Source organism: Bombus bifarius, unplaced genomic scaffold (genome assembly GCF_011952205.1).
Source record: "Bombus bifarius isolate JDL3187 unplaced genomic scaffold, Bbif_JDL3187 scf7180000007970, whole genome shotgun sequence".
Classification (NCBI taxonomy): domain Eukaryota; kingdom Metazoa; phylum Arthropoda; class Insecta; order Hymenoptera; family Apidae; genus Bombus; species Bombus bifarius.
In genome coordinates, this window is record NW_022884356.1 from 1,847,323 (window position 1) to 2,853,313 (window position 1,005,991).

The 1,005,991-nt window shown below is 37.2% G+C and overlaps 42 protein-coding genes, 2 long non-coding RNA genes and 1 pseudogene across 98 annotated transcripts; 21 read left to right on the forward strand and 24 right to left on the reverse strand.

Annotated features, from left to right (window-relative positions):
• Positions 1–4,416: 4,416 nt before the first annotated feature.
• LOC117214680 (tetratricopeptide repeat protein 39C-like) lies at positions 4,417–13,671 on the reverse strand. Its single transcript, XM_033460899.1, has 16 exons — positions 12,538–13,671; positions 12,057–12,194; positions 11,634–11,835; positions 11,002–11,209; positions 10,277–10,477; positions 9,504–9,672; positions 9,010–9,208; positions 8,683–8,934; positions 6,559–6,735; positions 5,890–5,993; positions 5,696–5,816; positions 5,481–5,612; positions 5,277–5,392; positions 4,970–5,137; positions 4,803–4,895; positions 4,417–4,741 (listed from the first exon to the last, which is right to left on the reverse strand). The coding sequence occupies exons 1-16, from the start codon at positions 12,691–12,693 to the stop codon at positions 4,619–4,621; spliced, it is 2,559 nt and encodes an 852-aa protein (XP_033316790.1). The 5' UTR covers positions 12,694–13,671; the 3' UTR covers positions 4,417–4,618.
• A 129-nt stretch (positions 13,672–13,800) lies between these two features.
• On the reverse strand, positions 13,801–15,781 carry LOC117214671 (soluble calcium-activated nucleotidase 1). Its single transcript, XM_033460887.1, has 4 exons — positions 15,025–15,781; positions 14,748–14,951; positions 14,511–14,668; positions 13,801–14,433 (listed from the first exon to the last, which is right to left on the reverse strand). Exons 1-4 carry the CDS (start codon positions 15,647–15,649, stop codon positions 14,221–14,223), a joined length of 1,200 nt encoding a protein of 399 aa, XP_033316778.1. The 5' UTR covers positions 15,650–15,781; the 3' UTR covers positions 13,801–14,220.
• Positions 15,782–15,841: 60 nt separating this feature from the next.
• LOC117214655 (protein rhomboid) lies at positions 15,842–517,115 on the forward strand. Of its 3 annotated transcripts, none has more exons than XM_033460869.1 (10): positions 15,842–15,904; positions 20,263–20,504; positions 20,898–20,921; positions 20,994–21,158; positions 352,655–352,767; positions 404,656–404,773; positions 480,403–480,545; positions 497,603–497,715; positions 511,994–512,149; positions 514,198–517,115. In XM_033460869.1, exons 2-10 carry the CDS (start codon positions 20,325–20,327, stop codon positions 514,437–514,439), a joined length of 1,254 nt encoding a protein of 417 aa, XP_033316760.1. In that variant the 5' UTR covers positions 15,842–15,904; positions 20,263–20,324; the 3' UTR covers positions 514,440–517,115. The 3 variants fall into 3 exon arrangements, with proteins under 3 accessions (XP_033316760.1, XP_033316752.1, XP_033316770.1); XM_033460861.1 differs by lacking the exon at positions 15,842–15,904 and adding an exon at positions 17,571–17,738; XM_033460879.1 differs by lacking the exons at positions 15,842–15,904; positions 20,263–20,504; positions 20,898–20,921; positions 20,994–21,158 and adding an exon at positions 249,203–249,246.
• Positions 517,116–522,694: 5,579 nt separating this feature from the next.
• LOC117212395 (vacuolar protein sorting-associated protein 52 homolog) lies at positions 522,695–525,545 on the forward strand. Its single transcript, XM_033457209.1, has 9 exons — positions 522,695–523,072; positions 523,208–523,383; positions 523,465–523,849; positions 523,920–524,102; positions 524,181–524,306; positions 524,398–524,582; positions 524,664–524,748; positions 524,824–525,027; positions 525,110–525,545. The coding sequence occupies exons 1-9, from the start codon at positions 522,839–522,841 to the stop codon at positions 525,533–525,535; spliced, it is 2,004 nt and encodes a 667-aa protein (XP_033313100.1). The 5' UTR covers positions 522,695–522,838; the 3' UTR covers positions 525,536–525,545.
• Positions 525,546–525,834: 289 nt separating this feature from the next.
• Positions 525,835–554,199, reverse strand: LOC117211422 (mucin-3A). 7 transcript variants are annotated; one of them, XM_033455265.1, is made up of 13 exons: positions 552,708–554,199; positions 552,528–552,612; positions 551,303–551,392; positions 550,727–550,833; positions 549,800–549,941; positions 547,356–548,228; positions 532,694–534,387; positions 531,847–532,406; positions 529,527–529,642; positions 528,929–529,066; positions 528,286–528,490; positions 527,226–527,447; positions 525,835–526,623 (listed from the first exon to the last, which is right to left on the reverse strand). In XM_033455265.1, the coding sequence occupies exons 6-13, from the start codon at positions 547,476–547,478 to the stop codon at positions 526,535–526,537; spliced, it is 3,147 nt and encodes a 1,048-aa protein (XP_033311156.1). In that variant the 5' UTR covers positions 547,479–548,228; positions 549,800–549,941; positions 550,727–550,833; positions 551,303–551,392; positions 552,528–552,612; positions 552,708–554,199; the 3' UTR covers positions 525,835–526,534. The 7 variants fall into 7 exon arrangements, with proteins under 7 accessions (XP_033311156.1, XP_033311191.1, XP_033311173.1 ...); XM_033455300.1 differs by lacking the exon at positions 549,800–549,941; XM_033455282.1 differs by lacking the exons at positions 551,303–551,392; positions 552,528–552,612; positions 552,708–554,199 and having other exon boundaries at positions 547,356–547,724; positions 547,978–548,228; positions 550,727–550,958.
• Positions 554,200–555,122: 923 nt separating this feature from the next.
• LOC117211451 (signal transducing adapter molecule 1) lies at positions 555,123–561,811 on the forward strand. The gene is made up of 10 exons (XM_033455333.1): positions 555,123–555,559; positions 556,298–556,458; positions 556,527–556,772; positions 557,050–557,125; positions 557,205–557,414; positions 557,538–557,657; positions 557,728–557,916; positions 558,280–558,506; positions 558,590–558,828; positions 559,131–561,811. The coding sequence occupies exons 1-10, from the start codon at positions 555,517–555,519 to the stop codon at positions 559,243–559,245; spliced, it is 1,626 nt and encodes a 541-aa protein (XP_033311224.1). The 5' UTR covers positions 555,123–555,516; the 3' UTR covers positions 559,246–561,811.
• Positions 561,812–572,794: 10,983 nt separating this feature from the next.
• Positions 572,795–591,594, forward strand: LOC117212284. Its single transcript, XM_033456966.1, has 4 exons — positions 572,795–572,931; positions 575,071–575,206; positions 586,168–586,347; positions 591,026–591,594. The coding sequence occupies exons 2-4, from the start codon at positions 575,071–575,073 to the stop codon at positions 591,406–591,408; spliced, it is 699 nt and encodes a 232-aa protein (XP_033312857.1). The 5' UTR covers positions 572,795–572,931; the 3' UTR covers positions 591,409–591,594.
• A 389-nt stretch (positions 591,595–591,983) lies between these two features.
• LOC117212278 (general transcription factor 3C polypeptide 5) lies at positions 591,984–594,575 on the reverse strand. The gene is made up of 7 exons (XM_033456953.1): positions 594,405–594,575; positions 594,139–594,312; positions 593,479–594,043; positions 592,815–593,390; positions 592,541–592,749; positions 592,288–592,471; positions 591,984–592,230 (listed from the first exon to the last, which is right to left on the reverse strand). Exons 1-7 carry the CDS (start codon positions 594,546–594,548, stop codon positions 592,064–592,066), a joined length of 2,019 nt encoding a protein of 672 aa, XP_033312844.1. The 5' UTR covers positions 594,549–594,575; the 3' UTR covers positions 591,984–592,063.
• Positions 594,576–595,470: 895 nt separating this feature from the next.
• Positions 595,471–599,243, forward strand: LOC117213548 (E3 ubiquitin-protein ligase MARCH3-like). Its single transcript, XM_033458970.1, has 4 exons — positions 595,471–595,795; positions 597,823–597,986; positions 598,141–598,367; positions 598,758–599,243. The coding sequence occupies exons 1-4, from the start codon at positions 595,645–595,647 to the stop codon at positions 598,882–598,884; spliced, it is 669 nt and encodes a 222-aa protein (XP_033314861.1). The 5' UTR covers positions 595,471–595,644; the 3' UTR covers positions 598,885–599,243.
• Positions 599,244–604,311: 5,068 nt separating this feature from the next.
• On the forward strand, positions 604,312–617,553 carry LOC117212385 (adenylate kinase isoenzyme 5). 2 transcript variants are annotated; one of them, XM_033457188.1, is made up of 12 exons: positions 604,312–604,573; positions 605,960–606,554; positions 612,252–612,419; positions 612,754–612,864; positions 613,138–613,280; positions 613,658–613,840; positions 613,952–614,074; positions 614,209–614,368; positions 614,704–614,972; positions 615,110–615,274; positions 615,462–615,747; positions 616,027–616,286. In XM_033457188.1, exons 2-12 carry the CDS (start codon positions 606,533–606,535, stop codon positions 616,284–616,286), a joined length of 1,890 nt encoding a protein of 629 aa, XP_033313079.1. In that variant the 5' UTR covers positions 604,312–604,573; positions 605,960–606,532. The 2 variants fall into 2 exon arrangements, with proteins under 2 accessions (XP_033313079.1, XP_033313088.1); XM_033457197.1 differs by lacking the exon at positions 604,312–604,573 and having other exon boundaries at positions 606,533–606,554; positions 616,027–617,553.
• A 4,406-nt stretch (positions 617,554–621,959) lies between these two features.
• Positions 621,960–625,954, reverse strand: LOC117212111 (calcium channel flower). Of its 2 annotated transcripts, XM_033456633.1 has the most exons (6): positions 625,717–625,952; positions 625,511–625,631; positions 624,981–625,188; positions 624,636–624,743; positions 623,949–624,108; positions 622,982–623,115 (listed from the first exon to the last, which is right to left on the reverse strand). In XM_033456633.1, exons 1-5 carry the CDS (start codon positions 625,717–625,719, stop codon positions 623,985–623,987), a joined length of 564 nt encoding a protein of 187 aa, XP_033312524.1. In that variant the 5' UTR covers positions 625,720–625,952; the 3' UTR covers positions 622,982–623,115; positions 623,949–623,984. The 2 variants fall into 2 exon arrangements, with proteins under 2 accessions (XP_033312515.1, XP_033312524.1); XM_033456624.1 differs by lacking the exon at positions 623,949–624,108 and having other exon boundaries at positions 621,960–623,115; positions 625,717–625,954.
• A 722-nt stretch (positions 625,955–626,676) lies between these two features.
• Positions 626,677–635,892, reverse strand: LOC117212939 (tuberin). The gene is made up of 29 exons (XM_033458098.1): positions 635,814–635,892; positions 635,439–635,575; positions 635,131–635,324; positions 634,851–635,054; positions 634,592–634,766; positions 634,293–634,493; positions 634,075–634,216; positions 633,858–634,006; positions 633,608–633,780; positions 633,377–633,545; positions 633,076–633,297; positions 632,677–632,938; positions 632,472–632,590; positions 632,245–632,409; positions 631,991–632,156; positions 631,718–631,914; positions 631,515–631,631; positions 631,256–631,437; positions 629,872–630,085; positions 629,347–629,778; positions 629,108–629,279; positions 628,822–629,023; positions 628,537–628,717; positions 628,237–628,419; positions 627,985–628,163; positions 627,549–627,897; positions 627,338–627,478; positions 627,101–627,271; positions 626,677–626,919 (listed from the first exon to the last, which is right to left on the reverse strand). Exons 1-29 carry the CDS (start codon positions 635,890–635,892, stop codon positions 626,713–626,715), a joined length of 5,484 nt encoding a protein of 1,827 aa, XP_033313989.1. The 3' UTR covers positions 626,677–626,712.
• Positions 635,893–635,998: 106 nt separating this feature from the next.
• On the forward strand, positions 635,999–638,021 carry LOC117212625. Its single transcript, XM_033457566.1, has 6 exons — positions 635,999–636,050; positions 636,702–636,707; positions 636,816–636,895; positions 637,002–637,118; positions 637,206–637,456; positions 637,533–638,021. The coding sequence occupies exons 1-6, from the start codon at positions 635,999–636,001 to the stop codon at positions 637,972–637,974; spliced, it is 948 nt and encodes a 315-aa protein (XP_033313457.1). The 3' UTR covers positions 637,975–638,021.
• Positions 638,022–639,514: 1,493 nt separating this feature from the next.
• LOC117212993 (mediator of RNA polymerase II transcription subunit 8) lies at positions 639,515–641,974 on the forward strand. 2 transcript variants are annotated; one of them, XM_033458196.1, is made up of 7 exons: positions 639,515–639,716; positions 639,852–640,023; positions 640,108–640,353; positions 640,589–640,597; positions 641,103–641,273; positions 641,434–641,551; positions 641,637–641,974. In XM_033458196.1, exons 2-7 carry the CDS (start codon positions 639,859–639,861, stop codon positions 641,711–641,713), a joined length of 786 nt encoding a protein of 261 aa, XP_033314087.1. In that variant the 5' UTR covers positions 639,515–639,716; positions 639,852–639,858; the 3' UTR covers positions 641,714–641,974. The 2 variants fall into 2 exon arrangements, with proteins under 2 accessions (XP_033314087.1, XP_033314095.1); XM_033458204.1 differs by lacking the exon at positions 640,589–640,597.
• LOC117212991 (protein RRNAD1-like) lies at positions 641,909–643,645 on the reverse strand. The gene is made up of 5 exons (XM_033458180.1): positions 643,512–643,645; positions 643,195–643,409; positions 642,521–643,103; positions 642,319–642,453; positions 641,909–642,185 (listed from the first exon to the last, which is right to left on the reverse strand). The coding sequence occupies exons 2-5, from the start codon at positions 643,270–643,272 to the stop codon at positions 641,938–641,940; spliced, it is 1,044 nt and encodes a 347-aa protein (XP_033314071.1). The 5' UTR covers positions 643,273–643,409; positions 643,512–643,645; the 3' UTR covers positions 641,909–641,937.
• Positions 643,646–643,849: 204 nt separating this feature from the next.
• On the reverse strand, positions 643,850–647,782 carry LOC117212953 (presequence protease, mitochondrial). 2 transcript variants are annotated; one of them, XM_033458124.1, is made up of 2 exons: positions 647,672–647,782; positions 643,850–647,203 (listed from the first exon to the last, which is right to left on the reverse strand). In XM_033458124.1, the coding sequence occupies exons 1-2, from the start codon at positions 647,692–647,694 to the stop codon at positions 644,074–644,076; spliced, it is 3,153 nt and encodes a 1,050-aa protein (XP_033314015.1). In that variant the 5' UTR covers positions 647,695–647,782; the 3' UTR covers positions 643,850–644,073. The 2 variants fall into 2 exon arrangements, with proteins under 2 accessions (XP_033314015.1, XP_033314021.1); XM_033458130.1 differs by lacking the exon at positions 647,672–647,782 and adding an exon at positions 647,298–647,442.
• Positions 647,783–648,323: 541 nt separating this feature from the next.
• LOC117212945 (DNA-binding protein RFX7) lies at positions 648,324–659,203 on the forward strand. Of its 2 annotated transcripts, XR_004488564.1 has the most exons (7): positions 648,324–649,079; positions 650,570–650,824; positions 650,947–651,139; positions 651,246–651,459; positions 651,531–651,673; positions 651,749–657,528; positions 658,033–659,203. XR_004488564.1 is itself a non-coding variant. In XM_033458110.1 (6 exons), the coding sequence occupies exons 1-6, from the start codon at positions 648,739–648,741 to the stop codon at positions 654,320–654,322; spliced, it is 3,720 nt and encodes a 1,239-aa protein (XP_033314001.1). In that variant the 5' UTR covers positions 648,324–648,738; the 3' UTR covers positions 654,323–659,203. The 2 variants fall into 2 exon arrangements, 1 of the variants encoding a protein (XP_033314001.1); XM_033458110.1 differs by having other exon boundaries at positions 651,749–659,203.
• Positions 659,204–661,108: 1,905 nt separating this feature from the next.
• LOC117212969 (ATP-dependent zinc metalloprotease YME1L) lies at positions 661,109–666,070 on the reverse strand. Of its 4 annotated transcripts, none has more exons than XM_033458160.1 (12): positions 665,835–666,070; positions 665,367–665,481; positions 664,862–665,281; positions 664,570–664,789; positions 664,131–664,222; positions 663,764–664,007; positions 663,078–663,210; positions 662,335–662,572; positions 662,022–662,264; positions 661,812–661,955; positions 661,464–661,619; positions 661,109–661,375 (listed from the first exon to the last, which is right to left on the reverse strand). In XM_033458160.1, the coding sequence occupies exons 2-12, from the start codon at positions 665,379–665,381 to the stop codon at positions 661,184–661,186; spliced, it is 2,097 nt and encodes a 698-aa protein (XP_033314051.1). In that variant the 5' UTR covers positions 665,382–665,481; positions 665,835–666,070; the 3' UTR covers positions 661,109–661,183. The 4 variants fall into 4 exon arrangements, with proteins under 4 accessions (XP_033314051.1, XP_033314043.1, XP_033314034.1 ...); XM_033458152.1 differs by having other exon boundaries at positions 664,131–664,210; positions 665,353–665,481; positions 665,835–666,067; XM_033458143.1 differs by having other exon boundaries at positions 665,353–665,481; positions 665,835–666,067.
• Positions 666,071–667,180: 1,110 nt separating this feature from the next.
• On the reverse strand, positions 667,181–668,936 carry LOC117211929 (coiled-coil domain-containing protein 28A). Of its 5 annotated transcripts, none has more exons than XM_033456284.1 (5): positions 668,534–668,936; positions 668,209–668,365; positions 667,868–668,078; positions 667,489–667,605; positions 667,181–667,418 (listed from the first exon to the last, which is right to left on the reverse strand). In XM_033456284.1, exons 2-5 carry the CDS (start codon positions 668,362–668,364, stop codon positions 667,219–667,221), a joined length of 684 nt encoding a protein of 227 aa, XP_033312175.1. In that variant the 5' UTR covers position 668,365; positions 668,534–668,936; the 3' UTR covers positions 667,181–667,218. The 5 variants fall into 5 exon arrangements, with proteins under 5 accessions (XP_033312175.1, XP_033312184.1, XP_033312197.1 ...); XM_033456293.1 differs by having other exon boundaries at positions 668,209–668,455; XM_033456306.1 differs by having other exon boundaries at positions 667,489–667,569; positions 668,534–668,935.
• Positions 668,937–668,951: 15 nt separating this feature from the next.
• LOC117212634 (ubiquitin-associated domain-containing protein 1-like) lies at positions 668,952–673,261 on the forward strand. Its single transcript, XM_033457575.1, has 15 exons — positions 668,952–669,219; positions 669,360–669,523; positions 669,592–669,785; positions 669,862–670,022; positions 670,099–670,310; positions 670,398–670,495; positions 670,555–670,563; positions 671,044–671,234; positions 671,292–671,430; positions 671,522–671,664; positions 672,138–672,171; positions 672,297–672,344; positions 672,412–672,503; positions 672,585–672,967; positions 673,052–673,261. The coding sequence occupies exons 2-15, from the start codon at positions 669,489–669,491 to the stop codon at positions 673,131–673,133; spliced, it is 1,821 nt and encodes a 606-aa protein (XP_033313466.1). The 5' UTR covers positions 668,952–669,219; positions 669,360–669,488; the 3' UTR covers positions 673,134–673,261.
• Positions 673,262–673,586: 325 nt separating this feature from the next.
• Positions 673,587–676,111, reverse strand: LOC117211923 (queuine tRNA-ribosyltransferase catalytic subunit). Its single transcript, XM_033456262.1, has 7 exons — positions 675,406–676,111; positions 675,132–675,221; positions 674,847–675,000; positions 674,633–674,765; positions 674,359–674,520; positions 674,119–674,287; positions 673,587–674,017 (listed from the first exon to the last, which is right to left on the reverse strand). Exons 1-7 carry the CDS (start codon positions 675,538–675,540, stop codon positions 673,673–673,675), a joined length of 1,188 nt encoding a protein of 395 aa, XP_033312153.1. The 5' UTR covers positions 675,541–676,111; the 3' UTR covers positions 673,587–673,672.
• Positions 676,112–676,448: 337 nt separating this feature from the next.
• LOC117211950 (ragulator complex protein LAMTOR2) lies at positions 676,449–677,685 on the forward strand. Its single transcript, XM_033456319.1, has 3 exons — positions 676,449–676,710; positions 676,927–677,089; positions 677,400–677,685. The coding sequence occupies exons 1-3, from the start codon at positions 676,643–676,645 to the stop codon at positions 677,547–677,549; spliced, it is 381 nt and encodes a 126-aa protein (XP_033312210.1). The 5' UTR covers positions 676,449–676,642; the 3' UTR covers positions 677,550–677,685.
• A 1,013-nt stretch (positions 677,686–678,698) lies between these two features.
• Positions 678,699–682,301, reverse strand: LOC117211961 (BTB/POZ domain-containing protein KCTD5). Of its 2 annotated transcripts, XM_033456355.1 has the most exons (4): positions 682,042–682,301; positions 681,380–681,676; positions 681,120–681,248; positions 678,699–680,009 (listed from the first exon to the last, which is right to left on the reverse strand). In XM_033456355.1, the coding sequence occupies exons 1-4, from the start codon at positions 682,231–682,233 to the stop codon at positions 679,980–679,982; spliced, it is 648 nt and encodes a 215-aa protein (XP_033312246.1). In that variant the 5' UTR covers positions 682,234–682,301; the 3' UTR covers positions 678,699–679,979. The 2 variants fall into 2 exon arrangements, with proteins under 2 accessions (XP_033312246.1, XP_033312236.1); XM_033456345.1 differs by lacking the exon at positions 678,699–680,009 and having other exon boundaries at positions 681,021–681,248.
• A 537-nt stretch (positions 682,302–682,838) lies between these two features.
• LOC117211968 (glucose-induced degradation protein 4 homolog) lies at positions 682,839–685,617 on the forward strand. Its single transcript, XM_033456368.1, has 4 exons — positions 682,839–683,129; positions 683,676–683,843; positions 683,907–684,139; positions 684,359–685,617. Exons 1-4 carry the CDS (start codon positions 682,983–682,985, stop codon positions 684,420–684,422), a joined length of 612 nt encoding a protein of 203 aa, XP_033312259.1. The 5' UTR covers positions 682,839–682,982; the 3' UTR covers positions 684,423–685,617.
• Positions 685,618–686,363: 746 nt separating this feature from the next.
• On the reverse strand, positions 686,364–688,044 carry LOC117211954 (annotated as a pseudogene).
• Positions 688,045–690,429: 2,385 nt separating this feature from the next.
• Positions 690,430–692,444, reverse strand: LOC117210852 (ras-related protein Rab-40C). The gene is made up of 4 exons (XM_033454255.1): positions 691,908–692,444; positions 691,215–691,408; positions 690,920–691,142; positions 690,430–690,850 (listed from the first exon to the last, which is right to left on the reverse strand). Exons 1-4 carry the CDS (start codon positions 692,065–692,067, stop codon positions 690,543–690,545), a joined length of 885 nt encoding a protein of 294 aa, XP_033310146.1. The 5' UTR covers positions 692,068–692,444; the 3' UTR covers positions 690,430–690,542.
• A 754-nt stretch (positions 692,445–693,198) lies between these two features.
• LOC117210841 (developmentally-regulated GTP-binding protein 2) lies at positions 693,199–695,670 on the reverse strand. The gene is made up of 5 exons (XM_033454245.1): positions 695,481–695,670; positions 694,701–695,008; positions 694,174–694,604; positions 693,803–694,004; positions 693,199–693,537 (listed from the first exon to the last, which is right to left on the reverse strand). Exons 1-5 carry the CDS (start codon positions 695,542–695,544, stop codon positions 693,451–693,453), a joined length of 1,092 nt encoding a protein of 363 aa, XP_033310136.1. The 5' UTR covers positions 695,545–695,670; the 3' UTR covers positions 693,199–693,450.
• Positions 695,671–695,904: 234 nt separating this feature from the next.
• Positions 695,905–697,892, forward strand: LOC117210835 (eukaryotic translation initiation factor 3 subunit L). The gene is made up of 3 exons (XM_033454232.1): positions 695,905–696,082; positions 696,154–697,614; positions 697,700–697,892. Exons 1-3 carry the CDS (start codon positions 696,062–696,064, stop codon positions 697,832–697,834), a joined length of 1,617 nt encoding a protein of 538 aa, XP_033310123.1. The 5' UTR covers positions 695,905–696,061; the 3' UTR covers positions 697,835–697,892.
• Positions 697,882–703,144, reverse strand: LOC117210824 (ATPase family AAA domain-containing protein 5). 3 transcript variants are annotated; one of them, XM_033454220.1, is made up of 6 exons: positions 702,997–703,144; positions 701,509–702,420; positions 701,106–701,416; positions 699,685–700,864; positions 699,175–699,592; positions 697,882–699,076 (listed from the first exon to the last, which is right to left on the reverse strand). In XM_033454220.1, exons 2-6 carry the CDS (start codon positions 702,405–702,407, stop codon positions 698,315–698,317), a joined length of 3,570 nt encoding a protein of 1,189 aa, XP_033310111.1. In that variant the 5' UTR covers positions 702,408–702,420; positions 702,997–703,144; the 3' UTR covers positions 697,882–698,314. The 3 variants fall into 3 exon arrangements, with proteins under 3 accessions (XP_033310111.1, XP_033310100.1, XP_033310090.1); XM_033454209.1 differs by lacking the exon at positions 702,997–703,144 and adding an exon at positions 702,566–702,740; XM_033454199.1 differs by lacking the exon at positions 702,997–703,144 and adding an exon at positions 702,566–702,740 and having other exon boundaries at positions 701,509–702,430.
• An 86-nt stretch (positions 703,145–703,230) lies between these two features.
• LOC117210862 lies at positions 703,231–704,626 on the forward strand. Its single transcript, XR_004488165.1, has 2 exons — positions 703,231–703,450; positions 703,539–704,626. It is a non-coding gene; the product is annotated as an uncharacterized LOC117210862 (long non-coding RNA).
• Positions 704,627–705,171: 545 nt separating this feature from the next.
• LOC117214370 (chitobiosyldiphosphodolichol beta-mannosyltransferase) lies at positions 705,172–707,228 on the forward strand. 2 transcript variants are annotated; one of them, XM_033460462.1, is made up of 6 exons: positions 705,172–705,484; positions 705,675–706,017; positions 706,087–706,334; positions 706,434–706,607; positions 706,685–706,799; positions 706,942–707,228. In XM_033460462.1, the coding sequence occupies exons 1-6, from the start codon at positions 705,208–705,210 to the stop codon at positions 707,153–707,155; spliced, it is 1,371 nt and encodes a 456-aa protein (XP_033316353.1). In that variant the 5' UTR covers positions 705,172–705,207; the 3' UTR covers positions 707,156–707,228. The 2 variants fall into 2 exon arrangements, with proteins under 2 accessions (XP_033316353.1, XP_033316344.1); XM_033460453.1 differs by lacking the exon at positions 705,172–705,484 and adding an exon at positions 705,489–705,507.
• Positions 707,229–707,623: 395 nt separating this feature from the next.
• On the reverse strand, positions 707,624–708,640 carry LOC117214386 (NHP2-like protein 1). The gene is made up of 2 exons (XM_033460486.1): positions 708,471–708,640; positions 707,624–708,247 (listed from the first exon to the last, which is right to left on the reverse strand). The coding sequence occupies exons 1-2, from the start codon at positions 708,471–708,473 to the stop codon at positions 707,867–707,869; spliced, it is 384 nt and encodes a 127-aa protein (XP_033316377.1). The 5' UTR covers positions 708,474–708,640; the 3' UTR covers positions 707,624–707,866.
• Positions 708,641–708,782: 142 nt separating this feature from the next.
• On the reverse strand, positions 708,783–711,806 carry LOC117214393. Its single transcript, XM_033460499.1, has 5 exons — positions 711,536–711,806; positions 711,200–711,422; positions 709,859–710,270; positions 709,275–709,449; positions 708,783–709,127 (listed from the first exon to the last, which is right to left on the reverse strand). Exons 2-5 carry the CDS (start codon positions 711,377–711,379, stop codon positions 708,986–708,988), a joined length of 909 nt encoding a protein of 302 aa, XP_033316390.1. The 5' UTR covers positions 711,380–711,422; positions 711,536–711,806; the 3' UTR covers positions 708,783–708,985.
• A 1,545-nt stretch (positions 711,807–713,351) lies between these two features.
• LOC117214380 (gamma-glutamyl hydrolase-like) lies at positions 713,352–715,793 on the forward strand. Its single transcript, XM_033460474.1, has 8 exons — positions 713,352–713,553; positions 714,116–714,218; positions 714,305–714,355; positions 714,426–714,503; positions 714,612–714,766; positions 714,839–714,945; positions 715,016–715,244; positions 715,320–715,793. Exons 1-8 carry the CDS (start codon positions 713,433–713,435, stop codon positions 715,457–715,459), a joined length of 984 nt encoding a protein of 327 aa, XP_033316365.1. The 5' UTR covers positions 713,352–713,432; the 3' UTR covers positions 715,460–715,793.
• Positions 715,698–730,789, reverse strand: LOC117214333 (zinc finger protein 271-like). 11 transcript variants are annotated; one of them, XM_033460385.1, is made up of 12 exons: positions 730,652–730,789; positions 729,792–729,897; positions 728,882–728,989; positions 728,594–728,800; positions 726,858–727,369; positions 726,637–726,778; positions 726,213–726,545; positions 725,894–726,138; positions 725,396–725,661; positions 722,638–722,859; positions 719,799–720,184; positions 715,698–719,281 (listed from the first exon to the last, which is right to left on the reverse strand). In XM_033460385.1, the coding sequence occupies exons 2-12, from the start codon at positions 729,840–729,842 to the stop codon at positions 718,808–718,810; spliced, it is 2,946 nt and encodes a 981-aa protein (XP_033316276.1). In that variant the 5' UTR covers positions 729,843–729,897; positions 730,652–730,789; the 3' UTR covers positions 715,698–718,807. The 11 variants fall into 11 exon arrangements, with proteins under 11 accessions (XP_033316276.1, XP_033316287.1, XP_033316268.1 ...); XM_033460396.1 differs by having other exon boundaries at positions 719,799–720,016; positions 720,101–720,184; positions 728,594–728,989; XM_033460377.1 differs by having other exon boundaries at positions 726,858–727,366; positions 728,594–728,989.
• LOC117214400 lies at positions 722,142–722,736 on the forward strand. The gene is made up of 2 exons (XR_004488856.1): positions 722,142–722,511; positions 722,583–722,736. It is a non-coding gene; the product is annotated as an uncharacterized LOC117214400 (long non-coding RNA).
• An 806-nt stretch (positions 730,790–731,595) lies between the features above and the next one.
• Positions 731,596–753,532, reverse strand: LOC117212264. Of its 2 annotated transcripts, XM_033456911.1 has the most exons (6): positions 753,333–753,527; positions 751,530–751,664; positions 734,170–734,488; positions 733,934–734,086; positions 733,720–733,864; positions 731,596–733,476 (listed from the first exon to the last, which is right to left on the reverse strand). In XM_033456911.1, the coding sequence occupies exons 2-6, from the start codon at positions 751,540–751,542 to the stop codon at positions 732,862–732,864; spliced, it is 1,245 nt and encodes a 414-aa protein (XP_033312802.1). In that variant the 5' UTR covers positions 751,543–751,664; positions 753,333–753,527; the 3' UTR covers positions 731,596–732,861. The 2 variants fall into 2 exon arrangements, with proteins under 2 accessions (XP_033312802.1, XP_033312791.1); XM_033456900.1 differs by lacking the exon at positions 751,530–751,664 and having other exon boundaries at positions 753,333–753,532.
• A 1,163-nt stretch (positions 753,533–754,695) lies between these two features.
• Positions 754,696–765,452, reverse strand: LOC117214541. Of its 4 annotated transcripts, XM_033460727.1 has the most exons (7): positions 763,559–763,783; positions 761,095–762,303; positions 758,884–760,992; positions 758,608–758,789; positions 758,186–758,504; positions 757,890–758,099; positions 754,696–757,587 (listed from the first exon to the last, which is right to left on the reverse strand). In XM_033460727.1, exons 1-6 carry the CDS (start codon positions 763,689–763,691, stop codon positions 757,897–757,899), a joined length of 4,155 nt encoding a protein of 1,384 aa, XP_033316618.1. In that variant the 5' UTR covers positions 763,692–763,783; the 3' UTR covers positions 754,696–757,587; positions 757,890–757,896. The 4 variants fall into 4 exon arrangements, with proteins under 4 accessions (XP_033316618.1, XP_033316634.1, XP_033316642.1 ...); XM_033460743.1 differs by lacking the exons at positions 754,696–757,587; positions 763,559–763,783 and adding an exon at positions 765,425–765,452 and having other exon boundaries at positions 757,897–758,099; XM_033460751.1 differs by lacking the exons at positions 754,696–757,587; positions 763,559–763,783 and adding an exon at positions 764,298–764,452 and having other exon boundaries at positions 757,897–758,099.
• Positions 765,453–766,066: 614 nt separating this feature from the next.
• Positions 766,067–771,995, forward strand: LOC117214564 (inositol polyphosphate 5-phosphatase E). 4 transcript variants are annotated; one of them, XM_033460767.1, is made up of 7 exons: positions 766,067–766,164; positions 766,303–767,841; positions 769,019–769,240; positions 769,928–770,237; positions 770,314–770,873; positions 770,974–771,442; positions 771,514–771,995. In XM_033460767.1, exons 2-7 carry the CDS (start codon positions 767,373–767,375, stop codon positions 771,626–771,628), a joined length of 2,145 nt encoding a protein of 714 aa, XP_033316658.1. In that variant the 5' UTR covers positions 766,067–766,164; positions 766,303–767,372; the 3' UTR covers positions 771,629–771,995. The 4 variants fall into 4 exon arrangements, with proteins under 4 accessions (XP_033316658.1, XP_033316668.1, XP_033316651.1 ...); XM_033460777.1 differs by lacking the exon at positions 769,019–769,240 and having other exon boundaries at positions 766,081–767,841; XM_033460760.1 differs by lacking the exons at positions 766,067–766,164; positions 766,303–767,841 and having other exon boundaries at positions 768,063–769,240; positions 770,332–770,873.
• Positions 771,996–774,703: 2,708 nt separating this feature from the next.
• LOC117214508 (ubiquitin carboxyl-terminal hydrolase 7) lies at positions 774,704–787,757 on the forward strand. Of its 4 annotated transcripts, none has more exons than XM_033460675.1 (18): positions 774,704–775,611; positions 776,688–776,786; positions 777,121–777,393; positions 777,499–777,617; positions 777,899–778,033; positions 778,308–778,502; positions 778,615–778,786; positions 778,884–779,076; positions 779,172–779,325; positions 779,490–779,684; positions 782,263–782,484; positions 782,766–783,060; positions 783,215–783,434; positions 783,509–783,676; positions 783,767–784,271; positions 784,369–784,440; positions 784,502–784,601; positions 784,770–787,757. In XM_033460675.1, the coding sequence occupies exons 1-18, from the start codon at positions 775,518–775,520 to the stop codon at positions 784,892–784,894; spliced, it is 3,336 nt and encodes a 1,111-aa protein (XP_033316566.1). In that variant the 5' UTR covers positions 774,704–775,517; the 3' UTR covers positions 784,895–787,757. The 4 variants fall into 4 exon arrangements, with proteins under 4 accessions (XP_033316566.1, XP_033316576.1, XP_033316574.1 ...); XM_033460685.1 differs by having other exon boundaries at positions 784,791–787,757; XM_033460683.1 differs by having other exon boundaries at positions 784,508–784,601.
• A 1,110-nt stretch (positions 787,758–788,867) lies between these two features.
• On the forward strand, positions 788,868–792,529 carry LOC117214531 (serine hydroxymethyltransferase, cytosolic). 2 transcript variants are annotated; one of them, XM_033460716.1, is made up of 7 exons: positions 788,868–788,989; positions 789,791–789,973; positions 790,690–790,883; positions 790,970–791,181; positions 791,262–791,586; positions 791,669–792,168; positions 792,257–792,529. In XM_033460716.1, exons 2-7 carry the CDS (start codon positions 789,809–789,811, stop codon positions 792,421–792,423), a joined length of 1,563 nt encoding a protein of 520 aa, XP_033316607.1. In that variant the 5' UTR covers positions 788,868–788,989; positions 789,791–789,808; the 3' UTR covers positions 792,424–792,529. The 2 variants fall into 2 exon arrangements, with proteins under 2 accessions (XP_033316607.1, XP_033316598.1); XM_033460707.1 differs by lacking the exon at positions 788,868–788,989 and adding an exon at positions 789,040–789,204.
• A 742-nt stretch (positions 792,530–793,271) lies between these two features.
• LOC117210707 (Golgi to ER traffic protein 4 homolog) lies at positions 793,272–796,644 on the reverse strand. Its single transcript, XM_033454002.1, has 6 exons — positions 796,482–796,644; positions 796,318–796,396; positions 795,710–795,944; positions 795,484–795,622; positions 795,255–795,395; positions 793,272–795,164 (listed from the first exon to the last, which is right to left on the reverse strand). Exons 1-6 carry the CDS (start codon positions 796,640–796,642, stop codon positions 794,915–794,917), a joined length of 1,005 nt encoding a protein of 334 aa, XP_033309893.1. The 5' UTR covers positions 796,643–796,644; the 3' UTR covers positions 793,272–794,914.
• Positions 796,645–797,595: 951 nt separating this feature from the next.
• LOC117210680 lies at positions 797,596–801,398 on the forward strand. 4 transcript variants are annotated; one of them, XM_033453943.1, is made up of 8 exons: positions 797,601–797,794; positions 797,876–798,009; positions 798,317–798,559; positions 798,715–799,099; positions 799,201–799,588; positions 799,746–799,868; positions 800,091–800,223; positions 800,310–800,366. In XM_033453943.1, exons 3-8 carry the CDS (start codon positions 798,318–798,320, stop codon positions 800,356–800,358), a joined length of 1,320 nt encoding a protein of 439 aa, XP_033309834.1. In that variant the 5' UTR covers positions 797,601–797,794; positions 797,876–798,009; position 798,317; the 3' UTR covers positions 800,359–800,366. The 4 variants fall into 4 exon arrangements, with proteins under 4 accessions (XP_033309815.1, XP_033309844.1, XP_033309834.1 ...); XM_033453924.1 differs by lacking the exon at positions 797,876–798,009 and having other exon boundaries at positions 797,596–797,794; XM_033453953.1 differs by lacking the exon at positions 797,876–798,009 and having other exon boundaries at positions 797,596–797,794; positions 800,091–800,452.
• LOC117210692 (methyltransferase-like protein 9) lies at positions 799,212–843,509 on the reverse strand. 4 transcript variants are annotated; one of them, XR_004488139.1, is made up of 7 exons: positions 843,133–843,509; positions 826,610–826,821; positions 806,880–807,092; positions 803,945–804,332; positions 803,767–803,875; positions 802,829–803,020; positions 799,891–800,163 (listed from the first exon to the last, which is right to left on the reverse strand). XR_004488139.1 is itself a non-coding variant. In XM_033453980.1 (6 exons), the coding sequence occupies exons 1-6, from the start codon at positions 843,322–843,324 to the stop codon at positions 799,293–799,295; spliced, it is 1,158 nt and encodes a 385-aa protein (XP_033309871.1). In that variant the 5' UTR covers positions 843,325–843,509; the 3' UTR covers positions 799,212–799,292. The 4 variants fall into 4 exon arrangements, 3 of the variants coding, with proteins under 3 accessions (XP_033309871.1, XP_033309879.1, XP_033309859.1); XM_033453980.1 differs by lacking the exons at positions 799,891–800,163; positions 802,829–803,020 and adding an exon at positions 799,212–799,336; XM_033453988.1 differs by lacking the exon at positions 802,829–803,020.
• A 41,777-nt stretch (positions 843,510–885,286) lies between these two features.
• On the reverse strand, positions 885,287–932,709 carry LOC117212121. Of its 4 annotated transcripts, none has more exons than XM_033456654.1 (3): positions 932,579–932,709; positions 925,648–925,718; positions 885,287–891,119 (listed from the first exon to the last, which is right to left on the reverse strand). In XM_033456654.1, exon 3 carries the CDS (start codon positions 891,094–891,096, stop codon positions 890,404–890,406), a length of 693 nt encoding a protein of 230 aa, XP_033312545.1. In that variant the 5' UTR covers positions 891,097–891,119; positions 925,648–925,718; positions 932,579–932,709; the 3' UTR covers positions 885,287–890,403. The 4 variants fall into 4 exon arrangements, with proteins under 4 accessions (XP_033312545.1, XP_033312537.1, XP_033312539.1 ...); XM_033456646.1 differs by having other exon boundaries at positions 885,287–891,122; XM_033456648.1 differs by lacking the exon at positions 925,648–925,718 and having other exon boundaries at positions 885,287–891,122; positions 932,579–932,696.
• Between the last annotated feature and the right edge of the window lie 73,282 nt (positions 932,710–1,005,991).

Here is a 1,005,991-nt window from a genome sequence, read left to right on the forward strand (position 1 = left end):
ATTCTACTTGATCATGGGCCTGCGTAAAGAAATAGTTGTTTCGTAGCCTAACTGCGAAACACATATCTCCAACGCAGCGCTTACATGAATCTTAACAAACGTAAACCAAAGCTCACACAACGCAATATCTATCTCCCACGCAACGCAACATTCATCTCCCATACACCGATTACATCGATCAGTACAAACATCGTACAATAATTCGCAACCCTATCCGCAACATTCTGTATCAAAGACACATTTGTCTAACTTGGAACGAAAGAAAAAAAATGGGGCTAGTATAGAAAAGGAGTCCCGACAATCAGAAGGTGAAAGAAAAACCGCGGCGCGCCCGGAACGAACGAAATCACGATCTCTCGAAAGAACTAACAAACCTACGTGACGTACTCCCGTGTACCGGATAACCCTAAGGTTCAGCGGAAAGCCCAAGCATTGACCTTCGCCCGATTCCTGTCACGTCGTCTGGATCTTATCACGGTCGATGGCACCTACCGATGATACTAGCGATCTAGCAAATAGGCCTGCAATTTAACACACTCCAACTGAGCAAGTGAGGGCCCGGGGAGGGACCGCTGAACAGGATTACAAAGGCAAGGCCCCAACTGAACAGTGGGGTCCACCCCCGCGGGTTCGCCACTTGAACAGAATTACGGAGGACGTGAAAAGCAGGTCTCTGCCCGAGTACCGAAGTACCAATCGGACAGTATTGCGAATCGCAGGTATCACCAGTGCGATGACAACAGCCGTGATTCGAGGCAAACGACGAGCAGTCGTCGAGTAGTCACGAAGACAGAGGTGTGCTTGGGGCGACTTACGAATCCAAAGAGTTGGCCAGTGCACGTTGACCCGCACGTACCCGGAATACGCGCGAGCGAGTACGTCACGCTACGGTTTGAAAGAACTGAGCGACCGTGAACCGATAAATCGTGGGAACAATTTTTCCAATGTGGTAAGCGAGGGCATCACGAGAGACGAGATTTTTATTTTTCGTTCCAAGATAGATAAGTATCTTTGTACAGAATGAGCTTACAATGCACATAACATAGGTATCTATCTTAAGATTAATTAAGGCTAAAACGCTCGCATCCCACGGTGTCCCGCGATGTCCCACGGTGTCCCGCGATGTCCCACGATGTCCCACGGCGCCCCCGCGGGGGGGTCTTAGTCCGGTCTAGATCACCAAAACCATTTTGGATGATCAAGACCAGACTATATTGAAGTAGTTTTTAGCTTGATATCGTTTCTCAAATAATAATACTAATATTCGAAATAGTACTTGGTGTATTATTATTTGGGAAACGATACCAATTACCGGGACCCACCACGAGGAGGTAACTACGCTCGGGTCCCATTTACATAAACAGTTTTTAAGCATTGGAAGCAGAGATGTAAAATTATTTTATAATAAAGCGATACTGTAGCGGCGATATTGTTTTGCCCGGAGTTTATTTGTTCTTACATTACTTATAATCTAACGGTCTTGATACTCCGAAGCAAAGCAACAACATGATTTGAAATGTCCTCTGACTCGTGTGCAGCTACAGATAAGATGTGGTTGCCTTTAAATTGCACTTGCGGTTAAATTGCACTTGCTTCCTTGATTCCATGAATATGGTGTTGTTTCCTTGGTTTTGAGCAGACATGGAAAATTACATCTTAAAATTACACTCTGTGTTACCACTGGTTTTATACGAAATAGTAAAATGAGAAATTAAATACTGTATTTAAAATTAAAAAATAATGCTATATAGAAATAAAACAGTACTTTAGAGACTTGAAAGGTTTCGTTAATAAAATAAAACAAAATAAATCATTAATTCACTCACTACGAATTGATGGTATTGATTTAAATCACTGAATGTAGAGTTGCTTCCGATTAATGGCACAACTGCTATAAATTAAGAGCATAACTACTTTGAATTAATGGGAGATTGTGGTTACAAATTATTGGTATAACTGTTAAGAATTAATGGAGTAATTGTTTTATATTAATGGCTCAAATGTTTTAAATTAATGGCTCAGATGATATAAATTAATGGCCTAAATGTTATAAATTAATAGTTTAAATGTTAGAAATTAATGGCTTAAATGTATAAAATAACAGTTCAAATGTTGTAAATTAATGACTTAGATGTTGTAAATTAATGGCTTAGATGTTGTAAATTAATGGCTTAAATGTTGTAAATTAATGGCTTAAATGTTGTAAATTAATGGCTTAGATGTTGTAAATTAATAGCATAAATGTTATAAATTAATAGTTTTGACGTTATAAATTAATAGCTTAAATGCTATAAATTAATAGCTTAAATGTATAAAATAACAGTTCAAATGTTGTAAATTAATGGCTTAGATGCTGTAAATTAATAGCTTAAATGTTGTAAATTAATAGCTTAAATGTTATAAATTAATAGCATAAATGTTATAAATTAATAGTTTAGACGTTATAAATTAATTGCTTAAGTGTTATAAATTAATGGCTTAAATGTTGTAAATTAATAGCTTAAATGTTGTAAATTAATAGCTTAAATGTTATAAATTAATAGCATAAATGTTATAAATTAATAGTTTAGACGTTATAAATTAATTGCTTAAGTGTTATAAATTAATGGCTTAAATGTTGTAAATTAATAGCTTAAATGTTGTAAATTAATAGCTTAAATGTTATAAATTAATAGCATAAATGTTATAAATTAATAGTTTAGACGTTATAAATTAATTGCTTAAGTGTTATAAATTAATGGCTTAAATGTTATAAATTAATAGCTTAAGTGTTGTAAAATAATGGTTTAGACGTTATAAATTACTGGTTGCAATGTTGTTATTTGATATTTTTTTTATTTACCTTATATTTAAATTCTTCTTCGATGTTCACTCTCCGGAATTTCAGGCACAAAAGAGCTCGCGCGCGACTTCCGTGTTTCTTATATACTTTGACAAGGTATAGAGATGTCAATCGAACGGCAACGACCTCTTGACATAGCAAAGGACGGTTTTTCCATTACAACAAAATCAAATTGAACAATTTCTTAATTTTTATCAGAAATTGGCGACTTCAACGATTTAATACAATATCCATTTTTATCATTTTAATAGTTTCTGCACACTAAGACTAAATTCACACTTCTTTAATACTAGTTTTCGACTATCAATTAGTTTGAACAAAAAGGGGGAAACAGCTTAACGGCAGTCGATGTCGTTACTGTGAAATAAGTTAAGATATTAAACAATCAGACAGATAAAATTCATATTAAGCATTATATTATATTATCGATATTCGTTCATTTACTCGTGTTAATTATAATATAAAATGTTCTTTTTTCTTGAATAACATCTACATCACTGCGATATTTCAAATTTTTATTTAATACTTACTTAAAAATCAGGTTCTTTTTTAATTCCTTTCAAATTAAACGAGCAAATTTACTCGTTATAGTTGTAACATTAAATGGCTTTTTTCTTCAATACCTCCTACATCGCTGTACGTGATACAGATTAATTATGTAGCGAATAATATGAACTAATTGGCTGCAATCGCGGTTAGATATTTCTTCGTTAGATCTATCAAAGGATCTATTAGGCTATTAGCGAGAGACTTATTGATTCCTTGAAGAACGGTTTTATTGTTATAAATTAATGTTTTAAATGTTGTTAATTTATGTTTCAATTGTTATGAATTAATAGCTTAATTGTTATTAATTAGTTGCTTAAATGTTGCTAATTATTGGTTGGATTGTTATAAATTAATAGTATAATTGTTATTAAGTAATGGCTTAAATATTATAAATTAATGCTTTAATTGTTCTTAAGTAACGGTTTAAACGTTGCTAATTAATGGTTTGATTGTTAATTAATGTTTTAAATGTTATTTATTAATTGGTTAAATGTTATACCCCGTCGGAGATCTGGACGTTGGTACTGAAGCGAAGATACTCCCGCATAAGAGCGCTGGACCCCGGGGAGAACGTGGCCGAGCAGACGGCCCCAGACGATATGGCAACCGTTAAGGAGGATGCGTGAGACTGGTAGCGGTCTCAGCTGATCAACGAGGGAGGCAAACATCGAGGCATCGAGGCCGTCCTCCCAAGTTGGGAGACATGGAGGAGCTGCCGCGGTCTCCCGCTGTCCTTCAGGATGACCCAGGTGCTCACGGGACACCCACAATTTATTACAGTAATCATTTCTATAATTTTAATATTTCTTACAAGGTAAAACTAAATTCACGCTTCATACTCCTGTGGTATTAGTTTTCGATTTAAAATTGTTTTTATTTACATATATCGCATGACAGTTTATGATCAAAACAGTATTTGTACGTTATATTTATCTCACAATTATTAACTCTTATTAATTAATTAAATTATTAGAATTACGCTCTATTTCGTTAAAAATGAGAAAAAGAAGAAGGATAACAATATGAAAATTATATATGTCTTTATTTACTATATAATAAAGTATATATAATACCTTACATACGAAAATCTTATCCAAATCGATATTATATTAACAATTACACTACGTCGATGATCTCTTGGAATTCTCATCTAGCCAAGTCCCTTTGGTCGCAAATACCATCCCAAAATTTCTTCTTTCGATCATTAAATAATTATTTAAGGGAAAATTACCTACTCTTTTTACTTAGGGTACCGTGAACCCTTATTCTGTAGATGCAGGTGTATTCATTGTTACCACTATTGGAATGAACCTTTAATTCGATTATTTCGTATGCTTTCTTTGGTTTGTTCTGTAAATTACAAGTGATAATATATGTTTTATAAAATGTATATCGGTAATCTTTACTTTACCTGAACTTCGAAATATTGTACAGGAGGACCAGTATTATCGTACGTGAATTCACCAAAAAAGAAAGAATTTGTATCATCTACGCTGGTTAAACCCTGCAAATATGCAACGTATATCTGTCTCGTTTACGATATTCTAAATTACGGTAGATTAAATTTCCGAAATTTACCAGAATAGAAAATTGTTTTGGAGCGGTGCTCGTTTCCCCTGTAGGAGATATCGACTGTGGAATATGTTCCAGACTTACTCCAGACACATGTACAAAACCGAGTAACTGTATAACAACGCTTCCACTGCTGCCTTTAAATGCCCAACACTCACCCGGAAGAACACTAGTCTATATAATGAAAATTGATCGATGTATTTCAAACGAAATATTAATTTCATTTTTTATCCTTTTCAGGAATAGCGATTTATTTATAATTGTTATTCGTATTTCACGATAAATGAATTATTAAAAAGTAATATTCAGTAACCTGAATTATAGCGTGAGGTGTGTTTTGTTGCTGACAAATTGGTATCCCAAAAAGTTTCAGTACCGGTGCACCAGCCGAGTACGTTTCTGTCTTTCTCGTCGAGAGGATTGCTCCGCCTATGACAATTTCCATAATATCTTCAGCGAAACAGACAGATAATGAAATAATTTAAAATAAAGAAAATATATTTTTTCCATTTAAAACCTGAAGTTCCGAGCGCGTAATCTGTCCTTCCGGTTTTGTCAGCGTCGTACGTTTGCAGTTCGCTCTTTACCAATTCTCGGACAGTTTCTGGGGACATAACCTTCAACAATGTTTTCGTATGCTGTTCCATTCCTATTTCAAATAAACCAATGTCTATAACTATCCCGGAAAAGAATAACGTGTATGCTGTAATCGATACATCATATCTTTTTTACCCTCGGACACTTCGTTTCTTAAATAGAGAATGGCCTCAGACATTTTTGGTATCACGTATCCAACCTCTTTCAACTTACTCTTTAAATCGTCTCGCGTTTCCATTACGTTCTTTACTTCCATCTAAGCGAACGACGTTTAAAATCGTGATTTAATATCGTTTAATTGTCGAACAAGACAACGGTACAGTAATTACCGAAAGGGTATTCAAATGCGTTCGCAGATTCACCAAGTCGGATCTGATTATCTTGAACGTCGTACTGGCTGAGTATTTGTCGCACAAATGAGACACGGACATAGCTGAAACGTTCAACACGAAGCATTTTATCCGAAATTATTTCATTTTTCGTTTATTCTAAAATTTTGCTAAGCATAAAATCGTTAATACGTTCCGCTGTATGAGAAATAAAAAATTTTCGAGAATTATCTAACATCAAATCTTGAAAATGTTCTCTACATCGTTAAACTAGAAAAAAGATTGAAAATATCATAAATTTTATTTCAGTTTCGTGTCTGCTATATTTCGACGTTAGAGTACAAAATATAATAAAATTTTAAGTTGTTACTAATTTATATGGACAATGTGGTACGAAACGTATTAACATTTCAAATTCGTAACTGGAATTTACATTCTAATTTAGATCTATATAGTAATTGTACATTTTTCAGAAATGGAAAACATTACAGTAAATATCCCTCAACACAGAAATCGTTTAATATTCGTCCAATTGATCTCGAAACATGAAGTATTTTTAAGGAATTGGATACGAAGCTTTCTACGTAGAACGTTTTTCTTTTCCAAATCGTCCAGTTACGAATTACTTAAAAATTTTGAAATTTGCAAGTTAACCATAGATCGACGTACCTAATAACGACGTAATAATGCAAAATACAAATGGTTTGATGAATTTACAGTACCAAGGAGATTGGCGAGAGGAATTCAATATAGCGGCTGGACAGGTTCCTCCATTTGCACAGCAGTACGTGTTTCGAACGTTCATCGGATCGTACTCATAATCACAGGTTTGATCTTTTGAAGGGCCTGAACAAACCTCTTGTAATTTTGTCAAAGTTCCTTCAACTTGTCTAATTGCTAAATTCCGTTTAGTAGATTTCAAAACAAACTTCAGAACGATTAAAACGACGAGCGAGATCTCAGATGTTTGGAACAGTTATTTGAAGAATATTTGCTAATATTGTTTCCTAATATAAAGAATTAATATAATATAATATGATATAATATAAAAAATTAATTACGATAATTCTATCCTAGATTGATCTTATTATCTTTTTAGCTAAATTGAAGTCTGCTTTTCTATACATTTTATGTAGGTAAGCACACTCTATAAAGATATAGAGTATCTTCGCAATAAATATTTAACGGAGATATGTTTTCAAACGAAATAATTTTATTCGTAATATAGCATACGTCGGATCTCGATAAATTTTATCAATTAGTTTTCTGACTGTACACATCTACGTTTTTCAAGTATGCTCGTACATTGTACAAGTCGACAAATGGACATTGCTTATGCAAGTTTCATTACAAAATTTTAAAATATTCAGATAGAAAACATACCATATGTTGTAATTCGATCAACAATTTTATACATGTTATTCTAGCAACTGTAACATCGATAAAATAATAAAACATATACATATATAATACAACGTATTGTCTAATATTAACGTATTTCTGTAAATACATAATAATTTTCTGATAAGATACGTAAGTAACGGAATAAATACAGTAGAAACTTCGTAAAGCAACAATAATATTATAATATTTATTCTTAACATTAATTTATGGAGGTATGTCTTTGCAGCGTATTTGTATAAGTATATAAAGAATAAGGGAGAAAAATATGGAATGTCCATTTTTAATGTAACAACTTGGACTGTTAAACTGTTCGTTATTATTACCTTCTATATTTAATTAGAAACAATAAAGGTATTCTATAACTTGGCATTCCTTGTTTCTTCCTTCTTCGCACATGTCATGTAGTTCTAATATACATACATGTATATACACGTAATAACAGCATGGATAAATTTATCTATATACATCGTATTCAACAATGGGATATTTTCTGCATTCGTACGGTTAAATTTTATTACGATTTCTACGTATTACAGAGAGTAATGAACGATCACCTTTGTAACGATTTTATTGTACTCTAGAACAACTATTTTACAGGAACGAGTTTCTTCAGTTCCGATCGTCGATGTACATAGATAAACTTTCCGATTTAAATCGATATAGACGGAATTTTTATAGGATAAGACGATGCCTGATCGTTATCGCGCTTTAGATTCCATAGGTAAATTCTGTAGCAGATGAAGACGTAACCGTTCGATTTTCACTTTTCGTCAGTTAAAATTGTGTAAGCTTGTGTGTATTCGTACATTGAGGCGGCTCTCGAAATCGTAGTCCTTGTACTGGTTTTGCGCCCTCGAAAGGAACATCTTTCCTTCTTCGACATTCTGAAATAAAATATACATGAAATAGCGTTAATACCTAGGGAACAAAATTTTAAACGAAATTAATTTTAGAATCTATTTGAGCGTTTATTCAAATGTTTATCATTTACATTGATACTGCACAGCGCAGTGCCAAGCTCGTAGAGTGCAAATGCGCTAACATGTTGATCATACGCATCGTTGATCGGATAACGACGCTTTAGACAATTTCTGTAACTTTCAATCGCTGCTTGAGTATCACCGAGACAGAAATAGGCTGCTCCTTCAATCAAGTTGGCCAATCCAACCATCGGTTCGTCCGAAAGATTGTCTTTGCATTCTAACAATTTAATTGTCAAAAGAATAATTATTAATAAATTATCAAACGATTAGTAGGTTTAAAAGCTTACAAAGAAATATGTATTAAAACGTTATTCAACCATGTAATAATGTCAAATATTATGCTATCATATCATTAATAATATATTATTTCTAAATTAATTTTTCAAAAGAATGCATTTCTTGTTACCTAAAAGTATTCCTTGCAACGAGTCCACAGAACATGATGGCATCGCGTTCCACAAATACAATAATTCATACACGAGCAGTCTGTAGTACAAAACGGTATAAGGCTGGCCAGTTTTCAGATCCACAAGTTTAGGAGTTCGACGCAAAACGAACAAACCCAATTGAGTCTCTTTACTCATTCGATTGTCACAATGGTGGACCTTTCGATAAGACGAGGCCACGATATCGAATTTACCAATCGCCCCGCAACAGACTGAGAAGAAATATTTAAAGATGTAACCGAAATGAAAGATGGCAAAGGTAATAAGGAGAAAAAAATATCTTATACCGGTTGCTAAATAATCGTAGAAGCTCACCGACCACCTGGATTGTTGATGCAATTGTGTCAAAGATCGGTAAGCTTCTTCGTAACTTAAACGAATCAGATGACACCAGGCCACCTCGTGTAGGCACAATAATTTGATCTCTCTTTGACTCGAAGCTTCGACGGCCTTCGCGTATGCTTGCAGAGCACCATTTACGTTTGACTGTGAAACGAAATTAATTCTACGTAAGTTATAAATCATAAATAGCAAAAACGTTGATTACATTAATGTAATTTTAAGAAATAGTAATACTTATCGAAAGTAATAATAAAATATTAAGAAAGTAGGAAAGATTGTAAGACAGAATTAATTCAATATTAAATTATATCATAAATAATAAATAGCGAAGAAGATAAGTTATATCAAAGTAATTTTTAAAAATATTTATTCATGGTACATAACGTCGGCATATTGAGAAGACGGAAAAGTGTTGAGATGATCATAAATGCATCCTTACCTCGAGCCTCTCTATTCGACCAGCGAAAAATAGAAAGAGCGCCGAATTGCTAAATTCTGAATGACACTCCGCGATTAATTGTTTCGCGGCATTTACACCAGCCCGTAGATTGCTTCCATCAAGGGCAAAAAATGGACGTGCAATTGTGTGGTACCAGAGTAGGGATAAGCTAAGACGGACGGAAAATTGATAAATTAATATCTCATCGTATAAACGAAATATATATACATATGAATATATATATATATACAGAGTTAAAGAACGTTTCACGTAACGCGGCCCACTATCTTTCTGCCATTTAACAATGTAACAAAAAATGTTTTGAACCGTGCATAGATGATGTCAAGTGTGCTACAAATGACCGTAAAAAAAGTTCGAAAATACTTTGCTTTTATAATGAAATTAAGGTCATCTGGACCATATTATGTTGCTTTTTCATATAAAAGCATACTGCATGATATTTTTATAGATACTATTGGGAATAATATCTTGCTCGTTGATACATTTCAGAAAGATAGAATTATTTAGATTTACAAAATTTATTTTACTCATTTAGACTTTTACAGAAGAGCAGAATGTTGCATTGCGAAGGACGGTGTGCAGTTTGAACAACTTGCACAGTGTAGCGTAAACTTAGTATTGATTTTTGATAAAAATATCATGTAATACACTTTTTGAATTTATCGTAAAGCCCTATACAATCTCATAAAAAATATCACGTCGAGTTACACAAGTCACCCTGTACATAATATGTATATTATCTCTAAACTCACGTGGCAAGAGGAGCACGCATATCTTCGCTAAGCCGTGCATACATGAGCGCAGTGATTCCTGCTTCTCTGTCGCCCTCGAAGCCCAAAAAGTGAATCACTTTTAGAAGAGAAGGCGGCAATAAACTGACACAGAGTTGATAAATCCCATAACCAAAACTAACCGCTGACATCAACCGGGAGACCTCAGATGGTTCAACGAAGCTGCAAAACACGTCACTTTTCCACTTCTGTCAATTTTAAAGGGGAAAGCGTCAATTCGTTACAAAAAGACACAATATTCTCAAAAAAAATTGAGTCACCAATGCGCACACATCGTTTAGCTTTTCGTTCAGTGTATCGATAATCGGATCTTAACTCTTTCAACGGTAAACATTTCTTAGAATTGTAAGTATTTAATTAAGTAAGGTTTGTTTAGTAAGTCGTGGAAAATTTCTTTTCTTGATATTTCATATTCTCTGATAAGTTTCAATTGACAATGATATTCTCTGAAACCTAGATAAATGATAGTACCACTGAAAGGGTTAAACAACGATTCAAGTATAAGAATGTGCTGTCATTCACAAAATTTGTTTGTTGTTTGAAAGAGTAACCCTAATGTATATGCTTAACAAAAGCAAAAAAGAAAAAAAATTCACTGTTATTTTACTTCGTGTACAGGTAAAAGAGAAAGGCAAGGGTTCCACGACGAGGATCGAGAAATGTTTGTAAGAAGAAACAACAATTACGGTGTCTGTTGTTCGGACGTGATGCCAGTGAGCGAGAAGAACATTGATAGAGAGCTTCGCAGACCTGAGGGGGATGAGATCGGTGTCGGGTTGTTTGTTGAACCGTTGCAAGATGGTATAGACCATTCCGAGGAACCTGGACTATGTGGACTTTGCAGTGAGTAAGAGGAGCCATTACACGAAGGAGTGCTGCATCTTGTGTCGAATCCTATTCAAACCAAAATTACGAAAAATTTCCCTTTTTATATTAGTCTTATTCATTCTGATATCAAACGAAAAATATTCTTGATTTAATCATTTCGGATCTTTCCTCTCGCAAACGGAAGATCAGAATAAATATTCTGATGAGAAAAAGGTTTTTAGAGGACTTCAACAAGTATTTACTTATTTCTAAAATAATATTTGCTAGTATTTGCTATCTATATATTCCTATCAAAATGATCTGAATCCTGTGTCTTTTGCCTTAATTCAGCCACCTTTTCTTCGGAATGAAATTACAATACAATTGCATATTAAACAGTGTCATTCTTATTTTTATTTAACTTAAATAACATTATAATCGGCTTGAGCACGTGCTATTGATCACAGCATAGATTGACAACATTCCTCAATAGTTCGATACAATTACATACCCGATGGATTAGAACCAAATGTGCGCTGATATAACTGCAAGATTTGTGAGTGTGCATGCTGATAAACTCGCCAAGCTTTACGTAACATCCAACCACCACGTACGTAACCAGTGAGTTCTTGTTGTAGTAACGTTAATATCGCCGAACAAACTTGCGAGTCTGCGAGAACTATTTGCCTCTCCAATTTATTCACGTAGTCCTTCTAAAACATTTATTTCCCTATTAACATCTCCTCGCTAGCTGTATTTATGAATCTTTTTACATTGTTTCATCACGTTCACTGCTAACCCGACTTTCATTATGTATATGTTAACAAATAACTCTTATACAATATAAAAATCTAGTCTTGCGTTAAAGAATACAACGAACGTGTTAATACAAATGAAATTTATTAAAAAACTTTAATTAGAAGATAATAATTACGCCTGTTTCTTCTGCTTTGAAGACTTTACTCTTCATAGACTTTAACCATCCTATGTCACTCGCGCATTCCCTTTCCATATCCTTCAGCAGTAGCATAGCCTGCTGAAGCTTATCGTTCTCAAAGGTCATCAGTGCATTCTAAAAATTTATTCGACGATTATTCCTTCCTGTTCCTATATCGAGAGCGTACATCATGGGCTCTTATTAAGATTGTTCGAAATAGGATTGCGGTCAATAAAAACATGCAAGCTAGCACGCGATACGTTATCCAGACTATTTTTACGTTACTAGCAATAAGTCTTCGTAACAATAACGTAACAAACTTTATTTTAAAAAGATTCTCCCTTACACTTAATATCTTAAGAGAATTATTCCCTAATTCCTTTGTTCTTCAATAAAAGCTTAACTGAAATCAATCTCGAACAATTTTTTATTAATTTCTACAGTGAAGTAAAACAGTTGCGATGTATTATTTACATACCATGAATAAGACAAAACAGCGACCTGCTTTCATGTGAAAACTATGCGGGTGTCCGGTAAATAGGGCTTCCGCTTCCTCCGTTTTGTTATTCAACAGCAGAGAAATACCCATTCTAGCGGTATTCCACTCCTTCGTGCCGTTTGATTTTGTAGCCATAATTCTTTTTTCAGGTGAACGAAATTTGTTTGTTCTGAGTCAACTATATTTTCGTAAATCGGACCGATAAGGAATATGCTCGTCGCGAATGTCGCGTGTGCGTCAAATAAGAAACATTTCTGCGGCCGTTAAAACGAATGTTTCCGCTTTTCTTGGGCAAACAGCTCGATAGCGGTACTCCTTTAATGCTCTTCTCAATATTAGTACAATTCAGTAATTCGAAACAACACTAATATGTACAGTTGTCGACGAATTTGCGTCACGGCACTGTTAGGCGCGGTACTACTATATTACCGTGTATAAGTATACAAAATATTCTTCCTTCCTGCATGCTTACTTTCCTCGTTGAAATGCATCGCGCGTGGGAAATGTTAAAACTGGAAATCTTCATCATAATCGCATCTTGAATGCTTCTTCGAAAAACTGGAACTGGATGACATTACACGGTCGCATCGTAAATGTTTTATGTGTTTGGGAGATTCACGCTGATTGCAGATGTTATGCAAGGAAATTGCCCCATATGAAGAACATATGGAGAAAAAATAAACTCGTGCAGTAGTTAGTCGTGAATATTTCGAGTGTTTACTTGCAAAGTCAATTTAAATATTCGCTCGGCACTTCGAAATCTTTAGTTTGAATTTCTAGTCCTTAAGATTTACTTTACGCGCTTTTTTACCATTCTTTCTATTAATGAATTTACATTCCTTTTTACTGTATAAATAATGTTAATAGAAGTGCAATGCGTGCAAGATTTTGTTCGGTGTTTCCTCAGGTTTCACAGATAGTTATACGAGACTGCACATTATCACCAATATTCTAAGCAAAAAGGATTGAAAAAATAATTTATGTCTTTAAGAAAATAATTGAAACGTGACGTTTATTAAACAGAGCTTTCTACCTACGGTGCCACAAGTTGACTAAAGTATCTGTCAGTATAGCGCAATGGTGCTGCCACCACCTTGCATTTTCATATATAGATATTGATTTTAGACTATGTATATTACGACCCTGAAGGCACATTACAGTATTAAACAAAAGTTTTATCATAATAACTTTAAGAGGCAGAAGAGGTACGGGAACAGAAATGAAATAAAATAGATTGGAACGTTCTATTCTATTGCACTTGTAATGGTCAATGTATAAAACAAAGCATTAAATTCCTAATTCTATTTCATAATCTCTATATCTCGTCGAGTTCAATTATACGTAACATTCCGTTTCATTTTATAATAAGTATTGTTATAATAAGTATTGTACATTCGTATGTACATTATATTTACAATTGACGCATTTAGTAGTATACAGTAAACGTGTTGCCATTATTATGAAAATAAAAGTATATTTTGAAAAAGAACAATACTGGTGATAGAGTAAAACTGTGTAAAATAAAAGGTTCAACTGAACAGGAATTGTGTAAAATAGTTTACACAGTCATTACATGTTGTATAACGGTAATATGGAACTATAAAATCTCTGTACATTTATTTACATCATTTAAATTTAGTATGAATATTCTTAAGTGGAATGTCATATGAATTCAAGACCTTCGAATTTTTTATCTATCACTTTAGTCTCAGGCATCATGATGTTTCCATCAATTGTAAATGCCATAATATACGTAGCTGTCTGTCCTTGATATTCTTCAGTTTTAAGGGCAATGATAATCGTATCTTGAGAGCCTGGTAAAAATTTGAAACTTGAGAAACCTCTGATTGGTACTAAATTACCAACTTTGGTAACCTGAAAATAAAATATTATTAACGTTTTTATATTCCTTAATTTAAACATTAACTCTATAACCAAGAATAGAAAAATACCTTGACATCTACAAAATTTTCATCTGCAGTTAGTAAGATATTGCAACTCATTGTTTCATCTTTAGTTTCGTTATAGCGCTGGTGACAACATCTCCTTGGCAAAAAAAACCAGCTTTTGTGTATATCGCTCCAAGCTCCTGATTCATGAATCATATAGCCTATATAGAAATATTACACAACATTTTTTAATGAAAATTAAAATTCTTTAAATTGTGTATAAAATATATAGTTTTATACCTGGATATTCAATATTTATTGCTTGTCTTAATCGTTTATAGTTTGAAATCCAATTCACAGATTGAACTTCACCACGTGGAGTTATTACTTTTATCCAAAGGGGATTATTATGTTCAAATACTCCTGAAGGATTGGTCCATTCTTTACCCATACTACCAACATACAAATGCTCATCCTTAATAGTTGCCCATTCAGATTTAAATCCTAAAATTATCATAGAAATTGAAATGCAACATAGAATTTTATTGATCCTAATGATATCAAACGTGCGATTTACCTTTAGAATTTTTACCATTACCATCCATCAAAATAACCCAGGGATAAACTTCTTCTCCTTCAATAAAATATATAATTCCTGTACGATCATCAAAAGACAATAAATGTCCATCAAACGTAACCAGTTCAGACAATTCCATGCCACGTCCTTTTAAAGTTAAAGATGATGTTAACATGTGGTTTCTATCATCCCAAACAACGGAAAGAAAATTTGTGCTAGGATTCCAAAAGAGACTTCCAGTTTTCATAATACTGTGCCACACATCTTTTTTATCTAAACTTTTGGAATTGTGGTCAAGATCACTTACTATTGCTATACGATAAGTGATACCCTTGGATGTCTTGATCGGAGCTGACAGAGGGTATGTCTTATTGTACTTGTAATATCTACACTGTGACAAAAATTGATTCGATGACGACGAATGTACAACTCCGCGCAGCAGAGGTAATCCAAGTAGGAACAGAGGAATAGATAGTAATAGGAAAATTAAAGCCAAATATTGGCTCTGAATGCGAAATGTACTGTTAGCAACTCTGTAGACATGAGGAACACGCAATGCTTGCCTCCAGTCACGTAGATATGACATCGTTTCTGTGTTTCCGTTCTTCATTCGCATTCGTTTCATACCACATTACATTGAAAAATTAATAATTTATAATACGTGTCAACTAAAATCTAACCTAACATAACCTAACTTTTTGTTCCACCTTAATAGGTAGTGGTGAAAGGGGAATGCAGACAGCGACATACATCAGCGCCACCTGAACGGATTAAGGGATTTAAATAGCATTAAAAATAAGACCATAAAATGTTATAAGTTTCGTAACTATCTATATAATATCATATAATCTAAATATTAAGTGGAACATTTCACAATCTGGTAAGTAACATATCCATGAAGAATATTCTTTACCTGGTATAATTATTTAATATTTAGAATAGAAATAATACAGTTATATTTTATAAACTAAGCGACATAAAGAATGCAGGAAATAATTTTATACTTAGTGGATTAAATATATATTTTATTCAGGGCTATAAATATTTGAACATCTCTATGATACAAATTTTTATTTCAAAACGATCAATTTATATGTGAAATAACATTAGATATAATGACACGTATGCAATAATTAAATACAAAATACAGATTTTACTATTATCTGCTATTGCAATTTCTAAAGTAGTCGTCTGTTTCGTTCATTTTAACTTGGTTTTCATGATGAAGTAGTTTTAGATTCTACACCTAAGTACACAGTATATCTGTATAGTATATCCGTCACAGATATCGAATATTTGTTTGCTCTTTTCAATAACTTTACTCGATATTATAATCAACACTTCGATTAAGTAAGATAGTTCAAAAATATTGCATGATTTTCAAAAACACCTGATAACTATTTATACATATCAATAAAAATATTCTTATATATAAATATATTGAACGATTAAGGAAGTGCCTTATACATATTACCAATCTTACATAACGCCATCGTAAAGTACAAATAATTGAAGAAACACAATTTACGATGATGTATTGACATTGACGTTACAAAGAGAAAGGACATATGGAGGTTGAGAAGTTTCTTCTGTTGAAAAGGTATCAATTTGTATCGTGCCAATAACGATGCAAGCATCCGCAGCATATTCTTAAACGTTGGGGTTGAACGAACGAGTCTGGGGTGAAACGAATCGAGGGGGTGGAAAAAGGGGGCGGTGGAAAGGGGAGTCCATGAGGGTGGTAAAGTACTCGTCAGTCGTGTGACGCGTTTCCCGCGGACAGCATCGGTTATATTGGCGATACGTTAAACCACAACCGTATTTCCACTTTCCACGTGTTCCTCGCGTGTGTCTTATGTGATCTGATTTCTATTGGCTATCGCAGGTCCGCGGCAACCTGTATTATCGATCGAACGCGCTTTGCGCACGTTGCCGCAGTTACTCGTGGCACCGCCACCACTATCACACGTACTGCACTATCGTCTTCGTGTTAACGTGACAACGCGTGTGCCGATTCGGCTCGATTTCCGATTTCTTTTCCGCACTGCGGTTACATCTGTATTTCCTACATTGTAACGACGTTCTCTGTCAACATCGTTTCTCTCTATATACACCTTACGTGAAAATTTCTGTCCAACCGCCATGTTCCATTTCAAATTGTACGTTTCGCGCATTGTTGAAAACATTAACCATTTGTTTGTGCCAATTGTTGACATAACGAAGTGAATATACGAATACGGGAACAGTAGAGTATTGTTTTTCATAGATTCATGTTTCGATGAAATCATGATTTAAAAATACTTTGAAATCTCTTTGGATTTTTAGTGATCTCCAATCGATTTTGAAACTGTTTTATCGATGTTACATACTCTCGATTACATCTCGATTGACTACCAATGTGGCGCCAAAACAGTGAACAAAGCGTTACTTTTGCTACCACGCTGTAAATATTCGAACATTTCAAAGTCATTATTGTTTATAGTAATTCGACTCAGTGCTTATAACGACGAAATAGTTAGAATGAATTTTTGAAAAATATAGAACATCTTCTATGTGATGTAAGTGATTTTGTTAAAACGTGAATGTTGTGAATGAATGTTCCGCGAGATTATGGTGTTATGGCTAACAGTATTTCTACTTAACGTCTTCTTCTCGTTTGTGAATACTCACTCATGGAATACTACTCCAGTATCATCGTATTCATGTTGTAAAAGGTAAACAATATGTCTTACTAATATCGCACTTTTACTGTTTTAATTATTGGAAGTAAGGATATATAAATAAAACACAATGTTCGCCAATGAAATAACTGCAATGCGATTGATTTCCCATATAGTGGTTATGACTATGTATATACATTTATACAAGTAACCATACGAATATATTTTTATTATTATTGCTCATTTATTATATAAACATTGATTCCTGTATTAGGAGAATGTATTCTATTCTTTATAACAGCAATGTTATTAGCACTCATGCGTATTACGTATTATCAAGTGTGAAACCATTCCCTGGACAAAACAGTGAAAGTAAGCCTGTGCTATATATCTGAGATAGCCGCAGAAGTCGTGTGAAAGGTTAACAGCCAAAGAAATAGTCTACACATTCACATCCTGAAACAGAGTACATATTGGCTCATGCTATTACCAACCTGTTCTCGATAAGACGGTTTCAAAACTTCCCGCGATAAAGATGTCAAAATATTGCCAACTGCTCGAACCTTCATGCATATAGACGTATACATAGAAACGATAATTAGTTAACACATGTTATTACGATATTAGTTAGTATCGTTAGCGCAAAATAATAGCATATAATATAGAAACTATACATAAGGTAAACGAAGTAAGGTGTAAACCTGGTGTTTCGTGCATCACGAAAGGGTTCGAGGTAATCTAACGCCAGGTAGGGCTGGTCGTAAGAAGATACCGAGGTATACGTAAGAAGCATCGTCCATGACGATGTGTCGTCGGATATTCTTCAAGGTCGTCGACCTTAACAGCGTCTCGTGGAAACGGATCTGCTTGGGCGAGACGTAATTGCGCTTAGAAGATGGCGTAGAAGGGGGGTAGAAAGAGATGGAGCAAGTGGAATAGAGGATGACTTTGTGGGGTTGGTACGACGACATTGGAGGGTGGAGGGAGGGGTGGATGTGGGTGAGTTTCAGTGACGCCGTGCCAAAACGGAGGGTAACGAATGAACGTGGATGTAAAGGACTTGGGGGTGAGGGACGAGGTTAAGCGGGAGAGGGGGCGGAAAGGGAAAGTGACTAGAGGGGTGGCACGAGCGGACGCGTGGACGCTTCGGTTGCATCGCGGTTATAGGTTTACGTATCGTATTAGATCTTAGATCGAAAACTCGTCGAACCGTTGTAACTTTATTAAGTAGGCAATTATTTCCATAATTGCGAATATATTTCGTTTAAAAGAATGGTAATTTGCATTGATAATTTTAACGATTAATTATCGCCTCTCGCTGTTTGGTAATGATACGCTGAATTTGTTCAAAGAGTATATATATATAAGTGACAATATTAAATTCAATCAGATTAATCGTTATGAATTTCAACGTGAGATGATATGTGAATTAAATAAGTATAGTCGAATAAAAATAGTTCATATTTGGAAAAGAGATTTAAGATGTGTGTGAAATTTATTTATGAATTATCAGGATATATAATTCTGCTCTCTTTTTCTAAATAAATTATATGTTCGTCTACTTTGAGTAAATTGACGGACACTTCTTTATACAGAGGATTTTTTTCTATTTATTGCATGTTTCTATAAAGTTGATTACCTAGGAAGGGACGTTAATAGAATTATGGAAGCTTTATAGCCTGACCTATTTCTGTGGTAAAATATAATAATAAATATAATACCTTCACGCTTCTCGTTTTACTTAAGAACTCGTTAATTTATAATAAAAGAATAATTATATTACATTTCGTTGGACATAATACACGGACATGTATAATATTTTTAGAATTTTATAACACACATGCGACAATAGAATTATAAAGTCTCTTTTTAATATCTTCTAACCATTTATATTATATTTACATATAATATATAATATTAAATATATTACATTGTTCAATTTTAATGAAACAGTATTTTTTCGCAAGAGAAGAAAATCTCTTTCTGATAGAAAGATATTTAAAACATGGAACTTTTCACTTTTTTAAATGCGAAATTCAGCTTTTCTCGTAGTATGAGGCGAGATAAGAAAGCTTCATTTAATTAGAAACGATAACCTTGAATGCACTTGGTGGACAATAGCAAGATACAGTAGATAGGTAGTGTGTAGCCAGACCTATCGACGATGCATTGCCATGGAAACGGTACCGTCGCGCGAGCTGAATTATAGTGCATAGTTCGTTGCGTATCTGTACAGATAATTCCAAGGACAACATTTTAAGCATGTGTAGAATAGTATAAGAACAATCAATACTCATCGTATAATTATCTCTACAAGTTGATACTACAACCTAATTAATTCAAATAATTATTAATAATTATAAGATATATCAAACACTCGTATCAAGTATTACGACATGGCTTATTTAAGTTGTAATTCGTCTAAAATGTTGAAAAAGTAGCGGCTATTGATCATCGTTTTTTAATTTCATATTATTTCAATGTTACTGTTAAGGATACCATCATAGAAATTGGTAAAAATTTATGTGTAGGAATGCACTTGTACCGATAGAAATGCAATAATATGGTTGGGTTTCAGGAAACGGACGAAAGAGGGTGGAATGAGGAGATTTATCCGGTGACCTCGTGCCACGCGTGGTAATGCTACTGGCAAGCGGTGCTTCGATACCGACTATCGCCGGTACCGTCGAGGAGGAGGAAGAATATGCACGTAGCGAGGCGAATAGCGCGCACTACGATGGCTATGTTACCGATCATACCGATCTTGCTTCCGAAATCGATATCGACGAATCCGAATATAGACGGGAACTTCTTAACGACGTACGGCAATTTATACGTTTATTGTTACTATTATTATTGGACTGTGTATGTTTACGCATTTATGCGAAACTTGTTGGAAAAAGCGTACAAACGTGTATAATATGCAAAAATAGATATACAAAATATCGGAAATAAAATACCGATTAAAAATCTTCATGTAGATAGAATCTCTATATAGATTTTATTTCCTTAGCAACAACGTCCATAGAAATATGAAATTGCGTAACAATCCACAGTCTAATTATTATATATGTATACTGTATTTTATAGTGGTATAAAAAATGATATTTTAGAAGAGACACTCGATCATATTTAATGTAATTATATTAACCAATGCATGTTAGTTAGTTATCTTAGTATCGTATTCTGATATTATTTTCTTTTTGGTTACAGAAATGGCGAATACTGTTCGATAAGGTACGTTCAAGTATCTATCAGCAAAAAATCAGCTTAATTCACGTCTCAACGTAATTAAATCTTTTCCCTTAGTTTGATCCCGAGGGTTTTGGTGAGATACCGGTGGAGGATTTTTTAGCGGCTTTAAAAAGTCCCGAATGGGAGGCTGAGATACCACCGAATAAACGACATATTCTCCTTATCAGAGCAAAGGAATCACGTGTTCAAGCGGTGACGTTCCAGGACTTCGTGAATGTGGTGAGTGAATGCATGCAGATTTCAATAAAACATTACATAGTTAGAAAATATTTGTGCTTGTTTAAAATTAAAACACGTTTTCCGAAGAAGGAGCAGAATTGCCTTGTTATTTTTTGAAATTCATATTAAACTATCGCAATCATGTGAACAACCGCGTGAGACAAATGAAGAGGCTGAAACAATAAGAAGACATTTTATCACTTTTCAGTAATTTGAGTAAACTAACAGGAAACTAGCCCAAAATCAAATCACATTTTGAAGCTTTTATTTTTGTTATAAATGAATCACAGCCGACTAGTAGTCGTGGTAACAAACTCTTGCATTTTTGAATATCAAATTTTCCTGTATCTTACTTTTTCCACCAATGAATACAATTTGAATATCGGAGTTGTCTTCTTATTGTTTCAAATCTTCCAAATCCCTCAAAGTCCATACAAAGCACATCTTTTCCGTTTTTTTCCAAGTACGTACGTTATAACCGTGCAGCTAATTCATCAAGATATCCCGTACGGTTGAAATCTGTTTAAGAGAGCGAATCGAAGACGACATTCAAATACACGCGTCAGATTTTTATCGGTTTTTCTGAAAAGAGGGCGAATCTAAAGCTTCTTGGAAGCTCGACTCGCACGAACAGGAGGGAAACGAAACGAAATGAAACGAAACGAAAAGCGGGGAAGGTTTACGGCAGTTAAATAGACTTATTCTGCTCGACGAACAAACCTCGGAACTTTTCATTGTCCGTTTTATTTGTCAATCCGAAAAATGCGGCTACAGCCTAGAATTTCGTTCTCCGTGGGACTAGAACGAGAGCAAAGAGGTGGTTTGAGGAAAAAGGGAAAATCTTATGGTGGGAGAAGAAGGAAGAATGCGACGAAAAACTGCTAGATAAATATCGAAAGAATGGTAATCTTGCCGTTTAAAGGCACCGGTATACAACGGCAGCCAGCTCTTTGTTCGCGTTCGAGTTTGCTCACAACTTTTTGGCGGTTTTCCCCTACTCGCCTTTTTCTCGGTGATCTCCATCGGAGGTAAGCAGATCTGACGTTGAGTGGCAGAAAATTGTCCGTGCACAAACCGAAGTGATTCAAATCATAGGTTAAACGACACGTAAAGGGATCCTAAACCGCGTACACTGATGCTGGTATTGACATTCCGCAAAGATCGTACCTATATACTGTGCTCTCCAAAATTATCTCAACCCTCGTTGTGTATTTTCCTCGATAAAATTGATAAAAATCGACAAACCCCGGTATGTTTAATATTTCTTTATTTTGCTTTCTTTTTTTGCTCGATTTTCCTTTGAATTTGCCATTTATCAAAGTAACTCAGCTACGTGCATGTTTGCTATGTTTTTTTCTTTTTACTGTGCTTTAACATGAAAATATTCCATCGATAATATAAATACCGACTAAAGCCATGAAAATTATTTTTACATGAAAAAGTGTTGAAATCATATAGTTCTTTACTTTAATAATAATCATATGCACTAAACAATATTATTGCAAATGCATTCGCTATCGATGATACATTTTATCAGCTATTTTACCTTGTTGCTGTTGAAACGAATTAAATCTCCCTTGTCGGAAACTAATCCATCCGTCTGAATTTTTTGGTTTACTTGGGTTACTGCTGTATTATGTATCGGATTGAAGATTATCGATAAATCTGGGCTTTGCAAATACCTTCAGCAAAGGGGAGGAAGCCTTTGAAATTTTTCTACTCTTCGGTGTACAAACGTTTTTCTTCTGTAAAAAGATTTCGTTTTCGAGGAAAATCCCTTTGAGATAGTCGAATTTGTTGTTCAATCTCAGAATCCCTTTCAAGTCCAACGTGCTCTGTAGTTATTTCCTTTGTCAAAAACGATAGTCTCGATACTTAATTTCAATACTGAAAGAATAGTTCCGAATAACAAATATCTATGCATTACAAATAGATGGATATCGACGCTTTAAATTATTTCCTCCTTCCGTAAATAATCGTACCATAGCAATTTTGGTGCAAACAGATATATTCTCTAAACTTTGCTATCACACCACCTGTAATAAAATCGGTAAGAGAAAAATGACGCAATTTACCTTCCCAGTAATCTACCAATCATCGACAAGCTATTCAGTCATTTTTATTCGACAAAATACCGCATCATGCCTTCATTTCGTTTACCATACAACTTAATAAGTTCCACATAATGGCTAGATTTATTTGCATGGTAGTTACGACGCTTTTCACGATAAATGCAGTGGCAAGCGTATGGTTATACCTTTTTGGTTTCTTCGCGTTTGTTATCCATAGTTGAATACCAGGAATTCCATTCTTTTACCTCGATGAGACGACACAGTATGATAGGATTGAACCCGCAGGTGGTTAAAGGTAGACGCAATTATTCAAGAGCACGGAATCGCAAGCATTCTCCACACGGTAGTATGATTTATGGTCGCCGGGGATCGAACGACGGTAACCAGGATTTCCGTGCATGCGCCTCTCTCCCTCTTGTTGCACTATATAACGCTTGCATACTTATTATTTCACACGACCACGAACGAACATGATAATCTTGTTTGTCGTGCGACTGACGGTGCACATATTTTACGCCACGTAAGTCTCTGACAATAAGAATAGAAGAATAGGGACAGTATTTCCTGAAAATTTCGCCCGGTACTTTTTCAATTACCGCGCAATCTGTTATCGTTTCTCGTTGTCCGTTCTTGTTTCGCCATTTGCTGTTGCGTTCTTTGTTTCCGCGTTTTTCGTTAATATCAACGTTCGTAAGCGGCAAAGGGGTTTCGTATTGTTCGAGTTATTGCGACATTTCGAGTTTTCAAGGTATCCACCGCGTGATTTACACAGTCTCTACCGTAACGTTTGGATCGTCCAATTTGTTTGACGTTCTTATCTCGTTAATTAATCGACACGGAAAAGTTCTTCGAGAAGGTTTCATGATGAAAGGGAGGGATGGATAAAGAGGATGTGTTCTACGAATTAATAAGGGGGAATGCATAAACGGTATATAATGAAATTTTAACATTCAATTAATTTTATGTTAACGCTATGTTATAACGTAATTTGTCCGGATTTAGAGTGCTTCCGAGTTGGAGAATTTCTATACAATTTTTGCGAAACTTGGAAACGACATCTATTTGAAATTTGAATTATCAAAATGAGGCTACTGTCTGGCACATTTAGTAACATTTAACAAATGCGTTCCTTCTATTATATCATATTATACGTTTTCAGATAAATTCCAAATATCAATACAATCATTACAATCGTGTTTTATTAATGAACTTAATAATGAACATTCAAAATGTTTTAAATAATATGCAAGTTTCCGACAAGTGTCCGGGACATGGGTGCGTCTATTCGACTATCGTATTTTATCGAAATAACGCATGAATGTTCGTGCACGGTCGGAGAAGACGTAAGAACGTGCGAGACAAAGGGACCCGGAGGAGGATCGCTGGCTGACCTGCGATTAGCAATTAGCTCGGACGAAGGTGGTCACTCGATGTTTGCGTAGTGCTGAACCGGCCATTAAAGAAAAGGATCGAAAATCGGTGTGGAAAGAGAAATAAAAGGAGAAAGGCATACGTGGTCGGCGCTTAGGTGGCCTTTGCCAGAGTTTCGGCAAGTCGGCGATTCTGGACACGATCTCGGTGGTCCTCCGTCCTTCTTCGTTTCGTGTCGGTCGCCTCTTCGTAAGGTAATTTTTTCCTCTTGCTCTCCGCCACGTTCCAGCCATCTCCAGGTTCGGTTCTTCTGCTCCTTTGCTCTTCCCAGATATCAATTATGTCCCTGTGGGCCTTGTGCATTGCTACGAAAGACCTACCGGTGTGTGTCTCACCTCCACGTGGAGGAGGACCCCGAGCTCGCCTCGTTATCCCTCGCCGTGGGCGTCGAAATCCCTGTGTAAGGTCTCTCAGGAGCTACAAAGTGCAATTTAAGAAAATTTTCTCCTCTCCTTTCGCCTCCACTTTTGCCTCTTTCGTCTCGTTATAGCCTTCACTCTGTTACCCCCCTCTTGTTCCTAAATCTTCGCGATAAATCATTCTACTGTCGGTCTTCCACACGGGGAAACTTATTTACCAAAGCTACCCGACTTCTTCTCTTACTTTTTCATTGAGTTATTCGCTGTTTTTGAGACAGTCTCGCCTCCATGTACGTTAACGCGGCAGCTGTTTCGTATCGTTGATGTTTTATGGACGAAAGATGGCTTTAGGTTTGATCGATTTCGTTTGTGTATTGGCAGTTTCGCTTTGCGTGTGATTGTACAGACAGAAAGTTAGAAAATGGATTGTCTTTAGAATTTGATCGAGTATCATACTTGGTACGGGTATCGTTCTTGTGGAATCGAGCTTCTGATCTACGCTTGGTCGCCTTAGAATTCATCGTTTTTCAGCGTACTGTGCATCGTTCGATATTTTGCTGTCGTATAACAATTATAAATTTCCACCAACCTTATCTTCCACTATATTCGTAACGAGTAATTTCTCTCCTTCTACCTCGATGTTCTCCTCACTTATCGCTATTTCGTATTCGATTCTACAGCTTGATCGAGAATTTGTAATCCGACTAAATAGAAGATTATATCGTAACTCGTTAATCGAAGGAGAGAGAAGGACACAGATGGACGTGTAATATTTGTGAAAAGTATATTACGTGCATGCGATACTTGTTCCTTCCTTGGGAGAATGTTAACGCAAGTCGGAAAGGAAGCTCGTGCTTCCACGTGAAAAAATATATCTACGTTGGCAATTAGCAACGCCACGTATTTAACAGTTCAAAAGTGTCTCCGCTTCTGGATTTTCTCTCGTGACCTCCGAGACCGAAAGAATTGCACGGTGTATCCGTTGCATGTGCGGTTACGCGAGATCGTCGGCATTCCGCGGCGAATTTCCCGTCGCCGGGCTCGAAACGTCCGGTCCGCGACGTTATTAAGTGTAACTAAGCAACAGTGTTATTATCCATTATGAAAATTCATCCGCTTGAAAAGGGTCTGGAACCCTTTGTTCCATTGCTGTTCCTCCGAAGAGAACAACAGAGCGTAGAAGAATTCCGCGCGAGGCGGTGCCGACCTACGACCCCATTATGCACGGCTCGGACAGGGCGCGTGATTCATAATATTAGATTCGAGTCGGGGCCGAATAATGTAAATGCCACGTAGAAGGGCCGTATATACGCGAGGGGGGCCCCGTTCGAACAAGCGCAGGGGCGTCACGTTGGCGGCGAATGTAACGATGCGGCGACAACGATGAGGACGACGCCATCGGCAGAAACCCTGCAGCCACCCACACCCATGTCGGACCCTTAAATCTCCATTCTCAGGCGCGCCCCGATCCCTTTCAGCCTCCGCTATTCTCCTCTTTCTTCTTCTCGTCTCTTCTTTTCCCTTTTCTTCTCTTCTTCTCTCATCTCTTCTGTTGCAGCCTTGTATATCTCGATTCCTCGTATACACATCCGACTTGACTCGTGCTCGCGCGAGGCCCTACATCGCCCAATGCCGTGCTCTATCCACCGCTGATTTAAACTGTGAATACTTTTGCCTCATTTATGAGCCTTTGTCTGTTGCCCGGGCATGACACAGCCGGGGCTATTATTAACGAGCCGTTGATTTTCGTAACGCGTCGTCGGCCGCCGCGCCGTCACGTCTAGAACACGGCTGCACACAGCTCCATGAAAATTTCAACGTCGCTCCGTCCACGTGTTTGCTTGGTGTTTGCGCGGCTACGGATTGACTGGTCGATTCGTGCCACGCTCCTCCGTTATTTAACCATGATACTGTTTATGCTGTTTAGATGTTAGGTTTCGAGCGCGGTTTCGGTTCCGTGTTTGCCTTTAGGTTTTGTCGCTTTTCGGATACGAGTATTTAAGCGTCGTTGGATATTTAACGCACGCTAGAAGCAGATTTACAGTGGCTGCGCAAAAAACATTGGCACAGGATTCTAGCGTTTGCATAAATGTATACGCGCTGGTTAATTAGTATCATTAGTGTCCAGGTATATTAAACCACGTATCGTTTCGTACGACTACGAAAATTTCATACTGTTGAAATGGAACGCCCCATTGAAAAACAAGGGTGGATGTTAATTAACGATGAATCTGTCCGATTAAATTTTGCCATTTCAGTTCGCTTATCCGGATGTGAGTTTCTGTTACGTAAATAGGTAATAGAGTTTCGATTACGTACAGTGGCGGACAAAATAAAGTTTATAAAATACGAAGCGTAAATGGACAATATAATTTTACAATATGAATTTATGTTTGATAAGATCAACGAATAAAAATAATATAAAACACAGAGTAGACGACTGTCGCCGATATGATCAAGAACTTATAGCACACGATTTACCGAGATTCATAGTGTATCAATTTGAAACTTTCTTCTATCCGCCACTGTATATAGACTTTCTGTCTCCCAAGTTCGAATAAATGGAGTTCTACTTCTGCTACTTTGTCTGAAATTATGTATTTTAGTGGCGAGAAAAATAGCTAGAAGTCCATTTTTAAGGAATATTTACTAATCTACTCTGTAGCGTTGTGGTCAACTCCATTTCGAAGTTTCATACATTCCGTGATATTTCTAAATGATTTATTAATCTATTCTTATTCTCCTATGTAAGACACGTTTGCCTGTTACGCTTGTAACACAAAAAATCATCGACCAATGGCATGTTATACAAAACGAGAGGAACAGATTACGTGCATTGCAGTTTCGAGAGATTTGCTCGTTTCATAATTGCGCGGGAAAATCTACTTTTCTGCCGAGAATGGAAATTTAAAGTCGGCCATAGCCGGGTAGAACTAGTTAACGAATTCTTAAAGAAATTTGCAAGTGAAAATCCTCTGTTGTACGCAATTTCCGTGTTCTCGCGAACGAATATCAAAGCGGCCCACTAAATACGTCGTCGCAAGTTATTTACTGGGGCGAGGCAAAGTTGCAGCGATATTTCGTTGGCCCGCGAGTCGAGCGAAAGTCTTGAAACTTTACGATTTCCAGCCCGTAGATTTGTCACGATCGGCTAACTAATTGTCCGGTTAGTTTCGTATATAGCCGGTTAGCGAACGTGAACCACGCCAAGCGGAGGCAAGGACAAGGTTCCCCTATTAGGGACAATCGGCTGACGGAGTTCTGTTAAAAGCATTTTTAAATACACGATGCTATCTATGTGGATCGAAAATTTCATGGTCATTGACTCGTCGCCTCGTCTCTGTTTTTCACGAGGATCCGGTGGTCGCACCACCCAGACTTTCAGGCGACTCCAGCGCGTGTACAGGTTCTTCCAGAAACTCAATGCCAAAGGAGCATGTAGCACCTGTGAAACCAAGCGAAAATGTCACTAATTTTCGAGTTGTTAGACTTTTTATCAGCACGTTTAAATATTACAACACCTTCTGATTTTACGACTATGACTGAGAAGATAACCGGTCGAATCGATATTCAAGCGAGCGATTGATCGATTGGAATTTTCTGTTTATATACCTGAGACTATGATGCAGAAATTTTTGAGAATGATTTTTACGAAATTGTAAGAGCCACTATAGGATAACAGACACGCGCGATGAATCAACGATCGTGCGCCGGTTTCCAGAATTCTCTGATCTCGTTGAAGAAAGAAATGATTTAGATGCAGAAGCCGGAAAAGATCGTTTAAAATCCGAGGTAAAATTCGGAACCAAATGACGAATACGACGGAAGAGTTAATAGCACGTACGATAGAATCGAAAGGAATAACAGAGGAGCGTAGCGAAACTGAAGAGAATGTTATTTTAATCGTTCCACCACCATCGTGTCCATCAACTAGAATCAACGCAATCAAATAGAATTATTCGTGTTTGTTTGAACGAATGCTGGCAAAGTTTGGCACGAACATTCTGAAGCAACCTGTAAAAAGGATGGAAGAAGGCGTTCTTCGACTCTCGCGTGTATTCTCTAGCGGTCGAATGGACCGTGAAATTAAGAAAAAGGTATCTTGGTCATCGTTACGTTTCCTTCGTTTTCATCCTATCGTACCTCACGATCGGCCTCGCTCGAACTTCATTTGGCCTGACTTAAAAGTCCAGACGACTTCTAATTAGGGGACAGTCGAAACAAAATATGCCCAATCGTAGAAACGTTTAAGATAGAGAACATCGATCTGCCGAGTCGCATACCAGTTCTCGGGACGAGAGCCACTCGATAAGATAACGTTCTTCGTTCTCGCCGTTCCTCCTTGTTCTTGTACTCCTTTTTCCTTCCCACCCCTCCCCCACCTCTCCGTTTTTTCTTGTTTATAGGAATGGTCATCAATTTTGTTTCGTTAGGATTAGCCGTCCTACGGTTAAATGGTTTTATCTGTTAGCGGTGTCTTTGATGGTTACCGTGTCATACAAGATAAATTGCGAAAAAGTACGATAAAGTGTTAGATTGAAATATAATCTGCAAATTGTTTGGAAGTTCGAAACGGTGGAGATAAGAAGGAAATTTTACAAGGATGAGTTTAAGGTAAAATAATTTTAAGCAGAGATTTTATTACGGTGTAGGATTTCTTGCGTTATCTTCCAATTATTAGCCGGCGGTATTTATCGCGGTATTTCTTTAAAATTAATTTGACGACCAATCTCGCGTAGTAAATCGTTGGTTGCAATTTATATGCATAAATTACAGGCGCTAGGACTCGTTGCGATTACGTATTCGTATAATAAATTCAAGTAGCGAAGCTTTGAAATATTCGGTGCCTTTAAACTATTACTATAATATCAAGTTACTTGCAAATTCTCAGCAAAAAGTTAATGAAACTACGTTACTGGATATTATACTTTACATACGTAATATCACGAACATCGATTAATATTTTTCACGTTTTACCATAGTTTTCATCTTGTCGGATGAAAATTAATAAAATCCCGTGAAATCGTGTTTCGTCTTTATTTTATCGTTTCAGTTCTCGCTTCGGGCGATAATTACGTTCTTTTTTTTTCTACAATTTACACGCGTCATATGCGCATCGCCGAGTTATTTGTGAGGCAACTAAATAACGTGGAAGAGCCGGCAGGACGAGACGTCGTTGGAATATTATCTCGGTCTCACGATCCTGTGACACAGTCCTCGTCAAGGTAGATTGTACAAGGTAGACAGGACGCTTGCTTAATTACGGTTGGGTGTATCGTTCAATAATTCTTGTTGCTCCACCTTTTCCAAGATCGATACCCGTCGTTCGTCGACTCCTTTTCACCTATTTCGCTCCTGGAACTTGCTGTCAGAGGCTAGACACGTTATATCGAATAACACATTGAAGTAATTTAACCTGTCGAACGCTCTTCTCATTTCCTATAAGGATATCGAGAGATATTGAATCTCTTTTTTTTTTTATAATTGTACAAAATAAAATTAATATCTTCACACGTACAAAGAGAAATCCGCTTTATATAGCGTTAATCGTTACAAATTATATGTCGAATAAAAAATTGTACACGAAGGTTGTCTAACGTACGTATTTCTTTCATAGACATGTGATTTGGGAGATTCGAAAGCTAATTTCATTCTTTTTCAATAAAATCTATCTTCTCCTGATAAAATTCGAAGGAATGTATAGCCTCGAGTAAGGATATTTAATTAGTTTATCCAAAAATTTGTTTCATCTTCTTGATACGAAATTTCGACTAATGTCTATTTTTTAACTTGCAACTAATATTGGTACTTAATATGTAATTGGTTGAACTTAAATTTACTAGCAGAAACAATTTTGATTTTAAGTGCACTATGATGGATAAATTAATTGGGAGCATTGTGTCTTGTACTGAAAATGATTTATATGGAGCATAACTTGATGAAATCGATTTTTATCTCTGGTATTTTGTATATCTCTTTCGTACGTCGCTAATTCCAAAAATGTGTAATATAAAAATGAGTTTGTCAGTTTTTAATCAATCGGGTCGAGCGGATCGACAGGTGCTGCCACCTGATGGGTGGTTGCTACAAACTTCGAGGGCTGTACAGTGTCGCCCACTGGCGAAGGCCACGAGAGACCCTCCAGCGATTTTCATTTTTTTCCACGTTATATTTACACCTGACCTTAGAATCGCTTCTGTTTCGCAATTCCACAGGTGTTCGATTACCATTGCATTGTGTATAATGTACATAATACATAGTTCAATTTGACTCGTATAAAATTTCCTCTTTCGTCAATTGCTTAAAAATTGAAATTTATTGTTGTCTTCGCCATTCAATGATCCGCACATCCTCTCGACTACGTACGTCACGCGTTAACATTCGTCAGACCATCGTACTCGTGCAAACTGAATTCATGCGCCTTTAGCAACTTAATATGCAACCAATTTTTAGCAACAGAATATGCAAACAAACCGGCAACTAACGCCACTACGTAGCTATCTTCACGTACCATATCTAAATATATCTAAAATTAGATCGCTACGAGCAGACAAATTGATATTTTTATCAATAGAACCGATATTTTACATAATTTGATATATTATATGCATCTTCTGTGCATTCTTACACCTTTCGAGTTTTCCATAAATCCATTAACAGCGGCGATCTGATTACCAGCTATCGAATACCAACACGCCAGATATTATCAGCTGTTGAACGAATCACGAAAAGCGTGAGAAGTTGTCGTAAGATAATCTGTAAACTCTATTGAGATACGTGTAATTTTGCGTGCTAGGCTAGTTTGGCCGCGGAGTAGTGACACACGTATGTGAATGTGAGTGTGCGGAAGTATGTGTGTGCGCGGCGTCTCGATAAACAGATGAATGTAACTGTCCCGTTGGTAGTGTGGTATGGAAGATTTTTTTTTATTTATTTATTTACATTTTACAATTTGTCCAGTAGGACATTTGGTAAAATATTATAGCTTAGTGGTATGATAATATAACATGGCTACCCCCAGTGGGATACCATCTTCGAAGGTATGGAAGATGGCGAGACAAAGAGAGTGCCGAGACGCGTACAAATGTATATCGACGAAGATCCTGGGAATCCTTTATTAAATAAATCTAAAACTATTTTAATATGAATTCTAAGAGTAACCTTAGTGTTCCTTTACTTTTATTTCGGCAATTAAGATCCACAATTCTCAACAAACTCTATCTAACATGAGAAATACCTAAAGTATATCGACGTGTAAAACTCTAGAAATCCCAATCGCAAATTCGTCTTTCGCTCGTGTTCCGCTCTTATTTCAGGGGATCGCGAAATGCGTTGGCGTGTAACGCGGCTCCTTGGCTCGCAATGTACTTGGATATCACGGTGAAATCGATTTTGACCGGTGAACCGTTAATAGGAAATCGTAATAAGGGCTGTGAAGCAAGACCGAACAGGGCCATCTGTTGTCGGCGCGGTCTGTGACAAAACAAACAGCTTGCCAATTATGGGGTGATTTTGGGCCCGCTCGACATAATTTGGTCCGGCGTGGAGGACAAAGGCGGCTCGTTTCTACCACGCCTACCGTCGTTAAACTTCACGATGAGGAGGGCACGGCCCATAGCTACCACTTTCCTATTCTCCCCTCGTTTGGTGTCTCTATTTACGCCCTCTTACCGACTACTCGTTGGCCTCCTTTATAACCTCGAGATGGAAGCCCAGCATCCTCGACGGCTAGTCGATAATTCTTCCACTCAAGTGACACGCTCTATTTGTAGTCTTTTAATCTTTCTTGCGTTTCCCTCCTTTTATATACGATCTACACGATTCCTCGATTGAATTTCGTTCACGTGTAACGCTTTTATATCGAATTAAACGATAACCTCGCGTTATCGAGAATGAAACACTGGCCTGAAAATTTACAGACCAAATGTTGGTAATATAATATGCTTATAATTTTGTTAAACATCTTCTTATTCTATTAATAATACGGATAGTATCCTATGATTTTCTTAAACATTTTATTAATAATACGAGTCACGTTTTATAATTTTCTGAAATTTTCTCCAACGATACAAGTCGTATTTTTCGTTATCGTTTGCCTAAATTATTCAGCGGAAGTAACGCCTGCATTTCGTCAAACGATACGACGAAAACGTCGTTTAACACTAACGTTAACTGTGTCGTACTGGGAAATGTATAATCCGTGGTAAGATCGAGAGTTCTTTAGACAAAATGAATATGGAACGTGATTTTTTAATGACATCGAAAATTGACAAATTTAGTTGGTTATATACAATGTGTACCTATAATAGATACATTGTATTACAAAATTTGCTCTTATTTACTATCATTTATTATAATTTATTTAAAAGAGAAAAAGAACATTAAATTACAAGCATTAAAAATATCTTATATATCACGCTATGCTCTTTTCTACGTGTTTTGTGTAATTCTCTTTTCTATAACCTTCTACGTATAAGAAGAAAAGGTACAAAACAATTGTAGAATCTCAAAAAGCGTCTCGTTAATTTCGACGTTAAAAATCTGTTCGTTTAATACCCTACGTTTTTAGGGGAAAAAAGGAAATAAGAAAAAGGGAAAAAGAATCTACTGTGTCACGCGAACCGGTGTCAACGTTTCAAATAAATTCCGTTTTTTAATATCTTGGAGGGAAAACGCGTCGAAATGCACGCTCACGTACACCGCGTTTTATCGAATTGTATTTTCGACGAGACCATTACGATTCTTGCATTTTCTTCGTTCGCAGAAAAATGTCCAATTCTGTAACAGACGTCATTTGTACCGCGTTTGATGCGTTTCATTAGGTTTTCGTTACCTGTTGTCATCATTTATGGTATATCGGCATCTGTTCGGCTCGTAAAATTGTCAACGATGTTTAAATCGACTGAAACTTCGTTTACAGGTATTTACAGCTTCGAATTTGTATTTTGGAATTATTTCATTGCACGTGTGCACGTATTCGTGTTGTAAACTAAATTGGTTCGCGCGGCAGTAACGATGTAACAATCGAACGATCGAAGCGCATAACTGTTAGCACATCTCGTTGAAAGTACTAACGAGTATCGCTCGTTCGGTTAATACTTATACCTACGAAACGTACATGCTTCTGTTTAATATATTTAATATTTATCATCTGTGAAGATTATTTACACGGTTTACGTAATAACACGCAACACACTGCTCGAAGCAATTACAGGATCGTTGTATACTATGAACGGTTCTATCTCACAAACCGATGTTCCTACAGATATATATTTGCGTGGAGGTAAAGAAACGAAGTTTCAATAGAAATTTACGTCGTCTACCAAAAACGTAAAAATCGGAGCGACGCGAAAGCACAAAGAGAACAAATACGTGAAAATTCCGTACAATCGAACGTAGAAGACTTTCTCTCAAACCCACCGAAAGAAACTTTCTTACACACGAACGCTATTGCGTACCCAAAGTTCCAAGATGATGGAATTTGAATGTCGTTACAGGTAAGATTTAGGGGCGGTGATCGAGGGACAGTAAAGGCACCAGCAGCGGGCATTGTGCCTGACCATGAGGTGGGCTGGTTTGTCGCCTTGTTAAAGTAGCTGTATAGCAACTTGGGGTCTCTTCTTTAGACTGGCAAATCAGTTTAACTTATTCCGAATCACGAATCGACCATTATAGGTTTATAGGTGTGTCGGACGAAACCCGGTGTGGCGGTAGGACAATCGCATTTGCGGAGGTTAGTTTGTAAATTTATGTTTATAACGGTTCGTTGAATGGAGCAGCGTAGGGAGAGAAAAGACAGAACCAAGTCGAGGTCAGAAATTGCTCGACCATTCACGGAGTTGCGTGGCAGGGACACGAAGGATCTCTACCTACAGTCGTTTTTGGTCGTTTGTGGGCTCCTTACGGCCGCTCTGGATAAAGCTGCCGCTAGCAGAAACACGTAGAACCATGAAGGGAGAAAGGGTGAGAGAGGGAGGCAGAGAGAGAGAGAGAGAGAATAGTGCACCTGAGCTATAGAGCGCCGAGGGTTAGGACTACGTGAACGTGGACACGATCGAGGGTGGAACCGATGGATGTGTATAAGCACGAGGGCTTCGGTTGACCTAAGGGTGACGAGGAAATCGTGAGAATTGCCAGAATGCCGTGCGTGCTCGTCGCACGCTTTTCAGGATTAGCCAGGATTCGACGCTGCAGGGAATCTGCAATCCATATACACGCGCGCACCATCGTCCCCGTCCTTCTCTTTCTCGTTTTCTTCGTCCCTCCGTGTGTATTGAGACGTACGGAGGCGCGAGAGTACCTGTACCTGTCAGGTATCTTGCGGGATTTACGGCTACTGGAGCTGTTTATTTCGCATCTTTCCAGGCTCTTTGGATGCTACGCTCGATAAGTTGGTTTACGTGATAGTTGATAGATTAGTTGATAGATGTTCGTCATTGTTGAGTGTTGTACGAGTAATATCGTAATCTGGCGATACAGTTAGCCGAACACGTAACATCTGCTGGACTCTTTGTTGGAATTTATTTATAACATCGGAGTGTTCGGTATTAACGTTAGAGAACGTATGGAGCGTTTATTCGTAAACAGGCTGTTATTCGTTCGACGCTCTTTACGTGTTATAATTTAACGAATGAATTGCGTTTCACCGGCGAATTTTACAAAACACAAATTGGATTGTTTATTCGAATTTATTTATAACTCCATGCCCGGCACTAACGTTAGGGAACATATGGAGCTTTTATCCGTAAACAGGCTGTTATTTGCTTGGTAATCCTTACGTGTTATAATTCAACGAATAAATGGACTTCTACCAGCGAATTTTGCAAAGTACAGATTAGCTGACCGTCGTTTAAGACGAGACTTTATATGAAATTGCACGATGTTTCGAAACTGTTCCAGCAATACCAATCCATAATCTACAACTTGAAACTTGTCAATCCACTGATATACCGTCAGATAGTAAGTTATCGTGAAGAGGATCATGTAAACGATTTATTAAAGAAAAGAAAAAAAAAAAAAGGAACAAAAATCGGAACAAGTTTGATCGAATTTTCGCTGAAGATGAGTTTTAAAATTTTTGCTCACGTAACTGGTAGTCGAGAAAATGGACAGAAAATCGAATGGCAACGATCGTCGTCGCTTCTCCGAAGCGATTTATCGAGACAAAAGATTGGCGCAAGTGTTCGAAACTGTTACGCACCATTTTATTTCGCTTTCTTTTTTTCTTTTTGTCCGCCAGTATGTGCCTTCTATCCATGCGAATGTTACGAGGGAAACAGACGAAGCAGATTTCGCATTTGCAACCGAACTGGCTACGGGTTGTTTCGCGGCACGAATCGATCACCGACCAATTATCGTTCGAACGAGTGGGTACTTGCTGCCGCCTCGTTAACCCGTAATTATCGACGGAACGGTAAAAGTTTCATTGCCTTCAAAATCCTCCTATTTCTCTCTCTCTCTCTTTCTCTCTTTTTGTTCTTCTGTCTACGTTCTATCGTTTCGCTTCTACATCATCGTTCCTTCGATGGATGATTCTCCCTGTCCGTATCTTTCTCTGGCATTTCGCTTTCGCTTGGATTATCCACGCGTTTAATTGGATGTGTAAAAAATGTAGCTTCGAATGTAGATGGTAGAAAAAAGAATTTGGAGTAACGACAAGACGCGTTAGAAGATGTTAATTAGTTTCGAAGTGATTGACGATAATGACCATATTTTTTACTAAATAAGCAAAGGAATGAGATTTTTGAATCGTTACGTTTAAGAGCTGACAGTGTTGAATTCTGCAGGTAAATTCCTCCTTTTAGACTTATTCTGTGTGTGTACGACAGAATGAAAAGCAGGTAGTGGGCATGTTATACGACAGCGATTCTTTCGTCTTTCTAATACAGTTCAAAAACATTTTAAGGATATAAAAGGACTATTGGCTGAAAAATCGCACGATGGAGATTTAGATATCCTTCAAAGTTATCCGCAACCACTGAGAATCTTCGATCCACGCAAGTTTCAAATTATTTCGACGGTTCGTTGCTAGTCTCGCACGAGACTAAGTGTCTCGCTTTAACCGTCCGATCCCAACAAGTATCATCATCTTCCATTTTCCATAGTCGAGTCTCGTGCGAAGGTGTTTGTTCTGCGGACAAAGTTGCGCACGAAGACAGCTGGTCTCGAAAATAGCTCATCGCGCACGGTATGTCGTGTAGCAACCTTCGCTTCTCTTTTTCTTCCGGTATTTCGCTTTTGAGGAAATTGTCAGCCAGCGCGACAACCCTTTTGTCAACGGGAAACTGCATGCACGACAGAGTAAACAGCTGCGAATGCCATTTCAATAACAACTAGGCAGCCAGATAGAATTTTGGCGGTGTGGTTGGCTGGCTTTCGAGCACTCGCTTTCCTTTGATCAAGCCCACGAAACCGCTCGAAGAATAAATTTTCCACTCCCTCGTGTTCCATATTTTCTCTTTTTTCCTCCAGCAAGCCGTTTGTCCCGAGATTCGCTAGCTTGTACAGCTGTTTCGCGAACTTGCGTCTTTAAGCCTCGTGACAGCCAGATTTTGTGCACCTTCTGAACGGTTAATCCGAACATTTCGTCTCACGCGTCGTCCAAATCCTCCGAACGGTTACATTTTTGCGAGAATCGTACGAGTTTAACGTCTCGTTTCGTTTGTACCATTTTTTTTTTTTTTTTATAAATGACCGTTTACCGATTGTTACCAATTTTAGTTTATCGGTAAATTTTCACCTTATTGAAAATTAACGTTGTATCTGTTAACCGCTTGGTTAACTGCTGTGCTATTCTGTTTGTTATTTGCGTTTCTTCGATCAGCTTCAACGAGATTTTAGTATTTGTCGAACGGACCATTATACGATAGCTACGATCGAATAATGGAGATTTCACTGTCCGGTACCTGGTGTTTATAACGCTTGTTTTATGTGATAAATCCATTACATATTTATAATGAATTTTTCTTCGTTATTTACGCCTATTATGGAAGTTTATCGAGAAGAGCAAGATTCTTGCGGGTCCGTTAAAATTGCGCCACTTGTACGGTTGATATTCTGTGGCGGAAAACAGCGACAATCATTTCGTTCCTGTCATTGAACATGCATATACGGTACACCGATACTTGTTGGTTCGTTGCACTTAGCGGTATTCATACATTTTAACGTTTATTTTGCATAGTCATAACTCTGAATTTTAAAAAAACCTTCGATATACATATTCGAATATTCCTTTGTCGCTTTATTTTCCTGCTAGATATTGAAATATTTGAGGTTACTCTTGTTTTTTATTTTCGAGCGATGCTGTATTACAGATGCTGTTGTCGAATAACAGCTAAATATTTCAAACTGAGCGAAAAAGAACAAAGATGCCGTAAAAACTTCAATTTCTAAATATTTTTCAGCTGGCGACAAAAAGTCGTGTAAACATTTCGTTTTGAATAATTAAATCAAAGTCGAACAAAGACAGAAACGTACGTAATGTATACGCTCTGAAGGATGTTAATGAATATCTGATCGTGATAAATAAAATATAGAGGGCGTATGATACAGATAAACAAACGGACCACTGAAACGAGACAGAGTAAAACCAAAAGAAGAAAAATATCGCATACATGCTGATTCGATATGCGTTATAGCATTTTTATGCTTTGAATTCAGAGGAACGATGTCTATATTAGAGGCAGGGGGGAGGAGCATATTGCGTTGTTCTCCGGGTACAATTGAAGAGGATGCACGCCCGGTGTATCGGGAAACTAACGAAAAACGATGAAATTCCATGAAAGAGAACATTGTGGGTGGTTTTGTAGGAGTCTCATATGTACTCGAGAGGATTCCGAGTAAGGGGGTAGGTAGAGGGGGGGGGGGAGGAGGGGGCATAGATAAAAAGAAGAAAGAGAGAAGAATCCCATCTGTCGGCACTTTTGCACCGACATTGTACCCCTGTTTATATCGAGAGAGGAAGAAAGAAAGAGGCCGCTTTATTGCCATATTGGCATATTGCCGCAAACCAGCCGTCGTGCTTTTTTCCTCTCTTTGCTTACGAAATCGATTCTATCGAACTTTTCTATGCATTCAACGCATCCATCGTCCATCCTCTTTTCCGCTTCATTTGCTCCGCTACATGACTTTCTTTTTTTCTTTTCTTTTTCCTTTAATAAGAGAAGAATTCTAGTCATTTGTAAGTTATTACGGCATTGACGATTTTCTTCTCTTTATATATCATACAGCGGGAGAATTTTAGTCATTTACAATCGATTTGTCATTTATCGATTGTTCTTTTCTTCGTAAAAGAATTCTACTCGCTCGTACACGAAACTTCGACGCATAAATTTACGATATTTTATCGCCATTTTTTTTTCTTCCTCTTTTGAAGAATACAGTTTTCATAATTTTATTTCAACGAATAGAAAGTTCTATTTGTTGGTAAAATATATTGATATGTTTTTGCTTGGTAAATTTCGCGGTAGTCTATTTCATGGGTCGTTAAAAAGTAACTATCCATTGTTTGATAACTCGTTCGAAAATGACAACGAAAATGACAGAAAACTCGTAATAACTGTTACGGGGAATGTCACGTTCGATGAAAATACATTTCACCTCGTTAAATAATATTCGAAAGGGTAACAAGTATCGTAGACCAATTATTACTTTTATCTTTTCTTGTTTCGCAGAGTAATAAAAATTCGTGAACTCTCTCGGTCGTTTCCAAAAGTTCTACATTTTTATTCATTTATCCACCTAAATACTCGTTCACAGTGTTCAAAAATAATTGGAGAAATTGGCAGAAGTTATTTCGTTTGTCGGTCGGTCAGTTACTTCCCAACTACGTTTTTTCCACTTCTACAATTGCGCGTTTACGATGAATTATTCGCTACACGTACGTATTCTCGATTCCTCAAATTCCAACACATCTTCGCGGTAATCCGCAAAATTATATTTCGCTATTTCTCAGAGAATCATCGTTAACCATCTTCTACTGTTTACGACAAACGTTATCAACCCTTAAAGACTGAAAGTCTTCTTTTACAACCTTTGTGCGCGTTGTAGCACGCAAAGGCCCTTAAAGCATCGGTTCCTTTGCCATCTTTGAAATTCTTCGCTTCATAAAAACTTTGCATCGCATACTCCGCGTACATTTCCCATCGCTTGCTCGAAATCTTCTCTTCGCACGAGAGAACATTTATCTCGCGAATGAACAGCACGCATCCGAGCAACGCAGAAATTCTTGGCCGTCATCCTGACGAGAAACTGGCAGAAAGAGCATCGCAAAGGGCTACTGCTGGTACGCGTAACCCTTTGCAGTCCAGGTGGTTTCGCTGCTGTTGGTAACGAGATATCGAGGATGGATCGAAAAAAGGCTCGGAGAAAAAAGTAAGCCGAGGCGAAAAAAGGCAAAACGACGTACGATGGCTGACGAAATTGTTTCTACGCTTGGAAATATTCGACGCCCGGGGGAGAAATATTTTTTATCGTGTATGTTATACGATACGAATTTGAGAATCGGTTATCGTGATAAAAATCATATCGAAGAGTGATCGATGAGTATGAGAAAGCAATTTTCTATCTTACAGTATCCGATGGATAAAACATGTCAAAGGATTAATCTGTATTTTAGTTCACTTGCGCGAAGTTACTTTTATTCGGGGCACAATTTACCAGACGGTTTATTAATTTCATCGAATTTTTACACGCGCTAAATAATCTAATTAAAAACTGGCTGAAACTGTGGAACGGAATAACCGATCGACTTAACGAAAGCCATTGCATTAACGCGGCCTGGCTGCTTGTTTAATCGGCTGATTTCCATTCACGGTGTGGCTAGTACGCGTGACTTCGCAAGCAGGCCGTAAACTAATTAAAAAAGGAAACTTCCGCGAACGGCTCGGGAAAGTCGATAATCGCTTCTCTAAAGTATCTTTCATTTATTCTACGGGGAGGAGAGGCCCGCGCCCCCAGCCAATTCACCCGGTGAAACATTCGAAAACCGTGGAGAAGATGCTAATGTAAATGTAGACCAATTCGTTCTTGCCTCCTGTAGCCAAAATCGAGAGGAACATCTGGCACGAGTAGCAAAGGCATGTTCCGTACACTCGTCCCATGATGTGGTTCATGAATGTATTTCAACGTTTACCATAGCAAACTTTAACGCATATATTTCATGTCTTTTTTTCTTTTTTTTTTTATTTAGTTGTTTACATTCACAATTTGTTCGACTTGGACATTTGATAGAATTTTTTGGCTGTTTGATTATCACGTGGGTGGCTACCCCCAGCGGGGTACCATCTTCGTGTTTGTTAGGTTACATCCTTTATGAGATCTGTTGGGTGTTTCCTTTTTAGATATATTTCACGTGTCGTACAAAAGATTTTGCAATTTTATTGCCACCATAACGAGACACGACCGTCGCAAAATTTGGAACTAATCCGAAAATGTACATTGAATTATTTTGTAAATGTATGTTTAGTCAAAAATTGGTATATACGAGCGGTGAATAGATTTCATTGTATATCGAATATCGAATGACGATATAATCAATCGGATATTATTAAGTTGCAATATCGCGTATTGGGATATCGGTAAAATTTTGAGATATTTTTCATAATATTTTCCATAATATTCTGTAGCGAACGTTCAGACGGATAACCTGTAGCTAGTTAAAAAGATGTTATTTTTAATTACGTAATATCCGCAGTGAGAATAGCAGTACTTAAATTATAAATCCAGTCAGTCTGATAGCCATAACTCATATGAAATTAGTTTCTGCAAAACAGTGGAATATTGAATGGTGGATGACGTATAATTCGAACGTGTGCTGAAATAAAATATACCTGTTTGCATATCAATAGGTACCTACTACGGTCTGCATTCGTTTTTATTTTCACCGCGGTAATATAAAAAAAAAAAAAAATTAATCGATATTGTTATCCTACGAACGAAAAGTACATTTGTTTAAACAAAGGTAAATGTTTTATAACGAATGGCTGAAAAAGATGATCCGTAATATAATAAATTTGCTTTCCAACCGGGGAAACTTGAACGATTTTTCAATCTTCTGTGGAATAATGCTGTTTCTGCGATACGTTTCTCGATAACACTGGATGAATCGAATTTGTATACATTGTATACAACGCTGGCTGGTTACAGATCCTCAGACAGACTAGGTGGGCGGTGAACGGAGCAAAGAAATCGTGACGAGGGTTCGATCGAATGTTTTGAACTCCATTAGGGTTGCCAGGTGAGAAGGGTTGAAAAGATGTTCTCCAGCTCTTAAATTTCGAAAGCACCAGCACCTTTTCGCTTCTCTCTTTTTGCCAAACAGAGTGACGCGTTTGCTGAATTGAATCGTGTACGATTTTCCCGAGATCGATGCGTCTTTTTCCACAATCGTGTTATCGAGTAATAGATGTATTAATTCGTATAATTTATTTGAAAATTTTAGATCGAAGCAAAGACCAGACGAATTAACAAACGTTTGGGTAACTTTACATCGACGTAATGTCGCGATAGTTCGACGTTCTTATTGTTTCCTGGCGATTTAGTCGAGCTTATACGTACGAAGAGAAATGAAAATCGCGTTTTTGCACGTTGAAAGAAACAGGACGCACAGTTTGTGTACTTTCGGAGAAATAGAACGTACTTGCTTTGAGAATACTCATCGGCAAAGCAATGAAGATTTAATAGATGCGATGTATGAAAACCTCCGAGCGAGATGATACACGAACGGAAACAATCGTCGAATATTTTATGATTCTTGAAATAACTGACAAGACCTCGTCGGAGAACGATGTTCTTTATGCAATAACTTGACTGTCCAAGGAAGTGACGTGGAAGACGGCTTTAAAATACCAGCTACGTCGATTGCAGAGTCGCGTTCCAATTTGCAGAACGGTACTAATCAGGGTAAATCGTACAGCGAATATTCTTCTATTTCACGGAGAGGCAATCGAGCTAACGAACGTCGGACAAAGAACGGTTCACGCAGCTTTGTCTCGGAGGCAACGGGACGAGGTGAAAGGTATTGCGTCGCTGAGATTCGAGATTGCGTTCGTTTAGCTCGAGTCACCCCGTAGACGGGTGAAACTTGGAATAGTGCGGGGCGGCTCGACCGAATAAAGCACTCGAACAAACAATACGGCTTCCCCACAGATGCTTCCGGTCTCTTATTTCACCGGATAGCCACACGAACACGTGCCCCGTTTCCTCCTCTTCCTTTTTCTTCCGTCTACAGGCCGAGTACTTTTCCTTTTTCCTCCCTGTTCCATCCTCGACCCACTCGATAATTCGATAGCGAAACGACCACGCCGACCAAGATTTTCGTTCTCTCGTCTACTTCCACTTCTGTGTTCCTAAAAGCCACTTTTATTACGTAATTGGACTCGCGGCACGATTAAGTGTTGGGGTTATCCGATAGAGGAACGCGTGGATGAATGTGTAATAGAAATATATTAAAGCAAGTATAAGTACAAGTATAGTAGGCACAGGTATAAGAACAGCGTATGCTGATCCGGATCCTCACACTGGCAGTGTTACGTTACAATTGAAGGTGACAGGGAGCACGTTGATACATTTACAGCAAAGGACATTACCAAAAAAGTTAACCTCGGTGTGTGACTATAACTGAAAGTTACAAGAGACGGCAATAAAAATCTACTTATAGCTCTTTGTAACTCAAACAACGTTCATATTCAAGGTCACGATAATATGGACCTGCCTTTTTTTTTTCTTCTTTTTTACTTCACTAAATTCTATTTCCTTCGTAGCGGCGGTGTGCAGGTAACGGATATACGAAAGAAATACGTAGAGTTTTCCTAGAAATAATTACTTCAGCGTTAAGAAATCACGATCCGATAGGTATCCTTTGATTTGTTTGTTCTATTTGTTAGGAACGATACGTCGATCGTCACGCTGATCCAAGATTTTCGTTCGATCGTTCTTGTAACTGTATTTTCATAAAAGCCATCTTTATTAACCGAGCAATCCATCAAGGACCAAGCAATAGTGTATCGTATACTTGGATTTTTCCAAACAAGATTGTAGACTCTACGTGAGAAAATAGCGACAGTGGAACAATATGAAACGAATCCTTTTCGTTTTACTTTCGCATGTATTTGTAGAAATAGCACACAGGATATAGAAAATACGTAGAATACGCGAAATGGTTAAAAATTTTCCAAACGGGTAAATGTCTATTCAGGTTTTAATTTATTACCAATTTCCCACACAAATATGTATTTGCATAATGGTCCAATGGAACGAAATTTAAACGAAAACAGACAAGGATTTAATGAAATGGCACTAATTGCTACAATACAGTAGGACCTTGATTATCTGCACATCCGAATGTTCGATTATTATGCGAATATTTGATTGTACGAATAATGTTACGTGGAAAACAAAGTACGCCGAATCTACATATAGATATTTGCATGAACATATCCACAATTTTCTAACAACTTGCGATAATCATATACATAATGATTAGAATTATATAATAATATTTCCCAAGTATTTCTTTATCAACGAAACTTCTCGATAAGATCCAAGCTTCTCATTTCTATTTTTATCATAATGGCAACGTATTATTTACCTGTTCTCTAATCAGAAAGAGCTCCAAAAAGTGACTTTAAATTTTCCTTTAAAAAGAGAAAAGGCCAAAGATGATTCGTCCAGCATCAGAAAATAATAGCGATCTTCTATTCTACTTTAGAATAAGCTTGGCGCGGAGAGCAAATCCTTCTCTAATTTTTACCTTTTAGAGAGACAATTTAGAGATCATTCGAACAATAGGAAGACAACGATAACTCAGAAACGAATCAAGTAAGTAAATTTTCTTGAAAACCATGCAATTTCCACGAATGCCCGTTTACTTATCGAATTCGATCTTAAAATCTCGCCTTTTGCTCCGGCGACGTTATACGCGTCCTTTGTTTGCTGGCGCACGCCGTCTTACCACGCGTTGCAGCTATGTACACGGTGGAGACGTTGGACCACCTGGAGGATGTCGTCGCGTGCCATTACGAGTCCCGTTGGTAAACGTTTAACGAAGATATCCTCGGAGCACGTGTCAGGACGTGGCTCTATATAGCAATAAAGGCCCCTTCAGACTTTAGCCCTCTTCGGAGCCACTCGATCCTCCCCCGCCTATGCTCGAGGGTAAAGCAACGGTATACTCTTCCTTGGTAGGTTCGATCCGCGTTTCCTGCTAGGCACGCGACTCGACGACCAGCTGCTTCCTGTCTGATCTTTCTCCTTCTTCCCCTTCCTGTTTCGCAGACTCACGCGACACTATCCTCCTCGTGTTTCCAGCTTCGCTCTTTCCTTCCTTCCTTCGATCAAGTTTTTCAAATAAATATCGAATTTCGCAATTTTTCTTTTTTTTCTGCCTTCAAACTGTTTGGATTGTCAGGTCGTCAGTGGCTAATCAAGTGGGCGTTAAGAACGATCGTATTCGCGCAATGGTAATGGGGAAAGATCTTGGGAAACTGGCTGTGATATGAAACGACGAATTGGATCAATCTTTTGGAGAACGTTTTAATCTGAATTTTTGTACAAAACTCTGCTCTTGTAGAGATAATGCCAGAAATATTTCTAGTGAAAAGTACAATATTGCAAGCAAATGTGATAATTCGACTATTGGGCTTAAAGATACAGTCGGCGCCTATGCAACGTTTATCGTTCGTCGAGCTTTTAAAGTTTCACGATTACACACCACGTTGTACATTAAGTTTCGCGTTAACCGGTTTTCTTCTTCGATAGCTACGTGAATTTCGTCCCCTGAACAATTACTATTTACCGTAGAAAATAACTAGACTGTAAAGAACATATTAGGTTTTTCGAGCTGTGTTTTCGAAGGGAAACGAACGATATCGAGCATGAAAATTTTACTTCCATTTAAATTTTTAAGCGAAAGCCAAACTTCTTCGGAGTCCTCTTCCTTCGTCATGGGCAGTCGTCAGAAGTTTCTTTACGGTTTAACGATACTTATGAGCAAAACGTTTGCCCGTTTCCGCTTGCAAATACTCGTTCGCGTGTCCCTGGGTCGGAAGAATCCGTTAAAAGCGAGTAAATTATTTAAATCCGACCAAAACGTGGAAGTATCGTAGAGTGGTGTTGTTTTATGGCATTTCGAGGTACGTTTTAAAAACAGGAAGACGGTTTGTCTAAATGGAGATGAAAGAGGTAAAAAGTCATGAGATTGTGGGATTCGGCGAGAGGTTAGGTAGAATTGTGAGAGATAAATGGAGGGAAGAGAGAGAGAGAGAGAGAGAGAAAGAAGGAGAGAGACTACAACGTAGACCGTGCAACGATAGAGTTGACAATGTTCCTGCTGGAATATTCGTGTTGTTGCTGTTGTCGTTGGTGGGGGATAATGTAACAATTGGTCTGATGCCGGCAGGTGGCGACACCGGTACGCTTGGCACGCGCCGCCACACTTGATTATACGCTTGTTCATGACATTTGCCAGTGGCGTAATAACTGTTGCTCTTCGAAATAATCGTTACGACGTTATTACTATATTTGTTCTTCTTTTACATGCTATTAAACGAGCAAGGAAAAGTTTTGTCCTTTGTGGAGAAACGACTTTACAATTTGATACACTGTCGCACCTAGTCTCATGCCAAAAATTGTCTTTTCATTACCGAGTGTATTTGTCCTTTTTTCTTTTTTTGCTTGCTATTAAACGAGAGAAGAGAAATACTGTCTTTCGTAGGAAACCAATCTTGCAATTTAATACACTGTCATACTTAGTCTCGTGTGAAACCTTGTCTTCTCATTTGGGCATATTCGCCCTTTTCTTGCTCGCTGTTAAAGGAGGAGGAAATATTCTTTTATAGAGAAACTAATCGTCTAATCTCGTGCTACCAAAAACGTCTTTCGATTTGATCTTCGAATTGATTAAAAATAAAATTGATTGTTCTATAGACAAACCGTTTTTATGGGAATTATATACTCCGAATTGTATGTGAGTTATTACACGATGCTGTACGTATACGCTTCGTGTAAATGAACATACTCCTTTCATAAAGCGCACGAACACCTTTATTGGCAATTCTATAGAGAATCTATTACTCTTCATAAGCTTCTCGCGTACGTACGCTCATAATTATTCGAATCACACGAAACGCCACTAAATATCGTTCGACCAATTAAAATTGAACAACACGTGCAAGTTCTCACCAATAATATTGCCAAAGATCGTTCGTCGCCTCGATAAACGAGTCGCGTATGTGTTAATAACAGCAGGGGACCCCTATCCAGCCATTATGCGCAAGTATAGTATTGGCTTGGCAACTAAGTGATTGCGGATTTTGTCATTAGGTGGTCGTTACCACCTTAGTTGCCAACCCAATAGAAACAGCGAGTAACAGAGGGTAGAAGACAAAAGTACAGTGGAAGAAAAATGTGTACTAGCGGCACTAATTTTTCAAATTTACGCCACTGTAGCTATCCACCACACTACGTATCGAAGAACGATGCGACCGACAGTAGTTGGATTCCTTCCTTCGCCAGTTTTCCTTCTGTTTCGTACTCGGCGTGCTCTTACATCGGCCCCGCGAAATGGCACGCAGGCGCAACCTGCAATTTAAACGATATCGATTGTTGTAATTAACCGGGCACGACAGGCACGGTATGATATCGCGTGCATGGATGCGTGCATGCTCGTTCATCGCGTGCGCTCATGGCCTGGCGACTACAGTGAAAACGCATTTCGCGATGCACACCGACTATTTTCATCGTTACCGAACGGGAAAGTTTCGAGTGTCATTCATTTCCGGCGCTACGCGTACGAATTAGCATAGAGTGGTTACGCCACGATTCCATTGAAATAAACCGAATTCGTTGACTTCTGCTCTAAACGGCTCAGCTGTTTGCAGAGAACATCAACGTGAACGTAAACGTCTTTCGATGGTAAAATTTTATTCCGATCACGCCGTGGACGCGGACCGCGACGCGACGCTGTCTCGAAACTTCCGGAACCCTCTGGGAGGCGAGTTTCTCGCGCACCTCTGCTAAGAATGACGTGAACTTTACTTGGAACAAGCAACGAAAATGGTAACAGGCGATAGCTCGATCAACGATTGTTTTCTCATCCTCTTGCCACTGTGTCCAATCACATCGTTTTTAACGTCGTATTTTTCCGATAGGACGCGGTTATAGAGATCATAGTCGGTTTGAGAATTTGATTTTTCGTATCGTTCCAATTAATAAAAATAGATAATAAAGATCGTATTAGTATGTCGGAGATGTAGGGACAACGGGCCTTTCTTTTGGAATTTTGGGAAGATTCCCAATGCTTTGGTCTAAACTATTTATTATAGCTGTACTTAAATAATAGAACTTGGAAGTAGTAGTTGTGATACGATTTGATCACGTTTGTCCCAGATTTGTGACAGTGGGCTTGGGTTCGAGGTGACACGACTGGTCGCCGAACGTAGCCACGGTCACGGGACGAACGTTTTTACTTAACAGTAGAAGTACCAATATCGAGGGTCACACGCTGCGTTAACAAACAAGCCCCGAGGCAGGAGCTGTGACGGTTCTACGCGGGTCTGCCTAGTAACGGCGCCTGGAACTTTGTTGATAACCCTGATCAATACGCAATTGACAAGTGTGATCGTGTCAGTCTTTTATTCTTATGGTCTTCTTGGTGAGTTTACTCACAACGTCAGGTCAATCAGTCAGAAAGATACCGTGGCATATTCAATTGTACAAAGAGTTATCCCGTTGACCGTGGATTCGTTTGAACCTAAGAACATTGTCTTTACTTTAAAAGTGACTAATAAACACGTTAAATTGTTAAACCTCGTTAAATCAACACTTGTACGCATAATTGTAAATATAAAGCTCATTGAACAACTACGATGGCTTGTCCCAGAGTTTGCTTAGTTTAAATTCAATTAATTGTCCATGAAAATTTGTATTTCCACTTTTTTATTCGATAGTATAGAATTCTCTGTATATTCTATTTATTCTATCGTATAGAATTTAAAGATACGTCGAAGTACTTTGAGGTAGTAGGAGCATAGAATGGTTTCAAATTTATATTGAAAATAAATGAACGATAATTACTTACCTGCATACATGTTCGCCAATCAGAGCATTTCCTTAGCTATAAAAACCTAGATTCAGTTGTTACGAGGAGTAGAATCAAACCATGACATTCTAGTATCCTTTTTATTCTGCTCCTAAAATGGTATAACTATTTTATTCCTCGTAGGTTAAGGAAGAGAAATAAAAGATGCTCTTTGAAGAAAATCTCTAAACTTTATGTTTCCACAGTATTTTCTAAATGTTGACACTAAAAGAGTTAGAAAAGGGAGACATAAAACATTTTTACGATAGTTTCGAACGAAACTAAGAGAATCACCTTACAGTGTAACAAAGATTAAAATATTCTTTTACTGTCCCTTGTACAGAAAGCGTACAATAAAATCTAATTTTTCCGATGAAAATTTTACGTCAAAATATGCGAAACGAAATTGTAGAATTTTATCGTATTGTATTTAATTGACACGATAACGAAATACAGGTATTTTTTTTTATACCTGTAAAAGCTTTCAAACGGCTGTTTTGTCGACTAAGATTTATTTTTATTTTACACACACGAGTGTTGCGTATTCGTGCAACAGTCAATTCCCATCGATGGCTTCGAACGATTCGATTACTTAATGCACAAGCCGAGCCGAGTTGTTCGTTTCCCTTGAGAGTGGAAATTCAAACGAGTCTGTTTTCGCGGTCAACGATCCATCTCTCGAGGAATCAGCGAGTTAACGCGTTCTTTCTTTTTTGGAACGTGCAACTATGAGGTATTCTTCCGAAGCGTTGCAAACGAGATCGCTAAAGTACTCGCCACGAGGTTCGTGGTTGGAAGGTTTTATCGAGAAACGAAATAATTCGATTCGGTTCAACTAAAAAGAAACCAGCTGCTGAAGTAAGGGAACGCTTGAGAGCCAATTGCGAAAAAATTGAATAGAAACGTAGTAGCAACTTGAAGGAAATTGCAGCTTCCTTTTACAAATATTGCTATTACATAAATTACGCTCTTTTGGATTACCGAAAGAAAGTTTATTTGCCGAGTTTTTATTAAACACTCGACTGTACTTAGTTATACTTTTACATTTTTTACAGATAATTATCGTTTATCGCTATTTATCAATTTTCTTTTGCTAGTTTCATACGATGGAATACGACGAATATGCAATGAAGAATCCGCTTGAGCGAAGAATTTCGCGCACAATCGTGTTTCTACGTTTTTAGAAGATAACTATTAGTCGGTTACAACCATTATAGTCTTGAAACGTATTTCAATCACTATTACATCGAAACACCCATTATTCCCTACTTTTCTATAACAGATTTTTACCTGAAATATCTCTCTTATCTTACACTGAATTATCTACAATCCTCTTGATTTCTATCGCGGCAATCTTTTGTTTTCCTTTCCAATAACCTTCCATCATTACAACGACAGCAGCTAAGAAATCTTGCAGATATAGCTTCAGCATTGTATACTAAAAAAATTCGCTTGGACGAAAAACTTTTGGGCGCTCCTATCCTATAAACAGACACAAAAGTGGAACGGGTCCAAGGAAAAGTCCAGTGTTTCCAGACGAGGTCTCCCGTGACGAATCGCCGGGTGCCAGGGTTAGCTCGTGGCCCTTCGGTCCGAACGGAAGATCAATCAGCAGAAAACGGAGAACACAGACGAAGGTAGGTGGAGGGAGGAGGGAAAAACAATTTGTCGGCCACGGGTCTCACCCTGGTAAGATCAAGCGTCGGTCAAACGGTTGGGATCGTTTGTGTAGGTATATGGCGTTGGGTACGACGGTCATGCACCACGTTTCTGCGGTGTTTTTTCACGCGGGGAGGTCTCTGGTTACGTGGCTCGAGCCACAGAGGTAAAGCGCGTGCCAGCAGGGTGCGGGAAAACGATTAGTTTTTAATTTGCTTCGGCCCGATTCGATCGCGTGAAATTGCGGCTGGGAGGCTTGCTCGTTCTCGCCGGATTCGCTTTGGATTTTTGGCAGCCAGTTGCCTCTTTTTTTTATTTTTCTATCCTCCCTTCTGTTTTCTCGATCCTCTGTCTCCTCTCTACCCTTCTTTCCCCCCATCCTCTTTCCATCTATCTGTCTATCTGTCGGTCTGTTTTTTTCTTTTTTTTTTTTTTATATAGTTCCTTTTTCGTTTTCGAACGTTCACGTCCGACATTTACCTGGTCGCGCAGGGATCCGCCAGCCGATTGAAATTGCTTTCGACTTTGCGCTTTTACCTCGCCGGTTTTTATTCCTTCGCGAGACCAAATGGCCGCATCTTTTGCCCCAGCCGCGTTATTTTCACCCGTGCACCTGAAAGGATTGATTAGCCGCCAGGTTTTGCACCGGCTACATTGTACCACGCCCCGATTAAAATCGCCCCCTCCCCCTCGCCGGGTTTTCGCGCCAACGATTATTTACACGTATTTTTGTCCGGCGAGGATTCAATGAAGGATCCTCTGTCAGCGTCTTTAGTATGCCGCTGGAAGAAGCTTGGCTTTGAATTAAACGGTGAATTAATCCTGTGTTCAAACGCGGACTGTGATCTCCCTTTTTGCTTTGGATAGATAGAGAGGATAGAGAGGAACGTGTAGGACGATGACGGTACTTTTAGTTTCTCGTTTAGATTCTTCGTTTAGATTATTTCGTACGTTTATCCAATTTGGAACCGTAGGCAATTGAGTACGTGGTAAGGGAAAGCTAATGTTCGATGTTTCGATAAATTCGATTGCGAGATAAAGTAAACTGCGAGTTTGAAGCGCGAATTATGTCTCTTCGTTCAAATATCTTTCTCTCTTGCGATGATTTGAAAGAAACTCTGTGTCAGTGACTTTGCTCGTCATCTTTCGACGTTACAAATTATATGCATAAATAATGAATTTGAATTATACTGTATCGATATTGACTTGGAAAAGATTACACGAAGATACAGAAAGAAACTATGACTTCAAAGCAATTTTTTGTTACCAGACGAAAATCAATTTGCGCGAAGCATCGACCATCTTCGATGTAAGATTTCTTTCAAGATTTCATTCGTTCCCTTCTCATTTAAATCGACAAAAAGGCTTGCATCATTAAACACGTTTCTCGGAACACGTGAAAGAAAAGTTTTTAAAAAAAGTCAGCAGCACCGGGCGGGCTCATCATCATAAAATTCAATTCTTCCGCGAGGGCAAGATCGATCAAATTGAATTACGCGTACGAATCGGCAGAGACGCTGTTGATTGGCTTTCGCTACAGTCAAAGATCCAATCAAAGCTGAATAATTGCATTCCAGCATTTCGTGTCGATTTTCTACGTAGAAATCCTCGTATCCTTGATCTTCTGATCCTGTGACTTCACCGTATCTACTCGTGTCGTATACAAAGGCCTTTCAGGTAAAAGTTAAAAGCGAAACATTCGAGAAGCTAAACTGGCACACGGTGTGTCAAAAGTACAAAAGAACGATTTCTTTTTACGAGCAACTATATAAATTTTTAGCTTATGTCTGTTGCGAAAAAAGTACGTCCAAAATTATCTTTCGAATGCCTTGTCACCTTCTAACGAATTCGACGATGAGCGTCCTTTTTGTTCTTACTTTATTCGATACCGAATTTCATTTCGTATTCTTTTTCATCGATATGATCCTACAAAGGAAAGGAAATTTCGATTTCAAATATCCAAAAGGTTCAAGATTTACGCTGTATATATCCGAAATTCAAAATTCCGTCTCTGAATATTTCAAAGTCTAAAAATCTCAACTTCGAATATCCCTGAAACACATTGCGCATCCTTTGTCCTTTTCAACGAACAATTACGATACGTTTTCAATTTTTAAAAAAATTCGCTGAAACTTCAAAATCAACCTGCAAAATCGCAAATAAGCTAACCCTACTCCGGCCTCTTAAGGATCAGCTAGTTCCACCGTTTGACTCCGGTTGACCGGCTTCACGGCGTGCAACATGTCGCGTGCAGGCACGTGCTTCGTAATGTATAATCTAAACCGTAGCCGAAGGCAGTCTGCGTGCTCAATACGAGCCGCCAGACGGTCAGGAACGGGAAAAGTTGTTGCAAAGGGGAGAGGGAACGAAGGGATCAACGCGAGTCTCGCGGCCATACGATTTACTTCCTCGATAGTTATAATACGCGAATACGGTTTAATCGCGGAAAGCCGATTTTCAGCGCTTTCGCTGCCTGGAAAAGATAGGTCATTCCTTTGACGAGTCTCCAGGCCATTTCATCATCGTACAGTTGCTGGGACTGCTATAACGCTTTCGCAATTTGTTAAAACCTAAAATTTTCGTTTTCACGTTTCGTGCGACACCACGTTGCAAAAGATAAACAACAAATTTAATTTTGTTGATCTTTTCGCCGTTATGTCGCTCGATGCCTAAAAAGAAGCGCTGTAACGCGTGAAATAACCGAACTCGAAGATACAAAAGGTTTTAAAAATAAGTGAAAAATCTACGATATTTCGTTAGGAATTTCTGGATCAAATGGCGTATAAATGATGCTTGTCACTTGGAAAAATGTGCATCTTAATTTGGAACGACTGCGTCTGTTGGTGCTCTTGGCTACAATTACCGCTGAACAAATTCTAGGTTCGTCGGGAAGGATCCACAAAGATACTCGAATTAGGCTAGTCCTCCTTCGACTCTTGCCAGATTTACCGACTTTGGATGATCAAACCTCTGAGCCAGTGATAAAGTTGTTCTAACTTCCTCCGATAGTCACTTCGTGCTCCGAGATGCAGTCCTCTGTGTAAACGGTCAAAATTAGTGCTCGCTTGTCTTGATCCATTAAGAGGCAAGATCGTTCTCTTTCGGCTAAATTAGAACTACAGAGAAGCCGAACTAATCAAGCTGACGTTTTTATTAATTTCTTAATTCTTCTTTACGCGAGCACGCGATTCATATTCTATTCTTACGAGACGAATTTCGATATTTCGACAAAGACATTTATCTCGACAGATGTTACAAGTGAAATGATAAACTGTAAGACGAATTTAGAAAATATCGTCGCTTTTGTCTGTACTTTTCAGTTTATGGGATCGATCAATGTCGCTTATCAGTACGAAACAATTCGTTTTCCGTATAATAACTTTGTTTCACGAAGAAGAAAACGATTACCATTTTATAATTATGAGATGCGATAGATCACAGGGATTATTTAAAAGGTTAATTTTACATTAAATTGCTTTCCTTTAATTACCAACGTGTTGGAACGCGCAACAACGTAAATCATCCACAAATTACCATTTATATCCAAACAATCGTCAATAATGCATCAACAGTGAAGATTGGAAAAGAACGCGCAGCCTATCCAACGTACTCGGCTGTAGATACATACTTCATAAAACTACGAGGCAGAATCGCGACATTAATCACACGGAACACGGAACAATACATACAGCGACGGGAGACTCGTGTCGTTGAAAGAACGTAACAGAGAGCAGACAGAAAGTAACATGTAAATCGAGCGGTTAAGCGTACACAGAGAGCGGAGAATAATTTATACCGGTGTCAAAGCGAACAGATTGCTTTCCGAGATTGAGAAGAGGAACAATACGACGTTTCGGCGGAGAAAACAATACGCAATTTTCGCGCTTCCAGTTACGGTTACACGACGGGCCGATGTATCTGTGAAGCGCATCGTTGTGCAATGATCGGTAGAAAACAGCGATAAGATCGCGGGCCAACGCGGATAAGGATCGAGAGAAGCGGAAGACGCGTGAATAGTTGCCGGATGCCGAGCAGGGACCGCGATGTCCTCCTTCTAAAGGCGCGTACTCACCGGCCAACTGTTCACGAACATTGTAACAGTTCACTGTTGGCGTATAGCGCTCGTAAAATTTTATGGATCGCTTCCTACGTGATGCCACTCTATGCGTCTCACGGACGTGTTTGCGCAAACGGTACGCCAGCAAACGACAAATAGACGACGAACTGTCGAAGAATTTCGTTCAGCGGTGAAAATGAACCTTAAGAAGAAGGAGAAGCGGACGCTCGTGAATATCGCGCGCGATGAAAGAGCACGTTGATGGTTTCTTCATCCAGAATCTCGGGACCAGCACGTGACAACGCGCTCCTTTTCTTCTGTTTTTTTGAAATTCCGTGCAAACCTTGCCGCTACGTGACCGCTGCGTAGCCGAGCCAACCTGACCCATAAAGCAAGGCATTAGCACCGATCCGTATCTCAAGCCAGCGACGCCGCCGCGTCGAGGATGAGAACGAGGACGTCGCGTCGAGTGTCGTTAGTTCGACCTGTCTCGTGAATCTCGTTTCGTCTCATTGCGCCCGCAGCTTGGCATCTTCCATGAATAATTTCTTCCATGCATTTACATGTCGCGCTACGTCTTCTCCTCTTTTCCCACCACTCCTTTTTCCCTATTCTTCTCACATTTCCCTCCCTTTCTTTCAGTAGCCTCGCTGCTGCTAGCTTTCTTCTATCCTTTTTTTTCCTGCTTTTACTAACCCTCGCCCGTTTCCCTGTGTACGGGCCGTAGGCCACGACAAATCTTTTTTCTACGCGTTCTCCTAAAACTTTGCCTTAGCTCAAGCGACAACCAGAAAGATTTTATCGATGTTCCTTAAAAAAGTTGCCGGATCGGCCAACAATGTTCTTCGTGTTTCTTCGTCCTTCTGTAGCTTGTATTAAAAGACGTTACTTGTTGCCTATTTACGTTCGTAGGAATCGAAGGGAAATAAGAAACACGCGACAACGCGTCGCGACAGAGAAAGATCGTCGAGGTTGTCGAGGACGGAAAAAGATTGTTGAGAAAAATACACGCACTTTGGTGTGCACAGATTATTCACTGTTTCATAGTACATTTGCGCGTTCCTAGGAAATCCCAATGTTCTTCCGATTAGATTTGTTTTAACCTGGACAAAATGTTTCTACCAGTTGACGTTTGTTGGATATCGTTTGGAACGTGCAGCAACGAAAGGTAGCCAAGATATACGGAACAAGATATATGTAGAACATAATTACACGATATATAAATATTACAAATTCATCGTTAACCGTCAATAAACCAACGATTTGCTACCTTGCGTATTTTGCATCGAAAAAAAAAAAGAAGGAAATGAAAAAATTCGCAGGCGAGGAGAAAGCGCTCGAGCTTCTCCCCTTTCTTTTTTCCACTGTGCAATGACGATGCTGGATCTCGCTGCCTGGATCGTTTAATTCGATTTTCGTCGATATTTCGTCGCGTCCTTCGAGATTCAGTTTCCCTACATTCGATTCCATTTTCTCGTCCCAATATTATCCCAAATATAGACGCTTCTCTGGAAATGCATTACTTTGATTTTTGTCAGAATTCTGCGTGCGCTTCGGTGCTGTTCATCCGTGCCAAATGCAGCGGTTAAACTCGCAGTCGCGACTCGTCCGAAGATCAAAGCCGTTGCGAAGATCAAAGATAAATTTGTAGTTTGGTATCGTTTGGTTTCGAGAGAAAGGGACTCGTGTGAATGTTAATGGAACGGATCGCTGTTGGTATTCTCTGAAACGGGAAATGACGCACCGCTTGTAGTTGGATTGTGTTTCTTGATTTGGAAAATAGTTGTTCCTGGCGTTTGAGAGTTTGCGCGAAGCTCGTTGTTGGTGGAAGTCTAGCGGAAACAGAGTTTTAAAGTATTTAGGTAGCTGGTACGGATTATGCAGGTTATACGGTCGATATTATAAATCATTCATTTGCTTATCGATAGGTTCATTCGGAATCAGAATGCTGAAAGAAACCAAGAAACAGATCTTCGATATATCGTGATTCAGTGGTGCTTCAATGACGAAAAACACGTTAATAATTGCTAGAATTATTTAACATCACTACGATGTACGTAGAATCCATCGTAGAATCCATTATCCGTAATGAAGCAATAGATTATTTATTTATCGTAATTGTAAATTTATTCAAATCCTAATTGGAAGTAAAATAAGGGCCGGTAAAATAGGAATGGGAAAGTGACTTGCGAAAATTGAAGAAGTAAATTTAGCTGACATTCTAAACGTAATTTCCGCTATGTGGAATTATTGTTTGTAGCAATTGCGTTGGTACGATCGAGCTGATAGCACCCCAACTGGAATATGGTAGTTCTGCAATTCTATGCTTTACACTTTCCAGACATCCTGAAACGAATTTCATTCTGACAATCATCCAAGAAATTGCTACGTTTCGAACAGCAGTTGTGCCATAGTTTGGTCCTTGGGGAACATATCACGATACCTTCGGACTCCTCGCAAACAAGATTATACGCAAAAGATCGATTCCGATCGAATTCCAATCGAATCGACGATTTTTTAAAATATCTCGCTCTGCTGACAAATTCTTAGAAATAGAAGATACAAAACTCGGCGTTCTTCCACTCGCCGCTATTTCGGACAACAAACTCAAAAGCAACCAATAGACTTTGATCAAATCCAGATCGAATTGACGACGCCTGAGATGTCTCATTCTTCTAGCAAATCCCTCTTCTAGTAAATAGATGCGTTCATAGAAGATACGAGCGGCTATTTGATCGCCATTTTAATCTTCCATGCGCTATCACTCGAGGCTAACGTTACGATAGCTTCGAACTCTTGGCAAATACTCTTGAACCAAGTCTACAGGGTAATGGTACCGTTGATGAAGACACGTAAGGATTCTCAGAGGGCGCCACGAGAGACGGTTCGTTGGTCGCGAGCGTGCGGATAATGGTGGACCACCATATGGACGCGTTGCATCGCGTTCGGCTGTAATTTGCATGCGCACAGCTGATGTGTCTGCTGAACGGCGGCCCGGTTCGTTTGTTTGCTTCTCTCTTCTAGTCGGCGCGTTGAATTTTAGACGAACAGCGGATAGCGGCGCGAACCCACCACGCTTTCGACAACGAGAGAAGAAGAAGAAGAAGAAGAAGAAGAAGAAGAAGAAGGAGGAGGAGGAGAAGAAGGAGAATGAGGAGGAGGATTAAAGGAAAATGGCCGGTAGTTCGAATCGGCAGCTCGTTGGAACATGTGCAAGACGAGCGCACGCGAGCATCTCTCGATTCTTCGATTACTGGTATTAATGCCGGTGCTCGCCTCGGGCTACGAGTTGTGAGTTTAAAATCGCCCGATTCGAAGGTCGCGAGACCTCGAAACATCTCTTTGACGCATCCTCTGTATCTCACCTTGCGCTCTCCCCCTTTGTTCCTTCCACTCCAGAGGAACATCTTCTTGATTATAATATTCGTGTCTAGCCTTCACTTTCGCCTGTCAGACCTTTGCACCGGGATGATCACTGTTTATTCAACGACCACGGGGGATGCGGTTTAGCTCGCGTCATTGTGGCTCGAGAAATGTATTGTTTGAGGCGGCCTGTTGATCGTGTTGCACCTCCAGTGGTTCCACCATTATTTCATCGATTGTTTGGTTCATTAGGGTCTGAGATTTTCGAAGTAATCGTTCGAATTAACCCCCTCGGCTCTGGAAAAATTTATTCGCTCGTTCCGCAGACGCATACACAGGCTGTACAAAAGGAGGCCATGACAGCTATTTGCACGTACCATTATTTTTCAAACGAAGCATTTTTTTATCAGATTCTATGAATTTCGTTTAAGTAGCAGCAAATTTTGGTAGTTACGCGAAAGTACTACTAAACGATAAGAATATACTGGAACCTAGCTGACATTAATTCGAACACTAATCGTACTTGGAAAAATCCCTTGTCTCGTCGAAAGTACGTTCATTCGATGTGTCAATGTTTAATAAATATCCGCAGATAAAGCGAATAAATTGTTGAAGCTGTCTCGAGTATCCTTATGATATCCGAGTAACGTCTACGAGTAAATTTCTGCAGATAAAATGAACAGATATTTGAGGTTGTCTTGAACATGTTTGCCATATCTGCTTACACGTTTGCAATGTCGTTTACTGGACTTGTCTTGTCCAGGGAATCTTTTGTTGGACATAAAAGTACGAGTCTCTTACCATGCGTTTGAAAGTAGAAAGTGTCTTCGTACTTTTAATCGCGTGTGCATCTTCACGAAACAACGTCTACAATTTCCTAAAAAAATAGTCAGATTTGTCACGAGAACTTTTCCACGAAACTTCCGAAGCAAAGATCCAACCACGATGGTTGCAATCGTGTCGGGTGAGTTACGTCGCGTGTTCTCGCTTAATGCCGACTTCTCAAGACATTATTCGAGAGCAGACACGGTGTACGCGAGTAGTGTACCTTAGCACACCACGTTTCGGAATAAGGTTCTCGTACGCTCTCCGTTGTTTTGCTCTCTACCCATCGTTCCCCGAGCATTCCACGAAATTTAATATCCGAGAAAGCTTTGCGAAAACCTGGTGCCATCGTGCTATCGTGTTCCTGCAGCATCATCGCCGAGGATTTTCCACTCGACGTTTCTTCTCCGACCTATTAAATATACTTAGTACGACATCGCTGCATTCTTAATCGATCGGTCGAAATTCATCATAGAAAAGTTTTACGAATGTGTCAAGTATGCCATTGATTCGCAAAATTTCAAATCGATCTGACAATTTATGCAGAAGTTACAAGACGTTCGCTGCCACCATACTCCTTCGAATTCCAGTGTTTTTCATTTTTCGAAGGATACTCGCGAGAATTACTCTACTTGCTCTAACAAAATAACACGCTTTGACAAAATAATTCAATGTCAAAATTGGTCGAACGATATACGTATCGCGCGAAGGGAGATGATGATAGTCGCTCTTCGTTCCCAACTCGCGTATGTAAACAAGAAGCGAGCGTAGCCGGTGGTCACTGGGCCATTCTAATCCAGCAGCGGAGCAAATAAGGTAGATCGTATAGTATAGGCTAGAGGGAACCACTTAGTTCTGACAATGAGTCAAATAAAGACGGGCCCACGCCCACGTGTATCCTACCAAATGCCAGCGGGTTCCATCAACGAGGATTTCGAGAAGAACGCGAGAAGAGAAGGCGACGTTCCGACGTCGATTTCAACGATTCTCATGCACCACGGGGTGCAACTGCTCGATCCTGAATAAGACGGGCCACAAAGATAGTTATCGGAGTTTACGTAAAGGTAGGAAGAGTATCGTGGCTTTCGATAGAAATCGACGAATTTTCGGCGGGCTGGTTTCTCGCGTGACTCACATCCAAATCTGTCGATCTTCCGTACGATTCTTCTACTCTTTTATACTCTTTGATGAGAAGCAACTTTCACACAGTTCGATTTCGTTCTATTTTCTATTAAATTTTTCTCTTCTCTTTCTTTCGATTTTGTATTGGTTCGGTGATGTTTGAACGTAACGAATACAAATACGAATGGAATTTATACGTAAAATGAGATTTTTGGAGGCTAGCGAGTTCGTTGACGTTAGAATATTCTGTTAATAACGTGGTTTTTATCGCGAAGAACGAGGGAAATACATCGGTGATTAATTAACAGTAAATAGTTATTGCTCAACGATAAATAGACCTAATGATAAATTAATTAGCAGCGACAATACGCTATTGTTATTCACAGTATCGCACGATTCTTGTATTATTTCATATGTGTATTCATAATGTTGCATTTAGGGGATACAAAATAAATAATGGAATGATTAGACGCAAATTATGTAGTCGCAATTAAATTACCGTGGGGTATGCTTCTATGCATATGGAAACTCTGTAGGATCGGGATTGATCGTTGTTCATCAATCTAAAACAATTGTCGAACGATATTAATCAGCATTGTCAAAGAAAGGATTTGTATTCGCGATAGAACGCAATTTCGAAGAAAAATCTAGCTATAAAATGATAGTAGAGTAAATGTATGTCTTTTCTCCGTATTTCACATATTTGTTATTACCTTTGATATAATTTGTTATTACGTCAACCAATTTCTCCTACGATAGACTTGTACCGCGCACAAAATTGATTACTCGAATGGAAATTTTAAAAAAACGTAGAAGGAGAATAAAATATATATTTCTACCCTACAAAAATCCTAAGGAATTAATAAACCGTGACCAACATCACGATACTTCCGACTTCTCCGACCATAACAACAGCTATAACGCAACCTTCCGTCAATGGATCGAGCCTTTAAAAATCTACCCTAAAGCCATGAACCTTTTCTGCGTTTCAACGTAATAGCAACTAAAGCTCGGAAGCGGCGCAAAATGCATTCATAAAATTCCAGCAGAAAACTAGCAGCGCATATTATCGCGGCGCATATTGTTGCGGCGCGAAAACCGCGTAACCACAACGACGAAGCTCTCGTTGCGTTATTCAGCGATCCATTGCACCGACCCATTTTATCGCCGGGCTAAGAGCATTGTTAATATAACTCGCGAACTTTATATTCGGCAAGGTGAGCGTGTAGACCGGTCACAAGCCGTGGCAAAAGCCTTTTGGAAGGATGATCCTCGATCAGATGGTTTTTGTGTATCTTGCGCCAGGCTTTTGCTAGCTAACCTCCAAATTGCCACTGTGCCTCATTATATTCGCGTCAGCGCCAACTGACCGCATCACGCGTGATCGCGCGAGAACAACCCTAGCTATATACCTAGGCCTTCTTTTCTCCCTCTTTCGTTTTCTTCTTTTTCTTTTTCTTTTCTTTTCTTTCTTTTTTTTTTTTTCTTTATTTCGTTGTCTGGCCCGGGAGAGACTTGGTTCCGCGGCCGCTTGGTTTTCTGCGACCGGTTCCCTCTGGCCCGGAATAAATTGATTTTGAAACTCTCCGGGGGCTTTCGTAGATTATCTTATTACCCGTTTATCCGGAATTAGATCGTACGATTACGGATTAAGGCTGGGAGGAGTCGCCGTTGTATTTAAATAGCCCGTGAATGAAGAAGATGTTTGCTTTCGGGGATTATTTTGCTCTCGGTGTCCGCTTGTTGAACGCTGAGTAGCGGTGAAGATGTATTTTGACTTTGATTTTATTGGATCGTAGTTTGAAAATTCTGGTTTCGTTCGGATTGTCTTGAGAAACGTGGAACATGGTATTTTTATGACGTGCTTTTTATCCTTTGCGAGAATATTTATTTTCTGGTTTTTTTTTTTTTGAAACATTTTATATAACATTTTCGAGGAAGATTCAATTATCGAGACGTATCGTTTGATATTAAAAAAGAACTTCGGCATTGTTATGTTTGGTCTTGTGTTTTGGACTCGAAGATAAGCGTAGACGCGATAATGTGCGTCTTCGAATTGGTAGTTACATTTGCTCGAATAACTATTTCTAAGGGGATCTAATTAAAGCATAATTGCTTTAATACGAAGCGGACGAGCTTTCTACATAATCTGTTTAAATTATGTTAAAAGCCTTCTATATTACCATAAAGTCTTTAGTAACATAAATATAGTGAGAGCGATAGGTTGAATCGGATATTATTACACTACTCTATTCATAAACTTATAGCACGATTGAAAACCTTGGATGCCGGGGACAATTAGCTTAGAGCTGGAGAAATAATTCGTTCAAAATCTAACTTGAAAAACTTAACAAAGATGTCTATTCTGAAATTTACCAATACTCCTACAAAATTACCTACAAATTTTTACAAATAATCCATTCGTTTTCAAATGATTTAGACAAAATATTATTGGCCAAATGTTACAAATTGCAAGTCACAAGCCAACAGGATCGATAAACGCTCTTGCACGAGATCAACAAATTTCTAGATGAAACAAACGAAATTGTGCAAGTAAATCCTCCGATTCGCAAGTCATCCGACGAACCTATCTAACGAAAGACGACAAAATCCTTAAAAAAAAAAAAAAAAAGAAAAGGAAGAAAAGAAACGTATAACTAATGCACCTTAAAACTCGTTAATTCTCCAATAAATAATTAGTCGGTAAACTGTCATAGAAGAAGGCTCGGCAATGAAATATCCAAGACAAATCGACCACGCAAAAATACCATTCGAAAGTCCAAGAACCCACACTCGTGGCATCCGATAAAAAATTCTGCCCGCGATGCTTGCTTAGGCCAAACGAAACAGCATTCCGGTATCAAGAATATTACCCCTGTCTCGTCTAATTAATTAAGACATTAACCGTCGACACGTGAACGCGATTCTCGGCCCGCGTAATTAAAAAGCACGCGACGGGGAGGAAAAAAGCGATAGCGTGGCTCGGCTGGAAGAAACGAAGAGAAAGAAAAACGCGATCCATCCGTAAAGCAGATTTGGTCGTTTGTCGCAACGGTGGTCCTCCGGTGACTTCTGGTGGCATAGGTGTGGTCGGGCGGCGATCCTCCGGCTCGCCACCCTCGGCCCAGACACCCTCGTTCCCGTCGGAGAGCTCATTTATAACGCTCACCTGGGAAACACAAAGAGGCTTCTTTCATCCTCGCGCTTTAATGTTTTCTCTCTCCGAGACGAGTCGCGGCTGCTTCTCCTTTTTTCTCGTTATTTCGTCGTCGCTCGGCCTATCCCTCCCTTTTGCTAGCTTACTTTCTTCCCCCTTCTTCCCGGGATACGCGTTTCTTTCACTTCTCCGGGGCCCTTCTCGCACGATTCGACCGATATCTTCAGACAGATTTTGGAAAATTCGTTCACTCACAGGATCGTGATAGTATTCCGTACTTGCGTAGATGCGTTTTACGGATACACCGTGTAGGGATATTCGTTCTTCGGGTAATAATTTGATGGATATTTTATGAAATATTTTGAAGCTATTTATTGCTAGCCGATTATCGCGATTAACTCGATCGAGTTTCAAACAAATCTGAAGATATATTTAACAGTCGTTTATTCGTTACATCCGTAAATTTCGATATTCTGACGCTTATTATACACCGTATATTCGAATTGTCTTTTCATATCGTACACTAATCTCGCTGAATATACGTTTCCTGTAATATCCTACAATTTTTACGTACATACGCGTCTATATTTTCAGACTAGTGGAAAAATTTACCAATATACATAATCACGATGATCGTGTCCGATCGCAGCGCTCGATCCCAAGAAGGATAACATTGAACGAGGAAACTTCACGAAACGCGTCGACCAATTAGTCTATCGGACATAGAATTAGAAAAGAATTAGAAGTGTACGATGGAACAGAGAACTCGTCGCTCGTCGACTCACCGATATTACTAACTATTAAATTATTTCGCAACAGAACTACGTTCCATCTTTCCTTTCCTTCCTTTCCGTCTTTCTCCGCTCTCTTCGTTCATCTCCGATTGGTCGGAGGTTGCGTTTCTGACCTCGTGGCAGAGGCACACGCGTCCGACATAAATCCGTTCAACTCCTCCAAGCTGCGACGCAATCAAAGGTGGAATTTCTCACGGGGAATTTGCGTTCTCCACCACCGGTATCTCTCTCTCTCTCTTCTTCCACCGCTTCTCTTCGTCATCCGCTCACGGTGTTTCTCGTTCTCTCTGCCGCGTCCGCTGGCTCGACTTTCAAGGGAGTCGTGAAATTAAGAGGAACGCAAGGGAATGGAGATTTACTTTTGCTCGCGGAGTAAGCTGCCTGTGCATGATAAATAATGAGAGAGCCCTCCTGGAAAAAGAAATACCCGACCAGGGAGGGGCGGGGGAGCTGTAGTTAAGAGATATTCTCCCGGGGGATTTATTGGACGGGCCAGCCTCTCATTAAAACGCGTTTTCTAAAGCCCTCCGCCGGGGGAAATCGAGCTTTCGCGCGTTAATACGGCGACTCGATCGCCCTGTGAATACGTACGTACACGGTCGGCTAGAAGTGTTAGGTCACTTGCTGATATTTAATAGAAATTATATGCTTTTCGCTCCTTTCACTTTCTACGGTCCTTGATTAGCGCGAATTAAGGTCGATGACACGTACGCGACGTCGGTCAGGCTGTTCGACATTCTCGCGAAGAACATCTACTTCGTCGGATACGGAACGCATCGGGATTTGACGAAAAGCATCGGTGCCGACAGTGCGCATATGTTTCGACTCAGTTCGCACGTGACCGTGACAGCAAGAGGACATTAACGATGGATCCTGAGCGATTTATCGAACTTGTCGGAGATCAGATCTTTCTGTATGACCAGCCAGGTACAAAGTATAGTGATAATGAGGAATAAGAAGCAGCATGGGTTGAATTTGCAAAGAAATTAGCACAATCTGGTAAATATGATATATATTTATATGTATAATACGTCGTGCTTGAAGGGAGAAACATTTTTAGTCGATATTATATGCATTCGCGAATCGTTTTCTGTCGACTGGCTGATCGGATGCCACCGTTCGACGAACACATAATACGAATGTGTTAGGTCGTCCGAAAAGTTTCTTTCGTTTCATAAGATGCTAATAGATGACAATTTCTGTTTTATATTATTGTATTGAATCAGGTGTGATCCATTTCGTTCTATTTCTATTACTAATAAACTAATATAAAGCAAAAAACATTATGCGTCTATTATTTCCTTATAAAACGAAAGAATCTTTTCGGACGACCTATTAATACTACCGGAACGATGTCGATACCGAAACCGATTGATATAAATCGATGTGTGGAAGTTCTAGGGAAAATTCCACTTTTCCAATTATTGGATCGCGGATATTTCTGCAAATTCATATTTTTACGAATATAATTTATAAAACGAGAACACGATAGACAATTGTTTCACTTACTTTACAGCAAGTGCTATATTTTCAACATTTTATACGTTTCTGTACATTTATACGCATTCTGTGGTTTCTGGCACCCATCAATTTTCCATAAATGTTTAAAAATTCGCAGTTTATCTGGCGTACAATATGCTAGACAAATGGGAAAATTGCTCCTGGTTTTCAGGACTACTACGAAGAAGTATTAACAAGCATTGGTAAATACGACGATCGTGCGTAGGTATACAGCTGATCGTGTGCAGGTACTTGCCGATATCCAGCACGAATTGAACGATTTTCACTCGTTTTATTTTCTACAATCGTCTAATACTTATAACAGACAGTGTACTGATATTGTCCCGCATATGTGTACAGTATTATCGCGGCTTGCGAAACAATGGATAGAAACGATTGTCGCGGTTTTTATCGTTCGTTTGAAGCTTTTTACGAGCACACTTAAAAGTATTGTTCTTTCTTGCGTTCTGTTGGCAGTCCCGTGTCGCATCTGCGTAGGGTATTAAAACTTCACGCGTGTCTCTTGCTTGGGGGTATAGTACGTTTAAAATGAATTTTTAGAGGAATGAACAGGCCGAAGCGGCAGCTGTAGTTTTAACGGATTATTCTGATAAGAGCTTTGTCGTGTTTGTTTTAGAATTAAAAAGGATAATATCATTTTTGCTACGCCGGACTTCGAGATACATGTGCGTGAAAAATGAATGGCACGATTATAATTTATTAACAGTTATAAAATTTGAGGAGTTAAGATCGATTTAGCGGATTGTTTACGTAGAGATAATACCGACGAGGAAAATTAATTCACGGAAAAGAGGCATACGGTGGCGTTTGAAGTAATCGTATTTTGAAAGTACACCGGTATACTTCGAGGCCAAAAAATTCTCTTGGCATAGAAATACAGTCTGGAGTTTCCCTGTATATTTGTTTATCAGTATAGTTTCAAATTGATATTTGCATTGCCATCGAATGGTACGTTTATTTAAGCACTGTATATACAAAGATATCAAACATCTTCTCCCTCTTTTATAATTAGATTTCTCATAATGTCGTTTTGTACGTAACGATTTTGCACGGAAAATATAAAAATTGAGACGTCGATGTTTAATAAAAATTGTCGAGAAAGAAGCGCACGAAAATGTAAATGATAGCGTATCTGGCAGCTAATAGCTAATAGGATATTCGTCTGCCCCTTTCTTTCGCTTAAGTTTATTTTCGAACAGGGCTTGTACGTATTTGTGAACTCGACACGCAACGACTGCTAATTGCGTTGCTTACCACTTCAGGTACCTGTTTACCACGACTACTGTTCAAAGGGTTTACCGGTCTATTCCAAATAAAAGCTTGCGAAAGTTACTATTCTATTCCAGTTGGCTTTCTTACCCGATAACAACGATAACATACGATTTGAAAGTAAAGATGCTTGTTTAATTTGACAATTGTATATATAAATTAATATATCTCATATATCATACTGTATACGTAATTTTTAACCAACTGCATGTTTGCAATATACGTCTTGTACCTTCCATATACATTTCTGGGCTGGTTTCAAATTCTACTCGTATAATCGTGAAAATCATGTTGCTAAAAATGTACGCAATATAATATACACAATATACATATCCACTTCTACGACAAGCAGACCGCGGATATTTATGCTAATTCATATTTTTATGAATATAATTGGAAAAATGGGACGTTTCATGTATTAAGTATCACTTAAGTATTATTTATTTTTATTTATTAGTTATAAATAAAATAATAAAAGTGTGCAGTCTAACGTTAAGGGCTCGAATACCTTCTCGACTCGCTTCTCTATCTATCGGAATCTTTTACTTTCATTAACACGTCACGTTGTACGCCAACAGTATCCCCCGTTCCCCTAACTTCCCATTTGCACCTTCTACAGCGTAATAAATCAAGAGAATTAGCAATAAATTTACAAGAGCTACCGTAACTCATCCCTTCACCGTCTCGACCGTTATTTTTCGTACGGGCATGGAAACTTTGAATGCGTCGCGTTTGCCATCTTTCGATTAAGATGGATCCCTCGTACTCGTATGCAAAACGACGCTATAACTTCTCCGCGGCCACTGTCGTTTTCTCCATAGAAATTACGTAAATCGTTGCGTCCTGTTCTCTCCGCAGCGGCTCGATCTTCAGCCAGATAGAGCAAAAACCAGTGGCCAGGCGTCGGTCTCGGCGAAGGTCCTAGATCGTATCCGCACTTGGGAACCGTTCGAAGATGGTACTTACGCCCGACACTTTTTTTGCCTTCCGTTTACCCGGTCTGCATATTTACTCTTCAGAAACTGAACAGCATATTGAGTGGCGCTATCTCCGAACGGTTGAACGGTTTCAATAGACGCACGGGACGCCCCATGCATCTCTACGAGGGTACGAGCAAGGGTTTTAAAGGATTTCTATTAGAATCATGTATATGAAGCATTGTTATGAGCCCGCTTTGAAGAAAACGAAACTTGCAGCGCTAATGCGCGCATTGAATGTTAACCGGATCTATAATGGATCTGTTATCCTTTTGGGCGACATTTAAACGCAGAAACAGTGACGCGAAACGTAGGTTTACTAGAAAACGTAGCTAAGAGAGTATCGATTGTTCAGAGTGTCGAAACATAAATTTAGAATTTGGCAAAGGTGTTTTTTTCCTTTCTCTTTTTTCTTTATTTTTATCATAGAACGAACTAACAGCAATATCATTAAAAATAATCTACGAGAGATACGCAAAGATCGAGTAACGAGCAGGAAACGATGTTTCGAGTTAAGCAAGTTTGGTCAAGTAAGTTGGTTTCAGGCAGCTCGACCGATTCGAACAAGTTTTATAACTTAAGGGAATAATTTAAACAGCACCTGGAACGAGCGTATCGACGCTCGATTCAAATATTTAGGTAATTGCGAGTTGTATACGTGGTACGATATGCAGAAGTTGCAATTTGTAAAATTTTCCTGCTAATTGAACAAGAGAGGCCAGATAATAGAACACTGGAACGATGGAACATTTGTATCCGTATAAATACACGTCCTGCAATACAATATGGTAGCAGATACGCGAAAATCATGAGTCGAATTCAACGGAGCTAGCTCCATTTCCATAAACATAGACCGCAAGCTAGCAGCTGTAATTGCAGGACGCGCGAAAACAAAGTGAATTTAGATGTTGGAAAAATGATCGGGTCGTGGATACGGCGACGAATTTTTCAACGATTCGTATCGTGTGCACGGCCTCTGTCGCGGTTATTAATCGAACGTTCGTTATCGCGACTATCGCGATAAACGATAGATCGCGTGTACACGCACGCGCGCCTCCGCTCGCGGAAAGAATTACGCTCCGCGGAGATCTGCGCGCATTATGCTCGATTACGCTGATAAAATCGCGTTCGATGCGTTAGTTACAGGGTAGTTGCGTGTCCGTGTATGTGTTTCTATACGGTTGGCCGGTTAGGCTTCTGGAAACGCGACGTTCAAGCCTGATTCACGCGGCTGCCGTACGTTGCCCCTTCGTATTCTAAGAATATACGCTGCTTTTGATACGCAGAGATGGAATTACGATGGGATCGTAAGTATAAAGCGTTAGATCGAACGAAAAGTTTTGTCGTTTTTCTTCTTTGCAAGGAACGAGCGTTTCTTTCGCAGAAATTGCCCGTAATACCGGCTTTGGTTAGTTCGTGTATTTATCTGTTTTTGCTAAATACGTTTTCTTACGAAATTTGAAAAATATTTAAAAAATAGTTTCGTCGTAAGAGCGAGGAAATACTAGGTACGAGAACAGTAGGATCAGGAAGTTTCTTGTTTCTCGTTATACGTGAGAAAAGAAGCAAATTATTTGAACTGAAATTTCAAGTTGTTAATTAACATTAGTAATTGACATAACGTTCGTCATTGCTCGCGATCCTTTCTCATCTATCTGACGATCCATTTATCCCGTCGCTGTTAAATTTTTCATTTTTACCGTTGAAATATCTTTCTGTCTCTACAGTCTGATTCGCAGTATCGAACATTTTTCTGGTCTTTTGGAGCTTTTGAAACTTTTTTACCTTCACGAAGATCTAATCGAACTATAAACGAATCTGACAAAGGCTTTGAACTTGCCTCCGTTGAAAATTGTTTTATCTGTAAATTGTCTAAAATATACTCTGCTACGGAACAATTTATCGAACGAATCTACGATAACAGATAAGTTCCCCGGCGATATTGCACAAACCTTTTTATAGCCTGCATTTTCGTCCTTCATTTCATAGATACATTTCGACCGAGCCATTCGCGAACTTCACATAGTGTTATTTATAAATACACTCGTTGAATTTGATCCTCGAAATATAATATTGTATTGAAACGTACGTGCAAAATTTGATGGCAGAACTTTCCCATTAGTTTGATAGTAGTGGTGATGAATTATTAACGGCGCTAAATTAATGGTCATAAATGTGGTGATCGAATTCGGCTAACGAACATATCTCTGTAACAGCCATAATTCTTGAAACGACATGGTGGATCTTACGAGTTAGATCGCGTTCGAAATCAATGATAGAGATAACGAGGACCCTTGTGAAAGCATCGGGTCAGATACGAAGTACCCGCCTGTAGGTACAGCTTTATGACATCGACCGCAGTTTCTCGATCGTAATTCGCCTCTAAAGGCCGATAGAGCCCCTATGCTTCTGCCCATATTACGTCTATATTACTTTATATGCGTGCGTCTGATATCGTTTAGTACGTTGGAGGCACGTATTACTTTGTCGTATGTGTTCGACCGAACTTTGCCATTTTCATCCAACTTCGACTTCCTACTTTTATGATTTTCCTTCTTTTTTTCGGTTAATTGCTTTCTCAGCTTGGTAAACTGCTAAATTTGAAACGATCGGAATCGATATGCGACACGTTATTTGTCTATTTGACGACGTTCGATGGAAATTGGTTCACGTCTTCTTTTCAAACAAACATAAATAACGCGTACACGACGTTGCATTTTTCCATATAGCCAAGAAAACAGAGTACAAACATTTTTCTAATATTAATGTTAATATTATGTTTTCTATTATCTGAAAGTACGTATTGTAGGTGTATGACTGTAAGAAGTAAAAGTTAATTAAGAAACGTGGTAATGCAAAGTAGGTCCAATTTCTAAGAATTTGTTACCACAGGGTTATCAGGGTTTTTGTTTGAAAAATAACACGATATTACAAGAAAATCGTATCTTTCGTTGTTATATATATATTATAGCATATTACAGAATAATATTGTGGAATGATTTATACCGTATACACACGTATATATAGAATGCTATTATGCAAATTACTTACCACAAAGCTACTACACGAACGGATTATATCCATCTTTTACATTTTCATCACGAAATTGAGATTGAAATTTAGCCGGATTTAAGCTTGCATTCCGTTTCAATGGGCCAGGCATACATTTGTATTATGTTTATTTATTGTTATGCACGACAGAGTAAATTTAATTATAATATAAAATATAATGAATTGCATTAATGTTACGTTTATTACAATGCGTAATGAAATGACGGTAAAGGCTACTTTAATCTAGCATTATTTCATAAATACTAAATTTTACATACACGTTGGCGTTACAGGGATACCAAGTATGAAAATTAAAGTAAAGTTGCAGCAAAATGATCGAAACTTATTTGCCATTAAATTGCGGATGATCTTGCAGGTTCTTTCATAAATATAATTAATAGAATCGCGCTTAAAATCGTTTTATCCGCCAAGTATTGCAAGGAATACTGTATTCCGAATATGTTATGTATTTTTGCATATTATATGCATTCTGTGTCAGTCTTTGCATCTTCAAAATTCTCGTAAATGCATGATAAATCGGTATCTGCTTATCTGCGTCTGGATAAATAGCACAAAATGAAATAAAGACGACAAAGGAGGAAATTAACGGAGACAACAGTTGGGAGTCTGTTAACGAGCAAATAATCATGGAATCGATTAGTTGATTTGGGTAAAGAGATAATGGTTTTCTGAGAAGCGGTCACGTGTTGTTAAGAAACTGTATGGACCGGATGGAGGTTGAAGGAAGAGACGGTGTAGGAGAAACGATTATGCTATATAGAATAATTTGTTCGCCTCATTGGATAATGTCCGTCGTGGCGCCAGCCTCTGACCCGCTTATATGCTTCGTCGCTTCTCTATAAGCATCGTCAGCTCGAAATTTACATGTACCGCTTCATTCCAGATTCCAAACCTTTAACCTACGTATTATAAATTATAATCGTACGCTTTTTCGTGTAAAAATACGCGACAGATCACATAATTGATACTTTCTTTATGTTTTGCCTGAAAAATGAAAAAGCGTAAAACGTTGATAGAAATTCTCTCGTTACAATAGTTGAAAGATCTCGCGGTTAGTTTCATAGTATTTATCGGACGCGTATAGTTTTCTGTACTCAAAGTGGGAACGAGAATACAAATAAATCCTCTCTGTCAACTATTTACGAAACAAATATAAATAATACATGTATGTATACATATGAGATGTAATATCATCGCTTTCAATTTACAATCGAAATATTTATGTTTATCTACCGAGCCATGTTTATATGTCGTCAACGGGTACCCGTTGTCCAGAATCATATCATTGTAATGCAAAAGTATTGTAATTTACCTGTACACACATACACGCTGTCGTTACGATTACGTTTGATAATAATATTACACGAGATTCTATATCGTTGCTGGGAAATCTAATATTTACGTTTAATACTAAGACTTGTGAAATACGGTAAATAATTGTTAATAAAACACATAAACGCCTCGTTTATACGTTATCGAAGATTGGTTTAGTAAATATAAAAATGTCGGAATTTACGACGATGGACGAGTAATTCGTAGTTGATATAAATAGTCGTTTGTGTAAGACGCGACGACAGAGTGTTGGAGAATACGCGATAGAATAAATTAGATAGGCAGGAATCAATGGAGATTGGAATATGTAAGAAAGTGTGTCAACAGAATAATTGAATTCTGTCATATCGTAATTATTAGTCACGAGCGCAAATTTGAGATGTTGAGCACTGGAAAGAGAAAAGTGGCACTACCAAGACTGGGTCAAGAATTTAATCAGAAGAACTTAACGCCAAGTGTGAAGCATGCTGATGAGTCTCTCATAACACAGGGATGTAAGATACGTAAGTATGTCAGATAGAAAATTACGTTTTGTTCAAGGTGATAGTACGTCTATGTGCACGAATATCTTCAACTAAAATCCAACAATCAGAATTTGTCAACGAATCGCGTTTAATTTTGTTTATTTATTTTTCAACATAAAATTCTTCTTCCAAGCATTGAAAATATTTTTTTATATGTATCGCGTACTACTTTAAAGTCTGAATGCTTCTTTCGGTCAAATTTTTAATGATTTTTTTCAATTTCTTACTTCGCAACAATCCAGTTTCCATATTTATTGGTAAAACCAGAGACCATAATCGTTAGGAAATTTTTAAAGTTACGGTTTATGAATTAATAACATCTTTGCCTAAATGATTGAAATTTCTTTTTTCTTTTTTGTTACTAGCAACCATTATCGATGACCGAAACTGTTTTTGGAGAATGGTTATTCGTAACCAGAAACAATTTCCTGTATCAATAACTACTACCAGTAGCCAAGGAATATTTAAATCGTTTAAAATGTTTATTCGCAGTCAGAACAGTCGAGAATTAGTTTACTTCTGTCGATCTTTTATTTCTTGAAAAATTTCTTTAAGATCTAGCCACGATCGCCTTCCATTTAAACAGAAATTAATTCTCGCTCGATGATCTTTTGTCAAAAAATTTGTATAGTTTCTGTTATTTCGTGCGTCTGGCTGAAGCTATATAAAAGCAGATCGAAATCGAATAAAATCGTAGGCAACATTTGATCGCAGAATTCGTGAAGTGTGACGTTGAAAGTTCCTTCGACGACGTTTCACGCGGATGAAATTAATCTGATACGAAATAACGAGCAAAGTTTGAACTTCACGGTTGACAAAGTTGCTTGATAACCAGCGCGTAAAACTTCTCTTCAGGGCCTTTGGATGCAGACGGTGATCTTGGTCAATCTTCTGCGGATTGGCTCGATTATAGCGATAGGTATCCTCTTTCATCCTCCTCCACGTTCTACTTCTTCGCTGAGTCATCCGCTCGGAGAAAATATAATTATGATAATCAGAATCTTTAGCGGGCATGGTCGTAGTCGAGCGAACCGTAACAAGCGCAATTGAAGCGCAGTGAAATGGTGAATTATGGCTAGAGCTCGTTGTCCATGAAGTCGAATTGTTTTTTCAACGGTGGGAATCTTCGTCGATCGAAAGTTGTCTTTACTTTCAGCGTCGATGGTTTATGGTTTTAGTCGAAGATGATGAATAGGATACGAACGTTTGTGAAATTAAAACACACCGCGGAAGATAAATAAAGGAATTAATTAATTAACATCAGAACTACCACACCAGTCAAATCGACTGGTTTTACAATTTTATTTTAAAATTCCTACTTCGTGTTATATTTTTTTCCACAATGATGTAATAACTTTCGCAACGATAACCAAAAGAATAATATAATGAATTTTATTTTGTTTTTTATGTATTCAGACTGAAAATAATTTTGTATCAAGGCTACTTATACCAATAGGAGTGAAAGTGTGAAAGGGTCCTGCAATCTGTTTATCGAACCCCAATTAACCAGATTCCTCGTCTTGTACGACTTCCCACACGTTCTTCAAATTTTTACTGCCTATCATTCGATATGACGATATCTCAGTTATCAGGAAAATTCCGGATCGATCGCTAGATCGCTAAATGATAACACTAGAAATACCATACTAGCCAAAATGACTGGTTCTACAATTTTATAAATGTGTCAACCCTCGTTTAGTACTACCTCGATTAATAATACCAAAAATATACTACATAACATGGAATTCCTTCTGTAAGAAAGTAATTAATCAATAAATATAAAAATATTCCATCATTACATATTTTTCAAAGATCAGTCATTTAGACTGCTTCTGGTAGAAATGGCTTAACTTAACTATCGATAGTTCTAGTGTTAATCATCGTAGAGCGATTATTATTACGTCCGATAGATTGGAAACCCAAATGACCAGCCAGCTCATCGTCTTCGATGAACGGACTAAAATTGATACGTTGAGGAGAAAAAGAGAAGAAATTTCGGTCAAAATTTGATTCGGTATCGATTTTTGCAAAGCTGTTAGACAGAGATCAATTTTACCTCGTAGCATTGGAAACATAACGAGACGATAGAGGAATAGAAAAATCTTGTTAAACGAAATTTCGTTTAAAGTTGCATCGATCCTGATGATCGATTTAAGGATTAAAAATAAACGTTAAGACTGGCGGGAGAGGAAGTCTCACGTACTTTTTGCCGGGATCTCATTGGCAGTAACTGTTCGAAGTTCGGTATTTTTTCGCCAAAGGCGTGCGAATCGCCTTGAAGATTTATCGACATTCGTGCAAATGGAAAGTGACGCTACGTTAAATCTCGCGAAAGGAAATCACTGTGCAACACGCGAACACCGCGGCTGGTAACAAGTATTATAATGGACCGTGGCGTTTTCGTGTAGACCGAACGAAAAGTGATATCCAATCGTCCGTGAAACGTCGTAAAGACGTTGAAATCCTCGTAAAATTGTTGATCGAGCAATTTCTCCGCGAAACAATTCGGAACGATCCTATTTATTTGTTTTTCGATTACATTAACGTGGGATAAACGTACTTTAATGATAATCTCTTCCTACGATTCTAATTTGTTATCAATAATTTAAGAGTCGTTTTAGCAAATCGATGTAATGAAATAATATAATCTTCGCTTAAGCGTGTGGTCTATTTTATCGATTAATAGCGAGCGAGAGAGAGAGAGAGAGAGAGAGAGAGATAAGTCTAATCCAAAATTTCATTTACTCATTTTTCCAGACATTTGTAAAGATAACGTTAAGACTGCGTTATGTATTGTGATAATTTATATTGCGCTTGTGTTATGATAATTATCAGACTGCGGATATATTATACGTGTTCTTACTTTACCGAATACAACTAAAGAAATCAGATATAAATACAAATTTATTCTGCTTAATAAATATCATAGCGAGTACTTTGCACGTTTTATATCTTTTTTCTCATATCGTGCTGGTTCTGCAGATTTTTGCCTTTAAATTTCCCATAACCGCATAAGAATTCCTTTATGAACTAAAGCGTAGATAATGATCAAATTATTAAGAAATTGGTCTAACCTCGAAAGGCACGGGGGAATAGAAGCGCGTTCGTTAAGATTAGGTTAAATTAGAGCGATCGAGCAGACAGAATCCTCCGTGTGCGAGACGGGGCCGAGTTCACGTGCATCCGTTCGCCACCTGTCGATGAAGCCGCACGTGCCACCAGCTGGACCTATTCTGCCCGTTACACGTTTAGTGTAGTGGGTGATGCACCAGACAACGCTTCTTCCATGCCTTTTTCGTGTTCGCACGCATCTGTTGTATAATACTTCGATTTAAACGCTTGTGATCGTGCGACGCGTAATTCTGATTCGCTTCGTTTCGTTCGTCCTGCAGAGTCTCTGGAAATTTTTAAATAAATTTAGTTTCGAGCTAAGATAATACGAGGACAAACTCTGCACCCAATTTCTGCTCCGCAATTTCTCCGAGTACGAGTTTGTAGCGCGAATTTATTCCAGTAAGCTGCACTGGTGACACGCTAGCGTGGAGGAACTCGTTCTTTCCCGATCAAATTCGGACCACCTAACGAAATTAATTATTGCAGCGGATGCGTGCTCGGTTTTCGGATGTCAAGGGATTAGAATCAGAGTCACCGAGATACACAGACTGACCGAGTTCCGATTAATCTAACAAACTAATTATACATAAATGCTACGGAAACAAATCTTATAAATCTGTAGCGTGTTTCACAGTCAAACGGTTACAATATCATTAACAGTTACAAAATTTCACTTTGCAAATACAAAGAGAACAAAAAGAGCGATCATAGTCGTATAACAATCGATAGAAACCTAGCTCGTGTTAAGAAACTAGAACCAAACGTAATTACCGGACTCATCGTTTCCTTCTATGGTCTCTTCCTCAAAAAAAAAAAAAAAAAAAAAAACTCCTCCACAGAGAAGGACTCTTTTACATACCATTTACATACATATGTACATCGATCCGATCATTGACAGTTATCGATCGAAGAGCTAACACTGCGAACGTGCAACCGCGTCTAGCCGACGAGAAGAGTAGACAAAAAGACGAAGATCTGAGAATTTCGAAGCGGCACGAAGAAAAGTGTTAACGCGCGAAACCGAAACGTATCAGGTCGGGAGCGTATCGATCAAAGAGCGGTCGATCATCCAGAGACAAACTAATCCCATTGAAATTGCATTCGAAGAAACCAGAACGAAGGTTCTTCTTCTTCGATCGTTCGTGCTGGGCTGCGGTAACGGTAGCGGTCCGTGGCAGATGTTTTTAACGAGACCGCCTCCTCCCTTATATTTCGATCGGGCGGACGAACCTCCGGCACGAACGACCGGTGTTTAACCACACTGGCGGCGCAACTTTTATGCCACCTGCCGAGACGTAGACCCGGATTTTCGATCGTCGTTGATCCACGCCAGATTCGAAGAACAAAGAGATCAAGGTCAAGATCCGTTGACGCAGCGCGCCACCACGAGGACGATTTACGTAATTCGCCGACGTTCGTATCGCGGTCAATTCCGGGGTTTCGACGTTCTCACGGTGAACAATTGTACGCAAGATCCTGCTTACTGAAGCGAAGTGAAACAATTAGCGTTCCTCGTTGGCTTTCCAATGTAGTTCGTGGGACGTTGATTATATAGCGAATAAGAATGGCTCGAAGCAAGATGGATATATTTTGGATTAGCTGAACATCAACGTTCGACAATTCCAGCTTGAACTTTGCATAGATCGATAGAATTTCGTGTATGCTACGGGACGCTATTCTAATTTTTAACGCGTTGATTGTCGAGTGTACTTTATATATCTTGACCTGCAAACCGCGATAGGTTGGCATACAATTTTTCTAAAATATTATACCGTGTTCGTGTTATATTGTATTTGCATTTTTTCCTGGCAATGTTATCCGAGACGTTCACGCTGTTGCAGTCTATGAAATTTACCTCGTTTCGATCATTCTGGAAAATTTAGCACGTCGTGACAACCGGCGAATAACTAAAAAGGATGAATTAACTTAGGACTAATTAATTTAGATTCAGCAAGAAAGAATATCAAGATCCGTACCGTAAGATTATCCGAATCAACGAGAAGATAGCTTGCATCAAGAACTTCAAGCTTGAATAAAAGAAAAATATTCGGGCTATAATGAGTTGGAGAAAATGTTGGGTCGCAGGCAAAAAGATCGTACACGAGTACTGTCATTTATTTTTTTCGTTCTTCAGCGGTGAACAGTTTTCCCGAATAGTATGTACTTGAAGAGTGTCTGAAAGTATTGAATTAATTGCAGTCACCGAAAATTATTTAAGGCTACAAGTATACACATCTGTAATACGTGCGATCTCCGAACATAATTTTCGTACAGCATTGATTTTGAAAGATATTAGCGTGGATTTAACATCGGTATTATTAATTTTGTTGAGAATATAATACGACACGACAATAAAATGAATTACACGCTTATCGAAATCATATTTGTCGCTTGGTAATCGTATTTCGTGGCATAATTTAGTTTGATATCATTACAGAATAATTGATCATGCATAAACATTTGCAAATACATGTAACAAAATCGATATTTACACGTTAAATCAGAGATTATTCAAAGCACGTTTCGCGCGATATCGTTAGTCGATTGTTTCATATTCTTCTCCTTTTCATTTTTTTAAGAATGAAAAATCCTTCGCGCTTCATCCACGAAAAAAAAAAAATATATATATATATAACTCGTGGTTTCTTTTTGTCACATTCGCGTTTATAGTATTTATTTTCGCTAAAAGAGAAATTACGACGCACTTCCTGTGAAATACGTTCTCGTAGCCTAACTATTTTTGCACGTCTGTTTTTCTTGTTGCAAAGTGAAACGCGAAGCGCAAAGAGTAAAATTTATTGTAACGAACCATCATACTTTTTCACCGCGTTTTATTCGTTGCGTTTCGATGTTTCGAGTATACACGAGGTTTCAATTTTTTGTAATAGCTCTGCCGTACATTCTGTATCCATGAAACATTACTATTGATAGTTACGTAGGAAAATTCCATACATTCTCTCATAGCTTTCAATTATACGTTCACTGTATTAAACTTTGATCAACTTTAATCCCTTTACGTACTTCCAACGCTTCTCCGAACCATAACTCACCACGATATCGTACCTCATCTCAACATCTTGGAAATTAACTAACACTTGATCGATAAATTCTTCAATTCATCGACAACGTGTTGCGCAAATATTTATTACAGACCCGCATAAAAGAGTTGTAAAAAGCGACCTATTGCAATGTTCCGAAAATTTCCTTTACGCGTCATCCAATAAACATCCAATCCCTCCAACTTCTAAAAAAAAAAAAAAAAAAAAAAAAGAACAAAACGAAACCTCAAGTAGTTTGGTCGAATTTTAAACGAGTTATTCCGCTTTGAAGAGCGTGTTCAGTTTTGCTTGCTACCGTAGCTTAGCTCTGGTTTCCGGTGGATCCCCGGCTTTACGCGCCTTCTTGTTTCCGTCAATTCATTGTCACGCCTAGTCGTCCACCTCTGACTCATCCGTTTCGTCGGCCGACCGCAATTTCATCGTTCGTGGACGGTGTTCCCGCAACACGAGAGATCATTATGCGATTTCTTTTCCGGATTCCTGGAATGCCGGGGCAGAACGCCAGGATGGAAAAAGCGTGGCTATTAGCACGCTTCGAGCTGCTCGCTGTCGCGCATAACGAATGGCTGGCCGATTATGCATTCCAGAATGCAAAGAATAGAGCAAACGGTCCCATATCGGTTCGTTGCGAGTATATATCATTCCCGGCACGGCGCTAGCCTCGCGATGCTACGCGCTCGACTGAACCGTAGGAATTTCACGCGATTATTCTTCTTCCGTGGCCGAGTCCTCTTTCGAAACATAGAGGGATGAAGCAGGACGAGAAATTCTATATTTATCTTCTTCCAGCCCGATGTCGACCTCCCACGCCGTAACACCTCGATCGGCAGGTGCTCATTTCGGTCACTTCACGTAATATCCGCAGAACTCTCCCTCGTTCGCCTCCCTTCTGTCTCGAATACTTTTCTTTATCGATCATCCTCTTCGACTCTGCCTTATCCTCTGTTCGGAGATCACGCGTACGACGAACGGCTGTTCCACGAATTACGAGCCAAGTGCTTTTTTGCTGCGTGCTGTGGCTTTTACATCGCGTTCATTCCTAGATCGTTAGCGACAGACTAGTTCGGTTTTTGATACTCACGATGTCGCGGGATACCAGCGCAAAACCGTGCGCGACTGGAGGTTCTGGATTTACAACTGTTTAATTTACCTTCGAAGTTTCGTACTATGACGTACAAACTTCGTTTCAACGCCCCGCGACGATGCAATTATACCAAATACGTGGCATTTCGTTCGATAATTATTGTTCCATCCGTATAGAGTTTCTGCCGTTTTTGAGCAAAAACGTGACCTTAGGAAGGTTTAGGATTTATTCGACAGTTGCGCAATGAAAATTATATTTATCAAACGCTTTCGTAACGAACATAAAATAACAAAGATAGAGTTCAACAGTTTAAACACAGTGGCTAATAATAGTTTCCTTTTTATTGTTTATTATTCGAATTTGCCACTGACCTAATTAGGTCATTTAGCAAACGAGGCTTACGATAGTAAAAAGATATCGGCCTTTGACGATCCTTCGTTATGCAATGGAAATTATATTCGTTAAATGTCCTCGTAACGAGCGTAAAACGTTGGAAATAGAACTCAAAAGTTGAGATATGCTACTCGAATCATCGATGGAGCAAAATTTCTTCTTCTTAAGTTGTGGCTGGGTAAAACCGTATCCGCGATACGCAACGGTAATATCGAAAACCATCAAGGTTTCTTCGGATCCACAGCCAGTGCAATTATGTACTGTTCACAACCTTCGTTTGAGCGGCTTACATTAACCATTGCTCGTAGACTTGGGCGTTTTTCTTCGGCGTTCCTTGTTTTCTGAACCGAGTGCCATTAGCCGAAGATGCGACTGTTAGGTCACGATCCGTTCGGTCGAGAGGATAAATCGAAGGAGAATGGTTTTCCAAGCATTCTTCCATTTCGTCTTCGTCTCGTTCTCACCGGCGCGTACGTTCGCCACGAGATAAGTGGCTAATACAGTTTTTCGTTCGCCTATCTCTTCTGCTGTTCTCCTTCAAAATTCTATCTCCGACTCGTTGCGGGCAATTCGATTTCCAAGAGGACGCAGCAACGTCGGGAAATACAACGCGGAAAGTTTACTTTGTACCAGCTCGAACCGCGGCCGTGAAGAGACCGAAGGAAGAATAAAAAAAGGGGGGCAGGAGAAGAAAAGGAAGCAGAGAAAAGAAAAAAAAACGTCAAGCTGGAGAAGCGTGTAATCCGATGCTGCCCCGGTTAATGAACATCTCTGCGGCGGTTGTTCTTTATTTCAGAGAAATTCATTTTTAGTTCGAGCTTTCTACGCCGCCTTCTTTTTCGCCACACGCTATGTACGCACGCGTACTTTCGATGTCGATGTCCGAAAAGTGCTCGGAATTGTTTTACCGAAGGTGAAGAGAACACCTATTAACATTTGCTTCTGACCTGCCTTTTGGTTCATTGTAGTTGCCGTATGATAAATAATTTTCGCGCAAAATCTATTTCTACATTGTGAAAGTTTGTGTACGATTTTCAATAATAAATGAATTTATAAAAATCGCCGGTCTTCTGTTACACCACGGTTATTCCCCGCGACGAACTTGAAGAAAACGTTGTTTGCTTGGTTTTGCTGGAAGAAACGTTCAGAAACGTTGAATTATTTAGATGGTCGAAAAATATATAAAAAAAGAACGACATGGACGTTGTCGTTGAAGGGTTGGTATCTCATCGCCACTGCATTCGATGCTTTAAGTTGAAGATTCTTACGATCGCTATGTATTATATATTCTCTTAGCCAATAACGAATCTTACGAATCACGTATGAGTGTAAGTATGTACGCGCATGCCTATGCATTGTGCAATAACGAGTCGTAGAAATGATATTATCGGATCAGCGTTTACGAAGGATGGAAAGCTGCGAGTGGCCTTAGAACGCGAGCAGATCTTTCGCAGTCATCGAGGCGTTCAGTTTCGAAACAGATCACGGAAAGGGAGTTGAAAAAAGCGGCATTGTCCTTCCTGGTTCCCACGTCGCCGGCTCCTTTGCTCCCCTTTCTTAACCACGTCTCGTATCAATAGGACTTCACGGTTGATCAAGTTCCGACGTCGAGCCACGTTATCGCGTGAAAATTAAACGACATAATTAGACACTGATTCACAGCGAGCCTGAAAGCATGAAGAATCTTACGCGCGCTCTCAAAAGAACCAGCCTGATTATCCCTCCGAACCTTCGTTTTCTCGTTGTTCGTCAGAAGTAAGAGGCTCCTTGCACCTTGGAACCTTTAAAGTATCTATTTTTCTATTAAATTTTTTCTGTAAATTATTTTTTTTTTATCGATGAATTAAAGTTATGATTAATGTTTTCTTATTCACGAAGGTGTTGATTCTGCTTAAATTTAGAGAGTACGTACTTTGCAACGTGTATTTTATTACGATCCTTGCGACTTTTTAGTGTTTTTCAGGTTAACGATTTAATATAATTGACAATTTTCTAATGATCTTACAATCTTATTAAGTACACGTTTATCGTGTCAATTGTACTCGTACGATTGTTATAAAAAGACACGATCGCAAGTGTTTGCGGTCTATTACAAATTTTGCGTTGTCTTCGTTGCAGGAAATTTGACTCGTTTGGTTTGTTCAATGGTTTGTTGTATTAGTTTGATAAAAATATTTTATAAGATCGACAAGAGTTTGGATTTTACAAACCTGAAATATATTTCATTTTTTCGCTTGTGATTTATATTTTCACGCGTTCGTTATTTTATGAAATTCAGTAATTAACGCGATATTTTTGATGTCTTGGCAAACAATTAGATTACTTTAAAATAAGCATAATGGCATCGCTTTGATATTTGTGACATTAATTAAAAAACAGCATAATAGGTATTATTATGTAAATAATATTATTTTTCTCATTCAATGCATTTACAAATTATTCGTAACACATCCATGATAAATTGTACATTATTACTTTGCTTTACATAATAATATGTTATTCCTGTTGACAATTTCTCCTGTAATTTCTACATTTTCCAAATATAATTCTACAGATATTATTCATAAATAATGATAGATTTATCTTTACATGCATTTTGCGGAAGAATTTTAACTTAAATTCCTTCTTTCGTGATATTGTGTCCCAAATAGAAAGAAATTATGGCTTGAATACCCAAGAATTTAATATAAATAAGAATGCATCTACCTTCGAGCTATAAAATCCAATAATGAAATCCTTTAAATTTCCATGAAACGAAGATACTTCAAGCACCAGTAAAAATTACATTTTCATTGTACCAATTCATCCACATGATATTTAATTGATGTACGAACCTTTCTCGTTTTTAAACCGATACAATACGTTTATTCCATTATGCAAATTTAAATCGAACGTAGCTTAATAAATATGTTGTTCTTTTATCGCCGTTCAATTTAAATCGCCAATAAATGATTATTGCTGTTAGAAAACTATTCAATATTTTCAATACCCGTATACGTATCTTTTCCGAGCTGCGTATAACGAAATATAAATCTCCATTTAACGGGTTGCAGTCAGTGAATTCGCACTTTTAATATTTTTCACGTTGAGTTAGAGTTTCTAATATTATTCATGCGTAATGTAAATGTACATAGAGAATATTCGGAAAATAGTAGTTCTTTTCACTGTATACCAACAAAATTGTTTATCCGTTAAGAAAACTTATTCGTTCTAAAGAATTTGTTGCAATCTTTCAAGGAAAGCCATAATTTGTTATACTGACCATTGAATTTAACGAAAATATGAAATATCGTTTTTAGAGAATTTTCTTCTGCAAATTTTAAACAAATTTCGGCAATGATCCAATTTTAATTATAGATAGATCCGATTGATTCTCTTCGTACTTCAATTAATTAGTATTCTTACGGTAGTATTTTCTAGGATACTGTAACATCACAGTAGAAAGATTGGAAAGTTTTAGAAGAGAAAGAGAAAAAATGGACGCTGGTAGCTGAAGTTTCTCGGTACAAAGGCGTTCTTGATAATTCGTGTTTGAACGGCGTTAATTGGCAATTTGTAGGTGCGACCGCAACGCACACCGAAGCATACGGTTTGCCAGAGCCGATATCAGCTCCGACCACTATGATGATATTTCCAAGTGACCAGGATGGTTATACGACGCCTATTTAGGGGCCGTATGAATTTTCAAGCGGCCACACAGACGTGTTATTATAATATCGCGATGCATAGTTACGTGCGAGGATACACGAGAAATTTTACTTTCTAATCCACGCCTAGGTCGACACTCTTCACACGCGAGCATAATTTATTGGGTGGTGGTGAAAATTTTCACGACCTTTTTCTAAGTCTCTGTAATACGATGTATTGCAAGTGTCGCATAAATACGACTGGTCACAATCTTACAGTTTATAGCGAGTCTGCAGTGACTCAGGAGATATATCCAATACTTACAGTTTTTAGATATTCCTCGAGGCAAGAATATCTGAAAAGAAACTCGGCCAGAAGCTTCTTTCTTATTCATGCAGCTTGAATCTGTAGCGACAAATTATTCTGCGGTGCGTCGTACATTCTTCGTTGCAGGACAAAGTGCAAATTACAGATACGTCATTGTCTGAAATCGTTGGACAACGGTTCTTCGAAAATGATCAAACGAAGTTGCGAATCGTTGGTGAAAGGTTTTGCAGTAAAACGTTACGCGAAAGAAGCGCAGTCTGTGTGGATGTTTGATCGATTCAGCTGTCACGGTGCAGTCACAAAATATTTCTAATACATTTTGTACATAAACGTGAGCTAAGAGTTGGAAGAACAGTGGAGAAACGATATCGTCGGATTTTCCATTATAAAGAAGCGTACATTGTTTTCTGATAGAAGAACGAAAAATCGTGGAACTTCTTTCACCTAGAAACCTGGGGAATATTCTATCGATAGGTTGATAAGGTAAAGATACGAACTGCTGGATGGGAAAGCGCGAAACGAAGGGTAATCGTGCAATTTCATTTTGAGAATGGAGAAAACGGTCGAGCTCGTTCGATCTGTCGAGGCGAAAGTGACTCCTCGTTCCAACTTGAAGAGGATTCGTGACTGGAATCTTTCTTCTTTCCACCGTGTAGATATGCTTTTGGTGGCAAGGTGATCCAGGGACCTTCCAGTTCGCTGACAATATGCTCGACTATGCGACCTCGCACGAAACATGTTACAGCAACGTGCAAAGGTGTCTCGCTTCTTCAACGAATATCGAATCCGAAGAATCTTTTCGATAAGTCTGAGCAACTTCTCTATGCTTGTTGCTGGCAAGTCTTGCGAACGTGTATGCTGTTATAAAAAATTATTTAATACAACAACAGATTGTATAATAGACAATCATTTTGAACAGTAAGAAAAAATGTTTCGTGAATGTAAATTATATCGTTTGCAGGTGAAGTCACTTGTTTATGATCTATGAAGATACAAGATAATTTTTGTTTGAAAAATTGTCTACGACAAAGTATTCGTGGTAACAATGTTTGAACGATTCTCATAATGTTAGCTATTGCATCGATCGTCTTTCTTCTTTTTCGTATATTTATCACTTATAGCGTCTGTAACATGTAAATCCAAAGTATGTACAATACGCAGGGAAAGACCAAGCAAACGCTTATATTCGATTAGATGGTATTTGAAAAAATTCCTTCTTATAAACGTAGAATTATCGGTCTGTTGATAGCATAATTCTTCGCTAATGCAGTTGCATTTTTCCATTTCGGAGACCCTCAATTATTTCATGTTTGCATAGCAGCAATACGTGTTTCCGTACTGACGATATTACAATGGCATGTGAACGGTTACATTCATGCATATTAAATTATCTGTGCACGTACCGCAACAGGATGCTACATTATACTATATTTCTGATTCGCTATGATATTGTATTTTAAGTCTGTGTGAAGTTACACATGTTCGAAATTTCATATCCGTACGGGTTTATTTTTCGTCTTATTATATTCGTTTGTCATCGTCAAATTGCACCTTATTGCTACATCGTTACGTAATAGCAACAAACAACCTATTTATCTCTGGATGACTAACATCGCTCGACTAATTCAGATTTAAAGTCAAAGATAGAGTAAAGCACGGTGTTCCGTGCATCCGGTGTGCAAACAGCACACCGATACCGTGTACACTACGAGAAACAATTTTGTACGAAATAGGAAAAAAAAAAAGAAGAAATAAATTAGCTTCGTAAGTTTTTTCTAAAACTGAATGAGAATCCACTAAACTCGTGTTTTCGTTTTAATCCCCGTATCGTATTTCCGGGTTTATTTCTGTCGACTTATCCCCGTGATTACTTATTCACGCATTCACGCAGCTCGTTTCTCCGCTTATTATTCACAACGTATGCTCGTTCATTACAATGAAAACTCTGTAAACTCCCCAGTCGACGCTCTCCATTCGTATTGAACTCTGAGCAGACTCGTTCGTACACCGTATAACCATACGGTGGTTCACGTATAGCGATAGCAATCTGAAATACTTGGAAACGCTTCCGATCTGTATACGTATGTGTATTCGAAGCTCAAAGTTCTTGAAACTTTTGATGAGTTTCGAAAATCCTGATCGTTTTGAAATGCATATTTAGCGGATATTTAGCGAAAAGATGAGCCACAAGCATCGTAAGCGCGTGACAAATATTTACAATTGTTCCATTCAACAGTTTGATTTATTATCAGCATGTAGATCCACTCGATTGTTCCGATATTTCTGCGATCTCTGCGAAGTATGTCGACGACAAATATCTACTAACTTCCATGTTTATTCTTAGATTTGTTTCAAGCTTTACCATTTACCATAACGACGATCGTTACGATGCCAGTGAAATTTCAAAAGTTTCGAAAGTCCTGATCGTTGTGAAATGCATATTTAGTGGATATTTAGCGAAAAGATGAGCCACAAGCATCGTAAGCGCGTGACAAATATTTACAATTGTTCCATTCAACAGTTTGATTTATTATCAGCATGTAGATCCACTCGATTGTTCCGATATTTCTGCGATCTCTGCGAAGTATGTCGACGACAAATATCTACTAACTTCCATGTTTATTCTTAGATTTGTTTCAAGCTTTACCATTTACCATAACGACGATCGTTACGATGCCAGTGAAATTTCAAAAGTTTCGAAAGTCCTGATCGTTGTGAAATGCATATTTAGTGGATATTTAGCGAAAAGATGAGCCACAAGCATCGTAAGCGCGTGACAAATATTTACAATTGTTCCATTCAACAGTTTGATTTATTATCAGCATGTAGATCCACTCGATTGTTCCGATATTTCTGCGATCTCTGCGAAGTATGCCGACGACAAATATCTACTAACTTCCATGTTTATTCTCAGATTTGTTTCAAGCTTTATCATTTACTGTAACGACGATCGTTACGATGCCAGTGAAATTTTAAAATGTTCTATATAATTTCCTATGTTCCTAAAAGTATATTTCCACGTAGCCTTAAAAGTATCCTACGCCGACGCGTATAGCCGGAAACTGTCGCTATTTGCATATAGAGCAGCCGGCAATGATATCGACGCTATAACGCGATATTCTATTGTCGTCCCGTTGGTCTCGTTCCCATGAAGAATTCAAAGATCGTAGCGAGTATCTCTACTACGTTTACTTTTGCTTTCGAAGGAGTAGCTCGTAGGTAGATCCATGTAGGCACGACTCACAGCGGAATACGCGTTTCGAACACGCAAACGCACGGTCTACAATCGTACTTTTCTACCGAACAATAATAGCCATTGTACGACAGCTTGTTAACGCGATACGTGAGCCTACATATGAAAGAGGGTCGAAGGGGAAATCGACGATACGAAGGGAAGCCGATCGACGTCCGTGGCCTATTTAGTCGGCCTGGCCCGTTCCGAATCCGCAGATTTGCCCCGGAAATCAGTCAGCTTGTTTCCACGTTCGTTCAGGCCCATTGTTTTCGCATTAACTACCAAATGAACGACGATAAATCATTACCGGTGGATGAACCACCGAAAAATTATTCAGCTTGCACTGCTCGAAAGTTAAATAAAAGAGGGTGAAATGTCAATCCATCTTCCCTTTGTTCTAGCCATTTTCATTTCTTTTCTCGTGTCAATGTCGATGATTTATGGTACATTGGGAATTATATAATTTTCGGAACGGGTTAATTTTTCCAATCCTTTTCTTTTTTTTTTTTTGCTTCTTAGTGATACACGCATAACGCATAATCACATACATGTAGAGGGGTTGCCCGTAAGAATCGTTTGGTGGTACTTTTATAGGAGTTCAAAAATTTGATGCCTTGAAAATGAAATGCAGAGGCTGATTAAAAAATACGCGCGTAATTTGAAAATAAGATACGAAAATAATATTCCTGGCAGCCTTATGTTACTCCGCTCGTAATTATTTGAACCATATCGAAAGTCGATGAACGTTGCTTGAATAATTGAAATTTAAGATGATTATAATTTTGAAATAATAATACGATGGAAATAGTGCGCGTTGCTTCGATAAAGAATCACTTGGATCGACGATACCAAGGAACTCGTGCTCACCTTTTAGCATAGAATCGAAATAAAATATAAAGGCTATACGACTTATAATAATATGGTAACAGTAACTGGAAACTTCATAAAAGAGCTTGTATACGAATTCGATCTCACGCGATAAAATTTCTTATTAAAAATTTCCTATTAAATTACCGTTCCATATTAATCCAAAGATACCTAGCACTTGACGAATAATGTGCTCCCCGAACGAGAAAAAAAGCCGATCTCTCTACCATCCAAATCGATAAAAGATAATGAAAAGCAAACAGCGAAAGTCTGGAAAAATTAGCAGGTAACGGGACAGCATCGAGTACAGGCCGTTAACAGAGATGATTAATCTACCGAGCAAAGACAACCCTTAATTAAGCGTTCGTGTTCCATCGAACGTACCGTATCCGCTGACCATTTTACGGTGACGAAACTTCCAAACAGGCGTTTACCTCGCGGCAAGGCTAATAGGATGAGAAAAGAAAAGAAAAAGAGCATAACGATTCCTCGTTGGTTTGCACGTAGGAAGTATCTTCGTTTCTGATAAGCTGTTTTATCATCGCTGTTATTATTTGCGTGCGCTAGTTCGTGCCAATGGATTCTGCACGCGTAAACTGCACACGTGCCGATTCTGAACGTGTAGATCATGCATGCGCGGATCCTGTACGCGTGGATTCTGCACGCGCCAATTCTGTACACGTTGGTTCTGCGCGTGTTAATTTTGCACGTAGCGATTCTGTACGCGTAGATTCTGCGCGTGTTAATTTTTGCTCGTGCCGATGCTGTGCGCGTAGATTCTGCGCGTGTTAATTTTTGCACGTGCCGATTCTACGCGCGTAGATCCTTCGCGTGTTAATTTCGCACGAGCCGACTCTTCGCACGTAGAATTTACGCACACCTGGATTATGCACGCGTAGATTTTGCGCGTGTTAATTTTTACGCGCGTGGACATTGCACGCGCCGATTCTGTACGCGTAGATTCTGCGCGTGTTAATTTTGCACGGTTGGACTTTGCACGATGCCGACTTCACACGCGTAGATCTCACGCGTGTTAATTTTGCACGCGTAGATTTTCCACTCGCGGATTTTGCACGCTCGTACGTAAATATAATATATTTTCCGCTGCTTTTATTTCCCAATCGGCCGCCAATTTTGATAAATATCCTACGATGTGAAATCCTAAGCAAAACGAAACTTACGATATCAGAGTATCGTAATAAGCCTAAAATTTAATTAAACGCACTACAGAATATCGTCGTATTACGTCAACTACCAAAAGAGGAAGAGAGCAGGGAATCGAGGCGAGTAACGTGGGAGGCGAGAGAATTTCTTCGATGAATCATCCGCCGTGAACGAAGGAAACGCGTGGCGCGTAGGTGAAGGCGAAAGAGTTGTGAATGAAACGCGAAGCGGAAGTGAACAGACACGATCGTTGCTCGCCAGCTACGCCCGCCACATACCTGTTCGTTCGTACATACCTGTGTGCCCGTGAAAGCCTGCACGGTGCACTGGCTGGCTACCTTTCCTGATCGACGAGACGCGTTTTCCTGCACCGACACCGGACATCCGGCGTGTTCACCGGCATAGTAATACGCGGCGACTACCTGGCCAAACTACGTTCATTCGGGACTTCTCCATTCACGCGGTTCGTCTATCTCGTTTCAACATCGATCGAGGAAATCAAATGAAAATTCGACGAAACTTTCTGACCAGTGAAGGGCCGAGCGTGTGTGTAACAGGCGATATGGAGTGGTTATGAGTTTCGGATTGTTGGCGAATTTCATTAAAATGACGAGAGCTGGCTTTTGAAGTAGAACTTGGTTAGGTGTTGGTTTACGCGTTCGAGTGTCCGAGATACGGCTTGAATATTGATATGTACTCTCGTTCGTAAGTATTGGTGCACCTATTGGTCTCGTGTAAAACACGTCAAATAATCGAAAATATCAACGAATCAACGATTAACGATTAGTCGAGCAGAATATTCCTGAAATACGCGTGGACAACTTTCGTTACGTGTGTTAAAATATTTTGAAATTTCATCGGCATTGTAACGAGACACGATTGTTACGGCGATTCCTAACGATCTGTGCACGACTTGTGTAGAGGATTTTTGCTCGTTAGATTTATTAGACGAGATTGCTCGTTGTTGAAACCGTCGAATATATTTAGAAATAATTAAATAAATTATTATACAGACGATATTCGCTGAGACGCTCGTACAGTGTATAAGTCGTAAAATAAGATCGCTAATGACTCGTTAATTAGATCGCTGATAATTCGTTGATAACTGTTCGACAACTGAACTCCTTTCGGTTGCGTCCATTTATTTATACTGATCGGGGGAGAGTCGGAAAACTCAAATTCCTCTTCGTTCGACGATTGCACGTAGCGGCGACATTGTTTTGCGCGCAGTTTATTTATTATCACATTACGTGTATCCTAAAGATCTTGATACTCCGAGGTAAAACAACAACATGATTTGAATTGTCCTCTGACTCATGTGCCGCTACAGATTCGTCTTATCTACTCGAGTGGATTAAGTATGTGTGCTAATATTTATGAAGAGGGATGTACACCTAGGGTGACGTTCAAATCGTTATGGATCGTAGAACTAGGCAGAGGGTGAGAAATAAAAACAGTTAATCCTCTCATCTCTTTTATACTTTACGAACGTACATTTATTTAGTATCCAAAAATAAATAAATAAATAAATAAATATGTGTGTATGGAAAACCAAAAGCGAATGTGAAGTTGGTGGAACGTGAAATATAAAATTCCAGGAATCATTTATCGTTCTAAATAATTATTATTTAATATAATATAAGTAAGAAGTATTATTTCAATTCAGTATCGAAATAGACGATATTTCACGATTCTGAAGAGCTTTCCCGTTCTTAAATATTACAATCAGCTTCACACGTGACTTTCTATCCTTAGAAAACACTGATCACGCTATTATACGAATCCGGACAAACGCGCAGCGCTGATACCGATTGCTAATTCGTTTCAATAGAGGCATCAAGCGCGGAGCAAAACTCGCCAACTCTCTTCGCTCGCGTGCAGGTTAATTTTTTCAGAAAATTGTTTGCAGCTTACTCTGATCCGTCATTCATCGCGAACGTTATCACGCGGTATTCGCTGCATCGGTATTCACCGACGCATTTCCAGAAGCGCGGATTACTCGATGCATATTGATTCGACGTCAGCCATTTTATTCGCAGTGGACAAAACGAAAAGGCACCCGGGACGTTACGTTTTCTATGTCGTTACGCGTTATTGTTTCCCCGCGAAGTTTCGTTCGCGTGATTCGCGCGAAACCTCGACAATTCGCAGTTTCTTCGAAGTTTATCAAACTCGCTGAAAAATTTTCGTGTTTCGCTAACGAGGCGGCAACGGTAATTAAAAAAAAATATTTCCACTTTAACGAAGTTAATGAACGTTGGAAGGTTCGTTACGCATACGAATCTGTTTTTGGCTTCTCTACGTTATAATAATACAATATCGTATATGAGTGCGTTTAACATGGAGAAGCACTGGCCAACCACGCGAACGAAAGTATCTTTATTTGGTCAGGACAGAAACAAGGAAAATTTCTTCTTGGCTTATGCTTTGCACGAGTAACGAAGTTTTCTACGAAACGGCAAACCTTCGTTACAATCTGAGTTGCTCCAATTTTCGGTGTCTTTTTTATTTTAAATAAATGAACTTCGGTACAACTGAGCAAATCTTTGAAACAAGGTACATAGTCTAACCCGAAAAAATATACTCGAGTCGTTGAAGGTATTGAACAGTCTGTAGAATAAAGGATTAATTTAGCCAAAAAGATTGTAACAGCGCCACTTAAAGAATTTTTTAATTCTAGGGCTTAATAATTCTTCTAAATGAGAAATAATACGACGAAACCAATGAATCGTTGGACAAACGTATTAAATCACACAAAAGTTATTGTTCCTAATGAGACGAAAATTCTATAAAAAAAAAAAAAAAGGAAAAAACGTTGATCAAGAAGATTATGAAAGGAAACGCGCGTAAAAGAAGTTTCGCGATTCAGGTAAAACACCAGGCAGGTGTTGCAAACTTGTTGATACGAAGCTACGATCGCTAGATACAACAAAATTGTTTAATAACTGATGAAACTTCCGGAGGTCGCTCGGAGTGGACCGGATGACTCGCTGTGGAGTTTCCGCGCGAAGCTGGAGCGAGCCACGAACGTGGTCGATTCGCTCAACCGGGGACATTGTGTAAAATATCATTGTTTGACAGCGGCACCGGTGGGGCCGAGGGACGCCGTTGACCCGGCCGCTTCCGGCGGCGCTGCGAAACGTCGATAATCGAGCCGGTGAAAGGGCTGTCGCCCGGGAGAAACGGAAGTTCAAATTTCGCGGCGAGAGAAGCATTTTCAATCGCATTTTCAATCGCGTTTTCCATGCTTTGGTCGATAGTCGTTCGATGGAAATAAGTACAGTCCGTAGTTACGTAAAGGCGCGTTTAAATCGATCGAACGAATTTCCTATCTATAGTGAAATTAATTCTAGAACTGCCACGATGACGTAAATAAGTGTTTTATCCGCGAATAGAATGGCGATAAAATCGTTTGACGCTTTGACTGCCACGCAAAAATCACGTGTTTCGCTCAGGACACCACGGGAGTTTTTCTATTATTCGAAGCATATAATGGCAAAATAATAATAAATCGACGATGTGAGTCAACGTTCTTCCCCAATGGACCGTTTATCTTATTGGTGGTCACGGGTGACCACCGTGGCGCCTTGGTAACGGTCGATAGCGACGTATTATAACGAGGCTTCGTTTATTTCAACAAACCATTCGCATTCGTTATTTCGTCGTAAGCAAAACGTGCAGAATAAATCGTTGAAACGTGTAGAAGATATTAGTAAACGGTATTTGCTCGTTCTATATATAATAGTAAGGTATGTGCACACTTCTAACTTCAATTATACGATTATAAAGCAGCATTTACGATTATTTTCTAAGCTGTGTTTATAATAATATTCGTAGATTACCCTTCAAAGCTATGGATGCAAACACAGTACACCGTTAGACGCAAGATCTCTTCTCATTTTTTTTTTTATTGATGTTCTAATAAAAACGTTTAATCGTTCAATGGGCACTTTTTGTTTCAAAGTATCTTCTATTTATCGGTTATATTCGAAATGCCATAACTGTCAATTTTCATTTAATTTTTACAATTGTAAGAAATTGAAGCGCTCCGGTCACCGACGACCACCGTGGCCGGCGTCACAGGAGAAATCTGTAGAGCGACAATATCCCTATTGCGAAATCAAGCAATATCAGCAAAACACGCTGTCACTCGTGAATCATCTTCTTCGCGCACGTCTCAGATTCTCCCTCTAGGAACAAATTTCTCGACTGCCTGTACTTTCTATGAGCGCGTGTTAACAAACGATTCAGTTATGGATATAACATCGCGTTATAATATACTGCAGTTTGCACGCCGAAATTACGTGTTTCACGTTACTTGTATCGGAGAGCGGCGAGGCTAGGGCTAAATTTGTCTGTAAAAAAAGATACTTCTAAGCGTTTTACGTAACGTGGAAACGATTTTTCTATGGCTAATCAAAAAGTCCTTTGGCAGCAGCTCGCTATACGGGGTGCTTCAATTAAATGTTAACACGAAATGTTGAGCGTTAACTTACAGCTTCGAAGATGAATATCTGCGTTAAAACTAGGCTGTGTAAAAATTGGATCGCGTATAGGTAACGCACTAAATAACATGTCGTGAGAAAGTCGATCTACGCTACCAACACCCTAAGACTCGATAAATGTAGCTACTTTCTGGCCCCAAAAAGCTATAGGAAAGAAGAACTGTATAGAAAAGCTGTAGAAGAACTACAGAAAAGTTGCATCGAACGATCAAATATTTAACTTTATTTTTTCCGCAATTTTTATTCCAGACGTTTTTTTGTTTGGAATAAAATTAATCGGATAATTCGAAGCAATAAATATTTCCTGACATCCGTATTAGATTATTTTGTTAGGTACCGGTGAGTTTGATATAGGGATCCTGAGGGGTGTATGATGTCGGGTAAAGTGTTTAATTAAATTTAATTAATTATGGAGAAAGGTGTTTTGTCATTGTTGAGACTGGAATAGTGCGTTGCGTTTGTTGTTCGAGTAGGAGGTTGATTAATTGTGATGGGAATTATTCCGATCTCTCCTTCTCTCTCTCTGGGTTAGTTCGTCCTTCTACGTGGTACTCTGTTAGTTATTATGCGAAAGTTGTTATGTTCTAAACACACGGCGTTTCGCTTACAATAGAAAATTTTAGAAGAGACTATTCTCATTTCATCCTTACATTTTCTGTTATATGTATGCCGCAGCATTGAAAAGTAAATTTTCATAGAACACCAGCTTTCGCGAGGCTTCGTTCACAGACAAAACGTAATTGTATTAGGTTATCCGAAAAGTTTCTTTCGTTTGATAAGATGATAACAGACGAACAACAATTTCTGTTTTATATTATTTTATCGAATTAGATATGATCCATTTCCTTCTATTTCTATTATTATATTCGTGCATAATTCAATAAACTAATATGAAACAAAAAACATTGTGCGTCTATCGTTTCCTTATAAAACGAAAGAAACTTTTCGGACAAGCTAATACTTGCCAAATAATTAAAAAGGAAAAGCTTATCAAACTACTCGTGAATCAGAGACGTAATATTTAACAAGCGAAATAAATTTCTGTTTAACGTTCGTAAAAATGCTCATTTGCACGGACATTCGCGATCGAATTACTGCAAATCCTCCGATAATAATTATTCGCCGACAAATTTACCAATCGTTACATCAATTTCCCAAACAATAGCCATCTCAACAATCGTAGCAACAATTACCCCAAACCTGCTCTTTAACTTGCCTGAATATATCATCGAATATTAAAAAATCGATAATATTTATTCGAATTGGATACCAAAACCGTTCGCGTACCAATCTCGTTCATTGACGATCGATTTCACGGCAGTTAATTAATCGACTCTGGCGATATTTTGTTAAACGTCATTCGGAAAATTATTCCGTGCGGCTCATCCATTTCCGGTATGATCGTTACGCGCAGCATGCGTGCCTACGCAAAGTTAAAATACGTGCTGGCAACGTTATCCCGCGAATAGTAGGCGAGTCGCAGCCGGCCGAACGGCCCGTCATTATGCCTGTCCTATGAAATTATTTGTATTACTAATAGCAGTCGTTCTGATCGAATTAAAATCACGAAAATTATCTGTAAATTATTTGTACGCGGCCGGGATTCCGTATCGCGAGCCCGCTTTCGATAGCGAATCACGGCGCATGAATACGATATACGCGGGGATAAGTTACGTTATCTGTGACGGTCTTCAATTTACTCGTCACGCTTGATACCGGCTATTTATTGCCTCGGAATGAACGGTTTAATCAGCAGGATACGCGATTAAAAATGTTGTTGATCATGCGATATTAATAAATGCGTGGATTGTTCGAATTATTTAATAAGAGGATGTTCGGATAATCGGATACCAGGCTTCGTTTTAATTAAATCGGCCTCTGCTACGTTTCACCGGCGAGAATGAACAGTCGTGTGCTTGTGAAATTTTATTTCACTACGTTTCATATCGTACGTTAAATGTTTATAACTCGGTTGCCGGTGGGTATTAACTTTTGTATTATATTTAGTAGTCGAATGTTATTTACAAGTAGTCCTTTGTATCGAGTAATTCGCGTTATCCTCGTTATCGATAAGTCAGAGTCGGTTATTCTTTCGCCAATCGCGTTGCTTATCTTTGAATAGCGTTCCGTGATAAAAGAGAATCGATATTAGGAGAATTGCAATTTAGGAAGGAATTGCATTTTGAAAAGTAGCTATAACGCGGATTCGCAAGATACTTCGGTACAGCTGATCGGTTAATTAAAACGACGAGATTTGAAATTTGATCAACGCTGGGAACTTCACTTCTGTTTGATCAAACTCTGTATGTATTTCGTTTTTCCTATCGAACGCTTCGAAAAATACGAGTAAGTCGACGAGTGACTCGAGTTTGCTTTTAACCAGACTCAAAGTCACTTAGTCGTTAACGCGATCCGAAACCTCTGATTGTTATTTCTATCCAATCTCTCGACAAAGTCCAAAGGTCAGGGAAAAAGTGGACGATGAAAGGGAGGTAAAAAAGGAGAAGAGAGAAGGGACTGGTAATGAAACTCGATATAAGTTGGCGTACTAAAAATGGATATAGACGATTAACTGGCCGTGGCATGGAACACAGAACGGTCTAATTGTTCTCCCCTGTCGGAAGCTCCGAGGAGATTTCCCCAGAGCGATCGGCTTCTTCATCTCGGGCATAAAAGTTCTGCCGATAATTCCGGAACTTGGCCGACCGGAAATAGCGGGGAAAGGGTTTCGACGATGGTGCCGAGACTAAAAAGCTTGGATCCGAAGCCGGTATGACGTATTTATGAGACTCGAATCCTCTCTTCTTCCCAAAGTCCCATGAATAACCACGCGCGTACGCGGGGTAAACGAACTACCAATCCCATTTTTCCAGGAATTTTTCGGATGTAGATGTTGGAAGCGCGTGGCTGATTTAAGCGCAACTGGGACTTTTTTTTTGGGAAAGCCTTCTTTATGAATCGAACCTTTATCGTAAAGTAGTCGAAGGGAACGAAACAGAAAATTTATAGCCGGTGCAAGGTTTTTCTTAATATTTGGCAAGAATTTGAACAGCTGGGTTCAACGTGTGAAACCGAGGAAAAGTTACAAGCACAAGAATAGCTCCATATAGATTCTCTATTGCATAATATTGTCAATATTTTGAATATAACGTAGAGGAATTTATAGGAATTTTTGCCTAAGGATAAGAAAGCGTCTTAACTTAAAATTGGATAAAACTAGAATATTATAAATTATTGTACACAATGAGTTTCAATATAGCAAGAAATTACATCGCTTTGGATCATCGCAACGTAGCAATTTCATCGTCAGATCAACTTACACTCGCACGATTAACACATCCGTGCATATCGATTTCGAAATAATAATCCTGAATTATATTATTCCGTTCTCTATATCGATATACAGAAGTTTTATTTGCATTGCAACGTTAACTCGTTCTCTTTAAAATAATTGTATATGTTTAATTAATATCGTATTTACGTCATATACGATCGTACTATACGATATCTAACTTGGTGATTACGGGGAACGAGGGGCGCGTAATTAATTTATTTTGTTCTAGCATTATTACGCCATTATGGCAGTATTTTCATAATTATCGACGATTAAATGTATCGTTAGATGGATATGTAAATGTATGTTTGCAAGACACAAACCGCGTTTCAATCTTAACTGGAAAGATAATATAACGTGGAAAATATCGAAAGTATAGCAACAATCTTAATTTACAAGCTAATTTAACGCGTTTTATATATGTGCTATTTCTGTAATATTCATCTTTCTGCTTTTATACCTCGCGTCTTCTTATTTCGTTACTCGAGTACGGTCTTAGAGGAACGTTCGGTCATTTGTTAAAATAACGGGTAATTAGATCTGCGAAGTATAAAGTGAAGTATTTAGTATTCACGTTGCACGGAGATTGCCATTAACCTGTTTTGCGAAACATGGCTCGTATCGTTGTATATTAATCGTTAGTCGATGCGTAGAAAGAAGTAAACCACTTAAAAGAGATTATTTCGATGTTGAAGGAGAAGAAAGATGCGCCAATTTTAATCTAGCCATTTATTACGTTAAATGAACGTTGCCTATTTACCTACTACGAGTAACTTTAGAGAAGGGAACTTACAAGGAGGATATTAATCGTCGAGTATAACGCTGCAATACTTTATGACGAAATGTAATACAAACATTCCAATAGAAATATGTCTAGTCATTTTTAAAGATCAAACGATATTGTTCGGAATTTATGTTAACGAAAATTATTTTCTTCGGGTTAAAGCAGAAACGTCCTTTTTTCTAAAGTGAATTCTTTCTATCGTGCAAAATGCAAAATATAGATTAAAACTGAAAATAAACAAATAAATTTTGACGATCCTCTAAAGGTTCGATAATATCAGTTGAGAGTAAAACAGAAGTAAAATACAACTAAAAATTGCTACAAAGATCCTCTTACAAGACGATACTATTGAGATATGTATAATTTTATGTGCTAGACTAGGTTAGCTGCGTAGTAGTAATATTTGTATGTGAATATCAGTGTGTGGAAGTATGTGTGTGCACGGCGTCTCAAAAACAAAGGAATGTAAAATGTTCAGTCGGTTAACAGTCTGGTATGGAAGGAAGTGCCGAGACGCGTGCAAGTGTGTATCGATGAATATCTTTGAAATCGATTATCAAATAAATATATAACTAGTCTAATATAAATTCTAAGTGTAAATTTAGCGTTCCTATACCGTTATTTCGGCTATTAAGATCCAAAATTCTCAACAGATACATTCGCACCGTGCAACCTGTAACCCAGCACTCGTAAAACCTACTTAACGACATTATTTCAATCGTAGGAAATCGTAAATCGAACTACAGAAAAATCCGGAAGAAAAGAGATCGGTAGTAAAACAAACTGGCCACAATCTCCAGTGTTCACCACTGGATTCCCGCGCGCATATGAGAAAATTAAAGATGTAAAAATACCCGTAATACCTAGAAACGCATGAAGTATGCAAAACGTAGTAACCGTTACACGCTATCCGACAGAATTTTCCAGCCAGATCCGATTTTTCAAATCATGCTCCTAAAAACAGAAATTATCATAAACTACCCGCAGTCTGTTCCTAGACCGCGACGAGGAACTAGCATCCCTGCAACCTCCAATCCACCGATGCACCGCTTCAAAATGCACTGTTTCCCTCCACGCAAACGTAACGAGCCAGCCTCGTGCGCGATCGTTCGCGATCAAATCGTTCCGGTAAGCCATGGAACGAGGTTCACCGACGCTCAAGTTTCACGATGAATCCCTTTCTTCGCCCTCTGTACCCCGCCGCCCTGCAACAGGACGATACGCCGCATTACGGAACATCGGAGCAAGAACAAAATCCCGCGGAGCAAGACGGGAGCTCGGATCGTAATGAACGTAAGGGTCGGTCCGCGGCTAATTAACGGGGCTGTAATTAGAATTGAGGATCGAGATGCGTAGAATGCTTGCGGCCCGTTCGCTCTCTACAATAGCCTCGTGGCAAGGGTGAACGCCAGAGGGAGGATGATCTCTCTCGTAGGGAGAGCCGGGTTGGCTGGCACGAAATTGGGTTTCAAATGAAATGGACGGATACAGTATGCATGGCTCACTTTGTGTTTCGCTCTGCTCGACCGTGCGCCCGTTTACCCTCCCGTCTTTTTGATCACGGATGTCGCTATGCATTCCATTACTTTATGCGGCTCAAATGTTTCCTGTAATTTGCCTTCCCCGCCGCGTTTTGCTCCATGTCACTGATACGGTTATTGTTGTCTAGTTTCCCGTTACGCCAGCGTTCCCCAACCTTTAACAATTACACTCTACGGTTCTAGCTCTTAGCGTTAGCGTACCAATATGGCTTGATCGATGTTACTCGTCGAATAGCCACGAGGTTTTTCTATCGTTCTTCTTTTTTTTCTATCGTTATATTGGTTTTCGCGAAGATTAGACTGTAGATTCTTACGCATTTAAGGGGAATTTAAAAGGTGCGAGAATGCATAGAGCGTGTGTATTAGGTCGTCTGAGAAGTTTCTTTCGTTTTATGAGGAAATAATGGTTGCACAACATTTTCCGTTTTATATTGTTTTATCGAATTACGTATGATTCATCTTGGTCTATCAAAATGAAGATCACAACGTTGGACGGATTAGGTTTCACGTTTGTATAAAGATGCGTCGTTGTAAAAGACGGGTCTGTAAAAGAAAGACACTTTTTTACATATAGTAAGATAATTTTCTATCCAAATTTCATTTCTTCTTGTTACATTCGTAAAAATATGAATTTCGCGTAAATGTACGGAGATATTAGTTGTAACATTTTGGTTAGAGAATTGTTTCGGAATACGTTTGACGCTTATTTTTCATGAAAACCTTTCTAGCGAATAGAACAGAAATATCACTGAATTGTTACAGAGAGATAGAAAGATGTACGTATATTGATATTTTAACGAGATTCTGTGCTATCTGAATGAAAAATTCTAATCTTCGCTTGTAGCTTGTAATTACAAGGCTGTATCTAATCTACCGATGTTTTATAGCGAAATTACGAAAGTGCTCGTAACGTTTGAGATTTCCCTAGACCCCAATCTTGTCGCGGAAATATTTTTAAGCTTCACGGTTTTTATATTTTCCTTCTTTTTGTTTTGAAGTTGATTTAGCGATCGAAAACTACGTTACAAAAATATATACTGAGGTAGAGGCGAAACTAGAAAGTCTCTGGTGCAGCATTTGCATCCACCATCTTACGTTTTAATTAACTACGAACAAAATTAGCGTAGACTGTCTGACAAAGATGCGGTGTAATACAATTTTTTAGTAGAATAACGTTCTAACGAAAGTTCGGATAACAAAGTTTTTACCGTAAATATTTTGCACGTTGCCGACATTCTCTACTTTGTTTTCGTTGCACAGGCTCTGTTATGCCACTTTCGTTATTATATAACTCGAATATTCCACGCGTACGGCTAAAAATTAATTTATAAAATCAGACCGACTCCACATGCTAATGAGTTTATTTCCACGTTTCAGTGGCCCGCGTTCGTTAGAGTACTTTTACATTATGTAATGACAGTCGAAAAAGGTTACGGATAATTAGAGAATTCCGTTAAGTCTATTTTTTCTTTTGAGCTCGCTGTTTTTTCATTTTAATTCCATTAGCCACGAATATTCTGCCGAGTAACAAGTGTGTCAAGCGAATAACGCAATGATAATAATAGCAGGGAAGATAAGTAATTTTCCATTGTCGCTGTGTATTATGAAACGAATAATCATTTTTCATGATCCTTCGGTAGAATAGGTTATCTTAAAGCAGGCAATTTTAGCGAATGTTAATAATAACATCGCAGACGAGGATAGGCGTGACATTATTAATGCTTTTTCGTGGGCTACGTTTTGACAATCACCTGACTACTTTACCATTTTCGTGTCACACGCGACGTTATCGATTCACGATGGTACTGTTTTCAATTAAAGCAAATATCTTGTACGAAATTATGAATGAAATATAGAGTAGAATATTGTATAAGCGCAAGGAATTATAGAATGTTATGCTTCTATGGTTATACGTAGCTATTTCAGAAAGCGTTACGCGCTATGAAAATAATAATTTATTGTACAATAATAGTTAAACGATTCGTTTAATTAGTTTCAAATAAAAATGTAATTTCACGTTATCCGAAGCGTGAAAGTGCGAATTTTTTAATCTTTTCTATCTTCATCTTTATGTTCTCGAATCGATTAACTGAAATTAATTAAGTAACGAGATCTATCGATAAACGAAGCAGACGAACTACGTCCAACGAAAAGAGCAAAAGGATCACCAGGAGGTCACTTCTGTGGCTAAATGGGATATCAATCGAGTATATCGGTTTCCACGGTTATACTAAAACTAAAGTTTAAGACGAAGGCGCAAAAGTAAGGCTTGAGATTAAGGTTTAAGGCTAACGTTTAAAGCCGACTTGAAACAAAGGATGAGTCGCTCGTTGTCCCTCGCTGTCCAACAATGAGCCTCAAAATTAACTTAATCTAGATCTGCGAACAAAAACCTACTTAAAGAGCTAAGCTACTAAGTGAAAGTGTGCACAATAGTATTTAAAATGAATGCCAAGAAGACTGAAACAAAAAAGTGTGAAAGAGAAATAATATTTCGATTACATATACATTGCGAATATTCCGATTACATAAAACGAGATTGCCGGAATTGTGAACGGAAGTAAGTGCACAACAACTGCATATATGTAGCGTTCAAATACTTTTGTGAGTCACTTACAACGCGTGTTTCTAATAAATGCGTCATAACTCCTACCTACGTTGTTGAATCCTTTTCAAATTTTACTGACATGATCTTAAGACTTCCATCTTCCTATTGACATCTGCTCGTGTAAGCAAATTACTTTAACGTACATCGTTTCGGCCATTCACTTTCGCGAGCCACTGTGGATATCAAGTAAGTGCATCTAATATCCTCCATTACCATGTAATCGATCAAATATATAATATACAATAAAAATACTACCTAATTAAATAATAAATACTACGTAATTAAGGTGCATATCGAGATACGTATAAAAACAGGACGAATTTTAGTTACAACTTGATATATGTATAGCGAAAATATATAAAATATCTTCTGTACAATAATTTAATATTATATGCAACGCGATCGTCTCGATAGTTTTAATCAATCCAGAAGCGATCGCGGCTGATCTTTCGCCAGCCAACTAACGACGCAAGGAATTCATTCTCGAGGTACTTAGGGGAGATCAGAATCGAAGCCACGTTGAGCCGTCGATTATTGTTTTACGAGTGTTAAGGATTTCCGCGTGCTCAGCGTGCGGATAAAGCGTGTTTTCAGCTTTCCTCCTTTTTCGCAGTAACCGTAGGAAGAGAGCTTCTTTCTCAACGGCATCCTCGTGCCACGTTTATTTCGCCGGATTTCTGAATTATATCCCCTCGCGAGGTTCCCCTCGAGGATCACCGCTGGGTATTTACTTCTTTCGACGTCGAAATGCTTCTCCCGTTACCGCTATAAGAGGCTCTGTTACACAGCGTAATTTCCGCGTAAGCTGTATTTACAGAACTGATCGTTTCGATCACCCGCGAGCTTAGATATCCACGAATAAATTGATACTTAACCCCTTTTGACGACTGATAAAATGCTATTTCCATCGTTTCGGCCGCTGGTTTCAATTTTATACGCGTGTCCCAAATTTCTTCTCTTTTTACCTTTTGTCGAAGTCATTGAGCGATCAATTTTAAAATTAAAATGTATCCTTGCTAGGACGAAATCTATGCTTTTTTTTTTTCTTTAATAGAATGACTTCTTCGAAAGCATTTCTTCTTTTTTCTTTATTATCTCGTTATCATCCGATTATTTTCTTATTAAAAGAACGATGCGAGTACCTATGCAAATACGTGGCAGACGATTAGAAAGGAATCTAAGAAATAAGGCGATCGTAGAAGCGCTTCGCATAATGATTCTTCTAATCTGTCTGTTTATGACAGCAACTTGCACGCTATACGATTTTTCATCCACTTGCTCGCAACTCTACACAATACCCTTCAAAGAGAATACGTAGCGTATAATGTCTGCCGCAGACGGTGAAAAAATCACCGGGATATTTCTCCTATGAATATCTCATTTAGAGCTTAAACATATACTCGGACGCTTCATGAATATTCAACCTACGTTTAGTCGGACTTTTCACGTGCAGCAACCTAACGTTTTAATTCAATACACCCGCTAACGCGAATCGAGTCAAAAAATTCTCCCAATTAAATTTCCCTCGATCGAATGGAAAACAACCACTCGCGTTATCGTAAATTCGTGGTAAACGAGAACCGATGGCGCGCAAAGGGCAAGAGAGAACGCAAACGCGAATAATCTACCTGGAAAAATCTGGGAAAGTTTAGTGGACTCGTAACCTAAAGCTCGGCGGAATTTCTATTTGGCGCAGGTAGCATCCTCCGATCCTAATTTAGCGTAATATCCGGTCGTGGATGTCGATGAATTCCCAGTCAGTGTCTCCGGGTACGGCGATGCTGGTTGTTTCGATATCAACTGGCAGCCTGGCCATCGGCCAGCCAGCCGGTTCCATTACGACTCTGTTTCTCGCTATTGCTCGCGCGTCTCTCTTTCCCGTAAAACTCTTAAAGCGCGAGCCCGGTAAATTTCTCGTTCCGCGCGATATCACCGGCATGTCGTAATTAGCGAATCAGCCGCATGGAATCGGCCGATCGCCAAATCGCCAGTAAAATATCGACTGGCCGCGCGCCGCCGGTAATCGCGATTACGATAACGCGGTCCCACTGCCAACCATCGTCATCGTCGTCTCTCGTTTTCCAGATTATCCGCGCGATCGCACCCTGTGTTTTCCCCTCTCCTGAAACTTTCAGCTATATCGTGAACCGATATCGTGTCGAAGAGTGCCCGGGGACGTTTAATTCGTCGATCGGAATACGCGAGTACCAGCCGTATCATAGTTTCAACGATCAAACAGTGGCACGATAATGAACTTGGTTCGCGTAAAGGTCAATTTAAATTTTTCGTCGCCTCTGCTGCTACCCCAATTTTATACGTTTCGTCTTGGGCACCGAGATACATCGAAATATACCGTACATCGTAACATTTGGTTTTTCCAGTGTATTATATTTGCGTAGTTTTCTTGACAGAGTTGTCTGTGACAATGGTTTTTTAACATTCTTTTGCAACCGACCCTCTTCGAATGATCTTTTCTTGTCGCGGACCCCCCGCACATACCACGAAATTTAAATCTCTTGTGTGGCAAATATTTACGTTTGAAAGTAACTAAGGTATGTTCAGGTTTGAAGAGGAGAGACTTCTTGCAAAATAAGTAAATAAATACTCGTAGCAAATATTTTTCATTCCTGCGTGTGTGTGCACTTATGGTTCGCCGGGAGTTTGCGAGCCACAGGTTAGAAACCGCTGATATAATTCACATCGTTGAAAACTTGGAAGTCAGTGAAGTTTACGTCATTCTAGTCAGTGTAAAAAAGTTTATTAAAAGCTGGTTCATCGATTACCATTGTGGTGGACGACGCGTTAAATTGATTGTCAGAGACGAATAGATCGTCAAGGTGTTCCTGAGGAATAGAAACAATTCCTCTCGCCTTTCGTCCATAAATTTTCGTTTCCTTAAATATTTAACTGACGAACGTCGTATAATTTGTTTTGCTTCAACGAAACTGTGAAAGCAATGCTTGAAGAATTACAAAATTCCACGGTAGAACTAATGATAATTATGGATGTGGAAGAATAAAGTAAAGAATAAAGTAATCACGAAGAAAAATATATACAGGGTGGTTGGTAACTGGCGGTACAAGCGGAAAGGGGATGATTCTACGCGAAAAAAAAGTCGAAAATATAGAATAAAAATGTTTCGTTCGAGGCTTTGTTTTCGAGAAAATCGACTTTGAATTTTCGCTCGGTACGCGTGCACTTTATCGCGTCTCGTTATAACGGATCTCACTGTAGATCGTTGTCTCGATTGACGTTATTTTTTTAATTTTTAAAATTTTTAAATTTTTAAATTTTTATTCCATATTTGCGACTTCTTTTTTCGCGTAGAATCACCCCCTTTCCGCTTGTACCAGCAGTTACCAATCACCCTGTATACGGAAACACGTGAAAAATATAATCGGGCAATTAAATATGTTACAGGAAACGAAAGACACCGTATATTTACGATAAACAATTGTTCGTAATTAATCGCATCAATCTGAATTCATCTGTTTTGCAATGTATTATAAACCTGTACGTGTCAAAGTTAAATTACGTAGGTTTGATATTTAAATAACGAATGTAACGTTTCGATGTTAATTCGCGCTTCTTTTTAAAGAACGTGCGAGATAATAAATCGAAGCACTTAAGTAGCCATTAAATTTAATTGCAATATCATATAATATGTATCTCCATATGCAGCTGGCGTTAACGCGCAATAATGAAGATATTGCATACCATCGAACAATTCGAGCGGAAGAGAATCGATATTTCCTCGTGTTGGATTGTTCATAGTAATTTCGAGTTATTCCTAATAAAAATCCTAATAAAAATTACATTGAATATACTTGTAGAATTTACGTGATTTCGTATCCTTTGTCATATCGGTTGATTAAAAAGGAAGATTCCTTCGCAAGGAAATATTTTCACTAGTACGTAGCCCCTTTCTGTAGGAAGCAATTACATTACGATTGTAACTTTTGCTTTGAGCCGTAGGTATTAATCTTCGATTAATATGCAGAAAAAATTCCAAACTTTTTAACTAGTTGGCCATAAAGTGCTGTTTATTAAAACCAAGCAGACCGTGGAAACGTGAAAGATGAAATATCTTTTTCATAATTCGCGTGGCTCGCTTTTTAAAACGATATATTACATTTTCTATATAAACGAATTAAACACACAGTTAGAATAATAGCGATGAATCGCTTTTTAGTGTACGAAAGATACAATAAATTGCGGTAAATAAATTAAACGAGTCATAGAAATAATTAGTTTTTTACCAACATCCCCATCATTTTGTAATTCGATTGTATATCTTTCTGTATAAAGCGCTTTTTGTGAATCGCATGCTTGAAAAATTCAAAAATTATATGTTGAGGTTATTCGATGTGTAAACAGAGAAACTCGTGGATAAATTGTAAGGCAGAAAATATATTTAAATAGAAGTGTAATTACAAGTAAGGATACAATTTCAGCTGGTCCAGATCCGCACGCTAGCTGTGTTACCCAATAACTGAAAAACCCGAAGCCAACGTCGCCTGTCTATTGTTTATGGTCTGTCTTCGTCGCAGTCTTTCGTCTACACGCTGTCGATGGCTTCGGTGCTTGGGAAAACTAAAAAGACCAGATGTAGAGTTTTCTTAGAAGTGGTGACCACTTCAACGTTATATACTCACGCTCATATCGAGGATAGTCGAAACATTATTCGTACGATACGATTACTACATTTTTATCCAAAACACTTTCAAGCTCGCGATATCGCGATGGAATATTTAAAAAATATTTCCACACCCATCATTCCGCGTAATATCCTGAGTTGTCCGTAATTTCTATTTTCGACGAACGTCGCCTGTCAGCGTTAAGTATCTTCGTTCGAAGTCTGTCAGAGATGGTAACGAGGAAACGGTGAACGAAACCGACCAGGTGTCCCCCGAATTTTGCGCCATTTATCGTCCCCTCCCACCCAATTCTTTTTATCTCGCGCGCAGGAAAAAACGAAAGTCGAACGTTAATCCCAAACGAGAACGGGAGAAAAGGTCCGAGCTAATTTTTCAAAAACTCGTAGCGCGATAATTCGAAATGAAAAAGCGAGCAGTCAGGTCGGATCGGTATTATCCTTCTCGTTTCGGACGGTTGATTTCTTGTTAATTTTCTCGGTCGTAACCACCGGACACGTTTCGTCATCCATCATGGACCATTGGAAGATAACGCGAAGATAAAAATCGATGAGTTATCAAATTGAAAATAGAACGAACGTTTCGTCGCAACATTTTTTTCTCTTTCATTTCTCTCTCTTTTTCAGCGGTAATTTTCGAAATTCGGTAAAGGATTTTCGATTGGAACGTATGCAGGCCTCTTGTTTCTAATATCACGCGTTGCAAAGCGCTTAAGATCTTTTTGAAACGTTGTATCGTTCGAATTTTTGTATCGACCTGTTAGAGTTAGAATTTTACTTGTACTCAGAGTTTCGCATTTTTCGAACGAGAATGAAAAGTTTCGTTCGAACTTACTTTTATGGATACTTTGAAATTGTGAAACTAAACAGTTACGTAAACCAAATATCGCAATTTACATGGTAAATCGGGAATATTTCGTATTAAATTACAAGTTTCCGATGTATCGCGTTTCCAAAAAGATATTCGTGGTCCCGTTTTGTAATTGTTTCAACGTTAACGAGTATTTCGAAATTTCAAACGCTCAACAATTACCAGCAAATGTTCATTTCATATAATTCTCTTCTTCTCTGTCGTTTCTAATTTCTAAGCATTTCTCGAATTTCAGTCTAATCATCGAAACTGTCTATATAATTCGTTGGCAAACACGCTTTTCTACGGTGGCGTTTATTTAATTCGAGAAGAAGATTAAATTTATCCACTTCAATTTTCCTTCATCAACTCATTCGCTCGCCGGTTGAAACTTTCTGCTGAATTTTTCAATCCGTTTCGCTATATTGGTGCGCGCGACGTGCAAAAAGTTAGCTTACTGTCTAATTGAAAGTTAATCGAATTTTATTTTAAACCGTCACCGAAGAAGACTATCCGTTTAATTTTCTCGCTTTAACCTGTCTCTTTTGTGCAAATGTACGCAAACGCTTGCTTCTCTACTCGATAGAATGTTATTATTAGACTTGTCTGTGAAGAAGAAATTTGATTCTCTTCCTCCTCGAAACATAAAACGTAGCACAATTTGAAACGTAACCGGATCACGTACTTGTTCGTATAAAGATGCGAAAATTTCTCTCTACAAGTTGAACGTAATTGCGTACGTATACCATTTGGAAAATGACTTATTCAAATTTCCTTTCACACGCTAGAAAGCTACGAAAAAGTACGTTGCCCTCCTTCGTTAAAGTGTCCCTAAAGCGTAACCGAAGAAAGCCGATGTTCCATCAACTATGTTCCTCCTCGTTCAACTTGAAATATCCGATCGTTGTTTCGCAGCAACCTGTACAATACAAATCGAGTAAATAATTTTCGCGTAAGCTATCGAATAGCTGTTGGTTCTTCCTGAAAATCTCATTTGTACCGTCTCATTTGAAAATCTCATCGATCGACGAACAGAGAGATTCTGTATCCTCGTAGCAACGTCGTAGATCGTCGTAAGAAACATCTCTGAACACGTGTTCGAGAATTATAAACTTGGGAACGACGGGTATGAGTGACATTAAGAAAAGGAATAGGATGAAAAAAAGGACGCCGAGAAGCCGCGCGGCGAGCGTGGAACCCATAAATTCCACGGATTAAGCCTCTAAAGTATGAAAAATAGCGGAATAAACGCGGGGGTTGGCCGCGGTTGAATACGGAGGCCGTGGAAACTCAGCTTCATATCGATTCACGTGGAAAAGCTTGTCGCGAAAGCACATTCACCGCGAGAAGGATTCAATTTTCTCGTTTAACGGTTATTCTTCTTCCAACTTTCGTTTATCAGCCTCAATTATCGACCTACAGTCAGACGCTGGCCGTCGAATTAGGACTCGCTGCGAACTTCCCAAGATGGATACTGTCTTTCGTTCTTTCTTTCTTTTTTTTTTCAGAAAAATCGACACATCGAGTTAAATTAACAAAGTTTATTAATTGAACTTGCGAGAGAAGGCGAACCGATCAGTCCCAGCTTTTCTAAGTTTCTCAATTTCATTATCTGGATATCATAGCATTGAACTTCTCGAAGAAACAAATTATTTACTTCGGCAAGTTTATCTATCGGAGGAAAATGACGCGAGTAAGCGCAAATTCTTCGAGGGATTTCTTTAAAAAGCGCGACGCTCGATCTTCTCTTGTTTTTCAATTTACGGAGATAATGAACAGAGTGGCAAGATTTCTAATTCGATCGCCTGACATTGTAATTAATTTGAACGTACGGGAAACGAAGTCTTGCAACTTCTTCCATTTTCAAAGCCGCTCTTCTACGTCTCGAAATTTGATCCGTAGGAAGCAAATCTATATCTTTCCCTTCTTCCTCTTCCTTTCTTTCACACAATTCGCTGGTAAGTACTTGGGGAAATTTTCCAAAGAAAGGCCGCGAAGGTGGACATTATTACGCGAGAGTTTTCTCGTTGAATTTTCGAAATCACTTGGTCAACTCCCGATTGTAATATACAATTTCGCAATGCACTTTAAAAGTTTAGTCCACCTGGAAAATCGGCTTGGCCCGCTTTGCTGAGTGGCCACTCTCGCGACAGTTTATCGTTCTTAAATTACTTCCACAGTTTTGTGATACTTCGACTTTCCAAGCTACGGATATTCCGTCCAAGGACATCGGCTAATACCGAAGCTAGTTGCAGAAGTAGGAAGGTTCCATGCTCGAGGATTAAAAGGTTCGATAAAATTTTAGGTCGCTCTCCGCTAAAATTACCTTTCGAAGAAGATAGAAAATCCCACGCAGAAACGAATGATATCCCGGCCCTCTCGCACAATTCAACCAGCGTTACTAGTGAAATTTTACGAGTCACGGGTTACGAGTTATTAGCGCTAATAAATCCTGTCGCACGAGATAATACAACAAATTCGGTAGTAAAGCGAACGAAATTTCCGTAGCGAATTTTATAAATCACCAGTCGTCTGAACAGCCCGTTCCACTGTAAATTGTAACTATAAAGCTATAAACTTGAGGTGGAGATATAGTTGTGGGTGATAGTGCTACCACTGGTGTAGAGGCCGAGATAGATTCTGCTGCTGGTGCAGATGTCGCTGCTGGGGTATTGCTGCTTTTCTTCTTAATTAGATGCCGTGGAAAGAAAAATCGGACTACGGTCGTCGGGATTCGAAAACCCGGGTCCCGAACGTTCGTAACTTAAGGCGCTAACCACTGCGCTGTCGTCGTCAGACACTAGTTGGCGTCGAGTGCCGCCACGAACTTCTAACAATTTGTGACTTGTCGATTCGCTGATATCATTCGTCGTTAAGGCATCGTGCAAAAGAACCGCCGATACGTTTTAAAATCGATGAATTAACGAAATAAAAAGATCGCGATATCCCAAGAACGTAACGAAAGGGAAAGAAGAAGGAAACGCGAACTGTTGCGAAACTTCGCATCAACTTGCAAAGATACGGTGCACGGTAGAAACACAACGACGCAGGAAGCTCGCTGAGTAAAGTATTCATCCCATCGATGTATCAATCCAAGCAGGTATTCAGCGTGGCCGAATTCTCGACTCCGGTGCCAAACGAAAACACCGCGACGAAACGCTGGACTACCCGTAATAAGCGAATCCCTGTTCCTGTCCACTTCGTCTGCTACTTTTCTCGTTAATAGTTTGGGAAAGTAACGAAAAAAATTGGGGGGCGGGGAGGTTGGGAAAGGAGGAGAAAAAGCTCGATCGAAATCCATTCTGGACGGAAACAGACGAGGAATAGGCTATCGAGGGGCGAGCGCGGAAGGGCGGGATTTTTAAAAACACCTGTCGAACTGTCTCACACTCGACCGCGTCCGGATGCACTTTTCAAGTGCGTCCAGCTGGAAAATGCTCTCGTCCTCTGGCGAATTCGTCTTCCAGTCGGCTTGGAAGGGGACTTTACGGCTTTCGCGGGACTCGGATACTCTCATTCTTTCTGCCTCTTCTCGCCCCTTCCTCACGCGATATCTTCGGCGCCTGGAGAAAGGGGAAGCGCGAGATTCGCGGTGGTTGCCTCGCGAGGGAGAGAAACTTCCTTTTTTTTTTTTCAGAGGAACTCCGCACGATGCGCACGGTTTGATAGCGCTGCATGGAGTTACTCGTTCATACTTTCTGCCCTTTTACGCCGTATCACGAAGAGAAATGTTCGTTTCTTCGGTGGGACGACGCCAGCCGCGCGTCACCCCTTATCGGTGGTTCGGAGTATCTTCGCGAGCGTTGAGCTTCTCCCCGAAAGCGTCTCGCTATTCGTTTCAAGTCGCGCGTGCTTCGTGTAGGAATTCGCTTAAGGCCGCGTCCACTCTACCACCCTGGGTGACAAAAAGAGCGCTGCAAACTTTAGGGCTGGAAGGAGAGAAAAGTTTCTCAGATAACGTTATCACGATTGCAGTTTGCAGCGGAAAAATATGATTAATAGATGAGTTTGTTGGTCTTCTTTATGCTATATAGTGGTTAATATTAACAAACTGTGATTGCTAGAAGTATCACTAACATACTTGGACCTAGTTTATCAATACATGATAAATACTATAATGTGCCGGTACTTTTCGCAGCCATTGTAGTTGTACAAATGTTCTCGACGTTTACCCGTGAAGATTTCTGTTACAAATCATAAATTATTCGTAATTATGGTAGCCGAAAATCCCGCCCAGTTAATGATAATTTACGAGAAATCCAGCGTCTTGGGACGTGACGCAGCACGCATTAGAAATCTACAAGATGATCGTCGGTATCAGAGTACGGGAAGAGACAACGTCTCCCAACAGACGAAATCGCAGCCGTAATATTTCTTCCGTGTGGCTTCTTTTACGATTCTTGCGGGACACCGTAAGAAACGAACAGGGTGGCTGTGCTGGTATAATAAAGCGTCGCCCATCCTCCCTTACGGTTTCCGCCATTTCTTGCTTTCTTTCCAGCCCTGTTACGCTCCACTGAGAGATAGCCGGTGCACCCACCGGCCTGTCTGCTCTCAGCCGGTTACCAGCGTAGGATAGAAATTGATGGGTCTCATAATTTAACAAAAATCACGGTTTTTTTCCAACGACTCCACGCTATTCTCTACCACCTACTCTTTTCCTCTTGGATATCGTCACTGGTATTAAGGAAAAAATAGACCGAGTAGGGGGAAGGAGGATAGGATATCGATAAATTAGCTCTACGGCGCAAATCCGCGTTTTATATAGCAAAATCTCTATTTTTGTCGATTCAGAGATCTTCGTTCGATCGGAACCGGGCATATTACAGGTCGAGTTACAGACTTTCATCGTTTGAGATCGTTCGATCTATCGTTTTAGTTCGTCATTTCTCTCTATTGTTTTAACATATTTAACGCGTAAAATTCATATTACGAAACTATATATTACTTTATTATACATAAATTTCATATTACGGCTACCTGCCTTCGTCCAGTTGTTCTACCGTTTTTAATGCTTTTTCTTGCTGCTGAAACTAAACGATATTTCCCCTCACTTGCAGTATTACATTCAAAACTAATGGTACGTCGTAATTGGATTGCGGATATTTATGCAAATTCATATCTTTACGATCGTAACGAAAAAAAAAGAGAAACAAAATGGAAGCCGGGCAAAAAGTTGGTTTACGTATGACACGTTATAACGAGTACTATATCTCGGATTTTGTTTCTATATTTTTGCATATGACGTACATTTCATGCATTTTTACACCTTGTTCCTTGCAAATGCACAAAGACCCACGGTCTATTCGCAACGTGCAAGTTCGACTATTCGAGGCAAGCTTTGCCGCAAAGTTAAAAGTAGAATTTCAAGATATGGAAGCTTAGATGTCACGAATAACCTTACCACATTTAGACTCCTCACAATTCTGCGTTTCATTTCGATCGTATTTTCACCTCGATAAATTTTACGACAGAGAACGCTAGTTCGCGCAATCGTTGGATTATTAATCGCGCTGGAATTCCAATGGAGAAAATTACGCGCGTGCAATTACGATATTCCAAATGATTACGATTTCCCCGGTTTAGTGGAAAGGGGAAGGGCGGAATTAGAAAGTGTCACAAAGTGGATGCTCGTCGGGCCGTTAAAGAGGCTTCAGCACCGTTTCCGTTTCCTCTCGTCATCTTCCGCGCTCCGTAATCGTTTCTTCCGTAATTGCCGTTAATTAAAGGAGTCACCGGAGATCGTGTTCCGTTGCCATTTAATTACGGAAAGGATTCATTAACCAAAAGATAGGCGTTTAATGAGAACAAAACAGCGTCGACACGGCCCCAATGGAGAAACCTCGCCGGAAGACTCGTTTCGATCGTGGTTAATGCAGGATAACAGAAAGGAAAAGGATCACGGTTACACCCTTTGATACACCATCCTTCGCCGGTGTCAGGAAAATTACGATACTTCCGCCTTTCGTATTATCCTTCCTCCATTTCGCTGCTTCTGCCTCTTGGGTCCCTTTGGCAATTTTTGTCGCGTCTTTTAACAGAACAAGATACACCTTTCTCGGTCGTTAACGCCGCTTTCGTAGGTATCGTCAGAGTCTCTTCGATGTTTCTGTTCATTAACGAGGTCTTTTACTTGCACGCGATATTTGGTGACAGCAGAAAATTAGATACTTCTTGTATTTATACGTTGCGCAAAGCACTTAGAAGATGGTCTTCCGTATCGGTTTGACTTTCATACTCGTCGCTTGACAATTCCAACGATGGAGATTCACTAGCTATTCTTCTTATAGGTTACGGTTGCGACAGGTGTCGATGAATCAAACGAAATTCCCCAGCTAACGCCATAAGAATCCGTATATTTTACCATTGTGACGCTTTGTCAGCATACGTTACGCATCCACCGTAACCGTAGCCCTCGCCGGGGTTAGAGGAGCTGATGTACGAAAAACTGAAACTAAGCAGCTGTTCCTGAATCGTCGTTCCTTGTTTCTAACAGTGTGAATAACTCGATGCTCCACTGTGCTTCTCCCTGAAGTCAATTTTTATTATCTCATCATACGAACAACGTATCAGTCTATCAGACCTAAATCTTTTGCAGGCCTGTTTACTCGTCTGATCGTCTTCAGCAGCGTAGGTACTTGTTATTTCACATTTGTTAAACTCGTACGATTTTCCTATCAAACGCAACTATGCAGGAGGGTGCCGATACTAAACAACGTGATACGCTTGGTTTCCTTCCGCGTTTCGGCCGCAGAAGCATACTTCATCGCATAATGCACCACACGCAATCAGTTGAGTATATCCGAAATTGGCCCGCGTCCGTATTTCATTATTCAGACCCTTCTCTACGCATTCCCCTTGTTAAATGGCCCCTCCCTGTATTTTCCCGTGGCCCGTACCAGCGTCACAAATAATTCCGTCTCTGCATAAATCGTCTGGAGCGGCGTTTCACGCTGGGGTCGAATTTCGGGTTAGGCCAGTTCCGCTCTAAATACGTCCACGCCACGCCGAGCCTTTTGTGCCGCGGAAATTCCTCTCTCTCTCTTTCTCTTTTCTCTTCATCCCTCGGTGCTTTTCGATATTCAATTCCAATTGTGTTTATCGCCTCCCTGTCTTCCTCTTTCATCCCCTCCTTTCTTTTCCTCCTCTCTCGTTTTGATTTTCCTCCCTCCTCTCTCTCTCTCTCTTTCTCTCACTTTCGATCTCTACACGGGCGGTTGTCTCGTTTTTTCGGCATACAGTATACAACTGTGGCTGGTCGTCTATGCAAGTTCGAAGCCGCGCCGCGTCGTTCCTCTCGACGATGTTGCCCGTCCGGCCGGTCGAAGGTTTATTGCCCGCGCGAGCTAAAATCCCCGTGCGAAAATTCCGCTCGGCCGTCGCTTCCGCATCCGCCACGAAATTGAACATAAATTTACACCGTTCCACGCCCCGCTGTCCTCCGCCACCGCGTTACCCTTTCTCTCTTTCGGACGTCCCTTTTTTCTCACTTTTCTTCTCTCGCAGCCGTCGCTAATTCCACGCTGCTCGGCTTGATTCGCGCGTTAATTAACTGCATGTAAAGTACAGTAGGTAGTACCGATGCTACTGATGTCATTGCGTCAAACGTTTGTGTAACGAGGGACAGGATACGACGATCCCTTTTATGGGATGGAATCTAGACGAAGGTTATTGCGAGATGGAGTTTTGTGAATTCAACTGATTCGTGATCGTTGGAGGAAACGCCACGTTGTGGATGATACGGGAGTAATAGAGATGGAAACAGGAACCTTCATTAGCTGAACATGTTCTACATTTAGAACTGGTTCTTGGGACATAATCCACGTTCTCCTATTTACAACTCATTCTTCTAATTTGTAATAACTACTCGATATCTCTAATCGATATCAAGATATCCTTATACAATGGATATTAATATTAATACTGAATCGTAGAGAACAACCTTAGCTAGTTGAACGTGTCTTATATTTACGAGTCATTCTTATAATGCACCATGTTCTATCATTTAGAAGCTTCTATATACATGTCGATGAATGGAATGAACATGGAGATGAAAGGACATCGGGGCCTTTGTTTTGGAATTTTTACGAAGACCCCCAATACTTTAGTCTTGACTTTCCATTATAGCTGTACTTAAATAATAAAACCTAGAAGTAGCTGTTTATGATTTAATTCGATTATGTGTGCCCGAGATTTATGACAATAGGCTTGGGCTCGAAGTGACACAACGGGTCGCTAAACGTAGCCACGATCACGGGATGGACCGAATGACAATGATCTTAGGTTCAGTAGGTTTTCTTCCAAAGTCTAAGTCGAACTGAACTTACTTGTCCACAATTCAAGTGTAACTCAACTTACTTGTCCACAGTACAAGTAGAACTCAACTAGCTCTCACAGTCCAAGTGGACTGTACCCCTCTCTGTACCCCTCGGGTTAACTATATTTTTAAGAACTGTACAACTACGTCATACCTCTTTTTGGCAAAAAGGTCCATCCTGTGACCATGGCTACGTTCAGCGACCAGATGTGTCACTTCGAGTCAAAGCCTACTGTCATAAATCCCGTGCACACATAATCGGATTAAATCATAAACAATTACTTCTAAGTTTTACTATTGTTGAAGTGGTTACCACTTCTAAGAAAACTCTACATCTGGTCTTTTTTAGTTTTCTCAAGCACTGAAGCCATCGACAGCGCGTAGACAAAAGACTGCGACGAAGTCAGGCCATAAACAGTAGACAGGCGACGTTGGCTTCGGGGTTTTCAGTTATTAGGTAACACAGCTAGCGTGCGGATCTGGACCAGCTCAAATTGTATTTTACTTATTCACTTCTATTTAAATATATTTTTCTACCTTACAATTTATCCACGTGTTTTCTCTGTTTACACACCGAATAACCTCAACAACTATTTAAGTACAGCCATAATAAAAAGTCTAGACTAAAATATTGGGGACTTTCCCAAAATTCCAAAGGAAAGGCCCCGATGTTCTTCCACTTCCGACATATATATTTATTATCTCGCCCAATACCTAATCAATACTAACTCGTTCTTATAACTTCGTCGATGAAAAAGTGCGGCGAAAATTCGTCGAAACATATGAGATTTCAGAGCGGAAATTTTATTTTGAAAAATTGCATTCTATATTCAACGAGCCAATATTTCATTCCCGCTCCACTCTGCCATTGACCACGACATTCAGCTGGATTTTTTGCCAAAGGAAAAAAGTAGGATACGGTGTGGCGATAACACGGATCCGCGTGTCCCGTAAGCAGCCGTTGAACAATGATCGGCAGCCAACAAGCGTCGACCTAAAATATAGCCGACGGAACGCAACAAAACGCATGCCTTGGTCCCCGTCGCGTATCTGCGATCTGTTGGACACGCGTTGGTCGAGCTAATCCCGCTGAAAGGTGTAACGAGCGCGTACAGCTCGCCACGAGCGGACGATCCAACGATCTATCTACCGTTCTTAATCATAATTACGCAAGCTCGCGCGCGAGTGCGTGACAGGAGCAACGAGGCAACAGCGTTATCGTGGCTTCACGGTCTATCGCATTGTCGGTTGCTCGCGGGCTGTTCGTCTTCATCAGCGGTTTTTCGTGGAAAAAGAGGAGCGTACGATAGCACGCACACGCCTGCATACACCGTGATTCGAAATTCGCGCTATGAATTTGAAGTTAAGGGTTAATAGGCTGAAAATCAGACGAAATTCAAGGATAATCACATTATAATGAATCGCGTATGCGTGTAAATTCGTGCCACGAATTTCAAGTCGATCGGGGATATTGAATGGCTCAAAATAATACGAAAATCAAGAATAGTGAAATTACGCTGATTCTACAGAGTATTTGAATGTTTATCATGGGAAACTTTTACGTACATATCGTCTGCGTTGTATAAGACATTTTAAAATTCCGTTGGTATTGTAGGAAAATACGATCGTCGTGGCTGTATTGATAAAATTTCAAACCAATCTGAAAATGTACATATCCTATATACTTTACATAGGATCGTATATCGGTGTATTGAAATGTTTCATATATACAGGGTGGTTGGTAACTGGTGGTACAAGCGGAAAGGGAGTGGTTCTACGCGAAAAAAGAAGTCGAAAATATAGAATAAAAATTTAAAAATTTTAAAAATTAAAAAAATAACGTCAATCGAGACAACGATCTACAGTGAGATCCGTTATAACGAGACGCGATAAAGTGCACGCGTACCGAGCGAAAATTCAAAGTCGATTTTCTCGAAACCAAAGCCTCGAACGAAAAATTTTTATTGTATATTTTCGACTTCTTTTTTCGCGTAGTATCACCCCCTTTCCGCTTGTACCACCAGTTACTAACCACCCTGTATATAATGTGTATAGATATATTATATATTTTTCTATAACACGATCACCATAATCGTAAGGTCGTGATAAACGTAGATCAATGCAGTCACGACAGTGACTCATAATAGAGCTAACGATACTTCAAAATGTTTCGTATAAAACAAATATACATAACACGTTTCGGTACATCAATAAATAATACATTGTCCAAAACGAAGCCTTAAACAAAGTAACTTCACTCTATATATATTCTTTTCTACTATGTCCTCACGTAGAATAATTTCCTGTCGATTATCCCTACTGTGATTATATCTGCTTGCGATCGAGCAAATTCGCGCACAGCTGACGGAGTTTGCAAACATAATTTTCCTCCGAAAACGAAAGGTGCCACGTAATTTTGCTATTCTCGATATTTGCCTTATTTCGGGTCATACAATCTGCCTGGGTTCGATCGTGTCACGAATTTAGGATCACGGTGTATAGAGAAAGCACAGTGCGTTGTCGGAAAAGAACGCGAGCATGCGTGAAAAATAGCTGCCGCTTCGAGTCGAATCAACGAGCCGATTCGAAACCGAAAGGGCAGAATTAACGGCGCTGGACCAACGAAAGCTTCGCGTCTCTCGCCGATCGAGAAACGATAGCCTGTAATTAATAGAACGTTGAAAACTTTTAACGAGAAAATATCGGCTCTCTCGCTCCAATCCGCGCAAGGCAAACAGCGTCGCGCTTCTTTCTCATTTCGTTCCTCCGCTTTTCCGGTTCTGTTTCGGCGCTCTTCCCCGACAGCATTTCGCAATACCGTTACTTCGTAACCTGAGAATTGATCGCACTCTGCTACACCGTGTTGCTATGTAATCAAATGTTCCGCGAACGTTTACGATAACAATCCGATTGGTCTGCTGGAGATTTTAACGAAATCATGGTGAGTCGAGAAAAGATATAGCAGTGGGTCATTTTGGGGAGCGTAGAATGGCGTCTATCCGATACTTCGACAGCTTATCGATGGCTGATAATCGATTAAAAGCGACCTTTTCCGTGATATATATAGTGAAACTAGAGATGGCTATTTTAAACGCCTTTTCGACATTGAATTACCTGAGAATGTCAAGCTTGCGAAAATGTTCTTGCACTTATAGGAAGTTTCAAGGAGCGGGGTACACAGAATATACTGTGAAATGTTGAAACTACCGGTATTCGATACGACATTTAGCGAGTGAAATGAATCTGCTAGACTGCGGATACTCGCGTATTTGTAAGAGATTACAGGATGTAAAATATACAGAATGCGATTAACATGTATAATCTTAAACGTGTAAAATTTTCCAGCCATGGTGTACTCGTTGCATTATTTAGCGAGCGAAAAGTATCCGTCGTTAGCAGACTGCGGATGTTAATGCACGTACAGGAAATCGTAAGATAGGAAATACACCTGAGAATATATGAAATTTGCAAAATGTAGTATTCCTTGTGATATTTAATCAGCGAAACAAATCTGCCCCTTGTTTCTATCTCCATCTATATCCTTAGAGATATATATTTGCACGAACATCCATATTCTAGTCGTCACAAAATCCTTTCCTAATCGTTCGAATCTGATCAAAAGAAGAAAAAAGAAAGAGAAGAAAAGGAAAAGAAGAAAAAGAAGATGAAATATGGATGGAGGAAGAGGTTGATTCGCAGATCAGCTAGTGGGATGGGAGATAAAGCCGGTCCTTTCCGGTCGAGCACGATTCGGCCCGCTCACGGATGTGTCTGCCGCCTGTACACAGGGGTTGTAAGTTCACGTATCAGCCGGAACGGCTGAAAGTTTCATGCTACAGCAGCATTACGTGGCACAAAGTCCCGTTCTCGTGTTACGAGTCGTGTGAGGCTAAAAGGGGGCGTGCGGGCTTATAACAGGGTACGCGTGCCCCATCGAGCCACCCGTTGCACATTGTGCTTTCCTGTCAGCCACCTTAGACACGCGGTCACGTGGATGCTACGTTTCAGACTAGAGAACGCGGAATAGCCTCGCGTAAAAACGTAGCCAAGGGTGCCACGTTCGGCGAGTTTGCGTTTCGAGCTTCACCCCCTGCCCCTTACAAACGGAACCACGTGCCTCGTAATCAGATCGAATCTATGGTAATTTTACACCGGCCATTGCTTGTCCTCTTCTTTCACCTGTAGACGATTTTAAGGGAAATTAGATTCACCGATGGAATCGTGTTATTGTTCGTCGTGGTGGAACAGGGTTAGGTGGGAAAAGGTTAAGCCTTTGGTAATTATTGTGATAGCGAGCGAGGGTTGATGAAACATCGGAGAAGGAAGTTTCGTGCTGCTAGCTCTGTACTTTATTTTGCTCGTTCGAATTCCACGTGTTTTATCGCCCTTTCTTGATACGATATTCGGGTCGTATTACGAAGAACAATTTTTACCTCGTATCGTAGAGGACATCTTGTTCGCAACGTGATTCGACATCGCGTGATCTTGTTTTTCTGTAGAGCGATTTACCTATGTTATATAAAAACGTGGATCTTCTTCGAACAGTCAGCTCTGCAACGTTTTCTTTGCACTTGCTGGTACGACGAATAAGTACGAAGCTCGATTCTTTTAAGAATTTCAATTAATATTCGTTAGTCATACTGCGACCAAACTCGCGTGTAATAATATTTGGTGTCGCTTTCGAGAGCGTAAAGTAGCGAATATTTCCTTTCGAACTTCGCATCGAGAAGTTGCTCTGAACTTTAGCCTGAACGTAGTTTAATCGCGGCCCACGTGACTAGCGGGAATCAAGACGTTAGCTTGGATATGCGTGGCATAAAATAATCGAGCCGAAGGGTAGGCAGCCGCGCGATTGTTCTCTGATTACGGTCGAACCGGTCGTGCTCGACGATGGTCGCCACGCGAATCGTTCGACGTGACTCGAAGCTTCGTGCTCCTCTAGTACGACTGCATTTGAGTCTCTGCTTTCTCAAAACGCGACCGACCATTTTACGACGGTCGCTCGTTTTCAGCCAAGTGGCCGATTTCTTTCAATCGCAACCCGTTTGTACGTTTCACTGTCAACTTGGTCATAGCCGTGATTTGTTTTTGGCTTTGCTTTCGCGAGAAGAGACGGTATCGTGCGCGTGACAAATGTGAACGATACGGTGTGGCTGAAGAAAGTACTTGCACTTGGTTGTATTCGTCATAGCTAGATTCCAATTAACACCTTTATCGGCATAATTAAGGAGACGGATCCTACGTAAAGATTTATTCCATCCATTAAAGAATTTATGCACTTTGAAACGCATTTTGTACATTTTTGCGCTTTGAAATTTCTCACAAATACGCAGAAATCCGCAGTCAAATTATAGCACTTACGTACTAATTAATCCAAGTATATTAAATTTCCTATCATTTCGTAATACTCTCATACGACTACGAGTGCCATGATACTATGAAAATGTAATGTATAGAATTTGACAAGGAAACGCCTCATTGCAAAATATAGATGCGTGCCGATACTTTTTTTTACAGCCACTGTATATATCGACTTTCGTGAGAAACCGCTATGGAAAATTGTCGTTTTCGTGAACCAATGCTCGCGTGCGAAGGGTAAGTTTCACAACGGGAAAATGTGTCGTATAGCTGAAAATAATGCTTGTAGAAGGAAGTGAGTCTCGTAAGGCGAAATTGAATAGTATAATGTATATATATATATATATATATATAGATAGAGACGAAATTTTCAAAGAATCTTTTATTGTCATTAATTTTTTATTTGTCACTTAGTTGCCAACCCACTAAAATAAAATCAAATATTTAATCACTTGCACAGTTTCATCCTAAAACGTTTTATTACCGCCTCGATCTTTTTTCCTTCTATTAGTTTTCCTCTACACTGTGTCTAGAATATAGCGTCCTAAAATATTGCGTTCGTAATTGAAGGATACACGCATCATTCTCCCCCGCGTTGTACATCCGCGCAAATGACCGACGAGTAAAGATTAATCCGTTTCTCTGCTCGTCCCCTTTAAGCGCCAATAAAGGGAAGAGCAGTTTCATGAACTCTCTATATCCGAAATTGCTCCCCTTTGGACCGTGGATACAGCATAGAACAATTTCTTCCCTCCCACGGATGCGCATGTCGTGGATGATCTATTAGAGCAAGAAAGTGATTATAGTTCGTCTGGCGGAGGAAGTGCTTGTTCGGTGCGAATGGCCATGTCAAGTTCATCGGGCACGTGTTTGATCGTGTAATTAAATGTTGACTGTAAGAGTGCATCGAGAGAGCTGTACAAGCTGTTTGATTAGCGAAAGCTAGATTCTTCAAAACGATTTTTATTCGCCAACAGATTTTCAGCAGACGCGAAGAGTTGATTTTTATATTTGAAATTTCCTATTTTTTGAACAGATTTCTTAAACTTCATCGAACGCCCCGCGAAGGAAGGAAACGAAGTATAATTTATCAGAGGAGACGAACGAGCGCGTTGCTTCGAGATGTTTCACTTTCAAAAGTTGGTAATTGAATTATCGGAAGATTGCTGTGAATCCAGGCGCCAACTATGGCGATTCGATCTTCTGTATATTCAGATCCGAAGTTATTCTTCGTAGAGAACGGATAGGATACATCACGGAATTACCGTTAATTTCCTTATTTCGTTTTCATGAGTTTCGACTCCTCGGGCTCGAAGATTCGACGTTAAAGCTCCGAGACACTTTTTTCTCTTTTAGGCAACCAACTTTTAGAATAGAACTCTGAATTCTCGAGAACTTAAACTTCGTACGGCGTCAGTTTTAAAGACTCGGTTCTTAGAATTGAATTTTAAAGCTTCCTTAAAGAACTCGGACTTCACGGTATTAAAAATCGAGGCTTTGGAATCGAAGTCGATAGCTCGAAGGACACGGTCTTGACGCGTCGCTCGTACTTTGAACTTGAAGACCCAGTTTGCGATTGCGTGGCACGAGAATTTCGTACGGCTCGAAGAAAATAGCCATAAAAGAGCATTTCATAAATTCAGGCGTAATCGAGACGAGCCGAGACGGCAGGGATGCGTCGAGACGGAGGACGAGATCGAGGCGCGGGTGTTTCAGGGACACGTACGCGTGGGTCGGACCGGAACTGGCATGATTCACGTCGTGGAGAAGTCGTGAGACTCGCGGAATACCAGCCTCGCTCGTATGAGAATGTTCCTGTCGTTCCGTTTGCGCGTTTTCGAACAGCTATTCCGCGTGTTAACCGGACGCCACTTTCCACGCGGCGTCATATTGTTGCAGGATGGATCAGCTCTTGTTTTATCGAGCAGGAACTGCAACTTTTACGACCCACCGTGTCAGAAACATAAGAACTGGTCGTCATTTCGCAGGAAGGTAGTACAGTGTATTTTCAATGTTTTCACGCGAGAATTGCTTTACGAATTTTTCTGTCAGATTTAGGTTATATAGAATTTTTAGTCGTACGTATGATACAATTTCGATTATGACGCTTTGATCGACGTACGGTATGAATTTGTTTAGAGTATCGAAATATTAATAATCGTAACCATTGTCAAAGTATCTCGAGATTTCAAACGAAACAAATACATATAGAAATAATGCTCGAATTAATAGTAAATTAAAGACAACAAACTAACAAATTTGATTTGTAATACTCGTATCGATCGCGCGTCACTGTCCTATCGACTTTCTGCTATACGCGAAAATCTGCTTCCGCGAATTATTTCACCAAAATATATCTTTGTACAAGTATACGTATTTAAATAATATTCTACGATCTTGGAAATGAAACTGTAAAAATAGCTTCTTACCGTGTTAAAACTAAATTTTCTAGGAATTATTTTCCGCGATAAAAATACGCTTTGCTATTCTTTTACACTCTTTAACAACCTCGTAAAGCCTTTTCCCGCGACGTTACAGCGTCGTGATTAACGTATCCGGCATTAACAATTCAAACAACGCCGCCCGGTCCGTTAATTACAAACCTCTGACATCTTTGAAAAATCTGTTCCACGCCAGTCCTGCCATCGGATCTCGATATCCCGGCGTCGTCCTACGTATCTGCCTATCTGCCTATAATTCCAACCAGACTTTCTTTTTTCTCTCGCTGAAACGTATCCGCGAATACGTATCTCGTTCCCTCTTACATCAGGCAGCGTCGTCCGAAAGAGAAGACAATGGCGCGTGGGTCGAGGCAATGTGTCGAGGCGTAGCCGAGTATGTAGGTAGTCTTAGGGTGGTCGTAACTAGCGATGGGCACACGATGCGAGTTCCTCCAACATTCTCGATCAAATCGATCTTCCTTATAAACTATTCGCATGCGTGTTGTCACGCGAGATCAAATTCAAGATCTAAGCGTTTCTACGCTCTTCGCGCGTGATGAACGCGCAATTGGTTAAAATAATTGGCTCGTAGCTTTCCTTAGAAACGTTACCGAGATATTGAGATCTCGAGCGTTCGAGATATTGAAAAATCGAATCGAGTTCCTCGATTTTTTATTGATAATTAAAGCGACGATTAATGGCTGGAACGATCGACTGTTGTAGCTTTTCTTAGAAATAATAGTCAAATTTATGCCTACAATTTTTGTGCATTCATACGAAATTAAGTATGCAAAAATGCATAGAATGTATGATATATATGGCGTATCGAAGGTAAGGTACTCCTTAGAATTTTTTTAAGAATACAATGAATTTCTATTTACGAAGTTCTATTCTTTCAGTTACGTTCATGCGAGTCCGTAGTCTATTCGTAAGGATATTTTTATTGGGATTTTCGGTAGAGAATACGAGTAGATCGATAACTTCGTTTGGTCTGACAAAGACAGGTAAATTTCACTTATCCACGTCGGCACGGCAACTGTGCGTCACGTATGTACTTGTCTAGTGTCACCTTACAGCCGCGAGCGATTGGGTATATTTGTTATTGACTTTAGTCGACGAGTTGTATTCAGCGGCGGCTGGCAGCTCCACTTTAACGTAACACGTTCCATGTATTTATGTATCCCGTAATTATACCTTAATTATCCTTCTATTTTTATGTAATACCTAAAAGATCGATACTTATTCAATGATTATCTAAACAAAAAAAAAAAAAAAAATATCGAAATATTTCTTACTCTGTTTTGTTTCATAAAAATTCTACTTTCTAACTTGCGCGTTTACCTCATCCTGTATCAACCAACACGACACCAACATCGAAGAAAAAGCATCAAAATGTTTCATCGTACCTTCGGAAGAACTTCTAAACGTAAATAAACTACAGATATTTTTCTAATTTGTTTCCTACTTGACTCATAAAAATTTTATTTTCTGCTTTCCACGTGTACGCCATCTCGTATCAACCAACGACGCCAATATCTAAAAAAAGAAAAAGAAAAAAGGAGACACGAAAATATTCTACGGTGCCTTGGAAAGGACAATTGAGAGTAAAGTAAACGACTCGAGTCGCGTTGTTCCCATCGCTAGTTTCGCCGCGATCTGACCATGACGTAAGACGAGGCCCGCGGTACTTAACGATCGCTGCCATTGCACGTTAAAACGATTACTTCCGGCGCGCGTGGAGGTGGAGAAGATACATCGTGAGCCGTAGAACGCAACGCTCTGGCCTGCTGAGCTTTGTCCGCTATACGTGCTTACGAGCCGTCCACAAACGTCCGGTATTTTCCGGCTTGTCCCGTTTGTTGTGCCCGCACGACGGATATATTTCGGAAGCTCGGCTCGTAATGCAAAAGAATGGCCACCTGCAAGACCGATCTTACTCTCGACACCGCAAACTGGAGCCATTCACGCGACCTACTTCGCATTTAACCCTTTCCGTACGCCCATAGAACTCGCAGGCTCGTTAAACTTACCTCGCTTTTCGCAGCTTTAAACTTACAAGCTTAAGGTTACGTGAAACACGACGCTGCATGCTTCTCTGAGAGTATACGTAACCGTACAACACGGCTGTCACGTGCTTGGAATAATTGAGTCGTCCATGGCAAAAACCACCCTTATTAAAGTTAATGATTTTTTTTCCTCACCTGTTCCAGCGGTTAGAAGGGAAGCAACATGATACGAGGAATATTATTAAAAATGATTTATACCGGCGCTTATAAACTTTGAAACGAGCGAACGAACCCTTTCGTAAAACGGCGAACGATTGGTAATATTAGAATTCTACGTGAATTAACAAATAATTCGTCTCGTCTCTGGTGTCAGATGCGAAACATATGTATCTGGTCTGAAATTTTTGTAGAAAGTAAACGTTAATAATTACGTTACAGGCGACGATATTTATTTGGAATTTATGGTAGATTATGTTTGGAAGACTTAATGACGAAACGATGGTTGAAAGTTATATTTACTGTCTCAGTGATTTAGCGATTCGTCTCCCGTTTGATTTTAGAAACATTGGAGCAAAATCTATATCTCGTTTCGTTCAAGCAATTGTTCGAACGTTTCTCCTCGTTGCAATATTCGAATAATCGGCTTACGATGATATTACAAACTAAAGATTTTAGGAAAATATCCTTATGCATCGATTTATACACTCGCTTTAAGCGGGAACATATTAAGCTGAACATAAAATGAAATTGATTGTAGAAAGGTAGGTTATTAAATATAATTTTATAGCGCGTAATATTATAAACCGTTGAAGGACTTTCCATGGCGTGGATTTAAATTTACCACCCTAAATAATGAATTCGTAATTACGCGCTTCGACCAGTAATGTCGTACCAGAAAAATTAATCGCGAAAGGGAACGTCACGTAATTTACATTGGTAATGCTAAACGTAATTTCAATAGAAAGCATTTTACAAATCGCTTAAATGTCATTTACATTTTTCCACGTAATTTAAATGATTTCGTTATTTCAAATTCTTACTCTTTACTTTCATCGTCAATGAAATTTGTCCAAGCTTGTAAATTATTGATCAGCACAGACTATACGTATGAGCTATGGGACACAGACTGGATCTAAAAAGTCTTTATTAGTTTAGTTACACTATCACTGATCACACAATTATACAATCGACGTGGCACAAACGAGATTGTCGTAAACGGAAATTATACCGTATGTTGCTCAAACGAAGATAGACTTGCCGCATGGAGTAATGTCTCCTAATTTCGACTGATCCCCAAACGATCGTGGTTTGAGCCTTCGGTAAGGGATGAGATGCATGATGTACTGCATACGTGTGATCATCAGTACTCGATTGGGAATTGTTACACGTACCCCGTACGTCGATTACTCCTTGTGTGAGTAGTTAAAGCTAGAGATGCAGATAGGTTAGTCTGTATAATTTGTTCGATAATTCCATTCAATAACAATCTGATGTATTGCTTGCAAATAGCAAACTTGTTAATGAAACGATAAATTTGACAAGGTACGAATCGTCTGATTAATAATAATCGTCTGAATAAAATGACTAAATTGCAAACGTAGCTTGTAACTTATCGATCCATGAACGTTATTAATTGATAAATTGTCGAGGAATAGATCTCGGGTAGTAACGATGAGATCGAAAATATTTATGCAAATTCAAAGTTTAAACGAAGAGGACTGAAGAATTAGAATCTAAACAGAGATTCTTACGTTTACTAAATATCACAATAAACGCTATAGTTTGAGTACTTTATACAGTTCTGTGTATCGTATTCACTCTATGCGTTTTCGTATCTCTCACTTTTCCATAAACGTTTGAACATCCGTCTGCATCCGACACAGCCTGCTAATGACGAAGAGCCAGACGTTGAATATAATATCGTAGTGAAACGAGTCAGACACGCACAGACGCCAATAACTCACTACTACGCAGACGAAAACAATTCTTTCGATGAAATCGTGGTTGTGTCGGAAACAGACGACTACATCTCCATTTACAAGAAAATTTCCATCGACAATGAAACCGTTTTAATCGAGACTGATTTTCCAAAAACTCGCAGCATCCTTCGTTACATTTTTCTTGCGTAACCTTCGTAAAACGTTGTAGCGAGATGAGCGAGACGCTCGTCGACAGACAGTCGATCGTCAGTCTCCTCGGGCAATGAAAATAATTTTCCAAACCAATATATGTATACTTGTCTTCTTATATTGGAAAACAGATATCTGTAATATTAAGTTGTCTCGGAAGTTTCTTTCGTTTTATAAAGGAATAGTAAGATGCACAGCATTTCTTGTTTTATATTATTTTATTGAATCCATTTTGTCCAAAAATAACGAAAATATTGTCCATCTGTTATTTCCTTATAAAGCGAAAGAAACTGTCGAGACAGCCTGATATTTACATGCGCGTAAAAATCGTGAAAATAACGTTAATAGAATCTGATTTTCCAACACGTCCAAATTTCCTATCGCTATACTTCGATGCTATTACTCCAAACGTTCTAAAATTCTAAATCAAAAGAACGAAACATTCGCGCTCGCGCGACCTTTCGAATGCATTGAGCAGCGTTTCTCTCAAAATTCCAGCCACTTGTGGCAAGTTAATCACGTCAGCGGGGAAAATAACGGGGAGCGGCAGCGGGAGAAGCCGTGACGAGCGCGTAAACTTCCGCTCCGAGTCTCTCGTATTCCGCTTATCGTTCGGGACGTGAGATCTCTGTACGAGGTTACAGGTACACACACGAAAGTACATAGATAGCAACATCAACGAACTGCCGCGTTACCGGTCGTAACGTCTAACGACTTGGATGGTCGGAATATCGAACTGGTAGTCCGATCTCACAGCCGTGCTCATGCCAATTCGTGTCTATCCTTCTATCCAACCTACGTATACCTAAGTACGCTCGAAAGTATTTGGACGCGTGTTTATTATTCAAACGATGTACTTTAATTACAAGTTAGGAATAAGTCGAACTATAATGAAAATTATTCTTTATATTGTATGTATTGTATGGATAAAATTGTATATCTTATGGATAAAACATTAATTTACAACGTCGACTCATGTATAGGATATCAAAGGGCAAAACTGTGAGCATTGCGTCAGAATCTTATTTTTGACAATGTTCTGTACATTGTTAGCTTAGACGAAAATAAAGTGTTATATTTTATTTGCCAGATTCAATTGATAGTTATAGTAACTTGATCTTTATATAATAATCGAAATTATTAATTATTCCGATTATTCAGTTCAAGTTGGGACGTTTACACTTTCGCTCGTCGCTGTACGTCAGGACGGTTTCAAGCCAAATTGAGAAAATTATTACCGGACTGCGCACTTTTATGCATTCGTGATAAAAGAGATTTCGTTTCTCTTCGTAACAATACGTAGTTGCATAAAAATCCGCAGCTTGCTTATTACGAAGATCGATTTTCATTTTTCTTCGTTTCAATAAGCCAATCCATCTATCCGATACGTTTCTTTCTGTTTAAATCATCCATATACAAAGATGCGATGTATTGTACGAATATCTGTTTGTAATACAAGCATACTTTTATTGCGAAAACTATTTATCTCGTAAGAAGACACTTATGATTCACGTCTGTGCACGTGTGGCTCATTTCACTGCAATATTATACGAAGATCGCACAAGGAAGATGCAACGAAAGAATGTTTGGTAGTTCTTGGAGAATCAGTCTCGATCACAACGCTTTCCTGGCCAGCGGAGAAGATTAAACGTACCATCCACGAACGCACAGTATCCTTCTCTTCGTATTCTGTATTTTTATTACAATTTCCTAATCAAATTTCAAATGACCCATATATATATACAAGATTTTTTCGTTTAATAGTTAGAATATACAGACTACTAGCGTGGCTGTTAAACTTTCAAACTTGCATAATATTCGTCAGTGTCCTGATATTTCTGACCCCAAGCTGACCACAAGCTGACCTATATATATCCAACATTTTTTGTTCGATCGTTAGAATATACAGGCTACTAGCGTCGCTGTTAAACCTTCAAACAGGCTGCGCGCGTTAGTTAGCGTCCTGATATTTACGAAGGACGCAACCTATATGCGGATGGATCGATCGACTTCCGTGGATCCTGCGGATCGTAGCGATCGAATGCACGCCAGGGCCGGTCTCGCAGTTTCGTTGCACCGCGTAACGCTTACACGCGAAGAGGATAACTCGCGTATGCGGCCAGGCCGAAGCTATAGCGTGGGTGAGGGGTTGGCGCGTGTATCCGTTATGGTGTACACGTGTAGCCATTACCGAATGGTTGGACGATGAACACCGGCATTCCAGTTACATTCCGTGGCTTGCTGGATCCCTGCTTTCTCCGTCGTGAGCTCTTCTCTCTTCCGTGTTCCTCTTCTCGTCGTCCGTCTTCGGTTCTCTTGGTTATCTAACCGACTCCTGGTGGCACTGCTCTGTCGTTCGTTGCACGTTACTCCCTTCGTTGGCGAGATCCTCTTACCAGAGGTTTAGCTGCTCACCCCTCTTCGTATCACGGTTTAGCCTTCCTTATCCGATTCGTCTTTGATCCCCTGTATTTCACTCGGCCGATCTCTTCCCTTGGGACCTAGCATCGCGCTTCGTATTTCTCCTTCGTAATACATGATCTTCCTGCCTCCTTCTCTCTTCTTGGCTTCGGATCATCTTCGTTTTGGATCTTCTTGCGGCTGTGCTTCTGATGGCTGTCAGGCAAGCTGTTCGCCAGATAAGTTTGCAACGTTCTCCAGACGAAATTTGTATACTGCCTGAGTTTTCGCATTATAAAATTCTATAGTAAGTTCGTATAGTATCTTCATATATAATTTACGTGTTAAATTCGCGTGGCATATTCGTGTAATATTTTATGTGGGAAAGTCATAAGGTGTTAATAATAATTATAAAGTACAGCCTATTTTTAGATTTTTCATAATGTCAAAGCAGAAGTTGACAAAACCGTTTCACTTTACGATATAAAACAAAGATCGAAGATACAACGAACAAGAATTTTCTTCTTTCGAAGTTTATTGAAAATTATACTTTTTAAAATTGTGTTTTTGACTGTGAAGTAATATAAACTGGATGTTAATCTTGTCACGTCAGCATTCGACATTTAGCGGGTTTTCTTTATTTTCGATTACTTTTATTAATCTGCTGGGTATACTATTCCTTGATTCATTCGAAACTTCGTCTTAAATTTTATTCTCTTTTTAAGTTTAGCGATATCTTTCATAGGTGCCTTTTCCTGGTCGTAAATTTTTCTTGCTAAAATTCTCCGCAGGTTCTCGATCCGATTCGGATCAGAATTCAACGCTGGTATCTCGGTAACAATTCTATTTCGAAATCTTAGAAGCACCTATTTGTAGTGGCGTCTGTACGAATAGGAGCATCGTCTTATTGAAAAATCGTCTGTTTCTCTTCTATTTCAGTTGTGAAAGACAATAATTCGCCGTGTAACGTCTTCCGATATCCCGTAGCGTGCAATTCACCGTTTAAATATAAATAATCGAGAAAGCAAGGCAGAAAATGTTGTTTGAGTTTATAATTATTCGCAACACTGTATACAAAAGTTACAAGATACATACTGCGAGAATATATCGCGTAAAGTATCGATCACGGAGTATCAGTTACGAGCAGTCAATTGTTCGCTATATTACCGAACTAAAATACTTTCGTGAGTAACTTTCGCGAGTCACCGTATATCGCCACATAATACGATAACTTGTGAACTTGTTCAAGAAGTTTCGAATTTCAGAAGCGATAATTGCTCCTTGCACTTGCTCCTTGAGAAAATAATATCGAGTGACGTGCAAATTAAACACACGATGTTTCTTTGAAACGTACGAAGAACGAAAGAGGCAGTTGCGCGCGGTTAAACTTTTGTTCGAAGACTCTTGGTTTCGCTAACTTTATGTCCGCATCCCTCCAGCGCCATTTATCGCTTTATATGGTTTTAGGCTGCAACTTAACAGCATCCACGATCCTCGGCGTTAAACCAATTCGACCAGATTGGATCTTCTGCCCTTTTCATCCGAAAAAGTAAATCGACCGATCGTCGCTGAGAAAGAGCGATTTGTCCGTACGCGACAAAAGGCGGCCAATTACTTATCGAAATAAAAAGAATCGCCAGCTCGTACGTACGTTCGCGGCTGTCTAATCCCCTTTGAAATTATCGAACCGCCCCCGTGGTTTCCTCTTTCCGGCCGCATCGGCTGAATTACTGCAGTCTCATAACGCGACCACCCGACGACTTTCCTTTGTTCCGGCCTCTTTTTATCGCTCTCTTCGGTTTTCACGGCCTCGTGCGGATCGCGCGCCTCTCGGAATCTTTATTAAAATGCACAGACGCTGGAACAGTCGGCCCCCTCCGAACCGACCTCTTTCGCGGCCCCCCTAACCCCTCTGTTCAAGTCACCCTGAATTCCGGCGGCGCATCTCTCGCTCGCCCGCCCTCTCGCAACTCAAACTCATTATGCGATCTTTGATGTACCGCCGCACCGTGGTAACACGATTGTAATTGCGAATCGCGAACAGGCGCACGCTTCCTCGCAACCGGCCGCAACACTCGCAGCCTTTAAGAGCTCTCGTTTCGCCGAAACGCAGTCGTTTCTAGTTTTATGAGTTTCAAAGGAGAACGATAGTCGAATGATCTTTTAGGAAATTTCACGGTTTCCATCTTCTGCGGCTTCTTCCGCTCTCGCGATGCTGTCACGTGAGATAATAATGGTTCGCGCGATGATGTTTTTCCGATAGAATTGTACTTTTTTTTTTTTTTTGTAAGAATCAATTTGGACCTGAAAGTTTTTTTTTTATCGATCGTTAATAACAGTATTGGTTTCTACGTAAGTTGTTGGTAGATTAGGGACGTTTATGCGAGTGCAAATTTTTGCGGTCTACTTCTTAACGACTCGTTACGAGTTAAGATCATAGGTTCGATTTTCTCATACGACAGCACGGAGATTTTCGGACTCGAAATACGAAATTTTCCAACGACTTTCCTATTTCTCCGATTTTGCACCCGTTGGTTTCCATTTTTGTTCTTTTTTTTTCAAATATCCACTGTTTAGCGAATAAACTACGTACGCGTATGCGAATAAAGGAACTCTAAGAAACTTCAAGGTCCGAGACATTCTCAAATTGGAAACGGACAGTTTCTTACGAATCTAGAAGGATAAAATTTGAAGAAAGAAAAAAACGTATAAAATTACATATCGCGCTTTGAAATTACACCGATCAAATATATGACACTTTGGCGAAACTACGCGTGGCTAGAGTTTTATATTCCAGGGAACGACGTTTCATATGCACGAACACTTAGCCATAGTCGAAAGAGAATATAAGACATTGGTATCGATCGTTCGACGTTTCCAACTCGGTCCATTTCACATAAAAGAAACGCGCGAGCTCTTCGGTACGCCCCTGGGGTTCACTTTCCTCGATTCTCGCCAATTTCCCTTCGGACTTGACTGCCGCTGGACCTGCGGCGCTACGTTTCCGTGGTTATGCACTTTTCGTACAGGTACCGTGGTGATTTGCATAACTGTGTATTCTACTTTCCAGCGAGACGGGTCCTTCTCAATTTAACTTTACGCAACGAACGAACGAACGAACTGTCCCTGGCGAGTTCCGACCGGAAATGAATAACCTCGCTGTCAAAATTTTCTGACGAATTTTGACGAAACAAGCGAAGATTCGTTCTTTGCTCGTTTATTTATCAGTTACGGCGTCGTGGAAACCACTGAAACCTTCTTGCGATTCACGTGCTCGCTGTAGATCGAATGTTTATGCATAAATTATTTATAGAACCTACGATATCGCGTGTTAATAAATAATTTTCCTACGATAGCTGTGTTTATATAACGAAATTTTGGATACGCGTTCGACACGGATTACTAAGAATTGGTGCATTAGGAATGAAAAGCGTACAACGAATTATTTCATCGACTCGACAAGTATTAGATTATCCGAAAAGTTTCTTTCGTTTTGTGAGGAAATGATAAACGCACAACGTTCTTTGTTTTATATTATTTCGTCGAATTACGTACGATCCATTTTGTTCCGTTAAGACAAACACCGTGACATTTCACAGACTTGGTTTCACGTTCGTACGAAGCTGCGTCGTTGTGAAAAACACGTTTGCGAAAGAAAGATACTTTCCGGGCAGCCGTTGATATCGAGCGGAAATTAAAGAATCGAAACGATAAAAGATTCAAATACCAGAAGAAATTCGATAGAACGAGAAAATCTTATTTTCGCTAATTCTACCACTTACGTAACTCTTGTATCGAACGTTGTACGACTTCTATCGTTTAATAGGATTCTTCGAAGAACGATGAAAAATTAATAATTGAAACTGCACGGTTAACTTAGTCTTCGATTCGGCGCGATGCAGACGAGCGAACGAAACGCGTCGTTGCCCGTTTATTGACATTTTTAGTTTGCCTTTGTTATCTTGCTCACCGAGGCGTTCCTCTGCTTGCAGAGCTAGTGTTCTTTCTATCTTTTCTTACTTACGATCGTTTCATAAAGGCGAAAAGAAAAACTAGAGATCAGACGGCGATCGCAACGAACCGCTATTTAAGTTTCATGTTTCATTCATGTTTAAACAATTTAGAACGAATAGGGCAGAATACGTAGGATATTATCTAAAATAGAATAGATCGTTTAGAGATAAACGTAAGAACATTGTCGAACGGTAATCATTATACGGAGACAAAGGAATAGGTCTTGTAACCAAAATTGTGGGAAAAGACTGCGAGGAAATACGCAGAATCATCGCACCGGTAGTTAACAAATTCTACGCGATGTCTTTAAAACAAATGTAAAAACTCTTGTCTGTATTTTTACTCGACAGACAACGATAGATAGATGGTATCTGTTCCTTAGTTTCCTTCGTTCGAATTTTTCGCCTAATCTGCTTAGTCTACGAGTAGAAAGATCAGTTGTTGAACGATAAAAATGTTTTAAAGAAACTATATCGTTACGGTTCTATGTTTGAAGGAATGATACAAGCGAAGCATCGTAACGATCAGACGCGAACGATCGAGCCAATTAACGCTTGCTCTTCGACGTTAGTTATAAAACGTCGAACACATCCGAGAGAAGCGTCCGAAGAATTTCATTCGCAAAAAATCGACTGGCTGGGAAATAATTCGCCGTTTCTTACGGTGGTTCGCCGGCTCCGCCATCCTCCGATTCCCATCGTTCGAAATTCCAACGATACCAGAAGATGCTTCTTCTAGCAGCTCCCACGTAAAGATCAACCGACACGAATCTTCAAACAAACCTTTCTTCGATAAACCAGAACCAACCGATCCGGCGACGAGGAACAGTACGCAAACGGTTCTCGAATTTCCCGACAAAACAAACGACCGGAAGAGCCGAGAAACTTGCCGGCAACGGGGAATCGTATTGATCTTTGAATATCGAAAAAATGTCGAGCGTACAATTTTGATCGAAGTTTCAAGAACGGGAGGACCCGTCTTACGATCGTAGAGATTCCACGCACGAACCAATTCGACGAGAAGATTCTGCCGACGTCGGATCGCTTTATACGCTCGATCGTTCGTTCTCGAATCTCAGTTTCGTTCGAATACATACGATATACGTACGAGTTCATTGTCGATCATACGACGTTGCGACGCCTGATGATATTTGGTACAGCGCATTGGATTTAGTAGAATTCCTTTTACTTCTATTACTTTCTAATTACTTTAATGAAAATCTGTCATTTCATCCGCGACATATGTATATTATCTACGTATACATAGAGTATATAACGCACTGAGCGTGAAGGTACCTTTTTGAGATTGGTTTAAAGTTTGATCGATGTAAAAATGACGGTCGTGTCTCGTTATGGTGCTAATGAAATTTGAAAATGTTTAGTAACGCATATAATATATACGTAGTATGCAATATATTTTAATACGTCAATTTATAATACCTTTTATATGATATGTACGATATTAACGTATTCAGATCGGTTCCAAGTTTGATCAACAAAGGCGTGACAATCGTATTTCGCTACAGTGTTAGTGAAATTTGAAAATGTTTCAGCTAATACATTTTAACACTTCGATATATAATATCTTTTATATGATACGTACGATATAAACGTATTCAGATCGGTTCCAAGTTTGATCAACAAAGGCGTGACAATCGTATTTCGCTACAGTGTTAGTGAAATTTGAAAATGTTTCAGCTAATACATTTTAACACTTCGATATATAATCTTTTATATGATACGTACGATATACACGTATTCAGATCGGTTCCAAGTTTGATCAACATAGTCGTGACAATCGTGTCTCGTTATACCGCTGATGAAATTTGAAAATGTTTCACCTAATACATTTTAACACGTCGAGATATAACATCTCGTATGTAATACGTACGATATACACGTGTTCAGATTGGTTCTAACTCTGGCCAGCATAAAACAGTCGTGTCTCGTTATAACGCTGATGAAATTTGAAAATATTTCAGCCAATACATTTTAACACGTCGATATATAATATCTTTAATATAATACATCCGATATACACGTATTCAGATCGGTTCCAAGTTTGATCAACATAGTCGTGACAATCGTGTATCGTTATACCGCTGATGAAATTTGAAAATGTTTCACCTAATACATTTTAACACGTCGAGATATAACATCTCGTATGTAATACGTACGATATACACGTGTTCAGATTGGTTCTAACTCTGGCCAGCATAAAACAGTCGTGTCTCGTTATAACGCTGATGAAATTTGAAAATATTTCAGCCAATACATTTTAACACGTCGATATATAATATCTTTAATATAATACATCCGATATACACGTATTCAGATCGGTTCCAAGTTTGATCAACATAGTCGTGACAATCGTGTATCGTTATACCGCTGATGAAATTTGAAAATGTTTCACCTAATACATTTTAACACGTCGAGATATAACATCTCGTATGTAATACGTACGATATACACGTGTTCAGATTGGTTCTAACTCTGGCCAGCATAAAACAGTCGTGTCTCGTTATAACGCTGATGAAATTTGAAAATATTTCAGCCAATACATTTTAACACGTCGATATATAATATCTTTAATATAATACGTACGATATAAACGTATTCAGATCGGTTCCAAGTTTGATCAACATAGTCGTGACAATCGTGTATCGTTATATCGCTGATGAAATTTGAAAATGTTTCACCTAATACATTTTAACACGTCGATACATAACATCTTGTATGTAATACGTACGACATGCGCACATTCAGATTGGTTCTAACTCTGACCAGCATAAAACAATCGTGTTTCGTTACATTGCCAATGAAATTTCAAAATGTTTTACACGACACACGGTATAATACACATAACGTATAATACATTTTTTTTATCGAGAATTTTCTCTGCTAAACTATCATATACGTTCGCACAACGAACGACGTTAGAGAGGGTCGCGGAACGTGCTTCTTCTCCTTCGCAAAAGTTCATTTCTCGTATGAATTACGAGCGGACGTCGCCGTGGAACTCTCGTCCGGGTCTCGGGGTGAGATTCCTCGTAAACAAGGCCGATTGCAAATTGCGATATAGCCGGAAGAATGATCTCTGGCTGAAAGTTAACACGGTGGATCGTGGCGGTCGAGCGTGTAAGCAAGAAGCCGGGCCCGGCTGTATAATTACGCGTTTGCCGTCAACGAAACGTTTTCATTCGATATCGTCGATCTGTCCGGGGATCGTGTAACTCAAAATTGCCCCCATAAGATCGTTTCGCCTAAATGCGATGTAGGGTATAAAATTGCGCTTAACTTGGACGCTGGCTTCGCGTTTTTTAATATCGGTCCGTGGGAATTCCAAAACGATCGTTGGCCGACCGTGTAGCACGTATTCTTCGTTGTTTTCGCTGCCAGCCAGAATCGGGTTCGATACGTTTCAGATGCAAGGTCGGATAGATAATCGCGTGCCAGTGAAAAACACCGTTCATAATTGATTCGTCGTACGTTCACGTTGGAATTATTCAGCTATGAGCGCAGGGGCACGATGGTCTTGGATGGCTGATGTAGGTTTTTCAGTGGCACTCGTAACCACATACTAAATCGATTATACACAAAATACGGATAAAAAGAAGACAGATGTACCGAATAACTAGTCGAAACTCTAAACTCAGTATAGAGAATAAACTAAAAATCTGAAAAACGATGATAAAAGCAATTTGGACGTACGGAATGCCACTATGGGGGACAGCAGCAACGAATCACATAAATAAACTGGAGTTGCTACGATCGAAGATACTGAGAACAACAGTCAACGCCCCACGGTATGTCAGAAACGAGGATATACGCAAAGATTAAAAAATATCAACGGTCAAAGAAGAAATCGGCAGGTACGTAGAAAAATACAAGGAAAGAACGGCAACACATCCAAACCAGCTGGCTGCTGAAACGAGCAAAACTCTCATAGAAAGAAAACTAAAAAGAAAATACTACATTGACCTCGCTAAAGAAATGAAATAATCAAATTCGAAGATGGTATCCCGCTGGGGGTAGTCATCCACATGTTATTTAGCAATTGAGCTAGAAAAATTTACCGAATGTCCAGCTGGACAAATTGTAAAGTACAAATTAAATAATAAACAAAAAAAAAATACTCGTAACCGACCAAGTCGTAACGATGCGTCAAAATCTTGGATTTTACGCGCACGATGTTTCCATTTAGCGTGGCGTATCTGTATTTCGTAACGTAGCGGATAAACAGTAGATTATTGCAAAATAAGCGGGGCATACTCGTTTATCATATACAGGGTGTTTTTAGTATCCGATATGAGAAATATATATTTCTAACTTTTTATGAAAAATGCAATGAACGCGAGAAAATAGTTTAGAGATAGTTCAGAGATCTAGAATTATCGTAAGTTTTCGTTTCTTTTTTGCGGAATCGAATTTCTCTTTTATCATTTTCAGTATATGGTCCGAAAGTTCCATTAAAAGCTTCCTCGCCGGTAACCAGGTTTTTTTAGTTGGATCACTTTTGTACTAGAAGTAAAATGTAAACGTTTGCGTGTTTTCATTCATAACTGAAACTTCTTCTTTCTGTGTAACTTTTTACTTCCGTTTGTATTCGGTGTAGATAATACTTTCCATAATTTCCGAGTATTTTGCGTTTCTCCAAAAACAGAGCTAAATAAATGGAGACTGGAAATGAGAATTAATAGCGAGTCGTTGAATGAATGATTAGCTGGCGTTTCGCAGTTAATCGCAAGTCATAGCAGCGAAACAGCGTACAGCAGAGAAACTGGAAACACCGTAAACGAACGATTTAAGGAACACGAAAGCTCTAAATTAGCCTATTTACGGGCAGCTGCAGCGAAATACCGTGAATTTATACAACGGAGACAGTTTTTCGCCAACGCAAAGAAATTCTTCAAAATTACGTACGATGGAAGAATAACGAGAGTAATAATTTCATCAATTTGACGAAATTACACGATTTAATAACGTCGAGTTTCTCTTGTTACGTTCGATCGAAATTTTACGGATTAAAATTACCGAAGTAAAATTATTTCGCGCGAATAATTGTTCTAGTAAAAATGTCAAAAAACAATCGATTTAAATTATCGTGCAACGCGAGGCAGAATATTCATCGATTTGCACGATGTTTTAAACGATTCATTAACACTGACCCTCGAAATTACTCGAATTTGATTCGGTTGGAGTATCCGTCGCTTCGATAGCACTCGAATGTTTCCGATTCGGCGTTATGACTCATGAATCGTGCACGCCTCGCGTATCATGGTTTTCGCACAGAGCCGATCTGCATAATACAAAATACCCTCAACCATTTAAACGTCAGAGTAAACAGAGTAAATTTCGTAGTAAAACAAGTGCGTGCGAGCGGCGCGATACTCGCAAAACGGCCGCAATCGATGTCAAAAACAGCTTTCACGAAAAATGGACGGCTCAAATGTTTGTCGAAATAAATCTGCGACTCCAATAACAAACAAGCCAGATACACGTTGCGAGATTGTTTCGCGTCAGTGAACAGGTAACCAGAGGAAACATGTAAATTTCCCAGTTTCTATGGAATTTTAATAAATCCACGTATATCCTCCTTGTCTAGCGAAATAAATCGCTAGATCGAGCGTGATTATGCGCGATCACGAGCACAGTTTCTCTTTTCTATTTGTTTAGTGTTGTGGCGTGAGTCGCCCATTAGCGAGTATACATTTTGAGAATATGAAACTTGTTCCATGGCGATGCCATAGGGCGCGACAAACGAAACTTTCTCCAGAGACGTAGATTATCAATTTAAATTTGTTTGTAAAATAAAATTGTCCGAATTCAAATTCTGCTCGTGTCACATACGACACCGATCGAGGATTACGTTACTTTTACCAGTCGTTCGCCGATCATTCAGCGTGCAACGAATCTTTCTACAGCGTGCCAACGATTAAAAAAAAAAAAAGAATCGCCGTATATTACGAAATACGATCTACAGTCGGACTAGAAGAATAAATAAAATACTTTTTACAACACTCAAAATAAAATTATCCAAAGAATTGTCTAATAACTGGAACTATAGGAAAGCTTTGGAAACGTAAATATATGCTTACCCATTCGATACGCGAAACACGATTGCCTATTTTTCCATAACCCTCGTCGATGATCTCGAACGTTTTCTTTCATCCGCAGCGGGCCCTTCATTTCGCGAGTACGCGACATTTCTGACCGATTAATCGGTTCCCTAAGAATTTCGAATCAGCGGTCGAGCTTTATTCGAGACCAGCAGTAGTCTTAATATTTATGAACAGGTTGTACATATTCATAAGAAAAGACGATTCGCTGGAGGACTTCGATTTTGCATAAAACCGCCACTGGGTATAACGACGAAATATCCTTTGTTCGGAACTGTGGTACGTCTAAAAGGCGAAAGCGGGACTCATCCAGAAAGCGTTTTATCGGGCCACCGTTACAGCTACATAGTTTCTCTCGTTATCAAGCCAGTCGAACGAACATAGACACACTCCGGTGATTCCTATACGGACGATCCTAACCTTATCGAAACCGTCTCTCGCTTCCCCTTTTTCCATCCACTTTCCTCTCGATCCTTCGCTCTTTCTTCGGTTTCTTCCTCCTCGTTTCTTGCTCCTTTAGCAGCTTCCTTCTAACTTGTACCCGTTCATCTCGCAAATTATACGCGCGATCGACTGCGAGAGAACAATCGGGCAGGAAAAAATGGCACTCGTTTGCCACGCTTATCGAGACACCGATAATGAGAATCGCTATAGCTTCGCCGTGATTTCGTTCACCCCCATTGTGCCGCGTCCACGGGAAAATCAAACACTCCGATCGACCTTCTAAATTCGTTTTACCAGGCCAGGGGGATAATTTGTCGGCGAGCAGCGCAGCCAGAGAAACGAGGTCCCTCACGAAGGACTAAATTTTCCGGTTGCTCGTTGAAACGTCACGCGATAGTAGCACTCCGGTGGATAGCGTCCTGGATTTATCTTCAAGTTTTTCGACAGCCAGAGCGAATGCAAATTCGGTCAGCTGGAATATTCGATTATGCGGCATGGCGTTTGGAAACGTTGAAGTTCGTAGGAGCCTGAGATATTCGATAGCTGGGAGAATGGTAAATCCAATTTTTATTTTATATCGTTGTATCGTTGCGGTATAACGATGGAAGTAGAAGAAAATCGGAAGAAGAGTAATACGATTCTACGGATTAAACGACGCGTTGCGCCATTGTTTGCCTCGCGAATTAAACGAGCAGAAGCTGATTAAACGTTATCCCTGTTCTTTTAACCAAACGATCGTTAAACTTGTTGCTCGATTTTGGTCTCTGTCTCGTGGATCGAACGCCGATCGACTGCTGTTTGCTATTCTTTGAACTAAACGACCGCTGTATTAAGCGTTTCATTCTTATCTTGTAAGAACGTATCGCGAAATACGACTGTCGCGTTGTTGTACGCAACGTAATAGAAAATAGAACTAGAAGGAAATCGAAGGAAGAAGAATACGAACGAAACGACGCGCTAAGTTATTTCTGACTTTGTCTTCCGAATTCAACGATCGAGCACCGATCGATCTCTATTCCTATTTTTGGAACGAAACGATCGCTATATTTAGTATCTCGTTTTTACCACCGCTTCGCAAACCGAACGATAAGAACGAGCCAAGAAACCATATGAAAAATATCGTTAGAAGCTAGATGCATCAGGAATAACGAAGAAAGGGATTGAAATCCTTTAGAAAGCTGAACCCACGAGTTCCATCACCCACCCGACATCGCGTTCGATTCTTCGACTAGACGCGATCGCGACGCGGATGGATGCAAACCGATCATATCCCTACGGATGGAATCGTTCGATGTATCGAGAGTAGGGACGCGTTTGAAGGAGGAAAAATCAGTGTCGTCGCGTATCTCTTGAGAGAGGCATTCCAGGCGGGCAACATTGCGACACCGAAAGCACATTACGCGGCACCAGCCGGCTTTCCCACGCGAAGTATACAACCAGGTTAAATATTTGTCGAGCGGTTATTGCGAGTTGGTCGATGACGAACGTCTCTCTGCACGAGCCTCGTTTCTCTGTCGCTCTGTTCACAAGCATCCAGCTCCATCCGTGACGCGTATGTACACACACGTGTACAGTGTACACGTGACAGACGTCGTTGGTAACAGACGTCGCGCCGAGTTCGACGTTTCCACGCGCCTCTCGATTTTCTTCGCCCTATTTCAGCCTTGGATCAGCCCGCGTTTTCGCCCGCGTTTACGTCCTGCCCGTAAGCGGTTTACACCGAAAAGCGCGTTCAAGCCGGCGTGAAAACGACGCCAGACAGACTCAGCCACCGGACAAAGCGTTTCCGAGTTTACCATCCTGTTCATCCGCCTCTCGCTTCCACGCCGCTTACACTTTCCTCTGCTCTCTTCCAGGCCAATGTTACGATCGTGTTTCCAGCTCTGCCATCCGATTGCCCTCGCCTTCTCTCGCTGACACTTGGTCCACGATTTTCCTTCATACCTGTTCGTTTCCTCTTTTGTTTTTTGCGCCTTTTCTTGCTCGCTCTTTTTGCTCTTGATACTCCCTTTTCGTTGGTTTTAACACGTTGACTGGCACGCGTGTTTTCAAAGAAATCTCCGTCAGGCCTCGCGTACAGCAGTACCGAGCGTTTCTCTGCTAGGTGCTCCCATCGATATTTTAGTAATGCTAGTCGCTCATGCGGTGGTCTCAAGAATCATCTTTCGTTTCGTTTGTTCGCAACGTTGAAACCACTAGCTGTTGTTGAATATAACGAAGGAAAGTGTGGTATAGATTATTCCGACCAAATGGTTTCTTATGCCACCACGATTAGAAAAGGAATCAAATGGTACGGAAAACTTACCATTCGATTCTTTCTGGGAATTTCTGTTGTAAACGCTTTGACGGTTTACAAAATTGCGACAAGGAAGAATATAGATATTAGAATATTTAGACGATTATTAGTTGCAAAATTATTAAGGTTGTCTGAAAATACAAAAACTCCTTGTCTTCGACGGAGTCGGCATAATATCGTCGTTCGGAAAAACGATTTCGGAAGAAGCATTAGAAGCGCGTGCAAACTATGTTATGCAAATAAAAAACGTCGAATGGACCGAACAAAGGCACGAAAGAATTTGAAGAAAACAACTTATCGTCCAAATTGTCCCGACCAATCTCAGCTATGTATAGAATGCTTTAAAGTTTTACATTCTAAATAATTTTTTTAATAAACCATTTTCGTATTTTTACTTTATAACAATTCAACTATTGTTACAATTAATTATTAATTAACAATTTATTATTATGGAATATCTTTTCAAATACCTACGACGATCTTTCGCAAGTAGTCAAATAAGCGACACCCGAATACGTCAACGTGTTAAAAGAGACGGAAGAAATATAAGGATTTGTTTTTCTGGCATAACGTCGTGGACCCGTTTCAGCAGCATCCGCCGATCGTCTCGCGGTGAACGCCTTGCCTGTCGATGGCGTTCGTCGTCGATTTTTATTGGAATTTTATCGAGGTTTCGAAGAAGAAAGAAATTTCAAAGTAGCGGGATTCGACAAGAATAAAGAGAAGAATCTTCGATTCGTCGAGACATGTTGACGCTTTCACGGCCGGACATTTCGCACTGTATCTATGTTTCCTCGTCGAGGTACACGCGTAATTTCTCGCGTTAAAGTCTCCAATCGTTTCCGCGCAACTCTGTCTCGTTTTCCTCTAAATTTGTATTTCTCAACTTGTTGGCTGTTTTTCACGAGTATACTCGTCACGAAGGAACGGTAATATTTTGCGTTACGACGAGCCCTGACGGTAATAAAGTTAAAAAATAAAACAGTCGTTTCGTTACAGCTTAATTCTACGTTATAACAGCCACGGATACTCTGTGTTTGACGAGTACACACGTCGTCGCTTACTTTTCGCCACACATTTCAGCTACGCGCTTTTCCAAGAGGTCGCAACAGCTAACTGGTCAACCACTTTGTCACGCCTTCTCTTTAAACCTTCCTTTTATACTTCCCGCAAAAATCGCAGTGAAACGGACTATAGAGAATAAATAGTTGGTCGTGTTCAACTCACGTCGGGGTCACCAATTGTGGGTAGACTTGTGTAGAGGATAGTTGATCGTGGGATTTATAAGACGAGATTGCTCCTTTAAGTTAAGAAACCGTTAAGTATATTTAAAATGATTAAATAAATGTAGTATCGTGGAAACAAAGGTCTGTGGCGGCACTCGATAGCAAATACCACCACTCGACACTAACTAGTGTCGGACGACGGCAGCGCAAAGTTTTCAGGACAGAAAAAAATAAAAAAGAAAAATACATAAAAAAGCTCCGCTCCCCAGCGGTTTAAACCCAAAAATTGTATTATACACGAAAAATGCAAAGCGCCGACACATAATACAGCATGGCTACGTCGTACCGCCGCGTATCGGTACCTTTGTCTAACATACTGTTACAAAAATTCACCGTTTATTGTGAATATGTACCTAAAACTGTACTCTTGGACTCGATAAACTTTAAATCTCAAAAAAAAAAAAAAAAACAACGGCAGCGCAGTGGTTAGCGCCTTAGGTTACGAACGTTCGGAACCCGGAGTCCGATTTTTCTTCCACGATACAAAAATGAGAAGAAAAGCGGTCGTATCCAGCAGCGACATCTACAGATAAGCACCTACGATGCTACATAAATATAATAATTACAGATAACGTTCGAAAAGACGCTCGTACCAACGGATTCGCTAAGACAGTGTGTAAGTCGCAAAGTAAGATGGCTGATAAATATTCGTAGATACTGACAGATAACTGACTCGTTTGCGATCGCATCCGTTTATTTATACTGGTCGGGGGAGAGTAGGAAAATTCAAATTCGTCTTCGTTCGACGATTGCACGTAGCGCTGACATTGTTTCGCGCGGAGTTTATTTATTATCACATTACGTGTATCCTAACAAAATTGATACTCCGAGGCAAAACGACAATGATGATTTGGATTGTCCTCTAACTCGTGTGCCGCTACAGGACTATACTTTTGCGGAACATCGCGAGAAAATAGAACGACCATTCGCATTCGATAATCTCTGCAAAATAAAACGCGCAAGACTCGTCGTGCAGGTGTTAAGTATCAGAACCGTGGAATGCGAAACGTTGTGCTTGCTCCAGGCCGCACGGTCGTCCAACTGCCAATCGCGCCTACCATCATTCGCTGTATTTACGGATAACGATAAATCCTTCTTTTCGCGCGAAATACAGCGATCGACTTTAATCATTCCGTTCGCACCGAACGTATGAAAATCGTGGAGCAGCAGCGCCGATATCGCCATAACGCGGTGCGTTCGCCAGGGTGAAAGACCATGAAAGACAAAAGCGGAATTGCCGTGAAGAGAAAAAAGAGATCGTGGAACTCGGCGTTCCCGTGCAATCGACTCCGTTTTAATTTCAGGCTAAAGCAACGAAAGCCCGCAATGTCCGTGCCGCTCATCCTCTCTCCGCTTCGTTTCTCTCTTTGCTTCTCCTTCTCATTCGCGCGGATGCACACGCGATAATCGCGGCGTGGAACAAGATTCCAGCGGCACCCGACCCCATCCTGCCTTTTATACTCGTTCTACCGTATATGCCGAGAAATATTTACCGTTTCCCAATATCGTTCGCCGCTTTCTTCCTTCTTCTCCTTCGTGGGGTTGCAGGCGGTCCTGATACGTTCGGCAATAATCCGTTCAAAATTCATTCGACCGTTTTAAAGGTTGCCGATGCAGGATAGAATTTCGAGGACCACGCTGCCTTTTATCGCGAACCGATATTGCAAAGTATCGATGATACCGAGTCGACTAGAGGGCTCGAGATTTCCTCCTTTCGCGCGATTATCGCCTTTGGAATAGCTGTACAGTGGAATCCTGTATCTTTTAAGCTTCCATTATTGGCTGAGAATGAGGCTGAAAGTGTTTGAAAGCGTCAAGGCGCGACATTCGATCGTTTAATATTTTTTGTATAGTTCCGTTCATTTCTTTTTTTTTATTGTTTATTCGTAGTTGAGATTCTTGTCCACTTCGTGCTTTACCACATCCGAAAGTAATTCTACCGTTCTATTAAGGATTATTCTCGCTAGAGACAGGTTTCAATTTAGTTTAACCACGTTGTTAATTCTTAACGATAAGTAGAACGCGGATATTTGTGGAAATTCACGATGGAGATTTGCTTTATCTACTAGATATCGTAATAGATGCTAAACTTTGCGTATTTTCTATTTTATGCATTTCTCCGCTTTTTAATTTCTCGTAAATGCGACAACTTCTCGCGTTATAAGATTTTGAGAAATTGTTCTCCTCTACTTAGAAATTTAATTAAAATTCTTCTTATAGCGCATAACCCGATAACTGTTGATACAATTTTTAAAGAAGAGCAAATTTCATTTTCCGTTAAGTTTCATCATCGACGAAAAGTTTCGAGTCACTGTGTCGCTATATCGGAAGTCAAGAATTTCAAGAAAATTTTAAGAGTTAATTACTTTGCAGAACTTCTTATTCAGAAACCTCTGACGAATTAATAGAAAATTCAGTATACTCGTGCAGCATTGGGAAAGAAATTTTCGATCCGAAATTTTCGATCGATAAACGTACTTATTTAGAAATACAAGCAAATACGTTTTACTTGTTTCAATCATAAACATTTTCTGCAAACGTTCCTAGAATTTAATTCTATTTTCTTTTGTTTCAGGTAAGTCTTCAAAACACGTTATCGAACGACCACACGATACCTCGTGATATCACAGGTGAGTGAATGTGAAACGAACTTCGATCCACAGAACCTTTATCGATCGTTTAATAAAAATTTGCTTCTTCGCCTTTTCTAAATATACTATTTGATTTATCGTAACGATATATGAACCTATAAACATATGTCGAATTTATTGAAATAATACAGGTATTCGGGATTATAGGTGCAGCTTTGTTCGTAACAATGTAATCTGCTCTGCAACAGATCGTCCGTATCATAAAAATTTATTCGAGTTAATACATCAAATTTTTTCCAACGGGACATATTTCAGCCGGAGATATAAGTTTAATTGTAAATAAAATTTTAGATAAATGATTTAAGCACGGATGGGGTGTGTACAGATATCTGTAATATATGACTGTGCTCTTTAGAATGCATTTTCTGCTCTGAATACATCGACGCTGAATGCGTGGAATAAAAAGTCAACGATATTATACATCACGTTTTTACAATTCTTTCTGCGGTCGATATTCCATACAAGCATATTTCCATAGAAAATGTATATATTGAGAGGTGTCAGAGGAAAACAAAGATATGAATACAAAGCTAGGAACGATTACACAGCTAACAAAATTTCACGATCAACTGTTTCCCTGAAATTTCATTTGTTTCTTTTTCTAAATTACCTATCAAACTTTTAACAACAAATTTTTCGAAATTCGCATATATCGTAATTTAGAACACCCACATAATAATCAAACAGCTAACAAATTCTACCAAATGTCCAAATTGGACGAATTGTGAATGTGAAATATTAAATAAAAAAAAAGATATATTTTATCAAAAAATATATCGTAATTTTGCGATACTTTACCTTATATCGCTCGATATTACAATATACATACTATTGAATATTACTCTATTATCCATTAATATTTTGTTAATCATCTATTAATATTATTCCATTATTATTGTATAATATTAGGTTGGCAAGTAAGTGATTGCGGATTTTGTCAATACCAACCCAATATCTATATATATCGTACACAAATAGCAATTTAATATTTAAAACAGCGTCATACACTGTTTCATTCACATCTTTCAGATAGTTATCATCGAGAGTTATTCAGTTTTCTACGGAGTTTACACAGACATCTTTCACTTTTCTTCTCCCCTTATCCATTTTCCTCGTAACTTTCGACCTAGGATCCTTGCGATATTTTCTTGTTTCAGTTAAATTGAAGAGTTTGACAAGTGTCAGCCTGATTGGCAGTAACAAAGAAAATACGATCTTTCCGGATGAATTCGCTCGAGGGATGTGAACAAGAATGTCGGTACCATCTGCCCTTCGTTTTCAGAACGCGCATGCTGTCATCGTTCAGACTGAATTTTTTTTATGTTAATATAACGTCGCTACGGAAATTCCACGGAACTTCCGCTTCGTTGAAAATTACAGAGAGGGATGATTTCCATTACCAGCCGATGGAAGGGGAATATCGAAATTTCAACGTTACAGCGAAACAAAGTTTCTCTTTTCGTTGAGTGTCTATTATAAATTTGCTATCCGCGTTTCTATAGAATATTCTCTTTGAATCTAGCGATACTGTAATCTTGCAAGAGCACATCGAAATCAACAGTACGGAATACTTTTGCGAGTTTCGAAAACGTTTAAGAAAAAGCTTTCACACCGCCGCGAACTTGAAAATAAATTGCATTCCAAGGGGCAATGAGGTGGTATCTGAGGAATCAGAGGAAATGGAACTTTGGCGCCCTTCGCGTTTAAGTGGTAGATTTCCAGTTGAGTGGTCGTATCTATTCTTGTAACAGTTGCTCGATCTTTCGTACTCGAGTACTGTTCATTTCCGAATGCATTTTTTTAATCTAACACGGAATCGTCGATAATTTCTTAAACTAATGGTTTTCCGAGATTTTATCTTGTTATTCAGACGATTGAGAAACGTAGATGAGTATGTCGATTCACTGCTATTTTTCATAAAATAATGTTCTATAGCCAAATTAACAATAAGTTTAATCAACTGGAAAACCAAAGGGATCATCAACGGCTGCAAGAATCTCTTGGGAGCAAACAAATTATCAGAACCTCGACTTGCGATACTGTCATCTTTTAGCCCGCCATATAGTATAATACTTATACTTTAAAAATAATATCGGACGCACAAGCTCTTCGTAATAGAAAATGATGTCATTTTCTCTCGATGATGAAGTAACGATCGGAACACGAAATGCGAGAATAAGAGTAACGTCGATGAAGGAGTTGCAGCTTCGACAATTCAAGGAAGTTTGAATATTACCCGTGAAACCTCATGATCCGTGAGTACCGTAAAGCGTAGATTAGCAGCTGCTGGATTGCATGGTCCAGTTGCAGCACACAAAACCACTCTTCTCGAAGCCACAAAACAAAAAGGAAAGGCTATGGCCGGCTAGAGAGCATGAGAACTGGACCTCGGAAATGTGAAAGAATGTTTTATGCAGTGACGAATCGAAATTCCAGTTGTCTAGCAGAGATAAACGAATTTTCATATGCCAACCGAGAACGCCAATAATAAAGAGACGTTAAGATTCGAGTTCGAGGAAGCTTCCCTTTAAAATTAATCATATACAAAACAAGGAATAATACGATGAATAATATAACGTACGATATAAGAATATTAGTATATCATTAATATATTTTGTTCTCCTATAGCATTATCATATACGTATATATATGAGAAATAAAAAATATTTGGAATCGATTATCAATAATTCAAGCGAACAAGGAATTGCTCATTTTTTCCACCTCCGTGACATTCTACAACTCTCGTCTGAATCTTTTACCGCTATCTCTCACTGCTATCTGTTCTCTAGCTCTTTCGAGATATTTGTCCAAGGAGATTACACCGGGACATCCTGTATATAGGGTGCCTTAAGAAAACAGTACGATATTTATATGGCTTTTATTCTAGGCATTCAGATAATGAAGAAAGTTTAGAAAAATGTTCAGATAAGAAATACGAAGTGTTGCCAGAATGGAGAAAGACGTTTGCCAGTTGATTCATCGACACAGCAACTCCGATAAACACACTGTGGTCAAAGTTGAATTAACGTGGTTCTACAGACCCTGTGGGTAGTTTTAATACACACAGTTTGCAGATATTGCGTCGGTAGGCGTTCAACGCAAGACACGCTTCGCACGTTCGACGCGTACGAAACAGTGTAAACTTAAAAACCGTTCTTCCATCCCGAATATGTTAAATGTGATAATTTTCCCGCGTTTCGATCTCCCGTGTCACAGATCTAACCCAGACGATCGGTGCATCGCTTCTCCGCGGCTGGGTAAATGAACCGACAAACGGAAAAAATTGCCATCGCGAATCCCGACAAACGATGCGTCAAATTTGACGAGCCTCGAAGTAAACGAAATAGATCGCAGCACGCGCAATACGCTGGGTTTGTTTCTGCCGCTCGTTTCGGATCTCGGTGCTGCTGCTGCCGCAGACAATACTATCGATTATCCAGCCGGACATTAACGAGCGCGATCTCTCTTTCGTTAGCGCGAGAGCGCGCACCGCTCGTACTTCTCTTCACTTTCCTGGCGGCGTTGCGTAAATCTTACGGTCCCGACCTGTAGGACCCGGGTGTAACACCTCCCGCTCGTAGGTCGAAGCGCCGGCCATAAATTTTTGAGAGTTCGAACCGATCCTGCCCACCCGGGATGCGGTCCTGCCTTCTTTCTCCCGTGGTAGTCTCTCCGATGTCCCTTACGTTTTCTCTCTCCTCTCTATTCTCCGGTATACCTAACTCGTTTCAGCTTCTTTCTACCCACGGGGAATGTCCGGACACGCGCCCAGTCTGGACCCACGCCCACGTTCGCATACCGTACGCCCTTTAACTCTTTCTCCTCGTCTTCCATCTTCCATTGCCCTTTCTCGCCGATCCTTTTCCACCGCTCCTTTCGTCCACTTTCCCTTTTTTCGTTCAGATATGCCAGCGAATTTAGGATTTCCAGAGATATCCGGAGCGTTTGATTCCGTGCAAATTAATTTCATACATTCCACTCTTTCCCTTTCTTCCAATCGAATCTTTTGATGTGATTTTGCGAGTGTTCTTCTGTGGAAAGGCGAATCACTTGGAAATTGATTCGACGCGTTGGACGACGAGTAGAATAGCGCGAGGAGCTTGTTTCTTGCGGACTGTTTGCTATGTGAAAGTAAGAAATATATAGTGAAATTTGATATAGTAGAGGTACAGGAATGTCGCTATACGTAGAAGAAGAATATCGAAGTAAATATGCGTTGAAGATTTTCATCGTGAAATTTTCCAGAAGAGTCGTTACATTAGAGAATCCTGGCGATCCTGAACGAACACTTTGCAACCCTCTTGCTCTCCTGTCACTTTGACGTACTAAGTCAAGCAACAAATTTCTCTAGAAACTACAAGTGCAAAAATGTTACGAAAGATAAAGGTTATTTACGAAAGAACGGACAAATTTTTACAAAAGACGCGAGAGTCTTAAATATTCGCCAGCGGAACATTTGTAGAGCGTATCGGAGGCAAACAACGGTCTTGAGAGGGGAACGCGAGAAATGGAAAGTCCGCCGTGCGGAAAGGCGACGACCGTTACGGTTCGCGCGATGCAAATGAACTCGTAAATTAAATCTAGTCGCCTGCGACGATAGAAAAAGGCAGAGAGCCAGGTTAAAGCCAAGAGAAGAAATCTCTTCTTCCCACGGGACGCCGCGAAATTACAGTTGAAACTTCCGCGAGACGCCGTCGAACTTTCGGTCTTCTGTTTCTTTCTACTTCCTGTCGCTCGAAGCATTTCAATCGACCGCAAAACTAAACATCAAGCCGTCCGATGTAACAAACGAGATGATGTTACGAGTAACAATGCTCGTGGCAAGACCGGTGATGTAACGTTTGGCACATGTCCAACTGCCCGTATGCCTTCGTTAAAATATTAGTTTCTCTTATTCCCTTTCGACTTGCGAAACTATCCTCTTGGATGATGTTTGCATCTTTGCGTTTGATATAATTTACGTGTTTCCTCGTGGCCCGTAATTTCTTCGTCTTTCACAGTTCTTTCTTCTTCGAAAATACCAACTTGTTGGATAAACTTTATTTTCGTTAAATCGTCGGAATTTTTATTACATCGCAGAATTCCGTATATGACATCAGCGTTGGAGCGACGAACAATAGCTTAGAGGAGACATAATTAAATATTACACATGAATTTAGAGATACCAAATATCATTAACAAGATACGAATCAAAGGAATTATACGAACTATCTGAATGAATAATAACTATTAAATCAACATTTCGATTTGCACTACCTATAAAGTTGCAACAAATTTTATTCCATCGATAAACAATTCTTACTCGTTCAGCATCAAAAGAATTATACGAATCCGCTCATTTATCACGCAATCGGTCGAAATATTTTTCACGTTGTACGGTTTAGGGATAAAAGGATCGAACATCAACCTCTAATAACCGACTGCTATTTTGGTATTCTCCTCGAAATGAAAAAAGTTCTCTAAGGAACGAAACTACGACTAGGTACTGGATAAAGAGAGCCTCTAAAAAGTTCGCATTACGGAGCAATCGTCTTTGGAATTACCGTACGAGACAAAAGGAAAAAGAATTCCGCTTCGCCATACGTACAGCGATCATCCTCAGAATTACTTTACAAAGCGAAAGCGAAAGAGCTGCGGAGGAACGGCGAGCGGATCCCATGACATATCCACGGCTATCGACATTACGAATCCATTATCCGTACGTGTCGGAACGTAAAAACGAAACGAACGAAATAAAAGTGGCGACGGTGCATCTCGATGAAGCGATCTGGCGTACGCGTGGACAGTGCGCCGCGCTCGGGACAAACAGAAGAAGAGAAAAATCTGGCGAGTGGCCGAGTGCGTGGGCGTATTTCCCAGGGTCTCGCGATGATACGCCTGCCCCCTCTGTATCCGGCGCCTGGACCCAGCATCGCCAGGTAAGATATTCGGCCTGCTGGAACCGTCCAAATGAAGGCGTTACGTGCTCGTACTCCGGCGAGACACGCGGCGCTCTCTCGATCCGAGGAAGAAACGAACGCGGAGACGCGAGAGGAAGGCAGATAGATTAGAAGGGGAGAGAAAAGCAAACGACCGTCTGAACCGCGAGGCACGCAGACGGCGTAAAAAGACGACGGGAAAGTTGGGAATCAATGGACGCGATAGAGAGAAAGCAACCGAAGAGAAGAACAGGCTAGAGGTCGTGAAAAAGGGTGGACAGCGTTGAAGAGGGAGGTAGGATACGGTTAAAATCTCACGATCGAGGTTAACGTTCTTGGGCTGTTTATAGATTCATGATTTTCGTCCTTTATTCTGCTACTTCTTTCGCCGCTGATCAAGATACACGAGAGAAGGAGATCTACATGGTTGCTTTATCTGCGAATTGCTTCTACTCCAGAAATACTCTGGTACTTGTACGTTGGCTAGATCGTGGTTAAATTGTAGTTTTGTGTGCCGAGTTTGGCATGGAGTACATCTTGTGTATTGCCCGATATTCATACTTCGCATACACGATTAATTTTTAAATATTCCATTAGTTCTAGCGTGCTCTTCGTGAAAATATACCAACGAGGCGTCTCTTTTTCTCTTTCTCTTTCCGCATATCGTGTCAAACATTCTCAACATCGATCTCTCACGTTCTAAAGAACCTCCGAAAACGTTCCAATTTCTTTAGAATGTCTTGCACGATTCCAATCATCGTTGAACATTTGACTACCGGTCAAAAACCTTCGGCTACCTTCCATTTTAAAGCTTCAGTATTTTATGTAAATTATAAACTTTACGTTAGCTCGCGTTGCTCGTATTACCGTTTTACGTGTTAGTTACTTGTTTTGTTGTATACAATCTCGAGATAAACGACCATCGTTTTGTCATCACTTACATTTGCCCAATTTTGAAGTAGATGACTGACCTACAGGCTTCGTGCGTATTGGTACATGTATACCCATTAGTATTGACATAATTGATCTGTCCCCGACAATCGCGTTTGGTGAAGTTTCGCACAATGAAAGACGTGGTGTACTGCAGGTGACTGGATGAAAATGTGTGTCTCGAACAACAAGGAACAGGGAACTGTGAAATCCGTTTCCGTTTTTCAGCCAGCCCTCGCTTCGAGAACCTATTTACCTATCGTTTGGATCTTCGTTCTATAGCATAACGCGGAGGACACGAGGCAGTCATTGTGAGAAATCGATTTTGTGCAAACGACAGAACAAATGCACTTGTCTCTGACACTTCCATTACTTTGCATCCCGTGTATCTTCCATCCGCTTAACTTGGCCGCGCGACACCTGTCTTGCAGCTCGCTTTGTTCCCATTTCGTTCTCATTTGAACGATAAACTCGCCGCTCCGCGAACGTACCAATCGATATCCCATAATTTAATAAACGATCGGCTAGAACGTCTCTTGTCACGAACAAATTAAGTCGCTCTCGCATTAACCTCCACAAACGGACAATTAATTAATTTAGACGCGATAAAGATGGACACTGATGTAACATAAACTAAGTATCGTTAATTGGATTTGGTGGTGGACGTCGAATCCAGACAAGATTTGTTAATCGTTGTTTGAGCACGGAAAGTGGATTTTGATTACCGTGGTGATTAATGGCGCGATCGAGAATTTCACTTGAAACTATGTTTGGTTGATTGGCGAATGGCATACTGGATCGTCGAATTTTGACATGTTCGAATCTATTTTCTATAGGTTGGTTTAACAAACATTAAGTAACAGCATAAACGATGGTAGACGAATTTAGTCGAATTCACGATACGATACTCCGCGAGACGCGAATCTTAACATTGGAAATTGACGCAGAAAACGAGTCGGAACTAGCATTGAAAAGTTAACAAAGTCGAAGCCTGGACGTTTCGTATTTTCTAATTTCTAAATGTGATTTAGAACGTACGGATATAACGTACAGATGAAAGATATATAGGGACGTATATCATCAGCTTTATACTTCTTCGAGAAAAAGCAATTCGATTAAATTTGCATTTCGCAATACTGCGAAGTGTTGGTTAAAAGCACTGTCGCTCTAAATAAAAAAAGATATCTCTCATCGGCCTTTTCGGTAATGGAGGTGAAGAGCATATAGGACGCAGCTGTCATATTTTCCTTCCGGTATGCATAAAATATTTTTTCCATTTACTGCACTTACGCAGAGTAATTTCGTTTAGTGGCTATTATAAAAAATTGGACGTTCTAGCCAATATCGATAATAAAATAATAATACGATTCAAGGGTGAATGAGCGATACAACTGTACCAAATATAGAACTAAAATTCCTTCGTTTCTATTCGAACGAACAAAATTTAGAAACGATGCTTCCATTATTTGGTAAATCCGCTCTACATATATCTACATAACTATATCTATATATGATTTTGGTAGCTAATCTAGGACCTTTGCACGACACTCTATGTTAATTGCACAACAGATTACCGAGCTGGACAAAACAACCAGCGTGTTTAATACGACTGCAACCGCGTCGACCAGTGCCAACAATACAAAACCAACCGTTAATCGTTCCAAATGAAACCGTCGGTCGATTTTCTTCGTCGCTCGACGAGGCAACAAGAAAACGTTCAATGTTCGAGCTAAATACCTTTAGCTTGATTATCAATTCCGTAAGTCGTCGTCATTGCAAAACCGTAGTATCGAGTGTTAAACGATGCTTATCTTATATCATTCCACCAATCTTTTTATTTATGTAGTACCTAAATAGTCTGGAGAAAGGACAAGGAAGGATGTTCTATTTGAAGTGAAGTTTAGTTTTATTTTAACAAACAACACCCAATGCAAAAACTGATCGCAATATCTTCGTGCGTCTTATTCTAACACTCGGCTCGCAACTTCTGTCTTCCCAGGTCAAAAAATGCTGACCCTCAACTCTCGCACCCTTCTCCCTCTCCTATACTCATTTGGCTTTTTTTTTGATATTACATTTATTTATTTATTAGTTAACGGGTTACATCTTTGCACTTGGTGCAATGAAGTAAGTGGAAATAACGTACGTACAGGTATACGAAATAGGTATAAATCGAGCGTGGTGCGAACCTACTGTTGACCTAAATACGTGTAAAGCAGATTTCGCCGGAGTCTTGAACGATGGTAATGAGCCACCAAAGAAATCGAGTTTACGAGCGAAGGGATTAGCCTGTTTACAGATACGGTCAAGACAGTTGTTTAGGGCAGAGATCGTTGAATGCCGAGTTGAGTGGAATGGTGGGTGGGACCTGAAAGTTGTAGACGGAACATTAAACTCGATGAGACTGGGAATGTCAGAGCAATTTATGCGATTGTTCGTGATTTTGTAAATAAACGTTAGATCTGACATAAACTTACGCTGCTGCAGCGTGAGCAATCCGAGCGAGTTAACAAATGGTTGGTAGTTATGACAGATTTTTGGCGCAGGTTCATCTATCTCGTTTAAAGGACACAAAATGCAAGATTCTTTTTTTCTCCTGTTTTTTTGTTTCTGTCAAAATTGTTTTTTTATTGCTGTATTTTTTTCAACGAGTAGGTGGACGTTGTTTCGGTATTCCGTATAAGAGGATCCCGTGTAACTGAGCGGTTAGTCGATTTAGCAAATGAGCGGCTCGTTTGAGCGTTGATAAAATATAAAAACTAAGCAGCAAGTACACCGAGGTCTCGTTCAAAGGCAATTCCGTGTTGTCCGAGATGCTCTGAACTTTCGCCATAACTTCGTTTACTTCGAAATTTGAGCACGAAGAGTACAAAAGTGCAAATAGTCGATTATCGTGAAAACAATTAAACTCTCGACCGATTAAATAACGAATTAAATCCAGATAAATATACGCCGTTACGCTATCAGAAGATTTCTATGATCTCTTATTGTACGATTTATGAACGCTGATAGATCTTTCCGTATTATTCGAATTTTCGGATAATCGAGCTTTCACTGCACGTTACAAAATCACGTTTTACGATACACCTCGTACTCGTGTCGCGAGTACGAATGAAATCGATGGAAAGTTTTTCACTTTGCACGAGTAATCAGCCTTGAAATCGTGGCCAATGGAACGATCCGCTAGGACATAGGAACCTGGTCCTTCCGCGACCTGTTAGATATAGATAGGTACGTTTCCTTTTCCAGGTTACGTTTCTTACGTCCATTGACCGTGCACACCCGTCCGACGATAATAAAGAAAATAGAGGGCGAAAGGTGGCCTCTCTATACGTCCAGCCAACTGCTCCAGTTCGCTTTCGAATCGGCCGCGATATTGGATCCCATCATTTTTCAGGGAAGTCGCGTCCCCCTTCGCGGCCACCGCAACCCTTCCTTCTTTTCTTGTTGCGCGCACCGCCGATTCCAGATTTTCCCTTTCCACCGTCCACCATTATTTCTATCCGCTCAATGGAACATGAATCCTATGTTTTTATATAAGCCGCGCCTGAGAGATTGCACTGCAGAAATGGCATTTACTATCGTTGGATACACCGTCTTTTTGTCCACTTCTCTTTCTCGTTTCTTATCGTTGCTTCTTGGGATATTTTGAGGATTGGATTCTCACCATAACTAGTTGAAGCTGTTACGGTCCGTTAAAACGTCGCGTTAACCTTTCATTCGTAATTTCGTCGAATTTATTTGCACGATCGAATTTCGCTTTTTTCTTGTTTTTTTTTTTTTTTTTTTTTTTTGAAGGACAAAAATTCCTGTTAATTTCCGGACAGTTCGCTATTTAACTATTTAGCGTTCTATCAGCGTAGAGGAAACAACGATATAATATGCGTGTAACACAGTTTTAACGAATCTACTTTGTGGATCCTCTTTGTTCTCTGCTTTCATGTTAGAAATTAATGAATTAAATATTAATCGCTCGAGTAATCGGTGAGATTCTTTCGCGAAAAAATTTTCCATGTAATACAATCCTCCTTTAGATAAGAAATCGCCTGAAATTTGGCTACCTTTTGAATTTTAACGTTTTGATCCCTTTGAATAATTGTAACGTTATTCTTAATTGATTTAATGGAATTTAAACGAGAACACGTGTAAATAAAGAGACAGTACTTTGAATTGGATAATGTAAAAGTCCATTTTAATCGAACCAACCTGTTAATTATCGTTGTCGAACGCAATCAAACTGTGCGCCGCGAGGTAAAGTTTTAACTTTAAAAGTCAATTTGCTCGACGATGTTAAAGGCGTAATAGCGTTCAACGTAAACTTAAAACGACCATTTAGCCTTAATTATCTCGACCATTTTTTAACGTAACCTTTAACACAACGCAAAAAAATATAATCTGTTCGTAATAACAGATTATTGTATCAGCAATACGCAGAGTGTATAATTTGCCATTCTCTACGAGAAGAAATATTCCTAATGCATAAGGTTTCCTCCTAAGAAAATCTGAAAGTAAAATCATTCTCTAACGAGTTTTTAATATTCCCATGAAAATGTGTCAGATAGTGGGAACAACGCTTTAAAAACCGTGTATACGCCGCTAGAACTAAAACATTTCTTCAAGTTCGTTATTCATCGCGCTCTTCAAAATTTACAATGAATATATGTAGTTTGCATTTACAGGATTCAGCTTTTAAGGCTCGCTTTTCGATCCAACGCGTTACCACTGCTACCGTTTTATTTGCCATCGGAGAATAGTTTTATTTGCAACTGTTCTTTTTTAAACCGTTCCATTAGAGTAACTTTCACGATGCAACATGGTAGTTGCAGCGATCTTCCAACGAGAGCTGTAGACGAAACGAAAACATTTTACCAAAATGAATGTTACCAAGGCTGATTCAACTGGCCTATTAACGGGGTATCGGTAAGCTCGGTCGTTCCCTTCGCTGTTGGAACGCACGGTCGAGGTTCGAGCTGGCCGTGAGAAGAAGGCGAACGGAAGGAAGGTTGGCAGCGTGCTCGAACGTGAAGGGAAGGAAGCGAGCGAAGCGAGTGGAGGGAGAAGATGGCGCACGGCAGGCGCGTGGCTCCCACGGGTCGCCTCGAGCCTCCGCTGGACCTTGAGAGGGAGATAGTCGAGCACCGGTCTCGAATACGCATGCTGCGATCGAAATTCCCGTCTCAGACCGGTTGCTTCCGCGATCGTCTCTGAAAGCCATCGTACTCCACGAGGAAAATTGAATGTCCGCGTGAACAGAAAGAAATTAATCTGTCTGGTAATAGATTTTTAAAACGCTGCGATAGAAAACTTCGATCGATCGATAGAACTTTAAAAATATTTGTATATATCCGTAGGTTATTTTAATCATTTTATTCGATGGTATCTTTTCAGTTCAACCATATCACGATTATTCTCTTCTGTTTCTATTCTCTTCTATTCTCTTCTATTTTCCAAATTCGCTCGTTTCGAATATTTCTCGGAAAGCTTTAAATCGACGAGGTTTACAGACTTTCGCTCTATCATGGTTTATCATAAATGATTTATCCGATAATAATCTGAGTCAACGTGGAACTAATTCTTGGTTATTTCGTGGTATCCAATGTCGCTTGAATCCTGTGGTATTCGTGATCCTAATTCAGATACGATACGATACTTTCTACTTCGTTTATTTCAAATGCTTTTCAACGAGCTTTAAAGTAATGAAATTTGCAAACGTTTACTATGCGACTTTTTTAAATTGTTTCTCTGATAACGTAGATCAATGTAAAACCATTTCTTGGTCGTTCTATCGTATCTATCGTCGGTTGAATCCTGATTCGAATTCAGGTACTGGATAAGTTTCTTCGAATTTTCTATTTCGTTTATTCCCGATGTTTTACAACAACCATTAAATTCACGAACTATACAAACTTTCACCATGTAATTCTTTAAATAGTTTCTCCGATAATCTAAATCGATATAGAACCATTTCTTGGCTGTCTTATTGCATCTATTGTTACTCTCCTACGATACCATTGAAATTCAGGTATCAGGACCCGCTACTCTGATCGAACACTTCTCGTTAGAATAAAAGTCGATCCCTTAAAGATCGTTGAAATGATAGTCGATCGCTAAGAAGGCGAAGTGGATTTTAATGGCAGCAGATAAGAAATCAGTACGGTAGCAATGTTAGCGCGCAGCTAATTGCCAAATTGGGGAAGGAAGAGCGGGCAAAGAATGCGGCAAAGGAGCCGGGCCGAGGGAACCGCTGTAAAGGTCGAGGCTAATTACTTTATCCGGACGTGCAGGCTAATGGACGTACGAAAGGTTAATGATCGTCGACGCCGAAACGGATGGATCCCTTCGAGAGGTCGTTTAGTCGATTCTTTCTCGAACTCGCGTGAGCCCTCGTTATTAAATATCGCCGCTCCTCTCCGATTTCTAAACTTTTTCAAACTTGCTCCGCGAGAAAATTCCCCTTTCAATCCGATTTTATAGCTCGTCAACAGAAACCAACTGACGAAAGTTCCACTCGACGGATCTCCGGATTTATGAATTTTCACTTGATATTTTATGCATATCCGTGGAACAGAGTGGCTTAGGAAAGTTTTTATCGTTTGTTCGTGGACGTTTCATCGAAAACCGTGGCTTTTCTCCTGCCGGCACGGATTAATGGACAACGGTAAAGTACCAAGCGTTGAAATGATTAAAAATTCAAAGATGCCTTTCTGAAGCATTTTGTTCGACCGGCTTTTAACGAAACTACAGTCGGTTGGAACGGTTAATAATGAATTTCTGATGTTGTCTTTTGTCTCAGCGACAGATGTACAAAGTTATACAGAAATACGAAGATAATGGTGTAAAATGAATTTCTAGGTAAGATTTGTGGAATTTTAGATTCGAAGTACATCGTAACAGTTCTTCCGCACAGAATCGATCTAACGTTGCTACGAAAAATTTACGATTTCTATGTGCTGATGCATTTCATTCGTATAACAGCAACAAGTTGAATAATAAAACGAGCAAAGTTCTACGAGCGAGTGAGTTTTACAAATTACGAGCCAACTAATTGTCCTCGTAAAATAGTAAAATTATGAATTCTAACACGATGCGACGGAAGCCCACGATGTCCAACTTGTCCTTGTTGCGTGGATTCATTAGCGTTGATATTTAATGGACGATTCTACGACGGAACTTTTGCACAGGAATGTCTGAAACGTTGCAACGAAATTCGAAGTCACTTGCGATAGACAATAATAAATATACGCAGACGCTCGAATAACACGCGAGCAAAGAGGATCAAACGTCCTAACCGTTTCTTACAAAAATACTAAGAAATAAGCTGAGGTTTCTCCTGTTTATTGGCGGAGCTCGAGTCGAAGCCAGCGTCGAGATAAGATCGGAAAGAGGAACGAGAAAACTGAAGGATTCCCGAGGACATCCATTTATCCGTCTTTATGAAACGCGAGGATGGAAGAGGACAGAGAGGAAGAGACGCGGCGCCGCAAAGGGATCAAACAGCGTCGATTCGGGAAACTCAGTCCTTTGCCTTTTCTCTCGGCCTCTATTTCTTTCGTCAGCTTCGCCTTGTCTGGTCTTTCGAAGGCCACTTTTCATTGCTTTCTTCGTTGTACGATCATTGCAGCCGGCACTGTTGAAATAACGTGACAGGTTAATCGAAAGCTTGTTTTGCCGGCGAAATTTCATTTTAACGAATTCGGACACCTCGTAGAAATATATCGATTCATCGAACCGGCTTTCGTCCGTTCGAGAAGCGCGAACGAGGCATTAAACGACCGATCGTACGATCCGGCGAACTATGGTTAGCTATGTGGACCAATAACGCCTCTGCGAGAGGAGAGAGAGAGAGAGAGAGATATCACCAAGGGATCTTATGGAATTGGGAAAAATTACGATTCTGCAAATGAAATTCAAAACGGGACGTTTCGATGCGACCGCGATCCGAAATTGTTCGCCGGCTTGAAATACGAGTCGGTTATCTGGCGAGTAACCTGGCCGCGTTGAATACGAATAGAAATCCGCGATCTTCCACATTTTAATTCTTTACACAATTTATTTTAGAAGCGTCACCGACAGCAGACGCGTATCGGATTCCTGCTACCTAGCCGAAATTATCGTTCGACGTCAGCTGACAATTTATTCACGGTCAGTGGATTTAAGACGCTGCAGCTTTCACGATATTGCGCGAGAATTATTTTAAATTATTCAATTAGACGAGTATGGTTGAGAAAGACAAAATGATAGATTTTCAACGCAGCTCTGGAAATATTTACTTCCGAGAAAATGACTACGTTTGTGCGAAGTTGAGCAGCAGCATCGGAATGAAACAAAGAAAGCTTCGCCTCTTTAGTATTTTGAATAAGAGACAGCGAGCTACGTTTCGTGCTAGAAACTGAAAAAGTTGTAAATAGGAAGAGAGAAAGAGAAGTCGCGTGTTAAACGACACGAAGAAAACAGCGCAATGTATACGAAGTACAATGGAAGATCGTTCAAACATTTGTTCTACGAATAATACACTGTGACAATTTGACGAGTTTCGAAGAGTAATGGTCCTTTCAAACTAATACTTTCAAGCTACAAGTAGCTTCTCGGAACAACGTAGATTAATAATGATTAGCAGGGTCAAAGAGAAAACGAATTTCAAACGCGTATCGCGCGATCTACAGTAAAGTTAACTCGAATAAAATTATACAATCGTAAATATTGCACGACCAAAAGACCGAAACCTCCCAGACGATGTAACCAACGTTCCCGCAGTAACACAGACGTTATTACCTAACGTCCAAAAAGGATACGTCGAGCCGAAATGCTCAACAAAAGTCCCTTTAAATTACACGGGACAGCTAACTGAAAACTACACGTATATTAAAGCCAAAAGAAGAAATCTAAGCAAGAGGTGAATATTCCTGCTTTTCGCAAGAGCGATAGAGGTAGATGCGTGGAAGAGGGGGCTGGAAGGCCATGTGGGTGGTCAATGGGCGATCCACGGCCCTCTGTATGAGATCTTTATGGTTTACGGTCGTATCTACCTATATGGTCGTAGTACAGTCGTGCATACCTGCCTACATTCGTATAACTCGACGACAGAGTTGGACAGAGACGGAAACTAAAAGGGGTTAGGAGGTGGAGGAGGGTGAAATCAAGGTGGGCAGAGATCTTTGTTGGCTTCGAGCGGCCGTATCGTCGAGTATTCGAGATCACCTTTGACCCATCCCCGTGTCTCTTCCATTCTCATCTCTTTTCCTCTTTGCGCTCATCCTCTTTCGTTTCCTCGATCACGGTTTGCCTCTTCTTCCTCGTTGCGCTAGACGAATACATTTCGCCGATGATCGCGCTGCCGATATCAATAATTACAGTCTGCGAAATCCGCGTACGCTTCTTCCTCCTCCTCCTCCTCCTCTTCTTCTTCTTCTTCTTCTTCTTCGTCTTCTTCTTCGTCTTCTTGTTCCTCTTTGTCTTTCTAGTTTCTTTCTCTTGGCTCTCTTGGTTCTATCGATGTATTGTACCGGCAAGAGTCTTGCCCGGAGAAGGCGTTGGAAAGAATGGCCGGGCTCCGGGCCAACGATGTCGTTTCGCACGCTTTAGCATTCCTTCTTTGTCGACGTTGCCGCGTACTTGCTAAATTAGAGAGAAAACGTTTAGAGGTATTCAACTTGAATCCAACGACCAGCGGTGCATCGTGTTATTTCATTGCAAATTCATAGGAAACGTGTTTCGGTGGTCCGCCGTTCCCGGCCACCTCTCTCGAATTATCTTCCTTAGCACGGCGAGAGTTGGAATTCGCATCGTATAGAATAAATTGAGTCTGTGACGTTCAATTTGTTTCACGGCAGCGGCTGCGTTCGTTTTCTACCGATTTAGTTTGCCCCGATTGTTTTTGCACTCCACGTGCTTCGTGCTCTGTGTCAGAATGTTAATGTCGGAGCACGAGTTAATTCGTCACACGGGTGACCGCTTTCGACCTACCTAATTATTTAGTTCCTTGGAATTCTTTTGTTACTTCAAATAAATCGGGATAGAATAGGTAGATAGATAGATTTGTTAGAATTCTTTTTACGTCGTTTCATCGCTATGAATATCCGTATTAGTCGCGATGGTAATCGAGCAAACCAAAGGCGATCCTTTCGTCTACGTTTTAATTTCCTATTTGATCAATTTCTGTCGAGGTATTCAGCTTTTCTTTCTGTTAGTTTCTTCATTTCGTTAAATGTACGATTAAGGATGTAAATATACGATTAACGTTCGACTTCCTAAAAACCGAACGACTCTCATAAATTCACTTCTTATAAATTCGATTCAAGACAGTACAGGCTAAAAATTTGATTATTAAATAAATATATACAGTGGCTGGAAAAAAGTATCTGTACAACCATTGCATTTAATATATTTGTGTTTATATACTGATTAATTAAGTTCGAGTATGTTGAGTTTCACATGGTTTCGTAGTCACTATAAAAATCGAATATATACGATAAGAATAAAATGTGCGATAGAACTTGTGGAAGCTGCTAACAAAAAACACTTGGTTGAAAATAAAGGGCATGTACAAATAACTTCACCCGCTACACTTCTCTAGCTGTATTATCCAGAATTTCGCTCATTAATGAAAATTTCCCTCAACGAAATGAGAAACGAATAATAAAAACCTCATCGCGCAACTTGGTTGAAAGAACGAGGACAAAAGTTCTATCTGGTGTCTTAAAAATTTCGCGTTGCGAAATGAATAAATATTCGTCAAGCCGTATATTTTCATGTATCTCGCCGAGTTTTATCATTCCAGGCAGAAAGGTTTACCCGTCTGGTAATAGAAAGAGGCCTCACGCGTTGGACAAATTAAGCACCGGCGGCGCGGTTGCCTCTTTAATGAGACAGTCGCGCCGCGAATATTTTTTTTCCACGGCGGTGGAGTGTCAGTTGACGGCAGGTGTAATTATAGTGGCAAGAGGGAAAGGAATTGTCGTTTCGTTCCTAATCGTAAGCGCATCCATGGTCGTGTAATCGACAAAGACTTGGCTTGGTCTCGCGGCGCTGCCTTCGTTAATTGCGTTTCGTTTGTCGCGCTTAAGAAACACCTTTCTTCCTCCTTTTATTTTTTACCGAGCTAATTACGCTTGACGCGATCGCCTGTTTGGGAGGGTCACACCGCCGAATGACTAAGCAGAAGAAGCTTCGTTCGCTCTAATGTGGTTTCGCTTCAAGATGAATTTCCTCTGACTGTTCGATCGCGAATAAAATTTGTCTGGATATATACGCGACGACGATCTAGGCGGATAGCTTTCTATAATGCAAGAATCAATCCAGCTACGTGCGCTTGTGTCGTACGTTCCGGTATAAATAGCGTTCTTGTGTGGAACAATAAGGTTTAATGGAAGATTTTCTGCCTTTTCATTTATTCATACCGTCAGCTATTTTTAGACCTTGAATATTGATTATGATTTTTATAAGGGATAGTATAAATTCCGCGATATGTCGTAATATAAATGGCATTCTTGCGCGGAACGATAAAGTTCCATGAAAAATTGTCTTCCTTCTCATTTGTTCATTTTATGAGACGTGTACTTAGATTTTGAATATTGGCGATGATTTTTGCAATTAATATTGCAAGTTGAGCGATACGTCGTAGTATAAATGGCATCCTTGTACGGAACAATAAGGTTTAACGAAATTTCTTTTCCTCTTCGTTTCTCGATTTTGCGACGTGTACTTAGATTTTGAATATTGGCTATGATTTTTGCAATTAATATTACAAATTGGGCGATATGTCGTAGTATAAATGGCATTCTTGCGCGGGACGATAAGGTTTGATGAAAAATTCTCTTCCTTTCCATTTGTTCACTTTATGAAACGTGTTTAGACTTTGAACGTTGGTTATGATTTTTACAATGAATGTTACAAGTTGCGCGATACGTCGTAGTATAAATGGCATTCTTGCGCGGGGGGCGATAAGGTTTAACGAAATTTCTCTTCCTCTTCGTTTCTCGATTTTGCGACGTGTACTTAGATTTTGAATATTGGCTGTGATTTTTGTAACTTATAATCGCGAAACAAGGAGGTTTAAGGTTTAAAATTAAATTAAGGTTAAGGTGTAAAATTCTCTGTCTTTATATCTTTTCATCCTGTAGAATGTACATGAACTTTGAATGTCGTTTACGATTCTTCCGATAGAAACTATAAATTGTACGATAAGCTCCAGCGTTTAAGCGCTTTTTATATCGAGCAATAAGATTTAATGGAAAATCGCCATTCTCATATTGTTATCTTCTCATCTTGCGAGATGTACCTGGACCATGATCATTGTTTACGATTTTTTTGACAGATATTACAAATTGCTTGATACGATCGTAAGAAAAATCCAAGACGTAAACAAAGAACAATACTTCCGGAACAAATATGCCCTGATATTCGTGCGGTGTTCGGACTTCAGCATCTTACTTGAAATTTGTTGGGCAAAATGTCGCTAGTATACGTCGTAAGTTTGAAAATAGCGCCACCTTCGGAGAGCGTTAACGCTGTTAACCGGAGGCGTAAAGTTAGCCCCATAAAACGTGCGTTACCCTTTTTACGCGTGACGATATCGCGGGTGAAAAATAACACGAACGCGTAAAAAAAAGGCGAGAATAACCTAGGCAGGATTTACGCGAACGCAGGCTGCGAGTTCCAAAGTTACACAGGGGAGAAATTGCAATTGTTATTAGCCTCTTAACCATCCGCGAAAGGATAATGTATTTAGCCATGGCTGTCTGTTGAAGCCAGTCGAGGTTGCGCGCTTTTGTGACCGCGAAACAAAAACTGCAACCATTATTCGCCAACGTTGTAATAGTTTTATATGCAGAAACGATTATTCGGCGTAGAATTTATATGGCTTCTCCCTTTGTTTTTCGTCGAAAAACACGGTAATATAACGCTGAGCTAACAATGAAACGAAATTCGTTTGTTCGGTTGTCAATGTCGATTCTGAAACGATTGAAACTGTCATTTTTGCCGTGTTGTAAGTTATTTACTGTTTAATGTAAACTTTAGCTCGGAGAATAATTAAATCTTCGTGTTTTCACAGAGTGCGTACCAATACGATAACGATGAAAAGATTGGAAATATTATTTTTATCGCGATTCGTTATTAGCAATTTGATGTCAATTCTTGGCGATACTAAAGTACTGTTAAAAATGAATTCTTTATTCGCGTGAAGCGTACCGTTCTGAGTTAATTGACACGCTTTAGATCTGTTGACTCTTGCTGATTCAAATTAATTTTTTACGAGTAACTCGAGGCAGCTTCCAAGTAACTGTTGATGTGAACATAAAGTCACAGTTCTTAACACTCGTTGAATAAATAACGAAGCACCGGAAACTAATTTCAAACTTGAGATACTGTTCTACATTTTTAATTCAAGCTTCTTACATATTAATATCCTATACATATACGATGGGTGGATGCGTGCTTCTCAGGAAATTACTTATATTATTATTTATATAGACGAACGATTACAATATTAATATAAATGATTCAGGCATCAATTATCTTCTGTGAATTATTTGGAATAATTATCAAGGCAATATTTCTCTTATGTAAAAGATAACAATTATATTCCTCTCTTGTTACGGACTCTTACAAATGACTCACGTGGCAAAGAGAAAAGAAAAGAATGAAGAAAAAATCGCGAGATCGAAACTGATATCGTTTCTTCCCACAGAACAATTCTCCGGCTGCTGAACGGCGTGGTCAACGAAGGCCATTGTAACATGATTGTAACGTTAATCGAGTGATGGATGATTCTCGTAATTATGACTCCGCGTCATTAAACGAAGCACTTTTTTTTACGTAATAGGATCTTAAGGACGAGAAATCTTTCGTTGTACGAAATCTGTATATCTTCTACATAAAGTTAAAATATTTCTTGACATTGCCCATTACATTGCCTATTTATTTAACTTTGCGCGTTCACTTCTAAATATAATAAATCTCATAGGGATATTAACAAATTAGGAGAGTGTACAAATAAAATTCGTGAAATTTCGAAGACATTTCCTAATAACATTACCCACATTTGGTGAAGACATCTGTCAATTATAATTAGCTTCCACTTCTATGTCTTCATGAAAGATAATTTTCATGAGACGTTTAATTATAAGACCAATAATATCATTAAACAGATTATAAATAAATTACAGTATCCGGACTGATTTTAGCGCAGTCAATTCTAACGCTCCAAGCGATGACGGCTTAACTGACCGCAAAATAAAACATTAACCCAAACCTAATCCGGTATTTACGATTCAAATGCCATATGACTAAGCCATAAAATAGGTTAAGAGCACCAAATTAAAATTTAAGAAAGCTAAATTTTATCGACAAGGCCCACGAGGACGTCACGCATCAACAGGTAGAGCGAAATTTTTCACGCCTTATTTCCCTGAAAAACGACCCTCGTCTTGGACTTCAGTTGACCTCAAAAACCCGTGAAGAGTGCCATTCCAGCCGAATACTTTGCAATTCGGATAGTAAATTATTTTAGTTCTGGAAGATAGCAAACATTCTTATTACTTTAAACAATAACAATGTTAGAATGTCGTTGAAATTATTTCAACTCTTTATTCTCCATCCGCAAGTGCCTGTTATATCTTGTTAATCGGTAACATTATTTTGCACGTTAGTATGCAAATTTCGTTTAAATTACGTTGCATTTACCGTTCTTACATTTGCCCACAATTAAATTTACATTCCTACACCCGGCATACTCCGAGCGACTAATTTTGCAGCAATATAATCCTTGCTAATGGCAGTGTTTCACGATGAGGGAGGTACTCCTTCCTTAATTAAAAATTTAGAAAGCAACTAATTTAATTAAAAGACAATAGCACGGTGTTTTAGCGTTTTAATCGTTCCCAACTGCACTTTGAAATATAATCGCTGGATTTGTACCTTGATGAGTTGAATAAGTAAGACCATAAATTAAATTTAAACAGTATATACTATAACAGTGCCAGGCAGTCAAATAGACATGCGATCTTGAACTAAAGAATCTGTTTTATCTACCGTTTATTTTATTTAGAAAAAAAAAAAAAAAAGAAAATAGAAAACCTCATTCATACCAAGTACTTCTTTACGTTATTAGTAGACTGTGTGATGTTCAAGTATTTAAGTGCATATTTTTACAAACCTACCTAAAGAGATGAAACTGAAACAGAAGTTCACTTCACCCCCGAAATATCACAACAAGTCTATTATACTTTGGATGTTTAATTTTGGATTTTAAATTCCCTAGAAATATACGCGTTAACCGGCAGTTTGGTTAGTAATCGAATGAATCGTTTAATTGAAAATAACTGAGAATGCTTGAAGAGCTGCAAGGTAAACCTCGCTACGACGATTATTATTTTTTCTTTTTCTCTCCACACATTCTTCTTAATTATACTTCGCTTATCACTCGTGAAACGCTGCAACGCGATGAAAACAGGATTTACTTGTATCATCGATGCACGACCAAAGAAACCTCGAGTGGCCAATTATTTTCACACCTAAACTAACTCGAGTCACAACGAGTCCAAGCAAACGACTAATTACGGCACAATTTCGTCGATTGGTTCACTCAACCCTCCGTAAAAGCTTTCCATGCCATCCTACGATAACATCGAACCATAACACATCGACGGTCTACTGGACTCGCCTAATTGCGAGCGGCTCTTCTCCACGAGATTTCTGGTTTCTTTTCCTTTTTTTTTTTTTTTTTTTTTGGTAAAAGAGCATCCAAACAGCTGGACAGGCAATTCGTCGTCTCGTGGGCATCGATCCATCTGTCCAATGCATCGCGACATCCGACACTGCGACGTTTGAATAGAAGCCATTGTACCGCGACATTGTAACGACTCGATCGAACCAGTATCGTAACGGTCGAACGACTTCGCAATGCCGGCGACTACCGCGAGAAATTGTTTCTCAAAGTAGTTCGCACAGGTGGTGCCGGATGATTCGCTCTTGCTTCCAGACATTTCTATTCTCCTCCGTCTTTCCCCTCGGCCGCCCTTTCCTCTTCAACAGCCCTCCGGCTCCCTCGACACGTTCTACGATCCTTCCTTGTTCTCACCATTGTTTCGAGTTATACCAGTCGAACTTGAATCTTTCATGTCGAACGCTGAAAAGCGGATGGAATTTTTTATCACACCCCTTCGGGAACAAAAGCTTCCGAATTCGGTTCGGTTTAGGTGCAACACGTGTAGTTGGATTTCCGTTCGTTTCAGTTGGTTCGTTCGTTGATCCTTGTTCAGCGTTGTGTTTTAGTTCAGCCAGCGTAAATAAGCGTAATTAAACGGCGGATATTTATGCGAATTCATGGTTTTCAGCATTCATAATTAAGGAAATAGAATCTGCGTAGAAAAGTTGTTTTCTCTGTTATCAAGCACTACGAACGGCGCTGCGCTTTGCATATTTTATATATTTCTTCGTATCACGTGTATCCTGTACAATTCTTCATTTACAAATTTCCCATGAACGCGTAGAAACCCGCCGTCTAATTGTAATTAGTAGAGCGCGAATTTTCACGTATTTAAGTGTATTGCGTGTTTACGGATTAATCGAAGGGTGTAAAAATGCACAGAGAGCGCGTGATATACAAAAATATAGAAAGCCTGTGTAAAAAATGTATAAAAATCGGTAGATGAAACAAATCGAGGCGTTGCTCTTCTATTTGCGCCTCATAGGAATATGAATTTGCATAGGTGAGTTATCCGACGTTCAGTCTGATCGACTTCGCATCGAACGTGTTAAGGAAATAAGAGTAAAATTGTTATTTTTTTGACAGTAATTAATGTCGATATTATTACGTGTCTCTACTTTGGATATTTTTTATATTTTATGTAAATTTGGTAAATCTTTGTAAATTTAATACTATAAAAATGAAATGTAAATTGCAAGGCGCTTTCTTGGCAGGAAAGAACACGTGTAAATGCTTTTCGTACGTACTGTATAAAATATACTATATAAAATATGACTATCCATCCTTCAAGTTGCATTCTAAAAGCAAATTGACAGTGTCTTTCTTCCTTTCCAATTTTTTGCCATTTTTTTTTATCCTCCTCACGATCACACTTATTATAAGTTTGCAGTTGGTTGGGCAAGCTCGATGAAATTTTTCAAGTCGAAGTTTACGAGCAACTTGTCTCTATACCTCGTAGTAGTTTCAACCCGCAGTCCGCTATTCTCTCGTCCTTGATAGGAACGTCGAGCTTATCGTCCTCTAAGAAAAGTTATATCGATTCCTCTGTCTCTCTGTCTGTATTTTCTGATTGAAAATTTACGACACGTATGAAAAACGTTACTGGAGAAATAATTTGCTAACGGTTGCTTAATTTTCCCTGAATCTCGAGCAAATAATCCGAAATTACCTTTGATTTCATTTCAATTTGTGAAAAATAAAAAAAAGAAAAGAAACCTAAGAGAAAGAACCTAACTCGCGTTTTCGGCTAGGAAAATAAATCTCGCATATTTATCCTTTGCGATAAAATTATATTGCGTCGTTAAATATATTATATCCGCAAAAGCACCGAGTTATTGTAAACAATTAGCGATGAACATTTCGTTTCAACCCGCTATAACAAACGTATTAGTATAATTTTCGTACAATTTAAGTAACACGAAGATTATAGCGCTGAAACATTCGCGCGATTATTCCAGTTGTCTTTTAAAACATTTAAAAGAGTATTTACGTGTTCCACGTTGGGAAACTGTTCATTCGTGAAAAATGCGGGATGACACGAGCAACGTTTAATATTGTCCCGTAATGCGGGTACTTGCGATGGACATAGTATACCCTAAAAAAAGGAGGGGGGGAGGGGAGATAAAACTGGTACAGTTGCAAAGTCCGGGCGTACCTAAAAGCAGGCCATTTTTGTCGCAAGCTCTCTTCTCTGAAAAGAGACGAGTCATCCGTTTTATGTGGACGGTATGTGGCAGTCGCAGATTCGGACGCGAAAGTACAGGAGCGAAAAATTAGAGCGCATTACCCTGGAAAAATGTACAAAAGCGTCGAATAACTCCTGCCAACGAAATCCTCGTTAATCAGGCGTAAATTAAATCCTACAGAAACTATTGCGATATAGGTTCGAGTTAATTGTGAAATTATGTTGACGCGACGTAAGTACGTGTAGGGTGTTGCTATTTAAACTCGATTCTATAACGATCTCTGATAATTAATTCGTTGTACGTAGTTTTCGAAATTTTTAATTTGACAACCTGTTAGAATTTTATTAAATCTACTCTCACGGCGTTTATTTTAATTTACTAATTGGACAGGGAGACGCAGAAACGATCGTAACGCAAAAATATAACATATTTCAATCGTAATCCCTATATGTATACATTTATAAATTGATTTCAAGTGTGAATAATACAAACACGATACTCAAAGTTACAGTGTTAATAAATTTCGAAATATTTCATGTAGCACGTGGAACACGTACATAAAAGCTTCCATCGATAATGTCCAAATATTTTCATGACCCAGTGTATTTACACGAACATTATACCATCTATCCGACGCGTTTTCCAATAAAATTCACAATCACGAATAATTCCACAGCAATCGGAAGCAATCGATCTCTAACATACAGCAACATATCGCATCAGCGGCATATCAGTGAAATGAATTAGATTTTATCCGCTTCGGGAAAATTCCTACCAAACAAAACCGACCAAACTCTCCGTTAAACGTGTCAAAAATAAGCGTTCAGGTGTATGTAAATATATATTATACATAAATTCGTAAATCTCAATCCTGTACTGGCAAGTATCGAGCAAGTTGGCGCAACCAACGTAACACTCTGCCGTTCCAGTCGAACAAGTTACTCAAAATCAATTAAACATGGAATATAAAACACAAACGATAACGCTGAAATGAAGCTCTCGATACAGTGGCCATTAAAATCGCGAAGATTATATGGAATTGGAATTTAAAAGAGCAGATCCCCGCTGCTAATAAGCTAATGCAGGCCGCCCTTTTTGGTTTCGTTTGCTTTGCAGCTTCCTCAGCTAGTCGCAGCACGAGGCTTAATCGCGTACACAGCCGCGGTTTCTGCAGCTTTGCTACGTGTGTCGGCTGCGGTGTATACCTACTCATCGAAACTTGGCTGGCAAACGACTTTGCGGCTTGGCTAGATACCGCGCCCGGATAGATCGAGATATCTCTTTCCCGCTTTGCATGTGTATTCGATCGTTACCTTTACTGTTCAACGTGGAAACTTCGTTAACAGCCGTACGTGTAAGTCCCCGTTCGCTGTTCGTCGAATACGAAGCGCGTCTACGCGATCCTGGAAACCGCGATCGGCTGATGTTTTACGTTCTTACTTTTGAATCGGAGCTGCGTTAATTCAACAAGTTTCGCGCGACGCGGAGCAGCCTGACGGTTTTGCATAATTTAGCGCGGAGATCGAGATATCCTTCCTTCTTTTCCGTGGGAAATTTCTTCGGGGATATTGACACAAGTTTTCATAGAACAGCGGTTATTCTTCGGGACGTGTCGAGATGATTGTACTCGGTGCGCGAGTACAATTTGATGGATCGACGGAAGTTGTTTCGTAGGAATGATTAGTGGCAGAATTTTTTAGCTTTTGTGAAAAATTTGAAGCTGAAAAAAATGCGCTGGTGCAATTTAAGATGGATGGGAGATTGCATTGAGATAAAAGAAATTCGTAATATGGTATCGATAAAATGATCACAAAAAAATAAGACGAAAAATGATTAGTGGTGGAATTTGTATGCATTTATGGGAAATTTGAAGCTGTAAAAACGTATAGTACGTTCGTGCAATGTTGGATTAACAAGAAAAGATAATAAGATGGCTGAGTTCCGAACAAATTGATTTGTAATCAAGTAGCTAAGTTGTGTAGTTATTGTATTATATAGGAAATTTTATTATTTAATTTCTGATATTTAATATGATACTTCGCGTCATCTATCAAATAGTCTGACATTGGAATACGATCGTTTTATATTCACAGTTTAATATTAGACTGATACGTACGAAACAGAGTCTGACTTTGACGGTTTAATACTACTTATTGAATCATATACTATTGTCACTTATCAACCGCATTAACAATAGAACTACCGATAATTAACACGAAGCTATTTCTACCAAAACCAGAGAAAATGACTGGTCTTTAAAAAATACTAATAATAATAGAATATTTTTATATTCATCGATTTATTACTTTCTTACAGAAGGAATTCCATATTATGTAGTATATCTTTGGTATTATTAATCCATCTGGGAGCATGATCCCTAAACGAGGGTTGACACATTTATAAAATTGTAGAACCAGTCATTGTGACTGGTATGGTATTTTTAGTATTGGCATTTAGCGATCTAGCGATCGATCCGCAATTTTCCTGATAACTGACATCGTTATATCGAATGATACACAGTAGAAATTTTAAAAACGTGTGGCAAGTTGTACAAAACGAGGAAACTGGTTAATTGGGGTTCGATAAACAGATTGCAGGACCCTTTTACACTTTGACAAGTACCAGTTATTTTGACTGCTATTGGTATAAGTAGTCTTGATACAAAATTATTTTCAGTTCGAATACATAAAAAGACAAAATAAAATTCATTGTATTATTCTTTTAGTTATCGTCGCGAAAGTCATTACATCATTACGGGGGGAAAAAATATAACACGAAGTAGGAATTTTAAAATAAAATTGTAAAACCAGTCGATTTGACTGGTGTGGTAGTTCTAGTGTTAAAGAATCATGTCTTAAGCTGTTCCAAAGTTTCTTTCGTTTTACAAAGGAATAATATTTTCTATTGGAACAAAATGGACCATACATAATTCGATAAAATAATATAAAACAAGAAACGTTATGTGTTTGAGACAGCCTGATATATACAATATTTAGGAGCTTAATTTTATAAATGATTATTTTAGAATCTGGATTCATTAAGAATTCTGACTCGTATTTGTATATATAAATAACTATCTTCTCTTGGTAGTTATTTCGCAAAATATAACGCGCAGACAAAAATTTTAGTACGACAGTCATGTATACTATCTGTAGTATACTCTGTATACTACAGAGCGCAGTGGGTTTCTAGTGATCTGACAGTCGGTGTATTATGTATCGTATCTTTTGAATGACAGCAGAGCGAGAAATAAAAATCTGGAAAATACAAATTGACGAACGAGATTTGATTTCTATGAGAGCTATTGTTTGCGAACGGGAATCCTGCTGACAATAAATCATCGTAAAAATTGTCTTTCTTGTAAGTGCAAACGTCGTACAAATTTTTATTCTCATTCACACTAACGCAATATCTTGAAAAAGTTGTGATTTCAAATTCTGCGTCTACCTTTTCGCGCGTAATACTCCGAATAAATTAGATAAGCGAATATTTTCGTTACGATATTTTATCAACCGAGTTAGATCTCTCGGCGGTTTTTTAAAATAATTCCACTGCTCGAATCAAACAGGATCAATTTTATTGCAAGTTCTCTCATTTATTACGAGTACGTCAATATCCGGCTGAATGAAAACGATGAAACTATTCTGCGAACCTAACACAATAGAAAGCTTACCGGGTATTAAAGGGAAGAGGATCAGAAATGAAAGAGCTTTTTTAATGAACCTTTGGTTCGCGTGGTAGGATTTCCGCGTATCTGTACAGCTTAACGTTAAAGAAACAATATCGTTTTAATAAGTCAAAATTCATTTCGATCAACTTACTTCTGTCTACTGGCATTTTGAAATGATTAAACAAACTGCTCGCGTCTTGTATCATAGTATCCACAAATCTGCTATCTTTCGAAACCGCCTTTCTGTTAATTTTGTAATAAAACTGCAAACTGCTGATGTCTGTGCAATAATTTTTTCCATCTGTAAAACGTATTGGCAAAATTTAACGAGAAAAATCTACAATTCTAACTATCGGCGTAAATTTGTTTAATGGCTTATATTTATCTTAAAACTGATATCTGTTCAATTTGTTCAACGAATTTAAACGGTTAGAATCGGGAAGCATTTTATAATCGAAGTAATATAAGGAAAATAAATACGTAGATAGAATCGTATTTCCACTTGAATAAAAATCCGTATGAATTTTGCCAAAAGCAACCACGCAGCTGTAGCAATTGCAAAACTACAGAGTAGTTTGGTAGTTCTAGTCTGTCCTCGTCAATTAAAATGTCTTAATCGTTCGTTCTTCCAGACATATCGAAATAAGTTTCTCATTTTCTAAAGTAAAATTTTATTATACAGACCTTTACGAGACAACGACTGAATATTCTGAACCGAACGAAGAAAATTATTCACGGAAGAATAATAAGACTCTACTATTTCCTCGCGTGTCTTAAAACAGATAAGATACGTAAGTGTATTTTAATTAAACGAAAGAATAGCGTCAACGAACAGTTTCTTTCCTCGAGCAATCGAACTCGCAAACGTCTAACGATAATCACCGCTAAAAATTCTCGAAACCGTGACGGACGTAAGACTGTCGAATCGTTGACGCTGCCGATGCCCGGTTAATTGGTCGTTGGAGGGCAAACCTCGTGGCGTTGTCGATCGTCCGGCGACCGGCCCGGGATCGATGATATTTAAAGTAGCACGAAAAAGGAGGAAGCCGCGTAAAATATATACAAGAGGTTCGCTGCACGATTCTTATCGAGAAAGGGTTATGCCCCCGCGCGCGGTCGACGCGGTGCGGTCTCGGTCCCGTAGCCGAAGAAGAAAAACGCGATACGATCTCGTTCCGGCCAGCAGGTCGCTCCACAGAGCCCGTTCCTCTCTCGTAATTACGAAATTGCCTCTTTGAAAGATCCGCTCCGCGCTCCATTCTCTCTATTTTCTTTTCCATCGGCGTCGTTACCCACCGTTTCTCGCCATCCCTTCAGCCACCCTCTTCCCTCCGTTCGTTTCTTTCTTTTTCCTCGGCGTCATCGCGAAATCGGCAACGCATTATCCCATCCTCCCCCCCCCCCTCGATTACCTTCCGTCCCTCTCCACAGCTCTTCCCTTCTCTTCTCTTCTTTTCTGCGCTCTTTTCTCTTCTCTTCTCGTCCATTCTTTCCTCTGTTCACCATCACTACCCAACTTAATACCAAAGATTCCTTCTCTCTCTGTCTCTCTCTGTCAACGTCTCTCTCCCCCTTCTTTCGTCGTTCCTTCTCACGCGTTTTTTCTCGTCGGACCATCGCGATCTTCGTTCAACGAGCGTCGGTGCCGCGTTTTACAGGAGGCTCCATCGTTCCAGCTCTCTTTCTCTCTTTCTAGGGTTACCGCGATGGGTAATTTTAACGCCCGGCCAGCCTTGCCGAACGACTTCATCCAGCGGAACAGCAGGTCCGCGATCTGTGTCCGGAGACTCGATCCCCGTCAATTCACCATCGTTTATCCCCGTTGGCCGATTAAAGAAGCTGTCGACCGTTCGACGCGATTCCAATCGTCTGCTCTGCGCCAGGAATCGTGCCACCTCGGCGTCCGGGTACCAACCCCCTCGAGAGCTTCCGAATAAATGGACGCGCCGTGCGCCAACTTTCAACACCGACATTGCCTGAATCCGTGGAAATGATGGGAGACGGCGACCGGAATAGAAATTCGGCTCCTCCTTGGTTACTTGTGATTTTTAATAAAATATGCAGAGGATAAGGCTATTGGCCTTTTACGTGAATTATAATTCAAGTTTTTATTTTTATCTGAATTACGATTCGGGTACTTATTTTTATTATTATTTTTATGTGAATTGTCATTTAAGTTTGCATCTTTTTACGTTAATTATAATTCGCCGGACAGCGGATGTAATTTTGCAAATAACTCGAGCTATTCACTTGGCCCCTCTTCCATACATGTCGCGTTCTAACTTTAGATATCGACTACATGATCGTCAATTATCTATAATGGATAGAGTTTATTGATCGATTGTTGGGCATTTAATTTATTATTGATTATTACTGTAAGTTATATTTTTGTATAGATATTTTCATCCTTAAATCTCTGCCTTGCTCTAACTTCGAACGATATAATTGTATTTAACGCGGTCTATTATACTAAACTCGACTGATCCTAATTAATTCGATCTAAATAAATGTAGCCTCGAGTTCAATGAAATTCCACTTTAATTTTAACATTGCGATAAGAAAAAGAATCGTAAGACGACGGAGAGAAGAGGGAAATTACGATATACATATACCGTGGAAATTTATCTTCGCGTATCTATGTTCGTAACATGAAAACTACGAACAGAAAACAGGACAAGGAAGTTGTTCGATACGATCTTTATGAACGGAACCTAATTACCGGACGCATACATCAAATTAGGGAAGAGAGGAAAAGCATTAAACTAGAGAAATTACGAAAATGTTGGAACTTTGTTGTTATGCAAATACCTAATTATAGGGTGATAACGCAGATAAGGGGAAATTAGCAAAGGTATCTTTGCCACAGTAATTAGGTGTTTAAATTATTATTCAAAGAAGAAATTTACCTGTTTGAAACAAGTTTGGAGTAGGATGAATCTAAACAAGAAATAATCTTACAAATAATATGAAAATGTTTTAATGGATAACTGGTTATTTTGCAACAAAAAGGAAAGGAACATAATTTCAAAGTAATACCGCTAGTATAGTTCATCATCATTATACTAAGTAGTGCATTGAATATGATGTTATAATCGTGACACGTACGATCACTGGTCTTATAGGCTTCTTATAACGCATCTTGGAAATCAGGATGATGCGGTCTTCAAATTGAACTACTTATATTCTTTATCTCTGTCTCATTTCAAACTCTTACTTGTATCCATTTATTAATCAATTTTTCGTGAAAATAATTTTTGAAAATATTATCCAACTTATAGATTAATAGATATATACATCGATCAAACAATAATAATTTATTGACTAGATGAATCATATACATGAAATATACGTTTATAGCGTATAGATTAAAATGAAATGCAATATAAATTTCGAATATAATTGTTTTATTACGTTCTATCTTATGAGCACAGGAAATTATAAATCGTATTCTTGCGACAAACTATAATAGTAATCACATCGTACACATATGATATTAATTGATATTTTACAACACGAAATAAGGACAATTTAATATAGCAGAAATTTCAGACACGCGAATTGATGAATTTACAAGCAAAGATCGCTACTTACATATAGAAATAGCTGAATCCTCACATTAGCTTCTTCCACCTTCGGTAAAATAGCTGCAGAACAACGAGCATTTTACAAAAACCACTGGAATTCAGAACCCATTCACCACCCATCGTCTATTCAAATTCAATCAACAACACCATGATCTCCGTAGAATAAACCACTCGATTGGCGAGTAAGGATCTCACCAGCAGACGAGGCTTTCTTTCATCGCGAGCGCCAATTAAAATCCACGCATCTCGCGCATCCAGCATAGCAGATCGATCCGCGAGACTCGCCAGACTCACGATCGAACGAATTACTTTTTTCCCCGGTGATCGCCGAGAGATCTTGTCGGCGATTAAAGTTACGCTTTTAATTATCCGTTCCCCACGCGAAATCCAGGTACTTACGCGGTTCCTCCGGATCACGGAGGAAGCCCATAATCGGTCTACAACGCGAGACGAACCACTCGCAGCCGGATACACTGCACATTGGCGCAGCGAAACAGAAACAACCGGGGATGAGATGCTCCGAGTCTGAAAATCTCTCGAAAGTCACGATCTTTCCACTGTAATCGTTCGCATGGAGAAAAAACTAAGCGCAAGAGTTTTATTTTTCGCAAGTTGATTTTACTCTGCATCTCGAATTTTTCGAATCTGATTTTTGTTCCGAAAGTAAGAAAATTTTCGATTAATTTTATTTTATTCGATATTTGTCCGATATGTCATTTAATATTAATCACTTGATCGATCACTCGATGGTCTAATATTTTACCGGCGATATTTTCGAGAAATTTAAATTTCACGTTCCATCGAAATATTTAGGTCATTCTAAATTATCACGAGGGGAATATCGCCGTATTTTATGCGATTATTTTGACTGTCTCGGTCGAATGATCATACATCCTGTACATCATATGACATGCATCCACCGATTCTTTTAACAGACGCCTTACTTAAACATTTTACTAAACTGTACCTCGCTTCTTCGTCCATTCCCATCATTGATAGCTCGTTGATAGCTCACTGTGTAGCTGAACATGGTCGATAGTTTGCCACGTACCCGAAACGTTTCATTAAAGGATATCTCTCCGTAAATAAAAGAATGAAATTATTTGTACAGATTTTAATCCTTGATAGAACAGATAGTTCTCAAGTAAGAAGGGAAGAACCAAGTAGCACGAAGAGTTTCGTTAAAGTTTCGAATTTGAGTCTCGGCGAGTCTAAAAATCAGGTTCCAAGCCATCTCTAGAACGGAACGCAGGAACGAACGAGCCGGGTAACCGGTGCCTGTTAGTCGTAAAGGCGAATCATTAACCTCGCTGCAAGGAATTCCCCCTGGCGAACGACTCTACACCTGTTTCGAAGGTGGCTCTCTTCCTGCTGCCTACGTGGGTCACGCTGCCTGCGTTCCTCTTCCCCTCTTTCCACTTTTCACCAGACTCTCCTTCTTCTTTCATTTTTTTCTCCTCGCGTGTCCCCACGTTTGCCCCCGTTGGAGTTCGAGGTCGTCCCACGTCCGCGATAATCCGACTAATTTCACCGTGAGGTGGTTCCCAAGCCGGCGAACATCTGGAGGAACCAGCAAAGATGAACGAGATTCGGCCGATTCGTGACGTATCAGACCGGCCGGCAACGTTAATGTCTTTTACGGCTCGTTTTTTCTGCCCGACGAAAAGGGACGCCGAGAAACGATGCCCACCACCTCGTCGCGATGGCCTAACCGCCGTCTGGATCGCTGTGGCCAACGATGGTTCGTATTTTTTTCTTTTTTTTCCTTTTTTGTTTTAATCTTTTCGTTCTCTGTTTCTGCGAGAAATTACGTCATGAAGTACGGTGGAAAATCTTCGATCGAATCGGCCGCTTCGCTCGGATTTTCATTGATTCGTTTTCCGGAAAGGGGCGAATAGAAATTAGCGATGGAATGGACGTGCGAGGACTGGTTTTCTGGTTTTCAAGACTACCAGATATCAGGTCACTGGGTTTTTATTTGCGAACCGTTCGGATTTCGTGGAAATAACGTACAGATATGTAGGGAAAAATAACAAATACGTATAACATTGTTGCGCTCGTATAAACATCGCTTTATTTTATGTCAAGTGTAATTTACTTTTTATTTATTTTTTCACCAAAGTAAAATTCGAAATAAATGTAGTCGCATACAACAGGATGAACATAAATTTGAAAAATTTCCCAACCGCTGCACTACTGCGTTTTATTATAATAATATTTCATAAACTTCTCAAATTGGTGGAACGATTTCAGTTAAAATTAAACGTTAAAGAAATTATTGTGTTACTTCGAATCGCAATATGTTTGGAGAGTATAGTATACGTAGTGGTATAGTGTAGTATAGTACAGTACGGTATAGTATACGCATACAAATCGAAATGTTTAAAATTTATTTGAAATAATACATAGTATCTTGCAACGTTAAGCGATTGGCTAGATGCTTTTGCATAACTTTTTAGCGATATTTAATATATCACAAAATCTACGTTCGTTATTTCGTTTCGCGTATTCCACGTGTTACGAAATCTGTAAACGGTACTTTGAAACCGAAAGCGAAACTTTGAAGCGGAAAGAGGAAAGTATTGGTGATGTAATTAGTTGACGTAGTCTTAGTGCTAATTAGCCATTGAAGTGCGAATTTACTAGCCTCTTTAAACTTAGATTATTAAGAAAATATTATAACGCGCTGACTGTTAGAAGAAAGTGTGTTTAACCGCATTTTCTCTTGAAAAAGTTTTTCTCGTCATTTCGTTATTAATTGTACAAAATATTTGATTATCATTTGATTATATTTAAACGTTCAGTCGAAATACGTATTTTAGATTCGATATTCTATTTGCTAAATGCCACTGATACTTCACGTTTCGCTGTTGCCTGTATTTTAATCAATCTGCGAACCACTTTGAATGTCACTGTTGGTGCACTATCTGTTAATTAATTTCTGACAGAGAACTATATCGTGTACAGAGAATTGTCCGCGCAAAACTATACCAACTACATTCACATGATTGAAGCTGATGCGAGTGTAATTATTTTTCTTTCTCATCTGAAACAGCTAGTTCATAGTATAATAAGAAATGATTCCGAAGATCTTATACTAATGGAATTAAATCTCGTTAAGTTTAACTCAAAACCAGCAACCATTTAATTACCTGCAAACGACGCAACAATAAAACAGAACGTTTTGATTTATTCTATCGATTCAAAACGATACTTAAACTGCATCGTGATACCTAAAGAACGTATCGGACAAAGGCTAAGCCTCGAACAATCAGAAATAATAGAAAATTTTTTAGAATTCTAAGAAACCGGAGAGACGATGAGTTCATAATTCAATAAAAATAGAAAATTCGATAATAAGATGTTCTCTTAATTTCTTAAAGCTACAGCTAATTACTTTGGCAATCTGACTTACCCTCGCGTAAATCAGATCCTACTTTCAAATATAAATTTTATCGAAAACATTTCTTTTTACTATCAAGGACATAAGTTTCTTTTCCATGTTCACACTGACTACACTGACAGACATAGTCCGCATACATTGTCCGCCGACAGTCGCCTAAGTATATCCACTATATCATCTCTATATCATCGATGTCGATGAGTCGAGGATGTGTTAGAGATGGCACACACGGATTGTCGAAATCTATCTTTGCGGAAAACTTTGACGATCACCAAACGGATGGTCCCTCTCAAGTAAGAAGAATAGCGTGTACTTTAAACTTTTTAAACTCTGACTTTTAAACGATAAATACGTACGTCCAGTTGTGGAGTCGGATATCGTACAAATATAAATAATTAATATTGCAATGCCGAAAACATTTTCTATCGCGAAATATTACACGTATGTTTGATTGTTCGTATTTAATAGAAATCCAGAATTTAATGATTTTATTCGTGCTTTTCAATCCTTTCAAAAAATCTCGTTGATCGGTACTAATGGTTTTCCAACATAAATACACAGGTTGATAACTTTTTATAAGGAGTGTCATGATATATCGATCGACGAACAAAGAAGATGTACAGTTCCATTAAGAAAAATGAAGTTGACCTTTGTTCGATTATCGAACGATTCTTTGCGACACGTTCACGAAAAGACGGTACGTAACTGCAGTGATTTCAACGAACAGTACGTATCTTCGAATATTTCTACTTTCGCCTTTCCTTGCCTCGATAGCAAACACCGTGTGATAAATCTCAGCATCGCACATCCGTATCGGTTTGCTTCGCGAACGCATTCCATTTAAAGCGTCTTCCATTTGCCCGTACACGTTGTCTCTGTCGTTCCAATGGAAGACAAACTACTTGTCCACGGACGTGCATTTTACGAGGCATTTCCCCCGGACGACGCGTGTCTGCCGACAATCGTCTGTCAGCATGCACGTGTTTTTTTCATCCAACAACTGTCTCTGGACTTGAATTTTGTCCACGGATTTTCCACGAAAGGCGGACGCTGACTGGCTGCGACGCGTGTCTGCGGACAACTGTCTGTCAGTGTGAACTTAGCTTTATACCGCACAAAGGACGAATCCGTCTGCGAGAGAGAACGAACCGAAACGCATAAACCACCTTGTCAAGCCTATTATCGGATTATCGTCGTGTTCGCCATAGCCATGGTGTTTGCTAACTACGTGGACGCCTGGTTCAGTGCCGGAAGGATAGGAAGGAGGAGAACTAAAGGAAGTAGTCGCGTGGGCAGCCGGCGTGGAACCCGATACACCGCGATCGATACTTCCACCGACTGGTTAAAGCTGACGATGACGAAGGGCGTTCGAGGAACGATACCGACAGGAGACAGTCACACAGACATCGTAGCGTAACATGGCTTCTAGTGTCGAATATCTTGTGAGGGGTTCGCGCCAGCCAGTTCCAACGATCAGTCGTTTCACCCAGGGGAGAACTTTCACGACCAGTTCTGCCCTTGGACAACCCTGTCTACCTATCCACCGTCTATTTATGTGTCTACTCTGTTAGATATACGAGAGCTACTTATTTATGGCGGATGTCGCGCAGAATTTTGAGAGCTGTAGCGGAGATTTTTATTGCAGGGATAGAAGAATTAACATTGAGCCACGTACACACGGTGGCTCGTATACAGCCAAGTATATGGCAGAAAGTATTCGAACACGGTAGACGCCTTTTATCAATATATCACGCTTACGTATTATGCGAAACGTTTTGTAATTTCGTTGGCATAAGACGAACTGATTATCGTGATTATATACAGCCTATAACGGAACACGTGGGGCTCACTTCGGCAGCTGATCGTACATTAAAAAAAGCAAGGAATTACGTTCGTATATCTGTTTTCGTTTATGAGATACAGCGAATTTTGTAAATGGAACAAAAACTATTGAAATTGTCGGCGTTACGTTGCTCGTACTTTCTCACAGGAAAATTAATCTGATACCTCGTATCGTATTACAGTGTGTAAACACTGCTCGTTTCGTAACGTCGAAAAGACAAGTTATAACGAAGTTAGCATTATTATTACCGTGGTCGTTATCGACTGCCACTGGATATGGCTACTCTCGGACAGGACGAGCAGAGGAAGTCAAAAAGCAGTGTTTCATGCGCATTAAGGAAGTGGAAACGATGCAAATGCCGAATGTTACCAAATTAATAAGCACTTGGCGAGAGTAACACGCACCGTGTAATCGGTGTGAAATCGTTCGAAACAATCATTATCTTTAATTAAAAAGTAAAGCAGACCGTATTTGGTCTGGGTACACGTGTATAGCAGTTGTATCAACGGCCGAGCTCGCAGGCCTTTCTTTTATCTTTCCTGCTCCATACATCTGCTCGTTACCTTCGCTAATAATTTCAGGGCAATCGATTTTTATGGCTCGTTTATTCTTTTCGTCATGTCCGTCCGCATTTTAGGTATGCAACGCGTCTGCCGTGCAATAATGTGAGAGTATTGCGCCGTTTCTATCAACGCAAAGGGAAATTTCTATACAGGCTGGATTTTAATCTGCTTTTCTCATGGTGTTATTTACACGATATTACCTTGATGAAATATTAAGAATGCAGAAAGAACGAGATTTTTATCTCTCAGTCCAGGTTCGTTGATAATAACCCGTAGAACGCGTATATTTTTTCTTTTTTGTCTGTGAAATGAATGTTTTAATCTCGAATGATTTTTATTAATTAACATAATCGCCGTGTTAAAGACAATTCAGTTCGGAGGATGTATATTAGGTTTAAGAACTAATTACGTGACATGTGAGCTACAGCGTGCCACGCGGGTTATTGACTCGTCGAATTAATATTTAATGACATATTATTAAGTAACGTATATGTAGCAAAATTACTCGCATTATGCAATTATAAAGCTAAACGTGAAAACATACGCGGAGGGTACAACGATAAGATACAATTTGAAATTGAAATTGCGGGGATAGTTACGGTAGGAAAAAATGAAAAATTTGCATAATTAGGATGGATGTTAAGAATCGAGAATGTATGTATACGTGCATACGCGTGTACTCCTATCACGAACATTTATCCATCGAGGTTCTATTTCGACAATAATTTTCTCCAACTAATTGGAAAGTTTCGAAGAGAAGAACTTCTGTTAATTGATTTCCAGATATTCGAAGTGTCTTTGATCGCAAAATAGCTTACGTAACGGAATGGAAGAATGGAAGAAAAGCTTCCAGCACATCGTAAGGATCGTTTGGAAAAATCGTCAGAACGTTATTAATATCGTAACGATAACAAATTAACAGAAGAAACGTTATAACGGCAATAAAATATCAATGAAGGAATTATAAATTGTAAGAGTGGTCCGATTTGAACGCAGAGTTATTCTACGGGACGATTTATCAAGAAACGGTGCCACAGTTCGAGAAAAGGTCTCAAAGCAGAAACTAAAAAGTCTTAGAAAGAAGCCGCGCACGACATCCATCATTTTCATTCCGGTTCACGATTTCTTTCAAATGACACAGCTAAAAGCAGTCCAAATAGAGCAACGAGAAAGGGAAAAAAGGTGGTCTTCTAACAAAACAGTGAAGCAGGATTTCGAGCAGAGAAGGACATCCGAGCGAACGAGTGGAGTATCGAAGATGAAAAAGGAACGGCCGCCGCAGACGGCAGAATAATAAGAAGTTAGTAACTGAAAAAAAAAAATGAAGAAAGAAGGACAAGGTCAAGTGGCATCGATGCAGAAATCTGAAAAGGGGAATCAAATCGTGTAAAGGGGATTTCGCGAATTCCACGGCCAAAGTCGACCTAACTTCCAACGTGGTCATTAACGAAACAGAATGGAAAATGGATATTTATTCGTCGTATTGTAGACACCCGAGTATCTAGCTGAGTATTTTTAAACTGTAAGTAGGTAATTACCTAGAATGCTCGTTGAAGAGGATACACAGTGGCTCAAACAAGTATTCGAGCACTTATCACAGAAAACTTTCATACGTATATCGTGTACGTTTTGTATAAAACATTCTGAAATTTTATTAACGTTATTACGAGGCACGACTGACACGATTATATTGGCAAAAATTCGAACCGCATCTAAACCCTGACTCTTATGGCAAATTTGTATTCGTTGCTTCGTGTACAGTTTGAATAGCCATTTTAAGCAACCATATTCTTCGTATGGTTTAGTAAAATGTACTTTGGCGAGGCTACAAAAATCTCACGCTATAGAAACGAAGCATATAAAACGTAATAAGAAGAGGATGTTTTGTTTGGAAAGTGCGTACGCAAACATTTTTGGTAGCCACTACAGACAAAATATGCTTTAGTTATATTCGATGATCTAATTGATCCTTTTAACCGTCGATAACATTTCGATATTATGAACACTTGTCACTGATATTACCAACGCCAGTATCCCTGATAATAATAATAACCGAAACGTCGTCGCTATACATCCCTGTAACGTTAATTGTTCTCATGACAAGCATCGATCTAACGTGATCCGAAGGAAAGGAGGAGAAGGAAAAAATATTCCCATTCAATTATGGCAATAAATCGTAAGAGAAAACGACGTTCCGACGAACTGCTGAAACAAAAGAGTGTAGCGCGACAAGGACGACGAGGAATCTTCGGTATAACGGGGCGATGAGGAGGAAGGAAAACACTGACGGGAGATCGAGGACGAGGCGAAGAAACGAGCAAAAGAATTTGCGACCTTGCCGGAGCGCGACGGAGGCCGCGGATTCCAGCCGACGTTCTCCTCGTCTCGCGTGTGTCTGCGCTCCTTCTTCGCCATTCTGGCACCCTTTCTCTCTGTTTTCATGGTGGTAAGATCGCTCCCGGCGCGAGAGAGGATCGTAGGTGATTATGGGAAGCCCCCGAGCCTCTGGACCGGAGGCAGATCAGAGGTGCCGCCTTCTGCGATGACGGAGCGATCTTCGCAAAATAATCACCCGTCTGTCCCGTCGGTCCTGTTTTCTTCGCGCCGGTATATAAGTCGGCCCAAGTATAAGGTAGTCGGCCGTGTTGAGGCCGATTAATCACCTGCGAGCTATGGAAACGCGTCCTGACCAGCGACGATTATTTGCATCGAGTATATCCTGCGAGAGGAGAGAAGAAAAGAGACGACGCTCTCTTTTCAACGAATTATCAGTTTATCGTCTTTCCTATTTCGTATCGCTTTTATATTGTTTTTCTTCGGACGTCTCCGTTATTTTTTATTGCTTTCGAACGCCTCTCGTCGGTGTTTTAGCGCGTTTGTTGGTTACGTTAGCGTATCAACAGTATTGGGTTGTCGGAAAAGTTTCTTTCCTTTCACAAGGTAATAATAGATGAACAACAATTGCTGTTTTGTATTATTTTATTGAATCAGGTGTGATCCATTTCGTTCTATTTCTATTATTATGTTCCTGCATAGTTCAATAAACTGATATAAAACTAAAAACATTGTGCGTCTGTTATTTCCTTATAAAACGAAAGAAACATTTCGGACAATCTAGTAGATAGTTCTTGCGAGTTGCGATATATCGTCGCTTAACGAAATAGCAAAGCATACGAATAGTTAAAAAATCGCTGATTTTGGAGGAATTGCGTCAACGAATATACAGCGAGTCGAACATACACGGCGTACGCTTGAAGCGTTACATGAGATTTCATTCGAAGAAGATACAAATCTCTTGGATCCGCGAACACGTGAAATTCGAATCGATACACCTAACATTCGGAGACGTATACATCTGTTTACTACATGTAACAGCAATTACTACGTTTAATGAAATTAAAAAGGATTTTGCAAATCGCAGTATACTTGGCGGTTTGCACAAACAATTGAATAAATCAATGTTTTCTCCATATCATATAGCGAAATTATTTTTTGTACTCGCAATTCGCGATCAGGTAAACTCGAATATTTCGAAACTCTTCTCGCGCTTGCTTCTCTCCTGCTGCGCTGCACCTTCGTTTTGGTTTCGTTATGCACAGGATTATCGGCACAGTGTTTGTGGCCTGTTTATAGATACCATTTGGCAAACGAAAAATTCGTAATATCGCAAATACGAAACGGAAATTTCAGTCGCAAATCGCGATACGAAAGGTTACGACTATTTATGAGAATTGTGTGTCTAAATAATATTAAATCGAATTAAGAATCTCCGCTCTTTGGCTCCTTCGCAGTCGCTCCTTCCGGCAGTTTCGTAATCGAAGCATCGAACCGTGTCGCAAATGTAGAAAATCAAAAAAATGTATCGATCGACGTCGTAATACTTTCTTTCACAGACAAATTCGAAGAAACATCCGGCAGACGCGAGATCGGGCGGCAAAGTCAAGAATAAAAATCACACACGCGTCGCTTTCGTTTCATTTCGCGTTAACTGGTATTGCACGAAACGATGGGCGCGCGACGAAGCCTCGGGCCGTTCCGCGCAAAACACAGAACAGGGCAAAAACACGTTTCTTTCTTTTCGTTCATCGAGCAAACGATCGAACGTTGCCCGATACAAAGGATCGTTCCCGCGTCTCTGTATCTTTTCGTTCCTGTCAGGAGGGAAGAATAACGCGATGGATAGAGAGGGGCGAGGGGGAGAAGGGTATCGTTCGTCGTTGATGCAAGAAACGCCTGCGACCGAGTTTCCGGTCGAGGTGTTCCGACTTTCGCAACGTCGACGTCGTCGCCGCCGACGACGACGAGGAAAAAGCTGGCGAAGATGAAAGCTCCGTTGGAGTAAGGAAAGTGTACGGGTGGAATTGTCGAGCGTGTAGGAGTGGAGGTCGGTTAACGAGTCTGTCTCTGTCTCTCTCTCTCTCTCTCTCTCTCTCTCTCTCTCTCTTTCTCCGTCCTTCCTTTCTCTTGGAAATAGGAGCAAATGCACTCTCGGTTCGCGACTCACTCGGCTAGTCCTCCACTCTGGCAATACCAACTTTGATTGCCAATCATTTCTCACCGCGGCAAGAAGGTTATTACCTATCCACTTCGCCGGAAGCTCCTCTTCATCCTTCCTTTACTCTTCCGGCTTTTTCCGCCACCCTTTTCTGTTCTCTCTCTCTCTCTCTTTTTCTCTTTTTCTGTTACTCTGTCTGTGCGCCGCAAAAATATCGAGGCTCGTTGAGAAGTTTGTAAAAATATTAGTTTGGCACACCTATTTATCCCTTCCTTCTGCCAGTTACTTCAACACCTGCTGTTCGGCCGGCCGACTCTTTAAACCACCATCCCTCGAGTCTCTCTCATCGTGCGATTCCTCGATCGATGCACTTGGCCTGATTGGCCGACCGCCTCGATCGACGATTCAAAGAGCGTGCTGTTCGATCGCTGATTGATCGCGATAGGACACGATAACCGATCGCTCTTTCGACATTTGCTCGTTGCTGTTCCGCGCTGTTTACGGCGGAGGATGAAGCGGTAGAAAACGTTCTCGGACAAATGTGTACGTTTATTCAGCGGTCGAAAACGTGACGATTTTGCCGACGAAATTGCGACGCACCGTGTACGTCGCCGTGATTACACAACTGGAATGTGTCGTTACAATTGTCTTAGAGACGTTCCTGTAGGTGTTTAAATACGTACGAGTGTGCGTTACGATGTAACTTCGTTTTATTTATACAGCGTGAAGAAAAATATTTCAGAGCTTTACGGAGCTTATCGCCGTCTTGGGAATGATTTTTGAGAGGGTTCTTTTTCAGTAGAGTATTCTGTTCTTCCGTATTTATCTCGTTTCTGGCCATGTATGCAAATTCAGTTATCTGCGATGATATGATCGCAAGATACTCTTGAACGTGGTCGTCTATATTTAAACTAGGAGACTTTATGAATTCTTCGATGTTATTTTAGTACGTGGATCGTTAACTTCCATGAGATGCAACATTTTATGGTAATAACTAGCGTAAAAGTATGTAAGATAGGAACATACTTTTGTGGCCATAAATATGCAACAATCGTTTGCTTCAATTACGAACATCTTTACATTAAGAAGCATACTTAAACTAGCGCATAAAATATTAAAAACAATACTTTTTCGTTTTATACTTCTATCGTGGGAAACGTATATTCTTTATATTCGTTTTTCGGTCATCTTTTAATATTTACAATTATTTAAGTATATCCACTTAAAAATTGGACTCGTAAAAAAATGTTTAAGCAAAATGTTTAAGCAATTGTATATTTTTAGTTGTGACAGAAGCGTACCGGATTGGATGTTTGCCATAATCTGGGTAATCTTAAAAGTACATACGTAATGTCATGAATTTTATATGCAGAAATTTCATATTCGGCTATTTCATGGCAACACAGTGCATGTGTACTCGCTGATAATTGCCACTTGATCACAGCACCTTTGAGCTGGTAATTTAACGGCCAGTTTCCATGAAATTTTGATTCCTTTGCGTGCAGGGCATCGTTAGCGATGCTCGCATACATGCCCGTCGACAGTCTACTTTTTTCTTAATTATCAATGTTGATATAGCATTTTTAAATAAATTCCACAATTTCAATGTATCATCTTTCCTTCATCACTCTTATGTCTTGCCTCTTTGTTACAAAATTTCGTTTCATTTTTAACTACCAGTTATTAACAGGACGACAGGTGGCAAGAATCATTGAACAACGTTCGTACGTTAATCATTTTTATTTACAATTATACGTAACATTGGCACCGCTTTGATAATTCCACAGGTATCGCGATAAAAAGCGATTCTCTCAAATTTACGCACTTGAAAAGCTGATCGTACGATATATTCCTTATTATTCTTTCGTCATTTGTAATTTAAAATTGTCGTAATTATCGATTGTCCCGATATTTAATAAAAATTGCAGACAGAATAGAATTATCGTGCACTTCTCTCTATGAATCATACTTTAACATTAGTTCTTTTTTAATAGTCTAATGAATTTCGATGAAACATCATGAACGTTCAATTTTTAAAACGAACCGATTTTTTTTCTAAAAACTAAATCACGTAGAGACAACTTTTTAAGCAAAATATTCTCGAATTTGTAAATACGTTACTTCGTTCGATCTATATATAAGAGGCGTAGCGAAGATAGATTTTAAATAACTGTTTAATCCTGGCCAGATTAAAAAATGCAGAAGAAATATTCAGAACTTTTTTATTATCCTATTCTTTTCATTCGATACGAATACAATCTTCGACTCGTTTATAAGAAGGAATATAAATACTTCGTTTTGGTGCCTCGAGGGTAGTCCTATTAAAAGCTGAATGCCGCCCTTTTCACACCGAGGCAACAACTTTAATTAGGAACTTTGTCGCCGGTATTCTCAGAATTTGCAGAATGGCTAACATCGCTGTAGACGCCTCTAGAACGAGCCTATTGGACTTTGTATCTTTTCATAGAAAACGCAAAGGAAAAGAATTCTTATGAATGGATAACGTACATGCACGTGTACTTCGCGCTTCTCCTCTTTCGAACCACCTTGCAACTTGCAAACCCTGAACACGATCAATCGATTAGAATATGAGTTATAATACCGATAAAACTTTGAAAATCGATGTTACGATAAAATCGCTGTTTATCGCACAAGCTGCGTATCTTTTCTTTAATCTCATGACAAATGTATTTTTATCAAAACTATTTTTAGTTCAGCAAAGAATCTTTGTGTCAGTCTCGCTGCTTATTGTTTTGCTTACTTTTCTAAACCTCTCCTTTTTTTCCTTTTTAATTAAAAAATCATTTAAATCAACAACTGTGTCAGTGGCATAGCTATCGATAAACATCTAGTAACTAAGTTATGGATCGTTACGACGAGACAACGCAGGTATCAGTAAGTATATAATGGAGCTCTTCGATATTTGATATTTTCTGCGTAAACGTTTCTGCTATATAAATATACACGATCTTAGATATTTTCCAATTAAATATTACACTTTTTTGAATACTCATTGCACGAATGAATGTCGATTCTGGATCGGGTTATGAATTTTAAATATCGATAAACGTGTTGCACTTTCCATAGTGCCAGGCTATGTACATCGAACTTAATAATGCAAATGGCCATTAATGAACTCGAAATTTTGCAAGTATGTAATCTAATTTTGAAAATTTCATCGGACGCCGATACGGCATTAATTATTGGAAAATCGGCGGTTATCCGTCCTGAACAGTGATTTTACAGCGAAAATCGTTCACACCGTTTAATTCGCTAATTGTTTTCGCAACGTAGGATCGATTTGACATCGATAGGTGATATCTCGTTCCATAAAGCAATTCATTCGCATCAATATGTATCGCAATCAGAGCGCCGATACGGAAGATCCATAATATTTTTCAATCGTACCTACGTTCGATTTAGTGCTGTGACTAACGTAATTGTTTTTTTTTTCCTCAAAATAAATATAGACATTTTATCGCCATGATACGCGCAACACGTGAAATATCATTGTTTCAACGTATTAATTTATCGATCCCGTGATTTCCAACTCTATGCAAAAATATTGGAAGTTATGTTTACTCGCGCAGTGGTATTCCGCACGGAAATAACAGAAACGATTCATGCAGATATTTAGCTGACTCGTTTCGATTAAAAATAGCTCGGCGATAAAAGTAGAATTAATAGAATACGCAATACGAAGTATGGGATCCTGAGCACGGACAATGTTAAAAGAGGTGTTTTATTAAAATCGTTGAGATTTTTGGAGGAGTAGCTGTTCCAAAGAAGATCCATAAGATTACGATGCCCATTTTAATTAAAATGTCGCATTTACCATTTCGAGACTGAAGAAACCCGAAGTTTTATCATTTCCTCTCTGCCATCTTTGTTTCTCTTCGCTTGGCTTAAGATATTTGATCGTTATTTCGTAACAGTTCGTATGATATAATTTAACTGAAAAGTTACGAAATAGAGAATATTCCGACGTATCTTGAGAAACAAAGAAATGGAAAAAGTATCAGGAAAAGAAAGTTCCTTAAAGGCCGTTGTAATTATAAATTCAAATGCAACCAATTTGAGAAAGCAGAACTAAGACACGAAAGGCAATTTGTTTAACAATTCGTCGCTCTGTCTTATTGGCTTTTCTTCTAGGAAACTTCATAATTTATATTTCTTTTCCATTTAATACCTTACGTCCCAACAAACTATTCTAACCTACTGCTTCCTAACAAACCACTGTAACGAACACAGTAAACGTCTCTAGTCAGCCAGTCTCTAGTCGATCGTTTCATAAAGCTTCGTTTGTTAATAAAAAGAAGAAGAAAAAAAAAGACAAATCTATTGGAATACAACGATATTAATCGCATGCAGATGAGGTGATTGATCGGACGGATTCTTCCCTTCGTTGCCCAGCGATATCCCTACTAGCGTGCGTTCGTGAGATGTACCACGGCGGCTAGCGCGTGCATGCTCTTTCGAGAATTCGGCGGAAGAAGCGTAAGGACATGGACGGAACATTGGACACGTCGAGAAGCTACTAGAAGGTTCTGTGGCACATGTGACGCCACACGGACATCTACACAGGTCACACTCGTTACTGCATAGAGAGTGGGGTTCAAAACCTTTTCAAGGGCCATGGGTCACTAAGCCAATCAGTCTGAGAATAACTAGCCAACTGTCTACATTCCACGACACACTTACATTTCCTGTAATAATTGTTTAATAAATATCAAATAATATTATTTCAACACAAACATCGTGTCTTCCACAGATTATTAATCTTAATTCCGAGATTAAATTCTAACAATATCTATCTATGAAATTTTTCTCACATTCTATCGCGCACGACGGTTCTTCGAGAAGAACGTGTACGCGTACATCAAGGTAAAAAGACGTCTAAATTCGAAACACACTGTTTGAAGGGATCAGGCGACAGGGAAGGAACGTCGCGACGGAAACAGCGCTCTGTCGACTAGCAGCTTTTAACAGATTTCCGGGAGAATCGATACGAGGTGTCCATTAAAGACAGAGGGGGCTACAAAAAGACGCGCACGGTACATTGTGTGCGGGGTATCATCGGTGAAAAGGGAGTTAAAGCGCGATCGAACGAACGTGGAGAAAGAGGAGACGGCGAAAGAGGGAAAGGGCGAGGACGAGGGAACGCGGAAGTTTCACGCGAGCAAAGAGCGAAAGGTAAACGAACCTCGGCGACTTTTCGAATTGGATTGGACATTCCCGTTTTTCGTTGGCCGCCATTTCCTGCGTCGCCTCTACAAATTCCCGGACTTTTTACGGATGTTCGCTGGAATGAGATTTCCCTGGCGCGGCCGCTGCTATCTGGCCGACGGGACGCGATGCGACGCGACGCCCGGGTGACCGGTGTGATTTTTCATTCCGACACGGCTACCCGACCGGGCCAGTCTATGGCCCATAGCCTGTCGAGAACACCGACGGAACTAAGACATAGTGACAGCCGGAGAAAGATGTTGCATCCCGGGAATAGATTTCAGAAGCGAGCAGCCAGCTTTTAGCTGTTCTCGACGAACGATGTACGAAGATCGTAGATCGAGATTCTCGAGACGAAGAGCAATCTTTTGATCAAACAGAGAAGATACTTTGACGACGATTGGCTGATGTGTAGCGGAGTGTTCGGCTTCGTCGTGTCTCGTTACAGTGCTACTGAAATTTCATGACGTTTTGTAGAATATGTAGATACAAAGTTTCTAGGAGCGTTACTTTTACGAGTTGTTGCATTCGTCTGTGACGTCCACTGTAATTAAAATATCCCATCATTCCGAGATTAAAGAAAACTGTAACGAAAAAAAGGAAGAAAACGATAGGATCAGCATATATCGTTAAAACACACGCTGTTTTACATGGATTATTATTAGCTAAGTACATATACGAATTGATAAAAACTTGAATTTGAACGGTGAACAATTACGTCGATTTATTTCGGAATTATCGCGTCGTCTCATTAGATACGCAGAAAGGAACGCTTCAAAATTCGATAAAGAACTTAGAATCCTGCAAATTCCTCCATTTTCTCGACCAATTTTGTTTATATCTTATTTACGTATCTCTGAGATAAGAGAGAAATATCTCGAAGTATAATTTAAGTAACCACAAGTACGAGCAAATACTTCAAAGAAGCACAGGAGAATCCCCTAAAATAACAATCTTCCACCGGCTACTACTCCTTGATATCCCTTCATTTTCTCGATTCTTTCTCGTCAGAGGAGCCGAATCTTCGTGGCAATCCGTCTGTCCTAGAATTTCGATTTTCGCTTCGGGAACAATTACTCGATACTCGATCATCGGTGGACCCTCGCCAGAACCGTTTCTCGAAATTGGATCGGTGTGTGCCAAGGGAATGTCTCGATTCGGCAGTCAGCCGATTTCGTTTGGTCGCGAGCGAGTTGGCCGACTGAGAAACGGACCAGCCTGTGGAGGATCCTTCGAAGATCCTACCTGCCACCCGCACGCCGATCACCGTACAAAAAAGGAGCAACTATTAAGTCGAGCCAGGCGAAAAGCGACGTGGATGTGATCGTGGCTCGGGGATCGAGCCAAGATGGGAGGTCTCGGTTTTCGTACCTTCGACCTTTCCTCGGCGTGCCTTGAATCATCTTCTTTCGGTTTCGGGGAAGTAATTCGATTAAACGCTCTTGCCCGCTCCAGAAGCTCGTCTTCTGATTGTTTGCTCAAAGATGTCCACGATGCTTCTTGTTTTTTGCACCATGGACACGTCATGGACTTCCGAGTAGCTAAAATTGCGTTTTGATGATAGCAGTCAGAACGAGGAATTGCTATTAGCGATAGATACGAACTACGAAGTTACTTTCTCGACTGTACGATATATTTTTATGAACGGAAAGATGGAATCCATCCAGAAACTTATTTCACCCGTTAAAATAAAATTATTGCACTTTGAATGTTTCATATATCCTCGTGTAACGTATATTCTGTGTATTTTTAAGAATCTTTCAGAATTTCACGTAAATGCATAAACATCCGCAAAATTAATTTCACCACCTACGTTCGTTTATCAGTTATGAATTCTCGGTTATTCGCCTCCGCAGAATCAAAGGGGAACTGAATAAGAAACGAAGGTAGTTTTAATCGAATTTAGTTAGGTCAATGAATATTCTAGATTCGGTTACTTTTATACCGCGCTGCCATCTTTTTCAGTCACGAATCACCTTAGCGCTTATTCGTCTATCTCGAGAGCTGCGATAAATTATTGCAACAGTTGCACGCGTGCAATTCTTCGTGCTTTCTAATTAAGAAACTGATTTTCTTATTTTTCTTACATGGTCCGTTGTTTCATCTTCTCGTTCTTTTCCATTTTCACCAAATACCCCGAACAGAATCTGAATATCCATTGCGAAGAAGTACTAGCGACGTTCCAAATGATCCAATTCGGCGCAGAACGAATACACAGCATTCTTTGACGCCTAAACTCATCCTCCCACTTTCACCCAAACACTCGAACAATCTTCTCGAGACAATTTCCAAAGGAGGGTCGTATCGTCGTCCGTTCATGAGATCACACAGCTCGATCGAACGGTGCCATTTTTAGCGATCAGTAGAGATCAGTCGGCGGACGTGGATTTCTCAGGAGTTTCCCGGTCGTCTGTGAATATCTGTCGGTGTTCCTGGCGGCTCGTAGGAGGATCCGGTCGGGCACACCTCGTCCCGGCCCTCGTGAAGGAGAAAAGAAGCGGAGGAGGCGGTCAGTGAAATCTATCGCGGAGGTAGGTCGAGGTAATCGGAACGTATCGGCGCTCTTTTATGCGGCTTGTTATTTTATCTCGAGCGTCGCGGTCGTTAATTTGTGGTCATCGCCACAAACCAGCCGAGAGTCTGCGTCCTGCTACACCGCAATTTTACTGGGCTAGCCTCGTCTTCGTGTTTATTCTGCCCTCTGGTCGCTCCCCTTGCTGCGAGAGCCAACGAGAGGACGGGAAAGGGAAGTACGAGAGAAAATTAACCCTCGATTCGGTGGGGATCTTCATTCGGTTTGTACAAACTACCGTGGATGCTCGTATCGTACTGCGATCTGTTTGAGCAAACGTTCGAGTAAGCGGTTTTGTCATGTTGGATCTTGATTCTATATATAGCTCGATTACACGGCGAGTTTTTAATAAATTTCGTAGAAAAGACAATCTGTGGACAAACATACGTAGAGACGTGTTTATGACGTAATGCGATAAATAAACTGCCGATGCTTACGCAATTTCGTATCTTTACGAACGTAACCAAGGAAATGAAATTTAATTAGAAATTTTGTTCGTCTACCGAATGTCGTATCGATTACTCTACGTTACTTATTTCATACATTTTTACGCCTTTTTCCCCCGAAATATATAGACATCTAATCTAACAATAAATTTATCTAATTTTCTTTAAATTATAAAAATGTTTATGTAAATTATTGGAACCACGCTGCCGCGTTCTGGCAAAACTAATCTCTTAATGTCTTTCGTAGAAATAAAACAAGATTACATTATGCAAATCTGTTTAATTACAAACGATTTATATATAATCCCACATAGTTCAGCGACAGTCCTAGCGTTAACAAGACGAATCAGCATATAATCTCCCACGCGCTCTAACAACTGTTCCAATACCTTTTTCTAATATGAACAAGAAATATCAACGAGACAATACGTAATTGTATTATGACCGAACAACGCTCTTGTCGAGGCGTATACAAATTTACAGACATTGTCCGCTGCGTACATTGTTCGTGGATATTGTATGCAAACTGTTATATCATGTATCGCATACTATAATATATGTATTGTGCCCGTATCTTACTCATCTCTTACTCATCTCCTCTGACTCGTTGCACACATCCAAAAACGTCGTGAAAAAATTGTACACGCCTTAACACGCGTCTTCCAAACTCCTTCAACGTGCAATTTCTTATCGCGCAGTAAGAAAATATCTATAAAGTTAACTACAAAAATCCAAGGATAAACTGAAATCAATTTACAATCAAAATCCCCTTAAGGCAATATATGTTGAAAATGACAACGTGAGTTCGCGCTCGTCATCTATATGCAGATGCGCTAATTACAATAAATAATAGTAATAGTAATGGTTCTAGATATAATCGATAGGTTTAAGATATTCTTTTGTTAATATCTCTAGTCCATGTAAGGAAGTGCAATAAAGGTTTTTCAGCTCAGAACAGTGTGATAGATTTATTCGAAGAATAAACTAATAGCTATTGCGATCCTACCTCTAAATACAGAAATAGCAACGATATATAATAATTCTGAATATGACAGTCGTCAAACGATCGATCTTCTCGGCTTATTACGCAGCACCAAGAAGATTCTAATTTCCCCTCCTACGTCAGATAACCAATTCTCTTTGCACGTCGGAGAACCGACTCTCTTCCTACGTTAGAAAACCGATTCTCCTCCTACGTGGAAGATCGGAACAACCGTTCTCCGAATGTTCGAAGTCTCGCGTTTTCTTACGCACACCTGTATGAGATGCCACTTTGAACGAGCACGCGTTTGCCGCCACCGCAACACGCAGAACGAACGATACGTACGAACGTTTTACCGTTCGTTGCGATCCACCTCCTCGTTCTTAGCTCAAGACAAAGGAATTCGATAACGGTTTAGAGCGCGCGATTAAAAGCGGCCTGACACCGTACACCGGTTGTTCTGAAAGCAATAAAGGACCGCGATACAAAGTGTAAGAAGGTACGAAACACGCGCAGATGCATATCGAGCGGAAGAACGCGCGTTGTCCAACGAGGGAGGATACCGAGAGCGAAGAAGCCGGTTCGGTGGTGTTCAGCCTGGCATCCTGGGATCGCAGGATCCACGCTCGTAGCATAAGGTAGAGTTACTCGAGCCAGAAGGATATTTGAGCTGAGCTAAGTAATTTGCCTTGTAATTCGCCAAATTTGGTTACGTACAATTCTCAAGCGATATACGTTTGCAGATTGTTTAACTTGTTATATAGTAAACGGTAAAAATATATCGTGTACATACATGGACAGCTGGATGACAGTAGGTTTCTAAGAGCGCGCGTGATCTCCACTCATCGAAGAAAAGCTGATAGTACAACCAGTGTTAACATTTATTTTACTTCTGAAGATTATCCTGTCGTTTATCGTATTGGTATTCGAATTACTCTACCGTAGGCTTATTCCAATCGTTTTCTCGGTTTTCATAAGGTTTCCCTTGTTGGACCTAAAATAAAATCCTGCGGATTTTTACGCATTTATGATAAATTTTAAGTTGCAAAAATTCGCCGAATGTACCTATGCATGATATAGAGAAATATGAAATATCCCAAGTGAAATACTCTTAGGAATTTTTAGAGAACCAAACTAGGTTCTATTTCTGTACTTCCTTTGGTAAAAATACGAGACTACGTGAAAATCCGCAGCCCAGTTATCACATTAAAGGCTAATGGTGTCACGTAATATACAAGTTTGATTGTTCCGTGCGAAGTTCAAGATTGAATTTTAAGATGTTGCAGCAGGTGATCGAAGTTAGGTGGCTCGAATAACCACGATACTACGCCACGATGTTCGTAACACCGCGTCCTCGCACTGTTACAGTTATGGTCGCGTAAAAGCTCCTCGAATGGCGCGTCGTCCTTTCCACGCGAGCCGGAAAAAATACCGCATGCAACGATACTGCATGCTTTTCCACCAGACTTCAAGCTCGTAATCCACGATCTTTCGTTCCTTAACGGAGTCATCTCTCTTCCGCCGGTCTTTTGTTCCTCGACTCGAAACTGACGATACTTGCCGGAGATATATCCACGTTTTTATTCGCTTCAGCGGGATCCAAATGTGCTGCTGTGTTGTTACGTTGAAGCTGAACTAACGAGGAACGTTTATGGGGAAATATTTCGATGGTTGCGAGTCGTCGCGTGTTTTAGCGTTGACGAATCTTTGTTTGTTCGTTCGTATTTCCATTATACGTATTTCCAAGTATAAGCGCGTAGAAATTTTCCGGCCTGCAGTAAATCGATAATTATCCGAAGAGATCTGAAGGTTCAAAAATGAAATTTCGTGGTACGCGTACGTAATTCGTTTCTAACGCGTAGAAAAAAATGAGAAGGAATAATTAGTCGTTTTTTTTATCGTTCATTTCCTATGTGGACTTGGGACAAAAATATTTTACGGCGAAAGTAAAAATGATCTTTTAATATTTGTGCCTTGTAATTTATTTTAAGCTCCATTGGAAATTCGTCGTGATCGCGACAGTTGAATTTCATAATCTTATTCGATCAATTTTATATTAAAATTCGTCGAAAAATTCATAACGGAATGTCGTTACGCTAATGACGAAAATTAAGCGGAATGTTTGAAACGTTCCATAACGTCCTCGACCGTAAGAATTAATTGTATTTCGATTATTTTCTAAATGCGTGTAATTTCTCCTCCAAATGTATTATTGCGTGCATCTTCGATAATAAATTTCCAAATACAGAAACAAATTGAATTTGCACTTCGATCGATTTAATATCGAACTAAAGAATACGACTTTCGTTTGTCCCTTTGCTTCCTGGCTGTAAATAATCGGGTATTCGATCTCTACGTCAACTGGGTTATTGCCACGTGAACGTTAACTCTTCGGTACAATATATCCGAAAATAACTTTCAAAAAGTGTACCAGATTACTATAATTTCTCTCGTCCCACCGAAACCTACCGAAACATACAATTTCACGAATAACGAAGCTACTTGAAAATTATATCTGTAAATATTCTATAAACTTATCTTATTTTTTCCAATTCGAATAAACCATAGTCTACATCGATCGCATTGGCGTTATTATTCTTCCTAAAATTCATGTCAAAGGAATTAGTCGTCCTCTCGAATCTGTTCCCCCTTCTCTAACGCTGTTTCACGTTCCTTCGCTCACTCCGTCATCCAAAAAATCCTGTAGCAGGAAAACCTGTCCTACCTCCAACTTCGTATCAAATCCATCAGGATACTCGACGTACGGTTGTTTACGGAAGTACATTGGAAGCGGAAGTTCGGCGGCCACAGCTGTCTGGCACGGAGATCGATTGAAAATGTGGGAAGAAACGGCGGAAGAGGGCGGATGTAGGATGATATATACAATAGGAGAGGGTGAAGGTGGAAAAAATTGGCGTCGTGCATGGAGAAAGAATTAGGATGGAGATAAGGGAACGGGGACAGTCGAGCGGCTTTGTCGCTTGGAGAAGAAAGACAGGAAGAAATGGCGGCGATTCAAAGAATAAAGGAAGGAAGACGCGGCCTGTGCTCGATACTGTGGGAGGAAGAGAAAGGACACAGGAGGCAGACTAATTACGTTATTTATAAGCGACGTAGGCGCGGGCAACAACGCGTGGCTAGGAGCGGTCAGAAGCGACGAGCGAGAAACGTTCGCGCGAAACACGCCGCGAGCGGATAGCGCGAACAGGATGAAGCTTAAACCTGGCTGCACGCCGTTGAATACGTTGCTTAATGGTGGCTCGTGGATTATTCTCGAGACGCGACCGAGCTACACCTCCTACGCCCACTCTGGCTTCTTACTTACCTGTAACTTTCTTGCACGGCCTCCTGCCCCGTACACCTAAATGACGTCGGATCGGATAATTGTGTTTATTAAAATGTTACGCGTTCTAGTTCTTGCGTGTGCCTCCGTGTGGAGAGCGTGGCCACTGTACCATAAGACACCGTTAAGGCGCTATCAGGACCTCGTGCTCTCTGCTACCGCATTTTTCTCACGATATCGTATATCTGTTTGAGAAATTTTCCAGCATCATTCGCTTTTTGTAGCTTGTACATTTTATTCTCGAGTCGCGTGAGAAGAGATTTGGGGTAGAAGCGATCGGACGTTTGGAGGCGCGGTATTTACGCTTGTAAAAGTATAGTATGTAAGTATTAGGATAGTTACAGAATAGGGAATTATTTAAATATTTGTGAATTATTATTTAGATTTGATATTCGTGCAAGGACGATTTTCGTAGGCGAGGAATTTGCGAGAAAAATAAAAATGGCCAAAGCTTCGCCACCTTTTATCGTCATTGAGTCAATCGTCAGGGCAAACTTTATTTCTAACAGGTTGTCCTGTTAAGTGAGATTTCGTTAAAAGAATTGGAAACTTAATGCTGTTCGGGTAACACGAACTTTTATAGATACATAAATAAATAGAGGAACTTTTTCCATCGCCTATTATGGCAGGAGACTAACGAATAAAACAGCTATTCGTGAAATCGAATCAGGTCAACGCCGCCTTGTTTTATATTCTTCTAGTTTCACTTACGGTCGTAGAGGATAATCGGAATTAATGGAAGCGGACGAGACGAATTGCCGAGGAGGAACGAGAAGGAAACTCTTTTATTTCGCTTTTATTTCGCAATAAAACTCAAACGCTCGCTGCTTTTAGGTTCATCAATTATTAACATCTCTTAATTGACATCCCATGTGATGCTTTATCTAAGAAAGGGGGAGGGAGAGGGACGAAAGGTACTCCAAGCGATAAAAGTAAATCAGTCGGAAGCAAGTCGAACAATTTAAAACGTGCGTATTAAAACGAATAGACGTGCGCACGTTACATAAATTACTCTCTGACGTGTACGAATCGCAGGGACAAATGTAAAATTTTAAACGTGTCAGCCAGTTATAAACCTGACTTCACCGAGAAGAAAAATTGTTGAGAAACGAAGAGAAACGCGGGTGGTTTAAGTCACTGACTTTCGTGCCACGTGCTGCTTTTTGATAAATTTCGATTTTAACCTCTCGAACCGTTCATTCTTAAATTACGTAACTCGTCTAATCCGAATCGACTGAGAAAATGATTAAAAAAGAAACGAAAATATTTTTTCTCAACTATTGTACACAAATTGTATAAATTTTCGATTATTCGCTTTTTTTCTTTATCGCAATCCTAGAGCTCCGCGTTTCCCACATTCTTCCCATATTGCTGTACGATCGCGAAAGAAAATCCACTTGAAATTCTACTCATCTCTCTATGAGCACGCAGTCTCATCTTCATACCGTACGAATCCGGCGCAATAATCGGCGAGAAAGAAAAAAGGCCGATCGCGAGCCAAAGGTTTCCGATGAAAAGAGGGTGGTTGAAAAAACTTCTCGAGTGTGCCTCTTCGATGGGATTATTAAATATCGGATAATTGCACAGTTATAGAAGTGGCAGGCTATTTCAACGGATTGGCGCATCACCTTCCCGCGGGCTGCAACTCCTTTTAATTAAATCTCGGTCGACAGTCTCGACTTAATTAACATTAACTCGCGCGTGTCTTAAACTCTCTCTCTGTCTCTCTCTGTCTCTGTCTCTGTCTCTCTCTCTCAAAGATAGCCGGTTCGATCCTCCTTTCGCTCCTCCTACCTATTTCTCGTTCCTCTTCCTCTTCCTCCTCTTTCATCGCCCCTGCGACCCCTTTCAAGGACGAAGATCGCCTTGACGTTAATTAACGGCGTGCAAATTGAAAGCCACGAGACCTTTAAAGTGTCACTTGACATCGACATCGTCGTCCGCCGCGGGAATTTACATTTGTATGGTGCATCCGCCCGCTCGAATCGTGAACAAGCGAGATTTAGCCGGCGGTTTCGTCCAATTACGGGGCAAACAAAAATCGATACCGAACAATAGAGAGGGGCGGTGGCAGCAGGTTCGAACGAAAACTAGAACGGGGCCCGTACAGTGAAAGTATCCGACGCCGCTGAAAACCTCGCGCACTCTGCTATCTTGTTGCGGACTTTTCTATTTTCCTTTAATTAATAGAGAACGGATGATAAAGCATCGTGAACGGAAAGAAGGAGGGAAGGAAGAGTAAGAGGGGGAAAAGTGGACGAAGAGAAAAGGAAAAAAAGGCGAATCGAGGGGGCAACAATCGATAAAGAAGCGGGACAGTTCGATTCGGTGTAATTGAAACTGCGATCGCGGTCGACCGTTTCGAAGCGATATTTCGAAGTTGTTACGCCTATAGGACCGCGAAAGGGAGGGGGAAAAAAGACAGAAGAGAGCGGAGAAAGGAGACAGGAACGAAGGGAAAATCGTAGAGAGAAAAAAGGAGAAAGGTCCTATCAGCGACCATATTCTAGCCTTGTTGAGCGTGCCGGCTAAGCGTGTCGCAACTTTTTACATCATGTGGCTGCGTTCGCGTTATGCCGTTATGCTCCGTCGTTTCGCGGATATATGCATCCACACGCTGTCGAGAAGAGAAACGCACGGTGCTCTCTTCGAAGAATGCCTCGCCCGAGCGGTGCGCTGTTTTAGAAATGGCCATTTCTATCTACGGTCACGTAATCCCGCTTATTTTTTCGCGTGTGACTAGATTATTTTATCCCGAGTAGGGATGATGTCAGTTTCGGTACGCGCGAGCCTCAGCCGATACCGAAACGAACGTTTCACTTCGTGCGGTTCGGTTGTTAATTATTACTCGCGAGAGGCGAAGTTTCCTTTTCTGTTTGCATAAAGTACTCGGATTGCACGTTCTACGTAAAAAATGTCGATCTTCAAGAAGAGTGCCGATATAGGATTCGAGAATGTATTGAGATGCAACGCTTTAGCGTCTGAAAGAATCGAATTTTACGAGGAAAAAGATATTAGTAGTAGAATATGACAGATCAATTTTCTGATTAGGATGCTTATAAAAAGATCGAGTCTACTTGGTCAAAGTTTAGTTATGTTTAGAACTACCATTACGTCTGTTAAATATTTCAAATCTGTCTCGTGTATTGCGCATAATATCTGTCCAGTCTAGGCTGGGCTAATCTACTTAAAGTAGAATCCTAGTTTCAATTCTATTATACTTAAAACTACTATTACACGTGCTTGTAAATATTTCAAACCTGTCCCCTGTTAATATTGTACGATACCTGTCCAGTCGAGGTTGGATCAATCTACTTAAAAGTATAGTCTGTTCGTTGCAAGTGCTCGCAGCCTGTGCAAAGAATTCTGATCGGGTTCGAATTTATTTGTAACGTTATTCGTTACCATTGCGTCTTTAACCCTGACGATTTATCGAGGATAAAAGTTATGGCGCGTCACCATGGCAGCGATCGAATCGTCTAATATTTGTACACTTGGCGGACCGAACGTTCGGAGGATGGCTGTTTGCGGAGAAAACTTGACTAATTGCCTGATCAATTTAATTATCACGTGTCTATGTACGGGCTACAAATATCGAAACACTAAATTAATCGGTCTCGGTATTTGATTTTGCTCAAAGCGACGCGAAACAGGACACGTGCTTTGGCCGTAGCTATTTCGTGCATACATATGCAAACGATGACACACGTGAAGTGAAATTGACGATCGAGCGATCGAACAAATTGAATTGTACATTTTCCTTTATAAAAAGAAATCCTTCTACGTACATAATTTTTATATAAATGTACTCAATTCCTAATTTTTCATAGAAATTTTATACATTTACCACGATACGCCTTTAGACGTTTCAATGATCTTTCATTGGAAAATGTATGGATAAAATTATATAACTTCAATTTTCATTTCTTCGATTCAAGTTTCATAATTTATTGATATTATTATAATATTTAAATAATACAAGGAGCAATTACAGCCTGCGGTTCGCTGTAGTTCGAAACGAGTAACGCCGTAAGTTCGTTAGTAGCCTAAAATTAATTTCTCTTTCGTTATATTGTTCGCTACCTACAAATGAAGCTATCCTTCTGTTTCGCTACAACGTGCATAATTCCACGCCATGAATAAGACAATTTATCCGTAAGTAAGTTGTTCAGTGAAAACGTCAGGTTAATTCGAGTAATTTTGACGTTGTTTTACGTTGTTGCACACGATCCTGTCCTTTGCTTCTACGTAACTTCCGAGAGCGGCTTTGAGGTTCACCACTTAATTACATTCAGCGTCAGAAATGTCAGTTCTGTGATCATATGTAGCTCGGTAATATTTTACGTAGTATTACATCGCTTTATGTCGTTGAAATTGCTAGAAATGTTTGAATACTTCATTGTCCTGAGTTTATTCCATTTACGATTATATATCGCATCTGATCTTCCACGGCTTCTTTCCCTTTTAATTAATTTGCCAAATTATAGAAGCTACCGACATTGCTGTATAATAGATTTTCTTGCGCATCTTTTGGATTTTCAATAATTTTGTACATATTAAATTCGGTAATCAGCGTATGTATTTAATTAAACAATTTCGTTTCTTAGTCATTGAACGTTGCTCTGGAATCGTTATGACTATCGTAAGACAATATTATAAAAAACTCAGTTTGACATCTAAAGATGATCTTTCACGGATTGAACGAATCTAGTCCGCAATTCTACGATTATCTTCTAACGAGAGTAATATTCTACTACGTAGAAATTCGAAATATGTAGCCATGGGGAACAGTGGAAATAGGAGAATTAATTAGCTACGTATAGTTAGCAATATTACACGTTCCAACTTTCAGATTCCAGTAATTCCTCCATTCCTCTTTCACGTACATGCTGACCATAAGTATATTACGACGCGAATTGCTATTTACCACTTTAATGTTTTCGTATTCTACTTATTTGATTATAAACGTGTCACATCGTTCGCGTGTCGTAACATCAAATACTAAATACAGCAAAAATTGTTACAAGTTTTTTGTAAAATACATAACGAACTACATATTGTTAGAATTGTCCGATAAATATTAGCTATCCTAATACCTATATGTAATATTTTTCAGTTACAAAAATTCACCGCAAAAGATTCCACTACGTAATATAAATAATAAATATGCATAAATTTCCACTCCATAGATTAACGTAATAAACGTAAATTCAGTAGTATTTACAACTTGTATTCCTTTACAACAGCGATGTCGCTCGCTCTCTCGATAGATTCGCTTTCTCTTCTTCTCTCGCCTCCGGTTTGCATAATTCCCTCCGCGTGGAAGCAGCGATTTCTTTCGGAGCACAACGAAGCCGCGCGAAAAAAGGATCGCGACGAAATATACTAGAGGAACATTCGGACGAAGGGTTTAGACAAAGGTAGGAAAAAGGCAAAGAGGAATTAGAAGAGATTGGGCCGCGTGTCCCGACGGAATCCGTGACCATTATTTCGGTCCGAGTGCTGTGTACGTCCGCTAGAAATGAATATGCAAGAACCTAGTGCCGGCGAATATTTACGGGCGGGCTGGTGCGCGCCTACGTACAACGAGTTTCAAAAGATGAAGCCGACCAGAACCGTGGCACGGCTCGTTCTGCTCCGCTCCGCTCCGCCTGTTTCCGACGCTGCCCGCGACCTCAAATTCCGTTGTTTCGATCCGCGAAGGATCAACGAACGATTCACGTGTATACAAATAGGGTAAAAGGAACGCGTCGCTTCGTGTCTCCGTTCAAACGAGATTCCAACGAGCGAACGAGAATTTTCAATAATTTTGTCCTGTACGCACGGTGCTTTAAGTAACGCGTACACGCGAGTTTGAGGCGACTCCTTACGGAGGACACGAGGAGAAAATAAAATTTGAGATTTCGTAAGCACCGTATAGTAGCGGGACGCGATTATCGCGATTACGATGGTAAAATCTGCGAGGAATTTGAAAATGTACATAGAAGTTGCGAGACGCTTATTGCGAACATACGCTTAGTGAAAAATTAGTATACAGGACGAATGGTGTGCTCTTAAACGTACAATTAGTGCTGAGGATAATTTCACTGTATATTACTATGTTACTATGTTATTGGCACAAATACTTGGTGATCTTTGCGAGGTTTACGAATAAACATCTTGTACCTTTTCTATAGATTTTCAGATCCGCTTCAGATCGCGATAATCGTGTCACTGTCGTGCAGCTGTCGTTCACAGTGCTAATGAAATTTCTAAATGTTTTGTGCAACATGTACGTAAAAAGTTTCCAAGAGCGCTGGAATACTCGCGTGAGCCACTGTACGTGATCAGAACGAAACGGTAGACTGGCGAAAGACGAACAGAAAGAATACGTCCTCTTTAAGTGACGAAGCGGAGATTCGCAAACGAGTAAAATAAGAAACGGCTAATTAACGACTAGTTGAAGCGGTAGTCGAAGAAAGCTTAATAGCCAGTTGCTTATTAACAGTGCATTTTTTTCCGACGCGAAACCACTCGCCAGAAGAGGAGAGCAGCGTATGCATAAAACGTTTCTGTAGTTTCTTTCTCGACCAACGAGGATTCAGCGAGCTTCCTTGGAGCAGCAGTGTCCGGTTCGCTCGTTTTCAGTGTGTTTTCCCACACGGGGAATCCGCTCTAGGACCAGATCCCGCTATAATCGCGGCGAAACACCTAATACCGTCTTTACTCGCAAATCCACGTTCGCCATTTAAACTCAGCTTTCCCTCCCTTGTCCTCGAACCAGAATATATACAGTTGTCGTAGGTAATGCGCCAGTTAATGTATTTTCCCTTCCGACGCAGACCAGGCTAGACGTCTAAAGTTTGTTACGGTTCTGTTAGCGAATAAAATTTCAAAAACCACCAGAACGTTGTAGAAAGTGTATCTGTTTGAAAAATCTGAGACTACAGTTCGACAAAATATAGAGCGGAAAATAGAAACATTATATGAACAGGTGTAAAGTGTGATTGGTAGTGTTTTGAAGCGATGTATCGGTACACTAACCTGATTTGTCAGAACATACGCCGATGGCCGGAACGTAGGTAATAAAGAGACGCGATGAAAAGATAAAGTGGATAAGAACAGTGTCGAGATGCGGCGGAAGGCTCGTAAACCTATAAACGACTACGCTACTAGTCATTTACAATTCTTTATAGACGTTTTAATTTCTCACGTACCGAACAGTGCATCATCGGGGACCTTCGCTTTTCGTTTACGACCCCTGGCTGATCAAGCTTATGAGTTTATGTCGAATCGTAAAGTTTTACGGAAGCTCCATTACCGAGCTAGAAAAATATTCGTTTACACGTTTAAAAAGACCAGCGTCACGATATAAATCAGTATTTTTTAACAACGAGTAATATTCTTTTAAAGACTCGCGAGAAATGTTCTTAATTAAATCGAAAAGAAACGTGTTCTTTGTAGATGTTTGGATTATTTCGAACCGTTTTCCTCGAGGATTTTTAGTTGCACCGTCACGCGAACAATCTGACGATATAATTTACTTTAATAAGTATTACGTTGAAATTTGACAAGTATCCGAAAGAAAGGAGTTTTAAATTATTCGATTTTTCGTATCAATCTTCGTTTTAAATTAACCTACAGAATCAAAGAACGAGTCATCGGTGGTTCATCTGATTACTCGAGTACCAAGTTAAAAGACTAATATCGTTACTAAGAAAACCGTATTACCAAGAAGAGCGGACCGTGGAAAGGAAAACAGAGATTTTCCGGAAGTACGCTCGCGTACCGCGAAGAAGCTTCTATTTAAAAATGAAGGGTTTCGTCACATGTATGGACCGTGGTTGGTTTCAAGAGAGGTCTAGCGAAAAGGAGTACGAAGAAGCTTAAGAGGGAAAGCCGCGGCTGTCGACCGGAAGCACACTTATTTCTGTTCCTTACGAAACCGCTAGCCCGCGTGGAAAAAAAGAAGAAATAATTAGACCAAAGTCTACGACTTCTTTGCTGAAAGGGGAGCACATTTCTAAATATGTATAGCGCTTATTCTTAAGTCAACCACTTTCAATGAAAGAATCTTTGTAGCTAGTGAGTAAAGGAGGAGAGAAATGGCATTAACATACGTACTTGAATCTTTTTTATAAGCTGCTTTTACACGAACAGATTCGCATAAGATACGAAAACCTGTGCAAAATGAACGTAAACATACTTTTGCCTTGCAACGTGCATATATATACAAATATAATACGAACATAAATATTTCTATATCGATATTCGTATATTTTATTCAACGATGATGTCGTTATATCAAAATCTCAATCAATGAAATATCATAATACTGAATATTGAATCAATAAATACATGCTAATCAATGAAATCCAAATGGATAGGATTCTAATTCTTAAACATTGTAGAAAGAATCTCAATCTTCGGGCATGCTAATTTAAAAGCTAATTTAAAAATTATGATACTGAGAATGATGATAATATAATAAAACATACGTGATAATTATACGACAAAGTTCTACGTACGCATACAGTGCAACATGACGCAATTTTTTGACGAAACAAAGCAATGGCAAATTTCGGTATATTCGTTATATTTTTTAATCTGCCCTTGAAACGTAAATATCTTTTACGTTCTATAAAATGCTTGCTGTATCGTTATCAATGGAAGGATTACCATACATTTTTCTTCGATATGAGACGAACAGAAGCTCGTATACCGTTCGTGTGTTTAACAGCAGTTCCAACAGAATAGATAACCAGAGTATGGCTAGGAGCAAAGTGTCCAGTAACAAGAGAAGACGTCACATTTGCGCGGGCATTATATTCGCGTAGCCTGTAACAATGCACCATCAAGCCGAGGCGCTCTCACAGCTTCTCTGCAAAAATGTACTCGGTGACAGGTGTGCGGCGTGTTGCAGTCTGCGTCAGTGAATCGGTTCGGTTCGTACAGACGTTCCGACTGTGACAGACATTTCCACGTGATAGCGGACACTCGACAAGTATATAATTAACAAAGAGAGTTATAAATGTCTCTATTCGAAGGGGCTGTGATTTATTTCTGCATTTAAGCTCAGTGGTTCTCGGTTTCATCGAAGCCTACCTGTCAAACGGATAATCGATCCAATTTTTAGATCTTTGACGTGACGACAGAGACGATAGATTTGACAATTCGTTGTTTCACGCCAGATTCTTCTGCTAAATTTGTATGTTAATTCTCCTATGATCCTCGAGTTTTTATATTTCGACGTTGCTCGCATTTTAGCAGACGATAAGAATTTCGAACGTTGTCAGAAGACGTTTAACAAAAATTTGGAACGAGAAAAATGGCGCGTGACTTTTCCTATATTTTGTTCAAACCGTGAACAAATGTAATCGGACCGAAAGTGATCGAAAGAACGTAATTAGGTTAAGTATGATAGAACACCCAATTTATCTGAATTTATCGGAGTACTAACAGTTTGTATATAATTCGAGTTCGCGTAATACAAATCCGCCGATTGCTTTTACGACCTATGAATTTTACTTCATATAACGTTCGCGTTTCGGTGAGTAGATTCAACCGGCGGTAGTTTATTTAATCAGACAGAACGCAGGTAAAATTTCGTCCAAATAGATGCACTTCGTAGAAACGGAGTTCTAGCGTGTTACTAAAATAATTAATCTTGTCAAGTTCAGCATAAACATAAAATGTAGCATAAAATTATATACACTCGCGCCCTAAAGTAGCACATTCCCAATTTCTAATAAGAATTTCGTACTTGATGTTGATTACGAATTTTTAATTCCGCGCGTGTTTCAACAAGATCGTTGAGGTACTAGAAGCATCTAATTTCTTCGCCATACAAATTCTCGGTATCTTAATGATAATTCATTCTTCGCTATTTTGATGTTAACGTAACAGCTGCTCCAAGACTTCAGAGCGGAGAATATATAATACCACATCGTTTTCTCACAAAATATCTGCAACTTGTGCTAAAGCGATCACCAGGAATCGTAAAACCATGCTTTACGCCTAATTCTATTTTGATGCAGCGTATTCGAAATACGTCATAGACGCTTCCGTCAGATTTTCATACGATTAGCGAACAATTCGGAAAGAGGATGAGAAGCTTTCTTCGATGACGTGCGAGCTCTTTTCCCGCGCGACAATAGCATCCAGCGCGTGAATGCGAGCGGCGCAACGTTGAAATACTTTTCCACTTGGCGAAGTGGCGTCACGTCATAATTTCAATAGCACTTCCGCTCGAGAACTCTTACGAACGAGAGGGACACCTCCCTACAGTTAGGTATCTCATTAATTGCAAGCGCTATTACGCGAGATACTCCGGCTAAAGAGCTCTACCGTCGCTCATCGTGAATTTTTACGCAGCTTTTAACTCGTTTCGCTTTCGCGATAAAACACGCCGGAATAGAAACACAGTTTCGTCTCCTTTGTGCGCAGAACGAGAAAGAAAACGCTTTTAGTTGGCCGGAATTTTACGCGTATCCGTACATCCGATTGCCTTTTCCCACCGTTATGTATAGATAGCACTGGCTGGCTTCTCTTTTTCTGCACCTGTTACGTTACACTTCTCTCGGTATACACCATCCGCTGTCGCGTTCAAATTCGTAAATGCAAAGTGATTGCTTCTCAACGTCGATTCTACTTGTCATCCTCTATTTTCTCTTCTACATTCCGCTCGATTCTGTTGAAATTCTCGAAGTACACGTTGATTCGAAATCGCCCATCGCGGCTGATGCGTCTGGAACGTATCTTATCCGTCTCTTGAATACTTGAACAATTTCTATGTAGATCAATTCTACGATACTTGATATATTCTATATTCTGCATAAAATTCTGCGGTTAAAGGTAACAGCCTGACGGTGAAATATTTCTAGAAATTCGGTAATGTCGAAATTGATCAATCGAAGGAATTACTATTATATTATCTGCTATAATGATCAAGCTATCAGCTCTAATAAGGGCTGCACATGGCACTCGTGTTATCGATTATATTTGATTAATGTCTATCATATGTTAGATATTCGTAAATTATATTGACCGTACAAGCTATCGTTTGAGCTATAACGTTGTTTAAAACTATATTTGTTTATAGGCAAGTGCTTGATACATAATACGAATCCTCTTAACATCAAATAAAAGCAACCAATGATTTTTAATTACAAATTATTTTGACGCGAGAGAGTATTTTTTAGGTACATTTATAACTTATATTTTGTTATTATATTACTTGACATCGTATTAATTATTTGATAGTAAAATAAACTTTTTTTAACAAAACATTTTTTCTTGAATAAATCTTGAATTATATTAGATATGTAACATTTAGATAGATGAGTTATGTGTTATACATATAATACATTACATATGATATTCTCGTGAAAATTCTAGAATGGTGTAGCACGTGCGTTCAGCATATTATTACAGATAGTAGGCATTAACTATGTGCACAATTTAGGTCGAATTAGCGACCCGAATATCCTATGCTCTCCTCACAAGGGAGATATACATATATGTATATATATATACATATATATATACATTACAGATGGTTTAAGTTGTATCTGTAATACGTTATACAATCAAACGTGTGATACCTTGAACGAAAATCTTCCGTTAAATTTCATACGTATACCCTGAATGTTAATCTCGATGTCTCTATAATATATAAAATCAATAGATTGATATTGGATTTATATAAATATTTATGTCTAATAATTATAACGTTATCAACGTATATTTATATACACACATCAGATATGGCAGATCAATATTTAAACAGAAAGCATAAAGTTTTAATAACGTTACCGATACAGATACTGAAATTGTTAAAATTGTAATAATAAAATCCGTAATATTGAATCTCATTAGCGCGAACCAATACAGCCAAAAGTGTTTTTACGTATTTATCATCAAATATATGTTCAGTAGAAGTTAACCCTGTAAATATCTCTTCGCTCCTCAAATTTAAGAAGAGCTATCAGGAATGTACAGGGTACTAAAAAATTCATTCGTATTCCGAGAAAAATATCAGCCGAGAAATCCGAAAAATATTTCCAGAGAAATGGAATTTATACTAAAATAAAAACGTACCTGCCCTCTGCTAAAATATATCTCGATGGAAATAAATGTACGTATATAACAGAAAGTATGCAATAACTTTAAAAAATTATTCTAAACTCAAATCTTCGATGTTTCGTATAAATCTTGGAAATATTTTCGGCGTCGTAACGATAGTTCTTTTTCCTTCGATTCTAATGTATTCTTGACGCAATACTCGACCTTGAAGAACGATACAAATCTTCCATCCGCATTATAGCTGGTCGAGGACAGCGTTAAATTTTCTTCACTTTCGTCAAACACTTTCAGCGATTTCCTTCGATCTCGCTACGAACCTAGTGAATGATGGCACAGGCAAGACGACGAATTCCTAAAAGAGAGTCGAAGTAGCAAAATGTCGTCGCCCGATGCATCCCGATAATAGAGCTCGCGATTAATGACTGGTCTAGATATTAAATGTCGCGGCGATTCCTCGATAAAACGGAATCGTCGAAATCGTTGCATTTCTTTCGATAAATCGTTCCATCGAGAAATACATTAGTCTCGGCGCATTTGTTGCGGAAAGCATTTGTCTTATGCAATTGCAAATGGATCGTCGAAGAATGTATTAACAAGGTTCGAAGCGTTGGCGAGATGTGTCATGAAAACTCGAGGCAGCCGCCTTCTTTTCGCGTTTCGTTGAGTTTGTAGGTTTGTCGGACGACGCCATTGTAAAAGTAGTTTTGCGTATACGCATACTCATTCAAGTATCATGGAAAACGACTACGGGAAACTTGTACGCGTACATTATATGAAATTAGTTTATTATATGAAACACGATGAAGTTTCGTTACTACCGTAATGAGACGTTATATTGCACAATTTGAAACCAATTTAAGAGTGTATGTATCGTATGTACTACGTGAAACGTAATATTCGTCAACGTATTAAAATCTGCTCTATATTCTGAATATGTCGTACGTATTGTACAAAACGTATTACACATTGGCGTGTTAAAACCTATTCTTTATTTTGTACATATCGTAGCGTATCATATAAAATGTATGGAATGTAGCTTTTAGTAACTTGTATGGAACAATTGAGCGCGATTCTATACTCGATGGCAAATAGAGCGTAATATACAAATCATTGGCCTTGTATCCAATTCACAAGATTAATATATAACGAAAATTATTTATAAGTAAAACATTTTTATGGTAGAATGCCAACTATGCTATCTATATTCTACCAGAATTATTAAGTAAGGTTAGAAGATTGACTTTTAATTTACAACCATTGTTAACGACATCGGTACTTAATATTTGCGTATAGATTAAAACCTTAATGTCTCATATCTCTACCCTCGTGAGTTACATTACTCAACAAATAACGATTTACATCTCCAAATATGACTAAATCTCTTTCGTAATTCCGACGAATTGAATTTTACGAGAAACAATACGACGATATAATTTACTATTAAAATGTGATTTTTTTTTTTTTTTTTTAGAAAGGAACTAGAAAATAAGGGCAAAAACGAAAATGGTCGATCCTTAGTCCGACTCCTTTTACGCCGAAGGATAGAAACGATAAGCGAGGCGTTCCAGTCTCGCAGACAGGAGGCACGTCATATTTACGCGTTGTGTTTGCCTCTGTTGATTACTGTTTGACGTGCACGACTGCCCCCGCGTTTCCATACTACCGTCTTACGTCTTGTCGCTTGTCTTTTTTTTTTCCCTCCTACCTGAACGTTCCGTGTCTGCACGTCCTACTCGTTCTCCATTCCTGTTCTACTGCCCGTACATAGCTGCCTGCCTCTCCTTACCGAGGATTAAATGCACATAACCGACAGCGAATTTCTTGATGAGTCGGAAACACATTCAGTTTGTATACGTGTGTTTTCCCTCTATCACGGCCGGAAGTTTACTTAAGCGCAGTGACTCGAATTAATATTCGCATACATTATCCTTGTAAACGTTCGTTTCTAACTATGAACTAGTTTGTCTTTTTTTTCCAATATATCGGAACAAATATCGTAGTTCGTGGAAACGTATTTTTTATTCATTCACAATGCATGTACTTCTCCTAAATAAGAAACAACGAGGTAGCTAATTCTTAAATTTCACGAAACGTTCGAATATCAATACGTGTCACTGTGCATCTTTTGTGAGTGAAAAGATTAATCAGGCGAAGTGGAATTAAACGTTTCATTGTTACTCAGTGCTAGGACAAAGGTGGGAAAGTTATCATATACAACGGTTATAAATAATGTACAATGATGATATTATCGCAAGTTGATGAAACGAAAATAAAAACTCACGTGGGATGAAATTTCACCGTATGCAATAATCTTGAAGAGTTAAATATTCCGAAGATCGCAACACCTATCGTCGTCAATCGTTTCTCAATTACCTTCCTATCAATCTTAAAATTATCTTCATACTCTCAATTAGTTTGAAACTGTTACATGGAATGGAACGAATACCTCGTATATCTACCCTCTTCTTTACGTTTTACTCGCTGTAATATCCTATCAGAAATTTCTCAAACTTTTCCGCGCTCGTTTTAAGACGCCCCATAGAACAGAGACTTTACACATGAGCCAACGTCGGTGTGCAAACGATTAAAAGGAAATTATGCGTACGCTTGGAGGGCCGACTCTTAGCACGGTAGACTTGTATTTTGCGGGCAGCTTAATCCCAGTTTGCCACGCGTGCCATGGAATCCCAGTATATTTATTCGCGTCATAGAGCAGCGAAAGGGTTTTGCAAAGAGATACGAGGTCAAAAGCGATTCTAGTCGCAAGAAGCCGAGTTTACGAGGGCTCGTGTAAATCGACGATGCATTTCGACGTGCAAAAAACCTTGCCTGGTGGAATCTAGCCATCGACCGTGTATGTGTAACGCGGATTCGTGGATCCGGAAAGAATGTTATTGACGCTGAATGCTCGTGAAGATGGTTGAGCCAGGGCGGCGTGCATAGAGCCCTGAAAACACTCGAGATCTCAGTGGCCATTTTTACGAATTAAATTAGAATGTGCGCAAAGGGAAGGAAAAAGAAGAAGAAAGAGAAATAGGAAGAGAAAGAAGGCGGGAGTTTGACGTCATGGAAAAAAGTGCAGTCCATTGAATAAATGAAAATAACGTTGGCTGAATTCGTCGAGAGCTCTTTCGGGTCTTCAACGAGCCTTGAATATTCACGAAATTTTTAGCGTAATGCCCTATATAAAGTACCAGCGTAAACAAATAAACAAATGCCACGGCCTGCTTCTTCCGCGTACCTCTGAATTTTATTTGCGCCGCGTTTTTATCACGTCGTCGCTCGACTCGTCCCGAATATTACCTATATTTTGATTCCCGGCACACGAGCAGCCCAATTTCAAAATTCTTTCTTCGTTCTTTCGACATTCCAGAAGAATTGTAGCAAATTTGGATACGAACGATTTTATTTTCCCTTTCTATTCGTTTGTTCGTTCTTTAATTTCACTTCTATTACGATATGAGCCTAACATATTGGAATCTATTATACGTATATCGTTTCTCTTCTCGAAATATTCTCCTTTTTTTGTAAAAGATGAGTTTCAGTATTGCGCGAATCGTGAGAAGATTTATCGAATTATAAACAACGTAAAGAATTAAATAAAAGCCGAGAGGATATTAAAGGAAATATTAATATTAAAAAGAACAATGTTAAATTTTCACCAAAGTGAGTTTTTTTTAATAGAATTTTAGTTTAACGAATAATAATTATCTACGGAAGATTGTAAAAAGTTGTTCTTTAATAAATAACGATACAAAAATCGTATGTACTTTATCACGCTTTATTGGTGCGAAACTCGCCTCGTTAATCCGTCGATCGTTTAATGAATTTGTATAAATTGAAAAATGTATTCCTCGTTTATCGTATGTACAATGGTGGTTTTTATCTTCTCACAGCGCGTTGCCCACACAAATACACGTAGTTTCTTTGGACCGGTCATGAACTGTTTGCTTGGAAAGCAGGTCGTATATGCGGGTGCACATAAGTCTGTTTTATCCACACACGTTGCAGTGTACAGTTATCGGCGTTAACGCAGTCCAGCATGAGGGTGGTATGGCTTCTCTGACAATAAAACAGCTCCATTCTCGTCGTTCCATTTCTAAGTTTCGCAAACAGTTGTTAGTGGCTACCTTCGCGTATTTTCCTAGTTCCATAAGTAAACTATCGATATTTATGCAAAATATATACAAAATACATGCAACAAATATATCACGAATATGTTTATACATCAATGTGAATTTAATTGATCATCGATTGAAATATTAATCGTTGTATTACTTCATTTATCGTGATTTCAATTGCAACGTGTAGAAAGCAACTGTTTCTCTAATGTTAAAATTTTTTAACGATTCATAAAATTAATCTACACGCTGTAAAGTACGGTGAAAGTATATTAAAATTTGTAATTTTTATCATAATCCACAAATTATAGATGCAAATATGTTTCTTCGTGTGTGTATATGAGATAGAATATGTTCACGAACGTATTATACGTATCTAGAAGCATATTCTTCCCTTTTAAACGCACGATCGAACAAAAGTTCGTATTGGTATTCAGACGTTTGCATGCATTTGTCGCGAATTTATCTACGTTCGCGATACCACTTCTGCAAATCGTATTACATACAAGCTATGCATTCGGAATTCGTTCGAAAATTCGCCGGGTGTGTTATCGCGAAAGTCCGCTCTTGGCAACTTTAAAATCCAGCAACTACCTACTTCAATTTCAAAGTGGCTTAAATCTATGTACATTTAACCGTATCGACGTTTACGATATATTTCAAGCTTCCTTCTAATTATTACCTACTAAATAACCATGATACGCAATTAATGAGTTATTATGGTATTTGGATCGTGTTACGTATACGATTAAGCTGAATTATTATTCGAATTTGGAATATTTAAAAATCGAATTAATTAATACAGTTGCGATTAAATTAGCTTAAGTAATAAACAAACGACTGTGATCGTCGTTAGATCGCCAGTGTTTATGCATCCACGAGAAACTTCAAGTCACAAAAATGCATAAGCACATAAGATATTCGATAAACGTTACGATATTCAGCAAGTGAAACAAATCTCTGTTTTCAGTTTCTTTCATCGTGTGCATAGAAATAGAAATTTGTATGAATATCAACAATTTAATGATCACACATAAACATACTTGTTAAATAAATAAACGATTATCGATATATAATGACCTAACGCGTATAGTACATATATGATTTCAACTAAAGCAATATAAAAAACAAACGAATAACATAAACAAATAAATCTATATACAGCGTGGTTAGTAACTGGCGGAAAGGGGGTGATTCTACGCGAAAAAAGAAGTCGAAAATATAGAATAAGAATTCTTTTTATTTTTTATTTTTTTTTTAATTTTTCCATCGAGAAAACGACCTACAGTGAGATCCGTTATAACGAGACGCGATAAAGTGCACGCGTACCGAGCGAAAATTCAAAGTCGATTTTCTCGAAGACGAAGCCTCGAACGAAAAATTTTTATTCTGTATTTTCGACCTCTTTTTTCGCGTAGAATCACCCCCTTTCCGCTTGTACCACCAGTTACCAACCACCCTATATAATTATGCTTCCATTTCAATTTTGTCGAAAGCGTGTAAGAAATTTCGTCGAAAGGAACGTCAACTTTCATAGTTCTAGTGTTAATATTGTTCGAAAGATGAAACTTCCTGCGCGTTACAATCAACTCGCGTCAGTGATCGGAACAAACAGTAATTATCGTTGGCCGGCGTCTTTGATATCGCGACGTTGAAGAAAGATGGTTTCCACATTCTCGCTAGGGGCGATTACGTTCCCCTGGAAATGCGAGCTTTTTCATACGCAACGAAGAAGCAGAGAGGATAGGCCTTGAAAGGTCACGCGGAACAGGCACGGGTCTCGGCTGCGATGAAAAGCAAAGCGAAAGCTGGCTGCCGGGTCTCGAGCACAGCGGTCTTATTGCTAGATCTTCTAGGGAATCGACGCACGATTCACACGCGTCTCTTGTATACCACCCGAGGACTTGGTAAAAGCCTTCAGACGGATCGCAGCCCTCCTTCGTTTTTCTTCCTCTTCGTCTTTAACTTCTCTCGGTGATCCTTTAGCCACGGTAATCGCCAACTTCTTTCACATTCCCCTCTTTTCACAATCTTTTGAGAACGTGTCTGCATATCGTATTCGAATCTGTCTGAGCTAGTTGCGTGCGTTCCAACTTCCTGGTTGTACATTGGCTGGAAAAAAGCATCGGCACGCCGTTGTATTTGAATTGACCTGCTAATTAACCAGGTGTGAGTACATTAAATTTTGTGACATTCAGTATGTGGTACTCTCGTACGATTATAAACAGTCGATGATTATGAAAATGAAGCGTAGAACATGAAAATATGATTTAAAGAGACGCGTTGATGCTTGATTTGTCAATGTTTAAGGCAAAAATAGAGAACAAAGAAAATCAATAATGAATATTCGTTAAGATTAGTGTGTACGTACGTGCGTATTATATTTTTATTTCTTGAATGTACGCATAAATGGAACGGTAAATAGTTAAATAGCAGATGGAAGCGGAAATTAACAGGAAATTCTGTAGCTTTGTATTCATGAGATTTGTTACGTCACAGGATGTCAATTATATCTATGGGCTATTATCTTAAAACAATATCGAGCTTTGATTTGAAATTATAACGTACTCAAATACACACTATGTCGTCAAAAATAAAGGCACTTTGTGACAAATTAATGGAATTGTAAATGATACAAATGTAGACACGTGTGATCTTGGTGCATGCATACGCAGAAAGTTAGATCACTGTATCGCGAAACGGAGGAATCAGTTGTATTTTAAAATATTACTATCTGTTCGTTTATTCCTATATTTCTTCTTGGTGTTATTTCTGCGTCGAATTGCTCGAGCAATTTTGCTCGCAAGAAAAACAATTCGAAATTAAATAAATCATTGAAAATGCTCGCACATGGTAAAACTGGCATATTTTCCCGAATGAAATCTAATAGCTTATGACGTAGAGAACGGTAACGAAGACGGAAATGAGAATAAACCTATATTCCTACCTGTTATATGATTCTGATGTTAACCGTACTAATTAACATTTTTTTCTGTGAATACGCGAATAAAATTGTACGTTTGTTACATTTTTAATTAATATAAACTCCATGGAGGAATAATGAAAATTCAACAGAATAAAAACAAATAATTTATTAAATTCTCATAAAATAAAACTATTTCGTTCAAACAATCGTATTTAAGCCAGAGCGTAATGTCTTGTTAAAAATATTCGCGTCAACGTTATTCGAACAAAAATTCAAATTAATTTGTCGTACGAACATCAATAATATTTCATCGAACGATAAGAACTTCCCGAAGAATCGCTGATTACCTTGCTAAACTAATCACCTTATACCTTTCTGTTTCAGGTAAGTCGAAACGAAATTAATTTCCCAGTACTCGGATCGCATCGTCCACGGGGGTCAGTGTACACGCGATGAGGTAATAAATAAAGCATCGTGAACAATAAATATATGTGTCCGCTTTGCAACCTCCCTACAAAGTTTCAATTCGTTTTAAACGTCTGGCCTGTTCGCCATTCCCCTATTTCTTTCTCCATATATCTATGTATCACACGGGATTATTCTCTTTCTTAAATATCGCCCATTTATAAGTACTCTCGAAGATTGTCCTCTGAATAATACATGCTTTCGTCTATTTCTCTCTCCCTTAGCCCTATTCTAGCCCTCTCGCGGCAACCAGCCTCGTAAATATTTACGCACCAAGCACTCGATCGCATTTGCATGCGGAATTCACAGTGATTTCTAAACGCGACCTGCGCGGTTGCAACGTAGAAAATGTTCGGACGAACGAATTTTCGACCTCGTTTCGCCGCCATGATGGAAAAATCGTCGACGAAATGGCCATTTATAATGGAAACTTTTTTCAAGATTCAGAGCTTCCTCTTCGCTATATAAACGTATATACCGTACGCGCGATATAATTCTGGGGAACATACTGTGTCTGAATTTAATGGAGGGATACGGGCAGATTGGATAGGGGGATTTTCGAAGACTGGTACGTTTATTTTTTCTTATATCCATTATCTTACGATTTAGGAGGAATAATTTTTTGGTAATTATAGTAGAGGATGAAACATTCTAAATAGGTATTTTGGTAATTATTTGCGAATGCTTATGCAAATTCAATTCATATTTGTATTTACTCTGTACACATCGGAACTTGCATTTTACCTTCGATATTTTGTACGCTTTACCGTATTTCCCGATATTTCATTTCCCTATGAATGCATAAACATTCGTGATACAGCGATTACTCGCCACGGCGAAATTTTACTTTTATCCCATCGGATATAGATGTTCAAAAAATTGGTCGTAACGAAATTTCACGAATTACGAGGCAAATGGCTGGTATGTATAGTTCAATGCAAATATTCTATTAAATTGTGTAAGCCTATCTTAGCCTTCTCCAGTTCTTTTATGCTATTTCTGTCACAAGTTGCGCAAAATGGTACCTTTTCCGATAGCACAAATGTTTCGGAATGGAAATTTTATCGACTTCAAAATGTAGCATAAATGTAAGTAATTCTTATCAGTTTAATAACTTGTTAACTGGATCCCAAGTATGATATTCCGATTATTAGCTATTAAATATCAAACATGACATAATGGACGCAAATTATACCCGTTTGGAAAACGGTTAATGGCTTTATTGGAAGCACATGACACGAGAGTGATGCGTTTCCATTAAGTAATCTAATACGTATGTTAGTATAGGTACACAAATGCATTTAACCGTTTCTGACAATAGAAGGTGACGTACATATTCGAACGAGATAGCGTGTTAGTCGACTATCTATGAATCCATTTCTCTCAACATGATAATCGTTTCGTTTCATATTTAATGCTGTCATAACTTGGCGTTGTAATTTTCAAGAGCTAGTTACCTTCGATGACGTTTCATTAAAAAGGACCGTGTGTTTTCGCGTATGCTATATTCGCTAATGAGAATGTTATAATTTATCGAAGATGTGAAATTATTTGAATAAAGTCTAATTTAATCGCTCGGGATATAGAACGACGCGGATGTTAAACGATTATGGATAATGATAATTTTAAAATTAATTTCTTTTTCAATATATCGTTATTCAAGTAACGCGTTATACAAGCGCGAAACGAACAAGTTTGTTACTTAAGCGAATATTTTTCATATGACACGTTAGTTCCACGTATTCCACGTATACCGGTGATAAATGTTTCGCTAAGAATTTAATTATTGGCTTCGTAACTCTGTGTACGTTCGTTTGTATGCCAGCACACATCCATTAAACCTGATAATATAATATAAAAGACATTAATCAAACATCGCAACGATAGATACCAAAATTCAAAGAGCGACAGTATTCTATAAAAATAATAAAAGTTGGTCAATAATTTCGCACGAACGATTGACGTGACTGTGAACAATCGATTAAAATAGAGGAAGTGACTAATGTAGAAATTCTATCTGGCATCGCTCGAGTCTTTTTCACGAGGAATATCCTGAATATTATAAACGAAATTACCGAAGGACAATCTAATGGAAATAATTTAAGAAGAAAATATTCCAGGTGTTATAGCTATCAGATCAAAAACAATGCGTCCATAGGAATCTATATAAATTCGTAAGTTTTGAGGTGTTGAAATATATTCGTTGGAAACAACGTGAGAAATAAAGCGAAAGTGACGAGGAAATATAAATACAGGAGCGTGCTATCATAGCGCGAAATAATTTTTTATGGGAATCGTTAGTTAGCCGCGAAAAGCTGTACGATAGGTCGATCGAAAACGAGCTCGCTCGGAAAGCGAATATTCTCATAGAAACCTAAACATTCAATATCGTTTCGGGCGACGATAGAGTATTCGGCCAAACGAAATGGGCGGTTTCAATTGTGATGTTTCCCGTTTAGAAATCCCGGCGAGTTTGACATGCAAATGTGATCAGGTGCGTTGTAAATATTTACGAGCCTCTGCGGAGGCTTTGCCATTGAATTTCGGAGGTCTTCGTCGTTCGATCTCGCCCAGCACACGTCTTACCGCCCTGTCGTTTCTTATCCCATTGAACATGCACACCAACCAAGAAATTAAACGACACCTGTGACATCGATAATGTAAGTAGTAACACTTGCGATGTAAAGCATCGTTCGGATTAAGCAGTTTGCTTTGGTTGAATTCCGTTTCGAAACGTTTGAAGTTTCCACCGATCTTCCTATTTTATAGCAACGCTCCAAGTGAAATCGAAAGATGTCAATTTTGGAGGTAGAAATCTTCTGATTCGGAAATTAATTTTGGTTAAAGAACGACGTCCGAATTAATGTGCGGTTAATGAGTCTAAAAAAAGAGATACTTTTTCTTTATGAGGATAAAAAATATTGATAATTAAAATTAAAGGAGATTATTCGCGAATGTACTTTTCATACGCGAGGCGAGTTCGTAAGTTCGTGCACATCTTTATGCGCTTATTAAAAACACGCGAATATCATTTTATGGGAATAGAACGAAGAAGCTACGGTTAAAATAGCAAGGAGATACGTGAGATAATGATGAATGCATCGCAGGCCGAAATAGATTTTAATTTCATACCACTTTGTGGTTAGAAATACGAATATAATATGTGTAAATTGTCCTGAAATTTAATATCGATATCAATATGCCGTATCAGGTATTAATTGCATTCTTTATCACGATACAAAAATTAGAGTGCGCGACTTTTTTTTCATTTTCACGAAGTTCTTGTTGCACGAAAGCAACGTGTTCGAAAAAATTTTGTAAAAATGGCGAACAGAACTCGCATTGAATAACGTGTCTAACGAGTCGTGTTACATGACCGTCCATTCGAATTGCCAAATTTTCCCGTTAGAGCAGCCTCTTTAATTAATATGCGCGTGGCTTCCGTCCCGCGCAGGAAATTGATTTGTTAGAGCGTACGTTACCTAAACGATCATTCTCCTCGTTTACGTTTCCCAAACGTATACATGTGTAACTAAATTATTTATTCGATTCGAACGGATTCAATAAATTCCAAGATTTTTCTTCACACAGTAACGGGACAACATTGTAATTAATACGCGACAATGACGTTATATCGTATATTTCAACCAGATAAGTAATTTTGTAATGGAATATTGAAAAGAAATGTAAATTCTCTTAATGGCTAAAATCTGTCCTACGATTTATAGAATTATTACAAACTGGTAATTTATAAATTGATTTCTTTAAAAAGAATCCCTTTTTACATGGTTTATATAGGAACTGTATACATGTTTTTATGTTATTGCTAAATTCAGGATTTTCACATATTAATGAGAAATTTCCAGGTGCAAAAATGCATAGAACGTACAAAAATCTATAAAATACGAAAATTAGAGTATTCGTTGAAGTATCTAATAGGTTTAACAAATCTTTCTCGATAGATCGTCTACTTATCACTACTATTCGAGAAATCAAGATACAAAGATGCATAGAGTACGTATAATATGTAAAAATATATAAAATATCCAAGGTATAGTAGTTGTTATAATATCTAATAGGTAAACAAATTTCCTATTTGAATACAATTTTTTTTATTTATCCTCGTAAGGATATGAATTTGTAGAAATATCCGTGTAAATGAAATCGATATCGTCGATCGTCATCGTGTAAGTGATCGCGATATGGAAATAGAAAGAGAACGCCTCATATAGTCTGCATCTGTCCATATGTAATCGGCCACGCACACTAACGCTGCTCGCAGATCGATGTTGCACTTTCATACGTATTTACTGCTACGAACGTTCATTCGGTTTTGTTTCTTATCAGAAGCGTTTATCGCCAAAATACTTTTCCCATTCCTACATCGTATTTTTCCTTTAGTTCGTTCATCCTTATATCGATGAAATGAACTTTCTTACCTGATAAAGTGCCCAAAAAATCGCAATAAAATTGAAAACGAATGCAACTAAATGTAAAAGAAAGAAAAAGAAGAAAAATTCGCCAGGGAGGCGAACATCGATTCGCGAAGAAAGAAATACGGGGACGAAGGAAAGCGAAAGGCAGCAAGTAAGCGATCGCGTGGTCCCGGAATTTGATTAAACGTTTCTCAGTTTCGTGGGCGGAACAGGGGCGATATTTTCTCGACGAACACGGAACAAACGGCCGGGGCAAAGGTCGGTGGTTGGCGGTCGGTGGTCGGTGGTCAACGGACGGTATTCGAGGTTCCGCAAGGCAGAGAGTAACTCGCAGGAGTAGCTGCTAGTTGAAGAGTAGCCGCGACTAAGTAGGCGGCTGTATAGCACCACCTACCTGTTTCGCCAGTTTTGCCTTGCTGTGGTATTCAACAATGCGTTCATCTCTTCCTTCCTTCTCTTCATCTCTGATTCATCCCCTTTCAAATTACTGCCAGCTATTATAACTGTACTTGCGCCGTTGTCTGGTCTGCTCTCCAAAGCTTCATCTTCTCGCCGCGTGTCACGTCTAGAGTATCGCGTTTGTTGCTCGCGAAACACGCTAAACTGTGGAGTAACGAATTGTCGGAGTTAGGTCGCTGTGTGTTAACCTTTTACGTTCTGAACATTTCTGGAATGGAATTACTTAGCGACAACGGTGTATGTATAGATATGTTACAGAGTGAAATTTTCTTTAGTAGTGCGGCTTTTGTTTGGCAGAGAAAAAGGCTATGAATACGATAGCCTTTTCTATATATGGTCTCCTTTTCTACCTTTTGTTAGTGGAAGATTGTTCGTTAGTTATTAAACGTAGTAGTATACGTGTTTCTCTTAAAGCAAGATATTTTAGGAGTCGTCCTACCCGTCCAAACAAAGTTTCGTTATATAGATATCCTTATAAACATGAATCAATATAAATAAATATTTCCTTGATTAAATATATAAATCTCTTTTAATCACTATTTTTCAATTACTAAGTCAATTCCGAATTCAAATATTTTCATACTATTTTGAGATTCTATTCGCATCAATTGGTTTTCAATTAAAGGTAAGAGACTGCGATTTGTCCGAAAGCAAAACCGATAAACGGATAATGAAATGTAAAATGATGGCTAAAGTAAATTCCGTATCTAATATTAACTTAATTTGAAGAAGTTCGCGCAATTTAATTCAACTTTTTTATTTAATCTACACTCTTCTGATATTTTACCTTTCTCATCTCCACCTTCGCCGACATGTTTATCGTAGCTTGCCTTTACATCTTCCGTTTCTCTTGTTACAGATTATAATACACTTGTCTTATACACTTGCGTTTCGTTTCCTTTGATACGGCTTTGCTTTCCTCTTCCTTCCTTCCTTCCTTCTCGTATCCTTTTCTTTCGGCCGGCTTTATTTCTAGCTACACGGTCCACGGCCATATATTTTGGTAGGAGTTGCGCCCCTTTTTAAATGCAAATCCACCATGGTTACGACGCCTTTCTTCTGCCCGTCGTTTTTATTACTACAACGTCATTTTTATTGTTTCGATATTATTTATGCTTTACAGCCGAATGTAATCCCCTATCTTGATTTACTCGTCGGTCATTCGACGAGAACAACGGTTCCTTAATACGCTTCTTCTGACTTAAAGTCCAAATTTATACGTCCAACATGCTAATCTTCTATTATCTTGGTGCACGTGTCCTTTGTTCGTTATTTTCTTTCCCCCGTATTATGTGTATTCCATTAATTTATTTTGCTCTGTTAAACGTGAAAGATTTCTACGAGTATTACAACGCTGTTTCACTTAGCCAAAGCCGCTTATAGATTATTGCAATGAAATCTTAATGGCCGATCGAATAAATTTCTGGCGATAGAATCTAATTATTGTTTAAAGACGAATTAATATACAATTGTATATACAATTTATTCCGAAAATAAGTTCAAATAAATGGAGTTTCACTTCGAATGCAAAAGTGTTAAATAGAGTATAAGATTATTCGTAAAATTATAATCAAAATTATACTATATTAACTATGGATGAATTTCATGATACAGTACTTTAAATCATCAAAGGAAAGATCATCGAGGAAAATTGACATTCGATTATCTGTTTAATTTAATTACACAATTTGTAATTTAGTAACGAAAGTACATTAATAGTTGGTAACAATTTGTTAATAATTAGTTATTGATATAATTATCATGGGAGTATCGAAGTGTATATACATATACGTTAATAGTTTGTTATCTGATATTAGGTCGGTGTTCGATATTCAACAGCCCTCAAAGCAACGAAGTATTTTACAACGAGAGGACGAATTTAGGAACAATTATTAGTTGCTAATTTTCATTCCAGAAACTTAGTTAGCATTTTGAATTAATTTTATTAAAATACGTATGTATTGCCTTTAGAAGAGAAGAAAGTTGGGCAAATTTGCAAAATTAAATTAGTATCAAAAATTTCTTCATTTAATATCCCTTTGTTAATTTAAATTCCAATAAGAACGTGTGGGTACTTTACTTTTGATATTCACGCTTATCACTCACGCGTAAACACACATATAGCAGCTGTGAAAAGTATTTGCACGTGTCCTTATTTCCCAATCGTTATTCTCCAAGCATTCTTCGTATCAGGATGCACGTTTCATTTTCCACGGAATTCGTTCGAAACGATATGTAATTTAATGTACTTGCGCTTAATTAATGAAACGCGTATAATTGCCGTAATAATTACGATGGTTACGCAACTAACTGTACGATTGTCAAATTTTAACACGTATCGTATCCTATCGCGTTACATCTACCAGAATCCTAAAACTCTGGATATACCAAAACCAGCTAACCGTTAACATTAGGGAAAAGAAAAGAAATCTTCTAAACAATAGAACGATAAAATAGCCGCGAATTATACTTTTTACAACCACCGAGTATTACACTGTATACAACGCTACGCTACGCTAATAATACGCAATCAGCTATTCAGCAGTGAACAGAGTCAGCAACAATGACGGCAATCAAACCGAACAAAACTACCATTCGATTCTCTAAAATTTCCTAAAACAATCCGGTTTCATTAGTAACCAGGTCTCGTTCGCTCGATACGTGGCACGCTTCTGAGAACCCCTGGATGAGGCGACAGCGCGTAAAATACGTATCCGGCCACGCGTTAAAAGACAGAAGGAATCGGCGTTCGACGCGGGAAAAGGCGTACGTACGCGTGGCCCAGGGTTCCGTCACCTGCGCGCGGACCTCGCAGAATGCAGATCGAGCGCGTGCACGGTAAACACGAAGCGGCGAAAGAAAGGCTGGCCACCGTGGAGCCGCATCAATGGACGCTCAATGGGCGCCGGTCAACAGTTTCCCGAGCGCGGAATCGGCGCGCGCCAACCTACGTTCGCCGCAGACCGAGTAGATGAAGGTGCAACCGTATACATCGTACGTAAGTTCAACGTGGAGTACACGGGATAAGAACGGTCAGGGAATAGGCAGGCGGTTTGTGATTCATCGCCGAGAAACGCGTATAATACCGGTTGCTAGGCCCGTGCCACCCTTCCGTTCTACGCTCCATACTGCATACAACAGGGTGTTTTCCAAGTTGTATTAGAACGTGATACAACAGGGACGAATAATCGGGCCATTTGGACAATTCTTGAATATTCTTAATTTCGTAGCAGTGGTTAATTTTATTTGGTTTCGTTCATATGGTTCATTTTAGAAAGTGACAATGTACAGTGCGTAGGTAAAATGTATAATGTAAAAGGTATAGGGCATTTACCTGTGGAAAGTAACGTTTCGCTTGGCACATTACGAGAATGAAAGAGAATTCATTTAGGCGAAGATAAACCTTGTAACAAGAATGTATAAGATTATGCGATATTCGCGAGCATTGTGTGTTACGAAGGTAGGAAAGAGGGAAAGAAGGTACGAATGCGGAAAGGAAAGGGGGAAAGTAATTTCATAAAATGTAATGAAAAAATATAACGCTAGCACGTATATGTATATCTAATCTATGTGTACGGTACGTGTACATAGTTGAAGATTTTCATTTCAAAGGAAATCGGTATCTTGTCATTTATATAACAGGAATCGTCGTTGAATGTAATTACGATGGTATTAACATGGGACAAAGGCTTCTATTAAAAACATTCTAGCGAAATAATATTTTCGTTTCTCGAATGCCATTCTAAAGATCTTTAGAAATATTCGAGCGCTTCTTAGATCTCATTTGCGAAATTAAGTAAATATTTGCATTCGTTTCGACGTTCTCCGATCCACTAGTCAAAAAGGAAGATAAATATTGCCTATCTGAAAAACAAAATCTCGCTTTCGCTAAAAGGAACGCAATCTCGTTTATTCGTCCCGGCTAACGAACCTATGTAACGAATGACGAGTTCGTAAATTCTAGATAAAATGGCTCGCCGAAAATTTCCAGAAGAATTTTGCTCGCCACGTTTCGCGGTTTCCACAATCACCTTTAACAAACGATTACATCGCTCAAAAATCCTACAAACGCCCGTTACAGCCAGCGCGTCGCGCGCCCCCGCAACAGATAAATCCAATCTATTCTTTCACGTTTATTTATACCTCGTTTTGCGAAACGCTCCGTTTTTCTTTTTTCTCTTTTTTTTTCTCTCTCTCTGGAACACGGTGCACGCGTAAGTTCACATTGTTGCAGATACGTGGGTGCAATATGGGTGTTGGCACGGATTGTCGCATTGACATCCGCAAAAATCCCACGTGGCGGTAGGTCGATAACGTTGTTGTGCAATAAAGTGTTCCGATCACTTTGCGAGATTTCTGTCACGGTCGTTAGGTTTCATTGAAAAGTGTAAATCGGCGTTTCCGTTCGTACAGTTTCATTCGTCTCCAATTTACTTCGAAGCGAAACGTTTTTGAATTTCGTACGGTGGAAGAAGCAGAATGAACGCCGCTGTGTGCGTGGCATATTTTCTTTGAAACGGTGCCTTTGGTTTTTCTACAAACTCGAAAACCTCGAAATTTAAAAGCCGACTCCTACGACGTTTCGTTGGTTTCGCATTCGGTTCGAAGCAAAACGTGTGAATTTCGCATAACGGAAAATGTAGGAGGCAGCAGATTTCGATCGCCAGCCTCACATTTTGTTCTGCATATCGTCTTCGCAATGGTGTTTCAGTTCTCCCATTATCGGAAATGTCGCGAAATTTTTGAAACTTTCGTAACATGGTAATTTCGCGACGCCAGTAATTATAAAATCATATAGCAAAAAATGTAAGGTAGAAAAACTTTGATCTTTAAATTCATATTTGAATTCATATATCGCAGTGACTATTACCTTCCATCATTCCCACGCTTATTTTTCTTGTCTGTAAAAATGACGCTATCGCCTGAAATATTAGATTAATATTTCACCGAAAGTAATAAAATCTCGACGTATAATTTAAGCTCCTCAGAGATTCGCACCAGTGAACAGAGAATGATCTCACACATTCTACACACAGGCATTCTTTACCGTAAATAACTTAGACACTGAAAGCGATCCATACTCAAACCGAGATTACAAACTTCTTAATTTCTTCCATATCGCGTTATTGATACATATCGATCGATCTCGAGGTATACTGTAACGACGATAAACAACGTAACCACCGCTAAGTAAATTTACTAAACATTTTCAATTATTTAATTCTCTGTAACGTGTCATGATTGCAAATTTCGAATCGATGACGTAGCTACGTCGAAGGTAAAAATACGTATCTTACAATTACCTAGAATCTTATGTACTATATGATATCGATACTATTAATAGAGCATCGTACCAAGCCACGCAAACTTCGTCGTGACGGAGCGTTAGAAAATTCATTGGACGTAGAACCGATCGTTTCACACGCGTTGAAAAATACAATGGGACAGGAACAGGCCAGCAGGGATGCATAAGTATGCGCGCAACGACGCTGTTAGTTTCCGGCGGATCGAGTTCTTCCTTCCACGGTTTAGTCGCGTGGGTAAAAGGACACGGACGCGGAGGACGAGACGGACGCCTCGACGCCGACGCCACCTACTCCACCTTCTAGCTTCTTGCCTCTTGCTCCTCCGCCGGCAGTGACTCTCGCTGCCACGAATTATGGCTTCACGCTCGGTTGAACCGACGATTTATGAAGCGAAAGATCGAGCGAGGTGTCCGAGGAAGAGACGAAACGACGCGACGGTCAGAGAGTGCTGGAATCGGGCGCAGCAACTTTTCTCGAGATTCGTTCGACCCGCGTGTCCTTGCAGATAGCCAGAGGCCAGTCATTTTATAGCCGACCGAGGTTTAAAATTTAAAAATGAAAGATTCCATTTTCCATGGTTATTAATCGTCCTCACTCGCGTTGTCTGACCGCGTCCATACGCGTAATTCGGACGAATGTACGAGATTTATGTTTCCTACCTGAAGGTTCGCGCTGATTCATACAATACGATTCGTAGGTTCGTATTATACGTTTATTAATTACTGGCGATATCGTGAGAAGGTTGCGATCGAAAATATCGCAGTGGGAGCGCGAAATCCGCCACACTGCTTCGAATTAAACGGATCTATGGTTGGTTCGCTGTTGTGCCTCTTCTTGAAGTTATGTAGCGATAAGTCGAGAATAATACGAGGAAAGGAGGAAGATGGAACTTATTTGAGTCGAGCCAGGTAACTTTGCCTTGTAATTCGTCAAATTTCATTGTGGATATAATATTTACTGTTTTTAAACGATCTACGTTTGAAGATGGATTATTTAAAACGTTGGTAGTGGCCGGATAAACTGTACCGGATAATATAAATACCTTTTACGTAATACGTACGATACAGAGGTTTTCAAATTAATTTGAAATTCGACCAATATCATCAGTATCAGCCGTGCCTCGTGCTTACGAAGTTTGGAAATGTTTTGCGCAATACATACAGTAACATACATATAATACATGTTAACAAGTCTCGATATAATATATTCGTACAATACGTACAATATACATATTTTTAGATTGGTTTGAAACGTGACCGATGTAATCGCCAGGCAGTCGTGTCTCATTACGATGCCTATGAAATTTCAAAATGTTCTATATAATGCATACAATAACATACGCAATCTCGTATGATATATCTTCACACGTCACTATGCGTTTAATACGTCCAGTATACGCATTTTCAAATTGGTTTGAAATTTCACCAATACAATGATAGCAATCGTGTCTTGTTGCGATGCCTATGGAGTTTCAAAATGTTTTATACAATACGTCGAATAACATATGCGATCTCGTATGCGATAGACTTTCACGTGTCAATATCATATAGTACGCACAATATATTCACATTTTTAGATTGCTTCGAAATTTGACCAATATAATTGTTCGGGATTTGAAGTGGCCGTCTGTTTACGACTCGAACAACACATCTGCCTTTTTTTGGGAAGGTCTGAATTTTCCTCGTCCCAAGTTGTAAACCTTACGATGCGGACCACATTAAGGGGCTAATAAACACCCTAAGTGCCTAAGATCTAAAGTAAACATCTGATACTTTGCTGATTGCTGATTGCTGGTCAATATGCGCCTGCGAGAGTACACGACCACAATATTTCAAGTAATAGATTTCCATCCCACAAAACCCATGGTGAGAAGGAAAACTTGGGGACGGAAAGTTAGTATATGAGGACCAGGCGAAGCTTCTTGAAGCTTCTTCTCAGTATGAACAGAGTTTTAACGCAGTCTTCGTCAGAACGTGATACTCTTCGTGCTACATTAAGTCGTATTAACTCTTTAACCTACGATTTACGTTCGAGAATTTCGGGTCGAAAACGTAAACAAGCTATTATACAGGGTGGTTGGTAACTGGTGGTACAAGCGGAAAGGGGGTGATTCTACGCGAAAAAAGAAGTCGAAAATATAGAATAAACATTTTTCGTTCGAGGCTTTGTTTTCGAGAAAATCGACTTTGAATTTTCGCTCGGTACGCGTGCGGTACGTTATAACGGATCTCACTGGAGATTGTTGTCTCGATGGAAAAATTAAAAAAAAAAAAATGAAAAAAAAATTTTTATTCCTGTATATTATATACACGCTGTATATTATATTATATTATATCGTACTACAGGCTATGCCCGTAATATTTACGTTTGCCTCGATCATCGTACTACGAGCTATGCCCGTAGTTGTAGGTTAAGGGGTTAACGTGCTAGTAATTCTCTTTGTGTATACTATAGAGTACAAATGAATCACCTAAACATACTACTACTCGATATCTTTCATTTACCTTCACCTTGAGCGTCAATCTCGTTCAAGGTTCGCGATATCAAGCGATCAATTGCAACCTGACTGATCGCCACTTAGTTGAGAATTCGCAACAATAGTCGTAACACTTGTAGCTCGTTACAGTGATAATGAAGTTTCCAAATGTTTCGTACAACACACGCATACGATATACAAGTAGAAGTTTTCTACGATAAGTGTTTAAATACTTTCGTTAGCCCCACTGAATGTTTTATCAAGGAAAATATTATTTCAACCCAATTAGAAGTTCCCGCTGGCAGCGAGTTGATTGAAAGAACGACGACAATGTGGCCCGAAGCTACGCAGCACTCCGCGCCGTCATAAAAATTTTCAATTTCCTTTTGTTAATGGAATCGAGATTCGTCCTTTGTTCGCGAATCGTAACGAAAGTATTCGAGGAGTTTGTAGAAATCGCGGGAAGAAGAAGGTGGAAAACGTGGAAAGGGGAGCAGCAAGGGATTGACCTCTGTCTCCCGGTAATTGCTTGTTTTATCTTAATAAGAGTACATACCGTAGCGGTGGTTACAACGTCTAACGTATCCCTTTTAATTAAAGCAGCCGGCTAAATCGATCTTCCTTCGACTATTTTCTCTCGTTTCCTTTTTATGTTTGTTCTTGTCGAATTATTTATCCGCTTTCTGCATACCCTGATCTTGTCGTTTGTTCCGCTGTTCTTTTCTATTACCGAGTCATAAAGCGAGAGGAAAAAGAGAGAGAGAAGACAAGGCAGGAAAAGAATTCGGAGAAGAGAGAGAGAGAGAGAGAGAGAGGGAGATGCAGGGAAGTGGTCGTACATATTCATTTAGAGAATATTGGCTGGAAGCTTTTTCCACCCTTCCGGGAGAAATTCTGTAATTACACGTGAAATACGTCCTCCCCTACGCATATGTTTAACGTTCTGCTTCGATCCATTTTCATTGTTATCGTGCGAAAGGAATTACGCGAAAGCACCTGCATCGTGATTATGTGGAACACCGGAATTACTTGTTAAAGCTCCGTACATTTCCATGTTTCTATACAAGTCAAAATCAAATCTTTTTTTTACATAATAATTGCAACTACTGCGAATTTAATAAATCGTCGAAGACATCGTTGAAGTAGCCTCGAATAATATTTTCACACAACCTCGTTTCCCATTGAAATGTTTCTTCATCGGGTTCTATAACCACATGTATTTTCTATAGTTATACGTATGAAAGTACCACCAAGTGACAGAAAATTCACTCGAATCTAATTAATCAATATGCGAATACCTTTCGTTACCACTTTGCGAACGATCGTTCCCATTTACAGCTAAATTATTCTCATCGTTTAAATCGCAGCTTCGTTTAAAACTCTCCTCGTATCTTCTCTATCTCCGATTGCTTCGTGTTTGCAAATCATGACCTATTTTAATATCAATATCCATATATATAAATTTTAACGATACATCGTCGTCTACGCAACACTCGCGCGTTCCTTAATTGGTTAACACGCGACGCAGAAAGAACGCGAGCAACGGTGCATTTCTATGGAAAGTGGTCCGCGCAGGGCACAAAGTTCGACCGGAAGGTAACAAACTCGTTTGACTTACGAAACAAGGCGTGGAATAATGTTGCCGTGCGGCGTTAAAAGACAAACAACTCGGCATCTTCGGCAGACGGCCACCAATCTACCGGCAAACGAAGACACATCGAGTTTCGCTTTCCGTGTCGCTGGAAGGACCAATTTCGCCGTTCCTCGGTCGCCTGCTGCCACGTTAATCGTTATTTATGACCGTGGCTACTTTCCGTGTGCGCCGCGGATACACCTTCTATTTGCTTATCGATCTACGGCCCTTGCGAGATTGCGAACGGACCGAACGATACACCTCCGCAGAGTCCGCGGCTTCGCTTCGCTTCGTTCCGCCAGCCCACTGTCATCATTTTTCTCACGATCGGCCGCGACACGGATACACATCACCGACACGATGATTTATCGCTGATTCACCATCACCGTGAAAGCCGTTGTTACGCGAAACGCTTTTAAAACGCGTCGCGTATTTTCACGCTGATCCCTCTTCTGCCAGTTTCTACTATCTCCATACGACCGAAAGCAAGCCGCTATTTTATGCCTGTCCAGATCTCACCGAGAGCGTAACACTAGTGGCGGTATTATACTTGCTTTATAGTCGAAGTGGCTCACAGAAAGTATTCCAACATTCTGGTAGAATAAACCATTTACGAACGTATTCTGCGCGTTATGAGAAACATTTAGAACTTTCGTCAGCAGGTATTGTTACAAGATTCGATGGTTAGACCGCGGATTTTTACGCGTTCGTAGGTAATCGAAAAATACGGAGACGAACAAAAAGCTTGTAACGTGGGAGAATATATAAAATATTCAATGTGTAATAGCTTTTACGATTATATCGAGGAGGAAACAATTTTCTAGGTAAGATCCATCTTTTTTAAGTTATATTCGTAAATATATGAATTTACATGGAAATTCGTGGTCTAATGATTTTACTGATCAACTTTAAAACAACTGTGAAAATACAGCACGTAGAAGCTACAAGATATTCAGTGCAAGTAAATACGTATAGACTAGTTAGAAACGTATTTGCACATATTTTATCTTCCGATGAAGTATTCCTTTATCACGCTTTACATATTTTGCAATTTTCTCAAAATACTATTATGCGAATGTACGTATATTTTACGGACAGAAAAAAAATGCTTGAATAGTCAATCGTCGATGTATACACTAAACTTAACCAAGTTTTTTACAAAATGTTGTCTAACATCTATCGTTTCGAAATTCCAGCAATATAATCACGGCGATCATGTTTCATTATTAATCATTGCACTGTAAACGAGATCGATATATATGTATTTGTTGCTCGTATTTATTGTATATATATTATTGTATCGTATTTGTTTCTATATATATGAAAGCTTTAGGTCGATGAACATCGTCGATGGAATTTTTGCCCATTTAAGTTAGTCAGTGGGCGTTCCACCCGCAATGAGAACCGGAAGTGTGTAGGTGTCGCGCATCTCTAGAAACAACGAAGTCACGTTGCTGGATATATCCGTATTAAAACGATCCGCTGACACGTTTCCTGCGTTACTCATAGAATGCGTTAACGTTCACATTAACTTGATTAAATCAATTAGCAAAATTGTGATTAGACGTGGTGGTATTTTTGCCTACGCAAATTATAGTAGGTCTGCGACCGTTTGCGGTGCAAACTTTCTCCACAGTTATTTTCTAATATTATTTACCTACTAATTAACTGTTTCGCGTATACCTTTCAAATAACAAATTAAAAAATAAATAAAAAATAAATGACCCTTAAAATAAATCGCAAAAGGTAATAATTTCCATGATTCTACGAAAATAGAGAAGATTGTATCGCTTAAATTTGTATTATCTTTTTTCTTTTCTTTTTTTTTTTTTTTGAACTTGGTATTCCAATTAACGTAAAAATATTTTACGTGCGAATGTAACGTGTCACGCGAGAACACAAAATTCACGTTTAATTAAACCGATACAACGATAATTAATAGAGAATTGCGACGTTGATTGACCTACGAATAATACACTGTATGCTTCGAATCTGAATAGCGTTCAAACCACGTTTAAACTTCAATAACGTATTCCGTACGTTGTGTATCAAGTTCTTATTGAGCTCCAATAATTCTGTATATCAAAATGCGAACTTTGTTGGGACGTCTTCTCCTGTTTCTAAAGTTGTTAAACTTGCTGTAACTGAAAACACGAAAAGCCGTATGCATGTTCGTTTGAAGATCACGTTAATAACGTAAGAGCAGACGCTATGGCTGGGATAATCAGTACAATTACATCGGTATAATTTAACATTCTTTATTTATCTAAAATCACTTACATCGGATACATTTTCCTCGTCGTTGTTCGAATATATTACACATAAATTTTAAATGACACGTTAGAAGTTTGACGACCTTATCGTCGGCATTAAATTCGTTAATAACAATAATCGATTGATTCGTATGATGTAAAATATACGAAAGTTTCAACATGTCCATGTCTGCCATTTAGTCGTTGCATCGTATTTTGTCCATTAAAAAATTGAAATAATTTGAAACATTTCTTTCACCCAACAAAAGATTCTCATCAAACGTTCTTAATCCTCCAAACAGTGGCAAATGTTAACAAAAAGTTTTAAACGAACACATTGAACGCCCAAACTTTGCGTCCAAACACGACTGAACAACCGCATACGCTTCCGCATCCATGATAAAACGCGCAGTCTCTACATGCAAACGCAATTAAAAACGGAGTTTTGAAAAGTCCCCGAGCGCCTCTGCGACCGGTAGGACGCAGAAAAACGAAAAAGATAAAAAAGAACAAAATCAGGGAAAACTTGTCGACGTTCGTTGTACGATGCACGGCCAGTGTAGTCATCAAATTCATTTAAGCAAATATCAAGATCAACGTAGCAGAACATCCAAATGGTGATCGCGAACCGAGCATCGCCTCTGTCGCTTTCGACAACAGCGAGAAGCGATTTCTGCATCGTCGTTTCGCGTTCGCGCGTGTACGGCCGTGTATAAACGCGAAGGCGTAGCTTTTTCGTTTCATTCGCCAGCCATTCAGGCGTCCCGTGCACAGAGAATCGAGGCATCAAGAATGTAACGCGTCGCCGTGGCACACCATGACGCTCATTCATGGGAAGAGAGCACGTGCTCGATCGCTGACTCCTATGGCCCCGTGAACCGGAAGGGGATACGAGCTCGTCTCGAAGCTCGGTCAAAAATAGCGAGAAGGAACAAAGACGCGTCGCGCCACTGCTCCGCTCCTTTCTATCCCGCCATTCCGTCGCGAACTTCGCGTTTTCCGCAAATTTACTCTGCAATTTTTGCCACGTAGATTCCTAAAGCGCCAGCTTTCCAAGGGAAACAAAGCTTTTTCTTGCTTGAAAGGTTCGCTGGATTCCTCTTACTCGTCGGCTAGCGTGTTTTAAATGAGGTTTTTTACGGAAGAGGAAATTCGAGAAAGAGAAGCTTGGTCGTGAAAGGGCGTAGATTTTTGTAATTCTTTCGATATGTGAGAAAACGCGTGTACTGAGACGGGGCGTTTTAATGGAAGATCTGTTAAAAATGTGGCGTCTTCAATGGCTTACGATTATCTTATTCTTGCGTGGAAATGATAGTTAATATTATCGAGCGTACTTTACGGCTGTGTGCTAGTTTCCGCATAGATTTTTCTCTCTATAATCGGATGGCGGTATTTTAAAGAATTTTTATTAAAATTGTATAATCGTATAAGAAAATTTATTTATCGTATCGTTTTCTATTAGTTGCTATACCTTTGTACGAAATATTCGGTAGAATTCTGTTGGATATCATTCATGAAACGCGGAGCGGGAAATCTATCTAACTGGAAACTCTTGCATGCCGCTGTGTACTTTATACAAATATTCTCTTATAAAAGTGTTATTTGACGCTCTTTCATATTTTTTTATTAACTCGGTTAATAAAAAAAACAATTATTCCTGAAATATAGAATAAAAATATATAGCCAATATGGTCGACTACACACAGGGAGAAATTCCACTGTCTCGATTCTTACAAATTCGTTAATGAAATATTTATCGATTGAGGAAAAATATGACCCATTCAGAAGACACGTTGATGAACTCGATAAATTGAATAGCAGAAAAAAGCGGCTATGTTGCAAACATCATTTTTGAAATTTACCTTGGAATTTACTATTATTTGTATCATCTCCTTGTAACAAATGGATTCGTGGTAGCGTCATTTGTTTTGTGAAAATTGAACATCATTTCTGTATTTACGTAATGAAATTGGAAAACCGACAAAAACCAGAATTACTCATTGATATAGTCAGTATCATCGATTATCTGTACATACAGTGAATCGATAAGAATGACCAGTTGAAGTAACTCGTTACCTAATTTTTTTCTAAATTTATCAGAAAGGGTTTGAAATAAAATTTATCGCATTCGAGGGAGGATTGATCGGGTGAGCACAGTTTGATCTTTCAATACCTTGCATCTTTCCAGATATTAGGTGACCTTGACATTTTTTAAACGACGTCGTATATTTTCTATAACATTAGTCGACCCAGCAGGTGGACGTACTCTTGGACATTCTTTGCAGAAAAATTCGTCAAGTTCAGCGCATAAAAGACAAAAACACAAGAGAACCGCTTCGCGGTATACCTTGTCTTTCGTACGTCAGATTTGATTGGGTTGAGAAGACCAAATTGAAGTTAAAATATGTTCTGAACTAGTGGTTTCTCGGTATTAACGGGTTAATGAGGTCTTTGTGTAAAGAATATCCAGCTGTATCGACTAACGTCATAAAAAAAAATAAGGTGCCATTTAAAAAACACAAGTTCACCTGAACATGTCAAAGAATATAAGAAGTGAAAAGATCAAACTATATTCTACCGATGCTCACGATGTTTCCCGAATACGATGAACTTTATTTCAAGCGTTGCTTGGTAAAGTCAATGGGCAACGAGTTATTTCAGGTGGTCATTCTTACTGACTCACCCTGTATATCGGGCGAAGAAAAATTCGACTACCTTCGCATAAAAAATCGACCACTCCCAATCCTTCGAACGGCCGTGTAAACGGCCTTAATCGAATAATCAGAAACGGAGCGTCGACACGTGAATGCCAAGAAGGAGAGGAGAACATATTTCTCCCCCTGCGTATAAAACGCGCGCCACAAGAATGGCAGGCATACTGATCACCGATGCGAAGAACGACGCGGGCACAGAACGAGAGAATTCGATGCACAACCTCGGATAAAGGCCTATCTATCGGCTTGTATTCTCCGACGATCCTAAAACGTTCCTCGATTTTCGGTCGGATACCGCACACCCGGAGGCGATGCGCAACATAAACGAGCTACCTAGCTACACCACGATGGCCCCTGCAAAGTGATCTAAAGCAGCAACGGGAGATTATTTCGCTGCGTTGCATTGCCACGAAACACTGGCCACCGCTGTTAAACACGATACAGTATCATCGTGCGCTTCGATATTAAATTCTTTTCTCTTTATCCCAGCTGCGATTCGAATTCGATTTAAATCGCGAGACTGCGTCAAATACGCAGATATTACATCGGTATGGATTTGAACGCAAGTCTTCGTGTTCAGGGTGAAATTGGAATAAATTAATCGTGGGATTTTTTATCTTTCTTAATACTCTTTTTCAAATTCTGACAAGCGAACGTTTACGGATTCATGGTTATTTACTCTTGCTGTAAAATATCGCTTTATTTAACGTGTAGTGGAGATGGATAGCTTGGGAATTATAGAAATTGTTGCAAATTTATAGAACGTGTTTAAAGATGGTAAAGTACCAATGAGAATCTTCGATTAATTTCCTATACTATCTTTTTACCTCTTTCGCCGAGTATACTAACAATTGATAATTTTGGAACGAAAATTACATAAATACGAACGTAACAAGAATTTCGATGCAAACGATTCTCCTGCTATGTCACAGTTTAATGTTAGTTCGTTCTCTGCGAAACGTAGCTTGAAGAACTTCGATCGAACCTAACAACTACTACGACTTTTAAAACAAATTCGATATCGTAAAACACGATCTATAATTTCAACTAGATCGCCAATAATGTATTATAATGATATAAAGCAACTGTAAACTATCGATCGAAGAAAATACATTTATCCGGGTTCTTTGTTCGCAGTAAAATTCCATGTACGGGACACTTCCATCACACATAGATACTGCAAGCATAGAAAAGTCAAAATATCCAGTTTCTTGGATTTTGATCGTAGTTTGGCAAAAATGCCGGACGTTCGATAAAGAATTTCGCATGCGGGGACTAAAGTCGACCGATCACTCGACGACCGTAATAACAAAGAAGAGAAAGAAGATTCAGTGGATTGGGTGAATGGTTTTGCGGGTTCCTATTTATCGACCCAGTGGCCGGTAGTCTGGATGGAAACACGTCCCGCTCCCTGGGGTGCTTTCGTCTGCATATCGTGAAATTCATGCGACAAGGGTTATAAATAAATATCGTACGTCCCTGGCACGGCCGTTTGTCGCTCTTCAAGTGGTTCTCTATAAAAATACACCTTCCGAGGGGAATACATTCCCCTTGACCCGTTCCGCGGCCAAACGTTTATTATTCAATGCCGGTAGAGAGATCAAAAGTAGTCGGCTCTCGTCTTCGTGGTCTAGGTTGTTTGTAGGTCACAGAAGCCAACGGTTCTTTTTTTTCCTCTTGAAAAAACTATGTTAAGAGAACATTCATAAAGTTGATTGAAAATTCATATTTCGCGTTACGGAACGAAGGTACTATTTTAAATTTTCTAGATCGTTTGTGAATCGAGTTTAATGAACATTTCTGAAACGCGTCACAGACTGATTTTAATAAAAATTTCCCAGATATAATGGCAGCGAGATGGTATTCGTGTTAATCAAAATTTTTAATTAGGCTAGGAGACGAAAAAGGCATTTCTTTTTTTTTGGTAATAAAAATTAATAATAAATCGTATTGATAGAGGAACGCAAAAGTTTAATAATATTCAACCGTTGGAAAAAGGTAACATCATGGAAAGTTAAAAAAAAATTGCTTTTCCTAAACCGTGCACGCGTCAATGTCTACTTTTACTTAGAACGACGTGCGTTCATAAAATAAACCATCCGAAGGGCGATTAAAGGCCGGACGAATTACTCCAGCATCGTTTGACGATCGACGTTAATGGGAGTTCCGGCATGAGAAAAAATAAACCTATAAGAGTGCTCCTCCCTTGTCTCCTTTATATCCCCATGTTTTCGTCTTTATTGTTTTTTAATCTCTTGCTCTTACCTCGTATTTTTTTCAATTTACCGCGTCACATTAAATAATACCATTCGTTGCTGCTACTACGTCCTATAAACATTTATAAATAACGTCATAGGTGGATAATTTTGAAATTGATATTAATACACGGCAAAAGTAACGATTAAGCGTAATCGAGGAGAGAATGACGTTCAAAGATGCGAAAGCAATTTTTATTTCGTCGGATGTTATTTTTAAAAGGATCCGCAGCCTGTAAATGTCACGTAGATCTTCCTATTATAATATAACAGTTTCGAATTTCAAGCTGCCATCGTAGTAAATTTACAAATTTAATACAATATGAATATGAAAAGAATATAAAAGGGCCAGAGATATTTATATCCGATTCAGTTTTATGATAAATGGCGAATATGTGTCCCCCGAGCTTAAATACAAACATCGCATCGAAATAAACTTGCAAGCTCGCTATACGGGAACAGTAGAACTTTACGCTATTATAACTACATAGATAGTGGGAATAGAATGTACGTTCGTGTAATATTTTTCACTTAAAATAGCTTCCTAGATAAGTTCTCGAAGGCTTTCTCACTCGTTCTCGGACAGCCTTTACGATGTTTTATCATATTCACACGATACGATCTACGGGTTTCAGGAACGAGGTTGTAAAACATCAGAAGATGCGTTTAATAAATTTTGCCTGTTTATCACTGCGAAGTTTATCGCTTTGAAATCTACGTCTTTTAGCCACGTTTCCGTTCTTTAACAAATTTCTCAAGAAAATCCGCAGAAAATTTCCAACGTAGAAAATGAATCGGGGGAAGATTAAGCGAATAGATAATGAAGTATGGCAGTGTCTTCTTGCGTCAAAAATTTTTGCGTAATTAACGTACCATTGGGTATCCGTTGTCATAGCAGAAGAAAAACGATCTTTCATCCAACGCTCGAAAAGAAACGATTCATTAACTTTTTCGTAACATTTTACATTCATTGCAGAACCTATGAGCAGAATTTTCTACTAGTTACATCCTGGTTATGAAAAGTTCTTTCATTTTATTCGGGCTATTAATATCGACTCGATTTCAAGACTATTTCCGGAGCTCCACTTACTTTAAATTTTTTTTTTGATATGGTTTCACATATTTTTAATTCGACGAGTCGGTCGCTATACGTAAAGCTGCCGTCACGTTCAAGTATTGTTTTCAATATTAACTTCATCGCGATAAATTATTAATATTTTACTCTTAGTATCTTTTTCCAAAAATCCCGATGCGAAAAATTTCATTCCGCTTCCTTCGTTCGTTTAATACTAAAAATGGAAAAACCTTTCATGTTACACCTCGGATCAATCGTCTTATTTTTTTTCTTTTTCTTTTTTTTTTTTTTTTTTTTTTTTGACGCGAAAGAAGCGCGCACGCGATATCGATAACAATCGGTTATTTCACATACAATAAAATCAGCATCAAGAGTAAAACTTTCGACAGCGCGTAAAATGTATAAAATACAGCGGGAATCCGAATCGCTTCGATAATAAAAAGCTGTTTTATCTGCGAATCATCGTTGGATACGATTTCACCGCGGAAATACATTCTAAATACGAAATATCAGATACCGTGCGCGGATATGCCACTGAAAAGCTTGATTTCGTGAAACGTAGGAAATTTAAAAAATGCTCCTAGTAATTTGATCGTTAATGCACATCGATTCGCCGATGTAAAATACGCGCGTCGTGGAATTCGCATAATATTCGCGGCGTATTTGAGCGCTCGCGAGAATGAACTTCATCTCGCTGCGACTCGCATTAATCTAGAGGGACTAGACGCGTTTAATTTTGAAATACGACGGTTTAATTGCATTTTCGTGTAGGTGGAATACTTCACCTGCGATCGTTATACCGGCGAATACGACCCCGCGGTTTATTCATCGACATTTTACGCCCTATTTATTGAAATTTCGAATTATTATACCAGGCCGATGTAACATTTCCATCCGACACAATTTTTACGGAAAAATTATTTCACCAACTAATATTGACGTTGTGCGCTCAAACGTGGTCAGCGTGAGTCAACGCTCAAATATCCTGCGTTATTTCTTTATATTTAAGAACATGTATTTTACGAGAGATCTTCCTCAATATTATATTATATTATCTGTATATTATACAGGCTGGTTGGTAACTGGTGGTACAAGCGGAAAGGGGGTGATTCTACGCGAAAAAAGAAGTCGAAAATATAGAATAAAAATTTTTCTTCTTTTTTTACATTTTTCCATCGAGACAACGATCTACAGTGAGATCCGTTATAACGAGACGCGATAAAGTGCACGCGTACCGAGCGAAAATTCAAAGTCGATTTTCTCGAAAACAAAGCCTCGAACGAAAAATGTTTATTCTATATTTTCGACTTCTTTTTTCGCGTAGAATCACCCCCTTTCCGCTTGTACAACCAGTTACCAACCACCCTGTATATTAAAAGAATTGATAATACGAAATTGCCTGGTCTTGTTCGATATAACAATATAGTATCATTGATTGAACGTAGCACTCTCAGTCAGCAATTGTTAATTTCTTATTTTCAAGCTTCATTTTTACGAATAATTGCGAAGAGTGGTGATAAAAGTGGCACGCCGACGATACGATTTAAGCGACTCATAGCTACGAAGAAATTCTTGCTTAAGCAAGATACGCGGAACGAAAGTCTGTCGTGCAAATTTCGCTGGCCTGCATTTATAATTTAATTTTCTATTCGAAGACACGATGAAAACAAGTCAGACGATTTACATGAAAATGTGATTTTCCATCTCGTGACAGATATTCAGAGGGAAAAGAAAGGGGGAAAGGTAGAAGCAACAAGCTCGCCGAGAAGAAAAAAAAAGTAATGGTCTTCTAGAAACGGCAATTTAAGAGTCTCACGGATTCTTTTGATTTAATCGTCTAACCGGAGAGAATTTTCTGCCAACGGCAGCGGTGGCATAAAAAGAACGCGTGGAGGCGCGGGCGTAGCCTTTAAGACGTTGCAAAACGAATTATCCACGTGGCAATATGCCGGCGCTTGGCGTCGTTTACGCGCCACTTCGTTTTACGATCGCTGCCGACTGTTATATTGCTTTCGCCCGGTTGTGTTATCGCGATCTCGCAACTTTCTTTTCTCGTTGCAGTACTATTAAAAAAATATTATCGAGCAACGAACGATGATACGACAGGTGGCCCGATACCGAGCAAACGTAACGTCACATTTTTCTCTATGAATCGTTCGATGTTGACATAAAGCACTGGAAAAGATGATTCGCACGAGAATTCTATGACAACTTCGAATAAATGTCCGTAGCACGTTTTCGTCCGTGTTGATTTAACGATAATTAAAAATACCGTACGGTATCTACGGTATCCGTGGGTCGTTTTAGTACACACAGGTTGCCGATATAGCGATATGTTATTGAAAATGATGTGTGTTCTGACTTATGGTCGAATGAAAATTAAATAGTTTTATAAAATCCATCTTTATAACTTCACGATTTGAATCACTCGGAGGCCATGTTCATCAACTCCGGTTTAAACGCGTAGAAAAACGACGATTACAAATATTATTTCGTTTTTTAATTTATCTTGGAATTTGTGGTTATTCGTGCCTTGCGATAAGCAAATTTATGAAAATAAGATTTCTTTTTTCAACTGTTCGATGTTAATTATGTGCCTGGATAGCGTGAAACTGATAACTGCGTGAAAAGTGGACTAGGTCAGTCTGGCTCCCAAGAGACATACTTAATTAAACACAGTTCTTCCACGATGTAATGGCAGAAATATTTATAAAGATTCCGTAATATGAGGAATTTAAATATTTATTTAAAAAACGTCGAAATTAGAGACTCTATTAGAATATTCTTTTATTATCCTACATGAGGAGCAAACATAGACGATCTTATCACCTTGGATCGAAAGAATAAACTTTCGAGTTTTCGCGTATTAAGATACGTTGCATAATCTCTATTTATAATAACTAGAAATAAATTCCAGCATTGAGAAGAGTTCGACGATCGATCGTGAGAGATAAGCAATTAGTTGCGTGTAATTATACTTAACCTTCCGTCGATCAGATAAACGAGATGCAACATCCTTCGATATAAAAGTAGAAAGGCATATTGTACCAGCACGCAAAGTTCATATATCGCGCACTTTAGATGCTATCTTTTCTCTGGTTTGACATCTCCGCGTTTCGTGGCTGTCTGAAATCGACGTGAATCGGCGTCATCGCGAAAAAGAAAAGATTAAAGCCTGATTGGCTATTCGTTTATTTAACCGATGATTCTTCGCCGATCTTCAAACTTGCCTCGTTCATCGTAATTGCGCCACTCCACTTTGAGATGTAAAACAATAATATTACAATAACCGCAATAGGATGACGACTAAGAATTCTATATCCGACGAGTTATTTTACTGGGCGATACTTTGCATTTTTATTTAGCAAGTTATTTATCTAAAAGCATTTGTCCCTTTTCCTCAAATTACTTCAAAATTCAGATTTTTCTTTTTACAATATTATATATTTATTTATAGAGAATATTGCTGTGATATAACATATGATTATATACAGGGTGCGTTATTTTAATCGATCCATGCAAGTATCTCCTAAACTATAGATTATTCGAACAAGGGTTTCAAATAAAACTTGTCCTGTTTCAAGGGGAACGTCTTATGGTGACCGTCAGATTTGTTTCAGTTTAGGTCAGGTGTAGGCGATTTCGAGATCCTAACTTTGTCTTCTTTTGAGTGGAACTCTTTTTTATATTTTTTTGTACACCACTCGATGCAGTTGTTAATTCTCCACGAAAAGGTATTATAGTTGTATCTGAAAATACTTAGTTTAAAAGGTACTTCAATGTTAATTTCATCAAGCTGAGTATATAAAAGACAAGGAGAACGTAAACCTAAACGCATAAAGATTAAAGTTAAAATATCTTCTGTGCTGATAATTTCTCGATCCAAGTACCTTATCGCCTTTTTGCGAATTAAAAAATGCATCGGATGATTTATAAAAAGACGTGTAGTTCCATTTAAAAAAAAACCATGAAATTTCAAAGGAACGGCCACCTTAGAGATAAGATTTGCGAGCATCGCAAGATGTCCCACCTCGAAACAAAGTAAGTTCTATCCGAAACACTTTTCGAATATCGTACAGCGCAGGAGATATTTTCCTAGATCGATTAAACTCGGACAACCTGCATAATCCGTACGCGTCGCGTGATTACGATGTAAATACAGTGTACTATGCATATTATCGCGATGTAATAAAATTTTAAACAGTTTCGTACAACACGCATAATAAAATCTTTCTGCGGTTCGAACACCATAACGAGCTACTATATATTTTACCCCAGAGACTCCCCAAGGATTCTACCCCATACTAGAATTATTCTTCGTAGAAAAAAATTTATCCTCTCTTACCCTCTTGGTCGCGTCAAAGAGTATATGGCGATGCAAAGAAGAGGAAAGAAAATTGAAAAAGGGGGCTGTACACGCACGTGTTGACGCATTTCCTGAACTATACCCTTCCAGTGATGCCAACGAGAAAAAAAAAGATGAGGCTGGTTGGATGAAAAATGGTGGGTCGTTCGATCCGCGCAATATGAATATCCTTTTAAATGAATCAAGGAGGGTATCCGGCCAGTTTTTCACGGGCCACCCCCGGATTATTAGGCGAGCGAAAAATGCCCGGTGCCATTGCTTGAAAAACGAGCGATCGGACAGCCCTGCCGTATTGATCGTTACAAATAGCGCGAGCCGGAGAAGAGCCGCGTGGATTATCCCCTTTATATCGAGCTATTAATATTACTTTCTGCAGATCTTCTTCGACCCTCTGCCGACTCACCGGTGTCCATTCGAGGTTGGGACGTCGAACAGGTCGGGCTTTTGCTCTAACCGAGGTGACGACGCTGTCGTTTGATCATCCACCCTTTTCTCGTTCTCCTTCCCTTGTTGATGTTTTCCATTCCCCCGCTCGTTCAATTGTAGGTGGTTGAAAACGAAAAGCGCGCCGAAGCTTGGCGCAAACACTGAGAAATCCAAAGTACAAGTGCGCAAGTGGCAATTCCCTACTGACCGCGTACATGCTTACTATAATTCTATGGAGATAGCAGTTCTGTTGCACTTTTGTTATATATGTATATTTGATTTTGTATTTCCACTAGTTTCTGCCTATACTGTAGTATCGTGGACGAGGGGCCTGGGGGGTATCGTGTGAATTACAAACAAGCGGTTGCTGAGCACGTGCGTGGTGGGGCTAAGACAAAAGATACGAGGCTAAGACAAAAGACAAGGGGTTGCTAAGGGACGATAAACGAATTAACAGCAGTATGAGTCGAGAAGCCAGAGAGTGGGAATTGCGTTGTCGAGATAGCGTTGCTAGCGTTGCTGAGAGAGAACTGAATCCGTGGTGACGAGAGTTGCTAATTAATTATCTAGTTGTCTTAATTATAATACGTTGTTGTGATTAGTTCATGTTAAGTAACCATCGTTTCCCGTTTAATCCATTTATTATAGACAAACTAATCATAGTAGTACAAGATACTACAATACGTTTTTGTACTTTGTCGACGTTCTGTTTTTATCCTTTATGACTCATTTACTGTGATAATCGAGACTGTAATATTGGCGGTGTATGGCGACGGTGGAACGCTGAGATGGCTGGATGGTAAAAGAAAAAAGAATCGAACGCTGAATATATTTCTCATGGTAGAAAAATTCAGAAGGTAAGAGACACCGTATACGAGGAACCTTAAGTGCACCTTATGCAATCAGAAAATAATAGATTCCCCTGAAAAAGAAAAAAGAAATACGGTAAGGTATGTTGCAACGAATAATGGTACAATAAACGGAAGTTACAACGAACAGTCGCTAGGAATAAAGTCAAAATGTTACAACGAACGAACATGTGGTAAACAGGGAAAAAGGTGTTGTTAATCATCGCTGAATACATGGTACATTTAACTGAATTGATGCTGCAACAGATAATATCCTTAGTGCCACTTAATTAATTCGGTTTAGCATATCTCACTATACTTGACTGAAAATCCCACGAGCATGAGTAAAAACAGGTATTTAAAACTGTCGAAGTAACTACTTCAAAAAAGACTGTACATCTTTATTTACGTATATCCGTGACCCGGTGACTGCTATTACGCAGAAATATTCTAAATAAGGAAAGGTGCATATTATTGTACCCTTGAATATACGTTATGTTTTGGGTTGCAAGGTCTAGGAACAAAGAAAATAATAAACAGATTTCTATTTGTGTCCCCTATAGCCTCTAGCCAAAGCTATAAGCTTAACTTGTTTGGTCCTTTTGCTGTAAATATATGAACGTGCTCCCTATCGTTCCATTGTATAGTAACACTAAGAGAGTAAGGATCTGAATCAGCATAAACTTATACTTATACCTTTAATTATTTCAATATATCTTTCTATTACAAATTCATCCACTCGTTCTTCATTCAGTCAACCTCAACCTCGACAGAAACCACAGGATGTTTCGCTAAAATCGAACGTTTCTATTATTACTGCTACTATTTATTAACGATAAGAAAAGCCGACTGAGAAGCTTTTCGATGGTTTAAAGGCGAGCATCTACCGGCGGATGAAAGAAACGTACATCGAATCCGCGTCAAAGGAAAGCTTATTCTTTTTCAAGACAAGCTTCTTTCTTTCTTAATACAAACGAAATGCGCTATTTTACGTAACGCACGTCGAAGGGCGCACGAGCGGTACGTGTGATACATTCGTTTTTCAAAGTAACGTCTCGCGTGGCGAACTGTAATAACAGGTAGAAATATTTGCGCACAGGAATTATCGTGTGTATGTGTGTACGGTAACTTTAAGCGTCGCCGCGTTGAAACGAGTGTCGTTTGTCGCGTCTTTTGTTTTTCGATTTATCGTTGAACATTACATGCCGCAAAGGGCAGCGAAACACTAGGGGGTTGAGTATGCTTTGCTTGTAGGAGGAAGTGTTGCCTCTGGGCGTTTCGTGTTGATGATGCGGAATTGCATGGTTCCGAGTAAGTACATGGTTTTAGTAATGAAACGGTTACATTCGTGTTAATTCTGATTTGTTTGTGCTGGCTTCCTATCTCTCTCTCTCTCTCTCTCTCTTTCTCTCTTTCTCTCTCTATTTATTCTTTCTTTTTGATTAATACGTTTCTATTGTATATAATTTAGTTTAAATATCACGTAAAAAGTGGCGTTTTAATTAAAAGCTTGAAGCGCCGAACGATTAAATTTACATGAAATTGCAAAGTTCAGTTAGACTTCTTGCCGATTTGTTACAATTGTACAGCATACACTGCCGTGTAATTAACGTTCGTATATTATTCCCATACATTATTAAACGTAGAAATTGCGTACGAATATTCGAGTAATAATTCCTGTTTATAAATATATTTAACAGCGAAGTCGATTTGCATAGAGTTTTAATGTCGCCAAGATGGCAACGTTAACTATAACGACCGAACGCAAAATAATTAAGGAGTTCGCGACTAATAAAAATGTAACTTCATTAGAGATGAAAGTCGGTATGGACGAGCCAACAATTATTTACATATAAATACGCGAACGTGCTATTAAAAGCTACTTACATCAGACCGACTGTTACGTTTCCTTTCTATAAATCTTTATCTTACCTAGTATCGTACGTGCTTTGAATACTGAACCGACATATCGATGTATTACGAAATTTTTAAGCGCTTCAAGCTTTAACTAAATATTTTGAATCTGCATAAGACACGAAAAGGCTGGAAAACCCTTCGAACTTTATTCAACGATATATACTAAAAAACGATATAATTTAACTGAAAAGATATTTACAACATTTAATGCGAAATGAAACTAGATCTATGTATATTGGTTTATAAAGATGCGTCTGGAACTTAGCCTCTGGAAATAAAAATAATTTCAATAAAACACTACAAACGAGTTTTCGTATCGAGAATCAGGAAAATCGAACCATTTTTATCGAGGTTACTTTCTCGAAACACTTTTCAACAGTTCAACGTAAGTTTCAAACATCTTCCAAGTAAAACCAGGTATAACAAAATCGTTTTCAACGTTCGTCACGGATACCTTCTCGCGTTGAACGTGTTTCGAGTAAGAAAATTAATTATTCTCTTAATGTATAATAGCGAGACGATAAAAAGCATCGAAGCTAATGAATAAAACGAACCGGACGAAACAAGGGAACAAAAGAGGCGGATAAGATTATTTCGGCTATTTGTAAGCGGATCTTTTGTTCGAGCACTTTTGTGTCCGGGCTTCTATTTCGGCGTAGGGTGCATCAGAACGCGGAGCGTAGCTTTCGAGGTCATGCTTCTCCCTTTGGACGCGGCGTTTTCCCCCTGTACGAAAGGCCGCGAAACAGAAAGTTACCGAGAGTGACGAGTCCGCTGGGAAATTTCCAAGTTTCCTTTTAATGGAATTATAAAGAGGAGCAGGCGTGACCATGTGACAGCTGACGAACTCGTGAAAATCCCTCGCGGGCAACACACGACGCGTTCCGGACGCGTATCCGACCCGCCAATTTTTCACCGTAATTATGTCCGCCCATGTTTCACCCTTATTTGATCGTCCTCGTCGAATTACGCTCTGGATAATAAACAAACTTGAATCAGCAAACTCCAGTAGCATTTTTCAGCTCTCTAGTTGCTCGCGGTTCCGCGTAATTTGGCGGTAGGGGCGCGCAGACATTGTAGGAATGTTCGTTGATTTAATCGTTCGATTGCACGTTCGATATCAAAAGTTACAAGTGTGAATTCTGCTATAGTTCGTTACAAGAGACGCGCGACGAAATGGTTTAACAACCACGTCGAGTTGAAGCACGCAGAGACACTGTTGAAAGTAATGAAATATTGGTTTCAGCAGTGCACCTTCGTACAAACGTGAAACCAAGTGTGTGAAATGTCGCGGTGTTTATCTCAACGGAACAAAATGGATCGTACGCAATTCGACAAAATACTGATACTTGTGATAATTTTTCGAGATGTGTAAAATCGATATATTACTAAGGAGAGATTATTTGAAGCGAGGAAATGACATTTCAAAAATTATTTATTAACGATATCGTCAACTTGAACAGTTTTCTAATACCTGAGAATGTATTTGGAAAATCTTTTTTCTGTAGTTACGCGTAAGTAGTATAGTTATTAGGATCACAGTTATCCTTCGTCCGAACAGGTCGCACCTTTTCTACTTAAACAGATCAAGCGTATTCCGGAAGCAAGAGAAACCAATCGATAGAAACTATTCATGCGTACAAAGTTACTATGATTACGGTGTATTAAGGCACCAGTAGATTTAAATAATTTAAATAATATAGAACTTGCTACAATGCTTAGTAACAAGATCAATCATATTCGATTACGAAAATCGAATTTATAAACGCGTTAATACATAAACGTAGCGACTAATTAATACAAGCATTGTAAACCATACTCCATCTCGATTTAACTTCTTCCATCGATGAATTAACAACAATACCGCAAACCTGAAAAAAGAATTTACACTGTTGTTGCATTTACTATATAGCATTTACATATTTTATTAATCACTTAAATCCAAGTATATCGAATTTCGTATCGCTTAATAATAATTGTAATGTATGGCCGGAAAATACGAGTACAAACACTCGATCCCATCGAAACAAAATGCAAAGCCAGATAGAAAAACGTTCCATTGGGAAATACCGATACGTGCCGATACCTTTTGTAGCCGCTGTAAATACTTAAATCCTGTTAATTGGCGGTCACAGCGACCGTAGCGAAATTAGCCGCGAAATTAATCAACGTGATTTAACGTTCAAATTATAACGCGTCCATGTCGGTAGTCATTCGAAAGTGTTCCATGAGGGTAATTACAGATTGGGATCGCGCGTGCCAAGAGAAAAACGTATAAAACGTAAAGTGGATTTAACGCCCGAACAACTTTGCACTATAAATGCTAATGGCTCCGGCTCGCAGTTAGTTAACCACCTGGCCCCGTAGTTCCACGCGTCTTTACTCAAGCCTGAATCAAGAGAGGGAGTCTTGTTCTCGGCTTACGCTGGGTAAACTCGGAACTCGAACTGTCTGACGGAGTAAAAACAACTTCCTGCCTGGAGAAAAAATTGACGGGCTGTTCAACGTCTTTGCGTTTCCGCGTAATACGCCCGTTATTTAATTCGTCATGTTAATAAATTAATAAACTAAACACAAGAGTAATTAATGGTAGGACTACCGACCCGTAATACGTAAATACCAACCGTCTTCTATACGATGAGAGCGAAAAAGTGAGCATACACTTAACAAAACTGGGATTTGTATAACGTCGAATCACCTACAGATATACTTACAGGCAGACCTATGTTTTTCGCTCCTAATTTGTGGTCCTAAATGTTTCCATATTTTGTCCATCAACTTTCAATTCATGCAACGTATTATATGTAAGGAGTTTCTTTACACGATATCGGCAAAAAATAAGTAATCGTGTGTACACCACGTGCAAAGCCCTCACGAACCGTAATAACAATCGTAAAAGGAGCCAACCCATGTGAGTCTTAATACGACAGCGTTATCCGACGTCTCCTTACCTTCCAGAAGGTAATATCACCTAATATCACTTTGGGGATTAAGTTAATCGAAGAAACGAGATCAGTGGTTCGGGATAGGAGAGAAAAATAGTTTAGATTTCGCAAGTGGAGACTAAAAGCTCGACTCGATCATTCCGCGAGCAGCAATTTTCCGTCGATGCAAACGGACCAGAAATGAGACTGTAGATCATCGAGGATCGCGCGGCGTGTAATGGCATTACGTGGGCGCGTCGGGCGCGAAAGAATCGCGTGCCTTCTCCTACTGTAAGGTCGGGGCAGTCGGATGGCGAAGAAGATTGTCTCGAGGATAAGTCGAGGCCATTAAGGAGAGACGCCCCTCTGCTCTTTCATTAAGCTGCCCTTCTGACAGGTAGCCACGAAAGCTTCTCCTTAAACCGCGACGACGCTCGACTTTATTCCCGACCGCAATGCGGAAACGTGGCACGTCGACGGCCGTACAGCCGGACGTCCCGGAGAAAAGCACAGTGAAGAGGAAACAGCTGATCGATAACGGAGACGAATGTGCCGCTGGATACGCCGTTAATTGAAAATAATACGGAACGGTTTTCCTATCCGTATCACGATCGTGTTCTCTAATACACGTTCAGGCATACGGGATTAATAGCAGTCTAATCTAGTTTGGTTTTACCGTAACTGTGAAATTTGGTGTTGAACAGAGTAAGAAGAGCCAGATAAATTCTAGCTATTTTGTCCTAATACGTATTCTCTAATACACGTTCAGGCATACGGGATTGATAGGAGTCTAATGTAATTTGGTTTTATCGTAACTGTGAAGTTAGGTGTCGAACAGAGTAAGCAGAGCCACATAAATTCTAGTTATTTTGTCCTAATACGTGTTCTCTGATAGGCGTTGAGGCATACAGGATTAATAGGAATCTAATCAAGTTTGTCGTTAGTGTAATTATGAAGCCAAATGTTGAACAGAGTAAGAAGAACTAGATAAATTCTAGCTATTCTTTGTTAGGCATACAGGATTAATAGGAATTTAATTTATTTTGTTTATTGATATCGTAATTATGAAGTTAAACAAGAAACGTTAAAATTGAACAGAATAGGAAGAATGTTACTCGACTACGAGGAGATCGAGTATTGATTCGGTCGTGATTGTGTCACGCTACTATGTTTAAATATCTTTCACGTCTTCGCTCCCTGCACTAATCGAAGGTATAGTAGTAAGAAATATTCTTATTCACGTTCTTTGATCAATGGCATCTTTAACATCTGTCCACTACATTTCAGCTTTTAATAAAAAAAACATTTGCATAATACACGAATAAATAAATCGCACGATTACCTTGAACGAATTTACAATGATATCATACAACTATGATACATACAATAAATGATAAATTTGTAAAAGCATCGCAAGAATTCTATTTGTAGATCCGTTGAATTTCTCTTCGATACTGAATCAAGAGATAACTCACTCTATCGTTAATTTAATACCACTAGAATATTAGAAAGCTCGATATTAAAATTGAACAATTTGACGAGAATCGCTTCTGTTACGAGTTGCACGATTAATTCGTTTCATCGATCCATTCGTATCTTCGTATCGTATATAAAACGATCGCTTAATTCGTTTCACTCGGCCGCGCATCGTTTCATCGTTAATTTCCATCCTGGCTAGGATATTGAAACTCTCGCTTTAAAAAAAAAAACCAAATCAACAAATTCCACAAGAACCGTTTCTCCTGTAAATGCGTCGGTTAATTCAACAATAGAAAATTCTCGGCAGTTTCGTTGACTAAATCCACGAACGGTAGACAAAAGCGACAGCGATTGGAGGCCAGGGTCACGTGTGTCGGCTGAAAGGGTAGGGCAGAATCCGGTGGAACGCAGGTATCCGCATGTATATGCATTATGTAATCACCTTACGGGAGCGGTAAGGCTCGCTCGTTCGCTCGCGAGCGCGTGTAATCCTCGGCAGGTACGCACGGAGGACAATGGCGCATTAACCCAATGTTCGTAGTGTCGGTGGTGTGTAGTACGTCAAGACGGTCCAATGGGAGAGCACATCTCCACTCGTGCTCATTGTCAGTCGAGTGCCGTTGCCATTGTGCCATTCCTGGCGCACACTCACGCTCTGCCGCGTTTCACGTGTCTCCCTGTGGCGTATTCTGCCGCCTGTTGTGTATACTCTGTCACGTGACAATTTCAATATACTCCCGCATATATATCCTCGGCTATGACGCAGCCGTCGGATCGCTTCCCATTAACACCTTCCGCGTCTACCGCAGCGACCGGTTTACGCGCTAAATTACAGACACAACCACTTTTTAAACCACTCATTTCCGTCGCTAAACTTCTCCTCCCATTTTACAGAAAACACATTCTGCCTACAAGCTGACAAATTTGAATACACCAGAGCGTCGCTTATTCTCGAACTAATAGGAAGACAAGGATAATGGAACTGATCGATCTTACGATATGAAATCTTAATCGTTCGAGTATTAACGGATTAAAATTAGTCGACAGATTCTTCGAATATCTACGGACTTTGTATGTTTCTAGCTGCCAAGTGACATAAGTTTATCGACACAAGTAACTGCATAGCTTTACGTTCGTTTTGTACTTCGAAACATCGAAGCTGCTTTTCGAATGTTAACGAATGCTTTGGCATTAGAAGTCACCTTTTCATTGCCACTTTCGTTCGCTGCTTCCGCTTGTACAGAATCGTCGTCATTGTATCGTATCTTGAATTGAATTAACGCAATAGAAATTAGTATAAAAATTGGCCAACCTCCGTGTATTTACTTCGTAAAGAAAATTTAATTTGTTACATTGTTCTCCTCTTTTTTCTTTTTTTTTTGTTATTCGAGGGGTTTGAAAAATAACGGTCGAAATTGAGGCAGAAGAGCAATATGACCCGCAAAATTGACGCATCGTTCGAATATTTACTTAACTGAGTGCCATTCGATTAAGGGGTGGCAGAGTATCGAGAACCGATGTCCTAATTATCAGTTTCCTTCCCCAAACTCTATTAAGTTGACTTCGATTATAACTTGGTCCGAAGTTGGGGAAAGTTTCTCGCCCACCGAGGTCGCCGAGTCCTGATTACATTTGATTGTTCGAATAATGTACAGTCGGTCGCAATAAAGCCGTCAATGAGTTCCATTTTCGTCTCTTTATCACTTTCGTCGAACAAATTCGACAGCTTTCGCTATAAAACTTCGATCTATTTCGCCTATTCCCTTCGCGATACCTTTCTGTTCGCGATACTTCTGATTTTTCTACGTAAAATCTTCCTGATTTGCCACGAAAACTCTGCCTCTGTTACTTTACTATCGTTTTTCGCGCGGTAATCCTTCCTGCACGAAGGTAATAACGAAAATAAGCTTTAACGTGGACAATTCGTGACAGAATTAAATTTACATAAATACGGAGATTCGACGCTGAATATAAAATATAATAGCGAGAATTTATGCTGCTTTTAAAAACTAGTTTCAGTTAATTAAAGAAATTAGTTTGCCACGTCCATTTGCCGAGGAGCGTACCATTATTTTCTATAATTTCAACGATTTTGTAAAACGTTTCCTTTCCGCGTATCGCGTGATTAAGGTTCTTTATGTAAATTACTATACCCGATGAGTTTTACCTTTAACGTTATTGTTCTATTTAATGCAATTAACTCAGCTATGATATAAACCGCCGTTTCATTTTTAGGACAGGCAAATGATCGTTCTTTGTATAATGGTGAAATATAATGTTAATTTTTAACGAGATAATTTAACCGACGTAACGACGTGTGTGCTTCGACTGATAAATTCAGTCGCATGTAGAGCAGTTGCTCTTATAAAGTTGCTTTTCTTGAATAACTTGCTCCGCTGTGCTACTTTGATACTTTATAATTGAATGTAAACAGCGTGCATACACTTTCATGTTTGACTTGCGTGTTAATTTCCGCGGACGCAACTTCATATCCCATCCCTCGGTTTATCGTGATACCTGCCACTATATTAGGGAAAAAACCGTTGAAATACTTCACGCAACTCCAACTTTCCACGTAACAGGAAAGTCGTTTCGTTCATTTTTAACATCGCCATTTATTCTCGTCGAAATCGTTGATATATCGACATTTCAAAAAATCCCTAAAAACGTAACGTCCTCTTTGCTTTCGCGATCGCAGGCGAAGATACAACGACGGTGCGAGAAATGTTCGATTCTATGGTTCGCGGAACAGCGGTTAAAGTAGCTTCGTTTAATTTCATTTAATTCAGCCAGCGAATATTCTGGCGGCGGCGTAACTATTTGTTGCGCGAAGATTAGCGACGCTGTAGGCTCGCACCGCGAAGATAAAAGAAAGTCCTGTTAATGAAGGGGATAATGGATAGTAAGGTTGATGAGTTTTAACACTCTGCCGAGTATTGTGATTCATTTCGTGTCGTTTTCTCCATTCCCGCCCCGGGATGATCGATGAAAATTTCAGAATATCCCGAGAACGTTCCCGATTCTGGAAAATATCGCAAACGCGAGATTAACCTGGCGAATATTTCCGTTCCGTTTGAGCGTAATATTTTTTTTTTAAATATCATGAGACCGACGTCATCCCGTTTGGAAGTTAATTTATTCGTCCATCGATGGGAAAAAGCTCGCGTACCTATAGATATCCCGACTAATTTGATAAATTTTGTATTTTGTATTTAATATAAATATCTTCCTCTTTTTCCTTTTCTTCCTTTTGTTTTACCATATTAATGTCGAGTTAAATCTTACGCTTTTATTAATGTCAAAAATAATATTTTTAATAGAATTTTAATCTCATGAAGCTTTCCTTCGATTTCCTTATAGGTATCGTCTTAATATATAAAAATGATCAAATTACGCGTTCTATTGCATGCAGTTCGAGGATAATTATTCGACTTTAATTAACTAAAATCTTGTATAATACGAGATAGTTCGACTTACTCCAGTTCATACGGTGGTGTAGGGTTTCAATGCTTTGAAACTCAAGATATTAATCACATGTTCCTATGAATTTGCCTTTAGTTTCGTGGACGTGGTTATTACGTCGAATATTAAAGTCGAATTCTCTGGATCCGTGGATTAAAACGTATATTTCGTCCGGTAATAAATCTGATATTCGGATTCGATGTTTATTCGAGCAATTTCAACAACTTATCGTCGGGTGAAATGTACAGTTTGACCCAGTGATTCTGAGAATTCGACTTTAATGTTCGACATAGTAACTACGTATATATATACACGAAACTAATGGCAAATTCATATGTGCCCTGGTAAAAAGAGGTTCAAAGTGCAGAGAAATCAGTTCTGACTTTTTCGTGGCTTTCTTTCAGGCAAAAGTATACTCTTTGCAATGAGACCAATTCCAATTTCCTAGAGTAATTATTATCTTCGCAATTTACAATTGAAATCGTTTCAAGCTTCCACGATGCTGATATATTTTGATAATGGATTTTCGCGATAAGCGATCGTGTTTGAATTTTGCACTCGCAGCCTGAACATTTTCAGATTTTGCCCCGACGAAGTAAATTGCAGTGTCCGCGAAACGTCGTGGCAAAATGCAAACGCAAAGAGCGAGTTTGAAATCGAAACACGATGGCTTGCCTCGGCAAGCCAATATGGCAAATTATTTATTACACCTGATAAAAATGGTCGAACGTCTTTAATCGATTTATACGAAGCTCACGTCACGTATGATTACCGTCTCGAGTCGTCAGGTACATTTTGGTCTACGCACTTCGATTTACTTCTTCCCGGGACGATTCCGGAATTTTCTGCTGCTTTAGACTTCCCTCCTTGACTCGCTCTCTCGAGCAGAATGCGCCTCCTTTTCGATCGTACGTGCCATGGGATCCAAATATTTGAACGCTGCGTAGGATCATCGGCATTCATCGCGCGAGACCTTAAAACGCTTCTGGAAGGAAGGAAGGAAGGAAGGAAGGAAGGAACGAAAAAAGGAAAGAAGTAAGTTTGTCCATTTGAACGATTCCTACTCCTCGTGACTCATAATATGGCTCCAACAATGGCTGAAATGATCTTCTTACTCCCGTCCGAGTAATCAGAAAAAGTACTCTCTGTGTGTTTATCTCGTTAAACGAATTACGATAGCGCGTTGAAAATCTAAATTTCATTTGGTGATTGAATTAACAGGATCGTACGTTCAAAGGAAACTTCGTTTTTGGCGTATTTCTCGTTTTTCATCTGATCGAGGAATTTATATGTATTTATTTAATTTATTTATTATTATTGTATTTATGTTATTCATATAAATTTATGTATAAGAAATTATTGATTATTTAAAAAGAAATTGCGACAGCTCGTTAGTGATCGCGCTGCTTGCTACCTTCTTATTTCGTATGCTTTGAACATGACAAACACACGTCGTATTCGAATGAAGCATAGAATATCTAAAACCGGAGCAAACTCTGAGATAACGATCTCTACCAACAGTCGGTATAATGAAATCATTAAGAAATAACAGAACCAAGGGAAGGAATAAATAAAAGCAGAGTGTCGAGAGGAATGAAGATTACACGTTGAAAAGAGAACATAACATTTTCGAGATCCGCCTCTCGAAGGAAGACGCACGAACCGAACTGGCTGGAAGAAAACGAAATGAGGAAAAACTTTCCGAGAGATGAGAGAAATACACGTGCACATATTCATACCTTTAAAACGAGTCTCTTAATGGTGCATCGAAAAAATGAAGCGGCAAATGAGACCGAGAGGAGGCTTTGTCCTTCGAGAAATAATTTGAACGAGAAAGAAACGCGAACGAAACGTATGAGAACGATGGGCAACGTAAGTAATCGTACACCGACTTTCGTCCTGTGGCTCGCGATGAAGATACCAAAAATTAACGGAATTCCAGCGAACAAAATTAAACGATAACAAAACGTCGTGTGTCGCGTGCTCGCGGTAATTTTATGTAAATTTCATCGAGAACGAAGTGGAAAACGCGATGAACTTTCACGCGGTCGTGACTACGAAAGAAATAAGCTCTCGAAAAGATAGGAGGTCGCGTGAGTATCGGCATTCCATTTCGTTTAGCGTGGCCGCTTGAATATATTCGCCCTGGCGGCGATCTAAACGCTTAAAGGGGGATGCACGGTAATTTATAAAATACGACGACGTATCGATCACGCTTTTACACTGTGGCAATCGCCGTGAGCCAGCGGATTTCTCTTTTCTTTTCTTTTTTTTTCCTTTTTTTTAATACTTTCGCGATATTAATTGCAGATAATAATCGCGATGAAACGCCCACGAGGATTAATCGTCGGTAAGCTCATTCCTTGGCTGCTTTTTGTCACGTACCTCGATTACTGATCCGTGACGTTTTCTGGTTTGCACGCTACGTTTCTACGTACTTCGTATATTTCGTTGTATCGGTTCTGCGCTTTTATCGAGTTGTTTCCACCTATTAGAACCTATAACTATCGGCTAAGTTACAGTGATTGAACGAACTTTTCGATTATCAGAATATCTGCCTGGTTGCTGAAAAAGTGATGGATTTTGAGATTTAATTTTATTCCATGCCTTTGTATTTGAATATACAGTGGCCATCAAAGGTATTTGTGCGCTGTTGCTTTTATTAAAGCACTGATCAGTTAAGTTGAATAAATACTATACTTCATTCTCGCGTTTTCCTAGAAAGAAACTCTTCTTAGAAACAAGCGATTATTGTCTAAGAAGATAATTCGGATTGAAACAACAAACTAGAAAAATGATAGAGAGGCGCAATACCAGAGAGACACGATCTTGCTGGTGTCCCTTCCCAACGGATTATGTAACCATCGTCTGTCTGTCGTTCTAATCGATTTACAACCCTCTGTTACGTTTACACCCTTTGACATCACTGCGTCGGTTTGTCATGGAACCACAGACACCTGATATCGATATATTCTGGTAGTATCAATTGAATAAACCTACCTTCCGCAACATTCACATTTCATATTTTACGATATTTATGGTCGTTCGTTACTTTCAATTCATCGAAAAGTTACTAAATTACTAGATTATTTCTTCGTAATTATGCCGCTAGAAAGTTCATTTATTTCAATTATAAATTTCGAACTTTATTTCAATTAACACCTTGGAAGAGAAAATGAAACCTTGAAACATCGAATGTTAATCATAATTACTTCATATTACAGCAAGAAGCGAAATAAGAAAGTGGAACAACAAAAGCGAAAAAGTTTGATTATCCCATTTTCGTGAATGTTTCGCCGTATCGTCCTCCTTCTCGTTCGTCGTAATTTCAAAATCCTACTAGAAACGCGATATTTATGTGACAAGGGCACAAGGGACGCTATTAAAATTCGTAGTCGACGCCGATACGGTGGCAAATTTTGAGACGCAAATTTCTGGCCAACTATTTCGCAAACGTCTGCGGCGTTATCAACATTAACCGACCCGCAGGCGCTCTTACGTTATTAAATACGATACGAGTTTTATCCTGATAAAAGTACATTGTGGCCGATGCATTTTTATAGTCGTGTATCACGACCGGGACGTGCATCGTTTATTAACATTGTTGAATTATAAAACATTTCCACGGCGGCGGTGTTCGTTAATTCTTTTCCCACCTCTTTTTCTCCTTTTATCTTCCCTTTGTTTTTTAAAATTTTAACGCCCGACATGGTTTACCGACGAAGAAAAAGCGTTACGAAAAAAGGAAAGCACAAAGAAATATGGCCTGACGCCATTCAGCATAATGTCTGCTACACTGGTTCACCAAAGTGCTTTCTTGTCGTGGAAAACATTTATAGGTACATCGCGCGTATGTTATACAAAATACTTTGAAATTTCATTAACACTGTAACAGCTGCCAGGTATTGTACGATCGTATCGGTAGGGGCTTCAAACATAAAACGTACTATTATACTGACCTAATAAAATGTATTATGTATATATCGTATGTTTTGTATAAAACATTTCGAAATTTCACTAACTAACGGGACACGACTGTCTCGATCGATTGATCAAATTTGAAACCAACGTGAAGACGTATATATTGAACGTATTACATAAAGCGTACTACATATCGACGTATTAAAATGTATTATATATGGCATATGTTATCGGGTGTATTGTAGGAAACATTTTGAAATTTCATCATTTTTATCGTGAAATTTCATCTTGACGGGCTTGTCAAGTTTGTTTTGATAAAATTTCAAGCGAATCTGAAAACGCTTAAAAAAGAGTTACAAGATATTTACTGCGAGCAAACATAGTAGAAAATTATTACACCGCGCTAGTAGTCATCTTAAACGTATAATTAGTATTACAGACGGTACACCGTGTATAATATTTTATCCTATTAATATAACGAATAATTGATCGTTGGAATATTTTGATAAACTCTACCAAGCGTATAATCGTATTAAATATCTTATAACTTCTATGTACGTACATTTTCAGAGCGGTTTCAAATTTTTACCGATATAATAATGACGCTCGTGTCTCGTTATATTGGCAAGAAAATTTTAAAAGGTTTTCTGCCACACGCGTAATGTATTCATAAAATTTTACTACAAGTGTTCGAGTACCTCTACGAGCTACTGTATAATGTAAGCAACTCGAGCGAGAAACCATCAGGAGCTTAGATCGCTCGAATCGAGCAAGGACGCCTGTACAGGGATGGTTTAGCTTTTTTTCAAAGCGGAACTTTCGATCAACGGCTATTTATATATTCTTGAAATGTCAGCGCACGCAGCTATCGACGCACCTGTTTTTCCGTAAACCGTGATAACTGTAGACTTTTCTGTCACGAGTATGAATGATTTAACGTCACCGAAGCCGATAAATAGTCGAGATTTCACGTAGCCCGGAATCGATTCGCGTGCCGGTCTCGTTAAATTCTTAAAATGCCAATCAGTTTGACGTAATATCGAAAAACGCCGGGGAGATACGCGTTCGTTCGCGTTTATTTTCGCCTCGAGGAAGAAACTTGTTTTCGAAAATTGCCTTAATAAGGTGGAAGTTCATCATTCGCGTGTAACGTTTTCGAGCAAATAAAAATAATCCATTCATTGATGTTTACCGTTTTAACATATTACATTACCACATATAATTATTTGAGCGACTTGGAGCGTCGATGTAGCTGGAACAATTGGAATTTAAAACGGATACAATTTCAAATTAATGATACGATCGAAACAATGTTCATTTTCCCAATGAACTGACCTTCTTAATTGAAATACCCTAGCTGCCGTTTTATTCGAGAAAATTGACGCTTTATCATCGTTTTCTACGCTCTTTGTTTCTGCTCGTTCAATTAAAAATACGCGTTTATCATTTTAGAACAGCTTGTACACTGTAACTTCGTTTAAAGTGTAAGAGACACGCGAAACTTTAAATAATTCAACGCGCATCTTGAAAAATGAAAAAAACGCTAAAGAGAACATTTTAATTAAGAAAGACGGCAAAAAATCGTTTGTGTTGTAGTAGCAAAGAACCCTTAGATTTTATGCTAGAGGCGAAGCAAAGTGTAAAAGGTGCATTCTTGGAATAATTATAAGCTGTCCGCGGATTTTTATCCAATTATGAGAAATTTTAAGACACAAAAACGCATAAAATGATATGCAAAAACGTATAAAATAAGTATAATACTCTTTAATCTCTGCCTGGATTCTATTTGTATATTTAATTGTATTCGCGAAAATAGAAATTCGCGTAAAAATCTGCGGTCAAATTGCAAGTGGCAATGTGTATATCTTCTTGAACGCGGTAATATTCCTATTCAACTTGTAATCTTTAAAAATAAGCTACAAAAAGTATTCACACGTCCGAATGTATTTATTGTAACATTAATTAGATCCAAATACCCGTATCAAATTCCGCATCATCTAGCAGTACTGTCTTGTGAGTACAAAAATTGTATTCTCTAAAAATAAGCCGAGAAACGCTTCGTTGGAAAATAAGGTTGCGTGCCGATACCTTTTGCGGCCGCTATATCCATTCCGTACGTCATTAACAACACCGGATCCTCCGACAATCGGAGGAAAACGATAATTTCGTTCATCTACGCAAAAGCATAAGCCAATCTGTTTCGAACGACGCGAAAAAGATTGAACCGACCCCGATAACTCGCACGCGTCCTTCCAATTTACGTTAGCCACGGGGATAATTAAAGAAGAACGACGCACCTGCAAAGTGGCATTTCTCAAATTATCCGAGTTATCCAATTACTCTGCGAAAACAGCTCTTACATCGTGCGAACGTTTCGGAGGACAATTCCCAACAGCTGTCGTTCATCGTACACGATGGTAATTGTAATCAATATCAAATTGCAGCGAGCAACCACCCTCTGGCCAAGACAAACGATTCAGAGTCACGAAAACGAGGACCGATACGGTCCTCGACGTAAGAAAAAGCCATTCTTCCCTTATCCTTTTAACATCGTTGAATCCTTCGTAATGGAATAAATAATCGACTCCGCTATCTGGTCCTTTCCCTAAGAGATCCGCGGCAAATTGGCTGCGTGTCACACGAAATTTCGTTTCCAAGTAAAAATGTATAATTGGTATTAGGGACGGGGCCCTTGTGGCGGCCTTGAAAAGACAAACGAGAAACGGTCACGAAGTTCCGGCCGGAGGGTCTTTACACGGAAATGAGAAAACGTCTGTCTTGCCCGCTATCGGGAATATTGCTTTCGCGAGTAGAGTCCGTCTTTTCTTTTTGGTTTTCACTCGAGTTTCAGCCTACCGAATTTATTAGCGAACTGCCAGTTTTTCATCTTCTCTACCATTGTTTCTTTTTTTATTTTTTTTTTTTTTAAGTCTTTGAAAAAGCTTGACGAAATTATTTGATAGCGTGGAGTGACTTTCATCAGATACATTCTTTAGTTGCACGCTTCAGGTATGGCTTTTTCTGATTTTAATAAAAAAGTGTTCTTTCTATGTTTTTATGATATATTAAAATTCCACTTTGTGCTTATAATTTGCGATAGTCAGTGTGCCATTTTACCATTGCGTTCACGAATCACGGTTACTCAGTGAATACCGTATCATCACTCTGCTTGTGTAATATTTGATTTTGCGATGCAATTGAAAGCTCCATCGTCCTTTTATTACATTATCATACGCTCGTTCGAATCAAGTGAATTAAATTTTACTTGCAAAAATCACTCCATTTCATTACCCACGTATCATTGTTATATAATATATCGTACCTTGCTCTTGGCTCTCCTTATACGATAAGTTTCTAAACAAACAAGTATTATAACTTAAGCTTAACGTAAAATCTATGTTGCACTAAATCTATAAGTCCCTGTTTCTGACATGCAACGATATTCACGATACATCGACAGATTAAAGGATGATTTATTCAATCTACAAACAAGTAATTTTTTATTGTGCTCGTCCGCGCCAAACCTTAAACAAATATCGAAATTTGTATCTTCTTTAACCTGTTGCAAGTTACAACTCTATCCTTAAGAAAATACGACTGCCCGTGTAAAATAAAATGTAATTTAATTTACCGTGTCAGTCCAACAATGTTTCGGAACAACAAATATTAATATTGAAATCTTCTTTAACCTGTTGCAAGTTACAAACTCTATCCTTAAGAAAATACGACTGCTCATGTAAAATAGAATGTAATTTAATTTATCGTGTCAGCCGAACAATGTGCCGAAAGACAACACAGAGAAAATAAAAGGGACACGTGTATATCCATTTTTCAATTTGTTATGACGTGTCCCGATACGTACGTTTACGATAACGTAAAAATAGAAGGGGACGACGACGTTTCAGCAAACAATTTCACGTAGCGGTAAACGTATTATGCGGTAACCAGGAGGGTGAAGAGCGAGACGAAAGGGTCTAACGGAGAGGTAGCATTCGTGCTATGGAACCTTAAGAAAGGATTGCCGAGAGAAGCTGCCGTTTATCAGAAACGACCTCGGTGCGGCTGACAAGCTATTACTGCACGTGAGATCGCCTTTGCATCGAGATTGAATAGATCGAGACTGGCTGGAAAATAGGTAACGGAAGGCCAGTCCTGCAGTCGAGAGAAAAACGACCACAGAGCTGGCTTCATGTTAACCTTGTTGTTCACGGACTTGTTAACAATCGAAAGCATCGTAATACGCTTCCTTTTCCGACCAACTTGGTATCTCGATCCGTGGGATCTACTGGAAACGATAACGCGATACGTAAATAGAGTTATTACGAAAGATCCATTTGTAAAACTATTTTCCGCCATGTCAATTTGCTTGTTTTCTAAGGAGAGATTATCTTGGCCCGTATACAATGGCTGATAAAAGTTCCAGCCAAAATTGTAACTTCAACGTAGCTGTATATTTAAGACTGACTTCCTATTTCAACGAAATTTTACTTTTAACAAAGGCTGTATATTTTAGATTCGAAACTTTCACCATGAATGACAGATTTCTGATTCTTTGGATTTCGATCGTTTTATTTGTACGTTGCGCTGTGTTCCGACGTAAATTAGACGTTTTGAGATCTGGCTCGAGGAAGTGAATTGGTATATGACGAAACGTTGGTACAAAGCACAGTGTACTAATAACGTGATTCGAATCCGAAGAATCCCAAATGCTTCAGATCCCATATATACTTTTGATAGTGTTACTATATATTATACGAGAATAGACAATGACTCAGTGGTCAAATACTACAGTGTTCTCCGTGTAGCGCATGCTTGCAAATAAATATCGCCTAACTTCTATGTACAGGGTGGTTGGTAATTGGTGGTACAAGCGGAAAGGTGGTGATTCTACGCGAAAAAAGAAGTCAAAGATATAGAATAAAAATTTTTCGTTCGAGGCTTTGTTTTCGAGAAAATCGACTTTGAATTTTCGCTCGGTACGCGTGCACTTTACTCACTGTAGATCGTTGTCTCGATGGAAAAATTAAAAAAAAAAATTAAAAAAAATTTGTATTCTATATTTTCGACTTCTTTTATCGCGTAGAATCACCACCTTTCCGCTTGTACCAGCAGTTACCAACCACCCTGTATATTCTCAGATTGGTTTCAAGCTTGATCGATATAATCGTGACAATGGATTCTCATGGCGATGGCAATGAAGTTTCAAGATGTTTCGTGTGAAATATATTCATGTCAGGTGTGTTCGAGTATTCAGATGCTTTTGTAGGCCTGTGTAATTACGTAGGGTAAATTTGTTACCATGCAAAGCGAACGTAAGGAAGCACAGACAACGAGAAACTCGTCGTTCTTCGAATAGTTCGAGGTGGTTTGCGAGCATAGTCCGTCATCTTGCTCGTCAAGTTGGTTTCGAAACGCGTTACCACGTGGCCAAAAAGAGCAGAACACGTTCCGACATTTTACGAGCATGACGCTCGTACGTTGTTTCGTGCTTTTACGACGGTTAGTTACTCACGCTTCGTTACTTACCTACTCAGCCACCCTTGGCAAAACGTGGCGTCGTTTCCTGCAACGTGTATCATTTGCGCATCGGCCCTCGTCTACGTCGCCGTAGCGGCCCGCCACTTAAACACCAGCCCTTCGTGACGCTTGCATTAACGTTTCAGCCCTTAAGTAGTTCAATGAGAAAAATGCCTTTCCGCCAGATGCGCTTAATGGCGATTTAATTTTTTTTTTCACTCCGCCACTTTGCCGCTTCTCTCTCTTGATGAAGCTTCTTAAGCTGAAATTCATGCGGGGCGAAAATAATTTCCGACAGATGGAATTGAAGTATTTTATTATTCGTTCGTTTGTCGTGAAAATTTGTAATGGATTATCAGGCAGAAAAATCGAAATAATGAAATTAAGATAGGCGACATAATGTGGCTTAAATCGATGCGTTTTAATTCTAGAATTATTCCGTTCAAACAATTGCTTTCAATCCGAATGAATCGATTAAAATCGCATCGTTCCCCTATTGTTTTAAAACGAGATTTTCCATTTTCATACACGAGCGACGTAAAACTACGATAAATTCAATCGTCACGCTGTAATTCCACAATTATACGTTCAAATATTTTCAATAATTTATGAAATCAAATAAAGACAATCGTAACAATATGGACACGATGGAAATGTACAATACGACAGATTAATTGTATCAATTTTATGCCAAAGACTTTTTCCTGTAACGTTAAAAATCTTCTCGCTCGTCGAAACGTTCGTAGAATTCGGTCGAAGGATCTAGAACTATAGCAGAATTAATCCTATCAATCTGATTTTCAGAACCTAGCAATTTATCATAATACAAATACCCGAATCTTACAGAGATACTATAGCATTTCTTGAAATTTCATGAAATCATAGAATCGCCTGTATGGCAGAAAAAATAAAGAAAAAAATCTATCGAGCGAAACCTTGGAATTACCTTTCACAACCGCGATATTAAAAAAAAAAGAAGAAAAAAAAGAACAGAATTCGATAACGTCGAAAAATATCAATAACGCGTTGTTGGAACTTGGCGTTCTCTTCTAAAAAATTTCATAGAGGAAAATTTACCACGCGATGGAGAGGGACGATCATCGCACCGGGACGTCACAGAATTCGTCGAATATCATTCTACGTTATTTTATTTCAAGCTCGCTTCCGGTTAACCTATCGATCTCGCCATTGAAAATCTGTGCCAGTAGAAACGACAGGTTTTCGGATAACGGGGAATCACGACGCGGAAAACATCTAAGAGAAATCCTGGCCGATTTATCGTGCTCGCTCGTCTCTGAAAAGCGTATCGCGGCTTCGTGGTCGAGTTTTGTTCCTACCCCGTATGCATAGCCCGCATTCACTCGTCCTAGGGAAAAACAGGCTGGGCGCGGCGAGGCGTACACGCGAATGCTCTCGCTGGAACACGCTTCGTTCGTGCTTCCATGCACATCTCGCATATAGAGTGCACGGCCCGCGCGTACAGTGGCCCGCGTGAATGCATCACCAAAATAATGCACGAACTCCATTTTCCTCCATTGCCTCTCGTCACACGCGAACGACCGTTGGTTCGCTCTACTCTTCCAAGATTCATCTTCGATCCAATGGGACCGGGCTTTTAATGTCTAAATGCTCACCTATCAGAGGAGGAAGAGTATTTTCTTATTTGGTAATAAAGCTTGGTAGTTATACAGTGGTTAGAAAATGGTACGCATCCTTATTTTCCAACGAAACGTTTCTTTTTTTCTTTTCTTTTTTGATAGATTTTATATTTGATTTTGATGGTATGAAATTTTTGTAGTCGTAGAAAAATGTTATTTAAATAGTACGATACTTGATACGCTTGAATCTAATTAAGTACTGTGTAAGTATCAGAATACGTATGTACGTATTCTGGTTATGGCAATCATTTTTGTAGCCATTGTGCCTGCTAGAGGAAATTAATGTTATTTAATTGAAATGAATCTTTCGCTGTTTCTATCTCTCTTTCTTTCTTTATTTTAGTTTCGCTAATGTTGAACTACGGCTGAGCATGATTGTGCTCTTTGAATTGAAATATATCGAGTCTTTGTTTCTTCGTGAAAAATACTCTTTCCGTTGAAGAGCTTTTTCTTCGAACGCATTCCACGTTCAAGTGAGAGCAGTACTTGTCGGGATTCTTTTTAAAAGTGCATGATAAACGTACTGATGAAAAATACCACCAACTTTCCGTACAATTCAATAGCAAGCTATTGAATAACAAGCTAAATAGTCGAAGAAAATTCCTCCATACGTTAGGTAATAAAAACGCAATAAAAATTTCTGTTAGAGAGCGTAATCGATCGAATAAAAAAGTATTTTTCGAGACTGTTAGAAATAACAATTTCGATAGGATAGGAGAAATAGAGACCTTGGTACGGGGAATAAAGTTTGAAAATTCTATTATTGTAGAGCACTGCACGAACTGGCAGACAATGTCTCGTGTTCGACAACGTGTCTCCTACAGATTCCGCACGGTCGAACATTCGTTTTTCTCGTGTCGATGGCTTTGCATTTTTCACACCCTCTCTTTCTCGTTTCCCTTTACGTTTTCCCCAGTCTTCCAAATCTTTCCCATCGTTGTGGAATACTACGCGGCCGCCTGTTTCTCGCTTTCCATCCCGCTATTTCTGTTCCCTTCTCTCACGGCGAAGATCTGTAAATCGTGCGTAAGGTTGTCGTATCGATGCTCGTACGTGTCGAAACTGATTCTTTTCATCTCCCCCTTGTCTCACCGTGAAAAATTATTTCTCTCGCGTTCTTCCCAATTTGAAGCGTTCAGTTTGGCTAAGTTGAATCGACTCGCGTACAAAACTTAACACTTAAATAATCTACGTTTCTTTCTAATAATTGATCTATGTCGTTAATAACATAACACGCTCGATATACTCTGAAAATTTCAAATGAAAAATATGATAAATCACAGATTTCGATCCTCGTAGAGGAGCAATTTGAATATTTGTAATACCGTGAACCAATTCCACGTTAAAACTATCTTTGCGTTCGATTCTCGGATTATACGTGCGTTTTCGTCTAACGTTAGTTACGATTGTCTCTGAAACGTCAATTATATCGATTGAATTAATAAGTCACGTAACAACGATAGTAGAATTGTCGGCGTCTTATGGGACATTGCAGATTTATTGCGTATTTTCAAAAGGCTCGTCGTATTCGAATCGCGCGTTCTTTATATTCGATATCTCCATTAGTTGACCTATTTATGTTTTTCATAGAGCCTCGTACACGAAGGAGAAGATTCAATGGAGGAAAATATGTTTGGTGAAGCTATCAATGCTATTGCAGGAATCCTTGGAACTTGCATATCGAATGGAAACACAATTTTAATACGCGACTCCACCTTTCTTCGGACTTTTGTGTTTGAAATCTTACTTCTGGAATACACTCACGAAGTTCCTTTGAAGATTCTTTCAAAGAACAGCAACTTTCTCGACGGTACATAAATTCAAAGGCGCATCTGTCTGGTTGTTTGGTATTTCTTTTTTGAATCAAGTCGCCCTGCTCGATGGGTATTTGATATTCCACTCCATCCGTCGGTGCCAAATTTATTTGCACCCTTTCCTCCGCGTTACCGTTCAATCAGCCGTACGGAAGGAATTCCAAACCGGCCTGACCTTGCGAACAAAAGGATCAAACAATTTTTCAGTCGATAGTTTTTAAAACTGTTTTTCCTTTTTTCTAAATTCGCAACAGCTAGTTTAAAAAATTTGCGCATGGTTGAAACCGTCCAACAGAACCCTGCAACCACCGACGAAAAACAACGATACGGCCGATTGAATCAGGACGCTCTTCGCCAACACGCATCGAAGTTTGACGTACTAAATATCACTCGGTAACGCAAATACGGTACGTAATATAACCAAACGAGAAGAGTGCAAATATTCCATAGATTTATTATTTTTTTATTTAAATATATATAATTTGCACAGGAGATAGTACTTTGTTTCACGGTAGAACTCCGATCGCCTGAATTTTTCGAGCTACAAACAGTTTACACAATTGGAATTTTCACGTAATATCCTAATGTTCTCCGCTACCTACTATTCTTCGTTCGCATAATAGGAATTCGCGTTCAGATAAGCGAATTGAACTGGCAAAAGTTCAGTGAATCGGACGTCGACTAAAATTTCGTCCCGACGAGTGTAGTGCGAGTAGGTAGAATTCTAGCGCGTGCCGATGTGAAAAGGCGAAACTTAAGATGGTATCTTAAGATGTCGAAGCTGAGGTGCCTGGAATAACCCCACCTTGCGTCTATTTCTCTGCAAAATCTCTGGAAAGGTCGATTTCCTTTTCCAAACGAACTCGTTGCCATGCGAAACCATCGGCATGTACGTGTTTCACGGTGAATATCAGTGCGGTAATTCGCATATTCACTGTCAAAATGTGCGTCCGGGGCCCATGACGCATCGCTCCCCCGACATCTCTCGTCGTGTTCGCTATAATAACCGTAATTAACGAGCATTCGATAGGAAGGCCGGGAATCGAGACATGGCTGCGGGGCGAGATTTTCCGCTTTGGTACGTGCCCCGGAATCCTCGAGAGGAAGTCGTCGAACGAGCGGCAACGAGCGAGTAGAGCAAAGAGGGTGGACGAAGAAGGGGTTGCTAGCGGTTGAAGGAGGTTGAGTTGTAGAGCAACGAAGCATAGTGGCTCCGTGGCGGCCGGCACACCGCGAAATTGCGGTAATTTCGTTAGCCGCGCAAACCATGTAATGAAATAAAAGCGCCGACGAGGATACACTACTATGTATTCCATAATGGTACGGTTTTAATAGTCGCCATCCGGAAGGAAGCAGCTTTTTATCTCGCCCCACAAAGGCTTATCCGGATACTCTTCCCTTCTGAGTCTTCCATCTTCCCTTCTCTTTCTCCCGTGCTCGCTCTCTAGACATTTTCTTCCTCTATTTCCCATTTCCTTCCTCATTCAACCTGTATCCACGCTGCAAGACCACACTTGCCGCGGACCAATCTCGCGTCTTCTCTCGGTCGTGCCCTCTTCCTTCTTCCCAGACTTCGTTTATAGTCCGCTTTAAACTCTATTTTCGCGATCTGTAGCCTCGTCCTTTTCTTTTTCTTTTTTTTTTCTCCCCCGCGGTCTAACCGGCTATTTGAATTTTATAATGCGGTTTAACGATAATGGCAACGGTATATTATGATGGTGCGTTATTAACGTTTAAACAAGAGGCGTTTCACCGCTTCGTTCCTTTTTCTTTTTTTTCTTTTAATCTTCGCTCGCACTATTTTCCGCTCGTTATCGCAGTGTTTGCGCGACTCGACGTATTTTTTTCTTTTTTTTTGGAAGTATTTAGAGAGATCGTTCTCATCGTCGGTAAAAGGATTACGCTTAATCGAATTCGAAACGATTGCTTATCGGCGACGCTGTGATTGAAATCGCGCGGGATATTGAAATTGAAGTTTGCAGGATTCGTGTCTTTCGGGAGATTAAGCGGGGTATTTTAGAACGTAGATAATTTCCCGAAATTACTAATTATCGTTAATCTCTGATTTACTATTCGCGCAATTTACTTCTTTGTGTTCACTCTTCAAAAACCAGATACGTTTTTTAACGTCGTTCGTTCTTCCCATTCGCTCGTTGGAGATTATCAAATTATTAAAACTATTCGTAAACGTATTGGTGTATTTGCATAATACTTGTCTCTAAGACGACAGAATATTGGCTAAACCATAGCAATGATAAGTAAATAGAAACGAAACTAACATTCTTCCTATCTTCCTGTAGTGAAGTTTTTCATCTTCCATGGTACGTATAAGCGTGATGTTTCCTATTGTATGGCGACAAGTGCTACCCCCAACCCTCCCACAATCAAAGTTCAACACCAACTCGATCAACGATAATCTTTAAACAAAGGTATGAAAAAACACTACACCTATGGATTTAATATACAGGATGGTTGGTAACTGGTGGTACAAACGGAAAGGGGGTGATTCTACGCGAAAAAAGAAGTCGACAAAATAGAATAAAAATTTTTCGTTCGAGGCTTTGTTTTCGAGAAAATCGACTTTGAATTTTCGCTCGGTACGCGTGCGGTACGTTATAACGGATCTCACTGTAGATCGTTGTCTCGATGGAAAAATTAAAAAAACAAATTTTTATTTTTAATTTTCGACTTCTTTTCACCCCCTTTCCACTTGTACCGCCAGTTACCAACCACCCTGTATACTGTTGACAATCGTGGATCTTAATCGCCGAAATAAATACATAGGAACATTTAGATTACACTTGGAATTGACATGAAAATAGTTTCAGATTTATTTATTTATTATGTGATTTACAAGATACTCGTCGATACACATTTGCGCGTTTCAGCACTCCCTTTGTCTCACCATCTTCTTTACCACACTACCAACGGAATAGTTGCATTCTTCTGTTTTACGAGACTGTTTTACTCTCACACACTACTCATACTCATATATGCGTGTCACTACTACGCGGCTAATCTAATGTAGCACAGAAAATTACACGTATCTCAATATATAACGTATACGTTTAAAGATTCATCGTATCCAAGGTAATGCGTCGTAAACGATCATCGACCGGTATATCGCAATTTAAACTCGTTAATAATTCTCAAAGCAACGACCTCGTCTGCATACGGCGAGGGTGGGTCGACCAACGCGAACCTCAAGTTTCCAAACACAAGGCGACCAGCAACGGGGCTGGCGAGGGTGCAAGCGTAGAAAAGGAGGGTGGAGACCGTACGGTAGGGGTGATAAATAAGCCTGCAGATATTGTGTTTCTCTCGCGACCTTAAGGGTGCGCCTCGTATCTCTGGCAGGCCGTGTAATCCTACTCGGAGTTTCAATAACGCTCACGGCATAAACTAAGTTTAGCATAAAGTATTTCGGTTACCCTGGCCAATCCTCTCACCCTCTGCTTCTCGTCTATCGTTATAGTGGCTCGCGAAAGTATTCGAACACTCCTAGAAACTTTCTACGTATATATTGTATACAAAAACGTTTTGAAATTTCACTAGCGTCGTAACGAGACACGACTGTCCACGATTATATTGGTCAAATTTGAAACATGCCTGGAAATTTATACGGAAGTTAGAAAATATTTATTGGCAGGTATACGCTTGGTGAAATTCATCCAAGCGAACGTTCAATTATTCGCTGTATGAATTAATCACGGTACGTACCGTGAGACGACAATCTTTAACACCGATCGTGACTACTATTCTATGCTGTAGATTAATCTTTTAGCACACGTATGTTTGCCATAAATGTCTTCTATCTTCTATATATATTCCTAGAATCGTTGAAAATTTTACCAATGTAATAATGAAGATAGCTTACGGGAAAACGGGGAATGTGAAGTTTCTCAGAAAAGGAAAATTTATTTCTCCATGTCGATGTAGTACCGTAACTTCGTATCTTCTCTTAGATATTTTATGAGGGTAAAACATTTCATTCTGCGTCATTTTTATGCTTTTACTATAATATAGTTACACTTTTAGTATGAAACTTTAGGACGTTGTTAATATGATATATGAACTTAAAATTTACGTTATTAAATATTCAAAGTATTTACGTCTAGATATTTAAGTGGCTTCCTTCAGATGGCACATCCTGTATATTTATCGCAGTAAATATATCACTAGTAATAGTGATAATGAAATTTCCAAATGTTTCGTGTAATGCATACAATGTACGCATAATACAATATATAGTACGCTTTTATACCTCAACATATAATACATTTTACGCAATACGTACAATTCGTCATTCTCAGATTCGCTTCAAACTTTACCAACGCAATGAAAAGTGTACGTTGGCGGTAAATGTCTTGTAACTTTCGTATACGTTTTCGGATTGGTTAAAAATTTTCCTATTGTTATCACGGCAGCCGGGTCTCGTTACAATGCCAACGAAATTTCAGAAAGCTTCGTACGACGCGCATAATATATTCATTAAAAAATTCTGCGGTACGTATTCGAGTACTTTCGTGAGTCACTGTGTATCTTTCGTGGAAACGGGAAAATACACGGAAACGCCGCCGGTAAATAGACGCTTGTCATCGAAAATGCGCCAACTGCGCGATCGCACGTGTCATTCACAGGCACCGGCAACTTTCCCTTTGTACTTACTTTGCCCTGCGGCTGTTACCGCGCTCGCGAATACATTCGCAAATTCACTGGGAACCCGGCCCAAACGTTACGAGCTGTGTTGTTCATCGAACGATGAAACTCGCCGATAAGTTTCAACGCTACGCTTTCGCTGATAATTTCACGTAATCCCACCGGTTGAAATAACTTTCCAACAACGGAAGCTGTTGCCGTTCTTTGATTTCAAACTGGTCGGACTCTGTTTGACTCTCTCGGTGCAAGATTTTGTGAATTTGTTGGGAAACTGTTGCGAGAAACAAGCGTTTGACGCAAGTTCGCGAGCAACGTTTAGGAACGCTGTGACGAGTGTATTTCAAATTTTATCAAATACAGTGGCTTCCAAAATTGTCGCAACAACCTTTGCAACCGAATAAAATTACTTTTTAAATCGGTTGCTGCGGAAACGTCTGATATAACGTTTCGCGGATGAAAGAAATCGCCGTTTAGATTCTACTTATCTGATTGCGCTTGAGGGAATAAATGGACGAAAATCGAAATGTTCTATAAACACGATAAAATTACAGGCATTTGTTGGAAACTATCGATGGACGAAATTTCGAGTGGAATGTAGAAGCCCTACAAGTAGTAGCAGAAGTCGAGTAAGATCGTGCCGCGAACGGTAATGCGCTTATGTTTCGGAAACTATTCGGTTTGCGGCGCCATAAACTTTATACCGTGCTCAACTATCCCGTTGGTTTATGAACCGAATCAGAGTCGAAAGTAGCAAAGTGGCAAAATTTCCTTGGCCAGACGACGGATTTAATGCGAAAAGCACTGATTTATAGGAAACGCGGCACATTAAGGCGGATAAATTGTACTTTGAATTTAAATCCGTGGCTACTACGTTGCCCGCTATTACGAACACGAGGATATCGTCGTGAATATAAATAACGATACAAATAATAGAAATATTAGAATGATAATATGAAACTTTTCGGTAAAAAACGACCAACCAACGTGTAACAGATACAACGAAATAAACTGGATTGAACACATTATCGCATCTTGTCCGAAATACCAACGCGAAAGAAGGTCGTACCAAATCGAGGAAAATCCCAAAGAAGCGACTCGAGCTGTAAACCGATGCTCAAGCGTGTCCAACTTCTCGAAGCGTCTTAATATTTTTTCTTTCGTTCGATTCAATGTTCGATGTTTGTCTTTATCTTTACGTAAATTAACGTGGTTGCCAATGAATTCCATGAATTGACGCAACAGAAAAATTTGAAATAAAAGGCAGAAAAAGCCAAATGGAGATCGGGGAGGAAGGAAGAGGACGTTGATCGAATCGCGCGGTTTATAAATCACGAGAATCGTTCCCATTATCAAAATATTCCAGCAACAGGAATATCCGGCATGTTTATAGGTGGAATGTCCAAGCATGGGAAGAACCGTTGGTTGGCCGTAAACTCGCAAGGCCGGCTTGAATATGAAAGAATATAAATTATACGACGTTGGCTCCGGTCGCGGGTAGAGAACGAATCGCCGAAAAGGTTTTGCTGACTCGTACGGCCGAGAGAACCGCCGCTTTTGGCCCGCAGGGCTTTTAATACCGCGTTCTCCTACACCTACAGCTTCGCCGGGAAATTAGTTTTTCCCCAACGTTCATCCCGCCCCTGGCCTCTCTTCCTATCCCTCGCACTGACGTATTACCCTTCGACCTTTTGTCACGCGCGACCTCCTTCCTTTCTTCTCGCTGTTTTTTTTTTCACGGCCACACGACAATGAAATACCAAGAGTGACGCCATTCCTTGACACGCAACTCGTCAATGTGTCCTCCGCTTCCGTCACTTGGTCGCACCTTTTCACCGTTTCATTAGCGTCTTTCGGTGTCTCGTTTACCGCCGATTAGTTCGTCCGATTCCGTTCCGGTATCTTTGTTATCGCATCCGGCATCTCGTTGTTCTACTTTTTCATCCACGACCCCATTGTTCATTTTTCTTTCGGCTTCTGTCAGCCGCGCGCTAATGGCTTCGTTTCCTACGTGTGTCGTGCTGACGCCCAGACCGCTGGTCCACGGGCCATCCTTGCGATTGTCTTTGATGTCGGAGAATATCTCCGTTCGATGATAACGGTACTGACAGTCTGACGAAGGGAAGCTAAGGGAATAATATGAATAAAGAGTCGTGGAAGAGACCGTATATTTTTTATATTTGAAATATTATAACGAATATATGTTATTAATAAACATCGCAACGACCGACAGATAACGAAATTTGTCACGCGTTAACAAGGGCGATTGGTAAAGTACAAGATACAACTTAGTGGTACGTATTTAGATTTTTATGACTGACTGTACAATGCAACGTAATAAATAGAAGATGCGCCGAAGAAAAGTGAAAAAGAGATGCTACTCTTCGCACAGGATTATTGTGCTATTCTTTAACTGAACTTTTTACCAGCAATCGATCTATTCGTTCCAGACTCGCAATGATTGCGTTACACAGTCTGACATGAAAATGAGCTAGGTACCATACTACTGATACTACGATACGTAAAACATCCAAAGAACGATTCAAAAGAAACGAGACCACATTGTTGCAAATGGAAAAATCTACGCATAATAGAATATATTCGACTAATTTAACGTTCGTATAGTAGAGAGTGCACGTAACGAGCAAGTTGATTAGCGCTTACGTGCGAGCGGATATCTCGTTTTATTAACCCCATCCCGAGCTTAATCTCGACTGGCTTCATCCTCGTCTTACAACATTCTTATCTCATATTCGTCTAGTCGGTTCGTCGTTGTTTTTCTCCGGGCTCATATATCTTGTCTGTTTCATTCATTATCCTGATGCTGTCAACGCGTCCTCGTTATTCTGTCACTTGGTCCTCATCGTCCTGCCGATCCGACATCAATGGACGTCAATGGCGTCGTTTTAATCGCATCTCTGCGAACGAAAGCTCCCTTTCATCCCTTCGTCGTCGTGTAATCCCGGTCGCGTCGTTAATCACGAAAGACGCGAACACGAAGTCGTACACAAAGACCGATAGCCAGCGGAAAATAATGAAGGGTTTCGAGATAAATATTAGATGCAGCGGGGTAAAACGACGGATGGGAATCGAAGTAGGTTCGAAGAAAAGTTGAAAAGGACGGAGAAGCCCCGATACAACTGGCAACGAGTAAAGGATCGTCCCTGCTCCACATAAATTGACGGCGAGTGCATTGTTTTCCAGCAGATCTTTGCTTGGAAGTGACGTGGCATCTTTTTTAAGGAGTTTGGTATTTTAGTATGTAGAGAATAAGTAAATTGTATTTAACAGAAATATATAATTTATATGTAAGAAATAAATAATATTTAGCGGGTATGTATATAACTGGATATTTGGAAATTAATTTTTTTAGAAGATTAGTAATTTAATAGAAATTTTGTAAGTTTAACAGTTCGTCGACTGTTGCTCTTCTGTAATTTTCTTCTTTCTCGTAAGAAGTTCCTTTGTGACTACACTGCCACTTTCTTCTTCTCGCGTAAGTCTCGCATTGAGAAACGTATTCGACCAAATCTAACGGACAAAAACTGCATGGACTTTGGATTGGATTAACTTTCGGAATGACGCGCAATTTCGTAAAGTGCACTTCGCAGCACGCCAATGGAAGACACAGGCAGGGACGTTCTCACACGATGTAAATCATATATGGCAAACCATAAATCATTTAATCCACATCTCGCTATATTTTCTGATGGAAATCGCGAAAAGTAATCGTCGACGATAAATAAAGCGATAAAAGTTTATCGATTCCGTTGCAAATGGAATGAGAAAATGGAAGGTAAATGCAAGTTCGAAAGATTTTTCCAAATTCCTTTAAAAATACCAAATAATCAAAATGCTGGATATTACGTTTCGAACATAAATGCCATCGATTGATAGTCGCAAATTTTAAAGAGCTAGCAATTTATCGTAACGCGAAACATAACATACCCTGACAATTGCAAAATTATTGTTAAACTACCATCATTAAATATTCAATTGCACGAACAATTTAGAAGCTATATCGATGAACTGCGTAAATAATAAAATAGTTAAAGACGATTACAGACGTTATTTCTCATTTTTTATGCCGTCTCCTAACGCGCGTAATTCGTTGCTTCGGAAATTCATCGCCGATATCGATTCGTAGCTGCTCGTAAAATATAAATCCACTTTCTACAGTTACGGTGTCCCTTTCCATTTCTTACTTCATGAACCTGCTTTCGTCCGCCACTGTACACGCGGAAGCACCGATAGTCCTAGTGTCAACACGCGTAAACATCCACCGTCTGCTTGTAATCCTCTGCTCTCGTCTATTATAACATGAAGACCGAGCAGACGCAATAAAACTCTCGAGTCTTTCATTCAGCAGCTTGATATCTCCGAAAGAGATCCGATTATCGCTAAAAAGCATGTTTCGTTCTGCGACTACGAGTCTCGGCAAATATTAACCTTTCGAGGGGAACGATTGGACGTGACGCGTTCTACCGATGTGCAGTCTGAACGAGCGGCGGAGAGGTTCCTAAGAGGGTAAATCTTTCCTCGTGCCCGTGGATCATGCGAAATCGCGATCTTTTGGCCAATGTCAACCGGGAACAGAAGGCAAGGGAGGAGGAACGAGGGGAGAGTCGAATACGGTGTTAGCTAGACTATGTTCACCGATGAAAGCCGCTGACCCCAATTTCGATTCAGTTCGCTCGCAGCACTCGGCGCCACATTGTCCCAGGATCTCGAGTGCCCTTTGTACTCGTCGACTCTCCATCGGCGATATCCTCGTCGTTCTAGTCGCTGTAATCGTCCTCGTGGCTCCTACCGCTTAGTCGTTCCCTCTTGTAATAATAACATACGAGCTGCTGTTCTATGGCTTGGCGTTTCGACGTCGACTCTCTCTCTCTCCCTCTCTTAGCCCGTAATAATTGCCCTCCTGATTTGATCGTGTTTTAGGAGAATTTGAACGACTCTGTTCGATAGCAGTTTATGTCGAGTGTGTGCACGTATCAAAGACAGGGAGGGTTAAGTGGCTATTTGGATAATTCGCGCGTTGTAACGTTATAACGTGGATCAAGAATGCTAGGCATCAGTGACTGTCGACATTGTAATTTGCTTAGCTTTCAGTAGATGGTTCGTGGACTATGATGAATTTTCTAGAGCAATGTATTTCATTGGTAGACCGCGAATTCATATTCTTGTAAATGTAATTAAGAGAATGAGATTTAGGCGAGAACTTGTTTTTCTTGTTAAACGTTATATTATTTTATATATTTTTGCCGTAAATATATAAAAGTTCGCAATTTATTCGTTAGTTAGATCGGTAGGCGGCTTTTATTATTTTGTTATTTTTGCAAAATTGAGAGGAATGCTTAGATACAGTGTAAATTAATCGCGTATGAATGTGAATATTAATATGCAAATATAATAAGTATAAATATATAGGTACATGTAGTTGGATATAAAAATAGTCGATATTATTACGAGCGCATATTCGTATAATTTTTCATATCGATATGATGTATATTCACAAAAGTAACGAAGATACATACGTGTTATATTTTAGTTTCGTTGATCAACTTTAATTTCCTGAAATACTTCGTACTAAGATGATTTATATTATTTTGGTACTGAACAAACGACTAATCATATATATATAAAATAAGTACAACGATCCTGTGAACTTTTAAAAAAGTAGTGTTGATATCGTACGAAGCACAAAGGCGTCATCCCTTACAATAGCGACACGGCTAAAGTCGAACAAGTTAAGCTTGGAGAATCCTACCTGACTCCTTTCATTCACGAGACATTAAACTGACAGTTTTCCATTTGTTACGTTTGCTTTGAAATTCCCTTAATGACAAAACTTTCGAAGATTCTGTGGAAGTAAAAGGCATAAGTGACTTCTTCTCCTGCAACTGCGAAGAATTTTTTGGACGAAGAGACCTCAAATCTTTCTGATACGTAAAAAAACGTCGCTCCTGTGAAATATTATCATATCGATGTCTTGGTAATTTAAGAAATTCAGAAGAAAAGTCCACAAAATATAAGATTTACGAGATATATCGTGAGTCGTTAAATAATTTTATCGATAAAGCTAAAATATTAGATATATGAAAATAAAACAACAAATTTATTAATTTTACCATGGAAGGATTTTTGTTAAATGAAAATTTAATTACGTATTTCATATCGTAGTAAAAACAAAGAGGAAATATTCAACGTGTAATATAATTTTTTCTTTCCCTATTCTTCGTATATAAAATTCACTTGCTCGTTTTACGTTGTCTTAATATTTTTCAAGCTGTTGTTACGTTCCATTTACGTCGAATGTAAAAGCAAACTTACATTTATTATTCACGGTGCGTTTGATAGGAGTTTCATGCTTAGCTAACGTTTCGAATCCTTTGCTTTCGAACGGACGCCAAAATATGGTAATAACGCAGAAAGATTCATGCATGTTTATGAATACTAAATCTGAAGCACAATGCCCGTCTAAAACCTAATAATCCTAACCTGACCATTTTAATAATGTCGCTGAATTTAATGCGCATTTTCCCGATAACCGATATCTGTGTAATCTCTTGCGTTTGAAGACCCTGGCGTCAGACCGCATTAGCATCATAAGAATGTACATTTTAATAACATCCTCTGCACTGGAGTTCAGAGTAAATGGAATTTAATAACGCAGTTTTGACAAACGACAGCCACGCACTCTGATATTAAATTCTGTCCTCTATTTTTTATTAACCTTAGTAAACTCATTATTGATTTTAGAGAGACCGACTAAAGAGAGAATTGTATCGAATCGAACACGTCAATACATCGCGATACGCCAACCCTCATATCGATATTTTCGGTGTTCTCATAAATGAAACAAAATTCATGACCGAGGCAGAAATTAACAAATTTCACCACCACTAGAAACAGTGTATCTTGCACGTACGACTGTATTCGAATGATAGAATTTTTATAACGCGTACAGTGTGCTGCTCTGTACGTAATAACGCGCCACTTAGATTTCCCTTAATTTTGTATATACGAAGCATAATGAACATTGAGAAAAATTTAACGTAACAGTTCGCTGATCGAAACACGCCTTTGATCAACGTACATTTCGTGTTCGCGTAAAACTCGAGTTACACCATCTCGAGTCGATGAGAGCTCAAAGCAGACGAGATAATCGAAGGAAATCGGATTGGTTATCGTATGGTGGATTCGGCGCTTCCATGGGATTAGAGGTATCGGATCCAGGGAACGAGTGCTCGATTAGAAATAAACGAAACAGTCTGGTACCGTTGGAAAATTCGATTGGTGAAATAATCTGGCGATGTCGGGGCGGCCGGGCAATCCGCTGGAACGAGGACGTCGGCTACGGAAAAATCAAAAAATGAACGATCGTTGAAAGTTCGTTAATCTTTCGAGAGAGCGAAAATGTAACGGCACTCTCTCGAGTGCCGCCTCGTCATTAATCACCCCACCGCCGCTTCTTATCGAGCTCGCAGCTCTAGGATTCAATAACGCGGTGGCCGTAATTTCGCGGGGGTTATTAGGGACAGAGGGAGAGAGAGAAAGAGAGAGAGAGAGAGAGTGAGGAGAAGAGGGCGGTAAGAAGGGAAGAAGAGGATACCCCTTGAAAATCGTTAATCGAACGTACCGGAGATCCGGATACGTTTCACGAGTTTCTTTCCAACCTGGAGATCGCGCTTTTTTCGCGGTGATGCGGCTAAAAATCTGCCGAACCTCTCCTCGTCCATCCCCTTCCTTGCACCACGATCACACCCCGTTAACGATAACTCGAACGTGACTAAGAGGAAGTCGTTCGCCGTCATATTTCCCAATAGCCGTTATTTTTCTTCTCGATGTTGTAAATTTTGCAGCACTAGCTGTACAGTCGCTTAACGCTTTTTCACGGTCGCGACGAGAGATGGGGTAAGAGTAAACGAGTACTTTTCTGAAAAATTATGACAATTAATCGAATAACATGGAAGTAGACTATTGGCGAGTGTTTTTCGTTGATTTAGAAGATATAACGAATAAAAAGTGGAACAACCGTTGGTTTCGCGTAGCATTTATTTTGGAGAAAGAGGACCACTTTCTTGTAATTTTTAACTGTTTAAAATAACCATTTTCATCTGGTCTTCGTAACTTTCTACCTAAAGAAGTTATCCGCTACAGGCTTATCCGCTTTTTAGAAAAGTATGCTCTTACGTTTCATCTCGATTAAATATTAGCCTACTTTCGTTGTCCAATTACGTTACACGTTACGTTATAACAATTATTAATTAATTAGTCCTTCTGTTATATAATTTATAACTGGTGTATCCTAGTCTATCATAAAATTCATAACGACGTGTATTAACAATAAAAAGAGAGGTGGTATGAAAAGTCTGGCTACGAAGGGTACAGAAACGTAACGAGTGAGAGGGAAAAAACTTGAGTGTAAAGAAATAACTAGCTCGAAGCAAAATTATTTCGAGACGATTGTAAAAGACGAGCGTATCTTGCATCATTAAGTTACATAATTGGGTTGTTCTGCAAGTCACAGGTATTCCTACGGTGGTTTCATCCTTCTTTCCCCTCCGCTTTTCCCAGTTTACGTTTCGCGAACCTCTGCAATGAAACTTTACACTGCTTCGCCATCTTGTCCCCTATTACGCGTTTAAAATTCCATTCGAAACTCTTTCCAATTGTACCAAGTATTTTAATAAGATCAAAAAATTCATACTTTATTATTATTGTTATTCTTGCGTTACGCTCTCAAGCTCAAGTAACAAGCGGGTTACGAATATGACGAACAAAGACAGAAAATGTGTACGTATCGTGTGAGCAAGACGGATAATTATAAAACCTCAAACCGTGTAAAAGTATTAAGTGTTAATAATAAATGTTAGTAATCACGAGCCTAATATGTATGGACAATGTAAAAGATGAACATTCTTTTTAATGATACTTTTATGGAAATATAAGATATTTTTGTTATCGTTTAATTATACATCCATAGTATTAAAGTCTGTGATTTTGCAAATTAATTTCATTCCTTTAGACGTTAACAGTGGTGGTTACTATTAATAAACGAGGCTTTCTTATTCCACCAAATGCTATGCATCCACAAATCACCACGTGCTTGACAGTAGCTTGTGGATTCTGGTGGAGGTCAGTACTCGCCTTTCGTCACTCGAATCTTTTTCCATCCGATCTGAAAATGTTAAATCCGCTTTCATCAGGTTTCTTCGACCATATGGTTGCTTGGCTACGTCAATATCTTGCATGAGCGACAACGTAAACGTTACATTTCTCACAAATCGTAGTCTATAGAAGAAATAGAAATAGAAATGGCGACAAAAAGATTAATAAGATTAAGACTCTGGCAAGTCAATTTTTGAAATTTCTTCTCGCAAAATAACCGAAGAAAAAAAGAAAGGAAATTAGAAGAACGAAACGTTGCGTTAACGCTGTAGATAAGTTAATTATCACACTTATTATTACACATTTCCATAGGAATTATCCTGTGCCTATTCTACCAGCTTTAGTCGACTACTGTGCTTCATCAGCACGTTAGTTAACATAACTTTCGGACTATGAATTAAAGTAAAAAAAGCTGCATTCCTCACAGCCGAATAAAATCCTAAATTATACAAGTTTACACAACGCTCATCGTCCAACCTTTTTTCGCTGCAAAAACTTTTTTTCCTTCTCCGAATCATCTCGCATAAACAGCTCGTCTCATTTACAAATTTCGCGTTCAACTTCAAAGCACAACAGCTTTCCCAGCGACGAAACCGAAAAAAGGAACTGCAAGAAAGGCAAAATTCTGGGGGAAAAAGTTGTTCGACATCGAAGAAAGGCGAAGATAGTTTCGAACGGTTTTCAAGCGAACGTCGTGGAGAATAGCGAAAGCGGTCGTGAAGAAAGCGGCGGATAAGTGGTTGGTATCGGCCGTGCTTTTTGCCACGGGCCGACGGATCGCCAAGGCGAGGGTGATTTCCGGGCGCGAAGTTTAAAGCGGCCCCACGAGAAATGCGGTCGACGATCGCGCACGGTGTTCTATTCCCGTGGAAAATGCGACAGGAAATAGCCGAGACGAAACTGGCCTCGGTTAGCTATGCAAATCGACGAAAACGTGGTGTATCAAACGACGAACGAGGACGCAACTCGCGCGATAGAGGAAGACGGGAAGGTTCTTGCAAAAGCGGCGAGACGAGACGAGACGAGACGAGACGAAACGAAACGAAACGAAACGAAACGAAATGAAACGAAACGAAACGAAACGCAACGACCGGCCCAGACGAGGGCCAATGCCAAGTACTCGAGATACCGCGAAACGGTTGACAACGCCGCACCAGCTGAAACCTTGGCGAGGACGAGAATGTTTCTCCTTTCGAGTTACACCGTAGTTGCGCCTCTTGGAGGAAAAATACACAGGCTCGCGAAAAGTATTCCACGCTTGTAGACACGTTTCACGATTATATACAGGGTGTTACCGAACTGGTGGTACAAAGCGAAAGAAGATGGTGAGTCTACACGGAGAAACAAGTCGAAAGTGCAGAGTGACATTTTATTGTCCAAACTTTTGTTTTCCCCAGAGAATCGAGTTCGAAGATTTGCCAAATATATTTGAATTTGGCTAGTTATCGGCTAGGTACGAGTAAACGATCGGCAGAAGGCTATTCTAAATGCGAAAATTAACAAAATTAATTAATTTTGTTTAACGCTTCATCTTGCCGCGAGAAAATTGAGTACGAACACGTTCGGTTAAGTATCGGCCTACCACGCGCCTGTGACAAAGTTTCTCATTTATTTTCTCGGGAACAAAGCGTTTTGCGAACAAAATTTATTACGCATTTTCGACTTGTTTTCACGCGTAGAACGATCTCCTATCGATTATTTACCTCTGGCCAGTCCGGAATTAGCCATGTTCAAGTATACTTGACAGATTTCCAAACTGAATTTTCTCGAAAATAAAGCTTCGTAGGGAAATATGTCATTCTATATTTTCGACCTATTTTTCATGTAACTTCGCCGCTTTCGATTTGTGTCGTCAGTTCGGTAACACCCTGTATTATGTATTGCATTGTAACATAAATTCATCCCGTTTCTATAGACGTAATACAGATATTGCTACAAGTATCTGGACTGCTTCTATTTTTTCAATTGTTTCGTCGTTAATGCTCGATTCGTTGAAATCAAATTCATTCGCATCATACGTGGCTCGTAATATAAAATACTAAATAAAGTAAAATATGTTTGAGTTTTGCAATAATTGTAACGAGTAGATGTCGGTAATATTATGTGACCATAATATTTATGGTCCACAGCGTATATTGTAAATATACAAACGCGAAAACGGGACGAATTTATGTTAGAACCCAATATGTTATATGAAACATTTAGAAGTTTCATTAATATTGTTACGAGACTCTACTATCATGATCAATACGATCAAGTTTGCGGCAGATCTGAAAAGAAATTTCGCTTTTTGTTAATTACTGATGGAAATAGATTTCCTCTGAGCTTCTTGTAAGAAGGAGACATTAAAAAAACAGAAATCATGCGCGATAAAAACAATTATTTGACGAATTTATATATAGAATTTATACTTTTGAATTTTGTTGCTCTTTGTTATTTTCTGAACGAAAACATTTGAACATAGTTTCGTAATGAAAATCAACAAGCTTGATTTGGCTGTGACTTTTAATTGTTTCAACCTGTACCATCATTTGATCAAAAGTACACTCGATCCGTTATTTCGTTATTCTCGAAACATATTTCATTATTCCTTCGATTCGTTCGTTTCGTTTTATCGCGATGCATCGGGCGAAAGGTTATTTTTTACAACTGTTATTTTTCGAGTAGAGCGTTGTATAATCGAAAGACAGGCTGACGAACGGATATCTAATATCGAATTCGGAATCGAATATCGACAGACGAACGAATATCGAATATCGAATTCAAAATCGAAGATCGTAAAACAAATTCATCTCTGACAAAGCGAAATTAATGACTTTTGTCCCTAGCAAATATTATTGAATGCTATAAAAACAAAATTATTAAAATAAACATTGTCGACACGAGTAACATTGTCAAAACTCGAATTTACATTTCATTTGTCAAACAATGAACTCTATTAACATTCGCCGTTGTCACCGATAACGGCACAAACTTGCTGCTTCAACCTCATCGATCACAAGCGATTGCCATCGCGGTAAATGTGTCAAGATCGTACGATCTATAATTACTTGCATTTACGAAACTGTGGCTACGTTTAATAAAAAAACGTTTACGTCAATAAAAAAGAAATTTTTAAAGGTGCAAAAGAGAGAAAAAGAGAGGAAGAGAGAGAGAGAGAGAGGGAGGATGAAGCAGAGAGGAAAAAAGAAGAAAGTAGAAAAATTCGAGCGTGGAAGCCACGAGACAAGACGAAACGAGACTGGAGTATCCGAGGGCCAATGCCAAATCTCCGACACGGTTGACAACCCCGTCCAAACGAGACACGAGGACGAAGACGAAGAAAAGGAAAAGGAAAACGCGCAGAGGAAGCGCGCACGCGAAAAGTTTTAGGCTTCGTTCATACAAAATATGGAAAACGCGCATTATCATATGGGAAATTCATAATAAAATTATAATAAATTAAATTTCTACTAATATATTGTCACACGTACTCAACGTTTAACGACCGTGTACGCTCCATTACTGTCTCATTCTGCAATTCCCATGGAATTTCAATTTCCCACGTGCCCAAACTGCCCCACACTGCTTCACATACCAGACAGATATTCTCATTTCTGCCCGATTTTGTAATTTCTATGAAATTTCGATTTTCCACGTTGACAAACGGCAACACTCTGTTCGCACATCGAACGGATATCCGAAATTCTGTCACATTTTACGATTACTATGGAATTTCGATTTTTCACGTTCACGAACTGCCCCGCCGTGTTCACACGCTAAGCGGATATGCTCGTTTCTGTCCTATTTTGCAATTCCTATGAAATTTCAATTTTCCACGTTCACAAACTGTGCCATCCTGTTCGCACACCGAGCAAACGTCTTACGTCGCGTCGTCGTCGTTGCAAACTGCAAATGATTTCCAGAACGGACGAAACAGGAGAAAAAGCGCTGGCCACTAGGGGAACGACCTTCCGAAACTTTCCTGACGTTTTCTCGCGGCTCATTCAACGCGCACGCAGAAAAAAAGAGTCCGCGTTCCCGTGTCGCTCGCGTGAAACAGAACAGAGGGGTGGCGAACGGAAAAGAAAAAGACGAGAGAAAGAAGAGGAAAAGGTAGAGACAGTAGCTTCGACCATTTGGGAAATGAAATGCTACGGAATTGGAAAAGTTTAAATGCGCCGCGCGAGAACGGTTACGGAAATCGTCGTCGTGACTCTCTTTCCCGAAAGAAACGGATTTTCGAAGCGGAAGCGTGTTTTGACGATGCGCCGCTCGATTCGCCAACGATCATCGCCACGCTCGTTAAACGCTGAAACGGCGAAAAATATTCTTTGTTCCATCAGCTATCTGCTATTTCCGCTGCACGGCTCGCGATAGGAATAAGTTTATTCCATGAAGAATACATTACGGAGAAGGGAATAACATAATTAATGGTAAATGAAGGCTTGATTGGTTCGTTGTTTATTAAGCTGCTTACCAAAGCGCATTCGATTGCTTATTCTCTATTCTATCTGATTCGTACAAAACGAATATTTACGAGGCATAGTAGCGAGTTTAATGCAAACGCGGAACGATCTTAATGTATTTGCGGAATAATTGTATCGACGAAAGAGGTAGAGTCTTAATAGATGAAACTGAAACGCGGCACTTTAATTCTTAAGTAGAATTATTCGAAATGAATTTCCACTAAATTCAGAGAAACTTCATATTGAGATACGTTTTGTTACTTGCGAATAGATAGAACATTTAATTTTCATTTTCCTACGTAGATATTCCAAATGCTACTGAAACGTGAAATATTCTAACTTGAAATGGTGATAACAAAATAATGAAAATTATATGCGCAAAGGTAACGTACACAGCGTAACATAGAAATGGTACTAGCGGAACTTTCATTCGTCACGTAAAAAAATCTACTTAGAGGTTTTATTTTTTAACGGAGGAAGAGAGTTTAATACTACGAGTGGTTAATGCTGGAAATTAATAAGAAACGTCTCCAGAATCAGAAATATAAAGATCTCGCGAAACAGCACGAGGATTTCTGGTCTCGTCGTGAACGTAGCTTAATGTAAAGTCGTTTAAAAGCGATGACGAAGGTGGTGGTTGTAGGAAGATAGAAAGAAAGGGAGCAAGAGGCGCGAGCTTCAAGACGGAATCCTCATGGCTGACTCAGAGTCCGAGACTTAAGTCAGCAACTATAAGCACGGATTTCTATTCTTGGCGGTCTCAGTCAGTCGCGGACCCCCATGGACTCTCGCTCGGCGCTCTCATTGCACATCCCACAGTCTCTTTCCTCTCGCAGATCTTCCATTCTGATGTAATGAAAAGTTTCATCAGGCCTCTTCTCCTCGTTTTTCCTTCTTTTCCATTGCAAACAAAATACTTGCGTTACGAAGTACGGTGAAAAATTGCTGATCACATCGTGCGATGATAAATAATTTTTAGTTGGGAATTACGTCTAACTAACAGAATAAATTGATAATCACAGTACGTAATGACGAGCCATGAATATTTCATCGATAAGCTTCGAAAAAGCTTCATAAATAGAAAAGTAAGGTCGAAGATAGTTCATACTTTTGTATATGTCAATAGCCTTATCGCGATCCGTCTAGACTCTAGACGTTTAATTAGTCTTTGGAGTCTAAAATTGGCTCTTTTACACATTGCATTATTAATAAATATTTGACCTTGTTAAGATCTCTCGGTTAGTTTTGATAAAATCGTGCTTTTTTATCGTTAAACGATTCTTTCGGTTTCAGAGAAATATGTATGCTAATGCATATATATATATATATATTTGTTATTTATGTATGCGACCCCTTTTCATCTATTCTTACTCCTTTTTCGCGAATTGAAGATATTTCTCATTAGATAAATATAATTTCAAAGTAAACAAGCATATTTAGTCCGCGTGCGCTTACTTATGTATGCCATAGAAAAATATATTTTTGTATACTTGGTATAATTTTAAATTCGTTCAAGCTTTATCAAATATTTTGTACAAGTGCGGGACTAAAGCAAATATTTGTGGAAGTCACGAGGGCGGCCGAGTTTCTCTTTTCGTAATATTAAAATAGAAAGTAAATTTATAGATCTATAGAGTCGTGCCCTCGAAAAGATTTGAATTCGATTGGCAGTCGGTCGATTCGAGTTTGATCGATGGTGGCCACTTCAAGAAAAGTTACACCGTCGGGTTCTACGAATTTTGCCGATAAGAGCAAGTGACTCGAGTGTTTGGCAACCCTGAGAAAGGTACTTGAAATTTTGCCACTCCATCGAAACTCGGATAAATAAAAAGTCTGCTTTAATACTATTCCACTTTCTAGAAAAAATTAACCGTACAGCCTGTTAACTAACTAACGAACTAACAACTAATTTATTATCTCTAAACTCGATTTCCAACTCGCTTTTTTCCCCAATTATCGATCCCTTTACTTTTCCATTTTTATCGAAACACTTTATCTCATCTTTACGTACGTTGAACCTTCATCTTTAATTTACCAAGAATATTATTTAATATTCGATGCAACGTCCTATTGATTTCACATTTTATTTTCTCGATAACAATATCGTACGCGACTAAATCCAAATATTTGTAAACAATTCAGAATTTACGTAATATGTTTGAATGAAAATTCCGAGTGAAGTAATTCAACTACCTACGAAGAAAAATCTCGACTAAATCTTAACCGAAGCCTGCATATTTAACCCTGTCGCAGTCTCAGTCTCCGTGCCCTTTCTAGCGCGATAGCTATTTTTCTTTTGTCAAATAATTTTTCCAATCTCGTAGAATTACGATACAATAGTTATCGACGTACCCAATTTCTTTCCAATTTCACGTTAAGATATTTTCCAAAGCGTAAAAAATTTCTTCACGGAATTATCATTTATTTAAATTTGCTAAAACAAGGCTGAGATTAAAGTACATGTAACAATTTTAGAATCACAGGCTAAACGAAAGTTAACTGTAACATTTACTATCGACTGATCAATTTTCTTCGCGATAAAAGTTTAGTGAACGCGTGACGGAAATTCGTCAAAGTAAAAAGTATAAAAAATAAAATTCCTAAAGATCTACTTTATACTTGAGCCGATAGGTCTTAAGCTGCCTAAAAGCTTGTTCGCTTTATACCTTGAATTCTGACGCGCATTGACGTCCCAGTTGAGTCAAAGCTCGCGTACAGCTTAACCTCTTACCTCTGCCGTTTATTTTTAACAAGAAGAAGATTCTCTGCTCGTCGCTCGTAAGAGGCTTTTCCGGTTCTTCTCGCCGATATCGTGGCTATTCCGATTTCTGCTTATTCGTATCGACGCGACGCCACGGCGCGGCCTTAATTATATCGAACTCGATGCACGAACAAATTCGTTGCGGTGGCGGGCCGATATCGAAAACGCGCGCGACACGGTAATTAACTAAATTAACATTTAAAATTTAATTCACTGCGAGTATTTGCATTTTACAAATATTGGTAATCACCTATTAATTTTACCGTTAATCCGACAAGTAATAGAGTATTCGTTATAGGCTTTACACGATCCATCGGAGGAAGAGGCTACAGGTTTTCCAAAGTTTTTGTGGCTACAGTTTATATCTGACAAGATGTAATCCGATTATAAAATTACAGATAGGAGATCCTTATCCTGCGATGTTCCTATTTTCATTGCAGGATATTATACGTTAACGTAGGATAATTAATTGATCTGTAGAAGTTGATACGCGATGACAAGTTCGATATTCGTTGTTTGTTGTTGAAATTGTTTATCTTCAAATTATCGAATATTCGACGTCTATGTCTGATAAGGAAGATCCTCTTTAAGCTAATAGAGAAATTACATCGATTCTTGTAATTATATCTAAAATTATACATCGAATTATATATCGAATAAATACAAATAACGTATATTTCGTTTATAATATATGATTATATTCCTATGATATACGACCATTTCTAAGCTACAAGTGACATAAAGAAGACCGTTTCAAACTAAGGGAAAAACTGTACCGATTCAAGTAGCAATATTTTAGATCGAATAGCGTTTTCCATTGCGATATGCTGCTATCGAATTCTTCAACACAGAGATAATAAAACACGTAATTTATTGACGTCAAAAAGGCAGCAACTACTGCTTCAATTCGTCGACTTGCAGTTCGTTGGTACGTTTTACTAAAAGCTACTGTTACCGCAAGGTCTTGCTGTCAGTGGAAACGGACGGGAGTAATCAGACACTTGCAAACATTAGGGTAATGTAGATAGCACGAGGCTGAATATTCTGTAGCATAATCGATCGTGTTCTCAACGAGATTACCCGACGACGTTTCCGTTCGACGTTCGGGCAATTTCATCAACATCGTGGTAAAATAAATAGAGAAGGAGGAGGGAAAAGAATGGCTACGCGTCGGAGAGAACTCGCTGTTTGAAAGTGGTAACGAGAGGAAACGTAATTTTCGGAAGTGCACGCGGCGATATCGTATCTGTGTTTATCGAATTCTGTCGGGCTAAAAGAAGAAGCAATTCTAGATTAAACCCTACGAAGGACGCGTATAATGGCGGGAGTGTTCTGCGGCACAGTCACTGTTTGACTAACCCAGTTTCGGCACAAAAATAGCCTTGCTTCGTACGTTTTGTACGCGCGTCGTTACGATGTTTTTCTCTTTCCGATATTTCACGAAATTTTGTCAAATATTTCAACGACGATCGACGATGTAACGGCGGCCACGGGCCACCTGTATCGGAACGTAGCCGCCTTTTGCCGTTGATTTCCACCTGCGCGCACGGATTTTCATTTTTCTGTCGAACGAATCGTTACCCTGCCGTTGCGCTCTTGCGAGATCGATCGATCGTGGAAACTGTAAAAAAGGAAAATTCCATGCTCGCCGCGTGTGGACCGCGTTTTACCGATATTTCTTGGCATTTGTCGCACCAGCGACTCTCAAGCCACGCGATTTTTCAACCGTACGAAGTATCGAATCTGTTTGGAATTGTTTTACGATACAAAGCTAGTATTGAATAATTACTGCTAGAAATGCCATTGTTTATACAATTATGAGAAATTTAAAGATACTAAAACGCGTAGAAAGCGCGTGGTATGTCATATATGAAATATCCAAAGTATAGCACTCTTTATTATATTTCGATTAATCGAATTACCGCTGCGATTCTACTCTTTTCATTGCATTATGAATTTCCATGAAAGTCCCTGCTCTGATCGTTACAGTACTTTAAATAAAATTTAAATACGTGTAGCATATATAGCAATTTGTAGATAATAATAACTGGTGTAACTGGTGGTACAAGCGGAAAGGGGACGATTCTACGCGAAAAAAGAAGTCGAAAATATAGAAAAAAATTTTTCGTTCGAGGCTTTGTTTTCGAGAAAATCGACTTTTATCACGTCTCGTTATAACGGATCTCACTGTAGATCGTTGTCTCGATGGAAAAATTAAAAAAAAATAAAAAAATGTAAAAAAATAAAAAAAAATTTTATTCTATATTTTCGACTTCTTTTTTCGCGTAGAATCACCCCCTTTCCGCTTGTACCACCAGTTACCAGTCACCCTGTATATACATATTCAGAGTAAGTAATTATAGTTAGCTGAATAACTAGGTTAATACCAAATGGTCAAACAATAGCTAAACAATGAGAGTCAAATACATATAGTTAGATAGATAGGTGATAACTAGGTCAACATGTAACGAGATTAATAGTTGAATAGTTTGATAAAAGAAGTTTGTAAATATTTGTATCAGGTGGAAATAGGTAAGACTGCGAAGCAAATAAAAATAACAATTTTAAATCGAGTCTCTCTTCATGACCGGAAGACTAAAAAAGTAATGTATTAGGTTATCCGGAAAGTGTCTTTCTTTCGCAAACGTGATTTTACAGCAGCGCACCTTTGTACAAACGTGAAACCAAGTGTGTTGAATGTCGCGGTGTTTATCTGAACAGAAGAAATTGGATCGTACATAATTCGACAAAATAATATAAAACAGAAAACATTGTGCGTTTATTATTTGCTCATAAAACGAAAGAAACTTCGGACATATTATACCTATGTGCAATGCATACGATATGAAATTTTATTTAAATCGCTATACGCATGCGGATATCATTTTTAATGAAAAATGTTTAACTATTTAAGTCTGAACGAATCAGACGTTTATTGAAGTATTTTGTACAGTTTGTACAGAAACATTAGTGACTACATAAACAGTGCAATCGGAATTAGTGACATAGACGTACAGGAAGCTTCCAAGCGAATAAAGTTTTCATGTCGAGTAAAAACATCGTTAATGGGTTCCGTTTATATCAACGGATATAATATTTAGCTTCGAGCAATCTTTCATAGTGGAATGATTTTAGCAGAATTTCCGGATATATATTTATGCCCATTATCATAATCATACTATCTACTCAATTATTGTTTGATATTTTTAAAGATCGTCGCTGGTTGCTTAATTAAACGAATTTCATTTACGTCGTGTAATAATCTGCTCATATTTTAAACACACGTATTGCTGGATATATTATACAACTTTTAATTGCAAAGAATCACGCGTCACTTGTAATTACATCAAATATAAACGCATTGAAGATCCATGTAAATAACATTTCGATTGCCATCGATCTTATTTTTTCATTATCATTGATCTTACTTTTCCATTAATTTATACAGCTAATGAATTAATTAATTGATATTTATACATATTGCACTGTATGAAATATAACTGTAATCGATACTAAAATAAAGTATTTATTTCACTTAATTGATTGCATTTACGATCAGTATATGAGACAATTGTTACGTTATATCGTGACCTAAGCGAACTTAATTAGTTTTCGCACAATACAGAACGTACGTTCAACGCTCGAGAAATGCAATTCCCATAACGCGAAACAATGACCTAATGCGTTCTTTTATCTCACGTTTCAAAACTAATTTTTCGATATCGTTGAACAAAATGCTATCTAAACAGAGATTTGTTTCATTCTCTATATTGTATAATAAATATCTGACTTTGGATAATTCGAATACTCTTGCACGTTATATGCAAGTTTGTACATATTCGTACATTTATAACACAAAGAATCTGTAATCTGACAATTAGCGTTCAACTGCTCCAAAAGCAGGCAACTTACTTCCATAATTGTATTTACCGCAATAAGAAAGCGTCGAAAATCCTAAATTTCCTAATAAATTTTTACGACTAATTACAGAGTTCGCGAATGTATAGAATACAAATTGCAAAGTACGAGCGAAGCTTCGATTTATAGACTGCAATTACGATCAATATAAGAACGAGTACAGCTGTAGGAAATTTTCTAAGAACAAGGAAGATAGAAAAAAGGTAATTGGAAAACGATCGAGGCTCGTAGCAATGGATTTTGGATCGATCGGTTTGTTTGCAAATGAAACGACGCGACGGCCAATTCAACGAATCGATTTGACGAGCAATCGCCCGTATCGCCTACGGCAGTTTGGGCACAATTTAGACTACCTTGCTATCTATACGCCCGCTCATTCTCTCCTTCTCTCCTCGTTCCTCTGACATGATTCCCGTATACACGTTCTCATCAGCCTGAAGACCGGTTATGCGACTGCAGTTGCGCCGATGCACGCTGCACGAGATGAATACAATTCGACGTGTCGTCATGGCGTCGTTAATTTTGCACTATGAAACAGTCTGTCGATAGACGCGTTCCAACTGTTCGTCGAAATCTAACCGGGTACACGAATTAATCAGTTAAAACAGAAATGTTGTCATTTCGAAGAATAAACCTGCCGTTGTAGCATCCGCTTCAACGCACAGCATTTCGAAAATTTACTCGTAAACTACCATTTGCTTCTACAACGTCTTTCGAATTCAATTTTACGATATTTTAGAAAATTTCCAATAATTCCCTTTCTACGTAATATCTTGAAAATTGACTAGCATTTCGTTTTATAACGATTCGAATATTTTGAGATCTTATTGAGATCGGTTAATTTACTGAATAATAAGAGAAGACTTTGTTGATTCGCGGTATACAATAGAGAGAACTGCAAGTATTGTATGCAGCACTTTATGCCTCTACTATTTATCATATGTATTATTCATGATTATTTTCTCCACAGTCATAGTTGGTAATTTAAATGTTGTAGGAGCATCAGATAGGACTCGCGTATAAGCAAGTGCAATTAAAACGTTGCATCGACGCACCAGGTTATTATCAATTCGACGCCTTCCCTGGAATTCATCGTTCACTTATTCGCTCGATATTTTCTAAGTAAAAGATGCGAAATGTAAGTAAGATGCGAATATAAATTGATTGCAGTACTTAGCGACTGAAACGAATCTCTATTTACGTGCCATTTTTGTAATTACGATGGTGAAAATGTGAAATTGCGTAACGATCCGCATAACCATAACCGTAAGTCACGACTTACGCGCAACAACAACTACAAAGGTCAGCACGCGTTATAAACACATTACGTCGTCGAGTATCCTTGAAATTGTTGCCGGTGCAACGTTATACAGCAAAACACAAATCACCGAAGCATGGAGCTTTGACGACAATCGCATAAACTCGCTGCAACACCACGTCGCACGGATCGTGATCGTCTGTTTCGTAAGGACGATGATTGCACAGGGTAATATCTGGCGAATTATCAACGAAACCCGGATTCTGATTGGCACGGCCTGGTATCTGGCTACTCATCTTACCAGAGTGATCGTCGCTTTGTTTACAGACAGATGCGAAATCGCTGCTGTATCGCGGACTGCGGACCATTTGCAGCTCCGCAGATTGACGCGTCGTTGTCAACGAAATACACGTCAACGAGCATCGCCATCGCTGACCCCTTAGGGCTGTGTCGTCGCAACGCGACGCTAGCCGCAACGCGACGTCGACCGCATGAACGCTGGCAATTTTCTAAAAACTCGGCCGCCTTGCGCGTTTTAACGCGAAACCCACTCTGTTATTGTGCTTCTCGCCTTTACTTACCGTAATTGAAAAAGAAGATGACTTAACCAGGAGATCCGTGGTTCCGCGTAAAAAGCAGGGAAACGCGGCGGTACAGCGGCCTTCAAACGAGTCAAAGACGCCACATTTTTGAATAACTCTCTGATTAATCGCAGGAAAGTGGAGGTATGAGTTCGGTATTGTGGAAATTGTTGGTAGTGCGATTACTCTTTTAATTTATGCAGAGCGTTTCAAGTGTCTTTCAACGTGTTGTACATTTCTCTCTGTAGATAAGATTCTCGTTCCCACGCTTCTTTCAACAATTCTCTCATCGTCACCGGCGTTTTTCTTCGAACGAAACGACGAAGATTCTTGAAATTTTAACCTGGTAATTTTTATCCGGTTAGACCGAATATTAACAAAGAGGTTTGTTCTCCGGAATTCTCGTTCCTTGGATACTTTAACAACGTGCAGGAGTTTGCAACGTTGGATCTTCGATCTTATTCATACGCTCGTTGGATAGTCGTAAAATATTTCATAATCGAATCATTTTGTCACAGAACGACGAGGTCCAGGAAAGAGAAAATTGCAAACATAAAAAACTTTATTTTATTCAAACACTAGTTAAACTGTAACTAAACTAACGGATAAGTGCGTATTTTTCAAATTACATAAACCCCTAAATAGGAAAATATTAATATAAATCGATTTCCAATGGATTCTGTTCTAGCCTACACGATTTTATATCTTCGCTTCCATAAAAAAAATTCTTTACCGTCGCTAGATGTTAATTCTTTTTCAAAAAAAAAAAAAAAAAGTAAAAAAATACTGCCGCAACGTATCGATCGTGGTAAAAGGGTGACCGATCGCGTAAAAATAATAAACGCGTCAAAACTAATGGTCACGATCGACGGAGTTGAGTTAAATCGAGGTGAATCAACGCATTCCTGGCGGCGGGCTTGATTTACGACTCGCTATTAGCCGCGTGCTTTCCCTGCCTCTGCCCCACGGTTCTGTCGCGGTGACTGTATCGAAAAAACGGGGACATTTTTCTTCGAGTTCCCGTCCCTTCCGCGTTTTGGTACCGTTCCGGCAAAGGCCGCTCTCGCGAGTAAACTCGACAAGTCATCGTTTCAGCCCGATAAAACGAGCACGAATGGAGCGAAGGTTGCGCACACCATAGAAACCGAGCGAGGTACACCCCCGTTCAGAAGTATTACGACATTTGCAAGAAACTTTGGTACGTTTGAAGGATCTAGAAAATTATTCAAACGTTTAAGACGTCTGTTCCTCTTAGTTAACATTTAACCTACCTAATAGTTGCTCTATTTTTCAAACTATACGTCGAGATGTTCCAAGTCTCGTGTGCTTTTCTTTTTATATTTTGAGTAAACTTGTATCGTAGAGATTGACACGCACTAGCGATAAAACCGTCGCTTTGATAGTTGTTAGATATATATAGGTGTTATAAATTGTTATTTATAACTATTGTTTATCTTTATCATTGTTTGTAACTGTTATAACTATCGTAAATAATATGGCATTGTTCGAAGAAGAAGAAGAAGAAGAAGAAGAAGAAGTTGAACTTTCGATTGATGCGAGAGAGAGCGATAAATTGTCGCGCGCGTATCCTTTAATGCTTGAAAACGAGCAAAAACAAAAATGGCACAGAGAGAATGATAAAAGTTGAGGTTTCTTCAGGCTCGAAATGGTAGATAAGACGCTTTAACTAAAGGTGGAATTACCTCGTTTGAAACGCTAGACTTTAGACGCAAGAAATCGGCGCAATAATTTTCATAAGTTTAACCGTTTTACTTTGCACGCTTCTAGTCAGATTTTCTCCTATCAAATCGAATACGTAAGACTTTTATTCCACAAGAATTTGGATAACTCGCGGTGATTTTACGAGATACCCTTAAATTCGTCTAAAATTACAACAATGGAATTTTATGAAGATTATAAAAACTACACCTACTGTCTCGTCACAACCCTTGCAAAAATACTTCCAATAAATTTTTACGATTTCTATAAATACATCGTACACCGCACGAATAGGAAATTCCGATCGATTAATCGTTTGATAATTTGAATTCTCGCTCGACAGGTTATAACTTCCAAAGTGATTAAAAACTTATAACTTTTTTAATTGTCAAAGCGGTAACCAATGGACTCGTCGCTTGTAACATTTACGTATACAACTTCGTTTCGTAATTGTGTAATGTCAAGGCAGACAATCGATCGACTCGCCGCTTGTAACATCTGCATATACAATTTCATTTGTTTTATTACCAAGCTCGCTGTTATTACGTAAATGAATATATCACGCAACGCTAATAACTCGCGATCTCTGACTCGTGAGATTTCATTAACAATGTTAATTCGATTATGCGAGAGACCAGACGATCTAATACTTATGAACGCGAGTGTATATATTCATAGATGCCATTGCGTTGTAACGCGTTCGCGATTCGAGGGTGGAAGACTCGAGATAGTTGCCACTGCCACGTCCTATTCGCTGGTTCGACGCGTGCGAATCAACGGCTGAAAAAATGAACGAACCGATTTACCAGACTGAAGGCGGAGATTCCGCTTATTGTATTTGTAGAACGTTGCTCCTCGGGTGATTTATGTAACGCGCGCCGACACGCGATAAATCATTTCGCGATTATTTCCTCGCCTTTTGTTCGCCGCGCTTCGAATGTTAATTCGTGTACCTCTAAACGCTCACCTGGCAAAGAGCTTTCGTTTAAATTTATCTTCGCGATACGACGGAACGCGTATGTCGGCTCGACTTCTCGTTATACGTGTCGATAGTGTCGCTTACCGAATAGCGACTCTTCTCGGTGTATGTAATATGCTCGTTTATTAAATTTAACGTCAGAAAAACGTGGATTTTAATCTTCTTAAAAAGCGATGCGTCTTGACTCGAACGTTCGTCCTTTTATTGTTATTCCTCTTTAAAATTACTTTTTTAATTTCCAACTTTTTGCTGTCTTACGCAGTGCTAATCTTCTTCTAGTATCGTTAAATCGTTGATAGATATGTCGCGGAAATATACTTGGAGAAAGAAACACGCACTACACAAATCTATTTAGCTATCATCGCTGTTTTTACTTGGAAATTATTTCGTACGTACGTAAGTACGCTATTCGATCGTAAGATTCCCGCAATTGGATACATCGACAGATTAAATACTATAACTATGATGATGCAAATCAAATTTAATTACTTATAATTATCACCAGTTAATCCCCAATCGCTACTGTGACGTGCCATAGTATCCCAGACGTAATAAACATCGTCATAATTTCGCTCTCAAATAACACATGACGCTAAGTATCTTCGTAATCTCCAATTAGGCTCAGCCTTAATAATTATAACTTATGCCTGCAGAATCCACCATAGAATTACCGTATTTCCATTTCACAGCAGCTGTTGAGATTTAACTATGCAAATAAATTAATAACGAAACAGCAGCATATGATTATCCTATGTTATAGCGATATATAATATAACTATTTCTACGATATCGGACCAATTTCGTAATTTACAAGATTTCTGTCATTAAAGTACAATAGTTAGAAACGGTATTGGCGCGCTATTACATTTATTACAGCATTTACGCTCCGATTAAATAGATGCAAATATTGGGTTGGCAACTAAGTAATTGCGGATTTTGTAATTAGATGATATTAACAAAATCCGCAATCACTTAGTTACCAAGCCGATATATTGCATTTCGTATTATTTAGAACGCTATGAAAATAAAACTTATGTATTTACTTAATTTCATCCTCGCGGTCGTGAAATAGACTTGGTTTACACGCGTAATACGGAAAAATGAAATATAAAAGTTGGAAAACAAGGACGCGTACCAACGCTTGTTGTAATCTCTGTAAATGTTAAAAAAGATATCACAAGTATCGAGACGACGATGGAAAAGGAGTGAAACGATATGACGGTATAGGAAATTTGAAAACTCGCGTTCGATCGCAAATACACGAAGCTGATTATCGCAAGCGCTTTAAATGGTAATCACTGAAAACAAGGATTACGTTGTCGATCATCGACGTTCCGGATTAGCCCGGCAAACGTTAAATATAAGCGGTCGTTGGTATCGTTGTGAAAATTTAGCGATAAATCGACGCGCAATTTGCGATGTAACTAACGAAAAGAGATGGCGACTGAGCCGGTTTCAATTTACAGGAAACCATGCAGGCTCGAAGAACAGACAAAAATATCAAACACGTATATCTTTTTAGCTACGCGTTGAGCAAAGCATAATCCAACTTGGGGACGATTACAGATAGAAAAGATCTTGTTTAACTTCTTGATTAAACCGACTGACTTCTAACATATTAGAAGAAAGTGCTGCAGCGAATAATTTTCAGAAACGTTTAGATAATTCGCATCAGCCACGTTATTTGGGTTACCATGTTAGCTGGGTTATCTCTCAAGGGACCAAATTTTGGAGGGTGATTCCACACCTAAAATTTGAGTTGGCGTAACAAAAAAGAAAAAAAGTATACGTGTTTGATGTTTCCGATTGATCCTGAAGCCTACAATGTTTCGTCCAAGTCGTATCATTCGCGAGCTTTTCTCTCGAGCGTGTTGGAGGACAGGTCAAAGGATACGATGAGAGGTGAAAACAATTAACGGTCATTACACTGGCACGTTCCATTTCTTGGCTCATTAACAAGATCGTACCCTTATGCACTTAACGAAAACGTTCTGCGGGATGGAATAGAAAATGGCGCTCATGCCGTGCGGAAACAAAAGGAGAAGCTGAAGATTACGGTCCCGGGACACGGTTGCTTTGGCTGTAAACGACCTCGTTTATCGGCTGGCAAAAACATAAAGAGCGAAAGTAATTTATTTATACGAGCACTTTGACCCTCTATGAGGGTCGTAGCTAATGTCCCCCATTACGTTATCTCTTCACGATGACATCTTTTCGCTATCCTAATTGTTTCTCAGCCTACGCTTCTCTGTCTTATCTCATGGGCGTTCGACAGTGATCGAATGACTGACTTCGTACGTCGTTTCGAACTCAACGCAGGTTTTCCTTTCGAAGATGACAAACGAGTGTATACTTTGTGCAAATAGCTTCTATCTTTCATTTATGTAGAGATTTTTTAATATAACTCGCACGTGTGAAATATTGCACAGTGATCGAAAAGAGTACTTGCACGCCATCGTATTTGTCGTAACATTTACGTACTGTTCAATTAGGTTCAAATATACGTAATTTCGGATCATTTACTTGTATCTTTGTAATATGATTATAAAAAATATCCAACTTATACACCCCTTTAGGCACCTAAAATTCTAATAAGGCGTCATCTTATGGATAGCAAGATATCATAAAAGTATAACCAACATCTTACGACGAAACGTCATCCAAAGACGAAACAATTCTTGCAACGATTCATATTAGAATTTTTATCGGAATTTTAGGTGGCTGAAGGGAAGAGAAATTTGCCACTTTTTCATCGTCCTCCTTTCATGCTTTGAAAATGAAATGTAGAGTCCGATAAAAAAAAAGAAACTCTTCGTGAGAACGAATGTACGTGCAAATACTTTTCGTAACCACTGTTGAAGGACGAATATAGGGTTTACATTATGGTGACAAATAACAAAGTGTCTACTAAACATCTTGTAGATTTCTTAGAAATGTCGAACATTTGACAATATGAATAGCAGACACGGAACATTATTGCGATGGTTGATTGCTTGCGTTGTGTACGTAGTGGCAAGATTATGGCAAAACATATTTCTAGAAAATGCTTGTCGGTCCTTACTGTCGACGGCCCGTAACGATCACGATAAATATAGTATAAAATAGTTCTGCGACACGGTAAAGAGAGAAGAAGCTATGCCGTCATCATGCGCCGGTCTGTTTAAGCTCGTGTGACGGAGCGATACAAATTTTTTCTCCGGATACCAACGAGAACGTTTCGCGATAACGGGATGTAAGTCAAAAGGTGAAGTTCTAATGAAAAATGATGCGCGATATAAACTAAACTTCCAAGCTGAAACTTTAATATAAAGACGTAACAAAAGAATGTAAAGATTCTTATATGAAATTCCAAAATTTTAAGGAAACTTCGAATGAGAATCCCGGTGATCGTAGAGAAATATTAAAAGTACTTGTTCTTTTTCTGTGCAACAAAACTTAATCTTTCAAAGTAAATTCATCCTACGTCGACATCAGCGATATAAATTACCGCGATGCGTAAAGAATATTCGTATAATTCCAACTACGAGCTAAATACGATCTTTACAACGACAATGGAGCTATGAAATTATTTGACGATATACACAGACGATGCGTCGATAGACGTACGTTTAATTTTCCTTGTCGGATTTGACGCTCTCTCGCGCGGAATTCGAGCGCCTTTCGATAGAAATAAAATAAATTCGGCGGATCCAACGATTCCCTTTGAAAAAGACTTCGCGAATCTCGGTAAGGTAAATTCGACAACGAGCGGAAAACACATTCCGCCGCTTTTGTAAACAAGCTGCAAGGAGAATCGTCGGCTGTTTGTCAAACACAGTTTCCTTCGCTTATTTCACGATCGTTTGATCGTCGAAGGAAATTTTTCTCAAGAACGTAATTTAATTCCTCCCTTTCTTCCATCCTCTCTGCGTCCTTTTCTCCTTTGCCCTTGCTCGTCTTCTTCCATCCCCGCCGGTTTCCACCGAATTCACTCTCGAATTCCCCGATAACGTTGGAACGTGAGTACGTAAGTTCGATCGAAGGAAAATTTCAGGCTGCTCTTTAATAATGATCAAGATAAGGGGCGGAGCCGTTTAATCCGAATAAATCACATTGGAGAGTCTGTCGAGAAATGAGTTTACGTTAGCGAAGAGTTGGAACGCTCGAAGAGAACCCGAATATCACGGAGGGTACTCTGTTCGCCGAGCGTACCAAAAACAACTAATTACTTTGAAACCGAATTACGCGAAAGACTAACTAGAATCTTGTCGGTTATCGGGTTGATCGCGGCAGAAGTAACGTGTTTCGTTACAGCGGAACGCTAGCTACCGATCTAACGAAAACCGGAAGATCATCTTCGGTACTTTGATCGACAGCTTTATTCGACGTTGGAAGTTTTAATCGAATGCTTGTACGTCTCGTACGAATAATTAGGTATAATGGGTGGAAACTTTTGGTAGAAAACCCCGGCATCAGGTTTTGTTACGGAATATAAAACGGCAGAGAATTGAAGACGAAAATAAAAGGCCTATTACTCGAGATGATTCGTGGGTTTTCATAATGTGGTAATTTGTCAAAATACGAAATTAAATTAACGTGGACGTAAAATTATACAGAGCAATCGCCGGCTCAATTTTTCCCCCGGAATTCAACGTTACGACGGCCATAATTATCGCGAACACGGGTCCTAAAGCTATTACTGTAATAAAGTCATCCGAAATCCCTTCTTTTCCGCTTAACCGAAGAATTATCGATGCACCAAAGGACATTCTCGTTTAACTTCAATTTAAAAAGTAAACCCGCCAACTTTGCTAAAATAATTCCGCCAAGTATTATACTGCTATACGATGACTTCATTAACTACTTGTATACCTTAATTAACTGAAGCTAATGTAGTCTGATTACGCAATTTCAAGTTTTCCAGTAACTTCCGCGTATATCGTGCTAGGTAGAAAATGTTTCGAGTTAATAGGATTAATTGTTCACAGCCGAAAGTTTATTTTATGTACTTTTGATAATAAAGCAACTTGAAAAAACGGGGCTCGACGTTCTTGCATACGATAAATTCTTAAACAAACACCCGACAAGATATTATTACGCCGGAGCACGAGAATGTAAGGGTCGAACAGGGTCGATAAAAGCGTAGCGCCGTAGACTCGGTTCGATTCCTTCGTAATCGCGATAAATCACGGCATTAGATTTTTGAATCCTTGGTAAAGCCAACGAAATGTTCTCGTTCACGAACGAACATAGTCGGCAAGTAGTTTATGGATGCTCCGCGTTGACTTGCGGAGCATCACACGCGACCAGCAAGTCGACGAGCACTTCCGTATGTTTGTCAAAGGTTGGTCGTTTGAGGTGCCTGTTAATTAATTCCGCCGATGCTGTCGCTCTGGTTTGTGCCTGAATTTTAAGGAACGGAAACTTTCTCAGACCCCTAACAATAAATGGTAGCTCGTAATCAACGTGGTTTCTCGTTTAACGTGTCGACTGCTATCGGTGGCCATCGGCCACTCACCTTGCTTGCTAATATTAACGTTATCGATATTACATGGTATATAACATTAATGTTAATTCGAAGAGAAACATGATTCGTGGATCTTGCAAACTTTCTCGTAGTAATAGTAGCTTCGACAACGAGGAAGAAGACAGACAATGCGTATGGAATATGATACTAGAAATATCGTATATCTCGGTAATAAAAATAATAAAAATGCATCGATTCTTACAACCAGACATTTTATGTCGATGTTCCTCGGAACTTTTTCCTTTGATAACATATTTTGCATATTTCATAGGGGAAATTCACTTGATATAATATCGGTTCGAGTCTCTTGACTCTGTACATGTGTCTTACTAACACGATCGTCTTCCTTAAAAGGATCATTTTCCGAGACATTTTATGCAACAATAAGTTATATCTTACGTAAGTCTGACAGTATCTGTTTGACAGTTTCTCGAAACTTGAAACTCGCATGATATAAAGTTCGCTGAATTTAAATAGTTACAAAGAACGAGATACAACATGTATCATGTCATACGTATATTCCCTCTCTGCGTAGACTTCTCTCGCAAAAATTCTATGAATCGAACATATCGATTATACAACTTAGCCAAATTTCTACGTCTTCGAGATATTCTAAAATAACTGTACGTTAATATCTTCTAATGTAACCAGCCAAAATACCAGAGATCGCGCAGTACTATTAACGTTTCAAACGATTATTTCTATTAATATTAAAAAAAATTGAATTCTCTACCTAGCACTTTCCAGCGGCCTTCTTCTCCTACGAATCCCATTCGAATAAAGGAAATTTCCAAATATACAAAAATTCCACCAACGAACGAATTTCTTTTCTCGTTCTCGTAATATTCCATATAAAATTTCAATTCGATGCGAAATAAAGCTTTTTCAAAATTTTCGTTCGGCCTCTTTGTTTCGTTCGGAATTAATTCGATGACATCGCATTGCGGCGAGTCGACGAGCAATCGATGCTGGCCAGGTTTTCTCTAGAAAACACATTCTCCAACGAAGGTAGGAACGTGCCCGTATATAAGACATACTGTCACGGTTAAGAATGGAGGTGGACTTTCGTCCTTTATCGTGTCACGGCAGTCAGGGGTTGGTCGACCTTTCTGCTAACTCGAAAAGTGCCCTGCCACGTTCTTCCCTCTCGATTTGACGGCCTGCCTAAAGTCACCCACCCTGCAACCCCCTTGTCGTTCCATCAACGCCAACTCGTTCCGGCCGAAGATTCGCTTTCTTCATCCCACGAGGACTCGTCCGCGTCTCTTTTTCCCTCTACCGTGAAAATTCTAATTTCCGCCTTACTCCAGAAAACGGATTCGACTTTCTTCTTGTGCCCGCCGCCGACCAACATCCAGAAGATTTGTTCTCCGCGTCTCTATCGATTCGTGCTAGTTTATTTTCTGCCATGTCAAGCTGCGCCGCCATTGTCGAGAAATAAGTCCCTATTATCGCTATGGAAACGTGTATTTCTTGATGAAGATATTTAAAGAAGCGCATGGTCGTTCTAATGTAACAGATTGGTATATTTTGCTCGCGTAGTTGAAGAAATTTGCTGGTCGAATTATCGGTTACTTCATTTTTCTGTAGTTTTCGTAACTTCGTCGTCGTATCGAACGATACGCTATTTCCGTTGTGAAACTTTTCACACTCACGTTTTCTTTTTTTATTCATTTGCTTCGCAAATTTTCACTTTATTTGCAAATTATTTTTTACGTGTTATTTACATAAATACCCAATACTTTTGTTTCTCCTCTGTTGCTCTTGTTATATAGAAAAAGTATATAAAATCGATAAATATTGTAGAAATGTACAGATATAATGTGTGTTTAATACAGTGGAAATAACAGGGTTTTATCAATTTAGAAGTAACAGATATCGAATACGTTATTACCTTATTTTTACCTATTGAAGCATAAACGTTGGTATTCGTGGACTACTGTCGAGAAGCGGTAATCATTTTATTACCGTTATAAACAATAAGCAAAAATTAACTCCGCTAATTAACGAGAGAATTCTTTAATTAACTCACACCATTATTAATTAATAATTGCTGTGTCAATGAACACGGATGTCCGTGTTATTAAAACGTTTCCAGGGTTACGGTAGTTTAATAATTGAATAACATTAAAACATTAATTTTCAATCGCACTCGTTACAAGCATTTTCCAAGATCGTATTTATCGAATAAATGTGTTTCATCGTATTGTATTAAAACTCGATACTAAAGACACGCGTTTACGCGTGCACCAAGTACAGCATAAAACTTTGTATCATATCCTATATTGTAATTTCTATTTCGATAGAAATACTTCCAAACAAATTTTTGTACGAATATACGTTTGGAAATCCGTATTTGTATAAACGTTGCGAGAAGAAATTTCTCGAAATAGAAACGATAGGATCGAAAGATATATTTCCACGCTGCCAATGATTTTCACAAAAACGGCATCAAAATTTGTAGTTTACACAGTATCAACTACGACAAACGTTAAGTAAAAGCCACAAAAAAAAAAAAAAAGAAAAGAAGGAAAGAGTAAACATCTGCCTTAGGATTATACGGGCCATAATTTTCACGAGATACTCCCGTTCACGAATGGTTTCCAATCAAACGTTGAGCTTCGCAGTGGCCTATAAATCCCGGATAACACGTGCTCCTCAAAGAAAAAGAATCGATAAATGCGTTGTTCTGTCGCTGTAGCAACATAATAAACGTACTTGGTCTTCATCAATCTCGCAGAAACGAAATAGCGAGAAAAAGCAGAAGAGAGAGAGGAAGAAATATAGGATAGAACGTCAGGTATAAATTCGAGTTGAGATCAGTGTGGTCTTTGATGTTGTGATACGTGCGATAAATTCAAGCGCTGTGATACGCGCGACCAACGTATACGTATAACGTATGTTGTCCTTTACTTCTCTTTTTCTTTCTTTTTAAAACGTTCATCGCGAAAAACTTTTACAACATTCGCGTTACGACGGTAATATTTAATATCGTGAACGATGCCGCTGTAACGTCTTCGGTCTAATAGCTCGGTGACGAGCGGTCGTACGTACAGTGGCGGATAAAGAAGAGTTTAAAAATTGATATGTGGCGTCGAAGGGAAACGAGATTGCGCAGATGCAAGTATTACCTGAAAGAGGAAAGGAAGAACACAGCAACGACGTCCGTTTCGACGAAACCGTAGTTACGAGGAGAGCGTGGTTTCGCTAATTTTAACGACGCGGTGTCGTGGCGCGGCTTGCCCCACTGAATTATCTCGATCGGTATCGTTACAGGCGTCGAGACGCCTCTGCAGACAAGGAACTCGGGCGTCGTACATTTCACGACATCGCAGACACGTAGTCAGACGGTCCCGCGCTATTTATAGCGGCGGGGTTTCGCGGACTTGCTCTCGAGACCAGAGAGAACAGAAGAGGATGGAAAAAATGGACACGGATGAGGACAGAGGAGGAAAAAAAGAACAGTCGTCGCGTCGCTTGAATTAAGGCAAATTCACCTTCGTTGACGGGATCTTTGATCTTTGTTGCATTTAATTGAACATTAAATGCTCTTCAGCTTAAGCGGACCACGCGTGTAATACGCTTTGTTCTTTAATTTTAAGTAGCTTCGTCCCTTTCGCTACATTTTTCTTTTTGCCAATTATACAGCACGTAGTATCTTTCGTCCTCTTTAATTTCAATTGGACCTCTTGGGCTTAGCAACCGTGTATTCGCGTGTTTCCCAACGTGTCTATCGTACGTACTAGCACTTACGCGATGGATTGGACGTGATCTGGAAGTCGATGAAACGAAGTTCGTGGTTATTGTGGATTTAAAGAAAGAAGTGACTCCGTGTAGTCTATCGTCGGTTACACTTTCAGCTTTTCTATTACGTATCGTCGAACAACATGTTCTTGATGATCGAATATAAAATCTTTATACAACGCGTACATGTGGAAATATTAGAATTCTCTCGAAGATCATTGCGTCCTGCTTTCGGTGGCTGAGTCACTGTATCCAGCATTTGAACGTTCAAAGAATTATATACATTGGCAATGAACTGAAATATAACTAATAACGGCGTAGAATTACAGTAACGAGTACGAATACTACTCGTACGTAATTTGCGTGAAATAACAACGAATGGCTTGAAGAAAGAATAATAACGTAATAAGATATTTGTCTCGTTTCGAGCAAAAATCAACTGTAACAACTATAACAGAGTGCCTTAACGACACTACATAAATCTTGAACGCTCGACTATTCGTTTATCCTAATGCACGCAGTAGAATGTTGTAAACCCGAGATAACAGCGACCTATCTTTGAAACCATTCAAAGATCTGGATGGAAAAATCGGAGAGAAAAGGTTCGTCTAAAAGGGAAAGAAAGAATCAATTCGTTACGCAATTAAGAAATACGTACAATTGACAATAACAGGGTTGTTTGAAAGAAAATGGTGAAAACGAAAAGGCAGATGTGAATTGTCCTTTAAGGGGGCAGCCATAGCGTAGCAATTGCGGCGCCAAGTGACGGACCCTCGACGTCGGCCGGCGTCGTTGGCAACGACGCTGGCGCTAACCCAAATCGTATACCTACCTAATCTTCTTCTTCCTTCCCTTCTCTTTTCTCTTTTCTTTTTCTTCCTCCCTCCGTTTCCGTCGCTCTTTTCTGCGACCAGTCTTTCGTCTTCCAAAGGATTCCAAACTATCGCCGAAACGTAAATTGAGTTACTAATATCATTCTGCCTTTTTCTAGCCGACTTTTCCGCGTATTTTTAGCCAGGCTAGTTCCCGCTTTTGAGAAACAAGCGATAAACGAGGCTAAAATCTTTTTCGCCTCGACGATGAAAGCGTATCGCGCAAATTCGAAGAAACGTTTCATCTCGCCAACGACGCGAATTAATTAAAATTTAAAGTAATTGCGTTATGGAGACGTTGGCGCGACGGAATTAAATAGAGAATTTGGTTTTTCGCGTTGTAAGATGATTTTGGGATTACCGTAACGAGAAATTAACGTTGTAGAAACGAATAGACGACACAATGATATTATTTTCTTCGCTTCGTGTTGTGAGCGGTATCGCTAACCGGTTTTGATCAGAGCTGCAATATTAACGTGTAACGAAGATTCTTTTCTTGTAATTCGATAAAAATATTAAATACAAAACATCATGGAACAGTAATATTATTTTTCAATAAAAATAGGAACAAGCGTTCTTATATTTTACTATATCGAGAATCTCAAGACTAAAAATACGTAAGAGAGAATTAAACAATTTGCTTCGTCGAGAAGGCAATTCGTGCTGTTCGTTTCGTTAGCCGTGTGAAATGGTTTAATATATTTGCAATTTTAATTTAAAACGAATGTACAGATAGAAGGGTGGATATATCGTGATATTTCGACATACATAAAATTTAACATTGCGTTTCTCTGAAATATATCAAATATATAAAATCGTGTTCAATATTGCGGAGAATAAGCTTCGAATTTTCTCAAAGCAGAGACTTTCAAATCGGATTGTAGACGACAATGGTCGGACGATTGGTAGATTTGTCGTTATTTCTCTTGCAGTCAGAATCAGGAAGAATCGGTGGCGCCTGAGGGTCCGATAATTTACCTCGGCCTTCCAAAAATAGCGTTGTTATCTGTTTGCATTCTTCGGGTTTGAAACAAAGAACAGCTGAAAATTTCGTTCCTCTGGATATAGCGCGGGCAAGAATCGCGCGGTGCGATGATTGAAGCCCGAATTCCGACAGAATTCCCCGAATTGAGAGAAATAAAATCGCGTCGCGCTTGTTACGATCTATTCAAGCAACGGAGAAAATTCGCGTGGATATTATCATAAGAATGAAATAAAATATACGTTACGCTGTAAGCGACGCATTGCAAAAATACACGGGCCCTAGTGAACATTTCGACACGTTCTATCGTTCTATTATCGACGAAACCCGATTCACCAGGTTCTCTCGACTCTTGTGAAAGCACACAATGAGATTCAAATTGAAAAATTAACGTTTACGCCGGCAACGATAATGCTATTATTTCGAAAGAAGATGGACAAACGAAAAATCTGCGCGTAATTTATACAATTTTTATTTTAATATAATTAATTAATTTCATGGCGAAGGATAATCCACGACGGAATTCTAAAATTTTAGAACGAGATTAAAAGATCATGGTTTTACTGGTTATAATTAATTATAGTTATAATTAGCGGAATCTTTTACAAATCGTAACAGCGTAGACGTAAAGTATCGCCAGATAGAAGTATTTTAAAAATTACTCGATTAAAACCGATAAAAAGCAACTTCAATATTTTTCACGTCTTATTAACGTTCGAGCTGCGAAACATTATTTTTTAACGTCTCTTTCTTATCTCAACTTTTCTTATATTTCGATTATCCATTAAGAACGACTCATAGAAGTCGTGAAATAAGATAAACAGGAGAGATCTAACGGCAGAGCTTCCCCGATTCATCCAATCGAATCAATCGCGCGATATTTCCGATATCAGAAGCTAACAACCGTGTGATATTCAATCGCGAGATCGCATATTACCTGAAAAAGCGGCAAAAGCGTTCTAAGGTCGACAGGAGGCGCGACACGATCTCGAGAGAATGAGAGGAAAACACGTGGAGGTAGAGAAATCGGTGTCCATGATCGTGGATGGAAGGAAATTCCGGCTGGAAATTCCGCGATTCGTGATAAATAAAAACGACCGAGACTGGTCGGGGACATGGATTGAATGGGATAGTACGGACGCTGGAAACCGCGTACCTCATGATTTTTCAACCCTACCCCGGCGTCGTTTACCAAACAATTCCCAATTGCCTTGTCAAAAAGTTCCGGCCAAAAATGGCGGCTGATTTATAGGACGCGGATTTATCACTCGCGTCGCGTGAAAGCGCGGAAAACAGGGATGGAAAGGAACGCGCGTAAACGCGCGCGCGATACCGCGATTCCGCTCGTGGCGCTAGTTCGAATCAAAAACTTCACAAAAGAGCCGGAGAGGTAATGGGGCGAGAGGAAATTCACAGGTAAGAATCGAGGACAAAAAAGAGTCAGGTCGTCTGGCGAGACGAGAATCGTCGACGAGAGGCGTCTCGCGGAAGCGAATCGATGGATACCAGAACGAAACGAAGCATAGAGCGAAGAAGCGGAGGGGAGAAAAAGTTTGGAGTGTGTTGGTAATAGAACGGTTAAGGGAATAAGAGATTTGTGCTCGGGAGAAATAGGTGTGATGGATCGTGGATGGATGATTCGGATGATTTACTGCGTCGAGATAAATACGCAGAGAGGAATGAAAGTGATATACACTCGGGTCCGTAAGACATGAAAACGCTTGCTGACATTAGACGATAGTGTAGTATTTTCGGGAGAAAGCCCTGAGCAATTAAGGTCTACTTGACTATGGGACATGTGCGGGCCAGGTATACCGAAGCCAGGGTATAGAAGGTAGCGGTTAGTGAGTTAACGGGCTTTAGTGTTGCAAGCTAGAGCTTTAGTGTTGCCGGCGTTGTCGGGCTTTTAGCGTTACCAGCGAGAGCTTTAGTGTTGCCAGAGAGTTCTTTAGTGTTGCTGGCGTTATCGGGCTCAAGAGTGTGAGTTGAAAAGTCAGTGTGTGGTCCGCGTGAAAGAGAGCGTTGGAACCGTGGTGACGAGAGTTGTAAATTAACTATTTAGTTGTCTTAGTTATAGCACATTAGTTAGTTCACGTTAGATAACCATCGCCTCCTGTTTTATCCATTCTAAGTAAATAAAAAATCCTATAATAGCTTGAATGAAATCGGATTTGCAATAAAATCTTTGAAACACGGTATAGCTTAATTTTAAAATGAATTTGTCATAAAATTTTCAAAACATAGTATAGCTCGGTTTTCTGTGCGATATAACACGCGGTGAAGAATCATCAACATTATTTTGTAATTGTAACGTGCCGATTCGCTCGTGTCTATTGTAAATTTAAGATGATTTGTTGTTTATGGATGCCAGTGGATGTGATATGTTGTGGTAAAGATTGTAATTAAGTCAATATAAGTGTGAGTCCAATTTCATTTGGAATATATGTATATAAACACATGTATATAAATATAAATAAATAAATAAATAAATATATACATAAATGTATATGAATATACACATGTCAATATACAGATCATTAAATATCATGATACACGTGATTGTTTCAAGTCGTAGCTGTTTTCTAACGATGAGTTCAATTAGAAAAAATATTAGAGGTAAAAATAGAATAGTGAAAAGAATACTATATTTGTAGGTCTACATAATTTTTATAGGTGCAGCGACGTGCAGTTGCCAGTAATTGGTCTTCGAAACGGCATTGAGGGAACTTTTTTAATAAAATGAATTTTTTCATCTAAAAGAAATTCATTTTTTCCCCTGCAGCGCATCTTCTTTTTATTTTACAAATGCATATTCATTCCCCCACTAATTTGTTAACCTACTTCCGCAATATTCATTTCACTTCAGCCATTTCCATAAGAATAACACGTACCTATACTTTCTAACCATTTTCAGCTGCACATTAACGTCTTTTATTAATACTAATAGACCACCTTGCTTAATAATAACTTCATACTCTGTGAACACCATGCATAGTAATTACTACCACTTTTTAATAATACCAACGCTTTTTGTAATAAGTTCATATTATATCGGTTACCTGCTCACGTTACGATTTCTTTTTTGAAAATTAAAATGTAACCTGGTAATTTGCATCCACTAAAATTATTAGTACCTCTATAATATTTATAAATCAACTTCATTACTACTATTATTAGTACATTTGATTAGTTTAATATGAAATGTGAATTGTTCGTAGTCAGAATAGAATGTTAGTTCAAAAAATAGGTAGAATTTCTCGAAATTAAATATAAAGTAAACTATCTTTTGTTACAATTCGTTCAATCGATCGTTTAAAATCAATTATTTCCAGTTAGAGACCGATTTAAAAATATCTTTTGAAATAGAGAATTTCTCATAAGAATGTACATATATTTAACTTTAAATAATCGTTAAAGAAAAATCGAAATATTTTCCTACGATATTCACCTATATAGTATCTATCGAATAGATCGAAAATCATGAAAAATCTCAAATAAAGGTTCATATTTAACGGTGAAAAAAAAATTGAAATTCCGAAAATCCTATTATAAAACTAACCATTGAAAAAATGGAACGAAATCCTACTGAAAATTACCCACATTCTGTTTGGACAGGTACCATAACATGTAATCCGTGGAAATGAAAGAGCCAATAAAGCTGTTCAGCAGGCTGTAGAATTACTATCAAACTGTTCAAACATTCCATTCTATTATAGACAGCTGAAAAAATTACTTATCAAAATTTTCAATAAAAGAGTGGAATTTTTTTGGCAAAATTTTTAAGCAATTAAAATCCAAGTGACAGGGAGTCGTGTAAAAATTGATCGTGCCATTCACGTCCGCTCGTGTAGAAATGTTTAGTATGAAAAGAAAAAAATTTATTAAAATTCATTTAAATTAAATCAAAATATTACATATTTATACATTCACGAATATAAAACTAGAGGCATAGAAATTACCGTATTATTTAAATAAAAAGTGTTTTCTTCTTTTATTCCGTATAGAACTACCTGCATGAAAGAAAGAAGAGAACTATACACATCTAATCAATGAAAATCTGAAATAAATGGTTAGAAAGCAAAACTCGTATGTAACCATGGAAGTCTTTTTTCTATCGAAACAATTGGAACCTCCATATAACGATTATCTTGCAATGCATCAGAGATCTAAACTAATTAAACAATCCTCCAATGTAAAGTTCCAAATTAATCGAACAATTACAGAAACTGGCTTTTCCCTTCGCATCGTCATCGTTCAGCGTTTCATTCTACGGTCATATAAATTGACTTCACTTCTCTTTAATTGCAAACGTATCTAAATCTCCATCAATCAACTTCGAACAATTAATAATTCTTTCATACAGAAATAAGTGAATAGCTGACGGAAATAGATATCGATAAAGTTTCATTAAATTCCAATTATTTACACCAAAATGTAAGCACGAACTTCGATTATTTAGCCAATCATCTATATACTATAAGGCTACGTAATAAATAAAACTTAAATACATAACAGCGATAGTAATTCGATGAAAGTTCATTGAAACCTAATTCCGCTACGTATTCCTCTACTGTTCTTTCCAAACAATCTCCATATAAAACTAAAAATAATCCGAAGATAGAATAGAAAGAAATTCCTATAAAAATGCTTCGTACACCTTTACAAATATTCATCGCTGTTATTATTACATGGGACAGATGCAAGTTCGTTCGTTGAATTTTCTTTTCAGCCCGCCAACCATTTCGACGCGAGCCAGAAGATTCGCGAATGCTTCGTTTCCGACACGGAGTATTTTAAATTCTCGTCGGTCATTAATATACATTCATTGGGTCGCTGGGTTGCGAAGGTGGATCGGATGGCCAGTTCCAAGAGGTAGACAGAGTACGGTTTCGCGAATAAATTATTGCAAGGGCGCGTCGCAAAATCGTTTCGACCATCCCGTGCACGCGTACGTAGCTGCCTCGATATATTCGCATTTATGAATATATAAGCGAACAACGCCGACGAAAATGTAGCACTTATTCCATCCGCGTGGAAAATACCTGGAATGAATTATCACGGCGGTGCTCTTCGCCGTCCTACCACGTGATATCTCGCGTAATCCTTCGCCATTCCGCTTCTCCAAAGTTCAGCCTTAATTGCGAACCGATTCTCAACACGGAATTAGGGAGTTCAGAATGTGAGAATGCATAGATTTCACCTATGTAAGGTATTTATCCACGTTAAGATTTTAATTATGCGCTTAACTTTTAATTAGTATCGTTGGACTATAGACGATTCGTGCAAGACCATGGATCGAATGTTGCATATAATCGTAAATCTCAATATCGATCGTATTCGCTACGATCAGTATCCTTCGTTCTAATTTGTATCACGCGTCTCGTATGACGATGATAAGATTAAGTACATCTGTGGGAAATTTGGGGATGCAATAATTTTCACGCGTGTAATATCAAAGAGTGTATATGTAATAGTAACTTACTTAAAACCTGGAAGAATTGAAGTGATCGTAAAAAGATTGGCAACTTGATACGTTGTACGATCTAGAAATTACAATATGTTGACAATTTTACCAAAAAGGAAGGATGTGCGTAATTTAATATTCGTAGTTCGCACTACGCACTACCATTTTTATGAAAAATAAAAAGTTGGAATTAATTCCAAGACTTTTGAACTTCTGACACTCGTGATTCGTCTTCGAACGAAGACGACGGTGTGACTCGTCATCGATGAAACGTATTCACTTTGCGACAAAGCAATCGTGACAATCGGTTCATTACGATAACCGAAATGAGGGACGAAGCGTTTTCGTTAGGATCGAGGCAGGCCAATAAGGGTAATTGCGTAACGCGAAAGGAACGATTTGCCATGTACACTAATTCGCGTTAAGACTGACGGGCGAAAGCAGAAACTGCGGCACGTAATTAATTCCTGTGAATCGCGACGAGATTCGAAGTCAAACTTTCTCGATCGCCCGAGGCAGTTGCTGTTAATTTGCCTCGTCTTATTCGAAACCAGGGCTAAATTTCCACGGGCCATTGTGTCAAATAACGTTCGACCGGGACAATTCGCGATGCTTTTCGCGCTGAGTTTCTAATCCCGTTAACCCTTCGCCTCGTAATACCGCGTCGTTACAGGGAATTTGCTTCTCTCTCTCTGAATTAACGAAAATCTATGCGCTTTGACCATTTGATGCATCGATTTAAGTACTCCATTGCTTCAGAATCATATCTGACCGTTCGATTAATCTGGGTATTTGTAGAACTCGCGACGTATCATGTCGAGGAAATATTTGAATTTCCAGTGTTTGAATGTTGATGACGAAGATAATACGCGACACGCGTATACGTATCGTAGCTCGAATTTTAGCAAATCCTAACTGTTACTCTATCTTTGTATATCATAACAGCAAAGTGTGATACGAGAAACGCTAACAATTGCGAAAGTATTTCGGATGCTCGGTGTAATCCCTACGTGCGCACGTTCGCTCGCGTACCTCGTGAACAGACTCTTTTGATCCGAACGTGTTTACGAACAGATTGCACCACGATCGTTTGCACCGAACGAGCACAAACGAATGCTCTCGCTCTCTGTGTTCTTGTAAACGCATATAGATATTAAACAGAGCATCTTGCTATGTAAGACGCGAACGGCGGTCAGGCGTATTCGATAAGGCCGGAAATTCAGCTGGACGTTTAACCGGTGCGCCCCTTCTGGTTTTGCGTGGTGCTGGCGATAGCCAGATTCGACAAGAAAATCCAGTCGCGGGGAACCGTACCGTCACCACCATCCAGTGGGTGACGAGAACGAGCGTGAAATCAAGGGCCAGGTTAAGTGGCAGCGAACGAACGAACGGAACGTTTGGAGGATCGAAAGAGGAGTCGTGTCGGCTAGAGAAAGCAAGAAACGAGACGTTAGAGAAGGCGAAGAGATACAAGAGAGGAAAGAAGCAAGTCGGACATCTCCGTTGGAGTGGCTCGGAACGGACAATTTCGAGGGTGCGGATAATTTATGCGCGCAATTAGGCGGCTGCGGGAGCCTGTAAATTAATTGGGAAGATGGTAGTAAAAGTTAATTTGGTAGGTAGCCAGGGTACTGGCAGTCGTTTGGCTCAGGTGGCGCGACGAGTACCTTCGAGACCCGAATTCGCGGCGGGCAAGAACCTATATAAGCGGACCTACTCGTTCGAATAACCCGAGGGAAGTAGAGAACCCAAAACGAACAATTTTCGAAGGAACACGTAAGCTCCTAATCGGTGCGCATCGTTACCGATTGCTGCAACTGCGCCTCTCCACCCTCTCGCTTCTACTTACCCCAATAGCAATACCGTTCTTACCTTCGAAGGAAGAAAGGCAACGGTTAATACACGGACATTTGTATGTTACGAAGCTTCGATTCCGCTTTATTGAAGCGTCGTTATGAGATTTCGTGTTGCGAGACGCGTCTGTATAGTTGGAAGACGTTGCTTGTTCCAGCTTTCCACTTCTCCATTGCTTGGAGATTCTCGTTGGTTATGTGCAGCAGTCCGCGAAAGTACCGCGATGCTCTTAGAAGATTTTTACTTTTATGTATATATTATACGAAACATTTTGGAATTTCTTTAACGCTGCAACGAGATACGACTATGCTGGTTACGCAAGGAAAAGTTTGCAACGAATCTGAAAACGTATGTTGATTATTTATGTAATTAAAAAATACGTAGTGAAACCATCCGTAGCATTAATTGTTTAAGACTGTTATTCGTACCGTGTAGTAAGTTTTTACCAAACCTATGTCTGTCATAAATGTCTTGTAGCTTCCGTATACATTTTCAGAGTCGTTACAAATTTGACCAATATGATCGCAACAACACATCGTACGTTCAAGTGTCGACAAGTGTACGTGAGCCTCTGTCAATCGACAATTTTTATCTTGTACGAGAACTATCGGCGGAAGGATGATGTAAATTTAAAATGCTGTGTTCGTTAATGTGCGTGTTGTAATAAAAATAGAAAATCTGCTCCTTATTTGAAGAAAGAACTTTGAAAGATAATGTTGCGGAAATTTGTATATAACGAAAATTTGTTCCAAAGTCCACGCAATCGGATACACATTTTTGTCTTTATATTGCACGTGCCTTCGAGCGTTTATTTATTCGACTGTATTTCTCTTGGCATTCGATTTAAGGACAGCATATTTTCATTACCGTGACGTATATTGCTAAACTTCAAATTTCGCGCAACACTTGCTCTCCGGACATCACGGTTACACTCTACCCTGAAGAGTACGTTGTATGTTAGAGAAGTGTTGCTTTAATGCTAATCCCTATCAAACCTGTGCATTTACGCCGAGCGAGGAGAGAAGCTGTCACAGGCTTTTCAGACGAGGACGTTTATAATTGTGTTTGCACAGTAGTTAGTGCTTTTGAATTCGCGAAGGATTGGTTGCTCGACTCAGAAAACAGTTATTTACATATAAGTAACATTAACTAAAATACGATTATACTCTCGTGTACGAAACGCTAGTAATATCGCGTGCTAACGTGTAACTTCTGATCAATATTTTATAATTAAATGCAAGTGCGCGTTATATTACCGAAGATACTCGATTAATGTTTCGTGCATAATTAAGATAAATGTGAACGCTCGTTCTTGTTGCAAAATTAATTACTATATAGGATAAATTATTTCATTTTATTATATCGATTTACGTCAATGTTATTGTCTTCGTTTAGAAGGATATATATTGCAATTTTGCTATAAGAAAATGATATTTCTATTAAAAAAATCGAGCATTACCTACAAATTTCTACGTCTCCACCTAAAGTAATGTTGTTCCGTTGGTCTCGTGTCGAGGTGTAATCCGTTTTCCTCTGCCGACGACGACCGAGCGATTTATTCTCTAGCTATATCGGAAAGCCTCGCACAGTTAGCTACCAGTGACGCAGAAATAATTACTCTGGTAATTCATTTCTTGGTATTCTTAAATATGTCGGAGATGAAAGGACACCGGAGCCACCCCTCTGGAACTTCGGGAATATTCGTAAAATTGTAATTAAAGTCTATAGCTGTAATTAAACAATTTGCCGTCATTCTACCCAATTGTATTTATTCGAGATTTGTGACAATGAGCTTGGGCTCAAGGCGACAATCAGTCGCCGAACGTAGCCGCGGTCAACGGGACGAACGCTCCGTCTAACAAAGATATGGAGTAATGATATAGCCCTCGTTAAAAGAAATACCCGTAGAGGTACTCGACAGTAAACAAAGATTACCAGATGTCGATGCACCTACGCGGCACAAGTTCAGCTAGCCTGAGGACCCGCTATAAATCTTAGGATTTTGTTAATTAAGTTCTTCAAACGGACAAGCAGTCTTTGTCCCAAACTGACCAATTAACAGCAGCGTCGATTTTTCTCGCTTCCCGAATGAAGACATCCCTCCACGAATCCGAGGATTTCGTGCTCTTAGACACACCCCATCATAGTTTTCCTCGACAGCGTCACCGTGACGGAAAGTCACTTTTTCGTTGGTGTACGAGCTCTTGGACTAGTTAACTAACGTCTTGATATCAATTCCAACTTAGCACTTCGACGAAGAAATAAGCCTACTAACCCGTAGACCGCGGATTCGTTGTTGGACCTAGGATCATTGTCGTTAGCTTCTCGAGTGTCTGATTACCGCGGTTACTTGTCAAATTCTGTAGTAGTCGTATTTGCGCTAGTCAATGTCTTCTCCATTGCACAGCAACAACGTGTAGTCCAAATGAGGATTCGTTTCACGCTCCTAACCCTAATCATAGTGAGAACTCGACAAATATAAATTCCTTATATTGGACATCCGAACACAAAGGAAAACGAGCTAAGCTTCGAGCTACTTATTCTACGAGTAATACATTCGTTAATTAATACGCGCTTAGCAAAACTGGCGAGTCAACTTGCGGCAACACACAGACGCGCGCGCGTCGTCCATGACGTAGATAAAGGCGAAAAGCTGAGCAATTGTTAACGTCAAAGCTGAAGAAAGTGGCCGGAATAAAGGTGGACTCGTTCGTGTTGGTCCAACGCATTTATTACACGTTTTATTCTAATTAAGCTTCGCGGTGTGGAACAAAGGGACAAAAGACGAAGAAAAAGAAGTCAAAGCAGCAATTTTAAAGCACCGCAAGCCCGTGTGAAAAGCATACAATTTATTCTTCGTTTACCCGGTCGAGGTAACGGCATTGTCTTGCTTCTGCGATTCAGCGCCGGTCGTTTGGTTAGTTCCTAACTAGGGCGAAAGCAAAGGGCGACGAAAGTCAAAGCCACCCCTTTCTTCGTTTCCTCTCGTTCGCCGAGGTGGCATTCTCCTATAAAATTCGATTCGCCCGTAGATCTGCGGTTCGTTGTTTGGCCGGATGACGGTTACGATAATGAGAAACGATGATAACGAGCCGAAAGAGCAATCGTAAGACGCGGTAGAAGAAGAGCAGAGGCGAAACGTCAACGGCAGATGCTAGACAAAGGCAATTCGCTGCTAGACAAAGGCGATTCGCTGCGACCCGCCTCGGCTCCGCTTAATTACTCTCGTTTTCAAATACGAATATTTCTATCTTCGCTCGACTACCGTGTAATTCGATCTCTTAACTAAAGTGGAAATTAACGCGATGGAAAAGAACGAAAGAGTTCGATCGTGTCTTAAGATGTTCCGGAACCGAGCGGCGCCGCCCCTAAGAACCGCGCCGAATAAATTAAATTGATGTCCCGGTAAAGGGGCTTAAGGCTGTAGCCTTTTTCCTATCGTTAGAAATTTACGAGACTCGGCATAAATATGGTAAAATACTTAATTGAACGTTCCAATCGGCGCTCTTTTAATTACTACTTTTACGACGTTCAATTACTTCGAATTTTTCTGTCTTCGAACTGCTGCATAAGACGGGTAGTTCTTGAAAGCTGAAATTCATAATTCATAGAGCGACCGAAGAAGAAATTGATACGTAATTGGAACCATTACGAGCGAAGGAAAGCGCGTATCTATAAAATTTATTTACTCCGCGAGGAAAAGATCGAGCCGCATCTGCGAAAAGACGTGCTCGTACCAACGTACAGACCGTAAACATTAAGACATCTCTAGGAAAAAGCTTAGAAACCTTGGAAAAACTCTAACAAATACGTATTGCTTTATCTGATAGGTATTTTACGTTATACAGTGGCTAACGAAAAGTATCTGGAAGGTCCTAATTTTTACTCCAACGATATCAATTTCTTGCGGTCGTACGCGATTACTATCAAATGACACGAGATTTAATATACTCGAACATAATTCACCGATATATCAGTGCTGTAATATATACAGTTGTTTAATACCTTTTGCAGCCACTGTAACGCGCGTACGGCACGAACGAACGAAGAGATCTATAATAAAAAATAGTTGAAGTGTTCAGGTAAAATTAACATCGTAAAGCGTCGAAATATCTCTGACCAACGATCTACATCGTACAACGAGAATTCCCGATAAAAATTTCGAAAACTCGCCCGCACGCGTAGCGTACAGAGCAATTTTCAGCGGGACGATAAATTTCGAATTTTTCGAAAGTCCTTGCACGAAAGGATCCTCGAATAGAAACATCGATGCGCGAAGCAGACAGTATATATCGCGGAAACCGGAAGTGAACGGAATTGTCCGGTGCAAAAAGAGCAAGGGAACAATGGAAAAAAGGAAGGGGGGAAGCGGGGAGAAAGCAAAAGGAGGACACAGGTTGCACAGAGCCGCAGGACAAAGCGAACAGCGTATATAAATTCGCGGTGGAATTCGCATTTCCGTCTTTTAGTAATTTTCGGTCACGTCCGGCGTTTCTTTACGATCGCCGGATATCGAATCTCCGCGAGATTTCCGGCGCGACGTTATTTCAACGATTTCGCGGTTTTCCAGTCCCGGATTTCAATGGCGGAGCCGGCCGTGCCCGTAAATTTTTCTTCCCCTCCTCGTGCCGCGAACCCTCCGCCGTCTCTCCGCTTCCTTTTTACGGCCAGAATTTCGCGCTGAACTTTCTCCATTCGTTTTCGGTTCACAGCGACACAGAGGGAAGTGGTGCGTTTCACTACCTTCGAAAGCACGTCACTTCCGCACGAAGAATCTGCCGAGATTCCGCGTGCACACTGTTCCACGGACAGCGAGATCGCCGTGACTCGTACTTCTTCGCAAAAAAAAAAAAAAAAAGAAGAAAAGAAACACAAGAAAGTTTGCCGATCCGAAAGTCGAACGCCGACAGTGGATTCATTATGAAGTGACCGACGACTGCTCTAACGTACGTGGGAACCACGTATAGAGATTGTCGAATATCATCGCACGAATACAAAATCGCGAGAGGATAGCGTGACTAATTGCTGTATTTTTTGGCATTCGTTCGATCTAATCGCAATGAGTAACGAAGGAACGAATTCTATTCGACTGGATTCACGTATTCGGCACAGCCGTCCAAGTAAAAATATCATCCTGCTCTTTTGTGATTTTACGCCGTTGGCGGGGGAGTTCGTAGAATATGACGAACGTGACAATTGTTGCGCCGTAATCTTATAAATTAATGAAATGTTCGATGACACTCGGTATGCGATATATTCAGCTCGGCATACTGTTTGGCTTTAATCTCACTGTAAGGTGATAGGAACTCTGCCGAAAGTACGTGCGTTCGATGCTTTAGGTTGACAAGGAAACGACCCCGAAAGGATTAATAGAGAAATGATGTTCCGAATGCAGTAATTTTTTACGTTCTAAACGTTTTTATTAGAATCGTCATTCGCAAATTTGTTAGAATATGCGGCAGCACTATAGTAAGGAAAAATAATTAAAAATGTATGAAAACAGACAGCCACGCACTCGGATCCTTTCGGGCCTGTTTTAGCATCAATCTGAAGCATCGAACCGTTCGAAATTTCGAGGTTCTTTCCATCTTCTTGTCAGATAGACTGAAAGAGAAGCCAGTCAAATGGTTCGCACCGAAAAAAGGTAATTTCGAATTCAAAAATTGACCACAGCCTGCTGGTCCTCAGAAATTCGTCAACGAACAATTAGGTCGATTGTTGAACGAAAACCCGATGATATTCGCAAGCTATCAAAAAATGGAAAAACGTCGTCCACGACAATGGGAATTATTTCGATGATTTCAATTTTTTTAAATATAAGTTTGATCCAATTGTCGAAAAATCGAGAAGACTTCGTTTCTGCATGGATTATGTCGTTTCATTATGTAAGTTTTCACATCGAATAACATAGAATGAACGTCAACTTAGAATTAACAGGCTAATATCCCGTGAAATCGTTGGCATTTCACTTTACAGCCATTCTCGTCGCTCATTACTATCGTATTCGCTAGAGGGAAATACAAGAGACCACTTTAGCGGCTAATTCGGGAATTTCAGAGCAGACCGAGTCTTGGGCGGTGGCAAAAGTTAGGTAAACCAGTGTTGGGTGAGTGACGGTGCGCTTATACGTATACACGCGGAATTTATACGTCTACGTCCGTGTCTCGATATCGGTTGAAACTCGTCTAACTTGAGTATAGTCACGGGCATAAAGTTTCGCGGAGTCTCGATGAAGTTCGTCGAAGGGTTTACTTTGACCCTGCCTGAGCATTTGCCACCTTGCATGTTGTCCAAACGCAGCCTCAAAATGCCGCTAAACGAACTTCCGCTCAACTACTCGGCAACAGGAACTCGGTTTGCGTGTGTTGTTCCTGTATAACTGGAAACGTTTTGCCAGGCAAATTGATTTTCATTACAGCTTCCGTTTCTCTTCCCGCTATTTTTTTTTTTTTTCAACGGGCTATTTATTTCTCAGCGAACAGAATATAATCCGTATTATTTGCAATATATACTCTGCATTTATTAGAAGCGATATTTTTTCGAATCTGTTTTTCTATTTATCTTCGTTAGGAATTTTAATGGAATTAAATACGTGCGAGTGGTTGAAAAATTTATTCGATATTGTACAGACGCGTAGAAGTAAAACGTGTTAAAATATAATTAAAAGTACGAAGTAATATAATGTACTGTTGAAGACAAACGGCGATAAGATCGCGATACTTTCAAACAAAATTATACCGTTTGTGCTCGTTGATGCGTTTGTACGAAACATAAGATGGAGCTTCTCAGATAGCGCAGCATTTTCCTGTACAATTTTTCTTCGATTTAATTTAATTAATTTTCGTCTGCTCGAAGCGGAATTAATCGAATAAAATAATATTTATGAAATATAATCAAAGAAATTTAAACACAAACGAACAATAGGAATAAATCAGACTATCATTAGCCTGTAATCGTAATCGCGACGAGGAATTTAGTCCTGTTCACTTAATGAAATTTTCGCTTAACCTCGCATTAACGGAATTAGCTGCAGCTGTTTCGTTCGACTATTAGTTTCGCCAATTTCATACCCTCTCGAAATTTCCATTTGGTAATTCATTAGGTCAATTATCGCTATTTGTTCGAATGTATCGATTCCGGTCGGCAGGTGATCGCCAATTTTTCAATTTCCTCCTATCACACGGTTCGCGTTCTCGTTTTCTTTAATTACGCCTCTTAAACCTGCGCTGGCTCCTCCAACACGCTCGCCTCCCTCCATTTTCATAATTTGCCACGGTCCAATTACGAGCGATAAGCAATTTCCTATCGTGATACTTTCCCCCGATGTAGCGTAATTTTATTACCAAAACACGTATCTACGTTTCTGGCCTACCCGTTCGGTCCAATTTGCCGAGCTCGCCAATTTTATTTCTCTCTTCGACACAAAGATCCGCCGCGTCTCGGATCCTTCTTATCGAAATTACTAATATCCGGCTACGTACACGATAGGGATTATCCGATCGGCCAATCAATTTACCCCCGATACACTCGCTCTTCCTTTTATTCAGATTAGGATACCAAAGCGTGTTGTCTACTTGCTCCGCTTCGTACGCGTGAAATAAGCGGCCGTTTATTGCATTAAGTTTGACGAGTATATAAAGCAAAGTAACGTAACAACGAAGTACATGGGCGCGGGTAGAGATTTTCAACGACGTAAGAAATCGTCGAAGGATTTTGAAATTATTTTTGGAAATAATGTTTGATCATGTAACACGAGGAACAAGTTCATAGATTAAAGTAGTTTCGTGTTTGTACGACTCGTAATATTCGTGTAATATTAATATTACTAATTTCAAGAAATATATATATATATATATATACATATATATGCCGTGGCAATGAGTACGAAATGCTGTATTTTCTGACCAATGTTAATTTAACGTATGTATACTACATCGCGATTAAGTAAATTCATAATTTCAAATTTCTTTGACAATATGTTTACCGTCGCCTTGGGTATAATGTAAAACATTTGCGCGATGCTAAGAATAAAACAGGCGAACGCGAGGATATAAACGTGCGAGGGCGTGCGTTGTGCGTTGAAAGTGCGGCAAAGTAGTTAAATTTTAATTACAAGTATTTTCCTTAATTTCTCACTAGCAACTTTCCCTCTAAATTCCCCGTTTCTAAGAACTTTCTTCCTCCCGCGCAAACATTCGCAGTTACTACTTGTAAACTTTGCCACTTTATATATGTAACCTTGAACAATTTTAACTAACGCAGCTTATTCTTATTCCAGTTACTGATCAAATTCTAAAGTTACATAAAATAAAAGCTATTTAAGATATCGCGAAGGTAGTCGAATACCGAAAATATTATGCTTTCATCGCCAAACGATACGAACAAGTCAACAATGTTGTTTCACGAACAAACAATGAAGTTCCTGTTGGAAGGATTGGGAAATGAGCCTCCCGGAAATTAAACTCGCCAACTACGTCTTCTATTAGTTTCTTCGTGCCACTGCATAAATACACGATTAATGCTCGACTCTAAAAGAAATAACAAATACTTGCTTGTACTAGTTCTATTGTCTATTGTAAGAGTGTGGTATAAATAAAAACGAATCCCAGGGTAAATTTAAAAAATCGATCGGTATGGCTTCTGAACAACTCGTATAGCGACGTGCAATATGATGGAAAAAGCAAAATTTATCCATTCGATCGAATAACACGGAAGATTGAGAAGAAAGTAAGACGAATTACTAACTTCGTAAACGTCCTAGAAGTAGAATTGGATAAATCAATTTAAAGCAAGAAAACACGCAAATTCGACGAAATTTTACATAAAGTCAATGATTTTTACCTTATGTGTATTTACAGACGCATCAAACGCAAAATGAAAAAATTCAACTTATTATACACCTCGTGCCAAACGTTTCCAGTGCGGAAGCAGTGGAGTAGCAATGCTCGAAGCACTTGAACAATCGGCAAATAAAAAATTCCACCACGTTTTCGACGACTGCTTGAACGTGATTGCAGCAATACGAAATCCGCAGAATGAAAACGAAGTGATCTCAAGCAAATTAGAAAACAATACAGAGAACGATCGTTATCACCTGGATTTTCTGCCACCAAGATACAGCAGGAAACGAGGAAGCTAAACCATCTCACTACCATTTAAAGATGACGTCGGTACACCATGCCAAGGTATTGAGAAATCTATGGGACGCAGATTGCTCGAGAAATGGGAAGCTACCGTAAGCTCCGCAACATCGTTTCGATCTTTCGCCGAACCACCGTACGATGGAAGAGACGAGGTCGAGCCATTGAAACTGCTAATTGGACACACAAGACTCGACGCGCGAATTTCTATTTCAAAGGTACAAAGAGAAACTTGTCAGTGGTGTGAATCTTGTGACCTAGCACTCACGGTTACAGCTCGTAATTCTAAAACGCAGGAAATAAGACGAACCACGCGACAGATTCAAAATACCCAAGGAACTGGCCATTCGTGACGAAGTAGGGAAATCCTTTTGAAATTCTTCGAATCGACAGACGCGTGGGACGATTAACTTAGATGTAAGCAAAACCGTGGCTAACGGCCGTGTTGGCGGACGTGACGTTAAAAAATGAAAGACGAAGAGGAAGAATAAGAGGAAGGCAACGAACGACAAAACGATCGTTATTTTTCAGCAAAGTTATTTTCACGATAACGAAGAAGAAATGCAAAGCTGCGTTCTCTATCAATCTAGACACATTCTTACTCGACGCAGAGAACGCAAAAAGAAGAATAATACGTAGCGCTTTTTCTCGCTGTCGAGCGAACGATTCAACCGCGTTACGTAACTGGCGCAGCTCGCGTTTTTCTCTTTCCATTTCTTGCCATACTTTCACTTTCCGCGAGTTAAAGACGGAGGAGGGACAGACGCTTCTCGCTCGACGCGCGAAAGAGTTTCTTGCGGATGTGAATTAAGTTGTAACGAAGTACGGGGTAAAAGCACGGTGGCCAGCTCTTCTCTTCAGCGATTCCGCTCGTTCTCTGTGTAACTCGGGCTCGCTTCGGAGAACCGACGACACGAATGCTCGGCGATCCTTCTCGGATCGAGGGAGCAAAGAGAGAATCGTGCGAGGCAACGGCCGAGAAAACTTTGTTAAGTCGACGACGTTACTTCCTTCTGCAAATTTTCATCGTTCCTTCGCGGCGGTGAAGTTGAACACCGGGAATTAGAAAACTTAAACGGGTATGGTGAACGGGTGGGGGAGGGGAACGGGTATGAGGCGCGATAATAAACGGCAATTCCAACTAACGATGAATGGTAATTTAAATATCACGAAGTTTCTTCGCCTTTCTTTCTTCGGAGTGACGCGTGTGTCATTCGTGGAATATTGGAAGATCGAAAAGTAAGTAGACAGTGGAACGGCTCGGAATAGAGTTTTCAATTACGTCGATCGAAAATTTCAAAGTTCTGATTACAGAAATTTTCTGGTTCGACGTTTATTTGCCGTTCGCTATTGTTCCGTGGTAACGAATTTTTTACCACGATCGAGTTTCGGATTTTTTATATATTTAAATATGATTTCCTCAGTTTGCGAAGATCCTGAGGAAGAGTCGTTATTTGACGTTTGCGCGGAAAGAAACTTTCCTTCGTTAAATTCGCGATTTAGCTTTATTTAACCTTAAATTACATCTGCATGTGGTTAAATCCAAAGTACTACAAACTTTAATTGCCCATTATACTCAGATTACGCAATCATAATGGATTCAAATTATAGGAATCCCAATTTCATGGATCAATCAACAGGGAAAGGGTTTATGCATTAATTGCTTCGGCAAACAGAAGAACCAGCGGAGGATAGGAAACCAATCGAGAAAGAGCAAACTATGGCGGTATTCAGAATTTATGACGTTACTTAGCGATAATTATCGTTCTACCTAAAGGAATTGGACAAGATGAATGAACTGGAAAAAGAAATCAGACGTTGTTTCCCTCCTTATTTTATACCGTAATTCGTGTATGCGGTACGGCAAAGCTAGAAATATTTTTTATTAACAATCCACAATTAACGAACTGTTAATCGTTTCAAGTGACAGTCTGCGATTCATTTTATCGAGGAAAAGAGAAACAAACGAAATCGAAGGAAATATCGAGCCAGTCGTTAAAATTCCGAATGTCGTGCAATTAGTAACAAAAATAAAACGGAAAGAATTAATTAGGAAAAAAAATGAGGGAAATAGTAATGATAAACGTACGCTAAATTTCGTTTGCAGCGGGAAGTTGGAAGCGGTTGCAATTTGTATCGCAGTGAATTTAATTGAATTGATAATGGGATTACAATGTAACCGCATACAACAGCAGGTTCAGAGAAACTACCATAATCACGGAACTCGTAACTCACGTTGATTCATAGCTATATCAAGTTGAGGCAATCAAATTATAATTGTTGAATTTCACTGATGTCTGATTTATATCTTCGTCTTTTCCTTTTTCATTTTTCTTTCTTTCTTTCTTTCTGAATAATATCATTCTTATCATTCCGAATCGTTTTTCAGACGTTAAAAAAAAGTATGAAGATTTGTCGTTGGCACTGGAAAAGATTCAAAAAAATATCGCAAACTATAGTCGATATTTATTCGCTGTCGAAGACCAACGTTTTTTAACGCGATGCTAATAAGTAGAATGTACCGTCTCATTCTACTTACGCGTGTCTGAAGCTATCTCCCAATTAACTTTCTAGATTTTTATGTTGTTCACAAGTCTTTTATGCGTTTTTTTTTGTGATTCTTAATTACTCGCTCTCTTTGTAATATTTAATTATTGTCTTTTACAAATTAAAAAAGAAAGCAACTATATTTATAATTTTCTATAAAGAACATGCTAACATTTTGTAACATATTTAATATTCTGTAACGACTGCAGGTTAAATTTGATAAATATAAAATTCAATTATCAAATTGCTACGTTATATTCGTTTGAACCAATCTAGGTTAATAAAGGTTATCAAATTATTTTTCTCTTTTTCCTGCTTCATATTCTTTACTGTCCATTTTTTATTCCTATCTATCTGCCTATCTTTTCACCCTTGAATCATCGAAATTAAATTTTTATCCAACCTCCCCTCTTCTATTCTCTGTTATTTCGTTCCACATTTTTCTGCTATTACTTTGCTCCCACCGCTTTTTAGTTTTAACCACGAATTTCGTCGATAACCACGAATCGTATTAAATTCCTCTGGTCTTTTGGTTTCAAAGCCTTATCAGCCAAAGAGTCATGGAATTTGAAGATTACCGCTTTGATGAAGAATTTGTCAAACATTAGCCAATACCTTAGCCCGTCTGCCTCATCCGCGAGTTTCACAATCATCGTGTAAATCTCAATTTTCTGTTTAAGTTTCACCGAAATCGATAGAAAGGGAGAAAAACAATACCGGAAACGTGGAAATCCTTAACTTGGATATTTTTATGAGAAATTAGATTCGCTTTACGCTCGAGGAAGCAGACAGATCGAAATCAACGCGTAATCTTCGTGTAACGCTAATAAATTCTTGATTCTCCGGATAAATTTCACTGAAACTGATAAAAATGAAACAGAATACTAAAGACGTAAAAATCCTCAACTGCGATATTTTTATACGAAGTTAAACTCGCTTTACGTTTGAGCAAGCAGACTGATTAGAATCACTGTAACCTGTAATCTCCGTGTAATGCTAATAAATCTTGATTCGTCGAAATCGATAGGAAAGATAACGAACACGAAGATCTAGGAACACGAGCACTTCCATAAGAAATTCAATTTCAACGAAATTGGTAGGAAGGTAAAAAAAAAAAGCAGGTACTAAAAATATAAAAATCTTTAACTTAGGTATTTTTATAGAAGATGAAATTTCGCGAATTCCGGAAGACGGAATTTCCGAAACAAAAAAGAAGAGAACAGAAAGAAGAAATACTACGAATGTAAAAATCCTTAACTCGGGTATCTCGGGTATGTGAAATTGAATTCTTTTCGAAGAAACGGACAGATTATACAATAGTGGACACGAGTATCCTACCGGATAATATAGCGAAGAGAAAAAGATTACGCGTCCGATCTGCCGATGGAAACGAAATTGTAGAATGGCGAACAATAGCGGATCCGCGCCTATTGCAAAGAGAGAACGAAAGCAATCGTACGTTCTGTGGCGAAAGTGCCGTCACGAGTCCCCTCTTACTCCCCTATTTTCCCCCCTCTAATTACATCAGCAATTATGAAAGTAGCGTGTTATTATCAGGTCGGAGTTTGACTCGTCAAGTTCCGGTAACGAACGAACGGACGTTGCTCCATCGCGGCTCGTTTCTCTTCCTTCTTTTTATGTGGCACGCGCGTGAATCGATCAGGCTATCGAGAAACGGCGCGGAACACACATGTGTGCACACCGTTCGTCTTGATAGCACGGCAAACAAAAATGTTAGCTGGCGGGAACAACGGGAACCCATTAACAGAAAACATAATGACTTTGCGAAACCATTATGTTTCATTACGTCCCGACATGATATACTGGAATTACGTTCCGCACTGCAGCCGTTACTTTGATTTCTACTCCGTTGGAGTGATCGACAGCGGAATAACGAGAAACCAGATCCATAGATATTGACAAAGTATTTCGCGGCTATTTCTTATCGTTCTTCGGAACCTGCCTTTAATTGTTTAATCTAAACGTTACAGACTACGGATTTCTAGGAGAACTCGAATTATTACGAACTTAATTAACACGTTCGTCGCCCAACGTGATTCGCCTTCGATTCGTTGTTTATCGTCTTCGATTCATTATAAAGAAAAGATTATTTAGTTCCGAAGTGAAGAAAGCGATAAGCTTTCCAGCTAGAGTATTCCGAGGGATCTCATGGCAGATATCTCGGATCTTTCATTTAGTCGAGAAGCATACTTGTGAGACGTACATCAGTGATTTTTTCATCCTCAAAATATTCAATAAACAGTGTGAAAATATATTTGAAAGTGAGGAGAGTAGTGATGACGGAGTCCATTGTTCGAAATGCCCAAAATCACCCCAAATGTGTTTGGAACTTTTTAACAAATACCACGCGATATAGCATAATGTAATATATTATCCAGAATATAAATTAATAAAAAGTATGGTATAATATGTTTTTGACATTTTTATGTTGTATGTTCTATATATAATATCCTATATTTAATTAACTCGAACAAGAAGAGCGTCACCCATACTTTGTGACGGGGTTCCCACGGAAGTATACCCGTCACCTAGATATGTACGACGTGGCGACGAATGTGTTTAACTCATTTATTTTGTATAAATTTATTTTGTACAGCGAATATCGTAATATGCGATGTTTCGGATATTTTTACGTATTGTGCGTATTTTGCGATTTTACATTTCCTGTAGTTGGAATTATTCGCTCGATCGATATTAGAATTATGGAATAAGATCGAAGGAAAAGGGAAAGTAAACGACAATGGTATCATTCGAAACGCGATATTCATATGATTATAGAATCGTAAAATGATTATGGTTCGCGTTTAATGTTAGAATTAATCAACAGTCTGTATTTAATAATTTCAAAGTAAACTATTAACAGAATAGGAATAATTTGTACGCTGACCCGACATTTTCCAATTGCTTTATCTAACAGATATGTTCGCCTATTTTTACTAACTTTCGTTGTTCTCTTACGATGCACTTTTCGCGGCACGAGTTCGAGGAATTCGATTTCTCGATAAAATCGGCTAATCGAAAGTATTTCCGCGAAAACTCGTTGGAGAATTGTCAGGTATTTCGTTGGTCTTTCGCCTTTTTCGCTAAAATAGTTTCGGAATCGGCTGAAAATCGTCGCCGAGACGACGTCGAGAAAATGTGTTCGATCGTATTCTGCGGTTTCGAACGTAACGACGTTTCTTGGTAGCAGCGTCTTGCCTTTTCTATTTCTCGAATCTCATTCATGACAAATCTCTATCTCGTTTCTCAACCACCTGTGGAAAATGACGCTTTCGCCCCTCGGACCATGTCTACTTTCATCTCGATCATTCTTCCAAATATCGTTTCTACTCCTTTTGTTTCCTCCAAGCTGTATCGCGCGATAAATATTTTATGACCATTATATCGGACAACGCAAGATTCGAAGAACCGGTTTACGGTGAGAAACTTATTTATCTTCTTCCTCGCTTCTTCGCAATAAATTTTTCGATAAAGAAATTTTACACAAATCGTACGAGCTTTACGTACAATGACACGTAAGTAACGTAACAGCGAAGAAGATAGTAAAGCGAAAAAATATGGACATCAGAGAATAAAGGAAAAACATTGAAATAAAAATTAGCTGCCGTTTTAATTAGAATCTTATAGAACATAGAATGTTGAACACACTGTTTCTTCGAGAAGTAGAACTCTCGAGTAACGTTTGTTCAAGAAGCAAGCATGCGACAGAAGAGAAAATAAAACGGTTAAACGATAAACGACAAGCACATGGATAATTCTGTACCTCATTTTGGATTTATTTTCGATTAATTGGATTCCCGATTATCGACACAAAAGCATCCAAACGCATAAAATCTAAATTATCCAACGATGTAATAAATCCAGACATCGAATTGATATCGTTTAGACGTTCAGATTATTTCGCTCGGAATGTCAGATTATGAATTGAACATGAGCTAACTTTTGTTTTGTAAACGCATCGCAAATTTCTCAACAAGTACAATTATCCTAATTCCTTCGTTAACAGGGATTATAGCGACTGAAACGTCGGTAAGGTTAAGGTAGTTCTAGCGTCAAGCTGTTATCAAGATTCCGTATAATTGTCTCGATAAGTACGTTTAATTGGCGCGGTGTCCCGTTCGCTATAATCCGTTCGATGGCTTTGACGCGAATGCAACTAACATACTCTGCTAATACCATTCGAGCATACGGTATTGTTACCTTTGATGTTACTGCGTGTAACAAATTAAGTTACGTAAATCGTATCTATCAACCAGTTAGCTGTTGCGACCTGTTTAAAAAGCGTGTACCTAAAATGTGTTGCAAAAAGCAAGCGATGACGAGTATACTCGTGAAACACAGAGTACGTGTGGCTGTTATTAAGTTTACCGAAATGTTTCTTTCGTTTGATGAGGAAATGATAGATGCACGGCATTTTTCCTTCTATATTATTTTATTGAATTGTATATGACACACTTTCTTCTATTATACAACATGGATATAATATAAAACAAAATATGTTATACATCTACTAATTACGTAAGAAAAGAAAGAAACTTTTGGGACAATCTGATATAGTACAGAATTAAAGTTGCAACGAAATGACTGTTTTATTTTTTAATTTTATTACCGACAGCGCTTTTTCACACAAAATATTGGGGTTAGGTATTTCTTCGTGACGAGTATACTCGTCAAAAACAGTTTAACAGTGGTTAAAATGTTCCATTTACGAATCTTCGTGGTAGATTTATGAAAACTAAGTTACAATAAGTATAGGAATATAATCAATTCTACGAAACTATTGCTCGTTCTTGTAAAACGTATTGGATGATCATACAGAATGATCGCACCTTTTGTTCCTTACGAAAATTCAACTTGAGTTTTGGGGAAGCTGAACTCAATTGATATTAATCTTCGTGTTTCTTTCGTTTTATAAGGAAATTATACTTCACTATATTTTATCGAATTACGTATGATCCATTTTGTTCTATTAAAATAAAGATCACAACGTTCGACAGAATAGGTTTCATGTTTGTATAAAGACGTAAAAGACGTGTCTGTAAAAGAAAGACACTTTCCGGAAAACCTAATACTTCTTCAAACGTTCAAGCGGGTGATTATCCCAAAATCGAACGAGAATATTCGGTGTGAACATTGAACCATAACACCATTGAACTATAAAAAAATACGATGAATATAATTTGTCGTGTTTTTTAATACTGTGGCTTTCGAATATATCGACGAGACTATGTAGCTGGTTGGAAACGCGGAAAGGGATATACACACCCATAAACGAAATATAAAGAAATATAAAAGGAAGGAATATACAAGGTGATTGGTAACTGGTGGTACAAGCGGAAAGGGGGTGATTCTACGCGAAAAAAGAAGTCGCAAATATAGAATAAAAATTTAAAAATTTAAAAATTTTAAAAATTTTAAAAATTAAAAAATAACGTCAATCGAGACAACGATCTACAGTGAGATCCGTTGTAACGTACCGGACGCGTACCGAGCGAAAATTCAAAGTCGATTTCCTCAAAAACAAAGTCTCGAACGAAACATTTTTATTCTATATTTTCGACTTCCTTTTCGCGTAGAATCACCCCCTTTCCGCTTGTACCACCAGTTACCAACCATCCTGTATATAAATATAAATAACGTCTGGAAGACTAGTAATAAAAGGAAGAAAGTTATTTTACAAATACGCCCGACCCGGTCGCATGCCACATCCTCGATGCACGATTCATCGCTTCGTTGTTCACTGTTGTAAATTCACCATTGTAAACGATACGCGTCGATCGTCGAGCGAAGAAAAGGACGCGATCGAAGAAAGACGATAGATCGCCAGAGAAACAGAATGAAACAAAGTTGTTTCGCGCGTTTTACGCTTTTCCTATCACTCGTCGTGTTACGCTGACTGAAACGGTATTTCCTGGGAACTGGAAACGAAAAGCGGGACACCATAGAGGCTGACTGTGCCGAACGATCGAATCGATAAAGTTGAAATAATAAACGACTGGATTTGGCAGTCGTAGAGGATAGCATATTCAAGTATTGCCGGGGGAGTGTGTCATCCCCGAAACTTGCGACCAGGCGCCAGGCAAAAAGAAACGCGAGAGCTTAGTCGTCTCGGGAATGCTTTTAACCCCGACGAGTGCGCAGCTTATTTTCGCGGCGGTACGTGTTCTCCACGAGTGGGTGAGCACACGTAGGAACAGTTTCTAACGGTGCCATACTGACTCCGGTCACGCATCGCTACGAGAGAAGAGAGAAGGAGGAAAAGTAGAGAAAGATCGGATAGAAGAGAGGAATAGAAGAAGAGAGACGTCGTTAGAAGATAGAATCTCGAGACGGTCGTAAGGCGTAAACGAACCTTTACGCGGTCTCCAGAGCTTCGCTACTCCGTTTCTCGCTTCTTCCTTTTCAACGGGCTCACCTACCTAATTACTCGCGGCGTTCAAAGTACCAATTGCTTGCCTCAAATTAAACGAAACTAATCGGCGTCCATGAATTTCGCAGCTACGAGAAAAATAAGATGAAAATGTCTGAATGGCCGGCCTGCTCGTTTACAGGCCGTCTCTCGTTATTCCGTTTCTCTTTGATACACTTGTTGGCGCTGGCTTGCAACACGGAACTTCCTCTCGACAACTCAAGGAAGTGGTTTTACAAGTTTCACGCCGTTAGTCAGAGAGTTAGAGGAAACGCTGGAATATTTCCATCGTTAACGAGAGTAATCTTGATTTACGGTTTTTCGACTTTCCAGCTGATCGTAGATACTTTTCTCGGCTTTGTTAGCGGATGGCTGGACGCTCTAATATTGGGGTTGATTCTCCAACGTTTAATCGCCGATCCTTTCACTCTCGTTGCCTTTCGCTGGTTTCTGGGAAATATCGAAAGTAGAGACGTCGCTCTGTAAAATTCCGCGGACGAGCTATTACGTTCAAATTTAAGTTCGACGATCTGTCGACGAACGTTTCCTCTGATGCTATTACCGAGCAACCCTTACATAATAGTTTACCAGCCAATAACATCGATAAGAATCGTAAAGTTACGAGGAACAGATTATAAACTTCTTCCTTATAAATTTACAATGTTACATCGAAGAACTCTATTACCTGAGTGATCGACTACTTGCAGTTTGTAATTTACAAACTTGCACGTACAACCTCGTTTCTGTTGTCACGTCGAAAACACGGCGAGTGGTGAAATTAAAATGATCCTTCGAATGATCTCGCGTAAGTTTAAGCGTTTCACGACCAAGGTAAGAAAAATTCGGACTTTAGATATACTGGCAGAATTTATTATATGAATCCGACAGAGTGACAGTTAAGAATGTTAGAACTGAGTGTGTGGAGAGCTGATTTTCGGAAGGTTTATATACTATGAGTTTGCCTCTTATGGAGAGGGTGTCGCCGGGGCCAGGTCAGAGGTGGCCATGCTGTTACTGTTTTCTAATACTGGAACACTCTCTACGTTGTTGTTTCGATGGCCTGCGAGATGTTGGTTAGAGCTCCTTGCTTTTTCTTATGAATCTGTGACACTGTCATTGCCAAGCTCGTAGTTACTATACACGTCAATTCGTTCACGCTTTTAACTCGTAAGTTATAAAATTTCGCTAACAATCCTAGTCGAATCGCGCAATATACACGCGCACCCCGACGTACTACGACCCAAACGCTGCAACTTCTAATCCGCGGCACGAAATCGAAATAGCCATTGAAAACGACCGATTCCGTGTAACATGGAAAGGGCGAGACGAAAATTCCGGCAACCTGGAAATCTAATATACGTCTCTACGCGCGTATACTTGCACGTGTCTGAATTCAGGCAGCAGACAGGGTGCGTGAACGAGGAACCGAATGCGACCTCGCGTTGACGGGCGCGTGCTTCGAAAGGGGCGATCGTCGAAGGGCGACTCTCGCTCCAGAGGGGTAAGTCTAGCATAGATATGTAAACGAAGTGGTCCTTTCTCGTAATAGAAGAACGTGCAGGAGAAGGCGGAGCAAAAGGGGAGACGGTCTCGGCGACGCAAATTCGCAGAGGCGGGTATATCGTTGTTATCTGATTTCTATGATTTGCTCGTGCTAGCTGCAGATGTCGGCGAAATACACGGAGGAACCGGTAACGAGCCACGATGGCCACGTGGAAACACGGTTAACGATCCTTTGTAACGACCCAGACGACCAGAGAACAGACGGAACAGGGCGCACCGGATTTTGATTCGCGTTTCACCGTCGCAGCCTCTTTCTCATTGTCGTTCTGTGCGTGACCTCGGCTGTAACGAACTACGCGGGGCTCTCTGAGCGAAGCAAGCTCGCCATACGAGATGAAACACATCTTCCACGGAGAGGGAGAGAGAGGGCAAACTGGAGTTGCCAGTTTCGATTCGAATTACTCGGATCAGCCTTATCTCGATTGATCTGATTGGTATTACTAGATCGATTTACACGATCGCCTGCCCGCCGAAATCTCGGGTAATTAGTATCGATTCCTTTACGTGTATTGCGTCGTTTACCACGTCAGATCGTTCATTCGATCTGCTTGAGCTTCGGCGAAATGAAAGAAGATAACGTGCGTCGATAAGGTGGCTATTAGGTGGAGTAGAAAATTGATTAGAGAAACGTTGGATCCAAGTGAAATGTTATTCGTAGGAGCGTGTATATGACCAAGGGAAAACATTTTGTTTCTCGTTTCAATTGGCTGAAAATGTACCGTGTGGCGAGATTAATGAATCGTTCAATTTTTATGGAGATGTTCATCTACGATTTGTTACAAAATTCTGAGGAATAATCAACCTTGGCCCGTTTCCAGGAACGAAACGTCCGTGTCTACTTCGTTGCTTTAATTCTCCTCGAAGATACTCGTACGTTAAACGAGAACGAGATAAGAAAGCGAAGACGCGTTGTTCCTTGAAAATTCTACGATACAAAATCAAACCAACTTGTGAAGTTTAATGAACTTCTTCGACGGCTGAAATTACCGTGAATGTCAGCGTTCATGTTTCAGCGCTTTATTATACTTTTAATAAAAAACTCTATCGCTAACGTTGGTTTACTACGGGTACACCGAATTACATCTTTCACAATCGTCTCTATATCCAATTTCAAATGCAGTTAAACGTGTCTGTTTCCTTTCTACCGATGTAAAAAATGAACAAGATGTTATATGGTCAGAAATGGGTAATTAATGAGCATTAAGATGACCAATTTTGATGGAGGGCCGCAAATGCCATTTAATCGATTATGTAGCGCGTTGCGCGTCATTATCACGTGCGAGGCAACGTTTCTAGTCGACATTCAGTCGCGTCACTTCCGAAAATTGGAGAGCTTGCAATTAATATTCATTCGTAATTGTTAATTGAACAGCGGGTAACCAGTTGCGGGCAAGCTGTAACCTCGGAATTCTGTGTCGTGGTCGACGAAGCCGCATATAACGTCGTTCGACTGCACCGAGGGATTCGATCGCTTTAAAATTGCAATGAACGCCTCTCGATAGATCAAACTGCAGTCGATTCGCCCCTTTTATTCCCTGCATGGCCTGTCTACCTTGAAAATTATTTTCTCATTTTTCTAACGTTAAATATTTCAATGCTCGTGGCATTCTATTATTATTTAATATAATAAAAGAATCGATTCTATTCTCGTTAAATGTCAATTCGAGAAAATGAAAGAACATGGAAATAAAAGTTTCAGCTGTTATGAAACAGCGGTTAGTTAACGAGATTAGTATCGCGTTACGCTTCAGCGAAAAATAATTTGTGAAAAATTTTGTCCGTATTTCGGCTCGTCCGACTCTAAATTCTCGTGAATTATTTTCAGAATAACGAAACAGGTAATTGGCGCGTAGAAATTTTTATATCGAGTTTAAACTACTTTGCATCGATTCGTAGAGAGAACGCGATTCCCGTATAAAAACTCAGCAAACATTCTTTGGTGAAATCTTGTTCAGGAAAGGGATTTTCCACTGACACAACGTAATAAAATTGTTCGATATTTAAAGATTCGAAATAAAGAAATCACATACACGTACATCTGTCTTTTACTTTTTAAAAGCAAAAGAATTTTATATAGAAATATACGAAGTGAAATATTTCCATTAAATGTTTGCAAAATTCTAATAACTTTACAGCCCTACATACGCATTTCTGTCACCAAAGTATAACGTAACATATCGCATTTGAAACACGAGCATATTAAGAAAAATGCAGTCAACGTTTGAGCAATTGTTTGAGAATATAACTTTTGACGAATGGAAAATGAATATTTTGAACAATAACAGCCAGTCTAAATTTATTGAAAGAAATACAATTTAAACGTTTTATACGCCTTTAGAATAATATTACTCTTTGAAACAGTTCTTTCCTCCGCGACGAATTGTCGCAATTTCCGTTTCAATATTTCGTCGACTTTACCTCCACTCACTCTGCTCTTCTTTTGATGCAATCTTCCAAAGAAAAAATTCCCTTAACGGCGGACCACTTTTGTATATAATAGCAATAACCATTGAATGCGTTTACCAATTGAAATAAGGCAATTATTTGTCTCCTCTAACAATAAGACAATACGATTGCTCGAAACAACATTTTCTCTGTATGATAATACTTTCCTCTTTTTCTTCTCCTTCTTCTTCTTCTTCGTCTTTCTCCTGCTAATTCATTTTTCCACAATTTCCACGAAGAAGCGTAAGATAAATGGAAATAAGGTGAAGTAAAAAGTTCTGAGCGCTTTTTCGCTTTATTTCGACGATGAAATTAACATAGTCAAGATTATTCGATTTAGATTAAATATGCGCCGTTTTGTTCGATTACTTTTGTCCATTTTGAAGGCAATTTCATAATTCCGCGGTTGAAGAAGTCCTCGTCCCTATTGGTAAAAAACTTGACCAGCTCATTTTCACAAGCCTCTCTTGAGGCCAGTTTTGTACCATCAAGAAAATTTTGCAAAAACTTAAAAAGGTGATAATCGCTTGGTGCCAGGTCTGGACTGTACGGCGGATGCGATAGAACCTCCCAGCCAAGCTCTCGGAGCTTCTGACGCGTCGTTAAAGATGTGTGCGGCCTGGCGTTGTCTTGATGGAACACAACACCTTTCCTATTGGCCAATTCTGGCCGCTTCTGGTCGATCGCCTGCTTCAGTCTGGTCAGTTGTTGACAATAGAGGTCCGAATTAAGTGTTTGCCCCGATGGGAGCAGCTCATAATGGATGATTCCCTTCCAATCCCACCAAACACACAATAAAACCTTCTTGGCCGTTAATCCACGCTTGGCGATCGTTTGGGCCGGCCCACCGCGATTGGACCACGATCTTTTTCGGCTGTTGTTCTCGTATGTGACCCATTTTTCATCGCCAGTCACCATCCGCTTCAAAAATGGGTCGATTTCGTTACGTCTCAACAAAGAATCGCAGGCATCAATTCGGTCCAAAAGGTTCTTTTGCGTCAATTCATGTGGCACCCATACGTCGAGCTTCTTCTTGAGACCAGCCTTATGCAAATGGTTCCAAACGGTTTTCTGGCTAATCTTCAGTTCCTGGGCAATGGAATAAGTGCTCACATGCCGGTCCGACTCGACGATTTCCATGATTTTATCCACATTTTCGACGATTGGCCTACCAGAGCGTGCCTCATCTTCGACGTCCATATTACCAGAACGGAATCGTTGGAACCACCGCTTTGCTGTTGCATTCGATACTGTACTGGGTCCATAAACAGCACAAATTTTTTTGGCCGCCTGCTCCGCCTTTTCACCTTGGTCGTAGTGGTACTGAAGAATGTATCGAATTTTCTCTTTTTTTATCTCCATTTTCGAACGCTGTAACACACAACTGGCTTCACCGAACACAAAACTGACAAAGAACCTTTTTGATGCGTAATATCACCTTGAAATCGGTGTATACTATGACTCGATGCGATGTGCACATCGTGAGATATGGCTCACTAAAGACATCTAGCGAAAAACGCTCAGAACTTTTTACTTAACCTAATATTTAATTATTCGAGTTACGTGTAATTCGTTGGTAGTCGTTGTTTTTCTCTCATAATGTAATTCACTGCGATTTGTACGAAACATATTGTACGAAAAGGAACTAACGAGTTGTATCAATTCTTTTACTAATATTCTCAATGATTCTATAATTGTAGAACGACAAACGCTCTCGCGAGATGCATTGAAAATACCTTCAATCTGCAGTCGTACACTTTCGTTCCCGTCTAGTGAAACGCATATTCCGCGCGCAGAGAAAAATTGACAACCTCAGCAGTTGCGGAGAAAAGAGAAAAAAATAGAGTAAGACGCGTGAAAACGCTGATACAAAAATCACCGACGTACAAAAAGTGCAATTTACCTCTGTCAGATTTGCGCACCAAGTTCGATATACATATATATATATATATACGTATAAGGCGTAGCGTTAGCCGCATAAAAAGGTGGAAAACCCCGAGAATCTAATTATGCGATGGAGAAGGTTTTTTCACGAGCTTGCCATGCAAAAGAGCGTTTCGCCTAACGTGTAGAATTAATTTCGCCGAAGTGAATCCGTTTCCTTCTTCGGCCTTGCATACGATAAACTCGGGTTAATAAAATTACTTGATAAATGCTTCAATTTACTCTCCGATCCGCAATTTATCAAACAAGCTTATAACAGACTTAAGTTATACGGTGCTCTTAACGGGTTTGTTTCGTTATTTAACGCGCGTTTAACGTGCCCACGGAAAAGTTTCTTTCTGCAAAGAAGAAGAAGAGAGAGAGGGGGAGAGAGAAAAGGAACAAACACGTCGTCGGTCGCGGTTCTGTTAAAAATTGACGCTCGTTTGTTTCCAATGGTTTCGGATCGACTGTCTTCGTTAAGGATAGGAAACAGAAGAGAATGGGAGGAAAAATACGAAGAAATACGAAAGAGACGTGGCAACGAAATTTAATCATATTTATTAATTCCATGAAAGAGAAATGTTAATCAAATTTTATGGGCTAAATCTGTCGTGAGTTGTTTATGCCCGCATAAACCAGTCCAATTATCGTGAAAGCTTTAAGCGTACCGTCTAGTGGATTACGTTTGCACGTGAGCGTACTGAAAGAGAGGGATTCTCACGTCGATACGCTGGAATCTCGCCAAACTTAATTTCAAACCTAAAAATGATGTGTGCCTCCTTTGAGATCATAGCCATAAACGTGAGAGAGAAATGGAGGCAAAAAAGCCCCTATATCCTTCTCGTTGAAAAATCTCGCACGTTCTTCAACTTGTACGAGGCCCGCTCGATCTCCGATTTACCCTTTCGCCTGAGGAACTATTTTTCTTGCCGCTGTTCTCGTGTGATTATTGGCGGAGAAATAAAGGACGAGCAGACGTCGAAAATACAGAGTGTTTCACGCGATTGGATTAAAGTGTAACTACGGAATTATAGGAGCTTCGTTTCTACAGAATTACGCGATTACATTGACACGTTGGGAAATTTCCCGAAAACTTCGTTTTAACTAGAAAAACAATCCATCTACCAACGTTTTAATATTATTTCCAATAATTTCCTACATTTGTATTTCTTCCACTGTATCATCTACATACAACATTCCTGGGCTCAACGTTGAACAATTAAAATCCTTTCACGCGCCACTTTCAATCAGCAACTTTCACACGCCACCGTATATGAAATAATATCAAGCCATAATTTTTTCGACAATCTCAGACCTACGTACGAAACATTTCTACTTCTATAAAAAGAAAGAAAAAAAAGAAATTTGCCATTTTAACCTTCGTTCAGGACCCACGAATTACGCATTATAACCGTAACTGTACCCAAGTTTCTATCTCGAATAATTAAACGATTTGCTTTTTCATAAAAAAGGATCCTGTTCTCCCCAAAGCAACTATTTATACGACCTACGTTTACAAGAACAAGCTTCGTTAGGGGATGTAAAGTACAAAATTACAGCTGCAATTCTATTCCGTGCCCTGGTCTTAAATAATTGATCGATATCATCTCGGGAGTTTTCTAGGGAAAAGTGGAAGACAGCCGATACAGTGGACTCCTTTAACATTTCACGAGGCGAGGCTCTTCTCATGGGACCGTCAACACGATTAAACCATTCCACGGACCAATATTCTCTGGAAGCAAATTTGCGCAGGCAACAGTTTTGCATTCCAAATGGTCGGAGGGCCGACTTGCCACGTAATGTAGGCCCGGCCCCGTGTAAACCCGGCATAATGAAATCCGTGCCATTAGGCTGGCCAATGGGGTAAATTCTCCGGCTCGCGCAAACGTCGGTTTCCCGCTCGTCCGTTGCAAACCACCCCCTTCTCCAGGCTCATTCGATTCGATTCGATTCGAAATCGAATAGAGCCGTGCTTCTCGACAATGCTCCGGAAAATTCACTCTATGTAGCCGCGCGTATACGTGTTACCGTACCCTCCTAGGGGTTGGAACACGTGACTGGATCCACGGGAATTGCGTCTCTTATTCGCCCCTACGTGTACAGGCATATCTTCCTAAAACGATCGGGGGATATCTACCTTGATTGCGCCTTTCTCCCTTTTTATTCTCTTACTTCTTCCTATCCTTCTTTTTCCCGACTTTCTTCATTTCCCTCCTACCGCTGTTCCTTTGTTGGCGAATAATTGGACGCTTTTTCGACAAACGGATTACCTGGCTCGTAGTAAAAGATTATATTTGTGCTTGAAAAGGTTCGAACGTGATAAAATAATCGTAGAAAACGTCTTGTATTTATCTGACTTGTGCGATTCGGTGTAAAAAATGTAAATTTTGTAAAAGAATGTAGAGAAAGATTACATTTCAGACTTCGTTTACTAATTATAGACTTATAAATATCAACGAAAATATCTCTGTAGTCCAACAAACGTTCTTGTCCATTAATCACAAAACATACAAAAAATTCCACCTAGACACCCGATGTTATCCTCATCGACGCACATACGCACGATCTTCCTACATCGAGCGCGACGATGTAAATACCATGCAAGACTCGGTTTTATCTTTCCGAATACCGTTAAAAAGACAAATATCGTTAGCTATAAAACGTTTTAAAAACAGCAATTAGAAAACTCGGTTATCTTCTCGTCCACGTATAAACACAATTTTCATTTTCACCTGGCATTTCACATTCTAACTCGGCATTTTCGGTGTTCACTCGTGGACCGTACAATTTGAAGAATGCAACGCGTTTATCAACCCGTGCCGGTTGGCCGAGTATCGTTTATAGGACCGTCATTAGATTGCGGAACGCGCAAGAGCGCGAAGTTAGCAAGGGAATTCGCTGCCGGGCGATCGAGCAGTCCGATGATCGCGGCCTAATCGAATTAAACTGGCCGGTTGTACTCGTGTTTACGACGAGCTGACTCGTCGGTCTGCGTTTGCTATGTTCGCGCTATAATAGCCGTGCGCGTACCTCGCCCCTCATTGACCATCCCTCGGCGGAAGGCGTCGGACCACGCGTTTCCCATCGATCTCTGTTATCGTCCGATTGAAACCACAGCACCGCCGACATTCCACGAACTCATTTGCCTTGAGCAACGTTATCCAGACTTTGTCCAAACTCTGCGTATCGATCTTTCCTCGTATAGCCTTTTCAGCATCGTGGTTTTCCCACCTACGAGCAGTTTTCTATTATAGTTTTATTTTATGTATTATAGTTCTTCGTAGCTTTACTATAGTGTTAGTTTGGTGAGTAGGTTTAATTTAATAGGTAATTTTTAGGGAAAAGTGATGGTTCTGTACGATACAGAAAATATTGCTACGTACAATGGTATTTGTTAATTAGTATGAAGGATATGTTTCGGGAAAATATGACTAGAAAATTAGTTTAGCTGCATCGTATAGGAAACAAGTCGGTACGTTTGAAGCTGTACGTTTATTCGTTTATTCGTATTTCAATGGTAGAAAAAGATGCAAACTATGTTTGTTTAATTTCCACTTTGATATCATTGGCAATCAGGTAACTGCGTTTATTTCAGATTTTAAGCTTTCACGATGCTCGATGGCTGTCACGCTTTTGGTTTTTCAGATCAATCGTGTTACGCGTTGCACTTTCCCGATTGATCCGGCAGAACCAAAAGCACGACAAACTACATTTATACGTTTACGTTTTGTACACCCGTGGATTTTAAAATTGCGCGCCTCGCTGTAAGCACGTTTACTCCGCTTTTCTATCTCGGTTCCATGGTTTTATCTTACACGATGCTCGCAAGGTTCCCAGCCTCGCGATAAGCGACGAACAACAGATTAAATTTCATGCTAGAATCCACAAGTCGCCGGCAAAAAGCTTCTCTGGTGTTTCGAGCGTGGCCAAGCTCTTCTAAATATCCTGGATACATCGCTGCACGGCGATAAACTCCGAACAAACGATCGAGATTAATAGAACGAGCCCTTGGGCTCCTTCTGCGATACTATCGATCCCGGCCACGGCGACGAGACACACGAACCGACTCCCTCCGGGACCGTAAATTCACGTCGAAGATTTACTTACTTAGCCGGACACTGGCTGGCAACGAATCTCCGCTGCTTCATTGCGCGGTAAAACCTTCCTAGATGTAACACGTGACCAACGGATATTTAAAGGCAAACGACGATCTGCCACCTTTTCATTATCGTCCGAACTGTCCTACGATTACGCTATACCACTATACCCTATTCTTCGTCTTTGATCTTGGAAATTAGTGGAAATTACGAAAGTGAGTTAAAAAGTACGAGGTATGCCGGTTGATTAAAGGAGATTTGTAAATGCATTGGCCAGATTTCCTAAGTGTTTAATTTGTCTTTTTTTAGCGAGAAAAGGGATCAGCTTGATTAACGGCGGTAATTTTACAGCGGTAGGATTTTATCTGCGGTTTAATTACGAATGCAAGTTTGAAGATTAATTTTACGATGTTGATCGTTTTACCAGACTAAACTAAGATTACAGGGACTCTTGATTCTTTAACGTATAGATTTTTCTCTCGTTTACCGCTGACGATTATTAAACCTATTTTCATAATTATAATCACCTGACAACCATAAAGATATAACATATTTTTTTCTTAAGAAACTTATTAATATTAAAATAATCGACTAAATGAAATAAAATATTAAGGATACGAACATGAATGTGAATATTGAGCGATAATTTAAGTAAATAATTTAACAGATATCAATGTGTTACGCCGCTGGTGATCAACTAACGCGATCCAATTTTCATACGTACAGTATCTTACGAATGGACGTTTAAATCACGAGATCAACCATTATACGACGCCAATTTATTGGTCATTAAGAGGTAAAAAAATTTTTCTGAGGGATACAAAACGAAATGGTGAAAAAAGAAGCAGAAAGGACAAGGGATACGCTCCGAGGCGTGGCAAATAGGAATACCGATTCCACGGCAACGGCAAATTTAATTCTCTTGGCCGGCTAGACGTTCCACGAAGTTCATCGGCGTGCACCCTTGCCGCTGTTCTTCCTCCGCGACCGCTTCTTTTTGGCAATCAAACGAGCAAGAAACACTGCGGCTTCCGGCAGCTGGTTCTCCGCGCAGCCAGAACTCGCTCCATCGTGCTTTGTTTCGGCCCATCACCGCGCACTGTCGCCGCCTTGGAAAATTCTCCGAAATTTCGCACCGATTTAACGTGTACCAGCATCTACCTACATACACATAAGAACATGATTTACGTTCTATTTTAATAAGAAATCCACATTTATCGTAGCTACGTTTCAACGAGGAAGAGAAACACGTACGGTTGTATTTCGTTTCTACTATCGAGCGCAAATAAGTGACATTTCATCGACGACGATCTAACTGTTCCAGCCATTTCTCAAGCAGATAAAAGAACTTGTTTCGATTTTTTTCGTCGGAGAAGATAGCAACCCTAGAGATCCTCTCGCATCGAACGCGTCAGGCTGTCATCCGAACAATATCTGAAAATCGTACATCGTCTAAAGTACGAAATGATATAACAAAATGTACGAAAGGTTGTACAGAATGGATGTACAAAAAGTTAGGGAAAAAATTGACACGTAATACTGGTCGAGAAGCAGGGAAAACAAAGAGATGTTAATAAAGGTGAATCGAGAAACTATTAGTTTTGCAGTTTAACGTATAAATGTGTGGCGTATAGGAAAACAGCTGCTTCGCTAAATGAGTTGATACAACGAACGAAAAAGTACTGCCGAGTGATAAGAAGAAACGCCAGAGATCTTTCAAAGTATGCGCGCTTCTATGAGAAAACGTGTAGAAGTGTGCGTGGAAATGAACGGGAGACATATTGAACATATGTTGTAAAGGTAATGTCCTACTGGCAAAAACACCTCGTAACTCAGAAACTAGTGGTTTGCGAACCCATGTTTATTAAGACGTTTTTGCTTGTTTTGATGAGTACTGTATGCTCCTAAAGTTTTTCTTCAACTTTTTTCTACGCATACACAGGTTGTACATACACAGTATACATGTACAGTATGTCTCAGCGGAATGAGATCGCTTAAATATCTGCCTTGTGTACGATTGTCTGGGAAAAAACTTCTCAGGACAAAGTTAAACTACTTGAAGGGGCACACATAACGGTGGAAAGAATTTCTTCTCAAGGTCGTTTCTCCGCGAGATTCCAAGGCTACCGCTACGTTCTTAGACGTAGGGGTACTATACCTTTTTATCCATCAATTGATGCGTTTTCTTATTCTCCTGTACAAGAGTATTAAGCTGCTTGTGGCTGAAAATAGATCAAATGATATTTTAACCTTAATTTCGTGCAACTCGACGTACGAAAGAGAAGGAAATGCGCAAAGTGGTACTCTCACGTTTACGTTTCCTTTACGTTCCATGCACTACTGCATTTCATCAAGTTAAAATCGAAATATCTTTCAAGCTTATGTAACTGTTTATGTAGTTATTCTCTAAACTTCTCTACGTACTTAGATTATTTGTATAGAGAAAAGAAAATCACATCCACCGGTATAAAAAGATACATAAGATTCTATTTAAGGAAATACCAACGGCCTTCGAATATCCGAAATAAATAAACGCGAGAAAAGATTGTTTATTATTTAAAGAAACAGTTTAACTTTGTCCGCAGTAGTTTCTTCGTACAATCGTAAAAAAAAGGCAGATAGTCGGATCACTTCATCCTTCGTTCATATGCTTCTCCTTCGTATCCTTTTCTTCGACGAACGATTATCGTTCTACTTAAATTATTCGCGACATTGACGAGAAATTCATTGGCCCACAGGTCTCGTAGCCTAAAACAACTATCGTGCACCAGTAAATACGATAGCGAGCGGGTTCCATGGTCGATGGATAGTAATGTAGGAAGCTCTTACGCCACTGTGCACACACTCTCTTCCTTCTACATTGGTACAAACTGCACGCGTAAGACGGTACTCGTGTTTGTGGATGTTTGTTCGTGTCTTCGTGGTACAGGGCCGTTCTATGTACACGACTTAGCTGAAGGAGTTTGCTAGCGTTCCTGCTCGCATTTGCCTAACCGCGTTAACGGATCCTGATCCAAATATCAGACACCGCAGCTCGAGCAGCGTCGAGTCGAGCTTCCTTCCAAAGGATCGTGCCAAGAACTGCAGCCACCTTTTGTGTCGTTGACTTCCCGTCAAATCGATCGTTCCGTCGGATCTTGTCCTTTCGACATTTTTCTACGATAATGGCGCGTGTGCATCCTTGATGCCACGAGATTCTCTGAAACATCGACGTTCTCCCTTCTACTCCATAAAGTCGGTTATGTCGCTCTTATGGTTCTTACATACGGATACGTTTGTGGCTGGTAAATAAATTGAAATGAACATGCTGCCATTTTTGCTACCCTTGTTTTTCTCTATTCGATACAAAATATTTCATTATTATTTCGTAACGGTGCGATGTAACTTTACTCGAGAAGTAAAAATCATGGAAAGCTTCGAATATTTGAATATACCTTGGAAAATGGAAAACTTCTGGACAGGACATTTTTATCGAGGAAAACAGTACAGATTATGCAACGAGATATAATTTATTATGATACATTGACACGTTCTTCGACATTTGCACGTAGGATATCAGTTTTTGTACTTTTACGAATGACAAGGTAGCCGCATTTCTGGGTAATTTGAGTAAATAAACAAAAATTAAGAACATTTTTAAATGGGCTATAAATTTATAGTCGACTCGTCGCTCGTAGTAACAAACCTTCGTACTTTTGGATATGAATTTCTCTTTCTCTTCCAATAGATCTAAACGTTGCTGTAAATTTATCGATTATTAACCCGCAACAGACCTATGTTTTTTAAAATACTGACTTCGAGCAACGATCAATAATAATTAATTATCTCTGTTACAGATGAGTGGCAAACGAACTAGAAGCTTTAAATGCGCGGTTCACCATCGTGACCGTGAAGTCTGCTCCGAAAACGACTTTCATCTGCTCGTGCACGAACCTCCTCTCTTTCGCAGGTACGATTATCTAATTTTTTACCATCATAAAACGTCCTTCCATCTTTTGCCTCGTCAAAAGCCAATGTCCCAAACGCAGAAGAGTAGTAAATCGTTCGATGGACATTCTCCGTATTATTCTTCGCGTTCATCTCGACAAGCATAGACGCGTAATTTTCATCGAAAGCAAAATTGCACGCGCGATGCCAAACTTACGGAACGATATCATCGTTGCATAAACATCGTGCATATTATTGTTCGCGTTCATCTCGACGAGGTTAGAGATTTCGGACAAATTGAACCTGGAGAAAACATTCGGCGAGACAAAGCTCGACGATCGATGAAGGAAGGAGAAAGATAGGAAAAGAATAAAATTAAGTTATCCGTCGAGACAGGAAGAAAGTGGAGCGTGGTGGCGAAGAAAAGTGGATAGAACGATGGGAAAAAATGAGAGGAAAGGGAAGGTTGCGCGTTTTATTATTCCGTTGAAACATCCGACGACACCGTACGACGAGGACCTCCTTACAGTATTTCTGTGCTGCATTTTATGCTCCGCATCGTTACCCATGCGAGAGAACCTCGAGAAAACAGCAACGTACATCGTACGACCTGTGAAACATCAACGTCTTTCTACTTCCTACTGCTAGCTCGAAGGATGCTACTACTTCTTCGTCGTTCTCGCTGTTCCTCTGTATATATCGCCTTTCGTTTCGACCCGGCATACCGAGCACTGAACGCGTTTCCAGTCATTGCTTATAGATGTGATTTCCCAGTCGGTCGAAAATTTCTCCACGGTTAGTCGCAGCTGCGATTCTTTCGTTTAACATTCCACCTCCGAGGTTCGGAAGCGTTCGCGACGAGGCGCGCGCGCGATTTCCACAAAATGTAATCTTCAACGATGAATCGCGTGGAATACGCGAGCTGTCGTGGATTTCGAATTTTCGATACGATTCTGCGTAGATTATATCGACGTGTTTCGGTGCACGTCGAGAATTTTTGTACGAGACGCTCGTCACCTTCGTAGATAGAGCGCTAAACGAAACGTATCGTCGCGTCGCTGGTTAATAATCAAATCCTTCGGAAGCGAACCTAACGTTACCGCTTCGTTCCTAGGGTTTTTAATCTTTCGATCTACGCGCAGTTGACCGATTTTCGTTCCGTGCGTGAAAATTCAATTTATCGTAAATATACCGTAGAAAATACATTTTTCGAATGTGCAGCTTCGGGCCGCCTCCACGGAGTTGATCAATTTCGGTGGCGCGTATAAATTGAATTTGTCGTAAATTACGAAGGACCCATACAAATATCGAAAAATTCCATTTGCAAGTTAGTTTCGTAATTACACGCGCAGGAAAGAAATAAATACGGCTAAATAAATACAAACGAAACGAAGCTGTAAATACGAATAATCAGGTCCGCTAGAATTTATCAGCCGCGTGAAAGAGATATCTGTACGAAATTGCGGAATTAACATTGCTTTTAACAATATGCAAACGGGAATATCGTGAGGTAACACTTCGGCTATTTACATCTTCATCCCGTAGCTGTAATCTTTAAAGCGTTTGACAGAAAAGTTTGACCGGTTCTAATCAAAGACATTCCGATCACCAATATTCTCAGGGACATTGCAACGAAATTAATCACTTTTCCTTTCGTGAGTAACTCGATGAGATTAATAGTCACGGATATGTATCAAGGCGCCGGGTCCCTCGAGCGTGATCGATTCGACTTGTTTCTGGGTGCCATTCATAAATAATTCATTGTACCGTCGCGTCCGCTTGAGAGATCGGAGAGAGAGAGAAAGAAAGAGAGAGAAAGAGAGAGAAGCACAAACACATACACAAAGAAAAATGAAAGCGCGATGAGAACGAACGAGTGAATGGATCGAAGAATAAGTAAACGAGTAAGCGAGCGAGTTGAACAAGAACAAAAAGAAAGATCAGAGGGGAGAGTTAATGAGAAAGAAAGTAGATACGAAAAAGGGCCCACGCGCGTGCGCGCGATTAAAGAAAGGCAACGAAGACGGATGAAAAATGAGGAATAGAAAAAGAAGGAAATGAAAGGAACAACGCCGACAAAGAAACGGAAATGCGAAAAATAGCGTGTACACAGAGATCGAAGGATAAGAGAATATAAGAAAATTGCGTAAAGCAAGATAAATGATTAAACGTGCAAACCTATGTACGTATCTGGTAGAGGATATTACAAAAAAACGAAGATCTGTAGGTAAGATTGATACAGTAACTGTTTAAAAAAGCGAAACACGTCGGATGTAAAGACTTGTATTAATTTGTAACGTTAAAGATTGTTCGAACGTCAGATGGATCGGATTACGATAAAATGGATGAATGTATCGATGTTTTGTAGAAAATGTATATGAATTAATTATTGTGATTCTACGAATAGCAATAGAATCGTAGTTGCACTGTGATATGTTTTTATTTTTAATTTTCCAGGGATGGAAGATTCGTGGAATAGGAAATGAAGATGTAAAAATGAAAATAGATAGGAGGAACGAAAGATGGAAGGAACTTTTATGAGATAGAATTTTACCAATTAAAAGTTTCCATGTTTTATACATATTAATGTCGTCTGTAGTTAACGAAATTTTAATACTAATGAAATGTCAGAACACTTTCAACAGAATGTAACTCATATTAAGTGCTATTTAATATTCCGACAGTACTTCTTCTCGTCGTAATTTCCATTGAAATATCTTTAAAAGCAATTAATGTCGTAATTACGTAACAGAAATAATAATCGCTTGGTAAATGTTAAAGGTTTTAACGAGATGTTCGATTCGAATCGAATAGAACTTACATATCTATTAATATCGAACGAATCGCTGATTTTTCCATATTTTATAATCTTTTACTCCCTTTCTGAACCCATAATTTTCCTTGCTTCGATATGTTCTTTCGAACAAGCCAAGTACCGCATAAATAACCGCCCCGAAGAAAAGATTTCTTTCCAAGTTTACGAAGCACGTTTGAAAGGCCTACGACCTGAAAACAAACGGGAAATTTCGCGAGCAAGCTGCCTACCGAAAGCGATATAAAAAATTTCGAGCTATTAAACTGGCTGCCGTGTACGGAAAAGTCTAGGGACTTTCGGGCATTCTCTCCTTCGAGCCATGAAACTACCAAATTTCCCTTAAGACGCGAAGACCGCGGCGCGTTATAGAGGAGAGCTTGCATTCAAAATTCCATTAAAACTGTTTGAAGTTCTATTTTGCCTCGTTAAATGAGCGGCGAAGCACGCGCGTCTCTCCACCAAGAGAAAGAGGAAGAAAAAGGGAAGAAAAAGGGAAGAAAAAGGGAAGAAAAAGGGGAGCGGCGGCGGCGTAGGGAAACGGTCAAGGATACAAGGCGAGAGATAAAACCGTCGAAGAAGCGGACAAACGACACGAATCGAAAGTAAAAATCGAACAAAATGTATTTCACTTGATCGGTACCTCTCCTTCTCTTTATTCCTCTTTCTGGTGCTGTCATCGTTTGATAGCATGAAATCTTCAAGCTAGCAAGGAGACATTCCTGCGCGCATAAGATAAGAAGAAGCAGTGGCAACCTGCAGGCAGCCGCTTTGCAAATAAAATATCGCTCAGGCGTCAGGCGGACAGAGAGGAGAAAAGAGATGAGAAAAGATGAGAAGAGAAGAGAAGAGAAGAGGAGGGAAAAGAGAGAAACGGGGGGGTGGCCGGACGGAAATATGACGAGACTATATTCCAGGCAGGTAGCGCGAGCACGCTTGGAATTCGATGCGAGTAGAGCCCTTAAGTCTCGCGGTCTTCTCTCCCCTTCTCTTCCTCTATGTCGTCGTTGCTGTTGAACCCAACGCCTCGACGCGTCTCGACGCCCCCTTTCTCGTCGCGGTCCAACCACCACGACCAAGGGCCATGCAAATTTTCGTGGTGAATCGGCTGAAGGTGTAAAAGTGGCTGCACGACACCCCTGAGACGCGACGCCGTTATCCCTGCCGCTTCTCTCTATGAGCATCAAAAAACTAAGAATGCTTTATTGCCGGCGATTCCTCCTGCTGAGAGCGAACCAACGAATGCTCGTGCTAGCGGTGCGGTGAATCTGACGTGCCACCAGCTCCAACAGAGCACGATGACGAGCATTGATTTGTTATGCGGAGCAGCGCGGCTAAGGCAATCGATGAAACGTCGGGCCGTTGCTTTTTTGATTAAATCATTTTCGAATTATGAATTTCTCCTCGTATGGCTCTTTTCGAGATAGAAGATAAAGAAATAACGTGAATTTTAATTGGCAAATTAGCTAATAGATTGTATTACGTTGGCCTGTAATATCGGAAGCTCTTTCTTCTTTAATTCAAAATCGATAGACCTCTTCTTTGATTCGAAATCGTGCGTTTTAGAATTCTGGCAATCGTCAGTTTTACCTGATTATATCATTTGCACCGATCTAATGATTAATTCCTTCGCGAATATGATTACAAATTCTTATTTTACGCTATAAATTCCCTCAAACTCCCTGACAGAAGGATACCAACAAAACGAACAAACTAAACTTTCAGTTTAAAATCTCGCGATCATTCGTTCTCCAAGAATTACGCTCTTCTATAACGATAATTCCCGCGGTCATAAAAGCAGCAGTTCCTCCGGAAGCAACGAACTCTGGTAATTGGAAAGTCGCGCGAAGACCAGCGTCTCAACTCGACATCCGTAACTCCCATCTTCCATGTATATCCGGTTTACGCGCACGCGCGACCACGTAAGAAACGTTTTTTTAATCGCGGTTTCCCGGCGGAGAGCGCTGAGAGCGGAAAATTTCTTCGAGAAACACGGCTATTAAAGGCACAGTGGAAAGTAACAATTTTAACAATTGCCACGGAAAACGCATTACATTAAACGTTTCGAAATTTCATTAGCACTGTAACGAGACACGACTGTCGTGGTTATATTGGTAAAATTAAAAAAAAGAAAAACCAACCTGAAAAACTATATATTTTGTGCATCGTGCAAAACGTATTATACATTGACATTTAAAACGTCGTATTACGTACATGATCGTACACGTATTTTATAAAACATTCTGAAATATGCAATTTGAAAATTAATTTCAAATTTTTCCACCGTAATCGTGACAATCGTGACAATCGTGCCTCGTTCAGTGCTAAGGAGATTTCGAACGTTTTGTACGATACGTACAATATGTATTGGGTGGCAAATAAGTGATTACGGATTTTGTCATTAGGTTGTATTGACTTAGTTGCCAACCCAATAGTTTCTAACTTGATCAATATGATCGTGACAATCGTATCTCATTACAGTGCTAATGTTTCTAAACGCGTTATGCGATGCGTACGATATGTGCATTTCCAGTTAAATCTCAAACTTAACCAGTATGATCGTGATAGCGTGATTTCGTTACGGTTCTGCTCAAATTTCAAAATGCGTCGTACGACGCACGTGATGCATTCACGAAAGGTATATTCGCGAAGTATGCAAACGCCTCTAAGCAACTGGGGATTACTTTCCAACCCTCGCGTCGTTTCTCTCATTTTCCTCGTATCGTTGGCGCACAGAAGCGCTCGCTTTCTCTTTTACCCCCGTTGGAAAACGTAGCTGGAACGGTTGACTTTCAACATGGTGGATGCCCAGTCTTTCTCCGTAGCCAAGCTGCTGAATATAACACGCAAATCCGTCTCGGAGGCGCGAAACAAAGATCCAAAAACCTTGCTCTGCGCCCTTTAAATTTTCGTTAAACCTGACGCAGTTAATAGGTGTGATTTCATTTGCCGCGGGCGAAAACGGCGAGAAACGCCGAGCCAGATTTTTTTCCACCGTGAAAAAACCATCCCGTAGCGCGTAATAAGGGGCGATCTCGCCGCGTTCTTTTCTTCCGAGTTAATCCGGTCGGAGCTTAATGTTTCTCGATTAAAGTGCACCTCTTAAAGCGAGCTTCATCCTCGCGCAGTGAAAGTGATTTTAATTGCTACCGTGTTACGCTGCTTACGCCGCATATTTTGTATAGCCGGCCGTCCGTTTATTTTTCTCGCGAAAATTATCGTAAGCAGCGGTGCAATCTCTGGTGCATTGTTAATAACGACTAGTAAGTATACGAAATATTCGTTTTCGATGCTTGACTATAATATTACGCCGTTGATGCAAGGAAAATTCGTTAGCGTTACGAATTTTCTTCCACCGACGCTAGTCTTGAAAACGAGCAACAGCATGCAACCGCGAGAATTTGATAAAATTTGCAAGAAAGAATAGCTTTCAACGATGGTATCAGAACGATCGTACATGAATATATCGATAGGTGAAATCGTTAAAAACGAGGAAAGACGTAAGAGGAGGAAAAGGAACAGGTACTTTTATTTGAATGAAAGAAAACGGCCCTTTAATTTTACGTCAAACTCTAAATGTTTGAGTACATTTCGATTGTGCGAATATTAGCTACGATACTGAATATTATTACATATATTAGCGGAATATACAGTTACGATAGAACTCCATTTATCTGAATCCGTCGTGGGACAAACAGTTCGTATAACTGGAGTTCATGTAGCAGGAGTTTACCGATTCCCTCCACCTATGTGACTTCTCGTTCAAATATAATGGGAGTTCACGTTCGGATAAGTGGATTCAATCGGCAGGAGTTTAGTTAATCGAGCATCTACCAACTAAAATATCGTTTCCATAAATAGCGCTTTACCGCACGTTGAGAAATACCATAACTATGGCTATATACATACTATCAAATCATCGTTATTATTCCACATTTACTGCTAATTTTGATGCAACGACAGTTTCGCTTCGTTTTATATTGTTCGTTCTTATTAAGAGAAAAATGTCCGTCTTCTCTTTGTTGTAAGAGAAAAAGTGTAAAAATGTAAAAATACGTCGAAATAAAAATAGTTTACGTTGGTAAGTAAAATTACGCTCTTCTATATCGTTGCATCATTCTTTAACGTCATAAATAGAACGACAGAATTTTTTAAATTAACATTTTGAATTTTAGCTTAGCTCTGACGTTTACCTTTGGCACGATAAAAAACATATTGATCGTGCCAAGGTCAACGTCATGAAACGCAATTGACATAACCGATGGGATGTCTCTTGCTCGATTGACATAAATTGACATTATCGACATTTTCAGCTTAAGGAAGTCGTCGTCGATTCGAAGCTGTTTATTATCGCGCCGCGTACTCTGCAGATCTTTCAATCTTTCGATTCTCAGAATTCTCTTATATTTCTACGTTTTAAATAATATACGTGAAAATCAAAACTTTGATTCATTTCGCCATGTACAATTAAAAGAAACGAACGTGTTGCAGGATTTCTTATTTGAATATTCGCGTACGTATTTAAACTGATCATCGAATTCCGGAAATCATTAACTTTACACGTACTGCACTTCCTTCAGTAATTAAGCGTCAAAATACAAGCATCATTAAGCCGACGAATTGTTCTTGAACGTTGATCGTATCCTCGCCAACAATTTCGCCCGAAACGAAGGAAAAGCAATATGAGTTAATTAGGAACAAAGGCGAATTTCTAATAATTAGCTTCTCTTTCGCCGCGCTTCGCGGAGCTGAATTAATTTCACATCGCGGTAATTTCGATGTTATCATCCTGCATTTTTTCATTTAAATACCCCACTGGCGTGTTCTGCGTCATTTTTGCCATCAGATGCTTAGAATCATGTAGATTCAAACCTATGATGATAATTTTTATGAAAGAATAATTAAAACCTGGATTTTAATTAATTCTAGCGTGGAGGGAAGAGGAAAAGACGAAAAATTTATTTAACGCTGTCGTTTTATTTATATTATGTATTTCGAACGAAAAGATTTATGAAACGATATTAAAAAGTACTTGAAATTTGATGAATACCACTTGTTTCGTTATGAGACAAAAGGATTATAACGATATTCGTTTGCTTTCATCGCGTAATTAATGGTTCACAAAGATAAAATAATAAACGAAAATAATAACAGAGACAGATATAACCCTATAATACAATACGTAAAGACGATATATGTTGGAGGTGTTCTGTTAAATAAAATAAATATTCTAGTAACGATTGTAGAGTTTATTAATCTTTTAACATTGTATGTATACAATTAAAATATTAAATTATCCAGATTTCTTCGTATAACTATTTTTTCGCATTCTTTAATAACGAAACACACTTTTCAACCGCACCTTTCTTATCGAGACAAAAATTAATTCTAGAACTAGCTATCTAAATATTAAATACATTACACATAATTAATTTGAATTACAGCAATATGGTAAAAATAGACGAGTGTATGTAATCGTATTCCTATCTCAATAAAGGTAAACACTGACGTTTTCGGTAATTACAAATAGAAAACATTTAATACCAATCATTTTGTTGAGTTTGATAATCTCAGTGTCAATCACACACTCATACGTCATTCGTATCAAAATATTTTTCTTAATCGCTATAGAAAAAAAAAGGAAAAAAAAAGAGAAGAAAAGGAAATGATGGATACGGGTTTACTTTGCCATCGTCCCACATATCCCTGCTTACCCTCAAAGGGTCTCCGCTCTCGCATCCCGTCAAAGATCGTTTCGAACGACAAAACGAGAACAGCAAATTAGAGCTCGAAGACGATGGTGTACGGTTTCTGTCGCTTTGTGAACGTATGTCCTTCGTTTCCATTCGATTTCGCCACTGCGTTTAATCATAGCCCGCAGACGACGATCGTTTCGAAAATCGAACGTTTTCCTAAACTTCGCTCGCAATTTTGTTACGTCGATTTTAATCAGTCCGGTTTCAATGGGACGATTAAAATACACACGGACGTACCGCGAAAAATATTTCGCATTGTCCCGGCTATTTTACCACTTTTCTCACGTTAATGTATCGTACGCGGTGCGATATTGGACACCGTTAATTAGCTGCAATTTACGATCCATTGTTGAGCACAAAATACCAGAGCGATTTGTGAGCTCATTTTGAACAAAATATTGGGCTTGTCCCTGTTACTTCCGCGATTAGGGATACTTTTTTCGATGAAATATAGTTAGCAGGTAGAATGCGACTTTTGTGAAAATTTTTCGTTGAGTTAAAGAAGATATCCGATTTTGTTTCCGATATCGATAGAGATTCGATTATTTGAACTTGTTAACCGGCTTCCCCTTTAATCAGAAGCTTCCGCATTTGTGAAATTACATATCGATAAGAATAATTTTCAATTATATGGATTCTAATTCTTGTAAATGTAAATGCGATGAGATTTATTCTTATTAAAAATGTAGCAACGTTTAAATAGATAGAGCTCTTCCTCTGTTAGTGGATTATCAACTCGATATCATCAATTTCAGCCTGTAACTTCGTAATCATTCAAATTAATTCTCCAAGAACTTAAACGAAGAGCACTTTTTGATTTCGACTTTCGTTACTACAATTCTCGGCCCATCGTGTGTTAAAAAAATATACCACCCGGTACACAAATACATATATCGTGGAGAGTTCGTAATCCAATTGCAAATACTAAAATTGAATTGAAAACAGCGGATATCTCCATAAATACTTTCAAGCAGAACTATGCGCCAATATATAAATGTACCTTTCGTAAAAACAAGGATTTCGCTTTAAGCTACTTGAGGAATCAACATACGTTTCTCTGAAGATTTTCTTTACGCTGATCCACAAAGCTAAAGGAATCTTTCCTGGTTTCCGTTACGCAACGGTACGGTTATTTTTCAGTGGTGCAGCGGCAAGGAAACGAAATTCCGTTGGCCCCGTTACGATTCTCCTGCGACGCGACAATGTAAAATCTGTTAATTGAGTTTGCCGCTAACGCGACGACGGAATTATAAACCGCGTCGGCGTAAAAGTTTGCTTTTCCCCCGCGGATGCGGCCAGATTTTTCAGGCTTCTCTTTCACACCCTGCTAGGCCGCACTTTGTAGGGATAACGAGCCCGGGCCCGATGCAAAAGAAGAAAGGAAACTTCGGATGAAATTCCCGGAGCTCTTTGATACCGCGTTACCGGAACTCCGGGATTTCTCTTGAAAGAGCCTGGCAACGCCTTTGAAGCCGGTTTGTTTGATCACCATTTATTATACTGCTTATTACCAGCCGTGTAATTGTCTACCTATTCGATCAAACGCGCCAATTTGCCTCATCGGCCACTGTTGCTACGAGAAAACAAAGTCGATCGTCGTTTCTTACTGCGAACGCCAATGTTCCTTTTTTTCTTTCCAAACAGTGTACGTTGTACATTGTGCAGATTTTTAATACTTTCGCTAGGATGGATGGTTACTGTGAGAAGCTATCTTTAGATTCATATACTGAATAAGTAATGGATTATACAGGGTGGTTGGTAACTGGTGGTACAAGCGGAAAGGTGGCGATTCTACGCGAAAAAAGAAGTCGAAAATATAGAATAAAAATTTTTCGTTCGAGGCTTTGTTTTCGAGAAAATCGACTTTGAATTTTCGCTCGGTACGCGTGCACTTTATCGCGTCTCGTTATAACGGATCTCACTGTAGATCGTTGTCTCGATGGAAAAATTAAAAAAAAAAATTAAAAAAAGATTTTATTCTATATTTTCGACTTAGTTACGTCCCTGTATAATGAAGCATGTTTAATTAATAAGAAATATATATATCTAGCAGAATATGATTCGAAGAGAGCAACGCAGTGTACATATCGTTCGACCTTTCTCTGTCGTTTCAATATATTTGCAAGATTTTAATTTTTCAAATGCAAATCAAATAGCGGAGGTTCTGAGTAATATTGTAAATTCAACCTCGATATTATAAATTCTTTTCTCCGTCCATTTGAAACACCTTGTATTCACTCGTATTTATTACATAAATATATATATATATATATATATATATATATATATATATATTATGCTTAACACATTCAGCACATTATGCTTAGTGTTTTACAATTACAATTCGAAAAGAATTGTATGAACTAACAAATAGACGGTTTTTCCTTTCTTTTTTTACAAACCAGTAAGACTTATACTCGTAACTCTCGCGAGAAATCCTTGAATTTGTAAATTTTTATAAAAAAAAAAATTGTGGAAAGTGCAAAGCATGTTTCATAAAACTTTTCCCTGTACAAATATTTGTCCGTAGCAAACGTTGAGAAATATTGGCGGAGAAAAACTCGCGTCAATATCACTGAAACTAACATGAAACGAAATTCGCTTATAAAATATACTTACAGATTATTTTTCGTAAAATTTATGTCTTATCGCGTGAAAAAATATCTACCACGTTGAACATACATGTTCCACGTAAATCAAACGACGATTACATTACACAGGGAAACGAGTACTCGGTTCGATTTGAAAAAAAAAAAAAAAAAATAGAGAAACCAAAAGCATAAAAAAAAAAAAACGAGCGCCACACGTATTTGAATTTCAAATACGTGTACGTTTCAACTGGATCAGTTAGGCCTACGAATGTCACCCTCCCCCCGCCCCTTTGGGTTCGGCTACGATTTTCACGATGATCTCGTTAATTTCGTAGCCGTGGAAAAATCGATCGAATCTCGCCGTCCATTCAGTGTCCCGAAATACTAATCCGGCGAAACTCGAGTCGGTCACGTAGCGACGAATCCTCCAGTTAATAAAAGGTCATAAAAGGAGCCGTTGTAAACTGCTGGCTCGTGAAAAATACTTAGGTGTGCGTCAGTCGATGGCCATATTCAGGACCCTACACACCTGGTCGCCGTTCAAGAAGCCAGCCACACTCGAAACCGAGAAAATTTCCACGTTCACAGATACCATCATCGTTAGATTCGCTTTTCGGGATGCAACCCTGTATGTAAAGTACCTGCGACACTTCGAAAAATCGCATCGTTTCGCTTATTAACCTTCTCGATCGCTCTTACGACCTTGAAGTCAAACGACAGGCTACATAACGCGTGTAAAAAGATTTTGTTTCATATTACTGCTTGAAAGTGAAAAAATACTAGAATATTTCTTTTCCTTTTCTTTTCTTTTTTCTTCTCTCTTTTTTTTTTTTTTTTTTTTTTGACATGGTGGAATTTGATTGTAAAACCAGAAGCAAAAATATCGGCGATTATACAAGATTTTGATTTATGATCGTATCCGTAGTGATATTTGTGTTCCATTAAAAGCACGGTTCTTTTGCACAATAATTTACTACGTAACTAGTAACGCTAGGGAATTGATAAGTAACAAATTATAGGTTATAAACCGCTGCTTCATAAACAGCTTCATAGTTTTATAATTTGAAGCTGAACAGGGCAATTATGTAGCTTTATGGCTTGTGTGTAATTTATAAAACTCACTTGTAGAACTTAATGTGTTTTATTATCAAACCTGTTCGCTAATGCGCAAAAAAAGTTACCACCGCTGGTAACCTGTAAAACTATCTCTAATGGTACTACTTCAATAATTGTGCAAGACATATCCACCAATTTAAATAATCAGTATATTATGTACTTATGCGTGTACAATATATTACTCTGTTTCCTTTCTTTTGTTTCTTGTAATCTACTACGTGAAACTGAATAATAAGAGGAAGGGACGATTAGTAAGTTTGGAAGCGTAATTTATTAGACGGAGAAAAATAGTTTATCTCGCAAGAAAGTTTGTACTACAATTTAACGGAGAACGTAAGGTAACAGCAATGGTAAAGTTCGGTGGATTTCAAACGTTCGGCTTTTCGACGACGACGCGTGACAGACGTTCGTTAATTTCCACCAAGTGACACGCGACACGTAGGGCGAGTCGAATTGCATTTCTACCAAGTGTCTGCTTTTTTTGAAGTAGTCTGTCTCCTATATGGGCTTTTGTTTGGAAACTACGAGGAACGACGTTATTAAGAGGATACGAGTGATGTTTCTACGTAACACGATACGCAAGATGACAAAGCTGTTCAACGTAAATACGATAATAATCGCACAAAAAGGTTATTTCGGTGCCGTCAGAAAAGGCGTTGAAAACATCTGGAAAACCGTATCGCCATATAGCCAGGCGCTTTGAACTTCGAACGCCGAAAAAGAAAAAAAAAAATGTTTACACTTCTCCGCGCACATCACTTTTCCCGTAACGACGTTTCATCACAGATTTCCGTTCCCAAAGCACACCCCGCAGGATCCGATAGCACTTGGTCCACTTAAAGCCGCGCGACTAACAATTCCATTAAAACTTCCGTCACTTGCACACTTGAAAGAATCCACGGCGAAGCTACTCGAAACTTTTGCCTCTGACGACACCCGAGATTGTTCGTGGATGCGAGAAAAAACGAAGATCGAGAAATGAGTATGCGACGCGAGGAATAGAAGGACGTTTCGTAAGAAATTCTCGAAAGGCGACAGAGAGTTACAGAGACAGCGAGACAGCACGCACCGCGAAACGGCTCGCGATAGAGTGCTGGAAAATCGTCAAGCAGAGTTTGCTCGGTGGTACGGTGGTGACTCGCGCGCTCCCATTGGTCGACGCTCGCCCCCCACGGGGACCAGCCTCTGGAGCGGGCCAATCGGCGCGCTCGTTGCCTTTCCACGCAGTGAGACCGCGTGTGCACCCACGCAGGGTGGCTCGTGGCTCGAAGCTCGCGGCAGTCACTCAGTCAGTCAGTCACTCAGTAGGCCCGCGGTGCGCTATGAGGTGGGATCTGTGAACGAACGAGACGCGAGTTTTTATTTACACCCGTTGCTGCGGGGCTAATCTCGCGTGGAACAAACGAATCGTACGCCACCGCGCACAGTTCACTCTCACGTCGATAAGTCTCCATCTCGCGAAGGAATCGACGCGTTCGCCCCTCCACTAACCCCCTCGTCACGAGTCGATCCTCGCTATACATCGCACCAGTGCATACAAACGACCACGCGCTAGGCCTCGGATAAATTCACCCGTCGAAGATCTTCTCTTCGAAGTTTTCACGTATGCCCCGGCGGCGCGTCCTCTCTCCCTTTGTTTCGCGATCCACGTTCACGCGCGAGCTCGATTTCTCGCTGCTCAGCTATCATCACCGATCGTGACCGACGCTTGTTGTTTTTGTGCACGCGACGACGACCACGACGCTCCTTCAAAGTGCGTGCTACCAAGGTGATCGTGATACCGCGCAAGACAATGTGCGTGACAGCCACGCCGCTCAGCGCGAAAAAAATACTGAAGGATAGTGCCAGGCATCCGGCAAGGACTAGCATCGCGACCAACGTACAGGTGCAAGGATTAACGGGGGGCACGAACAATGCCGGTGACACCGACAGGCCGCAGCATACGTCGATCATGTAAATATTCTTCCTTTTCTTTTGTCCTTTTAATTACCGCTTCTGATTTACCATTACCATGGTAGAACATATAAGAAGCGTCGACGTTGTAACTCGCAAATTCTTGAAATACCATCGTGCCAAATTCGATTTCGTCGATCCTCTCCCTGTTGGCAATTTTTTATGTAGACCACGTGGTCGTTGGTTTTTTTCGACCACGTCCACAGCGAGTGTTATTTCGATGGCAAAAGCTCTCGCTTTGTGCTCGCCGCTGCTGACAAAAATATTATCTACGAGCTCTGTGGCGTGACTTCTTTCGACCGGCGAAAATATTGTTTCGAGTGGCCCGGATACGATGACATCGACAGCTTTAGTCGAACCGGCTAAACGCGCCTCGTTTCACGCGACAGTTCGTTTCTCTCTTGTCATTCTGCGGTCTATAAATGAACGAGAGAGCTCGCCACCGTTTTGTTTCGTTTAGACCCACCGCGTTCTTTTGATATCGTTTTCGTCGAACCGAAGAACCAAACGAATCGCTATTTGAAATCCGCCGACATCTTTTGACACTAGAAAGCGATCTCCAGCGATACGCATCGATGAAAACGCGTTCGAATCAGCTTCCAAAAATTCCCTTGGTTAGACACGTTTCGACGCGTTCGTTCTGTCAGCACCATCTGTCGAACGAGAAACGATCTTCTTTTTTTCCCTTGAAGACTAGGAAAATCGAGATGCCACGAAAAAGGCGTGCGTCGATTCGTCTTTTTTTTCTCTCGTCGCTTGCTCTCGTTCCTTCAACCGCGTGCACGCTTTTTTTCATTCGCTGCATCGTGTTGCTACATCGTGATCTATTAGGCGTTTTAACTTTTTAACTCTATTTTAGATAAGATCTATTCTCTTGGTCTGGATCTATAATTTACTGTCTGTAGGTATTATTTAGACATTTTGATGAATTTGTGGAGTTTTACTACAATGTATATAATTTAATATCAATTGAATAAGTAGAAGTAATACTAGTTACTTTCTCGTAGCTGAAACCAAGGCAATATAGATTGAAATTATGTTAATTAATTAAGTAAACTCCATTCTTTTGGCCTGAATGTATAAATTACTGTTTATAACTGTCAATACGTTTTCGTGAGTTTTACAGAAAGTTTGCAAGAATATTGTAAAGTAAGACAGTAAATTGTAGGTTGGAATTCCCTATTAAAACGTTATTTATAAACTAACCTCGAAACGCAAATGGTATTGGGTAATTTTTTAAAAACAGTCATAATTATGGCCTAAATATAACAAAGCCAGTTTATATTTGTAACCACACTTTATCCAACTACAATTGCAGTTCTTCAGGCAGAAAGTTATTAATCATAAATGTTATAAATCATTCGTCCATAGCTTGTAATTGACGTACTTGTAATAGAACGACTAAACTTAACCTAGGTACTGAGAAGATTCCGAGGTGAAAAGTTAAACGTTATCAATCTGACACAGAGTAGAAAATAAACGGTATTGGAAGGGTTAGTTCATTGTTAACAGAAATTCGTGATCCTGTGAATTGATATTGAATCGTGTGTCAGCGCCTCCAGTAACGATGTAAATCATCTTGGTATTGTTTACATACTCTGTTGTGGCGTTCGTTTTCAGCGCTAACAGCGCCACGAAACGCGACTTGACGTCGAAGGTACAGAGCTCTGACGAATCAGAAAATCAGATTTCTCAATAACAACCGATTAAATGGCCGTCGATACGTTTTTACTATCGCGTTTTTTCAGCGGTCACGAAATATCACGTCGCGACATTTTTCCCCTTGGTTTCGTAGTTTTTTAGAACGGAAATATAACCTGAATGCGTGCCTGTAACGCAGGGGGGATTAACGTTCTTGTTTGCGAAAAAGTCCCGAATGAAATTTTTGCGGGCAAACACGGCATTTTCACGAACGAGTGAATTTTTTTTGGAAAAAAAGGAAAGAAAGAAGATAAAGAGGGAAAGAAAAAAAATGAGAACAAAAGGGAACTAAATTGGCTCCTCGCGTCTTTATAACTTCGGCGATTTATTTTGCTACACGTTATTCGGATTAAAAACGCTATCGAGAATTTCATTCGCGTAATACTTTCGTTACGAGGTAGCGATCTCGCTGTTTCGTTCTGTTTGTATCTCATTATCCTCGTCGGTATTGAAAGCGGGAGTAGAATAGCATCTCGAGTACGTAAGTACGTACGTCGAGGAGATCGCTCGGAGAACTTGATTCCATCGAACAGCACGTGTTGCAGTAAAGTAGCATTTGTAGTGTTATTGTCCGATAGCGGTGCCAATTTAGCGAACGATTCTTTATCGTGTTCCATGGAACATGAACAAACTGAATTTCGACTGGCAGATTTTTCCTGGTATCATCGGTTGTACGTGCTATTTGCCTCTTGTCTGCTCAATACTCGTAAAAAAGTTCCGCTTCAGAGATAATTTGTCTAACGTTTATTTCGCATGTACCAATAATTTTCATGACTATTTGTAAGTAAATATAGTTATTTGGTGCATACATGGCCCTCGATATTAGTACATATTTTGTGCATGTCTGAAATATGCCTATCTATGTATTTAGAATTAATCGAATCAATAGAATCAAACTTAAAGAGATCAACTTTCTTTGTATTTTATCTATAAGATTAATAAATTGACAAACGAAGAGTACATAGAAAGCTCAAAGTAATGAGAAAATTGTTATGGTCACAGAGTTAGGACTGGTTAGCGGTCGGTTGACGTTAAGACATCGCATGAGAAGATACGGAGCCGGTATAACGAGCAACTTTTTTGCTTAGCGTGTGTTTTCGTTTCATTCGGGACAAATAAGCGAGTGTTTCGTGCAGGAACGGCCGGTCGTCCTACGACGGTCCCGACTCTATTTATTTTTCCATGAAACGACGACACGGTCTCGGGGACAATGGGATCTTACGAAAAGAAAACGAGATTACACGGCGCGGCGTGCTCATGAGAACCTTGCGACGACGATGCGTTCGCTAATGCGTAATGATGTTGTGCGCATCTAGGTAACGATTTCTAGTAACGATTTCATGTAAATTTGTTTGTTCGAACTGTCGTGAAATTCCCGTGTATATAAACGGGCGTTCGTTTGTGATGGATACATTTCCATAACAATAAAGATGTCGTAGTCTTCTGTGAATTTATCAAATATTACATATTGTTACGCCATAGTTAGGTTAAGTTAGAATATCATTTATAAGGACAAAGAGGTTTCGGGTAAGTGCACCGAGATGAAATATATCTACGATTCGGTTGCATCAAACTATGAAACACGATACTGATGTGTCGAGGAAATAAGCTACAGTTAAACAGAAATAACACGTATAATCTATATAGTAGTATGTTATTATTATAAAACAGGTAGCTATCAATTTAATTTATCTTAGAACGTCCAAGCTCGATACCATAGAAAGAATAGAAGAAAACAGTTTCTCTAAACTCAATACTAATAGATTCTACTCTATTATATACATTTTATATACATTTCATCAAAGACTAACACAACTATTTATATGTAATAAATATAATTTCGTGTCATTTAAAGAAATACTACGCGTACATTGTCCATATTTGACAGAGTTAAATATTCGAATTGATTAATTAAAATTTGAATAGGAATGAGATAGCGTCGTAAAATTCAGCCGCGAGTGTTCGGTATGCGAATGAATATAATAGTATTTTCGATGGGGGTAATATCGGTGATCTGGTTTTGGTATATTTACGATAATATTGGTGGCGAATGATAGAGTTGCTGACAATCGTTAGACACTAATAATCTATTACATTTATGCGCGTCGATTTGTCGTTTACCAACCGATCCATTTCGCATCGGACAATACGTTATTATCGGCACAACATGCGAAACATGTCAGAAATTATTGCGGTGACCTACATCTACCGGTAAACCATCGACATTTCAGTCGGTATAGAATCGTGCCACCCACGCATTGCGGCACTCGTAAATAATTACGTCGTATTTAGACAAAACGTTAGGGGATTCGTCGGAAAATTGTCGCGGCTTCCGCCACTGCTGAAAACTTCTTCGCTGATTCAACTTTTATAGGGTAGTTTAAGAAATTGCTCGAGATTTTCAACTATTCTATAATATATCAAATTGGATGATACATATCGTAACTTTTCTAAGAAGTTTCAATAACAAAAGTAATTAAATCGTGTGGAAAGTTCCTGACAATCGATATTGGGTTCCGTTGCGTGTTTCATTGGAATGGAAGAAAATTGCTTATTATAAATCTCTTTCGCGCGATGAAATTAATAAATTGAAACAAATACTGCTGAACATTAATTAGTTTCTTTTCTAAGGAAAATCATGTTAGATTCAAAATTTTCCATCCATCGCATTCGCTATATATATATATATATACATATACATTCACTGTCATAAATGGAAAAGAAAAGAGACGTCGTAAACTAAATTGCGATTATCCCAAACGAAAGATTCCGCTTATCGAATAATTTATGAATGGAAAATATCGAAGAAATATCGAAAGCTTACGCGTAGGTTTGACGTTATTTAACGATAGATCCTCTCACAACACTCTGCTTCCTTTAGTGCATATCGCAAAGAGACGTGAACCATTTTCGATGATTTTTCCTCGAATTAAGGCGCAGAAACAATTCGAATGACAAGTTGTAGGCAGAGGAGATTTACGATGTGCTCGGGAAGATTTTTCTTTCTGTAATAATTTGTTCATCGTCACTTGGAAAAGTCCATAGTGCGACAGGTATTCATGCATTTGCAAATTGAATATACGTCATTCGCGTATTTACTTGCCGGTAGTTTGCCGAGTATTCTATTTGGACGCGCAGCTCTGTTGTGGGTTGTAGTCTCGAAGAAAATGCGAAACTTTATTCCGAATGGGGAATGAGAGAGAATAGAAAGGGAAGAGTATCTCCAGCGTTGGAGGAGCTGCGAGACATAGAGATCGAGTTTTTCATGCTGTCCAAGTGAAGCTGATATTTCTGTGTGTACGTATGTATATGGCTCTTTTTCCGACAAATTTGAGACTCGTTGCTTGCCTGCGAATTTATTAGGGTGCTATGGATGCTGTTCGTCCTAAATGAAAATCCCTTAAGATGTTCCACTTTGTTGGAAATTCCGCTGTCTTCAGGTATTACATTATTGCTTTGTGTCGGGATAAAGTCAAGCGTCTAGAATGTTCGGAACTGAAAAATTGCCTTCTGCCTGCAGAAATCCATATTAGGTATTAAGTTGGAAATTAGGCTTTTGCTGCCTTCGATAACTTCGCGAGGTTTTTTTTGAAATATATTTTGTCTTTTTCGGTGATGGATTTCTTCGAATGGTTTTTACAGGGTTCTAGAGTATTTTATTTCTTGTTTGTGTCTTTCGAATAAGTTTTGTAAAGATCGTAAATAACGACGAAATTGTAGATGCCATATTCGGTGAACGAGGAACATACAGATGAACATCGCACCTGTAATATTCAAAATTTCGCTGCAAATTCAGCGAATACGGTAGAGAAACAAATTTCCACGCGCGAAATACCGCGTAGATACTCTGCAAGATGTCAATTACGCGAACGAATCGTCAACGATCGGCGAAGTTAAAAACACGTTGAAATAATTTCGAGTAAGAAGGCGAGAGTGTCGTAAATGTAGGGATCGTCAAATCTGCGCTACCGAAAGTCGGATAAATCCTTGAAAAATTCTCGAACGGTACGCTAGTAATAAATCGACCTATCGACAGTAGTCTGTCTCTTCTCAATCTTATCACATAAATTTTCTTTCTCTCCTCTCTATCTTCATCCGCCACTTTATCCATCTTTTTCATACTTCGCTTCGATCTTTCGTTTTAATCTCACAATTATTTATTTCGCTTCGCTCTCTCGTCCACTCTCTCGCTCCTTTTTATTCAACTGTACGCTCGTTTCCCTCTGCAACGTTTCTCTTTTCGCTCTGCCCTTTCATCCTTTCCAACTTTCGTCCGGCGGGAAATTCCATTTTTGTCTCTTTGACGTTGCGTTTCCGCATCCAACTGCGAATTTCAATGTTACGTGGCTGTGTGTTTACAGTTACGCTCTCGATCATCGAGCCGAGTTAATCGGCCTAATAATTTGCCTCGTTAAGCTACCACCTCGCTCTGCCCCTGTTCCTCCGTCTCTCGCAAACCCCTGTTCGCCGCCCTACGCGGAGTGTTAAGCCTCTCGTATTTAATTATCTATTCCAGCAGACCAGGCGCGAGCGCCAACGATAAAACAGCTAATGCTGCTCGTACGGTAAACAAGTATCGCTGGCATCGTTCGACACTTTTCATCCCCGATATCTACAATCCTCTTGCAAGCGTCGTTAACGTAATAACGATAAATTTAATGGCGCAGCTGCTGCGAGTTTTGGTCTTCTGAAATATCATCGGCTGTATTTCTAACGACGGACGAAAGAATACGTTTCTGATGGAATTTTTAGTCACGTAATATACAACGGGTCGAGCGACAGTAGATTAATTATCGATTAATGTCGTGATTGATTAATTTGAAAGAAGAAAATGCAGGGAATATTGTTTTATGGTGAATTAGGGTGTAACGTGTTAAATGACGTTTGTGATGACATTAATAGATATTTATTAATATTTCGTTGATGTTTCGACGTTGATAGCTGGTTACACCTCTTCGTTAATCGATGCTACTACGTTTATTAACGATCAGTCGATGTTTCATTTTAATGGGAATGGTAAAAAGTATGTAACGTTATACAGGGTGGTTGGTAACTGGTGGTACAAGCGAAAAGGGGGCGGAGGGGGGGGATTTTTTTTTTTTAATTTTTCCATCGAGACAACGATCTAGAGACAACGGATCAGTGAGATCCGTTGTAACGTACCGCACGCGTACCGAGCGAAAATTCAAAGTCGATTTTCTCGAAAACAAAGCCTCGAACGAAAAATTTTTATTCTGTATTTTCGACTTCTTTTTTCGCGTAGAATCACCCCCTTTCCGCTTGTACCACCAGTTACCAACTATCCTGTATACACATTCTTGTAACATGTTTTTTCCATAATGGTTATTCCGTTTCACGTTTAAATAATATACTTTTAAAATCAATTTTTTTTTTATCGAGAATCATGATTTTCGAGTTATAAAATACATACGAATATGTTTTCCTGCCAGATGAAATCCGACAAATTTGCCTCTGTTCTTTTCCTTTTTTAAATACGATCAGCGATAGAAGTTAAACAAAAATGATCCGCACTCAAACGGGGAAAGTTAAAATTAAAGATCACCGATATATTGGGTCATACAACAAAATTTTATTGAAACGCGTTTACCGTTCACAGTAAATCACGAAGGATTATATACAATTTACTTCGATTTCTATTTCTGTTTGGTTAAAAAAAATATATATATTTGGCCACGGTTACCGCTAAATATTATAAATAAATTTCGTTATTTTTCGTTATTTTATAAAACGTTGTTTATCTTCGCCATCGATTCCTGGCAATTAATGTAGAATCCGTTAAGTGGAAACAAATTTGCGGTAGGATAAATACTACTGTTTCTCGATCGAACAGTTTCACGGAACAGTTTCCAAATATATATACGTATTTCCTTCCCCTCTTTGAATTACCGGGCCATCGATAAGCGTACCGTTGAATTTTGCAAACATTTTCGGAACGTGCTGGTTCTTCGGTGACTTGTTATTTGGCTATTTTCCATTTGTTTCCGGGCAGTGGAAAACAAACGAAAGCGAAGAGAAGGCAATAATTCTAGTTTGGAAAATTTGGCCGCGCAGGATGGAGCAAACAAGCTATAAATTACGGTAGCGCGCAGTTCTTTTTTCAAATTCCTGTCATTGACTGACGGCCAGCGAGAGAGACGTATCGTTCGATTTAATTAAGTTAACGGACGAAACAACGAGTACTACGATGCCGTTTCATTGGCATCTAACTAAAGCCACGCCCATCGTTTTTCAACTTCGATTAGTTTCGTGCGGTTAGCTTAAATTGATACTTTAAAATTTAAATAAGACACAACAGACGCGACTCTATCGTTACGCTCCTATAAGATAAAAACCGTGGCTGGTTTATTCGTTTGTTCTGTTTCAGAAACACGCAAAATATTTCACTTTTACGCGAAATCGAGATTTATTTTTCCACACCCACGTTCGAACATTTCAAACTATGTAGCGTAGAAACGTCTGTGATAAGTAAAAGTAGGATTTACATATTTATTTGAATATCTCTTTCTTTACGCTGAAAGGATTAGATTTTTCTTGGTTGTTACTTTTGTAAATTTTTCCAAATATTCGTAGCGATGAAAGTTCATCGAGTTTAACGTAAATCGGAAAGTAAAGAAAAACCATGTTACGAATATTAATTTTGTAAATTCATCTTCGAATTTACTGTTATCTATGGCATTTCCGTGCGACGAGTGAACTTATGAAATCTAAATCGTCTGTTTGTTGAAAATTAAACATTTATTGTATTATCAATTGTACTAATTGTGTGAAAAAAATTAATGAAGTCGAGTAATGTATAAAGAGAGTCGATTAGCTTGTCTTCTGAAAGGCTCGTACCTTTTTCCCACATATTTACCGTCAATATGAAATTTCTCTCTCATTATGGCTACTTAATTAATTACAAATTAAAGATACTTATATAACGTTTCATTCGAAACGTTCTTCTCTTCGCCAATTAATTTGTTTCAGCTGTTGCATTGTGAAATTGATATTCCGATTCGTTATAGCAAGAAAATAAAAGTTTCCAACATCTCTGCAAACAAAGGAGAGACAGTATCAAACAATTTTTAATTGAAGGGCATCGATATCACCAGCCGCTTCTCTCTCTTTATAGCCGTGCAAAAAGTTTCAAACCTTTTATTTAGACAATTGATACCACGTTCACACGACCATGCACATTACTTCGTTATTTGCCTGGCCCCTAACTTTCCTATATAACTCTCGTGACAGGTTTCGTTTTAATTCGCGTATCACGCAATCTCACGTAAGCGTAAAATTTACCCTTTTCAAACTTTCCAATCGTCCGTCGTTTCTTCGAATACATTCGAACCGATATTCTTCTAAAAGTTTATCCACTTTTTCCATTTATACGCGCATAATACAACGACGAATTTTAAATGAGAGAAATTTAGACGCTTTGCGTGCTCGTTTGTTACGAATTATCGTAAAGCCTAAATTTTTACGATTGCAGATTGTCCCACGATCTGGCAAATAAAATAAATTAATAGAAGTTCCACGGATGATGGTCAAGTTTCACGAATAATAATAAATTATAGTCAAATTATACAAAGCGAATGTTCTTCTATTTACAAACGTAGAATGTACCGAAAAATGTTGGACGCAAGAAACGTAGACATCCTATATATTATATTTGCGTATATTTGTGTGAATTTAATTTTGCAAAATTTGGAAATTTTACTATTCGAAATTCTTCTACCAAATAAAATCAAATCTAATAACGCAAGTTCAAAAAAAAAAAAATGGATAACGATGTTTCAATAATGAACGATAAATCGAACGATGGCTGTAAAAACCTTTCAATTTCCCAAAATTACCAAACAACGAAGTACATACTGCGCGCATAAAACGAAAGAAAGAACACGGTATCCGTTATCCGATATTTCTCGCAACACAGCGGAAACGCGTAGGAATACGAATTTCTTTTGATCCCTTTCTTGGGCTCGGTTATAAAATGGATATATTTCAATGTGCGTAGGAATCGCGGCTGGTTTTACGGATTGTCATAAATGAGATATGGGTGACAATAAAATCTAGTTACGTCTTTATAGCTGTTCAATGATATTCCCTCGAAGGAGGAACATGAACACGGCCACACGACTTTCCCGCGGTTTTTCTTCAACGTCAGGCGCATACGAAATCTATTCCGTGTGCATGGGATGCGAGACTGCCTTGTAAGTAGCCTGATCGATCGATATTCACCTTTAAAAGAATTCTCCCTCTTCCAAGGACTCGTTACATTCGACCTTTTTTAAATTCTGTCGCGATTCTTCGTCCATTCCAAGACGATGATATTCTTTAACCACGATGGAAGTACATTTTACGCAAAGATTTTTTACCCTACGTACTTTTATCTGTTCTTGTGAAATTTAACAAAAGACTACGTAATACGTAAAGTTTCTTCCTCTTACGTTGAAAGTTTCCGCCACCGAGACGATCTATGGGTGGTGGTAAAATTTTGAAGATTATTAAAAATCGAAAGAATAGGATCGTCGTTAAATTTACCAATTTGCATATTACTATTCTGGATACATTTGGATCGAATTCCTTAAATTCGGTTAACGAACCATTTTCGTACGTTTCACTCGTTAGATAAAATAGAATGTTAGAGAATTAATAATTTTTTTTTTCTTTAATATTTCACATTCACAATTTGTCCAATTTGGACATTTGGTAGAATTTTTTAGCTGTTTGATTATCATGTGGGTGGCTACCATCTTCGTGTTTGTTAGGTTATATTCTTTATGAAAGAATTAATAATGTTCTGGAATTTAATCTACATGAGTTTTTCGCACTAGCGTATTTCAACAGTGAAATCAAATATTTTCGTCGACTGTAATTTCGTCTTGAGCTATACCGCTTGTAAAAGATAAGTAAGAAATTATTAAGAACGTGTGGATCGATCGTTGCACTATCGTGTAATCTATCATCCGCTAAAGGCAACAACTAGAGCATACGACGTAGAAAATTGGTTCCTCGGTCGTTGATCAGAAAAGAGGAGAACGTTACTTTGAATTGTACGTCGAGCAAAGGCTACTCGAAATATTTGAACGCAGTCTTGGAAAAAATTTGAAAGATCGAAACATATGCGATCATGTGGTCCTTTCTCGTATCTTTATTCCTTGTTCAATTATTTCATTCTGCACAGAAACTGTACATCTGTATAATTTCCTCTTCAATCGTTTCGCAGTATCAATAGAATTTGGCAAGTTTTATTAAAAAGCAAAAGTTTAGTTTCTTGTAATTTATTCCTCAATATTATATTATTAGCTATAATTTCTTCTTGCTTCACAAAACTACTTGTCAAATTAAACAAAATAATCGAACGAGTCTATCGTCTGCTAAAATCTTCGTGTAAATCTTTTCGTTCTATAGGTACGTACTTCGAGACACCGTCTAATCGAGATAAATGAAGAACAAAAAAGGTTAAGGAATCGTTTTGACGTCTGCGACGTTGTTAAATTATCCAGAAAATCGTCAAACGAAACATCGAGTTCGTTCGATCTAAGACCTCCGAGGTGCATCAAATGTTTTCGAACGAACATGAAAGAACTTAGATATTCTGCTCGCGAGTTTCAACCCCGTAATAATCGATCGATGATGCAAGCGTTCGACACCCTTTTGTCGGTAAAAATTGTTCGCCGCGCCACCCATTCGCGCGCCTCGATTTTATTTTTTCATCGAATCGAACAAAACGTTGTCGCACTTGACGATCTTCAGCGCGATGACGTGATTTTATCTGGCTACGGGAGATCGAAAGATGTCATTCACCGCTTATATTACGTTTATCAATATTTTTTACTGATCTGCTCCTCGCTGCTTTTTCCCATACAAATGTTTGTAGAAAAAGGAACAGAATTAAAGGAGCAAATAGCAGAGTGAACTCTTTCGAAAAATATTTATTTTTATTTATCATCCGATGATACATTAATTATGAAATGTAATATCTTTGATATTCAGCTAGAGGTATAGAGGTAATTTGATATAAAAATGTGAATGATAATAATGTATCGAGTATCAAGTTTTTATTTTATGAAATTCCTACGTTCTGAGTTGATATACGTTTCATTTTAGACATTTGACGTTTAAAATATAAAACACGATGAAAATCCACTAAATTTCTGTTATCAGAGATAATTAAAATCTACTTTCGGTCGACTGTTTGATAATTACTTGACTCGCGTCTCTGTCTCCTACGATAATCCCCTTTTAACGTATTTTTGTTAAGTATTTTTGATTAAAATTTCCATTAAAAAGATCCAGCTAAAAACGTTCTCTAATTTCATCGTTACAGGTAGCTTTTGTAATTATTCTTTACCATTGGTGTGCGTATAAAATACGATATTACAAAATACACATTTTATAAGCAATTTATTTAATCAACTTATAAATTGTCGGAACGGGTAGTATACGGCGAATGTTCAAACTCAATTTTCTCGGAAATAAAGCCAGACACAAAACAGCGTGTTGGTCTACATTTTCGATTTGTTTTCTCATGTAGAATTACTCCCTTGCTGGTTATACCATCAGTTATGTACTCTACTCGACACGTTTGCATTGTACGACCTTTATTCACAATTGAAAATTTAGATTTAGTAAGCCTGTACTCGTGTAATATTTCGTTTTCTTGCACCGTTCTGTTTCCGGACTCCTTCGATTCAAAGAGTTACAGGGAACACTGCGATCACACACGATCGGAATTATCGATTATCCACAAATATTTCTTAATTACCTACACTTCTGCTCGAAAATCTTAGGAAATTTATATCAGTTTCAAAATAAGAAAGAGCTAAGAATACCTGGCGGTAAACCTAACGAAGAAATCAAGAAATGTTACTTACCCGATAAACGAAGTACACACTGCAAATGTAAAATTCAAAATTTAAGATTCGAGTAGCGTGTCTACGTAATAAATACCAAAAACTTGACCAAAAATAGAAACTGTCCTAACACTTCCGAATGCAAATACATTGGCTCGTGGAAGCAGATTTAAATCTGTCTTAGCTCGTAGCCGCTCGTTTCGCACATAAACAGAACTGTTGTCTTATCGATGAAAATATATTACCGTGCAGAGCTAGGCATATTTGGTTAAATTATATCATCACAAAGCGTGGTAATTTAATTACAAACTTTATAATTCGTTCTAGGCAAGCTTTAAGACCGATCCGACGACCCAATATAACAAATACCAAATCCTCCATCGGTTTTCATCCGCAAAGTTTTCACGCGGATTTCCAAAGGCGTCCACCTCTTTTGCCCCAATTAACGATGCTTTCGTTCAGATCGGTTGCTCGCGCGATTTCAAGAGCTTTGTACTGGCCACGAGCACAGCTGGTGCGAGCGGGTGGCAAAAGCGGAGCCCCGAAATAGCAAAGAATAGGACACAGCTGTAGGTGAGATAGCGAGGGACGAAAGGAGTGGTCGATAGAAGAGGGTAAATAGAAGGACTTGTCGACAAGGGCCGGTCGAGCTTTCGGCGTTGAAGCGCTTTTGAAAAACCTCTCGGCCGCGTTCGAGGCGTTTCGAGTGGTGTGCCACCACGAGAAAGAGAGAGAGGGAGGGAGATTGACGCAAAACTGGAGGTTACCGGCCCGAGGACAAGCTGCCACCTAACAAGTGACAATTACCGGCGCTAACGAGCAGTCAGGTCGTTCGGCTTCAACCTGCTTCCTGGCTCGGTACGCGTCTCGACGTTCACGCTCGAAACTCGAACGTTCGCCGACTGATCAGTGTGCCACGGCTTGCCGCCGTTGACTTTCTGGATGGACGTGTACGTCTATAAGAGGATGTTCCGACTGCTGTACTGGCAGGTTACACCAGTCGAAGGTCCAAGCTGTCGACCGACCACGTCGAGCGAATGTAGGTACTCGACGTGGCCTGTTCTTCTTTCTTTTTCTCTGTTCCTTCAGCCCCTCTTCGGCGCTCTGTCCATCTTTTTCTTTTTCTTTCTTTTTTATGTTCTTTCTCTGTCCCTCTGTTGCATCATTGTATAGGTCCCCTCCCTTCGTAGAAGACGATTTTTGCTGATCGTAGGAGGAAAACTGCTTTGTAGCCGCCTCGTCCTTCGATCGTGCCCTGTATTGATAACACGAGGTCGGATTGTGTTTCTCGTACACGTAGCCTGTTTCGTGTATCGTTATCGCGAAATTACTGAATCAGCTCTCAGGCGCGTTGTATTTATGGATTTACCAGCTCCAGTCACGAGTAATTTCTGGATAAAGCGAGACCGGTCTTTCTTTGTACACTTTGTCGTTTACGAAGCAGGCAAAGTCAAGGGTGAATTTGAGACACGATAGAGCTTCCATAAAGTTTCCTTAGGGTTATCGGCTTCCTTTTTTCGTCTTAATTCGCCGCTCTATTTTGCCACGAATATTCTTAGCCTTATCTCTCGCGAATCTTTGTTCGTTGGTTTCTTCTTTTTAAAGAAATTTTAGGTATGAAAATTAGACGTCCTATTAATTTAAAAATTGTACGGTTAACTCTTTATCGTTATTATAAAGTTCTCAACTATCGGAGGTTGTAGATATCGTTATAATTTAGCTATCGAGAAACTTATAACGCTAATCCTCATTTAGGTCGAAGCTTGTAATTACAACTCATAAGTTCAGATCGAAATTTTTTATCCAGATATCCGACAACTCTGTCAAAAAGTTAATGTATTTTCAGCTTACCTCATGGGTTAATCTGGCGGAAATAATCACGCTTTTACATCTACGATAAACTTTTTAACGACCAAGCTGACTAATAAGCTTCTCCGTATGTCTTTTTTATATATTTTGTTTATAGATTTTGTTTCTCACTGTTCGTCGAAACGAAACTTCTAAAACCGATTTGGATACCGGCGTTCTGAAAAAGTTTGTTCAGAATACACCGCCAATCTAGATCGCTGCTGAATTGCATAGTCGCCTGACTAAAACTTTCAAAACGCGGTTTCAATGTATCTTTGAATACTATCAATTGTCAGTAAAAAAATATCAAACTTTCATAACCGTTCATATACATATTTAAATACGCGTAAATGGAAATTAAGTAATCGAATATAAGTTATTTGTTGAAGTTATAAAAGTGAAACGAACGTTGCTTTTTATTCCGATCGTTATTTAATCGAGAACAAGCGATTTTGATTCGTAAAAGACAATTCCTTTGATACTCTATTATTAGCTGAATAAGTAATTTCATACGTGTGAAGTCTAAAAGTAGTACGAGTACATCTATCGTCGAACGTCTGGCCAGTTGCGGGATATTCTACTGTGTGTCAGCACGCAAGAAACCAGTTCAGTAACTTGTATTTAATTCGATATAATTGCAAATACCTTTCATCGTTAAAGATCTGCTATCAGTTTTATAAATATTTAGACAATCGTTAACAAATTTAAAGAACTAATTTTTAGGAATTTGGAAGATTTAAACAATTTACAACGCGAAATATTACTCGGTAAAATCAATTCTGTTCCACGTGATGCGGATTAATGAACTTTCTTTTTATACGCTATTTCCTGTATGTTTTATTAAATGATCAAATTTATTTCGAACTTGACATTGCAATATTAGAAACTTTAGCCGGTTGCAAATTTTGCAAGAAATATTCCACCTTCCTTTTATCGTACATTTGATATGCAATTAGACGCCGACATGTTTCGATATCGCAGAAAAATAATCCAGGACTTTTGCCTGAAAACGAGATCGGCAAAACCGATGGCGATTACGGTACCTACCCTCTGTTGGTCCGCGTACGTTACTCGTACATATTGGTACACGCGAACAGTGATGCGAGTTTCGTCTGGTTATCGTGATTCATGCAAATTCGAACGTTTTGTCAATCGGTTCTCACGCTTTTTGCCTACCCAATATTGTTTTCCTTCACTCGTGGCCACATGACGCACAGCAATGCCAGATTTTTATTTCGCGCCGAAAAATATTCTCCCAAAATTCTATGAAACAAAAAAAAAAAAAAAAAAGGAAAAAAAGAGGAAAAAATGTGCGTTAGTTGGTCGAACATAAAAAAAGAAGGAGAAATTGTAATGCTTTGGTCGAAGCGAGAAACGGTTTGCATTTACGAAATTTTAGGACAACCGCTTTCTACGCTGGGGAAATCAACGTTACGCGTTGTATGAATATTTTTGAATAAATATTTATTTGAGATAATTATTCCGGCGTTATTCCGGTTAACATGCGTAATGTATGTGTAAAATCTGTGCTTATGTATTTAGAGAAAACGATATTTGCTCGATGACGAGTTTGTCAAGCAATAACGAAATCAAGGGAGTAAAGTTCTAAGTTTTGAAATTTTCACGATGATTGGATGACATACAATGGCTACAAGAAGTATTGTCACGTCGCTGCATTTATCCTATCAATACATCGATTGCGTTCAAATATATCAACTTTCGTATTATTTGCTAGTACCATGGTACGATTACGAAAATTTGGTACTATGAAAATGAAACGTAGAACGCTGGCTAAGAACGTTTCATTAGAAAATGAAGCTATGTGCCAATGTACTTACGATTCTTCGAGTTTCCATCGGTGCTGTTAGCACGTTTCGCTTTACTTCTTCGAGGCAGACGTAAATTTTCCCGATTCGGATCTAGCCTGAAGAAGCGACAAAACTCGACGTATAGATATACCAATAACACGATTCAGACGCGAAAAATCACAAACACGTCGAGCGTACAGCGTTCGGAAAAATTGCTTCGTCAATCTGTACAAAAATTCCTCTTTCGGTGACAAATGAAGAAGAAGTTTCCACCTAACTACCTACCATTTCTCTCGAGTTCTCCTCCATCACCCTTAACAAAAAAAAAAAAAAAAGAAAAAAAGAAAAAGAAGACGCACCCCTTGATCAACACCAATCTCGACAAACAATGTCGGTAGTCGTAAAACGGTGTATAACAACATGCAAACGGCAGTAAGTCCTATAGTCAATATGTACGTAGGTATATTTAGTAGGTGGTGTCTGTTTAGGGGATGGGGTGAGACGTAAATGATTCACCCATACATTTGATATCTATCGCTTCGTCTTCGTCTAGTTGGCACGGTTCCCTTTTTCACCGAGGCCTCTTGCACAGGGGAGAGCGTGCAGATTCGCCGGATTAATTAGCCACCTGGTACGTAATTACACGTTCACCCTCGTTGGGGATTGCACGCATGTATGAGCTTCTCGTGGCGAGGAGAACGAAGATCTCGGCGACTAAGGATGGGAACTACGGCCACGGGTAGGGATTTGAGTACGGTGTGATGAAAGGGAGAAGAGAGAGGGTTATGTGCAGGTCGGAGTCAGAGTGCGGCTGGCGAAGGTTGGGTGGTGGAAACACAGGGAGAGAGAAGCATACGGTCGGCCTGTACCAAGGATATTGGGCTATACGTCATACGTTGCATAGCTACGCGACCCCAAACGAGCTATTGTTCCTCGCGACGAAGTGTTTCTCCTCCTCCTCCTCCTCCTCCTCCTCCTCCTCGCTCCCTGCCTCGCCAACCCTTTGCTTCTCTCCTCTCGCTCCTCTCATCCACTCGACGCGAGCTATTTCGTGGCGTGTCATCCCGATAATTTTGGAAATTTCGACGGTCGACTCGTACCACACCGTCCTCGATTAATCGCGCTACAAGATCGAGCCATCGGCACCGATTTTCCCCCCTCTGTCATCCTCCGCAATTTTCGAATATCTTCCGCTCTTCGTTTTGTGCGCGTAATTGCTTTATGGGTTTATCTTTGTACCTTATATATACATATATATACACACGTAGTTGGATTTCGGTATCGAAGATTACTTCCTTTATCGCGTATTTTTTGTTTATATTTGTTTGATCGTTTGGAAGATTTCCGCTCGCGAAAAATAGTTATTACATGTACTTTCTGTGGAATACAATTGTACAATAGTTATCGGAACTGATTGGAATATTCGCAGAGATAAATCGAATCTTCCTTTACAAGATTTTGCGTTCGATCGAAGTGACTTAGATGCGTAATTTATTTTTCATAAAAATCATCAGATCTGCTTTCACCTTTGTTTTTTATTCCTAAGTAATTTGTCCCTCGGGAGTTTTTGTTTAGATGTTTCAGCAAGTAGAAATTTATATTGACGCAAAGTCAAGCGAAACAACGGGAATGTGTAAAGATTTCATGTACTTACGCTTGAAAGTTTCGTGTACTCATCTACGACGATTAAAACATCTCCATCGTTGTGCAACGGTACTCTCATTAATTTCCCTCGCACTTTATTCCTTTCTGCTATAATTCTAACACCAAATCACAACTCGTCAAAGGCGAGTAAGCGTCTGCATACGCCACTGTCCGACTAGTGCTACTCGTATTCTACTTACGGAACTAATCGATACGGGTATCCGTTTTTGAAAAAACTCCAGGTAGAAGATTTAGACGAGAAGATAGCTAAAGATCGAGAGCAACGATAATATACTTGCGAAGCGATTACCTATGGCCCCGTTAACGAAGATTACTAAATTAGGGTCGTGACAAGTCCCTCCGTTCCCGTGATCCAGCTTCTGTTGACCATCAAGACGCGCTGTCCGTTCGTAATATATGGTTTTGCACGGCGACTTGGTCATTTGATTGATTGCATTTGATTGCGCGTTATCCAATCGGCTGTATCTATCAAAGATCGCTTATCTGCGCAGTTATTGGTTATATCGTGGTCATGTATCATTATCAATTTACGAGCTGCGTAAATGACATTATACTCGAAGGGGGGTATTAATGCTTGGTCTTATTATTATGTTTGTCCAGTGTATCGAAAGATTGATTTAATTCGCAGATCGCTTGCGATTCAGTCAAATTGTCGTTTAGTGGAACTTGTATAGAATTTGCGTTGAAAATAAATTATCTTCTTGGCGGTTTCATAAAATAGTGACGGTTTTTTTTTATTATTTATTAGGTTGTCTGAAAAGTTTCTTTCGTTTCATAAGATGTTAATAAATGAACAACAATTTCTGTTTTATATTATTTTATTGAATTAGATATGATTCATTTCGTTCTATTTGTATTATTACGTTCGTGCATAAACTAATATAAAAGAAAAAACATTGTGCGTCTGTTATTTCCTGTATAAAACGAAAGAAACTTTTCGGACAACCTGATATATTAATATTGTTATATATATTTCAATAATTCGTAGGAACGTATAGTTGAAGAAAGGTTTGTTAGTTTGCAATGAGAAACAAGTTGCTGGATTCCATCGTAGATAAAAGATAAAAGAGAGAATTAAATTTTTTAATAGAATATTGGTATATTTTTATATGATATCGAAGTACAAGAATAAATATGGAAACGAAAAGTGAAGCTTCTGTTGACATTTAAAAAATATGTTTCGCGTATGTACAGACATCGTACAATATTAAATCTACGCCAACTTTCGATAGAAAATCGGTAGGTTTTTATACCAACGAAAACATTATTGCATAGTAAAAGGAGGAAAGAAAATCGCATCTCGATTTCCAAACCTAGTCTGATGCATTTTCATGTATTTAAATGTACCGAGAATTTAAAGCAGCTCTTACTTCTCTTACAAAGAAACCGCTTCTTCTGTTCGAAACGTTTCTCAGAAGGTCGAGACGTAATCCAAAAATACCAACACGCCCAAGTTGAGAAAGAAGTGCCATTAGGAGGGTAGACACAGGTTCGGTTAGTGCATGCGTGGTTTACCATAGAGCTGTACATCATCGGCTGGCCTGCGTCGGTTTAACCACCCTTACCGCCAGTTGTGCCGGTTATCCGAACATGGTGAGCAAGTCAGAATGATTCAAGCATCGTGGTCGCCGACCGCGCACTCGCTCCAGTAAACCTCTCCCATACGATGCTTAAAAATCGCGAATGATCCTCTTCTGCTAGCTAATCCGTTAAATCAGCCAGCCGTATTCGCTTCTATCCTTTTCTCGTCCTTTTCTTTATCCCTTGCGTGGGTATGGCTCGACTAAGTAGTAGCGATTAGCATTGGTCAGGCAACTTATATACGCTGTTCTCTATATTCGTATATATACGTGTTACGTCGCGTGAAATGGTCCGTGCGACGTCCTCCGTTGCTGTTGTTGTTGTTGCTGTTGTTGTTGTTGTTGTTGTTGTATCTTTCTATTCCTGTTTCTCTTTGCGTTCGTATGACTTGATTTAAGTAGTATCGACTAGCATCGGTCAGACAACTCGCACGGTGCATTGTTACTATTTGTAAGTGTACGACATTTTGGTCAGTTTCTATATTAATTGTTTTTTAGTCTCTTGATTATACCTATGAATATTGCGTAAATGTTCGAAAAAGATGTTTGAACAAGTTAATTTGTTCACAGCATCGATCGCAGGTACTATTGTTGAATCGCTTATATCCTTTCCACGTCTATCGCGTATATCGCATGGATAACTTAAACAGAAATATTTGAGGAGAACAGTAGCTTTCCTTCTTTCTATCGCGAGTCGTTAAACATACTCCGCTCTGAGTAAAATCCATTTTTACTAAATATTCACATTGAACGCAGAACGCGACGGATTAAAGTTCCGGAGATGCCTGAAATCAAATTCTCCAGTGAAAATACCGCATTCGCTCTGAAAGAAGTTGAAGAGAACTTCTTTATCCGGTTACCATTTCCTCAATTGTATATCGTTTCCTCCTGTTCCTTCATTCTATTTTCTTCCATCTGTCTATCGATCTCCGTGTACATTCCCTCCCACTTCCTCCTCCTATTTGTTCCGGTTCGATTTCTTTTTCCCTCATTTCCACGAGTGATAGGAGTAATCGCGAGATAGAGCAGTATTACTCCTCAGGATCGCGTATTTGCCTAGCATCGTATTCTTTCGAGGTACGATTCGTTTCCTCCGGAACACCGAGTGTAATCAGAAAAATCCTATCGACCGTTCTCTGTTCCGTTGTCGTTCTCTGTACCAGCCAGTCCCAATGATTCGATGTTTTTCCAGATAGTATATCGGTGCTGATCGAATGGCTGAAACTATCCTTTCTTAGCTTTCCTTCGAGATTTCGTGCTTCTCGTGAAATGAATCGTTTCCGCTTGACCGGGACGGTTGAAGACAGTTTAACACGTCGGTGGTCATCGGTGACTCGCGTCTTTTAATACATTTTCGAAAATGATCAAAGTAAGGTAAATTTTATCGATTATCAACGATGCGAATAACTTGGATAACGTGGTCGGAGAAAGGAGTACGTAACTAGAATGTACGATATTTTGCAAAAATTAAACGTTATGGTGCGATGTATTTCGATCTATGACGGTTCCCATTGCAACGTGCTAATTATCCTGCAAAGTATCGGAGTCTTCACGTGGTAATTGGAATTACGCTATTGGTTGTGTTTATTAATTGAATTTCGTAGCGAGTCTTACGATACTTCTTAATATATTTTATCTCTTCTTTTATTACGTTGATTAATTTTTTAACGTACTGTTTCTACTTTCATTTCGAGACTTTTGCAGCAAATCGAGACGGTCGATGAACAGCTTCGGAATACATTCTACTTCAAACTCTGTATTGGTTTACGAATGACATAAACGATGTACGTTACAAATAGGCCAATAAAATAAACAATTTATCGCGTAAACAGAGCGAAGAGCACGATACGTGTTTCGTACACGAATATGCATTTCGACGAACAAACATGCGCGTAATGACATTAACTCGTAGGAAACTTAGTACTGGATGCTATTATTGCTCATATTGACGATCATTCGTTCTATCGATCTTCTACATTAACTGTAATTTTCGATTATAAATTAGAATTATAAGACAAATTATAACAATTACAAATTCGATATTGGATTAAACGAATTACATATTGTAATAAATTCCATACATTTGCTTTAAATGCCTTGCAATTTCTACGTACGTTCTCCAGTTCGTTTCCAATTTCACCGACGTAATTATGACAGTCGTACCTCGTAAGAATGTCGATGAAATCTCAAAATGCTTTCTATAATAAACACGATATACTCGCGATCCAAGGTCTCTATAATAAATGTTCGAATACCTTTGTGAGCTACTGTACGTTCTACCAACAACGATACTATCCATCCGATAAGGTTAAACGGATTCTAAAGTCGAACATAAAACACACACGCGAACTCAAACAACTGGAACAACTAATGAAGCAACGTTATGGCGCTCATATACGTTTAAACGTAATCGAACAGGATAGATCATCCCCGTTCTGTTGTCGCTTCTTCCATATCTGCAGGGTGAAACTTTACGTCTCGCGTCGTATTTATCGACCTTCCCGTAAACCCTAGTCGCGCGAGCTTATCCTCCTTGCGACGCTATTTCCCGACCACTCCCCTAAGCACGTTAAGTAGACAGATAAGTAGTCGAATCACCATTCCTACAAACAGACGCGTGAGGCATCCATTTACCAGGCTCGTAACCTTCTATCTATTCGTTTTTCTCTCCTCGTAGAATCGAAACACACCGTTCTAACTGACGAAAAAGGAAGAGAGAGAGAGAGAGAAAAGAAAAACTAATTCGCTTCACGATGGAAATAACGTCAACCGAGATTAGGCACGCAGATACGGCGGAGTTGCCATGACCGCTAAACGTGTCGTTCTCAGGCCAAAGTGGTTAACTAGGCTGTTCGAAATTGTTGAAATTTTAATGCCAAAGCGGTTGATCGATGCTTATCTCGCGTAATTTCATCAATTTTCTCTATCGTTTTAGCGTTGCAGAGTCGAACGACTTGGCAAATGAGCGGCTGAAACCAGAAAATAGAGAATGCGTATGATGGCTGCGAGAATTGTTGCCATTGAACGTAACCACTGTATTTGGCATGTAGCATTTATATACCAATCGATTTGCTCAGTCGAAGGAAACGAGAGGGCAAGAAAAGCGAACGTAGGTAGCTCATTCTGCAAGGGATGAACGTGAGAAAGAAAGTTGAAGTAAGAGGGGACAGTAGCTTTTTCTTAGTAGATTAATATGTTGTTTATGTGATATGGAATTGTCAAATTGATAAGGAAAACTACTTACATTTGACAACTTGTAGTGATATTCCTTCATGTATCGTTAATGCTGGTGGACCAAAGTATCATCCTCGTACTTACGAACGAAGTATACATTTACGAGCTTATGGTGGTGCGTGCAAAGACACGCCTAGACTAAGAGCTTAGGCCAGTGGTTCTCAACCTGGCGTAAGCCACGGTCGTCTGGTTGATCGGTTATCGGAGTTTCTATAATTTTATAAGATTCAATGTTTCTCCTCGCTTTCCCCATTTATCTATATATGTAATCCAGGTGTACGAAACTTGATGCGTATACAAAACTGTTGACCGTAAATATCACGACGCTTACTCGTTTTGTATCTGTAGGAAAACCTCTAAGAAATGTCATTTCGTTTTACATTTTACGTTATAAGGCAGCTATAATACGAATGAAATAACCGATCTACAACGAAATGTTTAGAAAATAAAAGCGTAAAAGCAAGAAACGTACGATTTATCTGCAGGTGTTTTATTCTCTTTTCATTGTTATATATTATAATTATAGCTATATTTACTTCGACGAAGAATATGCCATTTTCAAACACGCAAAAGATCGAGAACCACTGGTCCAGACAGTGGCACGTAGTCCAAGCACGTGTCCTTACCTGCCAGAAGTCAATTTCCTTCTTCGGCAAACTCTTTTCTCCATTGGTTTCTCCTTGTTCATCCTTACCAATTGATCCTGTTCTTGTACCTGCGAGAATAATCCTGTCTCTCTTCTGCCACCCCCATAAAGTCCTTTTCTCCTTTTCCTATAACGTATTGCTTCTTCTTAAATGTCATCCTTGAAACAGTTGATACACACGGTGACCGTAACTTTCTCGATAGAGACCCTCAGACATGTTTATCGAGGATATTATTACTATCCGGCAAATCGAATTTTCGAATGGACACGAATCGTTTTGTCCTCGCCTCTTTTTCCCGGATCGCGTTTCTGGTTAATAACTTGTAATTGCTCCGAAGCAAGGAGCGAATTGATTTGACAGAGCTTGCTAATTAAGTCGTCGTTCTCAGGTAATTATACAGGGTCACGCAATCCAAGGCCGAAGTTAGGAGTATCTTTATAACGGCTGAAGATAGAGACACGTTCAGTGGGTAATTAAACGGTGAAATCTTCGATATATTAGTTATTCGTGTTTCACGATTCTTAAAAAAAAGTATTTGTTTATTCGGGTAGCCAATCAAGTTGGAATTTTATTGCCAGTTACGATAACGTTTTCTTAATGTCGAGAAATATATCGACTCCTTTCGTAACTGCAACAATCGTAGATAAGAAAAGCTTTCAGAGAGTCAAACCAAACGGAGTCGAGGGTCCAAAGTTCAATTAGTCGATTCCGCTTTTCGTAAATTTTTTAATTTCATTGCCTCGCTCTGATAAATAAATAAAAGAAGAAAGAAAAAAAATAGAAATTTATCTGTCGCAAACAAATGACATAAATCATCGTATGTGTGAAATTGCTTCTGAATATTTGTACGTATCAACAACGTGAACAATTTTTCGAAACGCAACAGCATTCGTAGATTCACCGAAGGCTGGTTCAATTGATCTTGACAAACACGATATAATCGTTCCGTAACGCAAAACCTACTCAAACACGGTAAACCGTAGGAGTTTTGCATCGATTGGTCAGAAATTGGTCGTTTAACAGATACCTAGCTACTGCTATTCTTTTGTAATAATTGGCTAAAGCTGACGCCTATGATCTTTTATCGTCACTGGCCTGTGGCAGACGCTGTTCGATCATGTTGAACGGAAATTGTCGTGAATTTTACGTGAACAGATGGCGGATCCGCGTGGCCGATCCTCCAAACACGGGGGTATTAAACGACTTTACGGTCGTTTCGACGAAAATCTTGTTTCCCCGACGGGCATAGTTGTGGCCTGGCTACGTTTGATTTATCGTGAAATTTCCCTTGTATTCCCGGGGGGAATACAGCAGGACGACGTCCGGATATGCGCGCGCGGAGTCCTAATAATCTAATATGCCGCGACCGAGCTGAGCGCAATTTCATGCTTTCTCGGGCATGCGGCGCACCCTCGACCCCTTTACGATCAAACGTCCTTCCGATCCTCTGTCCCTCTGTCTTTCACTCTGTATCGAGATCTTCGTCTTCTTCCCCTCGCCCCTTTGCTCCTTCCTTCCTTTCTCACCCAAACAGAATGTACATACGCCGGCACAGGAAAGCAGAAAGCTTTTACGTCCGTATTGTACGTGGTACACTTTGAAATTTCATTAGAGACACAATTTGGAAAGCAATCTAGATAATACGTAAAAATTACAAGATGTTTTATTTATCGATAGAAAATCGATGACCGAGAACTTGCCACGCTACCTGAAACATAGCAGCACATAGCGAAACATTGTACAACAAACTGTGTTTCTTCGACCATTGGCGGAGAGACGCGATCTCAAGGAAACGCGTCAACGGGAATCGTAAATTCCCGTTACGATATTACGATCGACGCTACGAAACTGGTCGATTCCCTATTTCGTTTAGGGTAACAGAGGTGATTGAATTTAATTATAACGCTGAGGTAACAGGTTATAATGTACTCTTTGTTCCAACAACAATTGTAGACAAGATGATTACGCTCGTTGCGTGTATATATATGTCAATTAGATGAGTTATCAAAAGTAGATATAGTTAATGGATATATGTTGGCTGAGATAAAGTAGTGAACCCAGTGCAGAGATGTTGACTGATCTGTAATCGTAGATCCAGTAACGTTCGGTGATGATGCTGTTGTAACGTCATTTCACATCAGAGACCAGGGCACACACCGCGGGCAGGATGGCGCCCAGATGTCTGCACATCCTTGGCGCGTACCCTCAATAATCTGAAGTACCCACCAGGGGTCTTGGAATTTTTATAGTTAAGGTCCTTCGGACCAAGCGAATACCTCTTGTCTTGTCTTTACGTTTATTGTTAATATGGGTTAACGTCTGGTATGTTCCGTTAACAACTTTCTCACGAGGGCGGGCAAAACCCTTCCTGGTCTACCAACCGTCTTATTATCCAATCGGAGACGGTGTCTACTGCCCTCACTTCCTTAACCAAAATTGTCATCAACTAATCCGATAGTCCCGTGTCCTTAGACACACCCATCCCTAGCTTTCCTCAGACACAGTATCGTCAGTAAAATTCATTTATTCTGTATCCTTAGAATAGTCAACATATCTTTACCGGTCTCTACCCTTCTAACAGTCGCGTACTTAACGTATCAGTGTAACTAAGTCTTACATAACGTGGTTGGGGTGAATTGTGATTTATGTTAATTCAGTGTGTATTCCGTTGTGATTGCTGAATCCATAATAAAGTTTAATTAAAACAAAATTAATAGTTGTGTTACGACTCAGCTATTTTATTTCGTCATCCAACCCTTAAGTTTACGTGACATTGTCGTAGAGGAAAACTCTTGTTGGGTGTTGGTCGCCTACCACCGGTCGCTTACGGGTGAAAATCCTGGGAAACATGGGAAACCCACGTTTGTCCACTTTTTACCTGATGGAGCAATAACTATAAGGAACATTTTGACTCGAAGGTGTTTTATACCACTTAATCGGTCAAATCGAAATGCTTAGTTTTACGACAGTTCGGACTTAGGATTATTACGATCCAACTAATTATATTGACGTAGCGAGTGGCCGCCTCGACCGAGGGATAGTTTCCAGGTTACGCAAAGAGTCACCGGACGAAACAAACCGTAAATCTCAGCCTTGAGTCGCTTGTAACAAGCGATGGATGCGATGTTGAATGATTGAAAGAAAAGACGAACAAAATTGATGAATTTCTTCGTCATTGGTGCATAATAATTTATGTAAAAATGTTATATTATAAATTAACAGGAAAAAAACAGTATGATAAACACAATATCGTTGCACTCTCACAAAATCGAATAAAACATCGCGTTTCACGAATTCGTTTCTCACTAATTCTACGTCACAACAACACAACGAACTTCATTCAACTCTGACAGCATTCACCACGCTCATTTTTCCCGTAACAAACCTTGGTAACGCTCACGACACTCCTTGGCAACATTAACATATCCTGACGACGTTTATAAACAATCACCCCTCACGCCACGTCCTTCCCTGACCCTTCACACCATCCCACATTTATTAAGTGATAATGTTTATCAATTGAAGAGCAAGTTACAGATTGAAGATTTCACATGATCTTGCAGAATAGTTTAGTAATTAATAGACGACACGAGATGTAGATTTTCCGCTCTTCCACGAGTTTGTCATTTCTCGTCGAACGGGATACAAAAATTAGGAACTTGAAGCTCGTAATTTTGAAGATTTTGCTGATAATTTGGATTCGATTGTACTAACTTCGAACATGAGCGTATTAGATGGAGAAATAAAAATTTCACATGAAATTGTAATGCCATTAACGTCCAGTAAATTGAATTATCAAAAATCATGTAGCTTCTTTAATCGTTGCGAACCGTCGCAACTTTCACATAGAACCTGTTCCCAAACATTTTATATACGGTAAAAATATCCGTCCTTTTATTTTTGTAAATATAAACGTATCGAGAAGCTTCTACTGTCGCGATTTCAATATCTACCGGAGGTTATCATAAGATCACGGTTCTATTTATTTCATTTTGAAACAGAGTTCGCAAATGAAACGTCATTGCAGCGATGAAAAAGATAATATTCCAGTTGTGTTCTTGTACATTTCCTGTGTGCGAACCATATTTTTCTTGCTTAAAACGTGTTTTTAGTTCGAGCAAGAAAAACGTTTTCCATCCTTCGCTACCAACTAATGCACGTGTGTATTCTGCTTCGAATCGGGTTTCCATATTGATCCTTTCAAATACGATCCTCTTCGTCGTGGACCATGCTACGCGTCGCGACACAAAATTCTACATTTTGGAATCTTTCAACACGATAAGACAGATAATCTTCCTCCAAGTCCTTCGATCGGACCATCACAAAGCAAAATGCTTATCGTTTGATTGTGTTTTACGAAATATCAAGTTGCTCGTAATCGCAGATTTTATGTTTCGATATACTTGCGTAGCTTCTTTCAATTATGGTTCTTGTATACTACTTTTGTATCTGACTCTAACCTACATCACCATTCGAAATGTTGAAATATTAATTGCAAAGCGCTTGCGATCGATGCTTATCTTATACAATTTCATCGATCGTCTCTGCTCTTTGTTTCGCCAAGTTAACACTTTGACTGCCACGTGGAAATCATATGTCTCGCTGAGGACGCCACGGGAGTATTTTTATTATTCAAAGCATATGATGGCAAAATAATAATAAACCGATGATGTGAGACAACGTTCTCCCTCAATGGACGATTTTAAGTGTCGATTTTCATACAACTTTTACAAATGTAAGAAGTTGAAGCGCTCCGGTCACCAATGACTACCGTTTTTTTTTTTTTTTTTTATTTATTTAATTCTTTACATTCACAATTTGTCCAGTTTGGGCATTTGGTAGAATTTTTTAACTGTTTGATGATTATCATGTGGGTGACCACCCCCAGCGGAATACCATCTTCGTGTTTGTTAGGTTGTGTCCTTTGTGAGGTCTGTTTCCTTTTCAGTCTTTTATCCATGTTTGAGGTGTTGATCGTTTCCACAGTTAGCCCGTTTGGGTGTGTTCCTATTCTTTCTTTATATTTTCCTACGTATCTGACCAATGACCACCGTGGCAGTCAAAGCGTTAACCTGTTTACCGAATAAGCGGCTCGATTAAACCTCGATGCTCCTCACCGTAAAAAGCGTATGAAAAGATGCGCGTAAAATTCCAGGCGCCGCTTCTATGTTGCACGGCGATACGTCTGAAGTTTATTTGGTAGTCTCGATTTACCATTTTTATTCTTTCTCCCCGCAGAAGTACGAAAACGACAGAACGATTCTGTCGGAGATGATTCTGTTCGCTCGTAAAACGTTCAAAAATCGATACGTTTAAGAAATCGTCTGAACGATCGACGTTTTCGTTGATCCGCTTTATGCACTCTCCACGCCTGTACGTATGCGGCCTTAGCTAAAACGGTATTGGTCGGCTTACATATTCTATTCCACCGATACGAAATCTGCACGCGAGCTAGACGATCATCGAGAGATTCGATTTCCCGATCGCTTTGATCGCGGACGAGTAAAATCGGGTTTAAGGGCTACTGATCTGCTTGGATTCTTATACGAACGTACATCTGCAAGGGGATAAGAACGAAGGCGACTCTTACGGATGCATTATTCCCTTTTTATGTTCGCATGTGTCTGTGCACTTGCGTGCACGTAACGACGAAGCTGTAAGAACACGTGACTCGCGATAAATCCAGCTTTTTCGTTGTACCGTTTAGCTTTATGTAAACGTTGCTCTGGATCAGCTATTTACGTGTACCAGCGAAGATACAAGTTGGAGAAATTAATATCCGTTTTAGAGTGTCCTTTCCTTTTAACTCGCAAATCCTTTAAGAGTTGCCTTCTTATTTTGCTTAATGCTGTTCTTGTAGATATCGTTGGAAGCTATGGTAAATAAATATTTACTGTCGACAGATAGATAGTATTCGATAAATGAGGTTACAGTATCGTCTCGACTGTCTGCGATAAATATAAGATGGTAATAAATGTAAGATATTGAAATGTTAGATTCCGGTGCACGGGGAACGTCGTTTCTGTAAACTTGATTTCTGTAAAATTGATTTCGAGACACTCGATTTGCTTCCACGAAGAGTGAATTGTCAACCGTACGAAATAAGAAGAATATGCGTAGAAATTACATCCATCGAATATATCGTGTTTCGAATTTTATTTCCATCTCCAAATCGCGCGTCGCGTGCACCAGCCTGATCAATTTTTACCCTACGTTTCTAATCTGCTGCGTACAATTGGTACAGAAAGGAACCGACGAAATTACAATAAGCTCGTCGAAAGGAACGTACGGGGACGATAATCGAAATATGCTTCGCAGACGTAGTGAACCATAAAGTCTGCGCTCGAGATCAATTTAATATTTCGCGAAATACAGTCAAGCTCCGAATAACTTTAAATAACGTAACTAACTCCGAACGCAATTATCGACAAATATTGGTTTGGTAACTAAGTGATTGCGAATTTTGTCAATACCATCTAATGATAAATTCCGCAATCACTTAGTTGCCAATCCAATATCACGTATACTTTTTAACGAATCCACCGAAACGGGTGTACGGTATTTCGATGATACTCGTTCCTTTCATTTATCCCGTTGTTTCCTACGAACACATGGGATCTGCTGTATCAGAAACCTGCGAAACACCGTCGCCGATGTAATAAACTCGTTTGTATGAATCAAGAATTCTTTTTTATTTTTTATTTTTAATGATGTTTATTTAATCCAAGATACAGTTTTAAATACATTTTGGTATTCACAATAAACGGTGAATTTTTGTAATGATGTGTTAGGCAAAGGTACCGATTCGCGGCGCTACGACGTACTATATTATGTGTCGGCGCTTTACATTTTTTTTGTTTAGTACAATTTTTGGGTTTAAGCCGCTGGGGAGCGGAGCTTTTATATGAATTTGTTTTTTTTTTTTTTATGAACCAAGAATCGCCGGTTCCAGGTGATTCGATTAATTCGTGGGCGGACGTGGTCGCGAAAAGAAAATAGAAAAACGCGTACGAGGCAAAAGTAAAGAATCGAATTATCACGGGGAACCTTTCGAAACCATCTCCGAAAGCCTTCCGCTTGCGCGAACTTCAGGAACAGCGAAACTTGGCGATCACGGGATCGTGACAGCAGCAACACTCTCTCCGAGTAATTAAAGGCGATACAGGTTGACATAGTAGTTAAGGTCGTTACTGTCCTTACTTAGCTGTACCGCTGCTGGGACAATTTCTTACTTTCCGGTTGGTTGTCGCGCGAACAACGGATCTCCGCGTTTTATGGAGAACTCGAGTAACTAATTTGATTACGAGACTCATCCTTTTAACCTCACCGTGTTTCTAACTTTCTACACGATGCAGAGGAATTCGTAGTTGTAAGAGAGTCGATGAAAGCGCAGGTATTTTGACATGTCGCGTGAATTGTTGGTGAAATCGACGTATCTACGATGGATCGATGTAACGACGTTTCGTATGCTGATAAGAGGCAAGGAAATACTTTTTATCTACGAGGGAAGTTTCAGTACATGGTGTTCGTACGCTTATCGGTGATTCAAAAGCGCGCAGGCGTGCGGAGCACGCGTAATGTACAAAGATATACAAGATGTTGAAGGCGTTAATTACCGTATCCATGGGACGAAACGAACTGCTATTTAGATTCCGTTCTCTTCATTGTGTCTAGAAGGATATAAATTTGCATGAACGCGTAAAGGATATAGTAGTCGAAGAAGAAGCGTCACGGGGTATATGATGGAAGATGCATTCGTACAATATCGTGGTCGTACAAAGAATCGATAAAAGCGAAGATATTTGGAGACGTAGTATATATGGTTCGCGAAATTTAAATATTTAGATAACTTTGTTGCGTTAGGTATCTATTTTGTGAATGATTGGCGAACTGCCGTCTCGGTGTATACTTCGATTTATCTTCTAAAGAAACTTATCTTCCAAAGAATCGTCTGGACAAATGGTAAATCGTCGAAAAGCATGCATCGACGAGTTCTCGTTCTCGCGGCGATTTTCCGCGTGCTCGATCAATTAGCCTGACTATTCGGCCATTGTGACGGTTAATAACGAAGGCTCGATATACCTAGCCGATGCAATTAATCAGTATCCTTGAAGCAGGTATTTCTCTCTCTCTCTCTCTCTCTCTCTCTCTCTCTCTCTCTCTCTCTCGGCTCGTTCTCCTCAGACTGTCTCATCTTGTAGCAGAGACCGTTGCAGAGAAGCGTGGCGGACGTCAAGCACGCCACCTGTGCTGTCGCGAACGGAGGAAGCGAGAGAAACAGAGTAGACGACCCCTTTCTCGTTTCCTTGAACCCAGGTATATCAGTCACATCGCTAATTGGAAATCGCTCGTGCGATCTACGGTGTCTCGAGGCGCGCTAGCAATTAGATGTGAGCCTACGGACCTGGCAGCCGCGCTCACAGACCCACTCTGCATTCGAGATCACCCGCTTTTTTCTCCCTTTCTTTCTTTCTTTCTTTCCTTCTTGCTTTCTTTCTTTCTTTCTTTTTTTTCAGACCGACCATATCTCGCGTATCTGACCGTCTCCGTTTTCGCTGATTCCTCACCGAGCTGCTTGCTTTGCTTTCCTATTTCACGGCTACTTGCAACTCCCACCGAGAAGGACACCCAACCCACCAGGACTAACAATTTCGTAGCTCCTCTTATTTCTGTTCTCGCCTTTCATAGCGTCTGTAGAAATTTAGAAACGTTCGCGACGATTTCTGCGACCGTTTCTTAATTCCAATTGGTAGAAAAGTGTTTTGCACGGATGCGCAGAGAAATGTTGCGAAAACCCTCTGATCAAGAACGGAGAGGATGTATAGCGAGTTGTTATCAGGATCGCGTTTGGTATTTTATTGGTGGAAATTGAACAAACGTGTTGTTGAAATTATAGGTAACAAATGAAAACAATATCAATATATATAGTGTAACTCGCTTTTTACAGATTAAAATTTACAATCTCGTTTGGTGACACTTTGTCTGGAAACGTAGCAAAAAGCGATCGCAAGATTAATTCCGAATATGGTTGCGACAACTTCTATTTTTATTTCGAATGATTAGAAAAAAATGAAGAATGTAATATTTTCATTCACTTATCAATGATCGGAATTTTATGATTTACCAAGGTCCCATAAATTTAACGCGTTTCTTCGGGATAACCGGCGGCAATCGTGGCTCGCGACGTATTTCATAGAAGAAAACGCTGGCAATTTTACGAAAGGATTTGCGACAACGAGAAAAAGATATTTGTTCTCCTGTTACGCGAGTAACTACACAACCCGGTAACTGACCGCACACTGCGGTTTGCAGCTACTACAACAAATAAAACGGTGTCACGATTCGCGTACTCCATGAACACTTAGGTGTTCATAAAACACTAACTCCCATCTCGCCCACACAGTTTTGTTTCCCTCTGTAAAATAGTTACTCGCTGTTATACGGTTTCGTTATTACCGTATACCTTTCTAATTGTTTTGTAATTTAAAGTCCATAAATGTTTCCATAAATTGCTACAATTTCTCTGTTTTGCGCACCCATTCTGTAACGTCTTAAATAACACTGTTTTATGAATCGCTTTAATCCACCAGTGTCAGTATTTTATAATTATCGTGGAAAAATCTAAAATACCGGGAAACGACTTTTTGAAAAAGAGTTGTGCTTTACGTGAAAAACGAAAATTACCCTGCGCCATGTCCTGCATTTTGCAAACACGTTGTTCGCCGCTCGATCATGTTTTAATATTTAATCTAAGCAGCGTTGCAGCTGCTAACATTTTTAAAACAGACCGATCGTCGTTGTAAATGATAAAATTCAGCTTATGATTTCAACTGAATCGTTAATAACCGGATTGCGTATTCCACGCGAATTTACATCGCGCAAATAGAAGCACAACGATAGAAATTTGTTTCACTCGTTAAACGTATCGTAGCTAGACAGCGGAGTTTTATGCAAATTCGTCTTTCTGTGAATTTAATTAAACTAAATAGAATCTAGATAGAAATTGTCGTTATTCCTATACTCTGAGGTTAGATCAGAATAGTTATTATTTTATCGAATGGATAAATCTATCACACCGTTCCGAGCCAAAAAAGACCTTTATTGCAAAAAACTTACAAAAAACTAGGGATAAAAACAAAAAGGCATCTTAAGCCTATCGATTAAATCTATCGATTGTAACTAGGATCATCCTTCAGTTACCATTTCTTATAACTAACGCATCTGCATATGGATGGCGAGCACGAACTCACGTTGTCATTTTCAACAGAAATTTACTTACTTACTTTGAATATTCTGCGTATTTTTGCGTATTATGTCTACTTTGTGCATTTTTGCAATTCTAAATCTCCTATAATCTCAATCCTAACGAACATACTACATTTTTAATAATCTGTATCTTACGTACGCGTACTCTGCGCATTCTTGTACCTTTAAATTTTCCGATAGTCCACGAATAATCTATCATAGTAATGGATACAGTCGTAAATAATCGATAAGAGAAACGTATTATACTTCCTGTAACTCGAAGTCGCGTCTCTTTAAAAGATAAACAAAGCAACCATACCGCGATAGCGTGCTTGAAAAATAATATTTCCCGGTTCTTGTCGGCCCCTCTTCATCCTGTAATTTGCTTCTCCCATTAGTATCACATTTTGACCCATTTCCATGATCTTTTTTGTCGCAGGCCACCCCGCCAGAACTTTTTCCATCGCTTTCTTGATCTCTGTATTATTCCGTAATTAGTCGTGGTTCTCATTTCTTTAATATCTCTGTCCTCCAACCTTTCCTCGCTACCAACTGTTTTATTCGTTCTGCTCTACTTTTTCTCCTTGCCACGTTTCTTTCATCTTTCCCGTTAATTCTTACCTCTCTACCTATTTTTTCCCCCTCCTTCTTCTTTCTTTCCTCTTTTTTTTCTCTCTCTCTTTCCTCTAACACGCTCCATATAGCCTAGCTTCTCTCTAATTGCTCTTTTCTCGTCCACCCTCGTACGAGCGTCCTCTACCCTCGCTTCGTCTCGCAGTCGATGGAAACACGAAGGAGATAGTTCATCTATGATACCATAAACGGTGTTATGGCTAGCGCGTTGAATTACGGGCCAATATTTCTTCGTAATTATTCCATGGAACAGAAGATCGCTATCGGGAACACCGGAGCATCTACGCGACCATAGCTGCTCACGCTTCGGCACGTTTCTAAAAGAAACTTGTGTCTCGTTTGGTCCATTTGTTGTTCTATCGTTCGTTAGAACATTATTCGTTGGAATACTATAGGAGATTGTAAGATAGGTACGGGGAAAAATATAGAATTTCTATCGTCTCAGTGATGGTATTTGGAATTTGTATCGTTCTTATAGTAGAATCGAAACGTCGTATTGTTTTAATAATATTACTCCTTTTTTCATAATAATAATATTAATATTCAAAGTTTCTACGATTGTCGTGAGTGAATTAAAAAATGTTTAACCTTAGAATTTAGATTTTGTATTAGTCTTCAACGATAGAGTATTCGGAATTTTTGTCATTATAATAATAAGAATTCGGATCTTTTGTTCTAGCGAGTAGAATTTAGATTTCGCGCTATTTCTTATCTGATAATATTATAGAATATTAGGAATTTCTACTATAACGTACGTATTGATTTAAGATGTAATTTAGATGATTTTAGATTTAATGTAACGAAGATTTGGAGTATAATTTGAGTATTTTGTAAACAACCATACGGTCAAACTACGTGGAATCGTAAATGATAGGGTTGTAGATTCGTAGAAATGAAATATCCGCGTGATTTAAAAAATATCGCGGAGAACATTAAGAAAAACGCAAAATGAAATATCAAATTCTTCCACTTCAGCATGGCCGATACTATTTTATCGGATTCAGGAAAATACGTTTGATAAATGTCTTTCAATAATCTCAAAAAACAAATGTTACTATATTTCTTCGGTGCCCAATAGATATAAGATTTCCCCTTTTTCGATGTTCAATCAAGCTAATTGCGAGGAAATCCACGAGAAATATTGGTTCACGGCGCACAGTCGGGAAATATGAAGAACGTTTATGAAATACCACTTGATCGACGATTTAATTCACAGTGACACAGACTTACAGTTGAACGATCGCCTCAGAATAACGAATGAATAGGAAATGTTTGCATTCGTCTTCTCTGGTAGAACGATAGGAAATAAATAGCGGTATTCGTATCTTTCTACCTTCGAATTTTCATTCGACGATCGATCAAGTTATTAATTACGCGTTTATCAGTAACCGTACGACGTTACTCGTTCCGTGCTTAACCCTGTTCTTAACGTTTTCGATATTTTACTGGATATTTTATCTCTTCAAATACCTCCCTTTTTTTCTTTTTTTTTTTTTTTTTTTTAAGAATATTTTATTCATAAAACCGCGTGGAATACACGAACGTAAAATCATATCGAATATCAAAGGACAGTTATTTCGTTGTTACGAGTATACGAGCAATGCTAAGTAAATAAATAATTTAAAAAATATTTTGTAATAATTATCTTGTCGCGTGAATTCGTTAAAAAGTCCAGAGATTCTCGAAATATATTCGAATTATTTTAGAATCAATTTAGAATTAATTTAGAATTAATTTAGAATCTCGTGGCTCGCGTTTCTGATTTTACTTTGTCAAAGTAAATTCATTGCGAGATATTCGAATACGTTGAATTTCATTAAAAACTATTCAATCGAGGTGAAAGAATGAAAAGGGAAGAAGGAAATTGGATGAAGGCTGAAAGCGTATCGAGAACACAGAGTCTTTGATTAAAATCCTATGCGTCAATGCAACAGTGTGCAATTAGTTAATCGTAATTATTATTAATAATCGTGGAAATTCTCTCACAATGTCAAGGGTGTATGACTTGGAACAACTGTCGGATATCGACTGGTCGAGATAATGAGAAATCCTAGACGGCACAAGTCAGCCGTAATTGCGCGAAAGTGTTTCTCCTTTTCTTCGTGGCGAAGTTGAAATCGGTAAAATTAATTTCTCGTTATTTCGCTACCCCTGGCGACGATTAACGAGCGTTCGTAACTATTTCTTCGCGTGAAAATTCCTCCAGACCGACGATTAGTTCGCAGAATATCCCCGGGCCATTGACAGATTAATTCTCAAATACTTGGGTGAAAAAAAAAAAAAACTCTTAATGATCTCGATAATTTTCATAATTCTGCCTCGATAAATCCGTTGTTTCGTTAGTGCCGGCTAAGAACTTGGTGGTGTGAGTCGCGAGCTGTGAATTCTCCAAGCTTTTCTTTATGTTATTTGTTACAAGCTCGCGTTCCTTTTGTATCGTTTCTCGTATGCGAGTCGATTGCACACGTTTACGATGCTTTCGTATTCTTACGAATACGAGTAGAAAAAGGCAGCTTAAATAGACGCTTGTTCCACTCATTGAATATTGCAATTTTTATTTTGGATATAACAATATTTTCTATATTTTTTACATTATTAGTTCAATATCGTTGAATTCTCGATAAAAGCGTACAAAAGCCACAGTTTATTTATAAGTATCTTATAACCTCTTTTAACGAGGATTTTATGCTTTTCATTGAAATTTCCGAATCTCTAATTGCAATGTTCCATGCAGCGTCTATTGTGTTTCATTCGTCAATATTTTTTTACGTAACGTTCATTGTTTATGGACATTGGTTATGGACATTTATTGTAATGTTTTAACGTTTATTTTATACATCGCAGGTTTTTAAATACGATTGAAAATACCGCATTCAAGCTGATATTGGTTGACGAGTTTATCGTTGGTCAATACATTTTTCGCGTTGGAATATCATCCGTGGCAAATGTATCGATTCATCGAGCCTATATTACCAATACGCGCGATATAGTATTTTCGAAATATGATTTGTTTATCATTCATATTACAGAATGAAAAATGCGAGCAACTTTTGCTTCTGGTTTTTCCATACATCTATGTATTTTACCGTTACAATGGATTGCAAATCAGTTAAAAAATTCTCTACGGATAATATAACAAACCAGAAATGCCTCGAACAATACCTCCAACTTGAACAATAAAATCTACAAATAATATTTCGAGCCAATAAAATACAGCATCGAGAGCAAAAATGGAGTATCTGAGCTACGTATTTTTCTTCCTTAATTTATTCCACTAAGCAAAATTCCAACGATTCGTTCGTCTCGAAGCAAGCACAGCTAACTAAACTGTGATCCGCGGAAGCAACGTTTCGATCGTTAAACGTGGAAAAATTAACGCGCCAATGTGTCGAAGAGAAAACGAGAAACAGAAATGCAACCAACGACAAAGAATAGAATCGGTGAAAGAAAATTTCTTAATTGCAGGATGGTCCGCATGATCGGCGATGAATTCCTTACGGAAGAAAGGGACCGGAAATACTACGCCGACCATTACAGGTGTTGTCCGCCGCCTCTTTTCATCATTCTCATCACCCTTGTGGAGGTTAGTATAGAACAAACTATTCTCTGTAATTTAACCCATCCGACAATTTAATATCGTCGTTATATTCCGCTGTACTTGCGTTTCGCGGTGATTAGCGCCGTCGTCGTTTAAAATGGAATAGAATGATAAAAAAAAAAAAAAGGATAAGTTTGCATCGTTGCTGTTATAACTGAACCTACGAAATTAGTCAAAATGAACGGTATGAAATTTTTTACGTCTTCGTCGAATTACTAAAAATATGCAAACGGTCCTAGTTACGCGAAGATTTACCTTTATCGGAACAGGAACGTAATTACATCTGTTCGTTTATTTCCTTCGTATCGCTTTAACTCTAATCGATTACGTGTAACGTATTTAACACATTGCTTACGGGTTACGGGATATCTCGTTTTTAGCGAGCAGGACGTTGTGGCCGGGTCACGAGATATCTCGGTTTTATGTCTTTTTCGACCGAATCGATGACTTAAGCAATGAGAGACAAACGTTTTTGTTATGTTACCAAGGTAATGAAGCCTTGCGCATTCTTGTAACAAATGATCAGCAAAACAACCGAACGTTGACGTTCCAAACAATAAAAACAATCAGTCGGTGTAGCCGGTACATCGATAGATCTCTGCGTCGATCAAAAATGGCTCTGGGAGCGCGTTTTGCGCGCTGAGCGCCGTACGCAATTTATAAGCGTAAAATATTAACACTTTGACTAAAATCGTTGTGTTTTAACACAGTGCATCGTTAGATGCAAGATTTGTTCTCATTTTTTTTTTTTATTGATGTTCTAATAAAAATGTTTAATCGTTCGATGGGGCACTTTGTATTTCAAAGTATCTTCTACTTATCGGTTATATTCAGAATGCCCTGACTGTCAACTTTCGTTCAATTTTGACAATTGTAAGAAGCTCAAGCGCTCCGGTCACCAATGACCCACCGTGTCGTCACAGGAGAAACCGTGACCGGTCATATATCACCAACGTGGCAGTCAAAGTGTTAAGATTCGTATCTACGTAAGATACATATCGAAACTCTGACATTGTTAGTTCAAGTATACGTTTCCAAATCTATTTATCGAGAAAAAAAGAAAAAAAGAAAGAAAAGAGAGAATGGAGATCCGTATTCGAAGAATTTGCGTCTCTCTACCGGACACAACCATAATGCTATGAGATTTGAAATTCGCGGACTTTGATCACGCCGCGTGATCCGTTGACTAATGAATTTTTAGTGAAAATTACACAGTGGAAGGATGCGCGGTGACAAGCGCGACCGGAACGAGGCCACTGGAACTGCTCGTGCCGCTGTTATTTATTAAAAATGCCTTTGATACGCGCGTCTCTTTTTCTCTATCGCGTTCGCTATCATCATACTCCCCTTCCTGGTTCATCTCGCCGGTTCGAACACCGGTGTCGTTACTTTTATATCGTTGCGCGATTAATATCGCGACGACGATGGCTGTTCGTCTTTTTTTTCACGCGACTGTGAAAGAGTGTGCCGCAGCTTTTTGCTTTTCACGCTGTCGCTCTAACCGCGTTATTAAATTTCACCCCTTGCGAATTTGTTTTCGCTCGCGTCCGAACGATGAGAAAGAGGTGGGGGGAGGGGGATGAAAGGGGCTGGGTGTGTAAAGCAAGGTCGTTAATTTTGGTTTACATTATGCGGCCAGATTCAGAGCGACCGCGAGAACCGGCCAACTTTACGGGGCAACCTGTAAAATACCGTAAAAGTTGGTATAAAATGGCAACAACGAACGTTATGCCGCGCCATGTTCTGTGACTTCATTCGAAATTGCTGCAACGATATACACTGTCGTTTCGAAACGCGATATTCGATCAAGATTAATCGATCAGAACTTTATACATATTCATGCAAAAGTTCCGATGCAAATATACACGCGGATAAAATGTAACAACTTGTTACACCTATTATACTCGAAAGTATCGTAATTAATTTCAATTGCAATAATCACGCGCTGGCGTCGATAGTTTTCTCGTCTAGATTCTATCGAGAAGATCGAAGGTAATTTCTATACTCGCTTCAACGTTTTCCAATTTCATCGGTATAATCGCGACAGTCGTGTCTCGTTACGGTGCCAATGAAATTTCAAAATGTTTCGCATAACGCGTACGATATGACACGTACAAGTTTTCTATCACAACTATTCAAATGCTTTCGTGACTGGGCCTGTTCATGGGCAAAAGGCCAATTGATTTCGTTATATCAAATTGACGAGATTATAAAGAGTCGTTTATAGTCTGTCGGTTCAAACGAGATAATCATTTTATATTATAAATATTTTTTATGCGTAAGCTATTATGTATCGTTACTTCGTGTAATGTGCCGGCTTGGTTATTGCCGCGGAACTACGTTGCAGCCCGATAACTACGTTATTTACATTGCACGATATTAAACATCCTCGTAAATGATACGAGTTTCTTTATTTTCGATCGAGTAAAAATCCGGAATAGGCTAACCAGTGAAATTCCATTTAAACGTTGTTCCTTTGACAAATGTTTGGAAATTCCCTCGATTTCCAATACGAACAGACGATAAAGAATATACAAAGGCAAGCATCGCGGTACGCGCCAGTGCATTAATAAGTAGAAAAATTGATTTATCTGGTACTTATTTGTTGAAAATGCTCGGCCCGGAGTTTGCTTAACCGAAATAAACGATTCCATAATTTCATACGTTTGCGAATATGTATCGGCCAGAAAGTTCTATTTCTTCTCGCTGTTTCGACTTCTCGTTTTAATTAGTCAGAGCTGTGCGTGTGTGTTTATGCTTTAATTCAATTTGTTCCGTGTTCTTTACCATAGATATCGTTTAAACGCCTGATATAATCATCGCCAAATTATCATTGCAAATATTTAGAATTTATTTAAGCTTTTCGATAGAAATACATTTTCGAGAGGCAAAGTAATTTTTCGGATTATGTCAAGTAGTTTTTTATGCTCGTTGCTACGTATTTTTCTACGTGTTTCTACGTATGGCGTATACAACTAAGAGAATCATACTTCTCAAAGTTGAAATTACCCTAAGCCTAAATACTTGAATCATTCACCTGTACGTGTCCTGACTTCAGTCTACCTATCTGCGATTCGATATTTATATTTCCTGAATTGTTATCGAAATAAGTCTTCTAAAATCTAGTCATCGAAAATATAAAAAGAAAAAAAAAAGGAAAAAGAAGAAAAAAAGGAGGAAGAGACTATCTCTTAAGTCGGTAGCGTCCTCCTATTATTCATGGGTTAGCCTTATTTGAAATGCCACAGTGACCGCGATAGACAAAGGGGGAGGGGATCGATTTCCTTGATTATTTTTCTTATTTTCGTGAAAATGATTAGCCGATATAATTAGCCTTTACAAGGGTATCTCGTTTGTATGATAATACGCGAACGTGTAATCACGTTCTTTTGACGCGTGGGCGTGATGCGTGATCGATCGACTTTTTACGCGAGCAATTCGCACGCGAAGAATTTCACTTGGATGTATCGCAAAAATAAATAATAAATGACCGGCCACGTCCCTTTCTCCGTTCGCGTCCACCAATTTTAGATAAATGCTCTTGATACAGGTATTTCAATGAATTTTTAACGAGAGTATTTTGCAACGATTTACATCGGTAGGAGCATCACCGTTTAATTGGAAACGAAATAATCGACATCGGTAATTTCAATTCGCCAGCGGTAATCGCATAACGTTTCGAATATTTCGCTTAAAAATTCTTAACTCGCTGAATTATTTACTGGTGTACCTCTGCGTACATTTGTAACGTTCTCCATATTAAGGTTTCGTTTCTTAAAAAAAAAAAAAAAAAAAAAGAGAGAGAGAGAAAAAAGAGAAGAAAATCCATCGTCAAAGGGGAAAAAATCTGCACCTGTAATGAGAAGAACAGACGAAAAACTGGGAAAGTTTCTATTTTCGATATTCGATATTCAGTTTGTATCGGAGGTTCCGCGCTGTTTTCAGAAACGTTCGGTTCTTCGAGTAAATATATCGAATTATCTGTTGATCGTTCGTTTCACCAAAAACTTCAAAGTATTTTACGGCAGGCGGATATTTGTCGAATTAATATTTGGACGATTCGAAGAAGCGCTCGCGAAATTACTTTTCATATTTGTCGGAAAACACGTGATCAAACATTGAAATAGTTTTCCTAACCGCATTCAAATCGTATAAATCGGGTACAACATTTGAGATTTTTGCAAATTTTCCCAGCTTCCTCGATGCTTTATATCTTTCATCACAGCGTATTACGAATGGCACGAATGTTGTTTCTGTCGCCTATAAAAAGCGAGAAAAGGAAAAAAGCTAGTGTGCAAGTGAATGTAGAAACATTGGAATTATTTCCTTTTGCAGACAAAATCCTCGGTTTCAAAAAGGTTTCGCTGTAAAAATGTGCTGAAGTTTGTTGGTCCATCGTATCGTAAAAATTGTTAAGAAGTTAAATTGACAGAATTTCTTAAATACGGGACGAAACACGGGTCTCAGGTGCGGTGTGGATATACAGCAATCCTTTCTGATCGAACCACCTCGTTAATTAAATCTTCAAGTATACCCCACGGCGTGAACTCGCAACTCCAGAAGCAACATGTGCGCCTACAGAACCTGGATCAGGTTCCTAATGCTTTATAATTAAAATATTACGACTAATTGAAAAAAAATCGACTTTAGTTTTAAACGCGATTACGTTTAATCCACAAAGTTTCTACTTAAGTATCATATAAATGTTTCTTTTTTTATCTTCTTTTTTATTTTTTTTTTTTTTTTAATGTTTTATGTGTATTTGATTTTGTTCTTCCGATTATTGGAAACCATTGTCGGAGAAGTACAGAGAATCGATAAATTAAATCGCAGTACTCTACTCGCTTCATTGATATTTAGCAACAAAAATGGATTACCGTGGATTTCGTCAGATTTGCCGATCAACCTGCTGATTAAATTTCAATGTACCTGTCACCGTTAAATACGATTATTCGTTAATGAATTATTTGTACACCTTTCCTATTACAATTTCCAAAATTATTCACCCGACAATTTGCACGACATTTGTCCTATGAATCGGGAAAATATTTAAATACCAAAAAAAAAGAGGAAAAATGTTAAAATGTTTTATCAAGTAAAATTCCTATTGAAAAGATTTCTAATTTGATTTTTTATTTTAAGTTCTCTCGGCATTATACAATTTTTTCTAATTATTTTAAATTTACTGCCAGAATTAGAATACGATTTTTCGCGTGTATCATTCTCAATTACGGTTCCATTAGCGTTCAATATCAAAACACGGTAAGAGAACGGTACCACGTAACTATCAAATTACTTGGAAAATTCACGATGAAACGTAAAATACATTTTGAAACAATCTATCTTCTAAAATGAGCGAACAAATATTCTAAAAGAGGCAGCTCGTCCATAGTTGCAAAAGGATTAAACGCTTATCGTATCATTAGCATCGCGCGTATAGATTAAAAATAAATATTCCTTTCCTTCTCCTTCTTTTTTCTTTTTTTTTTTTTTAATAAAAACGTAACAAGGTTTTTATCTCCACAACGTCAGTGCAGCGATGTTACTTTACTTTACTTTATTCGATATTTATTATTTGAAAATATTAATCGCGGCATTACTGTAAGAACTTGTTAGAGTTGCATCACACACGTCCTACCTATACACATACCTACACGCAATACCTATAGAGGAGCTATAATTTTAAACGGGATTCTGGTTAATACCCATTAGCGATTGGATTAATACATGATTCATGCACGCCAGACATTGTCAAATTCGCCCCGGATCTAATTACAATTTATCGCGTTCCGCATCTCTCTTTACCTTCGCTTTCCTATCGGAAATATCTCCACCTTTATTTGTCCATATATCATTTACAGCTTTGTGACGTATTCTTTCGTCTCACGTCCTCTACACGCGTCTCCTCTCTAATCCATCCGCATCCATCCCCGTTTTCATGTATTTTTCTTTCGCTAGTTCCGAGCACGCAAAATAATTAATTAAAAAAAAAATCTGTTATACAGAAGAAAATTCAATAACTCTGGACATTCGCAAAGTAACAAGATAAAAGCGCTAAATATTTAAAGAAACAGGTAAATATCTACATTGCCGACTACTAAATATTAAGGCACCTATCCGTACTTAATAACAAATTGCTCTTATTTACTAGTTATTTTATCGCAAACCTGTTACGCGTTGCTTCGCAACGTAAAATACCAAATACAGTAAAATTTACTAGAATTTTTGCCATAAATGTAACCGATAGATGTCCCGATACTTGTGATCAAAATAGCGGTATATCGCGTTTACTAATAGACAACGCTCACGTGGCCCTGGTATTATCATTTTGAGCAAAACGTTGTCATCGAGTTCCTCTCTATCGTTGCACAAAAAAGTAGACAAAAGAAAGAATTTGTGTCTTTCCTTTCCTATTATACTGTATGTCGCCGCTTTAATTGCACCGCTTCTGCTTTCGTTACTTTGCATTTCTCTCTTTTTTCTCCCTCCTTCCCTCGCTCTTTCTCTCTCTCTGTCTCTCTCCCTCACTCTCTCTCTTTGTGTCTCGCGGTTTCATTTTCTCATTCACCTATTTCTGTTTGCTTTTTTCCCCTGTGTTTCGCCGACGTGCCTGTTTTCTCGTTACTCCTATTTCTCGTTCTAATAACTCCCTTCTAATAGTACCCTTCTGCGTTCGTCTGTCTTCCTCGTATCCCGACGTTCCCATTCGCGCGTCCATCCTCGACTCTCTGTCGCATTTGTTATTGCGCGAGCGTTTGCGTCCGTGTTTGCGCCACGTATTAATAACGCGGATATTCACTGCTGATATTTTACGCGTGTGCTCACCGGCTCATCGATCACGAATGAGAGAGGAGAGGGTATACTAGTCGGTTATGGTCGTAATAATAATCGTAATTTGGAAATTTTCGCGTGTCTAATGTATTCTCGCGGTTTGTTCTATTTTTTTTCTTTTTTTTTTTTTTTTAAGGGGAGAATTGGACGTTCGTAATTACATCGCAGATTTTTACGAAGCCAGCTAAACCCTTTGCTTTACCATTTGTTCTGTTATCGCGTTAAAGATTTTTATTTATCTCCGAAAAATGTTGTGGCCGATATAAAAATTATTCAGATATTATACACGACTCGAGTCTAACGGTCTTCGATTTTATGAACTCTAACGAAGCGTGCGATTGAAACGACATTACAGATACATTTGCAGCAATTGTGTAAAACGATGAGAATATGTCGTTGAAGAGATAGTGAAGTTTATGGAAGAAAAATTAAAGATGCAGGAGTATGAGAACTATGTATTGTCGTGAATATTTCGTTTGAAGAATTGAAATCCATCGAACGTAAATCGAAGAGGTATTTTTGGAGCAAATATTAGAGTATTCTCTCATTTTTCTGGTAAAGAGACAAACATTTTATTACGGGCCTCTCAATTAATTATCCGAATCGGCATTCGTGAAAGCTCGGTAATGTTATCGTTCGATCCCTTGAAATTTTGCCAAAGTGTATTAATTTTACAGTTCTCTGAACAGAGTACAGAGTTCACGTTGCGCACAGAATCGTTTTTGTCCTAAATGAAATATTTCTTTTGCTATCGTTTCTTTCTTCTAACGTACAGATGCTTTTGCAATGTCAGTGTACATCGTTTTGAAACAAAGTTACATTGCCAGATTAGAGGAAATTAACATTGTATTTGGCAAGAATTTGAGAAATAAAGTTTCGACACCAGGATTATCAGGAAACCAGTAAAAGAGGCTGGTGTCGCATATTTCGTCTTTCCAATTGCTAAAAGCACGCAAATATTTTTACTTGTCATTTTTACAACGCTTACTTTTATTTCTTATCTGTTATCGGATAGAAACACGATTACATACGCTCGACTATTCTCGAGATATTGAATATTTGCCGGCGGAAAGTCAAGAACCTCGGCTCTAAATCCCGATGAAAATTATTTCGTTTCACTAGTAGTCTAAGGTAAATCTGTTCAATTGATCGTGCAATTTTCGCACACCAATCGCCATTATCGTTGATAGGAAAGTAAATTCTAGCAAGATGGCCTGATTCCGTGAGAGGTCCGAATTCCTTCGTTCTTTCGGCCATATCGAAGCGTGTAATTTTTTTCTAGTTAAGGCCGCCGCGCGGAAAATTAGAAATTTAATGACCTGTTATTAACGTTGATGCGATCAGTGCGTCGTCGAGTATCGTGACTTACGAGTTGCAAGTTATGGATTCGACGCCCGATTCGTGACGATCCCAATCCTAATGACTCGAATACAATTAGAGATAATACGTTGACATTGCGTGTACTCGTACAGCTTCGCATTAACCGACGGAAATGCATAGAAAATTACATTTTCGTTTACAACGCGGGTCGTATAACGACCCTCGAGTATACTCTACAGGCTGTCGCAAAATACACGAAGGATATTTGGATCTGGACAGAAGCCAAACTCACCGTCTGACTCTATCTTTTGTCGATCTTTTTCTACTTCGTCGCATAAGTTGGACGTTGACCGTGTTCCGTTCTTCAAACGCGAATTATTTATTTACGCGAGTTAATTATCCGTTGCAACCAGACGGCATAAATAATTGGAGATTCCAAGCTAAATTCTACAAAACGATATTCGCAACTTCGTTGTTTTTTCTCCCCCCTTGTTCTTTTTCGATTTACAGAGTCACTCAATGCGGTTTCCGAATGCCTCGTTTCTAGACAGTTGTGACACCCTGTAGAATGTTGACTGTGTCCGTAAACAGACCAAGGGAAGAGAAAAAGGAGCAAAGAGACAGAACAGAGAAATATTAGATGGATATCCACAATATCGTTTGAGTTTTACGCATCGCATAAGAACTTTACACCTGTTTGCAAGACACGCCGTTTACCAGCTCGTTAAATTCTTTTGTACTCTATTCTAAATAAAATACCGATACTTCCCGTTGTTAAAGTTAAAATCACTGGTTTTAACAGGCTCTCTGTTGGCAACCGACGTCGATTATGTCGATGTCCTTGCATTAAACAGTTTTAAAAGCGATTTAAGCTCGCGCGCCAAGCGTAATTGCGAGCAGAGCTTGCCCGAACGGAGAATTAAACTTTTAAATTTTCACTCGAGAAAATACACTGTTGTGTTTTCCGACTAAATTTACGATAATTACAATTAACTTCCATTAATTTGTTTAGCGCGAAAATTCGACGAAATCGATACGCCAGTCCCTGAGATACAGAGGATATTGGTTTGATGATATGAAAAACAGGATTCATTGAAATACGCCTACTTTGAACAGTTCAGGTTCTTCTTTCCGTAGAAGAAGATTATGTTGTCGAACATATACGTATTTACGCTTGTCGCGTATCTATTATTCGTCTAACTTTCGTTATAGAGCAGAATAGGATTATTCGATTCAGCGAAGCTTTGATATCTTAGAATTCAAGCTCCGACTTTACACGGAATAATCAAACTCACGTACATTCTCTTAACACGTAAAATACCGAAATTTCGAAAGTTTTCGTCAAAGATTTCTATAATCTGCTGTCACATTCTAAAAACTGTGAATATAGTTACTAATTTCGGAGTAACTTCGATGCTGCATGCACAGGCACGCGCAAATTATTTGACGTATAATAGCTTCTCAATCGTGTGTACTTATCTGTATACGACTCTGCAACAAATTTTTCACGAAACATCGACGTACGCGAAACAATCGAAACGACTGGGTATCGATCGACGTAGACAGATCGGTGGAAGAAAAATTTGAAAAATATCGTATTCAGGGAGTGAAAAAGTTCGGAGGAAATTCAAAGGTAAGGAAAGAAAAGGCAAGATGACTCTGATGTATAAAATGATAGGAATAAAATACGAGGAACGAAGGAAGAAGACGAATACAAATTTGTGAAAGAGAAAAGTACGGGAAAACATACATCGGAAGTAAAAACTGATTCTATATTTAACAATAACGGTGCTTGCTCCTATTGTACGCAATCGTACAAAGCAGAGATCTATCCCTCTCTTTTATACCAAACGCCCTTTGAAACAAAACAACAGTAAGAATTTTTCAAACAAAAATAAGAATGACGATTTTTTAAATGGAACAACAATTGAAAAAAAATTGCGTATGGTCGGAATCGCGAGGAAAATAGTAAATACTTCTTGTTACAGCTTTCTTGTCTGAGCCTCTAATGAGAATTTAAACGACGCGTTCTGTCCATTTGTTGAAAATTTCATCGAAATCGGTTGCTGTTTCTATGAGCTACAAACGGTTAAAATTAACGAAAGTCGTCATTTTTTTTACGACTGTCGGCCTGAAATCTAAATAGAAAAATTGTCCATTTTTCCAAATCTCTTTCTTTTTCACGCCGGCTAACACGAACTAATTCTTTCAACTTCTCAAAAATACTCGGGTCGTTTAATTGTCCTATTTTAAAAACGTTAGTCTGTTTTAACGAGCATGTGTTGATATGTGTATGATCTATTATGTATGTGCGATATGAGCGTATGTGTTGCGGGATGAATTATGCGAGTAACTGTAGTTACGTACTCACGGACTCGTCCTCTTACGAGTTTCTATGAATTTTAAATACCTATCTTGTTTTATATTTAGACTATGACTAAACACTGTGAATGTTTTATAAACACAAATGAAGAAATAAAACTTAAGCAAAGATTTGTTTCACTCGCTAAATATTATAACGAATGGCATACTTTCCATATTGTATACGTATTTCTTTATTATGCGTATTCTATGTACCTTCGCACTTTGAAATGTCTCATAGATGCATAATAATCAGTATCTTTCGACAGAGTCTCGAGAAATCGATAATTTTTTAGGAGAAATCCATAAAGAAATTTGATGAGAATCAAACTTTTGATGATATACGTGAAATCGGTTTTATACGAAAAAAAATGAAAATTATGATTCATCGTGTCTTCCTTCTGTATTCTTCGGTTAATAAAATCTCGTTTGTCGATAAATCCGATATTCAAAGTTGCTTTCATAGAAAATGAAATAAATAAGAATAATTTCTAGTAATGTCAGATTTAGAAAATTCAATGACTTTTCCTTTGCCCTGATACTTCTTCTATCTTGCTTATTTCGTTCGTTCGTAAAGCCTCGTAAGGTTTTCCACATTCCAGGCTGAACCAGAGCTCTAACTACTTCCTGGCCAAACTAACCTCGTTACATAGAAACGATATTAGAGAAACGAGCGTCACTCCATCGTTGCAATCTACCATTTGAAATACTGTTTGACCAGTGAACGAAGTATATTTAATTGGAAAATTAAGTTCGCTTGTAGCACTTCTCGGTCGTCTTGCGCAAAACAAAGAAACCAGATTTCTCGAATCCAGATGGGACACGGAAAAGGCTTGATTAAACATTTTCAATTTACAAAAATCGCCATCCCGTTAGAGACTGCACAAGAAACAAGAAGAAAACTGAACGTCATTTCTATATTTCATGAAATTAAAAGAAGTTACTGGCAGATGAATGATAATGATCGAAAATTAGGTTTTATTATTTTTTCACCTCTGTGGCTGTATGAACAGAGACATTCGATTTTTAATTTTAACGATATTGGAAATATATAATTTAAATATAATTTCGCACTCGGCCTTCTCTTCTCTCCGTATTTTTATTTTTACAGGAACGTTATCTTTGCGCAGACTGTGATACAGACGAAAGTATCCGAATGTCGCAGAACTTTTTTCCACATTTTTGTAACTTTAGAATATGAAAGATGGACCAAGATATAAACGAACTAGTTTGCCCAGGAAGCGTAGAAAAATATAATTTGCCAACGCCAAGTTAAACATCTCGCATACTTCTTATGTAACGTAGCTCCCATCGACTAGAGACATTTACCTTCGTACGTTTACATTTAGCCCCATGCAAGCACTTGCCAATAATTTAAGTTAAAATCGCAACGTCGCAAGTGCCATTGGAAACGCTATAAAGCGTCGTCTTTTAACGGAAAACAGATGAAACTTCTTTATTACCGTCGTAGCGACAGGGTTCTATTTGAAAAATGGAAAAGTAAGAGAAGAAAGAGAGAGAGAGAGAGAGAGAGAGAGAGAGAAAAGAAAATAATATCTGCATCAGTTTACGAAACGGGAAATTTAAACGGCAAGGGGCCAATATGAGGACGACGATCGAAGATCAAACAATTTCCTTGTCTGGTCTGGTCCTTCTCCGCTGCTGCATATGCAGGTTGAGTCAGACCATTGCTACGGGTTACTGCTTCTATACGGTTAACGATATTAAAAAGTGACGGAGAAAAAAATTGAATCAACTGACAATGTCGTGGAATTTTATCTCGTTTAATACGCGAAAAAGTACAGGCATTTTCTTTTTTAATATAGCCAGATGTTTTGTTTCCGTATAAGACGACGATTCTTCTGAATTGTTCCTGCTATATCGCGATATATTTAGATTCATGAATTATTCTTTAATCGATAAATTTGCATACGTATCGATATTTTCGTAGACTAATCGAGAGATAGGAACATGATGCGATATATTAAAAGCACATTTTAGCTGGTGGAATGGCTGTAATAACGAAGCTTATATCTGCAGTAAAAATCAAGTTTATTTGTTTTATTTACGCTACTAACGTATCAAAACATCTAAAATAACACGCGTAAACTCTTGCAAAGAAAATTCCATGTCTGATAAATTATTAATTTTATCGAACGTCTGTCTTCTTCGCTGTTGCACGAACAACAGCTAGAAGAATTTACTCGCGTAAAAAGAATGATACCGTGCACCTGATTGCATTAAAAAAGATGTAACTATATCTTCTCTTTTCTCAGTGCACCATCGTACGAGGAAAAATACTATTTTATAGAGATAAATATTCCGAAATCATTCGACTTTCTTTCCGTCGCTTTTTAATATCGATCGCGCAAACAAAAAAAGCATACAAATGCAATTCGTATGACTCCAGTGAGAACGGAGGCGAGCAATTCAAGAACGTTATATGGTGTCCCGATAGCTAAACAGAATTCGATATATGGAAAGGCTCGACCGGGAACATCGTTGTTTCGGCATTTTCATGAAAATATTCGATTCTAGGCGAAAGCGGATGCGACGTATATCGAGGTCCTCGGGAAGGTCTTCCATGGGTACAGGCCCTTCCAAAATTCAATTCCGCGACTTCAGTCGCTCTCCTCGGTCCCGAGATAACCTGCCTGCGGGAATTAAATTTCCATCTGGTTCGATCGCTGCGACGATTTTCATAGAATATTTTGCGTGCCGATGTGTGTATACTCGCGTGCCACGTCCTTTCCTTCAGACCTACCTACCTATATACACAGCCGACCATAAGTGTTAGCACGTCTATTGGTGTTTAATATTTAGCGTAAATTCAAATATACGTACAATAAAAAAAATATAAAAATATAGAAAAATGATATATGTATGTTACATTTATGTTGCTTTTATACTTTAGCTATTTTATTTTTGCCTTTGCAACCTGCCTTCTAAGGTAAAATATTAAATAAAGTAAGAATTTCCCAATAATTAAATGTAACCAACGAACGTCCTAATATTTGTGGCCTGCATTGTATATAATGTTTTTTAGAAATATTTTTACTTTGGTGGTCTATCGTCCATTGGCAATAACTGTGTTTTACCGATATACTATACGGGTGTGTTAATGTGTAACGCGTAGCCTCCAGATAGCGTAACTTTCTTTAATTTCCTCTAAACGTTCACCCACTTACTTAGCCGGGTAAACATCAGCCGTGGTATTCGTTCCACGTTATGCTCGATGACTGATGCAAATATGCGATTGCATTTATCCCATTCGATCTAAAAGAACGACATACCAGTGCACACGTCGACGCAGAACGCTACTATTTCAAAAACATTGGAACGCAATGTATCTTCATAGAATTATCGTTTAATGGAAATGTCGCTGGTTTCCTGTCGCGTGTCAAAACACGTATAAAATTATCGAAATCATGGAATTCGTGGTCAATTACGCGTTATAACTCTAATCTAAGAAGAGTCTTGTCTAGTAGAAAAAATATCATGAATTTCTTACGATAATACAAGTAGGCTGACTCGACGCTATCGGTATATGATATATTAGGTTGTCCGAAATGTTTCTTTCGTTTTATAAGGAAATAATAGAAATAATAAGGAATTATTGAATTATGCACGAACGTAATAATAGAAATAGAACGAAATGGATCATACCTAATTCAATGAAATAATACAAAACAGAGATTGTTGTTCGTCTATTATCATCACCTTATGAACCGAAAGAAACTTTCCGGTCAACCTAATACGTTACAAACGTCTATGATAGAAATAGAAGAAATCAAATTGTTAGGAATTCGGTTTGCAAAGTTACACTATCAAAGAGAAAATGTAAAAACGCTGGCAAGAGGATAGAAAATTTCCGTTGCTTCTTTTCCCTGGTAATTTAACAGCCACGTAGTAATAACAGTGGTAGGTAGACACAGAAGCAGCAGTTTCACTTATTACAATCCGGTGGTAGTCTTTTGTCTTTGTAGAAGCGACTCGAACGACGATTATTCTGCAGCCAACCTCCGGATCTGAATACGTAAGTGGGTATTTATCCGCGAATGCGTAACGGTGCTGTCAACGTGTGTGTATATGTATCTACGTACATCGGGTGTCCCAGGATTTAAGAGCTCAACTTACTCTCAGCATATCCTATTGGATATAGTAATTCAGCGATAAACGTTACTTGAACGTAGATGATTTAAAGAATTCGTTGAAAGTTACAACAAGCGTGCGAAATATAAAGAGAAGGATGCTTGGATCTTCAATTTTACACCATTGGGATTTTATGCGCGGATAACTGTAAACATACAAAGATACGTCAAGCGAGTATTAAATCTTCTCCATTGGGATGAAACAATAGGATAATAAATTCCATCTTTTATCGTTGTCACCTTCAGATTGACAGGAACGGTGAATATCTTAAAATGGAGTATTGACAGTTAACTATTACGCTGATATGCGAATCTTTTCTTGTCTTCCAATATAACGTTTCGCACTTTTGTACGTATTTAATTTTTTTTTTTTTTTTTTTTATAAAACATTTCGTATGTGATCGTACCCTTAAGTATTGAAAATTTTTCATTTCGTTAAATTTCCAGATACTCTGTGTCCATCGTTCGTCCATTAATTTTCGTATACGTTTTACGTAAATCCGTTTAGCCGCGCGTTTTGTTCATTCAGTCGTTGGATTTAATCGTTACTTGAACGATTCGCGTCTTGATAAAAGTGACATCTCACAGGCTTCAGAGATCGTACTGCAATAACCATAATTGGCATTCGCGCGTTAAATAGTTTGCATTCGTCGTTTCCCAACGAATTGTTTGTTCTCTCGTGGCCCGGAATAGCTCGCGCTGTTTTATTTCCGCGGTTCGGAATAGTATGATAACGAGCTCGAACGCTAGCTGTTTCCTCTGGATTTCATCCTAAATGGAATGGACTTTGACCAATGAAGTTTAACAGCTCGAAATGATATTGATTCACGAATAATGGGAATTGCACTCGATCCTTTTACATTTAATGCCTTTTTTTACAAGTTTCTCAGTTTCATTATACGAATACGCGATTAGTATGGAAGTTTTCGAAGGATTGACAAAAATTAGAGTAACGTGGAACGGAAGTTTTATCGTTGATTCTACTTTTGACGCGTAATCGACGATCAGGCTTCGTTGAACTTTGTTTTCCTCCTGGTACGCTAAAGTATTGAAATCGAATTTTCACTGTAAAAGCGTTTTGTAACATTCCTTGTTCCATACTTTTAAGAATGTTCCATCAAATAAGCGTTAAACGTTTGAATAAAGCTTTAAACCTTTCCTCGTTGCATCTTCCAATTTCCACTCGATCGTTTGACTTTTTATTTAAATCGCAGGCGTACGATATCGATTATATGCAAATGTAATTACATCAAATGTACGCAAGTAGTAGCTGCAGCATTCGTAAATTTACAGAAGTACGTATATATCTTCGAACAGATTTCCCATGATGTTAAAACACGTATGCCTTAGAATTAAAAAATTGAGAAATGTCAAGAAAAGGAGAAAAATGTCGTTTGTAGTACACTGAATCCAAGTGAATTATGATAAACGGGCGAGTTTAAATTTAGTTTTATACAGCTGTATCGCGGCCGAAGTAGCCTTTAAAATATGCTGTCTCGACTTCAGAATCGTAAGTGTTGAAGTTGCACGTTGTTTTTCAAAACTTCTTGTAATTTATGGCGCGCGGAAAATTTATAAAAACGCGCCAAGTTTGTGTCGCGTAATGCGTCTACTGGATTCATTCCAGCCCTCCGTATCGTAACAAGGGCTGCTCGCGAACGAATTAACGTACACGCCATTTCATTATCTCCGTGTTACATCGTATAAGATACAAAATCTTAATGTCTTCTAATTTTATCTTCTTAATATTTCTTACGTACAGTGATATGTACGTTTGCTCTGCGAGAAGTCAACTTGTCGCTGTAAAATCGTTATCGCTGTTAATTACGAATTGTTCGAAGTGTCAAGAAGTTCTCTCCGTTCGCGAATAAAAAGATCACATCGGAACAACTTTACAACCAAATAGGTATATTTATAAATTCGATTAAATTCACACGCGAAAAGAAAAATTTTGATACACAAGATATATTTTCTAATATTTCGACTGCGATAACGTTCCATAGCGATGTTCGATCGAATTTATTAAAACGTTGTAAAATATTACACGATCATTTACTATTTCCTGATCAAAGTATCTTCGATTTCTACATCGAACTGATCTCCAATGAAATTTTGTCTCCGCTGAAATCTTCGTCTGTCGATGCACGATCTAAGAGAATTCGAAGATAGTTCTCGATAGACGTTCCACGGCTGAAATCTCGCGAAATTAAGGCGTGACAATGACGGATAGAGCATGGACAAATAAAATAAAATAGAATAGTTGATCGATAAACGCGTAAATACTTAGTTGGTGCTGCATCGAAATGACCAGCATATGGCGTGTCGAGAGAAAGCGCGCAAGAGTGAAACAACTCGAACACGAACCGGCATTCTGATGCTGCGTATAGTACATGTCATACAGCCACTTGAATAAACATCAATTTGATATCGCTTGGATATTGTATCATCCGTACGACGCCTTTACCATGCCGCCATAACGCACGTAAACATCTGGCTGTACAGGCTTCTTACACCTGTGTACGCCCTCACCATTCTCCCCTTTCCATCGCATTACCTTTCTCTTTGCTCGTTTACCTGCTTCTTCCAGGGTAATCGCGTTCACGTATTGTTATTGCCCACTTCTTCCTGTCTTCATTTCTGTTTTGCTCCGATGTTCTTCGACAATTTCTTATTTCACCGACTTTTATCACATATTTTTCTTCTTCTTACGTTTTACGTGGATCGTAAGAAGAAGAAACACGGATGGCTCGAATAATACGCACGTATGTAGTTTCTAAACGTACTTCTCTCGGTGAATATTTTTTTCACAGCGTTTTCAAATTTGTGCCTTCTACTGGTTAGTTTCCATTATGTGCTTCGTTTTACAGTTTCTATCCAGAAACATGTTCACGTTCTTTCGCAAGGTTTCAGTCATTTCGTGCTGTAGCTTCCGTCGTCGTTCATTGCTCGACGCGTTCTTCGCTACCGACGTCGATTCAATTACTTTCTTTGGATTCGTAGATTCTTAGATCTTAGAATGTCGTTGAGGCGATAACAGCGAATGTATCAAAGTGGCAGAAATTAATCGAACGAAAGAATGTTTTTATCAATGATGGTTACTCTGCTAAAATTTCGTAAACGTATCTGTTAGAATTATTATCGAGAATAGTTTTGCTATTCTTATATCGTTTTATCGGTGTACTAATTTTGTTACTTTGAAAGATCGAACTGCTGATATGTGTGCATTTATCATAGAAATGTAAGGGGACAAAAATGCATAGAACGCAGGCGAGGAAGCTGTTCAAACAATGATTTGCACTAGACTCGGCAAATCTCATTATGGAAATCTGTTTATCATTAAACATCTATCAACTTGATGTCACCAGATACTAATACTGTAGCCAGCCTCTGTGGTATGCATGTGTACGCACGTGCACTTGCGTAATTTGCGTTAACGTCTTGGGACTGTGTACACTAAACAACGGCGATGTGTAAATAGATTTTGGTAACTCGCCTTCGGGTTTGGTTAATGGTATTAGGTTCAATGGGCTATGTTGACACTCGTATCTGGCAAGCTGATTTAAAGAACCAGAACCTAGTACCGTGTGTGTTCAAGTCGTTAACGTAAATGTATCACACTCGTCGACTAGCGAGTTTCAATTGAAAATGACGGTATTGTAACTTGAAAATTGCGTGCATAAGTTTCTAGCTACCAGAGATAACAAGATTAAATTACGCAAAATTTATTCGTCTTTAATACTATGACGATTGGCTAGTTTTAGTATACATTATGTTATATTCACACACATACAGACAATATTTAGTATATATAAAATATTATTATAACGTAATATATAGGATGTCACGCGTAAGGCGGCTCACTATTTTTGTTTTGTGCCATTTGCGGTCACGTAACAAAAAAGTGTTTTGAACCGTGTTTCAGTGGTGTTTAGTGTACTAAAAATGACGATAAAAAATTCTAAAAATACTTTGTTTTCTAAGCAAAACTAACGTCACCTTGGGTAACATAAATAGGATCACACGTTAGCTTTTTTATGACATTCTAGGAGACTTTACGGGAAATTCAAAAAGCATGTTGCACGATATTTTTATTGACTCGGTACTAGATTTACAGTAATGGAAATAATATTAACCATTTACACTCGGCGTATCTGTGTACATTTTCAACTTTTTTATTTATTCTTTCGTACAGTGCGAAACTGCAGCTTCGATGAAACATATATTTTTTTTTAATTTGTTCTATATAACCTGCGCGCTCCGTAAAGTGGATCAAAAGGGACAGCCGAGTGCGAAGGATTAATAATAGAAATAATAATACATAGATAGAAACGCGACACCCTGTATATAAGCTACAACCTAGCAAGATTACACGAGGTTAAGGTTACGACCATTGGTAAATTATGCTTCAAACAAACTAATCATAGTCGTCGTATTAAAGATGAATAAACTTTGTATAATTTAATGCGATATCAAATTATTCATAACCGACATTCTTCACGCGTCGATGTTGTCTATCAGGAATACTAAAATTTCTAACTGCGATTGTTTGTCCAAACTTCAAGCAGTCTATTCGAAAGGCAGAAACGGAAAATACGGTGAAAATATGACGGGACGATCATAGATCTTTTTGTATTACGCGTTCGGGAAGCGGTGGATGGAGAACGCGTAAAAACGCGTGCTGGCGCGCGAGACGGAAACATCGCAGGCCTTTTGGCATCTTTCCAATTTCGATAATCTCATCGGCGCTATCATTATTATGCCCATTATTGGCCTCGTTATTTAGTAGCCGGTAAATCCCAGGGAACCGCATCCGTTCGACCATTCACGGATATCGAACAGAACCGCTGCAACCAGTTTATTGTTCGAGAAGGGAAATATATTTTGCAAACGAGAAAAGTGCTAAAGTGTCTTTACCCTTCCGCTTTTGTACCTTTTTTTCACACAGCGATCACCGATGCGATTGTCCATAACGTTCGTGAATTGTCCTCGCTATGCAATATCTCGTATTTTGTTTATTCTCGATCAAATTTGCAGACAATCCGCTAGATTTGTTTGCTTTTATTTTTATAGATCTAGATTATGAAATACTCGATTATGAAATACAGCATGTCTCCGAAATCGTGGTACAAGCGGTTTGCTGGTGATTCTACGTGCAGAAATAAATCAAAAAGAAGAATAACATTTTTTCGGTGGAGGCTTCGTTTTCGAGAAAAGTTTGAAGATCCGTCAGTTGCCCTGGTACTGTTGGATTGGCAACTAAGTGATTGCGGATTTTTTCATTAGCTGGTATTGACAAAATCCGCTAACTTAGTTGCCAATCCAATAGTCTTGAAACTTACAATTAGTACACGGGCACCTGACGGATCTCCAAGCTCACTTTTCTCGAAAACGAACCCACCAACGAAAAAATATTATTCTTTCTTTTCGACGTATTTCTGCACGTAGAATCACCAGCAATTCGCTTGTACCACGATTTCGGAGACATTCTGCGTTTCATAATCGAATACTTACGAATGTGTAATATTTGTAAATGCAAGATCTACAGAAATAAAAGCAGACGAATCTAGCAGATTCTCTACTAATTGTAAGTTTCAAGAGTAATTAGTAACTGAACACCTGATGGATCTTCGAACTCACTTTTCTCGATGACAAACCCACCAACGAGAAAATATTATTCTTTCTTTTCGACTTATTTCTGCACGTAGAATCACCAGCAATTCGCTTGTACCACGATTTCGGAGACGCCTTGTACATCTTGCTTCGAGTTGACGGAGAGAAAATCATTTACATTTATGGGTGCTTAAGAAGCTTGGCAATGAATGAATGAAAAGCTTTGGAAATATTAGTTATCCAAGCAATATTTCTGTAAATTAAGTTTATAGAATGGGGATAGTAAATTATTTCCAATGTATATATACTTGGTAAGCGGTGTTCATCAGTGAAATTTCTCTTCTAAAGCAAAGTATCAATTGGAGCAGAAGTGGAAATGAATTGAATTCAAGAAAATTATTTATTACTTTTATATAGCTTAACAATCTGAATAATATAAATGAAAATTAATAATTTCGATACCTATTTAATAGCTAGCGTTTCTGTCTTCGAAGTTCCGTGCGATTAAAACACGAGAACAGATTTAGGTGATCGAACGGATTTGAATTTTACGAGAATTCCTGTTAATCCTCGAATAAGCCTTTTCGAGACGAAAGCTCTTCGAGCGATATCTCGAAGGAGACGAAGGTAGATGTAAAACGGAAGTCTTCGCGAAGTCGTAACTCTGTTAACGAGCGAGAGAGTAACACTTGACAGAAATGTGTAGGTACATACGTTACGATAGCTACGTCGTTTATAACTTTTCATCGACATTACGAACACACTCTTACACATATATGTAATTACGATGATCATTCCAGAATACAGTAACCGTTTTGAGCCCCGGGAGTCTTTGGAAAAACAGGGTCGAAAAATCCCGAACAGCGCGATGGCGCTTGTCTTAATCGATTGCTTAAGAGAAACCAGCGGCGCAGTAGCGCTCGTCATATTTGTTACTTTATGAAATACATCTATAATACTATACAGGGTGGTTGGTAAGTCGAAAATATAGAATATTAATTCTTTTTTTAATTTTTCCATCGAGACAACGATCTACAGTGAGATCCGTTATAACGAGACGCGATAAAGCGCACGCGTACCCAGCGAAAATTCAGAGTCGATTTTCTCGAAAACAAAGCCTCGAACGAAACATTTTTTTTCTATATTTGCGACTTCTTTTTTCGCGTAGAATCACCCCCTTTCCGCTTGTACCACCAGTTACCAACCACCCTGTATATGCGTACTATTAGTTGATAAATATTTCAAATTTTGTAAAAAAATTATTAAGAAGATAACAATGAAATATAAAGTACCGCCAGCCGTCCGTAGCGTTCAAATGTATTGGGATTTTCGATGCGAAATCTAACTGTTAAGAACAGTTATTTATTGAGTTAGCAACTAAGTGATTGCGGATTTTGTCATTAGGTGGTATTGACAAAATCCGCACTCACTTAGTTGTCAATAGAAGCGTACGTCTTGGGCCGCTAGAGAATTTTTGCAGATTGTAACAATAATATTTAGATACGGAATTTCACGACATAATACTAGAATTATTGGAAGAAAATAAAACATTTGTATCGAAAGAATCGAATTGAAAGACACGTAAAGAAACAGATAATATACAAAAAAAGAACAAGCTTTTATACTTTTTTAATAATAAGTATGCAATGGGTACTTTTATACTGATAAAATTTATGTATATTGTGTCTTAAATTATTGCCGTAACTTTGTTCTTAAGATAACTTTACTCTGATAATATTATACCAGCCTTTCAAAAGAAAACAAATCGACTGCACTTTTTGTAAGTTTCTCAGTTTCGTTATCCGGCTATACGATTCATATTCGTAACTTCATTTATCGCAAAAACGACGCAATATTAATTAAGAAGACAATGAATTATAATCGATTCGACAAATAATGGTCGATCAAATGGTAAGTTTCAAGGTAAAAGTGTTTATTCGTTCTTTAAGTTTGAAGTTAAATCTGACATCATTTGCATTTAAACCATGTTGTAAAATCATCTTATTTACACCTTTTAACTAATCATCTTACCAAAACGTTCTAGCATTTTTACGTTGTAATATATCGCGAGGTCAAATAAAAGTTCGAAAGCTGCAAGCTGTTAGGTTCGTTGAAGACAGAAAACATTCTAAATTCGACATGTTTCGTATGTAAGTTCGTAAAAGAGTTGGTACAAAGGATCGCGATGCTGTTTAATGATTAATCGCGAAAAATCTCGAGCAGCTAGCGAAAGACTCGCAGGCCGGATAACCGAGCGGTGTATTACGAGGAAATGCAGACGAGATTTTTCTGAGATGAGAGCTCGGCCCGATGCTCGTGAAAAATTCAACAGAAGCATTTCGTAGTCGCGTTTGCCGCTTTTCTTTTCTCCGCTCGGTCCGTTCTTTCTCTTCCGACACATTTTTGCAATCCGTCCTGCTAGAATGCTCAATCGATTTTCTCTGATATAACGAATAAGATTCTTCGTTTCGTGCTATATTCGCTTCATTTCGTATTATCAACAAAAGAACAATGTTAATATTTTTTTTTTTTAAATATTCGTATTCTTTCAAATATTTTCATTCTTCAATAATTGATGCATTTTATTCTTCTAAATAGAACCGTACGTTCCATGTTATGCTTACTCAAAGACAAAGAAAAGATTTAATTCCATTACGTGTGTTTAAAAATTAGGCACTTCCACGGAAGGTTTATTTTTTTTTTTTTTTAATTATTCAACGTCTTTTTTTAACTATTTCAAGCCTTGTGCAGACTTGTTCGCTATATATCGCGAATATACGCGTATATACGTTTCCTACTTTAATATTACGGTCCTTGAGAAACAACAAAACATAATTGCACGTAGGTACATTTGGTTTGGCGAGGCAGACAATTATACTCGGTTGCAGCTTCAGTTCCGCAGGTTGTTGAACTAATTTCATTCTCTGAGTATCAAACAAAGGGCATTGCCATGCAATATGGCCAATGTTTTGATAGCTACGTGCGCACGAGCATTCCAGATCGTTAGTTATGCGAACTTGAGCGAGAGACGCGGCAAGATTACAATGCTCAGCTGCAGCGATTGATCGTGACGATTGATTCACGAGAGAGCTTTTCGTTGAAAAACCAAATTCTTGGCTGATCGTATTGGCAGAAATTTCGAAACGAGTTTCGTCCTTTCTCTAAACCCATCTCGATTGCTCTGCTCTTAGGGTCGTTAATCATAATTTTCTTAAATATTTCGCGCAAATCTGAGAAAGAAATATCGACAAGACACGTCGCGTCAGATGCATCAGTTCAGCTCGCAGCTTCGTTCATCCATCAGGATCCATCAGAGTTTGATACATGTCGCTTCATCGATTAAATATTATAAACAGCAACACTGTTGCGTAGATATAGCGTTTTATACAGGGTAGGTCAGAACATACGAAAAGTATATGTATAAAGTAGCAGCCGTATTCAGCGCACTAAAATAAGAAGAAACGCTCGTATAGATATATGTCCGATATGACCCTGTTTTCGAGTAACAGCTGCTCCGAGTGACCAGGTTCAGCTTCAATAGAAGCGTGAATGTATCACATCATAGATTGTCGAACATGTTCGATCAGCTTATACGGGTTTATCGGTAACTTTGGTCGTCGCGTTCATCAGGAGCTTCGACATTGTCAACTGACGTTTTATACGCAAGAGATTTTAAATGCCTCCATAACCAATAATGGAACGGATTCAGGTCCGGAGAGCGAGCTGATCAGAAAATAAGGCCAGCACCATCCATTCACCTGCTAGACAATCGTTGATCTATGTAAGCAACGTGTAGCGTCATAAAATAAGCTGTAAATCGAAAACAAGGTCGTATCAGGCATGTGTTCATATTCTTATTTTCGTTTTATTTTAGCGTGCTGCATCAACCCCTGCCGTACTTTCCACATGATCTGACTCAACCTGCATATTTTAGATATTTTCGTGTATTATGTATATTCTATGCGTTCTTGCTCCTTTAAATTTTCCATAAATGCATAAAAATTCGCAGTCTAGTCACTAGAGGGAGGCGGAAGAAAGGAAAGGAGAGGAGGAGGAGAGAGAGAAAGAGAAAGAAAGCAGAGAGAATCAAACTGTGTTTGGATCGCAAATCATTCTTATCAGTTTCGAATAAGGTGGGTGAACAAGATACGCGCTTGAACCCTCGAGATAAAGCCGTAGGTGTTAAGGGCGCGTGGCTCGTCACGTGCCACCGATAGATTCCTTTTACGCCTCTGGGCCGCTTCTTCTTCCAGATAAAAAACTAGCCCCTTTGCTCTTTTAAATGGGAATGCCGATGTTCCCTTTCCTTCTGGCGCCTCTTTACGCTCGGATTCTCTCCGTTTTCTCTCCCTTTAACAGCCTATTTATGTCTCGTGTCACTCCGTTTTTCTCCTGCTCTTCTTTCTTCTTCGTGCGAACGCAGAAATTTTGGTTACGTACGATTTCTTTTGATAATTAATTTTAATGTCAAATTTTTTAATTAAATTCTACGTAGTAACGTTATTACATATAGAGCGCTGTTTGCGTTTAATACGTAAGAGATTGGTTTATAAATATAATCAAGAGGATGAAATTTAGAGAACAAATTGTTTTTTATCTACTGAATATTATACAGACTACTATATTTTGTACGTTCTCGCGTACTACACGCATTCTGTGCATATTCCGCATCTTTAAATTTCTCATAAACGTATACAATTTTGCAGTCTAATTGCGTAATTTAATACAAAAATGATTAGTAGCAATATTTCAATATCAAATTCTATTATTACAAGTGAATACTAAACGTTTCACAAATTTTACGAATTTATGTCACATATTATTCTCCATATTATCCATCCATTAATATATTCTTCGATTAAAGAACAGCGCAAAGAGTCTAAAAATGTAATTAGGCATTACACGTACCTGCTGAAAATGAAACACGTAACCATGGTTAATTGCTAATTTAACGGTGGCGTTGAATATTACGAGCGACGCTGTCAAAGGATTTTTGTCCTCTTGCACACAAGATCCTTCGATGCTGGCTGATATACCGTCCATTAAAATCAATAACAACGAGTTAGCGATTCACAATCGCGTAATTACCCACGGTATTCGCCGTGCGAAATTTCAACGACAATTTCTATTAAAGAAAATACACCGGTACCAATTTTTTAACGAGGAAATTTCATTTTTCTTCCACGTATGTTATCTTCACTCGAATTATCCTCTTATTATATTTTCGTCAAAATCATTTGGATATAATACATACCTGTCTGATTATTTGGAAAGAACGCATCGCGTCGGATCCGTTTTTAGAAACGTAGAATACCAATGGCAGGATCCAGATGGCCCGTAACTCCTCCAGGCCTCGAACAAACCGTTCGATCCCTCGTTTCTCTCCGCGCGATTTCTGAGTGGTTGCACGAGTGGCTCGTTAACGGGGCGGCCGTGCATGGTGCACGCGTGTGCACCAGAAGGGCTCTACACGCGCTTCCACGTCGGCAACACGATGGGACGATACGTTTGTGGCGAGTGACAGAAGCAGACGCGGTTGGCACGTGGACAACCGCCGAACTGGTTTACCATCTCCGCTTTTTCTCCTTACCTTTGCCCTCTCTCTCTCTCTCTCTCTCTCTCAATCTTCTCAGCCGCCCGGCTGTCTGCGTCTATGCCACTGCATTTTCTTCTTCTCTCTTCTTATTACGTACGACGTATGAAGACAAGTGTTAACAATTACAGTATAAGGCCCACTGTCCACGAACCGTCGCTTCGTAGAAGAAACTTCATAGAAGTTGGCGTAAGCCTATGTTTATTTGAAGCGACGATACGGCGTACACCGATGTTCGGTCTACGAAGCGTACGGTAAGATACGTTTCGTCTCGTTATTAAAATGTCGCTGGCGACGAGGAAGTCGCGTTCATCCTACGTCGCTACGTTCGTTTACAGCTGCAACGTACGTCTCGTTACCGACAACGTTAACGCCAGTCGTCATGACGAAAACGCGTAACGACGAAGACGCTTCGCTGCGAGTTTCGTGTACTGTCGCAGATTACTTCACAATGACCACACTGTATGAAAACGTACTTAAAGCTAGCATCTAATTCGCGTCTATGAAGCTTCGCGGACAGTGGACCTTATTTAGAATTCGCAAAACCGGTTATTATATCTTCGTACTTCGTAGTATTTGGTTGAATAGTAAATTCATTCGCGCTTTCCTAAAACAGCGCGTCGAATGTTATTATTTTCGTACGTGAAATGTATTCACGCGCGTGTCTATAACGGGGGATTATCCTGTTTCTCTAAGATACAAATTTTGTAATTTATAGCTTTTATGAGAAAATTCTAATACGTGTAATTTTACATTTTTTTTTTTTTTTTAACACTTTTTATATTCGTTGAAACGTAAACATCAACAGAGAGCACGAGGAATGCTCGCGACTCTTGCAATTCCAATTACGGACGTATGTAAATACATCATGCGGATTATTTAAAATTCAGAAAGCCGTGTCACCTACGAACCAACGTAGACTCATCGGTGCTTTTTAAACGTTTGTCGCTTAAGCGTATTAATTAAGCTAACAAGTGTAAGCACAGAAGTTGCAACCGAAGTTACTTCGTAAGAGATGCCTCGCTAGAGGGTTACGCGAAGCTCGAATTAATTCTTTGCTTTGCGTTACATTTTTTTTTCTTTTAATGACTGCACATGTTGGAGATGAAACGGCTAGTTGGTTGTTGGTTGCGCGTCTAGTTGAGCGAAAGATATTGCGACAAGAAATGATCGCGTTTGAATATTTTTAAACCGGAATATACGTATTGTGAGCTTACACGCGGTACGAACGCAGCGTGCATTAATTAACATATTTATAAGAAGAGACTGTCTTATTTTGAAAAGCAAAAGTTCGCAAGATTTTTAGACCGTCCGTTTACGGAGGAAAATTTCGTCGTAGGATTAAAAATTAACGACGTAAAAATACAACATACGAGAAGAACAAAAGTTAAATATTCTCCTCACAAAAGCAGAAGCAGAAATAGAAATAAAAACGAATGTACAAGCAGCGTAATGATCCTGCCTGTGCAACAGTGTACGTTTAATAGTCGACGAATTAATTTCAGATTAATTTTTCAAAAATAGATTCTTTAAATGCTATTCTCTGTACAAATGCTCCTCTAAATACTTGCACGCAGAGAGGAAACGCGCTCGAAGGAGGCAAGAAAAAAAAAAGGGAAGAAAAGAATAGAAAAAGAAACGAAGCATCGATAATAACAGACAAACAGCTTGATCCCACGAATTGGTAAACCCTCCACGTCGAACCATCTCATAAAAGTCAAAAATACGTTGCATCGAGCACGTGCGCCTTCTCTAACACTTGGAACACGCAATTGGACCATGAAAACGCGGAAGTTCCCAATCTTCTCTTCAGCCCCGTTTCCCCCGCACGTTGGAAGCCTCTGTCTTTCTCTCTTTCTCGCGACGTGTCTCCCATCTAGTTCTTCGGCATATTTTTTTCGTCGCTGCAAGCAGAGAAAATCGATGTCGTTTTTATGGAGCGACATTCCAGCCGATGTCGACGAAAGAAAAAAGGATAAAGGGAGTATAAGTCAGTTCCTAGGAGATCTTGGTCCTTTTTTCATCTCGTTGTCCTCTTCTTTTTTCTCCCTCTCTTTTGCTCGACGTCCGTCTAATTAAGGTGCCTGAGTTAGTACGCCACGAACCTTGCCCCTACGTTGTTCTCCCTTTCTCCCGGACGAATCGTTTCTTTCATCCCTCTTTCGGCTTCCTTCGTCGCTTCCTTCTCTATTTGTTCCTTCGCGTCTTCCTGGCAACTTAAAAACGGCATAAACAGGAAGAAGAGCGAACAAGAAAAGGTTCGAGCGATTAAAGAGTTTACTGCCGCGGAGGAGGAACGCGGACCATTAAATGGATAACACGGCGATTAGATTAGGAGAACAACGCGAAATCTGACGCGGAACGAAGCAGATTCTCGATGAAAATTGATCGACGTGCCAGAATCGTTTAACGTGTTTTATTTCTTACATCACAAATGAATATCGTATCGGTTATTCTCACGCAGACGAGCACATAATTTGCATTTGCTTTACATTTATCTTAACTTTACGACGCCTTAACTCGCGCATTATTGTCATCCGCTTTCTCGTTTCATCCCTTTTATTCCTTAGATAGCAACTTACTTCCTGGTATCTTTATCTTGCGGACGTGTTGCATATCCTTTCCCTTCTTCTCTACTTTTTCCTTTCAAATTCTTAAGAGACAACTATTATCCTTTCTCCTACTCAGCGCGTCCTCTGTATTTCACGCTATAGCGTACGTATCGTGTATCACGTTTAGAAAATACCGCAATTCGTACCAAGTGGAAAATGAAACTGTATCGATCGATGTGCCTTTAATAAATACAATACGCAAACCACATTCGCGACGATTATTTTGATCTTTCAACTACTTTGATCGATCTAAAACTTTCGATAATTTTTTTTATATTTTCTTCTGATCACGGGAAAAATGTTAAACGCAAAATAAAAGAAACCTACGTGGTAATGAATCGTAGGTGATTGATCTGGCTGATCGTCGAACACCAGCAGCTCCAATATCGTTGATAAATTTCAAAAATGAACCGCGAACTTCAATATACTTAGCATTTGCATGTACGTGACCTTGCACGATTTGATATTTCGCGAGGCATACCACGAGGAACACGAGACGCAGCGCCGTACAAGTACACTGTATGTTACGTTCATGCACAAGTATCTACAGAAATTCATCTCTCCGGAGAAACTGCGTTTGGACGTTATTAGACGCGACTTTCGAATGTACGTTTACACTCGTCTCGCTGGCAATTTATTTAAGGCGTTAATATTGAAAACTGTTGTTCGCGCCACTTAACAACAGTTTCCGGTTTACGAAAGCTCATTTATATTACGTAGCGCAGTAACTACGCGCCGGGAGCAAACCACCAGAGATAAGAAGAGAAATAGGAGGCTGCGTAAACCGAGTTTCTATCGCACAAGGTATCTTTTGATACGGACGTACGACGAATGTGCTTTTCTCATAGGTAATGTCATTGTTTTTTTTTTTTTTTTTATTTAGTTGTTTACATTCACGATTTGTCCAATTTGGACATTTGGTAGAATTTTTTGGCTGTTTGATTATCATGTGGGTGGCTACCCCCAGCGGGGTATCAATGTCATTGTAACATAAATCGTCTTCTGTAGCGGGCAAACTTTTGAGAACTGCGGTTAAAATTCGCCGTACAGCTGCTAAACGTTTTTTCGATAGAGTCGCGAGCTAAAATTTCACGAACGAACGATATAAAGTTCGGCGAGTATAAGTCGAGTAGATTCTTACCAAATATTTTCTACTTTCTTTTTCTTTTTAAGAATTGTACGTACGGATATGCGCAAAAAGTTAATCAACAAATATCGGGAAATATAAAATTTCGCTTTAATGCAATTATTTAAAAATGGTACTAAATATTTGAAATAAATAACCTTGATTACGTTACCTGTTCAGAATGACGATTTGGGCAAAGCGTTCGATCTATCAGCTTGCTCAAAAAATTTCTTTCGTTTTATGAGGAAATAATAAAAAAGTACGTTTGCGAAAAAAAGACACTTTTCCGACAACATAATATTTCGCTTGATAATGTCGTTCAGATCGATGGACAAATTTTAATAAATAACAGCGATGGAAGTTACGAAAGATCAAAGATATCAAATAATCAATACAGATTTAAGAAATTCACCGGTGAGTTCGCTCGAGTTAATGAATATTCTACTAGCTGGATAGCATTTATTACACGTCTACCACGATCTTATATCCATATTTATATCCGCGCTGCGAAATGTACCTTCTTATTCCACTTTCCCTCCTCCCCGCGTATTAACATTATACAAGTCGATTTCCTTAATCTCTGCTTGAACCAACGAAATTTAATAAATCAGGAAAATAATCGTTCCCACTATCCGTAGGCTCTGCGACGACAAGATAGACGCGAAAAATCGCGGTTTTACGAGAGCGTCGATACTCTTCGGACGCTAATGACGATAATAACAAGAATAATAATAGTTGGTAGGTAATATTAGATAAGCGTATGGATACACGTGCAACCATAATTCAAGAAGAGGTGGCCCCCGCTATTCGGAGCATCTGTGTAGAAGGAAACTGGTGGACGCGAAGCGGAGCTAGCTTCTCCCTCTTCGTATCTCCCTCTGTCGCTTCCTGCCTCCTACAGTGTAAACTACGTGGCTCCAATAAGCTTCCGGAAACCGGTGAGCGGCGAACCGTGGCTCGATATACCCTGGTGCACCTCGTTTGATCCTACGATACCCTCGTTCCGAGATCATGGACCAGCCACAGAGAGAATATCGGATAACGCCAGCCACGTTTTGCCACCCTTACCGTGATCGCCGCCACCGCAAGAATACCAACCGTCGGAGGGGTGAAAGCGTAGGAACCGACCGAGCTAGATCTTCCACAGGGAACCAGCAGGAAGAACGCGTAGATAGCGAACTTCTTGTCTCCCCCGGGGAAGAATATCTCTTGCGAAGTTTTCCCAATTAAGACGAGCCGCTATCGAAGAACGACGATAACATTTGCCAACAGCAAATTCATTTTTCTGTCAATTTCTTCAAACTTCCTTTCTCCTGTTTTCCTGATTTTCGAAGATTTCGTCGTATCGAGGGAAGAGTAAGATTACGATCGTCCGTAATTAAATAACAATGAACGAGAGATTTTCTGAATATTCGTTGTAATTAACATCGGTTAAAAAAAAACAGTGCAATTTATTATTCTTCTTTTCTTTTCAATGTACATTTTGTACAAACAGCAATTGGACGTTTCGTTTTTCTTGCGTCGAACATCGTAAGTTCGCAAGATCTTAGATCGTAATTTTCGTGGAAGTTGAGATATTTCGAGCAGAAGGGAATTTACGATTTCGTTGGTTTCGTCGTTGCACGTTTCTATTATGACGATCTAATAGCTGCTAGTTCGTAATTGTTAAAAATTCGTCGCCACCTTCGCCCAGACGAACATACTTCGTTCGCAGCTCGAATCGTACAAATAGCCTGTAAAGGACGAGATATGTTCGGATTTACTTTCCGAAATGATATTTCACGGAACAATTTTACTTTGTGTCAACTTTTCGCATCTTCCCTGCGATAAAAGGTCGAACGTGAACGATTCTCTATTTGGACGAAGGGAGAGTTCGATGGATATTCGGCGAAGTAAGATAAAGGGGGGAGTGAGAGTTTGGATTGCTCCCTTAGCTGCGTCAGCCAGAAACACAGTTTCTGTATAGGGGAGGTCACAGATAGTGGCACGTTCTTGCTTCGTAGGAAGAACGGATCCTTGAAAGTTTTGCCAATTAAGCACGGTCATTAAGTCGAAGTCCCGCTTCATTAGCGAGAACATCCGGACAATTATTGATACCGAGGGTGAAACGTGGTTTCTCGCTTCTTGTGTCATCCGAAAACTGATGGAACCATTGTACACTTACAACTGTTTGTCGGGCAAACGAGGTTAGACTGTTCTTTCGCTATTTCCGCCGGTACCACCGAATGACGTTAATTGGAAACTGTTTCTTGCGAAGTTTTCACGTCCACGCACCTTCTGTCTTGTTACCTCTAAAATCTTAGGATCTTCGTATGCTTCATATAGTACAATAATAAATATAAATGTCCGTTTCGATTTTCTTTAATTAGTTTATCAGTGAAAATGATTAAATTTTTTGTAATAAAAAAAAGCTATTTAAAATAAGAAAAGAGTATGTGGTTGTAGTGAAAAATATCGTACTTTTCATTCATATAGAGATCAATTGGCTACATTGAAAACGACCTAAAATAATTTTACAGCTAAATTGATGCTTTTGATTGCTCTTTGAAATTAAGTAATATCTTTTGTTTCATAGGCTAAACTTTTATCACGCTCCTAATATGATCTTGTTTGAACGAGAAATTCTTTATTCTGTATCTGTGTTTCGGATTATAAGTTCTGTAATTATTAAGATACAGTAAGCTGAACATATGATAGAAAAAGATATATAGAGATATAGGAATACGATAAATATAAAAGTATCCTATACAGAGAAATATTTATAATGAATTCACGAGTGAAACTCAAACATTCCAAGGTTAAATGTTCCGCCTCTCCTTTTTTTTTTTTTTTTTCTTACAAAGCCTTATTTCGTTTTAACGCACGTGGGAGCATTCGTTTCGTTTTAACGTAACATAAAGATGGAAGTAAAGATAAAAGTCGAAACAGAAACAACCGAAGGGAGAATAGATTACGCGAGATAAGAGAACCATCGTAAAAAATTACGCTGTAATCCGACTTGTAAGATTATCCTTATATGATAATTATCAGTATAAAGATAATACGAGCACAACTTTGCACAATGTGTTGGTACGTTCGTGTGTTATTTCGCGTTTCAACGAAGACAAACACCTGATAGTCTGAATATCATTTTTAGACGAGGGACATAAATATATTGTTGCCGAAAGATAACGGAGAAATGTTTTTACAATTTCAATTGAAAATATCACACAATGATTTCACCTTCTATTTTTGCGGTTATACGGTGAACCAATTTTTAGTATTACCGATGTTAACGTTAAAAATATCTTGTGACATTCAGTGTTCGTTTCAAAACGAAATATTTTACATAAAATTCATTTGTGCACTGAATTCACGACTTTTTCGTTACAACAATTTTATTGGCGGTATTGTATTTAAACAAAGAGAAAAGAAAAAAGAAAAAAAAACAAATATTTTACATGTGACAAATTTCATTATATTCTTTCAGTTAATATTTTTATTTCTCTAGTTTCAATTATATAGATACCCTGTAAGTATAATTGTAACAACTATGATTTTTATATCGTTGAGCGAATAAACTAAAAGACTCGATATATTAGGTGAAGTAAAAAGTTCTGAGCGCTTTTTCGCTTTATTTCGACGATGAAATTAACATAGTCAAGATTATTCGATTTAGATTAAATATGCGCCGTTTTGTTCGATTACTTTTGTCCATTTTGAAGGCAATTTCATAATTCCGCGGTTGAAGAAGTCCTCGTCCCTATTGGTAAAAAACTTGACCAGCTCATTTTCACAAGCCTCTCTTGAGGCCAGTTTTGTACCATCAAGAAAATTTTGCAAAAACTTAAAAAGGTGATAATCGCTTGGTGCCAGGTCTGGACTGTACGGCGGATGCGATAGAACCTCCCAGCCAAGCTCTCGGAGCTTCTGACGCGTCGTTAAAGATGTGTGCGGCCTGGCGTTGTCTTGATGGAACACAACACCTTTCCTATTGGCCAATTCTGGCCGCTTCTGGTCGATCGCCTGCTTCAGTCTGGTCAGTTGTTGACAATAGAGGTCCGAATTAAGTGTTTGCCCCGATGGGAGCAGCTCATAATGGATGATTCCCTTCCAATCCCACCAAACACACAATAAAACCTTCTTGGCCGTTAATCCACGCTTGGCGATCGTTTGGGCCGGCCCACCGCGATTGGACCACGATCTTTTTCGGCTGTTGTTCTCGTATGTGACCCATTTTTCATCGCCAGTCACCATCCGCTTCAAAAATGGGTCGATTTCGTTACGTCTCAACAAAGAATCGCAGGCATCAATTCGGTCCAAAAGGTTCTTTTGCGTCAATTCATGTGGCACCCATACGTCGAGCTTCTTCTTGAGACCAGCCTTATGCAAATGGTTCCAAACGGTTTTCTGGCTAATCTTCAGTTCCTGGGCAATGGAATAAGTGCTCACATGCCGGTCCGACTCGACGATTTCCATGATTTTATCCACATTTTCGACGATTGGCCTACCAGAGCGTGCCTCATCTTCGACGTCCATATTACCAGAACGGAATCGTTGGAACCACCGCTTTGCTGTTGCATTCGATACTGTACTGGGTCCATAAACAGCACAAATTTTTTTGGCCGCCTGCTCCGCCTTTTCACCTTGGTCGTAGTGGTACTGAAGAATGTATCGAATTTTCTCTTTTTTTATCTCCATTTTCGAACGCTGTAACACACAACTGGCTTCACCGAACACAAAACTGACAAAGAACCTTTTTGATGCGTAATATCACCTTGAAATCGGTGTATACTATGACTCGATGCGATGTGCACATCGTGAGATATGGCTCACTAAAGACATCTAGCGAAAAACGCTCAGAACTTTTTACTTAACCTAATATTCTCATGCGGATAACGTTCGATACATCGTTGTCTTATACAAGTCACCACCATCCGTAATTTCCAAAATTTTCCACTATGATTACCACCTCTGAACTTTACTCCATCGCGAAGACCACCTTTACCATTACCAAAATTAGCCACTACAGTTACATGATTCTCAAAATTGTCTATTCAAATTTCCGCTTCCAGCGATTGTAAAATTCGCTGCCACGTAATTATCGCTTTAGCCACCCTTGAATCGTGCGCTATAATCTTCGCGACGTAACCGTCCAATCACACTTCGAATCACTGTTCAAGAAAATAGGGAAACAGTGAAAAGGGAGCGGGGAAAGACAGTTAGAGTTGGAGAGGGCGAAAGTTCAGGATTAAAGGATATATAGAGGAAGGCATCGCGGTCGTAAGAAAATCAAGGAAACGAGGAATCCCTCGCTAGTGGCTGGCGAAAAGGTAGCAAGAAAACGAAGGTCCATGGCAATCTGGAGACCTTTTAGCCTCGATCAGCGACCTACCGGCCAACCCAGGTTAGAAGATAAAAAAATACCGAGAATAGCGAAACCCTCTGAGGAACTTCGATATCCTTTGGCTTAACGCGGTTCTTGAACGATATTTCCTGGTTTTGGTGGGAGAACACGAATCAGAAAATTTACGAAGCTCCAAGGGGATGAACAGTCCTAGATAAGGATTTCTTGGGGACGAAGGTGACTGCTGGCGGTGCAGGAAAAACGTCGATGCACGGGCAATAATGAAAGCTCTCTCTCTGAATCCTCGTTAGCAACTTTCCGTTATTTTCACCGCCGTCGCGACGGCTCGAATCGCCGATCAGTTCTACTTGTCGCCGCTCGTTTCTTTCTTTTTTTTCTTTTTTTTTTTTTACTCCGCGCTGCTCTCCGCTTTCCGAGTTTCTCTGTTTGATGTTTCAACCACGCAGAGATTTCACGATCTTTGTCGAATTTTGGAGAAAGTTGAACGACGCGAAGAGTCCTGCGGTTTTCATTTCTGAAACTGCTTTACGACAATCGCGTGACGTATCGTGTATCGGCTTGCTAATGTGGAAAGATCGTATTCGTGTTACGTAACTTAAAACTGTTGAAAATGACAACTTGAGTTCGCGCTCGCCATCCATATGCAGACGCGCTAGTTACAATAAATAATAAGTAGAAGGTAGTTCTAGATATAATCGATAGATTTAAGATATTCTTCTGTTTTTATGCCTAATCCGTGTAAGAAAGTGCATAAAGGTGAGAACGGTGTGATAGATTTATCCAAAGAATGAAATAATAGCTATTGTGATCCTACATCTAAATACAGAAACAACAACAAAAACGCTTTGTATAGATCTTTTTGTATATTTTTGTTTTGAAAGTAAAATCACGAAAGTTTGAGATGGAAGATTTGTTCAAGCAAATTCGTAGAGAAGAAAATGAGAACTACAGCAGAAATCTAAGTTATACGTTTGAAATTTTCTATATATAAGGGAACTATATTTTGATAGCTGCAATTCGATTGTGATTTGCACGGGAGAGTGGGATTCGCAGTTTCAATGTTACGAAGTTCAAAGTTCTAAAAGGTGCTTCAAAGTCCGGAAGAGTTCTTAAGACCAGAGAAAATTCTCGAAAGTCCGGCAACTAAATTCCTGTCGGATAAAAGTTCCTATCAACTCTAGAAAAAATTCCTCTTTTTTCCTCTCCAAAAAGATGTTTATCGAATATTTAAATAAACGAGAAAGCATACTATCCGATTCGTGGAATTTTATAACGATATGATCGTTAAATACTTTCCGCTGCCCATTCAAAGGAAAATATTCCAGGCGTTTCCAGCGACGACCCACGCAATACGTATGCTAATTGAACAAATGGTTCCATTTAAAAAATTACGTATCGTAAATTGAATTAAATTAAATTAAATAATTCAAAAGGGAAAAAATCTATATCCATTGAGTCTCCGCTGTAAAAAGCACGCGTTAATTGTAAGCTGGTCCCGCTCCAAAAAAATTACGTTTCGCTTCTTTTTAAAATCAAACACGCAACAGTTTGGAAAATTCAAAATTCCTATTCAACTACTTTCCTCGCGAGATCCTAATATATTAATGCATGCTCTATGGTTTAACCGCTGCTAGAAAAGGATTTAGGGTGCGATATAACGAGGTTTATCGATTAAACCTTTGCAACATGGAGCAAACGGCGTGGTCAGAATTTACGTTGGCCCCCATTGACGTTTTTGCGCTCGACAAGGACGCGCAGCTACCGTGAATCGGCGTAAATTTTCATCTGTGCCGCCGCTACAAATTTCACCGCTGCTAGAGTATAATCGATTGTCGAGGATCGCGCAAATCCTGTGTAGTTGAAGGGAACACTCGCGGCGCCGGTGGGCACGGCTTAACTACGCGCCATTCGAAGAAATATGCACCGGTTTGTGCGATGCCGCTACGATCGGGTATCACGCGCAAGAACTGGCCACGATAGATTGATTGGATTTCGATCGATCCGTTTTGACGAGTTTTACCGACAATTTCGATTATTCCCTCGCGTATCCATATACACAGAGTAGAGTTTCGTTCGTAATTCCTCTTACGATGCTCGAATTTGTAGGTTCGAATCCTCGGTCTTGGTTTACTCAGTAAAATGATGCGTAACGTTGTTGAAGGAGACGTTGATTTCGATGACTTTTACGAACGATTTCGACCAATCTATTCTTTCGTATTTTTTGGTTCTGTTTCGTTTTCAACGCTGAATTGTTACCGCTTCGATCGCGTCGTTAACTGTTGCGTTAACGAGGAAAATGATGTTTAACGTTTGGCAAAAGACTTTGACATTAAGCGGAAGAATTTCGACGAAGCTTACGGACAATTTCCACCAGTCATTCGTCCGTTTTTCTAACAGCGTCTCGTTCTTTTTACGCTGCGATCACAATTTCGTTTGCAAGTTTTCTGGAATTTTTAAGAAAATTTTCAACATTCTAAAAGAAGACTTCAACGTTGAACCGGAGAATTTTGATGGATTTTGTAGACGATTTCGAGCGATAATTCTTCTCTGTTTTTAGAAACAGTTGGTTCTGGTAAAGTCCTGGAATTTCTATCATGGTCAAATTTCCCTCTCGTTTTAACAAGCAACTAGATTTTTATTTTATGGTTTCGAACGGAAGGAGAAAAACCTCGAGATTAATTTTGCCAACAATCTCGATGAATTTGTTTTCTGTGTCGTAACATGTTTCCGAAGAACGACAAACTGTATGCCAATGTGAAATTGCTGTGCAACTGAAATCATACGGTTGCACCGCGAGAAACTTAAGAAGTTTCACACCTTACACGTACGTAAGAAAGCGAACGTATTAGATTATTTTCTGGAGAACGCAATCTCTCGCGAGTTAGACGCGCAATTGAACACCGAGCTTCTCATAAAGGAGATTCAAAGGCAATTGGAACGGCTCTTAAGGGAGCGTTTCTAGTGCAGTAGACGTTTCATTTTACGTGGAAAAAGAAAGTTTACCCAGAGAATTTTCACGAGAGAAAGAGAGAAAGAGAGAGAGGGAGATAAGTATAATGTTTGGAAAATGAGAATCTTAGATATGCGCACATACTTACGAGGATTAAATAATCCAACTCCAAGTACTTGAATGTACATGTACATACATACGCGTGCGAGTTGGTTCCCTTAAAAGTTAGCAGTGCATGGCTGCATAAAGGTAAAAGTAGCTCGGAAAAACTAGTTAGAATCTTTGTAGTTAGAATCTTACAAGTAGGCAGAATGAATTCGAAGTTAACGAACGTAACGTAACATATTTTGGAAGTAATTTGTTACAGTTAAAAATATTTATTTTGATCCGTTGTAGCTGGAATTGATTGAAACGAAACAATCACGAAATTATTAATTAGCGCTAGAGTTTGTATAGGGATTCGTGGAATACCTTGCCTGGTGTTGATCAAATATAACGATCTTCGTGCTTGAAACTGTTAAACACGTGGCTTTACGATCGAATGCATATTGCTTAGTTACAACTCTAACGCAATCGTTTCCATGAAACCAAGTAAATTCGATATTAATACGTTTAGATTATTTAGATTTAACCTAATCGTCAACTCGAATCGTTTAAGGTAACGTAAATCGACTAATTGAACTTTAATATTCGTTTTATGGCTATTGTTCGTCGAATATCGCTAATATTCAATCTTGTAATTAAAATTATACAGAGGTTGTTTGATTTTGCGTATACAGCAGATAATGAAACTCGTTTATTTTTTCAATTGCACGAATATTACGTTAAACGTTGGCGTCCTTCTGAAAGCTGTATTCGTATATGCAAATATTAGGTTGCCCGAAAAGTGTCTTTCTTTTGCAGACGCGTCTTTTACAAAGAGGCTTTTTTATATAATACAAACGTGAAATCTAATCTGTCAAACGTTGTGATTTTTATCTTGATAAAACAAAATGGATCGTACGTAATTCGATAAAATATAAAATAGAAAATGTTGTGCATCCACAATTTTCTTATAAAACGAAGGAAACTTTTCGGGCGACCTAATACATGCTAACGTTGTTATAACTACGCATTATTTTCAAGCAAGTGTCGTTCGATGCGACTATTTTATTCTATCGGAGATTTTATAAGACATTTCATTCCGCGAGAGTATCGTCCCAGTTTCCTCGCAACTTGTTGAATGTGACGTCGCGTCAATAGCTCTTTTTCTCTTCTTCTTTCGCACGAGCCCTCGAAATTCAGAGAGACGAAGAAAATGTTAAAACTTGGCGAGTTTAAAGGTTGCCCTGGAGTAAAATCGAGCGAGACGGTTCAACGAAAAATTTGGTGGCCGAAGACTTTTGTTTAAAGATAGACAAACTTTTCGAGTCCATTGAGAACCACACAGGTCGAGATTCTTTCCATTTCTTCTCTTTAAAATATCTTACTCGTAATGCGAAACAGTTTGAAATTTTATTATACGATACCTACATAGTATATATATATATATTAATTTTCATTTATATATTTTTCACAATATTAAATTAAATAATACAAATGGAACGAAGAAATGGATCTCGTCGAAGTAAAAATAATTACGATCGCGCTAAGCATTTGATTAATAAACATAAATATTAACAATTTGGAAGTGCCTTGATTAAGAGAATCTTCGTTAACGAAGCTGCGAGTCTTAAAAAGTTTTCTGTCGCCACAGAGAAAGATGAAATAAAATTTACATAACGGAAACCACGGGACATACGTAGAATACAAATTCGGTAAATCCGTATCCGATGATCGAAAATTAATTAAAAGTCCAATATAATGATAACTATCCGAATTCAAATTTCGATTTATATCGCGGTAGCCGGCGCACTGTTTTTTCCTCTTTTCCTTCTCCCTCGGCAAATTACCTTTGAAATATTGCCGCCATTTGTTCAGTTCTAGCCGCGAAAACGAGGCAGAAATAAATATAAATTTGATCCCACCTTTAGATAGCATCCCCTCCACGTTACACTTTTTTCCCTTCCAGTCTCGTATTCTCGCATCTGCAGGGGAAGAACTTTGCTTACAAATTTTTCCCTAGCATTTTCGTGTTCGCGCTTGCTTCGTTCGAAACAGACTCCGCCACTCTTCGTTCGAATTAACTTGTTGCAACAAAGTGACGACATGATCGAGAAACGTTGTATTATAAAATACGATTTTTGTTATTTCTGTACTCAGAGATAGGATCGCAATAGTTATTATTTTATCGAGTGGATAAATCTATCACACCGTTCTGAGCCAAAAAAACCTTTATTGCACGCGCTTACAAAAAGTAGGGATAAAAACAAAAAAGCATCTTAAGCCTATCGATTAAATCTATCGATCGTAACTAGGACTATTTCCTAGTTACTGTTTCTTGTAACTAACGCATTTGCATATGGATGGCGAGCACGAAGTCACGTTGTCATTTTCAACAACGATCAATTTTCTCTTCTTTTCTATTTTGAAACTTTTGTGCAAAATTTCACTTCGACCTTTACGAAGTAACTTGGAATAGCGATCTATCTGATAGTTATAGATAAATGATGGTTATTATACTATTAAAGAAACATAGATTTACAATAATAACGACGATTGCGAAATATTTCAGAGGAAAGAAGATTTTTGTTAGTAAAATAGTGGGAAATTTCTGTTCGAAGGATACAAAGTGAGATAACTCGGGACAGTAATCGATTTAAGAATACTATATTACGAAAGAACTTAAATTTCTAAAGGAAAATCGTATAAAATTTCTTTCAACGTGGTACAAAGCGAAATAACTTTGTGAAAGAGTAACTACGCGATCGAGAGACACTGCGCAACAAAAGAAAACAAATTTTCGATCGAAAACTGTTTGAAATTTCAGTTGGCGAGGTGAACAGTCAACTTGAAAACACAGCGTTGCAAAAGGAAATAAATTTCTAAACAAACGCCGTATAAAATCTCTTTCCACTCGATAGCCGGAGCTTCGAACAATAATCTTATGACGAACCATAGCGACAAGTATCGCGTACGACGGAAGCAAGTGCAGCCTTTAACGAAAATTCCTCGTCGCATAGCGAGATATAATCAATTCCAGGACACTGCTTGTTCTCGCGAAAGGAGGCAATTTTCTAAATTAGAAGTACGCGTTAAAGCGATATCTTCTTCGTCGAAATATCTTGCTCCATGGAACGATAATCTCGCAAGATACCGACTGAGAACCTCTGTACAGGAAGAAAAGGACGAAGCGGAAATAGCAAAAAGAAAGAAAAAAAGAAAAAGAAAAAAAAAGATTCGTGGAATAAACAACAAGAGTTAAAAGAAGCTTATAACGCCAGTCAGCGCGTTTCTCGCGCAATAGCTTCTTCTCGAGGCGAGGAATCAAAACGAAAAGGGCGAAGGGAAGCATAGCTGAAAAGGAGCGAGAAAAAGAAAAATCAGTGTAGCCTGATGTTGATCTACGATCGAGGAAGGAAGAATTCGCAGAAGAAGCGGAGGAGGTGGGGGCAAGCAAAGAGAGGTAAAAAGTTTCGACGCGAAAACTCGCCAGCTTAATTCCTCTCTTTAGAACAGCCGCTATTTTCCCCGGGTAATACGAAAGCTGCAGGGGTGCCAATCGTCTAAAATCTCGACGAAGTAGTCAATTTTCCCCACGGCTGTTCCGACTTTATTTTTTCCGCTGGCTGAAACTACGAGTCTCCGTTCTTCTTCTCTCTTTCTCCTCTCATTGTCTCTCTCATTCCTTCTTTCTTCCTTCGTGTCTTCGCCTTTCCTCGTCCTTCTCACAACCCGTTTGCGAGTTCCCGGTGCGTTCTTGCAGCCGAAAGTTTTTCCACGAAATCACGCAAGTTCGTCACGTAACGCACTAATGTAACCTCGACGAGATCAGCTTGCGCAATCACGAAATTTTTTTTAGTCCAACTCTTAACCGGACGTTCGGGATCGGTGGCGCGTATCGAGCCGCACTCCGACCGAAGTTCGGTGAATCGTTTTCGTCTGCTGGAAAAGCGTAGCCGTATTCGCTTGAAAGCTTTCCGCTATTGTAGGAATCGTATTATGCCTTTCGCTGTTCGATAATGTTACGAAATATGATAAAAGAGAACTGCCGGTTTTCAGTTACGTAAATTGAGCTTGCAGTTTGCAGCATATATTCGGTTGATTTCGGTGGATGAGCCACTCTGTTCCTGAGTTACATGTAAGTTAATCGACGAAAACGGGTTCGACGAATCACCTTGCTGTCCGAGTGCAGCAGAAAAATACAGACTTCACCCAAGCACGGCTTTGACATCCCAGAACCACGTTACGATATGTAATATAAATAACATAATTGAACGTAGTACAAAACGTAACACGTTAGAAGAAACAGAAGTATGCTACGAGATGTAACAGCGGCAAGCTGCGGAGAACAAATGTGCCATTACCCTAATGGGGTATCGATAACGACCTTATTATCGATGCGACGTTAAACCCAAAGGAAAAGAAATATTTCCTCTTCCTCCAACTTATTTCAACGTATCGTTGTATCGCGTTAAAAGTCTCCTAATGACAAACCCGTACGCGCTATAAATTTCGCCCGGGATTTTGCACAGAAGAATAGAAAAATCGTCAATGGCCGGATGATTGAAAGCTACTTTTTCCCAAAACGCGCTAATGCGTTTCAGACCCTTGCTTTTCGTTCGATTATCGAAGAAATTACACGCTTTGCGGCTTCCCGATTCGACGAAGCTTAGCAGCGACCGGAACACGCTCAAAGTTCGATAATTCGGCAGAATGGCGTCTCTAGTTTCCATTCTCGTAGGAAGACGATTTTTCACGCGAGAGGTTCGCATGGAACCAGAGTTTAGACTTTACGGTCTTCGAACCGGAAGCCTCGCGCAAATCTGATATCGTGAGATGAACGGAAGCCCGAAGACGGGATAAGATAAGGTTGGAATAACAGAGGGTAACCGCAAGGTCCTAGCTTGCCTCCTGAATTATGCAAAATCAACGAGTCAGACCCGTGTCAACGGGAAGCTGGAATCGCGCGCCGCAAGTTCCGTGCCACGTCGACTTCTCTCCTTAAATTTCTCTAAAATCCCAATCGCCTTGGACGTACTTTGCTCGCGCAAATTGCCGATGCAATTTTTTTAAACAGTCGCTTCGCGGGAATACTTTGAAACACCGTTTGGTTCGTAAACGTTGCGGATTGATGTTGACACAGTCGCGAGTTCTTCGACGACTGTTTGGCTTTCCTTCAAAGTTTCATTCGGTAGCAATTGGTGAAATTGATGCTCATGGCAGAGATATAAAAGTTGGTAAAATAAACTTGTTCGATAGTGGAGATAGGAGAACCTTCTTCCCCGATCTCTGGGTCGTAGAGGTTTCGTTATATACCTCCGTGATATTTAAGAGAACGTGATCGAATATTGTAGGATCTTTACTACAATTAGTTTGTGGCTGATCGGTATCAACAGGACGCTGACAGGACGAGGCATCAACGCGGCGCAACACCTCTCGAGCGATCCGCGGGTACCAACCGCCAACACTAGAGGGCTACGACGACAACGAGTCTGTCTGTCTAACTCGCTAGCGGTCGAATATACGAGCGATTGATATAAATACCGCACCTAGCGAGACTCCCTCTACGTCTAAGGCAGAGACTACCGGGCACAGCCTTACTGACGAGTCCACCGGTAGTCCCGGGACGAAACGCACAACTCTCTTTTCATCCGCCACAAGTTTATTTACGATAAATGGATCAAACAGACGATTAAAAAGGAAACGATGGTTGTTTAACGCGAACTAATCACAATAACGTGTTATAATCGATAAATTATATAATTCTCGATTATTTTATCAAACACGAACACTCGGAAACGAAGTAACGTAACTTGAATGCAGCCCAAACTATCGTAGTCTTCTGTAAGGGACGATACGAGTTAGAAGCGAGTAGCTTCGGAAGAAAAAGAGGGGGAGAAAAATATTGTACAGCTAAACGGTCGGAAAGATTACACGTTGTCCAAACGGGTGGCTGCTTTTTTCTTAAACAATGCAGCTCGTTGTTCAAACTGCTCTCTACTTTCTGAAAAGTTTACAAACTTATTATGTTCAGTACTCTCTGTCTCTCTCTTTTTCAGTATAAATTTACATAGAACGGGCAAAACTTTGGTTTATTGCACCGAGACAAAAGTTGTGCAATTTCGTAGAGAATTAAGAATTCTACAAACAGCGAGCTGCTACTACGAAGCATTAAGAACCGCTTACACTTTTCGATCTGTTCCAAACGAACGAGCACACGTATATACGCGTTTTCTCCACCGTATTTTTTCCCCCCTCCTTCCGTGTACATTCGCGAAACAAATGTAGCGAAAACAATCGTCCTCGTTTCTTTTCGTCTTCTTCTTTCCTCTATCTCTCTCTCTCTCTCCCTCTTTCTAGCTGGAAGTATCAGGAACCCCTGGACTTTCTGCTTTAAACTCGCATAAAACTCTGGCGATTCTGGGGTCCCCGTGGATACCTTCTACTGGATGCGATTTCGTAAATTCAAGTAAAACTAAGATCCGTGTAAACCTAATCTTCTTAAACGGAGGCCGGATCGTAAAGAGCCGGAGCGTCCTCTCTTCCTCTCGAATGCCGCATGACAAAAAGAAAAAGAAAAAAGAAAAGGGAGAAAAAGAAAATCGACAGAAGGACCAGCGCGACTTTCACTTTAATGCGTGAAAGATTGCGGTATAGAGTGATAAGAAAGAAGGGCTCGAGATGTTAAAAGTACTGTCACGTGCAAATAGAATTTTATTCTCTTTCGTTAGCTTATGTTCCAAAAGCAATATCTGAAAGAACTCTTTAATCGATATTGAGTCGGCTGTAGCTTTCAACGAAAGAAATTTGATCGTTTACGCCGGATGGTAAGAAAGAAGCGATTGAAATTTTACAGATGGATAGTATTCTTCGAATGGAGGAAAAAGTTCCAATGCAAATAAGTTGAAAAATTCGTATTTTCAAAGTTGCGAATAGTTTTTCGTCTTAGTCGTTCGCTTCGATCTTCTGATTCAAATCTGCCGCGCTTGCTTTATTCTTAAATACAATCGAGCGAGTATAATCTTTTGTGCAATCGTTTGTAATTTTTAAGTTTAGCAATTCGTCGTTCATCCTTCATTGGTTAGCATTTCCTTTTTCCTGTTCCCCTTTCTTTTCCCGATACTTTTTCTTCTTCAGATAACGCGAGAACAAACTTTTGCCGCTCGAAATCTTCTTTGCACCGTATCTCCTTTATTCCACTCAAAGTCTTCTCACTTTCGTTTTCCTCGACCTGCGGATAATGTATGTAAATCTCCTACTCTTTCCGCGCCTTACTTTTTCCTATTCATCTCGGCGCGTAATTTTTAACGTCCCAACCGTATCGTCAGTGCGATCCGACGCTTGCAGATCTTATTGTAAAAGACAGTTTACTAAAATCATCGTAATCTATTTGTAAAATATCACGATCTTGTTATAGATCTTCGCTCCGTTTACTCAAACAAGATGCTTAAAATTTGAGCAAACGATAGTGTAGCAATTAACACAGGATATTATGCTATCCATTTGCATCAAGAATATTTTAAGAAGTAATTGCTTTTCATTAGCTTTATGCATATTTAGACTTCCATGCAAACTCCCATATAAAATGCTATATTCAGGTGGATGTAAATTACGTGAAAAATATATTTCATTTAAATCGAACAATTATATTTCAATTACATTTAAAAACGACCAGCTTCGAGATTTATCTATCTATACGCCAAATTCGATTAATTAACAACGAATGTTAAATAAGCGACGTATATTTCAAGGTCGTTAAAAGGGTTTTCGTATCTACCCCATGTGTTACCATCGCGCGATTTGAACCCGAAAAAATCCTATTTTTCTTCTTTCCTACGAAATAATTGTCGAAGCCAGCGAATTAGCTAGAAAAATGAAATCCTGGCAAACCTAGCGACCAGAAGGGGTAAGTAATAGGTCGGAGTTTAAACGCAAGGGTGGTCGCGTTTGCCGCTGCAATTTACTGCGCGGTGAATTTTCGGCGAATTCGAAATCCACGCTTAACGGCCACTATCTGACCTATAAAATAAAACGGGGATGCAAGGCAGAGGGGCGAAAAAAGTAAGAAGGTCCAAGTAGTTTAATCCGCGCGGATCTACGGATCTAGTTCGGACGGTCACGATCACGCGGAGCATCTCGTTTAACCAGAGAGACGATAATAATTTCGTAAGTCCGTAGTAGGTATTAAGGTAGTTCCATTTTGTGCCCCTTTTTCTAGATAACAGAAATGCGGGTTTTCTCCTTTCCACCTTCGTTCTTTGCCTCTCACGAGATAACACAAATACGGGCTTTCCTTCCTCTTTCACCCTTTCCCCGTTACCTTTCGCCCCTTTCTCGCCCCCTTTTTTCGCTTCCCTCCAAAAACAAATGCCACCGGATAACCATCGTCTTTTCCCTTCTTCCTCTCCAACATCCCTCTCTTCTCGCTGTCTTTCTTTTCTCTCTTCTCGTCCTGCCTCTCCTACCCCTTTTCGCTAATTCCATCTTTAAAATCCTCCGAAGGTCGATGACCTTCTTAGAAGCCTGCATTCGAGTACATGCTTGCAAGCTCTTATTTGATCTTCGTTTCTAATTTTCTTTTCTTTTCCTTCCTCCTTTTTTCTTCTTTTCTTTTTCTCTGCAACGTTATTCCGTCTTCTTTTGGAAACCTTTTTGTCCGTTAGTAATGAGTTTGTAGTAATGGCCGGATTAGCGGTTCCTTTATATTTTTTTTTTTTTTTTTTTAAGTGTGTCTTTAGTTTTCGCATCGGTGAACAAGGTTACGCGAATGCAGAAGCCTTTAGATCATTATCGGGTTAATTCTCTTTTTGATCCTTTTGTTTTTCTTCTATCGTTCGATGTACGCGACATTGTACCGTGACAAGTTCTTCGAACGGTTCGGATATGCCCGTCGATTTTCCAAAAGGACGATCGCAGGATTATTTTATTATATTTTGGCGATTTTTTAGTACGCGGGATTTCCTCGGCAGGCATGTGGAGAGAAATGAATTTCTAATATCGATAATCGATGAGATATAAAATTTGTCCCATAGTCTAAAAAATATTCGATTCTGAAATCGTGTTTAGCATGTTGCTGTACATGGTTGCGCGAAACACGACGATGAAAATCTTCTTTTTTTTCTCTCTCTCTCTTTCTCTCTCTTTCGTTTCATACGTGTAACTTGTGCTTGAAATTTTTCACGTTATTTTTAGAGAGATTTTTGATAAGGGAACTGACGCTAGATTTTCCTGCGGGCGAAACGGAGAGCGGAAAGTTTTGCCCTGCTAATTTCTCGCATATTACTAATAAAACTCGTTTAACCAGAGTAATGAAAAAGTGAATTGGATTAGAAAACGCAGCTAATTAAACAAATAGAAGTTGATCCGGATTTATCCTTCCGCTGGATTTTTCCTATTACCTTTAGGCATATTAATCGCTTCGTTTATTACGATCTATAACAATTATAAACTAATTGAAAAAATATTGTATTTAATTATTGAATTATCCAAGAGGATATTGAAATATATATGAAAATATATTAGGTTAAGTAAAAAGTTCTGAGCGTTTTTCGCTAGATGTCTTTAGTGAGCCATATCTCACGATGTGCACATCGCATCGAGTCATAGTATACACCGATTTCAAGGTGATATTACGCATCAAAAAGGTTCTTTGTCAGTTTTGTGTTCGGTGAAGCCAGTTGTGTGTTACAGCGTTCGAAAATGGAGATAAAAAAAGAGAAAATTCGATACATTCTTCAGTACCACTACGACCAAGGTGAAAAGGCGGAGCAGGCGGCCAAAAAAATTTGTGCTGTTTATGGACCCAGTACAGTATCGAATGCAACAGCAAAGCGGTGGTTCCAACGATTCCGTTCTGGTAATATGGACGTCGAAGATGAGGCACGCTCTGGTAGGCCAATCGTCGAAAATGTGGATAAAATCATGGAAATCGTCGAGTCGGACCGGCATGTGAGCACTTATTCCATTGCCCAGGAACTGAAGATTAGCCAGAAAACCGTTTGGAACCATTTGCATAAGGCTGGTCTCAAGAAGAAGCTCGACGTATGGGTGCCACATGAATTGACGCAAAAGAACCTTTTGGACCGAATTGATGCCTGCGATTCTTTGTTGAGACGTAACGAAATCGACCCATTTTTGAAGCGGATGGTGACTGGCGATGAAAAATGGGTCACATACGAGAACAACAGCCGAAAAAGATCGTGGTCCAATCGCGGTGGGCCGGCCCAAACGATCGCCAAGCGTGGATTAACGGCCAAGAAGGTTTTATTGTGTGTTTGGTGGGATTGGAAGGGAATCATCCATTATGAGCTGCTCCCATCGGGGCAAACACTTAATTCGGACCTCTATTGTCAACAACTGACCAGACTGAAGCAGGCGATCGACCAGAAGCGGCCAGAATTGGCCAATAGGAAAGGTGTTGTGTTCCATCAAGACAACGCCAGGCCGCACACATCTTTAACGACGCGTCAGAAGCTCCGAGAGCTTGGCTGGGAGGTTCTATCGCATCCGCCGTACAGTCCAGACCTGGCACCAAGCGATTATCACCTTTTTAAGTTTTTGCAAAATTTTCTTGATGGTACAAAACTGGCCTCAAGAGAGGCTTGTGAAAATGAGCTGGTCAAGTTTTTTACCAATAGGGACGAGGACTTCTTCAACCGCGGAATTATGAAATTGCCTTCAAAATGGACAAAAGTAATCGAACAAAACGGCGCATATTTAATCTAAATCGAATAATCTTGACTATGTTAATTTCATCGTCGAAATAAAGCGAAAAAGCGCTCAGAACTTTTTACTTCACCTAATATATCTTTCAAGTTTCCCACATACAATTCCCTTAAACGTGATTTTTCGAGAACGACGTACATAGTCTGACATATTCGGTCTTATACTACTGAGAAAGTGGCTTAAAGAGTCTCCACCGAGAAGAATATAAAAAGAATATAAGAATACGAGTCTTGTGAAAAGTTTTTCGTATGAAGTTGCCTATAAGACCTTTTTCATAATATTCTTCTTGTTTGTCTGTGAACGTCTACATAGCAATAAATCTGGTGGCGTTCAATAACAATTTCTTAAACGATAATATATTATACCAAACGATTTCTCATTGACACGAAACTTGCAACTTTTAAATACGTTCTCGTCGTTTGGATATTTTAAACGAACAAACGAAATAAATAAATTGGAGCGACTGGCGAATGATCTGAATTTGCATATTAAAAGTAGAGTTTTAAAGTTGGAAGAAACTGAAAGAAACCGATGCGACGACTGGTTTTCCAAGGAAAAAGCCTAGCGACACAAATCATGCGAATAAATACGAAATAAGAAACGCGAAAAGGGAACTGCAGTCAGCCGTGAATCGTAAAAGAGTTCACGAGCAAGCGACGTTTCCTTCTTCATGCAAATGACTTTCGTTCCGAGTGCGTAAACGCGCACAAGCGTTTTATAATTTTATAAAGGCGAAACTGCATTCGAATGCCGAGAACTTGGCCCGTGAAGCTTCGTAAAAATAAATGAAAAGCTCGAACACGATACGCAACATGATATCGAAATCTCCGATTAATATAGCTCGATTATTATGAATTTAGAACGAATGTAAGATCGTACTGTTTTAAATAATTTTAATTTTTTAATCTTTAATAAATAAAATATTTTTTCATGAACTATAGATGTACAAAGTTACGATATTCCAATGTGTTAAATTTTCTAGTTGTCGAATTTTCACCTATTAATTATCCCGATTAAATGGTCATACAACCAAAAATTTTTATGATACGATTATGATATTATTTATTTATTGTATGTACGTGTACTGTAATATATTGCGTATTAGTATAATACGATATCATTTTTCCAAGTCTTCAAAATCCAATTTGAAAGTTTTTCGACACAATCGTTTCTTATATATTCTTCTATAAAGGAAAAATGTTTAGAACACTAAATTTTTCAGTATATTTATAAACGCAAAAACTAAAAAGAGAAGACACGCGTCATTGCGAGATCGTTATCGTTCCTCTTTTCATTCGTAATTTACATATTTACCTTTCCAATAGCTGTTTCTCGTTCGTTCTTTGTCCGCTTGCTTTCATACATTTTTTTCTACCTGCAATCTCATTTCATAAACATTTACTTTGCCTCGTTAAAAATCAACGATTATTCTTTGCAACGATGCACGTAAACGGGGGGAAAAAAGGTTTACCACTTTCTTTCTGTTTCTTTTTTATAGCGAACTAGTTTCTTGCGAATTTGTCGCATCGCAGCTTTGTTTTCAAAATATTTTCATCGAGGTCCCGGCAATATCACGCGCTTTCATTGAAAATGGCTGAGGCTATTTTCCAAAAAGGGAGTAGAAAGTTTGTTAGGAAGGAAAGGTCGCGGTGAAAGTTCCTTTCAACCGTGTCCACGTTTCTATCTCGATTCCTCTCTTGCTTTCCTTCGTCGATTTATTTCAGTCGTCACGTTCCAGCCTTCTTTTTTCTCTATTCTTCTTTCCTTCTTTCTCTTTCCCTCGCTTTGTTCCAATCGTTTATTTTTCCGTTCGCCCGGTGTTTCTTCTCTAGCTCCTCTCGTACACGTTCTCGTTGAAGATAGAACACGCGGTCTTCCAACGATATCCGATGAATCTCCAGGCTTTCAACGAAACCATTTATGTCAATACGTTCGTTAAAATATAACCAATTTTTAAATCACCTCGAAACCTTTTTTCTTTTTTTTTTTTTTTGTACATGGAGAAATCCTCATGGACACTCCGCTGTTCTAATAATCGCGTAACAGCAGAGTAGTGTCGGACTCCTACCGACTAAAACTCCACGATGACCATCCTACGCGTATGACAGGAGTACTCCAGGAACCTCTTATGGATTAACTTCTGTTGCACCCCCTTCCCGCGTCCTCTTGTTCCAGCCAGTCCTAATAATTTCTGAAAATCACCTCGAAACCTACTACGCTTCGAATACGCACGCAGAAGTTTACAAAAATACTTGCACGCTTGTGCAAGTCTTTCATGAATATATTTGTTATGCGTGTTATACGAAACATTTGAAATCTTATTAGCATTGTAACGAGACAAAGAAGTCAAGTAAATTGCAAGATTTACACGTTGTGATCTTTGGATCGCGCGAGTCTCGCATCGTGCGTGTCTCTAAAATATCCAATTGTATCTTCGAAATAGGATCGTTCGGATCTAATGCAATAATACCGTTTCATTATTCTAACACATAGACGCGGATAATACTTCCCTTTGAAACATCCATGCAATTTCGCTCGCATATTCGAAATGATTAATTCCACGTAAGTTACACGCGAGTCTCTCACTTTCCATTCTACCCTTTCCAATTACCATTTCGCTATTTCGAGGCGCGTTTCTGACAAAGATTACGTCGGATAAACGAGTGCTCGAGTAAATTTGACAGATACATCACGAGCAAAATCCACTTGTTTCGTCTTCCTAATCTTCGCGATCGCGTAGCCCCATTTTTCTCCGTAATTTCATAGTTCGAGATCGAATCTCGTTGCAAATAAACTTTATGAATTGCGTTGCTAATAATTATCGCCACGCTCGTAGTTCGAACGATCGTCAGTATCTTCCGAATAAACTAAATGGTCCCTGGCCTAATATCGGATTTCTGGAAACGCGCGAGCAGAGAGGATACCCGTACGGTGGACGGAAGCGAATTACTATAACCAGTGACATAATCCATTAACGCTATTGGCCATTGAGCGAGTCGAGCCGCGAATTATCAAATTACGTTGCATTCGATGGAATAACGTTGTTACTCTCTCTTCCTCTCTCTCTCAATGATCGTATAATATTTCCTGCGAACCATTGTAGTCGGATTTGGACAGATCGAATCGCAGCAACGATTAAATGATCGTTTCGATGCGTCGTACGCGTTAATGGTAATGATGTAATAATGGGACATAATCAACAAACGAGCCTATAAAGGGCACGTTCACCGCTGACTTTTTCATTTTCCTGCCGATGTTGAAAATGTTGATCCGTAGAGATTCGGAAATTCTAATAAATTTGTAGGGTTTCAATTTACGTGAAATTTTGTTTGGTAATCGGAATCGTCGTTGGAAATGCATTATCCACAGACAAATACGTGATTTTTGAAAGATTTGAAATTTATGCTGGATTTATTGTTTTTTTTTTTATTTTTTATTTATTTATCTTTATTTATTTTTGCAGTAAATAGCAAAGATAATAGTAAGTAACGGTTTAATAATTTTTAAAAAAGTTTAGTTTCCAAGTATACGATTCTCTCTCTCTCTCTTTCTCTTTTTTTTTTTTTTTGTTACAAAGCTTCTGCCTGAAGTATCATTGTACGTGGATATTTGATTAATTACTCGGTAACACGGCGAGTTGAAGTAAAAACTTGCTATAAATGGTTTTTCATGTTAAATTTTGGACAGCGTTAATGAAACACGAGCGATTAATGGCTTGTACATATCGGGCAATCTATTATCTCGTTAAAGCTATTCGACATTTCGATCTAATGCTCATTAGGGTTACACGAGTCAATGACCTTTCTACAATGTGAAATTCAAATTACCGTGAACGTTGATAAATTAAACGTTCAAATTGAAGTTTTCAATTTTTCGAAGCAATTTCAAAGATCTGGCTAACGATAGAAAATCGTTACGATCGAATCGAAAAAGGCTGAGGTGGTATGGTGATAAGTGCGTAAGGAACTACTCTTGGTGTTTTTACGAATAACAGTTTATTAGAAGTAATCAACAATCAGAGTCAACAATTAATAATCAACAATTACACTTAACAGACAACAGGTAACAACTAACAAATAACGATAGACACCGAGATGTCGTTCGACGCGTTGCTATCAAATAGGACCGAGGAGTTACACATTTAATGGCGCAAGACAGACTGACTCTGCTTTTGTTTCGGATCGCGCAGATCTTCCCTTCGTAGCCCATCGATATCCCCACTAGCGTGCATTCATTAGATGTGCCGCCTGTGCTGGCACGTGTATGCTCTTCCGAGAATTCGGCGGAAAGAGTGTGAAGATATCGATGGTACATTGGGCACGTCGGTGTTGCGCTTTGGCGGCGTCGCGCTTTGTATCCGGAGCCGTTGAAAAGTTCCGTGGCCCGTGCCGCCACAAGGCTTTAAAAAAAAAAAAAGAAAGAACAGCGTTAAAAACAATAATGTACCTATAATTCGTACTTTATCTTCTAACAAAGAGCGTTATCTCCTAACGCAAAGTAACTATCTGTTAGCAAAGATAAAAAATCCCTCGGTAAAAGCCACAAAATACCTTTCCACGTACCATACAGACACCCCATAATTTCCATTTCGATAGGCTATAGAAACAACGAGAAAACTTTTCAGAACGTACGAGGAGAATATCAGGTAGATTTAGATCGAGATCAGTGGCATCTTTATTGTCGCTGGAGAAATTCTTTCGAGTCACGCAGGCCGCTTGATAAGCGAGGCTACGTAAACCTATAGGCACAGAGAAAATTGAAAATTTGTTCAGACTCAGGTCGATGTTAATTTTACGATAACGCGTCTAGACTTGGCTGGATCGAGATTCGCTGGAGCAAGAAGGTATGCGATGGATATTGGTCGCAGCACAGTCCCGATCTTAGGTCCCTGGAGGCGAGAAAAGCCATTTCGATGTCCGACCGGGACGATGTACGACACACCTGAGACCGAATCTTCCCTTTCATGCAGATTCACCTCGTCATTCGAGTATCTTTACCTTCTTCTTGCGAAAGAACCGAAATAAAAGTAGCTATAATTCGTTGTTATATCGGCGATATTTCTTCGGCTTGAATTATGACTCCGATCTTTTATTTATCGCGTATCGCGTCATCCAGATGTTACGTTAGATTATTTTCACGTACAGTGAATTCGTATATCGCTGTATGAACCGCTGTATTTCATTTTTTAATATGCTATAACATATACTAAATCATATTCGAATGCTTACTATGGAAAACTTTGTTATTCAATTGCGTGCGTTGTATAAAACATTTTAAAATTCCATTCGGAACATCTGTTTTCGAAAATATAATAGGAAATATAATAAAATACCTATGATATCGTGTATATGCGAATTACGTACTATATTAGGTGAAAACAAAGTTGATTTTTTTATTTATTTATTTGTTTATGTTACCGTTGAATGTGAGAAGCAATCGTCTATCGATCGTAATAATTTTAACACGTATTCTTTTAATAAATCAATCCTTGCATTACAATTTCCTAAAATTTAGAACATTCTGACAGCTGGAAATTCTAGCAGCCATTTCATAAGTCACCTAAGTCACCGAACTTCCCTTATTACCGTTGGTCACACGCAATTGTAGCATTTCGGTGTATAGCGATTGACACGATATAAATCCACGACGTGGCACGTGCAGCCAATGGTTCTAGCCTAATCGCGAGCCATGCTTCCAATTCCGTCTCGTATAGCAAAACTTACGAATTCCTTCTGACGTTACGTTTTGACGAAATTGTTCGAAGGGAAACTCTAACTATTTTTTCCGCGCAACGTAATCCGAGAAACATAACTGAACATAGTACTGTGACAACGTGACGAATAGATATTCAACGAAATAATAGTCATTAATTAATATCATAGTATAGATATATCTTAAATGTCGTCTTTCTTTTTTCTAATATTTTTCAGGATTTTTATTTTTCAAACGTTCGACCAAAATTGTACCAAAAAGGAAAATTAAAATAAATCGTATACGCAAAGATACTCCTTGCAAGATTGTAAAATTACTACGAAAAATGATAAATTGTTTGACACAACCATCGTATTATTGTTAACAGAAATAGCTTACGATAAAAAAAACTACTCGACCTTTAACGGGTTAATAGGAGGTTTCGATATTGCGATGAGTACAGCAACGAAACCATTCTATAAAATTAATTGGTGAATGGTGCTCTTCGTTTCGGCGCGCTGCACGTCAAATCTATTCCACTACATCAAGCTGGCGGGATGCAAACGCATAAACACTTGCGAAAACACTTCGCTATGTGTATAAACAGCTGCAGATATGAACACACATGTATGAATATGTTTGGCCATCTGCGTTTCATTGCATTTTCAGTGATGTATGCCGACGTAAAATTATACGAGCTAAGGGTGAAAATGTGAAACACGCACATATCAATATTATAGAATCTTCCATTTAAGAAACTTATGAGTCGAATTAAATTCTACTGCAAAAATCTATATGCTTTCGAGCTTCAAACTGCGCTAAAAATCCATCGGAAACGTTTCCAGGTAAACAGGAACGAATTGTGTATTTCTTTCTTTCTATATGCGCTCGTACACCATTTTCCCTTTTGATTGCTAATTTATGGTGTTTATTGGTAATTTATTTTCACGGTATATTAACTGTTTGCGATCTTTTATCTAGTGTGACTCGACGTCGCCAACGTCGTCGACGTGTCTCCAAAACCATGGTATAAGCGGTCGGTTGATGGTTCTACGTGCAAAGATACGTGGAAAAGAATAAAGAACGACATTGTTTCGTTTAAGGCTTCGTTTTCGAGAACGATGAGTTTGGAAACGCGTCTGATTATTAATTGAGAGTTTCCAACTATAAAACTTCCATTTCTGCTCGTATCTTTTATTATTAAATTCAATTATTAAAGGCGAATAATTCCACAATTTGGTTCCTGTTATCGTTGTTATCTTACCTCCGCGAGGTCGATTACTACTTTTCTTCATTCCTGTTGTTTAATTTGAATCGTTTCATAAATAGGAATAAAATTAGTAGTGATTTTTAACAAACATTTTGTTAATCAAGAAGCAAGTCGCGGTACGATCAGAAACAGAGATTTCGTAAGGAGAAACTTCCATCGATTTTCCATCTCATTTTTCTCGAAAGCGAAACGTCACGCGAAAAGACGTTGTTCTTTTTTTCAATTAATTCTTGCATGCACAGTCGTCATCCGATCGCTTGTACCATGATTTCACGGACACCCTGTATTATATACCCACCTATATACAAATATGTCGTCGTATTAGTTTGCTTCTAAAATATCGAAGCAACGAAAAAACTAAGCGATATCGACTTGACGTCAGTGATTAACGACATGAGCGCGAACCAACCGGAACGAGACTTGGAAAATACCGCAGATGGTTAAAAGTCTTCGGTAGAAACCACAAACCTCGACCAATAACGCAGAAACGACGCATAGCTCTATACCAGAAGTAATCTCCACACGAGATCGCAAGTCACGTTTATCCGACATGGTCGCGCGCCAGATCTTGTACCTACATCATCTATATCCCACTATATCGCACAGGTAAACGCGTAGAGAAGACAAGTGAAACAAACACGCAAGTTGCATACACGCGTTCAAACACCTGTGACCGTACACGCTCGCCACCATAAGTTCACCTGTAAACCGTAGAATGCCGGGCTCGGTGATAACCATAGATAGAGGAAATTGACGATGCAAGAGAAGAAAGGACATCGTCGAGAGAGAGAGAGAGAAAGAGAGAGGAGGGAGAATGAAACTAACACCATCAGCTCTCCCGCACCATATAAACTTGACCGCATACAAATTTGCACGAGATCGCTTTTAAACTGTTTCAAGCTGCAGGACACGTAACTGCAACCTTTCGCTCGCAAACGTTAACTCTCACCGCGTCTATTTATCTTCCTTGTTTATGTTATTGTATTTAGTCGTAGTTACCGACGGACCATGTTTTTCTGCGGTTAAAGTCAGCGAAGTTGCCCGACCAAAGGGGTGACGACGCGAAGCGTCTTTTAATTCGCGCAAATTTCATCGCTCGTGTACCAATCTCGTTTGCAAGACGTCTGAAAGATGAACGGAAAATTGTTACTCTTTGTCGCGGTATCGGAATAAAATTCAAACGTCGATAGCGAGATGCGAAAGTGCAACGTAACGCGACACAACGAAACGCGACCGAGATTGTACGATCGAAGTGTTGTCATCTTTCGTACGATACATGTTAACATCCGTACATTCCCTGTTTCTTCGCTTTGCGATTTAATTAATCTGGTTTATCCGTTCTCTTCCTTTTGGATCGTTCCTTCGGGAAACTCGTTGTTCGACGGCGCTATGCTCGGAATGCTTTGCGCGAATTTCAGCTCACTCCGAAAGCTAATGAAAATCAAAATTTCCCTATTTGTATGTAGCATCGTTCGTGAAAAAATACGCCGGCAAAACTAATTTCGACCTGTTTCCCAAGCGTTTCGCTGTTGAGAATTTGGCGAATCTTTTTGTTGTTAGTTAATTCGATGTAGATTCTTTCATCGACGGTGTTCTTGTTGTATCCGTAGTCCAAGTGTTAGCGAGGCGAAGACTATAAAATTTATACTAAATCGTTGCATATGAAATTCTCTCGTTAAACTGGAAGTTTTATCAACCACGTGTTGATCGTGTTTTTCTGATTTCCGTTTACAATCGGACGAATATCGGCGCGTAAGGAATCGTAGCTGTATATGTAGAAAGAAATAAAGTCAAATAGGAAGCAACAACGAAGCATCGTTAAAATAACAATGAAACGAAACAATCGGACATCGAATTGGTTCTGTTTCCATTGAATTAGTAGCTCGTGTCAATGCTGCGGTTAGATACGGCAAATCGATTCGTAGTAGTCAGAGTATGGTCAATGGTCAGACATAACAGCTACACGCTGAATGCGAATAGTCGAAATGTTGTAGCAATGGCTGTAACCGATCGAATCAACGTTGATACAAGTTTTGTCAAGTTTGTCAATTAATGTTGGCTAATTTTACGAACGCTTGTTTCCTAGTTACCCCGGTCATTTATACGACCCGAATAATTTCCGATCAATTGCAGAATAGATCGAATAAAGTGGTTAGCTATTTTACTCTGTATATTTGGTTCGTTTGATATTCTAATAAAAATATAATAAACGACGTATTGTTAATAATAAGAACGACGAAACATTTCTATCTTTGCAGAAATTTTATAATTGACAAATGATTACACGAAATGCAATTACAAATCTCCTTTTAATACCATCTTGCGTTGATTCGTACGTTCGAGATAAGATAAATTTGTTAAAACATAGGTACAAAGGTATATGCTTACAATGGAAATTCTAAATTTCATGGCACGATAGAGTTAGTTAAACGCTCTTAAATATTCATGTATTCATAGAAATTTGTAACTCGTCTTCTCCTAAAATTTACCGAAATTCGTCTCTATCGGACGTTGTTCGACCAACACTGCAAGTACAGTGGTTTCTTTGCGCGTATTCTTCCGCTGAATCTTGCTGCGATATTTTATTTTTACCGCAACGTTCGACTCACCATCGCCGTTTCTGTTGCGTCAAACAGCTCCTTCGAATTATTATCACTGTCCAATAATTTAACCGCGATAATCGACACGTAATATCCGAGAGTATTCTCCACGTCCGAGTAACAATGAACGTTCCACTGTTCATTGAACCACGTCGTTCTCACGTAGGTTTATTTGCACAGCCAGAGCAGATGAGAGTAAAAATTATTTTTGACCCTCTCAGAAATCCTGTAAACCACAAACGTTTCTCTTTCACGATCGCGTAAAATATCTGAAAGCGTGGAAATTTAGTACGGCCGCAGTTTCCATCCCCTGCCAAGATCTCTACCAAGGAAAAAGAAAAAAAAGAAAAAAAAAGAAGCATAAAGTACTCGATATAACGTTATGCTCGACAGGATGGCTAATATCCAGCGGGAGTTTGTGGATGGATTATCTTAACTGTTGCAATAATTTCTGTCGACAACCGGGCTTAACTTCGAAACCGTCCATCGTCGTTTATCGCGAGTCGACGAATTTTCAGCTTTCGTTCGGCGATCGAGGCAGTGCCGTTACCTACGGTAAATTGCGATCGTCCTTGACAACTCGAAGCTTGGACGCGATTTAAAAATATCTTTGTCGTGGCCTGTCTAACTACTCCAACTGCAGAGCTTACTATCGATGCACAGAGGGATTAAGAATCACGTTCGTAGGATAATCCTCGACGATTATTTTCGATCAAATTTCAGCACATTCGACCGAGCTTTTCGTTCTGATTTTCAATTGTTTGCTCTTTCTACACTTTGTCTGTCTTTCCTTCTCTTTCTTCCTTTTTTCTTTTGCAAAGTTTCCATATTCCCGTGAATCACAATTTATATCTTTGCGTGGACAAATTTTCTATACATCGAGCAACTTTTCCTTTGAGATGATTGTGTTAGGAAACTCATTCGATGAATACGTATAAGATAAATTGTACAGGTTCGTTCAATATCGTCTAGCACGTAATTGATAGGATTTTAATATTCCGAGAAGGAAATTTCTTTATTATGCGTAGTTCGCAACGTTGTTTTCACCCGGTGTATGTACATTTTCAGTTTGAAAGGAAAGATCCTTTTTAAGTTGCTTTCAAAATCTTTGCATGTTCAAAGGGCAAGGGATATTCGCTCTTAGCCACATTTTTCCGTAGTCGGTTCTCGTATGAATCGTTAACGATTAAGCATACAAAGCACGCCCCTTCTAAGAGGAACTTTCTCTTCTTTGAGGTGGAAGAAACGAGCAAGGCGAGCACTTCCGGTAAAACGGTCCTCCTCATCAATATTAAAAGCGTTAAAGGATAAGAATCCATTAACACAGTAGTCCTCGGGTTTTTGTTAAGTCTAAAAACAGAGTCCTATATTTTTAATTCTATGCTTTGTTTCCTTCTACCAGCAAAGTACCTTAATTCTTTTAAATTGAAACGACCATTTCCAATTGACGTATTCACATACCATTGTATTATTTCTTTATTATATTTATTATTATATTACGCTGTTATACCATTATTCATGCTCTGTTACGCTCTTTACTGATACGAATCATTTCTTTTCTATTTGTCCGCCGTTTTAACCGAACAATTCTCGTTGCTCCTAAATGACTTATTTTACTTAAACTTGATATACTCGGGTCTAATTAACCAACATGCACACGAATGTTAGAATAAATACGACGGTGTGCCGATATTTTTTATCACGTGCGCCATTATCCTTCGAACTATACGAAATTATAAAACCTGTATACATTAGATTATATATATAAAATTTTAATCCGACGTAAGAAAATAAAATTTGAGATTAACAGCAGAAAATTTCTTTTAATTTAATACAATAATTAAATTTTCTCTACTATAGATACACGCGTACATTTAGAATCCATGGCAAGCGTTGGCGCTTGTCTAGTCGAAAGTCTCCTCGAATTCAGGTGTCGTTTGAAACCGGATGAAACTCTTTCTTTTTCGCCGTTTCTTCTTCCATCAACGCTTTAGCTCGTTTTTTTTAAGCTGGCCAGAACTCACGCAAGTTCATCAAAGCCTTTGAATGCTTTAATTTGCATTCCTAACAATATCGCCAGACGCGCTCCCCGATAGCTTTCGGGCTTCCTTTCTGCATTTCGCGGGGTTCGAGGTGAATTTTAAGGGCGGTAGGTTGCCAAGAAGAAAGGAGGCGCAACGTACGCGAATGTTTCCACTCTGTGAAAATAAGATACCTTTGGAAGAGACGTTCTTTCACCGTAATTCGAGCAAACAATTTTTCTTAAAGTGGGAATTATTTCAACAATAAAGCGAATTGTTTTACAAATAACAACACAGTGAAGCGTTTTGTTCTTGTTGTATTATCGTAAACGACGAATGGAAACGTTCGATTATGTGCTTCCATGCAACATTGTATTACGTTATTCTTGAAATTTGTACTGAAATCAGCGGAAATTTTATTTCCAAAGATTTATTCTTGAATGATGGTTTTATCGGCTTGTTGTAGCGTTTAAATTGGCTAAATCACGCGTTTTAGAATCGATCGAGCCTTTCGAAAGCCAACCCGACCAATACCATTTTTTAATGAAATTTCTCAATCTCGTTAGCTGAATCGATGTTCAACGTGCGGATCAAACGTTAATTTTATTTTCCTATTTCATTCGATCATTCAATTTGATTCAGTCTGATAAATATACGTAATTCCATTGGATTTCGACCATTCGATTTAACGTTAATCTTACGACCGACTTATGCGACGAATCCGACCTATTCGCTTCCACAAAATTATTTATCGCGAGGATACAACGCAAGCGCAAATTTCGAAGGGAATTTAAGGAAAAAAAATCTTGAAAATTTTGGGGGTTAACAGTAATTACGGAGAAAACAACACGTAAAATTTGATTCAGCTCACCTTGCGTTATAACTTTCGCTATCGCAAGCACATTACGTATACAGAGTGGTTGGTAACTGGTGGTACAAACGGAAAGGGGGGTGATTCTACGCGAAAAAAGAAGTGGAAAATATAGAATAAAAATTTTTCGATTGTTCGAGGCTTTGTTTTCGAGAAAATCGACTTTGAATTTTCGGTCGGTACGCGTGCACTTTATCGCGTCTCGTTATAACGGATCTCACTGTAGATCGTTGTCTCGATGGAAAAATTTAAAAAAAAATTTTTATTGTATATTTTCGACTTCTTTTTTCGCGTAGAATCACCCCCTTTCCGCTTGTACCAACAGTTACCAACCACCCTGTATATTATCCAAAAATTAACGTTCCCCTTTAGTAAAAGCTCTTTTCTAGTTTGTTCCGTTCTTCGACACTGGGAATCCGTATTTTAGTTTTCGACGCGTTTACACCAATCAGAAACTTTTCCACCGACCTTGTTTAGTTTCCTGAATTTTTAACTAAACGTATGGAAACTTTGAGATACACGCAAAAAGCTTCTGCGGTTGTTCTGTTAATTTTAAAGCGTGGATTAAGCCGGTAAAAATGTCGAAAGTAAAGTTACTTCTTCTTTTTGTTGTACAGTTATTGCACAGTTTCAGCGAGTTTCGCGCGATGCTTACTTTGAAGGTAAATTAAAAACCACTTTATTCGCGTATTTTTAATATTTCCATTATATTTATATTCTTATTACTGTAACTTGAATTACTGTAATTTTTCATGATTAAATGTTATGTTCGATTTATTGGATTGGCAACTAAGTGATTGCGGATTTTATCAATATCACCTAATGACAAAATCCGCAATCACTTAGTTACCAACCCGATATTTTCAATACGAACTGGCCACTTACGTTTGTGCGGTAGATAAACGCATACAAACGCGTACGCTGCGACTTTCTCTCTATCAGCATGCGTACGTGTTCTGCTTTTAGTCGAAAACTGTCGCTACGATATAAAACGCATAGATAAAGCAGGAAATGGGAATCGTGTCTTTGACGTGTTTTTCATTTGATTAACATGGAATCGATACGCCGTGGAGTTCTGTTACCAAACAATAACGTAGGCAGCGAAACCCGCAAGTGTCAATTTCATCGCGTCAATTTCCGAAACGAAATTTTACTTCCTGCCATTACAGCGAAACGAATCAAATATACGAACATAATAATTATAATGCAAATGCAGTAATATGGAAAAATAATAAAAAGGGGTTTTAATATTACAAATTGATCGTAGTTTTCTATTTCGAACGTAGTAAATTTAATGTAATTCCATTACGTACAGTACAGTATGTGGATAAACGCCGAGTATATCGAGAAATATTCGGTTTGCCACACGGAGGAGTTGTTAAATATTATAATCCATCGCTTTTATTCGTTTCAAATTTTATAAATTCCACTTCATGCCGGAGAATTTCCAATTTTCCGAATTAACTTCCGAAACGCGGTAGAATCAGAAATATTCGGTTTATCGCCGGTTTAATAGAAAAATCGCCAAATTGTTAAACATCATAATTCATCGCGCTTCTCCACGTCGAGTTCTGCAAATTTCATTTCATTTCAAAGGACTTTCAATCTTCGTACGTTCGCTGTACAAAAGCGCGTTGCGTGGGAAAAAAATATCCTGTTTCACACGCTACTAAAGTAACGGAAAAATGAAATACGATAATTTGTCGCTGTTCTTCCTCTCAAATTTTATAAACCCAATTCCATCCCAGAGAATTTCCAATTTTCATACATTTGCCTTCACGTTGGAAGCACAGTACATGGAGAAAAAGTTTCCTATCTATCACCTCGTTCCGCGATAAAAACAAATTGCCAGATATTAGAAATTTATCGCGTTTCTCCGTGTTAATTCGATCGCAAGAAACGTCCGAAACGATCGCACGTTCTTCGGATAAAATTCTGCGGTAGTCGGAAAATAATCGGTTTAGCAGCAGTTCGACATTTTAATTAGCTCGCGCTCGCAACGAAAGGTCGTTGTGGATTCGACAAAAGCGCGGCTGTTTTCTCAGGTTATTCGCAAGTAGTTCCAGGAGTTCCCGTATTATCGCACTCCATCCGTTTTTCCGAACGACTGGCTTGCAAAAAGCACCTAAGCCGAGAAAGATGGCTCGGAATCCCGGAGCGTGAAAGAGGCTTTTTGCCAGCGACACCGTCGGCGTCGACGACAACGGCGATGACGTTCACGCTCAACGAGATGAATTGGAGCTGGACCAACACGCTCCAATAACCGGCATGTACCGCGCCTGTATCTGAAATTTGCACGCGAGACCGGCCAACCTGTACACGCTTTCGCGCCTTTGATTTTACGTTAATTCCATGTTTCCTCGCCCTAATGATAATCACCAGGCACATTAATGGGATAATATACGTGTTTGAGCTTTTGTGCGATTCGACTTCGTTCGGAGTAGCGTTGATACGAGTTGTTGGAGAATAGCCATGATTCTCGGTTAACATTTTATACGTGGAATAATTTTACAAAAGGCCTTTCCCTTCTTGCGATTTTCCTTCGGTTCAAATTTTACGCTTAATTGGCGTTCGCTAATTCTTTCGCGCTACATGTTTCTTCGTGTAAATTATTTTTTCTCAAGCGAAACTACCATTGAATCGATCAGCGTGTTTTAGCTTAATCCATTTGCACTTTCGATCCGTTCTCGATCGATGCAAGAGCCTAAGAAATTCGTATAGCGCCAACATATTACCATATAGAGTCGAATGTTACACGAATTGACGAGACTAACGCGAGATACATCGTGTCGTTATTAAATTAGACGCTTGACAACCGGCTCGTTTTTCGCTCACGTGCAAAATTATCCTTTCTTCGATCCACCAAACGTGAAAATTCGTAATTCTGACAAAATGCAAAATGCCCATAAAATATCATCGTCCGTGACTCGTTTCTCTACGCGAACTTCCCTCGTCGTTTTCGCATATTCCGAATGTCCTTCGCGTATTTTCCGACACGCCGCAATGAAAATGGCTATCGAGCAAGTAGTACGACTCGGTCGTGTGTCCAAGTGGTTCGTTGGGAAGAATTTGGGAAACGGAAAAACACGGAAGAAGGAGGGGGCGTTGGTCGATAAAACGGCTCGTTAAATGTCACGTCACGGCGGAGGACGTTTGTGCCGGTTGAAAACGCGAGTTCTGTATGTTATTTCCACGGTGGAGGTCCGGCCGCATTAATCAGCGGCCGAAGGTAGACGCGTACGCTTGGCACTGACGTGACTGGTCATAAATCGTCGGTTCGAGTGCAAACGCGATTACACGGCGACGATTATCGAGAGATTCCCCTGGAATCGGCCTACTCCTCGGCTGCGTCCGCCGCTACTACGATATCCTGTACATGCATAAATCGTGCGCGCCATCCCGATCTACGCTGACGAAGGAGAAATCCCGGCGAATCCCTGTAAAATATATCGTGGAAATCGACGCGAACGAGAATATTATTCTCACGATGGGATTTTCGCCTGCATTCCTTCCACGTTTGCTTCTGCTCGCTTTAGCCTCGCGTGTGCCGCATTCGTTCCGACCATGCGTGTTTCCTTGCTGCGAGACGACGACGCTACATTTGAAATTCGAAATCGTCGAAACTTTTGTTTTCGTAACGCGGCGCGGTGAAATTCTCGCTTGCCCTGCGAGACTCGTAGCATTTTCTATGGCGCTGTTTTTAGAGCGAATCTTGCTGGCAAATAAAATAGACATACCACAGCCTGGCCTTTCGTACTTAAATATTGCAAGGAATTTTAACTAACGGACAGTGATAGGTCGAGAAGCGTAGGATCGTGTTGACAAATGAAATAGACATCCTTCGAATAGTTTGTCGTTCTTGGTTAAAATGTTGTAAGGTATTTTCTAACAGACAGTGATGGATCGACAAGATATAGAACCTTACTCGCGAATAAAATAGACATCCCTCAAATAGTCTGTCTTTCTTACTGTTAGTTAGAATGTGGTAAGAAATTGTCTAGCGGGCAGTAGTGGACCGAGAAGCATGGAATCTTGCGCACGAATAAAATAAACGTCCCTCGAATAGTCTATCGTTGGTGGTTAAAGAGCGAGGAATTTTCAAATAGACAGTCGTGCATTCGGAAATATAACAGGAACATTCGGTTCGTTGTTGTTGTACGTGAAACGGAGAAATTGCTGTAGTATGTTTTGTAGAGGATAACAGAGCGGCGATAAAATTATCCTATTAACGTAACGTCGTGTCGTGTGCATATACTCGATCGTAGATCAAGATGGAAATACATTGCGATAATTATAGGAGGTAAATACAAAATAATGAGAGAGCTCGGGACTAGTAAAAATGCAATTTCATTAGGCGAAACAAGATGATATCGACGAGTTAACAATTACGTACGTTAAAGAGCGCAAGCGTGCTATTAAAAGCTACTTACACTCGGTCTATTGATATCTTACGTGTTTTCAAATGGTAAAATGGAATGTGAAATGAACAACGATGCACGTTAGAGTTTTGACGTATTTCAGGCTTTAGAAACAACGTGGCATGTAAACTGTCAATTAAATTCCATTTAATATTGTTATACTTTCATCGTTGATATTCGAAGTCGTACTTCGTACGAAGATCGCCGTAGGGAAAAATGGTCTTCAAACTATAATATAATTGATTTTGCATATAACGCGAACAAACTTCCTATTAGAATAGATGCCACATACAATAGACCGCTAACTAACTTTCATGTCATTTTCATATCAATCCTACATCTAAAATCAGTGTTGCATAAGCTAAGCTCCGGAGCTTATAAAGTTAGTCCAACTTTGAGTTAATTATCATAGCGTGCGAATATTGGCTTATATTGGCTAGAAATGTATTTTAGTTAGTTCGATCGTTCCGCATAAAAATATAGGAAATTCAAGAGCGCAAGAATATTAACAAAAATATGTACATCAAAACTAAAATAATCGTTCTAACGTTCAAGAAGATAAAACAAATCTCTGCTCGATTCGCGCTTCTTCAACTGTACCCAAGAAAACGTCAATCTTGTTTGCATAATCATCCGCGATCTAGCAATTTCTGTATTAATAAAATGTATTAATAAAATTAATAAACTGTATTAATAAAATTCCAAAAATGTCCACATAAAAAACGCACATAATATGCAGCAATATATAAAATATCGAAAGCGTAATACCCATTATGACGTTTGATAAAAATATAAATTTCCATCGACATCCGCGCTCTATCCATTGACGTTGTTGATCGAAAGAACTTACTTACGTACCTAATAAACGATCGTTATTATCCTCGCGTAAAAACAAAGCATTTATGTCTCGTTCTCACTCGAATCCTCCAATAAGTTGGACGAAGTTCTGCGTTAAAGAACGCGCGCAAACACAGACTCTGTGCAACAAAGGTGGTAATGCGGAATGGGCTGTTGTTCGTTACAAAGTCGGTTCTCCACGCGATGTCTCTTTTCTGTTGCTCTAGTATTCATTCGGTTGTTCCCTCCTTCTGTGTTTTTTTAAGCCGCGCTTTCAGTCCCCGTCCAGCTCGCGTTGGCCGTTTCGTTGTATCTTTTTTTCTTTTTTTTCTTTTTTCATACTCTTTCTCGGCCGATTCAACGACCGACGTTTTCGCATGAATCTCGAAGCAACGTGCTCACCGTCGATGAAATTTTTCCCCTAAAACAGGAATGATAAAGGTCCCCGTAACAAAATTTCACGTTCGATGGATGGATCGATCGACATCCGGTGATTTTGCGACACACGATGCGCGAGGCAACGATCTTGTTCTCGACGCTTTCGTTGTTTTCAGGGATACGAGAGAATTTTGTTTGTAAAAATTGTATTCTATAGCACGGAGAGTACGTGACGGTAGTAATTTTTTTCCAAGCGATGTACACATTTTTTCAGAGGGCACCTAGGTCACTTCTACTTTTCTTAAATAGTTTCCTATACTTTATCCTTTTATCCTCGGCGTACGATGCTCTCTTCTGTGACGAACGTGTACAATCACTTCGACGTTTCGATACTTGATATTTTTCGGAATTTTGGCAAATCTCGCGCCTCGAGTTTCGTTAGATCCTGATCGTTAAAAAGATTCAATTTATCGACTAATTTCAGTGAGAACATCTCGGTTTGTGTACCACAGTCGTAAACGTCAATCGTCTTGCTAATTAAATGGTTTTACTCGAATGAAATTCTAAAGCTCAGATTCACCTGAATTAAAAACGACAATAATACGAAGTAAGAATAATACACGATACGTATAATTCATCAGTTCGTAAAAACTCGCAAGAAGCAGCAGCCAACGATACAAAGATCACAGCATCTCGCACGCGGCAATTTCACCACAGGACGTTGTAACGTTTCTTTTTAGCTAGATCCACCGCAACGTAATCAGTTTCACACTTTCGTACAAAAAAAAAAAGAAAGAGAAAAAAGAAAAAAAAAGACGACAGAGTGAGAGAGGAAGTGGAATTGTAGAAGCTTAATACACGTAGAGATACGAGAGAAAATAGGGGGACGAAGATAGAACTAATTATTAACAGTCCTGCGGGAGTTGGATGAAACAAAATGAGACAGAGCCGAGGTCATCCGTGGCAAAGGAAAGAAAGGAACATAAAAAAGAGCGGCAAGTGCAATAATGACGAAAGCTGGATTAAAAGGGGAGAGAATTAATTAATTACGAAGCTCACGTAGCCGGGTGATGGACCGGTAAAGAAGCAACGGCCTCGAGATTAACGTTGAAACTCGAAAATCAGAAAGAGGAAAGAAGTTTTCAAAGGTAGGCGACCGCTTGTCTCCGCTCTGATATTGCAATTTCACGAGCTGTAGCTCTTTCCAGCTGAAAGGGAAATTTAACTGAACGAGGTCTAAAAAGAATACAAGCTAATTACTGGCATTTCCAACTCAAAGTTTGCCAATGTACCTTTCCCTTTGTAAATAGTCCGCTGTATCATCGTAGTCGTTTCGATTGAAGTTTCGTGAGCGAAATACATTACGAAAGTATTCGAATACTTGCACAAACGTTGTACGAATATGTCGCGCGTGTTATTTTGTAAATTTTATTAGCGTTTTAATGGGAAAACGGACTTGTCGCGTTTGTCCCGTGTGATGTTCGATTTACTCGGTTGCGGTTGTCCAAGATAATTGCGAATTTTATGATTTCATGGTTTTACGAACTCGTTAACACGTCGTTGACGGTATAGTATGAAAAATAAATGTTATCCTAGTTCTCGCATATTTCTGGAAAATATGTCAAATTAAATTGAACGAGGATTTCATTTCCGCCTACTGTACACCGTCTACGCCATCGTTGTTCGCGATCAGAGGAAAACTGAACGATAGAATTTAATTATATATGGCCGCGTCGTTCGATTCTAGAATTTTAGAAAATTCCTAAGAGAAGGTAGCAGTGGCTCGCGTTGGAAAAAAGATGAGGCAATTAGAGGAAACACTGCTTAATGGACTTTAATAAGGGGTACTCGTCATACTCTAGTAGACTTTTTCTTTTTCCTTTGTGCCGGTGCTTCAAACCCTCCTTCTTTTTCTCATTTTCCTCATTTTCCTCCCACCAACGTCTCCCGCGAGAGACGAGATAAATTTACGATGTACATGCTTGTCTTACGAATTGCTTAAAACCTTCAGTCTTGCGATTCTCGTTCTTCGTTGAAGATATATTTATAATAATAATAATAATAATAACAATAATATATAAGACGTTGTATAATGTATCTTTACAAAACTTGGAGCGCTGTCGTGGCATGCTGTGCGTTATAGACCGTCATGGGAAATTACACGCGAGTTTCGTTTCGATATTGTTCCGTAACAGAACCATCAAACTATATATTTTCGTATCTGAAGAGATTAAATTATTTCGTGCCAATTCTTTGAAAGTTATTCGCAAGGGAGTTCTGCTAATCATGATATGTGCGTATGGTGGAAACAAACAATTTTCTGCAATATGCTGCTTCAGCTAAATTTGCACGTATATTATACTTTACATCGTAGCGTTGTTAAACGTTTCGGTAGCGTGGCACGCAGCCAAAATACTCGCGAGATCTATGTGTAACAAACCTAGTACCTATCTGTTACAAAGTTTTGATCGTAAAATTTATTTTACCTGTAAGACAATACGAATGATACACGATTTCGAAAATAAACGTAGCTGGCTGTTCTAATATATTTACATATTCGCGATTCGAACTTTCATCAAGAGGAAAGCTTGTAGAAAATTTGTAATTCGTTACGACCCTCTTATCGCAGGTATAAAACCGAACAACTTCGTTTTTTATAAATTTCTCAAGGTAAATCCTACCTAACCCCAAGGTAAATTTAAAAAAAAAAAAAACAGTATTTTTAACAACTATCGCTTCCCTGTACTTTTCGATTTATTGAGCTGATCCATATTACATGCGAGTAATAATCTGCAATTTAACCTTTATAATACGCTCTCGATATCGAAAAGTAACGTTGTTGAGAAAATTTCGCTGTCTGTTTTCCATAAAATGGACACGCTAATATACAGTAATATTTTTGACTTTTCATAGTCAACCGTATAAGTCTCCCTACTACTAGACTCTTTTCTTTATCACCCTATATATTTCAGCGAATACTTGTGCATTACCCTCTAATGCTCTTCAAAGTACGAGGCATCGACGTTAAACAGGCGTATACTCATAGCGTATGCTCACGGGAGTATACTTTTCTAGGAAGCTCGAACGATCGAGGATTCTTTTCTGTTATCCTCGTCGACTTTTCCTCTTACTTCTCTGTCTTTTTTTTTTTTTTTGTTTTCTTTTTTCTCCCTTTTTTTCACAATGTTTTTAGTTCGTGGCTTCTTTCCTTCTTTTGCATATCGAGTTGGCTGCGATCATTTGCATTCCTCTGTGCTTTGGACGACCAGAAACCCTCAACCACTGTCAACAGACTGCAACAACCTCTTCTATCTTTCGCTCGTTTTTTTTCCCCCTCTCTTCCTCATTACATTTCGTTTTCCTTCCACTTTATTGCTTGTTTTTCGCTGCTCTGCTTACGTTCTTCCCTCTTTTATTTCTTTCCCCTTTACGACAGTCCACTGTTCTACGTTGCACTCTCTCGTGTTTCATCGTTGCGTTACGAATTTTTCTTCCATTCTGTGTACTCTTTTAAGACTATCACGGACGAAATTTCGCTAGATATGCGCTATTCTTTCGTCTCAACGTATCTTGATAAATCACATTCCCCGCTTTTTACGAGGGGAAATTTTGTCAAGACTTATTATCAAGTAATTTCTTGTTATCAGAATCGTCTTGCTGTTTGATTCTCAGCTTACGAGCGGGTTTTTCCACTCTCCTCGTAATTTGAAAATTGTCGGCTGTCGTAGCATTAAAATAATCGTTTGCCAGTAGCTAATAAATTCTTTCCATCTTCGAATATATCGTATTAAAATATTTCTCGCTAGTCGTAAAGTGACATCAAAGAAAGAAATCGAATCATCCAGTATCGAATAGTAACGAAACGTTTAATTTCGCTCGTGTAACTTTATCGGTGTTCAAAGTTCGAAAAGATTGTGAGCGAAGATCACATCTTTCAAAAATGAAACTTTTTATTTGTTTATTGCTATTGTGCTATTCCAATTTTTATTCTGTACGTTTTCACGTTGTTTTTTTCTTTCTTTCTTTCTTTGTAACGCTCGTTTTTTTTCACGCTTTTTCATTGCCCATTTTTAAACCTTTAAACGTCTTAAAGAGAGAAGGCTCGGTCGTTGTTCCAGTCCTCAGCGTTCCAAGACTTTTCCACTCGCCCGACCAAGACACGGTTTCCATTCTTAGGTGTGTTCTCGCGAATTTCTCTGTTCCATTAGCACAAAGGAACGCGCCAGACGCGCGTCCTCGAACATTGGAATTAGGGGACTTTGTCTGGTTCAGGGACACGGTTATAATCAAAGAAGCTTAATTGAAAGCGGCCGATTTGCAGCTGTCGCGAAGATGCAACCGAAAATTGACGCACAATTTGAGATAATAATGAAACGGTGTTAACGAGTTAATGCACGCGTATTGCCTCGAGCAGCCAGGTTAATTATTCCATTGATCAATGTTTCCTCGATGATAATAGAGTTATGTAGAATAGATATATAAGTACTCTACGCACGATATGACGCTACGTATAATATCGCGATATCAGATTAAAAATAAAATGTTACGTAGCGCCACGTTAGACCTTAATAGGTTAATAAACGAAACTCTCACAGAGCAAATCGATCAACTTTGTATTTTCTATATTTTTCAATTTCATTGCCTAGACACGCGATTAGTCTTTTCGCGACAAATTACTTATTTCCAGTAAGTTTACTTAGCGAGTCGGAATATGTAAATAATCTTGAAGAGCAAGATGAATTTTGAAAAAAAAGAAGAAAAAGAAATATATATACAGGGTGGTTGGTAACTGGTGGTACACGCGGAAAGGGGGTGATTCTACGCGAAAAAAGAAGTCGAAAATATAGAATAAAAATTTTTCGTTCGAGGCTTTGTTTTCGAGAAAATCGACTTTGAATTTTCGCTCGGTACGCGTGCGGTACGTTATAACGGATCTCACTGTAGATCGTTGTTTCGATGGAAAAATTAAAAAAAAAAAAAATTTTATTCTATATTTTCGACTTCTTTTTTCGCGTAGAATCACCCCCTTTCCGCTTGTACCGCCAGTTACCAACCACCCTGTATATCATCACTTTTCTCCGTTTCTTCATTCGCAGAGCTGATCATCGAGACCTCTGGTTTAAATAAAGATGTGCCGTCTCGATTATGCGTTTATTTCGTTAAGAATCCTTAGGATGATGTGACATTACAGAAATTTGAAAAGCAAAATCTCTAGCCGTCTTGCTCTTTTGTTCCACCGTGAAACGATTAAAAAGAAGTTCGTAGAAGTTTCAATCGCATTGAATCTGGCGTAACGTCGAAGCTCAAAAAGTGGAAACTCTCCGAGCTATGAAACGAAACCATAATAATATATAATATGCGAAATTATAGAAATCTGAAAAGCAAAATCTCTAGCCGTCTTGCTCTCTTGTTCCACCGTGAAACGATTAAAAAGAAGTTCGTAGAAGTTTCAATCGCATTGAATCTCGCGTAACGTCGAAGCTCAAAAAGTGGAAACTCTCCGAGCTATGAAACGAAACCACGATAATATATAATATGCGAAATTATAGAAATCTGAAAAACAAAATCTCTAGCTGTCTTGCTCTCTTGTTCCACCGTGAAACGATTAAAAAGAAGTTCGTAGAAGTTTCAATCGCATTGAATCTCGCGTAACGTCGAAGCTCAAAAAGTGGAAACTCTCCGAGCTATGAAACGAAACCACAATAATATATAATATGCGAAATTATAGAAATCTGAAAAACAAAATCTCTAGCCGTCTTGCTCTCTTGTTCCACCGTGAAACGATTAAAAAGAAGTTCGTGGAAGTTTCGATCGCATTGAATCTCGCGTAACGTCGAAGCTCAAAAAGTGGAAACCCTCCGAGCTATGAAACGAAACCATAATAATATATAATATGCGAAATTATAGAAATCTGAAAAACAAAATCTCCAGCTGTCTTGCTCTCTTGTTCCACCGTGAAACGATTAAAAAGAAGTTCGTGGAAGTTTCAATCGCATTGAATCTCGCGTAACGTCGAAGCTCAAAAAGTGGAAACTCTCCGAGCTATGAAACGAAACCACGATAATATATAATATGCGAAATTATAGAAATCTGAAAAACAAAATCTCTAGCTGTCTTGCTCTCTTGTTCCACCGTGAAACGATTAAAAAGAAGTTCGTAGAAGTTTCAATCGCATTGAATCTCGCGTAACGTCGAAGCTCAAAAAGTGGAAACTCTCCGAGCTATGAAACGAAACCACAATAATATATAATATGCGAAATTATAGAAATCTGAAAAACAAAATCTCTAGCCGTCTTGCTCTCTTGTTCCACCGTGAAACGATTAAAAAGAAGTTCGTGGAAGTTTCGATCGCATTGAATCTCGCGTAACGTCGAAGCTCAAAAAGTGGAAACCCTCCGAGCTATGAAACGAAACCATAATAATATATAATATGCGAAATTATAGAAATCTGAAAAACAAAATCTCCAGCTGTCTTGCTCTCTTGTTCCACCGTGAAACGATTAAAAAGAAGTTCGTGGAAGTTTCAATCGCATTGAATCTCGCGTAACGTCGAAGCTCAAAAAGTGGAAACCCTCCGAGCTATGAAACGAAAATACAATAATTCATTAACGCGAAGGGAAAAGTTTGCCTAGGTTGCACGGCTGCGAGCCCACGCAGGGGCAATTTGTTGAAGACGCGACTCTCATTGTTGTTGAGCCGCCAGGGAAATGTTGTACATAGCCAGGCGCCGTTATATTTCTCTCGTTTACAGAAACAATATGCCTAAACGGCGTCTGCACACCGGCGTCGACGTGATATTACAAACCCTGATTTATATCGTTCATTCACGCTTGCAGCCGCTATGTCGTCGTAACGTTGCACGCACCACCACCAACGTCGTGTCGTATTCTCTCCTCTTTTAGCCGCTTACATTCACTCGGCAAGCCGGCAGTTCGGATCATTATGACGTAATAAACGTCCTTAGCACGCGGCATGTCACTCGTATCTCTCGCCAGTGCACGACCACGCCAACATCTCTTGATTTTAAAGTACTACACGATGACAGAGTGTTTTCAATTTTGTATTTCTATTTTTAACAGTTTCCCCTTTCTTCGTTCGATCGTTTTCTTAGCTACGAGTTTCTACAAGGAGACAAATTAATTCTTTTTTCTTTTGTTAATTTTTCAATTTCGTTGGACGAGTACAGGATTGGCGTTGAATTTAAAAAAGAAAAAAAATAATAATTACTTGCTTTCGCGGGTTTATTCGGTACAAGTAGGTAGCACAAACGACAAGAGACTCAAAGGTAAGCTTGAAAAGTAACTTAAAAAGCCCACGCAACATCGTTAGTTTAAATGAAGAAATTCGAAACCGTCGTAATGGAAGTAAAATAATCTCACGATTGAAATAGAATGTTTTTTTCACGAGCATTGAAATAATACGTGAAAGTCGCGTGACATTATTGAAAGAAAAAAGCATGAACGAACTAACGAAGCAAGATCCGATGTAAATATTTGGAATTCCTTTTGGTCGCCGGAATATTAAAAACCGGTGAATTTTTCGAATAAAAGTTCCAATTTCTCCTTATAGAAACAAGAATCGAATAGAAAGATTTTACTAATCGACCAACGTGCACACAAAAGCTGCATCAGTAGCATGCTAAAAATCGCGTGTTGCGTGGTACCGCCCTAGAAAATCCAACGATCGGGCCTTCGATCTAATATAAAACTTTTATTCTAAGTTACGACCTCTGTTAGATAGATTTATTATAAAAGATATTGGATCTATAGCTATCGTTTCCATCCGCTCTTCCTTTTCATATTCAATCTTCTTTCACCCTTGCCACAATATCTCCTGAAAACCGATAACATATCTGACTTTACAGTCGAATAAACTTATATTATAGACAGAAATGGAGATTTTAATTTCGATAAAGCTGGCGAAGCACGCAATAAACACCACTCGAGCAGTAAGGTGCGCGCCTGTTTATTTTGAATTAGACGTAGGGACAAGTCGAGTAGTGACCGATGTATTCAAATATTTCTGCGCAATATCGCCGATATATTATATATACAACGTTATGAACCGGGGCACAATGTGTATAATGCAACGGCAGATCACCAGAGATCTGTATCCGCAATATCCTTTTATGGAAAGATTCCCTTCTCTGTCGAGGACCAGAAATATACTTACGCGCCTTTGGCTTGGAAAACGGACAACGACGTTTTGCCTGAAAGCACGTCCAAGGGATGTCCAGTTTGATAAGCAACGTGTCGATAATGACTGTTATTGAGATATGTATAATTTTGTGTGTTAAACTAGATTGGCCGCGTAGTAGTGACACGCGTATGTGAATATGAGTGTGTGGAAGTACGTGTGTGCACGGCGTCTCGAGAAACAAACGAATGTAACTGTTCCGTTGGCAGTGTGGTATGGAAGATGCTGAGACAAAGAGAGTACAGAGACTCGTGCAAATGTATATCGACGAAGATCCTGGAAATCCTTTATTAAATAAATCTAAAACTATTTTAATATGAATTCTAAGTGTAACCTCAGTGTCCCTTTACTTTTATTTCGGCGATTAAGATCCACGATTAATTACGGAACGTTATATCACGGTACAATATATTTTTCAACTTAATTTTCCTATACGTGGCGATTCTAAATTCGCGGTACAAGCGAAGCGGAAGAGAGATTCTATGGCTGGATATAAAAGGAAAATCGGGAATAATAAAATTTGATTGGCATTTCCGCGCTAGTAAGAGACGAACGAATTTATTACTCGATAAGATAGTTAAATGACAAAACGATGAATTAATCTTTCGTGAATTTATGCTTGCAGCTGGGTTTCTTCACGTATTACACGGTGGCGATGGGAGAGGTGAATCCTTCGGGGCCAGTACCGATCGACAGCGTTTTCATTTACAGACCGGACAAACGTCTCGAGCTCTGGAGATTCGCGTTCTATATGTTCCTTCATGCTGGGTAAGTTAAATCAAAATTTCCAAAAACGAAGTAATTTGTTTTCCCTTTCGTGTAAAAGAGCATCCGTTGGTCGCAAAAATGTTAAGAAATAAAGTGTATTTTTAAGGAAACGACGATTACGAAACGTCTCATACTTTTGTAATTCTTTGTCATATTCTAGGAAACATATATGTAGTTTATTTGAAAAGGAAACACAGAACTTGGCTTCTTTTCCGACAAGTCGGAACATACCGTTGTTTTTTCCTTTTCCTTCTTTTTTTTTTTTAAGTAAAATTTTTATTTGAAACAAAAATTGGCCTTTACCCGGAACAAACACTTTTTTTTAACGATCTGTTCGACCTACTACTTTGAATGTCACGCTAGATACAACGACGAAAATTCCACGAATATCATACTGATATCGTTGATACTACGTTACACTGGGTCTTATCGAATATTTTTTAATAAAAACGAATCGAAATGTCAGCGAAATATGTGTTATCGTTCGTCGATCTTGACTCCTTTGACGTTAATCGGGATCCTTTGTAATATCGATTAAACAGCAGTATGTTAGCGCCGTTGTTTGCCGAACAACGAAATAAAATGATAAAATTATTGTCGTTGTAATATACCGTCGAGTTTCATTAGAGTCGGGCTTCGTCGTGACGATACTATTTTTAATATTAGGTAGATATTCGTTACGTTCGACTGCAGAATGAAATTTCACGACGATTATTGGAAAATGCGGAAATTGAAATTCACGACGCATTTGTCAAAAATGTCCGGGTAAATTTGTGTATCAGGAGGATCGTTTAAATCGCCGGCTATGTTTCTTTGACGTATGAAACCTTTGTGCTGAGTTAACTCGTTATTTATTTGCTAGTTATGTTGCGTTCAAAATGCAGCTTTCAGTATCGCGTTATTTTCATATGATGATAAACTTGTCATATTTTCGTCTTCATTTTTCTGATAAAGTAGAAATGTAAAAAATAGTGAAGACAAAAAAGGCAAAATGATATGCTATTTGTTTAAAAATAAAGCATTAGATATAGGATGTATTAATTGCTGTATTAATTCGTTCGTTCGACGTGAAATAAAAACTAATATGAAAATAAAGTAAAATCATCTTGTATTGTCGAAGAATAATGAAAGAAGGATAATGAAAGATTATGGTTCTCGATCCTAAACAACTAACGTTTTACTCGCATTTTTTAACGAATTTATTAGATTGTTCCAAAAGTTTCTTTCGTTTCAAAATAAATCCTAACTGCATTTTATTCTATTACTACAAAATAGATCGCGCGTAATTCGATAAAATATTATAAAACGAGGAATGTTACGCATCTAATATTTCCTTGTGAAACGACAGAAACTTTCGAGACAACCTAATATTTACGACCCTCTAGTTCTCATAAACCAAACAATAACTAACAGGGAACGAAATGTTTTCTATCATACTACGTTTTCATTTTGTTGCAAAATAGTAAAGCTATCGATTCTAACATCTGCCTAGTACGCGACTAAAATAAAATTGATTTATTGGAAAACGCTCACGCGGTATAAGACTACTTTTGCAAAAGTTTCACATCACTCAACATGACAACGGAATTATACTCTCTTCCTATCGCGTGTAACTAAATAATTTTCTATTCAATTTCCCAAACAAAATCCATACTAACTATTTCTACTCTCTTGTCATAATTTCCATAAACCAAGTAACATCGTGTATCGTCGACCGTTGGCGGAGATCTCAAGGAAGCGCGTCAACGGGAATCGTAAATTCCCGTTACGATATTACAATCGACGCCACGAAACTGATCGATCCTCTATTTCGTTTAAGATAATAGAGGTAGTTGAATTAATTATAACGCTGAGGTAACAGGTTATAACGTACTCTTTGTTCTTTCTTTCTTTTTTTCTTTTTTTTTTTATTTGGTAGACTATTTACGATCAATTCTCATTGCGAATTATAAGTAAATTCTTTTGGCATGGTACTGTAACTTGGATTGTAATAGTTTATAATATGTTTGATTCTAGTTGAATCTAATGCTTCGAATCTAAAGGTCTTTTTAGTCTGCGTGACCCGTCGTGTCAAATAGTTGGGTAACTAACTGGGCAAGATGCTTACGCTCCTTTCGTATATATATATATATGTTAATTAGATGAGTTATCAAAAGTAGATATAGTTAATGAACATATGTTGACTGAGGTAAAGTAGTGAACTCAGTTGAGAGCAGAGATGTTGACTGATCTGTAGAGTCCTACGACTCCAGTAAAGTTCGGTTGTCACACGCTCAAGAAGACCACCCGCTCAGAAACAGTAATAGGATTGGCTAGACATCCTGCACACCACAGTCGTCGAAACAATAACCAAATAGTAACGGAATAGGCGCTTCTGAGATACACCAGACGACAACCCCTCCAGAGGGACTAAAACCTCGGTATAAAAGCCCTCCAAAACAGACGCTTGCCCAGTCTGTTAAAATATTTTGGATCAGTCTCCTGCAACACTTTAATCATTCTGTTGTAACACTTTGACCAACCGTCACTCGGTTGGATTCGCATAATAAATTCTATTATCACGTACAAAGTTCAATTTCTTCACTTTATTCGCGAAACGTTCGGACTGCGACGCGAGGAGATCACCGGCGATCTATCGGTTTCGTGATTTCTTGCGTCTCTGACGTGACACTCACTGTCGCAGAGGAAAACTCTTGTTGATCGCCCCACCACCGGTCGCTTACGGGTGAAAATCCCTGGTACATCTTGACTCGAAGAGTCTGAGGCGGATGAAAAGAGAGTGAGAGTTGTGCGTTTCGTCCCGGGACTACCGGTGGACTCGTCAGTAAGGCTATGCCCGGTAGTCCCTGCCTTAGACGTATAGGGAGTCTCGCTAGGTGCGGTATTTATATCAATCGCTCGTATATTCGACCGCTAGCGAGTTAGACAGACAGACTCGTTGTCGTCGTAGCCCTCTAGTGTTGGCGGTTGGTACCCGCGGATCGCCCGGGAGGTGTTGCGCCGCGTTGATGCCTCGACCTGTCGGCGTCCTGTTGATACCGATCCGCCACAAGTCAATCGAGATGTAGATCGAAATGTTTAGTTTTTCGACAGTTCCCTATGATTATTACGGTCCAACTAATTATATTGACGTAGCGAGTGGCCGCCTGGACCGAGGGATGGATTCCGGGCTACGCAAAGAGTCAGCGGACGAAACGTATCGAACGAGAAAATAACAACGTTTTGTTACGAAACCGATCGTCCAATTAAATCGGCAACAATGCATAATCTGGCGTAATTATAACCGTATTATCATATTCTGCGATAATATTCGGACTACAGATTTGACGCACGCGAAGAAAAAAAGAAAAAAAGGGAGAGGGTGGACAGTTTGAAATTCAGATGGCGCGCAGAAGGAAAGTGTCACGCGTGACAAATTGGACATTTTGCTGGCCACTTTTCTCGATTGGCCGCCCTTCGCCGTGAATACGCCCGATGCAATTCTCGCGTTAATCCTTGACGCTAATTTCCATCCCCTTCCCAGCGGCGACAGCGAATCACGTTGCAATCTCCTCCGGTCGACGCGAATCGAATTCAACAATCGTCCCACGAGTCAAATGGAATTACGTAAATGTTCCGGCACGCGGCTGCTCCCACCATCGAAAATACGCTTTTCTCCACTTTTTCTCTCGCTATCTTTTCAGCAGAACATCGTTCAACTGTTTACTCGCCCCTATCGTCCTTTTCTACCTCCTTGCTTCCCATCATTTTCACGGTCCAAGCGAACACCTTTTGCGAACGTGTCCGAGCTTCCTATGTTGAGTGTATTTACACCGATACAATGAAGAATCGTAATTCGGATAGTAAATTAGAGATGAAAATTAGGCGAAATTAGGGAGGATGGATGTTGCGTTAACAATTGAATACGTGAAAATCACTGGAGAAAATGCCGAGCAAGTACGTTGTTGTTGATTTTAACTGATTTTAACATTCGTGTTTTAACGTTCAAGTTTAATTAATCAGTCAATTTCAATTGAATCGTCGGAGATGCCGAGGATGTAACCATTAGGGCAAGCAATATTTCGACAATTTTGAAGAGAATGAAAAAATACATTGATGGAAAGTAGAAAGAAAGACAATGTTGGTAACGTGGATCGATCGACAGTGCACTAAATTTTAAAATATGCTTCTCTGTTGAAAAAGAAAAAAAAAACCAAAAAGTACGAAGTCATGTCCTGTTCTGTTTTTTTCCGCTGTAGCAAAAATTGTACGGCGAAGGGGATTGTATTTTATTAATGGCAGCATAAAGAAGCGTTGAAAGACACGCACATAAGCGTCTCGACGCTTATATAATATTCTAGCTTCACCCTTCTCTGGCCAACCCTTACGAGGCTAAAACAGAAACGTCGATGATCGACAAAATTTATTCGACCAAATTATAAATTTACAACGCAACTTCGTACGGACACGCGCGCCACGTACTGGACGCTGTAAAATAACAGGGGAAACGCGAAACAGAAACTCATAACGTTTTAGATCGATTAAATCCTAAAAGTGTACACTGTACGACGTCGATTATTTTAAGGATGAAAATTATTTGAATACCCATTGTTACGTACGGTGTTTCGGTATATTGTTTTACGAAGAGAAATTTGATGTGCTTTTCAGATAATTTATAACAAAGGGATGTTAAATCCGTTTTCAATGTACAAAATAATATTCGTTTTATCAGTCATTTCCTTGACAATAATTCATTCGTTTCGAAAGTAGCTTTCAACCGACTCTCTTTGAATGTTTATCAGACGTATCGTGCGCGCTAATCAATACTTTCAGGGAATTAATGATACGAGTTTCGGTTTTTCATAATATTCCTCTTTCGATGTTTTACGCGGATATTGAAAACGTATGTTATAATAACGCTGTTACGCTATTTGTTGCGCGATAAAAGCACGAAATTAGATAAAATATAGAATCGCATAAAGCAAAATCGAATCACCAGTATCGATATAAACCTTTTCAAACAACTTTGTGGTATGATAGGTTCAAAAACTATATATCACGAGTGAAATAATCCTGAAACGTGCAATTGTATAATTCCTCTCTTGCAATTCTCAACACGCAAATGCATCGTGAAATAATTTCGAAACGATCTTTCAGCCAACTCATAGACAAAACGAATCATTTACATGTATTGGTCTAATCTGTTTTATCCTACTGATCTTTCGAAGAATATCAGAAATATATTTCAAGTTACTTTCTCGAAGAAACTCGCAGACTAACGTTTTAATTCTCCCTCGCCTACGAACCTTTAAATACTACCCGTTATTTTATGAAAGGTGTAAACGTCGCCCCCTATGATTCACATATACACTTTGCCGCGTAATAACCATTAAATATGCATAAGTTGAATGCAGGTTCACAGGCACAGTTACGCGAAACGTTCGTCCACCAGTCACTCGTACCATAATACGCAATACTCGTCCGTATGAATTTTTAAACTCATCCGCGTTAGAAATATAACTTCGCAGGTGCCTTCTCGATTCCTGTTCGTCGCGCTCCTTCCAAAACGATAGCATTCTTTTTTCCGTGTTCGCTTTTTCTCCACGACGATAGTTCTTTCTTGGGAGTGTAACGCACGCGAGAAACGTCCGAACGATAGAACGAGAGGAACTGGCGGCGAAGTTTTCAACAGCGAAGCTCTCTAAATTATTCATGGAAACGGCAGATAAGGCGACCATTTTCCCTACGTGCGTATGGAAACAGCGATAAGAGTGACCCGACGTTTTCCCATAGAACCCGCGTGCTTTCCTCGCTCCCTTTTCTTCCTTTCTCTTTGTTACTTCTCTCAGCCGCCATCGGTCTTCTCAAAAACCACCTCTCTCGTTGCCGAGAATATTGCGATATCCTAGTTATTAATGCGCGAAAATATATCTCTCCACCCCGATGAACCTCCTCCACGATCCATCTTCGTACCTGAACCCGACAACTTTCAGCGGATCATCGCGAATATGGATTGTTCGCGAGATACGATGAGTTCGTGTTGCCAGTCTGACTGCTTGTGGTGTGCGATTTCAACGATTCAATATGACGTTTGCTCTTTGAAATGGTTCACTTTCCTTAGATGTTAGTATATTAAGTAACAGCGAACGATTACCAAGGGATTAGTAGCATTTCTAAGAATTATCACGCAGTCGACACTCGTAGCTTTCGCCGATCTTCGTCCTCCATTGATAATTCAGGAGCTCGCAACAAATACGTTTTGACTTGTCGTCGAGTGAAAATTGACTGGTTTTTATAGAAACGTTCATCGTGCTTCTACAATTTCGTTATTCGAACGAACGTGGATGTTCTGTAGCGATATAATTATTAAGTAGGCAACTAAGTGTCATTACCACCTAACGACATGAGCCGCAATTACTTAGTTGCCAACTCTATATATATATATATATATATATATACAGATACATCTAGAACAGTTGTGCGATACGATGAAAATTGCGTGAAAAATGGTTGAAACTATTAAACAGAGATTAAACGTGTTTTGCCACGAGCCTGTCATTTTTATTTCTTGTCATAAATAAACTATCATGATTCCAATAACGTCAATAATAGCGATCATTTTTGTAAAATCAAACAACGTTAAAAAAGATAAAAAGAGAAAAGAGATCAGGGGATTACTCTCACCAGGTGGATGGAAAAAAGCCGAGCAAGGAAACCGTCGATCACCTTAACGGAAGAAAAGGGAACACGGTGTATTTATCAAAGTTCCAACAAGCTGCAATTGTAGGCACGTTTGAGAAAGCGTAAAATCATACTGGGTGAAGTAGGAATACGTATCGCGTTGGTCGAAAGTTCAGATAGAACACACGGACGAGAAGTTTTGAATAGAAACGAGCGTGGAAGTTTCGAAACGATTCTAACTCGCGATAATATCCGGAAAATAAAATGAAGTGCAATTAAGAAGCAGAAGGTGCATATGCTCGCGCGCGTATGTGTGTGTGTGTGTGTGTGAGTACGCGAGATCGACCAGAACTGTAACGAAGAAAACCTTGTAATTTCTTTACGATTCAACTTCCGCGATAGCTCTCGACCAATTATTGTACCAATTGCACGAAACATTCATGAACTTCGATAAGAAATTTTTCATAGCAAAGAAGATTTCGATAACGAACGAACTGCTGTTCGTATGGCCGCGCTTTACTTGATTTATATCAACGATACATAAATGTTGTTACAATGTATGAACTAACTAATAATGGCAAACTAATGGTCGAGATTAATATCTGCTATCTTTTCTTGAAATTGACACTCGGCCAAACCAAACGCGTTAATTTCGCTTCTTTCGGATGTAACAAAAATAAATTGACCAATTTCGATGAGAAAATTTGTACGATAAGTAATAAGATTGTTTTTAAATTTCGAGGTATCGATAAAAAGTGGAAAGTGTTTGCGGAAGATTAGAAGAAAGAAATTTCGTTAAGATCCGATGTAAATGTCCATCCGTTACGTGTAATTCGATGGTAAGGTAAAAAGATAGCCTGGTAAATTATCTAACGTTGCCTTATCTCTATCCCATGCTCGATTCTTCTCCTCTTCTCGACGTGTTATCAAACGCTTCTCGTTATTAATGCGAAAAGCGTCCCGCGATTTTCAAGACGTTTTTTATTACTGCGAACGATTTTATAGCGGTCTACGTCTCTGGAATATCTAATATACGTAATACTCCATTGAAGGATATTTTACGCACACGATCGGTTCTACGTTAAAGAAACGTGCTTTATTTCTGTTCTCTGTACGTTCCTTCTTATATTTATATATACCAAAAACATTTTTGCTATTACAGCGACAAAATATTTTACTTAAACGACAGGATATCTTATGATTCGATATTTTAGTGATATTGGATAAAATAACGCGTTAACATGTCCATATATCTTTGCATTCGTCGAAGAGCTGATACTTTGAAATTTTATCGTTTTAATTCTACTGTTCTTCTTCGATCTATATAACCCGAAATGGCTGTTGTATATTTATTAGAATACATATAGTTTTGAAATACTTGGAAATACCGAAACATCTCGATGTAACTCTATTTTTGTATATTCCACTGTTTTTACGAACAAAAAAGATATCTGAAAAATTATCGCAGAAAATGTCGCAAGTTTGAAGAACACAACTTGGAAGAATGTATTTTTTAACTATATGCACGTGTAACACACTCAGGTACAAGAACAAAATTGATTATTTTAAAGGACGAAGGTTATGAAACGATCGTGAGTGGAAAAGACGAAGCTCTGTTCGCCAAAAACGAACCTGCTCGCACATATTACGGAAGTAATCTCATCCATCCGCTGGAAAGTTTCAGTCTAAAGCAAGTTTCCATGGAATGGTAAAATCTTGAAACTTGCGCGACCTCCAACTCGAACAATGTCTTTTAAACTGTCGTCGAAATACGTTGAACATTTGGAGCAACGAAAGGAAACGTCCCAAACGGCAAGGAATCGAAAACCCCTGGTTTCAGAGGCGTCTTGCCGCCGAACACCGAGTTTAACCTGCTTGTTATCAATGTGAAAGGTGTCTCCTGTCTTTCAGAGGCGTATCTCTCAGGTAGTTTCGCGACCTGCGACGTACAGATACGAGGGGACGAGCCGTGAGAAACGTTGAAGCCGAGAAAAATCGAGACAATCGTGGTAATTGCAGGAAGTGAACACGGCACACCGTTGGAACAGACAATGGTATCGCGCAGTTCGCGAAAATACGAGAGAACAAGTATCGTCGAAAGGATGTTTCCGTGCCACGTTCGCGAATAGAAACCTTTCCGTGATCCTTACCTAAGAAATACCTGAAGGTTTTTCAACATTCTGTAAATCTATTCGCGGATAATAGAATCGAGACGGGGGCTGATACGTAAAATATCATTCTGATTCGACCAATGATATAAAAATATTCTTCGTACAACGTTTGTCGTCTCTTATGCTGCGCTTTAACCCGATTTCGATAATTCAGTTCGAATCTCTTTCCGAACGTTTCTTAATTCTCTGTAACATCGTGTAATATCTAATTGCTAATAATAATAATAATAATAAAAGTGTGTAATTATAATTCACTCCAGTTTCTACATTTTCTAAATCGTATCTTCTTCGTCTCGGTATCGGTATCGTTCTCGTTTGATCAAACGATTTGTTTACACCGACCAAAATATAGAAATGTACAAAATATACAAATAACGCGAAACGTTCGAACAGAAGAGAAGGAGAGGAAGCTGCGATAAAATTCTCATAGACGATAGAAAAAATCCATCTTGTCAAAACTGAGGTGTAAGTTCTCAGAGGTGTAGGTATACGTGTTCGTTCTACCCTTCGTTGATATTCCTCCTATAAAAATGCAACCGCCAGTTGAAAACCAAGGCAGACGCCGAGAAATGAATAAATTCCTTCGGAAAAATTCATTTCGGGGAAGAAGTGTCTGCCGGCTGGAGGAGATGCAGGACGCACCCTGCTGTTCTCGATGATCATCGCAGGACTTTTGCGAGGATGAAATTGAAAGAAGACAGTGTGGAGCGGCAGAGGATAACATCGACTCGATTTAAATAACGACGTCCATCTTGCTGGTCCGTCGAATCGTCCGCGAGGATCCTTCGTTCACCGACAACCCAATGGCGAGACATTATGCATGCCCGACGAGCAAAACCATTATGCGAAACTCGTTTAATGTCGTCTAAATGCAGAAAAGAAGGCCTCGTCCTTAATACCTTCGACCCTGTCGTTGTTCCTTGCGTCGAGACGCGTCACGTGGAAACGGAAACTTTTGCTTCACCCTTCCGACGTACGGCATTATCATACGGGGATTTTGAAGGAACAGATCGTGGATTAAAGGAACGGGTGCTACGGGTAATTAAGATTAGGCCACGTCTACCGCATACACTTGCCCGTCGTGGATTTCTTTGCTATCTTTGAAGTCAAGATTTTAAGACGCGATTTAATACGCAAAATTGTGTCGCTTTTTAACAATGCGTAGCTTTTGTTTTCCTCGAGAAATTTACTCGAAACCAATGTATCTTCACTGGTCCATGTACGTATAATCTGAAGAAGATGTTATAAATCGAATCTCTTCGTTAGACTATGGGATTTTGTGCATTTATATACAGGGTGGTTGGTAACTGGTAGTACAAGCGAAAAGGGGGTGATTCTACGCGAAAAAAGAAGGAAATATAGAATAAAAATTTTTTTTTTTTAATTTTTCCATCGAGACAACGATCTACAGTGAGATCCGTTATAACGTACCGCACGCGTACCGAGCGAAAATTCAAAGTCGATTTTCTCGAAAACAAAGCCTCGAACGAAAAATTTTTATTCTATATTTTCGACTTCTTTTTTCGCGTGGAATCACCCCCTTTCCGCTTGTACCACCAGTTACCAACCACCATGTATAAATTAAACGTATAAAGGATGCAAAGAATATACAAAAATACTTTGACATTATAAAATTTGCTATTCTAGAAGCATAGAAAGTTGGTTATAACGTTTTTCAAGAAACAAACCCCAGCGTAGGTTCACTCTCTTTCAATCGTATTCGCAAAAACTCGTTGCTTCTGAAACAAAGTAGGAATCGTCGGTGAAGCTTCTAGTTTTATAGGACGATTTTTCAATCAGTAATTTTTCAACGTCAAATCATCGTCGTCGTAATACGGTGTTTCAAGGAGAAATTATCCAATTCCAAGGAAGCTTAGAAACTTTATTCACGAAACGTGGAAGTTTCCAAGGTACGGAAGCTTTCCAATTCGTAATTGTCAGCGGTTGAACATCGAGTGGTCGTCAGAGCCATCGGTCGAACATCAGATTAGACGATAAAGCGATAGAATCGAAACGAAGATTGTTTGGAGCGGAAAGTTGACGATAACAGGCCGTGGAAAAGTAGGCGAGCTGCATCGGCTCGTTATTAGAAATCGTAGAATGCTGAGACATCGGCGTGGGCAAACTCGGCCACGATTCAACGATAAGTAAGAAGTTTTCGATACGTAATTAACTACTAGCAAGTAGTTAGACCGACTGACGACATTGCGACTCTGGAACGTTCGAGTCAACTTGCTGAAACTCCACCTTCCGCCTTTATCCCGTTGCTCAGCGGCGAGCTCGCATTCAAATCGGTTTCGCTCGATAATCCTTTTAATCGTCCCGACCATCTCCTTTTGTCGCTCGCCTTTTATACCGATTTCGGGTCGATTCGATCGCTCGAGCAATCGTCCCGTGCGAAGCAAATGCAAGAGGAAGAGTTCGAAGATATCGAAGCTTAACCGTGGCGAATTATAAGCTGGAAAAGAATTTTAATATACGATAAGGATGAAAAATTTTAATTATTTCTTATTCTTTGTTAAAATTACAGGAAACAGACACATTGTTTTATTCTATCGACTGAAAACGATACTCGAAGAATCGAAGTGGCGATAATTAAAAATCGTATCTGATTAAAACCATGGAATGCCACAGAGGATGTAAATCGTAGACGAGGAAATTATGATATTCGATTTCGGGTCGATTCGATCGTTCGAGCAATCGTCCCGTGCGAAGCAAATGCAAGAGGAAGAGTTCGAAGATATCGAAGCTTAGCCGTGGCGAATTATAAGCTCGAACAGAATTTTAATATACGATAAGGATGAAAAATTGTAATTATTTTCTATTCTTTGTTAAAATCACAAGAAACAGATACATTGTTTTATTCTATCGACTGATACTCGAACTTTTCTATCGAACGATACTCGAATAATCGAAGTGGCGATAATTAGAAATCGTATCTGATTGAAACCATGGAATGCCACAGAGGATGTAAATCTTAGACGAGGAAATTATGATATTCGATGTCGCAGACAAAGGAATCTGTACTTTGTAAGAAAAACCGTAGATTAAGTATCGTTTCTACTTGCAGAAATCCACAAGAGAATATCGAAGCGTACACTGTGAAATTTCCATAAAGAGAGGATTAATGTATCTCTTTCCGTCTACAGAGTCCAGGGAATTAAAAGAAGGAAGTAAAATACACGATATTACGTATTCCTCGAGAAATTCTAATCGTAAGAAGAAACTTGAAGATTTGCCGCGCGATCCAAGCGGTCGGAACGAATGAACAGTCACTTATAAGTTACTTTTCTAATTAATCACTGTGTTTCTGTAATTACCGTTGTTTCGAGTGCTTGGTAGTCGCGCGGAGGAAGACACAATTTCCTTAATGGTATACAGCGAGTGTTCGCTTTATCGTGGACAATTTAGACCACGATACCTTGATTACCAGCAACCACGTCGACGACTAGTTGGCCAAGAGAAAATGCAAGACGATTTATCCGCTGAATACTATCAAATAGTCGTTCTAGAGGAAATCCAAGGATTTGCGATAATTTATAGTCGCGAAATCGATGAATCGATGCGAGCAAGCAGAAATTGAAAGATTACCGAAATCTGATTATTCTGATATTACGAAGAAGATGCAACGTTCTGTGGGTACGGTGCTTAATGTACGAACAAATTTTAAAAGAACTTGTCGAAAGATAAAACGCGACATGAAGCAAAGTTTTCTTCGACTACGAAACGACCGATAATTCGCTATGAGAGCGAAATAAAGCTTTTGCGAACGAGAAGCAAGAATACGCGAACGTATGAAAAGAGAGAAACTGTTGATTACGTAAAAAGAAAATCAGACTACGGTTTGCTTGAAAATACGAGAACATGGCGGAAGCTGATCGCGACTGATCATAAGAATAACTAGATATTCGGATGCAATTTGATCGAGTTTGTCAGTCGCTATACGTACGTATATATCTTCAAACGGTTGTTCCTGAGGGAATTATAAACTTCACGGTTGCTTTCGTTCTCGTGATCCCGTTCATATTCCTGGAAAATCACGGCGATCGACTAGTACGTAAAATCCGTGCGTTTCAGCGTTAATAGCGTTTTAGCATTTAAACGACGATATTATTCGAGTCACGACACACGAAACGTTTCTAGACAGAAGAGGGAAGAATTCAGAGGAAGTTGAACGAGCGCAGAAGGGGGTAGCGGTTTCAGTTAATTGGATAGCAATTAGACGAATTCTCCGTCATTGTCTTAGTGGACGAATTACACCGGATTGTCGGCTCTCAGTTCGGCTGAAGGATGATCCTGCCTGATCGAAATTTCTATCTCGCGAATACGAATGACGGATGGCGGTCTTTCCTTCCATCGCAAAGCGAGGGTATCTATCCTCTTGTCTTATCGTTTCTACCCTCCTTCTATCCGAGCTGTCCTAGACAGCGAACAGCCTTCCAACTTCCTTTTTGCATGCTCCATTTCGTGGATTGCGTACTTTCGACGAATTGATGCCTACGTATCCTTCCGCTCACCCCCCCCCCTCTCTCTCTCTCTCTCTCTCTCTCTCTCTCTCTCTCTCTGTGTGTGCATTTGTGGAATTGTTCCATGCAGCTGGAAACGTCACATTTTTACCACGAACGTTCTTCAAATCGTCTTGAAACGCGGAAAAGTCAAGGTGTTAAAGGATGATGAAAAAGTAGGTCGTTTCCTTGATGTTTTATTCTGCTTGGCTATTTTGTTTGGTGGAATTTCGTTTGGAATTTCGTGCGGCTTTTAGGTTCGCGAAAATATTAGCCGTATGCAGAAATATCTGTGAATTTATGTTCTGTAAATGGCGTTTCGTTTATTTGCTATTATCCCAGCGTGCGATACTCGAGGATAGATTCATAAACGTTGCGATGAGTTCTGATTAAATTTGTTCAAAGTTTCCAAATTTTTAGTAAACGGTAATACGTATGAAACGTTCGCAGGAAGACAAGGTTTAAGCTACGATCAGACCAAACGACCAACAGAGCATTCGCTCGTGCTCGTTAAACGTAAACGCTTATCGTGCAATCTGTTCGTAAATTCATTTGTAACTTCACTACGGATTGTTATGCATTTGTAAGAAATTTATATAGATGCGAAATTACAAGAAATGTACATAAAATATCCAAATCCAAAGTATAGCGCCTGGTGTAATACTGAAGCAGAGAAAACGACTTTCTACCGAGGTTTTAATTTTACAAATATATTCTCGAAAATATAAATTTGCATAGAAATCCGCGGTCTATTCGCGACCATCGAACACGTACTTTTGTAGCAATTTAGAGCATTCGGATGTTCGATTCTCCATTCGGCGAGCAATTGCCAAACGGCGAAAGAACGCTCGTTTACGCTTTAATTCGAAGTAAAGTGGGCTAAGAACGAGCATCCGCTCGGTTGGTCTAAACGCGTCTTAACTACGACGAGAGAAACTGGAGAACAGAGTTCAGCTGGCTGATCCGTAAATCGAGTCGACCGACTAAAACGTGAGCCTATTAAGCGCGCTGTTTGCATCCTCGACGAGTCTGAAGCATCGTCGTCGCGCGTCTAGTTTCGCAACGCGGTCGACGCGCCGAAGAATGCGATCGAGACGCTCTCGAACAAGTTCACGGGCGCCGTTTTCTCGTCTCGCTTCGGAACGTGTGCCACGCAAATCGAGCCAGACAGCCTGTGATTAGGTCACCGCGAAACCGCCTGCTGGAATTCCAACGGTTCTTCGCGAACGCACTCGGCGAATAGGAAAGAAGCAAAGCCGAGCCGACAGGCTTTTAACGGAAAAACGGTCTGCTTGAAATACTAAAGCGGTGCCAGGAGAAAGTAGAGTCGTTCCAAGTTTCAGCAAAGAACGTATATAGAAGGAATATGCCGTGGTAAGAAGGCAAACGTTTCGTATCGTCGTAAAATCGACGAAATGTTTGACTGAAACTTCCCTACTTTCACATTTAACGTATTAGCTCGCTTTTGCGCTGTTTCGGACGACAATCGACGAGCTTCCCAGCGAAAGGTCCCATAAAACGGTGGATCGAGTCGATCGCGGTGGAGGTTTCAGTCGTCAGTTTTCAAATATCACAGCTACAGTCACTACGAAAAGCATTGGCGCGCTATTGTATCTATTACAGCATCTACGTACTAATTAATTAGGTCCAAGTACGTATAGCAAATTTCGTGTGAATCGTGGTAGAGCATATTCGTAGGAATATAAGAGTCTGATATTTTAAGAATGAAACGTAGATTCTGATAAGAAAATGCTTGCTTGTAAAATCACGTGACGATACTTTGCGTAGTCGCTGTAGGTTTGGATCGACGATCGAGACATCGATAGGAAACTCTAACATTTCATAGTGCGAGTTGTCCAAATCGCTGTTAACGTCACTGATTTTTATAAAACGATGAAAAACACCGCGAAAGAAGCAGGACAGACACGATTGTTTGTTCGACTTTCGAGAACTGCACTGTTGAGAATGCAACGAATATCAACTAGCATAACGCTTATTACGAATTATCTGTAATCGTAATTGTCAGAACGACGCGTTTCACAGCGCGATGAAGAAATTTGTAGAAATTCTGGTGCTCTTTCAACTTGCTATTGTATAAATACAAATAAACCGAAGAAAATCACACGAATAATTCACAGAGCGTAACAAACCAAGCTTGTATTTACTTCGTGCAGGCACGATATGATTTTCTTTTTACGAGCAATAGTTTCGTTCGTTATCGTCGACACAACGAGAATCTTTGAAACGGACGGTGTTGGCGAGGCACTCGGTGTAGCCGGCATCTTTCGTTCCAACGAGATTACGCGTTCGTCTTTTCGTTGTAATTAGTTGGCGAAAGCTACGGACGAGTTGAGAAAGAGATTGCAACATGGTCGAATTGGGAATTGAATATGAGAGACGAAGGGAAACTGGGTGAATCGCGTCAAACGAATGTTATCTCGTACAGCGTTCCCGCGCTGCCAACCGGAGCAGATAAGCTCGATCATCTTCTCTTCTCGCGGCGAAAGTTTCCAAGGCGTCGCCAAGATAAAATTCATAATTGCTTTAATTTCGTCGTCCGCCGTTGTCATTGCGATAGTCGTGGCACGGCGAGCCGAATTTTCCAGGAAGCATCGCCGATCCTATCGTTGCTTCGGCTCCACTTCCGCTTTTATCTTTCCCCTAAGTTGCGTACGCGCCTTCAGAAGAAGGGTAATTTTAATTCGCTGCTCTCGGATCTCGAGCGCCATTTCGTCGAGTAAAGTGTGAGCCAAGATAGTCGTTTGTCTCCCTTAATTTAAGAGGTACGAATTAATAATCACCTGCGAGTGTCTATTAACACTTGTAGCGAGTTAGGCTGGCGATAAAGCTATCAAGTATAGCCCTTACCGAGGTGTTGGAACCCTTGATTTACGATTAATCCGAATCTGCCGAATTTGAAGAATAATTTGGGGATTCCTTTATAGAATAAATAACGTTGTTTTTTTTTGTTAGTTCTTCTTTTACACTGCAAAAAAAAAGAAATTAAGGGTGTCCAAAGAAGAATATTACACGGTTCAAAAATGTAACGTTTCTTTTAATCCTAAGATTCGTGACTTACGAAGGAACTTACATGCTTTTGCACAAATTTTCCGAACGTTCGTTCAACCCTCCAATTCATAAATTAAATGTCTGCTAAATTTCAGTGGTATTGCGGGTTTTCGATTTGGAAGTAAGTTTGTTCTCCAAACAAAGTTCGCGTTATTAGAAAGATCGAGCATGGAAATAAATCTCTTAGCTACCTGTGTATCTCGCTAATGCAGGTTTGCGCCACGCCGATGATTACTCGCAATAAAGACTCGCCTGCTAAGTAGATTATAATTCCTCTTAGCCACCAGATTCCAGTATTTCGATAACACGATTGAGAATGAGGCATAATGAAAAACTTTCAAACACGCGAAAATACTAATGCTATGTGATTTTAAATATGAAACGTATTATCTCATTTATCAATATTTGATATATATTGTAATATCGTCTTATCTGAAAATTACGTAATAAATGACATAAAAATTGCACGTCTATAAACACACCGTGTATGCCATATTTTTAAACCTGCGCAAAATATGACAAAATTTAGAGTAAAAAATTTAACGTCTTTGAAACCAAGCAAATTCTTCCACTACGCTTTTTCTGTAATTAATCTCTCACTTTACTCGGAATGAAATTTACCGTCTCACGAGGATGTGCGCTTGAATTTCAGGTGGCTTCACCTACTATTTAACTTAGGAGTACAGGTGGTCGTGGGACTTCCCCTGGAAATGGTTCACGGAAGTCTGAGGATCGCGGCGGTTTACATGGCTGGAGTTCTTGCCGGTAAGTAATCGCTACGCGTTGCAAATCGCAAAATTTTATTTCTATGGCTAAGTGGAATTTCTCGTTTCGACATCTAGCGACAGTATTCCCAAAATTACACTTTTCTATGCGTTAGGTATGCATTAAAAACGTTCGTAAATACGACAATTATTACTGACAGTTCGTTTAATACGTTTAACAGATTACACAGTTGACGACTCTCGTTTAGTTTATTCAGAACTGTCAGACTCCGGATTAATTGATTATATAAACTCATGCGTTCGATAATACGGAAATTCGTCACATTCGTATTCGATTAATTCTCGGACATCGTTATAACAAAAGATTAAATACAAGTATCTTGTATTTAACTATTTGGATGTTTTTTTCAAAAATATTTCCAGTTCCAACGGAGATACTTCTGCGCGATAAAATCCTTCGAAAGAACGTTACATCTCGAGACCAGCCTCTTAATCGCTAAAAGTCGACTAACCCATTCTCAAAGAGTCCGAGCTTTATCAAACACGATATCTTAAACTAACTATTTAAATCGTATCGTGCACACCAATTCGGAAATAATCGTAATTACGCGTCTACAGGTAGAGAACAAGCATGTCGAACGGCACATCGTTCGAATCGAAGCAAACGAACGAAAAATAGATGTAAAGAGAGGCAGCGAATGCGTGGAGAGAATAAAAGGAAGGAAACGACGAGAGAACGTTATCCGTTGTCAACAAAATGCGATTAAACGAGAGCCTCGGTCCAAGTGCATTTAACGCGCCGAGCATTCGCCAAGCCGAGGCTTGTCGATAGCTGCACGCGCGATTATGCGCCGGCATGTAATGCAGTAATGCTACAGAATGCTGGCAACAATATTCCTGAATTTAAATCACTCGGCGATTCTCACCCATATAAATGCCGTTGCAAGCGCAGCTGCAACTGCCAGGCCGCGCGACTCTATTTCTTCTCTGTAACACAATTTGTCCCTCTTTCCATTTGCCGTGTTTCGGGATTTTCCAGCATGGAACGTGTTTTTACTCTCCCCTTCCCCTCCATCTCACCACCCTCCGATCATCCCTCGTTTCCCCTCTGTCGCCCTTTCCGAGCATGTTGCGTCGCCATTCTCGTTCGCTCACTCTCTTCTTCTTCCTCTCTCTTTCCATTATTTCGTCCCTGTCGCGTGTAAAGCACGTAGAGAGGGTTGAAGAAAGAGTGAGAGAGAGAGAGAGTGAGAGAGAAAAGGGAGGCACGCGCGTTTCTCGTGTATCCGTGTATATCCGTAGAAACGCGTGTACCGTTGGTACACGTATCAGGACGAGAAGCAAGGGCCGCACATTCGTGTAAACCTAATTGCCATTTGCATAAATTCGATTAGACTCGGATCCCGGGTTATTAGCAGTCATGAAAGTAAAACGTTGCAAAATAGGGCGCATGAATAATAAACTCCCGCTGGGAGGTCCGGGATACATCGGACAACGTAGATGCCGGGGGATCGTAACGTTCCGCTTTGCCCGGAAACTGGAAACGAAACCAACTGTGGTGACTCGGAATTACGAGAGAGAAATGAACAGAGGAACGGGTAACAGCGAACGAGGAAAGATTTTTTGGCGGCGGATTTTTGGAGTTGCGAAAAAGGACGCATGTAATTGGATGGACCATATGGACGCGATGGAATTAGACATTCGTACGTATTTCGTTTGTTTCGTCGCATCTTTCGCATAGTTAGTTTTGATGAAAATGCCAAGTTTGTTACGAACGATTAAAATCGACTGGTTGTTCGTGTCCTGTTTTCTGGAAATTGTTTAACCTTTCGAAAACAATACGACGGAAATACGAAAGTGATATAGAAACGCGCGCTTTTGTCACATACCAAACTTGTTTCTCTTATGTAAAAAGAAAAAAACGATCTACGCTAACGCTGTAAACCTATAATTTGAGAAAGTTGTCCGGAAAGCTGTATTTTACAGCTACGTTATAACGCATATCCAACCATACAAGAAACAAGAAGTCGAGATCCTGTATAGATCGTAAATTCAACGATAAATTCCAATCCCGCTTTAACAAAGAAAACTTCTTACGTGTTTACGTCTATTCGCGCTTCGAGGCTCGTCCAATTTTCCACGTCTCAATTTACATCGATCAAGAAAGGGGAAAAAAGGCTGGATTTATCAGACAGGACAGAGCTATCGAAATTTTCATTTTGCAGCTTCGCTTAATCATAGACCAGACGAGAAGGTTACCTCGGAATATTGAATCGCGTAATGAGAATAAAGCGGCACCGTTCCTCGTTCGTCTTTTCTCGGAAGGTCCCCTCTGAAGTAGTCGTCCCTACTGGCTTTCTCCGGAGCCTTCGTAGCTTTCCATGTGAACAGGAGGCGGCGACAGCTTGTCTGAGGCCACCGCGACAAGATTACTTCGTATGCATCGCGGTCGCGCCGATGTAATGCGATTGTAACTAAGCAAGTGCAACGGCATCTATCGCCTTTACCTCGCTTCTCTCTTCCCTTTTTTTTTTTCCTTTTTCACTTACTCTTTTTTACGATCGATCAATTTGCAGGTTTTTTGCACTTCGTGCATTCATAGATGAAATTTAATTATCGTCTAACGTACGATCGCTCACATAATTTAATTATTCTGAATAATTTCTAGAATGAAGATTATATATAGAGAGGTACTTTACATAGAAACTGTAAAATATAGCTTTCCGGGTAGCTTTCTTGAATTTTTCAAACGACTTAGCTACGTGCTTTCCTGTCATTGCTTTCAGAATTGAATGTTTTTTAGCCTGCGAGAACACCTCCTTTATTGAATTAATTATACTATATAAACCACTTTTTTCGATGATTTTAAAGCGCACTAGGATTTGAGATTTCGCCAGCAACAAACCGTTTATCATTTATCCACCGAGCGACTCGTTAAACTACAACTTCGTCATAGGTTACCAACTATAATTTTGCGCTCTTACCCCAAACGCGATAATCAAAGATTAGATATAAAGATAATAGCAAATACTCAAAGATGTTCGTTCGTCTCGTTACCCAAGAAAATTTATCGATATCGTATCGTAACATCTAACTTGCAAATTGTACAGTTTCGCTAATAACTAACACGGTATTAGATAATTGTGCAAGAAGCTCGAGGCGCCAGAAAGTTCCGGTCGATGGAAGAAAGAAATTCGAAATTCTTAGAAAGATGGAAAGAAAGCGATGCCGAGAGAATAATTTCGAGATAAACCGGCTTAATTTCCACGTAATTTCATTCGTTCCGTCAACGGCCCCGCTTTCGAATTGGCAGCGAGACTTCGTGTCGCAGAATCACCGGCGCCGTGCCGATTGCGTGACACGGACAATTATACGACGGTATCTGCATGTCGTCGCGGAACGTTCCCGTATGCGTGATGCATTTTGCATGCACAACGAGAGACCACGGTATCCCCGATGCTAGACGGCCGTCTGTCTAGCCTTTCCCTTCCTCGAAACCCTTCAGTGCCCGTTATTTGCCCTCCAGCTTACCTTTTCGCTAATTTTCACCCTCGTCTCCCTTTAGACGACTGTTCGATCACCCTTTTTTCTCATCGTGCAGCAGGTACCGTTTCGCTTTTGATGTAATAGACTTTTCCAAACTGAATTCAACGTCGATGGAATTATTAGATTTTTTTTTTATTTCTTTGTTTAAATTTTACAATTTGTCCAGTAGGACATTCGGTAAAATATTATAGCTTAGTGGTATAATAATATAACATGTGGGTGGCTACCCCCAGCGGGGTACCATCTTCGTGTTTGTTAGGTTATATCCTTTGTGGAATTATCAGACGATCCCAGTTTTTAGAAACGTATTTCGTTGTTTTCATTCTTTTTTATTATTGTTATTATTTTTAATGGTTATACGCGTTATATGGCTTGACCGTGATCGTGATGTTTCTATCGTTAACCAAGGTACGTTTCGACGTGTTCATTAAATTTTTCAACGTAATATTCTCGTGATATTAATTTGCGGTTCAAATGGAACGCGTCGATCAAATTTTTCTATCGTCGTTCGCTGGTTAAAAAAAAAAAGGCAGCCATTTATTTCAAAGAATATCGAGCCTGTTTTTAAAGCGAACCGTATTGGAAAAATTGCAAAATATGGTACGTGCCGATCTCAATCGTATAGTAAAGATATTTTAGCAATCTTAAAAGCTCCAAAGAAACTAACTTTGGAAATTAATATCGTAAAGATCTTTGTTTATGGCCTCTTTGTTCTCTGTTAGAAAAGCGAAATATAATTTGCTCGAAGTAGAGACCGCGAGAAAAATTCGAAAGATTCTAAATTTTGATTTAAAACGCGGAAAATCGACCGCTTTTTCGTTCTTCTACTTCCTCTCTCTCTCTCTCTCCCCCTCCCTCCCTCCCTATTTCTCTTTTGTTCATCTTTTTTTCTCAACGAATCGTTGTACTCTATTTCATCCTTTGTCTTTGTCTTTTCTTTCTTTTTTTTCTTTTTGCTTCTTTTCTCTTTTATTGGATTTTCAGGCATTCGTTCGACCTATGCCATTCTATTTGTTCCGTAGTATTCCTCCTCTTTTTCTTCTTTCGGTTTGCGTGCGCTATTGTTCTTTATTCTGGTCGATGCTCCCGTTGATTTGATCAATTTTTTTTTCTATCCCTGTCATCCTTACCGTTTCGTGTTAATTTTATCGAGCTTTTTAATCTCCTCCGCAGTTTCGTCGTTTCCATTCCCCCTCCCTCCTTCGTATTCGTTTTTACGGTCCCCTACGATGTGTGTAATACATGCTCATGAATTGCAAATATCGTCGGTAATATTTTAAAGCAGGGTCCGTTGGAATGTTACTTTGTTCCGTTTGTGCATACATAATTTTTTGTCATATTTATAATATTAACACGAGAGTAATGCGAAAAATAATTTCCATGCTTTTACCCGATGGCTTCATTATCCTTAAAGGGATACGCTCGAATAATGAATTTTTAATCGACCGATACTAATTATCGCTATCGGTGTTCATTATTATTTCAATTCGTTTATTTTCGTTTCACACTACCTGGCCGTATTACTCTGACAAATAGTAATGAATTTTGCAAAAATACAATTCATAATACGTACGTTCGTAATACGATTAAAAAATGTATTCGTGGAAGCAGAGAATAGGAAATTTTCGTTTAATAAGGATCTAGCATTTTACCGAGTAATTCGTCATCGATTCTACGTTCAGACGTAAATTCTCTCGGAACTTTTCCCCTGAACTTTCTACGATATTTATTTAAGTTGCTTAGACGAAATAAACGTTTAATAATGGAAAACGCGGTAAAACTTTACGACGTTGTGATAAAAAAGATAAGGTTGCAATCGTGTTCAGCGAATAATTGTCAAATTAGAAATATTTTATCGTAACAACGAATGATCAGCTTGGAATTTTAAATTTCGTAGATCGTAAAAAAATCCAGTTTCGAAGTAAGCTTGTTTGCTTGGAGGCTTCCGCAAAACGCGTTTCATACATAATACCGTGGCAGTTGTATAGTAGCTGGCGAATCTCTATGCTATTTTCTGCCAGGAGAACACCATCATCGATTTTCCATCGTACTTCGGATATTTGCTCATCAGGAAGCGTAAAATTGAAAATTCCAAGCAACGGCATAAACTTGCGCACAGGAAACTGGAGAAGAAAGTCCGACGTATCGAGTAGATTTTATTTTCTTTCTCCGGTGCAACCGCTGTTTTTCATCTTCTGTTGCGAGCTACCTTTTCTCTGTGCCGTGTTTGTTTAAAGATAGAGGAGGAGTCATTGTAACTCGCGCTTCATACTTCCATGTCAATACCGTATTCCTTTTTATTATACGCTCGTCTTATGTGTATCATTCGTCGAGCAGAGTAGAATTACAAATTTAAAAACAGATACTACGTAAAATACGTTATGTGTTACTGTTATGTAACATCGAATTAATTGCTAAAATGTAATAAAGAAGCTGCTGCGATAAGAAGCTAGAGCCAACGAATATCAACTCAAAATCAATCGAGTGGAGTCGCTTTTTTAAACGTTCTACAAGTTCATAGTCAAACGATATTCGTAGTAATAAATTTTTGCGTTTTTGGATGTGAAACGGTTATCTATTGCTTAAATGCGATTTAAACATCGAAGCTGTCTCCTTGTTGCTGCTCAAACGTTTACGATAAACTAATTACGATAATTAAATCTAAATAGTAACAACACATGTCCGTGGAAAGTGACACGAGCAACTAAAAAGGAAAGCTTCGAGACGAACTAACGAACCGAGAAAATCGAATGGCATGGGAGAAATAGCGAGGGATGAAGAGTTTATTTGGATAGAAAAACCGTAGATGAGAAAACTAACAAGAATATGTAGTTAAATTGGCGTACAGTTAGTAGAAAACAATATTCCATTATTATAGCAATGAAATGTAATATGCTGGAGTGAAGCGTAAAGAAAAAGAATGTCGGATAGAGCAAACGATATAAAAGTTTATTAAAAAGCACGAAAAGAAAATAGGATGGGCGAATGGTGGAGCCGATAAAATAATCCAAAAAACGTGGAAAAGTTTCGCGCGAAAGGGATGAGAATTAAGCGGGGTAAATGGAACAATGAAAAGACGAAAAAGAAACAACGACGTTGAAGGTGGAAGACTCGTGCAAGGTGGAAGAGAAACAGAGAAAAGGGGGCTTATAGAAGATGAACAATATTCGGTGTGTGTTGTTTCGATAACGACCTAACACCATCGAAAATTCCCTTCGTATTCAGCCTCCGTTTATTCCGCTCCTCTTTAATATCACTTTCGTAATCCTGGTCGCATCTGGCTTATACGCGTACAATACAGTTTAGAATTTTGACATTCGGTGCGGTAAAATGAGCGTATTGCAAGATAGATGGTGGGAGAATATGAATAGCTAGGTATATTATGCTATGTTATTTCAAACTGGTCTACCCGTTTTTAATGGAATAAAAATTTCTATTATTTTTACGTTTTTATATTTCTTTCTACCAGGTATCTCCGGTTTTTAGAAAGATTAAGCGATCATTTTTCTTGCTGCGGAATATTTTTAATTTCAATGCTTTCTGTTCTTTCCTGCTGTTTGCAATTTGCTTATTTACTTTTTTTTTTAATTCAAAATACATTAAAAATATATCCCTTCGTTCGCTAGCTACTTATTTAACAACGACAATGACAGATTTCGCGATGAAAGTGATTTGTACAAGCCTCGTACCAAAACGCGTTAACGTTCCCTCGACTCGCGTCCTTCTGTCCCCGTTTTTAATCTTTCTTTTATTGAATTCAAAAACCTAAACGCAGATACCGAGCTATTTTATTAATTTCTTAGTGCCTGCTACAAAAATCCTTCACGCCGAAACACAAATACTTCAATTTTTATTGAGACTAGAAAATTATTCGCCATATACTACCTCGACATCTCTAAAATACAGTTTCCCTCTATTGCTACTCTTTCTTATTACGAGCAGTTAGATCAGGAGTCCCGGACGGCAGCCAATACATTCTCCTTTCGTTTTCCCCAGAGCCATAGACTATAGACTGTTTACGTGCCACTGGTTTCACCCTTCTCCCGCAAACTTCGAAAACTACTTCGTTTCCTTGTCCCCGTCGATTCGCCACGAGCCCAGGAAACAACGATAAGAGGGAAATATGCTCACACTCTACACATTCTGACTTAGTCCGTAGAATCAGCAGGAAGAGGATAAGAGACTCGTTTGTAACTTCTTCCCACTCACTTTACGTTATTGAATTCCATTGAATTCACACGGCGAAAAGCAATTCGGAAAATTTCCTATAACTTTTTCCTTAGTATCTCCTCTTCCATCTACGTTCTATAATTTCACGAACTTCGAACAATTTGAAATATTCCATAGCACTGTGACTAAGTATCTCTTCTCAAATCGTGCAACTTCTTCTTCGTGCCACCGATCTACGATGTGTATCCATAACGTGTATGTATTGTTGTAATACACAATCATTTTTACACAATTACTGCGCTTAATTAATCAACCACTTGACTTAACTCGATCGTTGATGGATGAAGTATCGATAACGCCCACGAATAAGGTAAAAATGTCGCAGACCCAACTTAGAACCAACTGCATTAGCGTTTAGCGCTTTAATGGACAAAATCGATAATCCATCGTCGATCGAATCGATCACAATAAAATCAATTCCCATTCTATTAAATAAAAGTGGATTTAAATTTCCTTCCAGTTTAATCAGACGCATTCTCGTGGAATTTTCATTGAAGGTTAAAATATATCGTTCTTGCGGCGGAATCGGGCATGCAGGTTCCGGGTTGGTTCCCAGGTTTCCGGACCCCAGCTCTCGGCTTCCATTACCTCCGTGTCCCTCTTTACGAATGCATCGACGTGCTTGCACTCGCCTTCTAAATGCGCGCTCTATTTTCTCCTGCCGAGCAATACGAGACGCATCGGCTGTCTTTGCAACTCCTTCTCCTCTTTATTCCATCCCGCTTTTACCCAGCATTTTTCCTCTCGGTATCACAGTTCTCCGGCTGAATGCAGCCACGGATCCTTGAGACGGTGGAGTGGTACGCGTAAGAAAATTTTCAAACGTTTCCCTTTTACAGATTCGGTAATAGGATTCGTTGGGTGCCCTGGTGAAAACGAGCGAAGTGCAACGAGAAGAACTCGCTGTTTCTGCTACGTTCGTTTCTTCGTATCATTAGTTCGTGTTAGCACGGTGTTTCATACTACGGTTCATTTTTTTCTATCGTTTAGACGTATCTTCCGATTACGTGGTTTTAAACGGAACTAGTGCTCCAGCGAATTTCCTCTTTTTTCAATTTATGTGTATTTTTAATTTTGTCTGCTATAAACTTCTATAATCGTTAAATAGTTAAACTCGTATAATTATCGAGCTGATGGATAATAAAGACAAATTAATTACTCAAGTTAGATCAGTTTTAGTCTTTACACGTATAAGTATATAATTTACTTTGCAGATCCGTAAGTAAAAGAATGTCGTAAGTAAAAATTTCTCTTTCGTAAGATGTTGCGTTAAAAATCACCTTTTACTACCAAAAAGATTACTTAAATGATTTCAAACATCTGAATGTTACGATATATGTCTCGCGTATATTAACATGTCATTAGATTAATGTATCTCTATAGTCTGCTTAACAAACTGTTGGACTTATCAATTTTTCTATTGGACGGAAAACCGATAATACAATCGTGGACGTTGCACGTGTGTGCAGAGTCCCCATAGGACGATCCAAGTACCGACACTCTTCATACTTTTTTTTTGCTATTGGTTGCGGCGCTCGTAGTTGATACTTTGCACCTGTTGCACGTGTTTCAGGTCCAAGAACTATTATTGCGAAAAAAAAAAAATAAAAAATAGACGAAGAAGGCGAGGAAATATAAAAGTCGTTTAATAATATATAATACCTCGAGCGCGTAAAAATAAAATTGACGAGCATCGACGCCCATCGACTTCATTGATAGAATGAAACGTTACTTTCAAACGTCTTTTAATATCCCGCGGCTTCCTCGGATATGGTAACATTTCAGTACGTTTATATTCGAAGGTACGATATCCGGATCTATTCTAATTTAAGATTCTATAATCCACGAAACTCGACAATCTTGTCTTTAGTAATTAACGAGAGCAAAGTTTATCGACTTTCAGACTGTTAGAAGTACGAGTGTAAAAATGCCAAAATACAAATGATATTTTTCTTATTCGTCGACGTTAACGTCGAGTAACGTGGAATTTCGTACGAAGAAATTAATCTTACCATTATTAAGCTTGAAGATTCGTGGAGCCCAAAGGGTAGACGATTTTTATGGTGGCGTTCTCTCAGTAATAATCGCGATGTATAGTGGCTGGACAAACTGCAGTCATCTCATCTGACGGGATCCAACCACGGTACCTGTTACGGGAACTTAATTTTAATAGAGTTATCTATATTCAGATGTAGCATGATAACATACCGTAAATTATAACCAGCCGTTGTTACTACCATCGTATTTACTATTTTATCATTATTAGCAGCGTTAACAGTCTGTTGATTAATGGTAACGACCCTTTCTGAATTTTGATACCGTGATAAACAGCCAAGGATTAATATTCGTTTGTCTCTGTTCGTCTTAACGTGCAGCATTTCGCTTTGTCTTTGTTTTAAATAAGATTTCAAAGCGACACAGATCAGCTTGTTTAACGTTGCAATAATCGCATAATTGTCTTATTACAGCTTTTATTAATTCTAAGCAGAAGCAGACATAATTTTCGTCGACGTAAGATTTCGTTGTAATTTCTAATTTTCGATAATTTTAAGAAACTTCGACGATGGATTCGTAATTCTTAATATTTTCCTTCTCGCACATTATCTCTGTTATTTTATTTACATCGTAAAAAGTTATCTCAACGTTCATTTTATTATCTTTCTTCTCGTCTCTAAAGTTACGCTTTGAAACTAAATTCCTCGAACGATTTGCGCTTTCTCTTCCAACCTTCAACTCCATAAGGGATTATACGTAGCGATAGAAGCCGTACGATAATTCAATACGAACGTGCACTATCCTTCGAAGAATAAAGTTCCCCAACTCGAATTCCCCGATGAAACCCGATTCTTTCGCCGGACGTATGTAATACGTAAATTGTTAATTTCTATGGAACTCGGTTATAGTTAGTCGATTCATTAGAGATAAGTAATTTGCTTAATACGGATAGTAACCAGTCTGATGTGAAGCGAACGTTTCCTTGCCAAGGTAGAAACACATATCCGATTTCCAACCGGAGGAAACTCTATGCACAGGTAGTTTACGAGGTTTATGGTGGTGAGCAGAGCCACTACCCTATGGAGCTCCCAGAACGATACAGGTCACTCGCTAATTACTACCACTACTGCTACTGTTCTCTCTGTCTGTCCCTTTCTTTCTCTTTCCCTTTCTCTCCCTTTCTCTCTTTCTCTCTTTCTCTCTCTCTCTCTTTCTCTCCCTATATGCTTCACAATCGAACTAGACTAACACAGGAGCAGTGCAGGTGAAATTAATAGCTTAGTAAATAATTTTATAATTAAATTCTAAAGTTGTTCCGTAGAACGAAGTAGATTATTGTCGGATAGTACGTAAAGCCAAAAGTTTCGCGGATGAGATAATTGCACGTTTGTTAATCCCCGTGGTCGATCGAATATTCCGATATTTTAGCATCAGGAGAAAATTGATTTTATTTCAATTGCTCTTATTGTTGCATCGACGTTGCATTTGCCTTGGTTATCAACGACTCAACAACGAACTTTACAATTTGTTGTACAGTCTGGTATGTTTTAGGCAGCGCGGTAGATTTTGGGTCGGTTCATTGTCCTTTAAATCGTCTCTCAAGCTGGATCTTACGCTGAATCGTTGTCTATTCATGACGTGTCTTCTGCGATGAATGATAATGTGCTCTACTGTCGGATGAACTTCGCACAGTTCGCAGGTTGGACATTCTTCTTTGTTGAGAAGATATTGGCGAGCGAGTTTCGCGTGGCCCATTAGGATTCTTGAGATTACGACTTGGTCGTGTCTTGGTAGAATAAGAATCTTCTTGAAAAAGTCGCTTCGTATTGTTGTTGGTCGTGGTTTGCACGAAGATTTCTATTTTTTGTCCAATTTTCGTTTATTTTCGCTCTTAAGTTAAGAAGTATAATTTCTGCGGACAAACTGTTGCAGGCTGTAATGGTCTGGACCTGGAGAATTGTCTACTTCTTCGGCTACTACTTCGTCCGCTCTCTCGTTCCCACCGCCAGCAGACTTTCACCGACAGATTTTTTCCAACTGATTTTCTGATACAGATAAAGCGAAGAGTTTCTAGAAATGGTTTGTTTACGACGTGTTCGCGATGTCTGACTAGCGCGGTAGTATACTACTGATTTTAGAACGACGGTACACTTGACCTATAGGACGATCGAAAAAGATAATACACAAAATAATACATAAAAATAAATATTACAGAGATACGTGAGTTCTGTAAGGATAATGGGAAAGTATTTTAGTGTTGGAGATGACAAAGAAACTTTCGAACACGATAGAAATTTTTTTTTTTTTATTTGGTAGACTATTTACAATCAATTCTCGTTGAGAATTTTAAATAACTTCACTTGGCATGGTACAATAACTTGGTTTATAATAATTTATATTATGTTGATTCTAGTTGAATCTAATGCTTCGATCTAAAGGGTATTTTCATTTTAATCTGCGGATCTGGTCCGTCGTGTCAAGTAGTTGGGTGACTAATGGTTGTTGACTCTTGTGTTATATCTGCTTCTGAACTTGTATATTTTTTCTCTGACTGTGGGTATCTTGAGGTCGCGGTGGATTGTTTCGTTGGTGACATACCAAGGTGCATCTATTAAGGATCTTTGTGTTTTTTATTGAGATCGTTGAAGGATTTCTATGTTGGAGTTACTCGCTGTTCCCCATAGTTGGATCTCATATGTCCAAACAGGTTTTAATATGGCTTTTATATAGCATTATTTTGCTCTGAGTGCTTAAGTTGGAACGACGGCCAATGAACCAGTAAAATTTTGTAAGTTTAGCCTTGAGTTGCTTCGATTTGTCTGTGATGCGTTGTTTCCATGTCAATCTCCTATCCAGAGTCATGCCCGGACGATAGAAATGAAGCGAAGTGCTTCTATATGATCGTTCCGCCACGTCTGACTATCACCGTGTTATACTACTAATTTTAGAGCGATGGTATACTCGAGGTATAAAGCATCCACTGTTAGATTTTCCACGTGGATGATCCCTTTGATTCTTCAGTAAATGCGTCTATTTCTCGTCGACATTTAACGATTTCGTTTGTAAAATATCGTTTCTCGTCTAGAGGTTTTTAACATTAGTAAACGTAGAACGATATCTTCCACTGAAAATTTCCTTTTCCTGAATAATTTCGTCGTATTAGAAGAAATGACGCGAGAACATTCCGATATTAATCATCATTATGGTCCCGAGTAAACATCCTGAAACTATAAATTTTAGTGACGAAACTAGTCGTAAGTTGGCTGTCTACAGCACAGTTTTCCACTGTCGGCTCTTCCTTCGGCTTCCTACTCGGAAACATCTGTTGCTTCGCACGCATGCGAAACGACGACGTGCGGTCTTTTGTTACACCGTGTAACTTGCTACAATAGAATACACTTGTGCAGTAACGTGCACGCCAACTTGTTTCGCGAAAGTGTTAAATTTGTTATACACGAGACGAAACAGTTTGTAGAATCTTCAAGATTTTCAAGCATTTTAATTTTTAAGATTGATTTCAAGATGTTGAAGGAAAACAAGTTCGTGTCAGCAAATAGAAAAGAACAAATAATGGTAGTAGTCTTCCATTTGTTTGTTCTTTTTATGAAATTCCATCGATTCCTTATTTTATAAATATCATGGAAATTCACGTATCTAAGATTTCAAGAGAAAATATAATATTAACGTTACAAGGAGATGCAAATATCCGTTGTTACGTCGCGTAACACTCTACCTAGCCCAGGCCACACACCGCGGGCAAGATGGCAACCAGATGTCTTCGGATACTCATTGCGTACCCTCGACAGTCTCAAGTACCTTCCATAAATCTCATAGATTTCCTAGTAAAGGTCCTTCAAACCAAACAAACGTCTGTTTCCGAAGAATTTCCAAAGACTATTGTCTACCACGGTTTGACGAGGGAAAGTTAGTTTCTCTCACGTACGCTGCAACTTTCCTCCCACTAACCACTTTCTCTCGAGAGCGGTTAAGACCCTTCGTTTAACCAATTAACAACGAAGCCTATTTCCCTCACTCTCTTAACTAACATCGGCACCAACAAATCCGATGGTCCCGTGCGCTAGACACACCCATCCTTAGCTTTCCTCCGACACAGCATCGTCTCCCAAGACAGTACTGATTTTACATCCTTCGAACGGTCAACATCCTTCCACCGGGTATACACACCCGCAGATCAGTCACTCATTCATCTCGTACATACGCACCAGCGTAATTGCCTTCGTTATAAGTTGTTGGAATAAACGGTGAAATATAACTTACTCTACTGTGTCATATTCATTCAACCACCTCTGTTATCTTAACCGAAACAGGGGAACGACTACTTCGCGGCGTCGATTCACCGAATCGTAGCGAGAATTTACGCCTCTCGCTGACGCGTTTTCCTCGCGACCGCGTCTCTCCTAACTAATCTTTATCGGTGTTTGTTTCAAACAATGAGAGGCTAACAGTGATAGGTGTTTCGATATAACATTTTTACCGTAACATGCATAATTTGATACGAGAAATGAATTTTCTTTTTATGTTTGCAGGTTCTCTGGGTACTTCGGTGTTCGACACGGACGTGTACCTTGTTGGCGCAAGCGGTGGTGTTTACGCCCTCCTCGCGGCTCACTTAGCCAACGTCCTTCTCAATTATAATAACATGGAGTTCGGCATTGTTCGATTAATAGGGATCTTTGTAATCGGTAAGATTTCGAACAAAATCTACGTTTTCGACATTTTCTTTCCGTATCTTTTTCGATATTACACGGATAGAGAAATTCGTTTAAGCAAGAGAGAAGGATTTATTATATTTAAAAAAACAAAGATCGTAAAACTTCATACGATTCTTTAAAAAGTTATATAGAAAGTTTTCAAGCTATACGTATAAAGCTTTCGAAGAACGAAAAATGTGAAAAATCTTTCCAAACTTCGAACTTAGTATTTTCAACCGATTTAATGCCCTCCTGAACTTTTTCGTAACTTGAAGGTAAAAAATTAAAAATTCGTTAAATAGAAGCTTATGGAATAATACAAGATCCACTTTAAGCTCGTCAAATCTATATCGATCTAATTTAACGAACGATTAAAACGCGATCGAAGATAAAAAGCCTTGAGCATGTTTAAAAAAAGTTGAATTTAAAATCACCCTGACCACGTAAATCTTCAACGTTTATTCAACGATACACGGTTATTTTGTGACATACTTTCATACTGGTATATACAGGGTGATTGATAATTGGTGGTACAAGCGAAAAGGGGGTGATTCTACGCGAAAAAAGAAGTCGAAAATATAGAATAAAAATTTTTCGTTCGAGGCTTTGTTTTCGAGAAAATCGACTTTGAATTTTCGCTCGGTACGCGTGCGGTACGTTATAACGGATCTCACTGTAGATCGTTGTCTCGATGGAAAAATTAAAAAAAAAAATTTTATTCTATATTTTCGACTTCTTTTTCGCGTAGAATCATCCCCTTTTCGCTTGTACTACCAGTTACCAACCACCCTGTATACTTCAACAAAAATAGTGCTCTTTATCTAAGTCTGTGTTCTAATTCAGTGCCGTGTGAAACCTTTTACGCAGCTTTTGCATCCCTTTCACGCATCGTGGCTCCGCGATAAAGTTTGAATAAAGATCAACGGATTTAACACTGAAACTACCGATAGTTAACATTAAGCTCTTTCTACCAAATCAAGTCAAAATGACTGGTCTTTTAAAAAAATACGTAATAATAGAATATTTCTATATTTTTTGATTTATTACTTTCTTACAGAAGGAGTTCCATGTTATGTAGTACATTTTTCGTATTATTAATCCATCCGGGACCATGATCCCTAAACGAGGGTTGACACATTTATAAAATTGTGTTATATAAATATTTCTAGTGTTAGCATCTAGCGATCGATCCGGAATTTTCCTGATAACTGATATCGTCATATCGAATGATACGCGGTAAAAATTGTAAAAACGCGTGGGAAGTACAAAACGAGGAAACTGGTTAATTGGGGTTCGAAAACAAATTGCAAGACATTTTTACACTTTGACAAGTAGCAGTCATTTTCACTGGTATTGATATAAGTAACCTTGATACAAAATTATTTTCAGTTTGAATACATAAAAAACAAAATAAAATTCATTATATTATTCTTTTAGTTATCGTTGCGAAAGTCATTACGTTATTACGGGAAAAAATATAACATGAAGTAAGAATTTGAAAATAAAATTGTAAAACCAGTCAATTTGACTGGTGTGGTAGTTCCAGTGTTAATATAACTTGCCGGTTTCCCTTTGCTGGTGTTGTTAAAACAGAGGACAAAGTACGGAAAGTGTTTGTAGCATGGGAACGAAGACAGAAGCAGGAGGAAATGGTACACTCTACACGCGAGTAAAACGAGCTTTGCAGTTTTCACAGCATTGCTTTAACGTCGCTACGATTTTCCAAGTTTCTTGCCGACTCGATCCTGTTAATCTCAGACAAATTTTCTAATTCTCGACGTAACGCTGAAACACGGAATTCAAAATTACTCCAGTATTTTACTTGCCGAGATTCGATATCCAATTGCCTACTCTGTCCAATTAAAATTATTCTGAGTTTCAAAGGTAGGAAAGTCCTAACTAGAGAAATTAGCAGATAACGCCCAACAATCCACTTGATAATCCACTGACAACTCGACATGTCTTCCTCTTATGTAAGCAATCGGCTTGATAGACGTGCAAATGGAAGAAACGTAAAACGAAACGATTTTCATTTTCAGCGAGTGCAGACGTGGGGTTCGCGATCTACGACAGATACGCAGCCGAGCAAATAGGCCCGCCAGTTTCCTACGTGGCGCATCTGACGGGTGCATTGGCGGGTCTGACGATCGGTTTGTTGGTGCTGAAGAACTTCGAGCAGCGGCTGCACGAACAGCTTCTCTGGTGGGTGGCCCTCGGCGTATACGCGGCCTGCACGATCTTCGCGATCATGTACAATCTCATGCATCCGGACTATCCATGACGCGAGGTCAGCTTCGCGTACGGCCAACCGCGAAATTCGTAACGCGAAGCTGACTAACAAATTGTCGAACTAACAAAGGAGGACACAGACGAGAAATCGAGAAGAAACATGGAAGTTTGAGTTGATCGAGAGGACGGTCGAGAGAAACTGTTCTCTAACCTCGACGAAGATGAGCGAAGAAAAAAAGAAGATTTTTCCAAGCGTCTAGTGGATTTTTTGAAGACGAAGAGAAAGAAGAAACCTCTGTTTCCGATTCCACGGCGGTCGCGGTGCAGAGCAAAGAGACGATAAGAAGATATTTTTGAATAAAGGAAAGTTGAACATTGCACGGGACGGTTTTTTGAGTCGTGTATGGCGAACCGAAGTTTTTGGACGAACACGGCGAAGAAAAATTAGATGGGAAGGTTCGTTGTTTGCTAGACTGAAGAATGAAGAGGAGAATCGATGATAGCCCCTGTTGATAAATCGCACTTTCCAAGAGTTTGCTTCGAGGGGAGCTTGGAAAGTGATAGAGAGCGATGGCAGATATTTCGGAGAAACTGTAAGTAAATGGTTAGCAAAACAGGACTACGATTAGAAGGAAAAATTAATGATTACGTAACGCTAACAGGAAGAAAGAGAAATAATTTTCTAATCACTGGCATTCGCGTAAGAGGAGATTTTTAAAAGTATATTAAAATTCAAAGGAAGTGGAAGAATGAATATTTTAGCTACTTTGATCGAACTTAGTCATCAGTACAAATTGAAAGAACAAGCAAAATGAAGATATTCGAAGGAGCCGTGACACTTGACACTCGTTGAATATGCAAACTTGAACGAATAAAACGAGAAGCAAGAAATAAAGGGGAAAAATACAAATAAAAAGGAGAGAACAGAAACAAGAAAGACAAAGAACACAGACCGGAAAGAAAACACTGTGCGACAGCAAATCTCATTATTTTCGAATACAATTTTCGCGAGATAGCTCCCTTATTCGTCGAAATGTCGCGTAATTAAAACAATACAAATATAAAATTACTTTCGTGTCTCTCTCTCCCACGTCGGGACAAATTCAACTGTGCATAGGATAATTAATTAATTAATTCATTAAAATACCAGGAAGAAAATTCCTTTCCTACGCGCATACGCGTCATGGTTCGCATCGACTCTACGTATCTTCTCCAAGTCGAATATCGCAACTACGAAAGAACGAATCTATCACGGAGAAGATAATAAAAGAAATCGAAAAATTTGAATGATACAACCGATCCCTTCCCCTCGAGCGTCAGCGATTTCCTACTTTCCCGGTGAGAAACCAAAGATTCGAGATACCTCTGGGAATCCGTTTACGGGACCCAAATTGTCGTTCGAATTACGATAACCACGAAAACTCGCGATTCATCGAGCAGAGAGAGTGAGAGAGTGAGAGAAAGAGAGAGAGAGAGAGAGAGAGAGAAAAGAAATGGAAAGGAATGGTATAAGGAAAGAACAGAAGAACGATGAGAAGAAGAAGAAAAAAATCTTCGTTTAAAGGATTCGTTTCGGGGGGATGGGAGGGGGAGGAGGAGCGGACGACACGAGCGTAGAAGGAGACGCGATTCTTCTTTCCGGATTATTTTCTCGCTTATCGGCCGCTTTCGTGGCACGAAGAAAACCAAAGAATCCTAGCGAACAACCTCTTTTGCCCTTTTCAATTTCACTTCTCGAACGAAGACGGACGACAAGCGAAGAGCAACGGAGATAGAGGCGAAAAGATGTTCCGGAGGAAGCCTTCGCGATGTCGAGGGAAACAAGGTGTCCAGATACAAGAAACCGAGAAGAGAACCAAGGGAGAACGATCGATCGTCTCTCTGGTCACGAGGAAAACGAAAGAAGAATGGTGTTTTCGTCGCTATTCGAGGATCGATCCTGGCAGCAAACGCGGCAACGATCTTCCTCGGGAATCGAACGGAACGTCGTGCAAATGAAAAAACCAGCAGATTAAAGAATCGAACGTCTCCTACCGGCGTCTTCTCTTACGGCTGACGATCGCAAGGATTTGCCTTGGTCGTTGGAAAATTCGTTCCTTTACGAAGTTGAATCCGACAACCACGAAGCACGATGATCTTTGTTTATTAATACGAGAATTAAGAAAATCGATGATTAATCGAGGAAAAAGAACTTCGACGTTCTTCGGTTCAAATACGTCTCGAGGCGTGAAATTCAAACAGCGACCGCGCGCCGCTGAATTTAGTTATCTTCGGGGCATTTACGTAATTATCGCGAAACGCGATGCTCGTCGAGATGCGTTTTTAAGAAAGAGAGAGAGAAAGAAAAAAAAAAAGAAAAGAAAAACTGGTTCTGTTCTTCATCTTCTACCGACTGCCGAACATCCACGATCATCACCAAGGTGCGATCAAGATGTGATCAAAGCTGTCTCCTCCAGCGTGTTTGTGACCGAGCGATCGATTCGCGCTCTAATCTGTATACCATTGTAAATAATTCTGTACATAATCAAAACGGCGGACATCCCGCCATGTGTATGCACGAGTGTGTGTGTGTGCGTGTGCGCGAAAACGAATGCGAGAATATAATACAAGCGCGTTGGACCGAAGTAAATCTCGGTCGACCGCGCGGTCTAGTCTGATAATCGCGAGATTGCGTGGTTGCTCGTATAAAACAAGAGAACGATAAGAGAGAGAGAGAGAGAGAGAGAGAGAGAGGGAGAGAGACAAATAAGAAACGAATATCAAGTATTTTGAATTTGGTGTTTCGCGAAGTAACAAGATTTTCTTAGAAAAATTTGCTTAAGAAGATACGATGAAGATTCGCGAGTTTTGTGGGACAACTTTCTCAAGCTTTGTCCATATTCTATGTCCCTGTTGATATTATAATTTAGTAACATGATTTATCGTCGACCTAAAATTCAAGTTTCGTTCGAGGAGAATTTCGAAGAACGAGCTTAGGCCCATTCGAAGAAAGAAAATCATCGAACAGCGAAACGAAGAAGCTTGCGCGAATGATCGAAGAATATCGTTGCGATTTTCACGAGTTCTTCGCGAAACATATGTGTTCACTCTATAAAGGCCCATTTGTAATTAAATTGCGTATAACTATAAGGTGGTTGCGTTATGGTCGACTAGTTGTACCGCGGATCTTTGGAAGCGCGTGTCTTTCGCCTTTTTCTTAACTTATTTGCTTATTCTCGTTCTTCGTCGCGCGTATATTCCTAGTAAATACGAAAGCTTCTATTTATTGATACTTTCTCGTCGATAAAGGTGTGCCGGTGATTTCGTCGCGACTTGGATCTCCTCGAGTCCGCTCCATTCGTTAATCCACGTCCTCTTTTTCTCTTCTTTCTTATCCATCGGTCGACTCGCACACGAGGAAATATTCTCAATTTATTTTGCTTTCCCATTTATGGATCGATTCTTTTCGTTATAATTTCCCAACTATTTTCATTTCTTAAACGTAAATGATACCAGATTGGTTGAAAATTTAGGAAGAAAGATATTAACGAGTAAATCGAGAATTATTTCGTTGCGACGTTGAGTTTCCTTTGGTTCGCGAAAACTAATCGTCAGCGCGAGTTTCGCGAGATAAAAAGAGCGAGAGAAAGGAAAAGGAGGAAATTCGTACCAAAAAGTCGATGGCGAAAAGGCGAACGAGTTCAAACCGAGAGTGATTAACGATGCTAGTCAATTAGTAGCGGCAGCAGGCAGCTAAGGCATTAAGACATTGTCGGAGAACAATTTTCCTTCTTCTTTCTTTTTTTTTTTTTTTTTTTTTTTCGTTTTGAAACGGCGAGATACGGCTCGAAAATTTACTTTAGAACAACGTGGTGATTCGTCGTTCGGATTTCTGACGTGTTTCTTCCGATTGATTACGCTTACAAATAATCGTTAAATAGCATCGATAGTTGATAACTCGACAATTACGAAAATTGAACTTTCACCGTATATCGTGACAATCTGCATTAATGGAATTTTCTCATCTTTTCGTTTGAAACGTATCGTGTCAGAAATCATGGAAAAACATCGAATCACCAATTTCACCAGCGATTTGAAACACGTCGTCCTAACGACTTTGACTTCGAATCGGACAGCAGAATATTATTGTTGAATATTAATGCCAGTCCTCGAGTTCCACGTTTATTTATTTCGAAGAGCCGGCGAAAATGTTACCTGCGAGGCAAATAGAAAAGTTCCGCTCGCGACATAGTCTAACTCTATCAGCATAATTAAGGCGTGACGACGAGAGATTTATACAGTCACGAACGCGTTGTATCCGTTAAATTATTTCGCGTGTTAACGTTAGAAGCTAAAACACGTGTTCAAGTCGAATTCGTTTAAGTGTCGAATTCGTTTAAGTATCGTTCGATTCTGCTCGTTTCTCCCTTTCCTTTACAGCCTCGAAGAAAACGGAGGGAGATCATCGAACAACGTATATTATTTTCACGCGTTTTTATTTATTTATTTATTTATTTATTATTTCGTTTTATTAAGCGGCGCCCGAGCCAGCTATCGAACACCCGATACGACGAACTAATCCGAATATTCGATATCGATAGAGAATCCGTGGTTAGATACACGGATATCTATCGTAACGACAGCGTTTTCGTTTCGTTCTCGACACTTGAGCGGCTTCGAATTCGCGTACCTCGAAATTTGTAGCAGCGCTACACGCGCGCCGATACTAGTATTAGTTCTTGTTTAATTTCTATTACCGTTGCTGGGCATTGTTTGTTTCGAATTCTGCTTTTAATTGATGCAGTTTCGCCTCCTGGAACGCGCGCCTCTCGGATAACGGAAGCACAGACGTTTCGAGGAGGGATCATCCTGCTCGTTTGCGGAATAATTAACGAGCAGAATTGGATTCTTCTCTGCTTTTTCTTTTCTTCCCGGTCTCGAGAGGTTTAGGTTTTAAGTTGATATTTTTGATGAACTCGACGTTTCGATGGCCGAACCAAACAATTGTACCTACCGTGAACAACGTCCACTTTCTGTACCGCTGTTTTTAAAACGAAATTTTAATGGAACAATTGATGGAACACGCGTCTCGAACCGGCGTGCTGCGTCGAGTCCTCGAGGCTCGAAGATCGTCGGGATCATTGAAACGAGCCCTTTCTGTCGAACGTACGAATGATATACAGTAGAACTTCGTTTGTGCAAACTTGTCGGCAGGCAAGCAATTTACGTAATTGGAACAAATGTGATGAGATTTTTCAATTTGCTCGTTAATCTTCTATCATTAGCTATTTATTATTATAGTAAGAGTTTATTGGGTTCGTATTCAGGTAAATACATTCAGCTGGCAGAAATTCATTTAATCGCGTACCAACCGAAATGAGATTGGCCGACTGAAATTTCGTGTAAACAAAATAAAAGTTCGTGTAAACGAAGTTCTAGCGTAATTGGAACTCAACGAATGATCGTTAGAATGATTGCAAAATATGAAATGTCGAGCAGTGAGATTAAATTTCCGAGTATATTCAGCGTTTATTGTAATGCATGTGAAAAATTTGATATATTTCATTTCAAGACTGAGTTTGATCGAGAGTGATCTAGCTTGAGAAACGTAAGACGGCAAATCACGATCAAACTGTTAGTAATTAAAACAGTTCTGCGTAAATACGCTCTTTCCATGCGATTTGAAATATTCAATAGTATCTTTTTCATTGTATCGTAAGAAGCACAATTTTTGTGTAATTTCGTGATTCACAATTTTCAGATAATTCGTCTAGTCGAAGAAAATTGTTTATGTAATGCGCGCCGCTGCTCGTAATAATCGTCAGCGAAACCGAACGAGAAATCGAACGATCGCTTGTGATCTTCTGGCGATTATACTTTATTGCGCTAATTAGTTTTGTAATAATTGGACTGTGGATATTTGTGCAATTATGAGAGATTGAAATATCTAAGAAATTTACAGAATTCGCGCGATATACAAAAATATGCAAGAAATATCCAAAGTATTGGTGATAATATTTAAAGCATTAATTATTAGATTTCATTTATTTGGATGCTTTCGAAATACGAATTGAAAATATGAATTTGCATAAGCATTCGCAGTCTAATGTACGTCAACGCGTACAAGGGAAAGACGTCCTTTTCAGTTTCATACAATTAGCTTCGTATAATTAGTCGATTTTGTAGCCACGAATGTTCGCTTTCATCTAATCGAGTCAGGGCAGGTTCCTCGCGAGTTTAAAACAATTGTAACGCGATCATGATTTTAAATCAAAATAAGAAAAGAAGGAAAAAAAAACGAAAAAGAAATAATTCCAGAATAGAGTTTCTCTTGGAGCGGTAGAGGCAAGTGCGAGCTTGCCATCTATCAAGCCTCGTTTAGATTAGTCAAATTACTTGAATTCAAATGATTTCAAGTTAAACGAAGACTTTACTTTAATATGGAATATGAAAAGAAAATAATTTGATCGAAATCCGTGAAAAAAGAAAAAAAGGCAATAGTAGCTATTACAACTGTACTTAATTTTTAAACCAAACAAAGAGACAATTTTGAGATTGATTGACTGTATAACAGAATTTTGGAATTGTTTCTCCTATAAATAGCGGAAGTATGATTTATCGTAATTTCACTGTATAGTCTTCAATTGACTTGACCATGAGAAATTCTAGTAACTTGCCCAATCCGAACGATGCTTTGAACGAAATTAAACACATTTATCTTACACATCTCTCGGGTGAATCAGCCGAGGAAAACATTGTTCGTTTAGTGTATGGTCGATGGATATCTTCTCTTCGTTATTTATTTATTTATACCATTGATAATGTACGGTCAGTCATGAAACGTTCACAAGCCAAAGAGGCGGAGCTAGTAAAAGCGAAAATAGGCCTGAAAGGTTACTTTCCGTGCGACTATTGATATTATCGTTACTGTAGTCTTGTTACTTATTATTATTGTATTATTATTATTATTAATATTATTATTAATATTATTATTAATATTATTATTATCGACTTATATAATAAATTATTCTTATTACCGTCATCGTTTAAATAAACCTCGCCAGCGTCATCGTTAGTCAGCTCGTTTCGTCGCATTCGTTCGTTGATGTCTCCGTGTGCAAGATTTCGGATTTTTCCGGTGCGCGTGGGGAATGAAAATGAAAGACAGAGGATCTTTTGTAAATTGTATAAATGAAAAAACAAGAAGTAGCAAACGTTGTAAAAGGAACGCGAGAAATGTGCGAAAATAAAATTTTTGTGAAGAACGAACGTTCTATTTCCTTTACCTTCCCTAAATTCCAGATAAGAATGCAAGCTGCGTTTTAATATAGTTCGTACTATGTAATTCCTTTATTCTTATTACATTAAATTAACAAGGTTTTTAATAAGACAACTATCACACTTGTCTCGTACACTTTTTATACTTTTCTGTATACTAAATTCGGATGTTGATACAATTATAGGATATACAACTATAGAATGAATCAATTGAATCGAATGATAGCCTTACAATATAATAAAGTAACTAAAATAAGACGTTACAGTGTAAGTGACACAATGGTTCAAGTTGAACTACGGTATGGATGGTAGATCGATAATCGGTACAACAGGAAGCATACCAACTTAAATATGCACTGTGAGCTGATAAATACATTTAAACGTAAATGCAGACTAAACATGGCATTATTGAGACTTTGCGTTTCTCGTTCTGAAATATTATACAGAATACCGACCTCGAAACAAGTCTGATTTTTTTATATATAAATATAAGCTAAGATAATTGTTTAACTATTGTAATTAATTCACTCATAAATTATTTGTTGAAATTAGTACTCGGAAAAGGTCTTCGAATAAATATTTTTTATTCATTCATTAAGACTGTATTTTATTCGTAATTCCATACGAAACTTTACTTTTAATTCAAACCATTATATACTGAATCGGTAATGTCGCATGTGACAAAAATGGTAAGAATCGAATCGAATCGAATCGAAACTACAAATATAATAAATTTTGTCATATAATATCAATGATAATAAAATAATTATAGTGTCATTAAAAATATAATATTATTTCTATTATTAACATATTATTAGAATAAAATATTAGCAATAGAAATGATATTATACGTATATTATGAATGTCTCTTTTATATTATTAATGTCACGTTGTCCACGTCACCCCACATAAAATTTAAATTATTTAAAAAATTATTATTAGGAAAATTATATCCTAAATAAATAAACTTTTTTACGCATGCATACGTATTTATTTGTAATGATATGTTTGTTCTTTACTTTATCTATGGCCCAGTTCCGTGTAACGCGTGTGTGACCAATGAGAATGTGTGATCGTTGTGACAGTTCTACAAGCGAAAAAGGTTTGACAGCAGAGTAAGGAATGGCGTTTATTACTGTGCGATATAAATGAATTAAATTAATAAATTAATTAAAGAAAAGGAAGATTTGTAAAATGTCGGGTGAAATTGATATCTTTGAAGATAATGAGGTGCAATTACCTCAAGATCTTGGAGATGATGTTGTTCAAGAAGTTTTGAAGACTGGTACGGATTTGCGTCAATATTCCAGACAAATTGAAAAAGAATTAAAAGAAGTGGAGAATAAATCTATTCAAGACTATATAAAAGAAAGCGAAAATATTGCAAGTCTTCATAACCAAATTGCTGCGTGCGATAATATTTTGGAGGTTAGATTTTAATCTGCATGAATTACCAGTATCTGCAATTTATAATTTCTAAAATTTGATTACGACTTCAAAAATAAAATATATTAAAAGACACGATGTATGATTTAAAATGCATTTCAAAAATTTTGTTTATAGAAAATGGAATCAATGTTAATGAGTTTCCAATTAGATTTAGGAAGTATCAGTTCAGAAATACTGTATCTACAACGTAAGTCTGTAGCAATGAGTCAACAATTGTCTAATAGGCAAATTATTAGAGGACCTCTTAGTCAGTTTATCGAAGACATGACAGTGTCAGAAGCTCTTATCGCGTAAGAATTAAGAATAATACAAAGATAATACTCGTTTAAAAATTTAGAAATATTCTTAAATTTGTAATTATGATTTATTAGGGGAATAATGGATTGCCTGGTGACTGAAAAAGAGTTTTTGACCCAACTACAAACATTAAATCATAAAATAAATTTTGTAAAGGAGCAGAGTTTTAAAGAAGCAAAGTCTTGCTTAGATGTGAAAGATATATTAGAGAAACTGAAAGTGAAAGCACTAGCAAAGATCAGAACGTATCTTTTAGAACAGATTTACAAATTCAGGAAACCAATGACAAATTATCAAGTCCCTCAGAATAATATGTTGAAGTATAAATTTTTCTTCGAATTTATTTTAGCAAATGAAAGAAACGTAGCTGAAGAAATTTGTGGAGAATATATTAGCACAATGAGTAAAATATATTATTCGTATTTTAAGTCGTATTCTTCGAAACTAATGAAACTGCAGGTAAAATAATAATTTCAAATCTTAAATAGAATGATAATCAAAATCTCTTTCTAATTACTAAATTATATAGTTTGAAGAAAGAGCAACTAAAGATGATATGATGGGAGTTGAAGACACAGCAGGGAGAAGTATTTTTCATAAAACTATATTAAAGCATAAGGGTACAGTATTTTCTATAGGTAATAGAGGAGATGTATTAACTTCTCAGTTGGAAGCACTCATTATAGTACCTCATACTGCATCTAAAACAAGGGTGAATATGGAAATTATCGCTTTTAAGGTAAAATCACATATGGAAATATTAATACAACAATTTCTTTTGTGTTTATAGTATCATTACGAAGCTTTGTTCAGGAGTGAACAATATGCTCTTGTAGATAATGCTTGTAGAGAATATTTATTCTTAACTGAATTTTTTAAAGTACGTGGTGTGCAAGCGATGGATATCTTTAATCAGGTAAAATACTTTTCATTGTTTATGTCAATTCTAATAAAATGAACAAAAATGAATATATAAAGTTATGTACTACCATGTACTTAATAATTAGGTAATGGGAAAAACAATAAATCTAATGGTGAAAAATCTGCAATCTTTTGTGGAAAATTGCTATGATACCATCGCTTTATTCTTGTGTTTACATTTAGTAATGCGATATCGCTTAACTTGTCATAAAAGAGCGGTACCAGCTTTAGATAAGTATTGGGATAACATGACATCAATAATTTGGCCTAGGTATTTAAATCAACATAATAATATAATTTTTAATTCTTAAGTGGAAGTTTAAATATATACATTTTTTGTTTGAATCGTTAGATTCGAATACGTTTTTCAATTGAATATTCAAAGTATAAAAAGCTGCGATCCACTAAAACTCACCCAAGAAACAGGACCACATTATGTAAGTTTATAACATTAAAGTATATGTTAACGTAAGTTTTTAGAAATAGTAATAGTTCGAGAAATTTGTATGTAGATTACACGAAGATATGCTGAATTTAGTGCTGCAATGGTTGGCGTAGTTGAAGAATTTCCTTGTGAAGGGGCTACGCAATTATTAGCGGAATTGCGGGAAGCCGTGCAATGTTTCCTATTAAGAATGGCAGCTACATTTTGCACTAGAATTCAACAACTAGTTTTTCTCATCAATAATTATGATTTGGTTCTTGGTGTATTAATGGTAAAACAATTAATTTATTAATTAATAATGTAAATTAATATTGTAAAAAGAAATATGTTATAGACGTAACCATATTCTTTAGGAAAGAACACGAGACAATTCAAAAGAAGCAGAAAGTTTTCGCGATCAATTAAATGCACGTTCTTCGGAATATGTCGAGGAAATTTTAAGTCCACATTTTGGAGGTATAATACAGTTTGTCAAAGAATCTGAAGCCATGATCGAGAAGGGTCAACCCGATGAATCAAAAAGACAAGAGGGAAAAGCATTGGCTCTTGCACAATCTTTTACGAATAATTGGAAACGTGCGTTAGAAGAAATTAATCACGAAGTATTAAAATCTTTTCCTAGTTTGGTACTTGGTACAGCACTGGTACAACATGCAATGACACAGTTAGTGCAATATTACCACAGATTCCATAAAATCTTACCGCCAAATGCTCGTACACAATTAACGAACTTCCATCATATAATGGTGGAAATGAAAAAATATAAAACGAATTATTAAAAAGAATAAAAGAATTTTTATTAAAATCAGGCAGAATTATCGTAATAACGTATAACAGTATATCAATTTTATTATTAAATTTCGTCGATTTAGAACGTAATGTAATTGTAAATGTTATATATATTTATGAATGGAAATATTATATACTTTATTTATAAATTATCTTTACAAAAATAAAAAATAATTTTATTATCAATATGATTGTATAATTTTTATCTCTATTCTATTTATTGCATATAAGTGAGAAGACGAAAGATAGTAATTAGTCAAATATTGAAAATAACATTAGAAGACAATAATTATGAAAAAACATAGACTGTACATTTATTTATAAAATAATACATACTATAATAATACTAATCATGGTATTGCGTTACCATTCTATACAATTAGGCAATTAATTTTTCGCACTTAGTGGCTCGTATAGCTTGCGTAGCAACATGAGCGATTAACACGCATCTATGTTATATAAATTAGTCTTTCTATTTGTTTATGCCTTAAAAAAGACCCCATTACATTTATGCAATTTCACAACATCTATGGCAAATCCTGTCCATTTATCCTTATTGTTGAACTTAATGATAGTTCTAGAGATTTATCTTTTCTTCCTTTCCCGAGATACCTACGTTTTTGTCTCAATTACGATCTTTTTGAGACGAATACTTTAATTCTTTGCGATTTACTGCAATAATCCCTAAGCGTTAAAAATTCTTTTTCCTTTTACTAAAATTTTATTTTCCTCGTTATCACTACATATTTCTAAAAACAGAACGTTTATTAGGCTAGTATATTATTCATAAATTATTATTAGATTATCACGTAGTGCAAACCTAGTCTAAGATTATTATTATATTTTTCTTTAGCAAATCGCAAAGAAGTAATAAGTATAAGAATATAAATATTTTTCGTGTACTGTGACTGACATATGCATTTCCTCTTAAGACGCCTAACTTTTCAAACTGAATGTAACCGATCTACGTAACCGATGTTGTGTAGTGGCTATAGTATGCCGTCAATTGCGTGCAAAACTCCATTTGTTGCTGGTATATTATGTGTTACGACATGCGCCTCGTTCACTCGTACTCGACCTGGAACAACATAGGAAATAGTTTACAATCTTTCTTCATTACAAAATATTTTCTTTGAAAGGTTGTTTCATAACGGTAATTACTAAATGGAAAACAATTAATTTGAAAATAATTACAAGCAATTATAACATTGAAAGTGAAAGAACAATTTCAAAGGATAAAGATGGGTGGGGCAGCACGTATGCATCCATTAGAAAGAAATTCATTCCATATCATATTTTAATGAATACGTTATGGGGCGAAAGGGAGTGTTTAATCACAAGGTGGGGGAATCACTGCTTAACGAGCAAATAGGTTATTAGGACGCCTATTTTTTCACCGTTCGCGCGCCAGACTACAATTTTTACGGGAAGAAAATTCTTTGAATTTTTCTAGCTTAGAAGATTATTATTCAATACGTATGTTTCGTTCAATTAACATAACTTTGAACAGGAAATCGGGAATTCAGATTCGTTAGTCATAAGTAGTTAATATTTTCTCCAAGCAATTAAATTTGTTATTTAACAAAAATTATAACATATATATTTTGATAGAATATTTTTCTTGTAATATTAAATCTTACTTGATATTTTATATTTTATAACAGAATATCTTTCACTTACCACCATTTTTGTGAATATGAACAGGTGACTGAGGACGAAGGGTATCCTTTTGCAAATAATACCTCATACCAGCTGTGTATAGGGTAGATGGAATCACGTGTCTCGAAACAATCGTTTTCGCAGCTTCTGGTCCGTCTTCTTCCGTCCAAATCGGTGCTCCGTCCTTCGAAGATGATTCGAAAGCGGAGTCCGTTGGTGCGAAAACGGTGAAAGTTTTAGGTCCTGCAAAAGTTATTTCCGCATTACTGAACTGTTAATAATTCTAATTTTAACACCTAAATGTTATCATACATACAATCATAGACAATTACGACAGCTTCTGTTAAATTTGACTTAATAAATATCAATGGAAGCTCAGATTATTGAAAATTTGACGAACCTCCATTAAAGTAAGTATGAAAATTTCATTCAGTCGGCTTGAGATAATTTATTGATTATTATTATTAATGGATATTTCACGCTTTAAGTATAACTCGTTCCCTTCGAGCTTTGCTTAAAATGTATCCTTAAAATGTACAAAAATCAAGTTACATAATTGTTACACGACATGGTGATAATTAATGAATTACGAATTATTATATCCACGTATTTTTAAATAAAATCTTTTGAAAATCATAAAATATCTGGCTATATGTACGTCATTAAATAACTATTAGCCATCTATATCATTAATAGATACGATATTACGAGCACTGTTATTGGGTAAAGGCTCATTAACCCTTCAACGATGGAAAGAGTTTCGTCAGAAAGTAAACAAGTTGTACGAGTGATGAAGCATCGCAAACGATGATTTAGATAAGTTATCGAACGTGTACCGGTTATTTGAATCATCAATTTCTCATCAATTCCTCTTTATTACCGAATACAAGAAATCCATAAACTACATCTTATCTTGTGGCATTTCAAAGAATCAGGCATGATTGATATATAAGTTAGTTTTGTAGCTGATAGTAATTTAACAGTTCCCTGCAATTTTATGCGTTCATAAATGTGCGTTATTATTTATTTTTTATTATTTAGTTGTTATTATTATTATTATTATTTATTCGATCTGTCTTACCTGATAAAGTATCTTGAAGACCGGAGATGTAGAGCATTTTAAGGAAGTTGGTGAATCTTCTCTCGCGGTCAGCCTGCAACGTTTGCACCAAATCGCCAACCGGAAGAGGAAACATCACCCTATCGACGGCGTGGGCGACACCCTGTGGTATCTCGATGTCCCGTTTATTCGATGCCACTTTCGCGCCATTTATCGTTGTCACCTGCTTGTAAAAATGAACAAAAAAAAAAACACACAACGCTGTTAACGTCGCTTTCTGCTTAGATCAATGTCGATTTTACTCGTTTTAAGAATTTAAATAACATTACGCAAAGTTAGCGAAAAAGATACGCGACAGTAAGAAAGATCATTGGTTTCAATCTTCGCCAATTTTGAATTCCTAGAAAAGAAAAGATCGCACGATCGTTTATGTACGCACGATGTTATGCATTATTAACGAGCGAATGGAATGTTTTCCAGAAGGTCGACAAACTAGATCAACGTGAAACGATCGATCGAGCAATGCGGCGAATATGCAGCGCTGGTTATGACTCATTGATCCAAAAACGAGAATCGATGGAGATAAATCGCCGTTAAGGTCAGTGAGATTGTCAACGATAACGTAATCCGGAATTACCAGGTCTCTGTGAAATAAGGGATATACCTTGATGTCGTTCCATTCGTGGTCGTGCATTGCGTATTCGTTCACTCTTAATTGCGTTCCAGCTAAGCTAACACCAGTCATTTCATCTTGCAACGAATCGATCCTGAAGGCTCCTGGTATCACGTGGTGCAGCAGTAACTGCAAATTAACCATATAAACCATATAAATTCCAGCGATATAGTCTACTTAATCATCGTATAGTAGACCATAATTCCATTTAAGGCACAGCGGTAGTTGTAAATTAATCATACAAATTCCATCCATGTAAATTTTATTTAATCACGGTAAATTACTTTTACCCATAATTCTATTTAAGAGAGAATTAATGATCAACAGAATGTGGCATTTTACTGTGACGTTAACTCCTTAGAGATATAACTACATTCTGCAATCCAATCAAAAATTACTACTTATCAACGTATCGCGCAATTACTCCTCAATTACTCTTCAAATTACTCTTCAAATTACTCTTCGATTAATTACTCTTCGATTCGAGGATGGAATTTCGTTTGCTCGTGAGAAGCTAAGAAGATGATTCTCGCGGGATTAATATCGCAAGCAATCGTTGCCGCGTTATAAATCAACAAACGTGACGTACCCCGCTAAGAAGTCGTGGATTATCTCGGAACTTTTGCTCTGCCTTTTCTGGACCACCAAGTTGCACCAAAAGCGTCCTGAAAGCTTTGTCTGTCGGTACAAATATCGTGTACGGCCCTGTAATATCATAGAACAGTTTTTATAAGCGTAACATTAGTTACTTCTCTTGTAACATCGAATCATATTCATTAAATTCAAATGGTAGTCCAAATGATCGGTTCGAAAGTGTTTCGAAATAAAATAACAGAAGCGATCGTCGCGAAAGAAATTCGAGACAAACTTCGATTACATGCTACTTTTTCTAACTCGTAGATTATTTTTAAAACGTAGACGATCAATCTCAGATAGAATGACTCGCTGTTTTATAATCCTATTTCAAGTATTCGTCTACGTTTCGCACGATATTGTGTAACTCGCTGTAGCTTAGCGTCATTTTACGATTTACGACAGGGCGCGTTTGTTCTGGATCTGGCTCGAGAGACGTCACGAGAGTGACAAACGCATCTTTCTCAATCACGAGGATAATTATTATCCGGTCGTTTCTCGCCCAGCGTGAAGGGACACCGTTACGCTTCTTTGCTTTTTAATCGACGGAAATGCACTGTTTTTCCGTTTGTCTGACACGTCGATAATTGGATCTGGCTGTTGCACGATCTCCTCCGACGCGTTTCTCCACCGCTTATTTTCACAATCGTTTTTAATTGCCTCAGAAACGTCTGGACATTGTCCGACTGTCTAGATTATTACTTGCGTAACATATCCGTGTAAATTATAAATCATACATATTTAATAACGTATTTATAGTTGCATAATTATATAATAATTGTATTTATAACTTATACGTTTGATAGATAAGTATATTTATAAAATATTCGTGTTATTACGTTTTCACCGTCAATGTTAACGGAATGAAGAAATTGAAATCGTTGGATTTTGTAGGTACGTGGTTTATGTTTTACGATCGCTACAAGCGAATTTATTTTCGGTAATAAAAAATTTTAGAACGATCAATGAAGAGCGAGTGTACAAAACACTGTAAGTGTCAAAGTTGAAGAACTTTGATTTCTTATTGGACAATGTTCTACGTACTAACGCGAGCATAGAAGTAGCATAGAACTTAAGTGCAATTTTATGTTCTGAATGGTCGTTAACAATGCTCGGAGATGGTGTCATAACGTCGCCTCTATAGAGAAAAATGTAAGCGCCAGTAAACTTTAGTTAATCGTTTCTCGGCTCCTATCTGTGCTTTTATCTAAATGAATAGAGCATTGAGTTTTCTGTGCAATTAAAAGGCGGCGAGTACAGGGTTTCCAATAGATTCAACTTTTCTTTTTCGTGAATTTCGACTGCATCGATGCATAAAGTGTCTTTTCCTCCTGAAAAACCTGTATCGTGGTACCTACAGCGTTTTTCCTACAGACACTCTTCAATTATCGATCAACCATCTTAAGCGTATTAACAGTAAATGTGCTAGAAATTCAACCTTGTACCCATTTCACGAAACGCGACACAAAAGTATCATGAAATAAAAGATGAAAAACTAACGAGACTTGAAATAAATCAGACCTGCAGATCGTGGATTCTTCGGTATTGTATCGTTTTTGTCGGCGATCGATTCTTCGATAAACCTTAATTAGTCGTTCGTTGTTAAAGCCATAAAGGTAACGTAACGGTGGTAACACGGTGACTGAATTCATAAATTGAAGATACGAGATGTTACAAACGTTCGATCAAATCGATGGCTTATATAGGTCAATTAATGCAATACCGTACGACGCAATTAAGCTGACTTTTGTAATTTAAAGATTCGTATAACGAGGTAACGACCATTATTGTTGTTGCGACGAGGCAGGTTCTGTCGAAACGTTCAGACAATCCGTGTGAACATTTTTCTAATGAACATTGCTTGGCTAAGTTTGACGTCGAGAAGAAGCAAAACATTTGTACAGATTATAAATCTTCGTTCTTCGCCAGGTTAATGTATATGGAAGTTGAAGTTCGAATTCGAGTAGTTTAACGAAAAAGAATTTTGCCGTGTGATTTATCGAGATCCAAAAAATTTCATTCGTACTAAACGAAGACACTGCAAGTTTCCAAATTTTCATTAAAAAGGCACCATAGGCTAGATTACGGTTGCAATTTCGTTTTAATCTTATTCTAATAAGAAGAAAACTTCTGGTCATTGATCCATCAGTTACCTTACAACGTTCAACTTCTCAGTGATAGTTATTTCAAAATTTTTACTTGAAAAATTCCATATGTCTCTGTAACATTTTCACTTCGATTTTATTACGACAAAAGGAATCTAATCGATCACTCACCAGTTTCGTTCAACACGTTGTCCAAACCCGACTGTCTCAAATATTTAGCCATGGCGAACAATCCTTCCCTCCTAAACAACGTGTTCAAACTCTCGTGTATCTGACTCCTGGTCGAAGGTGATTCGATCGCCGATGATATGGTGGACCTTTCAAAGCTGTCCTGATAGATTATATTCTCGTTGTGTAAGGTGGACGACGGTCTCGTGGTGGTCGGGATCGTCTTGAGGGTCGGCGAAGTTTCACCGGTTGGCCTGGTGGTGAAGTGAATGTAGGAATTGGTCGACTGATGCGAGAAAGTGGTCGGCACCGATGGAAGTGTCGTTGTAATGATTTCATTGACCGGAGCCATGGTCGGGATGAAGTGACTCCTTGTTACACTTGGATATTTCGACGTCACTCGACTATCGTGATCCAAGGAGGTCAATTTAGGGGTTGTGTTTACGCTTCCAAGTGAATTGTACACGTGGCTGGTGACGCTCGATGCCGAGGACAGATACTTGTCCGTCGTGGGCACGGAATTTGGTGAAATTGTCACGTGAGGGAAGTATTCCGTCGGTTTGCTGCAAAAAGACGTTGTTTTGATTAATTAAACGCGAATGACGCGAATAGTTACGCGATAGATCGTACGCAAATACAGTGCACGATAAATTAGGATCATACACAGAAATTGCCTAATTACAATACGTAAGTAGTTACGATTACACCATGTAAATACTTTCATAGCCACTGTAGTTGGATTCTGAAGGATATTGTGAAAGAACGATATTTAGAAGATTAAGATTTGTAATTGGTGCGGTATGAGAAATGAAAAATTTATCGAATTAAATTAATTTGCTCTATCGCGTACCTCTCCGTGTACCTCGACGAAATAGAAGTAGACCTCGGAGTAGTCGATCTAGGGCTAGTAGACGCAATACTTTGACTCGAGGCTGTCGCACTCTGCCTCGTCGAAATAGAATTTGGATCCAAGCCGGATCCGAAATTCTGAAGCGAAGTCGCAGTCGTCGGATTCGAAGAACTCGGTGGCAACTTTAACTCTCCTTTCTTTATCTTCTCCACGATAGACTCGACCTCGCTTCCCTCTTTCTCCGCGTTCCCTTTCACCCCTTGCACTTTGTAACTGCCATCAGGTTGCTCTTCCAATACCACAAACGTCACCTTCTTCGCTGGTAGACTCTGAATCGGTGCTTTTCCAATTTCCTCCAGCTTTCCGTCGCTCTTCTGTCTAATAACCTCAAAATCAGCTCCAGGAGGAAGCACGCCCCTAGTCAGCTCTTCGAAAATAGCTTTCGGCGGCTTGATAGTCGTCGTCGAAGTAGTCAGCGCCAAAGTAGACATAGTTAAAGTGGATCCATCGGTAGGAAGATTAGACGTTAAGCTGCTTGAAGAATCAATTAATTGAATCTTCTTTCCGTTGGGAAGAACTATGTCCCTGGTACTGACGTTCCTCACGTCGTCGTCGATAGATTGAGCCAGAGCCAGCTTCAGTTGTTTCAACAAGACGTCTCTTTCCGATCCTAAGGAAGCAGACCTGGTCTTCGTCGTGACGGTCTTCGAGGTCACTGGCTTCTCAGTCTGATATATAACCTTGATCTGAGGCTTTGGCTTACCTTGTTGCACAAACTGATTCTGCTGCTCCTGTATCAAGCTCAATAAATTCTCTGGGATAGTGGGAGTGACCGTTATCTTTTCTTGGTACGTTCTGGGTGAGACTGCAGTGACGATGGTCGGTTTGATGGTCGTTGTGGTCCTCGCAGTTGTCGTTGTTGTTGGTGGAATTGGTGTGGTCGTAGAGAACTTCTTCTGGTGAGTAGCTATCGCTTTCAGGAACAGATCTGTTTCGGACGAAGTGATTTTTCTCGCTGTTGGTAGCGATACGAGAACAGGAGACGTTGCAGTGCTGACAGCAATCGTGCTGGCAGAAGTGACAGGAACTGGCAAAGGGGTAGTCGACGTGAGTTTCTGAAGCTGTTGGAGTCTCAGAAGCTCCTGCTGCCTTCGTAGCTCCTGTTGTTCCAATAATAATTGTTGCCTTTGCTTTTGCACCAATTCCAACTCACGTTGCTTCTCTAGATATTCTTGCAGCTGTAACGTCTGTCGATCGCTGAACAAAGGTTGCGACAAGTCCTGCTGAAGGTTCTGAAAGTGGCTATTGGTGTTCTGATACTGGCTGCTAAATTGCTGTGGAAATTGTTGCTTGGCTGGTTGAGATTGGAATTGAGTCTGAGCGTTCAAGTAGTTTGGATTGCTGAGTTGTTGAGCTATTTTTTGTTGCTGTTCTTGTATCAATTGCTGTACTTGTTGTTGCTGTTGGTACAGCTGTTGAAGTTGTTGCTGTTTTGCGCGATCTACTTTGTATTTGGCCAGGGATGGGTAAGACGCGCTAGTTTGCGGCTTGGAGGCAACTTGATCGAAGGATCCTCGAGAATTGGTCGCGTCTTGGGGTCGACGGAAACGTTGCTGGTGTTGCTGAACGTCGCTCAATATTTGAGCCTGTTGAGAGGCTGAGAGACGCGGCCGTGGATCATGCGATGGATGACTCTAAACAAAATTACATATATATTCGTTATATTTTTATTATATTATGTTTCTTTACATTTTCGCTGGTCATGTGAGCTTCCGAGAAATCAAATTGATCAATTTTATTTCTATTTTTCATAAAATTCTCAGTGTCACATTATCCAGGTGCACAATTGGTGTCCAATATTTCATTAAGAAATTTCACTTTCGTGAATTAGTTTCCAGAAGATAACAAACAGAATTAGATTTGAAGGAAAATTGCAAGAAATCACATTTTGTAATCGTCATTCTTCCATGCATTCGATCATCGTACCTCTTGGCCGATTCGTACATCTAAAAATAAGATAGAACACTGTTTACCATGTTAATAGGTACTTAACAAATTTGTGAACAAAGAAATGGCGTGTAATGAGCACAAGTATTTACATAAATCGCGGAATAGTCAATGATCTACCCTAGTCGCACGTTTAATCACCGGCGGTTATAGATTCTGCAATTATCTGCAAGGCAATCCAGCGCGTATTCGTGATGATTAATCATCAGCTTTGTTCGAGAAAGAAAGAAAGAGAGCCCGATGTAATTAAGATCGCGATAATTAGCCGAGGCATTGTTCTAGGCTCCCTTCTCCGTGTCGTTGTTGTACCAGGGGCTGTGAGACAATCTCCTCGACTCTTCGAGAAAGTATAACTCCGTCGCGGTTTTCATTTCGCAGCGTCCTCGCGTAATAACTCGTTCGACGATCTCGAATTTAAATTGAAATCTCTTCTACCACCTCGGTACGCGCGGCGACACTGTTCCAAGCTTTTGCCATCGTGTTCCTTTGTTACCTTTCTCTTTAAATTAAAATTAAAGCATAGCTACGTGCCAAGAGTTGCGCGCCGAAGAGAATCTCTTCAGTCCGTGCGATGAAAGGTACATTATCACGAGTGCGCACGAAGAAAAATATTATGTAAATGATATTTGTACAGGAAATTTCTTTCTATTTAGTCGTTAACTACGATCGGGGATTGATCAATCTGAAATTAAGTTTTTTAAACGATTACTTAGCAAATAGCAATTAGATCGGAAGGAAATTTGAAATTATAATACGATGAGCAATATGGATGAAAGTTACGCTGGTATCATTATCATAAATTACGAGTTAATGAATCTCTGGCCGTTTATCAACTAGCTTGCTTACTTGTATTTCATTTTGTTTTTAGCTGTCGTTTCATTCTCTTTCTAGTCGACCGTGTTATAAATCCCCGTGTGTAGTTAACTCTTTGCTGACTACTGATGACGCTACGTTGGCGTTATGACCTGGCTTGATCCCAGAGGTGGGTGACATTATAGCGGTGTCTGTGCAAATCGTCGAATTTTAAGAAAAGAATGCCACACACTGTGGAAGGCCACGTGGGTTCGGTCCAGCGATCAACGCGTTAAAGAGATATGTTCGATAATACGATCGAAAGTCAATGCCGTCTATAGAAACCACTGTCATTGTCATGTCGGCTGCTACTAATTGCCGTAGTACGTTCTAGTAGTCTCCTAAATCTCGTAATAACGCCGACGGTAAATGTGAGTCAAAGGCGATCAATCACGTGGTGTTTGAATAGACTAACTGGTAGCAAGATAAACAGGCTAAGACGAGTAACTGGAGCAGGTTTTTGCCTCTCGCCGAGGCCAGAAAAACGTGAGAATAAATGTAGAATGGAACGTGCTATTTGAGAATTAGATAGAGAATTTATCATAATTGTGCAGTAAGATGATTATGCAATTTAAATTTTTTGATTTTTTAATATGGTATTGCAGATAGATTTGCTTACGAAAAAGGATAGATCAAATATTCTTTTTATCGAAATGGATCTTAAAATTTGAGAAAATGATACAATACTTTTACATGTATAGCATTTGACTATCGATAAAAATAAATTTATGATTAATATTTATTTATGAGAATATAATATAATTAATGACTCTGTCACATTTGTATAGCCTATAGTTTCTCTAGTTTTTGCTAGTAATAAAATGGTTTAATGCGATTAATTTCATTCTGCAAGTTGATTAATTAAATAGACGCCGATGATCGATCGATCTTCATATAGGATTTGATTATTATACGTGGATAGAACATTGTGTTACATAACGATAATTTCAACACCAGTTAGTAAAGCAATAACAATGTTTACCTCGCTCGAAAAAAGTATACCGCGATGTTAGTTTTCCCCGCTTACTATTGCGAAAAGTCTCTGTCTCCGGTTAAGAGTAATCGAGGCTTAGAAAGTGGACGTTTTAGAGAAACTATATGGATCTATGATGTCAACAATAAAACATTCTTCGCTTCTTGCACCTATTTGCATGCAATCTTGAACCAGATGACTTCACGAAAGCATAACGAACTTCGTGCATTCTCCTTCTACCGCTATTCCTCTTTGAACCAAACTATGCGTGCGTTTCGTTCATGAACCAAGTGTTTATGAAATATAGTGTCTCAGCTGCTACCATAAATTCTATTCGTGTACTTATTCCTCTATACATATACGTACATAAGACTAACAATAATTAAAATTCGTATTCATAGTTTCGTATCATGAAAAATGATCGTTGTAATAATAGTTGCAATTATGAGATATAACGCAAAGTTATTTTCGCGATTAAACGTGCTAGAGTTTCGGTAATGGAATTTCATAAAACGCGTAAAAGTTCGCAGTCTACTGATCAAACGTAACGCAGGTAATCGGTCAAGCAACTCTGCTTTTACGAATTAAACTCTTCCTCAAAGATTTCATCGATCGCGATCACTGACGTAACGAGATCACGCGCAACGATCGCGGTGCTGCTGTCCGCGGATCGTTGGCCACGGTTTTCCCACAGCTGATGTGGAAAAAAATGTAATCTGGGTGCGGCTTCCTATCTCTCTCTTCTATTAACGATCCACGCGTCCGCGTGTTTCAACTATCTCCAGATATATCGACTGACCAGACAACCGTTCTATAGATCGGCACGATCGTGCATTTCCTTCTGATATCACAAGGAGAAGGCCTTATAAGCGATCGTGTTTCAACGTGCAGTCGGTAGTGAACGGATCGTTTAAAATCGAACGTGGAAACAGTAATGGTCGGTGAAGTTGCGTTCTGTCTATTCATGGGGTTGTGGAAGCGAAGAAGAACGAAGGAGAAAGGTGACGGATCGAGAGTCATAGTGGTGTAAGTTGGTTTGCTCGTATTTTGCATAGAATGGTTATCTGTGTTCGTTTAAAACGCAAGGATCTCGTTGAACGATGTTCGACGATCGCAGAAAAACACAGACACGACCCGTTCATTTTCGTCGAATTTTCGATTTTAACGTTATTTTACGACCGCGGGGGATATATTTTACTTTTAATATTATATTATATTATATACATATACATGGCTGGATAAAAAGAAAATTGAGAAACGAACGAACTACGAGCTGCAAATTACATCAAAGCATCGAATACTAGTTAATCTACGATCAACTGGTAAAAATATTTCGAATAGAGGGAAATGTGTTTCAGACACTTATACAATATCCCTTGTTACCTAAAACGCCACAGACTGCAACGATTCCATCCGATTAATTAAACCACCATCCTTCGCTATATTTCATTCGACGATCAACGCAGAAAAACCATTCACTGGTTCTTTTTCCTTTTTTACAACTCCAAGAAGACGTTCACTTTCCACATATATCCATGAGGAAATTCTTTGCTATTACATCTTCGAGCAGCTTAGCCAGGTACATCCACGCGGAATATGCGGCCAGCACACTACCCCTATTATGCCAGTGATTGCATAATCGGCCTGCATGCACGATCAAACGCGTGCATTCACTACAGGACACGGTATAGTCCCGTTATATAACGGGTGCTCCTTCACTTTTACGCCCCGTAGAATATGGCGTTTCTAGCGTTCAACAGGACAGAAGATTTCTGCCACCTTTCGCTTTCCTTCCGTTTCGCAGAATATTTCTGAACGCCCAGAAGTCATTATCTCTATATTCGGTAATAGCGTTCGGAATAGCCTTTTTTTCTTTTTTTCTTCAACGTTCCAAGCGAGATCCCTTTTACTTCGTCGGTGCTTTTTAGGTCGGCGATGCCCTACGATGGATCTTTCTGGATGGTTGAGAATCAGACGAACAGACCGAAGGACAGAGAAATTAAAATATTAAAACATCGAAATATCGTAACGTCGAAAGATTGAGAAATTAAAATGCTTGGAAAACTATAAGATCGGAAGATTAGAAGAATCGAAGATCAGAGAAGTCGAAATGTCAAGGTACACACAAGACACGTATGTATATCATAATCAGGGCATCTACTAGTAACATAATTAGTTTACATAATCCGCACGAAGTCACGACTCTTGCGGATTAAAGTACGTAATAATACGTAATAATATTCGCTTCGTACATTTATCACCGAGCGTTTACTACATGTCACGACTCCTACACAGATTAATCGCGTTTGAAACCCTTGAAGTGCTTCCTAATTTGTTTATGTAATCGGTGTAGTTCATCTTCCGTGTTAACTCGAAAACGTTGTTCTTTAAATACTTCAAGAAATACAAACTGCCAATTAATCACTCGAAATATCTTGATAATTAACATTTTTTCTTTTTTTTTTTTTTTAAACACCTTATATACGATATAGGCTCTGAAACCGCGTATCTAGAACGCCAATACATAATTCAAAGGAAACTTCTTTTAAGGAAAGAAGTTCGTTAAAGTCTTTTTCTCGTTTCTACGACCATTTTTATTTTCCAAACGGCAACATACGTGATCTTTATAAAATTTGTAATGCATAAATGGCAGGCGGACAAAGTGCTTTCAACGACACAAGGCAAATAACGAGGCGGTATTAAAGCGCAGAGAAAGTCTGTAATATTTTTAAACGGAACGATCTGTTCCTCTTCCCACGACTTTCGAAACCGACGTTACTTCCTGATTAATTTCGATATGTTCTCTCACGTTCGGATAGTCTTAGTTAAATGAAATTGTCACTTTGCTAACGAATATACTATAAATCGCACGTTCCGGTTGCTCGGCGGTGGAAAAGCGCGCGAGGAATTGGTACACTTTGCTTTTTCATAATTGAGACACTTGGAAGGAGGCTGCAGCATATTTGTGGCAGTAATTTTCTCGAAACTTCGACTAGTAGATTTTATTGTGTCCACGAAATATCTCGCTGTTGGAGAAAAATTACTTTTTCGTAATTGAGAGACTTTCAAGGAGACTGCAAGACGTTCGAATCGCCGATCCAGTGGAAACCTGCAACTGTCGTATTTCGTCATTGTGTTCGTGCAAATATTACACTGTTCGGATAATTTTCAACTACTTTACAAACACCGATATTAATCTATTTAGAGAGAAACGAAAGTTTTGAATAAAAATATAGTAATATCTTTCGATTTCTATTCTTGCCAATCCCTTTTAGGATCCTCGATTTTCTGTTAATCGATGTTTTGTTAAGCGATTTGACGAGCGATTAGCAACTGCGTGCTAATGACACAAGGATTTGCGATAAAATTATTTTCACGCAATCGCTTATAAACCGAAACCCTATAAGCGATATTTTAATGAATCCTATTAATTGGACTTTCTCGATCTGCATTCTAAAAGGTATAATTAAAAGGCGCGATTGTTATTTTAAACGACTGTACTTGCCATAAAGATGAATACGAAATCGCGAAAGTGTCCTTCTATCTTTTATCTTTTAACGTATGCTTTTATCCTTCGTTCTTCGTAGAAAGTATACCACCAGTTGATTGCTTTTACTTTCGATCGCACGCGGGATCGTTCGATTTTAGTGAAAGGACGACCTGTAACATAACCGTTTAACTGGATTCTTCTGCGCGAGTTTGTATACTTGTTCCGTGCCACGTATCCTATGTTTTTTATGCCAGCATTGCAAGAAACGCAAGCAATTACATGGAATAATTTAACGAATAATTTAATCTCTCCGATTTATCTGAGATCTTTCATACACGGGGTGTCCCAGATTGTAATAGTGGAACAACTACGTTTGTTCTTTCGCATAATGTCATTTAATAAGTTAGCGTATTTATTATCGTAAAGTATTAATGGGAGTCGCCAACACGTTTGCGGGCATGTCCCATTTTGTGCTATTGGACGGTACAAGTCGTACGACAAACATTGCTCAAGAAAATATTTACGTATATTATAAGAGAATCAATGTCAAACATGATCTAATATGTAATCAAATATTACGTGATAGCTGATCAATATTTGTACATTGTGCAATGTGCGTATAGTGCAACGCGTAATTTAGTGATCTCGGGGTGAAAGGTATATGTTAATGAGAAACATGCCAAGTTGTCAACTGTCACGAAGAGTGAACGACTGGAAAAAAGCTGTAGGAGCATGTACCCGGTCATTTGTTTTCTAAAATGGATCCAGTATAAATGATAGGTAATGATAGACATTTCTTTTCTTGTCCTGATATTCTACAGTGTTATAGTACAAAATAAAAGTATAAAGTAACGTAAAACGATCATACGTTTTTTCCATTTCTTCTTCTTCTTTTTCTTGTAGCTTGCTATAAAAAAGATATAGATTGTACATATACTACGAACAATAGCCAATAATAAAAGCATAACGCTGTATATTACGCATACAGTTAAATTCTAAATCTTATCTAGATTAAACTATCCGATAGATCAAAGTATAGAAACTGGATTTTCTCAATAAAATCGTCTCCAGAAATTTCTCATTGTTTCCTTACTATTCTTCGTATACTCTAATCACTCCATTATGGATATAAGTTAGTTGGTAAACACGAATGTAAATTAAATTACTAAAATAATTATTCAAGCATTGTGTTTGTTCTCGCCGGTCAACAAGACAGACATGGAAATTTCTCCGAGAATGATTAACATCCTCCGTCTTCTTATAGAAAGAGAGAAATTTCACCCCAGGGTCGTGCAGAAGTCGCACTTTCGATCTTACTGTCGTGAAACTACTTCTTCTCTTCCTGCACCTTAAGATATGAAGTTCGATAGCTGTGCACCGTTGCTGCAATTAACGTCACTAGACTTCCTATCAATTTAAAAGGAACCGTTCGCGAGAAAATAGGCCGGCCAACTTTGACAATTACGTAGGCTGGTTTTGTCAGTGGGCATAGAGTATGTCAGAAACCTGGCGTTCTTTAACCTTTTTTGCTTCGTGTCTTCCGACGAGAGAGATTGATTAATCGAACAATGAATCGAACAGACGAACTTTTACATTCCTGCCTGTGAAATTTTATAGATAGGTAAAATTTAATTGCGTGATGTATTCAAATTTTATTCGTGAAAGTTTAAGTACAGAGACAGCGTCACCACGATTTTATATGTAAATACGTGTGAAATGTGACTAATGTGTAGTAAATAGAATTGTGAGTGTAGTAAAAGAGGCGAAGAAGATGAAGATAAAATTCTTCTCAAAACAAAATTTAGGTCAAATTCTTGAATTTCTTTTGCTGAGTATATATATATATATATACAGGATATATCGAATGTATTAGTATTATATTTAATCTAATCTTTCAAAACATTTTTGTATTTAATTTCAAAATACAAAGTAGCAACCGGCAACCAATTTAAGAGAAATCCGTGCCACGGCGACACATATTAAGAAAATTTCTGTCGTTTAACGATGCCCAAATTTGGCCAAGCATTTCAAGAATGTCATAGTAACCTTAATTAACCGAAATCGCCTTCTTCGTGGATCAAAATATAGTTTAAATACTTTTGACAAAATTTCTTACTTTTATTTCAAGCATCCTAAAGCAAGGAATGCTACGATCGAACGAGTTTCTAAACGTATCATTTTCAGAGACGATTTACCTGTTCGATGTTCGTTTATTCTCATTCTGGAAAACTATTTCCTTCTAACTAGAAATTACATTGAGCATATTGCTGGTTAGAGCCTGCTAATCGGCAAAGTTTCTGGAGAAAGTGAGAGACTATGTGGCATCCTTCACCTTCACCTATTGTCCCGTATATTCGCCTTGATCTCACTTCGTGTCCTCGAGAAAGGTGAATCGAATCGTGCTATTTAGCACTACACTTTGATAAACTCTTCCAGGTCTCGGTGAATATTATTGAAATAACAGGAACTCCTCTATGTTGAGTACACGCATTATAGAAATAACGAAATGAACAAGAAACAAATTGGAAGAATTCTTCTTTCGTAAAATTAGACGAGAAACGAGCGGAAATAGAAATTACGTATTGTTCGTAATAGGAATTTAGAAACGAAAAAAGTTACGACATTAGGACGCGATAAAAAGAAATGGAGCAGCGTAATCCTTCGACGAAGGGAGCAAAAGCTGAAAGAACAGCAAGTGAAAACGAAAATGGCTATCGTAAATGGACTTCCTGCGACTGCTTGTTACCAATGTCGAGGGCAAGGTGAAAATTTTACAAAATTTTGAAGTCACGGTTCTATTTGAACTTCTCCTGGCACGTCTTTTTATTAATTTTATAGAAGAATAATAAAAAATCATATAGAACAACCATAGATCAGTGTGATATGGATCACATAGATGAAAATCGCGTAGTTATAAAAAAATATACGTTAGAAATTTAAATAAATGTTGGTGTTTCGATGCACAGAATAAGAACGATCCGCTTGCAATTTGTCTGAATTTTGTGGCAATGTTTTTCTCAAAACATTAAGAGACTTTGATTGTTCTGAGATCGCGATATAAAAATTGAAATTCCGCAACGGTACGCGCAGTGTTAAAATTATTTCAAGTACGATTGGAATTATCGGGTAAACCAGAATAAATCAACGGTAGACCCTTTCACCGTCGTTTGTCGGAAGGAAGAAACGATGAATTGCCGCGCTCGATGGAGCATTCCGTGCGTGGAAACGGAAGCGTCAAAGACAGCCTATTGGCGAAACTTCCGGTTCTTCTTCCTCTTGGTCTTACGTATCGCGGTCTGTCTAGCGGCAAAGAAGTGACTCTCGATTTTACGTATGCTCACGGTCAACCTACAAAAACTCTCCGTAAGAGAAACTATTGGGAAATATAATCGGCGTTTCTTGGATGTCACGCACAGGAGAAATGTCTGTAAACGCTATAACGTGCTAGACTTTATCGCCGAGCTCGTGAAAGTGTTGTTTGGCGGAATGACAGAAAAAGGCAGGGAACGTGTTTAACGAGATTTGTCGTTGACGATATTGAATAATTGACGATGTTACAACGTCGTTGTGCGCGAGAAATAATAGCGATAAAAAGATCCCATTTTCCTCTTTGTCGTTGGAAGATAAAAAAAACCAGTAATTTCAGCTTACTTCCCTGTGCCACTGAGAACCCGCTTCAACTTCTTTCCTTAAATTCCACATATAGTTTCTGTATCTCAGATAAAGCTTTTATATAACGCAATGATACGTTTCTAAAAAAAGGAAATTGAAAATTGCATGAAATTTATCTATTTGTCACGTTCCACCGATACTGTCGTAATATCTTTGGCCGCGTTAATAGAAATATTAACGTGGAACTTATCGATGATTAACCGAAGGATGTCTATTAAAGTTTTTATCCTTTAATGGATAAAAATTGAGTACGTTAGGAAGTTTACGACGCGACGTATTAAACGTTGGATAGCCGTGATGAACCATACTTTCGTTTATTAGATGCTAGCTTTCTGCCAGCTTCGCCTCTAATTTCATGTTGCTAATTCGATTAGAAATTCTATAAGCAATCTATTATATTACTGTTTCGTTTCTATTTCTTTTCCTTTCTTCTTTTCTTCTTCTTTCCTTTTTTTTCCTTTTTCCGCTTCCTACGGTTTCGTTTTATCCTTATCCGGCGTGAGATTTGAAACTTCCTAAGCGAGTATTATTTTAATTACTGTAATTAACATATTGATCTAAAATCTTTTAAACGTGATAATATATATGCAAAGATTTATAATACGTTTGGCTGCGGAAGAAGTAGGAAAATCGTGACACGAGAAGAGGAATTATAACAACGTACGAAAGTAGAACCAAGATGTTCACTATTCACCCACTAACAGAGTGACTTCTGGCCTCTGTTTCTACCTTCACTCGCAAACTCTTATCTGATGTCGGGTCTTCCTATCTTCGTCTTTTGCAATATCAATTTCCTGCGTCCTCATAGCGGCATCTTCCTCTAATTGGCGGATTTCTCTCGAGAATTGAAGAAACCTTGCACCGAGAACTCGCTAATCGACATGCTTTGTGTCGGTATCAATGGCCATCGGATATACTTCATGGAATTTATAACTTTCATTTAGATCGACGGTCCATAGAGAATTGCGAGACTTTGGAAAACCTTGGAATGCAGTGCGCTAGATAAAAATGTGATAAAAATTTGCTGAAAATCGAGTTCAACTGGACTATGAAGCGGAGAACTTTTTGTTGACTGATTATCTTTAGAAGCTGTCAGTTTGTTGAAACAAGCTTCCGGAGTAAGTTTTTGGAGATAAAGTACCGCATAAAGTTAGTATTAGGATTATGGAATAATCGTAGCGTAAAGATGACTGCGATATTATGAGAAGAACGAAGAAATAAGATTCTTTGTGTCCAGCAACGTCGTTGATACGTTGCACAGATGGAAGATGAGAGGAGACACGGCACAAAAACAGAGAAGGTAAACTCCACAGAGCGTTACTTATTACGCGGAAAACTGAATTTGATGATGAAGAGAAATCTTGGGGCTGGATCGTTTCAGAATGATTGCAGAAACGTAATTAACGCGACTGTGCGTAATTAAGTACAACGCTTACTTTGAATTTCAAGCCATTATCTTAATTATCATTGTAAAAAGAATTCCTGTTATTGAAACAATTAAAATTTTTAAATATCCTGTGTTATCAGGATATGTTAGTATTATTATTACATATTGTGCGAAAATTTAACGCCAAATTTAAGCTACCGAACAATGAGATTTCGTATGCATCGATCCAATACCTATGAACACACACTTGGTGTACATCATGAAAATCCGATCAAGTGAGAAAATCCAAGTGAATGTGTTAACCGTGTCGCGAAGGCGTTAAAATGGCATAAGTGAAATCGGAAACGTACAAGGAATCGCGATCGTATAAACAAATACGGAGAAAGAAGCGGCGTTTCAACGGCGAACGAACGCGATTCACAACGTGAACCGTAATATCTCTATATTTATTCGCCGATTTTACTGTCCAACCAGCGAAACTTGCTCGCGATTATCAAAGATTATAATAGGTTGTCCCAGAAGTTTCATTCGTCTTGTAAGAAATAATAGATGCACAATGTTTTTTGTTTTATATTATTTTTTATTGAATTACGTACGATCCATTTCGTTTTGTTGAAACGCCGATCTATTATTTCCTTATAGAACGAAAGAAACTTTTGGGACAACCTAATATAACGTGTAACAAAGGCAGTGGTAGAAATGTTTAACTGTGGCCTGATTACGTCAACCGCGAGAGCAACAGTACCAAGTAATTTCATCAAATCTGCATACCTATCGCAAATGGCTTCGTTTCACACCGTTCGTACGCGTGCACACAGGCTCTTTGTTCGTGTCGGAGAGATCTCGCATCAGATTTAATTACACGTTGAAACGCGCTACGTGGAAATTTCTTTGCTAAGCGATCCTCGATACGTGTTAGATTGTTCCACGTGAAACGATCGGCTTCGTAAACGTGCAAAGTCTTTTGAAACTTGCTAACTCGATGTGTTGTCGGTTATTACTTATCGCTGGATCTTCCAAATTCATACTTTTTGCGATCGTGCGTAAAAATATACAGAATGTAAATAGAAATTTCTTTCATTCTCCAGGATACCGTAACGAGAACATTATTTCGAATTATTCGTGTATTTTTGCATACTATGTACATGCTGTAAATTTTTGCATTGATTTAAGTTTCCCAGAAGCGTGCGTGAACATCGGAAGCCTGTTCACTACACAGGATGGGTGGATAAAAATCATCGACGATTGCACATTCCGAGAAAATATAGTTTGCGTGTTGCCAGAGATACACCGGCGATATCTCGATTCACGTTCGCACGGTAATTTCTGCTAGAATGATATTCAAATCGTTAAAAGGGTCATTCTTTTCCCGAACGATCTCCACGATTTCTGAATCGAGATACCACACGTATTTGGAAATCCCGATTCTCGAAAGTAATTCTCCCGTGCTTAGTATTGTATTCGATCGATAGAAGCGTTGCACTATCGTGGAAAAGGAACATCGATCTCGCCGGTATTACGGAAAACTTTGATCGACTACACGCGATCTTTTCACAGCCGAATGCTTTACGAAGTGTACTTTCCATCGGACGTCTGACATCGGAAGCGTATTTGATAAAATATCGTCCCACCCTTCCAAGCTAGAACAAGATATATATTTATTTACTAAAGATAGATTATTGCACGGCAAAACTTTATTTGTTTAAACGTAATTTTACTTAATGCCTGAATAGATAGAACCTTTGTCGATGAATCTGTGCTCAAATGCTTCTTACATGACAAAAAAGCGATAGATAGCGGAAAAGATCAAGGAACTTCGCTTACATGAATTGCATGAAACCTTCGACAGGTTCATCCTCTGGAAGGAGAGAAATCAATTGTTTTATCTGCAATTTCTTATTAATTAATCTTCACCATTAGTTGTTACTTGTAGCTGTCTTCCACCTGATAATTCGTTTTTGTTATTAAATCCAATGACTCTGGTCCCATATAGATTAGATAGAGTATATCGTGCATTTGTTTTGTCAAAATTTTCTTTATAAAAATCTCTCAAGCCTCTCTTAAAAGATACCAAGTAGGTGCCTAAATCTCTATCTACCTACACATCTAAGAAGGTCTATGAAAGATACCTCCTTTGTAGTTTCCAATTTAGCAACTGTATCTTACACTATATTAACATGAAATTTCTCAAGAGATCATGTATTATCCGATAAAAACATTTTTTTAAATAATACTTCACCATCAAGAAAAGAAGAAATTAATCAGGTAGCATTTTTCTTACCTGTTGGAACTGAGCCAAGTCGGTCCCTGAGAGAATCGCCGGGTCAGCCTCGGCAGCTACGAAACCTTGTATCCTCAGGATCGCGGTGATCCACAGGAAGCACAAAACATTCCTCCGCCTCATTACGTCAACGATCCTCCTTTCTCTTCGATTATCGAGCAGCGTTCACACACGGTTTACCTTTTTCTAAGAACTTCACCACCGGAACATCGACACCCCACTACGTCTCTTTCTTCTTTCTTCTCCAATATCCGTCGACTTTCAAATTTACTTACAAAGTTACAGCAGGCTTATTAAACCAAATAATTTTACACTGCTTCCTCGTTCTATAAACTTCCCTCAAACAAATATCGCGTATATCTTTCCTTTCTTCGTAAATACAACGAATCGGTTAATTTACAAATTGAACCATGATTTACAAATTAAACGAAAAAAAAAGAAAGATAGGTATATCTTGGAAATATATTCGGAGAACGAAATCGTTTCGTCGATCAAAACGAAAGCGTTGTTCTAAGGGAAAATAAGGTTCTCGGGTCGTTTTATCGAAAGAAAGAATAGTCGAGCTTTTCTCGTGTTAGCGGAGAAACGAAAACAAGAGGACAATAGCGAAGACGCGTCAGACCTGCTTAGCTGACACAAGTTCACACGTTGACGAGGACGAGTTCGGGACTGTTGGAGATCGGAAAACGTCTGAGAGTTTTACTTCTCCAGTCGGGGAAGAGTTCCTCAGGCATAGACCAGGTGGGAGACGTACAGGTAGGACGGTGAACGTCGGTTCCGAACCCACTTCTGTCTTCTCTTGACGCCTTCCTCAACTGGAACCTGCATTTGTTTTCCATTTTGTTGGGATTTTTGCCAACGATCGATAGAAATCTGTATCGAGTAGATGTCTGTTGGTTTAGGAATCGTTCAGATCCAATTCAGGGAATCGTTTCAGATGCAAATTAAAAAATGTGTTATTTTTAGTAGAAGAAAGGAGAAAGGATGTGCAATTACGGAACGTATTATTTTGTATCGGAATTAAAACAATCAGGAAACTTTCTATAAGTATTATGTAGAATTGTTAATAATAGTGATTAACGGGTCATGTATTCTTATCGAGAGAACATTAAAAATACGTAGAACGATAGAACCGGAAAGAGGAAGAAAACATATTTTTTTCAGTCCAAACGTTTATAGAATATACTAGTAGTTAATTTTAATATTTATACATTATCGACTGTTCCACACTATGCGATCTTCAAGATTAAAAATTTGTTTTTATAATTAAAATACGACGAATCACGTTGAGTTAGATTTGATTGATAAAAATACCAAGATACGAGGTGTATGATTAAACCAAAACAACATTCGATTCTAATAAAGAAATATGTTTTCTTAATTCTAGTTTCTTAATTCTAATGGACAAATTAATACTCCAAGAAATAGAGAGAAAACATTAAGGAGCAGAAAAAGAACATTATACAGAAAATAGCATAGATGTAATAAGATAACAAGCTGGTTTTTCAATCAAATCAATCGACATCTTTTGTCGAGAGAAATGCTTCGAAGAAAGATTACATGAACAGTTTTTGAACAGAAAGGCAAAAGAAGCGAATCGATACGTCGGAAAGTTACTTAACACCATTGAAACGAACGGAAACGCTCGAACGAGCATCAAGTTGTACCAGTTCCGCTCGAACGTTCCGGGGAACGCGCAAAAGCGCATCGTACCGTTTTACAAACAATTTCGGCACTTACTTCCGATAATAAATCGTTTTTAGTTGTCGTGTAGAATGCTCGCGGAAGTGCTATGAATGAAATGAACCGGCACGCCGCAATAGATTTCCTAATTTTTAAAACGCGCTACTGGAAAGAGAACAACTGTCGTATACTGAAAAAACATTGGAATCTAAGGAACTTTTTTGGAGAAGATTACAATATTAGGACTAGAAGATTTAACGAATAATAATTGAGAAACCTTTTGGGGAAAGGCTCATAAAATAAAATGCTGAAGTTTAGTAAATTGAGTTGAAAATTCTAGTTGTAATTTTTTTTAATATTAGCTACGTTCGAATTGTTAATTAGAACAGTCCTTAAGGTACGTTTTTTATATTTATAAAATATATTCAATTTTCCTACTAGTTCAACTATGAATATTCTTTTTTATCCTGGATCTCTAGACCATTTTTTTAGGAAGCTTCTCGTTTGATACATTGATGAAATAGAAGAGAAGAAGCTACTCAAATTTTATGAGAAAATCTCAAGAAATCTTTCTTCCAAATAAAACTATTTTTCTATTGTTTTATGTAAATTGGAAATTTCAAAATATCTATCTTATTATATCTGGAAGAAACATGTACCTAAATGTTGGAATACCGTTGTGGAGTGATTAACTTTGTTTCGAAACCAAGTAAAAGAACTGACAAATCAAATTTGCACATCGATCAAATGGAATCAGATACCTCTTTTCCGGTTAGTTTTTACTACGTAAGTAGTTAGCCGGTAAAATATTTTTCAAATGGCTCGAGGCAACGAAAACGCGATCACCATTCGTCCTTTCTCCGCTCACCATCGAAAACGAGTTTCAATCTGCTTATCTGTTTCCTGTAAGATTGTTGCAAAATTGTTACAAGAAGGATTCACTGAAAACAGTTAATCTAGCTTAGAAAATATTACATGCCAATCGCTAGTGGAAATAGAATTTGCAAATAATCTGTTTTATGTATTTTTACATGATCGTAGAATATTTTTAAAACATTAATAAAGAAGATAACCATCGGCAACGAAATGATAAACTGAATTAAAAGAATAATAAAAATTATAAATAAAATAAAAAAAGTACACGCTTTTATGACTAAAGATTGCTATAATACATGTTACCGATTGGTTATTATTGTAAGACTGATCACTGTCGTGACGTAAGATTCGAGAATTGAGCGAAAGTTTCGATCACTTTCTGTTAATCACCTCCGTAAACATCTGCCAAATTTCGTTATGGTTTTGCCAAAGATTACATAAGAACCTCGTTTAATAATTTACCAAAAACATTTTTGTATTTTTAAAAAATTTTTTTAAAATTCACTTTTTAAAATTCATACGATTAATATTTGATATACAAGAGAAGGAAGAAATTTAATCGAAAATAAATTATATCAATTTTACTGACAATAGTTTAAAGTGTTCTATACCGATTATGTAAGAAAAGGTATAGGTACCGCAAAATAAATGATGGATGTTTCATGCTACCTATGCACAAAAAATGTTTCCATATCCTTTCTCTAAATTTCATCACCATAAAACTTACGATTAGCTATTTTATAGAAATAAAACATTATTTGTTCAAGACTTTAATTAATCCTTGCGTCATCTATTTGCGATCCATTTCTTACCTTTTAAGGAACATGAGCGGATTCAGACTATCACAATGCTCGAGATGTATGCTCTTCCTTGTATGATGCCCGAGCCGAACTTTCTTCCTTCGTACGGCTATAGTACACTATCGTCCAGAAGTACAATGCTTCGTTTCATGCAAAATTGTTTAGTATGTATGACAAATGAATTTATAAAAAAGCTTTCTATGATTTAGTCATTTAAAGATAACTTTTAAGAAGCATCTATATCCTAAGTTTCTTCTTCTAGTTTCTTCATTTCAAAAAAGGAATTTTCATTCTTTTACGATATGACTTTTAAGAGTAAGTTAGCTTGAAATTAAAATTTTTTAATTTCAAGAGAAAATTTTTCTAGAGCTTCATTTTTTCTAAATTGTCAATTTGAAAAGACTTTGTTCAAGTACCTCTTTTGAGACGTAAAGTATTGAAATAGAAATATAAGAGAATTTTAAAAGAAACTAAAAAACACTGTTTCTCGCAAATTTAAGTGATATTATATCGTGCTAGTAAACTAGTAATATTGCTAGAATTGCAGGCGTGACCCTAAACTTATGGACGATAGTGTATAACCATTACTTTCTTCGTCATGCAGAACATCCAAGCAACCGTTTGTTCCCAATTCCATCGATGAAGTAAGGCACCTCTTACAATCTTCTAAAGCTGTTCCTATTAGGCAAAAATAATTACAATTGTCGAGTAATATAAAAAGAATCGATCATCGGTTCAAAGAATAAAAAATCAAACTCGCGCGATACTACATAGAACAAGTTACCTAGAATACTCTAAATTATAATCGCAATTTTTCATTCTTTCGCGTCTCTATACATACAATAATCTTCAAGAAAAAACAAACCTTTTTTTAATGTACTTCTAGCAAACGGAAGTAAATTTAACAATACTTACTTGGCAAACGTTTCTAATCATGAAATATCGGTATATTATTATGAAATTGCACCCAGAAAGCTGTGGTTTTTCTCCTCAAATATCAGAGTACACACTTTCGTCGATTAGCGTGTTTTATAGATTGTAATACTCTTTGAAAGATATATCTTCGTGATGAGATAAAAAGAAGACAGGTACACCTGTATATCGTGATTCGCTGTTGAAATTCCCCTATCGAAAAACAGCGATACAAAGATCAAGAGAACCGTATTACATAAGGGAACGCAATATTCGTACTGTTTATCAGACACGAGACATCTCGGAAGAGCGAGACGGTTCGTGGAAAAAAAGTATTGTGTGGACGGATATATCGCGGATGGGAAAAGACGCTTTCCTTTATGCCCGTGAATCTCATTAAAAAGCGTTTCACCTGTACGAAGGGGAGAGGAAGTGAATTTTAACGAAAATATTCTCGTAGTTTCGATTCTTCGCCGCAGGAGGAACCTTGTTACCCCTTTATACAGTTATTAGAGTAACGTCGTATTGTTTGCTCATACCGAATCTCAAGTACTATAGTTGGTTACATGATATAATTTTGTCTTTAGGATTACGTAAAACAATATTGAAATATTACAATTTTGTTTAGGATAATCATCTTCCCGTGTCAGTCAAATTCTTAATCAAGTTCCATGTTATTTCGGGTGACTCTGATAATATAATTTAAGAATTTGTCGTAGAACGTAAATTTCAGGTTATATTAAATTTGAATAATATTTTCTAATTACTTATTCAATTTTGTTGTCGGTTCCAAATACTCTAATATAGACTTCGCATATAATTATAAAAGTGCTTCACTAATAAAAAGAAAATGCTAAGTTTTAATAAATCGTACAGTTAAAATATTATTCATATTACTTACATTTCTGTCGAATCAGGTTTCGTTTGTCACAGACGTCTTATGAATTAAATCATTGCAAGAAACCGGAAAATGGAAGTCACAGCACCTTACATTTCGTAAGACCAAGCAATGTTAAATGTAGGTGGAAGATTTCCAACTGGACGTAGCTAGTTTGCAAGAAAACAGTGTAACATAATTTACCTTAAACAATACAATTTTGCCTGCCGTGTTGCCTGCTTAATTTTCCCCTTGTCTTACAGGGTAATTGTCCAGATAATTTTCTGTCCTCGTATTCGTAGTGTAATTGTAATATCTCGATGCACCATGAAATTTACATAAATTACAAGTTAGGAAAATTATAAATATACATAAAGAATGTATACGAAAAATACATAAGTATGCTTATCATAAATTTCTCCTTCTTGTAGATATTTCCTATACTACTACGATATTTCTACATAGAATTGTTACAAACTGTTATAAGACTATTACTAATATATGCATATAGTATAAGTACTATTATTAATTTTTATCTTTCCTTGCCTTTCAAACATAATTGTTATAATTATTTCACTCTACTGTATAATTTCTCGTCTACATCGTTTCTCACTTTTCTATAATACTTTACGTCTTATCTTCGACATCGGAAGCTGCTACTTCTCATCCGTAACTTAATAACCGCCATTACGGGACCGTCAAGACGCAACAATACTTTATTGATTATCCTCCTTCACCAATTGCTCCCCAGAATTGCTTTTTGTCCTACAATAATTAAACGTGTACACGTGTGCGCTTTCACCCGTTATTTATAACTAATAACGGAAGCATGTACGTAACGTAAGTTCATAGACTACTTCCTCTGGCATTCTTCTTCCTCTTGCGAATTCTAAGAACATCGCGAGATACCTAAAACAATCCCTCTTGACATAAAAATTATTTTTAGGGCATAATATACTGTAACTTGGCAATAAATAAAATAATAAATTGATGATACCAAATTTTTCAAACCACTGAGAATTTTAAACAAATAGAAACCGTTCTTATATTTTGTTTCTTTTAGAAAGTATCAAATGTTTCAAATAGATTCAACGTATCACTTCCGTTGAAGCTTCTATTACAGATTCCGTCAGAACTACAAAACATACAGATGCTAATCATTGCTTTGTTTTATTCAACGTAGATAAATCATTTGATCATATCGAACAGTGAAAGTGATATTTAAACATTTGAATGGAGATAGAAATCTTCGAGGCTTTCACGACCTGGATATACAATCGATACCAAAAGGACAAGGACTGCACCCGGAAGCTTCTATAAATAACAATGCAGAGTAGGAAAGTTATCGATATAATTAAAAGTTATATGATAATTTCATGATACTAGATATCAAAATACTAATAAAGACCATCAAAATTCATGGTTATTGCATAATGTCAAGGTGATTTTCAACAAGCACAATGACAGTACATTGTAATTTGACAAACATGATGACAGCCTGATTGTCAGTGTATTATGCAGAAATTATGTGATGCAGTTTATTCCCAAGGTTTGGAAGCCTGGGACAAATGCAAAAATTGTTCGTGAAACCACAATGAACTAGAGACTCTTTCGTTATGTCGTTTCGTAATAAACCGCGCATCTCTCTATTCTTTAAGTTTTCCATACTCAGCTTTTGACAGAATCTTCAATCTTCTTCGATCTTCTTTCGATGAAAAATCTGTGTGAAAAGGTTTTCAATTTACAACCACAATTTATAATATTCCAGGCTCATTGAAAATATAAATAATAAAGTCATTTAAGATTCAAATATGATGCAAGTGTCTTCTAGAATTTCATAATATACTTTACTTTACCTCATTCTTTTTAATAAACTATGAACATAAAAAATATAACTCTAGCGCTATAAATAGCGCTAACTTATTCTCGCAAGTTAAATTTTAAAATGGCGGTAATTACATCAATTTCACTTTATATCATCTTCGGTATCATTTACTTCGGTGCACTTCGGTTATCTTCGGTATATTTCGGTATATTTCTTACCGCCAAACATGATACCTATATCAAGAGAATATATTCAAAAAATATGCACAATACAAGACAAATAGTAGAATTGTAAAAGAAGAAGAGGAATCAAATGATGTTCATGAATTTAAGAGAGGAAGCAAGTGCGATGGAATCAAACGCAACTCATTATTTCATAGTCTAACCATGTGTTCTACGATCAGTGAATCATATTATTTGAAATTTTTGATAATACAATTGCATTCAATAATGTGTGTAATAAAATAATGTTTCTTTGTAATAATTTCTGTCATATTCGATCACCTTCTTCTATATAAGCACTGGCTACGTCTGCACCTCATCCCTGCCACTAGTCTACTACAGCGAATATCCAATGTCACGTCTATTATGTATCTTGTCTCTGAATTCATGTAGTATGAATGTACATACATTTTACACACAGAATGTTATATGTACTGAAATGATAAGGTCGCGTGTGACACGAAAATGGTAATGGGACTCGTATGGTAAATCATACTTTCATAAACTAATTTCACAAGTTCTTCGCCAGATGGCAGATAGTAGGACGCAATAGTTTACGATGTATCGATTGTCGATGTTCATTTCAATGTCTTTATCGAAAAGGAACGAATTGCGCAAATTATCAGTAATTTTAATCGCTATACATATTTAATCCTTCAAAGCATGAATCGTTTATCTGAATTCCCCGTGGCCGTACGGTGAACTCATCGATTAATCGTGTAATTCGTGACACGAAACCGCTCCCGTTTGACATTACGCTCGAGATGATTCGATAGTATCGAGGTTTTTTGGCAGGTCGAAAGAAAGATGTCCCTCGATGGTAGATTAGAATGTTATTAGTCATTCGGTGTCGTGTTTGTAAGTAAATATCAGCTGGATGCGTAGAGAAGAACGTAACGTAATTCCGTGACAGCGCGTAACGGACGTAACTGTCGAACATAGATCGATTAAAGGAACCACGTCGAAAATGGGTCTTTTCCAGAATTCCTCGCCTTTCGACGCTGACGTTGGTGAGTGGCAGACTTCTCCCTAGCCTTAATTCACTTATAACACGATTGTTCCTGCATCAGACTACTTTAACCCCAGGAAACAAATTTTAAATCCTATGACAGCTCATATCTATTGTTTCTCTGTGCATACGTTGGATCTAGTTTTTCATTTTTTTTTTTTTTTATGCAACGTCAAAATTCCACGTTTGATGGATGCATTAAGCGGTTGTTGACATTTGACCTCTAATTAAGACATCAGATTTTGCGAATTACTTCAACCTCGCTTTTGTATCGCCTTGAACGATTACTCCCGTCACGTCTACGAAAATGCTCGTTCATTCTGATAAAAGCATAAATCACGTAGAGAAATATTCGAGACGTTCAAATCGTAGGAATTTCCTGAATGCTAACTGTTCTTTTTGGAATTCATACACGGACAGAGCCAGATTTCTCTTTAATTTGCAACGCGAAACGAGCCTGATACGAGCTCACACCTTTTATTATTTATTCAATTTGTTAGGAAGTTGTGTACAAGTTGTGGTACAAACATGTATATGAGATTGATACTCCATGATGTTCATATGTTTGAGGAAATCATTGAAGAAAAAGAATAAAGTTATCATATATACATATTGCCTAATTTAAATATTCAGTAGTACTTTTTATTAGGAAATTTGCGATTGGAATGAAATAATGCAAATTGATACTTCTATTTTCCTTATCATATCTTATGCCTTTCTTATAATTTTTTTATAATAGAAAAGGCAACCAGTGAGAAGAATATGTCTATAGAATGGGGAAGTATGTTGGATATTTGTGATAAAGTGGGAACTTCTACCCAAAATGCAAAGGAATGTTTACGGTCGATTGTTAAAAGACTATATTCTCCAGATCCACACATCGTTATGCAAGCATTAACAGTCAGTATATCCTTCAAAATGTAACTTTAAACCATTGTGTAACCGATATTCATTGAATGTGGATTTAGTTGTTAGATGTGTGTGTCATCAATTGTGGAAAAACATTTCATCTGGAAATTGCATCAAGAGAATTTGAAAATGACCTGAGGAAGCTTGTTAATCATTCTGAACCAAAGATTGCTGAAAAAATGAAGGTACTTTTAAAGAAATGGGCTGAAAATGATTTCAAAACTGATCCTCAGTTAAATTTAATTCCAAGTTTGTACAATAAACTTAAAAATGAAGGACATGACTTTACTTCTACATCAGATACGGTAAGTTTCCTCCCATCTGAATTCACATATAAGATTCTTATTTATTGCGAAACATATATGGTTGAATGTAGTCTTTTATTTAAATACTAGTAAGATAAGACTATCATTTATTGACGTTCTGTGTTTTTCCTGCAATCATTCATCAAGAGAATAATTATTCCATTGAACCATATGGAATTATTTATATAGGTTGATAGATTATTTCGTATGCATCAAATAACTATAACCACAAATAATTGTTGTATTTAGTATATCCATTTTCTTTTTTTTTTTTTAGCCCAAACGTATAAGTGTATTAAGTAAAGATCCAAATGTAGTAACAAATTCACAAGAAGAGGAAGACATTGCAAAAGGTACCTTCAAATTGTTGAAGAATATTTAATAACATTTCCCCTAGAATTGCAAAATTAAATTAATTACTTTCCATTCTAGCCATAGAACTTTCTCTTAAGGAAAGTAAAGCTCATAGTCAAGCATCCTCTTCACATAACTCACCAGCATCTAATAAATACACCAGTTTATACCCTAATGTAAGTTCTGCACTTGGTGCCTCCAGCAACTCCGAAGGCAGGAAGGTCCGTGCTCTGTATGATTTTGAGGCAGCAGAAGATAATGAATTAACATTTTTTGCAGGCGAAATAAGTATGATTTGTGTTCTTTGAAAATTTAATCTCAAACAGTTATATTTTAATTACAGCTAAAAAGATGTGACTATAATAAATTTATTGCGTAATGATGAAATTATTGTTATTAACTGAATTTTAGTTAACATATTGGATGATTCTGATCCAAACTGGTGGAAAGGCAGTAACCAAAATGGAGAAGGACTATTTCCCTCTAACTTTGTTACTGCAGATTTGTCTATGGAGCCTGAACAGTTTACAAGTAAGATATGAAATATTAAATTATTCATGTGTTAGTTAAAAATAAGTACTATATATAAATTCACATATAGAATTAGAACACAGTAACAAAAAAATGGTTCAGTTTGCTGAAGAGGTAGAAGTAAAAACTGTAAAGAGAGAACCAGAAGTGGTTGAAGTTGAAATAGATGAAAGAAAGATGGACAGACTTTTACATTTATTACATGAAGCTGATCCTCAATGTGATAATTCGGATCCACAAGAAATGCTTGATTTGGAAGGTACTGTATTTATATCTTATATTGTACTATAGGATTTATTTATTTAGAAATATTAGAAATTGGGATTTCCAATGATTATCCTATATGATAAGTTTATTGATAGATGGATTTATTTACAATGGATTAAACAGAAAACAATGGTTATTTAACGTGAACTAAATATAGTAATGTGCTATAACTAAGATAACTAAATGGGCCGCTTGGCCCATTGAAGTTTCCCAATCCTTTCGGCCTGTCGGCACTTAGGATTTCTCGCAACATTTGTATTTCACCCGATATTTCTTGGGCAATCTGTCTACAATACCACAATACATTATTTTATATCATTACTTATATTAACTATTAATTTTATAACAATTTTAGAACAAGTTACTGCTATGGGACCGTTGATAGATGCAGCTTTAGAAAAAGTAGACAGGAGGCATGCACAGCTAACTCAGTTAAGTTCTGATCTGGTGGATGCTCTTAATTTGTATCATACATTGATGCGAGAACCACCACCTCCTACACCATCAAATTATACCCTACCTAAGATGCCACCTCACATAAACCCTTATCAGTTTCAAAATCAGGGACCACCACCTCCACATGTAAGAATTTAATATATATTTCAATTTCTTTTCAATAAATGATATTCTTATTTAAGTTAAAATGAAATGTTTGAATTTCTTAGATATTTAATGGAGTACCTCCACCTCATCAAACTTCCTTTCCTGTTGGAGGTGGTCCACCTGGGCCATATAATGCGACTATACCACCTAACGAATACATGGGTCCTGCAAGCATGCCAAACATGACATTACCACAACATTTCCACGTGCAACCAGCGGGTTCGCATCAGCACCCACCAGGAGGACATCCTCATGGACCACCTGTGCCAGAGCAAAGCAATGTACCTTACTCACATCAAGGGTATGTGTTGATATACACGTGATATAAGATATTTGAAAATTCCACTTATAATATATTTATTCAGAGATAATATGTATAGTACATGTAAATAGTTTAATAATATAGGTCTTAATAGCTTTATAAAGAAGAGATTAATACAATATTTAATCCCTTTTGTGACTAAAAATTACTTCTTTCTGTTAGTGTAATATGAGAAAGTCACATTAATTTATGATTGTTATAAATCGGTCATTTAAGGGATTAATGAAAATATACGTTAGAAAGAAAAAGTTTATAAAGAAGCATTTAATGATATACAACAGATATCCACCTCAAACTGGTACTATGCCAGGACCATATGGTCCACCAGGACCAACAGGACATCCGGTAAGCCAACAACCTCAATATGCTCCATCAAATGGGCAACACATGATGTAAAGGGATGCTACATGTTTCAAATTCACCCTGTACTGTAACTCAAGCTATACAATATCACTATATTATAATTATTTAAATAAACATACCCGAAGTAGCCAAAGATACTGGGTTTTTGATGAAAGTTTTGCATTCGAAACTTACCGTGTAAGCTTATTACAGACACATACACGACGAAATAACTAAAAAATGCATTAAGCGAAATGCGAATTATTTTATTAACGTTTGATTACCGTTATGGTATATATTCTTCTCAAAAAGCGTTTGTGTCAGTCATTGATTCAGTTTCAATTAACACATTCCTTTGATTCGTTAGCAACCGCTATTTCGTTTCGCATTTCAACTGTAACAACCTCGTTACATTCAAAGTGTTGAAGTGAAAAATAATGCACGGAAAAGTCAGAAAAAAAGAAAAAAATACTGAAATATAAAATCAATTTATAAATATTGATATATTGTTTTTAATCATACGTCGAAATTATATCGCGTAACAATTTTATTATACTTATTTATAATATGTTGTATAAAGTTTATCGTATGTTTGTAATAAGTTCTGAAGAAAACTGCACCGCCGTTTAACGTATAATTACGCTAGTACACAAAAACTGTACACAAAAAATGGTGGAGACTGTAATCGAAAGAACTACCGTATTTTATAGTTTTTTACTATCATTCATTATTAACAACTATGAAAGGTCCTTAATATACGATTGTTAAAATATGAAAATTCTTTCCTTAAATAAAAAAAAGAAATACAGAAAGAAAAAGAAAGAGTTAAAGATCATAGTAGCTTTGAAAGAAGCAGCTCGAATTAAATATTGTCGAGGTACATATAAATTTAAGAACAATTATCACGACAAGACGTTTGAACTTGGTCTAGTCTGTCCACTGTGTATAATAAAACATATTTCCTATTAATCGCTTATCGAGAAATCTGCGAGAAACTTTTTATGAATTGTTAATGCATAATACTCGCATATAGTTGCGTTCATACCGTCGTAAAAGCGGCCCTGTCTGTGTTAAAGAAAAAAACGAAAAATAAGAAAAACATAAGGAAAAAGACGACTGTATTCTTTTAAACTTACATTAAAATAGGATTTAAAGGTTTAAAATTAGAATAATGCGATTCTCAAAGATTTCTTTAATAGGCCTTTATTTTTAAGATATTTATAAGTGAAGTTTATATTTCGAAGTTAAAACATGATATTAGTACCAATTTATAGGCCAAGAGAAAGTTTTAGTAGGTCAGTGAGTGAATCACTGTTAGACTGTAATTTCAGATTTGTTGAAGTACAAAAATGAGCAAGGAAAGTAATAAACCCGATAGATTATGAAAATTACTTTTTGCATATATGAAACATACAATAAAAAAGATACTTCATTCGCATGAATTTCTCACATTACATTAAGTCTAATAGTAAAATGTATATAATCCCGTATTTGAAATCTGTATACTAATTATCACTCTTATTTGATTTGAAATAGTTTATATTTCTTATGAACTAATTAAAATAGTTAAATTGAAGTGTTTCTTTTTTTTATGTATATTATACTTTCAATTTAACTTCTCTTTATACAAGTTACTTTTTTCTAATTTCTTAGTAATTAATAAGCAATAAATATCTACATACACACGTCTAAAAATAGATTGTTAATAAGTTTGAAAGAATTTGATTCAAAGCTGGAAACAATCTCAAATTTAATATAACTTAAAGGGGTTGCTTCGTAACTCGAATTGAAAATTAAACGTATGTAAAGAATTTCTTCTAACGAAAATATTGTAAAGTACATCATTGTAAAGTATGACATCTTTCCATCTAATGAACATTGTAATAAGCATATATATAAACATTCTTATAAAATGTACAATCATTTAGACTCTTAGATTCTAAGTTTTCATTAGGTTCAAGTATGCATTTTTTTATCATTTTTCAAGTTTCATTCGAGACACTGAGTAACCCCCTTAATGTTTCTCAGAAAAGACAGGGCGCATTGATACGATAGTGCAATATATACTTGGGCGGCATAGGAATTTAAAAGAAACGGAATAAACTGCGTCGATAACGTGTAGAAAGAAAAAAAAAATGAAATAAGATCATGTAAAAATCTTGTAAAGCAATGTCAGTAAAAAGAAGCCACATATGTGTAAAAGTAAGTCACATACAGATGTATTGAGCGAAAAAAAGAAGACTAAGGAAGAGGAGAAAAACGTATACTGTACTTTGTATATGTACCTAGAGAAAAAAAGAGAGCGAGTGAGAGAGAAAAAAGAGACATAGAAAGTGATAGAGGAATAGGTCTTATTACAAAAAAAAAGAAAAATAGATGTAATTTACATTGTAAATGTTACGTTGCCATTAAACTCTCATTATTTACGTAAGTGATACTGAATTCCTTTGTTATATTTTTGTGAACCGTATCGTTCAAAGTCTGTAATATAACATTTAGTTTTTTAGTATTTCAAAAAAAAAAAAAATGATCTTGAATCATCTAGTTTGGACATCGTCTAATGTACAGAATAAGTCATACATAAGGAAAATAAATGATACGTTTGGATTTGAATAATTTACTCTAACACTAATATTTATATAATCTTAGATCCCTCTTCTTTTCTATCACCTTATATACACAATGTCCTAATAAAATCGATTCAAGATTGCTCATGACATTTACGTAAATAGAAAGATCACGTGTTTTACTTTTTACTCTGTGGGATTTGACAGGAAACGATCAAACGTTCGCAGTTAGATGTTTGAAGAAAACCTTGTTTGATAGAAACTGATAGACTCATAAATAATATCAAAATGGTTTTGAAAAAAGAAGTATAATATTTATTCAGTGTATATTGTTTTATATTGTACTATCATGTATTGCGTAGTGTGTCAACATTTTGCCTCTAATTGTATTTCTGCAAAGATTTCTTTAAGGATCGTTTACTCCTTTAATCTTTCTTCTCTTGTTCTATTTCTTTCATACCGTTTACTATCTTCCCTTCTTGGTGCGTCCATGCTCTATCGACCTTCTGAACGCTCTTACCACGATCGAATCTCACAATAATTGCGATTCCCAAGAATTGTTCGAAATCTCGTCATCTTCTCTGAACACAGTTATCCAGCACCGTGTTTTTCGCGCACGATCCACTCATTACTCAAGATTTATGGTCGACGTAGTGGTGGATTTATCGTAAAAAGGTATCATTTTACAGTGCCGTCATCGTCGTAAATCATCTTACATTTCTATGAAAAGCTGACAACATTTAAAAGACCGGAATCTACTGAAACGGCAACACCCTAATACAATTAAAAGAATAGCGATAAGAATGGTCATTTCCATTTATCATAGCAATTTGAGAATTATTTTCAAATACAGTCGATACAGAAAGTTATATCGAATATTAATTTTGTGCAATCATATTATTGTGAAAAATTTTCTATGTAATAAATATTTTTAAATGCAATGTTGGATTATATAGATTATAATTAACTTCCTATACGATATGCAACTTAAAAATTTTCTTTATGAGAAATAGATTATAGGATTCGTTATAGATCTTCTCAACTTAATTTGAAATTTAGAAATATGAAGAGATTTGGTTTTGGTATAACATACTAATAAAAGACAAATGAAACAAAGGTGAAGTGTATATCTTTCAAGTCATGTTGGGTAGACAGTTAAATACAATAATGATTATAATCTACTATTACATCCAAAAATAATTATTGTTTACAAAGCTTATGATAATTTGATTACACAAAATTAATCTTCCAGACAACTGTTTTTCTACCTTATCGCCATAATAATGATTTTCTGCAATGTAGCGAACCAGGATATTAATAAATGCATTAATAATTGATCGTGGAATCCTCATAACTGTTAATCTGGCCAAAGATCGATAGAATAATGAGTCGTCTTCCTTGACAATGGCAATCTTAGATCGACAATGAACAAAACAACCTTGACATTAACATTCTACTTCCTTCAGTTTTGTATTCTTTTAATTAAAAAACAAAAAAGAAGCAAAGCGATATATTTACAAAGGCTTCGTAACACGAAACTGATTATCTTTATTATATTCGATTTAACGAGTTTGTAGAAAATTATTAGATTATCATTTCTGACGTTATCGAAACCTATGAGACACCTTGTATATGACGTTCTCTAAAACCGAACATCTTTTGCATATGGTCACGAGTATGCGCGTGTTTTTCTTATTTTGTTCCATTAAGTTAAAATGTCAAGGGAAGGTATATTAGCATAAATATTAAGATTTTTGAATCCTATTTCTTCTTGAATAAATCTTCTGTTTATCCAGATTTTGCAAAATTCCATTTGATTTGATTTACAAACACAGTTTATTTATAAAAATGTCATACGAAAATTAATAGTTCTTATTTTCGTTTAATATTTTTAAACGCTTTAGCCTCGGATCGTAAAAGAACGTGCAACTAGTACTTATATAGAAAAGTATAAAAGTTTCAACTTTTACTTCTCCATATTTCACTATATGTGTATAATCGGCATCACTTTTAATTAAAATTCAAAATAAATATATAGAAATATACGTGATATCTTCGATAATTTCTAATTCGTTCAGAAAATTTCTGCATAAAATTGCAAAATGCTATCTTTAAACTAATAGTAAGTTTCAACGAAGAGATTAAACAACACGTACGATGAACTCATGACTCGTTTGAAGCAGGTTAAATTTAGGTCCATACTCATCCCTTTCACTATATACAGGTAATCCCATAATAATTAAGAAGAATTTTACGAATCAACAACTTTAACGAGCTCGTCCAAATTGCAGGTCTTCCCAAATGAATTAACAGAAATCTTTTTCCTACCTTTCGAGCAACAAGGTCAAAGATGTGGCGCGTCAAATAGGACAATCATTAAATAACGATCGTTGACCTCGTGTTACTTCTATCTTTCAGAGAAATCAGCTTTGCCTATTCTGGTAATCTCTTTACAAATATTTCATTTCTTTTTCTTTACTAACGATAAGTTACTTAATAGTAATCTTTAAGTTATTGAGAATAGTTATCTCGTTGAAGAAATGCAACGTATCATATATATGATTGATTACTTATCGATTGAATCAATCAGATTTAAGAATTTCTATTATTTACATTTTTTATAAAATTCAGATCGTGCCACGTTCTTTACAAAGACCTTTATCAACGATCGCGTGATACTGATCTTCGGAATAATTATCTCAACGTAATCATTTCTTGTCCTTGCAGGATAAATTTTTGCATCTTCTGTCCTGATATAGTATATTAACAAGTTTTGACCTAATTTTTCGAGGCCAACGATACGAATAAAGAACGAATGCTACAAGATGGAAATATCTAATATTCGCCCTGCTGTAGAGGAAAACGTATAAGAGACGATGTTTTCTCAAGAAAGGATAGGTCGTACTCACTGGAAGAAAGAACAACTATACGAGTTTATCTTTGTCTGAGAACTATGAAATCAGCATATTTACATACAGTATTTTTTTTTTTTTTTGCTATATAAAAATTGAATACAAGATAAAATAGAATTAAATTGTAACAGTAACTTAGCAATACATCTTCCCTTGTTTTCCATGAATTTAATTGTTCGATTTTGCGATATTTCTTCCTAATCAGATTTCATATTTTGTACCTTATACCGGCACAAGGATTGAAAATTTTAAGGTTTCAGGCTTTTATAATATAATTGTAAAACGCACTGTATATTCACGAAACTTCTCCATGGAATCGATATAACGATAAGAAAGGATGGACGTATCCCTTTGTGACTTTGTCGATCCTTCGAACATCGTTCAAGATCGATCTAGTAATCGTTCAATCTTCCCATCCGCACGTACAATGTTGCGACATTCGTGTTAAATGCTGTTTTGCAAGTCCATCCATCGTTGCAGTTTCGTCAGATGTCTGCAGTTAATCGTGAATCAAGGATGCTCTGCATTCCAGGATATTCTCCTTTTACGAATCTCCGCGGTCTACTGGATTATCGCGGATGTTCTATGCATCGTATAGTAATGCGTTATAATAGAATGCCACGATAGCCACTCCCACATCAAACTGAAGCTGCAATACGTTCGTCAAACCACAGATTATGCGGCAGATAAAAACCTGCTAATGAATCTGGACAATAATTTTAATAGCAATAACGAATATAATAATTTTACACGCGATGACCGAATCCAACTATAATTTCCCGTGACATTTAATAAATCATATTGCCCTTGAATCACTTGCGATCACTTGCTTCGTGGAAGTAGCATCGTCTCTCGTTAAAAACTCGATTTACAACAAGAAGCAATCCTCATTTCCCTTGAAAATTCTTTACGAGCATCCTTAATTTTGTATAAATAAAACATGCCGCGCTATTACAAGACTCGAAGAATAATTAAATGATCTTTGCGAAGATGTTCATCAATGTGTTTTATCTTTCTTGTCTTCTCTCGATATAAAAATCGTACGGAGGCGAATCGACAAACAGTTAGGGTGTCCGTTAAAGAAATATTTTTTTAAATCTTTACAAAAATAAGTCAAAGAGGTACGATTGAATATTTGTAACAGAGAAATTCTTTCTGCGAAACATCTTGTACGTATTTTATATGATTAACAAAGATTTTGACATTTATAGGATAGGCATTCTAAAATTTGTTATCGGTCAATACAATTTGGGGAAGAAATTTTTGAAGATAAATTATAATTTGATCGTTTGGAGATCCAGCGTCCTCGCGCGATAAAAATTTCGAGTAAGAGGCGGCTATTGAGAAATTTCGAGAATCTATCATCTCGTAGCTCCGCCAAAGCGGCTCTCTTGCAATTGCGTTTCCGTGAGAAATACATCCTCGAACGTGAAACGTTTGAAGCTTAGATAATTGGAGAACGGAAACGGAGAATAACCTAATAAGATCCGACATAATTAACGAAGTGCACAAGAGCAAAGTTTTTTTTTTTTTGATGCTACTGTGTTCGTCAATGATGCGCGTGAAATTGATAAAAACATTTTGTCAGTCTATCGAAGCAATTTTTTAACTCGAAGAATCTCTGATCTGAAATTATCCTTGGAACTTATTTTTAATTCCGTATTTCACTATTGGTAAATCAGAATTTTTTAAGTAGAGATACCGTGACATAAAGTGGCCAAAAGTTGTGTTAATCTCGAAATAAAGTAATAACTAAGGTAGAAACAAGCCATTATTGCAAAACGTGCACTATGTATTCGTTTGAATATTCGAAGATATAAAGCTCCTAATTTATTTTTCGAGCGTTATCGATTGTCAGAACAAAAAGAGAGAATCTATTCGAATATTTAAATTGGCCAAGCCTTTCGTGTATTATACCGAAGGATTCATTTGCGCAAGAAAATTAGATTTCGAATATCTTATAATCGCAAGATCAATGAAAGACGAGTCATTTTAGAGATCGCAGCGAAAAGGAAACGTACATCGTAGCGCTGACTTTCGTAACTGGTGTACCGAGGCGAAATCGTGCTATCGAGATGCATAATAATTCACACCATTGTCTCGAGACAATGTTTATTGTTTTAGATACGCAACTTCACTACATATTTCATCTAAAAAAAGAAAGAAGAGACAGACGAAAATGTATTTGACATCGAATGACAGACGAACGGTAACTTTAGCAATTATAAATCGGTATAATAAAATATGTTAAGTTATGTTTCTTTCGATATAAATTGAAAATAAATGATAATTTTCCTGTATACATGGCATATGCAAATTTTGCTCCTTTTACACAATTTGTTTCCTTTGCATCTTCTCACCAAAAAAATTTAGATACAAAATTTTACTTCTTTCTCCGAGTGTTTTTACTTTGTTATTTTTATTTGTAATCTCTTCATCAAGACAGAGGCTGACAACTATTGAAAACAGAGAAAATGATTAATCGAATTGGACGCTGTTACGAGCATTTTGAATTCACCTTTTAAATAGAGATTGCTCATAATGATGATGATGATGAAGTTTTAATTACTACCTTCGGCTGCTTCGTTCTTCGGTTGCTTTCCCCATTTATGTAATTTTTCTCCAGAAATTTAGTTTTATCCTAATGTGACAACATCTACGTTCTATTGAAAAAAACCAGTCACCGCCAGGTGCTTAACGATGATCTTAGGACAACTGTAATAGCATGACTCTTAAGCGACAATTGTTAAGAAGATTTCTAAACATACAAAGATTAATGCAACTCAAAATAATAGATAATACGAGCAGGAAATATAATAATCTACCTCTAGAACAAATATGCTCGAGCAACTTACTGGCGTCTTATTTCTACAATTATTAAAACTAACAATTATTCAAATTAAAAAATGCTTCTGACAGAATCGCACTACTGACTTTTAATTGCTATTTTTAATTGTCATTTTATTGAAAAATTAAATACAAGAGAATAGAGAAGGATCAAACATTGGTTTCAAAACCAGATACATTCAAAATACACTCAACTATTTCAACTTAACTATCAATCTGACAATCACTAAACCGAAGTTGTAAGTCAACGCTAATACATCAATTGCTAAACGACACTATAGAAGATTCCCTTAGAAGATAAATCACAGTCAATGTATTCGATAATTATCCGATGAAGGAGCGGACACATTTGAAAAATTTCAAGTTTATCGTGTTCGCGACGTTATTTAAGCTAGCGCGTCATGACTGTCCATTAAATGGCGTAAATCACAAGCATGCAAGGACATGAGGCGTAAAAGGATGTTCCCTGTCGGCTACGTACTTAATCTAAATGAAGTACAGGCGACCTTTAAGGGTCGGAAACAAATGCTTTCTGGAATTTCGTAATTTCATGCGACCTTAAGGCGGCCTTTCTCCCCGGCGACAATTGAGACGATCTCGTGATGCTGTTTACCCAAGTTTTAAACGTTACATCGCTCGTTTATCATTCGCCACGAACGCGAACAGAACCGGTCGTTCGAAGCAACTAAATTCAAGGATCGCCAACGATAATTAATTATTTATTATTCGACGACCCTTACCGTTAAGTCTCAAACCGCATATTTGGAATCTGGCATGTAGATGCTACGTTTGTCAAGTTGCACGGATTATTTTTAGTCGTTTTAAAATAAAAAAAATTAAAAAAAAAGATAATGAACGTTCGATGACCGTACTTGTTTTGTATTATTTTTGTTTAATTTGGGCTTTGAGCAAAATTTGGAAATAAAGAATTATCCCGATTTCACGGTGTTTAATTCATTCAGGAAAACGAGATTCGAATTCAAGAACAGCGATCGGCATTTTCCAGGACGGACCAAAGTGAATTTATGGATTTCAAACACGAAATTGAAAGTTTCCCTTTGCAGGTATTAAGAGCACGTATCGGTGAGTAACAAGTGTTCGAGGAATTACCTATTCTACGATGAAAACATTACATCAATCGGTGATCACAACATTTCCACGTATTCGTGAACAAAACGTTGTTATTGCAAATTCCAATAGAAAATTTGCCTTTCTCTTCCGTACACGTCGATTGTTTGTCATTAGGAAATTATCCAATTAAAAGTTTACTTCAATTTAATTCAATTAAAAATTTCAAATGATAACTGTATTGTCGTGTCACAAAATTAGTTTTCATTTGTTTACCAACAAACTCATTCTCTGTAGTAATTGCAGTAGTTCCAAGTTGTAGAAAATTGCAATCGATAAAATCCGTAGATGTTCATTCAATGCTAACTACGTGTTTGTTTTGACGAGGAACAGTGATTTTAATTTAATATGTGTCTTGCGTATGTATCTTTGTTAAATCATTCAATTCAGGAAGTTTTATCTTGTGACATAAGATTCACCGTTCGTTACAAGAGACGGTACCTTTTATAAATAGATCCCATTTATTTCTTCGAATGATTATACCCACTAAGTCTGAGCTCCTATAGATCGCTTAACTCACGTGAAACCCACGTATCTATTTCCTTTGCTTTTCCTATTTGAACCAAGAGACAAATAACGGTAGAACAACTTTCGTTTGAAATGACATTTCTCTTTCTATTTACCATATTTATTTTCATTAACGTCTCTTAAAACATCCTTCTCCTTTGTTCAAAAATGCACCTACATTTTGAAAAACAAAAGATTGTTTAGTCACTTAAAATTTTACGTATAACAAAAGAATAACGAGAAAAGAAATTATGGAAGCAGAAGCTTTTCCTCCTTGTCGCGATAATAGGCGTTCCAGCGTACCAATTCTAAGAATAGCCAGTTTTATCGTTTTACATTATTTAAGTATGGTTCATAAAGCATCTGACGTGATTGACACGTATCCTGGCGCGTTCAATGACTGCAAATGTGCGTTTAAACGTCTTTAAATACGCGTGCAGCATACTCCTGCGTAAATGACTAAATAAGCAAACTGTTGTTCGATAATAGCTTCATACGTATATGATATGGTATGGAGAATACCCTGATCTTCTTCTTAACGTGAGAACGAATAATTCAAATTACATAAATGGTTATTCTTTTTATCTGGGAAAACCCAATATGATCAATGGATAACTACCAACGTTATAGATAAAGATTACAAAGATGGCAAAATATGATAAATCCATTTCTGCTTATTGTTAATTGTATTATTCATCGTACGATTTCTTCAGCCTAAAGATATATGTAAATCTTGTAAAAATAGACGATACATCCACGAAGTATTATATAAAACCAATCGTACAATTAGCCTGAAGATCATTAATGTTTACATGAAATCCAAATTCAGAAACCAAATAAATATAGGTATACATATTAGTATCGCTAATACAAGATTAATTGGCGGTGTATCGAAATTAAAAAATTTTACAGTCGCAATTTTTAATTGTTACTCTATAATATCCTTTATAAAGATCATGTCATTCCCCTATGGTCATCAAATACTATGTTTATCCAAACTGTCTTCTCGATGAATGGTTCTCGATGAATGGTTCTCGATGAATAAACAAAACACAATAAATATACCGTACTATAATATAATGGAATCGCAGGTGACATTGACTACCATCCTGTTCTCGACGGTATCTTCGATTACTACAGTGAAAGTTAACGAGGCGGTGCATCCTCAAGGTCACCGGCAAAGAAGGCCGAAGAGAGCAGGGAACAAAACATGGAGACACAATGTCCAGTCTTTCTGAAATTCGCATACATTCGATCAAGATCAAAAGTGACCTTTTCCATTTTATTCTTCTCGAAGAGAAGATGATGAGATCCTCGCGGAATTACGAACATCTGGTTCGTTACGTTACGTAACAAATTACGTGCGTTTTGTACCTATCATCTCTTTCCCTTTCCTTTCTTCTGTCGTTTTTTCATTAATCGGCTTCCATTTATTCTGTGCAAGGATGACCATCGATACGAAGCGTGTCATTTGTTACATAATGGAAAAGCGTACAAAAATTGTACGGCTGATTTTGCATTGAATTTACTGTAACCAGCAAAGGAGGATGTTTATGGCATGTTATGTCATGAATTTATTGCAAATTTGATAACATGACGTTCTTAAAATATACGTAAATGTAGAAGTCAGTTGATGGCGCAAGATATATTTGTAACGTTTGGGATTTTGTAGAAATATTGAAAAAGAATTTCGAAATATTAAATGATATTACATATTGAAAATATATATATAAGAACATACGAACACAAATAGGAAAGTTTAATTTCATTTTTATTATATATATATATATATATATATAGGTATAATGCAAAATGTATTTTTTTATCTTACTTTGAAATCTTTAAATCTTCGATGCATAATGTAAACATTAATTCCTCTGATTTGCAAAAGCTTTAATTTGTGGAGGTGAAACGCTCTTGTATTTCACGAATGTCGCGATAAAATTCAAGTACAATGTCATAAAGTACTTCCCACGTGGAGAATCGAAGGCATAAATTTTGTGAATTTCAAAAAAAATATATACGGTATCGATTAAAATGGCCATGCGAATTTTTATGCAGCGTTATGTAACGATCACAGTCACGCAACAAACATTAATTTTAACGCATTTCTATAATTAAAGCGATCATTTCCATGTGAGTAATTTCATGGGAAAAGTACAAAGAAAACTACCGAAAGATGAGTAAAATTTAACGTAATCAGAATAAAATTTTATTATTATTGTATTAGAATAAATTTTCTTTGAGATTGATATCAACAAAAAAAATAATTAGATCCAATCAAGACTAATATGGTTCTATTTTATTATTCATCGCAGAGATGTTAAATAAAAGGAGAAACCTATATATAAATATATAGCTATATTAAAGTAATTTTAGAAATTTCAATTGTAAAGTAAAGAAAATTTGGGAAAATTTTCACAATGCTTTTTCCTGAATGGACGAAAAGGTATGCTATGTTACGTAAATATCCATAAATTGTCAAGTATCCAAATCATCTATTATTCATTGCCTCCTACATGTTTTTTCAACGTTTCAACTTTCTTCGAAGCAAATCAAATTCAACTCAGAAACAACTCAAATTCACACATGAAACGAAACAAAGAGCAATCTATCGCGTATTTTTCACGGATATGACAACTTAAGCGAAAAGGAAAGCTTGCAGGCGATGTTCGCATGTTACAAAGAATATTTACGCGAACAAGCGAAAATGCATTTACTTGTAAATGTGATGGAATGCAGGGAAAATACGTTTCTTCTGGGTCGAGAGTCAATTATCGACTCGCGCCTAACCAATGGCCAGGAAACCAGAGAAATATTAATCTTGTTGTTTGCCCTACTAAATTTTACAATTGTCTAAAATAACCCTAACAACGCATTAAACATTACAATATAAACAAATTTAGAGATATCGAATAAATATTATTTTAGTGACAACGTTGACTGCCTCGGCAATGTTAATAAAAAGACTATTAACCTTAACTTGTTCATTAAGAAGGTGAGACATAAAGAAATTGGATATTGTCACGTTTTATTCTACATAAATATTATTCTCAAAATTTTGAATTTTAGATAAATAGTATTTTTTGTCCATTTCAGTGATTTATGTGACTAACAAGGATATTAAAGAAAAAAGCATTTTGGAACATAAGATAAAAAGTAACATTTTTCATATACATTCTATTAAAATTAATTTCTTCGTGCAGTCTAGCTTTAAATTTATCTACCATTGAAACTACAAATATGATCATAACCAAAAATTTATCTCCAAAATTAATGTATTCTCTCTTACCTGTAACCTGTATCGACATATTCTCTTAACAAATACCATTCAAATAGCTCGTAGAAACTATGCCTTCAGGCTTCCGGGTTACACGAATACCAATTACCAATACCGATCCACTCCAACTTACTAACACCAGAAAAACAAAGAAAACATATATTAACATAAACGTATTTAAAAAGATATTTTTCGATTCTAACCTACCTTCTCGAACAATAAACGCGACAAAAGCACGTGAAAATCACGAAAAACCTAACCCTCGATTATTACGCCAATTATGACTAAGGTCGAGCTAAGAAGAGTCTCGATGGTTCCTTGTAGCCCAGGGTGGGATGAATCTACGAGATGGTGGGGACTATTTCTATATAATCGACGGTGAAGGTGCCTGTCTCTTCATAACCCTATCAGTGAGCACGTTTCTTTAATCGTCGATCTCGTCGTCCATCTCGTTTTAATCCGAGAAATAAACCGGAAAAAGAAAGACAAGTGAGACAAGGTGAGTGTTTCGAAATGATCAGAAAAGGAAAAGAAAAAAAAGTATACGTATACCTGTGCGTGAGCTCGTATCGTTTTATTTTCCTTTCATTTTTTGGAATTCCAGTTCTCACGATTTTTTTAAAGTCATCTACGGAATACCAATCGCAAAGTGCTAAACGAAAGCGGGGAAAAATAAAAATAGAAAAAGTGCAACAAACTGAATATGTAATATATGTATATATGTATGTATGTATATACCTACATCTCGTAGAGTATCGCAGGCTTGAATAATGCACGCTTCTGCGTGACGAATACTACCGATAAATTAATTCAATGAGGATGGTAATGGTTTCGTGTATAGGTTGTAAGTTCTTGTTCGATTGGGTTTTTATGGAAGTTGCTTGAAGTTTTGCATAAACAAAAATAAGGTCTTTTTGAATAATAACATTTTAAGTGTTCAATGTTTTTAAAGTAAAATTAAAGTGAAATAAAAATGCAAGATTTCTTGATGACATTTAAAAGGAGAAATTCTAAATTTATTGTAGTTGGTAAAGCATTGGTACATTTGAAAGTAACATTTAAGGAAATAAATTTTTATGAATGAATGAAGATTTTTCATTGTATCCAGACTATATAGTCTTCTGGAAAAATGTAATAACGATAAAAAGGAAAAAGGTAACAGATCTGATAATTAATATTATTTAGTTAGAAACGAGTATATGGTTGCTTTGTGGTTTACATCTTTGATACAAACAAGAAAGTTTCGTACTTTTTATTTTTTATCCAAAATTTATCAGTGAGTACTATAACATATAATTTATTTATTATTGTTCAATTTAATTTATTATTATATATTAATTTATTATTGTTCTGTTAAATGATAAAGATCACTGATCAAAATCATTCATAAATAATGATAAAAAGAAAATTTAGTCTCTCTTTAATATTTACTATTAATATTAACATTAATAGTATTAGTACAACAATGAAAAAAAATATAACAGAGTCTTATGATAAGCTAGATATATAAATTAATGAATTATATGCATTTAATTATGCGTCACTTTGTTAAAGCCAAAATAATAAACAGGAAGAACTGATATCTAAGAATATCTCTATAAAAATTTAATGTTTTCCTTTATTTAGTTTCTAAATGATCCATCGCAATATGAACTACAAGAATCGTATACAAAGTACAGTCTTCAATTCGCTTTTTGCGAATTTTACATCAATTGTGCAATTTCTTTTATCCTCTATTACATAAGAGGATTCTTGCTTCACGCGTTATCTCATTTTTCTTGGAGGAAGCGATGAAGCTACTCTCGACGCGTCGAAAATCATTACGTTCGACCGTACAAGGGAACGTTCGGTCGTTAGCCAGGCTTACAACGAAAAAGTCCCCGCCAATTACCGGATCACTACATGTAACAGTTGGCACGTAAGACAGTGGCGATACTACTATCTATCCGTAAAAAAGTCACGTGCAAAAATTGGCACTCCCCGAGTGAAACTCTCTTTGTTGACTTATAGAAACTAAACATAGGTATTAATAGGTATATACGGAATTACGACCTTATCTTCGTGTCACTTTTAACCAACAAAACTCTCACCTGTTTTTGGTCACGATGTGAACAATTGCATATGTCTATGACAAGGTGTTTTAAAATTATAATTAACTTTCCATCGCTTCGCTCCTTCGATCTTATAGGATCATATTGATGCTGGTTGGCTCGAATGCTGAATTGAAAGATGGTGCGATAGATCATCCTGTTGTCATTGATGTATACGAAGATGTTTCTGCCGAAGTAGCATGTAGTATGTGTTAAGAGATTCCGATTTCGATTTGCATAAGAAATTAAGGGGTTTGAATTACTTTATGAAATATGTAATTTTGGAACACTTCTCGTCATTTTGTAATAGATTTCTTTAATCTTTGTCTGTTATGTTATTTATTATTTATATAGATGATATCGTCCCCTTTGTTTCCAAAATTATATTCCAAATTATTTCGATTGTAGTTTTTTAATTAGCGTCTTCAATGAGTAAATTAAAATGAAAATACAAGTACAATTATATTTCTTAAAAGTAATTTTATAGACAGTGTATATTAATCTTTGTTTAATTTATTATTTTGTTCAATTTTTAATTTGTTTCTCAGATGATGTTGGCGCCGCTGGCCGTGTTATTCTTCGCGGCGTTAGTGTACGCCCAACCAGCAATAAACGAAATTCGGCCACAAAGCAACAGACCAGGAAGATTCCTGTCTCTTCCTGTACCGCAGAAATGTGCAAACCGTGAGTAAAATTTTCGTTTTGAACTTTCGGCTCTCTTTGTAGTTAAAACGCTAGGATCATATTTTTTCTTGATATTTCGTACGAATAAATCTCTTTGAAGCTTAGTTTCTAATTATAAGTCAAATTTTAAAATGAAACTACTAAAACATAACGTAAAAGTCAATCTATTCGTCAAACAAACTGTAAATGTACTAGAAAAGGAATGGAAATAAAGAAAAATTCTAAATTCCGAATGACAAGCTAAAAAAACTCTTTGGACATCATACAATTTCATTTTAATTGTATTGATCATTGTCTGAAAGTTTAACATTTCTCATCACGATTTCAAAACATATCCGCGACAATGTTAACGACGGACAAAACACAATCCTCTTCCGTGAATCCGGGGCATTTAGATGCCCCGGCACGTTCTCCGGCAACTAAAAGAAATTGAGGTTAAACCGGCCCGATACATGCCGACAAAACTCTCGCGCAATCTCACGATCGTATATTTTTCAACCTAAAACAGCATTCGTCTATTGTGCAAACACGTGTATATCAGATTATTCTCTTCTGATTATAATACCTGGATAATTAAATTTCTTTTTTTATTTTAACGCTATGTACATCCACCTAAAGGTTAACCTAACCATATTTGTCTACATGTAATTAATACTTGCTTTCATTTGAGATATGAATATAATACAAATACAAATTTACTGATATATTAGACGTATACACACAATACAATAACAAATACTTGTTATTTACATATTTTTATCTTAATTCATTAAAGACCAACGTTACGTTAACACAATATTTCATTTTCAAGCGTGAAAATTTGTGCACCTTCAGATTTTCAAATCCATTACTGTACATTAATATTACGTTTATATATTTTTTTATTCGCTATTTCACTACTTAATCCATAATGAGTTAACTTCGAATCGTCATTTTTAATGCAACTTTTAGGATATGTATGTACGTAGCAAATTTCATTCTCTTTATAAATAATCCTTCATAAAAGTATAGATATCCTAAAAATTCATAAGTTACTGGTCTGTAAAGATTTTCTCATAATTTAGGTACATTTTCCTTATTTGAAATTATTTAGAATCATTTGGACTTTATTCAGACAAGGTCTAGCGCAGGCGAGTCTGTAATTGGTTGGTAACTCGTTAACGGATCGTACAATGCGAGAGTAGCGTTTCGTCTCCTTTCGTTTGCGTTCGATGCACTTTCTCACGGTTAGGATACAAAATCAAGAAACCAGCAGACGTCTCGCAATCGCGCCGCGATAATTAGCGAGAGGACGTGTAACGAAACGAAGTTAAGGGAGAGACACCGATTCGGGGTCAACAAAGCCGACGCGACGGACTAGTTGCATAATCTTGAACAGGATGTTTCGTCGGCTTTGTTTTGACTAGTTTCCCGCAAATTATTTGTTCAATGCAAAACTGTGTAACATCAGCTACCGGTAATCCGTTTTTTACAATTTATACATTATCCTAAATCACTTGATGGGAAAAATTTTAGGAAACTTTTATAAATTGCGTGTTTTATATGCAATTATACAGGGTTGGTAACTGGTGGTACAAGCGGAAAGGAGGTGATTCTACGCGAAAAAAGAAGTCGAAAATATAGAATAAAAATTTAAAAATTAAAAAAATTAAAAAAATAACGTCAATCGAGACAACGATCTACAGTGAGATCCGTTATAACGAGACGCGATAAAGTGCACGCGTACCGACCGAAAATTCAAAGTCGATTTTCTCGAAAACAAAGCCTCGAACGAAAAATTTTTATTCTATATTTTCCACTTCTTTTTTCGCGTAGAATCACCCCCTTTCCGCTTGTACCACCAGTTACCAACCACCCTGTATATTTGTATATTTTTATGGTTGGAATTTGAGGCCTATCTGCTTTATGTGCTTCCTATTTATTGACAAAAATATAACAATAACAACGTAAGTTTTTTGATAGTTAATAACAACCGAATATTATTACTTATTGTCATTCACAGTTATTACTTAGCAAGAGAATATTAAATAATGATTTATAGAAAAAAAATATATGATTTATCACGCAGATTTTACTCATTGAAATGATCTTTCAATGTCATATAGAAATTTATGTTTTACTGTTCCTAGTAATCTGTTTCAAAGATAATCAGCAGGAACGAAAGTGGAATGTACATCTCGTTTTTTTATCTCGAATGAAAAATCTGTTTGGAGAATATACAATCCACTTTCTCCATCTCAATCTCCATTGCTTACTTATATATATATATATATACACACACATTTACAAGGAGGTCAGCTATATCTCACCAACTGACAATTTTTATGGGACATAAAATTTGCTACAACTTTTCATCTGTATGATCACTGACACTTACTCTTGATTGGATGTAACAGATAATGCAAATTATCGAGCCAAAGTATCCATGCATCTATGTATGTATCAACATTTAAATATTGTCAAAGTACGCATATCGGCACCGTGTATGTATTTATCGTTATTATGAAAAATTTTCATTCTTCGTTATATCTTTATTTCTATTCTGTACTAAATGCGAGTTTTTCATTTTTATTTAATTTCCATTTTATTACCATTTTAATACGCCTCGCGACAAGTACAATGTTAAAAACGTCGAGTTACCTTGGTTGATTAAATAACATTGCCAATACACGTTATTTAACATTAGAAATACTTTACTACAAACAGACTAATTTGACGAGTATTGGTTGTTATTATTCCCTTATGATCATATCGATCGAAATTTCGTAGTAATCCTATTTCCACGGTATTTAATCACGTGAAAGGTATCAGTGTCGTAATGTTGGATTATAATAATGTTCGACTGGAATGTTCGATTATCTACAGTTGCATCCACTTTCCAAGTTAGTAACAATAAGAAACTCGAGTCACGTGCTACATCGATGAAATCATCTCGAGCAATAAGGTCATTTAGCTGTGAGCATTTAATATTGATTAATAATTAACGAAACTTAACGTTACTTGCATTTTTTTAATAATTCCAAAAATATACAATCTTCAATCAGACATTTTGGCTGATTTGGTAGATTTGATAGTAAAAATTTATAAAGTATATAGCCAATATTACACGTATAATACATTTCTTTTTAAAGAAACAAAGCTATTCTCGCAATGGTTATTGATAACTTTGGATGCTGTATGCGACCATAAATTTTTAATTAAAACAAAAAGTAAAAACAATGTAAACGTATGAAATAATTTTGAAAAGAGAAAAAAAAAAGACATAACACACGTGACAATCGTGCCCCTATATTGAAATTGTCATTCTTACGGAATATAACAAATTTTTAATTTATAAGTCTCTGTACATTGCCCTTACAGTGTAAAATGCTCTTTAACCGGGCTGGGAATTAAAAGTTGAATCGTTAAACACAGCCGAGGAGTCTGATGATTAAAGTGGTTCTTAATCAAAATTATGAAACATTACTGGTCCGCAGCTAACAAATTGTCGTTAAATTATCTTATGACAGTGCGGCTGACCAATCAGGTGTCGTAATATCGTAGCTGGTAAGATTGTCCAACTGACAAGCTCACAAAAGGCCGATGCTCTGCCGCTATGAAAATGTCAAGAATTGTTGCGAAACGAAACAACAACATGCCACAGAGATAATTTCGCTGTTGCTCGTTATGCCCGCGTATAATGACCGCTCTTTAACGATAGTTCACGTCTTTCTTCACGCTGATCCTGGTTTCCAGTAAAATGTCCAATTCGGTGAATTCACATGGGATATTTCTATTTTTCCTGGTCGATGAAGCTGATTATTTTAAAAGTTGCTCGCAAAGATACAAAGTTTCTGTTATTTTACACTTTTCCAAGAAACGAATAACTTTTTTTTAATCGCTGTAAATCCTTTTATACAAAAATTTCAAAATTTTAGATATTTCACGAATAGAAATTTCTTTTCTAGAAAGTTTCCAAATTTTCGATATTTCATACGTACTTTTTCTCCTTGTACGAAAGTTTCGAAATTTTTAATATTCCATGCGTACGTTAATTTTTAAAGATACGTTAGATTTTTATATCGATGCGAATATAACGATTGTAAGATTATAAATTTAAAAGGAAGTACTATTTTTATAGAATTATTTTTTATTATGCAAAGTATAACAAAACAGTAACTCTATACATTTACGTAATATTTTCGAGGAGCACAAAAGTTTGACCTTTATTCGACCTTTATTCAACCCCAAATAACAGCGTATCCGATCGAATAAATAATATAGCAGCAAACCGTGATAAATTACAATGTCGTATTGCACGCATCGTTTATCAATTTATTTTCGAACAAAGTTACACGTCCGATTGGTTATAGCTGCAGAAGAAGCTGAAGAAAAAGGAAATCTGTTATTCTCTGTCGCTGGACGAATCGAATCTCAAATAATCTCCACCTATTAAGTCGAATTATCAAGAAAAAGTTTCACCTGCGGCTTGGCTTTCGTTTTCCTCGCACCTTCGATCAAAACGACTTTTATATCCAATGTTCGCCACTTATTTATGAGATTCGACTGCGCATAGATTATGAAAATGTTTAATTCATAGTTAACAGTGTGTTGAAATATTAAATCTAAAATATTAGAAATTTGAATGACAAGTTAATTTCCCACTTAGTGTGATACCTTCTCCATAAATAAATTAAAATTGAAAAATTGCATTTTTACAATTATACATTTTTTACAAGTACTGTTTTATACATCCTACATTTTAGTTGATTAACATTTCCAAAATTAATTTTTCTAATCTCCTAATTCTTCCTTCTTCGTTCGTATTTTCTTCACAAAGTCATTTACAAAGAATTGTTATAAGAATATTATACCTTTTTTTTTGTTTTTTTTTTTTTGGAAAAATTCAGTATGTCAATTTTCTTCTTCTAGAAAAATCGCAAAATTTATTCAACTGTTTCGTTAACAACTGTAAAATCATAAATATGAAATATTCGCTATACGTATAAAATCCTTCGTATCGAATTCATTAAGTACGTTTATTTGAAAACGACGCGTGTCCAACGTGCTTTCTTTTCTCCTTTTCAAGAAATGGCGCGTCATGCTCAAATACGATCCGTAAATATTAACCATTTCATTGGCATAAATTATACGTTTCTGGAAACGTTTAGGTGACTCTGCCGTGAAACACGTGCAGGTCGTGACACGTGAAAGTGAGAGCTTTCCATTCCATTGGAGTTCCTCGTGTGTCAAGAACCACTTTAAAAATCTTACAAGAAGCCTCTTGCTGTCATTCATATTATTCTTTCGTCATTTTTCTTCTTCTTTTTTTTTCTTTTTATAATCCCATGGATAAATATTCCGAAGGAGGCAAATAGCACAGTTAGTCGTGTATAGCCGTGTCATGAAATCGTAGATGTTACCGATCGTTTAAATGTTATTTTGAAATAGCTATGTTGAATCGTGTTTGATCTGATGCAATTATTGCGAATTCTAAACGTTACGCAAGATAAAATTCGATACAGACAAACCGTGTACAATGTCGTCTCCCTTATTTAAATTTATTGCGTTAAAACATATTTTTTAGTATTTTTGAAAATATTATCTTCTTCGTTGCTGTTATCTGATCAAAAAAAAAAAAAAATAAAAAATAAAAAAAAGAGAAATTAAATAGATACAAGTTTTGACATGGATAAAAGAAAAAAAAATACCTGTTTGAAGAGCAACGTAAATCGTACTGGCGTCGAACAAAAGACTTGGCATGCAAATATGATCGATAAGTCATGGCGGAAGTGGGCGTAAAAAATAACAGATTTCTACTGTCCCTCGATTAATAAATTCCGCTTTCTCCGCCCTAAATTGGCTATTTACTTGCGTATGATTGACAACCAAATGAGATAAATCTGTTTTCTATTATTAAACGGATAGTCGCATGTACTGCGATGACGATACATATTTTTTAATGTAATTCGTATATTTTGTAGTAGCTTACAAATTTTACCACTTTAAAGATTTATCAAAAAAAGATATAGAAATAGTGAAAAATTTGGGAACCAGATTTCCCTGCCACATCTTCTGCTTCTTTTAATTCGATTAATTTTTTTATTCAAACATTTGATCAACGTTCTCATGAAAACCTCACGATGGATATTTTCAATTCTAAACTCTTTAGAATAGTATTATTTATTTGTTATTTACTACACACACTTCTCGCCTTATTGCCTTAGAACGAAGTTCCGGCTTTACATTTTTCTCTTAATGTATGAACAGTATACTGCTGTAGTATTCTGATTAACTTCACTTGCTATGAAAGATTACGTTCATCAATCATTAGATCTTTCCCAATCTACCATTGCGATTCGCTATTATACGAACTAACATTGTGTTTCAGAGTTATTAACTTTGAACAACTAACGTCCAACTTTACTCAGCAACACCATTCATTCTCACATACATTTTTACCGTAGAAAGGTCATAATTAATTTCGCGAGTTACCATTCTACTGACGATGGTAATGACGAGGATGTTAATGCATTAAGGTGCTTAGCCTTAGACAATGAATGAAACGTTGTACGAACCGCTTCTTGCGTTTGACTAATGGTCTTTTTAGTACGTAACAAAGGAGACAGAATTCCAAAAATTACATCTTGAATAAGATGTTTGGAAAATAGGCTTATAATATTAAAAATGAGATCAGAACCAGAGATTTTTTAAGAATTCCATTTTGAAATAAATAATAAAACCATATATTTACATCTATCTGTATTCATATGCAATAATTGCATATATACGTTCGAAAGAACGAAGTAATTCGATATACAGGGTGGTTGGTAACTGGTGGTACAAGCGGAAAGGGGGTGATTCTACGCGAAAAAAGAAGTGGAAAATATAGAATAAAAATTTTTCGTTCGGGGCTTTGTCTTCGAGAAAATCGACTTTGAATTTTCGCTCGGTACGCGTGCACCTTATCGCGTCTCGTTATAACGGATCTCACTGTGGATCGTTGTCTCGACGAAAAAATTTAAAAAAATAAAAAATAAAAAAAAATTTTTATTCTATATTTTCGACTTCTTTTTCCGCTTGTACCACCAGTTACCGACCACCCTGTATAACTCTCCCAACGAAAAAGATCATAGAGCCTTTATTACATCAGTTTACGAAAAGCAATTATTAATAACACTGAATAATATTGAATATTATTGTCGATAGTAACGAACGAAGACGAAAAATTAAAATTACGAATTACGATATTTTATGTAATGTATGCGATTCGAAAAGCACATTTTTTACGATCTTATATTCTCAGGAATAGATTCTTTATATATAACTGATGCTGCAGAAACACCGTTAGTAGACTCGAAAACAACAGAATTGCACGGACGATTCAAACGATTATCGTCAGAAGTTCCTTGACACAATGGTGAAACGTGCGAGTGTTTCTAAAGGCGCATAAATGTTTAATGAACGGTGATATAACGATCGTTAATTGCGAGTATAGGAGAAAACTGAAGAAAGACGAAGAGGGAGACCAATTTTTTTTCTCGTAGACGTCTATCAGACGCAAACACGCGATCGTATAGAAACAAGGAAATACAACTTGTGAAATGCACTTTGTTTAATGTCACTTTTGTTTAACCTTTGTTTTATCATCTTTTCGCGGCTGTATACATATGTCGGTGTTAAATATTTATCATCGTATTTGTTGGTATTCTTTCGATCGCTTTAGGCTAAGTAATAAGTTCGTTATCAAAAATTCTGATAATTTAATTTATTTTATATAGAATGATTTTTAATTTTGTTAGATGACGTATCTACATGCATTCGATAATTATGATGCCAAGTACTTTTATCGGTCTTCTAAAGAAGTTAATCTCGATCAACAAATAATTATTGATAAAATTTGTTTATTCGATCGATATCGATCGATGCAATCGAAATAATTGGAATTTAAACGTGGACACAGGAAAACGTGTTGGTAGGCGGAACGCTCGTCAAGATGATAGAGACGATAATAAAATGTACAAAGGTGAACGTTTCTTTCGATTGTTCATAGATGAAACAAATTCATTGCCATTGGGAAACTAAAAGGAAGGAAAACTCGAGTTACAAATAGCGGAAATAATTTCTCGAATATTATGAAACGTACGATAGACTTGATCGTATACGATATCGTAATTGTTTTTACGTTCGTTGTTAGCAATATTCATCGCACAACGTAGCGCAGGAAAATCACGTGAAAAAAGGGAAACTCGAGGCAAGATAAAATTCGATATTTCCTTGCTGATTTGCAACTCTCGTTTGAAATTCTACATGTGGTTTTTTTAATCTTCTCGCAGAATAACATCGGCTGAATTAAGTTTTCTTTAGAATCGATTTAGATCCGTGCAATACGTTCAAATTATTAAATTATGCAAATTAATTCGGTGAAATTCAAAATTTATTAACGATACGCGTAATACAAGTTTCATCATCGAAATATTTCAATTAAGTTATACGAAATTCCCTGAAATTACGTAAATACAAATGATACATCTTTCGAACTGTCACGAGATGAGAAAATATATGAATTTAAAAATATGCTTATTACAGATAGGTGATTCTAAAGGCATCTAATTAACATACCAATTAGTCATACTCTGACGCTGGAAATAATTGTCTCCTTTCGTTCGATATACCGTAGAACGAATGCAGAGCTTCTTCTCTTCTTCTTTGTAGTAAATAATCCAATATACAGGGTGGTTGGTAACTGCTGGTACAAGCGGAAAGGGGATGATTCTAGGCGAAAAAAGAAGTCGAAAATATAGAATAAAAATTTCTTTTTTAATTTTTTTTTTTTAATTTTTCCACCGAGACAACGATCCACAGTGAGATCCGTTATAACGAGACGTGATAAATTTTTATTCTATATTTTCGACTATTTTCGCGTAGAATCATCCCCTTTCCGCTTGTGCCACCAGTTACCAACCACCCTGTATATAGTAAATATAGTACAGTAAATATAATATAAATATAGTATATAGTAAATAAAATAGTAGTAATTTCACCAAAAAGAAAAGAATGCACGAAACATAGAAAGAGCCATCCCTGAGACTAAACAAGAATTTTAAGAACCAAGAAATGCTAAATACTAAATGTTCAAGAATGCGTTCGTTTGTAATATAATAATTTTACAAAAACTGCACGATATAGATGAAACTATACATTGCCAGAATGAATACAAAATCTATATTTCTATGAAAAAGCTACACGTTTCGAAAGTTAATCGACAATTAAAAATCCATGTTCTCTACGGTCAAGCAAGAATCTCAGGAACCACGAATTGTTAAATGCCAAATGTTCAAGGATAGCTGCTACGTTTATTCGACTATCCGCGTCGGCGTCGCTGAGATCATGATCTTCTCGTAGAAACTTCTTGTCGAAACTCACGACAGCACTTCGACGTTAAGGCAATCGACGTTCTAACAGAGGTATTAGAATCATCGTTCGTTTCTGAAAGGGGAACGCGTCGTAGCCTCGACTCCCAATGTAACAACCGATTGATTCCTGCTTGGGAATCATTCAGAAGAAACCAGCCACATGACATTCACCGTGAGATTTTTCTTTTCCGTGATATGTCAGAAGGAACGTGCAATTTAGTTAATTCTTCTTTTTTTTTTTTTTTTTTTTCTTGTCTTTCCCTTTCGTTCTTCTCGTTCAACGGCTATTTTTGCAACAATGAGATTACACAGGATTACACGTCGGTGAAGAGGAGCCGTGTTCGCGCGCATCCATCATGCCTCTCCTTGCGGCATTACAGGCGATGAAACGCATAGTAAATACGTAATAATACATACGCACTGGTCTATGGTGTGTCTGCAACTTTTGAAATAACAGGTTCTGACATAATCGATTTTAATAGCTAGAATTTAGGATATTAGTCTTGGGAATAATTCGACGAGGTCTAGTGACTTTTTCAGCAACGCTCTTCCACTTTTATAGGTAAATTACAGGATTCTACGCGATATTCAAGATAAACGATGTACTTAAGCGAATATTTAAATTGCGGAAAAAAAAGAAAAAATTGTTTTCGAACAAGTTTCCCAGACCTCTCTTGCTCTATGCATGTAACACGATTAGCAAAACTTTACGAGTCGCGAATTATAAATAATCGATGATGATAAATTCCTTCGAAGAACGATGACAGACGTGGTAATAAAATTGATAAAGTTATACATCAAATTTTACAAATTATACGAATTAACTACAGTCGATTTGCTTGCCAATAGACGCGATAACTCGTAAATCTATGGGAAAGAAATCCTTGATTATTATTCGTAGAGATCACGGATTGGTTAATTTGAGAATATTAGAATATCGATGATACTCGAGAGAGAACATAGATAAAATAGGCAACAGCCTGTAATATTACCGTTGAATACGAGCAACCCTTTCGCAATCAGAACGTTAGGCTCTCATAATGAGACGCACGTCGTAAATCGTCGACGAGAGAGGCATTCCTGCATAATCAACGTGTAACGTGAAAAATTGTAAGACCATTGACATTTAACCGGACGATAATCACATTCCCCGATTACAGATCCACGCCGTTTATATACATTATACACGACAAACATAATTGAATATCGTGAACGATTTCCTTTTTTCTCTCTCTCTCTCTCTCTCTCTCTCTCTCTCTCTTTCTCTGTTTCTTCTGGAAGAAAAATCCGCAACTCTATGTAGTCAAATCTTGATATATCAAACACAACTGACAAAAAGTATGTAGAACATTCTTAGTATCAGTTCATATCTTTACTTTTTTTTTTTTTCTTGATAAAAGGATCGTAACGAAGCATCAAGATACCGTAAAGTGTTAGAATTTATCGTACGAGATTACCACGCTTATGTGTCGCGTGGAAAAATCTGCTAAGAATTAATAAAAGCCGATCTCTTCACAAACCTTTGTCTTTCGTTCGGGGGATTAATTTTCTATTTCCAATTCGCAGGACCGAGAGAATTCAACTACAGAGGGCACAATTATTTCTATAGCGGGCACGTTCCGGCTCACGCAAACCAGAGGGTGGATTGGTTAGACGCTAGGAACATCTGCAGAGAGTACTGCATGGACCTCGTGTCGATGGAAACTCAAGACGAGAACAACTTAATCTTCAGACTCATTCAACAAAGTAAGCGATTTTAATTCTTGAGATGCTTCGCGAGTAGAAGATAAATAAGACAAATTCTTGAAATATTTTATAAAATAGAAGACGCAAGGTAAAGCTTAGAATAAAAAGACGAAGTCAGGTGTTCTAAACTATTCTGAATCATGATCGTTCACGATTATTAAATTGCGGATATTCATGGAAATTCCTACTTTTATAAATAGAATTTAAGTAATGAAATCCGGTTGAAAAATCGTTTTACTTGCTAAATATCGCCTTCGAATATTATATTTCAAGTATTTTACGTGTTTATATGCATTTCTGCACCTTCGAATGAATCTGCAGTTCGATAATTATGTACATATATAGTATAGTTATTATATGTACGTTATTATACAGTATATACACGCCTATGTACGTACAATTGAAACGTCGTTAATATTCATACAGAGAAAAGAGAAGGAAGAAACGTTACAAATAAAATAAAAATTCATCTCGAAGCTAAGTTGGAATTTCTTCGTATTCGAGTCGACTTATCAAAAGATTTCTTTCGCTATGATACGAGCAAGATCGATTCGCAGAAGAAAAAATTTCTATCGACGTGTACTTGTTTATTCATGAGGAAAAACGAGGTGTTCCATTCGATCGGTTGAATAATCTCGAGGCAACGATTACAAGAATAAAAATGATTCATTAACGCATGAAGCACAGGCACGTTTCGCGAACGACTCACGCGTGAACACGAAACGCGTTTACCTTCGGTTTCGTACGGATTCAATATATATCCTAATTGCATCGCTATTAACTCTTCTCTTCTCTTCTCTTCTCTTCTCTTCGGCTTTTTTTCTTTGTTGTCACTCTTTCGCGTGATTTTCATTTCGTAACGTTTCTGATCCTTTCACGCGTATTCGCAGGAACGTAAGGAAGAAGAAACTGTGCAAAGTTCAAGTATATTACAGCAATTCTCGTACGTCACGTCTGAAACGAAGATAAAATCAAGTATATTACGAATAGGTTCGAACTCGATTGGAAAATTTTGAAACCCTCGCGAATACTTTGAAGATACGAAACGATATGTTTGGTCGTGCTAGCTCATCGGCTATTTTCAAAAGAGTCTGCATACGATAGATCGTTTTCCTTTTCAAATCTGTTATATTTAAACTCCTATTATCTAGTCACGGGGTAACACTAAAATCCGAAAATCAACAAATAGTACTTACGTTTTCTTTTCTACTACGATCTTCGAACTTTTGTTGCGTGTCAAATAAAATTCTTATATTTTATGTAAACAAAATTTTTAATACTTCGAGAGAAACTTTAGGATAAAGTTCAGACAAAAGATCACGTACAGCAACAAGGAATTTTTTATACTCTTCTTAAACCTAAGTAACTTGTACATTTTATTTTATTTTATTTTAGAGCTAAACGTGTACTTATGTTCTCTCTTGTGGCTTTCGTATAACGAACCTGCTAATTGATCTATTTTGTAGCAGACAATTTTACTTTTCCTTTTGTTTTAGCTACCATCGTTTTGACTTCGTTCATTTTCGCGTTCAGCTAAATCATTTTGACAAAAATGATTAACAATTGCTTGCACGAAATAAATTATAAGATCCAGTAACGAGTTTCAACATAGTTCGCCTTAAAACAGCATGGATGGATTCAAGAAACGAATACCACCGCCAATTACGTGAATTTGAGCAATAATCGGTAGTTAAGTTAAACGAGAGATATACCTAATAATAATCTCATACAACGGTATGTACATAGTTATTAAATTTTACGTGTCGGCAGAAACGCGTAGGAAGGTATAAATCCATTTCTTTAACGTCAGGCTTAGAAAGTTCTACAACCACGGAGATAAAATCGGTACCAAGGAACACAGAAGCAGTGAGGATCGTTTACAATTTATTACCCAGCGTAGCTTTCGTTCTTTAGCCAGCTGGATAGCATAGAAATTTCGAAACAAATGATCCATCGCCGTGAGACGATGCTTCTTCGACTTCGCGTTAAGTGGCTTGTAACATCGCGTCTTCGGCCATAGTATTTCCTCACGGCTGAAGAAAGTGAAAGACTAATCAGTTTTATGGTTACTTATTACAAGAACAATGTCGTGAAAATATTAGGTGAAGTAAAAAGTTCTGAGCGCTTTTTCGCTTTATTTCGACGATGAAATTAACATAGTCAAGATTATTCGATTTAGATTAAATATGCGCCGTTTTGTTCGATTACTTTTGTCCATTTTGAAGGCAATTTCATAATTCCGCGGTTGAAGAAGTCCTCGTCCCTATTGGTAAAAAACTTGACCAGCTCATTTTCACAAGCCTCTCTTGAGGCCAGTTTTGTACCATCAAGAAAATTTTGCAAAAACTTAAAAAGGTGATAATCGCTTGGTGCCAGGTCTGGACTGTACGGCGGATGCGATAGAACCTCCCAGCCAAGCTCTCGGAGCTTCTGACGCGTCGTTAAAGATGTGTGCGGCCTGGCGTTGTCTTGATGGAACACAACACCTTTCCTATTGGCCAATTCTGGCCGCTTCTGGTCGATCGCCTGCTTCAGTCTGGTCAGTTGTTGACAATAGAGGTCCGAATTAAGTGTTTGCCCCGATGGGAGCAGCTCATAATGGATGATTCCCTTCCAATCCCACCAAACACACAATAAAACCTTCTTGGCCGTTAATCCACGCTTGGCGATCGTTTGGGCCGGCCCACCGCGATTGGACCACGATCTTTTTCGGCTGTTGTTCTCGTATGTGACCCATTTTCATCGCCAGTCACCATCCGCTTCAAAAATGGGTCGATTTCGTTACGTCTCAACAAAGAATCGCAGGCATCAATTCGGTCCAAAAGGTTCTTTTGCGTCAATTCATGTGGCACCCATACGTCGAGCTTCTTCTTGAGACCAGCCTTATGCAAATGGTTCCAAACGGTTTTCTGGCTAATCTTCAGTTCCTGGGCAATGGAATAAGTGCTCACATGCCGGTCCGACTCGACGATTTCCATGATTTTATCCACATTTTCGACGATTGGCCTACCAGAGCGTGCCTCATCTTCGACGTCCATATTACCAGAACGGAATCGTTGGAACCACCGCTTTGCTGTTGCATTCGATACTGTACTGGGTCCATAAACAGCACAAATTTTTTTGGCCGCCTGCTCCGCCTTTTCACCTTGGTCGTAGTGGTACTGAAGAATGTATCGAATTTTCTCTTTTTTTATCTCCATTTTCGAACGCTGTAACACACAACTGGCTTCACCGAACACAAAACTGACAAAGAACCTTTTTGATGCGTAATATCACCTTGAAATCGGTGTATACTATGACTCGATGCGATGTGCACATCGTGAGATATGGCTCACTAAAGACATCTAGCGAAAAACGCTCAGAACTTTTTACTTAACCTAATACATATTTTGATCGAACGGATATTTCACGGAACGAGGACGAGAAGAGTTTATTGGTTATTCAACAAACCATAAAGGCGAATCTTACAATTACGCAATTAATTATTATATGGACTGAGTATGTTTATGTAAATTCGTGTCTCTTGTGGAGATAATTAAAGAAACAGAATTTAAATAAAGATTTGTATCGTCGACTAAATATTGTGGTAAATATTTTATTCTAGCTATTTTATATATCTTTGTATGTTATACGTATTCTGGATATTTGTTGTGCTTCAAAGTTTTCTATAAATGCACAAATTAACTTCACCGTAGTTAAAATTATTCTCCTTTTTTCTTTTTTTTTTTGAAACTCTTAAAAAACGAGAACAAAATATTTAAATTTTATAATAGACATGTCTGTAAAAAAGTATTACAACAATATCATAAAATAATTCCCCCTTTTTTTTTATTGAATCAAATATTTTGAGAAACAAGAAAGAAGGATCGAAAGAATTTAGTGTATCGATTATCCCATCACAGATGAAATATTTGAATCAATAAAAAGATTCATTTAATGCATACACACACACACGCGCGTGCGCGTTGAAATTTGTTTGTTGCTCATTTGCATACAACTAATTGCTTTCGCAAGTGCAGATACAATTTCCATTCGTTGTCGAGAAGTTAGAATCTCCGAGTTAACGAGTTAACAACAGAATCTTCAAGGCAAAACGAAGGATCTTTAAGTGGGTTGAGGCTGAGGAATCTCATCTTCTTATATACATACATAGTTGCATCACGGAACGCATCAATCATTTCGACCGCATATGTCTCTTGCCACGAAGTAGTATGATCTGAAACTCGTCTATGTTAACATTTCTACCGATATTAAAATGAGGTTATTTTTTCGAAGGTTGTCCTTTGGATAAGGAAAGCGGAAACCTTTTATAAATTATGTTGTTTTCTAACCTGTAGAAGATTTAAACAGAAATTTTGAAAGAAGTACTTTCTTACAAAAGTCGTAAATCTATGACTAAAATTATAAGATTCTAGAAAAATAATGCAAAATTTTCGATATTTCATTATACTTGGAATATACTTAAACTGAAAATAAAAAAAAGTTTCCAAAATATTATACCATAATTTTCAGTTTTCACGGTATAGATTTCACTTGAATATTAGTTTCCTTCGGGAAAGGATTACAGCTCTTTACCTATCAGAAAAAACATATACCAGAGAATTGCATAATCTGTATAATAAAGTTATGTATTAATCATTTCTTTCGTAAAAATTAATAAATTATTACTTTTTCATAGACGATGTTCCTTACATCTGGACATCTGGACGTCTCTGCGACTTCAAAGGCTGCGAGAATCGTCGTGATCTTGAACCCAAAGCCCTCTATGGTTGGTTCTGGTCAGCCAACAGAAAGAAGATGGCGCCAACAAATCAAATCCCCGAAGGTTGGTCCTTCAATCCATGGTCTCAAACTGGACACAAGAAGGTCAGACAACCGGACAACGCTGAATTCGACATAAATGGCACCAGTGAGTCTTGCATGTCCATCCTAAACAACGTTTACAAGGATGGAATCAGCTGGCACGATGTGGCTTGCTATCACCAGAAACCATTCGTCTGCGAGGACTCCGAAGAACTTTTGAGCTACGTGGCCAGTACCAATCCCAACATCCGCGTTTAAAGGCCTCGTGAATGAATAATTCGCGTCATCAGCACCTGTTTTATCCGTTTCTCTTGCAGCTTAGACGAAACACGAGTTAAAACAAAAAGGAAACAAATGAAAAATAATCGTTGAACATTTTATTCTATATTATTTATGTGAATTAGCTCCCTATCAGCATTAAAGCATTACCTTTCATTTGGACTGCAAAAAAATGGAATATTTTACATCGAATGTACAATTTATATAAATTTAATTCTTTGGATCACAAAGTTTCATATACATATAAATGCTTATATAAATTTAGATATTATCGAGGAACTGTGATCAGGATTTTTCAAAGGCACTTAATTATTTCTTGCAATGTAATACAAAAGTTGTTACACTAATTATATATACATGTTATACATGTATTAAAAATATTTATTAAGCGTTCATGAATATTATTAAAATGTGTCTCGTCGCTGCACTTTTCCTGCACTCATTTTTCAAAAGAAATCAATTATATTTTACGTTTTGTTTAATTTGTAATTACAGTATCAGTTAATTAATGATGTAAACATATTTATTAATAGACATTTGGCAGACAGACTCTGTACATTTATGAATAAACTTTATTTGTAGGTATTTATAAAATGCTATTTATTTACCAAATCTTACATATACATAACATAATTTACTCATTTTCTATTGCAATAACATTGGTTTCAGATTGATCATATTTTCCCTCACTTTCTTCTGCACTAGAGACAGAATCATTTTTTTTCTTTCTTTGTTTAGCTCTAAGTTTATTAAGCTTTAATTTAATTCCAGATTTACGTTTTCGAGGTAAAGATGTAGGATCTGTAAATAAAATATTGTAGTATAAAATTATATACACAAAGAAATATTAATACTTACGATCTTCGGGTATATTCATTTGTTTTCTTAAAACAGCTCGAACTTGTCTGTTAATAATTTCTCTACACTGTGCATCAAAACCTACTGGTAACCAGCCTCTTTTTTCGTGGCACCTAATTCCAGGTAAAGGATCTGGTAACTTTGCTAACATTTCTTGTATTTCATCTACTAGAACATCGCAATACTGAAAGAAATTTTGTACTTGAAGTATAGAACCATAAAAATTTGTAATAATCAGAAAATTGTAATAAACCTGATAAAACATTTGCTTCGAGGGAGGTACTATTCCTTCTCGATAGATATACACATCTTCGCTTAAATCTTGTTCCTTTTTAGGACTTTGCTCTCGACTAGAAATCACACTTTGTACAATTGTTTTCTGTTTTGCAGCTGATGTTGATTTGTATGGTAATGTATACTCTGAGTAATTTCTTTTACATTTTACAGTAGATCCTAAACCATCTGAATAAAACAAAGTAAGTAAGTGTGAATATTATATTAATAACAGCAATACTTAAGATACCTACGCATAGATTTTAATCTGTAATCTAAAGTTTGATATTTTCTAGCAGAAATATCTTTCCTTGGATCATACCCCAGTTTTACCCACATAATTTTCCATGGACCAGTTACAAAATAATATGCGACTGCTGGTAGTAAAATTTTCAATCGTTCAGAAGAAAATTTAGTTTTATATATTATTGCGTTCTTCGACCAAATTGGTCGTTCCTCAAAAATTTGACGGATTTGTTCAAAGTGTATACTCTGAATGAATTTAACTTTCATGGCAGTTTCTATGCCTGTTGGCGGTTTAGAAGGAACTTCTGATGTTGAAAAATAAATGAAATTCGAAAATCCTATCTTTCTCTTTCGACACTTTCCTATTATATTTTCCGGATATGAATTAATTTCTGTCTTTGGTACATATTGCTGTACCGTATCCATTCTGCTAAACGCAGCTGGTGGCAAGAAGTAAGGTACGTCATTCTTTAACCAAGAATAATGTGGTATATTACTGGGATAAATCTTGTGGTATATACATTCTAACTTTTTCGGATTTTCCTTACTTTGTGTCATAGGTAAATACTGAAAGTCACAAAGACCTGAAAAATATTGTATTCTTTAACTCTATTTCCAATATATGAAAAAAGTAACATAAATTTTATTTTATCCATTTTAAACCATACATACTTGTAAATCTAAATTCTGTGTCAACTCGACCTAAGATTTGTAATTTTGGCAATGTATAATCCTTATCTTCAGAAAGATCTTCATATTTATTTCGATCAAACGTTGGTGGTATATCCTTTTTGTTCTTTGATATATTTACTTCATTTGTATCTAGTGATTGATCCCGTAAATCCGCGTTATTTTCAGAATACACTCTATGAGAAGGACCAGGAACAGGATTATTGGGAGTATTAAAGCTGCAACTTTGTACTTGATCGATTAATTCAGTCATAAGTTGTTCTTGTTGATCTTTATTGTCTCTAGTCTGTGGTAAATTCACTTTATCCACATTATTTTCAGTATTTTCATTGTCACCGATCGAAGAATCACTTACAATCACAGTACTTCTTGATGATTTCCTTTGCTGTTTTGCTTCAGCTTCTTCTGCTTTCTTTACTCTAGATTTTTTAATTCTAATTCTAAGCAGGAAACCATTAGTATTATGTCTATCGCCACAAGTCGGTTTACAAAAAATATCATCAGGTCTGAATCTTAACTCCAACCGTCGATTTGGTGTATTTACTGCCTATTAACACACATACAATTAATTAGAGGGATTGTTAATTATTAGTTTTATAAATATTACTATCGTATAATCCTTATGAGAAAATAATATAATACCGTAGAAATGCTTTGAATGCCACCTAGTGTTTCTACAGCTTTATCTGGATTAATAACATTTCCAGGATATTTAACACAGATAAACTTTTTGTCAAACCTATGGCCTCCAGGAAGAACTGGTCCCACATATTCATTTTCTTGGCAATTATCTACATTGTTCTGATTATCTTCTGTCTATATAATTTAAATATATTTAAAAGTATATTAAATATTTATTAATATAAAAGTAGAACAAAAGTAAATATAAAATGTTAATTTAGTCTTACATTGTCATCGTTACTAGCTTCTGGAATGTCACTATAGGAATCATCACTATCAATTTCTTTTTGATAATCTTCAATCTTAGTATCTTCATCTTTCCCATCCTGTACTTCTAAGTTCTCATTACTAACATCACTTGATGTACTCATTGTTGCTTTTTTTGTATTATTATCCTCAAATCATAAAACTTACAAATAATATCATGTCAAAACATGTAATCACAATAATATTATAATAATATGTAATATAATATAGGTTAGATTTAATCAACGTATTGTTTTGAGGTTAAAAATCTTACTGAACACATGAATACTGAAAACAAGGTTACACAAGTTGTTTAATTACAGGTTCATAAACTTTGATATCTATAAAATACAAAAATATATATTTTATGTAACTTAAATTGAATAATAATATTTTTATATTTTAATTGTATATATACTCGTATAATATAAATTTGCAATTCATTTAATAAAATAAATATTCATAATAAAGTTAAATAAAATTAAAAAATATCGTATCTTATAATATACATATATTAAACATTTCATTCATTCCATTTATAAAATTAAACGTTTGAGCTTAAAATAAAATATTATTGCCTTGTATAAATTTATTTCAAGATTCGTTAAAAAAACAATAATATTATTAAGAAAAGTATATTAGAAAAATATGTAAAGAAAATAAATAAAAAAATTATTGTAGAACATCAACTACTAACATTCTATTTATTAATGCTCAACCTTGCCACACAGTTATAAATAATTTAATACAATTAAAAATTGTAAATACAAATACAAATAAAATGCTCATTTACATCCTTTCATTTATCCTTCCTAAACAACTTTAAAATATTGCGCAAACTACATATGTTTATGTATATTAACTACTATTATGTAGTAAATATTACACCAAAATTAAAATTAAAAAATAAATGATACACTCAATAAAATATACTCAAATAATTACAATTATATATATATTTTTACAATTTTTACAATTTTATAATTATTTAATTTCCACAAATCGAAACTTTTGAATATCAGTAGATATAGTTAATTTCCCTAAGAATCAAAACATTTTGATGACGACTACGTCAAGTTAAAGACACCGATTTGATTGATGATCGGAAAGTACCGATTCCTGTGACAAAACGGTTGATTTCATCCGGATGACATTGCGACGACATCCAACAACGAACGCATAGGCGGCGATAATTCCTCGATAATAGCTCGATAACGTCCCATGGAATTTCATCAGAGCAGTGCAGCGACGGCGGCGTTCGACGACGCTGCGACCATCAACACGCCAAAAATCGCTTCGCCTTTCTACCGACACAACATGACTTCCGATAAACAAAGTGCCGGCTCTAATTGCTGTCGAATATGTCACGAAGGTACAATATTGACAATTTTCTTTCTTTCCTATTTTTCCTCCCCTTCTTCATTCACTTTTAAGTATATTGATCCATCGATCCTGCACGATCTTTGTTTCCTCGATTTGTTTAGGATTCAGTGGTTTGAATTTGAAACTGAGATGCTAAGAAGAAAGTGTTGTGGTTTCATGATTTGGACAACGTGATTGAAGATTGCTTATGATATTTTTTTATGATTTCTTTTATATAAGTGTAATGTATCAGTATGTCCTAATATACTCCAGGCTTAAATGATAAATTTGTAATCCAGGGGAAGAGTTCATTGAAGATTTAGAAACGAAGTGTTAAGATCGTATAATTTAAACAGGGACTATTTTTGTGATTTAAATAGTAAGTTTGAAAGTGGATTACGTACGAAATGTTTTCAGAACCTAGTTAGTTTCAAGATGTAGTTTACGCAAGGTAATAACCCAAGGTATTCTTGGCAAGTGAACTAATATTTTTTGAGGTAATATAAATAAGGTATAGAAGTGTGTGTTGAAACTTGATAAGTTTTTGTTAGAAATAGCAAATGATTTCGATATGATTCTAAGTGTGATTTCATATTGTCTTTAAATATTAATTCTGCCAATATTTAAACTGGTAACCTTATAGGGACGGGTGATACATATCGATAAAAAATATGTATATTAAAATAAATATGTTAAAATGAAAAAAGTGGAATATGCCTATATTTGTGGAATGTGCCTATATTTGTGGAATGTGCCTAAAAAAAGAGAAACATACATATATATGTATGTATAGTAGTGATTCAGTTTCGTGATTAATGGGAGTATTTGAAAGCGTTAACGTATCCTCTATGACAATATTTCCGATTTTATCGTTATTTTTATTTTACATCTCTTACATCTAGTCCTATGAATTTTATTAATAATAATTGATTGTTTATATTTTGGTGATTATGTATGTTGCATACATTTTTGTTAATATTCCGAGTACCTGAAATCTTGATGTCGATCATAGATTCGATACTACCACAAAGAATTCAGTGACGTCTCGAAATGTTCTCTGAGTCACAGTCTGTGGCAGGTACTACGTTTTTTGATGAAACGATAAGCATAGATTACGTGTAAACTTTAACATGTAAGCCTTATAGTGCACGCAACATATAATACAAAACTATACATATATAAGTATGTATATACGTGCATATCTGTATACATACATGTATCTACTTACATATTTATATGCAGGGATAGATACATGTAAATATTTTGTTGTAATGTAAGACAATGCGCAATTTACGTGATAATGTGTATTACTTATTAATTTATTTACATGTTTGATTATTATTGATCATTGATTATTGACTGCTGATTATTAATTATTAAAAGTGGTCGAACATGGTTCGTGTCGGTGTGATGGCCAAACGAATATAAAATTTAAACAAAATTAAAAATCATAAAAAGCAATTATTAAAATATTCTTTCATTGATGGCAAATGTTAATTCATGTGCATGGTTAATTCTTATCTTATACGTAATTGTAATACCTATATAAATAGTATACGAGCAGAAGCCGCACGATAAGATTAACAAACATAGAATTACCTTGATATAAAGATTAATACATATTTTATAAATCGAATTTTTGAGCAGATTTTCCAATCAAACACTTTTCATAATACATAAGCATTAAGACGAAATCTCGAAACAGTATCGTCAAAATTACTTTTTGCAATACTCACTAAACGGTTTTCTACGGGTCAGAATAAATGATGTAGAAATGATGGGACTATGTTATATCTGATGACTGGAGCGGATGTGGTTAAATATCTCAGCTGAGAACCGCCATTTTTCGCTTTCTATTTATCGGCATACGAGATCTAAAAGTATCGTTGAGGAACGGCACCTTTTGTTTCGATTAGTTTCTTCTGTTTCTTTTTTTATTTCGGTGTCATTGCATCTAATACCGTCATAAATGCATTAATACTATTACAACGTTACAAAATGGGCTTCTCTATTAAATGAAACAAAATTGTTTCATAGATGAAAGTTCGGAAGAATTGATAGATCCTTGCAAATGTTCCGGTACATTGGGCCTAATCCATGCTTCTTGTTTGGAAAAATGGTTGTCCATGTCGAACACCGATCGTTGTGAGATTTGTAACCTGTCATTCGAGATACAGAGGAATTATAAACCGTTATTACAGGTGAGTTTTTAGACATTTCTCTTAAAATAATTTTCTTGTATATAAACTTGAATTACATACTCACGTTACTTTGATAAAGAATTAAAGAAAGATTTCAATTCGTTGGTTCGATTATAATTTGGCTAACTTTAATCGTTACTAAAAATTACTATAGTCTTTCAGACAATGGTGGAGAACTAGAAACAGATACGGACCACAAGGTATAACTGGCGATATAGTGTGTCTGATACTGTTAACTCCACTTTGTATCGCGGCAACATACTTCTGCGCAATTGGCGCATCCGCTTATACCAAGCTTGGTTTTTGGGAGGGAACAGGCTTAACTGCCCTTTGTAGCGTACTGGTAGCCACTTATTGCTTGTGGTTGATTGTCACTATGAGGTATGGCTTATGATCATCATACGAAAAATTTATTTGTTGCATTATTATTAAAATATAGCTACTAATTTATTTGATACGAAATAGTGTAGAAAATCTACCTCTTGCTTTATATCTCGAATCAAGGTTTTCAATACATTATTGATAAAATAAATCGTGTATCTTTTGTTTATAATATCATATCTTAGTCACTTTTCATAAAGACACGGCGATAAATATAGCAAATTAGCTGATTATACATTGTATAATTCATCATAGATAATCACTAAAAATGATCGATGATTCACGATTATCTATGTATATTTGTTATTCAACAAAAAATTAATTTCTATCAATTAATGTAAACTCTACTCTTCTTAAATCTTTCCGGATGTTCGAAATTTTTGCTTTTAGGTTTCATTATAGGTCGTGGCAACAATGGCGCACAAGAAATCAAGACGTTAAGTTAATAGTAAAGCACAAGCCCGAAACATGTACCATCGAATTCTCAAATCCTTTGGAAGATGAATTTAAGATTTAAAAGCATCCAATAATTTTGATAAACAATTTACAATTCATAAATTTCATTGAAATTGTTAAAACTGCCGAAATTACTATCTGTATATTGTCATATTCGCGTCTTAATTTGCCATTATAAGAATCTTATCTTCCTATACTTTTAAAGTGATTTGCTTTCCGATCATTTGAAATATGTACATTGATACGGTATGATGTGAGTACAGTCTGCTCAAATCTGTACAACAATACAAGTTTATGTAATATCGTGCTATTAAATAATTTAAAGCTCAGATGTATTTAACATTGCGAATGCGTCAATATTGTGAATCGATACTGTGTGATATTAATAAGCGTTCAAATAATGAAGTACCTGAGCCGAGAGATAAATTAGTTTAATCGATAACTCCGTTAATTTTATGAATAATTAGTTATACGTTTTTCAAAATTTAACAATTAAACGGTAATGTTCCCTCAAAATTTTTAAACGTTCATATATGATTAATATTATTTAATCATTGTTTTTATGTGATATTAATGTACTTACTTATCATCTCGTGTCTTCGAAGGAGAAAATACTGATCTGTGTTTTCAGTCTTTTTTACCTTGTATTGAGATTATTTAATTAATTTAATGCAATGCTATATACCATTTTTAATAAATTATTTGTATACGCCTCCAGTATTAAAACGAGTGATATTTAAATTAGAACGTACTTATTAAAGAAGTATGTGGGCGAATTTTGTATATTTATAAATGTATTTTCATAAAAATGAAACAGTGTATGAACTAATGCACAAGATTTTAGTACGTGCACTTTTTGTAACAAGATATTCGATGTATATAACGATATATTTAAAACGATAAGAGACTTTTGTACTGCGTTTGAAACAGTATTTCTTCTTACCATTTAATTGTAATAAGAACATCAGTAAACAGTAAAGATAAATTTGTCAAAAACATCGAAAAGGAATACGGCGTCAGTTGTAATTATTTTTTGTAATTTATTTACAATAATATCTGAATAATATGAAATTTGTAAATAATAAAATGTGTTTAACTATGTCAATTATGCGTTTGATATATGCAGTTGACCCTCATGGAAAAATATAAGTAAAACATTTAATGTTAAACAGAGTAGTTATGGATTTTTATTTGACATTGATATTATCATAATAAAACAATTATGACACTGGAACAATCTAGGAGAATCCTAGCGTTCTAATCAAATGTGATATTAGACTAATCACTGGACAAAGAATTTAGTGTATATAAATTGGTAAAAATAGAAATAGATCAGATAAACTGTTACAATAAATACAGATTTTTTAATTGAATTAGAGAAAAACTGTGATATGAATTATACTATTAAGATAAGAAATATATCTGTTTATATCATTTAATAATTTCATCAACTGTAATTAAATTATTCATGAAAATTGTTAGAACATTTCCGACAATTTAGTCAGTTAACAGGCAAACAATCGTTAAGAAACTATAGTAAGCTTTTCTGCGATCAACTTTTAAGCTTCTAAGAAGCTTGTATAAATCATAGACACAGTTTATGAACAAGTGTAATGACAAGCATAGCAGCGATATATAGGAAATATTTTTTGGAATATTTATAATGATGGCGTGTTAAAAATTCTTTTAAAAAACCGATAAACATGAAAGCGAAGATAACAATCAGATGCTTATAAAAATATTTGACAATATCTTTAAACTTTTTAAATTTAATTCACTGTTGTATCTCTTTTACTATAGATATAAATAAATGTATTATTGCATGTGTATAATATATCATAATTTTTAAATGTTGTTTCTCGAATATGAAATACTTGACATGAATTATGTTAGCAATTTTATATATTTAACATGCCTCCGCAATAGGACTTAATATTAAAACATTGCCAGTCCAATTTATGCCAATTTTAGAAGGACAGTATGAATATTTCTCTGACATTAAATGCAAGGCAATATTTTATGAATGTACTTCCTAAAATTTGCATACGAATATTCGTCTTCACGATCGAATATCAAGGTCAAGGAAACTACTAAATAATTTAAATAAATGTACTTGAATATTTGTAAAACGATCGTGCGATCTTCAAAGAAAAAGATCTGCAGAAATTTGTAAATAGCTATAGTATACATTTAAAAAAATATTACACAACTAAAAATGTATATCCTAAAAAATGTTTAGAATGATTTTTAAAAGCGAAACTATTATTTTCTTGTGGTAATAAAATATGCAAAAAATGAAATCTGAATTCTACTTTTATTTTTCCTGTTAGAGTCCAAATGATTCATTATTTCCACTTAATTTACCCAATATTTATCCAAATATTCAATTGTATTTTTTGAACCATCTAAAATTCTTCTAACTGCTTTCATGCAATATAATCGCAGTCAACTGTCTTGCTTCTTTTATCCTTTTAAAATCTCATTCATTAGTGCACTATTAACAGTCAAGTAACGAGACAATTCATCAGGCGACGTCATATGTCCTTGACTAAATGACGAAGGTTGCTCGTTACTTGTCAATGAGACGTCAATAATCAAGTTGTGCATTAAAGATAAATGAACTTATGTTATGTTTCATTTGAAAAGAAAGTTCTATGAGACATTTCCGCTCGTTAAACGTTAATCGAAACTTCTCATAGGATGACATTTTCATTGGTTCTTTCCTCGTCGATATTCGTCGAAGAAACAACTTATTTAATTGAATTGCTCCAATATCTATCGTTTGTCAATCGTACAAAAGTAAACTATACTAAAAACTAATATTGAGTCGTATTATAATACATATATTATAATTAAAATAATCTATATAATTTCAGGGCAATGTGACCGAAAAAAAGAAGGCGAACAAGAGTGAAAGAAGTGAAGGAAAGCGAACGACAGGCTAGTATTAAAACGTTTTTCAGGGGAGTGATTCGTTGTCACGGAGATGATGCATGTCATTGGAAAACGGGCGTGGTTACCTAAACGGCTTACCTTGTAAGAATTATACATGAATGTATGAGAGCTAAGCAGCTGTATGAGTGGGTATCTAAATAATTTAATCGATATCACAACTATCACTGACAGTTTTTAGTATATATGCTCGAATGCTTTTATTATTTTCGTCGAAGAAACAGGGGAAGAGTGGTTGATTATACCTTCGAGCTTATTTGAATAACGAATAATGCAGACACACGGGGGTAATCGCCCACTACGAATCAAGTAGTAATTTCTTGGTAATAGCTCTTGCTAGAGACGTTTACGAAACTAGGATTTATGATCGCTGTTTAAACTTTTCACGTTACGAGAAGAATTATTGGTTTACTATCAAGAGAAAAGAAACTAATTTTTTTGGATGTTTCTATCGGTCGATAGGATCACTTTCTCTTTAAAATAAAAACATATAATGTTATTGGTACGAATTATTGTCTTGAATATGAGCAATCTTTGTTAGTAAAGATAACAAAATTTTAATGAATAAAAGGATCGTAAATATATAGGTAATTCCATTCCATATTAATGAAAGTAAACTTTCTGCGAAAGCCGCAATGGGATTATTTTTGAAAAATTTTCAAGGATGATGCAACATCAGGTAATCAAGCAACATAATACAACAATTGAAAATGTGAATTGATTGACTTCTGGCTCTTAATTGATCCACCTATACATTGTTCCCAAGCAATTATTTTTGCAAGAACATAACCTCCATTCTTTTATCTTTTTATTTTTTTCACTTTTCTTCACTTTAATTTCTAAAGTATAATGATCATGTATACATACTTTTGATAATCTAAAGAATATCTCCTAACACTTGTCTTTCACACCTTTAAGAAATCAATTTATCATTAGTTGAAAATTGTTTTCTGTAGTGTGTGTGCCTGTTAATGTTACACGACTTTCGTTTAAAAGAATTTTTCATACAAACAGTTGACGAGTTATTTATGATGGCTAGGATAGGTGAATTACCCTGTACATTATCAGATAGGCATAGATGATGATAATAAAATAATATATCTGCAGTAGAGTATATTTTCACACGGTGACTAGTGATATTAATCGAATATAATGTATGTTCGTATATGTTGATATTGCGCACATCTAATAGTCATTCTAGAAACTTAATCGATTGCAAACGTACCGGAGAAATAAATTCTAATATATCTGTTTAAACAACTGTAGAATTTAAAGCGTTTTAAATATCATCTCTAAAGTACGAGAAAGTTTCCTTCATTTTTATAACACACTGTTTTGCACTTTTCACAGAATCAGTTTTACCATAATTTATAAAATGAACCTAACACGTGATCATTTATTTAATTTAGTAGTTTCCAAAAACAAGCTTTTCATTTTTGATACATATTGTAAGACACGAAGAAAGTGAATTATAGGTAACGAAGAAACACGGACGCCGACAGTAGTCATGCAGTAGAAATACACCGCATAAGGCAGACAACAAATAGTACGTATGTATACATGAAATACACATGTAATATGTGACTGTTGAAAGTTTTCAGTCGCAATGTACGTATGTTTATTAGTTTGAAAATAAGGACCTATTTGTACAAATATAGTATATAAACTTACATACGTAACGATGTTAAATCATTTAACAATAAGAAAAGTTTTGTACACATCACGTGTATCAAATTAATAACGTTTTATTTCTTTCAACAAACTTTTCTTCGATTCTTTGCAATTCATTTCCTCTAGAAACGAGAAATCAACAATGATTCTTTCATATTTTCCTTGGAATTAAGGAATTTTTTAATAATAGAAGACCACGATTGCATTTTAAAAATGCCACACAGAACATAGCGAGATTAAATCGAGATAATTACGTGATTAGGTTAGACGTTATCTTCGTTATATTTGAATTTTCATGTAACATACGGTAAATATTTTTAAATTAATCCTGCTGTAGCCTCCGAATTCTGTATACTTCAACTTTTACTTTCAACCGAGAGAAGGATTATTAATATTTAAAAAAAAATTATCGACATACGATTGAAATGAGAAATCATGCGTGGCAAATATCTTACAGGACACTTAGATTCAGTCTCATAGGTCATCGGTTAAGAAGAATCCTACTATATTTTAAAGACCCTTTAAAATCCTGTCACCCATGTCAAAAACAAACTTCGATTGGTTCACCAAACGGCAAGTGAGAGGAACAGTTAAATTACATAATTCGCTATATAGAAGATTAAAAACGCTGTAACAATATGGTGGGATTAATTAATTCGCCAATGGCTAATCCACTCGTTCGAGAACCATCTGCTCGGCAAGAACTTGACATTGAACCTGCAACTCACCGACGCACACTTTCGTACATTGTAACCAACGCAAAAAGCGGGGCCATTAACTCAGACGTATGCAAAACACATGTATGTATCGGACAGTGGTGGAAAAAGGATTAGGTGCGCATGGGCGTATCTATGGTGACGATTGACTCTTGCTACGACCTCTAGTCGTTTCTAACAATCCATTACAGTGTTATCACGCCGCGACTAGAAAACCTCTGCTCGTGAAAGTTCCGTTCCGAAAGTCTCGCGTGTCGGCTGTGTTTTTCGTCGCTGAGACCACGCTTCCTTTTTCTCGATTCACAACGATCGACAGAGTTCTCGAACGGTTCGACATCGTTATAAAACGTAAAAGGACAAGTTTTCTAGAAATCTAAGAAGAAACAGTTTTCCCGCAGAGACATTTACCATGTAAGTTTGTGCGGTTGTAATTAGTGGCTGGTACTTTGGTGATCTTACGTCGTATCCTCTTCGATAATTTTTTGAAGAGAATGGAAGAATCGAGGGAGATTCGTGAAAGGGTTAGAATTTATTCGAACAAAGAGTAGCATCGTGTGGCGGTGATCCGTTTTGTCGCGTGGCCTCACTTTCCTGGAAGATTACTCAATCGATGTTTCTTTGATGAAACACGGTCGTGGATGTTATATGTTTTAATCGAAAATACTTCGAAAAACCCACGATTCTCTGTGCATTGTCAGAGATTCGCTTGATCGTTCCTTCACGAGCACTTTATTTTTGTCTGATTGCTTGATAGTTTTGATAGAAGTTCAGAAAGAGGGGAGGAGTCATTCTTTAATGGAATAACAAATGGAAAATAAATTATAATTTTAAAGGTTACAGGGTTTATCCTACAGCGATGAAACTAAGTTTCATTTGTATTATATAGATGCTTACAAATTGACTAATCCCTATCATACGAATAATATACAGTATCGATATGGACTAAAATGAATATGAAATTATTTTATTTATTTAATACGTTTAATATTCTAGTTTAATTCTCTATAACGTGGAAATTTGAGGTTAAATTACGGCCATGTACGTATTTCAAATTTTATTTTATTTATCACTCTGTTACATCTTGCTAAATTGTAGACTCTTGTGCAAATGCTTATTTCCGTAGAAAATTAACAGTAAAGCGGAAACTTGCATAGAAATTTATGTTTAGAGAGCTCCGATCAGTTGCACTTCTCCTTGTTTTTAGTTCTTTCATTCCTATATTGTTTTCTGAACTCTCGAATAAAATTAAAAGTATGAATATATACGCATAAACACTATGCACATTATCAAGTAATTGCTATTAATCGATTCGACATTGAAATAATCTAGCGACTATAAGTGGAAATATTGGCAAATGAATTACGTTGAAATAAAATGCACTTTCAAAGAGAAATTCTAATTTCAAAGGTGGTATTGCGAATCGATGGAATTTTAAAAAGTAGGATTATTGAAAAATGAAAAGCAAAGGTTCAACGATATCGTTGGAATGAATTTAAATTTTCATAGTAACAGAATATATGAAATAAGTGGTACTTAATCGATACATATTAAATATTAAATTGATCTCTATTTAAACCACGCTTTATTGCCAATTTCTATTTTCCTCGCAATTTTATAAATTTCTATTATCTATAAATTTCTAAACAATTATATAAAAATCTATGGTCTATCTATGATCCGATAGTTAGCCCAAGTTGAAGTAAGAAATATAAATCGATTATAACTCCTAGAACTCTCTATAAGCAAACAAAATTCTTGCGAAGGGTTAACGAACGTTGCTGATTATTTGTATTACAGATTCTTGGATAGTTCGCTACTGAAAGTGGTTCTTGCTAAAGATGGACGTGCCCTCTGATAAACTCACGAAACAACGTGCATCGCATCTCATACGCTGAACGAAAAATTATCGACTCGATGTGGATGGTGTTACTACTGACCATCGTTCTGAAGATTTTCCTAAAGAAACTACGGGGATTTAATCGACCATCGAGGGAAACTTTACGAATCGAGCCTTCTCCTGCTTTTGGATACCGATCTATTGGACTGTGATCATAAATCTCATTTGATCGATCTTAGTCGTCTGTAAGGACATCTACTGGATACTTCTGAAAAGAAAGTATCATAGAAGTTTATTCGCAACCGTTTATGAAAAGTGAAAAAACTCGGTTAATAGTTCGAGTAGTTTGAATCGAAGAAAGAAGAAGTATCGACGAAAACGTTGTGAACAAAAGAATTCTTAATGTGAGAAGGAAATTGTTGCTTGTGGTACTTGGTTCTCGAAGGAACGTGTCAGAAAAAGTGAATTAGTTAGTTGGAAGCATGTGAGTAAATGGCCGTGGCAGGATCTTGGCATCCTTCGAACGACCTACTATGGGCATCTGCCTGGACACTGGTAAGTATTCGTTGAAAATATCATTGATACTATTGTGCTTTAGAACGTAGTGGTATATATTTTATCGACTAAACGTCATCATGCGTAACGCAATTGTAAATATTTATCTTTTATGAAAAGTATCTGTACGTGATACCGGAAAGCTGGAATGAGAAATGGGAAATAGGAAACCTCGAGGATGAGGAGATAACAATATCTTTGGAATCATTCGTTCTGAATGAATTTCGTTTTATTACACTGTGAAAGAGCTTCCGTTATCAGAGATACTGGAAAGTTGAAAATAAAAAATACATATTTGCATTTCGTAAATGGCAAATATGAAAACTATAACAAGAACGATAAATATCAACGCTATCAGGTTGAACTGCAAATAGGTTTTGATTAGATCATAAAATCTTCTGTACATGTGAATTGATATTTCATATCGATGGTTAATGTTGCAAAATATTATCGCATGCTAATGGTAAACAAATAATAACGAATGATAACATTATTTTTATTTAAAGAAAAGCTTTCGTTTAGCATAATACTACAGTGTATATACTATACATAACGTTATAGATTTATGAATTAAAAAAAGCAGTGACGACGATCGTCTTCGATATAATTTAAAGAATACACGTCACGCGTGAAATTCATTATAATAATTTCTTACTGAAATTTATATAAAATTAAGTGTTTTACGAGGTGTTTTACTTCCTAGTTTCTTTTCTTCTTTTTTTCGTGTTTGTCAGAAGACACGGCAAGCGTTAGGTGACGTTAAACGTTTGACTGTCGGATGTATGAACTCGTTAGAATCGATAGAAATGAAGCTTTCATATCTCTAAGTCCAACTAGTGTTTTAGTATCTCCTTCTTATTTTTAGCATCTCAAGGCATTGTAAAGTCAAATTTTCGCGTAAATATTGAAACGTCGAAATTGGCTGTAGACCGAGACTCGATTTATTTTTAATGACAGTATCAACCGAAACGATCGATCGAAGTTAAATCTTGAGATAATATCGTCGCGATTAATATCTCTGTGTGGTATACGCGAGCAATCGTTTGGATAATAAATATCGTTCACAGTCAGTAGCCAGCTGAAGGCACTTCAGGCGATCGGTCACAAGTAAATAAGTGTAAAGTGAAAATTCAGAAATAAATATACCTGAATAATAAAATACTGTTAGTTAGTGAACTTGGCACCGTCGGTGAAAGAACAAAGGTAAGTGAAATATCGAGCGCTAGTGATAGAATAGAGTCAACAGAGAAAAAAGTTGTGAAAGTGAATACACGAAAGCTAACAAACATTCAAACTGGACAGGGATGCAAACAAAAATCGAGAAACATTTAATAGACAGCACGATTTATTCGTGATAGCATCTGGAAGAAACAAAGAGGAAAATGAAGTACGAGGAGCAGTGTTACTAAGCAGTACAAACGACAGTGTTAACTTTTCGCTTACAATAAGAAACTATAGATAATCAATTAGAATTTCTTTTATTAGAATTAAAAGATTAAAAAGATTAAAAGACAATCGTGTTTGAAAATATGAAACAAAAAATGTTACTGAAATTTATTTGAAAACCTGAAACATGATATTAGAAAGCAGACGGAGAAGTGGAATGTCTAATGATATATTAGTTGCGATGATTCATATTTCTCTTATATTTATGCTGTTAATCATAAAGAAGATTATACTTTGTAGGATTTTTATAGAAAATCTTTCTTATATATATAGAACGTAAAACGGTATTTTCGAGAGGAAAAACTGTGAAATAACGATATATATTGAGAAAATGTTTCTTGTTTCGCTTTTAATATTAAGACACAAATGTGAACGAGACACACGCGTGACCCATATATACCTTGTACTTGACATTACACATGTTACTCGATCAATAAGTCTTCCAGCGATTTCCCAAAAGAAAAGCAGGAACTCGTTTTTATCACAAATTCGACGTATCTCTTAAATTATGCAAGACGATAAAATAGAAACACGTTTGGAAGTTTACAAAATGTATTAACAAGCGCGCAGAACATGTACACGAAAGATTCCATTATTTTCAGTTTACCGTTCCTCCAAGCTTTACGACACAAAGACATTTTTCACGGTTTTAATGTAAATGAAAATTTTGTGGAATTTTTAAACGAATAAACGAATCTATAATTCAAGAAATCTTAATAAGAATTGTAATGTATATAATTAACGTGCTACGGATGTTTGTACATTCATAGGAAATTTAAAGATGTAAAGAGTGAGTGTAGAAAAATATACAGGGTGGTTGGTAACTGGTGATACAAGCGGAAAGGGGGTGATTCTACGCGAAAAAAGAAGTCGAAAATATAGAATAAAATTTCTTTTTTTTTTTTTTAAATTTTTCCATCGAGACAACGATCCACAGTGAGATCCGTTATAACGAGACGTGATAAGGTGCACGCGTACCGAGCCAAAATTCAAAGTCGATTTTCTCGAAAACAAAGCCTCGAACGAAAAATTTTTATTCTATATTTTCGACTTCTTTTTTCGCGTAGAATCACCCCCTTTCCGCTTGTACCACCAGTTACCCACCACCCTACATAAAATATTCAAAGTATAGAAGCCGTTATAGTATTTAAAAGATGGAACGCACCTCTACTTAGATTTTGTTTAGTTATGTTTATAAAAATATGAAATGGCGTAAATTCTGTCTTAAGATTTCATTACTTTCTTGAGATTGAAACTCATCTTTAAGGAAAATATCAACTGCGATCTAATCTTCTTCCGAAATTAATCAACGCTTTCTTTGTATATATGGTCAGCGTGAAAAGGAGATACGCTTGTTTCGTTTACAATGGTTCCTTCGTATCATATTCTCTTCGAGGATTCGTTTACCGCAAAGTTAATAGTTTACGTAGAAATGAATAGCTCGATGGCAACAAAGAAATTTCTATAGGCATGAGTCACGTAACGAATCAATATTGCAAATAAGTTCATGACGTTTGTCGTTAGCTAGTCAGTGTTTATACCCCTTTCTTAGTAAAGGAAACAGTAAGATGAGAATCAAATCTTAAACATAATCTTTTATATCTTTCTTTCTTTTTTATATCTACGATTAAAACCACGATTGCGAAGTGCCGTGAAAGGACGTTGGCAGTTATTACGATTGGCCTTTTGTTAGCGATTCTTATCACAAAGATTATTAACGTTGAAGCAACAGTAAGATATCGTTCTTTTATCGCGTATATTATTTGATATAGTACCGGCTGCTACTAATTATCATTGAAAATAATAACAAAATTACCTGAATATAACATTACGATTACTATAAGATTAAACTCAACATAATTTATTGAAATACACATCCCCGTATACGAAAATTGATACGTTAAAACATACTTTAAAATATCATCATCAAATTACACTTACTGCAAAATGAATTAAAATGTTTACTGAAGACAACTATGTAATCGTGCGAATCCGCTTCATTAAAATCTTATAGTCTTGAACATAATTTTTAATGTATGATCTCCGATCATTACGTGTGGCCACCTTTTTCACAGAAACACATCGTTCCACGTGTACAGCAGTAACGTGTGTTTCTTTCCTTTATGGACACGTAGATGCTTCAACGTTAGACCTGTTTCTCTACAATCGAAAGGAGACCGCAAGAACACAGTTTATACACAGTTTACGTATACAGTTTAATCGATATCGTAGAAGTAACGTTACACTGTGACACGGTGTTCGGTCATGATAAATTTCACAGTTAACGTAAAGGCATTCAAATGATTTCGATTGCATACAAGAATGTGCAAATGTTTCCAGTTTCATAGATCTTATACGTATACATAGATATTATACGTATATACCAAAAGCTACGATGCCTACAGGCACGGTGGAGACGTGCGATTAGCCACAGCGTCACCGTCGCGCCAATTTGTCGTTACATTTTAGAATAGCGTGGATTTCTACGAAGCAGTTCACGCGGAACGCGATTCCCATTTTTAACTGGAGAAACGGCAAATTAGTGCAAAACGCTCGTGTAAATTACGCGAAAAATTAGTCGCGCAAACGTGACGGCAATCGCGGCGATGATTTTTTATTTTTCGGATTTTTTATTGACCGATCAAATTGAAGAATTAAAAAGATTAGAGATCGTTCCTCGATCTCATTCTGCTTTGACGGTTACTATCACATAGTTTCCTCTTTGAATGATTGAATAATTAATAACATTATATATTATTCCACGGTGGTGTATTTAATTTAACGATTAAAGATTGCAAAATTTGATTAAAATATTTAATTAAAAAAAAATAAAGCTACTCAATATTTATTTCCCATAATTTTGTTTAACGATGAAATATTTTTTGTTAAGTAAAATCATATCTATCGTTTGTCAAAATAAATCTCTGTCTGAACAATTCATTTCTTGTAGTTTTTATAATCATATACGTTTAATAACAAGTTTGAACTATGTATATATCTTTTCTGGAATTAAACTGGCAGTTCTTCGTCAAGCTATTGAAATTTCTATAGATGTACGTTAATAATTAATAGAAGTATAAACTCATATATGAATAATTCATTCTATATGTACAAGCATATATGTATATCGTGTATGATCTGTGCCTATGTGATCGAGTTAAAACATTTATGAATAAATTAAACACTGTACAATAGTAATGTAGTAACATACAAAATTTTAGCTAAGATCAGATATTATAAAATATTGGTATTTAAGAAAGGAAAAATTGTTTTCATATCACAATCGTTAATAACAATTTTCATACTTTCATCGTTCATTAAATAAAGTTTAGAAATTGCTAAAAAAATTATCGTATTTAACATTTTTCTATTAGAATCTCTCTTTAATATATTTCTGTTTAATTATTATACCTATATTTTTACTCGCTGATACATTTTTATTTCGTTTATCAACTAAGATCGTAGCAGTGTTTGCGTTTGAATGAAAAGAATCCCAATGGTGCCTGATAAATTACTAAAATTAGAAAAGATTTTCGAAAAATATAAAGAAAACAAGAGTGGTTAACATGTATACGATCATTATACTCGTTCGTTTTCTTCCGAAGCGGAAACCAAGAGATAAAGGAAATTTCATAAAAGGAAGAGACAAATAGGTGCTGGAGACCTTTTAACCTAATGAAGACATTGCTTTGTAATCGTTAATATTTAAATTAAATGTACATAAGCGCAGCTGCACGTGATGTTATAAATTGCCACGCAATATTACGTAGCACATGCAATGTAAAAATTGAACGTTACGACATCGTGTAGACAGATAATTTTTCTAAGAGCATGTTCTTCACAGTATGTCATCACTTGCTAAATATAATACATTTTGCAAAATAATATTACAGTTAACGTAAGGTTAACAGGTAATTAACAAAGAAAAGTGTAAAGAACAGAAGGAAGATTTAAATTGACATTAAAATTAATCGGAATCTATGAAAATTGCTTTTGCAATAAGCAATCGTTGTATTAGGTTGACAACTAAATGATTGCGGATTTTGTCATTACCACCTAATGATAAAATCCGCAATACTTAGTTGCCAACCCAATACAAAAGGTTACTAAAAAGTTTTAATTGAACATCAAAACGGCTAACGAATAAACCGATCATTCTCCAAACTTATAGTACTTAGTTTATAATTTCAACCGATAATAATCTAGTTTAACGATCGACTTCAAGTTATTTAACGAAAAATTTGGTCGCAGATCAACAAAATGGATCGCAGGTGTTCGAGGAAGCTGATGCTCGAAGCGCGGGGAAATGGCGAGGAGAGGCTGGCCTCTTGTCAACACCCCCAAGCGGATATTTTCCACAACAGAACGTTGGTGCAGTTAAATTCGAAGTTCCAAAAGTGCCTGTCATATTTGTGCTTGGTTCGTATCATATACGATTCAGTTGAAAAATAAGAGCAAAGTATTTGAATTGCTTTCTCGCGCCTTGCGTACATGATTCTCGGATGAAGTTAAAAATAAGAATCTGAATTAACTTTCGGATTAGGACGACTCTTTCTAATGCAAAGTTTAATGTAAAAAATTTTTTTTACGTTTCAACAAATTTTGACATAAGAAAGTTTCTGTTAATTTGATTATTATCGTAAAATGCTATCAGCGTTTTAGCTGTTATTCGAGCAAAGTACCATATTTGTCTATAGTGCGAAATGGTGTTTTATCATTCTTTCTATATCATGATACAACTTTCGATCTTCAGGTGGACCTGGTAGTGGAAAGGTGACACATTGTGATAATTTGATGCAAGAGAAAAAGGGTATAACGCATATCAACATGATGGATCTCCTTCAACAATACGCTCTTGGAAATGGTATGGAGACACGTTATTTGTAAAGTGGATCATTAAGTGAGAAATTACGGATAATTACTATACACGTAAATTAATAAATATTAGTGATGTAACAATTACTAAATAAAATTGATAATGAATATATTGTTATAATGATTTTATTGCTAATGAAAGCCCGTAAGATAGATGAATACAGAATTTTGCGAATATTAATATATTATTATATTAATATTTTTTATTTATTATATCCTATATATAAATATCCTATTTGTTGATATATTATTTTTACGATAGATATGCAAGATTTCGGACAACTTAGCAGTAAAACAGTTGCGGAGGTTCTTATGCTGGAAATCAAGATGTCTCCAGGTTCCAAAGTCTTTCTTGTTAGTGGTTATCCACGTAATATGCGCGACGTAGTAGAATATGCTGAAAAAGTAAGTATTTTTATATAGATATATTTTGATTCGAAAACGCCTCTTCTAACGACAGAGAAGAATAATCCGGATCAAATTCTTAAATGAGATATGTAAACAAAACATATATTGAAGCATGCACGAAGCAGATAAAGGACAAAAATCGATCACCAAATTAGGACATTCTCTTCGATTGATCCTTTCATAATATTTCTGAACTCCCGTTTGTAGAAAAGAAATCGATTTCCTTTGAGAATCATGTTTGAATGTTACAATTAATCGTGTCATAAGTTTTATAGAACAGCTTCTGCGACACTTCGTTAAAACTGTTACATTAAGAAAGGAAAAACGATCCTTTATGTTATAAAGAGGTCCAAAAATAATTGCTACATTTACAGATTAAAATTGTAAACGGCGTGATTCTCGTGTCCTGGAGACAGGAGATTCTCGAAAGACAAATCGATTTTGGTGCACAACTTGGACAAGTAGTGATCGAGCTAGCAAGAATGGAACTTTATAATTTTTATAGAAACGTTATGCCCGTCGCAGAATATTTCGATCAAAGTGGAATGTTGCTAGAGGTAAGCAAGCGAATATTTCTACATACTTTTTGAAACTTGATGCTGATCTCATTTCCTGAACGCGTGATAATCGTTAAAGCATTGTCTGATTATCGCTTATGGTAATTACAGATAAACGGAGAAAGAAATCCGAGCGAGGTTTACGTCGATTTTCGTGAAGCGGTTTTCAAAATTCTCGGCTTGTCAAACGATGAAATACAAGGAAAAAATGCTTCTCAACCGTTAAAAACAGAAGTAAGTTTCCATGTTTCGAACCGGTGATATATATTTATTCTTCGGCTTACGATCTCTTTTGCTAAACGCTTGATAAATTCGTCTGTGAAAATGTTAATATTCAAGCTGTCCAACGTAGAATATTGAAATTACAGGTAGAAGTCGAGAGGAGGAAAGAATCTATTCCAAAATCATCATCTCCTATGGAAGAAGTGTTGGCTCAGCTAACGCAAATACCTGTCGAGGTGAATGTGAAACCCGTAAAAACCGCGATCAAGTCTAGAAAAGGATTACCCGCGTTCATCTGGGTTATAGGTAAGAAAAAATACACCTTACAAAATTGTTCCTTGAATTATTCTAAATCCAATCGTAATATTTTTTTAGCCTTAACAAATTTCTTAAGTTTGCCAAATTGTTGTTAATTTAATCGGTAAAATGAAAGAATGGTTTTTTGGTATGCGTGATTTCTTTCTACTTGTTAGAACACGTAAGATTTGAGCATAAAGGTTCCAGGAGCATAGGCATATAGAGCTTGAAAATAAAAACTTACTAAAACTAATTATATCAGAGCTACGTTAACAAACGAATTAGATCGAAGAAATTTAATAAAACGTTACAAGCACTTAAGATTGGTATTTTTATTTTACTAGGTGGCCCAGGAAGCAACAAAGAAAATTTATGCACTCAGGCTGTTCGCAATATGCCAGGCTGGGTCCAAGTTAGCATCGGTGGTTTGCTTAGAGCGATGGCATCGTCAAATACTATTGTCAACGATGCTATCGTTTCTGGAGAAACGGTGCCACAAGACATCGTCATGCAAGTAGTAGAACAGCAGATTATGCTAAATCGCGACACGGATGGCATAGTAATAGATGGCTATCCGAGGGACTTGAATCAAGTGCAAGAATTTGAGAATAAGGTAATTTACAATGGCCCATATATACATACAGTTTGATAATAAATGTACAACGGTGTACACAATAGATCTTTTCTCATGTTTTTACAATGTTATCCAAGTTTAACGAACATATCCAATATTATTTCTCAACTTTTCAGTTTGGCCAGCAGCCACCGTTAGTATTATTAGACTGCTCGAAACTACAACTTGGCAGAGGAAGGATAGATGATAACGTATCTGCATTTAGAAAGAGGCTGGAACTCTTTCGCGAAGTATCTTTACCTATGTTAAAAACCCTGGACAACGAAAATCGCTTAACGATTGTAAGTGTAATCCGAAATTCTTCCTTTCTTGTGATTCAGACAATATAATACTACAATACCAATAATACAATAAAAATTTGGCATTAGATAGGTATAAAGAAATATAATTTTATATAAAATTAATATTAAATTAATCAAGATAGTACGAGTGTAGTAATACTAAAATGTGAAATCGTTTTCAATACAGATTGATGGCGACACGGACGTACCAAGCGTGCAACAAGAATTCGCGGCCGCACTTTATCAATTAATGACGCAAACGCGTCGTAAAGAAGAGAATGATCTGCATAATCCTGAACCACAGATGGTACAAGAAAATGGAAACAATGAGAAATTAAATACAGTTGTTCTTAATAATAAGGATCAATCGATCATATCAAACGGTGTTTCTAAGCAGATGACCGATGGTAAATTAAATGCCGAGCAAGCAGTTAATGCTACGAAAAATATGAATGGAATACGCAGCATACAGGGTAACCAATATTCTCTCTCTCTCTCTCTCTCTCTTTCTTATTTTACTTTACTTATACCTAAGTACATATGTATAATATATACACTGCAAATGTTTATACGTTTATATAATATTTAATGGTTGCTAACCCCTGCTTAAATTCCATTTTTAATTACGTTTACAAAAATATGAAGTTATAGAAACATTCGCAGTTTGATAATAAATAAGTTAAATTTTAATGGAACATAATTACTGAAAACAAAGGGCAAAAATAAGATTTAATCAAAATTTCCACTGACAGGTGCAGTACGAATCGCAAATGGATTAAAGAATAACGCCAGACAGGTTCAAAAAAACGGTGCTGCTCGTATGCAAAACGGTATTGCGAATGGTACCGCACACATGTTACAAAATGGTGTTGCACATCTGGCCAACGGAATTATATCAAGTAATAACAAAGTTGCACCGGCGGTACAAAATTATTTGCCGAACAACACCAAAGATGCAGTGAGGAAGATGTACAACGAGGTCGAAGGTTACCAACAGAATTTACACATGTAGTTAAAAACACGTGTAAGATCGTCGTTCGAACGAAAAATTAAAAAGGAGAAAAGAATATTTTTAATATTGTTCTATCTTTTTATAAATTTAATCGATCACGTTAATGATCACGAAATTAAACGAACATTCGAAGTTCCTCTCTGATAAAACATACATACATATATAAGCAGTATACTATACGTATTATAATAATACTATATGAAGATTTTTCGGCGTTACCTGATAAACTGGAAAAGTATAATTTACTAGAGAAAATAAGAAGAAGTTATTATATGAAGTTTTTGTTTATGAACGCTTTGCCATGATAGAAGAAAGATTTCAATGCCATAGATAAGTTTCAATAAATGTGTAAACATTACATTACAAGAGTCTTTAAACGAAATTCAGAACTCGCTAATTAAGAGTCCATTAAGCGGGATCGTTTTAAAACAGAAAAACATAATGTAAAATAGCAATGAAAAATCGTTGCTTGATTCATGTTGTGTTCAATATGAACTTATAATTTTCCAACAAAACAGTTTTAACTCAATTTCGTACTATATTTTTTACTTATTTTCAATAATCCCAGTTTGTCGGGAAAATCCGGGAACAGCCCACTTACGTAATAATACATTCGCATCGTGCCTTAAGACCATTACGACTTACATAGGATTAAACGATGAATTTAAGAGGAAAGCCAAACGCAAAATTAGATACGCAAATGTATACATATAGACTAAGATACTCGTATTCAAATATCGAGGTTTCGAGACTAAATAGTTGTATACGATACGTTTAAGTGTAATATGAAATACGTATGTTTTTCTTTCTTGTTTTTCTTATTCTTTTTTACCTGAACGTTACAGACAGTAAGTACTTACATCAAGCGAGACTGATAACGAAGTAAAGTATTTAATACCGTTCGTTTCTAATAAAACGCGATTATAAAAATAAGATTTTTTATGGAACTCTAGAAAACAGATATTTCAAGAGTGTAAATGAAAATTTAACTCTAATAAAAATTGAACCAAATTATGCAAATTTAATAACTACGGATCAGTAGCTGGTACGTTGAACTCTTATCAAAAGAAATTAAATGGCTCTTGATACAAGCACATATTACGTAGAAAAAGAATTTAGTTTCGGACTTTTGAATGGAATAATATTATCCGTGTTTCTATTACTCTAAACGGTACTCATAGTAAGCACGATAAGATATCAATAAGTTAAGTCTAATTAAAGAACATTTAATAATTGTATATTCTAATAAAATATTAAAATAATCGTTTTTTTCACCTAGTTTGAATAGCTTCTTTAATTATTTCTTGATAATTTATTTCCATGTCTAATATTTACAAATAAAATTTCTTTAACATTATTATTTACCATTATTTATTTACGCGAATTTCTGTTCTATATTAATTCATTTTCCTTCTATATACTTTCAGTCGTATTCCACATAAATGGAAAATGTCTCAATGAAAAATCAATCATTTTTTTCGTTTCATTTATACAGGGTGGTTGGTAACTGATGGTACACGCGAAAAGGGGGTGATTCTACGCGAAAAAAGAAGTCGAAAATATAGAATAAATTTCTTTTTTTTTTTTAATTTTTCCATCGAGACAACGATCTACAGTGAGATCCGTTATAACGAGACGTGATAAAGTGCACGCGTACCGAGCGAAAATTCAAAGTCGATTTTCTCGAAAACAAAGCCTCAAACGAAAAATTTTTATTCTATATTTTCGACTTCTTTTTTCACGTAGAATCACCCCCTTTCCGCTTGTACCATCAGTTACCAACCACCCTGTATAATATTGGACTGATTTATGTACGAGACTGGAATACGTACAAAAAAAATGAATGAAGCAATTTTAAATTGTTCTTCATTATTGAAATTATTTTCTTTCATAAAAGGATAAAACTAAAATCTTCAAATCACTCCTGATTATTAAATAAATAATTAAATAGTCTAGTTTTTACATTCTAATATTTCATATCACAGGGATTTATACATTACACGTAATAAAACAGATACCTCACTAAAAATGTGCTTATTGGCCTTATTAAAATAAAATCTTCTTTTATGCGTGCGTTTTAAAGCATTTGCGTTACGAATTATGATATAGAGATATTGGTCCAAATATTAAAAAATTATGCAGGTAGTAAATACGTAAGATAATGCAATTAAAAAATATGTATACAGAAATATGATATGACAAATCGTGACAAATTTTGATATGACAAATAACTGTAAATAAACAATGACTTTTTAAATGCATGCAGAAAGTAGATCTACTTAAATCAGGTGACAAACTGTTTTCTACACGAAGTACAAAAAACATTTCGAAAAGATTCATATGTATATTGAAACAGTTGTAGTTAACCACAACTCTTTAGGATAAATTTAGAAATACTTACATCGATGCTGGTGTCCCGTGAGGTATTCAACACACTTCTTTCACGAGTTTAACAGATCACTATAGATAAAAAATATCATGTAAAGTATATGTTTATTTCGTTTCATTAATTAATTGTATCACAGATAGTGATCATAAACGTACTTACAGGACACAACTCAAATGTATCCTTCTTCTTTTTCTCTTATTTTCACTGAAAATTTAGAATCCAAGACACCAGCAATGTTTGTACAAAAACTTGTGGAACATCCTGTAAAAAACAATATCATAAGAACAATAGTACGAAAAATAGAAATTACTTAATGTCTTGAACTTATAGCTTTATCAAATTTTATTTAAAAATTGTCGGATAAAATATCATTGCTGTGACATACCGTGCAATTAAATGCATTGTAAAAACCTTACAATTAAATAACATAATTTATAAATATACATATAAATCTAAGCAAAGTTTCATATAATATACAACTGAGTCCGCAGGCGGATTTATATAAATTGTATAAATCAATATAGATTAACGTTAAAATCATCTTCTATTCAGAATATTTAAATTATAATTTATATTATTTATTATATGAAACAGATTTTTATGTTTTGCCTTACCTTTACGATTTGATTTTATTGGAATTTTTTCGAGACAAAGCACATCGATTCGTACTACAAACACTCACATTCAGCATTCGTTTCTATACATATGAATTGTAATTTTTAATTGATATTAAATTAATATGATAATATTTTATAAATAACAATATCATTGTCTTTTTTTCAGCGATAAAGTATAAAAATATAAAAGTTGTATAATGTTCTATATTATTTAGATTATTTATATATATATATATATATATATATATATATATATCGATGTTTTTTTTAGACAAATATTAAGATAATAAACAAATGCACTGAAATTTTACACAATATCGTTATCGTATTATTTATTCCACGTACCATAACTAAATTAACTAAACTAAATTGAGTGCGAATTTTACTCTACATCATCATTTATCTATTTCATAAAGAAACACTGTATCAATTAAATCTCTTGAATAATAAAAAATTTATTTAATCGTACGTTTATAAAATAATATGAATTTCCGCACGTTTGAACAAAATGTATAAAGAACGAATAACACGAAATTTTTTGAATACTTTCATTGGTCATATCAAATCCTTCTTTATGATTGGTTGACAATTTACTTACAATTTACTTACTAAAATAAACAACGCGATTTTTAAAAAAAGAATCATGTAAAATATAATACATAAGTAGTACTGTCGAAAGAAAAGAATTATAAGAATGAAATTTAAAAGGTTTAGTTATAATAAATTTTACCACTTTAGTTAAAATTATTCAAATATAATACTTTTAATGTAATTTTAATATTTATTGACAATTTTACTATACATGTATGTAACGAAGCTTATTAATTTATTCATGTAATTATTAATGTAATACATACATAGCGGTGTATATCCGAACCTTTTATTTATAAATTTCTACTCCCAAAATTAAACATATTTATAACAGGATATTTTTAATTAAATAGACATATGTTTAAAATAAGTCTATTTTCTTCCGTGTATACATATCATATTGGCTTGAAATCGTGATAGTGCATTAAGCATTATAAATATTTCGTTTGGGTTTCTATTTAATGGAAGTTGAATATCTACATATGTATATTTTGGTATATTTCGAAGACAGTATGTATTCTTAAAATTTATTCATAATCCACTAACCTATATAGCAAATAATGTATGTTACTATAAATGTTTAATCCTTCTCAATAATAGTTGGTCAAATACGCATGCGACATATACTTTTGAACACATTTCCTTATGACAGAAAATTATTATAAATATATTCCTGTCCTACCAGTAACAACAATAAAATGCCTCGTGTAACTTATCGTATATTTTATACATTATTCATTTGAAAATTTATTTTAACATTTTTTTTCCTTTTTATATTATTTTCTTCATGTTGAATTTGCTCAAGTATCGTCTCTCATTGTGTAAACGCTAAATATTCTTCAAAATTTATGCAATGAAAGTAAAATAAAATTAGTTAGCGCCGAATATTTGCTTCTAATTTAATCTCTCACTAATATCATACATCCTTTATATCATTTTTTTCCTATTAAACATTACATAAAAATATTTGACACTAATGATGTTATCAAGGTAAGTATACCCTGATTTCATTATATTTTTTAAAATACGTAATTTAAATTTAAAAGAAGCATTTTGTAATCTTAAAATAAATCATAAATGATAAAATATGAAAATCGGAAATATTCGATTCAGATTGAGTACAGAAACTACATGTGATATAATCAAGTTACATAATATGCTCCTATTTCTTTTAATGCATGCTAATTAACATTGCGTATGATATAGTATATTATTTATCATATATGAACATAAATTACTAAAAGTGTACTTAATTATAAACAATCACAATAAAATGCTACACGAAAATCACAATAAACAATAACTTTATAATACGCACTATATAAATACAATAATTTACATATGTCTAGAAGTGGATTTAAACTGAATTTATTTGGCAAACGCAACACTAAAATCATCAAAGATTTAAAAAATCGGTACCTGGTTAAATATTTCTAGAGTCTTGTATACTTAATAAATAAATTAATTAAAAAATGGGAATGTAGGGAGAGATAATGGTCGAGTAATTTGACAGTTTCGATTAAGAAATAAATGCTTATTCGATTAAAAATACATGATATGGATTGAAGAGGGAAAGAAGTTCAAAATGTCTATAAAAATGAGGAAGTCATTGATACATCTGATTCTGATTAAAACAATTTTGAATAGAGTAAAATCTGATATAAACATTATCGAAATAATCAGAATATTATATATTTACAATTTTGTAATTTTGAACAAAAACTACATTATACACACTAAAATATACTAGTAGATCAGTAATAGTCTCTGCCATATATCATTCAGATTTAGCTACAAAAATATAGAAGGTACAAAAAATTATGTTTGGAAGTTTTGGAATCAAGAATATCATATGGGAGTAGATACCATATATATAAATATAAATATCGAATGAAACGATTACGAAGTAAATTCAAATGTATGTATGTATACATGTATATGTACAAGTAATTTCGCAGAAAAAATAAACGAAGTAATCCATATACTTATATTTCCATATATATTTTCTTTATTCAAGGTAGGATAAAATAATAAAAAGAAAAGTTACATAATCTATCTTTTTGTTTCCTCTTTTTCATGTTAAATGTAATAATACACCGAAGTCGAACAATGTCTCTCTTTTTAAATTACATATATATTTAATTTTTTATATAAATTAATTCTTGCATCCATCAAATATCAATTTTGAAGAAAAATCTATCCAAAATAATCTTTTTTGCAAAATATTGCAAATTTCATTCACAAAATAAAAGATTGACTCATATAAAATATATATATAATGCTGTTTTTCTAGAAAAAATGAAGTGCAATATTATTGGATTTAGATCAATTCATAATTTATAGATTAATTTTTTATCCTAAATAATAAACAAATGGAGGATTGTTCTAACTATATAACTTATCCCACATATATATGTATACAATACATGAATAAATGAAAATAAAGCTAGTTATGACTCGTCCACCTTCTATAACTTATGAATGATTCGTCTTAAAGTCTTAGGATATTTTGATTTTGGAAGTGTTATTTTAGTTCAAAATATTACACTTCATCAATTTAAAATGTAAAATTTAAATAGATAACTACATCCAAAATCAACTAACGTAAAATTATTTTTTCCTCACCAATTTCATTCTTTATGAACATTATGACACACAATAGACAAGTAGGAGCACAAGAAATCAAGCCTATGAATACTAACAGAATATAATTTCTATAGCAGTCTTTAACTTTGGCATTATTTCAAATAAAAAACTGAAATAATGTAACTTTTATATATATATAATAATGGTTTAGTAAATAATGTGTTAATATCACTAATGCTCTATTGATATCGAAGTCCACAACTGAAACTAAATTAAAAATTATGTATGAAAAGGAAAAAATGACCTAACTACTTCACCTATATGTCAGCACAAATAATATAAGCAATTTACAGTATCATAAATTGAAGATGATAAAATATTAGAATATTAGTAGGACTAAATAATAAGTGCTTCAAACAATGCATATTCATAGGCTCAATTATTGAATATTTTACCAAGTCAACATTCATCACCATTCATACCAGAAAATGAATTCTTTTGCCAATTAATGTTGTGAATTTAAACATTACTATCTGGTCTATTGGTAAAACTCATTGGTTGAGCATTTTCAACAAGTGTAGCTTGCATACTCGATGAAGGAACCTCGATATTCGTCGCTGCTGATCTCATTTCACGAAGTGGTGCCCTAAAAATTCATAAATTATTAATTTATTTATTTATTTAATTATTATTTATTACTGTCGTTATATGTATATACAAAATATAAATTTTGTATTATAGAACACATACCTATAAAGACGCTTTAATAATATAAAATGTTACGTTATAGCAAAAATTTCAATATTATTTTAAACATTTTATAACTATATCTAAAAAGAACCTATACTATTCATAAATAATAGTATTTAACAAACAAGTATTAAGGGATGGTATTTAAAATTGAAAATAATGTGCTGAAATCCAAATGTATATAAAATTATAGGTAAAAGAAGCTAGCAATATCATGCAACTCATTAATATAAGTGATACACTATATCTCAAAAATATAAGAACAAAGCAAACATGTGTTTCCAATGCAAGAAATCCAAAGCTAAATATGTATTTTCCAAAGCTATGTGTGTTATTTTCGTAGTATTAAAAGAACGTTTGTGTATAGGTAAATAATTGTTTAAAATTATGAACTAATATTCTTAAGCTTAAGCATACACACATATAAGCCTTTCATTGCAGCATAATTAATTTATGAGTTTTAACTTACATAGAATAAAAATAATATATGTATTATTAAATCAAATAATTCAATTTTTTCAAGTAAATTAGCGAAAAAACCATTGCACACAGAAATGACAATTTCATTGTAATGTATTAGATAAATTAAACTCATATTGTCAAATATATTAATCATAATTATAACATTAAAATCTAGCCATAAATCTAAAAATGTAATGTGGTATCTAAAAATGTGGTATCTAGAAAATTACAAGTGTAAAAATGACATTAAATTTTATTTATTATTGCCTGGTTAGAGAAGTGGTGCAATGAATGTTTGATGATTTATGTAGGCCTCCAGACATCAGGATCTTCCACGAGAGTTGTATGGTGATCTGTAGTAGGAGGTACAGTACCCTGTGGGGAACTCACACCCGACGTCATTCCTGCTGGGTCGGGCCTGGTTCCTCTGTTATGATTAGTGTATTAGTAACGAAAAATTAAGTATTACATACGACAAATATTATATACTTTACTATTATATTTTAATAGTACATAGCTTGTAACGTATGTTAAATAAAAGGAAAATGATACATTTTGTGTTGCTTTGTATGAATGATATATACTTTATGGAACTTCATAATATGAAATGGAAATTATGTTAGTTAATTTATGTATTATAAAAAGTACCCAAAAACCATAGCAACAAATTCAAACATAAATATAAACAAATATGAGATAATGTAACAAAATTAGTCTTCCACCCACAAGCAAATAACATGTGCACACATGATAACAACACACCATACAATTTATTTCCTTAACTGAATAAAATAATCGTATAAGAAATTATACTAATTTTTTAGAATTGAAACAAAGCAATATACTTATTAGTATAAATTGTTTATACCTATACAAGTATATCTGTATGATATATGTAATTTTAATATGAATGATATATCTCCTAAAATAATAAATTAAACAGATGTAACTTACTTTCGCCCAAGTGACATTAGTCCATATATTACACCTGTCGCAAATATTAGACCACTGCCAAATAAGCTACTCATTCCAAAACAAAGGAGGACTGAAGGAATTGCCATTCTAAAAGTAAAACAATACATTATGTCTAAACAGTAGCAATATAAATTAATATTAAAGGAAAGAAAAACAATATAACAATAACATAGTTAATTTTCTATCTCCCAGCCATAAAACAAACTCGGTTAAAAATTTTCTCTATTACGATGCATTCTCATTTAATTATCTATGCACATCACTATAGAAAAAAATATAGATTTATAACTTAAATATTTCATTAAAAATATAATTTAAACTTACATACAATATCCAGCTGCTCTATTCCAATATGGTCTCTTTTCCACCCAATCACTTAAGTTTTGTACATAATCAATAAATAGACAGCAACATGGTGCTTCTATTGTTGCAACTATAAAACCAGCCACCATTTGCCACATACCACTTATTAGGCAATCTACCGAACCCATCAGAATTGATAAACAATTCCATCCTCCAAGAATAATTGCAACTATAACAAATTCACAAAAATCATAAATAGCTATTGTGTCCATAATATAAAGATAAGTAATAAAAATGTTTATAGTGATAACAATAGATGATTTAAGATGTTTAAGTTCTATATAATTAGTTGTAAATATAGAAAAATCACAAACCATAAATGCATATTGTATGTTAATACTGTATATGTCTATATAAAACATGAATTATTATATACATTTTTATGTAAATTCTAAAAAATATAAGAAGTTTACTGTAAAAGAAAGTAATGACAGTAAGTTAATTCCATAATGATGTATATCTCACAATACATGTTATGTTACAAAACATACTTATACTACCCACGGTGCCGAGTCCTCGTCCAGCATACTTCATCCACCAAGGTACATCGTCCTTGGCAACAGGGTCCTGTCCTGGTCTTTGCATAATCGACGATATTTTCTCAGCGAACGACTAAAAAGTCAATAAACTATCAATATAAAAAAAACATAACATATGTCCAAATAATTGTAGTTTCAGTAATTGAAAATACATTTACCATTTTTATCGTTCTAGTCTCCCCTTCTTCACCAGCTGACAGGACCAAACGAGACTGACAGTACTATAAGGATGTTGATGTACGGAAAATCGACCCGTGAGTTTCTTAATTATGTGGGCAGAGGCGCTTATATCTGTCAACGATTTTGTACGTAGTTCTCACGTGAACTTCTTTATAGTTAAGCTGCGACGGTCATATAAACAGGTCTAGAGTCTGAACTACGATCGTATCTAGACACTCGCTAGGGAAAACCACCCCTCTTTTGAATTGTGAAAAGTCAACATGGAAGACAACAAAGTTCTCGTTCTGCGAGATAGACAGAGATGAGTAGAGTATCTCTGTCCCTATTTGAGACATTTATGGCACCTCACGCATGCATAGAACGAGAACCTTCCTGTCTTCCATGTTAATTTTTCATGATTCAATTTTAGAATATTCCCTAGGCTTGGGGTATAGTGTATGGATATCGAGAGATCTGTTTATATGATCGTGGTTTAAGCGCTGTTTGTATTACCAACTTACAAAATAAAATATAACCTCTACGGCAAATTTCTACCAATCAATATGAAATAAATATTCATAATATCAAGCGGATATTTTTATTATTTTTAAATATAAAATTCATTTTTACTAATATAAATGTATTTTCTAAAATTGTGAATTTTTCCTAACGATTTGTTTGAAACCGATTTTGTCGAATTTATTTATAATCTTGAAGAACGAAATACATTAAATAGATAATATCATTTTATATTGAATATTAAAATAACAATACATAATTATATTAGAATATTACATACTCGTTCTTTTATTTATCACAAAATTAAAAATTTATATTAATGAATTAACTGAAATTTGAATATAAAATATGAGAAATATTTGTACTTAGAATAATTATCTTCTTTGTAGTTTACAGAAAGAATACTTAATTATCGCATTAACAAACATGAATCATATTAATTACAATTATTAAATAACTTCTTTATTAAAATCAAATCATGTTGTATACTCAGTAAAATCATCCATATAAATACGTTTGTTCGATCTTGGTGATAAATCATCAGTTGTTCTATCTGGATTATTGTTTGTTTCTTGCAACACACGATTCCTAAGTCGTTTAATATGTCGTAAACGTTCTAACCAGTTAGAAGCATATGGATTGTGACTATTTTGTTCCAATGATGATGAAACCATTGAAGCAAGCTAGGACAGAGAAGAGAAACTATAAATTTCATTGTAATATAATTTAAGAGAAAGCTATAATAAAACAAATACGGTATTAAACTAATGTTGATTTAATTTTTTTTATATATCGGAAAGACATTGAATAGTATACGAATAGTACAATATAATTACAATTAGTATATTTTTTTATAAAACTTACATTGGCATGAAGAGCTAACTGTCGAGATAAAATAGCTAAATTTTGATCAGAAATAATTTTTGGTTCACTGTGTCGAATATGTTTAACTAATTCTTCTTTTACTTGAACTGTAACTTGATTAGTACCATGATCTAGGGGCTGAATTACAACACATGCATAATTGAACTGTCCCTAAGAAAGCAACACAAATATTAGTACATATCATACTTTACAATGAGATACTATAATAAAACATACCTTTACAGTTTGTATATTATATGGTTCTCCAGATTCATTATAAACAACAGTAACATAATTATTTCCAATATGTTGTTTTTTAGATGTACATTTCGGATCACTTAATTTTGTTGGCATCAACGTAGCAACATGAAATGCCACCTGATAAAATTATATAAAATTACATTATCAAAAATATAAAATAACAAAAATTATAGAAATTTATTTCAACCTGTGTAACATCGTCTTGCCAAATATATGCAAAGTTTCCGTTTTCACCATTACGATCTAAACCTCCCAAAAACACACTTTCATCAACGTCCTTCAATCGGACTAACGTTCCTAATCGTTGTAAAAATTCTGTATATCGAAGTGATCCATGTTGATTAGCTAAAATTTCAGTTTCATTAGAAGCTTGCCCTGGACCAACATAAAGAACCCCAATTTTATGGGTTTCATATGGTTGTATTCTATCTAAATTTGTTACTGCTCTTTGTACAGCCGTTGTCTGTGGAACCAATAAAGGTTTTTCTGAAGGCGAACCAAAATGTGCTGTATGATACAGTTGCAAAAACACAAAACTGTAATTTATAATTTAAATATAAATTTTACATTAGAACACAAAGATAATTACCGAATATTTGTATTTAAAAGTATTGTATCATTACCTCGGATTGATACTAGTTTTAGGTGTTTCTTTTACTCGTGGCGAGTTTCCTCTACGAATATTATCCCATTCTCCACGGGACTTTTTTACGGGGCTCATTACAGAAATTGTATGACCTCTATCACGAAAAGGTAATGGCAAAGGAGGTAACATAGAAGGATCAGGTTTCTCATCCTTTTGCTACAAACAGATGTGTGTATATGTATTTTCCTTTTAAAACAGAGTATTTAAGAATAAATATAATCAACAATACCTTATCAGCTAAATGATTGCGTCCAATAGGTGGTTTACTATCTGATCCTAATGGCATTTGTTTTTGACCAGAGTCAAGACTAGATAAACGAGGATAAATTTGTGTAGGTGATTGTGGGGGCTTTGCAACAGATGACTGAATTTGTGTTGTGCGTCCCTGTACTCCCAAAAAGTTTCCTTGAACCTGTAAAAATAGACGAAAGGTTTTTGTAATTAAGACATGTTGCAAACTTTATTTACTTGAATACATAAACTGGAAGTGGCTTTTCATGCCCGAGAGGCTAAAAAAATAATACTATACCTGTATGGTAGTAGGTGATGGAGGAACAGTATTGCTGGTAGTCGTAATAATTTGAGTGACTTGTGTTGCACCTGGATAAGAACGTTGAGATCGTAATGCAGTTGGATGATCTGATGCATTTTCTGATGGAGGTGTTGTACCCATGCCAAACATCTCTTCTGGTATAGCTTCACAACTAACTCTGCATAAATATATCTTTATTATTATATTTACAAAGCTAATGAAGTTATTATTAAAATCTATTAAAATAATAGAATACACTATTATTTGTTAAACAAATAATACCTCATATCTTTTGCATATGTAGTTTTTGCAGGTTTTTTTAGTTCTGCATCAAGTTTGACTTCTATATCTGTAGATAAAAGATCTCGGTCTACTTGTTGCAAATTGCTTAGTTTTTCTTTATTCAAGAATGGATTCTTCCAATTAGCACTCATTTCAGGACTAGAATTTGATCTGCGTACGGGATTTCGAGAACGACGTAAATCTACCAATAATTTTTACTTTTTAATATACCGATTTTATTATTTGTTTATTACGACAATTAAAGTATAATAAGGCTTAATCATACCATCTTCACCATCCTCTAAACTCTCTAAACTATCGCGTGAACTTTGCCTTGAAGGACTCGGTCGAGCTGGTGAACCAGGTATTGCGATTGGACCTGATGATACAGAAGATATCACAGATTTCATAATATTATGATCACATCGTATTTGATCCATACTTTTATCTGCAGTGTCCTATAGAAAGAGAGAAAGAATTGTACATCTTTTTACATAATTTTTAAATAATATATTTTGAAACTACCTCTGCTTCATCTCCAGAACACTCTGATGTAGATTCTTGCTGCTTTTGCAACAAATCTTGATTTGGCCTATATAAAGCCATTATATCATACACAGGAAAGTCTACATTTGTTTCAAATTGCATAGAGTTCTGAATCCTCATTATCCAAGACATATCACCTGTAGGTCTACGTACATATATCTCAGCCCAACCCTGACACCAACAAGCACAGAGCACATGTTCTTCTTGTTTCTCACTATTAAGTATTTGTTCTAATTTTGATGATTCTGCTTGATCTTTTTCCATTTTTTCTGAAGAATGGTCTTTTTTTGTTAAATCTAAATCTTCCGATGCTTTCTTTGATTCTTCTGTTGGGGAATTTGCAGCTGTGTTTGCAGTAGAGCTCCCATGACCTCCAGAGGACTGCCTAGACAATTTGTCCTCTTTTGCTGTCTATTATATATTATCATTTTATATTTTAGAACAATTTGTAACTAATAGCAAAATAATTATGTAAATAATATCAATAATGCATATTAACAATACCTCTGTACTCGATGCTCGTCTTAAAGTTGATTGAGATGTTTTCGAATGTTCAGGAGATTGAGGACCAGGTTTACATACAACCCAACAATTATCACAAAGTCCATTTCGCATTGCTTTATTGCTACAACCACTTGTTGTTACTGTAATAAGTTTGTTACCAAGTAGCCATGTCATTGATTGGCCCTCTTTAAGTAGAAAATCGGCAGCTGCTAGTCTAATAAAGATAAGTTATACTTATTTATATATATATATTAATTATGAAATATATATATATATATTTCATAATTATATTTCAATATATATTTCATAATATTAATATATAACATAATATATATATATATATGTCGGGTGTAACATTAGAATTAGGGTTAGGGGCGTGAAACGAATCTTCGTTTGGATTACACGTTGTCGTTATGCAACAGAGAAGACATTGACTAGTGCAAATATGATTGTCATAGAACTGGACAAGTAACCGTGGTAATTAGATACTCGAGAAACTAATGACAATGATCCTAGGTTCAATAACGAATCCGCAGTCGACGGGATGAGAGATGAACGTGCTCACAAAATCTAAATCGGACGCGTAATATTCACTGATCGTAAGGTGTTACTCTATTCGTCAATGGGACCGCAAGAAAGAATGACTTTCCGTTCCGACGATGCCACAGAGGAAAACTATGATGAGGTGTGTCTAAGGACACGAGATCATCGGATTCGTCGGGGATAGCCTTTGTTCGGAAAATAAGGGAAATTGACGTTGCTGCTAATTGGTCAATCTCCGTATCGGTAGTTAGAAAAAGATGCTAGCCGCTCTCGAGGGAAAGTTGCTAGTGGGAGACGTCGTTCGTTGAAAAAAATAGATCTCCCCTATCTTCCCGTAGTTGGGACAAAGACTGTTTGTCTGTTTGAAGGACTTCAGGTAACTAGATCTTAGTGTCTATAACGGCCCTCGGGCTAGCTGATCACGTACTGTGGAGACGCGTCGGCATCTGGTAACCATTATACCCGAAGAATAGGATCTGCGTGTGGCGAGCCATGGAACAGAAACCGTTGGAATGTTTACTGTCGCGTGCCGCTATACATATTTCTTTTAAGGAGAGCTATAGAATTACTCCGTACCTTTGTTAGACAAAGCGTTCATCCCGTGACCGCGGCTACGTTCGGCGACTGGCTGTCGCCTCGAGCCCAAGCTCATTATCACAAATCTCGAACAAATACAATCGGATCGAAAGACGACAATTGTTTAATTACGCCTATGATAGAATCTAGATTACGGTGTTAGGGGATTATCCCGAAGTTCCAAAGGGGAGGCTTCGATGTCCTTTCATCACCGACATATATATATATTTCATAATTAATAAAACATGAAAATTTATAAATTTACCTTTTAGGTCGAGCTGAATAAGTTGAAAATGTATACCGAGCCATAAGATCAATACAAGTTTCAGTAAGCTCCACATGAAAAGTCATTAAAGCCTCATCAATTGGAGGCTTTAAATCTGAAACCTTATTGTCTCCTATCATACGATTAGCCATTATAGGTCTCTCTCTCCTGCCCCTACTACCCTATAAATAAAAATATAACAGTAAATAATGGATTAAAAAACGATAATAAACGAATATAGTTTTATTAATTTTTATACCTGCTCTGTTAAGCTTGAACTACGTTTTCTATTTGAAGAATCTTCATTTATGAAGTTAAAATCCGATTTCATTAAATGTCCCTCTTCAAAGGGAACTATTACATTTGCCTTCAAACCCTGTATATTAAAAAAAAGTCATAGTTTCATTATTAAGAACAATAGCTAACAATAGACTAATAATATCATGTTAATAATGTACATACTGTAGTAATAAATCTAACAAAATCTCTACGAAATGGTAGTCGACATTTCAAAAACCATACAGCAATTACATGATGTGCTAAGGATACTGTATAATGATCATATTTGAAGGGATTTGTATATGGTAATAAAATTGCAAAGACAGACATGTATTGATCTCCAATAAAACTTGCAAAAACTTTTGGAAGCCTAGTAAGAGCTGCAAGGAAAAGATATATAAATACATATGTATCTCACGATTAAACTTATTGGTTGTTAAAGTTTTTAATACTTACTAGACAGAAATTCCAAAATTGGTATAGCTATATGTACTGTTGCTGAAATTTTTGATAAATTTAAAAGTACTTCAGATAGAAGTTTGTTCATTGCATCACGCATTTCTAAAATACAAGTTGTAAGACTAGTAACACACTGACTTGCACACTTTGCTGTTAATCCAACCTAAAAAGTGACAATATTTAAAAATTTTAGCTAGCTACAAACATTGCATCAGTGTATTAATTTTAAGAATTGAATTTTATTTTCTTACTTCTAAACACTTTATCAAACGCTGTTGCAAATTAGGTTCCAGATGTGCATGATATGAAGCTAATGATGCTAATACTGGAAAAACATGAACGCGAAACTCTGAAAGAGTAAATTTTGGAGGAACATTGTAGAGAGACTCTGGAAGTCTCAAACTTTTATCACTGACCTATAAAAATATATCAAAATAAATTTGTTGGAATGTTTAAGGAAGAAAATAAGATAATGTACCATGGAACAAAGTGCAGTTGCAAAGAAGTCAATATCGTTTGTATGTCGTGATAATATTAATGCTCTATTTTGCATTACTTGAGGCAATTCTTTTAGTACAAGTTGCAAAACCTTCCAATCTGTAAAGCCAATAAATTTTAAATTCAACTCCCAACTTTCATAAATAAATAATTATATAATAATTGAAAATATGTATAATATAAACCTTTTTCTGATTTAATACAGGAAATAACCGCTTTACATGCATGTGCCAATGACATATGAGTAATTTGACAAGATAAATGCTGTAATGGAGCTGGACTAACTGGTGGAGGACTACTGCCACCTCCTCCACTATTCATTCGTTCAGTTGTTGCATGTTCTAAAACTAGATATGGGCTGAACTTTATCACGGATGCATTTTGAGCATCCGGAAATCCAAGATGATAAAGCGTATTCGCTCTAATTTTTAAAAAACATTCAAAAATCTAAAATGCATAATAATTTTATAATAAGATACACTAAAATATAAGATACACTAAAATGTTAACGTATTACCACTAAAAAGTTAGAGATTAAAATATTTTGTATTTATTACATCATTTACATCATTTATGTTTATTACCAAGTATCGAATGGTAGAAATGTCATGGAAGACGGTTGGTTCTTTGTAATGTTGCTCCAGATGATTGACTAAAACTTTGTAAGCACGTATGGCATGACTTGATGGTAAATAATAAATTTTTGATGTTAATATTTTTATCACACCAACAATTGCAGTCTTTACATCTTTAATATCGACATCTTTCGTAACTGGAGTGTCAGAAGTGAATGGTTTGTTGATTACCTTAACATACATTTTTGATTTGAATATGTTATATTAAAAATAATGTTTTATGTAAATAAATATCTAAAAAATTATATACCTTCTCCAGTATATCTAAAAGTTCTAAACATCTTTTTGTATCACACTCAAGACAAAGGTCAACAAGTAAATGTGCAACACCATTACGAATTGTAATATCCGCATCCATATCGACATGTTGAAAATATGGCACAATTATTCGCTCAATTAATTCATCTTCATATCTAGATCTATTGAAAGAAACGACAATTACAAAATTTATTTAATTTTTACAAAATGTCATTTTATATACCTATTAACTTGAACGACGTTTGTTAAAACATCAAGAACTTTCATTCTAACATTAGTACGCGTTTCAATTTTATAATAACGCTCCATCAAATTTGCTAATCTGGATTGCCATAGATGATGTGTAGCTCCTATAGTACGTGCTCGATATTCGATTAATTTCAAAATGGAACCTTCCTAAAAAAAAATAATTTTATATTTTGGCACAGAAAAAATATTTAGTGTTATATTTACATTAAAAATATAATAATTACAGGTCTTGCATCACTACATCGTTCAACGAGATCATAAAATCGTTGAATACAACCATTATAATAGTTACTATCCAATAAATTTTCAATGCTATTTATTGTTTCATGTAAACTCACTGAAACTTGTCTGGTTGCAGGCTGATTACTAGTTTCTAAGAACAGAATACATTATTAATAAAAACCTAATATTTACATCGAATTTTACAGTTTTAAATTTTACCTGTATGAGAAATAACTTCTTCAATAATATCAAGAATAATACTCCATGTAGGGTCCCATAACTCAGCACCATATTTATTTACTAATCTTTGAATTGATAATGTGACTTCATACATAACAATTGGATGATTACATTTTAAAGCCTTATAAAATAACAAAGCAATAAACAGTGAATTACATGAAAACATATAAAGATTATACTAGATTTTTATTACTTACTTGATAAAATGAAGGTAAAACTGATGTAGGAGTACATTCTAGTTTTGGAATTCTATGAGTCCCCCAAAGACCCATATTTACATAAAATACTGCACCTCTAAGTAAACGAACATCTCTCTGAAAATTTGTATCTTGTAGCAAACGACACATCGTATATAGTGCAGAATGACCCATATGTGTACCTAATAAGTTACGCATTATCTACAAAAAGTCATACATATTTGAGATTGAAGTATTTCTAAATTATAATTTTAATTTAAATTAATATTATTTAGACTTCATAAAATATTGTGATGTACCTTCCAACTTATTTGACAGTATGTTTCAACATTAACACTTCCACATAATGCTATGATAAAAGTTTGTAATGAATCAGATTGTAAATTACTGTAACAAACAATCGCATCCAAAGCTTCTAAGCATCCAGAAACAACTTCACTGCTATTGCTATAATAACATAGATGGCAAATATACCTAAGAATATAAAATATGAAGTATTTATTTTATAATGTCTACCATAATTGTTGATTTACTTATATTAAATTATAAAATATTTACTGAACAAGGCCTGATATAATATCTTCATCAATATATGCTGAGTTAAATTTTATGACATTAACAAGAAGCGATAAAAACTCAGCCCCCCTTTTTCCATCTCCTGCTGTTACAACAGGCATCCAATCTAATAAGAAAGGTCCCATTCTCTCCTCTAGGTGCAATATATCTTTTCCATTTTCTGTTAAGCTTTGTAAAAGGTCCAATCTACATAATAATCCTCAACTTAGCTAAAATATTCATAAAATAAAACAATTTCTAATTATTGTATTTTAATAGTTACCTAGGTCCAATATCTTCAGGAATATTGTGTTCCTTAACAACCATAAAGAACTTCACTCTCATAAGAGAAGATAATTTAGAATATTGACCTTGAACAAGACATCGCAGAAAGTTTAATGTCACATGTCTGTGCTCACGAGGCACATCCTTTTCCAGAAGATCTTGTACCAAATACCATAATCTTTCAGCTGCTTTCTAATGAAAAAATAGAAATCAATAATATTTTTAAACATATTACTATGAAATATTATTTAATAGATAATGTTAGACATATTAGTATAAATTTATTATAATAAACAATCTACCTACATCTTCCCATTGTTGATTAAGAACTGCATCACACAAATCTTTAATTACTTTTGTACGATGATGCACAGGACTTTCAGGACTAATTTCTTTCTCAAGATCATGAGTTAATGTAACATCTTCACGACTTTTATAATTACCTAAAAATAAATTTATTATTGATTTGTTTACAAATAATATATACGAATGTCATTCTGTAAATAATATATAAACTGCAATCGTCAATTATAATTTATAAATTATAATTACAGAATTATTTTACTTAGGACAAGATAAAAGCTTATTATCATTAAAAGCGTGTCTCATTATTTGATATTAAAATATATCAATAATACAATGTAATCATTAATTATAAAAATTGAATCTTTATAAAATCACCTTTGTTAATGCGGAAGAATTGTTTCAATTTATCATGTAATGTTTTATTATCTTTATCTTTGGAGTTCATTTTCGACATTTTATTTTACGAACCAAAAGAAAACACTAGGATATATCCAGAAAGAGTTGTAATAAGTATTAGTAGGCATATCAAAAGCAAATCTGAGCAGAGAAATGTCAGTGAGATGCACCGTGTAAAGAGAGATGGGGTGCCAGAATGCCAAACACCAATCAGCTGTAATTTGCAACTATAAAAAAACACTAATGAAGACTATCAATATATAAAGTTTAAACGTATGTTTAAACCATATTTCTGATATTCGCCATTAGAGGGCTACAAGAAATAACTAATTCCCGCAAGTACTTATTCAATTAAAAATAAATTTCCAAATGAAAAATTGTAGATCTATTATTTTAATGATTTATGGTCAAATACAATTGTTTTGTACGAATTCAATTTATCTAAAACAGTAAACTGCAAGCAAAATATCATTTTTCCCTCTCTTTCTCTTCTTAAATATCTAAATCTATTCTACTATAGAGTACTATATATTATATATAAATAAAATTTTTAAGTTAAAATATATTTAGTATTATTTATATTAAATATAATAAATGTAGTAAGTGTATGAAATACTTTCTTTCTCTTTTATACAGAAATATAGTAATATACTTTTATGATTTATTACGATTTTAAAATTTTGATATAAAGTTATAGAATACAGAATGATAATTGATATATGTACATATATATATATATATATATATTATTATTTATTATATATCTTTTAATGTTCTAATATCGTATATTACATAGTTCTATAATTATCAACTATTATCAATTTCATTTCTTTTATTTACTCTAGGACAACATTTCAGATAGTTGAGATCAAGGTAGTAACACTGAAAAACAGTAGTAAAATATATAGCTATATGCAATTATACATTCTCATTTTACGGTTAGAAATTTCAATTATACAATGTCAAAAAATTCTACTGTAGATATTTTACAACCTTTACCATTTGAAAAATGGTCTCTTATTAAAAAAAAAGTAGAGCATAACTGGCCACATTTTGCATATGTAAGTTTCAGTTTAAACAATTTATAATCAATACATATCCTAATGTTGTTAATATAAATCTTATAGATAAATCACAGTAAATCATAATAAAATTTTCTATTTATAGTATTATTACTGGATTGAAAATGCTATTGTATGGAAAAAAAGGAATCCAAATATATCTATTCAAATGTATTGCCCATATGGAGATGATGAACAAGGAACTTTCCTTGGGATAAGCAATGTAAGTATTTTATATAAATGTGAATATATAAATGTAAAAAGAAATTATAAGAAATATTATTTCTTATATATATAGTTATATATATAGTTTTCAGAATATAATGTACTAATATTTACACTGCATCCAAACAGTGATATTATAAATAAAGTGTTAACAGAAACCAAAGTCATAGATTATAATCAACAAGTAAACTTTGTTACAGTTCATGAATGTTTTATATCTAGTGTACTGACTGCACTAGAGAATCTGAAACATTTGAGAAATGTAGAAACAAATCTAGTGTTGTCATTTAACTATTATTTTAAGCCTGCTGAAGAGTGTATAAAAACAAAGACTTGGTATTCATATTTGTTATTATATTATCAGTATACCACTATAATACCAATATACAATAATTTATTTGCTTTTCTTTAGGATACCAAATGAATGTTATATAAAACCTCTGGATAAATCAAACATTCCATTAATACATTCTGTATGGCCACACAGAGATGTGGAGAACCCACAGTTATCCCTAAAATACTTAAGTACACTGGTAGAAATGAATGGTGGAATAGGACTATATTTAAAAGAAGATGATTCTTTAGTTTCTTGGTGCATGCAAAATGATTGGCATGGATTATCAATAGTACAAACTGTAGAGGAACATAGAGGAAAAGGTTATGCAAAAATAGTAGTAAATATGCTTTCAAAGAAGTTTGCAGAACAAGGGATTTCTACAGTACTATTTATTGTTAAAGGAAACACAACATCTGAAAATATGTTTAAAAAACTTGGCTGGAAAGTAGTTGCACCATTGGTTTTTATAATGCTTAAAAGACAAGTAGCAAATCCTGACAGTGACACTCAAAATTGATTATTCAATAATTCACCAAAATGATAAAAATGTTGTAATGAAAGATTTAATATTTAAGATTTATATTAATTAAAGATTTAATATTTTCTACAAATAAATTTATTGCAGTCAAAAATAAGTAATGCTTTAATTATAGTATATTTAAAAAATATAAAAATTAAATATCAAAGATAATTATGTTTAAACTTAGAAACATGCCACAGTAATATCCTTAGGATAATGTGAAAAGTTATTTACCAAGTATCTTGATCTTAATAAATACTAAATAAAAAATTTTTACTCTTATGTATATAAGATTATAATATTGTTTTTTAAAGCAATTTTGATGCTTGTGATTGAATTTAAAAAATCTTCTTTTCTGTAACTTTTCATATGAGTTACTCTTACTGCTTATTTGTATTTACTTTGTATTAGTAATTTTGATTTTTTATGCACCTACAAATTTGTATAATTCCTTATCAGTCATTAAAAGTAAAATTTATCAAAAAGCAAAGGGAACTTATTTTGTTGAAACTTCAGAGAAGTTACCTCCCCTCCGATCTCGATGATTTTTCTATACGTTGCAAAACTCAACATTTTGAACATTTTTTTATACGTTTAACCGATGGTCGATTTCAGCTTCTGAGTTATTCGCACAAAACAGTCGATACCACTACAGTAAATACTGCTTATAATTGGTCGTCCATTGTTATATGTATAGGAAAAAGTTCTTCTAAACATTGATTTCTACACATATCAAAAATCATCGAAATCTCTTGCTTTATATATATATTATTTATTTAAAATTATTTACTTAAAAATAATGAAAATACTTCAAATAGAAGTACAACATCAAATCTTTCAAATTTGTATATTACTATTATTTACTATAATATATTTTGATTAATTCATTTAGAAAATTATTAAGTAGTCTAATAGACTTTATTTACACACTCCACCATAACCATCGACATAGGAATATTGAGATTCAGGACAATGTTCAGAACGTCGGAACAGTAACTAAGAGAAGTGAAGTCGTTCCCGAAAAACAGGAATTATGGTCATGTGGTACTTTGAGGCCGCATTGGTGATTGGTTGTGATCGCGCAAGCGTAATTTTATTTTCATCAAATAAAAGTAAATCAGTGTAATTGCCGTAACAGGTTGACGGGTTTATTTCCTCTGTGTCATAATAATACTGAAAAACATACTGAATCTATTGCGTAGTTGCCCATGGATATGGTAGTTGCAAAAGTAGATACTAAAGGAAAACAATATATCTGTAGATTCATATCTGTAGATTTTAACTTTTAGGCAATTAATTCTAACGTCTCAATAATGTACGATAACATTTATATGACACTATTAACATTTCAGTATGCCAATATATAAATAAAACACTTCGTGCCTCCGTTTTATGGAGAATATTTTATCGTACATCTATAATTGTAAACAAATCAGAGATCTCATTTTGAAATTTCGCGCAATTATGCTAGAGCCAATCACCGATGTGACCGCAAAATACCACGTGACCATGTTCTTCGCTCCGGGAAGTGCCCCCCCCCACCGTCAAGCCTAAAGTGGTGATTTATATTTCGTGTATTACTATGTTCATGATTAATATCCATCATGATCAGAGATACGAGAACGATCATGTACAAGATGCGTACGAATGTTTATGCTGTAATAATGTAAGACTAATATTAATAAAAGAATACCACAATAAACAATTACGAATTTTGTTGGATTATTGTACGTCTAATAGTAAGTATGCTATCTTTAATAAAATAAATATGAATATAATATTGTTTATACACAATTACTTGTGCTACTTTAATAATAATGAATAACAATGCATGTAAAAATATTACAATATGTCTTTATTTATATTTTAACAAGATTGAAAATGCAAAGAGAAGAAAAGCAACTGGATTCCGCTTTGGAGGCTATTATTATGAGAGTAAATGATTTAAAGACTGCAATTGCTGCAATGATATTTAAATTGGAACACGAATATGAAACATTGAATTGGCCAAATTTTCTGGACAATTTTGCACTTATTTCAGGACATGTAAGTTAATGTAGTTGAAACTTTTAAATAAAACCAATTTTGCTTAATTTAAATGATTTAATTTAAAACAAGCTGTTTTTATAGTTGACCAGTCTCTCAAAAATTCTTGGACATGATAAAGCACCAAATTTAAGGAACTTAACAGTTTTACCATTAAGATTAAGTCCAGAGAAAGATGAAGAATTGCTTCGTTTAACCGAAGGTAGAATTCCCACATTTGCTCATGATTTAGTACCAGATTATCTACGAACTAAAGTGGAACCTCAAGCAGAACAAAAAATGATGCAGCTTGAAACAAAAGCTGCAAATGTAAATTTTGAAGCATCACATGTAAGAAAAACCATTTCTTATTTATATATTACATCTTTTTAAAAATTAACTATGAATATTTATATAAATTTCACTTCCTGTTAATAATTAGAAGATTTAATGAGTTTAAATCTTGAAAGTACTTTAAGACAGAGATAAAATTATAATATATCTCTCTATTGTCTTATTGTATAAGTCTAAAGATAATATAAGATGTTCTATTTCTCTTTTAATCTGCTAACTAAACATCAACTAGGACTGCAATGTAAGCTACTATCAGCTAGCTTTCAGCTTTTATTAGTTCCATTCGCTTTGGACTGAAATTAAAATAGTTACAAATTATACATATAATAATTTTCAAATTTTGAAGACAAAAATATCCTTTATATATTTTAACATGTTTTGTATTTAGTTACCTATAATAGCACTTTAAATTATCATATTTTTCAGTACAATTTTAAATTTCAAATTATTTTATAATTTATTTACATTGCAGCAACACATGCTTTTTTATTAATATTAAACTATTAGAGGAAATCTTAACTTTTATGTTTAAAAAATATTATTGTAAATTTGTAGTAGATTGCATATTTATTTAAGTTGATATTAATACAACTTGATATTAATAAACATTTTAATTTTGATATACAAAAGTTAATTTTCCTCTAATGGTTTAAAAATACTATAAATTTCATAGTAGGTCCATTTAGCGAGTGGAACACTAAATGTTATTTTTCTTATAAAATATGTATGCATTTTATAATTTTCAGAAACATATGGGTCAGTACACAAAAGTCATTAATAATATATGGGATGTAGCAAATAAGGCGCGTGAGGAATGGGAAAGTGAAGCTGGATCTAGAGCAACTCAAGCCCAGACAAGTAGTACTGCAGACACTCATGCTCTTGTAGCAGCTGTGGGTATGGGTAAAGGTTTAAAGGTAAATTTCTTTTAAGTTAATATTTTTAATACTTTAGCTATGACACAAATCTCATATAAAGTGATCAGTGATCTTAAGTGAATGTTCCAAAAAATAGTTACAACGAGTAAAATTATATCCGGAATAATTTTGTCTTATATTTTGCACTTTTACCTTCTAGTCTGATTCTGTGCAAATGGTTCAATCTGGTGTAAATTCTGTGCCAAGTGGGATGATGGTAGGTAGGCCTGGAAATCAACAACAAGCTCCAGGACAAGGATCTTTAGGAAATCCATCTAGTAAGCAAATCCACTCTAATTTGATTAATTATAACATTAATGTTTATATTCACAATATTAACCAATATATTTTATGTGTTTGTAGTGGGACAAATGAGTAAAGCTCCAAGTGCAATCAAAACTAATATTAAAGCAGCATCACAAATTCATCCATACAGATAAAATATAATTTATTATTTAACATATTAATCTTAGTATATTTTTCAAATTAGAAGTTATTTCTACTATAATTTATTATCTTCTAATACATAACCAGTCAAATAATTACTTATTGTCGTAGAAAAATGTAGATAAAATATTTGATATAGTTAGATATAATACTTGTAGATCAGTTTATAATTATATAGCAAAATACGATTTATAAAACTGCTAATTTATAAAATTTATTATTTCTTTTGTGATACAATTGCATATGCTCGTGGGGATAAGTATTTATTCATTACAGGAATAATTTTTGCTTCTAAACCTTGTTCTTCCATCCAACATAATCGATCTTGTAAAACAAATGATTCTGCTGATGCTTGCAACATCAGTTGTAAACCAGTATATGTTTCTACAATCTTTAATTTATCACAGTGATTTTCCCATAGCTCTATGATGTTTTTTTCATGCATATCAAGATTAAGTTGTACATCTAAAAACCAAAATAACCTCTTAATCATTCATTATAGTTTTGTGAAAATGTATTTTTATAACATATAATATACCAAAAGAGTCATAAAAACAACAGAAAGTTTTTAGAATGTGACAAATTAATAGAATATCACCTTGTTCTTTTAATGCTTCTTCTTCCTGTGGTTGTAAAATGTATCTAGTTAGTGAATCTCTAACATAAGTTTTGAAGTCGCAACATTGAGATTTTCTTGTTCCTTTTTGTTTACGTTTCTTAAGGAAAAATCCATCTAAAGCATTTTATATTTTACATTAATGTTAAGTAAATAGTATTTGAAATAAAAAATTGACACATACTTTTAGATGCATATAATTGAAGGACAGCCCTTGCAAGAACATAAAAGGAATGTTCATTGTGTGTTTCAGTAGACATATTATTCCATCTGTCTGCTGGTTCTTGGCATGCTAGTCGTAAAAAGGGCTGCCTCAAGAAGAAACCAATGTCAAAATCAGTATTATTAATTATAGTTTTAAGACAATTAGATAAAGGGAAATTGTTAAAATATTGTTTTTCAGTTGATACATTTATTTTTATTCTTTTTGATATTGAAAGCTTATGATAACAACAAGGAACTATAATAAAAACACGTGCTGCTGTCATATCACGAAATATTTTTGATGCATATATGCTAAGATCTCCACAAGCATGTAAACCAATCAAACAAACATTTGACTTTTCTTGAAACTCATTACTTAAAATAGTTTCTATTGTCTCAACAGAATTGCATTTTAAATCACAACAATTATATTTAACATGCATTAATGAATCAGGAAACCTTTTTAGTTGTCTCTTTTGAGCATTATCTATGTTTACTTGACTTTTTTCTAATCCTAGAACTTTATATCCATATAAATGATATAATAATTGGCAAATATATCCCTGGAATGAAAGCATGGTATAAACATTTTTTAGAAAAGAAATACAAATTTCATTTTTCCTGAATAGCATTACATAAATATGGATTTCTTACCAAACCTGCACCAAGATCAATAATAACTTTAATATTTAGAGGTGCACATTGCATATGTACCAGATGTGCCAAATGCATTATTTCATGTTGTTTTTTGCTAGTAAGACCTATTTGGAAGTCCTTTGGTAATGTTGTTGATAATACAGTGTTTATAGTTGGTAATTGATCAATATATCTACACTTTTCAACAAAAGCTATTAAGGTTTTTGACCATTCTGGCTAAAAAATTAAATAATGTATTTGTGATATTATATCAACATATTTGTATATTTTATATTTTACTGTTTGTTTTATTTTACTGTTAATTATTTACCAACCTTTGTCATTTTTTTTACAACAAAATCATTAAGTTCTTCATTTTTTAAAATTTGCAAAGCATGCAGCCATTCTTTTGGAAAAAAATCAAGTACTCCTTCAGTTAACAAATCAGTAACTGGAGTATTATAAAGCCACTGTATGTCATGAAATAAGTTCAATGCATCCAAAAAATACATATTTGCAATACACTTATTTACACATGCCATCTATATATAAAAAATATATGTGAAGGAATATATATATATAAATTTATATATATTTTAAGCTTTACTATTAGCCTGTAACTACAATTATATTTTATAATTGTATCTACATTGTATATACATGCATACATATATATTATAGTAATTTTTATAACATTTATTATATAAACATTTTACAATGAATTGCAATACATTTCATGGTAACTACATAAATTGTTCTATATAAGTGTATGTGCATGAATATGCATAAATGATGCTCATTTTAATAAATAGCTTACATATGATAATAATATTCATAATTAATATAATTAGTAGATTGATATAATTAATAGATAATATTTATTTTAACACAAAATATTCATTCGACTGCTCTTGCTCGAATTTCTTCTTCTTGATTTTGAACCTTCCAATTTTCTGAATGCCTCTTTAATAAATCGTGATTAACTGGTCCAATCAACGCACGTCCTACTCTAATATGTTTCTGATCAGGTTGTAAATATTTAGTACCAACGTGCATAAGTTGGTCTTTAGTTACAGCTTTCAATCTTTTTCTTTGTTCTTGAATATCATCATCCGTTACGTTGTATCTAAATTTAATCATTCCACGATTACTTGGGGAAACTGGCGCATCAAGATGTTGAAATATTCCTAATTTTGCTTCATCAATATCACTTTGGGATAATGGATACTTCAATAAGAATTCATAAGCTTTGTCAAATAAGTCTAAAGTACGAGTAGAATTAGGATCTCTATAAGAATAAAATGTGAATATTCCATCTGATGACAATATAGCACCACCTCCATAAGCTCCACCTTTTTCACGAATTTCTGGATGTAAGTAAAGTGATGTGATCAATTTAGAAAGTACTCGTAATGATGCGAAGTCAGGATTTGTATATGGTACAGTAAGAATTGCTTTAGCTGCATAATTTACAGCATATGGTAATACATAATGGATAGCGCTATCTTCCATTTCAATATTTTGGCCATGTGTAAAAGTATATGTGTTTTGTGGTGTACCTTTCAATGAACTATAAAATTCACTGATACTTTCTAATATCATGTCTTTGTTATTTGTACATAAATTTATTGCTGATCTCAGATGTTGTTTATTTAAAATATAATCAGATATTTCTTGCATTTGACTTAAAACAGGGTTTAAATCTGACATTTGTGTTATTTTTTTCATGTTTGAGACATATTGTAATCCTGATAGAGTTTCCTTGAATTTAGTGACTGGTGAGACCAAACTGGCTGCACTACTCATTGCATAAGTGTGCCCTAAATCCGCAATACCGTTAATCAAATCTGCAGCATTAATTTTAACTAATGTTGTAAATCTCTCAATATCAGATAATTGGACATTATTGAACAATTCTAACCATAATTTCCACATATCATTTACATTACGATCTAGACAATAAGATTCTATTAATACTCCTTCTTCATATTGCAATAAGCTATTTTTATGTTCTACAATGTGATTCATAAAATTTAAACCTCCAGTCTTCAATCGTATCATTTGATCAAAATTTCTATAATCATAATTTTTTGTACCCATTTTTGAAATAATATTATTGAAAAGTGGCAACAATGGTTTTAATTCCTGTGCTAAATCTTGTGTACCAAGAATTCCTCGATAATAGCAAACACCATTTGTTGGTTCAGTAGCAACTTGTAAAGGAACACCAACTACCTTCATATCCTCCAATTTATATCGTTCTACATCTTCTTTTATATCTTTTATTTCCAAAGTAGGAAGGACATTCACATCTTCTTCTTTCTGTTGTTCTTCAAGAAGAATTTTTCCATCTATATAAATTTGATCTAATTCTTCTTTGGAAAGTTGTTTTAATTTAGATTCTAACAATTCACGTTCAGCAGCTCCTTTTTCATGATCATATTTCTCATATGGCAGCATTGTTAATGTCAATCTATGATTATTATCCATTAGATATGCTTTCACTAATTCTTGAAGATATTTAGGATTGTTCTTTATTCCTTCTCTAAATTTCCTAATTGCTTTATTGATTCTCATTGATTGTATAAGATCGCCATTGTGATTCCATAATGGTGTTAAGCTAAAAAGTAATTGCAATCCAAAATTGGAAGTTTGATGTTTTAGTTGAAGCTCAATACTATGTAGGACAGCCTCAACATGATCTTCCATAAAACCTTCTTCAACAACTTTCTGTACAGTTTCATTAAAAGTCTTATCTACTTTTTCAAAATCTTCTGGTTTAACACCAAGCAAACTGACAACAAACATGGTATCTTTACATTGGGAATCAAAACCTGTCATTGGGCCAAAAGCAGTTCCCAGTTTTGATTCTACTAAGGCTTTAAAAAATGCTGAATTTGGACCTTTTAATAATAGTTGAGATAAAATGTTTATTTCAAAATTCTTTTGTATATCAGTGATATCATTGCACAAATAACCAATAGCTATGCTACCTTGTCGACTAGGATCTGGTGCCATTGGATCTGGCCTACATGTAATATGTTCTTTCTTTGGATTGTTCCACCGTTTTTCTGAAGGAACTTTGGACATAGATGTATCTATCTTATCCATTAGAAAGAGGTATCGATCATTGATAAATTTTAAATGATCTTCTAAAGGAAAATTGCCATAGGAATAGAATCGAGAGTTAGAAGGATGATAATAAATTTGATGGAAATTGAGTAGATCAACATATCTTAAAGTAGGAATAACAAGAGGATCTCCACCAGAAATTACTGCATATGTATGATTAGGTAAAATAAGATTTAGTAATTTTTCAGCTAATATTGTTTGATTTTCATTGAAGACACCTTTCATCTCATTAAAAACTACGCCTTTAAAAGTAATAGGGGAATTTTTGTCATTAACATCTGCATGTTCTAATCTCCATCCTTCCTGTTTAAAATCAAGTTCTCTTAAATTTGGTTTAAATACAGAATCCAAATACACTGACTGTAAATTTCGATAATCTTTCAAATTTTGTGTAGAAAATGGATATATGGTATAATCAGGTCCTGTCATAGCATTCATAAATGTAGCCAACGATCTCCGTAACATTTTAAAAAATGGGTCTCTACATGGATATCTTTCACTACCACAGAGAGTAGTATGTTCTAGGATATGAGGTAAACCTGTAGAATCTTTTGGAGTTGTACGAAATCCAACTGAAAATACATTATTACTGTCATCTCTGGCTAAATGTAAATACTGTGCCCCTGTTCCCAAATGAGTTAATCTCACTGCAGTTAGATATACTTCATCTATTTTTGCAATTTCATCTACTATAAAACCATGAATAATTTGTCCATTTTTAAATTTATTAACATCACTTTCTGTTACATTTCTATCGTATTTTGTAGCACTAAATGCTACATTTCTTTTTGAATGGAAATTGCGATATTTCAAATAGTGTTTCAATCCAAATTGACGTAAATAAAAATTTTGTGGCAAACTCAACATCTTCAACATGATTCTGTAGCACTTCAATCTGTAAAAGGTTAATCACTATTACCTTATGCCACTTGAATAACATATAGTGAAAGATCTTAAAAAAAAATATCATTTTATACAATATCACTCACCAAAATTAGATATTCGGTGTGTAGATAATGTTATATCTTTTTTAAAACAATATTTACAAATTTTTTAATTTCTAAATTTGAAAATAATTCATAACACGTGATTTTTTAATACGATGAATGTTAATGTAATAATCACCAATAATTAGTATTTATAGTAGATTATTTAATTAAATGGTAATTATATAATGATATTAATTAATAATGATTACATCGAAAATTTACAGAAGACAAAATTCATTTTGTAACTGATAATAGATTACAAATCGTGATAGTATATAATTGTAATTACAAGGTAATAGTTATATATAATATTAAATATGTAACAGTCTAAAGTAAAAAATCAACTAAATAATTTTATATTACGATAATCTTACCTATTAGCTCTTATAACGTACATATAACTTTTAGATATTCATTCTCGGCATTAGGTACGATGGTAGGATTTTTCTTCTATTTGTTTTGATGCCTTGATTATGTACAAATAACTAGGCAGGCAAAATCTATTTATTAAGAATTACTACCAATATAAAATTGTTAAGATATAAACTTATAACTATTACTATTTGAAAAAAACTTGTTTTTCATGAATATAAAATTACTTATTTCATATACTTAAACTTTTATTTCATTCAGATATATTTTAAATTTTAATTACAAAGTATTAACGCTAGCCAATCATATTATTGTGTCTAGTATTTCCAAAACCATAGCGTATCAACCAATAATTAAGCGTATTCAATTATAAACATCCAATAAGAAACCTGACATTAAAGAAATAAAATAGGTAGAATTGCAACGAACGATCGTTGAGAAAAAATATAATGACATTTTGCCGTTGAATCTATGAAGTTGAAAATTGTATGAGCTCATTAACAATAAAATACATACAATATTTATACAGATATACGATAAAAATATATAAATTCAATGGAATTTCGAGAACTATTTACCAATAGTTGGTGATCTTTTTAAGGGAAACGCAAGTTCGATGAGAATACGACTTAACACGTAGGAGAAAGCGACATGAAGCGACATACTCACAAGACAAAGCGCAAGATCTATGACGATTGAAGAACGCGCAAAGTGCTCGGATTTCCGTGCCTGGTAGACCGTCCACTAATCCTGATATTAAAGTTGGTCATGGGTTGCGCATAAGAGCATTCCGCCAAAATGAACTATGCCAAAAGGCATGGATAAAATGTTGCTCGTGAGATCGGTATGACGGATCGGTGGTTATTCTCATATTGTATGCGCTTCGGCGACTTGTCGGGTCCGCGCGAGTGGAGGGTCTCGAATGGCGCTCATGTATAATCACCGGGAGTGCAATGCTAACAAGTAGTCCAGCTGACTCTGACAAAATGGTAGGGTACTCGCGTCGTCCTACGGGAGGTGATCAATTTTTCCACACATAATCGAAGCGCCTCCGCTCTGACGGGGTACGATGAGTACTGATAACCATGATCAAACGAAGCCCTGCGTCAGCAAACCACCCGCAAGAATCGAGCTTAATGCCGACGAAAGCGCGTTCGACGGCAGGCGAATTAAGAAGGAACGAACTGACGTTTCCCTTGAGAATGGTGACGGTAGCATCAACGCCGGCATTAATGATACTAACAAGCAACTACAGTCGAGTCAGCGACCGGCTGCCGGCAGATTTTCAAACGGCTTCCACGACGACGACCTACTTCAGGATATCATCGCGGCCAAGTTCACGGCTCTGGCAAATCATGGCACAACCACCAAGTACGACAAAATTCGGCTCATGATCGAAGATAGCATCAGGTTAATTCAATTGTTCTCTCTCTCTCTCTCTCTCTCTCTATCTATCTCTCACTCATTCACTCACTCTCTCTGTCTCTCTTTTTCTTCCTTTCTCTCCCTCCCTTGCTTGCTTACTCGCTCTCGCTCCTTCCCGTTCTTTTCTCTCATTTTCTCTTCTCCTGCCTCTAGGCTTTTCTTTCTTTTTATTCTCAATGTATCATGTTTTTTTCCTTTTACATTAATGAATTTGTAGAATTTTTGGCCAAAATTGCGATTTGTTCAATTATTTGAATGTTTCTATTATACGTTGAAGAAAATTAGGTGATAATATCCAAAAGAAATTTTGCATTAAAAAATTTAATTGTTTATATGCTTCTTTTTATATTTCTCTTTATTCTTCTTTAATGATTTATTTAGTTTGCAATTGTGAAATTGAAGTTACTTAATACATTTTGTTAACACATACTTTCTTCAATGTTTATGCTAAATAAAAACAATGTTTCTTTTATTTCTCTTTATTTATAATAATAATTACTGTAATATTAAAGTTATTTCAAACATCTTTTTTTAATGCAATGTATAATAAGCACAAAGATTTCAACTGAATTTATAAATAAAAACAGAGTTTCAACTATTGCCTAAAGTTTTAAATAAGAGGTATATGTTTAAGTAGAATCACACTGTTACATATTTCTATTTCAGATGAAGAGAAGGTATTTGAATAAAAATTTTGTATAAATATATATATTTTTATCTTTATGGAATAATGAATACTGTAAAATAAATTAGGATAAGTATTTAATGTCTTTGCTTTACTTTTGAAATAAAAGTACCATTTATAGTAATAATCTTTATATAAATCAAGCAATTAGGAATAAAGGAGAAACATTGTTATTCTGTTTGAAATCTATAATCTAAAATACTCATAAGCCGATACATTTTTGAGAAAGTATTGAAACAACTTAATATTAATTGTGTGTCTGAAATATATTTTCAACTTAATTTAAATTTATGCTCTCATATGCAAATGAAATTGAAGATTCTATAATAAGACAAATATATATGTAATTCGCTAATAATAAAAAAAGGAAAGATGTATTTATATAATTTTCGGAGGAAATAGAAATAAAATAATTCTTTATTTAAATTTACAAGCTAACTAAACAAATTCTATTTTAAGCTATACTTTACTAAATTTATTTTACCATGTTATGTTAATACTTACAGAAAAATTACATATTTCATATGCACATAAAAACATTATTGATTATATGCTACAATTCTTTTATAGAAATTATATTCTATGTATAAGTATTTAAAACAGAACTACATGTAAATTATAAACACATATATGGAGAATAAATATGTAAATTTTGCTTTTATATTACCACGGTTTTAAATATGTTTCCATTCAAGTATTATTTTAAACAATGTACATTCGATAAATTTTATATACAGTGTGTTTTATATATAATTATATACAAATCAACTTTATTGATTTTCATATACAGTGAAGAATCAAAAACACGTATTCAAGAAATCTTCTCACAAATTGAACAACTGAAAATAGAAGAAAAATTATTGTTGTACCTGAAACTTCCGCTATCATTGACTAATACTGGAGGAACTGTTGATCCTTTGAGACAACCATTAAATCCATTAGGAAATCGTTATGAAATTCATCAAACTATCATGTGGATTAAAACACATTTAGAAGAAGATCCAGATGTTTCTTTACCAAAACAAGAAGTTTATGATGAATATAAGTAAGTAGTTTAAATATGACATGTTTTAAAAGTTGTCCTAAAAGTTTTTTATTAATTAATTAAACTTTGAGTATCTTATTGTTATTTGTTATTTTACATTTCTGTTTTCAATTTATTTACAGTATGTATTGTATGCGAAATTCTATGAAACCCTTATCAACTGCTGATTTCGGTAAAGTTATGAAACAAGTATATCCAAGAGTTCGACCACGTAGACTAGGCACACGAGGCAATTCACGTTACTGTTATGCTGGAATGCGCAAGAGAGTTAAATTGGATCCTCCAACATTGCCTAATATATCTGGCACTCAGACTGTAAGACACAAAATTGTTTTAAAAACTGTATATAATGTATATTTTCTCTATATTTTACGAAACACACACTATATTTTGTATTATAATTAAATTTTAAATTTTTTAGGGTGATGAAGTAGATGAAAATATTACTGAAGAAATGTTGGGAGCTGCATCTACATTGATCAGAGAATGGGCAGAAAGCCTCCTTGGTTTGAAATTTCCAACTTTGAGTGCCTTAGCACGTCATCTTGTTGATAATCTGTGTGTTGATACTCGATCTCTATCTGCTGTGTGCATATTATGTGCTTCAGGAAATTCGAATACATCGACAAATAAAGGTTTGATGATTGTCATATATTTCAGAAGCATTCTTTCTGATTGTATATTATAAGTTATTTTATATATTCAGAGACAAATACAGATATACGTGCAACACCTATTAGTGGAAAATCTGGGAAGCTTAGAGAAGCACAATTACAGTTGCAACGAAAGCTACAACAGCGAGAACATATAAGGGATCAAAAACACCGTCATCTTGATACTGTTATACAGGTATAAAATATTTTCTTAGTAAGTAACAAGATGTAGGTAACTAACAGTAAATGTAATGTTTCTTAAATGTTTCAGAACCAGAACAAAGAGAAGACTGTCGATAATAAAACGGGGGCAAATAAGGGAAATAAGAAAACTAAATCCAATCAGTCATCTCAAGGTACAAATGTATCGAGTGGGCAGCAGAATGCATTAACGAAATTGAGTTCATCTGCTGTAGTAACCAATCGGCAGAAGAAAGTTTTTAAAGCTACTAGTAGTCAGCCATGTAACATCTCCCTGGAATCCAACTGTGATAATATAGTGGTACAATCGATTGAAGACATACAGAATAATAGCAACCCTAGTGTAGTAATGACCAACTGCGTAAATACACAGCGAGATATCAAACCCAAAAATTCCAGAAAGCGTGCCAATCCAATTGTATTGAATCAACCATCAGAGACAAGTCCTGAGAAGCAGACAAAACTTACAGAACAGCAAATACAAGAGAATGTAGAGCATTCCAATGTGTTGTTGCCTAAGCTTACATCTATACAACGTCCCGGGAAAATTTCGGTGATACTAGCTAGTAATCTGAAGCCTACCAAGTGCAAAACAAACGAGGCTGTTAACAATCAGCCTACCAAAAACTGTGATAATGAATCATCAACATGTTCCAAAAGTTGCATTAAAGTAAATGGTTGTCCCAACACTTTTGAGTCTAGTTCAAATGCAATAGAGGAATCTACAGTTTTAACTAAAGACCAGATTCTATTATTGCAAGAGAATTCAAATCTTGCAGGTAAAACCGAGAAACTTGGCTCTATTGATTCGGATGCTTTAGATGATTATTTGAATGGAGGTAACAACTCTCAAGAACAAGAGGAGGAATTATTACAGTATTTTCAACAAAGCAATTCATCAAGTTCAGATGTGGAAGCAAATACCATTGCTATTGATGAACAAATATCAAGATCTGATAAAGTTTCACAGCTAAGATTAATATTACAACAGAATTTGAAAGGAGGGACTGTACATGCACCTGTTGATGTATTACCTGCTGCTATCATTAGGCAGAATGTTGAAAAACGTGAAATCACTCAAAAGCACAATTTGATATTACCAACTTTACTAAACCATTCGAACCAAAATAATACCAGACGTAGAGTCAGTTTTGAAACGAATGTTGTAGAACATGTTCAAGACTCGAATGTTATTACTAATACAGTTCCACAGAGCCCAAATACACGACGTCGAATATTTAATTTTACGCCAATATCGCCTGGCCCACATTCACCTATTAATGGTCGCGCTTCCAAATCTAATTCTGCAAACGCTAGCCCATTCGTTTCACCACGAAATACACCTGTGCCACGGTCGAGAAGCAATTTACAAGCAAGTAGTTCCAGAGCTCGTACTCACAAATCCTTATCGCGTTCAATATCTTGCAGTATGCCTTATACTAGCAAGAATGATACTTTTGTTGTTCCCACAAGTGGTCCGGAATTAGTTAGACAAGCGTCATCTACACCACAGTTACCGTTGATTTCTACCAAGTCGTCGGAAGTGCAGGTGGATAGTAGTACAACGCAAATTTCAGTTACACCAAAAAGAGAAGGACAAGGATCACAGTGTGCTGCATTTTTATCTTCTGATTTAGCACCGCAAAAACAATTACTCATTAATTATCCAAGTCAGGAAAATTTACAAGAAATTAAAAACGTTTATCAAAAAAGTCAACCTGATCAGGAAATTAGCGAATTGTTTCATAACAATAAACAATTTACCAGTGAACTTTATAGGTCGCAATCAGTTCCATTACATAGAATGGTTAATCCTGCATTGATGTCACCTATTTCAACGCAACATTGCTTATCATCCTTTCAAAGCCAGAGTTTTAATCCATCTACAAGCAGTTCCATAGCGCCTACGCCAGTACCTAGTGAGTTCAATGATTTTGGATCAATGGGTCAACCAGAAGGACCTTCAACATATTTACTTGATGACGTTGATCCAAATTTTATATCAGATGACCAAAATTTCTTAATGGGTGACAAAGAAATTACACCTGAAAACATAACGAATATATTAAACATTTTGGATGAAGAAGGAACTCAAAGCTTGCAAATTTTACCGGAACAACCTGCAGAAGAAGGCTTGATAGAAAACAATTCAATAGTGTTGGATGCTTTACCAAATTCAAATTTAAACTTGTCAGAAGAGGATATGTTGGATCCATCAAATGTACTTGATATTCCAGTAGGTGGAGCATTACAGAAAATAATACAGTCACGCTCCTATCCTAATACACCATTACCTGTGCCAGTATCAACATATACGCCATCTTACACAGAAGATAGTAATGGATCTAGATCATATCCTTCGACACCACTACATACAATTCAATCGCAAGAAACGTATCAGGATACTAACGAACCGATGCTCTCAAGTCCTACTCTGAATTCTTTAAACTTGCACAATGAAACTGTTAACGAGTCTACTTCTAGCAGTTTATGTAGGAATGTTGTGGATTTGCTTGAAGCCAATTTCCTTGGAGAAGCTGATACAGAAACAAATGATTTGGACCCACTTGGTAATTTTGATGGATTACAAGATGTTGATTCACTGACACCTTTGTTTAATGAAGTGACAGAGCCTAATCGTTGAAAGCATATACAAAAGTAATTCATGGATTTCTTGTGATTTTGCATAGTGATCTACCAAAGGTTGGAAAAGTAATTCTTAAATTGTATGTTCGCATGACTCCATTTTATAATGATAGTAATTTGCATAAATATTCCATTTTAATATGCAAAACATTATAGTGGCAGTATAAAAGGATTAACGATTAAATCCTAGTTCCTTGTGCTAATATCAAATAACACATGTCACAGTGATCACATAAAGATGCATCAGTTTGAGTTTTTGTTGGAATAAAGAATTCTTTCTTGTTTTATATTTATGAATATAATTTACGTCAATTTGTCATTTTTTACCGTTTATTGAGACATTAAATAAATCTCTACTGCTTAGGTAATACATACATGATAACAAGAATATACCAGAATTAATGTCTTTAATTTATCTTTTCAATTACAGTACTAACATACATTATAATGAGAGGAGCTCATGATAGAAAATTCAAATATAAAAAAGATGTCTTTAAAAGAGTTGAATACTATATTGACTATTGAATTGAACATAATTTTGACGCAGTTATAAGTATTCATAATTCAATTCAATATAAAAGAGCAGAATGAGTGACTGCCAATGGTATTTTTTTTATACTTGTATTTCTTATTTTTTAAAGTAAGTAAAGCGAGAAAGAAATCACTGTGATGCAAATATAATCTTCGAACATTATATATTTCTTGAATTTGCCACTAGTGAAACTAAAAAGTGTAAATGTCTTCAGTGAAGTCTTAGGTGTCTTTGGTGGAACATTGAGTTTTCAAGTGTGAAAAATATGACGAAGAAGTTGCTCAAATAGAGCGATCGTCGCTGTGAAGTATTTGAGATTCGAATAAGTGGAAGTTGATTTTATATAAATACTTTATATTCGTCGTTTTGAAACGTTTGTTTCTAAGTCATTTAAGAACGCGTTATTGCGACTTTGTTACTCAAGCGTTTCTAAGAAATATTTACGATCACCTGCTGGACATTGGTGAGCTTCTTTTTACATAACAATCGGTATTGAACCCAGTATGTAGTACGCTTTTTCTGACCGGCAAAGTGACGGCAAAAAAGCGAGTATGTAAATTTATAAATGTTTTATTTTACCTCATATCTATATAAATTTGTCAAATTTGCGTTTGATTGATAAAACATCACATTTTAGATCAGAAGTATTCAAACTTCATAAAATCACTATTACTGTTTGTTAATTTTTACATTTCTCTTCCTTTTATTCTGTCCTGTCACGTGCTTTAAACTTTATTATTAATATAAATAAATTTATTACATTCACGGTTACCATCTTTTTAAATATGACTTCAAATTGTTACTTTGGATATGATTTTTAAATATTAATATGATCTACCAAAAATTGATCAAAATTCGTATAATTTGGGTAATTGAAGTTTGAGCACTTTTGTTTTAAATAAAAGATAAAGCAAAAAGAAAAGAAAAAGAATTGTGCTTCGAAAGACATAAAATTTCATATTTATGTACCGTACTGGATTCTACATCGATAATACTGCTAAATAATTATTACTATGGCGGGTCTTCCTGGTATATCGTTTTGTTCATCAATGAAATCCGAATTACCATAAATACACCGCCAATTTATATTTTTCTACGGCGTTCTTGATCGAGAATTTTATGAATTGGATAGTTGTTTAACCGATTTTTATTCCTAACTTACCGTGGTTACTTAGCTTTCAAAGCAGAAAAAGTTAGAATTTTTTGTAGAGAATCCACACAAAAATGTATGGTATGATCGCGGTTGTATGAATTTCATCACTTAAAATTATTTTTCACGTCGAAGTCTTAAAATGATGCGCTTCAACATCGTAAAATATTAGATTTTTATAAAAAATATGGGGTAAACGTTATTTACTCGCAAATGATCACGAACACACGACATTTGCAAGAATTCTATATTATCATTCTGTAAAGGATTATATGGCGTTGCGAATGTTAACACCATGTAAATATATAGTATGATTTTTGTGAAATCTTGTTCTTGAGAGTTACTATTGACGTACTAAATAGCATGAACCAAATCTCGTGTTTCTGTTAATCGATTAACATTTTAATAATCAAATAAGCAATTATTATGACAATAAAAAAATACAAAGAAGAAGGAATGAAATAAGTTAAAAAATAACGAATTATTTAAAATTTATGTTTTTGTATCTACAAGAGTAATTTCTGTGTGAATTTATGTCTAATTTTTTCGTAACGTTACGATTAACCGGAGTATATTTTGAATACGTTTTTTGGTTTGTGCTATTGCCATATAAAGGCACTACATTGCTAATACCGGTTTTTAATCGCCATTTCACATACCGTAACTAAATAATCGTATGTGGGAATTCGAAGAATTTCGAATTCCATAAATCTAGAATGTTACGCATGTAATCATGGTTTTGAATTTGTAACCTGCACGTTTCTATTAACCTTTTGAAGCATGAATCGAGCCAATACGATGACCCAAAAAGGAACAAAACTTTTCGACGAAAGTAATCTCTCGGCATATCATAAAGTTTTTAAATGACAAATTAAGAATAGAGAATCGAACGAGATTTCTTGGAAGATATTAAAAGATACTTTATATGAGCATGCCTATTAAGCGTATTTTTATATATTGATTCAAATTTAAACAGAATAAAATGAATAAAAAGGTAGAAAAAAGAAAAAGATATAGAAAAAAAGTGGAAATCAGCAATACTTCAAAAGGTTAATAAATATTTCTGGTAATTGCATCACACATTTATAAGCAACAAGAAAACGTTAGTTTCCCACGCAGCCTGAAATACAGCGAGAGTAACACATTCTTTGTATGAAATGAGTTACAACGTAGTTTCAAATATTCTAAACTATTAAAACAAAACTAATAAGACGGTAATCTTACTGTAAGGCGAGTTGTGAATTGTACAAACATAAAAAAAGAGAATCATTCGACGAACCAAGTAGTGATTTGAAACTAGCAGTTAAATAAATGGACGAAAAGAAAAGAGGACTCGACCTTCCATAGGTTGTGAAATGACAAGAAAAAAAAAAAAAATAAGAGAAAGAAAGAAAAAATTAATGGAAAATATGAACCGAGCAATTATAGGAAGTTCTTAGACGTGAATAAATGACTTTCATTAACTTGACCAAATGATCGAAGATCTTGGAAATTTCTATAACAGTACTGCTATTTGTAACTCGTAAGTAAAAAAAAAGTATATGTACTACGATATTACTTGTTGTTGTACGCACAAAGATTTTAGGTAGGAATTATTCGATATTATCGTGTAATCAGGGTTTGTCTGTGCTGTTTGATTTACAATTTGAATTTATCTAGATGCGGATATCGATATATTCATGAAAAATATGTGAAACATTTTTATGAAACAGTTAACAATGTGCAATAATCGTACTATCCTTTATTTGCCAAACAAAGAAAAGGAGAACAGTAAGATTAATATTGTAAAATTATTGGCTCAAATTAATAATACGAGAATAAATGCGAAACGTTAAAATTGATACTGGTATCTAGACATCTGTAATGTAACAGCACCGATTTATAAAAAAAAGAAAAAAAATTAAAAACAAAATAGCGGAAATAAATTATATTGAAACATATATACATTCATATTTACACAGACAGTCAATAGATATAGTTATATTTAAACGAAAAGGTAATAATAACGGCGATCTTGTCTGCATAGGAAATCGTGAGCATCATTTTGAATACTATATTGTTTCAATGGAAAATGAAAATACGCTGATGGGACAAGATTGTTTGAATGGGCATGGTATAACTAAATTACCATACAATTGGACTTTGCACTGTATTTTTTCCCTCCATCGGAAGTTTGTTGATTTGTGAATTGTTTATTTTCTTTTTTTTATTGATATTTTATTTATCTATATTCCATGTTAATATTTAATATCACGATAAAGAAATATATTTTCCTTTGTAACAAAAATTTTGTACAAATATTGCCTTGTGTTGTTTAATAATTGATCTTTTTTTCTCGAATTGAAATATAAATTTCGACGGAGAAAAAATGGAGTACAAATGGATAATTATTCGAATATTAACAATACTGCATGGGGTAGGACAATTTTATAGGTCAGTAAAATATTATATGTCGTAATCGTAGAATGCAATAATTTATCGGTCATCACGATTAGAAATACGTAGAATGAAATAATTTTCATAAAACAAGATCCATCGATCATAGATTATCACAAAGATCTTCTTTTTAATTTGTAAAATATCATTCAAATTTTACTGATTTCGAGTTTTCTGTTCTTCAACGTCATCATGAATTAACATACTATCCTACATAGCCAAACAAAATAAAAATACAAGAAATGTGTTTCCATGAAAAAGAAAAATAATAAGAAAGTGTGAACAAAGTACTGTTGCTTGCAGATTGATTTTATTGGTAATTTTTAAAAGAGAAGAAAAAACTCGCCTTGCTTATTTTCCGTCAAATATATTTATAATATACGTAATCTTGCCACATAAAACGATCTGCGTTTTGTTTCTTGTCAAAGATTTTGTATTACTTTCAATTGAAGGAAAAAAAATAGACCTGGCGATATTATGCGGCTCTAATGCCGTTTCTGAGGCTTATAGATCTTCGAAGGATCGTTTTTTTGATTCTTCAAGATACTTTTGCTTCGTTAATGAGAAAAAACAAAAAACAAAAATTTCTCTACCTATTTTGTATGATCGAATGTCAGGTAGACTAAATCAAGCAATAGGAAAGCGGTATTCCCATTGCGTGTGCTAGTGTTACTGGCAATTTATTTTGCTTTGTAAATAAAAATTCTTTTTTAGTAAAAAAAGGTGCAAAAAAGTCATTAAAGAGAAACATAACAAATGCAGTTCCCTCTTTATTCCTTATAAGATAACAATAAATTCCCGTTATTAATTCTTCATAGATATTTTTCTTTTTTAAGTTTAATGTTATGAAATTTTATATATCATATAGAACTTTATATTTTAAATTAGCTTACATGTTAAAAATATTTATTCTTATTGAATCTTTAAAAAGGTTCTATATGTTTACTATAAGTAGTACTTTTGTAACTAAAGTATTTTTAATAATATTTCTAACTATTTTCTTTTTTTATTCATTAGTTTTATGTTATGATATATTCGTATTATATCAATATAAATTTTGTAAGACTCAATCAGCATATGCTAGTGAAAGTAACTTTTTTATTTTTTAAGAAAAAATGTAAGTTTTAACTGTGTATGAAAATTTTATTTTAGTGAGAAAAATTTTTTCATGTAAATTTATCGAATATATAACAATCTTCAATATTACTTAAATGATAGTATTCACCTCTTTATTGAAAAAATTTATTTGAAGCCAAGAATTTCTTTGAATCGGTTTTCACATATATATTACAATTAATATCAAGTATATTACCAATTAATTATTCGGAGAATTTAAACTGTTATGATTTCTCTCAAAGTTAGTAAACTGTGATATTTGTATGAATACTTCTATAAATGAGTTTTCCTGTACATCCGTTTATTGTACATATATAATCTTAATCTTATAGATTTATATTAGAGATCATTTTCCGTGGTTTATATTTGCTCACATATGTATAGTATATTTTATGCAAATTGTTTATTTAACACACAATCGAATTTGAATTTTATAGAACTTTATTTTAAAAACATTGTCAAATAATATTACACGTTGTTAATTGCTAAATTCAATGTCATTAAATTTTAAACAAAACGAAAGGAGTAAGCATTAATGAATTATAGTAATGTATTAGAAGTAAATTTAGATGCAATAATAATAGCGTGATCTGTATCGTATGATGAAGGAATAGATAGGGATTATACGAAATATGAAATATATGGATACATATATAATTTTGTATAATTTATAATATCTATGTAGTAAATAAAATGTTAATGCTATATGGCCTAAATGTTATTAATCTGTTTGAATATTTTGTACAAATAAAAATATTTTCTTTCAACCAAACAATTGGTTAACCACGTTAAAAATTGAATAATATAATACTTTAAAGAATGTTTAGCATTATTTAGTAAATATTAGTTTGAATAAAATTATGGTTTATTTCCGACTAAAACAATGCATTTTTCTAATATATAAAAAAATAATCAACTTAATAATATTTTCCTATATATTTTTGGTGCAGAATTTACAATAATTTATTTTTTCAACATGAGATCGAAAATTGGCTAACATAAAAAAAGAATTTATTGTTATATTAGTAACAGGAATACAATCATATTGTAAAAATAGATCATTGATATTTTCAGTTCAATATTGCATACAATAAATTTATGTAACAATAATAATAGTATTGACATATTTTCTGTAAATGAAAAATAAAATTTCCTTTGCAGAATTATATTTGATAAAAATTCCAACTGTACGATTATTACTTCAAATTTTAGGTAATGTAAAAATTTTGTTTTGGTATATAATTATGTATAGTTTGGTATTTTTATGTAATTATGTATAATTCGTCACATTTATGTTATTTTCTGATATATTTGTATATTGTCTTAATTTATTTTCAGTTGAGACTCTGTAAGGTATTAATTGGTTACAAAAAGTAAATTTGTATGAACTGTTATATAAATTTAATTTATTAAAGAAATAAGTAATTAGATAATGAAATAGAAGTTATGTATTACAAAGTTCTCAATTGAAAAAGCTGATATATCTTAATTAAATTTGTAAAATTGAAAATTGTAAAATATAATTACTTATAATAAAGTAATATAAAGTATGATTGTAAATTGCGATACTGCACCAAATAATTTATTTTACTTATCATCTTAAACTGAATATCTCGATATGCTACTTATAATACATGTTCAGTCGGATCTACAATTCGTGGTTGATTCTTCAAAGTCTCAGGTGGAATTTTTTCTCCATTAATAATAGCTTCTACATCTTTACTGCTTAATGTTTCGTACTTAAGTAAAGCATCTGCTACTTTTTTAAGTTCTTTCGCATGTTTTTGTAATGTCAGTTTTGCTCGTTCATATGATTCCTAAGTAGAAAATATAGTAATTTTGATGTAAAAGGTTAAAGAATAATATTACATGATAGAATTAACATTATATGGTGATAAAATTTACTTGTAAAAGGCGCTTCACTTCCTTATCAGCAAGATCACTTGTGCTAGGTCCTAATTGAAATCCATCCCCTTGACCATTTCTACGAATTGTACCAAAACCAACTTTTTCAGACATACCATACTTGTGTACCATCTCTTCTGCGATGGAAGTCGCCCTCTAAGAAATATGATTATCAATATTATCAATGATTACAATGTAATATTTTCAAATTTTCACTATTTGCAAATAAAATTAGGAATATTTTTAGTATTTAGAATTTGTTTCCTAAGCTCTTGTAATTTATTTTTTAATTATTGTACCATATGTGATAAGATATTATTAATATAAATATGAACTATATCAAAATACCTGAAAATCGTTATATGCTCCTGCTGTTACTTTATCAGAACCAAAAATTAATTCTTCTGCAGCACGACCACCCATTGAACTATCCATTAGAGCTAATAATTTGGATTTCGTTGTATGATATTCGTCGTTAAATAAAAACGCGGTCTATACAAAAAGAGTACTGAAATGTAATATCAATAAAAAATACAATTATTAATTTATAACACTTACATGTCCCAAAGAATGGCTATGAGACAAGATGGTAATTTTATGTATAGGTGGTGCATCTTTAGTATAATATGCAACTAATGCATGTCCTGCTTCATGATATGCTGTAATGGTATTAGTTTCTGTATCTTTAATTTTTTGTTTTCTTTCTGGACCCATGATTATTTTATCTCTAGCATATTCTAAATGTTTCATTGTTACATATTCAGCATCATTTATAGCAGCTCTTAAAGCTGCTTGATTTACCTTTTAAAATTAAGCTCATAATAATAAAATTAACTTGATCTAAAATTAATACTTATTTTCAAATGAATACCATATTCTCTATATCAGCTCCAGTAAATCCAGGAGTACACTTTGCTAAATAGTCTGCATCAACCTCTTGTGTTAATATTCTTGATAAATATAAATCAAAAATTTCCTTCCGGCTTAAGTAATCTGGTATATCAACAAGAACTTCAACATCAAAACGACCGGGTCGCATTAATGCTTTATCTAAATCATCCCGTCTATTCGTCGCACCTAATACTATAACACCTTCGTTCTGAAGAAATCTGTAAGTACAAAGAAATATATAACTATTAATGATAATAAATGTACATAAAATCGATATATAAGGTCATAATTTATAAATTATAAGTAACAAAATTTAAAATTTGAACTTTATTTCTTCAGAAAGAGAAGAAGGAAAATTAATAGGAGAAAGAAATGAATGAATGTAATTAGTACTATTTTGCCATCCTACACTCATTTCTTTAACTCTAATATAAGGAAACATAATATGCTTACTATATTATACATATTGTTTATATTGTAGATTCAGTCTCCTAGTTTTAATGCACATGAAATAAAAACATATCTTGAGAAAATACATTAAGAAAGTAGTACGAAATTGTTGAACTTGTAATACATATATTATTTTTAAAAAATTTAAAAAGATAATCATTAATTTCTTTATCTTTTCTTCTATTAATTTCCTTTGCTTTCGCATATAACCTATATTAATTTTCAGAATTATTCCATATTCTACAGGATAAAGAGGTAAAATTTTTTATTTACCCATCCATTTCCGTAAGTAACTGATTTACTGTTTGATTCGCATATGGATGAAGAGCTGAATTTGTTCGTTTTGCACCAACAGAATCAATTTCATCTATAAATATTACGGCAGGTGCTTTTTCTTTTGCTGCTTCTGAAAAAGAATAACAGATCATGAATAAGTAATACAAAATTTTCAGGACACTTTAATTGAAATTGCACATCATAATATAAATTACATATGATATCAAAATAAATTCTCTTTTCTTCTCTTTAAATTTTTATTCAAAATGAAGATAATTATGAATATCTTTTGTAGGGCATATTGTTTTATAATTCCCAAAATAAAAAATTTTTTTGAGGTAATACACACTTGCTAATTAAGGCTCATTAAATCATGATACAGATAAAAAAAAGAATATAAATAGACAACATTAACGACAGCATTAGAATGTTGTGATCATAACATTGAAATATAAATAGCATGTACAATTCCTAATATACATATATAGTACATATATCGAACTAATATGGCTTATAAATAATCAATATATATTAATTATAATAAAGAAAAAGTGTAGAAGAAAAAAAAATTGAAAACCATTAATAATATTTCTTTAGAAGTTTTTTTTGTTTTATTTAATGTATGATTTAGAATGTTTCTTTAATATTTATTTTGTGTTCGCAATATTTTGTTTATAACTTACTAAATAAATCTCTCATTCTTCGTGCACCTTGTCCTACTAAAATCTCTTCAAATTCAGGTCCAGCAGCTTGAAAAAATGGGACACCAGCTTCGCCAGCTACTGCTCTAGCTAATAATGTTTTTCCTGTTCCTGGTGGTCCTACTAGTAATACACCTTTAGGTAATTTTGCACCGAGTGCAACAAATTTTTCTGGATTTTTTAAAAATTCAACTATATCTCTTAATTCTTGTTTAGCTTCTGCAACCTAATTGTATATAAACAAATGAATATACAGTATTTAGTAAAATGAAAAATCTTATTAGATTTTATTCATTTTAGAATTTATTAGATTTTAGATATATTAGAATCTTTTAAATAATTTACTTACTCCTTTAACATCATTAAAAGTTATGTCTGTTATTTCTGGTCTAAACTTAACACCATCCATTGGAAATCGTAATCCACTTCCTACAACATAAACTGCAATATGAAAGGTATAAGAAAATTTACATCATTATTAGTAATCTAAAGCATATTAATATATTTTAAATACTCCTTTAATGCTCCTCTATCACTTTAATATTTAATATTATATAGTTAATATAATACAGTTAATATTAAAAATATTCTTCTTTCTTTAGTGAAATAATTTTTCAGTGACTTTCAAATTATTATGATTATTTATTTGAAATAATCGATAATATTCAATATTAACATATATTTTTTTAAAATGCTAATGACAGATAGTAACTACAAAAAAATATATTAAAATAAAGTTATCAAAGAAAATAATGATAGAAATTGTATTATACCTCTATAATACATACCTCCATACCAAAAGATTAATAATACAGTTCCTGTTAATAAACTACATAATATTTTAAACCATCCAAAAGTTGAATATGTTTGGCGTCTAAGTCCTGCTTCATATCCTTCAATAAAAGCTAATATAATTCTTTTATATTCTTCTGTCGATGTTTGACTATTAAATAAATTTTTTATTGTTGCCAAGTCCTTTTCTTTCAGAGCATGTACTAATCCTGTATTCTATGAAGTAAGAAAGTTATTCACAAAGTATATAAAATATCAATATAGATAATAAATAATACATGATCTTACTGTTCCAGAGAAATGACCAACTAAGTTTTTAAATTTATTTATAAATGATGATTGTTTTTCTAATTCAGTAGAGACATTACGTTTTGTTCTAAAACTACGAATTTGTACATAGTGATTAAATGAATTCTTGTTACAAAAGGTACATAATGTTGTATGATATTGTTTCGATGGTAAATACATAGCAGGTAAAATAATTTCTTCCATACATCTTTTATATAGATATTTGTGTTTGTTTTTTGTGGAATTTAATCCTGATGCATAGACTTTCCACTTATTATTTTTTTCTAAATTTCTCTTAAAAATTTTCATAGAAACTTGATCTAATGCTACCATAACGTTATTTGTCCTTATATCAAACATTGTAATTACATCAGACATGTTTAATTTGCCTATTAATGTATCAATATAATTTTTAGTAGCCTAAAATAAAAAGTAAACTTAGTAATTTGCATCATTATAGTTTTATGTAATACATTACCAAATTATCTTACGTCTGACAAATTACCAGAAGAGATATCATTCATAGATTTTTTCAATTCATTTTGTCTTTTAACTTTAACTGAAAATGATGTAGATTTTGGACTAACTACTGAAGTTAATTGCGTCAGATGATATAACACCTAGAAATAATTCTCTTTTTTAGAAATAAGAAATTTTAAATATTTTGCTCTAATTATTTTCAAGATTGAATAAAATAAAAATGTACACATATAGAAAGTAATTTATTTTGTAATCCAGGAAATTATCTTTTACTAAAGACAGACATGAAATAGACAAAAATTTCATAAGTTTGTATTAATGTAATAGACATATAAGGTTATAAAACGGAAATTTTTAAAGACATTTTTAAGGAAGATATACAATATAAATTTCATGTATATACTTGTTATGTCATCAAATGTAAAAGACTATCTAATAAGCTATCTATGAATTTTGGAAACTTTTGTAGCTATATAAATATGATAATACAAACCTGATTGTGAGGTTGGAAAGAAAACATTGCAGTTCAACCCTATATTTAACACATGTAATAAGATAAATGGAAGTATAACACTTTTAAATAAAACTAAATTCAACTGATAGTAACGTTTTGTTGCATATCCAAAAAGATTAAATTACATGACATCAATATCTCCTATACGAAATATAGTTTTAATGCTGCAAGGTAACGGAAATGACTGCTATCTACAATATAAACTTCCGAATGTTTAAAATCAATTGAGATTAGATTTAAGATTGCGTAAAACACATCGAGATTTTTTCGGAAAATACATATTTTCCCTAATTCGAGATTATATTATGTGTGTAACAACAGATTTTATTTTATAGTTAGATTGTTGGATTAATAATCGCATTTCAAAACAACTATTTTGCGACCCTTATGCGTACTTCATTTATTTTACGATACAATTTAATTATGTATAAAACAACTTATTTTACATAACACTTTCAATATTATTTTAAATAAATTTCCTTTATCGTCGAACCTATGTATTATTTTCTTATATATTATGAAAATATTATTAGCTTCATGCACTTGCTTGATACACAAATTTTGATTAGTTTATTATATTTTAAAATGGATTTCTTCTTAACAGAGAATAAATATATTATAGGAACAGTTAATAAAATAAATAATACAACGTAGAAAAAAGATACATTCTTTTTTCAGATAAATACCAGGAACCATATTTATTTCTTTTCCATTAAATTACATTAACATTTTAGATAATACAAAACTAAAATTGAATTTTAGAAAAGTTTTAAAAATTTTGTTTCCTAACTTTTAACAAGAATTTTTAATATTGTCATTATTTAGTATATTTGAATGTACAACTTACGTCATTTTATTAAATATACAAATTACAGTTTTAGAGTATTACATAAACATAAGCACTGATATAAATTTGTTAAAATGTTTAGTAAAATGAAATGAAATATTTCTATAAAAAAATGTTTGGCATAGATAATTAAACATAAATATGCAATTTCACTAGATTATATGACTACTTCATAGTGATTTACTTTTTATCATTTATTAAATATTATTAAATAGCTACTACTATATATTTATATTTTACAAGGAATTTGATAAAACTAAATTTACAAAAATAATAAGAGGAACTTCTAAATTAAATAAAAACATTGTAATCAAGAAATATAATTATTTCATTATTGGAAAAGTTAAATCTATGGTTATATAAAAACAGTATCGTGAAATATTTCCAAAATGCGAAAACATTCTATAAAGTACATAAATTTTCATTATATTCTATTTTTTATATTAATTAATTTTCATGTTTCTATTTAAATATCATGTTTAAATAAATTTTGTATATATTATAAATATTTTACAATTACTTGCTATGTAATTTTTCAATACAAACACTAAGCTCTTGAAGACATTCCAACAAATTATTCATATTAGCACTTGAATGTCGTAAACCTGATTGTTCTCCACCAATTCCTTGTCTTTGACCTAACTCAAAATGAAGTTTAGCTAATTGCTCTTGTTGTTCTCGTATTTCTGTCATTTGTTCCATACTACAATCCTTTCCTGTATTTCAATTCCATATTATTCCAATTTTATATTTATTCTGCTATATTGAAAAGCATATTTCACATACCAAATGCTCGTAAATTACCACTATGGAAATCTTCCAGAAGTTGTAATAAAGCTTGTTCCATACGACGAACATCAGGAACCTCTGACAAAAAGCAATGATGTTTGCATGGTGCCATAGCTTTATTTAATGACACCAAAACACAACCAAAAAATATAATGAAAACATAACAATACTTAAAACAGAAAAATATATGAAAAGATTATAATATATTATTAATTAACAAAAATATAAATTTTCGTATTATTAAATATAATATGTGACATTATATAACTGAAAATTGAATAAAAAGATATTATTTAAATGTTGTAAATATTTTTAGGATACTTACTACTATATTCTAAATAATATTTTTAAATGTTACTATGAAGTACAAAGTTACCTCTATGTTGACGATTTATTTTTGGTAGTTCTGGTCGATTTGGTTTTTGCTTTTCCTTCTCATTCATATACATTAGACGTGACTGATTACCATGATTTGAAAGATTCACAGCACGGCCAGAAACCATAGATCCTTGACTTGTTGCCTGACCAGAACTTCCTTTACTAATAATTGGTGATGTTTGTACATTAGTTTCCCATAATACTTGTTGCTGAAATAATAAACTCTTTTACTATTTTTATTGTTTTATTTAAATCACCTATTTATCCATTTTTTTGAAATGATACATTTGAATTTATGTTTTAGTAGTCAAAATTAGGTAACTAATACTAAATTCATACCGATATATGAGAACTATGTGTATCATTTTTACTTGGATGATGAGATCTTGCTGGTGTGGAAGGTGGTGTAGCTTCTCCACCTTGACTTAATGGTTCTTCACATTCTTCTTCTTGAACCAATTGTTGCAATTCACCACATCCAGACTTTTCAGTCATCCTGAAAAATTCATTAATTTAATCAAAATTTATATTCTTGTTGTTATTAAATTTAGATATTTGTAGAATTTTTATATATATCAATGAATACCTAAATTTAAATAACATTTAAATGACATTTTATAAGAAACAGAAGAAAGAAGATATTTAAATACTTCTATATACATACGCAATAGATCTAACCAAACCCTTTTTTAAACTTGATATTTTTTATTGTACTAACATCAAAAATATTATTATAATTTAAACATGTTATTGCACATTCACAATTATGTTATTAGTAATTGTTTTGTTTATTGACTTTTTTTCTAAAGTACATAGTATTGTAATGTTTTTAATGTATTGCCTCCAAATTATAAAAGCATTTCTACGAAATATATTTTATTGTATGTATAATCTTCCTTTTCCTTCAAAGAATAAAAAAAATTGAGAAAGAAACGTTTTATGAAAATAAACAGTTACAGAATTAATTTTTCATGATTATATATTTTCGATTGTACTTTGTATATCTTGACATGCACATAATATACAAACAAATCATCTGATTATCTGCAATTTCTGATAAGTGGTAACTGGCATTTATGTACCTATATATAACTTAAATTTTATGCTGATAAAAAATGTTGATTAAGTGCTGTAACTTTTAACAAAACATTTACAAATACGTGTCATATACGCTATTTCATATACGATATGATTAAAAACCATACATGGTTTATTCATTACATTTAGCATAGTGACACTTGAAAATGTTTCTACAATTCATTTCTAACCTTTATATCAAGAAAATTATGACAATGTAGTGCGAAGGAAATTTTAATTAAAATACACATCTTAAGAAATTTCATGTTAAAAGTGAATATAATATTTATATTATAAAATAAAAAATTATATATACATATATATGTATATAAATACAAAGCTATTTTAAAGATACTCAAGTTGATTTATATCATATATAATAAGAGAAATGATAACATATCTTTATGTTATAGGTATAACTAATATTTCTATGATTGCAAGAATTACTTGGTGAAACTTGGGATGCAAAAAGTTTAGCAAGAACAAGCAAAAGACAATCTGATGATTCATCTTATTAAAATAAATAATTATAAAACTATACAATGTCTAACTCAAAACTTGTTTTGAATATTATAAGGTAGAATATTATTAAATATTATCAATATCTTCCTGGGAGCTATTAGTAAACATAATTTATTTACTTAGTCTTGAAGGAATGATCATGAGGTTTAATGTGACGTCAGATATGACTATCAATAACATAAAAAATATTGCAATAAAACATTTCTATGGTGATGATAAATCAAGAAGTCCAACTAACTTTCGTTTAGTTCATACATCTGAATTCAAATGGCTTATAGATGATCATAGTGTAATTAATGAAAAAGTTAATGAAAATGGTAAAACAATTTACTAAAATTCTGTGCTACATCAGCAGATATATTAAGCAAAATAAAATGATTATCTTTATTACAGATGAATTAATGTTAATAAAGATACGTCCAATACCCATAAATGAAAATTTATCTGCAGAAATTTTGAAAGGTCCAGATGAAGAAGTAGTACTACAAATAACAAAAGATTTACCTATACGTAATCCACCTAAACCTATTCCATTTCTTTCTTGTCCTGCAGATGTAAATATACACATACATGTATAATTATTGCATTTTCTGTATTGAGAAAATTTACGTTATATATTTTATATTATAGTTTCAGAATGAAATACGAAAAATTTTTATTACACTTGTAAAAGCATCAGCAAGGATTATATCGTATAGCCCAGAAGCACAAAAGTTTTATGATATCTTAAAAGAAAAATTAGAGGCAAGTTGTAAACCAAATATTAATACAAATGCTGCAAAAACTCTCACAGAAATGGGTTTTTCTGAAAAAAAGGTTCTGAAAGCTCTTCACTTACGAAAGTACGCAATCTACTATTTAATTTAATGTTCAGGAATATTAATAAATTAAAAGTAATATTTTATGCTCTGATTTTTAACTTATTACAGATCAAATATAGTAGAAGCATTAGAATGGTTAGCAGAACATCAGAATGATCCAGAAGATGATGATGATGATTACTTAGATTTGATATCTATTGAAAAAGGTAATAATAAAGATGTTGCAGTTTCCAGTTCATTTATTTATATATCAAAAATGTCTTAGGGGAAACAGGTATTGATTTATTTGAAAGAGCTAATTATTTAGATAATATTTAATACAAGTCAAGTACAAATCTTCTTGATTTTATTCTTGAGAAAATTTTAAATTATGACAAGCGTATATTTTGAAAAATCATTTCATTTTTTGCTATATATAAAGTACTATAAATATTATATAATCATAATGTAGTTTTTCTTTATAAATTATTCAATTTCATATTTAAAACATTCATACATTAATTCATACATATTTAAAATCATCCATATAATTGTTAAAACTAAAATATATTACAATTAAAAATAAAACTTCACAAAGAGAACACTTCTTTTCAGAAATATTAAAAATTTGTTTACAGCCCATATTTGGATTTATAAAATAATAATATATGTAATAAACATATTAATTGAAAATGATTAAAATTATGATAAATTATACGTTATTATTACATGTTGATTTATAATTGTATACAAATAAATTGATAATTATATGTAGGATGTGAAAATTTGAAGAAGGAAGAAAATGTACTCAGCATAGTAGATCATTTACTAAAAAGTTACCGTTACTATAGGAAGATGGATTTCAAACCTAGTTCTAGAGCAGTACAATCATTATCAGAGATGGGATTTGAAGAAAAGAATATTATTGAGGCACTAAAAATTACTGGAAACAATCAAATTAATGCTGTGAGTAATCTATATAAATTTAATTTCATTACACTTCAAATATATTCTTCTTTTCAGTGTGAATGGTTACTTGGAGAAAGGAGGCGTAGTTTACAAAATTTAGATAAAGAACTTGATCCAGGTAGTCAAATTTATAAAGTAATCATGAATGATCCACGTATTCAACTTAGTCTTACAAATCCTAATATGTTACTTGGTAAGATTATTTTTATTAATAAATAATAAAAATAAAAAAAAATTAATATAATTAGATAATACAATAATTAATGTAAAAATGAAATTTTTAGTGTATTTATCGCTGTTAGAATCACCAGTAACTATAAGTGAACGAATAAGAGATCCTGAAGTAGGACCAATATTGGATCACATTATATCAATATATCATGTCGAAAAACATACGATTCATATCAATAAATATGCAATTGATTTCTGATTTAAATATTATTTTGTAAAATAAATTAATATTAATATTATGAACAATATAATAATAATATAAATTATAATAAAATAAAAAATGAATATCATAAGCTTGTAGCAAAAGATTTTCTAAATGTTTTAAATGATGCTATAATAGGCATGCATATTAATGAACCCTATTATTATGGTTATATATTAGATATATTTAATAGACTTATATTCATGAATCATGAATTTTATTAACATTGCTAAAAATCTATTTTATGATATGTATATTTTAACATTACATTTTTAATTTTGAGTATATATTCATATGGACATAATATATTTTTTCCAATTTTAGAAAAATATACATGAAACAGAGTATTACAACTCTGGTATTACGTATTAGAAAGTTAAATAGTTCCAAGAAGTACGGTTTACTGTCGCTAGTATCGACTTGAAATTTGACAGTTAAATCACACCACGTGTTTCAACTAAATATTTTTTGTAATAATGGTTTATTATTTTACAAGTGAAGGTATTATTATTTATCACTGGCTTCATGTTTAATGTATATTTAAATTTTCTCATATACATTTTACTACTAAAAAAACTAATAATATGCAGTAAGGTTAGAATGATAATTATAATTTTTAATTATAGTTGTACAACCATCGGTGACATTATTTATGGGAGTCGACCAATATGAAAGTAAGTGAAAAATTCTAAAATATATTATAATGTATAAGATACGTTCTTTCAATATATATTTTTCTAGATGATGACCTCATAAAGTGGGGTTGGCCAGAAGATGTTTGGTTTCATGTTGACAAATATTCTTCAGCACATGTATACCTTCGACTTCGTCTTGTAAATATTTTCTATTAAAAACATGCATGTTCTTTTACACACTTATATATGCGTATCTATATATGAATACATGATTTATAGGGTCAAACAATAGATGACATACCTAGTGTAGTTTTAGAAGATGCAGCACAATTAGTGAAAGCAAATAGTATTGAAGGAAATAAAATGAATGATATCGATGTAGTATACACAATGTGGTCTAATCTGAAAAAAACACCAGGTATGGAAATAGGACAAGTTGGTTTTCATAAAGATAAGGATGTTCGTAAAATTCATGTTGCAAAACGAATAAATACTGTTGTTAATCGATTGAATAAAACTAAACGTTCAGAACAAGTAAATTTAAGATCAGAAAGAGAACAACGGGACAGAAATGAACGGGAAGATAAAAAGAGACTTTTGAGAGAGCAAAAGGAAAGAGAAAAGGCAGAAGAAAAACGAAGAAAGGAAGAAGCAGAAATGAGGTTAGACAAAAATTATGGTACATTATTGACAAATATAAATTGTTTAATCTCGTCAGACTTAACATTATTTTCTACTTTTTACAGAAGTTATAATTCTTTATTTAATACATCTAATATGACATCAAATGTAGAAAATAGTGGATATGATTCAGATGATTTTATGTGATGAAATTATTAATATTATTCGTAATTCGATTGCCTACTCACCATAGTTTGGAATAATAGATGAATATATTTAAAACAAAAAGCATATATAATTTCAAAATTAAATTTGGTTGATATTTTAAAAGAAAATTATCATTAAACATTACGAAAATCTAAAATAACAAGGTAATGTTGAAACTAATAAAATGTTAATTAAAATATTTTTAAAACTGGATTGAAGTACAAGTTTTGCACAAATTGCAAAACAATTTTTAACATTGAGTGGGTTTCTCTTATATAAATTCTATTAAGAACATTAATATGTATATTAATACATACATTAGTAAGTAAATGAATATAATATTAATCATGTATTTTAATATGTTAGTACTTATTTTATGTAAGATATTCATATAAATGATAATTTACATACCTTAGTATTATTAATAGTTGAAATCAATTACTATAAAATATATAAAATTTTCAAACATTTATTTCTATAAAGGACATTAAAAAATTATACAAGACATATTTTATTATGAAAATAAATAATAATTATTACTATAATAATGTAACATTAACAGCTTCCAATGCATTAACTATCCATGGGGGATATTCCTTGTTTGGAAACAAATCTAACATGAATTGCTGTATAAATTCTGGGAATCTTTGTTCTTGGATACTTTGTCTAATATCTTTCATCAATTTCATTTGGAATGCAATATTATGAACAGATAGTAAATGACATGCAACTGTTTCTACCGTTACAATATGATGAAGATAAGCACGTGTGTATGTTTTGCATGTACTACATTCACACGATTCATCTATTGGCCTCATATCTTTACGATATTGAACTTGTTTTAAATTTAATTGACCAGTACGTACCAAAGCACAACCAAACCTCTAAAAAAGTAATATATGCATTAATAGATTTCATTTTACCAGCTTGTTGCACTTTGTGTATACTCTTCTTTAATTCAAACACATTATCCGTAATTAATTACCGCTGTTCTTGTAGGAAATACACAGTCAAACATATCTATTCCCAAAGCACAACAAATAACTAAATCAATAGCAAATCCAACACCCATTAAATAACGTGGTTTAGTTTTTGGAAGTATATTTGTAGTAAGGTGTACCATTCTCCAAAAATCATCTTTAGATTCTCCACCACTAGAAATATTATTAATCATAAAATAATCTTTCTCTTTCCCTAAATTAATCCATCTAAATTAATATTTTACCTTAATCCACCTACAGCATAGCCATTCACTTCACGTTTAATTAATTGATTTGCACATTCTGATCTAAGTTTAGGATCAAGACCTCCTTGTACAATTGGAAATATACTTTGCGCGTTTGATCTCTGATGTGCTTTTAAACATCTATCTAACCATCTAGTTGTTCTGTAAATAATATATTGAGTATTAAAAATTATTTCGATAGGAATTAATAATATATTATATACGTAAATGCAATAATATTATTTATAAATTATATATATAAATGCAATTCTACCTATGCATTGCTTCTTCTACTCTTGGTCCTGTTAATGTAGTTTTAACAACATCATCAAGTTGCATAATTATATCTGCTCCTATTATGTTTTGTATTTGTATAGAATGTTCAGGTGTCAACATGCAATCTGTTCCTGTAAAGTAATATTAAAGTATTTTATTTGTATTTTTACATAATACAATATAAGTACATATTGTTCTTATACAATGATTACCATTATATGGTGATTTAAACTTGACACCTTCTTCCGTAATTTTAGCAAGTTCTAGTAACGATACCATTTGAAAACCACCAGAATCTGTTAATAATGCTCTTTTCCAATTCATAAAGTTATGTAAACCACCAGCTTTCTGCATTATATTAAGACCCTACAAAATCCAGTTTTTATCAATAACATATTTGTTCACTTTATTTGAATATAAGTAACTCAATTATTTTATAACTTGAAGAAATATTAAAGAAAAGCTTTATGCTTTATATATTTATATATATTACATACAGGTCTTGTTCCAAGATGATATGTATTTCCAAGTATAATTTGACAATTCAATTGTTCTAATTGTTGAGGTAATATGCCTTTTAAAGTACCCTAAAACATTAATATTGCTATTAAAATGTATAATGTGACTGATTTATATATATCTATAATATGACTGTAAGTAATAGAATATTTTATAAACAATTAAATCTTATTACAAGTTTAATGATATGCCAAATATGATTTGCAATGTCATAAAACATTAATCTTTTTTTTTTAATTATATTTAACTTACCTGTGTACCTACTGGCATAAATACTGGTGTATCCACATGATGATGAATGAGAGTCATCCTACTAGTTCTAGCTTTTGTAGTTTGACATTCGTAAAATATTTCGAAAAGTAGTGGTGATTTTCGTTGTTGTAGCATTTTCTTCAGTTTAATAATTTAGCAAATAATGTCAATAATGTATTTTGTTTCATATACATACATAATTAATAAAATGTTTATAAAACTGTCGCTTATATCACAATTTACAATAATAATAATAACTTATTGTATCAAACATAATTTAATTTGTTTTATTGTAATTCTAAATGTGTTATATATAATTCTAAAGTTGTTCAATATTACTTAATATCCTTTACTTTGAACTATAAACTATAGCTGTAAAATTCCAGTTCAAAGACTCGTTTATATATATATGTATATTTATTATATATCAGTATTCATCAACTTACTTTCCATGTGTAATATTAATCTACTCTACAATTTCCTTACGATAATATTTATTATCATCTTTTAACTACGTTAAGTACTTTTGTACAAGGAACACATTTCAGTGCTATTTATCTTACTTTTGCGATTATGTAAATACGCCCATATGTAATAGTAGCTAATAGTAAAATGTTTATACATTACATTGCAAAATAAAAATGAAATTTTCTAGGGCTTTTCCTAGATTGAGGTTAGATTTAGGTTTAGCTCTGAAGTAAAATTACAAATATGTATAATTGATTGCAATATTTTTTTTCGTGATATTTTGTTTATTTAGCAGACCTTTTAACAATATCAAAGTTTGAGAAAGAAATTGGAAATACTGACCAAATTGCTCACTATTACCAATTTAAATATATAAAGTAAGTCCATAATAGCAACACTGTCGCAGAACTTCTGCTTGTTGTAAATATCACATCATCAGTGTAGTCTTTGATTACAATGCGTTAAAATAGAATAACAATATTTATTTTGTACCCTTATCAATATTAAAACATGTTTTCATACGATAGTTACAGATTATGAAAAGTCCATATGCTAGAAATTTAATTTTCTCTAGTGAAAAATTGGTATCCTACAATTTGTGTTCTACATTTTTTGTCCTAGAGATATTATCCTTTGTTTTATAGAATACAAGTATTAAAAAATAATGCTCATACCTTGTTGGTGTTTTATATTAGGTTCACGATAAAGTTTAATGAGAGTAATTTAAAGAAGATAACAAGAAAGAGAAATTTGTATTACTTGTGAAACTATGTTGAAACCAAAAGCATTAACACAAGTACTTAGTCAAGCTAATACCGGCGGCGTAGAAAATACATTGTAAGTAAAATATTTCTTTCGTTAAATTAAGCACGATTTATATGCATGTTTTTTTTTAAATATAATCCAATAACTATATAATGTTATAAGATATATAAATATTAATAAACATGCAAGTGAAATCACATATATAAATTTACATATTTTTCTTATCGTTATTGTAATTAGGAAAACAAAAGTTTGTGATCAAATATTTCAAATGAAAATATATTTCAGATTATTAAATAGAGATGGTGGTTTATTAGCTTACAGTGGTTATGGCGATAAAGATGCAAGAGTAACTGCTGCTATTACAAGTAATATTTGGTCAGCTTATGAAAAAAATGGACGAAATGCATTTAAGGAAGATGAATTGCAATTTGTATTAATGGATTGTGTGGTAATGATCAAATATTAATAGATTTGATTATCAAGTAATTAATTATATAATACTTAAATTCTATGCAATTAAATGGCTTTATTAATATCTTATACGAATTGATTACAAATAAAAATATTTGCAATGTACTGCAAAAATATTTTTAGTAAAATAATATGTATATAGTTACTAGTTTTTATTGCAAATTATTGTTCAGAAATTTCAGTTGCATATTAATGAAAAGTTGTAAACAACATACGGTTATATGTTATATATATATATTGAAATAATACATTTGTAACATGTTTTTTAATGAAACATTTTCTTTTAGGAGGGCAAAGTCGTTATTACCGAAGTCGCTAATTTGTTGTTATGTTTGTATGCAAAAGAAAATGTGGGATTTGGTTTACTAAGAGAAAAAGCACAAGCTTTAGCAAGATACCTTGATCAACCACTAAAAACAATAGCAAATATGCCTTAATCAATGTTTAAACATATACCCAATTGTGTTGTAAAATTTAGTTTTATATTTTAATGTTTATAATTTATTGTAAAGATACTTGGTACTGTCTTGTAAATAATATATTTTCAATTAATAAAACACTTATGTAATCATTTATATATTAAAATTTATAAAAATGTGATACCCTTAGAAAATAAATCTAGCTTTGAAATCAAGTGTTAGTAGCATTTTTAAAAATATTCTTGTGAACTTCATAGAAATGAAGTTTTAAATTTTATTGTAATCGATGAAATATGTCATATATTTTTTAATAATGTAAAATATCTACATAGACAATCTTTAAAAAAATTTAGAAATTAAATATTAAATTCATACATTCATATACATTAATAAACATATGTAATGTTAAAAATAATTAATAGATGTATATGTCCTTTATAAATAGAATTGCTTTTATTTTAAATCCACAATTTGTATGTTATAAATTTTATTTATTTCATTTGCATTTATATACTTCCTCCTATAATCTTCTTCTATGTAATTTGAAATATTTATTGGTATTAAAACTTACTTTTGATGCATATAAATATTACTTTCTTTTCTAACAATAAACATCAAACATTTAATAGACTTAGAAATATATCTATGAAAGTACAAACTCTTTTACATATAGAGTTATATATACCTATGTATAATATGATAATTCTAATATCAATTAGATTAATCATACAAGTTAAACACAAGTTCACTGAATTACATTATACATTGCACAAAATGACTAACATTGGTCCTAAAATTTTCCTGTTATTTTGAGTACATAAAATAATAATTACTAGCCAAACAATAAATTTTCATTATAAGTGTTCATATTGTTACATTTCTTATTGTAAACTATATAATTAAATTTTCATGTATTAATGTTTACCAAGTGACATATTGTGAATGTGAATCGTAATTAACTAATAATATCACTAAATTATTTTATATATGTTTAGAAAAAAATCTTTTTTATGAAATTATTGTATATGTGTATATATAATATACAATTTATTATATATCATATATAACATAATTCTAACAATACCTATAACAATTTAGTTTCGTTACCTATAACAGTTTAGCTACGTGTAAGTTTCTTCTCATGAATAATGCTTTTAAATACAAGTATATTGTCTACAACACTTCTTTAATAGGCCTTCAACAATTGACAGCTTATGTTAATGCCTATTATAAAGTGTTTTTAATTCTATAATTATATAATAGAGATTTGTTGTAGTCTTAAATATATATAAAAATGGAAACTCTTATCTAAACAAAGTAGATGCACTGTAAATAAAAGAAGAGGAAAATAAAATAATATGTATCTTTTATACATACATAATTTTACAGTCTACCTTCCTAATTGCTTTGCATTAAATGAAATATTATGAAATAGAAATTATATGCATATAGAAAATAATACTTAAGTAACTGAGAATTATTCAGCTTTTTTTAAATGTTTCATATGGGTTAAACTTTTGTATTCAAATCTTTTCGCTATATATTATCGTATATCAATAAACGATATAATAAATTGCTTTTGTTAAAAATTACATTCATTCTTTTTTTTCATCCACGTTATTACATCTCAAAATTAGTTTTACATTTGTAGTTATAACTTTGTATTTGATAATCAAAAGTATCATGCTAAATATACAAATATTATTTTATGTTTTATAGCGGCAGTGCGAAGGTAAGTAATTTAGATAATATTATGACAAAGATACGATTAGAAAAAAAATTATTTTTATACAACTTGTTACAAAAAGATAAACTATTTATTACTAGAGAGTATTTATATTCATTGTAGAAATTTGTATGAAAAAGATTGCCTTTATGAATGCTATTGTCTTTTAAACTATTTAGTGAACTAAAACATTACTAAATAACAATTTCTTTTCATAGCATATTAATATTAGTGATTGCGTGTATATATGTATTAATATTTTTTATATTTGGTACATTCTTTTTTAAAAGGAGAGTGTCACAGATTATAAGTGGGATAAAAAGTTTTACTTCAGTATTAATTTCTTTCATTATAAAATGTATGATCCCTTATGGAATGATTAAGCACTATTTCTACCACTACAATCCATATTCATTCTCGTTAAATGTTCGATAAATTAAAATTATGATTGGAAAAGATAAAATGATTCACTTATTAATGTGTGATACTTTCGGTTTTTAAAGCTTCACCTTGTGTTGTTGCATAATAACTATGTATCTACAAAAGGTATTATACCTTTGTATTTTCTTTTTTGTTATTATCACTGTACATGAAAAATGAAGCAATGAAGATCTTGTGTGAACTTAAACTTTTACATGTAGAAATAAAAACAGTCTTCATCTTGTTGCTGCACAGTTGATTTAATTAAATGAAGCAAGAAAAGAAAAGGACGGATTTAGAGATTACATGCGAGAACCCTTCTGCTGCAGAACCTAAAATATAATTTAATGATTCAAGCTTAGTAAGATTATATTATGAGGTTCATATTAAAAATTATATTCCATTGAAAAAAAATATAAATATGAATGTAAAATCTTAAGTAAAATATGCGAATGTCATTTATTTTTAGCATTGTTCAGCCTCTGCATTTTGTTGTATAAATTATAATAACACAATATCTTCATATTTTGAAGAAAATATTTTGATTAATATACAATAGAGTAATAATAAATGAAACCTTATTATATGAACTGATTTTGTATATTATTTAATTATTAAAAATATTGTACTATAAATTCAATGTATATTATAAAAGCTTTCAATTTAAAAAATTTCTATTGTAAATATAATACTTTCAAAATATAATTCAAACACATGCATTAATAAATGTTGCAGGACAACAGGGTAGAAAGTAACCAAACCAATAAAAGAAAAAATTCTTTATTTAGTGTACAGCATGCAGTACAAAAAAACCATGATGTAATACATACAGCAAATATCAGAGGCAGAACATGCTCATGCAAATTGGCCCCTGAATTAATGATATATGTTTTGAGAAGAAAAATATAAATAATTAATTAGTATTATATTATAATTTAAATAAATTTAAGTCATAAAAAAGGATAAATCTATAAATATTTTTAATTTTTATATAAAAACAATATAAAATGTTTTTTATAAAACTTAGTAGCATATATTTAATACCAACTATAAGGTACTTTTATATTATCTTGCATCATAAAACAAAGTATTCATAATGTGTGCCTAATTAGTTAAAAGATTTATAGATAGAGATTTAAATATATGTGACTTCATTTACATAAAACTATAAAAATTTCCTAACTATAACGCTTTTTTTGAAATGGTATAATTCCATATTTTATTTATATGTATTCCAATTTTTTATTAATTATAATCTTTGGTAATAAAATATAAACATAACTGTTGACATTAGTAATATGATTTCATGTTACAATTATGACAAAATAAATAAGAAATAGAAAGAAAGTAACATAATTATTTAATAAAATTATGAACAAAGATTATGTATAATTGCTTTGGTTAAAAGAGTGACATAAGAATTTTGAATGCAATAATGATACCTTAACACGATCCGTTGATTCTTGTTCCTTACTATTGAGTTGACTGGCTCCATATTCTCGACTGACCACACATAGAAATTCAGCATGATCGTTATTTCCATAATTATACTGAGATCCTATATTGATTAACTAAAATAAATAAGAGTACAATTTTAATTTAACAATGCATGTTATTTGTTCTTGTATTATTAATGTATGTTAAAAAAGATAAAACACTAATATATTAAATAAAAATATATTTAATTTTACATATAAAATACCTGCTCAAATTTCCATCCATCAGACATTGTTGATACCATTTGAGTTAATTCATCTTCATGACACTGAATGACTCTATAAACATGTTTCTTTGAATCTCTTAATGGTCTGGTATCTCTTAAGATAATTCTTTCTTTCACTAGCCGAATGAGTTCTGTAATATTATAAAATTCTGCTTCTTCTAAGACACCTTCTTCTGTTAAATCTTTATTAATAACCAATTTCCCATGACGTAAGTAATTTAAAACAGGACTAAAATATGTTGGGTCACGATCTATTAAATATGCTCCAGTTTCATCCTGTACAATGAAGTATACAAATAATTTTTCATAAATGATACATATTTTATAACAATACATAATTCGTGTAAAATTACAAATTATGATTTCATACTAATATTTATATACATTATGAATTATTAATGTATAATTATTTCAATATAATGACACATATGCTACATATCATATTAGAAAATAAACAAAATTTGCTATGTCACTCAAGTTTATATATCTTTTAATGTAAAAGGTTTATAAAAATAATTACCTAAATTGATTTATATAAAATATTCTTATTAATTACACAAAAAATATTCATATAGATGAAAATATTTAACAATTTTTGACAATGTTTTAAAATTCGCGGTTATTTAAAAACATCAACTAACCCTGTCTGAGATAAGGTCAGAATCTTCCTGACACAATCGATAGAGAAATGAATTGGGGTCTCTAGCTAAAGTAGTCTTCGCCGTTAAAAAATATGTACCACCAACATTTAATCGAACCCACTGATTATTACACCGTTTTTGAACATGATTTTCTGTCATTTCGTGCGAATTCGTGTCACTGAAATCCTCCATATTTGCTTTGAAACACACGCAACTTTCAGCTCATAGGTTTCTGTGACATAATCAAATCAGTGTCTTAATATTAAGCTCACGAAATTGAAAGTGACATTAAACTATTTTTTCAGATCAAATTTAAATATTTTGTTTGAATTGTTAATACATTTTGCTACTATTTAATACGTAATATCACTATCAAAATTGTTATTTTATGGCGGGAAAGCAAATTAGAATCATTGTTTATGAAAAAAGATAAATATAAATAATAATTTCTTTATATTTATTGGAAATACAAATTCTGGTACGTATATTTTATAAGGTAGTAGCATACTGATATTAATGTAATCAATGGTATAAGTATAAGATTTAAATGAATAAAAGAAATCTAATATTTAAATTGTTGATAAGTAACATGTAAGTATCTATACATCCGGCAAAATAGAACTAAATTTTGTTGGACATGATACGTGCAAGTTGACGAAACAAGTGAAAATATTAGTTTTTGTTTTGTTAGTGAACGGTTATCTTTGATATTTATTAAAAATAATTAAAATTCCATACTCATATGGAAAAGTAAGATCTTTTTAAGGGACGTAGAATTGAACGTTCGCGTAAAAATTACGGCCGGGGGTGTGTCTGGGTTCGAGGCTTTGCATAAATACATCTACGTCCTGAAAATTACCGGCAGTCATTGCGAGAGTTTTGTGATGAAGGAATTGTCGCCCAAGGAGGGCAAATTTTAAGAACGTTCACTTGAGCCGAGAATGCCGGTGAAAGTTGACGTAGTACCACCACCGCCCGCAAACTCAAAGCAGCCGGGTGTCACAAAATCTTTACTCTACAACGGTTCACGATTTCAAGGTTCTCAAAAGTCTAAAGGCAACAGTTACGACGTAGAAGTAGTTTTGCAGGTTAGTTCTCCCCCTTTCTGGAAATTGCGCCACAAATATCTCAAATTTCTATTACACCTTTGACATCTGTCTACTGCGTAATGATTGATTATACGCCTTTTATCCTTTAAATATTTTACAATCTTAGATTAGTTAACTATGTTGTTTACATATCCAAATAGTTCTGAATTTAAAATGACCTATTACGAGAATTAAAAAAAATTTTCCTTATACTTCTTAGCTTATTTATAAATATCTTGGCAATATAGAATCCGTAATTTTGTTTGACAGGTAATGTTATTTTATTAGAATAAATTTATGAAAATGAAAATATATAATAAAACGGTAATTTGTAGATAGTACTTGAGTAATAGATATTGATTGAACTCAAAATTTTAGTTGTAATGTTTACAAAGAATGAGTATATGTATAAATATATATATACAAGTTATATATTTTAAAATGTATGTAATGTATCTTTTGTAGCATATTTCTTTTATTTTACAAATAAAATACAACACACATACATGTACAAACTATTATTTTATAAGGATTTTTCTATTACAGCACGTAGATGAAGAGAACAGCTATTTATGTGGCTATTTAAAAATTAAGGGTCTTACGGAAGAATTTCCTACTTTAACTACATTCTTTGATGGTGAAATTATATCAAAGAAATATCCATTTTTAACTCGTAAATGGGATGCAGATGAAGATGTTGATAGAAAACATTGGGTTTGTATTTTATTGCATATTTTTTTTATTTTAACAGGTCTAATCCATTTTTTAAAATTATAGAGTAAATTTGAATCTTTTCGCCAGTATGCCAAAACATTTAATTCAGACACATTTGATTACGAGGCTTTGAAGGGAACTGATTTTGTTTTTATGAGGTGGAAGGAACATTTTTTAGTTCCTGATCATACTATAAAAGATATCAACGGTGCCTCATTTGCAGGATTTTACTATATTTGCTTTCAAAAATCTGCTGCTACTATTGAAGGCTTTTATTATCATCGTAGTTCAGAGTGGTAATATTATTTGATATATTTATATAATGTAACAAAATATATTCTCTTCCGCCCGCCCCTCTTTCCCTCTATCCTAAACTTTACTTACTACAAACCTTTACAATTATAAGTAATATTTTAGTTTAATTCTATACATTTTCCATTAAGAAATTAATATTTGTATGTGATAGAAAATTATGTTAAAAAAATTGTTCTTCTTTCATACTTGTATTATTTTAGGTATCAATCTTTAAATTTGAAACACGTCCCAGAACATAGCATACAAATCTACGAGTTCAGGTGAAATCAATGACTTTCGCACATTTATCTCTCGAAATTCATATTTTGCCTCTCTTAGCTTACAGATCTCATAAAAATCAATCTTTGAAGTAGTTTCAATCGATTTGAATAACCAACAACTTTTAAATTGTTTATGTTAAAAGTAAAGTACTTGAAAGAATATATATAAACTACTTCAATAAGGTATTTCTTAGGTTCTTTTTTAAATAGTAGTACATAATATATATGGTGCATATTATATATTTACTTTATATAAATATTAGAGAGATTTCGTAAAAGAAAGGTCATAATTGAAAAAGTGACAAGGATTGCAGTCATTGATACGCTTGATTATAAATTAGTTATTATTAATATTCATTGTAAGATGTTTTATCGAAATAAATTAATTGATGTTTTTTGTCAATTAAAATGTTGTTAATTATTTGGTATTTTTATCTATTATAAGATTGTAATATCATTTATTAGCATTATATATAATCAAATTTACCCTATAGTATGAATAGGGTTTTGTTTTTTTGTTTAAGTTCAATGAATAATACACGCATATTATAAAAAATCTCTAGTAAATTATATATTTGAAAACATGAAATAAAAAAATCTTGTGGCAATATATTAAAAGCATATACTTATATTTGAGTTACTTATATGATGTAATGACTGCATAGATTTGTAGAAATTTAAGGTTTACTTATATTATTACTCATTCATATATTTATGAGATCTGTTTGCCTCAACTGAAATAACGGTGGTGACTGAATGGATTGAAGTGAATGTAGTAAAAAAAATCAAACTGGAACATGAAAGTAATTTTAATATTATCTTAAGATGTCAAAATTTCATGCTGATATTATTCTCTTGTATCAGCATGATACAGATTAAATAAATGGTAAACTCAGATTAATCACTCCACTTAAGGAGGATTTTATTAGGAAGGATTTTCTTACTCTACCCATATGAGTCAGTTGATTTACTCATTAATTCTGTTTTGTATGTTCAATACAGCTAATAAATTCTCAGTCACAGAAACATACCAAATAAAGAAAGTCTTTCCTCATAAGATTCCCCTGTAGTGGTACAATTTTAATGAGCCAAGTGAACAAGAAACCTTTTATGGATATTCATAATATTAATGGAAGAAGAAATTTGATACAAGTTGGCTGTTCATAGAAATCGTAATGTAATGTTAATGAAATATTGAATCTGTTATAGACATAGGACATTATAATGGTTCATTGCATTGATTAGACTAATTTAAACTGATGTATTTATTCAGTAAGTTACTAAAAACTAAATACTATTAATTTTGAATCTCTTTTTACGAATGTAAAATTTATTCTTTTAACGATTACTAAAAAAATTTTAATGTTACCAAAATAGTAAAACTTGTCTACTACCTAGAATCTAGATTTATTCGTTACTTAGAATGTAGGATAGAGACATATTTACTCCAAGATAAAATATCTAAAAATTATGTGTAATTTGTATTAAAATATCTTTATTGTATTCATTAATACATTTCTGCTGCTGTTAATTTCAATATAACTAAATATAACTAAAAATTAATCATTTATTTGGTAGAAATTTGTAACAATAAATGTTTGTAACTTCTATAAGTATCTCTTATTAACATTTATTTATAAATTGCTAATTTAAAAAAAATGTTGTTTGAAGTATCAACTTGCAAAATTTGGAAAATGTAATATATAAAGTCATATACCTTATTTGGCAAATTATTGTAATATTTTTATGTAATATATATGTAAAATCAAAAACATTTTTGTACAATATATTTTCTTCCAAATTAGCATATTAGCAAATAAGACAAAACGATATTAGCAATTAATGGCGTACTATGACGAATATTTAAAAAATAGAATTTTAAATACCCATGTACATGTTTAATAAAATGATATTTACATAATATTAACAGCATTTGTTGCAAAAAGTAGAGTTTAATGCTTCTTCTGAATTCATGTATATTGTAATTACTTTAATATTAAAACAAATGATAAAGTATTAATTCATTATTACAAAATTAAGCATAAAAGTGTATAGATCCTTGTTGTATTGTAAATTGCTTATTAAATATAATATATCTATTAAAACTATTATATGATATTTTTAATATAGAAACAAAACTGTAAGTTATAAGAAGTATATAAAATTGATACAAATCACTTTAATGTTTAAATTTTCCAATGGTTTAATTAAAAGTTAATAAAGCTTTCAAAATTAGAAATAGTGAATCGCTTAGTGATTATTTATCATTTAGGAAAATTTTAACATTAAAATGAAATGTACTAATAATGTAAAAGATAATAAATGAATTCCTCTAGTAAATTATGGAAATTATCTTTTTGGGTGTATATGTTACTGTTTAGTTTAAATTCTTCATATCCACAAAAATTAACAAAAATTTAATGGTTAATTGGAAATAAGTACAATATAACAAAATTGTATTAACAGATTCCTGTATGTGTTTCAAGTGGTAATTGATCGTTGATTTTATCAACTACTGTGGATGATTTTTCTTTTTTTTTCTTTTTGGATAATGTTCTTTTAGACTTAATTAGGCGTTTAGGTTTTGCAACTGTTCGATTTCTTTGATTAAGAGTTACACTTCTTAATTTTCTGTGTGTACCATGTGTAGCTTGCTAAAATATGCAATTGAATATATAGGTATATTATTATAACAATAGTAAAATATAATACAGGTGAAATATATTACCATAATACTAGAACAATATTGACAAAGGCAAACTGCATCAGTTGATGTAGATGTAGCTTTATGTAATACAGCTTCAAACCCCAAAAATTTTGTATCAAAGTTAATTTTAGCTTTTACCACATCAGTAAATGAATTTTGGACTGTTAATATGTTATCAATATAATCTTGAACTTTTTCTTCCCCATTTAAAAGTGGAGAAAGTTGTGTTGGTCTTCTATTACTGATATCCAATACTTTGCAACTTTTTTTTTTATTAAAACATTGATTTTGTACATCACATGTTTCTTTGACATTTGAAACAGATACTTCATCTTGTAAAAGATCTAATAATAGATTATTATAATAGCTTAAATTTTGATAACATATTGTTATTAGCATTTATTAATAAACATATAAATACTTATATTTAATTTACTTACCAATAAAATTTTTTAAATATTCTGAAAAGATTTTATTACAAGAAAGTAAATGTTGGAAAGCTTCATCAAGATTTTTCTCTGTAAAATATGTTCTTGCTAATATAGATCGTTCAGATGAAGTTACTCCAGTGCCATTAGAATTAAAAATTTTCCATTGTTTGCGAGAAATCTCTGCTTGCCATTCTAAAGCACAATCTTCCAGTCTTCTATTGATTGACTTTAATAATTCATTTACTTCTGATAACTGTTGAGGAACACAGAGATTCCTTTTACTGGGAAGGGAAGCATTGTCTTCAACCATAGATATATCATCAATTGTTGTCATTTCTCTCTAATTTTTCTTTTAATTATACAAATATATTCCTTAAATAAACATAGATTAAATCTGTCTGCAAAGCTTATATAAGAAGAACTGGAAAATATAAAAATAGATGCTTGAAATAAATTTAGATTGCATTAGTCTTTTATCAAACAATTGAACATTTTTTAATGATATACTCTGTGTAAGGATAGTCAAATGCATCATAACAATAAAGCAATTTTATTTCATTCATATAAATTTATTGAATGGAAATTGATATTAATATGTATTCAAAATTTGATTTTATAATGACTACCCAGAGAATATCTATGAATAAATTATTACGTATAATACAATTTTTAACTTATTTTTTTAGTAGAAAACAATTTATTATTTATTATCAACTAAAATTGTAAGTATTTTTTATAATTATATGTTAAACTAAAATTAAAACACTATCTAATATATTACTTACATTTAAATATAGCATATTCAATTTTCAAGTATCTAAATTTTATAAAATAGATCATTTTTATGTTATATTGTACATACGTGGAAAAAATATAATAAAATATAATGTCATCTAATTCTAAAGTATATAAAATTTAGGGTTCTAATTATAATTTGTTGTTTAAATCGTCGTATTTTTGTTGTATAATTGTATTCGATTATTATAATACAAAATTCTTTGTGATTAGAGACAAAATTAGCACAATATTACATTTGATGTGATTTTAAAATATTTGTTTATATATAAGATAGTTAAATGTCAAATTATGTTATATTCTTATCAATTTTGTGACCATCACAAGTGCATTAATATTTTTTTTAGAAGTAATTACTTCTACTACGTTCATTAATAGGTTGAAAGAAATTTGTATTTTGCATTTATAATGCATTTTATAATATTACAAAACATAATACTAAAATGGAAATGTGTTTAAATATGTGATATATATCACATTATATTTTATAACAAAATTATTTATTAGATATAAACATAAACAAGCTTCTTATAATATTTAACAAATAAGAAACTAACTTTTTTACTTGATTTCAATTATTCAGATGGCCCCTTTCTTTCTCCACAATTTCAATATTTATGAAAACTTTTAAAGTGATATATATATACAGCAATGATGAAATCAATGATCTCTTTTACATTATATTGTATCTCTTTTTGTTAAAATATATGTATTAACAATTAAAAAGATGACATAAATTAGCAAGAAAAAGATAAATTGGTAAAAGGTTAATAAGTAATGTCATATTTCATTTTAAAATAACACAAATATTACTCTGTAAGTATCATATAATATACATACGTTAAATATATTCCTCTGGACAAGCAAGAGCCCCTCCCCCTTCGTTTATGTTTATATATGTATATATCATATCATATCATATCATATATATTAATTAATAATGGCTGCTTTTATATACACATATAATTTAATTTGAATTTTACACAGTATAAATACATCTTATATGTTTTCTTGATATCATGTAATCTTTAAAAAAACTATCGTATAAATCGTTATCACAGTTTGATAAATTTCATACGATAGATGTCTATGGTTTAATAATAACAATTATTTTTCATGGAATTTTTAAAGTAATTGTTAAGAGCAAAAAGTTAAGAAAAGAATTTGCTAGATTAGAATTGCTGTTATTGTATTACTGATATTAAAAAATCATAGTAATCTACTATAGTGAAATTTATCAAAATATGAGTATAGTATGAATGAGTTCTTTTATATTTACACAATACACAACATAATTTTTATAAACTTACACTGTACAAATAAAATAATATATAATTATATTAAAATATTTAAATAAGGTGTAATATTTGCATTATTATAAAGAATGTTATTCAATTTTGCATAATTAATTTTTAGAAAAGAGTAATAGAAAGAAAAAATTAGATGTGTAATATAAATTTAGAATTGATTTTGTATATAAATACATATTAAAATATTTTAAAAGTGACACAGTAAAACAAATTTTCTCGTATTATTACTGAACAAGAATACTAGTAACATGGAAACTAATAATATTTTAAAAAATTTGTTAAATTATTATACATTTTTGGATTTGTCCTTATGTATTATTATCCAATTAGCTGCTCTAAACTATTCAACTTACATTATTTCTAGTCTACACCACAACCTTTGTAGACTTAGTGAACTTGTACTTTTTGCTTCATCTTTTCCTGCTTTAATATAGATTCGTTTTAAAAAACATTGTCCATCAAAATTTAAGAAAAGACAGTAAGAACTTTTTGATTTGTTATATATCTTTACACTTTTAATAAAATTCATAATTTTTTCATTAATGATAATGAAATTTTTGAATCATTAACAAAAGTTGTTAAACTATTATTTCAAATATTGTAAAACTACTAAAGAAATATGACAAAAAAATTGTAATATTACATAACTATAAAATTAAATATAGAAGCGCTATAATTATTTATATTTTGTAATTATAAATAAATCATTTTTTTTATTTTTTTAAATTTTACTGCTAATATTTCATGCTATAATTACTATTAAAAAGAAAGATTTCAATGTTTTATTATTTTTGATGGCACATGTTAACAAAACTCTTTACATCAAGACAGGAAGGAAGAATTAATATTATATATTTACAATTATAATCATAAAATTATTCTCAAGATATTGTGCAAGAATTACGACCGACACAACTGGTACGAGAATCTGTTATACTACCAGGTGAACTACCTGGAGTTGATAGTCCATTATGACCTACACCAACAAAACGTAATTTTCGGTGATGAGAACCTAGACTTTTACTAGAGCTCAATGATCTATTTCCATTATAACGTAATTGAGATGTAGTTGTCATTGCGTAAGATTTCAAATGAGATTTAATGGATTTAGGCAATGGAAGCTGATCAATACCATAAACTGTTGTTCTTGCAACTATTGCACGACATGCAAGTTCTTGAAGACTGAGAACTAAAAATCAGATTGGTATTCGTAACAGATTTAAAAAAAATTATTATAGCAAAAATTGAAATGCATTACCTTTATTAGATCTCCATAATCTTTCCATTCCATTACGATGTAAAGCCATTCGAGAAAGTTCAGAAAAACTTTCACGAATATTAAAATCACAAAGAGGTGAAACTTCAAAAAATGCCATATGATTTTTAGCTGCATATGCTTCAGCATCACGTTCTCCCACTTGTCTTTTAAAAGCTAAGTGAAGGCGATTACCAACAAGTACTTTTGGTACTCCAGGAGCATGCTACAATTAAATTTAACTATATAATAATTGCTTAATAATATAAAATTGATATTTAAGATCATTTTTATATACCTCTTCAACTTCCTTTAACCATCTATCAATGCCATCAAAAGACCATTTATTGGTAATGTCATAGACTAAAAATATACCTTGAGCCCCACGAGAATAAGATCTGATTATTGTACAAAATCTACCTTGACCTGATGTGTCCCATAATTGTAATTTTACTCTTTTTCCATCCAGTAAGATAGTAGTAGTTTTATATGCTAAAAAGTAGGTTCAAAGTATTTAAGATTCAAATTGTTCAAGAGAGAAAATAGAAAATTCAAATTGTTAGGAATAAAACAAGTGTTACAGGATGACACAATTAAAATGAATAAACAGAATATAATGTAATATAATATACTTATTCAGCTTTTGTATGATTCTCTAAAATCTTATTTTAAAATTGCTCGCATGAATCTTTAAATTGATATTTTCATGTTCAATTACAAGTCATAAGATTTAAACTAGTTTTATCAAATAGGTAACAAATTAATGTTTATTACAAATATCAACAAATCAGAAATAATTAACGTGAAATTTCTCTGGTATGCTCCTTATTATCTTATTTGCAATTAAACAAATATTATATTTTATGACATTGATTATGTAGTTCTAATGAAATAAAGTTAAATTAAACACGATGCAAGTGCATTATTTTAAATTAGAGGGAAAGGGAAAAGAGGTAGCTAAAAGATACTGATAAGGAAAATCGTAGAATACCACTGCCGCTGCAAAACGGAGATTCGGCAGCACCATCTTCGAGTCCACTCAAGATTTCTTGTTTTCCAACGTCACTGTCACCAACCAGCAGAAATTTGAGAAGATAATCGTATTGTTTTTCTTGACGAGACTTTGTTGTGCTGGCCTCACCTGCAGCCATACTATCCCTGTATTGTAAACCCTGAGCATACTGCAGGCAAACCTCTATGCACTGATCGCCCCTTTAACGTTTTTTGTATTTGGAATCCGTGGACGGATAAACTTCTTTTAAAGATTCGTTTTTACAAATCAAACCATGTTGCACTCAACACGAAGTTACTTTCACGTATCGACAACGTTTCCCTACGATGATTTTTCACCGACGGCTGTTATAGTTTCAAGCAAAATCATAACAAAACAAGAATGAAATCCATTTTCTACTGTATTGTCTACCCTATGTTTAATTGCTTAGTTGAGGTGTCTACTGTCAAGTTTATCGAAGGCCGAAGGTCAAGTATGTTCGTCGAGTGACCAACTATTAAGGCAACTGTGTAGTAAATGATTCTTGTCCAGGTAAAATAAGGTGGATCTTCATGTAAAGCGATTATTACTCGATTGTAGCTATCGTAGTTAAGTTTGTAATTCCCCAACATTTTTGTAATAAGAATCATATTGTAATATTTAATGTAACTAATAAATATTTTACAACCAAGAGATTAAGATTTTTTAGTATTATTTGGGATACAAAATTTTGTACATTTATAAATTAAGTTGTAAGATATCAATTTTGAGGTTACAAGTTACAAAAGGTAGACTAACTAAATGGGATCACCTAAATACGCACCGTACCTGAATATCTCTCTCCAAGTTCAAATTTACTGTTCTGCTTCTTATTTACATCGGATATTTGTCGTATTTATTGTTAAATGAAAAATCTTCTCAGTACAAAGTTACAGTATTTCAAAGGATATTTAGGTGATCCCATTTAGCTAGGCCATTCTGTATATTATATATCTTGCTATCAATCAAATAAGAAATAAATACTGTAATGGTTATTTAATAATGTTTTATTTATTTCTTAGGCACAATCAAATACTTTTGTGATTAATTTATGTATTTATTTATTTTTTTTATGTAGGACATGTTCTTCACATATATGTAAAAAATAATATAATTTAAATATATATGTTACGTAAATATAAATAAATATACAAAACAATATTTATTTTTCGCAATATATTTTTAATAAACAAATGGTATGTATATATGATTATTATACAACTATAAAAAATTAGCTTCTTTAGGATTATTTTTATATGAATGATATTTATTAAAAGTTGCATTTAAACAATTTTAGTTTTTAAACTAATAAGAAATATATAGTATAAATGTTTCATATTTATACTAAATAGAACAAACCCAGAAGTTGAAGTAAATTTTAAAAGAGAATCTCTTCCTTTTCGTTTCAGCAAATGCGTATAAAATGTATAAACAAAATTATACAATGTTCTATTTTTGCTATTTAGATTTTCACAGATAATTTATGCACATAATCGTATAAATTTTATTTTTTAACTACTTGAATAACGTCTTCATCGTGCATAACATGTTGCACTCCTACTCGTTGTGGTGAATACTTGGTACTTGTACCCTAAAAAAAATATGTAAGATATTATTAATCCATCTAAAAAAATGTTCTTCTTTTTTAAGACATTTATTTGAGAATTTACTACTTTCATTATCTTTATTACACAGATTACAGAAGATTTATCACATGTCACACAAATGAGTATTGTACAAAGTATAGAAATAGATAGTTTATTGAGAAAATATTGAATCAAAATCTTCAACAAATAATTATAAGAACATAAACTATTAATATTGTGAAAACCTAATATATTAAAAGTGATACTTACCCAAACAAGAGCATATTTAAATTGTTGAGCAAGTGTACGATGAATTGCATGACATACATGTTCTACAGTAACCCCTTTTCTTAATATTAAACCATCTTCAAAATCAGGTGGTTGTCCAGGTTTTTTTGTATAAACTCTTATTAAAGATAAATATTCCCACAATGTTTCAAGAAGGAAATCTAGATTCAATTTCATATTACAACTGTAAAAAACATATGAAATGTGTTTATAACGTTGTAATATTTAACTTTAAGATACAAAAAATTTTTATATGAATATTTTATATGAAATTAATAATATTTTTATATGAAAATTTGAAAATCAATTATTTTAATATACATATTACATAAAAATCTATAGAAAAATTGTACCTAACTACTACACTATTAGGCTGCCTGGCAATTCTATCCACTTCTTCTATTGATATTTGATCTATTTTGTTATGTACATAAAGACATGGTAAATATACTCTGTTAGCATTAATCACATCGATTAACTCATCTGCACTGCAATCTTCACGAAATAGAACTTCTGCATTGAAAATTTTATATTCATGTAAAATCATTTGCACTAATTTCTCATCTACTTTTGTTAATGGACATGTGGAGTTGAATGCCAATCCACCTCCCTTTTTTATCTTAAAATATATGTTTGGCTTTTTTTTATTAAGTCGTATACCAACTGATTCCAATTCTTTTTCTAGGAGTTGTCTTTGTACATCTTGTTTAGTAGCATCTAGCATCATAAGAACTAAGTCCGCTGTTCTTGCAACAGCTATTACTTGTCTACCTCTCCCTTTACCCTTAATGAAATATTCACAAATGTAAGATTTTTATAAACTATTATTATATGTTAGTATTATATATTAGTATTATATAAAGTTTAATCTTGTGATTACCTGCGCAGCACCTTCAATTATTCCAGGGAGATCAAGAAGTTGAATATTAGCTCCTTTATATTCAATAACACCAGGTATACAAGTTAAAGTAGTAAATTCATAAGATGCTGCTTCAGATTCTGTGTGTGTTAATGTACTTAACAAAGTAGATTTTCCTACAGAGGGAAAACCTATTAAAGCTACTCTTGCATCTCCTGATTTTAATACATCAAACCCTTCTCCTTTTTCAGATTTCTTTGGTGGTTCTAAAAGTTGTGATCTATACTTTGCAAGCTTTGCTTTTAATAAACCTAAATGATATTCAGTAGCTGAAAATAAATTTTGTAAATAAAGTTAACTATTATTCAACTTATAACTTTTATAGAAAATATATATATGATCTTTTTGCCACATATATTTATTGTGATAGCAATGATAATAATAAATTTATATTGTTTTCTGTAAAATACATATGGAAAAACTTAATAGAAATATAATAAATTATAAATAATGATCAATAATAAATACAAACATTTTTTAAAATAAATTTTATTAATAAATTAGCAGTGTATACAAAACAGCAAAGATTTAGTTAGTTTCAAGATGATTTATCAATATTGAAGTATTTTAACAATAATACTAATTTTAATAAAAGGACAAAACTATGTATATCGGAAATGACAAATGTTTGTATTATGTGTAATTCTTTGCGTATGTTACAAGAGTATGCATAAATGAAAATATAGAAGCATTTCTACATAAGGTTAGAAAAAACAATTTAATCTTGAGATATGTACGAACCTTTATTCTTTTGCGTCCGAGCAATTTCTTTTTCAATCTCAGATATTTTTTCTAATATGCCCATTTTATATACCAACAAGCACACAATAAATTTACATTTACAAAAATGACACACACTTTTACATGTGGTGTCCGTGACAATATACTTATATATTTAAAGACATCTACCATAAACAATAAATTATAGTGAAGAACATTCATTGCTGTTTGATTACGCCATCTATAATTCGTCCAATGCGATAAGGCAGTTAACGTAAACAAAATTTGATTATTGCGGTTGCAAATATTAGTTGCCAATTAGTATCACTTAAGTGTCACTAGACGGCACCAAATAGTTGCAACCGTAGTAATTAAATTTTGTTCATGTTTATTGCCTTGACTCGTCGGCTACACTATTAATGTTGAATTTTATCTTCAAATACAATTTGTAAGAGGCATATCTTAGTTTGGATTAGTTTATGATCATGCCATTTAGTAACTCGTGAACTATCTGCCGATCTTTTTGGTTAGCTTGTTGCTTTAACGCATAGGTTATACCAAGTGTTTTATATAAAATATAAAGTTAGTTAAAAGTAATTACCATGTATGACGATTATAGCGAGGTAAATATTACTTAAGTAAATATTCGTATTTTTTATCATATTATAGTGATTAATATTTATATTATTTTCAGTATGATGCTTATGACGATTATGGACCACCAGATGTTCATGGTGACCAGTATGACAGATTAGGTTATCGTCAAGTACCAGAAGTTGTACGAAATTTTCTGGTTTTCTTACGCAATTGTATAAATGAAGGAATGATTTTTGAGATTCAAAATCTTTATGAAACAACGTTCCCGAAAATCTCAGAACAATTATTTGATAAGTCTTCCTGGCCAGATACTCAAACAATTGCACATATAGTTGACAATGATCCAGTATTTCTTACTCTGTATAAAGAGCTTTATTATCGTCATATCTATGCCCGAATGCAAGGACCAACATTAGAACAACGTCTTGGTTCTTTTTATAATTATTGTGATCTTTTTAATTATATTTTACGTCCAGAGACTCCAGTTCAATTAGAGTTACCCGATCAATGGTTATGGGAGCTTATTGATGAATTTGTTTACCAATTTCAGTCTTTTACTCAATATCGTGCTAATTTATCAAATAAAACACCTGAAGAAATTGAAAATTTAAATGCACATAGCAAAACATGGGATGTATTGTGTGTTTTAAATGTTTTACATTATTTAGTAGACAAATCAAAAATCAAAAGTCAATTAGAAGTATATGCAAGTGGTGGAGATCCAGATTCTGTTGCTGGTGTATTTGGAAGACACTCTTTGTATAAAATGCTTGGATATTTTTCTCTTGTAGGATTGTTACGCTTACATTCTCTTTTGGGAGACTATTATCAAGCCATTAAAGTATTAGAAAATGTTGAACTTTATAAAAAGAGTGCATACTCACATGTTCCTGGTTGTCAGATATCAACAGCATATTATGTTGGTTTTGCTTATATGATGATGCGGAGATATGCAGATGCAATCAGAACATTTTCTGGTATTTTATTATATATTCAAAGAACCAAACAGTTGTTTGCAACAAGAAGTTACCAAAATGATCAAATTAATAAGCAAACAGAGCAAATGTATCATTTATTAGCAATCTGTCTTGTTCTTCATCCACAATGTATAGATGACGGATTACAACAGGCGTTACGTGACAAAAATTATCATGAAAAAATGTATAAAATGCAATATGGAGATTTAGTTGAATTTGAATCATGCTTTCTATTTGCATGTCCAAAGTTTTTATCTCTTACACCACCAAACCCTGATAATCCAACTGAAGATTATGTTCGAGAAGCAATTAAGCATCAAACTCAAGTCTTTATGGATGAAGTTGTTCAACAAAAGATGTTACCAACTATTCGTTCATATTTAAAATTATATACTACTTTGCCATTAAGTAAACTAGCTACATTTATGTGTAGTAATACTAGACCAGATGAGAGCTGGGATTTAGATAAAGAAGTCAGTGCATTAACTATTCATCTATTGTGTTTTAAACATAAAATGAAGAATATTGTTTGGACAAAAGGTGCATCAGGATTAGATGGAAAATTTCAATCTGGCTCAGAGGTAATTTGTTATTTAATATAACATTGATTAATTTAGTTTTATATTTACTATCATTAAAAAATAATCACAACGCATGTTGTTACAGCTGGATTTTTATATAGATCACGATATGATTCATATTGCGGACACGAAAGTAGCACATCGTTATGGAGACTTCTTCATTCGCAAAATTCTAAAATTTGAAGAATTAAATCGCAAGTTACATCATATAAAAATTTAAGTCTCTACATTGATATCATTCTTACTAAAGAAAATAAAAAACATTGATTAATAATAAATATATCTTTCATTTATGTAATCATAAGATTCAAGACATAATCTGTTAGCCTAAGACAGTTTGGAGGCACTATGTATAATACAACTTTACATTAATTCTATGCTTATACAATATTACTGCTCTTAGAAAAAAGATATATAATGCTGAATATTTTTCAAGATAACAGGTATTTTGCTTCATTATTAATATATAAAATATTTATGTATGTTTTTAATATTATAAAAGTAGGCATGACTAACAATCTACAATCTATTTTCTTTAAAAAAAAAGGATTAAAAAGTAAAATATAATTAAATAATAACACTCATTTTTCTAGCGTTTTATAAACATACACTGCTTCTTTTGATTTATTATATATTTAAAAATAATATTTGCACTATGTTTATAAATGTTTATAACATATTTAATGCAAAAAATTAATCGTTATAAGAGACCACTATTATTTTCACTTTGTATATTATTGTCAACTTTATCGTGCATTATTTTGCATGCTGCCGCTAAAATATTAGGTTGAAATAATGTAGATGGTGCTTTCAAATTATGAAGATAATGAAAGAACCGATTTCTTCTTTTATTATTGTTGTTAGCCCTTAATGCTTCTGCTCTACATATTGTTCTTACAGATGGGAGGTAATCAGTAGCTATAATTTGATGGTCAAGCAATAACGATGTAGTTTGTGACAAGGCTTCATTTACTCCTTTATTTGACTGTTTTTTTAACATAATATTATCTTGATATTGTGTCCCATTGTAGTCATTCAATTCCTCTTTACATATAATTTTACTACCTATCCATTCAGCTATTTCTAGACATATATTACTAGAAGCTGAATATGGAGCAGTATTTTCGACCAAAGATAAATTGGGTTGTGCTTTTTTTTGCCACAGATTTAATGCACAATCTTCTATTTCAATTAGAGATGATAGTAAAGCTATATTATCTAATTTATTTGCTATATTATTTAGTATGTTTTTGTCATCATTTGTTACTTCGTTACTTGCAACTCTTTTCCTTTTCCCCCTCTTAGTTATTTTAATTGCCGGCTTGTGTATATAATACCGTATATTTTGCCAAAATGAATCTTTAAAACTTATGGTCTGTTCCAATATTCGTGGTGGACCAGATAACAATAAATATTGTAACTGTAATATAGCTTTTCGTAAATCACCGCTTTGCAATAACTCCTGTAAATAAGAATTTTAGTATTTACAATTTCATCTCTATAAAATTAATAAAATAATGCATATTAATTTTGCTTATACATCATATAAGTCAAACTTACTGTTATACAATTAGATGGAAGTCTATAACCAGTTTCTGCCAATGAAATTAATTCTAATAAAACACAAACTCTATTCCCAACAGGCTCTTGAAAATAAATTCTGTTTTGTTGAGGTGCCATTTTATTGAGATGGGAACAAACGTCTCTACACGTCATAACAATTGGACGCTTTGAATTTGATGCTAATTGATATGTAGCAGAAATAAAACCTTCATCTTCTTCAAATATAATATCAACATCTTCTAAAAGAATGAGGGAGTTTTGTGGTATTTTCTTTGGCATAATTTCATCTGAAACTAGGTCACAAAATACAGATATTTTCTCATTTTTCTTAATTCGATGTGATTTAGTTGCTTCTTCTAATTCTTTTAAAAGCTTTTTTCCTGTTCTTCTAGATGATGCATTTAACTCTAATACACTAAAAAAGAATTTTTTATTATATATATATACACAAATTATATAACGTTCTTAATCATATACGTTAATTTAATATAATTTTTTAATACTAACATGTAACCAAATTCATCTGCTAGTGCATATACGCTCGCAGTCTTACCGCAGCCATGTGGTCCGAGTAATACAGCTACTTGATTATTTTCACTAATTCTTGTTTGACAACTATCAGATGAATAAAATTCATCTCCACTGCTAACATCCTCATTGGTAAACATCGGTTTCCACCCAAGCAGCCATTCCCTCAATTTTGCTACTGCTTCTTCGTTTCCAACTATTTCCTGAGAACATTTTGGTCTGTATTTGTAAGTCCAACTACAGTATTCAAATTGATCCTCCTTAGTTTTGTATTCTATTACTTCTTTTCTTCCCGATTGTTTATTTTTTTTAGTTTTTGTTCTAGGAGATACTATTTTATTAGGTTGTTCCTTAACAATAAGTGAAATAACATCCCACATATCTTTTACATTTGAACAACGTTTTTCTATATCTGTTAATACTTCTTGAATTTTCGGTTTGTTAATTTTTTCTAAAGCTATCAATTTTTTCTTGGAAAAATCTATTAAAGATTTAAAATCGTTTATATCTATAATTGGAACATAATTGTTACAGATTTCTTTTGGGATATTAAAAATGTTAGTTTCATGCCAAGATAAATTATTTAACTGTGTAACATGACTAATGAGTGGAAATGGTAATATACTACAAACATTTACTTTCCGATTTTTATTTTTACTATTATTATCTGTCATATCTGGCTGTAAAAACAATCGTCGTGCTGCAATTATTTCTGGATTTGGCCTTTTCCGTTTGGTAAATAAAGGAGCTAATTTATCAAATGTTTTTCTCCTTAAACTGTTGTCCTTGATAATCATACAATCCTCTTCATTTTGTTTATTTTCTGTAGTATATTCTAAATTAGTATTACTATAGTTCTTTATGTTACTATTTTTTATCAAAGTTGAATCATGTTTATCACACTTGATAAATTTCTGTTTATTCTCAGATTTGTTATTTAAACATTTATTGTTATTTTTTGAGCTTTCCGAATGTTCACGTTTCTCTAGCTTTAATTTTGTATATTCATCTGCTGGCTTTGATATTTCTTTTACATTCCTATTTTTTGTTGATAAGTTTTCTGAATCTAGATTTCTAGTTGATCCACATTTCTTATAATTTTTCATATCTAATTTAACCTTACTTCTTGGTGAGAATAATTCTTCATCGCTGGTATCACCTATTTAAAAAGTAAATAATTTATTTTAAAAAGTACACAATAAAATGTATGTATAATAAAATATTAAAATAAAAAGTCAGCGATCAAAGTGTAAAAGCTCACTGCCATCAACCAAAATATTTGATTTTGGGAGACTCCCATACATTTTTTTACATCATATGTATTTCTCTCTCTTCCTCTCTCTCTCTCTCTTCAGATTTTTTATATAATGAATTAGAAGTAATATTTAGGTTTCAAATACCTGCTGAAGCATTTTCATTTTCATAAGTTTGAAGTTTGATTCGCAACGACCATCTATGCTTGTGATCCTGTTCATTTTGTTGCTTTTTTTTATTACTCAAGATATTAATGTTTTCAGATTCTATGATTCTAATGTCATCCATTTGAGATAATTCTAATTTATTAGGTTTCTTATTTGATTGTATCGTACTACTTAAATCTGACTTATATAATTCACATCTAGCATTGTTTTCTGTCATATGTACATCAGCTTTTACTACAATAGTGGACATATTTGCCATATTTGTATGTACTAAATCCATTGGAATTTTGCTATATTGTATAAAATAAACATAAAAAAGAATATTGAAAATAAAAGAAATTCATAGTTCAAGAGAAAAAATGAGTAACTACTAATTCCTTACCTGAAATAATTTAATAAACTACCACCTGATTGCTTATGATTTAAAATAGTTGTACTCATGTTACTATCCTTTCTCTCTTCACCTTTAAACAGCTTTATACGATTTTGTATTATTTGTTCTATTTTTTCACTTTCTTCCATCTCTGCAAGTTTTCTTTTAGAATATCCTTTCTTATCAGCTAACGCTATTAGTTTTTCTTTAGAACGTTTTAGTTTCTCTCTATACTCTTCTGATTTTCTGCTATTTACTTCTTCATTTTGAGGAAGAACTTTTATTGGTGAGACATATTGAACTACCTTATTACGATTCATTAGAATTTGAAAAGCATTTGATTCTTCCCTACTATTTTCAATCTCATTATTAGAATCAATAGTTACTACATCTATATCATCAATAACTTCTCTACTTTTAAGTGTATTATCTATGCTTATATCTTCACTAATATTTGTCTTATTACTCAATTCTTTTCTATACTTTTTATTACTGCTTAATCGAGTTTTAACATTACCTTCTTTACTTTGCCCTCTATTTTTTATATCCAAATCATTTGTTCCTAAATTTAGATAACTTGAAGATTGATCTGTTGATTTGTTTCGTTTGGAGGGCTTTCGAACACTTTTTGGAAAAGATTTTTTTGGTGTTTCATATGAATCTTTATCTTCATTATTTATTTTAGCAAATGGACTAGGCGTTTTATCAATCATATCACTGCTATTGTCCATAATATCACATACTCTTTCGTTAGAATTCGTTCGAGATATTTTAATTTTAACACGATTACGCTTTCCTTTAGAATCCTTTCTATACTTCATTTCTTTTTTCGTATCATTATCAGAATGTATCGATACGTCATTAGTAGACTGTACATTGTCCTCAAAATACTGTGTAATATTCCTCATCCTTCATTACTACCTGAGAAAAACTTCGAAAATATGAAAATTACGGTAAAAGCAATTGATATAAAATTTACTATTTGTACAGCAATAGTATAAGATTTTGGCGCCACGACACATGTGTAATGTGTATACTACAGATATGGATTTGATTATAATATTGCTATCATTTGCTTTAGAACTCTGTTGGCAATATTACAAATTAAATTCCTCAGTTAGGTTATTTCTACTTTTCATAAGCGAATTTTTGCATATATATCTCAATTTATAATAAAATAAAGTGACGAAACAATATCACATAAATATATGTACTTTATTTTATCTTATATAGAAGATATTTATTTGGTTCTCATCAGTGGTCAGCGATCTTAGTTATAAAAGTAATTTTATGAGATACAAAAAAGAGCTATAAAATAATGTAAAATTTTAGAAATTATTTATTTAATTCTTAGAAAATATTTATATTAAATTATTAAAAAACGTAACATTTTTATATTACGATTTTACAGGCATTTAAGTAAAAAAAAATTATATAATTATTGTTCACTGGTAAGTATATAAGCATATATGAAAGTTATTTATAATATAGGTCCACCTTTTGAATTTTATTATAAAACATAAATCTCTAATTTTGTATAAAATTTGTTTGCTTTCAGATTGTTGTATTATCCATGAACCTAAGAATTTAATTCCTATTATCTATCCAACGAGATGAAAGAATAAACATAAACAAAATGTGAATACTGTTGCTGCAGCTATTGGTTGCCTACTAGTGAAATTCGGGTGTTACTAGCCAGCAGTAATGACATATTTACTTTTACCAAAGAAGAAATGAGAGTGTCCACGTTTATGGTTCTGGTGACTTCCGGACTAGTGCTGCATTATGTGGCTAAGTGCTGAATGTGACATATGCTAGCATATACAAGATCCTATAGAATTAGGAATCTGCCACGTTTGGTTATACGCTAGCATAGACAAGAACCTATCGAGTTCCGCGCTACAAGAACCTATTTAATTGTACGGTTCTATGGAAAAATTCATGTCTACAAGTATGAAAATAACAAAATCAGAAAATAATTAAACTAATTGTAAGTTACCTAAAAAAGAAAAATTAATTGTTTATTATATTTCTTTTAGAGAAAAAAAGAGAATATTCTCTTTGAGTTGATTGAATGATGCAATAATTTTGATATATACACCACTTAGATTTAACGTTAACCCTTAGCAATTGTACTGGCATGGATATTTTTTCATTAGTACCACTTTTTTTTTCCTTAGTACGTACAATGGCATTTATTGAGACAAATTCAATGACGTTGCATATAAGATCATTTACTATTGTAAAATATTATAAATTCGTCAGTTTCTAAGGAATCAAGTGAGCCGAAGTCGCGCAGCTACCAGCTATTATGCTCCTATGATGCTTCTCAAATTACCAAACATTACTGAATCCTGAAAACTCAAACTTTAGTCTACACACTTTAGTCGAACAATTGGAGTGCTAAACATGTGTATGACAGTTTCATTTTATTTTGTTTGATGCTTTAATTTTTTAACTGAACTTCGGTTTTTGGGCGTCAATCTCATAATTTGTTTTCCATCTTCTGATAGTACTCGATGAATAGAGACTATAACATATCATATGTCACACCACATGTGTGACATCACATTTAAAATATAACAGTTTTTAGTGTATTTTAGAGACAAAATTCAAATCCAGAGACAGTTTGTGGATAAAAACCTAACCTACATTGACGCATGTGTTCGTAGTAAATCTATATACGTCTATAATCTATATAGTCAGTTCCACCGTGCGATAATAAGATTTACGACCCGATATTTACTACTTAGGCCAGGAAAGGCGAAAGTATAAAATTTGACGATCATTTTTTAGCCGAAATATACAAAGCAAATCCTACAAAAAATAGACTACGAATAGAAAAAAGATGTTTTGGTGAATAATGCCGCACTCGAAGAAGACATTAAGAAAGAAGGATGTAAGTCTCAAGAGTTATGAGGAAGGGCAAAAAGCAATTGGTATTTCCTCGAAGGCAGAAGTTTACACTTGAATAGGTACAAGTGTCTCGCTTAAAGGTTTTGGATGCTTTTCCTTTGTAAGATGGTCTATCGCTATAGAGATACCATACATATTAGGTATATCTGATATTTGTAAATGTATTGGCTATTTTCTTCATTGTTTGTTAATAAATTATTATATTCTGACATTTTGTACTATTTCTAACTCTTCTTTATATGCGTTATCGTTCTTCCAGATTATCGCATTTTCGTGTAAAAAATTCATAAATATATTAAATTTTCATAAAAATTTGCGATTTTCTTCCGAAATAAAATTTTCGATACTAATATTGACATAATTTTCTATATCTTTTGAAGTAATTTTTTTGTTAGGGAGTTCTAATTGGCTATTTTTTAAATTTCGTTAAAAGATTTTGTATTTTCATTTCATCTTTCATTTTCATTTAATCTTTCTCCTGCTTTTTCGTCATTCTTTCGCTGGATACGAAATGAGAATTGTCGTCTGTTTTCAGTATAATATGAAATGTTCATTTTGATATAATCCATCAAATTTTAAGACAATCAAAATTTATAAAATTAATAAATTTAGTCAGTAATGAAAGTAAGATGGATAAAAAGCGTGGTTAGTTATGTGGTTACACAAATTAGTCGTTACATCATCATGTCCTTACATATTTCCTATAGTCAATTTTCTTTCTACTTTTACTAACTCATTTCTGTGAACGAAGTGTAAGGTGATCATACTTTTAAACCAAGGTTTAACTTTAAAATGTGGAGTGTTTATTTATTATTTACGATTTTTCCAATTTTGTTTTTAATTAGACAATTATGTTTAAATCTATATAAAGGACATAAAAATGTTTGTATTGTTGTTCTTGGAGATTTGGGTAGAAGTCCTAGAATGCAATACCATGCGATGTCATTTGCGAAAGAAGGTTACACAGTGGATTTTATAGGTTATCCCGGTTCATTACCTTTAAAACAAATAAGAGAAAATTCTTCTATACATATTTATTACCTTCATCCTCCCCCAGATATAGAAGATAGTACGTATGTACTTGTATTATGAGTAAATACTTTTATAATTTATGTTGATTAATTTTATTTAAAATAAGCACTTTTATTACTTCTTTTGTCTTTGTTTTATTTTATGATTGTATAATACAATTTGTTTGAAGTAATAGCTGTATATAAATATATATTTGTAGAATAAAAGAGTTTTTTCTAATATTTCAGGATTGTCTCGTTTACCTTATTATGTAATAAAAACGATATGGCAAACATCTAACCTTATATGGATATTATTCACTAAACATATATCAAATTATATATTAATACAAAATCCACCTGCAATACCAACGATTCTAGTTTGTTGGTTTTATTCCATAGTTGTTGATTCAAAATTTATTATTGATTGGCATAATTATGCACATACTCTTATGGCATTGACACTAAAAGATGACCACTTACTTGTAAAATTAGCAAAAGCAATTGAAACATATTTTGGTTCTAAGGCACATTATAATTTTTGTGTGTCTCAAGCAATGAAGGAAGATTTACAATTGAAATGGGGCATCAAGTTAGTGTTTTCATATATAAAATAATTCCTATTTTGGAATTTATAATTCAGTATCTTTTTTTTCTTTAGAGCTGAGGTATTATATGATCGACCATCAAATGAATTTCAGCCTATATCATTAACAGAAAAACATATATTTTTATTAAAATTAAGTGAAAAATATAATGTATTAAAAGGTTCTGAAGAGAGCTCAACTGTATTTACGAAATATATAGAAAATGAAGCACAATTATACTCTAAAAGGCCTGGGTTTATTATATCAAGTACAAGTTGGACAGAAGATGAAGATTTTTCAGTATTGTTAAATGCATTACAGGGTGTGTGTTATATTATTATGGTCAATAATTGATGACATCAATTATTACCATTTATTATTAAATTATTTATTGTTATATTTAAAATTTTTTATTTCGCAGAATATGAAAATGCATTTGAACAAGATATTTGTAAACTACCAGATTTAATTTGTATGATAACTGGTAAAGGTCCTTTGAAAGAATTTTATTTGGCTATTATAAAACTAAAGAATTGGAAACATGTCACAATCATAACACCATGGCTTGAAAATGAAGAGTATCCTAAAATGTTAGGTACTAAACTTTAACATAAAATTTTGTATTTATTCTAATATATTTTTGTATATAAGAAGCATAATTTACGTTTATAGCTAGTGCGGATTTAGGCATTTGTCTCCACATATCATCTAGTGGATTGGACTTACCTATGAAAATTATTGATATGTTTGGTTGTGAGCTTCCAGTTTGTGCATATAACTTTAAATGGTAAGCAGAACATTATATTATAATTAGATCTTTTTATTTATTGTATTTATTAAAGTTTATGTATTATGCTTTGAAAAGTGTTGAATCTATAAATGTTTAAATCTTATATTTACATTTTTTGTATAGTACATTTGTTTTTTAGTTTATCAGAACTTGTTAAACACAAGGAAAATGGAATGATTTTTTCGAATGACAAAGAACTAGCAGAACAATTGAAATCATGGTTTGAAGATTTTCCTAATAACGATATTCAACACCAACTAGATATAAAATTTCGAGAGGAGTTACATAAATTTCAAAAAAATCGGTGGCATGGTAACTGGTCTTCTATTGCCTTACCTTATTTTAATCAATAATTTATGATTGTAACTTCGTTAATGCATATATTTTTTTTATTATAGCTTTTATAATATATATTTCGTTAATTTATATGTTTTATTTTTTCTAACCTTTACATTTTTCTCATTACTTACTTAATTGAAAACATTTGTCATCATCTTTTTTTAATTGTCTAAAGTAGTTAATTTAAAAGATAAATCCTATTGGTCTAATCATTTTGGCAAGAACAAAATATAATTTTAATAAATAAATTTGGTTTTAAGTGTTATGAAATCGTGAATGTAGGTAAGTATACAATGTGGTCACTTTATTATTGAAAGCGCTTTTCTCATAAATGGCAAATATACCAAAATAATGAAAGAAAAACACAATACTTCAATATTTTATGCTTACAATACTTAAAAAAAAAGAAATGATTTTTTATTTTTTAAGTGAAATGTTGTTTATTCTTTTACACAATATGAAAGTAACTATCAAAGTCATACAAGATCATGAATTTTATATGTGATAAAAAACATTTATTTTGGATTGTGATACAGACAGAATATCAATACTTTTTAGTTAACATTTTTCAGTCATAAAGATAACTTATACATAAATTTCACTGCATGAAAGATATATAAGGCTCGATCTTTTGAAATTATTCAAAATTCTGTGTAAAAAATAGAAATAATAGTTTGATTACATTTAAATTTAAAAAGAATGATTCTGAATCAGGTACAAAGTATTTAAACTAAGAGACGTTCAATCTCTTGTTGTATAGCCTGAATCTGTGGTTTTAATTGTGATCCTTCATTAACCGTCACAGAACAAGCAACAACAGGCCTAGATACACCACAAGCACGACCTAGAGCTTGTTTGCTTCTAACAAATACATATGGTACATTTTTGTCTTCGCACAATAATGGCAAATGCAGCAAAATTTCTAGAGGTTCTGCATCTGCAGCCATTACGATAAATTCTGATAAGCCACGATTTAATGTTTTTGTTGCTTCATTGGCCCCTTTCCTTAATTGTTTATAATTCATGGCTTGTTGCACTAAATTCAAAATTTTAGAAGTCAAAGTAGCGTCTGCTAAAGGATACGCTTTAGGGTTAACTTCATCTCCCTATAAAAGATATTTAAATAATTAGGAAAGAGCAATATTCTTTTGAAAAAATATGTATTTTGACTTAATATCAATATATAAACAAATATAAATAATTATAATTATTTTCATTTATATTAACTGAAAGTTGGTAAATAATCACGTGTGAAACTTAACCTATAAGGTTGCACGTGGATAAAAGAAAACAAATAATTGTAAGTATGAATTATAAATAACAACTTACCATCTTTGCTGATCAAATTATGTTTTGAAATATATCTTAAAAAGAATAGTTTGTTAGAAATTAATTGCTCCTCTCCGCGATTATTTTTGCTTAAAAACCGCTTCACTGAGGATAGAACTCAAATAATCGCTTTAAACTGCGGCAGCCCAATCGCTGTTGGCTTCATTCATACAGAGTGTCACATTTAAATTGATCTCAAGAGTAATTTCAACAGTGATTTCAGAGGATATGTATCGAGATATTATCAAAACATAAAAGTTGAATGGTTTTCATGGATACGTATTTGATGAATAATATATATATTAATAATATATTATAATAAATAAATCATTTGTTCCGTTTTGTAAAAGCGTTACTATATAGTGCATCCTATGTATAATATGCATACTAACATATACATGTGCGTATTATATACATAGTTCTTTATCATTACCAAATAATTATCTCAATGCAAAATATTATTTTATAAATAACATTATTAATATTTTATGTTATACATAAACTGTTCATATCAATTACATCGGAAAATATGATTTATTTATCTTTTCCAAAAATGCTTTATGCAAACAGTATGTTGTTTGAGAATTTCCTTCTGTACATACGTTTGTTTGGACATTAGAACATACTTCTGTACCTATTGGCTCTTTCTTTTCATTCCTGCAATTTAGAATACATAAATTGCATTTACATGCCCACTTGTGTGCGCATAGGAAATGTCAGACATTATAGGCATGATAGAGAACAATACATATACATATATATATGCAAACATTTTATTTCATGATAAAATATGTAATATCTTACTCAAAAATATTGGTTGTGTATTTCTCTGGTATTTTCTCAATCATTCCAGATTGCATTATATTCCACGAAAGGTCTATAATACTAGGCGCACATATTAAGTCATTTATAGTTTCAGATTTTTCATCACGAATAGTATCTTCACTTTCATTTTCGATTTGTTTGGTTTCTTGATAATCTGTCATATATACCATGCTCGAAATATTAAGAAATAGTAAAAAATATATCGCTATGCATATGTAATATTAAAAATTATAACATTAAACAATGTATATATTAACAAATATATTACTATATTTAACCTATATAAGGTATTTTGTAATTTAAAAATGATACGTTTCGTAATTGTACGTGTACCTTGTTGGAACTTGTAACTTCATGTATGAATTCTAATTTGAATAAAGTGTAGCAGAATATGAATAAAAAAAACTTCACTTTTATATATATATATATATATATATATATATATAACAGAAATATTTATAAAAAGACACGAATAAAAATCGTATGCTTTCAAAATGACCGCTAATGATGGAGTTCAATGTAGAATAAGATTCTTAAAGTTCTATGTAGTATTAACAATTTACTTTTTAAGCAAACACATTGCGGAAGAATTAAAGTCATATCGTATCCAAGCGGTACCGAATCTTTTCCTTTTATCCGTTGCTCTTCTCTAGGATGAGGTTCAAATAGATCTAGATACATGCTTGTGTCTCCACCATTTTCTACACAATTAAGCAGTTTCTCGAATGAATCTGTTAATTTCGTTTCAGAAGTATCTGTCAATTTTTGAATTTCTTTCCAATTCGTGCAACAATCTGAACAGTCTTCGCTCAACGATTTTAATTTTCTTTCGTTTTCTAAGCAGATACATGACGCTTCGTCCTTACATGTACAATGACTGCTTTCTTTCCTGATGGTTCCACAAATTGATAGAATAGTAGATTCTGTGGAATTTCTGCACACGCCGTCTTCCTTTCTTATAGTTCTATTGTTTCTCTAAACATAAGTAAATTTATAGCTAGATATATTATGTTTTTGTTGCTGTTTTTACATATTTTTTTGTTTTAAAATGTTTGGCGTCCATCATCTTTGTGTACAGTAATCTTACGAGTATTACGATAATATATCATTTTTATTTTGAAGTTCTGTTTAGTTAATAATTAATGGAGGGGTTCAGTGAGAAAGAAAAGGCATTGCCGAATAAACATGATAAAGGTGCATCTAAACCAAATTAAACTTGTGATACGTCGATCGAAAGAAAACCATTTCGACAAAGTTGTGTGTAGAGTGATCTATTTATATAATTGATATATTGCATATATTATATGAAAGCTTGTGATCAATGATGACACGGATTATGGTAGTAGAAGATAAAACATTTTTAAATTTACGGAAACGTAAAAAAATCTGTTGTTTCTAAAAAAGTGGTTTTTAATTTTGTTATTTATGACGCACCATTCCGACAAATCTAAGAAAGTTATGAGTTAATAAATATGGTAGGCCACTTTCATTGTAAAAGTATAGATGTTGTCATTTAATAACTTCAATAAAAAATTGGCCTTTTAAAACTTTCCTAATTTTTAGAAAATAGGATTTTAGGTCAAAAGGTCTTAAAAAATTCCCAGATATATAACAATATAGCTATAGTATCTTAAATTTTTACCATAATTTCTTATAGGATAGAACAAAAGAAATCAAGCATAGCTTGTAAATCATGTTTAAGCCTGTAATCATGATCAATAACTACCCTAATAATAGAGGTAGGGTGCTAAAATCTGGTCGAAATGGATTTCCTACGAAGCTTTTTCGATTGACGTTTGACAATTTTAATTTGATTTAAATACACTTTTACCATGTTTATTCGGCTATGCCTTTTTATTAAAGAGCATTTCGAAAAGAACTTAAAATGAATGATTATTATTTACCGATTTCTTTGACCACTTATCTGTCTTCGTGCATGGCGATAAAAGTCCAATATGCGCGTTGCGTGGAGAATTGATAAAGTATTTATTGCCATTTTCCTCCAAATTAATTACTCCACTATACCTCGTTGTACCATACGCTGGTATAGGGCCAGTATTTCTCGTAGTACAATTTACTAACATTTCCTTATGAAACTTCTCGACTTAGATTGGACATACAGATTTTCTAAAGATATATCAATGTGAATAATTCATTAGTCTCACTCAATTAGTTTTTAAAAAATGTTCAATATATAGAGCTGTTTAATTTTAATGGTTTATACAATAGTTTATACAAACATTGTAATTCGCATGATCTTCGATAATTTATGTTGACCAAAGATAGAAATTTAACATGATCCTAAAAATTTATAATTAATTTTCTCCGGTTAATGATTTACCGACTGATGAATTTGCTATACATATGTGAAATGATAGAAAGCAATGACTGGCTATGAAAACACGGAAAAAATCGATACTCCAGCGCATCTGCTTCAGGGCAAACCTGGAGAGATATGAATACAGTTTTAGGAGTTTGAATTATGAATATGAAACATGAACGAATTAACACTATCTGAAATATTACATATTTGAAATAACGAATTATTTTATAACGATTTTATTTTTCAAAAACATTTGTGATTTAATATTTTGGGAAATAATTTTCAAAGAATAATTATTTTGCACTTGAAATATTTATATATTTATATAAATATCAATTCAAAGTATATCATGGGATTAACACTAAACCTACTGACACTTCGTGCGGTTAAAATGACCGGTGATTAAAGAAGTAATAGTTTTTATGATTTAATTTAGATAATGATTAATTTATAACTAAATGTATATAAAATGGTGAACTTTCATATAATTTCGTCGAAATTTACTTTTGTTTAATTTCAATTATAGACTTAAATAAAATTACACTTTTATTTATATAGAGATATATCTTATTCAACTGTTTTACAAATTATCTTATTATCATATTTCCAATACATATTTCCCGCATCTTAAATAAATTTTCATAATTTTGTAACCTTTACAATTTTTTACTTGACAAGTTTTTTTGTAGTAATTAATCTAAACTTGTTGATAGTTTTATTGCATGGTTTTTTCCCCGCGATTCTTTATATAAAAGTAATGTATGCATCAGGTTTATAACAATTTTGTGAATTCTCTATAAGAACCTAACCCACGCTGTAGACACCATTGCAAATTTAATGGTTCGTAAATGTTGGCTTCTTTCGCTCTTCTAATCAAATTAACCTCATAATTTCAGCAAAGTCATTCCTGCTCATTGTTTTTGAAAAAAATGCAGGTCTCCGAGTTTTATTCCACAAATATGAAACATCTAAATTCTTTGTCTGATATGCACCTCGGGCATATAGCAGAGCAATACATGCATCTATTTGCCGTATTTGTTAAATTCCGTTTTTACTTGTTCTTTCATTATATGCCGTTTAACGATAATTTCTTTCCTTTTTACCCTGGACGTGAACGGTTATTTATAAATAAAATTCAACTCTGATTCGGTTGTAAATAGCTTTTCATGTGCTTCTATACCGTTTTCAGTTGCTGAAGTTCATCGTATACTGAACAGTCTTCTATGTTCTATTTTTTTTTTAAAGTCGTGACATTTTTAGGGTAAATATTTATCACAGAATAATACCATGTACGGAGTACAAAATTATTGTCAAATTTGATATGATTTACTTTTGCTTTTATGACAACTTTACGCAAAACGCTCTGAGATGTTTTCTGTCTGAGTTTTAGAGATAACAAGGTTAAATGTCGACTAACTGATTAACAAACTGATGTAGGAGAAGAAAATATTGATGAGTATTGGCCGTTCTCCATCAACGGTTGTTACTCGAGTGTGGAGTTAAGAAAAGCCCGCTTTTCCCGTGTTTTATCGCAATGAGCGATAACCCTAAAAAACTTCCTGCATATATTTTATATACTAAAGGCATATCATTATGTAAATTGTGTAAACTTTTACGATTTAATAACAATTCCTTATCTTATATAATTTATAATGTATACTATGTTTATCATATACACAGATATTCTATGATTACGTATATGAGGGGGCGTACGTATATGAGTTATTTAAATAGCGTGGAGCTACAACGGGAAACGCAGTAATCAACTGAGCATTTCTGCGTTTTCAGAAATTCAGAAATATCTGCACTTTATAATGTTGATATTGTTGTTAGCGTTTATTACATTTGTACTTACTACTTTACAATCTACGACAGTTCTAGGGCAGTTTGATTTTTACAGTGAAAATCCTACGCCAAATAACCGTCCTATAATTGGCAAGTATTGATCTATGCATATATGTATATACATATACACGTATATGTCAAAGTATCAATAATGCTAACTCTCCTTTTTTAATGCTTTAGAAATCATATAAAAAATATGTTTGCATATGGAAATTTAATTACATAAAAAACTGTATCGTAGATTGAGATATATAATTAATAATTAATATTCAAGTAATACATGGTCCATAGATCGTGTAATATATAAAGATAATACTCGATGTTAATCAAAGCGACTTCAATTTTTCAATCAAACTGTTGTAATATAATCTACAAGTGAATATAAAAAGTTAGAATGTTATATGAAGCATTTATAGGAAAAATTCACGTTACACGTTTTGCTAATTTTTTCTTTTGCGCGAGTTAGTAAGAAAAATTGCAAATATTCTGTTTTTAAAATTAGTCTGATTCGTCTAGTAACATAAACAAAGCGCGAATTTTATTTTTTATTCAAACAATATTAGTTTATTGCGATTATATGAAAATATATTATTCAACGCGTTGGTTAACTAAATTGTTTCTCTTATATTTTATTCAATCTTATGTTTAAAAGGTATTTTAGTACAAGAGAAGCCTCCAGACCATTCCAAAAGTTATATTGCTGCATCATACGTAAAATTTATTGAAGGAGCCGGTGCCAGAGTTGTTCCAATTTGGTAAGTTTGTAACGTTATAATAAATAATAGATTGAATTATCACTGTAATATACATGTAATTATACCAAAAAGATGCTCTTTTTTAGGATTGGAAGGGATGAATGTTATTATGAAGATATTTTATCTAAAATAAATGGGTAAGATGAAAGACTGAAAAAATAGAAAAATATATAAATTATAATATATGTATTATATCATTTCCTATAGAGTTCTATGGCCTGGTGGATCTGCGTCTTTCGCTAACAGCAATGGGGGGTATGCAGATACAGGATATAAGATTTACAAGTAATAGAATTATATAAAAATAGTTTTATCACTCGAAACGGTATAGGAGTATCTTTTGCTTAATCATGGTATGAAAAATTTTCTTAATTGTTTTGAATTCGTTTACAGAATTGCAAAAAGAATGAATGACAATGGAGATTATTTTCCAATACTTGGAATATGTCTAGGATTTGAGTTGTTAACATACGTTGTTGCTGAACGTTTTCCTCATAGGACACGCTGCAGAGCACAAGCTCTACCACTTCAGTTGGAATTTACACCAGGTTCATCATTCAAATGTCACCTTTTTAACCAGTTTCCTAAAACAAAAATCTAATTTTCTTTGTATATTTTAGATTACAGAAGCGGTAGGATGTTTTCTGATATTTCAGATAATGTTGAAGACATATTGAGAACTAAGAAAGTGACATCAAACCAGCATCTAAATTGTGTTACGAAATCGGTAAGATATATTCATTTATTTTACAATAATATATGTCTGAAGATTATGATACTTATTAACAGATTTGTAGGGTTTACAACGTGCTGGTGTAAGTGATAAATTTCGAATATTGTCTTTGAATCGTGATTTAAATAATCTTGAATTCATTTCTTCGTTGGAACACATCACTTATCCTTTTTACGGCTTGCAATTTCATCCAGAGAAAAATTTATACGAATGGAAAATCGGGGAAAAAATTCCACATGGAAAAAATGCTATTGAAATTGCACAATATTTTGCTAATTTTTTCGTTAACGAAGGTACATCTGTCTTTTTTGAAGATTTTTATATCTTATATCTGAAATCAATACCAACCAAAATTATTTTGTGTGCAGCGCGTAAGAATCATCATATATTTCGAAGCAGTGAGGAAGAAGCTCAGACGTTAATTTATAACTACTCACCAACTTACACTGCATTGGGGAACTCTGTATTCATGCAATCTTACATATTTGATTTAGTGAATACATTATGATCTGTTGATATTTGTTTAGTTAATTCTCGGTCTGATAATTTTATTGTATATTGTTACTAATTATTATTTTGTTATATATTCTATAGATATTAAAAGGAATACTAAATTTTTTAAAATGAATGTAAATTTATTGCAGACCGACTCTATTATCACTAAATCTTCAATTTATGCTGAAAATTTTATTCAAAATAGAATTAAAGCATGGGAAATCATTACATGTAAAACAGGACACATAGTGTTCACATTTAACATAACACCAGTGTATATTGTGTCACAACTGGGATACATAATATTACAATGGTGCATAATAAAGTTCTATACATATTTCCTTCTATCTAAAGTAAACCATATTTTGAATTCTTTCCTTCACCATCGTATTTCACTTCGAACCGAAGCGTTCTCATTTAAACGACTGTTATTGCCGAAAAAGATAAGATCATGTAGACAGAAATTTTATTAAAAATTATACACAAAACTGACTGGTTACGACTCTTATTGAGAAAGTAAAGTAGCATCTAGCATTTTACTGTTTTCTACTTGATATCTTTGTAAAGTCGCTTCGATTTAAAGGGAATTGGTTGGATCTGATACTTGCTTGCTATTTTTTAAAACAAGCATGAAACTAAATCTCTTAAAAGCATGAATCAACTCGTAATTTTATTCTTGTAACGTATAATATTATCAATAATAATAATAATAATAATAATATAATAATAAGATAATAATAATAATTCATATAAACATTATTTCTATTTATTCCTTGTTAGATTTTTTAGCAAATTACAAGGAGCGATGCCACGAATATATTGCGTAATATCGTCGGAAATATTATTTGTATCAAGTGACTCCGGTACGGCATCATAGTTTTCTTCCTTTTTCTATTTTCGTGTCGTGTACAATATATATATACATAATGTATATAAGCATCAGCAATATATATTATACATATATATTTGTCTTTCCTTTCTAGATGTACCTTTGCGTGTTTCCTTCTTATTTCCATTTCTCTATATATCTCTTTTTCTTCTTCTACGCGAATATAATGTGGGAATTTTACGCTCCATATGTAACATACATTTCGTGCGTCACTCATAAAGTGAACCTGCGGCATTTATTAATTTTCCCCTTATTATTTTTTTTCTTTCTTTTTTCTTTAAATAGTACGAGATATCTAACTGTTTGGATATACTTAGATATATTTATCGTAATATATTAATCTAGACTTCTACGGAGTGATGAACATTGTCGTACACTCCACGTGACACATGCACGCGCGTTAATAAATTTATCATCTTTCTCGTGTCTATATTCAATAGTTGTTATTATTATAATATTATACATAATTAAGGTAAACCTGATACTGCAGCAATCGTTAACATGCAATTGTGAATTGTTTTTCTGCGTTTTACGCTTTACAAACTGATCATACATATTGTTATTTTGAATACTCTTTTAAATATGTGATATATATCTAGGTAACTTATAACACTAAACAATGTTGCCGCAGAACCAAGCTTACGATACTTTTATCTTTTACCCTTAATCGTAAATACGAAATACATGGCCTTACAAGATCGCTAGAGTTAATAATATTTTTCCTTTTCAAACTAGATGAAACGTAAATAGCGTTAATCGTTTAAAATTAATTTTAAGAATCAAAATAATTCAGTATCGTCCCTATATACTACAAATAAAAAAAAGTGTTGAATTGCTATCATCTGTTCACTTTTTATCTTTTTTGTTTCCTTAGCTTTTTCATTATTTAAAATCTGGTGTAGTAAAGGTTCATTTCGATGCGGATAAGCGCTTAAGTGAAATCGGCAAAACTATATTGCACTCCATTATAATAATTACGATTAAACAAAAAGAAAAGTTAAAAGGAGAAGAAAACAATGACTACAACTAAAACGGACAACTAACGCGACGCTTTTAATTCGACATTCGGGTCCGTATTAAAGAACATAAATCGTGTTTTTAAATATTTCTTTGAAATATAATTCCTCGCAAGTAAACATGTTAAAGTAAACTACACGCCAATTAAAATAAACGCAATTATCTAAGTAAGTCGAAAATGATCCATTATTATAATGTATAGTATTCTTTCTCAGTCACGTTCATGCAGAATTTTTTTACGCAAGTAATAAAATGTATACTTATTCTTACGATATTAGATTTTATATAGAATTCTTTTTTTATCTCTAAGCCAATTATATATAGAAAGCGAACTTATGTTTTTTCTAAAGAAAGAAATAGAAAAAAAAGAAAGTATAATTTTGTGGAACAGATCAATTGTTCTTAATTCATTTATTGTGTGAGTAATAGCGATAATTAACGTAAAAAATTTTGTGGCTCTGATCAACGTGACGGACGCAAATATAATTGCTACTGCATTTTATGATCATTTTGAATAACTATTTCTTTTTTCTTATTTCAGCTCAAACAGAGCAATTTGATAAAATTGTGACAAAAATGATAAAAACCGAATATAATTCAAATTACAAATACATTTTGTACTTCAAGCAAACTACTTGATAAATTTTTTAAATTATGATTACATCATTATTTCAGAGGTATGTTGTACATACATTACATTATATCACGCTAAATTTTGTTCTTTTTAATTAGCAAATACATTAATTTCGTTACTCTTTTTTTTTGTACGAAATTATTGCATAAAACTAATACAGCGTCATATCTTTACCGCAATTACTTTCTAATCGTAATCGAATTAATAGCGAAGTTATGTGTGCCCATCATCGAATCGCAGGGTTCGCGATTATTATCGATTTTATATTTTTAACTCCATAACACATATCAAATATTTTTCCCCTTGATAAACGATCTATTAAAAGTTATCATATAAAAAAGAAGAGAAGAAAAAGAAAAGTAGAAGAAAATAGACAGAAACAAAGTAATTCAAACTTTGGATAATACACTGCTATCGATCATAGCAGCACGATTAATTGTTCAAAACTGACGAAGTTCATATTATAAACCCTTCTCGTTTTTTCTATACGTAGCTACAGAGAGCATTACGACGAGGACAGGTTCGAAACGTGAACAATAGGGCGCTGCAATCACGACAATTCACAACGATCTTTCCATAACAACACTTTATCGATTAACCCACTTCTGTGCCTGTAGAAACTGCAAGTTTCAACAGTCTTTTTCTTCTTCCTCTTTCGAGAAAAGAGCAGACGAACAAGAAAAAAGAAGGAAAACAACTTAACGGCGCACTTTCATTGGTCAACAAACACAACATTCATCGTGTATACACTCACTTTTTCTTCTCCTTATGAAAAAATGCTTTTCTATTTTTCCTTCACATGTTTGCTCTCTTCATTTGGTTTAGTAGGAGGTCAGTACACCTGGAGGAGTAGGCACAACTACGGTATGTTGTGGGACTACGGGTGGTGCAGGGGGTGCCAAAGGATGGCCGACCAGAACTGCTGCTGCCGGAATGGGCAGAACACCGGATTGAGGAATTGCAGAGGGCGTGCTGACTTGTGTTGGCGGACCTTCCGCTGCGTGTTTTCTCAAGTGTCTCAGCATATTGCCCTTTTCAACGAAAGTTTTCCCGCAATCTGGACAGCTATGTGGTCGCTCGTCCGAATGTGATCGTCTATGAGACACTAAATGTCCTTTGCACATAAAGTCTTTTGGACAAAGATCACAACGGTATGGTCTCTCAGCGTTGCTGCCTTTATTGTGCGAACGCATGTGGAAAAGTAGATTACCCTTTAAAGGGAAGCTTTTGCCACATTCTGTGCATACAAATGGACGTTCACCAGTATGACATCGCATATGATTTACGAGATGTTCCTGTAACAGAAAATTGAGGATATTTTTATTAGAATTTTTTTATATTATCGATAATTAAAAAACTCAATCAAAAAATCAATTGTTAAGCTGTGTCCTTACTAACAACAACGAAGGCATTTTTAGTCGATGCCTTTTGAAGAAGTTGTTGATTGTTGCTCAACCGTTTCTTCATATTTCTGACGAATTATAGTAACAAAAAGAGCTATTCATTAGCTATTTTCGTCCAAAGCAGCAAAGATCAAACAAAAGTAAGAGACATCATGACAAATACTCTTTCAGTGTGTACAGTTTGTCAACTGTTTTACAACGCATCTGTTAAGAACAGGTGTCAATTCGAAACCGAAACAAAATCCAAATTTTTTTATGATTATATGTTTCGACGTAGATAAAATAGACAATAAAAGTTTATCATTGTTGCTTCAATGAGGAGCAGCTTAACAATCATACAAAAAATCCATTCTATCATTCTATTATATGTCTTTCATCTGAAATAAATATATTTATAACTTGAATCTACCTTTCTTGTAAATGGTTTCGAGCACACGTTGCAGCAGTGCGATGAATCTCCGGTATGCTGACGGAGATGATTATTTAGATGTTCTTTCCTGGTGAACGTTCTCTGACAGAATTCACACCTATGAGGTGATTCACCAGTGTGGATTCGAACATGATTCGTCAAATGCTCCTTACGAGTAAATGACTTGGAGCAGAAGTGGCATCGGTGTGGCGATTCGCCTGTGTGTTGACGCACGTGATTTGTCAAATGTTCCTTCCTCGTGAAGGATTTGGTGCAATACTGGCACTTGTGCGGTGACTCACCCGTGTGTTGCCTGACATGGTTCACCAGATGATCCTTCCGCGTAAATGCTTTTGGACAGTACTGACAGCGGAAGGGCGTCTCTCCTGCGCAACATTAACCAACGATATCGCGACTTTTATTTCCCCAATCAATCATCATTAAATCGTCATTACACGATTTGACTTTAGTTTTGACAGATTTTCTTTGATGCAACGTACATGGATACACTTTAAAAGTACATATTGCTATTTTACATACCACGGTGATCAAGTCTTAAATCTTTCGCGTTTATTTTGTTGTTATTCTGTATCTTTTTATAACTTCTTAATAAAATATTTATCTGTATTTTAATATCGTATTTTTTTTCTTATATTTAATTCGTAGAATATGTTGATATCATTCAGAGGAAAGAGTTTAGGACGGACACTGTATATAAATTACTGATTTACTGGATGTACTGTTTTCATACCGAGATTTAAATGTTTGTGAGAGCTTCACTCAGTTTTCGCATTACGTTTTGATAATATCTATATTATCAATGCTAGTCATTCTTACATCTATGAAATCAATTTTTGATCTTGCCATTTCCTTACGTTACATCGATGAAAAATCAGATCCGGACAATGATAAATATTCAATGAAAATGTAATGATGAAAATATATATATATATATGTCGGAGATGAAAGGACACCGGAACCTTCGGATAGCCCCGCAACATTGCAATCTAAAGTCTACTATAACTGTAACTAAACTATTGTAGTTATTCAATCCGATTGTAATTGTTCGAGATTAGTGACGGTGAGCTTTAGCTCGAGGCGACAGTCTGTCGCCCAACGTAGCCGCGGTCAACGGGATGACAGATAGGCGTTCTCGCTGAATCTAAGTCTGACTCGTAAACGATAATTGCTGAGCGTAAAGACGTTACTCTTTAGTCGACGGGAGCGCGTCAAAGAATGCGCGTCCCGTCCCGATGATTCCACAGAGGAAAACTATACTGGGGTGTGTCTAAGGACACAAGATCATCGGATTCGTCGAGGAAAGCCTTCGTTTAGGAAGTAAGGGAAATTGACGTTGCTGCTAATTGGTCAATCTCCATATCGGTGGTTAGAAAAAGATGCTAGCCGCCCTCGAGGGAAAGTTGCTAGTGGGAGACGCCGTTCGTTGAAAAATATGTCTCCCCTATCTTCCCGTAGTTGGGACAAAGACTGTTTGTCTGTTTGAAGGACTTTAGTTAACTAAACCTTAAGATTTATTACGGGCCCTCGGGCTAGCCGAACATGTACTGCGGAGACGCATCGACATCTGGTAATCATCTTACTCGAAGAATAGGGTCTGCGTGTGGCGAGCCACGGGACAGAAACCGTTGGAATGTTTACTGTCGCGTGTCGCCACGAATATTTCTTTTAAGGAGAGCTATAGAATTATTCCATATGTTTGTTGGGCAAAGCGTTCATCCCTTGACCGCGGCTACGTTGGGCGACAGACTGTCGCCTCGAGCTAAAGCTCACCGTCACTAATCTCGAACAATTACGATCGGATTGAATAACTACAATAGTTTAGTTACAGTTATAGTAGACTTTAGATTGCAATGTTGCGGGGCTATCCGAAGGTTCCGGTGTCCTTTCATCTCCGACATATATATATATATCATTACCATCAAAAGAAACAACAGAAAGAAAAGGAAAGAAAAGTAAAAATCACTATTCTGTAACTATGAATCTTCTCTACATTAAACGAAATCTCATTAACAAATTTTGCTATGAAATGAAATGAAATGAAAATGAGAATGGAATTATGTACATATCTCGAACAAAAAAAGGGAGCGATAATAAGTCGAATAAGAAAACGTTTCTACAATGCAGAGGCATTATGAGAACGTTTCATTTAGCGAGAAGGCTCTGAAATAGTTAATAAGAAGCATATATGAGAGCGGTGTATTAGGCAGAACAGTAAATGTCTCTATAGGATCTGATGATGAAATGGGGTAATTGTGATCAGTTAAACTAATTGCTAGTTGGACATAATGTGAACTGTTATGCACGAATGGCGAACGCATTATCTCTCGGTATATTACCATAAACAGTATACCATTAATCAAAAAAAGAGTAAAAAAAAAAGGCTGAACAAAAGGCAACAAAAAGAAAAAGAAATAAAAACAAAATTAAAAAAGAAGTGAAGATATGTACACCTATACATTTATCTTTTTCCACATGCAAGTATGCAAATCATAGTTAAACATTGGGTAGAAGCAAAACCGAATGATGTGCGTGTACGCGTGTTTGGAAACAATATGCACTTAAATGATCATCTTTTATGTGAATTATGAAACAATGGATTGATTGAGGTTTTGACAAAGATGTGAACGATTTCTTGGTGTATGTAATGCGTGTTATATAATACGTTACATGAATGTGGTGACTCAGTGATATAGTAAGTACCTAGATTGGTATTTCTTAACTAAATATGATTTCTCTATTCACATATAAAACTACTACTCTTAGAGACAAATATCACAATTGGTTGTTTGTGAAGTGGATATCTGCCAACCGCTCTCACCTGTGTGTTGGCGGATGTGGTTAACAAGGTGTTCCTTTCTGGTGAACGATTTGGAGCAGAAGCCGCATCGGTGTGGAGACTCACCCGTGTGCTGGCGAACGTGGTTCAAAAGATGCTCCTTTCGCGTGAATGTCTTCGAGCAGAAATCACAGCGATGCGGCGTCTCACCCGTGTGCCACATTATGTGGTTCGTGAAGTGCTCCTTTCTTGTAAACGACTTACCTGTATTCGCAGCGGTAAACAACCAAAAAAAGAAAAACAAAAGACCAATGCTTTGATTATACTGTAGTATCAATTGGATCTGTAATTAAACTGCCATTGACATGTCATGTATAACACATTATGGGACGATTCCAAGATGATGATTAAATTGGGCTATAACGAGATGCTGATTTGGACCATCAAAATGTTTTGGATAATTTATTTTATTTGATTTCTCATGGTAAAGAACCGAAGTAACAGCATAATTTTTTCATATATTTCATACATGAGAGATTATTGCTTAAAGCGCAAAGTAAAAATTAATTTGTGAGACATCTATCATCAAAGAGATAATGATAAACTGTATTACTATCATATTTTTAAAAATTTCCCATTAGAGATACTTATTTCTTATGCATTTCAATACACGCGTACTAATCTCATCAATTTGCGGAATAAACCAGGCGCTGCACAATACCAATAACAAATTTCAATGCAGTTTCTTCCAAAATACAATTTGCTCAACTAAATTTCTTGTTTTGATACGAAGAGAAGTATTTAAATTTTTTGGTAACAAAATATATTCGTGTCAATATTGGTATGAATATTGTATATGTACAGGTATGGGAATATGGGTATAAATATCGAAGTAACACGAACTGTAGAGGTAATACCCACAATATCTGTGAATACCTACGTAGCAGTCGTGTAAATGGAATTTTTGTAATCAAATAAAAAAATATCGTCCTTGTAAGATATAGATTTAACATTAAATTTCATGCCCTTATTCATAATTAATATTATTCTACAAAATAGTTAAATACACGTGGGGCACTGCAAAATTACTATTCCCACATATCAAAAACGAATTTTTATTGTACTTTTTAAATAAAAATGATTAATTATTAAATAAGAAATTTTTATTTTTTAAAAAATTTTTAATGATATCCAAATCATTATAATTTAAATGCAAAACGTAATTATGGACAGTAACATTCTGGCCTAATTTATAAAAATGTATTAAAAAAGCAAAATATACGTGTAAATAAAGTAAATAATAGGCATGAACTTCAAATTTTTAAAAGCCACATCTTAATATTTGGATTTGTATATACTTTAAAAATAGAAATTAATTTTGTTTAAATTACTAATTATTAAAATAAATCAATTGGATTAAATTAATATGAATAAAATTAAAATAAATAAAATTGAAATTAAATAGATAAACGCATTATACTCGAATATTTCGAATAAATATTGTTGCGACCTATTGACAAAGAAACGTGCTCGCAATATGTATATGAACCGCTTAGATTTACGAAATAAGTCGTGACATTGAAGAATGTGGTAAAGTGTAGATGCATGAAACGACGGTAAGTGACCCATCACTGATAGCAATGCTACAAAAAAAAAAATAATATACGATGGTCGAACTCACTGATAATTCGAAGGTTAGAAAGACATTTCTGCAAAGGAATGCGCGCAACCTGTGACAGGATATAGCTAAACACAATGCGCGATCAATTCTCACGAATTTTATTTCATATCTTCTAATCTTCAAATATTTTGTTATTGTATTTAATATATTTATAAAAAACATTCATACTAAACTTTTTAAACTGAAATAATATTATTAATTTACTTAATTTTGAAAACACCGAATAAAATATATTTTTAAGAAAGTGCTACATTATATGAAATCTAATGTTGCTTTATATCTTTTTCTAAATATATAAATATGTGAAAGCAATTTAAAATATTGTATTAAAATGAAAGGCGTTAAATAATTTTTCATAAAAAATATTGTATAATTCTTTCTGAATAAGAAATATATAAATGAATGGTTAAATGAATAATTAAATTAATGCTAATATTAAGAAGGATAGATACAAGTTCTGAAAACTATTTGTGTAGTGTGTAAGTTTCGTATTTTTCCTAATTCTAATTAAAAATATATAATTAATTTTAAAAATAACTAATACTAAATAAAAACCATAAGAAATATATGTCAGATGTAAAATATTTTATTGTCAATCAATGTATGACAGTTAAAATATAACTTACCTTCAAAATATCTCAAATACTGTGTAAACTCAATCAATTATAACGTGTTACATAAAATGTTTTTTGTAGTACAAGCATTACTTCTATTCCAACTACAACACATGTGATCTTTTATCATTAATATATTAATTTTTTAAATATTCTGGAATCGTCCCATTTATATTATATTTCAATTACATACATCACATAAAAATAATACTAAATAATTAAACATTATTATTTTATCTGTATAGATTACTCTCTTTAGTGACTAATTAAAAAAATATTAAACTTCTATAATTAAATATCTATTTATTATTCGTTATTTATTATCATTATTAGCATAACAGATACATTAAGTTTAAATTAGTGAGAGTTAAAGAAAGTGATCTTGAAATGGAAAAAATGGCTCACTTTAGATGTTATCTTAGTGATTTTATATAATGAGTACTCGTATACTTTATGTGTGTAATACTTTACATCACAGGAATTATTGGAAAAATAGAGTACTTACCGCATATTTCACAGCGAAACGGTGTATCATTGGTATGTGAACGCATATGATTTGCGAGATGTTCTTTACGTGTATATTTCTTGCCACAAGCTTGACAATGATGAGGAGTTTCTCCCGTGTGCCACATAACATGGTTCATGAAATGTTCTTTGCGGGTAAAGCTCTTTTTACAAATATCACATCGATGAGGTGTTTCACCCGTATGTTTGCGAACATGATTTACCATATGTTCCTTCCTAGTAAACGTCTTTGAACAGTACTGGCATCTAAAATATAAGATAATAGTATTACTTTTAATCGTGATTTTACTTAAACATAAATATTTTAAAATTTTATATACATTTGAGACAATAATTATAAAAATAATACTAATATTATTAAAATCCTAAAAACAAAATACAATTACTCATTAATTAAAAATTAGAAATGTTAATATATCTTCTACAGTAATCTTTATCAATTTTTGAAATTTTAGTGAAATAGCGTAAGTGAATTTACCTATAAGGTGTTTCCCCAGTATGACAACGCGTATGATTATCCAAATGTTCTTTTCTTGCAAAACTTTTTCCACATACGGTACAATTATACGGTTTATCGGTAGCGTGTCGCTTCATATGACGTTCCAAAGAGGGTGCATTTGCAAATACATGAAAACAAACTGTACAAGTAAACATGGATCCACCTAGGTGACACTTCCCATGTCGTGTCAAATCATTTGCATTTAAGAAGGCCTTGCCACACACCTACAAACAAGAAATTCATATATATTTAATAAAAATTAAATATAAGATAAAATACGAAAACACGTTTTATATACCTGACAAGTAAAAGGTTTCCTTTCCGTATGATATCTACGATGAACGATAAGCTGATAGCGAAACTGAAAAATTTTTCCACATATTTCACATGCATGACTTCCAACTGATACAGGCGAAGCGCTTGGTCCTGGTGTAGCTTCGCCATCGCTTGATTTAATATCAAACTTATTTAATTGAACTTGTTGTACAATTGGAGTTCCATTTTGTATAGTGGTAACTGTTTGAGTAGGAACTGTACTTCCAACTAAAGTTGTACCAGCTGCTATTTCACTTTGTAGTTTTCCAAATACTTCATGATATGCTAAAAGCTGATTAATGTCTTCGACATTTACCTGCAGAATGTAATACAAATTTTATAATTATACGTTAAAAACTATTGTTTTATATATATTATCTATTATAATGTGCCACATTAACTCTCACCTTGTACATATTTTGCACCATTTCAACACCAAGTGTTTTTGCTAAATCTTGCTCGTTCCCAGCGCTAATTTTCACGACTGATCCATCAGCTGTTCTTACATCCATCATATGACCTCCTGGTTTTAAATCTGGCACTTGGAATCTATACAAAAGTTATAATACCGTTTGTCGAAGTACAAAAATTATCGAACGTAATAGATATATAAACTGTGTGAACGTACTGCGTCATATTTAGTTGACGCAATTCTTTCTCTTTTTCAGGCTTTTCTGTATTATTTTGACTTCCGCCTTCACTCGATGAATTTCCGCTTATGTTTACACCAATTTGTTGCTGCTGTTGTTGCTGCTGTTGCATAAGACTTTGTTGTAAATCTTGAGATGTTTGTAATTGGAGGTCACATTGAACTTGACAGTGAACTTGATTGTCACTGCAACGTTCAGTTGTGCAACTTCCACTTTCATCTTTCACCTTGTTATCATCTCTCTGTGCGTTTTGATTATGTGCAGTTGGTCCACTGTTCTGAGCGTTCTGATGACTTTGCATCTGATGGTGAGATTGTTGCTGCTGCTGCTGTTGTTGTTGTTGGGGCTGCTGCTGTTGCTGCTGATGCAGCTGTTGTTGTTGTGCTGCCTGCATTTGTTGCATTTGTGCATGTGCTGCTTGTAAATGACTGACGCTGGCAGGTATATGTGCCCCGTCTAAATTAAGGCCTGGTAGAGAAACTGGTATCTGCTAAATAAAATATAAAGAAAAAATATTACTACATTCTTTTTCAGTATAACTAAATTATAGTTCTAACAATTAGATAATTGAAAGTATCATCAAATTAATAATAACATATTTTATGCTCTTTGTTTTTTTAGCATATTGCAAACTAGAAAAAAAAAATAACAGTTAAAAACACAGTATCAGTTATTTATATACAGTGTATTCCATTTACCTGGAAATGTCTAAATATCTGAAAAACTATAGATAATACAGAAAAATGTTTGGAACAGATATTGTACGAAGCTAAAGGAGACATATCATACTGATATTTATTTTATCGTGTAATAACCTTAGAGAAACCTTATAAAGGTCATGTTTATAATTTAACTGTCTTAAATTGTAACAACATCTTTTTTATTCCATATTGTTGTAGCCACTATAGAAAAATTTTCAAAACACTGTTTACTTATACTTTTCGTATAAATAACATAATATCGGGATATTAAATTTCAAATTTGATATGCCGCCGGCATTGGCGTTATCCAATGTACACCACGGGGAGGTTGCTCGGTCGGACTTCGTACATCATGGCGGCTCTAAAAAGAGCCAATTGTGTGTGTGTGTAATTTTCTTTCTACTTGTTTACCATTGAAAAGGCTACAACTTTCCATCCTTCTTAAGAATTAATATCTTGATAGTGGTTTATGCGAAACATATGAGTAAGTAGCATTTCAAGAACTCATCGTTGTTGGTTATAAGAATATAGGATAAAAAAATATAATATCCATCTAAAAATATAAATGTGACATTTATAGGTCTTTTCGAAATTAGTGTAAGATAAAATAAATATTGGTATGACATATCTTCCTTTACATAGTACGTTTCAAAAATTTGTCCGTATCATCCACAGTTTTTGAGACATATGCAAGTTTTCAGATAAATGACATACACTATATATATAAATATTATATATATATAATTACAATTAACATACAATTACACATAATAAACAAAAAAATGGGAACAAAAAAACTGTGATAGAAGCAATACTTCAAATTATAAATGTGAAACTGCAAGCATTCCATGTGTATGTATTACAAGACATAACTTTGTTATCTACTCACACTTATATGAGATTACATACAATACAGTATATTACCACAATTCCTGCAAACGCAGATACTAAACCTGGGTCATTTTTAAGCTACACTCAATAACTAGTCATTGCATACCTCTAAGTAAACAAACCTGTGAATTTGGTTGTAAAGAACTATGATGACTGCTACTGCTAACTGAAGGTTGGTGATGATGGTGTGTAGGTGTTGACTGATGATGTGAACTGGAAGTCAACGCCATTTCTTGGTTCAATGAAGAGGCTGGCTCTTTGGAAGATGCCTCTCCACCTCCACTACTCCTATGTGAGGAGTTGTGGTGGGAATGATGATAGACTGAGACCTGAGGTAGCGGTCCAGGAAAGAGATTGGTGAGGACCCAATATTTAGCTACCGAGGAGGCTAACGCTACGGCTGTACCTACACGCAGGTCCGCGGATGAATGCGGGGTACTCCCTACATTGCCAAGACTGGTTGTTGTAGCCAAACCACCTGGGTATGAAGGACGACCACTTTGACCCGCGTTTACATCCTACCGATATACATTCAAACATTTGTACAACATTGATAGAGCATGCAGCAGCATGCATCAGGCTCAAATCCAATCAACAAATGCGCTAGTGTTCAAATTCCTTTTTCTAGCATTACAAAAGCTATAAATTAATTTGTAATACATTCGTGCAATCATCGCCAGGATTTTATTGATATTTATATACCAAATTCATATTTGAGCAAAAATTAAAGTATAGCTATACCTAAATCTAAAATTATACAAAATATATACCTTACAGTCAAAAGCTTATACATTTATATCCAATATTACAGTGTAATGTGAATTACACTATAATGAAAATTATAAATACTATGCACTATATACACATATTTGGGAAAATTTATTTCTTTTAACATACAGAATATGCTTTATAAATACCTATATTGCAAAAAGAACAAGCTGATAAATACAAAATATTCAAGCAAAAGCTACTTTATTTAAATTTACTACAAGCAGCAAAACTTAAAAAAAAAGGAGAAGTATAAAGTTTTATACAAAATTTCATCATACACAAAAAATTTTATTTCCTACTGCCAAACATAAATTTTATGTAAAACTGCACAAAAGAATAAGCAGGTATAACAGAGTTCTAAAAAAAATTAATGCATTGAAATAGTAGTAAGTATTTGTTGAAAAATTTATAAAGGGAATACATATACATATTTCAATGAACAGGGATTTCTCAATTTATTACACAATATTTTCAAAATGTAGTATTTAATATATCAGTTGCGCATTTGTGGTTTGGTAAATAGCCCATATCAGTTGAAAATGGTCTTACCTCTTGCTGTGCCTGCGTAGTCGCTGGCAATGCATGCTGCTCACTGTTCATCTTTATTCACTGAAGGATACTAATTAAACGTTTTTGATATATTTCATTTCTCATCCTGCAAAATAATTTAATTAAAATTATTTCTTGCCTAAATTCCTAATATTCTACAAAATCTGATAAGATATATTCATTACTTGTAAAATGAATAAAATTAATGAAATCAGTATTATTATGAAAACGATATGATATATAATTAGTAAAGTATCTATATTGCCCTTTGCACCATTGGAACTGACTAGTAAAATAAACCTTGTGATTTAACCTCGAAATCAATTGGTTTAATATCAATAAGAGAAATAACTCTTTCTAAATACAATGAACTCGAGACAGCATTGGGCGGATACTTATTATTATATAATGCTCCTATGGATAGGTTAATATCGTGAAAAAAGTATCGACACGTTACAAAAAGAAGAAAAGTAGTTAATTTAACCTCACAGATATTTAAGAGTTCTTTGTTGAGTGAGCGGGAAAGGGTGAGTCATCCAATACCATCTTTTGAAGGCGACAAAGGCTGATAGAGTGAAATGGTATAATGTTAGGCGTAAGTACAAACGGCTCGAATGAGTACGCAGATATATTTCCACATTTGTCAGGACTCGCCGCAGATCCCCTCGCAGTTAACGGAGGGTTCACGGGCACCATCTTCTGGTGTCTCAGGCATATGACGCGTCAATTATCGTGACTCGTAGAACGAGGACAAGAGGCTACAAGATGGAGGTTCCTCGGGATACGGGGGCAAGGGGATTTCTAGAAACCGTCGAAGAGGGCCGAAGCGATAATCAAGAGTGCTCGGAGGGTGGACTCACGTGGTGTACGGTGCCGTCGGCGGTTCTGGCATCTCGCTTGGTCGGCCCTAGGCCGTCTCGTATGCAGGGAGACGCGCGTCCCGACGCAGGGGGGGACGCCTTTCGCCGCCTCTCGACGTCTCACCTCGCCACGGGTACCCACAAGCAAATCCCTGATAATGGCCACGCGCCCTCGCCCTCCACCTCCACAATATATTCCAAGGGAAGTCTGCGAAATTCAGGAAACGAGCTTGCCAATTTTGATCCAGATAGACAGCAACCTGTGCAACAATTTCACGAAAACGCTGGCAAGGGCATACGTGCTCGCGGTTAACAGAAAATACGACGACTGTCATGGCGTCCCTCGCCCACCCCGCAGGAACTTACGCGTTTGGTGCATCATTTAGTCGATTAGTTTTTCATCGATTTCTATGAAAAAATCACTCGATAAATAAACTTGCCATAACGAAAAACAAATTTCCAACGAAATTTTCTGGAAATAAACCGCCTAATTGTTAATATGGCAAAATGAAATTTGTCAAGTGCTCTTTGTTAATTCATTCAGTATGCGCGCGCAGCATCCGGGTGCGCGCGTCGTTTTATTACTTCCTGTGTTACAACCCGCCAAATTAGAAACATCAAAATCTAAAATGTGTGAATAATTTTATTTAATAATTTTTATTTATCTAAATTTCTGATCGAAGTATTACGTTTGCTTAGAAGTCAATTAACAATAAAAGGAGATTAATTTCTGTAAAAAACAATTGATACAAACAATTGAATTTGTATAAATTATATAATTTTACCGCACAGAAAGAATTGTAAAAATGATAATATTTTAAACACAGCAACATTTATTGTAATGTTATAATTGTAGAAAAATAGTTCCTTTGAAAATGGAAATTAATTAAAAATATAAAAAGATGGATTGATTATATTTAGGTATATATATGTATATATATATATTATATTTATAATTATCTTACATATTTGCTAGTAAAATATTATTTACATCAATTTGTACATACAGCCGACCATTCTGGTCTTTTGTGTAACAACATATACAGGTATGTATACATACATGTGTTATATCGTAAATATTTTGCAATTTTTATTTAATAATGATATGTTGGTGCATCGATAAAAAAATATTTGTATTAAAGATCTAAAACTATTTTTATAGACTTACTTCAGGCATTGGTAGTATAAGGACATAATTTCATAACATAATTCATATTCTTGCATAAAAGGAAATATTGACTAGTACAGTAAATTATATAATAATTATTAATTTGTAATATAGAAATTAAATAAAGAATATCATTTAAACAAAACGCTTACAATTAGCTGATAGTATCATAAATTCATTCTATCGCAGAACTCATACATATATAATACACAAACTAGGATACATACATGCATACAGACACATACAGATTTTTTCAAAATCATGGAATATCAAGAAAAACAACTTGTCCTAAACAAAAAGAAATTAAGAAGTATTTTATTAAGTTGTACAATTCGAAGATTTGGTTTGAAGATTTTAAGTGTTTTAATTCTGGTGCATGCTGTTTAGGTATAGGATCAAATGTGCATTAGCGCATCATGTGTTTAGATCAAAAAATATCTGAATAATGATTTTGAATGAAAGATATGTTTTACGTCTATTACATTAACATAGTAGATTACGAATAAATTAAGAACATAATATCTATTTTCTTTCTTACAGCTCTTGAATACTCAAAAAACATTGAGAAACCAATATTTTATGCATTCTACCATCTAATACCTGAAATAGCATGTGCTAGAAATATAGGCTGGAAATTTTTACTTTTGGTTCTTGAAAATCAAGCTTTAGGTACAATTTTTCTATTTGTTTTGGTATGAAAAATTTACTTGTCTCAATCAACCTAATAATTATGAAATATTTTATATATACTTGAATGTCTAAAGAATGATATAGAAATAATATATTTATTTAAAATTTTATTTATAAGAATGGCTGAAAATGCATTATATACGAATAAATTAGTCCAATAATATGAGAGTCCATGATATTTCTCGATTATGGCTTTAGATATTACAGTTTTAGAATGAATGAAAGAATAGAAATAAATGAAATATATATTTCCTATTTATAAAATAGAAAATTTTTTTATTTATAGAAAATATATATTTATGAGCAAAAACTATAAAGAAATATATAAATTATGTATATCATAATATATTATTTACAATTCCGTGGTAATTTCATCTTGTGGTCGGAAACCGAGAATTGTAAAGTCATCAATGAGGTATTCACGAGCAGGTGACCAATCTGATAAAATAGTATAGTTAGCAGCCTCTGTACTACTTTGAAATTCCCACTGAGGATTTAATTCACGATCGAGTCCATTTGCCTCGCATTCATCTATTGCACAAGTGGATTCTGTTAATGTTGCACCAGTATTGTATTTATGATTAAAAGTGGAAATGGCAAGTTCTTGGAAATGTGTATTCGAAGGTTTCAGTCGTTTTTGGTTATCATATACTAGTGGAGTTGTTTGTCCTATGCTAGATCCATTTGGACTAAGTTTCTCGTTATAAGCTCCAGAGCTGTTTTGCCCAAGGCTGGAGCTCACAGGGCTATCTTTTATATATCCAAGACTGGAACTTGCAGGGCTGATACTTGATTTGTCGCTTGCTTGAAATGTTGTAAGTGGTGCATTTGGTTGGAATGTAGTTAGATTGGTTGGAGTGGTTCTTGTTTCATAAGGCTGAGGTGATTGTGTGATTGTTACTTGCTGTGTTGAATTTATTTGGACGGATGCTGTTGGTTGTTGTAAGAATGTTATAAGTTGAGCCACCTTGAAGTATAAAATGTTATCCTTTAAATTTGATACAAAATACATAATTTTTTACTGGTTTATATAATTTCACTTAAAAGAAATTCTTTTTTACTCATGCATATGTAATTACTCCTTCAACGTGCATGACTCACCAAAGTGTTTTAGAGACTTGCATGAAAAAAAGCAAAATTTAGAATAACAAGCTCTTTGGAATTCGATTTTTGTTTTTCATATAAGTTTTAAACAAAGAAATTAGCTTACTTCAGGTGAGCTGTGCCTTTTGTATCTTCTTAATAATCTCTCAGCCCATGAAAAAAGTCTTTGCCAATCATCTGGAGGAATTGGTATTTCATCGTCTCTCCTATTAATAAGAACCAGTATCCTTGCCAAATCCCGCAAAACTGGTCTATAAATCATAATTATAATAAAGAAAGAATATATCAATCGATAGCTTATGCTAATTGCATAATTGTACCTATAGGCTTGTATTCCAACAGCACCATCTCCATTATTTCCTGAATAGTACAACTCCCTAACTTGTCTCCTTGTGTCATTGAGCATAGAAAGAAACGTGTTGCCTTCCCCTCTAAGCATTGCAAGATGTTTCAAAAATTCTCTTCTCTCTGCACTAAAACATAAATTAAATCATATTTTTAATATTATTCATTTTTAATCACACTTACAATACATTAAAGATTTAGCAAAGAATACCTGTCTTCAAACTGTTGGATTAGTTTAGCAGCTTTTTTCTTTCTTCTATGTACAATTATAGCCCCGCATAATATTATCAGAATACATATAGTTGCACCAGAAACAACTCCTACCAAAATGGCTACTTGACTGCCAGTAAATCCAAACATATATCCTGTTTCTTTACAAATTCTGCCCATGTATTCATCTCTAGTTGACCAATCTGCAATATGACCTGGAGGACAAGTATCGACACAAGTTCCTTGATGTAAAAGAACTGCGCATCTTGCACATGTTCCATCTCTACATCTCTTGCAGCCACTGTGTCCTTCAACACATTCTGTAATCATAAAAAATGTACAATAGTTTCCTCTATATAATAATAAATATTTAAGAATCAAATAACTCAAAAATATATAATGGTTTTTTAATGTTAATTATTTTTATAATTATAATATTAATATATTTGTAGTGCTACATTGTAGTGCTATTAACGATTCATTTTTAATATATTTCTATTTTAAATAATCCAATATAAATACTATTTTATCCATTTTACTAAAAGCTATATTATTAAAAAACAAGTATAACTTGAACTGTTTTATACTTCTAGAATAAAATGTGCCACTTTATGAATCTCGCGTAAGAGGGACGTAAGAAGAACATGCAAGTCGAATTCTTGCGTTGATCAATGATCCATAGCCTGAAGCTGTGCCCCAAATGCTTGACACACATACTCGCCAAGTACCAATGTTAAATATACTTAAATATAAGGAATGCTAATATAAAGTGATCTTTAATTACGTTATTCGAATCAAAAATGTCTTTTACGTGAAATATATTTATCCCTAACGCAACTCTCTTTATAATTGCTATTCCATTACATAATTTTTTTAATTATTGTATTATTTATAAAAAATTTATATAATTTTTAGAATTTTTGTTTGTGTTTTATATTGTTTAATAAGTAAATTGTATTACGTATTAGATGACCTAATGCAAACTTTACAATTCTTCGTGGTGGTATGTATTCTAAAGAAGAAGAGCAATGACTCGTAATACAATGAAACAGAGTCCTCGTATCAGGTAGACCTTATGCAGTTGTGAGGGCCTATTTAGTACGTATATGAGGAATGCGGTTGTTGGTTTCATGATTACGTGTTCCATCCATTTCGTAGGGTAGCGGAAGGATCAACGATTACATTCTCTCTAGGTTGAGAACGTTATCTCGTGTTTCTACTTCCTTTGTCACATTCTAAACTTTGAATTCTCAAATTTACTTCACTCGATGTATAAACTCAAAAAGTTTACATCGCTTGAGATAAGATTTCAAAATATACACAGAGTAGAAAGCAAGATACATTTATTTGTATACGTAATTATATTAATATTGTTATAAATTAATTTTTTATACATATGAAAATTCAATAACATTTCAATAAAGAATTTAGTTTGGTCCAAATTTATGTTAGTTTATTTAATTTAGCTCAGTATAACAATGTATCAACAAGTAACGATATTACAATGATAAACAAATTAAATATTTAAAAGATATTTCCAAATTACATAGCTTTGTAGAAAACTTAAATAAATATGTGACATGCTTGACAATGAAAAATATAAATTGAAAATAAGTTGAAAAATATAAATAGAATTTAATACGAAACAATGCAAAAAAATTCTTCTACTATATATGATAGTGTATAGACGAAGTAATAGATATTTAATGAAATAAGTGAAACTGAACGTAGCATAGAATACGCATATCGATTCTAAATACTTATATTTAGTTACAATAGTTGATTGTTTCGAGCATGTGCAGAAACAATGTCGAATTTTGTCAATAACTTCACGATTCAAATATAAATTCCAAAGCAATTAGAAATAGAAAACTTACACTATATATGGATACATAATATCTAATATATAATAAAGCTGAATGTGAAAATTATATACCAATTAATCTTATTTAAAATATTATTTTTCTTTAATCCAAGGCGTTAAAGAATGCTATAATAAAAAAAAATTGAAATATGTATAACGAATTTTGTTTCATCAACTTTATCGTATAAAAGGGGGTTAACGACAAAGAGGGTTAAAAAAGGTATTTTTAATTTTAAATGACACGTCGCGCAAGCTGGCAGAAAGAAAACCAGAAAATTCAAAACGGTTCCAGTATTACCAGTTTCTCTGAAGCAAACAGATCTTTAGTTCGCACTTGTACCGATAGTTAGGTGAGAAAACGTCTTTTAAAATCCCTTTGATATGCAAATGATTACAAGATGGAGTAAAGCAAAGGAAATTTCTCGTAGATGAACATTAAAGAGTTCCTTTGTTTGCTTATTCAATTTCCTATCTACACGCGAATATTTTATTCTGTATTTAGTTTAAATTTAAATCTGTTCCGTCAAATACGCTTTTAAATTTCTTACCTTAAATGTAATTTGATTATATTTTATACTATCTCGATTTTTGTTTCTGGTAGCAGTTGAACATAAACATTCAAATGTTTATGAATATAAACACAACCACAGCGATCATATACAAATCTTTGTAAATTCTTCTACACGTTTCTATAATTAAGTAATTTATATATATATACAAACGATGGTAAAGAAATTTCATTTAAACAGAATTGAAATAATTAGAATGAAACCAAAGTAATAGACAAAGAAGAAAAGAAAGAATAGATGATATGATCGGGTATGTATTCGGGATTTTAGCAGCGTTAAGCGTATCATCTTGGTGGTATACCCGTGGAAGTTGTACGACTATAAAACTGCAATCCAATGAAGGGTATATGCCCCCAATGAATCAACGTATAGTCCACCTGACTAGCAGGAAGTACCATTACTGGTCAGGTGAAACTTTTCAACGATCCGCGCACGGCATTCCCCTCTTGTTGCTATTGGCGCACTGCTCGTAACATCAAGTGTTGGTGATTTACCTTGGAGAAGGTTCTCAACCTCTAGAGATTAATTAAGATACTCATTAATGTTATTATGCACGATAAGAAAGGGACGTTCGATCAAGATCAGTTGTTTCCCTTGATTATTTTCTTATTTTTCATTTGCTCCCCTTTATTTTCTCAATTTTCCGACATCTCCCATATAAAAAGTGAATTAGCGCAAGCTAAGGGAAGTAAAACGTGCGAACTATCGTAGAAAAAAATTTTACTAGTAAAAGAAGGAAAAAGAATTTTCCTTTTCGGTACATCGCAGAATTTTACACAAATCGCTCGTAACCGTATGTACTTTCACTTTTAAGGAATGTTCGATTGTATTCGAATGCAAAAATAATATAGTCTCTTGCAACGAAATTATCGCTTTCTAACGTTTTTACACCGACTATCCTGTAGTTTCTTAAGATTTCCGTTGTAAAACGATAACAGATATTGTTACAGCTCTATTACTTTTAACGTAGTTTTTAGACTCATCGTGTTTTCTACTTTCACAAAAGTGATTTTACAACTATTCCTCTGTGTGCGCGGCATTCGTATTTTGATAGCGCTATATCACGCTGCGATAATCAATAACGCAATAATCGTTTATTCTGATTTTCGTGAAATTATTTTTAACGATAAAAAATTACACGAGCCTGTAAGTACTACTTCAATGAATTCATCGCTGTAAAGAGTGAAATATTTGTCGAAAAAGCGATCATGAGACTATCCGATAAACGATGAAATTTCAGGAATGAAATTATATATTAATGAGAGTCGCTGCAAGGACGTTGAGAGGTCGGCAAGCTAAAGCAATGAGTCTATTGCGAAATCGAAACTCGCGATATACAAGATGCAATCGGCGAACTCGAATGTTTAGCCTTTTCCTGTACCGGATGCACGAGGGAAAGTCAAAAGGAGGTTCTTCATTCTTCGATCCGAAAAACCAAGTGAAAGCAACTAATAATTAATCTATAGACAAATCCAATTAATTCATTCGCTCTTCGACGATTGTGAGTAGATGTATAAGCTACGAAAGAAACGATTACTGTATAGTGTGAATTCATATGTAAAGTTCATTATCGTCGATTTTTATGTCATTTGGTGCGTAGAAAGAAAGTATTTTCATATGAAATAATGGAAAACGAAATAACTTGTTAATTTCAAATGTAGATGATGAATTCGTGAAGTTTTCGTTACTTTCATTTCAAGTTTTGTGTGACTTTAAGAAGATAGATAGAGTCCATCATTTTTTTTAACGAGTCACGCCAAGTTAACGAGTCAGAATTTTTCGTCGAAGAAGAAATTATACAATTTGTAGAAATTATAGAAGCAATATTTGACAAATTATCGTAGAATGCAAAGATTAATTTCTTAAATGTTCCTTTGGATTTTTTTGTCGCACTTCCCAGATGTAAAATAAATTTCTGCGTAGTTGTTGATTGAATGAAATTCCAAATTTTTCTTTTATTTGGAATAAAGGAAAAACGGGTCAGGAAGTATCGCGAGCAACGGTTTCACTAGAAAAATTTTCTTACGATAGATCTTGATATTCGCGATGTTTTCACAGTAGGGAATCAGAATGTGGAACGATACAAATGTTAGAGGTACATCATCGTGTATAATTATACGATGTTACGGTAACAGTTTTAAGGTTTTATTATTTTCGTGTGTAATCTGCGGCCGAGATTCGTGTTATTAGGTTACTCGAGAATTCACTACGGACTACTTCGTGTTTCATTACTTCGAGGAACGATTCAATGATTGTTGATTTAAATGAAAGCATAATAGCTTTAGTGTAATGATTTTTTTATGGAACATTCCAATAACGATTCCTTTAATTACAGGTTGTTTTACAATAAAATATAAAAGATTATGAGAAATTGTTCAGGAAGTCGTACTAGTTATATGTAATAACTTCCACTGTTCTCATACTAAATGAGATAGTAAGTTTAATATAGGATGACCTTTAACTCCTTGCGTGACTAACGAAATTTTAAAAATTGTTTTAAAAGTGCTTATTTTTTCTCAATCGAATTGGAGTCTATAGTTCCATACAAGCTTCTCTAAAGAGAAATGAATTTTTTATTACTAACAGATCAATTAGGTGGAATAATTTTTCAGATAGTTGTTTAATAGTTTTTCGTGTTTGGGAATTTTGTGCTTCAGAAGGAAGATAGAATTTTCTGGTGGAGTTGATAATTCGTAATGTCTACGGTATATTTTCATTAACATCTAACTAAGCAATTAAGTATTCCAGGTTTAATTTGTAGATGGTTTATTCCTGTTTTTGGACATTTTAGCCTGCATGAAATCCATTAAAGCGACCAATTAGCACGAAGGAACGGGGTGTCGTGAAATTAACGAGCACAATTGGTAAATGGAGCCGGATAGCAAGCAGATGCTCGTGACTGGCGCGTGCGTACGCGCGTTTACGCGTCTGATCTGACATAAAACGCGTAGAACAAGCGGTACTGTGTCAGCAGCGCATCTTTTCCATAAATATCCGGCAATGGCTGTTCTTCCATTTTATCGCGACCGTTCATCAACGATTGTCGCCCAAATCTCAATTGTTTTAACAATGAAAAGAATTTATGGTAGCGATAAGTGTTATATGGGATTGAATAAAAAGTACATATAGTAGGTTTTAAATTGTTAGATTGTTCGAATAGACGATTGTTATATGCCTGAAATTTTTCTTTCTTCTTTCTTATACAGAAATATATTTATGCCGTCGTTGTAAACGATTCTTCGTTTTTTAATATTAAAATATCTCGTCGACACGATTTACAAATTTTTATCGAATTAATAAAATTTGTCATATCTTTTTATAATTAATTTGTTAAGTTTGTTATATATTTTAAAAAATCAAATGCAGATTATAATACAAATTTCAAATTATATCGTTTACTGATATAGATTCACTGTTTTATACCGTAAGGGTATTAAACGCATCATTGTCCTGATATGTCTCGTAATATAAATTCGAAATTGTATCTAGCAATTAGCATTTCTGTTAAGAAACTTCACGTTGTTAAATGTTGAACCGTCATTACGCTTTACTGACATCATGCACGGTAAGTTCACTTATGCCACTGTATTATCGCATAAATGCATTACGTCACTGATGCAACGCTTTTGTTCAGCGATCTGACTGACGATCATCGTGTTCTTTCGACATAAAAAGGAAGAACGCTCATACGTAAGTGCTATATGCATATAGACATAATCGAGTTGCTGCCAATTAAATTTTCATTCTTCGATTAAACGGATCATTAATAGACATTATGCAACCCAATTATAGCAGATTTTTAGAGAAATTTTCAAGAAGATGAAAGAGGAGTTTTGACGAGCTATTCGATGGAACAAAATAAGCGAAACTTATTCTATTTTGTCAGTAGTTTAAATAACAATACTCTATTATTAAACAGATTATTTAATGTATATTCTTCCGATTCGATAATTAAACGAATTATCACAATTGAAATTGTTTGTAAGTTTTTATAACTTTCTGATGTGTAAAATAGAGAAACAGATCATCGAAGTAATTTTTATGGATTTAAAAATAGTTAAACTTATTTCCAAACATTTGACAGCCACATAGAAAATTATATTATATTATATTATATTAAACTGAGTCAGAAACAAGCAACGTATACTAGTTTCAATACCTTAAAGATATTTTTTAACAAAGCTTTTCGTCGTTCTTTGACAACATGTAAATTTCATTAACTTTTATCAGACCGATGAATCGTATCGTGACACTTGGACAAAGAATGTAAAACTCACTTTCCAGTATTTCATGTGAATTCGCATCAACGATCGGTGAGCATTGGGAGAAAGTTCTGGTCTTTTATATTTCAGGCTAACATTTCGTAGAACTACGTTCTACGGTTTTGCCTAGTTGCAAAATGATCCGTATCTTTATATTTTAACCGATTATCCCTTCCGGCAAGGAACGCAGTCTACGCAATTTCCATGTAACTATAAACTCACATGTTAGAAAATGTATCATAATTAGTTTAGAAGAAATGTACTTTTCGCTTGAACAATTTCTCGTCGTAGGAAAAATCGCTTTCTGATACGAGGAGTAAAAAGGAATCATCCTTTTTTTTTATAGCAGAACAATTTCAAAATTCAGAATTTATTTGATCTTCTTCGTAATTTTATAAATATCGCTTGTCGCGATATTGAAATATCGAAAGTTATTAGAATATGCCTTGCGTTTGCCTCAGCGGTATAGCTTCCACAAGACTTTGTCAATTTTTTACTTAACAAGTCCTTTTCACTTTCTACTACTTTTTGGAAAAGCGTTCCCTTTTACTCAAAAATGGCTTTAAAGTAACAGAAGTCGACAAAAAAGTATTTTTATCGCGTTTCTTTACTGTGATCTTGATATAACAAAAAAAGCAGAAAAGAAAGCTAACAATCGTCATCGATCATTGATTTAGAGAGCATCGCTAAAAGTAACCCAGTTTTGATCGCGCACGAGTTCGTTTTCGGCCAATTGGTGAAAGAGAAATTGTCATTTAGCCGCGTACGAGAGCTTTCCACATACCCACGGTCAATTTAGCTATCTAGAACGACAATCTGCATCATTGCCAAAGTAGGAACCGAGTTCTCTCTCCTAAACGTTTCCTCGTTGCGGAATCCGTTCCCGTTTCGCAAAGTGGAAGTTCCTCGGTCACCGTGCGACAATCAATGTCTAAACCAGGAGAAACTTCGTGAGATCTTCAACCAGACTGTGAAATACTTGGTGAATTGATATAATTAAACGCTGTCACGCCATTTACATCGGTCCATGCTAATTGCTAGCTGTATTTTGTAGAAACGTACAAAAGGTTTCAATGCAACGACCGTGTATAATCATCATAGATGCTAACTATTGTTAGTAACGTCTTTGTACTATAGTGAAAACGGCTAAACGATACGTAAATTAAAAGAGACGAAGAAATTACGCGTTGATCGGTATTGTAAAGGTATTCGTCGGTTCTATGAAGATACCAGAGAGAGAGAGAGAGAGAGAGAGAGTTTATGACTTGTATCAAAGAAATTAAAATGTATGGGGCTATTTAAAAAGATACGTAACGCAAAGAAAATGAGCCTTTACCTGGGTATGTGTTTTACGTTACAAAAAGTCTTTAAAAGGCATTGTAATGAATCTATTAAATTTCTACGCGAAATTAAGAGAATTGGGAATTTTTAATTTGTAATTGTCCTCTGGTAATAGAAATTTAATTTTTAATGAGGAAAGAGAACACTGACTTCTTAATACCATTGTACAGAAGCATGCTGAAAACAATCGTTTAGGATCCTTCGCTTAAATTAGCTTCATTAATTGAAGCTTTTCGAAACTTTCACTGATTATTGTTTTGATAAAATAACATTTCACTGGAAGATTTTATCAAATCTATACTACATTGTTAAGATGATTATCGTATCGAAATTTGCAAAAACAGAAGGAACATAAAATTAATTAGGCACGTGAAAGTAGAAATACTGTAGAAATATAATACACGCTTCAACCAAAACTCTTTTAGACGATAAAATATAAAACGTATAAGCAATTCGATATTTGTGTAGGCGTTATTGTTTATGAAAGTAAACAGATTTATAGTCGATCAAACATTGACGAAGTTACATATAGTCGATTAAATGTTGACAAAAACCACGCAAGTAAGAAACCATTTTTGTTTCTACGTTCATAGTGATCGCGTAAAGTTTCCCCTGTTTGGCAAATCTCGATACAACATTGTAAAGCGATACTTAGGAACTAGCTTTCGGATTTCTTTGGCACCAAAATGACGAGATTACTGTAGTACCAGGAAGCGACCAAATTCTATCGGAATCCTAATCGTGTCGTTGTAGTCGGCTAGCCTCGATTGAGTACTGCGCGCATGACTAGAATATAACAGTATACGTACATTGGGATCTCACCGTTCAATTAACATTTTAAAGCGACAAAGTCTTCGACAATTATTTTCATTCGTATATGATTTTGTTGAAAATGGCTGATTTAACCAAAGTTCTTTAATTAAAAGTGCAACGTACAGAAACCTAGTTTTTACGTTATTTTCTTTACGATTATGAAACGAACAAAACCTGGGTAAAAAATCGCTTCTATAACTACTAAACGTTAACGTTTCTACTAAATATTAATAACCAATAAAAATTCTGCATATTGCGCGTATCCTGTGTCCTTTCGCACCTTCAAATATCCCATGAATGCATAAAGATCATCGATCTAATTTATTATGCAACGTAACGTCACTCGAACGACTAACGCAAAAGGATAGACGCGTTTTGGGTCCGTTGACCGGTGGTATCGTCGCTCGAGTTTCTCGTGTTTGTACAAATAAGTAACTGTACATCGGGATTTACTTGCGTGGTCCCCGAAGCGAGCGGTCTCGATGCCGCGCCGCGAAGAGGGAAAAAGAGGCAGGTCGCGCACCGAGTATTCATTCTCCGAGGAAACCAGTCATTACGTAACTTAGTTAATGCCAAGACCTATCCCGGCACCACAGAAATGTACAGTTATAACTCGTGGCCCGATCCCGTGAAATAATAATAAGTAAAACGTAGGGAGGGGAATAGAGCGAAGAATGAGAAAGACGTCGAAGCTAAGAAGGAGAAGAACCCTGGGGCATTATCGTGTAAAATGCACCGGTGACCTAGCAACGTTGTCCGCATAACAATGAATCCGCATCCCGCTTCACGTTTTCGAATTCATTTTCCCCGGGTATTTGCCTCGCTACGCGAGAATCCGCTTGCCGGTAAATCGAGAGGGGAAACGCACAGGTGTAAAATCTTGAATGGCCTGGAGGTGTTGAAAAATGTTTACCAGCTGATTCGAGGATATTCACATACACACGTATTTCCCGTCATAAGTAATCGGTAGATTGCAGATGTTTATGCGTGTATGAGAAATTTACAGGTGGAAAAGCGCACGGGATAGACACAATACGCAGAGATGTATAAAATATCCGAAGTGCAGCGATCGGCGTAATATTTGGTAGGTGAAACAGATGACTGCTTAGCTTTCATTCTTTCCAAGTATGTTCATGAAGATATGAACCTGCATAAACGCTCTGGTAGCCAGAATCCTGATGCATTAAAGTCTTGTTCGGATTGATCGAGTTACACGAGTTTAAGAGACTTTACGAGGAAAAGGATGGAAATTTGATAAGATATTTTATGTCAAGTAAGTCATGTAAGTAGAGATAAATTTCTATGGAGAAATGGCACGGAGTTGAAAAATGTCTACCGGCTGTTTTTAAGCATGTACATGTATACGTATACGTACTTCCGGTCATAAATACATAATCAGAATCTTGATGCCATTAAAGCCTCGTTCAAATTAATTATTTGAATTCAAGCGACTTGACTGATGTCAAGCGATATGACTAATGAGAAGAAAGATGGAAGGATGAAAGGATGTTTCAAGTTAGTTAACAATGTAAACAGAAATAAAGGTTCATTAAGATTTCAAATGATCTAATAAAAAAAAAAAAGACAGGTACGCGTTGATAAAATGGTTTCAAATTGCTTGAGTTCAAATAATTAAAAAAAGAAGAAGAAAAAATACTAGTGAAAGTATAACGAAAGATGATGTTGATACTGTAGGTCGAAAAAAAGGAAGAATAAAAAACTGCATATAGATATATCTTGTAGCAATATATCGTTATGAGGAAAATTCCGATGAAAGAACAACGTATTTCTTAATGAACGTATACGTTCTTCCATTCACACGACACCGTTACACGTATATACAGAATATCGGTTAAACTGTACTTTCAAATATGGGTAACGATCTTCAGAATAGATTCACAGAACAGAATCGGCTCGTAATCCAATGCCGTCGTTCGCATAACAATTGCAAACACCTATTATAGATGCATACATAATTTAATAGCTCATATTTTTCTCAGCTCAACGAGAGATAATTCAATGCATTGCTAATTACTGTCAATCCCTAATCATCAGAAATGTAAACTTTGAATAATTTCAAATATGTATTATTTACACGTATAACTGAGAAATATTTACGACATCTCTTTTCGATGGATAGCTTACCTTTCATTTTTCTTTTATTGAATATACTCGACAATTATAATTATTTGTATGCTATCTTAACTTCTATGATTCTGACTCTACATTTGATAGAGTTCTTCGCTAATTGTAATTGTAAAAGCTATGTTTTTTCATCTACTTCGCGTTGTGTAAAACTAGATCAAACTATGTATTTACCTGCATACAATATTTTCGTTGGCGAAATACTACATTTACAATTTATGTTCCAAACTGAGATATTTAAAGGTAATCGCCTGTTAATATGCTTGAAAAGTAGATCATAGATTAATCATTTTTCGCAGAAATTCGAGGCAAACGTTATTTTATTGCATCGCACGAGTATTGTATTTCGAAACTGTTCTCAGCGAATTAAAGTTCTTTATAGCAGGTAACGAGATAGTCGAGGATAAGAGGAACGGAAAATGACGAAGCGGTAGACTGAAGAAGGATGCAGATGTTCCACTGACGATGAGTTACCAGAGCCGAGACGGAAGTTGTCAGGCCGGATGCCGATAGTAAGACTGCCTCAGTGCCTCGTAAAAACCTGCATTTGGATGATAAACTTACTGCTTTCTTTAGAGGGGAGTCACTCTGTTGTACATATGTCAAATTCTGTGTCTTCATGTTCCGTTACGAAACTGCTGAATAATAATACTGCCGAATAATTTGCTGAATTATATTCGACTATCGCGCAAAAATTTATCCTAAACTTTATTATCGATAATAAAGTTTTCATTCCAAATTTACTATAAAAACCATTAACTATAAAAACTCAAAATTTTAGTAAAAAGTAATATAAATGAAATTTAGCGGTATGTTTCCTTTGTACTTCCAGGAAAACTGTTATATATTTTATTAACAAAAATAAAATAAAAAAAAAGTTTGAAAAAAAAAGTTCGATTATTTGATTATTCTCTTTCGCATATCGGTTATGTTCTGTATATTGCTTTTTATAAATTGGGTTCATTATTTTCCCCAATGCATCGGCTATTCCTCGAAACGTTTTGCTTTATTATTTTTTGGCAATTTTTAAGTTTTTAATAACAATATCTTTTTTCAACAATGAATCGTTAACTTTTTATCGAATAAAAATGTAATCCTTCCACGTTTTGCTTACCTTTTTCAATTTATAATAGGAGCATTCGTCCTGCGGTCGACGTGTATATCTGTCGTTGCTTGCTTTTATCTGCACACCCCCTAAGGAATTTTTGAAACTAAACTCCGCAGTTAACAGGTCAAAGACTGAAGAAAAATCTAAATATTATTTGAGAAATTACAGTCACAAGAAACGCGTGGATAATTAAATATTATTAAAATATCATTACGTACATAGATATCATCAACCAACTAGCTCACTAATTAAGATAGTCAACACAAATTCACCATAAATGCAACGATCACGGAAAAGGACAACGAGAACACCTAAACAACGAACACACTTGCCAGCAATGCATTTCCAGAATACTATGCGTGATACTTCCGCTGAAGTCGGTCGCATGCGATCGCATAAACGTTCAAATATATTTACATTGTTCACTTGTTCAACTCGGGACCATCGGAACTATGTACCTGTACTGGTATATACTGTGGATAGATGAACAGTAAGGAAGAAAGAGAGAAAGAAAAAGAAGAATTCCACGTTGTACACGAGCTGTGGATATACATACTTGGAAAATGCGGGTCTTGTTACGTGGGTAGGAGTTAGTTTGCCCTGCACCCAGACTCTGATGGATCAGGCTAGTTTCGTGGAAGAAAACGGTACCTTGGAAAATCAAATGGTAGTTCGGTGCACAGACTACTGTTCCCACTTCCCTTTCTACTAGCAGCTCGCCGCATCGAAAAAGTCTAGATTCCGCTTACCTACGGTGCCTTCGAGATCGAGTATAGTTCTAGATAAGAAACCAGCGCATGACCTTAACGAACCTGCTAGAACTGTAGTTACGACTGGCTAGCCTTTCGTTCGATCGTCGAGCGATGATTAATTGGAAAGTTCAATGGAAAAGTAATACAAGTGAATTCTTTCGTGAAATGAGGAAAAATTGGACAAAAGTATCTTTACATTTGATAAATATAATTATACGTTTATTTCGTTTAATCATCGAGTAAGGAAACGATACTACGATAAATGACATAATTCTCTAATATTCATAATCTTCGTAATCTAAAATTCTTGTTTGCCGTCTCAACGTTGACCTATGTACAAGAAATTACAGCTATTTTCTGGTCTGATTTCTAAGTGGATCTAAATTATTTCTTATGTTATTTCCTTTCAACTTCACGGAACGTAGTAGCAGCGAGTATCGGTGTCTAAAGTACTTATTAATCCCACAGAATCTGAATGACATTTATTCTCGTTTCGATATTATCAATTGATACAGGGACAATTTTCAACCAATTCAATAACCATCGTAATACAACATATTATTCTTGATCCGCGAATTATGTGCTTACAAATGCGTACGCGCACTCACTGATTTAAAATAGGAGTTCTGACCTGGTTGCACTGGGTATGTAATTTCTACGGCAGTGGTGCACGCAAGTAATTCAACTGGTGATACGTAATTGCTTTAATTAAAGTGACCACGGTGGTGTAAAGATTTAGTGGAGTGGAATAAAATTCAAAACGTAAAACGTATGATATAACGGAATGAACGATTTATTTCAAAGTTTATTTCAAAGCGAGAATCTAAAAAAAGGACAATTTGTTCTGAATAGAACATTAAATAATAATGTATTCTAGTAGTTAGAAAAATTCGACTTATCGTTGAATGAAAATCGATCCTTTTAATTAAAAAAGATTTTCTATTCACAGACATTTCTATTCACGTGATAACATGATCGTTATACCATTAAAGTATACAAAGAATCGTCTTCTACGGTTATACTCTGTATCAGGAGCGAATCGTAGAGAGTATCGATGCATATGAAACAATAATTGTAAAACGACAGTCGCACATGATTCTGCTAATTAAAAAAGCTCTGGAGTAATCTTTTCATCTAAATGATAGCTATGGTACTATATTAAGCACGCTTCGCTCACAGGATGCCACCGCTTATCGGACTATCAGCGATCCACTGATGGCACGTGTATATGATGGAAGACTAAACTCACAGTGCTAACCCCGGACATGCTCGATGAATTAGAGGGAGAATAATTTTCCAACGAGAGAATGAATCATAATGTGCCAGGAAAATGCACCTGCTCATTAATTGACTAACTATTGCAAAATTTTATTACAAAACATATCGAACAATAGTGGATATATATATATATACATTTACATTTATTTACATTACATTTACATATACACATGCACATTTTCTGCTATATACGTACTTTATTTTATTTCTTTATGATCACAGCATATCCGATATTCCATTATACCGGGATTAAACGACTTAACGCAACAAAGAGAGAGTTTTCTAATGCTAATCGTCAGCTGAATCGTTGCTCGTCAATTTTTTTACTATTAATGGAATATATGAAATAGATGAACTACGAAAAACGTAAAGAAAATATTTAGAAATTGCATGTTATTTTATGCGCATTAAGGAATCGAAAATAATTTTTTGACTAATTTCTAATAATTTAACAAGGTTTTTATGCATTTACGAAAGTAGATTTATGATAGAATATTCTATATTTATTTTAGAAAGATATAATAATTATTGAACAGATTAAATCGCAATTTTCATAAAACTTGTCATTGCTTTCCAACTTCTTAATGTTCTTTGAAATTTATTACTACGAGCCTATACTATGTATAATCAAAATATACTTTAAATTATTAGACATCATAAAAATTACTTTATAATGAAACTTGTTAGTTAGTAACGCATTAGACGCTGTAGCACTGTTACGATAGAAATTACCAGTAATTTAGTCTGTACAGGTAACTAGTAGGTACCTGCTTTCTACTTGTAATGTGATATAAAAAGTTGCAAGTATTTACGTACAAGTTTCGCTTTCATCATAACTACTGACAGTCGCAAAGACATAAGAAAAAAAGGAAAACGAAATATCCTCGCAACTACGATATAATGTTAAACTCCGTTCAACGTTAAAGATATTAAGAAAGACTAACGATAAATTCACCAGGATTAATTATAATTCTTGCAATGAACGCACAGTTAAACATCTCGCACCATTACCTCACTAAGTAAAAATTCAAATATTATTACGTTGAATAAACGTGTGGCGTTTCTTAAGAAATACAGGTGTCTCCTTTCAAACGCATGAACATTTATTCGTATTTCAATTGTGTCTACAGATAGACGTATTATAAATATCATATATTGTTCAAGGCAATAAAGTAAAATACCTATGTATTTAGTATGCAAAATGATTATAGAGAAAGGGATACGAGGATTTGCAATACTCGTTAAGCGTGAAACTCTTCGCTAAAGTATAATTACTTTATTATGAAACTAATCGAGAAAATTATTGAATATGACGCGAAGGAAAATACTGTGAACAGTGATGTCTGTTAAAAATATATTAGGTTTTACGAAAAGTTTCTTTCGTTTCATAACAATTTCTGTTTTATATTATTTTATTGAATTAGTTATGATCCATTCCGTTCGTGCATAACTCAATAAACTAATATAAAACAAAAAACATTGTGCGTCTATTATTTCCTTATAAAACGAAAGAAACTTTTCGGACAAGCTAATACAAGATGGCAAAATTGTACGCGATTGAAATTGACGCTAATGGTAGGATTGTAGACACCAAGTAACTTGGCATCGTTGTTTTATAAATATTTCTTATGTGTTATTACATAATATTGCAACGTAACATAATTGTAACTCTTGATCTACAGATGAAAATCTTTATGGGTGACGTTAATTAAAATCATTGTAAGGAGATTACAGAAAGGAAAAAAACTATTACACCGAGGCAAAAGAAATTGCGCAATCGCAAGATATCTTTTATTTAGCAAGGTATACGTCTCTCATTGTGCCCTAGAATTGTCTGTTAGCTCCGATTTAGCTTAAAAATAACAGTCGAACAGAGAGAGAAATCTAAATAAATAAACGTTCAATTTCATTTTTGCACGCTTCGCGGAAAACGAACGAACGTTTCATCAGATAAGATGCACGATGTTTTTTATTCTTCATTAGGGAAAGGATGTTACGATCGATAATTAATTAACGGTAGCACGTTTCTTACAAATGTTTTACCTAATTACATAATCGTTTCGATAATCTCTGCGATTTACAAGAATCAAATATATGTCCCCTGTATTGCACAAATATGCATCGTAAATATAAATTATAATACATTACGTAATAATTATGTCGTAATAAGCATTTTCCTTTTCAACTTTACGTAACCAATTTCTTTTCGAAAATTTTACGCTGCCGTATATATTACCATAGAATTAGGTAAAAATTTATTCCATATTTCACATCTGACGAAATAGTTACGCGTTTTAAGTACTAACATTTTCATTGGAACAGTGAGGTTGGTGTAGGTGCAAATACTTTTCGTGCGTACCTTTCACTATCCCTCTTCTACTTTGCATGTTTTCACGTGCTCCTCAAAAATCCATTGCTTCTACGTTCTTCTACGTTCTACGTAAGTAGGATACAGGTATTACGATCACACCTCCATTATGAATGAAATTTACGAGTAAAATAAATAAAACGACTTAAATGTATATAAATGTAAATTTTTATTCCTCGTTATAATAATCAAATTTTTAATTGCGACGTAATTAAATTATCGACTATAGATATTCTTTCACATCACCGTATATACCAAGCAAACATCGTTCCTTCGAAAAAATTACAAAGTCACTCTCGCGCCTAGGCTTGATAAATATTAACTAGGAGAATTCGAATTACGAAAGCTTCGAACATTATACGAAATGAATAACGAATCTTTAAAGTAATATCGTGAACCTGTTAAGGAATTCAGCGAAAGTTACGAGCTCAACCGATTAATTGGTATGTGTCCGGTGGAAACAATTAGCATGACTGATGAACTCGTATAGAACGAACAACGAAACTATTCGGACACTGGATTGAATTTATCATTCAATAATTTAATTGCTATTTAAATTATGAGAGTATACTTTCATACGTGTATTCGTGTATGTGTATATACACTTGCGCACAAGTGAACTATACCTCAAAGAAAAAACCTACGCCAGTTTAAACCACGTTGTTTAAAGAATTGCTAGTACATATCTCTTTGAAATATTTTATCTCGGTTTCCTGAATGATTCATGGTATGTAGAGGATCGAAATGAAAATTTTCAATGAGTAGACATATGTACAACTATGTTAAAAGTGACGGCAAATGCCGCGATTTGCTTCTAGAAGGTTTCACGGAGGCACTTCCATCCTAGAGCTATGGCTATACCTTTCCCCTGCATCTACGCTCCTGTGCCCGGTGGTGGTCCGTCCTGGTCAGGGCCGGTGAGCACAGCCTTCTCTAACCTAGAGCTCGTACACAACCGAGTTCCAACTACGTAAAAACGATCCTCGTTTCCTTTCACTTGCACAAACAAGCCAAACATCGGTTTAGTATCATTTGGCTTGATTAATGGCACACCTCTATTACTGAACTTCTTCACATCTCTTTTTTTTCTCTTCTTAGAATATACAATTCGCTGTTATTCAATCGAAGCAATTACGATAAGAATTTTTGTAAAATTTGTAATTAATTAATTGTTTGTAATTAATTGTTGATACTAATCTTTTTAATTCTTATCTTCGATAAAAGAAAATTTTTATGAATATTATAAAGCTGAAATTTTTGTATAATTTGCAGCAACGTTAATAATATAAATTTTATACAAACATTACAGAAATAATTCACAAATAATCATAGTTAGGATCTCAAAGAAATTTACAATTACGATAACAATTGTGTTATGAACACCTTGATTAGTGCGCTCATTCGGCTGATTTAAGCCTTCCTAACTTTATCCTAGAAAGTTATTTAAAAATAAGATGTATTTACGTCCTATAAATTCTATAGAAAATCTAAAGGTATTTCAGTTATGAAAACAATTAAAATATCTCGTGGACTCATCAGTTTTCAAATGTTTTACTGCAACACTTTTATAATGACAAGATTGTTTGTTATTGAACATGTTAGAAATAAAATATGCATACTATGCAGTGAGTATTAGAATGTGCGAGAATTAATTCTGCTAAACTCTAGAAAGCTCTTAAAAACATGACAATGTCCAAAAAATACTTGCGAATAAATATTTTACGTAAAATTAGACTCTAAGTTATATTCATTGACATTTCCTATTAAAATCATATAATTGATATATCAATAATTTCTTTATCACTGTAATATGCATTTTTTAATTACTACCTTTTTGCTATCACTTTATTAACATTTCAGAATAAAATAGGAAACAGAAGGTAAGAATGTAGATTACTCGGAATTTTTCTAAATATTGAAAATGTATCGACAGTTTAGATCACACAAATACAGATAAGTTACACATATTTACTGTTTAAAAATTCTTATTTAAATACATATATTTCTATTTAATTATTTTTAGATGTAAACATCCTTTTATGAAAATAATTGTTAATAAATAATTCTACGAATAATTGTTAGCATGACAACACTACAATGAACACTAAGGAAACAGGGTTGATATGAAAGGAGGATTTCTGGTATAGTGCGCCTACGAACTCGCAAGCATTGTACGACAATTAGCTTCGAGATGAACTGGACTCGATTACTGTTGTGTTTAATAGGTATGCAGTGAAAAAGAATACTTTTCATGATATGAAATAGGCATAGTAATGCAATACAAACTAATACTCGGATTCGTTAATTAAATAAACAAGATTTAGTCAAAAAGTACAATCTAAAAATGTAATTGTATACTTTGTAACATGGGAAATTTAATTAAAATTAAAATTTAAAGAACAAATTTAAATTTCTTTAAAGAAAATTAAAATTCAATTATGGATTATCATTTAAAAAATAAGAGCCAGTATGCAATGTTGACAAACGGTTGATTCATCTTTCAAGCTTATTAACTTAAGTGTTCTGAAGTGGATTTGACGGAAAGCAAGGGCGCCAAAATATTAAATGTCAGTAAACGACAGTAGGAATCAAGTAGATTAGGATAACCACGTGTGCTTGATGTTTGGAACACCATAATATAGATATACAGAAGATTTTTATTACCTTGTAATTCGTTATCAGCCCGCGTATAATCCAAAATGCAGGAGAGAAGTGCCGCACTAAACTTCACTAGCGTTGGTAAATTACCCATTTTGAATCGACATAATTTCTATGTCGATGCAAAAGTTACAAAACTTCATGAAAACTCAAACACCATACAATCACCACACAACACGTCCATCTCTCACCGCAGTCAGTAGCATACTGAAGAAACTAATCCTACATCCTACTAGAAAGTGGGAAGTGGGAAGACTTTCTCGTTCCCTGACCAATGACAGGAAGATTAAAACCATTGATATATTGGGGATAAGACATACAACATTGCATGCCTTTCTTTGAATTTCAAGATGGCGCATTGAGCGCGACGTATGACTTCGCACAAACATTCAAATAAAATATTTTATTTTTACAGCACCTGTAAATACACAATTTTTCACTATTTTAAGACTCTGTAATAAGTCATGAAATTTTGCTTAGTTCACGTTTGTATTATAAAAAAATTTAAGTAAAAGTGATCAAAGATATTATCACCTATAATTAGATTATTACATTCATTTTAAATAACATGAAAAATAAAATAAAGTAGGTTTATTTTATTACTTGTAATATATTTTTATTAAAAGAATATTAATTCGTGATATATAACAGACCATAAAGTATTTGCTATTATGCACTACAGTTCTACTATGAATTATTATAATTTAAATATCAAAAGTAAAAATAAATTATTTGAAATTAAAATAATGTGCTTGCTAACATAAAATTTTGCAAATCTCTTTCAAAAACAAATGTATTATATTACAAAATTTTACTTTTAAAATAAATTTCAAATATTTCTGTAAAATTTAGTGTCTCTTTTATTAAAAATATTCCTCGCAGTTTATTTTTGTCCTCAAATTATTTTTAATTGAAATAAGATTACCGAATAAGACAATTCTAAATCTATTTCTATCGCTAGTTCTTAATATCTTTTTCACGACATTATTGCATGTAAAATAGAATGCTCGTATTATTTTGTTAGATGCCGTAAAAAAAACTATAATTCATTGGTATATAATTCACAATATAACAGTGCATATTTTGGTTATGGATTTACTGTATTTAAATATATTTACAAAAGTTCATTTCATTACGCTTTATAACAAAAAAAATTAAATATTAATAATACTATCTCTTTTGTCATGTACATAAAAATTTTCATTACGCAACCGAAATTTGTGTACTTTTTGTACGTAATGTTTCTTTATTATGTTTTGATTAGTGGGATCAAAATTGGTACAAGAACTTCATAGTACTTTTTCTTTAATTTTGTACATTCACCTAATATATAAAGGGCCATTTTGAAATTGTCTGTAGTTATTCTGACTTGTGACGTGTATCATATTTTATTATTCATTATATTTATATTACACAAAGATATATACTTAGCTGTATTATTGTATCGACTTCAAATACATTTCGCGAATTTTGTTCTACTATTCGGGCATCAGTAAATGGATTAAAACCAATACTTTTCTTTTTCTATTGATTATTAATATTAAACCAGGTCACAGAAATTGTATAAAACTATAGGTAGCTCTTAAAAGCAATATAAAAGCAAGAAAAGAAAGAGGACTGAACAGAAAAGAGAAGGGAAGATCCGAAACTAAATTAGACCTAAAAAATACGAAGGCAAGGAATAAAAATACCTATTGATTTTTTAACATTACATAATTGTTTTTTTGCTACTTTCAATTCGCGAACATTACTACCGTTACCTCTCTCACCACGCATCACGATGTGACAATTTTATTTTACAGATCTATATTTTATACAAATTATTTAGGCAATGTGATATTCAAATTTTGTTTGCGCATCAGTGCTTTAAATTATTTTCTCCGCAATTTACAAGCCAAATGAATTTAGCATTTATACAAGACAGATAATAAAACATTTTTCTTCCATTTCACTTTCAAAATTTGTTACATATTGATAAACTATGCGTACAAAGAGAATTCTAAAATCTCTAAAACTTCTGACAATATCCTGCTTTATACTTTTCTTTCACAAATAGTCTAATATATGTATACAATACTACAGTGGCTTATCATAAAGCTGATCTGTACAGGAATATGTAGATAATGCTCTATGTACGCAGAGTTAGATTTAAAGGAAGAATATACTGGAATTATTCATCACACCTTCCTATCCAGAAATTTTTTTGTATCACAAGTATTAATATTACAGTTATTCATCTAAGATAGAATTTTGTTTCCCTTTCATACACAATTGTATAATATAAGCGTTTTGTTTACAATTTAATTTTCGTTATTAAACTCAGTAGCAATATTTTTTGGCTGTTTGTTTCTTTGTTTTTATCTTACAAAGACTGCCCTTGAAGTGACGAGCTATGTCTTGAGGAGTTTAAGAAAAACCCAAATACGTTGACTTTTATGTAAACTATTCATCATCTTACATTAAAACAGATAGACTATAGTCCTAAATAAAATGCTTTTTTTACGCTCTTTGAATCCTTTTTACAAGACATTTGTTACTATATGATATATAATATGTACAAAGAATCTTTTTTCTTAGACAACTTAGTTTCTGTATCTATATAACTAACGTTTAAAAATGATTACTCTTGCTTTGCCATACTCTGTGTTGCGAGAGGAGGAGTGGCAACTATCTTTTTTAACATGTTTGCAGATTTATGTATATACAAATACATATACACATGTATGTATGTATATACATATTTCTTTTTATCTACTCAAATTAATATTATGTACATTTTATTCTATATATTTTTATACAATTTTCCTGTTTTTTTACTACTTCTCCCTGATACATTAAGAGAATCGATATTATCCATGTTCTTATACTTGTTATTATAAAAACTTGATTCTTTTATATTCTTACAAAATTTGATGGAAACGACAATGACAATAATGACGGCGCAGATGATTACAATAATAGTAATATGAAAAAATAATATAATAATTACCATAATAATCAGTAATAATTACCATAAATTTTATAATAATAAGTAGCGATTAATTTAATCACTGAATTGTATATATACTATTGAACCTTAAACACTGATTTCACACATTCATAAATTATAGTATACAGTGAAGTTATAATTGTCACATGCCGGAAAAAGAGAAGATAATATTTCTGGAACAAATGTCCATCTTTTTCTTAGAAATTTATTGTTATATTAACAACGATAATTACAATTATTACAAGTGTTCTCTTTTCAAGTAAACATGTGAGCTCGTTCTCTTTAAATAAAAATGATTTCAACACATAGTTATAAAATAGACAAGGTTAAGAAATAAAGGGAAATATTATATGAGCGAAAATCTATTTATTTACACCTACAATAGATTTATATGTCACAATTAATCTTCAAAAAATTATAATAGAAATAAGTATTGTTACACTAAATGTAGTTTCCCGCAATAAAGAACATAACTACACATGCTTACTAAAATAGTATGATTTTTAAAAATGAAGAATATCGCAATATCATTAAAGTTGTATAATAATATAATAATAATTTTTTTCACATAAAAACTTTGTTATTTACAGATGATTTCTTACATTCACAGGAGAACACTTGTCTATATGTTTCTTATCCACACTTCATTCGAAACACGTGTTCAAATTCCATTAAATTACTTGATTAATAATTCATTCCATTTTATATACACACATACAACTTAGAAGAAATTTAATGCTTTCTCATTCTTTTGCCGAATTCTGATTTTTGTTCAAATTTTAATACAATATGCCCCATATTTTATTCCTGCGTACATGATGTTTTAGGGAAAAATTTGTAACGTTTTCAAATTTCATAAATATTAGCAAGAAAGCAAATACTTTTTTGATTAACATTGTTCCTCAGCAACGATTCGTCTATACTACAAATTTTAAATTAAAAAATCTTCCTTTTACATTAGGTCGAAAAGGCCACTGTTCAAGGCCACAGGCCAAGAAAATTAATTAAATTTAATTAACGAGAAGAACTTCCATTTCTTCATATCCGTTAATTTCCATTTTCATTTGAAATTCTTAAGACAGTAACAGCATTCTCGTTTGAACATCTTGTACATTGGAAGATATTTCTGTCGAGCATATTGATATTTCGTGTATACAAATTACCATATGTCTGTCCTTTATACATTTGACATTTATACTTTCACACTCCAAACACACTTATGCATCGAATGATGCAAAGCGTAATTTCAAAACTTCTCAAAATTGTTAAATGCTGAAAAATATAAATTAATTATTAGACTTGATTAAAATCTCAACTTTTTTCAACAAAAATATTGATTATATATAATACAGAGTGAACAAGAGGTTAAAGAGTTAAATATTTCTCATAGTATATATGAATATACAAAGATGTTTTGTTTTACGCTTTGTTAATTTTAACATATTCTTTTATAAACAAATTTGGATATAATTTTCTATAATTATTAATCATCATTCGGTGCTTCAAATTAAAGCCATACGTTGTGAAATAATGCAGATAATTTATTCCATAGTAACGCATACTGGCGAACTCACCGAAGTTTCACGTAACCCGATGAAGGTTGCACTTCGGTATATACTGATTAGTATCCAAGTGCCAGCCTTTCGTTAACGCACAGGGGTAATGCGTAACGGCTTTACAACCGCGTTTAACGCAACCAATATTTGCTCCTGTTAAACCACAAGAGTCACATATCGACTTTGCTGCATCCCATACAGCTTCTTGTAAACCTGTTACTCTTCCACCTGTAATGTAAATTAATTTTTTCTTAAGAATCTTACAACAATTTTTTTTACTGCAATTAGTTCTAAGAAAGTTGTTTTTATTGTACCTGCCATGTACACTCCAGCTGCCCAAACAGCACACTGTTCATGAAGCCATACTTCCCAACGTTGTTCTTCCCCAGGGAGTACGGTCATTCCCGTAAACATGGCATTAGTATTACTTTCAATGGAATTTCTTTTCTTTTTACCCATTTTTGCAGTAAACTGATCGGCTAACCCAGCGTACCTCAAACTCCTTTTATTCTTACCACCTTTCTTCTGTTCTGTAGTAATCTCTTGTTCATCAGCCGAAAGAATTCCATCTTCTAAACGTTCTTTGCCAATCAAATATGGCCCAAATAAATCACTCAAAACACCAGCTGGAACCTATAATTTGATAAAGAATGTTATTTCTGAATATTACTCATAATTTAAAATAAAGTAAAAAAATGTTTAATATACATGCTAAAAAAAAGAATATTATACGCACAGTGTATGTTCCAGGTGCTATATGTGGACCAGCCAAATTAGGATGTGGTCGAGCAGGATCCCCAGGTATTACAGAATGAGGACCTTGTTTACAAAATACGCACACCCATGTGGAATCTGTTGTATGTGCGTCATAACGTGATGACAACGTTGAACTAAAGAGACCCGCTCTACTGACTTTACCTATATAAAACACATATTTTTTTTTTAGTTTTGTATATACAAATTTTCGTTTATATATATAATATAAATATACATAAATATTAAAACTACACACCCCTATAATCTAAATCGTTTTGATGACTGAGTCTCTTACTCCTTCCCGCATTACCATTTCCAATACTCTTTCGTTTTTCTTTACTTTTTTCTTCTTCTTCTTCCCGTGGTGCGTTAACTACTTGAATGCTTAATGGACTGTCCCTTGGACCTTCAACATGAACTACTGGCCCACGAGACCTAATAGAACTTGCATTTGATCCAGAATCATATGCCATTTCTCTTATTCCGTCCACTTTTGCATTTTTCTTAGTCTTTTTCGAGGCGTCTTGCTTTTTTGAACTCTTAGATATCCTTCTCTTTTTGATTTCCTTCTGAGGTATATCATTAACCACAGTTCCAAAAATATTTTCAGATGATCTGGATATTTTTCGCTTACCTCCTTGTACTTTAGTTTTTTTCCCTTTCTTTCCAGACATTTTTGTATCAACTGTAGATGAAACATCAGTAGGATTTATACTTTGCGCCTCTTTTGTGTGTAACACATTATTTTCTAAATTTTCGACTTTCGCTGTGCTCCCGGATTGAAGTTCAGGTTCTGTAAGTTCTGATTTTGATTCTTCCTTTTTGACATCTGTCTCTGTCTCAACAATACCGGCAAACATCTTTTCAAGTTCTGATTCAACTTCATTAAACGGATTTGTATTATTTACAGGTTTTGGACTTGTTACTTTTGAAAATTCAGTCGCATCATCGCTAGATTTTCTTCTAACCCTCTGATTCGATGGAGTTGAACTAGGAGGTGTACTTTCACTACTCCTCCGCCTTCTAATAGGTTGATTCTCCTCACTTGTTTCATCTACACTTTCTTCAATCTTTTCAGATATTCTCTGTTCTGCTGTGTCAATATTGTCTTCTAATTTGACAACTGGAGTTGCATTTGTTTCTTCTGTTATTGGTTCACTTGTTCTAGGTTCTGTTGGTTCTGTAGGTTCTAATTCCATATCCTCTACTTCCGTTTTAGAGTCTTTACTAAGCCGTACAGGCTTTTCTAGTTTTCTTTTTCTGCGTTGCTTAGTATTATCATTAGAATCGTCATTACTGAATGCTGGAGATACTACTTCGTCTTCCCTATTTGGAGATTTCGATTTCTGTCTATCAGGGGACATGCTTTTAACACTCGATGTATCTCTTTCCTCTACTGGCATTACAATAACAGATCCAATATTTTCAGCACTGCCAAGTTTTTTATTACCACCTTCTAACTTTTCTAACAGAGAATCCACACCCTTCTTACCTCTTTTTGGTAAATTTTTAGGTGATCTTACATTCGTCTCTTCGATCTTTCGATCTCGTTCTGAAGACGATTCTCTTTTCGGACTATCTGTTACATCTTTGTCCACTCTAGAGGTAAGGTTTACAATAACAGGCAAAACATTTCTTGGTACTTGTGCAATGACGCTTAATGTATCTTTATTTTTCGTAACCTCAGGCTCTTTCTTCTCTGAAACTACCCTTTCAATCGTAACACTAGGTGGTAAATTTATAACTTTCTGTGTAAAATTATCTACATTCATCTCCTTAATCTTATCATGAAGATTTGCCACTCCTTTTAAATTGCTTTCAAAGTTTTTTACTGTTATTTTAGGTGTTGTAACTTCTTTTGTTGAGAGTGAAACTGGTTCACTAACAGAATTAGGTGTTGGAACCGACGAACTAATTCCACTATCAGATGAAGTTTCTCCATTCAAAGGTATTGGAGGAGAAATAATATTTCCATTTCTGCTACCCTTATCTACATTCCTTGCAGTCAAACTTATTGGGATATCTTGAGGTATGCGAGAATAATTTTCAGGAATAATTTCGGAAGTAGATGATAAATCTAGTGTACTTTGTGAACCTGGTGAGTTTCTATACTGACTTTGGTTCTGTCTATTATCTACCAGCATTTGTAAACTAAACAAAGGATTTCCTGGTGTATTGGCTGGAGTAACTGTTTTTGATGGAACAGTTGGTGTATGCCATGTTGGAGGTGCTTGAGTATGTGCAAGTTGTGGTGTAAGTTGTGATGTTATATGAGATGCTCTTGCCATAGATGGATGTGTGTAAAATCCTGCCGGACTCAATGCTGCACCTGACAAGGCTGTTGGATGAATGTTTAACCCTGAAACTAAGACAAATATTTTTAATATAAAAGAACGATGTTTATCATTTTATATTAAAAATGATATTCTTTATTTAAATTTTCTAAAAAATTGAAGAGAGGTATTACCTTGACTTTGTGCCATTGTAAGATGATTCCAAACTGTCTGAGGTGGAGGTGTGCCAACCGGAGGTCGGCTATGACCTGGATATTGTCCTGACATTTCGAAATCTTCCCAATTACTTAATGTTGGTTTGCAGGTATTTACAAAATACGAGTTCTTTAACTTATTTATCTGTTCGTCTGAACAAGATTCACTTTTAATACTTGTATCTTTGACATTCAGAGATGAATTTAGAAAAGAAAGATTTGTATTCTTCCTCTCACGCAAAAACACTGAAGTTTTATTAGTCAAATATTTATTAAGAGCAAGAGTACTTTCTTGTTCTAAGTATTTATTTGGTACACAATTTAACTTTGTTTCTAAATTTTTACATATTTTAGGTTTTGAAGCTTTAAGTAACGTTTTATCAATTTTTAATTTAGGAGATAAATCATCTAGATCTGAGAATTTTAATAAACCATAGTCTATTTCCTTGTACTTTGTGTTGTAGCAATTTTCTATATTACAGGAATGATTTGCTCGATCTGAAATGGCACAGTCCTTTAAAGATACTTTTATATCTGTAAAATTGCACAGCTTCTTTTTATCTTCACTTTGTTTGTTACAACAGCCTTTATTATCTTCCAAGTTTTTTACTAAATTAAGTGGCTTGTCTTCTTCAGAAGCACAAAGATTATAAATATTTTTATACTGCTCCAAAATTTTAGACAATGTCTTGTACTGCGTAATATTTTGTATGTTTGATTGTTCTGACAAGCAAGGAACACAATCAATAATTTTATGATGATGATCAATTTTCTTCTTTGTTTCAGATAAATTTTCGCTTTTATCTTTGCAAAATAAGTAGGTGCCTATGGTTTGGTTAGTATCCAATAAATTAGATGGTTTTATTTTACTATCGTCACTGTGACAGGTACTATAACTTTCCTTGTGATTTTTAAGCACAGGCTCTAAAAATTCTGATAAGCATTTATCAACTGTTCCCTTCTGTATATCAGAATCTACAATCTTTTTATTGTTTGTTGATTGTATGAAGTTTATAAATTGATTAACATAAGTTAAATCTAAATCCGACACACTTATATTTTCTTCCTTGTGACGTAAATTATAAACGTCAGGCACACCACCATGTGCTACCAATTCTTGTATGTAATCCCACTGCATGAAATTATTTGATAGCGCCCATTTTGGCGCAACTCCAAATATAAATGGCCCTGTAAACAAACATGTTCATTGAAAACTACGATTACAATTATAGATTGTTTCAAATAAACTTGAAAAATTAAAATAATTTTTTGTCTATGAAATAAGTTATGTGAAGAAAGTGTCAAAAATTACATTTACTATTGATAGGAACAATTCATGTGTTTTGACGATTCACATCATAATGCTGCTCTAAAATATTTACTCTTTGCTCATTAATATTATGTACACATTAATAACATTGATAATTATTTAATGAATTATATAAATTGTAAGTTAATTCTTCTGCCTTGTAATGTGCAATTACAAATATTTTCTATTTCTGAAAGTATTATAAGAAAATATTTAAATAAACTAGTTTATTTTCAACTAGCTTAGTTTAAATTAGTTTATTTTATACTAATAAATAACTGAATGTTTACATCTTGTTAAGCTGTAATTGATATAAAATTAAAATATTCCAGTGGTATTAATAGTGAAACAAATATAAACATAAGTATTATTGGCAATGAATATTTCTTTATACAATTGTATAAATTTTTGATTGACTTAATACTAAGCAAAAAGAAGATTAATCTTTTCTGTTAAAATATTTCTATGTAACCCACATATTTCACAAAACGCAAATCCTTTTGCAACAAGGTTTGTAGTTTCAATGTTTACATCTTTAACTGGTGTTTATCTTATATTTTTACAATATCCAGTATTATGAGTGAATGTCACATTATCAATAATTTTAAGGTATTTGTATTAAAATACGATACATTACACTAATAATATAATCCCAACATGAAAAGTTCACAAGAGCAATTTAAAGGACAAACATATCTACTTGTTCAACAAATAGGACACATAATTGGAAGTAACCCTTCACAATATTTAAACAATAAAGGACGTAAAATCCATAAAACACAAAAGATTCGATATCTATGAACGAAGATTAAGGATGATGATAAAAAATCACAGTATTTGTCAGGGTGTCAACGTTGATATATGAAAAGATTCAAGAAGCACCAAGCTCAGTTTATTTTGGAAATTTCTCATGATGGATCGAGCGTTATATCTTTGAAAGGAACTGTCACAATAATATCGATGTGAAATTCTAACAGTATTGCACAGAATCACGATACAAGGAATAACACTGTAAGTGTTTCGTAGCCGATGTTACGATTTAGCCACGAGGGGAGCTATGGACATGCGAGTGTAACACTGTGTATCTCGATTTGCTGATCCAACGGCGTGGTAGCAGGATTACAGTTCATGTACTTTTTCGTGAATTCCGATGGCATGCAGTGTGCGTAGACGTACCGCACCAGAGCACGCATATATACGAATGAAACACGTTAACCAAGCCGCGCATATACACCCATGGAAAATACACAGGAGCGCACGTATGCATACATGTATGAATGACGTGCGTTCGCGTATGCACACGCCTATGCACGCACAACGTGCAAAGCGTGGAAAGAAGACATCTAACCCCGTGGATACCGCACACGCACACAGAGACACTAACGAAACACCGAAGCAGGGATGTAGTGTTTCCCCGCACCTGGACGGTATCGTCGATAACGCGCGAGTCGCGTGTTGCCGACACGCGGAACAACGTGTACTTATATATTCAAAATTTCCAAATTATTCGTACAATCTCTACCTGACGCCCAAATATCTCACACTCTCGGGGACACTCGGATAATCGAACGTTTCGTTCACTTCGGACAACAGAATCTAAGATCGACAGATTGCATGGTGCGCGAGGACAGACGCGTTGCATTGTACCGGCACGCATGCACGCACGTACCATGCACAATTCAGGCAGCGCACACAACACCAACACCCCGACAAGACGTACGACACGGACATGGGTGCCTCTTTCTTTCGCGTAAATCGATGGGCACACTCGATTTCACTGGCTTTCCCCGGTGGGCCCTTTTTTATCGCTAAACATGCTACTGACGGTAGCTATAGTGGAGCCATGATCCAAGGATTACCGCGGGATACGCACCTTCCGCACAGGGCCCTTGCCAGGGGCTGGCGAATTTACGATTTTCCGTCAAAAAATTGTCGGGGCATCAACCAAAGCAGAATTTCAACAATGGTGGCCGCTAGCGAGCGAGCCGCATGCAATGCTGACACCTTGCGGTGGCGGCGCGAATTACGTTTCTATCCCATTCCCTCTTTTGTTAACCCTTCTCGCTCACCCGTTCACAGTCATACACGTTCTTCCTCGTATATGTACAATCTTTTTCACAATATTATTCTTTTTCGTACAATTATCGGAATATTCAGTAATGGATATCAATTCAAAAATGTATTCCTACTTGTTCATAGTCTTTTAGATGTAGTCTACTGCAAATTGTTTAGCGAAGTTGATTGTATAAAATATACATAGGTATTTTGAACTCATTTGTTAAAAGAAATGTTACCAAAAATATTGCACTGCTAGTGTTATCATCTAAGTTAATATCTATTTATTTGTCAAAATTATACACGAAAAGAAGATTACATGCGTTTTAAAACATTTTTCGCAATAGTATGTGAAATGCATATAATTATAGTTGTTTAAATACTAATTTTACGTTTAAATGCACTTTCTATCGCGTTTTCTGTTGATACTGTTGATATTATAATTATTGTTAACATCGTAAAAAGTGATTGAAAATTTGAAGCCACCCTTAACACCGCCCACATTCGCAATCTATATCTATGAAATTTTCTTTCATTAGAATTCTGCCCATGTATTTGGTACGCCATGTAGAAGCGCGTGTATAAATTTTAGTTGAAAAACGTAATCATTGATCATAACTTAAAAGAGACAAAACATATTTCACTCAAGTTATTGTTAAGGACTAGAATTGTTATTGACGTAGACTTATGTTGTATGCATTATTTTTCTTCCTAAATATTTTGTGTATACTATACACATACATATATTTAGAAATTATTCTTCCATTATTTACAACAGTTTTTCGTACATGAATTATTTTTACTTTCCTAATATTTATTACGGTCAAAATTTGTTGTAAAAATTTTAAAGATGTTTAATACATTTATTATTATTCATATGAATATGAATATATTGTAGAGTCTAATAAATATTATAGCCACAATCAAGTCATTAATATTACTTACCATGCCGTGGCATTTCTTTTACTATTTTGTTCGTATATTTATTAAAATGCTTCGTATCCGATATCTAGTTCTGTAGAAAATTCACTATAATCAAGTCTCAATGATGGATGAATCTATATTACATCGCTTTCGTCAATGAATAACATTCAACGAATGTTTGGAAAACGCGGCAATGTACTTATATGCAAACATTTATTCCCTACATGTGTATAATACCGCTTCTGCGTCTTTCTGGAATCTTCTTTGACACGAACATAAATTTATATAAATGATCATTTTTACAATAACCGCGATCATCGACATTTAAATATTTACTTTACACTGTTCCTCGTTAATCGCACACGATTATTTGCTTATATTTACAATTACGTGTTATTTACACGATCGACTTGCAAAACAGAAAATTATAAAGTTTAAATAAACAGCTGCCTTTTTTTGTTTACAATCAAATAATTATTCTAGTTGGACATATATGTATCTTCTAGCATAATTTAACTGTGTATTCGTATTTCTTTAAACGTACACTTATCGTCACGTAAACAAACATTATAGTGACGCAACCCGCCAAATGAGCCAACCAAGTACTTACTACATATATTCGTATACTTACATATGTATATCGAGTACATGAAGTATATTGCGTCACAGATGGTTTTTGCCAACAGTGAGGCGCCAATGAATGTCGTCTGCTCGCTCTGACAGTTATTCTTTTAACTGGTCAAGAAATATCATTTTTTCAAGTAATCATTATACATTTTCTAAAATATCAGAAATTTCTTATTTCAGTATATTGTTTAGACTGAATATTAGTTGGTAAAATATGAAATTTTATAGAAAATATTGTAATATGGTAATATTGTCGTCTGCTTAATTGACAGCTGCGCAAGTTCAGAAATCAGCGCCGAAGCGGTGAAGAGATACGGTATTTGGATTTGTGAGAGCTTTACCGAAAATAAGAACAATTTATCGCTAAAATGATAATTATAGCGAAGTTTATATGAATTTTTGAAAATATAACATAGATGTTACGTATTTTGTTTAACTTTCTATTTAAACATGGAGGCGGAAGTTAGAGTTAATCGTCGTTCTTCAAGTATTTTCAATCAGAATGCAGTTTGTTATGGATTTTAGCGTGAATGACGTGTCAATGTATAGATGTATAGTCAATGTGAGATTCAAAGTCAAAGTGAATTTCGTAATAATACAAGAAAAGTGTATACAACTTGAGTCTAATTAACCTCTGACTTTCAATGAGCACAATGTCTTTCTATCGAATTTGATTTGTAACAACAAAATTGAAAGATACATATATACATCTACAAGTTCCTTCGAATAATTATGAAATGATATTCATGTGCAAAGCAAATGAATGTTATGCCTAAGGGAAAACATCAAGAAACTAAATAGTCATCCTAAATATTATACTTACAAATATGTATTATTTACATTTACTCTAAATATTCTACCTAAATTATTCGATATGAAAGTGTTAAATTTATTATATTTGAAGTGCAATTATTTATTAATGTAACATTAAATGTATTTCTTTAAATATGAGAAATATGCCAAAGACATAAACATAACAAAGTGCTATAGATGTTAACAAGATAAATATCTTGTTTTACGATTCTAGTCTATATTATACAATAAAATATATATTATTAGTGATATAATTGCACACTGTTCATATAAGAACTATATATATGCAAGTACTTATACTACAAATGAGCATAAACATTAAAAAAATTTTTATTTATATATGAACTCATATTAGAAGAAGAATAATTATAATTATATAACAAAATTACAAATGCTTATGTTTTGATTTATTTAATAGTCACATGTATGATAGATTGACTTCGTTAAACTTTTCATGCAATAATAAAGTACTCTATTCATTGATAGTGGATTAATTACATGGTGTTCAAAATATAAAATTTCAAATACCATGGAGCAGTGTGAAGAAGCTGATGTATCTAACGTGACAAATACTAAGGCAGATATTTCCCCTAAGTCAAAGCAAAAGAAAAAATCTCTTTGCCGTATGCTTATGAATAAAAAGACCAAAGTTGGATGTTTGGAGACATCTTACAAAGATGGTGATTCAAATAAAAATTCTAAACTGGAAAATTCACAACATGGATCTCATACTAGTACAAAACTTTCATTATGCTGTGCAATGACTGAACGCAGCAGAACACCGCCACAAAGTTTGACTGTCAGTAGATTATCTCCAACTACGTTAAGCCACACATCTGTTAAATCTGAGATAGCTTCTGCTAATGGAAATTGTCAAACAGATGTGACGATAGAGAAGGAGGAGATGTATATAGCAAGTAGTACGCACAATGTTGAAGAAAATGTAGGAAGGAATAGTGTTTTTACGGGCAAAGAACGACAAAGTACATTTATTGAAGGTAAGAATTAGTTTCATTAAAAATTAAACAGTTTTCAAATTATATCAATTTTAATGATGATATATTAGGTTCATAAATTTAAAAATTATTTGTCAATTCCTTAAATGATGTTTAATTATTTAAGCAATTATTAACTGATTGTTTAATTGTTTTCCCTAAATAATTTTTTTATTTATTAGCTGTTTAAGGGTAATTAAGATATATATAACACTAACCAATACATTCCTTATGATGTCTCTCTTTTTATCAAATCTGTAATTTGACTGAATGAGGTAGTGACCTTGCACATCCCCACCATATCTTTTTCTACACTAATACCTGCAAAGATTGCTTCTAATGTGTTTATGCAAGGAGACATAGTTCTTATTGATAGTCAGTTAGTACCTGATCTTTGGCATAAAAACGTATCTGAAGCATAGTGTTAAGTATTATGTTTTAAGCATGTCTAATCCAAGTAATAAAGCAAAGAAAACTTCTTTTTTTAATAAATTGTTTAAAGCATTTAAACGAAATAAAAGTGGCAAACTAGAGAGAGAAACAAAGCAAATATTAAAATTTGGAGAAGCTTCTGAAAAATGTACTGAAAATTTAAATACCAAATCTCATAATGTTAGTTGTGAAAAAGAAGATACATCTAAACTGCAGCATGATATTAATGTTGACATAAATTTTGACAGTAGAGAAAATAATAAACATAAAATTGATATTAAAAATTCATGTGACAATCAACATTTTAAAAACAATAAAGTGACATCATATGAAAATATAACTCAAAGTTCTAAACAAAATGATAATTTATATCCTAATAACTTATGTACAAATATATTAAACATCCAAAAACATAGGAAGGCATTCAGTGCAACAAATATTAATATAGAACAGGATGAAAAAGGATATAAATGTGGTTCAGATAGAAATTTAGATAAGAAAATTGCATTTTTAAATGAAGATTATAATATAAAAAATGTATATCTACAAAATAAAAATGATTCTTCAAACTATTCTGATTCTTTTTCAAAAATTGCAAATTCAGTATCACATTCTGATTTTGTCAAAATATCAAATTTAGTACCATATTCTGGCACTATAAAAAATTTACAAAATACACATAAATTTTTACTAAAAGAAAAAAGCATAATGTCACAAAAAAATAGTGAAGATAGTGATTTCTCTGCAGAGTCAACAGAAGATTCATTTGAGGAATCATCAGAAGATGAAAATGAACTTTTAATTGATTATGAAAGAAATGAAAAAAGCTTCAAGGACGAATATTTTACAAAAGGAAAATATATCACTTATTTCTTCTTGGAAATGGAACGGATGTTCTACAATCCTTTTGATGTTTACAGTATGGTTCAATACCATGAAACTAACAATACTGAAAGACCAGGAAAAGAAGGTATAATAAAACAAATGAAATATACCTGCTGCTTAAAATTTGATTCTCATGCTTCTTCAAACATTTTTATTTTATTAATATATAAATGTTACATTATTTCTTCTATTTGGCCACTTAAAGAAATTTCAATACCTGAACTATGAAATTATTAATAACATAGACATTTATTAAGGACATTAATATTGTGTAGATTAAAAACCTCCGAGGTAATTATTTTGGATTTTTTTCCAAGAAAATTTATATTATGTTATATTATATATACAAAAATAAATTTTTTAATATAAATTTTATAATATTTCTATATATATTTAAAGACAAGATTTTCCATCTTAAAAGGACTTTAATCTTGTTCATATATGTAATCATATATCAATACTATATTTAATTACATAAGATATGTCTCTTGAGAAAAGAATAAAATATTTGATTATAATATTTCAAATGAATTACATTCTTGCTAATTTCTGAATAACTGTGTCAGTATCAAGAATACAATAACTGGCAATTGAACCAATTTAGTTTCATTACAGATACAAGTTGTAATATCCTTTATCATTCTATTTTCTAATATTAACTTCATTTCTTCAAGACATTACTTTAAAATACATATGTGTTACCTGAATTTTGTATTTTCCTAAAAGGTTTCCATATAGTTCTACATAATTTTATATTACTTTGATGTTCTAGGTGAAAATTCATCCTCTGGATCTATTTCTCCAAGTGTTCCTACATATTTAAGGCAAAGACTAATTCATAGGCGATCTGTGGATAATTTAGTAGGAAATTCACCAACAAATTCTATGAGACATTCAAGTCCAGAATCTATAAAAAGTGCACCTGTTCAGCTTAAACCACGTTCTACATCTCATGATGCATTGTCCAAAAAAAAAGAGCGTCATCAATCTCAAACTGGAGCATCTATGGACAGTTTAGCAAAACAAGCATTACTAGCTGCTCAAGTTCTTAATCTAATTCCTACACAAAAAGCACGAGAAAGGTTTATAAATTTTAATAAAGTTTTAATTTTGTACTTGTCTTTGTCTTTGTAAATGTGTTATGATTTTTTGCTATAGAAATTTCCTTCATGGTAGGATTGCTGCAAATTCACTACTTGGACCAGTAGAACTTGAAAAAGTACTACCAAATCGCGAACTGAAAATTTTTATTGGAACATGGAATATGAATGGACAGAATCCACCAAAAGAATTGAATGATTTTATGTTACCTTCAGATATAGAAACTGTTCCAGACCTGTTAGCAATTGGAACACAAGAATCTTGTTCTGAGCGGAGTGAATGGGAGGCAGCTTTGCAAGAAACTCTTGGTCCTTCTCACGTACTACTCTGTAGTACTGGTTTAGGAACACTACATCTTGCACTTTTCTTAAGAAGAGATCTAATTTGGTTCTGTTCCATCCATGAAGATGCTAGCTTTTCAACTAGGACAGGAACTGCTTTTAGAACAAAAGGAGCAGTAGCTATAGCTTTAATGTTATTTGGCACAAGTTTTCTGTTTGTTACTGCACATTTAACCGCACATCAAGATAAAGTTAAAGAAAGGGTAAATGATATTAAAAGAATAGTTAGAAATCTTGATCTTCCTAAGGAGTTACCTACGAGACATAAAAGCAAAGGTGTGGATATATAAATGTATATTACTATTGTTGTATTATAAAAACATTGTATTACATAAGCTTATATTATAAAAATATTGAATGAATATTATATTTTTAGATGTAACTCAAAATTTTGACTGTGTATTTTGGTGTGGTGATTTAAACTTTCGGCTAGCTCAGCCAAGAGAGGAAGTTATTCAATGGGTCACAGATGCATGCTTTCCACAACAATTACCTGTAAATTTGCACAAAGATCAATTAAAAACAATTCTTAGTGAAGGAGCTGTTTTACGTGGTTTTGAAGAGGCACCAATTACATTTCCTCCTACATATAAATATGATCCTGGAACACAAAATTTTGACTCAAGTAGTAAACAACGCACACCTGCATATACTGATAGAATTCTCTTTAAAGGAAAAGGACATACAAGAGGTTACATCAGAAGAGTTAGTTATGAAAGTTCTAATTCATATAAAGATGGAGTTATAGAATGTTTGATTTATGACTCTGTACCCAGCATTTGTACCTCAGATCATAAACCTGTATGGGGTGTTTTTAAAACAACCATAAGACCTGGTATTGACACGTATGTACCATTCATATTGTATAATTTATTATATAAAACACATCATATTCTTTAATTAACATCTATTACAGTATTCCTCTTGGTGGAGGTTTGTTTAATCGTGAAATATATCTAGAAGGGATAAAAAGGCGAGCAGCTGCTATGGATGAATCTCATGGAACTTCAAAAGTATGTTCAATTCAATAAACATAGATAATATAAATTTCATTGGAAAAAATATTTCATATTAAGAAATTTATATAACATGAGCATTATATTTCTATTTATTCTAATTTTTTAATGCCAAAATGTGAAATCATAGTTATTGCAATTCTTACAATTAATATCACTTCTTTTTTTGTATGCTCTATATATATGATAAATTTGTAACTGTTCATAACTTTTTTATATGAATATCAAATACCGTTTTTTAGTGCAGTTTATAGGACAAGTTACTGTACAATGTGTACTTTGTAATGTCTAGTCAAAATAAAGTAGACTTCCCATTCCTATAACTAGCAAAGAAAATGCTAGATATTATAGATATATGTGCCATTTCTAAAAAATATAAAAAGAAGAAGAATAAAAGATGCTTCATTATTTGGAAATTTAAAATATTTATAAAAGACAAATAGTTTTTACAGGTTCTCTATGTATAAATTATAATATGTTATTTCATAATTCATAATGTTATTTCATCACTGCATTTTATTTCTAGAATATCATAAGAATATTCAACAGTGATTTTCATTATAAAAAATTACATATTGCAATATATTTTCCACTTAAATAATTTACATAAAAAATATGTAAGGCCTAAAATATGTTAAATTACACACTCCAAGATGTAATAATAATATTAAAACATGTATAAGTTATTTTGTTTATGGTTTTATATTTATTATAACTTATAATAATTTTATAGTTTGCTTATTATATTCAACAGTATTCAACTTAAACAAATTTGAAGATATTCAAATTATTCATTCTTGAATAATTGAAACGCATTAAGTAAATCCTATTACATAGTTAAACTTTTAAAAAGTTTGTTTTTGCTTATATGTAATTACCACCACTTATATCTACTTTTATTGTAAATATTTAAAAATGCTGATAATAATTATTATATGAAAATTCAAAGTCGTTATCTTATTATATAAGACAACAACAAAAATTTCATCAGTATTATTACTGAATATAATATTATAAATTATTTTTTAATGAATGGTTCAATGAATTTAAAATATTATGCTATAGTGTATGAAAAAATATAAACAATTGAAATTAATGTTACTATTTTCTGAAACCATTTGATATTGTTTTTCTTCAAAACAAACTAAATTTTTTTATATACATTTTTTGTATGATATTGTTGTGTATTTTTCTGCGTCAAATAAAATAGTTTAATATTTTAACTTTTAAATAACTATGGAAGTGCTTTATTTAATTAAATTTAGATGAGCAGTGGTATAGATATATTATTTATCTTGCTTTAATACAATATTATATCATCTTTGGAATAATACTTTCAATTAACAATTAATGGATATTTATAATAAAAAAATATCCAAAATTTGTAAGGTAGTAACTATTTTCCATATACAACATAGCATAACTATTATTATTATTACACAAATGATCATATTTTATTAGTAATTAAATATTTATTAAAAGTGGATTATAATTATCATATAACTGTGATCATTTTGTTTTATATATATTGCAAGTATCATATATTTAATTACTCATACTAAACAATAATGTACAACAATAATATATTAATATAAGAATTTGATTTATGCAATACATTATATAAATATTATATATTTAAGAACATACATATACTCATAATAACGGATTAACATTAACCAGAAAATAAGCGTTAACTGCAAAATGATCTAGGAAGACAAAAAGCAGCACTAATATAAATTAAATACTTAAAAAGTGATTATTAATTCAAATATGCTTAATTAGACTGATGTTCAATATGTTTCAAAAGCTTCAATGTGTACAAAGTATTTTATATTGAAAGATATTTAATTTGAAAAACATAAAAAAGCATGTATTAAATACATTTCTGTTTATATAGAAGCAAATAATATATTCAGTTTGATTGAATCAATATTGTAAAACGTTTATCTACTAAAATGCTTATCAATTCCATTAACTATTAACTAACTTTAATTGTAGAATCCTCATTTGTAAATAATTTGCAAACATTGTATAAAACTTGCTAATGATTTAATATACATATTATTGAAAATCACTATTTATGGGAGATTTGTGCTAACATGCTTTTGTATAAATATAAGTGAACATTTTAGTAAGTTATTTATTTTTGCTGTTTGCGAAAAATATAAACATAAAAAGAAATATTTATTAAAATATCAAGTAGCTTTCAATTATTTTTTACAGTAGTATTTCATTTATACTGTTGTATCCTTCTTTTCCTTGTGCGTACTTCTAAATTACAATACATGAAATATAATACAATGATATAAAATTGTAATATTGTAATTTTTGAATTACAGCAATAAATAAATCCAACCTATATCTATAAAATTTATGATATGAAATTGTTACATTTTCGAAAAGAAATGTTTGTCAATCTAAAGACAACAATATTATTGTAAAGCTGTTGAAACTGATTTAATTAGTTATATGCAGTTGTATAATTAAATAAATAAATGTACATAGTCGTATAAAGTACAAAGATGTAGGTTAAGCTGTTAAGTGTAACATATGATGATGATAACTAATTTTATTTTATTTTATTATAAATTACTAAAGTTATTTGTATAATCACAATTTATTAAAAGACATTGTTTCTTGTAAACTGGAACTTCATCTTCAAATATAAAGTAAAATTTTATCATCGGTTGAATATGGATTGAATATTATATAACTTTTCGAAATTCTTAACATATATTTCACTATATTTATCCATTTTTTGGTAGAGTTATTTTATTAAATAAATAATATTATAAACAGAAAACAGCACATACGACTATGAATTATTTTCATAATAATTTATTTAGAATTTATTGTATCAATGTACTATATCATATATCATTTACTATACTTAACTATAAACTTAAATATAAGAACAATGGTATAGAATAATATTTTTCAAAAAATACAGATAGAATTGAATCTAAGACTGGATTTTAGTAAGTAATTGATCTAACCCTGGTTTGTAGTTATTTATATTTGCCGCGTTGACAAGACAAAAGGTAGCATCGAGTGTGCTATCTAAAAGACGTTGAAAATTTCGTGACTTGTATGAATTGTATGCAGAACAGACAGGCAGGCAGTAGAACAGTGTGGTTTGTCGCCATTTTGTTTATTTTCGCGTAAAAGAGGTCTGAAAGACTATCATCGAAGCAGATCGTCCTGCTTCGTCCGTGAAAAGATCAGCTGAGTGTATCAGTGATCAGGTTAAAAAGCTGGAAACACTGTACGAAAGATTTGGTTGTAAAGGTGATCGTTGCCAGAGGCTGGATGAAATAGTAAGATCGAAATATAGTAGATTGGTGGTTTGCAAGAAGTACGTAAGTTTGACGATTAGTAGCGCGCCGGTCCCGCGGTGCGGAAACCGTTCCTCGGATCGGTCGAGAAAGAGCGAGGTGATACATAGTGAAAAGTGCGAGGAAGATAGGTTCGAGAATAAGGAGAGAAATAGTGGCGACAAGAGCAGAGACAACGTAGAAATTACGAGGATATCTCGCAAGGGTGGAATATATGCTGTGGGCGTCCCCCGAAAAAGCGGGGGCACTTGAGAGCTGCAGAAATTGGTCTCATCGCAAGTAAATATCAACCATCGTCGAGTGGCAAAAAGACGTCGTTCTCGAGTCGTAGTAGTGACGCGAGCCCGGTTGCGATTGGAATCGAACAACTAAATCAGCAACATTCGCTCGAGCAAAAATCTTCCGTCCCTGACGAGAATAATCAACCCGTCGAACGACAACAGTCCATTTTTACTCGAAACTCGTCTGCAGTTGCATCAGTTAAATTAACTTCAGAAGTAACCTCGACGGCGGAAGCCGCCTCCGAGGTTCCCGGCGCAATCAAGACGACCATCAATATCGGCATTGCGATGAACCACGTTAACGATCAGGAAAATCTTAAACAGCTCAACCTGGCACCGGTTCAGGTCAATGAAGTCGAAGAAATGGATACACAAGAAGGAGGTACGGGTTACCCTCATCTGTTTCATTTCATTGAAATTTTTCTAGTTTTTTCTATTAGTTTTATATGTTTTGATTTTTGCTTTGAAGGTTATGGGAAATTATTTCGAACTTTATACGTTGATACGAACATTTTACAGTGAACTTTCTTTACGTATGTACGTATTTTAGTCAAAAATAGCGTTAATTAGAATATAAGATAAAAATTATGTTGGTTTTAGAGTTAAAAATATGTGACATATTTATATGATTTCGATAATTTGTGTTATATTATGCTACATTTGGGATAGTTTTGATTCTATACTACTTGATTGGTTTGTTGCATAGTCATGCAGTTTATATATTCAAAAAGAATCAAAATCTATGTGTTGATGTCTATTAAAATTTTCATTATAGAAAATATTGCAATGGGATATGTATTTAATATATATGTATAATACGTAACACACACACATGCGCGCGCGCGCGCGCGCCAATATAGTATGTATGTTGTATATAATCACGCAAATTATATTAACTTGACAAAGAAAAGTAAGATTCTAAATATATTTTAAATGTACTGTTATTTTTTGTTTCTCTACATATCTATATAAATACTTTAAACACTTAATGTTAAGTTACTGAATGTATATATACTCTTTTTAACAACTTATAAATATATGGTTATAAGCAGACCTTCATTTGATGAAAACATTCATTTGTTTTCTAATTATGACACAATGACTGGAATTTGACACAGCATTTTTCATCAAGTTTTATGTGTATAAATTACTACATGGATATTTCTGTAAATCACTTTTTTAAGTTTATTATAAAACATTAAGTAAATTTTTTACTTTTATATATTAGTATTGTGGATAATCTACAATTCAAACAGCTCAAATATACAACATTCCTTTGGTACTGTTTATAAAATACAAAAATACTGTTAAAAATTTATATATTATATACAAAACAGCGCATAATTCATTGTAAAATGTAATGTTATCCGTCTAATTTATTGCTAAAATTGTTATGAAAGCTTTTTTCAAAAAGCAGCTTTTAAAAATTTTGCAGTAATAGATGTCTTAACCTTCTAGAAACACCAAATGATGGTGGAGGAGATGGTAATGATACTAGTCCTATGAACGGAGAATCAGAATTAGCTTGTATAGTTCAAGATCAAGAGATGGAGGAAGGTAGGAGAAAAATATTAAAAAAAAGATTATTTTATTGATACCACCTTTCTTACAAATTAAACACAATATTAGCATTAAAATCTTAATAAAAGGCATAAATGTTTGCTAACAGTGACAGCTTACTTAAATTTTATTAGTAATTAAATTCAATTAGCGATTAAAGGGAACTTAAAAATTGTGGTATATAGATACATAATAGATATTAAAAGTTGTTATAAAAGTTATAATAAGTTATGATGAGTAAGAATATTATAATGAGATGTAATCTAATGTTGCAATTATAAAAATTGAAATGCACATCATTAATTATAAATCTCAATATCTTTTTATTTAGATGAAGCAAGATCAGAGGCAACATTTCGTTATACAGTGGAAAATCTTTCTAAAATGAAAGAAACCCAGTTGTCACCTCCATGTTACGTTCGTAATTTACCATGGAAAATAATGATAATGCCAAGGTCAAGTCAGACACAAGATAGAGCTCCTCAGAAATCTCTTGGTTTTTTTCTGCAATGTAATGGAGAAAGTGAATCATCATGGAGTTGCTATGCAGTTGCAGATCTTCGATTACTTTCTTGTAAGGAAGGACAGGAACCATTTAGTAGAAGTTAGTATATATTTTCATATACTAATATTTTATTTTTACTGAAGATTGTTTTGTTTCATTAAATTTTAATTTAGTTAATATTATGATTCTGTATTCTTATTTTAGAAATTCAACATCTCTTCTATAGTAAAGAAAATGATTGGGGATTTAGTCATTTTATGACATGGCAGGATGTCCTGGATCCTGATAAAGGTTTTATTAAAGATGATTCTATTACACTTGAGGTTAGTGTGATATTAGATTTTTTAAATCAAAGAGTAATAGAGAAATATTTTGTTTAATTTGATATAAAAATTTATAGTTATTCATTACTTTTATTTTAGGCTATCTTCAATCAAAAATTTTTAAAAATTTCCAATTTTCTGGTTATGTTATAATTTAATTCTCTGAGGAGGTTTATGAAATATTATATAAATATTAAGTTTCAATCCATTTGTTTCGTAAATATTTTCTGTAAACATACACGTTTATAGCTAATTTTATAACATTAATTCTTTTTAAATAGGTTCATGTCATGGCTGATGCTCCACATGGTGTCAGCTGGGATAGTAAAAAGCATACAGGATTTGTAGGCTTAAAAAATCAAGGTGCTACATGCTATATGAACTCTTTACTTCAAACTTTGTATTTTACGAATCAGGTAGGTTAATAAATTCATTTCGAGTATTTCAAAACTTAAATATTAACTATAATTGTTATTTGTATGAGTATGTGCTGTGTATATTATGTTAATACAAATTTCTAAAGAAACATTGATAGTGATGGATATTATGAAATTATCAGATTAACAGAAGTAAAATAAAATTTGTTGTATTTTTTAAACTAAAAACTAATTAATATTCTTTACTTTCTAGATCTTAAACTTTTTGTGATTGTAATATAAATATTTAGGTATTTATCCTTTATGTTTCTAGTTACGTAAAGCAGTTTACAAAATGCCAACAGAAAGTGATGATTCTAGCAAAAGTGTTGCTTTGGCTTTACAAAGGGTATTTCATGAATTACAGTTCTCTGATAAGCCAGTAGGTACAAAAAAATTAACCAAAAGCTTTGGTTGGGAAACATTGGATTCATTCATGCAACATGATGTACAAGAATTTTTACGAGTGGTAAGGAATTAATGTACTTACTACTATTTATAAAATCCTTAACAATAATCTGTAGTATTTTAAGCTTTATTTATCAATGATAAGAGTTTTTCTTTACTAATAATTGCTTTAGCTTTTAGACAAGTTGGAAAGTAAAATGAAAGGTACATGTGTAGAAGGTACAGTGCCAAAATTATTTGAAGGAAAAATGGTCTCATTTATCAAATGTAAAAATATTGATTACAAATCAACTAGAGTTGAAACTTTCTATGATATACAGTTAAATATAAAAGGAAAGAAAAATAGTAAGTATACGAAGAAATATTTCTTATTAAATACATAAAAATTTCATGTTTTGCGTATTATTTATAAAATTTTATATTATGTAAAAATTAACTTTAGTTTATGAGTCTTTTAATGATTATGTGAGTACTGAAAGTCTGGATGGTGATAATAAATATGATGCGGGGGAGAATGGATTGCAAGAGGCAGAAAAGGGTGTTATCTTTTCATCATTTCCACCAGTGTTGCATTTACATTTAATGCGATTTCAATATGATCCAGTTACAGATTGTTCTGTAAAATTTAATGATAGGTAAGAAATAACAAAAAAAATTATAATCTTAATACATAGAATCTATTTTTTCATATTTGCGATCTTTATGTCTATATATATTAAATTTCATTAAGGTTTGAATTCTATGAAAAAATAAGCCTTGGCAAATATTTACAAAATAAAGAAGCAACAAGTGCAGATTATACATTGCACGCAGTCTTAGTACACAGTGGGGATAATCATGGTGGGCATTATGTTGTATTTATCAACCCAGCTGGTGATGGAAAAGTATGTGCATTTTTTATTCTAATTATTTTATTCTAATTATTTTATTCTAATTTAGTTAGAAATAATTATGTATTTCTTTTAAACATAATGTCATTTTCTATTTAAATAATTTTAAATAATTATATGCAAATATCATTGATTGTGTATACTCAATTCTGAAACAGTGGTGCAAATTCGACGATGATGTCGTCTCAAGGTGTACGAAACAAGAAGCTATTGAACACAATTATGGTGGTCAAGATGAGGATATGTCTATAGCTGTCAAGCATTGTACGAACGCCTATATGTTGGTGTACATAAGGGACTCTGAGCTGGAAAACGTCCTACAAGAAGTCAAGGAAGAGGATATACCTCAAGAGGTCAGAAACGTCCTACAAAGAGAGCTTTCCCAGGAGTTGAGCGACCATGAACGTGACAAAGACGCGACTGACTCAATCAAAGACTCACATACAGAGACTACGACTCTTCGTCCGTGCACGCAAAATTCTCGAAATCCAAATCTCTATATTCATGATTTTTGAAGAGATGGAAAGAGTTGCAAATTGGTTGAATTCTTTTCCAATAAAACTTCCCATTTCTTAAATATGTCTTGAGCTAATTAGCTCATAACATATAAAATCATCAAATTCATAAAACATTACATCAAGTTATATACAAGGATGAAATAAGTTCAATAACATAGGAACGTATTTGAATAGATTCAATATTTTGGATATGTGAATTAATCAGAAAATAATATCTACAAATTAAATTTAATAAATTAATATTTTTTTTAGCACCTATACATACATATATATATTTTCAAATATTTGTTATAAAATTTCTCTTAATATTTTTTAATAACCAGAAATTTATAGCGTTATCAGCTACAGGCTGTTATATCACCAAATGTTGATATTGTATACATTGTGTCCATTTTCAGATACAGCATGTTGTATGTAATACGTCACTCTTATGTGACTTAAAAGTGTTACGCGCGCATTACTTTGCTGATATTTATTACATATTTAAAAAAGAAAGGAGAAAAAAAAATATTTCATTACGTTATATTGAATTGATGTCTATATACAAAGATATTTGGTTTGAAAATGACAGTTAATCAATATAAAATGTTGTATTACAGTTATCTAATATGTATATTATCAATAGATTTTTATTAGTTAATGTTATATAGAGATTTGTTTTATTCAAATGAACGTATTTTAATCTTTTTGACAGAGGATTTTTTTTGTATGGACGATTGAGTCATGTAAAAATTAGATCTTTGTTGATTCTTTTAATTTATTTTTCTCGTTACTTAAAAATTTTATATTAATTATATATTAGTTGATTGAAGGTTAAACAGCTATAATTAATGTACGCGTTGCACTTCAGGTACTATACAAAAATTGAAATCGGGTTGGCATAAAATCTGATTATTAGGCTATTATCATGGTGAGCCTTAGAATCAGTTTGAAATGTTTATTGTAATAAATATTGTATGATATTATACCTAAAAAAAATAATTGTATTGTAGTATTCTAAAGCTTTGGGTAACAAATGCACAGACATATCGCAGAATAGGTTGAAATGTGTGAATAATTATAACAAAAGTACAGGCAAGAAAGACTTATTAGTTAATAGAGTGAGATAATTATTCAAAATCTGATTTAAAATAATGAGTTATAACTCATGAAATAGATAATGCTGTGGGAAAAAGAGAAAATGAACAATAAGTAGGATTTATTAATGTCTGCTACTTCCTTAATACGTCTTCTAAGGTGTATTTGTTATTTAATGAAGATCGTTTAGTGAGTGAGGTGAAATGTGATTTATATTATTAAATCTATGATTTTCACGAATTAACACTTTGAATCAACGTTAATAATAAAATTAGGATATTGAACCTTGTAATGAGGTCTGAATCAATTAATCGAGTCGTTAATTCATTAAATTTTGTCAATGTTCATAGTCAGTATGACCATCAACAGATGCTATCTATTTATTTGTTGTTACGTATTAATAAATAGAAAAAATTCAATGCCTCATGAACAAAGTGAATATTTCATAATAACTATAAAATACCTATATATATATATAATATATAATATATATATATATATATATTACTCTTTATCTTAGGCATAAAATGAATGAAAAAATATAGAATAAACTGTTGAATACTAGAGAATTTCAAACACTAAAAATCATATTAGTTAATTTGTTACCATTTTTACTTTTTACTTGTTAAAAATGTAGTTGTTTTATTATTTAAAACATCCGCATGACAGTAATTCAATATGTAAAGCATCTCCACACTACTATAGTTATACATTACATTCTTTTTATTATTTAGCATAAATGATGGTCATGTATTTTTGTAAATATTCATAGCACACAGGTATGATAGTCTAAGATCTGCAAATATCAATTATTAACATTGTATGATTCTTGATTTCAAAGAAATATATAATATAACATTGTGTTTTATACTTTAATCAAAATGTAGTAGACAAAACGAAGATAATAGGAAATTTATTTTTTAGAACTATGAAACAAAAATTTAGTACATTTCATAAATCATTATTTAATTATTTAAAACATCATCCCTGTGTAAAAATTTATTAGTATTTTATGTATTTTATATATTTTCTAATTGTTTGCATTAATTTGAAGTACATTACATGAAACCATCATTTACAGCTGAATAATTTTCATTGTGTAATTGTTTGACTTAGTAGTCTGTATTGCGGCAGATGAACAAAATTAAAATTATATAAAGGACAAAACAAAATTCATTCTTTTGATGTTTCGAATACTATTTGTTCTCGAATCTCAAAAGCATGATACTAGCACACTGCTTTTCTAAAAGTTTAAATTTTAGAAGACAGATGAGGAAAAATTACCAATGAGATGAATTTAGTACATATATGGATAATTTTAATTTTGTTGGTCTAGCTGGTGGAGAGGCTGCAAGAGGAGAAGAGGCTGGAACAAATACGAAGAAAGGAAAGAACAGAAGCATACTTGTATATAACCGTCAACGTCCTTCTTGAGGATAATTTTGACGGTCACCAAGGGAATGACTTATATGATCCAGAGCATGCTTTGTATCGTGTATTTCGCGTACGTAAGCAGTGTACCTTGCACGAGTTTCTCGAATTGCTGAGTGATAGCTTGGTAAGTGTTGACAAATTTTTCATGCTATTACTCTCATCATATTGTATTAAAATATGCTACTATCGATATTTTATTTTATCGATATTTTTAATTATTTGATATTGAAATATTGGTGTGACTTCATAATATGTGCTACTAATTGGTTATATATTATATTATTGTGATCATCTACAAACACGGTAGGTGATTAAAAAAATTGTACTTAAAAGTGAAACAACTATTTTATCAAATTGAAGGATACAGAATCTAAATAATTAATTTTATGGGATTTTTTTCTACAGAAATATCCAATAGAACAAATTCGTTTGTGGCCGTTAAATGTGCGTTCAAACCAGACTTGTAGACCAATGCCAATTGAATTAGAAAATGACCTACAAAAATCCATTTACCAATGCGCAGAGAACCCAAATGTTTGGAACGTGTTTGTTGAACTTGTTCCTCCAGATTCTGATCTAACAGCATTGCCACCTTTCGATAAAGACACTGATGTTCTGCTATTTTTTAAATTATACGATCCCAAAAATAAGAAGATTCATTACTGCGGACATCATTATATGCCTGTCACAGCTAAAGTCCGTAAGTTTTATTTTAAATAACTTCCTTTCTTTAATTTCATTTTTTGCTATAATGTTATTGTCAGAGATTAAGAAACAAATTTATATATTATAAAATATAATAGATTTATATCTTCATAACAGTGGAAAATAATTGTTATCACGGTTTTGTGCAGAGGAACTTATACCAATCTTAAATGAAAGAGCCGGTTTCCCACCTGATACAGAATTGGCTCTTTACGAAGAAATCAAACCAAACTTGGTAGAAAAGATAGACAACTTAACAGAACCATTAGAGAAAGTCCTTGAGGAATTAATGGATGGAGATATAATTGTTTTTCAAAAAGAGGGTGACAATCAAATGTATGAGCTTCCAACATGTAGAGAATACTTCAAGTAAGTTGAGAAACATTTGTAAAATTTGATATTTATACAAATATCTTTATACAAAAATTTTTGTTATATTTCAGAGACCTATTTCATAGAGTGGAAGTTACATTTTGTGATAAAACAATTCCTAATGATACTGGTTTTACAATGGAACTTTCATTAAGAATGACATATGACCAAATGGCAAGAGCTGTGGCACAGAGACTTGGTACAGATCCTTATCTTTTGCAATTCTTTAAATGTCAAACGTAAGAATATATATAATATATAACTATGCAATTTTATATACTTTTATACGTCTATATTATATATACAAATATTTCTTATTACATTTGCAGCTACAAAGATTCACCTGGTCACCCACTAAAATGCACATTTGAAGGTTCGTTGAAAGATTTAGTTTCTTATTGTAAACCTAAAGCAAAAAAGTTATATTATCAGCAACTTAGTATTAGAGTAAATGAACTCGAAAACAAAAAGCAGTTCAAATGTATATGGGTTGGTCCGTCTCTTAAAGAAGAGAAGGAAATTATTCTTTATCCTAACAAAAATGGAACAGTAGCAACACTGCTGGAAGAAGCTAAAAAACAAGTAGAATTATCAGAAAACGGATCTGGAAAATTAAGGATATTAGAAATTAATTCTAGTAAACTTTCGCCTGGACCAAGGGAAGATGTACCTTTAGATAATTTAAATACATCTGGCACAAAATTATACAGGATAGAAGAAATTCCAAATGATGAGTTAAATTTAGCAGAAGATGAAATGTTGGTTCCTGTTGCCCATTTCCACAAGGATATTTTTTCAACATTTGGTATTCCCTTTTTCTTTAAAATCAAACATGTAAGTATAGTAAAATATGAAAAGATGTTTTTTCAAGTAAATATTTTAATTTTATAATTTTACATTGTTTGTATTTTCATCGTTTGTGTGTTTACAGGGCGAGCCTTTTCCAAAGATGAAAGAAAGACTATTGAAGAAGTTGGGGGTACAAGAAAAAGAATTTGAAAAGGTAGGCATCCTAATCTAATTTTATTTGATATTCTATGAGAATTCATAAAAAAACTTTGAAGTTTAAGTTCGCGGTGGTGACGATGGGTAAACCACACTTTATTATGGACTCGCCAGAATACTGCATGGACCTTGCAGATTTCCGTATTCATCCAAATCAAAGTAAGTGTTCAAATAAAAAAGATACAAATAAAAAAAAATACATACACTCACACATGCATATAAATACAAACGTCAAAGTTTTGATAGAAAATATTAAAATAGGTGAAGTAGCGAATAATTTTACAGTAAAAACTTTAAATTGACGTTGATGAAAAATAAATTTTGTAGTTTATCCATTTTTAAACGCAGGCACATCGCCACTTAGGCCTTGGCTCGGCCTAGAACACGTCAACAAAGCGCCAAAGCGCTCTCGTATCAACTACCTCGAAAAGGCCATTAAAATTTACAATTAGATTTTCATCACACGAAGAAAAATGAAATTAGGCAGCCACTCATATAATTTATACGACTCTATAGTAAGAAAGCGACGTTTGACATAGGATGGTTGGAAATGCGTTTATGTATTCGGTTCTTCAACCAGATAGTGCGCGGTTTTAATATTATGATCATGTTAACAAAAGGTAAATCTACGCTTTGTATACGATGGATTAAGAGACTGTAATGAACATGCAATGATATTTTATACATCATGGAAGTTCTCCCTTTCGAATCGACAGGGATTTTACGTAATGGCTGGATCAATCATATATACTGATGATTGATTCCACTATACTGCAACAATGGATTCTATTTGTGAAATTTGTAAATATTTTGTCACTCAGTGACAGTTATTTAACAAATATTTTTGAAAGCACTGTTTTTCACTGCTTTTACGTCTCTCAAGAGTAAGAATTTATTTAAAAGCATATTTTATTACTAAATAAAAAAATGCTTTTGTGTCAAGAAACAGTAAGGTATTTATAAATATAGCGCATTAGTTTAGAAAAGTATAATTTTTTTTTTAAATCTCGGTTATTTGATCCTGCCATGTAAAATCTTTGTAGCTGAATATAATGAGACCCAAAGAAACATTATGTACTGTTCTACGTGATGTAATACTTAACGCCCATTATCACAAAAGAATTGTCTACATATTCCTGTTTTATATTATATTCAGGATGTTTGAAACGCAGCCATACAATTACTTTTTATAACCTTCTTCATATTTCTTCGCAAAATAGCAAAACATTAACATCTTGTTTATAGATTCGTTGCTTATTATACTTTAATTGAAGGGGAATGTAATTAAACAGTACGAAATTGTTGCATAACAAAAATTATTATAAAATATTTACAAGATAATTCATAAATAAAATTTTCGATTTGCTTTCCAAACACCCTGGATCTTTTTATGTTTGAGTATATTCTTTTTTGTGTATGTTCTCTACATCTTTTCCTATATATTTTACTGGGATTCTATGAAATTTTGCAAATATCTAGCAGTAGACTAACATATTAATGAAGCAGTTTCAATTAAAATAACAAAAAACTGAAAAAGAATGCATCAAATATGGTGAATGTTGAATTCACTGTGCTATGAGCATAACTATATGGAATGCATTGGAAGATAAAAGTTGTTGTTTAAAAAAAAGTGTTTTCACCATTTCGTTAATTAAGCCTTTGTTTTTGTTTTATTAAACATTATTTCATAGCTTTGTTCTTTTTTTTTTATTCTTTGCATACACTCTACGCACGATAACTTGCCACGATGTTATTACTAGATCTCCTATTATTTATGAATCATCTTTTATTCAACATTTCCTCCTCTCTTAACTGTGATTATAGTCTTTCTTCGAAACGTTTAAATCCATGGCTCCACAATACCTAAGAATGTTACTAAATGTTGAAAAAAGATGGAGCAATTTATTCAATTTATTTAATAAATAAATCTTTTTCTAAGAGAGTAGTTTGTTGCAATTATTAAAAAATAAAGAAAGGAAAGAGTTTTAAACTTTAAAAGAACTCTTTAAATAGGTCAAGTTAATGATTTTAATTCGAGCTAATTAGCTGTTAGTCTATTAGAATAATAAATTGCTGCAGCTCAATTGGAGCGGTAATTTATATCGATTGAGTATATAATTTAAAGAAATACGTCAAATGTAGCTCTTACAATGAGTATGTATTATTCATGATGTCACATGTTTTCTAGAGCGTATTTCAACATCGACGAATAATTACTATGAATCGATAATACATAAGAAATTTATGCGATGTGCAGTAATATTTACGAAGACTGGACATGCTAATTGTGAAGATTGCAATATTTTGTAAACCTAAACGTGATTGTACAGCTAGTTTGACTAACTACAGCCGTAATTTTAATCATGTATATGCTTGCAAATGTTTCGTTATAAACATGCAACTTGCAGTCGCTTATCTTTGTTTTCGAAAATAATTTTAATATGTGTTCTGTTAAAAAATATAGATAGAAATTCTTAAATAACACATTTCATTACGTGATTTTGAAATGAACTTTCTTTGTTCTCTTTTTCTTTTTATTTCTTTTTCAATTCATAAGATTATTAGAATCATGTAAAGATAAGACACTAAAAGGAAGTACATATTTTTTAAACATTAGAAAAATTGAAAACTTCATTTTTCTTTTAATTAAATTATATACAAAAACTTAATGTTTAATTTTTTGTAAAAATATTAGTATTCATAACTGGTTTTCCTGACAAAAGTAAAACGAAAGTTTTGATCAAAGGATGTCATGAATAGGGCATATGTATTTACCTGGAAACATATGTATTCATTATGAAAATATGAATTACACATTTTATTAAATATAGTATCAATTCCGCATATTAGTTGTATACATATACATTTTATTGTTATGTTCCTCAATGAATACTAACAATAACAATGATTTTAAAGTTGGAGATAGTATGAATATCACTTATGACGATGTTAATAGTATCTATGTATTTTTTACACTAAATCATATGAAAGTTATATTTGAAAAGAATTACTTAAGTTATTGTATTATAATAAAAAAGAGAAAAGCAAACGAAAAAAAATATCAAATTTATATGTAACAAATAATCCGCGAAAATATGCACTTCTGATATATAATATAATGCTTGTAATTAATTGTAATGCTGTTTCTGTTTTTGTACAGCTAATATTGTAGCAGCTGCTCAATTGTGATTGTAAAGTTCATCAATAATTTTTCACTAATTTTTTTCTAAGCAAATAAAAAGCAAAATACACACAATAAACGAGACTATACAGAATGCATAAACAAGATAATAAATAAGAAAAAGAACATTTTATGAATTTATTTGATTATCTTCACATGATTTCAGTGTGACATATTTCAATTCGTTTTTCTTCGTACGTTTACTTTAATATTATTTTCTTTTTAAGGATTGAGATAATATTTATATTAGAACAATGTTATTGTTCGACATTACATTAACTTATTTAAAATTATATAATGACACTAGTACGAAATACTTGATTAAAAAATTACATTATAAGAAAAATTCATTGTTGAGATAAAATATTGGATATAAATATTGTATATAATTAAACTGTTTTCCTTTTTAAAAGCGGTATTAAATTTAGCGGATAGGTTAATAGTAACATTAACGTATAATGCAGATATTTTCTATCATTTCATGATTCAATATTATCAATATCTTCTTCAAATACCCTTTAATTTTTTTAACATACAAATTTAAAACAAACTTAAAAAATTTCTAGGTTAATATTATGGATAAATATTTCTGGATTACTTTTTATTGCTATTACTTTTACTTTTAATTATTTTAATAGTAAAAAAATGACAAAAGAAGAAACGTTTTATTTATCTTTAAATAGCATTTGTCAATCAATAGTACGTTGTGTTACTTTAGTGGACTGAGGACAAATATTATCAAATCGTATTGAATAAAAATACGACTTTTACTTAGCATATGATGATTTATATATAACGAAATTTAATTTTTCTTCAATTACCGGAATTTTCCAGGGATGCTAAATATTAAAATGCCAATAATAAATAACAAAAAGAAGCAAAATAAAAAATGCTGTGTGCGAGTATAAAATTGTTATGATAATCTGTTTATCACGACAAGAAATTAACTTGTAAACATTTTTTGGAATGAACATATAATTAACAAGTAATTATTACAAAGTACATATATACAAGTGTATTATAATCTCTTTAAATAAATTGTTAAATTTTCAAATGTTTGCCTTTTTAATTATGCGATCAGTTTCATGTTTATAATGCTTATCCAATTACGAAATGGCAATTACATAAATGTTTGTACCCTAGAAATTTCGTCATAATTGTAACAACATTAATTTCCCAATGTAGTATTATTGTTCGCTAAGTTATCATTAAAGATGAGAAGAAACAATCAATCTGACGAAAATATTTAAAGTTTTTGTAATATGATAAAAAAAGAACGTTTAAACGGTTCTGATAAAAGTGTGGAGTGCATTGGTCGCTAAGAAATGTGATATATACGCTATAGACTTGCGTGTATTCGAAGAAAGTAAGTATGTCGATAGTGAATTACATACTTTCAAAGCAGTATTGCCCATAGTAAAACTGTAAAATCTGTTATCATTATTTCTTATTAGAAAAACATTTAAAGCATGTACTAAGTTGCATTGCAATTCAGTGAAATATTTCGAACTGAATAATTATAAAGTGAAGTTAAATGGTCGAAGAATTTTAATTAAACTGGTACAACAAGGAAGTGTCTAGGTCTATTATATCCTTTATAAAGAAAGGCCAACAACAAGAAACTTTTTTAATCGCTTATAACAGTTATTAAAACATTTCAATTTGATAATTACAATCAATTTCGATCGTTCTAAAAAAATGTTTGAAATATTTTATTGAATTACAGAAAAAATTCGCTTTCTATTATATTAAATTTATACTACATCTCGTATTACTACGTATTCGATTTCTTTATAAATTAGTAATGAACAGGAATCTTATTTTTTAAAACATATATCTTCATGTAATAATATGACACTTTTTATTTGAAAGTTGTATATTTTATTGAGGAACAATTTTAGATTGCTATATAAATTAACAATTTCAAATATTTTTTATTATTACGAATCATTTAAATCACTTCTCATAGTTGAACAAAACGATTACACTTAAAAATTACGCGCGTGTAAATTGCGAACCGTTGAAGTTGAAGTCCTACACAATTTTTAGGTTAAAGAATGCAACTACGCGAAATGCTAAATGTGTCAGTTACAATAAATATGAATGATTTAAGAAATTTCTAATCACCTTGTATATTTCATGAACTTTTGTATATATATGATTTAAGAAACTATTTGTTATAACAATGAATTGGGCGAATTTAAATCGTTACGGTTTTCGATTGGCTGACAATCTGTTAATCAGCCGTATGCAGCATATAAAAGATCGTGTTCTTCAAGGACTATCAGAAGTCTTCCAAGATTCAAATCCTAACGTGCATTTTTCAACCACGTGTCGTACACTTAAATTCGTGAGTGATTGCAAAAGTTATTTCTCATTATAATTAATCTTTGTTTGAACAATCAGTAGTAATAATGCTACTTTTTTGCATAAATAATATTTTATGCAGTTTTTTTTATAATTATCTTATATATTAAAAATTTTTTTATAATTATTTATAATTATCGCTGTATATTATATTTAATTTATTATTTTATTATTTGCATAATAATTAAATAAGTTGTATAAAAATGTTTATATATTTATATATTATATTATATATTATATATCTGATTATTAATGTATAATTTCTTTGGACAATTTTTTTATTTGTTAAAATGCTTCTAAGAATCTATATTATATTTCTTTAAATTTAAAAAATATTAATCAAAGTATTGATAAGTAATAGAAATAATTGAATATAAATAAGTAATTAATAGGGAGTAGTAATCAGAGAGTCTTGTATGTAAAACATATATGCCTCTTGATAAAGAAAATCTCATTGTGTCATGCTATACACAAGGTTATCGGTAAAAACACTTTGAACTTTATCAAGATAATAAAAAGACTAATAACTAAACACTATTTTGCAATATCCCCTGCAGACTTAAGAAATAAACAAGTATATATTCAGGAAATAGTATAGCATTATTCTAATAAATTATTTCTATTATATGAAGTAAATGATAAGTATATTGATAATATATAAAATAGGCACTAAAATTCTTTGAATTTTTAATTACATAGCACATGCCTGAAATAATTTATAAGAATGTCTGGGAAACAGACCCAGAACTTTTTGAATTAATGAAAAAGGAAAAAAAGAGGCAAGAGTCTGGTCTTGAAATGATTGCTAGTGAAAATTTTACATCTCTCAGTGTTTTGCAATGTTTGAGTTCTTGTCTTCACAATAAATATAGTGAAGGCCTTCCTGGTCAGAGGTATGTTTCTTATAACTTACAATTATCATTATCTCTTAAGGTATTTATATGTTTATCAATTGTTAAAACTGTCCTTATATATTTAGATATTATGGAGGAAATGAATACATTGATGAAATTGAATTGTTGGCACAAAAACGTGCTTTGGAAGCATTTGATTTAAATCCTGAAGAATGGGGTTGTAATGTACAACCATATTCAGGAAGTCCAGCTAATTTTGCAGTCTACACAGGTTTAATTGAGCCTCATGGTCGTATAATGGGTTTAGATCTTCCTGATGGAGGACATCTTACACATGGTACCACATAAAATTTTCATACTAAAACATTATAAGCTATGCTATTATAGATGTTAAACTCTTTTGTTTCAATCTTCTAGGTTTTTTTTCTGCAACTAAAAAGGTTTCTGCAACATCAATATTTTTTGAATCAATGCCATACAAAGTTAGTCTTGATACTGGTTTAATTGACTATGATAAGTTAGCTGAGGAAGCAAGTTTATTTAAGCCTAAAATTATAATAGCAGGTGTTTCCTGTTATAGTAGATGCTTAAACTACAAGCGATTCAGGGAAATAGCAGATGAGAATAATGCTTATTTATTTAGTGACATGGCTCATGTATCAGGATTAGTTGCAGCTAAATTAATTCCTAGTCCATTCGAATATAGTGATGTTGTATCTACTACAACTCATAAGACTTTAAGGTAATTGTTAGCAAATATTGCTTATTGGTAAATAGCTTCTTATTTCCTTATCAAAGAACATTTCTTTGTTTATCATTACTAGAGGACCTCGTGCTGGTGTTATATTTTTTCGTAAGGGAGTCAGAAAAATTGGAAAAGATGGTCAACAAATTATGTATGATTTGGAAGATAAAATTAATCAGGCTGTATTCCCAGGACTACAAGGTGGACCTCACAATCATGCAATTGCAGGCATAGCTACAACAATGAAACAAGTTAAATCACCAGAATTTCTTCAGTATCAGAAACAAATTATAGCTAATGCAAAGAGACTATGTTCAAGACTTCAGGAGCATGGCTATAAAATCAGTACAGGTGGAACTGATGTTCATATGTTTCTTGTAGATTTACGAAATAAAGGCATTACAGGAGCTAAAGCAGAAAAGATTTTGGAGAGTATCTCCATAGCTTGCAATAAAAACACAGTGCCTGGTGATAAAAGTGCATTGAATTGCAGTGGTATCAGACTTGGTACACCTGCATTAACCACTCGTGGTTTAGTTGAAAAAGATATTGATAAAGTTGTTGATTTTATACACAGAGGTGCTTATGTTTTAAAATAATATCTTAGAATAGAATTGAAAATATTAAAAGTGTACAAAAAATATTCTTTGATTCTAATTTCTTTTAGGGCTATTACTTGCTAAGGAAGTGTCTAACATTTCTGGTCCTAAACTTATTGACTATAAAAGGGTATTGAATACCGATGTCAACATAAAGGCAAAGGTTACAGCTTTAAGAGAAGAAGTTGAAACATTTTCTAGGCAATTTCCTATTCCCGGTTTTGAAGAATATTGATGGTATAATCTTGTTATGACATTATAAATATTTACTTACATAACTCTTTGTATTGCACACATTTTTTATTAATTTTGTAAAAAAGAATAAAATATGTTTAAAAGAATTATGTTTTGTAATTATTCATAAGAAACATAAATATATACATATATGAATTCTGTGTGAAATATGTATTTATATACATATATAATGCTTTCACGGATATAAATTATTTGAAAAATGCTTATTATGGGTACATTAAGAAATTAAATATAAGATAATTTTTAATTATACATTTAAAAGGTATTACATTATGTGAATTACAATATTGCATTACTTATACATACAGTATAATAAATTCCATACTCTTCATTAATTTTTAAGAACTTTGTACATTTATTATTGCAACTAAATATAAACGTATCTTGTATATGTGAGTTAAATTTTCATTTGAAAAATAAAGTTTAGTTGCATAAATTACTATTAAGAGAAATTTGAATATTACATTTATATAAACACGAATATTAAAAGTTTTTCTCCTATATTGTTACATAAAAAAATTTAATATTTATACTTTATTTTTATATTTGTTTATAAGATTCTAAATGTTGCTGTATTAATCATCAACATTTAAATATTCCCATTGCTATTATTCGTTGCTTACCAATTCTAAATAAAAATATTAATAAAGATCAATCCTTAATTTTTTTAACTATATTATGATATTGATTATTTTCATGTTTCTTTGTTTAGAGCTGTGTATTTTTATTTAACAATCAAGATTTATTCACGAATTGATAATTGATATTTATTTAGAATTATCACATAAATTATCCTGCATTACTATCAATCAGTATCATTTTTCTCGATTACAATATTATAACTAATTTATAATATCATATATTCAGTTATTGCTCAATAGAAATGAATGTAGTTAGGAACAGTTAATTGGAATTAACTTTTTATATTGTTTGCTTCGTTTCAGATTAGTTTTTCTAATTGAGATACCTTGAGACATTGCATTTCTTTTTACATCCAGTATAGTTATATTTAAAAAATGGACCTGAAATAAGACGTTTTAAGTTGCAATTGTAAATAAAATAAGATTTCTACTTGTATGTTATTTTTGTTTACTATTATGTATAATATCTATATACGCAGTATTCCAATGTTTTGTATTTCAATTTATTTATCGTTTCGTGATAAATCTTTTAAGGATAATGTGTTCATATATATAATATTTGTATATGGTATAAATTTTAATAATTTCCTAAATAATATATGTAAAATTATATCAATGTTCGCGCGCATATTAATATGAAAAACAAATACATATCACGTCTGTCAATGTACTATACGAAAAATCTATTTTATCAACAAATTTTAATTTATTTTGTTTAAAGTGGAACCATGTGAGTTTGTAACAAATTTAAACATTGCATATTTGCAAAATGCTTGCTGCGTTCAAAAATTATGGAAAAATAAGCTATTACACCCATAATACATATAACATATACTACAAGAATACACATATGTTTGTATATGTATATACTTATTATAAATCTATATCCTTCATCATATTTTTGTCCTGTACTTTTGGATTCAATACACAGCAATTGTACATTATTCTTATTAGTACTGAAAAGTGCTTTGTTACAAAATCATGGCCACGTCATTTTCACAATTAAATATACATTCTTTTTTCGCTAAAATTTGTAAACAATATAAATCATATTAGTACAGAGTTTGATAAATAAATATTTTACTTCCCGCTATGACAGTTACATACATAAGATTAATTTCACTCATTTAGTATTTCAGCAACAAATAGTATTAAGCACTCCTTCTCTGTAGCTATAAGTGTATAATGTAACGTTTATTTGTCACACGATTAAGTTTATATAAAATAAATCTTCATTTCAGCAGTTACACTCAAATACATGTTTTTTTTCTTGAACATACATCATTATATATATATAATTATTAGTACAAGGATTTTGTTCAAAGTTCAAGTTTGTTTTTAAGCTTCATTGTGATATTTAAATAAGATTCCATATGTATAATTTGAAAGTTTCGACTAAGTTGCAACATATCAAATAATAGTTCAAATATAGTATCAAAAGAGACCTTCCATGGTGATATAAAGAAAGACATGTATAAAGAGTCATTATTTTTAACAAATATCTTCTTTCTATGTAGTTTTACTTTCTGATGAATGAATTTTTGAAAACCGTTCCTAACTTATAACTTTGAAAAATTCCTCTAGGAATGCATCCCACATATTTTTATTTTAAATAAGTTTATCTGTACAAGTCATTTAAGAAAATTAATTTTAATACAATGTTTGAAGATCTACTAGATCAACGCAATGTGTGTATTAAAAATATATGGGATACCATTATATGTGTATATATATATATATATATATATATTATGTGTGTATATATATATACATATATATAAAGTTCATTATTTACTTTCATCACATTGCACAGTGACGTGTAACTTTTAATCAGTCAAGCTCTTGTGCTGTTTGTGAAGTTGAAGCTGTGTTTCTTTGTTCATCATCTGAACCTTCATCTTCAAGACCATTAAAAAATGATTGTAAAAGTGTACCAAATAATCCTTGATTGCGAGGACGTGGGGATGGAACGTTAAAAAATAATTGCCCTATTTTATCTAAGTACTGTCGATAACATGGATCTCTGTTTAAAGATATTCGATATTGTTCACAAAGTACTGTGAACACAGCGAGTTTACCACTGAAAAATATGAAGTGCAGAATATAATATTGCTACAAATTTCCTACAACTTTCTAATAATTAAACAAATGAGATAAAATTTGTACTCACCTGTCAACTGTTTTTAATAAAAAAAATAAAAAATTCAGTAAAGGAAGAAGATATGGTGGACCACTGTTTATTTTTGGATGCTGTGATGTATAAGAATTGAAAACTTCCTGTGCAGTAGTTTTATTTTGTAAACAAAGGTATCTAAAAATAAGTTAACAGGATTTTCTAAATTGTTTTAATGTACTTTAAATACTATTTAGATGCTTAAATTAATGAGGCGCGTACTTACTGCAAAACTGCCTGAGCTATAAAAAGATCTATTTCATTTTTGTAACCACGTTGCTCATGGAGCTCGACAAGCATCGCAGCACATCCAGAACCATCTCTACTATATATAAAATGTTGCCTTGCCATTATATAATTTTTTTCTACGAAAATGTATAACAAATTTCTTTAATATTATTATTATTATATGAATGTATATTTAAAGACTTTTATTATCTTAATCGATTTACCTCTCCAAAATACTTGTGCTACTTTCTGATGCAAATCTGGATGACCTGTTTTATATTCTGTACCTTTTATACTCCATCGAAGAGCAGATTGTACAAATACATCTCTTTCAGGTGATAAAGGACTCATTATACTGAACAAGTTTGTAATTTTTTCAAAATAATCTTGAGAAGGTTCTGTTCCTGATTGTGTTAAAACATTTATAAATAAGATTCCTAAGTCAGCTCCACTTGCATGCTATAAGTAATAAAATATAATAATATTACAATACTTTTTTATACATCTGTATAATATGCATAAATAATTGCAAATATGCTATATACAACTCAATGTTATATAGTATTATCAATTGATATAGAACATAATCTCATTATATCTTAAAATATTCTAGAATATTCCACAACATTTTAATTTTTATTTATAAAAATACATTTTAATATAACAGACATTAATGATAACTGATAATAGAACTTAATTATAGATTGTTCGAGAAGGGAATTTGTAAATAACACTTAGGAATGTGCATTATGACATCATTTTGAAAATAGTTTTTTTCGCGACATATTTGTAAAATCAATGAAAAATAGAGAAAGTGGAATAGATTACGTACTTGCTCGTGTTGTAATAAAAGAGTAGAACCATTATATAGTAATTCCAAAAGTTCCGAATACTTTTTCTGCCCAAGATATCTGGAAGAAGAGGTTAAGCAATCATATCGACGATTCTATAAAAACGATTCTTTGACGATGTTGATTAATTACGTTGTTGGCCCACCTGAAGTATAAAGTTCTATACATTTGATGAGCTTCATAATAATTTTCCGAATTTATGGATGCTTCTAATTTTGCTAAAACTCGCTGAATAGCGTGATTATACCGCGAGGCCATGTTTACGCTCTTTGGAATATTTTTTTCTGCTTTTGTAATTGGTATCATTGCTGTGTGTGTAAGTAATTTAAATTTGAATTTTTTCTAAAGATGAACTTCAATATGTTCACTTATAAAAGGACATTATTATACAACGTTACAAATAATATATATGTAATACATTATAGTAGATATTAATATGAAATATCACAAATTAATATAAACTGATCGCTAATACAATTAGCTTTAGAAATTAAGTTGTGCATAAATGTATGTTCGTACTTATTTATCTATATATGTTTTATAAAAATATATATATAATTATAATGTTGAGAATGCAAACTTTATTTTTAGTTGTGTTAATTATACATATAATTTATACTCCTCATTAATAATTAAACGAGTAATTATAATAAAGTAGCATGTGTAGTTACAATTTTGCAATGCTTTTATAAATGGAAAATAATTTTCTATAAACAACACAAAACATTCAGTGTGCAATTATGTTACTTGTTATCATATTTCTAAGTCGAGAAAGAGTAGTGTAAGCACTACTAAATTTATAGGAGCAATATTAAAATACTGCTTTATATATAAAATTATTTCAAAATATAACTTATATTATTCAATTTTATATGTACTACATTTTACTATCCAATTACACATACTTTTAACATATGAAATATAAAATGATTGTTTTACTTCAAAAACAATAATTAGGGATACATATTAATGAAATACAATATACATATGTATAATCAAATATAGAGATTAAATTTTATGAAATATATTAGAGAGAAAATGAAAGTCATTTCGTTGTAATCAAAATACAAAGAAGACAATACAAGTCGTGATATAGATGAGAGTCATAATATATAGTTTTTAGTTAAATCGATAGGAAAAATTGGAAGGCTGTCTCGGAGGTGATAGCAATTGCAAAAAGTAATATTGATAAATGCGCAAAGTGGCGTCGCGTAAGCGCTGAAATGCCGTAGGTGCATACATACGTGGATACAGTAAAAATCGTGAAGGCAATGCGCCTCTGGTGGCCAGCCGCGCAAACAATCCTTGCGGAAATAATTATCACGATTTATGTTATTTGTAAATGTGAAGAGAATCATTAATGAGGGTATGCCAAGTAGCGGCGATTAGGGTGATAAGCGGGTCCTGTAGTGTTCCCGGTTACACTTCGAGTGAGTGAAAGTCGTGCTCGGTAACGGGGTGAGTGTCCAAAACGTTCATTCCCCCCGCTTTTAAAGGGGGGCGGTGGCTCGCATCAGTGTTTTTTTATCGTTTCTTTAGACGTCTTCATCCCGAAAATAACAATGGCCGGAGGATTCGAATATGCATGGATTTTTAAAATGCCAAGCTTGCTACCCTGGCAACCTACACACATTTTCCTGACCCTTTTTTATTACATGTGTCAATTAGCATCGGTACGGCTACTGTACATCTTAATATTTTCAACAATAGCTTTCTACGAATTAATTTATCCAATGTGTACTATTCTGTAAATTAATTTTTATGAGATGTAACTCATCAGAAATTAACGAAATTTTCTATGTATTATAAGAAAGAGAAATGTTACCGCCTACGAAAATTGTAACTGATATTACACATAACTTTAGCAATTCAGTTTAGTCTACTTAATTTTATATTTATGATGTGTTTTTTAATTTTTTAATTGTAGAAATTATATGAAATCTTTTTCTTTATTTTGAAAAGATGATTTTATTTGCACAGGATGGACTTAGCAGAAACTATGAAAAACATTGTTGCCAAAGGTATGCAAACCGAAATGGGACCACCAGGTGGAGGATCTGGTTACCCTGGTACACCAAGTAGCGCTGGTTATGTTACTGAAAAGATGTATATGTTATTACAAGCCTATCTTCAAAATAAAGGTTGGAATCCAAGCATCGAACTGCTGCAATGTTTTTCTGAATTCAAGGATGCATCTATGATACCAAGTGCTGCCTATTTGCAGTAAGATTGCTTGATCTTTTGTCTTTATGTATTAATATATTATATTGTATGTTTATATATAAATGTAAACTGTTTGTATAGTTTTTTTTATAAAACATAACTTTTTATGTAAAATTTACAATCCTTTTATTACATTTTCTGTAATGTATAAATAGGATGATGGCATCAAGAATAGCTTTGGACTCTCAGGGAAGGCTAGTGCTTAGAGAAAATGGGAAAATAATATTGCCCTATGAACATTTTGCAAATGCTGTGATGTTAAAGCATATGAATGGTCCACATGGTCTACATTTGGGCTTAGAAGGGACAGTTAGAGCTGTTATGGAATCATACACTATCGGACGGGAATGTTTTGGTATGGAAAAAGAATTTATAATAGAGGTGGTACAAAACTGTCCAAATCCTGCTTGCCGTTATTACAAAAATCAACTCGAGTTAACTCAAAAAATGGGACATATGGCACCAACTTACATTCAAGAAAATGAAACAACAGCTTCTCTTTTACGTAGTAGTTTTCCTCATAACACAGATTTTCAAGCAGTAAGCACAAAAGCCATTTTTATTGATAATTTATTTATAAAAAAAAGAATTAACTTTTACATATTTTTAAATCAACTACATTTGATGTATTTATATTATAGACATTAAGCAGTGCTAATCCAAATACTCACATGGGAGGAGGATCAACAGCAGATTTGGCAGAAATGAGAGGTGCTGGGAACCAAATGAATCTTCAACGTCCTCCAAGCCGTCCATCATTAAATATTCCACATAGACCTGTGTCACAAGAAAAAAAAGTAGCCACTGGGAAACAGCATTATGAATCCTTAATACCTAATATTCCAATGTCTGATCATAAATTAACAGACTTCTTAAGAACGAATTTAGATAATTTGGACAATCTTAGTGGGCTTGGTTTGGGAAATTTACAAGGGATAGGAAATGCAAATAAGGATTTGTTAGCCTTACATAATGGAGCTTGGCCATTAGAAAATGAGAAAGGATCTCGGGCATCTTCAAATTCAGAAGGTTAATAGATCATATATATGTATAATATTCAATCTATGAAATTGAAACTATGTTTATATTTATGTCTTTATTTATTAATTTATATCTTAAATTTTGTCTTATTTTTGTTTATTAATTTATGTCTTTAAAAAATGATTATTTTCTTATAATTTTACAGGAGGACAAGAAAAAATAGTAAGGGCTTTTGCAGAAGTTATGAAGAACATGGCAAGGATGAAAGCTTGTGTACGTCCTGCAATGTGCAAGCCATATGGAAAACAATCAGAAGCTTTGCAAAAAAGTAATAAAATACATAGCATCTGTCATGATTTATCTTTTAATATAATATTTCCATTAGGTTTACAAATAGATTCTTCTTATAAATTATTTATATTTTACATAATATCGATGCGTGATGTTATTAGATATTAAATACTGTGTTTCTTTGACTACTTTTTAGATCATGCCAATCTTTCTCCATTGATGAAAATGAAATGTATGTTTTGTGTTGGTTTTGTTACAGCGCTGGTGGATACAATACAGCTTGTACAGTCGCTAAGAAGTTTCCTGCCACCTCCACATATTCCTGTCTCAAGCTGGAAAAATGAAGATAAACATCGATTAGATCATACGGGTACTCCCTATCTCCCATCATTGTAAGTATCTCTTATGGTCTATATTTTAAGTATACCCTCGTTACATGACTAGAGATATCAAATAAAGAGTTATAATTTTTATGCAGAAAGACTGGAGGTTTAGAAGAATTATGCGAACAACGCAAGCTAGACTAAACAAATGTCTTCGCTTTTTAAGCGGCAGACAAGGTTTTGTCTTTGCGCTCTATGATGTTCTAGTCATGTGGTGTTTATGGGTTAGATGGGTGTTTTGTATTTAAACAACCCGAAGGATTGCTCAAATGTTGTTGGCGTTTAGGACTTCAAAATACTAAGAGACAAAACGAGTCATGCGTGGACTGTGATAAACGTGGGTAGCGAAGAAAAAAATTTATATATAGTCAATCGAATCTCCACACCGTTATTTCAAATTCGAACTAGCTTTATTTCGTGTTGCTATAAGTTTTTTTCGAATTTTTATAATCTGCCTATGGGGCTTACTTGGAAACTATGGGGAAAGATAATTTTAAATTATCTACCTCATCATGAATAATTTACATATTATGAATGTATTATAAAATGGCATTTATATTTTATTGTTGTGCATTGATTTAATAGCTCACCACTTGTGTTCCAATGATTACCTGATCAACATTGTATTATAAAGATTCTTTGTTATATAAGTAAATCTTTTGTACGTATTGGAAGTTTGGACAAAGTGTAAAGACTAAATTCAGTCTTGCATGTAAGTGTGAAAGGTTTGCTAATTAGATATTGTTATAAGTATTTTAAATATGAGAGTATAAATAAGCAATTGCAATTCTTGTTGTCGCTTGACCTCGCATTATTTAATTTTTGAATATTTATTATATAATTATTGGACTATTGTTTCAAATTAAATAATTAAAATCACAACAAAATTATCTAGTTAAAATAAATATTCAATTTCTATATACTATATATATACATTTTTTAAAAATTATACTTGTATAAATTATTGTTTATTTATAAAAATAGATCACAAACATATATTGTTGTTATGTCTAGTATTATTATCTGACAAGTTAATGTTAAAACTTGCAATAATTTATAAGCTCCATGGGCAGTAACATGCGGTGTGCACGTATAAAAAAATAAATCATTGGTCAATTCATAGATATTTTTCGAGAAATAAATTATTTCGTTACTATATACGATTAAAAAAAAAAAAAATAAAAGAACGAAAAGTTACATTATTAGAAAATTTTCGAAGCGTGATTTGCACTGATGCTCAAAAATTTCTCTCTGTGCACTATTACTTACAAACGGTATTACCTCTGGCAACCGCGAAATGCGTGATAAACCGAGAGAAGAGAAAATAGAAAATATTATGCGTTATCTTAATCGAAATTCTTCGATGAAATGCATTTTATTTTGGTTGTAGAAGTAAAATCGTTTTAAACTCAATTGTTATACGCATATCTGCGATGGTAAAATGTTTCCTTCTCGCTCGATAATATCAAAATATAAACTATACGTTTCTGAACATAAACAATAAATTTGTGTAATGAATGCTTGGAAAGTGGATGAATGTCTGAATCTTGTTTGTACACAGGTTCGATGGATGTAAAGTTTCGGCTATCAAATAGCAAAATTTTATATGAACGTATCTGAATGCGTGAACGCGTGATTCTGTTTAGATATCTTTCTATAAACGTGTCTGTTATAAAACGCATGTATATTTATTTATAACATCTGCAGCGAATATGTCGATCAATTGTTAGCAGGGCTCAGATTTCTGTGATCCACTATTTACATCTGTGTGTTAACTTCGTTTTTAAATTCAAACATTTTTGCATTTCTAGTATGTAGGATGATAGGATGAAAATATTTTGATCTTCTTTCGTTTACATTCGACAATATAGTCCTAACGATAATTTTTTTGCTGTTGATATATATATTAATTGACGAAACATAATAAAATTTCAATTTATTTAGGAATTATTTGATTCAATATTAGAAGCGCGAACTAAAAATTTCTATTTTAATTTTGTATAATGTTACATAACCATTCATAAAAATTCATTTATATCATCTATATTATCTATGTACCAATTATTATGTTAAAATATCTCAGTTGAATAAAATTATTAATATAATTGAGAAAATAAAATATACATATGTGTAGATAATAAAGAAACTGTGAAGGAGTGTTAAAATTTCTAGGAAGAAAGGTAGAAAGTATGAAAGATATTTCAAAATTAATTACATTATTTAAAATATGTTTTTTAGCAATTTGCTGCATATACAGGCTGCAGGATTGTGGATGCTACTATATATATAAAAGCTGTGCAAAGATAAGCATTTTATTTTCATAGTTTTCAAGCAGTATCCTGAAGAAATGCCATTGATAGTTTAGCATATCTCATCATGTGTATCTAGCGTGGGTGTAATATACACATTATGTATATACATAACAATATAAAAGTAATGTGAAAGATAAAATATTAAACCATTTACCTTTATTTTATTTGATATTCTCTTCTCTACATCCTAAATTAATTTTGTTATCTTGTCTTTGTAGTTTACTATTGGAATGAATATTGTGGAGAAATAATATAAGCCAGCAAACTGTAGTCTATTAATAAAATTTAATAATAGAACTTACAATCGACATAGATTTCAAATCAACGTTGTCTGTGAAATTGTTGAAATTACTAGGAACAAATCGATTTTATGGTTTCTGGTGTTCTGATTTATGCTTGAGATTAGTGGACAAAACAGGTACAGGTTGTGTTTTCAGTTACGGATCATCCACATTTGGCACACAGAATGTTATACACTGAGCAACACATGCAATCTGAAATATCACCGAAATTTAAGTCCTGTATATCCCTTGTTTTTTGTTAATCGACATGAATCTTATAAGTAAAGCTGCTGCAATATCATCTAAGTAATTTTTGACGATTTACCTGTTACACGCCAAAGTGTATTTGCAACAACAACTAAATGGAACTATTTCTTCTAGTAGCTATTACGAGACTAACGCGAAACGTATCATCGTTTGTCTTGTTGTCGAAGTGTCGACACGACTAAGCATATCCATGACTAAGTCGCTACTTGTATGCCAAATGAAAAAAAAAAAAGAGAAAAAAGCGAAAAAAAATGAGAAGAAAAAAGTAAGAGGGAGCACGGAAACAAAGTCTGATGATAAAAGGTACAAAAAACCGAGTCTCGAGACAAATTAAACGTTTTAGGTGTATGCGACATAGAGTCGCAAGCCGTATGAACTGTTGTTCAGAATCCCAGTTTCCAAGTTTTATCGCTCTCGCGTCATATTTATTATCAATAGGAACCGTGTACAAGTTTTCTGCACCTTCTGACTTTGACAGTAAGAGATCGTTGTAAGATGCGCACCGTCGTTGTTCATTTATCAATTCGCATAAATGGACAATCGATTAATGAATGATGAATTATAATACACCAATGCTACCGCTGTATTTGCACATTAAGCTCGTTGTCGCTTGCCAGTATTGCTCTTCTGTATTCTTGCATAATTCTAACCGATGAACAGCAATCATTAAAGTTTTTACAAGTGTGACTTGCCTGTATTACATTTCCGTTCTTGATAAGTCTGTTGTTCGAACATGTTCGGGCATTCTTTTCCAGACGGTTCCGTATCCATCCATTCCGAAGCTGAGTATCGCGAGCTATCCTAAAAGCTTCTAGCGTATAAGTGTCTAGAAATATTTCTCATTGAATATTCACAGGATTGTGTACTAACTGGCTGTGCTTCTAGCACGAATATTACGTCGTCGAGAAAGTAATACGCCTGGCCGAGGTCTCCCTCGCAGAGGTAAGGCAGTTTGCTCCATACGAGACACCTTAGGCTCAATGGTGCGAAAACTCTGTCGACGAGGCTGGCTATTTGACCTTCTAGACCGTTCCCTTTTACTGGCAGATATTCTGACGGTTTGTGGTCACCCCTTTCACCAACTTCCACGTAAGGGCTGAAGGGAAGAACCAGCGCTACGACCAGACGTCCACCCGGAGCCAAAGATGATTTCAGACGGCGAAGTAGAGTATTAGGTCGATCGCAACGATCCAACAGATTCAGGCAGAGGATCACGTCGAATGGACCGCTTTCGTGCCATTTTTCTACGTCCAGCACCCTATAAGATAATAGAGTATATTTTCTTCCATTTTTATTTTATTCCCATAGAATATTATGTCATATGTTGTTTGATATTTGAAAGGGGTGATAGTATGCTGTTATAATTAATTCACACAATCTGTTAAACATTTCCTCTCATCATCTTGTGTTTAAGATGCTTCGTTTAATGTTTTGGAATTTTATTTACGTGCATGCTATTTGGTCAAAGGTATAGGAACTAATTTTAAGAGAAGAATGCACATGATTTGTGGATTGCGTAGGATTAAATTTAGATAAAAATTTAGTAGCCTATTTTATATAGAATATTTCTTCTAATAGATTTTGATGATTTTCTTCTGTTAAATTTGAAACGTATTACATAAAAAGAAATATAAAAATTAATATGAAGTTAGTAAATTCAGATATTTTAAATGCAGGCCATTTAGGTACGGTTATGTTCTTACAAAAAGTATTTTATCTATTTTGCCTATTTTCATATTCTCGTTATTTTTAATAACACAAACACTTGGATAACAAATTAAATTGGATTTGGATGATAAATTAAATTTGCATTGTCAGTAAGATTTGAAACAGCGAAAAATCTAGCGCCACATAGTAGATATTAGATTTTTCTAACAAAGTTTTATCTAATTTTAAAATAGTAAGAAAATAAGAATGATGTAATTACAATTTAAATACTATAGTTAAATATAAATGCTGTAGCAGGGTGTAGCATCCTATGTGGGATTTGTTTTAATAAATTCAATACTTAAAAATAATAAAATATGTTTATACAATCACTCAAGTTATAAATTTTAATAAAACACATACAATATTTTAATAAAATTATCAAAACATAAATGTTATCCAAACAAATTAGTTAAATTTTGATTAGTAAATCAGAAAATAAGACTTTTCAATTCATTCATTTTACAAAATATTCTTCCTTTATTGATAATAAACTCAAATACTATAAATTATTTGAAAGTTAAGAAACCTTAATGAAACACTACACAGCATTAAACTGTAAAAAAAACAAAAGTAATCCTTGAAAGCATATCTCACGAAAATCATATTAATAATTAGATAACAAAGAAATTAGTCTTAGCTCCAAAGCGGAAGCAAAATCAACTCAACGCTCGTACAAACCTATTGTTTAATTATTTTCAAGCATCGAATTCGCTCGTATAACTGGATCCCACATAATGCCACACCTTGGACATGATCCGAATCAAAGTTACTGTTTACTTCACGGTGACTGCATCTCTAACTACTATCGTATTCTAAGTGTTAACACGTACTTCTCTTCCTATTTTCTCTTCGAAGATCTTCATTCGCGCCTAAGATCACGGGGGGAGGGTTCTAAACTCGTCTGGAAAAGAGCAAACGGATTTCTATAAAACGGTTACGGGTACATCGCACCCTACGGACATTTATTTAAAATTCGAATAGTCTCGGATTGCAACCGTATCGACGCGAGACAGGCCGGGTGTAAAACCACCGTAAACTTCTACTCCAATCAATTCGGTGCCATAAACTTGTTAGTAGCGCACCATGGTCTATTACATGCACCGTCCTCGACGACATTGAGTCGTTAGATGTTCCTCCAACTCTCGGATACCATTGAATTAAGCATCTACGCGCTTAATTAAGGCGACTACGAGGACCTTTGAAATAGTCGACGTTCCATGAGTGAAGAATTTTATGTTCGTTCTAGGGTGAACTGGTCGTTCGATATGAAACTTCAGAATAATCAATTTATACATCGATACTGCAAGAATGACCTCAACGATCAGTTTCAATTTTCATGAAATCTATTGTTAACGAAATGTATTTTCATTTTTTTTCTCTTCTTTTTTCGAACTAAAATTAGTGGTTTTGTCCAGTTTTTAAGAAATAGACGTCTACAGGGCAAAGTGGTAAAATAACGTCAATTTAAATGTACCTTTGATGTGAATTTTTCTTGCTAGATATTATTTATCTTTTTAGATGGTATATTGCATATAGTATATCTATCGCTTTTCAATCGTATAGAAGAAACCTGTAATAGATATCTCATACGTTAAAATACAATATTCAAAAGAAGGATAGGATAATTCAGAAAATTGTATATTTATTTTCAACAAAAGTTTTAAAACGTTTGTCAAATTCTCTTGATTTATTTTAATTACCTATTAATATAAAAACTTGCATTTTTAGATGGTTTACAAATTTGCAAATATTTTTGGAATATTTTACAATTAGTTAACATTCTTTATTTCATCAGTTACACTTACTTGAAATATTCATAGCATCGTACGAATTTTCATTGCACATACTTGAGCAAAGAATTTAATCTTCTGTATATTTTAAACACAGATGGAATTACGACATTCTAATATAAAAAAGGTAAGATAGATGGGCGAATAAAAATGTGGAAAATTCTGTGTATCGTAAAATTTTCAAATTTCTACCCCATCGATATTTCGTTAAATAACTACAAATAGGAATCCCTACAATTTTCTTGTCCCTTTTAAGCTTTCATTTCGAAGAATGCAAATTGAACGAAAGATTGAACGTGACTTACGTGAACTTCCTTCTCGCCAGAGCCCATCTCATCGGTGCTGATATGTCTGTGGCGTAAACTTTTTCAAAGAGGTGGGCTACATGAGCAGTGGTGGCACCGTCGCCAGCTCCTAAATCCACCAACGAATGCCACGGCCCTGTAAAGCCGCTCGCTGCCATAAATTTTTGAAACTGTTCGCAGGAAAAGACATGCATGGAGCCGCGGCCTAGCAGCCTGAAATCATCATTTTACAATGTTGAAATGCGAAAATTAATAACATAGAATATATGTACACAGAATAGCTTGTCTTTCCTTTGAGAAATATATTTGATATTAATATTGATGAAATTTCATTTTGATGGAATTATATAACATATAATATGGTAAAGTACTATTTTACCACATAACTGTTCGTAATGTAATAAAATATAACCTTATATATAATAATTTCTATATTTTTTAAATAAGTTTTAATCGTTTAAATATGTTTGTATGATATCGGTATAGAAATTTGTCTTTATTCTCCTATGTAAAATTATAATTTTTCGAATCAAATGTCGCTTAAAAATGCAGGCATTTACAATCGCATTTGGATTATAAAATATTTATAGTTGAAATGTGAATAAATTTTAAAGTATTGAAAAGCGAAGAAAGTTTGCAAACACGTATAGAAATTTTCGCATTTTCTGTCTCGTACAAAATATAATTCCGCTGTAACAACTTTGACAAGGTAAATCTAAGTTATTACAAGATAAAGTCGTAAACGTCGAGATTTGGTGGTGCGCGAGGTCGGCTACAGAAGGGTGAGACGAATAAATCAACGCAACGGTAACACATATTTCAACATCTCATTGTGCGGGTCGACGGAGCTTCCATGATCGATGAAAGGCAGCTGCATATAGAAATCAAAAGGTCCGACGTGTTTGTGGCTCGGTTTAGTCGGGAGAATTCGATGATGCCTCGTTTCGGAGGGAATCTTCCGACTAGCCGGCGGATGATGGCGAGGGCTGAACCATGGCTGAACGCACGAGGAAAAAGGGCGGGTTCATTTGAAAATACCAGCGCTGCCGCAACGCGGCGCACAACGGTGGCGATCCATCAATGCCGCGGAACGCGGGATTTTGATCGTGAATTCGGTTACCCCCGGCGTTATAAATAAGGCGATGGTGGTCTCATGGTCCCCTTCTTCGTGGGCCCACCTCGATTTTTCTCCCTCTCTACCGCTTCCTGCGCTCGACCATAGCCGGTGCCATCAATTAACGAGCACCTCCTGGCTTCTATTGAATAATAAATAAAAATCAAAAAGAGAAAGAAAAAGAAAAACAGACGAGATAGGAGGAGGAGGAGAAGAAGGAAGAGAAGAAGATTTCAGAGGAGACAGAGGAAAGAGGTGCAGAAGAGGAGGATGTAAAGAAGCGAATGGAAAGAAGAGAAAGAAACATGGAGACCCGGTTGCCGCATTTTTCGTAGCATCTTTCCGATTCTCTATCTTGTTCTTTATTCTTTCCACGGATCATTCACGGTCTATCTCTCTTATTTCTCCGTTTATTATTTGCTTCTTTTCATTACCATCTTGTTTTTGTTTTACCGTCTCTCTCTGTCTCTCTTATACAGTGCCTGTTTACTTTGCCGTACCGTTGGGCTTGTTTCCATTGTCAGTCTCCACCATGGTCGCGTATAACCTGTACACGGGTCTCCTTGTTGCACGCCGGAGACGATCAACCAGTGAAGAATGAAAGAAATGGAAAGGGAAGAGAGCGTGCAACGAAAGAGAAAACGAAAGAACCAGTGAGAAAGAGAGGGTGAGGGGGAGAGAGCAGAGGAAAGGAACGGGTAGATACACATACGATATACACGCGTGCGGCTCACAAATCAGGCTTGCGGATCGTGGCGGCTTCGTCGGCGGCGCGAGCGACAATTAATTCACCGCTTTTGCTCTCGGCTCCTCTTCTTGGACCCCATTGTGTGTACGTACTCGTTCCTCCCTTCTCCCCGCGTCGCAATGTTTCTCCCAATGGAGAATCGTTCGGGGCCTATCGGTGCTTCCAACGTCGCCCTGTTTTATCGAGCGATTCCGATCCCTTCTTTTCGTCCTTTTTGCTTTCCACAACTTCGTCGTCGGGGGCCCCCTACCTCTACCTTTCGAAGCCGCGTCTTTAATTTCGACCCTGGCGTCATGCGGTCTAGAGAAGTCCGGTGCGCGCGCGGCTACACAGCGTTGCCAGGTTTAAAAAGCCGATCCCTCGCGATCTTGCGTTATTACGCGGATTTTGAATCGGCCCATTATTTCTTTCCCACGCAGTTTCGTTACGTTGTTAATAATATATTATTATTTTTCAAATCGTAGAAATTAGGAACCAATTGTTTTAGGGTAAGATGCATTTAGATAGTTTGAATGTAATACTTACTTTATAATTAAATTCACACATCTTCGCAGTTTCAAGCCCGAGTCCTTTAAAACGAAAGATACACACTACAACATTTTACTCTATCTTTTCAATTCATTCTTTGAGAAAGGCCACATCTTCTATATCAAAATTCATACAAAAATTTAATTATGAATCTAATACTTGCATTACAATCGATACGAGTCGTACAATTCGGTATCGATTTAATTACTCGATATTCAATTAAAACACTTATTCTCATTACTAATAAATACATCTACAAATATGTATCGTGTTTTACCACATACCAATGACGAATTGCACATAGCGCGCATTTAAACACTATCGATTCCAACATAGTAAAGTGTTATAAAAGTAACTATATATGTACATCAATATCAATAATCATGTAGCAATCTCAAAGAATACATCATCGGGATTAAGAATAACTGATTGTAAGAAGTTTCGAAGCGCTGACGGCTAGTCTACGAGTCATATCTACATGGAACGGGACAGTGGCGGGTATAAAGGTGATAAGAATCTTTTTCCAGGGGTTCTGGACGATTATTTACAATTCCAGCCACCTACTCGGTCCGGGCGGTGCGGTGGTTGAATTTTTGTCGACCGACAGGCGGCGCTGGTTCAGTTCGCTATGGCCTCGGTGGCTTTTATCGGTGAGGGCCTCTCGCGTTCGCTCGTAAAATACCTCGAAGGGCGAGCGCGTAGTGTTAAAGAGGCGCTCGAAGGACCGTTTACCTAATAATAGCAATAATATGTAAATGCGATGCGTATCAAGTCGCCATCTAAAGAATCCACCCCGCTACGGGCCTATTGTTTGCAAATCTTCGTTTCAGCCGTGCTGCTCTCTGCTGGATTGCTGCAGAGCTCTCGATACACCTATCTCCGTCTCTTTTTGCACCATCGTTTTACCTGCGATCTGTCCTTCTCTCGATACCGGACGCGCAAATAATCGAAGGTAGGCTAGCATTACAGAAACACACCTAACGACACAGACGCGAGACGCGTCTCATCGTATCTCGGTTTTTCTGCAGTATTCTGCTGTTTGCATTCGGAGAATCGCGGAGTCTAGGACGATGGAAAACGAGCATATGCCACGATATCATAGATTTACAGGAAGCTTTACAACAAATTATTTTTTGAAAATGTTTGGTACTAAACTGTAAGTATCTCAATTGAAGATCGAAGTAAATGATAAATGGCAATTACTATCGAACTTCGGTTCCAGCATTTGTACTTTTGTTTTGAACGGTTCGAATCAGTTTAAAATATTAATATCGCTGCGTAAATATTTTGGAGTAATGGTGTGCGATTTAGGTTAGTCAAGATACACGAATTGAATTCAAGTAACTTGAAACTTTTCATAGTGCCAACTATAACAACGGCGTCAGAAAAGTAAAAAGAACTACTCTACTTGTAAAGAGAGTACTAAAGTACTAGAGTACTATCGCATATTCAATTTTCGACGTGGTCATATAATTCTATCGAGAATATAACACATGCTTGTATTTATGGATGCAAAGTTCGGTTCAGCGTAAACCGCTTTAAGAGGTTACATCGATGCGGTACAATTATAATTTGATTCAATCTTGTCACGCTCGAGATTTTTCAAGCTTCGAACGTCATTATATATTCACGTCGTTACATTCGGGACCGGTGTAACACTGTAATACAACGTGGAACTTTTCGAAGTACGCCCTGAATGGATTAATGAACCGAGTGACATGGGATCTGATTGGGGCAACACTTAAGGAATCCGTCCAGTCATCTTTACCTTCGTTTGTCGCCCTGAACGAGCATAACGCGCTATCCTGACCTTTCTCCTTTTTCTTTTTATTCTTCCTTATGTCACTTCTCTTTCCCCTTCTTCGGTTACTTTTTCATATTGTTGCTCTAGATCGCTTTTCGACCACGTCGGGGGACTCACTTTTCGTTTCGTGACTTACATTGCTGACTGTAAGCATTAGGATATCATACTCATCTTACTGTACCGTAAATAAAGTAATTAGAAAATAAAATCAATGGGAAATGTTCAATTTGTACGAAATATCAAAAGATGTTGTAAATGTTTTGACGTATAGATACATATATGTTTATGGTTGGCGTTATCTATAATTTGCCACTGTAATTGCCAAAATTTTGGATTCCTCTATTTTCTACCGCACTATTGCGTTACTGTTATCGAAGATTGTATTATAGATAAGAGACGTCTAATTAACAAGTAACTGTCATCAACTGTGGTCTGTAATAATTGCAACATATCTAATGAATAAAATTATAAATTAACCAAAATAATTGATAAAAATGCCCTTATACATACAATAACCCACTACATATGTAGATATCGATAGAAATTAATTTCAATTTTGTATTTCCTAATTACAAAATCAAATGTCGAGAGACAACAAGGATCTTGAGTTATGTTTATAACTTCCTCGTTCGATTCAATAGTCAATTTCAGCGGTATTACTTTCCTAGGATGCACTCAATCAATGTCTGCCAGACTGAAAAATGTATTTCGAATTGGTGAGAAGCAAAGGGATCACGGTGGCTTGAGAAATTTCACAGATCGTTCGCCAACTTTTCTTCGAGAGAGCTTTTCCTACGTTTACAAATTCAAATCGACCGTGAAACTTTTAATTCTGAGTCTTCTGTATCGTACATATATTCGCTGACAATTCGCTACAAACATCAATAATGGAACGGAACCGCTGAACTCAGCTTCTACCTTTCCGCTATGAAACATTATTGGCATCGACGATATTTATCATGTGTCTTCGAAGATATCGAAAGCACAGACGATATTTTAAGATATATGTATTTCTTTGAATTACTTGATAACAAAGGATCTCTCAGAACAAAACAAAACGATTCGCATAAGCTTAAAATATAGATTATAAAGAATTAAACTTATCATTGGAGCAAATATATTTTTGTTATTTTCATTTTATAACAATTCTTCGTTATCAGATGGGAAGCACCTAAATTTAATTAATAAATGATTCAAGCGGTTCAGCCGTCATCGGACTGTACGAAAGAAGAACGACCGAAAAGTCGCAAAGATTATTTGAAAGAAATCGAAGAAGAAGAGAACCAAGGGTCTTTCGTTCCGATGTCATCGTTTCTTGTAATTCCTCGATCTTCTTCCCCTTTTCATTCTTCGATCACGATTATACAATCGACGCTCTAGGTTTTAGCAAAAGCGGGACGAGACACGAGCATAAGCATAAGCAGAAACAGAATCGGAAGGAACGACGCGCTCGACACAGCGTATGCGCAGCTAGTGTGCGTCCGCGGTGACAATGTAGACCGTAGCCGGTTTTCGGATTCGTTCGACTATTTTCGTGAGCGCTCGTGCGCCGGATCACCGTGGTGGGGGTTAGCTAGCTTCGCTGATGTGTACGAGAAGTCAGCGCGTGGTGGGGAATAGCGATAGTGGGGATAGCATGGGGAAAAGAAGGACAAAAAGAGGGAGCGAGAAAAGGAGGGGAAAACGGTGTCGTTCGAAGGAAAAACGAGAGGAACGAGAACGGAGAAGACAGAGAGAAACGTAGCGTCTATTTAGCATTCCCCCTACCGCGGCGACGGTATCTCGTTAGCTGGCTTTTCGTTCCTTCTCCTTCTGCTCGTTCGTCGTGCTTGGAGCGCGGGTGTGAGAGACGAGAAGTTCCGAGGACTATGCGAGACAGAACGGAAAGCGGAAGAGAGAAGCGAGAAGAAGAGAAGAGGGGAGAGAGGACGTAGTTGGGAGCTAGGGATGCTGGGTAGGCGTGGAACATGGACCACCCTGTCCACGAGCGGTGGAGGGGAGGCCACGCCGCGATAGTCGCGGTGGTGGTGGCAGATCGGCGGCTAAAGGATGGGGAGGGAGGGTGGATAGGAGTATCCGTGGACAATAATTACTATTATACACGTCGGAGTTTTGCAAATGCTGTCCTCCGCGCCGGGTAAGAACGAGGAAACGGGGGAAGAGGGCTGAGTGGGTGGCTGGTGAGCATGTTTGCCCGTTATTTCGCTCAGCTTCGCCTAGGAGTTAAACGGGATAAGGGTTTGTCTCACGAGAGGGGGATGTGGAGCGATTCTTAAACGGGATCGTTATGCGAGTTTTTCGCATACTCTCTTTCCCTTTTTGCATCGTTTTGCCTTTCTACTTTCCTCTCTCTTTCTCTCTCTCTCTTTCTCTTTTATACTTCTGGATTTCCTTGTTCTCCACGTATCTCGTCTTCTTTCCCCTTACCCCCACCTTTGTCAGTCTCGAGGCCCGTTTCACCCCTGGAAACGTTATCCATCTTTCTTTCTCTTTTCCGCGAGCGTCCGCGATCTCGAAACGTTCGCGTTGCGTTCGTCGTGACTGCGAATATCGTCGGCGAGCGTGTGCGCGGAGACGTGGATCACACGTCGCGTATCCGTTCGAACCAATTCGACCCTTTCCCGACGAGGGTGGGGGGAGCGGTTCCACTCCCCCTGGTCTCTATACACCGCGACGCTTTTACGGAAGGGGCGCGAGCGAAGAAATCGCAACGCTCTGTATCCTTTCCTTTTGTTTCCTCGCGTCAATTTTTGAAGGATACGATGCTCCGTTTGTTTCGCCGCGATAAGTCGGCACTGAAAAGGGAAGTATACGAAGGAAAGAATTCCTATTGTTGGTTGTATCGAGGAATAGCGTTTGCTGAAAGGTTATGCTCGAATATGAATCGACTGTTTAGAATAAAACCATTTTTATTTGGTTTCGAGATTAAACACGCAGTTCTCTTCCTACGTCCTTCTCGTGCCTCGATTTCGAACAGTAGTTCGATCGAATTAGTTTACCTCGATTCACCGTATTATAATTCGATTAATCGGCGGTAGTCTATTTTATTGTGTTACCATACGATATCATAGTTTGATAAAATGGCATTCTAATATTTACTTCTTGGTGAATCTGTAAGAGTACGATATCGTATCAGTTTGTAATTTCGTCGCAAGTTCGGGAACATCGTCCGATTTTCAGCGAGATTGTCGTGGGAGAATATAGGAGCACGAAGTGGACTATTCGCGAGGGAAATACACGCTTTTATAACTCGTTTCTTCTCGGCGCCAGCTACAGCAAATCCTCCCCCCTTCCTTGGAGACGTTTCTGAATTTTAGACGCCTTAAACACTGTGATTCGAGTACGATCCCCAAGAGTTGTTGCGCCATAAAAGATAAAGAAGGACGGGCGTAGACTCGATTCGACCAACCAGCTACATATTGTAGCTTACTAGGTATAAGAAAGAATGGGGGCGTGCGTCGAAAAAAAAAATAATTTTCTTAACGTATAAAATCAAATTGGAATTATTAAGAATCGAGCGTTTAAACGAAATCGCGGATAGCTGTCTAATGTTCGGCTACGTATATTCAAAAAGAAGCTGAGATCCAAAGATTTACAAATGTATTCCTGATCGCGATCGATAATCGAAGGATAAGGGGCGGATAAAAAGTCATTCGTTCCGAAGTATACGAGAAGAATGAAGAATCGCGACAACAGAGATTAATTGCGTCGAAGCGGTGCAAGATACGTTTAATCGTAGCTTGCAGGTGTCGTTATAATATTATCCGAATTTATATTCGTTTTTATCGAGCGAACGTTCCTAACGATCGAATAACGTGAAATAACGTTTGAAGATGTCTTTCCTTCAAGCTGAGCTTTCTTCGATCGTCGTGTGTAAGGTCAATGTATCTTGCCCCCACCGGAACCTTCCATTCTATCGACTGCAGCGTATATAATAAGTTACACATCTTTTCCCAAGTGCAAGTTCCTCGCCAACGTGTTCGATATATATAATAAGCGTAACACTCCATTCTCTGATATAACTTTTCCGATCGAACGCAGATACCGACGTTGTTACAACTCGGTTTCACGGGTAGCGTGTATTATGCACAGTTTGGCCGCAAGCTTTTCAGAATGGTTTAACGGGATTAGTAATCGAGCGAAGATGGTAAATTTATTTTTTACATCGCTTGAAAAACTGTCGAAAGAGCGTGAAAATACTTTCCTTCTGAAATGATAATGTTGCTCTTAGAGGTACGTACTTTGATTATTCGAAACGAGAAACTCGACGATCAGATCTACTCGATATTTCAACTGGCAATAATTAACGAACGTATCGATGATTATTAATTCTCCTTGTATTTCTCATTCTGATTTTTCTCTGGCAAAAGCGTAACAGATTACATACGATCCCACTATCGTGATATCAGGAAATTGTGGTATATTCTAATCAAAGAACGAATAACGGTAGATGTTAACTGCAATTTTCACGCAGGAACATTACCGGAAGGTATAAATAGCGAAGGATTATTACTTTTGTACTGTCGGACACGATACGAGCAAAGATGACTGCGGAATGCGTTTTCTCGCTGTAACGTTTCGGGATTAGAAAATTCTTCCTCGATATGTATCACCGGATGGTGTAATTTTTATCTGTCACGACACACTCGTACTACGCTTATAAATAAAAGGGTTACATATATCCAAGTTCTCTGGATTTCGAACGTATTCGTCCAAATTGATCTCGATTTTGCTTACTTTATGTATAACTTTCAAAATTGCATTTACGGTGGCTAAAGATATAGCTCCGCCCAGTTGGCTGAAACACCCTGTATATCTATACAGTGTACGTGGAATCGAAGAAGACACTGGTTCGCTGTTCGTTAGGCGAATCCTCGTGGTAGCGACGAGAGATGGTGCGGGGGCCACGGCTAGTTTTTATCTTAGACGTTAACGGCCATTCCGATTGGCTGGTTGGACAGCCCCATATCGTTCGATTTACGTGGACGCGCTACTCTACGAACGACACCCGTGCATATGTAATTCGTAGGGTTGCTCGCGGACCATTGCTACGCGGTCTACGATTCTTCCTCTGCCCCTGGTCCCGTGGAAATACATACCGGTTTATACCGATACTATATACGGGGAAGATGCGTTCGTCACGCCTGTACCGCCGATACCAATACGCTGTCACAAAGGGATGCTTCTTGCTTTCCTCTTTAACTTCCATCGCGTCAAGCTGTTTATTTTCGTATCGGATAGGATAGATGATTGGAGCGGCATTCGATGCGTTCGATGGCGCGTTGGTAGACCGAGTATTACGAACTGCGATCAGGAACGGGGTGGTTGCCCGTTTGCAAGCAAATCGAAAACGAGAAATAATTTCCTATTTAACGTTAGAACCAGCAAACCGCGTCGAATCGGGATTCGTTTATTTACGATTGTTTATCGTAACGGCATCTGATTCGACGAATATCGCTATCGTTGAATTCGAACGCATCGAAGTACGTAGAAATATTGAAATATCCCATTGCAATTGAAATAATAAGACGAAAATATGAAATTGAGTCAAAGCGAGCAGGCAAATCGAAAGCGAGAAATAATTTTCCGTCGAACAGATTCTGTGAAAATAGCGAGTCCCGGAGTTCCCCGATTTCGCGCTAACAATTCGAAAAATATCAAGCTTGTTCGAGTGTTAAATTCAAACTTACGTGCACGTGTTTCGAGGGTATTAAAACGAGAATATCGTAACGCCCGATCGAAGTTAAAGTATTCGATCGAATGTAGAATTGATGGTAAAATTACAAAAAACTGTAAAAAAACTGTAAGATCGATATAAATAAATGAATCATAAGAGAAAGTATAAAATATCATACAGTTCAGTTTCGTCAAACGGTTACGTATTATTATCCGTATATGTACCTATGTCGCGTGCGCGGCGAGGGTGAATTTTAAAATTCTCTGCCCCAATCGTGATTCGAACGATTCCTTTCTTTTTTCTACTCCGATATTTTCTAGGGAGACGTAGTTAATATAAAAATAATAAGGCTCGTTATATACCCTATCTGCCTATTAATAATACGAACCACCGTTATTTTCTTTCTTTGTAAATATCCAACTGCAATTCTTGGAATACTAACAGGTTTTAAACTTACACGTTTGTTCTTCTTTGAGAGAAAAAGCGATATACATTTCGTAAATTACATCATACTGACTTTTTATTATCTTCTTCCTTTTTATACTTTCTAATCGATTTTTTTTTTTTTTCATCGTCATCGAAACGATCGATGCCGTAAGAGATAAGCGAGACGCTTTCTTTTGTTACTTCGATGGCGTTGTAATTTCCTCGCTATTCCTCTTTTTATCGACGAAAAGGCAAACCACGTATAATAACGCGTCTCCGAATAAAGCAAACTTTTCTTAATTCTCAGCGTGCAGTCTTTCGATCTTGGAGCGCGCGCGAGTTTCGTCGTCCAACCCCTCAGACATCCTGACAAACCCTCCCTCTTTCCTCGCTCGTCTCGTTTCTTTTCTCGGTCAGCATCCTGCGATTGGTCCACGGAGACGACGTTGGCTCGTTGGTCAGTAATTATCATTAGCGCGTTTGCGCGGCGCTCGGCTCTCCTTCCGATTGGCAACCCTCTCCGTAATTAATGGAGGGGCGCAGGCGCGAATTCTCGCGTCTAATGGAAAAGCGTCTCGTGGGCGTCGACCCCTCGAAAACCTCTGGATTTCTGGCTTTCTCTCTGTTGCCAGTGCTGTGGCCACTAATTATAAACGAGGGGCGGCGCTCGTTTCACGCATACCACCCTCTTCGTGGCCACGCGCCCTCCGCCACGAGTTTGCGCCCTGCTAATTGCTCATTAACCCTTTACCTCGCCAGAGACTCGACAAATGTGGGCGTTCCTAGGTGATTTCTTTCAGGTCGAGACGGTTTTCTAAGAGGAAGACGTAACACTTTGTCGACTGAGAGTTTTATCTGTTCCACGTCCTATCTACAGGGTGGTTGGTAACTGGTGGTACAAGCGGAAAGGGGGTGATTCTACGCGAAAAAACAAGTCGAAAATATAGAATACAAATTTTTCGTTCGAGGCTTTGTTTTCGAGAAAATCGACTTTGAACTTTCGCTCGGTACGCGTGCACTTTATCGCGTCTCGTTATAACGGATCTCGCAGTAGATCGTTGTCTCGATGGAAAAATTAAAACAAAAAATTTTTTATTCTATATTTTCGACTTCACTTTTCGCCTAGAATCACCCCTTTTCCGTTTGTACCACCAGTTACCAACCACCCTGTAGATAGGACGTGGAACAGATAAAACTCTCAGTCGACAAAGTGTTACGTCTTCCTCTTAGAAAACCATCTCGACTTGTATCACCAGTTACCAACCACCCTGTATATTTTCTTATCCAAAGACGTTCTAACAGGCATACCAGTAGTAGGTACTGTTGAGGTTGATAGAGGAACGAGTGGATGAATTTGTAATAGAAAAATATACCGAAATAAGCAAAGGTACAAGTACAAGTTGAGGTATAGCGTACGCTGATCCAGATCCTCGCTCTTACAGTGTTACGATACAAAGGAAGAAGCTATGATAGGGAACGTTAGGGACGTTCGTATATTAGGTCGTCCGAAAAGTTTCTTTCGTTTTCTAAGGAAATAATGGATGCACGACATTTTCCGTCTTATATTATTTTATCGAATTACGTATGATCCATTTTGTTCTGTCAAAATAAAAATCGCAAGATTAGGTTTCATGTTTGTATAAAGATGCGTTGTTGTAAAAGACGTGTCTGTAAAAGGAAGACACTTTTCGGACAACCTAATATTTATAGCAAAGCACATTACCAAAAAGCTAACTTTGTGGCTGTGGCTGAAGGCTACGAGAAACAGCAATAAAAATTTGGTTACAGCTCTTTTCTTTCTAGACCTTGTAATCCAAAACAAAATTTACATTCAAGGGTACGATATTATGGACCTTTCCTTGTTTCTTTTGTTTCGCTAAATTCTATTCTCTTCGTAACAGCGGTCTTCGGGTGACGGATATACAGAAGAAAAAGATGTAGAGTTTTTCTTGAAGTAATTACTTCGACAGGTATTATACTTTTCTGATCAAACTCGAGATATTTGAACGCGTTTTTATTTCAGAAAAGTGTGTATTCTAACACGTGTTGCTCATTGTTACGAAAGCTGAGAAATCAAAGAAGACTGGCGCGAGATAACGAACGCAGCAAAAAGAACGCGAATCGTCCGATCAAGTCGAATTTAGAAGAGCGCGATTAGATAAACTGCAGGCTGAAAAAATGATTGGACTACCAATTTACGAGGTACAAGTATTTATGTAAAAATTCTAATCCTAAATGAACTCGAAGGGAAGTTTAATAACGAAACAGAAATATAAAGTGGTTAATGAAAAAACGGATAAAATTGCTCCTATAATCGACACGTGGTTGTCTCGTTAGTTTTCCGTATCCGACGATTTTTATAAAATCGACGCCACTTGATACTGCGAGGCCGACAAGCACTTACGAAATTATATCGATGTTTGGCCGGCGACGAACAAAAACGAGGTGGGACGTAATGACGTGTTTTCAAGTGATAAACATCGCGAACACGTAATTCCCTGGCAACGTGTGTTTCCCAATCGTTTCCGGAAAATTACTGATTTCATTGCCGCGTCGTTGTAATTACGAAAATGCTCGGTCTGGTTCCCTCGAATTATCGACTCACGTGCTTCTGTTCGCTCATTAAAATCGTATTTACTTTATAACGCCGTAAGTTTACGTGACTTTGCCATTTGCATTGTATACGACAAATGGAAACGAACGGTTTTACTAACGACGACGTTTAAAAATTAACGTGTCTTCGATCGTACAGCACCAAGGGATATCTACAACGTCTTAACCCTTAGAGTGCTATGGACGTATATATGCGTTTGTCAATTTTTTCGAACACCTACGGCGGAACTAATACTATTTCGTTTGTGTGAGATAAATATAAATGCATTCCTTATATATATAATGCATATATTTTATATCAAAAATCTACCGCTTCGAAACAAAAATTTCGTGAATTTCATTTAGCGTTGATACGAGACATTTTACGAAGATATTTCCAACGTAGAAGCACGTTAGGAGGAGGAAAGAGAAAGTCCGAGGAGGATTTACCATTTCGTTTAATCGATAGGCATTTTCCATCAAAATGCCCTAATCGTGCCGGCGCAACGCAATTATCAAGAAGAAGATGTGTTGTTTGTGTGAAAAATAAGAGAAGGAGCGACACGCGATACGAATGCAGAAAATGCGATGTCGCATTATTAACTCGTGTTGTATTTACTAAATTTAACTTTCTAGTTTATCGCTTTCTAGTTTACTACCCAAATTCTAGATTATTGTAAATTTCGATGTTTATGATAAACAATTAATACTAAAAAATAACGCTCTTGAATCGTTTAATCTCGTGCAAAAGAATTACTATAACTTATTACGATTTGCGCTTTGAATAGTCAATCGACAGAGTTCAGTCTAGCGAAAAAGTACTCGGTCCACAGCGATGGTCAGCGCTGTCCGTACGGGCCGCATAGGCCGCGAGTATTCGGCACTCTAAGGGTTTAATTAGTAATTTCTCGACAACCGACTGACAACGAAAATGTAAAGAATTTCTGATTCTCGGATAGAAAATTTAGAAGCGGGGGAGACAAGCGTGACGCGCAAGTCGCGGCACGTGTCGAACGAACGTCTTAAAAGTATGGCCAAGCAAAAAAATATCGTATATACCCATGAGAAAATAAGGATCTGGTCACCCTTTGAAAGTCAGGTTTACAAGGACAGAGGGGAGGTCGAAAAGCGGACAGGGAGATAACAGGTGGCGCGCGGAACTAAACAGCCCCTTTCCTCGATCGTCCTCCTTCAGCAGGTACGTACTCACGACCATTCTAAAGTTCCGCACACTCCGGGACCTGACACAAAAACTGGCTGCTGTGTTCCGTCCGACTGCGGAATCTGTCGGGACCTCCTTGTCTCACTTTGTTACGATCGATCCGACGTTTTCCACCCTCTCCCTTTCGCGCAATTTCACGTTATCTTTCTCCTTACATCGTTAGTCGATCGATAGGTATTAGGCGATCTCGATTTAGTTTACGAGAGTCGGATATTTTATCTACGTAAATCTGCAGTTTATACGAAACGTAGAACTTCGCGTACGAGAAATATAGCGTTATCACGGACACCGAACAATTTATGAAACACGGGAACCATTTAGTAATTCGGAGAAATTCGGAGAAATTTCAGTAGGTAGATACTTTATGCTACGTGGAAATTTTCTTCCAATTATGGAAATTCTCTTTCGTGCCTTTCGACTCGTGCAACAGTCTCTTGTGACGTATCTATTATCCCGACACGTATTCTAGTAACTTCGCTAAACGGATAACCCACTTTATACGCGTTTCTTGGTTTTCTCGTGTTCCTTTAGCATCGCGTTTATGCATCTTTCACGCGTTATTTCATCGGTTCGCCCTTGATACGTAAATCTGTCGTCTCTCTATAGAGATCGAGGGAACGAACGATGCAAACCACGAAAACTACCTCTGTGTCGAGAAAGGACGATTCATTGATCGGAGCCACGCGGATGTTCGCAGACCCGAGCAATCGAATTTCTCTGAAATATCACGTTCGTTAGTCGGAGAGAATAGATTTGGCTAGACGCGTATCCGCATCGGTAAGATCAAAAGGATCGAACCTTGTGGATATTCCTCCGTATTTATCCAAGGAATCGTTTAATCGCGAATTATTATCGTACAAACGATGGTAAACTGACAGTAGCGAGAGCCCTGGCGACTATAACAGACTACGAGAGAGCGAAACATTCAATTACGCGTTCCTTGATCACGACTCTCTCGCTTTTCTACCATTCGCAGAACGTATCAAAAGTGGCAGGATAAACAGGACGAAGGCACGAATCAACAGGCACGTCGATGGAACACCGGTATTAGAAGTGAAACGGTAATGGACCGGGCTATAATTATTCCGTGTTCCGCGGAGCAAACAGCCAGTAACGACCGAATTTGCATCTGGATACAATCGTGCAGCCATGGAAATAACAGAAACTCGCTGGTTCAAGGAGAACATTTCCGGCGAACAATTAGAAATAATGGCCGTTCCACGTCGATGTAGCAATCATTGTTAATTGACATCGAAGGAGCTGCGAAACGATTCGGTTCGACGTGGGTCTCCACCTGCTCCCGGATCCCTCGAAAATTGCGCGCAATTTCGTTCGATGGTCGAAATTCATTTTCAGGTACAGCGAGTATCTGATCGTTCTTTTTTCACGGCATATGCGATTGTTTTTGCAGGAGTAGAATTAAAAAGCGTAGTAGGGTAGAGGTTGTTCGAGCTAAGATCGAACGTCTTGAAGTTCGATCTTGAATTTCGTACGAAATGATCGAACTTGTATATCGCCGGACGTCGTCTTTACCAGTCATCGACGAGATAACGAAAGAGAATGAGAAACGTATCGCACGCCTGATCTTCGTATATTTGTATATTTTTCATATATATATCGTTAAAACGATTGTCTCCTCGTCTTAAAACTAGCGTCTTTTAATTCAAAACTCGTCGTAAATTTGTTGTACTTTTTTCGTTCCTTTGCAAACTTTCGAGTTACGATATTACGCTATCGAAGATATTAAGGCATCGTTTGTTTCGTTAATAATTCTACCTTTCACTTTCGTAAAACTTCGTCAATTTGGCTACGTTTGAAAGACTCGCGTCTGTAGCCCGAAACAAGTAGCTTCTGTTTTCAATTACGTCATATTAAAAGTCCTCTGTTTAATCACAGAGTGAGAAAAAAAAGTTAGAAGCTCGACGTGTCCCAAGGGAAAGATGAAGCTGGTCGAAAAATAAAACGAAGACGACGTGGAAGATTCGAGAAAGGCGAACATCGAGACCTTCGTCCTGCGAGCGAACGGATGCACGCTTCGACCAGACTTGATTTTCTTTCTCGTCTCTCCCTCTTCTTTCTCTTCTATCTTTTCTCTCGGATGCTCTTCGATCCCCTCTAACCTCCTCTCTCCTTCGTCTTTTCTATCTTTCGTTCGCTCGAAATCGTTCGCTTCGCTGGCCGTTTCTCTCTTGGTAACCGATGGAGGACATCTCACCGCTAATTATGATTAATTTGTGAGACGAGCGAACGGGTCTCGAAGTCAGCGGCTACCAAGATGCAGGGGATCAGCCGTGGGGGGAATGTAATTAATATTCTCAGCGGGAGCGCGTTGTAACGTCACGTGAACGTCACCCAGGTGACTCCGTCGTTCTTCTCATCCTAGTTTGGAGGCTTCGGCTCTCCTCCTTCCATGCCAACGTTCTGCCGTGAATACGCATAATAAAAGCCCGGGGACGATGGCTGCTAATTGCTGTTTAAGCCGTGGCGAGTCATCATCGTAACTAGCGATGGGATCAAGTTCGACGCGTGTTTGCAAAAGTCCAAGTCGATCTTCGTACTCGAACTTCGTTTCGCGGACTTCGAATAGCACTCGCGCGAAACGATAATTCGTTCGTTATCGATTATTATCGTCGATCGTTATCGAACGATCGTTCGAAATCATATAGGAGCGAGATTTCAAACCGATTTTGACTTTTGGATAATGAAAAAAAGCGACAGGCTCTGAGATACGTATGCGTATCGCGCGTATACAATTTTCTTTCGACTTAGAAATTCGTTAACAGACTTTATGGACGAAGTTACAAGACAGCCCCGTTCGTTACGATACGATATCATTATCGTGCAATTTCGTTTTGTATGTGCGGAATTTCGACACGGATAATTCCGTGGCACCGAACAGCGACGGTACAGTGGTTTCTTTATGGAAACAAGGGGGATCCGGATCCGTCGATGATTGATCGAGTCAAAATAAACGCGCATCTAGTATTATGTATCGAGTTAGGCTACTGTGTAGCGTGGATCGATCCGGTTTCTTTCCGAGAACGAGTTAGCGCATAGTTGGTCGTCCGAGAAAGAGTTTGCTTTGGAGAATAAAATCATCGGTGTCTTTGATTTAACGTCGATGATTTTTGACAGCTATTTTCGCTCGTAACAGCGACATCGATTTCCGTAACGACGAACGAGAAAAGTCGCTAGATTCGAATAGCAGAATGTCGAAAGCGTAACGAATTACTAAAACGATATACAGGTACAACGAAATGGTCGGGAGAAATTTTTAGTTAATTGAGAGATTGTTTTTCAAGATACGTGGAGCGTGCGTAAAAAGTAATAATCGGGCATACCGATGAGATAATGTGGCTGGATTATGATATAAAAGTAGGTATTCACGTAACGATAGAACGTGAAAAATTGCGAAGAAAATAACGCGTGACAGGCTCTATTTTTAAAATAACAGCCTTAACTGCGAGATTATGGAAGTTAAGAGGTCGAGCATAACGAAAATTATCTGATAGCGTGGAATTACTATTTTGGATGGTATAAACGAAAGTTATCTTGATAGTCCACGGCACAGGGCCAACCGATAAGGCGATGCAATTTGGAACGCCGAATATTCTACCTATACGCTTAGTTACTTCCCTTGTTTCACGTCGCGAATAATACCCATCTTAAATTCAACTTGGTATTACGAATGTTTTTCACGAATATCGAGTATACCGTATTACGTAAAAATATTTGAAATATTCTGGCAATTTAATTCATAGTTTAATTCATAGTATTATGAATTGATAATTTCAACGTTCGCGGTGAAAACAATCCTGTCTACTATCGAACTTTTAATACGCGGGCAAAATGTATTTACCGATTTTATCGATTCGACGTCGAGTTAACGAGAAAGCGACAAAGAACCGTGCTTTCTCTACCGTTCCCATATAAAAAAAAAAACGACGAAAAAGCTCTTACTTCTTTAACGATACCACCGATAAAGATCTGAACTTGCGTAAACGCTATTTACGCCAGTCTATTTACGGTGTCGTACAATCAAATTTCAAGATATACCAAGTTGTCCCAAAAGATTCTTTCGTTTCGCAGGAAAATAACAGATATGGATATGTTCTATCGAAAGAAAATGGATCATACGTAATTCGATAAAATAATATAAAACAAAAAATGTGCGTCTACTATTTCCTTATAAAACGAAAGAAAGTTTTCGGACAACCTAATACTTTCTATAAACGTTAGATATATATGTTCGAGACACGATCAAAATCAACCTAACGAAAGAAAATCGCCAAAAATTTATCCCACGATGTACCCCTATCCAGGTATTCCCATAGCGCGTTAATTGCTCAATCCTGCCTACACGGTCTCGAAAATTCGTACGAGAGAGAAGAAAAGAAAAAAAAAAAAGAAAGAAAAAAGAAAGCTGCGCATCATTCTAATTCATGAAGCGACCGGCGAGGCTGTCCCGCCTAGTAGCACGCGGATAACCGTGCTGGATTTTAATAAACGGTTCCCCGGTCAATCCCATATACACAGGCGGCACAGTGGATGCGGAGGTGTTTCGCCTGGTAGCTGCCAGGACGACGCGTAGCTCGGGGAGAGGTTAATCACCCGCGTTGGATTTTAATAAACGGTTCGGGGGGCAAACAAAGCTGGTCATCAATAACCATTCCCCTCTCCCTGTACCAGGTACCCCTTGCCACCTGTCTCTGTCTCTTTCTTTCTTCTTTCTAGCCCTTCGTTCCCTTCTCTCTCTCTATCCTGTCTAGCGGCCGAGAAGAGACCCAGCTCGAGAGCCGACCCAGCAACGGGGTACAACCGGCAGAGGAGCCTTTGCCACCAGGTTGTCGAGCCTCATCGGACAGCCAGATAGGCGGAGATCGTATCTGCGTGGTTATTAATTAACCGGCGAGAAGGGAAAGCCTCCTTTCATCACCTCGCAAACGATCTGCCTTAGCAAGGCCGAGGCCGAGACCTTGCCCTAGCGAGATGCCAGCAGATTCGCAAAGAGGCCCTGTGGATTTTCGGCGCTCGCCGAGTATTTGTTAGGGGGCTGTGCTTCCGGTTATGCGAGGAGAAATTGTTCGATGTCGTCGGAAGATCGGAGGGTTTTACGAGAGTCGTAGAGATTATCAAAGTTAGCGAGGCTTCTGGATGAAAGCTGTACTCTTGTCGAAGATACGAAAGACAAATTTCACGCGCTTCGCACGATCCGGCCAGAATCGTCGACGCTTTTTCTAGGTGTATTCACAGACGTATCTCAGCGTTTTAATAATCGTGCGTTTAATTTCGTTCCGGGTCTAACGATCTCGATCTGGAGACTTTGAACAAATTCTTCCACATCTCGCGCGTATGTCTAAGCGGAACATAACATTTTGAAGATCGATGGTACGCGTAAATTTATGTCTCACGATCGGATGAGATAATATAGAATTTGGAACAGCGAGCAATTCGTTTTACGTATCGTTAGTTGCTAGTACGCGATGCATGCAGTTTGTATAGGGATAAAATTTTTATCGGTAAAAAGATTCGGTTTTTACGACGTTAAACGTGCGGATGATCGAGTCCATTTAACGCGACGATCTTCCAATCTTTCGCGTCGTGGTTTACAGTACTCACCCGTTTATGGAAGTTCGGCTGATGAACCAGGACAGAGCGGATCTTGCCAGAGAATGCCAGGCTTGCAACGGTAAAGAGTCCGATCTCTCGATGGATTTCATTAGGAAGATTTCGGCGGTTTTGTCGGGTTGATCGTGCTGAAGTCCTGTTCCAAGGGGAATCCACAAACGCAGCAAATCTTCCCGGATTTTCGTTCTGTCCACTTTGTACCACTGCAACAAGGCCAAGAATTGCACGCGTGCATACGTGTGTGTGCGTGAAATATTTTTCAAACCTAATACAAATACCAATTCTTAAAAGTATCTGCTTTCTTTTCTCTATAGATTTCTCTATGGATACAATTTAAAAAAAACGTACGGACGCAAGAAGCGACACATACAAACGTTAAACCGATACGACGTTGATGCGACGCTGCGTCTGTAAAACGACAATCTAAGAAACATACAAAGACTCAAAAGAACTAGGTATAAAAATTAAACTACCGATAAGCTATCCTGTGATCGTTTCGATCGGCGTCGAAATCTACCGACAGGACTTTCCCGTGGTCGAACGTAGCGATAATTGCAATACGTTCGAGCAACGACGTACCAAATTATAATTCAAAGGCAGGCTCGTCGCTCCGAACGAAGCAAGGAACGATCCAAAGCCACGTTCGAGTATCGGGCAGGAATATTTTCAATTTCGCAGGCAATCACGACACGCATCACGTTCCGCGAGACCGCGGCCTCCGCAAAATTTCGCGGTGGGTTAATGCGTCGAAATAAGAGCCGCGGCCCCCTTGCGATTCATTAACATCCCGCAAGGTGTCCGGCAAAAAGTGTTTCTCGCTTCATTATCGGAGCCGCGTATCGCGACATTAACGATATTCCTCCGGTGCCGGCGAACGGTTTCGGTGCGGAACCGCAAAACAGTCGGAGAAGCAATTACGTTGACCGGTCCTCCGCTGGCAGCATCGGTGGCGGCGGTCACCACCACCGGACCATCGCCACCGACCGTCGCTATGTATATATACCATGCCACTACCACTAAGCACCAAGCAACGCCAGCAACACCAGCAACACCGGCAGCACCGGCACAGTCTGGCTCGGTGTGGCTGTGGTACACGACAGATATCCGATTTCACCGTCAGCTTCCGAGAATGAGAACCAATTACGCGGCCCGGGGCATTAAGGAATCGATCTAATTTGCGCGCGGTGGTGGCTCTTAATGGCGAGCGCCGACCGATGAAATTATACGAAAATGTAATCAACGCGCTTTTTGTCTCGTTTCGCTCCAAGGGCAGGGGCGTAATTAGGAATGCTTTTGCGCCTCGCGACGGGGGACACTTGTTGCTTTCTCTCCCTCACCTTGCCTCTACCTTCCGCCTTCTTCTCTCTCTCTCTCTCTCTCTCCCTCTTCTCTTTTTCTTTATACGCATGCCTTCTTTTTTCCTCACCAGGCAATCGTCCGTTTTCCTCTCTCGCACTCTTTATTTTTTTGTACGTCTTTTTCTCCTGCTCTCCCACCCCATTATTCCCTGTTCCTCTTTCAGACTCGCAAGTCAAGAGACCTGGAAAAAACGAGGAGAACGACGAAGAAGAAGAAGAAGGTAGGTGGGGAATGGTGAGATGGAAGGACCCGGCCACAGAAGGAGAGTAATTAACGCCGTGGTGCCCAGGTGCGCGGCCCTAAGAAGTCGTTTATGGATTGCTCGGCAGCCGCACCGTACGCGGCCATCAATTAGATTCTCTAATTAAAACAGTCCCTTCTCGGCCCCGGGGAATTAACTCCCGGCAAACCTCTGTAATATTCTGTCGACTCTGTCATCGTCGAGGTCCATAGGGCCTTGGCTATCTCTGATTTCCCAATCTCTTCTTTCCTCTTGCTTCTTTCGTATCTTTTGCCTCTTTCTTCTCGTCCTATCGCTCGTATTTCGAGCTTGAGTTTTTAAATCGCTTTGCGAGTATGTAATACGATGTTTGTTCGAAGACGCAACGTAAGAAGGCAACGAAATGCGTATAATTGCAAGATAGAATGGGAAATGTTAAGAAATTTGTTGGACAATGTTAAAAGGAATTTTTGTTGGATCGTCGTTACAAGAACAAGTATTTCTTCTTTTAAAGACGGATATTTCGTTAAGCGTGACAACTTCTTAGACCAATTCAGAGTAGAATAGATTTAAAGATAATTATTTAGCTGTTGTCGTCGACGAGGAAAATAATTCGATACTGTACGCCTTTAATTTTCAAGGGGAGAAACGCGTGAATTTGTACTTGGAAAATTTTACTCCGCTCGTATCCCTCTGCAACGAGCCATCGAGCTTTTTCGCGATGCATTTATGTCGTTGTTCGACGAAAAGATAGAAATACCGAAAGAAGAAGGTAGCGAATTTCGCAGAGAATAAGCGCAACAAATACGCGAAACAATAGCCTCGGCCAGATTACTCATCTCGAACGAACAACGCCTTAATTAAATTAACCTCGAGTGAAGAAGAACCGGAGAAAGAGACTGGTCGACTCGGGGCCGCATCTGTCGAAGCAATGAATCATGTAACTCGATCATTACTCTAATGAACTCTGGACGACTTTTCCCTGGTAATTGAATTGGAACAGTGACAAAGGGGAGGTGGCCAAGAAGGAATCTGAAAATCAGCGATCTACGCGAGCTACGCGGACGAGAGAAGGAAAGACAGACAGAAGGAGTGGCGTACGATTTTAATTATAGCTGGCAGCATGCATCGCTAATTGCAAGTAGCCAACGTTGCTTCCACCTCCGTCATCGCACTTTCATTCGACTTTTTCGCGATTTTTTCGCGACTTTTTCTCACCACGAATTACAAATGGCTACCGAGGTGCTGGTGCGGAGACCGGACAGCATTCCTCTTTGTGTCATTAGTGGCGACTTTCTGCGAGGCAACCGTCGGACAGAGACGGGGCGAAATCGTCGAAGGGAAGGAGCAAAAGGGAATCAGATTCGCGCACCTTCCGTCTAGTCCAGCGCACGCACCAATCGCATCTCTCCACTCGGACAACAAGTAGCCAACTCGGAAATCACGCTCATCTAAATCAACGTCTCGCGTACCACCGACAAACGACACGGACGCCTCGATCTTTCTATACGTATACATATTAAGTATTACGATGCGATGGTACGACCCGTGCATTTGCGTGTTAAAATGAGACGAAAATGATCTATGGAAGGTCGTTGCGACGATGAAAAAGAGAGACACGCGTATAAAAAAGATGTAATTATAGAAATGTAATATAGTCGGACGATATAAATGTAAAAATATCGCGTAAACATAATATAACTTTATAAACATCGATCGTAGAGCAGAATGCCGTACTTATTCGAACTTTTACTAAGCAAAATGGGTAATTTTCGTTAGGAGAATATTTCCTCCGATTATTTTGCGTATCATAAAGCAAAAGTCTCGTGTTTTTTTTTTTTTTTAATTTCTTCGTAATGAACGTATACTCGATGCGACTCGCTTCTTCGTCGTTAGGTTTCAAGCGACCAGCGTAATAAACGAACGTCTTAGTAACGAAGTACTCGCGTAAAAGGATGAAAATAAAAAGCAATGCGACAAACGTGCTTGATAATCAGTACTTAAGCTAAGAAAGAAAGAGCAGTTTCGCGTCACAGTTCGAGTCTATGAGATCCGTGCTCCTCATCGCGCGAGACTCGTGTTCAACGCGCTTCGTCCCGAATGGTTATGTGCCTGTTTATGACGGTACGCTGCAGTGCATAGGAGAACTTGCGAAACGTAAACTTCGCCGTATAACCCGTGGCACCGTACCTACTACTATTCCTCGTCAATGAGAGTATTTCAAGGTTACGACATTTTTGACTGTCCTACTTACCTACAGCTTGCTCGTTGCGACGTTACCTCGATACTAAGATCGGTCGTTCGACGTCCATCGATAGAAAAGTTTTCGCCTAACGTAACTTTATTTAACTTCCAATTGCTCGTTCGCGCGATTTTCCGCAAACTTTCTTTCGTCGACGGATTACCGATAAGTTGATTAACATCGAGAAGAGTTAAGAACAAGGAGAGCGATACACCTACATATATCGTCTCTCTCTCTCTGTGTGTCCAACGATTATACCTCGGCGTAGGATCGTCCGTGCCTGCAGCTATCCGGCGTTCGTCCAATAAAATGGAATTTTGCCAAGCGTAGATCGAATCGCGAGATCTTGAATCTCCATTTCCTTTCTCACTCTCTCGACCATTACGATATCGCGATATACACGTAGTATTCGTTTCTCTCAACGAAGCAAGTGTTTCCTCGAGTTTCTTATTCTGAAAATCTCTCTGGTATTCAGAGATGGAGAGGGGGCCCGAAGCACGCGTAAACCTGGCGTAGGTAAACTGCGAACGATAAACAACGCTCGTCGAGCAGTTTATGCTTTCCGCGAAGAATACTGGGGATGTTTGGTCGCTCGTACGTGGAACTCTTCGAATTCCAGGGTCGTGTTGGATCGCGAGTCAAACGCATTCTCTTCCTGTGCCATTATGTTATACCGGAGGCGGCAGCGGTGGCGGGCGCGAGCCAAGCAGGCGTTATATTGGCGCCGTGGGAGAGAATCGACGCCATCTTTCCAAGTTTCCGAACCTGTCTCGTGATTTCACCGGCGACCACCGAGTGCCACGTCCCCGAGATTAACCGCGCCGATGCAAATGCTACGGATTTTCGAATCGATCGATCCTTCCGATGCTCCTTTCCTCTCCGCGTCGAACCGCGGTCCGAGACTCGGCGAGCGAGATCGAGCCGTTGCGACAACCGTTTCGAACGGAATACGTCGTTTGTCGTTTATCGTTGCGCAGCTGGCTTGGCATAAGAAACTTCGTTTTCTTTTCCATTCCACGGCAATTAGTTATTCTGCTTTGCACAGGGCTCGTTGAATTTCCTATCCACTTTCAACTAGTTAACCGAGTTCAACGAGTATACGCGTCGTTCGAAATAAACAATTACCATTTACTACGAAAACTCGCAATTTTAGTAAGAAGTAACGTAAATGACATTTAGCGGTATGTTTTCTTTATACTTGCAGTGAAACTATCGTGTATTTTATTTAAGACGAAAAGAGTTTGAAAAATGAAAGTTCGATCATTCGATTATATTCTCTTCGGTATATCGATTATCCTTTGTATAATATATTGCTTTTTATAAATCGATTCGATCATTTTCCTCGATGCGTCGACTACTCCCCGAGTCGTTTTGCGCGTTTTACTTTATTACTTTTTCGCAATTTTCGAGTCTTTAATAACAATACCATTTTTCAACGATGAATTGTTAATTGTTTCCTTCGTCGTTTCGCTTTATTTTTCGTAAAATTTATAACGGGGGCATTTACCTCGCGATCGACGTATATACTCGTCGGCGCTTCATTTTATCTGCGCAGCCTGTAAAGGATTTTTGAAACTAAACTCCGCAGTTAACAGGTTAAGCGGTAACGTATCCTCGCACCACCTTCAGCGACATAAAAATCCTAAAATCAAGAAATATTCCATTCGTTGGGTTTCTAATAACGATAAAGACTGATTATCTTTTCTATGCGTTATTGAAAAGCGGCAAGTATCAGGAAAAATTTCAATTAATTTCTCCGTTTCCTTGGGAGAGTATCGAACAAAATTTCGCAAGGGCAGAATGCAGAGATGGTGCCCCTTTTTAGAAGATTCACACCGTGAACATTTCGGGTGGGGAGTGTTGATTGGAAAAGCAGCGGTGTGCAGAAAGCGTCGGTGTAACTAACCGTGAGGAGTTTTCATCGAGATCGACGATCGACTAACGAAGCTGGCCGCGCCTAGAATATCAGTTCGTTTGCGCGAGAAGAGAGGCAATTCGAGTTTTCTAAATCCTCCAGGCTGCCGACACGATCTACGATAACGACGACTCTACATCGAAAATTTTCGTACGTTCGCGAAAATAAATCGAAGAACTACTTGTCTTTGTGATTTTATGCGTGCCGTCTCGTATCCACGCAACGACGTAGCGATAAGCCTATGGAATTTTGCAAAGATCTAACGAAGCTAATCTCGCGAATAGGCTGCGAATGTTCGTGCATTTAGGAAAAATTTAAAGAAGCAAAAGTACATAAAACGCGTACGGTATTTTTCAAAGCGAATAAAAAGACAACTTTGGTAATGTTACGACCGTTCGCGGAGAGACGCGGTCGCGAGGAAAACGCGTCAGCGAGAGGCGTAAATTCTCGCTACGATTCGGTGAATCGACGCCGCGAAGTAGTCGTTCCTCTGTTTCGGTTAAGATAACAGAGGTGGTTAAATGAATGTGACACAGTAGTAAGTTATATTTCACCGTTTATTCCACAACTTGTAAGGAGGATAGTTACACTGGTGCGTGTGTACGAGATGATTGAGTGACTGATCTGCGGGTGTGTCTACCCGCTCGAAGGATGTTGACCTTTCGAAGGATGTGAAATCAGTACCGTCTTGGGAGACGATGATGTGTCGGAGGAAAACTAAGGATGGGTGTGTCTAGCGCACGGGACCATCGGATTTGTTGGTGCCGATGTTATTTAGGAGAGTGAGGGAATGGGCTTCGTTTTTAATTGGTTAAACGAAGGGTCTTAACCGCCCTCGAGAGAAAGTGGTTAGTGGGAGGAAAGTTGCAGCGTGCGTGAGAAAAACCAGCTTTCCCTTGTCCAGCCGTGGTAGACAATAGTGTTTAGAAATTTCTCGGAACCAGATGTTTGTTTTGTTTAAAGGACCTTTTCTAGGAAATCTATAAGATTTATGGACGGTGCTTAAAACTATGGAGGATACGCTGCGAGTATCCGAAGACATCTGGTTGCCACATTGCCCGGTGTGTGGCCTCGGCTAGGTAGAGTGTTACGCGACGTAACAGGTAACATGGAAATTAATCGATGGCATATCGAGTTCTACGATTTCCCCATGTTAGAATTTAACGCGTTGACTGCCACGCGCGTTTTCAAAGAAATCTCCGTCAGACCACGCGTACAGCAGTACCGAGCGTTCTCTGCTAGGTGCACCCATCGATATTTTAGTAATGCGAATCGCTCAAGTGGTAGTCTCAAGAATGATCTTTCGTTTCGTTTGTTCGCAACGTTAAAACCACTTGCTGTTGTCGAATATAACGAAGGAAAGTGTGGTACAGATTATTCCGACCAAATGGTTTCTTACGCCACCACGATTAGAAAAGGAATCAAATGGTACGGAAAACTTGGCATTCGATTCCTTCTGCGAATTCCTGTTGCAAACGCTTTGACGGTTTACAAAATTGCGACAAGGGAAGATATAGATGTTAGAATATTTAGACAGTCGTTAGTCGCAAAATTATCAAGGTTGTCCGAAAATACAAAAAATTCTTGTCATCGTAATATCGCCGTTCGGAAAAACGATTCCGGAAGAAGCATTAGACGCGCGTGCAAACTATGTTATGCGAATAAAAGACGTCGAATGGACCGAACAAAGACAGAAAAGAATTTGAAGAAAACAACGACTTATCGTCCAAATTGTCCCGACCAACCTCACCTATGTATAGAATGCTTTAAAGTTTTACATTCTAAATAATATTTTTAATAAACCATTTTCGTATTTTTATCTTATAACAATTCAACTATTATTACAATTAATTATTAATTAACAATTTATTATTATGGAATATCTTTTCAAATACCCACGACGATCCTTCGCAAGTAGTCAAATAAGCGACATCCGAACATGGGTTACGCGGCCTGACCAGAAACTTTGCTGACACCCGAATACGGGTATCGTGGCGATCAACGTGTTAATCTTAAAGTTAAGATAAATAATCTGTGGAAGACAGAATGTTTATGTTGAAACGATATTAGGTGATATTTGTTAAACGGAATTACAGAATCAAATTTATTTAAAATATAAGTGAGCGATATGGTAATTAGGATAATTAACAAAGTGTGCAGGTAAAGAATTTATGGATCGTTGACAGTTGGCCAGTTACTCTCAGACTGACCGTACGTAGTGACCCATGGTCCCTTAAAAGATTTTGAACCCTACTCTCCATACAGTAGCGAGTATGACCTGTGTAAGTGTCCTGTTCAAATGCCTGTGTAGGTGTCTGTATAAGATTATTCGTGTCTGTGTGTGTAATATCGTTGTATTCCAACATTCCATTACAAAGTATGACTTTTATCGCGTTATTCGCTTGTTGTCTCCGCGTACAATTTTATATAATTCCACATATACAGGGTGGTTGGTAACTGGTGGTACAAGCGAAAAGAGGGCGATTCTACGCGAAAAAAGAAGTCGAAAATATAGAATACAAATTTTTATTTTTTTTTAATTTTTCCATCGAAACAACGATCTACAGTGAGATCCGTTATAGCGAGACGCGATAAAGTGCACGCGTACCGACCGAAAGTTCAAAGTCGATTTTCTCGAAAACAAAGCCTCGAACGAAAAATTTGTATTCTATATTTTCGACTTGTTTTTTCGCGTAGAATCACCCCCTTTCCGCTTGTACCACCAGTTACCAACCACCCTGTATATATATTTCTATGAAATATATATAAATTAATTATACAACTGTATAATCATAAAATAGATGTATAATCATATAATAGACATTTACAACTACAAATAAAATCTAGTATAAACTAAATAATAATATCTATTCCTCGACATCTAGTTCGACTAAATAAATTTCTAATACTCTCGGATAAATAGGTACGTATCTTGGAACGTTTTAAGCCAGCGCCGAAGCCACGACCGAACTGGTAGCTAAACCAATCGCAATCAACTATCTTCTTGGACATAGTCTTCTCGCTCAGGCAACAGCTATAACTATTTCGCGAACGATCGTTCTCGAACATGGTCGATTCGAAATTATTTGTAAGCGCTATCCGCGATGATGCAAAATGAATCGGATCGTTATCAGACAGCGCATCGTGCAGACGTATACGTAGCTACGTATAGGATGTTCCAGAAAGTTGATGCCAAACTTTAGAAGCACGTGGTATTCGTCGAATCGATCAAAGACTCTCCATAAAAGGAATTTTAATTTATACGTTTAAGACAGCTATTCGTACAAACGCTACGCGTACTAATTTTTTTACTATATATATATATGTCTTGTACGTACCAAGCAAACGTTTCCTATAGATAGGTACTACGTACGACGTACATTTTCAGATTTGAAATTTGACCGACACGATCGCGACAATCGCGTCTCTTTATACCGCTAATGAAATTTCAAACGTACGACATATGGCAGATAATAATCTCACCGATGAGAAAGTCTCGCGACACCAAGACCGATGATATTTGGCCCAAACGTCCGAACGCTCGTTCGCTTCGTTTCACGAGCGCCGTGTACGTACTTTCCAAGTTTGGCATAACTTTCTGAAACACCCTGTATAAGCAAGTACGTATACCCACACGGATGGAACCGATATAATCGTTTGGAGTGCCTTTGGTTGGCGCGAGACGCGATCGATCATGCGTGAAACGGCTGGAAGAGCACTCTCTGGTTACGTACGTTCTACTCTCTGTACGTTCCTCGACTTACCGGTGGTGCCCCAGAGGAATATTTCGAGAACGAGCCGATAACGATCTGTGTCCGTCCCGCGGCTTCGTTATCCGATCCGTATAGCCGCGTAAAATAACTTGCAAATTACGATGTGTGCGGCTCGACCGTCTCATCGTCCCCTTTCTCGGCCTTTTTTCAACAGGCTTTCCAACGTTTTCCACGGCTTTTATGACAGCCTTCTTCTTCTTCCCTTGCATCGGTTCATCGATAGGTTCGTGTTCACGTACGGAAAGCACTATCGTATTCTCTCCTACATCCATAATATCTCTTCCTTTTCTCCGCGATATCCACGAGCCGTTCCTAAGCCGTTGATATTTATTTTACTCGTTCTTCTTTTTCTCTTGGTTTTTAACTTTTTTCCCCCCTGCCCCTTGCTTTTCGTTTCCTTTACTTCTTTGTTCTTTGAGAGGAACGATATCGCGATGCTTTTGTCGAAGCCACGATAAGTATACGGTGCGCGCGAAAATCTTCCGTACACTCGCTAATTTAGCTTGTCGCGAAGGATAACACCTTGCGCGCGGCAATCTCGTTTTACCAACTATTTCGTATTACCAACTATTTCACTCTGAGCCTTCGTAGCGATGAATCTCCTCTACGTTTATCGGTCGAAGCTGCCACGCTAACGAGAGGAGGATCCGAAATGTTGCTTTTCGATCTTGATCTTGGTCCCGCGGGCTTGGCTAGAGCGGAATCTCTATCGCTGCACGTAGAACCGCGCATGTGGTTGTTTAATAGTTTCAAAGATGCGAACCTGAGAACGAAACGCTGTTTCTCTGGATACCGAGACGATTATCGCGACTAATCAGATTTTAGCGTGTCGAAAGGTTGCAAAGATCGAATTTTTTTCTTTTATCCGCGATCGAGAGGATTACACTTTCCTGGTAGTAAAAAGATAAGCGAGTACCGAAGTTAATAATGAATTCTCCTTAAAGGTAACGAGTGCTCGAGTAGATACCCGTGTCTTTCTATTTTTACAGTAAAACAGATATCAGTTACGGTTGTTTGATCTTTTACTACGACACCACGTACTAAGTTACCTGGAAGTTACGCATCCTTCTGTCCATATCCTTCAAACTTCGTTTCATTCGTTTATTCGTTTCGATACCGTCGATCGAGGTTTCCAGTTGTCGGTGATCTTCAAATTTCGAATTAAAAGAAAAGAAGAAAACGACAGTCGATCGTAACGTTGCTTTTTCACGGGCAAATAAAATTCTGATCATTATTAATTTATGGATTATAAAGATATATTCCGAGTTTCGCTTGATATTTCTTATCTACCTACGATTAAATTTAATATATTAAATTACGTTTAGATAAAGACAAGTTGCGTGCAATTCATTTTGTCGTCAAAGGCATTCGTCGAAGTTGACCATGGAAAATCGGAAAAAATTCCTCGGAATCTATCGTTTACTTTACGAAATTACCGGATCGAATACCGAGTTAAACGTCACTTACGTTGACACATTCGGTATACTCGTGCAGAATCCGAAATATACCTATCACGTCGATTTTGATCTACCTTTACGAGGTAATAGCAACTTGTTGTTATTGCGTGTGAAACGTAAAGTGTCTGGTCGACAATTTCAGAGACATAAGTGGTTGAAATGATACACCTTACGAAGTGTTAATAAAACTTGAATTGACCAGGATGAAGGCGGTACAAGCGGGCCTCTGTTGGTAGATCCCGAATCACAGGATCCGATCCGGTTTACATGATATTTTTTGCTAATTGATTCCTGTTCGCAATGGCACCAACGAGGCACGATAACGAGTGGCCTGATAGTTATCGTACGTGCGTAGAGTTACAAACGGAAACTTTTTATTGGCACGATACGATACGTTAACGATTCTTAGCGATCGAACAGCATCTTCTAATCTTCTGTAATCTTCTAATAACGATGTTTAGATAAAAAAAAAAAAAAAGAACGCGAAACAGCTTGACGGAAAGGTACATTCGCCATCGAATAATTTATACAATCGTTTTATTAACTTAACATCGACGCGTAGCTGGAGCTCACGAGTCGAACCTTGTCGAGTCGTTAATCCCCAAAAATCAGCGATTCGAGTCAAAGCCAAAGGTTCAGCGACGTTGATACGAAGCGTAGCAAATGCGAAAGAAATCTCTAGTAAGAAGGAAAAAAGAAAAGTATGCCAGGCTAACGTCGCTTATCGCTCGTTGCTTTTTCACGGTCTATGCTCGACGAAAAGCCGGCGCGGAAGAAATCAGCAAAAATGCGAAATACCAAAAGAGCCGGGAGGGACGGGCCTAATGAAATCCTTCGTTTCACCGAGTCTCGTCTTGGAACCGTGCCTTTTTTTGCCCCGCGACTTTCAAATCGGTCGGCGGCACCGCCGGCCCCCTCGCATCGGCAACTCGCGTCTCGTGCGCAAGAAGTTCGGCGACAAAGCGTATCGTGTACGGCGAACAAGAATTCTGCCGAATGGATCGGCGTTCACGGTGGAAACCGGTATCCTGCGTACGAATAAAGACATAAATACGACTTGTTCGGTCGATCGAGCGTCGATCTACGTTGCAGAAATCAGTTTTTCGGCTGGTGGATCCACTGCGCACGCATGCTCGCGCACACGACGCACGCCCGCGATTATACGACTTGATAAACGAACATCCACCGACCATACGGATTTATCGCCGGTCCTGACAACATCTTTCGCGATTCTTCACCGTGAAAGTGCCGCGAAAGATCCTAGATCTCGCTTTATGTTCATGAACGATAGTCGTATTCACCGTTGGTCGTTCTTTTCTCGAAACAATACCATCTCACGCGAACGATAACGCACGGTATACTCGTCTTCGTTCCTCTCTAGATTCGTTCGTTGCACCGCGCTCTGCTACTGCGTCGCGTAACAACTATCGCGACTCGATATTATTTACATTGTCGTTATTTAGTCTGAGCCATGCGTGTCACGTGCTATTCTCCGCTGCTAAGTATGTACGTGTGTACGTATATGCCCGGTCTGTGTATTTATCGTATGTGAGATTTATCTCGAAGAACGCTTCGAAGCTATGAATACGCGCTCGCGTATACATTATGTATATTTATTTTTGTCCTTTGCGGTTTTTTATGCTATTTCGACGGAGATGACGAATCGTTCGACCGTCCACTTGTTTTGTAAATCGTCATTCGTGTTTGTTTTGATCTTTTCGGCTGTTGTACGGTGTCCGATTTCGTCAGAGATAACATCGAGACGAACTGTTGCAACACGGGCTACGATACGATGTAGTATTGGTTGGTGGTTAATTAACTTAAATAAACGATTTTATTAAACTTTTAGACTTTGTTATATATACGTTATATGTAATAGGCACGTATGTTTCGATCCACTTGGAAGTCGAATATTACTCTTCGCTAGCGTCTTCTTGTATTAAAAATTGTCCGAGATATCTAGCCTCTTTAAACTCTGTTACGTTGCGTGTCACGACAAGAAAATATTATTACAGTTTGACGTAAGAGACGAGTTACTGTTAGAATTCTTAATGTAGCACGCGACGAACGATCGTGAATAATACGACGGACAAATATTCCCGAAGAGTATCTTTTTTAAATTACAGTAGTATCGTATACGATATTACGTTCTAAAAAATCATTTGAAATTCATTTGCAATTAATATTCGAGAAGTAACGTTTCACTGATAACGCGAAGGACGTAAATAGCAATCGTTGTTCGGATACTTGACCATTATGGTACGCGTCATAGTTAAATTTAACTCGCCATAACACAATTCCGTTTAAATTAGCATCTACTTCAAAACATATCATTATAACACGGAGCTTAAGAAAAAAAAGACAGTCTTTGGAAAATATACTCTTCGTGTTTTGCGTTCAAAAATAACATCTTCCTCTCAGATCGTACATAATATTTACATTCTTGCAACAGATGTATCATCTTATGTTGCGTAAGCGCAACCTCTTTCGCTGATCCAAAATTTTTCATAATTTCAAAATCCATATTCATAATTCCGATATAAATTATTACGAAATATCTGTCGAGATTCCTTGATTGCTAATTCACGTTCACACAACTATAATACCGCATAAGTAGATACGTATACTTGTGCAGTAGCTACTTGTAAAGTCTCCTGGGCCACGAACGACATACTTGGCCATGAAAATTTCATTCGTGTAATTCGTTAAATATTTCATCCATAATACACCAAATGATCTACTTACATTCGCGACGACGTCGCGACGCACCGCAAACGTGAAGGGGTTAAACTTAAAATCGCGTCTCGTAGTTACCAGTTGGGCCTCATCAAGCAAACAGAGAAATTCTATTTAACATGGTCAAAGCGAATCGTCATTAGCCTCGCCGAAGTTGCTCGCAATCAGGACTTCTCTTTGCCACACTTCACGAAGGTAATAAACATTATTATCACGAGCGTTGCTGTTATTATTACGAGCGAGCTCGAGATACGCGTGTTTCGCAAGCTGCCGTGAACTGGTTGGCGACAGCACCGAGGACGAGTTAAAATTCCTAAGAAATGGGACGCGTTGTTTAGGCTACGGGGTGTAAAAGTGTACGGAAACGTCTTTCGGTGGTAGTTGTCTCGGTTGCAGGAGTTTTCTCTTTCTTCCCCTCAGGAGTCTCATCCATCAGTTACTTAATATTTCAAAGCAGCGTTCCACGCGACCCTCTTTCTCTCTATTTTTCCATCTCTTTCCTTAGAGGAGGATCCGCGAGGAAACGAACGGCGCCGCCAGTCTTTTAAAAACCTTAAAACACCACCGGGTCGACGCATCCACGCCACTCGGTCTGAGAGTAAAGTTTTCAGACTGCTCAGGGATATTAGGCGATGGCAGGCACAGAGAACTACCTAGTGCTACGCAAAGAGAGAGGAAAGGGTCGGGAGAGAGAGAAAGAGAGAGAGAGAGAGAGAGAGAGAGAGAGAGAGAGAGAGAGAGAAGGTGAAGCGACGTCTCGCCTCGATTTCGGTCGGCAGGGGGTTGAGGCAAATCTCGCGGGGGCGTCCCTCCGCACGAATTTCAAATTTCTCGTTTCACGCGACCGAATGGGATTCTTCCCTTTTCCTGCGAGCACCTGCTCGAGCGAGCGGCCCTCCGAATCGATTTGCTCTCTGTCGCACGCGAAAGGTTCTCGCAAACACCGATAAAAGCTTCTTTCTTCCGCTAGATGAATAAATACGCGATCGGACGCGCCAGTCGACTTTCTGCGGATTTCCAACCTATGCTAGCTACGTAATGGAAAACGTAAAGAGGTGTGTTTCTTTTTTTCTCGTTTTCCTTCTGGCCGCGTGTGAAACGATATAGATGTAAAGGACGCGTTCGAGATCGTTGTGCGAAGGCATGTTCGAAGCTGAGAATAAGTTCAAAGCGAAGAATGGTAGGCGAAGACTCTTCGAGACGTTGCTTGCCTGTGAAATTTGTAAATTCGTTTGGGACGATACTAAGGGAAAATCTGCTCAATTTTGTAGGAAGAATTGAACGTGTATTTAAGTTCTGCGTTCTACTTCCAGGCTTAGATTATATAAAATATGTGTCTGTTCACAAATGTTGAAGAATTTAAGCGATTAATTGAACAACACCTCGTCGTTTAAATTTAACCGACTTTACAAAAAATTCAATATCTTTCCTATAAGAAATACAATCATTGAACCGACGATAATACGGAGTATACATCTGTTATAAATAAGTATTGTTTATCACAGTCTCGTTAAATTACCTAACAGAAGGTTAAACATTACAGGTAACTGCTAATTTCAAAATATTTCAAAAGCAACCGCTATCGGTCATAGGAATTTTATGCTTTCGTCGTCTTAGTTTCTTGCATTTCCAAATTCAATTTTTCTCGCAAAAGCGAATTTTACGTTTTAATCTTACTTTATGGTAAAATTAAAAATCTGTTCCTTCCGAACTACACCATTATTTTCAACGTTCCTTGTAATCGCGTAGCATGAGTAACGACGAATCGAAACGCGAACCATCGCACGCTGTTGTCGGTATTAATAGATTGAACGTTTGAAGTTGTGTAACTAGCAACTAGCGCTGTTAGTAGCTTCCAAGTTGGCAGACTTTTGTCTTGTGATCGTTTTCATAGATTCAACGCGATCAACGGTCTCGGCATGATCGCTCGTGACTTCGAGGAGTTGAATTGAAGGCAACTATAAAGATATAATTATAAATAGAGCGAGGCAAGACGCTCTGGACGGTGTTCGGGACTGGCGTTTGAAGATGTTTCAGGAATATCGAGAACGTAATTATCCTGTAATTACTGAGCATGCTCTTGACTCTTGAGTAGCGTCGTTCGCGGAATGAGAGGGCAGTCAGTGGTTGGCCTTGTGCGGTAATTGTACTAATTATTACTGCTCTCCTTGCTCCCTCCCCCTTGCTTTCGCCTTAGTGGCTACTTCCTCCCCCGACAACCCAATTACCCTGCTGGCCCGTGCGCCACTCGGAATTTACTAAGACCAGATTCAAGAGATCCTTCATTCACGGAAAAAGAAATTTCTCCTCGACGTTATTTTAATTAAACGCGACTAAGGTCGACACCGAACATATCTCTAGTTATCCATCAAATAATACGAAAATAAACGCGCGAATCAGTTGCATTCCAAATTTTGCTATCTTATCTGACCCACTAAACAAATCTTACTTTTCAATATAGCACGATCAAACCTGTATCGAATTTGGAACGGCCAAATTCGTTACGTGAAGCGATAACACGAATTTCCCTTCCAACGTTGAAATACATATATATATATACATCTATATATATTGAAAATGAATTCATTGTAAAATTAATATAACAATTGTAGTAATGTTTAGAAAATCGGTTAAATAAAAATGTAATGTAGTTGTGTCATTTTAGCTGGAAGCGCTATAACGTATCTACGGTCCTGAGGCCACTGACGTGACCTCAGGCGGCGATACGAAGAACGGAGTACGCGCGGGTTGGCTACAGATATGTATGCAGGGGATTGAATAGGAAATGTAACCTATTTACGTTAATATTTACCTGGGTTTTGTCGTACGCTTCGAGCTGTTCATCCGCCTTCTGCTTATCATAAAGTAACCTGGCGAGGCTCCCATGTGGTCTATAACTTCTTACGGCTCTACTCGTGGGTGAATCCTGATTGACAGCGGAACAGGTAGTCAAATCCTTGACGTTGCAGGTGCACCGTGGTACAGGCACGTCCACACCCGCCATGCCCACGAGGAGCACGTTAATGACTGCTAGTCACCACACGCGCATCATATGACCATACCCGATACCCAACACTGTAATCTCACAGCTAACACTTTGGTATATGAACAAGAAAAATACGAAAGATGACGCAGTTCACGTAAACACGTCTAGCACGTGGCCATGTTGGCGATGGTGGCGGCGACTACAGGTTGATTAGCGAATTACGTTTCCCGTAAGCAGCTACAGTCGACGATGTAGGAACACGAAATGACGTTTAAACCATCGACGATTTTCCAGGCAAATATGATATTCGACGCGTGTATCTTTCATTTATATAATATAAAGCCAAAACGATTTCAATAATTTCCTAAGAAAAAATAACAATTCTCGATTGAAATGATACGTTAAGGAGACTTGAGTTTCACGAATAGTGCTTGATAATACGTCGATAAATCTGCGGAAATAAACCATTGCGACAATTATACGACTGTTACGAGACTATTGTTCATAACTAATCTTCGTTATAATTGATTTCTGAAAATCCTTGGAAAATTTTATATTTTTATACTGTTATTAACGACAATTACTTACTATTTAAATGATTATATATGTTTCCTTTATTTAGATGGTACAATACAGACTGAAGTATAGCTATAGCATAATATAGTACCAACAATAGCAAATGATACTTATTAAAAAATACTGATAAGCACACTGATTAAAAAAATTTAGGTGACGAGAACATTGACGACTGCACAATGTCTTCGCAATTAAATTCCACTCCTTTATGTCGCACGGTTTAATTCACACCTAACCTTGATTTGAATCTCATTTCAATGCGCTTCTTAATAGACTTAATAGATTCTAAGTGGAAAAGAGAATGCACGATCTCTTTGTTGAAGTATGAGACAAAGGTAGCGAAAGAATAGTGATTGAGAACAAGAAAGTATGCAAGCGTGAAGGCGAGGAAGAAAAGGACGTATACGAGAAAAAGACAGTGAAATGAATAGAGGTTAAAGAACGCGTCGAGGAGAATCGCGGAACATCGACGTAGTTCTTGACAGTGGACATAAACATACCAGTTCGTATTGTGAGTCATAAACATACACATATACATACATATGTATTTCACTGGTGATCGTGTATTCTAATATCACTTTAGTTATTTTATAATTGATATTCTTGTCATTTTACCAATTAATTAAAAATATTAGAAGTTGCACGATCTATGGTTACATAAAATTGAATTATTTATCAATTTTTAAGGAGTACTATAGACGATGACGTTGATGACGTTTCTCAACAACTGCTGATGGGTCCTCCCATTTATAACTACTGTAAGCACACGTCTTGACGCTATGTTTTTCATCGGTGTTGTCACCCCAAAGAATTTTACCGTCATACATAAAAGTTTTACGTGATATAAATACGCCTTAGAGAAAATTTCTTGTACACCGGAGTGCATCGATGAATATTTCAAATACCATATTGACGTACTGCGCGCGCGCGCGCGAACGTTTCTTCCTCCCTTATGCTCCCCATATCGAGTACTGATAATTCATTAATTTATGATAAGCTAGCCTCTCGCCTACAACCTGCATCTCTCCCACCTCACCCCATAAATCATTTTCGCCGCTGACATTAATTGCACGCCGCCCCTCGTTACTGGGAGAAATGAGATTTTTTTAATTGGCAAATTTTTCACCGTAGCTGACACTGTGACACCCTCTCTTGGGGTTATCATTTCTTTTTTCGTATTGCGATTACATCACGCAAAAGGATGTGTATGTGTTTCATACGATACATATGTATTTTTTATATGAAATATTTTCCTTTTTTGCACCTATGATGACCATGATTTTTATGGTTTATTACTAAATGTAATAAAAATACTGAGATTAAATATTAACGCATTTTAAATACATAAGAAAAGTCGAAGTGAAAGTAAAATGACAGAATGAAAACTGTATGTGTCAAATATAATTTTAAAGATATACATATACTTGTTTAAATGATCTGTAAACCATTAGTTATATAAAATAGAAATTCAAAGCTCAAGAAAAAGATACAAGACTACTAGTTCGAAATTAATAATCCATTAATCCAATTAAAAATTTTAATAAAGCTGATGTATTGTGATAAACTTCACGTGCGATATATTTAGTACGGATACTTAAGGGTATTATCTTATTTACGAAATAATCTTAATCTCTTAAACAATTGACAATACGATATCATTATGTGAGCAAAAAATGTAAGATAATGAAAGTTCTCGAGTTGTATAGGAAATCGCAACATTCTCATAAAACTATTCGTCTCGTGTACAATACTGTACTTAATTTTACGATCTTTTTTTCAAGTGGTTTATTAGATTCGGAAGCGCGTTGAATCGCGGAAGGTTAAAGAAGGATGCTGCCGCGGTGAGTTGTGTGAGCTCTAACTTGTCCGCGACATGTTTGGACTGTGACCGTCACTTAAAGCTTAAACATGTGGTGCACGTGTCTCCCTTACAAAGCACGCCGTGCCACCGTCCCGTGGTACATTCCACCGATTCGAATCCCTAATCTTCCCTCCGGCTATTCAGAAGTTTCACATACGTCAGGTACTTAAGGAGCTGGACATTAGTGTAACGATATCGTATTCTATTTTTTTTTTACCCAACGAAGACGATGTACACGATAGTGATCGTGCTACTCACTTATATTTGATGAGTAAAAAGAAAGAACAGGTTCTGTAATATTACCAAAAAATTCCCTATATTCTAAAAAAATGATTAGAAATGGATATTTTTCTCTATTAACCATCTGTTTATAATATTTACAGCATTAAATTTTAAAGAAAAAAAAAAGTATTTTTAGGCGGAAATGGAGAGTTTTGTCGTTTAGAAAAAGTGAACGTTTTTAAATACTGATCTAGTATTAAGATATCACTGAAATTTATCTCTCGTCGAGTAATTAAGAAAGATTAATAGCCTGTGTATGGATATCGACACGATAGCTAATAATTAGCAGCTCACAGCTGACTAGATTAAGTTTCTCGTAGACAAGTTTCCGTAAATGTTCCAAATGTCACGCGTTTGTACGGAAATTTACATAACTTTCGCTACCGCAATCTGAAACGGCAATTAGTTCCTTATCAAATATTGCATCATACTTTTCTGGTTTTAATTTTTAGTACCGTTCTATAGCATATGCGAATAAAACTTCGTAAGTTATTTTTAAGTATATGAAACCTTGATCTTTTCGTTTTATTCATAAATTCGAAATTTCAAAATTATTTAAACAATGTTATTGAAGTATTCTATAATTTTCTTAAGTGAACGCGGTTGGACGACATTAAGTTAACTATAAATCAGAAACGATTAAACTAAAATCCTTTATTCATGAGAAAGTGATTTAAAACGTTTATGCGAACGGGGTAACTGCTGAAAGCACCAGTTGAAAATGTCAAGGTAAGAATACTAATAGCTTACATGTATAAAATAATTCATTTTACAACAATGTGAGACACACTAATTTTCACGTAGGTAATATTTACTCTATAATATAATATAATCATATCTGTTATTTCTATAATTGATACAAATTATCACTTTTTATTGTTATTTATATTTAGCAATATATATGTTCGAAATTAGATAGCTTTGCATATTAATGGCTAAAATTAATGTCACGTGAAATTTATTTGCAATAATGCAAGAGAGTATTCTTATAATTAATTATACTTAAAAGGTACAAGGTATCATTATTTATTATTTTCGTGCAATTATTTTTACTTAAAACTCTTAATTGCAACTTACCGCTTAATGTATCAACGTACCTCATTTTACATAATTAGAATGCCATCTTTTTTACATCGCCATAAATCTGTCTCTCTAGAAAAAAGTGGTTTCTTTGCAAAATCTTCAACTTGATTTATTTGTCTCTTCTTCTCTTTCAATGAGAAACTTTATTTACCTAAAAAGTGAAAAACAATTGCATGATAAAGAAGTCGGACGAATCAATTTTCATTTCCTTTCTTCATAAAATTAAATATTCGCACACATTTGTATATTTTCTAAGATTATATATTATATATCTCTAAGACTACGTGATTAAATATTCTAATATAACCTCTTTCCTTAAATGTAAAGTGCTAAATTGCTTACCTTTCTCTCAGTACGAAACGCATTAACCTTTTACTATATTATTTTCCTTTCATCGTGAAGGGGCCTTCAAATCTTCAAGAAAACGTTCTATATTATTTTACACACTTTACGCGTGAATCGTGAATCGCCAGTGTAAGTGTAAGTGAAAATTCGTTTTCCACCGAGGGGGTATCGTTCGAGGGAGAGAAGACGTTGTTTGGTGTTCCATGGTTGGAAGGGCCTTAACTCGATAAGTCCTCACGGTACCTGAAGTGAGCTCATAATCGTGAACGAAGCGCGCAACCGCTTATTACAAGCGAGGGCATTGTAAATTTGCAGGGAAGGAGGTTAGAAAGAGGCCGAAACGAGAGAAGGATGGACGCACAGAGAGATCCAGTAAGTTGGAAAGAGAAGAGAAATAGAAAGGAAAGTGGTTGAGGGAGGCTGAGAGGAGTCGAAAGGACAAAGCAGCGCGAAACGTGCCCCCCAGCCGTGTTTCCGAAGTTCTCGTTCTACGTTGAAAATTTATCGTTTGGCTCGAAGAGAAAACGCAGGCGATCGGTCTCTGTGTGGTTTTATTGCGCCGTTCTCGTCGATCGACAAATCCAGATTTTACCGAAAGCCGGTGTTTAAGATAATAAGGACATTTTTTTAAGGACGCGTAATTAGCGGTACAGGGAGTGGGAAACGTTAATTAGCCTCGGCAGAGGTGCAAACCGTTATTAACGAAACTCGTACGTAGACACGGACGCGGATGAACAGGTCGCATGCGTGTGCGCGCGTCGATGAATTATCGTACCTGTAATTACGTAGCTGAAACCCGTGGTTTGTGTGTGTACAATCGTGCTATCGGGCGATATTCTAAAAGCGGTAAAACGGGTTAAATTCCTCGCAGGCTTCGAGAAATAATTTAATTACACCCAGCTAACGATAATTGCCGGAACGATAATTCGATGTTAACCCGCACCGAACCGAGAGTGTACATTTCCTGCGCGCGGCGCTGCGGCTTTCTTATTTCACGCATACGCGACTTGTCGGCCGGCGTTGCCGAGTTTCAATTATCCGACGAATAAAAAGTTGCTACTTCGCTTATAAATCATCGCTACGTTATTATGATTATCTTCTAATTTATGAAACCAACTTTCCCTTCCAATTTCGACTTACTGATCGATGTTTTAAATTTTAAAGGACTATGCTTTTCGTCGGTCATTGGTTTGTTCGTCCACCGAACAGGCGGCGCCTCAAACGTCAATTATACGCAAAAGTTCGTCGACCCGACATTGCCGATCGTACAGAAACATCCACCTAACCTTAACCTAACGACAAATTGTCAGTAGTTTCCCTTGTGGGGAAAAGATCAGTTAGAAACAATTAAGTCGGTCTGTGCAGCAGCTTAAATCAGAAACGACACTAATACGTCTTCCGTAAGTTTCTCTTTCTCTGTGTTTCACCTTGCCCCTCCTACCTAGCAGTCAGGTCCGGCTGTCTGATTACAGGGGAACACCGAAAGGAGATCCACGCACCGATCCCTGCTGTTTCTCTCTCCCGGCTCGTTCTTCTTATCCCTCGTAATAATAATTACCAACACACCGCGGTGCAGGCACACCGAGAAACCAACGGCAGCAGCAACACGGAACGAACAGCTATCTAAAAGGTGAGGTCGCCGGCGCTGATGTTGCTAGTGGTGGTGAGGGTTCACACGTGGAGTGATGTATGCCCCGTGTGCGGCACGATGCGTAACACGGGGAGCCTATACGTCTACATGCCCTGAGGCTTCCAAAGTCGAGCCTTCTCCGCTGCTCATGTCATACATGCATACACGTGGCGCGACACGCGTACATGTGCTCATGTGTGCGTGTGCGTGCCGTGCGTGCATCTAGAAGAACCGAATCGAACTTCTTCTCGCGCGAGAACGCCATTTTATGAGTTCGTGTTGTTTGCTCGACCGACAGAGGAGCGCCAGGCGTCGTTGAAAAATTATGGAATCTCGTTGCTTATGGGTCGCGGGTACTCTCATTAGCGGAAGATTAAAGTGATTACGCTCCACGTGAACGTACGTTTCTCGAGCGTAGATGGAAGGTGAATTGCATGATAAATTTTAAAGTTCTCTCGTAAAAACGTGGCGAGGTGGGCGCGATGCTCGATTTGGAAGCCAAACTAGGCGTTTCAGAGGTTATACACACGACAAATTAGAGGGGCGTGAGAATTCACCGGATTATGCCTCTTAACTTCGATCGCGGTATCGAAGTATCGTTTAATCACGCGTTTTGGTTTGTCGTATCGATACCTGGTTTAATAATTTGGAATTATGATGACTTTTGTGTGAGTATCGGTTAACTTCCTATACTTTTTCAGTGTATTTATCCTTCAAGTTGGACCAACGAGAAAAAGAATTAGATAACGTATGAATAGGTTAGAATTAAGTTTCGAATTTAATACTTTTTTTTGAATAGTTTAAGATTTAATTATGCAGTCAAAGGAACATTAGCTCGTTTGTTCGAACCAGACTTTCATCAAAGTTTAGATAGTTAGGAACGCCAAAGAACTGAACAAAATGCTAAGATATACATAAATAATAATAAATAAAATAGTAATCAAACTTACGATACGTTTACTAGATTGCATGAAATAAAAATTGAGTCATTCTAGCGATATTTATTCATCTTTTTTTATTTATATTAAAGACGATTAACATCGATCAATTGAATTTAGGTTGGGCTGTATAAAAATGTGGCCACCTGAGATGCCAGAATAAAATGTAATGGAAACTGATCTAATTGAAGGCATATATGAATTTCTCGGAAACTAAGACCGTACAGCGGCGAATGGCAACATATGTCAAGGTCATTAAAATCGACGAGGTGTGTCCTGATGTAAATATTTATGTAAAAGCGAGACTTGACTGATACACATAAAATTCGGGTAGTATGCATATTAAACGAGCGGATGAGGTACCTAGCTCGAAAACTCAGCCGCGTAGCCGATGTACGTCGATTTCTTTGAAGTGGCGCTGCATAATTTTTCGAAAACGTATCTCATGGAAAAGGTCTTTAAAATTTCGTTGGGCATCAACAACCGTTATAAATCACGCCTAATCGCGTTTTTTAAACACTGCTCGTCAGTTCATCCCTCAAGCGAGCAAAGCGTTTCTCTTTCCTCACCGAGTCTTTTAGAAGACCGACCAACTGTATGAATTGAAACGTATAGAAAAATGACGATCAGAAATACTTTTTTTTTGTAAATTCTCCTTAGAATCCTTTATTGTTTATATCATCTTTTCGCGATGTACAAACTTATTTAGCTTCAAAATGTAATATAAAGAGAATCTTGTAAATAGGCTGTAAACCAAAATTTTGCCGCAAGAACTGCTTGCCCGTGAAAAACAGAAAATGTGTCTTATCGTCTTTTTCATCTGTAGTCTTCGTGTAGAATCACTCAAGTTTCCCTTCTATCTTTTTCTCTCTTACTTACGTAGTCGTAATACGTAAAACGTTCCCGCCCCTTCATAACGATCGAGTTTTCGAGATTTATTTGGTGCGTGGCTGGTACTCTACACGAGACATGGCCAATCTTAAGGTAATCCTGTTTTTCAGGCCGTTCAATCAGCAAACCTGGGAAAAAGAAGTTTTGGGAATCGTGGCGCGTATAAAGCATCGAAGGTGCTAACCGATGCCCGAGCGCAGGTACACTCGTACGTCTTCGGGGACGGTGAGGATCAGGGTCGTTAACACTGGTTCGCGGCGGGTACATCGACGTCCGACGGGGGTCGGCACCTTCTTTTTTCGATTCTACATACGTACCGACGGATATACACATTGATTGCATTTTTGCGTCCGTGCCGGGTAATAATGCTAATTTGGTAAGTAGAAATGGGCATCAGCGGGCGGTCAGCCAGACCATGGAACACACGGTAGCACGGGTAGCGCTAATGCCTCGTTTTTGTCCTCTTCCCTCCTCGGTTTACCTCCACCTCCTCCTCCTCCTTCTCTTGTTCTTTCAGCCGCTGTTGCTTCGTTCTCCACCTTCTTGATCCGCTACCACAGGTCTTCCCCACCTCCTTTTGCCTCTCCATTCTCCTTCACCGCCGCCACCTCGGCGTTCTTCGTCAGACAAGCCGCCAGCTACGGCGGCAGGCGACATAATGACGGCCAGACCTCAAACCTCAAACCTCCTAACTGAATCATGAGTCCTCTTGGTCGTCCGCACCCGGACGGCTCCTCGACTCGCAGCTAGCGGCGCAGCTTCTCGATTTACCTCGCGGTGGAGCCTGCTGCGGCCCCCGATGTCGGCTCGTTTTGTCTTTTTCCTTTCGGCGACTCGCCAGGGCCCGATGTTTCTGTCGTATTGAATCGCAAACAGCCAAACAGCGAAAGGAGCAGAGCTCCGGACGAGCAACTCTCTCTTTCTTTTCTCCCTTTATTTCCCTTTCTCCACGTAGATCCCGCTTTTTCGACCAATAAAACCAGGTAGAGGCATTTTGTTGAATGATTGCGGGCCGTTTTAATTTCCCCCGACGAGCTTTAGATTGAGAGAGGCGGCGGATGCGCGCAGCCGAGTCATCCCCGCAGCTTGTATTTATGTCCCTCGAGCAGATGACACCGAGAACATCGTAATGATAAACAGATTTTGTTTAATTTGGACATTAGGTTCGCTGGGATGTTTGTTGGGCGTTTGTATTTTGATTATAGGCTTGTGCGATGAGTAATAGCATGAAAGAAGTCGCGTTATTAATGATTAAACGTCGTTAAGATTTGCCTTTGGAATCTGACTATTTCAAAAGTCAGTGAAAGCACGAAAGAAGAGCTTTCCAACATTGTATTTACGCCTATTAGTCGCACTTTCTTGATTTGAAAATTCAGAACTAAACAATTCAATATAGATTTTATCATAGTCGACGATAGATAAACATTTTATCGAGCGTTATTTTCATTTCTTTATTTAACGCGTAACCGATAGTAGTTTTAAGTATTTTGTTCGTAGATTTAAGTAAACGGTTTTGTTGTGGCAACCCTACATTCAATGTATTTCTCAGGCGGTGGATGTTGCTGGGGTAGGCTGTCGAAAACTTTCTGAAAACCTTTATAATGGTTCCGATAAAAAGCACCCCTACGGGACACATATGCTACAGTGGTTTTTCTTTCAAACCACAAGTCCGCTCAATCTCCTATTTGATTCTGGCGACAGGTAATCGATAACTGTGCGATTGGCGTCCATCAGATCGTCATCCTGCGAATCTCCTAATAAATATAGTTTATTAGCGCGCATCGTTTGACATTTCCGAATGTTTAGATCAGGAATACGATATATTCGTTAATGGATTCGTTTTTGTAAAATGGATTCAAGCTTAGAATCGGTAGCAAGATATTTATAGCTTTAAAATTATAATATAAGTGTTAAGATAATAATGATAATTACGATATTGTTAACAATTTTATCACATACTTAAGGAGTAATCTACAACGTGTATTTTTTTTTTTATCAAAAAAAGCAACTTTAAAAATAAACGCGAAGCATTTTGACGAAGATGGTTCCTTGGTAATGGCAGTCACGTACAGTTTTCTCTCTGACTGAAATGTCGAAGTCGATGAGGCTAGAGAGCTCCCTATCACATTGTAACTGTTACTGCTTAGGGGTTTTAAAAGGGGGTTGAAAGGACATTATGTCGACGAGCGAGAAAAGGGACGGCAGTCTACGAAGTTAGAGCACGAAACTCTAACCACGGTATGAAAAATGTTGTGACGTTGCTTTCAGCTGTTCATTGTCGAAATAGCGATAAATTAGTTGCAGCGACTTTAAGAAAGAGAATATCAGGCAATACTTTTCGACATTTATTTTACATTTCATCTATTTTTTTAAAAATGTGTATCGGCATTCAATGAATATTTTTAGATCCAATTTTTGTCAACCAATTTTATTAAATAATGCTTTTCGCTATAACTTTGTTCTACATATATCTGTCTACCGTTCTATCGAATAACAGTACCAGATATCAACCGTGTGAGTCGACGGTATTTCACCGTTCCATTTTTTTATTTTTGACATTTGTCTTGAAATCAATATCGTACGATGTGATGTTTGTATTTCTGTTATTGCAAACCGAACGTGATTCAACAAGACGATATTTGGCATTAATCTCCGTTTAAAATACTCGGAAGAAAAGAAGCCGTAATCAAAATTGAATTCATCTTACTTCGCTATCAATTTTCTGATCGAACGATGAAAAACTACACGAGGGTAACAACCTGTCGCTGTAATTTCCATATCTATTGCTTATTTCAGGCGCAAATTATCTTAGAACAAGGCTCGTTAAGTCAGACGTTGGTCGGAACGTGTGTCACGAATTTGCAAATGGCGTGAAGCTGACGAGACCAAAGAAGCGGCAACCGTGACTCGAAGTCACGGGCAAGAGAACGCGTGACAATAAGTGCATCGACTCTTTGAACGTGTCAGTCGAAAGTCGGAGCTCGCGAAGAGGATCTGTCGTCACTTGGTTGGTATAGTTGATTTCTTCGACAAGATGGAACAGACTGGCGAAAGAAAGAGGAAAACAGACTATTCCGTGGACCGTGACGGCGCACATACCGTCTTCGATATGGCATATACGAGGAAGAGTACTACCGATGGCCTGGGAATTTTCGTCGCGAGGATCTCTAACGCGGATCCGATGTATCTTCTCGAACGAAGAAGATCGAAAGCGCGAAAACGAAGCAGATAGACGGAAGAGCGAGACCGAGGAGACTGTTCGGAAGAAACAGAGAGAGAGAGAACAAGTAGAAATTGCTGGAGGTTTGAAGAGGCGCGAGTAATTTTGATAAAACAAGTAGGGAGATCGGTAGCTGAAACGAAGAAGGAAAAAACGAGGACGGTAAAGTATGGGTTAATTTGCTAGAAGGGGATGGGGATTGTAATTCCACGTGACGAAAGTTGGCGCAATATCGCATTAATCTTCGGGGATAGACGTACATATGTATCGATCGTTGTTGGAAAGGGTCAGACTCGGGGATCGACTGGAAATCGATTCCAGCAGGGCGATTCCGGAGTATAAACACTTTATACCTCCGCGATCTTTCGCCCCTTATTTCCTTCTTCTCTTTCCTTCTCTTCTCTTATCCTTCGATACTTGGATCGAGCCACCGTGTATTTCAAACGTACTCCTTTTCCTGGCGGATTTCTATAAAACGAGGCGAGAGCAACACGGCGTTGAGGCCGCGGCGAAGGGGGCAGAAAAGAGCGCGACGACATTAACCAAGAGACAGGAATGAAAGGATAAAGGAGAGATAAATCCTAGAATTGTAACCATCGGCAAGGTACTCGCGCGAACTAGCGGAATGGGGCCGAGAGGGGAAGAAGGAAGGAAGAAGGGACGAAGAAGGGGCGAAGAAGGAACGAAGAAGGAACGAAAGAGCGATCCGAGATGGAAGAGGATCGAGGGAAAAGATCCTCTCTGTGTCGGTGGATGTAGAGGGGAAAAATATAATGGTGGCTGGGGCGAGGAGGGGGATATACCTACCATCGATGGATATCGAGTAGGCGAGTTGGTACGTGAGATAATAAGGCGTGCTCGGGCATGCCGATGGAAACCGCACGCGGCATTATTCAAATTGAATCCGGTAAGAATTATTATTGGCGGGCAAGTCGGGGCCGAGCCGGCTCATTCCGCGGGCGCATTTGCGAATACGAGGAGGAAAAGAGGAGCTGTAGGAGTCAGGTAGAAGTAGGAGGAGGAGGAGGAGGTGGTGGAGGAAGAATAAGCAGGAGAGGAGAGGGAGAGAGGAAGCTAGAGAGAGAAAGAGCGTGGTGGTGGTGATGGTGGTGGCGTTCGAGGTGGTTCAGGTGGAGGGAACGACCTCGCCATCACGACCTCGCCGTATGATCCACTGCAGTATCGCTCGATGACCCTGGTGTCATTACGCCTCACTCTGGACGTCATTACGCTAATGTCCATCTCCTTTTCTTCTTCTTCATCCTCGAGACCCGATGCCTTTCGTTTCTTCTGGTCACCACACCTCCACGTCGAAGGATACTTGACACGGTTCGCGTTCCAATCCTTGAACAGCCGATGCCCTTGCCGCCTCCAACCTTCCTCGAACGACGCGCGTAAGGCTATTTCGATTGGTACTTAACCTTCGAGTCTTTTCGCCTTTTTCTTCCTTTTTTTTTACGCCTCTCTTTGTCTCGTTACCAGGTGGTCATTCCTGTTTTCATTGTGTTTCGATTCTAAGGCACCTCGGGGATCGTGTGTCCACTGAGATCTTTAATGGATGTATCGTTACGTCGTGTTGTTTATAGCGTTCTGAAGGGATTTTTGAAACCGCAGATGTTTATTGATTTTGAGCGAACAAAATGGCAGAATGGATGTTTCGATAGGCGCAAGAATTGCGGGTATTAAATGCTTGGATGGTTTAAGGTTTACCAATTCATTTATCGCTGATTATTAACTATTAATTTTTAGACGTGGAGATATATTCTCGAAGGTGGAAATGCGAGGCTTGGTTGGAAACTAGTAGATATTGTTATTCCTACACAGGTGATTCCTTGCAGAAACCGATAAACGCGGTACAGCTGGTAACTTATTAATTTTATTTGTTGAGTTATCGAGCAAGTTTCGATCGCTGAACCGTAAAAAAATGTATGCCATAAGGTATGAAATAACGTTATTCCAAACGTTCCATCTTTACCACACGCATGACCCAACATCTAAGCCGAAAATCCTCTCACGAAGAGAACAATGCTCGCTTACATAAAGAAGACTAACCCTGAAGAAATTACTGGCGGTATCCCATTCGTATTCGAAACGAGACGAGCTGTTAACGAGGCGCGCTTGCCACTCGAATTCGCGACCAGAGGTGGTTCCGTCGTCCACCACGCGTTCCGTTTCTTCTTTCGTCTACGCTCGTGTTCGCCTCGTTCTATTCTCTCTCTTTCCCATTTCCTAACCGTGTTCGCCTCTCTTTCTGTTATTCTACGTTGCAGAAGGCATCCTGGCGAGGTGTTTGGACCGCAGACCACACCGAGTCACGCACAGTAATAACCCTTGGCGAGGGTGAATACGGTTACCTACGGCCTACGGTTACCAGTCGGGTTAAAGCCCTACGGAGTTTCGTTCCGGCCGCTATACTTGTTTTTACGGTTCATAATTCAGCCGAGTGTATTTCAAACGCCTGCCAATGCGGGACCGTAACGTCGATGCGCTTGTGTCGTCGTTCGAACGGAGCAAACCCCGCATTACGAGGCGTCACTTTGGGCCCCGGGGAGATTTAAGCTCGTCGTACGCGACGCGAAAACTCGTCACCCACGATTGCCCGGTTATTTATGCACTTCGTCCACGGCCGGACGTTCGGGAATTAGCCACGAGGCTAACCGAACGAAATGTGCGGTCGCCGCGCGGCTCCTTCGACCGTTTACAGCCCGATGGAAATATGTCGCGCACGCCGGACAATGAGGGTCAGCCGAGTAATGAAATACGATCGAACGGCCGATAAATCTTGGTAGAACGGTCCGTTGTTCCGTAAAGAATCCGAAACGTCGATTACGATGGACAGTGGGGACGAACGGCAAGGGTTACGCGCCGCGAGATGCCACTTTGTTGTTTCAGGGTGGAGAAGCGTTCGGTGGTTAGGTCTCTGAAGCTTTCTCACGACGATCGTATGTACGCGAGTAACGCGACGAGAGAACGCGATAAGTTTATTTCTCGTTTCTCGTAGTAGAATAATTTCGAAATTTGTTGCATCGTTAACCGATTCTTTATCCTCTTTGTCGGTCAAGGGTAAAGAAGGCTTTAGAGAGTCGAATTTTCAAACTTTCTTACGATGATCGCTAGGGGGTAATATGATGGGTAAGAGATTCTTTTTGTTTTTTTTTTATAGCTGTTGTACATCGATAATGGTTCGATGATAGCAACGAACGTGTTAAGAGCGAAGAAGACTTGGATGGTGAGAGTCAAGATTTTGTAGCTTTCCTACAACGCACGTGAAGGTAGAGAAAAAAAGGTACGAGTAATAAGTCATATATTTTGCTCGTTTTAAATTTTGACTCTATACTACAAAACCATTTTTTTATTTCATTTTAGGATCGAATAGGTATGGACTACATGTCTCAACGACACGCAGCAAATTGCAATGTTACAAACTGTCCACCGAATCTCTTTCGATTGTAACAGCGCGGCGTATCTTACAATTCGTTACAGTCATGTCTGTCAAATTTCGAGGCTCACCTCGAGTAGTCAGTGGAGCATGATAGTTTATTGTTCCAGTATACGAGTGTACGAACACTGATATAAACACAGGCCAGTTCTATGGCGTGTATGGTGTACAATTCTGGTTTACGGTACGCTTGAACATTCTCTGTGCAGAGCACAATGCATATACGTTATGTATGTATATAAAAGAAGAAAAAGAAAGGGAGAGAGATGCCTCGGAGGTGTTACGGCGTAACTCCGTCATTATCCTCGGCGGCCGTGATCGTCCGGGGAAAATTATATTCAGATGAGAAGGAAATCAATTCCACGATAGAATCGGCGAGCCTTCGATTAGAACCGAAGCTGGTGCGGGAAATGCAACGGAAAGTGGATTAAATTGCAACGGATGTTTCTTTTTCGAGTATTACCGTCGAGAACATTGCTTCCTCGGAGGCCAGATCGTCTTCGACGTTTCCAGTCGGTGAGTCATTTAAAATATTTCTGAAATATCTGAAACGTCTTATATTTTCTTCTTCCTTTTGTACGACGAGTAAGCGTTCGTTGATTTTAATATCACGCTTAGCTAGAATTTTTTGCTCTTGAATTACAACATTAATTTCGTTTAACGTCGATCGTTCGTTAAATTTTTGGAAATATTACTCGGTGAATATTTGAAATGAAATTTGTAAATATCTAATTGTAGAATGAAAATATTAATTCCAAAGTTTAAGCTGCTTTCTATTTTGATCTTCTCTGAAATTATTCTTTAGGTTTGTTTATTTTAGAAATAATCGTTACTTCTGCCTATACATTTTGATATTACATTGCAATATCTGGATCATTCGAGTAATTACAAGCGCTACTATAAACGAATTCGAGGAAAGAGCGTAAAACATCGATATGAAGCCACTGAAAGTATCGCTTAAATACCTTCCGATCGTTTTACAGCGTTATAGGGAAACATTTAGCCATACGATCTTCCTGTCCCTTCTTTCTTTTTTAATTTTCCCTCCTCTTCCTCGTCCCGCTTTCGGCCTGGAGCCTCTCTCCAGTTCTCTCTACTTACATTCCGCAGCCGGTTCCGTAGCGCACCGTGGCTTAATTGGCGATAAAACCTCGCGGCCTCGTAAAAAAATCTCGCCTACCCCTACATTGTATTAATTAGGGCCCTTATAATGCCTTAAATAAGGCGTAGCTTAGTTATGGGTTGGTCGAGGCCGAGTTGCGCCGTGTTATCTCGCTGGTTAACCACCCCGCCGCCTCCGTGTCCATCCTTTGCCTCTCCATTCTCTCCTTTGTCCATCTCTTTCTTTCTTTCTCTCGCGTGTTCCAGAGATACCTGAACGACCAATTATCAGCCATAATATCATCGAGGCCCGGCGGGCTCGGATTAATCGTATCCGGTTTCCTATCTCGCGGAAAAAGCGCTATAAAAGAATTTTCTGCCGCGGGAGATACGACTGGACGTGGCGGTCGTAATAAAATCTATCGGCCTATCGACCGTCCTTGACGATGCTTCGTGCTGGTTCGAAATCGTCCGCGCGACGATCAAAAATTTGTCACGTGGATCCTGTTCTAAGTATTTAGACGAAATTTGTCGAAATTCGATTCTATATCGTAGCGTTTATCTTGTAATACGGAGGATTCTGTACAACTAGTTTATCCAGTTACACCGTAATCCACGTTGCTTTTCTTCTAAATATTTTCGCGGAACTTTTACAAAGTAGATTTTACATCGTTTTCCAACTAAACTCTGACGTCGGTCGTATCGTAAGTTCGTGGTAGAAATTTTTACGAATGAAATTTTGTGTTACGGCATATTATGACGGTTAACTCGTATTAATACAGAACGTTTCAAGTAGCTCCTTCGCTCAAACTTTAGCTGCATCAACCAAGTAGTTGGTCTCCGGTCAAACTTTGATCGGTATTGGCTTCGGGCGACTCAGGTATTAGAGCTACTCATCTCGAAACGGTATTTCCGTATCGTGCAACGATTTAAATATTACACGTTAATCTTTTTCTTTCTCTCCGCTTCACGGAATGTGCACGCGCGCACGATGACTGGAACGCGGGAAACGCGTTTAAATGGTCAGCGGGATGATTCGGTGCTCTTATTACAACGTCTGCTACACGCGAATGTTGCCCCTAATGATAGTCCGCTTAGTGGGATGATTACAGCCAGCAGAGAATACGGCTATCGAACGGCGTGGCGGAATCGATGGATTACGAAAATAAATCGAACGCCGCGATACACCTCTTTAAGGATGTTACGCTATGATTTAATATGCCCGAATCTCGGCGCCACGGTGATTCGTCGCCTGCGGCCTTGCTCTTCGTTTTGATTGTACGTTCGTTTAATTTTTCGTCGCCGCATTTTGCCAGCGAAACGCGTATTTCGTTTAAATCCCTATTTTCATCCTAAATATCGACCGATAATCGCTGAACAACCGAGAAACGGAAATACAGGGTGTTTCAGGGATTATAGGCAAAAGAACGTAACCGGCCAATAGAATTCGCGGAAAGGGAATAAATCGGTTTCGATAAATGTAGACCCGCGGTCTACAGGTTGATTTTAGACGTTTAATTTTTTTAACTTGGAAAGTTTCTCGACCGTACGACTAGGAGGTATATTATAAAATATTCGTTATTTCATGGCTTCTATATGAGATTGATATTTCTAGAACCATCGTTACTCGTAAGTATCGTTATATCGTGTATCGTATATTATACATAGGTGTATTGTGTATCGTATTTGTGAAAAATATTTATATAGCTCAATACGTGCCGTTTGAACGGATTTTAACCATTCGGAACAAAAATTGCGATAAAAAGACAACGATAACATAATTTGGAACCAAACGGGTTAAACCAATACCTACTATATATATATATATATATACACACACACACACACGCATATATCAGTATCACTTAAGAGGGATAATTGCTCGTCGCTACATCAACGATTCTTCCTTTCTAATGGCTTCCATTAAAACGATTCGTTTTAATGGAATCGCGCTAGTAAGTTGATTCAGAGTTACGGAGATCAGGTTGTAACCCTGTCGATTCCTGGGCGTAAACGGCACGCGCTTGGGTGGGTCTGGAACCAGGACTCATTGAGCCCGACTTCTTTCGTTCGATTCTTATCTGGTCCGAGGCCGCATATAATTACAATTAAAAGAGATGGTCGTCGATAAGGGAAGAGGACCTCCGTGTGTCGAGGGGTTCTTCTTCTTAGGCCCCGGCTATATCCTCCCTCTTCTGCCTATCTTCTTCTTCGTTCTATCGCCTGTTCACTCAGGGGTCCAGTCGATGCACCCACCTATATGGTTATAAAAGGGATGGTCAGGGGAGGCCCGGATTACAGGGGGGAAGGGAAGAATGGTGGCATAATATCCGCTTGAACTTAAGTTATATTCCTCCTCGTGCAGCCGAGATATCGGTGCGGAGGTGGAGTTCGGTTCGAGGGTATGCTAATTCCGGCCTCGGGCCACCACGCAGCCCTTAATAGCCAGCTGAGCAGCTCTTATGCCAGCAACTAGCGCTCGTATATACAGCGTAGAGGGACGGTGTGCATCTCTCGTAGTTATAGAGGTCTCCCGGAGTCGATGGTACCGTCGGCGAGAATCACCGGTTTTTCGGAATGTTAATGTCCCGGTAGAGGCGCCCCTTGCTCGGCTCATGTCGACGATTAGCGCTCGTACGTGTAATTGGGATAATGCGTCGGGACTCTCCTTCTCCCTTCCTCTTCTTCTCCTCTATTACTCGTTTTCCAGGTATTCGGGACTTTTTATCGTATTTAAGCGAGGGAGTTTAAATGGCCGTGTACGGATACCTCCGGGGGTATACGTGCGCTTCCAATGGCCGCGTGATTGCTCTATCTCTGTTTCTCTTTCGCGCGCCGTTCCGTCGTTTTTAGCCAGAATTTCAGCTCGTGACTTTCCGCTCTTTGGATAATCCACGGAGCGGATTACCTACGCAGACGAATCGGGATCCTGCGGTTCCGGGAACCCCGTGTTTTCGAAAACACGGTTTTCAACACAGATTGCTCTTCCTCTTTACCAACTTATTCATTTTCACCGGTTTCCTCTTCCTCTTCTTCTTCTATTTTAGCCTTTCTTTTAAGGATTTTGTCCTTCTCTTTCTTCTTCTTCTTCTTCTTCTCGCGATAGAGGAAGCTTTTCTCGTGCAACGAGTCGTGCCATTCGAACGATCGTTATCTTTCCTTTCTCGTTACAAGGCGATAAGCGAAATAAGACAGGAAAATCTTGAACGTTTTTCACCTTGTAAGTAGGAGGTTAAGTAGTTTGGTCCTCTCGCGAGATTATTTTCAAGACGCCGGTATATTTATTAACGCCAGAGGTTTCAAGATATAATTTGCAAGGGGAAGCTAATTTTTATAGGTAGAGCATATATCCCGGACATTCGGTACGACGTTTTAAACAAAAACTAGACAGATTCCAAAATACAGATTCGCGAGTTTGATACATCTTGCCTAAACAAAAAGCGCAAACCTGAAACGACGGAAGTGTCGTTCCAAACTGCATCTATCCGGAAACGCTTCGAAGTTCACGTCGAAGGTTTCCTACAACTTCGAGACCTGTCTCGGAACTGTCTTTCATCCCGATCACGATTTCCAACCGGGAAGACTGACTCCATCGGTCGTCTTTGGGTGCCCCCTCTCCTCTCCTCTCCTCTCCTCGTACCAATCGCTCGTTCCAAACGCGATACGCGGTTCGGTCGCGAAGCGCACGATCGATCGTTATTTATCGACTAATTCGTCTCCATTTAGAAAAAACATCTGCCGTTTCCGAACGAGGGCTTTTGCACCGCGAGCTACGATCCGGGGCCCACGGCGAATAATTCTTAGGAGAGAACGATCCGACGCCAGCCGACGATTCCTACCTCATAGGCAGATAATCGCCTTTGATTTCTCTCTTCGATTCCTGCTCTCTACCCTCCCCTCCTCTGCTTTCTCACCCCCGGTTACCCTCCCTCGCCCTTCATCTCCTTCTGCTCGAGTCCGCGCGATCGGAGATCACTCCCTTCTTATATAATTACCTTATTTCCGAATAATTGGCCAATTTATACTCGAGTCCCAGCTGAAAACAATCCACCTCTCTCTCTCCCCCTTCTCTCCTCCGGTCTCGCTCTCCTTCTCTCTCTCTCTCTCGCTCTCTCTCTCTCTCTCTTGTCGGCGTTCTTTCGTCCTGCTTGGTCTCTCACCGTGGACCCTGTATACACCGTGTGCCCCATAGGGCCCCGTAGAGCAGTTATTTTATGTATATGGGAGTGTGATTAGATCGGACTCCGTGCCGGTGTGTGGGTATGATAATTCTGCCCGTAGGGCTTCGTGGGGCAGTCTCCACCCACGCCACGCACACACCACGTATCCGCGTCTATCTCCCTTTTCCTTCCTCTTCCTCTATCGTATCATGGTTCGTTCAGTTTTGTCCCTTTCTATCTGTTGGCCCGGCGCGCTCTGTACCCAGTCGTCCCACCTTTTCTTCCGTCCTTCGATTCTGCAATTCTACGTTCTACCGTGCCGGTAACATTGTAATCATCCTCGTACCGTGCATTTTTGCGCCCGGTAACCGTGCCGTGGTCGTTTCGGCTCATTTGAATTCGCGCCCCTGCGCGATCTAGTATTAGGGATCACGAGAAGGTGCCGCGCCGTTTCCGAGCCTATCTAGCGTTGCCTTCTCCACGACCGATCGTGCGCTCACAAAAGACCATTCCTACCGATTCCACCTTTATGATCGCCGTACGCCGTGAATTGTTGCGTGAGATAAGCTCGCGGACGGCCTCGTCGCGCTTCCCGAAGATGTAGGAGGGGGTGGATTAATTGGAAAATTTTGCACCAGGCAATTGTTATTTTTTCGTATTTTAAAGCGTATCTTAAATGTTTTCTTCTTGTCAGTAGATATCAGGCATGTTCGATGATATCGAAACTACGAAAGTTTTAGGAAATGGAGTCGAGCCTTCTATATTCCAGTTGGAACGTTATTCGTTTTATCATCCTTTGCCTACCATATATAAATATTATATTCTCATATTATTTATATTTATTTGGTCATGAGACGTTCCACCTAATTGTCGAGTTTGTTACGATAAAATAGGGTAACGTTGTTAGTTCTACGTCAGAGAAACCACGACTGTTATATTCCTTTAAGCTTATTTTTTGAGCGGGACACGTTAGGTACCGAGGATGACTCTGCCAAGTTCATTGGACACTGGGAGAAAATAATACTTTCAGTAGTAGGTACATGTAACAACGAAATAACGATGTAAGATTATGTATAACACGAAAAATGATTTTTATATTAAGTATGACGTTATAATGCATACCTTTGACTTTGTATCACATGCCTCGCAACATATCGGAACCAATCTTCTCGATGCACGCGGAGCTGCGTCTCAGGGATCTTGATTACGAATCTGCCGAATCATTCTTGTCTGATTCGAATTGTTGAATGAATGCTTGTCTTGTTACCGCTGGTGACGCGTTGAAAATAACTAGTCAGGTTAAATACATTAATGATTGTCAGAAACAGATTGCGCACTTTTAATCACCGCGGGAAGAATTTTATCGATTCAAGAGTTCGCACGATACACCTTTTTCGTATTACGCGTACATATAATTTCGTCCCGTGATGTTTCGCTTTAGTTTCGTTTAGTATGGCATAAATTCTCTTTACCTACAGCGTTGTAATTATTCATTTAACGACGGAAGATTCCAGTCGAATTAAACATGCATTGAAATTTTTGGATTTTTAAAAAATCTCTATCGTTAACGATTTATCGCCTTTGATATTCGTACGATGCAGGTCTGTGGTTGTTTAATTTCATACGTCTCTAGAATTGTTCAATATCCTTCGAAATGATTAATACCGATATGTTCTCGTATCAGGTTGTAGTTTCTAATATTTTTAATATTTTTAATATTTCTAATATTGATATCAATCAGCGTCAGTCTTATACGTGACTTTCTTTCGTGATTTCATGGATATTATCTTAGTGTCGTGCATTATTAGAATTGTAAACGAGCGGTTGCTGAGCGTGTGCATGACAGGGCTTAAACAAAAGATATCAGACAAAAGACAAAAGAGACATGAACGAATTAACAGCAGTATGAGTTGAGAAGCCAGAGAGTGCGGATTGCGTTGTCGAGATAGCGTCGTTAGCGTTGTTGAGAGAGAGAGTCGAATCTGTGTTGACGAGAGTCGTTAATTAATTATAATACGTTGATACGATTAGTTCATGTTAAGTAACCATTGTTTTCTGTTTAATCCATCTGTTATTAATAAACTAATTATTATTATATTTACGATACTACATTATCGACGAACGTCACTATCTCGAGATAACTTTCGAAATCTATTTAAAGCGACAAAGTGAATCCACGAGTCGTAAGGCTAATCGCATAATGCGTCCTCTTGATATTTCTCGGAAGAACAAACAAAATTATCCAGCGCGAAGGAAGTAGGCGAGTATCCCTTTCAGCGGACAGGCTCTTGATTCTCCGAGCGATCTACGTCCGAATGGCAACGAACGCGCGGGTCCCACGTTACACTTTTGCTACTTCCTACTCGGTGAGAGGTTCGCATGGAATCAAACGAGACAGCGAGAGAAAAGGCGAGACAACGATAGGAGGAAGAAATCGAAAGAAGATCGCGATCGGTTGCTTGGGAAGGGGGATGAAAAAGCGGGACCGATCGAAAGAAGAGGCAGTGTGTGTAGCAATTAAGTTGGTGCTTACGAGGATAATTAGCGAAGGATCGAACGAGGAGGCAGCTGGCCAGCGGTGGAATCGGGACCCATCTTCGTTTCTTGCCTCCTCGAATCTTCTTCTTTTCTCTCTCTCTCTCTCTCCCTCTCTCTTTCTTTTTTCATCTTGTAATTCCCTTGTAGCCGCATTTACCTACATAATTATCGTCATGATGATTATGACTGGCCACGGAGCCAATGGAACCCACGGGCACGTCGCCGCGTGGCAACGCGTTTCCCTCGACGCCGTACTTCTCTTTCCCTCTTCGCGGTACGAAAACTTATTACCGAGTGGCCCGAAGAAGCGGTCGCCCCGAGCTGTCCAGGAACTCGTTGCCAGGTTTAACACGCTATAGACGTGGATACGTACGAATGGTATTCGCGTACACGGTGCATTTTCTGACGTATCAGGATAGGATAGTAACTTAAATCGTTTTAAAAGAAATTTTATTGGACGCAGACAGCTGGAATAATTAAACGGTATTCGTTGAAAGAGAAAGAAAGGTTTTAGCTTTGACGTCGTTTAGTTTACAGATTTCATATTTAAAGGCTTTAGAACAAGACTTTAGAGCGTTACAGTACGTGTAAAGAGAAGCAGAAACGCGTCGAATAAATACGTATTGTGGACGAAAAACTTGTAACGATAGAATACTAAGGGTAAATGGTACAGGGAGAGGAAGAAACGAAGGAGATGATCGAAACACGAGGGCCTGGTAATTGCTGCGGACCGGTCGTTAGGTGACTACGGAGCCGGGTGAAAGTTCAGTTAATTCGATTAGAATCGGCTTGGTGTATAAACCGCGGTCAGGATTCGCCGTGAGCGACTCTCCATCGCGGATCTGCTTTACGTTCGGATTATGAGAGGCTCGCTCGGCTAATCTCCTTTCTCGGGGTCGTGCGCTGTATTATCGGACTTCCTGGTGTTGATGGCTCTCTTCGATCCTTTCGCGTTTTAGGCCCCGCGACCACGGTGTTTGCGTTTCCTTCGCGCGGATTAATGGCCTTCGTATTTAGGAACACAACCGTCCCGGCTGGCGTTGCTCGTGAAATCTTGATTTAATAGGCCGACAAGGAAATTATCGTTTCGTCGTGCAACGTTCGGGGTTACTCGAGCTGCGATCATTACCGTTATTATTACTGTTATTTCATTACTGTTAGTTTTGTCTTCCATGTGATTTCACAGATTTTTTATTCGGTCCAGCGTGATTACGATTACGAGCGTGTTGAAATTCGTTTGACGCGGTTACGATTGGAATGCGTGCAAATTATCGTGCTACCGGGCGCTTTTATTTCAATGGAAATTTGTTTTTAGCCTGTTCGAAACACTTTAGATGCCTTTTGGTTTTTGTTTGTGCTAGACCTTTGTGCGTGGAATTGAAAATTGAATTGACATAAAAGTTTTACTCTTATCGGAGGGATTTCATAGAAACGTATGTTACGAAGTCGACGTTATGAGATTCCGGCGTGTGGAATCGTGCGAGTTGATCTTTCAGTGACAAATTATATCGTACGTCGTTTCGAAATAACCGATCGCAAATCATGCAAAATTTATTCGAGATGCAACGCGAATAACAGCGCGCTGGTATTGAAATCGAATTAAGTCGAACATGTATCTACCGAGTCCACTTGTTGTCTGAAGAATACGTATTTCCATAAGTGCTAGATAGTCAGAATGAAACTAGTTAGAATCGATCCATTGGTTCATATAGCACAGCAATAATAATCATAATTTACGTTGAGATATTCGATTTTAAAGTTTATACTTACAATTTGTACTTTATCCGCAGCAAAGACTGTTAATTACCGATTTTTATCCAAATATAGAACGCCAGAATGAAATAAGTTAAAATTAAATATTCTAACAATCCAACGATTCCTAGTCCAATGGTTAACACGTGTCCAATGTCCTTAACAATATCGGTCCAGTTGTGCAAAAGATTTTCGATCGAAAGAAACCAGTCTCGATCACCCATCCGATCTCTTTCTTCCTCGTTCAAACGATCTTCCTGATCAACCCCTTATTTACATTCGATCAAGTATTCCCTTCTGTGCAATCTCAGCGTCCAGGGCGCTCGCCATGCAAGAACTCCTCACCCTTAAACGCGATTCACGATCGCTCCACATATGGATAATATCGTATCCCTTGGCGCGGCATCGGAGAAGAAAGAGTGGTTCTAATGCAAGGCATAAACATTCGGCGAGCAGGGCCACTGCAGGCATGCAGGAGTTGCCTGGCGGAGAGCAAGAGGGTGGAAGTGGTGGCGGATGGGTGGCAGTAGCTCTGCGAGATGACGAAGGAGCGTCGGGCGCGGGGTGGTTCCCCGGATCGATGTGTGTGCCCCCGCCTTCCACGGGGAAAGAGTCACCCAGCTTCTCCTACCCGCTTTCGCCGCTCCTGGGGGTAGTTATACAAATTTCCAAGAGTGTCTGCCTCCTCTCCCTGTCACCCTCCTGGCCCACCGTTTCTCGAATCTCCTTTTCTTGGCCCTCCACCCTGCACCGGCTACCTCTCACGCCGGCTCCTAGAGTTTCCATAGCAACCCGGAGGCGGGTCTTTGCATATTATACTCTGTGTGTGACAAGCCGACTCGTTATGTATGCCACTGTGTAGGTGTGGAGGTGTGCTGTACACCATCGTACGGCTGCGTGTGTGTTTGGCCGCCTTGGTGCGTTTAGGCGAACGAGAAACCGCGCTTACGTACACACCCGTTCATAAGTGAAAACTTAAGCGCGCACCATTTTTTGTTTATGTATACGCGGTTCAATCACGCATTTTTATACAAGTTTACGTTTTTGCTAACGTAGTTATGGAAATAGAATTTAAACGGAGACTCGTTTTCTCTACTAAACGTTGCAACGTGTACTCTACTTTGGGTATCTTACGTATCTTTTTTGTGTTTTGTACGAGCGCAGCAGGGTAGCCTCACGATCGAACCGACGTTATCCATAAAATCTCGTTAATCGCGAGTTATAAATTACCGTTGCTAATAAACATTCTTGCACGTGTGTAATAACAACGAGTTCGCCAACGAAAGAACAAACTTTCACGAACAAATTTTACAAGTTACAAATTTACAAATTACCCAATCGATGGAAAATCAGAAAATTTGTAGAAATAGGTCAGTAACTACAAAATTGGAGTTTGTCAATCTTCAAACGTTATTGCTTGGTGAATTATCGTACAATTATCGCGCTCAGGTATCTTAATACTTCTGAACGAGAGTGTACGTACGTACGTGTGTGTATGCCTAAGCACGATGAACTGGTGTCTCGCGTGTATGTATAGGCGATGTTAGTCCGTGTGGTGGTAGAGGGGTTGCAAAGGAATCGGGCGGAGGTGTGAGCAGAGGCAGATGAGGAATTGTCACCTCCGACGGAACCGGTGGAAGGGTGGAGAGTGCAAGGAGCGAGAAAGAGAGAGGATGGCGAAGCGAGAAGAAATGTGACGATGGGGTAGGGGTTGCACGGCTATGCCGGTTCTTTGTACTTTGCAGGGTTGCTGCAATCTCCCATACCCCACGGCAGCTTCCACCTCGCGAGTGAACTCACCCCATGCCGGTGGAGGCTGCCACCTTCCTTCCAGCTTTCCAGCCATCCCCTAGCTCCTTAGCCTAGCTTCCTCTCTCACCCTGCGAAGTTGGAATTTCTACGAATCCGTGCTATCTTATATATGGAGAAACGAGAACGGCGGTGAGCCGACGCGTTGTGATTTTTACCGGGGCTCTCGTTCAATTCCGGGAGCCGTGGTGCGAGCGCACTCCTGGGGGTGGCTTTGATTCTTTCCAAGGAATCGAAAGCGACGGTTACACGCGCTTCACTGAAAGATAGCGAGACCATCGTCCTTCTGTAACTGTTTAGAGATGCGGTTGCAATTTTTGGCGACGTCGAAATTTTAACGCGCGATGACCAGGTAACCGAAGGATCAAATCGTATTTATTGAAAGAACAAGAAAGATGTACGAGTTTCATTTTCAGAAGCGTAAAAGTGTATTGTTATAGATATCGGTTCGCTATGAATTCGTAGCACGTTTCAAAATCTGATACAATTTTGATCGACTCTGAGTTTGTATTTCTTACTTTATTTCGATTAACGAAAAGCTGCCTTCTTGTCGCGACTATCTCATCGATTCGTACTAATTTTACAGGTAATCGTTAGATACGCGTGTACCTGTGCATATTACGTACAACGAGTAAATAATTCATACTGGTTTCGTAGATAATTTCCGGCTATATGTTACGACACAAGTTTCAACGATTATGACAATACATTTGCATAACCATCGGTGCCAATCATTGCTTTCGATGAAGATACAAATTCTAGAAACTTCAAGCTTAAAAATAGTCTTACCGTATTTCGAATTGCCACCCTATCGCGTCGTTGAACATCTCGGAGTTAGGATATTTACAGTGGATGGCCCAGAGCATACGTGGGCCGTAAGGGTATCGCCGAATACGTAGGACTTTGTTAGGGTAGCGGCGGCCTTTCCACGGGGTGACATGTTTTTCTGGCAGCCAAGGGGTGCGAGCCCCTAATTATAAAATAAAAAAAATCAATATCTTACCCTAGCCCGGGCAGGGTGCACAAAAAAATAGGGTGACTCCCCCGTCTTCTCGTCATTTCCACCAGCGATTCTCATCCCACAAAATCCAACCCCGCGTCTTCCAGTCGTCGCTCCCTGCTCGTTTCGGCCACGGGGCTGATTTTTTTCTCTACTCCTCCGTCGCTCTTCTCACCCCCTTTTGGGGCTGTATTTCTGGTGGATGGAGGTAAAGACGAAGGAAGAGATGTTGGACGAAAGAGGAAGATGGAGCAGGCAGATGAAAGAGTAGCGAGCGCACATGGGATACGGAGTTGGGAAGTGGCGTAACTGGAAGAGAAGAAGGGGAAGTATAGCGGATAACGGAAGAAACTGCACGACTTTATTTCGTTGCGCTTATTGCGTTTCCTGAATTTTTATACGCCGCATGCGGCCCATACTTATGGACTTTTAATACCCAGCTGGCACGTGCTACACGCTCGCAATTTCGATATCTACTGCGAATAAAGATGCTAAAGTATTTTAGAGAACGACGAGAAACTGTTCGGGGGATTCACGTGCGTACGTTTTTTCTGCATCGCGAGAGTTCTTTCATCGGATGTAATTTATATGCGATTAGTGGCGAATATGAATCGTTGTTTAGCCGAGGTTATATTTTAAGCGCTTTTCAGTCCGGTTTCTGAAAATCGTGCTCTTTCTCATATTGTTACGAGTGACGATTCCTTTGCAAGAACAGCGATTGGAACGAAACGAATTTCAGAGGAGAATACGTGAAGATTTTAATATATGAGAGTGAGGCAGTTTATTATACGCGTTGGTTTATTAAAGAGACGAGTGATAAAATTGTAATAGTCAGTGTATATTAAAATACAAGTACAAAGATAGTGTATGCCGGTCGTAATCGTCGCTTGCTCCTTGCTACTATTCAACTCTACGCTTGCTATTCGACTCTATGACACCGTATAATGATTCGCTATAATGATTGTCCTAGAGAGCACGTTCGTCTATTTGTATGGACCGGTGGTATCGCAAAAAGTTCAAATGTAACTCCGGTTGACGATTACAAATAACAGCGACAATGTTTTGTCCGGAGTTCGTTTACCTTTGAACCTAGCAAACCAAAACAACGTTGTCACTTCAAGGCGCAACAATACGAGTCTCTTCCGATTCGAATCTTCCGTTGACTCATTTGCCGCTACTAGAGCGAGGATAAGAATTTGTCAGATTACGGCGGCTAACGTATGACACCGAAATATTAACAACTTTGTTACTTTTCAACGATTCATACAAATCGTTAATCTATATCTTGGATCATCACGCGAATAACCGCTTTCCTAATAACCCGTGTCGATTACCAATTTTAAACCCGATGGTGATACAACCAATCGTTAAACCTACCGAAAATGCGGCACAAGCGCAACGGTCGACGGGTTCAAAGCGACAGAAACGATATTACAAATCTACCAACGGTGGATCGTATCTCCACCGATACCGCTTACATTCATCGATTCGCGAACACGGCGGAGCAAAGCGTCCCAGAGAAAACCGCTCCCTCTCACCGGGGTCGATTTCACGTGAAACAAAAGTGCCTGGAGCGGTGGCCGGTGGTGGCGGTACTCAATCAATAGATACATAAATATCATCCTTCTGCGGGGCCTCTGCCCGACAAACCCCTGCGTGCACCCAGTACACGCGTGCGTCGCCTATTCTTCTGTTACGTCTTCAAACTTTTCTTTTCCCTTCCACGATTTCAGCGAAATGGCGATGCGGGTGAAAGAGGTTTTCGGTGGTAGTGGCACCATGGCACATCGATTCCGTGGATTCACCGGCGTCGTTTTTGTCTCGCGCGACGACACATTCAAATAAGTAAGGGCATCCCCTCGCCCCTTGGAGAGGTTCACCCTGTGGCACCCATCCCTGGGACCTTGCGTTGCCACCCCTTGGCCGTAAGGTCCTTCTTCTTTCGTTTCCTTCGCCTTCTCTCTCCTCCTCTTGCCGGCTTCGCTAGCGTCACCACCCCAATCTCCACCTCCTCCCTTTCCCCCACAGCTCAGGTCGACTCGAGGGATGGGTCGCGACGAGATTAAAAGAAGAATCAATAGCGCCTCTCACCCCACACCATCGTTGCGCTCCTCACTTCCACCGTGAAGGTGGGTGCCTCCTCTTGCCCTCGAACACCCTAACCCCCGCAACCTCAAAGGCCCTTGCCATATATTGAAATGCTCTAAGAGAGGACTACCTCGGAACCAACATCTTCCCTCTCTTTCTCCCTCTCTCTTTCTCTCTCTCTCACCTCTGCCTGAGTTCTTCCGCAACAGCCACCACCCACACGTGGGTGGCCAAGGATGGGAGGGGTGACCACCCTCTCTCTATGTGCCGACCTCCACGAACACATTCGCTATACTTCTTCGAATCCTCTTGGACAAACACTGCGAGCATCGTTTCTTTTCTTCGCTGTCTGTCCTTTCTCCGCTCCCCTTCTCTTACCTTGCCGCGCGTTTTCTCCTAACCGTAGCTTTTGCAAGTAGGTACCCTCTCCCTTTCTCGTCTGTCTTTGGCTATTCTCCGCGTAGGAAAAGAGATTTGTCGTCAACCACCCCCTTCCTCCTGCTCTTTCTCTCTTCGTTTCTCGCGCTGTTCGGCCTTTCACTAAAGTCACCGAAAGAGCCAGAGAAAGGGATTAGAGAAAGGGTTGGCGAGGGTAAGATGGAGAAGCATCGAGGAATTGTCAATTTCTGTCTGCGCCTTACCTTTCTTTTGCATAGCAAGATAAGGAGCATCTTGGTGAATGATTTTAGCGGGAAATAGCGGGGGTCTTTGAATCCCCTTCCTTTGGATCTCCGGTCGGTAACGAAAGGCCAGAGGCAACAACATCACGTGAAATCGCCTCGAAGATAGGCTTTGGCCGCAGCCGCTGGACGTCGGAAATGCCATCTTCGAAATTGCTCTTGCAGCTCAGCCACCCTAGCCACCGTTTTTAATCGCTGCGAACGATGGACGGCGATCTTGAATTTATAATGGCCGATCCAGTTGCTCCTTTTATCGTGTTTATCCGATAATCGGCCGGATAGTCCCTTTACAACGGCTGGATAGATTATTATCTTATTAAAAGATGCTTGGAATGTTTCAGCGTTAACCAGAACGCGTAAAGCATCATGTTAATTTACCGTGGACCTTTCGCGATCAAAAGAGGAGACGCTTCAGGCTGAAACAGTAGATTTATTATAATAAATCTACCTTGATCCGATATTATTCGTCTTACCAGCGGAATTATGTTATTAAGATGGATTTTTAGGATCGCTGGAATGCGATAGCTTACGTTGTAATCGACTCATGCGCTTTGAAGGAACGAAAATTGTTTATTACAGCTTCGTAGATACGTGTAGATAACTGGTTGATAGCGATGAACATGTTGAAACAGGGATTTTTACTGTAACAGGAAGCGTACAACGCTATCTTCGTTTGGAATCGATGTTTCGGAATCTGATAAAAGAAGCGTAACAGAAGGAAATCGTTGTAGGTAATTTTATTAGTTTTCTAGTCGAGTATTTAACGATATCGTTGTTGGTAGATCCTTGCGATTAATATACCTGTATTCACTGACGTAACGATTAATACGTCTTCTTCAAATCCATAACTGATCGACGTCGATACTTTTCTGTATTTTGTACTTTTTTATACGGTTGTTACATTTGTACAGTTTTTATATTTTCGTAGTCTATAATTTAATAAGAATACGATTGAAATTTATAGCCGAGTATTATATTTAATCAATTTTAATCAACGCGTTAAACGGAAGTTTTAATCTATGGCACGCACGAATATTTAAGACAAAAATTTTTATCGCTACGATATGACGCAACTGTTGTATTATCTTCCATAGAATTAAATAATTATACTCTGGCCGAAGAACAATGGGCAATATGCGATTATCTAATTCGAATAAGCGTGGCTAAACGTCAACCATGATAATACGCACATGTCACACGGTCTGTTAATAACATGAGACGCGATAAAATCGGTTACAGAGGAGGCGAAGCCTACGGTAATTTCACGTGAAATCTGTTCGAGGCTGGCTGGCTGTTGTCCAGCAGCTAAACACACATGGAAGAAGCTATTTCGGAAATTGCTATCGCTGTTTGCATACTATGATTATGTTAATGCAGTTTGTCTTAATGATTCGATAAAACGCGTGTATCTTGCTTGCCTGTGTGTGTGTGTGTGTGTGTTATGCGATCGTAGAAGGAAGAAAAAGAAAACACATTTTTGTACACCGATCTAGATTATTAGTATATCGATAACCGTGATCGATGTGCCATCAGTTATATCAGGAAAATGTATTGTGGACAGTATAATTTAGAATAGATTGCGCGTTATACGAATCAAGCTGTTCTTTCGAGAACTTCCAGGATGTTTGATGGTAGCTACAATTTTTTCGTCAAAATTGAATGCCATTGTTCCCGAATTATGTCTATTTACATTAACAAACTTGGGAAATTTTACTTGGAATAAGAATGAAAAATTGCTATTCGCAATAACGGATCATTTTAACTACTTTATTACTTTTATCTTAAAGCGATATTATTTCGCGTTAACACGAAACAAATCATTTCCTCGGGTAATTTTCTACCTCAATTAATTGTTTCGGATAGAATAACGAATACTTTGGATTTTAATGTTAATTTCATTTTAAATATTGCATACATTTTGCATACGTTTGAGCGATGAACGCGAAACGTAGTCAGATTATTCTACGACGTAACAGCGTTTGCTCCTAAACTCTAATCTCAATTTTATTCTAATCTCAACTACCCTTCGGTAACAAGCCTGAGCTTAGTATCTAAAACCCTGTGAATTGTGCGAAACTCGTAGCGCGAAAAAGAACAAACTCCCAGAGTTTACGTTACAACGCAGGCTTCAGCTATTAAAGCTCGAACAATTCTAGCTCGATTTACAAAAAGATAACGTCGTTCGACCTTTCGTCGTCGAAGGAATGCGATTATTATTTGAAAACAAATTCGTAGCTAGCCAACGCCTGGTACACGAAGGTCGGAGATAAAGCGCACTTTTCTAGGAGGATCGTTTTTCTTTCTTAGTCTCTGCGTCGCTTTGAATTCGGTAGCCACGGAAATTGCCGTCCACATTTTGCGGCTCGGCTCTGACAAGGTGAATATTTTAGCGGCACCCCGTAGCTTGTTGGTTCCCACATACATATGCGTGCACACGTGCACAGGTTGAAGATACGCCTCGGTCAACATCGTCGAAAAATGTATTAAAGGCAAACACATGCATTCTAAGGAGGTTCGCCCTACGTCTCACCCTCTCCTACCTCCGTCGTGCGCTTTTTCGTCCCCGCGACATACATCCACGTATTCATACGAGCACAGAAGATACTTTTGCCAATCCCCCTGCTGTCCAAGTCTTTTATTTTACACATATACGCTGTTCCACACTATCTAACGCGTACTACTGTACGCGTGTCTCTGATCGATAATTTCTTGCTGGACCTTTCCGAGGATTCAGGAGCTTCCGATAGTGCTTGTTGGTATTTTCAGAGAAAAGTGGTCTTACCGTGTTTTCGCTTGAAATTTCTAGGTAAAATTGAATTTTCATATAGCCTTTCGCTTCGTTTTCCTCCTTCTGCTAGCGTAATCGTGTTCTTTTACAGTGAAATTTGAATTAACGCCTAAACGGTAAGGCGAGATCCTACGGCTAAGGTTGTCTGTGGAACGAAACATTTGCAAATTAAGAGAATCGATAAGCTTTCCACGTTCCTTGTTGCTATCTTGCGAAGAAGACGATTTTAACTCTGTTTTCACTTTGAGATTCTCGATAGAATCGAATCGCGTGCATCGTTTCCTTTCATTTTTTTCTGCGTATCGAGCGTTTAATTGTAGCGGCAGATACGTCGTTCGGTGCAACGTATTTCGCGATGGTGCGTCGTGATTACCATGGACCTAAGGTGTTTGCGTTTAATGAACACCATATACACTCGAATAAAGTTGCGGGGATATCGTGAAACGATGGTCGTGCCAAGGGGAAGAAAAGAGAAGAAACACCGGCTGGTTTTCTGTTCGAATACGATTTGCTCTCTTTCAGCTGGCCGCGTATTAAATGCTGTTAAACGAGCCGCCAATCAGCACCTGTCAAATTGTAATCAGCGAAACTGTGTACTTACATATACGTGGTTCCTCGTAGCTTTTCCGAATCTTCGTATCCTTCTGTACGATACGATACGTAGCAAGAAAGTGGGAACACGACCGCGAAGAGGGGAACGTGTTTGCCATTATTTGGCCATTAATAACGATGAGAATCGTCGATTGATTGACTACATAGATTATTTATTCCATGATTGGCGTACTTATACGAAAATAAAAGAGAAGAAGAAACGATCGGTGGCGCGATGCAGGAATTATCGATCTTTCGTTAATTTCCCATTGAACTTCCTTTGTTTAATGCGAAGAAGCAGAGGCCGATCGATGGAAAAAGGTTCGCTTTATTTTCCCATAAATATTTGTTACATGTTAACGAGTAGAGGTGTTTTCTATGTTAGCTGAACGCGTTGATACGGTTCACAGATCATGACTTTGTATTCGTGTATTATTACAGCCACTCTAATGCTAGAGCAACTCTCATTACCATTGGAATACAACGTGTATAAAAGGGCAGAAAAAAATAATTTACATTAAGTTGTCAAGCACTTGTGAAGACATGATTAAATTTCATAGTTTAGTGGCTTGTTTTTCGTGCGCTACATGCTGCAGGCTTCTTGCTATCTCGAATCCAACGGCTTTTACCGTGGCTCGCAATCGAATTAATTAGTTAGTCGAGTTAGTAGAAGCGAACGGAATACGCTGAATTCTGCTAGTTCTTGTTTACTTAAAAGGGAAATCTTCTGTAATTTAAGATGTGAGATTCTCTGATCCTGAGAAAGTCGAATGTCGTTTTTATTAAATTTCAATAAATTTTTCATCCACCTCGGTCATTATTACAAAATGTCAGGCCAATAGCCGATAACTACGTAGTATGCCCCGTGTAATTAAATGTATGCAACTAACTGTATGCTTTCTAATTTTTATTCCGCGAACGTTACAATTATAAAATTAGAAAGAAACATTAGCATTTCCGTGTATACCAGTTACATATAGATACTTTGTACATATTGCATATACGTGCTATACACATTACGATAGCGACGCGCGTTCACTTCGATACACGTCTAATGGAAATTCCAGACTTACACAACTCTTCTCCAAAATTCTCAGATATTCTTACCAACGTCCCTTCTATAATTCAAAATTCTCAACGATATTGTCCGATACTCTAAACGATAAGACTCTCGATAATCGATCAATTCGATTACAACGCGGCCGAAACCAAAATACACGCACGCACGCACGCTTGGTCGTGCAACAGCACACGTAATCCAAACTCAGTTGGTTTCAATAGCGCCACGTACACGTACCATAAACATGTCCGTAGGTTCGCGAGTTTTCAGATTTCCAGGACTCGCGCGTGCACAGCTCGGCCGCGAAATAAACATCGCCTCGTCGCGACGTGTCACCGTGGAATTCGTATTAATTGCAAGTGGACAAGCGGTCCAGCTCGGCTTGCCTCCGAACAGGGCTGGCCAAGCGGGACGAGTTATGTGGCGGAACGAGTTATTATTTACTTATTAGACGGCTGGCGAGCGCGGCGCCCAGCGAGGGGGTGTGAAAATGAACTAAGGCCAGCCCGGTAGAAATTAAAAACGTGACTCCACGGCGCGGGTAGCTTCATCGCGCGGCTAACGAGAAGATACGACCTCCTGGTAAACGTGTAACTATATACGCGTCTGTCTGTGTGCGCGTATAGGTATAGCAGTCTTATATGCTGCAACGTCCGAAGACGTACGTTCTTTATATACCGGGTGCTCGTTCCGAGAACGATGTTAACACCGGGGAATCGGTTGTGCTTGCATTCTTTTTCTCTCTCCCGCCGTATAATAATCTTCTCTTTTTTTCTTTCGAGTTATTAAAGCGAGCCGGAGTTTGCTCGTCTTTTCGATTCATTTTGTGGTTTCGTTTCTTTGGTTCTTTTGATTCCGAGGATACTCGGTTGATTGTGTTAACGTTCCGATAACATGGTACGTATACTTCTGCTCGTAAGTGTTTGAACGCAGTTGATTTGTAGCAACAGTACGCGAATGTAGCGATACGTATAGATTGATGAGAAACTAATTGCTAAAAACAACATGTCGTCGTCTTAAGGAATCGATAAATACGATACATCTTAGTTATTCGTTTGAAAACTGACCGGCGGTGTATCGAAACTCGAAACGCGTCTCGTTACGCGTTATATTCGATGATTTCAAATATCATTGCTCGAATTAATCGCGATAGCCTCTCTATAGGTCTAGAAAAATCGTCTTAGGACGGAGAATTTGTTTAGAATGCTTTGCTGTAAATTTGCTTGGAAAATTATTTTCTCCGCTCTTGTCGGATGCCAATATTTCATTGCATACCTATTAGCTTCTTTTAAATTACTTCCTTATAAGAGACAGAAGATGATTTATCGTATTTCTTTCCTGTAGTCTTCGATCATTACGAACGTACTTTTCCTATATATTTTACATCATCGTAAAGGAATGTCTCTTTAATTTTAACGTTGCACGAACGCGAAAGGAAAAAGAGGAGGAGGAGGAGGAGGAGGAGGACACAGAAGAAAAAGCGATAGCTTCGATAGAAATTGTCTCAAACGTACAGCGTGCTGTGTTGGTGACTAGATACCGAGATGTACGTAATGGTAAAGATGTACTAGATGCGATTGAGTGGAAATAGGGAGGATAAGAGGAAAACTATGTAGGTGGATGCATCTCTGCCTTCTTTCTGTCCAAAGGAATCTTCAACGGAGCTTCTCGCCATTTCCTTCAGATCCGCGTGCTGTCTTACGCCCGTACCCATTCACTATTTCGCGTTGAATGCATTTCAGATGTATTTGCAATATGCAATTTTAGATTGCCACGTAATTCGAAATAGTAACAGTATACCGTGTTACGCGTTATATATTCTTCTTCTTCTTCTTTTTCTTCTTTAAATGTAGTTATGTACATTGTACATTTCGAGTACTCTTTGTTACAAAGAATCTTCAAACAGATATATATTTATATATATTAAAATCGAAGAAAATAGTCATGGTAGATTAATTTACATTACGAAGTGATTTAACAAACGACGTTACTAGGTAATCTAACAAATAAACTCCTGTTCGTAAGAAGGGAAAAAGTACGTAACTAAGGGTTACTTATCGTTTATGGATCTATCGTGACCGTGAAAAGTTTAGAGTAATTCTTTATTAGCTACAGGTTTTATAATTTTTCGATATTTCATTTTTATCTCAACTTCCATATATCACGGTTTAAAAGTATTTAGATTTTTCAAAATTACAAAAAGATCCACTCCATGTAGATTTTCGTTCTTCGTTGACAATTTCAGCTCAAATGTGATTATCAACTTTTCAAAAGAATAATCGGAGAGTTATTTCGTTATATCCTCCGATCTTTGGCATCGATGGTAATTGTTTCTTTTTTAGAAACTAAGCCGAGAACGATAGAAAAATCTAATTAACATCTTCACTCTGGATCCTAGCATAGCGCTCGCCGCATTTACGTCTAACCGCTATAGATTCGTTTCAATAATGTTGGGATATAAACAGTTTTATCGTAGCTCCGATAATTTATAGAAAATCCTATTCCATAGCGAGATTATTACTTTCAAACCTTCCATTTCTACTCTACGTATTCCCATTTGGCAGGCAAAGATACGATATTTAAATTTTCAAGTCAGTCGCCTATGGCAATTTCGCAAAAGACCAGACGCGGTACGAACTTAGCATTCGAGACGAAATCGCGTCGTGAAGATGCTTTGGGGGTTTCTCAGAGACGGGGGTTGAATCGGGGTTGGCTGAGACGTAGATAGAGCTGAACGATGCTCTCGCGTCCCAGCCAGCTTCCCAAAGGTTACGGATGGCGAGGGTGGGTCGCATATATTTTACGTGTCGCCTTTATTTCGATACGACGGAGCTTCGATCCCGTCTAAACCTAATTTGCGTTCCATTTCGCGAGCAAACACTCTTTCCAAGACCTTTCGAGATCCTTCTTCTCTCATCCTCTTCCGGACGAGTTGCTTCGTTCTCTCGAAACGCTCTTGATTCGTCGCGAATGCCACGTGAGTTTCCTCGTTTGCCTCGCGTATAGGGCTGTATCGAGCTCATTTTTCTTCGAATTCATGCGAATTTTTTCTTAATAGAATGAAAAAAAGATGGCTTTCTATTTGGAAACTTGTATCTTTTTGGAAGAATTGTTTTGACAAATATCTACGACGGACGTGGTTTTACGACGGTGGAAAGTTCGATCGTGGTAATTGTTTTATTAGATGCGAATGTTTTATGTTTCAGAATTTCTTAAAATAATTTCTCAGTATTTACTGATGTGTCGTGACAATAATATAGTCGAAAAAATGTCTGGTATTAAATGGTATAAAATTATAATATACGAATCGAACGTAAGAACCAGATAGAAATTTTATTATATTCATTTTTCCGTGATTTGTTTTTATTGAGATGGTATTATGGTTTATTTTATCGTTGTTTTATTTTACGAGCGAAATCCAAATGTAACTCGCGTGTAACGATAAACTTGATAAGCAGATCACCCTAAAACTTGACATATTCGATCCCTTAGAAAATTATAGAATTTTTACTTGCGTGATCAAAGGTTTAGAATATTCGAAATATTTGAAACTCGTACTTACCTCGACATCTGTGTCATCAAAAGTTTCACAAATGCACCTTTCGAGGAGCCTTTAACGATAGAGCGCTGCGACCAACGACGGACGCGAGTCTCGTGCAACGAAGTCGTTCGAGAAACATCGAATTTCTTACAGGTAATACTTACCATTTAATGGAACATGTGGAAATATATCATAGTAGAATGAATCCTCCTCGTTTGAAGCGAAAAAGATAAGGTTTAGTATTTTATACTAGAGTAATATATTTCAAGCACAAGGAAAAAAAGAAGAAAAGGAAAAGTACTTGATTTCGAAGTAGGATTCCAATAAATATAGGTATCCGTTCTTAGTCTCGAGAAGAATAACCTGGAAATCGCGTAGGAATTTGCCAGTTCTGTTCAGCAATTGCGCGAAATCACGAAATTAATAAATTCGATCGTATCGACAGTGACTGGAGACTGTCACGGCGATTGTTCGGAACGCTTCGACACCGAATGGAAATCCGTAATGGCGTCATTGAAAAATTGCATCGGGTCATCGTGGTACGAGCGTTACCGATGTCGCGTTATCACGCGACATCGCTCGCTTAAGCGGCCGTGTTTTCCGTCCCTATGCAAATTAGCAGGTGAGCTAATATTGGAACTCGGAAATGGGACGCTCTGTGGACCGGAAATAAAATGAAATCCCGCATAATAGAATGATATTCGCGCTCGGTGATTCGTTCATCCGCGATAGCGCACGGTACAATTGGCGGAGGAGTTTCCGAAAGTTTTGTGAAACTTGTATTTTATATGAAATATTTTTATATCTTTACATCCTTATCCTTTTCTCTTAACGATATTCCTAGTTTCTCATATCGATATTTCAAGTGTTATTCGAAATTGGTTAATCGAATTGAATCGAATTTCAGACTCGTTCGAGCCTTAAGCGAAATATCTTCTTTTAATTCAACATGTTTCTCGATAGAGTAATAAATATCTGGGGAAAACGAAAGAGAAACTTAAAGAAAGGTAACTTGCTACGTCCTAAAATAACAAGGGACAGGATACGGTAGTATTACGTGAAATCCCAGTGTTTTAGTTTCATAGAACGGTTCGAAGGAAACAATGGTATAAAGAATTCTAGCGTTTTAATTTCGTAGAAAAATTTCATGGAAGCGTTGGAAATTTTGCGAAATAAATAATAACTGTAAAAGGAGACCGCTAAATAAACGATATATATCGTACTGTACGCAGAAGGAAATTTTTGTTTCGTCGTAAAACGATGTTGGTAATCGTGTTCGGTGAAAGCTCCGTGTCAAAACTTCCGTTGGATAAAAAGTAACTCGTTGAGGCAGAACGAATTTTCACCTTTGGTGAAACGACGAAGACGTTCACCGTTGATGCATGCTGGACAGGAAGCGAATTTTTTCACCGATCAGAAAGGGGAGAGAATAGTATTCGAAGTATTTGAAGTCAGTAAATTGGTAGAAAGACCCCGGAAAAATAAAGCGACGATGGAAAAACAAGATCAAAACAAGCTATTTTCGGAGAAAGATATTTTTGCAGAAAGATACTGCGTGTCCTGCAGTTTATTTTTCTCGCGGCAAAACCTACCGGAGTAACGCGAACACGGAGTTACTTTAGAAGACACCATCGATGGGCGAAACGTTAGGAATCAAATGTTTTCGTTTACTTTCCCTCCTCGTTTTTCTTTTTTCGAAGGTTTTTATTTTTTCTTACTCGTACCCTTTTTCCTCTTCTTTTCTTCTTTTCACCTTGCCACGGCGTTTTAACGATTTCTTTCGGGACGTTGCGATTCTCTTTTCTCGTAAGAAAATATTCGACTCGAGATTTAACACATTCGAGATCCAGATGCAATTAAACAAATCGATGCATATCATGGTTAACTTTTATACTCTTTTTTCTTATTGCTTCACTTTCGTACAATATCATTTCGTTGATAGACTCTCATCGATAAATGATCGAGTAATATGAATTTATTTCGAAGAAGCACGGTATCGCGTGGATCCCGAATGTGTCAGTATTCGCTTCGGCGTAGCCATTTTCTTATATCGGAGCAAAGATTGAAAATCTTCGAAAATCAGAAATTGAGAACTCTTTTCACTAGACGTTCGGTTAATGGCAATTCGATAACAAAATAAAAGGGAAAGAAAGAAAGAACGGAAGAGAACGTAACATCTCGCTTCTCACCCCTAAGCGGAAGAAGTGTCTCTGTAGTTAAACGAACGATTCAACTTACGAAAGAACGTTAATGTGAGGAGTACGCGCGTGAATTTCGTTCTCTGATTTTCCATGCAGACGCGAAAAAGAAACGAGAGATCGATCAGGGGAAAAGACGTTTCAGCTTTTATCTATTTAAGAAAAGGATTATAGGAAGGGGATTATTCATCAGTTTCACAGACTAGATCTATATATAATCGTATCGTATGTATATATATATATCCAATAATATATATATAATATCATTATATCATTCTTCATCATTTATATTTAGTGGTATAATTAATTACTCGCTTAGATATGAAACCTAATAGGAACATGATTGCACCGCACCCATTTTGCCGTACGATGTTGATGCCAGATCGCAGATCTCCCTCGCCTCACTCTTAAATTCCTATTTTTTTTTCTTTTTGTTCTCTCTCTTCAATTACTCTTTATAGGAATAGCGCACGTAAATATGTGCATCACTGTATGCTCGCGTATATTTATATACGTATACAGGTACAGCCATCTTGCATGGCACGTGTGTGTGTATGTACGTATGTATGTATGTATGCATGTATGTATGCATGTATATATGCATGTATGTATATAATATGTGTATGCATGTAAGTGTGTGTGTGTGTGTGTGTGTGTGTGTGTGTGTGTGTGTGTGTGCGCGTGCGTGTTTGTGTGTGTTTGTGTGTGTGTATGTATGTATGTGTACATGTAACGCGTGTATGCATGTAAATATGAATTGTCATGTGCTCGTGTATGTATATGTGTGCTCGTATGTCGATACGTTTTCGCGCTTGCATGTCGCATTTTCTCTCTCGCTCGCTCAACTCTTATTCCTTTTATTCTCTCTCTTTTTTTTCATCATTTTCTTTTCTCTATTATAAAATCTAGATGCGTGCGCGAACACGGGATCTTGTTCGCGCGCACATAACACATATGGCACCATAAATATATATTTGTACACAAGGGCGAGCGTGGGTGGACGAGATGAACAAGAAAGAACGTACGCGATGTCTCCATCTCTGTCGGCCGCGTTTCGCCTTCGTTTCTTATCGTTCCTCGGCCTACATCGTGATTCCCGAGTTTACGCGGCTTTTATATCTCGAGTTAATCGATCGACGATTAATCGGAGATTAACGAAGGGTGATGGTCGCTGATACGCGACGAAAGAAATCGGACGAGGTCGATTTGATAGGAACGTGAAAATTGTCGCGCGATCGAACGTGACAGGCATCACAGAAGAATGCAAACTCGACAACGAAGAAAAATAAATCCTTGCTTGAAAACTTCGCTCGAAAATCACAAACGATTGCCAAATGATTAAAAAACAACGACACTCGGTACGTCTCTCTTGCGCATCTTCGCCAGCAAGTACGAGAAACGCACGTCTGTTTGCATGCTCGCGCGCCCTTCCACATTTTTCTCTCTCCGGTTATCGTTTTTCTCTCCTTTACCTCCACCTTTTTTTTTTTTGCTTGCTCTCTTGTCTTATTTTTCTCGTTTATCCTGGTTTGTATTCGATCGAAGCCGTCGGTATCGTTTCCTCTTTTTTTTTCTTTTTACCGTTTCTCGTCAAGTGGGTCTCCCCGCGTCTCCGCGAGTTTTACAAAAAAAGGGGCGAGGCGCGAGGCGCGAGGAGAGAAACGTTATTATTTTTTTTTTTTTTATAAGTATCGCGATCGAGTACCTTGCGACAGACACAGACCACGATCGCTCTCGAAAAAAAATTGCTCTCGCACGCAGAGGAACGGATCGCGCGCGGCGCCAACATCGTCGGGGTTCTTGAGCCGGCGTTTACGGGGTTGACCGCGCGGCCACGCTGGTTGCACGGCCTCTTCCGGCCCCATCGGAGGGCCACGGGCCCCGTAAGTGAGTACATATAAGATATACACATGGCAATCTCTCACAAGAATTAGTCGCTATCGTTATCAATTAGTATCCGTTATTAATTAATAGTCAATGAAAATGTAGCTCGGAACAAATTCACAAAATATTCAATCGGCGATAAATGTGAACCACGATAATAGTGACAATATTAATAATAATATTCATAATGCAATAATAATTATAATAATAATAATAAACGCCCTTTCAATCATTGCATTAATAATAATAATAATAATAATAATAATAATAATAATAATAATAATAGATAATAATCGCAATAGCAATAGAAATAACCAATAGGGTTATACCAATAAGTATAGTCGTATTCAACATATTTCATACAAACTCAACGACAGTTATAGAAAACTGAAAAACTTCCTCGCCGCCGGCCGCTCTTTTTCTCGTCGAATCTTACACGACGTATCGTTTTGCCACTTGTGTTTCCATTTTCTGTGTTCTCCGATAAAGAAGAAAAAGGAAACCGCGATTCTTTCGATTTTCGTCTTTTCTTTTTTTTTTTTTTTTTTTAACGAATCGATCTTAACATCGTTCCCATTCCACGATCAATCTTCTTAAAAATCGACCGTATGACCCTGTAAATACGTGTAACTGATCATCCGAATAGTTTCTTTTCCACTGATCGCATATATCTTCTTCTTTCTCTTTTTTCTTTTTTCTTTCTTATAAGCTTCGGTTTTGCAGCCGCGTCTATTCGTACGAGCTTCGTCGACGATTATAGCAGGCCGTGGATAGAAAAATCGATCGTGGAATCGAAAGGACGTATCGTCGAACGTTCTCGGGTCGCGTGATCTCGCGAGGAAATGTCGCACGATCGACGAGAGAAACCGGAAGGTGACGGGCGGCGATGGGGCGGTGAAAATTTCTCGCAACGTAATAATAGTTTCTGCATACTCAATTGCATCTCTTATAGTTCACTCCTTAAATTAATCCGCGCACGCTTATCACTCATTCATCATTGTTGATTTTAGGAACAGCTAGTAGCGAGGTTCGGTTACTCTATCACGCAATCTCCCGTACTCGAAACTCAAAACGCCAAAACCCAGTTTTGCGTACACGCGCACGTACGTTGCCGCGTTTTGAGAATTCCACGCGCGTATATGCGATAAACGTTATATCGATTCGAGACCATTCTCGATGTTTTCGATTCGCTTCAATTCTCGATGTGTGGTATCCACGTATATACGCATGTTTCCTGTGTATTACGTCTACATGTTCATATGTGTGTATTATATATGCGTACGTGTAGACAGTGTGAGTATATGTTCGATGTACATGTTTTTTCTCGAAACAAGTTGCGCGTTCGTCGATTCGTCTCGTGCAAATCTCCTGCGTGTGTATTAGCCGCGAATCGATTAGAAAAATTAAATATTCCGTGTATACACGTATACGCGTCTATACATATGTGTATGTATACAATTAAAAGGAACACGATGTTGATTCTTTTGTGCGCCAAAGTGCATACCATTCTTTTTCCTCTTTTCGTTTCTGTTTTCATCCTCTTTCGCTTTCTTATTCTCTTTCGTTAGAATGTACGCGCGATAAAAGGGGACGCGTTTCGCCCTTTTTCCAAGGTCTCGCGTCTCGTCTGCTAAGATTAGTGATATATCGTGTGTATGTATGTATAGCCGTTCGGTTAGGTCGTTTGCAATATACAGGCTTGATGAGAGCGTTCGAGATCGACGAAACGTGGTGAAAGCCACGATTTCAAATAAGAGGGGGCTCGCTACTTCGTAATCTACAGATTAACATCTACGCAGATTTTTAATTAGCCCGTGATCACCGGATAGTAACAATTGTCCTATTTTGCGAGGTATCGGTTACGAACATTTCTCTTTCCTTTTCTCCATTCGTTTCGATGCTCCGTGTTACGATTTAACTAAAAAGGGAATCGCCGCGGAGCAACGCGATCAATTGGGAATTTCGATTTTCATATGTGTATACGTATATGTGTTTATATGTACGTGTGAATTCAATAATTACACGTGTCTCTCTTTGCGTGTATAAATACGTGTATATAAACGTGTGTGTACAGTGTCCCTAAACAGGTGTCGTATGTGTGTGATGTGTGCGTGTTACCGTGTGTCCATTCGTTTCAGTTTTAGCCCAACGCTATAACTTTTTACATAGATAATAATAAATACATGACCACATATATGTAAATATAATATAGTAAATCTATAATAATAATAATAATAATAATCGTAATAATAATAGTCGGTAATAATCAAATATAATATTAATAATCGTCGTCATCAACGTTTACATTAGAAAAATTATCTTTTGCAGACAGGAACCTCGAGTTGCTTAGTTACCTTACAAATAGTTATTACTTTGCGTCTCGTTCGACGTCTAACGACCACTACGCGTTTTGCGCCCGCCTTTCATCCCCATAAACATCCCCTTCAACCCCTCTCTCTTCTTCCTAATTTACTTTCCACGTAGCCGGGTAGTACCCTCTTTATACTACATATATATATTCGTTTTCTTCTTACTTCGTCGTACGCTCTTTACCTTCGCTTTAACTCCTCGGTTTTTAATTTTTTTCGCTTTTGAGGTTAAGATTCGGAGCGCGACCCTTAACAGGTTCTTCTCACGTTCTCTCTTGCACATACGGTGGCACAACCCCCGCTCTTTTTCCACATTCGCGATATCCCCGATTCACCATTTTCCCAGATAGTTTTCAGGCTTTTTGATAATTCGCATACTTTTTTTCCTGTTCTATGTACGTGTGTATGTGTGTCTGTCTGTCTGTGTGTATGTATGTGTGTTCGATTTCGGCGCGCAAGCGTGTTTAAAAGATTAAACAAAACGCGAGAAACACGACGTACGTACGCGCGTATACACGTGGCCGTTTCGGATATTACCCGCGAGGATTCTAGTACGTTACAACATCATATATTTATATATAATATATATATATATATTTATATAATTTTCTACATAAATATATATATACTTTTTGTTCATTCATTTTATTCATTTATTTATATATATATACCTTTTTTTATATATATATATATACCTATGCATGAGTGTGTCTTGTGTGTCGTCTACCGATGCATATCCTCCCATATTCCCCTTAAAATCTACAGTTTAATTGTAATTAACCGTTAACTTACGAGCTAATAGTGGATTCTCTGTCGTTCCCGAGCAGACCTTTACAAAAACCCCGTGTCCGTCGATCGAGAGGTGACTTTTATTTACGTCTTTCTTTCATTCATTTTTTTCTCTCTTTTTCTTCCATCGTGTCCAGTGCTATGCCGTGTTCACCCGATTCAACTGCGTTTAATTCTCTTTTCTTTTTTTCTCTCGTAACCACGGAGACCCGATTTGCGCGTACGCGAACTTCGCGCTTTCCTTCGGTCGACCCCGAAAGCATCACACGCGCCGCGCGATCCACCGTTTCCGGCTTTCCAGTGAGAAAGAACCAAAAAAGTTCACGTCTTGATCAGCACTGCGCCCGATCGCGGTCTCTGGCACGGCTGACCGATTTGCTATCGTATCGTCGACCGATTAACTAGCGATAATCAATTACAGCTATCGATAGCTATAACTATTTACCATTATTACTATCGTTATTATTACTATGTTTATTATTATCGTTAATATTAATCATTAATCGTTAGGTTTTTTTTTTAGCGTTATTAAATATAATTTATTAAATATAGGAACCATGTTTTTGGGTCTGCTTGTTCGTGAACGCGAACCGTATCGCGACGGGCACCGGGGCAACTTGCCCTCTCGCGTTTTTCTTCCCATTTCTTCTTTTTGCTTTTTTCCCCGTTTCGTTTCGCGTCGTCGTTCTCGTTTCTCTCCCACGAAACTTTACTCTCCTTTCCATTCGACGTTTCTCCTTACGAGCGTTTTGCTCTCACGGCCAGAGAAAAATGAACGGAACTCACGTTTTAAAATTCGCGCGCCGGTAGCGACGTTTATTACGCGTTTTATCGTACTTAAAAAGAACCCCTCCCAGCCGCGGGGTTACCGTGCCCTGTGGGTGTTTCTCGAAACTATAGAATGGATATTACTAGGCTTGTGTATGCGTGTATGCACGTGTATACGTGTCACGAGTGAGTGCGTGTGAGTGTGCACGTGTGCGCGTGGGTTCTCTCTCCATTTTTTTTTTTTTTTTTTTTTTCGAAGAAAAAATCCTTCCAGCCACCGATTTCCTCAAAAGGTCGTCCGATCGTCCTCCGACACGTGAACCTCTCTGGCCTCTGTATGTACTTTCGCGCGTTCACCTTTTGCCGATTAAAAAAGAAAAGAGGAACACGCGGTGATCTTCCTTTCTTCTCGCGATTCCCTTCCGTTTCGTGTCTTTCATCTTTTTTCGTGGTCACCGTCGGTGAACAACGCTTCATCCGATTCTCGCATCCTCCTTGACACACGCTACTTACGCAGTACCACCCATACACACGCACGTAAAAAGAGAAAGAGAGAGACAGAGAGTGAAGATTCATTTTTTTTTTTTTTCATTTCTTAGAGATGAATATGTACGTATGTATTCGCAACGAGCGCGACGCTATTAGTTTCGCGAACGCCGCGCCATCTATCCTACTACGCCGCGTCCTTAACGTCTGTCCGCTTGTTTTAGTAACTTTTTTTTTCTTTTGTTTCATTAAATCTTTATTATTACTTTACATAGGAACGTTTAAATCAGCCCACCTCGACGCGTCTTCCCGGCGTCGTCGACGCTCATTCTTTTCCTCTCCCCCACGTATTTATTCTCCTCCACGTGCTTCTTCGTCGCCTCGCGGTTTCCGCGCCGCCATCTCCATCCCCAAAATCCTACTTACGAAGCGACCGATGCGTAAAGTCAACGCACGTATAGAGGCGATGTCGCTTCGTAAAGAGAAAAAAAAAGAGACACAAAAAAGAAAAGAAAAGAACGACGATCCATCGAGAAAATCGCTCGTTTCTCGACTCGTGCAAACGTCTCTCTCAATTATCAAACAACAAACCGATAATCCTTTTGGTCGTTCGTTTCTCTGTTTTCACTCGTCCCGTTACGTGTGTCCGTCAAAACTCCGAAGCATTCTTCATTCTTTCTATCGAAGGAACTTTGGTGAGCGCGCTGCTTTGGTGGCACGCTATGTGTGTACATATATTGTAACAAAAATATTAGTTAAATTGGTGATTACGCGCGCGACAGTGGCCCGTGCGCGGCCCGAAATTAAAACGAGAATAAAGAGAGAGGTCCATTACGCGGCATCCTCGTTGATTGGTCCACCGTCCACGCGCGAGTATCTGGAGCCGGGGATTCCCCGGTGCCCGGAGCGGAAGAAAAAGCCCCCCCCCCCACCGACAGTTCCTGCCTTGGTTGGAACCCCCTTCCCTTTATTTAGCCAGTTAGGAACGTTGTTTGCTTTCGTTATCGAGTACCCCGTCGAAGAGGAGCACCCATCGAACACTCTCTCCCAGCTCCGTTTTCTTCCTTCGTTCTCGTTTTCCTCTTCATTTTCTCCTCCCGAAGAAATCGTCGGCCTGCGAACCGGACGATTCGCGAACGTTCGATGGCTCATCTCGTCGTAGCACCTCTGCCTGACGATTCTTCTCCGTTGTCTTTGTTATTCGCTTCTTTCGCGCGCGACACGCTCCGTTTAACGCGCGCCAGCCAAAGCAGCAACCTCTTGGACCAGTTTCTGCCTCTTGACGTCGGGAGCGTTATTGTTGTCCTGGTTCGCCCTCTCGTTAGCCTGTGGCTGGCCCGTGGTGCTCTCAGCGGCCGCGCGAGCAGCCAACAGGGTGATTTGATTCACCACATCCTCCATCTCGTCCGTGAGCGGATGCACTTCCTCGCCACACTGTCCCACAGATTCCGCGCCGATGTTACCAAACTGTTGTTGCTGTTGTTGGCGTTCTTGGTTCGCTTCGAGGCGAGCTCGATGCTGCAACGTTTCAGCGTGACGCCGCCATTCGGTGACCGTCGTGTAAGTTCTCGTCGGGGTGTTTCCATCGCACAGAGAACAGGCGTAACGAGATTGGACGAGGCGCAACGCACCGCGACGCTGTTGATTGCCAAGATAGCAGGAGCGTTGGTGAGCGAGCAGCGTCGATTCTTGCGGATAAGCTCGGCCGCATCGGCGACAGACCAGGCACAGTTCCGTCTCGACTTCGCGACAGTGCTGTGGCGGCCCGTTCTCATCGGAGCCGCACGGAGGCGTCGGCAATCGGACCGTTTCCAGGCCTGGATGGTTCGGGTCTTGCTGCAGGAATGCTTGCATCAGAGAGCGCGGCACCTGGACCTGGGTGCCCCCTTCCACGTGCAACGACATTAGCCCACTGCCGTGCATGCTGCCGCTCAAACCTGGAGCCGCTACTGGAAACAAACCACAGATTCGTTCCGTTAGAAAATCGGTTTCTTAATCCGTTCTGTTTTTAAATTTTTACAAAACCACCTTAAAGTTGTATGAAAAACGCGGAAACGTGATTTATCAGGATCTTTTCTTAGAATTAGAAAGAAATTAGAAGCCAAAATAGTCGACTTGGTCTTCTGACAGTCTCGCGATCTTTCGTTGCTTGGAACACGCGACTAACGTTCGATATTTCATAAATCAAATACTATAGACTTCAACCAAAATGGGCAGCTTCGCTTAATCGCAACAACGAACGTAACCGGTGTCTGACTATCAATTTGCAATCTATTGTACCGAGATTCCTAACTACCGAAGCGGTTCTTCTTTCAAATGATTTCCAAACGCGGATAGGGTTATAATTGATTTGTGCCGACTTAGTTGTCATAATAACGTCAACGATGTAACCAGCAGAGAATTTATATGGAACCTGTTTTTGCTTCTACGAGACAGGTAAATTGGTAGTTATTAGCCTGGCCGCGGGGCGACGCGCATTGACGGGATAATTCCTGCGGCCGCCTCCAGAAAGGAGCTCAATGTCATTCCTTACGCTCTACACCGGCTTGCCTAACCGTGGCATCGTCTATCCACGGATAATTTCAATTAGACAACTATCGTCGTTGTTCGATCCGAATCAAGCAACCAGCGTACCGTTTTTTATCGCAGGATTTTATTTTTAACGAAGGATCATAGGTAAGGTAAGGCTTATGCGACAGATCACGAGTAATTTGCTTCCTAATTAACGAGATTTGGTTCCGCACAATGTCTTAGCAATTACGCGTTAACAATTCGATGACGATAGTCTTTTACAGGCGTAGAATTTCTACTCATCCAGCGATAACTGGATTAATATTTCGTGATATTCTGTAAGCGTTACTTCGCCTCTGAAACTTATTTTCTTGCTTATTCTGTTAATTTTTATACGTAATCACTTTCCGATATTTTCTTCTTCTTAGACCTGAAATATCAAATATTTTCACTTATTCTTTCGTCGCTGTATCGTAAACCGATAGCGCCCCGTATTGTACGAGTCGTAGTTATTCCACATAAAATTCGAGATTGAATTACAAGCTCGGCTAATTCGAATAAAGCTATGGCCTGTAAGAATACAGGAACGCCTTCGTTGAACCAATTTTCAACGAAATATAGCGCGACACGGCAATGTATTTCAGACAAGATTCGATCGGGCGATCCCGGTGAGATGTTCGAACGATCCTCGAGCGATCTTGGAGCGATCTTGGATCTCGTGGTCGGTGAGGATGCGTTGTTGCACGTCGATTAGGCGGGTTGACAGGTTTACGCAGTGACGCGCATGGGTATATCGCGTATCGTGTATCGGACGAGGAGTCGTTACGAGGCAGGAAGTGTTAATGATACCCCTGCTCATTCGCTGGACGTTCGCCTGTAATTATCAGGCTTGGTGGGGCGCGAGCAAACCTGCACGAGAGAGCGGAATATCAGGCAGGATATCGTCTCTGTCCCTCTCGCTTTGGTCCGTCTGTTCCGCGTCAACGTGGAATTGATAGTTATTAGAGTCGAAGACCATACTTGCCGTGCCTCGAACATTCGCTTCTTTTAACCTGAAACCCTAATGAGAACCTCTGCCGATGCGAAGTGTGGATTTAGCCCTGTTTGGTTAACGCTTTCACCGTCTTCTTCTTCTTCTTCTTCTTCTTCTTCTTCCTCCTCTCCTTCCTCTCTTCCTTCAGCTTCGTTTTCTTGACCGTCGGTAATTCGCGGCCGCGTGGATTATGGTTCGCGTCGATCGCGAGGCCAAATAATCCGCGTTTTTATGTCCTTGAACGTCGAAGGGACCTTTCTTGGAAGGAGTTGCTCGTGCAGTAAAGACGGGAGAAATGTGTTACGGATAAATGGCGGGATTAGCGCAGCGACATTCACCGCGGTATAGTTCTGCGAGAGATGGCATCGAGGAATTTTGTAAGAATCCAGAGAATTCGCCCATCGTCGTGGAGGATGATCTATTTGTATTCGTTCGAACTCCTTCGTTTGTAAATTAGGCAACAGCCAAAAGCATTCGGTTATAAGTTGTCTGTTAGATCGCGGGCGAATTAGATATTCTAGAGAAACCAAAGGAATGGGATTAAAATAGAAATTTGCTTAGAAATAAAAAAGAAATTTACGCGTAATTTCCAAAGAACCGGAATTTAATCGCGAAACGAAGTAGCAGCCTGCAAGTATGTAATCGGTTGATCGTACGATGACCGGAACCGTCCAGATGTCGACGATCGTCCTCGACTCCGTGAATTAAGCGTAACAATTTCGTGGAACGCAAGCAGTCGCGCCTCCGCCGGGGATTTCAATCTCGCGACGGCTAACGCGACTTAAAACGTTTCCTCTCGAAACGATCTTCGCCGAAACCATTTCCTCATCGATGATAACGCAAGCCGAACGACGTCCACGCGTTCATAATCCCTTTCAGAAGTAACTAATCCCTTTACTTTACAAGTCAGACTCGCAGTACGTTGTTTGTTTTCGTTCGTTGCGCTAAAGATCGGCAACACACGGCGACAGCAGTATACGTTCCTTCCGCGTATACTTGTTGCTAACAACGAAGATCGTTTTCAAATCCAACGCGAATATTCCATTAATTACGTGGACAAAATGTTTGTGCAAGTTGATATTCGTTCGGAACATGCGTCAACCACAAGCTACGAGAAGTTGCTCGTCTTTGTCTCATCGTCAAGTTCCCGATTACTTTCTTCAGCGTGGACAAAACGCATATACAAATTGATATTTGCAACATGTATGGAGAACGAGCGACGAGAAGTTCTTGGCTGTTGCTCGAGTAAAGACGGAGCTCGAGAATATCGCGAGGTTCGTGAGATCTCTTTCGGCACCAAGGCCATTGGAGGACCCCGTTACAACCCCGAACGAGCTGATATAATAAGGAAGAGCGTCGAATGACGCGCAGTAGATCGCGCAGCTGTCCCGATCCGTGTGACACCCTTGAAACAATCGGCTCGACCGAGAGAACGGAGGGGTTATTACTCTTAATGAGCACTGGTTATTTCTTTGAGTGGCTGTGATTTGCCCTCTCCCTCTGCCCTCCCGCGATCCTCCTACTCGTCCACGCATGTGTACGTACACGCGGCCGATCATCACGGTACGTGAATCGAACAAGAGAAACTCGCGCGCGTGAAACACGTACGAGCCGACACACGCTCGGGTCTGGGCAACTTTTACACGCGCATCGCTCTCGCTTCGTCTCCTTAGAGGGCAGGAGAAGCTCATTTGCGTACGGATTGAGATAGTAGTGCTTCGGTACCACCTCGATGTGTGTTTTTGTTTAAATGTGTGACTACGTACGAGATTCTGATTGCCGGCCGCTCCCAGCTCGACAGCGGCTCTCAATCTTCCTTCGATATACGAACCGTTCGGACGTCGCGCCGATCAACTTTGTAAATTAAAATTCATACGACGATGACAATTAGAAACATCATTTTTCGAAAGTTTCGCCCGAATTTACGATTATCGACGCTCTCTTCTCGTGACAAATGAAAATATAAGATTTCTCTTTTCAGATATTTGCTACTAATTATATATCGTATATACACACACCTAGGCAACGTGGAATTGATAACTTTATAAATAGCGGATTTGGCCAATTTGGCTTCTACGAGACTCTTACGTTCGAGTAACCGATCGACTACTTTTTTTTTTGTAAATTTCTACCTGGATGTTTGATTAGTATCCAATTTTCCACTAGGTTTGTTTGTTACAACAGATAGGATGCAGGGTTATAAATTTCGAGATAATTTTCAAAAACATATTTGCCATATCGTCGCTTTTCTCTATTTTTCGATTTATAGATCGATAAATGCTTCTGATGCGTTTTGCTATAGGAAATACCGATTCGTAAAACGAATTAAACCTTATTTCAGTTGGAAATTTGCAAGCAAATAATTATTTTAAATTCAAATTTGAAATAACTTTTTGACGTATCTTCGGAGTAGTCGATCGATTCAATTTTTTAGCGGAGTTAGATAACGATTCGTTGTCGGTTGAGGACCACTGGACCTAAGATAGCCGCGACACATGCTGGAAATTTGTTCGGCGGGAATTTACGAGCGAGTTTCCGTGTCAGACGCAATACCGTGGGTTCCGCTGGTAAGTAGGTATATGTCTGTATATCCTGACAGCTATAAAACCGCATTCGAAGGGCGTCGAACAGAATAATCGGGAATGTCGTTAGTTAGCGCCTCCAGGAATTTTAATGGATGTTCTGGAACAGCGTAACGACAACGCGCAAGTTTGTCAAATTGAAGCTGGTTTGCTAAGCCGCGCGTACTGCGTCCCATCCAGGACAGTCGAACGATTCCTCTACCGATTTTAAATTGTATTTTACAATGCATTCCTCGACCGTGCTTAATTCTATCGCTGCGAAATTCTTTACAACAAGCTTTCAGTTATTACAACGAGAATTGCAACAAAGAACTTTGCGACAAGGGACTGTATTTCATTCTTTTTCTTTGAAATTCTTTCTTAATTTTCTCGTTATTCTAATGAGTATTTTAATGACTGGAAGAGGAGGAATTCTCAATAGAAGAGATTAATTTTTTCGCACCGAGATATTTACATTTGTAAATGCGACTAGTCTCAAAGGGAATGGAACTTGATTTAAATTCGTTCATTAAAACTATGCTAATTCGTCGTTTATCCTTTTACGGTTTATTTAATTTATACGTATGGAAAATACCATCCGGTATATTTGATCTTCCTATGAAAGATATCTCTTTTATCTTTTTATATGGGTAATATCATGTTGTAATATAGAGCGTTAATAATTTTTCATGCCAAGGAAATAAGATACGAGACGTTGGTGTAACGCATTGATACGAATTTTGTAATATTTTCCTCGCGATACCAGCTTGCCCTGAATCTATTTTTACTTCACATCGAATGTATTAATGATAATGAAGGAGAAAGAAGGGACACTGGTTATACGAATTTATATATAGTTACCAGGGAGACGAGCAATTTTGTGTCTATTTACACTAATTGCTCGAGCATTTCTTGAAAAGAAAATTACGGCCTAACAGTCTGTCTTCCAATTACGACAGCGAATGAGGTAATTGCTGCTGCGGAACGTTGCAGCCTCGATATGCTTTCTTTCAATATTAACTCTCGATATAAGTTTACTTTTTTCCCTTCGCTTCCATTCGTGACATGTTCGTTTCGATAGCTACGAAGCGTTTGTGGATAATTGACGCAAAGAATTACCGTCAGGCCAGAAGTCTTCGACACTATAGAACCTCTAGCAAAACGAAAACACAAGCTCCTTCGTTGTCGTCGTTTATGTATTTCTACCTTAATTAATTTCTTCCACGATGCAATTCTCTTTCTTATGCTCGTCTATCTAAATCTTCGTTAGCAATTATCTTTGCGTTTCATTTTAAAGTTGAGATTCGATCGACCAACGTTTTTGGTATATTAAAGAACAACTCAATTTCTGTCTCCGTTAATCGAGAGACGATATTACCAGTTTCCTTAAATACCGCGTTGATCCACTTTCCTCGCAACTCTCTATCGATGCTCGATTACCAAAATTTTCTACAGGAACCATACGATTTATCCAACGATAAATCGTAATTAATAATTTCAATTTCCACCATCGCCGCCTTTCTTTACCCTCGTTCGTTTATCCACCTTTTACAATCGATATCACAAACCAGAGATCTACGACAAACTACAAATCTCTTCTCCCAGCTGTCTAGCGAATCGAACTTCGTCTCGCCCGCAAAATTTCGTTTCCAATACATCGAATACCAATATCGTAATTAACAAATTTAGTCGTCGACGTGCCGTCGAACGAAGAATTCGTTGGACGATCAGGATCGCCCAAAAGATCAGCATGCCTATCGTATCTGCATAGCCGAAGATTGACTCGACAATATCAACGCACCGAACCAATACCATTTATACAATTGGTCGAAAGGAAGGTTCTCGTGTAAGGGCATTAATCTCGCGGCGATCCTGGGCGCAGTCGATCACCCGACCGATCCGACCATCTTTCAGCGCTCGGGAAGTCAATGCCACGGTTGGGGATCGATGCATTCGCGCGTTCATAAGCTTGCTACGCGAAGTATGCAACAACGGTGCATTCCACGTACGTCTACCAGCGTGTTCTCGCGCGGTGTGACCGTACACACCGACATAGGAAAACACGTTGTGAACGTGGGCGTGCATTCCTTCCCTCGCATTATCTCCTCTTCGCCTCTCTTTATAACCTTCCTCGCTATCTCTCTCTTTCTTCTTCTCGGTCGATTCCCATTCGTGGTGTCTCCGTCCCTTTTTAATTCACCGTCCAACCGAAACAGAGAGGGACCTTTTCTTCCTCTTTTTATTCCACATCGAGGCCCGTTATCGTGGATACCACGGTTCAGAACGGCTGTTTCACACCTCCGCTCGCGCGAGAATTAGGAAATAAATTAGCGGCCGGGCTAATTTCGTTATCTCGGCCGACGCGAGACCCTCCCGCTTGAGACGTCAAGGGACCGATGTCCCGAGCCTTCGAACCGCTGCTCGGACATGGGTGAAACCGTGTCCCGAACACCAGGATCAATGGCTCTTTCCATGATGTTGTCCGTCCCGTTTCTTCCAAAGAGTATATCTTTGCCGGATCGGCGAACGGGTCTTCGTTAGAAGACGCTTCGGTTCCGATTGAGATGGTGCCCGATGGGACCACGGTGTTTTATATAGAAAAAGTTGTCGCGCCTCGTACCAACCGTGCAATCTGTGTGCTTTCGTTCTCGAATCCGAAGGCTGTGGCTCTTTACGAAGTTGTTGGCAGGGAAGACACGGTTCACTGTATGGATGGAAGAGCAAATTGTATTTTGCTTCGTGCAAGTGTTTCTTGCTTGATTTTTTGTCGATCGTTGGTATCGGAGATCGTTGATCGGACGTATTGTTGTAGCTTTGTAAAATATTATCGCGTGATAGATTTGTGGTAACACGCGATGTTCGTATTACGAAATACCTTACGAAATTTTAATATAATAATTAGTTTACACATATCAAGCTAATCGATAGAATATCGCTTTATCCATGTACGAGTTTTTGTATTCTCGAATTTTACTCTCGTTTGAACGAGCAGAAGGACCTTTCGCGTTACAAGAGAGACTTTGAATCAAAATATATATACGAGGCGAGTCATTCTAAAATTTGTTGTTTGCAGTCGTACACCGCAGCTTCTCAGGGAAAATTTATTGAAATGGTTATCCAACGATTAATGCATATATTTCTTCAACTTAGTTTAACATTAATTAACATTAATTTAACATTCGCCCGAGCCCTATAAAGTTCCCGCTATTTGTAATTCCACTTCAACTTTGTGCTCGTAAAAGATACAACACTGCAAGCTCGTATTCGAAACTTCCATTTATTATTCTACAATATCAACGACCGATAAGGTCTCGTTATATGCAATTAAATGCAATCTCCGAAACGCGTATCCCGATATCCGAGGAATCCAATAAAATTTACAACCGCCCGTCTAATTATACGCGTTAACAGAGTTTTACGAAAAGTCGAATAATTAAACGACCAAAAGCAGCTCCCATCCAGCTATACGTGCAAGTGTACGAGGTTGGCTGTGTACGAAATAAACGGTGGAATAGTTATTTATAACGGTGAATGGGCGACATTCATATTCGAGGGACCAAATTTGGGTTGGACCATCGGAGAGTCACCTGCCCACCCATTTGACGTTCGATACAGGCCAGGAGGTTTCGTTGTAGGGGCATTCTGCGCCTCCCTTTGGAAATGTTGGATGTCGAGGATCACGAGGAAGTCGTAATTTCTACGGGAACGAGGCAGCCGAGTGAATTGACGACGGCTTATCTCCCTGCACGGTCACAAAATCGTTTCGTACGCGTATCGGACAAGATAACGGCGGTGGCGTATCGATAAATTCTGCTAATTAATTATTGACGTGTCTCGGAGCTATTTTTGCGTTCGCCGCGCGCACGTGAACCTACGGGACCAGATCCCTTTCGCTTCTCTGCTTTTATCCTTCGTTCGCCGTCTCCTTTCCTTGCGAACGTCCTTCGACCGTTTTCGTCGCACCATGGTGGCCCAACAAAATTATTCGTACCACCGTATTAATCGTGAAATCGATTCTTTATTTTTTCTCTCTTGCTTCGTTCGTTTCGAGGTGGCCGTTTTCGTAACGAGATCGATAAATATCGCTCGATAACCGGCCGATTCGAATTTCCTTTCATTTCTATCGTCTCTTTGCGGTGGATCGTACGGTTGCCTTGTGTCTGCTATATTTCGTTACTTCGCTTTGTTCGTGAGATATTTTCGATTGTTTAGTTTTTTATGAAATTAGAGCAGGTGTATATATAGCGTTATTTGCGGGTTTTCTGACTCTAACCAAATACTATGGATGAAGAGAGAAAGTTGAAGAAACGTGATCTTTTTCAAACTTTGGTAACGATCGTTGTTTGCGAGTGAAAACATATAACGTAACGTGCAGTTTCGTAGAAACTTCGTGTCGTAGCGATGTTTCGCGTAAAACGAGGCAAAAGGGTAGCTCAAAGATTCGAAAGTAATACGAAGCGTTCGGAAAATATACGATTACGAACACACACAACGTATTTAATTTGTTTTATACAAGAAACGATGATTTTTTGAAAATGTCGAGGGGAAGAAAATTGAATCTCGGACATGACACGCATATCGAGGAAACGTCGCGAACCATCTTATTGGGCAGGTGTCTTTTTTCGACACCTGTGTATGAACGTCAAACTCGGTGGAAAAGGCGAGATCAAGCAAACGCTCTTTACGAGCAGCGAAAGAAACTCAAGCGTCCATTCGTTAAATGTTTTACGTGACACGATATTAATTCTTCGTATCGATGACTCGACGCTTTATCGTTGAATTACGACTCGTTGAATAGGACCGTTATAAAAAACTGCCGGCAAAAGTACACGCTTATTCGTCGTGAAACTTGAAGATATCAACGCCAACCACCTGTACACTTGTGTCACTCGTTATCCATCTTTTTGGTTAACTGCTGATCGATATCTGCTGAATTCTTTGGTGACCGGGTGGTTTACAGATCGGGTCGCGATGACGATTGCAACGATCCAAACACACGGACGAAACGAATTATGTTTCGATATGATCGTGTGTTCTCAATGGCTTGTATTATTTTACAAATATCTGACTCGTATTTAGTAACCCCCGCGTAAGAATTAAAGAGCACAGAGGGAAACATCGTGTCTTTTATTGGGAGACAACCTTTGAATTACTCGAGATATGTTTGCGATCAATCCAGTCTAAACAAAATTGTCTCTCTGTTGGATCATCGAATTAAACACACAGTTCCTCCCCTTGAATAATTAAAAAATACAGCTTGCCGTAGCATCAGTTCGATGCTTGACATTTTCAAAATTTTATAAATTCATCGACGAATTAATTCGATCGAGTTAATTAGATCGAGTAATCTTAAATCTAGAAGCTTGTTCCTCCTCCCACTCGTACGTCATGTCAAAGTGTTCCCTTTTACCTAACAATTACCACGGAAAGATACGAAATGGAAGCAACAAAGCACGATTTATCGCGTTGTTCCGGTGCACGATCTTCGTTGCGAAACGTCAGCGAGACGCACTAAAGGACTCGCCAAGGTCTCGCTAAAAGGCCAAAAGACAGCCTACGATTACGCTTCACGCTATCCATCGCTTAGGTTTCTCGAAGTTCTGGACGCGCGAGGATCGTGAGCGCGATCCACCGAAAGCCGGTGGCCGCTGGTATGTATTGAGTCTGCAAAACGGGAGGACGCGGCAGAAGCCAGGAGGTGGAGTTCCCTGTCAGGTACCTGATTCCCCGTGCTGTGACGAAGAGGCAGAGGAGAGGTCTTCGACCGGTAGCCTAAGTCGAGAAGCAGTCCCTAAAGAGGCACCAGGGTCATTAGCGAACGGAACATTTATCCTTGTCCCTCGTTTCTTCTCTTTCTCTTCTCTCCTGGTCGGTTGTTCGCACTTGATTCGCCGTCGGTATCAACGGGTGCCAGGCAGGAAGACCCGTATTATCGAGTCAATTGTCTCTCTCACCCTCCTCCCCCGGCCAGTTCAGCTGACTATAAAATCATTATCACCCGTCCACCACCACCGAGGCATCGTCACCAACCACCAACCTTTTTCTCCCCACCCACCCCCCCGTTTGCTGCCTTCCCCTCGCCGCTCCTCCGGCCACTTCTCGTTCGACGTTGAACGCTCGATTATCCCATTAATACCGACGAGTCCGTGCATCCATCCGTCCCGTCGGATCTTTAATTATTTAAATGCAGAGCAACGCTGCGGATCCGACGTGAAGGGTACACGCGGACCCGCCAAAGTCAGGGGCGGACCACGGCTCCAGTCTTCGACTCGTTAAAGTTTATGCCCACCTTGCGTCGCCTTTACAATTTCGTCTTCGTAGTTTTATTTTTAGAAGATTGGCAGATCGGTATTGTACGAGTGGATGGACATGTTTGGACGTTGTTGGGATTGCGAAGCGGTGTTTCGTAGTTTTAAACGGACTACGGATTTAGCTTTACGGTATATCGTAGCGTTATGAGAATCGACGACTCGAAACGGCAAACGACGTAGACAGTGACGGAGGTGGAGATTCGTGACAACCAGAGCAATGGTATATCTTTTAGGCGAGCTTCTCTTAGTTTATTCTCGACGTTGGTTCATTCCTCGGAGGCTATGGAGATTCAAGTTTGCCATAATTATCGTTTCGTCTCTTCGTCCGGAGTATGTCCGAAGATCGTAATTGTATCAGTGTCGATCGGAAAGAGAGAAAGTTTCTTGAAAAAATTCCGTGATATCCTTTAAATTCTCTTTTACGGTAGACACTTCCTTCGGGCTACTTTAAGATCGTAACTGTAAGAAATGACGAATTAGTAATTTCTCATAGAAATTTTATAAACTCCTAGCGGTCGTTTCCTCGCTTTCTTCCTCCTGCGTTTATTACGCCTTTCTTCGTACATCTCGATTTTGGTTTCTTTGGTTCGCGTCTCGCATCTTGGCCGTCCTCGTGGAAAGCGAAGAGTAGAATGCAGAGTAAGTTCGTTAAACGATCCGGCCCTGTTAGCGAGATTGATCCCGTTGGGAATGGTGGTTGTGACGCGGTCGTAAATGGGTTTAGATCAACAATGTATCCGGTAACAATCCAATATTTGTCTCAACGAGTAGGTACGCGCATATAGGCCAGCCTGACCCTGACACGATGGCAAGCAATACCCCTTCGAAGATTTGCCTTAATGATTCTTAACTGGTCGACACGCGAATCACAGGGTTCTCACAGCACCCCAGCTCAAGAAACAGTGACGTACGAGATTGAAACCTCTTGATCGTACGTAAACTCTCTTTCGCAGATTAATTCTGAAAAGCTTGACTTTTGATCTGTTAACCGGCTCGTTTCTTAAACGCAAACGTTTCGTACGCTTAAAAATCGACATATCGTAATACGACAAGTTGAGAAACTTATTAATTCGCGTGTTCTGGAGAACGTGGGAATAAAAGATCTTTCGATAGCGACGTATCGACGTAACTTATTTCAACGAATCGTTGAATTAACGTAATATCGGAAGATCATGGAACATCGTGCACGATGCAATGTCAAGAAAATATTTTAAATACATATAGAATATTTCGAATAAATTACGATGTTACAAATATTGGACGATAGAACGACGAATTAACTTCTCCTCCTTAGTCAACCTCCTCATTAATCATTGTATAATCGCGAAAAGTAATCGAGAACATTGTATCGTGTCGTTTCGTAATATTCGACGTAGGTATAAGGGCAGATTTATTTGTGAGCGTAGCAGGTAACGAAATAAACGGGATTAACTAATACATGGTACGACGATCATGACGCGCGTTGCCATAACCATAACGGGTATAGACCGCAGCCGATTGCAGGTATCATTAAGCGACGACTTAATGAGCGAGGCGTGCCGGACGTGGGAAGTCGCCTATCGTACTGTAATTATCGTGCTGTAATAGCGATCGAAAATAGGAGTGGACTCCCTCACGTGATCACGATGATGGTCATGCTTCGCCACTTTGCGGCGACCGGGATTGTTTTGTGCAATTGTGTCGATTGTTCGTGCCGATTGTAACGTGGGAATACAGAGAGGAATTTTCCTGCTCTCTATAACTTCGTCCACCAAACTATTCGATATTTTAAACCAAACAACGGCCGACCTTCGATACTCTTCAATTTCCGACATATGTATATAAAATCGTTTCGACCGTCATTCGTATATTATGTTAAATATAAGAACGCAGTAATTTTCATCGTAACAGTCGCACGAGTGGTAATATAGAGAAGTAATTGTCTGATGAGACAATAGAAATGATTTAACCTTATGATTTAACCAAACTGTGTTCGTATGCTTCCACGTGCACGTTCACCCCGAAGGTTTCCATTTTAATTCACTTGCCGTTGACATTTTACGTTCATCGCGTCTATCCTCTTTCGTTATAAGGATCGATATATTGCAACATAGTAACATAGCAAGAAATACAGGAAAGTCGAGAGTCGAAGAATTTCATTTTTCTTCTAGGAACTGAAATGATCGAAAAATAAGCGAAGAAATTAATTAGAAGCGACGCAAGGGGTAAATCTATGTATATAAACTCCAGCCTATTCTCTTCTATCTGCCAAGACGCTATTATCCGAATTTCTTTGAACAAATTCTCAATAATATTGCCAAAGACAGAGTGATCGTAATTCGATAAGAAACGTCACGAGACTACACTAAAAAAAAAAAAAAAAATGTCAGAGCGATTAAAAGGAAACACGATAAGGGGACAACCTTCGACATCCAGCTTTACCATTCCATTTTGTTATTTCTTTGGGAAGAGACGCCACGTCGGCGGATTAGGTCTCGTTAGGATATCGCGGAGTCGTTAAAAATAATTGTCAGCCGGATAATTAAGGGGTGGAAGGTAGAGCCCGTTCGCGAAGGGAAAGAAGAAATCATTTCCATCGTCCGTTTCTTAGACGTAACCCTCTGCAACCTCTTATATTTGTCTTCCTCGTTTCCTTTTCCCCGTCTGTTCTTTTTTTCCCATTCTTATTCCCGACGTACGTAACGTCGTCTCCTCGTCAATCTGCTTACGTTCCTCCTCGAAACAGCTCTTTATCCGCGGCTCGTATTTTGTTAGCACATCGTTAGGAAGCCCAGAAGAGGGTGCGCTATTCCTAACCATCGGAGGGTGGAACGTGGATCCTCGACTGACGGCCATGCGCGGCTTGTTACGCAGATCAGACACGCTCGGATTCCAACTTTCCTCCCTTTTTCCCAACCCCTTTTCGGTTTGGAACAAGTCTCCGCTTATTTATATTCCTCGTTGAACAGTCTACGCTCGAACAGTCTCTGGACATCGAATTACATCCACCTACAGGAATTTCACGTTTTTAAGTATCATATAGATTCGTTTGCGTCGACCGAGATTGCACGTCTTAAAATTCAATTGGACGTCTTTGTACAGAATAATTTTAAACTTGTCGTGTATTACGAGATGTTGAAGTGGTCACCACTTCTAAGAAAACTCTACATCTGGTCTTTTTAGTTTTCTCAAGCACCGAAGTCATCGACAGCGTGTAGACGAAACACTGCGACGAAGACAGACCAGAAACAGTAGACAGGCGACGTTGGCTTCGGGGTTTTCAGTTATTGGGTAACACAGCTAGCGTGCGGATTTGGACCGGCTCAAATTGTATTCTTACTTATAATTACACTTCTATTTAAATATATTTTCTGCCTTACAATTTATCCACGAGTTTTCTCTGTTTACACATCGAATAACTTCAATACGAGACAACATCGGTCTTCCATATAACGACGAAACAACGAGAGCCTAGTAAGACAAAATGTTTTCTGTTATAACCATAAATCTACAATAATCGTATCGTAAGCGTAAATTTAAATATCTATAAATCTATAGTAAGGTTATTTGAGTTAATTAGAGATGGTTGTTATACGTATAGAAATTAACAAATTAAACAAAACAATTCGCAGAAATAGAACAATATATACACGCTATTAAACTACGATCATTGTGTACGAGACGAATGTTAACATTAGCATCGGTCAGACTTTTTTCTCCTTTTGATTAGTTAAGGTTACGTGTATCCTCGTATAGAAGACTATGGTCATCGAGTCGTTAACGTACGTGATAGATCTCGCTATTCGTCGCGCCGTAATATTGTAAACGAGGTAAGCAATCCGATTTCGAACGTAGATCGTTTACGAGTTGTTCGCAATCGAATTTGGAGAATCACAAGGTGAATTCATTAGCCCGACACAAATCAGCCTATCTTATCTTATTGAAAGTTTCGAGTGGCGATATTTCTTTGCACTGTAAACCTTACAAGAGCGTGCACGTAACGAACTAATGCGAACGTGGTCGAACGACCTTGCTCGTTCGTACGCTGCTTCCTTTACTTCTTACTTGTTTAATCGTTTTATAATGAAATTAGTGGACCAGACGAGAAATTACAGGGGTGATTTATGTAAAGGGATTTCGTAGTTAATCGAATAGAGCTGTCTGGGCTCGTTTCTTGCCAATTCGCTCGATTCTTGGGTATTTTCATGCGAATTGATTTACTTGGTTTTATCGATTTTGTCGGCAAAGCGTTTATTCGTCGATATTTTGTTTATCTCAGTGTGTATTATCTCAGTTTTATTTGGCGAACGCATAAAAGGAAAGAAGTTAGAAAATTTCAGACGTTCAATGATTTTTTGGTTTCGAGTTTTGCGTTTTGTATCGCAACATTTATTTTTTGAAACCCTATTTATATTCGTAGGTGTATTTTTAAGGATGCGATTCTATGCTTTTATTTGTGGAACGAACGATCGAGAGAAAGGAATCTGCGAGACAGAATATCGAATGATTCTCGTGCGTGTTACAGAAATTGAATACGTCGTTTCGTAAGAGTCGAAAGATTTTCCGCGATTTGCTGTTCTAATTTTGTGTTTCAAGAGTTTGTAATATCTAAAAGTTCATGCGTGACGCTATAAAACAATAAGAAAAATAAAGCCGAGTTAGAGAAAGTTGTTGGAAACTCTTATTTCACGTTCATTCCACTTTCTGCCAATCTCGTATTAATTTAGTATCTGATTCTCGTATAATTCATCTGATAAATTCGAGTACCTGTGTCTCAACATGTAATCGTTAACTGTCTCGCGTATGCGCCAATTAACGATCGTAAACAATTTTAATTAAACTTTCGTGAGATGTAATGCGCTTACTGGCTATCATTTTTTACAATTTTTATATATAGGTTTTATCGATAAAGAAAAAGAGAGAGTACAAATTACGTTCCATCGTCCGTGGATAATTACTGGACTTAAAAGTTCAGAATATTTCATAACTCACGGGTAATACGCGTATTACAACCGTGTAGCGAATTTTTTTCAGACGTTTCCCCTAAATTCAGAATGTAGAGTAATTTTACAGTTATTGCAGAGAGACAGGTACGATGATTAAATCGTTGTGATTACTATAATCGTAACTTAAAATACATAATTGTGATCGTAGAGTGGATTTGCATGAATACGAGCGAGTTGACATGAGAATTGATCAAAGTACGAGCAGCTCGTCCTAATTTAATTTAGCTCTGCAGCCGAACGACTGATGACGTAAGTTAGAGTTTTGTCCAACATACACGTGCGTAGTCCTATTTAAAAAATGTGGATGATTTTGAAAAATGGAAAACAATTATTTCGAGACAAAAGGAAAGAATAGCGAGTCGTTACGATGTCTCAAACCAACTAATTCTGTTCTTGAGTAATCTTTTTTATTTTAATTATATTAGGTTAAGTAAAAAGTTCTGAGCGTTTTTCGCTAGATGTCTTTAGTGAGCCATATCTCACGATGTGCACATCGCATCGAGTCATAGTATACACCGATTTCAAGGTGATATTACGCATCAAAAAGGTTCTTTGTCAGTTTTGTGTTCGGTGAAGCCAGTTGTGTGTTACAGCGTTCGAAAATGGAGATAAAAAAAGAGAAAATTCGATACATTCTTCAGTACCACTACGACCAAGGTGAAAAGGCGGAGCAGGCGGCCAAAAAAATTTGTGCTGTTTATGGACCCAGTACAGTATCGAATGCAACAGCAAAGCGGTGGTTCCAACGATTCCGTTCTGGTAATATGGACGTCGAAGATGAGGCACGCTCTGGTAGGCCAATCGTCGAAAATGTGGATAAAATCATGGAAATCGTCGAGTCGGACCGGCATGTGAGCACTTATTCCATTGCCCAGGAACTGAAGATTAGCCAGAAAACCGTTTGGAACCATTTGCATAAGGCTGGTCTCAAGAAGAAGCTCGACGTATGGGTGCCACATGAATTGACGCAAAAGAACCTTTTGGACCGAATTGATGCCTGCGATTCTTTGTTGAGACGTAACGAAATCGACCCATTTTTGAAGCGGATGGTGACTGGCGATGAAAAATGGGTCACATACGAGAACAACAGCCGAAAAAGATCGTGGTCCAATCGCGGTGGGCCGGCCCAAACGATCGCCAAGCGTGGATTAACGGCCAAGAAGGTTTTATTGTGTGTTTGGTGGGATTGGAAGGGAATCATCCATTATGAGCTGCTCCCATCGGGGCAAACACTTAATTCGGACCTCTATTGTCAACAACTGACCAGACTGAAGCAGGCGATCGACCAGAAGCGGCCAGAATTGGCCAATAGGAAAGGTGTTGTGTTCCATCAAGACAACGCCAGGCCGCACACATCTTTAACGACGCGTCAGAAGCTCCGAGAGCTTGGCTGGGAGGTTCTATCGCATCCGCCGTACAGTCCAGACCTGGCACCAAGCGATTATCACCTTTTTAAGTTTTTGCAAAATTTTCTTGATGGTACAAAACTGGCCTCAAGAGAGGCTTGTGAAAATGAGCTGGTCAAGTTTTTTACCAATAGGGACGAGGACTTCTTCAACCGCGGAATTATGAAATTGCCTTCAAAATGGACAAAAGTAATCGAACAAAACGGCGCATATTTAATCTAAATCGAATAATCTTGACTATGTTAATTTCATCGTCGAAATAAAGCGAAAAAGCGCTCAGAACTTTTTACTTCACCTAATAATAACAAAGATATTAATGATTGCGATACAAAGAAAATATTACTAAATACACTAAATAATACTGAAGCAAATACATAGATATTCCGGTGTAATATCGAAGGAATTTGATATTTTCAAATTAGAAAATATATTTAACTAGAAATCGAAAGAAGCAGAAAATATACAGGGTGGTCCTCGGTGATGGAAACGCCAAGTTCGCGAGGGATGCGAGTGTCGGGGTTTGCGTCGTAAATATTAATGCGACCGCGCCGGGGTAAAGAGAAATATTTGAATAATAATTACCGAGGCACCCTCGTCTCTTGTTATACCGGGTATAATAAAAAAGCTTCGGAGGAAGAAAGCGTGCGCGAAGACGGGGTCGCGACGAGAATTTCCTAATTAGGAGGATTCGACTCTGGCTCCCGCAAACAATGGTCCAGCAAACGCCCAGAGAAACACTCGAATCAGAGATTTTAATATCGAAACCTCCGTTTATTTATCACCCCCCTTGTTATTCTCGCGGAAGGAAAACGAAGCGTATTTCTTCAAAAGAGAAAGAAGGATCAGCTAAACAGGAAACGGGAACTTCGTCCGAGCTGAAGAAGCTGAAGAATTCCAAGCCGAACTTTCTTCGGTTTTGTAATTTACGGTTCGAACGAAGGGATAAGGAAACAATCCCCAATTAACGATTATCCCAGGTATCCCCTCTTTGCGTTGGCCGGTTTATCATCCACGAGATCGACGGGATGCGTTTTAATTTATGCGCCAATAAGGAAGTCCTTGGTGAAACTTGTTGAGCTGGTAATCGATACCGCGAGCTTTAATTAGCAGGCTGAGAATCATCGTGTTGTAAGCAAGCGAAGACTTTCAGAATCTGTATTCGGAGCGTTCTTACAACTTGTCACGTATTCTTACAGCTCTTACGAGTATCGTCCTTTCGGCGTATCACGATCGATTCCACGACACGATACGTTTCCATGCTTTGAACAAATATCGGATTATTCGAAGAGTTCGTGGCGCTTTTATCTCGGTGCAATTGCATTTATCGCAACCGAGTTCTAGTTAATGCCCGATCGAACGAACTTTTGCCGCTTGACCTCATTCGCGCGAACGCGAGATAAAATTCAGCGAGGAAAATTGGCGAGCTTCTGTTATATGAACAACCATTATACAAACTGTTTGTCATTCGACGAGTTCGGATAAATGGAGCAGCAGCGTGATAAAGACACTATGAAACAACTCTATGAACTCTATAAGGAAACGATCTTTCGAGACTCGCTGGACTGCTGTCTCGAACGCGATTAGCGGTGCCGATACATCGAAATTAAGAAATAAAGTGGCAGTTACAGGGTGTAATAAAAGTGCTTCGAGGCGTTAATTGGATGAACGACGGTACTTATCACGGGAAACGCGAGATTCGTTCGGTGCATACCAGGGTCTTCTTCTTTCGAGTTCGCGCCAAGAGATTCCGTTGTAGCCGGGCATTAACCAGTCTGCCGATTGGTCGATCCTCGTGACGCGACACCGACACGTGATTAGAGTAATTAAGTAGGGGTTCCGCGTGGAAGTAGGGCGTTAGCGTTTCCCAGAGGGGATTAAGAAACCCTATCGAGATGGCGACCGGTACCCGTATAATTTAAATTCGCATTTATGTGCCCACGCTGCCTACCATCTACGCTCCGAACGAGAGTTCTTCAACCGACTCTTATGTATTTCAATTTTGCTTCTAGCGTGAATTGTATTTAACCGATTGTTTTGTCTTTCGTCGTATTTCATTTCCTGCTCTTGTGCGATGGGCACAATTGGAATCATTGTTTACAGCTCGTTAACGAATAGTTTACTATTTAAGAAATTCAAAGTTCCTTTTAGACTTTCAGTATGCGTATATGAGACCTGTGGACGTTTCTGTACAAAATTTTGTTACCGTGTTCTGTGGTTACATGCGAGTAACACAGAGGCGTAGAGCGAACGAAGCTTCTTGAAAATTTCATCAAAAGGTTGTGACAAACGATGGATTTAAGTAAACGGCGTGAAATAATCGTAAAGTCGATCGCTGTTAGATCTGAACATTGATACGGCGCATTAACAACTATCTAGAGGAGTTTCTAATAGTATTCTAATAATTAACGTTAACTTAATGTACATAGTTGGATACGCAGCTAGATAATTATCGGAAAATATCATCAGCTAGAAAAGAAGATCGGGAAATAGAAACGTAGGTAGGCGATTGATGCTAATTTCTCGAGTTTGACACAATCTGGGACGAAGCTTGCCGGGCAGAGGGTAAGAAACTGGGACGTCAGATTTGTCTGGTAAGATTAAGAAGCCCTATCGTGATCAAGACACGAGCGTCTAACTATTAGATACTCCGATGCCGTAATGAGAAATAAAGATTTCCACGGGGAATCACGACGCGTGAATCGTCGATTCTCGCGATACCGTGACTCGATCGCCGTTCCATTGCAAATCGTAAAAAGAGAAACTTTACACGGATAAGCGTATCGATAACGAAGAAAAACGAAGGAGAGAACGCTGAGAAACGGCGAAAGTACGGAATATGCAAAGGTTGGTCGGTAAGTTCAAAGGGGCTACTCGGAATAAATCAAGCGGATGGGCCCGCGGTACGTGGTTTTCTTCTTTCCTGCTGCTTCTCTGACAGTCATTAGGATAATCAACGAATTAGCGTTTCCGCGCTAAGGACTGGATAAGGTATAAGGGAGTTAGGAGGACAAAGTGCGTCTCGACACGCGATCCTCCGAAATTGTACGGGATGCACGCTCCAAGATTCGTCTTTTCGTCGATACCAGCTGTGTGCTTCAACCATCCTTTCGCTCTTCTTTTTCTTCTTTCTATGCATTCTGTTTCGAATGGAAAGTTTGAGAAATTGTTTGAAGTTTTTCAAATGCAAATCTCAAAGGATTGAATGTATTCACAGTGGTGGATACACGTATGTTTGCCATTCTTTTTATGGTATTTTAGGTATTTTAATGGTTTGGACAATGTACGAAGTGGTTTCTAAAGCGCGGATTTATCGTTGCTTAATTTTCCAGACTAACGGCACGTTAGAATTCGAGTTGGCTGTTACGAAGGTATATGAATGTATTTTCTCTGGAAATACGTTCATTCGATACAGTTAGGGGATTGCAAATACGAACACAACGTTATCGTATCGACCGATCAAATAAAACCTGAAAACTTCTATAATCTGATACATCGATCGTAAGATTAGTCGAAGTCAATCGGTTAAAAATATTGTACAAGCACAGGTACGAGAGCCAAAATAAAAGTGACGCGGAAAATGATTTTCTAATTGTTCGAAGCAGTGTATTTAAATTTATTATTGATCTTGGAAAAGAAATAAGTGCAAGAAATAAGATGGAAAGATTAAACTATCGCGCAGTATGTACGAACAACAAAAGACATTATCTCGATGGTGGCAGAAGTGACGAACAGTTTCCGGTCGGGGTTAAGGAGCATTTAATTAGTAACACTTAACATAGTCGTCTATAGTCGTGGTCAATTTCACACGCGAGCGTACCCCTTATGGACACGAGACGAACGATCCCGTCTTGGGGCGTGAAAAACACGATGAGATAGTTCAGCTCTCTGACCACGTGGGTTGGTTTATCTTCGAGGAAAATCTTAGGACACAGCTCGAGCAAATTCCTGCTTTCTCGAGGGTTCCATCGCGAGGATAAAAAAAACTCGTCTTCGCGTGCACGTAAGGTTCTGCGCCATTAACTTTAATGCCTCATCCTTTCCGCGGTATTAAAATGTTTACACAACACACCGTAAAATACTCTGATTTCCTTTTCCTGTAATTTCAAATTTCACCGTGTTACCGTACCGTAAATTTAGCTTCGTTGGGAACAAAGATAATATTATAAGATTCCTCTTGGATTAGTATATACGGCAGAATTCTATTTACGTCGAAGATCGAAGATTTTTATTTATGTCGATGATGAAGTTGACCGATAAATTTTTGATCAAACTAACTAATTTTTGATCAAATTAACTAACGATCAACGCTACTTGTCACGCCATCGATACGATCGAAACTGAAACTTCTCTCGCGGCGATCGACTCTGCATAAGTAAATAGATCAAAGAAGAAAAGAAACGTACGCGTCATAAATAAGAAGATATTCGAATTCTTCTCGTCTCTCATTTGCTCCCACACCAGAAAGAAAAGAAAAAGCGAGAGCAAATAAATTACAATTAAAACACCTCGTTATCACCCCATTTCTCATTCACCCGATTCGTAACAGAACGTCTTCTATCGCGGTCCCATCAACCCGCCTCTTTAAGGGATCCTCCGCTTTAAGCCTTTAAGCACCTGACCATAAAGTCACTGGTAATTGTCTCGGTGAATCTGAGCGACTCACCCTCGCCGACAGGCATGCAAATAACTCGGGGTTAGTTAGCTAATGGGGTTGCCGGTGGCTCGATGCCCGTTCACAGAGTTCATTCATTAAGGGGTTGATGGCTTAATTGCCAGCTCGCGCAGCATCACCGCCACCCCCAAAAGGATCACGACCATCATCCTCTCTGCTACCTTTCCCTCTCTTCCTCTACGATCCTGGCTCGCCCATCCGGTTGATCTCTCGAGCAACAGGTTGCAACGGGAGACGTTTGTATCCAGCTCTCTCTCTCTCTCACTCTCTCTCTCTCTGTCTCTCTCTCTCTGTCTCTCTCTCTATCTGTCTTGTTGTCTCTTGGTACATAGGATCCAACTCGTTTGCGTCCCGAATTAAACGGCCGGGCCGAGCATTAATTAATTGTCCCAGGTCGGTTGCCGAGAACAAGGGGAAGGGAAAAGAGAGACCATCCGGCGGGGTTAATTGTCGAGCACGTCGTTAACGCGATCCTTTCTGCCCTTTTACGCGGCGGAGAAAGTACTTTGGTTTTTAATGAGCCTCCAAACGATCCCCGTCATTCTTTACTTCTTTCTTTCTTCGACGTTTTTCGGTGTTACAATGACGAGTGTCATCCTTAACTCTCAAATAGGCGATTTTATATTGAACAGAACAAAATGATCTGTGGAATAAATATACACGCGTGTTAGCGAGCGACGATCGTTTGAGAATATTCACATCAGCCGAACGAGACTTATTATTATCTTTCGATGAGCAGAAATGACATTTCCGTAGAAAACTATGCATCGAGTATATAACGAGTTAAATGGTCTGTCATTAAATATAATATCGTTTGGTTACAGATTACTATGATATTTTTTGTTAGACTACTAAAATTTGGAGTATTTAATTTTATTTTGTAGTTGATATCCGTCGCGATAGAGGTTAGTGGTAAAATTAAATTGAAAATTACAAAATTAAGCAATCTAAAGCTGAATCGTTACGGATACTCGTTGTATGCCCAGTGATACCAATTTAAGAGTATTATCTGTACGATTTATGCGACTGAAATATCAGCCTACTATTCATCGATAATATCTATAAGCCGTATATTATGATATATACATTTCTGATTTCTTCTACATTGATATATTTATCCCTTAAGAATATTAATAACATTCTTCAATGTAGCATGTAAAGTCGTACATATGAATCTGTCGTTCATGTAGCTTGTCAAATCATTCTCGAAGAAAAATAAGCAGGCTCTGGAAGCGAAAGAGAACTGCTGATATTAGTGTAACAAGGTATAATCATGTACTTTTCTGACAGAACCAGTCCGTACGTATCCACTGGCTAAGTGCAACGCGTAACTAATTTTAACACGTTTGAGTATTAGTTATTCCTGAACTTTCGAAATCTTTTCAACACTTCGTTACGGCAATCGCGATTCTTATAGTTTTCGTAAAATAAAAACAAATTACTATACTTGACATTTAATGTATTACTAAAATTAATTTAATCAATCGAATAACATAACATAACACGCATCAAACGACACAAGTAAGGAATAAAAAATAAGAAATGAAACGAATAAATAAACGAAACGAAATTAATAAAATGATATATGCGTTATAGATACAATGGATTTGAAAAGAGTCGATAAACCGAGGAATTAATTTACCAGACGCGAAACTCGCAGCAGTAAACATTACTTCGTACTGTTCGTCATTTGTTAATTTCGTTTCCAACGCGAAGAACAGGATCGCGTTATCCAGCGCGAATGGGAAACATTTTTTCTCTCGTTTCTCCATTTCTCTTCTTCGTTCAGCTCGGTCATGGGAGATTCTTTCTGTCTTTCGTTTTTTTCTCATTTTACACGAAGGTAACGACCATACGAATTTTCGCCATTTGTATGCGACACGGCGGTGCTGTCAACGTGGGTCGACGTGAATTATCGCGAGTGTCAGGCCTTACGACCCGTTCGTATGAACGGTTTAATTTAAGGTCGCTGGTTTAATTCCTGGTAGAAAGCGCGTCCTCGTAACAGTAGCTGGAACAACAGCGCCCAGGGAAAATAGAGAGAACGTTAATTTTGACTCGATGGCTCCGTTACTTTGTATGTATGTTTCGTCTGATTTCTGAAAACGATGCCACTTAAAATCCGTTCTTTGTATCAAATCGTCCGTGACTCTTTTCATACGTACGATACAACTAAAGACGAAGTTTATCTAAATATCCTTAACCAGGTGAGAACGAAAAATTATAGGAATAAATATACTTATTATGAATTTCACATTCACGCGAAATAGAGTTAGTAGGAATTTTATGAAAATAATACAGCGTTTCACAACGATGACATTGATTCGACGAGATACATTTCTTTCGATCAAAACTGAGATCCTTTCTACGTGGATACGTATCTTCACGGTCGACTTTTCTGTGATTCTTAAAGAACAGAACGGAAAGAATAGAACAGTTGCGAAGGAACTCGATTCCATTCGAATTCAATTTTTTTTTTTTTTTTTTTTTTTAATAAAAAATTGTCTCTTTCGCTCGAAACGAGATTTCTACGAGACTCGAACTTACAGCGATTTCTCCTTTGAAATTCTCAATCCTCCTCGTTTTCCGTACCTAATCCACCTTTCCGTTTCATCAAGATTTCCAGGGAAATTCGGCAAGAAACGGCAAGAGTAGAGTAGTTTGCCGGATTGGAGATAACCGATCGCATAAACCGGCGATGTGCCGTGGATGAAAATGGCCGTGGTTAGGGTAGAATCCAGAAATTCCCATCTACGCGATCGTCTATCTGAAGGCAGCGCGAGGAAACGCGAACGATGCTCCGTGGGCGGGGATGATTTAGTAATGAAGATATTAACGGACCGAAAGCGCGCCACAGAATACTGAGATTCAACTATCCAACGGCTGACATAACTCACGTTTATGACTCGAAGCCGGCTGCTTCCACTCTCCCAGCCTTCAGACCCTTTTTCTTTTCGTACACCCGTTACATCGTGGCAATTAATGCCCGAATCGCTGGGGAAACGTTTAGTCTGCGGTTTCGACGCGGCACGGGGATGTTTTTATGTCTTCTGTAATTACGTGGATTAATTTGATGACTTGATTAAGTGACCGAGAATGCTTTTGTTTACGATCGAATGGAAACCGTTAATAGCTATGTTTAAGTAATGATACTACGTTTGGAACGAGGATGTAGAAGTTTTTCGTGAGTTATTAACAGCCAAGTTAATTTGAACGTTGGAAGTGTCGAATAAATGTGCGCGTGCCAAAGCTGAAGTTTTGTGGCAAACAGTCGTTTGTTTATCAGAACGTTATTTATCGACCGAATATAACGATATAATGTAACGAATAAATATAGAAAAGTATATATAAATACAAGAAAACTTATTTACACGTGCTATACTGTTTTGTATCGTAACATTATAATATTTTTACTTTTAATATATCAAAGACTCGTTAATTAACAGTAAAAGAGAATTTTATATTTCAAGAAACGATGTAAGTTGTATAGCTTCCTTAAAAAGGTTGTAAGTGCCAAGACAGATTTTCTTATTCGATGGAATAATTGAAGCAGATTTGCTTTACGCACATGTTCAAGTACGAAAGAGTGGCACGTGACACATACAACTTAATTCAGGAAAGTGATCGTGTAACATACATCCTGTATCACACGCGAAACGCTAAAAACTGTACGAATTACTGTGATAACGCTTCCGTCCGTGATTATTGATATTGCTCCTGATAATAAAGAACCCGAATTTTTACTTCCGCTCTTCGATTATTTTGTAGAAATGGCGTGTAAACTAGAATCAGGTGAGAATCGTTTAAACTGTAAGAATCTATCGTTGATCGACGAAGTTAGTAGTAATTGTACGACAGCTTCCATTTTACATATTTCAATCTACTGTTAACGAAGTAAACAAGATTTTAACGAAACACATTTCCACTAAATAATTGTCTTCCAATCTGGCTAAATATAAAGATATCACTTGTTAGAAATGACTATAAATTTTCCAAACAACGTAACGTTAACGCTCCTCGCGTTTCTGTATTATTACTAATAACAAGAATTACGATAATCTATGTTAACGAAAACGTACAATCTCTCGTAGCATTTTGTAACTTTGATAGTAGTTTTTGTAAAACTGAATGAAATTGAACGAACTTCTAAGTGTTCTATATCTGTGTTCGAACGTTCCTAAGTAGTCCACCAAAATATAGAGATAGAAAATTTGCAGCTTTCGCGTTTTAGCGAATGTAGATCCTAATACAGACTGTTGCCTTTCTTTATATTAGCGGAGAAATAGGTACAGGGGTTGCAGAGGGTTCGGAGAAAGGGAAGAGACTTGCTAAAGGGAGAGATCGTAGCATAGAATAAGTTTCGCCAGGATACATTAGCAGAGTTATGCTCCCGGAGGCACTGCTGGCTCCGCCGTATATCTTGGTTATTTTTTACTATCACCCCTGGCGGTACATAGACACACGCGGAAAGGGTGATTTCTTCACCCTTCGACCGGCCCCTTTGTACTTTGTACAAAAAAAGAGCCAGTCAACCATCGACTATCCTAAAACCGTCGTAAACGTTTCCGTAGAAGTGTATCTTCCTAAGTTTCCTTCAACGTTTTTACAATGCTGTGTCGTTGATTTTTAGCTGGCATACTATATCGGACCAGGAATTTCTATCGCTAACAGTTACAACGCAACGAAACTAAAAATAATCGTGGCGTTTGTTTCCACGTAAATATGTTGGAAGGTCAGCGACTTGAAGAGATTTTGTGATAGAGATTATTTAACATTTTTTAAAAGAAATATAGATATATAGACGGTATCAAATTGCCTACGTTAAAAAAAACGTGTTAAAAAGTAATACGAACTCTTTTAAATTGTCACTTGAATATTTGCCGATGATACACATTCTCTTTTCACCGAAAGAATCTTCCATCGCTAGCGACGATCGAACAAAAGTTCCATATGTCGGTTTCGAATTGTATTTTCCACGGGCCACATTTTCCCGCATGGCTGATAGAAATTTATCCTAGGGGTGAGGGTTATTTTTATATTTATAGCATCACGAAGGGCGGGGACAAGGGTGGTACTAATGTCTATATCCCCACTCTTCTTTCTTTTGTTGTTAATAACCATCGACGATAGGCACGCAGACCAAGAAGAGTCGAATTATGGGGTGGGTGAGGATATTTTACGGGGTAGAAAAAAAACTATGCTTCGAGAGGCTGTCTATGGACCGCACGGGATGACCATATTTTTTATACGAACCGTCACGTCTTTACGCGACCTATTTATCGTGTACGACGCTTTTATCCGTACTTCGATAAAATGTTCAGTCGATTTGGTTAATTAACACCTTTGCATTAATCTTTTAAAGATTTACAAAACGCTCGTGCGACCTCCAATTTACACGTATAAAGTTAAAAAACAAAATACTGTGTCTAATTGACCGTTGTGGTCGAGTAAAAAATTCAACTAAATATTTTGAAATTTAAAAAATATCGTCTATTTTCATAGAAACGAGATTTTATTATTTTATTGAATGTCATGCACGAGTAAACTTAAATAAGTTGGGGTTGTGCCGTAGCAGAGTAATGGTAGGTCGACGATAGGTTGCGTGCCCTTAAGAAAGGGTCGAAAAATGATAATGGAAAAGATTCCACATTATTGTTTTTTGCAACTAAATAACATTCAATTTACAAAATTTCATGCTTCGATGTTAATTATTCATTCCCTTCGCAGGTAAAACTTTACCGGGGGTTCGTTCTCTTCCTCTAGAAATTTAATATTAAAGTTTCTGCTTTGTCATACGACGCAACTCGGATAAATTATTAAATTGTTACACGTTGACGATCAAATTGGAAAACTTTATGTACAATTTTATCTCGGACCTTCAATTTTGCGCTATTGCAGTTTAACCGTGAAAACTTTCATTCTTAATATTTACAGACAGTTATTGATCTTAATTCTACTATTTCGATGAATTATTCATTATATTTTCGTCCTAACGATCTAGTCGTATCTTCACACGAAACTGAAAGAAATTTTGCCAAAATTGCAACAAATTTAAATACACGTTTAGTTGTTGTTTCACGTTAAACGATGCTAATTTCCAAGAAATACAAACATATACAGGATGGTTGGTAACTGGTGGTACAAGCGGAAAGGGGGTGATTCTACGCGAAAAAAGAAGTCGAAAATATAGAATACAAATTTTTCGTTCGAGGCTTTGTTTTCGAGAAAATCGACTTTAAATTTTCGCTCGGTACGCGTGCGGTACGTTATAACGGATCTCACTGTAGATCGTTGTCTCGATGGAAAAATAAAAAAAAAAATTTTTTTTATTCTATATTTTCGACTTCTTTTTTCGCTTAGAATCACCCCCTTTCCGCTTGTACCGCCAGTTACCAACCATCCTGTATATAAATAAATGCCAAAATATCGAAGAATAAAAGTACGGTGAAATTGTTCCTATACTATTTTTATCAGCACCTTCGCGTAAAGAGCTTCGCAAGCACCCAATTATAACATGTATTTTGTATGTAAAGCCACACTACCCTTATTAATACTTCGTTTCAAGCGGTCGCTAGTTCAGTATACGGGGGTGGCAAATTAGTTCTTCTATTTTTTCCCCCCTTATACGCGGATATCCGTTATTATGGGAAGTATGGGGGATGCGTGCTCACCCCAGTGATTCTCGCAAATGTATTCCGATTACATACATAGTTTCTTTGTGTGGTTGTGCGTTGCGGGCCGCAATTGCCGCTGGTTCTTACGGATAGCAGGCGTCGAAACAAAAAATAGCTTTATGTCACGAACGATCATTACCGAAGTTTTTTCAAAGGGGGTGGACGCGTGGCAGGGTCAGGGATGACCCGTAACCTTGGACAATGCGAGGAGACGGTCATTCGCCTTGACGATCGTGAGTCCTGCAGGTGCTGACCAATCCATCGTGTCATAAAATAATCATGTATATGTCTCTTTGTACTTCTTTACTTTCCTTTTTATCATATACTGTATTTCATTCGGGACTCTGAAACTTCGTCGCTTCACGATTGTCATTTCGCTGTGAGTTTTTCTGTCTACGCGAGCTTAACGCGTTTGCTACCGACGTCGTGTATTTGTGCGACGCTTTAAAAGAGTAATTTATATACTTGGATCTAATTTTATGCTGCGAAATAAGCGATCATATGTACATATGAATTTTATAATTTATAACTTTCGATTTAGAATCACGCGGACCATTTTCAAGCTGAGAGAACGTAATTTATACGACATCGTTCCATCGGACGTGATCAACCTCGAATCAATCGGCGAAGGAGGTAGAATACAAAAAGACTATTTATACCGAGCAATTACTGTCATTGCTATTTAAAACATTTTAATTCGGACGTCGACCCTCGGTATCTCTGTCGTGACGTTTCGATACGCGACAGAGTATCGTCGCGAGCAGACACGATGGTGTACTAGTCACGAGATCCACCCTCTCGAATATATATTCCCTGAATGCACAATCGAAAGAAATTATTTTATTCGTAATTGAGATGGAAAAATTACGTTTTATCTAATCTTGATAAAATTTCTTGCAACGTTGCGCGAAGATAACGCTAAGTCGTTAAAGCGAAAATATAGTATAATAACAGAATTAAGATTACTAATGACGATACCTTGAAACATCAGGAATAAAAGTTTGCGCGTTTAAACTGCCATATAAAAGATCGAAATTTCAAGGTAAAACTGAACGCAAAGTTTTCCACTGCGATCGTCAACATGCATCCGTTTAATCGTTTATTCGCATCGAACTGCGAAATTTTACGAGTTGTATCGTTTAACGATGCGGCGAATTCGCTATTGAATTTGTAGAGAAAGAGAAGGGGCCAGACCCCCCTCACCCTTGCAAACGATCGCTAAACGACGAAAAGTACGGAAGATGGAAGCGTTTCGAACGGTACATACATCGTTTTCACGGTCCGTGTCGTCTGTCTACGAACGTGACACGCTGTTTAGTCGATACGACAACGCGATCGCTGGTGCAACCAGCAGCTGGCACACGTGATTTTCCAGAAAAGAGTAATTTCCACCGTCTAACAGCCTTTATTTCACCCTCTGCCACCTTCGTAGCCTTCTTTTTATTTTGCCCTTTCTCCTCGTTCTTCATCGGGCTCGCCTCATTTCTCGTCGATCGAACGTCGACATTCGACGATCGCCCTGCCTTCAACTTCAAAGCGAGGACGTCTCATTATCGGACTTTCCGCTTTCTTGACACTGCATCCTCGCCACCTTCCGTTTACCCTCTCTTCGTCAACCATCACCCCCTTTATTCCTTACGGACGGAGCAAGGCTATCCGGGGAATTTATTTTTGCAATTCCAGCACGATCGGATGTCGTGACCAGGCGATAATTGGATACCCTTCCGCTTTTAAAATCCTTTTGTGAAACGTTTATTAGAACGCCGCGGTATGTGATCGAAGGGTGGAGGTTTTCAGGCGCGGAATTGACGATCATTCTCGTGAGATCCTGCGAACGGTGTCTTCGTGACACCGATGATATTCGGATGCCTGCTTTTTTCCGTCGTTTGATCGATAATTTGTTTATACGTTGCTTTCGATTAACGGACGAGAGGTATCCACGGTGTATGATATACGAGCGACGCTGTCCATGCAAATGGTTCTCTTGTATTTAAATTACACTGGAAATTGCTCTGTCTACGCGAATGATAATTATACTTGGATTTTTTTTTATATTTTACTTGTATCGGGCTAGTACTGTACGCGTAAAATATAGAACGATCCGGTTATACCAACGTGCAAGATCTTTTAGAATTTAGATGGCTAAACGCGTCGAGATAATCGAGATCCAGCTCTAATATATTCGCTAGTTTGTTTCATTCGAATCATTTAGCATTCGTCCATCGCACGAAAGAATAAAACGTTAGTGTTAAATAGATCCTTAGCCAAATCTATCCCAACGCATCCCAAAATTTGTCCACACACACGTATTATAGAAATTTACGTTTTGATTTTTGCACGGTTAATCCCCGGTTTTCGTACCGAAACGATGTAAAAGCATCGTTGTTTTCATAGAAGACTCTCGAATCTATCCGTATTAAAAGAGCGTGTAGGCGTCAGGATAGTACCTTCGAGAGAAATCGATTTGGTTCATAAGTGGGGTTATAAATCATTGAGTAGTCGAGCTGTGCAGCATTGTTGCTGCATACGTACCGAGGGGTTCGCCTTTAGATATCGATCAGACAGTTTATCTTCTCGGTACAATAAAATAATCGTTCGTATCATTTGCTCGCTTTCACCGTTTTCGCGTCACCACGGAAATATTTCTTCTGTAGTAGAATATTTTTAAGAACTTTCTGTCAAACCTACAATCAACACTCGTTACGAAATGATGTACGTTTCGTTGTATTTCCTTCGTACACAAACGATTACGAAATCCGTTATTTCACTTTCGATACCTAATCGTGATAAAGAATATCCGAGTTTTTTAATTAAAGATTTGTAACCGTTCGTCGCTGTATTATTTTTCCGTTGTAAGTTAAGCGAGCGTTTAAACAGAATAGTTTTAATAGAAATTTCGTAGAACGATAACGAAAGAATTATTTAATTAAGCCAGATTTTTAAATCTAGAGCAATCGTTAATTCCATTAAAAATAATTCGCGAAATTACACGTACAAATTATTCTTGAGATTTCTGGTAATTCTATCGTTTCCTAGTATATTGTTGATTTACAAAATATAAAAATTCTTCTATAACAAATTTTGTCATCTTCCTAAGAAGCTATCCGTAGTTTAATCGGATCACAGTGAGTTTAATTGCGATTCAAGGTTCGATGTAAGTCACAAATATTTTCCATCAGAATCTATTTAAAAAGATGGCGCTAAATGAGAGAATAATCGAAACATCTAAAATACCAGGCAAAGAAATCCAATCAAAGCGTAATTTTACAGCTAGATGGCCAATCATCGTACTAATGCAAGGACTGGTAGAAATTCAGCTTTTCTTTGTCGACATGTTTCTTTGTATCGAGGCATTTTTTGTCGATCGTAAGCAAAGGTTTCAGAAAAGGCTAAACACAGTGAATACCAGCGTGACTTTAATAAGCATTCACACTATTCCTGGGACTGAATGCCTCCATTGTTTGGTACAATGCGGAAGATTACGAATCTACATGACAACAGGAGGCAGACTTTGACGGTTTTTGGGTCGTGTTAAGGGTCGAGGTGACGTCTGGTAGACCTCACATCGAGTTTATTCTTTCATACTTAATCGTCTCCTTTATTTTCCTTCTTTCATTGCCACGTCACTGTTTTAACGCCAGACAGGCTATATTAAAAAAAGAATTTTCTCTATCTAGGATGCTTTATGAAATACGAAGTAAGATTAACAAAATTCAGGAGGGTGACTTTTATATCGTCTTGTGTATAAGAAATATGAATATTTATTGTTTCGACTAGAATCGTTAATAACGTTAGAAAAACCGTATGCAGATCGTTATACCAGTATAACGTAATATTATAATATTTTAGTGACATAAGGTGCTAATAACGTAACAGCGATAGTTGGTACTAATCGAGTTAATAAAATTTATAGTTTGAAATTCGTTCTTCTCTTTCTCAACCATGGTACATCGTTGGCAAAGTATTTAATCGTAGTTAACGCAATTTCGCACGCGACGAGTTAATCAGTGCAACCCCAACAAACAGAGAACGCGGCCAAAGCCACAAAGAGAGGCGTTCTGCGTCGAGTATTTCCTTTCTAAACGAGACGAGCACGCCCTTGGCACGGGGCGAGGAAGATCCGCGATACGCTCATTTGCATGGAGGGTGAGATACGCTGGAGTAGAATTGAAAAAAGGGGAGGGCAAAAAAGCTTCTGGTCGCGCGACCCAACACAAAACAAGGTTACCCATCGTGCAGGTTTCGAGTTTCGTTGGCCAAAGTAGGGAAAAAAAGAAACAACAGTAACGAGACATAAGGCAGAACGAGGGAAACATTGGATGTTTGACGGGGAGCTAATTTGAGGTTAGACTAATTTCGCACGCAAAGAAAAAGGTCGTCCATGGCGAAGGCAACAGGGTGTACGGCGACGAAAAAAAAGTTGAACGCGATTGGGGATTGGAGAAAACAAGGGATGGTCGTTTGGACGTGCGAAGATAACGATGGAAATTATTAGGATCGTAAATTAATTCGGTGCCTGTTTAATCTAAAATTGAAATTTTAGATACGGATTACGAGATACGTCGGATTTATCTTTAACGAGGAAAGCGGAAGACACGTAAAAAATTAAAAATTTGTTTAAAAGTCTATTCTGAATATATAGATATTAGATTTTTAAGTACGTTAAAGGATATACTTAAATTTTAAGTAGAAATGGCTAGATCTAAAGACACCGAATTAATACATAGATCTAACAATTACGACGATTTAAAGTTTCACGCGTATATTGGGAGTAAAAGATATTTAAAAATTTGTAGAATTTTCTACCATGCTAGATATCAAGTAATATTTTTCGTAGTCTGGTAGATGATATTCGAAACGCACTGAAAAACAGCTTCGAGAAGCCTTTTCCTTCGTTGTCGGTGGTCAACAAGTTTCTTTGTTCCCAAGTTGTTACGTTCCTGCATAAAACGCGCGACAGTTTACGAGAAAAAGTTTAAGCGAACTATCGAAGTATGTTTCGTGAAACGATAATCGATAGGGCCACGACGCGTAACAGTGGCAGCAACCTGTTCTACGACTTTCTCTTTCACGGACTATTAAATAAATAATTGCACTGCCACGTTGTAATTGCTCGGCGAGGTTTTCTATACGCGTTATGAATTTGTCGCTAACCGATGTAAATCTCGTATTATATTGCAGTTTACACGTTATGGACAATATTTCATCTTTTCGAGCGTGCGTTCAATGACGTAGTTTTAACGATTATTGGTCTACTTAAGACAGGATTTGAAAAAGTGAAATTTACATGGAAAAAAATGATCAGAAGTAGGATAAATTATACTTTAGAAACGTTCGCTTATAGTATTGGAACGAACATTGAAAAAATTGATTTCAATTTCGTAATAAGAAACGTAGAGTAACTGCTACGTAATCATAAAAGTGTAAAATTTCGAATCTGTGTGAGCTGCGAACTTCGAATCTCGAAACTTTGAATTTCAAATTATCGCTCGAACTATTTCAATTTATTACACAAAGCTTTTAATGTAGAAATGAAATAAGTAAAATATCCGTCTCAAGCTAACGAAAAAAAATATTGGTTATCAAAATTTGTAGGTCGAACGTTCTGTGGCAGATTAAATTGTACGTTGATAAAATTTTCCTTAGGAAGAATTTAGAATTTTATAAATCTTGCTACACCTATAGCTTTCGTTCCAAAAACTCATTATCCGAATATCATCTATACGTGCTACAGGTATCTGGAAACGTTGGAGCACCTATATATTTATCACTATAGTAATATCGAAATAAGATACCTAACTCACACAGCATAATATTTTTAAAAATTTCAAACTGGTTATATTATCAGGCTAAACGAACCAGCAGATACCTTATCCGACTCATTAAAATTAATGTACCTTTTCTTTTCAATAATTTCCATTTACTGAGAAACCAAGGTAAAAAGGTTACTCCTCGTCTGACACAGGCAAACACATCAATACTGTTACGAAAACGATAGTATCTACATACAAGTCAAACACGTGCGAATGCGTGCCATGTAATTTGCGCACCGTTATCTACGCTATCACGTGTACCGTCATCATCGCCGCTTTCAATTAAACGATCCATAATGCGTTAACAACGCAACTATACGCTTCTACGATAAAACGCCGATTATCCGGATTTTACCGATTTTTTTACGTCTCAAATTGTATATTCTCCTATTTATCCAGATAATCAGCGTCATACCATTATAACATAGAACAGTGTTCTCGCTCGTCTGTCTCTATCCGCACGCTTAAGTTTCAGTAATATGTATGTATATTTATCGTTGTTACTGACCTGTTGATGGCCAGGACGCGACTGAGGCTGGGAGAGAACCTGGCCTGCATGGTCTACTTGCACCGCTGAAACTATCACAAGCATTTGGTGTTTTATTCGGTCGTGATGTATTTTTCTTAATTCTTTCTTTTTTTTTTTTTTTTGTCTTTTTAATTTTTCATACACGAAATAATTTTGAATAAAAGGAGAAGAGGGTCAGGACTAAATCTATGCAATACCTCTAACGAACATCGATTAGATTGATTCGTTCTGTTCTATTGGAACAAAATTATTGAAAATTTCAACGTTATCAAAGACGATTAAAAAAAAAAAATTAAATTTTTAACTTGTTCGAAATTCTTTTCCAACGTCTTTTCGTTAAAAATGAAATTGCTAACTTCGGAAATGGATTGGAGTTAAAAATCAGTCGTTATTAATTTTGGAAGCCGATCGAAAGAAACCACAGAGCAGGCCAGACTCTCTTTCGCCTCGAAACCGGCGCCTCCGTCGCCTCGCCGTACTGCAGTAGAATTCTTTATACAGCCGTTTCACTCTGTCTGCCGTGAACAGTCTCTGTTCGCTTTTTCGGCGGGTTCGAGCATTCCCGCGAACGATAAACATCGAGGACGTTGATCGTTCAAGTAGTAGAGATCAATAATATTGTTGTTGGTGGGTCACGTTATGGTCGATTGTTGTTTCGTTACTGGCACGCGGAGGCCGGTTTAGTGCGGCCGTGGACACTTTCGTGCAGCGTGATTTATATTTCGTAGGAAAGCGGTACGAGAGTATCGTATGCGTCGATGGCAACACCACGTAGGTGCAGCTTGATAAGCGTGAAAGTTTATGCTACGCTTCGAGACTCGATTGTTTTGCACGTCACTTTCTATTATATAATCAATTTTTTCTTTCATTTTCTTTAATTGACTTGTCATTGTCTGGTTTTTAGCCAGCCTACCGATACGTTCATCGAGCCACGTTACGCGTCTGATCGAAATCCTACGATAAAGCAAACTCGATTGAAAACGAAATTTAAAAGGGAAATTTCACGATAATTCGTAAACGAAGCGCACATGTGCGAGGATAAGCGTAAATGTAGATTCTGTGAGAAAATATCTCTTATATTACACGTTCGCGAATTAGATGCTCAACTATCGACGTTATTATTCCTACAATCTGCAGCAAAAACTATAACCCAACACGTATTATTAAAATATAAACAAGACAAGGTAATACAGAACTTTTAAACGAACCTCGCATTCAACTTGTTCGACTATAATTTTCTACATCGTCGTATAATAATGACGGCAGTGGTTTCAGAAAGAGCAGAGATAATTCACAATTACATTTGAACAAGCCGAAGATGCCGAAGCATCGTTATTGCGCCTAACTGCGGTACAATTATAACGCGAAAAACTATATGATTAATTAAAAAACTCAAAGGGATTATACACATCAGCGAGTCCTTTTTTTTCTTTTATATGCTACGTTTACGAGCATATGCGTAAAGGGTTTCACAACGTAACGATGGTATCGGGGTGTTATAGTTTTTACTACGAAACTTCGTAAATCTTTGGCTTTGTACGAGCGAAATAATTCACCCGGGTCGAGTACAACGCTGTGGTTAAGTATCGGCACAAGGTAACGCAACCCATAATTAACATGGTGCGCGGATTGCGCGCATATAAAATAGCAGTTCGTCGAAGCATGTTAATAAACCGCGCTACGCATCGAATCGTTTGGAGTCGAGGCTCGACTCTCGAAATGCGATTTCATTGCTACTCGGAGAAATCATGCGTTCCTGTTGAATCGTTGAATCGTTAAGAAGCAAAGCACAAAGATCGATGCTCGATGATACGAGAGTAAATGAAATAATACGACACGGTTATAATTGAAACGGACGTCGTTATGTTTATAGCAGAATCGTACAATGTACTTATTTATCCAGCTGTAACTGTGCGTATGGATCTTTAGTTGTCGTTGTTGCGTGAAAACCATAATTTCGTATCACTGACCCAATTCTTCGAATCTTTTCTCCTTCGTGTTATTAATTCGGAATTACTACTCGACCGACCAGGTATTTTTCGCCAATTGTCAATGCAACACGATTTACGGATAACAATTATTAAGCGTGACGTATATATCTCTTTCGAACATTTTTTGAACGAGATAATATCTATTATAGTACTGTGCGATATCGTTGCGAGTATTTCGCAGCGTGGAACGCGAAAAAGTCTACGCGTATCGTGGCGGGAAATCGAGAAGACGATCGATCCTCAACGATATCCGACTTATCGATTAAATACAAGAGGATGCAGAGACGTTTCGGGCACTTGGTGTAGAACGCGCGTATTCTATGATTATCGTAAATAAATGATAATTATACGAAGCAAGACGACCAGCGTCCGCGAAACGATATCTTGCAGGGTATCTGGATATAACGAACGCCTTAATAATTTACTGCTTAAACCATCGATACACGAACGACTGCCATAGAATGCTCAATAACATCGGTACTAAAGCTATGGAAAAAAGAATTCAGCACGATAGGAGGATGGAGAAAAAGCGCGTGGAATTAGAATGGCGTGGTAGTGGATGGAGGCGGTGATCGCGGTCGCCGATGGGGAGCGGTGCGGTTCGAAAACGGGGCCCGGAGAGCCGTTTCATCAGCTCGTCGTTTCCGTAAATCATGCGAGGCATCCTTTCACTTTTATTCCGCGGCGTGCAGAAGGAGAGAGAGAAGAAAAAGGCTCGAAAGAAAGCGTGGCCAAAAGAACGAGGACAACGGGCCAGCGGAGCAGCTCGGGGCAAGAAAAAAGGCTATCGGGGTCCTAGGGGGAGATCACGAAGCAGCAGGGTGATCCCGCGATGGAATTTAGTTAAACAGTCGTCGTTGGAGACGACGAGGACGAGGACGTTGCTCGGTCCACCCGGGTGCTTAATAAAAATCGAAGTCGTTCGTTCGTTTCTGCCCCTCGAAGCCCTCTCTCACACGTTCTACGTCGACGAAAGAGAGGAAAGGACGATTCAAGAGAGTGTCCAAAGGAGAAAACAAGAGGGAACAACCACGATGGTACCCTCGACTCACGGATGTGTGTTCCCTTTACACGGATTTTACGGGGAAGCGTGTGTTTCCTCTGGCTACACGTGTGTCCTTCTCGTGTTGTTCCGCGATGGTACACGTGTGTATATAGGTATATCTATTTCTATGTGTGTGCACGTCCGTCTCTTCGTCCGTCTGTACACGTTAGAAGAGCGCGAGGAGCGCGCGCGAGCGCCCCTTTGGCCACGAGTACGGTAGCGATACGTTTCTCCGACAAATAAATAAAACGAAACCGTAAGCGAGGGAATAAAATGTGATTTACAACGGTGGAAAGACAATGGCCGAGGCTCCGCACGATAATGTATGCGGATGGCGCGGACTGGTACCCGGGGATACTGACTTCTGATTGGTCGTGCCCCGACGCCAGCGCTACAACGGAAAGCGATAAATAACTACGAGCAGATAAAACCTTTCTTTCTGCCTTGGGCTTAGCCTGGCCACTCTCTCGCATCGGGCTTAGCACTCGAGGCTTCTCTTTTCTCTTTCTCTCTCTCTTTCTCCTCTCTCTTTCCTTTTCCGTTCCTCTATCATCTCCTCCCTTCTTGTCTCGCCTCTCCTTCGCCCTCCTTTCTCGCTTTTCTCCCTCGTCTCCCTTTCCTTTTCTTCTTTTCTCGCCGTTGTCTCCCGTTCCGCCGCTTCCATCGACCGATTTCGAATCGTAAAGGCCGGTTCGCACGAATCACGACACCCGCGATACGCCATCCCTTCTATTCTCTTCTCTTGCATTTCCACCCTCGCATGCATCGACCGTCCCGTCGATTTTTCTGCGATTTTTCCGATTTCTTCTTCGTCGATCGTTCACGCTGGATGGAACGCAGATTCGCGGAAGGATTTATTTTTCTTGCCGCGGTTCGAGGAACGGGCTTTCCTTCCGTCCGGTTTTCGTCGAACAAAGATATCACGGCGACAGGAGTGGCTCCGGTGATTTGAACGGAAGATCGAGAAAGTCTTGTCGCTCGGTTCGGCGCCGCCCGGATTCGCTTTCGTCCTTTTCTGACATTGTAACTGGTCGTAGATTGCAGCGTGGTCGTAGAACGAGGTGGATTTCACGGAGGAGGCGGTTTATCGCACTGATTTGTGGTTTGGATTATTATCTCGAAATTTTGATTTGCAGTTTGCCTTATTGTTTTACCGATATTTTGCGATCTTTATTTTACGCGCAAAGATGTAACTTTTAACCCATTTAACAAATAGATTGGCAATGTTGAGGTTTAACAGTTCAGAGAAAAGATACGCGTTTATGCGAAATTGAAATATTATTGTAGGAGTAGTAACGATAATTGACGCGAATTGTCGATACTCTGTCGTTGTTGTTCCTACTTACTCGATAATTCGCTATCAAAAACGATTAAATTCGGTCTATATAAATATTATGTAACAACGTCGTTTCCCTGTCAATCTTTTTATATCAGTCGGTTTAAATAAAAATATGCTATTACGTGCACAATAACCAACACGTAACCAGCCACATTTACATTCATATTCAGTCAATCGCTATAAAAACGTTCTTCCAACGTTCGATACGTTTTCCATGCGATTTCTCGTCACGTTTGTTCGTAGCTAACCCAAACACGACCATACTGTCGCAATCGAGGATGTAAATTTTTCCAGCAGTTTTCCTCGCTTCACCCTCGGGCCATGCTGTGACAATAGAAGGGAGAGACGGAACCAAGACGATCGATCGTTCACCGGCTCGAGATGGCAACTAAACTTAAAGGGGGACGTCAAAGGGAGACGCTCGAGCCGCCTTTACAGAAATATGATATTTTTCCCCATGGAGCAGCTTGTTAAAAAATATCGAAAAGCGAGGGTTCGATACCCTCGAAAGCGAGGAAAAGGTCCTTTCTAATTTTTCAGCGTTGCCGTGTCTCTATCCAGCAGTGTTACACCTCTAACGGCCATTATAATTTGCATCAAAAAAAAAAAAAAAAGAAAAAAAAGGGAAAAAAGACGAAAAGAACAAAGAGGAAAGAAAAAAGATATTCATTGACCACCGAATTCACTGAAATCAATAGAACAGCCTGTTCAAAGTCCTACTCTCGTGCGAATGGAATTTCCACGGGAACACGATCGAATTTCCATTTCAATCCCGCAAATGACTTTTTTACCCCCGTCGATTCGCGAGTGTTCGCGCTCAGCTTGGGCCGATAGCCAATTTCATAGAATCCCGTTTGGCAACGTGTCGCGCACGAGTGCCAACATTTTTCTTTTCATCGATCTCGGCCGCCAGTCAGAGAGGATTTAATTAAAAATCGCGAGTTACCGAAGCCATCCGATGAAAAACGTGGAAACGTCGCGGAGGGGCGAGTGTCGGAGAAGGGATAACCCAGGTCGATTTCAAATATTTTGCGCAAACGAGTCAGGAAGGGACTCCGCGACCGGATAGGTATAGAGATGCAATTATTTAAAACAGCAATCACGGAAATGAAAGAGCGGATTGAATAGAGAGCCACCAGAAGCTCGGTGAATATTCGAACGGCTTTCCCAGCTGGAAAAATTCTCTAAAGGCTTTCCTTCCGGGCCGGCGAACAGCAATGCAGATCAAAAATCAAACGTAACCGTGGAGTTGCTCGTTTTTTTTTTCACCCCCGGTCTTTTTTCTCGTCCCACGTTTCTCGTTTCGAGCAGAGAAACTCGCGCACATGTGCGTTTGCGACACCCTCGCTTTTAATCTTCAGTGTTTTATTTGCTATCGTAACACGCGTGCAGCGTGTATCGGAGGAATCGATGGGAAAGATTCGTGTTACGCGTTCGAAGACGATTGTAAAAATGTTTGAAACGAATGAAAGGTCTTGTTGAAAATTATGTCACACGGATCACATTGAAACATCAAATTTCGTTTTTGAAAATGACAGTAATCGGTATTAGAAGTGGGAAGATCTGTGATTGCATCGGCGGATCAACAACCTTTTAACCGGTATACCAAATTTTCTAATTCATCTTAATCAAATACGTTTACTTGTCAATCTTTATAAATTGTTCATTCCGATGCTCCATGCGTAAAATCGCTGAAGATGGACATTGTCTATTTTTCTTTGTATTTTTATTCGTCGTATAAACGAATACTTTCATATATAGTTCTCTAGCGTTTAATCTACTTATATTCGATCAGGCGGCGGAATTGTTTGCCTTTTTCCTTGGATCTCGTTACGTTGCGTACCATTACCGCTGTACCTTTTACCGGAACCATTGTGCGCAACTAATGCGCCGGAAAATGCAACACGCGGAAGGGATTTTTATTTGTTCGTTAGCGTGCCGTGCGCGTTACTTGATTGTTCGGCCTGCTTTGTTCGTAAGGGAGCAGGCTGATTATTATCTTCTTATTGAGCTTCTATGTAGTTCGTAGGTTACACGTTGTACGGAGATTTTCTTTTACGAATGTCAATCGCGTTTCTGGATAATCGTAAATAGCTTTCGTTTGGGTCTCTTTTTCATTCCAAGCACAATGGCAAATCTCGACTAATTTATTCTTTTCTCACGTGCCGATCCCGTTATATATAACAGATATATCGATTATATCAAACGTTGTCTCTTTGGACGATCCGAAGAAAATTCCTCGACGATTGATTTACTTTAAAAAAGTTTCGTTCATCGTTGCATCGATAGCAAAGGTATCCTTGACAAAATCACTAAATGTACGTTGGTTTCCTTTAAAATTCTCCACGATACGCTTTCCAATACGTACAATGTCGACTACGCGAGTCGCGTTTGTGTAATCGAGGGATCATCTCCCGGGCGTTCAACTTTTCACGCAGTTCGACGCGAAATGATATTAAGTTTATTGTGGAAGCATGATCGATGGTCGGTCGAACGATTACGCCGATTACGAAGAAGATCCCTGTATTTACTCACACGAGACGGACACCCCTGATCAAGGTTCGAGAACGACCTTTGCCACCTTTCCCTCCCTTGAATCTGCCCTCGGTGACTTCTGCCGCCTTTTACCGGACCCTCTTGAAAACTGGCTGTCGCCTTTTGTGTTTGCCTCGCACCAGTGAGAAGGCAACCCTCCCCCGGTATTCGCTATTGACCCTGATGATTGATCATTTTGATTTGATAATAGGCTATGATAGCATCGACGTAGAGTAGGCGGAGACCGCCGATAAAATGCTTGCGATATTCTGGACGCTCTTTGGTAAATTAACGTGGAAAATATCGCGATTTCTGCTTTCAACGTATTACCAATCGTTGGTGTAGATTTCTTTGTACTAAAGTTTCACGCTATGGATATTAATACAACGATTCCTTATTTTACATTACCATTGTAATGGAATAATTATCTATTTGATCGCATCTGCCGGTTTTAAGAACTTGACGATTTCTTCGCAGCGATTTTATTTCTATAATATTTATTGTACGATAATGGAGCTAACAATGCTCGTCAAAATATTCGGGTATTCTATGTTAATCGCAATGATAAAATCAGCATCATCGTCAAGTCGAATATTCTCGCAATATTACATTCGAAAATAATCGAGTCGTAGCTCTTGGTTCTTGAAAGCTAATCACGGTTCCTAATTGTTGAAAGAGATGCTACAATTAACGTCGATATCGGTCATGTTCTTCTCCAAACGATCTTTCAAGCCATGCCTAAAATATAAATTTTCATATAAAATTAGCAGAAGCCCCACAAATTTTTAAAGCTCGTTGAAAGCTTCTTAACTCGTCGCTAACAAATCGCGTAAGAAATGCATGGGCTAGGATTTTGCCAACAGTTCTTCTCTTTTCTAGAGGCTTCGGGTATCGGGGCTTTAATATTCTTCGACAAACGTTCCACCCCTGAAGACCAGCGAGACGAAAGGGAGAGTTTTCGCTCTGGTCGCCTCGCGGTTCGCTTCGAATTTTAATAACTCGGAGAATGCTCAGAATCCAATAATGTCCCCCGATCGACTCTGCTCGTACGAGTACGCGCTTTTCTTCGCGTACGAGTCGCCAGATTCGCCGGCTTATGCCCCTCAGCCGCTTCGGTGCCCGTTATATCCGCTTCTCTTTCTAGCTTCTCTCGCGAATTCTCCCTTGGACCTTCTTCGACCCTCGATCTCTTACGTACGACCACTCCCTCGCCTGGAACTGCTGGAAATCTCATATTCTGGAATGACGACGCGACTTCGACCCCTCGATTCCCCACCCCTTCGTGTCTTTCCGTGGATATTCTTCTTTCTGGCACCGAAATGTTCGCCATACCGCCGTTCCAGCCTCGATTATGAATAAATTTCGACCGTGTTTCTCGAGATACGGACGGTTTCATAGTTGATGGCAGATGAATTGTTTGGTAGCTGTCTTGGAGGCCGGGGAACGTTCGCCTCTCTCGCTTGGTTTCGACGTAATACGAGTTCTATGGTATTTTATATAGGAGCTTAGGTCGTGGATATGGTAAATTACACGAATCATATGGCGAACCAAAGTATAAATTATAACGCGAGTTATGTTATAAATGATATTTTAATTGCGTAAATAAATGCCTGTTTTAGGAGGTAGAAAGTTTTGAAGAAATTAGATTTGTGCATCGAGAATGCAGAAAAATTCGCGTTTCTTTCGATGTATTATCGTTTCGTCGACGACTTGCGGTTTCCCTCAATTAAAATGTATTTTACAATTTGTTCGGTTGATTTTTGATCGATGGTTGGTACTTGGTGGAATTCTAAAGTAAATTCTAAGTCCTTTATTCGTAGTTTGTGTATTTGTTGTGTAACTATTCCATCTGAAACGAACAATAAGATTCCACGAGGAAATAAAATTTGCATTCCTCTCGAAAAATTCGAAACGTTTGTTTCTTTGCTACGCGCTCAACGGAATCATTAAACCGTGAAAGCTAAATTACCAACGATACCACCGTTTTTCTCTGTACGATCGGTATGCGATAGATCTCTCGAAGAAACTCCTTTCCCTATAGTGATATTTCGCCTGCATATTTGTCACGGCCGATGCTCATGGTACCGAGCCAAGCATTCCGGGATCAAACTCGAAACGACTAAAATTCGAATAAAACCGTCATTGTGTCCGCGCCAATTGCGAAAACTTTCTCGTAAAATTCTCCTTTACTTTAAGAGACAATAAATGGCTAAAAGCCATCGGAAAAACTATTTCGCGTTTAGTCATCGCCGAGTAACGTTAAAATCCGGAAGCCGATAAAACTGGACTTACTACCTTCGCACGTAAGATCGGCTCTTTCATTTATAACGCAAAAGCACCTAAATGAACTTGATGAATCAAACTATATATTAATTACATTCTTAAACGAACTCCTAAACTACAAGATCAAAGATAAAAATTGTACGTACTGCATAAAGCGACACAAGAAATCCATGTGGATATACTTGGGACAATGTAGAGTAGAGAGAGTTTTTCCTACCAGATAATTTTGTTATGAATTCCAAATTTCTTCTCCAGATATCGACAGTAATTTACCTCACTTTAATTCATTTCCTACGAAAGAATTGCCAAAGCTGCAGAATTCTTCTAAGCTCATTTTCTCTTGAAATTCTTAGATCTACCTGGAACGCGTACCGATTCCAAAGTTTTGACCGATTTTTTCTCAACCTGCAACTATTTCGTTAACAAACTTCCTCGTGGTAAATCTTGTCGACTATATTCACCCTAATTTCCACTACTCCCCCTTATGCTGCCCTCATCTTCGTCGCTCTAGCCCTTTTTCCATCTCTTTATCCGTGTTTCTCAGTCGTAGTCGGAGCCTTCGCGAAGAGGATCAGCTCTGCGACGAAGGTGAAAGACCATCGGGGATTTCGAGGGTAGTTGCACCCCGAACGATAGATTTCCAGAGCTCTCTGATCAGGCAGAAGGGAAGGGGGAGGGGTTTACGTGGAACGCGAAGTCGCTCGCGATAGAGTCACTCTCGTCGATGTCCCGGAACGAGAATGGCGAATCGAGGATCGTAGAAGAAAAAGAGAGGTTCGATGGGGACTGGAGGGGTTCTCGGAATAAGGTAAGGATAATCGAAGCAATCGAACGCCGCTGCCGGGCTATAGACGAGGGCGTTGGGCCGCGAAATGAATTCCACCCTTGCAGCTCGAGCGGGGCTGGAAGAAAGCGAGCGCCCTCGCGCTATCGCACACGTATGCACGGACACATGGTCGCCGTGAAACGACGCTCCGGGCTGCTCGGAGAATGATAACGTCGCGCTAGAACGAAGATTTGTGAATACATTAGAGAAAATGCACGGCAGTCGGAGGAAAAAGAGGGTGAACTGTGAGGGATAGCGGGTTCCTCGGGGGAAACGCCTTGGAATCGTCTTCTGCTGGTGTATTTATCTTCTTAGGATCGCTTACGACTCGTGGCGAGTCAACGAACTTGGAACTCGGCCCTCCCTGGTATTCCAGGAGAGATTGTCGCACCCCGAGACAACAGACGAGGGTTGTGAGCGTTCTTTGATTGCTACGAACTTTCGGCGATGTGTAACAGTGTTATTTGTATGGCGGTGGACTTGACATTTGGTGAGGAAACGGACAGAGAGAATGGAAAGTTTCGTAATAGTAGAGAGTTTCGTGGTTTTGAGTTTCGAACGTGTATAAATTGGCTGAAACGGGTTGTTCGTTACGTACGATATGCTAAGTTTCGCGATTAAATTAGAATTGCAACTTTTCTACGTTTCTGCGACCGTGTAACTTTAACGAGCAACTTAAACTCATAGTCTGCTGTGATTCCATAAATAGATAGCAAATACTACGTCTAATTACCGATTCGTTATTAATTTCCATTCTTTTGATCGAATACCGAATTCGAATACCAGATTCGAATAGGAAATTCGAACGATACGTAGAAATGCTAAATATCAAATTTAAGTGGCCATTTCAATAAACGTTGTTTAAAATATCGCCATTAAGAATCAAGCAATTTATCTAAATACTTACGAACGATAATCTACGTATCGTATACACTGGCGTGTGGAACAAGTAGATCGCGAATCAATTTGCGCTCGTTTAAAAAGCTTGTTAGCGCCTGGTAGAGATCGTTTGTTCTCGGTCCCAGTTCTATCATCCTCGAGGACGCCTAATTCTCAGCTGGACGAAGCGATCGACTGGATCTAAATTGCCCCCGTTACTCTCGTTTCACGAGGCTAGACTCGGAACGTTCAAAGGGCAACGTGTTTCGCGACAGTGATAAAAAGAGTCGTCGGTATTACGAAGGTGGAGACATCGTTTCGTGGGTCTGGGTCGAACGTGTTTCCCTTCTCTGTTATTTCTCGAGGGCCACCTCCGCCACTTTCTTGCTCGCGCACTCTCCTGGCGAGAGACTGATGGCGGTTTATATTACGCGGATTCATATTACCACCAATTAAACTCCTATACTACCTCGAGCCTGTGGTGTTCATACGTTATACTGGGGGATACGGGACGTTGGTACCTGGTGCACGATTCTTCTACACGTTCGCGTTTAACGTTTTCTAACGGGTGTTTCTACTCGATCTCTATTCCAGGTCCCGTGTTTAAGATTAGACTGCGGATTTTGGTGCATTTACGAGGAACTCGAAAGTGCAAAGTTGTACACGATACGAATATCTTTTAACGAAACAGTTGTTTTCAGCGTATGTTTAAAAATAGGAATAGGCATAAGAATCAGCAGTCGAGTTATGACAGATAAATATACGATTTTAGAGATTTGTAGATGTCTCGTGGAATCCGGTTTAAGAATGATCTTCTGTACGCTGGTGATTAATATCTTATCTTCTCCTGTGTCTATCTTCCGAGCAGCTTATTCGTTTCGTCTCTATCCATGAATTTTAATTCTGTGGATTTTTTGAACACCGTTCGCATACATATTTCACGATCGTGACACTCGAGGAATGCAGATTGTTCGATTCAGTTGGTCATTAGTCGAAGAATCGACGGTGTTGCTTAGTCCCCGTGTATCGGTTTCAGTTCATTATCGCAATTAGAAGAATGTTTGCTCCTTCGGAAATTACCTGGCGACCTTTGCGTGCAACGATTCCGCTTGCGAAAAGTCCCCTGGGCGAGGTGACTCGCAATTATTGGCAAAAGTCATGCAGTCAGAACGAACGAAGAAGAGTCAAGGAGGGTCAATGATTTCGATATCTTCGTTAATTCTCTCCTTATCGCCGTTCTTACGGAAACGAAAGGCTATCCGAAGTTTCCTCTTTCGATAAAGAGTCAACGTAAAGAGCCAGGTGAAACGTAAGCCCAGCGATTGAAAGCAGTTTCATATTTTTCAGTATCCTCAAAGATTTCGTGACAATATCGTTTAGAAAATTACCCAAAGGATATCTCACGTTAGATATAATGTTTTTATCCATCTAAGTTTAGATTTCAGCGTAGAAATTAGACAATTTGATACTAATTTTAGCTACGAAATATTGATTCGAATATTATTTAGAAAAATATTACTACTTCGATCGTCGACTTTCCAACTTCCTAACGCAAATTCACTTTGTAATGTCTTGTTTCGAATATCGTTGCACGTCGTTCAGAGTCACCCGGTGTGTATGGATGCGAGGATACCACCGCGCGAGAGGAGACATTAATATTAAGCGTCCCCACTCGGGCAGCACAAAGATCGCCGATAAGATTTTTATAGTACGACCGGGTGGCGGCAGACTCGCGCATTGCCAAATCGCGCTAAGCTTCTTCGTCTTAAATTTTACATTGACCAATATTACACGTCACCTTTTTTTTGCATCCTCCTGACTGTTCAGAAATTAACTTTTTAAGTCAAACTGATCAATTTCTTCGAGCTTAATCTTTTAATTAAGATTAAAAAAAGAAAAAAGAATCGCATATCAATCGCGCGTTTTAGTAATAAAAATTTTTTGAAATTAAGATTAAGAAATATTCGGAAGGTCGATCGATTTAACTTGCGAATGCTATAAACAGTTCGAAGTATTTATAGAAATATCCATAGTCTAGCGATTTCTTAGTTACAAAGATTCTACGAAGCAATATACGAAAGCAAAATTAAACGCTTCTGTCCGAGTTAAATTATCCTACTCCTGCGTCCTTCGTCACTAAGAACTTCCTCGACCTCCAGCCTCTCAGAGAACGTATTCGTTTCATCGACTAAATTTCCAGTGAGGAAGTTGCCAGCCGAAAGATTTATTTTAAGAATCTCTGGCCCGTGACGTGGAAGGACTCACTGACCGTCGGAATGTCTTCGGCACGGAATTATCCTGCCGGATTGAAATGAGTTCTAAGAATCGGGGTACGAGAATTGGCTCGCTCCGGTACCGTTCTAGAGAGTCTAGGAAATTAATAGCTCTTCTATTGTTCAACCTGCTAATTTTAGATGAAATGTTTTTATACATATTTTTCTCCTTATTCTTATTGTTTCGTTCATTGGAATTATCTCATCGGAAGACGTTGATTTTCGAGTATCGATCCACTCGGTGCTGACTGAAATAAGTAAATGCGCTTTTTAAGCAATTTGAATTGCAAAATTCTTGTGTAATTTTCGTTCTAGAATTTCTATTGCCGCATAAAAGAAGGAGCAATACGTTTGCTTCGATAGTGCAAGAGATTTCACGAATATTGCATAACGGAGGATTCTACGTTTTTTTGCAATGACTATTTTAACGTGTTTGGACTTTCACGGTGATAGATTTGCATATTTTCTCTGGTTATGGCGTGTAACCAACGAAATAGGAGAAAAGTCGTAAACGTAGCTTTGTAAATCGAGGTTTGAATCGCTAACTACATCAACTATCGTCTAACAAATTTAGAAAAGAGAAAACTTTACGAAATTTGTCATTTATACAAAATGCAACGGCACAAACTACCAACGTTTTTCTCGAATCTACGCTTTAATTTTTTGTTTCGTTCCTAAATAACAAACTAACAAAAAAAAAAAGAGAAACGACAAAAGTAAAATGACTGTCTCTGAAATTCACGTGGACGATCCTGGCCGAATCCTGGCGATTCGATCTTGGCCGGAGAATCATAGTCCGGCCAGTCTGACGAGGAGGAAGCTATCGGCTCGAGACACGAGAATTCAGCGCTGGACTAGCCCGAAGCTTGTTCGGGATTGAAAGTTCACTGGCATTGGAATTATCGTGAGGGCAACGATACGTGCGAATCACGTCGCGAGTCACGGCCCCTTTCGTGACCGGCGCTCGTGAATGCCGATGGGCGTATTCGTGTATACGTCCGAAAGGGAGAATCGATCTGAAAAGATCGAGCGGACTGTCCGTACGGAGGCATCGGTAGCTGCCTTCTCTTATTGATTAACAGAACGTTACGCCTTCGCTCCAACGTTTCGAACGTCGATCACCTTTGAATCGGGTGATGATCGTGCGACGTCTCATCGTGATCGAGTTGACGGCAGGATTTTGTCTCGTAATTGGAATTTTGATGGGATAGATACGTATTGGGTTGATGCATGTGAAACCGTTTTTCCACATAAGAGTTCGATCGAGACGGTTTCTTTGGAACCTCGTATTAAACCATAGATTCTCTCCTTGAAATCGTATTTGCAGTGCATATAGAGAAAGTATTTTTTTAGCAGGTCTTATATCTCGTTGTCAATTTCTTTTTTTTTTCCAGTTATTTGAAGATACGATTAAATGGTACGAAATTTAATATACAATAGAACTGTACACATTAGTGCACGGTTAACTGGACTTTTGTCCATCGAGTACATTCGTCTGAACGCGATCTTCTATTGTGCGAACGAAAAATAATAAGCGGCGGACAAAACGGATGAACTCGTATTACGTAAATTTCGCGGTTATATCAACTGTTTGCCCCCACAAGTTCGGACAAACGGAGTTTTACTACAAAATTTCACGCGTTCTCCGTTCGAATGCAACGTCGCGCGTAGCCGAAGGTGGGTCCGTAACATCGTTATCATCGCCGGACGTGTAAAAGTCAGCCCGTTTCGTAGCGCACTTTGAAATTTCGAATCACGTCGCAGAGACGCGGCCGTTGTGTCCGCGATCCTTCGCGATCGGTTGTAAACGCCGCGACGTAATTTGTGGAAATTCGCTTTATGGCCGTACGCGATCGGTGTTCGATCCAAGCAACCTCGACAACGAACGAGCTTTTCACCGTGAATGTTACTCGAAGTTGGCAGAATAGTCGAGAACCGAACATCGATCCTGTACTTACGTAACGAAGTCAAGAAATCAACAAAAATTGATCGGTTCGACTCCGTACAGGCCCGCACGTATTTCTCTATAAGCGAGCATCATCAACGAATGTTTCTCTTTTCCACGAACGTTCGCCCTCTGTAAAAGCCTCGGCAACCACCACTGTGGTGTCTAACTTTTCATTCGTCCGCTAAGTTTCTTTCTTTATTGGGCGACTGTGCCGCAACGAAAGCGTTTAGCTTTCGAGGAAGAACTTGGTGAAGATAAATAAGGAGAAGCGACGGCGAAAAGGAGAGCTGACCGTGCGACAGAGAAAAGGGGAGAGGGTGGAATCTGTTCGCGAGGGAAGCTGAATAAAAGTGGAAGAGCGAGAAAGAGGAGAAGCGCGAAGCAAGCAAGTGGCCCTTTTGTAGTCGTTGGGTGATAATTTTTAATCAGTGCGCCCGTTGGTCCACCGTGAACGAACTCGTTCCTTTGTGCTCCTTTCGCGGGCAACTGGCCAAGGAAAGGTATTGACCCAGACCAAAGGCTTCCAGGCGGAAGGACAAAAGTTTCGGGATAATTGGAAGTGGTCGGACGCTGCGGACCCGAAAATGCATAATCGTGCCGCGCTGATTTTCAATGGGACCCGGCGTTATCTTTGAAATCGTGGTTTTAAGGGCTCCTTAGAGGCTCACGATGTTTGTTGTTAATTTAGAAGGCGATCATCCGTTTCAAGTTGCATTAGATGGGTTATTCGCAACATTTTTTGTCGCTTTGCTGACAACGGCGTAAGATGTAGATCGAAATAAGATGTAGATGCTTTTAATTGACCAAATATATATTTATTCTAAGATCGCTATAAGCTACATAGCTTACAAGCGAGAAAAGAACGCTTCTGCAGAAAGAACGCTCTTTTCTGTTTCTCGTACTATTTTCTTTCAACATTCGTTAAGAATACTGTCCGAAATTTCATATTATAAAAGCGATAATTATCATCCGCAAGGACAAAAGTCCAACGAAAATGAAACTACAAAATCGAATCGGCCGACTTACACGAGTACGTCTTGCATGAAACATCATCGATCTCCTCTGAAATCTGCATTCTCAAAATTCCTAAACCTTTCCGACTTCTGTGCAAATTTCTTACCTAACCTAATGCAGCGTTGCTTATACTCGGAGTTTTCAAGACGACCCGACCATATTCAAGCGTGCAGTAAACTCATTTCGGTTGGCGAGGCGTTCTGACGATTTGCCGGTCGCGCCTCGCGCACCCAAAAGAACGAAACGAAATTGCGTGGCTACCATAACCCCGAGGTCCTCCGCCGCGTTAGTCGGTGAGCTCGTGGCACAGCTTCCTCCAGGGTCCACGAAGGTATGCGGCCACGAAGAGGACTAGACTGCGGGGCACGCGGAGCGCCACCGGAGGCTATTAGGTGTGCGGCATTCCGAGGTTCCTGGCTTTGCAAGGGCAAACCGCGGCGATCTACACGTCCACGCAGGCGAAATCATTCCTAGCGGCTAGAGAGTCCTTGCTTAACACACTTCCTATCAATCTGATTTCGAATTGCCAGACTGCGCGTTTATGGGAAACAAATGGATGCGAATGTATTACGTTGGCAATTAAGTGATTGCGGATTTTGTCATTTGGTGGTATTGACAAAATCCGCAATTACTTAGTTGCCAACTCAATACAAAGAAACGTGTACAATTTTCAAAGCGAAAGATAAAATATGCAGAGAAGTCGGTGATGATGATAGATAAAAAAATAAAACGAGAAAGTCATTTTATCCTAACTATTACTTTGAGACGAAACCTTACAAGAAGAAAAGAATTTCTATCGACGTTAGTTTACGTCACGAATTCTTTACAAATCATCGTCCGAAACGCGAGTCGTCTGAAATAGGATACTTTATACAAAATTCTATGAAAACAATATGAAATCGTACCTAGTTTCCAAATGTTAAGTTAAGTTAAATGTTAAATGAACCTGTTACTCGGCTCGTCGATTATTTAACGAATCAATTGTACGAAGATACTGTCGGCTCGTTAATGGATCCACGCGAAAAAATAAAAATGTTGGAAGTTGTATATATAGAAAATACAGGAATAGAATTGGTTTGGTATCCGTCGTTGATGGAGCAGCTATTGGTGGCGTGGGTGAGCGGTCAGGCGTATGTATACGTGTTTGCGTATAAAGGGAATACACCGGTGGTGTGGGTGCCGCATTCCAAGGCCCATTCAGACGGCCATGCCCAACGATGTCAGACATGCCCACAAACAGACAGGCAGACGCCCGGGCGAACCTTTTCTCAATCAGGCCGATGCGTTCTAAGTTAATTGTCCCGCACTTTTGGTATGTCGTCGTAATTCTTTCAGTCCCGTCTCGTTAAAACGTGACCCACCACGCAAGAAAAATATCCGTCCTTTGTGCATCGATTTCCCGTTCATTTTCGTTCGTCTGTTTCATCGTCGAACCTGTCTGTACGATGACGTGTTAAACAGACGAGCTTTAATCGTTACAGGGGGATAATAAAGCAGACCGAGTTCATAAATTACAGTTTTTAAAATCGCGTTATGAATTACAAGTAAATTTCAGTCCGACAATTATGTATAAAATTTACCCACGTTCGATCGAATCGAATAACACACTGAAAATAAATTATACAAAATAATTATATAGCTAAGTGAAATATAGAAGAATAATCTTACGTTGTCACGATAACTTCAGCCGAATCGACGCGACGCTTCGACACAGAACCTTAACATCCTTTTACACAATGAGAAACCGAATACCACCTTTCCAACTCCAATAAATCCATCCAACCGAGCGAATCTCGTCTAACCACACGATCAAGCCATCCTTGCCATACGAATATTAAGAAAAAAGAAGAAGCTCATTAACTATGCGCGGCGTACGATTCCAAGGAACTCAGCATGGACCTAAGGGATCCGAGCAAAAAGATATCCGAGACGGTTTCGTTCGCCGTTTCCTAGTCAAATTAAAGCCTCTGCCAACTGTTCGGTGAGCGAGTTTTAATCCAACGAAACGAGAGAGGACTGGCGATCGCGTTTAATCGGCGAAGACCAGCCGCGGATCGGCATTGTTTTGTGGAATTAGGATCGAGATTCGAGAGCGGCCTGGCCAAACGTAGAAGAAGAACGGGTCGTCGAGAAGATCGAAAGAAGAGCGAAGAAAGGAGAGAGGAATGGAACAGGGACGAATCCTCGAGGAGGAGACGGAGATGCCGGTGGTTTTCGCATACCTTTAATATCTCCGCACACAGAAGAGGTCCTTTGGATAGCTGTTGGACAGGCACGGCGATGACGTGACACTACTGGAGTTAAGTGGCGAAACGCGCGGACAAAAAGCCCCATGAAAAACCGAGGCGAAACCGAGGCGAAGCGGCTAAAACAAAGGAGGTGTGGAGGTGTGACGAAACGCCGTGAAGAGAACTGGAGGAACAGCTCGCCGGAACCTTCTATCGGTCTCTCTTTCTCCTTTCTTCCGTTCGCCATAAAACGCGCTCCCAAAATTCGCTTTTTCGTTTCTTTCTCCTCCTTCTTTTTTTTTTAATATCTAATTTATTTTTAAGGTTTTTGTAGTTTCTTGGAATTTTCAGAGATTTCTTGATTGGACAGAGTCGTGGTTTATCGTTAGTGTTAAATCAACGATATGTCGATGGAAAATAAAGTCGATGGAAGATATCGAAGTCGTAATGAAAAACTTTTGAATGCGGTGGAATCTTAATTATCTGTATTATAATTATGCCGTGCGATATGTAATTTAATTTTTTCATTTTTTCTCCACTTTTCAATAAAAATCTAACGATTTACTGTCAGTTTCTATCCTAACTTTCCGGCCTATGTCTAACAGAGTCGAGTTTTAAAGAAGACATTTACTGGCTGCAAAAAGGCAAGAGAACGAAATATCCTCGATGCAGGAGGACCATCGAACTCGCAACGAAACTCGATCAGACCCAGGGAAGATTATGAGGCTAGCTCGCGTGAGTCGGGATAAAAATTATTTTTCGCCTTGATTGAGATCTCTTGGGAACAGGTTCGTGAGGCAGTGGTACGTACGTGTGAACCGTGTTACAAGATCCAGCCCTATGAAATATCAATGGCTTATTACTAATGTAATCTTTCGTTCAATGCTCGATGATTGCCAGACAAGCTACCGTGCGCTTCGGCGCGGATGTTCGATCGAAAAACTTTTTTTTTGTTTGTACAGGTACCACGGATCGTCGATCCTTTATAGAATTGATACAACAAATTATTCATCTACCAAAGTATATTATTACATTTGTTAGTTAGAACCAAAGAAATATTTGTATATTATTGATTGCATAGATCTTTAAACTGCGAGGTTCGTAGCTAGCAAAGGTCTTTCCTATAGGATTTAACCGATCGTTCCTCGCAAAAATATTCGTCGCTTATCATTCAGATAACAGACATTGGAAGGGATTTAAACAATTTTTCAATAATGACATTTTTCTTGTCAAACGATAATAATTTTTATTCGACGAAATAATGAAAATTCCATTCTGAAGAATATGACATCTCGCTCTTAGGATTAATCTTCCGAAAATATCTCTAAATGTACGACTGTCGTCCAAAAGAAGAAGTGCATCAAGAAAAATCATTTTTAGAACGAGACAGGGATACACGACCGATCAAAGAGTGTTCTTTCATTCTCGATCGGAAGGAGGACTAGGGTGAAGTGACAGGGGTTGGAAAAAGTAATCGAAATAAATCCAAGAGAGCGGAGTGAGCTCGGGCTTGCATGCCAAACGGCCATTTTTAAAACTCCACCGGGAAAATAAGAAAAACTCATCAAGTAGGGATGATTGCCGTTCCCTCCACCGTGAACCGCCGACAACCCTCGCCCACGGGAGCCACCACGGGTCTCTATGCTATTCCATGTCTGTAATCTAGGCTTCCCCCCTTCTTCCATGGGTCCTCAGGAATTCGCCTACGGGTTATTGTCCAAGTATCTTCGCTATGTTGACCTTCAATAATGAAAGAATACCTTGGAAGAACGATACACAGGAGTGGATCTACAGGGACGCGAAAGATGCCGAAGATTAGGCCGAGAGTAATATTAAACGAGCCGGTTGAGCTGTTACAATGGTTGGAAAAATTTGATGAAAATTTTAGGCGAATTTAGAATTTGTCTCTGTATTATTGTTATTGTTATTATTATCATGATTATTGTCGTAACTAATAATCGTGGTTTAGTTTCAAATTTTGATTGTACGAAGGTCGATGAAAATTTTAGGCTAATTTGGAGGGAGTTTTGTTATTTCTATATTATTATTGTAACTAATAATCGCGAGATATTATGCGCGATCACAACGATTGCTTCGTATTTTACATAATTTCCCGAAATTTCGTGACTATGGAAACACGTAATTGGGAAGTGACGGAAAGAAACGGATAACCCTCGCCTGATAGAGACTCGGTTATCTTCGTCACGAGTATCGAGTACGTTTTATTTTATAACGACAAAGCAAAGAATCGAACGAAAAGAATTTTTCCGACGCCCATTACATATTCGGTTAAATGTTAAAGTTGCTTAGGTAATTTAATGAAATAATAACACGTCAGTGTTACCTGGGAAGTTACGTTTCTGGCATATTTCCGTCTCTAAAATAATATTTAACTACGGCCCAATGGAATTATTATTTCTCGTAAAAATGTTCGTGAGATCCCTTCGAGTGATATTTTAAAACGGTGGAAAACGGAGAGGGTCGCGAAAAGAAAATTGACTGAAGAAAAGTCGAGCTCGTAAGGCAGCCAGTCCCGTGTGTAAACTTTTCTGAATTTCCTTAGGCAAATATTGGCCCTGGTCGCGTAACAGGGGCGTACAGCGCGCTGGCTCTTAGGGGAGGTCGCGAGGGCGAGGAAAATGAGATTTCTCTTCGATAGAGAAGGTTTCGTCGCGCGGCTCTGATGGCAATGGCGAATTTCAAATTAACTCGTATCGTGCTCTGACGTGCCGCGTAATATCCAGAGACGCGTGTTCGGTTGAAATCATTTTGCAAAATGAAAAGTAAAATCACCTCTGTGTAATTGATTCAAGCTGTAAAGACACGTCAACGGGTTATTACTTGCGAAACCTACGAAACTTTTCATCTTGTGCATGCGTTTTCACGCGCAATATCCTACGATTATATTCAATGTCCTTCTTAATTTTTTCACTTTCATATCGTATATAGAAAAATATATGCACAATCTTTTGCCCACCTATACAATACGGAAAGTGTCGTTTAAAATTTACCGTGATCGTTTCCTATTCGATCGAAATTCGGCTAATAAAAATAATAAGCTCCTCTCCTAATAGCCTCTACCAAAGAAAGCAGATGGTTCCCCAACGTGCCATGAATCTATATCGAAAACCCTTTCCACACTGGGTTTCTGAAAATCGTAGTTCTTTGCCTCTACCTAACTTCTTCCTTCCTTTCCCCTCTCTTACCTCGGACGTTATCGAGTAATATGCTTTTCAAAGGAATTATCTTAGAGAAGCTAGTAAAGGCGACACCTAAAGACACGTACTGCTAAAGCCTAGTGACATTTACGAGATAATACGCGACAAAAGCGAGTTAGGAAATTTTACGGGGTCCCAGTCACGGTGAAAATATATATATTTTTTTCTTTTTCCTTCGGCGGATAGCCGGACGGGACAGAAACCGCAATTATAGTCGTATTATGTGGCGTGGTTCGCGCGCATTTTCTTTTTGCCAAGTCGGCCGGACCTGGTCACGTGTAAAACCCGCGTTTAAAGGCGCCTGCTCAACGCGGCCAGCCCGTAAAAAGAGCGGCCGGCGACAATTCGTGAGATAACATTGGATTCTTTATCCCGTTTTATGGCCGGACAACTCGGTTCCTCTGTTTTAGGCTCGAACGTGTTATGTTTTACATTTCCACGTCCACGCACCGCGTGATTTTACTGTTTCCTCAGCCGGGACGCGCCGCCACGAGCCTTCGAACGCTCTTTTAAGAGCGCGACAGGCCATCTTTTTTTCCCGCGGAACTGGAAATCGGTTTTACGAGCGTAGCTATTCGAATATCTTAGCCAATGACAAAGAACTCGCTTAGAAAGTTGTACGAGAGATGTTAGAGACGCGAGAGAATCGAAGGAATTTGCCGAATGATAAATAGATCGTGAATATTTATGCAAATTCGCGCTTTTACGAATGTAATCGAAGAACGAAACTTTGGCAGAAAATCGTTGTATCCATTAAATATCTAACAAAGAGTATTTTGCATATCTTTTTGCATTTGCCAGATTTCCCATAAATCTGTAAAAATGCGCATCTAACGATAGTTGCACAGCGTAATTACGTTTTAGAGAACTGATCCTGTATATACTTGACTCGTTCGAATTTGGCTCGATTGTTGCTTTCGTAAGAAGGAAAATTTCAATAGATTCGCTTTCAATTTGACAATTTACGAGTGAAATTGATTCTGCTCTTTAATGCTTTACGCCATCGTTACATGGACGCGTATTCGGACGTACTGGTGTTCTTACGGGCGGAACATGCGAAGACCGTGATGCACACGCTCATAAAAATCTATATACATACATATTTGATTACATCGCCATATCGAGACCATCAAAACGTCAATTCGTCCGGATACGGATCCATTGTAACCACAGCCTTAGGAATATTCGACCGGCGAAGAATACGCGAGACTTTCGAGAGAACTTTGCCTTTTCACATTTGATACTTTTAATGGTTTCAACGCTTCGATTCTTGGGAGAAGCAATTTGGAAATATACAGACAACGTTGCTTGGATTTATTCGTAATTTCAATGGATTCGTGCGACGACAAACGTACGTAAGATTTATAAGAAAAATGATCGTTTGATAGCGATGTCTGAGTTTGCTTTAGATACGTCAAATTCGAATTATCGTGAAAAATATTAATTGTCTGCGACTGAAAGAAACTTCGACTTACAAATTGTGCGAAGAAGGGAGAACCGTGATCTCGTTTCTAGTATCGACTCGCTCGCAATCAGACTTTTTCCTCTAGAATAAGAGAAAGGTAAAAAGGACTGGTACGGTGCAAGATAAATTTCTTTTCTGGTCCACGATCGTCGACGGGTCAGAAAAAGAAGTTTCCGTCAGTTCTTGCCGGTGGAAGAACCTTGGAGGGATTTGAATACGATCGATTCCCAATAAATAAGGATTGCTCGTGATTATGGAGCTGGTCCTTCCACGTAGAAAGCGAACGAGGTTGAGAGGGTACGGAGGTGGGTCTCGCTATCTGTAAAAGATAACAGGACAACCCTTGGCGATGGTAGTTGGGTTGGGCTTCGTTAGACCGAGTCCCTTTCACGGGTCCTTCGATTTTATTCGAAGAACCGATTGGGAAAGAAAATCCTCGTGTTAGACTTTCGACTTCACGAAAGAAGCTTTTTTTCATCTGATATCGACTATGCGATTGTTAAACGTATATATAGGGCAAAACTATGGCAAAATGTTAAAAACATTGGGTTACTGGAAATGAAATAAGTCGATGAAAGGGAATGGAGCAGAGCGTGAAACGGGAGAAGATCAAAAAGCTTGAATTATTCTGAATGCGCGAAGAAAAGAGAATGCCGAAATTTGATTGCGAGTGAAACTGAAACGGAACAAACGATTGCGATGACGCGTCGAGTTAAAAAGAGAAGAGACGAGAAGAAAGCTGAAATTCCATTGCGAATCTATACGAGGAGCAAGAGCAAATGTAATGGTGACATGTTGAGGCAAGCCGAGTGAAAAAAGGAAGGCGAAAAAGGAGAAGCTCGAATTCCATTGCGAATCAGACCGAAACGGAACAAACGAGTGCACCACCAACATGCCGAATCACTACGGGAAACAGAAGAAAAAAAAACACCTAACTCGAACGTAAAAAGGAAACGTAAAAAAAAGAAAAACAAAGAAAAGAAACAAGTATAAAAGAAAGAAAGAAAGAAAGAAAGAAAGAAAGAAAAAGAAAAGAAGAACAATCGAATACCTGGCCGGTAAGAATTCGCATCGCAAATCCGTCCCACGTCAACAGCGGACCGAAATCACGAATTCTCGGACTGTTGCGTGATCCGGCGTTGATTTATGACAAATAAGAGAATTCGGCCTGGCTACGCACGTTTCGAGCGGTATAACCAGGCGCGTACCAATAATGAATACGTATAAGGAAGAGGGAAGGAGCAGCCCCAGAGTCGAAACGGGGGATGGAGAAGGGGAGAGCGAGAGGGAAGCCCAGAGCGTACGGAGCCGTCGACTTATTTGAAATGTAAAGACGCGCCTCTCTTTTCTCTCTTCTTCGTCTTCGTCCCTCTGGCCGCGAATATTCCATTAGCGGCGCTCTGTGTGCGTGTAGGGCATTGCGCGTGGCATACATGCATAATCGTATATCAAATTATTTATATGTGCACCGGTGCACGGCAATGCGTCTGCGGAATGTACGTGCACACCGTATGGGAGAAATGTGCGCGCGAGCGAAACACACGGGTAATCCTCTAGCTCTGTCGCTGCATGATTTTCGTATGGTCACCTCTGTATATATACACCGTGGTCCTAAATTCGCGATACGAGTAAAATCAAAGGAGATGCTACGGGTCGAGATAGAAAAAAAAAAAAAAAAACAAAATCACGAGAAACGAGATAGCATTGAACGCGATCGGTTTGAAGGAAATTTAGTTTCCTATGATTACTACCTATAGAATCATACCGATTTGCTTTCGACTACGAATTTAGCATCACGATGTATATGTATTGTTTGTGTACGTGAGTGAGTTTTATAGCATCGTGTACAGGAGTACGAGTACGTGGAAACGCGAGCGTGAGAGCACGATGGCGCCGTCAGTCAATATTTATAAGCTACAGAGAGTTCTGTCCGTTTGTTTAACCTGCAGACGGAGACGCTCTTTTTTCTTATTTTCCCCGCGAACGATGTAAAATACGACGCAATAAATTGCTGCGAAAATTTCAGTCGGTTTCGGGGTGCCTAAAGGCTCGCCAAAGCTCTGTCACCAGCGAGGCGAATTTTGAAATGAGTGGAAAGTTGTTTGCTTGAAGTTTCTGTCGATCAGGTGTTTAAACAAATTGCGTAAATATGAAATACAAATATATATTTCAAGCGATACGTAATTCCTATAACGTTGAGCACGCGCAAAATAACGTAGGAATAATAATCGAAACCTCTTTGATGTGTCCTTAAATTTTCACGCTAATATCTTTGTTAATTCGAAGACTAATCGAGATTAATCGGTTTAAAATATACGTTTCGAACAAAATGAAAACTCTTCATCGACGAAACGTTGTAGCTTGGAATAGAAGCAGTCGATGGTGTTGCAAATGTATTTCTTGATAATATATTAACGATTCTTAAATAAATTAGAAGGTAGACGGGAAAATTGTACGCGAAGAATCGAGTACGAGAAACATCCGACTGAACGAGGAACGCTTGTACGAAGAAGTATATAAATATAGCTAAAGAAAATGCGATCGGCAATGAACACATCAATAAACGTCATCAAACACCACCTTCCATCCTCGTTGCGCGTATTTCTCGGAAAATCCCCGAAGAATTCTCGAGTTGTCCTCCTAATTGCAGATGCACGCGCGTACGAGATACTAGAAGTAGCGTATCTTCGAGCAATCATCGAATCGGAATTCATGGCTCGTATCATTAGCAAATGCCGTAATGCGGTGACCAATTTGGATTCCCAGCAATCTCGCTACATACCGTACCAACTTTTCCTTTTCAAAGTATCGTTTAACGTTTTTTGTCGGTCTATTTCTGCGCATCCTGCATCGATCAAATCGAATAAGCATCGAAAAGGAACAAAAGGAGGAAAAATGGAGATCGTTCGAATGACGATCGTTTCATACCACCGCGTCCACCTGCGCTTATGCTTGCGAATCTCTCTGATCTATGTGTCGGTCTGTTGTATGCGTGATCTTGTACACTTTACAATCGCGTCTTCGGGCTATCCTTTGCGCGTGTATAGGTGGGTATACTTGAATCGATACATCGAACGTAGGTACGCGCGCACGGATTATCCGCAAAACGTCTGCCATTATGATTATGTTACTCTACGATCCAGATGTACGTGGCACGTTCGATCGAGCTCAGCTTTGTACGTGATCGGTAAGAGGGTACTTCTCCCCCCTCTCTTTTTCTCTCTCTCTCTCTCTCTCTGCCTCTCTCGATATTCTTATTTTCTTTATGCTCGATGGAGCACCGCAGCGTTACCGATCGATTACCGAGACTTAATATTTTTACTACGTGAAATTTCGCTAAAGGCGGCATTACCATATTTTTTGTCATTGGCCTACGCCTACGTGAAGGGGTATATTGAAACCGCGAGAGTGCATCGAGGGTGAGCTGCACGGTAGAGATATTATAATGCGATCTCTTCGTACGCGCAACTTCTGTTTCTTGTTGCTTTGAATTTTTCTTCATTTATGCGGGCACTTGGACGTTTGGTTGGCAATCGACTTTTGATAGAAATTATTACCACGTAATTCATTCGATTTCTTTCTCGGTTTTTATGATTCTTTATAAGGACGTTTCTGATATAATTGCTATATAATGCGGGTTCTTTGAATGCCAAGCTACATTATTTGAATTCGTGATAAACTTTCGACGGAGATTATTAAAACGTAATTTACTCGATCGCGATTTTTCTTTCTTGTAAAATCTTATTTATAGCAATTTTGTACAGAGCTACATCGAACTTTCTGCAAAGCTTGAAAGAGACATTTTCGGTTATCTTTTTTTTCAATTTATACTACGATTCAATTTATACTACAGTACTAAGTTGAAAAGTCTGCGGTCAAATGAGAATGTATTACACCACATTTAATTGCGATAATAATAACGCTGAAGAACCAGCGTACGTTGTTCGACTATCGATATTTATTCGTATTTACAAGCATAAAAATGCAGCGCACGTTTCAAAACCAACTCGTATATCATGTACCTACTTGCAGCGATACAATTGAATATTCAGAACGAAGTTCAGGATTATTTCAGGGTCATCATATCACGGGTCATCGAACCCATTCTACGTCTACGCATTCATAGTAAATAACACGTTACTTTCTAAATATACGTTGCCTTAGTATTTAAAGGGTCCTGGAACGATGTAAGATATACCTGCGCATATTATTTATATGGTACTCCTACTTAGTATGACTACTATATAGTAATTTCGTTTAAGAAACCCTTTACCATTCAGCAGGCAGGCTTAATAATTGATGCAAACCCTGATGACAGTAGGAAGAACAATATAATACGTATTCTACACAGAGTGATGACAAAGTTTAACTTTCCGTGTACGGTTTGCATACTGATCCGGGCTGCATCTCGTATGCACGCGCATTATCCGTGAAATTCTTCCCATTATGATTATCTGTTCGTTGCTGGACGATCCAGACGCCGCAGCGCCACGGCCGCTACGTTCGATCAAGCTGATCGTTGTACGTGATCAGTGAGAGGGATATATCTCTTCTTCTTTTTGGTATTCCTTCTTTGTAGTTGACCGCGTAAATAGATGTCAGTGATCTTTGCGTTAGACTCTCTTCCTACTTCCTATTTAAATTCCCTCTTCTCCGTCGTTTCGAATATTTCGGGTGCTTTGGCTTTGCAAAGTTTTTTTAAATAGCTCGGAGAAATGTATAGTTGTTGGAATTTAGAGATTTAGAAATACTTAGTTGCAATTATCATTATAGTTTCTGGTATTAGGTTGTCCGAAAAGTGTCTTTTTTTTACAACGACGCATCTTTATACAAACGTGAAACCTGATCTGTCGAACGTTGTGATCTTTATCTCGAAAATGGATCGTTCGTAATTCGATAAAATAATATAAAACGAAAAATGCTGTGTATCTATCGTTTCCTCGTAAAACGAAAGAAACTTTTCGAACGACCTGATATAATCTCGACACGCTTCTCACGAAAATAGCGTACGTACAAAACAACGAGTGGTATTTCCTATCGTAAAGAGACTATTTTTATTTAAAACTTTGCGTTTTCTGATTTAATCGAGTCGAGTGTACAAAGAACGAAAGTAACATTCTAGATGCAACATTTGCCTACAATGTCCGTCTGCGTGAACTTTAAATATATTTCGATATCCAATCTACGATTGCTGTTGTACATTTTTCTTTTTTGTAAACAAAGTAAGATTATACTAAGACTATTCTAATTTTCAATGAACCAAAATTAATCCCCCGTTAAGCTAGAAAAGGAAATTCGAATTCGTTTGGAGGCAGGCACTGGGCTTGTGGCAACAGAGCTTGTAAGAGTAGAAACCGTAATGACATTCTCTCCGATCAAAGGAAGCCACCCTCGAAATAGTCGAGGAAATTTAAAACGCTCCCTTTTTTAGCCAAAAAAGCAACGAAGACTGACGAGGGTTAATGCTGATCACGTAGCCGTGTACGTGTAACCTCTCTTCCCCTCGACTTTCTCCGGCGTAAAATCCATCCCTCGTCATTTTTCCCGCTGGCCGACGGTGCCATCGATCAATCAGAAGCTTTTGAAAAATTGTGGAAACCGGGGGACTGCGTTGAATTAAAAGTCGCGATTAACCGCACGTACGAAGCTCGTCCCATTTCTCGGATCTTCTGCGTTCCTTAAACGATGGACGTTATTCGAATTTCGTAAGCTATATAATCGTGGGAATTTGCGGTTCAAGCGTCGTTGAAATGGTCCATCGAAAGATAATTGGAAGAGTCGTGAAGATTTTTACGATTTGCGTTGTCACGAGTAACGTTGTTACGTCTATTATTATCGTAGATAAAATTGCCGCGTTCGATATTGTTCGAGGTACATCCAGGTGTGATATATCAGCGAATATCAGTGCGTCCGCCGACCCTTGATGAAGCTAGCTACAATGATAGCGAAACATTGGCAACTTTTTTTTTTTACACGACTCGCACCCGGAACCCTCGACCACTGTAGATCGCAACGGTATCGTGTGCGATATCGCTAAGCGTAACAGAGTTGCTTGCGATAATTGAAAAGCCCCTTGGAATTCAAATATTTTGAAGTTTCGAAAATTAGATCTCGCTAGCTTTTCATTTCCAATTCAACGAATAGCCTTCCATTCTCTATAAACAATCGTCGTTTTCTCCGTCAATGGGAAAGCATTTTATTTGTTCCCCTAGTATTCACGGTGAATCGAATTTTAAATCGGACAAACAGAAACTGCGTGATCGTTCTTCCGTTTCCATAGCAGGGGGAGACGACACGTTAGCACGTGGAATGATGATCGTGACCCGAAAAATGGCAAGGGGAGAGTATCGTTCGGAGTATTGATTGCCGATCGTGTCGCGCACCCCTGACATGAATTATCATCGGCGATAGCAGTAAAAAGAATAGAAGAAAAAAAAAAAAGAAACGCCTGAGTCATCGGGGCCATTCGATAGCCACCCTTCATCGGAACATTCAACGCGGGACATTCGACGATTTTCGTATTCCGTGCGCGATCTTTGCATTGCTCGCTGGAGAAACCTCGATACCATTTATCATAATCCATCGACATCGGCGAGATAAGACGACGGATTAACACGTAACTACCGTACCGATCACGTGCAGGAACAATCGGAACACTGAGCAATGTGATTGCACGCGAAACGATGTAACGTTCTACTCGCTAATGGAAAATTAAATGTAATAGTTGAGGGAGTGGAAAGAGACGCGTGTTTGTTTTTAACGGATATTTGTGTTTCAACGTATTTGATCGCGTGAATTTTATAGCAGGTTTCCTTGGAAGGGGTGAATTGTGTTATAAAGAGGGATACATTAAAAAAAAAGTCGTCAATTGTTTGATTTGCAAGAATTAATTCTAAAAGTAACTTATTTATATCGCAGTTCGATGAGAACGTCCAAATATTTTCGTGACAGGCTGTACTACGATGAAGATCAGAATTATTTTAAAGATAATATTTATAATTCACAGTGGAATTGTTTTATAAGTTTTTTTTTTTAAATAGCAAACAACACACTCGAGCGATATTCTATTGGAAACTCTCAAAGTTAGAAAACTCAAGGAATATTAAGCAAATAGTAAAAGAAAAGAAATTGTTTATTGTTCGAGTAAACGCTGGAACGAATAAACTTTACGTTCGAAATCAATTTATTGGAAGATTCATTGCGTCAGCGTTCTGTAATTGCCTTAAAACTACGTTAAAATTCTTCTGTTATCCAACAACTGCAACTTTCTTCAAACTAAATACGCTTTTACTTCTGTCAACGATTGTCACGATATTCCTCGAGTAGGAACACGCTTGTTTTTTCCGTTTCCGGTAACCTTGCAGTCAAACGACGTTAGCTTAAACGTTTTTCGCGTCCTCCACACCGCCGTAAATAATTCTGATAAGCAACAGCGCGCAAACGTGCGAACAGGAAGCAATTAGCATCGCGCTTTCGCGGATTATTGTCGGACGGTTGCTTTCTCATCTCATTTTCTCGGTAATATAATTGCGGAGAAAATAACACGCGTAACGATTTCCAGCTAGACCGCGGTTAAGCATTGCCGTAAAAGCATTAGCCACGTTTACCGCCTCGGGAGCAGCGGAAATTTTTGTATCAGCTTGCATAATTTAGCTATTTGCTTGTCGTTTTAATGGGCGACCCTAGGCCGCCATTTTCCTTCACGATTTTCCACGCTGCTCTCCAAGCCGTTTAGATGACTTTGTCAGCGTCTCGTCCGCGACAAAAACATAATTACCTCTCTAATTGCGCCTAATGACACTACCGATATACCATCTTTTTGCGGGGAAACGAATCTCTCGGGCAAATTGAAGACTTCTTGCTTGGAGTCAACAGACTAAAATAGACGATGATAAGTTTGAGGTTCATTTTTTTGGAGAAATAGAATCGTGCGATTCGACTTGTTAATTAATTTGGTAACGAGCTTGCTCTGTTCGTAAATGTTAGAAAATATAAATATACCGTTTTCGATTCGTGTTCGTTGTATAAAACACGTAAATTGTATTTTCTCCGCACATGTGTTACGTTTTAGAGTAAAAATGGTATAAATTATTTGTAGTAAATTAACGCGCGATAAAAGCAAATGGACTTTTCCTCGTTCGTGTCAATCAGATCTAAAATTGACAGCTGAAACCACACTGCCCGAGCGATTCAAAGAATTTCACACTGTCCAGTGTAAATCAATCTAACGCGACGCTTCAAAGAAAAAAAACTTTCTGAAGGCGTTACCTAATTAACACCTACGTAAAGCATACACGTGTAATCAGTGAGTTAACTACTAATTTTAGGAACCGAGACAACATCTTGTTAACGAATTAAGTATCAAACATAGGAAGAATAAATCTCCGAAACAATGCTAACGACGTGGCTTCTGTAAATATTTCGTTCTTCGATTTTTCAATAGACATACACATCCTGAGAATTGTAAAATATCGTACTAGTAGAATTTTAAATAGAATACACTATGATGTACCTTTCGAAAGTTTAAAATGCATTTAGATTAAAAGAAGCAATGTAATAGGCAGTGTATTAGATTGAAAAAATATTGTTTAACACAACTTGTTCCTTGTTCTAAAAATTCGTGTACATTTCTCTAACTGATCGTAAATAACGGAGAAATTGATTCGTTTTGATATGTATCTTTTAAAATACGGACAATACCTCGAAACATATGTCGCAGCGTACAGTAGTGAACACAATCGCGAAAATTTATTGTAACAACGTGATTTGCATTGCATCGCTTTACGTTTCCCTCTTTTTATCACTCGAACGACACCGCGTGAAAATGAACGTGAAATTCGATTATGTCCATGCGTGTCAGACGTATCATAAATTATTTGCATTGTACGCACTTATTCCTTTCCCTCAGCTGTTCCCTTATTACGTCGTGTTTCAAAGGAACCTCACTTTGTTCAAGTATCCACATACAGTACACGAAAAATATATAAACCATATAATAGGACATATAATATCCTGTATCTTCTGTCATATGTATCTATTTCTGGCCTTTATTGGCCTTCAACTTGGTAATTATAAAAATTTCTGGTTAAAGAATACCAGCTCAAAGACAAATAATTTAACTTTAACTAGTTGCATTTAGCTTCGTTCGAACAGCACCCTTATCCCTATGGCACTATAATTCCACTTGAGAGTGGCAATCATAATTCCATTTAAGAATACCATTTATTCTCATATTCAAAATCACATTTAATATAACAGTTCCTCTTACATTTCGTCTTAACGTAGCGTCTCTGTTTCGTAGAAACGTAGCACATTCTATCTCTAATCGATAATTCCTCGTTGATTCCTACACTCCGGTGAAATTCAGATACTGTCCTCGCGTAAACCATAACTTTCGAAACAGGAGGATGCTGCACACTGCGTTCTCGGTAGACCCATGGAAAACAAAATTCATGTACGCTGTTTTTCCCCGTTCCCGTTTAACCCGTTCTCGCTATTTTGGATAACAGCGAAGACGCACGAAAGAGTGGAAGGAGCAACGACTACCAATATCAATCAGCTTCCCAGTGGATCAGAAGGAAAACGAATCACCGAGCGCACGATCACTGCGGACTACCCAGGACCCAGCCACGTAAGATTGTCCATTCAAAGTAAATGGCGCGCGGCCCATTAAAAAGAGGCTGGATGCCCATGAAGAATTCAGAAGCTCGCGGACACAGAGGGCAAGAAGAAGGTCGAAGGTGGCGCGACGACGCCGTGGTACGCGGTTTTTCCTTTCGGTGGCGTGGCTTACGGCACCCAAGAGGCGCGGCCGCTTCGACGCCGGGCATACCGAACAGGCATTACTTGATTGTCTCGTCAGAAACGAAGCAACGGAGCTGCCATGGCCTTAATCTAACTTTCTTGCTCGCTCTGGTGGATATCGTCCGGTGAATATCGTCCGCACACGTGGTTCCAGAACGTACGATCTCGGAACGGAGAGAACGAATCGAGAGACACCGAGGAACGCGATCTACGAATTGCCTCAGAATTGCGTTTTAGCGAGTCTCGTATCGGAGCGGCCGTGTCGAGCAAGTTTGAGCGAGTTGCATGTGTTTGTTGGCGAAAGGGTTATTTTCCTAGGTAGGTTTTCTATTCTAGCAAATGTCGTTAAAATTGCGATCTGTGGGACGAATTTACAATTTTTATTCTTTATTCGTATTTCTGTAAGAAATTCCATCCGAAGAAGATCGTAAGAAGTTGAAGTTGATCCTATATTTAATTGAATTCAATGTTCTAGGCGGAGATTTTATTTCGTATTTTATTTCGTAACTGTTACAAGGAATTTATCATTTTTCTCCGGTTGCTAGCTTTATGTTCTTATTGAAAGAGGAATGTGAAACACAGAGCGGAACATATGAAAATGAAAATGAAAATATAGAAGCAGCGTTTTGAATTAGGCGAGATAAGATGAGAATGATAGAACGTTTTAGGCGCTGCGATTTATCCGAGATTAATGCGAACTATCACGAAGGAAGCAGCAGTCGCTTTGAATGAATTACATTTTGTTTTAATCAAAACATTACTAATTACGTAGAATCGGTATAGTTTTATGAGAAGCTTGATTATGCTTTAGATAAGACAGTAACAATTAGGCGTGTAAGAGAAGCGAAATCTTTTTTCTCTATCTATTCTAATGTATTCATATAAAGAATAAATATTCAGTATTCGGAATAAGCTAATTTATTCTGATTTTAAACAAATTGCTCCTCTTTCTTTCAAATATATATAACTAATTGATTTATACCGATATAAAGTATCTTTTCTCGATGCATATAAAACTATTATGAACTACTTAGGGAAACTCAATAAGTAGATTTTTTCTTCCTGATTAGCTACGTTATTGATCCGATCGAAATCGAAGAACGAATGGAGAGCAAATTAGACTGCTTCTGAAAACTAGTTAGTGTCTAGTTATTACTTTGGTTTACGCGTCCAGCTACACGATATATTTTTAGAAATTATTTTAACCCGTTACGCAAGTGAATATTTGCTTCGACTAAGAGATCAGCAAGGTAATTCTACACCTACGTGACGAATAAAACTGAGTTGTCCATTGAATTATTTAATTCCAACTCTATTTTCGTTCAGGCAACATTTTATCTCTGTTGAAATAAATAAATTGCAATAGTTGATCGTACACGGAAATTATATGATTTTTACACTTCTTCTCTTTGTCCTCTTCCTTCTTTCTTTTTTTTTTTGAATTCTTTCTGTTGCTCGACGTAATTTCACGAACTTTTACGCGGTTGTGAAACTTCTTTACATATGCGTGGAATCGTACAACTGGGAATAGTACGGAATAACTGATAAAACTGTTCGATGTCACGTGGACAGACCCGGGAACAGAATTAGGAATGTAAATGGAGCCAGACACGAAGACACTTCGCGTTTCGTTCTCCTCGGTTCATTACTAACAATGCAGCAGCTAGCATGAGCAGAGACTACAAAATTATATTACTGTTTTATTTCTAAAGAAAGAAGGAATTTCAAAAATGAAACTTCTGTCCGTTCTAGAGGAGAAGTTTCGGGAAACTTTACTTTTAAGCAGTTTGTTTCGAAAATAAGAGATGCCGTATTTGGCGAATGGACCGTACAAGGATATAATTATGTCTCTCAATCTTCCATGCTTTCTCGTTGAGAAACGAAGTTTTTTGAGTTAATCAAATGTAATTTCTTTTTGAAACAGGAACGGTATTTGCCCGATACTTGACAGAAATTCACGATTACACGGAATAATTATGAATTAAATATAATCAGGAGTACGTAATACAATTTTGAATACTTCCTACATCGTTCTGTATTACGTGCATCGTTTAAATTTCCCACGAACGTTCCAAGCAATCTCACAATTCCAAAAACCCTTAGATTCCCCTCGAAAAAACAAGGAAGAACTTGTTAACAGCACCCAAGGCGGTTTTCCTCCGAGATGCGGACAATTACTCTTATCCACGGTCGCGTCGATGCGACGATAAGGCTAAGGTGAGGTTGGCTCGGCCTCGCATAATCGCGATCACTCGCGGGACGCGGAAAGGGTTCGGGGAAAGGAAGAAGCGCGACCTGTGCGCGCGTGGTCAGGGCGGGGACCACCTCGCGAGGCCGAGACGTTAATCAGAATATAATGCGACCAGTTTGTAGGTGGGCGCTTTAATCGAAGCTACGTCCCTGGCCAAGAAGACCGGACGTCTTCAGCCGTTTATCTTTGTCCGCGTCTCTTTTCCCCTTTCGCGGTCAATTAGGATCGGCCGTGCGCGTCGTGACAATTAGCACGGCCCAGTCACGAAGCCGTTTCAAGCCTCAAACGATGTTCCGAGAGAGTCGAACGATGATTAGCCTACCGTGTTAACCTCCGATCCGACCGATGCCTGTGTAATTAAACAATTAACGCTCTGTTCTGATTAGTTAAACAAATTAAGGTTGACGCAAGAAACGTTAAGTGGAGGAACCTGGTCCCGTACACGGCTAGCAACATCATCGGACCAACGTCTTCTTTGTCTTCCCCTTCTTCTTTATGTTATTTCTCTTTGTCCTCTTCCCTTTCCATCGTCTTCTTCCCAAACACTTTCATCTTCGTCTAACGGCCGTTGAGCGTGGCAATTAGAGGCGTGCATAATTAAGCCTCGCTGATTGTTGACAATGGCTGTTAGCGAGCCCACGACGACTGTCTTTCAAGGGAGCGTCTCAATTAGTATAAGCCGGACGAACCAGAGTTAAAGTGTTTGCGCTGCCGTTTCGCGTGTCCCGGTAATTCCGTCGATGGCTGGTTTATTAATTACTGGTTGGGTAAAGGAGACACCGTCGCGACAAATTGCTTGGAAGTCGCGAAAAACGAGACGCACCGAACCGCTGGTCCATGGAATTCTAATCGGTGTGCAAACAGACGCGGGACACGTGTGTTGAAATCACCGAGAAATGGTGTCCGCTCGTTAAGATCGCTGGTCTAATGAGTTTCGTGGAGGAGATAGAAAGTCGAAGAGGTTATCGTTTTGGTGGAATGTTTGAAAGTGTTTTTCTGGGTAATGTGCACGACTTTCCAATGTATTCTAACTATTTCCAGTGTGATATGCTAATGACTTTATGCCAGAATTCAATTAAATACGATTCTTTATATACACGCTGCACGATTTTATATTTAACCGCGAGAGTTGCACGTATGTGAATTATCATCCTCCGCGAATCTTTTTCAAAAAATATTCGTCGCAACGTGCATCTTTATCTTTTTCTTCGAGTATCTACACGTGGAGACCTAGGTTTCTCGATTTTTTGGTTCGATATAAATTAAACAATGAGCTTAATTTTTATTACAAGGAAGTAAGAAAGGTGGGAACGTTTCGGCCGAATGGAATAATCGGTTCTACCATTCGCATTCAAGGTTATGCTTAAGTATAGGGTACACGTGGTACGTGATTCGAATGACGGTTGGGTCAAAATCTTTATTTGTGAGCGTGATGATCTTACGATGAACGTGAGATAATTAAGTCTTTTTTAAGAAGCTAGGGGTCGTGAGCGGATTTTCAACGAAATTCGACGGTGGAATTCCACAGGACTTACTCGAGGATTACTCGGAACACCGCTAAGAATGCCTCAACATCGGAGGTTTCTGACGTTTTTAGGAAACGCTTTCGTAACCGACGCGTCTTCCACGGTGTCGTATTCTTCCCGATTTTTAGAATCTTTAACAATTTTTTATATCATTTACAATGTCTCTTTTTTTTTGTTTTATGTATTCTCCACAATTCCTGGAATTATTAACAACTTTTTACATCATTCGTTATATCTGTTTCTTTTCTTTTTTTTTTTTTTCTTTTCTTACCCGCTATGTATTCAAGCTATATATCGAAAGGTAAGTCTCAAACGACACTTTCGTAGACGAAGAACTTTTTTCATCTTTTCGATATTTACAATCGGCTAGAAATATTCCTCGCATAATATCATTTACCGTAATCATCTACTGTAAATATCATTTACCGCTTCAAATTTTCACCATTACGATAAAATATAAAATAAAATAAAGTAAAATATAAAAAGTCCGAAAATCTTCATTCCGATAGATTCTGCTCTTGTTTTTTATTAAGAGTAGAAGATAAACGTTTCTCGTCTAGCCTGTGTATTTACATATCTCGAAAATTTCCTCACGAAGCACCAAAGGAGATCACGACGGCAGCGGTTTCCGTCGCCGTGCCGGGTCCATCCTGTGCCCGTCCTGCCAGTGGTTCTGGCCTTTATTTCCGTCGAGCCGGTCGTTTACTATCGGCAATCTGCATAAGCGTTTAACCGAAGCGAAGCTGAATCATACGCGCGAGAAGAATAGGAAGGCAGTCGAGGTGTTTGCTGCGTGGGGGAATGTTCCTCGGCCGTAGAACCGTGAAACGAAGCGGAGAGAGAGAGAGAGAGAGAGAAAGAGAAACAGATAGCGAGAAGGGGACCAAAGAGGAAGAAAAAGGGTGCAGAAGAAAGAGAGGAAGGTGGACCAAGGAAGGCGCGAAGCCGCTCGCCGATGGAGGCGAAAGTTTACGACGCGTCGCCTGGCAGAGTTACCGACGCTACCACGGAGGCTCTTCGCTCTTTTCGCTCTCCCCTTCTTCTCTTTACTGTCTCTACCTTTCTCTCTTTCTCTCTCTCTCTCTCTTTCTCTCTCTCTCTACACCTACGTAACAACACCTCGTACACAACAACCGTCTTGGTGTATCCCGGTAACACTATACACCGTCCGGTGTAACAATGTGCCGACCCGCTAGTAGCGGATCATTGGCCAGCCTCATCGCTCATTCTGCCGCCTGCAATTGTGTGTGTGCGTGTGCTGCTATGGCTGCACGTATATGCGAAGTTTCACGTGGAACACTCGGGGTTAGCGGAATTTTGTTTGTTTTCCCGCGTGGGCGGTGGAGAGCCGGGAGTATAGGATGTTTGACGAGGATTTGGATATTTGGGAGGAAGATTTGGAAGGATTGCTTTTTCGAGTGGATCGATGTTTCACCGGCAAAGACCGCTGGACAAGGTGATGTTTAAGGAATTAGTCATTTCGCCGAGTACGTGGTAAGTTACATCGGGGGAGAGATCTGCGGTTTGTAGAAACGAAGAGATTCGGAAGGGTTGTCTTTTGCAGTATTTCTGTAGAAATTCGAAGGCAGAGGCGAAACTTGAAATATAACGCTTAACGAGGATGAAAAGTTATACGATATTCCATTACTCTCTGATCGTGGCAACGAAGAAAAATTCAGTTCCTACGCGTATAATCGGAATTTCATAATTTAAATCCCTCCTTCGATCTGACGAGGCTCGTGACGCGCGAAAGATCTGCGCTTGCACGCGTCCGTTGCCGTCCCGTTTCGGGAAAGTCAGCGAGCCACGCAAAAAGCGAAAGGTAAACGCGACGTTTACGGCGCTCGATGATGATGATCGTTCTTCGGGGAAAGAGGTTAGCCGACAACCTCTATACAAGTACGTAGCAACGGAACGGCAAGTGGTCGACGATGGATCATCGATCCACCTCGGCGAGGAGATCGTTCCCCCTTGGCATGCAGCGGGCCTATCGTGTTTCTTATTCCCGGCAGAGAGATATCCGCGGCTACCTGAAAAATCCGACGACACGTGGACAAGCTCCGTCGTTAGATTCATCTCGGTGTATCGTTTACTATCCTTGGACACGGTTGGTTTAGCGTAATATAGATAATGTAGCTTAGTGAACGCGATTGCTCTCGTAGACGAGACGCAGGGCAGAAAATCAGAAGAATCTGAGGATGGAAAACGGTTGAACGTAAGATCGTTTGCAACGTGATCGACGACGAGCGTGTTGGAGTCGCGTGTGTAAATCGTTGCGCAAAATCTCTCGCTCCTACCCGACCATTATATCGTTCGTTGTGTCTATCGACGTTCGTATAATTGACTCTTTATTTTCACTGGTCGACCACAATCCACTTTAAATGTTAAACTCGACTGGACAGCCAGAATGTGTCTATATACGTGTGTGTGTACGCGTGTATGTGCATTTGCATGAGACTCGCTGGCTTCTTTGTTCCCTACTTTTGTTCCAGCCAACGGAAGACACGAGCTACGTAATATGTTTTCGCCTATCGAGACGCCATTACACCGTATCACTGTAAAATCGCTACGTATTACCGCCACGACTGGTTCGTCGCTGTTACGGGCCATCGTTATTCCTATATCACCGAGTACCTTTGACTCTCTGTCGTCGCTATGATTTAAATCGCTGGAATGTTCGTAGTTTCTAACGCCAGAAGAACGCTGCTGTCGTTTGTTTATCGAACGAAGATACCACGGAAACGAATCCTCTACGGGCATCGTATTTTCCGCGGGATTAAGGTCTGAAAGTTTCGTAAAGTTCTCTCGTGCCAGCAATTAAATTAGAGAACGAACCAGGATGAAATATTGAATTGCAGGGTATTGAAATAAGACGTGATCGCTCAATAACTCGCGGAGATCTCTGTTGGAATAAACGAGCGGTGGTAAATCGCCGAACAGAAGTGAAATATCGGATTCGTAAAACGGCCATGGTATGGAAATCCAGCGATGAAGATCGTTTATGCGGAGAGGCGACTCGTTTTAAAGCTAGCGATATTTTTAATCGATGGGTTTTAAATGGCGAGATTCTTTCTTCGTTTTACGTCGTAGCCCCCTCTCTTCTAACGACACTCGACACGTTTTAATCTGCGATTTAAATTTGACGAAAATACGAAAGAACGTCGTTGACACGCGTGATATTCTATTTCAAGTATACGTTCGTATTTTCTTGGAAACGTTCACGATCTTCTCGCTTATTGCGGCAACAGCAAGCTTGGAACAGAAAAATTAGAATGGAAAATTCGTATCAGAGTCGATTAAATTCCAACTTGGATGCTGCCAGATAGATCGTACGCGAAATTATTTTAACCAGAACGATACACCAGACGCCGAAGGGCAGAAATTACGTCGGAAGTGGTACGGATGGTCGAAAGCTTTCGCGGTTCCGGTTCCACTGGGAGTCGTGAGCCGCGCTCGGGTGTCTGCCACGAACGAGAGAGAGATATTTTTACGAGTCTGGCTGAGGTTAGGCTCTCCGGGTTCGACTCCTCGCGGTGGAGTTATAATTTACAGCCCTTTGCCTTGCCTCTCCCTCCTCCCCACGTGCCCACCCTTTCTCACTTTTCACACGTACTCTCGAGGAAGATTGTTCCGGCGCGCTCGCGAACTCGCTAGAGCTTTAAGCCAGCCACGCCGCTTAATAGTGTGTCTGAGTCCGCCTGTCTGTCCGTCCGTCTACCCGGCCCCCACTTCGGCTTCTTCCGCGGCTGAACAGAGTACGTGTGGGTTGTTAGTCGGCCAGTTTATGCCCAGCCTGGCCGCATACTCTACCTACTGCGTTCGTTTCTTCCAGATTGCAAACTCTCGCCCTCTACCTGTCCCCGCGAAACTTTAAATTGGATCTGGTTTCATCGATGCGAACCGCCACAATTTCTTCTTCTTCAGAAAGTTTGGTCTATAAAGAGGAAGAGTTTCTCGGTACTCTTCGTGGAAAGATGACTAGCAACACCGTTCGTCTATTTTTTTCTGGTAGAGAGTGCCGTAGGAAAGGTACTCGTACGTCATTTTGTATTTATTATTTCCTTCGTACAAATTCATGTTCATTTCGTGCAAGTACATTAAATTTCATTTAGTAGTACCACTCGGTAGTACTTTTGTATCGGCACGAGATGTGGTACTGTAAAAATAAAATATACAGGACCCGAGGGAAGAAGGTTTCGTTGGAGAATAAAGAATACGCACCGATAACTTTCCGTAGGCAGACTTTGACTGGATTCATAATTTCACGTTCGTAGAAACTTCCAGTTGGAAAATTCGAGTTTCGAAGATTTTAAGACTGAAAGTCCCTTTGGTCGCAGTCGACTGCACCAAAATATGTTGTATACGTGTGTTCCGATAATAAATTTGGAAAATTCGTAAAAATGGAATCGATCAGTCTGATTTGTGAGCGGGTCGATTGTCGCGAGAGGCAACGTAAAGGGAACATGGGAAGGCCGAGTAGTTTTTACCGTACGTAAATCAAAGGTGCCTTCGTTCGGCCGCCTCCGCGTAGCTTCCCTGCTCGCTAGTTCCGTTGGTGTCCGGGTCTAAGTAATAATTTCGAATTAAACGTTCGAAGTAATGTAATAAAGTCGTTCGGGGGGATAAATTTAGTGCGGTCCCCGTGGCTGACGCGGTGGCGGCATGGCAGTGGTGCTGGCGGCGGATCGCGGTGTGTGGACCGGGTCAACGGAGCTCGGGACGGATACAGTTGTGCCGCGGCCATGTAGGTAGGTGTTGGACACCCAGCGGGGTTTACCGGGAGTGGGCGGCCCGTTGCACACGTTGCAGAAGGACCCTGACAGAGCGCGACGGAAAAGAAGAACGAACGACTCAAGGAGAAGGAAAGGGAAGAAACGAGGGAGGACACGAGTGAAAGAGAATAGTAGAGAGAGGAGAGAGAAAGAGAGAGAGAGAGAGAGAGAGAGAGAGACGAAGAACGGAGGTCCGCAGAAAGAGAGTGGCTGTGTTATAGCACCAGAGAAGTTTGGTATCTGTATTTGTAGATACCAAAGTCCAACGGTGAGCGCGAGCCAGAGAGAAGAAAGAATGAAAGATGGATAGAGATAGATAGATAGATAGAGAGAGATGGAGTACACGGTGAACGGTGAGTAAGAGAAGAGAAGAGAGCGAGAGAATCCGGCCGAAGCAGCGGAGGCCCCCGAACCCTCCCAACACCCACACACAACGACGCCGAGCAACCGGCCATAACAATAAATAACTCTATCCTTCCATGTGTTACCGCAGGATTCCTCCTCGCGGTAGAACCGCGCCCTCTCCTTCCTTCGAGGAAGTCGCGTACCACCGTATTGCCACCACTTCCATTGCCCGCGAGGAGGTTCCCCTTGGTCCAGGTTGCCCTGTCGCCTCCTGCTCCTCCTTCGCCATCGCCTCTCTTTCTCCTCTTCCCCTTGTTTCCTCTCGCTCTATGTACAGCGAATTTTCTTCGTTTATCTCCGTCTTTTTGCCTGTTTCTCGTTGCACCCTGTTGTCCCCTTTGTGCGTGTGTGTGTTTCGCTTTAATCGAGTTACCTTTCGCGCGAACGAGTGTGCGCCTTATGACCGGATACACTGCCGATTCAGACGTTGCGCCCGCTCCACCTCGACAACGCGCCGCGATAAAACCACGTGTCGACTGATCGCGTCGTGGCCCCGCGCGACGATGCCTCTGCGAAGATTCGGTAACACGTTCGTACGTCATGCGATAAATTCTCTGCCCCGAGCTCTGCGCGCGGATACCCTTTGGTATTTATGCATCGAATCCGCGTAGAAGAACGGGCGGTTTCGACTTTTTCACGTCGAATGCTTTCTTCCTCTTTCTTTCGGTTTTCGTACCGAAGAGATTGCTTGACTGCCTACGCGTGTTACATATATGGACGTATTAAAATGTCTAGAAGGAAGGTGCACTTGTATCTAGTATCGAAATCAACGAACGTTCCTATTACGGTGTTTCTCACCCTGTTCCAACCGTATTCACGCTCGGCAATTATCACGCGATCATCGACATCATTCGTTTCCAACCAATCACCGGCCTCAAAAGACACCAATTTCCACCACAACACCTCGTGTGTTTTCCGAGTTTAGAAAAGCGTCTCGTCGTTCGGATTAACCCGTTCTCGCGGTATTACACCGTTGGTATTGGAAATGGGATTGCCGTAAAGTTGGATCGCGAGGCTATCGACGGAGATCCGGCAAGGAAAAGACCGAAGGTGGAGAACGAGTGGCCGGTCTGTCTGATGGTTTTAACTAGATCGAATGGCAGCCTGGCGAGAACTAGGTAGTCGAAAGTTTTTGCGCGGCTAGTTTCTTCCCTTCTTCTTCCTTTTCTCTGCTTCTTCTCCGAAGCCTACGTTCGTGTGCCGATGCCGGTGAGAGCGGCGAGATTCTGACGACCGGCTACGGGCTACGAGGCGCTGTCGAGCTCACCGGGACGAGCGTCGAACGAGAGGTAAAGAGAGAGAGAGAGAGAGAAGGGAAAAAAGGAAAGAACAAAACACGGCAATAAACCGAGAAGAGATAGGCGATCCAAGGATTCGCCAAGGATCCCAGACTGCTTGGAGTCTAGCGGTATGCTGGCCGCGACTCTCGACTCCGATTTCTTTTCAGAGACGATAAATCCACCTCTAATCAAAATTCCCATTACGAGAGAGAAAAGGCAACCGAGGCGGAATGCGCTCGCTATGACGGGTTCGAGTTCGTCCGAAGACGCGAGATATCGATGCCACTTCTGCGAGAGCTGATCGCGATCCTCTCGGGAAGCTATCTAGGCGTTTCTCCAGAGTACAGAAGGCTTCTTCCAAGTGGAATTCTTCGCAGTAATTTCTTGCGAATTGTTAGGTATCGGGAGAATGCCGGATGTTTTGTGTATTTTGAAGGAGATTCGGCGAAGATTCTGGAGAATAGGACGGTTCGCTTGAAAATAAGTTGAATATAATTCTTTTTCTCCCTTCAAATCGTGTTAACGATCTATGATTATAGCGTATAACCACCGTAGTGAATTTTCTGATAGATAGAAATTTCTCGCGATATTGTACATTGTCTAGTAGCGACGACGATGGAAGGGTGCAAAGGAGGCGACCACCTTCCCGTATGAACACATGCTGTTATACATATGCTTTCAATGATCTCGATAATTTCCAAAAACTCGAAGACCGCAAGGTATAAATTTACGCGTGGACAATGAGAAATTCGGTTCCTTGCAGTCTATTTCCATGGGCCAGTCTGTCTGTCTGTCAGTGAATGTACTGTTGAACGAATAAGTACAGTTATCGATTGGTATAGTTATTACCTCCTTACGCTACTAGATCTATGTTACTACCAAAAGTCTATAACCTACAGTTCGTCACCTGTCCAAAACGAAACTGACCAAATTGATCAAATGGAACAAGCGAAAAAGGAAAAGCTTGGGTAAAAGCTTGGACAGTCTAGAAACGCGTTAAAACCCGTCAGAACGGTACGCGGTTTCGCGTATAACGACGCCACGAGACGTTCACGGGTCGTGGTTTCTTCTTCTTCTTCTTCTTCTTCTTCTTTCACGGTCGGTCGTCTGGTTGTTTTTTTCTTTTTCGAAGAGGGCGAACGAGGTGTCGGAGGGCCAGCGTTTATACCCGAACCGATGCACACCGAGAGCCTCCCCGGCACTTGTTGTATTTATTTTAACGGCATGCAACGCCTACGTCTATATGCATTTAAAATATAGCACAGTTGGGCCCTAGTTTATGAAGGGTCAGGTCATGGTGCGCGGTCAGCGCTGCGAGGATGGAAAGGAAGCGCGAAAGAGAGAGAGAAAAGAAGAAGAACGAAGGTGTAGAGGAGAATGAGTTAGAGAAGGTAAGACGAAGGTGTGCTGCTCGTGGAGAAGGGTATCGGTGCCAGGGGACCATGGAACCGTCGAACCTTCTTCGTTGGCCTCGGGCCCCGTTTAACGAGACTCGGTTAATGCAACTCATAGATCATCTCGGTATGCACTAAACGCTTGAAATATAAATACGTATAAACACCGTGTAAATCAACGTGATTAGTTGGAAGTATAAGCGCGACGCTCAAGTGATTTCCCACAGATTGGTTTTGGTGAATCGTTTGGTTTGTGGTTGTTATTGACGTAGAAAGCATGCAGTGCTGATTCGTTTTGATTAGCACTAATGAACCTGTTTGTACGACATATCTTTCGTTTTATATATGGTAATTGTATCTTACCACTGAGAGACGAGGGTTGTACGTCGATGTATATTACATTCAGCAAGAATTGTGGTAGCCAGCAAATTTAGCGTTTATAACTATCTGTTATTTAAAATCGTTTGCAATTTATGGCGAATTGACATTTTCAAGAACGTTTAAATTACTTGCGTATTTCGTTATTGTTTCCAAAGTTGAAAGTTAGAAACCAATAAATATCACGAATAAAATATTTTGATTCGTGGTGGTAATGGAAGACACGTAGGTAAGTAATTTGCAAGCGACATCGTCGTAGAGTATCGATCGTATTGTTAAACGTTTCTTTCCTGAAACTCGGTAATTCGAAATTACCGAGTGAACGATCTGAATCTTCCGCAAAGTACAACACGCATTCATCCTCCATTTTTGAAAATAATAAAAACCGTATCGTTAGATCGTACAACGTGGGAGACGCCGAGATTCGCGAAACATTAAATTCACCCTCGCCTGGCCGAGCGTCATTATGTCATCGTTTTGCGAAACCGGTTTCGCAACGACGCCGGCGACGATTTTTGCGGTCGCACTTTAACAAAGTACCGAGCCCCGAATCGATTTCGCGTCCCCTCTGGGCCGTGGACTTCGTCAAAATTCAAGAAGCACGACGGGCCACGCAGAAAAGGGAAACGACGGAGAAAGATACACCATAGAGAGCAGGATACATCATAGAGAGAAAGAAAGAATCAAGAGAGCGGTTCGTAATCGTTTACATCCGCCGGTATTATCAATTTTGCTCGCATCATCATCCGTCCCTTTTCGTCTCTCTCGCTTTCCATCGCGCGAACCAAAGCCACTTTTCGCCTTTCTACGCCGACTCCGACAGGGCACAGATGGCACCCTGTTAAACATCGTCGAAGCATCCGTAAGTCATTTGTCATCGCGGTAAAATTGCTAACCGACGCGACCTTCGTTCAACTTTCCGCCCTCCAGAAGACAATCCCAGGCCGATCCATTAATTCTTCCCTGATCACTCGACTCGAGCATTCGACCCGACTCCGGCCACCGGAACCACTGTCACTTTCTCCAAACTGCATCGTTACGTAACGGGCAAATTGATTTATTTTTTGTTCGGAGGCTCGTTCGTTCTGACGGGAACGAGGTTGCAACAACCACTTCGGCTCCTCTCCGCGGGGCAAAACACATCACTTTCCGTTTCGACGCGGCTTCGCAGGATTTCTTCTGTTATTTGCCTCCAACTATTTCCCTACGTGTAATATAGAATGTTAGACTGTTACGTAGAAATATGAACGTTCTTGATTCGATGATTTACGGTGATGATGAAGTACACGATCGGAGCTGTTTCTTCTTCGCAGTCTATCGACATCAACGAATTCTATAATGTAGCGCTTGATCGAGTAAAAATAAAGGGCGCTTAAGTATGTAAGTTAAAAGAAGCGTTGATACATCAACGTCCACTTTCCTACCAGCTTATGCTATGGTACAATATTTTTCGTTCACGCTCTTTCCATCGATTTGAAACTTATAAAATTAATTTATTTCTGTTTGCTCGGTTAATGCGATAAAATCATTCGCGTTGATTCTCTTTTTATCGTACACCAATTTTGACGATTATATATCGCGCAGAAAAATCCATTACTCGAACCTACACATCCATAAAATCCTAAATAAATTCCAAAAGTCTCGATGTACAAATAAATCCAAGTATAGAACAAACCGATCTTCGCTATCCTCCGCCTTCTTCCTTTTTTTTTTTTAATTTTTACACCTGGGTGCACGCCAACCAGTCCGATCGCCGAAAAGCGAAACGACCTTCCCCACTTGGATGACCTTACTCCTGACCTGTACCATCTCGAACACGGTAAAACGAGTGCAGTGGCCGAAGATGCAAGGGGACCAGTGGGTCTGGGGGTCTTCCACGGAGAGGATTCCAAGGAGCTGGTCTCGTAATGCGATATAAATGGAGGCAGGACCGGCCCAATGAAAAGCCAACGGGCAACCTCGGGTAGAAGATACATCAAGATTGGGCTGACGGTTGACTTCGTGCACGACACGCACGAGGGGAAGGGGGTGGAAAGGGAGGACGAAGCGAAGCAGTAAAAACTGGATCCCTCTCGCCACTCTCTCGGATCTCGGGTCTTTTCGAGCCTCCACCCTGGCCCGGGCATAATAAGGACAAACCTTTAATCTCCGACTCAATTATAATTTCCCCGCTGGTCGCTGGATGTCGCGGGAACAATCCCTCGATCGGCCGTGCTGAGTAGAGTCGTGGATCGAAAGTGGACCACCGGTTCGCCGCTTTTTGCAAACGTATCCAACCGGACCCCGTGCGCGTTCTCCTTATCTCGGGAGTTCGATAGAACTCGTGAGTTCCACGAGTAAATGGGATTCACGGCTGTATCGCGTCGTTCAGGGAATTTGCGCGGGTATTTTATATGCGCGGAATTATTAAAAGGATTGATTTGCGCCCGATCAGGACGAAGATAAGGCGCTGACTGGTTTTACGTAGACGGATTTTAATTTGAACGAGTATTTTTTTCTTTTTTGATACGCGTGATACAGTATGTGCGTATATAGGTGGAAAAATTTACGTATTTTTCTGTGAAAACGCGGAATTTTCGGCCGATATAGAATATAAGGGAATGTATGTCAGAGTTTGCTCTTAAAATACTCCTGTATGTTCAAAACGATCGTTATTTAAAACGACGCTGGAATTGATAATTCCCTGTATTAACATCGACTTTTCAAAGAAAACTCTTTTCTGTTCAACGAGTTACAAACTAAGATAACTCGAGAATTACCAGGAACTTGCTTGCCTCGTATTATCATTCTGGCCAACGCTCCGGTAATTCTATAAATCATTATCAAGAAGAAACTTTCTTTCTCAACGAATCCCAAGTCGAGATAACCGCTAACAAAGACTCCGAATTCAAACTAATATTACAAGGTTCACGATATAATACAACCAATGTAACAAAGAATAAAATTCCCTTACTTCCTTCACACCCTCGTTAATTCAGTCCTACGATGAACCCACACTCCCATAACTAAAAACCGTGCACGACCTGTACATCGATTATTCTTTCGGTGAATAGCAATTCGATAGCATCCTTTTCTAAAAAAAAAGAGGTCGCGTACCAGAAAGAAATCTCGAAATCTGCCCCCACGTCGCGATCGTGTCTCAGTTTTGTGTGTATCCCTTCGGGCCAGGTAATCCTTAGAAGCGTTCTTTGTCCTTCTCCTAGCGAGAAAACGCTTTGTCATCTGCGCTTCCGCCGTCGGGGGTGTGCGAGGAGCCCTCGAAAGGCCGGGCCTCGACACATTATGTTTATTCGGCCCCGAGAAAGCAATGCCACCCAGCCAGGTGTGCCCGTACGATCGAAATCGTTACAGCATCCAGAAAACGCTCGGTTCCTTAGAATTCTCCGGTGAACAATGGCGTCGTTCGTCCTCTCGATTCACAACAGCGTAACCGAAATGGAGCAACGTATTTTAACGCGGATAAACGTGGCATCATCGTGATTTAATCACGAGTGCGTGTTTGAAATCCGTCGTAGCTTTGCGCTGAATTATATGCACGAGGCATCGGGTAAACGATGGCGCAGATGGCAGGGGATGATTTTGTCTAGAGAACTAAGATATACACGCGCGGAATAAAATTTCTTTCTTTCTAAGTTTCGTTATCGAGACAACTGGATTTGTAGAGAGATCGCCATGTTTTTATTTCATAAATTTCGTATACTAAATATGTAATATTATTCTTGGCGTGTGGTATATTTCGTCTTTAAGAAAGTTAAATTGCAAGATTCGTCAGGTTTATTAACGGTTTTAGTTGTTATGTCTTGTAGGTCATCGGAGATGTTTCGTTCGAAGAAAAGCCCTTAAATTTGTAATTTAAAAAAGAAGCGATATTTTTCGTAGTTCTTATTGCTTTCTTAATTCATTTTTCCTATATGCTGAAAGTCTAAGGTAGTTGAGGATTCTCATTAACCAATCAGATGTTCTATACACTGCTGTAAACATCGGTAAGAACGAATTTACTAGTTCTTTGATACGGTTGGTAAGAATGTTGTTGGATAAATGATAGAATGTTACTAGATCTAATTGTAAGTAACGAAACTTGAAAAACTTCTTCCGTTCGGTTTCTGTTATAAAATCTCGTACGTGTCGTATTACATGTAAGAAATTGTATTAATGAATACGAATGCATCTTGCAGGGATGTGTCGATTTTTTAAAAAGGGAATCATCTGCCGCCGTGTTTGAAAATCGACGAGTCGGTTCTTATTCCTTTGGCATCAATGATTCATGAACGGCTTTTATATATTCTATTTTTATTGGAAATAACGTATACCTCGAAAGAATATATTTTATAGATAGCCCGATGTACAGGGAAAACGAGAATTTATCAAAGATTTTGTAATACATATTCGACATTGTAAGAATATATAATGAACATAATTTATAAAATTGTTACGTCTCAATTTCGAATAAACGTAGTATCCGAATGTAGAATGTCATTAACCATTCAAATCGATGTACATACCGACGTTTAACGAATTTAACTATTCTTCGTAACGCGGTACATTGCTCCTATAGAAAAATAAGAAAATAGAGACGCTCCTAAAACATCCTACGTCGCGCTTTCCCGATCTGTTCATTTTATCGATTTATCGATCTTACTGGCATGACAAACAAAGACAATCCCTAAATTCCATTTCAAGAACGTTATAAATTCATCGTCTTCGACTCAACCGCGTCGCAATAAAAATTTAATAAGCCAAGCGATACACATAGTATCCGCCCTCGCAAAGTTTTCAAAATATTCCTCGTCACAATATCGTGACATTAAAGATATTAAAATATTCCTTATCTCCCGTATTCGCGTAAAAGGACCGATAAGACACGTGCACCGTGACCAAAGTGTTAACAAAGTTTGTACAACTCCATCGAACCCTATGAGATCCGAGCTATCGACCGAAAGGCGTGACCGTGCGGCAAATGTATATTAAAACGATTGCGATCTGCCGGGTATCCGCGAGATAACGCTCGATAGGCCAGGTGAGCGTCGTTGGGAGTCGTGGAAGGGACTGGCGATCGCAGCGAGCCGATAGCGTTTCTCCCTCTTATCCTTCAAGGCGATTCCCACGAGGCCAAGTATAAATATGCGAAAGCAATATCGTCGGCGTCCTATCGATATATTACCGAGGGATGCTCGTTGTACGCTTAGAAACGTCAGCGATGGTGGCTGGTCCATCGATGGCAGCTCTAACAGGTAACTAGGTAGAGAGAGAGACAGAAAGAACTCGAGCGAGAGGGGAAGATGCTATCAACACCTTCGCGGCTGTACCCGCGGCTGTACCCGCGGCCGCCATTTTCTCTTCATGTATGTGTATGAGGGCCCGCATTGCATCGATAATGCATCGGGCATTGGTTGTCGGCGGACGGTACGCGAACTAATCGATTTCCTGTGGAAGTCGATGACTGTAAAACCAGGTATCCGGTAAACTCGTATTTTGTAACGAAAGTTTTTCAAAAGTTGCCGAATGTTCGCCGATATTAGCCGAGAAACGTATTTCATGCGTATATTTCATCATCGATGATGTATCGTTCGATCTTAGGTTTTTCGGTGTACGACAGATTTCGTATAAGGTATATATGTATGTATACATATTCAAAACATTTTAAAGAAAATGATAAAAAATAATTTGGAGCATCAAGTTGATTAGTATTGAATTACTCATTAAATTAATAAATAAAGTGGCGAATAGAAGATACGCAGCACAAAGAAACGACAAAATTGAGAGACGGAATTTATAGTTGACAAGCGTAATAAATTAAAATATAAATGAGAACTGATTACCAAAGGTGGTGAGAAACTTTGAATGCAAAAGTTATTAGGACTCGTCGATATTAAACCGCATTGCGTATTATTGAAACACCAATTAATTATTCCGAAAAACGAAACTTACGATTACAACACTTTTATTTCTCAGAAGAACGTGTTCGAACTTTTTGCTCGAAAAGCAAAGCGTGCTCCAAACTTTCAAACACGAGCGTATACGTTGCTTCTCGGTATTCGTAAAATAATACTCCGCTCTTGCTACGCAATACAGTACAGATTTTCGAGTTATAAGAAGATTACCCTTACCAAAGCTGTAAACGTGCGTTTCTTGTGGCGTGTTTACGTACTTCGGCCCAAAAACTTCAGGTTACCAAACCTTAAGGAACATTCGCACATATTTTACAACGCTTTAAAGATCGCGTTTCTTTCCCGCGTTTCGCGTCCATGGGTTTCATTCTCGTCTTCATCGAGGGTTCGACGTTACGTTGGAAGATATTTTGAAAAAAGCGGGTGTCTCTCGCGAGCATAGTCATTTCGCACTTTATGCTCGCACGGCACGCTCGCCTTCGCGGATACCTGTTTATTATTGCTGTTTCGCGGATGTAGCTTCTGAGAATCGCAATACTGTACGCACTTTTGGCTACATGGCGCGTTGATTTTCCGCGAATGCGTGTAATGAATCTGATTTGTCTTATTGCCGGTTTGTCGAACGCCTTCGGCTCACGCAGATTCTGCCGAATACCTCAATCTGAGGCAATTCCAACCCGAAATTCGTGTAGCTTTTGCTAATTCGCGCTTCCAGTTATTATACCTTATGGAACTATGTATTACAAGTGGAGACTTTTAACCATAATTGTTCTTTTCCTCTACGATATTGACAATCGAGATAGAAAGAAATTTTCAATTTTATGCGAAATTTTTAGTTTCGTTGATACAGTTAAGGAGATGGTTGAGTGGACACTTGGCTCGCTAAGTACTTTACTTTACGTTATGCGTATTATGTATGTACATTTTTACGTTAAATTCTTCATAAATCCATGAACATCCGTAATCGATCGATAATTGTATGTTAAAGTTTGACAAAGTTCGGTTTCCATTGTAGTATTAGAACTGAATGATACGATCGACTTAATAGTTTAAACGAAGTAATCAAGTTCAAACGAATGTTGAAAAGTTCAAGTCTTTCTCTCTAAAGAATAATTGGTTCTGTTTGTGTAGTTGATAATTGTATATTAAAGTTGAGATTGAAGGATAAAGTAGGGTTTCCACAACAGCGTATGATAATTACCTAAAATTTGTTATATTCGAGGACATTTGAAGTTTGTCATTTTCCAAGGAAAAAATATTACAACCGTAGGGAACGTGGTCCGATAATTTGCTCAATAATAAAACGACCGAGGGAGGAGAGAATTATAAATCGTCGAATAATCACATAAGAGTTTCAAGAAACTTTGATAACAATTAATTTCATTGGAAGACTACAGGGAAAGACTAGGAAGATTTTACAGGGAAGCAGTTTTAGGATTCAGTACGTTATCGATCAATCTCATATCACCAAACATTGTCTTTGTGTATTTTTCTTTCCGCTTCAAAATTTGCAGAGTATCGAACGTCATAACAACGCCCCCGTATAACTTCGTCGATTTCTCAGCTATTTTTAAAAGACTCGCGTCACTTATGTCGTATCCAAACTCTCCCGTTCAATCACAAAGCGACGTTAAAAATCAGGACATCGACAAAGATATACTTATCCCTTTTTTCTCTCGCGATATTCTTTTAAAATATTGCCGAAATCTCTCAATTTACAAGAACATCGTCGTAAACGCACCGATGCTTCCGATCATAAAAAGTTCCACATAATTCAAAGCTAGGATCACTTGGCGAAAGCATTACCGATATGGATGACATTTTTCCGCTATTAGTTAACCCCGGTCACAGAATATCTAAGGTCTCGACTATTTATCTGGCCGTACTTCATTGACCCACTTCTAAAATGGCCCGTAAAAGAAAACAATCTTTCTCGAAGCGGACAAAAGGTAACAGAATAGTGGCACCAGCCGCAAAACCAGAAAACGTTCAAGCAGACGTCGCGGTAATCTCCCCGTGGAGAAGCGACAATCAGCAGGGGACCGTAAAGAACGGCGAAAGCCCATTAATCCTCGCCAGAAGAAATGATTTAGGATCGGTTCGTGTACCATCAGCCTCGCGTCTCAGGCCATCAGCGTAACGGCTACCAGACGAACGCGCGTTTCCCAAGGTTGCAGCCTGGCCGTGTGACAATCATCGTCTCGAACTAGGTCCCTCGAAAACAATTCGCGTCTCAATCGTTGTTGTGTCGTGAATCGTCAGCGTAATGACAGATGGCCGGATGATTGTATGTATCGTTCACAGGCGTTCAACTGATTGAATATACAGGGATTGGAAAGAGGAAGCGAGCATAGAATTCCATTCGAAAATTCTTTCGTTACAAATGGATAAAAACAAAGTAGAGTATTGTTATCGATATCGTGGAGAATTAATTTTCAAATTAGAATTTTAGGCGATGTAGATGAAAAGTTTTAAATATTTTTTATTTGTAGCGCACACGACAATCTCGTATAACTCAACGCGAGAAAAAGAAATATAGCTGCGAAGAGGTTTATTGTACGTAGTTACGGAACTTACGTCGTTTCGTTAACGTCTACGAAGATAAGGCGATCTCCCGTTGCTCGAAAGAATCTATTAATCTAAAAAGAAAACGAGCTTATGAATCCTATCGTCATCGAAAACTCTTTCGTTAAAAATCTATCGAAATAAACAACGTCGCTGTTCACATCTGAATAGTGGAATTATTTTTCCATTAACGACAAAGTCAATCGGTTATTTAATATAGGCAGATGATTCCAAATAATTTCTCGGTTCTATACGTAACAACCCTTACAACCTATCTGAAAAAAATAGAAACATAGGTTGCAAAAGGGTTGATACAGGTTTCTCTATCGACGGCGTTGGCGAGGACAAGGGGATTCCCCATTGCGCGAAATGGAGTCCTTGAACCCGCGAGAGCGGCAGGCGAGGAAACGACGTAAGTGGACAGAAATGTATAGCGCAACGTGGTTCGCGGCGCGTCAAGAGGGAATCTGTCCCCACCCGTGGAGGAGAAGGTGGACAAGGAAGCGGTGGTGGCGAACGTTTGGTCGCGAAAGAGGAGGAGGACGGAGGTGGAGAAGGAGAAGGAGTCACATCGTGGGCAACTCTCTGCGTACCGAGAGTCGAAGCTCTGTCTCGCGTACGCGAGAACCAATCCCAGTATTTGCGCTTCCTTCCTACCGTGGATGGCGACCACCTCTTTTCAGGGGCGTAGCCGTCGCGATCCCCCTCTCCCCGTGCGCGGCATGGATTTTTCGCGCGCTCCAAATTCCGCCCCGAGCATCAACGGGCCGATCCTCTTCATCGGGGATCGAACGAGGCCCGTCGAGTCTATCGATGTCGCGTCCGAGGTCGTTCAACTTTCCCATGTTTGCCCGTCACTGACTCGGACAGATTCCGAGGGCGGATTTCGGTCATTCGTGTTGATTTTTCATCGACGAATGCGTTCAGAGGCTTCTGACTTTGGTTAGATCAAGGAGATTACGGTGCACAGTAGAATAGGGTGTTCATTGGCTCGACGATATACGCGATTTGCCGTTTGTACAGCGGTGCACGATCGGATAAACAGATTCAGACAGCAGAAGTTCATTTAGTCAGCCGTTAACTAGAATCGATTTTCTGTACTATTTATGATCTCTGTCGTTTCTCGCGTATTAGTCTGCGTTCAAATAAGTAGATTCGGCCAGTAGGACGTCGTTTAGTCTGACGCTAACCAATTGCGAGAGTGACTCTCCCCACTACCTACGATCTTTCGTTTATACGATAGTTTACTTTCGGATAAGTAGATTCAGGCGGCAAGAATTTACTTAGTCGGACGCTACGTAACGTTCTGTCTTGTTCGTGAATTGAGTTAGGCAGCTTCCATGACGCAGTAGAATAAGATTTTACTGATATTTCTACTGTTTATGATTGTTGCTCGTATAATACTGTACGCTCGGTTAAGTAGATTCAGACGGCGGGAGTGCGTCTAGTCTGACGTTAAGTAGATAAAACGAAGTTCGTATAAACGAAGTTCTATTGTGGTTGAACGTTTAAGTGTTATTGGAGCTGTTAGCGATTGCTGCACTGCTAATAGAACAGAAGTAGACGAGTTTATTGATCAGTAAGAGATTGTCAAGTTTGTTAATTAAAGGGTCGTTTAATAAATCATTTAAAACACCATGAATTCTCATGAAGAACTGTATACTGATATTAGAGCCCCTGCAAACTCCTGTCGTTTCAAATACATACGAAAGCATGTAAGAACATCTTCTGAATTATCTTCCACGTAGAATATGATAACACGAAACAGGAATGTTTCCTCCATATCTAGAGATCAGTTATATTATCCGATAAATCAGAGATCGAATTCGGAACACTACGATATACTCTTAATCGATGCACACAGAACATCTCGTACATTCTTCAGAAATCTCCATATTACTCCTTAACTTTGCTCTTCGCATAATACCTAAACACACCTACCAAAGCTGATACCAATTAGAACACTACGTACCGTCACAGAAGATGAACCACGATGAAGTACGTCACGTTCTTATTCGCGCATGAATACTTCGATCTTTATCCACAATTCTCAATCTCGGAACGCGTTTACCAACCTCCGTATGAACGCGATTCCGCAATTTCCCGAAAACTGAAGCGGATCGAGTAATCGTGCGGTTAAAACACGGCGAATTGTCGCGGTGGAGCACGAGTCAGAGGAGAGAGGATGCGGGCAAGGAGGAAGGGAGCAGATAGACGGATGGACAAAGCTGTAGAGGAGCCCTGGAGTATTCAGTCGGTGACGCGGGCAGATTTACGGGCGGCTCGCCACGCAGACGAGCGTCTCTTTGCGGATTCTTGGGCTTCCACCGATATTATTAGCGATCGCGTCCTCTTTTTGATCCTGGCAGAAGGACGGGGGAAGGCTCCTTCCCTTGCGGCCGTCGAGAGAGTGCTGGACACGGCGGGTGGTTTTTTTCGTGGCCGCGTATAATGCGCTCGATAGAAGTTGCTTGCTCGAAATCCTTCGAACCCTTTTTCCCTTGTTAGGGCCAGCTCCAGGTCCAGGCTCGAACGAGTACGCATCGAAGGGACCGCGAATTTATTTCTTCTGGCGTAGGCATTCGCCGCGTTTCCCATCCACCGGACAGACGCTACGACGACAACGACGATGACGTGCGGTTTAATGATATGCAGCATTCAGAATGATCGTCGTACCATGCCATGGTTTGTATATCTGGTTTCTGCCTTCAAAATTTCGAATTTAAGGCTTCTATATATTATATGGCTTATACTTATTAAGTTGAGGATTTTCTCGAGTGTTTTCGTTGCTGTATGAAGGTAGTTGTCGTTACATTTATGAAGTGGTTGTTATACCGTATTGTAATTATTACTATATTGTATAAACTCGATATGGGTCGTGATAACAAATATCGTTTGATCATTTGATCGTTAAACATCGATCGAGTCTTGGGTTATTTTTGTATTTTCATAAGAACTAAAGTAACACGAAAAATGTATAAAAATGTCGGTCGATGTATTTGTCCGCTTAAATTATCTAGTTTAATCGCTCACATGTTTCACTTCTTACTCCAAATCTTCGAATTTCATTCGAATTTCTTGGTGGTACAATACTCGAGTATTCTGATAATCTTGATGAAGGATTTACATATGGAAGGCTTATAAATGAGAGCTGCGTGGAACGGAATCGTCTCTTCCTGTTCGACTGCCATTTATCATTCGCGAGACTGGTAGTGCAAGAAACGCATAATTACAGATAATTCCCTTGGTACTTGCTATGCGCCGGGATAATTGCGGCCGGGTATTGTGTGCCATTGTTCCGCCGACCGGCTATCCCTTTGATTATGGCAATTCAGGGCATCCAGATAGTCAGGCGATATTTAATTTCGTGAAAAATTCTGGCTGATTTTGATTTGACGTTGGGAATCGAGAGACGTGTATTTTTTGACGCTTCGGGTGAGAATATGTATATTAATGGGGGAAGTCGAGAGACGTGTTAATGGAATAATTGTATATTGAAAGTTAGGTGTTAAAATTGCTGTAAGCATTGAATTATAAGAAAGATACTCAGTTGTCGAAAGTTTATACGATATATTATAATATTGTACTATTTTGTTCAATAAATTTTCTTATCACTTTTGCTTTTGATCTTACGTTTCGAACCAGGATTGCAGATTCTCTTTTCGATGTGTTTGCAACATTTTTCAATATTTTAATACCGTTAGATTAATTGCAGAAACATGTTGCATTGCTTATTCGTGCTTGGTTTCAACGCTACAGTCTGGAAGTCGAAAGAAAGATCGATTCACTGGCATTCCCGTTCCTTATAAGCATTCATAGCAATAAGGAACATTTAGAAGTTCTCATATATTCGTATTCTTCATATTATATTACTGTAGCAAACTTTAGTTTTACTCAATCAGAATCACCCATCTTCGATATCTAAGTTCAAGTATAACTGGCGTCTACGGTCTTCAACCTCGTGATTGATTGTCTCTGGTATTTTTATATAAAATTGACTAACTCTGGTTACGAATAACATAGAATCGTATAGAACTCATTCCTTCCTTCATTTCACGTAAATAACTAATAAGAGAAGAATATTATATTCAAATTTCCTTTTTCCCTTCCTTTTCTATCGTAACGGAAGATTAAAAAACGATGGATCTATACTACCGAATGCCTCACGCCTCGCAGAACGTCGAAATAAGTATACCTCTCTCTATCCTAATTTTAATTCTATCCAACCTTTAAATCTCATCTCAAATTAAATTCAACTAACGTGTCTGCGTTTCTTTTCGCCGATTCGATCGTATTTTTAATGCTTTTGTTCCGACGTTTAAATTCGTACAAGCACAGATATTTCGTCTAATAATGAAACTTTAAAGTCGTAAAATCATAGATTTTACACGCTCCGGGTCGACTCCTTGTTAAGTGCAAATAAATTCTCAACGATGAACTCGCAATTCAGCATTGGATCTCGCATCTTTCTCGCGTCGATTCCATTTTCGAATTCACACGGTGATTCTCGCGATTCTCGCGTGCCCCGCGGAATCTTATTGGCTATTCAGGCCGCGATGCCTTAACTGCCCGGGATTCGATGCATAGGAGCCATAAAGCATGGAATACAGAGGCCATGGTGGGCACAGATCCCGCGAGTTACCATGTCCCTTACGGTAGGCATTACCGAGATTACAGACGCGGACTGGACCTCTGTTCGATGGTAACGAGTGAGAGAAAGACGAAAATACGCCATACCGATGAATCGAGAGAGACGATCCACCGCGTAATAACCCTTACCTCTTTCGATCCCTTTACCCACGTAGCCGATGAGATGGCCCTTTAGGTCTCTAAACGGCCCGACAACACGGGACCTTCTTGCTCCTCTCTTTCTGGGTTCTATTAAAATCCGTGCGAGATAATCGTTCGCCTTGATAATGCGCCGCAAACCCGTGAACCCTGCAGCGATCGTCAATTTATCTTCGCGAAAATACGATCGTTTCGTCAGTTTCCTTCTTTGTACGTGAAACGTTAAACACCGAATTTGCGCAAATATTTCATTTTCTTCCTTCGATCGATTTGCGTCATCGAATAATTCTCTTCGTTGACGGAAAAGAGCTTCAAAGATTCGTCTAATACAATTTTCGTCGCTGTTTCCTTTGCGTGGATTGCAAAGATATTATGAAATTGACAAAAATAGAAGAGCGTTTATAACATTACGATCGAGACACTAAATATATGTTATAATAAAGACACGTATTATTGCAACTTACAAATATGTAGATTCAACTGCTGCTTTCCTTTTTCTCAACTATATGAAACGTAAACTCATTATGTTTATCTCGTATGGTTTTTATATAATGTACGAACGACAAAGTTACTATAATTAACGATGCAGAGACGAGATCCGCAATAAACGCTAGTCCTATCGCTAGATCTGACCAAGACTTTTCCACGAGTTATAAAATAACTTATCAACATCCATTTGTAGCTAAACCACGATTTTAAGATCGTAGTCGAAGTTACAACCACGTGTGACCAGTAGGTACAGGAGTTACGAGTTAAAAACGATATACCATCGAGGAAAACTCGGTTATCCAGGTTTGGTGGCGTCCGATTGGCGTAATATATGCGAGCTAATTATTTTGATCGCGAGTCTTTATGCCCACGCTGATTGCAGGATTAACGTTGATCTCGAGAAAGATTCGCTGGGCGTGGGGAATTGGAGTCGGCTCGACGTTTCTGCAAATTGCTCTTTGAACGCTCCAGTTACACGCTCCGAGGCTTTAAGTACGGCTACGAGAAACTGCCAACGCGGAATCCCCTGCAAATTCTAATTGACTTTCTAATGGAAAATTATTTAATGCCGCTTGATTTTGATCTTACGAGGAATCACGATGTAAAAACGAGAAATTCGTTCCACTCAATGTGGTAATTGAAATGTAGGAGTCCTGAGAGATTGTAAATGATAGCGTTTAAAGTGTTCGCGCAAGGATATTCTCAGCAGAAAGGATGGCTCTTTTTATACGTGCAGATTTTCCGTAGCATTCTTTCCTTCTTTTACTTCGAACGCGATCTTTGGATTCCGTCAACGGCGTGCGACACCAATTGCTTACGCTACTTTCATAGAAAGGAGTAATAAGACCTATCAACAGTGTCTGACAATAACAACTTTCTCCACTTTCTTGGAAAAAAAAGAAGTCTACGTAATGCAGAATGAGAGATTGGGATTAGAATTTGAGGAATTTCAGTATAAACAGCATAATCTTTAACAAATACGGAATCGGAAATTCCAAGCTTTCGTAAAAGCGTCACTGCTCGACACGTTTCTAAATAATTGCAACTTACTACAACTAAATTCGCTTCGACGTCTTTTATAATAACGAAGTATCATTGTGTCATTTGTACGTTCCAAAAGTTAAATATCGCGTATTATGAAAATATAAAAATTGCGAAAAATAATCTAAGATAAAGTAACGAAAATGTTCAAGTAAAACTATCCAAGTTTAATATAAAAAGAAACCAACACCTTAAACCTTATACTCCGTATATAATATTTCGAGCTGAGAGAATTTTAGCAATCGATAACAAGGAAAAATTCGGATAGAAAATTCCAGCAGCTTGCGGCCTCGTAATAGAAGCCAAATTGTTCCAGCGGATACGTAGTGATTCGTACGAATTTGATCGAAAGATATCCCGCGTTGGAAAAGGAATAACTCAGCATAAAAAGAGGAGGAGACGGCAGACTGGAAAGATACTTCGGAAATAACTAGAAAGGATTGCCGGAGAGGGTTTCCTCGTTTCTTCCTAACAAGCTCCGCGCAAGCTTCCACCCGTTAGTCATACATTTATATAAGGGATGTATCTTCTTATTCCACGGCCAGGATACAGGAGATACGTATCTCCTGGTTATTAATGTATGTCTGCAACCCCCGGTTTCAACCCCTCTCCCTCCTGCCCGTTCTCGAGCCGACTTCGAAACCGAAGGAGCTTCGAATGCCAAGAAAATCCGAAACTACGCGAGAAGGAAACCGCCCCAACAATGGTTCTCATGTTCGTCTTTCCACTCCTGATCGAGCAATTTTATTTATTGTATTCGCTGTTTACGATGGTTGCATATAAAAATTTTCTAGTTAAAGAACATTTAAGTAAGTTGGAGAATTTTACTGTGTAAGTTGAAGGATGTGGAATAGACAAAGAATTATTTATCGAAATTGGAGGATACAAAATAGATTAGAAAATATTTTGAATAGTTTGGTATCTTTTTTTTTTTAATATATCGCAAAGTATTAATGGGTAATACAGCTCCGCCATTCTGTTATATTGTTCTCATCAAAGGCGAACCTTGATACGCAATTGCTATGTTTTGTTCGATATGCTGGTGTATTTATATATAAATGATTGATTACCTGAGAGATCGTTTCAGCATTTTACAAATCCGGTCGTTGAAATTTCAGAAGTCGTGGGCCGTAAAAAGTCGGAAATTGAATAGCAGTTTTAGACGATAAATCATGGGAATATACCTACGCAAAAACCTAATTTCAACTGTAAACTAAAATGAAATTGCTATAAAATTCAAATGGCCAACAGCGTGTTATTAAACAAATAACAATAAAACCAATAATAAGTATATTAAAATTGAAAAGTTACCTTCGAAAAACGTAGAAATAAATTGTCCTTAGCCCGGAGAATATTATAATTTATAATCTGTCAGTCATCAATCTTCCCGTATTATGCTTCGACAAAAACGAAAACACCGAGAAAGTATCAAAACATGGTTAGTAAGTAATAAACATTTATCCCCCTGAGTATCGTAATAAATTACGAATTCACACGAATTTTACATGGTACCCGATAGGGTATTACAACGTGTGTACAATACGCTAACAACCGTACAACGCCTATTAACTACAATTTATAATCGCGTCGCGCGTAAGCTGATCCCTCCGCAACAGGGAAGATATTTTTCGCCTAGCGAATTGAGTATCGCTGCTCATAAGAATAACTCCATATTGATCACACTTGAGAAGCCCGCGGCCAACGATATGAATTCCTAATGCACGATGTGCACCCCTTCGTTCAATCTCTTATCGACGCCGACAAAGCTCGAAAAACTTCGTTACGTTGGACATTTCTGGCGGTGATCCAATGCCAATCACAGCCATCTTTAATTCTTCTCTGTCCGTTCGAACGTCGATTTGCGGCCAAAAGATCGTCTATATTTCATTTGGAACTCCACTCGTCCACTTTGCCTTGATTTAACTAGGTTAGATAAGATCGTGATCCATATTTATTCGGATTTCGAGTAATGCGAAGATTATTAATTCTTAGTGTTTCGGATGTCTATAGTTTTTGGGGATACGTTACTACATTATGTACATTTGTGTTTTTCAATCGAAGCATATTTTTATTTCTAGAAATCATGATTAATTTTATGTAGATAATTACGTAGATCGAATGCTCCGCGCAATAAACGAAACTAAATAATGGTCTATCGGATTCATCGTAGATGTAACTCTCAGCGATTTCATTGAAACATAGTTTTAATAATTACCGAGGAATGAACGACCGCAGAGAAATACGCACCCAAGAATGTTATTTACGATTGTACGAATCTGCTTGATCCGAGTGTTACGTCGAGCGACACTCTACCTAGACCAGGCCACACACCGCGGGCAAAATGGGAATCAGATATCCGCTCATCCTTACTGCGTACACTCAATAGTCTTAAGGACTCATCGTAAATCTCAGGAATTCGTTAGCTAAGGTCCTTCAGACCGAACAAATGTCTTTGTTTCAAGATCATTTTCTAAAGATTATTGTCTATTACGTCTTAACACGGGAAAGTTAATCTTTCTCGCGTACGATGCTTCCCACTAGCAACTTTCTATCGAAGGCGGCTAAGATCCTTCCTGGTCCACCAACCTTCGTTTATCCAATCAGAAGCAATGTACACTTTACGACCAAAAATGTCACGAACAAATCCGATGGTCCCGTGCGCTAGACGTACCCATCGCTAGCTTTCCTTCGACACAGCATCGGCACTGTAAATTACTTATTCTATAACGTTAGAATAGTCAACATGTGAGTACCGGGTTAGTTCCTTTCCCCTATTGCTACGTCAAATATAACAAAACCTCTAAGAGCCTTGCTCCATCTCCAACGAATATTGTGCCAGTGAATCTCATCTCTATACGCTAAATCATTGTCGACGATATATATCATAAGCAACGGTGTAACTTAAGTGTTAAAAATATATAGCTTATAACCCTGTTAATCGCAGTGTTATACCCTCTCAACCACCCCTATTATTTTAACGGAAATCAGGGGATCGATCAACTCGTGGTGTCGATTATTATAATCGTAACGGGAATTTACGACTCGCGATTGCGTCTCCCCGCGATTGGTCGAAAATACACCGAGTCTACCTTTTACTATTTCAGGCGTATGAAAAATCTGACAGAATCCCGAAATACCTACCAACATCTTTATTATACTGAGAAATCGTTGATCAAGCCAAACGTCTAAAACTTTTTTCGCCAAAAATAAAGATTCTCTTTCAGAAAGAAACTGAACGATCCGAGGAAAAAATCTCTCTACGTAAAATTTGCCTACGAATCGTTAAACGATTCTGTCTGAAAAGGAAGGAGAACCAGAAGACCATTCTGGAATCGAGTGGAATAACTCGATCAAGTCGATCCGCGGAATTCCGGTCTCAAAGAGGATAAACTGCCGGTCCGCGACAGGGCGATTTCACTTTCGGTTTCAAGGATGCCGCGCGTTTGTCACACTGGCGCTGAGATAATAGCAGCCAGGCGAATTATCCGAATAATCGTGGATAGAGAAGAAAGGGGAGAAGGTAGGAGGCGGCCGTGCAGACTGCCGCAGAAACAATAATGCCAAGAGCGGATCGTCATTACCCGGCCGGTAGAGTTATTATAAGCGAGTTAGGACAACGGCGCGGCGAACAGATCGTTACGCTCTCGGGCTGCGCCGAGAAAAAGGAAACGATAGACAGGAAACCAGCTCGAAATTGCTAGAGAAACAGTGTGTCTGAGGGGGACAAGGTGCCAAGAGAAGAAAAGGAAATGCCACTGGTCATTCGTGGCGTGTCCAACGATTTTCTGTAATCAGCTAATTTATGCCTAATTTAGTTTCGTTTCCCGGGTCCAATCCAGACCTGGTAATCTCGTCGCGGTTTTAGATTTGCGTTCCGCCGTGGAATCGCGGCGTAATTGATTTCGAAGTAATTCGTTCGGCGTAAAGCAACGAGTAAGGCATGAGTAAGGAGGATATACACGTACGTACGTTTCGAGGGGAGAGTATTTTAGACTTTGTTAGATATTTTTTTTTTTTTTTTTTTTTGGTAATTATCTCTTATGTTCTGTAAATCTACCAAGATTCTTGGATTCTTGGAAACATGTTAGTTGTAAGATCCTTACAATTAGTAAGATCTTGAGAAGGCAAGTTTAATCTTCCTTAGGAAATTGTGGACAATTAAGACAAATCATAAGAGAGGTACATTATGGTGAGTCTGTTTCTACTGATGTTTTCCTGATTTTGAAGTCACTTAATGGTTAACAAGAAGGTGTTCTATATGTCTAATATGAGAACAGCTTCTAACAAATTCTAACTAATCCTCTTCTAACAGCTTAACAAATTAATAATGCTCTTGTTCTATAACTGCAATTCTTGTTAAAATAAAATATCACAATATGACCAAACTGATCGAGATGACCACGATGACTTATTATTTTATATATTACGCACGTATGCTTCATTGAAACAAGAATGGTCTTTATGCAAATTATAGGAAGACCTGAACCTAATATTGAAATCAACTTCCTCAACAGTGTCGAACTAGAACGTTCAGTTCACTGGGTGAAAACCAAACTTTCAGGACCGAACCTACCCTTGTTCTTAAATACTATAGTTTTACATTAAGCAGAACTTGAAACTTCCATTTGGAAGCAGACTGTCCATCAGCATCCACGGCGACGTTCCGCGTGGCAATTCTCTTTCCGCTCGGAGATCCCGGCGGCGCGGCGAGGCAGACTCGTTGAATCGTCCGCGAGGCTATTTTGCAATTTTCGTCGGTCGGTCACGCGGCGCGAGTCCGCCTGTAACTAACCGTGTTTGCGGCGTGCACAGCCGGGGGCAACGACGAACAACTATGTGCCAACGTCACGTAGAGGCCAGACTCCCCCCGTAACTCGGAAATCGCGTTTCCACGAACGTTCTGACCGCCGCCGCCGCCGGATAGGAAAGATCGGCCGAGGGGATCGCATTAAAGCGCGATTGCGCTCGCCGAACTAGGAACGCGGACTGATGATGAACAGTTTGACGGCGGTCACGTCCCGCGCTCCCGAAGAATCGCGACATAATATCGAGGAAATGAACCAAACTGGTGCAAGTATGCGTTTCACCGACTCAACCTTTCGTTTACCATTTCAACATCGTTTCGTTCGTTTTCAGAGGAAACGAAATGAGCTTGCGTTCCGTATCGCGCGTCTGGTGGATTCCTCACGAGGAATTTCCGGTTAACCGGCGAGTTACATTTGCGTGTTGCGCGTAATGAGAGATGGAGTTGTCGAGAGAGGTGATTTGGTTTAGTTGCGGTATGAAGAGTAGCGTGAGATTTTTAGTATCTAAAGTGTCTATATCTTTGAACGTCGATGGTTATCATCGTCGATAAGTTGGAGCTGTTGAAAGAAAATTATGTTGCAGTAGTTTATCGAATGGCGCGAGCCATCGTGTCGTTGTTCCTTGAATTTTCCTTTTCAATTGCGATAGCGGGTACGTTAACCGCTGATATGATCGATGCTTTTGTCGTGATCGTTTGTCAGGTACTAAATTATACGGCGGATTGGTATTGACTTTGCTAGATTTACGAGAGTTCGATTTATGTAAAGTAAGAGGCGTAGGACTCGCTTAAGTAACATGATGCGATGTCATTTTTGATAATACTTTTCGTAGGTGAATTTTAAATTCGTAGTAAATATATCATTGATCGATCACACGTTGACGAAACTGCTTTGTAGATTCGAACAAAATAAAGACCGTAACACGAAGAGCGAAGAATGAAGAATCGATAACAATTTTCTATCCATCCGAAATAAATCTTAAATACGAGATACACAATTTCTTCGAAGAATCACTGTCTTCGATAATAGAGCTACGTTCTAGAAGATCATTTCTACGACGATTCAAGTCACGATACGACGCATCGCAAGTGTACCATCGAGCGACACAATTCCGTCAAACGAGATAGTTGAACCTCGCTGTAAAAAAAATCCTACACACTAAGAATCGTACCGTCCATGGCACCGACGATCATCGACATCCTCGAGATCCGATAGCGACGATGCGGTGCCACGCCATTTATCATCCCCTTTGCTTGGAACTTTTTCCCGGCCGCATAAACGCCCCTGTCGATTGATCCTCACGGTGAAAGTTAATCTCTCGGTGCGTATGACATAGAGAACGAGAAAAAGAGCGAATGAGGTGAAGCTTCGTCGCAATCCAGCTCGTTAGGATCCATGTTCTCTTCTGGATCAAGAGGACCTCGCGTACTTAGTTGCCTTCGTCTCCTTCCTATCCAGATCGTGATTCCCTCGTCCCCCTCTCGAGGCCGTTTCATCCTGAATGGTGGCGCGGAATGCAGTAAAGCAAATAGGCTCCTCTCGCGGCCGAATAGCTAATTACGCTTCTTGGCATTCCTGTTTCTGGTTAGCCAGTCAGCAACAGTCAGAGAGAAGCCAAGCAGCTTGGCCAGAGGAATTATAGGCTAATCCTGGACTCGTAGGAGGACACGGGCGGCCGCGGTCACCAGACGACGAAGAAGACCACGAGGAACCCACCCAGACCTGATATCCTTCCTCTTTTTCTCGTATTTCTTCTCGTCTTCCTCTTCTTCTTTCTTCCTTTCCTCCTTCTGTTTCCTTCGCGTGCTCGCCTTCCTCTACGTTTCCCTCTTACTCGGCGTAATGGCGTTGTTTAATGTTTAATCATAGCCGCCGCGCGGCTAGAGTATAATCATAGTATAATTCAAGCAACAACATCAGCAACCACCGTGCCACGACGATGCTCTGGTGGTGGTAAGTCTGCGCTCTGCGGTCGAGAATGCATCCGCGCACCCAGATGCACCCACGGCTACGTGTTCCTCTTTAGGGCAAGTCCAACGTTGTTGCTGTTGGCGAGGGTGAAGTTTATCGTTTCTAAATATGAGCTTGTAAAATGTAGAGACTGCCGAGTGGTTGAATCGATGTTAATTTAGATTTGGAGGTTGAGCTACGGAATCTCGTAATTTATATTTGCCAATTGAACTGGAGACTTTTGTGGCAGAGACTTGTTGTTAGCGATATTGATAGATTTGTTAGTCGTTGACGCGTTATTCTTTAGACGTTCCATAGCCTAACTGCTACTTGTTTATTTATGCAATAATATATGGATACGCAGATAATTATTTATTAATTATTTATTTAATATCTATAAAACACTTTCATATAACAGCCTTTCATATAAATTCAGTATTTTCTAAGAAATTAGATTTATATTTCAATTAATCACCTCCAGGCTGTCTATTCCAATATTCTCCAAGTAATGATATTTATCTTTCATTTTATTAATTATCTTTATCTAATCTTCAATCAATAATGATTCACGGATCAATCTTTTTCTCTAGCCTTTGATCTGCATATTTCGAACATATTTTACCATAAATTAAAATCATTAGTCCTCCACCGCGTAGTTAATAGCATGATTTAAGTGCGTACTCTGAACTTCTATTAAATACCTGTTTGAAGGACGATTTATGCCACGCGCGGTCGATGTTGCGACGCGTATAGCTACAAATGACAGAGTTCGACACAAACGATCTTTGATTGCGTTGGCAGGTAGATTCAGATGTAAGATATGTTCGCATGCGTGTTGCCCGTACGACTTTTCTATTATTCAACCTAATCATAATGCGGCTCCTTCCAACTCTGTTTGTTAATATATACCGAATAATACAAAATAATGACACGTTATTAATACGTATCCTGTGAAACTGCTACTTCAGATTGTTGTTAGATAAGAACAAGTAGGCGATAAGTAGTTGATCTATCGAAATCTCTCTCATTCGATGATATTGTTTTATCGTAATTAGTCTCTGTCGTATTTGATCATTTTATTATCTATCCTATTATGTCATGATATGAAATTGATCCGTATGAAAGATCGTCTCTTTGACGAATGTATCATCGAAACCTGAGATCAGCAAGATATCCGTGAAAGTATCGGTGAACAAATTTTTCGAATATCGCGTTGGTGCGTTGAAATTATTTTGGTATAGGTGTACGTAAGTGTACCTAGTATTAAAAAAAAAAATGTAGTTGCTCTTAAAATTTCACTTTATAAACGATATCTCATATGCGCTACATCAATATGTATTTGATATTTCTATTAAACGTCTTGCAACTTCTATATATATTTTTCAATTTATTCGAAACTGTCTATTCCAACATAATCGGGATAGTCGTGTCTCGTTATACTGCCAATAAAGTTTTAACAGCTACTACGTAACACGCGTAATATATCCTTGAAAGCGAATCTCTACATTAACTCATTCTTTATGTGCACTCTAGTTTATCTCGAATACGGAGCACGAAACATATATTATATTTATACCAAATTTTTTGCCGCGATGAAAAAAATTCGAAACACAAATATCGTCAAGATCATTCTCGTTCGAGATAATAACATTAACGTTACCTTGTAATTTTCGCTGTGCCATATTTCACAACGCAGCTTAATACCGATGTTTCGAATCCAGTTGAAAACGATTCGTTCAATCGGGTACACGAAAATTTCTTCGTATCACCGTGAAAGTCCCGTTGAACGACGAGGCTTTTTCGATAATTAACACTCGATTCTTTTGTGTCGGTGACTGCTCGGTACGCGTCAAGGCACCGAACGTCGCCGATTTGCTCTTTTTCGATCGCCTCAAGGCCCATCGGTACTTGCGTCGTGCCGAGTCATGCGTGGAACTCCCGGCATCATTGCCATAACTCGTCCCGCCGTGTTGCCTTCGTGGAGAGTTTATGGTACCATCGTTCTCGGCCCGCAACAATTCGGTCGCCATCGTCCACGCACAATTGCTGCCAGATTTTTACCTATCCTGTTGCCCCGTGGATGAATTATCCTCTCGATCTTTTATCTATATCTTGTCGACATTTTTATCGAGGAACATTGCGTGTGGCATTATAATTGTAGATTTCTTTTCGATTCGTTTGATCACAAAATTTTATCTATTACATTTATATATTATATCATATACCTCAATTTTACCTTCAATATTTCTACAAAGAGAACTGTGTTATTCAATGAATATATAGAAAGTAATTGATAACTTCACAACTACGATTATCTCTACTTAAATAATTCAAAAGGAACAGTAGCTTGTCTATGCAATAAAATAATTCCGATTCTTCCAATCTCTCTATTCCTCGCCAAAAAATAATTACATCGTTACCGATAAAAAGATGGAATAAGGAAGGAATTTAATCAAACCGTAATAATTGTCCAAATGTAACGACCGATGGAAACCTCTTACTTCCAACTTTTTCGTTGGTTCACGCGATCTTCTAATGGAACACCATTTCTTACGATCTTCCTATTCGTCTAAGAGGACAATTACATCGCTACCAAAAAAAAAAAAAAAAAAAAACAAAGAAAGAGAAGAGAGGACACAAGAACAGAAGAGAGAAAAGATTTAATCAAAGAAAATTACGAAAAATACGATCTTATTTCAGAGTTTTTCGTTAGTTCACACGATCTTCTATTGTAGCAGCGTTTGAATCTTTGTCCCGGAATCGTTTTCATGGCGTCGAGGTCACGAGGAAGCGACGCCGGCACGGCGCGCGGCGTGGCGGTGGCAGCGTTGAAAATAACGTGGCACATTATAGGCAAGCATTAGAGTGACCGGTAGCCGACCGGTGAGTTTTTTGCCGGATTCCAGTAGCGCCTTCGACAAACACCGACGAAGAGGGAAGAGTCCGGTCTCTATAGTTCGCTACTTTTACTAGGTTATTCACGAACGGTCTCGTGACTCGTTCCGCGCCAGCTCCTCTCAGCACCTTGTCCGACGCGGAGTCTGCCAAGGGCCAAAAGAAGTCCCCTCCGGAATTCCTCGTGGCGAAAGTGAACGCGCTGGAATCGAGCTTTGCTACGCGCGAAACCGAACTGTTCCGTCGCCTCTTCGCGCGTCATCCTCGCGTATGCGTCTTTCAGGGACTTCCTTCTTCGAGTCATAGTTCATCGCTTGCAAAGATGGAGATGTTTTTCAAAGCGTTCGTATTAGGTGGTTTTAACGAGTTTTAGATTTTTAGAATATACCATAGTTTCTGTGATTGATCGATAGTTAGCAGTGCGTGAAAGATTTTTTAAGTATGAAGATTCGACGTTAACCTGTCAATGTTTTCAGAGAATGAAGGATAATTAGTGACTGTGAAATCGTGTACACCGTGAGTTATAGAATCGTACAAATTTCATTACTCCAGGCTATGCATTTTTTGGTCCAGGCTATGTACCAACTCTTGGAACATAAATTTCTAACGAGACGGCTGTGATGTCTTAAATTAGGATGATTCTCGAATCTTCTAATCGTGCGATCAATTAAACGAGAAAAACATTCGTAAGACGAGAAACTATTCGATGTCACGTCCCTTTTAATTGCCGCCGGCAACGTATAAAATCATTCTGATGGGAAAATAATTGCTGTATTATTAATTATTCGACATGCATCATTTTTCTGAAGACCGTCGTGCGGTTGTTTTGCAATCGCGTTATTAAAGAGTTCTGATTGCGAGGATACCTTCGCGAATATAATAAATGAGATGATTCGAGAAAAGATATAATAAATGTGAAATATACTAATTATTTTCCTCAGTGGAATGACTATTAAAATGAAATTAGAATTCTGGGACCCATTTTAAGAAGATCGTACAGAACGTTCAACTTCTTTCCACAAACTATATCCCTCGATACATTAAATTTTGAATATCATCTCACCTAATCCCCAACATTCTATTGCTCCTTACATCGCTAGGACGCGCCTAAAACAATACTCTGATCGACAGTTTTTTTAATGTATCTACGATTTCCTTCAAACTGCGTCAAATTCGATCAAACCAATTAACGAACGTTCCCAGCCAACAGCGATTTTGTGTTCGAACGAAAGAGAGAAAAGAGGATGAAAAAACGATATCCACAACGGTTACGCTGGGGGATGAACTGTCACCCCCCATGGCAGGATTTTTTTCGGCTCTCCTTTCCTGGGTTCTCTCATCCCCACGAGCCATGAGTCACATAATAGTTCCTCCGTGGCCCCTAATGATTTATACCTCTGGTCGGGTTTTATGTATTTCTGTGCAACGCGCTTCAGCATTTTTCTTCTTTTTTTTTTTTTTTAGCTTCTCACCCCGGTGTCGCTGGATCGACCGACGCTGAGAGAGAAAGAGAAACTATCACGGGACCGTGAAGGAAGAAAAAGGGGATGGGAGAAGAACCATAAAGCGTCGCAGGGCCCTGGTACTGCTTTTCGCTGCTACGGCTAACTACGCAGTCTATATAGATCGATATAATTAATAGCTCCGGCATGGATCGGGTAACATATGGCTCGGGACACGTTCGAAGAACGGAGAAGGACAGAAAACTCGGGGACAGCAGAGTGGAGAGAGGAGAAAAGACTCGGGGCACATCGAACTCTTGGACCGCGCTGCATTCAAAGGGATTAGAGGCGAATAAACGAACACCGCGAGGTGTTCTCGTGCAAGCGAAAAAAAACGACAGCGGCATGCTAATTCCTACCTGGTGGCGTCCTCAAGGTCCAAGGAGGAGCCTACCAGTTGAACTCGTTCGCCTGTTCGTCACACTATTTTCGGTGTGAGTTTAATATTGACCCGGCGAGATTAGGTGCGAGCCAGGTTTGGATTAAACGAAGCGACGGCTTTCTTGATCATTCGTGAAGAAGCTAAGGGTTTGGTTTCGTTTAACGTTTGGAGAAGTTGAGAGAAAATTGAGGATATCTGTGAAGGGTGAGTTTCCTATGCGATTAGATTGTTTTAAGGAGGATAGCGATGAGGAGGCAGAAGAATTAGAAGAAGAAACGGTGACTTGGATTGCGTATTCCTTCTTTTAACATATGTCATAGACGATCAAATTTTTAGGCAAAATTTTATTCCTAGTTATCGGTGTTGTATTTCTCTAATTGTGATTGCAAATTTCTAGATTTCGACGATTCTAATTTGTCAGAAACGAAGCACGTACAGAGAGCAACCGAATGAGTATCGAGGAATCGAATGAGTATTGATACTCATGGATAGAACCAACAAAAAATATACGACAGGGCAGAACAAAAAATTCTTTCTGTTCCAATTTCCATCCCTCGCTATTCGATACGATAAATTCAAGCAGCGATAGGAATACCACAGTAATATCCATTAAAAGTAACCTAAATAGAACACACAACCATATATATAAGTGCACGCGTACTCTCTACATTCTCAACAATAATTTATCGAAGAATAAAGCTTCCGTAAAGAACATCACTTTGCATTTCCGACCTATTTTCCCCATAAATTCGTCCTTTCTCAAGTTGGTAGCATCAATTGAAAAATACCCTGTATATCGCATACGTAGAGTTTCCATGTGAATTGCCATCGATGGACAAAGAACGAAAGAAAGATGCCAGTTCAACCCTCTAGTGGAGATATCATTTGCATTCCCTCGTCGACAAGGCCACGTGGCCACACCGTGCACACGGCCTTTTTCGCACCCCGCGCTCGCGCGAGTAAACGGCGCGCGTTTTGCATAATTTCACGAATCGCGCGTATAATCGTTCCCCGCCGGTACAAAACGCAGCGGCATTTTGTGTCGTACTCGCGCGACCCTGGCCTCTTCTGTATTAGCATAAGCTTTTCGAAATGACGCAGAAAGAGCGACACGTGACCCGTCACAAGCCGGAAGGACCAGGCCCTCGAAAACGAAAGGTTTCAGGCGTCATGAATTTCTGAACCAACTCCGTTCTTTTCTTCCTCGTCCCTCGAATTACCTCCCCACTGTCGATTGTCGATGTATCAAAATTTTGTCGAGCTATGAGACATATAGGAGGAAGCTGAAGAACGTTTTCTAAGGGACACGTGGCAGCCAGAGAGAGAGAGAGAGGGAGGGAGAGTCGCCTTGAACTTTTACACGAGCACGAGCCACGCTATTATTATGGTAGCAGACGATACACCGATGTAAATGAATTTTATATGTGGGTTCTGAAGGAATCAGTTGGAGATTTGAAATAGGTTGTGTTGCATTTGTATGTTGATGAAGTTGTTTGAGATTCAGGAGATCTATGAAGTGGCTGTTGGGGTGGTGCGTTGATTTGAATATGCGAATTTGTCTGTTGGCTGATGATTTTTAAATAATAGGTACTAATGAGTACTAATGAGTACTAATAACAGGTAATAATGAGTACTTGTGTAGGTAAATTTGTTATGTTTCTTTCTTACGAAGCTTGTAATGAATTCGCGGCTAAATGATTTAGTGAGAAGATTTTTATCTTTGTGATTGTAATAACACGCGAGCTTACATCGATAGTAACTACGTAATTATGGATCGAATAATCAGAAATATTATAACTCGAACTCTTTGCAATATGTTTTATAGTAATGCAGATTTCATAATGTACATAATTTCATAATGAGTAGGAAATAGACATAAGTATCTCAACAAGATGTAACCATCGATCAAACTTACTCGCAATTAAAATGTTGGCCAAAGTTTTAAATTTAACCTAGCTACGCGCGTATAACTATTCTTTTTTTAGCTGTAACTTTCACTATTCACCTTCGCGATAATGATTTAATTGTCTCTCGCGTATCCATATACGGTAGAGTAGTTGGAAGAAAATGAATATGTATTGCTTTGCTATCTAATAATTGATAATTTATACCTAAGGATTCACGATGAAATAGAAACTTCTTACATAATAATTGGCGAAATAGATGTTAAAATAATCAATCTACGAAATGTACCACGCGTATCAATCATCCTACAAGAGGAATAAAAAGAAGCAGGGATATCAAGTGATAATTCCAGAGGACATAAAGTGAGAGCTACCAAGAGTAATCACCGGATCGTTACCAGGCACAATACTTTCATGGAGCGATTTAACGCGCGCGTTCTCGAACAAAGCCATTAGATTTCACAAGGAATATCGAAGTCTTTGTCGCGTATAGTCGGTACAAAGGCCGCGAAAAAGGCGAAGCCAGGGTTCAAACGCACCGACGATCGCTCGTCACCAAGGAATCAATTTTCCGAATGAATATCCCAACCTTTTGTTCTCCTTCTTTTTTCTCTCTTTCCTCCTTTCCTTCCACGCGTCCGCTTCCATTCAGAGCTTGAATCGCGTCGTTTAGGGAATTTCGTGGCGTCGCGTCGGTGGCAGTGAACGGGGCCGTCAACACCGTCCATGACCACGTGTACAATGGCCCTCTCTCGCAATCATCCACCTCCCTGCGTATAGATCGCCTCTATTGTTACCTCGAAAGACGCGACGAAAAAGTGGCGCGACTAATTACCTCGGCCGGCCCGATCGACAAAACCTTGGAAAGTCGAGTGTAAATCACGTAACAATTACAAAGGCGTCGAGCCAACATCGTTTCCATTGCCAGTTCCCCGTGTTGTGTGTACAGTAACGTTGTTTTCTTAACTGTGATTGAAATCGATCGACGTGGATCGTAAATATTCTAAATGGTTCGCTACTTGGGAATTTGTTAAGACGACGAGTAGACTGTAGATATTCGAATTGCTCGGTGAAAATTTAAAATCACGATGTGTTTTTATAGGATTCGATATCTTTAAAGAAATCGAAAACTTACGTACGAAAATACTAGACTGTGGATTTTTATCCATTTATGAGAAGTTTGAGGGCGTAAAGATGTATAGAACACGCATAATACGCTCGTTCTTCGTTTTAACATTTTTTCTACGTGTCTCTGATACTTTTGAAGAACATGTTACGTACGTATATCTTTCGGAAAAATATTTCTCAACTTTCAAACGCGACAGACATACTTAACTGTATTTCTTTTACTAGATTTTAAATGATATATATTTAAAACGTATAGCGTAATTTCGATATTTAAGAATTACTATTACTGACGTAGTTCTCTCCAAACATGAATATACTTCATACGATACGAATCAGAACCTTCTACACATAAATCTACTAATAACGATAACTGTTATTGTAGTTGTAACTTAAGATCTTATTTATTTTATTACCAAACTGATCGATACGTTACACACCCGTGCCTTGTAAAATTTTCCTAATAATATCGATCCAATTAAAAATTACTTGTTACCATATAACACGAATAATAAAAATTCAAGTAGAAGCGAACGTATCGAGTGAATCTCCCGATAACCAGACACTACAACTCCAAATCTCAGTATTCTTTCCCTGAAACAAAATTCCATGACCAAATGGAAATATTCTGTAGGACGCGGTTTGACTGTCGAGCATCTACGTCTCCGCATTAGAAATCCAGGCGCGAACGTGTAATCTTACAGAGTACGGTTAACGCTTCCCTGTCGGTTCTAATTCATTGCTTGAACGCGAGTCGATCGAGCAACCTCGGCCCACGATAAACTCGCTTGTTTTCCATGCCAGTACCAGCTTGGCTGGTCTCGACAATGCCATGTATGTACTCGTAGAGCCGAGTCGTCGAATCGTCCGTGTCACGGAATGAACCCGGCTTAATTACCTGGTGATGCACGACTACCAGACGAACCACGTCGTAATTCGCCTTAACAGCCGTGGTTTACGCAAAACTCGCGTGATCGACCGGCCATGGTACCTGGAAACACGCTTTCTTCCGTCTCGAGTGTCGCCTCCTCGATTCACGCGGGTTAGGTAGTCGATATTTCACGCGTTCCTCTCGCCAGGAATTTAAACGTTTATTTGAATACGAAGGCTACGAGAGAAGAACACGATATGTCATATTTTATATTTTTTACAGAGGAGCAGTTTTAAAATTTAATTTTCTCCGTCAATTAATTCCGTGTTACTACGATTGTTCTTTTGTTCGATTTTGGCATATTTTTCTATCTTCTTCGTAATTTTATGTAAACCCACGTTCGTAATTCCCACTTTTATCGTTGTTTCCACTCATTCGATCTATCAAATCCTTAAAATTTCTCATACGGCGATAATTGAAGTCATAAAATCAAGAAACATGAATTTATCGTGTTCTCCTGCTGTGACTTTCATATTTATATACTTATCGTAATCAATTAACTTGTGTTACTCGTAGTAGGCTAAAGTAGGATTATTTTGAGTTATGTTCGTTCACTTCGAATCTTCTAATTAACATATTCGGTTACGAGCATCTTTGTAACGGTCTATAATCGAAAATAGACTATTTGATTCGTGATTTATTCTTAGTGGCGTCTCTGCAATTAATTGATATCGTGTTGCGAGTATAATTTTCTGCGTACTACATACGAGCATAGTTCTTTTTGTATACAACGTTTATGTTCTGCAAAACGTAAGGACCTTATTTAGTCTATTGCTACTTTGTATAAATTTTACAGGAACTACTAAGCGAAGGAACTACGATAATCTTTAGATATCGTTATTTAATGCGATACGACTTACCTAAAAACAAATCTAGAAACGCAAAGGGGATGATTTGTCAGGGTCCTGGGTAAAAAGGAATGGGGTGAAATAATCAAATAAGAAGTAAACCAAAGATTAGTCTTATGATAGTGTAGCTTTATTTTAGACTAGAACGGAAAAATGATATAATATTAATAATATAAAATAATAATTAATAATAATAATAATAATAATAATAATAATAATAATAATAATAATAATAATAATAAACTATATACACGAAAAGAGTAGGACCGACATGCATGACGTTGATACATATAACTGTGCTTGTCGCGTCCATATATGTGTGCCACGTATGCACAAAAATGTGGTCCTTACTGAATTTCGTACATGTTTATGCGTTTACGGATTCACATATAATGTGTATGTGCTGACAAAGAAAAAAGCGGGAAATTGAGCCACACCCTCGTCGGCTGCGAGTTCGATCTCTTAAACGCGTGTGCTAACTTTTTGTTAACTTACGTGCCCGATCATACATTACTTTGTTGTAAATGAACTTATTCGTGGTACTGTAGAAACGTGGTAGAATTGTTCGCTTAGAAATGTTCTAATCGAAGCACATTCAGCCTCTACGTAAATCTACGTTGAACAAGATTTAACACTTTACTCGTATCGTTGACTCGTATAGAATATCGTAACAGTTTGGGTTGAATTTCAATCCAGTACTTCAATTCCAAAATATTTCATCTCAATTCGTCATAAATAAAATAGATTTTTAAATATTTCTAAAAAATTTAATCCTTGAATTTGTAATGAACAAATTCTTCAATCCAGTACTTCAATTCCAAAATATTTCATCTCAATTCGTCATAAATAAAATAGATTTTTAAATATTTCTAAAAAATTTAATCCTTTAATTTGTAACGAACAAATTCTTATTTTCTAAAATTCTTTAACACGTTGACTGCCACGTGTGTTTTCAAAGAAATCTCCGTCAGGCTACGCGTGTTTTCAACGAAATCTCCGTCAGACCACGCGTGCAGCAGTACCAATCGTTCTCTGCTAGGTACTCCCATCGATATTTTAGTAATGCGAGTCGCTCAAGCGGTAGTCTCAAGAATGATCTCTCGTTTCGTTTATTCGCAACGTTAAAACCACTAGCTGTTGTCGAATATAACGAAGGAAAGTGTGGCATAGATTATTCCGACCAAACGGTTTCTTATGCCACTATAATTAATTTTTTTTTAATTTATTTATTTATTAAAATTACAATCAATTCTCGCGTTGAAAATTTTCGGTAATTCCACTACAATTAGAAAAGGAATCAAATGTAGTATCGGGGAAAAGGGCCTAAGAAACATCGAGTTAACTATAGACAATGTGGCGAGAGCCGAGACGCTATCGGGTCTATTAATGTGTCCTCGATCTTTACAAGTGCCTAATTTCGTTAGAAAAAACCTACCTGACCCTGGCTACGAGCGTCTGCGGAACACGTGTGCGGTGGGCCTAGCAAAAGACAAAAGAGATGCTACAACGGCCAAAGAGTTAGTTGAGAAGCAGAGTGTGAGTTGGGAGTGAGTATGTTGTTATTGAGAATCGCTTATTAAACTACACTAAACCCTAAAATCTACCATCATCACTTATCCTTACTCTAAGAATCCATACGTTACTACACAAATAATACAGAAAACTTGGCATTCAAACTCCTTCTGGGAATTTCTGTTGTAAACGCTTTGATAGTTTACAAAATTGCAACAAGGAAGAATATAAATTGTCAGAATTGAATTAATCATGGTCGTGTGGCGGAGGTATCGCTGCCAGATGAAAAGAGAGTTGCGTTTCGTCCCGGGACTACCGGTGGACTCGTCAGTAAGACTATGCCCGGTAGTTCCTACCTTAGACATAAAGGGAGTCTCGCTAGGTGCAGTATTTGTATCATTCGCCCGTACATTTGACCGCTAGCGAGATAAACAGACTTGTTGTCGTCGTGGTGTTGGCGGTTGGTACCCGCGGATCGCCCGAGAGGTGTTGCGCCGCGTTAATGCCTCGACCTGTCGGCGCCCTATTGATACCGATCCGCCACAGTCGAGTTGCTTTGACGTAGAATTAGTGAAAAGCGAATTCGTGAAACGCGATATTATATTCGATTTTGTGAGAGTGTAACGATATTGTGTTTATCATACTGTCTTTTCTGTTAATTTATAATATAACATTCCTACATAAATATTAGAATATTTAGACAATTGTTAGTCGCAAAATTATTAGGGTTGTCTTCCTCGTCTTCGTCGGAGTCAGCATAATATCGCTGTTCGGAAAAATGATTGCGGAAGAAGCATTAGACTCGCATGCAAACTATGTTAGACAAATAAAACGTCGAATGGATCGAACAATGGCACAAAAGAATTTGAAAAAAACAACGACTTATTGTCCAAATTGTCCCGATCAACCTCAGCTATGTATAAAATGCTTTAAAGTTTTTCATTCTAAATAATTTTTTTAATAAACCATTTTCGTATTACTTTCATAACAATTCAACAGTTTTATTGTTATGGAATATCTTTCCAAATAATTTTTTTTTTTCTTTTTTGCTGAGAAATCCTCATGGACACACCGCTGCTGCAGTAATCGCGTAACAGCAGAGTAGTGTCGGACTATCTTTTCAAATACCTACGACGATCCTTCGCAAGTAGTTAACTAAGCGACACCCGAATATTGGTTACGCGGCCCGACCAGAAACTTTGCTGACACTCGAATACAGGTGTCGTGGCAGTCAATATGTTAAAAGTATTAATGAGTAGTCCGAAAACTCTCGCTTCTAAGTGGCAATAAACACACAGGCTGAAACGATGTACTGTAAAATTGTATAATCCAATCTACAAACTGTTACAAAATATTTATACGATTTAAATATTAAAGTTCGTACTCTACGTTTAATATTACCATGGTTGACATGGTTGTTCGATAAGGTATTAAGAATACTTACAAGCGATGACTGGCAATAATTCATGTTTGTGAACTAGATCTACAAAGATCGACTGAAAATTTCACGTTCCAGTTACCCGAAAAAGTTGGCTTAAGGATTCGATAAGAGGGGAAGAATATGAAATTACAAAATAAAAAACTAGGATAAAGATCGTAAAAGGAAGAAAGGGAAAAGAATACAACAGCAATGTATACGTTGAGTTTTCAGGCTGTTCAAGGTCGGTACGAGATCGAGTCGATTCGTTCGTGTGGGCAGACGAGAGTGTGACTATCACAAAAAACGATGAAGAGAAAGAGAGACAGTTTCTTGGGGGATGTGGGACTCATAAATAACTAACGCATAAAACAATAATAATAATAATAATAATAATAAAAATAATAATAATAATAATAATAATAATAATTAGTAATAGTGGTGGCCCTGATAAAAATCGATGTCGTCGTAAAAATGGCAAAATAGGATTGTCTCGCTTCGCAGTGAAGGAAGAAGGACAAAACCAAATTATGTTATGCGATGACACAGAAGAAACAGGTTCGACTGAGACTAACGCATGTGTGTAAACGTATGAATGAACAAGATAATTCAGAATGAATTTCACGTTTCGTGCCTAGGTACTATAAAAAATATAGGAAATCAACGGAAATTTGCCATATTATATATATATATATATTATATATATATATTATATATTATATATATTATATATTATATATATAATATATATATAATATATATATAATATATATATAATATATATATATAATACATATATATATATATGGCAAATATATCTATATGTAAATATATGCATATAGATATATATATATATCTTATACTTGTTATATGAGATAAAACATCATTTACTATACATCAGTTTAAAAAAAGAAAATATAATTACGGTCCTTTTATTACTAATATTAATTAAGATTTTTTGACCAAACAATAGGAGTTTACGTTCGGATAAACATATACTTAATAAAATTTCAATAAGTAAAGTTCATATAAATGGAGTTTAACTACGATTAGCTGAAACAACAATGTTATTCATGTTCCGTCGAATTGGGAATTTTTGAGAACTTCGTAGACAAGGCGTAAATCTCGAAATCGAGGTAAATATACGAAAATACTAAAATACTAATTCGTGCATGGCCCTCGCTTAGTCACATATACACATATCACATATACGTCATGATTTAGCGCATAATAATTTTTGAAGCAAGTATCAAATACAAATAGCGCAGAGCCTTAAATATATAAATCTCTTCAAAGTTTAAGATAGCTACGATTAAAAATTTGTTTCGTGATGGTAATTATAAAATGGCTAATTTTTAACCTAACTTATGTACGAAATTTTTTACCTTCATAAGATCAGTATCGTTAAGTAGTAAATAATTAAAAAA

Coding starts and splice junctions, on each gene's coding strand:
- LOC117214680 (XM_033460899.1), bottom strand. CDS start 12,693: ATGGCTACAAAATCAAACGGCACGAAGGAGTGGAATACCGCTAGAATG. Junction 11,836..12,056: donor TCAAAGCAGAAGAAACAGGC/GTAATTATTATC, acceptor TAAATGTTTTAG/AAGGACTACGTGAATAAATT. Junction 6,736..8,682: donor GTTGCAAGGAATACTTTTAG/GTAACAAGAAAT, acceptor AGGTTTGTTCAG/GCCCTTCAAAAGATCAAACC.
- LOC117214671 (XM_033460887.1), bottom strand. CDS start 15,649: ATGAAACGAATGCGAATGAAGAACGGAAACACAGAAACGATGTCATAT. Junction 14,669..14,747: donor AATAAATATTGAATATCCAG/GTATAAAACTAT, acceptor ATTTCTATATAG/GCTATATGATTCATGAATCA. Junction 14,434..14,510: donor AAAATTTTGTAGATGTCAAG/GTATTTTTCTAT, acceptor TTTTATTTTCAG/GTTACCAAAGTTGGTAATTT.
- LOC117214655 (XM_033460869.1), top strand. CDS start 20,325: ATGCTACTGGCAAGCGGTGCTTCGATACCGACTATCGCCGGTACCGTC. Junction 21,159..352,654: donor TCCAGGACTTCGTGAATGTG/GTGAGTGAATGC, acceptor TCTCTGTTACAG/ATGAGTGGCAAACGAACTAG. Junction 497,716..511,993: donor CATGGCTGGAGTTCTTGCCG/GTAAGTAATCGC, acceptor TTATGTTTGCAG/GTTCTCTGGGTACTTCGGTG.
- LOC117212395 (XM_033457209.1), top strand. CDS start 522,839: ATGTCGGGTGAAATTGATATCTTTGAAGATAATGAGGTGCAATTACCT. Junction 523,850..523,919: donor CGAAACTAATGAAACTGCAG/GTAAAATAATAA, acceptor TAAATTATATAG/TTTGAAGAAAGAGCAACTAA. Junction 525,028..525,109: donor TGGTTCTTGGTGTATTAATG/GTAAAACAATTA, acceptor CATATTCTTTAG/GAAAGAACACGAGACAATTC.
- LOC117211422 (XM_033455300.1), bottom strand. CDS start 547,478: ATGAGGCGGAGGAATGTTTTGTGCTTCCTGTGGATCACCGCGATCCTG. Junction 532,407..532,693: donor TCGTCGAGGTACACGGAGAG/GTACGCGATAGA, acceptor GTCTTTTTGCAG/CAAACCGACGGAATACTTCC. Junction 526,624..527,225: donor TCATATTCACAAAAATGGTG/GTAAGTGAAAGA, acceptor ATGTTGTTCCAG/GTCGAGTACGAGTGAACGAG.
- LOC117211451 (XM_033455333.1), top strand. CDS start 555,517: ATGGGTCTTTTCCAGAATTCCTCGCCTTTCGACGCTGACGTTG. Junction 557,126..557,204: donor AGAGGAAGACATTGCAAAAG/GTACCTTCAAAT, acceptor TTTCCATTCTAG/CCATAGAACTTTCTCTTAAG. Junction 558,829..559,130: donor GTACCTTACTCACATCAAGG/GTATGTGTTGAT, acceptor GATATACAACAG/ATATCCACCTCAAACTGGTA.
- LOC117212284 (XM_033456966.1), top strand. CDS start 575,071: ATGATGTTGGCGCCGCTGGCCGTGTTATTCTTCGCGGCGTTAGTGTAC. Junction 575,207..586,167: donor ACCGCAGAAATGTGCAAACC/GTGAGTAAAATT, acceptor TCCAATTCGCAG/GACCGAGAGAATTCAACTAC. Junction 586,348..591,025: donor CTTCAGACTCATTCAACAAA/GTAAGCGATTTT, acceptor ACTTTTTCATAG/ACGATGTTCCTTACATCTGG.
- LOC117212278 (XM_033456953.1), bottom strand. CDS start 594,548: ATGAGTACATCAAGTGATGTTAGTAATGAGAACTTAGAAGTACAGGAT. Junction 594,313..594,404: donor AAGCTAGTAACGATGACAAT/GTAAGACTAAAT, acceptor TAAATTATATAG/ACAGAAGATAATCAGAACAA. Junction 592,750..592,814: donor TTACAGATTAAAATCTATGC/GTAGGTATCTTA, acceptor TGTTTTATTCAG/ATGGTTTAGGATCTACTGTA.
- LOC117213548 (XM_033458970.1), top strand. CDS start 595,645: ATGGAATTTCATCAGAGCAGTGCAGCGACGGCGGCGTTCGACGACGCT. Junction 595,796..597,822: donor CTGTCGAATATGTCACGAAG/GTACAATATTGA, acceptor ATTGTTTCATAG/ATGAAAGTTCGGAAGAATTG. Junction 598,368..598,757: donor TGGTTGATTGTCACTATGAG/GTATGGCTTATG, acceptor TTTTGCTTTTAG/GTTTCATTATAGGTCGTGGC.
- LOC117212385 (XM_033457188.1), top strand. CDS start 606,533: ATGGGCATCTGCCTGGACACTG. Junction 606,555..612,251: donor GGGCATCTGCCTGGACACTG/GTAAGTATTCGT, acceptor ATTTGGTCGCAG/ATCAACAAAATGGATCGCAG. Junction 612,420..612,753: donor GCCTGTCATATTTGTGCTTG/GTTCGTATCATA, acceptor TTCGATCTTCAG/GTGGACCTGGTAGTGGAAAG.
- LOC117212111 (XM_033456624.1), bottom strand. Junction 625,189..625,510: donor CGGCACCGTGGGTAGTATAA/GTATGTTTTGTA, acceptor AATTTGTTATAG/TTGCAATTATTCTTGGAGGA. Junction 623,116..624,635: donor CTAATGTCACTTGGGCGAAA/GTAAGTTACATC, acceptor ATGAATTTTTAG/GGCACCACTTCGTGAAATGA.
- LOC117212939 (XM_033458098.1), bottom strand. CDS start 635,892: ATGTCGAAAATGAACTCCAAAGATAAAGATAATAAAACATTACATGAT. Junction 630,086..631,255: donor TATTCAGCTCGACCTAAAAG/GTAAATTTATAA, acceptor TATCTTTATTAG/ACTAGCAGCTGCCGATTTTC. Junction 629,280..629,346: donor GTTCTGGAGATGAAGCAGAG/GTAGTTTCAAAA, acceptor CTCTTTCTATAG/GACACTGCAGATAAAAGTAT.
- LOC117212625 (XM_033457566.1), top strand. CDS start 635,999: ATGCACCGTGTAAAGAGAGATGGGGTGCCAGAATGCCAAACACCAATC. Junction 636,896..637,001: donor ACTGGCCACATTTTGCATAT/GTAAGTTTCAGT, acceptor TTCTATTTATAG/TATTATTACTGGATTGAAAA. Junction 637,119..637,205: donor CTTTCCTTGGGATAAGCAAT/GTAAGTATTTTA, acceptor TTATATATATAG/TTTTCAGAATATAATGTACT.
- LOC117212993 (XM_033458196.1), top strand. CDS start 639,859: ATGCAAAGAGAAGAAAAGCAACTGGATTCCGCTTTGGAGGCTATTATT. Junction 641,274..641,433: donor GTATGGGTAAAGGTTTAAAG/GTAAATTTCTTT, acceptor TTTACCTTCTAG/TCTGATTCTGTGCAAATGGT. Junction 641,552..641,636: donor ATCTTTAGGAAATCCATCTA/GTAAGCAAATCC, acceptor ATGTGTTTGTAG/TGGGACAAATGAGTAAAGCT.
- LOC117212991 (XM_033458180.1), bottom strand. CDS start 643,272: ATGCATTTGGCACATCTGGTACATATGCAATGTGCACCTCTAAATATT. Junction 643,104..643,194: donor TTGATCTTGGTGCAGGTTTG/GTAAGAAATCCA, acceptor CTTTCATTCCAG/GGATATATTTGCCAATTATT. Junction 642,186..642,318: donor AGAAGCATTAAAAGAACAAG/GTGATATTCTAT, acceptor TTTGGTTTTTAG/ATGTACAACTTAATCTTGAT.
- LOC117212953 (XM_033458124.1), bottom strand. CDS start 647,694: ATGTACGTTATAAGAGCTAATAG. Junction 647,204..647,671: donor TACGTTATAAGAGCTAATAG/GTAAGATTATCG, acceptor AACCTTTTACAG/ATTGAAGTGCTACAGAATCA.
- LOC117212945 (XM_033458110.1), top strand. CDS start 648,739: ATGAGTACTGATAACCATGATCAAACGAAGCCCTGCGTCAGCAAACCA. Junction 650,825..650,946: donor GAAGTTTATGATGAATATAA/GTAAGTAGTTTA, acceptor ATTTATTTACAG/TATGTATTGTATGCGAAATT. Junction 651,460..651,530: donor GAATACATCGACAAATAAAG/GTTTGATGATTG, acceptor TTATATATTCAG/AGACAAATACAGATATACGT.
- LOC117212969 (XM_033458143.1), bottom strand. CDS start 665,861: ATGTTTTCTTTCCAACCTCACAATCAG. Junction 665,482..665,834: donor CTTTCCAACCTCACAATCAG/GTTTGTATTATC, acceptor AATTATTTCTAG/GTGTTATATCATCTGACGCA. Junction 663,211..663,763: donor AAGAATGAGAGATTTATTTA/GTAAGTTATAAA, acceptor ATTCTTTTTCAG/AAGCAGCAAAAGAAAAAGCA.
- LOC117211929 (XM_033456275.1), bottom strand. Junction 668,079..668,208: donor CACATAGTTCTCATATATCG/GTATGAATTTAG, acceptor TTATTATTTCAG/CAACAAGTATTATGGGAAAC. Junction 667,419..667,488: donor TGGTAATTTACGAGCATTTG/GTATGTGAAATA, acceptor ATTGAAATACAG/GAAAGGATTGTAGTATGGAA.
- LOC117212634 (XM_033457575.1), top strand. CDS start 669,489: ATGTCTAACTCAAAACTTGTTTTGAATATTATAAG. Junction 671,431..671,521: donor AAATCCTAATATGTTACTTG/GTAAGATTATTT, acceptor TGAAATTTTTAG/TGTATTTATCGCTGTTAGAA. Junction 672,504..672,584: donor TATACCTTCGACTTCGTCTT/GTAAATATTTTC, acceptor CATGATTTATAG/GGTCAAACAATAGATGACAT.
- LOC117211923 (XM_033456262.1), bottom strand. CDS start 675,540: ATGCTACAACAACGAAAATCACCACTACTTTTCGAAATATTTTACGAA. Junction 675,001..675,131: donor ATCATCTTGGAACAAGACCT/GTATGTAATATA, acceptor TGGATTTTGTAG/GGTCTTAATATAATGCAGAA. Junction 674,766..674,846: donor GTTTAAATCACCATATAATG/GTAATCATTGTA, acceptor ATTACTTTACAG/GAACAGATTGCATGTTGACA.
- LOC117211950 (XM_033456319.1), top strand. CDS start 676,643: ATGTTGAAACCAAAAGCATTAACACAAGTACTTAGTCAAGCTAATACC. Junction 676,711..676,926: donor GGCGGCGTAGAAAATACATT/GTAAGTAAAATA, acceptor AATATATTTCAG/ATTATTAAATAGAGATGGTG. Junction 677,090..677,399: donor TTGTATTAATGGATTGTGTG/GTAATGATCAAA, acceptor ATTTTCTTTTAG/GAGGGCAAAGTCGTTATTAC.
- LOC117211961 (XM_033456345.1), bottom strand. CDS start 682,233: ATGGAGGATTTCAGTGACACGAATTCGCACGAAATGACAGAAAATCAT. Junction 681,677..682,041: donor CTGACCTTATCTCAGACAGG/GTTAGTTGATGT, acceptor TTCATTGTACAG/GATGAAACTGGAGCATATTT. Junction 681,249..681,379: donor ATGGATGGAAATTTGAGCAG/GTATTTTATATG, acceptor TATTTATTTTAG/TTAATCAATATAGGATCTCA.
- LOC117211968 (XM_033456368.1), top strand. CDS start 682,983: ATGCCGGTGAAAGTTGACGTAGTACCACCACCGCCCGCAAACTCAAAG. Junction 683,130..683,675: donor ACGTAGAAGTAGTTTTGCAG/GTTAGTTCTCCC, acceptor TTTCTATTACAG/CACGTAGATGAAGAGAACAG. Junction 683,844..683,906: donor ATGTTGATAGAAAACATTGG/GTTTGTATTTTA, acceptor TTAAAATTATAG/AGTAAATTTGAATCTTTTCG.
- LOC117210852 (XM_033454255.1), bottom strand. CDS start 692,067: ATGGCTGCAGGTGAGGCCAGCACAACAAAGTCTCGTCAAGAAAAACAA. Junction 691,409..691,907: donor TCCGTTTTGCAGCGGCAGTG/GTATTCTACGAT, acceptor CCTACTTTTTAG/CATATAAAACTACTACTATC. Junction 690,851..690,919: donor ATTATGGAGATCTAATAAAG/GTAATGCATTTC, acceptor TCTGATTTTTAG/TTCTCAGTCTTCAAGAACTT.
- LOC117210841 (XM_033454245.1), bottom strand. CDS start 695,544: ATGGGCATATTAGAAAAAATATCTGAGATTGAAAAAGAAATTGCTCGG. Junction 694,605..694,700: donor TAATTGAAGGTGCTGCGCAG/GTAATCACAAGA, acceptor TATTTCATTAAG/GGTAAAGGGAGAGGTAGACA. Junction 693,538..693,802: donor TTAAATATGCTCTTGTTTGG/GTAAGTATCACT, acceptor TATTTTTTTTAG/GGTACAAGTACCAAGTATTC.
- LOC117210835 (XM_033454232.1), top strand. CDS start 696,062: ATGTATGACGATTATAGCGAG. Junction 696,083..696,153: donor TGTATGACGATTATAGCGAG/GTAAATATTACT, acceptor TATTATTTTCAG/TATGATGCTTATGACGATTA. Junction 697,615..697,699: donor AATTTCAATCTGGCTCAGAG/GTAATTTGTTAT, acceptor ATGTTGTTACAG/CTGGATTTTTATATAGATCA.
- LOC117210824 (XM_033454220.1), bottom strand. CDS start 702,407: ATGAGGAATATTACACAGTATTTTGAGGACAATGTACAGTCTACTAAT. Junction 700,865..701,105: donor AAATGAAAATGCTTCAGCAG/GTATTTGAAACC, acceptor CTTTTTAAATAG/GTGATACCAGCGATGAAGAA. Junction 699,077..699,174: donor TTCCATCTAATTGTATAACA/GTAAGTTTGACT, acceptor TCTTATTTACAG/GAGTTATTGCAAAGCGGTGA.
- LOC117214370 (XM_033460462.1), top strand. CDS start 705,208: ATGTGGAGTGTTTATTTATTATTTACGATTTTTCCAATTTTGTTTTTA. Junction 706,018..706,086: donor CAATTGAAATGGGGCATCAA/GTTAGTGTTTTC, acceptor TTTTTTCTTTAG/AGCTGAGGTATTATATGATC. Junction 706,800..706,941: donor TGTGCATATAACTTTAAATG/GTAAGCAGAACA, acceptor TTTGTTTTTTAG/TTTATCAGAACTTGTTAAAC.
- LOC117214393 (XM_033460499.1), bottom strand. CDS start 711,379: ATGTTAGTAAATTGTACTACGAGAAATACTGGCCCTATACCAGCGTAT. Junction 710,271..711,199: donor ATAAGTGGTCAAAGAAATCG/GTAAATAATAAT, acceptor ACTTATGTTTAG/AGAAACAATAGAACTATAAG. Junction 709,128..709,274: donor TACACAACCAATATTTTTGA/GTAAGATATTAC, acceptor TCTAAATTGCAG/GAATGAAAAGAAAGAGCCAA.
- LOC117214380 (XM_033460474.1), top strand. CDS start 713,433: ATGTTGATATTGTTGTTAGCGTTTATTACATTTGTACTTACTACTTTA. Junction 713,554..714,115: donor AAATAACCGTCCTATAATTG/GCAAGTATTGAT, acceptor TATGTTTAAAAG/GTATTTTAGTACAAGAGAAG. Junction 714,767..714,838: donor TCAGTTGGAATTTACACCAG/GTTCATCATTCA, acceptor TGTATATTTTAG/ATTACAGAAGCGGTAGGATG.
- LOC117214333 (XM_033460347.1), bottom strand. CDS start 729,842: ATGAACAGTGAGCAGCATGCATTGCCAGCGACTACGCAGGCACAGCAA. Junction 727,370..728,593: donor CTTTACAACCAAATTCACAG/GTTTGTTTACTT, acceptor TATTTTATTTAG/CAGATACCAGTTTCTCTACC. Junction 722,860..725,395: donor GTTTCGCTGTGAAATATGCG/GTAAGTACTCTA, acceptor CTGCGAATACAG/GTAAGTCGTTTACAAGAAAG.
- LOC117212264 (XM_033456900.1), bottom strand. CDS start 753,420: ATGGGTAATTTACCAACGCTAGTGAAGTTTAGTGCGGCACTTCTCTCC. Junction 734,489..753,332: donor GGCTGATAACGAATTACAAG/GTAATAAAAATC, acceptor TTATGATTACAG/AATGTGTTGAAGGACACAGT. Junction 733,477..733,719: donor AAAGGCACAGCTCACCTGAA/GTAAGCTAATTT, acceptor TTATACTTCAAG/GTGGCTCAACTTATAACATT.
- LOC117214541 (XM_033460727.1), bottom strand. CDS start 763,691: ATGCATACGTGCGCTCCTGTGTATTTTCCATGGGTGTATATGCGCGGC. Junction 758,790..758,883: donor AAACGATTTAGATTATAGGG/GTGTGTAGTTTT, acceptor TGTTTTATATAG/GTAAAGTCAGTAGAGCGGGT. Junction 758,100..758,185: donor AGCTGGAGTGTACATGGCAG/GTACAATAAAAA, acceptor TTTACATTACAG/GTGGAAGAGTAACAGGTTTA.
- LOC117214564 (XM_033460754.1), top strand. CDS start 768,283: ATGTCTAATCCAAGTAATAAAGCAAAGAAAACTTCTTTTTTTAATAAA. Junction 769,241..769,927: donor TGAAAGACCAGGAAAAGAAG/GTATAATAAAAC, acceptor TTGATGTTCTAG/GTGAAAATTCATCCTCTGGA. Junction 770,238..770,313: donor ACACAAAAAGCACGAGAAAG/GTTTATAAATTT, acceptor TTTTTGCTATAG/AAATTTCCTTCATGGTAGGA.
- LOC117214508 (XM_033460675.1), top strand. CDS start 775,518: ATGAACCACGTTAACGATCAGGAAAATCTTAAACAGCTCAACCTGGCA. Junction 778,503..778,614: donor TACAAGAATTTTTACGAGTG/GTAAGGAATTAA, acceptor TAATTGCTTTAG/CTTTTAGACAAGTTGGAAAG. Junction 783,061..783,214: donor GCCTGTCACAGCTAAAGTCC/GTAAGTTTTATT, acceptor GGTTTTGTGCAG/AGGAACTTATACCAATCTTA.
- LOC117214531 (XM_033460716.1), top strand. CDS start 789,809: ATGAATTGGGCGAATTTAAATCGTTACGGTTTTCGATTGGCTGACAAT. Junction 791,182..791,261: donor TGGAGGACATCTTACACATG/GTACCACATAAA, acceptor TCAATCTTCTAG/GTTTTTTTTCTGCAACTAAA. Junction 791,587..791,668: donor ACAACTCATAAGACTTTAAG/GTAATTGTTAGC, acceptor TATCATTACTAG/AGGACCTCGTGCTGGTGTTA.
- LOC117210707 (XM_033454002.1), bottom strand. CDS start 796,642: ATGATACCAATTACAAAAGCAGAAAAAAATATTCCAAAGAGCGTAAAC. Junction 795,396..795,483: donor ATAGCTCAGGCAGTTTTGCA/GTAAGTACGCGC, acceptor ACTTATTTTTAG/ATACCTTTGTTTACAAAATA. Junction 795,165..795,254: donor TTATTAAAAACAGTTGACAG/GTGAGTACAAAT, acceptor CATATTTTTCAG/TGGTAAACTCGCTGTGTTCA.
- LOC117210680 (XM_033453924.1), top strand. CDS start 798,318: ATGGACTTAGCAGAAACTATGAAAAACATTGTTGCCAAAGGTATGCAA. Junction 798,560..798,714: donor CCAAGTGCTGCCTATTTGCA/GTAAGATTGCTT, acceptor ATGTATAAATAG/GATGATGGCATCAAGAATAG. Junction 799,589..799,745: donor GGCATCTTCAAATTCAGAAG/GTTAATAGATCA, acceptor ATAATTTTACAG/GAGGACAAGAAAAAATAGTA.
- LOC117210692 (XM_033453968.1), bottom strand. CDS start 843,324: ATGGCGGGTGTGGACGTGCCTGTACCACGGTGCACCTGCAACGTCAAG. Junction 804,333..806,879: donor CTGGCGAGAAGGAAGTTCAC/GTAAGTCACGTT, acceptor ATTATCTTATAG/GGTGCTGGACGTAGAAAAAT. Junction 803,876..803,944: donor TCGTGCTAGAAGCACAGCCA/GTTAGTACACAA, acceptor AGAAGCTTTTAG/GATAGCTCGCGATACTCAGC.
- LOC117212121 (XM_033456654.1), bottom strand. CDS start 891,096: ATGCACGGCAGTGGGCTAATGTCGTTGCACGTGGAAGGGGGCACCCAG.